This window comes from Ranitomeya variabilis, chromosome 1 (assembly GCF_051348905.1).
Source record: "Ranitomeya variabilis isolate aRanVar5 chromosome 1, aRanVar5.hap1, whole genome shotgun sequence".
In the NCBI taxonomy this organism is placed as follows: domain Eukaryota; kingdom Metazoa; phylum Chordata; class Amphibia; order Anura; family Dendrobatidae; genus Ranitomeya; species Ranitomeya variabilis.
Genome location: NC_135232.1, coordinates 514326420 through 515424506, shown reverse-complemented (window position 1 = coordinate 515424506; position 1098087 = coordinate 514326420). Strand labels below are relative to the sequence as shown.

Here is a 1098087-nt window from a genome sequence, read left to right as displayed (position 1 = left end):
CCTCACTTGCCTCAGAGAAATAACCCCAAAGTTTAGGCAGCCCCCCACAAATAATAACGGTGAGTTAAGGGGAAAATACAAACGTAGGAATGAAAAACAGGTTTAAGCAAATGAGGCCCGCTAACACTAAATAGACAGAAGATAGCAGGGTTCTGTGCGGTCGGTACCAAAACTATCAAAAACAATCCACGCAGAAAGTACAAGAACCCCCACACCGACTCACGATGTGAGGGGTGCACTCTGCTCCCCAGAGCTTCCAGCAAGCGAAAAATCACATATAAGCAAGCTGGACTGAACACATCATATACTGAGAAACATTTTCAAGGAAACAATGATCAAAAAGAACTAGCAAGACTTAGCTTCTCAGAAATAGACAGGTCACCAGGAAAATCCAGGAGAGGTCAGAACCAGTACTGAATACAACGACAGCAGGCAACAAGTAAAGATCCAGGTGGAGTTAAATAGGAACCAGCATAGCAGGAAATGAGGCAGCTGAGCCCAGCTCCAGACCCACAGTATCGCTAAGGGCCACCAGAGGGAGCCCAGACGGAATTCACAACAGTTTGCCCTTAATAATCGGGCCAGTTCAGCTACTTTGGTTTCGCCTTTTTTTTGTAATTTTGGTTTCCATCCTCGTTTTTCTTCAGGGCAGGTTGAGCCTTCTGATTGTCCTGGTGTAGATTCTGTGATGGACAGGTTACAGCAGATTTGGACTCATGTGGTAGACAATTTGACGTTGTCTCAGGAAAAGGCTCATTGTTTTGCTAACCGTCGTCGGTGTGTTGGTCCTCGGCTTCGTGTGGGGGATTTAGTCTGGTTATCTTCTCGTCATGTTCCTATGAAGGTTTCTTCCCCTAAGTTCAAGCCTCGGTTTATTGGTCCTCATAAGATTTCTGAGATTATCAGTCCAGTGTCTTTTCGTTTGGCCCTTCCAGCCTCTTTTGCCATCCACAATGTTTTCCATAGATCTTTGTTGCGGAGATATGTGGTACCCGTTGTTCCCTCTGTTGATCCTCCTGCCCCGGTGTTGGTTGAGGGGGAGTTGGAATATGTGGTTGAGAAAATTTTGGATTCTCGTTTTTCGAGGCGGAGGCTTCAGTATCTTGTCAAGTGGAAGGGTTATGGCCAGGAGGATAATTCTTGGGTGGTTGCCTCCGATGTCCATGCTGCCGATTTGGTTCGTGCTTTTCACTTGGCTCGTCCTGATCGGCCTGGGGGCTCTGGTGAGGGTTCGGTGACCCCTCCTCAAGGGGGGTACTGTTGTGAATTCCGCTCTTGGGCTCCCTCCGGTGGTTGTAAGTAGCACTTTTGTGAATTCTGCTCTTGGGCTCCCTCCTGTGGTTTTGAGTGGTATAGCTGCTTCTTGGATTTAGCATCAACAGCTCCTTCCACTGATCGTCTTTCTGGCTCGGCTATTTTAGTCTGGCCTTATCCCTCAATCAATGCCAGTTGTCAATTGTTCCTGCTTGGAGTCACTGCTCTTTTGGATTTCCCTTACACTCTGTCCAGTTCAGCAAAGATAAGTCCTTGCTTGTCCTTTTGCAGTCCACTTGTGGACTTTATTGTTCAGCACATTTTATGTTTTGCTCATTTGTCCAGCTTATCAGTATGGATCTATTCAGCTAAGCTGGAAGCTCTGGGCTGCAGATTTTGCCCTCCACACCTTTAGTCAGGTGTGGAGATTTTTGCCTATCTCTGCGGTGGACTTTTTCTAGTTTTTATTACTGACCGCACAGTGTTCTTTCCTGTACTATCTATCTAGCTAGAAGTGGCCTAGAAGTGTCATTTCCTTCTCATCTCACAGTCATTATTTGTGGGGGGCTGTCCTATCCTTTGGGGATTTTCTCTGAGGCAAGATAGCTTTCCTATTTCTACTTTTATGGGTAGCTAGTTCTCCGGCTGTGACGAGGTGTCCAGGGAGTGACAGGAACATCCCACGGCTACTGCTAGTGTTGTGTTAAGATCAGGAACTGCGGTCTGTATAGTTACCACCTGCTCAGAGCTAGTCGCATGTCGCTCCTAAATTACCAGTCCATAACAGTACAACTGGCCAAAAATGAGTTGAATGCATCTCAAAAGAAGGAAAAGAAAAAGAGTTCTTAGCCACTTTTTTTTTTTTAGTCTGTTTTGTCTTTTTCCTTCCTCTTAATCTCTGGGTGGATTTGGGCGCGGACTTGCGGCAAGACTTCAGAGTATCCAAGATTATGTTGTTCAGACTCCAGCCTTAGAGCCTAGAATTCCTATTCCAGATTTGTTTTACGGGGATAGATCTAAGTTTTTGAACTTTAAAAATAACTGCAAATTGTTTTTTGCTCTAAAACCCCGTTCCTCTGGTGACCCCACTCAGCAAGTTAAAATAGTTATTTCTCTGCTGCGTGGTGACCCTCAGGACTGGGCATTCTCCCTTGAGTCAGGGGATCCGGCATTGCTTAATGTAGATGCATTTTTTCAATCGCTCAGATTATTGTATGACGAACCTATCTTTGTGGATCATGCGGAAAAAACCTTGTTGGCCCTGTGCCAGGGTCAGGAAGCGGCAGAATTATACTGCCAGAAATTTAGAAAATGGTCTGTGCTCACTAAATGGAATGAGGACGCTCTGGCAGCAATTTTCAGAAAGGGTCTTTCTGAAGCCCTTAAAGATGTTATGGTGGGGTTCCCCACGCCTGTTGGTCTGAGCGAATCTATGTCTCTAGCCATTCAGATTGATCGGCGCCTGCGCGAGCGAAAGTGGTGCACCATATGGTAGCATCCTCTGAACAGAGTCCTGAGCCTATGCAATGTGATAGGATTCTGACTAGAGCGGAACAGAGGGGATACAGACGTCAAAATGGGCTGTGTTTTTACTGTGGTGATTCAGCTCATACTATCTCTGATTGCCCTAAGCGTATTAAGAGGGTCGCTAGATCTGTTACCATTAGTACTGTACAGCCTAAGTTTCTCCTGTCTGTGACCCTAATTTGCTCATTGTCATCTTTCTCTGTCATGGCATTTGTGGATTCAGGCGCTGCCCTGAACTTAATGGACTTAGAATTCGCCAGGTGTTGTGGTTTTTCTTTGCAGCCTTTGCAGAGCCCTATTCCATTGAGGGGTATTGATGCTACACCGTTGGCCAAGAATAAACCTCAGTATTGGACTCAGGTGACTATGTGCATGGCTCCAGCACATCAGGAAGATTGTCGTTTTCTGGTGTTGCATAATTTACATGATGTTGTTGTACTGGGTTTTCCATGGTTACAAGTACACAATCCAGTGTTGGATTGGAAATCAATGTCTGTGACTAGTAGGGGTTGTCAAGGGGTACATAGTGACGTTCCTTTAATGTCAATTTCCTCTTCCCCCTCTTCTGATGTTCCTGAATTTTTGTCAGATTTTCAGGATGTATTCGATGAGCCCAAGTCCAGTTCCCATCCTCCACATAGGGACTGTGATTGTGCTATTGACTTGATTCCAGGCTCTAAGTTCCCTAAGGGCCGACTTTTCAACCTGTCTGTGCCAGAACATACCGCTATGCGGAGCTATGTTAAGGAGTCCTTGGAGAAGGGGCATATTTGGCCGTCTTCGTCACCATTGGGAGCGGGATTCTTTTTTGACCCTGTATTGATTATCGCCTCCTTAATAAGATCACGGTCAAATTCCAATACCCTTTACCTTTGCTCTCTGATTTGTTTGCTCGGATTAAGGGGGCTAGTTGGTTTACCAAGATTGACCTTCGAGGGGCATATAATCTTGTTCGTATTAAACAGGGTGACAAATGGAAAACTGCATTTAATACGCCCAAAGGCCATTTTGAATACCTGGTGATGCCTTTCGGGCTTTCTAATGCTACTTCTGTATTTCAGTCCTTCATGCATGACATTTTCCGCAATTATCTTGATAAATTCTTGATTGTGTATTTGGATGATATTTTAATTTTTTCCAATGATTGGGAGTCTCATATGAAGCAGGTCAGGATGGTATTCCAGATCCTTCGTGATAATGCTCTATTTGTGAAGGGGTCTAAGTGCCTATTTGGAGTTCAGAAGGTCTCTTTTTTGGGGTTTATTTTTTCTCCTTCGTCTATAGAAATGGATCCTGTTAAGGTCCAAGCCATTCATGACTGGATTCAACCCACATCTGTGAAGAGCCTTCAGAAATTTTTGGGCTTTGCTAATTTTTATCACCGTTTCATTGCCAACTTCTCTAGTATGGTTAAGCCCCTGACCGATTTGACGAAGAAAGGCGCTGATGTGACAAATTGGTCCTCTGAGGCTGTTGAGGCCTTTCAGGAGCTTAAGCGCCGATTTACTTCTGCCCCTGTCTTGTGTCAGCCGGATGTGTCTCTTCCTGTTCAGGTTGAAATTGACGCTTCTGAGATTTGGGCAGGGGCCGTTTTGTCACAGAGGAATTCTGATGGTTCCTTGATGAAACCATGTGCCTTCTTTTCCCAAAAGTTTTTGCCTGCGGAACGCAATTATGATGTCGGCAATCGGGAGTTGTTGGCTATGAAGTGGGCATTTGAGGAGTGGCGACATTGGCTTGAGGGAGCCAAGCACCGCATTGTGGTCTTGACCGATCATAAGAATTTGATTTACCTCGAGTCGGCCAAGCGGCTGAACCCTAGACAGGCTCGATGGTCCCTGTTTTTCTCCCGTTTCGATTTTGTGGTTTCATATCTTCCGGGATCTTAGAATGTTAAAGCGGATGCCCTCTCTAGGAGTTTTTTGCTTGATTCTCCTGGAGTTCTTGAGCCGGTTGGCATTCTTAGGGAAGGGGTGATTCTTTCTGCCATCTCCCCTGATTTACGGCGGGTGCTTCAGGAATTTCAGGCTGATAAACCTGACCGCTGTCCTGTGGGGAAGCTGTTTGTTCCTGATAGATGGACAAGTAAGGTAATTTCTGAGGTCCATTGTTCGGTGTTGGCCGGTCATCCTGGGATTTTTGTTACCAGAGATTTGGTGGCTAGGTCCTTTTGGTGGCCTTCCTTGTCACGGGATGTGCGTTCTTTTGTGCAGTCCTGTGGGACTTGTGCCCAGGCTAAGCCTTGCTGTTCCCGTGCTAGTGGGTTGCTTTTGCCTTTGCCTGACCCTGAGAGGCTCTGGACGCATATTTCCATGGATTTTATTTCGGATCTTCCTGTGTCCCAGAGGATGTCTGTTATCTGGGTGGTTTGTGACCGGTTCTCTAAAATGGTCCATTTGGTACCTTTGCCTAAATTGCCTTCCTCTTCTGATTTGGTTCCATTGTTTTTTCAGCATGTGGTTCGTTTGCATGGCATTCCGGAAAATATTGTGTCTGAGGCTACGTTCACGTTTGCGTTGTGCGCCGCAGCGTCGGCGCCGCAGCTCACAACGCAAACAAAAACGCAGCAAAACGCATGCACAACGCTGCGTTTTGCGCCGCATGCGTTCACCGCATGCGGCGCAAAACGCTGCGTTTTTGAAAACGCATTTGCGTTTTGAACAAAAAACGCAGCGTTTTGCGCCGCATGTGTTTTTGGTACAGTGAGTCATTCTTCATCCCACCCCCCCAAAAAAGGGTCTACACAATAGATAAGGACCACCAATGGCTAGAAGAGGGTTGGTGTTTATGTAATTGTGTATATATACCTTGGCAGACATGAATTCCTCCCATTTTGCTGGTATTCATGATGGAGCGTCCCATGGACAGTATTATCATGGATATGGAGATGGAATTTGCCTTGGCTCATGCCTATGCTGTTGCCTGTTGTCATCAAAGGGAAAGGGAAATACGGAGATGGAGTCGTCGCCGCTTTTGGATATACCCTATCTTGGAAGTCCGGGAGAGCCGTGGAGCATACCATAGCTTGTTTGGCGAACTGAATGAGAACCTGGAGAAGTATTTGGAGTACACCAGGATGTCTCAGGACAGCTTCCGGTATCTTCTGCGTCGGGTGGAAGGATCCATTGGCAGGCGGGACACACAGCTCCGGAGAGCAATTTCCGCAGAGGAGCGGCTGCTGGTGACTCTACGGTACGTAGCTGTTTCAATGACTGTGATATGTTCTTCCCCTTTTTTTTTTTTTTTGGGGGGGTGGTTTGGTATGGTCAATGTACTTTTATAAATTACAATGTACTGTAATGTAATTTCTTTATCTTCTTGGCAGTTTCCTGGCTACCGGAGAGACCTTGAGATCACTTCATTTTCAGTTCCGGATTGGAGTCTCCACCCTTTCCGGAATTATTGCTGAGACATGCCGCGCTTTGTGGGATAATCTCCGGGAGGAATTTTTACCCGTCCCTACAACAGAAATCTGGGAGGCCAACGCACTGAAATTTGAGCAGGTGTGTTCTTTTCCAAACTGCATTGGCGCGGTGGACGGAAAGCATATTCGGATTACCAAGCCAGGGAAAAGTGGATCCATGTTCTTCAACTACAAAAAATACTTTTCTACTGTGCTAATGGCAATTGCCGGTGCGGACTGCCGTTTTCTCGCAGTGGATATTGGTGCATTTGGCCGTGCAAATGACTCTCGCACATTTAAAGACTCAGATATGGGCCAAAAATTATATACCAACAATTTTAATTTCCCCCAGCCACGACCTCTTCCCCACACCGAAGGCCCTGCGATGCCATTTGTTGTGGTTGGGGATGAAGCATTCCAAATGTCTGCCAACCTATTGAAACCCTACTCCAGTCGGGGCCTGGACCATACAAAAAGGGTCTTCAATTACAGGCTGTCCAGGGCCAGAAGGACTGTGGAGTGCGCCTTTGGCATCCTTGTCTCCAAATGGCGGATATTAGGATCCGCCATTAATCTGAAAACTGAGACAGTGGATGAGGTGGTGAAGGCGTGTGTGGTTCTCCACAATTATATTCTGACCAAAGAGAGACTGAATGTGGAACTGGATGAACCCATAGCCAACACATTGCCCGATTACCAGGATCATCCTCTGAGGACAAGTGTGGAAATTGCACAGATGAGGGATCGTTTTGCGGCCTATTTTGTGTCAGATGTTGGCCGTGTGTCATGGCAAGATACAATGGTGTAGTGTTTATGTTTTACTGTTGGACTTTATTCTGCATTTAACTACACCAATAAATCCCTGTATTGTGATTGTGGTAATAAACTAATTCTACATGATGTGCAATAAATCCGTTTTGGTTGGTTTGGTTATGTCAAATTAGGCATCTACCTATAGTTCACTAATGTAATGTGCCTTTCTAAAAATTTGTAAACCTTTCTTTTGAAAATGTTGTTTAATAAAAAAGTTTTCTAAGTTTTCTACCCTTTTTCAAAGAGCAAATTATTATGCCATAGCATATAACATATTTGTTTAAGATCGCAGTGTATCGTTGTGTTTGACAGCAACAACAACGATACCAGCGATGTTTACTGTTAACCAGGGTAAACAACGGGTTACCAAGCGCATGGTCGCGCTTAGTAACCCGATGTTTACCGTGGTTACCAGTGTTAAATGTAAACTAAAAAATAAAAATAAATATACTCATCTTCGCGTCCCCTGGCGTCCGCTTCCTTCACTGACTGAGCGCCGGCCGTAAAGTAAATTCACAGCACAGCGTTGATTTTACCGCTTTGCTGTGAGGGACGTCACTCAGTCAGTGCAGGGAAGCTGACGCCGGGCGATGCGATTGTGAATGTTTTTTTTTTTTCATTTTACACTGGTAACCATGGTAAACATCAGAAGTGCGCCCTGCACTTCAACCCGATGTTTACCATGGTTACCCGGGGACCTCGGCATCGTTGGTCGCTGGAGAGCTGTCACACAGACAGCACTCCAGCGACCAAATACCGATGCTGCAGTGAATTGCATCATTGTCTGTGTTGCTGCAGCATTGTTAAGTGTGAAGGTAACTTTACGGTATGTGTCCACGTTCAGGATTGCATCCGGATTTGCTCAGGTTTTTTCATCAGTATTTGTAAGCCAAAACCAGGAGTGGAACAATTAGAGGAAAAGTAGAATAGAAACATATGCTCCACTTCTGTATTTATCACCCACGCCTGGTTTTGGCTACAAATATTGAATTAAAATCCTGACCAAATCCGGATGCAATCCTGAGCGTGGACACATACCCTTAGTGTTTGAAAACACCTCATACACTTTAGTGTTTGTAAACACCTCATACAGCAATGAGAGACACCCAAAGAAACGTTAAAATTTAAAAATCCAAAAATACTGTCTGACATTGCATATATGAGGTGTTTGAAGCACAAATAAACGGCGCACGGAGTGAATTGCCGAGAAGTGTACGTTAAAAGAAGACCAAATATTTTTTTCAATAAAATAACTTTTTATTTGGGGGAAACAGAAAAAAAAGGGAAAAGAAAATTAGGGGGTATCATCAACAGCCGAGGGGGGATCAACTTCCGCTACCAGCGGTGACCGGTAGCTCCAAGTTCTTGAACGTGGCTGGGGAGTGGAAGAGGAGGAGGAGCCATAGTCGAGGAGGCTTGACGGCAGGTCCAAACCCCGCGCAGGGTACACTGGGGAGACCGCATCATCACTATGGGAGGGAGGAGGCAACACAAGGCGACTGTATTTCTGTCTTGGTTGGCCCTGGCTGCTCCTGCTGTGGCTAGAGCCACGATGAGATGGTGTCTGTACTGGAGCAGCCAGAACCTGTGCCTCTGTGTGTCTCTGTGTGTGCCTCCTCTTATGTGTTTTTTTTTTTTTCCTGCCTTCTGCGGCATCTCCCCCAGAGGCACTCCTACGGGAGGATGAGGGCCTGGCAGGAGCAGGAGTGGGCCGCACACTAGTATGGTGCCTGTGGTGGCGTCGCCCGGCACTTGGACCAGGGTGGGGTGGCTGGAGTGACTCTGCAGCAGGAGTCGGAGTCATGCTAGCCAGCGACGGCACTACGGGCAGTGTCGCTGACTGCATGACCCGAGCCTGCTGCAGAGCCCTCACGTAAGAATTGTTGCAGTCCTGCATCACCGAAATCTGGAGTTCCGGCGTAAGGTTTTCCACCATGCCTTTAGCAATTGTACTTAAAAAATGCTTTGCCGGATTTGAGAGCTCGGCTTCCAGGTTTTCAAGGCGCCGTTCCATACTGGACATTTGATCTCTCAACGCCTTGAAACCGTTCTGGAACACCGTGCTCAAGTGCAAAAATTCGGGCATGACTGACCTGTCCGAGGCACGCTGGCGCTGTCGGGAATTCCCGAACGAAGGTGCGCCAGAGGCCTCGGGCAGGGGAAAACCTGATGTACCGGCAGCCGGTTCTCCAGATGATGGTGGTGCAAGCCTGCTGTCGCTGTGGGAGGGCTGTGACGGGTCAGATGGCGATCCATGAAGTTCCGCTTCACAGGGGCGAGCTCGCTGGAGGGTGCTGCTGTGTGTCCTGTGAAAAGAAAAGGAAAAAATTAGTCTTCAATTAATAAACTATCACATACGCCAACTCCTGTAATAAAATTTACATTACATGACACATCAAAACATTACAATCCCCTGTCTCTCAGTCTGTGTGGCCTATAATAAATTGCTGATTGTTATCGCCAGCTGACCATTAGGGCTCACGATAACAATCATGGACATACCGACGGCAGAAAATGACTGTACATTCCCTCTGCCAAAGGCAATGCATACCCCTGTCATATTTTTAAAAAATTTTTGTGTGAAAAAATAATTTCAAGATGCCGTCTATGTCGCAAAAATAATATAAAATTTAAGGTCTATAAAAAAATTAAAAAAAAATAAAAACCAGACTTTGCTGATCTGATCGCAGGAATGTCCATGACGTTAGGATCATGTGATCGAGACGTCATCATTATTCCTGCGATCAGAACTACACTGACTTAGAACGTAACCTGTCATGGACTACAAGGACTCTCGCTTAACCTAAAAAAATTACCGTGGATGGCCAATATGCTACGCTGACTACATTGATGGCCAATACACTATGTGCCTGGGAAATGTACTATGTGGATACGTGGCTAGAACGTGTACTATGTGGCTGCGATATAGTGGCCTGCAAATATACTATGTGTGTGGATGCACAATGTACGTGGCTGGGCAATGTACTATGTGGCTGTGCAATATGCTATGTGGCTGGGCAATGAACTATGTGGCTGTGCAATATGTTATGTGTCTGGGCAATGTACAATGTGCAATATGGTATGTGGACAAAATACTTACTGTCGGCGTGTAAGGATGGGTCTTAGGAACTGTAGTGCCCTGTTATATTTGTAGGGCACCGACTTGGTCGCAGCAGCACCACTCCTCGATTGCTCCTCCTCAGCACGCAGCCCCTTATTGAAACGGTCCTTCATGGATCGCCATCTGGTCCTCAACTTTTTCACTGTGAATGCAAAGAAAAAAAAAGGTTACATATGTAGCATTTTAAAAGGATAAAACAACCGTGTGTGATGCAAAGTTTAGGCGTTGATAGCATCACACACGGTTGTGTTTATCCTGGCAAGATGGGTCATAGCAGCGTATCAGCAATACTCACGAAAGTTGCCTTTGTCCTTGGCGGAGGCACTGTCAAAGCCATCCCACAGCGACTTTGCCACCTCTGCCCACAAACGCCTGATCACCACCTGGTCCATGTGCCGGGGGTCACGGCTGTCCCACAACGGGCCACGCTCCTGGATGCTGGAGATCAGGAGGTCCACATCTATACTCTCCCTGTGGTCCCGTTGTGAAACCTAGAAAAAATAGAAAACAAAAAGGTTACAAATATGCTAATATAAACAACCACCAGCACCTGTCATGATATGTACCTTTGCCCTGTCCTTTGCCATTTGATGTATGTATATTGATGGTTTCTACACCTGTATTTTTGAATGTTTTTGTGCAGGGAGTTCAACTATATGTTACCTTCCCCCAAATACTTGCTGCCCTGAAAAGCTATAATGTTATTAAGCTTAGTAAACATCCCTAGTGAAACCAGGATGCTCCTAATGTTCCTCCCAGCAGGATGCTACTCAAAAAAAAAGATAAAAAAAAAAAACAAATACTCACTTGCCGGCCTGACGACACATCTTGGCACCGATCTCCCTGCTCCCGCCGTGTGCCTTCCCCCTCACTTGAAGAAGCCTGTAAAAAAATGTATACAAAAATTAGTGTCAATGCTACAAATGGCAGCGAATAGTAAGCAACTGGACATAATTACTCACCGCACTCCCCCTCGCCGATTGGCCAGATGCTGGAGAAGAACTCGCCATTATTGGAAGTTTGCTCTGCAATGAAAAAATGAGCAAAAAATCACATCCAAAGCTAACAATGCCACATACAATAAAACATTAAAACAACCACAATTGACTGTTGACTGATAGGACAATGCAAACTCAAAAAGCGACACCACAACGCCATACATTGAAAGAGAAGGCAATAGAAGAAACAATACAAGAATAGACCCAAAAAAAATTAAGCAAAAAAAAAAAAAAAAAAATGTCCAAATTTAAAAAAATAAAAACTTAAAAAATAAAGAGGAAAAAAAAAAGGCACAATGAAATAGCAAACTGCACGCCATACTTTACAATAGCAACAAGACATGATCCAAAACAACACCATCTGGTGACATCTACCACAGAAATACATCTGAAAAAGGCGATAAATACCATTCTAGATAATAAGCAATAAACATTACGGGACAACCGCTGTTCAAAATACAGCAACCCAAAAGAAAAACCATAGTCAAATAGAAAAGAGAACACAAGAAATTTTTAAAAAAGGGCCCCACCAAAAAAAAAAAAAAATTAAATACACACTTGGCTATGGAAACATTCAAGACAGGAGATATATATATGGAAGCCATACAGAAAACGACGTAACCATAATACAATTGAACATGTAATGGCATATAGCAGCACGGAACAATACAATACAAATGAAACATCATAAATGTAGCCCCCCCCACCAGCAAGAAAAGACACTCAAGGAAAGAAAAAAAAATGCCAACAGCATAAAAAACACAGCAAGACATGAGCCTAGAAAACGCCATACGGTTACCCCAACAATAGAAGCCAGAAAAAGACATGCACCACAAATTTTACAATAAAAAATCTTCCAAAAAAAAGGCATTGAACATCCGCATGACACAAGAACAACCAAAAATAAATCCAAAACCAATCCAAACCCAGCAAGGCCGCACACAAGAAACGCCAGCATATATCAGAAACACATTAAAAAAACCTGTTATTATTCAATAACAACCTACAGTGCCATAACCGTACAATATCACAGAGCAAACATTGCACAAATTAAATCAAAAACAAGAAATAAAACACAGAAAAAAAATTATGCAAAGAGAAATATATACTTACAGGTTTGGAAAGCAGGTTGCTCCTCTCTCTGTCTGCTCTGTGTGCTCTGTCTGCTCTGTGAAAGACAATGGCAAACCCCCCCCCCTTTTTTTATATATATAGTGCTTTTTTTAAGTGTCTAGACAAAGTCTAGACAATGTTTTGCATTTTTGAAAGAAAAACGCATGCGTCGTACAACGCATCACGACGCAAGTACTTGCGTCGTCTGCGTTGTCAATGCAAGTCAATGGAAAAAAAGGCGCATCGACGACGCAAACACGACGCAAACACGACGCATGCGTTTTTTAAAAAGTCTGCGCCGCCAAAAAAATGCAACATGTTGCATTTGCCACGCCCTGACAGGTGCGCCCTAACGCCGCATGCGGCGTAAGACGCACCAAAACGCATGACAACGCATGTACATGCGGCGCCATGCGGCCCCAATGTTAAAGATAGGGCCGCACGACGCATGCGTTGCGTTGCGGCGCCGACGCTGCGGCGCACAACGCAAATGTGAACGTAGCCTGACAGAGGTTCCTGTTATGATCCCAATGGCAGAGGATCTCAGAGATTTCAGCAAAGTCTGCAAACATAAATACTAGCTCATAGGGAAGTGGTAACTAGGCTGACCGTATATCTGATCCTAGCACAACCAACTAACAGTAGCCGGGGAACGTACCTACGTTGATCCTAGACGTCTCGCGCCAGCCGGAGAACTAACTAACCCTATCAGGGAAAATAAGACCTCTCTTGCCTCAAGAAGAAAGACCCCAAAGTTATAGTACAAGCCCCCAACAAATAATAACGGTGAGGTAAGAAGAAAAGACAAACGCAAGAATGAACTAGATTTTAGCAAAGAGAGGCCCACTGACTAATAGCAGAAGATAGTAAGATGACTTATACGGTCAGCAAAAAACCCTACAAAATATCCACGCTGAATATCCAAGAACCCCCGAACCGACTAACGGTGAGGGGGGAGAATATCAGCCCCCTAGAGCTTCCAGCGAAATCAGAAATCACATTTTGTACAAGCTGGACAAAAGTAAGAACAATGCAAATAAACAAAAATAAGAAAGCAGGACTTAGCTTATCTGCAAGGAACCAGGACCTGAAGACAGGAGCAAACAGAAATGAACTGATTACAACGATGCCAGGCACTGGACTGAGAATCCAGGAAGTTTAAATAGCAACACCCCAGGCCTAACGAACCAGGTGAGTACCAAACTGGGGAAAGACAATCCAAGTGCCAACCACTAGTGACCACAAGAGGGAGCCAAGAAGTATAGTTCACAACAGGTTCCCAGTTTGTTTCCAGGTTTTGGCGGGCCTTTTGTGCTAGGATGGGCATTAATTTGTCTTTTTCTTCGGCATTCCATCCTCAGACAAATGGCCAAACTGAGCGAACTAATCAAACCTTGGAAACCTATTTGAGAAGCTTTGTGTCTGCTGATCAGGATGATTGGGTGGCTTTCTTGCCGTTGGCCGAGTTTGCCCTTAATAATCGGGCCAGTTCAGCTACTTTGGTTTCGCCTTTTTTTTGTAATTTTGGTTTCCATCCTCGTTTTTCTTCAGGGCAGGTTGAGCCTTCTGATTGTCCTGGTGTAGATTCTGTGATGGACAGGTTACAGCAGATTTGGACTCATGTGGTAGACAATTTGACGTTGTCTCAGGAAAAGGCTCAGCGTTTTGCTAACCGCCGTCGGTGTGTTGGTCCTCGGCTTCGTGTGGGGGATTTAGTCCGGTTATCTTCTCGTCATGTTCCTATGAAGGTTTCTTCCCCTAAGTTCAAGCCTCGGTTTATTGGTCCTTATAAGGTTTCTAAGATTATCAATCCAGTGTCTTTTCGTTTGGCCCTTCCAGCCTCTTTTGCCATCCACAATGTTTTCCATAGATCTTTGTTGCGGAGATACGTGGTACCCGTTGTTCCCTCTGTTGATCCTCCTGCCCCGGTGTTGGTTGAGGGGGAGTTGGAATATGTGGTTGAGAAAATTTTGGATTCTCGTTTTTCGAGGCGGAGGCTTCAGTATCTTGTCAAGTGGAAGGGTTATGGCCAGGACGATAATTCTTGGGTGGTTGCCTCCGATGTCCATGCTGCCGATTTGGTTTGTGCTTTTCACTTGGCTCGTCCTGATCGGCCTGGGGGCTCTGGCGAGGGTTCGGTGACCTCTCCTCAAGGGGGGGTACTGTTGTGAATTCCGCTCTTGGGCTCCCTCCGGTGGTTGTAAGTAGCACTTTTGTGAATTCTGCTCTTTGGCTCCCTCCTGTGGTTTTGAGTGGTATAGCTGCTTCTTGGATTTAGCATCAGCAGCTCCTTCCACTGATCGTCTTTCTGGCTCGGCTATTTTAGTCTGGCCTTATCCCTCAATCAATGCCAGTTGTCAATTGTTCCTGCTTGGAGTCACTGCTCTTTTGGATTTCCCTTACACTCTGTCCATTTAAGCAAAGATAAGTCCTTGCTTGTCCTTTTGCAGTCCACTTGTTGTGGACTTTATTGTTCAGCACATTTTATGTTTTGCTCATTTGTCCAGCTTATCAGTATGGATCTATTCAGCTAAGCTGGAAGCTCTGGGATGCAGATTTTGCCCTCCACACCTTTAGTCAGGTGTGGAGATTTTTGCATATCTCTGCGGTGGACTTTTTCTAGTTTTTATTACTGACCGCACAGTGTTCTTTCCTGTACTATCTATCTAGCTAGAAGTGGCCTCCTTTGCTAAATCTTGTTTCATACTATGTATGTCATTTCCTTCTCCTACCACAGTCATTATTTATGGGGGGCTGTCCTATCCTTTGGGGATTTTCTCTGAGGCAAGATAGCTTTCCTATTTCTACCTTTAGGGGTAGCTAGTTCTCCGGCTGTGACGAGGTGTCCATGGAGTGACAGGAACATCCCACGGCTACTGCTAGTGTTGTGTTAAGATCAGGAACTGCGGTCTGTATAGTTACCACCTGCTCAGAGCTAGTCGCATGTCGCTCCTAAATTACCAGTCCATAACAGGTGAGTATATAACTATTTTTTGTTTTAATTCTTTTTTTAACACGGATATGTGCCCACACTGCTATATACTACGTGGGCAGTGTTATATAGCGCGTGGGCTGCGTTATATACAGCATGGCTGCTATATTTTACTTGGCCAGTGTTATATACCACGTGGGCAGTGTTATATACCGCATGGGCTGTGTTATATACCACGTGGGCTGCATTATATACCACGTGGGCTGCTATATACTACTTGGCCAGTGTTATATACCGCGTGGGCAGTGTTATATACCGCATGGGCAGTGTTATATACCGCGTGGGCAGTGTTGTATACCACGTGGCTGCTATATACTACGTGGCCAGTGTTAGATACTATGTGGGGTGTGTTATATACTGCGTTGGCTGTGCTATATATTACGTGGCCACTGTTATATACTGCATGGCCTGTGTTATATACTACGCCGCCTGTGTTATATACTGCGTGGCTGCAATATACTGCGTGGGCTGTGTTATATACTGCGTGGCCACTGTTACATATTGCGTGGCCTGTATTAACGCATCGGGTATTCTACAATATGTATGTATGTATGTATGTATGTATGTATGTATGTATATAGAAGCCACATAGTATATAGCACAGGCCACGTACTATTTGTCTGCTATATACTGCATGGCTCCTATATACTACGTGGCCTGGGCTATATACTATGTGGCTGCTTTATACATACATACATATTCTAGAATACCCGATGCATTAGAATCGGGCCACCATCTAGTCTAAAAATAAAAATCAGAAAATCACACTGTATGATTTTTAAATAATTCAATTGCATTTTATTGCATGATACAAGTATTTGATCACCTACCAACCAGCAAGAATTCTGGCCCTCACAGACCTGTAAGCTTTTCTTTAAGAATCCCTCCTACTCTGCACTCAAGACCTGTATTAATTGCACCTGTTTGAACTTGTTACCTGTATAAAAGATACCTGTTAAAACACTCAATTACACTCCAACCTGTACACCATGGCAAAGACAAAAGAGCTGCCTAAGGACACCATGGATACAATTGTAGATATGCACAAGCCTGGGATGGGCTACAGGACAACAGACAAGCGGCTTGGTGAGAACTCAACAACTGTTGGAACAATTATTAAAAAATGGAAGAAACACAAGATGACTGTCAATGTTCTTTAGTCTGTGGTGCCTTGCAAGATCTTGCCTGATGAGGAAGGATGATTCCGAGAAAGGTCAGGAATCAGACCAGAACTGCTTGGGAGGACATGCTTAATGACCTAAAGAGAGCTGGGAACACAGTCTCATACATTACCATTAGTAACACACTACGCTGTCATGGATTAAAATCCTGCAGAGCACTCAAGGTCCCCCCTGCTCATGACAGCACATGTCCAGGCCCATTTGAAGTTCACCAATGATCATCTGCATGATCCAAAGGAAGCATGGGAGAAGGCCATGTGGTCAGATGAGTCAAAAATAGAACTTTTTGTTATCAACTCCAGCCGCCATGTTTGGAGGCAGAAGTATGAGTACAACCCCAACACTGTCCCAACCATCAAGCATGGTGGGGGAAACATGATACTTTGGGGGTGCTTTTCTGCAAAGGGGACAGAACGACTGCACAACATTGAATAGAGGATGGATGGAGTCATATATGTTTTGGCCAACAACCTCCTTCCCTCAGTAAGACAATTGAACATGGGTCGTGGCTGGGTCTTCCTACTAGAGGAAACGTCTGACCTCTGTAGTTGCACACAAAGGTTTCTGTACCAAATATTAAATGGATCGACCACTACTTGAACAACCCTTGTTAAACTAAATGTTCAGCCCCAATAAAATAAACAAAGATATACTCACCTTCCGTGACGGCGACGTTCCAACCGTGTTGGCACTCGAGGTCCTGGGGCTGTGATGCGGTGGAATGACACATGATGCCCGACGCTCAATCAGCCCTGGCGTCACTGTCTCAGCCTTCGGACAAACTGAACATGAAGAGGAAGTCTGGGCTGCAAGCCTTAAGTGTTGGCACCCTTAAAATTGTTCCTGAAAAGGAAGTATTTGCTAACACCATCATAGCACCCTGTATCTCTGGCATCGCCACCAGGCCTCCTGATGAACCATGTGGTGTGCATTCATCCTCTATGATAAGTCCTTTATCTTATTCTATGAGCTTTCATCATGATGTATCTGTTAAAAATACAGCTTCTATGGTATTCTTAATGGTGGGTTCACATTTCACCCTTGCCCTTACCGCGTATATCATGTTTATTAAGCTGGAAGGAAATTATTAGTAGAGTTTTTCTCACAAAAAGAGACTCTGCTCCATAGGCTTTTCTGCCCTTGGGAGTTATCACAGGGACGGTTCATTTATTGAAATTTTATAGCTCTCTTTATATTTTGTGTATCACCTGCAAAGTACCCACAGGAGATTTATTATCCACTCCTAAAGGAAGGTTGACCCTTAATTTGGGAGTAATTATATGTACCTATATTTTCATTTCTTACCTTCAGTCTATATGTTTTCCTATCTGCTTAGTATAAGGGATATCTAAGGAAGACAGGGTTAGTCTTCACTGAGTGGGGGGCGACAAAAAATCGTACTCTTTAGGGTGCGAACCTCCACAGACAGGCAGGAGACAGCTAGGAGTATTGTAGGCATCTTGTAGGTATTTTGCAGCTGACTTAGGTCTATGCTATCAGGTTTGCTATTAAGCTATATTGATAGCTATGGTTATTGCAAATTGATTTTCGATATTTTGTCACACTGGGTAAGTATTTTTTAATACTAAGTATTAAAAACTGTTTTAAGGGATTACATGTTCACACATATTCTATTATTCCCTAGTCTTTTGATTAATCTTTCATATACCATATTTACTCGTGTATTAGCCGAGATTTTCAGCACGTTTTTTGCGCTGAAAACGCCCCCCTCAGCTTATACATGAGTCATGGTCCAGAAAGCCCGGCGGGGGAGGGGAGCAGCAGAGCAGCATCAGGAGCTGGCGGCTGTCACATCATACTCACCCTCCTCACGCCTTCGCTGAACGTCCCTGCATCTCGGTTGTCCCGGTGAGGCAGCGATTCTTGTGCTGAGCGATTACGTGGCACCGCTCATTAAGGTAATGAATATGCACACGTCTGTTCTCCCATAGGTGTGGAGCGCATATTCATTACCTTAATAAGCAGCACCACGTGACCGCTCAGCACAGGAAGAGCTGACAACGGAGATGGAGGCACGTGCAGCAACGGCACGAGGAGGGTGAGTATAATGGGGGAGGATGGGGGGCGCCGAGCTGAGCCATGCATACAAGGATGGGATGGGTGAGCCCAGCCATGCATACAAGAATGGGACGGGGGGAGCCATGCATACAAGGATGAGATGCAGAGCCCAGCCATGCATACAAGATAGGACGGGGGGAGCTGAGCCATGCATACAAGATGGGACGGGGGAGCCATGCATACAAGATGGGACGGGGAGCCATGCATACCATGAGGGGACCGGGGGAGCCATGCATAGAACAGGGGGAGCCACACAGAACAGGACAGAATGGGGGAGCCACACAGAGCAGGAAAGGAAAGGGGGGAGCCACACATAGCAGGACAGGGATGAGGGGACAATACATACCCAGCTTATACCCGAGGCAATAAACTTACCCAGTTTTCCGTGGCAAAATTAGGTGCCTCGGCTTATACTTGGGTCAGCTTATACTCGAGTATATATGGTAGTTTTAAACCTATACTCACCTTCTATGCTGGTTGACATTCCAGCGGTGTCAGCACTCGCGGTCCTGGGGCTGTGATGCGATGGAATGACACGTGATGCCCGGCTCCCAATCAGCGCTGGCGTCACAGCGTCACGGACAAACTGAAAATGAAGAGCAAGTCTGGGCTGCAGCGGAAAGTGTTGACAACCTTAAAATTGTTCCTGAAAAGGAAGTATTTCACTCAGAAAATTACTGCAATTTCACATGTTTTGTTTTACACATGTCTGTTTCCTTTGTGTGTATTGAAACAATAGAAAAAAGAAGAAAAAAATAAAATTGGACATCATTTCACAGAAAACCTCAAAAATGGTACGGACAAATTTGTTGGCACTCTAGTCTCAAGTTAATATTTGGTTGCACACTCTTTTGAATAAACAACTGTAATAAGTCGCTTCCTTTAACATCAACAAGCTTCTAACACCTTTCAACTTGAATTTTTGACCACTCTTCATTTGCAAACTTCTCCAGGTCTTTCATATTTGAAGGGTGCCTTCTCCCAACAGCAATTTTAAGATCTCTCCGCAGGTAATTGGGATTTAGATCTGGAGTCATTGCTGGCCACTTCAGAACTCTCCAGCGCTTTGTTGCCAAACATTTGTAGGTGCTTCTTATAGTTTTTTTGGATCATTGTCCTGCTGGAAGACCCATGACCTAGGATGCAAACCCAGCTTTCTGACACTGGTTATTACATTGCTACCCAAAATCCTATGGAAATCATTAGGGATGAGCAAACCTTTCAAGATTGGGTTCTGTTTGATTCGCCAAATGTTTAGACATTCACCAAACATGTTTGAATAGAACAGTTCGACGAATGTATCCAAACCTCATTAAATTCAATGACAGGCCAAACAAAACGTATACATAACACCATAAGGGGTGACAAAAAGCTTTCGAAATAGCTAAAATTAGAGGCAGACACCAAGAAAAGTGGCATCAATTGAACCACAGTGGAAATTTGCAAATGGCACAGCAGCAGTCAGCAATGGATCACGCATGAGGTATCAGGGTTTGGGCCAGCATTTACAGCTTTGAATTGAAGTTTCAATGAGGAATTGGTGGTTAAGGGAGCAGTGTAAGACTTTTTAGCTGGCAGCCCTGATACCTCATGCAACACCTCCAATTTTGTTTTCCAGCCACACACAGATGGCATAAGCATCTGTTCATACAGTACTATTGGTAGAAAAATGTACAGAAAGTAATACAGGTAGTTGACTGATCAATTGACCCACAGTAGAACCTATTTAATGGCACAGAAGCAGTCAGCCATGGGCCGTGCATGAGGTATCAGGGTCTGGGTTAGCATTTACAGCTTTAAATTGAAGTTTCAAAGAGGACCTTTGGTTAAGGCAGCAGTGTATCCCTTCTTAGCTGGGAGTCTTGATACATCATGCAACACCTCCTCCTATGCTCGGAACACAATGGACATCCTTGCAAGGATAGATGGGATGACCCTGGACAGGGATATGCTATTGGCAGCTGCCGACATAGAGTCCCTGTATTCCTGTAGTCATCACGAGGATGAACTGGAGGCTTGCAGATTCATTTTGGCTGGCAGCAACTGGGATGGTCCTACTTGTGATTTGATTTTGGAACTGTTGGATTATATTTTGACACACAATTTTTTTCTTTTTCATGAGGTTTATTATTTACAGCAACGTGGCACTGCTATGGGCGTGGCCTGTGCCCCATCTTTCGCTGGCCTTTTACTTGGCTTTTTGGAGAGGGAGGTGTTCAGCGGGGAGTGGGTGCAAGCCTCCGACCATGTGCAGTGCTGGTTACTTTACATTGATGATGTTTTTATTATTTGGCTGGGGTCTCAGCATCAATTTTTCAGCTTTATGGAGGATTTAAATACTAATAGATTTAACATCAAATTGACTTATACATCTAGCAGCACTGAGGTGGACTTTTTGGACATCAAGATTTTGCTGGATGCCATTTTGCAATTATAGACTGATGTCTTTAGAAAGTCCACCTCAGTGAATTCCCTCCTACATGCTGACTCCTGCCATCCTTACGCAACAATTAGGGCCATCAAAGTTGGGCAATTTTTACGCATGAGACTCATCTGTTCCTCTGAATTTCCTCGAACAAGCCAAGGATCTTAGGGAAAGATTCAGCATGCGAGGCTATAGCAACAGAAGCATTAAAAGAGGGTTTGATAGAGCCAGAAGAAACAACCAGTGGGGCGTTACTACATCCCCCAAAAAAAACAAAAGTCCACAGGACAAAATAAGATTTACAGTGCCTTGCGAAAGTATTCGGCTCCCTGAAACTTTTCAACCTTTTCCCACATATCATGCTTCAAACATAAAGATACCAAATGTACATTTTGGGTGAAGAATCAACAACAAGTGGAACACAATTGTGAAGTTGAACGAAATGTATTGGTTATTTTAAATTTTTGTGGAAATTTAAAAACTGAAAAGTGGGGCAGCAAACTCACTCCAGAAGTTCATTGTGCATCTCTGAATGATCCAATGTTGTCCTAAATGCCTAATGATGATAAATATAATCCACCTGTGTGTAATCAAGTCTCCGTATAAATGCACATGCTCTGTGATTGTCAAATACTTTTGCAAGGCACTGTGTTTCGACTTTTAACCCCTTTCTGACATTGGACGTACTATCCCGTCGAGGTGGGGTGGGCCCGTATGACCACCGACGGGATAGTACGTCATGCCCTTTAATGCGACACCGCGACTTAAGTCGCGGTGATCGCATTAAAATTCCGACACCATCTTACCTTACGGAAGATGGCCTCGGCATCTTCTGGTATGGTGCCGCCCCCCCGGCCTCCCGATCACTCAGATTGGCTGAAACAGTGAGGTCCCAGGCTAGGATCGAGTACCAATGTACTTGATCTTGGGGCCGGTGCCTGGCAACGCCAGGCATCGGCCAAAACCCCCTGGATTGGCGCAATCGATGATCACATCGATCGCGCCAATCGCAGGGCACAGAGGCGGTGTTACCACGCTGTGCCCTGCCTGTAAGTACCTGCTCCGCAGCCTGATGTGCCCTGCCTCCTGTGCCCAGCCTCCTCTGCTCTGCCTGCTCCGGATCCTGCAGCTCTGATTGGCGCGATCGATGTGATCATCGATCGCGCCAATCACAGGGCACAGCAGCGGTGTGACCGCGCTGTGCCCTGCTGGTGACTTGCCGGTGACCTGCCGGTCACCTGCTGGTGACCTGCTGGTGACCTGCCTATGATTGGAGCTGTGATCTCCGATTATAGGCTGGTGCCTAGCAACACCGGCGTCACCAGGGCCTCCTCTGATTGGTGGGATCGATGTGATCATTCGATCCCACCAATGACAGGTCACAGCAGCGGTGTGACCACTCTGTGACCTGTCTCACCTGCCCCTGACCTGTCTGACTGCTCTGCAGGAATCTTCACACTTGGTGAGGATTCCTGCAGAGCGGTCACGCTGACAGATCCCCTCTTGTGCTGAGACTTGTGGTGCCACAGTAGCCTGTGACACCACAATTCTTGCTAAAGAAAAAAGAAAGAAGCCAGAAGAAAGAAGACAGAAGAAAGAAGAGAGACTACAAACGTAAGTGTTCATCACCGATCCCGGCCCGATCTTACTTCACCCCCCCTTCACCTTCCCCCCCTTCCCCTTCCCCCCCACTTTGCGCTGCGTCCGTCCGTGCCCAAATTTAGCAGCCGCCGAGCATTGATTGGTGATGCAGTTCACCGATCAACACTTGTGCTCGCTTTTCTTTTTCACCCCTTAGCGCCGCCGAGGGTTGATTGGTGATGCAGTTCACCGATCAACACTAGTGCTCACTTTTCTTTCCCACATCCCCTTGTGCGCACCCAGCCGCTGCGTCTAAACCCGTGCCTTTCTTTTCTTTTTTTTCCCGCATCTCCTTGCGCGCACCCGCGTCTAAACCCATGCCTTTCTTTTCTTTTTTTTCCCGCATCTCCTTGCGCGCACCCAGCCGCTGCATCTAAACCCATGCCTTTCGTTTCTTTTTTTTTTTTTCACATCCCCTTGCGTGCACCCAGCCACTGTGTCTAAACCTGTGCCTTTCGTTTCTTTTATTTTTTTCACATCCCCTTGCGCGCACCCAGCCGCTGTGTCTAAACCCGTGTCTTTCTTTTCTTTTTCTTTTTTCACATCCCCTTGCGCGCACCCAGCGGCTGCGTCTAAACCCGTGCCTTTCGTTTCTTTTTTTTTTTTTTCACATTCCCTTGCGCGCACCCAGCCGCTGCGTCTAAACCCGTGCCTTTCGTTTCTTTTTTTTTTTCACATCCCCTTGCGCGCACCCAGCCGCTGCGTCTGAACCCGTGCCTTTCTTTTCTTTTTTTTTTTCACATCCCCTTGCGCGCACCCAGCTGCTGCGTCTGAACCCGTGCCTTTCTTTTCTTTTTTCACATCCCCTTGCGCGCACCCAGCCGCTGTGTCTAAACCTGTGCCTTTTGTTTCTTTTTTTTTCACATCCCCTTGCGCGCACCCAGCCGCTGCGTCTAAACCCGTGCCTTTCGTTTATTTTTATTTTTTCACATCACCTTGCGCGCACCCAGCCGCTGCGTCTAAACCCGTGCCTTTCGTTTCTTTTCTTTTTTTTCACATCCCCTTGCGTGCACCCAGCCGCTGGGTCTAAACCCGTGCCTTTCTTTTCTTTTTTTTTTTCACATCCCCCTGCGCGCACCCAGCTGCTGCGTCTAAACCCGTGCCTTTCTTTTTTTTTTCCGTATCCCTTTGCGCGCACCCATCCACCACAGCCGAACTTTGATAAGTGACGGGGTTCACTTATCAGACCTCTCATGCCTGCCGTTTTTTTCACATCCCCGTTCACACACCCAGCAGCCGCCGAACTTTGATAAGTGACACAGTTCACTTATCAGAGCTAGGGCCTGCTGTTTTAGACTTTTCCTTCCACAGGTATTTTTTTCTCCCTATTTGCTTTTTTTCCTTTAGCTTTTTCTTTTCAGAATAGTTTGCACCAAACACTATCCCCCTCCACACGTACACATAGTTACCAATAAATTACACCCAAGCACCATACTCACAAAATAAATGTCCCATTCGTCCCAGCAGCGCTATTCAGCGGAGGAGGCATATTCTTTCCTTGCCTCCGACACTGATAGTGAGGGAGAGGATCCCACATTCCTTTACTCTTCAGATTCTTCATCCTCTTGCTCCTCCTCTGCCTCCTCCTCATCTTCCTCCTCGGGTCCTGCAGAACCGCCACGCAGACGCCCCAGGACAGAAGATAAGGCAGCGCTCACTCCTGAAGATGAACCAGCGCGCCCCTCTTCGAACCCCATATGGACCTCGCCCCCCGAAAATTACGAGCCACTGATTCCTGATTTTGTGGCAGAATCAGGAATCAAGTTTGACACCACCGGCCTCACAGAAATAGACTTTTTTAAAGTCTTTTTCTCTGAGGATTTTGTTAACCTCATGGTGGAGCAAACTAATTTGTATGCTCGGCAATTTTTGGAGCAAAACCCCGGTTCATCATTTTCTAACTGGTCTCCTGTAGACGCAGTTGAAATGATGCAGTTTTGGGGCCTGGTCCTACACATGGGGATGGTGAAGATCGTACAAATGGCAATACTCAACGCTTTCCTGCTGTCACGATGTGCACGCCACACCGATACGTCGTACCTTCAGTTCCAGGAGGTAGTGGTTAAGGCCCTGATGTTTGACACGAGGGAAGGAGCGGGCCCCAGTACTTCCAGAACTGAGGTTGCTCGTATCATACCAGGTCAGCATTTTCCGGGGGTGGTCCCGCCAACTGATAGAAAATGTAAGCCACAAAAAAGGTGCCGAGTGTGCTACAAAAGAGGAATATGCAAGGACACCATCTATCAATGCGACATCTGCCCCGACAAACCTGGCCAGTGTATGAAGGATTGCTTCAAGTTGTACCACACCTCCATGCACTACTAATTTACTTTACAGGAACCAGTAGATTAGTTCCAAAGAGGGGGCACATCTAAGTAAGTTCCTTGGGGGTCTAGGTTCCAAAATGATGTCACCTGTGGGTTTTTTTTACTGTTTAGGCACATCAGGGGCTCTGCAAACGGAACATGACGCCCTCAGACCAGTCCATCAAAGTCTGCATTCCAAATCGTCACTGCTTCCCTTCTGAGTCCTGAAGTGCCCAAACAGTTTTTTCCCACATATGGGGTACCAGCATACTCAACAAATTAGACAGCAACTTTTGGTGTCCAATTTCTCTTGTTACCCTTGGGAAAATAAAAAATTGGGGACTGAAAGATAATTTTTGTGGGAATAAAATAGATTTTTTTATTTTCACGCCGGGCGTCATAAACTTTAGTGAAGCACTTTGGGGTTCAAAATTCTCACCACACACCTAGATAAGTTCCTTAGCGGGTCTAGTTTCCAAAATGGGGTCACTTGTGGGGGGTTTCCACTGTTTAGGCACATCGGGGCTCGCCAAATGCGACATGGCGTCCGATCTAAATTCCAGCCAATTTTAGCTTGAAAATGTCAAACGGCGCTCATTTCCTTCTGAGCCCTGCCGTGCGCCCAAAAAGTGGTTCCCTCTCACATATGGGGTATCCGCGTACTCAGGACAAATTGGACAACAACTTTTGGGGTCCAATTTCTCCTGTTACCTTTGGGAAAATAAAAAATTGGGGACTAAACGATCATGTTTGTGGAAAAAAATATAGTTCTTACTGATAACGGTATTTCTCTGAGCCCATGACGGCACCACGGAGAGAGGGGATCCGCCCACCAAGGACAGGAAACCTACAGATAAAAAGGCGGTACCACTCTCCCGCATCAGTTGTTTACTTAGAAAATAATGGGAGACTACGAAAAAAACTTGTTAGTTTTAACATTACTTAGTACAATTAAGATACCGCGTGACCTAATATCAAATAATCTATGACACTATGTTGATGTGTACACCCATGCGTGAAGGGAGGGAATGTACGGGTGCCGTCATGGGCTCAGAGAAATACCGTTATCGGTAAGAACTATATTTTTCTCTGTCGCCCATGACGGCACCACGGGGAGATTTCATAGATTTGTACATTCAGGGTGGGACCACCGCTTCCAGAACTGTTGTGAAATTGGATTTTGGGCTCCCCCGGTGGCCACTGGTGGAATTGAACTTGTGTGCATCATCCTCCCTGTTCACCTGTTCCCATCAGGATGTGGGAGTCGCTATTTAACCTTGCTTCTCTGTCACTTCCATGCCGGTCAACATTGTAATCAGAAGCCTTTCTGTGCATGTTCCTGCTTCTAGACAACTCCCAGCTAAGTGGACTTTTGTCCTTGTTTGTTTTTGCATTTTGTTCCAGTTCACAGCTGTTGTTTCGTTTCTGTGTCTGGAAAGCTCTTGTGATCTGAAATTGCCACTCTGATGTTATAAGTTAATACTAGAGTCTTAAAGTAATTTCAGGATGGTGTTTTGATAGGGTTTTCAGCTGACCATGAAAGTGCCCTTTCTGTCTTCCTGCTATCTAGTAAGCGGACCTCGATTTTGCTAAACCTATTTTCATACTACGTTTGTCATTTTCATCTAAAATCACCGCCAATATATGTGGGGGCCTCTGTCTGCCTTTCGGGGAAATTTCTCTAGAGGTGAGCCAGGACTGTATTTTCCTCTGCCAGGATTAGTTAGTCCTCCGGCTGGCGCTGGGTGTCTAGGGATAAAACGTAGGCACGCTACCCGGCTACTATCAGTTGTGCGGCAGGTTTAGTTCATGGTCAGTTTAGTTTCCATCCTTCCAAGAGCTAGTTCTTATGTATGCTGGGCTATGTTCTCTTGCCATTGAGAACCATAACAGTTTGACCGGCCCACAAAGGGTTAAATTAATTGGCAGAGAAAGGAGAGAAAAAAGAAGTCTGCTGAAAATTTTTTTTTTTTTTTTTTTCCTTCAGTTCTGAGTGTGCTTTCAATTGAATCACTTGCAAGTCTGCCTATATTGCAGCCTTCCTCTCTCTCTCTCCTTCTAATCCTGGAATGGCTCTGTGTTCACCTGTTTAAAATGGATATTCAGAGTTTAGCTGCAGGTTTGAATAATCTCACCACGAAAGTTCAGAATTTACAAGACTTTGTTGTTCATGTTCCTATATCTGAACCTAGAATTCCTTTGCCTGAATTTTTCTCGGGGAATAGATCTTGCTTTCAAAATTTCAAAAATAATTGCAAGTTGTTTTTGTCCCTGAAATCTCGCTCTGCTGGAGATCCTGCCCAGCAGGTCAGGATTGTGATTTCCTTGCTCCGGGGCGACCCTCAAGATTGGGCTTTTGCATTGGCTCCAGGGGATCCTGCGTTGCTCAATGTGGATGCGTTTTTTCTGGCCTTGGGGTTGCTTTATGAGGAACCTCATTTAGAGCTTCAGGCGGAAAAAGCCTTGATGTCCCTATCTCAGGGGCAAGATGAAGTTGAAATATATTGCCAAAAATTCCGTAAATGGTCTGTGCTTACTCAGTGGAATGAGTGCGCCCTGGCGGCGAATTTCAGAGAGGGTCTCTCTGATGCCATTAAGGATGTTATGGTGGGGTTTCCTGTGCCTGCGGGTCTGAATGAGTCCATGACAATGGCTATCCAGATCGATAGACGTCTGCGGGAGCGCAAACCTGTGCACCATTTGGGGGTGTCTACCGAGAAGACGCCAGAGAATATGCAATGTGATAGAATTCTGTCCAGAAGCGAACGGCAGAATTTTAGATGAAAAAATGGGTTGTGCTTTTATTGTGGTGATTCAACTCATGTTATATCAGCATGCTCTAAGCGTACTAAGAAGCTTGATAAGTCAGTTTCAATTGGCACTTTTCAGTCTAAGTTTATTCTATCTGTGACCCTGATTTGTTCTTTATCATCTATTACCGCGGACGCCTATGTCGACTCTGGCGCCGCTTTGAGTCTTATGGATTGGTCCTTTGCCAAACGCTGTGGGTATGATTTAGAGCCTCTTGAAACTCCTATACCTCTGAAGGGAATTGACTCCACCCCATTGGCTAGTAATAAACCACAATACTGGACACAAGTAACTATGCGAATTAATCCGGATCATCAGGAGATTATTCGCTTTCTTGTGCTGTATAATCTACATGATGTGTTGGTGCTTGGATTGCCATGGCTGCAATCTCATAACCCAGTCCTCGACTGGAAAGCTATGTCTGTGTTAAGCTGGGGATGTAAGGGGATGCATGGGGACGTACCTTTGGTTTCCATTTCATCATCTATTCCCTCTGAGATTCCTGAATTCTTGTCTGACTATCGTGACGTTTTTGAAGAACCTAAGCTTGGTTCATTACCTCCGCACCGGGAGTGCGATTGTGCCATAGATTTGATTCCGGGTAGTAAATACCCTAAGGGTCGTTTATTTAATCTGTCTGTGCCTGAACATGCTGCTATGCGAGAATATATAAAGGAGTCCTTGGAAAAGGGACATATTCGTCCTTCGTCATCTCCCTTAGGAGCCGGTTTTTTCTTTGTGTCTAAGAAAGATGGCTCTTTGAGGCCGTGTATTGATTATCGGCTTTTGAATAAAATCACGGTTAAATATCAATATCCGTTGCCACTGCTGACTGATTTCTTTGCTCGCATAAAGGGGGCCAAGTGGTTCTCTAAGATAGATCTCCGTGGGGCGTATAATTTGGTGCGAATTAAGCAGGGGGATGAGTGGAAAACCGCATTTAATACGCCCGAGGGCCACTTTGAGTATATGGTGATGCCTTTTGGCCTTTCAAATGCCCCTTCAGTCTTTCAGTCCTTTATGCATGACATTTTCCGTGATTATTTGGATAAATTTATGATTGTGTATCTGGATGATATTCTGATTTTTTCGGATGACTGGGACTCTCATGTCCAGCAGGTCAGGAGGGTTTTTCAGGTTTTGCGGTCTAATTCCTTGTGTGTGAAGGGTTCTAAGTGCGTTTTTGGGGTTCAAAAGATTTCCTTCTTGGGATACATTTTTTCCCCCTCTTCCATCGAGATGGATCCTGTCAAGGTTCAGGCTATTTGTGATTGGACGCAACCCTCTTCTCTTAAGAGTCTTCAGAAATTTTTGGGCTTTGCTAACTTTTATCGTAGATTTATTGCTGGTTTTTCTGATGTGGTTAAACCATTGACTGATTTGACTAAGAAGGGTGCTGATGTTGCTGATTGGTCCCCTGCTGCTGTGGAGGCCTTTCGGGAGCTTAAGCGCCGCTTTTCTTCCGCCCCTGTGTTGCGTCAGCCCGATGTTGCTCTTCCTTTTCAGGTTGAGGTCGACGCTTCTGAAATCGGAGCTGGGGCGGTTTTGTCGCAGAGAAGTTCCGACTGCTCCGTGATGAAACCTTGTGCTTTTTTTTCTCGTAAATTTTCGCCCGCCGAGCGGAATTATGATATTGGGAATCGGGAGCTTTTGGCCATGAAGTGGGCTTTTGAGGAGTGGCGTCATTGGCTTGAGGGGGCTAGACATCAGGTGGTGGTATTGACCGACCACAAAAATTTAATTTATCTTGAGTCCGCCAGACGCCTGAATCCTAGACAGGCGCGCTGGTCGTTGTTTTTCTCTCGGTTTAATTTTGTGGTGTCATACCTACCAGGTTCTAAGAATGTTAAGGCGGATGCCCTTTCTAGGAGTTTTGAACCTGACTCCCCTGGTAATTCTGAACCTACAGGTATCCTTAAGGATGGAGTGATATTGTCTGCCGTTTCTCCAGACCTGCGGCGGGCCTTGCAGGAGTTTCAGGCGGATAGACCTGATCGTTGCCCACCTGGTAGACTGTTTGTTCCTGATGATTGGACCAGTAAAGTCATTTCTGAGGTTCATTCTTCTGCGTTGGCAGGTCATCCTGGAATCTTTGGTACCAGGGATTTGGTGGCAAGGTCCTTCTGGTGGCCTTCCCTGTCACGAGATGTACGAGGCTTTGTGCAGTCTTGTGACGTTTGTGCTCGGGCCAAGCCTTGTTGTTCTCGGGCTAGTGGATTGTTGTTGCCCTTGCCTATCCCGAAGAGGCCTTGGACGCACATCTCGATGGATTTTATTTCGGATCTTCCTGTTTCTCAGAAGATGTCTGTCATCTGGGTGGTGTGTGACCGTTTCTCTAAGATGGTCCATTTGGTTCCCCTGCCTAAGTTGCCTTCTTCTTCCGAGTTGGTTCCTCTGTTTTTTCAAAATGTGGTTCGTTTGCATGGTATTCCGGAGAATATCGTTTCTGACAGAGGAACCCAATTCGTGTCTAGATTTTGGCGGGCATTCTGTGCTAGGATGGGCATAGATTTGTCTTTCTCGTCTGCTTTCCATCCTCAGACTAATGGCCAGACCGAGCGGACGAATCAGACCTTGGAGACATATTTGAGGTGTTTTGTGTCTGCAGATCAGGATGATTGGGTTGCTTTTTTGCCTTTGGCGGAGTTTGCCCTCAATAATCGGGCCAGCTCTGCCACCTTGGTGTCTCCTTTTTTCTGTAATTCGGGGTTTCATCCTCGATTTTCCTCCGGTCAGGTGGAATCTTCGGATTGTCCTGGAGTGGATGCTGTGGTGGAGAGGTTGCATCAGATTTGGGGGCAGGTAGTGGACAATTTGAAGTTGTCCCAGGAGAAGACTCAGCTTTTTGCCAACCGCCGGCGTCGGGTTGGTCCTCGGCTTTGTGTCGGGGACTTGGTGTGGTTGTCTTCTCGTTTTGTCCCTATGAGGGTTTCTTCTCCTAAGTTTAAGCCTCGGTTCATCGGCCCGTACAAGATATTGGAGATTCTTAACCCTGTGTCCTTCCGTTTGGACCTCCCTGCATCTTTTTCTATTCATAATGTTTTTCATCGGTCATTATTGCGCAAGTATGAGGTACCGGTTGTGCCTTCCGTTGAGCCTCCTGCTCCGGTGTTGGTTGAGGGCGAGTTGGAGTACGTTGTGGAAAAAATCTTGGACTCCCGTGTTTCCAGACGGAAACTCCAGTATCTGGTCAAATGGAAGGGATACGGTCAGGAGGATAATTCTTGGGTGACTGCCTCTGATGTTCATGCCTCCGATCTGGTCCGTGCCTTTCATAGGGCTCATCCTGATCGCCCTGGTGGTTCTGGTGAGGGTTCGGTGCCCCCTCCTTGAGGGGGGGGTACTGTTGTGAAATTGGATTTTGGGCTCCCCCGGTGGCCACTGGTGGAATTGAACTTGTGTGCATCATCCTCCCTGTTCACCTGTTCCCATCAGGATGTGGGAGTCGCTATTTAACCTTGCTTCTCTGTCACTTCCATGCCGGTCAACATTGTAATCAGAAGCCTTTCTGTGCATGTTCCTGCTTCTAGACAACTCCCAGCTAAGTGGACTTTTGTCCTTGTTTGTTTTTGCATTTTGTTCCAGTTCACAGCTGTTGTTTCGTTTCTGTGTCTGGAAAGCTCTTGTGATCTGAAATTGCCACTCTGATGTTATGAGTTAATACTAGAGTCTTAAAGTAATTTCAGGATGGTGTTTTGATAGGGTTTTCAGCTGACCATGAAAGTGCCCTTTCTGTCTTCCTGCTATCTAGTAAGCGGACCTCGATTTTGCTAAACCTATTTTCATACTACGTTTGTCATTTTCATCTAAAATCACCGCCAATATATGTGGGGGCCTCTGTCTGCCTTTCGGGGAAATTTCTCTAGAGGTGAGCCAGGACTGTATTTTCCTCTGCCAGGATTAGTTAGTCCTCCGGCTGGCGCTGGGCGTCTAGGGATAAAACGTAGGCACGCTACCCGGCTACTATCAGTTGTGCGGCAGGTTTAGTTCATGGTCAGTTTAGTTTCCATCCTTCCAAGAGCTAGTTCTTATGTATGCTGGGCTATGTTCTCTTGTCATTGAGAACCATAACACAGAACCCTTTTACCAAAGGTAAGGTCTGAAGAGGAGATAAGGTCCAGTCTATAGTGCCTATAGAATGTGGAAGGTGATGACCAAGTAGCAGCTCTACATATCTGGTCAATAGAAGCTCCGGCCTTCTCCGCTCAAGAGGCTGCTACTGCTCTCGTTGAGTGAGCCTTGACGTCCCCTGGAGTGGACACTCCACTTGCCGAGTACGACAGGCTAATGGCATCCGTGATCCATCTCGCTAGAGTGGCTTTGGAGGCTTTTTTCCCCTTTCAGGGACCCTGGAAACACACAAAAAGAGAGGCATCCTCCCTACTCTGTCTGTTGGCTTCTAAGTATTGCAAGAGACATCTTCTGACATCTAATGTATGTAATCTTTGTTCCTCCCTATTTTTAGGGTTGGGACAGAAGAAGGGGAGCGATATCTCTTGAGATCTGTGAAACCTGGAAACCACCTTCGGGAGGTATGCTGGGTCTATCTTTAAAATGACCCTATCCTCTAAGAACTGTGTGTAAGGGGGGTTAGCTGAAAGCGCCTGCATGTCACTAACCCTACGGGCAGATGTGAGGGTGACCAACAGGGAAGTTTTGAGGGATAGGAATTTTAATGAGATTTCATCTAATGGTTCAAAGGGAGGTTTAGTCAGGGCTTTAAGGACCAAATTTAAATCCCATTGGGGAATAACCCTTACTGGAAGAGGTCTTGATCTCCCAGCTGCTCTGATAAACCTAGAAACCCACCTATTTGAAGCTAGATCAAAATTGAATAGGGCTCCCAAAGCAGCTACATGAACTTTTAGGGTGCTCGTGGCTAAACCAATCTCCAGTCCCTTCTGCAAAAATTCTAATATGGATTTAAGGGGGATTTCTTCCCCTATTTTTGCACCTGATGATGAAAGGAATTTTTTCCATATCTTCCCGTACTGTTTTGTTGTAACGGGTTTTCTACTTTGTAATAGAGTTGAAATTAACCCCGGAGAGAACCCTCTGCCTTCTAATAGCTTCCTCTCAGAAGCCAAGCTGTCAAGTGTAAGCTCTTGATTTGTGGATGATGGACCGGGCCTTGGGATAGTAGGTTTGGGAGGTCTGGTAACACCCATGGATCGGATACTGACATTTTCCTCATCCAAGAGAACCAAGGCCTCTTCGGCCAGAACGGGGCTCTTAAGATCACAAGAGCCCCGTCCTCCCGAATCTTCCTCAGCACTGCCGGAATCAGAGCAAGAGGAGGAAAAGCATAAGCCTGCTGATGTCGCCAAGGGATCAGGAATGCGTCCACAACCACTGGGTTCTCCAGGGGAGCTATGGAGCAAAAGGAGTCTACTTTTTTGTTTAGGTGGTTTGCAAAGAGGTCTATCTCGGGTACACCCCATCTTTCTGTGATCTGAGTAAATACCGCCTGATTTAGCTCCCACTCCCCTTGTTTTAGACTGGAGCGACTGAGGAAGTCTGCTTTGAAATTGTCCACTCCCTTTATATGCAGGCTTGTCAGGGATAGAAGGTTGCTCTTGGCTATTTGTAGGATTGACTTGGTCACCTCCATTAGATTTTGGGAATGAGTACCCCCTTGGTGATTTAGGTATGATACTACCACCCGGTTGTCTGACATCACCCTGACATGGTGAGAGTGAAGGGACCCCAAGAATTCCCCCAGGGCAAATTTGACCGCTAGAAGTTCCTTCATATTGGAAGACTTGTCCGCTAGCGCTGATGACCAAGTGCCCTGAGCCACTAGATCGCCCAGATGAGCTCCCCACCCCGTGGGACTTGCGTCCGTGGTGAGGACCTTTGAAACAGGGAACACCCACGGGACTCCCCGGGAAAGATTTTCCTGCGATGTCCACCAGATCAGTGAGTGATTTGTTCGAGGAGATAATGTTAACCGCCCTTCTAAATTCCCCCCTAGAGAGACCTGTTCTGACAAGATTTGCAATTGGAGGTCTCTTGAGTGAAGCTGAGCCCACTGGACTGCGGGGATGCATGAAGTCATGGAGCCTAAGAGGGACATGGCCTGGCGGAGAGTTATGGAGGGTAGAGATTGAATTTTTGATACTAGACTTTTTACTTTTTGTATTTTGTCCCCCGGGAGCCGACATTCCATTTTTATGGAGTCTAGGGTGAGACCTAGATACTCCTGGACCTTGGAGGGCGACAGTCTGGACTTTCTTAAGTTTATTAGCCAGCCCAGCTCCTTTAAAGACTGTATTACCATTGCCAGCTGATTTTTGCAGTGTTGGGGGGAGGAGCCTATCACCAGAAAGTCGTCTAGATATGGTACAATCAGGGTGTTTTGCTCCCTGAGATGAGCCATTACCTCCGCAATTAGTTTCGTGAAAATTCTCGGGGCTACGGCAAGGCCAAAAGGTAGGGCCGAGAACTGGAAGTGGCGTAACACCCCCCCGATGTGAACTGTCATCCTGAGAAACTTTTGGTGATCTTTGTGTATGGGGACGTGGTAATACGCGTCCTTCAGGTCCAGGACTACCATGAAGCATTGCGGAAACAGCATTTTTATAGATGACTTTATTGTTTCCATCTTGAATGCTTGAATTTCTAGGAAATTGTTTAGGGTTTTCAAGTTTATGATCGTCCTGTAGGACCCGTCTGGTTTTTTTCTCAGGAACAGAGGGGAATAGTATCCTTGGCCTCTTTCTTGTGGGGGAACTTCCAGGAGTACTCCTTTCCCTACTAACCCAATGACTTCGTTCTCCAGTGCCAATTGTTCTTCCGCTGAAGACCTTGGAGATGTCATCATAAAGGAGAAACGAGGGTATCTTTGAAATGTCAACTTCAGTCCTGATTCTATTATGCTCAGAATCCATTGACTGGAGGTAATTTTTTCCCAGGCCGAGAGAAAGAGAGACAGTCTCCCCCCCACCTGGGGCAAACCTTCATTGGGAAGGCTTTTTATTATCGTTGGGATTTTTATTAATGATGAATCCCTTGTTCTTATTTTTCTTGTCTTCCCATCTTCCCTGGCATCTCCCCGTTTTTTTATGGAAAAACCTCTTGCTCCGAAAGGGCTTCCTATAAGAAGGGAAATTCAGGGAGGGGAAAGACTTCTTTTTGTCCCCTGCTTTTTCCAGTATGTCATCTAGGGTGGACCCGAACAAAAATTCTAGTTTAGGAGCTTTATCCCAGAACGAACAGGATTCGTCCTCAAAGGGGTACTTCCTTTTTGGAATTAACAGCAACTTTTTTATGGGCTTTCTCCACTCTTTTTTAATTAGTGCCGATATCGCGTCATTAAGCGGAAAGGCCCTTTTCTTTTTCTGCTATAGACCCCCGAACATATTGTCCTGAACCGATCTTTTGGGGTGGGAGTCTACTAGCCCCATAGTGCTCCTCACTGCTTTTATGAGACCATCAGTGTCTTCTAGGGGAAAACAACTGTGCCCCCCCGAAGAAGAGGAGGATGACGATGAAGAAGAGGAGTTAGAGGAAACTGAGCTCGAACTATCACTGTCTGTATTCGATGCAGGAGACGGGGACCTGTGTCTGGTCTTCCTCCGTTTTTTCCCCTTTTTTAGGGATCTAAAGGTGTCTTCTACCTGATCCTTGATCAGGGATTTTAGATCGGCTGCGAACCCTGGAATACTTTTGGATACTGTTTGCTGTATGCATGTGTTACATAGTCTCTTTTCCCAGGTAGATGGAAGATCTTCTCTACAAAGGGCACAGATTCTATGCTTAGTTTTTCCTAAGCTTTACTTCCCCTATGAAAGAGACAAATAATAACCTTACTGCCTCTGACTTTCACGAAGATCACTTACCACCTCAAGGACCCATAAATACCGGTTGGGGATGCTCTGCGTCTGTCTTTTTCCCCGACGCCGTGCTGGACTCCTTGCTATGCTGGGACCTTTGGCGTTCTTTACCGGTAGCATCCTGGTGTCCTTTCTGTTGTCACCGTTTTTGCTGCTGCTGCTGCTGCTGCGGCGATACTGGTGGTGGTGGTGATTCTGGCAAGGGTGATGCCGGGTCACTCATAGTGCAGTTGGTGCTGCGGCTGGCGTTGCAGTTGCTCTGCTGCTGTGGCGGCTGGTGCTGCGACTCGAGGCGCGCGCTACGGCTTGAAGCCTGTGCTGCTGCTGCCTGAGGCCTGTGCTGCGGATGACGCTGCGGTGCCTCTGGGTAGCTGAAGCAGCTCCCTTCTTATGCGGGAGATCCCGCCGATTTTTTTGAATTTGCGCCGCTGGTGCCTGCGCAGAAGCCGGACTCCGCGCCGATCATCGCCGCGGCGCCTGTCAGCACCGCGGGTGCCTGCCGAAGCGCCCATCACCGGCGCCTGCGCAGAAGCGCCCACCGCCGGCGCCTGCGCAGAAGCGCCCATTGCGCCAAAGTGCCTGCCGCCGGCACCTGCACAGATGCGCCCACCGCCGGCGCCTGCGCCGAAGCATCCCCCGCCGGCGCTTGCGCAGATGCGCCCCACCGGCGCCTGCACATCTCAAGAGCTCACCGAGCTATCGTGAGACTTGAGTCTCAGACTTGCGCTGTAGGCGCAAGATGGCGCCCGAAAAGCACATTGGAGCAGCCCGCCGGGCTCGGCTCTGCACGCCGGATGGCAATGCAGTGTGCAGGCTGATGCTTTTTCAGGGAGGGCTGCCACCCCTCCCGTAAGCACAGAGGGACCCCCCTGGATGTTGCGCTGCTGCATCTTACCCGGGAGGTGACCGCGTACTCCATGTCACCTCCCCCGCACACCCTAAAGGCCCACTAGCCCCAGCGGTGGCGCTTCGGGTAACCACACCAGCCGAGGCAGAGGGACCCCAGCTGCCTGAGTTGGACTGATTGGCCACGGAATCCCACGTCGATTCTTCTCTGGTAAGTCCGTAGGTCTCCCATCAAGGACAGGAAACCAACTGATGCGGGAGAGTGGTACCGCCTTTTTATCTGTAGGTTTCCTGTCCTTGGTGGGCGGATCCCCTCTCTCCGTGGTGCCGTCATGGGCGACAGAGAAAATAGGATTTTTTTATTGTCACGCCCGGGCGTTATAAACTTCTGTGAAGCACTTGGGGGTTCAAAATTCTCACCACACACCTAGATAAGTTCCTTAGGGGGTCTAGTTTCCAAAATGGGGTCACTTGTGGGGGGTTTCCACTGTTTAGGCACATCAGGGGCTCGCCAAACACGACATGGCGTCCGATCTCAATTCTAGTAAATTTTAGCTTGAAAATGTCAAACGGCGCTCCTTTCCTTCTGAGCCCTGCCGTGCGCCCAAAAAGTGGTTCCCCCTCACATGTGGGCTATCAGCGTACTCAGGACAAATTGGACAACAACTTTTAAGGTCCATTTTCTCTTTTTACCCTTGGGAAAATAAAAAAATTATTGCTGAAAGATCATTTTTGTGACTAAAAAGTTAAATATTCATTTTTTCCTACCATGTTGCTTCACCTGGTGTGAAACACCTGAACTTCTTGAATGTGGTTTTGAGTACCTTGAGGGGTGCAGCTTTCAGAATGGTGTCACCTTTGGGTATTTTCTGCCATATAGACCCCTCAAAGTGACTTCAAATGTAAGGTGGTCCCTAAAAAAAATGGTTTTGTAAATTTTGTTGTAAAAATTAGAAATTGCTGGTCAACTTTTAACCCTTATAACTCCCTAACAAAAAATGTTGTTTCCAAAATTGTGCTGATGTAAAGTAGACATGTGGGCAATGTTATTTATTAACTATTTTGTGTCACATAACTCTCTGGTTTAAGACCACAAAAATTCAAAGTTGTAAAATTGTGAAATTTTCAAAATTTTCACCAAATTTCCATTTTTTTCACAAATAAACGCAAGTTATATCGAAGAAATTTTACCACTATCATGAATTACAATATGTCACGAGAAAACAGTGTCAGAATCGCCAAGATCCATTGAAGCGTTCCAGAGTTATAACCTCATAAAGGGACAGTGGTCAGAATTGTAAAAATTGGCCCGGTCATTAACGTGCAAACCACCCTTGGGGGTAAAGGGGTTAATAGTGAATGGACAACAATGAGAGATTTCCTACAGAGGCATTGGGATGTTTTAAAGACTGATCCCTGTTGTTAGGGCTAGCGGAACGCACCGAGTAAATATAGATGTTTATTATTGGTGCGTTTGCAGCCTGGGGTCCACCGTGCAGGAGGAACCTGCTGCTAATGAATGGTGGCACTTAGGGTTGAGCGACTTTCATTTTTTTAAGATCGAGTCAGGTTTTGCGAAACCCGACTTTGTCCAAAGTCGAGTTGAGTGCAGTCGGCCGATTATCGCGAAAAGTCGGGGATCGACCGAAACACGAAACCCAATGCAAGTCAATATGGAAGCATAGTCGGCAGTGAGTGGAGGCCAGAAAAACACCTACAGTGCCCATTTTAATGCCAAAAACATCCATTCTTGTTTCTGAAGCTTGTCAATCTTAATTAACTTTATAATAATAGTTGGGCATTGGAAATTGGGGGTCATTTGGCAAAAGTTGTGGGGGGTAGGGCTGGTTCAAGGTTTTAGTGGGCCCAGGAAACATGGACTACGTCATGGCGGTGGAGCAGGGAGAGGTAAGTATTTCAACGTTGCAAGTGCTGTGATCCTGAGCAAGCAGGGGGGGGCCCACTCGTTCGCATTGGCACTGGCACAGGGCCCCTCAAAGTACAGCGGTGTGTTTGCACGGCGGGGGCGCCTCCCACCGGCAGCGACACTTTTGCGTACTCTGAGGGGCCCTGTGCCTGTGACGTCGCCAATGAGTATGCCCCCTACCTGTTAAAGAAACCTGCACTTTCATCTGCACCTTCCTCTTTGTCCCTGTGTAAGGTGGTATAGTATGTGGGAAGGGGAACCTGACTTTCAGCAGGGTCAGATTGTGGCTGTGTAGCGTGCAAGGGGAATGTAGTGGTCTGGGTCCAAGTACCACAAGACTCATGTAGCACCGGCTGGGCAATGGGCAGGATGAGGAGGAAACACTGATATAGGGCCAAATAATAAAGTGGGCTAAATGCAATTCAAAATTGGTAACAGGACTAACCAGGCAGCATTGCTTAGTTTAGTGGAGGACAACTGTAATGAGAGGCAGACACAGTTAGTAGGCCCAAATAATAAAGTGGGCAAAATAAAGTTCAAAATTGGTAACAGGAGTAAACAGGCGGCACTGCTTTGTTCAGTGGAGGAGAACACCTTTGAGTGGCAGACACCGTTAGTAGGCCCAATCCAACTAGTAGGCCCTATGCAGTTTAATATTACAAATGAAGGCCGAAAGCCTGAAGATTAAAGGTCAGGAAAATAACACAGGACAACACCAAGGTGCGGCACACACCGTTAGTAGGCCCCAACCACCAAATTTTTAAAAAACAGCACTTAATGAGAGCCAGAAGGTTGAAGCTCAGATTTATACAATGGAGGACAACACCAGGGAGCGGCAGACACCGTTAGTATGCCCCAACCACCAAATTTTTGTTAAAAAGCACTTAATGAGAGCCAGAAGGTTGAAGCTCAGATTTATACAGTGGAGGACAACACCAGGGAGCGGCAGACACCGTTAGTAGGCCCCAACCACCAAATTTTTGTTAAAAAGCACTTAATGAGAGCCAGAAGGTTGAAGCTCAGATTTATACAGTGGAGGACAACACCAGGGAGCGGCAGACACCGTTAGTATGCCCCAACCACCAAATTTTTGTTAAAAAGCACTTAATGAGAGCCAGAAGGTTGAAGCTCAGATTTATACAGTGGAGGACAACACCAGGGAGCGGCAGACACCGTTAGTAGGCCCTAACCACCAATTTTTTTTTAAAAAGCACTTAATGAGAGCCAGAAGGTTGAAGCTCAGATTTATACAGTGGAGAACAACACCAGGGAGCGGCAGACACCGTTAGTAGGCCCTAACCACCAATTTTTTTAAAAAAAGCACTTAATGAGAGCCAGAAGGTTGAAGCTCAGATTTATACAGTGGAGGACAACACCAGGGAGCGGCAGACACCGTTAGTAGGCTCCAACCACCAAACTTTTTTAAAAACAGCACTTAATGAGAGCCAGAAGGTTGAAGCTCAGATTTATACAATGGAGGACAACACCAGGGAGCGGCAGACACCGTTAGTATGCCCCAACCACCAAATTTTTGTTAAAAAGCACTTAATGAGAGCCAGAAGGTTGAAGCTCAGATTTATACAGTGGAGGACAACACCAGGGAGCGGCAGACACCGTTAGTAGGCCCCAACCACGAAATTTTTGTTAAAAAGCACTTAATGAGAGCCAGAAGGTTGAAGCTCAGATTTATACAGTGGAGGACAACACCAGGGAGCGGCAGACACCGTTAGTATGCCCCAACCACCAAATTTTTGTTAAAAAGCACTTAATGAGAGCCAGAAGGTTGAAGCTCAGATTTATACAGTGGAGGACAACACCAGGGAGCGGCAGACACCGTTAGTAGGCTCCAACCACCAAACTTTTTTAAAAACAGCACTTAATGAGAGCCAGAAGGTTGAATCTCAGATTTATACAGTGGAGGACAACACCAGGGAGCGGCAGACACCGTTAGTAGGCCCCAACCACCAAACTTTTTTTTTTTTAAAAAAGCACTTAATGAGAGCCAGAAGGTTGAAGCTCAGATTTATACAGTGGAAAACAACACCAGGGAGCGGCAGACACCGTTAGTATGCCCCAACCACCCAATTTTTGTTAAAAAGCACTTAATGAGAGCCAGAAGGTTGAAGCTCAGATTTATACAGTGGAGGACAACACCAGGGAGCGGCAGACACCGTTAGTAGGCCCTAACCACCAATTTTTTTTAAAAAAGCACTTAATGAGAGCAAGAAGGTTGAAGCTCAGATTTATACAGTGGAGGACAATTTGAATTAGGGACTGCAGACAGACTTAGTAGGCTGTCCCCTGTAGACAATGCATCCACCACATTAACCCATTGCGCAGTAATGGACACGTAACCTTCCATGGCCATGCCTACAGGTCCATGCGTCTGTTGTCAGGTGCACCTTTGTACTCACAGATTGCCAGAGTGCATGGACAATGCGGTCTTTTACATGCTGGTGGAGGGTTGGGATGGCTTTTCTCGCAAAATAAGTGTCGACTGGTTAGCTTGTAGCGTGGTACAGCGTAGTCCATCATGGCTTTATTAATATTAAATAAAATATATAAATAGGCTCTATGAACTTTTAAATAGGTTCCAGGGGTACACGGGCAGCATTGGTGTGGTCAGCGGAGGACGATTGCAAGGAGGGACCGCAGACAGGCTTACTAGGCCTAAAATAACTAAAAATAGGCTCAAGGCACTTAGAGTTATCTCGAAGGGGTACACAGGCAGCATTGTTGTGGTCAGTGGAGGAGGATTGCAAGGAGGACCGCAGACAGGCTTACTGGGCCTAAAATAAATAAAAATAGGCTCAATGCAGTTTTAAATAGGTTACATGGGTACACGGGCAGCATTGTTGTGGTCAGTGGAGGAGGATTGCAAGGAGGGACCGCAGACAGGCTTACTAGGCCTAAAATAAATAAAAATAGGCTCTATGCAGTTTTAAATAGGTTACATGGGTACACAGGCAGCATTGTTGTGGTCAGTGGAGGATTGCAAGGAGGGACCGCAGACAGGCTTACTAGGCCTAAAATAACTAAAAATAGGCTCAAGGCACTTAGAGTTATCTCGCAGGGGTACACAGGCAGCATTGTTGTGGTCAGTAGAGGAGGATTGCAAGGAGGGACCGCAGACAGGCTTACTAGGCCTAAAATAACTAAAAATAGGCTCAAGGCACTTAGAGTTATCTCGCAGGGGTACACAGGCAGCATTGTTGTGGTCAATGGGGGAGGATTGCAAGGAGGGACCGCAGACAGGCTTACTAGGCCTAAAATAACTAAAAATAGGCTCAATGCAGTTTTAAATAGGTTACATGGGTACACAGGCAGCATTGTTGTGGTCAGTGGAGGAGGATTGCAAGGAGGGACCGCAGACAGGCTTACTAGGCCTAAAATAAATAAAAATAGGCTCTATGCAGTTTTAAATAGGTTACATGGATACACAGGCAGCATTGTTGTGGTCAGTGGAGGAGGATTGCAAGGAGGGACCGCAGACAGGCTTATTAGGCCTAAAATAACTAAAAATAGGCTCTATGCAGTTTTAAATAGGTTACATGGGTACACAGGCAGCATTGTTGTGGTCAGTGGAGGAGGATTGCAAGGAGGGACCGCAGACAGGCTTACTAGGCCTAAAATAACTAAAAATAGGCTCTATGCAGTTTTAAATAGGTTACATGGGTACACAGGAAGCATTGTTGTGGTCAGCGGAGGAGGATTGCAAGGAGGGACCGCAGACAGGCTTACTAAACCTAAAATAACTAAAAATAGGCTCAAGGCACTTAGAGTTATCTCGCAGGGGTACACAGGCAGCATTGTTGTGGTCAGTGGAGGAGGATTGCAAGGAGGGACCACAGACAGGCTTACTAGGCCTAAAATAACTAAAAATAGGCTCAAGGCACTTAGAGTTATCTCGCAGGGGTACACAGGCAGCATTGGTGTGGTCAGCGGAGGACGATTGCAAGGAGTGTCTGACACAGTTAGTACTCACAAAAAATAAATAGATGTTAATGTCTCGCCAAACAACAACAACAAAAAAAAAGTGTGGCATACTTAGGTACAGGGGTGGGCTCATCTGCTGAGTTTCTGACATAGTAATTTGGCAGTAAGTATTTACTGGTGTCAATATAGGACACTGACCCAGACTACTTTAACTAGCATCATAGATGTCAACAAATTGGTATTGTCAGTGCCAGGCATTGAATGATGTCAGCGCATAGACTAAACATTGTTGGAGCTGTGAGAGATAATTTTGCACGTGGTAGAGCACAGTTTGAGCTGGGGGAGGTGAACTCTCTTGTGGCCGGCGGTACCGTCCCAGGGCCCCTCATGTTACAACGGTGTGTCTGACGTTGGGTGCGCGCCACCACCGCCAGAGACACTTTATTGTACTATGAGGGACCCAGTGGCAGTGATGTCGACCAAAAGCGGGCACACCCACCTCTTCAGACAAACGGCACTCTAACGGGTGCTTGCGCCAAGTGGCGAGACCACGGCCCCGTGGGGGGAGTTTTCCCATTGAGGGAGGTGTAAACATGTCGTATGCTGGACAAACAGCTGCTGCAAATTAAGAGATTGGAACACTCAGTAAGACCAGTCCACAAGCAAGACCTTTTTATAGGAAAGCTAGGTGTCAGCCGGGAAAGGTGGGGCAAAATAATTTGAAATCCAGGAGTGGTTCATTTTAATGAAGGTTAGATCATCCACATTTTGGGTAGCCAGACGAGTCCTTTTTTCGGTTAATATTGAACCAGCAGCACTGAATACTCTTTCTGATAGCACACTAGCTGCTGGGCAAGCAAGCTCCTGCAATGCATATTCTGCCAATTCAGGCCGGGTGTCTAATTTGGATGCCCAGTAATCAAATGGGAATGACGGTTGAGGGAGAACATCGATAAGGGATGAAAAATAGTTAGTAACCATACTGGACAAATGTTGTCTCCTGTCACTTTGAATAGATGCTGCAGTACCTGTCCTGTCTGCGGTCATTGCAAAATCACTCCACAACCTGGTCAGAAAACCCCTCTGTCCAACGCCACTTCTGATTTGTGCACCTCTAACACCTCTGCCCTGTAGCCCCCTGCAGCTCGTGTGAGAACCATCACCGGCGCTGTGTGCTGGGAATGCCTGAATCAAACGGTCTACAAGAGTAGCTTGTTTGGTTGCTAATATTTGTTCGAGGTTCTCATGTGGCATAATATTTTGCAATTTGCCTTTATAGCGACGGTCAAGGATGCAGGCCAACCAGTAATCATCATCGCTCATCATTTTAATAATGCGTGGGTCCCTTTTGAGGATACGTAAGGCATAATCCGCCATGTGGGCCAAAGTTCCAGTTGTCAAATCTGCGGTTGTGCTAGTTTGAGGGGCAGTTACAGGCAAATCTACGTCACTTGTCTCCCTTAAAAAACCAGAACCCGGCCTTGCAACGCCACTAATTTCTGTTGGCCCAGGAGAAGCTTCCTCATTAAAAAAGTACTCATCCCCATCATCCTCCTCGTCCTCCTCATCCTCTTCGCCCGCTACCGCGTCCTCTACACGGCCCTTACCAGACAATGGCTGACTGTCATCAAGGCTTTCCTCTTCCTCGGCTGCAGACGCCTGCTCCTTTATGTGCGTCAAACTTTGCATCAGCAGACGCATTAGGGGGATGCTCATGCTTATTATGGCGTTGTCTGCACTAACCAGCTGTGTGCATTCCTCAAAACACTGAAGGACTTGACACAGGTCTTGTAGCTTCGACCACTGCACACCTGACAACTCCATGTCTGCCATCCAACTGCCTGCCCGTGTATCCTCCCACAAATACATAACAGCACGCCTCTGTTCGCACTGAAGCATGTGCAGTGTGGAGTTCCACCTTGTTGCAACGTCGATGATTAGGCGAGGCTGGGGAAGGTTCAAAGACCGCTGATAGTTCTGCATACGGCTGGAGTGTAAGGGCGAACGGCGGATATGCGAGCAAAGTCTGCGCACTTTGAGGAGCAGGTCGGGTAACCCCGGATAACTTTTCAGGAAGCACTGCACCACCAGGTTTAAGGTGTGAGCCAGGCAAGGAATGTGTTTAAGTTAGGAAAGGGCTATGGCAGCCATGAAATTCCTTCCGTTATCACTCACTACCTTGCCTGCCTCAAGATGCACAGTGCCCAGCCATGACTGAGTTTCTTTCTGCAAGAACTCGGACAGAACTTCCGCGGTGTGTCTGTTGTCGCCCAAACACTTCATTGCCAATACAGCCTGCTGACGCTTGCCACTAGCTGTCCCATAATGGCACACCTGGTGTGCAAGAGTGGCAGCTGCGGATGAAGTGGATGTGCGACTGCGGTCTGTATACGAGCTCTCGCTTCTGCAGGAGGACGAGGAAGAGGAGGAGGGGGGGGCGAACGCCTACAGCCAACTCTTTCCTTCCCCGTGGGCTAGGCAGAACTGTCCCAATATTGCTGGCCCCTGTGGACCCTGCATCCACCACATTCACCCAGTGTGCCGTGATGGACACGTAACGTCCCTGGCCATGCCTACTGGTCCATGCATCTGTTGTCAGGTGCACCTTTGTAGTCACAGACTGCCTGAGTGCATGGACGATGCGGTCTTTAACATGCTGTTGGAGGGCTGGGATGGCTTTTCTAGAAAAGAAGTGTCGACTGGGTAGCTCGTAGCGTGGTACAGCGTAGTCCATCAGCGCTTTGAAAGCTTTGCTTTCAACTAACCGGTAGGGCATCATCTCTAATGAGATTAGTCTAGCAATGTGGGCGTTCAAACCCTGTGTACGCGGATGCGAGGATGAGTACTTCCTTTTCCTAACAAGAGTCTCATGTAAGGTGAGCTGGACTGGAGAGCTGGAGATCGTGGAACTAGCGGTGGTGCCGGTGGACATGGGAGACTGAGAGAGGGTTGGAGATGGTATTCTTGCCGGTGCCCTACATGCAGTGTTTCCTACTACAAACCTGGTGATTCCCTGACTGTTTTGGCCTGGAGACAAAAGCTGCACAGATACTGCAGGTGTTGCGGGAAATGGTGGGCTTACAGTGAGGGAAGGGATGTAGCGTTGCTGACTAGCTTCATTGGCCGAGGGTGCTGCAACCTTTAGGCACGTTTGGTAGTTAGTCCAGGCTTGCAAATGCATGGTGGATAAATGTCTATGCATGCAACTTGTATTTAGACTTTTAAGATTCTGACCTCTTCTTAAGGTAGTTGAACATTTTTGACAGATGACTTTGCGCTGATCATTTGGATGCTGTTTAAAAAAATGCCAGACTGCACTCTTTCTACTATCGGATACCTTTTCAGGCATTGCAGACTGAGCTTCTTTAACCGGATGGCCACGCTGTCCTCCAACTGGTTTTGGTTTTGCCACGCGTTTTTGGCCAGATACGGGCCCGGCAGATGGAACCTGTTGTGATGTTGATGCCTGCTGCGGCTCCTCCTCCTCCTCTACTTCAGAACTACTGCCGCCTGTACCCTTTTCCCCCAATGGCTGCCAATCGGGGTCAACAACTGGGTCATCTATGACCTCCTCTTCTATCTCGTGTGCAACTTCGTCTGTGTCACCGCGTAAGCCGGTGGTATAGTGTTCGTGACGGGGCACCATAGTCTCAGCTGGGTTTGATTCTGGCTCAGTACACTGCGAGGGCAATGTTCTGGTCTGAGTCAAAGGAACAGCATAGTAATCTGGCTGTGGCTGTGCATCAGTGCACTCCATGTCCGATTCAACTTCTAATGGGCATGGCCTGTTAACTGTTTCACTGTCTAACCCAGGAACGGTATGTGTAAAGAGCTCCATGGAGTAACCCGTTGTGTCTCCTGACGCATCCTTCTCTCTTGTTCTGGGTGAAGAAGACAAGGAAGCGATTTGTCCCTGACCGTGAACATCCACTAACGACGCGCTGCTTTTACATTTTGCACTTTCAGAAGAGGAGGCAAAAGAGATAGAGGCTGAGTCAGCAAGGAAAGCCAAAAATTGTTCTTGCTGCTCCGGCTTTAAAAGCGGCTTTCCTACTCCCAGAAAAGGGAGCGTTCGAGGCCTTGTGTAGCCAGACGACGAACCTGGCTCAACAACTCGAGACTTAGGTGCTGTACTGCTTTTACCACAACCACCTGATGCTCCACCCCCACTACCATCATTACCAGCTGACAATGACCGCCCACGGCCACGACCTCTTCCACCAGACTTCCTCATTGTTTGCAAAACGTAACCAAAGTAACAGTATTTGTTACTGTAAAACAAATTATAAGGTGAACTCTAACTCCTGTAGGATTTATATACACCTTTATAGGTGGCTGACACTGAAAGGAAAACCAGGCCCAATGTTACACACTAGGTTTTCTGTGCCCCAATAATTTGAGACAGATGGCACACACACGACCGGCACTCAAGCAGAAATGCCAATCTTAATCTCCCACTATTTATTTATTTTTTTCAGGGAGAATAAAAAAAAATTAAAAAATGGCCCAGTATTACACACTAGGTTTTCTGTGGCACACAATGAGAGACAGATGCCACACACAGCAATGGCACAGAGGCAGACTTGCCAATCTTTATCTCCCACTATTTATTTATTTTTTTACAGGGAGAATTAAAAAAAAAAAAAAAAAAAAAAAAAAGGGCCCAGTATTACACACTGGTTTTCTGTGGCACACAATGAGAGACAGATGCCACGCACAGCAATGGCACAGAGGCAGACTTGCCAATCTTTATCTCCCACTATTTATTTATTTTTTTTCAGGGAGAATTTACAAAAAAAAAAAAATGGCCCAGTATTACACACTGGTTTTCTGTGGCACACAATGAGAGACAGATGCCACACACAGCAATGGCACAGAGGCAGACTTGCCAATCTTTATCTCCCACTATTTTTTTTTTCAGGGAGAATTTACAAAAAAAAAAAATGGCCCAGTATTACACACTGGTTTTCTGTGGCACACAATGAGAGACAGATGCCACACACAGCAATGGCACAGAGGCAGACTTGCCAATCTTTATCTCCCACTATTTATTTTTTTTTTTTCAGGGAGAATTTAAAAAAAAAAAAATGGCCCAGTATTACACACTGGTTTTCTGGGGCACACAATGAGAGACAGATGCCACACACAGCAATGGCACAGAGGCAGACTTGCCAATCTTTATCTCCCACTATTTATTTATTTTTTTTCAGGGAGAATTTACAAAAAAAAAAAAAATGGCCCAGTATTACACACTGGTTTTCTGTGGCACACAATGAGAGACAGATGCCACACACAGCAATGGCACAGAGGCAGACTTGCCAATCTTTATCTCCCACTATTTTTTTTTTCAGGGAGAATTTACAAAAAAAAAAAATGGCCCAGTATTACACACTGGTTTTCTGTGGCACACAATGAGAGACAGATGCCACACACAGCAATGGCACAGAGGCAGACTTGCCAATCTTTATCTCCCACTATTTATTTATTTTTTTTCAGGGAGAATTTAAAAAAAAAAAAATGGCCCAGTATTACACACTGGTTTTCTGGGGCACACAATGAGAGACAGATGCCACACACAGCAATGGCACAGAGGCAGACTTGCCAATCTTTATCTCCCACTATTTTTTTTTTTTTCAGGGAGAATGAAAAAAAAAAATGGCCCAGTATTACACACTAAGTTTTCTGTGGCACACAATGAGAGACAGATGCCACACACAGCACTGGCACAGAGGCAGACTTGCCAATCTTTATCTCCCACTATTTAATTTTTTTTTCAGGGAGAATAAAAAAAAAAATGGCCCAGTATTACACACTAGGTTTTCTGTGGCACACAATGAGAGACAGATGCCACACACAGCACTGGCACAGAGGCAGACTTGTCAATCTTTATCTCCCTGCAGTAATCTCAGAAAAGTATGGCAGGCAGCTATAAAAAGGACTGCTGCACACAAAAGTGTGGACAAACAAACAAGATAGCTGTGCAGAAAGGAAGGAACAACAGGATTTGTGCTTTGAAAAAAGCAGTTGGTTTGCACAGCGGCGTACACACACAGCAACGCAGCTATCAGGGAGCCTTCTAGGGCAGCCCAATGAGCTACAGCGCTGAGGAAAAAAAAATCTAGCCTCCACTGTCCCTGCAAACAAAAGGTGGTGTTGGACAGTGGAAATCGCTACAGCACAAGCGGTTTGGGGGTGAATGTACCCTGCCTAACACTATCCCTGCTTCTGACGAAGCAGCAGCAACCTCTCCCTATGCTCAGATCAGCAGAAGTAAGATTGCGGTCGGCGGGAACGCCCCTTTATAGCCCCTGTGACGCCGCAGAAAGCAAGCCAATCACTGCAATGCCCTTCTCTAAAATGGTGGGGACTGAGATCTATGTCATCACGCTGCCCACACTCTGCGTCCACCTTCATTGGCTGAGAAATGGCGCTTTTAGCGTCATTGAAACGCGACTTTGGCGCGAAAGTCGCGTACCGCATGGCCGACCCCACACAGGGATCGGATCGGGTTTCATGAGACGCCGACTTTGCCAAAAGTCGGCGACTTATGAAAATGACCGATCCGCTTCGCTCAACCCTAGTGGCACTATTTGGCGGTATAAGCTAGCTCTGTTACTTCACAGAGTAGCCGTGAAAGGAAAACACTGTGCCCTGTTAGACTCACAGGTGCGCAAGCTAACTGCCGAGCTGATAGCAGTCTGTGGTTATGCAGACACACAATCTCCTCACCTGAGGTGGTGGTATTCTAGGGGCTTATTTCAGCTGGGTCTCTGAATACATACACACATAACCACACTGGCGCAAAGCACATAACTTAGATTGATACTAGCACATGGCCGTGCGGTCATGCGAACCTTTTGTAGCTGCAGCAAGTACAGGACCTTCCCAGAAGGACCAATGGGAGGCTGCCACAGAAGTTGAGCACCTTAAGGACCTTCCTGGAGGACCAATGGGATTTGCTGCAGTATCTAAACATGTGACCCTTGATCTCCAACGAGAGATCTTACCCTGGGCATGCTCAGAAGGGGAAAAGCAGAACTTAATCCCAAAAATGTCTGCTCGCCGCTGCCCAGTACTGGCTACAATGGCAGAAGCTGGAAAGGCAGCAGTAACCCTTTGCACAGAGTCAGACTGAGCGAGATGCTGGGACCGACGTCTCCGCTGAGCAGGCTCCACTGCGGCAGGAGAATGGGAGACCGCAGCTGAAATGGCCCAAGATTCCCCCTGTGCAGAGGCGGGAACTCGACCCCCAATATTACCCCCCTTCTTGGACCTTGTTACGCTCGAAGGCAGCAATGAGCTGCGTAGCCCGAATGTGCTCAGCAGGCTCCCAGGACCTGTCCTCAGGACCATAACCCTTCCAGTCCACAAAATAAAATCTTTTGTCACGTACCACCTTACGCCCCAAAATAGCGTTCACCTCATAATCGTCCGTAGACGAACCCGATGTCCCGGCAGATAACTTGGAAAACCGGGACATGTAAACGGGCTTCAAGAGGGACACATGAAAGGTGTCGGTGATACCCAGGCATGGCGGAAAGGCCAAACCTTAGCCTGCAGGGTTAACCTGTTCGAGAACCTTGAAAGGGCCCAAGTAGCGAGGTGCAAACCTAGTGGACTTACAGTAACTCGCAGCCTGATGTTACGGGCGGAGAGCCACACTAAGTCGCCAGGAGCAAAGGTCGGAGCGGGCCGCCGATGTGCATCAGCGAAGGACCTCATTCTCTCCTTGGAGACCTGAATGGCATTCTGAGTGCGGTCCCAAACGTCCCGTGCCTCCACAGCCCAGTCTGCCACACTGGAGTCGGAGGAAGACACGGGCATAAGCACAGGTACCCGCGGATGCTGACCATAGTTAAGGAGGAATGGGGTCTGTCCAGTGGAGTCGGCTACGGCGTTGTTCAGCGCAAACTCCGCCCATGATAGCAGGGATGCCCAGTCATCCTGCCTGGCTGAGTCAAAATGTCGCAGATATGTGACCAAGGTCTGGTTGGCCCTCTCTACCAACCCATTCGTCTCGAGATGATATGCAGAAGAGAGATTCAACTCAATGCTGAGAAGACGACAAAGCTCTCTCCAGAACCAAGACGCAAACTGGGGACCCCGGTCACTGACAATTTTGTCCGGCATACCATGTAGGCGGAAGATGTGTTTTAGAAACAACGCTTCCAAGGCCCGTGCGGAAGGTAGCCGTGGAAGCGGCACCAAGTGCACCATTTTAGATAAATGATCGGTGATAACCCAAATGATGGTACAGCCATGAGACTTGGGCAAGCCCACCACAAAGTCCATCCCGACCATCTCCCAGGGCCTGTCTGCTACCGGCATGGGATAAAGTAACCCAGCTGGCCGTTGTCGAGGAGACTTATTTTTGGCGCAGGAGACACACGCCCGAATATAATCTCCGACGTCACGGACCATATGCGGCCACCAGTACATCCTCGCCAGCAGCTCAGATGTCCTCTTTGTCCCAAAATGTCCACCCACCCTGGACGAATGAGCCCAAGAGAGAACCTCCGGTCGCAAATTAATAGATACAAAAGTCTTGCCCGGAGACACTGACACTAGCGAAACCAGAGCTACGGTTCTCAGGCTCTCAGAAGGGACAATAAGCCAAGCTCCCCTTCCTCCTCAGAAGAAGACACAACAGAGCAAGAGAGGGCATCAGTACGAATGTTCTTCTCCCCAGTGAGATAATGGAGGGTGAAGTGAAACCGGGAGAAGAACAAGGACCATCTGGCCTGACGAGAATTTAGCCGCTTGGCTATTTGTAAATAAACCACATTTTTGTGGTCCGTGAAGAATTGGAAGGGAAAGCGAGCCCCCTCTAAAAGATGTCTCCACTCCGAGAAGGCCAACTTCATTGCTAGCAACTCCCTGTCCCCGATGGAATAATTTCTCTCCGCTGGTGTGAAGGTCTTGGAGAAGAAGAAGCAAGGATGCCTCTGACCTTGAGCATCCTTTTGGAAGAGGACTGCTCCTGCACCAACGGGTGAGGCATCCACCTCCATTATAAACGGCTTATCAACATCGGGACGATGTAGAATGGGAGCGCTAGCAAAATGAGATTTAATAGAAGAGAAGGCCTTAGAGACCTCTTTAGACCACAATTTGGGATTTGCTCCCTTCTTGGTGAGGGCTACCAAGGGAGCTACCAAAGTTGAGAAGTGGGGAATGAATTGGCGATAGTAATTAATGAACCCCATAAAGCGCTGCACCGCTTTAAGATAATGGGGTTCTTGCCAGTCCATCACAACCTGTAGTTTGGCAGGATGCATAGCCAATCCCTGGGTGGAGATGATATAGCCCAGGAAAGGTAAAGACTCCTGCTCAAGCATACACTTCTCCAACTTTGTACAAAAAGAAAAAAAAGAGCATGAACCGCACATCCCAAAATCATACGTTGATCTAAAGCCGCTAGGCAAAAATTTATATAGTGAACATGAGGTTTTCAGTTTAACATTCTGATCAGACTGTATGAAGCCCACTGCCACTTCACGGCAAACCTCGTAGTGGGTCCTAACGCCCTAAAGGAGCGGAACCGTGCGGCGACCACCGCCACAGCGGCCATGCACCAGCAGGGCGGACGGCCTGTTGCCCCACAGCACCCATGCTGCGAAACTGAGCCCCCATGACTCCAGACCGCGCCGCCCCTCCAGCACAAAGCCACAGCAACAATGGCCGCCACACAGCACCAGCACCAAAATGAAAGGAGCATTTAAACTCACCTTCCTCCAGCTCTTCAGTGAGAGCCAAAATGGGCTAGACCCCTTACTTTGCAGTCTCCTGCTAATTAACCCCTTCCCGACATCTGACGTTATAGTACGTCACATGTCGGGACCCCCGCTTTGATGTGCGCTCCGGCGGTGAGCGCACATCAAAGTCGCGACATGTCAGCTGTTTCTTACAGCTGACATGTGCGCGCAATAGCGGCGGGTGAAATCGCGATCACCCGCCGCTATTAACTAGTTAAATGCCGCTGTCAAACACAGACAGCGGCATTTAACTACCGCATCCGGCCGTGCGGCCGGATATGAGCGCATCGCCGACCCCCGTCACATGATCGGGGGTCGGCGATGCATCAGGACAGTAACCATAGAGGTCCTTGAGACCTCTATGGTTACTGATTGCCGGTGGCTGTGAGCGCCCCCCTGTGGTCGGCGCTCACAGCACACCTGCAATTCTGCTGTGTAGCAGCGATCTGATGATCGGTGCTGCATAGCAGAGCCGATCGGGCTGTGCCTGCTTCTAGCCTCCCATGGAGGCTATTGAAGCATGGCAAAAGTAAAAAAAAAAAGTTTTTAAAAATGTGAAAAAAAAAAAAAAAACATAAAAGTTTAAATCACCCCCCTTTCGCCCCAATCAAAATAAATCAATAAAAAAAGCGCCCAACCTACACATATTTGGTATCGCCGCGTTCAGAATCGCCCGATCTATCAATAAAAAAAAAGCATTAACCTGATCGCAAAACGGCGTAACGAGAAAAAAAATCGGAACGCCAGAATTACGTTTTTTTGGTCGCCACGGCATTGCATTAAAATGCAATAACGGGCGATCAAAAGAACGTGTCTGCACCAAAATGCTATCATTAAAAACGCCAGCTCGGCATGCAAAAAATAAGCCCTCACCTGACCCCAGATCACGAAAAATGGAGACGCTACGAGTATCGGAAAATGGCGCAATTTTGTTTTGTTTTTTGCAAAGTTTGGAATTTTTTTTCACCACTTAGGTGAAAAATAACCTAGTCATGTTAGGTGTCTATGAACTCGTACTGACCTGGAGAATCATAATGGCAGGTCAGTTTTAGCATTTAGTGAACCTAGCAAAATAGGCAAGCAAAAAACAAGTGTGCGATTGCACTTTTTTTGCAATTTCACTGCACTTGGAATTTTTTTCCCGTTTTCTAGTACACGACATGCTAAAACCAATGATGTCGTTGAAAAGTACAACTCGTCCCGCAAAAAATAAGCCCTCACATGGCCATATTGACGGAAAAATAAAAAAGTTATGGCTCTGGGAAGGAGGGGAGCGAAAAACGAAAACGGAAAAACGGAAAAAGCTCCGGGGGTGAAGGGGTTAAAACCACCTGTGCCAAATGGGAGGAGTGCTGGTCCAAGAAAGAGACAAGAACATGCTTTGTACAAAAAGAAAAAAAAAAGAGCATGAACCGCACATCCCAAAATCATACGTTGATCTAAAGCCGCTAGGCAAAAATTTATATACTGAACATGAGGTTTTCAGTTTAACATTCTGATCAGACTGTATGAAGCCCACTGCCACTTCACGGCAAAACTCGTAGTGGGTCCTAACGCCCTAACGGAGCGGAGCCGTGCGGCGACCACCGCCACAGCGGGCATGCACCAGCAGGTCGGATGGCCTGTTGCCCCACAGCACCCATGCTGCGAGACTGAGCCCCCATGACTCCAGACCGCGCTGCCCCACCAGCACAAAGCCACAGCAACAATGGCCGCCACACAGCACCAGCACCGAAATGAAAGGAGCATTTAAACTCACCTTCCTCCAGCTCTTCAGTGAGAGCCAAAATGGGCTAGACCCCTTACTTTGCAGTCTCCTGCTAATTAAAACCACCTGTGCCAAATGGGAGGAGTGCTGGTCCAAGAAAGAGACAAGAACATGCTTTGTACAAAAAGAAAAAAAAAAAGAGCATGAACCGCACATCCCAAAATCATACGTTGATCTAAAGCCGCTAGGCAAAAATTTATATACTGAACATGAGGTTTTCAGTTTAACATTCTGATCAGACTGTATGAAGCCCACTGCCACTTCACGGCAAACCTCGTAGTGGGTCCTAACGCCCTAACAGAGCGGAGCCGTGCGGCGACCACCACCACAGCGGCCATGCACTAGCAGGGCGGATGGCCTGTTGCCCCACAGCACCCATGCGCGAGACTGAGCCCCCATGACTCCAGACCGCGCCGCCCCACCAGCACAAAGCCACAGCAACAATGGCCGCCACACAGCACCAGCACCAAAATGAAAGGAGCATTTAAACTCACCTTCCTCCAGCTCTTCAGTGAGAGCCAAGATGGGCTAGACCCCTTACTTTGCAGTCTCCAGCTAATTAGCAATTGAGGGAATTTGCCCGTAAGAGGTCAAAGACTCTGCCAACATCTCTCCGGTGGGAGTCAATATCTGGAGAGAAGATGAAAATCATCCAGATAGACTACGACTGAGGTGGAGAGCATATCCTGGAAGATATCATTAACAAAGTTTTGGAAAATGGATGGGGCATTACAGAGCCCAAAGGGCATCACCAGATACTCATAGTGCCCATCCCTGGTATTAAAAGCCCTCTTCCATTCGTCCCCCTCACGGATGCGAATCAGGTTATAAGCACCCTGCAGATCTAATTTGGTAAATACCCTTGCTCCCCGTAGCCTATCAAAGAGCTCAGAAAAAAGGGGCAACGGGTACTTATTCTTAACGGTGATGGCGTTAAGACCCCTGTAATCTATGCATGGACGTAATTCTCCGTTCTTCTTCTGCACGTAGAAGAAACCCGCCCCTGCAGGTGACACTGACTTCCTAATGAACCCTCTTGCCAACTTTTCTGGATGTATTGGGACATAGCCTCCGTTTCTGGGAGAGAGAGGGGATAGACCCATCTTCGAGGAGGTTCTGCTCCAGGCATGAGATCAATAGGACAGTCATAGGGGCGGTGAGGCGGAAGGGTCTCCGCAGCCTTTTTGGAGCAGACATCTGCATAGGACCAATAGCACTTGGGAAGGGAAGAAAGATCTGCGGGTATCTCAGTAGTGGAGACCTGAACGCACTCCCTCACACATCTGCCCTTACATGATTCACTCCAACCCAATATCCTTCCAGAGGCCCACTCAATATGTGGGGAGTGGAAATGGAGCCAGGGTATTCACAGCAGAATCTCATCCATTCCCTCGGGAAGGACAAGAAGGGAAATATCTCCTGGTGGGAAGGGGACATGGATAATGTAAAAAGGGAAAGCCTGGTGTGTGATTTGTGAGGGAAGTGTCGACCCATTCACTACTCTAACAGTCACCGGTTTGGCGAGCATCACCAGAGGTATTGCATGGCGCAGAGCAAAAGCAGAGGACATGAAATTCCCCTCTGCTCCAGAGTCCACACAAAGCTCGACTGTTAGCGTGGATGAGCCTAACATGATTGTCCCTTTAAAGGACAACTTGGAGGAAAATGCTGCTGTGTCTAGTCAACCACCTCCAATAGTTACTAGATGCGATCGTTTTCCCGACCGCTGTGGACATTTATTAGCATAATGTCCTAACTGTTGGCAAATATTACAAACCACGGGTACTCGAGCAGCCCGGGATTTAGGTCCCGCTCAAAAAACCTCCATGGTCTTATGGGAGTCGGACGCCTGAACGGAAGATTCTATAGGTCTGGTGGGAGCCAGCCGGAACCTCAGCCTACACAGGGTCCGCTCTAACCTCCGCTCGTTAAAACGGAGGTCGATGCGGGTAGGTATTGTAATGAACTCCTCCAGTGTGGCGGGAATCTCCCTGGTGGCCAAGGTGTCCTTCACATGGTCTGCCAGTCCTCTCCAGAACACCAGAATAAGGACTTTATTCGGCCACTCCAGCTCTGAGACCAGAGTCCGGAATTGGATGGTGAACTGGCTGACCATGGACGAACCCTGTGTTATTGCCAACAGTTGGAGCGCCGTATCATGGGTGACATGAGGTCCTAAAAAGACCTGTCTCAGAGAGTCCAGGAAGAGAGGAGCACTCTGCACCACATGACCATCACGCTCCCACAGCGGCAATGCCCACTCCAACGCCCTGCCCGACAAAAGGGATAAGATAAAACCCACTTTCGCCCATTCCATAGGAAAATGTGCAGCCAGAAGCTCTAGATGTATGGAGCACTGACTCACGAATCCCTGACATAGCTTACTGTCACCAGCAAACTTGTCTTGAAGCGGGAGACGGGATAAAGTCGGAGCAGGGGTGGCAGAGGACAAATTGGCTGCAGCTACACTTGCAGCCTGAACAGCGACTGCGGTAACATCCACAGCTGAGGTTGTGCGTTCTAGAGCTGCCAACCTACCCTCCAGCTGCTGGATGTACTGCTGTAGACGCTGATAGTCCGCCATTTACTAGCCAGACCCTGGCGCTAGTATTATGTTAGGGCTAGCAGAATGCACTGAGAAAATATAGATGTTTATTATTGGTGCGTTCACAGCACGGGGTCCACCGTGCAGGAGGAACCTGCTGCTAGTGAATGGTGGCACTATTTGGCAGTATAAGCTAGCTCTGTTACTTCACAGAGTAGCCGTGAAAGGAAAGCACTGCACCCTGTTAGACTCGCAGGCGCGCAAGCTAACTGCCGAGCTGATAGCAGTCTGCGGTTATGCAGACACACAATCTCCTCACCGGAGGTGCCGGTATTCTAGGGGCTTATTTCAGCCGGGTCCCTGAATACATACACACATAGCCACACTGATGCAAAGCACATAACTTAGATAGATACTAGCACATGGCCGTGCGGTCATGCGAACCTTTTATAGATGCAGCAAGTACAGGACCTTCCCAGAAGGACCAATGGGAGGCTGCCATAGAAGTTGGGCACCTTCAGGACCTTCCTGGAGGACCAATGGGATTTGTTGCAGTATCTAAGCATGTGACCCTTGATCTCCAACGAGAGATCTTACCCTGGGCATGCTCAGAAGGGGAAAAGCAGAACTTAGTCCCAAAAACGTCTGCTCACCGCTGCCCAGTACTGGCTACAATGGCAGAAGCTGGAAAGGCAGCAGTAACCCTTTGCACAGAGTCAGACTGAGCGAGATGCTGGGACCGATGTCTCCACTGAGCAGGCTCCACGAGAAGAATTGGAGACCGCAGCGGAGATGGCCCGAGATTCCTCCTGTGCAGAGGTGGGAATTCGACCCCCAACACCTGTTTGTCCAAATATGTGTTGCACTACCTTGGGAGACATATCGCAGGAGTCCTAATCTAGGTGATATGCTTGTACATAGCCACTACATCCCTAAAAAGAAGAACCCCTTCAACTCCCGTGGCCCCCCGGCAGGCTGTTTTCCATGCGGGAATTACGTGTTGTGTAAAAATATTTTGTGATCTTCCTTGTTTATATCAGCTAACAGTACCCAAACTTTTTCTATTAAACAGCATATCACCTTCAACACAACGCAGGTGATATATTATCCAAATGCAAAAGAAGAAAGTGGAACGCACTCACCGATCAGGTAAAATCCAATCCTTTATTCAAGCATGGATAATCTTAGCAGGGAGGGGAGTGGAGGATGACGGACGACGGCCGTTTCGCGCTGATGAGCGCTTCTATGGGTCCTGACTGTTATGACCCCAATGGCGAGGGTCTCAGAGGAACGTGGAAGTCTGCAGAATACAAAAATCCAGCTCATAGGGCAGTGGTAACTGGGTTGACCATATATCTACTCCTAACGCCAACACTAGAAGTAGCCGGGGATCATTCCTACGTTGATTCTAGATGACACGCGCCAGCCGGAGAATCTAGCTACCCCTAGTAGAGGAAAACAAAGACCTTTCTTGCCTCCAGAGAAGGGGACCCCAAAGCTGGATAGAAGCCCCCCACAAATAATGACGGTGAGGTAAGAGGAAATGACAAACACAGAAATGAATCAGGTTTAGCACAGAGAGGCCCGCTTACTGATAGCAGAATAAAGAAAGGTAACTTATATGGTCAACAAAAACCCTATCAAAATCCACACTGGAAATTCAAGAACCCCCGAACCGTCTAACGGTCCGGGGGGAGAACACCAGCCCCCTAGAGCTACCAGCAAAGGTCAGGATATAGATTTGGAACAAGCTGGACAAAAATACAAAACAAAAACAAATAGCAAAAAGCAAAAGGCAGACTTAGCTGATATAACTGGAACCAGGATCAGTAGACAAGAGCACAGCAGACTAGCTCTGATAACTACGTTGCCAGGCATTGAACTGAAGGTCCAGGGAGCTTATATAGCAACACCCCTAACTAACGACCCAGGTGCGGATAAAAGGAAAGACAGAAAAACCAGAGTCAAAAAACTAGTAACCACTAGAGGGAGCAAAAAGCAAATTCACAACAGTACCCCCCCCTTAGTGAGGGGTCACCGAACCCTCACCACGACCACCAGGGCGATCAGGATGAGCGGCATGAAAGGCACGAACTAAATCGGCCGCATGAACATCAGAGGCGACCACCCAGGAATTATCCTCCTGACCATAGCCCTTCCACTTGACCAGGTACTGAAGCCTCCGCCTGGAGAGGCGAGAATCCAAGATCTTCTCCACCACGTACTCCAACTCGCCCTCAACCAACACCGGAGCAGGAGGCTCAGCAGAAGGAACTACAGGCACAATGTACCGCCGCAACAAGGACCTATGAAATACATTGTGAATAGCAAACGACACAGGAAGATCCAGACGAAAAGATACAGGATTAAGGATTTCCAATATCTTGTAAGGCCCAATAAAACGAGGTTTAAATTTGGGAGAGGAGACCTTCATAGGAACAAAGCGGGAAGAAAGCCATACCAAATCCCCAACGCGTAGTCGGGGACCCACACCGCGGCGGCGGTTGGCAAAGCGCTGAGCCTTCTCCTGTGACAACTTCAAGTTGTCCACCACATGATTCCAGATCTGCTGCAACCTATCCACCACAGAATCCACCCCAGGACAGTCAGAAGGCTCCACATGACCCGAAGAAAAGCGAGGATGGAAACCAGAGTTGCAGAAAAAAGGCGAAACCAAGGTGGCGGAACTAGCCCGATTATTAAGGGCAAACTCAGCCAACGGCAAGAATGTCACCCAATCGTCCTGATCAGCAGAGACAAAACACCTCAAATAAGCCTCCAAAGTCTGATTGGTTCGCTCCGTCTGTCCATTAGTCTGAGGATGGAAAGCAGACGAAAACGACAAATCAATGCCCATCCTACTACAAAAGGATCGCCAGAACCTGGAAACGAACTGGGATCCTCTGTCTGACACAATATTCTCAGGGATGCCGTGCAAACGAACCACGTTCTGGAAAAACACAGGAACCAGATCGGAAGAGGAAGGCAGCTTAGGCAAAGGAACCAAATGGACCATCTTGGAGAAGCGATCACATATCACCCAGATAACGGACATGCCCTGAGATAGCGGAAGATCAGAAATGAAATCCATGGAGATATGTGTCCAAGGTCTCTTAGGGACAGGCAAGGGCAAGAGCAAACCGCTGGCACGAGAACAGCAAGGCTTAGCTCGAGCACAAGTCCCACAGGACTGCACAAATGACCGCACATCCCTTGACAAGGAAGGCCACCAAAAGGACCTGGCCACCAGATCTCTGGTGCCAAAAATTCCCGGGTGACCTGCCAACACCGAGGAATGAACCTCGGAAATGACTCTGCTGGTCCACTTATCCGGGACAAACAGTCTGTCAGGTGGACAAGACTCAGGCCTATCAGCCTGAAATCTCTGCAACACACGTCGCAGATCCGGAGAAATAGCTGACAAGATAACTCCATCTTTAAGAATACCAACAGGATCAGCGACTCCAGGAGCATCAGGCACAAAGCTCCTAGAAAGAGCATCGGCCTTCACATTCTTTGAACCTGGTAAATACGAGACAACAAAATCAAAGCGGGAGAAAAACAATGACCAGCGGGCCTGTCTCGGATTAAGGCGTTTAGCAGACTCGAGATACATCAGATTTTTGTGATCAGTCAAGACCACCACACGATGCTTAGCACCCTCGAGCCAATGACGCCACTCCTCAAATGCCCATTTCATGGCCAACAACTCCCGATTGCCCACATCATAATTTCGCTCGGCAGGCGAAAACTTCCTAGAGAAAAAGGCACAAGGTTTCATAACAGAGCAACCAGGGCCTCTCTGCGACAAAACGGCCCCTGCCCCAATCTCCGAAGCATCCACCTCAACCTGAAAGGGAAGTGAGACGTCAGGCTGGCACAAAACAGGCGCCGAAGTAAACCGGCGTTTCAACTCCTGGAAAGCCTCCACGGCAGCAGGAGCCCAGTTAGCTACATCGGAGCCCTTCTTGGTCATATCCGTCAAAGGTTTCACAATGCTAGAAAAATTAGCAATAAAACGACGGTAGAAGTTAGCGAAGCCCAAGAACTTCTGAAGACTCTTAACTGACGAGGGCTGAGTCCAATCAAGAATAGCTCGGACCTTGACTGGGTCCATCTCCACAGCAGAAGGGGAAAAAATGAACCCCAAAAAGGGAACCTTCTGTACACCAAAGAGACACTTTGAGCCCTTGACAAACAAAGAATTTTCACGCAAAATTTTAAAGACCAACCTGACCTGCTCCACATGCGAATCCCAATTATCAGAAAAAACCAAAATATCATCCAGATAAACAATCAAAAATTTATCCAGATACTTCCGGAAAATGTCATGCATAAAGGACTGAAAAACTGAAGGCGCATTGGAGAGCCCAAAAGGCATCACCAAGTACTCAAAATGACCTTCGGGCGTATTGAATGCGGTTTTCCATTCATCACCTTGCTTAATGCGCACAAGGTTGTACGCACCACGAAGGTCTATCTTGGTGAACCACTTGGCACCCTTAATCCGGGCAAACAAGTCAGACAACAGCGGTAAAGGATACTGAAATTTGACAGTGATCTTATTTAAAAGCCGATAATCAATACAAGGTCTCAAAGATCCATCCTTTTTTGCCACAAAAAAGAATCCCGCACCAAGAGGGGAAGAAGACGGACGAATATGTCCTTTCTCCAGAGACTCCTTGATATATGAACGCATAGCGGTATGTTCAGGTACCGACAGATTAAACAGTCTTCCCTTAGGAAACTTACTGCCTGGGATCAAATCTATAGCACAGTCACAGTCCCTATGAGGAGGCAGTGCACTGGACTCAGACTCACTGAAGACATCCTGATAATCAGACAAATACTCCGGAACTTCCGAAGGCGTAGAAGAAGCAATAGACACAGGCAGGGAATCCCCATGAATACCACGACAGCCCCAACTTGAGACTGACATAGCCTTCCAGTCCAGGACTGGATTATGGGTCTGTAACCATGGCAGCCCTAAAACAACCAAATCATGCATTTTATGTAAAACCAGGAAACGTATCACCTCGTGGTGTTCAGGAGTCATGCACATGGTAACCTGTGTCCAATACTGCGGTTTATTTACTGCCAATGGTGTAGCATCAATACCCCTAAGAGGAATAGGATTTTCTAATGGTTCAAGAGTAAAACCACAGCGCTTAGCAAATGAGAGATCCATGAGACTCAGGGCAGCACCTGAATCTACAAACGCCATGACAGGATAAGATGACAGTGAGCAAATCAAAGTTACAGACAGAATAAATTTAGGTTGCAAATTACCAACGGTGACAGGACTAACAACCTTAGCTATACGTTTAGAGCATGCTGAGATAACATGTGTAGAATCACCACAGTAGTAGCACAAGCCATTCCGGCGTCTATGAATTTTCCGCTCATTTCTAGTCAGGATTCTATCACATTGCATTAAATCAGGTGTCTGTTCAGACAACACCATGAGGGAATTTGCGGTTTTTCTATCACATTGCACCGAATTAGGTGTCTGTTCAGACAACACCATGAGGGAATTTGCGGTTTTGCGCTCCCGCAACCGCCGGTCAATTTGAATAGCCAGTGCCATAGTATCATTCAGACCTGTGGGAATGGGAAAACCCACCATAACATTCTTAATGGCTTCAGAAAGGCCATTTCTAAAATTAGCGGCCAGTGCACACTCGTTCCAATGTGTCAGCACGGACCATTTCCGAAATTTTTGGCAATACACTTCAGCCTCGTCCTGCCCCTGAGACATAGCCAGCAAGGCCTTTTCTGCCTGAATCTCAAGATTGGGTTCCTCATAAAGTAAACCGAGCGCCAGAAAAAACGCATCAAGATCAGCCAATGCCGGATCTCCTGGCGCCAGCGAAAAAGCCCAATCCTGAGGGTCGCCCCGTAAGAACGAAATAACAATTTTTACTTGCTGAGCAGAATCTCCAGATGAACAGGGTCTCAGGGACAAAAACAATTTACAATTATTCACGAAATTCCTAAACTTAAACCTGTCTCCGGAAAACAGTTCAGGAATCGGTATTTTAGGTTCTGACCTAGGATTTCTGATAACATAGTCTTGTATGCCCTGCACACGAGTAGCCAGCTGGTCCACACTTGTAATCAAGGTCTGGACATTCATGTCTGCAGCAAGCATAGCCACTCTGAGGTAAAGGGGAAGAAGAAAAAAAAAAAAAAACTCAGAATCTTCTTTCTTATAATCCCTCTTCTGCAATGCATTAAACATTTAATACTGGCCTGGCAAACTGTTATGACCCCAATGGCGAGGGTCTCAGAGGAACGTGGAAGTCTGCAGAATACAAAAATCCAGCTCATAGGGCAGTGGTAACTGGGTTGACCATATATCTACTCCTAACGCCAACACTAGAAGTAGCCGGGGATCATTCCTACGTTGATTCTAGATGACACGCGCCAGCCGGAGAATCTAGCTACCCCTAGTAGAGGAAAACAAAGACCTTTCTTGCCTCCAGAGAAGGGGACCCCAAAGCTGGATAGAAGCCCCCCACAAATAATGACGGTGAGGTAAGAGGAAATGACAAACACAGAAATGAATCAGGTTTAGCACAGAGAGGCCCGCTTACTGATAGCAGAATAAAGAAAGGTAACTTATATGGTCAACAAAAACCCTATCAAAATCCACACTGGAAATTCAAGAACCCCCGAACCGTCTAACGGTCCGGGGGGAGAACACCAGCCCCCTAGAGCTACCAGCAAAGGTCAGGATATAGATTTGGAACAAGCTGGACAAAAATACAAAACAAAAACAAATAGCAAAAAGCAAAAGGCAGACTTAGCTGATATAACTGGAACCAGGATCAGTAGACAAGAGCACAGCAGACTAGCTCTGATAACTACGTTGCCAGGCATTGAACTGAAGGTCCAGGGAGCTTATATAGCAACACCCCTAACTAACGACCCAGGTGCGGATAAAAGGAAAGACAGAAAAACCAGAGTCAAAAAACTAGTAACCACTAGAGGGAGCAAAAAGCAAATTCACAACACCTGACAACAGGAAGCGGGGAGATCCCTTTTCACCTGTGCTGGCTCAAGGTGAACTCCCACACGTCCTGCATCATAGCCATAAGCTCCGCCTAACAAAGCAATTTACATGTGACTTAAAATACAATAAAAACAACAGTACAAAAAGACAACAGTACAAAAAGGACCATCATAATGATCACCGTTTTACAAAAAACCGCCATATCGATTTTATCATTGAGCCCGACGGGTCCAGCGGCATTAGTACGTATTATCCACCTGGCCTCTCTTCTGAAGAGAAGCCGGTGCCAGTCTCCTCCATGGAGTGGTGTATCCACTCGTTCTAATCCCGCAAAACGCAACATGTTTGCGTCACCCGCATGTACCTGTCTAACATGGGCGATCAGACGGGGGGCTCCCTTCCCAGTGCGAATAGAACGCAAGTGTTCCCTAATTCTTTTAAATAGGGGTCGAATTGTTTTGCCAATGTAAAAAAACCCATACGGGCAAAAGATAATATAAACGACGTGTGTAGTACGACATGAGATGAAATCCCGAACCTGGTGGTAAATGGGACCCACTTGTACTCTATCACCTGTAAGATGTAATTGGCAAAAATTACACTGGCCACATCTAAAATTACCCTTAGGAATGCCGGTTTCCAACCAACTATCTTTTTTTGTTTCAAAACGATTCTGCACAAGCAAATCCTTAATGTTCTTACCACGCCTACAAGCGAAAAGCGGACCTTTATCTACCATCTCCTTCAAATCGGCATCACCCCCCAGGATATACCAATTTTTCCTCACTGCCGACCTAATTTGAGCATCCATAGAGCTGTACTTAAAACTAAATACAAATTTCTTATCCTTTCTATTCGTCTGTCCACTATTTGCCGCATGTCCCCCAGGATGTCCATTATCTTTTATAGCTCTATCCAATGCCCTGTCTAAAACAGGGCGAGGATAGCCTCGTTGAAGAAACCTCGCATAAAGGTCCTGTGATTGACGCTTGAACCCCCTTCAGTGTTATTGACTCTTTTAACCCTTTAAAAACTGGCTATACGGTAGAGCATGCCTAGTATATACTGGGTGAGCACTATTGTAATGTAACAATGAATTAGATGCGGTAGGCTTCCGATAAATCTCAGTACAGATGTCCCCTGATTCCACCCTTATCTTGATGTCCAAAAATGCCAATTCATTTCCCCCAAAATTGGAGGTGAATCTCATGTTTATGGTGTTGGATGTACCCAGGTGGTGAACAAAAGCTTCAAACTCATCCTGGGTACCATCCCACACCATGAAGATGTCGTCGACATATCTTAAATACAACTTAATGTGTTTTAGGAATGGATTATCGATGGAATAAACATATTGATCTTCGAAAACAGCTAGGAACAGGTTTGCCAACGTGCAAGCTACCGGCGTGCCCATGGCCGTGCCCTCTATTTGTGTATACCATGTCATATCGAATTTAAATGAATTGTGGTTCAGAATGAAGGTCAAACCTTCACAGATGAAGTCCACCGTGGTTTGATTAGTGGGTGTGTTCTTTAGGATTTTTCTGACCGCCTCCACCCCCAACACCTGAGGTATTCTAGTGTACAGACTTTCAATGTCAATTGATGCTAAACAAAACCCCTCCTGCCAAACAAAACCTTGGATTGCCCTTAAAAAGTCCTTTGTATCTTTTACAAAGGACGGCATATCGGATAGAAGGGGATTGAGTAACCAATCCAGATAACATGAAAGAGGCTCTGTGACAGAGCCTACCCCCGAAACGATAGGGCGGCCAGGCGGCCTGCTCAGGGATTTGTGGACCTTGGGTATCTGATACCAGTGTGGTTTTCTTGGAAATTCTGGTAAAAGCTTTTCAGCCTGCCTTGGGGATAAAATCCCCAATTCCACATAACCCCTGAGCAGTGACCGAAGTTCACCCTTTATTTTGTTCGTTGGATCTCCCTTCAAAACCACATAAGTATTCCTGTCGGAAAGTTGCCTTAAGCATTCCGCCACATATAATTCTTTTAACAGCAACACCGTGTTTCCGCCCTTGTCTGAAGGCCGTACAACAGTATCTGCCCAGCTCTGTATTTCTTTTAGGGCAGCAAGCTCCATAGTACTCAAATTGCGTGGGGGTTTGTTATAAATTAGCGCTTCCACATCTCTAATAACTTGGGATTCGAACACTTCAATTAAATTACTAGGTGGCACATAGGTAGACTTGACCCCCCCAAAAAATGGTGTGGTCGGCACCCCGGCACTGACCCCAATACCGCCAGGAGACTGCGTGAGGCTTAATAACAGATGTGTATCCTCTCGCATACTATTAGTAGATTCCCCATTAACCATAAAGCCCAATGGGCCAACCTGGCAAGGGATTTCTCCTGGTGGTTTGGCAACTACTGACTGTTGGGAGGAAGAAAAGGACTTAAAAAGATGAATTTTTCTAGTTGCTTTGAATAAATCTATTTTAAAGTCAACTATTTCAAATTCCTCAGGCAAACAAAAATTTAAGCCTTTCGACAACACAGAAAAATGAGCCGTATCAAGAACATGGAATTAGGGAACACTTGCGTTCTATTCGCATCGGGAAGGGAGCCCCCCGTCTGATCGCCCATGTTAGACAGGTACATGCGGGTGAGGCAAACATGTTGCGTTTTGCGGGATTAGAACGAGTGGATACACCACGTCATGGAGGAGACTGGCACCGGCTTCTCTTGAGAAGAGAGGCCAGGTGGATAATACGTACTAATGCCGCTGGACCCGTCGGGCTCAATGATAAAATCGATATGGCGGCTTTTTTGTAAAACGGTGATCATTATGATGGTCCTTTTTGTACTTTTTGTACTGTTGTCTTTTTGTACTGTTGTTTTTATTGTATTTTAAGTCACATGTAAATTGCTTTGTTAGGCGGAGCTTATGGCTATGATGCAGGACGTGTGGGAGTTCACCTTGAGCCAGCACAGGTGAAAAGGGATCTCCCCGCTTCCTGTTGTCAGGACCCGTAGAAGCGCTCGTCAGCGCGAAACGGCCGTTGTCCGTCATCCTCCACTCCCCTCCCTGCTAAGATTATCCATGCTTGAATAAAGGATTGGATTTTACCTGATCCGTGAGTGCGTTTCTCTTTCTTCTTTTGCATTTGGATATTTATCGTCTTGCTTTCCTTGGATACTGCACCACCGAAGTTGTCGGAAGGAACTCTCAGCATTACCTGGTTTTTATGCATGGCGGTCTGAATTGTTGCAGCTGTGCGTAGGTGCTCTTTTTCTTTTTTCCTTGGATATGCAGGTGATATATTACGCTACCTGTAGCTGTCTGAAAATATATATCGGTCTTACGTCCCACCAACTTAAAACACGCACGAGGGAGCATTTCCGAGACATTATAGCTGCAGGAACTGTTACGGATTTATCACAATTAAAGACTATTCCACAACATTATAAAACTGTTCATCTATGTAATCCTAAATCTTTCATGGTCAGAGGAATCCAACATATCCAAAGCGGCATTAGAGGGGGGACATTAAATGGTTATTTGCACAGAGTGAATGCAAGTGGATTACAATTTTGGGAACAATAACCCCTCATGGCCTAAACACGTCCTTGGGATTCGCTTCCTTTCTCTAGAAAGATATCTGTGGAGTTCATGGAATCTTTTCATACTCTGCTGCCTCCTTTAAATTTGTACTGTTTTTAACTTCCTTGTTTTTATTTTGTGTATTTATTTGTGTCTTTTTCTTTGCCTTTAATGTATAGCCCAGCAGCATCTACACTCACTGGCCACTTTATTAGGTACACCTGTCCAACTTCTTGTTAACACTTAATTTCTAATCAGCCAATCACATGGCGGCAACTCAGTGCATTTAGGCATGTAGACATGGTCAAGACAATCTCCTGCAGTTCAAACCGAGCATCAGTATGGGGAAGAAAGGTGATTTGAGTGCCTTTGAACGTGGCATGGTTGTTGGTGCCAGAAGGGCTGGTCTGAGTATTTCAGAAACTGCTGATCTACTGGGATTTTCACGCACAACCATCTCTAGGGTTTACAGAGAATGGTCCGAAAAAGAAAAAAAATCCAGTGAGCGGCAGTTCTGTGGGCGGAAATGCCTTGTTGATGCCAGAGGTCAGAGGAGAATGGGCAGACTGGTTCGAGCTGATAGAAAGGCAACAGTGACTCAAATCGCCACCCGTTACAACCAAGGTAGGCCTAAGAGCATCTCTGAACGCACAGTGCGTCGAACTTTGAGGCAGATGGGCTACAGCAGCAGAAGACCACACCGGGTACCACTCCTTTCAGCTAAGAACAGGAAACTGAGGCTACAATTTGTACAAGCTCATCGAAATTGGACAGTAGAAGATTGGAAAAACGTTGCTTGGTCTGATGAGTCTCGATTTCTGCTGCGACATTCGGATGGTAGGGTCAGAATTTGGCGTAAACAACATGAAAGCATGGATCCATCCTGCCTTGTATGGAGCATCTTTGGGATGTGCAGCCGACAAATCTGCGGCAACTGTGTGATGCCATCATGTCAATATGGACCAAAATCTCTGAGGAATGCTTCTAGCACCTTGTTGAATCTATGCCACGAAGAATTGAGGCAGTTCTGAAGGCAAAAGGGGGTCCAACCCGTTACTAGCATGGTGTACCTAATAAAGTGGCCGGTGAGTGTATATTGCCAATTACCCTGGAACCCTGGAACTAGTACCGTTTTGTACTTTGATTCATATTTTATGCTCTGTTGTGCAGATGTGCGCATGTGCGCCTTCCCCCACCCTTGTTTCTTCATCCCTTTTCCCTAACCCTTTCCCGCCCCATGAACCCACTACTCCACTCACCGTCGCTGGTGTGGGCGCGTTTCCTTGGTGACGGCTAAGCGCCGGCCATCCCATGTCATCGCCTCATGCTGGTTGGCAGTTGGCGGAAGTAGTCGGCTTGGAGTAAGTGCACAAGCACGATTATGCCATTTGCGATTGGCTCCAACTGATCATGTGATCGGAGGAGTCTTATATATATATAGAGGCACCTTTGACACCTTTACCACGCCCTCTGAGGAAGCAACCTAAGAAACGTACAGTACAGACCAAAAGTTTGGACACACCTTCTCATTTAAAGATTTTTATGTATTTTCATGACTATGAAAATTGTACATTCACACTGAAAGCATCAAAACTATGAATTAACACATGTGGAGTTATATACTTAACAAAAAAGTGTGAAACAACTGAAATTATGTCTTATATTCTAGGCTCTTCAAAGTAGCCACCTTTTGCTTTGATTGCTGCTTTTGCACACTCTTGGCATTCTCTTGATGAGCTTCAAGAGGTAGTCACCAGGAATGGTTTTCACTTCACAGGTGTGCCCTGTCAGGTTTAATAAGTGGGATTTCTTGCCTTATCAATGGTGTTGGGACCATCAGTTGTGTTGTGCAGAAGCCTGGTGGATACACAGCTGATAGTCCTACTGAATAGACTGTTAGAAAAAGGCAGCTAAGAAAAGAAAAACAAGTGGCCATCATTACTTTAAGAAATTAAGGTCAGTCAGTCCGAAAAATTGGGAAAACTTTGAAAGTGTCCCCAAGTGCAGTGCTAAGGACAGGCTACAAGCAGAAGAGACTTGTTTGGGCTAAAGTACACAAGCAATGGACATTAGACCAGTGGAAATCTGTGCTTCGGTCTGATGAGTTCAAATTTGAGATCTTTGGTTCCAACTTCCAACCACCGTGTCTTTGTGCGACGCAGAAAAAGTGAATGGATGGACTCGGAGTCTGCTAGCCGGCGCACCATTACATCAACGACCTTGGGTATTTCATTTCTCATTTTTATGATCCATTAACCATTTGGGATTTATCTGGTTACTGCAACGACCTCCCTCTTATCCACTTAGTGCATTTACATACTTTCTCATGTTTTACTTATATTTTGGGGCTAATTTCTGATTGAGAGAGGCAAGGTCTTTCTAGTACCTGTATAATCCACACTGGTGGTCAGTTTTTTCTCCACTATCATTGTTGCATGGCAAAATGACCCTCATATCTGCTCTCAATAATTATAATTATATTTTGACTGAAACAAATTACTTCTCAATATAGAGGCAGTTTTTTGGTTGGATCTCTTTATATTCATTATTCCCATTGATATCCGTTTTTCTGTCTGCCGTCCGACATTTTTATTTTGGGCAACTGTGTCACTGTATCACCTCCTCTCTCGATTCATTTAATCTTACCCTTTTATGATGTTTCCTGTTCCATATTGTGTCTTTTTGTATTTAAATAAAATTGAGATTTTTTTTTGTAGCTTTGACACTTTTTCTCCTGTATTTCATACATAGCTTCTTGAGTTTATTCTACTTTTACGTCTACTGGGGTCCCATTTGCATACAAATGCATTACGTTGTGTCATGTATAGTTGGAGGTTTTTACATTTAAAAAAATGATTGTCACACACCACTAAAGTGGCATCAATTTCCACAGAGTGGAAACAGTACTACACACAACCACCAGATGGAGACCCAACTTGTCTCCACATTTAAAAAAAATATTGTTAAACACCACTGAAGTGGCATCAATTTCAACAGAGTAAAAACAGTATAATAGGCCTCTGAAAACACGTTCTACTACACGCAACCACAAGATGGAGACCCAACTTTCAGTCTCCACATTTCAAAAAATTGTTTGCAGCAGCAGTAGCCACAACAGACACAGATGCCACAATAAAGGCGTCACAGACTGCAAGAAGGCGAGATTAATGCATGACACTAAAAACAACACCATCACCTAGACTGTCCAGTCTGCGACTGGGGTGCAAAAGTCATTGGAGATCTGTGACTTGTTCATTTTGATGAATGTTAGGTGGGCTACAGTTTCAGGGGACAGCCGGTTGCGCTTATCCATCAGGATACACCACCAGCGCTGAAGACATGTTCTGAGAGAATGCTGGCTGCCAGGCATGACAAAACCTCTCAGGCGTGACAAGTGAGCTCAGGCCACTCATCCATTTTTGAAGACCAAAATGCAAAAGTGTCCAACCCCCCCCACTGAAGACACTGTTATTGTGCACCAGATACTCCTACACAATCGTCGTTATGCCACTTACACTGCTGCTGCTGTTTTTGCGATGACGCCTTGACGTTCCTGAGGTTAGACCTCTATAACTTCGATGAACACTGTCTGTTTTACTGCTGTCTTGCGGAAAACCACTCTTAAGATTGTCTACAATCATTTTTTGGTACTCCAGCATGCGCACGTCCCTTTCCTAGGGGGGTGGAGCATCTGACTAAATTTACTCTTGCATCATGGATCTAACAGTGTGGCAACCCAGTAATCAACAGTAGAAATGGGCAGACCCCTGGATATTCGGGTCTGGTGGGTTTGGCTGAACAGTTAAAAAACTTTGGGTTCGGGTACCAGAACACTACCTGGACCCGAACCCAAACCATATTCACTTGATTGAGGGGTCCGAACATCCAGTGCTTGCCACCCTGTCATGTGTTTGACAGCGCGGCAAACACTGCTTCTGATTGGCGGTAAAATCATTATCGTCTGTCAGACTGCCGCGGTTCCCATGCTGGTAAATGATAGCTTGAGCCCGCAGCTATGATCAGAGGTAAAAAGTTTACCTCTGGTCACTGGCATCGGCTGATGGGACTACTAGTCCCATCAACGTATGCCTGCTTCCGCTAATAAAAGTGAGATAGTACTATAGAGAAACACCCGAACTAAATGGTCAAATGAATAATTGTAAAGACCAATAATTGTAGGTAATAAAGACACAAATTTATTGAGGCAAAAAGAGGGTAGGGAATGATAAAAATACGATACTAACAACAAAAAGTGTGTACCTTCCCAGTACACGGGTAACCAGTAATGGCTCACAAAGATCAAAGGACATACAAAGAGTAGAATTAAAGTGCAGAGACTGTAAAATACACCATATGTAGAAAGAATCCAAGTGGGATCAAGACAAAAATTATACAAAAATGATCAAACTACAATACATGCGTGTCGCTTTAACAATAAAAGCAGACATAAAATGTCAAACATGGCAAGTGCCTTAGATAGACTACAATTAAGAGGTGTAATACATAATAAATAAATCTGTGAATAAAAAAGGACAGAAATGGAGTATCAAAATGAAATGTTAGCATAGCATATGTCCTATAAAAATGCTGTACAATGATATAATGCACTCATATACAGAATAGGGAAATTAACAAATAGTTACATGTGTAATCAATGCAAAACCTTAATGGATAGTCTATTTGCGATAAAATACCAAATGGTACATGGAAAAGCGCAAAATGGCAAATGTGACCATGAATGCAATTCTGAATATTGGTGATTCAAGTGGGTAAATACCTATATGGTATGCTGGTACGGGCAGGAACGCGCTCCGACGCAGTAGTCCCATCAGCCCACTTTAGTGACCGGAGGTAAACTTTTTACCTCCGATCACAGCTGCAGGCTCACACTGTCATTTGCAACGGCGGCTGTTTGACCGACGATAATGATTTTACTGATTCCGATTATATCCCCTAGGGATCCTTTCACTACAATAAGGCCTCTTTCACACGTCAGTGTCTCCGGTACGTGTAGTGACAGTTTTCTCACGTACCGGAGACACTGACACACGTAGACACATTAGAATCTATGTGTTTCTGCACATGTGCGTGTTTTCACACGGACCGTGTGTCCGTGTGCAAAACACGTAGACATGTCCGTATTTTACCGGCAGCACGGACCACAATACGGACAGCATACGTGCATACGGATGAGCATCCGTGTGCTGTCCGTGTGCGTTTTTGCAAACATTGTATCATTATTATAGACAGGTGTCCTGATTTTCATGTGAAATTAAAAAATCAACTCAGTCTGGCCTTTTCTTTGCTGAGGTGAAGTAGTTGTGTGTGCAGGCACATTTGTGTATTGTTTCTCCTGTATTTTGATATAATGGCACCTCGTGTTGATACTGAGCGCCTAATAGCTCTTGTAGAACAACACCCAGAACTTTGGGACACTCGTGTGGAGGAATACTACGACCGGCTGAATATAGAGCGTGGATGGCGTGCAGTAGCAGAAGCATTGTTTGCACGTAGTGGTTGGTCAAGATATTCCCCATCCAAGCAAGCGAAGTATGGTGAGTGGACCCATGGATGTTCCTATGTCATAACAAACTGTACTTAATTCATATTTCAAATAGTGCTTACAGTGCTGATGTGTTAGTGATTCTGTTTGTAGGCCATCAAAATGGCATGTAATGTGGTAATCCTTAGCACTATTATAGTCACTAGACTTCTGAATGTGCTTGTTGAATGACAAACATAAACTTCATGATGTACCTTGGAATACTGTTTGTCAAATCCAACCAAAAAGATGGTTAAATTGATGTTTCATAATGTTAGCAAACATTACTGTTGTGCCTCGTCTGAACAACCATGCTTCTGCAAGGCCCAAAGTAGACTGTCCCCTGTTCAGTGTTTGTCAGAGGTTTTATTCTTTTTTTTTAAACGCCACTTTTTTCCTCTTCAATAGTTTTTTTTCCGTATTAGTTGTTTATTTTACAAAACCCCTGCAAATCTCTTACACCAATACTGCCCTTACAGGTGTCTGGCAGGCACTGTAAAGGATGTGTATACTTACTACTCTTCACACATAAATGTTGAACATAGTTTTTGTAGAAAAGAACCCTAGCAATGTGTACATTATGGTGCTGGCTACAGTTGTTAAATGTATGCATGCCAGGAGGTAAGAAGTGGCAAGAATTAGATGTATAGTAAGGCCATAGCTGCTGTTTACTTTTGTGAACATATTGAGCAACTGACCATTAAAGGCATATGTTTTTTAAAAAAATTATGTTTGCGGATATTACATAGGCATAATATCTTTTTATTTGTTTTATTTTTTTACTTTGTCAACAGTGACTTTGATGAAATGACGCTGGCGCTCAGCAAGGGACCAGTACTAGAAAGCGCAAATATGTTTATTTCCGGCAATTAGAATTCCTGCGTCCAGTCATGGAACTCAACCAGTAAGTGTACTGCTTCAACTAGCTCAATTTTAAATGTTGTTTCGCAAACACCAATATTGTTTGAGGCTAACTATGTATGTGGCACTGTAAATACTCAAGTAAGCCACTTTTTACATGCACATGTAAAATGGCTTGCAACACGCCTAATATTTTTTAATTAAACAAAAAGGTTCCAGATGAATAGTCAAGAAAAAAAAGGTTTCCAAAATGGTTGCATAAAGATACCAAGGTTGTCAAAATTGTCATTTTAAATATAAGGGAGAGAATGAGCCCAACCAGGTGCTTTCACCCATCGAACAGTGGCATACTGACCAAAATCAGACCCAGTTGACCACTACAGCGTCAACACACCAGGAGCAACAGGTGCCTGCAACCTCTTATGGGCAACCATCAACCAGCCAACAATTCCCACAAATGGCAGTACCATATTATGTGCATGAACCATTCCCTGCATCAAGCCAACAGATACAACATAGGCCACTGGGTGAAGTTGCTCAGAGATTTCAAGTGCAATAGCAGTATACCAGGCCACCAAGGCAAATCACACCTGGCCTAACTAGATTTGGCCCACCGAACCCTCAGCCAACAACACAACAAACAACTGGCCAAACATATCAAGGTTACATTTCACGTCCACAAAGCCATATGCAACCTGTTGCTCAGGTTGGACAATACTCAGTCTGTGCAAACTACCAGCAACAACCACTCCCCCAACAACAACACTTTTATGGCCCCTCCTTAGAAACCCAAAGATACAACACTACTACCTCTGGATACCAACAAATGTATGTTGGAACATCCGTCGATAATCCACCACTGCAGACACAAATTACACAATCTCAAATGCCCCCACAATCCGCCATCACAGAAGGTGTAGGCCCAGAAAACACTACTGAAGACTCAGTGTCTACTCAGGATGATTTCCCAAATGTTTAATTTTTCCCAAAGTTAAAATAATTGTTTTGCAAATGTGTAGCATGTAACAATGTCATTAATGCACATTATTGGTCATATGTTGTTTGAAAATGTAAAAAGGGTTTTTTTGCCTACGATTATAAAAAGTTTTGTTTTACAACAAATGTATGTACATGTTGTGTTTATTTGGATCAACATTACTAACTAGTTGTAGGCTAGGTAGCAGGAAGTGATCAAATGCACAATATAGTTTGCCAATAAAAAATAATGCACAAGTACTGAAGGTGGAAACGTGTGTTTATAATAGAAAATTGCTAATTAGTGCACCTTTCCCTCATCTAACCCTTTAATTACAGGCCCAAGCCTTTAATTGCAGACTTAAAAAAATCTCTGAGGTACGTGTCCACACGGATGGCTCACGGATGACACACGGATGACATACGGATGACATACGTAACTTCAACACGGACACACGGAGTACACACATGGATATCTCCGGTACCGTTTTTTCCGGTACTGGAAATATCAGGACGTGTGAAAGAGGCCTAAGGCAGCAAAGTTAGCCTTTGTTCAGCGGAGTCTTTTTTTCAGAGGTGCACAAAACTGTGGCAGACGGCACTTTTATGCAATCCTAATTAAAAGACGGCCACCACTGTATCACAGGTCAGACAGGGTCCACAATGTCTCCATCTGCTTCATTATAGGGAATCTTCCACTGGGGGTTCCATCTAAATCGCGTATTTCATAGATTTATATGGAAACCCCGATGTAAACGCTCTGTGTAGAGCACAGGATAAATGTGAACCGAGCCCTACTGCGATCTTTGGGAGGCAGAATGAACAAATCAATAACAGTTGAATAATCTGTTTTATAAAAAAAAATTTACGCCATTCCTTGTGTAGTATAAGTGATCAGGTAACTTTATTCTTCGGGTTGTTGCAATTACAGCGATTACAGATTTATATAGATTTCTAACTTTGGCTGCTATCACACACGCTATATTTTGAGTGCTATAATTTTGTCCATATTTTGGCTGACAGAGTTACATGAGGGCTTATTTTTTGCGGACGAGTTTGTGTTTTTATTGGTACCATTTCTGAGCTCATGACATTTTTTGATCGCTTTTTATTCCAATTTTTGGGAGGCAGAATAAGCAAAAAACAATAATTCAGGAATTGTTTTTGAGGTTTCTTAAAGGGAACCTGTCACCCCCACAGGCGTTTTTAACTAAAAGAGCCACCTTGTGCAGCAGTAATGCTGCATTCTGACAAGGTGGCTCTTTTAGTTGTCAATCCCAGCCCCGCAGTGTCTTCTGATTTATTCACATTGCGGGGCTGGGATTCAGAGGCAGGGCGGCCGCACAGGCGCAGTCAGCTAGACTGCATATGAGGACAGAGGACGGGCAGCGCTCACTGCGCCTGCCCAAGGCATGACAAAAGAGCGCAGGCGCCGGCTGATTTTAAAACAGCGCTGAGGAGGCGGCGCCCGGCGCCAAGAAGACTTGAACGACGGCTGTGTGGCATCTGCAGCAAAGGGGAAAGGCCTGCCTCCAGGACTGAAGAAAGGTATTTAGGACAAATTACAAAATGGATTATTTCTGCAGTTACAGCACCTATAACTAAAAGAGCTCTTTTCCGTTTCGCATGTGGTAAAATTGATATGGCAGCTTTATTCTTCAGGTCAGTACGATTACAACGATACCCCATTTAGATTTTTTTTATGTTTTGGTGCTTTTACACAATAAAAACTATTTTATAGAAAAAATATTTATTTTTGCATCACTTTATTCTGAGAGCTATAACTTTTATTTTTTTGCTGATGGAGCTGTATGGTGGTTTGTTTTTTTGCAGGTCATTTAACATTTTCAGCTATACCATTTTTATTTACATTTGTCTTTTTTATTTCATTTTATTTCACTTTTTATTCAGCAATATGATGATAAAGCATTAGTTTTTTCCCTTTTTTATGGTGTACACTAAAGTTGAACAGTTTTATTGTTTGGGGTGTTCTCGACACGACGATACCAAATATGTATACTTTCATTGTTGTTTTTTTTCATAATGATATTTATTTATGGGTACATATTTTTTTATTATTTTGTGATTTTTTTAAATACCTTAAAGCCTGTCAGCCCTGCAGACATAAGTTAGTTAGATCACGCTCTTTAGTGCCTAGTGACATTGCGCCACCATGGCAACAATCGGAACCCCACGATGATGTCGCAGAGTCTGCGATCCTAAGACAGAGGGGTTTTCTTTCCTCTGCCTGCTCACTAAATGCTGCAATCTCAGTGATTGCAGCATTTATTGGGTTGACCTACCGGGAGCAGTGCGGGCACCGCTCCTGGCACTGAGAGTCAGGTGTCAGCCATCAGAATCAGCTGACACCAGTCGGCGATCGTGCGCGCACATCCTCTATGCACGCAAATTCGCATAGACGGATCAATATGTCAAAGGTCGGCAAGTACCAGGTGACCTGGACACATGGATATGTCTAAGGTCGTGAAGGAGTTAAAGAAGTCACAAAGAAATTTCTAGGTAACAACAGAGATCCAAAACGTAAGTTTAAAATGGAGAAAATGATGAAACGCTTCGAAGTCTTGGGTTGTCTGATGAATTTGAAGTTACATTTTTTACATTACCATCAGAACTACTTTGTTGAAAACCTTGCTGCAGTTAGCGTAGAGCAAAGAGAAAGGATATCAAGGAGATAGAACAGCGATACCAAGGTAGAATGAATGTCATCATGATGAGGACTACTGCTGGAAGCATCAACAGAAGATAGGTGGGCCTTTTACAAGAGAAAAGATATTGAGACTGAGACATTGAAGAGGAAAGGAAAAGGCACAAGAATTCATTTCCAAAATAGTACATTTTTTTCTAGAATAAAGATTTTTCTTATAAACCTACATAGAATATGGAGCTCTATACTCAGACAGTAAATATGGTAAGACAGCGTTTTATGAATAATCAAATGGTAATTTTATTGACTCACACGTATAAAATAATTGGATTACACAAACCCTAAATACAATATCAAAGATGAGTATAAATGGGGGAAAGAAACAAACAAAGGGTGTGCACAGCAGGGTAAATATGTCACTCAGAAAAGCGCACCAAAAATCAGGCATAAATTATAAACTTGATCAAGCCCAAAGAGACCACTGGTTGTCTATGTGACCAAAAAACGGATAAGTATCCTAAATAACTGTGGTCTCCTGACTGCATCATCTATGTAAAAGTGCTAAAGTGCCGATAATAGTGCAGATCAATGATGGTGAACTTTTTAATTTCTTACCCATGTGGGAGAGTGGCGTGTCCGGCCGGGTGCAACCGATTGCCCTGATGCGCATTTCACGTTGCGGGCTTCTTCGGGGGGCAGTGTGGGCTACCAAGACATGCCAAGCATTATATACCAGATCGCTAATGCACCTGTGAGCGCATGTGGAGCGGGTCCAGGGCTGCCGTGAGTCACGTCCGGCCATCCAGCTTCTGGTGCGGGTCAAGGAAAAACTTCCTATGACGTCACTGACACACACCGAAGCCGACAGGATGCCTTCTGAGACGCATGCTGGCCCAGGAAGCACGGCGCATGCGCGCCTGGCGGCGTACATCTCAAATGAGAACTCAATTCTGGGTAGGAAAAAACCCTACCCCAAAATAGGATAGAAGAATTGAAGCGGGCATGTCTAGTATTAACCCCTTAATCCCATATGATGTACTATCCCATCGAGGTGGCCTGGGACTTAATTCCCAGTGATGGGATAGTACAGGTCCTTCTCAAAAAATTAGCATATAGTGTTAAATTTCATTATTTACCATAATGTAATGATTACAATTAAACTTTCATATATTATAGATTCATTATCCACCAACTGAAATTTGTCAGGTCTTTTATTGTTTTAATACTGATGATTTTGGCATACAACTCCTGATAACCCAAAAAACCTGTCTCAATAAATTAGCATATCGAGAAAAGGTTCTCTAAACGACCTATTACCCTAATCTTCTGAATCAACTAATTAACTCTAAACACATGCAAAAGATACCTGAGGCTTTTAAAAACTCCCTGCCTGGTTCATTACTCAAAACCCCCATCATGGGTAAGACTAGCGACCTGACAGATGTCAAGAAGGCCATCATTGACACCCTCAAGCAAGAGGGTAAGACCCAGAAAGAAATTTCTCAACAAATAGGCTGTTCCCAGAGTGCTGTATCAAGGCACCTCAATGGTAAGTCTGTTGGAAGGCAAAAATGTGGCAGAAAACACTGTACAACGAGAAGAGGTGACCGGACCCTGAGGAAGATTGTGGAGAAGGACCGATTCCAGACCTTGGGGAACCTGAGGAAGCAGTGGACTGAGTCTGGTGTGGAAACATCCAGAGCCACCGTGCACAGGCGTGTGCAGGAAATGGGCTACAGGTGCCGCATTCCCCAGGTAAAGCCACTTTTGAACCATAAACAGCGGCAGAAGCGCCTGACCTGGGCTACAGAGAACCAGCACTGGACTGTTGCTAAGTGGTCCCAAGTACTTTTTTCTGATGAAAGCAAATTTTGCATGTCATTCGGAAATCAAGGTGCCAGAGTCTGGAGGAAGACTGGGGAGAAGGAAATGCCAAAATGCCTGAAGTCCAGTGTCAAGTACCCACAGTCAGTGATGGTGTGGGGTGCCATGTCAGCTGCTGGTGTTGGTCCACTGTGTTTCATCAAGGGCAGGGTCAATGCAGCTAGCTATCAGGAGATTTTGGAGCACTTCATGCTTCCATCGGCTGAAATGCTTTATGGAGATGAAGATTTCATTTTTCAGCACGACCTGGCACCTGCTCACAGTGCCAAAACCACTGGTAAATTGTTTACTGACCATGGTATTACTGTGCTCAATTGGCCTGCCAACTCTCCTGACCTGAACCCCATAGAGAATCTGTGGGATATTGTGAAGAGAAAGTTGAGAGACGCAAGACCCAACACTCTGGATGAGCTTAAGGCCGCTATTGAAGCATCCTGGGCCTCCATAACATCTCAGCAGTGTCACAGGCTGATTGCCTCCATGCCACGCCGCATTGAAGCAGTCATTTCTGCCAAAGGATTCCCGACCAAGTATTGAGTGCATAACTGAACATTATTATTTGATGGTTTTTTTGTTTGTTATTAAAAAACACTTTTATTTGATTGGACGGGTGAAATATGCTAATTTATTGAGACAGGTTTTTTGGGTTATCAGGAGTTGTATGCCAAAATCATCAGTATTAAAACAATAAAAGACCTGACAAATTTCAGTTGGTGGATAATGAATCTATAATATATGAAAGTTTAATTGTAATCATTACATTATGGTAAATAATGAAATTTAACACTATATGCTAATTTTTTGAGAAGGACCTGTATGTCATATGCGATCGGCAGCGCTCACGGGGGAGCGCGGCCGGGTGTCAGCTGACAATCGCAGCTGACATCCGGCACTATGTGCCAGGAGCGGTCACGGACCGCCCCCGGCACATTAAACCCCGCCACACTGCGATCAAACATGATCGCAGTGTTCCGGCGGTATAGGGAAGCATTGCGCAGGGAGGGGGCTCCCTGCGTGCTTCCCTGAGATGATCGGTACAAGGCGATGCACTCACCTTGTACCGAGCATCTCCTCCCTGCAGTCCCCGGATCCAAAATGACCGCGGGGCTGCATCCGGGTCCTGCAGGGAGTACTTCCGGGTCCACAGCAGGCGCTGGTAAGCCTGCACGGCTGTATGTCAGATCGCTGATCTGACAGAGTGCTGTGCAAACTGTCAGATCAGCGATCTGTGATGTCCCCCCCTGGTACAAAGTAAAAAAGTTAAAAAAAAAAATTCCACATGTGTAAAAAAAAAAATCCTAAATAAAGAGAAAAAAAATATTATTCCCATAAATACATTTCTTTATCTAAATATAAAAAAAACAAAAACAATAAAAGTACACATATTTTGTATCGCCGCGTCCGTAACGACCCAACCTATAAAACTGTCCCACTAGTTAACCCCTTCAGTGAACACCGTAAAAAAAAAAAAACGAGCCAAAAAACAACGCTTTATTATCATACCACTTAACAACAAGTGGAATAAGACGCGATCAAAAAGATGGATATAAAAAACCATGGTACCACTGAAAACGTCATCTTGTCCCGCAAAAAACGAGCCGCCATACAGCATCATAAGCAAAAAAATAAAAAGTTATAGTCCTCAGAATAAAGCGATGCCAAAATAATTATTTTTTCTATAAAATAGCTTTTATCGTATAAAAGCGCCAAAACATAAAAAAATGATATAAATGAGATATCGCTGTAATCGTACTAACCCAACGAATAAAACTGCTTTATCAATTTTACCAAACGTGGAACGGTATAAACGCCTCCCCCAAAAGAAATTCATGAATAGCTGGTTTTTGGTCATTCTGCCTCACAAAAATCAGAATAAAAAGCGATCAAAAAATGTCATGTGCCCGAAAATGTTAACAATAAAAACGGCAACTGGTCACGCAAAAAACAAGACCTCACATGACAAATTGGACAACATCTTTTGGGGTCCAAATTCTCCTGTTACCCTTGGGAAAATACAAAACTGGGGGCCAATAAATCATTTTTGTGAAAATTTTTATTTTCACGGCTCTTCGTTATAAACTGTAGTGAAACACTTGGGGGTTCAAATCTCTCAAAACACATATAGATAAGTTCCTTAGGGGGTCTACTTTCCAAAATGGTGTCAATTGTGGGGGGTTTTAATGCTTAGGCACATCAGACACTCTCCAAACGCGACATGGTGTCCCATCTCAATTCCAGTCAATTTTGCATTGAAAAGTCAAACGGCGCTCCTTCCCTTACGAGCTCTACCATGCGCCCAAACAGTCGTTTACCCCCACATATCGGGTATCAGCGTACTCAGGACAAATTGCACAACAATTTTTGGGGTCCAAATTCTTCTCTTACCCTTGGGAAAATAAAAAATTGGGGATGAAAAGATCATTTTTGTGAAAAAATACGATTTGTTATTTTTACGGCTCTGCATTATAAACTTCTGTGAAGCACTTGGTGGGTCAAAGTGCTCACCGCACATCTAGATAAGTTCCTTAGGTGGTCTACTTTCCAAAATGGTGTCACTTGTGGGGGGTTTCAATGTTTACGCACATCAGGGGCTCTCCAAATGCAACATGGCGTCCCATCTCAATTCCAGTCAATTTTGCATTGAAAAGTAAAATGGTGCTCCTTTCCTTCCGAGCTCTGCCATGCGCCCAAACAGTGGTTTACCCCCACATATGGGGTATCAGCGTACTCAGGACAAATTGTAAAACAACTTTTGGGGTCCATTTTCTCCTGTTACCCTTGGTAAAATAAAACAAATTGGAGCCGAATTAAATTTTGTGTGAAAAAAAGTTAAATGTTTATTTTTATTTAAACATTCCAAAAATTGCTGTGAAACACCTGAAGGGTTAATAAACTTCTTGAATGTGGTTTTGAGCACCTAGAGGGGTGCAGTTTTTAGAATGGTGTCACACTTGGGTATTTTCTATCATATAGACCCCTCAAAATGACGATGTGGTCCCTAAAAAAAATGGTGTTGTAAAAATGAGAAATTGCTGGTAAACTTTTTACCCTTATAACTCCCTAACAAAAAAAAAATGTTGGTTCCAAAATTGTGCTGATGATTTAAAGTAGACATGTGGGAAATGTTACTTATTAAGTATTTTGTGTGACACATCTCTGTGATTTAAGGGCATAAAAATTCAAAATTGGAAAATTGCGAAATTTTCAAAATTTTCGCCAAATTTCCATTTTTTTCACAAATAAACGCAAGTTATATGAAATAAATTTTACCACTACCATGAAGTACAATATGTCACGAGAAAACAATGTCAGAATCGCCAAGATCCGTTGAAGCGTTCCAGAGTTATAACCTCATAAAGAGACAGTGGTCAGAATTGTAAAAATTGGCCCGGTCATTAACGTGCAAACCACCCTCGGGGCTTAAGGGGTTAAATAAGAATACAGTATGCAGCAATACAAAAAACATTTAAAATGTGCCAATTATCAGATGGGTAACAGAAGGGATAAATAAATAAATAGATACTAGGGATCACAGAGATGGACAGCAAAAGGACCTATGTAAAAAATACTCTACATAGAGATGATCGGAACCAATGTCATAGAGGAAAAATCCAAAGATATTTCATAATTTCAGTTCCTCCTTGCACGGTTCCGAATCCAATATATGGTCTCCTTCCCAGCAGTTTATTTATTCCTCCTGGATGGTATAATACTTCCAACTATCAGTGTGAGGAGGACATAGAGAGGGTACCCAACATGATTGGACACTATATAAGAACAAACAGAAGATAATCAAAAACATACAGTATTAAAAACAAGGAACAGGTCTGAGCACTTTCAACCGACTGATATCATTATAGGAAAGACACAAAGGAAAGCTTTTCATTTAAACCGTGAGGAGACATCATGCCCAAAGAGACGATCCACTTCTAATGCCACGGTGTACTCTGTCAATGACAAGTACACATAATCCAGTGGGGTCGCAGTCATGGCACAGCCTGAAGTGTCTAGGGATCGTCTTCAAATCGGAGGGATCCTCACAGTTTTTCGGACACGATGTCCCTCACGTGTTCCCTCATCCGTACTCTTAGCTCACGCGATGTAAGCCCCACGTAGATTAAATTACAGGGGCAGACGGCATAAGAAACCAAATGGGTGGTACTGCAAGTAATATAATTTGTAATCTGGTACTCCCTACCTCCATCCGCTGTTGTAAAAGATGTGGCACGGTCGATATTACAACATGCCACACAAGATCCACAAGGAAAGCACCCCCACTTTTGTTTAGATGTACTAAAGAAGTTTGGGGGATTCGCCACATAGTGACTCTTCACTAACAGATCCTTAAAGTTCCTCCCTCTTCTAGCTGTTAGTAACAGACGATCGGGAATAATACATTTCAAAGTAGGCTCTGTCTTAAGCACCGCCCAATGTTATTGTAATATTTGGCGCATCAGATCAGGGAACACAGATAAGTGTCCAAACTACTAGTCTGAAGGTAGAAAGCTGTAGCCCTCAGCCCGTCGATGTGTCCTATACTAGTGTATAGTGACTCTACATCGATCGGTGCTAAGAACATATCTGGTTCAAGAGAGAGACCACTGATCTTCCCCACGACGTCCGTAGTTTCCCTAACTTAGGAGGGCATTGTTTCCACAAGTGGATGAAGATAATATTCAATAAATTTGCAAACTGAATCACACAGCCCACCAATGCCAGAGACAATAGGACGCACCGAGGGGACCAGGAGGTCCTTGTGGATCTTGGGCAAGAGATAGAAGATAGGGACCACTGGATTTTTTGCTCTGAGGCCATCATAAATCTTCTTGCGGATAATGCCTTGTGTAAAGGCTCCATCCAAAATCTCATCAAGAATTCCTGAGAACTTATTAGTGGGATTATAGGATAACATAGTATATGCTTCTCTATCCCTTCAGTGTGAATGTATAAATTTCATAGTCATGAAAATACAGAAAAATCTTTAAATGAGAAGGAGTGTCCAAACTTTTGGTCTGTACTGTACATCTCCGTCAGCCACAGGACAACATTCCCCCATTTATCTGCTGGTTTAATCACAATATCCTTCATGGACTTTAATTCCTTTAGTGCTTTGCGCTGTGCCCATGTGAGATTATCACCCCTTTTATTTTCCGAGATTGTCCTGAAATCTTCCAGGACAAGTTTATTAAAAATCTCAATCTGTGGGCACAGCGTCAAGGGGGGGAAAATGGAGGACCAGGGTACAACGGAGGTGGGAAAGGTACCTGGAATAGTGGAGACATTTTCTTTTTCCAATTCCTTCATGACAAATAAGGCCTCTGTCTTGATCCATTGTAGAATTAAGGCCGTCCGCCCCCATAGGTCTAGCGTGGAGCTTACGTAGAACCACTTTACGCAGAAATAACTGTACATGCTTCATAGCTGTAAAGAAGATCTTCTCTTTGGGAACTTGATAAGACATGTCTTGAAAGGTTGATTACCTCCCAATAAAGATTTTTCTTGTTCATCTTGCTTGCATGTAATTTTACAAGGGTTTTATACAAAATTCATACGTAATGGTTAAAAATAGAAATGTATTTTTAAATCATAGTATAAGAAAGAATAAGAATCAGTCATTGGATTTGACAGTTTTCATAAACTGAAATTTTGCATACCTGTGTAATTGGTTTTCTAAAAGAGTAAAACTGTGCTGCTTCTCTTTACGAGCCCACCCGTGCAGGCAAACAGTAGTTTAACACCATGTATGGGGTATCGATGTACTCATAAGAAATGGCACAATACATTTTTGATCCATTTTCTCCTGTTATCCCTATGGAAAGGAAAACTTTGGGACAAAAACAAAATTTTTATGGGAAAAAGTAAAATTTTCATTTTTTCCTTTCACATTGTTTTCATTCCTGTGAAGCACCTAAAGGGTTAATAAACATCTTGAAAGTGTTTTTGTGCACTTTTCAGTTTTTAAAATAGTGTTAGTTTTTGGTATTTTCTGTCACATAGGCTCCTCAAAGTCATTTCAAATGTGATGCAGTATAGTTTTGTACATTTTGTTGAAAACATAATAGCTGATTAACTTTTAACCCTTTTAATTTCCTAACCAAAAATATTATGTATCAAAAACTATGCTGATGTAAAGTAGACATGTGGCAAATGTTATTTATTATCTATTTTGCGTGATATAATTATTTGGTTTAAGGGCATAAAAATTCAAGGCATGAAAATTGCAATACTTTCACAATGTAAAATTTTTGATATTTTCATAAATAAAACACAAATCATACAGACAAGAATTTACCGCTAACATGAAGTGTATACAATGTGTCACGAAAAAAACATTCTCAAGATCACTGACATATGTGGCGTTCCAGAGTTATTATCACATAAATTGACACTGGTCAGAATTGTAAAATTTGGCCTGGTTAGGAAGGTAATAACAGGCTTGGGGCTGAAGGGGTTAAAGTAGTAAGCCACCTCTTTTCAGCGCTTCTCTGAGTAAGGTACCTGCTTTTCTATCTAGAGGTTCTTTTAATGACCACAAATCATCAAATAGAAGAGCAGCATTTTTAGATATCTTAACTACTGCTACATCAATTCTAGGGGATTTCTCCCACATTTCACATTATTCTTCCTTAACCCCTTCATGACCCCAGCTTTTTTCAGTTTTGCATTTTCGTTTTTCGCTCCCCTCCTTCCCAGAGCCATAACTTTTTTATTTTTCCGTCAATATGGCCAAGTGAGGGCTTATTTTTTGCGTGACAAGTTGTACTTTTGAATGACATCATTGGTTTTAGCATGTCGAGTACTAGAAAACGGGAAAAAAATTCCAAGTGCGGTGAAATTACAAAAAAAAAGTGCAATCCCACACTTGTTTTTTGTTTGGCTCTTTTGCTAGGTTCACTAAATGCTAAAACTGACCTGCCATTATGTTTCTCCAGGTCATTACGAGTTCATAGATACCAAACATGTCTATGTTATTTTTTATCTAAGTGATAAAAACAAATTCTAAAGTTTGCTAAAAAAAAAAAAAAATGTTGCGTAATTTTCCGATACCCGTAGTGTCTCAATTTTTCGTGATCCGGGGTCGGGTGGGGCTTATTTTTTGCATGCTGAGCTGGCGTTTTTAAAAATACAATTTTGGTGCAGATATGTTCTTTTGATCGCCCGCTATTGCATTTTAATGCACTATCGTGGCGACCAAAAAAATATAATTCTGGCATTTCTGATTTTTTTCTCGCTACGCCGTTTAGCAATCAGGTTAATCCTTTTTTTTATTGATAGATCGGGCGATTCTGAACCCTGCAATACCAAATATGTGTAGGTTTGATTTTTTTTGTTTTATTTTGAATGGGGAGAAAGGGGGGTGATCTGAACTTTTATATATTTTTTTCATATTTTTTAACCCCTTTCTGACATCTGACGTGATCGCATTGTTCCGAGCATCTACTCCTCTCTCCTCCCTGGATCCAAGATGGCCGCGGGGTCCTTCGGGGTCCTGCAGGGAGGTGGCTTGTCAGCGATCTGACACTATATAGTGATGTCCCACCCTGGGACAATGTAAAAAAGTAAAAAAAAAAAAATTACACTGTGTAAAAATATTTAAAAAAAAATTCCTAAATAAAGAAAAAAAAAATAAATATTGTTCCAATAAATACATTTCTTTATATAAATTTAAAAAAAAACAATAAAAGTATACATGTTTAGTATTGCCGTGTCCGTAATGACCCGACCTATAAAACTGTCCCACTAGATAACCCTTTCAGTGAACACCGTAAAAAATAAATAAAAAACAAGGTAAAATACAATGTTTTATCATCATACCGCTAAACAAAAAGTGGAATAACACGCGATCAAAAAGACGGATATAAATAAACATAGTACCGCTGAAAACATCATCATACAGCATCATCAGCGAAAAAATAGAAAAGTTATAGCCCTCAGAATAAAGCGATGCAAAAATAATTATTTTTTATATAAAATAGTTTTTATTGTATAAAAGCGCCAAAACATAAAAAAATGATATAAATGAGGTATCGCTGTAATCATACTGACCTGAAGAATAAAACTGCTTAACCCCTTAACGACCGCTGATACGCCTTTTAACGGCGGCCGCTAAGGGTACTTAAACTACAAACTGTGGAAAAAGTGAATAGCGCCCCCCAGAGTCAGATTTTCTCTGGGGTCTCGGTTGCCGAGGGTAGCCGAGACCCTAGAGAACATGATTCGGGGGGTTTTTACCGACCCCTGAGTTGCGATCGCCGGTAATTAACCGTTTACCGGCGGTCGCAACAAAAAAAAAAAAACGCGATTTGCCATTTAATTTCTCTGTCCTCCGATGTGGTCGCACATCGGAGGACAGAGAAATAGTGTCCCCGATGGCCCCCAATAGCCCCCCAATACTCACCTATCTCCCCCGGTGCTCCTCGTGGCTCCCGATGGGCGCCGCCATCTTTTTTCCGGGAAAAAATGGCGGGCGCATGCGCAGTGCGCCCGCCGCCCGGCACCCGGAAGATCTTTGGGGTCTCGGCTGCCGGGGATAGCCGAGACCCCAAAGAACATGATCGGGGTCGGTTTTTACCGACTCCTGTTTTGTGATCGCCGGTAAATAACTGTTTACCAGCGACCGCAAAAAAAAAAAAAAGCGATCTGTAATTCTCTGTCTTCTGATGTGATCGCACATCAGAGGACAGAGAAATAGGGGGATTCGGGGACCCTATCATACTCACCCGGTGTCCCTGGGTCCTCCTGCGTCTCCTCTTGCCAGCCGCCTTCTTCCTCGGGAAAGAAAATGGCAGTGCGCCCGCCATCTGCTGCCATCTGCTGGCCGGCAGGAGAGACGAGTTGGGGCTAAAATTAGGGTTAGGGTTAGGGCTAGGGTTAGGGCTAGGGTTGGGGCTAAATTTAGGGTTAGGGTTGGGGCTAAATTTAGGGTTAGGGCTAGGGTTAGGGTTAGGCTACTTTCACACTAGCGTTTTTTGACTTCCGTCGCAATGCGTCGTTGGAGAAAAAACGCATCCTGCAAAAGTGCTTGCAGGATGCGTTTTTTCTCCATTGACTTGCATTAGCGACACATTGCGACGGATTGCCACACGTCGCATCCGTCATGGACAGAGAAATAGGGGGATTCGGGGACCCTATCATACTCACCCGGTGTCCCTGGGTCCTCCTGCGTCTCCTCTTGCCAGCCGCCTTCTTCCTCGGGAAAGAAAATGGCAGTGCGCCCGCCATCTGCTGCCATCTGCTGGCCGGCAGGAGAGACGAGTTGGGGCTAAAATTAGGGTTAGGGTTAGGGCTAGGGTTAGGGCTAGGGTTGGGGCTAAATTTAGGGTTAGGGTTGGGGCTAAATTTAGGGTTAGGGCTAGGGTTAGGGTTAGGCTACTTTCACACTAGCGTTTTTTGACTTCCGTCGCAATGCGTCGTTGGAGAAAAAACGCATCCTGCAAAAGTGCTTGCAGGATGCGTTTTTTCTCCATTGACTTGCATTAGCGACACATTGCGACGGATTGCCACACGTCGCATCCGTCATGCGACGGATGCGTCGTGCTTTGGCGGACCGTCAGCACAAAAAAACGCTACATGTAACTTTTTTTGTGCGACGTGTCCGCCATTTCGGGCCGCACATGCGCAGCCGGAACTCCGCCCCCGCCTCCCCGCACCTCACAATGGGGCAGCGGATGCGTTGAAAAAACAGCATCCGCTGCACCCGTTGTGCGGTGCTTACAACGCCAGCGTCGGTACGTCGGCCCAACACACTGCGATGTGCCGAGTACGACGCTAGTGTGAAAGTAGCCTTAGGCTTCTTTCACACTTGCGTCGGTACGGGGCGGTCGCAATGCGTTGGCCCGACGTACCGACGCACGTTGTGAAAATTGTGCACAACGTGGGCAGCGGATGCAGTTTTTCAACGCATCCGCTGCCCAGTCTATGTCCTGGGGAGGAGGGGGCAGAGTTACGGCCACGCATGCGTGGAAATGGCGGACGCGACATACAAAAGGTTACATTGAACTTTTTTTGTGACGACGGTCCGCCAAAACACAGCGGATCCAGTGCACGATGGACGCGACGTGTGGCCATCCGTCGGTAATACAAGTCTATGGGCAAAAAAGGCATCCTGTGGGCACATTTGCAGGATCCGTTTTTTGTCCAAAACGACGGATTGCGACGGATGCCACACGACGCAAGTGTGAAAGTAGCCTTAGGGTTAGGGTTGGGGCTAAAGTTAGGGCTAGGGTTAGGGTTAAATTTAGGGTTAGGGTTGGGTCTAAAGTTAGGGTTAGGGCTAGGGTTGGGGCTAAAATTAGGGTTAGGGTTAGGGTTGGGGCTAAAGTTATGGTTAGAGTTGGGGCTAAAGTTATGGTTAGAGTTGGGGCTAAAGTTAGGGTTAGGGTTGGGGCTAAAGTTAGGGTTAGAGTTGGGATTAGGGTTTGGATTAGGGTTGGTATTAGGGTTACGTTTGGGATTAGGGTTGGGATTAGGGTTACGTTTGGGATTAGGGTTGGGATTAGGGTTACGTTTGGGATTAGGGTTGGGATTAGGGTTAGGGTTGGGATTAGGATTAGGGGTGTATTGGGATTAGGGTTAGGTTTGAGGTTAGGGTTGAGATTAGGGTTAGGGGTGTGTTGGATTTAGGGTTTTGATTAGGGTTATGGTTAGGGTTGAGATTAGGGCTGTTTTAGGGTTAGGGTTGTGATTATCGTTAGGGTTGTGATTAGGATTATGGATCGTGTTGAGATTAGGGTTAGGGGTGTGTTGGAGTTAGGGTTGGAGTTAGAATTGGGGGGTTTCCACTGTTTAGGTACATCAGGGGGTCTCCAAACACGACAGCCAATTTTGCGCTAAAAAAGTCAAATGGTGCTCCCTCCCTTCTGAACTCTGCCGTGCGCCCAAACAGTGGTTTACCCCCACATATGGGGCATCAGCGTACTCGGGATAAATTGGACAACAACTTTTGGGGTCCAATTTCTCCTGTTACCCTTGTGAAAATAAAAACTTGGGGGCTAAAAATCTTTTTTGTGGGAAAAAATTATTTTTTTTATTTTCACTACTCTGCATTATAAACTTCTGTGAAGCACTTGAGCATTCAAAGTTCTCACCACATATCTAGATAAGTTCCTTAGGGGGTCTAGTTTCCAAAATTTGGTCACTTGTGGGGGGTTTCTACTGTTTAGGTACATCAGGGGCTCTGCAAACGCAACATAACACCCACAGACAATTCTATCAAAGTCTGAATTCCAAAATGGCGCTCCTTCTCATAGTTACATAGTTACATAGTTATTAAGGTTGAAGGAAGACTGTAAGTCCATCTAGTTCAACCCATAGCCTAACCTAACATGCCCTAACATGTTGATCCAGGGGAAGGCAAAAAATAACCATGTGGCAAAGAGTAACTCCACCATGGGGAAAAAAATTCCTTCCCGACTCCACATACGGCAATCAGACTAGTTCCCTGGATCAACGCCTTATCAAGGAATCTAGTGTATATACCCTGTAACATTATACTTTTCCAGAAAGGTATCCAGTCCCCTCTTAAATTTAATTAATGAATCACTCATTACAACATCATACGGCAGAGAGTTCCATAGTCTCACTGCTCTTACAGTAAAGAATCCACGTCTGTTATTATGCTTAAACCTTCTTTCCTCCAGACGTAGAGGATGGCCCCTTGTCCCTGTCTCAGGTCTATGATTAAAAAGATCATCAGAAAGGTCTTTGTACTGTCCCCTCATATATTTATACACTAAAATAAGATCACCCCTTAGTCTTCGTTTTTCCAAACTAAATAGCCCCAAGTGTAATAACCTATCTTGGTATTGCAGACCCCCCAGTCCTCTAATAACCTTGGTCGCTCTTCTCTGCACCCGCTCCAGTTCAGCTATGTCTTTCTTATACACCGGAGACCAGAACTGTGCACAGTATTCTAAGTGTGGTCGAACTAGTGACTTGTATAGAGGTAAAATTATGTTCTCTGTTGTGAAATTGGATTTTGGGCTCCCCCGGTGGCCACTGGTGGAATTGAACTGGTGTGCATCATCCCCTCTGTTCACCTGCTTCCATCAGGATGTGGGAGTCGCTATTTAACCTTGCTCCTCTGTCACTTCCATGCCGGTCAACATTGTAATCAGAAGCATTTCTGTGCATGTTCCTGCTGCTAGACAACTCCCAGATAAGTTGGACTTTAGTCCTCGTTTGTTTTTGCATTTTGTTCCAGTTCACAGCTGTAGTTTCGTTTCTGTGTCTGGAAAGCTCTTGTGATCTGAAATTGCCACTCTGATGTTATGAGTTAATACTAGAGTCTTAAAGTAATTTCAGGATGGTATTTTGATAGGGTTTTCAGCTGACCATGAAAGTGCCCTTTCTGTCTTCCTGCTATCTAGTAAGCGGACCTCAATTTTGCTAAACCTATTTTCATACTACGTTTGTCATTTCATCTAAAATCACCGCCAATATATGTGGGGGCCTATGTCTGCCTATCGGGGAAATTTCTCTAGAGGTGAGCCAGGACTATATTTTCCTCTGCCAGGATTAGTTAGTCCTCCGGCCGGCGCTGGGCGTCTAGGGATAAAAAAACGTAGGCGACGCTACCCGGCTACTGTTAGTTGTGCGGCAGGTTTAGTTCATGGTCAGTTTAGTTTCCATCCTTCCAAGAGCTAGTACTTATGTTTGCTGGGCTATGTTCTCTTGCCATTGAGAACCATAACAGTTTGACCGGCCCAAAAAGGGTTAAATTAATTGACAGAGAAAGGAGAGAAAAGAGAAGTCTGCTGAAGATTTTTTTTTTTTTCCTTCCCTTCAGTTCTGAGTGTGCTTGTAATTGAATCTCTTGCAAGTCTGCCTATATTGCAGCCTTTCTCTCTCTCTCTCTCCTTCTAATCCTGGAATGGCTCTGTGTTCACCTGTTTAAAATGGATATTCAGAGTTTAGCTGCAGGTTTGAATAATCTCACCACGAAAGTTCAAAATTTACAAGATTTTGTTGTTCATGTTCCTATATCTGAACCTAGAATTCCTTTGCCTGAATTTTTCTCGGGGAATAGATCTTGCTTTCAAAATTTCAAAAATAATTGCAAGTTGTTTTTGTCCCTGAAATCTCGCTCTGCTGGAGATCCTGCTCAGCAGGTCAGGATTGTGATTTCCTTGCTCCAGGGCGACCCTCAGGATTGGGCTTTTGCATTGGCTCCAGGGGATCCTGCGTTGCTCAATGTGGATGCGTTTTTTCTGGCCTTGGGGTTGCTTTATGAGGAACCTCATTTAGAGCTTCAGGCGGAAAAGGCCTTGATGTCCCTATCTCAGGGGCAAGACGAAGCTGAAATATACTGTCAGAAATTCCGTAAATGGGCTGTGCTTACTCAGTGGAATGAGTGCGCCCTGGCGGCGAATTTCAGAGAGGGTCTCTCTGATGCCATTAAGGATGTTATGGTGGGGTTCCCTGTGCCTGCGGGTCTGAATGAGTCCATGACAATGGCTATCCAGATCGATAGGCGTCTGCGGGAGCGCAAACCTGTGCACCATTTGGCGGTGTCTACTGAGAAGACGCCAGAGAATATGCAATGTGATAGAATTCTGTCCAGAAGTGAACGGCAGAATTTAAGACGAAAAAATGGGTTGTGCTTCTATTGCGGTGATTCAACTCATGTTATATCAGCATGCTCTAAGCGTACTAAGAAGCTTGATAAGTCTGTTTCAATTGGCACTTTACAGTCTAAGTTTATTCTATCTGTGACCCTGATTTGTTCTTTATCATCTATTACCGCGGATGCCTATGTCGACTCTGGCGCCGCTTTGAGTCTTATGGATTGGTCCTTTGCCAAACGCTGTGGGTATGATTTGGAGCCTCTTGAAACTCCTATACCCCTGAAGGGGATTGACTCCACCCCATTGGCTAGTAATAAACCACAATACTGGACACAAGTAACTATGCGGATTAATCCGGATCATCAGGAGATTATTCGCTTTCTTGTGCTGTATAACCTACATGATGTGTTGGTGCTTGGATTGCCATGGCTGCAATCTCATAACCCGGTCCTTGACTGGAAAGCTATGTCTGTGTTAAGCTGGGGATGTAAGGGGACGCATGGGGACGTACCTGTGGTTTCCATTTCATCATCTATTCCCTCTGAGATTCCTGAATTCTTGACTGAATATCGTGACGTTTTTGAAGAACCTAAGCTTGGTTCATTACCTCCGCACCGGGAGTGCGATTGTGCCATAGATTTGATTCCGGGTAGTAAATACCCTAAGGGTCGTTTATTTAATCTGTCTGTGCCTGAACATGCTGCTATGCGAGAATATATAAAGGAGTCCTTGGAAAAGGGACATATTTGTCCTTCGTCATCTCCCTTAGGAGCCGGTTTTTTCTTTGTGGCTAAGAAAGATGGTTCTTTGAGACCGTGTATTGATTATCGGCTTTTGAATAAAATCACGGTTAAATATCAATATCCGTTGCCACTGCTGACTGATTTGTTTGCTCGCATAAAGGGGGCCAAGTGGTTCTCTAAGATAGATCTCCGTGGGGCGTATAATTTGGTGCGAATTAAGCAGGGGGATGAGTGGAAGACCGCATTTAATACGCCCGAGGGCCACTTTGAGTATTTGGTGATGCCTTTTGGTCTTTCAAATGCCCCTTCAGTCTTTCAGTCCTTTATGCATGACATTTTCCGTGATTATTTGGATAAATTTATGATTGTGTATCTGGATGATATTTTGATTTTTTCGGATGACTGGGACTCTCATGTCCAGCAGGTCAGGAGGGTTTTTCAGGTTTTGCGGTCTAATTCCTTGTGTGTGAAGGGTTCTAAGTGCATTTTTGGGGTTCAAAAGATTTCCTTTTTGGGATATATTTTTTCCCCCTCTTCCATCGAGATGGATCCTGTCAAGGTTCAGGCTATTTGTGATTGGACGCAACCCTCTTCTCTTAAGAGTCTTCAGAAATTTTTGGGCTTTGCTAACTTTTATCGTCGATTTATTACTGGTTTTTCTGATGTTGTTAAACCATTGACTGATTTGACTAAGAAGGGTGCTGATGTTGCTGATTGGTCCCCTGCTGCTGTGGAGGCCTTTCGGGAGCTTAAGCGCCGCTTTTCTTCCGCCCCTGTGTTGCGTCAGCCTGATGTTGCTCTTCCTTTTCAGGTTGAGGTCGACGCTTCTGAGATCGGAGCTGGGGCGGTTTTGTCGCAGAGAAGTTCCGATTGTTCCGTGATGAGACCTTGTGCCTTTTTCTCGCGTAAATTTTCGCCCGCCGAGCGGAATTATGATGTTGGGAATCGGGAGCTTTTGGCCATGAAGTGGGCTTTTGAGGAGTGGCGTCATTGGCTTGAGGGGGCTAGACATCAGGTGGTGGTATTGACTGACCACAAAAATCTAATTTATCTTGAGTCCGCCAGACGCCTGAATCCTAGACAGGCGCGCTGGTCGTTGTTTTTCTCTCGGTTTAATTTTGTGGTGTCCTACCTGCCGGGTTCTAAGAATGTTAAGGCGGATGCCCTTTCTAGGAGTTTTGAGCCTGACTCCCCTGGTAACTCTGAACCTACAGGTATCCTTAAGGATGGAGTGATATTGTCTGCCGTTTCTCCAGACCTGCGGCGGGCCTTGCAGGAGTTTCAGGCGGATAGACCTGATCGTTGCCCACCTGGTAGACTGTTTGTTCCTGATGATTGGACCAGTAAAGTCATTTCTGAGGTTCATTCTTCTGCGTTGACAGGTCATCCTGGAATCTTTGGTACCAGGGATTTGGTGGCAAGGTCCTTCTGGTGGCCTTCCCTGTCTCGAGATGTGCGAGGCTTTGTGCAGTCTTGTGACGTTTGTGCTCGGGCCAAGCCTTGTTGTTCTCGGGCTAGTGGATTGTTGTTGCCCTTGCCTATCCCGAAGAGGCCCTGGACGCACATCTCGATGGATTTTATTTCGGATCTTCCTGTTTCTCAGAAGATGTCTGTCATCTGGGTGGTGTGTGACCGTTTCTCTAAGATGGTCCATTTGGTTCCCCTGCCTAAGTTGCCTTCTTCTTCTGAGTTGGTTCCTCTGTTTTTTCAAAATGTGGTCCGTTTGCATGGTATTCCGGAGAATATCGTTTCTGACAGAGGAACCCAATTCGTGTCTAGATTTTGGCGAGCATTCTGTGCTAGGATGGGCATAGATTTGTCTTTCTCGTCTGCTTTCCATCCTCAGACTAATGGCCAGACCGAGCGGACGAATCAGACCTTGGAGACATATTTGAGGTGTTTTGTGTCTGCAGATCAGGATGATTGGGTTGCTTTTTTGCCTTTAGCGGAGTTTGCCCTCAATAATCGGGCCAGCTCTGCCACCTTGGTGTCTCCTTTTTTCTGTAATTCGGGGTTTCATCCTCGATTTTCTTCTGGTCAGGTGGAATCTTCGGATTGTCCTGGAGTGGATGCTGTGGTGGAGAGGTTGCATCAGATTTGGGGGCAGGTAGTGGACAATTTGAAGTTGTCCCAGGAGAAGACTCAGCTTTTTGCCAACCGCCGGCGTCGGGTTGGTCCCCGGCTTTGTGTTGGGGACTTGGTGTGGTTGTCTTCTCGTTTTGTCCCTATGAGGGTTTCTTCTCCTAAGTTTAAGCCTCGGTTCATCGGCCCGTACAAGATATTGGAGATTCTTAACCCTGTGTCCTTCCGTTTGGACCTCCCTGCATCTTTTTCTATTCATAATGTTTTTCATCTGTCATTGTTGCGCAGGTATGAGGTACCGGTTGTGCCTTCCGTTGAGCCTCCTGCTCCGGTGTTGGTTGAGGGCGAGTTGGAGTACGTGGTGGAAAAAATCTTGGACTCCCGTGTTTCCAGACGGAAACTCCAGTATCTGGTCAAATGGAAGGGATACGGTCAGGAGGATAATTCTTGGGTGACTGCCTCTGATGTTCATGCCTCCGATCTGGTCCGTGCCTTTCATAGGGCTCATCCTGATCGCCCTGGTGGTTCTGGTGAGGGTTCGGTGCCCCCTCCTTGAGGGGGGGGTACTGTTGTGAAATTGGATTTTGGGCTCCCCCGGTGGCCACTGGTGGAATTGAACTGGTGTGCATCATCCCCTCTGTTCACCTGCTTCCATCAGGATGTGGGAGTCGCTATTTAACCTTGCTCCTCTGTCACTTCCATGCCGGTCAACATTGTAATCAGAAGCATTTCTGTGCATGTTCCTGCTGCTAGACAACTCCCAGATAAGTTGGACTTTAGTCCTCGTTTGTTTTTGCATTTTGTTCCAGTTCACAGCTGTAGTTTCGTTTCTGTGTCTGGAAAGCTCTTGTGATCTGAAATTGCCACTCTGATGTTATGAGTTAATACTAGAGTCTTAAAGTAATTTCAGGATGGTATTTTGATAGGGTTTTCAGCTGACCATGAAAGTGCCCTTTCTGTCTTCCTGCTATCTAGTAAGCGGACCTCAATTTTGCTAAACCTATTTTCATACTACGTTTGTCATTTCATCTAAAATCACCGCCAATATATGTGGGGGCCTATGTCTGCCTATCGGGGAAATTTCTCTAGAGGTGAGCCAGGACTATATTTTCCTCTGCCAGGATTAGTTAGTCCTCCGGCCGGCGCTGGGCGTCTAGGGATAAAAAAACGTAGGCGACGCTACCCGGCTACTGTTAGTTGTGCGGCAGGTTTAGTTCATGGTCAGTTTAGTTTCCATCCTTCCAAGAGCTAGTACTTATGTTTGCTGGGCTATGTTCTCTTGCCATTGAGAACCATAACAGTTCTCCTCATGAGCATCTATGCTTCTTTTAATACATCCCATTATTTTATTTGCCTTTGTAGCAGCTGCCTGACACTGGCCACTGAATATGAGTTTGTCATCCACCCATACACCCAGGTCTTTTTCATTGACGGTTTTGCCCAGAGTTTTAGAATTAAGCACATAGTTATACATCTTATTACTTCTACCCAAGTGCATGACCTTACATTTATCCCCATTAAAGCTCATTTGCCATTTATCAGCCCAAGCTTCTAGTTTACATAAATCATCCTGTAATATAAAATTGTCCTCCCCTGTATTGATTACCCTGCAGAGTTTAGTGTCATCTGCAAATATTGAAATTCTACTCTGAATGCCCCCTACAAGGTCATTAATAAATATGTTAAAAAGAAGAGGGCCCAATACTGACCCCTGTGGTACCCCACTGCTAACCGTGACCCAGTCCGAGTGTGCTCCATTAATAACCACCCTTTGTTTCCTATCCCTGAGCCAGCTCTCAACCCACTTACACATATTTTCCCCTATCCCCATTACTCTCATTTTATGTAACAACCTTTTGTGTGGCACCGTATCAAAAGCTTTGGAAAAGTCCATATATACTACGTCCACTGGGTTCCCTTGGTCCAGTCCGGAACTTACCTCTTCATAGAAGCTGATCAAATTAGTCTGACATGAACGGTCCCTAGTAAACCTGTGCTGATACTGGGTCATGAGGTTATTCCTCTTCAGATACTCCAGCATAGCATCCCTTAGAATGCCCTCCAGGATTTTACCCACAGTAGAGGTTAAGCTTACTGGCCTATAATTACCGAGTTCAGTTTTTGCCCCTTTTTTGAATATTGGCACCACATTTGCTATACGCCAGTCCTGTGGTACAGACCCTGTTATTATGGAGTCTTTAAAGATTAAAAATAATGGTCTATCAATGACTGTAATTAGTTCCTGCAGTACTCGGGGGTGTATCCCATCCGGGCCTGGAGATTTGTCAATTTTAGTTATTTTTAGACGCCGCTGTACTTCCTGCTGGGTTAAGCAGGCGACATTTAATGGGGAATTTTTATCACTAGTCATTTTGTCTGCCATGGGATTTTCTTTTGTAAATACTGATGAAAAAAAGTCATTTAGCATATTGGCTTTTTCCTCATCCTCATCCACCATTTCACCCAGACTATTTTTAAGGGGGCCAACACTGTCATTTTTTAGTTTCTTACTATTTATATACCGGTAGTTAAAGAATATTTTGGGATTATTTTTACTCTCTCTGGCAATGAGTCTCTCTGTCTCAATCTTTGCTGCCTTGATTTGCTTTTTACAGAATTTATTTAATTTTCTGTATTTATTTAATGCCTCCTCACTACCTACTTCCTTTAATTCTCTAAATGCTTTCTTTTTGTCCCTTATTGCGCCCCTTACAGCTCTATTTAGCCATATTGATTTCCTCCTATTTCTAGTATGTTTATTCCCATACGGTATATACTGTGCACAGGTCCTATCCAGGATGCTAATAAATGTCTCCCATTTTCTTTGTGTATTTTTGTGTCTCAGGATATCGTCCCAGTTAATTGCACCAAGATCCTCTCTCATCCGTTGGAAATTTGCCCTCCTGAAGTTTAGGGTCCTTGTCACCCCCCTACTATCCATCTTATGAAAGGTTACATGAAAACTTATTATTTTGTGATCACTATTCCCCAAGTGACCCCCAACCCTTATATTTGATATGCGGTCTGGCCTGTTGGTTAATATTAGGTCTAGCAGTGCCCCCCTCCTTGTTGGGTCCTGAACCAGTTGTGAAAGGTAATTGTCTCCCACAGTTGTCAAAAACCGATTACCTTTGCTGGAACTGCAGGTTTCTGTTCCCCAATCTATTTCAGGGTAGTTGAACTCCCCCATAATAATGACTTCTCCTTGAGTCGCAGCTTCATCTATTTGCTTTACGAGGATATTCTCCATTGCTTCCATTAGTTTTGGAGATTTATAACAAACCCCTATCAGTAATTTATTATTTTTTCCCCCTCCCCTTATCTCCACCCACAGGGACTCTACATTTTCATTAAATTCACCTATATTATCACGCAGGATGGGTTTTAAGGAAGATTTTACATATAGACACACCCCTCCCCCTCGCTTATCTGTACGGTCATTTCTGAACAGGCTATAGCCCTGCAAGTTAACAGCCCAGTCATGGCTCTCATCCAGCCACGTCTCAGATATCCCCACCATGTCATAATTATGCTCCAACAACATTAGTTCTAATTCATCCATTTTGTTGGCGAGGCTTCTGGCATTAGTATACATGCACTTGATGTTCCTCTCTGTACCTCTATTCTTTCTTAAATTACTAACTGTTCTAACCCCACCCCCCATGCCACCGCCACCCCCAACTTCCATATTTGTGCCCAGGTCTCTATCTGCACTATCTTCCCCACCTATAAAATGAATACCCTCCCCCCAATCCCTAGTTTAAACACTCCTCCAACCTTCTAACCATTTTCTCCCCCAGCACAGCTGCACCTTCCCCATTGAGGTGCAGCCCGTCCCTAGCGTAGAGCCTGTAGCCAACTGAGAAGTCGGCCCAGTTCTGCAGGAACCCAAACCCCTCCTTCCTACACCAATTCTTGAGCCACTTATTAACCTCCCTAATCTCCCGTTGCCTCTCTGGCGTGGCACGTGGTACAGGCAGTATTTCGGAAAATACCACGTTGGAGGTCCTTGCTTTCAGCTTGCAGCCTAATTCCCTGAAATCATCTTTAAGGACCTTCCACCTACCTCTAACTTTGTCATTTGTGCCAATGTGCACCAGCCCCTCCCAGTAATCTGTCAACCCGATCAGCGATGTGTCGGACTCGAGCGCCAGGTAGGCAGCACACCGTCCGATGATCCCTGTCTTTGTGACAGATTGCCCTATCTGTTCCCCTAATAATTGAGTCCCCCACTACCAGCACCTGTCTGGCCTGCCCTGCTCTCCTTTTTCCCTCCTTACTGGAGCAGTCACTCCTCCGGCTTTCAGAGGACATGCCTGGCTGCAGCAGTGCTACCCCTGTACTGGCACCCCCCTCATCTGCCAACTTAGCAAACTTATTGGGGTGTGCCAGATCAGGACTAGCCTCCCTGGCACTCTTCCCTCTACCCCGCCTTCTATCTGTCACCCAGCTAACTGCCACACTGTCCTGCAGCTCCATCCTACCATCCCCCTCCTCATCTATCCCATTGAGCGTCTGCTCTGTGAGCAGAAGACTCCTCTCCATATTGTCTATGGATCTCAGTGTTGCCAGCTGCACATTTAGATCCAGTATCTGGGTTTCCAAATGCACAATGTGCTCACATCTCGCACAGCAGTATGCACCCTCGACCGGCTGGTCAAGGACTGCATACATGTGGCAAGATGTACACTGGATGGCATTAACAATTGTGGAGCACATTTCCTAATGGGGATTGCTGCACACAGAAACGTTAATTAAAAATAAATACAAAGTATTAATTAAACCCAAAAAAAAAAAACCAGAAGCAATTCCTCCCTTGGAAACTCCCTGATTCCAAAGTCACTGAATCACAAGTCACACACTTACCGCCGTTCACACTTACGCTCAGGTCACACTCAGCTCGCTCACACTCGCTGTGCTGAAGATTTATAGATTTTTTTTTTCTCTCTCTATCTCCCCTCAACAGCAATCCACCTTGCTGTTCAGATGCACTTCCAAAAAGGACTTGAGCCCCAAACAGCTGCCCCTTATATCCCCTTAATTATGAGCCCCCACCCTAAGTTAACTCCTTATGAATATAGCTACTCCCAATTCAGCAACTCACACCAATTCACACAGGTATTTGTTAAAGGCTTTCCAAATACCTCTTCACTGAATCACAAGTCACACACTTACCGCCGTTCACACTTACGCTCAGGTAACACTCAGCTCGTTCACACTCGCTGTGCTGAAGATTTATAGATTTTTTTTTTCTCTCTCTATCTCCCCTCAACAGCAATCCACCTTGCTGTTCAGATGCACTTCCAAAAAGGACTTGAGCCCCAAACAGCTGCCCCTTATATCCCCTTAATTATGAGCCCCCACCCTAAGTTAACTCCTTATGAATATAGCTACTCCCAATTCAGCAACTCACACCAATTCACACAGGTATTTGTTAAAGGCTTTCCAAATACCTCTTCACTGAATCACAAGTCACACACTTACCGCCGTTCACACTTACGCTCAGGTAACACTCAGCTCGTTCACACTCGCTGTGCTGAAGATTTATAGATTTTTTTTTTTCTCTCTCTATCTCCCCTCAACAGCAATCCACCTTACTGTTCAGATGCACTTCCAAAAAAAAAGCTCTTCCGAGCTCTGCCGTGTGCACAAACAGTGGTTTACCCCCACATATGGGGTACCAGCATACTCAGGACAAATTGGAAAACAAATATTGGCATCCAATTTCTCTTGTTACCCTTGTGAAAATAAAAACTTGGGGGCTAAAAAATATTTTTTGTGGAAAAAAAAATATTTTCTATTTTCACTACTCTGCATTATAAACTTCTGTGAAGCACCTGGGCATTCAAAGTTCTCACCACATATCTAGATAAGTTCCTTGGGGGGTCTATTTTCCAAAATGGGGTCACTTGTTGGGGGTTTCTACTGTTTAGGTACATTAGGGGTCTGCAAACGCAACATAACGCCCGCAGACAATTCTATCAAAGTGTGCATTCCAAAACGGCGCTCCTTTCCTTCCAAGCTCAGCCATGCGCCCAAACAGTGGTTTACCCCCACATATGGGGTACCAGCATACTCAGGACAAATTGGACAACAAGTTTTGGGGTCCAATTTCTCTTGTTACCCTTGTGAAAATAAAAACTTTGGGGGGACTAAAAAATCTTTTTTGTTAAAAAAAAAATATATTTTTTATTTTCACGACTCTGCATTATAAACTTCTGTGATGCACTTGGGCATTCAAAGTTCTCACTACACATCTAGATAAGTTCCATGGGGGGTCTAGTTTCCAAAATGGGGTCACTTTTGGGGGGTTTCTACTGTTTAGGCACATCAGGGGCTCTCCAAACGCGACATGGCGTCCGATCTCAATTCCAGTGAATTTTGCATTGAAAAGTCAAATGGCGCTCCTTTGCTTCCGAGGTCAGCCATGCGCCCAAACAGTGGTTTACCCCCACATATGGGGTGTCGGCGTACTCAGGACAAATTGTACAACAACTTCTGGGGTCCATTTTCTCCTGTTACCCTTGGTAAAATAAAAATTTGGAGGCAAAAAGATCATTTTTGCAGAAAAAATGCGATTTTTTTATTTTCACGGCTCTACATTATAAACGTCTGTGAAGCACCTGGGGGTTTAAAGTGCTCACCACACATCTAGATAAGTTCCTTAAGGGGTCTAGTTTCCAAAATGGTGTCATTTGTGGGGGGTTTCCACTGTTTAGGCACAACAGGGGCTCTCCAAACGTGACATGGCATCCGATCTCAATTCCAGCCAATTCTACATTGAAAAAGTAAAACGACACTCCTTCTCTTCCAAGCTCTGCGGTGCGCCCAAACAGTGGTTTACCCCCACATATGGGGTATCGACGTACTCAGGAGAAATTGCACAACAACTTTTGTTGTCTAATTTCTCCTGTTACCCTTGTGAAAATAAAAATTTGGGGGCAAAAAGATCATTTTTGTAGAAAAAATGCGATTTTTTATTTTCACGGCTCTACGTTATAAACTTCTGTGAATCACTTGGGGGTTCAAAGTGCTCACCACACATCTAGATAAGTTCCCTTGGGGGTCTAGTTTCCAAAGTGGGGTCACTTGTGGGGAGTTCCTACTGTTTAGGCACATCAGGGGCTCTGCAAACGCAACATGGCATCCGATCTCAATTCCAGCCAATTCTGCATTGAAAAAGTCAAACGGTGCTCCTTCACTTCCAAGCTCTGCGGTGCGCCCAAACAGTGGTTTACCTCCACATATGGGGTATCGACGTACTCAGGAGAAATTGCACAACAACTTTTGTGGTCTAATTTCTCCTGTTACCCTTGTGAAAATAAGAATTTGTGGGCGAAAAAATCATTTTTGTGAAAACAAATGCGATTTTTTATTTTCACGGCTCTACGTTATAAACCTCTGTGAAGCACTTGGGGGTTTAAAGTGCTCACCACACATCTAGATAAGTTCCGTAAGGGGTCTAGTTTCCAAAATGGTGTCACTTGTGGGGGGTTTCCACTGTTTAGGCACATCAGGGGCTCTCCAAACGCGACATGGCGTCTGATCTCAATTCCAGCCAATTCTGCATTGAAACAGTCAAACGGCACTCCTTCTCTTCCAAGCTCTGCGGTGTGCCCAAACAGTGGTTTACCTCCACATATGGGGTATGGGCGTACTCAGGAGAAATTGCACAACAAAATTTGTGGTTAAATTTCTGTTTTTACACTTGTGAAAATGAAAAAAAATGGTTCTGAAGTAAAATGTTTGCAAAAAAAAGTTAAATGTTCATTTTTTTCTTCCACATTGTTTCAGTTCCTGTGAAGTACGTAAAGGATTAATAAACTTCTTGAATGTGGTTTTGAGCAGCTTGAGGGGTGCAGTTTTTAGAATGGTGTCACACTTGGTTATTTTCTATCATATAGACCCCTCAAAATGACTTCAAAGGTGATGTGGTCCCTAAAAAAAACATGGTGTTGTAAAAATGAGAAATTGCTGGTCAACTTTTAACCCTTATAACTCCCTAACAAAAAAAATTTTGTTTCCAAAATTGTGCTGATGTAAAGTAGACATGTGGTAAATGTTATTTATTAACTATTTGTCATGACATATCTCTCTGATTTAAGGGCATAAAAATACAAAGTTTGAAAATTGCAAAATTTTAAAAATTTTCGCCATATTTCTGTTTTTTTCATAAATAATCGCAAGTAATATCGAAGAAATGTTACCACTAACTTGAAGTACAATATGTCACAAAAAACAATCTCAGAATCAGCGGGATCCGATAAAGCGTTCCAGAGTTATAACCTCTTAAAGTGACAGTGGTCAGAATTGTAAAAATTGGCTCGGTCATTAAGTACCAAATTGGCTCTGTCACTAAGGGGTTAATCTATTTTACCAAACGCGGAATGGTATAAACATTCATAAATTGCTGCTTTTTGTTCATTCTTCCTAACAAAAATCGGAATAAAAAGTGATCAAAAAATTTCATGTGCCCAAAAATGGTACCAATAAAAACGTCAACTCGTCCCACAAAAAACAAGACTTGACATGACTCTGTGGACCAAAATATGGAAAAATTATAGCTCTCAAAATATGGTGACGCAAAAAATATTATTTGCAATAAAAAGATTCTTTTATTGTGTGACACCTGCCAAACAAAAACCCTGCTATAAATAGTAAATCAAACTCCCCTTTATCACCTCCTTAGTTAGGGAAAAACAATAAAATAAAAAAAAATGTGTTTACAATTTTCCCATTAGCGTTAGGGTTGGGGCTAAAGTTAGGGTTAGGGTTAAAGTTAGGATTGGGGCTAAAGTTAGGGATAGGGTTACATACATAGTTATTAAGGTTGAAGCAAGACTTTAAGTCCATCTAGTTCAACCCATAGCCTAAACTAGCATGCCCTAACATGTTGATCCAGAGGAAGGCAAAAAAAAAACATGTGGCAAAGAGTAAGCTCCACATTGGGGAAAAAAATTCCTTCCCGACTCCACATACGGCAATCAGACTAATTCCCTGGATCAACGCCCTATCAAGAAATCTAGTGTATATGCACTGTAATATTATACTTTTCCAGAAAGGTATCCAGTCCCCTCTTAAATTTAAGTAACAAATCACTCATTACAAAATCATATGGCAGAGAGTTCCATAGTCTCACTGCTCTTACAGTAAAGAATCTGCGTCTGTTATTATGCTTAAACCTTCTTTCCTCCAGACGTAGAGGATGCCCCCTTGTCCCTGTCTCAGGTCTATGATTAAAAAGATCAGAAAGGTCTTTGTACTGTCCCCTCATATATTTATACATTAAAATAACATCACCCCTTAGTCTTCGTTTTTCCAAACTAAATAGCCCCAAGTGTAATAACCTATCTTGGTATTGCAGACCTCCCAGTCCTCTAATAACCTTGGTTGCTCTTCTCTGCACCCGCTCTAGGCTATGTCTTTCTTATACACCGGAGACTAGAACTGTGCACAGTATTCTAAGTGTGGTCGAACTAGTGACTTGTATAGAGGTAAAATTATGTTCTCCTCATGAGCACCTATGCCTCTTTTAATGCATCCCATTATTTTATTTGCCTTTGTAGCAGCTGCCTGACACTGGCCACTGAATATGAGTTTGTCATCCACCCATACACCCAGGTCTTTTTCATTGATGGTTTTGCCCAGAGTTTTAGAATTAAGCACATAGTTATACATCTTATTACTTCTACCCAAGTGCATGACCTTACATTTATCCCCATTAAAGCCCATTTGCCATTTATCAGCCCAAGCTTCTAGTTTACATAAATCATCCTGTAATATAAAATTGTCCTCCCCTATATTGATTACCCTGCAGAGTTTAGTGTCATCTGCAAATATTGAAATTCTACTCTGAATGCCCCCTACAAGGTCATTAATAAATATGTTAAAAAGAAGAGGACCCAATACTGACCCCTGTGGTACCCTACTGCTAACTGCGATCCAGTCCGAGTGTGCTCCATTAATAACCACCCTTTGTTTCCTATCCCTGAGCCAGCTCTCAACCCACTTACACATATTTTCCCCTATCCCCATTATTCTCATTTTATGTATCAACTTTTTGTGTGGCACCGTATCAAAAGCTTTTGAAAAGTCCATATACATTACATCTACTGGGTTCCCTTGGCCCAGTCCGGAACTTACCTCTTCATAGAAGCTGATCAAATTAGTCTGACAGGAACGGTCCCTAGTAAACCCATGCTGATACTGGGTCATGAGGTTATTCCTCTTCAGATACTCCAGTATAGCATCCCTTAGAATGCCCTCCAGGATTTTACCCACAGTAGAGGTTAAGCTTACTGGCCTATAATTACCGAGTTCAGTTTTTGTCCCCTTTTTGAATATTGGCACCACATTTGCTATACGCCAGTCCTGTGGTACAGACCCTGTTATTATGGACTCTTTAAAGATTAAAAATAATGGTCTATCAATGACTGTACTTAATTCCTGCAGTACACGGGGGTGTATCCCATCCGGGCCCGGAGATTTGTCAATTTTAGTGATTTTTAGACGCCGCCGTACTTCCTGCTGGGTTAAACAGGTGACACTTAATGGGGAATTTTTGTTATCACTGATCATATTGTCTGCCATGGGATTTTCTTTTGTAAATACTGATGACAAAAAAATTAATTTAGCATATTGGCTTTTTCCTCATCCTCATCCACCATTTCACCCAGACTATTTTTAAGGGGGCCAACACTATCATTTTTTAGTTTCTTACTATTTATGTAGTTAAAGAATATTTTGGGATTATTTTTACTCTCTCTGGCAATGAGTCTCTCTGTCTCAATTTTTGCTGCCTTGATTTGCTTTTTACAGGATTTATTTAATTTTTTGAATTTATTTAATGCCTCATCACTACCTACTTCCTTTAATTCTCTAAATGCTTTCTTTTTGTCACTTATTGCGCCCCTTACAGCTCTATTTAGCCATATTGGTTTCCTTCTATTTCTAGTATGTTTATTCCCATATGGTATATACTGTGCATAGGTCCTATCCAGGATTGGGGCTAAAGTTAGGGTTAGGGTTGGGGCTAAAGTTAGACTTAGGGTTTGGATTACGTTTATGGTTGGGTTAGGGGTGTGGTTAAGGTTATGGTTAGGGTTGGGATACGGGTTAGCGGTGTGTTGGGGTTAAGGGTGTGTTGGGGTTAGGGGTGTATTTGGGTTAGGGGTATGGTTACCGTTATGGTTAGGGTTGGGATTAGGGGTGTGTTGGGGTTACGGGTGTGTTGGGGTTAGGGGTGTGGTTAGGGTTGGAATTAGGATTAGGGGTGTGTTGAGGTTAGGGTTGGAGGTAGAATTGGGGTAGTTTCCACTGTTTAGGCACATCAGGGGCTCTGCAAATGCAACGTGACGCCCACAGATCATTCCATCAAAGTCTGCATTCCAAAACGCCACTTTTTCCCTTCCGAGCCCCGACGTGCACCCAAACATATGGGTTATCAGCGTACTCAGGACAAATTGCACAACTTTTGGGGTCCAATTTCTCCTGTTACCCTTGGGAAAATAAAAAATTGGGGGCGAAAAGATCATTTTTGAGAAAAAAATGATTTTCTATTTTTATGGCTCTACATTATAAACTTCTGTGAAGCACTTGGGGGTTCAAAGTGCTCACCACACATCTAGATAAGTTCCCTAGGAGGTCTGCTTTCCAAAATGGTGTCACTTGGAGGAGTTTCCACTGTTTAGGCACATCAGGGGCTCTCCAAACGCGACATGGCGTCCTATCTCAATTTTAGCCAATTTTGCATTTAAAACTCAAATGGCGCTCCTTCCCTTCCGAGCTCTGCCGTGCGCCCAAACAGTGGTTTACCCCCACAAATGGGGTATCGGTGTACTCAGGACAAATTGTTCAACAACTTTTGGGGTCCAATTCATCCTATTACCCTTGGTAAAATAAACAAATTGGGTCTAAAGTAAGTTTTTTGTAAAAAAAGGTTAAATGTTCTTTTTTTTTTTTTTTTTAAACATTCCAAAACTTCCTGTGAAGCATCTGAAGGGTTAATAAACTTCTTAAATGTGGTTTTGAGCACCTTGAGGTGTGCAGTTTTTAGAATGGTGTCACTTTTTGGTATTTTTTATCATATAGACCCCTCAAAGTGACTTAAAATGTGATGTGGTCCCTAAAAAAAATGGTGTTGTAAAAATGAGAAATCGCTGGTTAACTTTTAACCCTTATAACTCCCTAACAAAAAAATGTTGGTTCCAAAATTGTGCTGATGTAAAGTAGACATGTGGGAAATGTTACTTATTAAGTATGTAGTGTAACATATCTCTGTGATTTAAGGGCATGAAAATAAAAATTTGGAAAATTGCAAATTTTTCAAAATTTTCGCCAAATTTCAGTTTTTTTCACAAATATTTATTTGTTATTTATTTATGCAAGTAATATCAAATAAATTTTACCACTATCATGAAGTACAATATGTCACGAGAAAACAAGAATCACCAGGATCCGTTGAAGCGTTCCAGAGTTATAACCTCATAAATGGACAGTGGTCAGAATTGTAAAAATTGGCCCGGTCATTAACGTGCAAACCACCCTTGGGGGAAAGGGGTTAAAACATTTTTTTTTTACTTTTGACATGCTTTAATAGCCTCCATGGGAGGCTAGAAGCTGGTATAGCCTGATCGGCTCTGCTACATAGGAGCGATGCTCAGATTGCTCCAATGTAGTAGATTTACTGCATTGCTATGAGCGCCAACCACAGGGTGGCGCTCAAAGCAATCCGGCATCAACAACCATAGAGGTCTTCAATAGACCTCTGGTTGTTATGCTGATGCATCGCTGACCTCCGATCACGTGACGGGGGTCAGCGATGCACCCATTTCCGGCCCTATGGCTGGAAGCGCTAGTTAAATGGAATTTAACTAGTTAATAGCAGCAGCTGCATCGCAATTCCACCCGCTGCTATTGCGGGCACATGTCAGCTGTACAAAACAGTTGACATGTCCCAGCTTTGATGCGGGCTTACCGCCAGAGCCCGGATCAAAACGGGGGTGTAATGGATCCCAGGGAAGTTACCTTAATCATCCCACTGCTGCCACCAATATGTCACGGATCCCAGGGAGGATACCTTTATCATCCCCACCGCTCACACTAATATGCCATGAACTGGGGTTGTTTGGTTGCCCCTGGTTCCTTTCTGAAGGGGATTTATCTATATCCCACTACCCAGTTCCGGTTTGGAACTTGCAGCTCTCTGGCACCCCCCTTTCCCTCGGGTCAGACAGGGTACTGCACCTAGGATAATTAGTTGCCAGAAAGGCTGCCTTACTTTGTTCTGGCTAATGGGCACGCTGCAGCGAGGGCGATATAACTACTCCCACTCAGCGATCCGTTGCTACAAAGTCTCCCAAACGCACAGGACAAATCCGCTGCCACCAGCTCCAATTCCTTAATTAATAACGGGTCCGGAGCCAACACAAATTAGTAGAGTATTGACTTCAGAGGACGTGACAGTACGTTATAGAGCAAGGAGAAACAAAGCTAGTAATTTTATATACTTTACTCAAAAAAGGTAGGCGGTGTTTACAGAAGTCTAAAAAGATATTATACAAGTAGACAAGTATCGTATGTAAAGTACAATCACAAATAAAATGGGATTAAAGTAGAAAAACACTTACAGTTCGTTATGTACTGTAATTTCATCTCATGGCAGACTATGTGCTGTGGGGGATGGGCATACATCCAGATGCATTACAGATCTGTCTCACTCACTTATCTCTGTGCCCAAAACCAAGGCACTCTGTTATGACCCCAATGGCAGAGGATACTCAAAAATACTTGGCACTCAGAAGAATATTTTGCAAGTTGATTATTCCATTTATTTGTACATCCAGTTTAGACAATTTGAACGTTTTCGGTCCATACATCAGACCTTCATCAGAAATGTCTTTTTAACAAACTGAAATACAGGTAGATAATACAAAACAATGAATGTCAATCTATAATGAGACACAAAAAACATGGTGCACAGAAAATTATATAAAGATACAATGGAGATATAATAATATTATTTCCAGACCAAAATCCATCATGTGACAGACCGAGTGCAGCTGTGGCGGATGGAGAAGATCCGGGTAGGTGGTCCGTGAGTGGTCAGTGCTCTCGACTTATTGAGAGCTAGATGATGAGAGATAAAAAACAATTGTGCAGCTGTGCGTGCAGATAAGGAAAAAAGAAAAAAGAAACAATGGCACATACAGTGGAAGATTGTGGTTTATGACGGTAAGTCTCAACAGTGGACTATCATGGTAGTACGGATCCGTATTTACTCAAAAGGATACTAGGTGAAACATAAATCCTGATACTGGCACAATGTGTTGTGCTCTACAGCCTGCAAGTGATAGCCTATAAAGCAAGTGTGACAACATATATAGAGATTAGCACAGGTGATAGTGTCTATGCTGTCAGAAGCACTAGGTAGTTATATAATTGCTGTACGTGACCCGCTTGGACACTAAGTAAGTGGTCTAGGGCACAAGGAGGCGAAAAAGATGAGGAGGTACAGCGAAAATTAAGAAGAATAAAGAGCTAAGGAGAGAGTATCTATATTTTTCTCTAAAACTAGTTGGTAATCCCGCTTAGGATGTGAATTATTTAAATGCTACACCACATAAGACAACAGTGTGAAAACGTCCTGAGAACAGAAATAATATTACCTGGTGGATATAATGTGGAAGGGTATAACCAGGCCTAGACAGGCCAGAGCTGGGTGACCCGGGATACGGCAGGGAGGCTGACAGCCTGGAATATATAAGGGAAATAGTATGCTAACCCCAGTATATAACCACTAACGTTCTACAGGTAAAGAGAAATAGTTACCAGGTTGCCTCACTGTGCCTGGATAAGTGATGCTGTGAGGAGGCGCCGATCTGCTGCTGTATGTGGCGCTGGAGGAAGGAATGGGAGGAAAAACAACCTAAGTATCACCTGCAGGTGTAGGTGGAGAGCTCTGTCCCTAATCGGTCTGTGGTTACCTTAAAACGCCAGCTACGTGGCGTGGAAGCTGCAAGTCCCGGGCACCGCTGTGTAATAGCGTTACTTCCGGGTATAAAAGGCCTATGTGATCGGGTCATGTGACCCGCCGCGTCATGTGACCGCGGTGCATATTAGTGCGCATGCGCACTTCTAATGCTGAAAAAAAGCAGCGGTGACTGCAGGGGATATGTGATCTAATCAATGCGCATGCGTTGGGGCCAGAAACCGATGACTACAGGGGATGCATGTCAGATTGTTGTGCATGTGTTGGAACAAGGAAATGTATATGGTAATAGCTTAGGGCGATCATAGCCGCCCAGAAAGAAGCCCAGAGAGCAAGCATGAAGAGATGAGAAGTAAATAAGACAAGATAATGATGCCTGCATTGTGCCAAGTCCTTATAGGTGCTGATATACTCTACCATCTATGGTGCCAAAAGTAACCGCCAGTGCCACGTGTGTGCCGTGCAGTTATCGATTCTAGGAGAAAAGAAAGGACACAATAGGATTAAATAAACTGATAAAATAACTATATACATACATAGCCATACTAGGAGTTGCATATATAAATAATTACAGGAATGCTGCTACTTCAAATTCCCTGTTAAGTCCCTTGGGCTCTAGGGTCTGTAAGGTGAAGATCCAGAATGCCTCCCTTCTTTTATCCCAGCACAAATCTACCATCCGGTGTAAAAAGACGCACTTACCACTTCCCTACCATTTCAATGAAAAAAACCATAACATTTCCCAACTCCGTTTTCAGGTCTTAGAGCAGATAGATCCCCAGAGAAGAGGTCAGAATCGTATAAAAACACTTAAAAGAAGTGTCTCCTAGAATCGATAACTGCACGGCACACACGTGGCACTGGCGGTTACTTTTGGCACCATAGATGGTAGAGTATATCAGCACCTATAAGGACTTGGCACAATGCAGGCATCATTATCTTGTCTTATTTACTTCTCATCTCTTCATGCTTGCTCTCTGGGCTTCTTTCTGGGCGGCTATGATCGCCCTAAGCTATTACCATATACATTTCCTTGTTCCAACACATGCACAACAATCTGACATGCATCCCCTGTAGTCATCGGTTTCTGGCCCCAACGCATGCGCATTGATTAGATCACATATCCCCTGCAGTCACCGCTGCTTTTTTTCAGCATTAGAAGTGCGCATGCGCACTAATATGCACCGCGGTCACATGACGCGGCGGGTCACATGACCCGATCACATAGGCCTTTTATACCCGGAAGTAACGCTATTACACAGCGGTGCCCGGGACTTGCAGCTTCCACGCCACGTAGCTGGCGTTTTAAGGTAACCACAGACCGATTAGGGACAGAGCTCTCCACCTACACCTGCAGGTGATACTTAGGTTGTTTTTCCTCCCATTCCTTCCTCCAGCGCCACATACAGCAGCAGATCGGCGCCTCCTCACAGCATCACTTATCCAGGCACAGTGAGGCAACCTGGTAACTATTTCTCTTTACCTGTAGAACGTTAGTGGTTATATACTGGGGTTAGCATACTATTTCCCTTATATATTCCAGGCTGTCAGCCTCCCTGCCGTATCCCGGGTCACCCAGCTCTGGCCTGTCTAGGCCTGGTTATACCCTTCCACATTATATCCACCAGGTAATATTATTTCTGTTCTCAGGACGTTTTCACACTGTTGTCTTATGTGGTGTAGCATTTAAATAATTCACATCCTAAGCGGGATTACCAACTAGTTTTAGAGAAAAATATAGATACTCTCTCCTTAGCTCTTTATTCTTCTTAATTTTCGCTGTACCTCCTCATCTTTTTCGCCTCCTTGTGCCCTAGACCACTTACTTAGTGTCCAAGCGGGTCACGTACAGCAATTATATAACTACCTAGTGCTTCTGACAGCATAGACACTATCACCTGTGCTAATCTCTATATATGTTGTCACACTTGCTTTATAGGCTATCACTTGCAGGCTGTAGAGCACAACACATTGTGCCAGTATCAGGATTTATGTTTCACCTAGTATCCTTTTGAGTAAATACGGATCCGTACTACCATGATAGTCCACTGTTGAGACTTACCGTCATAAACCACAATCTTCCACTGTATGTGCCATTGTTTCTTTTTTCTTTTTTCCTTATCTGCACGCACAGCTGCACAATTGTTTTTTATCTCTCATCATCTAGCTCTCAATAAGTCGAGAGCACTGACCACTCACGGACCACCTACCCGGATCTTCTCCATCCGCCACAGCTGCACTCGGTCTGTCACATGATGGATTTTGGTCTGGAAATAATATTATTATATCTCCATTGTATCTTTATATAATTTTCTGTGCACCATGTTTTTTGTGTCTCATTATAGATTGACATTCATTGTTTTGTATTATCTACCTGTATTTCAGTTTGTTAAAAAGACATTTCTGATGAAGGTCTGATGTATGGACCGAAAACGTTCAAATTGTCTAAACTGGATGTACAAATAAATGGAATAATCAACTTGCAAAATATTCTTCTGAGTGCCAAGTATTTTTGAGTATTGGATTGAGGGGCTGGAAACCCGACTTGAGCACCACACAGGAACCTTGAGTGCCGTGTATATTTTTCATTATTTTTCATTTTCATTGCCCAATGGCAGAGGGTCTCAAAAGTACATACCAAGTCTGCAAACATAAAAAAACCAGCTCATAGGGCAGTGGTAACTGGGCTAACCGTATATCTAATCCTAGCACCACAAATAGCAGCAGCCAGGGAACGTGCCTACGTTGGTTCTAGACGTCTCGCGCCAGCCGGAGAACTAACTAACCCTAGAAGGGAAAAGATAGACCTTTCTTGCCTCCAGAGAAAAGACCCCAAAAGTTGAATACAAGCCCCCCACAAATAATAACGGTGAGGTAAGGAGAAAAGACAAACGTAAGAATGAACTAGATATTTAGCAAAGAGAGGCCCACTGACTAATAGCAGAATATAGTAAGATGACTTATACGGTCAGCAAAAACCCTATCAAAATTTCCACGCTGGATATTCAAGAACCCCCGAACCGTCTAACGGCCCGGGGGGAGAATACCAGCCCCCTAGAGCTTCCAGCAAAATCAGGAATCACATTTAGTACAAGCTGGACAGAAAATAAGAGCAATACAGATAACCAAAAAACAAGGAAGCAGGACTTAGCTTAATTTTGCAATAACCCGGACCAGCAGACAGGAGCAAACAGAAAGGATCTGATTACAATGATGCCAGGCACTGGACTGAGGATCCAGGAAGTTTATATAGCAACACCCCTGGACTAACGACCCAGGTGGGTGCCAAACTGAGGAAAGACAATCCCAGAGTCATATCACTAGTGACCACAAGAGGGAGCCAAAAAAGTCTAATTCACAACAGTACCCCCCTTTAAGGAGGGGTCACCGAATCCTCACCAGGACCACCAGGGCGATCAGGATGAGCAGCGTGAAAGGCACGAACTAAATCGGTCGCATGCACATCAGAGGCAACCACCCAGGAATTATCCTCCTGGCCATAGCCCTTCCACTTGACCAGATACTGAAGCCTCCGTCTGGAGAGACGAGAATCCAAGATCTTCTCCACCACGTACTCCAACTCGCCCTCAACCAACACCGGAGCAGGAGGCTCAACAGAAGGAACCACAGGCACAACGTACCGCCGCAACAAAGACCTATGGAACACGTTGTGAATGGCAAACGACACCGGAAGATCCAAGCGAAAGGACACAGGATTAAGGATTTCCAATATCTTGTAAGGACCGATGAAGCGAGGCTTAAATTTAGGAGAGGAGACCTTCATAGGAACAAATCGAGAAGACAGCCATACCAAATCCCCAACACGAAGTCGGGCACCCACACCGCGGCGGCGGTTGGCAAAACGCTGAGCCTTCTCCTGTGACAACTAAAAGTTGTCCACCACATGATTCCAGATCTGCTGCAACCTATCCACCACGGAATCTACCCCAGGACAGTCAGAAGGCTCCACATGTCCCGAGGAAAAACGAGGATGGAAACCAGAGTTGCAAAAAAAAGGCGAAACCAAAGTAGCGGAACTAGCACGATTATTAAGGGCAAACTCAGCCAACGGCAAGAAGGTCACCCAATCATCCTGATCTGCAGAAACAAAACACCTCAAATAAGCCTCCAGAGTCTGATTAGTTCGCTCCGTTTGTCCATTAGTCTGAGGATGAAAGGCAGACGAAAACGACAAATCAATGCCCATCTTAGCACAAAAGGATCGCCAGAACCTGGAAACAAACTGGGATCCTCTGTCAGACACAATATTCTCAGGAATGCCGTGTAAACGAACCACATTCTGAAAGAACAAAGGAACCAGATCGGAAGAGGAAGGCAGCTTAGGCAAAGATACCAAATGGACCATCTTAGAAAAGCGATCACATACCACCCAGATGACAGACATGCCCTGAGACACCGGAAGATCTGAAATGAAATCCATGGAAATGTGTGTCCAAGGCCTCTTCGGGACAGGCAAGGGCAAGAGCAACCCGCTGGCACGAGAACAGCAAGGCTTAGCTCGAGCACAAGTCCCACAGGACTGCACAAATGACCGCACATCCCGTGACAAGGAAGGCCACCAAAAGGACCTAGCCACCAGATCTCTGGTGCCAAAAATTCCCGGATGCCCTGCCAACACCGAGGAATGAACCTCGGAAATGACTCTGCTGGTCCACTTATCAGGAACAAACAGTCTGTCAGGTGGACAAGAGTCAGGTCTACCAGCCTGAAATCTCTGCAACACACGTCGCAAATCCGGAGAAATGGCTGACAAGATAACTCCCTCTTTAAGAATACCAACTGGTTCTACGACTCCAGGAGAGTCAGGCACAAAGCTCCTTGAAAGAGCATCAGCCTTCACATTCTTTGAACCTGGTAAATACGAGACCACAAAGTCAAAACGGGAGAAAAACAATGACCAGCGGGCCTGTCTAGGATTCAGGCATTTAGCAGACTCGAGATACATCAGATTTTTGTGATCAGTCAAGACCACCACACGATGCTTAGCACCCTCGAGCCAATGACGCCACTCCTCAAATGCCCACTTCATGGCCAACAACTCCCGATTGCCAACATCATAATTCCGCTCAGCAGGCGAAAACTTCCTAGAGAAAAAGGCACATGGTCTCATTACAGAGCAACCAGGGCCTCTCTGCGACAAAACGGCCCCTGCCCCAATCTCAGAAGCATCCACTTCAACCTGAAAGGGCAGTGAGACATCAGGCTGGCACAAAATAGGCGCCGAAGTAAACCGGCGCTTCAACTCTTGGAAAGCTTCCACGGCTGCAGGAGCCCAGTTAGCAACATCAGAACCTTTCTTGGTCATATCCGTCAAAGGTTTAACAACGCTAGAAAAATTAGCGATAAAACGACGGTAGAAGTTAGCAAAACCCAAGAACTTCTGAAGACTTTTAACTGACGTGGGCTGAGTCCAATCATGAATAGCTCGGACCTTGACTGGGTCCATCTCCACCGCAGAAGGGGAAAAAATAAAACCCAAAAATGGAACCTTCTGTACTCCAAAGAGACACTTTGAGCCCTTAACAAACAAAGCATGCTCACGCAAAACCTGAAACACCATCCTGACCTGCTCTACATGCGAGTCCCAATCATCAGAAAAAAACAGAATATCATCCAGATAAACAATCATAAATTTATCCAGATACTTCCGGAAAATATCATGCATAAAGGACTGAAACACTGAAGGAGCATTAGAGAGCCCAAAAGGCATCACCAAGTACTCAAAATGACCTTCGGGCGTATTAAATGCAGTTTTCCATTCATCTCCTTGCTTAATGCGCACAAGGTTGTACGCACCACGAAGATCTATCTTGGTGAACCACTTGGCACCTTTAATCCGGGCAAACAAGTCCGACAACAGAGGCAAAGGATACTGAAATTTAACAGTGATTTTATTCAGAAGCCGATAGTCAATACAAGGTCTCAAAGATCCGTCCTTCTTGGCCACAAAAAAGAATCCCGCACCAAGAGGAGAAGAGGATGGACGGATATGCCCCTTCTCCAGAGACTCCTTGATATACGAACGCATTGCGGTATGCTCAGGTACAGACAGATTAAATAGTCTTCCCTTAGGAAATTTACTACCTGGAATCAAATCTATGGCGCAGTCCCAGTCCCTATGAGGAGGCAGAGCACTGGACCTGGACTCGCTGAATACATCCTGATAATCAGACAAATACTCAGGAACTTCCGAAGGAGTAGAGGAAGCAATAGACACCGGCGGGGAATCACCATGAATTCCCTGACAGCCCCAACTTGACACAGACATTGCCTTCCAATCCAAGACTGGATTATGGGTCTGTAACCATGGCAGACCCAAAACGACCAAATCATGCATTTTATGCAGAACAAGAAAACGAATCACCTCCCGATGTTCAGGAGTCATGCACATGGTTACCTGTGTCCAAAACTGCGGTTTATTTTCCGCCAATGGCGTAGCATCAATACCTCTAAGAGGGATAGGATTTACCAAAGGCTCAAGAACAAAACCACAGCGCTTGGCAAATGACAGATCCATAAGACTCAGGGCAGCACCTGAATCCACAAACGCCATAACAGGGTAGGAAGACAATGAGCAAATTAAAGTCACAGACAAAATAAATTTAGGTTGCAAATTACCAATGGCGACAGGGCTAACAACCCTTGTTAGGCGTTTAGAGCATGCTGATATAACATGTGTAGAATCACCACAGTAAAAACACAACCCATTCTGACGTCTATGATTTTTCCGTTCATTTCTAGTCTGAATTCTATCACATTGCATTAAATCAGGTGTTTGTTCAGACAACACCACCAGAGGATTAGCAGTTTTGCGCTCCCGCAAACGCCGGTCAATTTGAATAGCCAGCGCCATGGAATCATTCAGACTTGTAGGAATGGAGAAACCCACCATCACATTCTTAATGGCTTCAGAAAGGCCATTTCTGAAATTTGCGGCCAGAGCACACTCATTCCACTGAGTAAGCACGGACCATTTCTGAAATTTTTGGCAATACACTTCAGCTTCATCCTGGCCCTGAGAAATAGCCAGCAAGGCTTTTTCTGCCTGAATTTCAAGATTGGGTTCCTCGTAAAGCAATCCGAGCGCCAGAAAAAACGCATCAATATTTGCCAATGCCAGATCTCCTGGCGCTAGCGAGAAGGCCCAATCCTGAGGGTCGCCCCGTAAGAAAGAGATAACAATTTTAACTTGCTGAGCTGAGTCTCCAGACGAACGGGGTCTCAGAGATAGAAACAATTTACAATTATTCCTGAAATTCCTAAACTTGAATCGATCTCCAGAGAACAGTTCAGGAATAGGTATTTTAGGTTCAGACATAGGACTACTGGTAACAAAATCTTGTATGCCCTGCACACGAGCAGCAAGCTGATCCACACTTGTAATCAAGGTCTGGACATTCATGTCTGCAGCAAGCACAAGCCACTCAGAGGTAAAGGGGAGGAACAAAGAGAGGACAAAAAAAAACAACTCAGAATTTCCTTTCTTATTATCCCACTTCTGCAATGCATTAAACATTCAGCTTTGGCCTGGCATACTGCTATGACCCCAATGGCAGAGGGTCTCAAAAGTACATACCAAGTCTGCAAACATAAAAAACCAGCTCATAGGGCAGTGGTAACTGGGCTAATCGTATATCTAATCCTAGCACCACAAATAGCAGCAGCCGGGGAACGTGCCTACGTTGGTTCTAGACGTCTCGCGCCAGCCGGAGAACTAACTAACCCTAGAAGGGAAAAGATAGACCTTTCTTGCCTCCAGAGAAAAGACCCCAAAAGTTGAATACAAGCCCCCCACAAATAATAACGGTGAGGTAAGGAGAAAAGACAAACGTAAGAATGAACTAGATATTTAGCAAAGAGAGGCCCACTGACTAATAGCAGAATATAGTAAGATGACTTATACGGTCAGCAAAAACCCTATCAAAATTTCCACGCTGGATATTCAAGAACCCCCGAACCGTCTAACGGCCCGGGGGGAGAATACCAGCCCCCTAGAGCTTCCAGCAAAATCAGGAATCACATTTAGTACAAGCTGGACAGAAAATAAGAGCAATACAGATAACCAAAAAACAAGGAAGCAGGACTTAGCTTAATTTTGCAATAACCCGGACCAGCAGACAGGAGCAAACAGAAAGGATCTGATTACAACGATGCCAGGCACTGGACTGAGGATCCAGGAAGTTTATATAGCAACACCCCTGGACTAACGACCCAGGTGGGTGCCAAACTGAGGAAAGACAATCCCAGAGTCATATCACTAGTGACCACAAGAGGGAGCCAAAAAAGTCTAATTCACAACAGCACTCCCCCTGTGGTGACCTCACTCAGAGGCTGAATACTCCCCTTTCTTAGAGTCATAACAAGCCATTTCTATACATAACTCTCTGTATGAACCTTGTAGAAGAACACCACAATGATCATGATGCTCATCACATCACCGGGGTTCTTTTAAGTATAAACAGGGCGTAGATATATGACCCGCTCACGGAGAGATCTGTTCCTTGCATTTCGTTGGGCTTAGATCCTAGCGATTTCAGTGAGTTATAGATTTCTCGTGGACATTTGGTATATATAACCCTTGTACCTCTATCCCTGATCAGTGCCATTATACATAACTTTTCAAGAACAAGAGTACCATGTGGTTTGAAAGTTGCTGTACCAGTTATAGCTGGTATCAGGCGGGAGGGGGGGATGAGGGGTTTAGACAGAGGACTGGCTTTCCCAGCACAAAGCCATAAAAATTCGTCAGTGACGCTGGCAGGCTGGTCTCACATTACAGCTATATAGCAGGGGGAGAGAGGAAGAGTGGCTTAGAATTCCAGCCTTGTGCTGGCAGGCAGAGGAAACTGCAGCTGAGAGCTCTGTATGTGTAATTGAAGTAATCAGAACTTCTTCCTATCCCCTGACAGAGGGTTCTGACCTCGGACATACTATCCCGTCCGAGGTCAGAAAGGGGTTAAATGAGTATTTCCTTGTTAGTGCATTAAGGACCGAGAGGGATAGGATGCTCATATACATAAGGAATATTCAATCTTTGCGTTCCTCCAATCCACTAAACAAAGTCCTGGATGGACCTTGGTTTTCCCATGGTAGATCTACCAGCCTCCAGGAACTTTGAGATCAACCCTCAACCAGAAAAGATGGACACCCATAACCCTCTACAGAGGAATAACACACAGTAGTGATCACAAAATAACTCTCTGCTGTCTTTCAACTCTTCCACATAACTAGAGACAGAAGAGATATTATGTCGGTCAGGGCTGCCACCAGAAATTTCAGGGCCTCATACTGGCAAGATTTTCGGACCCTCTTGAGAGTCCGCCCAGGCTCCATAATGTTAGGGTTGGCGGAACGCACCGAATATATTTATTAGATGGGATAGGTGCGTTCGCAACCCGGGATCCACCGTGCAGGAAAGAACCTGCTGCTAAGTAAGGCGGGAAGCAATATAGAATAAACGAACTCTGTTACTTCACAGAGCCCGTAGTAAAGAGAACGCTGTGCCCTGTTTAGCTCACAGGGGACATAGCTACTGTGTAGAGCCGACAGTGGTCATGTAGTCAAACCAACACGCAGCTCCTCTCCGGTGGAGCTGGAATTCTCTCGGCTATTAGCCAGCCCTGAATTCACACATAAACTCCTCGCCGGAGGTGCCAGCATTCTAGGGGCTTATTTCAGCCGGGTCCCTGACTGCATACACAAAACTCCTCGCCGGAGGTGCCAGCATTCTAGGGGCTTATTTCAGCCGGGTCCCTGACCACACACACGACCACACTGGCGCTGAGCTCGTACATATTTGACAATAACGCATGGCCGTGCGGTCATGAGAACCTTATATAGCTGCAGCACCAACAGGACCCTCCAAGAAGGACCAATGAAAGGCTGCCACAGAACTTGATCAGGTACAGGACCTTCCTGGAGGACCAATGGAAGTTGCTGCAGTACCTTAGCATGTGACCCTTGATCTCCACTGAGAGATCTTACCCTGGGCATGCTCAGTGTGTGCAAAGCAGGACTTATTCCCAGAAAAGCCTGCTCGCCTCAGATCAGTGCAGGGTACAATAGCAGTGCCTGGAGAGGCAGCAGTAACCCTTTGCACAATATCAGACTCAGTGAGACGCTGGGACCAACGTCTCCGCTGAGCAGGCTCCACTGCGGCCGATGCAGAATAGGAGACCGCAGCAGACACGGCTCAAGATTCCCCTGTGCAGCAGCGGGAACTCGACTCCTAACATTACCCCCCCTCCTAGGGCCCCCCTCCTTGAGCCTCGCTACGCTCAAAAGCTGCAATGATCAGTGGAGCCCGAATGTGCTCCACAGGTTCCCAGGTTCTATCTTCTGGACCGTGACCCTTCCAGTCCACCAGATAAAATTTCTTGCCACGTACCACCTTGCACCCCACGATAGCATTCACCTCAAACTCATCCGAGGATGAACCTGATGTCCCGGCAGATGACTCAGAAAACCGGGACAAATGCACGGGCTTTAAAAGGGAAACGTGAAAAGTGTCAGTGATACCAAGGCGTGGAGGAATAGCCAAACCATAGACTACAGGGTTGACCTGTTCCAGAACGTTAAATGGGCCAATGTAGCGAGGCGCAAACTTAGTGGACTCAACTCGCAGCCTGATGTAACGGGCGGAGAGCCACATTAAGTCGCCAGGAGCAAAGGTCGGAGCGGGGCGCCGGTGTGTATCAGCAGAAACCCTCATTCTCTCCTTGGAGGCCCGGATGACATCCTGTGTGCGGTCCCAGATGTCATGTGCTTTCACCGCCCAGTCTGCCACCCTAGAATCGGTGGATGACACGGGCATGGGCACAGGGACACGCGGATGCTGGACGTAATTATGGAGAAAAGGAGTCTTCCCAGTGAAATTGGCTACGGTGTTGTTCAAGGCAAATTCCGCCCAAGGTAGCAAAGATGCCCAATCATCCTGCCTAGCAGAGACAAAATGTCGCAAGTATGTCACCAGAGTCTGGTTGGTCCTCTCTACCAATCCATTCGTCTCGGGATGGTATGCAGAGGAGAGATTCAACTCTATGCTGAGTAAACGGCAGAGCTCTCTCCAAAACCGAGACGCGAACTGGGGACCCCGGTCGCTGACATTTTTATCAGGCATTCCATGTAAACGGAAAATGTGCTTTATGAATAATGCCGCCAAGGCCCGTGCAGAAGGTAACCGTGGAAGCGGCACCAAGTGCACCATCTTAGAGAAATGATCGGTGACAACCCAGATAACGGTGCAGCTACGCGACTTGGGTAAGCCCACCACGAAGTCCATCCCGACCATTTCCCAAGGCCTGTCTGCCACCGGTAGGGGGTAAAGGAACCCAGCAGGCTGTTGCCGAGGAGACCGATTCTGGGCGCAGGAAACGCACGCCCGAATATAGTCCCCGACATCACGGGCCATATGCGGCCACCAGTACGTTCTCGCCAAAAGTTCGGATGTCCTTTTGGTCCCAAAATGCCCACCCACTCTGGACGAGTGAGCCCAAGAGAGAACCTCCGGTCGCAAATTCGCTGGCACGAAAGTCTTGCCCGGGGGCACAGACTCTAGCGAAACCAGAGCTACAGTTCTCAGGCTCTCAGAAGGGACAATAAGCCGAGGCTCCTCCTTAGATGACACTACGGAGCAGGAGAGAGCGTCGACGCGAATGTTCTTCTCCCCGGAGAGAAAATGAAGAGTAAAATGAAACCGGGAGAAGAACAGGGACCATCTAGCCTGACGAGAATTCAGCCGCTGGGCCATTTGTAGATATACCAAGTTTTTGTGGTCAGTGAAAACCTGGAAGGGAAAGCGAGCTCCCTCCAAGAGATGTCTCCACTCTGAGAAAGCCAACTTCATGGCTAGCAACTCCCTGTCCCCGATGGAATAATTCCTCTCCGCCGGTGTGAAGGTCTTGGAGAAGAAGCATGCATGCTTCCGACCTTGAGCATCCTTTTGGAAAAGGACTGCTCCAGCACCAATGGATGAGGCATCCACCTCCATGATAAATGGTTTATCTACATCGGGGTGATGTAGAATGGGAGCGCTAGTAAAGTGTGACTTAACCGAGAGGAAGGCCTTGGAGACATCCTCTGACCACAACTTGGGATTTGCTCCCTTCTTGGTGAGGGCAACCAAGGGAGCTACCAAAATTGAAAAGTGTGGGATGAACTGATGATAGTAGTTAATGAACCCCATAAAGCGCTGCATCGCTTTAAGTGAATGGGGTTCCTGCCAGTCCATCACAGCCTGTAGCTTGGCAGGATCCATAGCCAAACCCTGGGCAGAGATGATATAACCAAGGAAAGGCAAGGACTCCTGCTCAAACACACACTTCTCCAACTTGGCGTAGAGGGAGTTTGACCGTAAGAGTTTGAAGACTTTGCGAACATCTCTCCGATGGGAGTCAATATCTGGAGAGTAGATGAGAATATCATCCAGATAGACTACGACCGAGGTGGTGAGCATATCCCGGAAGATGTCATTCACAAAGTCTTGGAAAACGGCTGGGGCATTATAGAGCCCGAAGGGCATTACCAGATATTTATAGTGCCCATCCCTTGCTCCCCGTAGCCTATCAAAAAGCTCAGATATCAGGGGTAATGGGTACTTGTTCTTAACGGTGATGGCGTTAAGATCCCTGTAGTCTATGCATGGACGTAAGTCTCCACTCTTCTTCTGTACGAAGAAGAACCCAGCCCCTACAGGTGACACTGACTTCCTAATGAATCCTCTTGCCAGATTCTCTTGGATGTACTGAGACATTGCCTCCGTCTCCAGGAGAGATAACGGATAGACTCGACCCCGGGGAGGCTCAGCACCAGGCAAGAGGTCAATAGGACAGTCATAGGGGCGGTGAGGCGGAAGGGTCTCCACAGTCCTTTTGGAGAACACATCCGCATAGGGCCAATAGTGCTTGGGGAGAGAGGAAAGATCTGCGGGTACCTCTGTTGTAGCAACCTGAATGCACTCCCTCTGACATCTACCCTCACAGGATTTACTCCATCCCAATATTCTTCCTGAGGACCACTCTATATGAGGAGAATGATTGCGTAGCCATGGTATCCCCAACAGGACCTCATCAATTCCCTCAGGAATTACTAATAGGGAGATAATCTCCTGATGTGATGGAGACACAGAAAAAATGAAAGGAATGGTTTGGTGGGTAATCTGTGAGGGTAGTGTCGACCCATTTACCACTCAAACGGTTACTGGTTTTGCGAGCATCACCAGGGGTATTGCGTGACGCTGGGCGAAAGCAGATGACATAAAATTACCCTCCGCCCCAGAGTCCACGCATAGCTCTACCATAAGAGTGGATGGGCCTATGGTAATTGTCCCCTTGAAGGACAACTTAGAGGCAAACGTCGCCGTGTCTAGTGTACCTCCTCCAACTGCCACTAGAGGCTGATGTTTCCCCGACCGCTGAGGACACTTGGAGGCAAGATGTCCTGACTGCCGGCAAACATGACAGACCTTAAGTGATCGAGCGGACTGGGACTTGGATCCCGCTCGTGTCACCTCTATGGCCTCATGTGACTTGGACGCCTGGACTGGAGATTCCAAAGGTCTGGCGAAGGTGGGAGCCAGCCGAAACCTCTTCCTACACTGGGCTCACTCCAACCTTCGCTCGTGAAAACGAAGGTCTATGCAAGTTGATACAGCTATGAGCTCCTCCAGTGTGGCGGGAATCTCCCTAGTGGCCAAAGCGTCCTTCACATGGTCAGCCAGATCTTACCCTGGGCATGCTCAGTGTGTGCAAAGCAGGACTTAGTCCCAGAAAGCCTGCTCGCCGCAGATCAGTGCAGGGTACAATAGCAGAGTCTGGAGAGGCAGCAGTAACCCTTTGCACATTATCAGACTCAGTGAGATGCTGGGACTGACGTCTCCGCTGAGCAGGCTCCACTGCGGCGGATGCAGAATGGGAGACCGCAGCAGACACGGCTCGAGATTCCCCCTGTGCAGCAGCTGGAACTCGACTCCTAACACATAACAGCTTTGCCTCCAACCCACAAACCTTCCACAGTCCCACCATCCAGTCATGGAAAACACTACTGCACCACATTCTCACCAATCACACATTAAGAGTTCCCTTTGAGCAATATATCACATGCATAGCCATCAGCTTTTCTTTTAGCCAAAAGATTTTTAAGCCGCCACCACCACCACAAAAAGGTAGACTCGCTGGATCCTACTCTACTCAAACCTATTAAACCCTGCTGTTCTGTTCGGTCAAAATGACCGAAATTGAAATTTGATATCCTGCAGATTTTTTATTATGCAATTCTGAAACTTATGATTTCTTCTATTTTCCTCATTTGAGGAGTTCTTACTTGGAGTGTTTTTTTCTTGTTGTTTACGTTTTGCTACATGGTGACTATTACACTTGTACTGTTCAGTCAAAAATGACCAATAGCCTTTTATACTGATCTCTTTCCATATTTTCAGTAAAATAAAGGAGCTATGATTTCTTTTGGGACTATTTATTGCATCTTTTATTGTGTATCAAGTTATCCAGTTGCTGTAGGTGCATGTGCAGATTCCGAGGTAGGTGCCTTTTCCTACAATATATACCCAGTAAGCCAGCAAAGTACGGCATCGAAATATGGACACTTTGTGAAAGCAAAAGTTCATACGCTGTAAACACTCAGATATATACAGGAAAAATCCCTGGAGAAAGATCTAAAAAAAATCAGGGTAAGCGAGTTATTGTAGACTTGACACAAGGACTAAAAGGGCAAAATGTGACATGTGAGAACTTTTTCACATCCTACCAACTGGGGCAGATGTTAAAAAAATAAAAATAAAAAATAACCTTGCTGATTACTGAAAAAAAACAAGCCAGAACTGCCCAAAGGTATCCTAAGTAAAAGAGGTATACATAGTTCTGTTTTATTTTACTGGAGATACAACAGTGGTTTCTTACATTCCAAAAAAAAATAAACAGGTCATTCTGATGAGCACAATGCACCAGACAATGCAATAAATAATTAAGAAGACCGACAGCCGGACATATTAGATTATAATGCCACCAAAGGGGCCGTTGATACACTAGATCAACTGATAACTACTTATACATGCAAACGAAAAACCATTGGTGGCCAATGATTGTTCTTTATAATATTCTTGGTGTGTCCGCATACAACACATTTGTCTTATGGTGTGAAATAGACCCCAAATAGAACAGAAATAAACTACATAAAAGAAGACCGTTTCTGGAAGAATTAGGAAAACCCCTTATTAGGCCATATATTGAAGGGCGAAAATTGAATCCCAGAAGTGAAGGAGCAGCCTCCACCAGCACTGCTACCAGCCTAAAAAGGAAAAGATGCTGCTTTTGTCCTCCATCAAGTGACCATAAATCAAATATGACTTGTTTTGGTTGTGAAAAATATGTATGTAAATTACATTTCTAAAGCGATGAGAGCCCACCTAACTTACGGATGCATGCCTCCAGAAGCACAGGCTGGGCATAACGAACTGGTCACTATAAGGTACTGGAAAGATATATAACTTGGAACCGTGTTAGGCAGTGGATAGAAAAATATTTAGAATTGAGAGGCCTCAGTAGTTGATACCTTTTAATGGCTAACTGAAAAGATGGTAACAAATTGCAAGCTTTTGAGACTTTCTTTATTCTCTGCCTGATGAAGAGACCTGAGTAGTCTTGAAAGCTTGCAATTTTTTACCATCTTTTCAGTTAGTCATTAAAAGGTATTAACTACTGAGGACTCTCAATTCTAAATATTTTTCTATAAGGTACTGGTTACTACAACGGCAGTTTGCAATTTTCACTTGGCAATATTCATTGTACTTGTTCCTGGAAAACACCCATGGAGTCAAAGTCATCACTACACCTGTAGATAAATTCCCAAAGGAGTATAATTTCCAAAATGAGGTAACTTTAGGTAGGATTATGCTCTTCTAGCAATTAGGGGCTCTGTATATGGAGTTTGCAAACTATTCTGGGAAAATCTGCGCTCCAGGTGGCAAATAGCGCAATGTCTCTACATATGGCTAAGCAGTACTGTACAGCCACATATGGGGTATTGCCACGTTCAGTAAAAATTGTGGGACAAATTATAGTGCCAGTTTTACCCATTTCCCAGTGTGAAAATGTAAAATCTGGGTCTAAAACAAAATTTTGGTAGTAAAATTATAGTTATTTTTTCTTCACTGCCCAATGGTATAAAATTGTGACACACCTGTGGTGTCAGTATGATCACTGTACCCCTATATGATTTTGTTGAGAGGTGTAGTTTGTAAAATTGGGTCACTTATGGGGGTTTCTGCTGTTCTGGCAACTGAGGAGCTCTCTCAGTGGGTCATGGCACTCGCAAACCATAACAGTAAAATCTGGCGCTCCTTGCCTTCTGAGCTTTACACTGTGCCAAGATGGGCATGAGAGGTCCACTACCTGGGGCACCGGGTTGGCGGGAACTTCATGAGGCCAGAGCCTGGGAAAGTGGACGCGATCGCGTCCTGGCCCACAGCCAGGACCAAGAAGCAGGTGATGTCCTTCCTGGGCACTGCAAGGTACTATAGGTGGAGCGCCCCCACACCGCCGCAGGGCCGAGGGGTACCCGGAGCCGGGCCTCTAGGTCTCAGTCCTGGGGTTGTCACGGTGGCTAGACCCGGTCCGTGGCCCTGTCCGTCAGTGGGGGACGTCCGGTGAAATAGGTGGTGATAATAGTGGTGTAGCGGTGCAGTCGTGGGGTGCAGGTCGCGGTAAATAACGAGGACACCAGGTTGCAGTCTCTTTACCTCTTTACTGGAGATCTCTGAGTCCTCAGTCCAGAACACGGTTCACCAGGCTGCGCAAGTCCGGCCGGTCCAATGGCACCTCCAGAGTTCTCTTCACAGGTGGAAATCAGTGCCTTCCTTCTTAGCGCTGTGTGTTGTAGTCCTTCCCTGCTGTGCTCACGGAAAGTACCCCACAACTGTTGTGTCTGTTTCTTAACCCCTTAGTGACAGAGCCAATTTGGTACTTAATGACCGAGCCAATTTTTACAATTCTGACCAGTGTCACTTTATGAGGTTATAACTCTGGAACGCTTTATCGGATCCCGCTGATTCTGAGATTGTTTTTTCGTGACATGTTGTACTTCAAGTTAGTGGTAACATTTCTTTGATATTACTTGCGATTATTTATGAAAAAAATGGAAATATGGCGAAAATTTTTAAAATTTTGCAATTTTCAAACTTTGTATTTTTATGCCCTTAAATCAGAGAGATATGTCACAAAAAATAGTTAATAAATAACATTTCTCACATGTCTACTTTACATCAGCACAATTTTGGAAACAATTTTTTTTTTTGTTAGGGAGTTATAAGGGTTAAAAGTTGACCAGCAATTTCTCATTTTTACAACACCATGTTTTTTTTAGGGACCACATCACCTTTGAAGTGATTTTGAGGGGTCTATATGATAGAAAATAACCAAGTGTGACACCATTCTAAAAACTGCACCCCTCAAGCTGCTCAAAACCACATTCAAGAAGTTTATTAACCCTTTACGTACTTCACAGGAACTAAAACAATGTGGAAGAAAAAAATTAACATTTTACTTTTTTTTGCAAACATTTTACTTCAGAACCATTTTTTTTAATTTTCACAAGTGTAAAAACAGAAATTTAACCACAAATTTTGTTGTGCAATTTTTCCTGAGTACGCCGATACCCTATATGTGGAGGTAAACCACTGTTTGGGCGCACCGCAGAGCTTGGAAGTGAAGGAGCACCGTTTGACTGTTTCAATGCAGAATTGGCTGGAATTGAGATCGGACGCCATGTCGCGTTTGGAGAGCCCCTAATGTGCCGAAACAGTGGAAACCCCCCACAAGTGACACCATTTTGGAAACTAGACCCCCCAAGGAACTTATCTAGATGTGTGGTGAGCACTTTGAACCCCCAAGTGCTTCACAGAAGTTTATAACGTAGAGCCGTGAAAATAAAAAATCGCATTTGTTTTCACAAAAATGATTTTTTCGCCCACAAATTCTTATTTTCACAAGGGTAACAGGAGAAATTAGACCACAAAAGTTGTTGTGCAATTTCTCCTGAGTACGTCGATACCCCATATGTGGAGGTAAACCACTGTTTGGGCGCACCGCAGAGCTTGGAAGTGAAGGAGCACCGTTTGACTTTTTCAATGCAGAATTGGCTGGAATTGAGATCGGATGCCATGTCGCGTTTGGAGAGTCCCTGATGTGCCTAAACAGTGGAAACCCCCCACAAGTGATACCATTTTGGAAACTAGACCCCCCAAGGAACTTATCTAGATGTGTGGTGAGCACTTTGAACCCCCAAGTGCTTCACAGAAGTTTATAACGTAGAGCCGTGAAAATAAAAAATCTCATTTTTTCTACAAAAATGATCTTTTTGCCCCAAAATTTTTATTTTCACAAGGGTAACAGGAGAAATTAGACCACAAAAGTTGTTGTGCAATTTCTCCTGAGTACGTCGATACCCCATATGTGGAGGTAAACCACTGTTTGGGCGCACCGCAGAGCTTGGAAGTGAAGGAGCACCGTTTGACTTTTTCAATGCAGAATTGGCTGGAATTGAGATCGGATGCCATGTCGCGTTTGGAGAGTCCCTGATGTGCCTAAACAGTGGAAACCCCCCACAAGTGATACCATTTTGGAAACTAGACCCCCCAAGGAACTTATCTAGATGTGTGGTGAGCACTTTGAACCCCCAAGTGCTTCACAGAAGTTTATAACGTAGAGCCGTGAAAATAAAAAATCTCATTTTTTCTACAAAAATGATCTTTTTGCCCCCAAATTTTTATTTTCACAAGGGTAACAGGAGAAATTAGACCACAAAAGTTGTTGTGCAATTTCTCCTGAGTACGTTGATACCCCATATATGGGGGTAAACCACTGTTTGGGCGCACCGCAGAGCTTGGAAGAGAAGGAGTGTCGTTTTACTTTTTCAATGTAGAATTGGCTGGAATTGAGATCGGACGCCATGTCACGTTTGGAGAGCCGCTGATGTGCCTAAACAGTAGAGACCCCCCACATATGACACCATTTTGGAAACTAGACCCCTTAAGGAACTTATCTAGATGTGTGGTGAGCACTTTAAACCCCCAGGTGCTTCACAGAAGTTTATAACGTAGAGCCGTGAAAATAAAAAAATCGCATTTTTTCTACAAAAATGATCTTTTTGCCTCCAAATTTTTATTTTACCAAGGGTAACAGGAGAAAATGGACCCCAGAAGCTGTTGTACAATTTGTCTTGAGTACGCCGACACCCCATATGTGGGGGTAAACCACTGTTTGGGCGCATGGCTGAGCTCGGAAGCAAAGGAGCGCCATTTGACTTTTCAATGCAAAATTGACTGGAATTGAGATCGGACGCCATGTCGCGTTTGGAGAGCCCCTGATGTGCCTAAACAGCAGAAACCCCCCAAAAGTGACCCCATTTTGGAAACTAGACCCCCCATGGAACTTATCTAGATGTGTAGTGAGAACTTTGAATGCCCAAGTGCATCACAGAAGTTTATAATGCAGAGTCGTGAAAATAAAAAATATATATTTTTTAACAATAAAGATTTTTTAGCCATCAAGTTTTTATTTTCACAAGGGTAACAAGAGAAATTGGACCCCAAAAGTTGTTTTCCAATTTGTCCTGAGTATGCTGGTACCCCATATGTGGGGGTAAACCACTGTTTGGGCGCATGGCAGAGCTCGGAAGGGAAGGAGTGCCATTTTGGAATGCAGACTTTGATAGAATTGTCTGCGGGCGTTATGTTGCCTTTGCAGACCCCTAATGTACCTAAACAGTAGAAACCCCCAACAAGTGACCCCATTTTGGAAAATAGACCCCCCAAGGAACTTATCTAGATATGTGGTGAGAACTTTGAATGCCCAAGTGCTTCACAGAAGTTTATAATGCAGAGTAGTGAAAATAAAAAATATTTTTTTTCCCACAAAAAAGATTTTTTTAGCCCCCAAATTTTTATTTTCACAAGGGTAACAAGAGAAATTGGACCCCAAAAGTTGTTGTCCAATTTGTCCTGAGTATGCTGGTACCCCATATGTGGGGGTAAACCACTGTTTGGGCGCACGGCAGAGCTCAGAAGGGAGGGAGTACCATTTGACTTTTTTAGCGCAAAATTGGCTGTCGTGTTTGGAGACCCCCTGATGTACCTAAACAGTGGAAACCCCCCAATTCTAACTCCAACCCTAACCCCAACACAGCCCTAACCCTAATCTCAACCCGATCCATAATCCTAATCACAACCCTAACGATAATCACAACCCTAACCCCAAAACAGCCCTAATCTCAACCCTAACCATAACCCTAATCAAAACCCTAAATCCAACACACCCCTAACCCTAATCCTAACCCTAATCCCAACCCTAATCCCAAACGTAACACTAATCCCAACCCTAATCCAAACCCTAACCCTAATCCCAACTCTAACCCTAACTTTAGCCCCAACCCTAACTTTAGCCCCAACCCTAACCATAACTTTAGCCCCCGTCGTCACAAAAAAAGTTCAATGTAACCTTTTTTTTGTACGTCGCGTCCGCCATTTCCGCGGATGCGTGGCCGTAACTCTGCCCCCTCCTCCCCAGGACATAGACTGGGCAGCGGATGCGTTGAAAAACTGCATCCGCTGCCCACGTTGTGCACAATTTTCACAACGTGCGTCGGTACATCGGGCCGACGCATTGCGACCGCCCCGTACCGACGCAAGTGTGAAAGAAGCCTTAGGCTACTTTCAGACATAGCGCATTTTTGAGCGCTATTTTGCGGGCGCTTTTCAAAAATGCGCAATGTCATTTTCGTCTGCCGGCAAAGTGAATGAGAAATTCACTTTGCCGTTCAGACACACCGCAAAAAAACGCGGCGCTTTTGTCTGCAAACACGCCGGCGTAAAAAGAATTGACATGTCAATTCTTTACGCAGCGGCGTGTCTGCGTATCCCCCTAGGGCCCCATATTACCTTCCACACACAGCGCCTTTGTCCTGGGTGTCGGCGTCTTTGTACGGAGGGGTTGACACCCAGGACCGGACGTGACGTCGGACAGGAAGAGGGAAGCCCCCGCCCCCCAGTGAAGCAGCATGGAGTCCTTCTGTGTGTGTGTGTGTGCGTGTGTGTGCGTGTGTGTGCGTGTGTGTGTCCCCATGCGACGCTAGTGCCACCATTGTGCTAAGTCGCCGTATGGGACTACTACTCCCATCCGGTATTAGGATGGGAGAGTTGTCCCTGTGTCCGGCGACTTAGCACAATTGTAAAGTTACACAAAACACCTACACACAATACACATACATGACACACAGTACATACAACATATAACACAGAGTATATACTCACCAACAGCACACTTGTAGGCGAAGCCCTCGATCCTCCAGGAAAAAATCCAAAAATAATAAACCAAATTCATACTCCCTGTCCGCAGAATCCATAAAACGAGTGTCCCACGCCGATCGGCTGCTCTCCGGCGATACACTGCCAGGAGCGAAGCTCCTAGCAGTGTATTGCGTACTGTTCCGGAGTTCAATGACTCCGGCGTCTTGGTTAACAGCAGTACAGCTGCGTTGAACTTTCCCACGCAGCACTGCCGTTAAGCGAGAGTGCCGGGGTCAATGACCGCCGGTAAACTCGCTCGCGCATGCGCAGTGACACACCGACAGGAACTATGGCTCCTGTCAGTGTGTTGCTGCAGCCGTGGAGAGCAGACATATCTCTGGATGTGTCTGTTCTCCATGGAAAATCTTGATACGTGGCACTTAAATATGTGGCAATTAAATACGTGACACGTGGCACTTATACGTGATACGTGTCACTTAAATACGTGGCACTGAAATACGTGGCACGTGGCACTTTGATACGTGGCACGTGGCACTTTGATACGTGGCACGTGGCACTTTGATACGTGGCACGTGGCACTTTGATACGTGGCACGTGGCACGTGGCACTTTGATACGTGGCACTGAAATATGTGGCACGTGGCACTTTGATACGTGGCACGTGTCACTTAAATACGTGGCACGTGGCACTGAAATATGTGGCACGTGGCACTTTGATACGTGGCACGTGTCTCTTAAATACGTGGCACGTGGCACTGAAAGATGTGGCACGTGGCACTTTGATACGTGGCACGTGGCACTTTGATACGTGGCACTGAAATATGTGGCACGTGGCACTTTGATACGTGGCACGTGGCACTTTGATACGTGGCACGTGGCACTTTGATACGTGGCACGTGGCACTTTGATACGTGGCACTGAAATATGTGGCACGTGGCACTTTGATACGTGGCACGTGTCACTTAAATACGTGGCACGTGGCACTGAAATATGTGGGACACGTCGCACAAAAAAGTTACATGTAGTTTTTTTTGTGTCGACGGTCCGCCGAAGCACGACGCATCCGTCGCACGACGGATGCGACATGTGGCAATCCGTCGCAATGCGTCGCTAATGCAAGCCAATGGAGAAAAAACACATCCTGCAAGCACTTTTGCAGGATGCGTTTTTTCTCCAACGACGCATTGCGACGGAAGCCAAAAAACGCTAGTGTGAAAGTAGCCTAACCCTAACCCTAGCCCTAACCCTAAATTTAGCCCCAACCCTAACCCTAACCCTAACCCTAACTCTAACCCTAACCCTAACCCTAATTTTAGCCCCAACTTGTCTTCTCCTGCCGGCCGGCAGATGGCAGCAGATGGCGGGCGCACTGCGCATGCGCCCGCCATGATGAAAAAGCCGGCTGGCAGGAGAAGACAGAAGAGGACCCAGGGACCCCGGGTGAGTATGATAGGGTCCCCGAATCCCCCTATTTCTCTGTCCTCTGATGTGCGATCACATCAGAGGACAGAGAAATAACTGATCGCTTTTTTTTTTTTTTTTTTTTTGCGGTCGCCGGTAAACTGTTAATTACCGGCGATCGCAAAGCAGGGGTCGGTGCAAATCGACCCCGATCATGTTCTTTGGGGTCTCGGCTACCCCCGGCAGCCGAGACCCCAAAGAACATCCGGGTGCCGGGCGGCGGGCGCACTGCGCGTGCGCCCGCCATTTTTCCCCGGAAAAAAGATGGCGGCGCCCATGGGGAGACACGAGGAGCACCGGGGGAGGTAGGTAAGTATTGGGGGGCTATTGGGGGCCATCGGGGACCACATTTCTCTGTCCTCCGATGTGCGATCACATCGGAGGACAGAGAAATTAAACGGCAAATCGCGTTTTTTTTTTTTTGTTGCGACCGCCGGTAAACGGTTAATTACCGGCGATCGCAACTCGGGGGTCGGTAAAAACCCCCCGAATCATGTTCTCTGGGGTCTCGGCTACCCTCGGCAACCGAGACCCCAGAGAAAATCCGACTCTGGGGGGCGCTATTCACTTTTTCCACAGCGCCGTTAATTAACGGCGCTGTGGTTTAAGTACCCTTAGCGGCCGCCGTTAAAAGGCGTATCGGCGGTCGTTAAGGGGTTAAGTTCCCTCACAACTCGATTAGATGTTCCTCTCTTATTCCATCCCTCCCTGTTATTCAGGTTGGAACGGCACCCGTTTGTCAGGTAGGCCTGGAGTTCTTCCGGGACCCTAGTGACGCCCCTCTCCCGCAATTGCCCCCCAAGACTTCATAGGTGATATGTGGTAGACAGCCCGCCTGAGACTGACTGTCCTGCCGCTGTTTGGAGTATGGCTTAAAGCTGTATCTTATTCCACTCCCTCGGCGTTCCGGCCACCGGTAATGCGCCTCAGCAAGGTGCTGCCTCTTTCAACAAAACCCCTGCTGGTATTCTCCTTCTGCTTGATCTCGTTTCTCACTCAGCACAATCTATCTCGCTTCTAGTCCTTTCTTGGGCACCGCCGCTATGCTGAGCAGGCACGGTCCCGTTACGTTCTTTCCAATGCCAAGCCTCTGCCAGGATCCCACCCCTGGCAGAGACCCTACTGTCTCTTCCTCCACAACACCCTCTCTCACTAGGTGTTGCTTCGTTCAATCCAGTCAGCGTTCTAACTAACTTCCTGCCTGACCCCCAGTTTACCCACTATGGTGGGGAGTGGCCTAATGAATAGCACCCTTAGCTCCCCCCGGAGGCCCTGCTCTGAAACATATTGGTGTCTGTGATACCTGATCAGAGGAACTCCTTCAGTGCCATCGAACGCACCATGGCTCCCCTTAGTGGCGGAGCCACAGTACTGCAACGACCAGGACTCTGGGGCGCTGCACTCCCCCCTGGTTAAACACAGTACTCCGGGACTGGGAAGAAAAACAACAATACAGATTAGCAAAAAGACATACAATTTTGTTGAGTGCAAAACAATAAGTATACTTGAACAGGCTTCCCTTTATGGGAGGTGAGGACACTTTAACGTTACAAACATAGTCAACATTGTAAATTACAGGCTATACATAACTCCTGCTACCCAACCGGGTATTCTACTTAGTGCAAACTCTGGACCAATAAATTAACATTGCCTTTAAGAAACATACACTCTTAGTTTACCAAAGGCCTTCCCATAATCACATTACAGGGCAAGTTAACTCTTCATTCTCCTACTTTTGAACCTGCAGGACCGCCTGTCCCTATGGCACCAGACCTACTGCCTCTCCTTTCTTTTACAGGACCGCCCCGTTCAGCCAGGGCCTACTGCCTTTCTCTACTATACATAGTATAGACATAACATTCCTTTCAGTTTGAGAACATGGAGCCCACTCTGCCTGGCTCCTATAAGGACTCACTCACTAACCCCTACGGGTCTACTTTCTGTCCTTAGTAACGAACTAACTTTCTATGGGGACGCAGGGTTTACCTTCTATCCTCACCTTCATTATTACTTTCTTACGTTTCTAGTTATGCAGAACTCTAGTCTACCTCAACAGGCTTTCTGCATCTTTCCTTTTAAAGAACATTATTCAAGTTCCACATTTCAAACATATTAAACACATATAACTTTTCATGTAAAACGGTTACATTTCTTTCTGAGCATCATCATAACATTACTGTTCGGAAACAGTATCACTTTCCAAGTTCAATTCTAACCTCCCCTTTAAGAGGAGATCAAGTCTCTCTGAGGTAGCTCTTCTTCTCAGCCTACCAGTTCATGCAAAGGTTCCGGAATGGCATCTTCGCAAAGTGTCTTTAACTAAAACCAGTAGGAAGCACCTTTAAGAAGGTGCAAACTATTTACAGGAAAGTTCGAATCATGCACAGTCCATGATCACTGCAGTTTGTGTAACTTTGTGCAAAACTTCTGGAAAACAACAATAGTGACCCCGGGTCAACAAAGGGGTCACCTTTTTAAAGTTTACCCTGGACGGGTTTAGCAGCAACAGGAACAAAAGAACAAACAGTAACTATTTACATTTTCAGGTTTCCGAGGTTTACTCTTTTTCAGGCGGCTCGGGCTCCCGCCCCCCAGCCACTGTGGTGCCAGCGTCCGCGGTTCGAACGTGAAGATGGACTCGACTGGCCAACTCGGTGGCCGCAACCAGGCGCACCGTTGCGATGGTGACAAGATCGGGTGCTCCTGGGACCAGGTCCGAGGCGGTAAGGGTCGCGGCTCCAGACATACACCGCCGAACATTCCGTGCATACCACCCGAGCGGGTTCTGGTGGCGGCTGTAGGTCACCGAATCCCCTTTTTGCAATGGTTCTCCACTTCGGCCACAGCAGGGAGCCCTCACATTACAGTGTGCAACAAAAACGTCAGTATCCAATCCCGGTTCGTGTATGAGGCCCCACCCCCTTCTCGCATGGTAGGCCAACACAGTGCCCCGCCTTATCGCGTCTCTGTCATCCCATGCCGGAGAGGATTGTGGTGTTTTCGATGGACCCCTCGACTCGGCCTCTTTCCGTCCTTTCCACTGTAGAATCAAGCACTGTCTATATTGTTCCCACGTAAGCACCGCAAGAGTGGACCCGTTCTCCTGGGATCCATCTGTTCCAACCCAGGGGCTGTCCCACCGAAGAACTACTCCATCTAAACTCACATCCACGGGCTCCCCCACTCTAGTCGACAGCGGTGGCACCATCCTCCCCAGGTCATCGGGGGATAACACCATTAGCCCTGCCGAGAAGAGTCGACCCTTACTGAGATGGGGGTGGGTCGTGGAAGCGGGCTCGTGAGGGGGAGCAAGGGCGTCTTCCATACCTGCACCTGATGTGGTTCCATCGGTGTCGCTCCGGTCCATTAACAAGGATGCTGGAGTCGGCTGCAGCCCGGACTGCGGCTCCTCCAATAGGATCCCCGAATGCAGCTCCGCTCGCTGTGACTCCTCCTCCGCTGGCTCCGAGGTCGGGATCGGGGAGTTCGGCTCCACTATCTGTTCCAAGGAAGTCAGTTCCTTCCGCTGCAGTGAACGTAGGTCCGCCTCTGGTGAGGAGGGGCAGGCCGGAATCGCTTCTTCCTCGCTCAGGCATTTGCTGTTCACCATCGCTGCCTGATAGTCGGTGGCAGTGCATGCACCTGACTCCGCCATTTCTCCGCGGTCGGGCTTCTCCATCTCCCGCTTCCCGCTGTTGCAAATCAGGAGGTTGTCCTCTGCTTTGGGGCAGGTCATCCCTTTGCAGCCAGAAGCGCAGGGGGCGGTATCCATTTCTCGCGCCATTCTGGTAGTCTCCTCCCATAGCACGCCCTCCTTCTTTTCCGAAGTAGCAATGGCGGCAGCTTTTGGCGGGAACTTTTTAGCGGCAAATGGCGCAGCACACAAGCTTTGCAATAAAGTACAGTCTAAGCACAGTAAATCACAGTTCCAAGGCACACATGACCTGATTCTTCAGGCTTAAGTAGATCCTGTTCGTGACGCCAAGGTTGGAGCGCCCCCACACCGCCGCAGGGCCGAGGGGTACCCGGAGCCGGGCCTCTAGGTCTCAGTCCTGGGGTTGTCACGGTGGCTAGACCCGGTCCGTGGCCCTGTCCATCAGTGGGGGACGTCCGGTGAAATAGGTGGTGATAATGGTGGTGTAGCGGTGCAGTCGTGGGGTGCAGGTCGCGGTAAATAACGAGGACACCAGGTTGCAGTCTCTTTACCTCTTTACTGGAGATCTCTGAGTCCTCAGTCCAGAACACGGTTCACCAGGCTGCGCAAGTCCGGCCGGTCCAATGGCACCTCCAGAGTTCTCTTCACAGGTGGAAATCAGTGCCTTCCTTCTTAGCGCTGTGTGTTGTAGTCCTTCCCTGCTGTGCTCACGGAAAGTACCCCACAACTGTTGTGTCTGTTTCTTAAGTTCCCTCACAACTCGATTAGATGTTCCTCTCTTATTCCATCCCTCCCTGTTATTTAGGTTGGAACGGCACCCGTTTGTCAGGTAGGCCTGGAGTTCTTCCGGGACCCTAGTGACGCCCCTCTCCCGCAATTGCCCCCCAAGACTTCATAGGTGATATGTGGTAGACAGCCCGCCTGAGACTGACTGTCCTGCCGCTGTTTGGAGTATGGCTTAAAGCTGTATCTTATTCCACTCCCTCGGCGTTCCGGCCACCGGTAATGCGCCTCAGCAAGGTGCTGCCTCTTTCAACAAAACCCCTACTGGTATTCTCCTTCTGCTTGATCTCGTTTCTCACTCAGCACAATCTATCTCGCTTCTAGTCCTTTCTTGGGCACCGCCGCTATGCTGAGCAGGCACGGTCCCGTTACGTTCTTTCCAATGCCAAGCCTCTGCCAGGATCCCACCCCTGGCAGAGACCCTACTGTCTCTTCCTCCACAACACCCTCTCTCACTAGGTGTTGCTTCGTTCAATCCAGTCAGCGTTCTAACTAACTTCCTGCCTGACCCCCAGTTTACCCACTATGGTGGGGAGTGGCCTAATGAATAGCACCCTTAGCTCCCCCCGGAGGCCCTGCTGTGAAACATATTGGTGTCTGTGATACCTGATCAGAGGAACTCCTTCAGTGCCATCGAACACACCATGGCTCCCCTTAGTGGCGGAGCCACAGTACTGCAACGACCAGGACTCTGGGGCGCTGCATAGGCGCTTTGTACAGAACTATAGTAGCCTGGCAAAACCCTTGACAGACCTCACCAGGAAGAGGCTACCCCAAACAGTCGACTGTACAGACGGCTGTGAGGTGTCCTTCAAGGCTTTAAAAATAGCCCTGTGCAACTCTCCTGTGTTAAAAGCAGTAGACAGCAGTCAACTGTTCCTGGTGCAGACTGACGCCAGCAAGTTTGGCCTCGGTGCTGTGGTCAGCCAGGTTAACTCGGGGACCCAAGAGCACCCCGTGTTGTACCTGAGCTGGAAGCTTCTGCTGAGGGAAGTGGCCTATTCCACCATCGAGAAGGAGTGCCTTGCCATGGTCTGGGCCCTGCAACGTTTGCAGCCCTACCTGTACGGTCGCACCTTCTCTGTGGTGACCGACCACAACCCTCTGCGCTGGCTACAAGCCATGTGGGGAACCAACAGAAGGTTGTTACACTGGAGCCTTGCCGTCCATCAGTATGACATTACCGTGAAGCACAAAAAGGGCAACGAGCATGGCAATGCAGATGGGTTGACTCGCCGCTGCGAACCTGCCAAGGTGCGCATGGAGGAGCACCGAGAGGTCCTGCCTCCATAGCGCAATCCAAAAGGGGAGGTGTCATGAATATACGCTGAACTGGTGCATCTCTCTGCTAGTGTGACACATGCAGCAGATGTGGTTTTCCCCCACAGACCCCCCCTCTTTACACTGCCTAGAAAGCTCTCCTTCTCACTTGCCTGCATGTAATTCTAAACCCATCATCCCCCCTTCCGCCAGATACAAGCTTTAACTGGTACAGCAACTTTCAAACCGCATAGGTCTCCTCTGTTCTTGAAAAGTTATGCATAATGGCACAGATCAGGGATAGATACAAAATGTACATATTCCAAATGTCCACCGAGAAATCTATAACTCACTGAAACCGCTAGGATCTAAACCCAACAACATGCAAGGAACAGATTTCCCTGTAAGCAGGTCATATATCTACTCCGAGTTTATACTTAAAGGAACCCCCATGACGTGGTGAGCATCGTGATAATTGTGTCGTTCTTCTACAAGGTTCATACAGCGAGTTATGTATAGAAATGGCTTGGGATCTGTGACACCACCCATCTGCACCACCGGCGAATCACATCAAAAGGTGATCACACTGCTGGCATCGCTCTGACCTGGCGTCTAACAGACACGAGTACTATTGCACACTGGGAGCCACTGATACGACACTTAAAATACACAGACAGTGATGCCCTGCATCAAACCCAGGTCCCTCCAGCCTGGTCCCAATGGGTTCTGGGCACCAGAACTGGCATCAAAGTGGGCAAACAACCCATTTTCACAGATTTGAATAAGTAACTGATGTAATTAAGGAGTTAAATGCCTTTGGGCCACTGATAAGACACTTAAAATACACAGAAAGTGATGCCCTGCATCAAAACCAGGTTCCTCCAGCCTGGCCTAAATGCGTTCTGGGCACCAGAACAGGCATCAAATTGGGCAAACAGCCCATTTTCACAGATTTGAATAAGTAACTGATGGTTTTAAGGGGTTAGATGACTTTGGGCCACTGATCCGACACTGAAAATAGACAGATAGTGATGCCCTGTATTAAACCCAGGTCCCATCTGCCTGGCCCAAATGGGTTCTGGGCACCAGAACTGGCATCAAATTGGGCAAACAGCCCATTTTCACTGACTTGAATAAGTAACTGATGGTTTTAAGGGGTTAGATGACTTTGGGCCACTGATCCGACACTGAAAATACACAGATAGTGATGTCCTGCATCAAACCCATGTCCCGTCAGCCTGGCCCAAATTGGTTCTGGGCACCAGAATTGGCATCAAAGTGGGCAAGCAGCCCATTTTCACTGATTTGAATAGGTAACTGACGTTTTCAAGAGGTTAAATGACTTTGGGCCACTGATCTGACACTTAAAATACACAGATAGTGATGCCCTGCATTAAACCCAGGTCCCTTCAGCCTGGTCCAAATGGGTTCTGGGCACCAGAACTGGCATCAAAGTGGGCAAACAGCCCATTTTCACAGATTTGAAAAAGTAACTGATGTTTTTAAGGGGTTAAATGCCTTTGGGCCACTGAAACCACAGTGCATACATATAGAACAGGGAGCCCCACATCAAAAACAGGTCCCTCCAGCCAGGCCCACATGGGTTCTGGGCATCACAACTGGCATCAAAGTGGGCAAACAGCCCATTTTCACAGATTTGAATAAGTAACTGATGTTTTTAAGGGGTTAAATGACTTTGAGCCACTGATCTGACACTTAAAATACACGGATAGTGATGCCCTGCATCAAACCCAGGTCTCTCCAGCCTGGCCTAAATTGGTTCTGGGCACCAGAACTGGCATCAAAGTGGGCAAACAGCCCATTTTCACTGATTTGAATAAGTAACTGATGTTTTTAAGGGGTTAAATGCGTTTGGGCCACGGATACCACAATGCATTCATATAGAAAAGAGAGAGCCCCACATCAAAACCAGGTCCCTCCAGCCTGGCCAAAATGGGTTCTGGGCATCAGAATTGATATCATTGTGGGCAAACAGCCCATTTTCACACATGTGAATAAGTAACTGATGTTTTTAAGGGGTTAAATGCCTTTAGGCCACTGATCTGACACATAAAATACTCAGATAGTGATGCCCTGCATCAAACCAGGTCTCTTCAGCCTGGCACAAATGGGTTCTGGGCTCCAGAACTGGTATCAAAGTGGGCAAACAGCCCTTTTTTACTGTTTTGAAGATGTAACTGATGTTTTTAAGGCGTTAAATGCCTTTGGGCCACTGATCTGACACTTAAAATACACAGATAGTGATGCCCTGCATCAAACCCAGGTCCCCTCAGCCTGGCCCAAATTGGTTTTGGGCACCAGAACTGGCATCAAAGTGGGCAAACAGCCCTTTTCCACAGTTTTGAATAAGTAACTGACATTTTTAAGGGGTTAGATGACTTTGGGCCACTGATCCGACACTGAATATACACAGATAGTGATGCCCTGCATCAAACCCACGTCCCTTCAGCCTGGCCCAAATTGGTTCTGGGCACCAGAATTGGCATCAAAGTGGGCAAGCAGCCTATTTTCACTGATTTGAATAGGTAACTGACGTTTTCAAGAGGTTAAATGACTTTGGGCCACTGATCTGACACTTAAAATACACAGATAGTGATGCCCTGCATTAAACCCAGGTCCCTTAAGCCTGGCCCAAATGGGTTCTGGGCACCAGAACTGGAATCAAATTGGGCAAACAGCCCATTTTCACAGATTTGAATAAGTAACTGATGGTTTTAAGGGGTTAGATGACTTTGGGCCACTGATCCGACACTGAATATACACAGATAGTGATGCCCTGCATCAAACCCACGTCCCTTGAGCCTGGCCCAAATTGGTTCTGGGCACCAGAATTGGCATCAAAGTGGGCAAGCAGCCCATTTTCACTGATTTGAATAGGTAACTGACGTTTTCAAGAGGTTAAATGACTTTGGGCCACTGATCTGACACTTAAAATACACAGATAGTGATGCCCTGCATTAAACCCAGGTCCCTTAAGCCTGGCCCAAATGGGTTCTGGGCACCAGAACTGGAATCAAATTGGGCAAACAGCCCATTTTCACAGATTTGAATAAGTAACTGATGGTTTTAAGGGGTTAGATGACTTTGGGCCACTGATCCGACACTGAATATACACAGATAGTGATGCCCTGCATCAAACCCATGTCCCTTCAGCCTGGCCCAAATTGGTTCTGGGCACCAGAATTGGCATCAAAGTGGGCAAGCAGCCCATTTTCACTGATTTGAATAGGTAACTGACGTTTTCAAGAGGTTAAATGACTTTGGGCCACTGATCTGACACTTAAAATACACAGATAGTGATGCCCTGCATTAAACCCAGGTCCCTTAAGCCTGGCCCAAATGGGTTCTGGGCACCAGAACTGGAATCAAATTGGGCAAACAGACCATTTTCACAGATTTGAATAAGTAACTGATGTTTTTAAGGGGTTAAATGCCTTTGGGCCACTGAAACCACAGTGCATACATATAGATCAGGGAGCCCCACATCAAAAACAGGTCCTCCAGCCTGGCCCACATGGGTTCTGGGCATCACAACTGGCATTAAAGTGGGCAAACGGCCCATTTTCACAGATTTGAATAAGTAACTGATGTTTTAAGGGGTTAAATGACTTTCAGCCACTGATCTGACACTTAAAATACACAGATAGTGATGCCCTGCATCAAACCCAGGTCTCTCCAGCCTGGCCCAAATTTGTTCTGGGCACCAGAACTGGCATCAAAGTGGGCAAACAGCCCTTTTTCACAGTTTTGAAAAAGTAACTGATGTCTTTAAGGGGTTAAATAACTTTGGGCCACTGATACCACAGAGCCTACATATAGAATATGGAGCCTCGCATCAAAACCAGGTCTCATCAGCCTGGACCAAATGGGTTTTGGGCATCAGAACTGGCATCAAAATGGACAAACAGCCCATTTTCATTGATTTGATTAAGTAACTGACGTTTTTAAGGGGTTAAATGACTTTGAGCCCCTGATCTGATACTTAAAATACACAGACAGTGATACCCTGCATCAAACCCAGGTCCCTCCAGCTTGGCCCAAATGGGTACTGGGCATCAGAATTGGCATCAATGTGGGCAAACAGCCCTTTTTCACAGATTTGAATAAGTAACTGGTGTTTTTAAGGTGTTAAATGCCTTTGTGCCACTGATTCCAGAGTGCATACATATAGAACAGGGAGCCCCACAATAACACCAGGTCTCTTCAGCTTGGCCCAAATAAGTTCTGGGTATCAGAACTGGCATCAAACTGGGCAAACAGCCAATTTTAACAGATTTGAATAGGGACCTGATGTTTTCAAGGGGTTAAATGACTTTGGGCCACTGATCTGACACTTAAAATACAAAGATAGTGATGCCCTGCATCAAACCCAGGTCCCTGCAGCCTGGCCCAAATGGGTTCTGGGCTCCAGAATTAGCATCAAAGTGGGCAAATAGTGGGTTGGTTTTGGGAATGCCTTGGTTACAGCATCATAACCCTGTTATTAACTGGTTTCCTGGGGAAATTGTTCAATGGTCCTTTTCTAAGTCTTTGAAGTCTGTATCTGTGTTGTCTGTCGGTCTGGAAGGTATTCCGGAGTACCTGAAGGACTTTGAAGACGCGTTCTCTGAAAACGAGACTGAGGTTCTACCGCCACATCCATCTTTTAATTGTGCCATCAATTTAATTCCTGGGGCTAAATTACCCAAAGCCCGTTTGTTTAATCTGTCTTGTCCTGAGTGGCTGGTCATGAAGGAGTATATTGCCAAGAGTCTTCATAAGGGGCATATCCGCCCTTATGTTTTTCCTGTGGCAGCTGGCCTTTTCTTTGTAAAGAAAAAAGATGGTGGTTTGAGTCCTTGCCTCGACTTTCGGGAACACAACAAAATCACTGTGAGAAACACGTACCCACTTCTTCTCATTCCTGACTTGTGTAACCAATTGTCTGGGGCCAAATGGTTTTCTAAGTTGGATTTGTGGGGAGCCTATAATTGGATAAATGTTCGAGAGGGAGACGAGTGGAAGACGGCGTTTCTCACGTGAGGAGTTCTTTTTGAGAATCTGTTTATGTCCGTCGGCCTAACAAACACCCCTGGCTATTCTTCAAAATTTTATTAATGTTGTGTTTGCTGATCTGATCGGTCGCTTTGCGGTTATTTTCCTTGATGACATCTTGGTTTACTCCCCTGACAGTGAAACTCATTTTCACTATTTGCGTACTGTCCTTCAGAGACTCAGGGAAAACCAACTTTTTTCAAAATTTTAAAAATGTTAATTTTTTGTACAGGAGTTATCATTTTGGGGTTTGATTGTTTCCAATGAGCGGTTTCGCAAGGATCCCAAGAAGGCGCAGGCTATTAGTGATTGGGTTCAGCCCCGTGACTTGAAGGGTTTGCAACTAGTGATGAGCGAGTATACTCGTTGCTTGGGTTTTCCTGAGCATGTATTTTTTATTGCTCAGATTTAGTTTTCCTTGCTGCAGCTGCATGATTTACAGCTACTAGACAGCTTGATTACATGTGGGGATTCCCTGGCAACCAGGCAACCCCCACATGTACTCAGGCTGGCTAGCAGCCATAAATTATGCAGCTGTGTCAACAAAAACAAAATCTCCGAGCAGTCACAAATACTCGGAGACCACTCGAGCGTGCAGAGCAACGAGTATACTCTCTCATCACTGTTTGTAACGCTTCTTGGGGTTTGCAAACTAGTATCGAAAGTTCATCAAGTGTTTTTTGCAGATAGTTAATGGTGATGAGTGAATTTACTGGTTGCTCGGGTTTTCCCGAGTACGCTCGGGTGATCTCCGAGTATTTGTGACTGCTCAGAGATTTAGTTTTTGTTGACGCAGCTGCATGATTTATGGCAATTATGGCACTTAGCCTCTCTCTTCCCACTGCCCTGTAGCGGTGGCATATAGGGTAATAGTTGGATGGTTGATGTGACCCTTAAATTGTAAGGTCACATCAAGCCCGGCTTAGTAATGGAGAGGCGTCAATAAGACAGCTATCCATTACTAATCCTATAGTTGTTAGAGGTTCAATAAAGACACAGCCAGAATAAAGTATTTTGTTTTAAACATCTTTTTATTAAGTTTAATACGATTAACAGCTCAAAAGCATTAATAAAGAGATAACCTTGTGGGAACATACATAGTATTGGAAGTCATCTGTTAATTTTTACAATAACATAACATTGTAGGGCCACTTTATAATGGAAACAGAAAGAACAATATTCGTTTGTAGTGCAGTCGGTGGTCGGCTGGGTGTAGCCATACAGAGACTACCTGTAAAAATAGGATTATACATTAATCACAATAACTTTTATGCAATACATTTTGAAAAATAAAAAGTTAAAGAAGAGAAGAAGAGTGGGGGGGGGGGGGAGGAGGTTGGGGGATTACTCTTACGGTGGAGAGGATAGCCGGCCTGTTAAGAAATACCAATAGGTGAGATGCTATAGTGCATCGGAACATTTGTTGATAGGTTGCAGTAGCATCTAAGGATCTTCAGGAAACTTAGGGATTAATAATGGCCAGATATTCACTACTAGTTCTGAAAGTTTTCCAGGGAGCCCATGTTAAATGAAATCTATCTTGTGAGAAGTAGGTATATGCAGAGATTTCTTCTATATAAAATAATTGATCCAGAATAAAGTATTTTAATGAAATAAAACAATAAACACAGTTTGCCATCTTTATTATTCAGCTAATCCATGAGACGCCCTCGATCTCCTGTAATGAATAAAAAAAAAAAAAAAGAAAAACAACCATACCTGTCCGTCGTTCTGTCCCATGCAGTAAACCATATCTGGGGAAAATACAGTTTGCAACCAGGACAGTGCTAATATGCTACCGGCCCAGCTGCAAACTACTGGGGAATGAGGAGATGCTGCCATCGCAGCCTCAGTGACTAGCAGTGGAGTCACTGAGTCTACCCTCCCTGACTGCCTGACCCGCGCTGAACTCTGGAGCGTGGGAAAATGCCAGTTCATTTTCCCACGCTGCAGAGTTCATCGCAGTTCAGGCCGGCAGGGAGGGCAGACTCAGTGAGGTCAGCACTAGTCTCTGAAGCTGCGCTGGCATCATCTTTTTCATTCACCAGTAGTTTGCAGCCATGGCGGTCGCATTTCAGCACCGCTCCTAGTTGCAAACTGTATTTTCACCAGATATGGATTACTGCATGGGACAGAACGACTGACAGGTATGGCATATTGTTGTTGTTTTTTTTTTTTAATACAGGAGAACAAGGGCGTTGTATGCATTAGCTGGATAATAAGGATGAAAAACTGTGTTTTATTTCATTAAAAGACTTTATCCTAGCTGCGTCTTTATTGAACCTGTAACAACTATAGGATTAGCAATGGATAGGTGTCTTCTTGACACCTCCATTACGAAGCTGGGCTTGATGTGACCTTACAATATAAAGGTCACATCAACCCCCAAACTATTACCCCATATACCACCGATACAGGGCAGCGGGAAGAGAGGCTAAGTGCCGGAATTGGTCAATCTTAAAGATGCGCCATTTCTGGGGAGGCTGAGAGCTGGTGTTTGTAGCCAGGGGGATCAATATTCATGGCCCCTTCCTAGGCTATGAATATCAGCCCACAGCTGTCTGCATAGCCTTTTCTGGAAATTAATTATAAGGGTACCCCATGTCATTTTTGGGGGCCACCCTATTTTAATAGCCAGTAAACACTAAAAATACAGCTGCAGGCTCATATTCATAGCCTGGGGAGATCCATGGGTATTAACCCCTTCTTAGGCAATAAACATTGGCCCCCAGTCGCTGGGTTTCCCTCTCTGGATTGGAAAATCACGCGGTAGCCCACAACATTTTTTCCCTCCAAAATAATCTTTTATTAATTACATACATGTCCCCTAATTTGCACTCACACTATACTAATTGTATTGATCACTGACATATACAGTACATATCTAACTATTCTGCATCAATTTAGTGTATGTAAACCATGTTTTCTATCCTGTCGGCTCCAGCAGTGATTTTACAGAGGCCGACAAATGAATTACCGGCTATTCTTCTATCTATCTCTCTCTGCAATATAAAGATTATATACACTCACTGGCCACTTTATTAGGTACACCTGTCCAACTTCTTGTTAACACTTAATTTCTAATCAGCCAATCACATGGTGGCAACTCAGTGCATTTAGGCATGTAGACAAGGTCAAGACAATCTCCTGCAGTTCAAACCGAGCATCAGTATGGGGAAGAAAGGTGATTTGAGTGCCTTTGAACGTGGCATGGTTGTTGGTGCCAGAAGGGCTGGTCTGAGTATTTCAGAAACTGCTGATCTACTGGGATTTTCACGCACAACCATCTCTAGGGTTTACAGAGAATGGTCCGAAAAAGAAAAAAAATCCAGTGAGCTGCAGTTCTGTGGGCGGAAATGCCTTGTTGATGCCAGAGGTCAGAGGAGGATGGGCAGACTGGTTCGAGCTGATAGAAAGGCAACAGTGACTCAAATCGCCACCCGTTACAACCAAGGTAGGCCTAAGAGCATCTCTGAACGCACAGTGCGTCGAACTTTGAGGCAGATGGGCTACAGCAGCAGAAGACCACACCGGGTACCACTCCTTTCAGCTAAGAACAGGAAACTGAGGCTACAATTTGTACAAGCTCATCGAAATTGGACAGTAGAAGATTGGAAAAACGTTGCTTGGTCTGATGAGTCTCGATTTCTGCTGCGACATTCGGATGGTAGGGTCAGAATTTGGCGTAAACAACATGAAAGCAGGGTGGATAAAAATCAATGTTTTTTTAAAAAAATCAAAAAAATCGGATTTTTTTGATTTAAATCGGATTTTTTCGATTTAAATCGGATTTTTTTCAATAAACTGCTTTTTGAGGAAAATATTTTACCATCCAAAGGTTCTTCCATCATGAGATAAAGCTGAGTTGTTTAACTCAGTAGAATAAAGGCTGTATATGTGTAACATTCACAATGCCATGCTCTTCCAGAGGTTTCTGTAGGATGCTGACTATCCAACAAGTTTGGGCATGTCAACTGAATGGAAAAAGAAACTAAACCAAAAGTGAAACCAAGCTAGAAGTGTGGAATTAAAGGGGCAGTATGAACAAAATGTGGAGGCTATTAATAGTTTATACAATTAAGGCTACGTTCACATTTGCGGTCAGCGCCGCAGCGTCGGGCGCCGCAGCGGCGCCGCATGCGTCATGCGCCCCTATATTTAACATGGGGGCGCATCGACATGCGTTGTGCTGCGTTTAGCGCCGCATGGCCGCAAGCGTTGGACGCAAGAAACGCATCAAGTTGCTTTTTTTTTTGCGTCCAACTTTCGGCCAAAAACGACGCATGCGGCGCAAAACGCGCGTTTTGCCGCGTTTTTGTTTGCGTTGTGCGCTGCGGCGCCGACGCTGCGGCGCACAACGCAAATGTGAACGTAGCCTTAGACATGCTGCTTTTAAACACCTACCTATTGCCATATAGTAAAACAAAAAAGATTTTTACTTACTTTGGGGTCCCCCCCTCACCCTGGCGTTAGATCGTTGCCCCTAGTTTCGTCCGTGTAACTATGGGCGCACATGCGCACTGCTCTCACTTCTCATTTTAATCGTGATTTATATTAAAAAAAACCTTTTGATTTAAATCAGTGATTTAAATCATGATTAAAATCATGATTTAAATCGATCCGATTTAAATAGAAAAAAATCTTTTGATTTAAATCGTGATTTAAATCATGATTTAAATCGGCGTGATTTAAATCAATCCACCCTGCATGAAAGCATGGATCCATCCTGCCTTGTATGGAGCATCTTTGGGATGTGCAGCCGACAAATCTGCGGCAACTGTGTGATACCATCATGTAAATATGGACCAAAATCTCTGAGGAATGCTTCCAGCACCTTGTTGAATCTATGCCACGAAGAATTGAGGCAGTTCTGAAGGCAAAAGGGGGTCCAACCCGTTACTAGCATGGTGTACCTAATAAAGTGGCCGGTGAGTGTATATACTAGATGGTGGCTCGATTCTAACGCATCGGGTATTCTAGAATACGCATGTCCACGTAGTATATTGCACAGCCACGTAGTATATTGCCCAGCGATGTAGTATATTGCACAGCCCACGTAGTATATAGCACAGGCCACGGAGTATATTGCAGAGCCCACGTAGTATATAGCACAGGCCACGGAGTATATTGCCCAGCCACATAGTATATAGCACAGGCCACGGAGTATATTGCACAGCACACGGAGTATATTGCACAGCCCACGGAGTATATTGCACAGCCCACGTAGTATATAGCACAGCTCATGGAGGATATTGCACAGCCACGTAGTATATACTCACCGCTGCATGTGCTGCAGTTTCCTGCTGTCGCGGCGGTCATCACTGACCACGGCCGCCATCACTGACCACGGCCGTCATCACTGACCGCAGCCGCTAATTTAGTCCCCAGATTTTGGCCGCTGTAGGCCTAACAGCGCCCATGGTCCCGGCCGACTCCGCCCCCCTTGCAGCGCTTCTGGCTGGGCCTGTACGGAGTGGGCGAGGACTCGCTCTGCAAACTTCCTGGCCTCCCCTGCCCTTTTTTGTCTCCGCTCACTGGCTGGCTGCGACCCGCGGCCGCTAATTTAGTCCCCGGCTTTTGGCCGCGGTAGGCCCAACAGCGCCCATGGTCCAGGCCGGCTCCGCCCTCCTCATGGAGACTCCGCCCCCTTTGCAGCGCTTCTGGCTGGACCAATGAATATCCGCGACAGACGGAAGTGCCCCTTAGACAATAATTTAGTGTATATATACATATATATATACACTCACCGGCCACTTTATTAGGTACACCATGCTAGTAACGGGTTGGAACCCCTTTTGCCTTCAGAACTGCCTCAATTCTTCGTGGCATAGATTCAACAAGGTGCTGGAAGCATTCCTCAGAGATTTTGGTCCATATTGACATGATGGCATCACACAGTTGCCGCAGATTTGTTGGCTGCACATCCCAAAGATGCTCCATACAAGGCAGGATGGATCCATGCTTTCATGTTGTTTACGCCAAATTCTGACCCTACCATCCGAATGTCGCAGCAGAAATCGAGACTCATCAGACCAAGCAACGTTTTTCCAATCTTCTACTGTCCAATTTCGATGAGCTTGTACAAATTGTAGCCTCAGTTTCCTGTTCTTAGCTGAAAGGAGTGGTACCCGGTGTGGTCTTCTGCTGCTGTAGCCCATCTGTCTCAAAGTTCGACGCACTGTGCGTTCAGAGATGCTCTTAGGCCTACCTTGGTTGTAACGGGTGGCGATTTGAGTCACTGTTGCCTTTCTATCAGCTCGAACCAGTCTGCCCATTCTCCTCTGACCTCTGGCATCAACAAGGCATTTCCGCCCACAGAACTGCCGCTCACTGGATTTTTTTTCTTTTTCGGACCATTCTCTGTAAACCCTAGAGATGGTTGTGCGTGAAAATCCCAGTAGATCAGCAGTTTCTGAAATACTCAGACCAGCCCTTCTGGCACCAACAACCATGCCACGTTCAAAGGCACTCAAATCACCTTTCTTCCCCATACTAATGCTCGGTTTGAACTGCAGGAGATTGTCTTGACCATGTCTACATGCCTAAATGCACTGAGTTGCCGCCATGTGATTGGCTGATTAGAAATTAAGTGTTAACAAGAAGTTGGACAGGTGTACCTAATAAAGTGGCCGGTGAGTGTATATACATATATATGTATATATATACATACACACACTAGCTATTGAACCGGTTCTACGCCCGGGTGCCGAGCATTCATATTGGTATATGGTCTCCATCCTGGTATGCGCCTCTTCCATCCTGCGCCCTAATCTTGTCATGTGCTGCTACTATCTTGCAAACCCCATCCTGTCATATGCTGCTCCCATCCTGCGCCCCCTTCCTGTCATGTGCAGCCCCATCCTGCGCGCTCATCCTGTTTTGTGCGCCTCCATCTTGTCATGTACTACTCTCTTCCTGTGCCCTCATCCTGTCATGTGCTGCTCCCATCCTGCGCCTCCATCCTGTCATGTGCTGCTCCCATCCTGCGCCCCCATCCTGTCATGTGCTGCTCCCATCGTTGATGGCCCCCATAAGATGACCCATAGCATAATATGCCCTGTATGCTGCTGCTGAGATTTAAAAAAAAATGACATACTCACCTCTCGTCGCTGGGCGCCGAGTGCCTAAGCAGGCAGGGACAACGGCGCACTATGAGGGTCAGGTGCCGGAGTCGCCGCTGGCTAAGGCCCCCGTGTAACAGCGTGTCCCTCCCCCGTCCTGTGTCCCTGGACTGCCATGTAATCAGGCTTGAGTCAACAACCAGTAGGGGAGCCCTCCCCCATGGAGGGTGGGTCCCAGGACACAGAACAATAGACTCATGTGTTGGCTGATTCAATTGTGTGGTGACTTGCGAAGGGCTGGGATCTTATGGGCTGGGATCTTATGCTGAGGAGAGATTCTGGTGCCTGTGTGTGAAGGGTTAAAAGCTGCCACGTGGAATGGTGTTGTGTCCCTCATCTGTTGGATCCAGTGAACCCATCCCAGGATTATTTGTCTTTTCCCTGGCGTCGGATTGCCAGGTCGCGCCCCCGGATCTACTCCCTTTGTGTGGACTCAGTGTAGACTAATTACGGACGCTGCAGAATTACTTTTGATTTATGTTGTCCCAGTTCCCTGTTCCAATAAATCTTATTGGATTGATTATCGACCTGGTGTCTCTTCCTGCTCTGTCGCATGCCCCATCATACCCGGCACTTGCGATATTCACCTGTCCCCGTTCCACTGCCGCGCGCCACTCTGTCATCCGTGTCCTCTGGCTGTGACTGTTCAGGCAGGGAGCATGCACTAACCACGTCATCGCGCCCTATGACCTGAATGTCAGAGCCAGAGGACGCGGAAGACCCGGCGGTGGAACGGGGACAGGTGAATATAGCATGGCTCACCCCCCCTTCATACTCACCCTCCTGGTGCGTCCCTGCTTCTCCGTCGGAGATCGCGGTATGCGTTCAGTGCTTACAAATACTGCGATCTCCTGGGCCACAATCCTCCTCCCCAGATGCGTCACACTGTGGGGTCCAGACTGTGCAGACGCGTCGCGCTTGCGCAGTCTATAAAGGCTTCGGACAGAGTGACGCTATCAGCTTTATATTATATACACACACACACACTTTTTCTATGTGTATATCTCTATTCTATCTATTGTAATCTAACCTGTCACTCAGATTAAAATGTACGTGGCTGATCACTTGTCGGGTTTTTATCTATCTATCTAGAATATATATATATATATATATATATATATAATCGCATTGCAGTCAGCTGTAGATCGGATGCTAGGTGTGAAAAGTCAGATTGTACTCGCACAAAAAACGCCTGACGCTCGCATGACACTTGCATTGCACTCGTCAGACTTAACTGCAATAAATCGGACCGATTTTTAAATCGCTAGTGTGTCTCCAGCCTGTGTATGTAATAGTGGTGTGAGATCAGTGGCCCACGGTCATTTAACCCCTTAAAAAAATCAGTTACTTATTCAAATCATTAAAATCAATGCCAACTTTGATGCCAATTCTCATGGCCAGAACCCATTTGGGAAAAGCTAAAGTGACATGAATTTCATGCAGGGCATCAAAATGCATGTAATAATGGTGCCAGATCAGTGGCCCAAAGACATTTAACCCCTTCAAAACATCAGTTACTTATTCAAATTTGTGAAAATGGGCTGTTTGCCCACTTTGATGCCAATTCTGGTGCCCAGAACCCATTTGGGCCAGGCTGAGGAGACATGGGTTTGATGCAGGGCTTCACTATCTGTGTATTTTAAGTATCCAATCAGTGGCCCAAAGTCATTTAACCCTTTAAAAACATCAGTTACTTATTTAAATGTGTGAAAATGGGTCGTTTGCCCACTTTGATGCCAGTTCTGGTGCCCAGAACCCATTTGGGCCAGGCTGTAAAGACCTGGGTTTGACGCAGGGCATCACTATCTGTGTATTTTAAGTGTCAGATCAATAGCCCAAAGTTATTTAACCTCTTAAAAACATCAGTTACTTATTAAAATCTGCAAAAATGGGCTGTTTGCCCACTTTGATGCCAGTTCTGGTGCCCAGAACCCATTTGGGCCAGGAGGGAGGGACCTGATTTTGATGTGAGGCTCCTTGTTCTAGATGTATGCACTGTGGTATCAGTGGCCCAAAGGCATATAACCCATTAAAAACATCAGTTACTTATTCAAATATGTGAAAATGGGCTGTTTGCCTAATTTGATGCCAGTTCTGATGCCCAGAACCCATTTGGGCCAGGCTGAAGACACCTGTTTTTGATGTGGGGCTCCGTGTTGTATATGTATACACTGTGGTATCAGTGGTCCAAAGGCATTTAACCCCTTAAAAACATCAGTTACTTATTCATATATGTGAAAATGGGCTGTTTGCCTACTTTGATGCCAGTTCTGATGCCCAGAACCCAATTGGGCCAGGCTGAAGGGAACTGGGTTCGATGCAGGGCGTCACTGTTTGTGTATTTTAAGTGTCAGATCAGTGGCCCAAAGGCATTTAAGCCCTTAAAACATCAGTTACTTATTCAAATGTGTGAAAATCAGCTGTTTGCCCATTTTGATGCCAGTTCTTGTGCCCAGAACCCATTTGGGCCAGGCTTAGGAGACCTGTTTTTGATGTGGGGCTCCCTGTTCTATATGTGTGCAGTGTTAGATCAGTGGCCCAAAGGCATTTAACCCTTTCTTCAGTGCTCTTTGGTGCCCACTTTGATGCCCATTTTTGTGCCAGTTTTATTGTTTTTATAGCCATTTTTAAGCGTAGTCACATCAGGGCACCTCGCTGCATTGTGTTTTATTATTGTGATGATTATTTTTTCTTGTGAATCCTATAAAAAAACAGAAAATAAAAAATTGAGAAACTAACGAATAAGAAACCAACTTCAGCCTCGTCTCTAACGTGCTATAGGAAGAGTGCTAAGGAATGGAGGGAAAAGGCCACGTTCTGCCTACTGTACTGGGACTTCCAGAGTCCCAGGCACATGGACGCTGCAGCGAACCGCACTAGCGCGTATGAGGAAACGCCTGCCTCCCTGAGAACCGTACTACTATGTGCTAACACAGGCCGTCTGTCAGGAGGGGAACTCGCGCCCTGCTCACGTGACGCTACCACAGAGCCCTGCACTGTCACGTGACCGGACTCGGAGCGTGCCCGCCCGGTCACGTGACTGCAGTGACACCCAGCGTGCTCGCCGCCTCCGTCCCCTCTGCGCTCCCGTCCCATTTGAAGTAAGGATTTGTCCGTTTGTGTATCAGCGATGTAAGGAGGGGGATTGGGGAGACGTGCGCATGGACGTAGCGTCCTGGCTGCTGGGGTCAGTGCGGTCCTGGGGCGGACTGCTGCTCCACTTCCGCCTCGGACGCCATGTTAGAGGACTTGCAGTGTCTCCACCACAGAGAGCACTGGGAAGCAGCTACTCTCTGTAGGGCTTCTGGAGTGCAGGGATGCGGGTGGCTTACACTGTAGTGGCTGTGACGTTGGGAAGCTCGGTAATAGCCCCCTCCCCACCGGTGGGCTAACTCCCGCCACACCGTTATATAGGCTGGAGCTTCTAGCATATGCAAATGATGCGTTAAGTGCTCAGGCGTGACAGAGCACTTCCCCAGCCGCCGCCTCCGGAGGTTGTTTCCCGCCCAGCACCAGTCTCTTTCACCTGATTGCCAGCCCCATTGTCACATTTCCTTGCCTGGTGGCACGCACAGACTCTGGGCTATCAGTCAAGCTAAAGAGGCTGGTGCTAAGGTAGGGAGAGGCCTGGGATGTGCTCTGTTACACCCAGTGCACTTTAACCCCGAGGGTGGTTTGCACGTTAATGACCGGGCCAATTTTTACAATTCTGCCCACTGTCCCTTTAAGAGGTTATAACTCTGGAACGCTTCAACGGATCCCGGTGATTCTGACATTTTCTCGAGACATATTGTACTTCATGATAGTGGTAACATTTCTTTGATATTACCTGTGTTTATTTGTGAAAAAACAGAAATTTGGTGAAAATTTTGAAAATCTCACAATTTTCCAACTTTGAATTTTCATGCCCTTAAATCACAGACATATGTCACAGAAAATACTTAATAAGTAACATTTCCCACATGTCTACTTTACATCAGCACAATTTTGGAACAAATTTTTTTTTAGTTAGGGAGTTATAAGGGTTAAAAGTTGACCAGCAATTTCTCATTTTTACAACACCAATAGTTTTTAGGGACCACATCACATTTGAAGTCACTTTGAGGGGTCTATATGATAGAAAATAATGAAGTGTGACACCATTCTAAAAACTGCACCCCTCAAGGTGCTCAAAACCACATTCACGAAGTTTATTAACCCTTTAGGTGTTTCACAGGAATTTTTGGAATGTTTAAAAAAAAATTGAACATTTAACTTGTTTTCACAAAAAATTTACTTCAGCTCCAATTTTTTTTTTATTTTACCAAGGGTAACAGGAGAAATTGGACCCTAAAAGTTGTTGTCCAATTTGTCCTGAGTACGCTGATACCCCATATGTGGGGGTAATCCACTGTTTGGACGCATGGCAGAGCTCGGAAGGGAAGGAGCGCCGTTTGACTTTTCAATGCAAAATTGACTGGAATTGAGATAGGACGCCATGTTGCGTTTGGAGAGCCCCTGATGTGCCTAAACAATAAAACCCCCCACAAGTGACACCATTTTGGAAAGTAGACCCCCTAAGGAACTTATCTAGATGAGCGGTGAGCACTTTGACCCACCAAGTGCTTCACAGAAGTTTATAATGCAGAGCCATAAAAAAAAATAATTTTTTTCACAAAAATGATATTTCGCTCCCAATTTTTTTATTTTCTTAAGGGTAACAGGAGAAATTGGACCACAAAAGTTGTTGTACAATTTGTCCTGAGTACGCTGATATCCCATATGTGCGGGGGAACCACTGTTTGGGCGCACCGCAGAGCTTGGAAGAGAAGGAGCGCCATTTGGAATGCAGACTTAGATGGAATGGTCTACAGGTATCACATTGCGTTTGCAGAGCCTCTGATGTTCCTAAACAGTAGAAACCTCCCACAAGTGACCCCATGTTGGAAACTAGACCCCCGAAGGAACTTACCGTATATACTCCAGTATAAGCCAACCCGAGTATAAGCCGACCCCCCTAATTTTGCAACAAAACCTGGGAAAACTTACTGACTCGAGTATAAGCCTAGGGTGGAAAATGCAGCAGCTATCGGTAAATGTCAAAAATAAAAATAGATACCAATAAAAGTAAAATTAATTGAGATATCAGTAGGTTAAGTGTTTTTGAATATCCATATTGAATCAAGAGCCCCATATAATGCTCCATACAGTTCATTATGGCCCCATAAGATGCTCCATACAAAATAGGCCCAATATAATGCTCCATACAGTTCATTATGGCCCCATAAGATGATCCATATACAAATATGCCCCATATAATGCTCCATGCAGTTCTTTATGGCCTCATAAGATGCCCCATATAATGCTCCATTCAGTTCTTTATGGCCCCATAGATGCCCCATATAATGCTCCATGCAGTTCTTTATAGCCCCATAAATGCCCCACGCAGTTCCTTATGGCCCCATATAATGCTCCATGCAGTTCTTTATGGCCCCATATAATGCTCCATGCAGTTCTTTATGGCCCCATAGATGCCCCATATAATGCTCCATGCCGTTCTTTATGGCCCCATAGATGCCCCATATAATGCTCCATGCACTTCTTTATGGCCCCATATAATGATCCATGCAGTTCTTTATGGCCCCATAGATGCCCCATATAATGCTCCATGCAGTTCTTTATGGCCCCATAGATGCCCCATATAATGCTCCATGCAGTTCTTTATGGCCCCATATAATGCTCAATGCAGTTCTTTATGGCCCCATATAATGCTCCATATAATGCTCCATGCACATCTTTATGGCCCCATGCCCCATATATTGCCCCATATAATGCTCCATGCAGTTCTGTATGGCCCCATAGATGCCCCATATAATGCTCCATGCAGTTATGGCCCCATAGATGCTCCATATAATGCTCCATGCAGTTCTGGCCCGATAGATTCCCCATATATTGCTCCATGCAGTTCTTTATGGCCCATAGACGCTCCATATAGCATTGTGATAGTGATGATAAAATATACTTCTTTATTGATACTTAGATAAAATGACTGAATATAAAAACAGAGTATTCCTAAAAAAGACAGACCAGTACATACACAGTATGCAAAGGAAATACATGGCAGTAGATAGACTAGGGGATTTGGGCACTTACTTATGTCTACTAACTGCCATGTGTTTCCTTTGCATATTATGTGTTTACCGGTCTTTCTTTTTAGGAATACTCTGTTTTTGTATTTAGTCATTTTATTTAAGTATCAATAAAAATGTATATTTTGAGACATTATTGCATTAATTCTTGTGTTGGTATTATGTTTATTAATAGTGCGTCTCAGCATATTATTATTTTTCTTAGATTTTTTTTCTGCTCAATTTTTGTAGGTTTTCAAGGTGTAGTGACAATTTTCCAGAAACAAGAAGCAGTGGTTTTTGCTGAGTGAAAAATGTAAACTGCATTTGTAGTGCCCAGTACATTGTAGTGACCAGTACATTGTAGTGACCAGTACATTATGCCCTCCTCATTCTTCTGGGGACATGCACCTATATATTAGGCAGGCCAAACGTAGGTTAGGTACACTTTGGGGGTAAACCACTGATTGGACGCACGGCAGGGTTCGGAAGGGAAGGAGCGCCATTTGACTTTTTGAATGAAAAATTGGCTCCAATCTTTAGCGGACACCATGTCGCGTTTGGAGAGCCCCTGTGTGCCTAAACATTGGAGCTCCCCCACAAGTGACCCCATTTTGGAAACTAGACCCCCCAAGGAACTTATCTAGATGCATAGTGAGCACTTTAAACCCTCAGGTGCTTCACAAATTGATCCGTAAAAATGAAAAAATACTTTTTTTTCACAAAATTCTTTTAGCCTCAATTTTTTCATTTTCACATAGGCAACAGGATAAAATGGATCCTAAAATTTGTTGGGCAATTTCTCCTGAGTACGCCGATACCTCATATGTGGGGGTAAACCACTGTTTGGGCGCACGGCAAGGCTCGGAAGGGAAGGCGCGCCATTTGACTTTTTGAATGGAAAATTAGCTCCAATCGTTAGCGGACACCATGTCGCGTTTGGAGAGCCCCTGTGTGCCTAAACATTGGAGCTTCCCCACTTGTGACCCCATTTTGGAAACTAGACCTCCCAAGGAACTTATCTAGATGCATAGTGAGCACTTTAAACCCCCAGGTGCTTCACAGAAGTTTATAACGCAGAGCCGTGAAAATAAAAAATAATTCTTTTCCTCAAAAATGATTTTTTAGCCCGGAATTTTTTATTTTCCCAAGGGTAACAGGAGAAATTGGACCCCAAATGTTGTTGTCCAGTTTGTCCTGAGTACGCTAATACCCCATATGTGGGGGTAAACCACTGTTTGGGCACACGTCGGGGCTCGGAAGGGAAGTAGTGACGTTTTGAAATGCAGACTTTGATGGAATGCTCTGCGGGCGTCACGTTGCGTTTGCAGAGCCCCTGATGTGCCTAAACAGTAGAAACCCCCCCCCACAAGTGACCCTTTTAGAAACTAGACCCCCGAAGGAACTTATCTAGATGTGTGGTGAGCACTTTGAACCCCCAAGTGCTTCACAGAAGTTTATAACGCAGAGCCGTGAAAATAAAAAATAATTTTTCTTTCCTCAAAAATAATATTTTAGCCCGCAATTTTTTATTTTCCCAAGAGTTACAGGAGAAATTGGACCCCAAAAGTTGTTGTCCAGTTTCTCCTGAGTACGCTGGTACCCCATATGTGGGGGTAAACCACTGTTTGGGCACACGTCCGGGCTTGGAAGGGAGAGAGCAACATTTGACTTTTTCAACACAAGATTGGCTGGAATCAATGGTGGCGCCATGTCGCGTTTGGAGACCCCCTGATGTGCCTAAACAGTGGAAACCCCTCAATTCTAACTCAAACACTAACCCCAACACACCCCTAATCCCAACCCTAACCACAACACACCCCTAACCCTAGTCTTAACCCTAATTCCAACCCTAACTCTAATTCCAACCCTAAGGCTATGTGCCCACGTTGCAGATTTGTGTGCGGATTTTTCGGCACCGTTTTTGAAAAATCTGCAGGTAAAACGCACTGCGCTTTACCTACGGATTTATCGCGGATTTCCAGTGTTTTTTGTGTTCATTTCACCTGCGGATTCCTATTATGGAGCGGGTGTAAAACGCTGCGGAATCCGCACAAAGAATTGACATGCTGCGGAAAGTACAACGCAGCGTTTCCGCGCTGTATTTTCCGCACCATGGGCACAGCAGATTTGGTTTTCCATAGGTTTACGTGGTACTGTAAACGTGATGGAAAACTGCTACGAATCCGCAGCGACCAATCCGCTGCAGATCCGTAGCCAAATCCGCAAATTCTAACCCTAATTCCAACCCTAGCCCTAATTCTAACCCTAATTCTAACCCTAGCCCTAAGTGCAACCCTAGCCCAAAGTGCAACCCTAGCCCAAAGTGCAACCCTAGCCCAAAGTGCAACCCTAGCCCAAAGTGCAACCCTAGCCCTAAGTGCAACCCTAACCCTAACCCTAATGGAAAAACAAAAAATATATATATTTTCTGTACTTTATTATTGTCCCTACCTATGGGGGTGATAAAGGGGGGTTTATTTACTATTTTTTTTATTTTGATCGCTGTGATAGAACTTATCACAGTGATCAAAATGTACAGGAAACGAATCTGCCGGCTGGCAGATTCGGCGGGCGCACTGCGCATGCGCCCGCCATTTTCCAAGATGGCAGCGCCCATGCGAGAAGACCGAGGACACAGGGAGGGACACCGGGACTAGGTAAGTATGGGGGGGGGGGTGATCGGACGCGGGGGGGGGCGGAGGGAAGGACGGTGGAGGGGCGGAGGGGAGAGGAAGGCGCTTAGGACAGGACGGAGGTGTAGGGAGCACTGACGGCAGCTGCAGATCGCCGCCGTCAGTCGTGGGGGGGCCAGTTCGAGGTCTCCAGCCTTGGCCGATGCTATTGCAGCATCGGCCATGGCTGGATTGTATTATTTCACCAATTTTCATAGGTGAAATATTACAGATTGCTCTGATTGACTGTTTCACTTTCAACAGCCAATCAGCGATCGTAGCCAGGGGGGGGGGGGGCGAAGCCACCCCTGTTGTGAACTGTGTTTCTGGGCTCCCTCTGGTGGTCACTAACGGTATTGTGTTAGGTATGTCTTGTTGCAGGCCTGAGCTCCAGCTGTGTCGTTAAGCAGCGGGTGTTTCCTATTTGAGTCTCCTCTGGACTCAGTCTCTTGCCTGGCATCGTTGTATCCAGACCTATTTGGTCTCCTCCGGATTCCTTTCAGTCTGCCTCATGCAAGAAAAGCTAAGTCTGTTTTGTACAATTTGGATCGTTTGCATTATTCAGTGTTTTTGTCCAGCTTGCTTTACATTTGATTTTTGACTCGCTGGGAGCTCTAGGGGGCTGATATTCTCCCTCCACACCGTCAGTCGATGTGGGGGTTCTTGAATGTTCAGCGTGGATGTTTTGTAGGGTTTTCTGCTAACCGCATAGTCCACTATCTATTTTCTGCTATCTAGACTATTGGGCCTCACTTTGCTGAATCTAGTTCATCTCTACGTTTGTGTTTTCCTCTTGCCTCACCGTTATTATTTGTTGGGGGCTTTCTATATCTTTGGGGTTCAATTTCTCTGGAGGCAAGCGAGGTCTTATTTTTTCCCTTTAGGGGTAGTCAGTTCTCCGGCTGGCTCGAGACGTCTAGAACCAACGTAGGCACGTTCACCGGCTACTTTTAGTTGTTTGTGTCAGGATCAGGTATGCGGTTAGCCCAGTTTCCACCTCCCTAGAGCAGTTTTTATATTTTTGCTATCTTGCCGGAATATCAGAGATCCTCTGCCATTGGGATCATAACAGAATGCCAGGCCAAAAGAAAATGTTTAATGCATCGCACAAGCGGGATTAAAAAGAAGTTCTGAGTTTTTTTTTGTTGTTGTTGTTTTTTTTTTGCTGCAGTTTGCCTAGCTTCTTCCATCCTTTTTCTCTGAGTGGCTGAAACTCTGCTGCAGATATGAATGTCCAGACTTTGACTTCTAGTGTGGATCAGCTTGCTGCTAGGGTGCAAAGCATTCAGGATTTTGTTATCCATAGCCCTATGTCTGAACCAAAAATATCTATTCCTGAGCCGTTTTTTGGAGATAGATCTAAATTCCTGAATTTTAGGAATAATTGTAAATTGTTTCTGCCTCTGAAACCTCGTTCCTCTGGTGATTCCGCTCAGATAGTTAAGATTGTTATTTCCTTCTTGCGCGGCGACCCTCAGGATTGGGCCTTCTCTCTGGCGCCAGGAGATCCTGCATTGGTGAATGTTGATGCGTTTTTTCTGGCACTTGGTTTGCTTTATGAGGAGCCTAATCTTGAAAATCAGGCTGAAAAAATGTTGCTGGTTATCTCTCAGGGTCAGGACGAAGCTGAGGTATATTGCCAAAAATTTCGGAAATGGTCCGTGCTTACTCAATGGAATGAGTGTGCACTGGCCGCAAATTTCAGAAATGGTCTTTCTGAAGCCATTAAAGATGTGATGGTGAGGTTTCCTATCCCTACAGGTCTAAATGATTCAATGGCTCTAGCCATTCAAATTGATCGACGTTTGCGGGAGCGCAAATCTGATAATCCTTTGGCGGTGCTGTCTGAACGGTCACCTGATTCTATGCAATGTGACAGAATTCTGACCAGAGCCGAGCGACAAAATCATAGACGTCAAAATGGGTTGTGTTTCTACTGTGTTGATTCAACACATGTTATCTCAGCATGCTCTAAACGTTTAAAGAAAAAAGTTAATCCTGTCGCCATTGGTACTTTTCAGCCTAAGTTTATTTTGTCTGTGACTTTAATTTGTTCATTATCTTCTTACTCAGTTATGGCTTTTGTGGATTCTGGTGCTGCTTTAAGTCTGATGGATTTGTCGTTTGCCAAGCGCTGCGGTTTTGTCCTGGAGCCTTTGGAGAATCCTATTCCTCTTAGAGGAATTGATTCTACACCATTGGCTGAGAATGGACCTCAGTATTGGACGCAGGTGACCATGTGCATGACTCCTGTACATCAGGAGGTGATTCGTTTTTTGGTACTGCATAAAATGCATGATGTTGTCGTTTTGGGTCTGCCATGGTTACAGGCCCATAATCCAGTTTTAGATTGGAAAGCTATGACTGTGTCTAGTTGGGGGTGTCAGGGGATTCATGGCGATTCTCCATTGGTGTCTATTGCTTCTTCTACTCCTTCTGAGATCCCTGAGTTTTTGTCAGACTTTCAGGATGTATTTAATGAGGCCAGGTCCAGTGCCCTTCCTCCTCATAGGGACTGTGATTGTGCTATAGATTTGATTCCTGGTAGTAAGTTTCCTAAGGGACGACTCTTTAATTTATCTGTGCCAGAGCATGCCGCGATGCGGAGTTATATAAAGGAGTCTTTGGAGAAGGGACATATTCGCCCATCCTCGTCCCCTCTTGGTGCAGGATTCTTTTTTGTGGGCAAGAAAGACGGGTCTCTGAGACCTTGTATTGATTATCGTCTTCTGAATAAGATCACTGTTAAATTTCAGTATCCTTTGCCATTGTTGTCTGATTTGTTTGCTCGGATTAAGAGATCCAGTTGGTTCACCAAGATAGATCTTCGTGGTGCGTATAACCTTGTGCGCATAAAGCAGGGAGATGAATGGAAAACGGCATTTAATACGCCTGAGGGTCATTTTGAGTACCTGGTGATGCCTTTCGGATTATCTAATGCTCCTTCTGTGTTTCAGTCCTTCATGCATGACATCTTCCGGAAATATCTGGATAAATTTATGATTATTTATCTGGATGATATTTTGTTTTTTTCTGATGATTGGGAGTCCCATGTGAACCAGGTCAGGATGGTGTTTCAGGTTTTGCGGGAGAATGCTCTATTTGTGAAGGGCTCAAAATGTATCTTTGGGGTACAGAAGGTTTCTTTTTTTGGTTTTATTTTTTCCCCTTCTACTGTGGAGATGGACCCAGTTAAGGTCCGTGCCATTCATGACTGGACTCAGCCCACGTCTGTTAAGAGCCTGCAGAAGTTCTTGGGCTTTGCTAATTTTTACCGTCGTTTTATCGCTAATTTCTCCAGCGTGGTTAAACCTTTGACGGATATGACCAAGAAGGGTTCTGATGTTGCGAATTGGTCTCCTGCGGCCGTGGAGGCCTTTCGGGAGCTGAAGCGTCGGTTTACTTCAGCGCCAGTCTTGTGCCAGCCGGATGTCTCTCTTCCCTTCCAGGTTGAAGTTGATGCTTCTGAAATTGGTGCAGGGGCTGTTTTGTCGCAAAAAAGTTCTGATGGCTCCGTGATGAAGCCATGCGCCTTCTTTTCAAGGAAATTTTTGCCTGCTGAGCGGAACTTCGATGTTGGTAATCGGGAGTTGTTGGCCATGAAATGGGCATTTGAGGAGTGGCGACATTGGCTCGAGGGAGCTAGACATCGTGTGGTGGTCTTGACTGATCATAAAAATCTGATTTACCTCGAGTCTGCCAAGCGCCTGAATCCTAGACAGGCCCGTTGGTCGTTGTTTTTCTCCCGTTTTGACTTTGTGGTCTCGTACCTGCCTGGTTCGAAGAACGTGAAGGCTGATGCACTTTCTAGGAGTTTTGTGCCTGATTCTCCGGGAGTCTCTGAGCCGGCTGGTATTCTCAGAGAGGGAGTAATTTTGTCTGCTATTTCCCCAGATTTGCGACGAGGGCTGCAAAAATTTCAGGCTGATAGGCCTGATCGTTGTCCACCAGAGAGATTGTTTGTCCCTGATGGATGGACCAACAGAGTTATTTCTGAGGTTCATTCTTCGGTGTTGGCGGGACATCCTGGGATTTTCGGTACCAGAGATTTGGTGGCCAGGTCCTTTTGGTGGCCTTCCTTGTCGCGGGATGTGCGTTCTTTTGTGCAGTCCTGTGGGATTTGTGCTCGGGCTAAGCCTTTCTGTTCTCGTGCCAGCGGGTTGCTTTTGCCCTTGCCTATCCCGAAGAGGCCTTGGACGCACATTTCCATGGATTTCATTTCGGATCTTCCGGTGTCTCGGAAGATGTCTGTCATCTGGGTGGTGTGCGATCGTTTTTCTAAAATGGTCCATTTGGTGCCCTTGCCTAAGTTGCCTTCCTCCTCTGATTTGGTTCCTTTGTTCTTTCAGAATGTGGTTCGTTTGCATGGCATCCCTGAGAATATTGTATCTGACAGAGGATCTCAGTTTGTGTCCAGATTCTGGCGATCCTTTTGTGCTAAGATGGGTATTGATTTGTCTTTTTCGTCGGCTTTTCATCCTCAGACTAATGGCCAGACCGAGCGAACTAATCAGACGTTGGAGACTTATTTGAGATGTTTTGTTTCTGCTGATCAGGACGACTGGGTTACCTTTTTGCCACTGGCCGAGTTTGCCCTTAATAATCGGGCTAGTTCTGCCACCTTGGTTTCACCCTTTTTCTGCAACTCTGGTTTTCATCCTCGTTTCTCCTCGGGTCAGGTTGAACCTTCTGACTGTCCTGGGGTTGATTCTGTGGTGGATAGGTTGCAGCGGATTTGGAACCATGTGGTGGACAATTTGAAATTGTCACAAGACAAGGCCCAGCGGTTTGCCAACCGCCGCCGCGGTGTGGGTCCCCGACTTCGTGTTAGGGATTTGGTTTGGTTGTCTTCTCGGCATGTTCCTTTGAAAGTCTCCTCTCCTAAGTTCAAGCCTCGCTTTATCGGTCCTTATAAGATTTTGGAAATCCTTAACCCGGTGTCTTTTCGCTTGGACCTTCCAGCGTCTTTTGCTATTCATAATGTGTTCCATAGGTCCTTGTTGTGGCGGTACGTGGTGCCTATGGTTCCTGCTGTTGAGCCTCCTGCCCCGGTTTTGGTTGAGGGCGAGTTGGAGTATGTGGTGGAGAAGATTATGGATTCTCGTATCTCTAGACGGAAACTCCAGTATTTAGTTAAGTGGAAAGGCTATGGTCAGGAGGATAATTCCTGGGTTGTCGCCTCTGATGTTCATGCGACTGATTTGGTTCATGCCTTTCACGCTGCTCATCCTGATCGCCCTGGGGGTCTTGGTGAGGGTTCGGTGACCCCTCCTCAAGGGGGGGGGTACTGTTGTGAACTGTGTTTCTGGGCTCCCTCTGGTGGTCACTAACGGTATTGTGTTAGTTATGTCTTGTTGCAGGCCTGAGCTCCAGCTGTGTCGTTAAGCAGCGGGTGTTTCCTATTTGAGTCTCCTCTGGACTCAGTCTCTTGCCTGGCATCGTTGTATCCAGACCTATTTGGTCTCCGGATTCCTTTCAGTCTGCCTCATGCAAGAAAAGCTAAGTCTGTTTTGTACAATTTGGATCGTTTGCATTATTCAGTGTTTTTGTCCAGCTTGCTTTACATTTGATTTTTGACTCGCTGGAAGCTCTAGGGGGCTGATATTCTCCCTCCACACCGTCAGTCGATGTGGGGGTTCTTGAATGTTCAGCGTGGATGTTTTGTAGGGTTTTCTGCTAACCGCATAGTCCACTATCTATTTTCTGCTATCTAGACTATTGGGCCTCACTTTGCTGAATCTAGTTCATCTCTACGTTTGTGTTTTCCTCTTGCCTCACCGTTATTATTTGTTGGGGGCTTTCTATATCTTTGGGGTTCAATTTCTCTGGAGGCAAGCGAGGTCTTATTTTTTCCCTTTAGGGGTAGACAGTTTTCCGGCTGGCTCGAGACGTCTAGAACCAACGTAGGCACGTTCACCGGCTACTTTTAGTTGTTTGTGTCAGGATCAGGTATGCGGTTAGCCCAGTTTCCACCTCCCTAGAGCAGTATTTATATTTTTGCTATCTTGCCGGAATATCAGAGATCCTCTGCCATTGGGATCATAACACCCCCCCCCCCCCCCCCCCCCCTGGGCTGTAATACCACTCCCCCTGTCCCTGCATGTCGGGTGAAATTGGAGTTAACCCTTTCACCCGGCCTGCAGGGACGCGATTTGACCATGACGCATATGCTGCGTCACAGGTCGGATTGGCACTGGTTTTCATGACGCATACGCTGCGTCAAAGGTCGGGAAGGGGTTAATACGGTGCAGTTGTCCTGTCTCCTTTGCAGAAAACCACCCCCAAGGTATGATGTTTCGCTCACCATGCTTGATGATTGGGACAGTGTTCTTGAGGTTGTAATCATCCTTGTAGATCATCCCGATGGTCATTGGCGAACTTCAAACGGGTCTGGACATGTGCTGGCATGAGCAGGGAGACCTTGCGTGCTCTGCAGGATTTTAATCCATGACGGCATAGTGTGTTACTAACGGTAATGTTTGACACTGTTGCCAGCTCTCTTCAGGTTATTAACCAGGTCCTCCTGTGTAGTTCTATGCTGATTCCTGACTTTTCTCAGAATTATCCTTCCCCCACGAGTCGAGAACTTGCATGGAGCCCCAGACCAAGGACGATTGATAGCCATCTTGTGTTTCTTCCATTGTCTAACAATTGCTCCTACAGTTGTTAACCTTCTCACCAAACTGCTTGAGTATTGTCCTATAGACCATCCTAGCCTTGTGCAGGTCTATAATTTTGTCCCTGGTATTCTTAGGTAGCTCTTTTTTCTTAGCCATGGTGGAGAGGTTGGAGTATGATTGATTAAGTGTGTGGATAGGTGTCTTTTATACAGTTAACAAGTTTTAACAGGTGCAGTTAATACAGGTTATGAGTGCAGAGTAGGAGGGCTTCTTAAAGAAAAACTAACACTTCTGTTAGAGCCAAAATTCTTGCTAGTTGGTAGGTGATCAAATGCTTCATGCAATAACATGCTGTTTAATTATTTAAAAATCATACAATGTGATTTTCTGTTTTTTATTTTTAGATTCTCTCACAGTTGAAGTGTACCTACAATAAAAATTACAGACCTCTCCATTCTTTGTAGTTGGGGAAACATGCAAAATCAGCAGTGCATCAAATACTTATTTCCCCCACTGTATACACACAAATATATACATATCTAGTAAAGATAGAATTAATGTTTGGAACAGTCACATTGGGCAGCTAGCAAAGTGTAAGTTTATAAACTCAAAAATAATAGCACATCTGAGGATTTCCAGGGAAAACTACAGAGGAATAGCTTCAAAGTTGTAGCCAGAATGTTATAGCTCGTATCTGCTATCAACAATCTATTTTATTATGTTTGTGCCTTTATTGTAATGTTTAACATAATAAAACATTGTATGTTTATCTATTGTGAATACGGTACTCCGGTCTGTAGGTAATAAGAGCTGTGTCACGGGATTACCACAACAGAGAGGGGCCAGAATAAATGGGGTTTATTTCTTTTGGCAGAACAGGGATTAATTGGCCATGTTGGAAACTCTGGGAGTATAAGCTCTCAGCTGAGCTCGGTTAGCCACTTCCATACCCCCTTTATAATCTGGGTCCTCATTCAAACCCATGTCAAAGCTAGCATTTGCTGCATGGCTTCGTGGAGAGGTGATTGTATGAGAAGGAGTTTTGGAGGAGTTATCTGTGACTGTTGCGTGGTTTGTAAGTCTGATGATTCCCTTCCCTCCTCTTTTTTTTCCCGTCCTCCACTCCTTGGCGCATTCCTCTGATATATGTGAGTGAATATTTGTATGCTTGGTATTTTCATTTTACCCTTGTTTGTGTTGCCTTGTTCGTTGGGTTGGTGTACTGTGGTGTACAGTAGCGCCCCTCTTCACTGAGTGGAGGAAGAGAACAGAAGGGCATTGCTGATTCAGGAGATAAAGCAAGAGTGGCGGCCCCAGCATCTTCAGCAGTATCCGAGGGCATAGGGTGAGCTACGGGCGCCTCCTAGTGATAGAGACAGGGAAGGAGTCCCTAGTTCCGTTTACCCGAAAGCTGGGTTGTGACAACCAGTATGTGCAAAAAAAAGTACTATTTTAGCGCAGGAAGGTTCCAGTGGGAAAAGTTGTTTTTTTTTTCAGTTTGACCTCGTTTTGAAAATGTATTACTGAACATCGGCTCATAAACCTTTTCTGTTTTTCTCTTTTGCTTACTTAGGTTGTATTGTAAGGCATTCCTGTGATGTAGCATTTTGGGGAAGCACCGGAAAATAAACAACGTTTAATTAAGTTAATTACCAAAACGTCGAACATGTTGAAGAACAATCCAAATGCAGACTTTCATGATGAGCCCCACACTTTATGTTCTGACCTATCTAATAATGGGATTCCAATTGTCAGATCATCAGACATGACTTCTCTTTCTCTTCAATCCAATCCGTTGCAAATTAGTCAATCCCCCACAAGAGATTTTATAACACAGGAACAGCACAAGAGTCAGTGCAGCGTGCCAGCCATGCAGGCTTTCAGAATGAATTCAAACCTTCAAAATGAAGAATCAAATTGCAGTTCGGTTCTTTTGAATGCACCTGACTTTACACATACCTCAAGTCACACTGGATCAGCATCAAATACTTTTGCTGAAATAAAGAGCATGGGGAATGAGATGCATGCTTCCGAGAACAAAGGTGATGCGCGAGTTAAGGAGCAAGAACATGAAAAGTCACCACCTCTAGAAGACCCTAATATTTATTCCAGTTCGCCTAGAAATTCATTCACTGAGCCCCTTTGTAGAACATCATCCCATAATGAGAACAATCCTTCATGTTCTTTTTTAAACATAGATTTCAAGCCTCCAGAATTTGTAGCAACATCTCCAACCGCCTTCTCAAATACCAAGTTTTTCAGCTTTGTCATACTGCATGTCCCAGAAGATCAAGATGAAGCTGGGAGGGTGTGCGAAATTTTAAACAACCTTGAAATTGGAGAAGGCACAACATTTTGTGAAGGATTTGAGACTGCAGGAGTAAGTCCACTCAAATGTCTAGAAGATTCAGTGGAAAATTCTGCCTACATTGTTCTTCTGCTCACTACTAGCTTTTTGTCCAAGTGGGGTGAGTTTCAAACCAATACAGTTCTTATGAACTCAATTGAAGATGCAAATAAATCAGACACTATCATTCCTTTTATTCCAAAGTTTAAAACACTGTTAGGTAAGATACCTTTGACTCTTAAGTCAATAATTCCACTGAATGAGAAATCCCATCTCTTTGAGAAACTAGTGAAGAACACATTCAAACGGGATATAATCAGAAGACAGCAAGGTCGCTGGCAACGAGAACAGCATTTAAGAGCATTAAAAAGGAATGTAGAAGATGTTAAAGAAATATCTAATGCTCATGCGATGCAACAGCATTTTACTGAGGATATATCAATATTGCTGTCCAACATGCTACAGCAACTAATCCCAGCACAAGTTATTCAAATAAACAATGCAAGTAATATTCAGATAGGCAACCAAAATAGCATGAATATTCAACAAACTACAAGTGTGTCACAGACTGAACATGATCAAGAATTCCACAGGGATTTTCAAAGCTAACTTTAGGTATTAAAAAAATATAAATGACCTATAAACTGACTTTTTTTTTTTTTTTTTTAAATTGTGTTTTACTTTTAGCAATCCTGACTAGCCTGAAAACCACTCACAATTTTACATCAGTTAAATAAGAGCTACACAGGGTAGCATCCTGTATTTCCTGGTGCCACAAACAGACTCTGGAAAATATTTTTCATTGTAAAGGGTTTATCTAGCCATTTAAATATGATGACTTATATTTGTAAATATTTTTATGTCCAGACCAAAGTGTTATATGAGAGATACCTTTATTGGCTTATCAGAATAATAATATTTGCAAGCTTTAATAGCGCAGAGGCTCTTTTACCTGCAAATTTGCAAATGAATTACTGAAACAATCGCACATTTTGGCTCTGTTTACATGTCCAGTAAATCCTCCATTTAAAACACTGCAAATGAACAGCATTTTAACTGATCTACCTAATGCCTTGTTGAACAGATTCCCTTTTGCTGTCCATTTCAATCTGTTTTTAACAAATCATTTATTTAACCAAAGCATATAAATATATAAGAAAGTAGCAACAGGGCACACTTGAATGTGTGAGCAATCCTTTGGTATCCAGCAATTGAAAAGTATAATGCCATTTTGTACAGCTTGTAAAATGCTACCAGCATGTTTAGCTGAAACTTGATATTACTGAAGAAGAGTGGAGATGAGAGAGCATTGTAGACAAAGACGAACATGGATTCACTGAATTGCGGCTGCCAGGATGCCCCTTGGCCATGGACACCACCCTGAAGCATGAACTTCATCTTCACCCAGCAAAGTTTAGTGATTGGATGATGTATTTTGCCAACTTTGATGACCTGCTGAATCATGTCACCGATTGATTCAATGTCAGGCCACTGTACGATGTGTCACACCAGAAGAGCGTTTAATCCTGATCTTAAAGTAATGTTTCTAAATTAAAATGTTATGTCCCTCTAATGTGTTTTGTTTATGTGTTAGAAAACCAAATAAAATGGACACCTGAGCTATGTATAAATCTCAATAATTTTTATTACAGAATCCTTAAATATAAAAAAATGAAATATAGATGAAGACAAATTTAAAAACGGGACACAACACCAAAGTGCCACGTCCAAGCACTTGAGATCAAGATCAATTAGTTAGAGTCAATGTATATAATGATGGTTTAAATACTGAGGATGTGATCAAAAAGTTGGAGATAAATACTACCTGTAATTTAAGTTATATATAAAGAATTATTATACAAAAATATATAGTCCCAATGACATAATTGTAAATGCTATATATAACTGCACTCCTGTAATTTTAATATGCATATATAAAGAAATCATTGTAAAAGCTCATAACACAATCAAATTTCAACACGAGTCAATAATGTAAATAGATTCAATAAAGTGCATAGTGCCATACAGAGGAAGGAATGATATAACCACAATTGGCTAAAAAAGATAAATATATTTTTTATATATGGGAGTCAAAGAGTAAAGGAAAGACAAGAGGGGCTAGTCATATAAGAGACACCGCAACCATATAAGATACACCGCAACACTAAGATGAAATCAAATGCAAATGACAAAATATTGCACAGATAGACCGACCTGCAGAGGACGTGGAAGAAGGGAGACCCAAGGCGCGTTTCACACAATGCTTCCACAATGTTTATGTGTTACCTAATTATTTATTTTCATACAATACACAGATTTTTTTCCAATGGGAGAAAGTTATTCCTCACTGCATTACCAGTATTGACTTGGAAAATCTACACTTTCACACTTAGTGCAGGACCCCTGCAAGACTGTGTGGGATGTTCTTGGTGATTACTATGTTCCACATCCCTGCAGGCAGCAATGGAAAGAAATTGCAGACAAGTTTTGTGAAATAACCCAATTTCCGAACTGTGTTGGTGCTGTAGATGGAAAGCACGTTTGCATTCAGTGCCTCCACGTACCCGATCGCAGTTTTACAACTACAAGAAATATTTCTCAGTTCTTTTGATGGCTGTCATGGTTCTCAATGGCAAGAGAACGTAGTAAAGCATACAAAATGACTAGCTCTTGGAAGATGGGAACTCGAGCTGACTGAGCTAAACCTACCGCACAACTAACAGTGGCCGGGTAGCGTGCCTACGTTTTATCCCTAGACGCCCAGCGCCAGCCGGAGGACTGACTGACCCTCGCAGAGGAAAATACAGACCTGGCTTACCTCTAGAGAAATTTTCCCAAAAGGCAGACAGTAGCCCCCACATATATTGTCGGTGATTTTAGAGGAAATTGACATACGAAGTATGAAGATAGGTTTAGCAAATTGAGGTCCGCTTACTAGATAGTAGGAAGACAGAAAAGGGAACTACACAGTCAGCTGAAAACCCTTTCAAAACACCATCCTGAAATTACTTTAAGACTCTAATATCAACTCATGACACCAGAGTGGCAATTTCAGCTCACAAGAGCTTCCAGCCTCAGAAATATTCAATCACAGAGAACTGGAACAAAAATGCAAAACAAACTTAGGACTAAAAGTCCAACTTAGCTGATAGTAGTCTAGGAGCAGGAACATGCAACAGAAAGGCTTCTGGTAACATTGTTGGCCGGCATAGAAATGACTGAGCAGCAAGGCTAAATAGAAAACTCCCACATCCTGATGGAAACAGGTGAACAGAGGGGATGAAGCACACAAGTTCAGTACCACCAGTGACCACCGGGGGAGCCCAGAAACCAAATTCACAACAGATGGCCATTCACTATGTATCACAGTATCATTTTATTGCTGTGGATATTGGGGCATATGGGTGAACAAATTAGTTCCGGACCTTTTAAACTTCAGCCATGGGTCGCAAGCTTTATTTTGGGAATTTATTACTACCAGTACCAAAGGCTTTTCCTGGTAGAAATGATCCTTCAAAGAATGCCATTTGTTATTGTTAGGGATGGGGCATTTCAGATGTGTGGCAACATTAGAAAGCCGTACTCAAGGCAGGCACTAAACTACAGCAGGCATACAATTGTGCTCAAAAGTTTACATAGACCAGCACAAGTTTTGCTTTTTTGGCCTTTTTTCAGAGAATATGAATGATAACACCAAAACTTTTTCTACACTCATGGTTAGTGGTTGGGTGTAGCCATTTATTGTCAACTACTGTGTTTTCTCTTTTTAAATCATAATGACAACCCAAAACATCCAAATGGCCCTGATCAAAAGTTCACATACCCTATTTCTTATTACAGCCTGGTCCACTCCCGTCTTATCTGCTATCTCTCAGATAACTCTTCTCGACCCTCTACAATCCGGTTTTCGCTCTTTACACTCTACTGACACTGCCCTTACTAAAGTCTAATGATCTACTAACAGCTAAATCTAATGGTCATTGCTCCTGCAAATTCTCTTGGATCTCTCTGCAGCATTCGACACTGTAGATCATCAGCTCCTCCTCACTATGCTCCGCTCCATCGGCCTCAAGGACACCGTTCTCTCCTGGTTCTCCTATCTCTCTGACCTCTCCTTCACTGTATCTTTTGCCTGCTCCTCTAATCTTCCCCTTACTTTTGGAGTTCCTCAAGGATCGGTTCTAGGCCCCCCTCCTCTTTGTATACTGCCCCTATTGGTCAAACAATTAGTAGATTTGATTTCCAGTGCCTTCTCTATGCTGATAACATCCAATTATACACCTCGACTCCTGATATCACACCTGCCTTTTTAGAAAATACTAGTGATTGTCTTACCGCTATCTCTAACATCATGTCCTCCCTCTATCTGAAACTGAACCTGTCAAAAACTGAACTCCTTGTGTTTCCTCCCTTTACTAATGTGCCTAGCCTGACATTGCCATTTCCGTGTGGTTCCTCCATTACTCCCCAGCAACACGCCCGCTGTCTTGGGGTCATACTTGAGTCAGAGCTTTCATTCACCCCCACATCCGATCACTGGCTTGCTTTTGTTATCTCCATCTTTAAAACATTTCTAGAATTCGACCCTCTCTTTCGACTGCAAAAACTCACTGTTTCTCTTATTCATTCTCGTCTGGACTATTGTAACTCTCTACAAATCGGTCTCCCTCTTACCAAACTCTCCCCTCACCAATCTGTCTTGAATGCTGCAGTCAGGATCATTTTCATCACCAATCGTTACACCGATGCCTCTACCTTGTGCTAGTCATTACACTGGTTACTCATCCACTCCAGAATCCAGTACAAACATTACCCTCACAAAGCACTCCATGGCTCAGCACCACCTTACATCTTGCTCATCTCAATCTACCACCCTACCCGTGCCCTCTGTTCTGCTAATGACTTGAGGCTAGCATCCTCAATAATCACAACCTCCCACTCCCATCTCCAAGACTTTTTATGTGTTGCGTCAATTCTTTTGAATGCACTACCCATTTTATTACAATTAATCCCCAATCCTCACAGTTTTAAGCGTGGCCTAAAAATGCATTTGTTCAGACTGGCCTACTGTCTCAATGCTTTAACCTAACTATCCCTGTGTTGCCCATTCAACATTTTTTACCATAACCAGGTTCCTAAAGAAAGTGACCGGGGTTACCCATCCAGTAACAGAGGTTGTGAAAATGCTGTGCAATTGCTCACTGCAGCAAAACAAAACGACTCCTCATCCCTCATATACCTGTCTGACAACCCTAAACATCTATTCAGTACTTTCAATTCTTTCCTGCATCCACCAGCTCGCCCTCCCTCTCATCTCAGCTGAAAACTTTGCCTCAACCCCTGTGAACTTGACACAATACCATCCCACCTCATTCCAAACTTTACCAGTCTTCATCACAAGCCTAACCCAATTCTTCAACCTGTCACTAATAACTGGTGTCTTCCCTTCCTGATTTAAACATACCTCAATCACACACATCCTCAAAAAGCCCACCCTTGACCCATCCTCTGTGTCTACCTATCGCCCCATATCATTTTTCCCAATGCCTCCAAAGTACTGGAACAACACATGCATTTTGAACTGTCCTCCCACCTTTCCTGTTGCTCCCTCTTTGACCACTTGCAATCTAGCTTCAGACCACACCATTCCACTGAAACTGCCCTGACTGTTATGACCCCAATGGCGAGGGTCTCAGAGATATCAGCAAGTCTGCGAAGTACAAAAATCCAGCTCATAGGGCAGTGGTAACTGGGTTGACCATATATCTACTCCTAACGCCAACACTAGAAGTAGCCGGGGAACATGCCTACGTTGGTCGCTAGATGTCTCGCGCCAGCCGGAGAGCTAACTACCCCTAGAAGAGGAAAACAAAGACCTCTCTTGCCTCCAGAGAAAAGACCCCAAAAGTAGGATAGAAGCCCCCCACAAATAATAACGGTGAGGTAAGAGGAAATGACAAACACAGAGATGAACTAGGTTTAGCAAAGAGAGGCCCACTTACTAATAGCAGAATGTAGTAAGATAACTTATATGGTCAACAAAAACCCTATCAAAAATCCACACTGGAGATTCAAGAACCCCCGAACCGTCTAACGGCCCGGGGGGAGAACACCAGCCACCCTAGAGCTTCCAGCAAGGTCAGGATACAGATTATATACAAGCTGGACAAAAATGCAAACAAAAAACAAATAGCAAAAAGCAAGAAAGCGGACTTAGCTTAATCAAGCAGGAACCAGGATCAGAAGACCAGAGCACAACAGATTAGCTCTGATATCAACGTTGCCAGGCATTGAACTGAAGGACCAGGGAGCTTATATAGCAACACCCATAACCTAACGACCCAGGTGAGCATACAAGGGATGAATGACATACCCAGAGTCAAATCACTAGTAGCCACTAGAGGGAGCCAAAAGGTAAATTCACAACAGTACCCCCCCCCTTAGTGAGGGGTCACCGAACCCTCACCAAGACCACCAGGGCGATCAGGATGAGCGGCGTGAAAGGCACGAACTAAATCGGCCGCATGCACATCAGAGGCGACCACCCAGGAATTATCCTCCTGACCATAGCCCTTCCACTTGACCAGGTACTGAAGCCTCCGCCTGGAGAGACGAGAATCTAAGATCTTCTCCACCACGTACTCCAACTCGCCCTCAACCAACACCGGAGCAGGAGGCTCAGCAGAAGGAACCACAGGCACAACGTATCGCCGCAACAAGGACCTATGAAATACGTTGTGAATGGCAAACGACACCGGAAGATCCAGGCGAAAGGATACATGATTAATGATTTCCAATATCTTGTAAGGACCAATGAAGCGAGGCTTAAATTTGGGAGAGGAGACCTTCATAGGAACAAATCGAGAAGACAGCCATACCAAATCCCCAACGCGAAGTCGGGGACCCACACCGCGGCGGCGGTTGGCAAAACGCTGAGCCTTCTCCTGTGACAACTTCAAGTTGTCCACCACATGATTCCAGATCTGCTGCAACCTATCCACCACAGAATCCACCCCAGGACAGTCAGAAGGCTCCACATGCCCCGAGGAAAAACGAGGATGGAAACCAGAGTTGCAGAAAAATGGCGAAACCAAGGTGGCAGAACTAGCCCGATTATTAAGGGCAAATTCAGCCAACGGCAAGAAGGTCACCCAATCATCCTGATCAGAAGAGACAAAACACCTCAAATACGCCTCCAGAGTCTGATTAGTTCGTTCCGTCTGTCCGTTAGTCTGTGGATGAAAAGCGGACGAAAACGACAAATCAATGCCCATCCTACCACAAAAGGATCGCCAGAACCTGGAAACAAACTGGGATCTTCTGTCCGACACAATATTCTCAGGAATGCCGTGCAAACGAACCACGTTCTGGAAGAACACAGGAACCGGATCAGAAGAGGAAGGCAGCTTAGGCAAAGGAACCAGATGGACCATCTTGGAGAAACGATCACATATCACCCAGATGACAGACATGCCCTGAGACACCGGAAGATCCGAAATGAAATCCATAGAGATGTGTGTCCAAGGTCTCTTCGGGACTGGCAAGGGCAAGAGCAACCCGCTGGCACGAGAACAGCAAGGCTTAGCTCGAGCACAAGTACCACAGGACTGCACAAATGACCGCACATCCCTTGACAAGGAAGGCCACCAAAAGGACCTGGCCACCAGATCCCTGGTGCCAAAAATACCCGGGTGCCCTGCCAACACCGAGGAATGAACCTCGGAAATGACTCTGCTGGTCCATTTAGCAGGCACAAACAATCTGTCAGGTGGACAAGAATCAGGCCTACCAGCCTGAAATCTCTGCAACACACGTCGCAGATCTGGAGAAATAGCTGACAAGATAACTCCTTCCTTAAGAATACCCACAGGTTCAGCGACTCCAGGAGCATCAGGCACAAAGCTCCTAGACAGAGCATCTGCCTTCACATTCTTAGAACCTGGTAAATACGAGACCACAAAGTCAAAACGGGAGAAAAACAATGACCAGCGGGCCTGTCTAGGATTCAGGCGTTTAGCAGACTCGAGGTACATCAGATTTTTGTGATCAGTCAAGACCACCACACGATGCTTAGCACCCTCGAGCCAATGACGCCACTCCTCAAATGCCCACTTCATGGCCAACAACTCCCGATTGCCCACATCATAATTTCGCTCTGCCGGCGAAAACTTCCTAGAGAAAAAGGCACAAGGTCTCATAGTAGAGCAACCAGGGCCTCTCTGCGACAAAACGGCCCCAGCCCCAATATCCGAAGCATCCACCTCAACTTGAAAGGGAAGTGAGATGTCAGGCTGGCACAAAACAGGCGCCGAAGTAAACCGGCGTTTCAACTCCTGGAAAGCCTCCACGGCAGCAGGAGCCCAGTTAGCCACATCAGAGCCTTTCTTGGTCATATCCGTCAACGGTTTAACAACGCTAGAAAAATTAGCGATAAAACGACGGTAGAAGTTAGCAAAACCCAAGAACTTCTGAAGACTCTTAACTGACGAGGGTTGAGTCCAATCATGAATAGCTCGGACCTTGACTGGGTCCATCTCCACAGCAGAAGGGGAAAAAATGAACCCTAAAAAGGGAACCTTCTGTACACCAAAGAGACACTTTGAGCCTTTAACAAGCAAAGAATTTTCACGCAAAATCTTGAAAACCATCCTGACCTGCTCCACATGCGAGTCCCAATCATCAGAAAAAACCAGAATATCATCCAGATAAACGATCAAAAATTTATCCAGATACTTCCGGAAAATGTCATGCATAAAGGACTGAAAAACTGAAGGTGCATTAGAGAGCCCAAATGGCATCACCAAGTACTCAAAATGACCTTCGGGCGTATTGAATGCGGTTTTCCATTCATCTCCTTGCTTAATGCGCACAAGGTTGTACGCACCACGAAGGTCTATCTTGGTGAACCACTTGGCACCTTTAATCCGGGCAAACAAGTCTGACAACAACGGCAAAGGATACTGAAATTTGACAGTGATCTTATTTAAAAGCCGATAGTCAATACAAGGCCTCAAAGATCCGTCCTTTTTGGCCACAAAAAAGAATCCCGCACCAAGAGGGGAAGAAGAAGGACGGATATGCCCCTTCTCCAGAGACTCCTTGATATATGAACGCATTGCGGTATGTTCAGGTACCGACAGATTAAACAGTCTTCCCTTAGGAAACTTACTGCCTGGAATCAAATCTATTGCACAGTCACATTCCCGATGAGGAGGCAATGCACTTGACCTAGACTCGCTGAAGACATCCTGATAATCAGACAAATACGCCGGAACTTCCGAAGGCGTAGAAGTAGCAATAGACACGGGCAGGGAATCTCCATGAATTCCATGACAGCCCCAACTTGACACTGACATTGCCTTCCAGTCCAAGACTGGATTATGGGTCTGTAACCATGGCAAACCCAAAACAACCAAATCATGCATCTTATGCAGAACAAGAAAACGTATCACCTCCCGATGTTCAGGAGTCATGCACATGGTAACCTGTGTCCAAAACTGCGGTTTATTTTCTGCCAATGGCGTAGCATCAATACCTCTAAGAGGGATAGGATTTTCTAATGGCTCAAGAACAAAACCGCAGCGCTTGGCAAATGACAGATCCATAAGGCTCAGGGCAGCACCTGAATCTACAAACGCCATGACAGGATACGATGACAGTGAGCAAATCAAAGTTACAGATAGAATAAACTTAGGTTGCAAATTACCAATGGCGACAGGACTAACAACCTTAGTAAGACGCTTAGAGCATGCTGAGATAACGTGTAGAATCACCACAGTAGTAACACAAGCCATTCTGGCGTCTATGAATTTTCCGCTCATTTCTAGTCAGGATTCTATCACATTGCATTAAATCAGGTGCCTGTTCAGATAACACCATGAGGGAATTTGCGGTTTTGCGCTCCCGCAACCGCCGGTCAATTTGAATTGCCAGAGCCATGGAATCATTCAGACCTGTGGGAATGGGAAAACCCACCATCACATTCTTAATGGTTTCAGAAAGGCCATTTCTAAAATTTGCAGCCAATGCACACTCGTTCCACTGGGTCAGCACGGACCATTTCCGAAATTTTTGGCAATACACTTCAGCCTCGTCCTGACCCTGAGACATAGCCAGCAAGGCTTTTTCTGCCTGAATCTCAAGATTGGGTTCCTCATAAAGCAAACCGAGTGCCAGAAAAAACGCATCAATATCAGCCAATGCCGGATCTCCTGGCGCCAGCGAGAAAGCCCAATCCTGAGGGTCGCCCCGTAAAAAAGAAATAACAATTTTCACTTGCTGAGCGGAGTCTCCAGAGGAACAGGGTCTCAGGGACAAAAACAATTTACAATTATTCCTGAAATTTCTAAACTTAAATCGATCTCCGGAAAACAGTTCAGGAATCGGTATCTTAGGTTCTGACATAGGATTTCTGGTAACATAATCTTGTATGCCCTGCACACGAGCAGCAAGCTGGTCCACACTTGTAATCAAGGTCTGGACATTCATGTCTGCAGCAATCACAAGCCACTCAAAGGTAAAGGGAAAAAGAAAGAAAAAAAAAAAAAATGAGAGAGAGAAAAAAAAAAACTCAGAACTTTCTTTCTTATAATCCCGCTTCTGCAATGCATTTAACATTTAATACTGGCCTGGCAAACTGTTATGACCCCAATGGCGAGGGTCTCAGAGATATCAGCAAGTCTGCGAAGTACAAAAATCCAGCTCATAGGGCAGTGGTAACTGGGTTGACCATATATCTACTCCTAACGCCAACACTAGAAGTAGCCGGGGAACATGCCTACGTTGGTCGCTAGATGTCTCGCGCCAGCCGGAGAGCTAACTACCCCTAGAAGAGGAAAACAAAGACCTCTCTTGCCTCCAGAGAAAAGACCCCAAAAGTAGGATAGAAGCCCCCCACAAATAATAACGGTGAGGTAAGAGGAAATGACAAACACAGAGATGAACTAGGTTTAGCAAAGAGAGGCCCACTTACTAATAGCAGAATGTAGTAAGATAACTTATATGGTCAACAAAAAACCCTATCAAAAATCCACACTGGAGATTCAAGAACCCCCGAACCGTCTAACGGCCCGGGGGGAGAACACCAGCCACCCTAGAGCTTCCAGCAAGGTCAGGATACAGATTATATACAAGCTGGACAAAAATGCAAACAAAAAACAAATAGCAAAAAGCAAGAAAGCGGACTTAGCTTAATCAAGCAGGAACCAGGATCAGAAGACCAGAGCACTACAGATTAGCTCTGATATCAACGTTGCCAGGCATTGAACTGAAGGTCCAGGGAGCTTATATAGCAACACCCATAACCTAACGACCCAGGTGAGCATACAAGGGATGAATGACATACCCAGAGTCAAATCACTAGTAGCCACTAGAGGGAGCCAAAAGGTAAATTCACAACACCTGACTAAAGTCACTAACGACCTAATAACCACCAAATGAAAGTGACGCAAGTTTGTCCTCCTCCTGGACCTGGCATCTGTCTTTGACACAGTGGACCATTCCTACAGACTTTGTAATTTGTTGACATTATAGACCTGGCCCTTTGTGGTATCTCCCCGTACCTAACAAACTGGACATTCACTCACACACCACCTCCTCATGTCCTTCCCTCTGTGTCGGAGTCCACCAAGGTTCAGTTGAAGGACTGGCAACTATGCTTAGAGGCGGCACGTGCGCGCTCCTTCCCTCTTAAAGGGACCACCCAGGGGCGCTCCTATAATGAGGCAAGTTCAGCACTTCGCCTCAGGTGGCACTTAATTTGTGAAGACGGGATGGCAGAGCCATGCTGCAGTGCAGTCAGATAACGTGCTGACGCTTCTTACATCACATAGAAGCTGGCGGGGAAAGTGCATGTCCTGTGTGCTGCAGACATGCGCATTGCCGTTTCCTCGTCCCTTTCTCCTCCGAACCTCTACAAAAAGCGGAGGACCGAGCTTCCTCTGTGACACCCAACACTTCTCTACTGCTGGATGCGGGAGCCTAGTTGGCCAAAGGACCTTTGATGATGTAAGGATCATGTGATTCTATGGGAGGAGCATCAGGCTGTGGGCTGTGCTTGGTGATGTGTAGTGACAGCACATGAATAGAAAGGCAAGCTACATACAAAGCCTGCGTGGTGCCTGGGAAGAACATACCCGGCTGTGTGCAGAGCCCGTCAGCAGAGAACTGTGTGCAGAGCCCAGCATGTGTCAGCAGAGCTGTGTGCAGAGCCTGGCATGTGTCAGCTGGCTGCAGGAGAGCGCTGTGTGCAGAGCCTGGCATGTGTCAGCTGGCTGCAGGAGAGCGCTGTATGCAGAGCCTGGCATGTGTCAGCTAGCTGCAGGAGAGCGCTGTGTGCAGAGCCCGGCGTGTGTCAGCAGACTGCAGCAGAGCATAACCTTTATGACTAAGGCTACCTTTTTGTATCCTCTGCTATAAGTCTAGGCTTTTTTTCTATATACCCTTAGGTGCATTACTTATAGCCCATATATCTTAGATATAAATTACATATCTTTTTTTTTGAGCGCTTATACACTATACATTCTTCTTATTGTCCACTGTGACATATGAATGACATTTAAACTGAATGTACACTTTGAATATGTAGTATATATGTGCTTATAAATTATTAGCTATTTTTGTCTAATTGATATTAGTTGGGCTATGTAAACTTGATCTTGTTACCTCATGTTTATCTAGGCTGGTTCCTGTTTATATTCTTTTGTATTTGCAATCTCTGAGATCACTTGCTTGTTTATAGGTTTTTTGGTGTATTTTTCCTATGCAGACAGTATATTCTGTCATATGTATCTCCACTGACTGTTATTGGACTTGTTTAGAATTTTTTATGTGTATTAATAAAATTTAGTGTTTTTACTGGCACAAAGCTTCCGTTCCTTCTCTATTTTGATATATTGCAGCAGAGCAAGGCGTGTGAGCAGACTGCAGCAGAGTGCTGTGTGCAGAGCCTGGTGTGCGTCAGCTGGCTGCAGCAGAGCGCTGTGTGCAGAGCCCAGCGTGTGTCACAGACTGCAGCAGAGCCCGGCATGTGTCAGCAGAGCGCTGTGTGCAGAGCCTGGCATGTGTCAGCATTCTGCAGCAGAGCGTTGTGTGCAGAGCCTGACATGTATCACCATGCTGTAGCAGAGCACTGTGTTCAGAGCCCAGCGTGTGTCAGCAGACTGCAGCAGAGCACTGTGTGCAGAGCCCGGCTTGTGTCAGCAGACTGCAGCAGAGCACTGTGTGCAGAGCCCGGCATGTGTCAGCAGGCTGCAGAAGAGCTGTGTGCAGAGCCCGGAATGTGTCAGCAGGCTGCAGCAGAGCGCTGTGTGCAGAGCCCGGCATGTGTCAGCAGGCTGTAGAAGAGCTGTGTGCAGAGCCCGACGTGTGTCAGCAGGCTGCAGCTGAGCAGTGTGCAGAGCCCGGCATGTGTCAGCAGGCTACGGCAGACAGCTGTGTGCAGAGCCCGGTGTGTGTCAGCAGGCTGCAGCAGAGCGCTTTGTGCAGAGCCCGGCATGTGTCAGCAGGCTGCTGCAGACTGCTGTGTGCAGAGCCCGGCGTGTGTCAGCAGGCTGCAGCAGAGCAGTGTGCAGAGCTCGGCGTCTGTCAGCAGGCTGTAGCAGAGCTGTGTGTGTCTCTGTGTATATTTATTGCTATGCAGCCGAGTTCTAGATATACAGTATAACATGTATGCAGCCAATCACACACATCGCTCTGCAGTAGAGCTTTCCTGTACAGTATAACATGTAGCTGATCTATTCACACATATACACTGTGTGCAGAATTATTAGGCAAGTTGTATTTTGATCACATGATACATGGTAAATCAGATGATGTGCATCTCTGTAATGAGGAAGGGTGTTGTCTAATGACATCAAAACCCTATATAAGGTGTGCTTAATTATTAGGCAACTTCCTTTCCTTTGGCAAAATGGGTCAGAAGAGAGATTTGACGGGCTCTGAAAAGTCCAAAATTGTGAGATGTCTTGCAGAGGGATGCAGCAGTCTTGAAATTGCCAAACTTTTGAAACTTGATCACCGAAAAATGAAGCGTTTCATGGCAAATAGCCAACAGGGTCGCAAGAAGCGTGTTGGGCAAAAAGGTGCAAAATAACTGCCCATGAATTGAGGAAAATCAAGCGTGAAGCTGCCAAGATGCCATTTGCCACCAGTTTTGCCATATTTCAAAGCTGCAATGTTACTGGAGTAACAAAAAGCACAAGATGTGCGATACTCAGGGACATGGCCAAGGTAAGGAAGGCTGAAAAACGACCACCTTTGAACAAGAAACAAGATAAAACGTCAAGACTGGGCCAAGAAATATCTTAAGACTGACTTTTCAAAGGTTTTATAGGCTGATGAAATGAGAGTGACTCTTGATGGGCCAGAGACTGTATCAGTAAGGGGCAGAGAGCTCCACTCAGACGCCAGCAAGATGGAGGTGGGGTAATGGTATGGGCTGGTATCATCAAAGATGAACTTGTGGGACCTTTTCGGGTTGAGGATGGAGTGAAGCTCAACTCCCAGACCTACTGCCAATTTCTGGGAGACAACTTCTTCATACAGTGGTACAGTAAGAAGTCGGTATTGTTCAAGAAAAACATGATTTTCATGAAGGACAATGCTCCATCACATGCCTCCAACTACTCCACAGCATGGCTGGCCAGTAAAGGTCTCAAAGAAGAAAAAATAATGACATGACCCCCTTGTTCACCTGATCTGAACCCCATAGAGAACCTGTGGTCCCTCATAAAGCTCTACAGGGAGGGAAAACAGTCCACCTCTCGGAACAGTGTCTGGGAGGCTGTGGTGGCTGCTGCACGCAATGTTAATCATAAAAAGATCAAGCAACTGACAGAATCTATGGATGGAAGGCTGCTGAGTGTCATCATAAAGAAAGGTGGCTATATTGGTCACTCATTTTTTGGGGTTTTGTTTTTGCATGTCAGAAATGTTTATTTCTAAATTTTGTGCAGTTATATTGGTTTACCTGGTGAAAATAAACAAGTGAGATGGGAACGTATTTGGTTTTTATTATGTTGTCTAATAATTCTGCACAGTAATAGTTACCTGCACACACAGATATCCTCCTAAGAGAGCCAAATCTAAAAAAACCCACTCCAACTTCCAGAAATATTAAGCTTTGATGTTTGAGTCTTTTGTGTTGATTGAGAACATAGTTGATCAATAATAAAAATAATCCTTTAAAATACAACTTGCCTAATAATTCTGCACACAGTGTATATGTGCATCATTTATATATCCAGCTTTGCAGTCGCTATTTTATATGCAGCTATACACAAGGCTGAAGTTGGTTTCTTATTCATTCAGTTTCTTATTCGGAGCTGAAGTTGGTTTCTTATTCGGTAATTTTTTTTAAAAACATACAATGCAGCAGGTGCCCTGATGGGAATACACTTAGGCTAGGTTCACATTGCGTTAGGGCAATCCGTTAAGCGCATAGCGCTAGCGGATTGCGCTAACGCAATGTTTCTCTAGGGTCCGCGTTCGGCGTCCCCGCTATCGGGGATCTGCGCTAGCGAGGAACGGACCTCGAGCGCACCTCGGACGCTGCAAGCAGCGTCCGAGGTCCGTCACAAAAGAATGGCACATCGCTAGCGCGTGCTAAAAATGGCATGCGCTAGCGATGCGCTACAGGGAAAAATCACATTGCTGTCAATGGGTGCGCTAACGGACCCCTTGCACGGTGTTAATTGCGACATTTTCGCAGTGCAACGCAGTCCGTTAGCGTTAACCCATTAACGCAATGTGAACCTAGCCTTAGGCTAGTTTCACATTTGCGGTAGAATCCGCAGCGTTTAGGGTATGTGCACACGTTGCGGATTCTGTGTGGATCCGCAGCGTTTTTTGCAGTGCAGAAACGCTGCAGATCCGCAATTGATTTACAGTACAATGTAAATCAATGAGAAAAAAAAAATTACTGTGCACACTTTGCAGAAAATCCGCTGCGGAAACACTGCGGTTTAAAAGAAGTAGCATGTCACTTTTTTTTGTGAATCTGCAGCGTTTTTGTACCCATTCCATTATAGAAAAACGCAGCAAATCCGCAAGAAAACCACAGCAAAAACGCAAAAAAAACCCGCTGCGGAACCGCACAAAAAAACGCAGGTGCGTTTTCTGCCAGGAGAGACAGAATCCGCACCAGAAATTCCTAAGCCTAATCTGCAACGTGTGCACATAGCCTTAAACCGCAACCTGAAACGCACGATAAACCGCATGCAAACGCGTGCAAACGCATTTTTGCATGCGGTTAAAAAAAGCTGTGTTTCCACACCTTTTCATGTGTTTTGCATGCGATTGCGTTTTCTGTGCGCATGGTGGAAAATTTAACAGGAGAAAAATCTAGATAAACAGACACCGCCAATGGGACTACAGTGGGCGTGTATTATGGGATATCTTTATATAGACCCTTGGACTGCTGAAATCTACAGATTTTGCTACTGTATCCTGTGTCATGATGGATCTTCACATGGAGAGCTTTTTTTTTCAACCTGGATTGAAGTATCTAGCTGTTTCTTGCCTGTGCGTTTGCTTGGGAGCAACAAAGAAATAGAGAACGACAGAGAAGGACACGGCGTACGTGTTTTTGGAGACACCCCATTATTGAACTCCGGGAGAGCCGTGGCGCCTACCACACGCTATATGGCGAGCTTTATGCCAACCCGGACAAATTCCTGGAATATACCAGGATGTCTCAAGAGTCTTTTCTGGATTTACTTGGTCGCGTCCAAGGAGCCATCCAGAGACAAGACACCCAGCTCCGTAGAGTGATTCCTGCAGAGGAACATCTCCTGGTTACATTAAGGTACGTAATAATTCTAAACAAATGCCAGTCATAATTATTGTTGGTCTGCCATGTATTATTTGTATTTTCATTTATGTCTTTAGCTAAACACCAGCATAAATAGAATTGATTGTAATTTTATTTTATTTTATTTCAGGCTACTGGAGAGAGCGTATCATCTTTCCACTTTCAGTACCGGCTTGGAATTTCCACCTTGTCTGGAATAGTTGCGGTCACCTGCCGGGCTTTGTGGAATGATCTCCGGGATGAATTTATCCCCCTACCCACCGCGGACATGTGGATGGAAATTGCAGAAAAATTCTGGAGTGTGTGTGATTTCCCCAACTGTTTGGGAGCGGTGGATGGAAAGCACATACCCTGGTCAACAGCATTTTTGGTGCCAAAGATATTTCATCGAATTTAGGGTATTTTTGGGGTGCTGATTCTGAATATGTCATCAGTTTTGCCAGATTGGCTCAAGTTTTTGAGATTTTTGGTATCTTATTTATAGCACTTGTTGGTAAATGCGACGCATCATCTCATTAATTTCTTTGGATTAGTACTTGAACTGAGCAGTTCTCAATATAGTTTTGTGTTAATTAGTGTTCTAAAAGTTTGTTCATAGCTTGATTTTTGCACTAACTTTATGTTGTTGTCTGTTTTCCAGTGAAAAGCATGAACTCATCAAGAAGAAGTTGTCTTAACGATCCAGACTCATTCTGTTACATTTGTGGTGAATACACACTGCCAAAACATAGAAGAAACATAACAGACTTCGTAAAAAAAAAGTGTATTTTGCCTATTTTGGGGTTATGCTTGGGGACCAAGACAAGTTTTGGGCACCACACATAGTGTGCAAAGCATGTATCGAATTATTACGAAAATGGAGCAAAGGACAAAGAAAAAGCTTCAAATTTGGTGTTCCAATGGTGTGGAGAGAGCCAAAAAATCATCATGATGACTGTTATTTATGGTAAACACAGGTACAGGCACATCTTCACAATGAGGGACAGGCCTTCTTGCAGATTCCATGTTACTCCCATTTTCGTTTCTTATGCTTATTGAATCCTTGCACTTGCACTGCACAGAAATAACAGTCATCATGATGATTTTTTGGCTCTCTCCACACCATTGGAACACCAAATTTGAAGCTTTTTCTTTGTCCTTTGCTCCATTTTCGTAATAATTCGATACATGCTTTGCACACTATGTGTGGTGCCCAAAACTTGTCTTGGTCCCCAAGCATAACCCCAAAATAGGCAAAATACACTTTTTTTTATGAAGTCTGTTATGTTTCTTCTATGTTTTGGCAGTGTGTATTCACCACAAATGTAACAGAATGAGTCTGGATCGTTAAGACAACTTCTTCTTGATGAGTTCATGCTTTTCACTGGAAAACAGACAACAACATAAAGTTAGTGCAAAAATCAAGCTATGAACAAACTTTTAGAACACTAATTAACACAAAACTATATTGAGAACTGCTCAGTTCAAGTACTAATCCAAAGAAATTAATGAGATGATGCGTCGCATTTACCAACAAGTGCTATAAATAAGATACCAAAAATGTCAAAAACTTGAGCCAATCTGGCAAAACTGATAGCATATTCAGAATCAGCACCCCAAAAATACCCCAAATTCATTAAAATATTTTGGACACCAGAAAAAAAATTTTTTTTTGTTGACCTGTGTTATCAAACCTGCCAGAACCGGATCGGAGTACTTCAACGACAAAAAATATTTTTCTGTAGTGCTCATGGCAATAGCAAATGCGGACTGTCGCTTCATCGCCGTGGACATCGGAGATTTTGGCCTTGGCAATGACTCACAGACTTTCAAGAACTCTGATATGGGCCGATGTGTGTATGGCAAAAATTTTAATTTTCCCCTGCCACGACCTCTCCCCAACACTGAAGGCCCACCGATGACATTTGTTATGGTTGGGGATGAGGCCTTTCAGATGTGTGAAAACCTACTGAAGCCATATTCCATCCGGGATTTGAACCACACTAAAAGGATTTATAACCACATACTGACCAGGGCCCGAAGAACAGGTGAGTGTACCTTTGGGATTCTTGTCTCAAAATGGCGCATTCTTGGGACAGACATTAATCTAAAAATGGAGACAGTCGATGAGGTGGTCAAAGCCTGTGTGGTTCTCCACAATTTTATAATGGCTAAGGAGTGATCCAACATTGAACTGGATGAACCAGTTGCAGACCCATTGCCAGATTACCAGAAACACCCGCTGCGGTCAACTGTTGAAGTTGGCCACACGAGGGACCAATTTGCTGCCTATTTTGTTTTTGATATTGGACTTGTGGCATGATAATATTGTGTAAAATGTGCTGTTGGGTTTGGGTCTGTACCAGTTATGTTTTAAATGTTACTAATATTTTTGCTTAATAAATAACGTGTTTTAATCTATTTACCGAGTCTCCTATGTCTTTCCTCTAAAAACCACTTATGTTGCTATTGGTAAGGTAGTTGACGTCAATACGTCCTGATTCTGCTCTGCAGTATCTATTGGACGCAGACTGAAGAGACGATGGAGGTATAATACAAAGCAGATCTATACTTACCAGGTCAGGTGTCAGAAATAATGAATTCATGATGCGCAAAACACAGCCTCATGAATTCACTATTTCTGACACCTGTCCAGGTGAGTATAGATATGCCTTGTATGACCTCCATCGTCTCTTCAGTTTGTGTGAAATAGATTACATAGACTGAAGAGAAAATGGAGGTTATACAAGGCAGTTCTCTACTCACCAGGTCAGGTGTCATAAATAGTTTTTTGACACATCACCTGTTGAGTATAGTTCTGCTTTGTATTACCACCATTGTCTCTTCAGTCTGCCACACAGATTAAGCAGACTGAAGAGATTATGGAGAAAATACAAGTAATATTATATTTTGCCACCTCATAGCTCTATACCAAACACACAAAGCTGCAGTGTTTGTACTTACTAACTACTGGAGCTATGAGGTGGCAAAAAAATAAAATGTACAGCGCAGTGTGTTTATTCGGCGCACGGTGTGTGTTGCCGGCGGCGAAATACACAAATAACCCAACAGTATTGGGGGCAAAAAACATTAACATTTATTTTTAACCAAAATAAAAAAAATTAACTATGCCTGCTTGGGGTAGAGAGACGGAACTGGGGGGTGTGTAGCTGTGAGGCATGGCTAACTGTGGACGACGCAGGGCTTGCAGGAGAAGGGGCAATTAAAGTATTGGGGTCTGGAAGTTCGGGGATGGTGCTTGGTGCATGAGAAGGCAGAGACACACTGGAAGGGTGAGACAAACCTAACATTACAGACACATTGGGAGGTGAGGGGGGAGGAATTGAGATAGTCCTTTGCTTTTTATTTTTTTCCCTTTTTGGGATCGAGGTGAAAGTCTGGGGAGCCTCGGTGGGCTCATTTCTTGCTGGCTGGTCATGGTAGCCAACCTGTCAGGGTCCGTGTGCCGCTGCTGCATGGTTGTGAGGGTGGGGAAGGCCATGCCAGGGTCCTGCTGCTGCATGGTTGTGAAGGCCATGCCAAGGTCCAGCTGCTGCTGCTGCATGGTTGTGGTTAGGAAGGCCATGCCAGGGTCCAGCTGCTGCTTCATGGTTGTGGTGGGGAAGGCCATGCCAGGGTCCAGCTGCTGCATGGTTGTGGTGGGAAAGGCCATGCCAGGGTCCAGCTGCTGCTGCTGCATGGTTGTGGTGGGGAAGGCATTGCCAGGGCCCGGCTGTTGCATGGTTGTGGTGGGGAAGGCCATGCCAGGGTCTGGCTGCTGCATAGTTGTGGTGTGGAAGGCCATGCCAGGGTCCTGCTGCTGCATGATGGTGTGGAAAGACATTCCAGGGTCTAGGTGCTGCTGTTGCTGTTTCTGCATGGTGGTAGCAGTGAAGGAGGTCCAAGCAGGAGCAGCAGTTGTCATGGTGGTGGCGGTGGGCTGTCCAACAGCACTCGGCATGGTAGTGGTGCTATAGTGGTGTCCGGCAGTGCTTGGAATGGTGGTGGCCGTGCAGTGGTATGCAGCAGAGCTTGGCATTGAGGTCAAGCGTGACAGTGTTGGCACAGGTGGAAATGCCACCACTGGCTGCTGAAAATACCGACTCTGCTGCATAGCCTGCATGTAAGCAGCATTGCAGGCCTGCATGACGCTAAGCTGGAGATCAGGAGTAAGGTGTTCCGACATGCCCGTCTCTATTTGATTGAAAAAATGATGTGCTGGCCTCTGGAGGTCGGCTTTCACTTGGCCAAGGCTTCTGGTGACATCCTAGATAAGTGTATTCATATGGTTTATGTCACTATCCAGTCGGTCACCCATCGCCTTGAGTTCATCATAAAAGACCGAGCTCAAGTGCAAAAACTCGGGCATGATTGACCTGTCCGAGGCCCTCTGACGCTGCTGAGAAAAGCCCCCCCAAAAAGAGGCAGAGGACTGGGACAGGGGAACGCCAGATGGACCAGCTTCTTCCTGGTCTCCAGTCTGTGTTGCAGGCCCACTTGCTGCAGTGCTGCTGGATGGCTGGGACGGATCCGTGGCTGTTTGATGAAGGACCGCTCCAGAACCAGGGTCAAGAGTGCTGCTCCATGTGCTGTGAAGAAAAACAAAAACACATTACTACCAAACATTTACAATAGTAAAGCGCCAACTCCTGTGGAATAGAACAATACAGATTGGGCAATACAGTACAACCCATTACACCACAAAAAATACTTACGTTCTCTGGGCAAGGACCAGTCTCAAAAATGCAAGGGTGCGGTGATATTTATATTTGCGGATCCTTGCTCCAGAACCACTAGGAACTCGGCTCTCTTGACGAAGGTCCTTGTTGAAGCGATCCTTCATCGAACACCAACGTGTTTTGACTTTGAGCACTGTTGAAAAATATAAATAATGATTAGACAATGCACTTTTGACCGTGATCACACAACTGTGTGTGATCAGAGAAACTCTCAGGCTGCCGTCACACTAGCAGTATTTGGTCAGTATTTGACATCAGTATTTGTAAGCCAAAACCAGGAGTGGGTGATAAATGCAGAAGTGGTGCATATGTTTCTATTATACTTTTCCTCTAATTGTTCCACTCCTGGTTTTGGCTTACAAATACTGATGTAAAATACTGACCAAATACTGCTAGTGTGACGGCAGCCTAAGGCAAAGCTTTTGCCTAACATTACCACAGCCCCTCCTCATAACTACTCCACTCTCCTACAAAACCAACTTCTCCACCATAGTAACATAGTAACATAGTTAGTAAGGCCGAAAAAAGACATTTGTCCATCCAGTTCAGCCTATATTCCTATATTCCATCATAATAAATCCCCAGATCTACATCCTTCTACAGAACCTAAATAGTAACATAGTTGAATCACGGAAGATCAATTTTCTCTTTACTATCCAAATCACGTCTCCCCACAGGTGAACTTGACCCAGTCCCATCCCACCTCATTCAAACCTTAACAACAGTGTTCATCACTAAACTAACCCACCACTTCTACCTGTCACTAACAACTGTTGAAAAGTCCTCCCTTGACCCATCCTTTGTGTATAGACATCATCCCATATCACTTCCCCCGTATGCATCAAAATTAGCAGAACACATCGATTTCGAACTGTCCTTAAATGGCTTCCTCTTTGACCGCTTACAATCTGGCTTTTGACTGCACCATTCCACTGAAACTGCCCTGACTAAAGTCAACAACAATCTACTAACTGCCAAATCCAAGGGACACTACTTTGTCCTCCTCCTCCTGGACCTGTCATCTGCCTTCGACACAGTGGACCATTTCCTCCTACTACAGACTCTGATCTTTTGGCATCACAGACTTGGCCCTATCTTAGCTCTCCTCTTACCTAACAGACAGGACATTCAATGGCTCCCACTCACACACCACCTCTTCATCTTGCGCCCTATCTGTCAATGTCCCCCAAAGTTCCGTTTTAGGACCCCTTCATCTACAACATCGGCCTGGGACAGCTCATGGAGTCTCACGGATTTCAGTATCACTTCTATGTTGATGACACACAGATCTACCTCTCTGGACCTGATATCACCTCCTTAATAACCAGAATTCCACAATGTCAGGCCTCTATTTCATCTTTCTTCTCTGCTAGATTTCCAAAACTTAACATGGATAAAATCAATTCATCATCTTTCGACCATCTCATCCAACCCCCCCCCCCCCAACTGACCTATCCATCAAAATCAATGGCTTGACTCTGATCTCTACTTCAAATGTGAGGATCCAAGCCTTTTCTCCTTCCTGCCGACTCCATCCCAAAAATATCTCCCGAATCTGCAGATTTCTTAACCATTAATCTGCAAAAACACTAGTGCATGCCCTCATCATCTCCCATCTCGAATACTGCAACTTCCTCCTCCATGGCCACTATTCCCCAGTTCCTCCCCTCTGTCATTGGCTGCATTGGCTTCCCATTGCCCAGAGACTCCTAATGAAAACCCAATAGGTTAAGTGCACAAGGTCAGTAAACGCTGTGGGTTGGACATTGTGTACTTGCACAGCATCAGCATCCAACCCGCAGTGTCCAGATGTTACAGCATAGAATGGGGATTTCTTAAATCCCATGCCAACTATGTGTGCAGTGATACCAGCGGCTTACCTCCGGAGACGGACATGCGGCATGTCTTTCAAGACTGCAGCATGTCTATCTATATATCTTGCAAAGAAGCAAGTCTCTGCAAGATAAATTTCACCCGTACAATGTATTAAAAGCGGTGATTCTGCATGGTGCAATGAACACATGCGGATTCACCTGCGTTCAATAGCCGGCAGCGCTTTAGATGCAGCGGACATGTGCTGCGTCCAAACTGCTGCCAATTACTGAATGTGTGCACCTACCCTAACTTTGGCATACAAAGCAATCCAAAACCTGTCCCGTCGATATATCTGTGACATAGTCTCCTGGTACTTACCTGCACGCAACTTCCGATCGTCACAAGAGCTACTTCTCTACTCCCCTTTTATCTCCTCTTCCCACAATCGCATACTAGATTTCTCCCGTAGATCCCCTCTACTCTGGAACTGTGTACACCAACATTTCATACTCTCGCCTATCATGGGAACCTTCAAAAGGAACCTGAAGAAATATCTTTTCAAACAAGCCTACAACCTACACTAACCATCTCTCCACCATACCACTTGTAACAACTCTGCTGGCATCATGGCATGGCCTCTCATCTCTCACACTATCTTACCCACTGCTCCAGGTCATGATGTGGTTTCTGTTTTGTGCCAGATCCATATTCTGTGCCTCTGCTCTCTCCATGCTTCCTGGCTGTGTGCATAGGGGGGTGGCGCCTGAACTCTCTGGTTCTTATAGGAATCAGGTGCACCTGTCTAATCTGTTCCTGACCAATTACCAAGAGGCCTCCAGTATTTAGTGCAGCTCCACCCAGTGGACTGGGCCTGTGCAATGTGTTAGCTCAGTTTGTGTTTAGCTGCTGAGTTTGCCAGGCCTTGCTCTGTGTTACTCCCTCTCTAGAGGCTCTTCTCCTTGCCTTGATCTTGTTGGTCTGCCCTCCAGGAGGCTGTATATCCTGGTCTCTGTGTCCTTGCTTTGTCTTGTTTTGGTTTGTCCACCCTCCAGGAGGCAGAATATCCTGGTCCCTGTGTCTTTGTTCTTGTACATAGTCTTGTTCCACTACCTTGTCTGAACTTAGTCCTATCTCTGTCTCCTTGTCTATCGCTTCTTTCCCGGCTGTGTCTTTCCTTGTGTTCTCAGTCTGCTTATGCTCCGCACTCTTGCGGCTCTGCCTGCTCTGTACCTTTGTGGCTTTACCTCTGCTCCGCACTCCTGCGGTTCTGCTCTGTTCTACTCTGCTCCGCCGCTGTTGCTGCAGTAATCTCTTGCTGCAGCTCTTCTCTGCATTCCTTGCGGTTCTGCTCTGCTTTTCTGCTGCTGCAGAAACCTTTTGCTGCAGCTCCTCTCCGCATTCCTTGTGGTTCCGCTCTGCTTATCTTCTGCAGTAATCTCTTGCTGCAGCTCCTCTCCACATTCCTTGTGGTTCTGCTCTGCTTAGCTGTTGTTGCTACGCTATCTCTTGCTGCTCTTCCGCTCCTATCTGCAGCCTTGCACTTCTCTTCCTGTGTGAACAGATCCCAACCTGTTCCTTCATTCTCCTTTCCTTCTGGCTTGTTTCCGTACCTGCACCTCCAGTGTGAACCGGTCCCTACCTGTTCCTTCATACTACATATCCATACCTGCACCTCCAGTGTGAGCAGGTCCCTACCTGTTCCTTCATACTACATATCCAAATCTGCCATTCCTGCCAGCCCTGTGTCTCTGCCGTGCCTGCCAGTCCTGTGTCTCTGCCGTGCCTGCCTGCCCTGTGTCTCTGCTGTTCCTGCCAGCCCTGTGTCTCTGCCGTTCCTGCCAGCCCTGTGTCTCTGCCGTTCCTGCCAGCCCTGTGTCTCTGCCTTTCCTGCCAGCCCTGTGTCTCTGCCGTTCCTGCCAGCCCTGTGTCTCTGCCATTCCTGCCAGCTCTGTGTCTCTGACGTTCCTGCCAGCCCTGTCTCTGCCGTTCCTGCCAGCCCTGTCTCTGCCGTTCCTGCCAGCCCTGTGTCTCTGCCGTTCCTGCCAGCCCTGTGTCTCTGCCGTTCCTGCCAGCCCTGTCTCTCTGCCAGCCCTGTGTCTCAGCCGTGCCAACATACTCATCTGAGTTTCATCCGTGCTCATCTGCCAGTCCTGCCTGATGCCTGCACCTGTCCTAGTGTTCCTGTTCTCCAAGTGGGATCAGCAGCCACAGACAGACACCACCCTGGAGTAGCACCTGGCAGCTGCCTGCCGCACAAGTCTGACCTCACCATCAGAGGCTCCAGTGAAGACCAAGGCAGCTGTCATAGTTATGCCCCTTCCAGGGCAGTCTGGTTCGTGGCACAGTGGAGCCACAGACCCCCCGAGGTCGCACCCACCAGTCAGGGCATGAGCGTGACACCACTGCACAAGCAACTCTACCCTCAACCAATCATCACCCATCCTTTGTAGGCTGTGAGTCCACATGGGCAGGGTCCTCTCTCCTCCAGTAGCAGTCAGTGACTTGTATTGTTTAAGATTATTGTACTTGTTTTTATTATGTATACCCCTTTTCACATAAATGGTGTTATAACAATAAATAATAATAGTACTGCTGTACTGCTGTGCAGCTGCCAAAGAAAGGGAGTTGAGTAGACCGTGCTGTAAAAGAAGATTTAAAAAAAACAACCAATTATATTATTTCTACTCTGGGAGATTAATTACACTTTAGTAATAATTTTGGGAAATGTTTGTACTCCTAGTTGGGTTTCCTTCATGTGTATTGCCTGCAGCAGTACGTGTGTTACTATCCTTAACCCCTTTCTGACATCGGGCGTAATATTATGCCAATGTCGGACTCCCCCTGTTTGGTGCGAGCTCCGGCGCTGAGCCCACACCTTTTCCGGCACATGTCAGCTGATGCCGCTGTTAATTTCTGAAACGTCACTGTCGCTGCGTCCAAGATATGGAACGCATCAGTGGAGCGCTAGTCAGGTTTCCTGTTTACGGAAGATCACATGACCGCTATTCTATCATCACCAGCCAGTACTAGTGCAGCTTCATAATGACTCAGACATACCGAAATTCCTACATAATATCTGTCTTCCTGGCCGTGTAATTATTTTTACGGTCATGAAGCTGCACTAGTACGCAGCGGCAGTGACGTTTGCGTGTCACCTATGCGCTCCACAAGGGGGCGCACCGGATATGACATCTCGCCTTTTCCATCTGGCGTCCTATTTGAGATTGAGCGTTAATACATGCGGTAAGGCCCACTTCCTCATGTCAGAGGAGTAATGGACACCGCTCATTTATTCCCCGCAGCATTTTGAAAAAAAAGGCTTGCCTCCCCTGATGAATAGAGCCGAGGAAACGCGTCGGGAGCCACATCTTTGGGGATGAACTAATCAGGGTCCGAGTCTGTCTTAAGCAGGGTATTGTATGGATATGAATAATCCTCCCCTGGGATTCACAGACATCTGGTGCCCTACGAACTCCTTATGAAAACAGCAACGCTGGGTGAGATCGTTCTATTATTCACTCAATAACCACTAATTTAGGCATCGTTTATGACCTTCAGACTGTGAGGTGATTGAACCTAGAGGTCATTTGTATGGTGTACAAACGTGTGGTATGGTGATACGTATTACCTATTCCTTCACTTATATATATAAAGAAGGAATTGTGTTTGGAACTTTTATGGTGTTATTCACTTTTTGGTGTGTTGTAATTGTTATTTTTTTGTCTGTCCTTTTTGTGGACCGATGGGGTCTAGATACCCTTCGGTGTTTTTTAAGGATTTATTAAAGGTTAAATTTTAACTAGTGAACCATACATTTACCTTGCTGCTATATATCCATTTTTGATTGGTAAATAGTTTACTTTGATTATTGTATATCACATGGCCATATTGATAGAAAATTTAAAAAAGTTATGGTTCTAGGAAGAAGGGAAGCAAAAACGAAAACACAAAAGCGGAAATGCATCTGGTCATGGAGGGGTTACATTTTTGACATTTGTGGTATACCAAGCTGATATTTGTGCCACCTGTGTGTGGTTAATAACGTTACTACGTTGATATGTTCGGCGAATCTGAAACTGAACCGAACCTTGTGCCACCGAAAAATTGGAATAGAAAGCGATCCAAAAATGTTATATGCCTGAAATAAGGAGAAATAAAATCTTGCTCCTCAAAAAAACAAGCCACTCAGATGACTGTCGGCAGAAATATGGAAAAATTATAGCTCTCAAAATATATTCATTCAAAACTTCATTTTGCAAAAAAGTGTTTTTTGGTGTGTGACAGCAGCCAAACATAAAAAATATAAATCTAGTATCTCTGTAATCGCACGACCCTGAAGAATAAAGCCATCTAATCACTTATACTGCATGAGGAACAGCATACAAAATAAATAAAACCAAGTGTGCTGTTCATTTGTTCATTCTGCCTCCTAAAGATCGCAGAAAGGCTCGGCTCACATTTCTTCTGTGCTTTGCGCTGAGCGCTTACATCAGGGTTTCCATGTACAGTAAATCCCTGAAATACGTGATTCCGACAGAACCCCCGGCGTAAGATTCCCCATAATGAGGGAGATGGTGGCACTGTGGAATCTGTCTGGCCTATGATTTGGAGGTGTCCATCTTTTTAAGCATGCATAAATGGACCAGACTCTTAAAATGACCTCAGGGGTATTGAACACCATTTTCCATTCATCCCTTTCTCTGATTCTAACCAGGTTGTAGACCCCCCCTTAAATCTAACTTGGAGAACACCTTAGCTCCCACCACCTGGCTGAACAGATCCAGAATCAGAGGAAGAGGGTATGGATCTCGGATGGTAATTTGATTTAATTCCTGGAAATCTAAGCAGGGATCTAGACCGCCATCTTTTTTTCTTCATAAAGAAGAACCCTGCCGCCACGAGCGAAGATAAGGGTCTTATATGTCCCTTCTCCAGACTTTCCATAATGAAATCCTTAAACAGTTGTCATTGCAGTAATCTTTCCACTCAATGGTTTCCCTGGCTTGCCAATCCACCAACAGATTATGTTTCACCAACCAGGGAAGACCCAATACAATTGGGGTGGAAAGACCGTCCAGGACATAGCAAGGAATTATCTCACAATGAACCGACCCCACCCTCAGTCTTACATTATGTACTGTGAGGGGTTGATACACTCAGCTGCTTCTTAAGGTAGACACAGGAACGTTTTGGTAGTAAATTTATGCTGGTTTATTATAGTCAGCATAGACCAAAGCAAAGTTCAGGGAAAATAAGCAGAGCCTTCTTGGCTTAACTGAAAACAAAACAAAGTGTAAGAGTCCTTTCTCTGCAGGTTTCACCTGCAGGCGCCACACAATGTCCTCAGCTCCATCTGGAGCCACGTGGGAATTCTTCCTCTCCCAAGTCACAACAACAATGGACTCTCCAGACAGGCGTTTTAACCCAGACCATGTGATGATCACCTGACCATGACATCACCTCAGGCCCTGTTAGTACACATGTCGGTGTCGGCTCCGCAGGAGGAAATATGGTGAGCACCTTCCGTCCCACTCTATGGGTGCCCACATATAACCAGCCCATGTGTACAACTTTTTATCAACCCTCTCAGCACGTAGCATGCTGGAGGAAACATATATTGGTTTTACATTACTGATGCCAATATGCGCAGTGACACATATCTCCCTTCATACACTGTGCCAGTGATCCTGTCACATATTCCCCCCTCTGCCCAAAGCCAGAGGTTTTGGCACCTTCAGACACTAAACAGGGAATTCGGGAGAGCGCATCCACGTTGCCATGTAACTTCCCTGGCCTCTGCTCTACTTGGAAAGTGAAGTCTTGAAGGGCTAAAAACCACCTAGTCACCCTGGTGTTCTTACTAGTGTTGAGCATTCCGATACCGCAAGTATCGGGTATCGGCCGATACTTGCGGTATCGGAATTCCGATACCGAGTTCCGATACTTTTGTGGTATCGGGAATCGGTATCGGAACCATATTCATGTGTAAAATAAAGAATTAAAATAAAAGATATGGATATACTCACCTCTCCAGCGGCCCCTGGATCTTACCGATGTAACCGGGAGCCTCCGTTCCTAAGAATGAGCCCGTGAAGGACCTTCGATGACGTTGCGGCTGATTTTCGCGGCTTCTGATTGGTCGCGTGAGCGGTCACATGAGCGGTCACGCGAACAATCAGAAGCCGCGACGTCATCGAAGGCCCTTCACGCGCTCATTCTTAGGAACGGAGGCTCCCGGTTATAGCGGTAAGATCCAGGGGCCACCGGAGAGGTGAGTATATCCATATTTTTTATTTTAATTCTTTATTTTACACATGAATATGGATCCCAGGGCCTGAAGGAGAGTTTCCTCTCCTTCAGACCCTGGGAACCATTCCGATTCTTTGCGTCCCATTGAAATGCATTGGTATCGGGTATCGGTATCGGCGATATCCGATATTTTTCGGGTATCGGCCGATACTATCCGATACCGATACTTTCAAGTATCGGACGGTATCGCTCAACACTAGTTCTTACCCTTCTCTCTCAACCATCTCAGAGGCCTGGACTGACATGAGCTTAAACCTATGGCCTAGAATTGTGTCCACAGGCCACTTTATGGCTAAGCACACTTCTCAACAATTGTGTAGTTCTTCTCTCAAGAACACAGTTTCCGGTTCAGGTATAGGATGGGATGCTCTAGGCATAGGTCTAGACCACAAATTCTTTGCTAAAGTCTGGTGCGACTAGAACTGGATGCTTGCACAGAGCCCGCTTAAGTTCTTGAAATGCCATCTCTGTGTCAGGAGTCCAATTCATCATCGTCGACTTGGTGCCACAAGGAGATCCAATTACGGGGTGGCAATTATGGCGAAGTTTGGGATAAATGGCTGGTAATACCCCAAAATCCCAAGAAATGCCCTCACTTGTTTCTTGGACAGTGGTTGTGGCCACTTCTGAATTGCCTCTATTTTATTTAACTGAGGCTTAATTTCACCTTTCCCAACGATGTAGCCTAAGTACCTGGCCTCTTCCTTCCCTATGGCACACTTCTTTGGATTTATGGTGAATCCAGCTTTCCTCAATGCATTGAGGATTGCCTGTACCTTTGACAGATGGGAACTCCAGTCGGGGCTAAAGATGACAATGTCATCCAAGTAGACTGGGGCAAATTTCTTATGTGGAGCCAAAATTTGATCCATCGCCCTCTGGAAGGTAGCTGGGGCCCCCTGCAGACCGATGGGCATTCTGGTTTACTGGAAACACCCATCCGGTGTCGAGAAGGCCGCCTTCTCCTTAGCGCTCTGGGACATTGGGATTTACCAGTACCCCTTAGTCAGGTCGAGGGTTGTGATGGTACCTAGCGGACCCCAGTTGCTCAATGAGTTCAACCACATGGGGCATTGGATATGCATCAAAACTAGACACCTAACTGAGCCTGTGGTAGTCATTACAAAATCGCCACTCGCCATTGGACTTCAGCACAAGGACAATGGGACTCGACCATCCACTTCTTGACTTCTCTATTACCCTGAGATCCAGCATTCTCTTCACCTCATGTGAGATTATCTCCCGGTGTGTTTTGGGGGTTCCATAGGGCTTGAAGTTCACCCTTACATGCGGCTCTGTTAGCACGTCGTGTTTAACGACCTGTTTGCACCATGGCAACATCGAGAACAGGTCGCAGTTCTGCTGTAGCAGTTCTCGACATTGTTGCTTCTGGGTCGGCATTAGTGTCTCAGCAATCACGACGTCCTCCACCTTAAATTCGGGATGGGCGCCAGGCAAGGAGCTTCCAGTGGTTCTCGGTTCTGCCATGGTTTGAGCAAGTTCACATGTTATACCTGGTCCGCAACAGGGCAATCTGGAGGACTCCTGCGTCACTTTGTGTCATGTGCTGTTCACACGGGCGTCCGACAGACAGCGGTAATTCCGCTTTTGTCCACTATGCGCTCAGTGGCGTCGGCTAGATTTTCTCTAGCTGGTCCGGGGTTAATTTAGCTGGTACTCGGATTGGAAGCTGGGCCAAGCCCATTGCCTTTAAATAGTTCTTCTGAACATTGGGCGTCGCCGATTATAGCTTTTGTCTAGTGCTTGGTTATCGCGGTCTGGAGTGGTGAGCTAGGAGTTGGAGTATCGTATCTGGTGGTGTATTTCCCTTTGTCTTATTTACCTATATTCCTATATTTTCCTATATTTGTATTTGTTTTGCCCTGTACACTTATTGTGTATTCCTGAGTGGCTGCGGCTTGGTTCATATTTTCAGTTATCCTTGTCTGTGCTAACTGTGGGTATTGGTGTATTATCTCTTCACTGGGTGGTGGGTGGTTGGTTTCAGCCTAGGGTTGAAACAGGAGATAGGGTGAGGGTGGAAGCCTAGACATGCACACCATCAGTGTAAATTCTAGGTTGAGGGTCAGTCAGGATTTCCCTAGTCTTAGGGAAATTGCAGAGGCCCGGGTTATTAGCTCTTGCCCACCTAGGCTTCCTGTGACATTTTGCTCATAAAAGGAGTACCCTGATCCTTCAAAATCACCTTAGGCAAACCAGTCCTGGCAAAGATATGGACAAGCTCTTGGGCGATACTCTTAACAGAAAAGTTCCTCAGTGGCACCGCTTCTGGGTACCAGATCGCGTAGTCCATGACCACTAGGATGTACTGATGGCTGCGTGCAGATGTAACTAGCGACCTACCAGGTCCATGGCAATCCTCTCAAAGGGGATCTCTGTCACAGGCAACGGGACTAAGGGGCTTCGGAAGTAAGAAGTAGGAGCAGTTAGCTGACAGATGGGGCAGGATCTACAATAATTTATTATCTCTCAGTAACACCCTGGCCAATAGAATCTCTGTAACACTCTCACGAGTTTTCACTACCTCTAGATGTCCAACCAAAACATGCAAATGGGCCAAATCTAAAACCTTCCGCTGATAGGGTCCTGAAACTAACAGCTGCTCTACTATCTTGCCCCTCTCAGTTTGGTCACCCGATATAACAACTTGCCATGGACTGCAAAATGAGGGAACCTGGTGTCAGCCCCCGACTCTTGAGCGATCCCATTACATACAGCAACATTATCAAATGTTCCCTTTAATGTAAGGTCTTGAAGTTGAGCAGTCCCAAAGTTCTCTTCTGGCACCTCTAAGTCAGGGAAGTTGGGATCCTCTATTATCGTCTCGTAATCCTCTCCAGCGAGGACACATAGGGGAAACTCCCTGTCTTTAAATTTGTTGAAGCCTCTCCCAGAGGGGCCTGGCTTTTGACCAGGAAACTCTGTACAGCCCCCTTTTCCCCCAAGTTCCAAAACAGAAAAATTCCGCCCCAGAATGGCAGGATGTGTCAAGTTTTATACTACCCCAACCTAATGGGACTTGGTATCACAGTCTGTTCTCATGGTCATTTTGGCTACAGGGTAGTCCTTGGCATCTCCGTGTATGCAGCAAATGCCCACAAACTTGTTAGTGATTAACTGATAGGGCAGTGTAGCACTGATCAGGGTCACCAGACTTCCAGAATCCAAAAGTCCCAAAATCATTACTCCATTGATGAACACAGTATATGACTGCGGCCCCTTACCGGGTTGACAGTCCACACCGCAGGCCAGATTGGCAGAATAAGAGCAGTGCCTGTTTAAGCTAGAGTCCATGGGTTCAGGGGACATATGACACTGGGTGGCTATGTGTCCAGGATTGTGACACTGCCAACAGACCACGTCCTTCACAGCAGCCTTTGAGGACACCTCAGCAGGATTGGGTGACTCCCAGAAGCAGGCTGCGAGTTTAGAATCACCAAGGTCCAGGTGTGTCAATAAGAGCCGGAGGGAGGTTGCCACTGGGTCCAACAGTCAGAATGATTAAGAAGGCGTCTGCAATGCCTAAATGCAGAGACCTTCTGCAGCCAGATGTAGAGCAACTGTATGTTGCATCTGACATACTTGTGACAGTTCCGAGGTCAGAGTACCGGGAGGATAACGGATCAGAGCTGAAGGGGTTAAATAGACGGAACAAAGTCCAAAGTCAGGCAACAATAGATTAAGCATACAGAACTCAATGCACAGGAGCAGAAACCACATAAGCTGAATGTATGTCTGGTAGAGGTTTGAGAGGCACAGCTGAGTTAAGTAGCATGGCAATCACCTTGAATATTGAACACTTGGAGATAGCCGACGCCTCCCAGTCTCAGATTGGATAGTCGAGCTGTCAATCAACATACTGACAGCACAGCATGTCTCAGTACCAGATTGAATGGCCAAGCTGTCAAAGTACTGACAGCTTCAGCACAACCCTATGTCAGATTGGACAGCCGAGCTATCAGTGAGTGCATCAAAGACACTCTGATGGGTGGAACCGTGACAGCTTGGATCTCAGATTTGAAGGAGAGATCAGAGTTAAGCCATTGATTTTGATGGGTAGGTTGTTTGAGGGGGTTGAATGACATGGTGGAAAGATGAAATAGGGGCCTGACATTGTGGGATTCTAGTTAGCAAGGAGGTGATATCAGGCCAGAAAGGAAGATCTGTGTGCCATCAGCATAGAAGTGATACTGAAATCCGTGAGACTCCACGAGTTGTCCCAGGCCGAAGGTGTAGATGAAGAAGAGCAGGGGTCCAAAAACTGAACCTTGGGGGACACTAACAGATAGGGGGCAAGATGAGGAGGTGGTGTGTGAGTGGGAGACACTGAATGTCCTGTCTGTTAGGAGGAGATCCAAGATAGGGCCAAGTCTCTGATACCAAGAGATTAGAGAGTTTGTAGTAAGAGGGAATGGTCCATTATGTCGAAGTCAGATGACAGGTCGAGGAGGAGGAGGACAAAGTAGTATCGCTCCTATTTGGCAGTTAGTAAGTTGTTGACTTTAGTCAGGGCAGTTTCAGTGGAATGGTGAGGTCGAAAGCAAGACTGTAAGCAGTCAAAGAGAGAGCAGAAGGAGAGGTTTGAAGACAGATCAAAATGGACATGTTGTTCCACTAGTTTTGAGGCATAGGGGAGAAGTGATATGGGGTGATAGCTATACACAAAGGATGGGTCAAGGGAGGGCTTTTTAAAGATGGGTGTGATCGAGGTATGTTTGAAGCATTGGAGGAAGACAACAGTTGTTAATGACAGGTTGATAGGTGGGTTAGTTTAGGGATGAAGACTGCTTTAAGGTTTGGAATGATGTGGGACGGGATTGGGTCAAGTTCACAGGTGGTGAGATGTGAAGTGAATGGTGAGGTCGAAAGCAAGACTGTAAGCAGTCAAAGAGAGAGCAGAAGGAGAGGTTTGAAGACAGATCAAAATGGACATGTTGTTCCACTAGTTTTGAGGCATAGGGGAGAAGTGATATGGGGTGATAGCTATACACAAAGGATGGGTCAAGGGAGGGCTTTTTAAAGATGGGTGTGATCGAGGTATGTTTGAAGCATTGGAGGAAGACAACAGTTGTTAATGACAGGTTGATAGGTGGGTTAGTTTAGGGATGAAGACTGCTTTAAGGTTTGGAATGATGTGGGACGGGATTGGGTCAAGTTCACAGGTGGTGAGATGTGATTTTTAAGAGTATTGACGAAAGTTGATCTTCCATGATGGTGGAGAAGTTGGTTTTGGAGGAAGAGAGTTGAGTAGTTATGATGAGGGGCTGTGTGGACTTTAGGCAAAAGCTTTGCCTTATGTTGTCAGTCTTCTGGCTAAAGAATGAGGCAAAGCCTTCAGCTGAGATGAATGGATAGGCAGGGGGAGCTGGGGACGAGAATAGATTTGAAACTGCTGAATAGCTGTTTAGTGTTGTAAGACAGGGATGATATGAGAGATGAGAAGTAGGTTTCTTTTGCTGCAGTGAGAAACTGCACAGCATTTTGACAACTTCTGTTACTGGACAGGATAGTCAACTCTCTGTCTTTGGCAGCCACACAGGGGTATAACTTATAGATGAGGGCCAGAATGTGCTCCAGTGAATGGCAACCTCTGCATCAAGTGACTTCTCTTCCTCTTCCTCCACCTTAACATCACACACAGTATAGTCCTCATAAGCGGCACCCCAATTACCCTTGTTTTTCCCCACATCACAACTCTCCAATCGCCCAACTGAATGTGGGGAACCACAGATGGGCGAGTTTCAGAGCTGTTTGCGCATTCTATTCCATAGGCATCAGAGGTCTGCTCCAAATATTTACAGACTCAAGAGGAGTTAAGAATCTGCACCGATGGGCAACATTTTTTGCAGTTGGATTTGGGGCTGGACAAAGTAGGGTCCGAGCAAAATCCAGATCCTCCTCATCAGAGGTTAACTCCCTGGGGCAGGGGTGATCCTGATGAGACTCAGATACCTGAGGTGCAGGCCGATTATACTGTTCTGTCAGAAAAGGAAGAGGAGGAGGAAGAGGGTGATTCTCAGGGCAAGGAATGAGAGAACAGAGAGGTTGATGATGAGGTTGTAGATCCCACTTCATGTGAACCCTGAGACACGCAGCCGAATAGCTCATCAGAGCAAGAAGACAAGTAGGTTAAGTTGCAGCTTCCCACACAGACAGTGAGTGATACAACCACGACAAACACAACTCTGTCACAACTCTGGCTGTGGCAAGCAGCAGTCGCAGGTCTGAAGGTCGCAGGGGTAACAAGGGTTGGCTAGCTTGACCCTTTTTAGAGACCACGAAGGATGACCCAACTCACGTTATTTGCCAACTATTACATTTTTCGGATTATAAGACACACCGGACCATAAGACGCTAAGACGCACCTAGGTTTTAGAGGAGGACGTTAGAAAAAAAATTATGCTAAAAATGCTATCTTGGTATATATGGCCTCCTCATCTCTATCTTGGTATGCATGGCCACCTCATCTCTACCCTCATATGCATGGCCTCATCTCTAACCTGTTATGCATGCCCTCTTCATCCCTATCCTGGTATACATGGCCCCCTCAACCCTACACTGGTATGCATAGCCCCCATCCCCATCCTGGAATGCATGGCCCCCTCATCCCTATCCTGGTATGCTTGGCCCCATATCCCTATCTGTGTATACATGGTCTCCTCATCCCTATCTTGGTATGCATGGCCCCCTCATCCCTACCCTCGTATGCATGGCCCCCTCATCCCTATCCTGTTATGCATGCCCTCCTCATGCCTATCCTAGTATGCTTGGCCCCCTCAACCCTACCCTGGTATGCATAGCCCCCATCCCCATCCTGGAATGCATGGCGCCCTCATCCCTATCCTTGTATGCATGGCCTCTTCAACCCTATCCTGGTATGCATGGCCTCCCCATCCCTATCCTGGTGTGCATGACCTCCTCATCCCTATCCTGGTGTACATGGCCTCATCGCTATCCTGGTATGCATTGCCCCCTCATCTCTAGCCTGGTAGGCATGGCCCCATCATCCCTATCCTGGTAGGCATGGTCCCCCTAATCCCCATCCTGGTATGCATGGCCCTCTCATCCCTATCCTGGTATGCAGGGCCCCATCTCTGTCCTAGTAAGCATGGCCCCATCCTTAACCTTGAATAATCCCTCCCGTGCCCATCCTGGTATGCATGGTCCCCATCAGAAAAACATTAAAAAAAACAAAAACAATCATGCTCACCTTCCTGCGCTCCCTCGTAGCGTCCTGTCCTGATGCCAGCAGCTGATTTATGCTTGTAAGCAGCGCATGGCATTGACGTCATGCGCTGCTTACAAGCCAAGGACAGCTGCCAGAATACTTACTGCTCCCCACGCTGGGACTACGTGCATGGAGAGCAGTGAATATTCCTGGTGTGCATGGCTCTTCATCCCTATCCTATTCTCCATGGCTCCTAATCCCTATTCTTGTATGCATGGCTCTTCATCCTAATCCTGGTCTTCATGGCTCTTCATCCCTATCCTGGTATGCATGGCTCGTCATCTGTTATGACCCCAATGGCGAGGGTCTCAGAGGAACGTGGAAGTCTGCAGAATACAAAAATCCAGCTCATAGGGCAGTGGTAACTGGGTTGACCATATATCTACTCCTAACGCCAACACTAGAAGTAGCCGGGGATCATTCCTACGTTGATTCTAGATGACACGCGCCAGCCGGAGAATCTAGCTACCCCTAGTAGAGGAAAACAAAGACCTTTCTTGCCTCCAGAGAAGGGGACCCCAAAGCTGGATAGAAGCCCCCCACAAATAATGACGGTGAGGTAAGAGGAAATGACAAACACAGAAATGAACCAGGTTTAGCACAGAGAGGCCCGCTTACTGATAGCAGAATAAAGAAAGGTAACTTATATGGTCAACAAAAACCTTATCAAAATCCACACTGGAAATTCAAGAACCCCCGAACCGTCTAACGGTCCGGGGGGAGAACACCAGCCCCCTAGAGCTTCCAGCAAAGGTCAGGATATAGATTTGGAACAAGCTGGACAAAAATACAAAACCAAAACAAATAGCAAAAAGCAAAAGGCAGACTTAGCTGATATAACTGGAACCAGGATCAGTAGACAAGAGCACAGCAGACTAGCTCTGATAACTACGTTGCCAGGCATTGACCTGAAGGTCCAGGGAGCTTATATAGCAACACCCCTAACTAACGACCCAGGTGCGGATAAAAGGAATGACAGAAAAACCAGAGTCAAAAAACTAGTAACCACTAGAGGGAGCAAAAAGCAAATTCACAACAGTACCCCCCCCCTTAGTGAGGGGTCACCGAACCCTCACCACGACCACCAGGGCGATCAGGATGAGCGGCATGAAAGGCACGAACCAAATCGGCCGCATGAACATCAGAGGCGACCACCCAGGAATTATCCTCCTGACCATAGCCCTTCCACTTGACCAGGTACTGAAGCCTCCGCCTGGAGAGGCGAGAATCCAAGATCTTCTCCACCACGTACTCCAACTCGCCCTCAACCAACACCGGAGCAGGAGGCTCAGCAGAAGGAACTACAGGCACAATGTACCGCCGCAACAAGGACCTATGAAATACATTGTGAATAGCAAACGACACAGGAAGATCCAGACGAAAAGATACAGGATTAAGGATTTCCAATATCTTGTAAGGCCCAATAAAACGAGGTTTAAATTTGGGAGAGGAGACCTTCATAGGAACAAAGCGGGAAGAAAGCCATACCAAATCCCCAACGCGTAGTCGGGGACCCACACCGCGGCGGCGGTTGGCAAAGCGCTGAGCCTTCTCCTGTGACAACTTCAAGTTGTCCACCACATGATTCCAGATCTGCTGCAACCTATCCACCACAGAATCCACCCCAGGACAGTCAGAAGGCTCCACATGACCCGAAGAAAAGCGAGGATGGAAACCAGAGTTGCAGAAAAAAGGCGAAACCAAGGTGGCGGAACTAGCCCGATTATTAAGGGCAAACTCAGCCAACGGCAAGAATGTCACCCAATCGTCCTGATCAGCAGAGACAAAACACCTCAAATAAGCCTCCAAAGTCTGATTGGTTCGCTCCGTCTGTCCATTAGTCTGAGGATGGAAAGCAGACGAAAACGACAAATCAATGCCCATCCTACTACAAAAGGATCGCCAGAACCTGGAAACGAACTGGGATCCTCTGTCTGACACAATATTCTCAGGGATGCCGTGCAAACGAACCACGTTCTGGAAAAACACAGGAACCAGATCGGAAGAGGAAGGCAGCTTAGGCAAGGGAACCAAATGGACCATCTTGGAGAAGCGATCACATATCACCCAGATAACGGACATGCCCTGAGATAGCGGAAGATCAGAAATGAAATCCATGGAGATATGTGTCCAAGGTCTCTTCGGGACAGGCAAGGGCAAGAGCAAACCGCTGGCACGAGAACAGCAAGGCTTAGCTCGAGCACAAGTCCCACAGGACTGCACAAATGACCGCACATCCCTTGACAAGGAAGGCCACCAAAAGGACCTGGCCACCAGATCTCTGGTGCCAAAAATTCCCGGGTGACCTGCCAACACCGAGGAATGAACCTCGGAAATGACTCTGCTGGTCCACTTATCCGGAACAAACAGTCTGTCAGGTGGACAAGACTCAGGCCTATCAGCCTGAAATCTCTGCAACACACGTCGCAGATCCGGAGAAATAGCTGACAAGATAACTCCATCTTTAAGAATACCAACAGGATCAGCGACTCCAGGAGCATCAGGCACAAAGCTCCTAGAAAGAGCATCGGCCTTCACATTCTTTGAACCTGGTAAATACGAGACAACAAAATCAAAGCGGGAGAAAAACAATGACCAGCGGGCCTGTCTCGGATTAAGGCGCTTAGCAGACTCGAGATACATCAGATTTTTGTGATCAGTCAAGACCACCACATGATGCCTAGCACCCTCGAGCCAATGACGCCACTCCTCAAATGCCCATTTCATGGCCAACAACTCTCGATTGCCCACATCATAATTTCGCTCGGCAGGCGAAAACTTCCTAGAGAAAAAGGCACAAGGTTTCATAACAGAGCAACCAGGGCCTCTCTGCGACAAAACGGCCCCTGCCCCAATCTCCGAAGCATCCACCTCAACCTGAAAGGGAAGTGAGACATCAGGCTGGCACAAAACAGGCGCCGAAGTAAACCGGCGTTTCAACTCCTGGAAAGCCTCCACGGCAGCAGGAGCCCAGTTAGCTACATCGGAGCCCTTCTTGGTCATATCCGTCAAAGGTTTCACAATGCTAGAAAAATTAGCGATAAAACGACGGTAGAAGTTAGCGAAGCCCAAGAACTTCTGAAGACTCTTAACTGACGAGGGCTGAGTCCAATCAAGAATAGCTCGGACCTTGACTGGGTCCATCTCCACAGCAGAAGGGGAAAAAATGAACCCCAAAAAGGGAACCTTCTGCACACCAAAGAGACACTTTGAGCCCTTGACAAACAAAGAATTTTCACGCAAAATTTTAAAGACCAACCTGACCTGCTCCACATGTGAATCCCAATTATCAGAAAAAAACAAAATATCATCCAGATAAACAATCAAAAATTTATCCAGATACTTCCGGAAAATGTCATGCATAAAGGACTGAAAAACTGAAGGCGCATTGGAGAGCCCAAAAGGCATCACCAAGTACTCAAAATGACCTTCGGGCGTATTGAATGCGGTTTTCCATTCATCACCTTGCTTAATGCGCACAAGGTTGTACGCACCACGAAGGTCTATCTTGGTGAACCACTTGGCACCCTTAATCCGGGCAAACAAGTCAGACAACAGCGGTAAAGGATACTGAAATTTGACAGTGATCTTATTTAAAAGCCGATAATCAATACAAGGTCTCAAAGATCCGTCCTTTTTTGCCACAAAAAAGAATCCCGCACCAAGAGGGGAAGAAGACGGACGAATATGTCCCTTCTCCAGAGACTCCTTGATATATGAACGCATAGCGGTATGTTCAGGTACCGACAGATTAAACAGTCTTCCCTTAGGAAATTTACTGCCTGGGATCAAATCTATAGCACAGTCACAGTCCCTATGAGGAGGCAGTGCACTGGACTCAGACTCACTGAAGACATCCTGATAATCAGACAAATACTCCGGAACTTCCGAAGGCGTAGAAGAAGCAATAGACACAGGCAGGGAATCCCCATGAATACCACGACAGCCCCAACTTGAGACTGACATAGCCTTCCAGTCCAGGACTGGATTATGGGTCTGTAACCATGGCAGCCCTAAAACAACCAAATCATGCATTTTATGTAAAACCAGGAAACGTATCACCTCGCGGTGTTCAGGAGTCACGCACATGGTAACCTGTGTCCAATACTGCGGTTTATTTGCTGCCAATGGTGTAGCATCAATACCCCTAAGAGGAATAAGATTTTCTAATGGTTCAAGAGTAAAACCACAGCGCTTAGCAAATGAGAGATCCATGAGACTCAGGGCAGCACCTGAATCTACAAACGCCATGACAGGATAAGATGACAGTGAGCAAATCAAAGTTACAGACAGAATAAATTTAGGTTGCAAATTACCAACGGTGACAGGACTAACAACCTTAGCTATACGTTTAGAGCATGCTGAGATAACATGTGTAGAATCACCACAGTAGTAGCATAAGCCATTCCGGCGTCTATGAATTTTCCGCTCATTTCTAGTCAGGATTCTATCACATTGCATTAAATCAGGTGTCTGTTCAGACAACACCATGAGGGAATTTGCGGTTTTTCTATCACATTGCACCGAATTAGGTGTCTGTTCAGACAACACCATGAGGGAATTTGCGGTTTTGCGCTCCCGCAACCGCCGGTCAATTTGAATAGCCAGTGCCATAGTATCATTCAGACCTGTGGGAATGGGAAAACCCACCATAACATTCTTAATGGCTTCAGAAAGGCCATTTCTAAAATTAGCGGCCAGTGCACACTCGTTCCAATGTGTCAGCACGGACCATTTCCGAAATTTTTGGCAATACACTTCAGCCTCGTCCTGCCCCTGAGACATAGCCAGCAAGGCCTTTTCTGCCTGAATCTCAAGATTGGGTTCCTCATAAAGTAAACCGAGCGCCAGAAAAAACGCATCAAGATCAGCCAATGCCGGATCTCCTGGCGCCAGCGAAAAAGCCCAATCCTGAGGGTCGCCCCGTAAGAACGAAATAACAATTTTTACTTGCTGAGCAGAATCTCCAGATGAACAGGGTCTCAGGGACAAAAACAATTTACAATTATTCACGAAATTCCTAAACTTAAACCTGTCTCCGGAAAACAGTTCAGGAATCGGTATTTTAGGTTCTGACCTAGGATTTCTGATAACATAGTCTTGTATGCCCTGCACACGAGTAGCCAGCTGGTCCACACTTGTAATCAAGGTCTGGACATTCATGTCTGCAGCAAGCATAGCCACTCTGAGGTAAAGGGGAAGAAGGCACAGCAGACTAGCTCTGATAACTACGTTGCCAGGCATTGAACTGAAGGTCCAGGGAGCTTATATAGCAACACCCCTAACTAACGACCCAGGTGCGGATAAAAGGAATGACAGAAAAACCAGAGTCAAAAAACTAGTAACCACTAGAGGGAGCAAAAAGCAAATTCACAACAGTCATCCCTATCATTGTATGCATGGCTCCTTATCCCTGTCCTTGTATGCATGGCGCCTATCAAGAAACATAAAAAAATGAATAAACCATACTACTTACCTTCCTGTGCTCCCTCGCAGCGTATTGTTCCAGTGCAAGCAGCTGATTTATTTACTCATATAGCGCAAATATATTCCAAAAAAGAAGAGAATGTCCAGCTTCACCGAGTCCGTAAAAAAGAGTTTTCTTTATTCACAAACTTTAAACATGGAGGATACAGACTTCAGCGCAACCATATGGGTAAGAATCTCAACGCGTTTCTGGAGACTAAGCTCCCTTAATCATGACATGTCGGTGAAGCTGGACATTCTTTTCTTTTTTGGACTTTATACGCCTGGACACAGCGGGTCCGTGCTCCCAAGGTTTGGTTCTTGCATCACGGGTGAGCTGGTTTATATTCCTTTTTTGCAAATATATTCCGCAGAGCTGTACAAGTCAGCAGTTAAGTTATAAGTTAAAAAGTTAACAATAATACAATCATTAAAGCAAAAATAATGACGACCCTGCTCCTAAACGCTTACAATCTACGATGAGGTGGGGTTGACACAAAGTACAGGTGCTTATTTACAGTGATGGTCCAGTAATCTTGAGGAAATAGGGTATTCACCAGCCAATAGTTGTAATGCTTTTGAGTGCGGTTGAGTTTGATGGTGAATTATGTTCAGAGAAGTAGAGAATGGACTGTATATAAAAGGGACTTTGATTAGGGAACATGATAGGCCGCCCTAAACAGATGTGTGTTTAGGGAGCGCCTAAAACTGTGTAAGTTGTGGTTAGTCCTAATTTCTTGGGGTAGAAAGCAGAAGAGGGGAGTTAATGTCATGCTGGGTGAGAGAGAAGCATGGTGCACAACAATGGGGAGAGGGAAGGGAAGCCCAAACACTAGGGAAGGGGGAGTGGAGACCCCTAGGCAGATCTATCAATACCCTGTCTGCCCTAAACCTCCCTTAATAGGTTCTGCACCTATCGCCGAGCAGTAACCTAATCCCTGCCTTACCCTAGTGTTAGGCCCTGGCTAGGGAAGGGACAGGGTAGGCGCTAGTCGGTCCCAGCAGTTGACAAAAGACGGGATACACTTAGCTTGAGAAGAACACCAAGATATCACGCCAGTAATCCTCCAAGTGTACTCCAAGGAGACGTTAGCCGACTGCTAGTTCTTCCAACCAGACAGAGGGAAATTGAGCTAATACCAGCTCCCTGCTGAAGAGACTGAATGTATTTAAAGCTTCATCAAGGGTGTGTTAATTAGCAGCAGGAGGTGGAAGTAAATGTTGGGTCCTAGATGGAGAAGAATATCACTCCATAACAGAGATACAAAAATCAAGAAGGTGCTTGTAGAGCTAATTGCAATGACCTTCAGCTGGATCGAGGATGACTGTCTATCACACCTGACATACCCGGGACAGTTATCTAGGTAGGAGATTGAACAAAGCTGGACAAAGACCAGATGAGGGGTGTTATCATCTTTGTGTGTCCCAGAGGGTTGAAAGTTGTGAGAGGCCAAGAGAAGTGGGTAGAGATAGAAGATGGGATGCAGTTGGGAAGGTGTGGCTGTTGAAGTCTCCCAGAATAATGGTTGGCAATTCTAAGGACATAAAGTGTGGCAGAAAAGCAGAAAAGTGGTCAAGGAGGAAACTGGGGGAAGGTATTGGACCACTACTCTGAGGTAGAGGGGATGGAAAACCTTGATGGTGTGGACCTCAAAGTTAAAATGGCATCCAATCGGGCTGTATTTATTTATTTAAAAAAAAAAATAGATTGGCTGTGGCAGCGAGTAGTGTGGTGTTATCGTAGAGTTAGCAGTGATTGTATGGAGGTGTATACACATATTCCTTGCAATGTAACCCAGATGTGTATATGCATACGCTCACTGTAAGTTTTCCAATAACTAACTATTGGGAAAAGCCTGCCGCCTCCTTAGTTGATCGTCACCCAATCGTTCAATTGTCTGGACGATAGGGGCCAGTTGAGAGCTCTTCGCTCCAAAGATCACGGCAGGTGGTTTTCTGTTACTTCCAACCTGTGGTCTCTGTGATAATTGGATGAAATCCCTAACAAATTGGTTGGCCAATCCAATCTGTTGGTCATTGAAATGCAGCCTTTCTGCCTTGTGGATTCTAAAATCTGATAGCTGCCGCAGTCCCCCAGTACCAGTTGCCTAGTCACCATTACTTATCTAAGAAAGATGTGCCTGTGCTACACCAGCATGTCGCAGACAATATCACCCATTCCTTGAAAAAATGTATGTCTGACAGGGTGCATTTCAACACTGACACCTGGAGGAGCAAGCATGGACAGGGGTGTTACATCTAACTGACTGAGCACTGGGTGACACTAAAGGCTGTAGGGGCAGGGGCTGCTCAACAAGTCTTGGAATTGCCAAGGCTTGCAGAGTGCTTGGGAATGGAGAACTAAACCACTACACATCATAAGAAGGAGAACTAAAGTACTAGACAACAGGGCTTGGAGAAATAAACTACTAAACACCCAGGGTTGGAAAACTAAACCACAACACACCAGAAGATGGAGAACTAAACTACTAGACAACAGGGCTTGGAGAAATAAACTACTAAACACCTAGTTTTGGAGAACTGAATCACTACACACCAACGGATGGTGAACTCAAACTCTCGCTTAATGAGACACGCTTTCCAACAGTGCAGAGACAATCCCCCCACCTCCGTACTGCGCAGCCAGGGAAAACCGCAATAATAAATAATAGTAATCTTTATATAGCGCTAACATATTCCGCAGCGCTTTACAATTTTGCACACATTATCATCGCTGTCCCCGATGGGGCTCACAATCTAAATTCCCTATCAGTATGTCTTTTGAATGTGGGAGGAAACCGGAGTACCGGAAGAAACCCACGCAAACACGGAGAGAACATACAAACTCTTTGCAGATGTTGCCCTGAGTGGGATTAGAACCCAGGACTCCAGTTCTCCAAGGCAGTGTTTTAATTAATATGCCTTGGAGAACACAGTCACACAGCTCAAGCATTGAGGACAGCTATTCAAACTGATAGCATGGCTCACGTCCTTAACCTAGTGGTACAGCAATTTCTATGCCACTATCCCAGCCTGGAAGCGCTGCTGCAGAAAGCACAGCTGCTGTGTGCTCATTTCTGGCATCTAGATCAATCGTATCATCAACTTACATCGCTACAGAGGTCTTTTGTGATACTGATTACCTGGTTGATATGTGTGATGCCAGAATTCCACTCTGCACATGTAGCAGTGACTCTGGCAGCGGCGATGACCCTTTGTAAATTATGACATTTTGCATAGTCTGGCCCAAGGCAGTACGAACGTGTAATAAATCACGTTTGTGCAGTGGACACAGATGAAGGACCTCTGCACCCTTTTGCACAGTTTCAAAATGGCTACTAAGATGGTTAGCGTTGAGGTTGCCATCATCAGCATCACTATTCCAGTAATCTACATGCTGGAGCATACTTTGAATAGTCTGCGGTAGTCACGGAGGAAGAGGAGGAAGCAGAGGAGGATGCAGAAGTGATAACAATATCTCTAACTTTCGGACTGTCATCACACAGGTGGGTGGAATGGGAAGATGGATTATTGCGATCGAGGGGGGCTCAAGGTACCAGACAAACTGTTAGTAAAGGTGCAGAAGCTGAGGAACAAATGGAGGAGGACAAGGAGGAAGAGGTGATGGGTGTTATGATCCTTAGTGGTTGAGGATCACGAATTACTCCAGCTAAGTAACAAACATAGGACAAGCTCTAGGGAGGTGGCAAACTGGACTAACCGCAAATCTGAACCTATCCAAACACACTAGAAGTAGCCGGTGAACGTGCCTAAAAAATCCTAGACGTCTCGAGCCAGCCTGAGGAACTAACTACCCCTAGAGAGAAAGAAAGACCTCTCTTGCCTCCAGAGAAATAATCCCCAAAGATATAGAAGCCCCCAACAAATAATAACGGTGAGGTAAGAGGAAGGAACATACACAGGGGTGAAAACAGATTCAGCAAATGAGGCCCACTAATACTAGATAGCAGAAAATAGTAAGGGGTCTGTGCGGTCAGTAAAAAACCCTAACAAAATATCCACACTGAGATTTCAAGAACCCCCGCACCAACTAACGGTGTGGGGGGAGAAACTCAGTCCCCTAGAGCAACCAGCAAGCGAGGAGATCACATCTTAGCAAGCTGGACAAGAAACATGATGAATGCTGATAATCAAAAAATGAACGGACAAAAACTTAGCTTGTCTTGGAGAGGCTGGAGTAAGGTAATCACAAGGAATCTGAAGAGCACTGAATACATTGATAGCAGGCAAGGAACTGAGTATCCAGGTGAGTTAAATAGGAAACGAACCAAGGATAACGAACCAGCTGATGCAGCCAACCTGCAGAAGACAACACTACACAGTACCGCTTGTGACCACTAGAGGGAGCCAAAAAATAGAGTTCACAACAGATGGGGGCACAACAGTCAGAAGATGGAGGATAATAATCCCCTCTCTGTTGTCTGTGGTTGGTGCGAGACAACAGAGGAAGCAAGATTAAGTCTTTCACCACCACCAACACACCATGTACTTGGACCTCGTGGAAGTGCCCAACACTTGAGTGCCTTCTTGCTGATAGGAAATTTAGATTGTGAGCTCCAATGGGGACAGTGCCGAAAAGGTCTGTGAAGCAATGTGTAATTAATGGCGCTACATAAGTGAGAAAAATAACTAAAAAGTAAAATAAGCAATTTCTGTGAGTCATTTCACACATTTTTTAGACCAGTCCATGCATCAGCAGAAAAGAGTACAAGCCTGACAGGTAATCAACAACTGGAGAAGATGATGCAGGAGTATCTCGAGCTCAATATCAATGCCATCAGGGGTTTTTGCACCATTTGCATTTTGGTCTTCAAAAATGGAATAGTGGCCTGAGCTTGCCTGTCACGCCTTGGAGATTTGGTCATGCCCGGCAGCCAGTGTTCTCTCAGAACGTGTCTTCAGCGCTGCTGGTGTTGTCCTGTCGGATAAGCACAACCGCCTGTCCCCTGAAAGTGTAGACTGCTTAGCTTTCATCAAGATGAACAAGTCAAGAAAGGCCGTACTGGGCCCCTGGCCATCAAGGGAGGCTGACATGACGGGGTCATGTGCGAGTACAGGAGCCTTAGGGATGAGTGGGGCAATACGGGGTTAAATTTTTGCAGCTATTTTTGAAATAGGGGCGGAATCAAAGGGGGAAGTTTGGAGGAGTTGGGGGGAAGTGAGTTTAGGGACGGTTATCAGGAAACCGCCATTTTGCGGTACACTGCTGAAGTACTCACTCACCTGACTGAGCGAGCAAAGCTCCCACCCACCCTCCCATTAGAACCTTTGTTTTTCATGTTTTTTTTTTATGGGAATACATGTCTTATTGGATTGGGTGGAGGTTTGTTACTGTTATAGCAGTGAGGCGGGGGAGGGAGGTCCTCGAAGTTGGTGGAAAGGGGGACGGCGGATTGTGGGGGGGATCTCTATTGGTCCTGGACTCCCCAAGTGGATTCTGAGTGGATGTGGTAAATCATTCCGTGGAATGGATGATCAAGGGACTTGGTATTTGGTTGGTTTGGCCGGGTTGGTCACTATCTGCCTCCGAGCTGGTGCTTAGTGGCTGGGGGTAAGACTAAGCCTGGAGGCCAAGGAAAAAGAAATTTGCACATTGGCAGTGCTTAATTTGTGGCTTTGAGGACCACCCCTTCCTAGGTTGGGATATTGTTGATTTGTTGTAATTGTATGTTAATAAAAAGGCTGCTGTGGCCATTTAATCCAAAATTTGGTCTAATGTCATTCTTTGGGTGTTTGCAATTCAATCTCTTTTAAGCTAGGTGGGTTGTTTTAAAGAAGGGAGTGGGGGAATGTTTAGACGTCAAAGGCGGTTATGAGTCAAGTGTACCCCTCACGTCATGGATCTCCAATGACTTTTGTACCCCAGTCGCAGACTGGACAGGTTAGGCGATGGTGTAGTTTTTAGTGTGCTGCATTGATCTCACATTATTGCAGACTGTGACACCTTTGTCATGGCAAAAGGCAGAAACTGACAGCACTTCAGATGATAGGGATGCATGCTCCAAAGTCCATAGACCCAACTGGACAAATACTCACAACTGAAGAAAAGCTAGCAGCATCCAATCCAGGTGAAAGAGTGAAAGTTCTTTATTCTGCCATCAATTCATACAACGTTTCAACCAAACATGGTCTTTGTCAAGTATATGACCATGCTTGGTTGAAACGTTGTGTCGTAGCTGTTTTCGCTCTGACCCAATGTCAGCTGACAGATCACCAGTGAGACCCAAATCAAGTAGTTACGCCCACCATTTTACAAGCGCGCTTGGAGACAAAAGACACCTCACACATATCCTGTGAGCAAGTCACTTTTATCTGATATATTAAAAGCCAAAGCAATGTTTTATACCATTTACACAAAATGCATTTCAATGTAACTCATGTAGCCCCCACCATCACCCAGGGTCATACTGACCTTTATTCCTCACAACGTACCAAAAACATGTTGTGACTGACTATTGAGAACATACATGATAAGAAGTGTAGTCTCCTTGAAGGGGAGACCATCAGACTACTGCGTTAACAGATTCTAGTAATTCTAGCAATTAAAGGCAAGAGGCACTTAAAGGCAAACTATTAACCCTTCTATAACAGTTGTATGAATTGATGGCAGAATAAAGAACTTTTACTCTTTCACCTGGATTGGATGCTGCTCGCTTTTCTTCAGTTGTAACCTTTGTCACGGCTTCTGTGCCTACTGTTGCTACTGCTGCTGATGTTACAAACAATTTTATTAAATGTGGAGACTCCAAGTTGGGTCTACATCTGGTGGGCTGTCTGTAGTGGAAGGGGTGTCAGAAATTGATAATGTCTGTAAAGTGCTGTGGAATTAATGGTGCTATATGCAGTAAGTGAACAACATAAATAAATAAAATAAATTGATGCCACTTTAGTGGTGTCTGCCCCCAATTTTTGAAAATGTTTGGACTCCATGTTGTTGTTTTTTCATGTATCTTGCTGAATTTGGCTCTCAGACCACCAGGCCTACACCTGTCATTCATCTACCTGTTTCTTATCAATGTTTAAGCTAGAAATGCTGCTTGTGCAAGCCCTGTCCCATGCTGAAATGTGGCCTGATGGCTGGACCACACAAATAGCACAAAGGATTTATATACTGAAATGTAGCCTGTTTTCTGGAGCACGCTATTAGTCCAAACAATTTAGATTTAGAAATGTGAACTACTGGCTGGAAAAAAACTAGTAGCACTAAATATTTATGTACTTAAATGTGGCCTTGTTTCATTACTACGGAATTAGCATAAAGAATTTAGATTTTGAAATGTGGACTCCTGCCTAGGCCAAAATATTACCAGCGCAACATATCTTTCTCCAGAAATGTGGCCTTGTTTCAGGAACATTAGCAAAAACAATTTGTATTTTCAAATGTAGACTCATGCATGGCCAAAAATATTACCACACAAAGAGTTATATGCTGAAATGTGCCCTGGTGTCACACACATTGAGAATAAACGATTGATCTGCTGAAAGGTCAGTTTCATAGCTACACAGGATCCTATGTATCTGAACTAGCTGACTATCAACTGCCTAGATAACTTTCTGACTATCCAGTAGCAGCACCAGGAGCGGCCTGTCTGTGCTGCTACACTGACAAAATGTTGCTAAAACAACATGTCCGCTCTTTATATGGAGAGAGACATGTGACTTCGGGAGCCAATGACACAAGCCCTTGTGTCTGGACATTGTGGATGGTTTATGCGCCCTGATTGGCTGCCGGAATCAACACACATAAGGTGAAGGGAGGAAAAAAAGAGCGTGCCGCTCCTGTAACCTTTCCACACGCTCTCTAACCTCTCCACACCCCCTCCCCTCATCAAACATGTCACCCCCGCTCATCATACAACACCACTATCCTAGCCAAAGTAATAACAAAAGCATTAGTGGAAACTCGATAAAAATGCTCGTGAAAGTGAACCCGAACCTGAATGTGCTACGTTCATGCCGAATTTGAGATTGGCGAACATTTTCTGAACAAGTTCGCTCATCTCTAGTCATGACCACGTGACCTACTGATGTAGCCTTGTGTTATCACGTGACTGAAGTCACATGGTATCATGACAAACCTCCCTCTTTCCCCGTATATGATGGCTTTCTGACATAGCCCCATACCACCACATGACTATAGTCACGAGGTACGGTGACGTGCTGTGTCCTGTTCCCTTAACAGTCATTGATGAATGTGTTGGCACCCTTGAAATTGTTCCAGAAAATGAAGTATTTCTCCCAGAAAATTGGCCACTAATATGAAATACATTTTGTTGTGAAAAAAACATCTCAGAATTGGTGGGATCCATTGAAGCATTCCAGAGTAATTACGTCATATAGTGACAGAATTGTAAAATTTGGCCTCGTCAGGAAGGCGAAAACAGGCTGGAGTGAAGGGGTTAAACTACATTTGTCAGACAATAATATAGTCAGTAGTCATTTTGACTTCTTTAATACAAAGCTGATATTTCTACATACATTATGGTGAATAAATCACATTTCATTGCTGTTTCAATTACAGTTATAAAGAGTTGACAGTTGCACTTTACAAGTAAGATGAATAGAAGGTTGAAATTTATTTTTTAAAATAGTTTGTGTTACTGAATGCAGTGACCACTGCCTTGTGACTACAGTACGCGTTTCTTCCACAATAATTCCTCTCTAAATGTCAGCACATAGTACCATCGTTTGTATATTCGGAGCATTCTTTCTTAAGGTGTAGGGGCTCCATAGAATTATAGGATTTTATTATTGTATGGGGCAGGCAGATTGTTCCACAAAGAATGAAGTATTACAAAATATGCACATTTCTGCATTACACAATCCTTTGTAATATGTTTTTATTATTTTACACGTTGGGTAATTGATATTTAATGGAGTTGCTGCAAATAAACAGGTTTTAGTACATTACCTATTAAAAACTTTATTTTAACCCCTGCAACTCTTCTCTCCTAAAAGAAAGACATTTCAGCACACAGATGTAGTCTGAGGTCCATTTAAAAGGAAGGGCACAGACAATAGTGTGAAGGGTCTTGTGAAAAGAGTTATATTCTATTTACATGGGTTTGCTCTGGTTTTGAGGGTTTTTTTCTTTTTATGTAAATAAATATTTTTGGTACATTTAATATAAGCCCGAGTTCCATGGTTAGGTGGAGTGATGTGCTATATTCTCTCTAATCACTAGGAACAATCCGACAGAATTTATACTCCGTCAGTAGTAGAAAAAGTAGACTAAAGACGAGCACTGGGTTGCTTAGTAGCCATTGCCTATAACATCTCTACAGTGAAAAAATAGACAGTCTTTTAACAGAATATGAACTGTAGAATGTCTTTTCATTACATATTTTTCTGTTTACAAAAAGGCAATACAATATAAAAAGGGGTCTAATTTTAATGTCACTTGAATGGATACAGATACAATACTTAAAGCAAGCTACCGATGTACACTTTGAAATATACAAGCTGCACTTTGGATTTTGGACTCACGGCATTGTGAACATTAAAAAAAAACAATAAAAAAACAAGTATAAATGCATTATTGGCCACAGTCTCTTCACTGCTGGACATCAGTGTACAGTAATTTCCTGCCCTATCTCCTCTCTCATTTACAATCAACAATGGAACTTTAAGAAAATGAAACATTTCTTTATGTCAAGTCTTCTAGGAGAGATAAAATAGGCTACTTTCTGTAGGGAATAAATCAAGATATGTGCAAATTGTTAGTAATAAGTCCAACATAACCGTAATGTATAGGAATGATGCAAGGCAGAGGCAGGTACTGGTGGCTCATTGGGCAAGACAGACCTTATCCAGCCATGGATTTCACCAGCAGCCTGCTTTATGTCACTTTTGCCCGGCTTACTTTTTTCTTAATGGGCTCTTGGTAAAGTTACAACACACGTATAAATAACTAAATTTACCAGTTCACAAACATGGCAGATATTCTGTCTGAACAGTTCTACTTTAAAAGTGTGAAAATAAAATGAGCCTCAAGGATGCAACATCCGTTCCGCTTATCTTCTTATGAAAGAACATACATTGTTACACAATCTGGGATTACCACTTTTGGTACAAGATTCATGTACAGTATATTCAAGAACAGTGATTGAAGTATCACATTAAAAGCATTTTAAAATATAAGTCACCTAATTCTCAGAAAGTCTCCTTACACCACAGAATTCTGAAGGTGACATCTGTAAAAATGCGTTTAATCTCCCACCCCTGGTGTCAGTCTTTCAGTTTATAAGTTCAGGCCTTTTAAGAAGGTCAGCAGAAACTGTGATGATGTCTGTGATTGACCATGTTCAATTAAGATGGCTTCTTATGTTGCATAGTGATCAAAGCTGCCCAGATACTCCAAACTAGCCTGGTAGCAAAACTGGTATTCATCCTAAGAAGGAGAGAGAAGAAGAAAATATTTAGTATATTGTTTACCCTGCACTATTTAAACACATTGAAACATCTTTCAGCACTTTTTTAAGTTATGTAAGTTTCCACAGACAACATTCTGATGAATGTTTGGCGCTGTGCATAGGCTATTGTGCACTGACATAGGGGCTGTCAACTGAAGCACACGTCAGGAAAGATAATATCAGTTACTAATATGGAGCTGTAAGGGATTTAATGTTCCACGATAGGGCATCCAAGCCTCACATTCAATTCACTTTTCACAAACCAATGCAAAGTTAAAATGCCAAAAAGAGTATTAACATTTTTAAAGGGAATTTCTGTTTTTGCTATTGCTACCCCATCTGAAAGCAGCATAATGTAGGGGCAGAGACGCTGATTCCAGTGATGTGTCACTTATCGGGCTGCTTGCTGTCATTTTTATGAAATTCACTGCTCTGACTGCTGCATATCTAGCAGTTCTCTGAAAGCTGGAGTCTGTATAACCCCGCCCACACCACGGATTGGCAGCTTTCTGCCCAATGTACAGTTTACACATCACTGGAATCTGGGTCTCTGTCTGTACATAATACTGCTCTCAGATTAGGTGACAGATTCCCTGTAAGCCATCATTATTGTCCAATTTAATTGCAGTAAGGCATAATAGAGAATTACACTACCATATTTCACAGTTATGCATATTTACAACTATATAAACTTAAAGAGAAACTGTCAACATTAGAGGGATGACTGTATAGCAAGACAATTAATGACAGTGCTGAAAAATCAAGTTTCGAAGTCACATGCAATTTAATCTGGAAGTGCATACACATGACCCTAATGCACTTTTTTTATTTTCGGGAATGTAGTGGCATTTAATGTAATAATGTATAAATAGTCATAAATCAAGATATGCTGGAATGTTATAACAATAAGAACACAAGCACAGGGAGGAAACATGCATAGCATTGTGTGATTTTGTAAAACATACCTCTGTCTGCACCATTGCAGGTCTTTGAGTTCGCAGCATCTTTACAGTTTGAAAAACGTCTACCACACCTTCATAACGCATTCTCTCTAGGACTATACTGAGGGTGATAAATACCCCTGTTCTGCCGACTCCAGCACTAGAACACCATTACATCAAAATGTCATTTCAAATGAAAAGTCGTGAACAAAATCAAAAGAGTAAAAGAAAAGTTACGTACAAGTAAATTGCACTACTTGCATGTCCTTAATATACTCTCACTTGGTTACTACTGGTAATTTACCATCTGCCAGAGCTAGAATCAGGTGTGTATAGTTTGCCAACAGTCTGGAGTGCACCAGGCCGCCAAGACACAGTCATGATGGGGTAGAACTGTTCTGAGGAAAAGAGAGGCTATTTCTCAAATATCATACAGCCCCATGGCTGATCAATGAGCAAATATGGATTCAGGTTAGGAGGCACATTCATTAACCCCTTTCTGACCTCGGACGTACTATCCCGTCCGAGGTCAGAAGCCCCGCTTTGATGCGGGCTCCGGCGGTGAGCGCGCATCAAAGCCGGGACATGGTAATCGCGATCTGCCCACGCCTATTAACTAGTTAAATGCCGCTGTCAAACGCAGACAGCGGCATTTAACTACCGCTTCCAGCCGGGCGGCCAGAAATAAGCGCATCGCCGACCCCCGTCACATGATCGGAGGTCGGCGATGCTTCTCCATTGTAACCATAGAGGTCCTTGAGACCTCTATGGTTACTGATGCACGGTAGCTGTGAGCGCCACCCTGTGATCGGCGCTCACAGCACACCTGCATTTCTGCTACATAGCAACGAACATCAGATCGCTGCTATGTAGCAGAGGCGATCGCGTTGTGACAGCTTCTAGCCTCCTATGGAGGCTATTGAAGCATGGCAAAAGTTTTAAAAAAAAGTAAAAAAAAAATTTGAAAAAAATAAAAAATATATAAAAGTTTAAATCACCCCCCTTTTGCCCCATTCAAAATAAATCAATAAAAAAAAATCAAATCTACACATATTTGGTATCGCCGCGTTCAGAATCGCCCGATCTATCAATGAAAAAAAAGCATTAACCTGATTGCTAAACAGCGTAGCGAAAGAAAAATCGAAACGCCAGAATTACGTTTTTTTGGTCGCCACGACATTCAATTAAAATGCAATAACGGGCGATCAAAAGAACATATCTGCACCAAAATGGTATCATTAAAATCGCCAGCTCAGCACGCAAAAAATAAGCCCTCAACCGACCCCAGATCATGAAAAATGGAAGCGCTACGGATATCGGAAAATGGCACAATTTTTTATTTATTTTTTTTAGCAAAGTTTGGAATTTTTTTTCACCACTTAGATAAAAAAGAACCTAGTCATGTTAGGTGTCCATGAACTCGTAATGACCTGGAGAATCATAATGGCAGCTCAGTTTTAGCATTTAGTGAACCTAGCAAAAAAAGTCAAACAAAAAACAAGTGTAGGATTGCACTTTTTTGCAATTTCACCGCACTTGGAATTTTTTTCCCGTTTTCTAGTACACGACATGCTAACACCAATGACGTCGTTCAAAAGTACAACTCGTCCCGCAAAAAATAAGCCCTCACATGGCCAAATTGATGGAAAAATAAAAAAGTTATCGCACTGGGAAGGAGGGGAGTGAAAAACGAACACGGAAAATCCCAAGGTCATGAAGGGGTTAAGGTGTTTACATCAGAATTCTGCGGTAAAACGCCTTAAGTCACAATATTTGTGCATAACTTGGTAGCTGCGCAAAAATATTGGGACATTTTCACGCCTGTCTCGGCCAGCTACATCAATGTGGATGGGGCATGGGTGGAATGGCGTGTGGCTACTCTCATGGAAAGTTACCACACCTCAATCTGACTTGGGTACACTTCTGGAAGCACACTAGTTATGAAATGTGCTTAATGAGATAAGCACTTTGTACTCTAGCCAGAAGACATGATGTTGGGTGTTTAAATGTCTGTTTACACAGACAGACCAAAGCAAACGATGAGTGCAGAGTAATCTACACCAGATCACTCATAGGCTGCATTGGTTCTCCGCAGTGAGTCCTGTTTACACAGGATGAAATATTACCAATGATGCCAAGAACACCGGTTTTTTTTTGTGCTGCACAAAAGATCATTTCACCCTAGTTTTGCTCGTTCATTGGGTGATTATCAGCCTGGTTAGATGGCAAAATAATCATGAACTAATTTACATTTACTGCATGGTGCTTAAACTACAGACAATTTACATAATGGTGCGAAATATATTGGACCAATCTTTATAAAAGTCATATGTATTCCTACCTGCAGTGAACTGATATAGGACCATCTTGGCCAAACTGCTCCTTTGTTTTGTGCACTTGGCCTATGAAATCGATGAAACCTTCCCCTGATTTTGGCACGCCTTGTTCTGGCCAATCAGTGAACTGAAACTGTCGTACCGTGCGAGACTGGCCATCCTATAATAGTAAAGATAATGAAATACAACAATCTGTTGAACAACTTCATTTATATGGATATTTCATTTTGCTGAATATGAAAAGGGTTGTTCATTTTCTATAGAAAAAAACACACATGTCCGCTCACCTGTATTCCGATTTCTCCTCATTCCTTCCCGCAAGGAAAAAAAGGTCCGAGCAGCCAGTTGAAAATGCAGAAAAATGAAGTTACTCCAGCGGAGAAAATAGGGATCTTGATTAAAATTCCAACATTTATTTGTACATGATTAAAATATTATCGCATATGGTATACCACTTGAAATGAATAAGACCGATGTTTAAACTAGCTAACGATGTGCCTAACGCCGGTACGTTCATGATGTTGTAATAGCTAGTTTTATTACTAAGTGGTATACCATATGGGATGATATTTTAATCATGTACAAATAAAGGTTGAAATTTTAATCAAGATCCCTATTTTCTCCACGGGAATATCTTCATTTTTCTGTGTTTATTTTCTATAAACCAAATAAAATTTAGCAACTAAAATTTGAATTTGAATCATTACACTATGGTAATGCAGACACATACAGTCATGGCCGAAAGTGTTGGCACCCTTGAAATTGTTCCAGAAAATTAGGTATTTCTCTCAGAATATTATTGCAATTACACATGTTTTGTTATACACGTTTATTTCCTTTGTGTGTATTGGAACAACACAAAAAAAAGAGCAAAAAGGCAAATTGGACATCACTTCACTCCGATAGTCATCGATAGTACCGATGCTCTCGATGCTCCCGGCAGCTAGCCTTTCCAGTAATGCCTTGCGTGCAATGACCTCTGATGACGTCGCGGTCTCCCGAGACCGTGACGTCATCAGGTCATTTCGCCATGCATTACTGGGAACGCTAGCTGCCGGGAGCATCAGTAACGCTGCGCGGGATGCCGGAAGGTTAGAATATTGCGATTTTTTATTTTTTTTATTTTTAAAATTATATCTTGTTACTATTGATTCTGCATAGGCAGCATCAATAGTAAAAAGAGAGAGAGCGAGTGAGAGAGAATTTCCCTGGCGGGAAATTCTTCCGCGCATGCTCAGTTTCAAAAGACGGAACCCGTCGCTGGATTCCTGCTTTTGACGGTCAGCGACGGATCCTGCGTCCATAGGCTTCTATTATAGCCAACGACGGGAAGCACAAGATCCGTCACTGAGCGATTTTCCGACATGCAGAAGAAAAGTTCCTCTGAACGTTTTCTCCGCCCGACGGGCAGCAATTTTCCGACGGATGCAGTGCACGACGGATGAAACGGATGGCCATCCGTAACAATCCGTCGCTTATACAAGTCTATGAGAACAAACAGGATCCAGCAGAAAAATTTGCTGGATCCTGTTTTTTAAAAAATCAACGGATTTCGACTGGAGCTAAAAGACGGAAGTGTGAAAGAGGCCTAAACCTACAAGAAAAGGAAGCTGATGCCACTTCAAATTGAACAAATCTTTATTAATATATGTCCGAACAAATCACAACAAGTTACAATGAGAATCAATATAGAAAACGCTACACTCACATGGTGTAAAAGGTGACCCTTCCCAAAGCAGTTGCTCTAATGAAAAATTGTTAACATTTTACAACATAATGAAAAGGATAAGGTCCTAGAAATACCATTTCCTGCAAGTTATTTATAAAAATACAGATGATTCTGAGAAATGTCAATAATGAGTCCAGCACAACAGGTGAGAACCTGGTTAATGACCTGAAGCAAGCTGAGACCACAGTCTCAAACAATACTGTTAGTAACACACTACGCTCTCACAGATTAAAATCCTGCAGGACACACAAGAGGTCCCCATGCTCACGCTAGCACATGTCCAGGCCCATTTGAAAATCACCAATGACCATTTGTTTGACCCAGAGGAAGCATGGGAGAAGGTCATGTGGTCAGATGAGACCCTAAAAAAGAATTTTTTGGTATCAACTCCATTTGCCTTGTTTGGAGGAAGAAGCAGGATGACTACAACCCCAAGAGCATCATACATCATACTTTAGGGGTGCTTTTATGCCAAGGGGACAGGATGACTGCACCTAATTGATGGGAGGAAGGATGTTGTCATGTATTGCACGATTTTTGCCAACAACCTCCTTCCCTCAGTAAGAGCACTGAAGAGGATAGGTCATGCCTGGGTCTTCCAGCATGACAATGACCCAAAACTCACATCCAGGGCAATAAGAAGTGGCTCTGTAAGAAGCATGTCAAGGTACTGGAGTGGCCTAGCCAGTTTCCAGGCATAAACCCAAAAGAAAATCTTTAGAGGGAGTGGAAACTCAATGTTGCCCAGCGACAGCCCTGAAACTTGAAAGATCTGGAGAAGATCTGTATGGAGGTGTGGTCTAAAATCCCTGCTGCAGTGTGTGCAAATTTGGACAAGAACTACAAGAAACATCTGACCTCTGTAATTGCAAGCAAAGGTTTATTTACCAAATATTAAGTTCTGTTTTTCTATTGTATCAAATACTTATGTCATGCAATAAAATGCAAATTAATTATGTAAAATTCATAAAATGTGATTTTCTGTTTTTTTTTTTTTTATCTTTAGATTCTGTCTCTCACAGGTGAAGTGTACCTACAATAAAAATTACAGAACTCTCCGTTCTTTGTAGGTGGGAAAACATGCAAAATCGGCAGTGGATCAAATACTTACATTATACATTGTATATATCTACCTCTTTGGTGGTTATACTATTTTGAACTTATTGTGATCTTATACTAATGCTGTCTCCTCCCCTTTTGAACTTGTGATAGCCAATCTGGTTCTTTAGAAAAATAACCTGCCACAATGTATTGAATAATACCTTTTTTTATATAGATTTTTATAGGACTTTATCCTTTTTATTATGTTGTAGAATCTTAACAATTTTTTATTAGGGCAATTGTTTTGGGAAGGGTCACATTGTACACCCTGTGAGTATAACATTCGTATATATCTTAATAAAGATTTGTTCAATTTGAAGTGGCATCAGCTTACTTTTCTTGTAGGTTTACTTTAAATTTTGGAAGAGCCAATATTATGTAGTTGCTGTAGTTTTCAACCAAACAGCTTGTACAGGTGAAATACAGTAAGGCAATGTGTTTAAACTATGGAAACTGTGCCCCCAAAAACCATATGTGAAAAAATAAATAATTCTACTTAAATGTGACACCTATCGAAACTTACCCTCGCATCTGTGACTTTAAATTCTCTCAAGATATATTGAGGCATGTTATATTCAGCCATTGGATCAACTACAAAATATTGATACCGAGCAGAACGCTCAGCAGGCCAATACTGATGACATTTTTCCTGTAAAGTAACAAAAATCATTCATTTGGGGAATAAACAAGGCCGTTATAAAAACAAAGCAAATAAAAAAAAACAACACGACTGTATAATATTACAGTCCAATTCTACTTATACTTTATCATATACCTTGTATGTGTGATTTCTGCTACACTTAAACAACAAATGAGCATAATCTGCAGCTATTTTATTCAGTACAAAAATGTCGGAAATAGATAAATGTATAAACTGAGTGGCATCTGTGATATATCCTGTAAAAATGGAACGAATGGGGCCTTTGTGAACAAAGCCTAATAAATAATGTGTGAGAAATACAAGTATATTAAATTGAGTAAAGGGACACTGAGTACATATTATGTTTTAAACTTTACTGGATATAACCCTTGAAGTACAGGATAATGCAACTGTAACACCGGCGTCCCTGCATGACTGCGCTCCTCTCTCCCAGCAGTGACGTTGACTTACTCACCAACCTGGCCGCCCTGTCGAGTCTTCTGCTACTGCTACCATGTCTCAGCTCATGCATGCACCCTAAGTGCGCCGCCAGAGAAGCAACGCGGCGCGCTTAGGGTGCATGCATAAGTAATCCCGGTCTCTTAAAGAGACAGCATGCTCAATCCAATGTGTTTCCAGCCAATAGCTGGGAAACACTTAGTATTTAAGGCATCTGTCACAGGTTTACCGTGACAAAGAGGAGCCAGAAGACCGCAGCGACTGATTTCTCCTACTCCTGCACTGATTAGATGCACTTCACCTTCATAATAAACAGTGTAAATTTCTTTTAGCAGTGCAGGGATTAATCTGTTAAGTTGAAAGCTGCTGGAGGCTTTCCTGTATTTTGGCTCTCAGCTATGCGCTATTAGACACTCCCATCTCCTATATAAACTGAGTACTGGCTAGCACTCACTGTCAGAGTTAGCTTTTGCTGCATGGCTGGAGGTTGTTGGTGGCTATTGGAGTAGGCGTTTGGTGGATTTTTGCTGTGACTGTTGCTAGGTTTTGAGTGCGTGATAATTCACTGTCTTCTACTTTGGTTTAACCCCAAGACCAATAATTTCCAAAATAAATATATGTACAACTAAATTTACATTTTAAAAAATCTCAGTAAAAAATCTCCTGTCACGATGGTCAAGTGACATTTTCATGTCATGTCATTGCTATGGTCAATCACTGACTGATGACCTGCAGTCTTCACATTTCCTTCAGAAGCAATTGTTCCATCGAGGCAACAGTAAAGTCTGCAGTCAATCTGCAGCCACTAATAGTCTACATAATGCCATATGACCACAGGTGGGCACAGCCCTGACATCGCTGGAATGGTGCCAGTCCAGAAGTGATTATGTTTTTTTAATTTTATCTGGGGATCTCTAGCATTTACAAAATAGTTGTCACATAGTGAGAGTTTCAGAACCAACCTAGTGACTGTTTTAATAATCTACTATATAATTGTCTGAGGGTCACTTCTGTCTTTCTGTCTGTCCTTCTATCTGTCTATCAAGGAAATCCCAAGTCGCTGATTGGTCACGGCAAAACAGCCACGACCAATCAGCGACGGGAACAGTTCAGCGGCAAAATGGCCGCTCCTTACTCCCCGCAGTCAGTGCCCGCTCCATACTCCCCTCCAGTCAGCACTCACACAGGGTTAATGGCAGCGTTAACTGTTGTGAATTCCGCTCTTGGGCTCCCTCCGGTGGTTGTGAGTAGCACTTTTGTGAGTTCTGCTCTTGGGCTCCCTCCTGTGGTTTTGAGTGGTATAGCTGCTTCTTGGATTTAGCATTAGCAGCTGCTTCCACTGATCGTCTTTCTGGTTCGGCTATTTTAGTCTGGCCTTAGCCCTCAATCAATGCCAGTTGTCAATTGTTCCTGCTTGGAGCCACTGCTCTTTTGGATTTCCCTGACACTCTGTCCAGTTCAGCAAAGATAAGTCCTTGCTTGTCCTTTTGCAGTCCATTTGTTGTGGACTTTATTGTTCAGTACATTCTATGTTTTGCTCATTTGTCCAGCTTGTCAGTATGGATCTCTTTAGCTAAGCTGGAAGCTCTGGGCTGCAGATTTTGCCCTCCACACCTTTAGTCGGGTGTGGAGATTTTTGCATATCTCTGCGGTGGACTTTTTCTAGTTTTTATTACTGACCGCACAGTGTTCTTTCCTTACTATGTATATAGCTAGAAGTGGCCTCCTTTGCTAAATCTTGTTTCATACTACGTATGTCATTTCCTTCTCCTCTCACAGTCAATATTTCTGGGGGGCTATCCTATCCTTTGGGGATTTTCTCTGAGGCAAGATAGCTTTCCTGTTTCTACCTTTAGGGGTAGCTAGTTCTCCGGCTGTGACGAGGTGTCCAGGGAGTGACAAGAACATCCCACGGCTACTTCTAGTGTTGTGTTAAGATCAGGAACTGCGGTCTGTATAGTTACCACCTGCTCAGAGCTAGTCGCATGTCGCTCCTAAATTACCAGTCCATAACAGTTAACGGACCGTGTTATGCCGCGGTGTAATGCACTCGGTTACTGCTGCTATTAACCCTGTGTGAGTAACTTTTTACTATTGATGCTGCCTATACAGCATCAATAGTAACAAGATCTAATGTTAAAAATAATTTAAAAAAAATAAAAAATCATTATATACTCGCCTTCCGTGGGCCCCTGGATCCAGCCGAGGCCTCCGGTGACCGGTCCATGCATTGCGGTCTCGTGAGACCGGTACGTCATCATCTCGTGAGACCGCAATGCACTCTTGCGACTGGAGCCTCGGCTGGATCTGAGTGGCCGACGGAGGATGAGTATATCACTATTTTTTATTTTAATTATTTTTTTAACAGGGATATGGTGCCCACATTGCTATATACTATGTGGGCTGTGTTAGATACTGCGTGGGCTGTGCTATATACTACATCTCTGTGCTATATACTATATGGGCTGTGCTATATACTACGTGGCTGTGGTATATATTACATGGCTGGGCAATATACTACATCGCTGTGCTCTATACTACGTGGCCTGTGTTATATACTGCATGAGCAGTGTTATATACTACGTCTCTGTGCTATATACTACGTGGCTGTGCTATATACTACGTGGCTGTTCTATATAATACGTGGCTGTACTATATACTACGTGGCTGTGCTATATACTACGTGGCTGTAAACTACATACATATTCTAGAATACCCGATGCGTTAGAATCGGGCCACCATCTAATACTCATATAAATGTCTATATATTCTATAACTAAAAAATGTCACTTACTCTGCCCATTTCTCGAAGTTTTGTTAACATTACGACAATGGTGGAATTATTTTCCCATAGCATTCTCCAGAAGTCTTCAGTGGTTTCTGCAAGTGGTCCTTGCGTTGCAATGTAAGCTTTTTGTTGCCTAAAAAGGAGGACAATATATTAGCATTTCTACAGATGAAAACATCATGATTAAAGACATATAGACTCTAGCATACCTGTATCCATCTATGAAACTGGCATTTATATAATCTGACCCCTCTACTCCCCTGATTGGTTGTAGGCAAACCCTTGTGGTTTCATATGGCATGATGTTCACAAGGCGATTCTTAAATTTGTTGCATGGAAGATTGGCACTGATGAATCTGGAAGTGTGAGCTTTCGAATTGGCAAGGCGCTGAGCATAAACAAGAGAAAAATTACTTAACAGACTTTGTTAATAACATTTTTTATATAATTTAACACATATGCTCATATAAATCTATACATATATACATATATTAGTATGACTTTGTTCAAAGTAGTCACGACCAAGGTTATTAGAGGACTGGGGGGTCTGCAATACCAAGATAGGTTATTACACTTGGGGCTATTTAGTTTGGAAAAACGAAGGCTAAGGGGTGATCTTATGTTAATGTATAAATATATGAGGGGACAGTACAAAGACCTTTTTGATGATCTTTTTAATCATAGACCGGTGACAGGGACAAGGGGGCATCCTCTACGTCTGGAGGAAAGAAGGTTTAAGCATAATAACAGACGCGGATTCTTTACTGTAAGAGCAGTGAGACTATGGAACTCTCTGCCGTATGATGTTGTAATGAGTGATTCATTACTTAAATTTAAGAGGGGACTGGATACCTTTCTGGAAAAGTATAATGTTACAGGGTATATACACTAGATTCCTTGATAGGGCGTTGATTCAGGGAACTAGTCTGATTGCCGTATGTGGAGTCGGGAAGGTGGAGCTTACTCTTTGCCACATGTTTTTTTTTTTGCCTTCCTCTGGATCAACATGTTAGGGCATGTTAGGTTAGGCTATGGGTTGAACTAGATGGACTTAAAGTCTTCCTTCAACCTTAATAACTATGTAACTATGAATCAGCACCACCAAGGGAAAAATTTAAGAGTAACATTTTCATATTTCTCATGTTAAATTTTAAATATTAATGCTATAAAAAGGTAAATATTAGAAAATACAGGAAAAATGAAATTTAAAGGGGTTATTCACCTTTGGGGACAATTTTATTTTTTACGTAAATACATGTATTAGAGGCTAAAAAACATTTTTGCAATTACATTTAATTGAACAAAATTCAAGGCTCTTTGTTTTTCTGCATTTTCAACTTTGATGTGAGCTGTGGGCATAAATCAGCTAAGAGGAGTTTAGAAAAGAAAAAAAATAGATAAGCGTTACAAACTTCCCGTTAGACCGTCAAGTGATGAAAGATGGATTCTCAGTAAGCGTATTCTGCAGCCTGGAATCAGGGCTGGCATTAGGGGCAAGTAAACTAGGCATTTGCCTAGGCTTCCAACTCTTTCAGGGGCCCCCAGCAAGTGGGCACTATGGGGCCTGTGAATCAAGAGGACACGGCACCAGCGCTGGCTCTGGCCCCCTCCTTCATCAAGCATTCAACTGTATCAGCATCACAGATGCCGATATAGTTGAAATTAATGATGGATGAGAGAGCATCAGGTGATGCTCTCTCTCCTATCATTCCCCCTCTACTTCTGCTTCTGACATAGTGGGCGTGATTACGTCACTTCATCACGTGCCACGCTGCGACGAGCTGTGAAGCTGCTGAGAAGATACGCTGCAGAGACCGGAGCAGAGGGTGAATGGGGAGAGGTGAGTATTGTATTTATTTTTAAATCAGTGAGTACGTGGTGGCTATAATACTGGAGGAATATGGGGTTGCATTATACTACATGAGGCTGCATTATAGTATATGGGGCTGCATTATACTCTATGGCTGCTGCATTATATGCTATGGGGTTTCATTATACTCTATGGAAGTTGTACTCTCTGCTATGGGGCTGCTTTATACTGTATGGAGGAGTATCGGGAATGCATTATACTGTATGGAGGACTATGTGAAATGCATTATACTATTTGGAAGAATATATGGAATTCATTATACTACATGAAAGACTATATGGTACATTATACTATGGATAATGCTTTGTACTATATGGGGGAATATGGGGTGGATTATACTATATAGGGTTACATTAATCTCTATGGGGCTGCATTATACTATATGAAGCTGCATTACACTCTATGGGGCTGCATTATTCTGTACGGGACTGTATTATACTTTATGGGGCTGCATTATACTCTATGGGGCTGCAATATACTCTATGATGCTGCAATATACGCCATAGGGCTGCTTTATACAATATGTGGGCGGCATTATACTGTGTGGATGACGATGGGCAATATATTATATTGTATAGAGGACTATGGGGAATGAATACTGTATTGGGTGGCAATAAATAGGGGATGTGTTATACTCTATGGGTGCTGCGTTATACTGTACGGGGTTGTGTTATACTATCTGATGCTGCATTATACTTTATGGAGGCTTATTATACTGTATTAGGCTACATTACATTGTATGGGGCTGCATTACACACTGTGGAGCTGCATTTACTCTATGGGACGCTATGAGGCAGCATTATACGCTATGAGGCAGCATTATACTCTATGGGGGCAACAGTATACTCTTTAGGGCTGCATTATACTCTTTGGGGTGGCATTATATTATCTGATGCTGCATTATACTCCAGGTGGGCTGCTTTATACTTTATGGGGCTGCATTATTCTCTATGGGACTGCATTATACTATATGGGGCAACATTATTCTGTACGGGGCTGAATCATATGCTATGGGACTGCATTGTACACAATGGTGCTGCATTATATGCTATGGGGTTGCATTATACTCTATTGGGCTGCATTATCCTATATGGGACAAAATTATTCTGTATGAGGCTGCTTTGTACTCTATGGGGCTGCATTATATGCTATGTGGCTGCATTATACTTTTTGGGGGCATGGTTATACTTTATGGGGGTTGCGTTACGCTCTATGAGGCTGCATTATACTGTATGGGGCTGCATTATATGCTATGGGACTGCATTATACTATATGGGGGCTGCATTATACTGTATGGGGCTGCAATAAACACTATATGATGTTGCATTATACGCTATGGGGCTGCATTATACATTATAGGACTGCATTATACTATATGGGGCAACATTATACTGTATGGGGCTGCATTTAACACTATTGGGTTGCATTATACTATATAGGGCTGCACTATACGCTATGGGTCTGCATTATATACAGTGGGGATGCATTATTCTGAGGCTGCATTATACTTTATTGGACCGCATTATACTCAGTGGGGAAGCATTATACTGAGGCTGCATTATACTCTATGGGGCTGTATTATACTCTATAGGGCTGCATTATACTGTATGTGACTGCATTATTTGTTTTGGGCTGCATTATATGCATTGGGGCTGCCTTATACTATATGGGGCAACATTATACTGTATAGGGCTGCATTATACACTATGGGGCTGCATTATAGTATATGAGACTGCATTATGAGCTGTGGGATGGCATTATACTGAGGCTACATTATACTCAATGGGGCTGCATTATTTTGTGTGGGGTTGCATTATTCTCTAATGGGCTGCATTAAATTCTGTGGGGCAGCATTATACTCTATGGGGTGGAATTATACTTTATGGGGCTGCATTATAATATGTAGGGGCTGCGTTATACTCCATAGGGGCTGCATTATACTTTATGGGGCTGCATTATATGTTATAGGGCTGCATTATACGCTATGGGGCTGCATTAATCTATATGGGGGCAGGTTTATTCTGTAGTGGCTGCATTATACTCTATGGGGTTGTATTATATTATATGGGGGCTGTATTTTACTCAATGGGGCTAAATTATCTGCTATGGCGCTGCATTATACTGTATGGGGCTGCACTATACTATATGATGCTGCAATATACTCTATGGAGGCTTTATTATAATGTATTGGGCTGCATTATAATATGTAGGGGTTGCGTTATACTCCATGGGGGTTGTATTATACTCTATGGGGCTGCATTATGTGCTATGGGGCTGCATTATAATATTTGGGGGCTGCGTAATACTCTATCGGGCTGCATTATACTCTATAGGGGTTGTATTATATTCTATATTTATTATATTAAAGTGCACTTAACATAAAATAGTCACTTTTCACTAGTAACGAATGGGCACTTGTATTATATTTGGTTTTTATTTATGTACCGTCCCTTGGGCTCACTTATATTCGTTCACCATCTTCCGCTGTATTTCTTCTTCTTTGTGCTGCCATCTGGTAAGGGCGCATGCGTTGTGATCCTGCCCTTGGTCGCCTCCTGCGACGCTCTCACACTGACACGCATAGCTTGGCTTGCGTGTCATTGAGCGTCGGCAGGAAGCGCGTCATGGGGAGGGGGCGGAGTCACACTTGATGCGCCGGTACTACCGATATGTTCAGCAATCACCTCTCTTATATAAGCACGATTACCCCTCACCTTGGCATGCCCCCGGAAGAAGCAGGAGGCAAAACATGCGTCGGGGTGAAGGGACACCATAAGCACAAGGTAATATACGCTCCTACTGCATGGCATGATATTTAGCTTTCACACTGGTCCACTTTAGGTGGTTGTTTCGGGTCACAGATGTCTTTATCAGCATTTCTTACCTTTGTAAGTAAAGGCCACTGCGCTGGTTATGATAACCTTTGCATAGGTTTGTAATGTATTGTTTGGGCACTATATGCTGACCATATTATTTGACCATGTGATGCAATAACCACCCTTTTGTGGACATTACCGTTTGAAATTGGGTCCAGATTGATCTGTTGATTTTTTGTGGGCATTGGTTTATGCAGTAGAGCTACTTCCTAGTATTAATAATATATCATATTGATATATACATATATCCTTGTATGGTGGTGTCCCCTACGGTATTTTTTGCTTTTTTATGATGTTAATTTTAATACTCACTAATAAACATTGGTTTTAATTGTTATTTGGGATCTCTTCTTCTTCTCACATTTAATTATGTGGGATTAGTTGTTATATTTTATATTCTATGGGGACTGTATTATACTCTATGGGGTTGCATTATACTATATGGAGCTGCATTATACTATATGAGGCTGTCTTAATATATTGTAGAGGGCAGCATTATACTCTATGGGGTTGCATTATACTATATGGAGCTGCATTATACTATATGAGGCTGTCTTAATATATTGTACAGGGCAACATTATACTCTATGGGGCTGCATTATACTCTATGGAGACTGCATTTTACTCTATGCAGGCTGCATTATACTGAATAGTCCCTAATGGGCCTGCATTATACTCTATGGGGTTGCATTATAATCTAAGGGGGCAGCATTTTACTCTATCAAGGACTATTGGGAGTGTATTATACTATATGCGGGCTGCATTATATTGTATGGAGGGCAATAGGAAATGCATTATTCTATGTGAAGGACAATGGGGTGCATTATATTATGGAGATTGCATTGTACTATATGGAGGATAATGGGGTAGATTATACTATATTGCCGACTATGAGATGCATTGTATTATATTGAGGACTATGGGACATTTATTATACTATATGGAGAACTATGGGGAGTGCATTATACTATATGGAGGTCTATGAGGAATATATGATACTATATGGAGGAATAGGGGAACATTATACTATGTGGAGGACTATGGGGCACATTATACTATATGTAAGACTAAGGGGTGTGGATTATACTATATGGAGTACTATGGGGTGCATTATACTAAAGGAGCAAAATGCTGCCTATTCATCCAGTGATTGGATTGTTTATGCTGAAACAGAAATCATTGTTTTCAGCAGCACTTCGCCCAGTGTTCACTCAAGATGTGCTGCTAATAACATGATACTGTATGGGGACATATTGATCTACTAGTGATCGTTCTATGCCCATCATTCTTCCTTCGCTGGTGTAAAGAGACCGGGAAACAAGCATTGAACGACTTAAATATTGTCTTTCACGCTTGTCTAAAAAAAGTCAAATGTGATTAATTATAATCTTACAAATATAGTTAATAGTACAGCCACAAAAAATGCAAAGACATTTGTACTAAAAGTGATAACATACTAAGAATTTATTTTTAGAGCTTAACCAAAATACCCTTTTTTATCACTGGACCAATCATATTACAACTTCAATATTGGTATGTTAAAAAACATTTGTATGTTGGCATTCTCCGTTCTATGATGGCAATATTTGAAGGGCAGATAACAGCTCTAGCTCATGGACAGCTGAGTGCAGTGTGGTCAGTCTGATGTCAGAGCATATTTTCACAATATTGTCCCTACTGTTTCTCTGAGGTCCTTACCTTAAACTCTAACTCCATGCCGGTAACATGTTCTCCTGTTTCAATCTGGGCTAGCTTCTGAATATATGTATAGAGATTTCTAGCTGGAACTTCTGTGTTTCCGCATGCCACGGCTTCAAACAAGGCATCGTGAATAAAGCTGTACTGGTCCTCTGTCTGGACCATGTAGTTCCTCTGTGAGCGCATTAACGTCACGTGACCATATATGTCGACGGTTTTCTCATGCTTTATTCTCTCGAGCATTGCATCAATAACAATAAAACAGCCAGTTCGCCCAACTCCAGCACTAGAAGAAAGATTTCCATAAATGCACATACTAAAAGTGGCCATAAATACCTCTTTACAGTGGATACAGAAAGTATTCTTACCCCTTTACATTTTTGGGGGTAAATTTGGTAAATTTTACAAAGTTCATTTTTTCACATTAATGTACAATCTGCACTCCATCTTGACTGAAAAAAAAACAGAAATGTAGAAAATTTTGCAAATTTAATAAAAAAGAAAAACTGAAATATCACACGGTCATAAGTATTCAGACCCTTTGTTCAGACACTCATATTTAAGTCACATGCTGTCCATTTCCTTGTGATCCTCCTTTAGACGGTTCTACTCCTTCATTGGAGTCCAGCTGTGTTTAAACTGATAGGACTTGATTTGGAAAGGCTCACACCTGTCTATATAAGACCTCACGGTGCATGAAAGACCAAACGAGAATCATGAGGTGAAAGAAACTGGCCAAGGAGCTCAGAGACAGAATTATGGCAAGGCACAGATCTGGCCAAGGTTACAACACAATTTCTGCAGTACTCAAGGTTCCTAAGAGCACAGTAGCCTCCATAATCCTTAAATGGAAGACGTTTGGGACCACCAGAATTCTTCCTAGACCTAGCCATCCAGCCAAACTGGCCAATCGTGAAAGAAGAGCATTGGTGAGAGAGGTAAAGGAAAACCCCAAGATCACTGTGACTGAGCTCCAGAGATGCAATAGGGATGTGGGAGAAAGTTCCACAAAGTCAACTATCACTGCAGCCCTCCACCAGTCGGGCCTTTATGGCAGAGTGGCTTGACAGAAGCCACTTGTTAGTGCAAGACATATGAAAGCCCATAAGGACATAGCCATAAGGACGCCCATTCTATGAGAAATAAGATTCTCTGGTCTGATAAGACGAAGATAGACCTTTTTGGTGATAATTCTAAGCGGTATGTGTGGAGAAAACCAGGCACTGCTTATCATCTGCCTAATACAATCCCAACAGTGAAACATGGTGGTGGAAGCATCATGCTATGGGGGTGTTTTTCATCTGCAGGGACAGAATGACTGGTTGTCATTGAAGGAAACATGAATGCAGCCAAGTACAGAGATATCCTGGATGAAAACTTCTTCCAGAGTGCTCTGGACCTCAGACTTGGCCGAAGGTTCACCTTCCAACAAGACAATTACCCTAAACACACAGCTAAAATAACAAAGGAGTGGCTTCAGAAAAGCTCTGTGACCATTCTTGACTGGCCCAGCCAGAGCCCGGACCTAAACCCAATTCAGCATCTCTGGAGAGACCTGAAAATGACTGTCCACCAACGTTCACTATCCAACCTGACAGAACTGGAGAGGATCTGCCAGGAAGAATGGCAGAGGATCCCCAAATCCAGGTGTGAAAAACTTGTATCATTCGCAAGAAGACTCATGATTGTACTAGCTCAAAAGCGTACTTCTACTCAATGCTGAGCAAAGGGTCTGAATACTTATGACCATGTGATATTTCAGTTTTTCTTTTTTAATAAATTTGCAAAAATTACTACATTTCTGTTTTTCTTTCAGTCAAGATGGGGTGCAGAGTGTACATTAATGAGAAAAAAAATCAACTTCTTTGAATTAACCAAATGGCTGCAATGAAACAAAGAGTGAAAAATTTAAAGGGGTAAGAATACTTTTTGTACCCACTGTATAATAAACCATATAACTTGCAATAGTCTAAGATGGGTTAGGGTTATATATAGACCAAATAGTTAATTAATAACATTTCCCATGTGTCTACTTTACATCAGCTTAATTTTTGACACACCACTTTATTTCATTGGGATGTTAGGAGGGTTAAAAGTTTGTAAGCATTTTTTTTTATTTTGAAATTTATTAAATTTATTTTTCTACAGAGCTATTTAGTTTTAAAGTGATTTTGAGTTTATGGGTTTATGAAATCCCGGACAGCACAGGAAGACTCTGTGTGCTGTCCATTTTCTTTTTACATTGCAATGCTAAGCTTACACAAGCAAATGAGAAATTGTCAGTTTTTCATTCAGAAAAAATGAATGATTTTTTGTCCATATAATCATCTGTATATGATCTGAGTGTTCCTTTTATTTTCTGTGCACCCATTCAAATGAATAGATAAGTGTCATTAAGAAAAAGAATGAGACTATAGAATGCTGCGATTTTTTTTCACATATGAGCTAAAACATTGATTAACATTGGTCCATGTGTTGACCAATCCAGTGAAAATCTAAATCTCATTGAGAATCTGTGGCAAGACGTCAACATTGCTTTTCAAAGTTTGTGGGTGTAATGTGAAAAAATCTGGAAAAGTTCAAGGGAATTAATACTTTTTCAAGGCACTGTATATGGGGTCCATCTGGTTTCCGCTTGATTTATCCTTACCTGTCAAATTAATAACAATCAAAAATCCATTTTTTTCTCCCATACACACAAAAGCAAATTACAAAGCTTCTTCTGTTAAAAATTGAGAGCACATGGATTGTACATGGATGGCATTGGTGTGCTGTCCGCAATTTTCATGGACCAATAGATTATGTCTGTAATTTTGTTTTGTGACTCAGATCAAAAACAGACATGTGTCCATGACTTTTACGGATACTGTTTGCAGAAAAATAAAGGGTATGTGTTCTACGTCAAAAACATACAGATGGTTAATTTTGATTGTGAGCCCTAATGGATACTGTGATTATAATGTCTGAAAAGTTCTGCGGAATCTGATGGAGTTATATAAGCAATGCATAATGTGAGACCAGGATTTATATTTATCTAGACAGCTTCTTCTATTAGGGGAGGAGAATGTACGTGGGTGTGGGTCTGTAGGCATGCACTTCATCTGGAACAACCACACACTGCCACAAGAAAAGGGAATTGTGAGAGCAGGACTTATATTTATTTATCCTTACTCCATTTTGGATATTCTGCATGCATCTCCTACTTTCCGAAATGAAGTCTGAGTGCGTGTTTTGAGATAAGGAGTTTTAGAAATGTCTTTGTCGAACGGACTTAGAGAAAATGCAGGAAACAAAACAAAACCAAAGTGAGAGACACGCCTAAATTCTTAAGCTGGGTGTAGACAGTATTACCTTCAGACAATATGAAGTATGTATGCTAGAGATAAACTGAGCCAATTATATTGCTACGATGCATGTCCAAGAAATTCCTATATAAGATGTCATGATGTAATAAAGCGGGTTCAAAGTCGTATATGGCACTCTTGAGTAGGAGAATGAGGTACCCAAGTAGGATATGCAGCCGGTAAGTCACGATGGGAAAAAGAAAAAAAAAACAGCTCTTCCCATAGTGGCACAGCTCACAGCACCTTGTGATCTTTACACAAGTTCCTCCTCCTCCACAGCATTTAGTTCTGATGAAGCTCTTAAATACAGTAAGACCGAAAACATTTAGGCTAGGTTCACATTGCGTTATGGCTGTACGTTAAACGGACTACATTACACCGCGGAATAAACGCGGTGTAACGTAGTCCGTTAACGCCGCCATTGAAAGCAATGTCGAACGCATCGCTAGTGCACGCCCACAATGGGAGTGCGCTAGGCGATGTGCCGTCATTGAGTGACGGACCCGAGACGCGGGCTGCAGCGTTTCCGAGTCCGTCACTGCTAGCGCAGATAAAGCTAGCAGATGCTCCATCTGCGCTAGCGTTGTGCCAAAGTCGGCACTTGCGTTAGCGTAGTCCGTTAGCGTATGCGCTAAACGGACTGCACTAACGCAATGTGAACCTAGCCTTAACAACACTGAATGCAAAATAAAAAGGAACTTTACTTCTCAATGTAATTCTATCTGAGTGTCAAGTTGTTTTCTTTATGTTGTGCTCAATGTATCAGCGTGATTCTTCCGTGCACATATATGGATTTTACTATGTAATTTGGAGCAATCACAATGTCTTAGAATGTCTCCCATTAAGTGGTGACAACAAAACCTGGCGCAACTAACAGGGACACGCAAGTTCAAGGCACCGCTTGATCCAAACATTTTGGTGGCGCCTAGACAACAACCCAGGACAGCTGTGGCACAAGGTACTAAGCTTTATTCTTATGCCACCTGAATTTGTCTCGCTGTCTTGGCCTGGTGTATTTTGGGTAAGTGGGTCCGCAGGTCATTCCAACTGTTCATAGTAAGTGGGTCCATTATTGTTAGACAAAGAGCCGTAATGAGACCTTGTGTATTGTGTTGAGTTCCTGTGTTGTATGTTGTATGGGGAGTGTGGATTTGGCATTTCATTGGTCATCTGTACGTGGGTTTGGATTGTAGTGATTAGTTGATTGCACCCAATGGAGCAGACGTTAGTGATTGTCAGCAGCAGCCTCTTGTATTGCTAAGGGAACCCATATGGTTCTGGCTCCTAGACACAGGGGCCAATCATTTTTGTCTGCTTATACATTTCAGGCATGGATTGACAGAGTAGGAAACCATAGCGAAAGATAAGCATCCCTGCTGGTTTGCCTCTCTGGTCTTGTATTTCTGTTGAAAAACAGAAGATGGGTTAATCTGTTCATTAAAGGGCAGCCTGAGTATGGTAGAAGTGCTGCTGAAGTATTAAAGAAAGAAAAGAAATTTCTGCAGAAAATGAGTAGTTTTTGCTCAGCATTTGGTTGTCCACTGGGTAGCAGGCCTAAGGAGGGTTTCTGGAAGGACATTGAAGGAAAAGAGGATGTTTAAATGATGCTGGCTTGTTAGATCAGGCATAGAGATGGTGAAAAACCTCTAAATGTGTAACTAGAGGTGAGTTTAAGGAAGAAAAACATGGTGATAACTTTTGCATGTTAAAGTATAAAGTATATAACCAAGATGGCGTTGATCCTCCTGTCACTCCCAGTTGGACATGTTGTATATGTAGGAATCAGAAACCAGATTGGGTGGAGACCTATTGTGTATGTGGTGCCCCCAGTCGGCACATAGAAACTGATAAACCTCCTACTCCGAAGACAGGATTTTACCCTTTGTTATTGTCCCACAACCCATTTACACAATGTGGCCCCCCCTTGAACAGTACCCCAAGTGCAATGCCACCCTAAAGTCTCAGCCATAACCCCAATGAATATCATGCCTGCACTGAATGGGACTAACGCCCCTTCAGGGCCTGCTCTACAGCTCCTCCCCTGCACAACCTAAATGGATGCAGCAGTTATACATCAGTCTTTCATTGCCATCAAAGACTCACTAGGACAATTACTTAGTCAAGGTGGGCAGCTTACCTCAACCCCTGCTGCTCCCTTGTGCAGCACTCATCCAGACTTCTGCCACCAGACTTAACACCCAAATCTAGGGGATACTGTGGAGCCCCAGGAGGGTGTGTGGTGTGCATGGAATCCTAGTGAAATGCTTTCCATGATGAGTAGACCCTGAAAAGTTTCCCATGCCATTTGTTTGAAAAGTAGAGAAAAAATAAAAGGGCTTTCTCCTGTTGTTGGTGAGATTTAGAGGACCTGGTGCCAGCAGAGGAAGGGAATATCTTATATCCCCTTGTGGAAAGGGCAATAGGAGCTCCACCTGCAGATGATACTTCACTAGACTTGAGGAAGAAGTCTATGAGAAAACTCACCCAGTGGGGGCAGGCCAGGTTAGCTTCCCAGACAGCCCACCTTCATGATATTCAACAGGCTGCTACAGAGTTAGTAGAAAAATATACCCGCCTCTGGAAAAGATGGCCTTCTTATGAGAACATGTCCGAAGTCCACACCCATTTACTGTCGTATGCCTTTGTTGAACTTTTTAAACTCGTGATTAGAGAGCCACTTATTGTTGCCCCATCCTGAGTACCGGGCTATGCCCCCAACCTTGATACACCAAGTAGTTAAGGGTGTGGAAGCAACAAATGCCCTGAATAACAAGGTAAAAACCCGGTCCAGAGCCCCTCTTATGTCCGACCAGACCAGCTAAGGATGAAGAAACGTCACATGCTATGACTGTGGAAAGCCTGAACACAGAGAAATTGCAGTTTCTCTCTCCTAGACTCAGAAAAGAGCATGATAACCCTTTTTCTACAGCGGGGAGTCAGGGTCTCTTTAAGTCATAAATGCTGTGCAGGTCCTCCTGGATAAGTGGGTTCTAACTTTCTCACTCACTGTTTATGTCCCTCTTGATGTTACGGTCATTCTTTATCAAGCACAACCAAAACATCCCAGTACTGCTGGACATCTCAGAATTCAATGTGCCCTCCTCTTGACTGATAACATCACCTTTCACCTTTGCACTATTCTAAATCCAGCCACCTTGTTGCCTCTGCAGGGGGGAGGGGGTGGTAGTGGTAACCTGGGTGACCTACTAGTTGAGCTACAAGAGAAACATGACTGTTGTGACAGGGTCACTGGCACAGTGTATGAAGGGAGATACGTGTCACTGCGTATACTACAGTCAGTAATGTAGAACCAGATTATTTTTGCCTCCAGCATGCTAAGTGCTGAGAGGGTCAATCTTAAAGTTACAATGGGCTGATTTTATGTGAGCACCCATAGAGTGGGTGGGATGGTGCTCACCACATCCCCTCTTGCAGAGCTGACACCAGCATGTGTACTAGCAGGACCTGCGGTGATGTCATGATCACGTGATCATCACATGGTCCTGGTTAAATACCTGGATATGAGAGACAGTCTGTGTGTGTTGGTAGAGGTAACACTCCCACGTGGCTCCAGGAGAACTGGAGGACATTGCTATGTGTCTGCAGGTGGAACCTGCAGAGCAAGGGCTCTTGTCTTGGTCTATGCTGACTTTAATAAACCAGCAGGTGTTTCACTGTCCAAGTGTTCCTGTGTCTACCCGAAGAAGCAGCTAAGCGTGTCAATCCCTCACACTGTGTACAACTAATGTCCCAAGGGGGGTTTCAGTCATGTTACCAATGTCTCACTAGATAAACCAGACCATGAACTCTTTGTGAGTGGATCAAGGTACGGCGTGGATGGACAGTTTTACACTGGATATGCTTTTGTTTCCCTCCATGAAACCATAAAAGCAGAACCACTGCCCCCACGCATGTTTGCCCATGAAGCTGAACTCTATACCCTAGAAGAAGCCTGCAGAAATGCTAAAGACCTAACTTCCACCATTTATACAGACAGCAGCTATTCTTTCAAGACTATGGATCTATATGGAGAGGTCGATCTTTTCTCACAGCGGCAAGTAAAACTATCAAGAATGATAAATCGGTCCAAAGTTACCATAGTGAAAATCTAAGCCCATGCAAAGGACGACTTAACTACAGCTAAGGGCAACCACCTCGCTAATCAGACAGCAAAATCTGCAGGTTCACAACCAAGACACAACTCTGCTGGGGTGGCAGCTGCACAAGTGACCTTCGCCACGGACCCATATGTGAGCTATGACCGTCTCCGGAAGCTAGAACAACAGGCTGATGTTGAAGAATTGCAAGAGAAGGAAGCTGTGCAGTCAGCAGGGCTGTGGCATGTGGGGGCCAAAGTTTGCCCTCCCCAAGTTCTGTATCCCATGATGGCTCAAGCCAACCATGGCAATACCTACCGATCAAAGATTGCCATGACAGACCGTATCCACCACCATTGGTATGCTCCTGGGTTTAGTGTCACTGCAACCAAATGCGTTGTTCAAGCCTGTCTGACCTTTGTGCTCAATGACTTGGGATGCACCACCAAGACATCTATGAGGCACACACCGAGGGCTTTGTACCTGTTCCAGCGTCTTCAGAAAGACTACATTCAAGATCCCAAGGATGTACTTGTGTGTTGACCTCTTTTTAGGATGGACAGAAGTGTACCCCATGTGTAAAGCCATCACAAAGGGTACAGTGAAGATACTAATCTCAGAAGTCATCTGCAGATACACGGTGTCTGAGACCATAGAGAATGACAGAGGCACCCACTTTACCTGAGAAGTGTTGCAGGAAATAATGTCCACCCTGGGAGTGGAACAGCCCTTTCATGCTGGGTACCAACACAAAGTAGCGGTAGAATAGTGAGATTGAATGAGACCCTGAAACTAAAGATGCAGAAAGCCATGGCTGAAAAGGGCAGTTACACCAGTTTTATTAGGAGGAATGGGCCCAAATTCTGACCAACAGTATGTAAACCTTTGACTTTGCAGTAAGTAATAAAAATGCCTTAAAACATTCTCTCTCTCATTATTCTGGCATTTGGCAAATATTAACCCCTTCATGACAGAGCCCTTTTTCGTTTTTGCGTTTCTGTTTTTCTCTCCCCTTCTTCCCAGAGCCATAACACTTTTTTATTTTTCTGTCAATATGGCTGCCATGTGAGGGCTTGTTTTTGCGGGATGCGTTGTACTTTTGAACGACACCCTTGGTTTTACTATATTGTGTACTCAAAACCGGGAAAAAAATTCCAAGTGCGGTGAAATTGCAAAAAAAGTGCAATTCCACAACTGTTTTTCTGTTTTTGGATTTTTTGTACCATGTTAACCATATGCTAAAACTAACCTGCCATTATGATTCTCCAGGTCATTATGAGTTCATAGACATCAAACATGTCTATGTTCTTTTTTATTTAAGTGGTGAAAAAAAATCTAAAATTTTTTAAAAAAATGCTTCATTTTCTGAGACACGTAGTGTCTCTATTTTTCAGGATCTGGGGCTGGGTGAGGGCATTTTAATGTGTATACGATCTTTTGATCACCCATTATTGCATTTTAATGGCCTATTCTAAACGTGGCCATACCAAATATGCGAATGTTTGAAATTTTTTTATTATTTTATTTTGAATGGGGTTTTTTTTTTTACTTTTTTTGTTTTTACTTTTGGCATGCTTTAATGGTCTCCAAGGGAGACTAGAAGCTGCCATAACCCGATCGCCTCTGCCACATAGGAGTGATGCTCAGATCGCCTGTAGGTAGCAGAATTGCTGACTTGCTATGAGCACCGACCACTGTGCGGAACTAATAGCAATCCGGCAGTGACAACCATAGAGGTCTGCTGGAGACCTCTGGTTGTCATGCCAACCCATCGGTGACCTGCGATCACGTGACAGGGTCACCGATAGCTGGGATTTCCGGCATGCTTGCTGGAAGCGTGCGTTAAATGCCGCTGTCAGAGTTTGACAACAACATTTAATGGGGCGGCACGGCGGCGCAGTGGTTAGCACAGCAGCCTTGCAGCGCTGGAGTCCTGGGTTCAAACCCCACTAAGGACAACATCTGCAAAGAGTTTGTATGTTCTCTCTTTGTTTGCGTGGGTTTCCTCCGGGCACTCCCACATTCCAAAGACATACTGATAGGGAATTTAGATTGTGAGGCAGTGATTATAGTTAACAGCCTCAGGTGGATCACGATTCCACTCACGGCTGTTAGACGCACATGTCAGCTGTTCAAAACAGGGAAAAATGTGGGCTCAGCACCCACATCAAAGGGGGAGGCACGACATGCGCAGTACATGTACGGTGCGTGTCATGAAGGGGTTAATATTATGAAAAACATGAATATGTGTCTTTTTATATAGTGTATGTAAACTTCTGGTTTCGACTGTAAGAGGCAAGACAAAGACAGACAAACTAAGTAACAGTCATAGGTCTTTCCATCATCTCATAAAAAATCCAAGAAAATATGAATGGGTAGAAAAGAGGCACATCCACATGTTTCTTCTACCATAATCAAGGTCTATAGGCCACGTGGAACTGCTAGTAAGTGCACACTGATAAGAAGATGCCTCTTACTCAAAAGATGAAGAAATACCCAGGCTGGAGTCAGGCTGAGAGAATACCCCCGCTTTCTCTATTCCAGTGTAGAGAGTATAGGGGTAAAGTGCTAGTTCTTTTATGATAGTGGTATCCCTGGGAATCACCTGCCGAACAATATTACTGTAATAATGGCTTTCAGCAATGGATTAATCAACTAAACATCAACACTCTTTTTACTGTGTGAACTGCATTTATAATGGAAGTAAAAAAGTGTGGGATGATTGCATTGAGCGGGTGTGACAATGGGGATCCATAGACACACACACATTTACAGGAATGGCTGCATTTAATACTTCATTACCACTAGATTTTCTCTGATAAAATCAGCCATTTGTTGGGGGTTTTAGAAACCCATTATAATCATTCCATCACCATAGTAGTTTCAACGTGAAAAGGGGTCTACAGTATATTAAATTGATGAGGGCTAGACTCTCAACATTCCAGCATCTTAAGAGCCAGGTTGGTCTTGCGAGTGCCATGTCACCATCACTACTTATCACGCATACCTTTGTACTTTTAGGTTTATGTGTAGCAAAGTTTTTAGTCCTTCTGCTATCTCTTGCATTACCTATCATGTTATGGGGATAGCGACGAAAGGGGCATGTACACTACAAGATAATTATGAACAAGCATTTGTTATCAATACTTATTTCACGATTATCTTGCCCCATAAACCGTCTGCTGATCACCCGATGAACGAACGTTTTGCTCGTTCATGGGGTGAAGTGATCTTTTATGCAGCATAAAGGATCATCTTTCTCGCGTTGTTCTGTGTAATCAGGACTCACATTGTTGAGAACTATGGCAGCCTATGTGCACTGAACGACATACTATAGAAAGATCACTCTATAGTGCACATCATTTGCTTTGGTCTGTCTTTGTAAACAGGCTAGTAAATGACAGCCGATCAGTAAAAGTTTAGCAATAAGCAGTTGTGTTGTGTCGGCAGTCGGTAAATGTAAGCAGACCCCAAAAATAAATCTCATTTGTGTACGGAGGATGGAGAAGGATGTAAATGGAGAAATAACTGGTTTAATAATCTATATTGCTTGAGGTCTCTGACTTTATAGTGATTTTAAAGTACTGACTGGAGTTTAGCTAAAAGTGATCATCATACTTGCTATGAGTATTTGTGGATATTAGAATCACAGTTGTCTTAAGATTCTTGTAAAACATTGCCTATACCTGCAGTGTACAACAATAGGTCCAGCATCAGGAGGGTTACAAGTCTTTACTCTTCTGAGGAATGCCAGGAATGGAGTTGGGTACTCAGGGACTCCATGATCTGGCCAGGCAGTAAACTGGAATTGCCGTACTTCTCTCTTCTCACTGGAACCATTCTGTAACCAGAGACTAGACAATGAGACTGAAGGATAGTCAGAGAAATATGACAGAACAACGGCACATCCTGACCTGAAACATGTCACACAAGTCAATGAAGGAACATGCTAACGGCTGAGACGTATTCATCCTTATAGTTTAAACTGACAGAAATAGCCACAGTCTGACTAATATATGCTCAAAAGTCCTTGTGAAGCAAATTCTGTGGATTTCTCTTTATTTTCTCTACAGTCCATTGTGTAACTTACCTTATGTAGAGAAAATGTCCGCACACAGAAAGTCGCTAGTTCAATTGTATCTAGGAGTGTCACTTGTATCATTCCATAGGTATCTGCACCTCTACTAGGCCAATACTGGTCACATTTCACCTGTCGGCAAAAAATACATTTATGACATTCACTATTCAGAGAAATGGTGTTCCAATTTACTGAAATAAAAATAAAGCAGCAGTTTTCTAATGCAATACCTTCTTCGACTTTATTCCTGGACATTACCATTAGATGTGTTGTATTATTATTATTATTATTATTTATTATTATAGCGCCATTTATTCCATGGCGCTTTACATGTGAGGAGGGGTATACATAATAAAAACAAGTACAGTAATCTTAAACAATACAAGTCACAATGGTACAGGAGGAGAGAGGACCCTGCCCGCGAGGGCTCACAATCTACAAATTGTATCTTACAATATACTAGTCTAACTATGCAACCTGTCATACTCTCCCACCGTCATTGTTTTCCTGTCATGTTTATATGTACTTCTTACAAAATAAAAAAAATGGTTTGAAAAAAAAAGCAGACAGATACAGGGTTTTATTCACACAGGTATTTTGTTCAGGTTTGCTTATGACAGTGGAAATCTTAAATAAAAAGCATCTCTAATAGGGCTAAGTGCACCCTATTTTTGCAGCCATTTTTAGCTACACATCTGCCGACAGTGGCTACTGTCAGAATGGAGGCATCTGTCGAAGTTTATACCACATGATATAAGATTCTTTGCACTGGCCCTCTGTTTAAGGGCTCATTCTCACTTGCAATGAAATCGGAAGAATGCAATCCAATTAAAAATCAGATTGGACTCGGACCAAAGTTATTCTATCATTGCGTGTTCATCTGCAATTTTTTCCAGCTCAGATTAGATCACGAGCAGACTGGAAAAAATTTGCAGCATGCTGCGATTGTAATCCGAAATCAGATCGCTTTCAGCAATAGAAGTCAATGGGTGTGAGAAAAAAAAAATCACACAGCACTCGCACCATGCAAGTAGAATCAAGCGACTGACCCAACTCAGAAGACCGGACTAGGCGAAGGAAGAAAGAGGGGAAAGGATATATTGGTGGGCTCTGTTATCACCCTGGTCCGACTATGCGTTCCAGTGACATGATACAACGCATTGCGGAAACCGGAAGTGTACGAAGGTTTGTTTGCAAGGCGCGCTTATAAGGCCGAATGGCATTACATTAACCACGTGCAACAACAGCATCCGATGCTTGGTATGAGCTTGCTGGCCCAAAATATCCCCTGAAAAGCATGGCGAAACGCGTAGGGAGTGAGGGATTAAGAGTCCACCGCTATATTTGGATTTGAAAGTCATGGTTGGGACAATATCCATGTGGGTGAGATCTTTCCATTTGCGTAAAATACCGATTATGTCGAATGTGTCAGCTACATGATAGCTTATATGCGAAGATCTGTGTCTTGCGAAGGAGCACTAAGATTATGGGTGCCTTCTGTTATTAATGATACCATCTGGGGACTGACGGTTCGCTGATTTTGTTGACCTCTGAAAACCTGTCATGTACTAATTTTTGTGTATATATGGTTTCAGGAATAAGTCCTGTGTGGTTTCTATCCTTACCGGGTAACTATTAATAAGGTAATGGACAAGGTCACATCTACTATGACAGCATGGTGTTGCAGTTATATTGCTTTGATATTATTAAGGTTTAGGTAGTGGGTGTTTTGACAATTTGAGGATGCACTGACTGTACATGATTAATATTTTGGGACTGCTGAAACATTTTTCTGTGATTGGCAGTTAACCGCTATACATGTTCTATGCCATACTAATAGAGGGCAGTTACGTAGTATGGCATATGATTTAATAGCGGTCCCATTTTCAGGGTAATCCTAGATCAGGATACTCTTTGTAGTCAGGTGCATCTATATGTATATAGTGTTGTTTGTCCTTTGCACTTTGTTCAATTTTGAGTTGTGGTACTCTGAGTGAGTTTTCAGTATATATAATTAAAGGTTACATTTTATCCAATACTCTACATGATCCGGTCATCAGCCCATGTGTTTAAGTGCAATTGTCAAGTATCAAGTGCACTTATCATGTGCATGGAGGGTGTGGAGACAGATGAATAGTAAGGTGCAGATTCAGAATAATATTTGGAAGGAGGGAACAGGGCAAAGTTAGTTTACTGAGTAGTTGATGTGGTAGGCTTGTTTGAAGAGATGGGTTTTTAAAGCGCGCTTGAATAGGTCGGGGCTAGGTATCAGTCTGATCGTCTGGGGAAGTGCATTCCAGAGAGCTGGCGCAGCACAAGAGAAGTCTTGGAGACGGAAGTGCGAGGTTCGGATTATGGGGATGTTAGTCTTAGGTCATTTGTAGAACGGAGGGCACGCGTAGGGCGATAGACAGAGATGAGAGAGGAGATATAAGGCGGTGCAGAACTGTGGAGAGCTTTGTGGGTGAGAGAGATGAGTTTATACTGGACCCTGTAGCGAATGGGTAGCCAGTGTAATGACTGGCACAAGATGGAGGCATCGGTGAAGCGGCTGGACAGAAATATGACCCTGGCTGCCGCATTCAAGATGGATTGGAGAGGAGAAAGTTTGGTAAGAGGGAGACCGATCAGAAGAGAGTTGCAGTAGTCCAGACGAGAATGAATAAGAGCGAGAGTAAGAGTCTTAGCAGTTTCAAAGGTGAGAAAAGGTCAGATTCTGGAGATGTTTTTAAGATGCAGGTGACAGGAGCGAGTGAGTGATCGGATATAGGGAGTAAAGGAGAGTTCGGTGTTGAATATGATCCCAAGGCAGTGGGCATGCTGCTTGGGAGTTATGGTTGAACCCTCCAGGGTAATTTCGATGTTGGGTAGAGTGAGGTTAGTAGAAGGGAGAAACACAAGTAGTTCTGTTTTGGAGAGATTTAGTTTCAGATAGAGGGAGGAAATGATGTTAGAGACAGCAGACAGACAATCCTTGGTATTTTGAATTGGGGTAGGGGTGATGTCAGGGGAAGAAGTGTATAATTGGGTGTCGCCAGCATAGAGATATTACTGGAACTCAAATCTGCTGATTGTTTGTCCAATAGGGGCTGTGTATAGAGAGAAGAGGAGGGGGCCTATGACTGAGCCCTGCGGAACCCCAATAGTAGGGGGACGAGGAGAGGAAGAGGAGCCGGCAAAAGATACAGTGAAGGAGCGGTCAGAGAGGTAGGAGGAGAACCAGGAGAGGGCTGTGTCCTTGAGGCCTATAGAGAGGAGCATAGTGAGGGGGAGCTGGTGATCCACAGTGTCGAATGCTGCGGAGAGATCCAGGAGAATCAGCAGGGAGCAATGACCTTTGGATTTAGCTGTTATTAGATCATTAGAGACTTTAGTGAGGGCAGTTTCAGTGGAGTGTAAAGAACGGAAACCAGATTGTGAGGGGTCGAGAAGAGAGTTATCCGAGAGATAGCGGATTAGACGGGAGTCGACCAGGCGTTCCAGGAGTTTAGAGATGAAGGAAAGGTTAGAGACAGGTCTGTAGTTAGCAGTGCAGTTCTGGTCCAGGGATGGCTTTTTAAGTAAAGGGGTTATGATTACATGTTTAAATGAGGAGGGAAAGATACCTGAAGAAAGAGAGATGTTAAATATTTTAGTCAGGTGAGTAGTGACCACTGGTGAGAGAAACCGCAGGAGATGTGAAGGAATCGGGTCACTGTTGGAGGTTGTAGGCCGAGCAGAAGCGAGGAGCTTGGAAACTTCTTCTGAAACAGGCTCAAAGATGTCTAGTGAGCTTGGGCTGAGATATCCTGATGGATGTGGTTAATTTTTTCTAGGAAATAAGTAGCCAGATCCTCACCGCTGAGATTGGTGATGGGGGCCTGTACTTTATGCTTCAGGAGGGAGTTTAAGGTTTAAAAAAGTCGTTTTGGGTTGTTGGATAGTGAGGTGATGAGGGTGGTGAAGTAGGATTGTTTGGCCAGATGAAGGGCAGAGTTATAGGTTTTGAGCATGATGAGAGAGATTTTCTCCATTGCCCCTCTGCACACCTTGAGCAACGCTGAAGAAAGTGTTTGCATAGTGTGCCAGGGCTGCCGTTGTCTGTGTCGGGTCTTTCTGCGCATAGAAGGTGCTGCTTCATCTGGGGCATTCTTCAGTGTATTATTGAAGTGTGACAATGCTAAGTCTGGACAGAAGAGGGAGGAGATGGGGCTAAAGATGTGTGGAGATTGTCCATAAGCTCCTGGGTATTAATGGTACATGTATTCCGATAAGTGTGGTAAGTGGGGGTGTCCCGGGTGGGGAGACAATTCTTGACAGAGAAGGAAATAAGGTTGTTGTCCGAGAGCGGGAGAGGGGAGTTAGTAAAGTCGTGCAGAGAGCCGGGACGGGAGAAAACCAGGTCCCGAGTATTCCCATCCTCATGCGTACGAGAATTAGTAAACTGTGAGAGGCCAAATGAAGAAGTTAGAGAAATAATATGAGAGGCAGATTGGGAGAGGGGATCATTGATGGGGATGTTAAAGTCTCCCATGATGAGGGCGGGGATGTCACAGGGTAGAAAGTGAGTAAGCCAGGTGGCAAAGTGGTCTAGAAACTGTCAGGAGGAGCCTGGAGGGTGATAAACAACAGCCACTCACAAGGAGGAGGGCTTAAAGAGTCTGACGACGTGGACTTCGAAGGAAGGAAATGTAAGTGAGGTAACTGGGGGGATGACCTGGAAAGCACATTGTGATGAAAGGAGCAAACACCTCCACCATGTCTGATCACCTCTTGGCAGGGTTTGAGAATCCGATATGGTTTCAAGTTTACTTATACATGAGATTCCATCAGAAGCTCATGCTCAATGATCTTTGTACAACCTGGTAGTTCTGAGAACAGGCCTCTGTTCTGATGTAGCAACTCTCAGCGCTGTTGCTTTTGGGCACGTGACATCGTTTCTTCCACCTTAACCTCTTCCATGTCAGCTTCAGGCTTAGCCACTAAACACAGAGTTTCCACAGTTTCCCTATCTTGCCAAGGCTTAATCAGGTTGACGTGGTACACCTGATAAGGCTTCCTTCTCCCAGGTTGGTGGACTTTATAGTTGACATCTCCAACCTTGTCAACTATTTCATAGGGGCCATGCTACTTGGCCAGGAATTTCTTCTCCACCATAGGTACCAGCACCAGTACTCGATCCCCAGGATTGAAGTGTCTCACTCTTGCTGATCTATTGTACATCCTCGACTGTGCCTCTTGTGTTTGAGGAGGTGTTCTCTCACGATGGGCATCACCTTGGCAATCCTCTCTTACATCTGGGCCACATGCTTGGTTACACTCCAGTATGGTGTAGACTCCGCCTCCCATGTCTGCTTTGCTATGTCCAGGAGCCCACGGGGGTGTTGGCCATAAGTAGTTTAAAAGGGAAGAATCCAGTAGAGGCCTGGGAGACTTCTCTGATAGAGAATAGAAGGTGTTATGATCCGGTGGTAGGATCACCAAACTGACCTGATAGGTAAACCTGAATAGTAGGACAAGCTCCGGGAATGTGGAACTATACCGACCGCAATCCTGATCCTATCCACAAACACTAAAGGCAGCCGTGGAGCGTTACCTAAAAACCTAGACGCCTCTTCACAGCCTGAGAAACTAGCTACCCCTAGAGAGAAAGCAAAGCCTCACTTGCCTCAGAGAAATAACCCCAAAGTTTAGACAGCCCCCCACAAATAATAACGGTGAGTTAAGGGGAAAATACAAACGTAGAAATGAAAAACAGGTTTAAGCAAATGAGGCCCGCTAACACTAAATAGACAGAAGATAGCAGGGATCTGTGCGGTCGGTACAAAAACTATCAAAAACTATCCACGCAGAAAGTACAAGAACCCCCACACCAACTCACGATGTGAGGGGTGCACTTCTGCTCCCCAGAGCTACCAGCAAGCGAAAAATCACATATAAGCAAGCTGGACTGAACATATCATATACTGAGAAACATATTCAAGGAAACAATGAGCAAAAAGAACTAGCAAGACTTAGCTTCTCAGAAATAGACAGGTCACCAGGAAAATCCAGGAGAGGTCAGAACCAGTACTGAATACAACGACAGCAGGCAACAAGCAAAGGTCCAGGTGTAGTTAAATAGGAACCAGCATAGCAGGAAATGAGGCAGCTGAGCCCAGCTCCAGACCCGCAGTATCGCTAAAGGCCACCAGAGGGAACCCAGACGGAATTCACAACAGTACTCCCCCCTTCAGGAGGGGTCACCGAACCCTCACCAGAGCCCCCAGGCCGATCAGGACGAGCCGAATGAAAGGCACGAACCAAATCGGCCGCATGGACATCAGAGGCGACAACCCAGGAATTATCCTCCTGACCATAGCCCTTCCATTTAACTAAGTACTGAAGCTTCCGTCTCGAAACACGAGAATCCAAGATCTTCTCAACCACATACTCTAATTCTCCCTCGACCAAGACCGGAGCAGGAGGGTCAACAGAAGGAACCACAGGCACCACATATCTCCGCAACAATGACCTATGGAACACATTGTGAATGGCAAATGATGCTGGGAGGCCCAAACAAAATGACACAGGGTTGAGGATTTCCAAAATCTTATAAGGACCGATGAAACGAGGCTTGAACTTAGGAGAGGAAACCTTCATCGGAACATAACGAGACAACCATACCAAATCCCCCACACGAAGTCGGGGACCCACACAGCGACGGCGGTTAGCAAAGCGCTGAGCCTTCTCTTGTGACAACGTTAAATTGTCCACCACATGGTTCCAAATCTGCTGCAACCTATCCACCACAGAATCCACCCCACGACAGTCAGAAGGCTCAACCTGACCTGAGGAAAAACGAGGATGAAAACCAGAATTGCAATAAAAAGGCAAAACCAAAGTAGCAGAACTAGCCCGATTATTGAGGGCGAACTCAGCCAATGGCAAAAAAGTCACCCAATCATCCTGATCCGCAGAAACAAAACATCTCAGATAAGTCTCCAAGGTCTGATTAGTTCGTTCGGTTTGGCCATTCGTCTGAGGATGGAAGGCCGATGAAAAAGATAATTCAATGCCCATCTTAGCACAAAATGACCGCCAAAATCTGGACACAAACTGGGATCCTCTGTCAGACACAATATTCTCAGGAATACCATGCAAACGAACCACATTCTGAAAAAACAGTGGAACCAAATCGGAGGAGGAAGGCAGCTTAGGCAAGGGCACCAAATGGACCATTTTAGAAAAACGATCACAAACCACCCAGATAACAGACATCTTCTGAGAGACTGGAAGATCCGAAATAAAATCCATGGAAATATGCGTCCAGGGCCTCTTCGGGACAGGTAAAGGCAAAAGCAGTCCACTGGCACGAGAACAGCAGGGCTTCGCCCGAGCACAAATCCCACAGGACTGCACAAAGGAACGCACAACCTGCGACAAGGAAGGCCACCAAAAGGACCTAGCCACCAAATCCCTGGTACCAAAAATCCCAGGATGACCCGCCAACACCGAAGAATGAACCTCGGAAATGACTCTACTGGTCCATCTATCCGGGACAAACAGTCTCTCCGGTGGACAACGGTCAGGTCTATTGGCCTGAAATTCCTGCAGTACCGTAAATCAGGGGAGATGGCAGACAAAATCACCCCCTCTCTGAGGACACCAGCCGGTTCAGAAACTCCCAGAGAGTTAGGCACAAAGCTCCTAGAAAGAGCATCAGCCTTCACGTTCTTCGAACCCGGAAAGTATGAAACCACGAAATCGAAACGGGAGAAAAACAGCGACCATCGAGCCTGTCTAGGATTTAGCCGTTTAGCAGACTCGAGATAAGTCAAATTCTTGTGATCCGTCAAGACCACCACACGATGTTTGGCTCCCTCTAGCCAATGTCGCCACTCCTCAAATGCCCATTTCATTGCCAACAACTGCCGATTACCAACATCATAATTCCGCTCGGCAGGCGAAAACTTTCTTGAAAAGAAAGCACATGGCCTCATCACAGAGCCATCAGAGCTTCTCTGTGACAAGACAGCCCCAGCTCCAATCTCAGAAGCATCAACCTCGACCTGGAAGGGCAGAGAGACATCCGGCTGACGCAAGACAGGAGCCGAAGAGAACCGACGTTTGAGCTCCTGAAAGGCCTCCACGGCCGCAGGAGACCAATTCGTCACATCAGAACCCTTCTTGGTCAAATCCGTCAAAGGCTTAACCACACTGGAAAAATTAGTGATGAAGCGACGGTAAAAATTAGCAAAACCCAAGAACTTCTGAAGACTCTTTACCGATGTAGGTTGAGTCCAGTCATAAATAGCCTGGACCTTGACTGGATCCATCTCAATGGTAGAAGGAGAAAAAATAAAGCCCAAAAAGGAAACCTTCTGGACCCCGAAGAGACATTTAGAGTCCTTCACAAACAAGGCACTGGCTCGCAGGACCTGAAATACCGTCCTGACCTGCTTCACATGAGACTCCCAATCATCAGAAAAGACCAAAATATCATCCAGGTACACAATCATAAACCTATCCAGATATTCTCGGAAGATGTCGTGCATGAAGGACTGGAACACAGAAGGGGCATTAGAAAGCCCAAAAGGCATCACCAAGTACTCAAAATGGCCTTCGGGCGTATTGAATGCTGTTTTCCATTCATCGCCCTGCTTTATACGCACAAGATTATACGCTCCACGAAGATCTATCTTGGTGAACCAACTGGCCCCCCTAATCCGAGCAAACAGATCGGACAACAGTGGCAAAGGATACTGAAATTTGACCGTGATGTTATTTAGAAGGCGATAATCTATACAGGGTCTCAGAGAACCATCCTTCTTGGCCACAAAAAAGAACCCCGCACCCAAAGGGGACGAGGACGGGCGAATATGCCCCTTCTCCAAAGACTCCTTGATATAACTCCGCATAGCGGCATGTTCTGGTACAGACAAATTAAAAAGTCGTCCCTTAGGGATCTTACTACCAGGAATCAAATTTATGGCGCAATCACAATCCCTATGAGGAGGTAGGGCACTGGACTTGGGCTCATCAAATACATCCTGGAGCATCGCCATGAATCCCCTGGCAACCCCAACTTGACACAGACATTGCTTTCCAATCCAGGACTGGATTATGAGCCTGCAGCCATGGCAGACCTAACACGACAACATCATGCAAATTATGTAACACAAGAAAGCGAATCACCTCCTGATGTGCAGGAGTCATGCACATGGTCACTTGAGCCCAGTACTGAGGTTTATTCTTGGCCAATGGCGTGGCATCAATTCCCTTTAGTGGAATAGGGAATTGCAAAGGCTCCAAGATAAAACCACAGCGCCTGGCAAAAGACAAATCCATCAAATTCAGGGCAGCACCTGAATCCACAAAAGCCATAACTGAGTAGGATGACAGAGAGCAAATCAAAGTAACAGACAAAATGAATTTAGGCTGTACAGTACCAATGGTGACAGACTTAGCGAAGTTTTTTATGCGCTTAGAACAATCTGAGATAACATGAGCAGAATCACCACAGTAAAAGCACAACCCATTCTGACGTCTGTGATTTTGCCATTCAATTCTGGTCAGAATCCTGTCACATTGCATAGACTCAGGCTTCTGCTCAGAAAATACCGCCAGATGGTGCACTGGTTTGCGCTCCCGTAGGCGCCGATCAATCTGAATGGCCAAAGACATTGACTCATTCAGACCCGTAGGCGTGGGGAACCCCACCATAACATCCTTAATGGCTTCAGAAAGACCCTTTCTGAAAATCGCTGCCAGGGCACACTCATTCCATTGAGTGAGCACAGACCATTTCCTAAACTTCTGACAGAAAACCTCTGCTTCATCCTGACCCTGGGAGAGAGCCAGCAAAACCTTTTCTGCTTGGTCTACCAGATTAGGTTCCTCATAAAGCACTCCAAGCGCCAGAAAAAACGCATCCACATTTTGCAATGCAGGATCTCCCGGCACCAGAGAGAATGCCCAATCTTGAGGGTCACCACGCAACAAAGAAATAACAATTTTAACTTGCTGAACCGGATCACCAGAGGAACGAGGTCTCAAAGAAAGGAATAATTTGCAATTATTTTTAAAGTTCAAAAACCTAGATCTGTCTCCGGAGAACAGCTCAGGAATAGGTATCTTAGGCTCTGACATAGGACTGCGGACTACATAATCCTGAATGCCTTGTACCCTAGCAGTGAGATGATCCACACTAGAAGACAGACTCTGAAGGTCCATAGCTGCAGCTGAATTCTGAACCACCCAGAGATTAAGGGGAGGAGAGAGGCTAGACACACTGCAGAGGAAAAAAAAAAATGAACTCAGGATTTCTCTTATCCCTCTTTTGCGATGCATTAACTCTTTATTGGCCTGCTGTACTGTTATGATCCGGTGGTAGGATCACCAAACTGACCTGATAGGTAAACCTGAATAGTAGGACAAGCTCCGGGAATGTGGAACTATACCGACCGCAATCCTGATCCTATCCACAAACACTAAAGGCAGCCGTGGAGCGTTACCTAAAAACCTAGACGCCTCTTCACAGCCTGAGAAACTAGCTACCCCTAGAGAGAAAGCAAAGCCTCACTTGCCTCAGAGAAATAACCCCAAAGTTTAGACAGCCCCCCACAAATAATAACGGTGAGTTAAGGGGAAAATACAAACGTAGGAATGAAAAACAGGTTTAAGCAAATGAGGCCCGCTAACACTAAATAGACAGTGCGGTCGGTACAAAAACTATCAAAAACTATCCATGCAGAAAGTACAAGAACCCCCACACCGACTCACGATGTGAGGGGCGCACTTCTGCTCCCCAGAGCTACAAGCAAGCGAAAAATCACATATAAGCAAGCTGGACTGAACACATCATATACTGAGAAACATATTCAAGGAAACAATGAGCAAAAAGAACTAGCAAGACTTAGCTTCTCAGAAATAGACAGGTCACCAGGAAAATCCAGGAGAGGTCAGAACCAGTACTGAATACAACGACAGCAGGCAACAAGTAAAGGTCCAGGTGTAGTTAAATAGGAACCAGCATAGAAGGAAATGAGGCAGCTGAGCCCAGCTCCAGACCCGCAGTATCGCTAAAGGCCACCAGAGGGAACCCAGACGGAATTCACAACAAGAAGGTACGGCAGTAGACAGTCTCGGCCGTCCTTTTCTACGACTTTCTTCAATGTGGCCTTCAAACTTTCATTAAACCTTTCCACCAAGCCATCGGTCTGTGGATGGTAGACTGAGGTCTAGAATTGGGTGATTTTCAGGGTTCTGCACAACTCCTCATCACCTTTGATATAAACAGGGTCCCTTGGTCCTTTAGGATGTCCGTAGGCAACCCCGTTCTTGAAAAGATGTGGACCAACTCCCTGGCTGTACACTTGGCAGATAATTTTCATAGTGGTATGACCACCAGGATATGCCTTCTGGTGGACTTCACAAGGGATCCCACTAGATACATGACTATGCGATCAAATGGCACCTCAATAACAGGCAACAGCACTAAGGGGCTACGGAAGTAAGACACTAAGGAGGTCAGTGGGACATGACCTACAATAATTTAACATTTCTCAGATGACCACCTAACATACAGTATGTGTATGGGCCATATCTAACAACTTGTGTCTGTATGGCCCTGGCACCAGTAACTGCTCAATTACCTCCCTTCTCACCTTGGTGACCCAGTATATTAACTCCCCTTTTACAGCAAAGCATGGGTATCGGGTGTCAGTCCCCAGCTCGAGCAACACCATTAAATATCGTAACATGTTCAAATGCCCCTTTTAGAGTTAAATCCCTGAATTGGGCGATTCCAAAGTTTCCCCTGCTCAGGGATGTCGGCCTCCAGGGATGCTACCTCATCTTCATCCCTGACAAGCACAACAAGGTTTTTTGGGGAGAGACCTGGCATTCATCTGGGCAACCAGGCATACTACCTTTTCCCACAAGTCCCAAAATAATGCAAAGTCCTGCCCTATTATAATAGGGTGCAATAGGTCCTTGACTACACCCCCCTCATGGGACTCGTTGCCACAGTTTGTGCTTATGACCACTCAGGCCACAGGGCAGTCTTTAGTGTCGCCATAGATACAGCGGACACCCACCATCTTCCCAGGAATCAGCTGATGAGGAATTGTGTCCCTCACTAGGGTTACCAAACTCCCCGAGTCCAACAGACCAGTCATTTCCTCTCTGTTCACTGTTACAGGACATGTCCCTTGCCTGTTTAAGGGACAGCACTGTAGACCGGATATGCAAAATACGAGCAGCGCTGTCCTGTGCTGCAGTGCATTGGCTCTGTGGTCATGGGGCAATGGGCGGCTATGTGGCCTGGGGTATGACACCTCCAAAAAATTACACTACTGGATGGGGCCTTTGATAATAACTCAGATGCCTCCAGGGCTCTTGGACGCCCCTCAGATGTGGCTCTAGCTCCCCTCTTTTGGGTGTCAGCCCCCTTTGGGTATCCCAGTATAGAGATGCTAAGACCCCTTGCTTCCCCAAGGAACTCTCGACCGCCTGGTACCACTTCACCAGGCTCACCAGATCATCCGCATTACGGGGATCTTCCTGGGCAACCCAGGATTGCACCAGCATTGGTATGGAAGGTGAATTAACCTGTCCATGATGACCCTCTCCACCATCTGTACTAGGTAGGAAGATTCAGGTTGAAACCACTTTTGGACCAAGTGTAGGAGTTCGAACATTTGGGACAGGGGAGGTTTGTCACTGCAATAGGCCCAATGGTGCACCTGTTGAGCTCTGATAGTCAAGGTCACTCCTAAGTGCGCCAAGATTTCAGTTTTTAACTTGGCGTACTCTTTTTCATCCTAGAAGGCCAGGTCATAATAGGCGTTCTGCAGTTTCCCTGTTAAATATGGCACCAGAACCTCCGCCCACTGCTCTGGAGGCAATTTCTACCATTCCGCCACCCTTTCAAAAACAGTCAGCAACGCTCTTCTTACCGTCTTCCTCACGTGCATCACCTTGACTTGGGGTTGGGGTGTTTGCCTTGCTACGGATCGCCTCAGCTGGGAGTTCCATCTGCTGCCTGTGCTGCTGCTGCATGTGCTGTTGCCACTGTTGCTGCTACTGTTGATGCTGCTGCTGCCATATCTGTTGCTCCTGGAGATTAGCCTGCATCAGGTACCTTATCAACTCCTCCATGTTGTCGGTTTTCGCTCCTGCAGCTGCTTTCACCCAGAATAAGCGGTTTCTCTGCAGCAGTCTCACTGCTCCTTCGGATTCGTGCCCGTGCTTCTAGCACCAATTGTAGAGGTTTGTACTCACTGAGCTGCGGTTGAGGTAGGCACAGGAAGTGGTTGCTTTAACCCCTTAAGCCCCGAGGGTGGTTTGCACGTTAATGACCGGGCCAATTTTTACAATTCTGACCACTGTCTCTTTATGAGGTTATAACTCTGGAACGCTTCAACGGATCTTGGCGATTCTGACAATGTTTTCTCGTGACATATTGTCAATCATGATAGTGGTAAAATTTATTCGATATAACTTGCGTTTATTTGTTAAAAAAATGAAAATTTGTCAAAAATTTGGAAAATTTCGCAATTTTCCAACTTTGAATTTTTATACCCTTAAATCACAGAGATATGTCAAGCAAAATACTTAATAAGTAACATTTCCCACATGTCTACTTTACATCAGCACAATTTTGGAACCAAAATTTTTTTTTGTTAGGGAGTTATAAGGGTTAAAAGTTGACCAGCAATTTCTCATTTTTACAACACCATTTTTTTTTAGGGACCACATCTCATTTGAAGTCATTTTGAGGGGTCTATATGATAGAAAATACCCAAGTGTGACACCATTCTAAAAACTGCACCCCTCAAGGTGCTCAAAACCACATTCAAGAAGCTTATTAACCCTTCAGGTGTTTCGCAGGAATTTTTGCAATGTTTAAATAAAAATGAACATTTAACTTTTTTTCACACAAAATTTATTTCAGCTCCAATTTGTTTTATTTTACCAAGGGTAACAGGAGAAAATAGACCCCAAAAGTTGTTGTATGCTGATACCCCATATGTGGGGGTAAACCACTGTTTGGGTGCATGGCAGAGCTCGGAAGGAAAGGAGCGCCATTTTACTTTTCAATGCAAAATTGACTGGAATTGAGATGGCACGCCATGTTGGGTTTGGAGAGCCCCTGATGTGCCTAAACATTGAAACCCCCCACAAGTGACACCATTTTGGAAAGTAGACCCCTTAAGGAACTTATCTAGATGTGTGGTGAGCACTTTGACCCAACAAGTGCTTCACAGAAGTTTATAATGCAGAGCTGTAAAAATAAAAAATCATATTTTTTCACAAAAATGATCTTTTCGCCCCCAATTTTTTATTTTCCCAAGGGTAAGAGAAGAAATTAGACCACAAACATTGTTGTGCAATTTGTCCTGAGTACGATGATACCCGATATGTGGGGGTAAACCACTGTTTGGGCGCATAGCAGAGCTCGGAAGGGAAGGAGAGCCATTTTACTTTTCAATGCAAAATTGACTGGAATTGAGATGGCACGCCATGTTTGGTTTGGAGAGCCCCTGATGTGCCTAAACATTGAAACCCCCCACAAGTGACACCATTTTGGAAAGTAGACCCCTTAAGGAACTTATCTAGATGTGTGGTGAGCACTTTGACCCAACAAGTGCTTCACAGAAGTTTATAATGCAGAGCCGTAAAAATAAAAAATCATATTTTTTCACAAAAATGATCTTTTCGCCCCCAATTTTTTATTTTCCCAAGGGTAAGAGAAGAAATTGGACCCCAAAAATTGTTGTACAATTTGTCCTGAATACGCTGATACCCCATATGTGGGTGTAAACCATTGTTTGGACGCATGGCAGAGCTCAGAAGGGAAGGAGCGCCATTTGACTTTTCAATGCAAAATTGACTGGAATTGAGATGGGACACCATGTTGCGTTTGGAGAGCCCCTGATGTGCCTAAACATTAAACCCCCCCACAAGTGACACCATTTTGGAAAGTAGACCCCCTAAGGAACTTATCTAGATGTGTTTTGAGAGCTTTGAACCCCCATGTGTTTCACTACAGTTTATAACGCAGAGCCGTGAAAATAAAAATTCTTTTTTTTTTCTTCACAAAAATGATTTTTTAGCCCCCAGTTTTGTATTTTCACAAGGGTAACAGGATAAATTGGACTCTAAATGTTGTTGTCCAATTTGTCCTGAGTACGCTGATACCCCATATGTAGGGGGGAACCACTGTTTGGGCGCATGGCAGAGCTCAGAAGGAAAGGAGCGCCATTTGGAATGCAGACTTAGATGGATTGGTCTGCAGGCGTCACGTTGCATTTGCAGAGCCCCTGATGTACCCAAACAGTACAAACCCCCCACAAATGACCCCATATTGGAAACTAGACCTCCCAAGGAACTTATCTAGATGTGTTGTGAGAACTTTAAACCCCCAAGTGTTTCACTACAGTTTATAACACAGAGCCGTGAAAATAAAAATTCTTTTTTTTTTTCAGAAAAATGATTTTTTAGCCCCCAGTTTTGTATTTTCACAAGGGTATCAGGATAAATTGGACCCCAAAAATTGTTATCCAATTTGTCCTGAGTACGCTGATACCCCATATGTGGGGGGGGACTACTGTTTGGGTGCATGGCAGAGCTCGGAAGGGAAGGAGCACCATTTGGAATGCAGACTTAGATGGATTGGTCTGCAGGCGTCACGTTGCATTTGCAGAGCCCCTGATGTACCCAAACAGTACAAACCCCCCACAAGTTACCCCATATTGGAAACTAGACCTCCCAAGGAACTTATCTAGATGTGTTGTGAGAACTTTGAACCCCCAAGTGTTTCACTACAGTTTACAACGCAGAGCCGTGAAAATAAAAAATCCTTTTTTTCCCACAAAAATTATTTTTAGCCCCCCAAATTTTTATTTTCCCAAGGATAACAAGAGAACTTCGACCCCAAAAGTTGTTGTCCAATTTGTCTTGAGTACGCTGATACCCCATATGTTGTTGTAAACCCCTGTTTGGGCGCATGGGAGAGCTCGGAAGGGAAGGAGCACTGTTTTACTTTTTCAACGCAGAATTGGCTGGAATTGAGATCGGACGCCATGTCGCGTTTGGAGAGCCCCTGATGTGCCTGAACAGTGGAAACTCCCCAATTCTACCTGAAACCCTAATCCAAACACACCCCTAACCCTAATCCCAACGGTAACCCTAACCACACCCCTAACCCTGACACACCCCTAACTCTAATCCCAACCGTAAATGTAATCCAAACCCTAACCCTAACTTTAGCCCCAGCCCTAACCCTAACTTTAGCCCCAACCCTAACTTTCGCCCCAACCCTAACCCTAACTTTAGCCCCAACCCTAACTTTAGCTCCAACCCTAGCCCTAATCCTAACCCTAACCCTAGCCCTAACCCTAGCCCTAACCCTAGTCCTAACCCTAACCCTACCCCTAATGGGAAAATGGAAATAAATACATTTTTTTAATTTTATTATTTTTCCCTAACTAAGGGGGTGAGGAAGGGGGGTTTGATTTACTTTTATAGCTTTTTTATATCGGATTTTTATGATTGGCAGCTGTCACACACTAAAAGACGCTTTTTATAGCAAAAAAGTTTTTGCGTCTCCACATTTTGAGACCAATAATTTTTCCATATTTTGGTCCACAGAGTCATGTGAGGTCTTGTATTTTGCGGGACGAGTTGACGTTTTTATTGGTAACATTTTCGGACACGTGACAGTTTTTGATCACTTTTTATTCTGATTTTTGTGAGGCAGAATGACCAAAAACCAGCTATTCATGAATTTCTTTTGGGGGAGGCGTTTATACCATTCCACGTTTGGTAAAATTGATAAAGCAGTTTTATTCTTCGGGTCAGTACGATTACAGCGATATCTCATTTATATCATTTTTTTATCTTTTATACGATAAAAGCTATTTTATAGAAAAAATAATTATTTTGGCATCGCTTTATTCTGAGGACTATAACTTTTTTATTTTTTTGCTTATGATGCTGTATGGCGGCTCGTTTTTTGCGGGACAAGATGACGTTTTCAGCGGTACCATGGTTATTTATATCCGTCTTTTTGATCGCGTGTTATTTCACTTTTTGTTCAGTGGTATGATAATAAAGCGTTGTTTTTTGGCTCTTTTTTTTTTTCTTACGGTGTTCACTGAAGGGGTTAACTAGTGGGACAGTTTCATAGGTTGGGTCGTTACGGACACGGCGATACTAAATATGTGTACTTTTATTGTTTTTTGGGGGTTTTTTTAGATAAAGAAATGTATTTATGGGAATAATATTTTTTTTCTTTATTTAGGAATTATTTTTTTTTTACACATGTGGAAATTTTTCTTTTTACTTTGTCCCAGGGGGGACATCACAGATCGCTGATCTGACAGTTTGCACAGCACTCTGTCAGATCAGCGATCTGACATACAGCCGTGCAGGCTTACCAGCGCCTGCTGTGGACCCGGAAGTACTCCCTGCAGGACCCGGATGCAGCCCCGTGGCCATTTTGGCTCCAGGGACTGCAGGGAGGAGATGCTTGGTACAAGGTGAGTACATCGCCTTGTACCAATCGTCTCAGGGAAGCACGCAGGGATCCCCCTCCCTGCGCGATGCTTCCCTGTACCGCCGGTACACTGCGATCATGTTTGATCGCAGTGTGCTGGGGGTTAATGTGCCGGGGGCGGTCTGTGACCGCTCCTGGCACATAGTGCCGGATGTCAGCTGCGATAGTCAGCTGACACCCGGCCACGATCGGCCGCACTCCCCACGTGAGCGCAGCCAATCGCATATGACGTACTATCCCATCACTGGGAAATAAGTCCCAGGTCACCTCGACGGGATAGTACGTCATATGGGATTAAGGGGTTAAAATGTTCAGTCAGGTTTATTAGAACTGCATAAACCGCTCAGGAATCCAAACAAAAGAAAAGCCTTTTCTGGCACAAAGGGAAAACAAAAAGTAAAAAGTCCATACAATACTGTGGGTCCACCAGCTCAGGATAGTGTCCTTTTTTTAGGCCTTTGCACAGATCAAGACACAGGAGATTCACACATCTCCAGACCCACTGAATGAGAGACCTGGTCTCCATTTATCTGCCAAACTGTGCCCCTGGGGTGGAAATATGTGAGTAGTCACTCCCACCCATCTCTTTTGACTGCTCATAAAACCCGGCACTGGAATGACCTACTAACTTTCTCAGCATTATATGTGCTGAAGCATGCTTTCTGAGCTCACATCCCCGAAGCTACCAAACGCTATGATACATATCTCCCCTCAAGGACCTGTCCGGCAGCCATCATACAATGTACTTAATTATTAAAAGATTATTTTCTCCCACGTAATTTTCTTAACCAGCAGTTGGAAAGGCAGATGTTTATAGCCTGGGAAAGGGGTAATACCCACGGAGCTTCCCAAGCTATTAATATCAGCTCACAGCTGTATACTTAGGGTGACCACCCAAAAAAATTACATTACTCTATAATTAATAACCAGCAAAGGCTAGGCAGACAGCTTCAGACTGATATTAATAGCCTAGGAAGGGGCCATGGATATTCACCCCCAGGCTAAAAACATAAGCTCTCAGGCAACCCAGAAAAAGCACATCTATAAGATGTACCAATTCTGGCACTTAGCCTCACTCTTCCCACTTGCCCTGATGTGGTGGCAAGTGGGATAATAGGTGGGGGGTTGATGTCACATTTATATTGTCAGGTGACATCAAGCCCAGAAGTTAGTAATGGAGACGCATTACTAACCCCATAGTCATGTTGTATAAAAACACACACAAACAGAATAAAGTCATTTAATTAACTATTGCTTTATAACAATAGTTAATATGTGCAGTGAATTACAAAATCATGTTTGCTTAATCCTATGAGCTCTGTTATTTGTTATCTGTTACTTAGAGATATTGTCAGGAGCTTTTGAACCTTCCTTTCTACCTGACCACCCTGATAGTGTTTTTACATTGGTAAAATTTCCACACATAGTCCAGAGGGTTCCCACCCTCTGAATTTCCCTATTTTTTATGTATTTGTCATTTATGGAATTCTTTTACAGTTGTATGAGTCTCACATTTTAATACAGTATCTCTCATTGTGGCAATATTATATTACACTTTTCTACACTGAAATTGCAACACCAAAGAGGAAAAGTCATGGAACTATGGAAATTAGTAGACATGCTAATGATATGCAACTGATTTTCACATTCCCAAAACTTCTCAATTTATCCACTATGGAGTATGAGCAACATGCACAGAAATCCCCGCACTTACACACCTTGGCTGCGGTCAATTCAGTTATTAATTGTTATCCGAGGAACGTTCTGCCATGCTGAATGCTCTTAAGCAAGTAAATCATCAAGATTCGCTGCTGGCAACTCCTTTGCAATTGCTGAAAAATGATTACCCAGATGTGCTTGATGGGATACAAGTCTGGAAACGCTGCAAGCTATAGTAGCATGTTTAAGCCATGCTGTTTATTCATAGTAGCACAAGCAGTATGTAGCCTAATGTTGTCTAGAAAAATGTCTCATGGAACACTTTCATAATTCCTCATGTAGAAGGCCTTTTTATAGTGTTTCATGGTGTTGCCCACGTTGTCTCCAAACCAATCTCCGGCTATCATTATGTCCAAAACAAAAGCGGGATTCAACTCTGAAAAGGATACACCACCATTCCAGCCTTAATTTGCCCTGATAAATTATGAAAGGGTTGGTGTAAAGTCAAAGGAACACCTATAGCTGGACTTCTGGCTCGTAACCCAATGTCATGCAAATGCCTTCTGATGGTTTGTGTAGGCAATGTATGATGCGTTAGGTTTGGTATGAGACATTCTGTTTCACCAGCAGTACAGAATGGATCACTATATACCATTCTTTGAATCTGACAAGACCACATTGGAAACAACGTAAAGAGGCCTTCAAGGGGAGTGTCACACCACTCATATTCCCAGGATTATGGTGTGGAGTGGCACAACTTACGGTAGCCAGACCACTCTAGTCTTCATTACAGGTACACTAATAGCATGTAGTTACATTTCTTTAAAATGTCCCAATAGTTGTTTTTCAACACGATTTTTCCAGGCCGCTTGCTGTTCGTGCTATTGCGAGAAGCCTGTATGGCCTAAATGTGCTACCATGACTTGCAGTGTGTCTAGATTTGTCATATCAAGCAGCAGATTTTGGTTATTTATGTGGCCAAGTGCATTCGCTGTGGCAAAACATTCCACAGACAACCATTAACAACCTAACTGATAGCAGCCAAGTTGTGTACGTGCATGCACTTTGTGCCTGCTGCTCATACTTCATATTGAACAAATCGAAATGTTTTAAAAATGTAGTGTTCATCTTTTAATTTGCATTAATGTCTATCCATCCAGTGATTTTCATAATCCTACAACTTTTCATTTCTTCTGAGGCCCTCCTTTATTTATAAAGGTTTATTTTGTACCAATGGATTTGGAGAGATGTGTTTAATGAGCCTAATTGTAAAACCTCTTATTCAAACTGATGTATTGAATAGTGTGTTAGTCTAAATTTTTCTATACTTATCATGAGCATTCAATAAATTTGTCTAAAAATACAGTTTGACCATATATGTGTTTCTGTTCTGTTTTCTTTCCCAAACTGAAAATGATGGAAGTGTGGATGACAATTGCACATGAGTTTAGATACTTGTGCAAGTTTCCTCCAAATCAGGAATAAACTGATTTATGGCTTTAAAATGTTATTTAGAGACTCACTCGAGACTTCTCCTCTAGTCTTGTCATCATAACAATGGTAGCAGAGCGCTGTTCCCAAACCATGCGCCAAAAGTCTCCAAAAGAGTCAGGCAAGGGACCCTGTGTTGCTATATATGCATTTTGTTTCCGGTAACCATCAATATAGTTGGCATTTATGTAGTCACTGCCAAGAATTCCTGCAATAAATGGAAATTATAATTACATAATCACAAAATAAACATACAAAAAAATATTAGAAATATAAAGAATACATATGATGCCTATCTGGAACACTTTCACAAACTTTTGAGAAATGAACAGTTGCAAATTAGTGAATACTTTTCTGGTAGTAATGTGATTAAAATAAGAGAGATAAGATGATATGATAAGGTGATATCCGAGTGCAGTGCAATGTTTCACACGCACCCATAGACTTATATGGATACGTGCGATCCAATCGCAGCATGCTGATTATTTTCACATGCTGATTCAGCATGAAAAAAGAATCACAGATGTGAGCTGCCCCATAAGTTAACAATCGGCATTCGTCCGATTTCAACGCAAATGGGAGCGAGCCCTAATGCTGAGTGGGTTCCTCTTGCGTGCATTCAGGGCCTTAAATGGCTTGTCTCAGATTTGTTCTTCATGAGCACACCGTTACACAGTAGCATAAATGTGGAATAAAGCTTTCTCAAGCACATCATATGCATTACTAAAGTGGTTAGCACTGCAGCCTTGCAGCGCTGGCGTCCTGGGTTCAAACCCCACCAAGGACAACATCTGCAAAGAGTTTGTATGTTCTTTGCATGGGTTTCCTCCGGGCACTCCGGTTATCTCCCACATTCCAAAGACATACTGATAGGGAATTTAGATTGTGAGCCCCATCTGGGACAGTGATGATAATGTGTGCAAAACTGTAAAGCGCTGCGGAATATGTTAGGGCTATATAAAAATAAAGATTATTATTATCTAATGTACATACAGTATTCATTCATTAAAATACTTATCGGTCGTCATCTTCTCTGGTTACCAGTGCCAGTCTGGACCCCTCTGGCTCATGTGACCTGCAAGAAAACTAATCGGCTCACAAAGGAGTTTATTTGTGAACCGGAGGTTGCTTTCTCAGTGTAAGTCTATGGGGCTTCCCTGTGAAGCTCCATAGACTTACACTGAAGGAAGTAGCTCCACACCACATAGTGATCCCAGTGTGAGCTGGTATCAATAAGGAGCGGTCAAGTGGAACTGGAAGAGTGAAGGAAAGCGGGGAAGACAGTGAGTATTTCTATGCACAAGACATCATTACATAAGTGATTAGGATGTTTTATGAAATACAAATTTTGAAGGGACATTTCTTCAGGTTTTTTCTACTTTTTGCTAAAATTCGACATAAAACGTAAAAAAAAATTTAAGTTGTTAATTTCAAGCAATTATATACTGCAAAACCAGTGAGCGGTCAAAGTGACCCCCCAAAATTGACCTCTGTCTCAAGAGCATGATGATACCAAATATTAGGCCTGCGCTGTGCACTGCAGGGATTAGCCGGTTTCTTAGCCGGGACCAGTGGATACTTATGCATTAAACATCGTACCGGCCAGAGCCTGTCTAGTGGGCGCTTCGTCGCTCCATACACTTGTCTTGAGAGTGACTACAGACTTATCAATTTAGACTGGACAACTCAATTAATATCTTGTGTAGAGGGCACTGTTTGGCACTTTATGTATCAGAAATTATGACCTAGAGAAGGAGTGGGAATTAATTTTCACGAGGGGCCACTTGAGAGACTGTGGCTGAAATTAATTCTACTCAACATTAATATCAATATATTAATTATAATTAATATATTATTGATAATTATACTAATATTAATTGTATCACTTAATATTGCCCCACACAGCCTCCCCATATATTGCATGAGCCCGGCACAGCCTCCCCATATACTGCATGAGCCCCACACAGCCTTCCCATATACTGCATGAGCCCCACACAGCTTCCCTTTTTCTACAGCATGAGCCCCATACATCCTCCCCATATACAGCATGAACTTCACAGAGCCTCCCTATATACAGCTTAGCAACACACAGGCTCCCTATATACTGCATGAGGGCCACACACAGCCTCCCCATATTCTGCATGAGCACCACACAAGCTCCCTATGTACAGCATGAGCCACACAGCCTTCCTATATACAGTATGAGCACCACAGTCTCCTTATATAATGAATGAGCCCCATACAACCTCCCCATATACAGCATGAACTCCACAGAGCCTCCCTATATACAACATGAGCCCCACACAGCCTCCCTTTATACAGCATGAGCCCCACACAGCCTACCTATATACTGAATGAGCCCCACACATCCTCCCTATATACTGCATAAGCCCCACACAGACTCCTCATGTCCAGCATGAGAGCCTCACAGCCACCCTATGTCCAGGATAAGACCCCCATAGCCTGTCCATGTCCAGCATGAGGCCCCCACAGCCTCTCCATGTCTAGGATGAGACCCCCATAGCCTGCCCATGTCCAGCATGAGGCTCCCTCAGCCTCTCCATGTCCAGGATGAGGCCCCCATAGCCTCTCATGTCCAGCATGAGACCCCCATAGCCTTTCCATGTCCAGCCAAACTTCCCATACACATGAAAAAAAAAATAACACCACATACTCACCTCAGTCCCGTTACCCGTTGCTCTACTTCTGTTCCTGTCTCTGTGTCTCAGGTGCGCTGACTCTTCGCAGTATACAGCTGAAGCGATGAAATAACGTAATCGCGTCAGTTGTTTCACACGCTGGCCGGAGGCCACTCTTCCATCAATGAAGTCAGCGCAGATGGTGACAGCGGAGACAGTGAGCAGGCAGTTGTGGGAGGGCACAATGCAGCCTGTGGGCCACTGTTTTCCAGCCCCGCTTTCTCGGTTCGCACTTTGCAAGGTCTAACCTAGAGCATTAATGTACCTGAGAACCAAGAAGACTACATTTTCCATTTAACGACAAAGACATTAGAGAAACCAGACAAAAGAATATACTTTGTGGTATGTTAATCATTTAATACAGCTAATTATTTAAGTGGGTTTATGCAGTTTGTACCTTCAACGGGCATGAGAATGACACGAGAATGATCATAGGCAATCACATTAGCATAGCGGTTTTTGGGTTTGTTGACTTCAAGATTCGAGTGCTCCCAAGTAAACTGCTGGCCAGGATCAATTGACTGAAAAAAAAAAATCAAATGGTAGACTTTATGAATTTGCAACCATTTCTACAATGAAATATCTTTCACATTGTCTAATTACGTGATGGCAGTATGAAGTAGATACATGGGTTGGAGACAATTCAGTAAGTCAGTAAAATGAAATGTGTTTATTCTCAGGCTATACACAGATCATGGGAGTTCAATAGGTTCAAAATTTCACACAGGGTTAGGACTGTCTTGTAAAAAAATGGGTCTGTTGCTCATAGCAGCCAATCATAGCACACATTTCAAATTCCAAGAGCGGAATATTAAATGAAAGCAGCATTGCTATTAGGTGCTTTGGGCAACTACAATTTGAGGCTTTTTTTAGACAGTTTCATAAATCTCCCATATAATCTTCACATATCTTCTGTGTGAGTAAAGTTATCTTGAAGTGGAAATGGATTCCTGTGAGACATTAGACAGGATACTGAGACAAACGCTATCTCCATATTCAGTGTTTAATTTAACTTCCACTTAAAGCCCTCAATCACATCAGACAACTTTCGGCAGACAGTTAAATTCACTGACTCCCCCATACACAAAGCGTTCCTGTGCTTTCTAGGAGAGAGCCGCCTGTCAGACTCTTCTGGAAGCAGCTTTTCTTTAGAAGAACAAAAGGATTGGCTGTTAGAAATCCAATAGGTTGATCTTTCTCTCCATCATGTAGGGGAAGAGTCAGGAGGCACCCATACACATTTGACTGTCAGGTGAATGTTGAGTTCGACTGACTTTAATTTAACGCAGTAGCATAGCTACTGGGGAAGCAGTGGGGGTGGTAGCCCAGGGCCCTAACTCTGAAGGGCCCACACAAAGAAGCTGTCAATATAGTTAATCTATGGGTAAGAACAGTGAGACATTGTTTTCTTGCACAACCAGTCCCCATTCTATAGTAACCTATGCCCAGTAGAATGACTGGGTAATGCACTGGACAAGTCATAGGAGGAGTGATGTAATGATGTCATCATGCCAAGACTTTGAAGCCTTGGGTGTGCCCTGGCACGATGGTCCACCTGTAGACTCGCTAAGATACGGCGTTAGGTGAATATGTGATGTTTTTTCATTTAATAGTACTTGTGATGGGACTGTGGAGGTATCATATAATGTGGGCTAGTATGGGAGACCATTACATAATGTGGTGACTTCTGTAGGGGCCATCATACATTGTGGGGGCTACTGTGGAGACCATCAAAAAGTTGCTGCTATTGGGACCATCATACAGTGTGGTAGTATCATACAGCTTTAGGACTACTGTGGGGGCATCATACAAGGTGAGGGCTACTATGCAGCCATCATACAGTGTGAGGAGTACTGCGGGGTCCATCATACAGTTTGTAGGCTAATGTGGGGGCATCATACAGTGTGTAGACTATTGTGAGGACACCATAAAGTGTTAGGGCATTGTACAATGTGAGGGCTACTATGGGGGCAATGATACAGCCCAACATACATTTTGGGGACTAATGTGGGAGCATCATACAGTATAGGAACCATCATACAGTGTGAGGCCTACTGTGGGGGCCTTCATACAGTGTGGAAACTATTGTGGGGGGCATCATACAGTGTGGGGGCATAATACAGTGTGACAGCCGAAACAGTGTTGGGGACATCATACAGTGTGAGGACTACTGTGTTCCCATCAAACAGTGTGGGCATCCTGCTGTGTATAGGGAACTCAGATTTTTTTCGCCCCCCTGAGCTGAACTGCTAGCTACATAGGCCTTTGGTCTTATATCTATGGGTGCCTTTACAATCATCACCCATTCTAAGTGACACCAATTTTAACTTTAAAGATTCTAAGATAAGGATTAGTGAAGGTCTTGAACAATCACAGATTAAGACACCTCTCATATTATTTATACTGCTCCCTCATTACAAATATCCATGTTTTAGTCTAAAAAGTTGCAGAATTTCAGAGAAAATATAGTCATAGAGACAGGTCTCCTCCAGCTTTCCTTTTCCTTGCTTTATTTGTTTGACAGGTCCCTAACCATTTGTGCATAGGGGGAGATCTGTCAGTCTAGCTAAGCAGGGTAGGAACTCCTTTTCTGTGACGACTGGTTTTCCTAATCACCTCATCCCAACCCAAGTTTTCTCCAAATCAATGAAATGTTTAACATAGATGTTTATAATGAGGGAATGTGTTTTTGGCAGCATGAAAATTTGACAGATTATCTTTAAAAGGGGGTTGTCTGGGCTTGGTACAAAAGTTAGCAGTCACTATGTGACTGTCATGATTTTCCGTAATTACCAGTATGAATTAACGGTCCTGTGACTACATGTATGTGATTTGCATACTTTTGATCACATTACGACTTTACTCATTCGTCATCTCTCATTTCGATTCCACTGAAAGAAGCCAAACACATCTAATTAGCAAATCCCATCGGTAATACTGGGGATTCAGCAGTCTGCAGTCACATAGACTGACTGATGACTTTTCTTCTAAATCTGTATTTTAACTTGAAAACTTAAACGTAAGTAACAGAATTAATAGATCTGGTACAGAATTAAATAAATTAACAAACCTGGCATGGTAAATAACAGATTGAGGTCAATTGCTACTTATTACTGTGAATATTTGTATGGATTTTAAATTTAAAGGGCTTTTAAGAACTATTTTTATTGCCTTTTGGACCTATCAATTAGAAAGGTAAGAAAAGTGAGAATCTGACCTTTGAAACTACCAAGAGGTACTAAGAATGGGGACACTGAGGCACCCATTTTTGGTTGGAAGCCAGGAAATTAATGGGACTGTCAGAACCAGCATTAGGGAAAGTAAAAAGGATAGGTGATAGTAGATAAAAGATCCACCATATGAACCACATAAAGATACACAAACCTAACTCTTACCTCATACTCCTGAGATAGTTTTAAATTATCATTGGCCTTAAGGTGTTCTGTATGTTCGGAAAGATCTGCAATAGGTATTGGGGGATGATTAAGCATGCCTAAAAAGAGAATAAAAAAGACTAATATGAACATTTTATTAATGTAAACAATGAATAATATAAAAATAAGACACCTCATTAAATGTGAGATCTGAAATGAAAGGACACATGTTAGATCAGATCAGAAGGCAGGGCTCGAAATTTTACCTAGAAAGAAAATAGAGATCTAAATTTTAATTTCATAAGCGATATGCAGCAAACACTGTGGTTGAAGGTTAGAGGCCAAAGAATGAGGGAACTTCAAAAACACAGAAATAATATTACATATTTAATAAAGCAGCAAAGAAAGAAGAAAAGCATGATCTCCAGATTTATTTAATTAAAGAGCATAAAATTAAAATGAAATTTAAAATTAGCAGAAAACAATCTGAGAATATTTGAAGACATATTGATGGGGAATTTAGAGTGTGAGCCCCAGTGGGGACAGTGATGATGATGTCTGTAAAGCGCTGAGGAATATGATGGCGCTATATAAATGCATAAATAAATAATAAATAAATGTTTTCTTATCCATGTGATGAATTTTTAAGACTGGTTTCATTTGAATCCGATCCAATCTACAGAAACTACTTGTGAAGATGGTGCAGTTTCTAAAGTAAACTTTTCCTCTTCTATATCTCAGATAATAAAAATTTCCAACCACCGACCATTCTAGCAAACAGCCGGAAGCGCCGGATCCGGCGCTTCAGGCTTTTTTGCCGGAGACAAAAAACGTTGCAATGGACGTTTTTTCAAGAAACCGGAAGCGGCAGATATGCCGGATCCAGCGAAAACCGGACGAAATGCAATGTCATCCGGTGCAATCCGGCACTAATACAAGTCTATGGGGAAAAAACCTGATCCGGCGGCAACATTCTCCTGATCCGGTTTTTTGAAAATTAGCCGGATTTAGCCTGACACTGAAAACCTGATGTGTGAAAGTAGCCTTAGAGCTTTGCAGAGATACCCTAACTGGGATGGGAGGGGCATAGTTAGTCTGCGAGTCTGTGTGTAAAAAGAAAATGGAGAATGTTCATGGAGGAGAGACATGTGCTCTCTCCAGGGACAGTGCTGAGAAGGATCAGGGCATCAGCCCCTTGGCCATGCAGGCTTCCAGAGTTGGGTGGTAATCTGAGATGCTGTGTGGTTTTCATAACCAGCAGTGAAGTGTTTTTCCCAGGAGCTCCATAGCAACAGAGAATCAGTGAGGGATTGTGCAAGAACAAACACGTGCTTCACATAGGATTCACGCTGCGGGCTGGCAAGGGAGAAAACACAGTGAGTACGTGGCTGTACTGAAAGTTTCAGACTCCAGGAAACCTTTGTCCCTGAAGGGATTAGAGCAGCAGGGAGTTTATGCTGAATCACAGCAGAGAGATAATTCCCATCGTGCAGATCAAACTGTATACCTGGTGAGAGTTGTATTCCATCCCCTGAAACTGCATCTGGACTTCAGTAAATGGTAAAGTGGCTTTCCCTGTCTCCTGCCTTATTACTCTGCACCATCTACTTCCATCACTATCCCTGGGGGCCAGCCCTAGTTGGAGGGGGTTGAACCCCTGCACTGCCATCATCACTAACCCCCCAGGGATCATCTGCAGTGCCGGCCATCTTACAGCCGAACACTCCAACTGGCGTCATGAACTCTTCTTTTTAATTTTTGTTTTCCTTTTTATCTTTAATCCCCAATTCACTGTTCCCAGAGCACAGGCTGCCATCCCTGTGACCCCCTTGAATCCAACGCTGCCAGGCGATCTGAGTACCCCGCTCTGGGCGATACAAAGGTCTCCAGACAGTGGCTCCAGATGGAGCTGAAGGCTTGTGTGTCCTCTGCGGGGAAGTCCCGCCAACACAAGGACTTTGCTATAGTTTATCTTTTGTTTTGCCGTTTTGCCAGAAAGGCCATGTTTATTTTGTTAAACTCTGCCATGGTTTATGCTGTGTTATAGTAAACAAACAGGTGACTTACACAAGAAGCGTTCCTGTGTCTACCTTTGCAAGCAACCGAGTGAGTCAACCCCTCACAGTAGCCAAAAACCAGAATCAATAAAACTGTCAGCTTGCAATGCAAAAAAACAAGCCATCAACCAGCTCAATTTACAGATGAACAAAAAAAAAGTTACAAGTCTATGGGTATGGCGACACAAACTGGCAAAACTCATTTCTACAAATTTCTGAATTCTTTTTCTCCTCTTAAGTAAAAATATCTATACAAGTTTGGAATCACCTTAATTGTACTGACCTAAAGAATCACGATTAAGAGTGAATTTTACCCCAAAATGTATGCCATAAAAACAAAACAAAATAATCATGGCAGAATTGCATTTTTTTTTCAAGCTCACCTTACTTTTTTTCCTGTTTTCCAGTAGACTAAATAGTAAAATTCAAAACTACAACACATCCCACAAAAAAACAAGCTGTAAGGCTACGTTCACATTTGCGTTGTGCGCCGCAGCGTCGGCGCCGCAACGCACAACGCAAACAAAAACGCAGCAAAACGCATGCACAACGCTGCGTTTTGCGCCGCATGCGTCCTTTTTTTGATTGATTTTGGACGCAGCAAAAATGCAACTTGCTGCGTCCTCTGCGCCCGGACGCGGGCGGCGCAAAACGCAAGTGCGACGCATGTCCATGCGCCCCCATGTTAAATATAGGGGCGCATGACGCATGCGGCGACGCTGCGGCGCAGACCGCAAATGTGAACGTAGACTTATACAGCTATGTGGACACAAAACTAAAAATAGTTAAGGCTCTTGGAAGAAGGGAAGGAAAAAATGACAGGGCAAAATGAAAATCAATTGCGGTGGGAAGGGGTTAAGCATAATATTATATATTTATTACCGTATATATTCGAGTATAAGCTGATCTGAGTATAAGTCGAGGCACCTAATTTTACCACAAAAAAATTGGAAAAACGTAATGACTTGAGTATAAGCCGGACATGCATTATCCCCATCCCTATCCTGGTATGCATAGCTCCTAATCTCTATCCTGGTTCTCATCCCCATCCTTGTCTGCATGGCCTCCTTATCCCCAACCTGGTCTGCATTGCTCCTCATCCCTATCCTGGTATGCCTGGCTCCTCATCCACATCCTGGTACGTATGGCTCCTCATCCCCATCCTGATATGCATGGCTCCTTATCCCTATCCTGGTATGCATGGCTCCTCATCCCCATCCTGGTATGAATGGCTCCTCATCCCTTCCCTGGTATGCATGGCCCCCTCATCCCTATCCTGGTATGCATGGCTCCTCATCCCTGTCCTGGTATGCATGGCTCCTCATCCCTATCCTGGTATGCACGGCTCCTCATCCCCATCCTGGTATGCACAGCTCCTCATCCCTATCCCGGTATGCACGGCTCCTCATCCCTATCCCGGTGTGCACGGCTCCTCATCCCTATCCCGGTATGCACGGCTCCTCATCCCTATCCCGGTGTGCATGGCTCCTCATCCCTATACTGGTCTGCATGGCTCCTCATCCCTATTCTTGCATGCCTGGTTCCACATCCCCATCCTGGTATGCATGACTACTCATCTCCATCCTGGTATGCGTGGCTCCTCATCCCCATCCTGGTGTGCATGGCTCCTCATCCCTAGCCTTGTATGCATGCCCCTCATCAAAAAACATAAAAAATAAACCATGCTACTTTCCTTCCTGCGCTCCTCATCCCTATCCTGGTATGCATGGCTCCTCATCCCTACCCTGGTATGCATGGCCCCCTCATCCATATCCTGGTATGCATGGCCCCCTCATCCCTATCCTGGTATGCATGGTTCCTCATCCTTATACCGGTCTGCATGGCTCCTCATCCCTATCCTTGTATGCCTGGCTCCTCATCCCCATCCTGGTATGCATGGCTCCTCATCCCTATTCTGGTATGCATGGCTCCTCATCCCTACCTTGGTATGCATGGCCCCCTCATCCCTATCCTGTATGCATGGCTTTTCATCCCTACCCTGGTATGCATGGCCCCCTCCTCATCCCTATCCTGGTATTCATGGCTCCTCATCTCTATCTCAGTGTGCATGGCTCCTCATCCTTATACTGGTCTGCATGGCTCCTCATCCCTATCCTTGTATGCCTGGCTCCTCATCCCCATCCTGGTATGCATAGCTCCTCATCCCCATCCTGGTATGCATGGCTCCTCATCCCCATCCTGGTGTGCATGGCTCATAATCCCTATCCCAGTGTGCATGACTCCTCATCCCTATCCTTGTATGCATGACCCCATCAAAAAACATAATAAAAAATAAACCATGCTACTTCCCTTCCTGTGCTCCTCATCCCTATCCTGGTATGCATGGCTCCTCATCCCTACCCTGGTATTCATGGCTCATAATCCCTATCCCAGTGTGCATGACTCCTCATCCCTATCCTTGTATGCATGACCCCATCAAAAAACATAATAAAAAATAAACCATGCTACTTCCCTTCCTGTGCTCCTCATCCCTATCCTTGTATGCCTGGCTCCTCATCCCCATCCTGGTATGCATAGCTCCTCATCCCCATCCTGGTATGCATGGCTCCTCATCCCCATCCTGGTGTGCATGGCTCATAATCCCTATCCCAGTGTGCATGACTCCTCATCCCTATCCTTGTATGCATGACCCCATCAAAAAACATAATAAAAAATAAACCATGCTACTTCCCTTCCTGTGCTCCTCATCCCTATCCTGGTATGCATGGCTCCTCATCCCTACCCTGGTATTCATGGCCCCCTCATCCCTACCCTGGTATTCATGGCCCCCTCATCCCTATCCTGGTATTCATGGCTCCTCATCTCTATCCCAGTGTGCATGGCTCCTCATCCTTATACTGGTCTGCATGGCTCCTCATCCCTATCCTTGTATGCCTGGCTCCTCATCCCCATCCTGGTATGCATAGCTCCTCATCCCCATCCTGGTATGCATGGCTCCTCATCCCCATCCTGGTGTGCATGGCTCATAATCCCTATCCCAGTGTGCATGACTCCTCATCCCTATCCTTGAATGCATGACCCCATCAAAAAACATAATAAAAAATAAACCATGCTACTTCCCTTCCTGCTCTTCCTCGCAGCGTCTTGTTCCGGTGCCAGCAGCTGATTTATGCTTGTAAGCAGGGCATGGCAGGGACATCATGTGCTGCTTACAAGCAGAGCACAGCTGCTGGAATACTCACTGCTCTCCACGCCGGAACTATGTGTGTTGAGGGCAGTCAGTATTCATTGCAATTAAGCAGCGCACACAGTGTCAGCCACAGAATAAAGTGAATATAATCACTTCTCTTAAGTAGCGGGCACACATGACCACCCGGCTGCTGCAGGAGGCCGGAGGCTGCGACTACTGTGCCCGCTATTACAGAGAAATGAATATTCACTGCCAGCCCAGTGAATATTCTTTTCTCTTTAGCAGCGGGCACAGGATTTAGCCGAAGCAGCCAGCTCCTGCCTCCTGTGATCCGCTGCTCCACCGCTGCCGCTCCCCCTCCAACTTCTGGGATCCTCACTCGAGTATAAGTCGAGTGAGGCATTTTCAGCACAAAAAAATGTGCTGAAAATCTTTGCTTATATTCGAGTATACACAGTATATAACTTTAAAATTACAGAAACAATGCCATGTTATGTATAGATGATATTTATGTATTTGCACTGAACTCTTTATTTCCAGGTTCTAGAAGGAGATCAGATTTGACATCGATGGTTCATTACTACTATGATTCTGTTAGGGCACATTCACGCGATTAGTATTTGGTGATTTTTTTTTTTACCCCAGTATTTACAAGCCAAAACCAGGAGTGGAACAATCAGAGGAAAAGTAAAATAGAAACGTCGCCACTTCTGTATTTATCACCCACTCCTGGTTTGGGCTTACACACACTGAGGTAAAAAAAAAACCTCACCAAATGCTCAACATGTGCACGTGGTAAACCTTATTTTGTATTAAAGGCGTTGTCCGGTCTTAAGCTACATGTCTGCAGTCTCTATATGTGACTGGAGATTTGTGAATCCTCACATAGCAAGCACTGCATGCTGTAAGAATTCTCTGGTAATCATGGGACCACAAGTATGAGATATGCTTACTGTCGGCAACATTCTAACTAGACTGTGTCAAGCCTCGATCAATACACTTGTATTGAACAAGGCCGCACCCATCTAGTCATCATGTGGCCGGGGATTATGCATATCACATTCTTGTAGTCACATCACTGCCACTCCCAGCCCCGGCACTGGAGAATCCTAACAGTGTGTAGTGTGTGTGATGTGAGGATTCACAAGCCTGCAGTCACATAGAAAGACTGGAAACTTGTAGTTTAAACCCAAACAACCCCTTTAAGAACAGAAAACTACAGGGCAGAACCATTTAACTTCTAACAGCTTTGAGCTTTTTTAGTCTGGGCGCTTTGCGGTTACCCTTACTGCAATCTAGAGCATGCAGTGTATTTAATTCAAAAGTTAGAGGCACTTTTGTGACTGTACCATAGACAAATTATATCACTTAAAGATGTTGGGGATTGGCAGAAGTGGTTTATCAGTGACTGGGGAAAAGAAGATGTAACACATTTTATTGCTGGGTAGACTACAGATTCTACAGCTCCGTACCTTGTATTCAGTGAAGAGTAACATGTAAAATCCCTCCACAACTCTTTACTGACCCTGAGGGACCAATTGTCAAGTTCTTCAGAAGACTTCTCATTTTCAACACAGCAAGGTTAATTAGTATTCACATTATTTCGACACTTAACCCATGCTTACCCAAATAGGGATATTTTGAAAATCCAAGAAGCACTCTCTAAGGATTACAACAGAAACAGTATTCAACCATTTTGATTCTTTTACCCTACTACTAGACCTGCTATTGATTACTGGAATTTCTTATAACTGGCCTTGAACGTGAAACATTCTTCGTGTCAAAACTAAAAGTAGAAGTAAATGTTTCACATTGAGAATTTCGAGCCCCGTCCATCTTTCGTGACAAATCAGAACTAATAAAATCAAGCAACTCCTGCCTTCACTTTTAATGCTTGGATTTAATACAGTTCAGAAAAAAAGTAAAAAATTAAATGTAACAATCAATAGAGAGTTCCAGTGTCTAATTAGGTAACATTTGAACAGCACATCAATCAGAACGAACTACCTATAACATTACAACAAAGGTCATTTTAAGCCCCTTTTTGTAACAAAAGCAATCAGTAGTCTTATGACTCCCTTACAAAATTAGAAAAGTTGTCCCTTATCTTTAGTTTTTCTTAGCAATTCTTAGCATGTTACATTAAAAATTACAATATTTAGGTGACTTCAAATAGTCCACTTTAAATTTCCAGCAATTACAAATGATACATGCAAATGGCACAGCTGAATGATTACCAAATACTGCACATCGTAATCAGTATGGTGAACTATAAAATAAAGACACAATATTCTGGCCACTGCCTGACAAGATTGTGGAAAAACATACATTTTACAAACATATACATACATATCTGCCAGTGATCTGGATACAAACACAGAAAAGTGGACATGTGAATGGTAATAAAATAAAATACTACAAGAAAATAAAAACAAATAAAGAAACAAAAAACACCCACTTAAATGAGCTTATGCTAAATTAGACTTAATACATGTTCACATGTGTGGAGCTTGTTCATCGGAGCCAAAAGTTCTAGGCTACCCCGTACTTTAGCAGTGACAGGTACTTTGAAAAATAGGGCTATCCCAGTGCATCACTTTCAAAAGACGATTATGAAGCTCTCAACCGTGGCACTGATTCAGGTATGAATTAAGCCAATCACTTTTTCAGGAGCACAATGTAAAAAAAGAAAAATGTGATATAATGGAACTAAATGAGAAATATCACACATAAATGGGAAAATTTGATCTGTTAAAGTTGCTGTCCACTTTTGGGGCAATTTTTGGGGGGTTGTCCTCTACTTCACAACCCCAGCTTAATCAATGCAGGACCCAAATTAAAATCAAACAATCTGTACTCACCTCTTTCAGCGGCATTGTTCCAGCGATGTCAGCACTATTGTTTGGCTGCAGACAATGAGCGGCTACTAGTGATGAGCGAATATACTCGTTACTCGAGATTTCTCGAGCATGCTTGGGGGGTCCTCCGAGTATTTTTTAGTGCTCGGAGATTTCTCATCACTAGCGGCTACTTATCAACTGCAGCTCATCGACATTCCGTCAGGGTGGATGTCCTTCCTGACCGTAAAGGCTGCAGCTGATGAGCGCCCGCCCATTGGCTGCAGCTGCCACTTGACACAACAATGTCATGTCTCTTCCTAGAATAGTGCTGTTGCAAGAGGGACGCTGTTTTTATTTTCATTTAGGTCCTGAATTGATTAAGCAGAAGTTATCCGGCAGTGTACAACCTCTACATATGCATATGCTAATTAATATGTCGTTTCATTACATATTTTGCACCATTTTGCTTTTCCTGACTCTTTGCTTCCTTGCATATTCAACTTTGATGTGGCTTGTGGCCATAAATCAGCTGAGAGGAGCTCAGAAAAAGACAGATAAGTGTCATAAATTCCCTGTATGACTGTCATAGCACTGCATTCTCAGTTAACTCATTCTGCACAGAGGCAAGAGAAGGCAAATGGTGGAAAAATTTTAATGAAACCCAATAACAAAAAAAAAAAGATTTTTATCTTTTATTACTTGCATTTAAGAAAAAAAAATGTCCCCAAAGGTACACAACCCTTTTAACTGTCAGACATTAAACTCAATTACATAAATAGCATCAATCTGCACAATAGACAGTCTTTATCCAAAACGGCAGAGACAGTCACAGAAATGCTGAGGCACTAAGATGTTATGTGAAAAGAAACAAAAAATGTAATAAAAAAACATTAAGAAAATGAGGAAAGAAAGAAAAGAAAATGAAACCGAAAGCTAAAAAGCGATTGAAGCACAAAAAATAAAAAAACAGAAACAAAACAGACAGGAACTAACTTTCAAATTCATGGTCACTGAGGGGACTGCTGAGACCAGAATCTGCAAAGAACAGTAAATAAAGAAATAAAAACAACTTGTCTTTTAATGTCTTTTTTCACATTCACAAGAACACATAGTGGACTACATTAACAACAAAGACATTCACTTTGGGTCTGTCTATTGTGAGATGTGAGAGCTTGTGACATACTAGCACATTGGCATGAATGAAATCGGCAAAAACTGTAAATAAGATTATAGTGCACATCATAATCTACTGTAATTGCAAAAATATAAGATATGGCAAATCCATCTCAAACACTGCCTTGTCTTTATCTGAGTAGTGACGAGCCAAAGTGATTAGTCAGGGTGCTATCGTTCTAGTTCTGTTGCTACTCAGTACTCAGCCATTTTATCCATAGCGGGAACCATCCAGTACTGTATGTTATATAAAATACGGTACCATAGTTATATGTATAATAGAATAAATAAAATCAGAATTACAAATGATAAAACATGAAAAGTCTGCAACTGTTGATTAAAGCTGTTCATGTTCAATTCATTACCTCTTTTTGGTCAATTAAGAGGCATAAAATGAAAGATATTACCAATGATTACATTATTTTTTATTTGAAAAATGATTCTAAATATTGTTTATGTTTAATGCCACATGTATTTTCTGAAATAAGTAAATGCAAACAGTGTAAATGTAATGGTAGTCCTTTAAGGGGACTTTTCACCAGTTTGAGCTTGTTAAACTGGCCACATCATGGAATAGTTCCTGCAGAGCTTAGTAAAATGTTTCTCTTTTTTAATTTCTCCTCTCTGTGGCAGAGATATTAGCTTGTAAATTTTAGATTATAGCTCAACTGAGCATTGCCGGGGATTTGTCTCTGTGGGCGTGTACTTTTTCCCCTGAATGAGGTTGACTAATCATAAGCAGGCACGTAAGGGAAAAAACACCCTCCTCTACTCATTGATGTCTGCGTTATGTTGAAACGCAGACATAAGTTACAAACACTTCCAGATCTCATCTCAAGGCAGTCAGTGTAAGGAGGGAAGGGTCAGAGCTGACAACATTGTGAGATGGGATTTGGAAGGGATTGTGATGATACATAACTCAGCTCTGTCAAAATTCACGTGGAGTAATAGTTTGAACACGCCTAGTTGTTTTACAACATGTTTAATGGATTGAAAAATTCCATTAAATAATGTAATTGTCCTACAAGCTTCTGATAAGCCACTTGGCGTCATTTGAACCAACTGTAGTTGGCAAAATGTCTTATGCATTTGATATTAAGGCTCTGACATCAATTTCATAGAAAATGTATGAGCAGAAAAGAAAAAGTACAATATGGGCAAAGACATCTACACACCTGACTCAGTTACACCAGTGCTGTCAGGAAAAATGGGTCAAAATGCCAGCAAGTTATTGAGAGTAACTTATGAAAGCCTATCAGAAATGTGTGACCCTAATTAAACAACTTAAATACATCAGTATCTCTGGTGCACCAGGGCAGTGAAGGGCTTAATGTAAGAATTCTTAATTATGAACAGTAGTGGAGGTGTTAACCCTAGAACGCATACCCATAGAAATCTACACATTCACGCACCTGGGGCCTTTTAGGCCTGTTTACAATTATCATCGAATAACTCAAATAAAAATACTTTTCAAAGTTTATTGCAAAGTAAGGATGCATTCCCACTAGCGCAGGGGTCCGCCAGGACGGGATTCCGTAATGGATCTGACCTCCTGGTGACCCCAGCTAAGGCTGGCGGACGCATACCTGGGGCCTCGCAGGCCTGCCAGGTTTCTTGTTTTCTATTTTCTGTAAAATTACTTTAGTTAGAATTTTGAAACTCTAGGTATTCCTCAGGTATATAGTTGTTAGTAATTTCCAGTTGTTCATATATTTTTATGTTATAGGCATTTCGGTATAACAACCTTTTTTTGGGACTACCCCATATTCACGCACCTGGGGCCTTTTAGGCCTGTGTGCAAATAACACGGAATAACTCAAATAAAAATACTTTTCAAAATTTATTTTACAATTGCAAGGTAAGGATGCATTCCAACTAGCGCTGGGGTCCGCCAGGAGGGGATCCGTAATGGATCTGACCTCCTGGTGACCCCAGCTAAGGCTGGCAGAATCCCGCCATTCCGGCAGCCTTAGCTGGAGTTACCAGGAGGTCAGATCCATTATGGATGCCCTTCTGGCGAACCCCAGCGCTACTGGGAACACAGCCTAAGATGTGTATATTTCAAAACATAATTATGTGCATAAAACAACAAAAAAGTAAGTAAACGGGCACTCCAAATATAGGCATTGTATATGCAATTTTTTTATGAAAACATTTTTTGGTTGTAGCAAACTTGGTGCAGGAATATTTATTTGTAACTTTACATATTCCCCCGACAATTCTCGCATATTATTTTTTCGGCTGAATGTTCCTTGCATACATTTTGTCCGCAAGTAGAACAGAAACGCTCCGATTTTCTTTCCTTCTTTGCTGGACAAATATAGCAGCGCTGGCATGCAGAATCCACACTCTTCTCAGCAATAGCAGAGTCATAAAAGTTCTTCCCCAGCAACAATACAGACAAAAAGATTGAGTATCACATGTAAACCAAGTACAGGCCTAAAAGGCCCCAGGTGCGTGAATATGGGGTAGTCCCAAAAAAAGGTTGTTATACCGAAATGTCTGTAACAAAAAAATATATGAATAACTGGAAATTACTAACAACTATATACCTGAGGATTACCTAGATTTTCAAAATTCTAACTAAAGTACTTTTACAGAAAATAGAAAACAAGTAACCTGGCAGGCCTGCGAGGCCCCAGGTATGCGTTCTAGGGTTAATATCTGTATACGTGGTAATCTGGGTTAGTGAGAGCGTTCATTTCAGTATACTTGGTGGCCTACAGTAGCAACATTTTTAATATAAGTTTAATGTAAGGAACTTTGTTGGTCCCCCTTGGCATTTTTCATGTTTAGCTACCTCACAACCTTGAATTTCATTGTTTTTTGAGGGTTTGCATCAGTTCATGAAAAGAACATGTCTACAACTGTGAACATTTGGATTTCTTTTATTGTGAAGCAAACAACAAATAGGACAAAATAAGTGAAAACTTCAGGGTACATAAAGTCAGTACTTTGTAGATTCTCCTTTCGCAGCAATTACAGCTGCAACTCACCTTGGATAAGGCTCTATGAGCATTCCACATCTTGCCATTGGGAGTTTTTTCCCATTCCTCAAGGCAAAACTGCTCCAATTCTTTCAAGTTAGATTGTTTCCACTAGTGAATAGCAATCTTCAAGTCTGACCACAGTTTTTCAATTTTATTAAGGTCTGGGCTTTGACAAGGCTACTCCAAAACATTTACATGTTTCCCATTAAACCACTTGAGTGTTGTTTTAGCAGTTTACTTTGGGTCATTGTCTTGTTGGAAGATGAACCTCCATACCAGTCTCAACTCACTGACAGACTGAAACAGCTTTTGCTCAAGAATATCCCTGTATTTCGCACCATCTATCTTCCCCTCGACTCGGACTATTTTCCCTGTCCCTGCTGCTGAAAAAGATCCCTACAGCATGGAGCTGCCACCACCATGTTTGACTGTGGGGATGGTGTTCTCAGGGTGATGAGCTGTGATAATTTTGCGCCAGACATAGCATTTACCTTGGTGGCCAAAAAGTTCAAGTTTTGTTTTATCTGACCACAACATATTCCTCCATTTGAGGAGTCTCCCACATGTCTTTTGAGAAACTGAAAACAAGCCTTACTATGCTTGCGTGTGAGCAAAGGGTTTTTTCTATTCACTCTTCCATAAGTCCCACCTCTATGGTGTGTACAACATATTGTGGTTGTAGGGACAGATCCTCCAGTCTCTGCTTGGGAACTCTGCAGCTCCTTCAAGGATTACCTTTGATCTCTGTGCTGCCTCTCTGAGTAATGCAATAAAGAAAAGTGATCAGCTCACCTATCATCGAGTGCACAGGATCTTACAACCCAGGTTGAAGCAGTCCATGTAGAAAAGAGAAGAAATGGATCCAGCACCTCTGTTAAAATCCCAGACTTTATTTTATGCTTTAAAACCTAGTATCAGGGTAAAGTTCACACTTGACATGGATTTTATATTAAATATCTGGGAGATCGTCCCACAAGAAATTCAATAACAGGGTAGATGTGTTTTGAAGCGATTCTTCTTAATCATAACCTGACTTCTAAAGTGCAATTTAAACAAAATATAGAGAACTCTCTCCAGGTAACCACACCTCTATACACATGTTTCATTAATCTAATTATAAGTAGTGTTGAGCCACCCCCCTAGTGTTCGAGTTCGGTTAGTTGAATTGGGGCGTGTTCAACGAATGTTCGTCGAACCCCATTGAAACCAATGGCAGGCAAACACAAACACATACAAACACATAGAAAACACATAGAAAACACCTTAAAAGGTGTCCAAAAGCTGACAAACTGCTCAGAAGACACAACAAACACATGAAAAAGTCACAAGTACATATAGGCATGTGAAAAGAAAAGAGGTGGAGGAGTAAAAGGAGGAGGAGACACAGATATAGGCATGTCATGGCTTTATAAAATCAAGAAAGGCTGGAGTAAAAATCTAAAATCAGCCTACCAACACCCAGACGTCGTGACAAATTTTAAAAAAGAAATATCTTTAGGTAGAATGGCGGGTCCATTCAGAACACTTTCCTTAGAACACGTAGTGGTATCCCCGTTGGGAGTCGTGCCAAAAAAGGAACCCAATACATTCAGACTAATCCACCATTTGTCATATCCAAGGGGCAGGTCAGTAAACGACAACATCAATGCGGAACCAAGTACAGTACTATGTACTGTACCTCCTTTGACGGGCAATCAGGCGGGTCAAGAAGTTGGGAAGGGGCACCCTAATGGCCAAAACAGACATTGAGGGGGCGTTCCGGTTACTACCTGTGCCTCTGAATAGTGTGTGCCTATTGGGCTGCTTCTGAGAAGGAGCATACTACATAGATCGCTGTTTGCCCATGGGGTGCTCCATATCCGTTTAGGCATTTAGTTGCTTCCTCGAATGGGTCGTCATGGACGTTTCTAAGGGGGCACATATTATCCATTACCTCGACAACTTCTTATGCCTGGGCTCAAAAGATTCGCCACAGTGTGAATACACGCGGTAGTCCACCTGTGAGAAGGAGAGAGCTGGAGGGAGAGCGGACACCCCAGAGCCAAGGGGTTAGATTGAAAAAGGAAGAAGGCGGTGTAGCTTGCTTCATGGGTGGGGTACTCTGCTGAGTAGCACAAAATGCTACTAGGCCCAAAAGGATTTCCTGGGCTAGATGCAGTTAAAAATGATTAATTAAGTAAACAGGCAGTGTAGCTTGCTTAACGGGTGGGCTACTCTGTTGACTAGCAGACACTGAAGCTTTGGAGCAGACCTCTGAATCCCAGGCCATAGTATGAGTAAACAGCTCTGCAGACTCAACCATCTGTGTTACACCAATCCATAGTGTATGTAGTTTCTAAAGTTTAAAAGGGAGGGGGAGCGACCCCACCCACCTAGAATTGACGATGTCAACATCATATAAAACACAGCAAGGGGACTCCAAAAAGAGTCTCCATTTTTTTTTCAAAAATTGGGCCACAGACACCACTTAAGTAGCATCAATTTCGCCAGAGTTTCTTAAAATGGTTGGTGAGGTGATTTTCAAAACTCATCAAGCTTTTAGTCTCCCCAGGATGACACAGGGGTAGAAAAGTCCTTGCGGTTCCAGGATTTGTTCATCTTGATGAACGTTAGTCTGTCTACATTGTCACTGGACAGCCGCGTGCGCTTATCTGTCAGCACACCACCAGCAGTGTTGAACACACGTTCAGAGAGAACGCTGGCTGCGGGGCACGACAAGATCTCCAAGGCGTGAGTGGCGAGCTCAGGCCATTTTACCAGATTGGAAGCCCAAAATGAGCAAGGGTCCAGTTCCACAGTCATGGCATTTATGTTAACTTGGAGATACTCCTGTACCATCCTCTCTAAGTGTTGGATATGCGTCAGACTTCTTGTCTCCTGTGGCCTTGCAAAGGATGGTCTAAAAAATTCTTGAAACGATTGGAAAAATTGCTGTTACCACCAGATACGATGTTACTATTACGGTTTTAGTGATGACTCAACAGTCCCACGGTTGGCAAGTTAGAACTCAGAGATTCACTACGTGCACCACTGGTGTTTTGTGGAAAAGCAGATGTAAGATTCTGCAACAGTCTCTGCTGATACTCCTGCATACGTGAATCCCTTTCTATGGCAGGAATTATTTCACAAAATTTCCTTTTACCGGGGATGTAAGAGTGTGGCAACCCAGTAGTCGGCATTACTTCGGATTCTGACAATCCGAGGGTCATGTTGCAGGTAGTGCAGCAAGAAGGCACTCATGTGTCTTGCGCATCCTGGAGGACCAAGTCCTTGTTGTCTTGGTGGTGGTGAGGTGAGAATCATGCTTCCTTCCTCTGCCCTCCCCCCCAACCTCACACAACAGAAATTTGATCAAAGTCTCCCTCATCTGATGAGTCTTCCATGCCCAGCGCCAGTTCGTCCTCCACTTCTTCCTCGGCTCCTGCACCTTCCTTGGTGCTGCCGACCATCTGGACCTTAGAGATATTATCCCTTCCGCATATGACTCCTCCTGTTCCTCCTCCTCCTCCTCTTGTCCCACCACCTGACTCCGAATACTGTTTAAGGTGTGCTCCAGCATGTAAATGACCGGAATAGTCATGCTGATAATGGCATCGTCAGCACTAAACATCTTCGTCGCTATTTCAAAACTGTGCAGAAGGGTGCATAGGTCCCTGATCTGAGACCACTCCTGCAGCGTGATTTGCCCCACCTCTGGATCTCATTGGCCCAGGCTATACATCATATCGTATTGCACCAGGGCTTGTCGGTGCTGCGACAGTCACTGCAACATGTGCAGAGTTGAATTCCACTGTGTGGGCACATTGCATTTCAGCCGGTCAACTGGCAGGCCCATCGACTTCTGTAGAGATGTCAGTCGTTGAGCTTCGGGATGCGAACGGCGGAAGTGAGCACACAGCAACCGTGCCCTCTGCAGAAGCCCATCTAGTCCGGAATAGTGTGATAAAAATTGCTGGACAACCAGGTTCAAAACGTGAACCATACAAGGCACGTGTGTGACATTGCCTGGGCGAAGGGCTGCAACCCAGGTTTGCAGCATTGTCGCACACGGCCTTCCCTGGCTGCAGGTTCATTGGCGACAACCATTGATGGAACTCGGTCTCCAGAGCTAACCACAACTCCTCAGCTGTGTGACTCACATTTCCCCAACATTTCAAGGTAAACACCGTGTGATGCCGTTGAGCCCTGGTGACAGCATAGTAAGGAGGTGAGCAGGATTCCTTTTGCGCAGTTAGAACACGGGTGGCATTACCAGACAGGCTTTGGGTGCAGCTGAAGGACCGAGAGGAGGTTGAGGAGGCAGAAGCAGTGGAGGAACTTAGAGATACAGAGGATAGACGCGCACCTCGTAAGGAACGGCAAGACTTGGACAGCAGCCCCTTCTCCTGATGTCACGATAGTTACCCAATGCCCAGTCACCGACATGTAATGCCCCTGTCCATGTCTACTCGTCCAAGTGTCTGTAGTGAAATGCACCCTGTCACACACAGAGTTTCTCAAGGAAGCGGTGATGTGTGTGACATGCTGGTGTAGCGCAGGCACAGCTTTCTTTGAGAAGTAATGGCGACTGGGCATCTGGTACTAAGGCACTGCAACGGACATAAAGTCTCGAAAATCCTCTGTGTCCACCAGGCGGAAAGGCAGCATTTCTGTAGCCAACAGCTTGCAGATGGTGAAATTCAACCTCTTAGCTTTGTCATGGCTAGGAAGAAATGGTCTTTTACTTGTCCACATCTGAGGGACCGAGGGCTGGCTGCCGTGCTTAGACAGGGTTGAGTAGGGTGTCCCCGGCAAACTGCTGGTCTGTGAGGAAGGTGCAGGCAGAGATATTATGTTTCTTCGAACAAAATGTGGTGGTCTCGATGTCGGAGAGCTCTCAACACCAGCAGGTGTTTCCACTTGCAAATCTACTGACGACCTGCCAATCTCACTGGCTGTTGCGGGTAAAGAGGTGGAAGGTTTAGTCCAAAACAATGTGTGACTGCTGTCCCCACAGTCACAGAGGATGAAGAGGACGCGGATGCACTTGATGGGGCAGACGGTGGTTGGCCCAGCCCACTAGGCCGCATTGTAGCACAGTGAGCTTCCCACTGCAACTTATGCCTCATATCCATGTGACGGTTCATGCATGAAGTACTCAAACGATTCATTTTTTGGCCTCTACTGAGATTTTGGTGACAAATCTTACAGACAACATGAGTTGGGTCATTCTTTGCAATCTCAAAAAATGCCCAGGCTATGCAAGGCTTAGAGCCCATGTGACCTGAACAGCCACCACGACTTGTGCTCAGAGGCACAGTTGTGGTTGAGGATGCAGTTGTTGATGTGCTTCCAGTACTTCGTCTCTGTCAAGGAAGGCGCAACCTAACCTCATCGTCAGACTCGTCACTAGCATCCTCCTCCACCTCCTGCTGACCTCATGGACTGGCGGACTGTGGGTTGACAGTAAGTTGGGTCTCCAACCTCATCATCATCACCCTGTGTGTTCTCACACCCGTCGTCCTCAGAGCCAACCTCTTCCTGCCCTGACCGAAAAGTCAAGTTTTTGTTCCAATCAGGTATCTCAGTCTCATCATCATCTTCCTCATTGTCTCCACCAACAGGAGTTACAGTTTGGGAACGAGGGTCTACATTATGCTCAGAACCTTCTTCATCTGGGCCTGGATCCGACTCACAAAGATTCTGCGCATTTAGTGCAGATCATTTCCTCGTCTGGATTCACAGAAGCTCTGGAGCAAACCTCTGATTCCCAGGCTATAGTATGAGTAAACAGCTCTGCAGACTCAACTGTGTTACCCCACACTCAGATGGGCGGCTGGAGACTTCGGAGCTGTGAGGAAGCAAGTGAGATTGAGGTGACACCTCTGAGGACTGGAGTATTTGTGATGTTGAAGTTGAGGTGGAGGAGAGCCCACTTGAACGAGCACTTGATATCTGTTCAAGCACCTGCTGTTTTTGTGCCTCATCTGGAATTTGTAGCGATGCTCGTAGTGATGGTCGTAAGAAAGGGATCATTTCAGATTGTCCACGAAAAGAATTAGACATCTTACTTTGGCTGGAAGATGGTCTTTCTTCTGCAGATGTTACTGTTGCTTTACCACCTACCCCACTGGCACAACCTTTTTTTCCCTTTCCAACATGCCTATTCCCCTTTCCACCAGCAGCAGGCCTATTGCCACTTATTTTGGTGCTTTACTAATTGGCAACTCTGTAGTTGTTGGCACAAAAAACAATGGATGGAAACGGAGCAGAGCTGAGTGGCCAAACTGTGGTACTAGGCCCAAAACGATTTACTGGGTTAGATGCAGTAAAAATTTAGATACACAGGCAGTGTAGCTAGCTTCACAGACGGGCTAATCCGCTGACGTGCAGACACTGCTCCTAGGGCCAAAACGATTTACTGGGTTAGATGCAGTAAAAATTTACATACACAGGCGGTGTAGCTTCACCGGCGGGCTACTCTGCTGACGTGCAGACACTGCTACTAAGCCCAAAATGATTTACTGGGTTAGATGCAGTAAAAATTTAGATACACAGGCAGTGTAGCTTCACCGGCGGGCTACTCCGCTGACGTGCAGAGACTGCTCCTAGGCCCAAAACGATTTACTGGGTTAGATGCAGTAAAAATTTAGATACACAGGCAGTGTAGCTTCACAGGCGGGCTACTCCGCTGACGTGCAGACACTGCTCCTAGGCCCAAAACGATTTACTGGGTTAGACACAGTAAAAATTTAGATACACAGGCGGTGTAGCTTCACAGGCGGGCTACTCCGCAGACGTGCAGACACTGCTACTAAGCCCAAAATGATTTACTAGGTTAGATGCAGTAAAAATTTAGATACACAGGCAGTATAGCTAGCTTCACAGGCGGGCTACTCGGCTGACGTGCAGACACTGTTCCTAGGCCCAAAACGATTTACTGGGTTAGATGCAGTAAAAATGTAGATACACAGGCGGTGTAGCTTCACAGGCGGGCTACTCTGCTGACGTGCAGACACTGCTACTAAGCCCAAAATGATTTACTGGGTTAGATGCAGTAAAAATTTAGATACACAGGCAGTGTAGCTTCACAGGTGGGCTACTCCGCTGACGTGCAGACACTACTACTCATCCCAAAACGATTTACTGGGTTAGATAAAATAAAAATTTAGATACACAGGCGGTGTAGCTTCACAGGCGGGCTACTCCGCTGACGTGCAGACACTGCTCCTAGGCCCAAAACGATTTACTGTGTTAGATGCAGTAAACATGTAGATACACAGGCAGTGTAGCTTCACAGGTGGGCTACTCCGCTGACGTGCAGACACTGCTACTAAGCCCAAACGATTTACTGGGTTAGATGCAGTAAAAATTTAGATACACAGGTGGTGTAGCTAGATTCACAGGCGGGCTACTCCGCTGACATGCAGACACTGCTCCTAGGCCCAAAACGATTTACTGGTTTAGATGCAGTAAAAATGTAGATATACAGGTGGTGTAGCTTCACAGGCGGGCTACTCCGCTGACGTGCAGACACTGCTCCTAGGCTCAAAACGATTTACTGGGTTAGATGCAGTAAAAATTTAGATACACAGGCAGTGTAGCTTCACAGGCGGGCTACTCCGCTGACGTGCAGAGACTGCTCCTAGGCCCAAAACGATTTACTGGGTTAGATGCAGTAAAAATTTAGATACACAGGCAGTGTAGCTTCACAGGCGGGCTACTCCGCTGACGTGCAGACACTGCTCCTAGGCCCAAAACGATTTACTGGGTTAGACACAGTAAAAATTTAGATACACAGGCGGTGTAGCTTCACAGGCGGGCTACTCCGCAGGCGTGCAGACACTGCTACTAAGCCCAAAATGATTTACTAGGTTAGATGCAGTAAAAATTTAGGTACACAGGCAGTATAGCTAGCTTCACAGGTGGGCTACTCAGCTGACGTGCAGACACTGTTCCTAGGCCCAAAACGATTTACTGGGTTAGATGCAGTAAAAATGTAGATACACAGGCGGTGTAGCTTCACAGGCGGGCTACTCCGCTGACATGCAGAAACTGCTCCTAGGCCCAAAACGATTTACTGGGTTAGATGCAGTAAAAATTTAGATACACAGGCAGTGTAGCTTCACAGGTGGGCTACTCCGCTGACGAGCAGACACTGCTACTAAGCCCAAAACGATTTACTGGGTTACATGCAGTAAAAATTGAGATACACAGGCGGTGTAGCTAGCTTCACAGGCGGCTTCTCAGATGACTACCAGACAATGCTACTAGCCCAAAAGGATTGGCTGAGCTAGAGTACACCAAATGCTGTGACAAACACTTGCACAGCACTGGCACAGACCTGCCTGGCAAAAGGTGCTAGGAACTGCTGTAACCTACCATGAAAATGGCTGATATTACAACTAGTCCCGACTCTCTAAACCTATCTCTCAGAAAATTAGCTCGCAAAAAAGACTCTTAGACTGTATAGCGCCCACCGTCTAACACTAAGCTGCAGCAGTGAGGAAATGGTGGCGACGGGGAAAATAGCTGGTTCTTATAGGGCAAGGACATGTGACATACACACCCAATGACACATGCCTTTGCTTGTGTGCATCACATGCACATTGCTGTGTGTGTGTGCACTGCTGATAGGCTGAGAGACTGCACCGCCCCACTGTAAATGTGGGAAAGAAATAGAAATGGAGGTCGGCATTATTTGAGCACAGGTCTATCAAAGCCCCCCCCCCCCCACACACACACACACTTTACAATGAAACAGTCTATTAACATTGATAAACAGTTTTAATGTGAAAATCAAGATAGGCTTTTGGTGAACGAACAGTTATCGAACAAAAACTCGAACAGACGAATTTTAAGCAAATTGTTCGAGTTCGTCGAACGACTCGAACACCACCCAAAACAGCTCAAATTTGAAATTGGCGAACACCGCTCATCTCTAATTATAAGGTGCAGCACCTGTGATGTAGATAGAGAAAAACACAGAAATCATGATAAAGTCGTATATCTGATAAAAAAAAACATAGCGAGAAATGTTGTTGATGATTATATTATACCGATATTAATAGTGTAGGATCAAATCTGATCTTTTTGCTGGCTCCATTTCTTCTTTTTTCTATATGGACTGCTCGCTGCTTAGTGCCCTCCTTCCCTGGTCTGAGAGTTTTGGAGGGCAGCCCTCTCTTGGCATGTTTGTTGTGGTACCATGTTCTTTACATGTGATAATGGATTTTATGGGGCTCCGGGGGATCATCAGATTGGGATTTTTTTTTTATATAAACCAACCCTGACTTGTACTTCTCAGCAACTTTGTCCCTGACTTGTTTAAAGATCTCCTTGGTCTTCGTGGTGAGTTTCCTTAGTGGTTCCTCTTGCTTAATGGTGTTGCAGCCTATGTGTCCTTTCAGAAAAGGTGTGTATATACAGACAGACCATGTGACGCTTAGATTGCATAAGGTTAGACTTCCTATCACTAAGCATGTGACTTATGAAGTTAATTGCTTGCACCAGAAATTTTTAGGGGTTTCATGGCAAAAGGGGTGAATATACAGTATATGCAATTGCCAAGTTTTAGTTATTTGATCCCATAAATTTAATTTATGTCTATATTTTTCTCACTACACCAACTTAGACTATTTAGTCCTGATACATCACACACAAATCAGATTACAAAAATATTTAAACATAGGTTGTAATGTAACAAAATAGGTTAAAAGCCAAGGGGGAGTGGATACAGTACTTTCGTAAGCTACTGTAAATATGTTGTAGATGCAGGACCCACCATTGAGACACACAACTCTCAAGAACCAGGCGGTGTTCCAATCACCTCTCACTGACAATGCAAGGGTCCCAATATGGAAATATGCAGGTCCTATTGGTAGGATGCACATCTACTATACATGTATGAATTTCCAGTGGTATATGCCTTAATGCACAAGAAGGGAATACACCTTGTGGTTTGAAGCAGGGAGGTGGTTATTCCAGTGTCCCTATAATATCCCAGCAAAGCCAAGGTGTGTGTTGCTGTCATAAATCACTAACAGGAAATTGTTCTTAATATTTGGCTGCCATATTACAGATACATGAAGCGCTCCAGTCACCCTACACTTACCCCACCTAACCCTAGGAGCAATGATGCTGTGAATCCAAGAGGTTTTTTTTAAGAAAATCACTGCAGGAATTCTTTAACCTTCATTTAATTTGTAATGTTTGTATGCAAAAAGGCATATGGCAGAGCAAGCTGTCCGCATGGGTCTACATTATGGACCCAGATTCATCACGCTGTGTTGCTTTTATAAGGCCAAAGAATTCCCCACCTTCATCCGGTACATGTACATCCTATGTTGGAATATGCCATCGTTTCTCTAAAAATAGGAGGAAAAAAACGATATGCCTTCATGTAAAAGTGAAGCTAACTGAGGAACATTATAGGCCGTCAGCAGGCTATGGACAGCATAGTCAGCACAGACCTCAATATAGCTGTGTGTGATGTGATTGCATTTCATTTCACAATTAATAAAAATTAAAATTTTCGCCATTACCTGGAGTTTGAAAGTTTATCCGTCTCATTTCTACTGGGTCAGTAGGGTGGTGGGGAGGAATCTCTGCATTGTTCAAAAGACATTTGGTCCTGGGTTCGGAGTTTTTCCTTTTACTTTAAAAAAGCAAAAAATAAGCAATTATTTTTTCCTTTCAAGAGAAATAAAACCCCACCACACTAAGCATTAATAACATGTAAGATGAAATATGCAAAATAACAAAACTGAGTTCTTACCTGTCTGGTTTGCTGTTGATGGGGACAAATAAGAATAACACATTAAATGGCAATATTATATCAGAAACTAATATGAAAGACAAAAAATAAAAAACAAGATGACAAGTATACAATTCATATGCACAGAATATGCATATACAAATAGGCTGCATACACTGTAGGGCAAGGCTAAATGGGGAGTCTATGAAATGACAGAAACAGGCAAGCACACTTGTTTTCTCACCCATCCTGACCTCACCTAATTCCCATTATCTGGACGGTTGACGATCAGGGATTCCTTACCTATTACACTCTGATGGTGTAGCCACTGAAAGAGGGGCGCAGTGTACGTTTTACATTATGGGGGCAGAATTCAGCTGTCCATTTAGTGGACAAGACAGACACTAATTCTGGATTAGGCTTTTCCTAAATTTTACAAGAAGCTATTTGTAACAATTATCAAGCGATGGCACTGTGCAGATAATACATAGGCCCAATAATTAGCCCTCTTGTAACTCATTATTGGCAATATTTGTAAACTATTTTCATTTCACTTATGCGTCCTTTTAAATGATCCTTCACAATATTACTTGTCTTCTGTCAATTCTATGCCACATGGCTCTGCTACCTAACAAGACGCTTCCTGGCCTCGACTACCTGTCAATCGGAATAGTGAGCATCTGGGCAGTTAATGGAGGCCTCTTTCTTTAACCCTCCCAGTTCCGATAATTGTAATGACATCCCGAGGCCAGGTAATGGAGTATGGTGGCCCATTAGGTTCTGCCATAAGCAAGGTCTAACAGGCTGTGTCATTGCGAAATTGACAAATCTCATGCACTCCAGTAAAAAAAATTGTGAAAATGAAAAATTTGGGTTAAATCAGTATTTTAGTGGAACAAAAATATATACATATTTTTTTCATTCCACTTTGCATTAATTCCTGTTTTGAATAATTTGAGAATCTATGGGATATTGTCAAGAGGAAGATGAGAGACACCAGACCCAACAATGCAGACAAGCTGAATGCTGCTATCAAAGCAACCTGGGCTTCCATAACACCTCAGCAGTGCCACAGACTGATTGCCTCCATGCCACGCAGCATTGATGCAGTAATTGATACAAAAGGAGCCCCGACCAAGTACTGAGTGCATTTACTGAATATACATTTCAGTAGGCCAACATTTCAGATTTTAAAATCATTTTTCAGGTTGGGGTTCTAAAGTATTCTAATTTACTGAGATAATGACTTTTGAGTCTTCATTGGCTGTAAGCCATAATCATCAACATTAAATGACTGGGAAAGCGTGGATTTGATCTGCGCTGCCAAATAAATGAAGATCCAGAATTCTTCACGCACTAAAGTGTGGTTTATTCAACGCGTTTCAAGGTACAATGGCCTCTTCATCAGGATATGTATCTTTCCTGGGATACATAGAAGCATTCAGGAGTTACTACCTCATAAATGACACTGGTCAGATTAACGGTCATTAAGATAATGATCGTCTCTGTCACTAAGGGGTTAAAGTGTTTATGTGCTATCTGTCAGCTTAGCTTTATTTAGACTGCAGAGACCCGTGTGCCTTCCCCCCTCCCCCAGTCCCGTAATAAAAAATACCGATAGCCCTGGATGGGTTTAGCAGGCCGGTCACAGTTTATTAATTGAAAAGTAGAGAAGGGCAATTACAATTCGCAACGGACTCATCGCTGAAGGCCCCGTCGATGACCGCTGGGCTAGCAAGCCGATGAGCGGTTACGAACCTTTGCCCCCCTCTACCTACCGCTGTGACGTAATAAAAATCATCAAATTTTTTTTTTGTTGTAATAATTAAAACATTTAACAATTATCGCACAGCACGTTCACAAGTTTAAAAGGGAGGGAGGGTGGGACAACAGGCTCCAAGGGTCAGCCGGGGAGAAAGAGGGAGGCACTGGTCCCGGGCACCAGAATTTAACCCCTGAGGGTGTGGCCGGACTTCCCTTCCTCTTTCTTCCGGTTGGTCCGTTGGGCGTCCCAATTATGGCATCAACTGGGGAGTAGTGGGAGGGGGGAATTAGGCACTGCACAATTTCCTTCTAGCTATCCCATAGGGGCTCTGCAGTCAGAGGCACGCACCTTATGCAGTACCGTGCCTGCCATTCTGCAGAAAACTAAGGCAGTACATCCATTGCATTTGTCTCAAGTGAAGCGTCAACTTCCTTTTTATCTGAAACTATTCCATCACACAAGGAGTTAAGGAAAAACTAGTGGTGGCAATATTTTCTTTTCTAGGTCAGAACACATCTTGCAGTTAGGGTGTTAAATCACATTATGGGGGATGCATATGGCCTACATTCATGTCCATGTGCACATGGTTTTCAAAAACTATGGTCACACAATTTTGTGGGCAATACATATGTTTTTGGTCATGGTCAGAATTTGGTCAGTATTTTCTATCAGTATTTATAAGCCACAACCAGGAGTGGGTGATAAATACAGAAGTGGTGACATGTTTATTATACTTTTCCTCTGATTGTCCTGATTTTGGCTTACATCAGGAGCCGCATCAAACTGACATGCACATTCATTTTTTTCAACCAGGTGTTTTTTAAAAGCTGAAGCAATAAAAATACTGACTATATGAACAGCAAGATGGTTTCCCAATAGAAATGAGTGAGAAGAGTCTTTCAAGCATTCAAGTTATTTTTTAACCCCTAAGTAACGGAGACAAATTTTTTAAATCTGACCAGTGTCACTTTATGTGGTAATAACTCTGAAACACTTCAACAAATCCCAGTGATTTTGAGACAGTTTTTTCGTGACACATTATGCTTTATGATAATTAAAAATTTAGGTCGATATGTTTTGTGTTTATTTATAAAAATATCATAAATTTGAGAAAAATGTTAAAAAATTAGCAATTTTCAAAATTTGAATGATTATCCCTTTAATCCAGATGGTCATACCACAGAAAAGCATTAATAAATAACATTTCCCTCATGTCTGCTTTACATCAGCACCATTTGTACAATGTTATTTTATTTTGTTAGCATTTTAGGAGGTTTAATAATGTAGCAGCAATTTTTCATTTTTTCATGGAAATTTACAAAATTTATTTTGTAGGGACCTATCCAGGTTTGAAGTGACTTTAGGGGTCCTATATATTGGGAAACCCCCAAAAGTGATACCATTTTAAAAACAGCACCCCCTGTCATATTGAAAACTGCAGTCAGGACATTTATTAACCCTTCAGGTTATTTTCAGGAATTAATGCAAAGTGTCATGACAGAAATGAAAATGTGTATTTTTACCACCTAAATGCCATAAACTTCTGAACAGGTTACAACAGCCGTCAGACTCTGAGGCCGCTATTTTGTCATGAATTGCCATGGCAAACATCAGGACAACACAATCATGATCTCAGGGCACCAGTTAGGATAAAGAGGAAGCCCCCAAACTCTGTTAACCATTTATATGATGCAGTCACTATTGACAGCAGTATCTAAAGGGTTAAACAGATTTTGAAGGTGCTAACACTGATCATGGCTTATACAGCAATTTGTCAGCCAACAGCTGCTGGATTGTCTCCTGTATGGAGAGGCTATTCTCTTATATCTCAAGTCAGTTAAAGGGCGTATTGGCGGTCATTAAGGGGTTAATGCAGACTTGACCACTAAAAAACTCCTAAAAAAACTCTGTGTGCATATACTACCAAATTGCCATTACTTTAATTACTTTTCCTTATAATTAAAGACAGTACAATTACTCTTCCATTATTTTACACATAGTAGAAGTTGGATAAAGAAATGGTCGTAAATCATCTGAAAGCAGCTCAGAAAAAGACAGATAAAAGAGTTAAAACTCTCAAATTGACTGTTAGAGTGGCCTCAGCAGTCTGGCCACTGATGGTCATGAGATGACCACTTCTGTTCTGGTGGAGGGCAGATTTCTAAGTTTACGGTAGGTTCCAACAACATCTTTAAGGCACATGTGGAATCAAAGTGTTTTCCAAAGTGAAAATAGTTCAGAAATATGTCCGTCCTGGAGTCCTTGCTTTAAGTTTTAAATAGGGTTGAGCGAAACAGATCGGCACTTTTCAAAAGTCGCCGACTTTTAGCAAAGTCGGGTTTCGTGAAACCCGACCCAATCCCACTCTGGGATCGGGTCGGCGGTACACGATCTGTAATCCAAAGTCGGGTTTCGTTTTTATATATATATATATATATATATATATATATATATATATATATATATATATATATATACACATATACTCACTGGCCACTTTATTAGGTACACCATGCTAGTAACGGGTTGGACCCCTTTTGCCTTCAGAACTGCCTCAATTCTTCGTGGCATAGATTCAACAAGGTGCTGGAAGCATTCCTCAGAGATTTTGGTCCATATTGACATGATGGCATCACACAGTTGCCGCAGATTTGTCGGCTGCACATCCCAAAGATGCTCCATACAAGGCAGGATGGATCCATGCTTTCATGTTGTTTACGCCAAATTCTGACCCTACCATCCGAATGTCGCAGCAGAAATCGAGACTCATCAGACCAAGCAACGTTTTTCCAATCTTCTACTGTCCAATTTCGATGAGCTTGTACAAATTGTAGCCTCAGTTTCCTGTTCTTAGCTGAAAGGAGTGGTACCCGGTGTGGTCTTCTGCTGCTGTAGCCCATCTGCCTCAAAGTTCGACGCACTGTGCGTTCAGAGATGCTCTTAGGCCTACCTTGGTTGTAACGGGTGGCGATTTGAGTCACTGTTGCCTTTCTATCAGCTCGAACCAGTCTGCCCATTCTCCTCTGACCTCTGGCATCAACAAGGCATTTCCGCCCACAGAACTGCCGCTCACTGGATTTTTTTTCTTTTTCGGACCATTCTCTGTAAACCCTAGAGATGGTTGTGCGTGAAAATCCCAGTAGATCAGCAGTTTCTGAAATACTCAGACCAGCCCTTCTGGCACCAACAACCATGCCACGTTCAAAGGCACTCAAATCACCTTTCTTCCCCATAATGATGCTCGGTTTGAACTGCAGGAGATTGTCTTGACCATGTCTACATGCCTAAATGCACTGAGTTGCCGCCATGTGATTGGCTGATTAGAAATTAAGTGTTAACAAGAAGTTGGACAGGTGTACCTAATAAAGTGGCCGGTGAATGTATATATACAGGTCCTTCTCAAAAAATTAGCATATAGTGTTAAATTTCATTATTTACCATAATGTAATGATTACAATTAAACTTTCATATATTATAGATTCATTATCCACCAACTGAAATTTGTCAGGTCTTTTATTGTTTTAATACTGATGATTTTGGCATACAACTCCTTATAACCCAAAAAAACCTGTCTCAATAAATTAGCATATTTCACCCGTCCAATCAAATAAAAGTGTTTTTTAATAACAAACAAAAAAACCATCAAATAATAATGTTCAGTTATGCACTCAATACTTGGTCGGGTATCCTTTGGCAGAAATGACTGCTTCAATGCGGCGTGGCATGGAGGCAATCAGCCTGTGACACTGCTGAGATGTTATGGAGGCCCAGGATGCTTCAATAGCGGCCTTAAGCTCATCCAGAGTGTTGGGTCTTGCGTCTCTCAACTTTCTCTTCACAATATCCCACAGATTCTCTATGGGGTTCAGGTCAGGAGAGTTGGCAGGCCAATTGAGCACAGTAATACCATGGTCAGTAAACCATTTACCAGTGGTTTTGGCACTGTGAGCAGGTGCCAGGTCGTGCTGAAAAATGAAATCTTCATCTCCATAAAGCATTTCAGCCGATGGAAGCATGAAGTGCTCCAAAATCTCCTGATAGCTAGCTGCATTGACCCTGCCCTTGATGAAACACAGTGGACCAACACCAGCAGCTGACATGGCACCCCACACCATCACTGACTGTGGGTACTTGACACTGGACTTCAGGCATTTTGGCATTTCCTTCTCCCCAGTCTTCCTCCAGACTCTGGCACCTTGATTTCCGAATGACATGCAAAATTTGCTTTCATCAGAAAAAAGTACTTGGGACCACTTAGCAACAGTCCAGTGCTGCTTCTCTGTAGCCCAGGTCAGGCGCTTCTGCCGCTGTTTATGGTTCAAAAGTGGCTTTACCTGGGGAATGCGGCACCTGTAGCCCATTTCCTGCACACGCCTGTGCACGGTGGCTCTGGATGTTTCCACACCAGACTCAGTCCACTGCTTCCTCAGGTTCCCCAAGGTCTGGAATCGGTCCTTCTCCACAATCTTCCTCAGGGTCCGGTCACCTCTTCTCGTTGTACAGCGTTTTCTGCCACATTGTTTCCTTCCAACAGACTTACCATTGAGGTGCCTTGATACAGCACTCTGGGAACAGCCTATTTGTTGAGAAATTTCTTTCTGGGTCTTACCCTCTTGCTTGAGGGTGTCAATGATGGCCTTCTTGACATCTGTCAGGTCTAGTCTTACCCATGATGGGGGTTTTGAGTAATGAACCAGGCAGGGAGTTTTTAACCCCTTCATGACCCAGCCTATTTTGGCCTTAATGACCTTGCCATTTTTTGCAATTCTGACCAGTGTCCCTTTATGAGGTAATAACTCAGGAACGCTTCAACGGATCCTTGCGGTTCTGAGATTGTTTTTTCGTGACATATTGGGCTTCATGTTAGTGGTAAATTTAGGTCGATAATTTCTGAGTTTATTTGTGAAAAAAACGGAAATTTGGTGAAAATTTTGAAAATTTTGCAATTTTCACATTTTGAATTTTTATTCTGTTAAACCAGAGAGTTATGTGACACAAAATAGTTAATAAATAACATTTCCCACATGTCTACTTTACATCAGCACAATTTTGGAAACAAATTTTTTTTTTTGCTAGGAAGTTATAAGGGTTAAAATTTGACCAGTGATTTCTCATTTTTACAACAAAATTTACAAAACCATTTTTTTTAGGGACCACCTCACATTTGAAGTCAGTTTGAGGGGTCTATATGGCTGAAAATACCCAAAAGTGACACCATTCTAAAAACTGCACCCCTCAAGGTGCTCAAAACCACATTCAAGAAGTTTATTAACCCTTCAGGTGTTTCAGAGCAGCAGAAGCAACAAATAGGGGAAAAATTAACATTTAACTTTTTAGTCACAAAAATGATCTTTTCGCAACAATTTTTTTATTTTCCCAAGGGTAAAAGGAGAAACTGGACCACGGATGTTGTTGTCCAATTTGTCCTGAGTACGCTGATGCCTCATATGTGGGGGTAAACCACTGTTTGGGCGCACGGCAGGGCTCGGAAGGGAAGGAGCGCCATTTGACTTTTTGAATTAAAAATTGGCTCCAATCTTTAGCGGACACCATGTCGCGTTTGGAGAGCCCCCGTGTGCCTAAACATTGGAGCTCCCCCACAAGTGACCCCATTTTGGAAACTAGACCCCCCAAGGAACGTATCTAGAAGCATAGTGAGCACTTTAAACCCCCAGGTGCTTCACAAATTAATCCGTAAAAATGAAAAAGTACTTTTTTTTTCACACAAATTTTCTTTTAGCCTCAATTTTTTCATTTTCACATGGGCAACAGAATAAAATGGATCCTAAAATTTGTTGGCCAATTTCTCCTGAGTACGCCAATACCTCATATGTGGGGGTAAACTACTGTTTGGGCACATGGTAAGGCTCGGAAGGGAAGGAGCGCCATTTGACTTTTTGAATGAAAAATTATCTCCATCGTTAGCGGACACCATGTCAGGTTTGGAGAGCCCCTGTGTGCCTAAACATTGGAGCTCCCCCACAAGTGACCCCATTTTGGAAACTAGACCCCCCAAGGAACTTATCTAGATGCATAGTGAGCACTTTAAACCCTCAGGTGCTTCACAAATTGATCCGTAAAAATGAAAAAGTACTTTTTTTTCACACAAAATTTTTTTTAGCCTCATTTTTTTCATTTTCACATGGGCAACAGGATAAAATGGATCCTAAAATTTGTTGGGCAATTTCTCCTGAGTACGCCGATACCTCATATGTGGGGGTAAACCACTGTTTGGGTGCACGGCAAGGCTTGGAAGGGAAGGCGCGCCATTTGACTTTTTCAATGGAAAATTAGCTCCAATCGTTAGTGGACACCATGTTGCGTTTGGAGAGCCCCTGTGTGCCTAAACATTGGAGCTCCCCTACAAGTGACCCCATTTTGGAAACTAGACCCCCCAAGGAACTAATCTAGATGTATAGTGAGCACTTAAAACCCCCAGGTGCTTCACAGAAGTTTATAACGCAGAGCCATGAAAATAAAAAAATATTTTTCTTTCCTCAAAAATGATTTTTAGCCCGGAGTTTTTTATTTTCCCAAGGATAATAGGAGAAATTGGACCCCAAATGTTGTTGTCCAGTTTGTCCTGACTACGATGATACCCCATATGTGGGGGTAAACCACTGTTTGGGCGCACGGCAGGGCTCGGAAGGGAAGGCACGCCATTTGGCTTTTTGAATGGAAAATTAGCTTCAATCATTAGCGGACACCATGTCGCGTTTGGAGAGCCCCTGTGTGCCTAAACATTGGAGCTCCCCTACAAGTGACCCCATTTTGGAAACTAGACCCCCCAAGGAACTAATCTAGATGTATAGTGAGCACTTAAAACCCCCAGGTGCTTCACAGAAGTTTATAACGCAGAGCCATGAAAATAAAAAAATATTTTTCTTTCCTCAAAAATGATTTTTAGCCCGGAGTTTTTTATTTTCCCAAGGATAATAGGAGAAATTGGACCCCAAATGTTGTTGTCCAGTTTGTCCTGACTACGATGATACCCCATATGTGGGGGTAAACCACTGTTTGGGCGCACGGCAGGGCTCGGAAGGGAAGGCACGCCATTTGGCTTTTTGAATGGAAAATTAGCTTCAATCATTAGCGGACACCATGTCGCGTTTGGAGAGCCCCTGTGTGCCTAAACATTGGAGCTCCCGCACAAGTGACCCCATATTGGAAACTAGACCTCCGAAGGAACTAATCTAGATGTGTGGTGAGCACGTTCAACCCCCAAGTGCTTCACAGAAGTTTACAACGCAGAGCCGTGAAAATAAAAAATAATTTTTCTTTCCTCAAAAAAGATGTTTTAGCAAGCAATTGTTTATTTTCACAAGGGTAACAGGAGAAATTGGACCCCAATATTTGTTGCTCAGTTTGTTGTGAGTACGCTGATACCTCATATGTGGGGGTAAACCACTGTTTGGGCGCACGTCAGGGATCGGAAGGGAAGTAGTGACATTTGAAATGCAGACTTTGATGGAATGGTCTGCGGGCGTCACGTTGCACTTGCAGAGCCCCTGATGTGCCTAAACAGTAGAAACCCCCCCACAAGTGACCCCATTTTGGAAACTAGACCCCAAAAGGATCTTATCTAGATGTGTGGTGAGCACTTTCAACCCCCAAGTGTTCCACATAAGTTTATAACGTAGAGCCGTGAAAATAAAAAATAATTGTTCTTTCCTCAAAATTATGTTTTAGCAAGTAATTTTTTTTTTTTGCAAGGGTATCAGGAGAAATTGGACCCCAATAGTTGTTGCCCAGTTTGTCCTGAGTACGATGATACCCCATATGTGGGGGTAAACCACTCTTTGGGCGCACGGCAGGGCTCGGAAGGGAAGGCACGCCATTTGGCTTTTTGAATGGAAAATTAGCTTCAATCATTAGCGGACACCATGTCGCGTTTGGAGAGCCCCTGTGTGCCTAAACATTGGAGCTCCCGCACAAGTGACCCCATATTGGAAACTAGACCTCCGAAGGAACTAATCTAGATGTGTGGTGAGCACTTTGATCCCTCAAGTGCTTCACAGAAGTTTATAACGCAGAGCCATGAAAATAAAAAATTATTTTTCTTTCCTCAAAAATGATTTTTTAACCCACAATTTTTTATTTTCCCAAGGGTAACAGGAGAAATTGGACCCCAAAAGTTGTTGTGCAGTTTCTCCTGAGTACGCTGATACCCCATATGTGGGGGTAAACCACTGTTTTGGCACACGTCGGGGAGCGGAAGGGAAGTAGTGACGTTTTGAAATGCAGACTTTAATGGAATGCTCTGCGGGCGTCACGTTGCATTTGCAGAGCCCCTGATGTGCCTAAACAGTAGGAACTCCCCACAATTGACCCCACTTTGGAAACTAGACCCACAAGGGAACTAATCTAGATGTGTGGTGAGCACTTTGATCCCTCAAGTGCTTCACAGAAGTTTATAACGCAGAGCCGTGAAAATAAAAAATGTGTTTTCTTTCCTCAAAAATATTTTTTTAGCCCAGAATTTTTTAATTTTCCCAAGGGTAACAGGAAAAATTTGATCCCAAAAGTTGTTGTCCAGTTTCTCCTGAGTACGCTGATACCCCATATGTGGGGGTAAACCACTGTTTGGGCACATGGCGGGGCTCGGAATGGAAGTAGTGACGATTTGGAATGCAGACTTTGATGGAATGGTCTGCGGGAATCATGTTACGTTTGCAGAGCCCCTGATGTGCCTAAACAGTAGAAACCCCCCACAAGTGACCCCATTTTGGAAACTAGACCCCCCAAGGAACTTATCTAGATGTGTGGTGAGCACGTTCAACCCCCAAGTGCTTCACAGAAGTTTACAACGCAGAGCCGTGAAAATAAAAAATAATTTTTCTTTCCTCAAAAAAGATGTTTTAGCAAGCAATTGTTTATTTTCACAAGGGTAACAGGAGAAATTGGACCCCAATATTTGTTGCTCAGTTTGTTGTGAGTACGCTGATACCTCATATGTGGGGGTAAACCACTGTTTGGGCGCACGTCAGGGATCGGAAGGGAAGTAGTGACATTTGAAATGCAGACTTTGATGGAATGGTCTGCGGGCGTCACGTTGCATTTGCAGAGCCCCTGATGTGCCTAAACAGTAGAAACCCCCCCACAAGTGACCCCATTTTGGAAACTAGACCCCAAAAGGATCTTATCTAGATGTGTGGTGAGCACTTTCAACCCCCAAGTGTTCCACATAAGTTTATAACGTAGAGCCGTGAAAATAAAAAATAATTGTTCTTTCCTCAAAATTATGTTTTAGCAAGTAATTTTTTTTTTTTGCAAGGGTATCAGGAGAAATTGGACCCCAATAGTTGTTGCCCAGTTTGTCCTGAGTACGCTGGTATCCCATATGTGGGGGTAAACCACTGTTTGGGCGCACGTCGGGGCTTGGAAGGGAGGGCGCACCATTTGACTTTTTGAACGCAAGATTGGCTGGAATCAATGGTGGCGCCATGTTGCATTTGGAGACCCCTGATGTGCCTAAACAGTGGAAACCCCTCAATTCTAACTTCAACACTAACCCCAACACACCCCTAACCCTAATCCCAACTGTAGCCATAACCATAATCACAACCCTAACCCCAACACACCCCTAACCACAACCCTAACCCCAACACACCCGTAACCCTAAATCCAACCCTAATCCTAACCCTAATCCCAACCCTACCCACAACTGTAACCCCAACACAGCCCTAACTCTATCCTTAACCCTAACCACAAGCCTAATCTTAACCCTATTTCCAACCCTAGCCCTAATTCCAACCCTAAGGGTACCGTCTCACATAACGATTTACCAAAGATCACGACCAGCGATACGACCTGGCCGTGATCGTTGGAAAGTCATTGTGTGGTCGCTGGGGAGCTGTCACACAGACCGCTCTCCAGCGACCAACGATGCCAAGGTCCCAGGTAACCAGGGTAAACATCGGGTTACTAAGCACAGGGCCGCGCTTAGTAACCCGATGTTTACCGTGGTTACCAGCGTAAAAGTAAAAAAAAAAAAACGTACATACTCACATTTCGGTGTCCTTCAGGTCCCTTGCCGTCTGCTTCCCGCTCTGACTGAGTGCCGCCATACAGTGAGAGCAGAGCGCAGCGGTGACGTCACTGCTGTGCTGTGCTCTCACTTTCCGGCCGGCAGACAGTCAGAGCGGGAAGCAGACGGCAAGGGACCTGAAGGACACCGAAATGTGAGTATGTGCGTTTTTTTTTTTTTTTTTACTTTTACGCTGGTAACCACGGTAAACATCAGGTTACTAAGCGCGGCCCTGCGCTTAGTAACCCGATGTTTACCCTGGTTACAAGTGAACGCATCGCTGGATCGCTGTCACACACACCGATCCAGCGATGACAGCGGGAGATCCAGCGACGAAAGAAAGTTCCAAACGATCTGCTACGACGTACGATTCTCAGCAGGGTCCCTGATCGCTGCTGCGTGTCAGACACAACGTCATGGATCGTACCGTCGTAGCGACCAAAGTGCCACTGTGAGACGGTACCCTAACTCTAATTCCAACCCTAACCCTAAGGCTATGTGCCCACTTTGCGGATTCGTGTGAGATTTTTCCGCACCATTTTTGAAAAATCCGAAGGTAAAAGGCACTGCGTTTTACCTACGGATTTACAGCGGATTTCCAGTGTTTTTTTGTGCGGATTTCACCTGCGGATTCCTATTGAGGAACAGGTGTAAAACGCTGCGGAATCCGCACAAAGAATTGACATGCTGCGGAAAATACAACGCAGCGTTTCTGCATGGAATTTTCCGCACCATGGGCACAGCGGATTTGGTTTTCCTTAGGTGTACATGGTACTGTAAACCTGATGGAAAACTGCTTCGAATTCGCAGCAGCCAATCCGCTGCGGATCCGCGGCCAATCCGCTGCGAATCCGCGGCCAATCCGCTGCGTATCCGCTGCGTATCCGCGGCTGATCCGCTGCGTATCCGCTGCGTATCCGCTGCGTATCCGCTGCGGATCCGCTGCGGATCCGCTGCCGATCCGCTGCGGATCCACTGCCGATCCGCGGCCGATCCGCTGCCGATCCGCTGCGTATCCGCTGCCGATCCGCTGCGGATCTGCGGCCGATCCGCTGCGTATCCGCGGCCGATCCGCTGCGTATCCGCTGCGGATCCGCTGCGGATCCGCGGCCGATCCGCTGCGGATCCGCTGCGTATCCGCTGCGGATCCGCTGCCGATCCGCTGCGGATCCGCGGCCGATCCGCTCTGTGTGCACATGCCATAACCCTACCCCTAACCCTACCCGTAACCCTAACCCTACCCCTAACCCTACCCCTAGTTCTAACCCTAGTTCTAACCCTAACCCTAGTGGAAAAAGACAAAAAAAAAATTCTTTATTTTATTATTGTCCCTATGGGGGTGATAAAGGGGGGGGTTATTTATTATTTTTTTTATTTTGATCGCTGTGATAGAACCTACCACAGCGATCAAAATGTACCTGTAAGGAATCTGCCGACTGGCAGATTCGGCGGGCGCACTGAGCATGCGCCGGCCATTTTCCAAGATGGCGGCGCCCAGCGAGGAGACGGCCGGACACCGGGAGGATCGGTAAGTATGAAGGGGTGGTGGGGGGGGGTGTCGGAGCACAGGGGGGGTGATCGGACCACAGGGGGGCTTTATTCACACAAGGAGGGAGCGGACAGGAGGACGGGGGAGCCGGCAGGCGGACGGAGGGGACCGGAGGACTAACGGAGGACTGGGGGGGCGATCGGTGGGGTGGGGGGGGTCCACTTAAGTATTTCCAGCCATGGCCGATGATATTGCAGCATCGGCCATGGCTGGATTGTAATATTTCACCAGTTTTTTAGGTGAAATATTACAAATCGCTCTGATTGGCAGTTTCACTTTCAACAGCCAATCAGAGCGATCGTAGCCACGGGGGGGTGAAGCCACCCCCCCTGGGCTGAAGCACCACTCCCCCTGTCTCTGCAGATCGGGTAAAATCGGAGTTAACCCCTTCACCCGATCTGCAGGGACGCGATCATTCCATGACGCATACGCTGCGTCATAGGTCGGGAAGGCACAGACTTTCATGACACAGCGTATGCGTCAAAGGTCGGGAAGGGGTTAAAAGCCTCAGGTATCTTTTGCATGTGTTTAGAGTTAATTAGTTGATTCAGAAGATTAGGGTAATAGGTCGTTTAGAGAACCTTTTTTTGATATGCTAATTTATTGAGACAGGTTTTTTGGGTTATCAGGAGTTGTATGCCAAAATCATCAGTATTAAAACAATAAAAGACCTGACAAATTTCAGTTGGTGGATAATGAATCTATAATATATGAAAGTTTAATTGTAATCATTACATTATGGTAAATAATGAAATTTAACACTATATGCTAATTTTTTGAGAAGGACCTGTATATATGTCACTGAGAGACACACATATATATATATATATATATATATATATATATATATATATATACATATATATATATATATATATATATATATATATATATATTTATATTTACTTCAGCGCGATAATGTTGAAAAGCCGGTAATTCAATTGCCGTCTTTTCATTTCTCCTGCCTAAACCCGACATGATATGAGACATGGTTTACATACAGTAAACCATCTCATATCCCCCTTTTTTTTGCATATTCCACACTACTAATGTTAGTAGTGTGTATGTGCAAAATTTCGGCGCTGTAGCTATTAAATTTAAGGGTTAAATCGCGGAAAAAATTGGCATGGGCTCCCGCGCAATTTTCTCCGCCAGAGCGGTAAAGCCAGTGACTGACGGCAGATATTAATAGCCAGGAGAGGGTCCATGGTTATTGACCCCCCGTGGCTAAAAACATCTGCCCCCAGCCACCCCAGAAAAGGCACATCTGGAAGATGCGCCTATTCTGGCACTTGGCCACTCTCTTCCCACTCCTGTGTAGCGGTGGGATATGGGGTAATGAAGGGTTAATGCCACCTTGCTATTGTAAGGTGACATTAAGCCAGATTAATAATGGAGAGGCGTCAATTATGACACCTATCCATTATTAATCCAATTGTTTGAAAGGGTTAAAAAACACACACACACATGATTAAAAAGTATTTTAATGAAATAAACACACCGGTTGTTTTAATATTTTATTGCTCTCTCAATCCATTTGAAGACCCTCGCTTGGAAAAATAATAAACCCACAATATACATACCCTCTGATGAACTGTCACGTCCCACGAGGTAATCCATCTGAAGGGGTTAAAATATTTTACAGGCAGGAGCCCTGCTAATGCAGCTGTGCTCGTGCCTGTAAGCCCCGGCGAATGAAGGAAATGTAGGTCAATGACCTATAGTTACCTTCAGTCGCGGTGATGTGCCCCCTGCTGAATGTCCTCATGAACTGCAGCCTGGGAACTTTTTCCCACGCTCCAGGTCATATGAGGACATCCACCACCCCAAGAAAGGCTTTTATCTGGATGGCTTCCTATTAGTGAATATAAACAAAAAGCTGAAAACTCCTTGAATGTACTGCCTGATTGCCTAATCATTAATAGGGAGCAGCTAGGACTATCCATTACTAGATGCAAGAAAATAACATTTCAAGTAGGAAAAACAGTAATTATTTGAAATTGTATTGTAATGCACAATTATTAATATTGGTAATATTACTGTTAATATTTAAACATTTATGAAACTTACTTTTTGTAGAGAAGAATAGCGATGACAATACAGATGATAAAAACAACAGCTAAGACTGGTCCAATAACCCATATCAGACCTTCTTCACCATCAATAATTGGCTGGGGATCTGGATCTTCGATATAGACTGGTTCAGAATATGGGCTTGCAGCAAACATTTTCTGCCGGGAAGAAAAAAAAATCTATTTTCAAAAAGGTGAATTTTTCTAATTCCTTTACATAATGAGGCAAATTTAATATTTTTTAACCAAATACACTACCTTCAGACTCAGACTATCTTTTTAAGAGGTAATGTGCTAAATAAGCCATTGCAATCCTTTAAAAAATATGTTATTTTACTTCAGAAAAAATCTATTCATACTGACTAGAAGTCTTTATTTTGTTTAACCTGCTGTCTGCTGCCTGTTGTCAAGTGTAATCCATCTGTAACAGAAGCCACTGAGACGGATTACAGCAAATGGAGGTTCTTGTCTGTAACATGCCTATATAACAAACTTGCTGTCAGCTGCCTGTTGTCAAGTGTAATCCATCTATAACAGAAGGCTCATAAAAGGATTGCAATACGTAGAGGTTCGTGCTCTCCTGACTGAAACACTGCCTACATAACAAATTTGATGTCAGCCTACCTGTTATTAGGTGTAATCCTTCTGTAATAGAAGGCACTGAGATGAATTACAGAACATGGAGGTTCATGCTATCCTGTCTATGACACTGCCTACAAAAGAAACTTGCAGCCTTCTTGTCACATGTAATCTACCTGTAACAGAAGTCACTGAAATGGATCACAGCAAGTGAAGGTTCCTGCTCCCCTATCTGTAACACTGCCTACATAACAAACTAGATGTTAGATGCCTGTTGTCAAGTGTAATCCCTAAACAGAAGGCACTGAGACTGATTACAGCTAGTGGAGGTTTGTGATCTGCTGTGTGTGACACTGCCTCCATAAGAAACTTGTAGTCTGCTATCAAGTGTAAGACATCTGTAACAGAAGGCACTGAGATGGATTACTGCAAGAGGACATTCCTGCTCTCCTGTCTGACATTGCCTACATAAACTTGCTGTCCGCTGCCAGCTGCCAATTGCAATCCACCTGTGACAGAAGACACTGTGGCGAATTACAGCAATTGGAGGTTCCTGCTCTCCTGTCTGTGACACTGCCTACATAACATGCATTTGCATATTTCCCATAAGGGATTGGGGCAGTGTTCTGGATCACTGCGTTGAGAAACACGTGATGGTGTCTCCGCGGTGTTGGATGTTTTGATCTCCCCGAGGTCATTCATCCTTATGTTTATAGCCTTTTCACTAGGCACTGCTCCTAATAGCCAGTTTCCTACTCCACACTGATGAGGGGCTAATACCCTGAAACAGCTGTCTGTGGATGGATACCATGTTTTGGCATAGGTGGTTTTCCTTTATTGGATGCTGCCCTTCCCGTGGTTGTTCCTTCCTGGTGAAAGACCTGGCTATTCATTGCTTGCGTTGAGAAACACGTGATGGTGTGTCCGCGGCTTTTCTACATGCATTTGCATATTTCCCATAAGGGATGGGGGCAGTGTTCTGGATCACTGCATTGAGAAACACGTGATGGTGTCTCCGCGGCGTTGGATGTTTTGATCTCCCCGAGGTCATTCATCCTTATGTTTATATACATAACAAAGAGGCAGGCTTTCAGTGTATGGCATGCATATCACTGGACACTGGTATCAGCCATGCATGCCAGAAAAGAAGTGCCTGCAACTACGGTTTTGTGAGCATGCTGTTTAATGACATTTTCTGGAATGTGCACCCAAGGCAGTTTTAACTTGTGGAGGATGGGTCCAGCATGACAACACTTTTCTACAGGTATTATAAGAAACAATATGCTTTAAGACTCTGTACAAACTTATTATAAGATCTTCATTTTGCATGAAAAGATCCAGATTGAAAAAAGGAATTGATGCAAAAGATTACTATAGAGGAATGCTCTAAAAAACCATTAGAGATCATCTGCTTTACAGTATATTTCCTTCTTGTAAGTGACAAGAAAAGAGTTAGCAAGATGCTATAGGAGTAGCTACTGGGAGTAGTCGAGACCCCAAAGAACATGGTTTTTACCGACCCCTGTTTTGCGATCGCCGGTAATTAACTGTTTACCGGCGGCCGCAAAAAAAAAAAGCGATGTGTCATTCTCTGTCCTCTGATGTGATCGCACATCAGAGGACAGAGAAATAGGGGGATTTGGGGACCCTGTTATACTTACCGGTGTCCCTGGGTCATCCTGCGTCCCCTCCTGCCTGCCGGCTTCTTCATCCGGTAAGAAAATGGCGGGCGCATGCGCAGTGCGCCCGCCATGATCTGCCGGCTGGCTGGCAGCTAGAGGAGTTGGGGCTAAAATTAGGGTTAGGGTTGGGGCTAAATTTAGGGTTAGGGTTGGGGCTAAATTTAGGGTTAGGGCTAGGGTTAGGGTGAGGCTTCTTTAACACTTGTGTCGGTACGGGGCCGTCGCAATGCATCGGCCCGACGTACCGACGCATGTTGTGAAAATTGTGCACAACGTGGGCAGCGGATGCAGATTTTCAAAGCATACGCTGCCCAGTTTGTGTCATGGGGAGGAGGGGGCGGAGTTACGGCCGCGCATGTGCGGTCGGAGATGGTGGATGTGGCGTACAAAAAAACGTTACATTAAACTTTTTTTGTGACGACGGTCCGCCAAAACACAACGGATCTAGTGCATGATGGACGCGACGTGTGGCCATCCGTCGCAATCCCTCGGCAATACAAGTCTATGGGCAAAAAACGCATCCTGCGGGCACATTTGCAGGATCCGTTTTTTGTCCAAAACGATGGATTGCGACGGATGCCACATGACGCAAGTCAGTAGGGCTAGGGTTAGGGCTAGGGTTGGGCTAGGGTTGGGGCTGAAGTTAGGGCTAGGGTCAGTGTTGGGGCTAAATTTAGGGCTAGGGTTAGGGTTGGGGCTAAAGTTAGGGTTAGGGCTAGGGTTAGGATTAGGGCTAAAGTTAGGGCTAGGGTTGGGGCTAAAGTTAGGGCTAGGGTTGCAGCTAAAGTTAGGGCTAGAGTTGGGATTAGGGATAGGGTTTGGATTAGGGTTGGTATTAGGGTTAGGGTTGGCATTAGGGTTACGTTTGGGATTAGGGTTAGGTTTGGGATTAGGGTTAAGGTTAGGGTTGGGATTAGGGTTAGGGGTGTATTGGGATTAGGGTTAGGTTTGAGGTTAGGGTTGAGATTAGGATTAGGGGTGTGTTGGATTTAGGGTTATGTTAGGTTTGAGATTAGGGTTGTTTTGGAGTGAGGGTTGTGATTATCGTTAGGGTTGTGATTAGGATTATGGATCGGGTTGGGATTAGAGTTAGGGGTGTGTTGGGGTTAGGGTTGGAGTTAGAATTAGGGGGTTTCCACTGTTTAGGTACATCAGGGGGTCTCCAAACACAACAGCCAATTTTGCGCTCAAAAAGTAAAATGGTGCCCCCTCCCTTCTGAGCTCTGCCGTGCGCCCAAACAGTGGTTTGCCCCCACATATTGGGCATCAGCGTACTCGGAATAAATTGGACAACAACTTTTGGGGTCCAATTTCTCCTGTTAACCTTGTGAAAATAAAAACTTGGGGGCTAAAAAAATCTTTTTTGTGGAAAAAAAATGTTTTTTTATTTTTACGACTCTGCATTATAAACTTCTGTGAAGCACTTGGGCATTCAAAGTTCTCACCACACATCTAGATAAGTTCCTTGGGGGGTCTAGTTTCCAAAATGGGGTCAATTGTGGGGGGTTTCTACTGTTTAGGTACATCAGGGGCTCTGCAAACGCAACATAACGCTTGCAGACCAGTCTATCAAAGTCTGCATTCCAAAATGGCACTCCTTCCCTTCCGAGCTCTGCCATGCGCCCAAACAGTGGTCCCCCCACATATGGGGTATCAGCCTACTCAGCCAATTTCTCTTGTTACCCTTGTGAAAATAAAAACTTGGGTGTTAAAAAAATATTTTTTGTGGAAAAAAAAATATTTTTTTATTTTCACGACTCCGCATTATAAACTTCTGTGAAGCACTTGGGCATGCAAAGTTCTCACCACACATCTAGATAAGCTCTTTGGGGGGTCTAGTTTCCAAAATGAGGTCACTTGTGGGGGGTTTCTACTGTTTAGGTACATCAGAAGCTCTGCAAATGCAACATGACGCCTGCAGACCATCCCATCAAAGTCTGCATTCCAAGCGGCGCTCCTTCCCTTCCGAGCCCCGATGGGTGCCCAAACAGTGCCCCCCACATATGGGGTATCAGCATACTCAGGACACACTGTGTTAAGGCTAGCGAAACGCACAGAGTAAATAGAGATGTTTTTATGGATATTGGTGCGTTCGCAGCCCAGGGTCCACCGTGCAGGAGTACCTGCTGCTAGTAAACGGCGGCACTATATGGCGGTATGGACTAACTCAGTTAATTCACCGAGTAGCTGTGAAAGCAAAGCACTGTGCCCTGTTAGACTTCACAGAGGCACAGGCTAGCTGCCCAAACAGAGAGCAGTCAGTGGTCACACATGCACACAAAACTCCCCGCCGAAGGTGCCAGCATTCTAGGGGCTTATTTCAGCCGGGTCACTGAACACACACTCACGTGACCACACTGGCGCAAAGCCATAATAATAAGAACAATATTAGCGTATGGCCATGCGGCCATGCGAGCCTTAAATAGTTGCAGCACATACAGGACCTTCCTAGAAGGAACAATAAGAGGCTGCCACAGAGCGTGAGCACCTACAGGACCTTCCTGAAGGACCAATGGCCTCAGCTGCAGTATCTGATCACGTGACCCTCGATCTCCACTGAGAGATCTTACTCTGGGCATGCTCAGAACGAGAAAAGCAGGACTTAGTCCCAGAAGCGTCTGCTCGCTGCTGCCCAGCACTGACTTCAATGGCAGAAGCAGGAAAAACAGCAGTAACTTCTTTATACAGAGTCAGACTGAGCGAGATGCTGGGACCGACGTCTCAGCTGAGCAGGCTCCACTGCGGTAGGAGAAGCATGGGAGACCGCAGTGGAGATGGCCTGAGATTCCCCCTGTGCAGAGGCGGGAACTCGACCCCTAACACACTGGTCAACAGATTTTGGGGTCCAATGTCTCCTGTTAACCTTGAGAAAATAAAAAATTGCAGGCTAAAAAATCATTTTGAGGAAAAAAAAAGGATTTTTTATTTTGACGGCTCTACTTTATAAATTTCTGTGAAGCACTTGGGGGTTTAAAGTGCTCACCACACATCTAGTTCCTTAAGGGGTCTAGTTTCCAAAATGGTGTCACTTGTGGGGGGTTTCCACTGTTTAGGCACATCAGGGGCTCTCCACATGCGACATGGCGTCTGATCTCAATTCCAGCCAATTCTACATTGAAAAAGTAAAACGGCACTCTTTCTCTTCCAAGCTCTGCGGTGCGCCCAAACAGTGGTTTATACCCACATATGGGGTATCGACGTACTCAGGAGAAATTGCACAACAACTTTTGTGGTCTAATTTCTCCTGTTACCCTTGTGAAAATAAGAATTTGTGGGCGAAAAAATCATTTTTGTGTAAACAAATGCGATTTTTTATTTTCACGGCTCTACGTTATAAACTTCTGTGAAGCACTTGGAGGTTCAAAGTGCTCACCACTCATCTAGATAAGTTCCTTACGGGGTCTAGTTTCCAAAATGGTGTCACTTGTGGAGCGTTTCCACTGTTTAGGCACATCAAGGGCTCTCTAAACGTGACATGGCATCCAATCTCAATTCCAGCCAATTCTGCATTGAAAAAGTCAAATGGCGCTCCTCTTCCAAGCTCTGCGGTGCGCCCAAACAGTGGTTTACCCCCACATATGGGGTATCGGCATATTCAGGAGAAATTGCACAACAAAATTTATGGTTAAATTTCTGTTTTTACACTTGTGAAAATAAAAAAAATGGTTCTGAAGTAAAATGTTTGCAAAAAAAAGTTAAATGTCCATTTTTTCCTTCCGCATTGTTTCAGTTCCTGTGAAGCACGTAAAGGGTTAATAAACTTCTTGAATGTGGTTTTGAGCACCTTGAGGGGTGCAGTTTTTAGAATGGTGGCACACTTGGTTATTTTCTATCATATAGACCCCTCAAATTGACGTCAAATGTGATGTGGTCCCTAAAAAAAATCGTGTTGTAAAAATGAGAAATTGCTGGTCAACTTTTAACCCTTATAACTCCCAACAAAAAAAAATTTTGTTTCCAAAATTGTTCTGATGTAAAGTAGACATGTGGGAAATGTTATTTATTAACTATTTTTTGTGACATATCTCTCTGATTTAAGGACATAAAAATACGTTTTTTTCATAAATAATCGCAAGGAGTATTGAAGAAATGTTACCACTAACATGAAGTATGTAACAACTCTGCTGGCATCACGGCATGGCATCTCATTTCTCACACTATCTTACCCACTGCTCCAGGCCATGATGTGGTTTCTGTTTCATGCCAGCTGCATATTCTGTCTCTCTGCTCTCTGCATACTTCCTGGCTGTGTGTATAGGGGGCCGGCGCCTGAACTCTCTAGTTCTTATAGGAATCAGGTGCATCTGTCTAATCTGTTCCTGACCAATTGCCAGGAGGCCTCCAGTATTTAGTGCAGTTCCACCCAGTGGACTGGGCCTGTGCAACTCTCAGTTAGTGTTTAGCTTCTGAGTTTGCCAGGCCTTGCTCTGTGTTACTCCCTCTCTGGAGGCTTTTCTCTGTGCTATTGCCTTGGTCTTGTCCGCCCTCCAGGAGGCAGAATATCCTGGTCCCTGTGTCTTTGTCCTTGTTTCTTGTCTTGTTCCTTTTTCCTTGTCTGAACTTAGTCTTATCTCGGTCTCCTTGTCTGTGGCTTCCTTCCCTGCTGTGTCTTTCCTCATGCTCTCAGTCTTACACTCCGCACCCTTGCGGCTCTGCCTGCTCTGTACCTTTGTGGCTTTACCTCTGCTCCACACTCCTGCGTTTCTGCTCCTTTCTACTCTGCTTAGCTTCTGCAGCTGCCGTAATCTCTTGCTGCAGCTCCTCTCCGCATTCTTTGCGGCTGTGCTCTGCTGCTGCAGCTATCCCTTGCTGCAGCTCCTCTCCACATTCCTTGTGGCTCCCCTCTGCTTAGCTTCTGCTGCTGCAGTTATCCCTTGCGGCAGCTCCTCTCCACATTCCTTGTGGCTCCACTCTGCTTAGCTTCTGCAGAAATCTCTTGCTGCAGCTCCTCTCCGCATTCCTTGCGGTTCCGCTCTGCTTAGCTTCTGTTGCTACACTTTCTCTTGCTGCTCTACCATTCCTATCCGCAGCCTTGCGGATTTCTTCCTGTGTGAACAGGTCCCAACCTGTTCCTTCATATTTCATATTCGTTTCTGCACCTTCTGTGTGAACAGGTCCCTACATGTTCCTTCATAAACCACATCAACCAGTCCTGTGTTCTCTGCCGTGCCTTCCAATCCAGTGTTCCTGCCAGTCCTGTCATTCCTGCCGTGCCTTCCAGTCCTGTGTTCCTGCCGTCCTAGCCAGTCCTGTGTTTCCTGCCATCCCTGCCAGTCCTGTGTTCCTGCCAGCCCTGTGTTCTCTGCCGTGTCTCTGCCAGCCCTGTGTTCTCTGCCGTGTCTCTGCCAACCCAGTGTCTCAGCCGTGCCAGCCTACTCATCTGAGTTTCAGCCGTGCTCTTCTGCCAGTCCTGCCTGATGCCCGCACCTGTCCTAGTGTTCCTGTCTCCCAAGTGGGATCAGCAGCCACAGGCAGACATCACCCTGGAGTAGCACCTGGCAGCTGCCTGCTGCCTGACCTCACCATCAGGGGCTCCAGTGAAAACCCAGGCAGCTGTCATAGTCACGCCCCTTCCAGGGTAGTCTGGTTTGTGGCACAGTGGGGCCACAAACCACCCGTGCTCACGCCTACCAGTCAGGGCATGAGCGTGACAAAGTACAATATTTCACGAAAAAACATTCTCTGAATCAGCGGGATCTGTTAAAGCATTCCAGAGTTATAACCTCATAAAGTGACAGTGGTCAGAATTGTAAAAATTGACTCGGTCATTAAGTACCAAATTAGCTGTCACTAAGGGGTTACATTTTTGTGGAAATTCAAAAACTGAAAAGTGAGGAGTGCAATATTATTTGGCCCCTTTACTTTCAGTGTAGCAAACTCACGCCAGAAGTTCATTGTGGATCTCTGAATGATCCAATGTTGTCCTAAATGCCTAATGATGATAAATATAATCCACCTGTGTGTAATCAAGTCTCTGTATAAATGCACCTCCTCTGTGATAGTCTCAGGGTTCTGTTTGAAGCACAGAGAGCGTCATGAAGACCAAGGAACACAACAGGCAGGTCCGTGATACTGTTGTGGAGAAGTTTAAAGCCAGATTCGGATACAAAATGATTTCCAAAACTTTAAACATCCCAAGGAGCACTGTGCAAGCGATCATATTGAAATGGAAGGAGTATCATACCACTGCAAATCTACCAAGACCTGGCCGTCCCTGTAAACTTTCATCTCAAACAAGGAGAAGACTGATCAGAGATGCAGCCAAAAGGCCCATGATCACTCTGGATGAACTGCAGAGATCTACAGCTGAGGTGGGACAGTCTGTCCATAGGACAACAATCAGTCGTACACTGCACAAATCTGGCCTTTATAGAAGAGTGGCAAGAAGAAAGCCATTTCTCAAAGATATCCATAAAGAGTGTAATTTATAGTTTGCAACAAGCCACCTGGGAGACACACCAAACATGTGAAGAAAGTGCTCTGGTCAGATGAAACCAAAATCAAACTTTTTGGCAACATTGTCAAACGATATGTTTGGCATAAAAGCAACACAGCTCATCACCCTGAACACACCATCCCCACTGTCAAACATGGTGGTGGCAGCATCATGGTTTGGGCCTGCTTTTCTTCAGCAGGGACAGGAAAGATGGTTAAATTTGATGGGAAGATGGATGGAGTGAAATACAGGACCATTCTTGAAGAAAACCTGTTGGAGTCTGCAAAAGACCTGAGACTGGGACGGAGATTTGTCTTCCAACAAGACAATGATCCCAAACATAAAGCAAAATCTACAATGGAATGGTTCACAAATAAACGTATCCAGGTGTTAGTATGGCCAAGTCAAAGTCCAGACCTCAATCCAATTGAGAATCTGTGGAAAGAGCTGAAAACTGCTGTTCACAAACGATCTCCATCAAACCTCACTGAGCTCGAGCTGTTTGTCAAGGAAGAATGGGCAAGAATTTCAGTCTCTTGATGTACAAAACTGATAGAGACATACCCCAAGTGATCTGCAGTTATAAGTGCAGCAAAATGTGGCGCAACAAAGTATTACGTTAAAGGAGCCGAATAATATTGCACGCCCCACTTTTCAGTTTTTGAATTTCCACAAAAATTTTAAATAACCAATAAATTTTGTTCATCTTCACAATTGTGTTCCACTTGTTGCTGATTCTTCACCAAAAATTTACATTTGGTATCTTTTTTTTTTTAATTTGTTTATTAATAACAAAATGAATCATGTTACATACACATTTGTTTCCACAAGTTTAAACATAATAAACAGTACATTTAAATTATGTATTGGCAAGCATACTATAGAATACTGTCTGATTTATAACAAACGCTCTCTTGAAGCTATAAAGTAAAGGTGCTAAGTTATTTGTAACATATAGAGATGTGAATCTTGAATTGTACCTATCTCTAACTAACTACTAATACGCCGCATTACCGTGTGCCTGTCGCCCATGCAATATCCCCACCCAGTACCAAAACCAGTCATATTGTATCTACAAAGTAAGATGGGAAGAATTCCATCTTCCCCAGATTTTTTCAATTTTTCCCCGACACCCCGTATTTTGATATAGCGTGCGCTCATATGGAATGATCGAGTTCACCAGGTCTATCCAAGTTCTCCGGGAGGGGCATGAGTTCCCCATCCACTGCAGTGCCAATGCCTTTCGTGCCATAAAAAGGGTTTCCCACAAGAGGATCTCAGTGTAATGATCCCAAGTCTCCTCCTCCCACACTCCAAATATTCAAATTAGTGGATCAAGGGGAACGGGGATTGATAACAGCAATGTTAGCAAGGATGTCACCACCTTCCAATAGTGAGAAGTGACAGGACATCTCAATATCATGTGGATGAAATCTGCATCTGATGAATGACATCGCGGACACTCTGACCCATTTTATAGAGCCATACCGGAGTTAGATATGCTTGGTGCATTATATATAGCTGGATCATCCTATTATTAACTGATGGAGATAATTTAATTGGAGATTCAAGAACGTCCTCCCATTCCTCTTCCGGTATACTGGGGAGGAGTCCCCCCCATTTTCCCTTAATAGAATCAAGAGTAGATGTAGCTCCCGAAGATAGCAAATAAGTATATAGGGAGGAGATAAGACCCAGAGAGCCCTGAGAGTTGAGGATCCCTATCAAGGGTAAAGAGGAAATAGCACAACCTGCGCCCGAGTGTCTCATATACGATTGAACAGCTGACCTCAATTGTAAATATCGAAAAAAATTGGGACCTCGGTATACTATGTTTAGCTTGTAGTTGCTCAAAAGATACAAAGATCCCCCCATTATACAGATCACCTATTGAGGAGACGCCAAGCGTTACCCAGAAGTCAGTGGATGGGTGATTAGATAGTGCTGGAAAATAGCCGTTGCTCCACAGAGGCCTCTCCGCTATAATGGCTGTGAATCTAATAGTTTTTTTAATTTGCGTCCAGACTGATCGCGCCAAACGAAGCAAAGGTAGCAAGCGCGGGACATTAGTTTTCTCCAACTCCAGAAAGTTTAGTGGGCAATCAGTTTGGGCCGACTGAAATAGGTGACTTTCAGAGTTGGGAGGGGACCTATCAGGCATCCACTTATTGAGAGCTTTAGCTTGACCGGCCAGATAATAGAGGTAAAAATCTGGCAACGCCGCCCCACCCCCCTACCCCCCTGTTTTTGTCTTTGTAGCGTGGACAGTTTAAGTTTGGGTCTGGAATTACCCCAAATGTAAGTTGTAGTTTGAGAATTCAAAGTGGCAAAAAAGGATTTAGGAATTGGGACAGCACTATGCTGAAGGAAGTAACTGAGCTTAGGGAGCAGTATCATTTTAATTAAATTAATACGACCAGCTACATAGAGTGGAAGTTTAGCCCAAGTTGCACATGTAGATTTAACCAGCTCTATCAGGGGAAATATATTAAGTTCTAAGTCGAGCCTACTAAATTGGGAGATATGTATGCCTAAGTATTTAACCCCTTCACCCCCGGAGCTTTTTCCGTTTTCGTTTTTCGCTCCCCTCCTTCCCAGAGCCATAACTTTTTTATTTTTCCGTCAATTTGGCCATGTGAGGGCTTATTTTTTGCGGGACGAGTTGTACTTTTGAACGACATCATTGGTTTTACCATGTCGTGTACTAGAAAACGGGAAAAAAATTCCAAGTGCAGTGAAATTGCAAAAAAAGTGCAATCCCACACTTGTTTTTTGCTTGCCTATTTTGCTAGGTTCACTAAATGCTAAAACTGACCTGCCATTATGATTCTCCAGGTCAGTACGAGTTCATAGACACCTAACATGACTAGGTTATTTTTCACCTAAGTGGTGAAAAAAAATTCCAAACTTTGCAAAAAACAAAACAAAACAAAATTGTGCCATTTTCCGATACTCGTAGCGTCTCCATTTTTCGTGATCTGGGGTCAGGTGAGGGCTTATTTTTTGCGTGCCGAACTGGCATTTTTAATTATAGCATTTTGGTGCAGATATGTTCTTTTGATCGCCCGTTATTGCATTTTAATGCAATGTCGTGGCGACCAAAAAAACGTAAATCTGGCGTTTCGATTTTTTTTCTCATTACGTCGTTTAGCGATCAGGTTAATGCTTTTTTTTATTGATAGATCGGGCGATTCTGAACGCGGCGATACCAAATATGTGTAGGTTGGGGTTTTTTTTATTGATTTATTTTGATTGGGGCGAAAGGGGGGTGATTTAAACTTTTATATTTTTTTTATTTTTTTCACATTTTTTTTTACTTTTTTTTTTTTACTTTTGCCATGCTTCTATAGCCTCCATGGGAGGCTAGAAGCAGGCACAATGCGATCGGCTCTGCTATGCAGCAGCGATCATAAGATCGCTGCTACACAGCAGAAATGCCGGTGTGCTGTGAGCGCCGACCACAGGGTGGCGCTCACAGCCACCGGCGATCAGTAACCATAGAGGTCTCCAGGACCTCTATGGTTACAATGTACAAGCATCGCCGACCCCCGATCATGTGACGGGGGTCGGCGATGCGCTCATATCCGGCCGCACGCGGTAGTTAAATGCCGCTGTCTGCGTTTGACAGCGGCATTTAACTAGTTAATAGCGGCGGGTGATCGCGATTTCACCTGCCGCTATTGCGCGCACATGTCAGCTGTAAAAAACAGCTGACATGTCGCGACTTTGATGTGCGCTCACCGCCGGAGCGCACATCAAAGCAGGGGACCCGACATCTGACGTACTATAACGTCAGATGTCGGGAAGGGGTTAAAGCTGGTTACAATAGGAAGGGGTGAAAGGGTCCCAAGGCGGGGCATAGGAGTATGGGAGAGGGGCATCAACGCGGACTTGTCCCAATTTATGTATAGGCCGGAATATCTACTAAATTCATCAATAGTAGCAATTACCCGTGGCAATGTTTCCTCCGCTTTATCCATAAATATCACCATGTCGTCAGCATATAGACCGATGGTATCTACCCGGCCAGCTATGTCTATGGCTTTAATATCCGGAGAGGACCTCACGCGTATCGCCAATGCCTCTATCGCAAGAGCGAAGAGGGCCGGGGAGAGGGGGCACCCCTGACGGGTACCTCTATGTAGTGAGAATGGTTTAGAGATTGTACCATTTACAATTAGACGGGCTCTAGGTTTGATATATAATAGGCTCACCCACTTTAAGAATTTATCTCTGAAGCCATATTTTTGCAAGCAGGCTGAAAGAAAGGGCCATTCGAGAGAATCAAAGGCCTTGGCCGCATCCAGTGAGCCAGTGCCCAGGAATTATCTGATACTAATGAACTATATTGGACTACCGACTGGACTCGTCTGATATTGATGGAAGTGTTTCTACCTGGCATGAAAACCGTTTGGTCTGGATGTATAAGGTCTAGTATAATTGAGTTCAGTCTGATGGCTAGAATTTTGGTAAAGATTTTATAGTCCACGTTTACCAATGATATACGGCGGTAAGATCCACATTACAAAGGGTCCTTCCCCTCTTTTTTAAGTACAATAATGTTTGCCTCGTAGTAGGTGTCGGGCATAGAGCCTTCCTCCCACATCCCCCAGAATACTTTCAACAAGAGTGGTGCCAGTGTGCTGCGATATTTCTTATATAGTTAAATGGGAAACCCGTCTGGACCCGGAGCTTTCCCAGGGGCCATATCTGCCATAGCATATTCAACCTCCTCCAAGGTAAACTCAGCATCCATATAGGCCCGCTGAGCAGGGCTCAGTACGGGAAATGTTATATCTGATAAGTAGTTTAAGTTTTCCGTGATATCAAAGTCACACTTGGATGAATATAGTGACTTATAAAATTAATGTAAACAGTGGAGTATCTCCTCGGTTGAGGACACCAATAGTCCGTCTGGTGTTCGGATCTGTAATATAGTATTGTGTTGTGAATTAGACTTTTTGGCTCCCTCTTGTGGTCACTAGTGATATGACTCTGGGATTGTCTTTCCCTAGTTTGCCACCCACCTGGGTCGTTAGTCCAGGGGTGTTGCTATATAAACTTCCTGAATTCTCAGTCTGGTGCCTGGCATCGTTGTAATCAGTTCATTTCTGTTTGCTCCTGTCTGCTGGTCGTGGTTCTTGCAAAATTAAGCTAAGTCCTGCTTCCTTGTTTTTTGGTTATTTGCATTGCTCTTATTTGTCCAGCTTGTACTAAATGTGATTCCTGATTTTGCTGGAAGCTCTAGAGGGCAGGTATCCTCCCCCCAGGCCGTTAGACGGTTCGGGGGTTCTTGTATATCCAGCGTGGAAATTTTGATAGGGTTTTTGCTGACCGTATAAGTCATCTTACTATATTCTGCTATTAGTCAGTGGGCCTCTCTTTGCTAAATATCTAGTTCATTCTTACGTTTGTCTTTTCTTCTTACCTCACCGTTATTATTTGTTGGGGGCTTGTATCCAACTTTTGGGGTCTTTTCTCTGGAGGCAAGAAAGGTCTATCTTTTCCCTTCTAGGGTTAGTTAGTTCTCCGGCTGGCGCGAGACGTCTAGAACCAACGTAGGCACGTTCCCCGGCTGCTGCTATTTGTGGTGCTAGGATTAGTTATACGGTCAGCCCAGTTACCACTGTCCTATGAGCTGGTTTTTTGTGTTTGCAGACTTGGTAATTACTTCTGAGACCCTCTGCCATTGGGGTCATAACAGTATGCCAGGCCAAAGTTGAATGTTTAATGCATTGCAGAAGTGGGATAATAAGAAAGGAAATTCTGTTTTTCTTTTTTTTTTTCTTTCTTCCTCCCCTTTACCTTTGAGTGGCTTGTGCTTGCTGCAGACATGAATGTCCAGACCTTGATTACAAGTGTAGATCAGCTTGCTGCTCGTGTGCAGGGCATACAAGATTTTGTTACTAGTAGTCCTATGTCTGAACCTAAAATACCTATTCCTGAACTGTTCTCTGGACTGATTTAAGTTTAGGAATTTCAGGAATAATTGTAAATTGTTTCTGTCTCTGAGACCCCGTTCATCTGGAGACTCAGCTCAGCAAGTTAAAATTGTTATCTCTTTTTTGCGGGGCGACCCTCAGGATTGGGCTTTCTCGCTAGCGCCAGGAGATCCGGCATTGGCAAATTTTGATGCGTTTTTTCTGGCACTCGGATTGCTTTACGAGGAACCCAATCTTGAAATTCAGGCAGAAAAAGCCTTGCTGGCTATTTCTCAGGGCCAGGATGAAGCTGAAGTGTATTGCCAAAAATTTCGGAAATGGTCCGTGCTTACTCAGTGGAATGAGTGTGCTCTGGCCGCTAATTTCAGAAATGGCCTTTCAGAAGCCATTAAGAATGTGATGGTGGGTTTCTCCATTCCTACAAGTCTGAATGATTCCATGGCGCTGGCTATTCAAATTGACCGGCGTTTGCGGGAGCGCAAAGCCGCTAATCCTCTGGTGGTGTTGTCTGAACAAACACCTGATTTAATGCAATGTGGTAGAATTCAGACTAGAAATGAACGGAAAAATCATAGACGTCAGAATGGGTTGTGTTTTTACTGTGGTGATTCTACACATGTTATATCAGCATGCTCTAAACGCCTAACAAGGGTTGTTAGACCTGTCGCCATTGGTAATTTGCAACCTAAATTTATTTTGTCTGTGACTTTAATTTGCTCATTGTCCTCCTACCCTGTTATGGCGTTTGTGGATTCAGGTGCTGCCCTGAGTCTTATGGATCTGTCATTTGCCAAGCGCTGTGGTTTTGTTCTTGAGCCGTTGGTAAATCCTATCCCTCTTAGAGGTATTGATGCTACGCCATTGGCGGAAAATAAACCAGTTTTGGACACAGGTAACCATGTGCATGACTCCTGAACATCGGGAGGTGATTCTTTTTGTTGTGCTGCATAAAATGCATGATTTGGTCGTTTTGGGTCTGCCATGGTTACAGACCCATAATCCAGTCTTGGATTGGAAGGCAATGTCTGTGTCAAGTTGGGGCTGTCAGGGAATTCATGGTGATTCCCCCCCGGTGTCTATTGCTTCCTCTACTCCTTCGGAAGTTCCTGAGTATTTGTCTGATTATCAGGATGTATTCAGCGAGTCCAGGTCCAGTGCTCTCCCTCCTCATAGGGACTGTGACTGCGCTATAGATTTGATTCCAGGTAGTAAATTTCCTAAGGGAAGATTATTCAATCTGTCTGTACCTGAGCATACCGCAATGCGTTCGTATATCAAGGAATCTCTGGAGAAGGGGCATATCCGTCCATCCTCTTCCCCTCTTGGTGCGGGATTCTTTTTTGTGGCCAAGAAGGACGGATCTTTGAGACCTTGTATTGACTATCGGCTTCTGAATAAAATCACTGTTAAATTTCAGTATCCTTTGCCTCTGTTGTCAGACTTGTTTGCCCGGATTAAAGGTGCCAAGTGGTTCACCAAGATAGATCTTCGTGGTGCGTACAACCTTGTGCGCATTAAGCAAGGAGATGAATGGAAAGCTGCATTTAATACGCCCGAAGGTCATTTTGAGTACTTGGTGATGCCTTTTGGGCTCTCTAATGCTCCTTCAGTGTTTCAGTCCTTTATGCATGATATTTTCCGGAAGTATCTGGATAAATTTATGATTGTTTATCTGGATGATATTCTGTTTTTTTCTGATGATTGGGACTCGCATGTAGAGCAGGTCAGGATGGTGTTTCAGGTTTTGCGTGAGAATGCTTTGTTTGTTAAGGGCTCAAAGTGTCTCTTTGGAGTACAGAAGGTTCCCTTTTTGGGTTTTATTTTTTCCCCTTCTGCGGTGGAGATGGACCCAGTCAAGGTCCGAGCTATTCATGATTGGACTCAACCCACGTCAGTTAAGAGTCTTCAGAAGTTCTTGGGTTTTGCTAACTTCTACCGTCGTTTTATCGCTAATTTTTCTAGCGTTGTTAAACCTTTGACGGATATGACCAAGAAAGGTTTTGATGTTGCTAACTGGGCTCCTGCAGCCGTGGAAGCTTTCCAAGAGTTGAAGCGCCGGTTTACTTCGGTGCCTGTTTTGTGCCAGCCTGATGTCTCACTTCCCTTTCAGGTTGAAGTGGATGCTTCTGAGATTGGGGCAGGGGCCGTTTTGTCGCAGAGAGGCCCTGGTTGCTCTGTAATGAGACCATGTGCTTTTTTCTCTAGGAAGTTTTCGCCCGCTGAGCGGAATTATGATGTTGGCAATCGGGAGTTGTTGGCCATGAAGTGGGCATTTGAGGAGTGGCGTCATTGGCTCGAGGGTGCTAAGCATCGTGTGGTGGTCTTGACTGATCACAAAAATCTGATGTATCTCGAGTCTGCTAAACGCCTGAATCCTAGACAGGCCCGTTGGTCATTGTTTTTCTCCCGTTTTGACTTTGTGGTCTCGTATTTACCAGGTTCAAAGAATGTGAAGGCTGATGCTCTTTCAAGGAGCTTTGTGCCTGACTCTCCTGGAGTCGCAGAACCTGTTGGTATTCTTAAAGAGGGAGTAATCTTGTCAGCCATTTCTCCGGATTTGCGACGTGTGTTGCAGAGATTTCAGGCTGGTAGACCTGACTCTTGTCCACCTGACAGACTGTTTGTTCCTGATAAGTGGACCAGCAGAGTCATTTCCGAGGTTCATTCCTCGGTGTTGGCAGGGCATCCGGGAATTTTTGGCACCAGAGATTTGGTGGCTAGGTCCTTTTGGTGGCCTTCTTTGTCACGGGATGTGCGGTCATTTGTGCAGTCCTGTGGGACTTGTGCTCGAGCTAAGCCTTGCTGTTCTCGTGCCAGCGGGTTGCTCTTGCCCTTGCCTGTCCCAAAGAGGCCTTGGACACACATTTCCATGGATTTCATTTCAGATCTTCCGGTGTCTCAGGGCATGTCTGTCATCTGGGTGGTATGTGATCGCTTTTCCAAGATGGTCCATTTGGTATCTTTGCCTAAGCTGCCTTCCTCTTCCGATCTGGTTCCTTTGTTCTTTCAGAATGTGGTTCGTTTACACGGCATTCCTGAGAATATCGTGTCTGACAGAGGATCCCAGTTTGTTTCCAGGTTCTGGCGATCCTTCTGTGCTAAGATGGGCATTGATTTGTTGTTTTCGTCTGCCTTTCATCCTCAGACTAATGGACAAACGGAGCGAACTAATCAGACTCTGGAGGCTTATTTGAGGTGTTTTTTTTCTGCAGATCAGGATGATTGGGTGACCTTCTTAACGTTGGCTGAGTTTGCCCTTAATAATCGGGCTAGTTCCGCTACTTTGGTTTCGCCATTTTTCTGCAACTCTGGTTTCCATCCTCGTTTTCCCTCGGGACATGTGGAGCCTTCTGACTGTCCTGGGGTAGATTCTGTGGTGGATAGGTTGCAGCAGATTTGGAATCATGTGGTGGACAACTTAAAGTTGTCACAGGAGAAGGCTCAGCGTTTTGCCAACCGCCGCCGCGGTGTGGGTCCCCGACTTCGTGTTGGGGATTTGGTATGGCTGTCTTCTCGATTTGTTCCTATGAAGGTCTCCTCTCCTAAATTTAAGCCTCGCTTCATCGGTCCTTACAAGATATTGGAAATCCTTAATCCCGTGTCCTTTCGCTTGGATCTTCCTGTGTCGTTTGCCATTCACAACGTGTTCCATAGGTCTTTGTTGCGGCGGTACGTTGTACCTGTGGTTCCTTCTGTTGAGCCTCCTGCTCCGGTGATGGTTGAGGGCGAGTTGGAGTACGTGGTGGAGAAGATCTTGGATTCTCGTCTCTCCAGGCGGAGGCTTCAGTATCTGGTCAAGTGGAAGGGCTATGGTCAGGAGGATAATTCCTGGGTGGTTGCCTCTGATGTGCATGCGGCCGATTTAGTTCGTGCCTTTCACGCTGCTCATCCTGATCGCCCTGGTGGTCTTGGTGAGGGTTCGGTGACCCCTCCTTAAAGGGGGGGTACTGTTGTGAATTAGACTTTTTTGGCTTCCTCTTGTGGTCACTAGTGATATGACTCTGGGATTGTCTTTCCCTAGTTTGGCACCCACCTGGGTCGTTAGTCCAGGGGTGTTGCTATATAAACTTCCTGAATTCTCAGTCTGGTGCCTGGCATCGTTGTAATCAGTTCCTTTCTGTTTGCTCCTGTCTGCTGGTCGTGGTTCTTGCAAAATTAAGCTAAGTCCTGCTTCCTTGTTTTTTGGTTATTTGCATTGCTCTTATTTATTTGTGCAGCTTGTACTAAATGTGATTCCTGATTTTGCTGGAAGCTCTAGGGGGCTGGTATCCTCCCGCCGGGCCGTTAGACGGTTCGGGGGTTCTTGTATATCCAGCGTGGAAATTTTGATAGGGTTTTTGCTGACCGTATAAGTCATCTTACTATATTCTGCTATTAGTCAGTGGGCCTCTCTTTGCTAAATATCTAGTTCATTCTTACGTTTGTCTTTTCTTCTTACCTCACCGTTATTATTTGTTGGGGGCTTGTATCCAACTTTTGGGGTCTTTTCTCTGGAGGCAAGAAAGGTCTATCTTTTCCCTTCTAGGGTTAGTTAGTTCTCCGGCTGGCGCGAGACGTCTAGAACCAACGTAGGCACGTTCCCCGGCTGCTGCTATTTGTGGTGCTAGGATTAGTTATACGGTCAGCCCAGTTACCACTGTCCTATGAGCTGGTTTTTTGTGTTTGCAGACTTGGTAATTACTTCTGAGACCCTCTGCCATTGGGGTCATAACAGTATTGGATATGTTGTGTTGACGTACCAAAAAGGCCAAAAATTTGCTAGCTTGGTTTCACAATTCAAAATAAGATTGACGCGTAAAAAATAATTTACGCTTGGACTTAGCGTCTGAATGCTGATCATATAGCCTCTGAGAAGACAGCCACTCAAGTCTATTGCCACTAGTAGGGTCAGATATATATGCAGATTCCAAATCTTTTAATCTCCGCTCTACCTCATCGTCCTCCCTTGGGGTCACCCTCTTTATATAGGAAATTGTGGAAGATAAACATCCCCGCAGGTACGCCTTAAGGGCATCCCAGAACATATCAGTGTCCTGGGGCTCCGGGTGGGACGAGAGAAAGCATTTCAGCTGATCAACAGTTCTATCACTTGAGTCCATTAGTTTAAGCCAAAATGGATTCGGCTTCCAGATTATGCCATTGTTGGATTGTCCATATTTAAGCTTAAGAATAATTGGGTTGTGGTCAGATATTCCCCTATTACCATGTTCAATGCTGTCTACCCACATTGCCACCTTCTCGGATCCAAATATGTAATCTAAACGGGAGAGGGAACGTTTAGTAGACGAGTGGCAGGTATATCCCTTTACCCTGGGATGGCGCGCTCTCCACAGATCCAACCACCCACTTCCCTCCATAAACAGAGCCAATTGAGTAGGAGCCTGAGAAGGAGGCTCCCCAGCTATCCCATCACCCAGTCTCAATCTATCAAGGCGATTGAACATGACTAGATTAAAATCTCCCATACAAATTACATTAGCTTCCAGGAAACTTAGGGCAAAGCTCAGTGCCTTCCGAAGAATTGAGATATTAGCTGGAGGGGGGTTGTAAACACACAGTATAACATTCACGAGAGTTAATTAGTGCATGTATGAAGACAAAACGGCCTTCAATCTCCCTTCTAGCCTCTCTGACCTCCCATCTGACATCTCTATGAATGAGAGACCCCTCTGGAGTAGCTAGTGTGAAACGCGTGAATGGACCATTGCACCCATGGTTTCTGTACACAACGGACCGAATCTCTGGTCAGATGTGTCTCTACCAGCGCCACGACATGGGGGTGGTGACGCTTGATTTGTGAAAAGATCTTAATCTTCTTCCGAGGTGATTTGATACCCCGTACATTCCAAGTCATACTGATTACTTCAGATTCCATACTCACACATCAAGATATGGTAAATAGTGGTGTCAGAGCAAAGACTGGGGATAACCCATATAGGGCAGGAGAGTTGTTGGCAGTGATTTCTACCTACAGAACAAGTAAAACCAACATGAAAGTAAAAACAGAGCAAAAATCAAACAATATAGGAGTAAAGTCCTGTGCTCCTATTAACAAGAAAAAACGGGGATACCCTCGCTAGATTCAGCGTCCGGTATTGTTATTAAGTTGGATGCCCATACAGAAAGCTCCATTATGAAATTATCAGCACAAATATATTAGGTTTTTTTTGCATTGGACACCTCGTGGGTTTGCAGCCACTCAGCCGCCTCTTCCGGATCAGAGAAAAATACAGAGGCACCCTTGTGAACAACACGCAGACGAGCTGGATAGATCATGGAGTATATAACATTTCGGTCTCTGAGCTGTTTCTTTATATCCATGAACTGTCCCCTTTGTTTCTGAAGCTCCATTGAAAAGTCCAGGAAAATTGAAATAGTAGCATTGTGGCACTTAATAGGGCTCTTCTGCTTTGCCAGGCGTAGGATAGTGTCTCTGTCTTTGCAGTTGAGAAGACGTGCCAAAAAGGGTCTCGGCGGAGCTCCGGGAGGGGTCTCGTAGGAACTCTGTGGGCTCTCTCCATGGAGAAAGTTGAGGAGAATTCACCCCTCCCAGAGAGGTCTTAAGCCATTCCTCCAGAAATTCTTCAGGACCCTGGCCCTCACAGCGTTCCGGCAGACCAATAATTTGGATATTATTCCGACGCAGTCTGTTTTCCAGGTCATCCGCTTTTCGTTTCCAGGCATTTATGGAGCCAGCCACCTTTGCCAATTTAGCCTCCATGGGAGGGATGGTGTCTTCCACCCGTGACACTCTTGTCTGATCTCCACCTCTGTGATACAACCTCCCATGGTTTGCATATCCTGTCTCAGGCGGCCTACCTCAGTGTGCACATCCTCTATTTTTTCAGTAAGAGAATATCTAGTCAAAGAGATAGCCTGCATTAGTTGTTCAGAAGCCTGTTTGAGGGTTAGTTCTTCCTGTTCACCCTCCTCATTACTGTCCGATAGGCGGCTTTTACGCTGAGCCTGTGTGGGATTATTTCTAAGAGTTTGCCCACCATCCGGATGGTCCTCTCTAGCATATTTCTTCAGTCTGTCAGCAGCTCCTGAACCCTTTGAATGCTGCATGATTGACAGAGGTGGAAGACAGCGAGGTGACCAGGTTCCACTCACAAAGATAATAGCGTGAAGCGGATTATGTATATAGAGTTTATGAGGCAGCGCAATATGGGTAAGGTGCTTATAGCAGTAATAAAGTAAAATGAATGTAGCAGTGCCCAGTCCAGGTCAAACTCTGTACACCAGGGGGGAGAGGAGGGTCCGCAGCCCCCGCAGAGAAAGCAGCAAAGAGGGGAGCCAAGCTCTCCAAGTCTCTAGCACTGATGGAGATAGGTGACTTCCAGATAGGGGGAAGCACGGGGCCCAATATCTCAGAGCACACACCGATTGTCCCCATTATGTAGTTCAGGATATGTGCTCACCTCCCATACAGCGCCGTAAGGATGGTGTTCAGGGTCACGTCTCTTCCTAGGCGCGCGCTTATGGAGTGACCGCCACCTAACGACAGTACCACCAACCTGCTCCCTCCAGTCTCCGGTGCAACCGAGCCCAGTCGCGCACCGCCGCGCTTACCGCAGAGCCTCCCAGGTTCAGGAGAATCCCAGCGGTATTGAAAGCCGGCGCCGCTCTGTTCTTCCTGAGCACGTGCACTTGGAAAATGGCCGCCACCTCACATGGGTCCCGCCGCTCACATGGGCTTCTCCGGATCTCCGCTCCTCTCTGAACTCCGGAACGCTCCCCGCAGCAGCTGCTTACCCTCCGGGGTCCAAGAGGGTTGCTAAGCAGTGAGTAACTCACGTTAGAAAGGGATTTAAGTGCCAAGATGCGGTCAGGATGTCGGAAGCTCTCCCCGGGTGCGTCCTCTCGCTCCTGTTACATAGCCACGCCCCCTACATTTGGTATCTTTATGTTTGAAGCATGATATGTGGGAAAAGGTTGAAAAGTTCCAGGGGGCCGAATACTTTTGCAAGGCACGGTATATTGGTTCTAGGCATTTCCTCCCTGCTGGTGAAAGATTCTTCTTCCTGGAAAGAATTGAGCTGTGAAGTTTGGAGTAGTAGATGTAGCGATCTGTGTGCAGTAGCAGTGTGAGTATTTATCTCCTGGTCCTTATTCCCATTTAGTTTGTTGCTCCTCCCTTTCCCTAACTTACTCCCAATTTTTGGTGAGTGTCTTTGCATGATAGTGGTTTCAGTTATTCCTGTCTGTCTTTGTGTCTGGTTTCCCTTATATTTGTGTTCCTTGCCTTATGGGGTGGGGGAGGGGACAGATTAGGGTTTAACAGGAGCATAATAAGGTTGGAAACCTGGGCCTCTCTACCGTGAAGTGTGCCCTTGGACAGGGATAGTTAGAGACTCAGTTTCAGGGACAGTTCTAGGCCCTTCTCCCTTACTCTCCCTTATGTCACATCGTGACATTTTCACCAGACCCACATTTTGGATCTTGTTATGGATCCCGTTGCAGTCCTTGCCAAGCAATTGCAGGGTCTGCCGCTCGAACTGTCAGACCTGCAATCTAGGGTCTTAAAGCAGCAGACTATTGGTCTGGCGGGCAGTTAGGCTGAACCTGAACTTAAGGTGGTCCTCCCGGATAGATTTTCTGGAGGACGGGATACATTTGTTGCTTTCTGTGAAGCCTGCAAGCTTTATTTTAGGCTTCTTCCATGTTCATCAGCGAGTGAGGAACAATGAGCTGGGATTACTTCCCTCCTTCAAGGAGATCCACAATCCTGGGCCTTTCACTTTCGTCAGACTCACTGTCTCTCCGGTTCGTTGATGTTTTTTTTTGCAGCGCTAGGCCTCTTGTCCAGACCGAGTCTCCCTTGCTGAGCATAAGCTACATGGGCTTCAGCAGGGACACTGACCAACAGAGGAATTTTGCTCAGAGTTCTGCAGATGGACTACTGACACCCGGTGGAATGATCCTGCTCTTAGGAGTCAGTTTTGTCAGGGCCTGTCTGAAAGATAAAAAGATGAACTAGCGCTTTACGAAACTGATGAGTCGTTGGAGGTCGCCATGGTTTTGGCCATACGTATAGCTAGGCGCCTTAGGGATAGACCTGTTCTGACTCCACCCTCTATGGTACTCCCTAAAACAGCCTCCAGCGGATTGTCGCAAATCGGGGGAGAGTTTTTTATGTGGTCAAAAGGGGCATTGGGATCTGTCTTTCTTTACTTAAGCACAAGTTTGGCCTATGACAAATATGGCACAAAACCTTGTAGGACATTGATAGCCTGAAGTAACTCTGTCTGACACCAGCTTACGTCGAGAAAATGAAGATGAGCGGTGTCTATAGTTATCAAGGAATGATTTGAGGCATCTAAGTGGTACCTTGGTAACCATAGGGATATTAGGAGTACAGTATCTGAGAGCGCGGACCCCAGAAGTGACGTATGTGTGTCATGGACCGAGGATGTGCGTTCCGGAAATCAGAAGTTAACCATAATCCCTTGCATGCATTCCACTCGCCGGAGGTGGGAGGGATACTTCGGATGATGGGAAACACTATAAAGAAAAGGCAGCTGAGCGCAGCGATATGGCAGCATTTTTCTCTGTGGACCTGGACGCGGCTCCCCTGATGAGTCAAACATGACGAAATGCGTTGGGAGGGAGGCCACGGTTAGGACGCCCACCAGATGATGAAAGAGGATGGAGTGTTGGCATGATTAAAGAAACCCCCCCTGAAACACCGGGTGAGAGCATTCTGATTTAGTGCAACTCTGACTGAATGTTCAACTGTCAAAAAATTGAGTTTAAATGGCTGCAAATACTAACCAATGTTAATTTAAGAATTATGAGGGATAGCATTGTCAATTTACCTTGATAATTTGCTGCAAAAAAGTTTTTTCTTAAAGAGATACATGGCTAGAAAGTGCCAAGATTCTCATTGATGAGTACACTGTGGTGGTCTTTTTGAAAAGGAGAGTATGACGCATGGAGGTTTGCTCCCTTTGGTGTCTTAGTTTGAAGTGATTGTGCAATGATAACAATAGGCAATAACTGTGGATATATTAGGTCAGTGTTCCACCAACTTCAGCCCTCAAGAGCCACCAACAGGTCATGTTTTCAGGATTTCCTTAGTATTTCACAGGTGATGGAATTATTGCCTGTAAAGGTGATGCAATTATCACCTGGGCAATACTAAGGAAATACTGAAAACATGACCTGTTGGTGGCTCTTGAGGACAGGCGTTGGGGAACACTGTGTTAAGTTATGATTCCTATGACTTATGTTATAAGACCTGCAGTTGTCTAAATGTTGTGCTATATGTTTTTCCCATAATTATATAGGTATCTGGAATTGTATGATAACAAATTTGCACACTAAAGTTTGCTTCCATTACTTTTTTCATTTTTTTCTGCTTTATTGCCGTTTATGAGCACATTAGCACCTTGTTTTACAGGAGGTAGATTGCTGAACCACTTTTTAATCTTTATTGATTAAAAGTTAAATTTTAGCATTCATGCTATGTAAGTTAACTATTGGAGGTACAAGTCCTAGCTGGATAAGGCCTCTTTTACATTAGCGTCGTGCACTGCACGTTGCTATGCGTCGTTTTGCAGAAAAAACGCATCCTGCAAAAGTGCTTGCAGGATGCGTTTTTTCTACATAGACTTTTATTAGCGACGTAGTGCGATGCATTGCCACACGTCGCAACCGTCGTGCGATGGTTGCGTCGTGTTGCGTCGGACCGTCGCCACCAAAAAACGTTGCTTGAAACGTTTTTTGGTGTGTCGTCTGCAGCATTTACGACCGCGCATGCGCGGCCGGAACTCTGCCCCCGCCTCCCCGCACCTCACAATGAGGCAGCGGATGCGTTGGAAATCTGCATCCGCTGCCCCCGTTGTGTGGCGCTTTCACAGCTAGCGTCGGTGCGCCGCAACGTCGCATAGTGACGTGCAGTGCACGACGCTAGTGTGAAAGTAGCCTTAAGGGTTTGCTAACTATTATTGGAAGTTTGTTAGAAAAATATTTAGAATTGAGAGTCCTCAGTGGTTGATACCTTTTAATGGCTAACTGAAAAGATGGTAACAAACTGCAAGACTACTCAGGTCCCTTCATCAGGCATGGACTAATAGCAATTCTGAAGAATCACATATTTGTGCATAACACAGCACAGAAATATGAATTTCTAAATATTTTTCTATCAAAACACCTCCACTCCAAACCATGCAGTATAAGCTAGATCTGATGATGTGTTTCAATCAGGACCCAGATTATATAGGGGATAGGAGTGGCTAACTGAGCACAGCTGAGAGCTCAGACTCCCAGAGCTCCCGATATAGCAGATTAACACCTGTTCTGACAAAAGAAATTAACACCATTTAAAAAGAAGTTGAAGCGCTTCTTTTCAGCTCAGAAGTGGGAGCAATCAGACACTGCGGTCTTCTGGCTCCTTACTGTTGCGGTAACCCCATGACACCCGGATTGGGAAAGTTAGCTTCAGAAGGTCCAGGTGGTACTGTATACACTAAGGAAGGCAGGGTTTACCATAAACCCAAAGAAGTGCGCCATGGGCAAAGAATAGGCAGGGGCAAAGTAAAGCCGCAAAACAACAGGGTGGAGGTAATCCAAAATTGGCCGCAAACGGTCTGCAAAAAGCAGGTTAGGGAGTTCCCACAAACCGCAGTACTAGTACAGCGGCACGATCGCGCAGTCTCACAGTCAGCACCACGGTGATCGCGTGCGGGTGTCAGCTGTATGTGACAGCTGACACCCCGCAGCAATGCCCACGATTGGCGCTAGCGTTGATCGTGGGCATTTAACCCCTCTGATGCCGCTGTCAGTAGTAAAAGCAACATAGAGAGGCATCACGCAGGGATGGGGGCTCCCTGCGCTCTCCCACCGGAACAACGCGATCGCATCACATTGTTCCGGTGTTCTGGAAGGAGTCCCCGGAACCAAAATGGCCGCAGGGCTCCTTCCGGGTCCTTCACTGAGGTGGCTTGCTGGCACCTGCTCAGAGCAGGTGTCGGAGAGCCTCCTGCACTGCCTGTCAGATCGCTGATCTGACACAGTGCTATGCAAAATGTCAGATCAGCGATCTGATGAAATATAGTGATGTCCCACCCTAGGACAATGTTATAAAGTAAAAAAAAAAAAAATGTATGAGAAAAAAAAAATCCCCATATAAAGAAAAAAATAATAAATATCTTCCAATAAATCCATTTATTTATGTAAATAAAAAAAAATAAAAGTACACATATTTGGTATCGCTGCGTCCGTAACGACCCGCTCTATAAAACTATCCCACTAGTTAACCTCTTCAATGAACACTGCAAAAAAATAAATAAAAAACGATGCAAAAAACAATGCTTTATCATCATACTTCAGAACAAAAAGTGCAATAAAATGTGATCAAAAAGACGAATATAAATAACCATGGTACCGCTGAAAACATCATCTTGTCCCGCAAAAAAAAAGCCACGATACAGCATCATCAGCAGAAAAATAAAAAAGTTATAGCTCTCAGAACTTAAAAAAATGATATGAATGAGGTATCGCTGTAATCGTACTAACCCGAAGAATAAAACTGCTTTATCAATTTTACCACACACAGAACGGTATAAGGGGCTCTGCAAACGCAACGTGACGCCCGCAGACCATTCCATCAAAGTCTGCATTTCAAAACAGCGCTCCTTCCCTTCCGAGCTCTGCCATGTGCCCAAATGGTGGTTTCACCCCACATATGGGGTATCAGCGTACTCAAAATAATTTGGACAACAACTTTTGTGGTCCAATTTCTCCTGTTACCCTTGGGAAAATGAGAAATTGCAGGCTAAAAGATCATTTTGTGGAAAAAAAAATGATTTTTTAATTTTCACGGCTCTACATTCTAAACTTTAGTGAAACAATTTGAGGTTCAAAGTGCTCACCACACATCTAGATAAGTTCCTTAGGGGGTCTTTTTTCCAAAATGGGGTCACTTGTGGGGGGTTTCCACTGTTTAGGCATATCAGGCACTCTCCAAACGCGACATGGGTTCTAATCTCAATTCCAGCCAATTTGCATTGAAAAGTCCTTCCCTTCCGAGCTCTGCCATGCGCCCAAACAGTGGTTTACCCCTATATATGGGGTATCAGCGTACTAAGGACAAATTGCACAACAACTTTTGGGGTCCAATTTGTCCTGTTACCCTTGGGAAAATAAAAAATTTGGGGCAAAAAGATCATTTTTGTGAAAAAAATATATATTTTTTTTATGGCTCTACATTATAAACTTCTGTGAAGCACTTGGGGTTCAAAGTGCTCACCACACATCTAGATTAGTTCATTAGGGGGTCTACTTTCCAAAATAGTGTCACTTGTGGGGGGTTTCCACTGTTTAGGCACATCAGAGTGTTAGGGGTCGAGTTCCTGCCTCTGCACAGGGGGAATGTCGGGCCATCTCCGCTGCGGTCTGGCATTCTTCTTCTGCTGCAGTGGAGCCTGCTCAGTGGAGACGTCGGTCCCAGAGTCTTGCCCAGTCTCACTCTGTGCATAGGGTTACTGCTGCTTTTCCAGCTTCTGCCATGGAAGCAGTGCTGGGCAGCAGCGAGCAGATGCTTTTGGGACTAAGTCCTGCTTTTCCACTTCTGAGCATGCCCAGGGCAAGATCTCCCGTTGGAGATCGAGGGTCACATGCTCAGATACTGCAGCAGATCCCATTGGTCCTACAGGAAGGTCCTGAAGGTGCTCAACTTCTCTGGCAGCCTCCCATTGGTCCTTCTGGGAAGGTCCTGTACATGCTGCAGCTATAAAAGGTTTGCATGACCGCACGGCCATGCGCTAGTGTACATTTGTATACGTGTGTGTTGATGAGTGCAAGTCGTTCTTTAAAATCCCCTCCCTATTGTATGACTGTTCGCATTTGGTGTATGGCTGCTATCTAGCGCCTGACTGAACTCACACCGTTAACTGTTATGGTTCTCAATGGCAAGAGAACATAGCCCAGCAAACATAAGAACTAGCTCTTGGAAGGATGGAAACTAAACTGACCATGAACTAAACCTGCCGCACAACTAACAGTAGCCGGGTAGCGTAGCCTGCGTTTTATCCCTAGACGCCCAGCGCCGGCCGGAGGACTAACTAATCCTGGCAGAGGAAAATATAGTCCTGGCTCACCTCTAGAGAAATTTCCCCGAAAGGCAGACAGAGGCCCCCACAAATATTGGCGGTGATTTTAGATGAAATGACAAACGTAGTATGAAAATAGGTTTAGCAAAATTGAGGTCCGCTTACTAGATAGCAGGAAGACAGAAAGGGCACTTTCATGGTCAGCTGAAAACACTATCAAAACGCCATCCTGAAATTACTTTAAGACTCTAGTATTAACTCATAACATCAGAGTGGCAATTTCAGATCACAAGAGCTTTCCAGACACAGAAACGAAACTACAGCTGTGAACTGGAACAAAATGCAAAAACAAACAAGGACTAAAGTCCAACTTAGCTGGGAGTTGTCTAGCAGCAGGAACATGCACAGAAAGGCTTCTGATTACAATGTTGACCGGCATGGAAGTGACAGAGGAGCAAGGCTAAATAGCGACTCCCACATCCTGATGGAAACAGGTGAACAGAGAGGATGATGCACACCAGTTCAATTCCACCAGTGGCCACCAGGGGAGCCCAAAATCCAATTTCACAACAGTTAACACACGAAACAGTGCCAGTACGGCGCCACGCACCATTAGAGCATTTCTTTAGCCCAGGTCTGGGTGGTTAGTGGCGTCCGCCAGTACGGCACAGCTCGCACTCTTGTGCTCAAAACTATTATTTCAGTTTATCTCTTACACCCAGTAGTGGTGTCGAGCGCAAGTAGTCTAGACAGACTCAAATCCCGAGTCTTGGGACTGAGTTCGGTGACTCCTTGCTTGCACTCTTTTGTGTGGTACCGCGGCCCTGTGACTTAACAGGGTTCGCTTCCACCGCCATATAGCACTGTCATTTGCTAGCAGCAGGTTCTCACCTGCATGGTGGACCCCGGACTGCGAACGCACCTAAAAGCATCTTACTTTTTACTCGGTGCATTCCGCCAGTCCTAACATCAGAGGCCTCCAAACGCAACATGGTGTCCGATCTCAATTCCAGCAAATTTTGCATTGAAAAGTCAAATGGTGCTCCCTCCGAGCTCTGCCATGTGCCCAAACAGTGGTTTACCCCCACATATGGGGTATCGGCGTACCCAGGACAAATTGTACAACGACTTTTGTGGTCCAATTTCTCCTGTTACCCTTGGTAAAATAAAACAAATTGGATCTGAATTAAAAATTTTGTGAAAAAAAAAGTTAAATGTCCAATTTTTTTTTAAACATTCCAAAAATTCCTGTGAAGCATCTGAAGGGTTAATAAACTTTTTGAATGTGGTTTTGAGTACCTTGAGTGGTGCAATTTTTAGAATGGTGACATTTTTTCCCATTTTCTGTCATATAGACCCCTCAAAGTGGCTTCAAGTGTGAGGTGGTCCCTAAAAAAATGGTTTTGCAAATTTTGTTGTAAAAATGAGAAATCGCTGGTCAACTTTTAACCCTTATAACTTCCTAACAAAAAAAATATGTTTCCAAAATTGTGCTAATGTAAAGCAGAAATGTGGGTAATGTTATTTATTAACTATTTTGTATGATATGACTCTCTAATTTAAGGGCATAAAAACGAAAAGTTTAAAAATTGCAAAATTTTCGCCAAATTTCCATTTTTTTCACAAATAAACGCAAGTCAAATCGAAGAAATTTTACCACTATCATATAGTACAATATGTCATGAGAAAACATTCTCAGAATCACCAGGATCCGTTGAAGCGTTTCAGAGTTATGACCTCATAAAGTGACAGTGGTCAGAATTGAAAAAAATGGCCTGGTCAGGAAGTTGAAAACAGGCTTCGGGGTGAAGTGGTAAAGGGAACAAAGACGTCGACGGCCAAATGGTCCTCTGAAGCGGAGATGGCATTCCAGGAGTTGAAGCTCGCCCTATGCAAATAGCCTGTCTTGGTGATATCTAACTTAATTAAGGAGTTTGTGGTCCAGAAGGACGTCTCCGAGGTCGTGTTGGGAGCTGTGTTGTCCCAGGAAATAGATAGGGACAAACATCCAGTCCTATACCTGAGTAGGAAACTCTCCTCCTGTGAAAATTAACTATGCCATTGTAGAGAAAGCATGCTTGGCCATCAAATGGGCAATTGACTACCTGTTAAGGCCCCGTCTCACTAAGCGATTTACCAACGATCACGACCAGCGATATGACCTGGCCGTGATCGTTGGTAAGTCGCTGTGTGGTCGCTGGGGAGCTGTCACACAGACAGCTCTCTCCAGCGACCAACGATCAGGGGAACGACTTCGGCATCGTTGAAACTGTCTTCAACGATGCCGAAGTCCCCCTGCAGCACCCGGGTAACCAGGGTAAACATCGGGTTACTAAGCGCAGGGCCGCGCTTAGTAACCCGATGTTTACCCTGGTTACCAAAAAAAAACAAACAGTACATACTCGCCTTTCGGTGTCCAGGTCCCTTGCCGTCTGCTTCCTGCTCTCACTGAGTGCCGCCGTACAGTGAGAGCAGAGCGCAGCGGTGACGTCACTGCTGTGCTCTCACTTCTCACTGTACGGCCGGCAGTCAGTGAGAGCAGGAAGCAGACGGCAAGGGACCTGACGGACATCAGAAGGCGAGTATGTATTGTTTGGTTTTTTTTACATTTACGCTGGTAACCAGGGTAAACATCGGGTTACTAAGCGCGGCCCTGCGCTTAGTAACCCGATGTTTACCCTGGTTACCAGTGAAGACATCGCTGGATCGGTGTCACACACACCGATTCAGCGATGTCAGCGGGGCCTCAACGACCAAAAAAAGGTCCAGGCCATTCCGACACGACCAGCGATCTCGCAGCAGGGGCCTGATCGCTGGTACGTGTCACACATAGCGAGATCGCTATGGAGGTCGCTGTTGCGTCACAAAACTTGTGACTCAGCAGCGATCTCGCTAGCGATCTCGCTATGTGAGACGGGGCCTTTAGGCAGGAAGTTCAGGCTACTATCAGATCTTGTACCCCTGAGCTGGATTAGGGAAAGGAAGGGGAAGAATGCCCAGGTGACTAGGTGGTTTCTAGGATTTTAGATTTCATGTGGAGAACAGGGCCGGGAAACTACATGGTAACGTAGACGCCCTGTCCAGATTGCTTAGTGAGTACAGGTGCCAAAACTTCCGGCATTGGGCAGGGTGGGGGGGGTATATCCTGAGTGGGGGGATCCCCGCAGTTGCAGAGACTATATACCATATTGTCTTGTTTTCCTGTTTTGCCTGAAAGGCGGCATTTATTTTCACTTCGCACTGGGTTATGCCCCATGTATAATAAACCAGTGGAAGATTTAAAGGGAATCTGTCACCCGAATTTGGCGGGCTATGTAAATGCCCTGTGTCCGGTCTGATGGGCGGTGTTTCCTCTTCTTTCATTCACCCCCTCGCTGGCTGCAATATTTTCTTAAATTTGAGTAGGTTTCCTCTGTAGTTCACACGTGTGCAATGCAATCTTGCCTTGCGCACGCGCAGTATGCTTTGCCCAACTGCGGGCAAAGACGAAAAGCATTAGTGCGCATGCGCCGGTGCACTATGTCCCAGAAGTAATTTGCTGTGTTCCGGGACATAGTGCGGCGGCGCATGCGCACCAATGCTTTTCAGCTTTGCCCGCAGTTGGGCAAAGCATACTGCGCGTGCGCAAGGCAAGATTGCATTGCGCATGCGTGAACTACGGAGGAAACCTACTGACATTCAAGAAAATATTGCGGCCAGCGGGAAAGGAAGGGGTGAATAAAAGAAGAGGAAACCCCGCCCATCGGACCGGACACAGGGCACTTACATAGCTCGCAAAATTCAGGTGACAGAGTCCCTTTAAAGAGACAGTGTGCCTGTGTCTACCTCCGTGTGCAGCCGAGTGAGCCGATCTACCACAATATATACATACACACACACACATATTTATAATTTTCTCCAATTGAATATCCACCTCTATTAGTATTGGCCAAGGTCACTCATCCTAAAGTTAAATTGTGTAACTCAAAAGCTTCCATTTTTCACATCTCAAAGGCCAAATTCTTTGTAAATGTGATTTCTGAATTCTCTTCTGTACAAATCCATTTTGCGATGAGCATTCAGACAATGAATCTGTATTAGTAAAACTGGAGCTCCAACCACAACATTTATGGTTTAAGAAATCAAACCATACAGAAAATTGGACCTACTGTAGTGGAAAATAAGTAAAAGGCTGTTTAAAGGGTTACTGTCAAGTTGTGTCTTCTGTAGCACACAGCTTTCCAGTCTCCACTTCCTTGTTGCTTGAGGAGTAGGCAATCCCCGTTGAGTGAAAGTTTTAGTTTCATTAGCTTTGTCCTACTGCGGAGCTCTGTTACAGTGACACATTAATGTTCTGTCAGTGCTTCAAGGGGTTTTCCCACGAACAAAGTTAATTTTTAAGTTGATTTTAATCAATGCATCTTGAATTAATAATAATTTCCACAATTGAATGTTTTTAAAAAAATGTTCCTGTGCTGAGATAATCTTATAAATGTGGCTCTGCTGTGTACTGTGTAATGGCCGTGTCTGACTGTACAGGGACCTGGTTTGATCATACCACAGCTGTTGGGAAGGGGAGGAAGCAAAAGAAAGTATACAGACAGCACAGAATGCAATCTCAGCTTATTCTTTTTGTGAGGTAAAACATTTCCCTGCCTGTTTTTTAAAAAAAGGTTTTACCTCAAAGAAAGAATTATTTGTCATCACATACTGTAAAATCTGTACACTTTTTTTTACTTTCTCCACTGCCCATGAGCTATGATATGATCAGACCATGTTCTGTGCATGGTCAGAAACAACCATTACACAGCACATAGCAGGGGCAACATTTATAAGATTATCTCAACACTGGAACATTTGTTTTAAAAACACATCCAATTGTGAAGATGGTTATTATTCCAAGATCTATTGATTAAAATAAACTTTGTTCATGGGACAACCCCTTTAAGTCTGCACTGATATCACTATATTTGTATATAGAAATAACAGGGCAACTGAACAAGGAAAGGGCTCAAGTGATCAATGAATATGAGAAATGCTTTGGAAACTGACAATGGTGGGAGGTGATTTTGCAGGACCGATAACAGCAGCTTGGTAAATAAATCAATGGGCTGGAAAGAGGCAACTGGTATCTCAGGAGTTAACTAATCAGCCTGGAATGTAGATACTGCACATACCCAGCCAGGCTCTGGTGGCCAATCTCACTGGCAGCAAACTATACATTATGTGCAATAAAAACTCTCCTAACAGGAGAATGTCAGAAGATAGAAAAAGCAAGCCAACTGCAATCTTGCTTATTTTCATGCTGTCTAACTAACTGTACCAATTTTATAACATTAGAATATCCCTTCAAGGATCAATTGTCTGTTCAAATATGAGAATTTTTTGCATTTACATGATCAAACTACTTTTATTTACTAAATAAATACTTCACACTCTAAGCATCTTATCCTATAACTAGTGACCACCTAAGCACCAATATCCCCACTGCTAAAAGTCCTGGTGATCTGTTACATATGGACATCTGTTCTTTAGGTGGCAAGCTCAAAAATACTGCAATTGCACAGGTTATCTGTTACATATACTACAAATTCAATTTTAATTTGTTAAAAAAAAAGAAACAGAAAAAAGTTCCTTTATAAACTCACAAACAATACCAAAAGGGTTTGTATCTAAACATGGTAAGGTATTATATAGATAAAATAGATATGTTTCTTCTGTGCATCTATGCCTTTTTAAAAGAAAAAAAAAAAAAAAAAAATACTACTTACCGCTTCTGTACCTTCCAACATGGCTAAGATAAAGAAAACATATCTTTGCCCAAACTCAAGAGCTTTGTTTTCAAATCCATCATGAATTTTCTGGTCACCAAGTGTAAACTCATGAGGCAGTGACGGGAAATGTGCAGCAATGTATGGCTTGAGGACCTCCACATGCCTTAGATGACGCAAACTTCGACGGTGCAACTTCGTAATACTGTGAACTAACTGTAACACAAATGAACAGTTACAGAGATAGCATAATCTTATTATGAGAATAACGCAAGCCATCTTAAAGTGAACCTGTCAGCAGTCTTCATCTAATATATAAAGCTGAATGTGTGTGTGTGTGTATGTATGTATGTATGTATGTATGTCCGGGATTGGCATCTGAACCGTAGCAGCTACAGCCACAAAATTTTGCACAGTCACACGTCTGGACCCCGAGAGCGTCATAGGCTATGTTGTGAGGTGAAATTTTAACCCCGCGCTTTCCAATTCACCAAACAATTTTGCCCCTATCTACATAATGGGGAAAAAGTGAAAGGAAAAGTGTTGGAGGCGTCGCAGCTACAGGCACAAAATTTTGCACAGTCACACGTCTGGACCCTGAGAGCGTCAAAGCTATATTGTGAGGTGAAATTTTAACCCCGCGCTTTCCAAGTCACCAAACAATTTTGCCCCTATCTACATAATGGGGAAAAAATGAAAGGAAAAGTGTTGGAGGCAAATTAACAGCTGCCAGATGTGAACAAGGGGGACTTAAAGAATGACAGCGATGGCACCAAAGAGTATATACTGTACAGTTGCTAAGGTGGGGCCCCAACATGGGATAATCACACCACTACGGGGATATGAACACACACACAAAATGCGCCACACACTACCACGTGCTCGAACACATATACCACCCTCAGTGCACATTTCACCACACATACACCAACCTCGCCACATAAAAGTAGAAACACAAAAGTCGCCGCTCAAAACTCGCCACGCGCAAAACTCTCCACATGCAAAACTCGCCACACGTGCAAAACTCGCCACACGCAAAACTTGCACACGCAGAAAAATTGCCACACGCAGAAAAATTGCCACATGCACAAAAGTTGCAACCCATGCAAAAGTTGCCTCACACAAAACTTGCACATACTCAAAAGGCACCACACATAAAACTCGCCACGCGCAAAACTCGCCATGCGCAAAACTTGCTGCACACAACTTGCTACACTAACCTGTCACATGCAACTCGACACACAAAAAGTTGCTACACGCATGTCGCCACACAAAACTCATCTCACAAAAGTCCCTACATGCATGTCGCCACACGCAACTCAACACACACAACTTGACACACGAAACTCGCCCTAAAACACACACAAGTCTGGTATCCTTCAAAAATAAAAATCTGATTAATAAGCAGACAAACTACAAGAGCAACAAATGTACCATATAGGAATCCGGCAGCTGTCAGTCACATGACCAGTCTATTATGTGTATGTGTGAGCTAATATATACTGCCAGGGGGTGGGCTTACTGTTGGCTGGGGATTTATCAGGCTGCCATTTTAGCTTACAAATACTGAGGTAAAAATACTGACCAAATAACGTGTGAACGAGGGCTAATACAGGAGGAGATGGCATACAGCTATATACTATATACAGGAGATGACACACAGGTATATACTATTTACAGGGGAGATGACACACAGGTATATACTATATACAGGAGGAGATGACACACAGATATATACTATATACAGGAGAGATGACACACAGGTATATACTATATAGAGGAGGAGATGACATACAGGTACATACTACATACAGGAGGAGATGACATACAGGTATATACTATATACAGGAGGAGATGACACACAGGTATATACTATATACAGGAGCAGATTACCTACAGGTATATAGTATATACAGGAGGAGATGACACAGGTATATGCTATGTATAGGAGGAGATGACATACAGGTATATACTATATACAGGAGATGACACACAGATATATACTATATATAGGTGAGATGACACACAGGTATATACTATATACAGGAGATTACATACAGGTATATCTAATATATAAAGCTGAATGTGTGTATGTATGTATGTGTGTATGTCCGGGATTGGCATCTGTACCGTCGCAGCTACAGCCACAAAATTTTGCACAGTCACACGTCTGGACCCCGAGAGCGTCATAGGCTATGTTGTGAGGTGAAATTTTAACCCCGCGCGTTCCAATTCACCAAACAATTTTGCTCCTATCTACATAATGGGGAAAAAGTGAAGGGAAAAGTGTTGGAGGAAAATTGACAGCTGCCAGATGTGAACAATGAGGACTTAAAGAATGAGAGCGATGGCGACAAAGAGTATATACCGTACAGTTGCTAAGGTGGGGCCCCGACATGGGATACTCACCACACACGGGGATATGAACACAAACACAAAATGCGCCACACACTACCACGTGCTTGAACACATATACCACCCTCAGCACACATTTCACCACACACACACACCAACCTCGCCACATAAAAGTCGAAACACAAAAGTCACCACTCAAAACTCGCTACATGCAAAACTCGCCATATGCAAAACTAGGCTCACGCAAAACTCGCCACACGTGCAAAACTCACCTCATGGAAAACTCACCTCATGCAAAACTTGCACACACAGAAAAATTGCCACATGTACAAAAGTTGCACCACATGCAAAAGTTGCCTCACACAAAACTTGCACATACTCAAAATGCACCACACATAAAACTCGCCACGCGCAAAACTCGCCATGCACAAATCTTGCTGCACACAACTTGCTACACTAACCTGTCACATGCAACTCAACACACAAAATGTTGCTACACGCATGTCGCCACACAAAACTCATCTCACAAAAGTCGCTACATGCATGTCGCCACACGCAACTCAACACACACAACTTGACACATAAAACTCGCCCTAAAACACACACAAGTCTGGTATTGTCCTTCAAAAATAAAAATCTGATTAATAAGCAAACTACAAGAGCAACAAATGTACCATATAGGAAATACGGCAGCTGTCAGTCACATGACCTGTCTATTATGTGTATGTGTGAGCTAATATATACTGCCAGGGGGGAGGGCTTCCTGTTGGCTGGGGATTTATCAGGCTGCCAATAGCAACCAATCACAGCTCAGCTTCTATTTTGCTACAGTTAATTAACCTGAGCTCTGATTGGTTAATATAGGCAACAAAGACATTCTCAGTATAACAAAGCTAATATATGTTGTGAAATGCTTCTATTTGCTTAGTTTTTGCCTTTTAATAATTACATTTCTATCTATTTGTTTTGTGGTTTTTGTGTGCAGAATAAATTTTTGTTAACACATTCTATTTTGCTAACAGCAGTCATTAACCCGGGCGAAGCCGGGTAGTACAGCTAGTTATGAATATATAAGCAGAGCACCACATGAAGACCCAACAAACAGGACGACCAAGAGCAGATCATTAACTGAAAACTGAAAATAAAGATTAAACAACCACAAGATGGACTTCATCAACCCAGGTATCATTGTAATCAGTATAAGGGTGCTGACCTGGCAATGTCTGTAGGTTACTGTGCACAACCCTGCTGACAGGTTCCCTTTAACAGTGGAAGATTTCTATTGATCTGACTCTTACTTAGCGAGGGATGTGTGCCCCTTGCCACCCATAGGATTTAGTTTTATATAAATTCAAATCATTAATATGCTAATTTTCATATATGAGAATTGGCATTAGGACATTTCACTGCATAATTGCAACAGTCCACTTTATACCAGGACTATCCAGATTTATTGGATAAGCTGAGTGCATCTGAAAATGTTTCACTAGGTACCCACATTCATCAAAAAACATGTGGATTTCTCTTCTGTGATTAACCTAATATTTAATTTGCTCATAGAGGTGTTTCACCTTTCTTACTCCATAGATGACAGCAACCTCATATACTTTGCAACCTCTACATAAGCTGCATACAAAACAGAACAACAGCTGGCTGTTGTGCATCTGGTAGAAATAACTCACCTCTTCTAAATCCATTTCTTCTGGACTTCCCCATGGATTAAGAAACTGTCCACGTGATTTCTTCAGAGGCACTACCACAATATAGTAACTCCTACAAAATGAAAGAGACTATATTATGCCTCTGGAAGCTAAAACACCTTAAACTAGCAGTTTTTGAAAATATAAAAACACATGAATTTTGCAGTTGAGATAACTTCTAATATTTGTATGCATTATTTCCAAGCACACAAAAATCCAGTGGTGTGAAAAAGTGATTGCCCCTTCCTGATTTCCTATTCTTTTGCATGTTTGTTGCGCCTAAATGTTTCAGATAACAACACAAATTCAAATATTAGACAAAGATAACACAAGTAAACACAAAATGCAGTTTTTACATGAAGGTCTTTATTATTTAGAGAATAAAAAATCCAAACCTACAGGCTCCTGTGTGAAAAAGTGATTGCTCCCCCCTGTAAACCATAAAGTAACTGTGGTTTATCACATCAAGAAATCATTTGAATAGGACTTGCCTGCCTTACAAAGTGAAGTATACCAGAAGATCCTCAAAAGCTAGACATCATCATGCCACGATCCAAAAAAATTCAGGAACAAATGAGAAACAAAGTAATTGAGATCTATCAGTCTGGAAAATGTTATAAAGCCACGTCTAACGCTTTGGGGTTTCAGCAAACCACAGTGAGAGTCATTATCCACAAATGGCCAAAACATGGAACAGTGGTGAACCTTCCCAGGAGTGGCCGACCGACCAAAATTACATCAATGACTCATCTAAGAGTTCACAAATGACCCCACAACAACATTCAAAGAACTGCAGGCTATACTTGCCTCAGTTAAGGTCAGTGTTCATGACTAGAGGTGAGCGAATTTCATCGAGTCAGGGCTTATTCGGCAAGCTATAGCGCTTATCAAATAAGCTGCAGAGGGAACCTGGCTTCTTGATCAGCTGTTCGGCTCGGCAGCTGCATGTGTTGCGGCTGTGTGTCAGTCAGGACACATGCATGGAGAGTCCAACAAACAGGTTCCCTCTGCAGCTTATTTGGTAAGTGCTATAGCTTGCCGAATAAGCCCTGACTCGATCAAATTAGCTCAAATCTATTCATGACTGGGCAAGAGACTGAGAAAAAATGGCATGCATGGCAGAGTTCCAAGATGAAAACCTCTGCTGATCAAAAAGAACATAAAGCCTTGTCTTTGCCAGAAAACATCTTGATGATCGCTAAGACTTTGCCGAGAATACTCTATGGACTGACGAGACAAAGTTGAATTTTTTGTAAGTTGTATGTTCCACTAAATCTGACGTAGAAAAAACAGCATTTTAGAAAAGGAACATCATATCATCAGTAAAAAATGGTGGTGGTAGTGTGATGGCCTGGGGCTGTTTTACTGCTTCAGGACCTGGAAGACTTGTTGTGGGAAATGGAAATATGAACTCTGCTATCTTTCAAAAAATCCTGAAGAAGAATGTCCAGTTCCTTCATTTAAAAACTGCATTTGTGTTTATTTGTGTTATCTTTGTCTAATATTTAAATTTATTTTGTGATCTGAAACATGTGTGACTAACATGCAAAAGAATAAGGGTATGTTTTCACGGTCAGGAAACGCTGTGGGTTTGACACTGCATACATCCGCAGCATCAAACCCGCAGTGCCCAGATGTTACAGCAGTGTGGAGGGGATTTCATGAAATCTCATCTCCACTATGTGTTCGGAGACGCAGCCGGCACACCTGCATATCCGGACATGCGGCGTATGTTTATGGACCGCAGCATGTCTATTTACGATGCAGAGACGCCCCGTCCCCGCAGTGTAAATTTCCCATTGACTATCATTAGATGCAGTAAAACCGCATGTAATTATTAGGCACATGCGTGATAACTGCCAAAACGCAGCTTACTACATATGCAAACTAATTTAAATAATCTGTTACGTTGTGACCGCCGGAAGTCCACGTCCACTGCAGTTCTCGTCATGACAGAGCTCACCGCAAGAACTACCATACACGTGACCGCCGGGGTTACCTCCGGTCGCTAGGCTGGTTCTCATGGTCAGTTGATCAGCTGATTGTGAGAACTGCAGTGCAGGTGACCACCGGAGATAATCATCTACAAGCTCTGCTATGTCTGGATGTCAGGCTTTCCGATGTAGCAGAGCTGGACTCGTCGTGAGACACTCGTTATTAAGGACTACGTTGGAACACGGAGTATTTGTTTTGGTTTATTTTTTTATTTTTTTTACAGGAGATCGAGGGATTCGGGGAATTAGCAGAACAATAAAGATGGGAAAACTGTGTTTTATTTCATTAAATTACTTTATTCTGGCTGTGTCTTTATTTAACCCTTTACCAACTATAGGATTAGTAATTGATAGGTGTCTTATTGACACCTCTCCATTATTAAGCGGGGCTTGATGACATCTTACAATACAAAGGTGACATTAACCCCCAAACTATTACCCCACTTGCCACCACTACAGGGCAAGTGAGAAGAGTGATGCTAAGTGCCGATATTGGCGCATCTTACAGATGCGCCATTTCGGGGGTGGCTGTAAGCTGATGTTTGTAGCCGGGGGGGCAATATCCATGGTCCCTTCCTAGGCTATTAATATCAGCTTGCAGCTGTTTGCCTAGCCTTTGCTGGTTATTAATTATAGGGGGACTTCATGTCATTTTTTGGGGGTCCCCTATTTTAATAGCCAGTAAAGGCTAAGTATACAGCTGGGAGCTGATATTAATAGCCTGATAAGCTCCATGGGTATTACCCCCTTCCCAGGCTATAAACATCGGCCCCCAGTCGCTGGCTTTCCCTCTGATGGTTTGGAAAATTGCACGGGGGCCCATGCCATTTTAAAAAAAAAATTATTTAGCAAAAAAAAAAAAAAGAAAGGACATTACATATTCCTGTGTGGCCGCTGTCACACTTGTGAGTGTGATGTGAGAAATTTGCACAAGTCTCTCACATCAACACCCTGCACTTGGGACCAAAGTGTGCGGCTGCATGTATTTCTATGCAGCCGCACACGCCGGTCCGAGTGCCAGCGGCATCGCCAGGTGTTGATGCAAGTTTCTCACATCACACTCGCAAGTGTGACACCGGCGTACTTCCAGATGTGACACAAGATTCAACATATGTAAATTAGTACACATGCATAGTAAGCTGCGTTCCCGCAATTATTACGCATGTGCTAATAATTAAATGTGGTTTTACTGCATGTAATGATAGTCTATGGGAAATTTACGCTGCGGGGACTGAGCGTCTCCGTATCGTAAATAGACATGCTGCTGTCTGGAAAGACGCGCCGCATGTATGTTGACGCGCCGCATGTATGTTTATGTAGGTCTTCTGCCTGCATCTTTGAATACATAGTGGAGATGGGATTTCTTGAAATCCCATCCATTATGCTGTAACATCTGGCCGCTGCGGGTTGAACGCTGCAGATGTACGCAGCGTCCAACCTGCAGTGTTTACTGTGTGCACGTACCATATCTGCAAACAGGAAATCACTTTATTTTTTCCTTCCCAGAAGCCAACTTTCAATAAGCTTCATTTTAAGTGAGAAAAAAAAACATGTAATGAAAAAACGCATCAAAAACTCATGTGGAAAAACGCATCAAAAATGCATGTATAAAACGCATAAAAAACGCAGGTGACCTGCCAGTGACATCAGATGCAGATTTCACCTCCATCAAATCCCGAGCAAATACTGAGCCAATCCTGACCGTGGAAACATACCCTAAGGCTACTTTCACACTAGCGTTAACTGCATTCCGTCACAATGCGTCGTTTTGCCGAGAAAACGCATCCTGCAAAAGTGTTTGCAGGATGCGTTTTTTCACCATTGATTAACATTAAGCGACGCATTGTGACGGATTGCCACACGTCGCACCCGTCGTGCGACGGATGCGTCGTGCAGTGGCGGACCGTCGGGAGCAAAAAACGCTACATGTAACGTTTTTTGCTCACGACGGTCCGCTTTTTCCGACCGCGCATGCGCGGCCGGAACTCCGCCCCCACCTCCCCGCACTTCCCCGCACCTCACAATGGGGCAGCGGATGCGCTGGAAAAATGCATCCGCTGCCCCCGTTGTGCGGCGGAGACAGCGCTAGCGTCGGGAACGTCGGCCCGACGCACAGCGACGGGCCGAGCCCGACGCTAGTGTGAAAGTAGCCTAAGAAATCAGGAAGGGGGCACACACTTTTTCACACCACTGTATTTATTCATTCATTGTCATTTAGAAATTCAGAAACAAGGAAACCATGTTGAAAAACGTAAGTGTACCTTTGTGTCATAGAGAAAAATTTAAATCCATAAGACATCTCTGGAGAGGGGACATATCACACTCACACTGAACATATGGGATTAACCCCTTCACTCCCCAAGGCTGTTTTCACCTTCATGACCAGGCTAAATGTTACAATTCTGACTAGTGTCACTTTATGTGGTAATAACTCTGGAACACTTCAACAGATCCCACTGATTGTGGAACTGTTTTTTCGTGACATATTGTACATCATGTTAGTGGTAAAATTTAATCGATACGAGTTGCGTTTATTTACGAAAAAAGCAGAAATTTTGAGTAAACTTTTAACATTTTGGAATTTTCAAACTTTTCATTTTTATGCCTTTAAGTCAGAGAGTTATGTCATACAATATAGTTAATAAATAAAATTTCTACATGTCTACTTTACATCAGCAAATTTTTGAAACAGTTTTTTTTCTTAGGAAGTTATAAGGGTTAAAATTTGTCCATCGATTTCTAATTTTTCAACAATATTTACCAAACAATTTTTTTTAGGGACCACATTACATTTGAAGTGACTTTGAGGGGCCTATATGACAGAAAATATTCAGAAATGACTCAATTTTAAAAACTGCACCCCTCAATGTGCTCAAAACCATATTCAAGAAGTTTATTAACCCTTCAGGTGCTTCACATGAATTTTTGGAATGTGAAAGAAAAAAACGAACATTAAGCTTTTTTTCACAAAAAAATGCATTTAGACTCATTTTTTTTTATTTTCACAAGGGTAACAGGAAAAAATGGATCCAAAATTCTGTTGTGCAATTTCTCTAGATCACATACACCATATGTGGGGCAAACCCATTGTTTGGGTACATGGCAGGGCTCGGAAGGAAACCAGCGCCATTTGAATTTTACAAAATTTGCTGGAATAATTTTGGATGCCATGTTGCGTTTGGAGAGCCCTTTATGTGCCTAAACACTGGAACCCCTCCACAAGTGACACCATTTTGGAAACGAGACCCCTCATGGAACTTATCTAGAAGTGTGGCAAGAACCCCCAGGTGCTTTACAGAAGTTTATAACATTGATACTTGAAGATAAAATCAAATTTTTCACTCAAAAATTTATTTTAGACCCAAATTTAGCATTTTCACAAGGGTAACAGGAGATACTGCACAGTACAATTTGTTGCGCAATTTATCCTGCGTACGCCGATACCCCATAAGTGGGAGAAAACTACTATTTAGGTGCATGGCAGGGCTTGGAATGGAAGGAGCACAACTGGAGTATTTGAATGCAAAACTGGCTAGAAACATTAGTAGATGCCATGTCACGTTTGGAAAGTCCTTGATGTGCCTAAACAGTGGAAATCCCCCACAAGTAACACCATCTTGGAAACTAGACCCCTCAAGGAACTTATCTGTGGAGGAAAACTACTACTTAGGTGCACAGAAGGGCTTGAAAGGGAAGAAGTGCCATTGGACTTTTTGAATGCAAAATTTGCTGTAATAATTAGCGTGCTCAATGTCGCATTTGGAGTGCTTAAACAGTGGAAACACCCCTCAAGTGACACCATTTTGGAATCTAGACCCCTCATTGAACTTATCTAGATGTGGGGTAAGCACCTCTAACCCCCAGGTGTTTCTCAGAAGTTGACAACATTGAGCTGTGAAAATAAAAAAATCCCGTTTTTCCCCCCAAAATTTTTTTTATAGTCCCAATTTTTTTATTTTCACAAGGTAACAGGAGAAAATGGACCCCAATCAGATACGGACTGAGGCTGAAATTCAGTCCTGGCATTTGAAATCACACAGGCCCCTGTTGACCCCGTCCCCTTGAACCACATGGGATATATTACTAATATTACCCTGAATGGAGGAAAGGAAGATTTACTATATGACCAATATTTCTAATGATACCCGTGGCCTGCTGGGATGAGTGACAGAGTCAGCGACTTTGTGCTCCATTACAACTTTTAACAGTATGGGTATCTTGAGGACACCGATTCTGTTAACAACGTAGTAGACAAGGCAGCCCAACACCGGACAGGCCCTTCTGGCATTTGCCAGAATTGCCAGATGGCCAGTCCGGCCCTGACCCCAAATTTTGTTGTGCAGTTTCTCTTCTCCTGAGTATGCAGATATCCCATATGCGGTGAAAAACTACTGTTTGGGTGCACGGCATGATTTAGAAAGCAAGGAGTGATGTTTTGGAAAGCAGATTTTGTGTCATGTCGCATTGGGAAAGCCCCTGTTGTGCCTAAACAGTGAAACCCCCCACAAGTGACATCAATTTGGAAAATAGACCCCTCAAGTAATGTAATGTAAAGTAATGTTTATAATTTATAGCAGTAAAAATTTTTAAAAAATAAAATTTTTCCCACAAAAATGTTATTTTAGCCCCAAACTTATTTTCACAAAATAACAGGAGAAAATGTGCAATTTCTCCGGAGTATGCATATATCCCATACAGTACAGACCAAAAGTTTGGACACACCTTCTCATTTAAAGATTTTTCTGTATTTTCATGACTATGAAAATTGTACATTCACACTGAAGGCATCAAAACTGAATTAACACAAGTGGAATTATATACTTAACAAAAAAGTGTGAAACAACTGAAATTATGTCTTATATTCTAGGTTCTTCAAAGTAGCCACCTTTTGCTTTGATGACTGCTTTGCACACTCTTGGCATTCTCTTGATGAGCTTCAGGACGTAGTCACCGGGAATGGTTTTCACTTCACAGGTGTGCCCTGTCAGGATTTAATAAGTGCTAAGCATCTCTGGGAACTCCTTCAAGATTGTTGGAAGACCATTTCCGGTGACTACCTCTTGAAGCTCATCAAGAGAATGCCAAGAGTGTGCAAAGCAGTCATCAAAGCAAAAGGTGGCTACTTTGAAGAACCTAGAATATAAGACAAAATTTCAGTTGTTTCACACTTTTTTGTTAAGTATGTAATTCCACATGTGTTAATTCATAGTTTTGATGCCTTCAGTGTGAATGTACAATTTTCATAGTCATGAAAATACAGAAAAATCTTTAAATGAGAAGGTGTGTCCAGACTTTTGGTCTGTACTGTATGTGGGGTAAACTACTGTTTAAGCACACAGCAGGACTCAGAATAGAAGGAGTGAGGTCTTGGAATGCTAACTCTGATGGAATGGTCTGCTTGTGTCATGTTGCATTTGGAGAGCCCCTGATGTGTCTAAATAGTGGAAAACCCCCACAAGTGATGCCGTTTTGAAAACTAGACCCCTCAAGAAATCTATCTACATGTGTCGTGAGCACCTTGAGCCCTCACGTCCTTGACAGAATTTTACAACGTTGATCTGTGGTATTGAAGAAAAAATATTTTTCACCCAAAAATGTTGTTTTAACCCCATTTGTTTTTATTATCACAAGGTAACAGGAGAAAATGGACCAGAAAATGTAATGTGCAATTTCTCTTGAGTACACTATCCCATATGCGATCGAAGACTACTTTTGAGGCACAGTGCACAGAAAAGAAAAAGGTCCCATTTTTGAGTTCAGATTTTGCGGGACTGGTTTGAGGGTGCCATGTCCCCGAACAGCAGAGACCCTATTTTACAAAATGCACCTCTCAATGAATTCATCTAGGGGTGCAGTGATCAAATTGACACCACAGGTTGGTCACAGAATTTTATACCATTGGGTAACGAGGAAAAAAATAAATACATTTTTACCAACAAAATTTAGTTTTAGCCCCAGATTTTACATTTTCACACTGGGAAATAGGTAAAAATGGCACCAAAATTTGACCCATAGTTTGCATACTCCATATAAAGACACCCACTTCAAGTGGGCCCCATTTTCGAAATTATACCCTTTTGAGGATTTATCTACAGGTGTAGTGACAATTTTGACTGCATGGATGTTTTCCAGAAACAAGCAGCGGTGGATATTGCTGAGTAAAAATTGCAAACTACCATTGTAGTGATCAATACTTTGTAGTGACCACTACATTGTGCCCAGCTCATGCCTTTGTCCTACTAGTGACATGGAAGCCTCCTATATTTCCATTGACAGATGATGGACCTTAGTGGGGGATTACAGAACATTTTCCATATAATTTGGGATCACATTTAACAGGGGCTTTACACCAAGCAATTACTTTGGTGCTACCATCTAAACCTCCGAGTGACGTGATTCAGGTGAAACCCCGAGGGACCCATTCACTATAATGAGGCAGCAGAGTTACTCTGAGCCAGGGCCGGACTGGGACTAAAATTCAGCCCTGGCATTTGAAGTTACACAGGCCCACTTGTCACATGGTGACTGTATAATATCTTTGTACACTTGTAGGCAGGGCCGGTTTTAGGCAAAGTGGGGCCCTAGGCAAAGTTTATAATGGGGCCCCAAATGCTAACATATTGCACATCACACAAAAGCATTTCGGTTGTATTTACGTGCGGTGTGTTCAGGCCGCTAAATTAGTTTGATCGACAATACTGAAGTTGTTCAACGCTTGTTTCCCAGCCTCTTTCCACCGTCTGAGAAAGAATGATGGGACAGAACCATCACTGACAGATCACCATACAGTATCATGCTATCAGCAGTATATCTACAGTTTACACCGGCGATGTGCTGCTGAGAACAATGATTTTTGTTCCGGCAAAAACAATCTGAATATGCAGCATTTTACTTGTTTAGTAAAATACACCCCATAGTCCTCCATATATTATAATGTGCACCACAGTCCTCCATATAGTATAATACACTCCCTATAGTCCTCCATATATGAAAATACACTGCTGAGTCCTCCACATAGTATAATACACTCCTCATGGTGCTCCATATAGTATAATGCACCGCCATAGTCATCCATGTAGTACAATTCACTTCCCATAGTATAATGCACCCCATAGTTCTTCATATAGTATAACGTATTTCCCATAGTCCTCGATACAGTATAATGCAGCCCACATACAGTATAATGCAGCCACCAGCCTAGAGTATAATGCAGCCACCCCAGAGTATAATGCAGCCACCCGAGAGTATAATGTAACCCCCCATAAAATATAATGCAGCCCCCCTCATAGTTTAATGCAGCCCCATCTAAGAGTATGATGCAATCATCCCTCATAAAATCTAATGCAGCCCCCCATAGAATATAATACAGCCCACCTCCCCATAATATATAATGTAGCCCCCCAGAGAATATAATGCAGCCCCCCATAGTATATAAGACAGCCTCCCACATAGAATATAATATACCCCCCATAGTATATAACACAGCCTCCCCCATAGCATATAATATACCCCCGCAATAGTATATAACACAGCCACATTGTATATAACACGGCCCCTCCATAGAATATAATATACCCCCATAGTATATATCAAAGCCCGTATAGTATATAGCACAACCCGCATAGTATATAGCACAGCCTGCATATTATAGCACAGCCCGCGTAGTAGTATACAGCACAGCCCACATAGTAGTATACAGCACAGCCCACGTAGTAGTATACAGCACAGTCCACACAGTAGTATACAGCACAGCCCACACAGTAGTATATACAGCACAGCCCACACAGTAGTATACAGCTCAGCCCACACAGTAGTATATACAGCACAACCCACACAGTAGTATATACAGCACAGCCCATACAGTAGTATATACAGCACAGCCCACACAGTAGTATACAGCACAGCCCACACAGTAGTATATTCAGCACAGCCCAAACAGTAGTATATACAGCACAGCCCACACAGTAGTATATACAGCACAGCCCACACAACTGTAACTAAGGCAATGACAGACTAGCACAGCCCACATCTCATCTCTCGTCCCCCCCAATAATGGCCCCACAGTCCAGTAAAAAAAAAACACTCTCCTCACCTCTCCTCTTGCTCGCGCTGCTCCCTGCTCCTGTCTCGGCGGCTGCAGTCAGCCCGGGACACAGCAGGTGCACGATGATATGACGTAATCGCGCACCCGCAGTGTCAGAGGCAGAGCGGGGAATGATGGGAGAGGGAGCGTCAGCAGACACTCTCTCCTCCATCATTGCATTCAACTGTACCGGCGTCATAGACACCGGTATAGTTGAATACGGCGGCGGCACTGGTGGGGGGAGAGTGCAGCGGCCCACTACTGGCACCGGCCCTTCTGGCATTTGCCAGAAGTGCCCGATGGCCAGTCCGGCCCTGCTCTGAACTGTGTCTGGCTTCTGTTCAGAGTTATTCTTCTTTTAAGAAATGCACAAATCTATGGCCGATGGCACTTTAATGTCTGCCTAAAAAGTCGGACACCGCCGGATCATAGGCCAGACGCCGTCCACAGTGCCTCCATCTGCCTCATTATAGGGAATCTTCCACCTGGGGTTTCGTCTGAATCACGTATTTCAGAGATTTACATGGAAACTCCGGTGTAAGCACTCAATGTCACACACTAAGGCTGTGTGCACACGTTGCATTTTTTTCACGTTTTTCGCTATAAAAACGCGATAAAAACGCATACATATGCATCCCATCACTAGAATGCATTCTGCAATTTTTGTGCACATGATGCGTTTTTTCCCACAAAAAAAATGCATCGCGGTAAAAAACGCAGCATGTTCATTAATTTTGCGGATTTTTCGGGGGTTTTTCGCTATTTAATGCATTGGGGAAAAAACGTGAAAAAAAGCACAAAAAACGGGCAAAAAAGCGTCAGAAACGAAAAAAAAAAAACGCATGCGGATTTCTTGCAGAAAATGTTCGGTTTTCTTCAGGAATTTTCTGCAAGAAATCCTGACATGCACATACCCTAAAAGACACTTTTTTTTGCAAAAACAAGTTTTTGCATTAATAATAATAATTTTATTTATATAGCGCCAACATATTCCGCAGCTTTTTACATTATAGAGGGGACTTGTACAGACAACAGCCATTACAGCATAACAATAAACACAGATCAAAACAGATAACAAGAGGAAGCTTACAAACTATGGGGCAAAAAGGGAGACACGAGAGGTGGATGGTAACAATTGCTTTCGTTGTTCGGACCAGAAATAGTGTAAGAATTGGGTGTTCATATAAAGCTGCATGAACCAGTTAACAGCCTAAATATGTAACAGTACAAACACAGAGGGCTATTAACCCCTTAATCCCATATGACGTACTATCCCGTCGAGGTGACCTGGGACCTAATTCCCAGTGACGGGATAGTACGTCATATGCAATCGGCCGCGCTCACGGGGGGAGCGCGGCCGAGTGTCAGCTGACTATCGCAGCTGACATCCGGCACTATGTGCCAGGAGCAGTCACGGACCGCTCCTCGCACATTAACCCCGGGAACACTGCGATCAAACATGATCGCAGCGTTCCGGGGGCATAGGGAAGCATCGCGCAGGGAGGGGGCTCCCTGCGGGCTTCCCTGAGACCCTCGGTACAAGGCGATGTGCTCACCTTGTACCGAGCCTCTCCTCCCTGCAGGCCCCGGATCCAAAATAGCCATGGGGCTACTTCCCGGTCCTGCAGGAAGGTGGCTTACAATCGCCTGCTCAGAGCAGGCGCTGGTAAGCCAGGAGCAGTGCACGTCAGATCGCTGATCTGACACAGTGCTCCGCAAAGTGTCAGATCAGCAATCTGTCACTAGAATGTGATATCCCCCCCTGGGACAATGTGATAATGTAAAAAAAAATATTTAGATGTGTAAAAATAATAATAATAATATTAATTCCTAAATAAAGAAAAAAAATATTGTTCCCATAAATACATTTCTTTATCTAAACAAAAAAACAAACAATAAAAGTACACATATTGAGTATTGCCGCGTCCGTAACGACCCGACCTATAAAACTGTCTCACTAGTTAACCCCTTCAGTGAACACCTTAAAAAAAAAATAAAAAAACGATGCAAAAAACAACGCTTTATTATCATACTGCCGAACAAAAAAGCAAAAAGTGAAATAACATGCGATCAAAAAGATGGATATAAATAACCATGGTACCGCTGAAAACGACATCTTGTCCCTCAAAAAATGAGCCACCATACAGCATCATCAGCGAAAAAATAAAAAAGTTATATTCTTCAGAATAAAGCGATGCAAAAATAATTATTTTTTCTGTAATTTTGTATAGTTTTTATCGTATAAAAGCGCCCAAACATAAAAAAATGATATAAATGAGGTATCGCTGTAATCGTACTGACCCGAAGAATAAAACTGCTTTATCAATTTTACCATACATGGAACAGTATAAACGCCCCCCACAAAAGATATTCATGAATAGCTGGTTTTTGGTCATTCTGCCTCAAAATAAATAAATAAAAAGCGATCAAAAAAGTCACGTGCCCGAAAATGTTACTGATAAAAACGCAACTCGTCCCGCAAAAAACAAGACCTCACATGATTCTGTGGACCAAAATATGGAAAAATTATAGTTCGCAAAATGAGGAGACGCAAAAACTATTTTTTGCAATAAAAAGCGTCTTTTAGTGTGTGACAGCTGCCAATCATAAACATCCGCTAAAAAACCCGCTATAAAAGTAAGTCAAACCCCCCTTCATGACCCCCTTAGTTAGGGAAAAATAATTAAATTTTAAAAATGTATTTCCATTTTCCCATTGGGGTTAGGGCTAGGGCTAGGGTTCGGGCTAGGGTTAGGGCTAGGGTTGGGGCTAGGGTTAGGGCTAGAGTTAGGGTTGGGGCTAAAGTTAGGGTTAGGGTTGGGGCTAAAGTTAGGGTTAGGGCTAAAGTTAGGGTTAGGGTTGGGGCTAAAGTTAGGATTAGGGTAGGGGCTAAAGTTATGGTTGGGGCTAAAGTTAGGATTAGGGCTACAGTTAGGGTTGGGGCTAAAGTTAGGGTTTGGATTACACTTATGGTTGGGATTAGGGTTAGGGGTGTGGTTAGGGTTATGGATGGGATGAGGGTTAGGGGTGTGTTGGAGTTAGGGGTGTGGTTAGGGTTAAGATTTGGGTTAGGGGTGTGTTGGGGTTAGGGGTGTGGTTGGGATTAGGGTTAGGGGTGTGTTGGGCTAGGGTTTCAGTTACAATTGGGGGTCCAATTTCTCTTGTTACCCTTGGGAAAATAAAAATTTGGGGGGCTAAATAAACATTTTTGTGGGAAAAATGATTTTTATTTTCACGGCTCTCCATTATAAACTGTAGTGAAACACTTGGGGGTTCAAAGCTCTCATAACACATCTAGATAAGTTCCTTAGGGGGTCTACTTGCCAAAATGGTGTCACTTGTGGGGGATTTCAATGTTTAGGCACATCAGGGGCTCTCCAAATGCAACATGGCATCCATTCTCAATTCCTGTCAATTTTGCATTGAAAAGTCAAACGGCGCTCCTTCCCTTCCAAGCTCTGCCATGCGCCCAAACAGTGGTTTACCCCCACATATGGGGTATCAGCGTACTCAGGACAAATTGCACAACAACTTTTGGGGTCCAATTTCTTCTCTTACCCTTGGGAAAATAAAAAATTGGGGGCAAAAAGATCAATTTTTTGAAAAAATATGATTTTTTAGTTTTACAGCTCTGCATTATAAACTTCTGTGAAGCACTTTGTTGGTCAAAGTGCTCACCACACATCTAGATAAGTTCCTTAGGGGGTCTACTTTCCAAAATGGTGTCATTTATGGGGGTTTCAATCTTTAGGCACATCAGGGGCTCTCCAAATGCAACATGGCGCTCCTTTCCTTCCGAGCTCTGCCATGCGCCCAAACAGTTGTTTTACCCCCACATATGGGGTATCCGCGTGCTCAGGACAAATTGTACAATAACTTTTGAGGTCCATTTTCTCCTGTTACCTTTAGTAAAATAAAACAAATTGGAGCTGAAGTAATTTTTTTGTGAAAAAAAGTTAAATGTTCATTTTTAAAAAAAAAACCCTGTGAAACAGGGTTAATAAACTTCTTGAATGTGGTTTTGAGCACCTTGAGGGGTGCAGTTTTTAGAATGGTGTCACATTTGGGTATTTTCTATCATATAGACCCCTCAAAGTTACTTCAAATGTGATGTAGTCCCTAAAAAAAAAATGGTGTTGTAAAAATGAGAAATTGCTGGTCAACTTTTAACCCTTATAACTCCCTAACAAAAAAAAAATTTGGTTCCAAAATTGTGTTGATGTAAAGTAGACATGTGGGAAATGTTAATTTTTAAGTATTTTGTGTGACATATCTCTGTGATTTAAGGGCATAAAAATTCAAATTTGGAAAATTTCAAAATTTTCAAAATTTTCGCCAAATTTCCGTGTTTTTCACAAATAAACGCAGGTAATATCAAGGAAATTTTACCACTATCATGAAGCCCAATATGTCACGAGAAAACAGTGTCACAATCACCGGGATCTGTTGAAGCGTTCCAAAGTTATAACCTCATAAAGGGACACTGGTCAGAATTGTAAACATTGGCCCGGTCATTAACGTGCAAACGACCCTTGGGGCTTAAGGGGTTAAATGCATAAAGCGTATGAGAACATGATGCGAGGAAACTGATTGTGGTTGAAGTTTTTGAATGGGCCACACAGGTATAGTTAGGTTAATGCGTTGGGGCGGTAGGCCTGTCTGAACAAATGCATTTTTAGGGCACGCTTAAAGCTGTGGGGATCGGGGATTAATCATATTAACCTAGGGAAGTGCATTCCAAAGAATTGGCGCAGTACGTAAAAAGTCTTGGAGACGGGAGTGGGAGGTTCTGATTAATGAGGATCGCCTGGACTTATCAATACGTCCAAGGTCGGTAAGTACCAGGCGATTTGGATGTATGGAAACTTCTAAGGTTGTGAAGGGGTTAATTATAGCTGGGGAAACAATAAATCAATTATAACTACGAAAGTGAGAAAGATAGCTAATACTTTAACCTCCACTGAAGCAGTGTCCATGTAACAGCAGAGCAATGCTTTGAGAAAAACATAGCAAGACTGGGATTTGTTTAATCAAAGGCAGGGAAATATGCTACTCAACTAAAAGCTTCCTCTGATCAAAGCCATGATCGCAGACCTTTTGGTGTGGTCAGTGATGAATATTAGGGTGTTGCAAGGATTCGATATTTATGGGAGATATATTTTTGGCATTGTAGCAAAGGGACGGACATAACGCATTCACTCACATCACCATAAGGCAGGAAGAACACCTCCAACTTAATATCAGTCCAATGAATGGTGCTATCCATGTCAAGATTCATTTCTAGAGAAAGGTTAAATTGCTATAAGAAACATAACAACAATATCTACCACCTGGAGCCTCCAGGGGCAGAGATACCCTGTAAGTAGGGGATGTCATAAAATTCTAAAGGGCCTAGCACATCTCACCAGCCCCCACATGAGATGACTATAGGCCCCGTCTCACATAGCGAGATCGCTAGCGAGATCGCTGCTGAGTCACAAGTTTTGTGACGCAACAGCGACCTCCATAGCGATCTCGCTATGTGTGACACGTACCAGCGATCAGGCCCCTGCTGCGAGATCGCTGGTCGTGTCGGAATGGCCTGGACCTTTTTTTGGTCGTTGAGGCCCCGCTGACATTGCTGAATCGGTGTGTGTGACACCGATCCAGCGATGTCTTCACTGGTAACCAGGGTAAACATCGGGTTACTAAGCGCAGGGCCGCGCTTAGTAACCCGATGTTTACCCTGGTTACCAAAAAAAACAAACACTACATACTCGCCTTTCGGTGTCCAGGTCCCTTGCCGTCTGCTTCCTGCTCTCACTGACTGCCGGCCGTACAGTGAGAAGTGAGAGCACAGCAGTGACGTCACCGCTGCGCTCTGCTCTCAGTGTACGGCCGGATCTCAGTCAGAGCAGGAAGCAGACGGCAAGGGACCTGGACACCGAAAGGCGAGTATGTACTGTTTGTTTTTTTTGGTAACCAGGGTAAACATCGGGTTACTAAGCGCGGCCCTGCGCTTAGTAACCCGATGTTTACCCTGGTTACCCGGGTGCTGCAGGGGGACTTCGGCATCGTTGAAGACAGTTTCAACGATGCCGAAGTCGTTCCCCTGATCGTTGGTCGCTGGGGAGAGCGGTCTGTGTGACAGCTCCCCAGCGACCACACAGCGACTTACCAACGATCACGGCCAGGTCGTATCGCTGGTCGTGATCGTTGGTAAATCGCTTAGTGAGACGGGGCCTTAACAGTAGGTTTGTGGGTGTAACCTTAATCTAATAAAGAGCAGAATTTGGATGTCTGTGTTTGTTATTCTGGAAGACATAGTTTGCTATGCAACTTTTCAAAAGTAATAATCAGAGTGCTTCCCTCCATAAAGATAAGAGCCATTCCTGCAACATCAGGTTTAGTACTTCTCTTTCGTTATTCCTTTTTATTTTATGTAATTGTAAATATTGTATTGTTTTGTTACCATTTTGTATCATCTTTTTATATTTTTATAAACACTGCCTGGATTAAATATATAAAATATAATAGCTCTGTTCCTCTGTAAACTGCACCCCTGAAGTAATACACTACCTGTAACGGTTGTCAGATCAGCATGTATAAACGATTGGTGGTGGCAGCTAGTAGTGGTTCCTTTCTTTTGTTTTCATTATTGTGGAGCTGGCAGTGACCGTACCGAAGTATATAGACATATTCCATGCGATGGAGTTGGAAGTTTTCCACTGCACCTAAGAGCACCTTAATTACTGAACCTAAGAGTCCACCTTATTAAATCCTATCCATTTACCCTAATCTATTTATCACTAGTTCCCTAGATGCGAGCCCTAACTCGTCAATCCACAGAATCCAAATTTGTTCACATTTATTGATAGTTCCTCTTTTCTTGTACACCTCTTTGTTAGGGGTCGAGTTCCCACTTCTGCACAGGGGGAGTCTCGGGCCGTTTCTGCTGCGGTCTCCCATTCTTCTCCTGCCGCAGTGGAACCTGCTCAGCAGAGACGTCGGTCCTTGCGTCTGGCTCAGTCTCACTCTGTGCTTAGACTTGCTGTTGCTTTTTCAGCTTTTGCCATTAAAGCCAGTGCTGGGCAGCAGCGAGCGGACACTTTTGGGACTAAGTCCTGCTTTTTCCCTTCTGAGCATGCCCAGGGTGAGATCTCCCGTTGGAGATCGAGGGTCACATGCTCAGATGCTGCAGCGGTTCCCATTTGTCCTCCTGGAAGGTCCTGAAGGTGCTAAACTTCTGTGGCAGCTTCCCATTGGTCCTTTTTTGGAAGGTCCTGAACGTGCTGCAGCTATATAAGCTTCGCATGACCGCACGGCCATGCGCTAGTGTACAATTGTATACTTGTGTTTGTTGATGAGTGCAAGTCGTTCTTTAAATACCACTTCCCTATTGTATGATTGCTCGCGTAAGGTGTATGGCTGCTATCTAGCGCCCGACTATCCTCTCAACGTGTTACACACAAATCAGCGTCTATTGCTGTGACCGCCAGTGCGGCGCAACGCGGCAGTAGTGCGCTTCCTAACCCACGTCCGGGTGCTTAGTGGTGTCTGCCAGCACGGCACAGTTCGCACCTCGGTGCTCTAAGTATTTCTATCAGTTACCTAATACACCCAGTTGCGGTGTTGTGCTCAAGTAGTCTGAACGAACTTCAATCCTGTGTCTTGGGACTGAGTTCGCAGACTCCTTGCTTGCACTCATTTGTGCGGTATTGCGGTCCTGTGGCTTAACAGGGTTCGCTTCCACCGCCATATAGCGCTGCCATTTACTAGCAGCAGGTTTTCACCTGCACGGTGGACCCCGGACTGCGAACGCACCTATATTATTTCACCTTATACTAGGTGTGTTCCGCCAGTCCTAACAGAACACTAGCACCAGGGTCTGGCTAGTAAATGGCGGACGATCAGCGTTTACAGTGGTATATCCAGCAGCTGGAGGGAAGGTTGACGGCTCTAGAGCGTTCAACCTCAGCTGTGGATGTCACTGCTGTCGCTGTTCAGGCTGCAAGTGTAGCCACAGCCAGTTTGTCCGCTGCCACCCCTGCTCCGACTATATCCCGTCTCCCGCTTCCTGACAAGTTTGCTGGTGACAGTAAACAATGTTGCGGATTCGTGAGCCAGTGCTCCATACACCTTGAGCTCCTGGTGGCACGTTTCCCTATGGAACGGGCAAAAGTGGGATTTATTCTCTCTCTCTTGTCGGGCAGGGCGTTGGAGTGGGCAATGCCACTTTGGGAGCGTGATGATCGTGTGGTACAGAGTGCTCCTCTCTTTCTGGACGCTCTGAAGCAGGTCTTTTTGGGACCTCGTATTACCCACGATACCGCACTCGTTATTGACTATTACTCAGGGCTCGTCCGTGGTCAGCCAGTTTGCCGTCCAGTTCCGGACTCTAGCTTCAGAGTGGTCAGATAAAGTTCTAATTCCGGTGTTCTGGAAGGGACTGGCAGACCACGTGAAGGACGCCTTGGCCACCAGGGAGATTCCCGCCACACTGGAGGAGCTTATTTCTGTATCTACCCGCATCGACCTCCGTTTTCACGAGCGGAGGTTAGAGCGGACCCAGTGTAGGCAGTGGTTTCGGCTGGCTCCCACCTCCGCCAGACCTCTTAAATCTCCCGTTCTGGCATCCGACTCCCATGAGGCCATGGAGGTTTCTCGAGCGGGACCTAACTCTCAGGCCGCTCGAGTACCCATGGTTTGTAAAAATTGTCACCAACTAGGACATTATTCCTATAAATGTCCACGGTGGTCAGGAAAACGATCGTGTCTAGTAACCATTGGGGGAGGTTCACTAGACACAGCGGCATTTTCCTCCAAACTGTCCTTTAAAGGGACAATCCTGTTAGGCTCATCCACTCTATCAGTCGAGCTTTGTGTGGATTCAGGAGCAGAGGGAAATTTCATGTCCTTTGCTTTTGCTCTGCGCCACGCTATACCACTTGTAATGCTCGCCAAACCTGTAACTGTCAGAGTTGTGAATGGGTCAACACTTCCACAACAAATCACACACCAGACTGTTCCATTCTCGTTGTTCATGTCCCCTTCCCACCAGGAGATTATTTCCCTTCTTGTCCTTCCCGAGGGAATGGATGAGATTTTACTGGGAATACCCTGGCTCCCTTTCCACTCCCCACATATTGAGTGGTCCTCAGGGAGAATATTGGGTTGGAGTGAGTCTTGTAAGGGCAGGTGTGTGAGTGAGTGTGTACAGGTTTCTACTACCGAGATACCCGCAGACCTTTCTTCTCTTCCCAAGTGCTATTGGTGCTATGCAGACGTATTCTCTAAAAAGGCCGCAAAGACTCTACCACCTCATCGCCCCTACGTCTGTCCTATTGATCTATTGCCTGGAGCTGAGCCTCCTCGGGGAAGGGTATATCCCCTCTCTCTCCCTGAGACAGAGGCTATGTCTCAATACATCCAGGAGAATTTGGCAAGAGGGTTCATTAGGAAGTCAGTGTCTCCTGCAGGGGCAAGATTCTTCTTCGTACAGAAGAAGAACAGGGAATTACGTCCTTGCATCGATTACAGGGGTCTTAATGCCATCACCATTAAAAATAAGTACCCATTGCCCATGATTTCTGAGCTCTTTGACAGGCTAAGGGGAGCAAAGGTGTTCACCAAACTAGATCTGCGGAGTGCCTACAACCTGGTTCGCATCCGTGAGGGGGACGAATGGAAAACGGCTTTTAATACCAGGGATGGGCACTATGAGTATCTGGTGATGCCCTTCGGGCTCTGTAATGCCCCAGCCGTTTTTCAGGACTTTGTCAACGATATCTTCCGGGATATGCTTTCCACCTTGGTCGTAGTCTATCTGGATGATATTCTCATCTTCTCTCCAGATATTGACTCCCACCGGAGAGATGTTGGCAGAGTTTTCGAACTCTTACGGGCGAATTCTCTTTATGCAAAGTTGGAGAAGTGTGTGTTTGAGCAGGAGTCTTTACCTTTCCTGGACTATATCATCTCCGCCCAGGGATTGGCTATGGATCCTGCCAAGCTACAGGCTGTGATGGACTGGCAAGAACCCCATTCTCTTAAAGCGGTGCAGCGCTTTAAGGGGTTCATAAATTACTATCGCCAGTTCATTCCCCACTTCTCAACTTTGGTAGCTCCCTTGGTATCCCTCACCAAGAAGGGAGCGAATCCTAAATTGTGGTCGGAAGAGGTCTCCAAGGCCTTCACTTCTATAAAGTCTCATTTTGCTAGCGCTCCCATCTTACATCGTCCCGATGTGGACAAGCCATTCCTAATGGAGGTGGATGCCTCATCCGTTGGTGCTGGAGCAGTCCTCTATCAAAAGGATGCTCAAGGTCGGAAGCATCCATGCTTCTTCTTCTCAAAGACCTTCTCACCAGCGGAGAGAAATTATGCCATCGGGGATAGGGAGTTGCTAGCAATGAAGTTGGCCTTTTCAGAATGGAGACATCTTTAGGAAGGTGCTCGGTTTCCCTTCCAAGTCTTCACAGACCACAAAAATTTGGTCTATTTGCGTACAGCTCAGCGGCTGAATTCTCGTCAGGCCAGATGGTCCTTGTTCTTCTCCCGGTTCCACTTCTAGCCCGGTTCACTATGTATTGATTTAGGCCTTCGCCGGAATTTTTTGGAGAGTCTGAAAACTATACATTTTTGGAAAGGTTATAGTATAAGCAATACGAAAAACAATGTTTCCATTTGCCCCGAGTCCCACGTGACCGCCATATTGGATTTTACAAAATGGCTGACGTAAAACCAATTTTCGTTAATATCTCAGCTTATAAATAACATAAAAATAAAATTTGACAGCTAAACATACATTTTAGGGCTAAGAAATGCAATATTACTAGTTGCAGATGTGTTTTAGATATTTACTACAGCAGTTTTTTATAATTAATTAGTATTGACATAATAATACATAATGACAGGAATCACATGTTTTTTTTTTCTTTTATTACAGGAGTTGAACATGACAGACAAACCACAAGCTACTGAAGTCACTTGTGAAGGTGAGGCACCTATCAACTGGAAGCTATGTATGCTCTGTCAGTCTTCCAATGGCAATGAGAAGTTGGTGCAAAATCCTCGGATACAGTCTTACCAGCGCGTTTTGGACATAGTAGCAGAGAGGGCAAGTTTACAAGATGGCAACTATGTTGATATCCATCGACGGATTAGCAACAGGAAAGACACAATCGCTACACATCAGGCAGTCTACCATCGAAGTTGTTACACAAATGCAATTAACAACGACCAAATACAACGAGCCCGGGACCGTTATGCACATGCATTAGCTACTGGTAGCCACATTACCAAGAAACGAGGATTAAAAAGAGGACGTGCTGAAATGGACGAATCAGGTTCATTAACATCTGACTCTTCATCACCATTCACGAGGTCACATACATGGCCACTGGATAAGGAAAAATGTTTCTTTTGTCAGAACGATGAGAATGAGAAGCTTTATAATGTGAGGACAGTCAACGCAGGGAAATCGTTGAAACAAGCTATTGAAACATCAGATAATTTAACACTGAAAACAAGACTGAACACATGCATTGCACCAGGGGATGCACATTCTATTGACGTCCGGTACCACAAAAGCTGTTGGACAAAGCATGTTTTTCATGGACAACGAGAACGTAGTACCAACAGAACAGACCACAAAGAACCCTTATTACAACGTGCAAGTCTGCTAGAGTTGCTAAACCTAGTGGATATTCAAACACAGAACCAATCATATCTATCTATACAAGATATCGAAACCACTTATTTGAATATGCTTGGTATAGAAGGCGTGGAAAATCACAAACCTACATTCACTAGAAAGTGGCTCAAAGAAATTATAATGAATGCCTTGCCACATCTGAAATCCTGTCTTTCAAAAAACAGAAGGGAATCAGCAGTTCTTTATTCACCAGAAGCCTGTGAGGAAATCATGGTTAATTCTGCAATGGAATGTCGTAGTGATGATGCAGACAACATGCAGACAATCTACAAAGCAGCACAGTTAATTAGGAAAAGCATTGCTAATTTTACAACGGAAGTCAATGATAAAAACACCATAACGGTCACTAGTGACATACACGACGTTCCAGCAGAATTATATTCCGCTATCCGTTGGATCATAACAGGGCCGATTAACAGCCTTGAAACTCAAAGAAGGACCAAAATTGTTGACCGAGCAGCACTCACTATGAGTCAGAACATCATGTATGAATTCAAATCAAAACGCCAGGTCAACTACAAGCCAAAAACCGAATCATCAGTATTCAGACAACCCAACGCACGAGAAAACCCACAGGTCCTGGGGCTAGCTCTGACTGTTCATCACACCACTCGCGATAAGAAATTAATGAATCTTCTTAGTTCACATGGGTTTTGTGTTCCCTATGGCCGTACCCTACGAATGGAAACTGCTTTGGCTAATGCTGTTGTAGAAAACACCCGAGAGTTAAAAGGTCTTTACGTGCCACCATTCTTGAAGAAGGGTACCTTTGTGTTCTTTGCAGTTGATAACACAGACTTTGCAGAGGATACCCCTGATGGGAAAGGAACCACACATGGAACTATTACTGCTGTATATCAGCAAGTAGATGCTGTTGGAGAACCAGTTGCACCACCCTTGAAGATAACAGATGCCCACACTTTATCTGTCACTCCATACCATGTACATATGTTGCACTGTGACAAGCCAAAAGTACAACATACCCAAAGATCAGAACACTTTGTCACAAACAAGGAAATATCAGGTTCTTCCCAACTTTCACAATTTGGATGGATTGTTGCTACTGCTGTATCCAGAATGCAGCAACTAGAGAAAGCATCGAGCAAAATTCCTGGATGGTCAGGATACAACTCACTGTTGTCCGAAAGCAAGCGATTTACCAACGTTGGAGCCTTACCACTGCTACCAGAGCTAGCACACGAGTGGTCAACCTTGCTGACTGTGATCATGCAAGCAAGTGAACTGAGGAAGTTGACTGTTGGTGAAGATCATCCCACTGTTATTTCATTTGATATGGCTCTGTATGAGAAGGTTGTCCAACTTCTAGATGCAAGACCTGATCTGAAACGCACCGTTGTTCCACGACTGGGAGAGCTACATGTTGTAATGGCTGCCCTGCGCGCTCTGGGTACCTCTACGGAGAACTCGGGTATTGATGATGCATGGATAGAAGGTGATGTGTATGGGTCTGCAACAACAAGGCAAATACTGAAATGTACCCATTACAAGCGTGCTCTTCGTGCTCACACATATACATATGTTGCTCTGTATGAACTGTTGCTGGACGAGTTCTTCATTGATAATCCAGAACTAAAACAGGTGTGTTTGATGGCAACAGAGGGAATTGAAGCTGCCTGTTCTGAGGAAAACAAGAACACAAAAAGTAAGTCAGTGAAACAAGCAAGCACTTCCCTACTAGAGGCCTTGACCACTGCTGACATAATCACAGTCTTTCAAACATGGGTGAAACAGAGATCCAAAAATGCAATGTTCAAGTCAATGATGAACTACCTACAGCGAGTGGAAACAATCCTTTTATTTGTTGCTGCAACCAGGAATGCAGACCTTGAGCTTCATCTTCAAGCCGGAGAGCAGCTCAGCAAGCTCTTCTTTGCATTTGACCGGATGAAATACAAGCGATTGTGGCCAAGGTATATCACGGACATGCATGACCTTAAAATAAATCACCCTCAAACATGGGAAGAAATGAAAGCGGGTAACATTTCAGTCACGAAAAGTGCTATCCCATTTGTATCCATTGGGGCGGACCATGCATGCGAGCATCTGAACAAGCTGATGAAAATCCATGCTGGCATAGTCGGCATCTCGAACAATGCCAATGCTCGTCAGAGATTCTTCATGGCCACACCTGAACTCTCCCGAGTTGTCAAAGAATATACCAGACAGTTTGATTTAGAACGTGACAAAACCAGAGAGCATCACGATCTTGGGCCAAGTGCAGTCAAGAAGTGTCATCATGTTATTGACAAGATTAAGGAAGCAATTTTGAAACATGGCAACCCATTTGCTGTTGTAGGTGACAAGTTGCACAATGTAATCACCCATGCCTACATCCCTGATGAGTACGTAAAAATGATCCTGAATGCAGATGAGACAGGTCAAAAGCTGTATGAAGACTATGTGTTGGCGCGAATCAATGGGGATGTTAGCCTATGGGCACCAGTAAAGAAGGAGAACAACAGGATGTTCATGTCGGCAAACAAGAAAACCACAGTAAAACTCCGAGACAAGACTGTTGATCTTAAGGAGACCAAGGACTTGTATGGAAGAATGATGGTTTTGGCAAGGTCCAACAGAGACATAAACCAGAAAGTGGCCATTGGGAACTACGAATTCACTCTGACCCCAAGAGCCTTTTTTGCTCCAGATGGTACAATGTTACCATGCCATGACAAATCAAAACTGATCAGTCTCCTTAACAAGTTGGTTATAGTAGAAACTCCACAGAAAGATCTGCAGCCAGAAGATAGGATGGACACAAGATCAGATGCTCCAAGTCGCAAGATAGCCCTGGTAGATGGAATGGTTCTTCTGCAAAAGATGGCCAAGAAACCGGCAACACTAGTGACAGTCAAAGATCTCAGTTACTGCTTCAATGACAGGCTTATGTCTCTCACAGAAAATTACGATGAAATAATCCTTGTGTTTGATACGTATAGGGAAAATTCTCTCAAGGATGCTACCAGGGATAAAAGAAGAAAAGGAAAGGCACCAATTCAGTACCAGGTCAGAGATGAAACAAACATTAATCATATTCCAATGAACAGGTTCCTTTTACATGACAAGACAAAGGCTGACCTGACCAACTATCTTGCTGCAAAGACTCTAGAGTTCAACAGTTCATCACAAAAACTGGTCATCACTTGTTCTTCAGGGTGTACCAGGAGCAACAAAAACTTAGTTTTCGACGACAACAATCACGAAGAAGCAGACGCACTGTTGATCTACCAAGCTGTCTTGGCAACACAACGAAACCCACCGGATGCAAGGATGGTTTTCTTCTCCCCTGATACCGATGTACTGGTGTTGGTCATAGCTAACTATGACCTCATGCTGAAGAATACATCGATTTCAATGGTCTCTGGGATGATCGAGATAGAGCCAATAAGGCGAGTCATAGGGGCAGACAGAGCAAAGGCTTTGACAGCCTTCCATGCATTCACTGGTGCTGACACAACTGGAAGGTTCTCTCGAATTGGCAAAGCAATCTGGCTGCAAGCTTACATGAACGCAACACCAGATGTAATCAGTTCTCTGCAGATGCTTTCGACTGAAAAAGAAGTGAGCGAAACTATGTTGTCAACTCTTGCTACCTTCGTATGTTTTGCTTACTCTCCAAAAGGCATTTTTATTAAGAATATTCCCGAACTGCGATGGCATCTATTTTGCAAGCATATGGCAGAAAGTGACAGGTTACCTCCTACACTCGGAGCTCTAAAACAACATGTCCTCAGAGTCCATATCCAAGCCAGAGTGTGGGGACAAGCTAACATTGCTTTGCAGGATTCTCAGCTGGATCCCGAGAAGAATGGCTATCACAAAGGGTTGGATGGACAGTTGAAACCAACCATGACAGATGTTCTTCCAGCTCCAAAAGCAATAATCGAGATGATTAGTTGTCAATGCAAACATGACTGTTCTTCTTCAAGGTGTTCGTGCCGAAAAAATAACTTATCCTGTACCGATCTTTGTCAGTGTGACAGCGAGTGTATGAATGACGAGGACACTCAGACCAAATATGAAACTGATGATGACAGTGATGGTGGCGATATGTAAAGACACTCTGGTTGTTCAAAAGTTAAAAACATTAACTCTCTGCTTTTCGAGTTCGAAAATTTGTTCAAATATAAACCGATACAATTTGTAGTCGTATATAGAGTATTTATTTGGATACCACTGCATTTCTTAGTACTCAAAATGTATGTTTAGCTGTCAAAATTTAAGTTTTACGTTACTTACAAGCTGAGATATTAACGAAAATCGATGTAAATCAGCCATTTTGTAAAATCCAAGATGGCGGCCACTTAGGACTCGGGGCAAATGGAAACATTGTTTTTCTTATTGCTTATACCATAGCCTTTCCAAAAATGTACATATTTGAAACTCTCCAGAAAATTCCGGCGAAATTACATAGTGAACCGGACTATTCACTCTCCATTATCTCGCCGGGGAGAAGAACATTTGTGCTGACGCTCTCTCTCGCTCCCTTGTGTCAACTGAGGAGGACGAAGAGGAGCCTCGGCTTATTGTCCCTTCAGAGAGTCTGAGAACCGTAGCTCCGGTTTCGCTAGAGTCTGTGCCTCCGGGTAAGACTTTTGTTCCCATCAATTTGCAACCAGAGGTTCTCTCTTGAGCTCATTCGTCCAGAGTGGGTGGACACTTTGGGGCAAAGAGGACATCTGAGTTGCTGGCGAGAATGTACTGGTGGCCACATACGGTTCGTGATGTCGGACACTACAGTATGTTCGGGCATGTGTCTCCTGTGCCAAAAATAAGTCTCCCCGACAATAGCCAGCTAGATTGTTATACCCTCTGCCGGTGGCAGACAGGCCCTGGGAGATGGTCGGGATGGACTTTGTGGTGGGTTTGCCCAAGTCACGTGGCTGTATTGTCATTTGGGTAATCACCGACCATTTTTCTAAAATGGTGCATTTGGTGCCGCTTCCTCGGCTACCTTCTGCACGGGCCTTGGCAGCATTGTTTATCAAACATATCTTCCACCTTCACGGTATGCCGGACAAAATTGTCAGTGATCGGGGTCCCCAGTTTGCGTCTCGGTTCTGGAGAGAGCTTTGTCATCTTCTCAGTATTGAGTTAAATCTCTCTTCTGCCTATCATCCTGAGACGAATGGGTTGGTAGAGAGCGCCAACCAGACCTTGGTCACATATCTGCGACATTTTGTCTCTGCTAGGCAAGATGACTGGGCATCTTTGCTATCGTTGGCGGAGTTTGCTCTGAACAACGCTGTAGCCGACTCCACTGGACAGACTCCATTCCTTAACTATGGTCAGCATCCGCGTGTACCTGTGCTCATGCCCGTGTCTTCCGCCGATTCCAGGGTGGCAGACTGGGCTGTGGAGGCACGGGACATTTGGGATCGCACTCAAGATGCCATTCGGGCTTTCAAGGAGAGAATGAGGTCCTCCGCCGATGCTCATCGGCGCCCCGCTCCGACCTTTGCTCCTGGCGACTTAGTGTGGCTCTCCGCCCGTAACATCAGGCTGCGAGTTGAGTCCACTAAGTTTGCACCTCGCTACTTTTAAGGTCCTCGAACAGGTTAATCCTGTGGTCTACCGTTTAGCCCTTCCGCCTCGCCTAGGTATCACCGACAACTTTCATGTTTCCCTTTTGAAGCCCGTATACATGTCCCGGTTTTCTGAGTCATCTGCTGGGACATCGGGTTTGTCTACGGACGATTACGAGGTGAATGCCATTCTGGGGTACAAGGTGGTACGTGGCAAAAAATTTTATCTGGTGGATTGGAAGGGCTGTGGTCCTGAGGACAGGTCTTGGGAGCCTGCTGAGCACATTCGGGCTCCGCAGCTCATTGCTGCCTTCGAGCGTAGCGAGGTCCAAGGAGGGGGGGTAATGTTAGGGGTCGAGTTCCCGCTTCTGCACAGGGGAAGTCTCGGGCCGTTTCTGCTGCGGTCTCCCATTCTTCTCCTGCCACAGTGGAACCTGCTCAGCGGAGACGTCGGTCCTTGCGTCTGGCTCAGTCTCACTCTGTGCTTAGGCTTGCTGTTGCTTTTCCAGCTTTTGCCATTAAAGCCAGCGCTGGGCAGCAGCGAGCGGACGCTTTTGGGACTAAGTCCTGCTTTTTCCCTTCTGAGCATGCCCAGGGTGAGATCTCCCGTTGGAGATCGAGGGTCACATGCTCAGATGCTGCAGCCTTTCCCATTGGTCCTCCTGGAAGGTCCTGAAGGTGCTAAACTTCTGTGGCAGCTTCCCATTGGTCCTTTTTTGGAAGGTCCTGAACGTGCTGCAGCTATATAAGCTTCGCATGACCGCACGGCCATGCGCTAGTGTACAATTGTATACGTGTGTTTGTTGATGAGTGCAAGTCATTCTTTAAATACCCCTTCCCTATTGTATGATTGCTCGCGTAAGGTGTATGGCTGCTATCTAGCGCCCGACTATCCTCTCAACGTGTTACACAAAAATCAGCGTCTATTGCTGTGACCGCCAGTGCGGCGCCACGTGCCAGTAGTGCGCTTCCTAACCCACATCCGGGTGCTTAATGGTGTCTGCCAGCACGGCACAGTTCACACCTCGGTGCTCTAAGTATTTCTATCAGTTACCTAATACACCCAGTTGCGGTGTTGTGCTCAAGTAGTCTGAACGGACTTCAATCCTGTGTCTTGGGACTGAGTTCGCAGACTCCTTCCTTGCACTAATTTGTGTGGTATTGCGGTCCTGTGGCTTAACAGGGTTCGCTTCCACCGCCATATAGCGCTGCCATTTACTAGCAGCAGGTTTTCACCTGCACGGTGGACCCCGGACTGCGAACGCACCTATATTATTTCACCTTATACTAGGTGTGTTCCACCAGTCCTAACACTCTTTTTCCATATTTAAAAAAAACAACAATTTTTTATGTGATTTATTCCTCTTTTGTTGGGCTCTTAGTATCCAACCAATGTTGAGCTATTCATTTTCTCGCTAAGTACAGCATGCATGCTATTGCTACTTTACTCGGTTCAGTTGTCTGAATGTCTTCCACATACCCCAGTATACATACTATTGGAGTTGTTTCCAGGACCAACTTGAAGATTCTTCAAATCAATCCTATCACTTTCCTCCAATATCTCTTTCAGAGCATCAACACATCACATGAGTTGTTGATGCAAGGTTAGAACCACACTTAGGACAACACGAGTCCACAATAGCCCCAATCTTGAACAAAAATAATAGTGTCCTGTATACATTATGTATCAAATAAAGTTGGGAAAGTTTATGTGCTTCACTAAGAGAGAGCTGGGGGATCCTTTCCAATATCTCTATCCACTGTCCTTCTTCTATTGGGCCAGCTTCAGCTTCCCACCTCCCCCTGCTATGTACTGGGTGCATCCTTAGAACCAAAGAAAGAAAAAGCAAGGAGAGGGAAAAAAAACACAAAAAAACAGGTGAGTACAATTTTAAAATACCTTTATTTTTGGTGAATTGGGTATGTGGTGGCACAGAAGGCGGCGCTCACACAGAAAAAAATAAAATATATACCGTATATACTCGAGTATAAGCCGACCCGAGTATAAGCCAACCCCCCTAATTTTGCCACAAAAAACTGGGAAAACTTATTGACTCGAGTATAAGCCTAGGGTGGAAAATACAGCAGCTACCGGTGAATTTCAAAAATAAAAATAGATGCTCCATACCATTCATTATTGCCCCATAGATGCTCCATATAAAGCTGTGCCATATATAATGCTCCATACCATTGATTATTGCCCCATATATTATTCATATATAGCTGTGCCATATAGAATGCTCTGCACCGTTCATTATGGCCCCATAGATGCTCCATATAAAGCTGTGCCACATATGCAATGCTCTGCACCGTTCATTATGGCCCTATAGATGCTCCACATAAAGCTGTGCCATATATGCTCTGCACCGTTCATTATGGCCCTATAGATGCTCCATATAAAGCTATGCCATATATGCTCTGCACCGTTCATTATGGCCCTATAGATGCTCCACATAAAGCTGTGCCATATATGCTCTGCACCGTTCATTATGGCCCTATAGATGCTCCATATAAAGCTGTGCCATATATGCTCTGCACCGTTCATTATGGCCCCATAGATGCTCCTTATAAAGCTGTGCCATATATGCTCTGCACCAATCATTATGGCCGCATAGATGCTCCTTATAAAGCTGTACCATATATGCTCTGCACCGTTCAGTTTGGCCCCATAGATGCTCATTATAAAGCTGTGCCCTATATGCTCTGCACCGTTCAGTTTGGCCCCATAGATGCTCATTATAAAGCTGTGCCCTATATGCTCTGCACCGTTCAGTATGGCCCCATAGATGCTCATTATAAAGCTGTGCCCTATATGCTCTGCACCGTTCAGTTTGGCCCCATAGATGCTCATTATAAAGCTGTGCCCTATATGCTCTGCACCGTTCAGTTTGGCCCCATAGATGCTCATTATAAAGCTGTGCCATATATGCTCTGCACCATTCAGTTTGGCCCCATAGATGCTCCTTATATAGCTGTGCCCTATATGCTCTGCACCGTTCAGTTTGGCCCCATAGATGCTCCTTATATAGTTGTGCCCTATATGCTCTGCACCGTTCAGTTTGGCCCCATAGATGCTCCTTATATAGCTGTGCCTTATATGCTCTGCACCGTTCAGTATGGCCCCATAGATGCTCCTTATATAGCTGTGCCTTACATGCTCTGCACCGTTCAGTTTGGCCCCATAGATGCTCCTTATATAGCTGTGCCCTATATGCTCTGCACCGTTCAGTTTGGCCCCATAGATGCTCCTTATATAGCTGTGCCCTATATGCTCTGCAGCGTTCAGTTTGGCCCCATAGATGCTCCTTATATAGCTGTGCCCTATATGCTCTGCACCATTCAGTTTGGCCCCATAGATGCTCATTATAAAGCTGTTCCCTATATGCTCTGCATCGTTCAGTTTGGCCCCATAGATGCGCCTTATATAGCTGTGCCCTATATGCTCTGCACCGTTCAGTTTGGCCCCATAGATGCTCCTTATATAGCTGTGCCCTATATGCTCTGCAGCGTTCAGTTTGGCCCCATAGATGCTCATTATAAAGCTGCCCCATATGGAATGCTCTGCAGCGTTCAGTTTGGCCCCATAGATGCTCCACATAAATCTGTGCCATATATAACGCTGCTGCTGCTGCTGCAATAAAAAAAAAAAAAACACATACTCACCTTTCTTGCTTGCAGCTCCTCAGCGTCCCATCCTGGCGTCTCTGCACTGACTGATCAGGCAGAGGGCGGAGCGCACACTATATGCGTCATCGCGCCCTCTGACCTGCACAGTCAGTGCGGAGAGACGCCGGGAAGACGGAGAGGCGCCCGGCGTGTGGAACTAGGACAGGTAAATATGCGATACTTACCTGCTCCCGGCATCCCGCTCCTTCCCCGGACAGCTGGTCTCCGGGTGCCGCAGCCTCTTCCTCTATCAGCTGTCACCGGCACCGCTGATTAGAGAAATGAATATGCGGCTCCACCCCTATGGGAGTGGAGTCCATATTCATAAGTTTTAATGAGCAGTCCCACGTGACCACTGTACAGGGGAAGAGCTGCGGCACACGAAGACAGTGTGACGGGCAGGGGGAGCGTCAGGATCGCCGGGACTAGGTAAGTATGCCTCAGCGCCCTCTCCCCCTCACCCGCCGACCCTGCCACAGACCGTGACTCGAGTATAAGCCGAGAGGGGCACTTTCAGCCCAAAAATTTGGGCTGAAAATCTCGGCTTATACTCGAGTATATACGGTAAATCAATCACATATCAATGATCATAATATAGCAGCAAATGGTATCACATAAAAAAATTAGCACAATTGCAGCAGAGCCCTTATAAAGTGTATCAGTGCAACTAGTATACATGGTTTTTATTGCACAAGGTCCAAAAAGTAAGTTAGGGTTCAGCACCACACCACCAGCAGTACCTCATGTATTGAATTGGTATGTACAAACTATTTATGTTCACTTTAGTATTTTGACTGCTTCTCTTTATATCTCATATTGATGCCCTCAACTATTATGTATGCAGATTATCTCACACGTTACCTCCAGTTTCATTGAAACAATTATGCATATTGGTTGGATTCAATAACCTTTTGGATCTAAATCCATTGTATCCAATAAAACAAATATCAGCATAAAGATATTCTACATCGAAAAAAATGCAATCTATTTACTTATTCACCTTATGGTTTGATATGATACCATATCTACTAGTTGCACTGATTCACTTCATAAGGGCTCTGCTGCAATTGTGCTGTTTTTTATGTGATACCATATGCTGCTATATTATGATAATTGTTATGTGACTTATTTATATATTTTATTTTTTCTGTGTAAGCACCTTCTGTGCCACCACATGCCAAATTCACCAAAACAACGATATTTAAAAATTTTACTCACCATTTTTTTGTGACTTTTTGACCTCTCCTTGTTTTTTCTTTAGTTTTATGTGTTGCCGAGTGGTCTCCACTGCGGTCCGCTGGTGTAGAGTAATAATATGAGTGAATCTATACATATATAACCCTATACTCCACATGCACTTGTCCTTACATAAATGGTTAATATGGCTACCATATTACCCCAGATGAGTTACTTGATTTACTAGTAACTGTATTACAGTATTTTGTTCCCACATTTTCAGTCCAGTCTCCGCGAAATCAGCATTAAACGCGTGGCACAACTGAAGCTATTTGTAGAAGTCCTTTGGATTTTGATCAAACTCCTTCTGCAATTGTGCAAGAGACTTAAAACATTATCACAAACTGGCACAGATACCCTTGTCACCCCCTTTCCTTTCCATCTTTCAAACCCACACAGAATTGTCAAGTTAACTAGTCAAGGAGTTTCCCATATTGAAGTAAATTGTGAACATCCCTCTACTTGCTGTAATTCCTGTATCTTCCACCATAATTAACCCATTAACAAAACTGTGGGAACTGTTTTTCAGAGATTTGAATTTGTTATCCTCGAGGGCATTGTTCAATGACCAATTGTCTACCACCCCCTGCAGAACACACCCTAAAAGATTTTTGCAAACTCCCTCCCATCCCCTGAAATGCTGAGCCTTTGTAGTGTTTCCAATTTAATACAGGCCATTCCCCCGCTCCATAGCAAGGATCTGAATATACAATTAGAGGCATGAAAAAAATGAGATGGGATCCAGATTAGTGAAATTTAACTAAAGTATAGTAACTGATGAATCCATATCATTTGAATTAGATTAGCTCTCCCCACAACTGAGAGAGGAAGCTTAGATCATGCATTCCTTTTTCGTTCAAAACTAGTAAGAAGTGAAATTAAATTGTTTTTTGCCATCTAAAGGATTAAGAGATATTTAAATGCTGAAGCCTCCTTTAGTCCTGGGCTTTTAGTGCGTTCACTCTATCCTTCCTCTCATCCAGAGACATCAGTACCGACTTGGACCAATTAATAACAAGACCGGAATGAGTACCAAAAGACTTGATCTCCTACATTGCCTAAGGCAGGAATTTGGAAGCATTTTCCAGAAAAATAAAATGTCATCTGCATATCTTGAAAGGGATAAGTCCATAAAATCCATTTTCTTTTATTCCACAGCTTCAAATAATATTAAAACAATTAAGTCATAGTCCAGACATTAAAAACTAATGCGTTTAAACGCAAAAACGTGTGTCTTAATCATTGGCAAGGATCTAATGGTAGACTGAACATTTTAAACTAGTTCACAGTTCAATCCCAGCCCACCAGATCTGTCTACCTGATAGGCACAGCTGTGCAGAGAAACCTGATAGGTTTTCACTTCACAGGTGTGCCCTGTCAGGTTTAATAAGTGGGATTTCTTGCCTTATAAATGGGGTTGGGGCCATCAGTTGTGTTGTGCAGAAGTCTGTGACTACACAGCTGATAGTCCTACTGAATAGACTGTTAGAATTTGTATTATAGCAAGAAAAAAGCAGCTAAGTAAAGAAAAACGAGTGGCCATCATTACTTTAAGAAATGAAGGTGAGTCAGTCCGAAAAATTGGGAAAACTTTGAAAGTGTCCCCAAGTGCAGCGGTAAAAACCATCAAGCGCTACAAAGAAACTGGCTCACATGAGGACCGCCCCAGGAAAGGAAGACCAAGATTCACCTCTGCTTCTGAGGATAAGTTTAACAACAGGTTAACAGCAGCTCAGATTAGAGACCAGGTCAATGCCACACAGAGTTCTAGCAGCAGACACATCTCTACAACAACTGTTAAGAGGAGACTTTGTGCAGCAGGACTTCATGGTAAAATAGCTGCTAGGAAACCACTGATAAGGGCAGGCAACAAGCAGAAGAGACTTATTTGGGCTAAAGAACACAAGAAATGGACATGAGACCAGTGGAAATCTGTGTTTTGGTCTGAGGAGTCCAAATTTAAGATCTTTGGTTCCAATCAGCGTGTCTTTGTGCGACACAGAAAAGGTGAACGGATGGACTCTACATGCCTGGTTCCCATCGTGAAGCATGGAGGAGGAGGTGTGATGGTGCGTGGGTGGTTTGCTGGTGACATTGCTGGGGATTTTTTCAAAATTGAAGGCATACTGAACCAGCATGGCTACCACAGCATCTTGCAGCGGCATGCTATTCCATCCGGTTTGCATTTAGTTGGATCATCAGTTATTTTTCAACAGGACAATGACCCCAAACACACCTCCAGGCTGTGTAAGGGCTATTTGACCAAGAAGGAGAGTGATGGGGTGATACGCCAGATGACCTGGCCTCCACAGTCACCAAACCTGAACCCGATCGAGATGGTTTGGGGTGAGCTGGGCCAACAAGTGCTAAGCATCTCTGGGAACTTCTTCAAGATTGTTGGACGACCATTCCCGGTGACTACCTCTTGAAGCTCATCAAGAGAATGCCAAGAGTGTGCAAAGCAGTCATCAAAGCAAAAGGTGGCTACTTTGAAGAACCTAGAATATAAGACATATTTTCAGTTGTTTCACACTTTTTTGTCAAGTATATAATTCCACATGTGTTAATTCATAGTTTTGATGCCTTCAGTGTGAATGTACAATTTTCATAGTCATGAAAATACAGAAAAATCTTTAAATGAGAAGGTGTGTCTTGGTCTGTACTGTATTTTTTATTTGCACAAGAGACAAAAGTTTGTGTTTTTCATAAACTTGCAACAAGTGCATACACTGTGGCCATATTTGTATGATCCTCTGGTACTGAGCCAATTGTCTTTTTTATTATTATCACTAAGATAGAGGCTGGGGGACAGAATATCACCCAGAGTAGAGGCTTTTTTGGCAATAAATTTCAGAGGATTTGTCAGAATTTTGTCCAGTTTTTTCTCCTGATATAATATAGGTAATCGTTTTTTAATGATATTGGAAATATTTTTAAAATATGGGCTGTACATAGTTGAAAAAACTACTCCATCATTTTTATTTCCTACATATCTACATTTATGACATCTTTTTCTTTTTACTGTTTCTTTTAGCATCTCTGCTCTATCTTTGTTACTGATTATGTCCTCAGCCCTATCTAACATCCACTTGGAGTAACCCCTTCCTGTCAATCTGACATGTACTTCATCTTTTACTTGTTCAAAGGTTTCATGTAAAGATGAATTCCTTTTGAACCTATACAGCTCTCCAAGGGGAACATTCCTAATAACATTTTTCTGATGACAGGAATGTGCTAAGAAAGTGGAGTTTGTGGCTGTACTTTTACGGTAGGGGGACACTATGATTTTGTTTGTAGAATCCAAACTGAGCGTCACATCCAGAAAATAAATAGAGATGATTCCAATTGAATAGGTAAATCTCAGATTCATTTAATCGTCATTACAATGTTGAATAAATTCTGATGTGGATTCCACCGTCCCGTCCCACACCAGTAGGATGTCATCCATATAACACGATTTTATCCTCCAGCACTCCTCTCCTACACCCCTCTATCCTAGCATGTTTACACATCAGAATAGCCAAAGGTTTAATAACCAGCACAAAGAGCAAAAGGTGACAAAGGGCAACCTTGTCTTGTACCTATTCCCTAAGCAAAAGATTCTGATAAAGAACCATTCACCCTTATCATAGCTGTGTTGTTGAAATATTATAATATAGTAATATTTATTATTATAATAAAAATATGGATATCCATATGCCCAATTCCTGTAAAATTAGAAACAGGATACCCCATTCCACTCTGTCAAAAGCTTTGGCAGTGTCAAGGGAGCAAATAACTATCCCATGAGATATCAATTGGCAATTGTAAATTTAAGAATAAACGCCGTATACTGGTTGCCGTTGATATTCCTGGCATAAACCAGGTCTGATCCTGATGCACAATTGATGAAATGACCCTGGCAAGTCTATCAGCCAAAACTTTAGCTATTATCTTTACATTCATCAGAGATGAGGAGAGAAACATGCCTCTATGAGTATGGGTACAAGGGTCTTTATCTTGTTTAACTCCTTCATTACCGTGGGATTTTCCGTTTTTGCGTTTCTGTTTTTGCTAGTGATGCACTTCTGGTGTGGGCACGTTAAATGCAGCTGTCAGATATTGACAGTGGCATTTAATATGTCCACAGCTGTGAGTGGATCGCGATTCCACCAGCGGCTGTTAGTGGCAAATGACAACTGGCTGGCACGTTCCCGAGGCCCTTGTGTGGTTGTCATGACACGGGAACCTGGCGCCCAATCAGCGCTGGCGTCACTCTACCCGTATTCATACAAATTACTGTTATAAGGGTTAAAAGTTGACCAGCAATTTCTCATTTTTACAACACCACTTTTTTTTAGGGTCCACATTACATTTAAAGTCATTTTGAGGGGTCTATATGATAGAAAATAGCCAAGTGTGACACCATTCTAAAAAACTACACCCCTCAAGGTGTTTAAAACCACATTCAAAAAGTTTATTAACCCTTCAGGTGTTTCACAGGAATTTTTGGAATGTTTAAAAAAAAAAATGAACATTTAATTTTTTTTCACACAAAATTTACTTCAGCTCCAATTTGTTTTATTTTGCCAAAGATAATAGGAGAAAATGGACCCCAAAAGATGGTGTACAATTTGTCCTGAGTACCCCGATACCCCATATGTGGGGGTAAACCACTGTTTGGGCGCATGGCAGAGCTCGGAAGGGAAGGAGCGCCGTTTGACTTTTCAATGCAAAATTGGCTGGAATTGAGATAGGACACCATGTTGCGTTTGGAGAGCCCCTGATGTGCCTAAACATTGAAACCCCCCACAAGTGACACCATTTTGGAAAGTAGACCCCCTAAGGAACTTATCTAGATGTGTGGTGAGAACCCTTGACCCACCAATGCTTCACAGAAATTTATAATGTAGAGCCGTAAAAATAAAAAATAATATTTTTTCACAAAAATGAATTTTTCGCCCCCAATTTTTATTTTCCCAAGGGTATCAGAAGAAAGTGTACCCCAAAAGTTGTTGGGCAATTTGTCCTAAATACGCTGATACCCCATATATGGGGGTAAACCACTGTTTGGGTGCATGGCAGAGCTTGGAAGGGAAGGAGCGCCGTTTGACTTTTCAATGCAAAATTGGCAGGAATTGAGATGGGATGCCATGTTGCGTTTGGAGAGCCCCTGATGTGCCTAAACATTGAAACCCCCCACAAGTGACACCATTTTGGAAAGTAGACCCCCTAAAAATCTTATCTAGATGTGTTTTGAGAGCTCTGAACCCCCAAGTGTTTCACTACAGTTTATAACGCAGAGCCGTGAAAATAAGAAAAAAAAAATTTTCCACAAAATTATTTTTAGCCCCCAGTTTTGTATTTTTCCAAGGGTAACAGGAGAAATTAGCCCCCAAAAGTTGTTGTCCAATTTGTCCTGAGTACACTGATACCCCATATGTGGGGGGAACCACCGTTTGGGCGCATGGCAGAGCTCGGAAGGGAAGGAGCGCAATTTGGAATGCAGACTTAGATCGATTGGTCTGCAGGCGTCACGTTGCATTTGCAGAGCCCCTGATGTACCTAAACAGTAGAAACCCCCCACAAGTTACCCCATATTGGAACCTAGACCCCCCAAGGAACTTATCTAGATGTGTTGTGAGAACTTTGAACCCCCAAGTATTTCACTACAGTTTATAAACCAGAGCTGTGAAAATAAAAAATCATTTTGTTCCACAAAAATGTTTTTTTAGCCCCCAAAATTTTTATTTTCCCAAGGGTAACAAGATAAATTGGACCCCAGAAGTTGTTGTCCAATTTGTCCTGAGTGCGCTCATTCCCCATATGTTGGGGTAAACCCCTGTTTGGCTGCACGGGACAGCTCGGAAGGGAAGGATCACTGTTTTACTTTTTCAACGCAGAATTGGCTGGAATTGAGATCGGACGCCATGTCGCTTTTGGAGAGCCCTAATGTGCCTAAACAGTGGAAACCCCCAATTCTAACTGAAACCCTAACCCAAACACACCCCTAATCCCAACCACACCCCTAACCCCAACCCTAACCACACCCCTAACTCCCACACACCCCTAACCCTAATTCCAACCATAACCCTAACCACACCCCTAACCGACACACCCCTAACCCTAATCCCAACTGTAAATGTAATCCAAACCCTAACCCTAGCCCCAATCCTAACCCTAGCCCTAACCCTAGCCCCAACCCTAATCCTAGCCCTAGCCCTAATGGGAAAATGGAAATAAATACATTTTTTTTTATTTTTTTATTTTTTCCTAACTAAGGGGGGGATTGATTTACTTTTATAGCGGGTTTTTTAGTGGATTTTTATGATTGCCAGCCGTCACACACTAAAAGACGCTTTATATTGCAAACAATATTTTTTTGCGTTACCACATTTTGAGAGCTATAATTTTTACATATTTTGGTCCACAGAGACATGTGAGGTCTTGTTTTTTGCGGGATGAGTTGACGTTTTTATTAGTAACACTTTCGGGCACGTGACATTTTTTGATCACTTTTTATTCCAATTTTTGTGAGACAGTATGACCAAAAACCAGCTATTCATGAATTTCTTTTTTGAAGGGAGGGGGGCGTTTATACCGTTCCGCGTTTGGTAAAGTGGATAAAGCAGTTTTATTCTTCGGGTGAGTACGATTACAGCGATACCTCATTTATATTTTTTTATGTTTTGGCGCTTTTATACGATAAAAACTTTTTTATAGATAAAATAATTTTTTTGCATCGCTTTATTCTGAGGACTATAACTGTTTTATTTTTTCGCTGATCACACAGTATGGCAGCTCATTTTTTGCGGTACAAGATGACTTTTTCAGCAGTACCATGGTTATTTATATCTGTCTTTTTGATCGCGTGCTATTCCACTTTTTGTTCGGCGGTATGATAATAAAGCATTGTTTTTTGCCTCTTTTTTTTACGGTGTTCACTGAAGGGGTTAACTAGTGGGACAGTTTTATAGGTCAGGTCGTTACGGACGCGGCGATACTAAATATGTGTACATTTATTGTTTTTTTTATTTATATAAAGAAATGTATTTATGGGAACAATATATTTTTTTTCTTTATTTAGGAATTATTATTATTTTTTTTTTTTTTTTACACATCTAAATATTTTTTTTTTCATTTACATTATCACATTGTCCCAGGGGGGGACATCACATTCTAGTGACAGATTGCGATCTGACGTGTACTGCTCCTGGCTTACCAGCGTCTGCCCTGAGCAGGTGCTTGGTAAGCCACCTCCCTGCAGGACCCGGATGCAGCCCCGCGGCCATTTTGGATCCGGGATCTGCAGGGAGGAGACGCTCGGTACAAGGTGAGCACATCGCCTTGTACCGAGGGACTCAGGGAAGCCCGCAGGGAGCCCCCTCCCTGCGCAGTGTTTCCCTATGCCGCCAGAACACTGCGATTATGTTTGATCGCAGTGTGCCGGGGGTTAATGTGCCGGGGGCGGTCCGTGACCGCTCCTGGCACATAGTGCCAAATGTCAGCTGCGATAGTCAGCTGACACACAGCCGCGCTCCCCCTGTGAGCTGTGAGCGCGGCCTATCGCTATGACATACTATCCCATCCCTGGGTATTAAGACCCAGGTTACCTTGACGCGATAGTACATCATATGGGACTAAGGGGTTAATGTAAACAGCCTTTCAACTATCACAGGTCTTTAATAGGTAAGGTCTTTTTATATGTGCAAAAGGTCTTTTACCAAAGCAGGGTTACATTTTTTAAAGGGGTTGTCCACTATTTGGACAATCCCTTCTCATTTCTCATGTTTGGCCCTGTTAACCCCTTTCTGCCTTCGGATGTAGTATCTCGTCCACGTGACCTGGGACTTAATTCCCATGGACGGGATAGTACGTCATACGCGATTAATGGCGGTGTGTCAGCTGATTATCACAGCTGACATCCAGCTCTATGTGCCACAGTAACCCCCGGAACACTGCGATCAAACATGATCACGGTTTCCTGTGGCATAGGGAAGCATCGCACAGGGAGGGGGCTCCCTACATGCTTCCCTGACACCCTCAGAACAACACGATGTGATCGTGTTGTTCCAAGGGTCTCCTCCGTTCTCCTCCCTGCAGGCCCCGGATCCAAGATGGCCGCAGGGCTCCTTCCGGATCCTGCAGGGAGGTGGCTTGCGAGCGCCTGCTGAGAGCACGCGCCGGCAAGCCTCCTGCACTGCCTGTCAGATCGCTGATCTGACACAATGCTGTGCAAAGTGTAAGATCAGCGATCTGACACAATGTAGTGATGTCCCACCCTGGGACAATGTAAAAAGTAAAAAAATTACACTGTATAAAAATATTTTTTAAAAATTCTTAAATAAAGAAAAAAATATATTGTTCCGATAAATACATTTCTTTATGTAAATAAAAAAAACAATAAAAGTACACATATTTATTATCGCTGCGTCCGTAACGACCCAACGTATAAAACTGTCCCAGTAGTTAACCCCTTCAGTGAACATCGTAAAAAAAGAAGCAAAAAACAATGCTTTATCATCATACCGACGAACAAAAAGTGGAATAACACGCGATCAAAAAGATGGATATAAATAAACATGGTACCGCTAAGAACGTCATCTTGTCCTGCAAAAAACAAGTCACCATACAGCATCATCAGCGAAAAAAAAAAATTATAGCCCTCAGAATAAAGCGATGCAAAAATATTTTTTTTATATATAAAATAGTTTTTATTGTATAAAAGCGCCAAAACATAAAAAAATGATATAAATAAGGTATCGCTGTACCGCATCGTACTAACCCGAAGAATAAAACTGCTTTATCAATTTTACCAAATGCGGAATGGTATAAACGCCCCCCCCCAAAAAAAAAAAAAAAAAAGAAATTCATGAATTGCTGGTTTTTGTTCATTCTGCCTAACAAAAATTGGAATAAAAAGCGATCAAAAAATGTCATGCACGCGAAAATGGTGCGAATAAGAACGTCAACTCGACCTCACATGGCTCTGTGGACCAAAATATGGAAAAATTATAGCTCTCAAAATGTGGTGATGCAAAAACTATATTCTGCAATAAAAAGAGTCTTTTAGTGTGACAGCTGCCAAACAAAAACCCGCTATAAAACCTGCTACAAATATTAAATCAAACCCCCCATTATCACCGCCATAGTTAGGGAAAAATAATAAAATAAAAAATGTATTTATTTCCATTTTTCCATTAGGGTTAGGATTGGGGCTAAAGTTAGGGTAGGGGCTAAAGTTAGGGTTGGGGCTAGAGTTGGGGTTAGGGTTTGGATTAAGTTTACGGTTGGCTTAGGGGTGTGTCAGGGCTAGGGGTGTGGTTAAGGTTATGGTTAGAGTTGTGATTAGGGTTAGGGGTGTGTTGGGGTCGGGATTAGGGTTTGGGGTGTGTCGGGTTAGGGGTGTGGTTAGGGTTATGGTTAGGGTTGGGATTAGGGTTAGGGGTGTTTTGGGGTAGGGGTGTGGTTAGGGTTGGGATTAGAGTTAGAGGTGTGTTGGGGTTATGGTTGGAGTTAGAATTGGGGGTTTCCACTGTTTAGGCACATCAGGGGCTCTGCAAACGCAACGTGACGCCCGCAGACCATTCCATCAAAGTCTGCATTCCAAAACGCCACTTCTTCCCTTCAGAGCCCCGACGTGCGCCCAAACAGTGGTTTACCTGTCATGTTCCCAATGGCAGGGAATTAAACACATAACACGGGCAAAAACAGGACGAGCTCTAGGGTGATGGAACCTGAGCTGACCGCGATCCTGAACCTCAACACTCAACTAACAGCAGCCGGGGAACGTTCCTGGGGGGACTCTAGACGTCTCGCGCCAGCCGGAGATCTAGCTACCCCTATCAGAAGAATCACAGACCTATCTTGCCTCCAGAGAAATATTCCCACAGAAATAGCAGCCCCCCACATATAATGACGGTGAAATGAGAGGAAGGCACAAACGTAGTTATGAAAACAGATTCAGCAAAATGAGGCCCACTAAAGCTAGATAGCACAGGATACAAAAGGTGAACTGCGCGGTCAGCTTAAAACCCTTCAAAATACCATCCTGAAATTACTTGAACTCATGTGCCAACTCATGGTACATGAGTGGTAATTTCAGCCCACTAGAGCAACCAGCAGCAGAGAATTACATATCTGCAAGCTGGACTAAAAACATGAAAGCAAACATGAAACAGGGAAATCCAGACTTACCTTGTCTTGAAGGCCTAGGAGCAGGTAGCAAAGGTAACAGAGACACACTGATACATTGATAGCCGGCAAGGGAATGACAGGAAAGCCAGGTTAAATAGGAAACACCCAGCCTCTGATGGACAGGTGGAAACCAGAGACCGCAACCCACCAAAGTCACCCAGTACCAGTTGTAACCACCAGAGGGAGCCCAAAAACAGAATCCACAACAGTACCCCCCCCTTGAGGAGGGGTCACCGAACCCTCACGAGAACCCCCAGGGCGATAAGGATGAGCTCTATGGAAGGCGCGGACCAATTCAGTCGCATGAACATCAGAGGCGACCACCCAGGAATTATCCTCCTGACCATAACCCTTCCACTTAACCAAATACTGGAGTTTACGTCTGGAAACACGAGAATCCAAGATCTTCTCAACAACATACTCCAATTCTCCCTCCACCAGCACCGGAGCAGGAGGCTCAACCGAAGGAACAACGGGCACCTCATACCTCCGCAATAACGACCGATGGAACACATTATGAATAGCAAAAGATGCTGGGAGATCCAAACAAAAAGATACAGGGTTAAGAATCTCCAAGATCTTATAAGGACCGATGAACCGAGGCTTGAACTTAGGAGAAGAGACCTTCATAGGGACAAAACGAGAAGACAACCACACCAAGTCCCCAACAAGAAGTCGGGGACCCACGCGGCGACGGCGATTAGCAAACTGCTGAGTCTTCTCCTGAGACAACTTCAAATTGTCCACCACCTGATTCCAAATCTGATGTAGCCTGTCCACCACCACGTCCACTCCAGGACAATCCGAAGGCTCCACCTGACCAGAGGAAAAACGAGGATGAAACCCCGAATTACAAAAGAAAGGAGAAACCAAAGTAGCAGAACTAGCCTGATTATTAAGGGCAAATTCGGCCAGTGGCAAAAAGGCAACCCAGTCATCTTGATCAGCAGAAACAAAACACCTTAAATAAGTTTCCAAGGTCTGATTAGTTCGCTCCGTCTGGCCATTCGTCTGAGGATGGAATGCAGACGAGAAAGACAAATCAATGCCCATCTTAGCACAAAACGTCCGCCAAAATCTAGACACAAACTGGGATCCCCTGTCAGAAACGATATTCTCCGGAATCCCATGCAAACGAACCACGTTCTGAAAAAATAAAGGGACCAACTCAGAGGAGGAAGGCAACTTAGGCAAGGGTACCAAATGAACCATCTTAGAAAAGCGGTCACACACAACCCAGATAACGGACATTTTCTGTGAGACAGGGAGATCTGAAATAAAATCCATGGAAATGTGCGTCCAAGGCCTCTTCGGGATAGGCAAGGATAACAACAACCCACTGGCCCGAGAACAGCAAGGCTTAGCCCGAGCACACACTTCACAAGACTGCACAAAGGTGCGCACATCCCTTGACAAGGAAGGCCACCAAAAAGACCTGGCCACCAAGTCTCTAGTACCAAATATTCCAGGATGACCAGCCAACACAGAAGAATGGACCTCGGAGATGACTCTACTGGTCCAATCATCCGGAACAAACAGTCTTTCTGGTGGACAACGATCAGGTTTATCCGCCTGAAACTCCTGCAATGCACGTCGCAAGTCTGGGGAGACGGCAGACAATATTACCCCATCCCTAAGGATACCAGTAGGCCCAGAGTCTCCAGGAGAGTCAGGCACAAAACTCCTGGAAAGAGCATCTGCCTTCACATTCTTTGAACCTGGCAGGTATGAAACCACAAAATTGAAACGAGAAAAAAACAACGACCAACGAGGCCGTCTAGGATTCAGACGCCTGGTAGACTCAAGGTAAATCAGATTTTTGTGATCAGTCAAGACCACCACACGATGTCTAGCACCCTCAAGCCAATGACGCCACTCCTCAAATGCCCACTTCATGGCCAAAAGCTCCCGATTACCCACATCATAATTGCGCTCGGCGGGCGAGAATTTTCAAGAAAAGAACGCACATGGCTTCATCACCGAGCCATCGGAACTTCTCTGTGACAAAACCGCCCCCGCTCCAATCTCGGAAGCATCAACCTCAACCTGAAAAGGAAGTGAAACATCTGGTTGACATAACACAGGAGCAGAAGAAAACCGGCGCTTAAGTTCCTGAAAGGCCTCCACAGCCGTAGGAGACCAATTAGCAACATCAGCACCCTTTTTAGTCAAATCAGTCAAAGGTTTAACAACACTGGAAAAATTAGTAATGAACCGACGATAAAAATTAGCAAAACCCAAGAACTTCTGAAGACTCTTAACAGATGTAGGTTGTGTCCAGTCACAAATCGCCTGAACCTTGACGGGATCCATCTCAATAGTAGAAGGAGAAAAAATGTACCCCAAAAAAGAAATCTTCTGGACTCCGAAGAGACATTTTGAACCCTTCACAAAAAGAGAATTGGCCCGCAGGACTTGAAACACCTTCCTGACCTGTAGAACATGAGACTCCCAGTCATCAGAAAACACCAAAATATCATCCAAATACACAATCATAAACTTATCCAGATATTCACGGAAAATATTGTGCATAAAGGACTGAAAGACTGAAGGAGCATTAGAAAGTCCAAAAGGCATTACCAAATACTCAAAATGGCCCTCAGGCGTATTAAATGCGGTTTTCCACTCATCACCCTGCTTTATCCGCACAAGATTATACGCACCGCGAAGATCTATCTTAGTGAACCACCTAGCCCCCTTAATGCGAGCAAACAAATCAGTCAATAATGGCAATGGATACTGATATTTGACTGTAATCTTATTCAGAAGGCGATAATCTATACAAGGCCTCAGGGAACCATCTTTTTTTGCCACAAAAAAAAAAACCTGCTCCCAGAGGGGACGAAGATGGACGAATATGTCCCTTTTCCAAGGACTCCTTAATATAATTCCGCATAGCAGTATGCTCTGGCACTGACAGATTAAATAAACGACCCTTAGGGAACTTACTGCCAGGAATTAATTCTATAGCACAGTCACAATCCCTATGAGGAGGGAGCGAATTGAGCTTAGGCTCCTCAAAAACATCCCGATAGTCAGACAAAAATGCAGGGACCTCAGAAGGAGTAGATGAAGCGCTTGAAATCAGAGGTGCATCATCATGAACCCCCTGACATCCCCAGCTTAACACAGAAATTGTTTTCCAATCCAGGACTGGATTATGAGTTTGTAACCATGGCAGACCAAGCACTAGTACATCATGTAAATTATACAGTACAAGGAAGCGAATCACCTCCTGATGAACGGGAGTCATGCGCATGGTCACTTGTGTCCAGTACTGCGGTTTATTCATAGCCAATGGTGTAGAGTCAATTCCCTTCAAAGGAATAGGAACTTCCAGAGGCTCCAGACTAAAACCGCAGCGTTTGGCAAATGACCAATCCATAAGACTCAGGGCAGCGCCCGAATCCACATAGGCATCGACGGAAATGGATGACAGTGAACAAATCAGAGTTACAGACAAAATGAACTTAGACTGCAGAGTACTAATGGCAAAAGATTTATCAACCTTTTTTGTGCGTTTAGAGCATGCTGATATAACATAAGCTGAATCACCACAATAAAAACACAATCCATTTTTCCGCCTATAATTTTGCCGTTCACTTCTGGACTGAATTCTATCACATTGCATAGTCTCAGGTGCCTGTTCAGAAGACACCGCCAACTGGTGCACAGGTTTGCGCTCCCGTAAACGCCGATCAATCTGAATGGCCATAGCCATAGACTCATTCAGACCTGTAGGCGCAGGGAACCCCACCATAATATCCTTAATGGCCTCAGAAAGACCATCTCTGAAGTTTGCAGCCAGGGCGCACTCATTCCACTGAGTAAGCACCGACCATTTCCGAAATTTTTGACAATATACTTCCGCTTCATCATGCCCCTGAGAGAGGGCTAATAAAGCCTTTTCAGCCTGAATCTCCAGGTTAGGTTCCTCATAGAGCAATCCCAGTGCCAGAAAAAACGCATCCACACTGAGCAATGCAGGATCCCCTGGTGCCAATGCAAATGCCCAATTCTGAGGGTCGCCCCGCAGGAAAGATATTACAATCTTGACCTGCTGAACAGGGTCTCCAGAGGAGCGAGATTTCAAAGAAAGAAACAATTTGCAATTGTTCCTGAAATTCAGGAAGGTAGATCTATCTCCAGAAAAAAACTCTGGAATAGGAATTCTAGGTTCAGACATAGGAGTGTGAACAACAAAATCCTGTATGTTTTGAACTTTTGCAGCAAGATTATTCAGGCTGGAAGCCAAACTCTGGACATCCATGTTAAACAGCTAAGGTCAGAGCCATTCAAGGGTTTAAGAGGAGGTAACAAGCAGCTAGACAGCAATTAAGGGCTAGGCAGCAAAACTCTGAGGGGAAAAAAAAACCCTTCAACGCTTCTTTTTCTCCTGCTTCAGCCCAAACAATTAACACTTTGTGGGCCGGCTATACTGTCATGTTCCCAATGGCAGGGAATTAAACACATAACACGGGCAAAAACAGGACGAGCTCTAGGGTGATGGAACCTGAGCTGACCGCGATCCTGAACCTCAACACTCAACTAACAGCAGCCGGGGAACGTTCCTGGGGGGACTCTAGACGTCTCGCGCCAGCCGGAGATCTAGCTACCCCTATCAGAAGAATCACAGACCTATCTTGCCTCCAGGGAAATATTCCCACAGAAATAGCAGCCCCCCACATATAATGACGGTGAAATGAGAGGAAGGCACAAACGTAGTTATGAAAACAGATTCAGCAAAATGAGGCCCGCTAAAGCTAGATAGCAGAGGATACAAAAGGTGAACTGCGCGGTCAGCTTAAAACCCTTCAAAATACCATCCTGAAATTACTTGAACTCATGTGCCAACTCATGGTACATGAGTGGTAATTTCAGCCCACTAGAGCAACCAGCAGCAGAGAATTACATATCTGCAAGCTGGACTAAAAACATGAAAGCAAACATGAAACAGGGAAATCCAGACTTAGCTTGTCTTGAAGGCCTAGGAGCAGGTAGCAAAGGTAACAGAGACACACTGATACATTGATAGCCAGCAAGGGAATGACAGGAAAGCCAGGTTAAATAGGAAACACCCAGCCTCTGATGGACAGGTGGAAACCAGAGACCGCAACCCACCAAAGTCACCCAGTACCAGTTGTAACCACCAGAGGGAGCCCAAAAACAGAATCCACAACATTTACCCCCATATATGGAATATCAGCGTACTCAGGACAAATTGGACAACAACTTTTGCATTCCAATTTTTCCTGTTACCCTTGGGAAAATAAAAATTTGGGGGCTAAAAAAATCATTTTTGTTTGAAAAAATATTTTTTATTTTCACGGCTCTGCGTTATAATTAACTTTAGTGAAACACTTGGGGGTTCAAATTTCTCAAAACACATCTAGGTAAGTTCCTTGGGGGGTCTAGTTTCCAATATGGGGTCACGTGTGGGGGGGTTTCTGCTGTTTAGGTACATCAGGGGCACTGCAAATGCAATGTGACGCCTGCAGACCATTCCATCAAAGTCTGCATTCCAAAATGGCGCTCCTTCCCTTCCGAGCTCTGCCATGCACCCAAACGGTGGTTCCCCCCACATATGGGGTATCAGCGTACTCAGGACAAATTGTACAACAACTTTTGTGGTTCAATTTTTCCGGAAACCCTTGGGAAAATGAAAAATTGGGGGCAAAAAGATCATTTTTGTGAAAAAAATATATTTTTTTTAATTTTCACGGCTCTATATTATAAACTTTAGTGAAACAATTAGGGATTCAAAGTGCTCACCACACATCTAGATAAGTACCTTAGGTGGTCTAGTTTTCAAAATGGGGTCACTTGTGTGTGGTTTCCACTGTTTAGGCACATTAGGGGCTCTCCAAACGCAACAAGGCGTCTGATCTCAATTCCAGACAATTTTGCGTTGAAAAAGTCAAAAGGTGCTACTTCGCTTCCAAGCTCTGCCATGCGCCCAAACAGCGGTTTACCCTTACATACTGGGTGTCAGTGTACTCAGGACAAATTTTAAAACAATGTTTGGGGTCCACTTTCTCCTGTTACCCTTGGGAAAATAAAAAAATTGGGGGCGAAAAGATCATTTTTGTGAAAAAATATGATTTTTTATTTTTACAGCTCTGCATTATAAACTTCTGTGAAGCACTTGGGGGTTCAAAGTGCTCACCACACATCTAGATAAGTTCCTTAGGGGGTCTACTTTCCAAAATAGTGTAACTTGTGGGGAGATTCCACTGTTTAAGCATCAGGGGCTCTCCAAACGCGATATGGTGTCCGATCTCAATTCCAGCCAATTTTGCATTGAAAAGTCAAATGGCGCTCCTTCCCTTCCGAGCTCTGTCATTCGCCCAAACAGTGGTTTACCCCCACATATGGGGTATCAGCGTACTCAGGACAAATTGTACAACAATTTTTGGGGTCCAATTTGTCCTATTACCCTTGGTAAAATAAAACAAATTGGAATAGAATTAATTTTTTTGTGAATAAAGTTAAATGTTCATTTTTTTTAAACATTCCAAAAATTCCTGTGAAACACCTGAAGGGTTAATACACTTCTTAAATGTGATTTTGAGTACCTTGAGGGGTGCAGATTATAGAATGGTGTCACTTTTTGGCATTTTCTATCATATAGACCCCTCAAAGTAACTTCAAATGTGATGTGGTCCCTAAAAAAAATGGTGTTGTAAAAATGAGAAATCGCTGGTCAATTTTTAACCCTTATAACTCCCTAACAAAAAAGTTTTGGTTCCAAAATTGTGCTGATGTAAAGTGGATATGTGGGAAATGTTCAAAATTTTCGCCAAATTTCCGTTTTTTTCACAAATAAACGCAAGTAATATCAAAGAAATTAAACCACTATCATGATATACAATATGCCATGAGAAAACAATGTCAGAATCACTGGGATCGTTTAAGCGTTCCAGAGTTATAACCTCATAAAGGGACAGTGGTCAGAATTGTAAAAATTTACCCGGTCATTAATGTGGGGGTAAAGGGGTTAAAATAAAATCACCTATACTCACGCCTCATGCTGCTGCTGTTTCAGCAGTGTCAGCACTTGCATTCTCAGGACTCACGTGCGGTTGTTATGACTCGTGCACCCAATCAGTGCCAGCTTTGCTGTCCCCTCCTTCAGACAAATCGAACATCAAGAGGAAGTCAGAGAGAAGCCTCAGCCCTGACTTCCTGTTGATGTTTAACATGTCAGCAGTGACAGAGACCACATCACTGACTGGGCCAGGGCTCTTGTGATGTAAGAACCTAACGTGAGCCCTGAGAAAGGGCTGTCCAAGTAGTAGACAAACCTTTAAGAGTTTTGGAAAAGTTTTTTTTCCAGTCTTTTGATTGGACAGTGGCTAGTTTGGAGTTAGTTCTATCTGGACCCACTTCAAAGAACAGACATGTACTTTCAACAAGCCTTTTTTCTACCACTTCAGGAAAAAATGCTCATATGAACAACAAAGTAGTTTTACGACAGAAATGAATTAAAATAAGTTGGTTTGGAGTGGACCCGTTTTAAAAAAAAAATGGCTGTGTAAATATTGCGTCAGGCTGCCAGAAAATCAAATCAACCTACTTCAGCTACTTTTTCATGCAAGAAAACTGGTTTAAGTCTGTTAATAAAGTCAACCCTTAAAATCACATTATTGAAGCAGATAATTGTCTCCAAGTTTTTGTACAAAATTATCTATGCAGATAACTTACAATAGATGTGTGCTTATTGTTATTTATCGGTGTGCACCGAATCTCAATTGGTAAGACTTTACCATATAGTCTAATCATATACATATGCAGATACAGATATTACATGTCACGGTTCCACCCCTCAGGGTTTCTGGGATGCAGTTACTGACAGCTCGGCTGTCCAATCTGGTACAGGGGCGTGCTGAAGCTGTCAGTGTGTTGACAGCTTGACTATCCATTCTGTGACTGGGAGGGGTTGGCTGTATCCAGGTGTTCATTATCCCGAGTGATTGCCATGCCTACGTACCTGAGCAGCTTCTCCCAGACCACTGCGAGATGTACATTCAGCCAGTGAGGTTTGTTCTCCTGTGCCTTGAGTTCTCTATGCTTGATTTGTTGCCTGACCTTAGACTTCGTTCTGTCCATCCGCCTGTTTAACCCCTTCAGCTCTGATCCATTATCCTCCTGGTACTCTGACCTCGGAACGTTACCAGACTACGTTTTTGTCTCTTCCTTCTGTTTATGACGTACCCTCCTGGCTTCTGACCTTGGACTTCTTGACCCCTCTGACTCACAGCTTTACCGTGAGAAGTGACTAGCATCACATTACATCTGGCCCATACGTTATTCTTTTTCGCCAGTATGGATCTTGTTCATTTACTTTGTGACTAGGTGGCCAATCATCGCAATATCAGTTGCAGGGTCAGATAAACAACTTGATGAAGACTCCCATAGCCCCCCACTGCCGCCAGTGGCTGTGACGTCAGTACCCTCTGATATACAGTTTGTCTCTCCCGAACCGGTCCTTGTTTTCCTCTCAGTTTAATTTTTCTATTACATTCAGGCCAGAATGTGAAAGCTGATGCTTTATCTTGTAGTCTAGATTCCATTTCTCCTCCAGAACCTCCATCCTCCATTATTCCTCAGGGTATTGTGGTGTCTATGGTAACCTAGGAGCTGAAAGAGGAGATTCATGAAGCCCAGTTGTTGGCTCCTTTCACTTCCCTGGGGTCTAAATTATTTGTGCCTGTGTACCTAAGATTGAGGGTGTTACAGGAATTTCATGATTCCGTGTTAAGTGGTCATCCTGGGGATACTGCCACAAAGAAAGCCGTTGCTAGACTTTTTTGCTGGCTATCCATGCATAATGATATTAAAGATTTCGTATCTGCTTGTGATGTCTGTGCACGTGCCAAAGTCATTCATAGCCGACCGACTGGGGAACTGGTTCCATTGCCTATTCCAGAAAGACAACGGACTCATTTGTCCATGGATTTCATTACAGATTTGCCTCTGCCTGATGGGAAAACTGTTATCTGGGTGGTAGTTGATTGACTCAGCAAGCAAGCTCATTTTGTTCCTTTGTAAGGATTACCTAATGCAGAGACACTCTCCAGGTTGTTTATTTCTCATATTATAAGGTTACATGGGCTTCCTCTGAACATTGTGTCGATAGTGGAGTACAATTTGACTCTAAATTTTGGAGAGCTTTTTGCAGTAAACTAGGGATTGACTTGTCATTTTCATCTGCTTATCATCCTGAAACCAATGGTCAGACTGAGAGGACAAATCAGTCTTTGGAACAAATTTTAAGGTGCTTTGTGGCAGCTCAACAGGAGGACTTGTCTTCGTTTTTTCCTATAGCTGAGTTTGCTTTTAACAGTCGAGTACATCAATCTACTATGAGCGTCTGTGGGAGAGAGGGAAAAGTTGGAGCTTGACACGCTGAGACATATATAATAAGCTGTTGCAATTGAATATAGCTGGTGGGTGCCGTACCTGCTGGTGATTTCAGCCGAAGTGAGGAAGAAGGAAGGGAGTCGCGTTTCTGGCGCACCATGGCGCCCTTAGTCATAGGACCCTATGACTAAGGGCGCCGTGGTGCACCAGAAACGCGTCAGGCAGAGAGTCTCTTTCTCAAAATTGTTTTTTAAAATGTTCAAATAAAATTGAAATTTTACTCAAATTGGATGGATGTGCTTGAAACTCCCTTCCTTCTTCCCTACATCAATCTACTGTAACCTCATCATTCTTCTGTAATTATGGTTTTCACCTCCATTTTGGTGAATTTCCTAGAATTAGTTCTGAATGCCCTGGGGTAGAGGTCGCATACAGAGACATGGGGATGCCTGGAAGGAGGTGTCAGAAGAATATTGGGACTGCTCAGATTCGCCAAAAACGAAAGGCAGATAAAAGACATTCGATGGATCCTGTTTTTAATATTAGGGATAAGGTTTGGCTGTCGTTAAGAACATTAAACTTGAAGTGCCATCAGAGAAGTTAAGTCCAAAGTTGATTGGTCCATATGAGGATCCTAGAGGTGGTAAATCCTGTGGCATTTAGATTAAAGCTTCCTCCATCCCTAACGTATTCCATAAATCCCTATTAAAGCAGTATGACCCTTCTGCATTGTCTCCCTCATCCCTGCCTCCTCCGCTTTCAGTAAGGTGGCCTGGAGTATGAGGTTCAGAGGGTTGTGGATTCTCGGAGGGTCCGTAATTCCCTCCAGCACCTCATCCACAGAAGGGGATACGGATGAGAGGAGAGATCCTGGGTCCCTGCTCGAGTTGTGAACGCCGATCAGTTAAGGTCAGTGTTCATGACTCCACCATAAGAAAGAAACTGGGTAAAAATAGCCTGCATGGCAGAGTTCCAAAATGAAAATCATTGCTAAGCAATAAGAAAATAAAGTCTTGCCTCAGTTTTGCCAGAAAACAGCTTGATGATCCCTAAGACTTTTGAGAGAATACTTTGTAGACTGACAAGACAAAAGTTGAACTGTTTGGAAGGCGTATGTCCCATTAAATCTCACGTAGAAGTTAATACAGCATTTCAGAAAAGGAACATCATACCAAGAGTAAAATATGGTGGTGGTAGTGTGATGATCTTGGACTGTTTTGCTGCTTCAAGACCTGGAAGACTTGCTGTGGTAAATAGAACCATGAATTCTGCTGTCTACTAAAAAACCCAGAAGGAGAATGTCCGGACATCTGTTGGTGACCTCAAGCTGAAGCGCACTTGGGTTATGCAGCAGGACAATGATCCAAAACACACCAGCAAGACCACCTCTGAATGGCTTGAGGAAAACAAAATTAAGACTTTGAAGTGGCCTAGTCAAAGTCCTGACCTTAATCCGATTGAGATGCTGTAGCATTACCTTAAATTACAACAATTCTTCAAAGATGAGTGGGCCAAAATTCCTTCAGAGCATTGTGAAAGACTCATTGCCAGTTATGAAAAATGCTTGATTTTAGTTGTTGTGGCTGAGGTTGGCCCAACCAGTTACTAGGTTTAGGGGGCAATAACTTTCACACAAGACCCTGTAGGTTTGAATTTCTTTTTTCCTTAATAATAAGGACCTTCATTTAAAAACTGCATTTTGTGTTTACCTGTGTTATCTCTGTCTAATATTTAAATTTGTTTGGTGATCTCAAACATTTAAAAAACATGCAAAACAATAGGAAATCAGGAAGGGGGCAAATACTTTTTCACACAACTGTACATGTATAGGTACTGCTCAAAAAAATAAAGGGAACACTAAAATACCACATCATAAATATAACTGAATGAAATATTCCAGTTGCAAACCTTTATTCATTAGATAGTGGTATGCATTGAGAACAATAAAACATAAAAATGATCAATATAAATTAAAGTTAATATCCTATGAAGGTCTTAATTTGGAATCATACTCAAAATCAAAGTGGAAAATCAAATTACAGGCTGAAGTAACTTCAGAGGAAATGCATCAAGACAAGAAAATGATGCTCAGTATTGTGTGCGGCCTCCATGTGCCTGAATGATCTCCCTACAAAGCCTGGGCATGCTCCTGATGAGGCGGTGGATAATCTCCTGAGGGATCTTCTCCCAGACCTGGATTAAAGCATCAGTCAACTCCTGGACAGTCTGTGGTGCAATGTGGCATTGGTGGATGAAACGAGAAACGATATCCCAGATGTGATCGATAGGACACAGATCTGGGGAATGGGCAGGTCAGCCCATAGTATCAATGATTTCATCATGCAGGAGCTGCTGACACACTTCAGCCACATGAGATCTATCATTGTCATGCATCAGAAGGAACTCAGGGCCCAGTGCACCTGCATATGGTCTCACAATTGGTCTGGGTCTACTGGCTAGCCCATGGAGGGCTGTATGGCTCTCCAAAGAAATGCCTCTCCACACCATTTCTGACCCACTGCCAAATCGGTCATACTGGATGATGTTGCAGGCAGCAGAACATTCTCATGTGTGAACCTGCTCTCATCTGTGAAGAGCACAGGGTGCCAATGTCGAATCTGCCAATCTTGTTGTTCTCAGGCAAATGCCAATCGCCCTGCACGGTGTTGGGCTGTAGGCACAATACTTATTTGTGGATGTCGGGCCCTAATACTACCGTCATCGAGTCTGTTTTCAACAGTTTGAGCAGATATATGAATGTTAGTGGCCTGCTGGAGGTTACTTTGCAGAGGTCTGGCATTGCTCCTCTTTGCACAAAGAAGGAGGTAGCGGTCCTGCTGCTGGGTGGTTGCCCTCATACAGTCCCCTTCATGTCTACTGGTGTACTGGCTTGTCTCCTAGTATCTGCTCCATGCTCTTGCTACTGTGCTAACACACAGCTACACTTCTTGCTACAGCTTACATTGATGTGCCATCCTGGAGGAGCTGCACTACCTGAGCAACTTCTGTGTGTTGTATACACCACCTCATGCTACTGTACAGTACCTCTAGAGGAGAGCAATGACAAAATGCAAAAGTGACCAAAACAGGCAAAAAGGATAAAAACAGAGAAATGGTCTGTGGTCACCCACTGCAAAACCACTTGCAGAACCACTCATTTATAGGGATTGTCTTGCTAATTGCCTACAATTTCTACCTGCTGTCCGTTCCATTTGAACAACAGCAGGAGAAATAGCTTCAGAATCAGTGTCGATTTACAATTGGATAGGTTTATTTCACAGAAGTGTGATTGACTTGGAGTTACATTGTTTAGCTGTTCCCTTTATTTTATTGAGCAGTGTATATAAAAGTCAAAAAGGTACGTACTTCTATTCAGTATTGTTAACTAGGTTTTTTAATTTATCAAATCAATTATACTATAACAAAGGTTTCAATTCTGTCAAAATGCCAAAATAATTATCAAATCGTTTACCTGACTGACTCTGCAGTCCCGGCACTTGGCAGAGTTATTGTTATGCGACCATCTGAATCTGTCTTCCAATTTATTAAAGGTTTCATACCCAACATGTTAGGGGCAGTGTAAACAGCAACATTTTGCTGAAGGCCACTCATAGTGTACCCACGACTTGTAAGGATAAAATTATAATAGGTCTTCGGTTTGAGGTTGGTGATTAATTTCTTTGTTGTCCTTCCATCAACTTCCACTGTCTGCATGTTATATTGGATCTTAGGGTAAGAGACATAGCAATAATTAGAAAGAGTAATAAAAACAACTGCTTTTGTGGTTAATATGAGCTTAGTACGAAATGAATCTGTGCACAATTGCCTGAATTCTATCGCTTATATCTGAGAATTTAAGAGATGAGCTTAAAGGAGTTGACCACTTAAAAAACTTGTTAGATGTGAAATAAAAACACATACTACACAGAATACTATTATCTTACTGATAGAAGTTGTTAACTGATGAAACATTTCTGATTATGTCCTTCGAAGATATCATTATATGCTAATCCTCTTGTGATCTTTTTTTTGCTCCTCCCCATGCCACCCATTTTCATTTTACCATTTTTGCTCCAAATTCCTAAAACTTTGTTCCCTTTTATGTATTTTTTCTCTATTATTATAATACCTTTCAGGATTTAGGTAATTATATTGACAAGCAAAATTCTTATCTAAGGATATACATTGTCCTTTACGTAACTCAAAATTCTATGGCTTACATTGCTGATAGTTTGTTGCTGTTGTTCGTACCAAGAGCCTAAGACTTAGCTAGTTTTATTCCATTGGGCTGTTTTAATACATGTTAATGCTTCTTTGTTCTAAACAAAAACTTCATAATAATTTGGCGCAAAAAAAAATACTTTAGTAGTAAGCCTAAACTTTTTCTATATTTTAAAGTGGCATGTTTGAGCACCCCTTGTTGAAATTACTATTATTGTGTACAGTTAAGGAAGCTAAAGATGAAATGATCTCTAAAAGACTGAAAGTCACAGATGACATATTTCCTTTGTATTTTAGGTATATACAGTACAGAGCAAAAGTTTGGACACACCTTCTCATTTAAAGATTTTTCTGTATTTTCATGACTATGAAAATTGTAAATTCACACTGAAGGCATCAAAACTATGAATTAACACATGTGGAATTATATACTTAACAAAAAAGTGTGAAACAACTGAAAATATGTCTTATATTCTAGGTTCTTCAAAGTAGCCACCTTTTGCTTTGATGACTGCTTTGCACACTCTTGGCATTCTCTTGATGAGCTTCAAGAATTAGTCACCAGAAATGGTCTTCCAACAATCTTGATGGAGTTCCCAGAGATGCTTAGCACTTGTTGCCACTTTTGTCTTCACTCTGCGGTCCAGCTCACTCCAAAGCATCTCAATTGGGTTCAGGTCTGATAACTGTGGAGGCCAGGTCATCTGGCGTAGCACCCCATCACTCTCCTTCTTGGTCAAATAGCCCTTACACAGCCTGGAGGTGTGTTTGGGGTCACTGTCCTGTTGAAAAATAAATAATGGTCCAACTAAACGCAAACCGGATGGAATAGCATGCCGCTGCAAGATGCTGTGGTAGCCATGCTGGTTCAGTATGCCTTCAATTTTGAATAAATCCCCAACAGTGTCATCAGCAAAGCACCCCCACACAATCACACCTCCTCCCCCATGCTTCACGGTGGGAACCAGGCATGCAGAGTCCATCCGTTCATCTTTTCTGCGTCGCACAAAGACACGGTGGTTGGAACCAAAGATCTTGCCCTACACGTGCCCTCCGTTCTACAAATGACCTAAGACTAACATCCCCCGTAATCCGAACATCGCATCTCCATCTCCAAGACTTCTCTCGTGCTGCGCCAGCTCTCTGGAATGCACTTCCCCAGACGATCAGACTGATACCTAGCTCCGACCTATTCAAGCGCACTTTAAAAACCCATCTCTTCAAACAAGCCTACCACATGTTAGGGGTCGACTTCCCGCCTCTGCACAGGGGGAATCTCAGGCCATCTCTGCTGCGGTCTCCCATTCTTCTCCTGTCGCAGTGGAGGCTGCTCAGTGGAGACGTCGGTCCCAGCGTCTAGCTCAATCTGACTCTGTGAAGACGATTACTGCTGCTTTTCCAGCTTCTGCCATTGAAGTCAGTGCTGGGCAGCGGCGAGGAGATGCTTTTGGGACTAAGTCATGCTTTTCTCCTTCTGAGCATGCCCAGAGTAAGATCTCTCAGTGGAGATCGAGGGTCACGTGATCAGATACTGCAGCTGAGGCCATTGGTCCTTCAGGAAGCTCCTGTAGGTGCTCACGCTCTGTGGCAGCCTCTTATTAGTCCTTCTTGGAAGGTCTTGTTCTGGCTGCAGCTATAAAGGGCTTGCATGGCCGCACGGCCATGCACTAGTATCTTTCTAAGTTATGTGCTTTGCGCCAGTGTGGTCATGTAAGATTGTGTTCAAGGACCCGGCTGAAATAAGCCCCTAGAATGCTGACACCTCTGGCGAGGAGTTTGTGTGTTTGTGTGTATTCAGGGACCTGGCTGAAATAAGCCACTAGAATGCTGGCACCTCCGGCGAGGAGTTTTGTGTGCATGCATGACCACTGACTGCTCTCTGTTGGGCAGTTAGCCTGTGCTCCTGTAAAGTCTAACAGGGCGCAGTGCTTTGCTTTCAAGGCTGTTCTGTGAGTTAACAGAGCTAGCCAATACCACCATATAGTGCTGTAATTTGCTAACAGCAGGTATTCCTGCACGGTGGACCACGGGCTGCGAACGCATCAATAACAATAAAAAACTATATTTTCTCAGTGCGTTCCGCTAGCCCTAACACCACATCAACTGCTTAGTAAACTAACTTTGCCCTGTTCCCTCCTTCCAGATATTATTCTGAATCTGCACCCTACTATTCATCTGTCTCCACACCCTCCATGCACATGATAACTGCACTTGATACTTGACTATTGCACTTAAACACACGGGCTGATGACAGGATCATGCAGCTTTATATGAAAATCCCTATTTATTGTAATTGCCAGACCTGAAATAACAAGCACTTTTTACCTATTGTGTCCCCCCATTTCCTTGTAGATTGTAAGCGTGCGAGCAGGGACCTCACCCCTAATGTCACTGTTTAAATTGTCTTAACTTGTACTGAATTTATTGTCTGTACATGTCCCCGCTTAATTGTAAAGTGCTGCAGAATATGTTGGCGCTATATAAATAAAAATTATTATTATCTCAAATTTTGACTCATCAGACCAAAGCACAGATTTCCACTGGTCTAATGTCTATTCCTTCTGTTCTTTTGCCCAAACAAGTCTCTTCTGCTTGCTGCCTGTCCTTAGCAGTGGTTTCCTAGCAGCTATTTTACCATGAAGGCCTGCTGCACAAAGTCTCCTCTTAACAGCTGTTGTAGAGATGTCCTGCTGCTAGAACTCTGTGTGGCATTGACCTGGTCTCTAATCTGAGCTGCTGTTAACCTGCGATTTCTGAGGCTAGTGACTCGGATAAACTTATCCTCAGAAGCAGAGGTGACTCTTGGTCTTCCTTTCCTGGGGCGGTCCTCATGTGAGCCAGTTTCTTTGTAGCACTTGATGGGTTTTGCAACTGCACTTGGGGACACTTTCAAAGTTTTCCCAATTTTTTGGACTGACTGACCTTCATTTCTTAAAGTAATGATGGCCACTCATTTTTCTTTACGTAGCTGCTTTTTTCTTGCCATAATACAAAATCTAACAGTCTATTCAGTAGGACTATCAGCTGTGTATCCACCAGACTTCTGCTCAACACAACTCATGGTCCCAACCCCATTTATAAGGCAAGAAATCCCACTTATTAAACCAGACAGGGCACACCTGTGAAGTGAAAACCATTTCTGGTGACTACATCTTGAAGCTCATCAAGACAATGCTAAGAGTGTGCAAAGCAGTCATCAAAGCAAAAGGTGGCTACTTTGAAGAACCTAGAATACAAGACATATTTTCAGTTGTTTTACATTTTTTTGTTAAGTATATAATTCCACATGTGTTAATTCATAGTTTTGATGTCTTCAGTGTGCATTTACAATTTTCATAGTCATGAAAACACAGAAAAATCTTTAAATGAGAAGGTGTGTCCAAACTTTTGCTCTGCACTATATATATATATATATAGAGAGAGAGAGAGAGAGAGAGAGAGAGAGAGAGAGAGAGAGTATATATACAGCTCTGGCAAAAATTAAGAGACCACTGCAAAATTTTCAGTTTGTCTGATTTATCTCTTTGAGTTCATAATCATTTAGAAACAACAATACTAATGTATTAACTCAGGAAGAGTTCAGAAATCAATATTTTGTGGAATAACCAGGATTTTGCCATCCAGCTTCCAGTGTCAGTTGAATTCCAACCAGAATACACATCATTCTACTTAATGTGCTACTGATTAGATGATCACCTGAACCAAATCTTATTTAATGAAAGGAAAGTATAAAAAAACAAAGCTGTGGTGTTCACAATCCTCTTGCAATAGGACAAGCTGGATGGCAAAACAAGTGCTAGTAATATCCCAAAAGTAATAGGAGTAAAACAAAAACTTTTAACCATGCCAAAGGAATTGAAAAGAAAAGTCTTGAGAGAGGAAAATAAGGGCTCAATTCTGGTTTCACTAGCAGCGTCATGTTGCTTTCATCCTTAAAATTTCTAAGACGGCAGTCCATTACAACAAAGTCAAGCAGCAGACATTGGGGACAACAAAGCTTACAGACCGGCAGAGGGCGAAAACGACTCTCCACTGACCGGGATGACCATCATCTTATTCGAATGTCACTCAGCAGTGGCAGGATGACATCAAGTGACCTATTGAAGGAATTTAAAATGGCAGCTGGGGTGCAGTGCACACCAAAAACAATTCATAACAGGGTCCTAGAGACAGGACTCAAGTCATGTAAAGCTAGAGAAAAGCCTTTCATCAATAAGCAAAGGAAAGCCAGGCTGAAGTTGCCAAATACCATAAGGATTGGACCATAGAGGACTGGAGTAAGGTAGTCTTCTCTGATGAGTCTAATTTTCACCTTTGTTCAATACCTGGTTGTCTAATGGTTAGACGGAGACCTGGAGAGATCTGCAAGCCGCAGTGTCTTGCACCCACTGTAAAATTTGGTGGAGGATCGGTCATGATCTGGGGATGCTTCAGCAAGGCTGGAATTGGGCAGGTTAATCTTTGCGAAGGACGTATGAACCAAGCCGCATACAAGGTTACCTGGAAAAACAGTTGATTCCTTCTGCTCAGGCAATGTTCCCCAACTCTGAGGACTGGTTTTTCCAGCAGGACAAAGCGCCATGCCACACAGCTAGGTCAATCGAGGTGCGTATGAAGGACCACTACATTAAATCCCTGTCATGGCCAGCCCAATCTCCAGACCTGAACCCCATTGAAAACCTCTGGAATTTAATCAAGAGGAAGATTGATGGTCACAAGCCATAAAACAAAGATGAACTGCTTAAATTTTTGTACCAGGAGTGGCATAAAGTCACCCAAAAGCAGTGCAAAAGACTGGTGGAAAGCTTGCCAAGACGCATGAAAGCTGTGATTAAAAATTATGGATATTCCACAAAATATTGATTTCTGAACCCTTCTTGAATTAAAACATTAGTATTGTTGTTTCTAAATGATTATGAACTTGTTTTCTTTTTGCATTATTTGAGGACTACAAGCAATGCATTTTTTCGATATTTTGACCATTTCTCACGTCAGAAAATAAATATAAAATACAAAATTTATTGCTTGGAACTTCGGAGACATGTTATCAGTAGTTTATAGAATAAAAGAACAATTTACATTTTACTCAAAAATATACCTACAAATTGAAAAATCAGACAAACTGAAAATTTTGCAGTGGTCTCTTAATTTTTGCAAGAGCTGAGTATATATGTATATCTTTTAATATATACTTACCTTGTAATGTATTCACATCCTGTTCCATCTAGATGTGTCCGAATCCCAGAATTCCAAGCGGCGGAAGTTCACCGACCTCCATATTGGGACACCCAAGTGATGGGTGTCTCAATATGGAAAGTGCTGGTGGTACCAGCCTCTTGCGCGGTACCACCAGTGAAACACCATTGCACCACACACACACACACTGTATATGCCGTACGCACCACATGCACACATAAATACACATTGTATATGCCGTACGCACCACAGACACAGTATTTGCCGTATTCACCACACACACACTGTATACGCCGTACGCACCACACACACACACACTGTATATGACATACCCAGCCTTTTGCACGGTACCACAAGCGGAACACTGTAGCGAACATGCCACCGCCAGGATCAGCCGAATTTTTCACTGACCACTGCCATCTTTGTACAGGAAGAGAGCATGCACAGTTTTAATGTGACTGACTCTATCTGTCTGCACAAAGATGGCAGCGGTCTGATTTACTGCTCCTGCGCGGAAAGAGAGACAGAGCACAGGGAGGAGACAGATCAAACAGGACAGCACATGAGGGGAGAACACAGTACAGGAAGGAAAGAGACAGCAGACAAGGGGGATAGCATATGGGGTAGACAGGTCAAAGAAGAGAGCACATACAGGAGAAGTCAGCACATGGGGAAAGACAGAGTGGATAGGTGGGTGAGCACGTGGGGGGAGAGATTCTCAACACTGCAAAGCCTGCCCCATCGTGACATTACCACCCTCCCGAACGAGAGCATCAGGCCTCCATCTAGTACATACAGTTAGGTCCATATATATTTGGACAGAGACAACATTTTTCTTATTTTGGTTATAGACATTACCACAATGAATTTTAAACAAAACAATTCAGATGCAGTTGAAGTTCAGACTTTCAGCTTTCATTTGAGGGTATCCACATTAAAATTGGATGAAGGGTTTAGGAGTTTCAGCTCCTTAACATGTGCCACCCTGTTTTTAAAGGGACCAAAAGTAATTGGACAGATTCAATAATTTTAAATAAAATGTTTATTTTTAGTGCTTGGTTGAAAACCCTTTGTTGGCAATGACTGCCTGAAGTCTTGAACTCATGGACATCACCAGACGCTGTGTTTCCTCCTTTTTGATGCTCTGCCAGGCCTTCACTGCAGTGGTTTTCAGTTGCTGTTTGTTTGTGGGCCTTTCTGTCTGAAGTTTAGTCTTTAACAAGTGAAATGCATGCTCAATTGGGTTGAGATCAGGTGACTGACTTGGCCATTCAGGAATATTCCACTTCTTTGCTTTAATAAACTCCTGGGTTTCTTTGGCTTCAGATCAGGGGACTGTGGGGGTCATTTTAAAACCTTCAGCTTGCACCATTTGAAGTAGTGAAGTTGTGGATTTTGACATGTGTTTAGGATAATTAACCACCTGTAGAAGCCAGCCAGTCCCATACTTAATGGTTGGCATTATGTTGTTTATCTGTGCCCTTTTTTGCTCCACACATAGCTGTGATCATTGTGGCCAAAGACTTCTATTTTAACCTCATTGGTCCACAGGACTTATATCCAAAATGCATCAGGCTTGTTTAGATGTTCTTTTGCATACTTTTGTTGCTGAATTTTATGGTGAGGATGCAGGAAAGGTTTTCTTTTGATGTGTCTTCCCTGAAGGTCATATTTGGGCAAGTGTCTCTGAACAACTGCAGAGTCTGCTAAATCTTTCCAAAGGTCTTTTGCAGTCAAGCGAGGGTTCTGATTTGCCTCTCTACAATCTTACGAGCAGCTCTTATTGAAATTTTGCTTGGTCTTCCAGACCTTATCTTGACCTCCACAGTTCCTGTTAATTGCCATTTCTCAATTACATTTTAAACTAAGGATAGAGCAGTTTGAAAACGCTTTGCTATGTTCTTATAACCTTCTCCTGCTTTGTGGGCCTCCACCAATTTCATGTTCAGAGTTCTAGTCAGCTGTTTAGAAGAACCCATTACTGTTGGCTGATTTAGCACAAGATTATATTAGGCTGAATTTTTAAAAAGCTGAGAAATTTGAATCACCTGGCCTTTCTTTTTACTAATGATAATAGTGAACAAGCCATAACCTTAATAGGCTAATTAAAGTCTGAAACCAAAGTCAAAGTTATTTGTGCACACAAATCCCCCAAACTTTTGCATTGGCCTGTTTGTCGTTTTGTCATTTTTTAAATGTAAAAGATGAAAATATATAGATTATTTTTGTTGCCTAAAATACGAAGGAAATGTGTAATTTTTAACTTTAGGCCTTTTAGAGATCATTTAATCTTCAACTTGCTTAACTGTTTACAATAACAGTAATTTTGACCAGAGGTGCTCAAACTTTTACATGCCACTGTATACATATCTAAAGATATCTTTTTACAACCCTTTTAAAGTGAAACTGTCCCTAAGTTTTTGAGGTCTACAGAAAGCCGTGACAGACATCCTGATATCAGTGGTGTGTCAATTACAATATTTATATGTCGTAGTTCTCATGAATCACTGTTTAACAGGTGATGAGTGAGCATTACACAGTATTCATGTTGACCATTGGGAAAAACTGCTCAATCAGGAACGAGTGGATGTTGGCAGCTCACAAATTGCACACTTACAGACTGGTAAGCTCACACACATCCTTGAGAAGACACCTAAGCTCACAGCACTTGGCTTGCGCTGCACCTGATTTTATGAAAACTACTCCATAATGAAAAGTGAGTGACACAGAGTCTATGTCACACGTGCTGCATAAACCTGGTGACAGATTTGCTTTGAAAACATTTACTAAAAAATAGAATACAGACTAAAATGAAAGAGCCAAAATTAAATAAGGCCTTATAAACTATATATACATATCAACTGACATAATATTGCAATATAAAACAATTTATTTAGAATTTTACCTTGTAAGGCGTCACAGAGTTGTAATTTTCAGGGAATTCCCAGCTCAAGAGAACTGAAGTCTTCGTGACCATTTTGACCTTAAAATTTTTGGGTAGTACTGAAAAATAGTGAAGAGAGAAAAGGAGAGGGCCGGGACTCTAAGTTACTGAAGTAACATGCTTTTTAGGAACCACTTTCAAGAGGATAGAGAACTTTTTAATAAAGAAAATAAACTGAGTGTTTTAAATACCAAAATTACTTAAAATTAAAATATTACAAGAGCCCACACTTTGCTTCATGACTCCAGAACCAGAAATGACATTGTAAGACAGGTAACCACAAAAGGGGTAAGACTGAATATCCAAGCATGAGAGATGGCAACAGGTATATTTACAGTACACACACTGAAAGGAAGGGGATGCAGAGGAGTTTCCCACCTGTGAAGTCATTCGTGAACCCAGAAACTCATGAGAAGTGTCTTAACTAAACTTGAATAAGGGGAAACACTTACCTGAAAATACTTTCAGAATCACCCATATTAAGAAAAAAAAATAAGGAAGAAAGAGCACCATGCCACTTATCAAGACTGCACTTGTTCTGAAGGATGTTGTAGTTTACCTGCTTGCTTTCAAGATTCAAAATTAAAGCCAAGAAATTAAGACTGATAAGGCCTACCTTGATTTAGAAGAAAAGTGCGGTATTGGACACTTGGACTGTAAGGCCCAGGACCTTTACTGGTGTGTGCACGCATTTTGACTTCATAAACAGTGTTAGGCTTCAGGTTGCTCAGCAAGCAAGAGCTGTCAGAAGATTGTAGGTCCATTTCCAGCATTTTGTCAGGAGAGTTGGCAACCCAATAGGATAATGTATACTTGGTGATAACACCATTCTGTTCAGCGAGAACAGGAGGCAACCAGTTTAGCTGGATAGACATAGAAGTAATATTGCTAGCATCAGTTAATTGAGGGTAGCCTTTTGGCGCTTCCTCCGGTATCATGTACTCTTGTAACGCTTCCTCACTAAAGCCCGCCCGGCTTTTGACCGCCATTCTAAAGATGTACTTTTCACCCTTATGGATGTTGTTGGCTGTGTATTTCTTTTCTTGAGCTCCAAACTCTAGCACTGACAGAACTTTAGCATCAATACACCCAAATTGTAGGCGGTAACCTAAGACTTGTCCAACTGACTCACTTGCTGGTTCCCATTGTATTAGCAGGCTGCTCTCCGATATTTGATTGACAGAAAGATCAGGTTTTCCTGAAACTATAAGAGAAAGAACATTTTTGATAGGATACACAACATATTTGTAAACAATGATTACCAATGAGAATTCATGTTCCAAAATCAACACACACGCTTTGCTGTTTGTTAGTCTGTATCAACAAGTGGTAACTCTAATGGCAAATAAATGAGTGTGCTGTGGTGGGCTTGTAACCTTATGACCCATTTGGCACTGCTTTGTGAATTATAGATATAACAACAAAAAGAGCAATTTCCATATAGTTTTTAGCCTTTAATGCAATGATTGTCCTTAAATAGCATTAAATTAGTACAAGGACATTGGAGAAGGCTGAAAGTGGATTCACCTGATCTTATGTGTACTAGGGCATATGTGTAAAAGTATTGGATTTGGGCACTATCAACAATAAAAAGCATACAAGTTAAAAAACAGGTACTGTGGTGCAGAAATAAACTGTTATCATTTTTATGATTCAATACATGTCAATCTGCTCTAAAATGGCTTTGATATTCCTATTGTTGTGCCTTATAATATTAAAATACATCTTATAGTTCTGAAATAGGCTCTGCTTTTTAATTGTGGACCCTAGTAATGCATATATCAAAAGATGGCAAAAAAGTAAAGTGCAAAATAGTTACAGCATTAAACACAAAAAAAACAAACAAAATAGACCATGACAAATGTATAAAAAAATATAAAATTATTATCCGAAAAATAAAATTGGGACTTATTGTTTATTAGGAAATGTTAACTGTAATGATGTTGACTCGCTACTGTCAACATGATACAGTAAAAATAAATATTAGAAATGTATACTCATGTCCACAGACTCGCAGTACAATCAAAGTATACTTATGGTGATTACAGTCCTCCCTTTAATGCACACCTTTTCCTAACAATTAATTGATTTTATTAATCCACTGCTTAGCATGGTACTATTGATGCAAATTTTCCCTTTAATCAGCTGGGTGTGTACCCCAGACCTTCTCTGTGGGCACAGACATGTCTTGATTTGCCAGTGTCAGAGGCTGAAAAGCAAATACCCAAAGAGAAGTTCTGTGGTATACGTCCAGTTGGTTGACGGACAGTGTGCTTCTTTTTTTGCTAGAGGGCATAATAATACTACTAATAATAATATACTTTGAAACTAAGGAGCACAGAAGAAAAACTGTTCCCGAATCAGTAGAGCAGCAACAAAGGGAGGAGATATTAAGTTTGAAGTTTAAAAAAATGTCCAGTGAAAGATCATCTGTTAAAGTAAAACATGCCTTAATTGACTCCATCCTGGATGACATTAAGTTTAATTTGTATAGCTGCTTAAAATGTTCGACCTAAGGGGGACTGTTTCGCCTTGAGGAGAGTGCAAAGCCAGCGTAAGGAGACTTATAGACCTTGAAATGCTCCTCTAGGAATTTAAATATACAAATATCCTCTTCAGATAGGAAGATGCATGAAATTATAGTGTCACCTATTGGGGGTAGCAATCTTAAAAGTCAATATCGCCCTTTAATGAGTTTTGCCACATGACTTAGAAAAAAAAGCCAAACCTGATGCTCCAGCAGTGTCCTTACCTTTGGTACGGGCTCTGATGTTGAGCCAGAATCTTTCCCTGCACTTGATGGCTCATTTAAAACAGCCATCAAGGGCCTCTTAATCTGAAATACACCAGTGGCTGTTAACCAGTTAAATGCCGCTCTCAGTCACTGATAGCATCATTTAACACACGCCGTCCAGAAGCGCATCACAATTCCCACCCATCAGTGCCACTGTCACATGATCGTGGGAAGCACATGTGTGGTCATGAAACCAGGTGCCTGTCTTTGTGAATCTCCTGTGAATGCAGGCTCGTGGCCGGTGGTCAGGGGAGATCATGATCTTTACTATACATACAGTAGCAGTACTGAAGCACTGCTAGGTTTAACACAGGTTATCGGAGGATAGGAGATTCTCTTAAGGGGACTATTGAACACAGTAAAAGGGGAAAAAAAAAGTTTGAAAAAGTATAAAATATTTGTAAAAAATACAAAGCGTTCAAATCACTCCACTAAAAATAAAATAAAAAAAACACACAAATATGGCTGCGTTCAGAAATATCCCATCTATCAAAATATAACGGAAATTTATCTGAACAGGGTAAAGAAAAAAAATAAAAACGCCCAAATTACTTTTTTTGGTTGCCGCAAGATTGCAATAAAACACCATAAGAGGTGCTCAAAACCCCAAAATGGTATGCATAAAAATGTCAGATTGAGGTGCATAAACTAAGCCATCACCCAGCCCCAGATCCTGAAAAATGGAAACGCTACAGGTTTCTGAAAATGGCGACAAACGCACAAACTTTTTTTCATGCAAAGTTCAGAATTTTTTTTCACCACTTAGATAAAAAGAACCTATAAATATTTGGTATCTGTGTAATCGTACTGACCTGGAGAATCCTATAAACAGGTCAGTTTTACCATGTAATGAACATAGTAAATAAAAAACACAAAAAATAATTTTTTCCCTCATTTTCCAGTACACTATGTGGTAAAATAAATGGTGTAATTGAAGCGTAAAACTCGTTCCACAAAAAACAAGCCCTAATATGGCCATATTGACAGAAAAATAAAAAAGTCATGGCTCTGGAAGAAGAAGGGGAGGAAAAAATGGAAAATGAAAAATTACCCAGGGCTGAAGGGCTTTAACACCATGTCAGAGGCTTCTCACCTAGCCAAATCAGATCTCCCCTTTGAACTGATAAGGGGCATACGACCTGAAATACATTTCTCCAAATGGAGTGTCTGGTTTGACTTTTATCCTAAGTCATGTAGCAAGGCTCGATAAAATGTCAATATTGAATTTTAGGATTGCTACCCCCAACAGGTGTCAGTCTTCTTCCTCTCTGAAGAGAATACTAGCTTAAAAGGTAACATTTTATAATTTGTATACTGTTTCCAATTAATTGTTTTTTTCATTTATATTTTTCAATATCTTCTTGGTATTTTAACAAGACCACTTGTACCTATTATTACTGTATTTATTATTATTTTTGTGGTTATCTGTGTTTTGGGGAATTTACTAACGGACAGTTTATATTATTAAAGTGGCTGGGCCTCCTGATGTTTTAACACCTCACAATATTCTAACATTTCATACAGATACTGAACTCTTCCAAGAATAAATTATTTATGTGTATTTATTATACGAAATTAGCATATAAGTGAGCAGGTACTCTGGAGAGGAAGAAGGAAAGTGGATGCATAAGAAATCCTGTAAAGAGATGTGATATTGGAAATAAATAATTCCGAGCCTTTACCTCTGTCTCTACGTGAGGTCAGTCTGCAATCCCACACGTCATAACTAACAGATTCCAGGGAAGACAATGCTCTATGTAACAACTGCATCTGTTTTGAAACTGGTGAACTAAATATATATATTTTTTCATGGTTACATTTTAACCTTTCCAATTCTCTGTTGCCATAGCTGTATAACAGCTTGTAGTTTGCACAACTAGTATTCTCTATAGTACCTTTTTGGAGCATATACAGGGGTTGGACAAAATAATGGAAACACCTAACATTTTGGCATCATAATCTTCGAACATGTGATAAACATGCAAACCGTGACATATGGTAATGTTTTGTAGTTGATTATTTGTGTTATGTGATATGTGTGTGTAAATTAACTGTTTGTTTTGCATAATTGTAAGAACATTGATGAGAACCTGATACCAATGGCAGACCTCTCGGATTTTCAAAGAGGCCAAATTGTTTGTGCTCATATGGCAGGCGCTAGTGTACCAGAAAGTGCCCGAATGCTTGGCGTGTCAAGAGGTACTGTCTCCAAAGTAATGACTGCATTTGAAAGAGAAGGAAAAATGTCCGCAGCAAAGCACAGGTCCAGCCGAAAGTCAAAGTTGACTGAGAGAGACCGTCGGACTCTAAAGCGAATTGTGAGAGAGGATCGCAAGACCACATCTCCGAAAATCACTGCTGAGCTCAATGAACACCTACAGAACCCAGTTTCCACAAAAACTGTTCGTTGGGAGCTGCACAAATCTGGATTCCACGTAAGAGCTGCAATTAGAAAACCGCTGCTCTCAATGACAAATGTTTCCAAGTGTTTAGAGTTGTGTAGAAACCTCCAGAATTGGTCCCTAGAGCAGTGGAGACTTGATATATTCTCAGACGAATCATCGTTTACCCTATTTCCGACCTCTGGCCGAGTGTACGTTTGGAGACAGCCGAAAGAAGCATTCCATCCAGACTGCCTTCTCCCAACCGTAAAATATGGCGGAGGTTCTGTGATGATCTGGGAGATCCGCCAGGCCAATGATATCCCTTCATGGAAGAATTAACAGCCGAGATTATTTAGGCATTTTGAGCGACAAAGTGCATCCAATGGTTCAAGCACTGTTCCCGGAGGGGAACGCCATTTTTCAGGATGATAATGCACCAATTCATTCAGCTAGAATCGTTAAAGCGTGGCACGAGGAACATTCTAATGAAGTTGAGCATCTCATCTGGCCCCCACAATCCCCAGACCTGAGCAATATTGAGCATTTATGGTCGATTTTAGAGATTCAAGTTAGACGTCGATTTCCGCCGCCATCGTCACTCAAAGAACTGGAGGGTGTTTTTACTGCAGAATGGGCTAAAATTCCTTTTGAAACAATTCACACCTTGTATGAATCCATACCTCGGAGAATTGAGGCTGTAATTGCCAAAAAAGGTGGACCTACACCAAATTAAACTAACTTTTACTGATGTTTCCAGGTGTTTCCATTATTTTGTCCAACCCCTGTATAACATACTGTTTAACATCTTTTAAAGTGATTATTTGGTACTATTCTATTTTTCTCTTATGTGCTTAAGGACTAAGAGGCACATAGTTGCTAACTACCTGCTGCCAACACAGACAGCTCCTGCTGGCGATTCTGGGGCTTCTGCCGACATCACGTCGACAGTAAAGCAACTTCTCTTTCTCTCTGCTCAGTTGACAGAGCCTGACTGCCAATACCATGCAGATTGACAGCCAGCTCCCCGCTGCATAACTACAGGGAGCCGGCTGTCAATCAGCATGACATCGACATCTATGCCCTGTCGATAGAGCAGAGCGGAAGAGGTAGAACTGCTCTACTGAAGTGAGTATAAAGAGAGGGACACAACAAGTGCAATAGGGTCTTATCTGGTAGAGAAATTGGTGGAGGTGAGTGGTATAAGAATTGCTGGCCTTTTGCTCGCCCCGCAATGTGAATAAATCAGAAGACACTGCGGGGCTGGGATTCACAGGCAGGGCGGCCGCACAGGCGCAGTCAGCTAGACTGCATATGATGACAGAGGACGGGCAGCGCTCACTGCGCCTGCCCAAGGCATGACAAAAGAGCGCAGGCGCCGGCTGATTTCAAAACAGCGCTGAGGAGGCGGCTCCCGGTGCCAAGAAGACTTGAGTGACGGCTGTGTGGCGTCTGCAGCACGGGGGGGAAGACCTGCCTCCAGGACTGAAGAAAGGTATTTAGGACAAATTACAAAATGGATTATTTCTGCAGTTACAGCACCTATAACTAAAAGAGCCACCTTGTCAGAATGCAGCATTACTGCTGCACAAGTTCCCTCTTTTAGTTTCAAACGCCTGGGGGGGGGGGGGTGACAGGTTCCCTTTAAACTACCGTATTTAGGGGGACATGTTATTTAAGTTCTGCTTGCAAAATGTTTTCCATTCTAAAAAGAAAAAAACACCAAACAAAAAACAAATAGAGCCTATAATAAACAATATGGCCCCTTTGCTTCATTTTGCATAACAAATGCAACAGATAACGTGTGCAGATACATGAAATGAATAGGACTGTTTCTAAAATGGAACAGAAAAACAGAATGTGTAGGTGGGCATATGAACTGATCCTTATACGTTGCATCTTCCTACAGTCAAAATAATGGCATTGCATACAATAAGTTGCACTATAGGTATGGAAGGTAAAAACAGAGAAAGCTAATGAAAAAACACACCAGATGTAATGTAAAGGCACAGTAATCTGGAACAGCTTTTTGTGATTTTGCAGAATAGTTTTTAGTGCATCAAGGAGACGAGTAATCTATAGACCCCACTAAGCTCCACAACCTTGTATTGAACTTTTGCTTTGGTTGGCGTAAAGTAGTTATTGTAGAAATTCCTTTCTTCACAATCCCCCCACCCCAAAACAAAAGAAAACTGAAAAAAAAAACAGAAAATGTAAACAAAAATAAGATAAGCGGTAACCGCCGCACAAATCCCATACAGATGCATGAGTGGTCCCTGGCCAAGGGTAGTGAGTGACGACACAGCGCACTGGCATGTGACATCCGGAGCCAATCACTGGCTCCAATGTTCATGTGCTGTAGTTCCTGGCATACCGGCATGCAAGCAGTGATGACAGTAAGTACACCATGGGACCACAGAAGCTAATGATTGGCCGCAGCAGTGACATTATGGCATAGCATTGTTTAGCATTTGTAAACCAAGACTCATGTGGCCACCAGAGTTTAGTGCTAAATAGGCAGGGAATTGAAGAGGTACCGTACTTTCATACACGGTCTCTAGAATTGTTCACTCTCTTCTTGCATTTCTCTTTGAAACTATCTCTCATTTAGTCCAGCTACTTCATTAGAAAGACTTCTAGCGAGTCATGTTTGCTTAGGTTTATCAAGATTTATATAAATAAATGCAATATAACTACTAATTATAAGGTTTTTTTGCATTGAAATGAAAGGATTAAAGTTAAATGCAAATGCCACCTTTAAGGGTATGTGCACACGTCAGGATTTCTTGCAGAAAATTTCCTGACAAAAAACGCACATTTCTGCCAGAAATCCGCATGCATTTTTTTTGCGTTTTTGATGCGTTTTTGACGCATTTTTTGTGCGTTTTTTCCAAATGCATAGAATTGCAGGAAAAAGGCGGAAAATCAAAATTAATGAACATGCTGCTTTTTTTACCGCGATGCGTTTTTTTCGCGGAAAAAAACGCACCATGTGCACAAAACATGCAGAATGCATTCTAAATGATAGGATGCATAATGTATGCGTTTTTAATGAGATTTTATAGCGTTTTTATCGTGAAAAAAACGCGAACAAACTTGAACGTGTGCACGTAGCCTAAAAGGAGCTACTTTTACTTCAGGACCTTGGAAAGTTTACTAGAAGAAACCCCACCCTGAATAAATAGATAACACAGATTGTCAAAACTCGACTGCAAACAAGACCCCGCACCATACATGTATCACTACACACAGCACCTCTTTTCTAAGGTAGCAATTATGCACCTTCTGCTTTTGATCTCCTAAAGAACCCTGTTTCACTTTGGGGGAAAAACATTGAGCGATTAACTGGGGACATATTCACATACTACATAAGTTGTCATGCCCCTTGTGCGACAATTTAATCCTTGCATTTTTTATCTTTATTGCTAATATCTATGCCGATAAATTAGGATCCGTGAGGTATTTAGTAAGGACCTGATTTGAGTAATCATGTATTTATGATAATGTTTGGGCATTAGCAAAAGGGAAACAGGGGTGCCAACTCCATGACTAGGCAGGTATCATATTGGAAGATTTAATAGGGATAAGATTATATATATATAAAACCATTGATTTGCCCCGAAGAAAATGTTTATACTTTTCATCTACTGCTTTTGGTTTATTCACAACTTCCATTGAGGAACCCTTCCTTGTGTCTATAGAATTTCCATATGAATTATATAGGTGCCATATGTATTTGTTGGTCAATTTTAATATTACTATATGCAAATCGTATCGTCAGAGAGCACTAGAACTGTAGTGCCACCTATAGGAACTATAAAGTTACTGCAATGAGAAAACAAAAATGTGACATGGTTTGGTACCAGTACCTGTGCTCTCAAAGAAAGAACTATACAAATTAACATAGCCATTGTGATACCGTTGTATACGTTTGATATAAATATAAACCACTCATCATCCTTAAATAAAAATCAAATTACACTCAATCACTGTAGCTGTATCTCCTTCATTAGGACCTTTTGCCAGTTTGAGCATGTTAAACTGGCCACATCATGGAATACTGAATGCAGAGTGGAATAAAATCTAGATTTTAGTTTTCAATTTCTCCTCTCTGTTAAGCAGATGTTAACTTGTAAGGTTATGTGGAACTACTTTGACACGTAACCAGTGTTCCACGCCTCACTCTACACCAGATGTGACGCTGCATTAAAACATTGGCAGCGATGATTCCACTTAGCTATATCTATAGCAAGTCATATGATCCCCTGATGAATCTGTCTGTCTGTGTCAGGACTTGACTATCCGGATTTGATTACAGCTATGGGATTGGTTGATTATCAAAGAAAAGAACATCTTATTTATTTATTTATATGTTTACCCTGGGTGTTGATGTGTCTGTTTAGAGACTATAATTGGTGTCTCTGCATACATATATATTTCTGTGTGTTATCTATATTGAAGTCTGGCAGATTTTGTTTTCCTCCCTCTCTCCTTTGATGGTCTTGCATCATTTTTATAGACTGGGACATATATCTGTATAGGTTTACATGAATTAGACTCTTTTGAAAAATACAATGACTTTGTGCTATTACACCACATGTACCTTACTTATTAACTTGGAGGTCCGACGATTCTAAAATCTAACATATCTGACACCCCTTTTCATTGGCTCTATCTGTATCTATAGACAGAAGTTAGTTGTCTGTATTGGGTCTTTGAAAAAGAGGTTGATTTTGTGAGATCACATTATTTACACCAAGCTTTATCAATTAAGGAGGCTATCATTCATAATATATTGACTATTTTCTTTTACATTTTTCAGTGCAATCATTTTTTGATCATTATATGCAACTTGGATTATTATGTATGCATCTTACACACAACCAGGGTTGTACATCTGACATTACCAGTGCTACACTATGTTAGGGGTGTATTAGGGTCCCAAGGGAAAGCCATGAAGGGGCAGGGACTCCAAATCGCATAATTTAGGGTGTCAACCTCCGCTGGGAGGCAGGGAATCCATTAGGGAATTCTAGGGCTATATAGTCCCTATACATTATATTATACTATTTTTTTCTCCTTTTGGAAAACCTTTTTTCTTCTTTTGTAGATATATATATATATATATATATATATACACGCAGTATATTGTGGTTAGATATTAGTGAATTGTGTGTACACCTACTAACATGGACTTACAACGTATTTTGCTTTAACTTTCTTAATAAAAGTTATATTTTAGGGGTTCATTTTGTGTAGTTTTTTAACTTGAAAAGTTTAGATTCTATTTTATGCTAAGCCCAACTAGGAATTACCAGAGATTCTTCTTGGGGAGCATGTACTCTTTCCATTACATGACCTTGGCATATAAATAGGAAACAAATAGGGGAAAAAAGAACACATCCCATGTACAACAATATACCATTTACAGCAATGTAACTCATGGTCCCCCTCCTGTTTCCTTGTTACCCAGGTCATGGTGATTTTTTTTATCATGTACCCATAACATGATGTTTTTGCTTAATCTTAATACATTGCATATGAGATAAGTATAGAATGCTTGACTATTAGCGTATAAGGCTGGGTAATATAAAAACCAAATCTATAACAGAAATAACATTAACCCTTCTATATCAATTTCCCTAATTTTGTAAATGGTGCAATCTTTTGCCACATGGTTGGTTGGTGCCCACAAAAGAGTTACTGTTTCATGGGTCTAGTACCCATAGGGGGGCTTCCTACTTGTTTTGCCCATCCACCCTCAGTGTTGACCCCCACTTCCCCTGTCAGCAGTGGTTTTCTGGGGTCTACGATACATGATGGAAAGTTCAGCTTTAGATTTTTTTTTATATACATTATCAATAGCTTAGACAAAAATATATAAGGGCCACAATGTTTTTTTATGTGCCATCTGTTGAAAACAAATACATCTCTTAAACTTGAGGAGGTATACATACTATTAAAATCCATATGAGAATGGCTAAATCATTCTAAATTTAAAATGAGTAATTTATAAATCCAGCTATATTGTATGAGAGCTCATAATGTGAAGTGCATTGAGTCTCAACCCAGCTAGCTTGACAAATGCAGTTTGTACTGAGCAGTGTGAGATCTCAGCAGCAGGAGGGACACTAAGGCCCTGTCAATCAGGCAGCTGGACAGGGATTGAATCTAACTTGTCAAAAATGTTTTGCAGTTTTGTCTAAAATCTATTTTCTATTGTGTGCAGTTTGTTTTGTGAAATGTTGTGACAGATCCACTATAAAACAGTATTCCCATCCTAGAGATTTATTGCAGCACTTGCACAGGCCTCAGGCCTCTCCATCAAAGGTTATAGAAGGTGTGGAAAGAGTTGTGTGCTGCTTTCTCGGTTCTTTTCAATAACTCCCAAACACTAAAATTGAGAAATACATGCAGTTGGCTGAAGTATATAAAGAATGCAATGGCTATAATTTGACAGGAGTGACCAAACTCATGTTCTTCCAATAGCAGAAGGAATGCCTATGATTAGAATACCCCACTTATACCTCAATCATGTATTTTTTTTTTTTTTTTAATAAAAAGATAAACCTGATTTGTGCAACTTCTATCAGACCTTACCTCAACTGACTAATACTCATTTGCCTGCAGTTCATCCAGCTTCGGTAGGAATCATGGGGTGTGCAAGTGTTGTTTGGGGAGGCAAAGAACTTTGCTGGTTACAGCACTTTAGAAAGGAGATTTTGGTTGCCAGTATTAAAGAAGAAATGTTACATCATAGAACCTAGGGAGAAGAAGCATTCATCACAAGAAGTAAATGGCCTTTGGCATTCTAACATGAAAGCTGGAAGAAAGTGACTTCCAGATTTGCCAGTGAGGTGTAAATGCAATAGACATGCTGCATCTTTTTTTACATAAAATTAAACCCCAACTACACTCAAAAACAAACGCTAGTTAATTATTGGTCTGCCACTGACAGCCTACACCTATGGTTCTGGAGCCTCATATCATGAGGTACTTTTAACTGGTCATGCCTACAAGAGCTAGCATGGAAGGTATAAGGTACTGGCTTTATCAGCTTCAAATAAATGTTTAATCCTTGAGGTCTCAGGCAAACCATAGAGCACTGTACAGATACTTGCTACAAAACAGTAAATTATTTGTTTGATGACATATAATATCCTCTAAAAGCACTTTACATGGGATCTGATGTAATGCACCACATTTTTTTTCCCGCTGGACTCAAAGAGAAAAAAACTCTTCCTGAAATCTAGCATGTACATTATTGTGCAAATGTTTTACAGTAGGTAAGGGTGAAAAAACTGCTGCAAAGTTATGCTTTCAAAAAGATATGTTAGTAGCTTTTTTGATAAATTACCACAATTTAAAGTGTATGAACAAAAGAGAAATCTAAATCAAGTCAATAATTGGTGTGGCCTTCCTTTACCTGCAGAACAGCATCAAAGTATAATTTCTTCTAGGTACTCTAGTACACAGTTCTTGAAGGAACTCGGCAAGGAGGTTGTTCCAAACATTTTGGAGAACTAACCACATATCTTCTGTGGATGTAGGCTTGTGCAAGTCCTTCTGTCTCTTCATGTAATCCTATACAGACTCTATGATGTTGGGATCAGGGCTCTGTGGGGTCATGTCATCACTTCCAGGACTCCTTGTTCTTCTCACACTGAAGATAGTTCTTAATGACTATGGCTGAAGAACATGATATTACATTATGGATAAGTATCTGCCTTTAATTCTCAGCTTTGAGGACATCATTAATCCAGACCAAATCTCCAACACCATTTGCTGAAATGCAGTCCTAAACTTACGAGGAATCTCCATCATGCTTCATTGTGATGGCTCACTTCCACTTGCAATTACATTGGACGAATGCAATTCTATAAAAAATTGGATTGCATTTGTAACAATTTAATCATATGCTTGTGTTCGCAATGTAGTTTTTTTCCTGCTCTGATTGGATCGGACAGAAAAAAAAATGCCAGATGCTACGATTTCATGAGAAATTCGGATTGCATGCACCCATATGGCTGCTGAAAAATCACGCTTCACTCGGATATCACCCAAGTGCAGTGCGAAACCTGTGGATGCTGGGAATGAAGGTTATGGAGAAATTAATTTCTCAGTCTCTTGGGCAGCTGTGCTGGAGGATCGGAGCATGGAGCACTGACACTCGGCTCACACTGGCAGCAGAGCAGGAGCCGAGAAGGTCATTAGCATATCACATTGGATGTGCCTTACCTGCAGACACTCATCACAGTACTGCTCTCCAGACCTTCTGAGAACAAACTTCCTTCTGCTACAGCAAAATATTTCACATTTTGACCCATCAATCCACATCACCTACTGTGATTAATCTACTATGCTTTATTTCCAGGACCAAAGTATAGGTTTTGGTCGCAATTCTTTCATGAAGATCACTTCTGGCCTGACTTCTCTGAACATCAGATGAGTATAATTGGATCCCACTGGTTGCTGCCAGTTCTGAGCTGAAGACACTGTTGAACATCTTCTCAATTGAAAGAGAAACATGATACGACTTTTATCTGGTGCAATAAGTTTCCATTGCCGACGATTGCGTCAATGGTCCTGAACATTGCCCATTTCTTGCTGTCCTCAAATGCAGATGCTTATCCATCACACAAAAACAACAGGGAAGCATGTGTTATGGTTTCCAATGGCAAGGAAACATCAGAAGCATAGAATAAACGGACAAGCTCTCGGGTGATGGAAACTAGAGCTGACCGCGATGCTAAACCTATACACCACACTAGAAGTAGCCAGGGGGCATTCCTGCGTTGTCTCTAGATGCCGCGCGCCAGCCGGAGAACTAACTACCCCTGGTAGAAGAAAACACAGTCCTGGCTTGCCTCCAGAGAATGTCCCCACAGGAGATAGCAGCCCCCCACATATAATAACGGTGAGAACAGATGAAAAGACACACGTAGTATGAAAGCAGATTTAGCACAGAGAGGCCCGCTAACTAAATAGCAGAAAGATACAACAGAGGACTTCGCGGTCAGCTGCAAAACCCTTCAAAACACCATCCTGAAATTACCTTAACTCATGTGACAACTCATGCCACTGGAGTGGTAATTTCAGCCCAACAAGAGCTTCCAGCTGCAGAGATTCACATAAGTGCAAACTGGACAAAACATACAAAAATAGATTTAAGGACTAAAGTGTCCAACTTAGCTGAGCAGAAAACTGGGAGCAGGAACATGCAACAGAATCACTCTGGATACATTGATGGCCAGCATTAGAATGACTGAGGAGCAAGGTTAAATAGGATACTCCCACATCCTGATAGGAACAGGTGAACTAAGAAGGCAAAGCTTGCAGGACACCAGTACCACAAGAGACCACCGGGGGAGCCCACGAACCGAATCACAACAGTACCCCCCCCTTAAGGAGGGGGCACCGAACCCTCACAAGAACCACCAGGGCGATCTGGATGAGCCCTATGAAAGGCACGGACCAAATCAGAAGCATGAACATCAGAAGCTGTAACCCAAGAATTATCCTCTTGACCGTAGCCCTTCCATTTCACCAGATATTGAAGTCTCCGTCTGGAAACACGGGAGTCCAAGATTTTCTCCACCACGTACTCCAATTCACCCTCAACCAGCACAGGAGCAGGAGGCTCAACAGAAGGCACAAGCGGTACCTCATACCTCCGCAATAATGACCGATGGAAGACATTATGGATAGCAAAAGATGCTGGGAGGTCCAAACGAAAAGACACAGGGTTAAGAATTTCCAAAATCTTATAAGGACCGATGAACCGAGGCTTAAACTTAGGAGAAGAGACCCTCATAGGGACAAAACGGGAGGACAACCACACCAAGTCCCCAACACGAAGACGAGGACCAACACGACGATGGCGATTAGCAAAACGTTGAGTCTTCTCCTGGGACAACTCCAAATTGTCCACCACCTGCCCCCAAATACGATGCAACCTATCCACCATGGTATCCACTCCAGGACAATCCGAAGACTCCACCTGACCAGATGAAAAACGAGGATGGAACCCTGAATTGCAAAAGAAAGGGGAGACCAAAGTGGCAGAACTGGCCCGATTATTAAGGGCAAACTCAGCCAACGGCAAAAAGGAGACCCAGTCATCCTGATCAGCAGACACGAAACACCTCAAATAAGTCTCCAAGGTCTGATTAGTACGTTCCGTCTGGCCATTTGTCTGGGGATGAAATGCAGACGAAAAAGACAAATCAATGCCCATCCTGGCACAAAACGCCCGCCAAAATCTGGACACAAACTGGGATCCCCTGTCGGAAACGATATTCTCCAGAATACCATGCAGCCGAACCACATTCTGAAAAAACAGGGGCACCAACTCAGATGAGGAAGGCAGCTTGGGCAAGGGCACCAAATGAACCATCTTATAAAAGCGGTCACACACCACCCAAATGACGGACATCTTCTGAGAAACAGGGAGATCAGAAATAAAATCCATAGAGATGTGTGTCCAAGGCCTCTTAGGAACAGGCAAGGGCAACAACAACCCACTAGCCCGAGAACAACAAGGCTTGGCCCGAGCACAAACATCGCAAGACTGCACAAAAGTACGCACGTCCCGAGACAGGGAAGGCCACCAGAAGGACCTAGCCACCAAATCTCTGGTACCAAAAATTCCCGGATGACCTGCCAACGCAGAAGAATGAACCTCCGAGATGACTCTATTGGTCCACTCATCCGGCACAAACAATCTACCAGGCGGACAACGATCAGGCCGATCCGCCTGAAACTCTTGTAAAGCACGTCGCAGGTCTGGGAAGACAGCAGACAATATCACCCCATCCTTAAGTATACCCGTAGGTTTAGAATCACCAGGGGAATCAGGTTCAAAACTCCTAGAAAGGGCATCCGCCTTCACATTCTTAGTACCTGGCAGATACGAAACCACAAAATTAAACCGGGAGAAAAACAACGACCAGCGCGCCTGTCTAGGATTCAGACGTCTGGCCGACTCAAGATAAATCAAATTTTTGTGATCAGTCAAGACCACCACCTGATGTTTAGCACCCTCAAGCCAATGACGCCACTCCTCGAATGCCCACTTCATCGCCAAAAGCTCCCGATTACCGACATCATAATTTCGCTCGGCGGGCGAAAATTTTCGAGAAAAGAACGCACAAGGTCTCATCACTGAACAATCTGAACTTTTCTGCGACAAAACCGCCCCCGCTCCGATCTCGGAAGCATCAACTTCCACCTGAAAAGGAAGAGCAACATCAGGCTGGCACAACACCGGAGCAGAAGAAAAACGGCGATTAAGCTCCCGAAAGGCCTCCACAGCAGCAGGAGACCAATCTGCAACATCAGCACCCTTTTTAGTCAAATCAGTCAAAGGCCTGACAACGCTAGAAAAACCAGTTATGAATCGACGATAAAAATTAGCAAAGCCCAAAAATTTCTGAAGGCCCTTAAGAGAAGTCGGTTGCGTTCAGTCACAAATAGCCCGAACCTTCACAGGATCCATCTCAATAGAAGAGGGGGAAAAAATGTACCCCAAAAAGAAATCTTCTGAACCCCAAAAACACACTTTGAACCTTTAACAAACAGAGAATTGGTCCGCAAAACCTGAAAAACCCTCCTAACTTGTTGAACATGAGATTCCCAGTCATCCGAAAAAATCAAGATATCGTCCAAATACACAATCATAAATTTATCCAGATATTCACGGAAAATATTGTGCATAAAAGACTGAAAGACCGAAGGGGCATTTGACAGACCAAAAGGCATCACCAAATACTCAAAATGGCCCTCGGGCGTATTAAATGCGGTTTTCCACTCATCCCCCTGCTTAATTCGCACCAAATTATACGCACCGCGAAGATCAATCTTAGAGAACCACTTCGCCCCCTCAATGCGAGCAAATAAATCTGTCAGCAATGGCAAAGGATACTGATACTTGACTGTGATCTTATTCAAGAGTCTATAATCAATACAAGGTCTCAAAGAACCATCGCTTTTAGCTACGAAAAAGAACCCCGCTCCAAGAGGAGACGAAGAAGGACGAATATGTCCCTTTTCCAAGGACTCCCTAATATACTCTCGCATGGCAGCATGTTCAGGTACAGACAGATTGAATAGACGACCCTTAGGAAATTTACTGCCAGGGATCAAATCTATGGCGCAATCGCAATCTCTGTGAGGAGGAAGAGAATTAAGAGTAGATTCCTCACAAACCTCACGATAATCAGACAAAAACTCAGGAATTTCAGAGGGAATAGATGAAGCAATGGAGACCAAAGATGTGTCCCCATGATTTCCCTGACATCCCCAGCTTAGTACAGACATTTGTCATGGTTCTCAATGGCAAGAGAACATAGTAAAGCATACAAAAAGGACTAGCTCTTGGAAGATGGGAACTCGAGCTGACTGTGAGCTAAACCTACCGCACAACTAACAGTGGCCGGGTAGCGTGCCTACGTTTTATCCCTAGACGCCCAGCGCCAGCCGGAGAACTGACTGACCCTAGCAGAGGAAAATACAGACCTGGCTTACCTCTAGAGAAATTTTCCCCAAAAGGCAGACAGTAGCCCCCACATATATTGTCGGTGATTTCAGAGGAAATTGACATACAAAGTATGAAGATAGGTTTAGCAAATTGAGGTCCGCTTACTAGATAGTAGGAAGACAGAAAAGGGAACTTCACAGTCAGCTGAAAACCCTTTCAAAACACCATCCTGAAATTACTTTAAGACTCTAATATCAACTCATGACACCAGAGTGGCAATTTCAGCTCACAAGAGCTTCCAGCCTCAGAAATAATCAATCACAGAGAACTGGAACAAAAATGCAAAACAAACTTAGGACTACAAGTCCAACTTAGCTGATAGTAGTCTAGGAGCAGGAACATGCAACAGAAAGGCTTCTGGTAACATTGTTGGCCGGCATAGAAATGACTGAGGAGCAAGGCTAAATAGAAAACTCCCACATACTGATGGAAAACAGGTGAACAGAGGAGATGAAGCACACAAGTGCAGTACCACCAGAAACCACCGGGGGAGCCCAGAAACCAAATTCACAACAGTACCCCCCCCTCAAGGAGGGGGCACCGAACCCTCACCAGAACCACCAGGGCGATCAGGATGAGCCCTATGAAAGGCACGGACCAAATCGGAGGCATGAACATCAGAGGCTGTCACCCAAGAGTTATCCTCCTGACCGTAGCCCTTCCACTTGACCAGATACTGAAGTCTCCGTCTGGAAACACGGGAGTCCAAGATCTTCTCGACAACGTACTCCAACTCACCCTCAACCAACACCGGAGCAGGAGGCTCAACGGAAGGCACAACCGGTACCTCATACCTGCGCAACAATGACCGATGGAAGACATTATGAATAGAAAAAGATGCAGGGAGGTCCAAACGAAAGGACACAGGGTTAAGAATCTCCAATATCTTGTACGGGCCGATGAACCGAGGCTTAAACTTAGGAGAAGAAACCTTCATAGGGACAAAACGAGAAGATAACCACACCAAGTCCCCAACACAAAGACGAGGACCAACACGACGACGGCGGTTGGCAAAATGCTGAGTCTTCTCCTGGGACAACTTCAAATTGTCCACCACATGCCCCCAAATCTGATGCAACCTCTCCACCACAGCATCCACTCCAGGACAATCCGAAGACTCCACCTGACCGGAAGAGAAACGAGGATGAAACCCCGAATTACAGAAGAAAGGAGAAACCAAGGTGGCAGAACTAGCCCGATTATTGAGGGCAAACTCCGCCAAGGGCAAAAAGGCAACCCAATCATCCTGATCCGCAGACACAAAACACCTCAAATAAGTCTCCAAGGTCTGATTAGTTCGCTCGGTCTGGCCATTAGTCTGAGGATGGAAAGCAGACGAAAAAGACAAATCAATGCCCATCCTAGCACAGAACGCTCGCCAAAATCTAGACACGAATTGGGTTCCCCTGTCAGAAACGATATTCTCCGGAATACCATGCAAGCGCACCACATTTTGAAAAAACAGAGGAACCAGCTCGGATGAGGAAGGCAATTTGGGCAAGGGAACCAAATGGACCATCTTAGAGAAACGGTCACACACCACCCAGATGACAGACATCTTCTGAGAAACAGGGAGATCAGAAATAAAATCCATGGAGATGTGAGTCCAAGGCCTCTTCGGAATAGGCAAAGATAACAACAATCCACTAGCCCGAGAACAACAAGGCTTGGCCAGAGCACAAACATCACAAGACTGCACAAAACCTCGCACATCTCGCGACAGGGAAGGCCACCAGAAGGACCTAGCCACCAAATCCCTGGTACCAAAGATTCCAGGATGACCTGCTAATGCAGAAGAATGGACCTCCGAGATGACTCTACTGGTCCAATCATCAGGAACAAACATTCTACCAGGCGGGCAACGATCAGGTCTATCCGCCTGAAACTCCTGCAAGACCCGTCGCAAGTCTGGGGAAACAGCAGATAATATCACTCCATCCTTAAGGATACCTGTAGGTTCAGAATTACCAGGGGAATCAGGCTCAAAACTCCTAGAAAGGGCATCCGCCTTCACATTTTTAGAACCTGGTAGGTAAGAAACCACAAAATTAAACCGAGAGAAAAATAACGACCAGCGCGCCTGTCTAGGATTCAGGCGCCTGGCAGACTCAAGATAAATCAAATTCTTGTGGTCGGTCAATACCACCACCTGATGTCTAGCCCCCTCAAGCCAATGATGCCACTCCTCAAAAGCCCACTTCATAGCCAAGAGCTCCCGATTACCAATATCATAATTTCGCTCAGCGGGTGAAAATTTACGAGAAAAGAACGCACAAGGTCTCATCACGGAGCAGTCGGAACTTTTCTGCGACAAAACCGCCCCAGCTCCGATTTCTGAAGCGTCAACCTCAACCTGAAAAGGAAGAGTAACATCAGGCTGACGCAATACAGGGGCGGAAGAAAAGCGGCGCTTAAGCTCCCGAAAGGCCTCCACAGCAGCAGGGGACCAATCAGCAACATCAGCACCCTTCTTAGTCAAATCAGTCAACGGTTTAGCAACATCAGAAAAACCAGTTATAAATCGACGATAAAAATTAGCAAAGCCCAAAAACTTCTGAAGGCTCTTAAGAGAAGAGGGTTGCGTCCAATCACAAATAGCCTGAACCTTGACAGGGTCCATCTCAATGGAAGAGGGGGAAAAAATGTACCCCAAAAACGAAATCTTTTGAACCCCAAAAACGCACTTAGAACCCTTTACACACAAGGAATTAGAGCGCAAAACCTGAAAAACCCTCCTGACCTGTTGGACATGAGAGTCCCAGTCATCCGAAAAAATCAAAATATCATCAAGATACACAATCAAAAATTTATCCAAATAATCACGGAAAATGTCATGCATAAAGGACTGAAAGACTGAAGGGGCATTTGAAAGACCAAAAGGCATTACTAAATACTCAAAATGGCCCTCAGGCGTATTAAATGCGGTTTTCCACTCATCCCCCTGCTTAATTCGCACCAAATTATACGCCCCACGAAGATCAATCTTGGAGAACCACTTGGCCCCCTTTATTCGAGCAAACAAATCAGTAAGCAGTGGCAAAGGATACTGATATTTAACCTTGATTTTATTCAAAAGCCGATAATCAATACACGGCCTCAAAGAGCCATCTTTTTTAGATACAAAGAAAAAACCGGCTCCTAAGGGAGATGACGAAGGACGAATATGTCCCTTTTCCAAGGACTCCTTAATATATTCCCGCATAGCAGCATGTTCAGGCACAGATAGATTAAATAAACGACCCTTTGGAAACTTACTGCCCGGAATCAGATCTATAGTACAATCGCAATCTCTGTGCGGAGGTAGTGAACCAAGTTTAGGCTCCTCAAAAACGTCACGATAATCAGATAAAAATTCCGGAATCTCAGAGGGAATAGATGACGAAATGGAAACCAAAGGTACGTCCCCATGAGTCCCCTGACATCCCCAGCTTAACACAGACATTGCTTTCCAGTCGAGGACTGGGTTATGAGATTGCAGCCATGGCAATCCAAGCACCAACACATCATGTAGATTATACAACACAAGGAAGCGAATAATCTCCTGGTGATCCGGATTAATACGCATAGTTACTTGTGTCCAGTATTGTGGTTTGTTACTAGCCAATGGCGTGAAGTCAATACCCTTCAGAGGTATAGGAACTTCCAGAGGCTCTAAATCAAACCCACAGCGTTTGGCAAAGGACCAATCCATAAGACTCAAAGCGGCGCCAGAGTCGACATAGGCGTCCGCGGTAATAGACGATAAAGAGCAAATCAGGGTCACAGATAGAATAAACTTAGACTGTAAAGTGCCAATTGAAACAGACTTATCAACTTTCTTAGTACGTTTAGAGCATGCTGATATAACATGAGTTGAATCACCACAATAGAAGCATAACCCATTTTTTCGCCTAAAATTCTGTCGTTCGCTTCTGGACAGAATTCTATCACATTGCATAATCTCTGGCGCCTTCTCAGTAGACACCGCCAAATGGTGCACAGGTTTGCGCTCCCGCAAACGCCGATCAATCTGAATAGCCATTGTCATGGACTCATTCAGACCTGTAGGCACAGGGAACCCCACCATAACATCTTTAATGGCATCAGAGAGACCCTCTCTGAATTTCGCCGCCAGGGCGCACTCATTCCACTGAGTAAGCACAGACCACTTACGAAATTTTTGGCAGTATATTTCAGCCTCATCTTGCCCTTGAGACAGGGCCATTAAGGCTTTTTCAGCCTGAATCTCTAAATGAGGTTCCTCATAAAGCAACCCCAAAGCCAGGAAAAACGCATCCACATTGAGCAACGCAGGATCCCCTGGTGCCAAAGCAAATGCCCAATCCTGAGGGTCGCCCCGGAGCAAGGAAATTACAATCCTGACCTGCTGTGCAGGATCTCCAGCGGAGCGAGATCTCAGAGACAAAAATAATTTACAATTATGTTTGAAATTCTGGAAGCGAGATCTATCCCCAGAGAAAAATTCAGGTAAAGGAATTCTAGGTTCAGATGTAGGAGCATGAATAACGAAATCCTGTAAGCTTTGAACCTTCATAGCGAGATTATTCAAACCTGTAGCTAAACTCTGTGGATCCATATTAATCAGGTGAAATCAGAACCATTCAAGGATTAGAAGGAGAGAGAGACGAAGGCTGCAGTAAGCAGAGATGCTAGTGAATCAACTAATGAGCAAACTCAGGAAAAAAAAAAAAAATTCTCTGCAGACTTCTTTTCTCTCCTTTCTTCTGCCAATTATTTTAACCCTTGGCCGGCCAAACTGTCATGGTTCTCGATGGCAAGAGAACATAGTAAAGCATACAAAAAGGACTAGCTCTTGGAAGATGGGAACTCGAGCTGACTGTGAGCTAAACCTACCGCACAACTAACAGTGGCCGGGTAGCGTGCCTACGTTTTATCCCTAGACGCCCAGCGCCAGCCGGAGAACTGACTGACCCTAGCAGAGGAAAATACAGACCTGGCTTACCTCTAGAGAAATTTTCCCCAAAAGGCAGACAGTAGCCCCCACATATATTGTCGGTGATTTCAGAGGAAATTGACATACGAAGTATGAAGATAGGTTTAGCAAATTGAGGTCCGCTTACTAGATAGTAGGAAGACAGAAAAGGGAACTTCACAGTCAGCTGAAAACCCTTTCAAAACACCATCCTGAAATTACTTTAAGACTCTAATATCAACTCATGACACCAGAGTGGCAATTTCAGCTCACAAGAGCTTCCAGCCTCAGAAATAATCAATCACAGAGAACTGGAACAAAAATGCAAAACAAACTTAGGACTACAAGTCCAACTTAGCTGATAGTAGTCTAGGAGCAGGAACATGCAACAGAAAGGCTTCTGGTAACATTGTTGGCCGGCATAGAAATGACTGAGGAGCAAGGCTAAATAGAAAACTCCCACATACTGATGGAAAACAGGTGAACAGAGGAGATGAAGCACACAAGTGCAGTACCACCAGAAACCACCGGGGGAGCCCAGAAACCAAATTCACAACAGACATTGTTCTCCAGTCAAGGACTGGGTTATGAGTTTGCAACCATGGCAATCCCAGCACCAACACATCATGTAGATTATACAGTACAAGGAAGCGAATCACCTCTTGATGGTCTGGAGTCATACACATAGTCACTTGTGTCCAGTATTGTGGTTTATTACTAGCCAATGGTGTAGAATCAATACCCTTTAAAGGTATAGGAACTTCCAGAGGCTCTAGATCAAACCCACAGCGCCTGGCAAAGGACCAATCCATAAGACTCAAAGCGGCGCCAGAATCCACATACGCATCAGCAACAATAGAAGATAACGAACAAATTAGAGTTACAGACAAAATAAACTTGGACTGCAAAGTGCCAATAGCAGAGGATTTATCAACTTTCTTTGTTCGTTTAGAGCATGCTGATATAACATGAGTAGAATTTCCACAATAGAAGCACAAATGATTTTTGCGCCTATAAATCTGTCGTTCGCTTCTGGACAGAAAGCTATCACATTGCATACTCTGTGGTGCCTCTTCAGAAGACACCGCCAACTGGTGCACAGGTTTGCGTTCCCGTAAACACCGATCAATCTGAATTGCCATTGTCATGGACTCATTCAGACCAGTAGGCGCAGGAAACCCCACCATGACGTCTTTTACAGCATCAGAGAGACCTTCTCTGAAAATTGCCGCCAGAGCGCACTCATTCCACTGAGTAAGCACAGACCATTTTCGAAATTTTTGGCAATATATTTCGGCTTCATCTTGCCCCTGAGAGAGGGCTATTAGGGCTTTCTCAGCCTGAATATCCAAATTTGGTTCCTCATAAAGCAACCCCAAAGCCAGAAAAAACGCATCCACATTGAGCAACGCAGGATCCCCTGGTGCCAATGAAAATGCCCAATTTTGGGGGTCACCCCGCAGTAAAGAAATAACAATTTTTACTTGCTGGGCAGGATCTCCAGCAGAATGAGATCTCAGCGAAAGAAACAATTTACAATTGTATTTAAAATTTAGAAAACAAGATCGATCTCCAGAAAAAAACTCCGGTATAGGAATTTTAGGTTCAGACCGAGGAGCATGTAACAAAAAATCTTGTATATTCTGAACTTTAAAGGCAAGATTATTCAAATTGGTAGCCAGACTCTGGGGATCCATATTTCAACAGATAAAGTCTGAGCCATTCAGGGGTTAAGAGGAGAGGAAAACAGGAGACTGCAATTAGAGCTGGAGTGCAACTTCAGAGGAAAAAAAAAAAAAAAGGTTTCACACAGTTCCTTTTCTCTCCTGCTTCAGCCTATAGATTAAACATTCGGGCTGGCCATACTGTTATGGTTTCCAATGGCAAGGAAACATCAGAAGCATAGAATAAACGGACAAGCTCTCGGGTGATGGAAACTAGAGCTGACCGCGATGCTAAACCTATACACCACACTAGAAGTAGCCAGGGGGCATTCCTGCGTTGTCTCTAGATGCCGCGCGCCAGCCGGAGAACTAACTACCCCTGGTAGAAGAAAACACAGTCCTGGCTTGCCTCCAGAGAATGTCCCCACAGGAGATAGCAGCCCCCCACATATAATAACGGTGAGAACAGATGAAAAGACACACGTAGTATGAAAGCAGATTTAGCACAGAGAGGCCCGCTAACTAAATAGCAGAAAGATACAACAGAGGACTTCGCGGTCAGCTGCAAAACCCTTCAAAACACCATCCTGAAATTACCTTAACTCATGTGACAACTCATGCCACTGGAGTGGTAATTTCAGCCCAACAAGAGCTTCCAGCTGCAGAGATTCACATAAGTGCAAACTGGACAAAACATACAAAAATAGATTTAAGGACTAAAGTGTCCAACTTAGCTGAGCAGAAAACTGGGAGCAGGAACATGCAACAGAATCACTCTGGATACATTGATGGCCAGCATTAGAATGACTGAGGAGCAAGGTTAAATAGGATACTCCCACATCCTGATAGGAACAGGTGAACTGAGAAGGCAAAGCTTGCAGGACACCAGTACCACAAGAGACCACCGGGGGAGCCCACGAACCGAATCACAACAGGCATGTAATTGGCTTCAAAATTATTCTGCAGCAAAACCATGACGAAAACATATACCCAATGTCATTAAAGGGGAGCTCTGGGAATATAAAATAATAAATAACTAATGGAAAGATCATGATAAATACATTCCTGAATACATTTAATTAGTAAATCATATAATTTTTTCTATAGCAGCAATCGCTATAGAATTAAAATGGCCGCCGTCCTTTTACACTGACAGAAACCTGTCCTAGAACATTAGAACAGATACCTGTAAGCATGTGCAGTGGAGGCTCCTTAACTCTATCTTCATATGTAGATGCCCTTATGCGCTTCCACAATACCACTAGAAATTCCAGGGATGCTGAGGTAAGAGGTTGCTAAACATTGTATAGCTTATCTCAAAGTCACAGCAAAGGAGCATCATACTGCACATGCTGACAGGCACCTGTGCTAACATTCTAGGACAGATTTATCTCAGTGTAACAGGACAGTGGCCATTTTAATTCTGTAGTGATTATCTATTTGGACAAAAGTATTGTTATTTGCTAATTATTATTATTATTATTATTATTTATTGTTATAGCGCCATTTATTCCATGGCGCTTTACAAGTGAGGAGGGGTATACATAATAACAAGTACAATAATCTTGAACAATACAAGTCATAACTGGTACAGTAGGAGAGAGGACCCTGCCCGCGAAGGCTCACAATCTACAAGGGATGGGTGAGAATACAGTAGGTGAGGGTAGAGCTGGTCATGCAGCGGTTTGGTCGATCGGTGGTTACTGCAGGTTGTAGGCTTGTCGGAAGAGGTGGGTCTTCAGATTCTTTTTGAAGGTTTCGATGGTGGGCGAGAGTCTGATGTGTTGTGGTAGAGGGTTCCAGAGTAGGGGTGATACGCGAGAGAAATCTTGTATGCGATTGTGGGAAGAGGAGATAAGAGGGGAGTAGAGAAGGAGATCTTGTGAGGATCGGAGGTTGCGTGTAGGAAAGTACCGGGAGATGAGGTCGCAGATGTAAGGAGGAGACAGGTTGTGGATGGCTTTGTACGTCATTGTTAGGGTTTTGTACTGGAGTCTCTGGGCAATGGGGAGCCAGTGAAGGGATTGACAGAGGAGAGAGGCCGGAGAATAGCGGGGGGACAGGTGGATTAGTCGGGCAGCAGAGTTTAGAATAGATTGGAGGGGTGCGAGAGTGTTTGAGGGGAGGCCACAGAGCAGAAGGTTGCAGTAGTCAAGGCGAGAGATGATGAGGGCATGGACTAGGGTTTTTGCAGATTCTTGGTTGAGGAATGAACGGATTCGTGCAATATTTTTGAGTTGAAGTCGGCAGGAAGTGGAAAGGGCTTGGATATGTGGTTTGAAGGAGAGATCAGCGTCAAGGATTACCCCGAGGCAGCGAGCTTGTGGGACTGGGGAGAGTGGGCAGCCATTTACTGTAATGGATAGGTTCGTTGGGGGGTCACGTGAGATGGGGGAAAGATGATGAATTCTGTTTTGTCCATGTTAAGTTTCAGAAATCTAGCGGAGAAGAAGGATGAAATAGTGGACAGACATTGAGGGATTCTGGTTAGTAGGGAGGTGATATCTGGTCCAGAGATGTAGATCTGTGTGTCATCAGCATAGAGGTGATACTGAAAGCCATGAGATTCTATGAGCTGTCCCAATGTATTTAAAACTATATTTATAATGACATTCAGGTTGTCTTTTTCCTTTTTTTTTTCTTTTTCCTGGATCACATCTTAAGGAACTTTGTTCAGTGTAAAGTAGAACAAGGAGTCCTGGAAGTGAATATATGGCCCCAAAAAGCCCTGACTGAATCATCATCAAGTGTGTCAGAAATTACACAAAGAGATGGAAACAATAGCACAAGCCTACATCCACAGATGTGTGGTTAGTTCTCCAAGATGTTTGGAACAATCTCACTCTCCCTGCAGTCGTTTTGAAAGCTTCATGTCTGTGTACCTTGCGCAGAATTGATTCTCTGATTTGATGGCAAAAGGTGGTCACTAGAGATGGGCGAACCTACTGTTCGTGCAAGCACACCGAACACGGTCTTCACCAGGAAGTTTGTGTTACTGTTCGGGTTTTGCAAACATTGCTTCTGATTGGCAGTATAATCATTAACGCTGGTCAGACAGCTGCTGGGATGACTATGGGGTGCATTATACTACTTTGTATGTCTATGGGGTGCATTATAGTGCTCCTGTGAGATTCTGGAACTTGTGATACCTTCTTGCCAGGAGCTTGCGGGTTAATGTTTGTCTTTAATATTTGCTGCTAACCCTGGGCAGGCCTGCTGGCTATTTAAGGCGGTTTCAAACGTCCGTTTTTTTCCTGTACCGGAATAAAACGGTACCATAGATGTCAGTCTTTGTGTGTAATATTTGTGGCACATGTGTGACAACTGTGTGCCGCATCAGTACAACACGCACCAGTGCCTGAGAAGCAGCAGTACAGTAAGTGCTGTTTCCCGGTGCCGGGTGCTGAAGTCCATTCTCATTATTATCCCCTGCTCTGCCGGGGAACAACGCAAGCAGGGGAGAATGATGAGAGTTATATTCAACTGATAACAGCGACATAATGCGGTGGCTGAAGGGAATGTTAGTCCCATCAGCCTACACCTGCTGCTACTAATAACAGTGAGTGCAGGTGGCAGTTGATGGAAGTACTCATCACACGCTGCCTGCGCTATAAATAAATAAAAAATCCGGAGTGTATTCCTCTGTATTTTTTATAACCAGCCAGGCAAAATTGACAGCTGGGAGCTGTAACCCTGAGCTGTCAGCGTTACCAACACTCTTTATCAAGAATAGAGGTGTCCCTGAGCTGTTTATTTTATTTATTTAAATAAGTAATCAAAAAACCCAGCGTTGGGTCCCCCCCCCTTTATTGACAACCAGACTAGCTAAAGCAGACAGCTGGGGGCTGGCATTCTCAGGCTGGTAAGGGGCCATGGATATTGCCCCCTGCCTAAAACTAGTATCCCACAGCTACCCAGAAAAGGCACATCTATTAAATGCAACAATTCTGGTGCTTTGCCTGGTTCTTTCCACTTGTCCTGTAGCAGTGGCAAGTGAAGTAATATTTGTGAGGTTAATTTCACCTTTGTATTGTCAGGTGACATCAAGCCCACAGATTAGTAATGAAGAGGCGTTTAGACATGTATCCATTAGTAATCCTATAGTTACATGGTAATCAAAGAGGAGCAATTACTCAAAGAGAGTAATGGAGAGGCATCTAGACATGTATCCATTAGTAATCCTATAGTTACATGGTAATCAAAGAGGAGCAATTACTCAAAGAGAGAAATGGAGAGGCGTCTAGACATGTTTCCATTAGTAATCCTATAGTTACATGGTAATCAAAGAGGAGTAATTACTCAAAGAGAGTAATGGAGAGGCGTCTAGACATGTTTCCATTAGTAATCTTATAGTTACATGGTAAATAAAGACACAACAAGTATAAAGTCCTTTACTTGGAATAAAACAAAACACTTTTCCATTTTTATTTTAAAATAACAAACACAGTTATATTCACGTAACACCCATTCCATTGAATCCCTGGTCTCCAAATAAACAACAGAAAAAAACAACCATATCCCTCACCTATCCGTTGTTCTGTCTCACGCCGTGATCCATGTCTGGGGGATAAATAGTTTTCAACCTGGATGAAACCAAGATGCGAACGACCAGGCTGAGAACCACCGGTGAATGAGCTGCTGCAAGCGCACCATCATTGACATCATGGAGGTTACCACTGGTCATAGAGGCTACTCTCCCATCTGGGCTGAAGTGCGGTGACCACAGCACAGTGGGAAAAATTCACTGATGATATCACCAGAGTTCAGCTCAGTGAGTTGAATGATCACCGTGAGCTTTTGCCCATAGACACATGGTCTTTGGAAACACACTGACATGTGCACAGACCCACATGTGTTAGATTTAAGTTCCCACAATGAGTTGTATGTATTTTATCTGTGAAAAAATGCAGCGTCTAAGGTTATGTGCACATGTTAAGTATTTGCAGCAGACAGTTCTGCACCAGAAATGTGTTTCTTGGCAGAGAAAACACAGCTTTTTGCCATGTCTTTGATGCGCTTTATTACTCATTAATTTAACTATATGAAAAACTGCTTCAAATCTACAAGGATGTGTGCATGAGATTCCAGAAATCTGATACACTGTGCTGGGACAGAAAAAACTATTCTTTTTTTGCAGTTAAAATGAGGGGAAAACCATGGCAAAAACGCAAAGTATGATTAAGCCCTTAGAGTTTCAGGTTACAAAACTGACCTGCTGATGTTGGAAATCCACATGTAAATTTCTCTAGCGAGTACGCTGAGTTTTATGTGCGGATTTTCCTAACATGACTGTATCAATGTATACAAAGGGCAGGGACTTAATCAACGCGAACTTATGACCCGCACTTACTGGGAATTCCTCGTTCACGGGGAAGAATTGCAATCCCGTTTCCCATCACGAATGGGGTTCAGCGGGTTACCCGCACCTGTCGGCGAAGGGTAGACACACGCTGGTCCATTCAGTGTAGTGCGCATGCAGCCCCTGACATCAAAGGGCATCACAGACCTGTTATTGCTCGATCTCGCGTGGCTGATCGCCACTTGTCCCTCTAAGAAGCTGGACGCGGACCGCGGGGGGTCGCGTAGCTAGCTAACATGCCGGAGTCTCGTTCATTATTGGAATTAACCAGACAAATTGCTCCACCAACTAAAAACAGCCATGCACCATAAATAGCAATGAAGTTTTGCTAAGCCAAATACCAGGAAATATAAAAAACAAAGCAGCTTTATGTAAAATGTCATGTCATATATTATGTCATATACCAAGAGACAAAACACTGCATTAAAAATATGATAAAAACACATAGATAAATGCAAGTAACTTATGGTAAAATGTGAAGAAATGCTACAGAAATTCTGCAACATCAAACAATAACCAAAAGCTCATGGAGAGTAGCCCTGATTTGCCCTGCTAGTGTTTCCTATTGTTCTGACCTTGGCCCATCTACTATATAATTGTCTAAGGGTCACTTCCGTCTGTCCTTCTGTCTGTCGTGGATATTCATTGGTCGCAGCCTCTGTCTGTCAAGGAAATCCAAGTCGCTGATTGGTCGTGGCAAAACGCCCACGACCATTGCCATGACCAATCAGCGACGGCCAGAGTCTGGCAGCGAAATGGCCGCTGCTTTACTGCCCTGCAGTAAGCGCTGAGCGCTCACACAGGGTTAATGCCAGCGTTAACGGACCGTGGTGTAACGCACTCCGTTAACGCAGCTATTAACCCTGTGTGACCAACTTTTTACTATTGATGCTGCGTATGCAGCATCAATAGTAAAAAGATCTAATGTTACAAATAATCATAATAAAAAAAGGGTATTCTCACCCTCCGACGTCGCGTTCTGTCCTCGGCAGTGCAAGCGGCAGGTTCCGGTGCCAAGGATGCTATGCAACAAGGACCTGCCATGAAGTCACGGTCATGTGACCGCGACGTCATCACAGGTCCTGCGCTCATACCAACCCTAGGACCAGAAGCTGCCGCGTGCACCGCACACAGGCGCCAGGACTTCAAGGGGCCTTCGGAAGGTGAGTATATGTTTATTTTTTATTTTAAGTCTTTTTTAACCACGCATTTAGTGCCCACATTGCTATATACTACGTGGGCTGTGTTACATACTGCGTGGGCCCTGTTATATAAGAGCTATGTAGCTGGGCAATATACAACGTGACTGTGCAATATACAACGTGGCTGTGCTATACACTGCGTGGTTGTGCTATAAACTACGTGCTCTGTGTTATATACTACGTAGCTGTGCAATATACTATGTAACAAAAATGGAAAAATCCAGCTTCCAAAAATATCAAGATTTATTGAAGATAAAATCCAAAGTCCACAAACATGGTTCACAGGAAAGAAAATAGCAGCATGCAGCTATTTTCTTTCCTGTGAACCATGTTTGTGGACTTTGGATTTTATCTTCAATAAATCTTGATATTTTTGGAAGCTGGATTTTTCCATTTTTGTTTCATTGTTTCACGTGAAGACTGCACGTTATCCGGGCTTCCCCACAACAAATGCCTAATAGGTGAGCTGGTTTTTCATTATTTTTTCTTCTGCAATATACTATGTGGCTGTATCGGTTCTGTTATATACTACGTCGACTCTGCAATACACTACATGGCTGTGCAATATACTACGTAGCTATGCAATATACTATGTGCCTCTACAATATACTACGTGGCTATGTTATATACTACGTGGCTCTGCTATATACTACGTCACTGACCAATATACTACATAGCTGTGCAATACACTACGTAGCTGTGCAATACACTACGTGACTGTGTTATATACTACATGGCTGTGCAATATACTATGTGCCTGTGCAATATACTATGTGGCTCTACAATATACTACGTGGCTATGTTATATACTACGTGGCTCTGCAATATACTACGTGGCTGACCAATATACTACATACCTGTGCAATACACTACGTGGCTATGTTATATAGTACATGGCTGTGTTATATACTATGTAGCTCTGCTATATACTACGTAAGCTGTGTTACATACTACGTAGCTCTGTTATATACTACATAACTATGTTATATACTACGTCGGTTGTGTTATATACTACGTCACTGTGCAATATAGCACGTAGCCTGTGCTACCTACATATTCTAGAATACCCGATACGTTAGAATCGGGCCACCATCTAGTAGTTGATAAATATGGAGAGGCATAAGTTGAAGCGAGTATACAAAAGATTTGGCACAAATTATGCCACTCTTGAATAATGTGAGCCCATATCTAGATATGCAGAAACATGTTACAGTGGATGAGATGTGTTTAAAGTGGACAGCAGATTTCACAATATAATCTGCTCACATTGTTAAATTGATTTGTTTGACCTAATGAGACTGCTGTACATACTTTGAAAATCTATGCAAGAATCTCTGGACAATCATGATAAATTAAGATGGGTATTTTTGAGTCCAGCTCTAGAATGAAATAACACAAGAGTGCAAGTCTATACAGTCTTCACCCATTCAGCCTGACAGCTGCAGCTTTTACTGAGCAGTGAGAGATCTTAGCAGCAGGAGGGTTCTTGAGGAGCAGTCCATTAAGCTAGGAGAGTGATGGTTGATTTAAACTTTCATAAATCATCATATAGCTATTCTAACATGGATTTTTAAACCAAGTACATCAGTTGCAGCAGGCCGAAGAGATGTATTTAGCAGTGTATGCAGTTTGAATTATGAAATCTGATTAAAAAATCTATTGTAAATACAAAAATATATAACGCACAATGATGCCAGTATGCAGAATAAAATAAAGACAAAAGTATAAAAATGTATGTGTTGTTATAGATAGCTAAGCTTGAATTACGGTACATTAATAAAAAATGTTTTTAATACTCGAAGTCTTAAATGAACATAGCTGAAGATAACTTGCCAATACTTGTCAATACTTGCTTTTGTGCTGCTCACTCCAAAAATTGCAGTCATGCCTGGGGATCTTTTCTTAATCAACCATTAACAAACAAATCATCTGTAGTTATATTTATGATGCTGAGTTATCTAGCATATTCTTAGTGTAACTTTTAAAATATATATCACACTCTTAGGTCTCTCATTTAGATGTCCGATTTTCACATTATGTGTTAATTTCCACAGATAGAACATGTCAAGATTTGAACCCAGCAGTTCTTGTGCACCAGGTGGCAGCTCTACCCTCTAAGCTATTCAGCTCATTGGACAGTTCCTTGCTAAACCTGATAATAGTACCTGTGTTTTTCCTGATGTCTCCAACCTGAGTTCCTAATGTCTCCACCCCAAGTTCCTGATTGTCTCACCTTGTGATCTCCTTACTGAACACCCTACTTGAACCTGGCAATGCACTTTCTTCATTGCGAGATTATTGAGCACCCAGCCTTTAGTCTAGCTTCTTCCCACCAGCTGCTTATCCCCAAGATCCTACTGCTGCTCTGTGTACCAACCTCTGGCTATATCCTGACTACATTACCTGCTTATTCTCCCAACAATACTGCTGCTCCGTGTATCCATGTACCAACCTCTGGCTATATCCTGACTACATTACCTGCTTATTCTCCCAACTATACTGCTGCTCCGTGTATCCATGTACCGACCTCTGGCTATATCCTGACTACGATTACTGCTTATCCTCAAGATCCTACTTCTGCTCCATGTACCGACATCTGGCTATATCCTGACGACACTACCTGCCGTGTACCAACCTCTGGCTATATCCTGACTACGATTACTGCTTATCCTCAAGATCCTACTGCTGCTCCATGTACCGACCTCTGGCTATATCCTGACAACACTACCTGATGTGTACCGACCTCTGGCTATATCCTGACTACGATTACTGCTTATCCTCAAGATCCTACTGCTGCTTCATGTACCGACCTCTGGCTATATCCTGACAACACTACCTGCCGTGTACTGACCTCTGGCTATATCCTGACTACGATTACTGCTTATCCTCAAGATCCTACTGCTGCTCCATGTACCGACCTCTGGCTATATCCTGACGACACTACCTGATGTGTACCGACCTTGGGCTATATCCTGACTATGATTACTGCTTATCCTCAAGATCCTACTGCTGCTCCATGTACCAACCTCTGGCTACATCCTGACTACGATTACTGCTTATCCTCAAGATCCTACTGCTGCTCTGTGTATCCATGTACCGACCTCTGGCTATATCCTGACTACGATTACTGCTTATCCTCGAGATCCTACTGCTGCTCCATGTACCGACCTCTGGCTATATCCTGACGACACTACCTGCCGTTGCTGCTCCTAGTGGTTGCAATATCACTACTGAAAATCACAGAATCACACAGATAACACCCATGTGCTGTCCGTGATTAACATTGCAGTGGGTAGGATAAGCTTCAAAAGGTATTTATTTTTCTAATATTTGAAAATCTTTCATGAAGTAGTGATGGTAAAACACTGTACTTATTCTTATCAGTATTGCAGCACTCTCTGCACGCTGTCTGACACCTTCAACATTTTGCTCTGTATCCCATTGCTGGGCCTCCTGCACATTCCTCTGATGAGTCTTCTCTGACTAAATGCATTAATCGGGACAGGGAAGGAATGTTGCACTTATTATATGGACTACAGAAATGGACCTTTTAATTACCTGTCCTCTGCTGAGATGATCATGTAATGTTGAGTCGGGTGAGATCTATCTCATTCTTGTTTCTACTCTATTAGCCATATGAAGTCTTCTATTAATACTGGTGCTAAACCACAGTGTTTGTGATCTGACAATTATTTTCTATCACATTTTGAGGTTCTCTTTGTACGTATGGTCCCTGTTACACCTGATATTGCACTGGGGATGCATACACCATATGGCTCTATATGTCTATGATCCCTATTACATCCTAATAGTGCATTGGGGCTGTATGCAATATATGGATGTACACCAATAAATTTGCTCTACTTTGGACTCTTTATTATTGTGTGATTGTTGAATACTATATGGCCATTACCCACTTTGGGATTTTTACTACTGCTGTTCACTCCCCATTTTGTAGATAACAGTACATAAATAGTATCTAATCAATTCTAACATTCAAGTTCAGGTTCAGGTGTGTGGATATTATGGAGGTGTGCCTGTACTCTTTATCTTTTTATTAAAAGTTATGTATTAACTCTCTTACATTGTTGTTCTGTATATTCATACTGAGAGATTATTTTGTCTATCCCAAACTATTGGAGCATTGATCTTTATTGTTAACAACTGACACACTGACCGAATACTGATGAAATTCGGACTGTTTTTTGGAGTAGCAGAAAACTCATGGACATGAGAGGGGCCTTTATCATATTGCCTTTGGAAGGGACACTAGCAGAAGTAAAGAGGTTGATCATGACAAGGTTTAATGAATTTGGTGTGGAGAAACCTGAGTGGCCTAAACAGAGGCCTAATATCAAACCTCTGTGAACAACACTGGGATGAATTAGAACACCAACTGAAAAACAGATCTTCACATCCTCCATTAGTGCCTGACCTCACAAATGCTGTGTTGCCTGAATGAGCTTAAATATCGAAAACCATAGACACACCAAAAATCTTACAGAGGACATTAGAGCCACAAAGGGAGACCTAATCCCATGTATTTGGAATAATAAAAATAAGTTTCTAAATGTGTGCTTGTCAGGTGTCCACATGATTTAGCCATGTAGGGTAACTTTAATCTATGTACATGAAAAATGCCTTTTCAGTTGCTGTAAAATTGCATCTTTCACATGCAACTTTACAATATCATACCAATACCTGGTAGCCTTTTGCTGACATTGTTGAATAACGAATAATGGCTCACCAGCAGTCTGTGTTGTTATAACCTTTGGTTTACAACGTGCTCCATCCCCTTTCATTGTGTATGCAGCAACAGTGATAGAATAAGTCGTTTCAGGGTGAAGTCCATCAATTATCATTTCCTGTAAATCCAAAAGAGAGGAAACTTCTATCTGAATATAGGTGCATTTATATTGATACACACTAGAAATTACCTATATGAACCCCACATGCATAAGATTAGAATAACAGAATGTTAAACATAAGAGCCAAACCTGGTTATATACAGTAAATATTTATTATATTATTTCTTTTTCTGATATAGCACTAGCATATCCCACAGCGCTTTACAAACATTGACATTACTCACTGTACCTAGTGGGGTTCACAATCTAGTCTATATCCTATGGGAGGATACCAATGAACTAACCACTGAGCCGCCATTCCAACCACAAAATGATCATTATTATTATCATTGGCCATTATTGTCGGTTACAAAACAAACAATGCTTTATGGCCTATAATGCTCAGCACAAATGAGCAGACAAAAGCAGGGTCATAACTGGTAATGAAGGCTTTTTTTTACCACATGAAGCAATAAGGGACTTTGGGAGGGGGGCAGTTAACTCTTGCAGCAGTTTTGTTCATATGGTTGTATGGGTTAAAGTTGGTGGTCCAATCTAATGGCAGAAGACAAACTTCACAATATTCAATTGAGTAAAAAATGTTTCAACGCTTTCCTATGTGCCTGTTTATAGCAGCGCAATGTATTTGATACAAGGACATGAAAGATGTGATAGATAAGACTTTCTGCTGTAACTAAAGGTATTATACAAAAATACTGCTTTAACCATGTAACAATTACAGTTATTTATTGCATAGTCCCTCACTATAACTGACTGAGATCATGTTACCACTTTATTTCATGACCAATTAAAGAGATAATATAGGTCTGGAATTCATCTCAATAGAAGAATTAGAAGTTGGTGGTTGTACATGGGAACTCATAAGTATGCATTCAAATTAAGTGAACGTGCAAAGAGGCCATGATTGCATAAAGGGGTTATCCAGTCTAAGAAGAAAAGTCTGCTGCACTCTATGTGACTGCAGACTGCCGAATCTTAAAGCCTGTTTCACATGTCCTGGTATTTCCGGTACCGGAAAAAACAGTACTGGAGATATCAGTGGCCGTGTGTGTAATATTTGTGGCAAAAGTGTGGTAACCGTGTGTTGCCCATGTGCTGCATCAGTACCACACGTACCGGCGCCTGGGAAGCAGCTGTACTGTTCGTGCGCGTTCTCCGGCTGAAGACCGCTCTCATCACCTGTTCGCCTGGCAATCAGTGGGAGCAAGGGAGAATGTTGAAAGTTATATTGAACTGATAACAGCGATAGCAGGTGTGAGTTCCCCTGTATGTTTGATAACCAGCCAGGCAAAACTGACAGCTGCAGGCTGTAACCCTAAGGCTGGGTTCACATAGTGTTGCAGGCGTCCGTTAGACAGACGTTACACCGCGGCATAACCCGGTGTAATGCAGTCTGTTAACGCCGCCATTAATTCATATGTCTGACGCATCGCTAGCGCGCTCACACAATGGGCCATCATTGAGTGACAAACTCTGGTACGCGGGCTGCAGCGTTTCCGGGTCCATCACTGCTAGCGCAGATAGAGCATCTGCTAGCTCTATCTGCGCAAGCACGATGGAATGTCGGCACTTGCGTTAACAGCAGCCCATTAACGCATGTGTTGAACGGGCTGCTGTTAACGCAATGTGAACCCGGCCTAAGCTGTCAGCTTCAGCAAGGCTGATTATCAAGAATAGAGGGGTCCCCATGCGTTTTTTTATTTATTTAAATAAATTTAAAAAACGGCTTGCGGTTCCCCCCCCATTTTTCACAACCGGCCAAGCTAAAGCAGACAACTGGGGGCTGGTATTCTCAGGCTGGTAAGGGGCCATGGATATTGACCCCCACAGCCTAAAAATAGCAGCCCACAGCTTCCCATCTATTAGTGCTCAAATTATGGTGCTTTTCCTGACTCTTCCCACTCGCCCTGTGGTGATGCCAACTGGGGTTCATATTTGTAGGGTTGATGTCACCTTTGTATTGTCTTGTGGCATTAAGCCCACGGCTTAGTAATGTAGAGGCATCTTTAAGACGCCTATCCATTTACTAATCCTATAGTTATATAGTAAATAAACACACAGCAAGTATAAAATCTTTTATTTGAAATAAAACAAAACACAGTTTTCCAATTTTATTTAAAAATAACAAACACAGTTATCCTCACCTAACGACCATCCCATTGAAGCCCTCGTCTCCTGTAATAAAACAAAAATAACAATATCCCTCACCTTTTTGAAGTTCTGTCCTACACCGTAATCCATGTCTCATAAACAGTTTTCAACCTGGACGGTGCCAAGATGCGACCGTCCAGGCTGAGAACCATTGGTAAAATTAGCTGCTCACAGCATCAGTGACTAGCAGAGACATCATCACGGTTACTGCGGATCACTGAGGCTGTGTTCCCTGCTGGGCCCCTGAACTGTGATGACTCAGAACCGTGAGAAAGTCAGTGAGTTCACCACAGATCACCATGATAAATTCTCAGTGATCTGTGGTGAACTCACTGAGCTGAACTACATTGAACTCAGTGACTTTTTCTCATGGTGCTGAGGTCACTGCAGTTCAGCCCAGCTTGGAATGCAGCCTCAGTGACCTGCGGTGACTTTAATGATGTCACTGATGCTATGCTTACAGCAGTTCATTCATCAATGGTTCTCAGCCTGAACGGTCACATTTTGGCACCATCCAGGTTGAAAACTATTAATCTCCAGACATGAATTACAGCATGGGACAGAACGAAGGACAAGTGAAGGATATAGTTGTTTTTTTTATTTTATTTTTATTACAGGATGCAAGGGCTTCAATGGGATGGGTGTTAGGTGATTATAAATGTGTTTGTTATTTTGAAATAAAAATGGAATAGTGTTTTGTTTTTAATGCAAATAAAAGACTTTACACTTGTAGTGTGTTTATTTACAATATAACTATAGGATTAGTAATGGATAGGCGTCATATAGGTCAAAAATACAGGGGAGCCCATGTCACTTTTTTATTTATTTATAGCGCAAACTGCGGCTGCCATCAGCCGCTGCCTACTCTCACTGTCATTAGCAGCAGCAAATGTAGGCTGATGGGAGTAGTAGTCCCATCAGCTGCCGCCTGCTCTCACTGTTATCAGTTGAATATAACTCTCAACTTTCTCCCCTGCTCGCTCTGATCACAGTTGGGATGAAAGCAGACTTCAGAACCCGGCGCCGGGGAACAGCGCTAACTGTACCACTGCTTCCCAGGTCCTGGTACGTTTCACATTAATGTCATCCGTGTGTCATCAGTGTGCACGTGTGTGTGGGAGGTTTTGTGGCCCATGCTGCTGTTAAACGGACATGTCAGTGTGCTTCCACATACCGCGTGTCCGTGGGCAAAATATGTGTGCACAGGCTAAAAGTCACAACATGTACTGGACACACTGACGTCTGAAAGAGGCCTAACATTGTTCAGTTTGCAGACTGTCAAGATTCCCTGGCATTCCATGTGGCAGTCGCTGATGACTTGATCACATGTATGCGATTCACAGACTTGTGGCCACATGCCACAACATATTCTCGCCAGAAAAACAGAATGACACTAATCATCACATGATCATGAGTAACACATCTAATGTGTATGGTTAGCTTAAGAATCCTGACTACCCGACACTCACAGGCTGATTCTAAACCTTCTCTGTACATACACTGAAGCAGAGAAAGATGCCTGACGCCTCCTTTAGAAGATGAGAAAGTGGAGGCATTATTAGATCCAAAGTCTAAGTTTCAGGTTACGAATATCTACAACACATTACCAACAATTCCTGACATCAGTTGATTAATCAAATGTATGAGCAAAATAATTGGCCAACAAGGTCTATGTCAAGCTTTATATGAACAGTATTTTATTGGGAGGACCAAACTTTTTAACTAATCTCTAGTTCACAATGTGTTCCTGTGTATGTAATGAGCAACAAGGGAAAAATACAGAGAAAAGTAAACAATCCAAAGTGGCCAGAATTCTAAGTGCCATAACACGGGCACTTTGGTAAGCTCCAGCTTACCATATTGTGATAAGCAGCACCTCAGGCAAAACGGGATATAGTAACTAAGTCTGCCTTGTAGTTGTGTAAGACTAATGGGAGTTTAATTTTAACATAGTTGCAAAGCGTTGTAAGTGTTTTACAGGATCTTGTTGGACCCTGAAGACAATAATGCAATAAGCAGTTGAGAACAGTCAACCGGACTGCATCATCATGATACTTCTGAAGGACTTGTCTGGATGAATAGTCCTAGATTGATGGTTACAGAGAATTTTATAAGGAATTATGCATATAAGGGAGCTTTATCTACACCTTCTATTATACCTACCACCATCATGTATCAATGACCTATTGTCTTTTGAAAGAGGAAAGCTAATAAAGCCAAGGCACGAGCCTTTTCCTATACTATAAACGCATAGACACATTTGTTTTTTTCACTTGAAAAAGATGCCGATATGGTGTTGAAACGCATTGTGAAGAAAAAGCCTTTTTCCTCATCATCTTTTCTGCAGAATTGATTCACTCCAGCAGCACTGCCCACCTACGTGTTTATCCAACTGGGTCCCATAAATGGCAGTGAAGAATAAAACAATGCACACAAAAGAATACAAAAGGGTGAATATATTATCCAAAAATAAAAAATTAGTAGTTATTTCCAAAACTGGTTTAAAAACATCATAAGTACTCTAAATTAAAGTGTACCTCTACCAATGTCTTCAGAGTAGTTAGCGTCTGTTGTTCTCAAAAAATGTATTCTTCATCTCTGACTTTTTTTTTTTTTTTACTAAAGTTGCTCTTTGTTCATGATGACAAATTGCATTTAAGTTTTGTTAAATGTGAAAAGGACACCACCTTTGTATTTTCTTGTATTACCTTGCTCTACAGTTATAATACTGAGGTCAAAACTATACGTCCTGTGTTACTTCACTAGTCAAGAATACTCTACACTCAAAAGCCAATATGAATAATGTAGACGGATACAACTGTTCTTTAATACAGTTGGTCAAATCCATTTTTCCAAATTATACATTTCAGCCAAAATCAGAAGCACATGGGGAGATTTATAGAGCTATAAGTGCCAAAATTCAGGTGCATTTTACATCAAAATACTGTCTTTCATGACTTGCACCATATTTATGTCTTAGATACTTTCTGTACTTAGCCAAAAAAGGTTGTGGTCTTACTGAAAAGGAGTGTGGCTTACCACAAAGGGACATGGTCTAATGTGGAGCATCATGCGCCAAAAACTCCACCAATATTGTGGTACACATTTCTAGCTCAAGGTAAAACAACTAATAAGAGGTGGAAACTTAGCAAAGACTGTCTAAAAATAAGCCAAATTTATCAGACAGCATGAACCACTATGATAATCTGGCAAACATTAAGACTTTCTGGTATAAGTTTGAATACTGATTTGGCTTTTATCCTAAGTCATATTGCACGACTCGTTAAAGGGTTGATTGTGACTTGTAGAATCGCTACTTCCAACAGGTGGCGCTATAGAGTTGAAGTCCTCTTCTTCTCTGAATAGGCAATTTGCACATTAAGAGTTAGACAGTATTGATAAATCTGCCCCAATAAATGCCAGACTAAAGCCTTTTAAACAAAGTGCAGTTCTATTCTGTGTAGAGATTTGTGTAATGGTTGAGGTACACTTTACTTTCTCAAACATGCATCAACATCAAGTAAGATATGTTGGAGCAATAAAGGACAATACTTACATATTCAGCTGTGTCATCCTTCTCCCACTGATCAAGGAAATGCAGATAGAGGAAGAAAGAGTGATATGAATTGCAAGTGCTTAAGAGATGCAAAAGAACAAAAGAAGTGGGACTATTACATTGTGGATTAAGCTAACACTAGTGGCAACCAAAAGGTTCAACCTGATGGATTATTACTTCTCAACCGAATTGGCATCATGTAGGTTCACAGAAGCTCTTAGCCATATTTTCTGTTGTTTCTAATAGCTTATAAACTCCTCAACTTTGAAATTGAAACTCCAAGAAGGAAAAGTCATGGAGCTATGAAAATCATAGGATTGACATACATGTTAATGAAATTCAAATGATAAAAAAAGAAACAAAATTTTAAAAACATCTCAATTTATTCAGTATTACGTATGAGCCCCAAGTGCAAAAATACACACACTTACAAGCTTCGGCTGCTATCAATGAGGTTATTAATGGTTGTCTGGGGAAATGTTCTGCCACACCGAATGCAGTTGGACACTAAAATCATCAAGATCCACTGATGGCAGCTCCATTTACAGTTTCTAACCAATGACATCCCATATGTTATTGATGGGAAAACAGTCCGTTGACAGTGCAGGCAACAGAAGCACATATAGGACATTCAGGCTGCTCATAGCAGCACAAGTAATATGTGGTATTAAAACACAGAGGTACCACAATCTATCAGAAAATATATTATATATCAATATAGATCAAAATTTCACCATTTAGGGTACTCTGTGCAGTATGTGTGATTGCCACCACCACATGAAGTAAAGCAGCCCAAACACCCTGATCATAGACGCACCAGAGATTAGCACCACACCAGGGGATGAGATTAAAAATCAGCTTTTATTACATAATTATAGTAGCAACAAATAACTCATAAAACCATGTATCATTAGAGTTTGCTCTAATTTATTCATTTTTTTATGTCCTGTGGGGTGCACTAATATACTATATTTTATATGATACATGGTTTTATGAGTTATTTGTTGCTACTATAATTATGTATCACCTATGGGACGGTGAGAACCATCTCCTTTTTTTTTTCTTCACATGGACATATTTTGACTTGTTTTTTCCTTCAGTGGGCACCTGAGATCCCAGTGGCTCGATATATTTTACTATCATTAGGAAATTAAATTACGCTGGCAACAGGTGCAACAGTGATGCCTGTCCTACTACCTTGTACATTGCTTATACTGTACATGCCATTACCTACATGGACACCAGACTATTTGCAGCTTTTACTGCACCCAGATAAAAGAAAGACTCATCACTGAAAAAATAGACCTCTATTACAGCCTCCATTGCTGTCTTGCTGTGATATCATTTGTAAATGGTGGCGTGAGGTCAACGGAATACTTGCTGCTGGATGTCAGGCTCGTACAACAATGTGGTGCAAACGCCTTCTTCTAATAGTTTGTGTAGATACTGTTTGATGTTTTAGGCTTGGTATGTGACATCTAATTTCACTTGTAGTATAGAATGAATCACTACGATCTGCCCATGCAGATGCTGGCCTATGTGTCCCTATTGCTGTAATTCTATTTAATCATTGTTCTTCCATCCGCTGTGCTATGCAACATTGAACAGTGCTGACATCTTGGCATACACATCTAGTGACCTGTCATATTGATGAACCATGGAGTCTCAGGTCAAGGATTTTATCCCTCTCTGTATGTCACAAGTGATGATAGCTGGCATGTCGAGAATCATCTCACAGGACTTAACCCAATTTTTGATGACTCATGAGCCAAAAAAATTTCCTTTTAATCTGGTATTCATGCCAGAATAAATCCCACATGCCAGAAAGCCCACGTGCCACAGATTGCCACAGTTTTCATCCCACATGCCACAGATTGAAGTTGGTGCTTAAAAACTTTATATAAAATCACAGTGACACCTGCTAATTCCCCAATTTGCTAAGCCTTATGGCTTGATCTTTTTGGTTTTGTAATTTCATTGTTAAGGAGTGAATTTCATCTATTCTACCAATTTAATTCATCAACGTGTTAGACCATCAATTCTGTTAAGCAAATCCTTTACAGAAGTGGTCATTTTTAGTATAAAATTTTGGCACATTACATCCAATATTGAATTAACAGTTCTGCACTTCCAGTTAAATACCTTTAATAATGACTGGTTTATATATTTCAACAGTATAATCTGATCACATTTGTATCCTATTTCTCCATACTAGTTTAGGCAGTGTACAATGCAGAAGTAGCGTGAACATGCTGCTTGTACTATATCACAGAAATCTGTCTACGAGTTCCACAAAAGCTGAGTAACATGGAAGAATTCCCTTCTTGGTTAAGTAAATATCCTTCTAACAAATATAGCATAATGCACCAAGACCATCTAATTGTGTGGCATAGAGAAAATCCCATTTAAATCCAATTTTTGATAAATATAAAATACCCAAGACATACACTATCTGATAAAAATATGCCTAAATATATTACCAGGCTGATAGGGGCACTAAATTAACCTAATCAGATCGCCTGAACTAATACAGTGGGGAAAAAAAGTATTTAGTCAGCCACCAATTGTGCAAGTTCGCCCACTTAAAAAGTGTGGCATCATAGGTAGACCACAACTATGAGAGTCAAAATGACAAAACAAATCCAGAAAATCACCTTGTCTGATTTTACAAGATTTATTTTGCAAATTATGGTGGAAAACAAGTATTTGGTCACCAAAAAACATACAAAATTTCTGGCTCTCGCAGACCTGTAACTTCTTCTTTACGAGTCTCCTCTGTCCTCCACTCATTACCTGTAGTAATGGTACCTATTTGAACTTATTATCAGTATAAAAGACACCTGTCCACTACCTCAAACAGTCACACTCCAAACTCCACTATGGTGAAGACCAAAGAGCTGTCAAAGGACACCAGAAACAAAATTGTAGCCCTGCACCAGGCTGGGAAGACTGATTCTGCGATAGGTAAGCAGCTTGGTGTGATGAAATAAACTGTGGGAGCAATAATAAGAAAATGGAAGACATACAAGACCACTGATAATCTACCTCGATCTGGGGCTACATGCACGATTTCACACCGTGGGGTCAAAATGATCACAAGAACAGTGAGTAAAAATCCCAGAACAACACAGGGGGACCTAGTGAATGACCTGTACAGAGCCGGGACCACTGTAACAAAGGCCAGTCGTGTCCCCCCGGTTAAGTCAGTACATGTCTTGGCCTGTCTGAAGTTTCGTAGATAGCATTTAGATTATCTAAAAAAGTACTGTGAGCATGTCATATGGTCTGATAAAACCAAAGTAGAACTGTTTGGTAGAAACAAAACTCGTCCTGTTTGGAGGAGACAGAATACTGAGTTGCATCAAAAGAACACCATACCTACTGTGAAGCATGGGGGTGGCAACATCATGCTTTGGGGCTGTTTCTCTGCAAAGGGACCAAGATGACTGATCTGTGTACATGAAAGAAGGAATGGGGCCATGTATCGTGAGATTTTGAGTGTAAACCTCCTTCCATCAGCAAGGGCATTGAAGATAAAACCCGGGTCTTTCAGCATGATAATGATCCCAAGCACACCGCCAGGGCAACTAAGGAATGGCTTTATAAGAAGCATATGAAGGTTCTGGAGTGGCCTAGCCAGTCTCCAGACCTCAACCCCATAGAAAACCCTTGGAGGGAGTTGAAAGTCTGTGTAGCCCAGCGACAGGCCCAAAACATCACTCTTCTAGAGGAGAGCTGCATGGAGGAATGGGCCAACATACCACCAACAGTGTGTGCCAACCTTGTGAAGACTTACAGAAAACGTTTGACCTCTATCATTGCCAACAAAGGATATATAACAAAATATTGAGATGAACTTTTGATAATGACCAAATACTTATTTTCCACTATAATATGCAAAATAAATCTTGCCAGATCAGACAAGGTGATTTTCTGGATTTGTTTTCTCATTTTTACTCTTATAGCTGTGGTCTACCTATGCTGTGAATTACAGGACTCTCTCATCTTTGTAAGTGGGAAAACTTACACAATTGGTGGCTGACTAAATACTTTTTTTCCCCACTGTGTGAAGCTGACTGCTTGCAGAGTTTGGCACCCTAATGATGACGAAAATGGCGCCCCCGCTCCTTGACGGCTGACCCCAAAAACCCTAGAACACCCTAACCTCAGGTACAGTAGTGAATGAGGATCGCGTAAATAAAATGCTTAGGGTGGACATAGTACGTTATACTATCCCTGTAATTGCATTGACTCGTTTCGTCAAGTATAGCTTTATCAGGAGGCTGATAAAGATGACATCTGGCAGGATCACAAACCCAGCATGGTGTGCCTGGCTAGTATTTAAATAGCTCACAGAGTAAAATGCAAACACCTCTTGATCTGTAATAACACATGCCCCCTCACTGCCATATTGTGAATATAGCCTTAGAAACATCTTGTCATCAGAAACTTTACTGTACATGTGAGCCAAAATCATATTAAAAACGTATAGTGCTGGACCAGTGCTAAACTAAAGATATGAAGGTCAACAGACTTGTGTGCATGCATGCAGAAAGCTGCTTGTATTGTAACATAAAATGCAGTACTGGTGAGTGATCGTGGTGATGTGATGTTGATGTGCGTCACTATTGAGGGGCAGATCTACTGCTACTACTTCTCAGTGATGCGCTCCAAGATGGAGAGCATGCTGGTAGTGGAAAGCTCACTATTCCTTCAATATGGAACGCAGGTTACAATCATGGGGTGGGGCTACCACTACCACTTCTCAGTGATGCGCTCCATGCATTCAGGTAATAGAACTCATGCACACACAATTCCTGCAATTTGCAATGCACGTCACCATCATTAGGCAAAGCTGCCACATTCACTAGGTTCGGATGTTCTAGGGTTTTTTACGGTCAGCCGTTGAGGAGCGGGGGTGTCATAATCGTCATCATTAGGGTGCCATCCGCCGCAGATAGGAAGCTTCATATCAGTTAGGGCGATCTGATTAGGGTTAAATTATTGCCCTTTTGCATATAAGCCTGATAATATATTTAGGAGTATTTTTATCTGATATTGTACCTATTTATTTGTTTCTTGGGCCACTTTTTTCCACCCATTTGTTTGGCTGTGTTTGGGTATGTGCACACGCTGTGGATTTTGCTGCGGATCCGCAGCGGATTTGACGCAGCAGTTTTCCCAAAGTTTACAGTACCATGTAAACCTATGGGAAAAAAAAACCGCTGTGCACATGCTGCGGAAAAATCCGCGCGGAAACACAGCGGATTATTTTCCGCAGCATGTCAATTCTTTGTGCGGATTCCGCAGCGGTTTTCAACCTGCACCAATAGGAAAGTGCAGTTGAAAAACCACAGAGGAATCCGCAGAAGAAACTGTGAGAAAATCCGCAGTGAAAACCGCAGTGGTTTTGCACTGCGGATTTTCCAAATCCGCTGCGGAAAAATCTGCAGCAGAATCCGCAATGTGTGCACATACCCCTTATGTTTTGGGTATTTTTAACGTAATTCAATAAAAAAATGATTTTATGTAAATATCCTGTAATGTTTGGTTTATGTAGAAATCTAATTCTTCTAACTCTTGTCCTCAAAGTGTTTCAGGTTAGGTACAATGTGAGGAATCTCTGGACTTAAAACAACTGTTGAAAAAGCTCAAGTCTGTTGGAGGCTCTGTCCTAAACCCCCAAAGGCATTTCTGTCCAAATTTACAGTAAGTAAAAAAATGCTGGAATAGCTATTTTTTACATTAATAACAGAAACCACAAAGGAATATGGAAGAACCATATTAAAAGTCGATGAGGCAGCCTTCACATGATGGTTATAGCACAAAGGCAGAAGTACTGCAAAAGCACTGACAGTCCAATTGGTATGTCAATGAGGTTGGTACAGTTGGCACCAGGGCCCTATTTGCCACTAGGCACTTGAGGGCATGTGCCTAGGGCATCAGCATGCAGGGGGGGGGGCAGCACCTGAGCAAGGTTTTTTTTTTTTTTAAAGTCCGGGGTCGACTGGCTGGCCGCTTGCCCACCTTCCTGTTGGGGGTTGAGTTCCCGCCTCTGCACAGGGGGAATCTTGGGCCATCTCCGCTGCGGTCTCCCATTCTTCTCCTGCCGCAGTGGAGTCTGCTCAGCGGAGATGTTAGTCCCAGTGTCTCGCTCAGTCTGACTCTGTGCAAAGGATTACTGTGTCTTTTCCAGCTTCTGCCATTGAAGCCAGTGCTGGGCAGCGGCGAGCAGACGCTTTTGGGACTAAGTCCTGCTTTTTCCCTTCTGAGCATGCCCAGGGTAAGATCTCTCATTGGAGATCGAGGGTCACATGCTTAGATACTGTAGCAAAACCCATTGGTTCTCCAGGAAGGTCCTGAAGTTGCTCAGGCTCTGTGGCAGCCTCTCATTGGTCCTTCTAGGAAGGTCCTGCACTTGCTGCAGCTATAAAAGGTTCGCATGACCGCACGGCCATGCGCTAGTATCAAATCTAAGTTATGTGCTTTGCGCCAGTGTGGTTACGTTTGTATGTGTTCAGAGACCCGGCTGAAATAAGCCCCTAGAATACCGGCACCTCCGGTGAGAAGATTGTGTGTATGGATTCAGGGCCCTGGCTGAAATAAGCCCCTAGAATACCGGCTCCTCCGGTGAGGAGATTGTATGATTGCGTAACCACAAACTGCTATCTGCTCGGCAGTCGCTGTGTACTCCTTGTGAGGTTAACAGCACACAGTGCTTTCTTTAGGCGACTCTGTGAAGTAACGGAGTTCACTTCTACCGCCATATAGGGCCGCCATTTGCCAGCAGCAGGATCTCTCCTGCATGGTGGACTCCGGGCTGCGAACGCACCAAATTACATCTCTCTATTTGCTCGGTGCGTTCTGCCAGCCCTAACAGTATACTAGCGCCAGGGTCTGGCTGGTAAATGGCGGACAATCAGCGTTTACAGTGGTACATCCAACAGCTGGAGGGTAGGTTGGCGGTTCTTGAGCGCACAACCTCAGCTGTGGATATTACCGCAGTCGCTGTTCAGGCTGCAAGTGTAGCTGCAGCCAGTTTGTCCTCTGCCACCCCTGCTCCGACTTTATCCTGTCTCCCGCTTCCAGACAAGTTTGCTGGTGACAGTAAGCTATGTCGGGGATTCGTGAGTCAGTGCTCCATACATCTAGAGCTCCTGGCTGCACGTTTCTCTACGGAACGGGCGAAAGTGGGATTTATTTTATCTATTTTGTCGGGCAGGGCGTTGGAGTGGGCAACGCCGCTATGGGAGCGTAATGATCGTGTGGTGCAGAGTGCTCCTCTCTTCCTGGACGCTGTGAAACAGGTCTTTTGGGACCTCGTGTCACCCACGATACCGCGCTCCAATTGTTGGCAATAACACAGGGTTCGTCGATGGTCAGCCAGTTCGCCGTCCAATTCCGGACTCTGGTCTCTGAGCTGGAGTGGCCGGATAAAGTCCTTATTCCGGTGTTCTGGAAAGGACTGGCAGACCATGTGAAGGACGCCTTGGCGACCAGGGAGATTCCTGCCACACTGGAGGAGCTCATTTCTATATCTACCAGCATCGACCTCCATTTTAACGAGCAGAGGTCAGAGCGGACCCAGTGTAGGCAGAGGTTTCGGCTGGCTCCTACCTTCTCCAGCCCTCTAGAATCTCCTGTTCAGGTGTCTGACACCCATGAGGCCATGGAGGTTTCTCAAGCGGGACCTGAGTCTCGGACCGCTCGAGTACCTGTGGTTTGTAAAAATTGCCAACAACTTGGACATTATGCCAATAAATGTCCACAGCGGTCAGGAAAACGATCGCGTCTAGTGACCATTGGAGGAGGTTCACTAGACACAGCGGCATTTTCCTCCAAGTTGTCCTTTAAAAGGGACAATCACGTTAGGCTCATCCACTCTGACAGTCGAGCTTGTATGGACTCTGGAGCAGAGGGGAATTTCACTTCCTCTGCTTTTGCTCTGCGCCATGCAATACCTCTGGTGATGCTCGCCAAACCGGTGACTGTTAGAGTAGTGAATGGGTTGACACTTCCCTCACAAATCACACACCAGACTGTCCCTTTCACATTATCCATGTCCCCTTCCCACCAGGAGATTATTTCCCTTCTTGTTCTTCCCAAGGGAATGGACGAGATTCTGCTGGGAATAACCTGGCTCCATTTCCACTCCCCACATATTGAGTGGACCTCTGGGAGGATATTGGTTGGAGTGATTCATGTAAGGGCAGATGTGTGAGGGAGTGCGTTCAGGTTTCCACTACTGAGATACCCGCAGATCTCTCTTCCCTTCCCAAGTGCTATTGGTCCTATGCAGACGTCTTCTCCAAAAAGGCTGCGGAGACCCTTCCGCCTGACCGCCCCTATGACTGTCCTATTGATCTCTTGCCTAAAGGTACCGTCACACTCAGCGACGCTGCAGCGATATAGACAACGACCCGATCGCTGCAGCGTCGCTGTTTAGGTCGCTGGGGAGCTGTCACACAGACAGCTCTCTCCAGCGACCAACGATCAGGGGAACGACTTCGGCATCATTGAAACTGTCTTCAACGTTGCCGAAGTCCCCCTGCAGCACCCGGGTAACCAGGGTAAATATCGGGTTACTAAGCGCAGGGCCACGCTTAGTAACCCGATATTTACCCTGGTTACCATTGTAAAAGTAAAAAAAAAAAAACAGTACATACTCACCTTCTGATGTCTGTCACGTCCCCCAGCGTCCACAGAGTTACGCGCTGCTGCTCAGAGCTTCCTGCACTGAATGTGTCAGCGCCGGCAGTAGCAGAGCACATCTTCTTTCCAGATATTGACTCCCACCGGAGAGATGTTGGCAGAGTCTTCGACCTCTTACGGGCAAATTTCCTCTATGCAAAGTTGGAGAAGTGTGTGTTTGAGCAGGAGTCTTTACCTTTCCTGGGCTATATCATCTCCGCCCAGGGATTGGCTATGGATCCTACCAAACTACAGGCTGTGATGGACTGGCAAGAACCCCATTCTCTTAAAGCAGTGAGGTTATGGGGTTCATAAATTACTATCGTCAGTTCATTCCCCACTTCTCAACTTTGGTAGCTCCCTTGGTAGCCCTCACCAAGAAGGGAGCAAATCCCAAATTGTGGTCTGAACAGGTCTCCAAGGCTTTTTCTTCTATTAAGTCTCATTTTGCTAGCGCTCCCATCCTACATCGTCCTGATGTTGATAAGCCGTTCATAATGGAGGTGGATGCCTCATCCATTGGTGCAGGAGCAGTCCTCTTCCAAAAGGATGCTTAAGGTCGGAAGCATCCTTGCTTCTTCTTCTCCAAGACCTTCACACCAGCAGAGAGCAATTATTCCATCGGGGACAGGGAGTTGCTAGCAATGAAGTTAGCCTTCTCGGAGTGGAGACATCTTTTGGAGGGGGCTCACTTTCCCTTCCAAGTCTTCACGGACCACAAAAATTTGGTTTATTTACAAACAGCCCAGCAGCTAAATTCTCGTCAGGCCAGATGGTCCTTGTTCTTCTCCTGGTTCCACTTCACCCTCCATTATCTCGCTGGGGAGAAGAACATTCGTGCCGACGCCCTCTCTCGCTCCATTGTGTCATCTGAGGAGGACGAAGGGGAGCCTCAGCTTGTTGTCCCTTCTGAGAGCCTGAGAACCGTTCCTCCGGTTTCGCTAGAGTCTGTGCCTCCGGGTAAGACTTCTGTACCCATTAATTTGTTACCGGAGGTTCTCTCTTGGGCTCATTCGTCCAGGGTGGGTGGACACTTTGGGACATAGAGGACACCTGAGCTGCTGGCGAGGACGTACTGGTGACCACATATGGTCCGTGACGTCAGAGATTATATTCGGGCGTGTGTCTCCTGCGCCAAAAATAAGTCTCCTCGACAACGGCCAGCTGGGTTACTCTATCCCTTGCCGGTGGCAGACAGACCCTGGGAGATGGTCGGGATGGACTTTGTGGTGGGTTTGCCAAGTCTCGTGGCTGTACCATCATTTGGGTTATCACCGATCATTTTTCTAAAATGGTGCATTTGGTGCCGCTTCCACGGCTACCTTCTGCACGGGCCTTGGCAGCGTTGTTCATAAAACACATCTTCTACCTACACGGTATGCCAGACAAAATTGTCAGTGACCGGGGTTCCCAGTTTGTGTCTCGGTTCTGGAGAGAGCTTTGTAGTCTTCTCAGCACTGAGTTGAATCTCTCTTCCGCATATCATCCCCAGACGAATGGGTTGGTAGAGAGGGCCAACCAGACCTTGGTCACATATCTGCGACATTTTGTCTCAGCCAGGCAGGATGACTGGGCATCCTTGCTATCATGGGCGGAGTTTGCGCTGAACAACGCCGTAGCCGACTCCACTGGACAAACCCCATTCTTCCTTAACTACGGTCAGCATCCGCGGGTACCTGTGCCTATGCCCGTGTCTTCTGCCAACTCCAGGGTGGCAGACTGGGCTGTGGAGGCACGGGATATTTGGGACCGCACTCAGGATGCCATTCGGGCCTCCAAGGAGAGAATGAGGTCCTCCGCAGATGCACATCGGCGCCCCGCTCCGACCTTTGCTCCTGGCGACTTGGTCTGGCTCTCCGCCAACATCAGGCTGCCAGTTAAGTCCACTATGTTTGCACCTCGCTACTTGGGCCTATTCAAGGTCCTCGAACAGGTTAACCCTGTGGTCTACCGTTTAGCCCTTCCACCACGCCTGGGTATCACCGACACCTTTCATGTGTCCCTCTTGAAACCCGTATACATGTCCCGGTTTTCCGAGTCATCTGCCGGGACATCGGGATCGTCTACGGACAATTACGAGGTGAACGCTATTTTGGGGTGCAAGGTGGTATGTGGCAAAAAATTTTACTTGGTGGACTGGATGGGTTATGGTCCTGAGGACAGGTCCTGGGAGCCTGCTGAGCACATTCAGGCTCCGTAGCTCATTGCTGCCATCGAGCATGGCGGGGTCCGGGGGGGGGGGGGCCTGGGGGGGGTGACGTTGGGGGTCGAGTTCCCACCTCTGCACAGGGGGAATCTCGGGCCATCTCCACTGCGGTCTCCCATTCTTCTCCTGCTGCAGTGGAGTCTGCTCAGCAGAGACGTCAGTCCCAGCATCTCGCCCAGTCTGTGCAAAGGGTTACTGCTGCTTTTCCAGCTCCTGCCATTGAAGCCAGTGCTGGGCAGCGGCGAGCAGACGCTTTTGGGACTAAGTCCTGCTTTTTCCCTTCTGAGCATGCCCAGGGAAAGATCTCTCATTGGATATCGAGGGTCACATGCTTAGATACTGCAGCAAAACCCATTGGTTCTCCAGGAAGGTCCTGAAGTTGCTCAGGCTCTGTGGCAGCCTCAAATTGGTCCTTCTAGGAAGGTCCTGTACTTGCTGCAGCTATAAAAGGTTCGCATGGCCGCACAGCCATGCGCTAGTATCAAATCTAAGTTATGTGCTTTGCACCAGTGTGGTTACGTTTGTATGTGTTCAGGGACCCGGCTAAAATAAGCCCCTAGAATACCGGCACCTCCGGTGAGGAGATTGTGTGTATGGATTCAGGGCCCCGGCTGAAATAAGCCCCTAGAATACCGACTCCTCCGATGAGGAGATTGTATGATTGCGTAACCACAAACTGCTATCTGCTCGGCAGTCGCTGTGTACTCCTGTGAGGTTAACAGGACACAATGCTTTCTTTAGGTGACTCTGTGAAGTAACGGAGTTCGCTTCTACCACCATATAGGGCCGCCATTTGCCAGCAGCAGGTACTCTCCTGCACGGTGGACTCCGGGCTGTGAACGCACCAAATTACATCTCTCTATTTACTCGGTGTGTTCCGCCAGTCCTAACACTTCCCACCTCCCTACCTCCCTGAACCCATCATACTCACCATCCTCCAGCGGTGAATGCACTGCATCTCCAATGGTCTCAGCGCCGGCCGCTCTTCCTGTGCTCAGTAGTCACGTAGTACCGCTCATTAAGGTGATAACTATGGACGCATCTCCACTCCCATAGGCGTGGAGCACATATTCATTACCTTAATGAGTGGTACCACGTGACCGATCATTCAGGAAGAAGATGTCGGCGCCTGGACAACAGAGAGAGATGCACGGATAGTGCGAGAACTCGGATGGTGAGCCCAGCCAGAGACGTATCTAGGGGGAACAGTGGTGGTCCGCAGTGTCTCCTCCTGCGGTGGCATTCTGCCATTCCCCGGACTGAGAGTCAGCTGTTCTCTGTGCCGGCTGTCAAGCTGACAGCCGGCACAGAGAAGCTGCAGCGCGCCGGTCCTGTCCTGCTTCCTACCCGCACTTCCTCTCACACAGACAGCAGCACCGTTGGATGATGTCATCATTCAGCGGCGGCTGTGCCAGAGAGAGGAATGCGATGAAGATGCTGCAGCAGAGCGATGAGTGAGTGAGTGTGTTGTGTGTAGCGCTGCAGAGGAATGTGCAGAGAGGTAAATGGTGTTGTGTGTTTCTGTGTGTGTGTGTATGGGGGGAGGAGAGGGCAATGATGGGGAGAAGCCAATGATGGGGATGGTAAACGAGGAGGAAATTATGGATGTGGTGGAAAGGACAATAATGAGGGTGGTGGGGAGGAGTAAATGATGGAGGTGGTATAATAGGCAATGATGGGGATGGGGGACAGAGAAGACAATAATGTAGGTGGTGGAATGGGTATTGATGGTTGTGGGGGAGAATGCAATGGTGGTGGGGGAGGAGGAAATGATGGAGGTGGTGGAAAGGGCAATAATGGGGGGTGGGGGAGGAAATGATGGAGGTGGTGGAATGGGCAAAGATGTGGTGGTGGTGGAATAGGCAATGATGGGACAGGTGGGGGAAAATACAATGATGAGGGTGGTGGGGAGGAGGAAATGATGGAGGTGGTGGAATGGGCAAAGATATGGGGTGGTGGGGGAGAAAGCAATGATGGTGGTGAAGAAGGCAATGATGGAGGTGGTGAAGAGAGCATTGATGGGGTGGGGCAGAGGACAATAATGGGATGCAAGAGGGAGGAGGACAATGAGGGGTGTTGGGGATTGGGATGGGAGGAAGGGGGACTTATAACGGATGTAGGAACAGAGGGAGGTGGAGGAGGACATTATTATCACTTCTGTCTAACACAGTCCCTTAGTATAGAGTGCACGTTCCTATTAAGTATAACACAGTGTTAGGGCTACCGGAACGCACCGAGTAAAAAGAGATGTTTTTATTGATATTGGTGCGTTCGCAGCCCGGGGTCCACCGTGCAGGAGTACCTGCTGCTAGCAAACGGCGGCACTATATGGCGGTATGGACTAACTCAGTTAATTCACCGAGTAGCCGTGAAAGCAAAGCACTGTGCCCTGTTAGACTTCACAGAGGCACAGGCTAACTGCCCAAACAGAGAGCAGTCAGTGGTCACGCATGCACACAAAACTCCTCGCCGGAGGTGCCAGCATTCTAGGGGATTATTTCAGCCAGGTCCCTGAATACATACAAACACAAACTCCTCGCCGGAGGTGCCAGAATTCTAGGGGCTTATTTCAGCCGGGTCCCTGAACACACTCTCACGTGACCACACTGGCGCAAAGAACAATACTAGCGCATGGCCGTGCGAGCCTTAAATAGTTGCAGCACGTACAGGACCTTCCTAGAAGGACCAATGAGAGGCTGCCACAGAGCGTGAGCACCTACAGGACCTTCCTGAAGGACCAATGGCCTTAGCTGCAGTATCTGATCATGTGACCCTCGATCTCCACTGAGAGATCTTACTCTGGGCATGCTCAGAACGAGAAAAGCAGGACTTAGTCCCAGAAGCATCTGCTCGCCGCTGCCCAGCACTGACTTCAATGGCAGAAGCAGGAAAGGCAGCAGTAACTGTTTGTACAGAGTCAGACTGAGCGAGACGCTGGGACCGACGTCTCTGCTGAGCAGGCTCCACTGCAGCAGGAGAAGAATGGGAGACCGCAGCGGAGATGGCCCGAGATTCCTCCTGTGCAGAGGCAGGAATTCAACCCCTAACACACAGTCCCTTAGTATATAGTGTACTCACTTATTATATATATCACAGTCCCATAGTATATAGTTTACTCACTTTTTTTCTGTATAACACCATCCTTAGTTACATAGTTTCCTCTTTTATTATGTGTACCATCATCCTTTATTACATACCATCCTCTATAATTATATATGGTGCCATCACTTATTATATAACTTCCTCTGCTGTTATGTACAGTACTGTCTCTTACATAGTGTATTCTTGTTATTTTTGTTATTCACAGTGCCCTCTTTTGTTACATAATCCCCTCTCTATTTAGATATAAAATTACTGCTGATGGAGGAGTCCGTGAACAGACGACCAGTGCATCAGCTCCTCCATTAGAAAATAAACTTTCCCATGCTCCATCAGCCATCATTGCATTATACAGCTAACAAGAGAGGACAGTACATAAAAAACAAAGCTCTATATAATCCAATATGTAAGGGACGGTACTGTACATAACAAGAGAGGGCACTGTATAATAAGGGACGGCAATATGCATAAAGGAGATTATGTAATATATACACATGTATGTGTGTGTGGCTATATATATATAGCTTTGTCGCCATAAAAGGAGGGGGAACCAGACACAATTCTTGCACAGGGGCCCCAAGCTGTCAGTGGTCGCCCCTGCCCAGGAATCAATTGTACTCGCATCTTACAGAAGTGAGTACAATTGAGGCTCTGACTGCCAGGTCAGAGCGACGCGAGCTGCGTGATCAGATCATGTGATCATGCCGCTGACCTCGTTCACTCACGCTGCAGAGGAGAACACTGGTGGTAAGTGCTCCAGTGCAGCTGAAGACACCTAAGATTAAATGCGGGGGGGCGCAATTTGAGTGGGGATGGGGGGATTTATTATGTGTGGGGAGAATTGGAGTGGGGATGGGGATTTTTAATGTGTGTGGGGAGAATTGGAGTGGGGATGGGGTGATTTATTATGTGTGGGGAGAATTTGAGTAGGGATAGGGGGATTTATTATGTGTGGGGAGAATTGGAGTGGGGATGGGGATTTTTAATGTGTGTGGGGAGAATTGGAGTGGGGATGGGGTGATTTATTATGTGTGGGGAGAATTTGAGTAGGGATAGGGGGATTTATTATGTGTGGGGAGAATTGGAGTGGGGATGGGGGTGTTTAATGTGTGGGGTGAGATTTGGAGTGGAGATGGGGTTATTTATTCTGTGTGGAGAGATTTGTAGTGTGGATGGGGGGATTTAATGTGTGGGCAAGATTTGAGGACAAAAAATAAAGAGCAACGGGGGAGATGGGCATATATGAAGAAACAGTATAGGGGAATGGGGTGCATGTACGAGGAAACAGTATGGGGGAATGAGGGCATGTATGAGGAAACAGTACTGGGGAATGGTGGGCATGTAGGAGGAAACAGTATGGGGGAATGACGGTATGTATGAGGAAACAGTACTAGGGAATGGGGACATGTAGGGGGAAACAGTATGGGGGAATGGGGGGTATATATGAGGAAACAGTATGGGGAGATAGCTGCAAACAGTATGGGGAGCGAACGGGGGAATTTATGTGGACACAGTATGAGTAGCGATGTGAAAAACGTATGTGGACAGAGTACGGGGAGTGAGGGTGATGGGATGTGTGCAGACACAGTATGGGGAGTCAGGTGAGCAGGCAGTATAGAAAGTGAGGGGGTAAATATATGAGGAGACAGTATGGTGCACAGGGGGGATGTGAGAGGAGACAGTATGAGGGAGGGGAATAGTGTGAGGAGACAGTATGGGGGGATGTTATGACCCCAATGGCAGAGGGTCTCAGGAATAAATACCAAGTCTGCAAACACAAAAAACCAGCTCATAGGGCAGTGGTAACTGGGCTGACCATATATCTAATCCTAGCACCACAAATAGCAGTAGCCGGGGAACGTGCCTACGTTGGTTCTAGACGTCTCGCGCCAGCCGGAGAACTAACTAACCCTAGAAGGGAAAAGAAAGACCTTTCTTGCCTCCAGAGAAAAGACCCCAAAAGTTGGATACAAGCCCCCAACAAATAATAACGGTGAGGTAAGAGGAAAAGACAAACATAAGAATGAGCTAGGTATTTAGCAAAGAGAGGCCCACTAGCTAATAGCAGAATATAGTAAGATGACTTATATGGTCAGCAAAAACCCTATTAAAATATCCACGCTGGATATTCAAGAACCCCCGAACCGACTAACGGCCGGGGGGAGAACACCAGCCCCCTAGAGCTTCCAGCAAGGTCAGAACTCACATTTAGTACAAGCTGGACAAAAATAGAAGCAAAGCAAATAACCCAAAAAACAAAGAAGCAAGACTTAGCTTAATTTTGCAAGAACCAGGACCAGCAGACAGGAGCAACAGAAGGATCTGATTACAACGATGCCAGGCACTGGACTAAGGATCCAGGAAGTTTATATAGCGACACCCCTGGACTAACGACCCAGGCGAGTTCCAAACTGAAGAAAGACAATCCCAGAGTCATATCACTAGTGACCACAAGAGGGAGCCAAAAAGTCTAATTCACAACAGTACCCCCCCCCTTAAGGAGGGGTCACCGAACCCTCACCAAGACCACCAGGACGATCAGGATGAGCAGCGTGAAAGGCACGAACTAAATCGGCCGCATGCACATCAGAGGCAACCACCCAGGAATTATCCTCCTGACCATAGCCCTTCCACTTGACCAGATACTGAAGCCTCCGCCTGTAGAGACGAGAATCCAAGATCTTCTCCACCACGTACTCCAACTCGCCCTCAACCAACACCGGAGCAGGAGGCTCAACAGAAGGAACCACAGGTACAACGTACCGCAACAAAGACCTATGGACCACGTTGTGAATGGCAAACGACACAGGAAGATCCAAGCGAAAGGACACAGGATTAAGGATTTCCAATATCTTGTAAGGACCGATGAAGCGAGGCTTAAATTTAGGAGAGGAGACCTTCATAGGAACAAATCGAGAAGACAGCCATACCAAATCCCCAACACGAAGTCGGGGACCCACACCGCGACGGCGGTTGGCAAAACGCTGAGCCTTCTCTTGTGACAACTTTAAGTTGTCCACCACATGATTCCAGATCTGCTGCAACCTATCCACCACAGAATCTACCGCAGGACAGTCAGAAGGCTCCACATGTCCCGAGGAAAAACGAGGATGGAAACCAGAGTTGCAGAAAAATGGCGAAACCAATGTAGCGGAACTAGCCCGATTATTAAGGGCAAACTCAGCCAACGGCAAGAATGTCACCCAATCATCCTGATCCACAGAAACAAAACACCTCAAATAAGCCTCCAGAGTCTGATTAGTTCGCTCCGTTTGTCCATTAGTCTGAGGATGAAAGGCAGACAAAAACGACAACTCAATGCCCATTCTAGCACAAAAGGATCGCCAGAACCTGGAAACAAACTGGGATCCTCTGTCAGACACAATAATCTCAGGAATGCCGTGTAAACGAACCACATTCTGAAAGAACACAGGAACCAGATCGGAAGAGGAAGGCAGCTTAGGCAAAGGCACCAAATGGACCATCTTAGAAAAGCGATCACATACCACCCAGATGACAGACATGCCCTGAGACACCAGGAGATCTGAAATGAAATCCATGGAAATGTGTGTCCAAGGCCTCTTCGGGACAGGCAAGGGCAAGAGCAACCCGCTGGCACGAGAACAGCAAGGCTTAGCTCGAGCACAAGTCCCACAGGACTGCACAAACGACCGCACATCCCGTGACAAGGAAGGCCACCAAAAGGACCTAGCCACCAGATCTCTGGTGCCAAAAATTCCCGGATGCCCTGCCAACACCGAGGAATGAACCTCGGAAATGACTCTGCTGGTCCACTTATCAGGAACAAACAATCTGTCAGGTGGACAAGAGTCAGGTCTACCAGCCTGAAATCTCTGCAACACACGTCGCAAATCCGGAGAAATGGCTGACAAGATAACTCCCTCTTTAAGAATACCAACCGGTTCTGCGACTCCCGGAGAGTCAGGCACAAAGCTCCTTGAAAGAGCATCAGCCTTCACATTCTTTGAACCTGGTAAATACGAGACCACAAAGTCAAAACGGGAGAAAAACAATGACCAGCGGGCCTGTCTAGGATTCAGGCGTTTAGCAGACTCGAGATACATCAAATTTTTGTGATCAGTCAAGACCACCACACGATGCTTAGCACCCTCGAGCCAATGACGCCACTACTCAAATGCCCACTTCATGGCCAACAACTCCCGATTGCCAACATCATAATTCCGCTCAGCAGGCGAAAACTTCCTCGAGAAAAAGGCACAAGGTCTCATCACAGAGCAACCAGGGCCTCTCTGCGACAAAACGGCCCCTGCCCCAATCTCAGAAGCATCCACTTCAACCTGAAAGGCAAGTGAGACATCAGGCTGGCACAAAACAGGCGCCGAAGTAAACCGGCGCTTCAACTCCTGGAAAGCCTCCACGGCTGCAGGAGCCCAGTTAGCAACATCAGAACCTTTCTTGGTCATATCCGTCAAAGGTTTAACAATGCTAGAAAAATTTGCAATAAAACGACTGTAGAAGTTAGCAAAACCCAAGAACTTCTGAAGACTCTTAACTGATGTGGGTTGAGTCCAATCATGAATAGCTCGGACCTTGACTGGGTCCATCTCCACCGCAGAAGGGGAAAAAATAAACCCCAAAAAGGGAACCTTCTGTACTCCAAAGAGACACTTTGAGCCCTTAACAAATAAAGCATTCTCACGCAAAACCTGAAACACCATCCTGACCTGCTCTACATGTGAGTCCCAGTCATCAGAAAAAAACTGAATATCATCCAGATAAACGATCATAAATTTATCCAGATACTTCCGGAAAATATCATGCATAAAGGACTGAAACACTGAAGGAGCATTAGAGAGCCCAAAAGGCATCACCAAGTACTCAAAATGACCTTCGGGCGTATTAAATGCGGTTTTCCATTCATCTCCTCGCTTAATGCGCACAAGGTTGTACGCACCACGAAGATCTATCTTGGTGAACCACTTGGCACCTTTAATTCGGGCAAACAAGTCTGACAACAGAGGCAAAGGATACTGAAATTTAACAGTGATTTTATTCAAAAGCCGATAGTCAATACAAGGTCTCAAAGATCCGTCCTTCTTGGCCACAAAAAAGAATCCCGCACCAAGAGGGGAAGAGGAAGGACGGATATGCCCCTTCTCCAGAGATTCCTTGATATACGAACGCATTGCGGTATGCTCAGGTACAGACAGATTAAATAGTCTTCCCTTAGGAAATTTGCTACCTGGAATCAAATCTATGGCACAGTCACAGTCCCTATGAGGAGGCAGAGCACTGGACCTGGACTCGCTGAACACATCCTGATAATCAGACAAATACTCAGGAACTTCCGAAGGAGTAGAGGAAGCAATAGACACCGGCGGGGAATCACCATGAATACCCTGACAGCCCCAACTTGACACAGACATTGCCTTCCAATCCAAGACTGGATTATGAGTCTGTAACCATGGCAAACCCAAAACGACCAAATCATGCATTTTATGCAGAACAAGAAAACGAATCACCTCCCGATGTTCAGGAGTCATGCACATGGTTACCTGTGTCCAAAACTGCGGTTTATTTTCCGCCAATGGCGTAGCATCAATACCCCTCAGAGGGATAGGATTAACCAACGACTCAAGAACAAAACCACAGCGCTTGGCAAATGACAGATCCATAAGACTCAGGGCAGCACCTGAATCCACAAACGCCATAACAGGGTAAGAGGACAATGAGCAAATTAAAGTCACAGACAAAATAAATTTAGGTTGCAAATTACCAATGGCGACAGGACTAACAACCCTTGTTAGGCGTTTAGAGCATGCTGATATAACATGTGTAGAATCTCCACAGTAAAAACACAACCCATTCTGACGTCTATGATTTTTCCGCTCATTTCTGGTCTGAATTCTATCACATTGCATCAAATCAGGTGCTTGTTTAGACAACACTACCAGAGGATTAGCGGTTTTGCGCTCCCGCAAACGCCGGTCAATTTGAATAGCCAGCGCCATGGAATCATTCAGACTTGTAGGAATGGAGAAACCCACCATCACATTCTTAATGGCTTCAGAAAGGCCATTTCTGAAATTTGCGGCCAGATCACACTCATTCCACTGAGTAAGCACGGACCATTTCCGAAATTTTTGGCAATACACTTCAGCTTCATCCTGGCCCTGAGAAATAGCCAGCAAGGCTTTTTCTGCCTGAACCTCAAGATTGGGTTCCTCGTAAAGCAATCCGAGCGCCAGAAAAAACGCATCAATATTTGCCAATGCCGGATCTCCTGGCGCTAGCGAGAAAGCCCAATCCTGAGGGTCACCCCGTAAAAAAGAGATAACAATTTTAACTTGCTGAGCTGAGTCTCCAGATGAACAGGGTCTCAGAGATAGAAACAATTTACAATTATCCCTGAAATTCCTAAACTTAAATCGGTCTCCAGAAAACAGTTCAGGAATAGGTATTTTAGGTTCAGACATAGAACTACTGGTAACAAAATCTTGTATGCTTTGCACACGAGCAGCAAGCTGGTCCACACTTGTAATCAAGGTCTGGACATTCATGTCTGCAGCAAGCTCAAGCCACTCAGAGGTAAAGGGGAGGAAGAGAGGAAAAAAAAAACAAAACTCAGAATTTCCTTTCTTATTATCCCACTTCTGCAATGCATTAAACATTCAATGTCGGCCTGGCATACTGTTATGACCCCAATGGCAGAGGGTCTCAGGAATAAATACCAAGTCTGCAAACACAAAAAACCAGCTCATAGGGCAGTGGTAACTGGGCTGACCATATATCTAATCCTAGCACCACAAATAGCAGTAGCCGGGGAACGTGCCTACGTTGGTTCTAGACGTCTCGCGCCAGCCGGAGAACTAACTAACCCTAGAAGGGAAAAGAAAGACCTTTCTTGCCTCCAGAGAAAAGACCCCAAAAGTTGGATACAAGCCCCCAACAAATAATAACGGTGAGGTAAGAGGAAAAGACAAACATAAGAATGAGCTAGGTATTTAGCAAAGAGAGGCCCACTAGCTAATAGCAGAATATAGTAAGATGACTTATATGGTCAGCAAAAACCCTATTAAAATATCCACGCTGGATATTCAAGAACCCCCGAACCGACTAACGGCCGGGGGGAGAACACCAGCCCCCTAGAGCTTCCAGCAAGGTCAGAACTCACATTTAGTACAAGCTGGACAAAAATAGAAGCAAAGAAAATAACCCAAAAAACAAAGAAGCAAGACTTAGCTTAATTTTGCAAGAACCAGGACCAGCAGACAGGAGCAACAGAAGGATCTGATTACAACGATGCCAGGCACTGGACTAAGGATCCAGGAAGTTTATATAGCGACACCCCTGGACTAACGACCCAGGTGAGTGCCAAACTGAAGAAAGACAATCCCAGAGTCATATCACTAGTGACCACAAGAGGGAGCCAAAAAGTCTAATTCACAACAGGGGGAGAAAAGTGAGTGGGCACAGAACAGAAACTGAGTATTGGGGGCGTAGCATGGAGGGACAGTGTAAGGGCACAGCCAGGAGGGGACAGTATACCAAGGAGGGGGAGTGTGATGAGAGTACAGCATAAATACTGGGCCCTATAGGGGGGACGCAGTGTGAGAGGACAGTGTGAAGAGGAGGCCGGTATGGAAAGGAGAGGTCAGTTTGAATAGCATGTACCTTACGAGGGACAGTGTGGGGGTCATATTTTGTGCAGACAATATAGTGAGGGGCAATTTTTTATTCAGGAGCAGTATAGTGACACTTCTATCTTTAAGGGCATCATGTGGAGATATTCTGCAAAAGAGTGGAGAAGATGGAAGTCTGCAGAGACGAGCTGTGGATGAGAAAACTCATCATGGGGTCTTGGCAAGATGAAGAAAAGAAGGAGAACGACTCCAGAGACGACGTCATCTATAAGGTACCTAGATGTAAATTTTATTTGTGATACTGACTAATGCTCATATTTTTATTTATGTTAGGAGCATTAAAGGGGTTGTCAATGAGTGTAATGACTCTGCAGTCATTCTTTGTGACTGCAGACTTCTGAGTTCTCACAGTGCGCACTGCACACTGTCAGGATTCTCTCGTGCTGGTGATTTACATACATGTGGTCACTTGCTGACTAGACATGTGGGGCCTCTCTTAATGATAATGAACTGAGCGAGGTCGGGCACGTCTAGTCGGAATGTGGTCAGAAGTATACAAATCACATGCTTGTGCTGACATGACTGTCCACCGGCAACTGAAAATCCTAAAAGTGTGCAGTGCATTCGTTGTGAGAATTCAGAAGCCTACGATGTCAGGATTCAGCTCTGCAGCTTCCAGTAATCATCACATGGACACTTCACTCATATGCGATTTTCATACTTGTGGTCCTGTGACAACGAGCTTCTCTTCCTGCTTCTCTCAGTTTTTCACTGAACATTGAGAGCATTAGGGAGAGGAGCTTGTGGGTACATGACTAAGTAAGAAAATCGCATATGTCATTGGGGGGAGCGCCAAAATGAATTCTTACCCCAGGTGCCAGAAAACTTAGATACACCTCTGCCGGTATGCAACTGCGAGTGTTGATTACCGGGTCTGGTGGTGGGATGTCTGTGCACAGTGCAGCACAGGCAGTGAGGCAGGGACTGAGGGTGTGCACAGAGAGAGAATGGAGACCCGGAGACTGCCCATCCCAGTCTATGCCGTAGCCTAGAGCCCTCATTATCATAGGAATATGTCAGTTAATAAATTGCTTTTCTAAAGCTTTATAGTGTAGTGCAGTTTTAGGTCAGGGAGGGATGGTAAGGGATGAGCTAGGGGGGCGTGCCCTGGACGGCCATGTGAGCGGATGCTGAGGAAAGAGCTCCCGCGGCCACAAGCATAATTATCCTGAACAGACATTGCTGGCTGCCATAAATCTAGCCTTATCTGGAAGCTGAATCACCTGAGCGTGAAGGAGAGCTGTGGAGACACCCAGAGAGGCTCGCAATGACGCGGAGGAGGCAGAAAGATGCGGGGGCAGGAGAGGCTGGAGGGACCCAAGATGGCCCTGAGGCCAGAGCAGAAGCTGAGAAGGAGAATGCTGCCTGTCAGAAGCGCATGGAAGCTGCAGCAAAACTTCAAAGGTTTGCCCGGGTAATTGGTGGGGAAGAGGCACAAGAGGCTATGGAGGAGAGATCTGAAGGAGAGGAGGAGGAGAAAGCTGATGATGGAGCGAGGAGGGCACAGAAGGGGGAAGAAGAAAGTAGCATGGCTGCAGCAGGAGAGGCTGAGAAGGAAGTGGAATTGAGTGGGGAGCCGACTATAAAGGACATCTTTATCCTTTTATCCTCTTGTAACCAGTCCCTGAATGATTTAACCCTTCAGATGAAGGAGGTGAAAGGGGAAATTATACAGATAAAGGCTGCCATACAGAAAATGGATAAATGCATGGGGGAGGTGGAGGAGAGGATGGGTACTGCGGAGGATCATGTGGTTCAACTACAAAAAGCAGAGAGAAAGTTTGCCCAACAGATATCGGAACTGGCGGCAAAAAATGAAGATCTAGAAAACAGATCCAGAAGAAATAACATCAGGATAGTGGGTCTGCTGGAAAAAACAGAGGGGAGAAATCCTACTGAGTTTATTGAAAACTGGTTGAAGGAGAAGGTTGGAGCCGAGGTTCTGACAAGGGTCTTTGCTGTGGAAAGAGCGCACAGAGTTCCGCTGCAGCCCCCTCCCCCTGGAGCCAACCCTCGTACCATGCGGGCTAAGATATTAAACTACAGAGACAGAGATATTATTCTCAGGGAGGCCAGAGAAATGGAGGATGTCACTGTTGACGGACAGAGGATTGCCATCTAACCGGATTACTCTGCTGCGGTCCAGAAACAGAGAATGCAATTTACTGGCATCAAGAGGCGACTTAGAGAACTGGGGGTGCAATACTCCATGTTTTTTCCTGGGAGGTTGAGAGTGGTTGTCTTTAATAAAGCTAATTTCTTCACGACACCAGAGGACGCTACACAATGGATCAACATCAATGCCAAGAAACTACAAGCGGTGGGAGACTGACTTTCAGCGGAGGCGTGAGCCGTTATTGTTACCAAGATGTTTGGGATAAGAGAACTGGGTTGCTATTTGTACCCATTTAATATCTCTGTCTATTTCACTTTTGGAGGAGTGGAATATGACTGGGCTTAACTATTACGCCAGTTAGAGTTGTGCTGGAAAATGAGGGGTGGGGTGGGGATTGTTAATAGGGTGTACTGCAAACGATGTTTGTTTTGGGTTTTTTTTACTCTCTTTACTTCACTGTTTGTTCTGTACTGTTAATAATTAATGTAAAGAGATGTGGTTCTGAGGGTCGCGGGAGCCAGTTAGAGGAGGTTACTTAGGTGAGAGTGTTTCAAAGGGGCCAAGGAGCCCCACTCTCGATGAGAGGAAAATGCTTTATCTTGGGGGGAGGTTGGGGGGGTGGGAGTTTAAAGGGTGGGGGAGAGGGGTTAGACAGCTCAGGTTAAGGAGTAGGATGTTCTTGATGAATGTTCTGCATCATGATGGGGGACCGTATTAAAATACTGATTTGGAAAGTTAGAGGCCTAGCTGACAAAACTAGACGAGCGGCGGTGCTACAATACGCACAAGACCAGAGGTCCTCACTAATATGTCTGCTGGAGACACACTTGGTTCATGAGAGGGTGGAAGTCTTACGCAGGCGGTGGTTGCAAAAAACGTATCACTCCACCTTCTCTACATACTCGAGGGGGGTGTCGGTGTTGGTCCCAACAGGGGTGCGCTATGAAGAGATGAAGGTATATGCTGATGTGGATGGACAGTATGTGGCAGTGAAATGCAGAATGTTTGGTATTTTGATGTGTGTGGTGGCTATGTACATTCCTCCCCCTTATTCGAGTAAAAAACTTAGAGAAGTGTTAGAATTGATTGGATGGGGAGATCCGATGCCGCTTTTAATTATTGGAGACCTCAACAATATATGTGATGATTTCTGGGATAAAAACAAAAATACTCAAAACAGGTCGGAAAGCCATATTACGCTGTTCGGAACATATATTCGAGAGATCGGTATGACTGATTTGTGGAGAGTGCGGCACGTGGGGGAGAGGGGATACTCTTGCAATTCACCGGCTTATGATACTTTATCCAGAATAGATATGGTGCTCGGAAACAATATGTTTGATTCTATGGTGGGAGAAGTGAGATACTTGCCACGGGTGATATCTGATCATAATCCGATAGAGGTGGAGTTATGGCCAATGGGGACACAAGCACGGCATAGGGGAGAGTGGAAATTTCACCCTAACTGGCTGAATAGTGTGGGTTTGGAGGGCATACAGCGGGAGGTGGAGGAGTTTTTTGAGATTAACGAGGGCAGCTCAGACATACTCACTATATGGGAGACGATGAAGGCATATTTGAGAGGTTTGCTGTTCAGGGACATCAGTACATGTAAGCGGCGATCAAGACAGGCGGAGAATGCCGCAAGGGAAAGGCTGAGAATTGCTGAAGATGAGATGGCCACACTGGGTACCCCTGAGGCTGGGAAACGGTTAAGAGAAGCCCAGAATAATATGGATAAACTTCTTCTGGAGAGGGCAGTGAGGAAGAGAGAGTTCTAACGACTAGCCTTTTACCAGGAGGGGGAGGTAGTGGGACATATGCTCTCGCTGGTGGCGTCAGCCTAGAGGGGTACACCATTCGTACATTCACTAGAGCCTGTTAACGGTATAAAAGGGTCGGAGACCTCTGAGATCTTAAGGGTCTTTATGGACTTCTACGCGGATCTATACTCCTCTGGTGTGGACCCATCGGGGACGGACAACGTGGCATTTCTAGAAGGTATTGTCCTACATAGACTGAGTGAGGAGGATAGGGAAAGTTTGGAGGGACCTATCACGGACGAAGAACTAAGTCGCGCTTTAAGAGCCATGGCAAGAGGTTAGGCCCCAGGAGCAGATGGATTGCCAGCTGAAATTTATAAGGAAATGGAGGAGGTGTTGCTACCCAGATTACGAGTAGTTTTGGAGGAGGCTAGGAATGGGGTATTCTTCCAGCCTCTATGAGGGAGGTCATAATAGTTGTAATCCCGAAGGAAGATAAAGATTTACGACTGCCTGAATTATATCGCCTGATTTCTTTGCTCACAACGGATGTTAAACTTCTGGCTGGGGTGTTGGCGGCCCGATTATCAGGTGTTATTTCTGGGTTGATTCATCCAGATCAATCTGGTTTTATGCCAGGCAGGTCCATGGAAGTCAATCTTAGAAAGCTTTTTTTTAATTTACAATTGGGGGCTGATAATGGTAGGCATAGAGTTATTGCTTCTTTAGATGCCCATAAGGCATTTGACAGTGTGGAATGGGGATACTTGTGGCAGGTATTGCAATTCTTTGGCTTCGGCCCACAATTTGTGTCCTGGGTTCAGCTATTGTACGCGCAACCATCGGCTAGGGTGAGAGTGAATGGTGAGCTTTCTCACACAATAAGGCTACATAGCGGGACGAGACAGGGGTGCCCGATCTCCCCTCTTTTGTTTGCTTTAGCCGTGGAGCCGCTGGCCGACAAGATCCGACAGTCCGCTGAGGTCTCTGGGTTTAAATATGGATTGACAGAGGAAAAGATTGCGCTTTACGCAGATGATATACTGCTGTTCTTGAGTGATCCACATGATTCACTGAGTAGTGCAATCCAGCTCATCGAGGGATTTGGTGCTTTGTCGGGGCTTAAAATAAACTGGAATAAGTCAACTCTGTTTATGGTGGATGATGCAGAGGGTCAGTTGGGAGATTCTATGGAGGGGGGTAGACTTAAAGTAGCAGATCAATTCAAATATTTGGGGATACTAATCTCTTTGCCGATCACAAATTACTTGCATATGAATCTTACACTGGTGCAGGGAACTATTAAGGCAAAGGTAGGAGCTCGGTCTAAATTGCATTTATCTGTTGTAGGCCGAATTAATCTCATTAAGATGATTCTGATGCCTAAGATACTGTATGTTCTCCATAACTCACCTATCTGGATACCACGTGTAAAATTCTAATTGATTAACTCTTTATTTAGAGGCCTGGTGTGGGGGAGGCAACACCCGCGAATTAGATTGGAGACGCTTCAACGCCCTAAGGACGTGGGAGGCTTGGCTTTACCTAACCCTGAAATATATTTCTTGGCGGCCCAATGTCAGCATTTAAAGGGCTGGGAACATGAGTCGTCTACCAATGTAGCACAACTTTTGATAGAAAGGGTGGTAAAGAGAAGTCCGGCGGTACAGTGTCTGGAAGATGGATCCCTAGGGATATTGGGGAAGAAATACCCAACATTATTTCTGATATATAAACTTTGGGGGAGAGTTAAACAAATTTGCGGGGTTACTTGTCTGGCCAGGTTTTCTCCGCTGTGGTTTAATAATAATCTACCGGAGTTTTTGGCGATGGGACAAATACCAGAATGGCAAGCCAGGGGGATCCGGTATGCCTGTCAGATTTTAGAGCGACGGGAGTTGAAATCCTTTTCCCAGCTACAGTCGGAATATGGTCTTAAGACATCTGTGGGGTTCCAATATGCACAAGTACGGCATGCGTTTGTGGTCCAGAATGAGGGGGATTGTTTCCAAATTCAAAATGACTTAGTATTAGACTACATCTGTGGAGTGTGGGTAACAAGGGGTGCTATTTCATCTTTATATAAGGATCTACTTCACACTCACCTATTAGAATATCTGATTGGACCGAGGGCTAAATGGGAAAGAGAGCTGGGTCGTTTAGAGGATGAAACGTGGGAGTCTGTATTAGAATGGATACCGAAACTATCACTGAATGAGCCGTATAGGCTCTCCCAACTTCATATTGTGCACAGAGTGTATAGATCCCCGGATGTCCTGTATAGAGCTGGGCTGAGATCTGACTCGGAATGCCCTAGATGTAGGAATGATAGTGCTGGAATGTTTCATATGTTATGGTCGTGTCCGAGATTGACTGCTTTTTGTTTGGTGGTTGTAAACCGGATAGAAGGGGCATACAGATGTGTAATTCCAAGAGAACCTTTGGTGTGCGTGCTGGGGTACGTGGAAAAGATAACTGTGGATAACAAGCTGAAAATAGCAATCGCTAGACTACTATACATGGCTCGAAAGGTCATAGCCAAAAATTGGATCAGGGAGGAACCTCCCTCAAGGGGAGAATATCTTAAATATGTGAAGCAGGTCATTACCCTGGAAAAGGGTGTATATCAGAAAAGAGGGAAGATGGGCCTGTTCGATAAATTGTGGATGCCCTGGTTGGAACTAGGCTAGGGGAGGCTAAGAGAAGTTAGGCCTGAGGAGGGTTCGCCTATATATTTATGGTGTACTCGTGTACAAATAAAAGCTATTGTATATGGATAACGTATATAATACTACAGGATATGTTAAGAGGAAGGCGTGAGCTGTCTAAAAGGGAAGGAGGGGGTCGGGATGGGTAAGGGAGGGTTAAGAGTGGGGAAAATGGAAATGTATACCTTAATGTGAAATGTTCTATTGTACTCTTATATTTAATAAAAAACATTTGAGTAAAAAAAAGGGATGAGCTAGCATTAGTGCAGGGACAGGTAGTGATGACTACTTGTGGATATGTGAAGCACTTGCGTTTTTGCACTTGCCGTGAGACAAAAAAACACTGCTAGCAGCGTTTTTTTTTCCATTGCTGCAAGTACCGCATTTGCCGGATCGCAGCAAAACTGCAAGTGCCGCACGTGTCCTCAAGCCCCATAGGGAATGAATGAGACCAAACACAGTGTTGCCGTAAGTGATCCGCTCCACGGCAGATCTGCTGCAAAAGGCTACTTTCCCATCAGCGATTTTTGCCTAAGTCACTGCCGACAGTGGCTGCATTGGGGGAGGCAGCAATAAAAGTGCCTAGGGCAGCATAAGCTCTAAATATGGCTCTGGTTGGCACCTATCATTTTACTGGTAAAGCACAACAATTACAAGTAATGTAGTACTGAATATTATATGAGAAATCAAGCAATTGCATTGTTTAGTTCCATAGTGGGACTAACAAAATGAAAATTCAAATAAAGCCCTTGATCCATACAGGTGGTTTTTGCCATTTTTCTGGCGTAAAACACCTTCAAATGTAGTATATTTTTTAACCCACTTTGAAGTGGCACAAAAATGTTATAACTTTTGTCCTTTTCACACCAGTCCCGTGAAGCTTCAACAAAGTGGGTGGAGTATGGGGAATGAGACTTGGGTAAGGCCACTTGTTTAATTTATGAAAATTTACGCCTGATATATGTAAATTATGGCAGAAATGTACTCCAGTCCCTGATTGGGGTAATTTCTGCTGGAGGTTCCCACTAGTTTTAAGATTAAGTGGCGTGCCTCTGTACAAAATATGCGCACCTTACTCCAGTGGTTCCACTCACTGACTGGCATGCACAATGGCAGTATTAATTAATCGAGCCAAAGAGTTTAAAAATATTGTAAAAAAAAACGATTTTTATAAAAAAGTTAAATGTATCCTAAAATGTTGTTTGATGAAAGTTATAACTCATTCCACAAAAAGACAAGCCTTTATACGACTATAACAAAAGAAAAATATGGAATGCAGCAAAGAAAACTTTAAGCCTTGTGTCATTGAGACTCTTAAAGGGTTAACACATTACCAGATAACACTGTCTTAAAACTACAGTAGATTGTAGGTTCTTAAAAGGAGCTTTTCAACAGCAAAATATCAATTTTTTAAACATAGATTAAAAGTAAGAAACATAGGTATTCTCTGTTTCCAGCATCCCCGCGGATCTTGCGCTGGCCACTTCAGAAGCTATGTCTGCCACATGTAGCACAAGACATGTGACAAGAAGAGTGTGTCATTGGATATTATGTCCGATGTGACATTAGGTACATAGGGCAGACACCACGTCCAGAGCACTCCGGCGGGACCTGCGCTGCATTTAAAGGGGTGTTGGAATGTGAATATGCATCTGTTTATTATTTTTCTTCAATCCATATATAAAAGAGGCATTATTTTAGCTTTGGACAACCTCTTAAATGAAACAAATTCACTGCCAATTAGTTTAATTAGTTTAAATGGCATCTCCAAAAATTATTGACAAACTTTCACTGACTAATCCAATTGTAGTAATATCTTTACAATATAACTTTTAATAAACAAACATTAAAATTAATAATCAATCCTACTATTATTAAAATCAATCCAATTGATGCAAATTACAATTGCAAGTGTGGTGCTGGGGATACAGTCTAGCACTGGTGCAAAATTGACTAAAAACCTCGATGAGTATTTTTACTTAGCCCTCACAAAGGTTACTTGTTGGTGGTAGTTATACCAGCATCAACGCAGCCTTAGACATTTCTGACTGCCTCTGGCAGCAGAGACAGACCTATTAGAAATGTAAATAAAAAAAATAGACGGGAAGCTATATGCCATAAAATTACATGAAAATTTTTATTGATACAATATTAAAAGATTCAACGTAAAACCAGTTAGTATGGGGACAACAATATGCAAAAAAACAGCCAAAAAAGGTACACAAATTACAGGTGAATCATCACCTTTAAGAATGGAGCTGTTATTAGAATTAAAGTGAAGATTAAATATTTATAAATTTGTGGAGCAATGAAGCTTCCAAAATTTTGTATATATCATACATAGTGAGGTAGTCAAAATATAACAAGCCCCATAACAGTGTTTGTAATATAAGCGAGAGAGAACTACACACACTATGGCGCTCGCCACAAGGGGGGGGGGGGGGGGAACACAAGTTGGTGGCAGGGAGAGTGGGCAGTGGAATAGAACACCCCTAGCTGCTGGAGCCACACAGGATCTGTGCCTATCCTGGGAAGGAAATGTAGGTAATAAAATATCGCAATGCGAATAAGGTGGACCACGCTCAGGGGTGCGTGTACTATGATAATGGACAGTAGGAGGCTAACAATAGTATACGAAAAATGGTACTTAGATCGCTACTCAATGCATACACCTGCTGTAGATGACATACGAATCAAAATGTCATAGATGTATATGCCCGTATCGGCTATGCAGAAGGTGCTTACTGTGATTGCTGCGCTATTCCAGCGTCCTGAGTGGACCCCGACCTGGAGTCCGCTGTGAGGTAAGATGCGGCGTCCGTGCAGGGCGGGGGGGGTTGTTGAAGGAGGACTCAGCAGCTGTAGCGGTACCTGGGAGCCCCGGCCGAAGGCGTCCCTGGTAACCGCGAGGAGAAAAAAGATGGCCGCTAGCGCCGGCTCACTGGTGCCTACAAAGTGACGTCACTAAGGTACGGAGCGGCGTTGGAGCCAAAAAGGTGGCGACAAACCAACGCGTTTCGAAGGTACTCGGCCTTCTTCGTCAGGGTCCCTGACGAAGAAGGCCGAGTACCTTCGAAACGCGTTGGTTTGTCGCCACCTTTTTGGCTCCAACGCCGCTCCGTACCTTAGTGACGTCACTTTGTAGGCACCAGTGAGCCGGCGCTAGCGGCCATCTTTTTTCTCCTCGCGGTTACCAGGGACGCCTTCGGCCGGGGCTCCCAGGTACCGCTACAGCTGCTGAGTCCTCCTTCAACAACCCCCCCACCCTGCACGGACGCCGCATCTTACCTCACAGCGGACTCCAGGTCGGGGTCCACTCAGGACGCTGGAATAGCGCAGCAATCACAGTAAGCACCTTCTGCATAGCCGATACGGGCATATACATCTATGACATTTTGATTCGTATGTCATCTACAGCAGGTGTATGCATTGAGTAGTGATCTAAGTACCATTTTTCGTATACTATTGTTAGCCTCCTACTGTCCATTATCATAGTACACGCACCCCTGAGCGCGGTCTGTCATGATTCTCAATGGCGAGAGAACATAGCCCAGCATATATGAGAACTAGCTCTAGGAAGATGGAAACTATACTGACCATGAACTAAACCTGCCGCACAACTAGAAGTGGCCGGGTAGCATGCCTACGTTTTTTAACCCTAGATGCCCAGCGCCAGCCGGAGAACTACCTAATCCTAGCAGAGGAAAAGACAGTCCTGGCTCACCTCTAGAGAAATTTTCCCAAAAGGCAGACAGAGGCCCCCACATATATTGGCGGTGATTTTAGATGAAATGACAAACGTAGTATGAAAATAGGTTTAGCAAAATCGAGGTCTGCTTTCTAGATAGCAGGAAGACAGAAAGGACACTTTCATGGTCAGCAGAAAACCCTATCAAAACACCATCCAGAAATTCCTTTAAGACTCTAGCATTAACTCATAACACCAGAGTGGCAATTTCCGATCACAAGAGCTTTCCAGACACAGTAACGAAACAGCAGCTGTGAACAGGAACAAAATGCAAAAACACACAAGGACAAAAGTCCAACTTAGCTGGGAGTTGTCTAGTAGCAGGAACAAGCACAGAAGGCTTCTGATTACATTGTTGACCGGCAAGAAACTGACAGAGGAGCAAGGTTATATAGCGACTCCCAATTCCTGATAGGAGCAGGTGAACAGAGGGGATGATGCACACAAGTTCAATTCCACAAGTGGCCACCGGGGGAGCCCAGAATCCAATTTCACAACAGCGGTCCACCTTATTCGCATTGTGATATTTTATTACCTAGTGTTTGTAATATCCTTAGATATATTCCATTATCAATCCCTATAATAGTAACTGCCTCCACGTGATTCAGCCACAGAAAAAGTATGAAAAAGTTTTTAATTAGTGCCTATTTATGATGTAAAATCAGTTCTCATGCTTCGCACTGACGAGGGCCAACAGCCCGAAACACCGTGTCTGCGAATTGAGATACTGATTTGGCTTTTATCCTAAGTCATATTGCACGACTCGTTAAAGGGTTGATTGTGACTTGTAGGATTGCTACTTCCAACAGGTGGCGCTATAGAGTTAAGTCCTCTTTTTCTCAGAAGAGGCAATTTGCATATTTAATTTCCCAGAGGAGCATTGCACGGCGAATAAGCCTCCTTACCTTGACAAGCCAGATGGTATGTCACTCTCCATAAGGAGAAACGTTACCCCTTAGACCCCAGTCCAGAGCCTCTCACCTAGCCAAATCAGTTCTCATGCTTCGCACTGACGAGGGCCAACAGCCCGAAACACCGTGTCTGCGAATTGAGATACTGATTTGGCTTTTATCCTAAGTCATATTGCACGACTCGTTAAAGGGTTGATTGTGACTTGTAGGATTGCTACTTCCAACAGGTGGCGCTATAGAGTTAAGTCCTCTTTTTCTCAGAAGAGGCAATTTGCATATTTATGATGTATGCAGCAAAAAAATCTATAAAAGGGGGCATGATCGTAAAGGACCAGGGATAGGAAACCTTAAGGATGGAAGTAAAGATAGTAAGTACTGTACGTTTAAATGACTGTGGCACCCCGGCGCGCGTTTCGCGTTTAAACTTTTTCCAAGGGAGTGTGCAATTTGGAAGCTTCATTGCTCCACAAATTTATAAATATTTAATCTTCACTTTAATTCTAATAACAGCTCCATTCTTAAAGGTGATGATTCACCTGTAATTTGTGTACCTTTTTTGGCTGTTCTTTTGCATATTGTTGTCCCCATGCTAACTAGTTTTACGTTGAATCTTTTAAAATTGTATCAATAAAACTTTTCATGTAATTTTATGGCATATAGCTTACTGTCTATTCTTTTGATTTATGTAATGTTTGAAAGTGCGATTGATCTAGGCATGGTATATACTCTTTGAGGCCTATTAGAAATGTCTAGACTGTTCAAATAAGCTCACAAGAATAAAATAATCAGTCTATAACTAATATCATACCCCAATGGAGGCTATAGGATTAATAGATTGGTATAATATACTGTTAAAAACAGCTCAGACAAGCGAAAAAATGACCCTTAAGTCATCAAATGGGGACCTGTTTGTTAGGTGTTGAGTTCCCGCCTCTGCACAGAGGGAATCTCGAACCATCTCCGCTGCAGTCTCTCATTCTTCTCCAGCCGCAGTGGTGCCTGCTCAGCGGAGACGTCGGTCCCAGCGTCTGACTCAGGCTGATACTGGGCGACTGGTTACTACTGTGCTTCCAGGCTCTGCCTTTGTAGCCAGCGCTGATAAGCAGCGAGCAGATCGTTCTGGGACTAAAGGTACCTTCACACTAAACGATATCGCTAGCGATCCGTGACGTTGCAGCGTCCTGGATAACGATATCGTTGAGTTTGACAGGCAGCAGCAATCAGGATCCTGCTGTGATATCGCTGGTCGTTGGTTAAAGTTCAGAACTTTAGTTGGTCGTCAGATCGCCGTGTATCGTTGTGTTTGACAGCAAAAGCAATGATGCCAGCGATGTTTTACAATGGTAACCAGGGTAAATATCGGGTTACTAAGCGCAGGGCCGCGCTTAGTAACCCGATGTTTACCCTGGTTACCATCGTAAAAGTAAAAAAAACAAACAGTACATACTCACCTTCTGATGTCTGTCACACGTCCCTCGCCGTCCGCTTCCTGCACTGAGTGTCGGCCGTAAAGTAAAAGTACAGCACAGCGGTGACGTCACCGCTCTGCTGTTAGGGCCGGCTGTCATGATTCCCCAATGGCATGGGAACATCAGAAACACAAAAATAACAGACTAGCTCTCGGGTGATGGAAACTCAAGCTGACCGTGACCTAAATCTACCACACAACTAACAGTAGCCAGGAAGCATTCCTACGGCTGCCTAGATGCCATGCGCCAGCCGGAGAACTAACTACGCCTGGAAGAGGAAGGAACAGACCTGGCTTACCTCTAGAGAAATTCCCCAAAGATGATAGTAGCCCCCACGTATATTAACGGTGAGTTCAGAGGAAAAGACATACACAGTATGAAGGTAGATTTAGCAAAGCGAGGTCCACTTACTAGATAGAGGAAGGATACAAAAGAGGACTTCACGGTCAGCTGAAAAACCCTTTCAAAAAACCCATCCTGAAATTACTTTAAGACTCCTGTGTCAACTCATGACACAGGAGTGGCAATTTCAGTCCACAAGAGCTTCCAGTAACAGGAAATGACAAAACTGTAAACTGGACAAGAAAAACAAAACAATAAGGACAAGAGTCCACTTAGCTGATCAGCAGACTAGTAGCAGGAACATGCAACTGAATGACAGGTTACAATGATGACCGGCAAGAAAGTGACTGGAGAGCAAGGCTAAATAGGGAACTCCCAAAACTGATGGAAGCAGGTGAGCTGAGGCAGAAAAGCACACACAAGTCTCCAGTACCACCAGCCACCACCAGGGGAGCCAAAAAGCGGATCACAACAGTACCCCCCCCTTAAGGAGGGGGCACCGAACCCTCACAAGAACCGCTGGAGCGACCTGGATGAGCCCTATGAAAGGCACGAACCAAATCCGAGGCATGAACATCAGAGGCAGTTACCCAAGAATTATCTTCCTGACCATAGCCCTTCCATTTAACCAGGTACTGGAGTCTCCGCCTGGAAATACGGGAGTCCAAGATCTTCTCTATAACGTACTCCAATTCACCCTCAACCAGCACAGGAGCAGGAGGCCCAGCAGAAGGAACCACCGGCACCTCGTATCTCCGCAACAACGACCGATGGAACACATTATGGATAGCGAAAGATGCCGGAAGGTCCAAACGAAAGGAAACAGGGTAAATAATCTCCAAAATCCTATAGGGACCGATGAACCGAGGCTTAAATTTAGGAGAAGAAACCCTCATTGGGACAAAACGGGAAGACAACCACACCAAGTCCCCAACACGAAGGCGAGGACCAACCCGACGCTGGCGGTTAGCAAACCGCTGAGTCCTCTCCTGGGACAAATTCAAATTGTCCACCACTTGTTCCCAAATCCGATACAACCGATCCACCACAGCATCTACTCCAGGACAATCCGAAGACTCCACCTGACCAGAAGAAAAACGGGGATGAAACCCCGAATTGCAAAAGAAAGGGGAAACCAAAGTGGCAGAACTGGCCCGATTATTAAGAGCAAACTCCGCCAACGGCAAAAAGGCAACCCAATCATCCTGATCCGCAGACACAAAACACCTCAAATACGTCTCCAAAGTTTGATTAGTTCGCTCCGTCTGGCCATTAGTCTGAGGATGGAAGGCAGACGAAAAAGACAAATCAATGCCCAACCTGGCACAGAATGCCCGCCAAAATCTAGAAACGAACTGGGTACCCCTATCAGAAACGATATTTTCAGGAATACCATGCAAGCGAACCACATTTTGAAAAAACAAAGGAACCAACTCAGACGAGGAAGGCAACTTCGGCAATGGCACCAAATGAACCATCTTAGAAAAACGGTCACACACCACCCAGATAACAGACATCCTCTGAGAGACAGGAAGATCAGAAATAAAGTCCATCGAGATGTGCGTCCAAGGCCTCTTCGGAATAGGCAAGGGCAACAACAACCCGCTAGCCCTAGAACAACAAGGCTTGGCCCGAGCACACACATCACAAGACTGCACAAAAACACGCACATCACGAGACAGAGATGGCCACCAGAAGGATCTAGCCACCAAATCCCTGGTACCAAAAATTCCAGGATGACCCGCCAGCGTAGAAGAATGAACCTCCGAGATGACTCTACTGGTCCAATCATCAGGAACAAACAGTCTACCAGGTGGACAGCGATCAGGTCTATCCGCCTGAAACTCTTGCAAAGCACGTCGCAGATCTGGGGAAATAGCGGATAATATCACCCCATCCTTAAGGATACCTGTAGGTTCCGAATCACCAGGGGAATCAGGCTCAAAACTCCTAGAAAGGGCATCCGCCTTCACATTCTTAGAACCTGGTAGATATGAGACCACAAAATTAAACCGAGAGAAAAACAACGACCAGCGCGCCTGTCTAGGATTCAGGCGCCTGGCAGACTCAAGATAAATCAGATTCTTGTGATCAGTCAAAACCACCACCTGATGTCTAGCACCCTCAAGCCAATGACGCCACTCCTCAAATGCCCATTTCATGGCCAAAAGCTCCCGATTACCGACATCATAATTTCTTTCGGCGGCAGAAAATTTTCGAGAAAAGAACGCACAAGGTCTCATCACTGAGCAATCGGAACTTTTCTGCGACAAAACCGCCCCCGCTCCGATCTCGGAAGCATCGACCTCAACCTGAAAGGGGAGAGAGACATCGGGCTGGCGCAACACAGGGGCAGACGAAAAGCGGCGCTTAAGTTCCCGAAAGGCCTCCACAGCGGCAGAGGACCAATTGGCAACATCAGCACCCTTCTTAGTCAAATCCGTAAGAGGCTTAGCAACACCAGAAAAACCAGTTATAAATCGACGATAAAAATTAGCAAAGCCCAAGAACTTCTGAAGACCCTTTAGAGAAGTAGGCTGCGTCCAGTCACAAATAACCCGAACCTTGACAGGGTCCATCTCAACAGAAGAAGGGGAAAAAATGTACCCCAAAAAGGAAATCTTTTGAACCCCAAAAACACACTTAGAACCCTTTACACACAGAGAATTCTCCCGCAAGACCTGAAAAACCCTCCTGACCTGCTGAACATGAGACTCCCAGTCCTCAGAAAAAATCAAAATATCGTCCAAATACACAATCATAAATTTATCCAGATATTCACGGAAAATATCATGCATAAAGGACTGAAAAACTGAAGGCGCATTAGAAAGGCCGAAAGGCATTACTAAATACTCAAAGTGGCCCTCAGGCGTATTAAATGCGGTTTTCCACTCATCCCCTTGCTTAATTCGCACCAAATTATACGCCCCACGGAGATCAATCTTGGAGAACCACTTAGCCCCCCATATGCGAGCAAACAAATCAGTAAGCAGCGGCAACGGATACTGATATTTGACAGTAATTTTATTCAGGAGTCGATAATCAATACAAGGCCTCAGCGAGCCATCCTTTTTAGAGACAAAGAAAAACCCAGCTCCTAAAGGTGATGAAGAAGGACGAATATGTCCCTTTTCCAGGGACTCCTTAACATATTCTCGCATGGCAGCATGCTCAGGTACAGATAGGTTAAACAAACGACCCTTTGGAAATTTACTGCCTGGAATCAGATCTATGGCGCAATCACACTCTCTGTGGGGAGGGAGAGAACCAATTTTAGGCTCTTCAAAAATATCCCCAAAATCCGACAAAAATGCAGGAATCTCAGAGGGAATAGATGACGAGATAGGAACCAAAGGTATGTCCCCATGAGCCCCCCGACATCCCCAGCTTAACACAGACATAGTTTTCCAGTCCAGTACTGGGTTATGAGATTGTAACCATGGTAATCCAAGCACTAAAACATCATGTAAATTATACAACACGAGGAAGCGAATCATCTCCTGATGGTCTGGAGTCATACGCATAGTCACTTGCGTCCAGAACTGTGGTCTATTACAAGCCAGAGGTGTAGAATCAATACCCTTCAGAGGTATAGGAACTTCCAGAGGCTCCAAATCAAACCCACAGCGCCTGGCGAAGGACCAATCCATGAGACTCAGAGCGGCGCCAGAGTCCACATAGGCATCCACGGTAATAACTGATAATGAACAAATCAGAGTTACAGACAGAAGAAATTTAGACTGTAAAGTGCCAATAGAAACAGACTTGTCAACCTTCCTAGTACGTTTAGAGCATGCTGATATAACATGCGCGGAATCACCACAGTAGAAGCACAAGCCATTTTTGCGCCTATAATTCTGCCGCTCGCTTCTTGACAGAATTCTGTCACATTGCATTTTCTCTGGCGTCCCTTCAGAAGATACCGCCAAATGGTGCACGGGTTTGCGCTCCCGCAAACGCCGATCAATCTGAATCGCCATTGTCATGGACTCATTCAGACCTGTGGGCGTAGGAAACCCCACCATGACATCCTTAACGGCATCAGAAAGGCCCTCTCTGAAATTTGCCGCTAGGGCACACTCATTCCACTGAGTAAGCACAGACCATTTACGAAATTTTTGGCAGTATATCTCAGCTTCATCTTGCCCTTGAGACAGGGCTATTACAGCTTTTTCAGCTTGAATCTCCAAATTAGGTTCCTCATACAGCAACCCTAAAGCCAGAAAAAACGCATCCACATTGAGCAACGCAGGATCCCCTGGTGTCAATGAAAATGCCCAATTTTGAGGGTCACCTCGCAGCAAAGAAATCACAATCTTAACCTGCTGAACAGGATCTCCAGAGGAGTGAGGTCTGAGAGAAAGGAATAATTTACAATTACATTTGAAATTCAGAAACCGAGATCTATCTCCGGAAAATACCTCTGGTGTAGGAATCTTAGGTTCAGAAATAGGAGTACGTATAACATAATCTTGTAAATTCTGAACCTTCGTAGCAAGTTTATTTAAACCTGCAGCCAAACTCTGAGGGTCCATCCTTAAACCGGAGAGATCAGAGCCATTCAAGGATTAGAAGGAGAGAAAGGCAAGGCTGTAAATAGAGCAGAAATACAACTGAGCCAACTAAGTAGCAAACATGAGAGGAAAAAAAAAAAAATCTACAGACTTCTTTTACTCTCATTTCTTCTGCCAATTACTTTAACTCTGGCCGGTCATACTGTCATGATTCCCCAATGGCATGGGAACATCAGAAACACAAAAATAACAGACTAGCTCTCGGGTGATGGAAACTCAAGCTGACCGTGACCTAAATCTACCACACAACTAACAGTAGCCAGGAAGCATTCCTACGGCTGCCTAGATGCCATGCGCCAGCCGGAGAACTAACTACGCCTGGAAGAGGAAGGAACAGACCTGGCTTACCTCTAGAGAAATTCCCCAAAGATGATAGTAGCCCCCACGTATATTAACGGTGAGTTCAGAGGAAAAGACATACACAGTATGAAGGTAGATTTAGCAAAGCGAGGTCCACTTACTAGATAGAGGAAGGATACAAAAGAGGACTTCACGGTCAGCTGAAAAACCCTTTCAAAAAAACCATCCTGAAATTACTTTAAGACTCCTGTGTCAACTCATGACACAGGAGTGGCAATTTCAGTCCACAAGAGCTTCCAGTAACAGGAAATGACAAAACTGTAAACTGGACAAGAAAAACAAAACAATAAGGACAAGAGTCCACTTAGCTGATCAGCAGACTAGTAGCAGGAACATGCAACTGAATGACTCAGGTTACAATGATGACCGGCAAGAAAGTGACTGGAGAGCAAGGCTAAATAGGGAACTCCCAAAACTGATGGAAGCAGGTGAGCTGAGGCAGAAAAGCACACACAAGTCTCCAGTACCACCAGCCACCACCAGGGGAGCCAAAAAGCAGATCACAACAGCCGGCGCTCAGTCAGTGCAGGGAAGCGGACACCGGGGGACGCGAAGGTGAGTATGTACTGTTTGTTTTTTTACATTTTACACTGGTACCCAGGGTAAACATCGGGTTACTAAGCGCGGCCCTGCACTTAGCAACCCGATGTTTACCCTGGTTACCCAGGGACCTCGGCATCGTTGGTCGCTGGAGAGCTGTCTGTGTGACAGCTCTCCAGCGACCAAACAGCGACGCTGCAGCGATCGGCATCGTTGTCTGTATCGCTGCAGCGTCGCTTAGTGTGAAGCTACCTTAAGTCCTGCTTTTCCCATGTTAGGCATGCCCATGGGACGACCTCACATTGGAGGTCGGGGGTCACATGCGCAGGTCCTGAAGCGGTTCCTGTTGGACCACTAGGAAGGTCCTTGAGTGCTAAAACTATAAAAGGTTTGCATGGCCGCACGGCCATGCGCTAGTATCAAACCAATGAGCTCAGCATCAGTGTGGTCATGCTTGTATGTGGTCAGGGTTTGGCTGAAATAAGCCCCTAGAATAACAGCCCCTCCGGTGAGGAGTTTGCATGTTTGGATTTAGGGCCTTGGCTGAAATAAGCCCCTAGAATACCGGCACCTCCGGTGAGGAGTTGTTTGTCTGCTATTCTAACTGCATGACCACAGTTTTGCTCTGTTTGGTAGCTGTGTTCCTCTGTGAGGTTAACAGGGCACAGCATCTTGTTATTCTAGTGAATCTGTGAAGTAACAGCGTTCGCTAATACCACCATATAGTACCACCTGTTACTAGCAGCAGGTTTCTCTCCTGCACGGTGGACCCCGGGTTGGGAACGCACCAACTGTCTCATATATATATATATATATATATATATATATATATATATATATATATATATATATATATATATATATATATATATATATATATATATATATATATATATATATATATATTCGGTGCATTAACCAACCATAACACCTGTTATGCTGGTATAACTACCACCAACAAGTAACCTTTGTGAGGACTATGTAAAAACACAGATTGAGATTAGTTAGTTTTGCACCAGCGCTAGAATATATCCCCAGCACCACACTTGTAATTGTAATTTACGACAATTGGATTGATATTAATAATAGTAGGATTGATTATTAATTTTAATATTTGTTTATTAAAAGTTATATTTTATAGATATTACTCCAATTGGATTAGTCAGTGAAAGAACCTCTTAAATTACATTCCAACACATAGGACAAGGGCATTAGACATCATCAAATTTTGAGTTCATAAAAAGTACTATGGAAGATCATCTGTAGTCATCAAAGTAGAATGAAAGAACATTGCTAAAAACAAGTATCTGCTTATTTCTTGTATTTCTCAGTATACTAAGTATATTTCTACAGTTTTCCCTATGTTGGTAAAATTATGGCTTACTAACATGACAAACTATTACAAAATATTTATGTTTTTCCAAATCTCTCACCTGAGCATCAGCCAGCATAACATCTCTTATGTAGGGAAGCCCTTTTGCTTCTCCATTCTCCATTTTAACATAGTGAATTTGGTAGCCTCGAATTTGTCCGTGTTGGCGATTTTGAATAGGGGAACGCCAGAATACTTTAATGGCGGTCGAGTTGAGGACTTCTGCCTCAACTTTGCGTGGTGGAGCACTAGGCACTGAGGATGAAAACAAAAGTCGTTTTTTTACAGTAGATAAAATAGTTTTATGAGACAATGTTTCCATACAATACATTTGGTATTTATTACAGGTTAAACATGAATCACTAAGTTACATAAAAGTTAGATTAGTAAGAGTATAAAATTACCATCTTCATCAGTGCGTACAACAATGGGCGAGCTTTCAGGGCCAGGTCCCACAGCAGTATGCGCCACAACGGTGATACGATACTCCGTCCACTTTTCTAGAGCTTCGAGAAGGATCTCAGTTGTCTGAGGTGGAATGTCCTTCACTTCTTTAGGTACTGGGTCCTCGGAGTCCAAAGCACCGTAATGCACGCTGTATCCAGCAAGAATGCCATTATGACTCTCTGCGGGGGGTGGCTGCCAACTTACCAGTATTGTGGTGGACTTTGTGCTGACACACTTTACATCTTGAGGGGGGGCAGACGGTTCTATGAGAGGACAGTTAAGGGCAGGAGGGATAGGGCAAGCAGAGAAACAAAAGATGGGAAAGATAAAAAAATGGAACAGAAAAAAAAGGAAAAAAACTCAAAAAAGAAAAAAGAAAACAATAACACCACAAATGTTTAACTAAAAAGTCAAAATGGAACATAATGGCAAATTAAAGCAAATTCCTGAATGAGTAATGAAATTAATTTTAGCATTAATAAGACTCAATTAAGTGAAGTAAAACAAGTTCTTATTGTTTTGTAATTGATATGCTACTTGCCGAGCAAGTTACGTATTGATCTAAAGTATTTGTCCACATCTATAGAACTACTGTACAATGGACTGACTATGTCTGTGTGTTTCACAGTCTCCATTAGTTACTGTACTTGGCAATTGGTTATATTATCAGAGTAAATTTACCAGTATGATATCCAGTTACTAATGTGGCATCATTTTTGGTGAAAGCCTGTATTTTTATTTTAATTTATGCCACTTTGTCCTGGGCATTGTAAACTTCTAAACTGTTTAATACTTAGCTCGGGGAAGAAACAAACTGTTGAAAGCAATAGCTTTTCCACTTCACGTCTGTCTTCACGTAAATGAACGAACACTATATTTAACAGGGTTGGCTACTTCATCTTTATTTTATTATCTCTTTTCTAGTCAGTGTACAGGTTGTATAACAGTGTAAATTTGGTGTGCCCTCCAAATAGCTCAACACACAGCCAATAATGTCTAAACTGCTAGCAACAAAAGTAATTACACCCTTAAGTGAAAATGGCCAATTTGTCGCCAATTTGCCATTTTCTTTTCCCAGAGTCACATGACTCATTAATGTTACAAGGTCTCAGGTGAGAATGGAGAGCAGGTGTGTTAAAAGTAGGTGTTAACGCTCTCACACACTCTCATACTGGTCACTGGAATCTCAACATGGCACTTCATGGCAAGAACTCTCTGAAGATCTGAAAAAAAGAATTGTTGCTCTACATAAAGATGGCCTATGCTGTAAGAAGATTGTCAACATCTGAAACTAGGCTGCAGCAAGGTGGCAAAAACCATACAGCAGTTTAACACGAAAGGTTCCACTCAGAACTGGCATCGCCATGGTCGTTGTCTTTTCAAAATAGACATATGAGTGCCACCAGCATAGCTGCAGATGTTAAAGGTGTGGGGGGCCAGCCTGTCAGTGTTAAGAACATACACTGCACATTGCATCACATTGGTCTGCATGTCTGTTATCCCAGAAGGAAGCCTCTTCTAATGACGTTGCATAAGAAATCACGCAAACACTTTACTGAAGACAAGCAGACTAAGGACATAGATTAGTGGAACCATATCCTGTGGTGTGATGAGACCAAGATAAACTTATTTGGTTCTGATGGTGTCTAACGTCTTTGAGAGCAATCAGGTTAAGAGTACAAAGGCAAGTATGTCTTGCCTACAGTCAAGCACGGTGGTGGGAGTGTCATGGTTTGGGGCTGCATAAGTGCTGCTGGCAGTGGGGAGCTACAGTTCATTGAGAGAACCATGAATACCAACATGTACTGTGACATACTGAAGCAGAGCATGATCCCCCTCTTTTCGTAAACTGGGCAGCAGGGCAGTATTCCAACATGATAACGACCCCAAACACATCTCCAAGAAGACCGCTGCATTGCTAACGAAACTGAAGGTAAAGGTGCTGGACTGGTCAAGCATGTAGAAGAGGAGTCCAGTGGCAATCTGTGAAGCTCTAGTGAACTTCATGCCCAAGAGAGTTAAGGCAGTGCTTCAAAATAATGGCGGCCTCACAAAATATCGACACTTTGGGCACAATTTGGCCATTTTTATTTACAGGTGTACTCACATTTGTTTTTTTTAGACATTGATGGCTGTGTTTGAGTTATTTAGAGGACACATCATAATTATACTGCTATACAAGATGTACACTGACTTCTTGACATTGCATAAAAGTGTCATATATTCAGTGTTTTCCCATGAAAAGATATAATAAAAATTTACAAAAATGCGAGTACTCACTTTTGTGATATACTATATGTGTTTGTGCTACTAATAAATAAGTACTACAGAAAAATAATTGCCTAACACATTTACTTACAAAAAAAAAATAAAGTGAACATTCCTTTTAATCAGAGGTAAAAAGACAAAATTTAGAAATTTAGACGTGGACTAGGTTCTTTAGTATTTAGATTTATGTTATGTCTCTTGAAATGACAAAACAAATAAAAATGGAAATGAATGACTACATAAAATGAATAAATAACACTAGAATTTTGTTTAGGTTCCACTTGATCACCTACCTTTACATCATGAACATTTATATAAGACTTTCTGGCAATATTTGATAGGAAAAATAGGATCAGATTTACCTTCTGTGGTTGGTTCAAATCATGCATCAATTTAAAAGTATACATTGTCTCCTAAATTTATGATAATTTTTCTGGACATGCTATAATTTTTTTCATTAAATCGTATAATTTTTCTAGCCGTTTCAAAATAGACTATTGGCGTAAATAAAAAAATAATTTAAATATGAAAATTATTATGGAAATGAAAACCCTTTGTGATATCATAGCTATCATATATAAGTACCAATCCACTGGAAGACTTCTGACCTCATTAATCCCTACAGTGAGCTTACATAAACAGAACGTCACAATTCTCCAACTCTGCTTAGCTCCACACATGCCATTTTGACTGTTCACAGCCATACCCATGGGTCACTTTGTTTTGGGGATTTTGAAAAGGATGCAAACCTGTATTTCTAATTCCAGCTCAAGACACAGAAGACCTTGACAAATCCAGCCAAAAACCCTCCTATGAACAATTCTGGAGCTTCACTGTTTACTCACCTCTTCTGCTTTACAGCAACCTGGCTGATGTCCATACTCAAAGAAATAGCTTTACTGGGCATTTAACCCGTCAAGTACCAGTTGATTTGTACATTTCATGTGGACAGTATAATTTGGTTTTATGTTCTTGACTAATTAGGTATTGCTAAAGGATACCATTTAGTTGACATTATCTGTTGTGCTCTTGGTACTTAAAGAGTTAAAATACGTCTTCTTCAGAATAAAATATAGATATACTTTACCTTTAGTTTAATGGATTTTACTTAAATCTTTGATGCTGTTAGAGCTTACAGTCTAGCAGGTGTAATAGAAGTGAGGCTCAAGGACAAAGAAGTTTTCTTAAAGCAGCACGGAGTGCACAGAAAGCAAACAAATGTAAGGGAAAGTGTGTTAGGGATGATGTAAAATGGCATGCATGTAAAAAAAAGCCAAGCATCGATGTGGAAAGAAAGAACAGACAAGATAGGCAGTACACTCTCCCCTCACAACACAAACATACACAGTGAACAGTGATGAGAGAACCAAAACCTAAAAAGAAAGCACAAACGAGTCTGTACCAAGCTACACCAGCGTTTTCCAGTCAAGAGGTGTCTCGATGATCCAGATGTCATTCAAAAAGGATTTTTCCAACCAATGATACCTTTGAAAGCTTGAAACTAATTTTTAATAATGATTTAAATGATTGATATTCACCATAGCCTTACAAATGCACTGCAATGTGCTATAATGGCAAACCAATACTGGTTCTAGGGACCTGAAGCAGAGTGTGGGTAAAGTTAGCAAAAACATTAATATTTTACAGTCATCTCTAAAATGCATTCATGACCACTCAATAAAAATCCATAAAACATTGTGTTACAGAACTGAACCTATGAAAAAAAAAAATAGATGAAAAATGGTGGCCTAAATTGTGAATTATCCTAGATATTAAAATAGCTGGGTGAGTTACATAGGTGAAAAAAGACAAGACACAAAACAGAACAGCTGCCACAGCCACTCATGCAGTGAAGAACAATTCATACAAAGGCAACAGTCTGTGAAAAGTTCAGGTTTATTGCCATAAAGGGAAATCTCTCCCCACAGTAACAGCAACATTCCAATCCATTAAACTAAAATGACCAAGATATACACATTTGATTATGATTAATGTAGTCAAAAAGGCATACCAAATCTGCAGAGGTAATATCACACTTGTTACTACATGTAAAACAGCGAGAGAGCAAGCAGTCCTCTGCAGGGGTTTGTGCTGGAAGAAAGGACTGTTTTATGTTATTCTAACAACAAATCACAAGCAAGATCTTATGAATGAAGAACCTCCGCCATCCACTTTCTATAGCATACTGTATTTGTACCATAGATGAATTTCACTTTATAAAATGGAAAGATTTGTAATCAAATAAAGATGATGATTTTATGCCACGTGAAATGGAGGGTAGATAGAAAACATAATTGCTCTCAGCCTTCTACTCAATATTTTATTACCTATCTCTATTCTATGTAGTCTGCTTCAGGATGCAAAGATAATCATTATATAGAAAATAACTTTCCTTTATAATGTGACTGCTTCATGATAAGAAAAAGCTGTAACACTTCAATTTCTCTTTGAAGAGGTCATTTTTATTCTGATCTGCAGCTTCAGATGTAAAAATGATAAAATGATGGCTAACTACAGGCACCAATAGAGGAGGTATAGTTTTGCTTGCTCTTGTACTTCCTCCTTTTGTCAGGAACTTTGTTAACCGCATAGTCTGTAATGCTGTTTTTTTGCAATAAATATATGGGAACTGACAAATTTTATTCATCACCATATGTTGGGACACAGCCAGCCTAGAGGATACTATTAAAAATTAACTTTGAATTAAATCATAGCTTAAAAAATTCAGCAGAGCAGCAAGAGCCCAACTCCAAAGCTAACACCTACTATCAAGATACTACATACGGGTCACGTCCATACGGGTAGAAGCATCCCTCACTTTCACCTGTCCTGCCCTCTGCAGTTGCCCCTGCCCTAGCAAGGGCAGTACCCAAGTGGAGCTATTCTCCTTTTTCATTCACCTTATTGCACTGTGACACTTTACTCATTGAGTCCTAGCATCACTAGCCAGATATGTTGCCTAACATTCTTACTAAATGGGATGGGAATGCTTTTTTGTGGTTTGTTGTATCTTGATAGTAGATGTTAGGTTTGTATTTGGGCTCTTGCTGCTCTGCTGAATTTTTTAAGCTAAGATTTAATTAAACGTTAATTTTTAATAGTATGATTTAGGCTGGATGTGTTAGTAATAATGAGGAGGTGGCCTGTTAAAGACAGAAACAGAGGCCTTTATTGCTTCAAATGTTGGGAACACAACTTTATTGCATAATTTTGTTTGTTATTGAGTTCAATAGAGTAAAAGTGGAGATTAAGCTTCTAAACTGTGGTTGCCCTACAAGATAAGTGATACATTTCTAAGTACTGGTAGTCAGACCGCAGAACCACCATTGAACATGAGAGCTGGGTCCCAAAATTCTAAGGAAAAGGAACAGTTGTGCACATGTGTGATTATCACTCTATTCAATATCTATGGAGTGATTGTAACAATCCCATTCTTGCTAACAATAGGACTCCCAGCGCTTGAATTGCACCTCCAAAGTCTATACATTTATCACCTATAACCCTTTAATTTCTAGTTATTTTTGAAATTTGGAGCTATATACAAAAATGAGTCTCTCATCCCTATAAAAAGATAGTATGAAGTTAATCAGCAAATTTTTAACCTGCAGAGATAAAAAATTCAAAATTCCTAAAACATCATGTTTATGGACATTTTGTTTAAAGTGCCACTATCATTTTGTAGACAAGCAATATCAGTTTACAAGTATTCATTCAATGCTATATGTTAGTAGGCCAGCTCTTTCAATGCACATTCAATTTGCCAAAAATATAGATTTCTGCAACACAAACATGACACTAGCAGCAAAAAGATAGCTGTATGCAGGCTCACAGGGTGATATGTTACACCTCTAGCTGCTGCTTCAGTCTAGAGGAAGCTTCTCCTGCAGAAATGTGTGCATTTAAGGCAAACTTATCACCAACACTTAAGTCCTGGTTTAGTTTTTATTAGTATGGACAGACCTTTACACAGTGCTGAACATTACATTTCCAGTGCCCTACAGGGCAAGGGGGAAGAGCGAGACTAAGTGCCAGAATTGGCGCATCTTAGAGATGCGTCTTTTCTGGGGAGGCTGAGAGCTGATGTTTTTAGCCTGGGGGGCCAGTATCTGTTAATTTGATGTATTTTTCGGACTATAAGACGCACTTTTTTTCAAAAAACATTTTGGGGAAAAATGGGGTTGCGTTTTTTATTAAATGTCTCTTTTTGAAATACAGTTAGAAATTAGTATGTGCATGCGCACTTTATGTATTGCATTCTGACCATAAGCAGTGCTGGCTTCTCCCCTCTTTTGCTTTTACATTGGTATGTGGCTGACCACCACTGTTGCCGCGCACACTGGGTTATGTATGCCATTCTTTCTGTGTTCACTGTGATTGATAGGCTGCTGTACACACACACAGCAGCCCTGCCCTGCCCTAGGCTCTGTTTAATTGTGCACCTGTGTCTCAGCCTGTCTCGCCCTTTATCCGTGGTGCTGGTTGGGCAGTGTGGGGGTTAAACCTGAAATGTCTGTCTGGACCTGGTTGGCCTTTATCTGCGCTTGCACTCTCTGGCACCATGGGAGTGATTCAGGAATGCTTCAGGTACAGCTTGCATTTAATGTGGTCTTGCTTTTTAGAGGCCGTAATGGCACAGCGAATATAAAAAACGTAGAGTAGGACTGCCCCATTATGAGAATACCGTGAAGTGGCGGGGTGGCTCAAAGAATTGATCAATTGCTTGCTAAATGTCTCATTTTGAAATACAGTTAGAAATTAGTATGTGCATGTGCACCTTATGTATTGCATTCTGACCATGATTCAGGAGGTCCGCTGACATTTTCTGAAAGCCCAGAGCCCCACACTTCCATTGGTGCAATGCGGTGGTCTCTGGGAAAATGGCCACCAGAGGAGGTGCATGTTGCAAATTGACATCTTGAAAACGGGGCCTCATCTGAGGATGGGAGTCAGATACTCGCCAAACAACAGGACGCCCCCCCCCCCCCCCCCCAGTAAGCTGAATTCGGATTGTAGGACGGACCCCCACTTGACAAATTTATTTTTTTCCCTATTCTTCCCTATGTGCTCCTTTTATTTACCCTCACGCTGCAGCAGTTCTCAGAGTAGGAGCTTCGGATGGCATATGTTCTGCCTCCTATGCCACTCCACAGCAGTTTTAGGAATAGCCATGGGTGCCACACTGAGTCGAAGGTCTTCTTGAAGTCCACAAAGTAGGCATAGATCCTACCATGCTTTGTATTGTGGACTTGGTTTTTGATGAGGCTGTGCAAGGTGTAGAAGTCCATGGTGCAGTGGTTTGGCATGAAGCCTGCTTGGCTTTTGCTGAGGATGTTGAATTGGGTGAGGATCCTCTTGTTAAAGACACAGCAGAAGAGTTTCTCCAAGTTGCTGCTGACACATATTCCCCGGTAGTTTGCTGGTACTTGTCCCCGTTTTTGTGTATCAGGGTTATGAGTAGAGATGAGCGAATTTGATCTGGTCAAGGCTTATTCGGCAAGCTATAGCGCTTACCGAATAAGTTGCAGAGGGAACCCGGCTTCCTAGAAAGCCCCGGCTGATCAGCTGTTCGGCTCCGCAACTGCATGTGTCACAGCTGTGACAGTCGCGACACATGCATGAGGAGCCTGCTAGTTGGGCTTTCCATGCATCTGTTGTGCCTGTCACACAGCCGCGACACACTAAGCTGCAGAGCCGAACAGCTGATCAGCCAAATAAATTTAAGCATTATAGCTTAAATTTGCTCATAACTAGTTATGAGTCCATGGATCCAGTTTTTGGGAAAGTAGCCAGCCTGCAGTACAATATTGAATAGTTTTGTTATCGCAACCTGGATGTCTGGAGGGCTGTATTTCAGCACTTCTGGGAGGATCTCATCTGGGTCACTGGATTGCTTACCTTTTATCAGTGTGATCATTTTTGGTATTTCTGGCAATCTAATTAGTGTGTCCAGAGGGTTTCAGAAGTCTTTGAATTTTTCCTCTGTAGCCTTCAGTTTGTTCACAAGCTCTTTTATTGCCGGGTTCATGTCTTTACTTGGGATGTCTTTGTAATCGTCTTTGTATAAATATCTACTAGTATAGTGAACGCTCTGTTTACTATCTGTGTGTATCAATCTACTAGTATAATGAACTCTCCATTTACTATCTATGTATACCTGCTAGTATAGTGAACTCTCCGTCTGCTATATATGTACTGTATATTCAAATTCAAAGAAGTTTTATTGGCAGGGCCAAATAAACGTTTGTTTTGCCAATGCACATGTACAGTAGGGACTGTGGGGATGATAAGTAGGAACTGTAAGAATGACGGATGGGACACATCCAGGTTGTGGGCTAAGGATGTCCATGGCATATCACAGTTCTCTTGTTTTGCAACCTATGGCACGCACTCACATAATGCAGTGATATCTCCAGCGACCTCTCTTTTTCTGCCAGCAGGATATACAGTATGTGTTCTCTTCCTCCTTCATGGAGTTGAAATCCGGGAAAAGATCAGATCACTCCTGAAGTGAGTGTCTCTCACTGCTGAGTATTTGGTGCAGTGTCGAAGGAAGTGGATCTCATCCTCCATGGCCTCCAGGGCACAGCGTGGGCACAGTCTGTCCTCCTGGGGCTTCTATCTCTGTCTATGCCTGCCGGACTCGACGGCCATATTGTGGGCACTGAGTCTGTACCGACTCTCTAGATATGGAGCCAGTCTGTAGTCTCTCTGTAGACTCCGGTACATGGTCAGAGTCTGTGTGATGCTGATATCGTTCTTCCAGTCACTGATGTACCTTTCCTGGCCCTCGTCTACCATCTTCCTGATTTTGTCTTTTGTCAGGCTTCTTTGGTTGATGTTTTGGTCAGGTTGAGTTTGGGTGAGCTGCTCTGGAAGTCCTGGTTTGTTTGGTCCCTTTACATGTAGCAGGGCTTTATGATGATTGGAGCTCGGACTGCTACTATGTAGGTGAGCTTGAAAGGACAGTGCCCTCTTCAAAACCACTAAGAGCAGTGGGAATCTGCCCAGCTCAGCCCAACAGACACTGTTGGTGGTGATCCTAAAGATCTGGAGAAAGTGCTTACAGAATTCCGGGGGGAATATTTCTGTTAGGCTGAAATTTTACTTTGACCAGTCTGGGTATGTCTGAGGGCCCCAAACTTCATTGCCTTACAGGAAGATTGGAACGGTGATGGCATCAAATATTTTCAGCCAGACCCTCATTGGAAACTTAAGATGGTACAGTTTCCTACGGATGGCATGGAAGATTTTGCAGGCCTTGTCCTTCAGGGTCTCTATGGCTTTTTTGAAGATCACTTACTGATGAATTTCCAGGCCCAGGTAGATTCATTCCTGTAAAAGTACAGTTGTTTAGCACAAATGATGGGTGCTGGTCTGATCTTGGTTTTCTCCTTTTAAACATCATGATGTTTATTTTATTTCGGTTGATGGGTAGTGCCCATGTGGAGCTGAATTTCTCCCAAATTTTCAGGTTGTCTTGAAGACCTTTCTCAGTTGGTAACAGCAATAGTAGGTCATCTGCATACAGCAGATACAATTTCACCTGGCCATCATGAAGTGTAAGACCTGGTGCCGTGGAAGATTCCAGAGCAGTGGCCAGCTCGTTGATGTAGATGTTGAAGAGTGTTGGACTTAGGCTGCAGCCCTGTCTGATTCCTCAGCTCTGTTGGAAATAATCCATTCTTTTCTCATTCATCCTCACACTGCAGCGGTTCTTGGTGTAGGAGCTTTTGATGACGTCATATGTCTTTACTCATATTCTGCTGTCCAGCAGCTTCAGGATCAGGCCCGGGTGCCATACTGAGTCGAAGGCCTTTTTAAAGTCCACAAAACAAGCATATATCTTCCTGCGCTTTGTGTTGTGGATGTGGCTCTGAATAATGCTGTGCAAGGTGTAGGTGTGGGTTGTGGTGCCGAGGTTTGGCATGAAATCTGATTGGCCTTTGCTGCGGACATTTTGTTTGGTGAGAAAACAAAGGATCCTTTTGTTCAGGATGTTGTTGAACAGTTTTGCCATGTTGCTGCTAACACACATGCCTCTGTGGTTGGCAGGGTCATACCTGTGCCCACTCTTGTGAATGGGTGAGATGAGGCCTTGGGGTTCCAAGTACGAAGTAAGTAGCAAGCGCTTGGCATAATATTAAACAGTTTATCCACTGCAGCCTGTATTTCTGTTGGGTTATATTTCAGCATTTCCGGTGGGGTTCCATCCAGGCCACTGGATTTTCTACACTTTATGGAAGAGATCAGCCAGATGTTGCCGCTTTGGATATGGATGTTGCTTTTCTTGCTTTTTGTGCCCATGTTGCTCCAAAGTTCCCAGAAGGAATTGTCTTGGAGGGTGTCCTGCAGCTGGTTAAGTTTGGTGGAGATGTTACTCTGCTTCTTCCTACTGAGGATGGTTTTGTATTGCCTTTGTATGGTGTCATAGGTATCCCTCAGATCTAGGTGGTTGGGGTCTCGGTGTTTCTTGTTTGAGGCTGTTCTCACAATCTTCTGAATGGCTTTACATTCTCTGTCAAACCAACCATTGATCTGTTTTTCTTTTGGCCTCTTGTAGTTAGCTTTTTTAAGGTCAGACAATTTGGCCATAGTGTAAAATGTATCATTAAGGTCTTTTGCAGCTTCACTCACTCCTTCTGGTTTTGATTTGTACTCGTAGTTGTAAAAGTGGTGGAGCATCGCAGGTATTTTGGGTCTGTTTGTCACCTCTGCTATGGCTTTTTTGTTGATGATTTCTTTGAAGATTTCATTAACAGAAGAAGATGGCTGTAACCTGCCAAGTGTGTTTTTGGGGTGACTATGAAGGAGACAGAATTTTCTGGGTCCATGTCTGTAATTGCATAGTCTACTACACTCCTTCCTACATGGGAATTTAATGAATATTTTCCTACAGAGTCTTTCTTGGTATGGCCATTGAGTATATGAAGTCCTAAACTTCTGTGTAAGTTCAGGAGCTTTTTGACACTTTTTTTGCCTGCACTGTCATAGCTGTCTTTATCTGAGTGTACTGAGTCATGGGAGTCAATCTCTGTACCAAATACATTGATGTTTCCATCTGTGGTCAGAAAGTCTTTTTTTCTCTGTGTTCTTGCATTGAGGTATCCAAAGATGAGAACTTTGCTCAAAGCCTGGTAATGGGCAACTTCTCCTTGTAAGATCTCAAATCTGTCTGGATTGAAGTAGGGTGACACTGGCTGTGGTATGTACAGTAGGTGGTGCAGAGGTAGCTATCAGACTGAGAAGTGAAGATGGAGCTGCTGATTCTGATCCATATCTGGCTGCCTCCTCTCTTCACTGATGGACTGTTGGAGCTCCCCTTTATACCAGACCAATATTCCTCATGAATAGTGTTGAGCGATACCTTCCGATATGCAAAGGTATCGGTATTGGATTGGATCGGCCGATACCAGCAAAATATCAGATCTCGCCGATACCGATACCCGATACCAATGCATATCAATGGGACACAAAATATCGGAATGGTTCCCAGGGTCTGAAGGAGAGGAAACTCTCCTTCAGGCCCTGGGATCCATATTCATGTATAAAATAAAGAATAAAAATAAAAAATATTGATATACTCACCCCTCTGACGGCCCCGGCTCTCACCGGTCCAAGCGTCTGCCTCCGTTCGTAAGAATGCACAGTGAACTAGGACCTTCGATGACGTCGCGGCTTGTGATTGGTCGCGTGACCGCTCATCTGACCGCTCACGCGACCAATCACAAGCCACGACGTCATCGAAGGTCCTTCACTCCCTGCATTCTTAGGAACGGAGGCACCGCTAAGGTCCAGGGTCCGCCGGAGGGGTGAATATATCAATATTTTTTATTTTTATTATTTATTTTTTACATGAATATGGATCCCAGGGCCTGAAGGAGAGTCTCCTCTCTTCCAGACCCTGGGAACCATACGCACCGCTGCATTATACTCTGTGAGGGGGGCTGCAGTATACTCTGAGGGGGGCTGCAGTATACTCTATGAGAGGAGCTGTATTATACGCTATGAGGGGGGCTACATTATACTCTATGGGGGGTGCATTATATTCTGAGGGGAGCTGCATTATACTCTGAGGGGGGCTGCATTATACTCTATCAAGGACCATGGTCATTGCAGTAAACTATATGTATTATACAGAACTTGCATTATACGGTATCAAGGACTATCTGTACCCATCATTCTTCCTCAGCTGGAGTAAAGAGGCTGGGAAACAAGCGTCAAATGACTTAAATATTGTCGATCACGCTCCTTTAACAGCTTGATCTCAGCGCATGTAAATACAATAGAAATTTTTCTGTGTGATGGTGCAATATGTGAGCATTTGGGGCACCACTTTAAACTTGTTTGCAGGGCCCAACTTTGGATAAAACCGTCCCTGTCTATGTATATCTACTAGTATAGTGGGCTCTCCGTTTACTCTTTTGTATATGTAGTAGTATAGTGAGCTCTCAGTTTACTATCTATGTATATCTATTAGTATAGTGAGCTCTTTGTTTACTATCTATGTATATCTACTAGTAAAGTGAGCTTTCCGTTTACAATCTATGTATATCTAGTAGTATAGTGAGCACTCCGTTTACTATTTACATATATCTACTAGTATACTGAGCTCTCCATTTACTATCTATGTGTATCTACTAGTATAGTGAACTTTCTATTTACCTTTGCCTAAAGACAATACCGTTACAATACAAGTTACATTTTTGTCTAAAAGTTGATCTAAGAGACAAGTTAAAACAGTTATGGCAGATTTTAAGAAAAACATGGCCAAAACTTAAGTTACTAAAGGGGTATTACTCCTTTTGGTCAAGATATGTTCACTTCCAAAGCATATAAATATGCCCTGTTTATCTTAAGGACAGAAGTGTGCACGGTTTATTACAAGACATAGCTCTGTTTTGTAATGAGCTGAGCCTCTTTGTAATCAGCAATAGTGATGAGATACTGTACTCGTTGCTCGGGTGATCTCCAAATATTTGTAACTGCTCGGAGATTTAGTTTTTGTTGACGCAGCTGCATGATTTACAGCTGATAGAAAGCTTGAATTCATGTGGGGATTCCCTAGCAACCAGGCAACCCCCATATGTACTCAGGCTGTCTAGCAGCTGTAAATCATGCAGCTGCGTCAACAAAAACTAAATCTCCGAGCAGTTACAAATTGTCGGAGACCACCCGAGTGTGCTCGGGAAAACCCGAGCAACGAGTACACTCACTCATCACTAATCAGCAACCTTTAATTTCCAATAATGCTCCTTTAAATTTGTTGATAGTAACATAGGTCATTGTAGAAGGGCACTGGGATCATGAACTCTGAAGCAAACATGGACAATTACGGTATTTATGGTCAGGCAACACTTTGGTGAAGAATGTATGCATTAGCAAGGCAAAACCTTGAGTGATACTTGGTGGCTTCTGACTATTAAACCACAAGCTGGCACTGTAACAGGACCAGAGATCAGCCTTCTATCCAACTGAAAACTCCTTGGATCCAATTCATCAAAACTTTTACTCCATCAAAAATCTTTGAAGGTTGCATAATTTTGGTGCAACTTGAGGCTGGGTTAAAATTTTGTGACTTTTGGTATTTTCATGCCATTTTTGCCCAGCTCTGGCAAAGCTAGGCTGCGGTGACCAGTGGTTGTAAAATATATGACAAGTGGTGGAGTTCGCTATGTCACAAATCTATATATATAATTGTCTAAGGGGTACTTCCGTCTTTCTGTCCTCAACTTCCGTCACGGAAATCCCGCATCACTGATTGGTCTCGGCAGCTGCCTGTCATGGCTGCCGCGACCAATCAGCAACAGGCAAAGTCCGATTAGTCCCTCCCCTACTCCCCTGCAGTCAGTGCCCGGTGCCCGCTCCATAATCCCCTCCAGTCACCGCTCACATAGGATTAATGGCAGCGTTAACAGGCCGCGGTGTAACGCACTCCGTTACCGCTGCTATTAACCCTGTGTGTCCCCAACTATTTACTATTGATGCTGCCTATGCAGCATCAATAGTAAAAATATGTCATGTTAAAAATAATAATTAAAAAAACCCTGCTATACTCACCATCCGCCACCTTTCCCGCTCCTCGCGACGCTCCGGTGACCACTCCATGCAAGCGGCAGGTTCCGGTGGCAAGGATGGTATGCGAGAAGGACCTGCCATGACGTCACGGTCATGTGACCGCGATGTCACCACAGGTCCTGCGAGAAGGACCTGCCATGACGTCTCGGTCATGTGACTGCGACGTCCTCACAGGTCCTGCGCTCATACCATCCCTGGGACCGGAAGCTGCCGCGTGCACCGCACACAGGGCCAGGACTTCAGCGGGCGTTCGGAAGGTGAGTATATGTTTATTTTTTATTTTAAGTCTGTATACTACGTGGCTCTGTGCTGTATACTCCGTTGCTGTGCAATATACTACATGGCTTGGCAATATACTATGTGGCTGGGCAATATACTATGTGGCTGGGCAATATACTACGTGACTGGGCAATATACTACGTGGCTGGGCAATATACTACGTGACTGGGCAATATACTACGTGGCTGGGCAATATACTACGTGACTGGGCAATATACTACGTGGCTGGGCAATATACTACGTGGCTGGGCAATATATTACGTGACTGGGCAATATACTACGTGGCTGGGCAATATACTACGTGACTGGGCAATATACTACGTGGCTGGGCAATATACTACGTGACTGGGGAATATACTACGTGGCTGGCATATATACTACATGGCTGGCCAATATACTACGTGGCTGGGCAATATACTACGTGGCTGGGCAATATACTACGTGGACATGCATATTCAAGAATACCTGATGCATTAGAATCAGGCCACCATCTAGTGTTACATAAGCAGGGACTAGAGTAGAGTAGACTAGAGATTTCTGACAAGGCACAGGCAGAGCATTACCCCACTCAAACAACGCTTCCTGATTCATGAAAAGGTGTGCGTGTCTTCATGAATCAGGAGTGTCTGACTTCACCACATGTCCTCACCAAGACAGTACTAATCAACACCAGTCTTGATAAATCGGCCCCTTGAATCTACCTTGGATAGAGTGCCATCAGACAAAGCTGATACAGCAAGAGCATGAATCAGAAAAAAATATTAGAGGCCAAATCAAAAAATTTGTAGATGGTAACATCTGAAGATAAAAAACACACAAAAAGAAAACACACATATAGAAATAAAATGAAATATTTATCATGTAATAAAGCTATGAACTTTAATTTAATAACCAGAAAACAATATTTGATTTTACCCCAAAAAGTTGAACACAGCTTTCACAGTGATTTTGAAAGGGGATACTTACTAGACTGCATTGTGCGCTCTTTAACATCCAGGGTCCAAGCACCTTGACCTTGATTAGAACGAGCAGCGAGGCGAAATATATACTCTGTATTGGGTTTTAGGCCTTCTACTAAATAAGATGTTGCGGGATCAAATGTTTTTCTTATCTGTTAAAGATACAGCATCAACACACCATTACTCTACGTATACTGAGTGTGGAAGTGAGGCGCACAAGGCAGAACATGACACATTACTCACTGTGCAAGAACATCATATACACTGGAAATAGACATAAATAGCAATTTAATTACAACCATCTAGAGGAATATAGAAGTCTACTGTTTTCAGTAGAAATGCAAAAAAAAATTCTTAAGGGTATAACGCAACAATTTTATTTTTAATGCAGATGATTATCTTTTACACTAGCATATAAATGTGAACTAGTACAGTACGATTCCAATCGCCATGTACCCACCCTCTCTGTTAATATGTACAGGAGTGGTTAAAAGAGAAAAAAGGTTTTGGTACGATGTTAGCTAGTCCATTGCTCTCAGTAAGAGAAAGAAAATCATAATCTTGTAGTTATAATATACCTAGGTTGGTCACATGCTGAGTGAAGCACCGATCTCTGTTAATATTGATCAGTACAGGCAACTAATAGGCCAGAAAAGGAGCCGTGCCTCATCAGAAAGGAGGTGAGAGTGGTAGGTGCAATGGACACTATGTTAGCAATAGATGTGGCTATTATTGTATGGGAGCTTATTAAAGAGCGCTTTGGTGGTTGTGGCTCTTACTGCTATAGAAACATGCCGTCCCTGTCATAGGAGGAGGTTCTCACACATAGGATAAGATGTGACTCTTATGGTTATGAAGCAATACTAATGGTAAGACAGTAGAAAAGGGGCCACATCTATAATCAAAATGAGTGACTATATCAGTTCAACATCCTGAGCCTATGTCTGAAACAATCTTCTCCTCTCCATTTTACATGGACTTTTTTTTAAAGAAAATACCAGAGTCCCGTAACTGCTGACTGTTATCTGTTCTTACTACATTGATCTTGAATTTGTTTTCTAGAGGAATTAAGCATCACCTAATAAGCACTTTTTATTGCTCCTACGTCAAGGCTAGCAAGCTGGGGCATTAGCTGTAGTTGTGCCGTGTGACCCAGATTCTTTTATTATGGGTACTCTGGGATTAAATGCCGCGCAGCTGAAGGGCTAATAATACTAAATGTAGTTTCCAAGCCTTACTGCTGCCTCACTTTTTCCGGTTTCTCTTGCGCTTGGGACAAGCAGCAAACTGAAGAGAACCACCCACTAATTCTACATATCAAGGCTTTATTTTTATTGGCCAACATCTGGAATGGAGTGCAAAAGTGTTCTTGTATACCAAGCTCTTACAAGTATTTACAAGAATGCTCATTCAGTTTTCTTCATCTAAATCAAATTGGCCATTCCTGGATTGCTCATCAAGTGCATATAAAGAAGTATGGCCATGCTCCTTACTTCATCTCCAAAGCACAGACAAGATAAATCTTCACTTGATTCAGTAAATTATAAAAGAATGGCGTGTGGGCAGACTGAAAGTGTAGAGGTTTCCTTCACAAAATACTATGAGAATACTCCTTATGTAATGCAAAAAAAAAATGCACTTACCTCATTTCCTCGCTCTCCTTCTTTGTAACAAACCTCATATTTTACAATGCTATCCTGACGAGGGGGGCTCCATGTCAGGCTAATGCTGGTCTCGGATTTGGCTTCAGCTCTGAAATTCATAGGCTGGCCTGGGACTGTTCAGATTTCAGGGAACAAAACAAAATACAAATTATAGAATTATTATCTGGGATCAATTTCTCTTATTATAATCATACTACAATCAAAGTGGACATTTTCTTATTGATTAAGGAGAGACTTCATAGCATAATGTGATCCGTTTTACAAACACAAGTCCTGTATTATATGCTTTTGTCTTCTTATTGTGCACATTATTATGTGACTGCTGTGCCAGCTGATTGCAGAATTGTTCTCGTTTGCCAAATTTGGGACTCAAGTGGCCAGATCTGAAAGCTTGTGTGCATTGAACTATATGATTACATATTTGCGAGAAGTTTGCATTCAGCAAGGTTAAGGATGGTTATTAGGAAAAACACAGCAGTATTTTTTCCTTTGTTTTCCAGCATGAACAACCATTTGAAGGCTGATTGTGATTCCACAGATATGTGGTCCATCAACCACAATACAGGCAAATTGTATGAATTACCTGATTACACCCTATCATAGCAAACATCATAAAATATTTTATCTAAGCTTATGAAACACTAAAGGCCACCCATACACATTAGACTAAAGTCGAGCAAATCTGCTGACATCGGTGCAATCGCCAACTACAACCCCCAACCTAGCAGATGAAAGTAAGATCTGGCACATTGGATTTCCAACTGCTGACACTTAATCAGCCAAACAATCGTTCAGCCAACAGCTACCTAATGTGTATGGGGGGCTAAAACTGTATGGTGGAGTGTATAGGGGGCTCCTACTGTTTTTGAAGCTTCAGGGTTTTCTACATGTGAAGCACATAGGCCCCATTTCATCAACGTGTTTTCACCACAATTTTGGTGTCATTGTTGAAATGTTGGAAAATTGTTGTGCAACTCAAAGTTGTGTAAATGTTTAGCAACTTTCTATGACTTTACGCAATACTGGTCAGCTCTGCCAAAATGAACTGGGCTGGGATTGGTTTAGGCATGGTGAAGCCCGCTAGACCAATTCATTGTAATTTAGGATACAAAGGTGATGAAAATTATGACAGCAATGTACACCAGCCGTGTGAAAAAGAGATTCAGTAATAACTTTTATTTTAATAACTGAAATCTCTGGTGCTTGGCAGTTATACTAGTGATTGACATCTATGTCTCATTACACAGTCATACAGGGAATACTGTTGATTGAATAGTACAGCCCACTAGACTCTTATGTATACAAGTGCAGTGCCCCAGAGTCCTGGTCGTTGCAGTAACGTCGCTCTGCCGCTAAGGGGAGTGGTGGTACGTCTGATGGCACTAAAAGAGTTCACCTGACCAGGTATCACAGTCACACACTACACTTCACACTCCGGCCACCAGGGGGAGCAAAAGTTTCTATGTATTAGGCCACTCCTCACACTCTGGTAAAACTGGGAGTCGGATAGGAAGTAAGAGAGAAGCTGACTGGGTTTTACCCAGGTAACATCTAGTGAGAGAGAGAGTTGCTTGGGAAGGCTCAGGGAGGTCCCTGTCAGGGGTGGGATCCTGGCAGTGGCCTAGCACAAGACAGATCGTTACGGAGCCGTGCCTGCACCTCATTGCGGCGGCATCCTAAGAAAGGACACGAAGCGAAGGATAATGTGGAGAAGTGAGAAACGAGATCACAGCACAAAGGGGATAGAACCAGAAGGAGTCGTGCCCCAAGATCAGCAACATCCTTCTGAGGCACGTAGCTGGCGGCCGGAACGCCGAGGAAGTAATAGACTCTACGCATTACTTTCAACTACGGCAGGGCAGTTAACTCTAGGTTGGCTGTCTCACCTTTACACCTAATGAAGACAACGGAGGCAATTGTGGGAGAGGGGAGTCTCTAGGGTCCCTATAAAATAACTCCAGGCCTACCCCGTCATACGGGTGCGTCCTATCCAAACCATCTGGGGGATGGAGAGAAAGAACAGAAACAACATACACGACAGTTGTGAGGACTATCCCGTGGTGCTCAGCAGGGAGATACTACAACACACAGGCGCTAGTAGGAAGGCTGCTGATTTCCACCTGCAAAGGGAACTCTGGATGTGCCTTCGGACCGGCCGGTCTCAGCCAGCCCTGTTAGCAGTGCTCTGGATTGCGGATGCCGAAGCCTTCAGTAAAGAGGTAAAGAGACTGCAACCCTGTGTCCTCGTCATTTACTGCAACCTACACCGTTACCATCTACTCATCAAGGGAAGCCCTGGGGACATACTTCACCTGTGGGAAGTTACAACATCTAGCTGCCATTCCATCACCCCAGCGGACCCCTAGCAGCGTCGGTCACCCTGACCGAATACCACAGGTGGCGTCACGAACACTAGACAAATAAGACCTTTAATTGGACGCCCCTCAAAGGGCCACGAACCGGGTCAGGCCACCGTGACATCCCCCGAACCGAAAGACCCGGTACCGAGTACCCCATTGCCCTTAACGTGGGGGCGCTCCACAAACACCAGAGATTTCAATAAATAAAATGAAAGATTAACTGAAACTTTTGGCACAAAATGCATATCACTCTGATCTGCTCCTCCTGCTCTATAACATCCTGTCCATAAATCAAACAATATTTCCACCATGACAGGTTCCGTTTAAGGCTGATCTTAATGGAATAGAACAAAAAACTTGTACATGTTTCTGAAGGGCTTCACACACTTTTATGTTAAAGTACAAGTGTTCACAAGTTTACAATTGCCTCTTTTGCTTTTCATTAAACATCTGTGGAACGTATTAAAATCTATGGGACAGAGAGCTGATGGTTAGAGGTAACAGCATCCAGTTGCTTATGTTTCATGACTATGGTTTTGGTAAATTTTTGGATATTGTAACTATTGCACCCACTTCCTTAGGATTACTCAATTCTGTTTATTTGTAAACACTTGCTGAAGAATATACTGGAAAAAGAACATATGAGCACAAATCCATCCTTACACCTACTATTCTAGAATACAGGACTTGTTCAAATTGATCTGGGCTGTCAAGTAACAGCTTACCTCCTTGCTGTGTTTTTACTTGTATTGGATCAGAGAGAGGACCATCTCCCACTGAAGTAAAAGCCAATACTCTGACGGTGTAAGTTTCATGTTCTAATAGGTTTCCTATGGTAGTCAAAAGGTTGTCATCCACATTGTATTTTAGCCAGTTACTGACTGGCTGGTCAGGCTCCATAGTGTAGTAAACACGATAACCTCTTATTTGGCCATTAGGCTCCACAGGTTCCTCCCACTGAATTATCATAGTAGTGGAGGTAAGCATTCGAGCTTGTACATTTCGTGGTGCACTGGCAGGTGCTTGTTCCCCTGTACGTGTTACAACCGGCTCACTAGGTGGTCCTTGGCCAATAGAATTCACTGCTGATACCCAAATCTCATATTCAGAGTTAGGGCTTAAGCCTCCAATGCTGTATCTTGTGGTAGTGATGTCCTCCTTGATTTGATATGGTCCATCCTGCGTTTTTGACTTATACTCGATTACGTAGTAAGAAACAGGATCAGGATTTCCTGAATCCCATGTGATTGTTATGCTTGTAGCAGTGGTTTCCGTTACTACAGGAGCTCCAGGTGCCTTGGGAAGGGCTAAGATATTAAGGGGAAGAAAACAAGAAATAATCAAATTACTAGATACATAAAAAAAGTTATGATATAAAGACCACAGCGCGGTAAATATATTTTTTTACTCATATAAACACAAACAAACCTAAAAGCCCAGGTGGCTGAAAAGTAATGCCAAGCTAAAAAATCTGTAACATGTCCAGGGTTTAGTCATAGTCATAGGCCATGATTCCTTAAAGTGAACCTGTCAGCAGGATTCTGCACAGTAACCTACAGACAGTGTCAGGTCGGCGCCGTTATACTGATTACAGTGATACCTGGTGATAAAATCCATCTTGTGGTTGTTGTTTAATCTTTATTTTCAGTTATCAGTTAATGATATGCTCGGGCTTCGAGGGCGGCCTGTGAGGGGGTCTTCATGTGGTGCTCTGATTAGGTATTCATCAGTATGGCTTCAACAGGTCACTGATCCCTCACTGACCTGCCCCAAGGTTACATACTGGATATTATACAGCTCTGGCAAAAATTAAGAGTATGTTTCCACCGTCCATAAGGGTATGTGCACACGATGCAGATTTAGTGCAGAATTGGTGCAGATCTGCAGCAGATTTTTCTGCAGCAGAAACGCTGCAGAACTGCACTGTGATTTACAGTACCATGTAAATCAAAGTGAAAGAAAAAAAGCTGTGCACATGGTGCAGAAAAATCTGCGCAGAAACGCTGCAGATTTCAAAGAAGTGCATGTCACTTCTTTTGTGCAGTTCTGCAGCGTTTCTGCACCCCTCCATTATAGAAATAAAATCTGCACAAAAAACGCACTAGAAACGCACTATAAACGCATAAAAAACGCATAAAAAACGCAGCTGCGGATTCTGCCAGGAGATGCAGATTTTTCTTTTCTTACGTGTGCACATAGCCTAATGACGGCGCTTTGGACGGAGCGGAAAACTCGCTCTGCTCAAAGCGCTGCCCCCTTCTGTACGCGCAGTGATTCCAGATGTGTTCAGTGAACACATCCGGAATCTCTGCACCCCATTCATAGGGCCCTGTAATTTACCTTGCAGCGATGGAGCATCACCGCAAGCTAATCAGACATGCTGCGTTCTAAAAAGATGCGCCGCATGTCCGTAAACGCAGGACCGCTGGATGCGTGTTCGCACGCATAGTGGAGACGGAATTTCATAAAATCCCCTCCACTATGCTGTAACATCTGGACGCTACGGGTTGAACGCTGCGGTTGTACACAGCGTTCAATCCACAACTATTCTGGATGTAATCTGGCCCGTGGACACATACTCTAAGAGACCACTGCAAAATGTTTTGTCTGATTTTTCTCTTTATAGGTATATAGGTTATAGGTATATTTTTGAGTAAAATGTAAATTGTTCATTTATTCTATAAACTTCTGACATGTCTCCGAATTTCCAAGAAATAATTTTTTATTTGTGGTAAAAAAACAACAAAACCCCCCCAGTGCTTTCAGACCTCAGATAATGCAAAGAAAACAAGTTCATAATCATTTAGAAACAACAATACTAATGTTTTAACTCAGGAAGAGTTCAGAAATCAATATTTTGTGGAATAACCATGATATTTAATCACAGCTGTCATGCATCTTGGCATGCTTTCCACCAGTCTTTCACACTGATTCTGGCGCAAAAATTTAAGCAGTTCTTCTTTGTTTGATGTCTTGTGACTATCCATCTTCCTCTTGATTACATTCCAGAGGTTTTCAATGGGGTTCAGGTCTGGAGATTGGGCTGCCCATGACAGGGTTTTATGTGGTGGTCTCTTTAATTTTTGCCAGAGCTGTATATAGTGAAGAAAAAAAAAACCCTTCTCCAGGCAGGCAGTATATAATTAATATCTTTGAGGTTATCCTGATATTCCCCCCAAAAAAACGATGTGAAAATGGTGCCCGCCATCCAATAGCTGCTACTGCACAGGAGCAGGTGGTGCCATCTTGCTAGAGGAAAAAATAAATTACTCCTACAAGATGGCGCCGTCAGCACCTGCGCAGTAGCAACTATAGGAGATCGCAGGCTCAGCTGCGCCATCTTGGAGGAGTAAATTTTGTTTTCTCTAGCAAGATGGCGCTGCTGGTGCCTGCGCAATAGAACTATTGGCGATCACGGACGCCATTTTCAAATGGATTTATTTTTTGAATATCAGGATAACAAAGATATTAATTCTATACACTGTACATATAGCAATTAAGCCATACTGATGAATACCTAAGCAGACCACCACAGGCCGCCCCGGGGCACAAGCATATAATTAACTCAAAACTGAAAGTAAAGATTAAAAAACAACCACAAGACGGATTTCATCACCAGGTATCACTGTAATTACTATAACGGCACCGACCTGACACTGTCTGTAGGTTACTGTGCACAATCCTGCTGACAGGTTCACTTTAAGTAGTCTGAGCCTTTTAATACATTTTGCGCATCCTACTCCCAAAGCGTTAATTCATTAAGACAAAACACGAGTCTGAATGAATTGACCCATTAGTGTTCAACACACAGACATCCATAGTTTAGACATCTTCAGTCAGAATTGGTCATTCTTCAGCTGTGTTTATTTTCAGGTTCATATGCTTTCCATGGCGATGCTGGAAGAAGAAACAAAACGCACAGATCTGGGAATTTTTAAGACTAGATTCAATTGAAACCCTGATTGTTGTTTGTAGACTTATTGTGAAAATTTATGGCAACATCTAAGGAAACAATACTTACATTTCACTGTGATCTGGGCTACAGACTCGATAACCCCAAGACTTGACATGGCGACACAAGTGTAATTAGCAGACTCCTTCACATTGGTAAGTTCCAGAACGTTACGCCCCACAGGCATGTCATCTTCTGGGGTGAGGTCTTCAGCACCCATCATCCACTTCACATATGGCATAGGTGAACCAACCGCAACACAAGTTATATTTACATTACCTCCTGGCATAATTTCGTGGCTTAAAGGAACAATGGAGAAGCGGGGAGCAACGCGACGAACTGCAGGTAAATCAACAAGGATACAGAAAAATACTGACTTAAATGGGCACTATGTAATTTAGAAATAAAAAAATGTATAAAAAGACTTTAAAATAAAAACTTACTTCACAAACAAAAAGTGAGAATATAGAAACATTAAGCCATAATTCATAGCAAAAGGGTTCCATAGATCAGGAGTACACCCATCACAGCACAGATAATACACAAAAATTTATTAGCAATTTCTCATCTTTAACAACAGATACGGGGGTGTAATCCAAATTGAACTTATGTGTCATTTTCCTAGAAATATAAGCTCTTTAGGAGTAATATAGCCTGGATAACTCTGTCCATGGAAACTGTTGTTGGCTAGGAAAGATGCCTCTCATATGTCTACATCGCCAATCAACTTTAATCATAAATATCATATAATATGGTAGAAATGTATATCTATATTTTGATGCACCGCATACCAGCAGCAGAGATGAGAAACTCTAATGAAATTTTTGTGGTTTTGGGGTGTAAAAACCCTAACGAAGCCTCTTTAGAAATCTGACACGGTTTCATCGATAAATGCAGCTCTCAGAAACACAAACATCATGCAAAAGAGGTATAAAATTGATAAAAAATAAATAAAAATAAAAAAACAAAACAAACAAAAGGGAGAAAAGACAAAAAGGGAAGGGGAAGACAGAAAATGCAGAGGAATATAACATAAGGGCAACTAGCAAATGCCCGCAATAATATTGGGTGTAGAAAAAGGCATCAGGGGATTAAGGGCAGAGAACCCACTTAAAATTGTTAATTACACAATATGTGACTTAATGTGTTTAACATGAACCCTCCAGCCCTGGTGAGATAGTAAACGGATTATTTGCAGTAAAACAAAGTGATGGACTTAACGCTGAGAGTAACAGTGACATGTTCTGTGCATCCCCCTTGCTGATAGGTGGATGCAGTTTTCAGACCTCACAAGTTAGAACATGGATCAAGGGGTTGAGGCAGCCCCAGTTTCAGTGACTCTGTTCTTGGTAATATCTTAAGCAAAGTTTATGAAAAATCGATGGAAATATATACGTATATATATAAATTTATCATAAATTTGTTATAATCTCATATTTTAAAAGAAATGTCCAAATGTAAGTTCAGTTAACTAGGGGAAAGAAAAAAAAAAGGTTTCAAAAATATTTTACATACATACATGTACATTTGACCAGTACTGTATGTATATGTGGATATATACAGTACTGGGCAAAAGGATGGACACATCTGTTCAGACAATGATTTTCCTTATTCTTATTGGAATTGTGCACATTGTAGATTCAGACTAATGGCTGGAAAACTACAAAGGAACACATATGGAAAACATGATTCAGAAACGTGTGACACAAACCAGATTATTTTTCACAATTATAAAGAGTGAAAAAAGACATAGATCCATGAATTTCAAGGTTTCTCCATTATCTATAACCCAAAATGCCATTTGTTTTGAGAAAAACAACATATAGTGAATATCTCCTGGTCCTTTTGTGTTAAACCTTAGATTGCAGTGATGACAGCTTCACACTCTTTTGGCATTTTCTCAAGCAGCTTCATCAAGTTGTTACCTAGAATTGCTTTCCAGCAGTATTTAAAGGGTTCCCAAAGGTGCTGATCACTGGTTGGCTGCTTTGCCTTCACTCTGTGATCCAACTCATCCCAAATCATCTCAATTGGCTTAATGTCAGATGACTGTGGAGATCATGTCATCTGAAGCAGCACTCAATCCCTTACCTATAATCCTTACATAGTCTGGAGGTGTGTTTTGGATCATTGTCCTGTTGCAACACATATGATGGTTCCGCTGAGTGCAAACCAGATGAGGACAAGCTGTTTCAGAACGTTGTTGCAGCCATGCTGGATAAGTGTGCCTTGAATTTGGATTTAATCACCAAGAGTGTCAGCAACAAAGCACCACCACAGCATCACACCTCCCATGTCATGATTCATGGTGTGCCTCACACATGTAGAAACCAGTAACTCACTTTTTCTGCATTTCACAAAGACATAGTGGTTGGTACCAAAAATCTAACAGTTTGACTCATCAATCAATAGTACAGATTTCCACTGATCAGACCTTCATTTTTGTGTTGCATAGCCGAAGCAAGTCTCTTCTTCGGATTTGCAAATCTCAGTGTGATGCTCAGTCACTTTTCATGTACAAGTCGTGAGTCGGGATAGTCAAGGAGTCCAAGGTCAATAGCCAGGAGGGAACGTTTTAAACAGAAGGAGGAGACAAAGGCATAGTCAGGTAACAGTCCGAGGTAAAAATAACAGGAAGACAGAAGGTCAAGTTAAAAGAGGTAATACGGGTAGTCAATAGGAAAGTCCAGGGTCAAGCAACAAAGTATCAGAAAGTCAGAATGCTGAGAACAAGGCACATAGAAACAAGTCACACAGAGCTGAAAGCTGTGACTGGCTGGTATCTGGGTAGACAGCTCAGTTAACTAAAGGCCCCGTCTCACTAAGCGATTTACCAACGATCACGACCAGCGATATGACCTGGCCGTGATCGTTTGTAAGTCGCTGTGTGGTCGCTGGGGAGCTGTCACACAGACCGCTCTCCAGCGACCAACGATCAGGGGAACGACTTCGGCATCGTTGAAACTGTCTTCAACGATGCCGAAGTCCCCCTGCAGCACCCGGGTAACCAGGGTAAACATCGGGTTACTAAGCGCAGGGCCGCGCTTAGTAACCCGATGTTTACCCTGGTTACCAGCGTAAATGTAAAAAAAAACAAACAGTACATACTCGCCTTTCGGTGTCCAGGTCCCTTGCCGTCTGCTTCCTGCTCTGACTGAGATCCGGCCGTACAGCGAGAGCAGAGCGCAGCGGTGACGTCACTGCTGTGCTCTCATTTCTCACTGTACGGCCGGCAGTCAGTGAGAGCAGGAAGCAGACGGCAAGGGACCTGGACACCGAAAGGCGAGTATGTACTGTTTGTTTTTTTTTACATTTACGCTGGTAACCAGGGTAAACATCGGGTTACTAAGCGCGGCCCTGCGCTTAGTAACCCGATGTTTACCCTGGTTACCAGTGAAGACATCGCTGGATCGGTGTCACACACACCGATTTAGCGATGTCAGCGGGGCCTCAACGACCAAAAAAAGGTCCAGGCCATTCCGACACGACCAGCGATCTCGCAGCAGGGGCCTGATCGCTGGTACGTGTCACACATAGCGAGATCGCTATGGAGGTCGCTGTTGTGTCACAAAACTTGTGACTCAGCAGCGATCTCGCTAGCGATCTCGCTATGTGAGACGGGGCCTTAAGTAATCACTGGGACAGGGAGCACCTGAAGGGAGCTCAGCATCTCTCAGACTCAGATTGGACGGCCAAGCGGTCAATCACTGAACAGACAGCTCAGCACTCCCCTGGACCAGACTGGATGACTGAGCTGTCAATTACTACGTGCTAAGCCACCCTGAGGGGTGGAATCGTTAAACTCAGTAATGGCTTCTTTGCAGAAATTCAACCACAAAAGCTTGCTTCTTGCATCCTTCTTTGGATAGTTGATGTTAAGATGTGTCTGCTACTTAATGTCTGTGCATTATTTATGAGGGCTGTTATCTGATGAGGGCTGGTAACTCTGATGAAATTATCTTCAGGAGCAGAATTATTTCTTGGTAATCCTTTCCTGAGGCAGTTCTTGACTGCATTTGAGGATACCTTAAAGGTTCTAACAATTTTCCAGACTGACTGACTTTCATGTTATTAAGTTAAGATAAACTGTTGTTTCTCTTTAATTAGTTAAATGTTTCTTGCCATATTATGGTTTAGATCAATTGTAAAACAGGACTCAGCATGATCTCTGAAAAATACACCTGATGGTCTCAAACACATTCTGGATGCAGTTGATTCCACGCATGAACCCTTCATGAAGCATACCTGTTCAATGGTAGCTATTCCTGGGGATTACTTGATGAAGCTGCTTGAGAGAATGCAAAGGGGGTGTAAAAGCTTTCATCAGAGTAAAGTGGGGTGTAAAAGCTGTCATCAGAGTAAAATGGGGTACACTGAGGAACCTAAGGCTTGACCATATTCTGGTTTGTTTCATTCACTTTATTTACTCCTTGTATCCAAAAGCCTTCCTTCAAGATTTTGGTGCCTTTAGCCTGAATTTATAATGTGTTCATTCTAATAAGAACAAGGAAAACCAATGCATTTACAGATGTGTCAAAACTTTTCACTGGTAATGAGATTCTCACAAAATGACTGTAACAACCCATCTACCCAATTGACACAGGCAAATAAATCAAACCATAACGGTCCATAAATGAAGTTGTGTGTAATAATGTGAAATGACAAAGGGAAAAAGCATTGAACACATGAAGAAAAAGAGGTGCAACAAGCCATGGAAAGTCAAGACACCAGTTGAAATCTATCAGTAATTAGAAAGCAATCCTGCAATTTTGTGAAAAATCAGCTGGTTCAATTCATGGCCTAGGAAAAGGTGTCAAATTACCAAGGTGCCACACAGGGAACATTCTCATAATGGTTAAAACCAGTGAGGTATCTCAAGACCTTTGCAACCTTATTGTTGAAAAACATACTGATGGCATTTACTATAGAAGACTAAAAACCTTCTAAAAAACAGAAGGTTCCAGACAGCACTGTTGGGTCCAAAATCCAGAAGTGGAAAGAACATAATTTCACCATAAACTGGCCACGATGAGGTGCTCCCACAAGATTTCAGAAAGTGGAGTGAAAATAATTATAAGAAGAGTTGTCTAAAAGTCAAGGACCACCTGTGGTAAGCTACAGAAAGACCTGGAATCAGCAGGTACAATTTTTTCAAAGAAAAAAATAAGTAATGCACTCAACCTCCATGGCCTGTACACTCATCATGCAAGACTCCATTTCTGAATAAAAAATATGTTCAAGTGTGAAATACTGGAAGAATATAGTTTGGTTAGATGAGGCCACAATTTTTGGAGGCCAAAAGGCACTGCATATCACCATAAAAACGCCATACCAACAGTAAAGTTTGGAGGTGGGAACATCATGGTGTGGGGCTGTTTATCAGCAAGTGGCACTAGAAAACGTCATATAATTGAAGGAAGGATGAAAGGACAAATGTAGCGAGACAGTCTTGATAAAAATCTGCTGTCGTGTATTAGGATAATGAAGATGAAATGAGGGTGGACATTTCAGAATGATTCCAAACAAACAGCAAGGAAACTGTCAACTGATTTCAAAGAGATAAAATAATGCTGCTAGAATGGCCCAGCCAGTCACCTGACCTGAATCCAATGAAAAATTTATGAAAAGACCTAAAGGTCAGAGTTCATAAGAGCCCACGAAACCTTCAGGATTTGAAGAATGATTATGTGTAAGAATGGGCAAAATCACAACTGAGCAATGCATGCGACTAGTTTCTCCATAGAGTCCATAGAGAAGGTGTCTTAAAGCTGTAATCACCAACAAAGCGAGTTCAATACTTTTCCCTGTCTCATTTTTCATTATAACACATAAATTAAGTTATTAACATCTATGGTTTGATTCATTTGCTTGTGTGGATTGGATGGCTTGTTGCCAACATCTGGTGGGAATTTCATATCAATGTACAATATTTATTTCACCCATTGAAAATAAAATACACACATCATATATATATATATATACACCGTATAGTAGATATACCGGTATATATATATACAGTTCTGGCAAAAATTAAGAAACCACTGCAAAATTTTCAGTTTGTCTGATTTTTCTCTTAATAGGTATATTTTTGAGTAAAATGTAAACTATTCCTATAAACTGCTGACAACATGTCTCCGAAGTTCCAAGCAATATATTTTGTACGTATTTTCTGAAAGTGAGAAATGGTCAAAATAACAAAAGATGCATTGCTAGTAGACCTCACAAAATGCAAAAAAAAAAAAAAAAAAGTTTATAATCAATAAGAAACAACAATATTAATGTTTTAACTCATGAACAGTTCAGAAATCAATATTTTGTGGAATAACCATGGTTTTTATTAACAGCTTTCATGCGTCTTGGCAAGCTTTCCACCAGTCTTTCACACTGCTTTTGGGTGACCTTATGCCACTCCTGGTACAAAAATGTTATTAGTTCTTCTTTGTTTGATGGCTTGTGACTATCCATCTTCTTCTTGATTGCATTCCAGAGGTTTTCAATGGGGTTCAGGTCTGGAGATTGGGCTGGCCATGACAGGGATTTGATGTGGCGGTCCTTCATCCACACATTGATTGACCGAGCTGTGTGGCATAGAGCATTGTCCTGCTGGAAAAACCAGTCCTCATAGTTGGGGAACATTGCCTGAGCAGAAGGAATCAACTGTTTTTCCAGGATGACCTTGTATGTGGCTTGATTCATACGTCCTTCACAAAGATTAACCTGCCCAATTCCAGCCTTGCTGAAGCATTCCCAGATCAACTCCTGGTCGTCTAATGTTTAGACGGAGATCTGGAGAGGTGTACACGCCACAGTGTCTTGCACCCACTGTGAAATTCGGGGGAGGATTGGTGATGATCTATGGATGCTTCAGCAAGGCTGGAATTGGGCAGGTTGTTCTTTGCGAAGGACGTATGAAGCAAGCCGTATACAAGGTTATCCTGGAAAAACAGTTGATTCCTTCTGCTCAGGCAATGTTCCCCAACTATGAGGACTGGTTTTTCCAGCAGGACAATGCTCTATGCCACACAGCTCGGTCAATCAATGTGTGGATGAAGGACCACCACATCAAATCCCTGTCATGGCCAGCCCAATCTCCAGACCTGAACCCCATTGAAAACCTCTGGAATGCAATCAAGAAGATGATGGATAGTCACAAGCCATCAAACAAAGAAGAACTACTAACATTTTTGTACCAGGAGTGGCCTGGGTAATAGTCTCAGGTTTTTGCAGAGCAGCAACAGCTTACATGTCCAGCAAATGCAGATGGAAGTAAACACGAGCAGCAGATGAAGGAGGATTACTGGAAACTGGTGTATGAAGCAGGAACTCAGAGCAGAGTAGCAGGATAACCACACAGGTTCACAGGAGCAGTTATATAGCCAGGGAGTCACCAGAGTCAGGAGCTGGATGCAAGGCAAGATACTCTGGCACAGACTGAAGGCTGGGGTGGAGTTTTATAGCAGGAAGACACAATGCACATGAGACCAAGGATGCCATCTTGGAAAAGGGCAGTAATGCACAAAAGGTAATAAAAATGTTCAGAGTCCTGACAAGCAGTGTGAAAGACAGGTGGAAAGCATTCCAACATGCATGAAATGCTGTGAATAAAAATCATGGTTATTCCACAAAATATTGATTTCTGCACTCTTCCTGAGTTAAAACATTAGTATTGTTGTTTCTAAATGATTATGAACTTGTTTTTTTTTTTTTTTTTTGCATTATTTGAGGTCTGCAAGCAATGCATTTTTTTTTGTTATTTTTGACCATTTCTCATTTTCAGAAAATAAATACAAAATGTATTGCTTGGAACTTTGGAGACATGTTGTCAGTTGTTTATAGAATAAAAGAACAATTTAAATTTTACTCAAAAATTTACCTATAAAGAGAAAAATCAGAGAAACTGAAAATTGTGCAGTGGTCTCTATAAATACTGGATACACTCCATCGCAGGTTGGAAAACTTGTAAAATCGGGAGAGGTCTGTAATGTTTATCGTAGGTACACTTCAACTGAGAGACAGAATCTAAAAAAACTCTAGAAAATCACATTGTATGATTTTTACATAATTACTTTGCATTCTATTGCATGAAATAAGTATTTGATACAATAGAAAAACAGAACTTAATATTCGGTACAGAAACCTTTGTTTGCAATTACATAGGTCAAACATTTCCTGCAGTCCTTGACCAAGTTTGCACATACAGCAGCAGGGATTTTGGCCGACTCCTCCATACAGATCTTCTCCAGATCTTTCAGGTTTCGGGCCTGTCACTGGGCAACATAGAGTTTCAGCTCCCTCCAAATATTTTCTATTGGGTTCAAGTTTGGACACTGGGTAGGCCACTCCAGGACCTTGAAATGCTTCTTACGGAGCCCCTCCTTAGTTGTCCTGTCTATATGTTTTGGGTCATTGTCATGCTGGAAGACCCATCTTCAATGCTCTTACTAAGGAGTTTGTTCCCCAAAATCTTGCGATACCTGACTCCATCCATCCTCCCTTCAATACAGTGCAATCGGCGTCCCCTTTGCAGAAAAGCACCCACAAAGTATGATGTTTCCCCACCATGATTTATGGTTGGAATGGTGTTCTTGCGGCTGTTCTCATCCTTCTTCTTCCTCCAAATGTGTCATGTGGCGTTGATCAAAAAGTTCTATTTTGGATTATGCAGATGGTCACTGACGAACTTTAAAGAAGAATTGAGATGTTCAGGCGTTAGCAGGGGGACCTTGCATGCCCTGCAGGATTTTAATCCATGACGGCGTAATGTGTTACTAACGATAATGTTTGAGACTGTGGACCCAGCTCTCATCAGGTCATTGACCAGGTGCTCCCATGTAATTCTGTGCCAATTCCTGACCTTTCTCACAAACATCCTTACCACAAGAGACCAGATCTTGTATGGAGCCTCAGACCAAGGAAGATTGACAGTCATCTTGTGTTTCTTCCATTTTCTATTAATTGTGCCAACAGTTGCTGCCATCTCACCAAGCTGCTTGCCTATTGTCCTGGCATCCATTCCAGCCTTTTGCAGGTCTACAATTTTGTCCCTGGTGTCTGTAGACAGCTCTTTGGTCTTGACCATGGTGGAGAGTTTAGAGTGTGATTGAATGTGTGAACAGTAGGGTTGAGCGACTTTTCCTTTTTTGAGGTCGAGTCGGGTTTCATGAAACCCGACTTTCTCAAAAGTCGAGTCGAGTGAAATCGGCAGATCTTCTTGAAAAGTCGGGGTCGGGGATCGGCCGAAACACGAAACCCAATGCAAGTTAATGGAAAATCTATGTATTTTTATATTTACTTCAGCGCAATATATGTGAAAAGCCGGTAATTCAATTGCCGGCTTTTCATTTCTCCTGCCTAAACCTGACATGATATGAGACATGGTTTAAATACAGTAAACCATCTCATATCCCCCTTTTTTTTGCATATTCCACACTACTAATGTTAGTAGTGTGTATGTGCAAAATTTCGGCGCTGTAGCTATTAAATTTAAGGGTTAAATCGCGGAAAAAAATGGCGTGGGCTCCCGCGCAATTTTCTCCGCCAGAGTGGTAAAGCCAGTGACTGAGGGCAGATATTAGTAGCCTAGAGAAGGTCCATGGTTATTGGCCCCCCTGGCTACAAACATCTGCCCCCAGCCACCCCAGAAAAGGCACATCTGGAAGATGCGCCTATTCTGGCACTTGGCCACTCTCTTCCCACTCCCGTGTAGCGGTGGGATATGCGGTAATGAAGGGTTAATGTCACCTTGCTATTGTAAGGTGACATTAAGCCAGATTAATAATGGAGAGGCGTCAATTATGACACCTATCCATTATTAATCCAATTGTATGAAATCGTTAAAAAAAACACACACACAATATTGCAAAGTATTTTAATGAAATAAAGACACAGGTTGTTGTAATATTTTAGTATACTGGTAATCCACCTGAAGACCATCGTTCTGTAACAAAGGAAAAATAATAAACCAACAATATACATACCTTCCGTAGATCTGTAACGTCCTACGATGTAAATCCATCTGAAAGGGTTAAAATATTTTACAGGCAGGAGCTCTGCTATAATGCAGCTGTGCTCGTGCCTGTAAAACCCCAGGAATGAAGGTAATGTAGGTCAATGACCTGTATTTACCTTCATTCGCGGTGAGGCGCCCTCTGCTGGATGTCCTCATGAACTGGAGCCTTGGAAAAGTTCCCATGCTGGAGTTCAAATGAGGACATCCAGCAGAGGGCGCCTCACCGCGAATGAAGGTAAATACAGGTCATTGACCTACATTACCTTCATTCCTGGGGTTTTACAGGCACGAGCACAGCTGCATTATAGCAGAGCTCCTGCCTGTAAAATATTTTAACCCTTTCAGATGGATTTACATCGTGGGACGTCACAGATCTACGGAAGGTATGTATATTGTTGGTTTATTATTTTTCCTTTGTTACAGAACGATGGTCTTCAGGTGGATTACCAGTATAATAAAATATTACAACAACCTGTGTCTTTATTTCATTAAAATACTTTGCAATATTGTGTGTGTTTTTTTAACCATTTCATACAATTGGATTAATAATGGATAGGTGTCATAATTGACACCTCTCCATTATTAATCTGGCTTAATGTCTTACAATAGCAAGGTGGCATTAACCCTTCATTACCCCATATCCCACCGCTACACGGGAGTGGGAAGAGAGTGGCCAAGTGCCAGAATAGGCGCAACTTCCAGATGTGCCTTTTCTGGGGTGGCTGCGGGCAGATGTTTGTAGCCAGGGGGGCCAATAACCATGGACCCTCTCTAGGTTATTAATATCTGCCCTCAGTCACTGGCTTTACCACTCTGGCGGAGAAAATTGCGCGGGAGCCCACGCCAATTTTTTCCGCGATTTAACCCTTAAATGTAATAGCTACAGCGCCGAAATTTTGCACATACACACTACTAACATTAGTAGTGTGGAATATGCAAAAAAAAGGGGGATATGACATGGTTTACTGTATGTAAACCATGTTTCATATCATGTCGGGTTTAGGCAGGAGAAATGAAAAGCCGGCAATTGAATTACCGGCTTTTCACATATATCGCGCTGAAGTAAATATATATATATATATATATATATATATATATATATATATATATATATATATATATATACATATATATATATATATATATATATATATATATATGTATGTCTCGATATATATATATATATATATATATATATATATATATATATATATATATATATATAAAACGAAACCCGACTTTGGAGCGAAGATCGCCGACGGCCGACCCGATCCCACAATGAGATCGGATCGGGTTTCACGAAAAGTCGGTGACTTTTGAAATTGGCCGATCTGTTTCGCTCAACCCTAGTGAACAGGTGTCTTTTACACAGGTGATGAGTCCAAACAGGTGCAATTAATACAGGTAATGAGTGCAGAGTAGGAAAACTTTTTAAAGGAAAACTAACAGGTCTGTGAGAGACAGAATTCTTCCTGCTTGGTAGGTGATCAAATACTTATTTCATGCAATAAAATGCAATTTAATTATTTAAAAATCATACAATGTGATTTTCTGTTTTTATTTCTAGATTCTATTTCTCACAGTTGAAGTGTATCCATGATAAAAATTACAGACCTCTCCATTCTTTTTTGGTGGCAAAATCGGCAGTGTATCAAAAACTTATTTTCTTCACACTATCTATCTATCTACATACATACATACATACATACATACATAGACTCCTAAAAGGGGTAGTCCAGTCCAAACCGATAAGTCTGCAGTCACTGTGTGGCTGCAGACTTATAAATTCCCACAGCGAATACAAGTGTATGGAGCGAGGCCACACCCACTGGCCGTGAGTACATATAAAACATGCATACCGGGGGGTCCTGGTTCTCTAACCGCTAACCGGCGAATCTCTGCAGTGCACAATGTGTGCTCTGGAATGGATTCATAAGTCTGTAGTCACACAGAGTGACTGCAGCCTTATTGATTTGGACCTAACAACCCCTTTAAAATTGAAATTGCAACAACAAGAAGCAAGGGTCATGGAGTTATGATAATCACAAGATGGATAAACATGTTAATATGCAAATGATAACAAAATAGAAATAATATTTTCAGAACATTGATTTGTTCAGCATCGAGTAGGAGTGCCACACTTGCAAACCTTGCCATGCTAGCAATCGCATTATTATAGTTGTCTGAGGAATGTTTTGCCACGCTGAATGCACTTAGAAAAATATTTAGAATTGAGAGTCCTCAGTGGTTGATACCTTTTAATGGCTTACTGAAAAGATGGTAACAAACTGCAAGCTTTCGAGACTACTCAGGTCTCTTCATCAGGCATAGACTAATTTTGTATTAGTCTATGCCTGATGAAAAGACCTGAGTAGTCTCAAAAGCTTGCAGTTTGTTACCATCTTTTCAGTTAGCCATTAAAATTAGTCTATGCCTGAGGACTGAGGACTCTCACATCTAAATATTTTTCTATCTACTGGATAACACGGTACAAAGATATACATCTTTCCTGTATCTGAATGCATTTAGGCATGCAAATCAAAGATCTGCTGAGAGTAGCTCTCTTTTGCAACTGACATCCACCGGTATCCCAGATGTAAAAAAAACAACAATAAAACACACTGGCGCTACTGTAAAATAAACCCAAGTGCTGCAGGTATTTAGGCAGATCCATGCATAAGCTGCCAAAGAAACAAATAATCAACTTAAAATATTAAATACCGCGCTACGAGGGTGTAAGAACTAATTTGGATCAAACTGCAAGTTGGTTCCCAATACACCTTAACGACACTCACTTGATACAGTGTAATAGATGGTCAGTCCCAATGTCCAAGCAATCGTAGGTTGCCACTACTCCTAACTATGATCGAAGCAAATCGCAGTTAAGTGCGCTGATTTTAGCTAGGGTAAGCAGAACATAAAACACATACCGCGGTGGTGCTGCTGTTAGCTTTGAGTTGAATGCAGTTCCAGCTGCACGCGGTGCTCCTCACCAATGGACCAGGGTCTGCTAGTTGGGGTGGTCCTCACGGTGGTGGTCGATCAGGTGAGCACACTGGATAACGGTGGTCCAGCCGGGGGGCCGGATGCTAATACACAGTACAGAGCCAGGAACCGACCCGGCCGGAGACGCTCCTGGTTGTACTGGAAGGAATGGCCGGCGCTAACAGGCAGCGTGTGACGTCACAGGCCTAAGGAGTCTCACTAGGGCAAAAAGCAAACCAACGCGTTCCGGAGTGTAACGCACTCCTTCCTCAGGGTTAGCGCCGGCCATTCCTTCCAGTACAACCAGGAGCGTCTCCGGCCGGGACGGTTCCTGGCTCTGTACTGTGTATTAGCATCCGGCCCCCCGGCTGGACCACCGTTATCCGGTGTGCTCACCTGATCGACCACCACCGTGAGGACCACCCCAACTAGCAGACCCTGGTCCATTGGTGAGGAGCACCGCGTGCAGCTGGAACTGCATTCAACTCAAAGCTAACAGCAGCACCACCGCGGTATGTGTTTTATGTTCTGCTTACCCTAGCTAAAATCAGCGCACTTAACTGCGATTTGCTTCGATCATAGTTAGGAGTAGTGGCAACCTACGATTGCTTGGACATTGGGACTGACCATCTATTACACTGTATCAAGTGAGTGTCGTTAAGGTGTATTGGGAACCAACCTGCAGTTTGATCCAAATTAGTTCTTACACCCTCGTAGCGCGGTATTTAATATTTTAAGTTGGTATCCAAGATGTGCTTGATGGAAGGTAAATTTGGAGACACTTGTGAGAAATAGCCATATCACTGGTTCAATCATCAAGTCAGTCTTCAGTCAGTACACCAACAGATTGGCATTACATAGTTTTTTTAGTGGAAAAAAATGTTAATCATGTAGCCTGATTTTTGGGCAGCCTGCACTGTTGGGGAGCAGCCTATATTGCAAAAATGTGCCTGCAAATTGTTCAGACTTGTCTCCCATTGAGCACCTGTAGGAAGTCAGCTTCTAGTAATTGCAAATTAATGATTTGGGGGGCCAAGGGCATTTAGCGTGGCAGAACATTCCTCAGAAAACCATTAGTAACCTATTTTATTGCAGCCAAAGTGTGTTAAGTGCGTGTATACATGAAACTGAATTAATTGAGAGGTTTTAAAAATATTGTTTCTATTTTGTTCATCATTTGCATATCTTTAACATATCTAACCATCCTGTGACTCCCTAATTCCATGACTTTTCGTTGTTGTTGTTGCAATTTTATTGTTGAGAAGTGGATGTATGTATGTATGTATGTATGTATGTATGTATGTATGTATGTATGTATGTATGTATACGTATATATTTTTGTATATACTGTCATGGCCAAAAGTGTTGGCACCTTTGAAATTTTTCCAGAAAATGAAGTACAGTATTTCTCCCAGAAAAGTATTGCAATTACACATTTTGTTATACATATTTTTTCCTTTTTTATATTAGAACAGCAAAAAAAATGAAGAAACAAAAGCAACTAGGACATAATTTTTCACAAAACCCCTAAAACTGTCAGGACAAAAATGTTGGCACCTTTCCAAAATTATGAGTAAACATCTTTGTTTCAAGCATGTGATGCTCGGTCAAATTTCCCTGTGGCATGTAATAGGTGTAGGCAATATGAAAATCGCACCTAAATCCAGATAAAAAGGGGAGAAGTTGATTCAATCTTTGTATTCTGTGTCTGTGTGTGCCACAGTAAGTATGGTACAACAGAAAGAGAAGAAGAGAACTATCTGAGAACTTGAAATGCAAAATTGTTGAAAAATATCAACAATCGCAATGTTACAAGTCTATCTCCAGAGATCTTGATGTTCCTTTGTCCACAGTGCAAAACATAATCAAGAAGTTTATGACCCATGGCACTGTAGCTAATCTACGTGGATGCAGACAGCAGAGAAAAATTGCTGAAAGGTTGCAATGCAGGATAGCCCGGATTTTGGATAAGCAGCCCCAACCAAGTTCCAAAGAAATTCAAGCTCTTCTGCAGGCTCAGTGCATCAGTGTCAGTGCAAACTATCTGTCGACATTTGAATGAAATGAAAAGCTATGGCAGGAAACCCTGGAGGACCCCATTGCTGACACAGGGACATAAAAAAAGCTAGACTGCAGTTTGTCAAAATGTAGGTGACTAAGTCAAGATCCTGGGAAAGCTTCTTGTGGACAGATGAGACTAAGATACAGCTTTTTGGTAAAGCACATGCTTCTACTTTTAGTGGAGTTCAAATATGTTTTTGCGGTTTGCTGCCTCTGGCACTGGGTACCTTGATGGTGTGCAAGGCATCATGAAATCTGAAGATTACCGAAGTGTCAGAAAGCTGGGTATGCGTCCTAGGTCATGGGTCTTACAGCAGGACAATATCCCCAAATATACTTTAAAAAAAACAGAGATTGATGGAAACAAAGCGCTGGAGAGTTCTGAAGTTGCCAGTAATGAGTCCAGATATAATTCCGTTGAACACCTGTAGAGAGATCTTAAAATTGCTGTTAGGAGAAGGCACCCTTCAAATATGAGAGACCTGGAGCAGTTTACAAAAGAAGAGTGGTCCAAAATTCCAGTTGAGAGGTGTCAGAAGATTGTTGATGGTTATAGGAAGGGACTGATTGCAGTTATGTATTTCAAAGAATGTACAACCAAATAGTAAGTTGAGGGTGCTAACAATTTTGTCCGGCCCATTTTGGGGGTTTTGAGTGGAATTATGTCTAATTTTTCAGTTTTTTTGTGTTGTTCCAATACACACAAAGGAAATAAGCATGTGTATAACAAAACGTGTAATTGCAATAATTTTTAAGGAGAAATATTTAATTTTCTGAAACAATTTTATGGGTACCAACACTTTCGGCCATGACTGTATTTATACATATACAGTATATATACACCCCGTGGCATGTAAAAGTTTGGGTACCCTTGGTCATAATTACTGTTGTGGTGAAGAGTTAAGGAAGTTAAATATAAAATGATCTCTAAAAGGTCCAAAGTTAAAGATGACACGCTTACTTTGTATTTTAAGCAAAATACTATATATATTCTCATCTTTTACATTTTAAAAATTAAAAAGGAAATTGCTAAACTTTGGGCACCCTTGGAGATTTGTGTGCTTAGATAACTTTAACCAAGGTTTCAGACCTTAATTGGACTGCTAGGGTTATGGCTTGTTCACTATCATAGTTAGGAAAGGCCAGGCATTGCAAATTTCCCAGTTCCATAAAAACTAGACTCCTCTAACCTTGTGCCAAAAAATAGCTGCCATGGGTTATTCTAAGCAGTTGCCTAGCACTTTGAATATGAAAATGGTGAAGGCCCACAAAGCAAAGCAGGAAAAAGCTATAAGAAGATAGCAAAGTGCTTTCAAGTTGCCCTTTCCTTAGTTCGAAATGTAATTAAGAAATGGCAGTTAACAGGAACAGTGGAGGTCAAGATAAGGTCTGGAAGACCAAGCAAAATTTCAGTGAGAGCTGCTCGCTTGATTGCTATGGAGGCTAATCAGAATCCCCGCTTGACTGCAATAGACCTTCAGAAAGATTTAGTAGTCTCTAGAGTTGTGGTACATTGTTCTACTGTTTAGAGATACCTGCACAAGTATGGCTTTCATGGAAGTCATCAGAAGAAAACCTTTCCTCCATCCTCACCATAAAATTCAGCATCTGAAGTGTGCAAAACATCTAAACAAGCCTAATGCATATTGGAAACAAGTCCTGTGGACTGAGATGGTTAAAATACAACTCTTTGGCAGCAATGATTAAAGACATGTGTGGAGAAAAAAGGCACAGAATTTCAGGAAAAGAACATCTCGCCTTCCATTAAGCATGGAGCTAGATCAATCATGCACGTGGCACGTGAAACATTTCACAGATAGAAAGAAAGAAGAATGTATTCAATGAATTTTCAACAAATTCTTGGTGCAAGCTGAAGGTTTTACCATGGCCCTCACAGTCCCCTTGCAACGCTTGCACCCAGACTGGATGGCACAAGTGAGGATTGTGGCCTCACTGTGCCACAGACCTGACTTACCCTTCAGGGGCATGACTAAGCAGCTACCTTGGTGTTCACTGGAGCATCTAGTGTTGAGGTCAGGCTTGTGTGGCAGGTAGCTGCCAGGTATCACTCCAGGGTGGTGTCTGGCAGTAGCAGCTGACCCAACAAGGGGAGAGGACACTAACAACAGGTGCAGGAGAGTACTGTAGATTGCTGATGTATAGACTGGCAAGTACTGGCAGGTACAGGTGATGTAAGGACAGAGAATGGCTGACAATCTAGCAGGCAGGCGGGCACAGTCCAGACTGGAGGGACAGAAACTGTTTTGGGAAGGACTGGTACACTGGAAGGTACGAGTGGGATATGAGGACAGGTAGGATCCAGTTAAGACTGGATGAGTAGGAACAGTTTCAGGAAGGACAGGGACACAGGCAGGTATGACTGAGATACAGGGATGGGCAAGACAAATACGGGAACAGATAGGACCAAGTTCAGACAGGAGAAACAAGGAGCTGCAGATGCGGAAAGGGAGCAGAGTTGCAGATGTGGAATGGAAGCAGAGCTGCAGGTGAAGAGCAGAAGTAGAGCTGCTGCTGCAGAGCAGAGCCGCATTGGCAGAGCAGAGGTAGAAAGGAACCGATTCACAAAAGTACTTACAAAGAAGTAACAAGTGTACACCAAAGTCACCAATGTTGTGTAGAGACAACAGAATAGAGATAGGTGTTGGTACAGATACTGCAAGTTTAAGGAGTAGGAACAAGGATAGACACCGCAGGGTAGGTAAGACTCCAGACTAGGATACAAACAGGTTCAGGAAGAGGACTTCGTTCAAAGTCAGGCACGGGAACAAGTTCAGGATACAGGATTCAGGCCTGGGTATACAGCCCCATGGGTGGCAGAAATTAGACAGGTAGGAGACAGGTACAGACCTTGGTATACAGCCCCCAGGGTGTCGGAAACGAGACAGGTACAGACCTGGGTATACAGCCCCAAGGGTGACAGAAACAAGAGCAGGATTAAGACAAGACCTGGCAACTCAGTAGTTGGACACCAAATGCCTCCTGGCAATAGGCTGGGGACACATTAGGAATGTGCACAAAGTTTCTTTAAGAACCAGGAAGAACAGGCAGCACCATCCTAAGCACACAGCCAGGAAGTATGCACACAGCAAGCAGAGAGCATGCAGCAAGCAGAGGGCAGAACTCATTGAACGGCCCAGGGTGGTGAGAAAGTCAGTGTATCTGCATGGTGGGAGATGGGAAGCTATGCAGTGATGCCGGCAGGGATGATACACCCCTGATCTGAACATCATTGAAAATTTGTGGCTTGACTTCTAAATAGTAGTGCATGCAATACGATCCAGGAATCTCACAGAACTGGAATAATTGTCCAAGGAAGAATGGATGGCAATCCCTCAAACAAGAATTGAAAGACTCTTGTCTGGCTACAAAAAGAATTTACAAACTGGGGTACTTTTAAAAGGGGGGTGCTACTAGGTACTAACCATGCAGGGTGCCCAAACTTTTGCATCGACCCATTTTCCTTTTTGTAATTTTTAAAATGTAAAAGATGAATATATATATTTTTGCCTAAAATACAGAGGAAATGTGTCATCTTTAATTGTAGCCCTTTCAGAGATCATTTAATCTTCAACTTGCATAACTCTTCACAATAACAGTCATTTTGACCAGGAGTGCCCAAACTTTTACATGCCATTGCATATATACAGTACATACACACTCACTCACAAAAAAAACAAGTTCTCACAGAGATCCATCGACCGAAAAATTTAATTGTTATAGGTTCTGGAAAATGGAGACACAAAATATGTGTGTGTGTGTGTGAATATACGGTATATACACGCACACACACATATATATATATATATATGAACACTCAAGGTGATCATGGCTATCTTCATTGCTTTTGACACATTATATGCAATAACGGTGAGAAAGGTGTGATATAAACATTCTCTATAAATATGTTGTAGTATGGTATTAATGGAACATATGGTCCATACAATTTTAAAGTATTTCCTAAATATTCAATTCTGACGCATTAGAGTCTGCTCCAAAGAACAGAGTCACAGAGGCTCCACCAAATCCTCAGGCACACCTAACATACAATGAATAAAAGTGGAGAAAACAAAGTAACATGCGGACAGAACAGAGTAGTGCAATTCTTCTGATGGGGCCAACAAATAACTGAGTGCAGAGAGTAGAAATGGAACAGAAGCTGACTGACAAAATGTAGTCAGCAAACACATTTACAGACAAACAGCAGCATGTGATGCATATACTCTGTTGTCATGAGAAAAACTAAATGCAAACTTTTAAACAGAGGATATAGATAACAGAATCTAAAAATGTTCAATTGGCTGTAAGAAAAATCTATCGGAGTCTGAATGACAGGGTTACAAAACATCTTTATGGATTTTATGCTTTCTTTTACGTTAGGTTAAATAGAACAGAAGCACTCACAGAGCACAGGATCAAAGAAACATAATGTAAAAAAGATTGGGATTACTTATGAAAGCTACCAAAAGAGAAAAAGCAATACAGTGGTGCTACCCAGCCAATCAGGCACAGAGCTATAAGCATATTACTAATCAGATCTATACAGTTACTGTATCATTGAATGGTAATAGTCTAAGCAGTAAGTGGCTTCTATTCATTAAACCTTAATCCTGTCCTAGTTATTGACATGGCTGCCTAATGTGTCACCTCATTATAACTCAGCAGTGGCTTCCACCAACCTCCCTTGAGCAATTTTTCCTATTCCACCCATATATTTCCTGATGTGCACAAAAGAACCTGAAGACCCACCTCTTCTGGCAAGCCTACAACCTGCAGTAACCACCGATCAACCAAACCGCTGCATGACGAGCTCTATCCTCGCCTACTGTATTCTCACCCATCCCTTGTAGATTGTGAGCCCTCGCGGACAGGGTCCTCTCTCCTCCTGTACCAGCTGTGACTTGTGTTGTTCAAGATTATTGTACCTGATTTTATTATGTATACCCCTCCTCACATGTAAAGCGCCATGGAATAAATGGCGCTATAATAATAATAAATAATAATAATAATAATAGCACCCATGGAAAGTGAGTTTTCCCCTTTATTGCGTGTTTTTCTTTTTTTTTTTATTTGTCCTCGATTACTTGTGCCATCTATTGTCTCCTCTTCTTTTGACTTCTCTTCCTCCTATCATGACCAGGATAAGTTTTATAGCTTAAAGGGCACCTACCAGAAGCAACTAAAGGAGCATAGCATAATTTCCATCTGCCTTCAGATGCCCCCTCGTCCCATGCTTTTCTCTGCTTTCTGTTCCCTCTAGAAACACTGGAAATGTCATTTGGCCAATCAATGGTTGAGGCGGGTCTCGAGTGCAGCCATTGATTTGCTGAGCAGCCTTTTCCATTTTCAGTGTGTGAAGAGATAAGTGTAGGGCCTGCAAGGACCTTTAGGTAATCTGACAGACTCAACTTAGCAAGACTGAGCGAATTTCTGCTGCCCAGTTATGTGTGTGTTGGGGGCACTGTGGGCATCCTAGTTTGTGCAGATGGCACTCTGTGGGCATCACCACATATAGTGGACACAGTGAGGGCATCACATTTTGTAGTCAACGCTGTGGGGGTATCAGAGTGTGAATGTTGTGGGCACCGTGGAAACATTTAATGAGAGTCGTGGACATTGTGTATCATAGTGTCTATATTGGGCACTGTAGGGGTACCACATTTTGCTGTGGGCACTTTAGGGCCATCATAGTGTGTGTAGTGGGCACTGTGGGGCCATCATAGTGTGTGTAGTGGGCACTGTGGGGCCATCATAGTGTGTGTAGTGGACACTGTGGGGCTATCATAGTGTGTGCAGTGGGCACTGTGGGGCTATCATAGTGTGTGTAGTGGGCACTGTGGGGCTATCATAATGTGTGTAGTGGACACTGTGGGGCTATCATAGTGTGTGCAGTGGGCACTGTGGGGCTATCATAGTGTGTGTAGTGGGCACTGTGGGGCTATCATAGTGTGTGTAGTGGGCACTGTGAAACCATCATAGTGTGTGTAGTGGACACTGTGGGGCTATCATAGTGTGTGCAGTGGGCACTGTGGGGCCATCATAGTGTGTGTAGTGGACACTGTGGGGCTATCATAGTGTGTGCAGTGGGCACTGTGGGGCTATCATAGTGTGTGTAGTGGGCACTGTGGGGCTATCATAGTGTGTGTAGTGGGCACTGTGGGGACATCATAGTGTGTGTAGTGGACACTGTGGGGCTATCATAGTGTGTGCAGTAGGCACTGTGGGGCTATCTGTTATGACCCCAATGGCAGAGGGTCTCAGGAATAACTACCAAGTCTGTAAACACAAAAAACAGCTCATAGGGCAGTGGTAACTGGGCTGACCATATATCTAATCCTAGCACCACAAATAGAAGCAGCCGGGGAACGTGCCTACGTTGGTTCTAGACGTCTCGCGCCAGCCGGAGAACTAACTAACCCTAGAAGGGAAAAGAAAGACCTTTCTTGCCTCCAGAGAAAAGACCCCAAAAGTTGGATACAAGCCCCCAACAAATAATAACGGTGAGGCAAGAGGAAAAGACAAACATAAGAATGAGCTAAGTATTTAGCAAAGAGAGGCCCACTAGCTAATAGCAGAATATAGCAAGATGACTTATATGGTCAGCAAAAAACCCTATTAAAATATCCACGCTGGATATTCAAGAACCCCCGAACCGTCTAACGGCCGGGGGGAGAACACCAGCCCCCTAGAGCTTCCAGCAAGGTCAGAAATCACATTTAGTACAAGCTGGACAAAAATAGTAGCAAAGCAAGTAACTCAAAAAACAAAGAAGCAAGACTTTGCTTAATTTTGCAAGAGCCAGGACCAGCAGACAGGAGCAACAGAAGGATCTGATTACAACGATGCCAGGCACTGGACTAAGCATCCAGGAAGTTAATATAGCGACACCCCTGGACTAACGACCCAGGTGAGTGCCAAACAGAAAAAAGACAATCCCAGAGTCATACCACTAGTGACCACAAGAGGGAGCCAAAAAGTCTAATTCACAACAGTACCCCCCCTTAAGGAGGGGTCACCGAACCCTCACCAAGACCACCAGGGCGATCAGGATGAGCAGCGTGAAAGGCACGAACTAAATTGGCCGCATGCACATCAGAGGCAACCACCCAGGAATTATCCTCCTGACCATAGCCCTTCCACTTGACCAGATACTGAAGCCTCCGCCTGGAGAGACAAGAATCCAAGATCTTCTCCACCACGTACTCCAACTCGCCCTCAACCAACACCGGAGCAGGAGGCTCAACAGAAGGAACCACAGGTACAACATACCGCCGCAACAAAGACCTATGGAACACGTTGTGAATGGCAAACGACACAGGAAGATCCAAGCGAAAGGACACAGGATTAAGGATTTCCAATATCTTGTAAGGACCGATGAAGCGAGGCTTAAATTTAGGAGAGGAGACCTTCATAGGAACAAATCGAGAAGACAGCCATACCAAATCCCCAACACGAAGTCGGGGACCCACACCGCGGCGGCGGTTGGCAAAACGCTGAGCCTTCTCTTGTGACAACTTTAAGTTGTCCACCACATGATTCCAGATCTGCTGCAACCTATCCACCACAGAATCTACCCCAGGACAGTCAGAAGGCTCCACATGTCCCGAGGAAAAAAGAGGATGGAAACCAGAGTTGCAGAAAAATGGCGAAACCAATGTAGCGGAACTAGCCCGATTATTAAGGGCAAACTCAGCCAACGGCAAGAAGGTCACCCAATCATCCTGATCCGCAGAAACAAAACACCTCAAATAAGCCTCCAGAGTCTGATTAGTTCGCTCCGTTTGTCCATTAGTCTGAGGATGAAAGGCAGACGAAAACGACAACTCAATGCCCATCCTAGCACAAAAGGGTCGCCAGAACCCAGAAACAAACTGGGATCCTCTGTCAGACACAATATTCTCAGGAATGCCGTGTAAACGAACCACATTCTGAAAGAACACAGGAACCAGATCGGAAGAGGAAGGCAGCTTAGGCAAAGGTACCAAATGGACCATCTTAGAAAAACGATCACATACCACCCAGATGACAGACATGCCCTGAGACACCGGGAGATCTGAAATGAAATCCATGGAAATGTGTGTCCAAGGCCTCTTCGGGGCATGCAAGGGCAAGAGCAACCCGCTGGCACGCGAACAGGAAGGCTTAGCTCGAGCACAAGTCCCACAGGACTGCACAAATGACCGCACATCCCGTGACAAGGAAGGCCACCAAAAGGACCTAGCCACCAGATCTCTGGTGCCAAAAATTCCCGGATGCCCCGCCAACACCGAGGAATGAACCTCGGAAATGACTCTGCAGGTCCACTTATCAGGAACAAATAGTCTGTCAGGTGGACAAGAGTCAGGTCTACCAGCCTGAAATCTCTGCAACACACGTCGCAAATCCGGAGAAATGGCTGACAAGATAACTCCCTCTTTAAGAATACCAACTGGTTCTGCGACTCCCGGAGAGTCAGGCACAAAGCTCCTTGAAAGAGCATCAGCCTTCACATTCTTTGAACCTGGTAAATACGAGACCACAAAGTCAAAACGAGAGAAAAACAATGACCAGCGGGCCTGTCTAGGATTCAGGCGTTTAGCAGACTCGAGATGCATCAAATTTTTGTGATCAGTCAAGACCACCACACGATGCTTAGCACCCTCGAGCCAATGATGCCACTCCTCAAATGCCCACTTCATGGCCAACAACTCCCGATTGCCAACATCATAATTCCGCTCAGCAGGCGAAAACTTCCTCAAGAAAAAGGCACAAGGTCTCATCACAGAGCAACCAGGGCCTCTCTGCGACAAAACGGCCCCTGTGTTGTGGATTCTGTTTGTGGGCTCCCTCTGGTGGTTACTGCTGGTACTGGGTGACTTTGGTGGGTTGCGGCCTTTGGTTTCCACCTGTCCATCAGTGGCTGGGTGTTTCCTATTTTACCTGGCCTTTCTGTCATTTCCCTTGCCGGCTATCAATGTATTCAGATGTGCTCTGTTTGGTTCCTGCCTACCTGCTCCCAGATCTTTCAGGATAAGCTAAGTGCTGATTTTCAGTTGTTTGGTTTTTTGTCCAGCTTGCTTATTATGTCTCTATGCTAGCTGGTAGCTCTAGTGGACTGAGGTTCTCCCCATGTGCCATGAGTTGGCACATGGGTTCTTGTAATCTCAGGATGGTTTTTTTGATTAGGGTTTTTTGCTGACCGCTCAGTCCCCTTTTGTATCGTTCTGCTTTCTAGTTTACAGCGGGCCTCAATTTGCTAAAACTATATATATCATCTATATGTGTGTGCCTTCCTCTCATTTCACCGTCAATACATGTGGGGGGCAACTATATCTTTTGGGGTTCATTCCGCTGGAGGCAAGTGAGGTCTTTATTTTCTCTGCAGTGCTAGTTAGCTCTTAGGCTGGTACGTGGCGTCTAGAACCAACGTAGGCACGCTCCCTGGCTATCTCTAGTTGCGTTTGTCAGGCGTAGGGCAGCGGTCAGCCCAGGTTCCATCACCCTAGAGCTCGTCCGTAATATATTTGTACTTTGCTTGTCCTGTGCTATCCCTAGCCATTGGGATTCATGACAGTATAGCCGGCCCACAAAGTGTTAATTGTTTGGGCTGAAGCAGGAGAAAGAGAAGTGTTTAAGGGAATTTTTTTTTTTTTTTTCCCTTCAGAGTTTTGCTGCCTAGCCCTTATTTGCTGTCTAGCTGCTTCTTACCTCCTCTTAACCCTTGAATGGCTCTGATCTTAGCTGTTTAACATGGATGTCCAGAGTTTGGCTTCCAGCCTGAGTAATCTCGCGGCAAAAGTTCAAAACATACAGGATTTTGTTGTTCACACTCCCATGTCTGAACCTAGAATTCCTATTCCAGAGTTCTTTTCTGGAGATAGATCTACCTTCCTGAATTTCAGGAACAATTGTAAATTGTTTCTTTCTTTAAAATCTCGCTCCTCTGGAGACCCTGCTCAACAGGTCAAGATTGTAATATCTTTCCTGCGGGGCGACCCTCAGAATTGGGCATTTGCATTGGCACCAGGGGATCCTGCATTGCTCAGTGTGGATGCGTTTTTTCTGGCATTGGGATTGCTCTATGAGGAACCTAACCTGGAGATTCAGGCTGAAAAGGCTTTATTAGCCCTCTCTCAGGGGCATGATGAAGCGGAGATATATTGTCAGAAGTTTCGGAAATGGTCGGTGCTTACTCAGTGGAATGAGTGCGCCCTGGCTGCAAACTTCAGAAATGGTCTTTCTGAGGCCATTAAGGATATTATGGTGGGGTTCCCTACGCCTACAGGTCTGAATGAGTCTATGGCTATGGCCATTCAGATTGATCGGCGTTTACGGGAGCGCAAACCCGTGCACCAGTTGGCGGTGTCTTCTGAACAGGCACCTGAGACTATGCAATGTGATAGAATTCAGTCCAGAAGTGAACGGCAAAATTATAGGCGGAAAAATGGATTGTGTTTCTATTGTGGTGATTCAGCTCATGTTATATCAGCATGCTCTAAACGCACAAAAAGGGTTGATAAATCTTTTGCCATTGGTACTCTGCAGCCTAAGTTCATTTTGTCTGTGACTCTGATTTTTTCACTGTCTTCCATTTCCGTCGATGCCTATGTGGATTCGGGCGCTGCCCTGAGTCTTATGGATTGGTCATTTGCTAAACGCTGCGGTTTTAGTCTGGAACCTCTGGAAGTTCCTATTCCTCTGAAGGGAATTGACTCTACACCATTGGCTATGAATAAACCGCAGTATTGGACACAAGTGACCATGCGCATGACTCCCGTTCATCAGGAGGTGATTCGCTTCCTTGTACTTTATAATTTACATGATGTACTAGTGCTTGGTCTGCCATGGTTACAAACTCATAATCCTGTCCTGGACTGGAAAACAATGTCTGTGTTAAGCTGGGGATGTCAGGGGGTTCATGATGATGCACCTCCGATTTCAATCGCTTCATCTACTCCTTCTGAGATCCCTGCGTTTTTGTCTGACTATAGGGATGTTTTTGAGGAGCCTAAGCTCAATTCGCTCCCTCCGCATAGAGATTGTGACTGTGCTATAAAATTGATTCCTGGCAGTAAGTTCCCTAAGGGTCGTTTATTTAATCTGTCACTGCCAGAGCATACTGCTATGCGGAATTATATTAAGGAGTCCTTGGAAAAGGGACATATTCGTCCATCTTCGTCCCCTCTGGGAGCAGGTTTTTTTTCTGTGGCAAAGAAAGATGGTTCCCTGAGGCCTTGTATAGATTATCGCCTTCTGAATAAGATTACAGTCAAGTATCAGTATCCATTGCCATTATTGACTGATTTGTTTGCTCGCATTAAGGGGGCTAGGTGGTTCACTAAGATAGATCTTCGCGGTGCGTATAATCTGGTGCGGATAAAACAGGGTGATGAGTGGAAAACCGCATTTAATACGCCTGAGGGCCATTTTGAGTATTTGGTAATGCCTTTTGGACTCTCCAATGCTCTGTCAGTCTTTCAGTCCTTTATGCACAATATTTTCCGTGAATATCTGGATACGTTTATGATTGTGTATTTGGATGATATTTTGGTGTTTTCTGATGACTGGGAGTCTCATGTTCTACAGGTCAGGAAGGTGTTTCAGGTTCTGCGGGCCAATTCTCTGTTTGTGAAGGGCTCAAAGTGTCTCTTCGGAGTCCAGAAGATTTCTTTTTTGGGGTACATTTTTTCTCCTTCTACTATTGAGATGGATCCCGTCAAGGTTCAGGCGATTTGTGACTGGACACAACCTACATCTGTTAAGAGCCTTCAGAAGTTCTTGGGGTTTGCTAATTTTTATCGTCGGTTCATTGCTAATTTTTCCAGTATTGTTAAACCTTTGACTGATTTGACTAAAAAGGGTGCTGATGTTGCTGATTGGTCTCCTGCGGCCGTGGAGGCCTTTCAGGAACTTAAGCGCCGGTTTTCTTCTGCTCCTGTGTTGTGTCAACCAGATGTTTCACTTCCTTTTCAGGTTGAGGTTGATGCTTCCGAGATTGGAGCGGGGGCGGTTTTGTCACAGAGAAGTTCTAATGGCTCGGTGATGAAGCCATGTGCATTCTTCTCTAGAAAATTCTCGCCCGCCGAGCGCAATTATGATGTGGGTAATCGGGAGCTTTTGGCCATGAAGTGGGCATTTGAGGAGTGGCGTCATTGGCTTGAGGGTGCTAAACATCGTGTGGTGGTCTTGACTGATCACAAGAATCTCATTTACCTTGAGTCTGCCAGGCGTTTGAATCCTAGACAGGCTCGTTGGTCGTTGTTTTTTTCTCGTTTCAATTTCGTGGTTTCATACCTGCCAGGTTCAAAGAATGTGAAGGCAGATGCTCTTTCCAGGAGTTTTGTGCCTGACTCTCCTGGAGACTCTGGGCCTACTGGTATCCTTAGGGATGGGGTAATATTGTCCGCCGTATCCCCAGACTTGCGACGTGCATTGCAGGAGTTTCAGGTGGATAAACCGGATCGTTGTCCACCAGAAAGACTGTTTGTTCCGGATGATTGGACCAGTAGAGTCATCTCCGAGGTCCATTCTTCTGTGTTGGCTGGTCATCCTGGAATATTTGGTACTAGAGACTTGGTGGCCAGGTCTTTTTGGTGGCCTTCCTTGTCTAGGGATGTGCGTACCTTTGTGCAGTCTTGTGAAGTGTGTGCTCGAGCTAAGCCTTGCTGTTCTCGGGCCAGTGGGTTGTTGTTATCCTTGCCCATCCCGAAGAGGCCTTGGACGCACATTTCCATGGATTTTATTTCTGATCTCCCGGTTTCACAGAAAATGTCCGTTATCTGGGTTGTGTGTGACCGCTTTTCTAAGATGGTTCATTTGGTGCCCTTGCCTAAGTTGCCTTCCTCCTCTGAGTTGGTCCCTTTATTTTTTCAGAACGTGGTTCGTTTGCATGGGATTCCGGAGAATATCGTTTCTGACAGGGGATCCCAGTTTGTGTCTAGATTTTGGCGGACGTTTTGTGCCAAGATGGGCATTGATTTGTCTTTCTCGTCTGCATTCCATCCTCAGACGAATGGCCAGACGGAGCGAACTAATCAGACCTTGGAAACTTATTTGAGGTGTTTTGTTTCTGCTGATCAAGATGACTGGGTTGCTTTTTTGCCACTGGCCGAATTTGCTCTTAATAATCGGGCTAGTTCGGCCACGTTGGTCTCTCCTTTTTTTTGTAATTCGGGGTTTCATCCTCGTTTTTCCTCTGGTCAGGTGGAGCCTTCGGATTGTCCTGGAGTGGACGTGGTGGTGGACAGGCTACATCAGATTTGGAATCAGGTGGTGGACAATTTGAAGTTATCTCAGGAGAAGACTCAGCAGTTTGCTAATCGCCGTCGCCGCGTGGGTCCCCGACTTCTTGTTGGGGATTTGGTGTGGTTGTCTTCTCGTTTTGTCCCTATGAAGGTCTCTTCTCCTAAGTTCAAGCCTCGGTTCATCGGTCCTTATAGGATCTCGGAGATTCTTAACCCTGTATCTTTTCGTTTGGATCTCCCAGCATCGTTTGCTATTCATAATGTGTTCCATCGGTCGTTGTTGCGGAGGTATGAGGTGCCCGTTGTTCCTTCGGTTGAGCCTCCTGCTCCGGTGCTGGTGGAGGGAGAATTGGAGTATGTTGTTGAGAAGATCTTGGATTCTCGTGTTTCCAGATGCAAACTCCAGTATTTGGTTAAGTGGAAGGGTTATGGTCAGGAGGATAATTCCTGGGTGGTCGCCTCCGATGTTCATGCGACTGATTTGGTCCGCGCCTTCCATAGAGCTCACCCTGATCGCCCTGGGGGTTCTCGTGAGGGTTCGGTGACCCCTCCTCAAGGGGGGGGTACTGTTGTGGATTCTGTTTGTGGGCTCCCTCTGGTGGTTACTGTTGGTACTGGGTGACTTTGGTGGGTTGCGGCCTTTGGTTTCCACCTGTCCATCAGTGGCTGGGTGTTTCCTATTTTACCTGGCCTTTCTGTCATTTCCCTTGCCGGCTATCAATGTATTCAGATGTGCTCTGTTTGGTTCCTGCCTACCTGCTCCCAGATCTTTCAGGATAAGCTAAGTGCTGATTTTCAGTTGTTTGGTTTTTTGTCCAGCTTGCTTATTATGTCTCTATGCTAGCTGGTAGCTCTAGTGGACTGAGGTTCTCCCCATGTGCCATGAGTTGGCACATGGGTTCTTGTAATCTCAGGATGGTTTTTTTGATTAGGGTTTTTTGCTGACCGCTCAGTCCCCTTTTGTATCGTTCTGCTTTCTAGTTTACAGCGGGCCTCAATTTGCTAAAACTATATATATCATCTCCATGTGTGTGCCTTCCTCTCATTTCACCGTCAATACATGTGGGGGGCAACTATATCTTTTGGGGTTCATTCCGCTGGAGGCAAGTGAGGTCTTTATTTTCTCTGCAGTGCAAGTTAGCTCTTAGGCTGGTGCGTGGCGTCTAGAACCAACGTAGGCACGCTCCCTGGCTATCTCTAGTTGCGTTTGTCAGGCGTAGGGCAGCGGTCAGCCCAGGTTCCATCACCCTAGAGCTCGTCCGTAATATATTTGTACTTTGCTTGTCCTGTGCTATCCCTAGCCATTGGGATTCATGACACCCCTGCCCCAATCTCAGAAGCATCCACTTCAACCTGAAAGGGAAGTGAGACATCAGGCTGGCACAAAACAGGCGCCGAAGTAAACCGGCGCTTCAACTCCTGGAAAGCCTCCACGGCTGCAGGAGCCCAGTTAGCAACATCAGAACCTTTCTTGGTCATATCCGTCAAAGGTTTAGCAATGCTAGAAAAATTAGCAATAAAACGACGGTAGAAGTTAGCAAAACCCAAGAGCTTCTGAAGACTCTTAACCGACGTGGGTTGAGTCCAATCATGAATAGCACGGACCTTGACTGGGTCCATCTCCACCGCAGAAGGGGAAAAAATAAACCCCAAAAAGGGAACCTTCTGTACTCCAAAGAGACACTTTGTGCCCTTAACAAATAAAGCATTCTCACGCAAAACCTGAAACACCATCCTGACCTGCTCTACATGCGAGTCCCAGTCATCAGAAAAAAACAGAATATCATCCAGATAAACGATCATAAATTTATCCAGATACTTCCGGAAAATATCATGCATAAAGGACTGAAACACTGAAGGAGCATTAGAGAGCCCAAAAGGCATCACCAAGTACTCAAAATGACCTTCGGGCGTATTAAACGCGGTTTTCCATTCATCTCCTCGCTTAATGCGCACAAGGTTGTACGCACCACGAAGATCTATCTTGGTGAACCACTTGGCACCTTTAATTCGGGCAAACAAGTCTGACAACAGAGGCAAAGGATACTGAAATTTAACAGTGATTTTATTCAAAAGCCGATAGTCAATACAAGGTCTCAAATATCCGTCCTTCTTGGCCACAAAAAAGAATCCCGCACCAAGAGGGGAAGATGAAGGACGGATATGCCCCTTCTCCAGAGATTCCTTGATATACGAACGCATTGCGGTATGCTCAGGTACAGACAGATTAAATAGTCTTCCCTTAGGAAATTTGCTACCTGGAATCAAATCTATGGCACAGTCACAGTCCCTATGAGGAGGCAGAACACTGGACCTGGACTCGCTGAACACATCCTGATAATCAGACAAATACTCAGGAACTTCCGAAGGAGTAGAGGAAGCAATAGACACCGGCGGGGAATCACCATGAATACCCTGACAGCCCCAACTTGACACAGACATTGCCTTCCAATCCAAGACTGGATTATGAGTCTGCAACCATGGCAAACCCAAAACGACCAAATCATGCATTTTATGCAGAACAAGAAAACGAATCACCTCCCGATGTTCAGGAGTCATGCACATGGTTACCTGTGTCCAAAACTGCGGTTTATTTTCCGCCAATGGCGTAGCATCAATACCCCTCAGAGGGATAGGATTAACCAACGGCTCAAGAACAAAACCACAGCGCTTGGCAAATGACAGATCCATAAGACTCAGGGCAGCACCTGAATCCACAAACGCCATAACAGGGTAAGAGGACAATGAGCAAATTAAAGTCACAGACAAAATAAATTTAGGTTGCAAATTACCAATGGCGACAGGACTAACAACCCTTGTTAGGCGTTTAGAGCATGCTGATATAACATGTGTAGAATCACCACAGTAAAAACACAACCCATTCTGATGTCTATGATTTTTCCGCTCATTTCTGGTCTGATTTCTATCACATTGCATCAAATCAGGTGTTTGTTTAGACAACACCACCAGAGGATTAGCGGTTTTGCGCTCCCGCAAACGCCGGTCAATTTGAATAGCCAGCGCCATGGAATCATTCAGACTTGTAGGAATGGAGAAACCCACCATCACATTCTTAATGGCTTCAGAAAGGCCATTTCTGAAGTTTGCGGCCAGAGCACACTCATTCCACTGAGTAAGCACGGACCATTTCCGAAATTTTTGGCAATACACTTCAGCTTCATCCTGGCCCTGAGAAATAGCCAGCAAGGCTTTTTCTGCCTGAGCCTCAAGATTGGGTTCCTCGTAAAGCAATCCGAGCGCCAGAAAAAACACATCAATATTTGCCAATGCCGGATCTCCTGGCGCTAGCGAGAAAGCCCAATCCTGAGGGTCGCCCCGTAAAAAAGAGATAACAATTTTAACTTGCTGAACTGAGTCTCCAGATGAACGGGGTCTCAGAGATAGAAACAATTTACAATTATCCCTGAAATTCCTAAACTTAAATCGGTCTCCAGAAAACAGTTCAGGAATAGGTATTTTAGGTTCAGACATAGGACTACTGGTAACAAAATCTTGTATGCTTTGCACACGAGCAGCAAGCTGGTCCACAATTGTAATTAAGGTCTGGACATTCATGTCTGCAGCAAGCTCAAGCCACTCAGAGGTAAAGGGGAGGAAGAGAGGAAAAAAAAAAATTCAGAATTTCCTTTCTTATATCCCACTTCTGCAATGCATTAAACATTCAATGTAGGCCTGGCATACGGTTATGACCCCAATGGCAGAGGGTCTCAGGAATAACTACCAAGTCTGTAAACACAAAAAACAGCTCATAGGGCAGTGGTAACTGGGCTGACCATATATCTAATCCTAGCACCACAAATAGAAGCAGCCGGGGAACGTGCCTACGTTGGTTCTAGACGTCTCGCGCCAGCCGGAGAACTAACTAACCCTAGAAGGGAAAAGAAAGACCTTTCTTGCCTCCAGAGAAAAGACCCCAAAAGTTGGATACAAGCCCCCAACAAATAATAACGGTGAGGCAAGAGGAAAAGACAAACATAAGAATGAGCTAAGTATTTAGCAAAGAGAGGCCCACTAGCTAATAGCAGAATATAGCAAGATGACTTATATGGTCAGCAAAAAACCCTATTAAAATATCCACGCTGGATATTCAAGAACCCCCGAACCGTCTAACGGCCGGGGGGAGAACACCAGCCCCCTAGAGCTTCCAGCAAGGTCAGAAATCACATTTAGTACAAGCTGGACAAAAATAGTAGCAAAGCAAGTAACTCAAAAAACAAAGAAGCAAGACTTAGCTTAATTTTGCAAGAGCCAGGACCAGCAGACAGGAGCAACAGAAGGATCTGATTACAACGATGCCAGGCACTGGACTAAGGATCCAGGAAGTTAATATAGCGACACCCCTGGACTAACGACCCAGGTGAGTGCCAAACAGAAAAAAGACAATCCCAGAGTCATACCACTAGTGACCACAAGAGGGAGCCAAAAAGTCTAATTCACAACAGCTATCATAGTGTGTGTAGTGGGCACTGTGGGGCTATCATAGTGTGTGTAGTGGGCACTGTGGGGCCATCATAGTGTGTGTAGTGGACACTGTGGGGCTATCATAGTGTGTGTAGTGGGCACTGTGGGGCCATCATAGTGTGTGTAGTGGACACTGTGGGGCTATCATAGTGTGTGCAGTGGGCACTGTGGGGCTATCATAGTGTATGTTGTGGTTAATGTGGGGCCATCATAGTGTGTGTAGCGGGCACTGTGGGGCTATTATAGTGTGTGTTGTGGGCAATGTGGGGCCATCATAGTGTGTGTAGCGGGCACTGTGGGGCTATCATAGTGTGTGTTGTGGTCAATGTGGGGCCATCATAGTGTGTGTAGCGGGCACTGTGGGGCTATCATAGTGTGTGTTGTGGGCAATGTGGGGCCATCATAGTGTGTGTAGTGGGCACTGTGGAGTTATCATAGTGTGTGTTGTGGGCAATGTGGGGTTATCATAGTGTGTGTTGTGGGCAATGTGGGGCCATCATAGTGTGTGTAGTGGGCACTGTGTGTCTTGGGCATTGTAGAGTCATTGTAGTTTGTGGTGGACACTGTGAGGTCAGAACATTGCATCTGGTGGGCACTATAGGTTAGTCTTTATATTTGGGAGGGCACTGAAGGCATCATAGTGTGCGATGGGCACTGTGGGGACCGGAAAAAAGTAAAGTACTTTGTGGGAAAATAAACGGCCTTAACTAAGAGTAATATATCTCTGTACATATAAAGGACAGAGTGAGGATAGGAAAATGGCTTAGTGTAAAATAAAAACTGATGCAATGCACGTAGCATGTGTCCGCCTCTTCAAATTTTCAATATTGTGAGGTGAGAGTAAGACATGTGGGGTCTGAAGAGATGGCACTTCTGCTTTCCATTGCAGTCAGGTGCTATGCTATCACAGACCTTGTGTGATTGTGTTACATCAATTTCTACACTTCCCTAGGGTGAATAGTGACAGCTAAGTGAGAATATCTGAAATATATCTATTATTATTTATTATGCTTTTGCTTATATCTAGAGATTCATGCAAAGTTTCCATGACAATCCTGTTCCTTAAAGAAATCAGTGAGGTAATATATTCCTGCTTTCAAATTCATAGTCTATATTGGATGATTTACCTACCATGATGTTCTCATTTATGCTGTATAGGTCATACTATTTTGAATGACTTGTATATTTGCATACGTTACTAATTAGAAGCTGTTAGTTTTGCTGTAATACAGACCAGATATTCTGAGAAATAATTCTAATAAACAGAAAATAAAAGACATCAATCCTGAAAATAAATTGTGAAAATCACTGACTCTATAACATAAAGGACCTCGTTTTGAACAGCATGACAAGCTGTAGTATCAGCCACTCTGTTAATACAAAATGATATTAAGAATATCATATGAGCAGATCCCTTTAGGTATGTGCAGCGAAATGGGTAATGCTAATATGTACACAATGAATTGACTGAGCAAACAGGGCAAAGTGTTCATTTGCTGGATCTCCTTCAGGGGCCCCCAGCCAGAGGCCCCCTCATATCGCGCATTCAACTTATCGGCATCGGAGATGCCGATACAGCTGAAAGCAGTGATAGAGGAGAGAGCATCATGTGATTCTCCCTCTCCCATCACTCTGCCTCTGACTGTGTGCCAGCAGTGGAGCTGATGAGAGGCTCTGCAGAAGCCAAGAGCAGTGGGGGAACGATGAGGAGAGGTAAGTATTGTGTGTGTATGTGTGAGTGTGTATGCATTATATTGTGTGTAAACATTATAGTATGAATATGCATTATATTGTGTGTGTGTCTGCTACACAATACTGTGTGTGGGGGGACTGCATTATTCTGGGTGTGTGGGGGGCTGCATTATACTGTGTGTGGGGGACTGCACTATACTGTGTATGTGGGGAGCTGCATTATACTGTGTGTGGGGAAACTGCATTATACTTTGTGTGGGGGGACTGCACTATACTGTGCGTGTGGTGGTTGCTCTACACTGTGTGTGGGGAGACTGCACTATACTGTGTGTGTGTGGTGGGGCTGCAATATACTGTGTGTGGATGCTGTGAATTCGCACGGTTCAATGAACACATGCGGATTCACCTACATTCAATAGCCGGCAGCGCTTCGAATGCAGCTGACATGTGCTGTCTCCAAAGTACTGCCAATTACTGAACGTGTGCCATACCCTAAAGAGGCTGAGAAACAAGTGTCGAACGACTTCAATATTGTCGATCATGCTTGTTTAGCGGACTGAACTCAGAGCATGTAAATACAACAGAAATGTTTCTGTGTGATGGTGCAATATGTGAGCATTTAGACCCCACTTTAAACTTTTGCCCAGCGCCCTGCTTTGTCTAAAACCATCCCGAAGACTTAGACATTGTTCACATGGCGTTTTACCCCACTCTCAATAGCTCCTTTGGGGTCTACGTGGGGCGTATGCACTGACAGTATCACAGTGTGCTCTCTCATACTTTATTTGAAGCTACATACGCTAAACCGAGGATTGCAGCAAGACGTCGTTTGAGGGGGTTCTGACTTAAGCCCCAATGGAGCTACAGAACGAAGGGTGAAATGCTATGTGAACATTGCCTTATTCTTCTAGATGTTTGTGTCCAAAGTATATTTGTCTTGTACCAGTTGTAATATGAACTAGAGAGGAAGGCATTCACCTAAAATGCTGGAAAGCAAACATTCAGCAAAATTTGTTTCAAATACGGTAAGTAGCTGCCAAGATTAGGCTTCATGTCAGCACACTGGTAAAGTACAGCAGAAATGCGAGTTACTGGAAAGCTACGGGCATGCTGGACACACCAATAAGAAGCAAAGGGCACTTAGAGCACACTTATTTTTGTATTGATAAATATTAAAGGGACTCTGTTACCTGAATTTGGAGGGAACAATTTTCAGCCATAGGGGCGGGGTTTTCGGGTGTTTGATTCACCCTTTCCTTACCCGCTGGCTGCATGCTGGCTGCAATATTGGATTGAAGTTCATTCTCTGTCCTCCATAGTACACGCCTGCGTAAGGCAAGATTGCCTTGTAAAGGCATGTACTACAGAGGACAGAGAATGAACTTCAATCCAATATTGCAGCCAGCATGCAGCCAGCGGGTAAGGAAAGGGTGAATCAAACACCCGAAAACCCCGCCCATATGACTGAAAATTGTTCCCTCCAAATTCAGGTGACAGAGTCCCTTTAATTGGAAATGACAAGTCCCTGTGCCATTTTCTGAAACAGATTATTTCACCAACCCTACAACCCTACAAAGGACATTTTCTTTAAAGGTAAGAATCAATTGGAGAAAAAGAACAATAAAGACCAAGCATCATGATTAGTTATTGTTACACACTGGTAACTAATAATGTGTCATTTAACCTGTCCTTTACTGACCTCAATAACAAACCACCCATTGATTCGCGCACATCTTTCTTAAAGGGGCTGTCCAGTCTTCTGCCCTAAAAGTCAGCAGTAATCCCAGATTTCTGAATCCTAACAGTGTGCGCACCACATGCTGTCAGAATTTTTCAGGTATTTCCAGTATTACCAAGAAAGAAGAAAACGGCGTTCCAGCTCCTTAAAAATTCCAGTTTTTATTTATCCATTATTAAAATCAGTATGATAGGCACAAAAAAATCCTCGGATCAAATGGATGCACTTATGTGTGTGTTCATTTGATCCGAGGATTTTTTGTGCCTATCATACTGATTTTAATAATGGATAAATAAAAACTGGAATTTTTAAGGAGCTGGAACACCCTTTTCTTCTTATTTGCTTACTACACGTCCAGTCAAGATGAAGTTCCATGCACCTGTGGCTGTCGGTGAGCTGGCTGTGGCTTTTAGCCAATTTGCTTATATATTTCCAGTATAACCCCTTTAAGCTCCTTTAAGAAAAAAACACTTTATCGATCAGTATGTCATTTTTCATATGAGGGAGCAAAAAACATATGACATGACGAAGATGCTCCATTTTCTTATTGGAGTCGATATAGGAAAGTTGGCCATTGTACTGTGGCATCAGAGAGTTATACCTCATTTGCTTGTGCTGTGAACATCATTTTTGCTAGTGTAGTGGCTGAACAAATCTTTTGCCTACACTCCACGAAAAGCCAATTGAAAAAGTGACAGCAAAGCTGACAAACATATTTTATTTTATACAGTTGTGCTCAAAAGTTTACACACCCCGGCAGTATTTTTGTTTTCTTGGCCATTATGATTTAAAAAGAGAAAACACAGTAGATTGACAATGAACGGCTTCACCAACCACTAACCATGAGTGGAGAAAAGGTTTTGGTGTTATCATTCATATTCTCTGAAAAAAGGCCAAGAAAGCAAAAGTTCTGCTGGGGTATGTAAACTTTTGAGCACAACTGTAAAATCTCCCACTCACTGACCTTTGAGGAAAAATGTTTGAAACTTGATCTGTTTATTGGGTCAACAAAATGGTAGGCATACAGGTCCTTCTCAAAAAATTAGCATATAGTGTTAAATTTCATTATTTACCATAATGTAATGATTACAATTAAACTTTCATATACTATAGATTCATTATCCACCAACTGAAATTTGTCAGGTCTTTTATTGTTTTAATACTGATGATTTTGGCATACAACTCCTGATAACACAAAAAACCTGTCTCAATAAATTAGCATATCAAGAAAAGGTTCTCTAAATGACCTATTACCCTAATCTTCTGAATCAACTAATTAACTCTCAACACATGCAAAAGATACCTGAGGCTTTTAAAAACTCCCTGCCTGGTTCATTACTCAAAACCCCCATCATGGGTAAGACTAGCGACCTGACAGATGTCAAGAAGGCCATCATTGACACCCTCAAGCAAGAGGGTAAGACCCAGAAAGAAATTTCTCAACAAATAGGCTGTTCCCAGAGTGCTGTATCAAGGCACCTCAATGGTAAGTCTGTTGGAAGGAAACAATGTGGCAGAAGGACCGATTCCAGACCTTGGGGAACCTGAGGAAGCAGTGGACTGAGTCTGGTGTGGAAACATCCAGAGCCACCGTGCACAGGCGTGTGCAGGAAATGGGCTACAGGTGCCGCATTCCCCAGGTAAAGCCACTTTTGAACCATAAACAGCGGCAGAAGCGCCTGACCTGGGCTACAGAGAAGCAGCACTGGACTGTTGCTAAGTGGTCCCAAGTACTTTTTTCTGATGAAAGCAAATTTTGCATGTCATTCGGAAATCAAGGTGCCAGAGTCTGGAGGAAGACTGGGGAGAAGGAAATGCCAAAATGCCTGAAGTCCAGTGTCAAGTACCCACAGTCAGTGATGGTGTGGGGTGCCATGTCAGCTGCTGGTGTTGGTCCACTGTGTTTCATCAAGGGCAGGGTCAATGCAGCTAGCTATCAGGAGATTTTGGAGCACTTCATGCTTCCATCGGCTGAAATGCTTTATGGAGATAAAGATTTCATTTTTCAGCACGACCTGGCACCTGCTCACAGTGCCAAAACCACTGGTAAATGGTTTACTGACCATGGTATTACTGTGCTCAATTGGCCTGCCAACTCTCCTGACCTGAACCCCATAGAGAATCTGTGGGATATTGTGAAGAGAAAGTTGAGAGACGCAAGACCCAACACTCTGGATGAGCTTAAGGCCGCTATTGAAGCATCCTGGGCCTCCATAACATCTCAGCAGTGTCACAGGCTGATTGCCTCCATGCCATGCCGCATTGAAGCAGTCATTTCTGCCAAAGGATTCCCGACCAAGTATTGAGTGCATAACTGAACATTATCATTTGATGGTTTTTTTGTTTGTTATTAAAAAACACTTTTATTTGATTGGACGGGTGAAATATGCTAATTTATTGAGACAGGTTTTTTGTGTTATCAGGAGTTGTATGCCAAAATCATCAGTATTAAAACAATAAAAGACCTGACAAATTTCAGTTGGTGGATAATGAATCTATAGTATATGAAAGTTTAATTGTAATCATTACATTATGGTAAATAATGAAATTTAACACTATATGCTAATTTTTTGAGAAGGACCTGTACATGGGTATATGGGAAACATATCTTGGATTAAGGCTATGTGCACACATAGGAAAAGAGGTGCAGAATTTTTCTGCACAAAATCCGTATCTCCTGGCAGAATCCGCAGCCGCGGATTTGCCGCGGTTGTTATGCGGATTTTGTGCAGTTTTTATGCGGAATTGATCCGGATTTTGTGCGGATTTTCAGTGTTTTTTGCCACTGCGGAATTTTAACATGGATGGGGTGCAGAAACGCTGCAGATCCGCACAAAAGAAGTGACATGCACTTCTTTGAAATCCGCAGCAATTCCGCACTGATTTTTCCGCGCCATCTGCACAGCTTTTTTTTCCCCAAAGAATAACATTGTACTGTACATCACAGTGCGGATCTGCAGCGTTTCTGCGCGGAAAAATCCGCTGCAGATCCGCAGCAAATCCGCATCGTGTGCACATAGCCTAAGAGTATTTTTATTGACTATAAAGTATGTAATTACAAAGGATGAAGACAGAGGAGGCGGAGTAATGTTGCAATGACATAATAGTATCTCAACTGACCCAAAATTCAGTAAGAGACGTTTTTCATAAATACATGGTCAATCTACATTACTGTCCATGAAAAAAAGGCAAAAACATTCACTGTTAATTTTACTGCTTGTAGATGTACCATAAATACTAATGGACAGTCGCTAATACTAACACTGTTGTTTTCAGAAACAAATTATGGAAATTACCAATTTGGATTAGCAAAATGCCATCACATTTGATTCATTATTTAGCAGTCATTCAGCTGCACCGCCTTAAATATTTTTTCTAAAAAGCGAACATGTAATTTCTTGTCCTGATTCTTCATTACATTTTGGGTAAAGTTATAGAATCATAGAAGGTTAGGAAGGGACCTCCAGGGTCATCTGGTCCAACCCCCTGCTCAATGCAGCTATTCACTAAATCATCCCAGACAGATGTCTGTCCAGCCTCTGATTGAAGACTTCCATTGAATGAGAACTCACCACCTCTCGTGGCAGCCTGTTCCACTCATTGATCACCCTAACTGTCAAAAAGTTTTTTCTAATATCTAATCTGTGTCTCCTCCCATTCAGTTTCATCTCATTGCTTCTAGTCTTTCCTTGTGCAAATGAGAATAGAGATGATCCTTCTACAATGTGACAGCCCTTGAGATATTTGCAGACAGCTATTAAATCTCCTCTCAGTCTTCTTTTCTGCAAGCTAAACATTCCCAAATCCTGTAACCGTTCCTCATGGGACATGGTTTGCAGACCGGTCACCATTCTAGTCGCTCTTCTCTTAACTTGCTCCAGTTTGTTGATGTCTTTAAAGCCTTTAAGTGTGTATACATATATTATATATTCATTCAGAGACATATATTCCAATTTATATTTCATATTCTTTGGATAAATAAATTAATAAACGTGAAGCAATCACAACTCAGTTCCCAAAGTCACACTGATACCAGGATTAATAGGATGGTTTCTGGCCTGGGCACTTGTATAGTTACTCTATATATATAAGAGCTGTCATTCATAAATCACTTATTTCCACAAACTGAACTTAAAAAGACAATGTGGCAGATTTATCAATACTCCAGAATTCTTAGACCACTCAATCTTAAAATGCCCCAGCTTTATTATAGCAGTTCATGCTGTTTTATAAACCTGGCATATCTTTAGACTGTCGAGTCTAAGTTTACACCACCTACTAGGCTAACTTTGTGTTAAATTTGCCGTGGACCTTTAGCCGATTTTATGAAGCACGTGAGGCTTCGACCGTTTCCAATATGACACTCCTCTTTTCATAGAGGCCACTCATCTTGGCGTTTCCGGTGTACAAAGTATGTAAAACACATGACAAATATGGTGCAAGTCATGAACGCTAATTTTCTTGAAAATTAGTGAACAGTAAAATAATTAGATTACAACTACTTTTTGCTTACCTGTAAATTATTTCCTTACAATAAAATATATTTATGGTTAAGTGGTATCAAACTCAAAGACTTCTACCTTTAAAAGAATAAAAAAAAGCAACAACAAAAAAACAAATTGTTTGTCTTATCAGAGACACGTCCGGCATCCTCTGGCAAGCAGGTTATTGCGTGTGATTAGCTCCGTATATCTTTAACAGGGCATCTTTTCCTCTTATCAATGTGTATGGGAAAAGACTCCTGTCATCATTCAGCCAGCTTCCTTGCCGGACACAATGCTCTATCTATTGAGATTAAGCAGGCGTTTCCAACCATAGAGAACCAGAGAGCCTACCTCTTGAAGCATATTTATACATCTCAATACCCCGTGAGGGTGCCACTGGTGCAGTGAAACATTTAGGGGGCTACGTGATAACATATTTTAGATTGCAGCAATATCTTTCACTTGGTGTAAAGCCTGGCATAACATGCAGACAGCAAGTAATACAGGAATGCTACAAAACAGTGAAACCTAGCAATACTTAGCTACTAGATAATCTGATTAATTCATCTGGGATCAGAGATAGCCATTTAGCTTTGTTGCAAGTTATACTTGGATTTATACCACTAGGGAAATGAATTATCTCTAGAGGTTGAAGTTATATTAAAGGGTTTGTCCGATCTTCTGATGAATGCCTGCAATATGTGACTTCAGACTTCTGAATCCTTACAGTGTGTGCACTGTACACTGTCAGGATTCCCTGCTGTTGCCACAACGTTATTTTTTTGGCTGGTATTTTAGTGTAATGTAATGGCAGATTATGTGAAAATTATTTATCATCAGGTAAGCAGGACTCCCTTCCAAAAAATTACAAATGGATACTACATTTTATAAGCTGGAATTTACCTTTAACTAACATTCAAATCTAAGGCTTCATTAATGTTTTCCTATCTAAATGTCACTATCCTTGTGTTCTCCTTTCTTTCTACATGATAAATGTAACAGGTAAACTACAAAGGATTAACACAAATTTTAACACTTGTAATAAACAGCCCAAGTATGTTATCCAATCTAGAACACTGCTATATTGCCGGAGAATAAAGGTGATCATTTGTATCAAGAATGCTTAGTCCAGTGTCAGCTTAACCTTTTCAATAGCAGTGTTATATTTACATGCAAGCGGCACAAGGTCCTACATCTGGACCATATAGCAAAGAAGTATGACACTTCTAGCAACGGTTGGTGCTTGGATAGAGTCCCACTACTTAGATATATAGAATAAGGAATCTGGGACTCAAAATGGCATGCTTTACCGCTTTACTTCTGCATGGAACGGATGCACGCTTTTTTTTCACTAATGGTCTGCTTGACCGAAACATCACCGACTGTTTCACTGGTTTTGGACCACACTATTAAAAGGAACTTCTTCACAGTATGACTTTTTCAGTGTCAGATTCTTTATTCTATACAGCTGGACCATAAGCATATAGATTGTGGTGGTCTATGCATTAATAGGGCTCGTCGAAGCTAATGATCAGCTTACCATTGTAGGTCAGGTTTTTCTAACCCCGGTGATCAGCCATTAAGAATAAAAAAGCCATTTCTGCCCAGACAATCACTCCCGAAAGAATTTAGCGCTTCACTAAGGCCAAAACAGATCTACTCTCTTTTCTTGTTCATAAAAGGAGGTATAGAGATTTGTTTCCATATATAATAAGGCATATAGTTAAGGATTGTCTTTATTAAAAAGGAATAGTCAGGTCTGCAGACATGTCTGTTCTAGAAAATACTCACTTCTTGTGAGAAACATTAATTCTGGAGAATTATTTCTTAAAGGTCTACATTCAGTAGAGCTGATGGGACTGCTCCAAATTCTGCTTAATAATAACATTTTTCTCGTATAGCTATTCAGGCCATTATGACTCTTTTATGCTTTCTTTGATACAGATAGATCGAGTACTTGTGATCACGATTCCACACTTTATATTTAGGCATATACTCTGTGAGTGCTTCTCGCTATGCAAAGAATTTTGAAACAGAATTATATTTTCAAACCACTGATTTTCAAGCCCCGAATTAGAAAAAAAAATAAAAAATAAATAAATGGTAAAATAGAATAAATTGCAATAAACAAAAATAAAAACATAGCGGTATGAGCATTTGAAGCACTAACATAATCCAATTATTTCATTGCACTCCAACAGTCAGCAAGCGGCGGCTCCAAACAGGGTGGGAGAAGACAAATATTATAATACCATTTTGGTGAGACAGGAATCATTCCGTCTTATTCCAAAATGCAGAAGAAAGGGATGAAGGGAGGGGAGCCAAAATAATGTGCAGCCTGTACAAGATAACGGAGGCTTAGATTACACCTTGTTCAAAGATTTCCACTGATAGATGAATGTCATCAATTTACTATAATCATTTTGAGATTGTGTGATTGGCAGAGATGTCTGAGTCATAAAAATTAGAATAAAAAGAGATAAAACTTCACAAGGTGTAATCTATTTTTTTCTTTAAGGCAAAGACAAAGCTATACACAAATAGTGTAAAACACTGATATAAACGTAGCATTTTTATTATTTGTTCCTGCCCTGTGCAAACTTTAGATAGCTACCAGAAATGTAAAAAAATTGTACAAAATAAACCTAAACCTAAACATATAAGGTTTGTAAAAATGTTAAAAAAATTCAACCAGTACCAGCTAAAAGGGACAAAATGTATTTATTAAAAACTAATTATAATAAGAATTATAATATTAATTTATGATTTGCATGTGTATTATTGTTCTACTTGTTAAGTTATAACTTAATAAATATTTGGTGGGGAAAAATAATAAAAATTATTTATTTTTAAAGACTTGCAAGGATCCAGATCCACAAGGCAGTAACTCCAAAAATGTATGCATTTTACCACAATAAACGAAAAATAAAATTTGCTTACTGAAGGACAAAAAAACCCACAATAAAACAAAAAATATATACACATATACAGATAAAATAAACAAAACACATGCAAAGATAGTAGCATTCTTCTATCATGCATCAGGCTCATTGCCCAAGCACCCATTAACCATGACGACGAAAAGTGCAAAAACCCAGCAACATTACCAAAGGATGCATAGAGAGGTCTCACAATGCAATATCATCTCAATCCCCAAAGACCATGGACAGCTGCACTGTCCTTCACTAATAGAATTTTTTTAGTCTTTTCTTTTTTTTCCTTTTTTCTTTTTTTTTAAGAATGTAAAAATGTGGGTAAAGAACGTAAACAAAAAAAAACACACCAACCTTCTCGTAGCTCTGAGGGATGTTAAGGGGTTTGATGCAGAACACAATGACATGAGGAGAAGAGAAAAAATAGGGGAGACACAGAGAGAGTAAAAAAAGACCTTCTCCAGGCTTTCAGCTGCAAAGCGACTAATCCATTAATATATATTCAAAGGATTAACAAATAACTTTCCCTTTTCTTTTGAGATGGAGATTATCCAGCTCGTCAGTAAGTCATCTCTTCCAATCTTTCGGTTTTGGAGCACTTAAGTATAACTATGCTTTTATAACCATTACTTCTGAGCTAATCTCTGGCAATATCTTTATAGCTACCGTATATCTATAAGTATCTAGATATAGATATTTAGATATATATGTCTATGCCATTGTATTAAGACCTACCTAAATAACATAATAATAACAACAGTAGCAGTATCTACTGACCAATTAATTTCTAAAAATAAATAAGACTTCAAATAGAAGCTCCTTTTACAAGTACATTTCTAAGTTTACAGATCTTAGAGACATGCTTAATTTTAGCAGGCATAATCAGGAAGATATCTCAAGCTCCTGAGAAATCGGCCCATTATTGGACTTCTCCCTATGCCACATGGCTCTAATAAACCAGTGAGGGTCATAACGAGAAAAATGGAAGGATCAGGTCAGCCAAAGGAGACTTCCCAACAAGATGGAAAATCTGCTTGCATGACACTGATTATAAACAGTCAATAATTCCCTTCACGGCCCAATTTGGGATCCTACTGTTTCACAAGACTAAATATATTCATCTTCATTTGTACTGCACTGAGCTTCCAGAATAATATACAATAAAAAATATTGTGACAAACAATACAACCTGAAACCAAGAGTTATTCATACCTACCAGGAATCTTTGAGATAATCATTGCACCTGCATTATCGCGGTACCTAACCTATAAGTATGTGTTTCACTATTATGCCATAAAATAAAAAGGGGGCTGTATTATTAGATACATATTTAAACTTTAGGAGACTAAAACAGCTTGTCCTTAGCAAATCTGAAAAAAATACTAGAAAGAAAATATTCCTCACCTTTTCCAATAATGCTAATGTAAGTTTTATGTCTATTTTAACTATAGCAATCACGTCTGCACTGATTATACTATTTCACTAACTGACATTAAGGGTGTGTTAAATCAACAATCTTGGCTTTTGCTTCAGCGTGTATAAATAAATATAGACTACCCTACTTTGTTAGTAGAAATGGTAACAGATACATATTAATATATCTTTAAAGAAAAAAAGGTAAAGCCGTCAATGACATTAGGCCCCAAGGGCAGGTGAAGCCCTCGGTTTGTACACATTACCAGCGTGCAGAGCTCTGCTGCTCCCTACCTCTCACGTAAAGATTAGCAGGTGAAGAATAGCGAACTCCGGCACTGTTTGTTGCCACACATTCATATTTTCCCTGATCGGTCTCCTCACTATTTTCAATCTGTAAGGCACCTGCAAAGGAAGAAGAAAAAATAGCAAAAACCATTAAGGTCAGGTTTTATTTGTTCGTCATTCTGGTATCCTAATTTGGAGGAACTGTCGCAGGAACCTGCTGCTAAAACCGCGATCTATACATAGCTTATGCAGTCATCAGCCATGGAACGGAAGAACCTATTCACAGAAAGCAATAAGCAGCTTAATTAAATAAGTGCTTTTAAAATGATTACCAACATTTTAGATACGACTGACAAGCTACTTACTATTTTAGTGAATTGCAATAAAAATCACATCGTTGTGCTCTATACAAAATGTACAGATCATAACTTTAGAAATTAAAGAAATGGAGTCTCTGCTTGGAGAAGTGCAATGAAGATGTACCTGATATCCTATCCATGGTCTGGTTCCTACATGCTGCTTTCTTCCTTCTCTGGTTGGAGACCGTTTTTGCAGTAGGAATGAGGGCTCGAGACATATATTGTCAATTTATGCATATGTAAGATATACTATAATTACAAAGACTAGAGCAAATGTTTACCATTGCCATGTACCATTATTTTTTAGTGCAAGTTCATGTTCCAACTGTAATTAGTAAAAGATAACAAAAATGATGGTGACATCAAAAAACTGAATACCAAGTAGCGCAGTTAGTGAATGTTGTTCGATAGCCGAGCTTGGACTGTAAGGTGAAAGTTACCAAATTAAACTGAACACTAGGCAGTCTTCTACTGCCAAGTTAGGCAAGTGCATATTCATAGACTGAGCAAACTGAAAATCAATACTGAAATAACATAAGGATTAAGATAAGCTAGTAAGAAGACCAAAAGGAATGAGTCAGGTCCAAAACTCAAAGGGAAATTGCATTTTACAAAATGCCTTACCTCGAATTGGTGTATTTTCTGTAATGAAAGCAAAGGAAAAAAGTGACAGTGGTGAGGAATTACATTTAGTTATCAGGCACACAGCCAAAAATAAGGGCCCCGTATCCAGGAGTAAATTCTTCTAGCCACACACTCAAAAAACCTAATCTGAATAAAGTAGGACCAAATCTGTCAATGAATATACGTAAGCCATTTTGTGGACTTCCTTTTATTTCTGACATGTAAAAATGCAGCAATTATGAAATAATGAAACAACGGTAAGCCCCAGTACTATCACTATCTTGATTCAGCAAAGTGGTGCCATTTACCACCAAAAATGTGCAATATACCACGTTAACCTTCTGTGCCCTATTGCCATTCCTACTAGCCCTGTAGTAATGGTCTTGCTTCATGTTTTCATTTTCAAATAGTGTCATATTAATGGTGTGCTATCCTTAACAAGCAGTCAGTTGGGAAGTCATGGGGGCCCACAATACAACCAGACACTAAATGAGGATGAGAGGGTCTAATGGATATAGCATTTAGCCAAGTGACCAGGAAGAATAACGGCAGCGCACAGAGGATAAATTAAGTATATGGCAGATTTACAGCGATACACAGAATTTCTGGATCTGCTATGAAAATCATGGCTTCAAAAATAAACTGTGAATTTGTAACACATGCCACGCTGTGATAACGCTGGTCTTAAAAATGACCTGCGACGCAGACCACAAAATGTCCTCTGCTGCTCTATCAAGTGGGTGGGGGGATATAAGACTGTAAACAATGGGTATGCTCACTTGGCAGGACTGCAGATATCACAGTACAAGACTCCTGCCAGATTACTTTAGGAAGCAGACATTTTGCTTTGCTAGAATAAATAAGGTAAAATGTTTAAATCTGTGCAAATTAAACAGGAGTATTAGTCACATAAAGCAATGTCTGATTTAGGGTGTACAAACTTTAGCACCATACGCAAATCTACCTACACTACCGTATTCTCTCTCCTTCTTCTGTCTTTCCTTTTTCCCTCTACAAAGGCTTCTGATGTGCTTATGTGTCTTAATTTGTATGTTTTCTCTTATGCAGTCTAATTTGTATTATGTTTATTGTTTTATATTATGCAAGATGACCACCGGAAGGGTCTTTGAGGGGAGATGTGTCATTGCGGTTATTAGCGGCGGTGATGTGAGCTCGGAAGCATGCTCCAGCACATATAGTGCTGTGAGAGTTATTAGGCTACTCCAGGGCCGGGTTTGACAAGCAGTCATAAGATATGGGTGAGAATGACTGCTGGTTTGGCAGATAAAATGGAGGCCGAGTGTCTCATTCAGTGTCTAGAGCTGGAGATATGTGGATCTCCTGTGTGCTGGGCTGTGCTAAAGGCTAAAGAACTGGACACTATCTTGAGCGGGTGGACCCAATGTATTGTGAATACTTTTTACTTTATATTTTCACTTTGTTTTGGAAAAGGCTGTCTTTTGTTTGCTATCCTGGGCGGTTCATGCAGTCTAAATAAACTTGCCTAGACATTTCAGCAATACCGCTTCCTGTGCCTACCTCAACCGCAGCGGAGTGAGTACGAATCTCTACAATTGCTAAAAATTTATAAAAAAAATGATTTTGAGAAAAAGGGTGACATAGTTCTTTTGCTCCTACATTGCATTACAATTGTTATATAGTACCTACAGTATGTTGGAACCCATTTCACCACTCACAGAACCACTCGCTATACTGAGAGAGGCAGCTGTAAGCATGTCCCGTCACTGCGCTGTCAATCAAAGCGCTGGTGTATGCTTACAGCTGCCTCTCTCAGTACATAGAAACCCAGGAAGGAGGGCACAGAAAACATCAGAACATGTCGGCTGTGCAGGGCCTTTATCCAGCCCTTGCTTTTTATGGCTGGATAAAGGTCCTGTGTGGTTGAAGTACTGTGATTTTTCCATACCAATAAAGTTACCAATGGAGTGCGTCTGGTGCCTTGCTTCCTGGGTTTCTCAGTATTACTATAACCAAATGTGCCTGGACAACAGAATGATGGCTGTGACTTATCTATTGCCGCTGACAGTATAGTGAGAAATGTTACTCCAGCCTGGGGTTGACAGAGTTTTCTAGCATAGTTTCACATTTGTTTGTGGAGTAAATTCTGATGAATTTGTCGGTTGGGCTTTGCCATATTCCATCCTGCCCCATCTCTGCTTACTTTTGTTAAAGTAGGTGGAGCTGGCCAGGACTGGGTAGAAGCACCTAAAGTGGCAAAAATTTGGCAACACTCATGAGTTTTACGACAGAATTCTGGTAAAAATTCATTTTGAACTGTGGCCGTATTCTGCTGAAAATAGCGAGTGTAAAATTTCTTATGGCTATCTTGTTGTATTTAAAAGAAGGCCTCTGACATACAGTAATCACATATTCTATTAATTTATGACTTTAAAAAATCTGAACAACTGAGGTAGTGCCCTGTTATATCATTGGGAATGCACATCAATACTGTTTTTAAATGTCAAACAATCCCAAGAACAGATTATTAACAGTTTTAGCTTCTTTCTGGAAAGCAAATAGCTCCTAGATCAATCTATTTTGTTCATTTTGATCATTTTTCCCTACAAACTGAAGTTTGTTATTCACATACTGAGATGCCCTATGTATTGAGCTTCTGTTAGAAATAATGTGCTTTTTGATATACTCAACTTAGATGTATTGTAAAAATTCTAATTAACAGTACCAGTGATATTAATATCCAAAAATTATTAGCGATCCTCACAATGTAATCTACCCTAAAAAAACTTCCTGTTACACACTATTTGATAAGTGCCTGTAAATATAAAGTTTTTATATAGCCATGAATATATTTAGACAAAAAATGGATTCTCTTAAGTTATAACAGTAAATTCATGTTACCATAGCCATTTTCAACAAATGTAATTTACCAATCAAAATATAGGGAAAAACAAGGTGCAGGAAGTAATCTAGCTGCAGTAAAATATTTTCCCTACGCAATATGTTGGTGCCAATATCGTATCTCTGTAGAAATGTCTATCCTGACTTCAATTTAGCAATGTAGGCATGGACAACTTATTTTTGACTATTTTTTTACTGCTCTTTTGTCTTTTAATAGATTCACTAAAATTACCAGTTTTACGGTCAGTTATTTACTTAAGATATTTAGCTTCCCCAATCATGAAAATATCTACTATCACAAAATCAATGAGAATTGAAAACAAAAAGTAAATGTTATTGATACATTAGTAAATATCTTTTAATAGTAACTTTTTCATTATATCGGTAATATAAAATAACCTAACATATGCAAATTTAAATAAAAAAAATATCAGTAATGTGTGCCTATTGGTAATATTCTTCTAAACATTGGCATATAGTAAATTAATACGGAAAAGCTATAGTTAATAAAGCAGGGAATTTAGGCTTAAAGGTAAAAATACTGCATGGGAGGATAGAGGTTTTTAAAGTAAGCATCAACATTTTAAGGAACACTTGTTTCCGGAAAGAAAAAAAAAAAAGCAGTTGTTTGCCCATCCACAATTGGTGGAAGATCTGCCATAAGGAAGGGAGATTACTGAACCAGGAGGCTTTGATATGGGAAACAGAATCCACTTCATTATTTTTTATTCATTTGTTTGCAACACGATAGTTCGGAGAAATACACATTGTGTATATAATGTGAATGATAACAAGCTTCAAAACTTCAAAGGTTTCTTGTTAAAAGGGTATTCTCAAGTTGTCTCTTGAGCAGTTCAGGGCTCTGAAATCTGCTTACAGTCTTTCCTTCCTGGTTGTTTTGGGAGCAGATGATCCTCCTTGATTGACAGTTCCAGAGAGAAACTTCATTCAGCTAGTAAATATTAACAGGACTGTCAGTGTTTGTTCTAGGTCCACACTGCCATCAATATACTTGCACATAGAGATAACAGGGACTTTGAACAAGGAAATGGTTCAGAAAGTAAGAGTCATGATTAGGATAACTCCTTTGGAAACTATTGTTTTTGGATACTGAGGTATTGTGATTCTACAAGACTGATAACCAGTTAGGTACCGGACAGAGGTGGTACACGGAGTACAAAAATGATGTATGGAAATCAATGAGCTGTATAGAGATGACTGGAATTTTAGAAGTTAACTCTGCTCCTGGAATGTAACACACTCAGCCAGGGACTGGTGGCCAAGTTCTATCAAAACCAGCTGTACACTATGTAAGAGAAAAGCTCTCACTGCAATCACTGCAGGAGAATGACAGTAAATAGAAAAAGTAAGTCAATTTCAAACGTGCTTATTTTTATGCTGACTTATTAAAACAATTTAATAACATGAAAATACCCCTTAAAGTATAATCACAAACATTAGACCAGTAGATAATTAATTAATTATTGAACTATTCAGGGCTTGCCCTACATGCTCACAATACTATAGTTTGTAGAATAGATAGATCTGAATGATTCCCCCAATATACCAGTATATCTGATACTTTCCTGATCTGTCTAGAAAATGTCAGGACTTATAAATTAAATGAGGAAAATGCAGAGACCCACATACAAAGAGGCAATTGTAGAAGAAAACACAGGGTTTTTTTCACGTAAACTTGACAAACCTGGGATAAAAACTGTAAATTACACTTTTGGCCGCAGTCATGAAGCTCTGCTTGGCTTCAAAAATATAATTACAGCACTTACTGTTCTTAGCATGGCCAGAACACAGCAATGCATTTCTGTTATAAGCCACTTACTTTTGGCCACAGAAACTGGGCCTTATGAATAAAACCTAGTCCTTAAGAAAAAGTGACAGAATTGCTTAAAAAAAACCAAAAAAAAAAAACACTTTTTTTTAATCTATTCTGGAAAAATGAAAGCTCAAATTTTGCTTTGCTGCCTACACTAATTTCCACTGTCAGGTCACGGTCACACCAGTGTTGGGCTTGGTCAGTATTTCACATCAGTATATGTAAGCCAAAACCAGGAGTGGGTGACAATACAGAAGTGGTGACGTGTTTCTATTATGTTTTTCCTCTGATAGTTCCACTCCTGGTGTTGGCTTACAAATACTGATGTAAACTAATGACCAAATACTGACAGTGTGACTGTAGCCCTTAAATTTCACCACTTGGACAACTTCTTCTCCTACCTCTCACTTGACCCCCATAAAATAAAGCCTATACTCACCTGCCGTGCTGACGCCGTTCCCGTGGTGTCTACACTTGTAATCCCGGGGCTCTTGTGCTGTTGTTATGACACGTTACGCTGGTGCCTAATCAGCATTGACGTCACTGTCCCCGCCTCCTGTCAAATTGAGCAGGAAGACGAAGTCCGACATCAGCTGCAGCCTGGACTTTCTCTTCATGTTTGATTTGTCAGAAGGTGGGAACAGTGACTGGGTGCCTGATTGGGTGCCGGTATCACGTGTCAAAACAACGGGAGTCCCAGGACCACGAGTGCCATTACCCCTGGAACAGCGCAAGCACAGGAGGTGAATACAGGCTTCATTATTTTATGGGGGCCAAACATTTTGATCAAGAAGGAGATATCCTAGTAGTGGACAACTCCTTTAAGCCATACATAAATGTTATTGTGTCTAAAAGGATAAGTGCACTTTGTATTTGTGCACTAGATTTAAAAGCTGTAAATCTCCTGACGTACAGTGGCTAGTGAAATTATTCACTACCTCCGCCACCGTGGCTTTTTACGTCTTTTGTTACAATACAACCTGTATTTAAACAATTTTGTCATTAGATTTGTGTGTAATGCATTAGCACTAAATAACTAACTAAAGTTACAGAAGTGAGGAAAGTATAGGCATAAATTAAATTGATGGGATCAAATAACTAAAAATTGGCACGTTCATATGTATTCACCCCTTTTGCTATGAAGCCCCTAAAAATTTCTGGTGCAAGCAATTACCTTCATAAGTCACATTCTTAGTGTAAGGAAGTTCACCTGTGTGCCATGTAATTGTTGTATGGACTATCACTATGTACACATATTTTCTAAAAGGCCACAGAGGTTGCAACACCATTAAGCAAGAGGCACCACTAACCAAACAACACCATGAAGACCAAGGAGATCTCCAAAGAAGTCAGGGACAAAGTTTTTGAGAAGTACAATTCAGGGTTGGGTTACAAAAATATTCCAAACGGGAGCACCATCAAATCCATTATCAACAAATGGAAAAAACATGGTACCACAAAAAACCTGCCAAGACAGGGCCACCCACCAAAACTCTCAGCCCAGGCAAGGAGGGCATTAAGCAGAGAGGAAGCACAGGGACCAAAGGTAACCCTAAAGGAGCTGCGGAGTTCCCAAGCAGAGACTGGAGTGTATGTCCATACCACCACAATAAGCTGTACACTTCATAGAGGTGGCTTTTATGGAAGATTGGGCAGAAAAAAAACCTTTACTTACACAATTGTACGGCTCTTTTTAAAGTTGCCAAAAGACATGTGGGAGACCCCCCAAATGTATGGAGGAAGGTGCTGTGGTCAGATGAGACCAAAATTAAACTTTTTGGACACCAAGGTAAACGCTATGTCTGGCACCAAACAAACACAGCTAATCACCCCAAGAATACCATCCCCACAGTGAAGCATGGTGGTGGCAGCATCATGTTATGGAGATGTTTTCTGGCAGCAGTGACAGGGAAAAAGGTCCCAGTCAATAGGAAGATGGATGCTGCGAAATACAGGGATATTGTAGAGCAAAACCTGTTTTGTCTGTCAGTGATTTGAGACTGGGATGGAGGTTCACCTTCCAACAAGACAATGACACAAAGCATACTAGTAAAGCAACACTCAAGTGGTTTAAGAGGAAATGTGTAAATGTTTTGGAATGGCCTAGTCAAAGACCAGACCTTAAATCAATTGAGAATCTGTGGTCAGACTTGAAGACTGCTGGTCACCAGAGGAAGCTATCTAACTTGAAGGAGCTGAAGGCATAAGCGAAAATCCCAGCAGCAAGATGTGGATAGCTCAAAGAGACTTATCCAAAGTGACATGCAGCTGTAATTACTGCTCTACAAAGTACTGACTTTAGGGGGGTGAATACTTATGCATACTGAAGTTTTCACTTATTTTGTCCTATTTGTTGGTTGCGTCACAATAAAAAGAAAACCAAGTGTTCACAGTTGCAGTCATGTTCTTTACATGCACTGATGGAAACCCTCAAAAAATAGAAAAAATTCCAGATTGTGAGGTTGAGGTAGCAAAACACGATAAATGCCAAGGTGGATGAATCTGAAATTAAACTGATGGTAATAAGGGAATTGATGCTACTAAATCAAAAGACACCTAGTGAAAACTGTATAGCTATTCCAGAGATGTCATCTGATGGATCTATTGGTGGTCATAATTGAAGTCATTTGAATGTACCCTCACATTGAAATTGCTACACCAAAAAGAAACATCTCTATTCATTCAGTATCCAGCATTGAATATGAGCACCACACAAAAGTGTATGCACTTACATGCCTTGGCATGCTATTAATGAAGTTATTAATGGTTTTGTGAGAAAAGTTTTGTCACACTGAATGCACTGCTGTTGTTGGCAGCTCCCTTTGCCATTACTGACCAATGATGCCCTAAATGTGCACTATGGAAGACAAGAACAGGAACACTTCAAAAGATTGTAGCACATTTAGGCTACTTTGTGTAGTATGAGCAACATGTGGCCTGGCTTTCTCGTGTTGAAAAATGGCTCCTGGGACACTGACACATTCCCTTGTGAAGGCCTTTTTATGGTGTTGCCCATGAGGACTCCACACCAATCTCTGGTTTACATTGTGTCCATTCCAGCCTACATTGACATCTTGTTCTGCACCATAACACCCTTTAACAGTGGACTGTATAGGACTGGGGTGAAGTTATTTTTTCTGATAAAGCCACCTTCAGACTGTTTCTGACATCTGGAGAAGAAATTGTCCAGAGAAGAGGTAAGCTCTACCAGGAGTCCTGTTTCATGCCAACAACAGAAACATCCTGAGATAATTCATATGTGGTTGTTTTTTCTCCAATTGAGTTGTTACGCACCTATCACAGATCCGGGTTGTACTTCCCTCACTCTGGATCTGAACTACGTTGTGCTCCACATCTTTCCAGATGGCCTAGCTTGATCTCATATGATCATCTACCAAGGCCTAAATAAGGCCTACCAAGACACACAACTGTGTCTAGGTATTACAGTGGGTACGGAAAGTATTCAGACCCCTTTTAATTTTTCACTCTTTGTTTCATTGCAGCCATTTGGTAAATTCAAAAAAGTTGATTTTTTTTTCTCATGAATGTACACTCTTGCACACCTCTTGACTGAAAGAAAATAGAAATGTAGGAATTTTTGCAAGTTTATTAAAAAGGAAAAACTGAAATATCACATGGTCATAAGTATTCATACCCTTTGCTCAGTATTTAGTAGAAGCACGCTTTTGAGCTAGAACAGCCATGAGTCTTCTTGGGAATGATGCAACAAGTTTTTCACACCTGGATTTGGGGATCCTCTGCCATTCTTCCTTGCAGATCTTTTCCAGTTTCGTCAGGTTGGATGGTGAACGTTGGAGGACAGCCATTTTCAGGTCTCTCCAGAGATACTCAATTGGGTTTAGGTCAGGGCTCTGACTGGGCCAGTCAAGAATGGGCACAGAGTTGCTTAGGGTCATTGTCTTGCTGGAAGGTGAACCTTTGGCCAAGTCTGAGTTCCAAAGTGCTCTGGAAGAGGTTTTCATCCAGTATTTCTCTGTACTTGGTCACATTCATGTTTCCTTCAATGGCAACTAGTCGTCCTGTCCCTGCAGCTGAAAAACACCCCCATAGCATGATGCTGCCACCACCATGTTTCACTGTTGGTATTGTATTGAGAAGGTGATGAGCAGTGCCTGGTTTTCTCCACACATACCGCTTAGAATTATCACCAAAATTATCACAGCAGGAGTAGAACCATCTCAAGGAGGATCACAAGGAAATGGACAGCATGTGACTTAAATATACGAGTGTCTGAGCAAAGGGTCTGACTACTCATGACCATGAGAGTCTGACTACTTATGACCATGTGATATTTCAGTTTTTCTTTTAATAAATTTGCAAAAATTTCTTCATTTCCATTTTTTTTCAGTCAAGATGGGGTGCAGAGTGTACATTAATGAGAAAAATATTTACTTTTTGAATTTATCAAATGGCTGCAGTGAAACAAAGAGTGAAAAATTTAAAGTGGTCTGAATACTTTACGCACCCACTGTAAGTCTCTTAGTTTCTTGGTGTACCACAACCTGTTCCCGGTCTCCCAGGAACTCCACTATGTGCCTGCCTGCAGCTACCAGGATGGCTCATGCCTGTTTGCGACTTTCAGGACCTCATTAAGACTTTTAGTTTGCCTCTGCTACTTGTTTGCCTGCAGCTTTCAGGATGTCTCCTGTCCGCTAGAGGCTTTCGGAACCATTGCTATGTGTCTGCCTACAGCTTCCAGTAACTCTGCTACCTGTCTGCGGTCTCCTGTAGGTCTCTGCTCTGCCTACAGCTTCCAGTGGCTCTGCTACCTATTTACAGTACCTCTTGCTGCTTGTCTGAGGTCTCCAGGATGTCTACTGTTTCCCACATGTTTCTTGTCTGAGGTCTCCAGGACATCTACTTTTTCCCATGTGTTTCAACTGCCTGTCCACTTGCGGCTTCCTGAATTTCTTTAAGACTTTTATTTTGCCTCTGCTATGCGTCCACCTGCAGGTTTCAGGATGTTTTCTGTTCACTTGCAGCAACCAGTAACTCTGCTTCCTTGATGTGGTAGAAGCAGAAAACTTTGTGCAAACCAAAATTTATGTCAATTTCAAAACTTTTGGCCACAACTGTAGCTGGATGTCTGGCTCATAACCCAATGTCATGCAATTCTGATGGTTCCGATGGTTTGTGTAGATAATGTTTGTGTTGACTCCTTGGACTTGGTATGTGTTGTCTAATTTTACTTGCATTTCAGAATAGATCACAACCTGCCATTCTTCAAATCTTATGAGATCACGTGAGCAACACCATGAAAAAGTCTTCACGAAGGAACATCACACCAGTCCTACTCCATGGATTATGGTATGTGGTGGCATAACATATGGTAGTTGGACCCCTCTAGTTGTCATTGTAGTTATGCTATCAGCTAATTGTTACATTGTTGAGTCACTTGTAGAACCAGTGGTATGGCCATTTCCCCACAGTGCCTCAAGAGTTATTTTTCTGCGCAACATCAGGCCGAATATTGCTCATGTTTTGAGCAGCCTGCATGTCCCAAATATGGTATCATGGCCTGTAGCATATCCATACTTGTCTCCCATCAAGCACATCTGGGCAATTTTCCATGTGGGCAATTTTCCGTGTGGGCATTTTTCCTGTGGGCAATTTTCCTGTGGGCAATTTTCCTGTGGGCATTTTTCCTGTGGGCATTTTTCTGGTCACCGTTTTCTACTGCTTCACTTAGCTCAAATCTAGCCAGGTGTCTATAATTTCCTTTGTTACTTCTCACTTCCATGCTAGAACCAGAATTATTTCCAATCTCCATCCAGCTTACTAGATGTTGTCCACACTTCTCAGCACTCAAATTACCACCTTCTTGCAGTTGTAGTCAGTGATGTTCAAATCTGGCCTCTGCAATCAAGGTAACATATCTCTTCCAGCGAGTCTCCAGTTTTCCTAAGCTCCACTTCTTTCCTCCAATTAATCATGTTTTTGATACAAGTCTCAGCTTGCATACATCGCTGCTATTAATAATTTCTCTGCTGGAACATAGTAACCTGAATTAACTTCACTGTTATCCTTGCGATTAACCATTGTTTTGCTGGAATATACAAGTTTCCAGACCTGTGATTAACTACATCACTGTTGGAAGATACCAGTTTGCTATACAGCTACTGTTCCGATGTGTATCCGCAAACCTGGCTCTGCTTCATCTGTGTTGCCTGCTCTGCTTGTTTGTCTGCTGTCCTCCATAACCTCCTGTCCTTACTGGTTGGTTCATGTGTCATTTGTCAAGAGCCGTTATGCTGCATCATAGCCTTTGGCCTTTGCTGATCACCTTGACCTATGATTTTTGAAAATCCACCTTACCAGGTGGGCCCATAACACTTTATAATACAGCTTATCAGAGAATTTTTCTTCTTTTTCCGTTTACGGGCTATTTCTTCCTCTCTCCCTAGCCTTCTGAACTTATGAACATATCAACCACTCTAAAAAAAAAAAATCTGTTTTGGTCAACACAAGACTGCCAACAGTGAGGTGTCAGGTAACACTTCCTACTATAATCTATGGAGAAGGGAGGAGGCATGAGCATCAAAGTGAGGAAACACAGAGAGAGAAACAAAAATATAGTGCAAAGCTTTCTAACAAGTCTTTTACATCACACTAGAGCTGGATTCACATCTCTACTGCTCAGTACTGCTGTATGATTTCCTCCAGCTACTGCTGCCTCTATTTGATCACCAAAAAAGAATGTAGAGCAGGAATCCATCTCTTTGTGTGCTGTGCAATATATGGGAAAGATCATATCAGTTAGTCTCCTTAGTCTCCATTGGTATAGAGTCAGTTGCAATTTAAGAGATAGAACCTAAAAATGGAAAAACTGGTGACATGTCTTATAGTGGCGAGAAATAGTGTTATTCCTCATATACACAGAAAGGATAGATTATTCTGAAAAGTTACTTTAAAGTAAAGCTACTATTTAACCCCTTAATGACCAGGGGTGTTTCACTTTTTGAATTTCTGTTTTTTGCTCCCCTTCTTCCCAGAGCCATAACTTTTTATTTTTCAGTCAATATGGCCGTGTGAGGGCTTGTTTTTTTGCGGAAAGAGTTGTACTTTTGAACGCCACCATTGGTTTTAACATATTGCGCACTGGAAAACCTGAAAAAAATTCCAAGTGTGGTGAAATTGCAAAAAAAGTGCAATTCCATAGTTGTTTTTTGTTGTGTTTTTTTTACCATGTTCACTAAATGCTAAAACTGACCTGTCATTATGATTCTCCAGGTCATTATGGGTTCACAGGCACCAAACATGTATAGGTTCTTTTTTATTTAAGTTGTGAAAAAAAAATTCCAAAATGTGTTTAAAAAAAAAAATGGTGATTTTTTCCGAGGCCTGTAGCGTCTCCATTTTTAGAGATCTGGGGTTGGGGGTAGATACGATCTTTTGATCGCCCATTATTGCAATGTTGCGGAGACCAAAAAACGTAATTCTGGCCTTTTGAATTTTTTTTCGTTATGCCGTTCAGCGATCAGGTTACTTCTTTTTTTTTATTTATAGATCGGCTATTCTGAATGCGGTGATATGAAATATGTGTATATTTGATTTTTTTTTATTGTTTTATTTTGAATGTGGCAAATTATTTTTTAAATATTTTTAAAAACTTTTTTTTACTTTTTGCATGCTTCAATAGTCTCCATGGAAGACTAGAAGCTCCAATACTTAGATTGCCTCTGCTACACCCAGGCGATGATCAGATCACCTGTCTGAAGCAGAAATGCTCACATGCTATGAATGTCGACCACAAGGCGGAGCTCATAGCAATCTGGCAATGACAACCATAGAGGTTTGCTGACCTCTGTCATGCTGACCCATTGATGATTTGTGATCATGTGACTGAGTCACTGATGGGCGGGATTAGCGACGCGCTTCTGGTAAGAGAGAGTTAAATGCTGTTGTCAGAGATTGACAGCGGCATTTAACTAGTTAACAGCACGGGTGGATCGCGATTCCACCCGAGGCTGTTGTGGGCACATGTCAGCTGTATAGATCAGCTGTCATGTTCCTGGAAAGGTGTATGCTCACATGCTCAGCGCCCGAGCCCGCACCAAACGGGTAGAGTTAACTTGGGCGTACTATTACGCCCAACGTCAGAAAAGGGTTAAAGCTTTTGTTCTATCATTATAACTTCTATGCATGTGTCTTAGTAGGGCATGTAGATGTCATAGAAGAGGTCCCACCGCTTAGAGTGAACCCTTATGAGCAAGGAAGGTGGAGTGTCTTATGCTTAGCCACGTGGTCTATGTACCACATGGATGTCCATCTAAATGGTTTCAATATAACGCTACAATTTCCCAATTGACCAGTGATGAGACAACCCAATAAATCTTATACAAAACAATATTATCCCACTTTTTAATATGATGTGTTGTTTAATTAATTCACAATGCGCAACTATTTGCAGACAGTCTAGGCAGTCCTCTGTGAGCTAATCACTATTACTAGGGTCGGCTTACACTTTATCTTTTACCTGTATTTTTGGGGGGTCAAAACTAAGGCTAGGTTCACATCAGCATTTTGAATATTACGTTGAGAATTCATGTTAGGGATGGATCCATCACTCAACAGTTACCATCATTTTGCCTGAAAACAAAAGTGCAACATGATGCGCTATTTGTTTAATAAAAAATGAAGAGCCCCCAAAGTAGACATATAACTAGCCTAGTATACCAAGGATCAGCTTTATTTACATATAATTAGATACTCCTTAGAATAAAAATTACTTGTGACAGCTATACTTAGTAGTGACTATCTAAAGAAAGTTTTCTGTACACTGGAGTACTGTAATAGTAGTATAGTAAAGCGCTATATTGCTACAAAAAAAGAATAAAATAAGAAAAGGAGATGCAGAAATATTCTGAAACATTTGTGAGAGTTGTTGGTCTTTCCTAATGCTGTGAATTCCCCCAGCCTCTGTCAGTGACGGCAACTGCTGCGTACAAGCGCATACTGCTTCTCAATGAACAACGACCACGTCGCATAATTTCTACTTGTGAATATGTCAGGCTCATGAGTGCAGTGTATTCTTCCTAAAGAACTATTAGTGAAAAGTCACAAGCACATTATTATATGAGCCCTTTGCTCTATTATCCCTTTGGATCTTGAGGTACAAAGAGTTTTATAGAATCATGACAAAATGTATGTATACCTGATGATGTGTGTCATCATATGTCATTGATCTTAAAATTAAGTTAGAAAGTTCTTGGTATATATGTATCCAGTACACTAATAGTATAAATGCTGCAAAAAGTACAGTTCTAAACCTGTAGACAAAAACTTGTTTTAAAGGGAAAGTGTCATCAGACAATAAACTACTGTTTAAATCAGGTTTTTATGTTAAATGTATTTTTTTTATTTTTCACAATGTTTTTTTTTCTATATCACAATCTTTATCAAAAATAAAAATATATTCTTTTGCAATTTCCACACTGGCCTTCCAGTTTTTTTTGGTCTCTAACTCCCTGTTTTGTTTTTTTTTTTGTTTTTTTAAGAACTCCACAAGTGCATTACCAACAATGAACCAATGTCAACCACATGGGTGAATCCTGTGTTATCAGCAGAGTATATTATATTATATACAGGTATTACCTGTATTGGAATCCTGCCTGATAAGGAGCCTGCTGAAAAGAACTGGAAGTGGGGGTCTAAAAAAGCCCCTGTGGCCAGTGCGAAACTTGCAAGATTTAAAGTTTTATTTTAAGAAAAGATTGTTATAAAAATTGTCAAAAATCTAAAAAAATAAAACACGTAAACATAAAAACCTGATTTAAACAAAGGGTAATTTCCTGACAATATATTGCTTTTAAACTGGGAGAAACTAAAGGGGTTAAAAAGCAAAGGAAAATCATACTACATAATTCTGAAATCTCCCATCCAAAACAAGTGGAAGAAATTTCACCAATATGTGGTAAATATTTCTACAGGATCTAGTTAATGGGCAATTTGCAAGTTAATAAGGGAAGGAATAGATTAACACATGTATTAAGTATTATTATGTTAGAAGGGATTTTGTGCTTTTGTAGTGCAGCCATTTAGGATGTTAGTATTATAGGCAAAGCATGCGTTGTCAAAGCTTGTTAGAATTAGTTCAGGGCAGATTGGCTTTCATTGGGTCTTTGGTTTATTTACCAACTTACCAAAAGTCTCTGTTAAAAAGAGTGAAACAAAAGAAAGGAAAAAAAAGTTAACCATTTGTTACTGTATTAAAACACATCAAACGTAATGTCAAAGCCATTTGATTAAATACATTGTAGTCTGTAAAAGCTCAGATTAAGTTTAGATTTACATTACATAAAGCAATCCGTTATTTTATGATGCTCCATTTATGTTATCACATAGATCTCACAAAACACAAAAAGTATTAAAATTAAATATCTAGTGGCTGAAACTTGTCAACGCTAGAAGGATCATAAATAGTGAACTGACCTAGGGTTAAAGGCATGGATCTAAAAACTCAGAGATGTGTGCCAAAAATGCCCAGGACATGAAAGCGGTTTGGAGCTAAGTACAAGTAATAAACAAAAACCCTGTGCCTGTCCTGTACTTGCCACAGATCTGCGGCCATTCGTGGTACGCGGTCTGCAGTTTGGCCCAGGAATCAGACTACAGCCCCCTGGTCACCACATGTGGACCCACAAAAATGTGAAAGCATAATTAGTAAAGGTGTTGAATGTGTACAGAGTTTGCGAACTTCTTTATTTTCTCATCATCACAAATATCAATGGAACGAGCGCTATCATCTCTCCAAATGAATGTCAACCAAGAAGAAAAAAGGTCTGTATAGAAAATAGATCTATCAAGAGATGTACACAGTAAGATTCCATTAATCTGGCATGCGGGAATTCACAATGGAGCTTTGTAGAGAATGTGCTGAGGGCTAGTAGTAGATAAGCATCAGGTGAAGAGGAATAATACAGCACTGTGCTAGGTGGTCAAGCAGAGGGTATGTTTCAGGGCACACAAGGTCATGTGGAGGCAGAAAGTATTCTACAACACAGCAAAAGAGGGCAATGACTGAGAGGCTAAGGGAAGAAGAAAGGAGAAACTGGAACTGGAAGCAAAGAGTGGCTACCACAAGTGGAGGAATGGAGGTCACCGAAAGAGAGACAACAACATCACCACAGATAGGATTATATACTTCCATTGTGGGGGATACACTGGGAGACTAAGCAGCTAGGACATTATGAGACAGTAGGGCCAGTTATGCTTTATTTGCAGAGTCAAGACAAAAAGTAATGATTTCTGAAGCACCAGACACTACAGCGGCAGATTATAGGTAATAATAATAATAATAATCTTTATTTATATAGCACCAGCATGGATACAGTGATTATGGCCTGTAACCTTTCATGTTAGGTAATGCCCAGTGCAACAATACAGACTGTTGGTTTTTGCACAATAGTATTAAACAGAAAACGGACAAAGTAAAGATCCATTTACACGGTACGATAATTGTGAAAAAGGATTCCTAGGAACTATTATTTTATGAAAATTATGCAGTTTAAACAGGTTGACAATCATCCCACGAACTAGCAAAATGCCCAGTAAAAAGATAATTTGCATGGCACAAAAGATCATCGTTTTAGCAGCACATTGCTGGCAACATTGGCAATCTATTACCGATTGTTCCTTGTTCATCTGAAGACAGGTTGGCCTGTGTAAGAACGTTATTAGTTGGCCGCCAAACGGCATGCATGTTACTGATTGGCAGTCATTAGCACTGCACATAGTATAATTGAATCTTTACAGCCCTGTTAATTGGTCCTGGTACTTCATAGCCAAATGTTACACAGTTGGGTACATTATGCTAATCTCTGGGGTATGTAACATTTAGATGATAGCTAAACATTTTTTATTTTACCCCCCAATATTGAATATTAAAGAGGTGCAAGATGAAAAGGAGGATACTTGATGCAAGATTAAAGAAACCATGCTGTATGCCACCAGCACATAGTCAAACAGCAAAGACACAATTGGATCTGTCAGTACGTGCAGTCAGGAGGAGGCTACCATACAGGATATTCTGTAGCAACTGATCGTCCCAGCTGCTGTTAGATTGTCCCTGTAAGCCGGTGCCATCGTTACAGAGCCTTTCCTGCGGGCCTACCACCTGCTCTGGTAGCACCGGGAAGGAATGGATACTGTAGGTGGTAACTGGCATTGCACGAACACACAGGCCAGTAAGTGGCATTGCAAACATAAATCAGTGTATTATTGGCATGCACAGAAATGTCTCGGGTATTGCCTCCGTTTCAATGTCAGCTTCAGAGGAAGTTTATCTGCTGCTTGTTGTCGGACATATTATGTAGGTATTGTATGAACTGTTAAACACTACCTATAGGCCTAGGGGAGAGTCCAGCTCTGAACCTAGATTATAACCATTTACACAAGTCAGGAAAATTACTGTATATCATCTTAAAAAAAGCCTTTGACTTTTTCTGGTTCTGTGAAATGAAGGTATAATCTTACTTTTCTTATGCTGTGTGTGTAAAAATAAGTAGAAAGTCTTGGGTTTCCGGATCGGAATATCTGCATGTAGCACCGACACCAGTAATGGGAGAAAATGTACTGTAACATTGGCCATCAGGTAAGCCTGTACACATTGATTTCACTTCTATTCAGATTGATATGCCTAGAACACCACTTCCTCCTATTATATCGCAATATAAGAAATTATCCTTAGTGATACATGTAATGCAGTATATAATTGTATTTCTTCATAGCTTTATTAAACCCATGTCCTTTTTTAGGCGTACAAAGTAAAAATGCTAGCAGCTTCTGGACAAGGGGTCGCTTCTCGTCATCTACCTCAGCTTTTCAATAGCTCGTCATACAGCAGTCACCACTTCATTTCTCTCTAGAAACGCTACAGCATTTGCCATCCATAAAATTAACTCGCCAAGTTCCATACATCTAATCTAAATACTTTTAGATGGCAAAGTTTGCGCACATGATGTCCCCATTCCTACATATATTATTCAATCACAAATTTCTAAATGAAAGCCATATTTTGGAATTTTTGCAACTATATTAACAAACCATACTACATTTTAAGTCGCTCTGAGTAAACTTCTAGTGAAAATTTAATAAGCTTGAAAAGGTTTTCCTACAAAGTACATTTTAATTAATAGATCTTGTAATAATAATAAGTTCCACAATTGGATGTGTCTAAATGAAATGTTCCTGTGCTGACATAATCTTATAAATGTGCCCCTGCTATGTACTGTGTAACTGCTGTGTCTGCAGGAACATGGTCTTATCATAGCACATCTCCCGGGCAGGGGAGGAAGAATAAATGATTATACAGATGACACAGCATGGCATTACAACTGCTGCTTTCGGTGAGGTAAAACTTATCCTGTTTTGTCACAGAAGCGAGTGTTAATGCCGAGTCTCCAGCCCTTTCAGATCATCATAAATAATGTTAGTTAATAATGTTAGTTAGATATGAGCTCAGTTTGATTTTTGACAATCACAAGTGACTATTGACGTAACAGAAATACTCTCCCCTGTGATAATGCGGGAAGGGTAATATTTTACCTCACAGAAAACATTCTTCCTCCCTGCCCAGGAGCTGTGGTATGATCAGACCATGTCCCTGTATGATAAAACACGGCCATTACACAGGATGCATCAGGAACACATTTATGAGATTAGCTCAGCACAGGAACATTTTATTTAATCCCATCCAATGATTTAATGATTTTTATGCCACCTTACTTGTACACAATTTTGGCATTAGATTCTATTCATTATAAACACTTAGTGTAACATTTTTGTGTTTTAAACCATATACCGTATTACAGATGGCACTGCACCTGCACAAATATGTGTAAACATTGCATATGTATAGGTCCCACATATACTGGCAACACTTTGAGAGAAAATATAAATTAAGGGGAAAAAATAAAACCTAAAAAAAGTGAACCAGAAAAACAGATATGGTAAGTAGCTAAAGCTGCAAAAACTACACAATAAGAAAATTAATAAAATCAGGTTAACAATAAAAACAGCATTTAAAATGATATGGATAGATTTTCCATAATACAAAGGGCATGACAGAATGCTAGCATCATCTGAAGTAGACCTATCAGGATTCACATGCTGTCCTACTTGGGGGAAGCATAGAATAGATAACACACCTATACGATGATCGCTAGTTAGCCTCACAAGCTGTGTAGTAAGAAGCTTTTAAAAACAAAATTCTGATTTCCAGAACTTTCTTCTTAGCTCTAGCTCAAAGGCTGAGTTACCCTGATCATGCAGTTTTTCCTATCTCTATGGCCATGTTCACACATTCAGCATTTGGTGAGTATCGTACACCTCTATCTGTAAAGGTACCGTTACACTAAACGACTTACCAACGATCACGACCAGCGATACAACCTGGCCGTGATCGTTGGTAAGTCGTTGTGTGGTCACTGGGGAGCTGTCACACAGACAGCTCCCTCCAGCGACCAACGATCAGGGGAACGACTTTGGCATCGTTGAAACTGTCTTCAACGATGCCGAAGTCCCCCTGCAGCACCCGGGTAACCAGGGTAAACATCGGGTTACTAAGCGCAGGGCCGCGCTTAGTAACCCGATATTTACCCTGGTTACCATTGTAAAAGTAAAAAAAAAAAAAACAGTACATACTCACATTCTGATGTCTGTCACGTCCCCCGGCGTCCACTGGGTTACGCGCTGCTGCTCAGAGCTTCCTGCACTGACTGTGTCAGCGCCGGCAGTAAAGCAGAGCACAGCGGTGACGTCACTGACTGACACAGTCAGTGCAGGAAGCTCTGAGCAGCAGCGCGTAACCCTGTGGACGCCGGGGGACGTGACAGACATCAGAATGTGAGTATGTACTGTTTTTTTTTTTACTTTTACAATGGTAACGAGGGTAAATATCAGGTTACTAAGCGCGGCCCTGCGTTTAGTAACCCGATATTTACCCTGGTTACAAGTGAACACATCGCTGGATCGGCGTCACACACGCCGATCCAGCGATGACAGCAGGTGATCAGCAACGAAATAAAGTTCTGGACTTCTAGCTCCGACCAGCGATATCACAGCGGGATCCAGATCGCTGCTGCGTGTTAAACACAACGAGATCGCTATCCAGGACGCTGCAACATCACGGATCGTCGTCGTTCTTGCTGCAAAGTCGCTTAGTGTGAAGGTACCTTAAGTCAGGAATGAAAGAATCAGATAAGAAGTATAACAGAAACATGGGCACAAATTCTGCAGTGTTGACACCTCACTGGTCTTGGCTTACAAATACTGATATGACATACTAGTGACATATGACAAAATAGTGCCATGGAACGTAGCTTAAGACACAGTTCACATGACCATATTTCCGAACTGAGTGCTGTACATGAAAAAACAGACAGCACAAGGATAGCACTAAGACAAGTGTTATTCAATAGAGGCAATGCAGATGAGCTATTTCTTTCACATGAAAAAAATACTGACACAAATAGACTTACTAAACCAGTAGTCCAAAGGTGCGAACCATAGTATAAAGCATACAAGTTTATATTAGAAATCTTAAAATGTACATGACAAAAAATAAAAAAGAAACAAAAAATGTCCTGTAGGGGGGCCCTTGAAATGGCGTTAATGGCTATATAAATCAAAAGATAGTAAATATACAGCTCCAAGACATCAGATAAATAATTCCCAATGTGTAGTGAATATTAATCCATTCTCAAACAAAACAACCTGGAACTGACCGGACACTAGCACAGATCACTGCAAGCAAACATCATACTGTCCCAGTATGTACATATACAGTATCTTGTAAGGGACGCACCAAAGGTAACATATACAGTGCCTTGCGAACGTATTCGGCCCCCTGGAACTTTTCAACCTTTTCCCACATATCATGCTTCAAACATAAAGATACCAAATGTAAATTTTTGGTGAAGAATCAACAACAAGTGGAACACAATTGTGAAGTTGAATGAAATGTATTTGTTATTTTAAATTTTTGTGGAAATTCAGAAACTGAAAAGTGGGGCGTGCAATATTATTGGGTCCCTTTACTTTCAGTGCAGCAAACTCACTCCAGAAGTTCATTGTGGATCTCTGAATGATCCAATGTTGTCCTAAATGCCTAATGATGATAAATATAATCCACCTGTGTGTAATCAAGTCTCCGTATAAATGCACCTGCTCTGTGATAGTCTCAGGGTTCTGTTTGAAGCACAGAGAGCATCATGAAGACCAAGGAACACAACAGGCAGGTCCGTGATACTGTTGTGGAGAAGTTTAAAGCCGGATTTGGATACAAAATGATTTCCAAAACTTTAAACATCCCAAGGAGCACTGTGCAAGCGATCATATTGAAATGGAAGGAGTATCATACCACTGCAAATCTACCAAGACCCGGCCGTCCCTCTAACCTTTCATCTCAAACAAGGAGAAGACTCATCAGAGATGCAGCCAAGAGGCCCATGATCACTGGATGAACTGCAGAGATCTACAGCTGAGGTGGGACAGTCTGTCCATAGGACAACAATCAGTCGTACACTGCACAAATCTGGCCTTTATGGAAGAGTGGCAAGAAGAAAGCCAAATGTCAAAGATAGCCATAAAAAGTGTTGTTTAAAGTTTGCAACAAGCCACCTGGGAGACACACCAAACAAGTGGAAGAAGGTGCCCTGGTCAGATGAAACCAAAATCTAACTTTTTGGCAACAATGCCAAACGATATGTTTGGTGTAAAGGCAACACAGCTCATCACCCTGAATACGCTATCCCCACTGTCAAATATGGTGGTGGCAGCATTATGGTTTGGGCCTGATTTCCTTCAGCAGGGACAGGGAAGATGGTTAAAATTGATGAGAAGATGGATAGAGCCAAATACAGGACCATTCTTGAAGAAAACCTGTTGGTGTCTGCAAAAGACCTGAGACTGGGACGGAGATTTGTCTTCCAACAAGACAATGATCCCAAACATAAAGCAAAATCTACAGTGGAATGGTTCACAAATAAACATATCCAGGTGTTAGAATGGCCAAGTCAAAGTCCAGACCTCAATCCAATCGAGAATCTGTGGAAAGAGCTGAAAACTGCTGTTTACAAACGATCTCCATCAAACCTCACTGAGCTTGAGCTGTTTGCCAAGGAAGAATGGGCAAGAATTTCAGACTCTCGATGTACAAAACTGATAGAGACATACCCCAAGCGACTTGCAGCTGTAATCGCAGCAAAAGGTGGTGCAACAAAGTATTAAGTTAAAGGGGCCGAATAATATGCGTGCAGCCCCACTTTTCAGTTTTTGAATTTCCACAAAAATTTAAAATAACCAATACATTTTGTTCAACTTCACAATTGTGTTCCACTTGCTGTTGATTCTTCACCAAAAATGTACATTTGGTATCTTTATGTTTGAAGCATGATATGTGGGAAAAGGTTGAAAAGTTCCAGGGGGCCGAATACTTTCGCAAGGCACTGTATATACAAAATGAAAATAGACCTTCCCGTGATGATCACAAGTAATCCACAGTAAGAAGAGCACATAAAAAGTAAGTATGAATGTAAACCTTATACCTGTAATACCGCAAGACAGCGACCGCAGCCAGAGTCAGAGCCAAGACCGTGCACGAGACTCCCCCTCACCCCAACGCACATTTCACCCTTAGCTTCTTACGGGGGCGTCCTTACTTACTTTTTTATGTGTTATGTCTGATGTCTTAGAGCTTCATATTTACTATCTTGTATTTATATAGCCATTAACGCCATTTCAAGGGCCTCCCCACTGGACATTTTTTGTTTCTTTTTATTTTTTGTCATGTACATTTTTAGATTTCTAATATAAACTTGTATGTTTTATACTACGGTTCCCTTCTTTGGACTACTGGTTTAGTAAGTCGATTTGTGTTAGTATATTGTTTGAAGTGCCATATTTGTTGTTATATATAGGGACTTCTTTTTTACATTATCAATATGAAAAAAAAGCAGCAAGCACTAATTTCTTCCATGTGTCAGATTAGGGTGCGTAAAAACAAAATCGTATGCCAAATGGACCAATTTTGTAGCATCAAATTTCTATAAATTCATTGAGATACATTGCAATTCTCTAACACAGGAAACTGTATTTAGTCTTTTATAATTTATTGACTGGTGCTGTGTAAAAACGGATTGCACATGGATAACAAATGAGAAAAAAATTGCCAAAATTTCTAGATAAAACTCGGACGATATTTTATACGCTTGTGTGAATTTAGCATGATACAAAGGAAGTTAATTATTATGTATTGACAAGAAATAACATCTCGGAATTCACAAGCACGTAAAGGCAAGGGATTTATAAAAGGTTATAATCACAGCCATCTTCATTCTAACTATAACATGTGTCCCTTTAAAGGGAATCTGTCACCAGCTTTGAGAGCAGCATAATGTAGGGGCAGATAGCCTGATTCCAGTGATGTGTCACTTGCTGGGCTACTTGCAGTAGTTTTGATAAAATCACTGATTTATCTACTGCAGACCTAGTTGTTCTTTGAATGCTGAGATCTGTATAACCCTGCCCACACCACTGATTGGCAGCTTTCTGTGTACACTGTGCATAGGCAGAAAGCTGTCAATCTATAGTAGGGGTAGGGATGTGAAGAGCTCATGAACATGGAGGACTACATGACAGCAGGGTTACTAGTCCACTAGTGATAATCTACAGCTGATAAAGTGAAAAATGTTATCAAAACTACAGCAAGCAGCTAAGTAAGTGACACACCGCTGGAATCAGGGTCTCTGTCGCTTCATCATCATGCGCTCAGATTAGGTGGCAAAAACCTGTCGATTTTCTTTAATAGGATAATATGTGAATCCTCTCTCCAGAAACAAATATTGCAAGCAGACACAGTCTGCAGTATTAGGTAAAGAGATACAATGTACTGACATCTTAAAGCGAATCTGAGAACGGAGTATTCACTTTAATTATTCATTTAGGAAAGGATGGATAATACAGATATTAAGTTGAATGATTTATGATTCTAGCTATTGAAAAAAAGAGCTCATTAGTCCAAGTGTATTCAGTTGCCGCCCATCTCGCCTGAGAAAGAGCTGCAGATTGTAATGAGCAGTGCGATATCTGAGCAGGGAGCAGGGACATCAAGAGCTGTCAATCAGGCTACTGTAGGTGGACAGAAAAAAATTTAAGGGGTTGTCTTACAAACAGTATACATTTTAATTAATAGATCTGAATGATAAATTGGATGTGTTGAAAAAATGTTCCTGTGCTGAAATAATCTTAAAAATGTGTCCTTGCTTTGTACTTCCTCATTTGCTGTGTCCAACAATGCAGAACTGTTCCATTTCATGGATGGTGTACATACCATAGTTCATTTTTAGGGACGGAAACATAACAAAATATACTGAGGACATAGAAGGGACTCAAAGCTGCCTCTATCTGTAAGGTAACACATTTCCCTGCCTGCCTGTTTTATCACAGTAGCAAGTGTTTCTTCCATGTAACCAATCCTTTGATCTCTTCATAAATAGAAATATACACTGCTCAAAAAAAAATAAAGGGAACACTAAAATACCCCATCCTAGATATCAATAAAAGAAATATTCCACTTGCAAAATCTTTATTCATTACATAGCATCAGTCAACTCCTGGACAGTCTGAAGTGCAAAATGGCATTGGTGGATGAACATGATGTCCCAGATGTGCTAAATTGGATTCAGATCTGTGGAACGGCCAGGCCAGTCCATAGCATTAATGCCTTCAACATGTAGGAACTGCTGCCACACATCAGTCACATGAGGCGTAGAATTGTCAAGCATCAGAAGGAACCCAGGACCCACTGCACTTGCATATGGTCTCACAATAGGTCTGAGGATCTCATCCTAGTACTCAATGGCAGTCAGGCTACCTCTGGCGAGCACATGGAGGGCTGTGCTGCCCTCCAAAGAAATGCCTCCCCACACCATTACTGACCCACTGTCAAACCGGTCATGCTGGAGGATGTTGTACGCAGGAGAACGTTCTTGACGATGTTTCCAGACTCTGTCATGTCTGTCACATGTGCTCAATGTAAACCTGCTCTCATCCGTGAAGAGCACATGGTGCCAATGTCGAATCTGTCAATCTTGGTGTTTTCTGGCAAATGCCTATTGCCTTGCACGGTGTTGGGCTGTAAGCACAACACCCACTTGTGGATGTTGGGCCATCAGACCACCCTCATGGAGTCTACTTCTGACAGTTTGAGCAGACACATGGATGCTAGCGGTCTGCTGAAAGTCATTTTGCATGGCTTTGGGACTGCTCCTCTTTGCACAAAGGAGGAGGTAGCGGTCCAGCTGTAGGGATGTTTACCTCCTAGGGCCCCCTCCACGTCTCCTGGTGTCCTGGCCTGTCTACCGGTATCTGTTCCATGCTCTGGACCAGGGGTGTCAAACTGCATTCCTCAAGGGCTGCAAACAGGTCATGTTTTCAAGATTTCCTTGTATTGCACAGGTGATCATTTAATCAACTGCACAGAATGATTCCAGCACCTTGTGCAATGAGAAGGAAATCTTGAAAACACACATGGTTTGAGGCCCTCGAGGAATGCAGTTTGACACTCCTGCACTGTGCTGATAGACACAGATACACTTCTTGCCGCAGCTAGCATTGGATGTGCTTTCCTGGATGAGATACACTACCTGAGCAACTTCTGTGGGTTGTATAAACCGCCTCATGCTACTCTACAGTACCTCTAGGGGTGAGAGCAATGAATGACAAAATGCAAAAGTGACCAATATATATATACAGAGGTGCTTCTCACAAAATTAGAATAACATCAAAAAGTTAATTTAGTTCAGTTCTTCAGTACAAAAAGTGAAACCCATATATTATATAGAGTCATTACAAACAGAATGATCTATTTCATGTGTTTATTTCTGTTAATGTTGATGATTATGGCTTACAGCCAATGAAAACCCAAAAGTCATTATCTCAGTAAATTAGAATACTTTATAACACCAGCTGGAAAAATGATTTTAAAATCCGAAATGTTGGTCTACTGAAATGTACGTTCAGTAAATGCACTCAGTACTTGGTCGGGGATCCTTTACCATCAATTACTGCATCAATGTGGCGTGGCATTGGGGCGATCAGCCTGTGGCACTGCTGAGGTGTTAGGGAAGCCCAGGTTGCTTTGATAGTAGCCTTCAGCTCATCTGCATTGTTGGGTCTGGTGTCTCTCATCTTCCTCTTGATAATACCCTATAGATTCTCTATGGGGTTAAGGTCAGGCGAGTTTGCTGGCCAATCAAGCACAGTGATACTGTTGTTTTTAATCCAGGTATTGGTACTTTTGGAAGTGTGGACAGATGCCAATTCCTGCTGGAGAATGAAGTTTCCATATCCTAAAAGCTTGAAGTACTCTAAAATTTCCTGGAAGACGGCTGCGCTGACTTTGATCTTTATAAAACACATTGGACCTACACAAGCAGATGACATGGCTCCCCAAACCATCACTGATTGTGGAAACTTTACACTAGAACTGAAGCAGCTTGGATTGTGTGGCTCTCCACTCTTCCACCCTTGGACCTTGATTTCCAAATAAAATGCAAAATTTACTTTCATCTGAAAACAACACCTTGGACCACTGAGGAACAGTCCTGTTCTTCTTCTTCTCGGCCCAGGTAGACGCTTCTGGCATTGTCTATTGGTCATGAGTGGCTTGACACAAGGAATGCAACACTTGTCCCATGTCCTGGATGTGTCTGTGTGTGGTGGCTCTTGAAACAATGACTCCAGCAGCAGTCCACTCCTTGTGAATCTCCCCCAAATTTTTGAATGACCTTTTCTTAATCCTTTCAAGGCTGTAGTTATCCCGGTTGCTTGTGCAGCTTTTTCTACCACACTTTTTCCTTCTACACAACTTTCCATTAATATGATTGGATACAGCACTCTATAAGCAGCCAGTTTCTTTAGCAATTACCTTTTGTGGCTTGCCCTCATGGTGTGTGTCATTGACTGCATTCTGGACATCTGTCAAGTGAGCAGTCTTCCCCATGATTGTGGAGCCTATTGAAGATGACTAAGAGACCTTTTGAATATGCTTAGGAAGCCTTTGCAGGTGTTTTTTTGTTAATTATTCTAATTTAATGAGATAATTACTTTTGTGTTTTCATTGGCTGTAAGCCATAATCATCAACATTAACAGAAATAAACACTTGAAATAGATCACTCTGTAATGACTAAATAATATATCAGTTTCTCTTTTTGTATTGAAGAACTGAAATAAATTAAGTTTTTGATGATATTCTAATTTTGTGAGAAGCATCTGTATAATACAGGGTGGCCATTTAAATGGATACACCTAAATAAAATGGGAATGTTTGGTAATATCAACTTCCTGTTTGTGGCACATTAGTATATGTGAGGGGGAAAACTTCTCAAGATGGGTTGTGACCATGGCGCCCATTTTGAAGTTGGCCATTTTGGATCCAACTTTATTTTTTTCAATGGGAAGAGGGTCATGTGACACATCAAGCTTATTGAGAATTTCACAAGAAAAACAATGGTGTGCTTGGTTTTGACACACTAATAGCAACACCGCAGAAGAAATGATAGCACAGGCTTCCAGTATCAGTTGTTTCAGATGCTGCACATCTTGTATCTTCACAGCATAGACAATTGCCTTCAGTTGACCCCAAAGATAAAAGTCTATGGGGTCAGATCGGGAGACCTTGGTGGCCATTCAACTGGCCCACGATGACCAATCCACTTTCCAGGACACTTTCCCCACCACACTATTGAGTGTGTCTTGCTAATTGCCAATAATTTCCATCTGTTGTCTATTCCATTTGCACAACAGCATGTGAAATTGATTGTCAAACAGTGTTGCTTCCTAAGTGGACAGTTTGATTTCACAGAAGTTTGATCTACTTGGAGTTATATTCTGTTGTTTAAGTGTTCCCTTTATTTTTTTGAGCAGTGTATACACATTTGTGATCAAAAGTTTAGATACCCTGGTAGAATGTTTGCTTTTTTGAGCTTTTTTCAGAGGATATGAATGATAACACCAAAACTTTTTCTCCACTCATGGTTATTGATTGGGTGAAGCCATTTATTGTCAAACTACTGTGTTTTCTCTTTTTAAATCATAATGACAACCCAAAACATTCAAATGACCCTGATCAAAAGTTCACATACCCTGGGGATTTGGGCCTGATATGCACAGAAGTTGACACAAATGTGTTTGAATGGCTACTAAAGGTAACATCCTCACCTGTGACCTGTTTGCTTGTAATCATTGTGTATGCATAAAAGCTGAGTGAGTTTCCGGGATCCAGACAGACATCTTTCATCCAGCCACTGATGTTTCTGGATTGTGAGTCATGAGGAAAGCAAAAGAATTGTCAACAGATCTACAGGAAAGGGTGGTTAAACTGTATAAAACAGGATACAAGGGATACAAAAAGATATCCAAGGAATTGATAATGCCAGTAATCAGCGTTCAATCTGTGATTAACAAATGGAAAATCAGGGGCTCTGTAAAAACAAAACCACGGTCAGGTAGACCAGCAAAAATGTCATCCACAACTGCCAGGAAAATTGTTCAGGATGCAAAGAAAAACCCACAAATAACATCAGCTGAAATACTGGACTCTGAAAACAAGCGGTGTGGCTGTTTCAAGATGCACAATAAGGAGGCACTTGAAGAAAAATGGGCTGCATGGTCGAGTCGCCAGAAGAAAGCCATTACTGCACAAATGCCACAAAGTATCTCGCCTACGAAACGCAAAACAGCACAGAGATAAGCCTCAAAACATCTGGAAAAAGGTAATTTGGAGTGATAAGACCAAAAACGAACTATTTGGCCACAACCATAAAATGTTACATTTGGAGAGAGGTCAACAAGGCCTATGATGAAAGGAACACCATTCCTACTGGAAAGCACCGAGGTGGATCGCTGAAGTTTTGGGGATGTATGAGCTACAAAGGCACAGGAAACTTGGTCAAAGTTGAAGGAAAGTTGAATGCAGCACGTTATCAGCAAATACTGGAGGCAAATTTGCAATCATGAGCCCGAAAGCTGCACATGGATCGTACTTGGATCCAATATGACAATGATCCAAAACACAAGGTCAAGTCGACCTGTCGTTGGCTATAGCAGAACAAAGTGAAGGTTCTGGAGTGGCCATCTCAGTCTCCTGACCTCAATATCCTTGAGCCACTCTGGGGAGATCTCAAGCACACAGTTCATGCTAGACAGCCCAGGAATTTACAGGAACTGGAGGCTTTTTGCCAAGAAGAGTGGGCAGCTTTACCATCTGAGAAAATAAAGAACCTCATCCACAACCACCACAAAATACTTCAAGCTCTCATTAATGTTAGAGGGGGCAATACACGGTATTAAGAAATGGGGTATGTGAACTTTTGATCAGGGTCATTTGGATGTTTTGGGTTGTCATTATGATTTAAAAAGAGAAAACACAATAGTTTGACAATAAATGGCTTCACCCAACCACTAACCATGAGTGGAGAAAAAGTTTTGGTGCTATCATTCTTTGAGCACAACTATATATATATACACTCACCGGCCACTTTATTAGGTACACCATGCTAGTAACGGGTTGGACCCCCTTTTGCCTTCAGAACTGCCTCAATTCTTCGTGGCATAGATTCAACAAGGTGCTGGAAGCATTCCTCAGAGATTTTGGTCCATATTGACATGATGGCATCACACAGTTGCCGCAGATTTGTCGGCTGCACATCCCAAAGATGCTCCATACAAGGCAGGATGGATCCATGCTTTCATGTTGTTTACGCCAAATTCTGACCCTACCATCCGAATGTCGCAGCAGAAATCGAGACTCATCAGACCAAGCAACGTTTTTCCAATCTTCTACTGTCCAATTTCGATGAGCTTGTACAAATTGTAGCCTCAGTTTCCTGTTCTTAGCTGAAAGGAGTGGTACCCGGTGTGGTCTTCTGCTGCTGTAGCCCATCTGCCTCAAAGTTGGACGCACTGTGCGTTCAGAGATGCTCTTAGGCCTACCTTGGTTGTAACGGGTGGCGATTTGAGTCACTGTTGCCTTTCTATCAGCTCGAACCAGTCTGCCCATTCTCCTCTGACCTCTGGCATCAACAAGGCATTTCCGCCCACAGAACTGCCGCTCACTGGATTTTTTTTCTTTTTCGGACCATTCTCTGTAAACCCTAGAGATGGTTGTGCATGAAAATCCCAGTAGATCAGCAGTTTCTGAAATACTCAGACCAGCCCTTCTGGCACCAACAACCATGCCACGTTCAAAGGCACTCAAATCACCTTTCTTCCCCATACTGATGCTCAGTTTGAACTGCAGGAGATTGTCTTGACCATGTCTACATGCCTAAATGCACTGAGTTGCCGCCATGTGATTGGCTGATTAGAAATTAAGTGTTAACAAGAAGTTGGACAGGTGTACCTAATAAAGTGGCCAGTGAGTGTATATATATATATATATATATATATATATATATATATATATATATATATATACATATATATATATATATATATTATATAATTGCCTAGAATACTACTTCCTGCAATTTGTGCCAACTTCCGTGGCTTTGTCCGGAGCTATTGTCCGGAGCTAATGTCCGGAGCTAATGTCCGGAGATAAGTGACGTCACCAGTGTCCTACACCCAGGCAGAGCACAGGGGCCCCAGGCAGCATATGGGGCCCCAGGCAGAGCACAGTGGCCCCAGGCAGAGCACAGGGGCCCCAGGCAGCATACGGGGCCCCAGGCAGAGCACAGTGGCCCCAGGCAGAGCACAGGGGCCCCAGGCAGCATATGGGGCCCAAGGCAGAGCACAGTGGTCCCAGGCAGAGCACAGGGGCCCCAGGCAGCCTATGGGGCCCCAGGCAGAGCACAGTGGCCCCAGGCAGAGCACAGGGGCCCCAGGCAGCATATGGGGCCCCAGGCAGAGCACAGGGGCCCCAGGCAGCATATGGGGCCCCAGGCAGAGCACAGTGGCCCCAGGCAGAGCACAGGGGCCCCAGGCAGAACATGGGGCCCCAGGCAGAGCACAGGGGCCCCAGGCAGAGCACAGGGGCCCCAGGCAGCATATGGGGCCCCAGGCAGAGCACAGGGGCCCCAGGCAGAGCACAGGGGCCCCAGGCAGCATATGGGGCCCCAGGCAGAGCACAGTGGCCCCAGGCAGAGCACAGGGACACCAGGCACAACATGGGGCCCCAGGCAGAGCACAGGGGCCCCAGGCAGCATATGGGGCCCCAGGCAGAGCACAGTGGCCCCAGGCAGCATATGGGGCCCCAGGCAGACACAGTGGCCCCAGGCAGAGCACAGGGGCCCCAGGCAGCATATGGGGCCCCAGGCAGAGCACAGTGGTCCCAGGCAGAGCACAGGGGCCCAAGGCAGCTTATGGGGCCCCAGGCAGAGCACAGTGGCCCCAGGCAGAACATGGGGCCCCAGGCAGAGCACAGTGGCCCCAGGCAGAGCACAGGGGCCCCAGGCAGAGCACAGGGCCCCAGGCAGAGCACAGGGGCCCCAGGCAGAGCACAGGGGCCCCAAGGCAGCATATGGGGCCCCAGGCAGAGCACAGTGGCCCCAGGCAGAGCACAGGGGCCCCAGGCAGCATATGGGGCCCCAGGCAGAGCACAGTGGTCCCAGGCAGAGCACAGGGGCCCCAGGCAGCATATGGGGCCCCAGGCAGAGCACAGTGGTCCCAGGCAGAGCACAGGGGCCCCAGGCAGCCTATGGGGCCCCAGGCAGAGCACAGTGGCCCCAGGCAGAGCACAGGGGCCCCATGCAGCATATGGGGCCCCAGGCAGAGCACAGTGGCCCCAGGCAGAGCACAGGGGCCCCAGGCAGCATATGGGGCCCAAGGCAGAGCACCGTGGTCCCAGGCAGAGCACAGGGGCCCCAGGCAGCCTATGGGGCCCCAGGCAGAGCACAGTGGCCCCAGGCAGAGCACAGGGGCCCCAGGCAGCATATGGGGCCCCAGGCAGAGCACAGGGGCCCCAGGCAGCATATGGGGCCCCAGGCAGAGCACAGTGGCCCCAGGCAGAGCACAGGGGACCCAGGCAGCCTATGGGGCCCCAGGCAGAGCACAGTGGCCCCAGGCAGAGCACAGGGGCCCCATGCAGCATATGGGGCCCCAGGCAGAGCACAGTGGCCCCAGGCAGAGCACAGGGGCCCCAGGCAGCATATGGGGCCCAAGGCAGAGCACAGTGGTCCCAGGCAGAGCACAGGGGCCCCAGGCAGCCTATGGGGCCCCAGGCAGAGCACAGTGGCCCCAGGCAGAGCACAGGGGCCCCAGGCAGCATATGGGGCCCCAGGCAGAGCACAGGGGCCCCAGGCAGCATATGGGGCCCCAGGCAGAGCACAGTGGCCCCAGGCAGAGCACAGGGGCCCCAGGCAGAACATGGGGCCCCAGGCAGAGCACAGGGGCCCCAGGCAGAGCACAGGGGCCCCAGGCAGCATATGGGGCCCCAGGCAGAGCACAGGGGCCCCAGGCAGAGCACAGGGGCCCCAGGCAGCATATGGGGCCCCAGGCAGAGCACAGTGGCCCCAGGCAGAGCACAGTGGCCCCAGGCAGAGCACAGGGACCCCAGGCACAACATGGGGCCCCAGGCAGAGCACAGGGGCCCCAGGCAGCATATGGGGCCCTAGGCAGAGCACAGTGGCCCCAGGCAGCATATGGGGCCCCAGGCAGAGCACAGTGGCCCCAGGCAGAGCACAGGGGCCCCAGGCAGCATATGGGGCCCCAGGCAGAGCACAGTGGTCCCAGGCAGAGCACAGGGGCCCAAGGCAGCTTATGGGGCCCCAGGCAGAGCACAGTGGCCCCAGGCAGAACATGGGGCCCCAGGCAGAGCACAGTGGCCCCAGGCAGAGCACAGGGGCCCCAGGCAGAGCACAGGGCCCCAGGCAGAGCACAGGGGCCCCAGGCAGAGCACAGGGGCCCCAAGGCAGCATATGGGGCCCCAGGCAGAGCACAGTGGCCCCAGGCAGAGCACAGGGGCCCCAGGCAGCATATGGGGCCCCAGGCAGAGCACAGTGGTCCCAGGCAGAGCACAGGGGCCCCAGGCAGCATATGGGGCCCTAGGCAGAGCACAGTGGTCCCAGGCAGAGCACAGGGGCCCCAGGCAGCCTATGGGGCCCCAGGCAGAGCACAGTGGCCCCAGGCAGAGCACAGGGGCCCCATGCAGCATATGGGGCCCCAGGCAGAGCACAGGGGCCCCAGGCAGCATATGGGGCCCCAGGCAGAGCACAGTGGCCCCAGGCAGAGCACAGTGGCCCCAGGCAGAGCACAGGGGCCCCAGGCAGAACATGGGGCCCCAGGCAGAGCACAGGGGCCCCAGGCAGAGCACAGGGGCCCCAGGCAGCATATGGGGCCCCAGGCAGAGCACAGGGGCCCCAGGCAGAGCACAGGGGCCCCAGGCAGCATATGGGGCCCCAGGCAGAGCACAGGGGCCCCAGGCAGCATATGGGGCCCCAGGCAGAGCACAGTGGCCCCAGGCAGAGCACAGGGGCCCCAGGCAGAACATGGGGCCCCAGGCAGAGCACAGGGGCCCCAGGCAGAGCACAGGGGCCCCAGGCAGCATATGGGGCCCCAGGCAGAGCACAGGGGCCCCAGGCAGCATATGGGGCCCCAGGCAGAGCACAGGGGCCCCAGGCAGCATATGGGGCCCCAGGCAGAGCACAGTGGTCCTAGGCAGAGCACAGGGGCCCCAGGCAGCTTATGGGGCCCCAGGCAGAGCACAGTGGCCCCAGGCAGAACATGGGGCCCCAGGCAGAGCACAGGGGCCCCAGGCAGAGCACAGGGGCCCCAGGCAGAACATGGGGCCCCAGGCAGAGCACAGGGGCCCCAGGCAGAGCACAGGGGCCCCAGGCAGCATATGGGGCCCCAGGCAGAGCACAGGGGCCCCAGGCAGCATATGGGGCCCCAGGCAGAGCACAGTGGCCCCAGGCAGAGCACACACCAAATCGGAGGCCGAGGGGCCCCGCCAACCAAATCGGAGGCCGAGGGGCCCCGCCAACCAAATCGGAGGCCGAGGGGCCCCGCCAACCAAATCGGAGGCCGAGGAGCCCCGCCCACCAAATCGAAGGCCGAGCGGCCCCGCCCACCAAAGCGGAGGCTGAGGGGCCCCGACCACCACATCGGAGGCCGAGGGGCCCCGCCCACCAAATCGGAGGCCGAGGGTCCCCGCCCACCAAATCGGAGGCCGAGGGTCCCCGCCCACCAAATTGGAGGCCGAGGGTCCCCGCCCACCAAATTGGAGGCCAAGGGTCCCCGCCCACCAAATTGGAGGCCGAGGGTCCCCGCCCACCAAATTGGAGGCCGAGGGTCCCCGCCCACCAAATCGGAGGCCAAGGGGCCCCGCCTACCAAATCGGAGGCCGAGGGTCCCCGCCCACCAAATCGGAGGCCGAGGGTCCCCGCCCACCAAATCGGAGGCTGAGGGTCCCCGCCCACCAAATCGGAGGCCGAGGGTCCCCGCCCACCAAATCGGAGGCCGAGGGTCCCCGCCCACCAAATCGGAGGCCGAGGGTCCCCGCCCACCAAATCGGAGGCCGAGGGTCCTCGCCCACCAAATCGGAGGCCGAGGGTCCCCGCCCACCAAATCGGAGGCCGAGGGTCCCCGCCCACCAAATTGGAGGCCGAGGGACCCCGCCCACCAAATCGGAGGCCGAGGGGCCCCGCCCACCAAAGCGGAGGCCGAGGGTCCCCGACCACCAAATCGGAGGCCGAGGAGCCCCGCCCACCAAATCGAAGGCCGAGCGGCCCTGCCCACCAAAGCGGAGGCAGAGGGACCCCACCCACCAAATCGGAGGCCGTGGGGCCCCGCCAACCAAATCGGAGGCCGAGGGTCCCCGCCCACCAAATTATTCTTACATTTGAATAAATAAAGTATATATGGATTCTAGACTCCCGATTCTTTAGAATCGGGCTGCCATCTAGTATATATATATATATATCTATATATATATATATATATATATATATATATGTGTGTGTATATATATATATATATATATATATATATATATATATATATATATATAATGTATACACGTAGAATATATAGATATATGTGACACACACAAGTACATAAGTACTTATATTAGATAGATAGATAGATAGATAGATAGATAGATATAGATAGATAGATAGATAGAAGAAAAGCCGACAATTCATATGCATCATACAGTAAAATCACAGAGTGACAGGTTAGAATAGAATAGATACAGTATATACACATAGAATATATAGATATATAGATGTCAGTGACACACACATATGTATTTATATATTACATAGAAAGAAGAAAAGCCAGCAATTCAGCAGCCGTGTAGTGCAAAATTACAGCAGGAGCCGACAGGATAGAAGAGATGGATTACATACAGTAAATACATATAGAATAGGTAGATATATAGATGTTAGTGACAAATACAATTAGTACAGTGTGTAGCTTACTGTACATGTATTTAATTAAAAGATTTTTCTGAAAACAATTGTTTTATACTGTACACTTTAAAAATAAAACAGAGTCATCATAACCTGGTTTACAAGGACAGAGATAAGGAGAGAAAATATACAACAAGCAGAGAACAATACAGCACATGTAGTGCAGACTGAGCAGTACTGTATACTGTATATAGCACATATAGAGAGCTGTACAATTCAAGTACAAGAGGTAAACAGCAATACAGTACCCATAGTAAACGTATAGAGCAATATGGTACACAGTCTAGTTACAGAGCAACATGGCACATGTAGTACAGGTAGAGAGCAGTACAGTGTTTGTAGTACAGGTAGATAGCAGTACAGTACCTGAAGTACAGATAGAGAGCAGTACAGTGTTTGTAGTACTGGTAGAGAGCAGTACAGTGTTTGTAGTACAGATAGAGAGCAGTACAGTGTTTGTAGTACAGGTAGATAGCAGTACAGTACCTGAAGTACAGGTAGAGAGCAGTACCGTGTTTGAAGTACAGGTATATAGCAGTACAGTACCTGAAGTACAGGTAAGAGCAGTACAGTGTTTGTAGTACAGGTAGAGAGCAGTACAGTGTTTGTAGTACAGGTAGATAGCAGTACAGTACCTGAAGTACAGGTAAAGAGCAGTACAGTGTTTGTAGTACATATAGAGAGCAGTACAGTGTTTGTAGTACAGGTAGAGAGCAGTACAGTGTTTGTAGTACAGATGGAGAGCAGTACAGAGTTTGTAGTACAGGTAGAGAGCAGTACAGTGTTTGTAGTACAGATGGAGAGCAGTACAGTGTTTGTAGTACAGGTAGAGAGCAGTACAGTGTTTGTAGTACAGATGGAGAGCAGTACAGAGTTTGTAGTACAGGTAGAGAGCAGTACAGAGTTTGTAGTACAGGTAGAGAGCAGTACAGTGTTTGTAGTACAGGTAGAGAGCAGTACAGTGTTTGTAGTACAGGTAGAGAGCAGTACAGTGTTTGTAGTACAGGTAGAGAGCAGTACAGTGTTTGTAGTACAGGTAGAGAGCAGTACATAGTTTGTAGTACAGGTAGAGAGCAGTACAGTGTTTGTAGTACAGGTAGAGAGCAGTACAGTGTTTGTAGTACAGGTAGAGAGCAGTACAGTGTTTGTAGTACAGGTAGAGAGCAGTACAGTGTTTGTAGTACAGGTAGAGAGCAGTACAGTGTTTGTAGTACAGGTAGAGAGCAGTACAGTGTTTGTAGTACAGGTAGAGAGCAGTACAGTGTTTGTAGTACAGGTGGAGAGTAGTACAGTGTTTGTAGTACAGGTAGAGAGCAGTACAGTGTTTGTAGTACAGGTAGAGAGCAGTACAGTGTTTGTAGTACAGGTAGAGAGCAGTACAGTGTTTGTAGTACAGGTAGAGAGCAGTACAGTGTTTGTAGTACAGGTGGAGAGCAGTACAGAGTTTGTAGTACAGGTAGAGAGCAGTACAGTGTTTGTAGTACAGGTGGAGAGCAGTACAGTGTTTGTAGTACAGGTGGAGAGCAGTACAGTGTTTGTAGTACAGGTAGAGAGCAGTACAGTGTTTGTAGTACAGGTAGAGAGCAGTACAGAGTTTGTAGTACAGGTAGAGAGCAGTATAGTGTTTGTAGTAAGGGTAGACAGCAGTGTGGTACACATATCACAGGTTGAGAGATCTGCAGAGAACAGCTATCACCATGCTCTGGATTTTAGTACTTTAGCACTTACTGTTTGTGTCTACTTGTCTCCAATTTAATAAGGCCAAGTGTTTCACTAGTGAAATGCACAATCAATTTCACTCATGTAAATCAACTCCTCCTACGTCACTGTTGAATGTGGCTTTAAGCTATAATAAGCCAGGACTTGGGGATGGACCATTGTAATAATAATAAACAATAATAATTTCCATTGTAAAATAATACACTCTGGGAAATCACTGTACTACAAATGACATTGTCACTGTCACTAAATTAAGCACTAGGTATTACTGGAGTGCAATGTCACAAAATGCAATTGCTAACAGCAACAAAACTACTATATCTTTATTCTTTTATATATTGTCTCTTTTACTTGAATGAACTAAATCAACCTATAAAGAATATTGAAAGGACATACAGCTGATAAACACAACTATCACCTAAGTTCTTAAGATTGATGATAAGAATAAAAATCACAGCACTCTATGTAGTCACAATTAAGTAAGTACACCAGCCTCCACCAGCCTCTGAGGTGGAGGCTGGTGTACTTACCATTACTACCATAATAGGTGGTTAGAATTACTTCATTAAAGTGAACCTGTCAGCAGGATTGTGCTCAGTACCCTACGCACAGTGTCAGATCGGTGCCATTGTACTGATTACAGTGATACCTGGTGATGAAATCCGTCTTATGGTTGTTGCTTAATCTTTATTTTCAGTTTTGAGTTAATAATCTGCTAGTACACCGGGGCGGCCTGTGGGGGGGTCTTCATGTGGTGCTCTGATTAGGTATTCACCAGTATGGCTTCTGACAGGTCAATGATCCCTCAGTGCCCTACTCCCTATTTTACATAATGAACATTATATATGTTGGAAAAAAAAAAACCTTCAGCAGGGAGGTGACGGCACCTGGGTTGCAGCATGATCGCATCTATAATGTTCATTAAATTCAATAAAACCAACAGATGCTACTGCGCAGGCGCTGCCGGCACCAATTTGCTAGAGAATAAAAACATTGTCTCCATCAAGATGGCGCCTGCACCGTAGCATCTATTGGATCTAATGCACATTACACATGCGATTATGCTGCAGAGCCTGCATGCTGACTGTGATTTTTTTTTCAATATATATACTATTCAGTATGTAAACTAGTGACCTGTGAGAAGCCATCCGATGAATACCTAAGCAGACCACCACATGAAGACCCCTCACAGGCCGCCCCGGGGCACGAGCATATCATTAACTGAAAACTGAAAATAAAGATTAAAACACAAGGTGGATTTCATCACCAGGTATCACTGTAATTACTATAACGGCGCCGACCTGGCACTCTGTAGGTTACTGTGCACAATCCTGCTGACAGGTTCCTTTTAATGACTTTTGTATGCTGTCATGTTTTGGCCTATTTATTTCATCTTCACTGCTTGTTACTATCACTGCATTTTGGCCATTTCTTTCTATATCACATTGTATCTTCCTGTGCCACCTAGTGGTTTACCTTCTATATTATCTAAGATCATGGCTTTGCTTTACATCAGCCTTTTTCCTCGGATTTTAATTGATTTTATTGTTGTTTTGTGTCCTTTTCCCAGAAAATGATATTTAGGACTTACATCAATGCGTTACATTGCATATTTTGCATATTAGTAATAATGAGGGATTTTTTGTATTGCATTTATATTAAGCTTGATTCCCTTATTCTTATTTGGGACTCATCTGGTTTATAGATGTACCCACTAATAAGGTAGTCTATTATATCTTCCTTTCTATATCTCATGGACTTCGGATAGACAGACAGATGTGCATGGTTTCCAATCCAATATTGGCAGTCATAATGTACATTACCAGCATTATTCCTCCTCTTACCCGATCTTAGATGCTTGATTCTTCCACTACTAGCTACTGGATCTACTGGGAGAAAGTCTTTGAACCAGGTTATCTCAGGATCTGGGTTTCCACTGGCTGCACACAACATGGTAGCTGTTCTTGTACGTTCTACAACCTTGAGTTGTGGACCCATGTCAATGTTTGGAAAGCCAGGGGGCAGCTGGTCCTCTGTGTAAAAAGAGAATTCAACACTGATAAAAGCAGCCAATATTAGATTACGAGCACAAAGATGACATTTATACAAAACCCGTGGAATAGTGTAGCATGACACCAGCGGTGACATCTCACGGCCGGCCTGAACTGAGGTGACCTCGGGACCGTGGGAAAAAGCCGATGATGATGTCACTGCTGGTGAATGATTCCCCAGTGGTTTTCAGTCAGGATGGTCGCATATTGGCACCGTCCTGGTTGAAAACTATTTAGCCCCCAGACTTGAATTACAGCGTGGGACAGGACGACGGACAGGTTTGGTATATTGTTGGTTTATTATTTTATTTTTATTACAGGATATTGAGGCCATCGCATGGATAAGGAGAAATAATAAACTGATCAAACTGTGTGGTGTTTTATTTCACTAAAAGACTTTATTCTGGCTGTGCCTTTATTTGACCTTACAACTATAGGATTAGTAATGGATAGGTGTCTTATAGACGCTTCTCCATTACTAAGCTGAGGGCTTGATGTCACCTGAAAGGCACCGCTACAGGCAAGTGGGAAGAGCCGGGCAAAGCACCAGAAAAGACACATCTAATAGATGTGCCTTTTCTGGGCAGCTGCGGGCTGCTAATTTTAGGCTGGGGGGCCAATATCAATGGCCCCTTACCAGTCTGAGAATAGCAGCCCCCAGCTGTGAGCTTTAGCAAGGCTGGTTGTCAAAAATGGGGGGATCCCATGCCACTTTTTTAACCACTTCACGCCACCGCCCTTTTTCGCTTTTGCGTTTTCGTTTTTTGCTCCCTTCCTTCCCAGAGCCATAACTTTTTTATTTTTCCATCAATATGGCCATGTGAGGGCTTATTTTTTTGCGGGACAAGTTCCACATTTGAACAACATCATTGGTTTTACCATGTCTTTTTGCAGATATGTTCTTTTGATCGCCCATTATTGCATTTTGAATTTTTTTCTCGCTACACCATTTAGCGATCAGGTTAATCCTTTTATTTTTACTGATAGATCGGCCGATTCTGAACACGGCGATACCAAATATGTGTATGTTTGATTTTTTTTTATTTTGAGTGGGGCAATAGGGGGGTAATTTAAATTTTTTTTTATTTTTTTCCAATTTTATAAAACATTTTTTTTTACTTTTGCCATGCTTCAATAACCTCCATGGGAGGCTAGAAGCTGGCATAGCCTAATTGGCTGTGCTACATAGAAGCTCCTATGTAGCTGAATTACTGCATTTCTATGAGCGCTGTCCACAGGGTGGCGCTCACAGCAATCTGGCATCACCAACCATAGAGGTCTTCAAGAAACCTCTGGTTGTCATGCCGACGCATCGCTGACCCCCGATCACGTGACGGGGGTCAGCGATGCGCACATTTCCGGCCCGATGGCCAGAAGCGCTAGTTAAATGCCGCTGTCAGAGTTTGACAGCAGCATTTAACTAGTTAATAGCGTCGGGTGCATCGTGATTCCACCCGCCGCTATTGCGGGCACATGTCAGCTGTACAAAACAGCTGACCTGTCCCGGCTTTGATGTGGGCTCAGTGCCGGAGCCCACATCAAAGGGGGAGACACGACATGCGCAGTACTAGTACAGCGCATGTCGTGAGGGGATATTTAGTTAAATAATTAAAAAAACAGCATGGGGACCCCTCTATTCTTGATAGCCAACCTTGCAGAGGCTGACAGCTGGGGGTTGCAGCCCCCAGCTGTGAGTTTTGTCTGGTTGGTTAATAAAATAGGGGGGAACCCACATCGGGTTTTTCATTCATTTCCGAACGATCGTAGCCTGCAGCTGTGGAATATCCCCATCCTCACTGTTATTAGCGACAGCGGGTGTTGGATGATGGGGGTAACAGTCCCAAAAGCCACCATCTGATGTCGTTCGAATTTTAATTTAATGCTTATCATTGTCCTCTGCTCACCGGCAGAGCAGGGGAGAATGATGACAGCCGGCTTCAGTAGCGTTTCTTCCCCGGCAGCTGTCCATGTCACACGGAGGACATCAAAGTGTGCTCTCCATGTGGTCATGTGCGGGACGTTTTGCCGTCCGTGATGACGGCAAAAAACGGACATTTCAGTGTGTTTTGCCCATGGACACAAGGTCTGTGGAAACACACTGACGTGCACAAAATACACTTGAATGGGTCTTCGTGTGTACGAGCCTCCGGTACATGTGAAAACTGTCACCACACGTACCAGAGACACTGATGTGTGAAAGAGGCCTAAAGAACACTTTTTTGGCCTCTGTCTGGTGAATATGGGCCTATGGATCTGTAAAACCTGCATCAGGAGACCACAGATCAGTTCACTTGGTGTCGGCTAGTGTTTCAATGGTGCTGTGTCTGAATGGAGGTGTGATCCTAACTGCAGACTTGTGAAAACAGGAACGGATCTAAACTCAGCATGCGGCTGTTAATCTCAAAATCTGACAGCTGCATTTACAGCATGCATGTTTAAGGTGCACATTGTCTCCCTACAGATGCAATCACACGGTGACTATAGGTTACCATAACAGCCAGGGCATCTTCTGAAGACTCTTGCTTCTGTTATGATGGTGCTCCTATGAAGACAAGCTGGTGGCTGGCCTCATAGGAGGACATGACTGTCACTATATACTGCAGTACATATTATTGCTGTGCATAGTACAAGCAATTGGACAATTATGTTCTGTTTGATGAATTCTGTCATGAATCACACTCTTTGAGTATCTCCAGGCTCTTTATTCACATCATGCCTCAACCTCCATTACATGAATCAAGTGAACAACAACATCCAACAAGTTGCAAACAAAGAATATAGAACACACATAAAAGTCGTGAGACCCCTAGAGGCCACATGAACATATAACATATTGCTACAAATTACTGATCCAAATCACTTATGTGACCTACAAAACACAGAATTAATTAAATAAAAAATGCTTTTAAAAATATGAAAACAATTTAAATAATTTAAAATCTTGAATCACCATTTCCCCAATTAAAAACAAAGAAATTAAAGATTATACATATGTATAATCCATGTTCATACATTTCCAGTCAAAATAGAAAAAATAATTAACCTGATTGGTAAACAATGCAATGGAAATTATATCCAAATTGCCAGAATTGGAATCTACTCCAAAATGGTATTAATAAAAACATCCGCTCGACACGCAAGAAACAAACCCCCAAAAAGCCCCATCAACCTAAAAATGAAAACGCTATAGGTCTCGGAAAATGGAGACACAATTTTTTTTTCATTCTGGATATTCTTTCACCACTTAAATAAGAAATAAACTATTATTGTTTGGTATTGCTGTAATCATACTGACCTGGACAATTGTGCACCGAGTTTTTACTACATAATGAATTTCATAAAAGTAAAGCCCAAAACCCAATGCAGAATTTGGCTTTTTACCACGCTTCCAGGATACACTTTGGGACAGGATGGTCACGGGGTGCAAGCCTGCAGGTCTAAATGCAGCTTAAGTGTGCACACTTTAGGAATTGATAAATATGACTTGTCGTGTTTCTATCCAGATAAAATAAAGGCTCCTTAATGATGACACAGTGGATTGAAAGAAATAGCTCTGTATATCAACCATCCATGAAAATGCGTCAATAACCCTTTCATGACATGACGATTTTTCTCTTTTTAATTTTTTTGTCCCCTTCTTCCAAGGGCCATAACTTTCTTTTATTTTTCCATCAATGTGGCCGTATGAGGGCTTGTTTTTTGCGGGACGAGTTGTACTTTTGAATTACACCATTCATACTACTATATATTGTACTGGAAAATGGGAAAAAAATCCAATTGCGTTCAAATCGCCAAAAAAAGTGCAATTCCATAATTATTTTTTTATATATCATTTTCACTATATGGCAAGACCGACCTGGCAACATGATTCCCAAGGTCAGTATGAATACGCAGATACCAAACATGTGTACTGTTCTTATTTTATTTAAATGGCAAAAAAGGTTTAAACTTTGTAAAAAAAAATGTTGCTTTTGTCGACAATTTCAGAGACCCATAAGGCTTATCTTTTTGCGCTGTCAGTGACCATTATTACTGATACTGTTTTGGGGTTGTGAGGCAGTGACCTGTGTCACATACGAGGGTCGCTATGTGTTCCCCCAGGATGGGCACAGAGGTGTATTGAGGCAGTGGGAATGCACTGCATTCACAGGCATAGCTGTGATTGCAATGCAAAGTAAAAGTTAGTGTTGGTCTTGGGCAAGCTATTTGTCTAAGGCAGATTTAAGAAAATCTGCTCTGGGCTTTTATTTTTTTAAATGGACTACAGGATGGTAGTAGGGCAGTCCGTTTCCTTCCCGGCCGGGTTTTCCATGTGGCCTATTGCCACAGGTTCCTTGTAAAAAAAACCTGAAGCAGAGGGTTGGGTGTGTCAGTTTGGTTTTGCAAGAGTGCAGAGCAGAAGGCTCTGCAGAGCCTCACCTGTGTGAGGCAACACAGGCAAGTGGAGCCAAAAGGCCTGGCACCCACAGAATACACGACGGTGCATTCACCCACGGCAACTGGTCTCGTAGGTGGACTGGCATGTTTATCGGCTGCGATCCACAGGATTTGTTTCCCTGTTGCAATCCGGAGGATACCGTATGCTGTGTATTTCTGTGAGTTGGACATTAAAATACATTTTGCTTTGAACTTTTCTAGGTCACTGCCTCATCACTGTACAGTGTGGATACCGCTGCACTACAATATATATACTATATTTTCATCGCTTCTTAGAGCGTTTTATTGTAACGGTGCGGCTACCACAAAAATATAATTTTGGAATTGTGAGATTTTTCTTGTTATGCTGTTTACCATTTTGATTATCTTACTTCAAATTTTGATAGACTGGATTTTTACAAACGCATAAATATGAGTATTGTTTTAAAATGTTTTATTTTTAATGGGGAAAAAGTAGGGTGATTTGATCCCTTTACCCCCTAAGGTGGTTTGAACATTAATGACCGGGCCAATTTTTTAAATTCTGACCACTGTTATTTTATGTGGTTATAACTCTGAAACAATTCAATGGATCCCACGGTTTCTGAGAATATTTTTCCGAGACATATTGTACTTCATGCTAGTGGTAAAATGTCTTCGATATAACTTGCATTTATTTGTCAAAAACTGGAAATTTGGCGAAAATTTGGAAAATTTAGCAATTTGCAAACTTTGAATTCTTATGCCCTTAAATCAGAGAGATGAGTCAAACAAAATAGTTAATAAATAACATTTTCCATCTGTCTACTTTACATCGGCACAATTTTTTAAACAGTTTTTTGTTAGGAAGTTATAAGGGTTAAAATTGACCAGCGATTTCTCATTTTTTCAACATCATTTATAAAACCATTTTTTTCGGGACCACATCACATTTGCATTGACTTTGTAGGGTCTATATGATAGAAAATACCCAAAAGTGACACCATTCTAAAAACTACACCCCTCAAGGTGCTCAAAACCACATTCAATAAGTTTATTAACCCTTCAAGTCCTTCACATGAATTGTTGGAATGTGGAAAAAAATGAACATTTAACTTTTTGTCACAAATTTCCTTTAGACCAAATTTTTTTTTATTTTCACAAGGGAAACGGGAAAAATTGGACCCCAAAATTTGTTGTGCAATTTCTCCTGAGCATGCCGATACCCCATAAGTGGGGAAAACAACTGTTCAAAAGGGAAAGAGCGCTATTTGACTTTATGAATGCAAAATTTGCTGGAACAATTGGCGGACGCCATGCCGTGCTCGGAGAGCCCTTGATGTGACTAAACAGTGAAAATCCCCCACAAGTGACACCATTTTGGAAACTAGACCCCTCAGGGAACTGATCTAGATGTGTGGTGAGCACACCGAACCCTCAAGTGCTTGACAGAAGTTTATGAAGTTGAGCTGTGAAAATAAAAATAAAAAATAAAAAATAAATCACATTTTCCCCACAAACATGTTATTTTGTTCCCCAAATGCTGCATTTTCATAAGGGTAACAGGAGAAACTATGTGAGTTATATCATTGTGCATTTTTTCTACTAGGCAGCCAACCCCTGCAATGTTTGGAGGGTGGGGGTGGTTGTTTTTATCAAGTAGTTTGCACATGTGCCGCTCCTAGCCTTTATCAGTGGAGGCCGGCTGCATCCTGCTAAGTGTGCATTTGTCATCAGACAGGGTTTTGGGAAGGCAGTATCTCATTGTATGTATTTTTTCTGAGTTTTTTCTATGTTAGCTGTTTTTTGATATTAGTGGTAGGACCCGCGATATTATGAGGACCCTTGACGTTGGGTTGCGGGCTTACTTTATTTTGGCCAAAATATTAAACCAATACCTCATATAGTGTATGTGTTTATCATATGCATACATTTTTTGCACTATATCATATCCTTTTTTGCAGGATGTGGCCAGGCCTCTTTATGTTGGTTAGATTTTTCTGGGTCGTCTGTCACTGTGTGCTGCATATTATAGAGCTGGGCAGCCCACCTGTTAATACAAGGGGCGTCATTAATAGGTTGCATACCAGACACTGTGCACAACACTTATCAGTGTGACTGGCGTCCTATGTGAGTTATATCAATGTGCATTTTTTCTACTAGGCAGCCAACCCCTGCAATGTTTGGAGGGTGCGGGTGGTTGTTTTTATCAAGTAGTTTGCACATTTGCCGCTCCTAGCCTTTATCAGTGGAGGCCTGCTGCATCCTGCTAAGTGTGCATTTGTCATCAGACAGGGTTTTGGGAAGGCTGTATCTCATTGTGTGTATTTTAACAAGAGAAATTGCACCATACAATTTGTAGTGCAATTTCTCCTGCGTACGCCAATACCCAATATGAGGGCGAAAACTATTGTTTGGGCACACAGCAGGACTCGGAAGGGAAGGAGCATAATTTGCCTTTCTGAATGTAAAATTTCCTGAACTCAGAGGACGCTATATCCCATTTTGAGAGCTCCTGATGTGCCTAAACAATAGAAACCCCCCACAAGTGACCCCATTTCCAAAACTAGACCCCTCAACAGTAGCGTAGCTACTGGGGGGCAGAGGGGGCCATAGCCCCAGGCCCCGAGCTCTGAGGAGGCCCACACGGAGCTACACTACTGTAACTGCATCGGCGCGCGCAGCTCGCCGATACAGTTACATTCTGCGGCAGAGCAGGGAGAATCAATCTCCCTGCTCTGCCGCTATGTGGACCCTAAGCAGGCGGGGGGGGGGCCTGTGCCAGCAGTGGGTTCCCCGCCATCATTGCAGGGTCAGCTGTATCGGCATCTAGCCGATACAGCTGACCGTGGTGATGAGGGAAGGAGTGCTGAGCTCCTTCTCTCATCATCCCCCACATCGTCTGACAGCCGGAGCGATGACGTCACCGCCCGGCGCCCGCTGTCAGGAGATGAGCGGGAGCAGGGAGCGCCACTGGAACAGAGGTATTTATTGTGTTTTTTTATGTGGGTGCTGTCTTATGTACTGGATCTGTCTATGGGGGGTGTACTGCCTTACATACAGGATCTGCCTTTTGGGGGGGTGCTGCCTTATATACAGGATCTGCCTATGGGGGGCTGCCTTATATAAAGGATCTGCTTATGGGAGTGCTGCCTTTTATACATGATCTACCTATGGGGGTGTGTGCTGCCTTATATACAGGATCTGCCTATGGGGGGTGCTGCCTTATATACAGAATCTGCCTATGGGGGGCTGCCTTATATATAGGATTTGCTTATGGGGGGTGCTGCCTTTTATACAGGATCTGCCTATGGGGGGTGTGCTGCCTTACATACAGGATCTGCCTATGGGTGCCTGCCTTATATACAGAATCTGCCTATAGGGGGTGCTGCTTTATATATAGGATCTGCCTTTAGGGGGTGCTGCCTTACATACAGGATCTGCCTATGGGTGGGCTGCCTTTTATATAGGATCGGCTAATGGGGGGTGCTGCCTTTTATACAGGATCTGCCTATGGGGGGGGTGTGCTGCCTTACATACAGGATCTGCCTATGGGGGGCTGCCTTATATACAGGATCTGCCTATAGGGGTTGCTGCTTTATATATAGGATCTGCCTTTAGGGGGTGCTGCCTTACATACAGGATCTGCCTATGGGGGGCTGCCTTATATATAGGATCTGCTTATGGGGGGTGCTGACTTATATACAGGATCTGCCTAAGGGGGGTGCTGCCTTATATACAGGATCTGCCTATGGGGGGTGCGGCCTTACATACAGGATCTGCCTATGGGGGAGCTGCCTTATATACAGGATCTGCCTATGGGGGGTGCTGCCTTATATACAGGATCTGCCTATAGGGGGTGCTGCTTTATATATAGGATCTGCCTTTGGGGGGGTGCTGCCTTACATACAGGATCTGCCTATGGGGGGCTGCCTTATATACAGGATCTGCTTATGGGGGGGTGCTGCCTTTTATACAGGATCTGCCTATGGGGGTGTGTGCTGCCTTACATACAGGATCTGCCTATGGGGGGCTGCCTTATATACAGGATCTGCCTATGGGTAGGTGCTGCCTTATATATAGGATCTGGCTAGGGGGGTGCTCCCTTATACTACAGGATCTGCCTATGGGGGTGCTACCTTATATACAGGATCTGCCTATGGGGGGTGCTGCCTTATATACAGGATCTGCCTATGGGGGTGTTGCCTTATATATAGGATCTGCCTATGGGGTGGGGTGCTGCCTAATACTACAGGGTTTGCTTATGGGGGTGCTGTCTTGTATTCTATTGAGGACTATCTGGCACATTATACTATATGGAGGTTATCTATGGGGGCCATCATACAGTGCAGATGACAGTGAAGGGGCCATTATACAGTGTTGGAGCCATCAAATAGTTTGGAGGCTACTAAGGGGTCAGTATACTGTGTGGGTGCATTATACTGTGTATAAGAGAGCATCATACTGTGTATAGGGGAGCTGTACAGGGGGAGACTCTGGACATTCTTAAATGTAAAGTGGGCACTTATTGTTATAGGGGAACTCAGGTTACTGTGACTATCAAAGGGGCACACAGGGCATTATTACTTTCTAGGGGGCAAAATGTGGGCGCTGTTTTCTAGGGCACTTGCACCTGGCATTACTATATTATAGAGGGGTGCTTTAGAATTTAGAGGGCACAGAGAACCACACAGCAGGTGCAGTAATAGGGTCACATAGGGCAGCAGCGGCTCAGTATTGGGGCATCAGGGGCAGTAATAGGGACACATACGGCAGCAGCGGCTCAGTATTGGGGTATCAGGGGCAGTAATAGGGACACATATGGCAGCAGCAGCTCAGTATTTGGGGTATCAGGTGCAGAATAGGGACACATATAGCAGCAGCAGCTCAGTATTGGGGTATCAGGTGCAGTAATAGGGACACATACGGCAGCAGCGGCTCAGTATTGGGGTATCAGGTGCAGTAATAAGGACACATACGGCAGCAGCGGCTCAGTATTGGGGTATCAGGTGAAGTAATGGGGACACATATGGCAGCAGCGTCTCAGTATTGGGGTATCAGGGGCAGTAATAGGGACACGTACGGTAGCAGCGGCTCAGTATTTGGGGCATCAGCAGGATGAGGAGTTTGTGCAGGTTGGGAATAGTTGGTGATGGGGCTGGAATGTGAGAAGTGAAATGTGTCTTTGTTGTAATCTCTGCAGACGAGTTGTAGCTGGAAGAAGTTGTCATGTCGGTCTGGGCCAGATGGAAAAGACGGGAAAAGTGAACGATTCCATCAGAAAGGACGTCAGCGGTGAGTAATTATCTGTAACTGTGCTGTGATCTCTTATATGTTCTGTAGGACTGGTATCTACCACTGATGGACTGGTATCTACCACTGACCATATGGCGGTAATATCCATGTTGGTCGTTATATATAGATTATCTTCAGTAACAGCATGGTCATCTGCTGAGGTTCTCTTCCACTATTAGGGTGCGTCACCCAGTTGTAATCAAGGTTACCTGGTTAGGGGCCCACTCAGAAGCTTCGCCCCCCTGAACCAAAACCCTAGCTACGCCTCTGCCCCTCAACGAATGTATTTAAATGTATAGTGAGCACCTTACACCCCCAGGTCCTTCACAAAAGTTTATAACGTTGAGCCGTGAATATAATAATAAAAAAAAAAAATCACATTTTCCCCACAAAATTGTAGGCTAAAATTTTGCATTTTCATAAGGGTAACAGGAGAAATTACACCACACAATGTGTTGCACAATTGCTCCTGAGTATGCCGATACCCCATATGTGGGGGAATACTACTTTTGAGGCACAGTGCAAAGCTCAGAAGGGAAGAAGCGCCATATTGGAGTTCAGATGTTGCTGGAATAGTTTGAGGGTGCCATGTCACATTGGCAGAGCCCCTGAGGTGCCAGAATAGTGGGGCGTGGGTTCAGATGTCTATGGAGGCAGACGTGTGAAGAGGGAGCTCCAGGGGAAAAATCCCTATACGCGACTTCCACAGCATATTTTGGAGGCCCCTTGCCACATAATCCCCCTTCATCATCCCCTGATACCAAGGGGAACCCCTCCAACCAACTTCCTCCTCATCTCTGTCCCCCAGAACAGCTCCAGCCGGAGCAGGCCTCTGGGGCCCATCAGGCCTAGTGAACAGGAAGGCCCTGCACGGCAGTGAAGAGGACTCCTCCCCTGCCAGATCTTCACTTCAGGAGACTAAGCGCCGCAAGCTTCCCCCTCCAGGAGGACCTGAGAGCAGCAGAACGGAGGTTCCGGCCCTGCGCTCCCTCCGGTAAGCCGACACAGCGGGCGTTCCCGAGCGGCACAGCCCTGACTGCGGGCCGCGGCGTCAGACGTCCCCTCGGAGTGCAGCGCCACTGCAGACCCGTCCGAGGAGATCAGCAGCTGCCGGCGACGATCGCAACACTGCAGCGGCGCCACCGGGGAAGCGCCGCCTGAGGAGCAGGACAGGCAGTTCAGCCCGAGAAGCAAGCCGCTCCACAGCACCCCGGACACCGGCGCCGGCTGATCGGCAGGTCCCGGACCCCAGCAATAGGAGTCCAGCGGACGGCGGCTCTGCAGAGGCGCCACTGGTGATCCAACTTACCCTCACCCTGCCCTCCGATACAGCCCCGGATCTTCACAGGAGGCTCTCCGGCATCAATCCACAAGGTCAGTGGTCTGGAAAAATTGAGCCCCCGGCTCCAAAGTGGCGATTCTCGGAGGCCTAATCTAAAAAAGTAGTCCCCTAACAACCACTCACATTACCGCAAATTCGCGGAGAAAAAAAAAAAAAAAAAAAGGGGGAATTAACTCTTTAACGCTCTTCCTATATCGCCCCCCTAATTCATCCACTTGGGGAAAAGGAATTGAAACATCTTTTATTAAATCTCCAGGCTTCCTCAATAAAAGCCTATGGGAAGTAGTTCCGGCCGCTCCCTGTGGGAATCACTATGCCGGCACCATCCCAAGCGCCCTACGAAGCGGACAGCAGAGAGCAGAGTCTGCAAAACAACGCTCTTGCTCTCACTGTAAAAGGCACACTGTAATTAAGCCTCCATCTTCTAAAAGGTAAACAAAACCAAAAATGCCCCCCTCTCACAGCCCTCACAGAATACCTACTTTTGGTCAGGAGTAAAACACTCTCTTAACCTTAGCCACATAAGACTTAACTGTGAGGCATAGCACTAATTGGTCAACACCCATTAAAATCTGCTCTGTCAGCGTCCATTAACCGCTACCATGAATAACGCAAAATCTAAAGGGAGAATTAACCCTTCTACTCCAACAAAACCACTCTACAGCCAAAAACAGGACAAATTTCTGAGTCGCAGGGACCTAGAGAAATCCAGACCTAGCTCCTTCTCCTCACCCAGGTGCAGATCTAGATCCCCCAGGAACAGGAATTATACACGGCACTCGAGGCTCCTGGGTGGTGCTCAAGTAAGGTTTCCAACCCGTCAATAAATTAATAAAAAACTTGGCACTCAAGAGTTCTTTTTGAAAAATGAAGAAATAATTGTTCGTTTATTGGTGCAACCAGTTCAGTAATTGATGATGTATAAACGTTTTCGGTCACAAGACCTTCATCAGAAACATCATATATGAAACTGGAAGCAGGGCTGCAATAATGTATAGGCACAAAAGGCCTGCGTACAGGTGTTACCGGGCAGATGAACCTGGAGGCTCCTGGGGAGACGCGTCTTCTGGTTCTTCCAGCTACACAGCGTTCCCTGGACCTGGATACATAAGCGCTAGTCCTTTACAGCGGGACCTTGCTTCCCCAGTGCGCCCCACCTCACAGTCTCCCCAGGAGCCTCCAGGTTCATCTGCCCGGTAACACCTGTACGCAGGCCTTTTGTGCCTATACATTATTGCAGCCCTGCTTCCAGTTTCATATATGATGTTTCTGATGAAGGTCTTGTGACCGAAAACGTTTATACATCATCAATTACTGAACTGGTTGCACCAATAAACGAACAATTATTTCTTCATTTTTCAAAAAGAACTCTTGAGTGCCAAGTTTTTTATTAATTAATTAGATCCCCCAGGAAGACACACCTCATTTAATGGACTACGGGTCCAACAACAAATCCTTTGATAACAAATCCTCTCCTACAAAAATGGACTCCTCTGCCAGCTTAAAGAGATCTAACCCAGGAGCCACGAATGAGAAATATGATTCTTATGGGAACTATTCAGAAGCGGAGGAGGAGGTTGTATCTAGTGACACATCCCCCCATCAATCCCCACAAAAAAGTAAAAGTAAAACAAAATATGATGACCCAGAACCCAACAGGGGCGTCAAATCGGCAGGCACATACTCACTCACACACGTTACAGGCAAAAGCCAACCAGATCAAGAGGATCTAATAAATAAAATAAAAAACATAATGGATGATAAAATAAACTCCCTGGTAAATACAATGAAAAGTGAAATGGACTTAAATTTCCAAAAATATTGTGACAAAATCGACAAGATTGACAAACAACTGACCAGACACGAGGAGAGGCTGAATAGACTGGAACATAGGTCGTCTATCTCTTTTGACGAGCTGGATAGGATCAACTTTGAAATGAAACACCTGCGATCTAAATTGGCAGACCTCGAAGATAGAGGCAGGCGAAATAACCTAAAAATTAGAGGCATATCAGAGGACATACCCCAAGACCAACTGTCTTCTCACCTCAAAAATATCTTCAAAGCAGCTCTGTCAGACCTCTCAGACCTAGACCTCACGATTGACAGGGCCCACCGGATGCCCAAACCCCCCAAGGTCTCTGCGGATCTACCTAGAGACACCATTTTAAAACTCCACTTCTTTAAAACTAAAGAGCCCATTCTCAACTATCTTAAGGAAAAAAGAACATTCCCAGAGCCCTATGGAGATTTAAAAGTCTTCCCAGACTTCTCAAAGGAAACCCTAGAAGGCCGCAGAGAATTTAGACCTGTGACTTCAGCCCTCAGGGAAAAAGGAATAATCTATAAATGGGGCTTCCCGTTAAAATTATTAATTTCACATCGGGGAAGAATCATTCCGATCCACTCTGTCGAGGATGGCCTAAACTTCGTCAAGTCACTTGACCGTTGAACTACTTCCATCCTGTCACTCAGCTGGCCTACTTTTTCTGTTATCCAATTGTGGGGGTCTCCCTCTTAAATTCTAGATGGGACATCTCCCCTATTCCCGTTCACTTTCAGTAACCCCCTCTTTTCTATTTCCAGGTAGTTCTGTTGACCTACTTGTGCAGTTACTGTTTTATTCTACTGTGTTATTTTATCTTTAAGATTTCACCCAAGAACCGTTGGCTCAAGAAACTCTCAAGAAGAAAGATCTCTGTAGTCTATAGGTTATAACCTTACTTGTTTCAACACTAATCTTTCCTTTTCAGGTTACCATTACCCCCAGATTCTAGTGTTACCTTCTTCGTCTTCATCATCTGGGGTATAATATAATGTTATTCAAAATCCTAACATATAACATTAGAGGGCTAAATAGCCCCCAAAAGAGGCACACTCTGTGGAGGGAACTACTTAAATCCCAGGCAGACATTGCCTGCATCCAAGAGACGAAGTTCTTGGCAGGGAATCACCCCTACTTTAATCACCGCAGCTTCCCTCATATCTTTGAGGCCTGCAACTCAAGTAAAAAGCTGGGGTGATCACTCTGATCAGGAACTCCGTCCCCTTCGAGGCTCTTGAAGAACATGCTGATATTGGAGGCAGGTATCACATCTTAATTTGTACCATTAATGGTCAGACATGCACCCTAGCGAATTTGTATGCTCCAAACAAAAATCAGATTAGATTCCTTTCTAAAACGCTGAAAAAGATAAACGAAGTCAAGAGAGGCACCTTGATTCTCCTGGGAGACTTCAATATAACCCCAGACAGAATCCTAGATTCCTCATCAAACTCTAGACCTAATTCAGACAACTTAAATTGGTGGCTGGACAGAAATGAACTTTATGATATTTTCAGATGCCTGAACTCCTCCTCCAAGGAGTTCTCTCACTTCTCCTCAGTCCACCATTCGGCATCCAGGATCGACTTGATCCTATCTGACATTTTTTCCCTGGACAAATTTAAAAAAGTATCCATAGGCGACAGAACGCTATCGGACCACTCCCCAGTTAGTGGTGAAATACTGATTGGCCCTTCCTTAAAACACGTTAAATTGTGGAAATGCAACTCTCATATCCTCCATGATTCCATCCATATTGCCACCATCCAGAATACTTTAACCAACTATTTCAAGGAAAATTCTGCAGAAACAACCAACCCTCCTAATAACTGGTGCGCCCATAAAGCCGTTATCAGAGGCACTATAATGAATATCTCCGCCAAAATAAAAAGGGAAAAAAGGGAAAAAACTCTGAATTTACAAAAATCTATTTGCACACTCGAAAACACCTTAATAGGCCTCCCCTCCCCCTCTCCTAAGATGCAATCTGACCTCCTTTCCCTAAGACAGGAACTTAGGTCCTTAATATTTTCTCCCTATGAAGCCGCCCTCAACTCCTCTAAATTCAAGGTCTATTCGTCCCTGAACAAACCCACCAGATACATGGCCAACAGAATTAAAAAAACTAAGGACCCAAAACAAAATAAACAGAATCTCCTCCCTAACAGATGGCACTCCACTAACTCACCCCCAAGACATAGCAAATGAGTTTTCCAAATACTATTCCTAACTCTATAACTTAAATTCAGATCCTACCTCCTCTCCTCCAAAAGAACTAGACATCAGAACATACCTCGCCAACATTAATCTGCCGTCCTTAACTAAAGAAGAGACTGAATCACTTTCCGCTCCCTTCTCCATCCCAGAGGTAGAGGATACCATAAACCACCTTAAACCCCACAAATCTCCTGGGCCAGACGGCTTCAATAATGCTTACTACAAAGCCTTCAGCAAAATCCTTGCCCCCCCCATCTAACAGAGCTTTTTAACCACACCGCCAAAATAGGATCCTTCCACAAGAAATGCTGGAGGAGTCTATCATTCTAATCCCCAAACAAACAGGTGACCCCAGATCCCCCAACAATTACAGACCAATATCCCTGTTGAACACAGACATTAAGATCTTTTCAAAAATTCTTGCCAACAGGCTCAGTGATATCCTACCTAACCTTGTAGCGAACGATCAAATGGGGTTTGTCAAAAATAGACAACCTGCCGACGCCACGAGAAGAATTCTGAATTCCATCAAACTTACAAACCTTACTAAATCACCAACAGTACTTATATCCCTATACGTCGAGAAAGCCTTCGACCGCATCGACTGGCTATTCCTCAAACAGACCCAAATTAAATTTGGCTTCAACAATAACCTTGTCTCCACATTCATGACACTCTACAAGTGTCCCACGGCAAGAGTTATCTGCAACAACCATATCTCGGATGCTTTCCCCATCAGCAATGGCACAGGACAGGGCTGTCCCCTCTCCCCCCTACTCTTCAATCTGGCACTAGAACCTCTGTTGGAGCATATCAGACAAAACCCTTATATAACTGGAATACCCGCAAACAAGCGCTAGCACAAGATCAGCTTGTTCGCGGACGATATTATCTGGACTCTCACAAATCCGGTATCCTCCACACTAGAAACCTTCAACAAATTGGATACTTTCTCGGCCCTTTCTAAATTTAAGATCAATAACTCAAAGTCCAACATCCTACCCATACACGTTAGCCAAAAAGAAATTCAACACCTAAACACCTCTGTATCATTTAATTGGTGCAGAGAAGAAATCCCTTACTTAGGTGTCATCATCAACAAAAACCTAGAAAAAACAGCCACATCTAATATGAAAAAATTAACTGACTCAATTTTAAAAGACTGCATTTCCTTCAAAGACAGGGACCTGTCCTGGTGAGGGAGAAATTTGGCAATCAAACTATTTACGCTCCCCAAAATCCTATACATCTTTAGATGCATCCCACTCCCCATCTCCACGTCCTACCTGACGGTGATCCAAGCTCATCTGAATAACTCTGTTTGGAACAATAAAAAATCTAGAACAGATACTAGATCTCTATATAAGAAGAAAAACCATGGTGGAATGAGCCTTCCTAACATTCATGCTCACTACCACTCACTTCTTCTTAAACAGAGCGCCCACTGGTTTTCAGACCAAAAAAAGCCGGCTCGGTACGACTTGGAGTTGGAAATAAACGAGGGCAAGCCACTCAAATCTTTGATCTTTAAAGCCATAGCTAGCTCCCACCTAAACACCTCTAAGCACCCGATATTCTAAGCAATTTCCCTTGCCTGGTCCAGAGTATCCAGAGTAGAGGGCCGCAGCCAAAACAGATCCACTCTCCATAAGCTACCTCTCGCATTTATCTACTCATATTTTAACCTACCTCTGCCCCCCTTCTGGGCCGACCTAAAAATCCTAACCCTGGGGGACATTTCGGATGGTCCTAATCTTTTGAATTTTAGCTCCCTAAAGTCCAAATTCAACGCACCCTCGTCCTCCTTCCTTGAATACATTGTATTGAGGGAAAACGTTAAACTTTTTCTAGGCCTCAAACTTAGATTTTCGGAGCCATCTTTAAAAATCTTAACCAACCTAAACCACCGAATATTCTGGGGCCATACGTTTATTTACGACTGCTTCAATAAAGACACCTCTTTCGTAAAAAATGCTTATATCCTAGCCTGGGAGAAGTCCCTAAACTTATCCGCTTCCACAGACGACTGGGAAGAGGCTTTTTCAACCACATACTCCTCCACAATCTCTTTGTCTCTTTTAGAATCCCATTTCAAAATTTGTTCCAGATGGTACTACACCCCAATTAGACTCTCACACATAAACCTGTCCATCTCCCCTCTCTGCTGGAGAAATTGCGGACACAGGGGTGAGTTGCTACACGTTTTCTGGAACTGCCCCATTGCTACTACCTTCTGGTCAAACATCTCCTCGATAATCGCCAAACTTCCAGGCCCTACAGTTACCCTTTCTCCTCAACTAGCTCTCCTCTCATTGGACACCCACCTCCTAGACAGTTCTCTGGTAAAAATAATCTTACACCTATGCATGGTCGCCAAAAACTCCATAGCATACCACTGGAAAAACACAAACCCTCCCCAACGAAACCACTATAATTAAATTAATGTCGCAACACAGGGACCTCGAACTCAATTTCGCTTTATCCAATAACGAGTTTAGCAAGTTCTACCAGAAATGGTATAGGTGGGACCAGTTTTTTCCTCCTTGAATGTCTGCTGCTACCTCAACTCACTTTCACTACCATAAGGTAACATAAGATGGTGCCTGCCTCACACCTAATTCCTCCCTGATAGCATATTTGCCTCGCCTGGGAGCTCTCTACTTATATAGCCTCTGCACTAATCTTGCTGTTAGAATTAACAGCCCGTCCAAGGGACATGACCCTTGCTTTTCATGAGCCAAAGTATGCCTAGCTCGAGGGCTTGACCCTTGCTCTATACAAGTTAAAATGTACCTGTTTCCTGCTTACGTTATACATTATATTTTATATAACGAACAGTTATTAGACAGTTTGTTCCAAGGGCTGTGTCCCTTGCTTCATTAAGGCTTACTGTAGCCTCTCCGCACTTTATTGTGTGATTTGTTTGTTTCACTTCCCTTTTTTTTTTCCTGTCCACCCTTAACCACCCCCCCCCACCTCCTCCCTCCCCCCTTTTTCCTCCCCTGTTCCTCATACTTGTTAAAAAAATAATAAAGCCTTGGAAAAATGAATAGTGATCATTCTGACACCTCTTGTGCCTCACAGAGCTTTATAAAATTGAGCAGTGAAGAAACAATAAATGACATTTTTTACTATTAAAATGTTGTTTAGCTCCAAGTTTTTCATTTTTGTAAGGGCTAATAGGAATTTTTTTTACAACACAGGTCCATTTTTTCTTGAGTATGTAATGAGCTGGCCGGCTCTGACTGTTCTGTTATCATTGACATAGAAGAATCTGTGACAGACACTGCCCCCGTGTGGCCAGAAGTTATACCTATGCCAAATGTGATTACAGAGAAACAAACTGTATTTGCAAAGCTCCCCCCTGTTATGTCATGTGACCAGGAAGGAGGAAGAGAGGAAGAAGAGCCCGGGAAATCAGTCTGTGCAGAGAGAAGTCTGTGTATGCTGGTGCCCTCCTGTGAATGCGATATAACAGATTGTCTGGATGATCCCTCTCCCTTGAAAGCTGACTTCCAGATCCTGAACCCACGAACTGTAAGCGGGTCCTCTGTTGAGAGGCCGAATATTCACTCAGCGGTGACATATCCACAGATCCTGAACCCACGAACTGTAAGCGGGTCCTCTGTTGAGAGGCCGAATATTCCACCCCTACCTGCCGTACCCCAAGGACTACAGTCTGGACCTGAGAGACGGAGCTTTGTTTAATCCCTGCAGAGACAGACAGGCCTGCGACGTGGGAAGATAATCTTCTGGAGCAAAGTGACTGGTAACGTGTGGATAGGGACAGTGAGGGAAAGTTTGTTATTACACGTTATTTCTGTGAATAGGTATATTTTGTACTGTCTATTATTGTGTTCCGCTGTGTTAAGAAAATGTTTAACAGTAAAGATACGTTTGTTAAGATGGAATCTGAGTGTGGAAGTTTTGCTGAGCCAGATCATGGATATACATGGGCGAACTTGCCCTCGGTCACTTCATCTGGCGTAGTCGGCAGGATCTGTGCCCAGCAAGATTCCCACCCAGGCCCAGTATACAGTCAGAAACCGCCGCCGGTGTCCATTGTAAACCAGGTCAGGAAATTTGGCGGGCGAAACTACCCCGTACCAGAGTGGGCGGAACAAGTGCGGATACTGGGAGAAATGTATAATATTGACCCTAAGACCTTGGCAGAAATGGCGGTACTGACACTAGAGGGGGAGGCATGGACGACAGTCAGACTGGAGACGGTCAGGGGGCAGCGTGTGTTGGAGGATTTGGTGCAGGTGCTGGAAAAGACCTATGGACCTACTACGTACCAGGGAACACTGCGATACCTGTTCTTTAGACGGACACAGCTTGAATGGGAAGACATTCCCCAGTATGCAAATGCCCTTCAGGTACTCCTTGAACAAGTCTGTGCAAGAGGGGAACAACTGGCTACTATAGCTCCTCGTGACCTGGTACTGAGAGACCAATTCGTTATAGGGCTGAGAGACCAGTATCTTAACCGTACGCTACAGGACTTGATTCGGATGACGCCGACTCTCACCTTCGCTGAAGTTCAGCAGGAAGCCATAGAACGTTCTAGGGGACCCGTCATGGATGTGGGGACTCAGAGCACTGCGTGCAGATCCATATTAGACATTAAACAGCCCAACAGTGACACCGAGAAGCTGAAACAGATGGTAGCAGATTTACAGCAACAGGTGTCACAGTTAATACTAGAACGACAGAGAGACCAGCGGATACGACCTAGCCGTCCCGCGGGACTGTGTTGGTCATGTGGTGACCCCCGTCATAGGGCGAATCGTTGTCCTCAACGAACAAACCATCAATTACCACGACGAACCGAATATCAGCTACACCCACGAGCAGAGCCACCACGCCAGGTCTCACCACAATGGCCGCCGTTAAACTAGACACCCCTGCAGCTGAGGTTCGAGCAGCAGGGGGGGACAGAGAACGGGGTGTAGAAAAACAGAACCAGCGGCTGATAAGAAGAATCTGGGAGGAGATTGAGAGTCTGGGGAAAGCCCTTACTGCCGTTCTGGGGACCAGCGGCCTATCCCAAGATAACATGCGGAAGCCGCCAGAAAGAGTTAAAGGAGAGGTACGCAGCATGAAGGCGGTTTCGGTGGTGGCCCCAGAGTGTAACTCCGTATCCTGGGGTGAAGAGCAACCGCAGATGACAGATGTCCCCTACCGAGGTCGACGATACAGGCTGAAGCGCCCTCCAGACAGACGCAGACGTGAGTGCTGGACGTGCAGAAAGGTGGGACACATGTCCAGAAATTGCCCTACCCGAGAAGAGCGGTGGCAGAGATCCGCTCACCCCTCTGAGGGTCCTGCTAACTGGAAGGAACGACGCCCCTGGAGGGAATGGTACGGCTGGAAGAGAAGAGTTCCACCTAGGACAAGACTGCACCGTAACATGTTGCGCCCCTGCCGTTCTCAGCCTGACTCCTCTCCTGTGATACCTAGAGAGATGGATGTCACTAATACTGTGGGAGACACCGACACCGGGGATGTAGAGGTAGAAGACATACCTACCCCGGCTCGCCTGACTGACACGTCTGCACCCCTTACCTCCTCGACTGACTTACCGACTGGGGCGGAGAGTGGAGTGACTGATCGGGGAGAGAGACTAGCACCCGTTAGGCGGACAGCGAGGACCACCGCAGGAGTGCCCCCGGGACAGTCCTACAGAGACCAATATGTGTGGCCCTCTTCACAGCCGGGTCCTACAACCTCCACAGCCATCGCCGCCCTGGAGACAGTCGTTGACAGGGACTGCCAACCTTCAAGTGGGGGGGCGTGTAATGAGCTGGCCGGCTCTGACTGTTCTGTTATCATTGACATAGAAGAATCTGTGACAGACACTGCCCCCGTGTGGCCAGAAGTTATACCTATGCCAAATGTGATTACAGAGAAACAAACTGTATTTGCAAAGCTCCCCCCTGTTATGTCATGTGACCAGGAAGGAGGAAGAGAGGAAGAAGAGCCCGGGAAATCAGTCTGTGCAGAGAGAAGTCTGTGTATGCTGGTGCCCTCCTGTGAATGCGATATAACAGATTGTCTGGATGATCCCTCTCCCTTGAAAGCTGACTTCCAGATCCTGAACCCACGAACTGTAAGCGGGTCCTCTGTTGAGAGGCCGAATATTCACTCAGCGGTGACATATCCACAGATCCTGAACCCACGAACTGTAAGCGGGTCCTCTGTTGAGAGGCCGAATATTCCACCCCTACCTGCCGTACCCCAAGGACTACAGTCTGGACCTGAGAGACGGAGCTTTGTTTAATCCCTGCAGAGACAGACAGGCCTGCGACGTGGGAAGATAATCTTCTGGAGCAAAGTGACTGGTAACGTGTGGATAGGGACAGTGAGGGAAAGTTTGTTATTACACGTTATTTCTGTGAATAGGTATATTTTGTACTGTCTATTATTGTGTTCCGCTGTGTTAAGAAAATGTTTAACAGTAAAGATACGTTTGTTAAGATGGAATCTGAGTGTGGAAGTTTTGCTGAGCCAGATCATGGATATACATGGGCGAACTTGCCCTCGGTCACTTCAAGTACATGTAAGCAGGAAATATTTTTCAAGCACAGTGCAAGGCTCAGAAGGGAAGGCACACCATACTATAGTGCAGATTTTACTGTTATGGTTTGCAGGTGCCATGACCCACTGGGCAAGCCTCTAAGTTGCCAGATCAGTTGACCCCCCCATAAGTTACCCCATTTTACAAGCTACACCTCTCAACAAATTCTTCTAGGGATGCACGGGTGTGTCACAGAATTTTATACCATTGGTCAGTGAAGAAAAAATAACTGAATTTTTATCACCAAAATTTTGTTTTAGCCCCAGATTTTACATTTGCACACAAGAAGGGAGTAAAACGTGCCCCATAATTTGTACCACAATTTCTACTAAACATGGCAATACCCCATATGTGGCTGTACAGTACTAATTAGCCATAAGGAGAGACTCTGGAGGAATGGAGCGCAGATTTTCCTAAAACAGTTTGCAGACTCCATATACAGAGCCCCAATCACTAGAAGAGCAGATTCCCCACCCTCAAGTGACCCCATTTTGGAAGTTTATACCCTTTGGGAATTTCTCTACAGGTGTAGTTCTGATTTTGACTCCATGAGTATTTTCCAGAAACAAGCACCAATGAATGTCGCCAAGTGAAAATTGCAAACTGTCGTTGTAATGATCAGTACGCAGTAGTGACCAGTACATTGTAGTGACCAGTACATTGTAGTTACCAGCACGTTGCAGTCACCAGTACGTTATGCAATTTCATAATCGTGGAGACATGCACCTATAAGTTAGGCGGGATCTCATCACTTCAGAAATGCCAAACATGTAGTTTAAGTACACTGTGGGGCTCGGAAGGGAGGGGGACATTTGAATTTGGGAGAGCAAAATTTGCTTAATTTCTTTTGGAGGGCAAGGAGCCATTTTGCTTTTCCAGAGCAAATGTACTACCAGCAACGTGGAACCCCCCTATATTTCCGTTAACAGATGACAGACCTGAGTGGGGGCTTGTGGATTGATTTGAACCTTTTAGTGGGAACATTTTACATAACATTTATCCAGCGCTCTATGCTGAGCACTTACTTTGGGGTTTCCATCTAAATCTCTGAGTGATGTGATTCTGATGAAACCCCTGAAAGATCCATTCACTGTAATGAGGCAGCAGAGTTATTCTGGACTCCGTCTGGCCTCTGTTCAGGGGTGTCCTTTTCAGAAGTACACAAAACTGTGGCCGTCGGCACTTTTATGCAATCCTAAAAAGACGGATACACCGGATCACAGGTCAGACGGTGTCCACAGTGCTTCTATCTGCCTCATTATAGAGAATCTTCTGCCAGGGGTTCTGTCTGAATCACGTATTTCAGAGATTTACATGTGAACCCTGGTGTAAGCGCTCAGCGCAGTATAAATGTGAGCCGATCTTTTTGAGGCAGAATGAAAAAAATCAACAGCGGGTGAAGAATTGGTTTTATTTATTTTTCAGCATTCCTGTGCTATGCAAACTGTTCAATTGCAGCATTTAGGGATTAAAGTGTCGGGAGCGGTGCGGGACCGCTCCTGGCACTGAGTGTCGGGTGTCAGCTGTCTGAATCAGCTAACACCCGGTGGTGATCACGCCCGAACAGCTCGTGTGGACGCCCAATTGCCTGGACGTATCCATCCATCCCAGGTCAATAAGGCGCAGGTCACAGGGACGTATGGATACGTCGAAGGTGGGAAAGGTGTTAAAAAAAAACCTAAGTTTAGTTTTTCATATTTTTTAAAACTACTTTTTAGTTTATCTGTTAGTCCCCTTTAGTGACTTGAAATGCCGTGAACATTTGAGTCTTTTTATTTTTTACATATTTGTAAAAACATTTTTTTTTATTTTTTACTTTATTAGTTCCCTTAGGGGACTCGAAATTTCAATCATCTGATTGCTTGTACTATACAGAGCAGTACATCACAATCTCTTATAAACGCCAGCTACTGGCTGGCTTTCACAGGAGAATCATCATGACAAGCAAGGAGGTCTTCAGCAGACCACCCGGCTATCTTAGCAACCTATGATTGCACCGATGGGAGTGTGGAATGACGTTCCCCCCTACCGACGCATAGTAAGTGCTGCTGTCAGACACTAACAGTGGTATTCAACAGGTTAACAAACACGATCTCCCCTGCTTCCAAGAATATTAAAGGCATATGATAGCTGATTAAATCAGCCATCATCTGCCAGGAAAGATGCGGGCTTGGCATGCGAGCCTGCATCAAAGTCAGGGAGCCGCATGTCACGTACTGTTACGTCATATATCATATATAAGGGTTTAAAATATTCATAACTGCACTCAGTAAGTTTGCATTAATTCCTGGGAAGCACCTGAAGGATTAACAAAGTGGACATAAAAATGTGGTAACAGGAGAAAGTGGACATCACATTTTTTTGCATATTATGATCCCGAATACAGAACTATCCCATATGTGGTTGGAATCTACTGTTTGGGCACATGTACCGTGGCTCTGCATGTTCCCACCTTGTGATAACCATTAGTGATGAGCGAGTATACTCGTTGCTCGGGTTTTCCCGAGCACGCTTGGGTGGTCTCCAAGTATTTGTAACTGCTCAGAGATTTAGTTTTTGTTGAGGCAGCTGCATGATTTACAGCTGCTAGCCAGCCTGAGTACGTGTGGGGGTTGACTGGTTGCTAGGGAATCCCCACATGTATTCAAGCTGTCTATCAGCTGTAAATCATGCAGCTGAGGCAATGAAAACTAAATCTCCGAGCACTTACAAATACAGGGAGATCACCCGAGCGTGCTCGGGAAAACCCGAGCAACGAGTATATTCGCTCATCACTAATAACCATTAGATTTTATAAGGAAATTAGAATTTCATTAACTCCAAGGATTTGGATTTGTTGGTTCCGTGAAAGGAACAACTATTGCCACTGTATTTATGTGATGCTTCGGCTTCCATTCAAATGTATGAGTGATGTAGTACAACATTTTATTTCCCTTTTTATGATAACAAAACAGGTCCAAAAAAGGAAATAACTACTGGACATGTGAACAGCGCCTTATGTAACTGTTTCATTTGTGACAAGTCTTTCCATAAAGAGATGAGATCCACATCGATATTTACCAATTCTCTTACAATACTGCTGTACTGAGAAAGTTAGAAAACAAATGCATCAGTCGTAAATTGTTCTTGTACCTCTCAAGACAGTAAGTTTGGCACTGACTGTAGATTCACCCAGAATGTTCTGAGCAACGCATTCATACACATTTTCATCCCGTGGCGTGCGCAGAGGCTGAATACGTAGAACTGCACCAGCTCCCTCATCAAACTCTATTGTCTGGGGGAGTAAAAAGATGTGTAAGCATTGTAACTTATCAGAAGACAAAAATATTTCATAAAATCAAATAAAACAGACATTAGTTCAACCGAATGTTCACAGGTGACAGATGGACGCTAGGGCTACACGGGGGACATGAAATCGCAGTGACACATTGGATGTAAGTATTTGATATAGTGTTGCATTGTGACTTAAGACTTACAGAGACAGAGTCACATACACTGTGTTCCAAATTATTATGCACAAAGAGTTTAGGAGTGATAAGGTTAGAATTTTTTTGTTTGTCATTTAAACTCTTTGATGGTGATGTGTGTCAGGGCTCTTTATATCACTGAAAGCAGTTGCAGATACCTGTGCAAATTAGTTTGGCAGGTGTGTCCAAATAAAGGCAAGACTACTTAAGAAGGCTGTTCCACATTATTAAGCAGCCTACATTTTTTGCCAAAATGGGAAAGAAAAATGATGTGTCGGCTGCTGAGAAGCAACAAATTGTGGAGTATTTAGGTCAAGGCATGACTACAATCAACATTGCCAAGACACTTCATCGTGATCATCGCACAAGAAGTATGTAGCTGATTCCCAGCGCACACGTGTGCGTGCTGATAAGGAAAAATTGAGGACTCTTTCCAACAGGCAATTGCGTAAGGTTAAAATAGCAGATGCAAAAATGCCTTGTCATAGCAGCAGACAAGTTTTTGAAGCTGCTGGTGCCTCCAGCGTCCCCAGAACAACAAGATGCAGGGTCCTTCAGAGGTGCGTAAGCCATCCTGTTGACCACCTCTATCCACTGCACACAAGCAGAAACGGCTCCAGGGGCCAAACGATACATGAAGACTGACTTCCAAACTGTTTTGTTTACCGATGAGTGCCGTGCAATGCTCGATGGTCCAAATGGATGGAGTGGAGGATGGCTGGTTGATGGACACCCCATGAAAACACGGCTAAGGTGCCAACAAGGAGGAGGTAGAGTAATGTTTTGGGCTGTAATCATGGGGAGAGAGATTGTCGGCCCCTTTATGATCCCTGAAGGGGTAAAAATGAACTCCATAATCTATGTGGAGTTTCTAAAACAACACTTCCTGCCATGGTTCAAGAGGAAGAACCGTGCTTTCCACAGCAAGATCATTTTCATGCATGATAATGCACCGTCTCATGCTGCAAAAAAACACATCTGTATCTCTGGCTGCTATGGGCATAAAAGAGGACAAACTTATGGTGTGGCCACCATCTTCCCCTGACCTCAACCCCATTGAGAACCTCTGGAGCATCATCAAAAGGAGTGTCTATGATGGCGGGAGGCAGTTCACATCTAAGCAATAGCTCTGGGAGGGTATTCTGTCCACATGCAAAACAATTGAAGCAGAAACCATCCAAAAACTGACAAATTCAATGGACGAGAGAGTTCAGAAGCTTCTTTCGAACAAGGGGTCCTATGTGCAAATGTAACATCACCTAGAATAAAGTTTTCACTTGAAAACTGTTTGATTTCATTTTGTAATAAGCTGATAATGCTTATAACTTCACAATTGACCATTTTTTTGTTCAAAATAAAAAAAAAAGGTTGAAAACTCTGCTGTGCATAATAATTTGGAACAGGCATTTTGAGTGTTTATTTTTTTTAAAAAGATACTGTTTTCATAGGCAGTTTGTTCCAAAACATTGCAATTATACTAGAATAGTAGATGACTGGAAAATAACAATGACTGCAATTCAGATAGGTAATTTAGAGAAAATATGAGGAAATATTATTTGCATAATAATTTGGAACACAGTGTATGTTTCCAAATGTGCTGAATGTTCTGTCGCTGGTCGCAAGTCACACATGACATGCAACTCATCATCAGACTGGCTGTTTATTTACAGCAAAATCACAGTTCTATCACAGCTCAATAGTCGCACGCATGGCAGCAAGTAGCGGTCAAGTGTACAGATGTTTTTGATGGGCAACTTTTCTGAGAATTCATGTTGCGTGACACATCACCGTGTAGCCCCAAAGTAAGGGCAGAAAGGTCTGCTGCTGAAATGGATTTCTGCAAGCCCTATTCAAATGATTGGGACAGTCACTGAAATCTCTGCAACAAATCTGTACTTTTTTTTTATTCTGCATACTTTTTTGCATTCATTTTTAATAGAGTTTACTATGCAATAATAGTATAATAAGTTTATATTATGAGTCAGTAATGTGAATATAGCAAATACAGGAATGTACATATTTTTAGCTTACCTTTAGTACTTTTGGACAATAATTTTTTTTGTGCTGCCGAGAGCTATGTTTAAAATTTTGACTGTATGAGGACTGCTTTTTTTTTTTTGTAGGAAAAGTTGTATTTTTCTGGTAGTATATTGGTGTACATAGAATTATCTGAACCAAAAGGTGAGGCCCTTAAATGGTTTTGGAGAGATACATTTAATAATATAAAAAAATTGGGGAGAACCCCCCAAAAATCAATCTCTATTAAATCATAAAAAATAACTTTTATTCAAAGCAATTCAAAGATTGAGGATGCACCTCACCAATGTCCCATCACCAGATGAAGCAGCACCCGTGGTGAAACATGTTGGGGGGACAAGTGCTATAATCATGTTTGTCCTATTCAGCCAATAAGTGCTGGCACCCAGGGGTGTCATCCTATTCCCAGGGGTGTCATCCCATGAGGGGTGCATCTTATAGTCTAAATGTACTTGCTTTGGCTATCGTGGGGAGGTGGGGGAGTAGCAGTGGCGGAGCAGCGGGTCACAGGAGGCTACTAAAGGGAATGAATATTCACTGCATTCCTCACCCATGGGCGTGGAGGGCAGTGAATATTCATTTCTCTTCAATAGCACACTGTTAGCCGCAGCAGCCGACTTCCTGCAGCTGCTGGGCTTTCGCAAGTGCCCGCTACTTAACATGCATTCTAGGGTTAAGGCAATCCAAATTCACTGCTCTCCACTCCCATCAATGTGGAATGCAGTGAAAATTAATTCCCTTTAGTAGCGTGAATGCCCGGCAGTTGCAGGAAACTGGCGGCTGCGGCTAACACTGTGCCCACAATTAAAGACCAATGAATATTCACTGTTCTCCACTCACATAGTCCCGGTGTGAAGAGCAGTGAGTATTCTAGCAGCTGTCCTCAGCTTGTAAGCAGTGTATGCCATCCCTGCATGCGCTGCTTACAAGCGTAAATTAGATGCTGGCATCAGAACAAGACGCTTCGAGGGAGCTCAGGGAAGGTAAATATAATGGTTTATGTTTTTTTATGTTTTTCTGAAGGGGGTCATGCATACCAGGATAGGAGTGAGGGGTCCATGCATACCAGTATAGGGATGAGGGGGCCATGCCTACCAGGCTAGGGATGAGGGGGACATGCCTACCAGGCTAGGGATGAGGCAGAAAAAACCCTCCAAAAACAGATTTAAGGGTTTGTAAATCAGTTTAAACACTACAAAAAGGAAAAAAAACCTCTAAAATGTAACTTTTAATAATATAATATAAAATTCACTCAAGGTAAATACAGAGACTCTCAGATAGATCCATGAAAAGTCAATTGACTAATATTTAGTAGCAAAGATTGGGAAGAAGGGGGAATAGTATCTCCCTAGTAGGCCCTAGAAGCGACCCTACCAATCTGCAGAGGTTGGCACCCTAGTTGTTGACGAAGTGGCGCCCCCGCTCAATGTCAATGTCCCTAAGGCTGGGTTCACACTGTGTTGCTGGCATCCGTTAGACGGACTACGTTACACAGCGGCATAACGCGGTGTAACTTAGTCTGTTTAACGCCGCCATTGACTCCAATGTCGGACGCCAAGAAAGCAGTAAAGAACCAGCGCTCCTTCCAGGTGTAATATTCCAAAATGAAAACTTTATTGAGCCATGTAACAGCAACGTTTCGACCCGAAGGTCTTTGTCAAGCATAACACATCCTGTCAGGGGATGGCTTTAAATAGTGTCGATGTTACAACCTACACCAACCACAATTGAGCCAACCCCCTTTACAAAATATCAAATGATAAAACATATATATATATACATCAAAACAGACATCAACAATGTACATATTAAAAGTCCATCACCGTAGGTACAATCATCACTTCATAGGGCCAGAAAACATCAATATATACGGAGTTGCGTGGATTGTTTATTTTTTCATTAGCCAATCAGCAAATGCATCTATCATCACCATAGGAACATAAGCCCAATCAGAAAGTAACCCATATATTATCTCATAAAGAAGTGCGGGCCAATCCACATCCTCTCACTAGTGGCGCCTAAAATACACCCTGCCTATCAACAATCACTTATAAACAAGAGGCTCACCATCCAGCCACTCACGTGTCCCCATACATGTAAAGAATCCCACGTCATACCCCTGCACCGGCTGCTCGCTTACCACCCATAGCCATGATGACGCTGCCCAAGAGTGCGCACGCGCACATCAAGCCGGGAGAGCGCACCATATGACGCGGTGAACCCAGCCGGCAAGAGCGCCCACCCACACAACATGTGACAGCGTCACATGACCAGGACTGTAACCTAGGAGATGTAAATAAAAACACACTCCAAGCCGCTTCATCCGAAGCAGCCTCATAGAGCTCATCGCCCGGGTCAAATAACGCTGTAGAGGTGTGCACGCGTATTATCAGCACTCAAAGTACGCCATCAAACGGCCGTAAACTTAAATGGCTGGAGCGCCCGCCCACACGTCAGTAGCGGCGCCCTAAACCCAGGAGCACAGAGAATGATAATATTGCCCTAGGTGACTAGTGAACTAGATAATTTAATAACCGCACGATCAGATGTTGCATTATGAGGATATAGGGCCACCAATCACACAACCAAAAATGTATATCAATATAATGACACAATGGGGCAAAAAAGATAGACAGGAGACGGATCCCCAGTCACACATCTTCTTCCATAGAGGATATTACATTATGGGGATATAGGGCCACCAGTCACACAACCATAAGTGTATATCAGTATGTAATAACACAATGGGGCAAAAGAGGTAGACAGGAGGTAGACAGGAGGCGGATCCCCAGTCACACATCTTCCTCCATAGATCCAGTCCCCATTCATCCGTATATATATATAGAGCAACCTATAAAATAAGGAAAGGTACATTATATACAACTAAAAACACGGAATGGACCATAAAAACAATACTGATGCGAATAGCTCGGATCCTAACACCAAATGAAATTATCTTGCACAGGTCTGTAGATTAAAATCCAAATTGAGACCCCTCGGTTGTAGGGATCCCAATGTGTAAATCCACTTTATTTCCTTCTTTTTCAACAATTGTAGCCTATCCCCACCCCTCCTGAGGATCGGGACACTATCAATGACCCTGAATCTAAGCTGATTGACAGAGTGCTTGTGTTCAAAAAAATGCTTTGGTACAGAAATCTCTGTAAGCCCTGTTCTCACTGTGCTCTTGTGCTTACTTATGCGTGTCCTAACCTCCATGGTAGTCTCACCCACATAAGTGAGACCACAAGGGCACACATTCATATACACAACCCAACTCGAGCTACATGTATACCTCTCCCTGAGGAAAATCTTTTTGCCGGTATGAGGATGGCAAAAAAATTCCCCCTTCAGCATGTTGTTACAGCACGCACAGCCCAAGCATGGAAAATTCCCATACCTGACCATACTCAGAGTCTTCTGTATAGAAATCTTAGATGTTCCAACATCCGAGCGTACTAACCTATCTCTCAGGTTTCGTCCTCTTCTGAAGGACATCAATGGATATGTCCCAAAACTAGGGACCGACGGGAGACCTTGTTGCAAAAGAGACCAATATTTCCTAATCACTCTACCAATTTGGTTACTAGCTGGATTGTATGTCGTCACAAAGGGAATACGGTCACAGGTCCATTTGGCACGGGTCTTATTGCGAATACTATCACGGGAGCAGTTCAACGTCTTCTCCTTAAATCTCACCACATCCCTCACAGGATACCCCCCCTTGTCAAAAATTTAGAACACATCTCATCCAACCGTTGATCCACTTTGTCCTCATCAGACACTATCCTCCGAACTCTCAACAGCTGGCTCCATGGTAGAGAATTCACCATTCTCCTTGGATGGTTACTGCCAAACAATAACAGACTGTTCCTATCAGTCTCCTTTACAAAGATGTCAGTTCCCAACTTTGTCACCGTCCTTATAGACCAGAGTATCAAGTAACTGTATTTGTGTTGTTGAGTACGTTAAAGTAAACTGTAACGCCAGAGGATGGGGGCCACATTGGACCCCATGGTGGTACCCCTCAACTGCACCTATGCTAACATCTACATGGCGGTACTCGAGGACAGGTACATGTACAATTCCATCCTCTGGTGCCACATCAGAGCTTGGTGGCGCTATATTGATGACATTTTTGTTATCTGGGAAGGGAGTTTGGAGGAGTTACATGAATTTCAGGGGTATTTGAATCAGATACATGCCGAGTTACAGTTTACTTTAACGTACTCAACAACACAAATACATTTCCTTGATACTCTGGTCTATAAGGACGGTGACAAGTTGGGAACTGACATCTTTGTAAAGGAGACTGATAGGAACAGTCTGTTATTGTTTGGCAGTAACCATCCAAGGAGAATGGTGAATTCTCTACCATGGAGCCAGCTGTTGAGAGTTCGGAGGATAGTGTCTGATGAGGACAAAGTGGATCAACGGTTGGATGAGATGTGTTCTAAATTTTTGACGAGGGGGTATCCTGTGAGGGATGTGGTGAGATTTAAGGAGAAGACGTTGAACTGCTCCCGTGATAGTATTCGCAATAAGATCCATGCCAAACGGACCTGTGACCGTATTCCCTTTGTGACGACATACAATCCAGCTAGTAACCAAATTGGTAGAGTGATTAGGAAATATTGGTCTCTTTTGCAAAAAGGTCTCCAGTCGGTCCCTAGTTTTGGGACATATCCATTGATGTCCTTCAGAAGAGGACGAAACCTGAGGGATAGGTTAGTACGCTTGGATGTTGGAACATCTAAGATTTCTATACAGAAGACTCTGAGTACGGTCAGGTATGGGAATTTTCCATGCTTGGGCTGTGCGTGCTGTAACAACATGCTGAAGGGGGAATTTTTTTGCCATCCTCATACCGGCAAAAAGATTTTCCTCAGGGAGAGGTATACATGTAGCTCGAGTTGGGTTGTGTATATGATTGTGTGCCCTTGTGGTCTCACCTATGTGGGTGAGACTACCATGGAGGTTAGGACACGCATAAGTAAGCACAAGAGCACAGTGAGAACAGGGCTTACAGAGCTACCTGTACCAAAGCATTTTTCCATGCTTGGGCTGTGCGTGCTGTAACAACATGCTGAAGGGGGAATTTTTTTGCCATCCTCATACCGGCAAAAAGATTTTCCTCAGGGAGAGGTATACATGTAGCTCGAGTTGGGTTGTGTATATGATTGTGTGCCCTTGTGGTCTCACCTATGTGGGTGAGACTACCATGGAGGTTAGGACACGCATAAGTAAGCACAAGAGCACAGTGAGAACAGGGCTTACAGAGCTACCTGTACCAAAGCATTTTTTGAACACAAGCACTCTGTCAATCAGCTTAGATTCAGGGTCATTGATAGTGTCCCGATCCTCAGGAGGGGTGGGGATAGGCTACAATTGTTGAAAAAGAAGGAACTAAAGTGGATTTACACGTTGGGATCCCTACAACCGAGGGGTCTCAATTTGGATTTTAATCTACAGACCTGTGCAAGATAATTTCATTTGGTGTTAGGATCCGAGCTATTCGCATCAGTATTGTTTTTATGGTCCATTCCGTGTTTTTAGTTGTATATAATGTACCTTTCCTTATTTTATAGGTTGCTCTATATATATATACGGATGAATGGGGACTGGATCTATGGAGGAAGATGTGTGACTGGGGATCCGCCTCCTGTCTACCTCCTGTCTACCTCTTTTGCCCCATTGTGTTATTACATACTGATATACACTTATGGTTGTGTGACTGGTGGCCCTATATCCCCATAATGTAATATCCTCTATGGAAGAAGATGTGTGACTGGGGATCCGTCTCCTGTCTATCTTTTTTGCCCCATTGTGTCATTATATTGATATACATTTTTGGTTGTGTGATTGGTGGCCCTATATCCTCATAATGCAACATCTGATCGTGTGGTTATTAAATGATCTAGTTCACTAGTCACCTAGGGCAATATTATCATTCTCTGTGCTCCTGGGTTTAGGGCGCCGCTACTGACGTGTGGGCGGGCGCTCCAGCCATTTAAGTTTACGGCCGCTTGATGGCGTACTTTGAGTGCTGATAATACGCGTGCGCACCTCTACAGCGTTATTTGACCTGGGCGATGAGCTCTATGAGGCTGCTTCGGATGAAGCGGCTTGGAGTGTGTTTTTATTTACATCTCCTAGGTTACAGTCCTGGTCATGTGACGCTGTCACATGTTGTGTGGGCGGGCGCTCTTGCCGGCTGGGTTCACCGCGTCATATGGTGCGCTCTCCCGGCTTGATGTGCGCGTGCGCACTCTTGGGCAGCGTCATCATGGCTATGGGTGGTAAGCGAGCAGCCGATGCAGGGGTATGACGTGGGATTCTTTACATGTATGGGGACACGTGAGTGGCTGGATGGTGAGCCTCTTGTTTATAAGTGATTGTTGATAGGCAGGGTGTATTTTAGGCGCCGCTGCTGGGAGGATGTGGATTGGCCCGCACTTCTTTATGAGATAATATATGGATAACTTTCTGATTGGGCTTATGTTCCTATGGTGATGACAGATGCATTTGCTGATTGGCTAATGAAAAAATAAACAATCCACGCAACTCCGTATATATTGATGTTTTCTGGCCCTATGAAGTGATGATTGTACCTACGGTGATGGACTTCTAATATGTACATTGTTGATGTCTGTTTTGATGTATGTATATATGTTTTATCATTTGATATTTTGTAAAGGGGGTTGGCTCAATTGTGGTTGGTGTAGGTTGTAACATCGACACTATTTAAAGCCATCCCCTGACAGGATGTGTTATGCTTGACAAAGACCTTCGGGTCGAAACGTTGCTGTTACATGGCTCAATAAAGTTTTCATTTTGGATATTACACCTGGAAGGAGCGCTGGTTCTTTACTGCTTTCTTGGACTTTGGATTATCCAGCGAGGTTCTCTGGATCAGGACCGGGCGCCCTAATTTGTGAGTGCTGTCAGTCTTTCTTTTTCCCTCCAATGTCGGACGCATCACTAGCACCCGCCCACAATGGGTGTGCACTAGGGATGTGCCGTCATTGAGTGACGGACCCTGAGACGTGGGCTGCAGCGTTTCCGGGTCCGTCACTGCTAGCGCAGATAGAGCTAGGAGATGCTCTATCTGTCTAGCGTGCTGCCATAACAGCACTTCCGTTTGCAGCAGCCCATTACCATATGTGTTGAACGGGCAGCTGTAAACGTAAAACACACACATACAAAAGACTGAGGACAAACACCTAGTGGGGAGACAGTCAATGTCTCAAATAGTGTTGAAAGCCTTATCTCATAGAAAAGGATGCTGAGTGTGCTGTCAATGATTGGTAGGGTCAGTGCCCACGCTAGGATATTGACTGTATAGTCTCCATCTAAGAGATTGTGCCTAAAAAACGTATAAATCATGCAAAGAAAGTGTCCATGCTGTCGTCCAGGATGACTACAGTAAATATAGTTAGCTAAATAGCTTTAAACCATATAGCAGTTTTTAGGCATATACTGTGTCAGCCACAGCAGTCTATATTTCATCAAAGTATGCCACTCCCATCTCGCATACATAGGCACAACTCCATTAATTTTCAAGTGTTATAGCAAATAGATGTAGCCAGCCCCTATATCTTTGATCATCTAACCACCCCCTTTTGTGCCGGCCCCAGTTGCCAAATTATCCCCAACCAGTTCCCACAATCTATCTCTTCTGACCCAGCATTCTGGACTATAAATTTAGAAACATCCTTAGGGGTGCACGCATGTGGGGGTGCACGCAAGCATCCCAGAAGCAAAGCATCCCCAAGATAAGCATCGAGATACAGGAGTTATTCCATGGCAGTTAGTCAGGGCAGGAGTCAGGTAACCCACACTCTGCTCTCCCTTCTATCCATGTGCTTTATTCCTATCCTTCTATGTTCCCTTGCCATCCACTTTCACCGTCCCATCCCCCCTCCATTACGACTCATATTCATCAGCTCCTCTCTCCTCCCCTCTCCCATGTACAGCTCCCATGTGCTTCTCACCTTTCTCAAAAACCTCAGCCTATCTTGCCCAAACACACTGAACAAAAAAACTTCGTACAATTCCAAAAACTACTTGCTCTTTATCCTCCTACTCCTTCTGATCTCGGGGGATATCTCCCCCAACCCTGGTCCACCATCCCCCAACCTAAACCCCTATCCTACCTCGTACCATAACCACACTAATCTTATTAATATTACTTGCACTCCTTCATATCCTTCTTTTAATTGTGCCCTTTGGAATCCATGGTCTATATGCAAACTTCCTTTTCTGCACAATTACTTTCTGAACAACTCTCTGTACCTGTTGGCTCTCACTGAAACCTGGATTGAGGAATCTCACACTGTCTCCCCTGCTGCCATTTTCCATGGTGGCGTACAATTCTCCCATTCCCCGAGACCCACAAACAGACATGGTGGTGGAGTCGGCATACTACTGTCCCCACAATGCACCTTCCAGGTCACCCCCCAGTTCCATAACTCTCATTCCCTTCTTCTGAGGTCCACACCATCAGGCTATTTTGTCCCCTCTCCCTCAGAGTAGCGGTCATATATGGGCCCCCAGGCTCACCCACCCAGTTCCTTGACCACTTCTTAGACTGGCTGCTGCACTCCACATCCTCAGAACTCCCAACCCTTATCCTGAGAGACTTCAACATCCCCATGAACAATCCCACTTCCACATCTGCATCCCAGCTTCTATCACTAACCACTTCTCTCAGCCTCTCACAGCTCTCAAAGCTCTGAAACACACAAAGACGGTAACACCCTTGACCTGGTCTTCGCCCGGCTCTGCTCAATCTCCTACTTAGATAACTCACCGCTTCCCCTCTCTGACCACATCATTCTCTCCTTCGCGATCACAATCCCTCGCACCCACCCCAGTACACTCCTACCTACCACACATTCAGAAATCTACACGCCATTAACTCTCACACACTTTAAGACTCCTTACACTCATCACTGTCCCCAGTCTCCTCTTTTCCCTGTCCTGATCTGGCTGTACACCACTACAATGACACTCTTAGAAGCACCCTGGACTAATTAGCGCCCCTCACCCTCAGAACCTCCAAGCACAGAGTAAAACAGCCCTGGCTCACATCGCAAACCCGATTTCTCCAGCAATGCTCTAGGTGTGCTGAATGCTTATGGAGGAAAACTCGCACACCAGAAGACTTTATCCACTTCGAATTTATGTTAAGAACCTATAATTCTGCCCTTCACCTTGCCAATCAGACACACTTCAGCACCCTAATCTCCTCACTATCCAACAACCGCAATAAACTTTTAGACACCTTTCACTCCCTCCTCAGGCCAAACGCACAAGCCCCTATCACAGACATTTGTGCTGATGACCTGGCCTCCCACTAAATAGAGAAGATAGATAATATCCGTCAGGAAATCTGCTCCCAGCCACAAAGTACTGTGACTCCTATCCCTCCCTGCATTTCCCCTGCCTCACTCTCCACATTCGATCTCATCACAGAAGAAGAAGTCTCCAGGCTCCTCTCTCTTCTCGTGCGACTACATGCACTACTGACCACATTCCCTCACACTTCGTTAAGTCGCTCTCTTCAATCATCACAACTCACCTAACTAGTATCTTTAATCTCTTCCTTTCCTCAGGCATTTTCCCATCCTCCTTCAAACACTCTATCACTACTCCATTATTAAAGAAACCCTCTCTCGATTCATCCTGCACAAATAACTACAGACCAGTCTCCAACCTCCCCTTCATCATCTCTAAACTCTTGGAGTGCCTGGTCTACTCCCGCCTTACCTGTTACCTCTCCACTCACTCCCTCCTAGGCCCTTCACAGTCCGGCTTCCGCCCCCTACACTCGACAGAAACTGCACTCATCAAAGTGACCAATGACTTTCTGACAGCAAAGTGTAAAGGTGACCACTCTCTGCTCATTCTTCAGCTTTTGACACTGTTGACAACCCTCTCCTATTCTCTAGGCTCCAGTCATTAGGGATAAAGGACACTGCTCTCTCCTGGTTCTCTTTCTATCTTTCTGACCACTCCTTCAGTGTTCTGTTCGCTGGCTCCACTTCATCTCCTCTTCCTCTCACTGTTGGGGTACCTCAGGGCTCAGTCCTTTGCCCCCTTCTCTTCTCCCTCTACACGGCTCCAACTGGACAGACCATCAGCAGATTTGGCTTTCAGTACCATCTTTATGCCGATAACACACAACTATATACAGTTGTGGCCAAAAGTATTGACACCCCTGCAATTCTGTCAGATAATACTCAGTTTCTTCCTGAAAATGATTGCAATCACAAATTCTTTGTTATTATTATCTTCATTTAATTTGTCTTAAATGAAAAAAACACAAAAGAGAATGAAGCAAAACATTGATCATTTCACACATAGCTCCAAAAATGGAACAGACAAAAGTATTGGCACCCTCAGCCTAATACTTGGTTGCACAACCTTTACCCAAAATAACTGCGACCAACCGCTTCCGGTAACCATCAATGAGCTTCCTACAATGCACTGCTGGAATTTTAGACCATTCTTCTTTGGCAAACTGCTCCCGGTACCTGATATTTGAAGGGTGCCTTCTCCAAACTGCCATTTTTAGATCTCTCCACAGGTGTTCTATGGGATTCAGGTCTGGACTCATTGCTGGCCACCTTAGAAGTCTCCATTGCTTTCTCTCAAACCATTTTCTAGTGCTTTTTGAAGTGTGTTTTGGGTCATTGTCCGGCTGGAAGACCCATGACTGCTGAGAGAGACCCAGCTTTCTCACACTGGGCCCTACATTATGCTTCAAAATTTGTTAGTAGTCTTCAGACTTCATAATGCCATGCACACGGTCAAGCAGTCCAATGCCAGAGGCAGCAAAGCAACCCCAAAACATCAGGGAACCTCTGCCATGTTTGACTGTAGGGACCATGTTCTTTTCTTTGAATGCCTCTTTTTTCTCCTGTAAACTCTATGTTGATGCCTTTGCCCAAAAAGCTCTACTTTTGTCTCATCTGACCAGAGAACATTCTTCCAAAAAACGTTTTAGGCTTTTTCAGGTAAGTTTTGGCAAACTCCAGCCTGGCTTTTTTATGTCTCGGGGTAAGAAGTGGGGTCTTCCTGGGTCTCCTACCATACAGTCCCTTTTCATTCAGATGCCGACGGATAGTACGGGTTCAAACTGAAGAAAAGGACAGCGCCACACCGGATAGTGAAAAGCAGCTCACATATTTATTCTGTACCCACGCCAAGACGAGGTGGAGATCGCGTTACTCTCCTGAAGAGAAAAGAATTAAAATGGATATTTGAATTGGACACTCTTTTCCCCAAAGGATTGAATATAGAATACCAACAGAATTGTTTCCTCTGAGGTTTTGTGGCGGTATCTCATCGGTATTATGTTTTTAACTGTATTATATATTCTTTGTTTGCCTTGTTTTTTATATTGTACAGATTATTTGGGTAGTTTGATGCACACTCCGATTAATCTTTTGTCCCTTCTTTTGAGGGATAATTGTTGAGTATCAGTGATAAAGGGGTTAACCATGTGGCCGTCTATTTGAGGCCGATTGGTGTCCCAGGGATTATTGATACCATTATTTATATGAACATTGATTTATGAAGGAGATTATTAGGCTTTACTATATGGCTAATATGCTTTGATGTTTGTTATAGTATGTCCCTTACCTATTTGATGAGGGTTATTCTATAATTATATTATGGTTACATGTCCCCATTTAGCCTTAAAGGCGATACGCTGTGTTTGGATATATACCTTTCAGAGACTGGCTGTCTATGCTATTATGCCCCTTGTGTCAATGGCCACTTTAGGCTGAATGTGCCTGCCTCTGTTAGATCGCAAATGCTAAGCAGCTTGAGGCTGGGCAAATACCAGCATGAGACACTGGCTGGGAATTCTTGGTATGACATGGGGGACATGGTGGCATGGATGACTAAGTTGAGATATGGTTGATAAAAAAGAGTTAAATGATTAATATTCTAGGGCACTATAATGTAATATGTAAATGTGATTTTGCATATTGTGATGTATATATTATAAACGATTGGGAGGGATGTGTTTTCCCTTTTAGGTATATTATATTCTATTATAGGTTTCAGCACAGCATTAAGGACATATTTAAAGGTGCGATTATTTAAGTCATGTGTGCCATTACCATATACAGTTATATGAAAAAGTTTGGGCACCCTTATTAATCTTAAGCTTAATGTTTTATAAAAATTGTTTTTTTTTGCAACAGCTATTTCAGTTTCATATATCTAATAACTGTTGGACACAGTAATGTTTCTGCCTTGAAATGAGGTTTATTGTACTAACAGAAAATGTGCAATCTGCATTCAAACAAAATTTGACAGGTGCATAAGTATGGGCACCTGTCATGTTCTCAATGGCAAGAGAACATAGCATCAGCATATATAGGAACTAGCTCTTGGAAGATGGGAACTGAGCTGACCATGAACTAAACCTAACGCACAACTAGCAGTGGCCGGGTAGCATGCCTACGTTGATTCTAGATGCCCAGCACCAGCCGGAGGACTAAATAATGCTAGCAGAGGAAAATATTAGTCCTAGCTCACCTCTAGAGAAATACCCCGAAAGGAGACAGAGGCCCCCCACATGTATTGGCGGGAATTAAGATGAAATAACAAACGTAGTATGAAAATAGGTTTAGCAAATTTGAGGTCCACTTACTACATAGCAGAAGACAGAAAGGACACTTTCATGGTCAGCTGAAAACCCTATCAAAACACCATCCAGGAATTACTTTAAAACTCTGGCATTAACTCATAACACCAGAGTGGCAATTCCTGTTCACAAGAGCTTTCCAGACACAGTAACGAAACTACAGCTGTGAACTGGAACAAAAATGCAAAAACAAACATGGACAAGAGTCCAACTTATCTAGTAGTTGTCTAGGAGCAGGAACAAGCACAGAGAGGCTTCTGATAACATTGTTGACCGGCAAGCAACTAACAGAGCAGCAAGGTTATATAGCGACTCCCACATCTTGATGGGAACAGGTGAACAGAGAAGATGAAAACACCAGTTCAATTCCACCAGTAGCCACCGGGGGAGCCCAGAATCCAAATTCACAACAGTACCCCCCCCTCAAGGAGGGGGCACCGAACCCTCACCAGAACCACCAGGGCGATCAGGATGGGCCCTATGAAAGGCACGAACCAGATCAGAGGCATGAACATCAGATGCATTCACCCAAGAATTATCCTCCTGGCCGTATCCCTTCCACTTGACCAGATACTGGAGTCTCCGTCTGGAAACACGAGAGTCTAAGATTTTCTCCACAACGTACTCCAACTCACCCTCAACCAACACCGGAGCAGGAGGCTCAACGGAAGGCACAACCGGTACCTCATACCTGCGCAATAATGACCGATGAAAAACGTTATGAATAGAGAAGGATGCAGGGAGGTCCAAACGGAAGGAAACAGGGTTAAGAATCTCCAATATCTTATACGGGCCGATGAACCGAGGCTTAAACTTAGGAGAAGAGACCCTCATAGGGACAAAACGAGAAGACAACCACACCAAATCCCCAACACAAAGCCGAGGACCAACACGACGGTGGCGGTTGGCAAAAAGCTGAGTCTTCTCCTGGGACAACCTCAAATTGTCCACCACCTGCCCCCAGATCTGATGCAATCTCTCCACCACAGCATCCACTCCAGGACAATCCGAAGATTCCACCTGACCAGAGGAAAATCGAGGATGAAACCCCGAATTACAGAAAAACGGGGACACCAAAGTGGCAGAGCTGGCCCGATTATTGAGAGCGAACTCTGCCAATGGCAAAAAAGCAACCCAATCATCCTGGTCAGCAGACACAAAACACCTCAGATATGTCTCCAGGGTCTGATTAGTCCGCTCGGTCTGGCCATTCGTCTGAGGATGGAAAGCGGACGAAAAAGATAAATCTATGCCCATCCTAGCACAGAATGCCCGCCAAAATCTAGACACGAATTGGGTCCCTCTGTCAGAAATGATATTCTCAGGAATACCATGCAAACGAACAACATTTTGAAAAAACAGAGGAACCAACTCGGAAGAACAAGGCAACTTGGGCAGAGGAACCAAATGGACCATCTTAGAGAAACGGTCACACACCACCCAGATGACAGACATCTTCTGAGAAACAGGCAGATCTGAAATAAAATCCATCGAGATGTGCGTCCAAGGCCTCTTAGGAATGGGCAAGGGCAACAATAATCCACTAGCCCGAGAGCAACAAGGCTTGGCCCGAGCACAAACGTCACAAGACTGCACAAAGCCTCGCACATCTCGTGACAGGGAAGGCCACCAGAAGGACCTTGCCACCAAATCCCTGGTACCAAAAATGCCAGGATGACCTGCCAACGCAGAAGAATGAACCTCAGAGATGACTCTACTGGTCCAATCATCAGGAACAAACAGTTTATCAGGTGGGCAACGATCCGGTCTATCCGCCTGAAACTCCTGCAAGGCCCGCCGCAGGTCTGGAGAAACGGCTGACAATACCACTCCATCCTTAAGGATACCTGTGGGCTCAGAGTTACCAGGCGAGTCAGGCTCAAAACTCCTAGAAAGGGCATCCGCCTTAACATTCTTAGAACCCGGTAGGTATGACACCACAAAATTAAACCGAGAGAAAAATAATGACCAGCGCGCCTGTCTAGGATTCAGGCGCCTGGCGGTCTCAAGATAAATCAAGTTTTTGTGGTCAGTCAATACCACCACCTGATGTCTGGCCCCCTCAAGCCAATGGCGCCACTCCTCAAAAGCCCACTTCATGGCCAAAAGCTCCCGATTCCCAACATCATAATTCCGCTCAGCGGGCGAAAATTTACGGGAAAAGAAGGCACAAGGCCTCATCACGGAGCAGTCAGAACTTTTCTGCGACAACACTGCCCCAGCTCCGATCTCAGAAGCGTCGACCTCAACCTGAAAAGGTAGAGCAACATCAGGCTGACGCAACACAGGGGCAGAGGAAAAACGGCGCTTAAGCTCCCGAAAGGCCTCCACAGCGTCAGGGGACCAATCAGCAACATCAGCACCCTTCTTAGTCAAATCGGTCAATGGCTTAGCAATATCCGAAAAACCAGCAATAAATCGACGATAAAAGTTAGCAAAGCCCAAAAATTTCTGAAGACTCTTAAGAGAAGAGGGCTGCGTCCAATCACAAATAGCTTGAACCTTGACAGGATCCATTTCAATGGAAGAGGGAGAAAAAATATATCCCAAAAAGGAAATCCTCTGTACCCCAAAAACACACTTAGAACCCTTCACACACAAAGAATTAGACCGCAAAACCTGGAAAACCCTCCTGACTTGCTGGACATGAGAGTCCCAGTCATCCGAAAAAATCAGAATATCATCCAGATACACAATCATAAATTTATCCAAATAATCGCGAAAAATATCATGCATAAAGGACTGGAAAACTGACGGAGCATTTGAAAGACCAAAAGGCATCACTAAATACTCAAAGTGGCCCTCGGGCGTATTAAATGCGGTTTTCCACTCATCCCCCTGCCTGATTCGCACCAAATTATACGCCCCACGAAGGTCAATCTTAGAGAACCACTTGGCCCCCTTTATGCGAGCAAACAAATCAGTCAGCAACGGCAATGGGTATTGATATTTTACAGTGATTTTATTCAAAAGCCGATAATCGATACATGGTCTCAAAGAGCCGTCTTTTTTTGACACAAAGAAAAAACCGGCTCCTAAGGGAGATGACGATGGACGAATATGTCCCTTTTCCAAGGACTCCTTTATATATTCTCGCATAGCAGCATGTTCAGGCACAGACAGATTAAATAAACGACCCTTTGGGTATTTACTACCCGGGATTAAATCTATGGCACAATCGCACTCTCGGTGCGGAGGTAATGAACCAAGCTTGGATTCTTCAAAGACGTCACGATAGTCAGACAGGAACTCAGGAATTTCAGAGGGAATAGATGATGAAATGGAAACCACAGGTACATCCCCATGAGCCCCCTTACATCCCCAGCTCAACACAGACATAGCTCTCCAGTCGAGGACTGGGTTGTGAGATTGCAGCCAAGGCAATCCTAGCACCAAATCATCATGTAGATTATACAGCACCAGAAAGCGAATAATCTCCTGGTGATCCGGATTAATACGCATAGTTACTTGTGTCCAGTATTGTGGTTTATTATTAGCCAATGGGGTGGAGTCAATCCCCTTCAGAGGAATAAGAGTCTCCAAAGGCTCTAAATCATACCCACAGCGTTTGGCAAAGGACCAATCCATAAGACTCAAAGCGGCGCCAGAGTCGACATAGGCGTCCGTGGTAATAGATGACAAAGAGCAAATCAAGGTCACAGATAGAATAAACTTAGACGGTAAGGTGCAAATGGAAACAGATTTATCAAGCTTTTTAGTGCGCTTAGAGCATGCTGATATAACATGAGTAGAATCACCACAATAGAAACACAACCCATTTTTCCGTCTAAAATTCTGCCGCTCGCTTCGGGACAGAATTCTATCACACTGCATACTCTCTGGCGACTTCTCAGTGGACACCGCCAGATGGTGCACTGGTTTGCGCTCCCGCAAACGCCTATCGATCTGAATAGCCATTGTCATGGACTCATTCAGACCCGCAGGCACAGGGAACCCCACCATAACATCCTTAATGGCATCAGAGAGACCCTCTCTGAAAGTCGCCGCCAGGGCGCACTCATTCCACTGAGTAAGCACAGACCATTTACGGAATCTTTGACAGTAAATTTCCGCTTCATCTTGCCCCTGAGATAGGGACATCAAAGTTTTTTCTGCCTGAAGCTCCAAATGAGGTTCGTCATAAAGCAACCCCAAGGCCAGAAAAAACGCATCCACATTGAGCAACGCAGGATCCCCTGGTGTCAATGAAAAAGCCCAGTCTTGAGGGTCGCCCCGGAGCAAGGAAATCACAATCCTGACCTGCTGTGCAGGGTCTCCGGCAGAGCGAAATTTCAGGGACAAAAATAATTTGCAATTATTTCGAAAATTCTGAAACCCAGATCTATTCCCCGAGAAAAATTCCGGCCAAGGAATTCTCGGCTCAGATACAGGTGCATGACAAACAAAGTCTTGCAAATTTTGTACCTTCGTGGCGAGATTATTCAAACCTGCAGTTACACTCTGAAGATCCATTACAAACAGGTGGACACAGAGCCATTCAAGGGTTAAGAGGAGGTAAGAAGCAGCTAGACAGCAATTAAGGGCTAGGCAGCAAAACTCTGAGGGGAAAAAAAAAAAAAAAAAAATTCCCTTAAACACTTCTTTTTCTCCTGCTTCAGCCCAAACAATTAACACTTTGTGGGCCGGTCAAACTGTCATGTTCTCAATGGCAAGAGAACATAGCATCAGCATATATAGGAACTAGCTCTTGGAAGATGGGAACTGAGCTGACCATGAACTAAACCTAACGCACAACTAGCAGTGGCCGGGTAGCATGCCTACGTTGATTCTAGATGCCCAGCACCAGCCGGAGGACTAAATAATGCTAGCAGAGGAAAATATTAGTCCTAGCTCACCTCTAGAGAAATACCCCGAAAGGAGACAGAGGCCCCCCACATGTATTGGCGGGAATTAAGATGAAATAACAAACGTAGTATGAAAATAGGTTTAGCAAATTTGAGGTCCACTTACTACATAGCAGAAGACAGAAAGGACACTTTCATGGTCAGCTGAAAACCCTATCAAAACACCATCCAGGAATTACTTTAAAACTCTGGCATTAACTCATAACACCAGAGTGGCAATTCCTGTTCACAAGAGCTTTCCAGACACAGTAACGAAACTACAGCTGTGAACTGGAACAAAAATGCAAAAACAAACATGGACAAGAGTCCAACTTATCTAGTAGTTGTCTAGGAGCAGGAACAAGCACAGAGAGGCTTCTGATAACATTGTTGACCGGCAAGCAACTAACAGAGCAGCAAGGTTATATAGCGACTCCCACATCTTGATGGGAACAGGTGAACAGAGAAGATGAAAACACCAGTTCAATTCCACCAGTAGCCACCGGGGGAGCCCAGAATCCAAATTCACAACAGGCACCTCACCAGAAAAGTGACATTAATATTTAGTAGATTGTCCTTTTGCAAAAATAACAGCCTCTAGTCGCTTCCTGTAGCTTTTAATGAGTTCCTGGATCCTGGATGAAGGTATTTTTGACCATTCCTCTTTACAAAACAATTCCAGTTCAGTTAAGTTTGATGGTCGCCGAGCATGGACAGCCCTCTTCAAATGATCCCACAGATGTTCAATGATATTCAGGTCTGGGGACTGGGATGGCCATTCCAGAACAGTAATTGTTCCTCTGCATGAATGCCTGAGTAGATTTGGAGCGGTGTTTTGGATCATTGTCTTGCTGAAAGATCCATCCCCTGCGTAACTTCAACTTTGTCACTGATTCATGAACATTATTGTCAAGAATCTGCTGATACTGAGAGGAATCCATGCGTCCCTGAACTTTAACAAGATTCCCGGTGCCGGCATTGGCCACACAGCCCCAAAGCATGATGGAACCTCCACCAAATTTTACTGTGGGTAGCAAGTGTTTTTCTTGGAATGGTGTGTTTTTTGGCCGCCATGCATAACGCCTTTTTGTATGACCAAACAACTCAATCTTGGTTTCATCAGTCCACAGGACCTTCTTCCAAAAAGAAATTGGCTTCTCCAAATGTGCTTTTGCATACCTCAGCCGACTCTGTTTGTGGCGTGCTTGCAGAAACGGCTTCTTTCGCATCACTCTCCCATACAGATTCTCCTTGTGCAAAGTGTGTTGTATAGTTGACCGATGCACAGTGACACCATCTGCAGCAAGTTGATGCTGCAGCTCTCTGGAGGTGGCCTGAGGATTGTCCTTGACTGATTTCACCATTCTTCTTCTCTGCCTTTCTGATGTTTTTCTTGGCCTGCCACTTCTGGCCTTAACAAGAACTGTACCTGTGTTCTTCCATTTCCTTACTATGTTTCTCACAGTGGAAATTGACAGGTTAAATCTGAGACAGCTTTTTGTATCCTTCCCCTGAACAACTATGTTGAATAATCTTTGTTTTCAGATCATTTGACAGTTGTTTTGAGGAGCCCATGATGCCACTCTTCAGAGGAGATTCAAACAGGAGAACAACTTGCAGGTGGCCACTTTACGTAGCTTTTCTCATGATTGCATACACCTGGCTATGAAGTTCAAAGCTCAATGAGGTTACAAAACCAAAAAAAGTGCTTTAGTAAGTCAGTAAAAAGTAGGTAGGAGTATTTAAAACAAGAAAATGATAAGGGTGCCCATACTTATGCACCTGTCAAATTTTGTTTGAATGCAGATTGCACATTTTCTGTTAGTACAATAAACCTCATTTCAAGGCAGAAACATTACTGTGTCCAACAGTTATTAGATACATGAAACTGAAATAGCTATTGCAAAAAAAACAATTTTTATAAAACATTAAGCTTAAGATTAATAGGGGTGCCCAAACTTTTTCATATAACTGTATATGGAGGATTGAAGAAGGCTTTCTGGACATGCTTATCACCGTTCTATTGGTTATCTGGAGATACGATTTGTGATTTCAGACATAAGCATCATTGTTTTGCTATGTATCGGCGCTGAATGCAGGAGTGTTGAGGAGGAGTTCCGGACAGGCGCACTATTGACCTGCTTCCCCACTGCGGACATTGACTGAAAAGATATGTGTGCACAAGGATATCTCCGGATTTATGAGCCCTATGGACATGCGCACTAATATGTGGGACTTTGCCTCCTATGGGCAGAATCTTGCCGGCGACATGCGCAGTTGAGATTGCTATTCGGACTGGGGAGGTGTTTGCAGGACCTGTGCAGTGTGATACATATCACATGGGGATGATGCGGTCACATGACCTGTAACCTGGCGATATGATTGGATGATATCCTTCATGAACACGCCTGTGGGAGTATCTGGGTACTATGGTAACTGCCAAAGCATTGCTGCGATAGGTGGGACACGGTTTGTTTACATTTTATGTACTGGGATTTCATCTCTGTGTTTTGGTAATAAGATGTATGCAAAAGAGGGATCAGGGTTAGTTGATCTATGTTAGAAGGGGTGGTGCAATGATTACTACTCATGTACAATTGTTTTTTATGTGTATATGTGAACTGTGTTATGTATATTTTTATATTGTATTTCTATTGGTAGATGGTTAATTAAAGGGGAGGGCTTATGGGTATATAATGGTGGTTGAAATGCTGTGTACTGGGCTTGACAAAAGTCTTCGGACCGAAACGTTGCCGCAGGAGGCAGAATAAATATGTTAGCAGCTTTTCACTATCCGGTGTGGCGCTGTCCTTTTCTTCAGTTTGGATTTGGATGTTCTATCTGGGATGGACCCCCTGGTGAGGACATGCGCCCTGATGTCCATAGAGACTATATAATTATAGGGTGCGGCTTTACTGCTTTTTTTGTAACTTGGATAGTACGGGTTGACACTGTTGGACCCTCGGACTGCAGGGCAGCTTGAACTTGTTTGGATGTTAGTCGAGGTTCTTTATCCAACATCCGCACAATCTTGCATTGAAATCTTTTGTCAATTTATCTTTTCCGTCCACATCTAGGGAGGTTAGCCACAGTGCCATGGGCTTTAAACTTCTTGATGACACTGCGCACAGTAGACACAGGAACATTCAGGTCTTTGGAGATGGACTTGTAGCCTTGAGATTGCTCATGCTTCCTCACAATTTGGTTTCTCAAATCCTCATACAGTTCTTTGGTCTTTTTTCTTTTCTCCATGCTCAATGTGGTACACACAAGGACACAGGACAGAGGTTGAGTCAACTTTAATCCATGTCAACTGGCTGCAAGTGTGATTTAGTTATTGCCAACACCTGTTAGGTGCCACAGGTAAGTTACAGGTGCTGTTAATTACACAAATTAGAGAAGCATCACATGATTTTTCGAACAGTGCCAATACTTTTGTCCACCCCTTTTTTATGTTTGGTGTGGAATTATAGCCAATTTGGCTTTAGGACAATTCTTTTTGTGTTTTTTCATTTATGACAAAATTAAGATAATAATAACAAAGAATTTGTGTTTGCAATCATTTTCAGGAAGAAACTGAGTATTATCTGACAGAATTGCAGGGGTGTCAATACTTTTGGCCACAACTGTACGTCACCCCCTGACTTTACTCCCGTTGTACTACAGAACGCCAGTGACTGTCTGTCCACAGTCTCCGACATCATGTCCGCCCTTTATCTGAAACTCAACCTCTCCAAAACTGAATTTCTTTTGCTCCCGCCGTCTACTAACCTCCCAAAACCTGACATTTCCCTCTACGTGGTTGGCACCATAATAACAGCCTGGCAGCAGGCGCGATGTCTGGGTGTTACGTTTGACACCAATTTCTCCTTCACTTCACATATACAATCTCTTGCCCGCTCATGCCGCTTACACCTAAAGAACATCTCTAGAATCCGCCCTTTTCTCACCATGGAAACAACAAAAACCCTCACTTTTGCTCTGATCCACTCCCACCCGGACTACTGTAACGCTCTATTAATTGGCCTCCCCGTTACTCGACTTTCCCCCTCTTCAGTATATCCTCAATGCAGCAGCCAGGGTCATCTACCTGGCTAATTGGTATTCAGATGCAGCCACTCTTCGCCAGTCATTAAACTGGCTACACCTTCATTATAGGATCCAATTCAAAGTACTTGTTCTCACCCAAGTGGCACCCCCTACATCTCCTTGCTTATTTCTGTCTATCGGCCTAGCCCACCGCTGTGCTCTGCAAAATGACTTTCGACTAACCTCCGCACTAATCCATATCTCCCACTCCCCTCTCCAAGACTTCTCCCGCAGTGCACCAATCCTCTGGAATGCTCTACCCAAAGAGTGTCCTATTACGTTCCCTAATAAGAGTCATTTTAGGTTTGTGTGTGTAGCCCATTCACTACTTCCATCTATCCCCCACCCCCTGAAGATGGCTGGACCAGCATTGTAAATACATCATTGTAAACACACACCTGTACTTTGTATCTCCCCCACCTCATTGTAGATTGTAAGCTCTCACGAGCAGGGTCGTCTTATTTTGCTTTAATTATTGTATTATTAACGTTGTTACTTATGACTTGTGTTTGAAACTGTTAAACTGTAAACAGTTGCGGAATATGTTGGCGCTATATAAATAAAGATTATTATTATTATTTTATATGGTAGAACCAGAAACACATGGGCTACTTGCACACTGAACAAGTCTGTAGGAACCTGTTCACACCACCAGAAAACTTGAAGACACAAAAAAGCACAGTGAGGTCAAAAATACTCTGTTGTAAAAAAAATTATTATTATTTTATATGGTGTACATACCAAAAAGGAAAATCACCCTCTATAATGCTATACAAATGCCACACAGATCATGGACACAAATGTTAGTTCTGAGGACCAGTTAGTATGTCCCCACCTACAGAATGTAGCCAAAGTGTTGTCCACAGTAAGACAACAGGTTCAGAATAGTCCATAAATCATTTCAAAGAAAGGTGACATCATTGCTAGTATTATTAATATATCAGCACACTAATAAATGCATCCTAGAGATCGCAATGCACATACAAAGCCCACGTGTTTGAGCCGGAGTGATAGTGCTGTCATGCTCAATAGCATTTTAAGAATAAAGCCATGATACTTATCTGGCATCGGTTATGAAGGTCCCGACGCGTTTCCCCCTCTCAGGGTAAATGGAGGGTTCATCAGGGGAAAATAAATGGGGGCTCCCATTTCCCCCAGTGGCTGAAAGACAAATGCGTTGTGCGGCGTGCTCAGATCAAATGTGCTGTCATAAATGCACAAACTGCCAAACACAGGAAGATGTCACTTCCTGTCACAAAGTGCACAGCGGTGCGTGGAATGCATATTGCGTTCCAGGCATTCGCACACCGGAAGTGACATATACTGCCACCAAAATGCAATGCACAGTGTGTTCCAGCAGCCAACTGTGTTCCAAAAAGCACAGGAAGTGGTGTGAATAGCAATCACAGTGGAATGCAGCATATGTTTCAAAGGTATAAAGTGTTGCATGATTAAGTGGGAGTGGGGATACACATGATGAAGAAGGGTGAGTGGGGATGCAGATGATGAAGTGGGGGGAATGGGGCTGCACATGATGAAGTGGGAGGAATGGGGCTGCACATGATGAAGTGGGGGGAGAGGGGATGCACATGATGAAGAAGGGGGAGTGGGGATGCACATGATGAAGTGGGGGAGTGGGGCTGCACATGATGAAGAGGGGGATTGGGGCTGCACATGATAAATTGCGGGTAAGGTGGACTGCACATGAAGTGGGGGGTAAGGGGAATGCACATGATGAAGTGGGGGGAGGGGGACTGCACATGATTAAGTGCATCTGAGGGGGACTGCACATGATGAAATTGAAGGGGGATAGGGGACTGCTAATGATGAAAGGGCACTGCAAATGAAGTGAGGGGGTGAGAGGGGACTGCAATGGATGAAGTAAGAGGACTTCAAATTAAAGTGGGGGGACTGCAAATGATGAATTGGGGAAAGGACGGGGGACTGTAAATGATGAATTCAGTGTGAGGGATGGGGGAAAGCTATTTAATTGAAGTTGGGGGTGGGGAGAGCAAATGATGAATTGAAGGGTGGTGGAGAGAGCAAATGATGATCTAAGGGGAGAACAAATAATGAATTTTGAGGGTGGGGGAGTAAATAATGTATTGAATGTGGGGTAGAGCAGTTGATAATGAATAGAGGGTGGGAGAGAAAGACATGACAATGAATTGGGGACGGAGGGGCATGTAAATACAATGAATCAGGGTTACAGTTAGAGCGGGAGGTACATAGTGGGGGTGTTGAGAATGAAGTGACTGGTAATGAATTGGGGGAAATAGTACAGGTGCTAATTAATTTATATATTAAATGGGGAAAGTGGCTCTTTATAGTTAGTAAGTTGCACAGTGGTGGATTATAATTTATATTTGGAATGGTGGGTTAATAATAATAATAACTTTATTTCTATAGCGCCAACATATTCTGCAACACTTTACATTTTAGAGGGGACTTTTTCAGACAATGGACATTAAGCATAACAATAAACACATAGATCGACAGATACCAATAGGAATGAGGGCCCTGCTCTCAAGCTTACAATCTATGAGGTTGCATAATAACCAAATATATAGTGACTAGATGGAGGCCCGATGCTATCGCATCGGGAGGTCAGTAATGTCACGATGGGGGCAGGCATGCGGCGCTGTTGTTGCCTAATAGCATCCTGTGACAATTTCATGACTTTTGCATCAGAGGACTTATTTGCTTGACGCCTACGCTTATATGTATTGTTTTTGTCCCAGTGATGCTGTTGGTCTTCAAGAGTCTCATTTGCCCTTTGTTGTCCACAACATAGTGCCTTTGCTGCTTTCCTTTCATTGTCATTGGCATACTTTTTATGAGGAGCCATGTTGGCGTTGATATTTGTTTTTAAAGTTGTTTTCCCACGAAGAAAGGTTCATTTTAAAAATTGTCTGTGTCTGACTGTTTACCGAACATACCACAGCTCCTGGGCAGGGGAGGAAGCAAAGGACAATACTGACATTACAGCAGGAGATAGCAGAGGATACATTTTGTGAGGTAAAATATTTTTTAACCCCTTAAACCCCGAGGATGGTTTGCACGTTAATGACAGGGCCAATTTTTACAATTCTGACCACTGTCCCTTTATGAGGTTATAACTCTGGAACACTTCAACGGATCTTGGCGATTCTGACAATGTTTTCTCGAGACATATTGTACTTCATGATAGTGGTAAAATGTCTTTGATATTACCTGAGTTTAGTTGTGAAAAAAAACGGAAATTTGGCGAAAATTTTGAAAATTTCGCAATTTTCCCACTTTGAATTTTTATGCCCTTAAATCACAGAGATATGTCACACAAAATACTTAATAAGTAACCTTTTCCACATGTCTACTTTACATCAACACAATTTTGGAATCAACATTTTTTTTTGTTAGGGAGTTATAAGGGTTAAAAGTTGACCAGCAATTTCTCATTTTTCCAACACCATTATTTTTTAGGGACCACATCACATTTGAAGTCATTTTGAGGGGTCTAAATGATAGAAAATAACCAAGTGTGACACCATTCTAAAAACTGCACCCCGCAGGGTGCTCAAAACCACATTCAAGAAGTTTATTAACCCTTCAGATGTTTCACAGGAATTTTTGGAATGTTTAAAAAAAATGAACATTTAATTTTTTTTCACAAAAAATTTATTCAGCTCCAATTTGTTTTATTTTACCAAGGGTAACAGGAGAAAATTGACCCCAAAAGTTGTTGTACAATTTGTCCTGAGTACCACGATACCCCATATGTTGGGGTAAACCACTGTTTGGGCGCATGGCAGAGCTCGGAAGGGAAGGAGTGCCGTTTGACTTTTCAATGCAAAATTGGCTGGAAATGAAATGGGACGCCATGTTGCGTTTGGAGAGCCTCTGATGTGCCTAAACATTGAAACCCCCCACAAGTGACACCATTTTGGAAAGTAGACCCCCCTAAGGATCTTATCTAGATGTGTTGTGAGAGCTTTGAACCCCAAGTGTTTCACTACAGTTTATAACGCAGAGCCGTGAAAATAAAAAAAAAATTTTCCACAAAAATTATTTTTTCGCCCCCAGTTTTGTATTTTCCCAAGGGTAACAGGAGAAATTGGTCCCCAAAAGTTGTTGTCCAATTTCTCCTGAGTACGCTGATACCCCATATGTGGGGGGAACCACCGTTTGGGCGCATGGCAGAGCTCGAAAGGGAAGGAGCGCCATTTGGAATGCAGACTTAAACCCTTGTTTGGGAGCACGGGAGAGCTCGGAAGGGAAGTAGCACTGTTTTACTTTTTTAACGCAGAATTGGCTGGAATTGAGATCGGACGCCATGTCACGTTTGGAGAGCCCTGATGTGCCTAAACAGTGGAAACCCCCAATTCTAACTGAAACCCTAACCCAAACACACCCTTAATCCCAACCACACTCCTAACTCCAACCACAACCCTAACTCCAACACACCCCTAACCCTAATCCCAACCATAACCCTAACCACACCCCTAACCCTAATCCCAAACGTAAATGTAATCCAAACCCTAACCCCAACCCTAACCCTAGCCCCAACCCTAACCCTAGCTCTAACCCTAGCCCTAACCCTAACCCTAGCCCCAACCCTAATCCTAGCCCTAACCCCAACCCTAGCCCCAACCCTAACCCTAACCATAGCCCTAAGCCTAACCTTAGCCCCAACCCTAGCCCCAACCCTAACCCTAACCATAACCCTAACCCTAGCCCTAACCCTAGCCCCAACCCTAACCCTAGCCCTAACCCCAACCCTAGCCCCAACCCTAACCCTAACCATAGCCCTAAGCCTAACCCTAGCCTTAACCCTAGCCCTAACCCTAACCCTAAAGGGAAAATGGAAATAAATAATTTTTTTAATTTTTTTTATTTTTCCCTAACTAAGGTGATGAAGGGGGGTTTGATTTACTTTTATAGTGGATTTTTTTTGTGGATTTTTATGATTGGCAGCTGTCACACACTAAAAGATGCTATTTATTGCAAAAAATATTATTTTGCGTTACCATATTTTGAGAGCTATAATTTTTCCATATTTTGGTCCACAGGGTCATGTGAGGTCTTGTTTTTTGTGGGACGAGTTGACCTTTTTATTCGTAACATTTTCGGGCACGTGACATTTTTTGATCGCTTTTTATTCCGATTTTTGTGAAGCAGTATGACCAAAAACCAGCTATTCATAAATTTATTTTGGGGGGAAGGGGGGCGTGATCATTTTTTTATGTTTTGGTGCTTTTATACGATGAAAACTATTTCATAGAAAAAATAATTATTTTTGCATCGTTTACTTCTGAGGACTATAACTTTTTTATTTTTTCGCTGATGATGCTGTATGGCGGCTCATTTTTTGCTGGACAAGATGATGTTTTCAGCGGTACCATGGTTATTTATATCTGTGTTTTTGATCGCGTGCTATTCCACTTTTTGTTTGGCTGTATGATAAAGCGTTTTTGGCCTCTTTTTTTTTTTTAGGTGTTCACTGAAGGGGTTAACTAGGGGGACAGTTTTATAGGTTGGGTTGTTACGGACACAGCGATACAAAATATGTGTACTTTTATTGTTTTTTTTGTTATTGTGTTTTAGATAAAGGAATGTATTTATGGGAACAATAAATTTTTTTTTCTTTATTTAGGATTTATTTATTTTTTTTTTTAAACACATCTAAATATTTTTTTTTTACTTTATAACATTACCCCAGGGGGAACATCATGTTATAAGGTCAGATCGCTGATCTGACACTTTGCAATGCACTATGTCAGATCAGCGATCTGACGTGCACTGCTCCTAGCTTACCAGCGCCTGCTCTGAGCAGGCGCTTGGTAAACCACCTCCCTGCAGGACCCGGATGCAGCCCCGCCGCCATTTTGGATCCGGGGCCTGCAGGGAGAAGGACGTAGGAGACCCCCGGAGCAACGCGATCACATCGCGTTGCTCCGAGGGTCTCAGGAAAGCACGCAGGGAGCCCCCTCCCTGCATGATGCTTCCCTATGCCCCTGGAACACTGCGAACATGTTTGATTGCAGTGTGCCGGGGGTTAATGTGCCAGGGGCGGTCTGTGACTGCTCCTGGCACATAGTGCCGGATGTCAGCTGCGATAGTCAGCTGACACCCGCCAGCGATCTGCCATGCTTCCCCCGTGAGCTGGGCCGATCGCTATGATGTACTATCCCGTCAGTGGTCATACGGGCCCACCCCACCTCGACGGGATAGTACGTCATATGGGATTAAGGGGTTAACAGTCAGTGTAATATTTAACCTCACAAAATGAATCCACTGTGATCCACTGCTTTAATGTCATTATTATCTTTTGCTTCGTCCCCTGCCCAGGAGATGTGGTATGATCCTTTGCCTCTAGACACGTCACGCAATGGCCGCCGGGATCATCCTCTTGCACAAAGATGGCGGCAGTCAATGAATCATTCGGCTGGTCCCGGTGGCGGCGTGTTCGTGACGGTGTTCCGCTGGTGGTACCGCGTAAGAGGCTGCATGAGTGTGTGAGTGTGTGTGAGTGTGTGTGGTGTGTTGTGGATTCTGTTTGTGGGCTCCCTCTGGTGGTTACTGCTGGTACTGGGTGACTTTGGTGGGTTGCGGCCTTTGGTTTCCACCTGTCCATCAGAGGCTGGGTGTTTCCTATTTTACCAGGCCTTTCTGTCATTCCCTTGCCGGCTATCAATGTATTCAGATGTGCTCTGTTTGGTTCCTGCCTACCTGCTCCCAGATCTTTCAGGATAAGCTAAGTGCTGATTTTCAGTTGTTGGTTTTTTTGTCCAGCTTGCTTATTATGTCTCTATGCTAGCTGGTAGCTCTAGTGGACTGAGGTTCTCCCCATGTGCCATGAGTTGGCACATGGGTTCTTGTAATCTCAGGATGGTTTTTTGATTAGGGTTTTTTGCTGACCGCTCAGACCCCTTTTGTATCGTTCTGCTTTCTAGTTTACAGCGGGCCTCAATTTGCTGAACCTATATATATCATCTCTATGTGTGTGCCTTCCTCTCATTTCACCGTCAATACATGTGGGGGGCAACTATACCTTTTGGGGTTCATTCCTCTGGAGGCAAGTGAGGTCTTTATTTTCTCTGCAGTACTAGTTAGCTCTTAGGCTGGTGCGTGGCGTCTAGAACCAACGTAGGCACGCTCCCTGGCTATCTCTAGTTGCGTTTGTCAGGCGTAGGGCAGCGGTCAGCCCAGGTTCCATCACCCTAGAGCTCGTCCGATATTTTGTATTACTTTGCTTGTCCCTTGCTATCCCTAGCCATTGGGATTCATGACAGTATAGCCGGCCCACAAAGTGTTAATTGTTTGGGCTGAAGCAGGAGAAAAAGAAGTGTTTAAGGGAAATTTATTTATTTATTTATTTATTTATTTTTTTCCTTCAGAGTTTTGCTGCCTAGCCCTTAATTGCTGTCTAGCTGCTTCTTACCTCCTCTTAACCCTTGAATGGCTCTGATATTAGCTGTTTAACATGGATGTCCAGAGTTTGGCTTCCAGCCTGAGTAATCTCGCGGCAAAAGTTCAAAACATACAGGATTTTGTTGTTCACACTCCCATGTCTGAACCTAGAATTCCTATTCCAGAGTTCTTTTCTGGAGATAGATCTACCTTCCTGAATTTCAGGAACAATTGTAAATTGTTTCTTTCTTTAAAATCTCGCTCCTCTGGAGACCCTGCTCAACAGGTCAAGATTGTAATATCTTTCCTGCGAGGCGACCCTCAGAATTGGGCATTTGCATTGGCACCAGGGGATCCTGCATTGCTCAATGTGGATGCGTTTTTTCTGGCATTGGGATTGCTCTATGAGGAACCCAACCTGGAGATTCAGGCTGAAAAGGCTTTATTTGCCCTCTCTCAGGGGTATGATGAAGCGGAAATATATTGTCAAAAATTTCGGAAATGGTCGGTGCTTACTCAGTGGAATGAGTGCGCCCTGGCTGCAAACTTCAGAAATGGTCTTTCCGAGGCCATTAAGGATATTATGGTGGGGTTCCCTACGCCTACAGGTCTGAATGAGTCGATGGCTATGGCCATTCAGATTGATCGGCGTTTACGGGAGCGCAAACCCGTGCACCAGTTGGCGGTGTCTTTTGAACAGGCACCTGAGACTATGCAATGTGATAGAATTCAGTCCAGAAGTGAACGGCAAAATTATAGGCGGAAAAATGGATTGTGTTTTTATTGTGGTGATTCAGCTCATGTTATATCAGCATGCTCTAAACGCACAAAAAGGGTTGATAAATCTTTTGCCATTGGTACTCTGCAGCCTAAGTTCATTTTGTCTGTGACTCTGATTTTTTCACTGTCTTCCATTTCCGTCGATGCCTATGTGGATTCGGGCGCTGCCCTGAGTCTTATGGATTGGTCATTTGCTAAACGCTGCGGTTTTAGTCTGGAACCTCTGGAAGTTCCTATTCCTCTGAAGGGAATTGACTCTACACCATTGGCTATGAATAAACCGCAGTATTGGACACAAGTGACCATGCGCATGACTCCCGTTCATCAGGAGGTGATTCGCTTCCTTGTACTGTATAATTTACATGATGTACTAGTGCTTGGTCTGCCATGGTTACAAACTCATAATCCTGTCCTGGACTGGAAAACAATGTCTGTGTTAAGCTGGGGATGTCAGGGGGTTCATGATTATGCACCTCCGATTTCAATCGCTTCATCTACTCCTTCTGAGATCCCTGCGTTTTTGTCTGACTATAGGGATGTTTTTGAGGAGCCTAAGCTCAATTCGCTCCCTCCGCATAGAGATTGTGACTGTGCTATAGAATTGATTCCTGACAGTAAGTTCCCTAAGGGTCGTTTATTTAATCTGTCACTGCCAGAGCATACTGCTATGCGGAATTATATTAAGGAGTCCTTGGAAAAGGGACATATTCGTCCATCTTCGTCCCCTCTGGGAGCAGGTTTTTTTTTCGTGGCAAAAAAAGATGGTTCCCTGAGGCCTTTTATAGATTATCGCCTTCTGAATAAGATTACAGTCAAGTATCAGTATCCATTGCCATTATTGACTGATTTGTTTGCTCGCATTAAGGGGGCTAGGTGGTTCACTAAGATAGATCTTCGCGGTGCGTATAATCTGGTGCGGATAAAACAGGGTGATGAGTGGAAAACCGCATTTAATACGCCTGAGGGCCATTTTGAGTATTTGGTAATGCCTTTTGGACTCTCCAATGCTCCGTCAGTCTTTCAGTCCTTTATGCACAATATTTTCCGTGAATATCTGGATAAGTTTATGATTGTGTATTTGGATGATATTTTGGTGTTTTCTGATGACTGGGATTCTCATGTTCTACAGGTCAGGAAGGTGTTTCAGGTTCTGCGGGCCAATTCTCTGTTTGTGAAGGGTTCAAAGTGTCTCTTCGGAGTCCAGAAGATTTCTTTTTTGGGGTACATTTTTTCTCCTTCTACTATTGAGATGGATCCCGTCAAGGTTCAGGCGATTTGTGACTGGACACAACCTACATCTGTTAAGAGCCTTCAGAAGTTCTTGGGGTTTGCTAATTTTTATCGTCGGTTCATTGCTAATTTTTCCAGTATTGTTAAACCTTTGACTGATTTGACTAAAAAGGGTGCTGATGTTGCTGATTGGTCTCCTGCGGCCGTCGAGGCCTTTCAGGAACTTAAGCGCCGGTTTTCTTCTGCTCCTGTGTTGTGTCAACCAGATGTTTCACTTCCTTTTCAGGTTGAGGTTGATGCTTCCGAGATTGGAGCGGGGGCGGTTTTGTCACAGAGAAGTTCTAATGGCTCGGTGATGAAGCCATGTGCATTCTTCTCTAGAAAATTCTCGCCCGCCGAGCGCAATTATGATGTGGGTAATCGGGAGCTTTTGGCCATGAAGTGGGCATTTGAGGAGTGGCGTCATTGGCTTGAGGGTGCTAAACATCGTGTGGTGGTCTTGACTGATCACAAGAATCTCATTTACCTTGAGTCTGCCAGGCGTTTGAATCCTAGACAGGCTCGTTGGTCGTTGTTTTTTTCTCGTTTCAATTTCGTGGTTTCATACCTGCCAGGTTCAAAGAATGTGAAGGCAGATGCTCTTTCCAGGAGTTTTGTGCCTGACTCTCCTGGAGACTCTGGGCCTACTGGTATCCTTAGGGATGGGGTAATATTGTCCGCCGTATCCCCAGACTTGCGACGTGCATTGCAGGAGTTTCAGGTGGATAAACCGGATCGTTGTCCACCAGAAAGACTGTTTGTTCCGGATGATTGGACCAGTAGAGTCATCTCCGAGGTCCATTCTTCTGTGTTGGCTGGTCATCCTGGAATATTTGGTACTAGAGACTTGGTGGCCAGGTCTTTTTGGTGGCCTTCCTTGTCTAGGGATGTGCGTACCTTTGTGCAGTCTTGTGAAGTGTGTGCTCGAGCTAAGCCTTGCTGTTCTCGGGCCAGTGGGTTGTTGTTATCCTTGCCCATCCCGAAGAGGCCTTGGACGCACATTTCCATGGATTTTATTTCTGATCTCCCGGTTTCACAGAAAATGTCCGTTATCTGGGTTGTGTGTGACCGCTTTTCTAAGATGGTTCATTTGGTGCCCTTGCCTAAGTTGCCTTCCTCCTCTGAGTTGGTCCCTTTATTTTTTCAGAACGTGGTTCGTTTGCATGGGATTCCGGAGAATATCGTTTCTGACAGGGGATCCCAGTTTGTGTCTAGATTTTGGCGGACGTTTTGTGCCAAGATGGGCATTGATTTGTCTTTCTCGTCTGCATTCCATCCTCAGACGAATGGCCAGACGGAGCGAACTAATCAGACCTTGGAAACTTATTTGAGGTGTTTTGTTTCTGCTGATCAAGATGACTGGGTTGCTTTTTTGCCACTGGCCGAATTTGCTCTTAATAATCGGGCTAGTTCTGCCACGTTGGTCTCTCCTTTTTTTTGTAATTCGGGGTTTCATCCTCGTTTTTCCTCTGGTCAGGTGGAGTCTTCGGATTGTCCTGGAGTGGACGTGGTGGTGGACAGGCTGCATCAGATTTGGAACCAGGTGGGGGACAATTTGAAGTTATCTCAGGAGAAGACTCAGCAGTTTGCTAATCGCCGTCGCCGCGTGGGTCCCCGACTTCTTGTTGGGGATTTGGTGTGGTTGTCTTCTCGTTTTGTCCCTATGAAGGTCTCTTCTCCTAAGTTCAAGCCTCGGTTCATCGGTCCTTATAGGATCTCGGAGATTCTTAACCCTGTATCTTTTCGTTTGGATCTCCCAGCATCGTTTGCTATTCATAATGTGTTCCATCGGTCGTTGTTGCGGAGGTATGAGGTGCCCGTTGTTCCTTCGGTTGAGCCTCCTGCTCCGGTGCTGGTGGAGGGAGAATTGGAGTATGTTGTTGAGAAGATCTTGGATTCTCGTGTTTCCAGACGCAAACTCCAGTATTTGGTTAAGTGGAAGGGTTATGGTCAGGAGGATAATTCCTGGGTGGTCGCCTCCGATGTTCATGCGACTGATTTGGTCCGCGCCTTCCATAGAGCTCACCCTGATCGCCCTGGGGGTTCTCGTGAGGGTTCGGTGACCCCTCCTCAAGGGGGGGGTACTGTTGTGGATTCTGTTTGTGGGCTCCCTCTGGTGGTTACTGCTGGTACTGGGTGACTTTGGTGGGTTGCGGCCTTTGGTTTCCACCTGTCCATCAGAGGCTGGGTGTTTCCTATTTTACCTGGCCTTTCTGTCATTCCCTTGCCGGCTATCAATGTATTCAGATGTGCTCTGTTTGGTTCCTGCCTACCTGCTCCCAGATCTTTCAGGATAAGCTAAGTGCTGATTTTCAGTTGTTGGTTTTTTTGTCCAGCTTGCTTATTATGTCTCTATGCTAGCTGGTAGCTCTAGTGGACTGAGGTTCTCCCCATGTGCCATGAGTTGGCACATGGGTTCTTGTAATCTCAGGATGGTTTTTTGATTAGGGTTTTTTGCTGACCGCTCAGACCCCTTTTGTATCGTTCTGCTTTCTAGTTTACAGCGGGCCTCAATTTGCTGAACCTATATATATCATCTCTATGTGTGTGCCTTCCTCTCATTTCACCGTCAATACATGTGGGGGGCAACTATACCTTTTGGGGTTCATTCCTCTGGAGGCAAGTGAGGTCTTTATTTTCTCTGCAGTACTAGTTAGCTCTTAGGCTGGTGCGTGGCGTCTAGAACCAACGTAGGCACGCTCCCTGGCTATCTCTAGTTGCGTTTGTCAGGCGTAGGGCAGCGGTCAGCCCAGGTTCCATCACCCTAGAGCTCGTCCGATATTTTGTATTACTTTGCTTGTCCCTTGCTATCCCTAGCCATTGGGATTCATGACAGTGGTGGGTACGGCATATTGAGTGTGTGTGGTGCGACGGTGTTCCGCTGGTGGTATCGCGCAATACGTTGGTACCACTAGAAGTTTCCATATTGAGACAACCATCACTTGGGTGTTCCAATATGACAGTAGGTGAACTTCCTCAGCTTGGAATTCTGGTATATGGTGACATCTGGACAGAACAGGAAAATTAAAACAATAAAAGGCAATTATATAAATAGATTGTGGGTGCACCTCTGTATTCAGATGTGTAGTATAGAAGAAAGGGAAAAAGTGGAGAATGGGTAACTGTGTTATTTTATGCAGAAACGAGTCCTGGTTGGAAGAAGTGATGGTGGTCTGATTCAAGGGAATGGAGCACACTCAGCAAATTAGGCTACTTTAATACTAGCGTCGTACTCGGCCCGTCGCAGTGCGTCGGGCCGACGTACCGACGCTAGCAGTGAATGCGCCGCACAACGGGGGTAGCGGATGCTGTTTTTCCACGCATCCGCTGCCCCATTGTGAGGTGCAGGGAGGTGGGGGCGCAGTTCCGGCCGCGCATGCCCGGTCGGAAATGGCGGACCGTCGGCACAAAAAAAAGTTACCCTTTTAAACAAAGAAATTCCTTAGGTACAATAAATGCAGTGCAAGTCCTTTCCCTGGTTTCCAGTGGATATAAGTGATTTATGGAAAATTTTATATAACGAAACTAGGACCGGAGACATACTAGTAGAGAGAGCTTGAGTGATCAAGATGAATGTTAAGTATTGCCCAGTGGTGGACTAGATGCGCAGTCATGAATAGTGGATGAACACCTAGAGTACTGACCTGAGTTACTGGTACTGAGCGAAAATTTGAGATTTTTGGTCCCAAAGAGGGCTGCGGGTAAAGAAAGAAGGAAGGGGAATCCTTTGTAAGGAAATGTGTAATCTGTATGGTATAGGTGGTAATATGGGGTATAGGAAAGTTACCAACCTCCTCTTGGCGTGGCGCTGGGGTATCCTGCTTCCTGGGAGTGTGTGTGCTAATAATGGCGGTGTGGATCCATTTATAATGCCTGCCGGCAGTAAAGTGAGGCCATGTCAGGGCGAGGTCTGGAGCGCAGTGTGCGCGCTGCGTAGATGGAGTCTGAGCAGTGTTGTTACGAAATGGAGGCTTACTGAAAGGGCTGCACATAACTGCGCGTGCGCAAAGCGTGGTATGAGGCTACCATTATGACTCACGGCGGCTGTGCAGTGAGGGCTAGTGATGTCAGTAGTTGATCTGAACACGCGCATGCGCCGTGCCTGGTGATAGTGGTCTGTGCTGGATGAAAAACGAAAGCAAAGATGAAGGACTTCAGCTAGTGACATCACTGGTGAGTCAGTGTGTTACCTGTACACTGACACTATACACTGTATACTATATAAAGAGCTCCTGTGTATAATGTCACTGGCAGTGGTGATCACTGTATTACCTGTACACTGATACTTTATACAGAGCTCCTGTGTATAATGTCACCGGTGATCCCAGTATTACCTGAACACTGACACTATACACTGTATACTATACACAGAGTTCCTGGGTATAATGACACAGGCAGTGGTGATCACTGTATTACCTGTACACTGACACTTTATACAGAGCTCCTGTGTACAATGTCACTGGTGATCCCTGTATTACCTGTACACTGACACTACATACAGAGCTCCTGTGTATAATGTCACCAGTGATCACTGTATTTCCTGTACACTGACAGTGAATACAGAGTTCCTGTATACAATGGCACTTAGTACTGTGTTTTTTTAAATTAATGATCAGTATTGTAGTATTCAGTCACTATGTGGTGGTATATGTGTTCTGGTCATGGTGTGACAATATTTGTCCCTTGTATGTGCTATTAATGGTTGTTTAAAAAAATTGAAATGTATGTCACTCATTCCTTTAAAGAAAAATACATAAAAATATATTTATTTTTAATAGTTTAGAGTAGAGTAGGGCCCGGCCAAAAGAGTCTACCGTGTTTGTGGTGTCAGCTTAAAAATTCTTTTGGCCAGAACAAAAGATGCTGGTTATGAATGTGATCTGGTGTTTGATAGGAACAGTTAATATGTGATCGGTGAGGATGTGGTGGAGAACTTGAGTTTTTCCAAGAGTGGGCGGTGGGATGGTGGAGGCGGAGCTGGTGTGGAGCCTGGGTGGAGTCTCAAGGGAACCCGAAAATGTTGCCAGTATGGGGCCTCAAAATTCCTAGTGGAAGCCCTGGTCTGTCTCATAAGCTGCAGACCGCAGCTTCCTGAGACTTCAATGTGCTCATGCAAGCGGCACAATGACATTATTGCCTCATGCCGCTCGGCGGACCGGAACAAAAAATAGAGGCTGCAGTGTCGGGAATCAGGATGAGATGAGTGTAAACTTAATTATTTTTAAAATGGAGAACTGAGGACATCATACTATATACACTGCTCAAAAAAATAAAGGGAACACTAAAATCCCACATCCTAGATATCACTGAATTAAATATTACAGTTGTAAATCTTTATTCATTACAAAGTGGAATGTGTTGAGAACAGTAAAACCTAAAAATTATCAACGTAAATCACAACTAATATCCCATGGAGGTCTGGAGTTGGAATGATGCTCAAAATCAAAGTGGAAAATGAAGTTACAGGCTGATCCAATTTCAGTGGAAATGCCTCAAGACAAGGAAATGATGCTCAGTAGTCTGTGTGGCTTCCATGTGCCTATATGACCTCCCTACAATGCCTGGGCATGCTCCTGATGAGGTGGTGGATGGTCTCCTGAAGGTTCTCCTCTCAGACCTGGACTAAAGCATCCACCAACTCCTGGACAGTCTGTGGTGCAACGTGACGCTGCTGGATGGTGCGAGACATGATGTCCCAGATGTGTTCAATCGGATTCAGTTCTGGGGAACCAGTCCATAACTTCAATGCCTTCATCTTTCAGGAACTGCTGACACACTTCAGCCACATGAGGTCTGGCATTGTCCTGCATTAGTAGGAACCCAGGGCCAACTGCACCAGCATATGGTCTCACAAGGGGTCTGAGGATCTCATCTCCGTACAAATGGCAGTCAGGCTACCTCTGGCAAGCACATGGAGGGCTGTGCAGCCCTCAAAAGAAATGCCACCCCACACCATTACTAACCCACTGCCAAAACGGTCATGCTGAAGAATTTTGCAGGCAGCAGATCGCTCTCCACGGCATCTCCAGACTCTGTCACGTCTGTCACATGTGCTCAGTGTGAACCTGCTTTAATCTGTGAAGAGCACAGGGAGCCAGTGGCGAATTTGCCAATCCTGGTGTTCTGTGGCAAATGCCAAGCATGGTATTGGGCTGTGACCACAACCCCCATCTGTGGAAGTCGGGCACTCAGACCATCCTCATGGAGTCAGTTTCTAACTGTTTGTGCAGACACATGCACATTTGTGGTCTGCTGGAGGTCATTTTGCAGGGCTCTGGCAGTGCTCCTCTTGTTCCTCCTTGCACAAAGGCTGAGGTAGCAGTCCTGCTGCTGGGTTGTTACCCTACTACGGCCCCCTTCACGTCTCCTGGTGTACTGGCCTGTCTCCTGGTAGTGCCTCCAGCCTCTGGACGCTACGCTGACAGACACAGCAAACCTTCTTGCCACAACTCGCATTGATGTGCCATCCTAGATGAGCTGCACTACCTGAGCCACTTGTGTGGGTTGTAGAGTCCGTCTCATGCTACCATGAGTGTAAAAGCACAACCAACATTCAAAAGTGACCAAAACATCAGCCAGAAAGAATTGGTACTGAGATGTGGTCTGTGGTCCCCACCTGCAGAACCACTCCTTTGTGAGAGTGTCTTGATAATTGTCAATAATTTCCATCTGCTGTGTATTCCATTTGCACAACAGCATGTGAAACTGAATGTCAAACAGTGTTGCTTCCTAAGTGGACGGTTTAATATCACAGAAGTTTGATTTACCTGGTGTTATGATCTGTTGTTTAAGTGTTCCCCTTATTTTTTTGAGCTGTATATATATATATATATATATATATATATATATATATATATATATATATTGTAGCGAGGCTAAAGGTTGGATAGTCGACGGGAGGTATGTATCACAGAGAAGGCTTGTCGCTGTGATGTAACCCGGAGTGTTTTCTTTAATGCATATAAAGCAATAAGGCATTGTTTGGTATATTTGGGTCTGGGTTACGGGTAGCTGTGAGAGATGGGAGGGTCTGGCTACCCATATACCTCACCCCTGGGTAAGGGGCATAACCATGCCTATCTATGTTTGTTTCAGGACCTGTGGGGATGTCAGAACCACATGTCTAATCATGTGACAGGTACCTGGGTGTGGTTTCAGGCTACATAATGGAGGTGTGTTTGGCACATGGCTGTGAGTGTTTTGGGAGTCTGTGAGTGTGGACAGAGATCCCTGTGTCCAGGCGGGACACTACAGACAGGAGTCTGTGTGTGTGGAGGAGAAAGCCTCCACAGTGTGTTAAGGCTCCAGGACTGGGCCTGCGTGCTGGACATAGCACAGTCTGTGTGCCTACAGACCTGAGAGAGCGGAGCTCTGTTATGGACATTGAGGTCTCATCCGTCTGATGTAAGACTGTTTACCCGTTGTTCATGTTGCTATGTGGTTTATGGAGCAATAAACTCGGTGAATTTTTAAAGGAACGTGTCTCCTGCGTGTCAGCCGTTGCACTTGAGCGAGTGAACACCTACAATTGGTGTTTCGAATGCGGGCAACGATCCAAGGAACACAGGTTGCAGCGCTGGCTGGACTGAGCCAGAGGAGTGGACGGTCTTGACAACCGTGAGTAATACAGTACTGACCGGGGTCAGTGAGAAACTGCTGTTTTGGGATACCTCTGAGGAGAAGAGGGATCCGGGAACCTGTGTGGCCGGCACCAACAGGTAACGGACAGGTGTCTGTGTGTACTGACCGGGGTCAGAGTGGAAGAAAACAGAAACAGTGCGTCTGGGCATCTCTGAGGCTGAGGGGTGTCCAGAAACCCGTGAAGTTGCCAACGGGTGACGGTCTGAAAACTGTGTATTGTACTGACCGGGGTCAGTGAAAAACTGTTTTTGGGCTGTGTTAAAGCCGGGTGTGTAACAGACCGTAGTCTGTGTTAATCTGACCGGGTCTATCGAAAAAACAGCCGCACACTCAAGACTTGCAGGTTTTTACGTGAAAGTTGTATTTTTTATTTTTAGTACAGGCATCACCAAATGCTTATTAGTGTTCAGAGAAAATGACGGATACTTTAAGTTACGGTTAACGTTTCGACCAAGGCTGGTCTTTGTCAAAACCACACTTCTAATGGAGGGTAGAAAAGGTGCAGAGGCAGTCCGGAGTGGGCGGAGTCTGCAAGGGTCCTGTAGCACTGAGTCCGTCACCTTGGTGATGCATCTGACCGGGGTCAGTGAGAGACTGTGTTTTTTTTTTCTAAAAGCATGTGTGCAAGTGCTTGCTGTGGACCGGTGAGTCCATGTATTTGTTTTTTCCTTCTCTGATCAACTTGCTGTGGCTTGGCGGGGCCACGAAGACTGAAGGCGTCTGGCGGTAACTCGGCAGGGTTACGAAGTTTTGCTGTGGATCGGCGGGTCCACGAAGTCCGCGGTGCAGAGCCTTATGTAGCTGCAGTTGCAGCAAAGAAAAAAAAAAAAAAAGACATTGCTGGTTTAGAGTGTGCAGACTTTTAAAGGGCCAGAGTCACATTGGTGTGCTTTACGAACTGGGGCCTGAGAGTGCTGTGGGAAGTCCACGGGGTGTACCCCAGAGTGGGGTGGAGTCCCAAAAAACGGAGCAGTGCCCAAATAATTATGGTTGGCCAAAAAGGGGCTGCGTCTCAAAAGGGGGTAGTTGCCCAGAAGGGGGTGGAATCCCTAAATGGGGTGGTGGCCCTAAAGGAGAAAATGGCCCACAAGGGTGCGGTGACCCAAAAAGGGGGCGGTAAACCAAAAGGGGGTGGAGTCCCAAAAGGGGCGGCGACCCAAATAGGGGTGGTGGCCCAAAAAGGGGCGGCGGCGAATGCGCTGATGGACTGTTGCCGGGTTCAGTGTTCGAACAGCGCATGTTCAGAATGTTGTAGTGACTTTTCATCTGACAAGATGACACAGAGCTGTTCTGTAGAAGTCAATGGAGTGTGTGTGACTGGACTTCTGGACTCAGGGAGCCTGGTGATGCTGGTGAGCGCCACACTCCCTGTCTATCTGATTCCCGGAAGGAAGATGGAAGTCCACTGCGTTCATGGGGTTGCTAGGGATTATCCGGTGTCCAGGGTAATCATTGAGATGCCCACTGTTATTGCCAGCCATGATGTACCTGTAGTCCCAGACTTGCCATTCCCTGTTGTAATAGGCCAGGACTTTGAAAGGTTTTGGGACTTGTGGGAGGAAAGGGGAGTGTCTGGTTGCTCAAAAAGGATCCAGAATGACCTTAAGGGAGCCCCACCACAACAGGCGGCTGTAGTGATTCCGAGTGGTGTGATGTGTGAAAAGGAGATAGTGACACCTAAGGTCAATAGTCCAGAGTTACGGGTGACCGGAAGAAAGTGTGGGTCTGACACCTGTTTAAATGGGGATTTGCTGTTCCAGGATGACAGAGTGAGAGGGGGTGACTCCTATTCAGACTGTGACTTGAGCGCAAAGGGAAAAGAGTGCAGTAAGGAGGAGCCGAGTAAAAATCACAGGTCTTCATCTCGTCGTGGGGGACACAAAAAGGCGGGACAGGTTACACCCTCTGAGAAGAGAGATGATGAGAAAGAGACAGGGTCAGGTACAGATCAGGTTACTGTCTTTGATAAGGAGGACACTTTACCTCTGACAAATCCCAGCACAGAGGTAGGGCTGGAATTAAAACAGACCTGTGGTAGTCCCATATCTGCAATGCCCGGGAAGGCTGAAGTGGCTCAATATGAAGGCTCCAGAGTACCTGATGCTGAGGAGATGGAGAACTCTGAAGTTAACAAGAGCCCAGAAGAGACCATAGAGGTGGATGCAGAAACAGGTAGAACTCTGAAGAGGCAGAGTGTGGGTGGGCAAGAGACCCCGTCTGAAAGTTTAATTAAAGAATTGGTGGTGCGACATGTGCTGGCCAAAAGAGAGCAGGACCAAAACATTGAGCTGCTTAAAGAAAAAGTCGAACAAGAAAGGGTCCTGAGGCAAGCAATTGAGCACAAAGTGGGTGACCTAGAGAAGGAGGTCTTTGAACTCAGACATCAGCTGTCGGTGTGTCAGGCCGTGAATAGGGCCATATTGAAAGATATGGATGTGCTCAGAGTGGCTCAAGAAAAGCATCAGAGGGAGCTTTTCCAGAGAGAGGAGGAGCTTCGCTGCCTGGTAGAGGAGTTGCCAATGCCCATCTTGGCGAAGGTTCAAGCAGAAGAAAAGACTGAGGAAGAGTTCGTGCTAAAAGCGGAACAAGACAGTCACCCGGTTGTGGCAGATGTCCATGAAGATGAGACCCCGCTCTTCAAGACCGTGATTGATGTACCCGAAGAGGTGCAAGAAGCCTGTACCGGTGAAGGTGTGCATGAAGCATTTAGAAAGGCAGTAGAAGCGTGTAGTGTGCACTGGGCGCCTGAGACTCATCAAATGGTCATACTGTCAACTAGGGAAGTCAGTGAAGCGGGTGGCTGTCCTGAGGGATATGCACCTACACTGCCTCCGTACAAAGCAGAAGATCATTTTGAAGAATGATGAAGCCGTTCGACGTTTGGAGCGTGAAAGGAGAGCTCTTAGTCGGCTGGGCTTAGTAGAAGACACAGTCCAAGTACCCAAAGTTCTGGTGGCAAAAGTCATTGGGAAACTTGGGAGAGTGATGCAGGAGATGGTGGATAAATCCGGTCTGAAGAAACTGAGGATACCGGCTGATGAAGAGGTCCAGGTCATGGGTGAAGATGGGATGGTTCCGTTCCTGGTTGTCGGATCCAGAGAGAGTCTTAGGAATATCCGCATGCTCCTGGAATATGGCATGGCATACCTAACGGAGGTAGAACAGCTGAGACTTGAGAGACTGCAAGTTAATAAACAGCTGCCAGAGAGGCGAAGAGGTGCTCTAAAGCCTGGAAGTCCTCAAGCTGAAGTTAACAGAGGATATAGATGTGTTGTGAAATTGGATTCTGGGCTCCCCCGGTGGCCACTTGTGGAATTTAACTTGTGTGCATCATCCCCTCTGTTCACCTGCTCCTATCAGGATGTGGGAGTCGCTATATAACCTTGCTCCTCTGTCAGTTTCATGCCGGTCAACAATGTAATCAGTAGCCTTTCTGTGCATGTTCCTGCTACTAGACAACTCCCAGCTAAGTTGGACTTTTGTCCTTGTGTGTTTTTGCATTTTGTTCCTGTTCACAGCTGCTGTTTCGTTACTGTGTCTGGAAAGCTCTTGTGAGCGGAAATTGCCACTCTGGTGTTATGAGTTAATGCTAGAGTCTTAAAGTAATTTCTGGATGGTGTTTTGATAGAGTTTTCTGCTGACCATGAAAGTGCCCTTTCTGTCTTCATGCTATCTAGTAAGCGGACCTCGATTTTGCTAAACCTATTTTCATACTACGTTTGTCATTTCATCTAAAATCACCGCCAATATATGTGGGGGCCTCTGTCTGCCTTTTGGGAAAATTTCTCTAGAGGTGAGCCAGGACTGTCTTTTCCTCTGCTAGGATTAGGTAGTTCTCCGGCTGGCGCTGGGCATCTAGGGATAAAAAAACGTAGGCATGCTACCCGGCCACTTCTAGTTGTGCGGCAGGTTTAGTTCATGGTCAGTATAGTTTCCATCTTCCAAGAGCTAGTTCTCATATATGCTGGGCTATGTTCTCTCGCCATTGAGAATCATGACAGTTTGACCGGCCCAAAAAAGGGTTAATTACTGGCTGAGAAAGGAGAGAAAAAAGAAGTCTGCTACAATTTTTTTTTTTTTTTTCCCTCTAGTTCTGAGTGTGCTCTTAATTGAATCACTTGCTAGTCTGCCTATACTGCAGCCTTCCTCTCTTCCTCTCCTTCTAATCCTTGAATGGCTCTGTGTTCACCTGTTTCAAATGGATCTTCAGAGTGTAGCTACAGGTTTGAATAATCTCGCCACAAAGGTACAAAATTTGCAAGATTTTGTTGTTCATGCACCTATGTCTGAGCCTAGAATTCCTTTGCCTGAATTCTTCTCGGGGAATAGATCTCACTTTCAAAATTTTAAAAATAATTGCAAATTGTTTTTGTCTCTGAAGTCTCGCTCTGCCGGAGACCCTGCACAGCAGGTCAGGATTGTAATTTCCTTGCTCCGGGGCGACCCTCAAGACTGGGCTTTTGCATTGGCACCAGGGGATCCTGCGTTGCTCAATGTGGATGCGTTTTTTCTGGCCTTGGGGTTGCTTTATGAGGAACCTCATTTAGAGCTTCAGGCGGAAAAGGCCTTGATGTCCTTGTCTCAGGGGCAAGATGAAGCTGAAATATACTGCCAAAAATTCCGCAAATGGTCTGTGCTTACTCAGTGGAATGAGTGCGCCCTGGCGGCGATTTTCAGAGAAGGTCTCTCTGATGCCATTAAGGATGTTATGGTGGGGTTCCCTGTGCCTGCGAGTCTGAATGAGTCCATGACGATGGCTATTCAGATCGATAGGCGTCTGCGGGAGCGCAAACCTGTGCACCATTTGGCGGTGTCTACTGAGAAAACGCCAGAAAATATGCAATGTGATAGAATTCTGTCCAGAAGCGAGCGGCAGAATTTTAGACGAAAAAATGGGTTGTGCTTCTATTGTGGTGATTCAACTCATGTTATATCAGCATGCTTTAAGCGTACTAAGAAGCCTGACAAGTCTGTTTCAATTAGCACTTTACAGTCTAAGTTTATTCTATCTGTGACCCTGATTTGTTCTTTGTCATCTATTACCGCGGACGCCTATGTCGACTCTGGCGCTGCTTTGAGTCTTATGGATTGGTCCTTTGCCAAACGCTGTGGGTATGATTTGGAGCCATTGGAGGCTCCGATACCTCTGAAAGGGATTGACTCCACCCCATTGGCTAGTAATAAACCACAATACTGGACACAAGTGACTATGCGTGTTAATCCGGATCACCAGGAGGTTATTCGCTTTCTGGTGCTGTATAATCTACATGATGTTTTGGTGCTGGGATTGCCATGGCTGCAATCTCATAACCCAGTCCTCGACTGGAGAGCTATGTCTGTGTTAAGCTGGGGATGTAAAGGAACTCATGGGGACGTACCTTTGGTTTCCATTTCATCATCTATTCCCTCTGAGATTCCTGAATTCTTGTCTGACTTTCGTGACGTTTTTGAAGAACCCAAGGTTGGTTCACTACCTCCGCACCGGGAGTGCGATTGTGCCATAGACTTGATCCCGGGTAGTAAATACCCTAAGGGTTGTTTATTTAATCTGTCTGTGCCTGAACACGCTGCTATGTGAGAATATATAAAGGAGTCCTTGGAAAAGGGACATATTCGTCCTTCGTCATCTCCCTTAGGAGCCGGTTTTTTCTTTGTGTCTAAGAAAGACGGCTCTTTGAGGCCGTGTATTGATTATCGACTTTTGAATAAAATCACGGTTAAATATCAATATCCGTTGCCACTGCTTACTGATTTGTTTGCTCGTATAAAGGGGGTCAAGTGGTTCTCTAAGATTGATCTCCGTGGGGCGTATAATTTGGTGCGAATTAAGCAGGGGGATGAGTGGAAAACCGCATTTAATACGCCCGAGGGCCATTTTGAGTATTTGGTGATGCCTTTTGGTCTTTCAAATGCCCCTTCAGTCTTCCAGTCCTTTATGCATGACATTTTCCGCGATTATTTGGATAAATTTATGATTGTGTATCTGGATGATATTCTGATTTTTTCGGATGACTGGGACTCTCATGTCCAGCAGGTCAGGAGGGTTTTTCAGGTTTTGCGGTCTAATTCCTTGTGTGTGAAGGGTTCTAAGTGTGTTTTTGGGGTTCAGAAGATTTCCTTCTTGGGATACATTTTTTCCCCCTCTTCCATCGAGATGGATCCTGTCAAGGTTCAGGCTATTGGTGATTGGACGCAACCCTCTTCTCTTAAGAGTCTTCAGAAATTTTTGGGCTTTGCTAACTTTTATCGTCGATTTATTGCTGGTTTTTCTGATGTTGTAAAACCATTGACTGATTTGACTAAGAAGGGTGCTGATGTTGCTGATTGGTCCCCTGATGCTGTGGAGGCCTTTCGGGAGCTCAAGCGCCGCTTTTCTTCCGCCCCAGTGTTGCGTCAGCCTGATGTTGCTCTTCCTTTTCAGGTTGAGGTCGACGCTTCTGAAATCGGAGCTGGGGCGGTGTTGTCGCAGAGAAGTTCCGACTGCTCCGTGATGAGACCTTGTGCCTTTTTTTCCCGTAAATTTTCGCCCGCCGAGCAGAATTATGATATTGGGAATCGGGAGCTTTTGGCCATGAAGTGGGCTTTTGAGGAGTGGCGTCACTGGCTTGAGGGGGCCAGACATCAGGTGGTGGTATTGACTGACCACAAAAATTTAATTTACCTTGAGTCTGCCAGGCGCCTGAATCCTAGACAAGCGCGCTGGTCGTTGTTTTTCTCTCGGTTTAATTTTGTGGTGTCTTACCTACCGGGTTCTTAGAATGTTAAGGCGGATGCCCTTTCTAGGAGTTTTGAGCCTGACTCCCCTGGTAATTCTGAGCCCACAGGTATCCTTAAAGATGGAGTGATATTGTCTGCCGTTTCTCCAGACCTGCGGCGGGCCTTGCAGGAGTTTCAGGCGGATAGACCTGATCGTTGCCCACCTGGTAGACTGTTTGTTCCTGATGATTGGACCAGTAGAGTCATCTCTGAGGTTCATTCTTCTGCGTTGGCAGGTCATCCTGGAATCTTTGGTACCAGGGATTTGGTGGCAAGGTCCTTTTGGTGGCCTTCCCTGTCACGAGATGTGCGAGGCTTTGTGCAGTCTTGTGACGTTTGTGCTCGGGCCAAGCCTTGTTGTTCTCGGGCTAGTGGATTGTTGTTACCCTTGCCTATCCCGAAGAGGCCTTGGACGCACATCTCGATGGATTTTATTTCGGATCTGCCTGTTTCTCAGAAGATGTCTGTCATCTGGGTGGTGTGTGACCGTTTCTCTAAGATGGTCCATCTGGTTCCCTTGCCTAAGTTGCCTTCTTCTTCCGAGTTGGTTCCTCTGTTTTTTCAAAATGTTGTTCGTTTGCATGGTATTCCGGAGAATATCGTTTCTGACAGAGGGACCCAATTCGTGTCTAGATTTTGGCGGGCATTCTGTGCTAGGATGGGCATAGATTTGTCTTTTTCGTCTGCTTTCCATCCTCAGACTAATGGCCAGACCGAGCGGACTAATCAGACCTTGGAGACATATTTGAGGTGTTTTGTGTCTGCGGATCAGGATGATTGGGTTGCTTTTTTGCCTTTGGCGGAGTTCGCCCTCAATAATCGGGCCAGCTCTGCCACCTTGGTGTCCCCGTTTTTCTGTAATTCGGGGTTTCATCCTCGATTTTCCTCCGGTCAAGTGGAATCTTCGGATTGTCCTGGAGTGGATGCTGTGGTGGAGAGGTTGCATCAGATTTGGGGGCAGGTGGTGGACAATTTGAAGTTGTCCCAGGAGAAGACTCAGCTTTTTGCCAACCGCCGTCGTCGTGTTGGTCCTCGGCTTTGTGTTGGGGACTTGGTGTGGTTGTCTTCTCGTTTTGTCCCTATGAGGGTTTCTTCTCCTAAGTTTAAGCCTCGGTTCATCGGCCCGTACAAGATATTGGAGATTCTTAACCCTGTGTCCTTCCGTTTGGACCTCCCTGCATCCTTTTCGATTCATAATGTTTTTCATCGGTCATTGTTGCGCAGGTATGAGGTACCAGCTGTGCCTTCCGTTGAGCCTCCTGCTCCGGTGTTGGTTGAGGGTGAGTTGGAGTACGTTGTGGAAAAGATCTTGGACTCTCGTGTTTCCAGACGGAAACTCCAGTATCTGGTCAAATGGAAGGGATACGGTCAGGAGGATAATTCTTGGGTCACTGCCTCTGATGTTCATGCCTCCGATCTTGTCCGTGCCTTTCATAGGGCTCATCCTGATCGCCCTGGTGGTTCTGGTGAGGGTTCGGTGCCCCCTCCTTGAGGGGGGGGTACTGTTGTGAAATTGGATTCTGGGCTCCCCCGGTGGCCACTTGTGGAATTTAACTTGTGTGCATCATCCCCTCTGTTCACCTGCTCCTATCAGGATGTGGGAGTCGCTATATAACCTTGCTCCTCTGTCAGTTTCATGCCGGTCAACAATGTAATCAGTAGCCTTTCTGTGCATGTTCCTGCTACTAGACAACTCCCAGCTAAGTTGGACTTTTGTCCTTGTGTGTTTTTGCATTTTGTTCCTGTTCACAGCTGCTGTTTCGTTACTGTGTCTGGAAAGCTCTTGTGAGCGGAAATTGCCACTCTGGTGTTATGAGTTAATGCTAGAGTCTTAAAGTAATTTCTGGATGGTGTTTTGATAGAGTTTTCTGCTGACCATGAAAGTGCCCTTTCTGTCTTCATGCTATCTAGTAAGCGGACCTCGATTTTGCTAAACCTATTTTCATACTACGTTTGTCATTTCATCTAAAATCACCGCCAATATATGTGGGGGCCTCTGTCTGCCTTTTGGGAAAATTTCTCTAGAGGTGAGCCAGGACTGTCTTTTCCTCTGCTAGGATTAGGTAGTTCTCCGGCTGGCGCTGGGCATCTAGGGATAAAAAAACGTAGGCATGCTACCCGGCCACTTCTAGTTGTGCGGCAGGTTTAGTTCATGGTCAGTATAGTTTCCATCTTCCAAGAGCTAGTTCTCATATATGCTGGGCTATGTTCTCTCGCCATTGAGAATCATGACATAGATGTAAAGAGAAGAGCTGCTCTCCGAAGAAAGACAATAGGAGAGATCAACGACCGAGAGAGAACCGAAGGTGGTCAGATGGAAGAGCTAGAATTAGTGACTCCTCAGTTAGCTCAGGGCTCAGTGACTTAAGCGGGAGATCCTGTAGCAAACGAGATGACAAGGGGTCATCGTTATCAAAGGATGTGACGGAAAGGGATGACGGATGCCGACGAAAGGGTTCAATAACAGGCCCTGACTTAGACAGATGATTTGACTGTCAGGGATGACTGAGAGGGGTCTCTAGTCGGTTTAGGACAAGTGCCAAGCCCCACGGCTTTAGGCAGAGGGGGGAGGTATGTAGCGTGGCTAAAGGTTGGATAGTCGACGGGAGGTATGTATCTTAGAGAAGGCTTGTCGCTGTGATGTAACCCGGAGTGTTTTCTTTAATGCACATAAAGCAATAAAGCATTGTTTGGTATATTTGGGTCTGGGTTACGGGTAGCTATGAGAGATGGGAGGGTCTGGCTACCCATATACCTCACCCCTGGGTAAGGGGCATAACCATGCCTATCTATGTTTGTTTCAGGACCTGTGGTGATGTCAGAATCACATGTCTAATCATGTGACAGGTACCTGGGTGTGGTTTCAGGCTACATAATGGAGGTGTGTTTGGCACATGGCTGTGAGTGTTTTGGGAGTCTGTGAGTGTGGACAGAGATCCCTGTGACCAGGCGGGACACTACAGACAGGAGTCTGTGTGTGTGGAGGAGAAAGCCTCCACACACATATACATACAGTGGGGTAAAAAAGGATTTAGTCAGCCACCAATTGTGCAAGTTATCCTATCCAAAAAGTTGAGAGAGGTCTGTAATTGACATCATAGGTAGACCACACCTACGAGAGTCAAAATGAGAAAAGAAATCCAGAAAATCACCTTGTCTGATTTGGCAAGATTTATTTTGCAAAACATGGTGGAAAATAAGTATTTGGTCACCTAAAAATATGCAACATCTCTTGCTCTCACAGACCTGTAACTTCTTCTTTATGAGTCTCCTCTGTCCTCAACTCATTACCTGTAGTAATGACACCTGTTTGAACTTGTTATCAGCATAAAAGACACCTGTTCACAACCTCAAACAGTCACACTCCAAACTCCACTATGTTGAAGACCATAGAGCTGTTGAAGTACATCAGAAACAAAATTTTAGTCCTACACCAGGCTGGGAAGACTGAATCTGCAATAGGCAAGCAGTTTGGTGTGATGAAATCAACTGTAAGAGCAGTAATAAGAAAATAGAAGACATACAAGACTACTGATAATCTCCCTCGATCTGGGGCTCCAAGCAAGATCTCACCCCGTGGGGTCAAAATGATCACAAGAACGGTGAGCAAAAATCCCAGAACCACATTTGGGGACCTAGTGAATGACCTGCATAGAGCTGCGACCACAGTAACAAAGGCTACCATCAGTAACACACTACGCCGCCAGAAGAGTATGGGGAAAATGTCACATGGACTGATGAAACCAAAGTAGAACTGTTTGGTAGAAACAAATCTCATCGTGTTTAGAGGAAACAGAATGCTGAGTTGCATCCAAAGAACAGTATACCTACTGTGAAGCATGGGGGTGGCAATATCATGCTTTGGTGCTGTTTCTCTGCAAAGGGACCAGGAAGACTGATCCATGTACATGAAAGAATGAATGGGGCCATGTATCGTGAGATTTTGAGTGCAAACCTCCTTCCATCAGCAAAGGCATTGAAATGTGGATGGGTCTTTCAGCATGATAATGATCCCAAGCACACCGCCAGGGCAACAAAGGAGTGGCTTCGTAAAAATCATATGAAGGTTCTGGAGGGGCCTAGCCAGTCTCCAGAACTCAACCCCATAGAACACCTTTGGAGGGAGTTGAAAGTCCGTGTTGCCCAGTGACAGGCAGCAAACATCACTACTTTAGAGGAGATCTGCATGGAGAAATGTACCACCAACATACCACCAACAGTGTGTGCCAACCTTGTGAAGACTTACAGAAAACATTTGACCACTGTCATTGCCAACAAAGAATATAGAGCTAAATATTGAGATGAACTTTTGTTAATGACCAAAGGCTTATTTTCCACCATAATTTGCAAAATAAATCTTGCCAAATCAGACAACGTGATTTTCTGGATTTGTTTTCTCATTTTGACTCTCACAGTTGTGGTCTACCCATGTTGTCAATTACAGGCCTCTCTCATATTTTTAAGTGGAAGAACTTGCACGATTGGTGGCTGACCAGATACTTTCGCTTGGCACGGGATTGAAGAACTCAGGCACGGTTTCTCCACATAAACAGTCTATCCGGTTTATTAAACTTCATAAACCGGGTCATAAACAGTTCATTGTATACATCAATGGAACACATTAACCACCAACAGTCTGTTCCAATGGCAGATACGTCTCTGCCCTCTACCCCCTCTTATCTGGAGTTACCTTACAGGAGCTCCTGCTTTCTGACTGACTCCTGTCAGCGCTAGTTCCCAGGGGAAAGCTGCCTCACTGGGATCACCGTCCTTGTGACCAGGGCACCTCAGATAGTCCAGATATATATATAAACTGGGGCCATCATACTATATATATATATATATATATATATATATATATATATATGGATAACTGGTGCCATCATACTATATTTATGGTGGGAACTGAGGCCATCGCACTATATATACTATATATGTGGGGCTCATCATACTATATATAGAAAGCTGTGAGGTACATAATATCGCAATTAGAGAGCTGTAGGGGACCATCAAACTATATATAGGGGGTTTTGGAGACATACTATTTGTGGGGAGATATAGTACATGGTATATAGAAAACTGAAAAGCCTCATACTGTAAATAGGAGGCAGTGGGGACATCATATTGTACATCCCATATCTATGTACCAGCCTGTTTTTAAAGCATGTTATCTCTACTGCTTTAATGCAATGGCCATAGATAAGAAGGAAAAAGGGCCACCACAACTCAAGGGCCACAGCCTTGTGATTGCCCCCAGGCTGAAAAGTGCCAGCTAGCCCCTGCCGGGTAATGAGGCGAGAGACTTGCACGAGTTTCTCGCATTGCAGTTGCAAGTGGGACACCGACCTAACAGATAGTATCTCAGGGTGTCGATTGCCCACTCTTTCTCCACGATGGCATAGTTCTTCTCTCAGGAGGAGAGATTCCTACTCAGGTTTAGGACAGGATGTTCATCCACATCTATCTCCGGAGACAGAACAGCTCCCAAATAGTGTTGAGCGATACCTTCCGATATTCGAAAGTATCGGTATCGGATTGGATCGGCCGGTACCGGCAAAATATCGGATCTCGACGATACCGATACCCGATACCAATACAAGTCAATGGGACACAAATATCGGAAGGTATCCTGAATGGTTCCCAGGGTCTGAAGGAGAGGAAACTCTCCTTCAGGCCCTGGGATCCATATTCATGTAAAAAATAAAGAATAAAAATAAAAAATATGGATAAACTCACCCTCGGATGGCCCCTGGCTGTCACCGCTGCAAGCGTCTGCCTCCGTTCCTAAGAATGCAGAGTGAAGGACCTTAGATGACGTCGCGGCTTGTGATTGGTCGCGTGACCGCTCATGTGACCGCTCATGCGACCAATCACAAGCCGCGACGTCATCGCAGGTCCTACACTCACTGCATTCGTAGGAACGGAGGCTGCCGGTTAGACCGTTAAGGTCCAGGGTCCGCCGGAGGGGTGAGTATATCCATATTTTTTATTTTTATTCTTTATTCTTTATTTTTTACATGAATATGGATCCCAGGGCCTGAAGGAGAGTGTCCTCTCCTCCAGACCCTGGGAACCACACACTGGGAACTTCCGATTCCGATTTCTGATATCACAAAAATATCGGAACTCGGTATCGGAATTCCGATACAGCGAATATCGGCCGATACCCGATATTTGCAGTATCGGAATGCTCAACACTAGTGTTGAGCGATACCGTCCGATACTTGAAAGTATCGGTATCGGATAGTATCGGCCGATACCCGAAAAGTATCGGATATCGCCGATACCGATACCCGATACCAATACAAGTCAATGGGACACCAAGTATCGGAAGGTATCCTGATGGTTCCCAGGGTCTGAAGGAGAGGAAACTCCCCTTCAGGCCCTGGGATCCATATTAATGGCTAAAATAAAGAATAAAAATAAAAAATATTGATATACTCACCCTCTGACGCACCCTGGTTGTAACCGCCAGCCTCCGTTCATAAGAATGAGCGCTTGAAAGTCCTTAGATGATGTCGCGGCCTGTGATTGGTCACGGAGCGGTCACGTGACTGCAACGCGACCAATCACAAGCCGTGACGTCATCTAAGGTCTTTCAAGCGCTTGAAAGACCTTAGATGACGTCACGGCTTGTGATTGGTCGCGTTGCGGTCACGTGACCGCTCCGCGACCAATCACAGGCCGCGACGTCATCTAAGGACTTTCAAGCGCTCATTCTTATGAACGGAGGCTGGCGGTTACAACCGGGGCGCGTCAGAGGGTGAGTATATCAATATTTTTTATTTTTATTCTTTATTTTACACATTAATATAGATCCCGATACCGATTCCCGATACCACAAAAGTATCGGATCTCGGTATCGGAATTCCGATACAGCAAATATAGGCCGATACCCGATACTTGCGGTATCGGAATGCTCAACACTACTCAACACTACTCCCTAACCGACCTCAGAGGCATCCGTCTGGAGCTAGAACTCTTTAGTGAAGTCTGGTGCTACCAAGATTGGCTGTCTGCACAGGACGAGCTTCAACTCCTGGATTGCCATCTCAGCTTCAGAGGATAACTTGACCATCATTGACTTTGTACTCTTGAGAATATTAGTCAAGGGGGCAACTATCATGGCAAAATTTGGGATAAATTGCCGATAATATCCCACAATCCCTAGAAACGCCTTAACCTGCTTCTTGGGGACCGGCTGAGGCCACTTCTGGATCGCCTCCACCTTGTCTATTTGTGGCCTAATCTTGCCCCTTCCAATGATGTAGCCCAAGTAATTTGCCTCTTCTTTCCCGAGGGCGCACTTATTTGGCTTTATTCTTAACCCTGCCTTCCTTAGCGCATCCAGTACCGTCTGGACCTTCTGCAGGTGACTTCCCCAATCCGGGTTGAAGATTACGAGGTTGTCCAAGTAAGCAGCGGCATATTTCTTGTGAGGGATCAGTTTCCAATCCATAGCCCTCTGGAAGGTAGCTGGGACTCCTTGTAGTCCGAACAGCATCCGGGTATACTGTAAGCAGCAGTCAAGTGTAGAGAAGGCAGTCTTCTCCTTGGCACATGGAGACAGGAGAATTTGCCAGTACCATTGCATTAGGTCCAGGATGGTGATATATCTGGCTGACTCTAGCCTCTTAATGAGCTCATCAACCTGGGGCATTGGATATGCGTCAAACTTGGACACCTCATTGACTTTTCTGTAATCGTTGCAGAAGTGCCACTCTCCATCCGGCTTCAGCAGAAGGACAATAGGGCTGGACTAACCGCTCTTTGACTCCTCGATGACACCCAGGCTCAACATTCTCCTTACCTCCTTGGAGATCACCTTGCGGCTGGTCTTGGGAATCCGATACGACTTTTGATTTACCCTCACGTGCAGTTCAGTCAGGATCTCAAGCTCCACAACCTCCGTAGAGCCTGGTAGCTCCATAAACAGGTCCTGGTTCAGCTGAAGCACCTCACGGCAATGTTGATTTTGGGCCAGCGATAGTGTCCCTGCCACTGTGATATCTTCGATCCTAGTTTCAGGACTGGCTCCAAGGCACGTAGCTTCCTCTGATTCCCTGTCTCTCCACGGTTTGAGCAAGTTGACACGGTACACTTGGTATGACTTTCTTCTCCCTGGTTGGTGGACCTTATAATTGATGTCACTCAACATCTCGACCACCTCGTATGGCCCTTGACACTAGCCGAGGAACTTACTTTTCACAGTGGGGATCAATATCATCACCCGGTCTCCAGGGATAAACTGTTTTATTCTCGCGGGTTGGTTGTAGGCCCTCGCCTGGGCTTCTTGTGCTTGCAGGAGGCTCTCCTTCACAATTGACATCACTCTTGTGATCCGGTACTTCATTTGGTCCACATGCTCGATGATGCTCCAGTGGGGTATAACTTCTGCTTCCCTGGTCTCTTTTGCCACATCTAGAAGTCCCCGAGGGTGTTTTCCATATAACAGCTCGAACGGTGAGAACCCCGTATAGGCCTGTGGAATTTCCCTGATAGAGAACAACAGGTACAGTAGTAGGCAATCCCAGTCTCTGCCATCCCTCTCCACGACCTTCTTAAGCATGGACTTTAACGTTTTTTTTATCTCTCCACCAGGCCATCAGTCTGCGGATGGTACAGCAATATGCGGAGTTGTGTAACCTGGAGAGCTTTACACAACTACCTCATCACTTTGGACATAAACCGTGTGCCTTAGTCCATCAGGACCTCCTTTGGCAGGCCCGTCCGAGAATAACTATGGACTAACTCTTGGGCTATGCTCCTGGCCGAGGAGTTTCTAAGGGGTACCGCCTCCAGGTACCGTGTTGCATAGTCCATCAACACTAGAATGTATTGGTGCCCTCTGGCCCTACAAGGGGCCCTACAAGGTCAATGGCAATCCAGCCAAATGAGACTTCTATAATGGGCAATAGCACTACGGGACTTCGAAATGGGAAATAGGAGCATTAAGCTGACAAGTAGGGCAGGACTAGCAGTAAAACCTCCTAAGGACCCGTTCTTGCATTTTGTTTACTCCCAGAGGTCCACCCAAGAAATGGGAATGGGCCAGGTCTAATACTCTATGCCTATATGGACCCAATATCTGCTCTGCCACTTCCTCACTCAGCTTAGTGACCCGATACAGCTCTCTATTTAAGCAAAATGTGGAAACCTGGTGTCAGCCCTCGTCTCTTGGTCAAACCCATTTATCACAGACACATTTTCCAATGCACCTTTTAGGGTAAGATCCCACATTTGAGCAGTCCCAAAATTTCCATCAGAAACCCCCAGTACAGGAATCTTAGCCTCACTGGTCACCGTATCATCCTCATCACCAGCCAGGACACACAAGGGGAAGTCATCCACCTCCGACTGTGATGGGGTACCATCAGAGTTGAGCTGGCTTCTGTCTGAGACACTTGGTATCCCCGCCGTCTCCCATAAGTCCCAGAACAGGCTAAAGTTCCGCCCTATTATCACCGGGTGTAGCTAGTCCTTAACCACCCCAACCTCATGCAATTCAATCCCACAGATAGTTTTCATAGTGACTCTGGCAACGGGACAGTCCTTGGCGTCCCCGTGGATACAGCGAACTTCCACATATTTCCATGGGATCAACTGGTGGGGGGAGTGTGGCCCTCATCATGGTCACCAAACTCTCTGAGTCCAAGAGTCCTGACACCAGTACTCCGTTTATTGTAACGGGAAATGCCTGCAGCCCATCACCGGGCTGATAGTTCATACTGCAGGTGGGATAAGCATAGTAGGAGCAGCGCCTCCCTAGGCTGCAGTCCATCTGTTCGGAGGACAAAGGAAAACGGGCAACTATATGTCCTCAATCACAGCATCACCAGCAAAACAAGTCTTTACCCATGGCCTTTGATAACCAATCAGTCACCCCTTAGGGACTAGGACTCTCCCCCCCCCCCAGTGGTGGCTCTAATATCCCTCTTTTGTGGTTCAGGTTCCCGCTGGGTACCCCAGTGTGTGGATACACCACCCCCTGGCTTTCTTAGGAACCTCTCGACCACATATTACTGTTCCACTAGGCCCACCAGTTTGTCTGCATTTTGGGAATCTCTCTGAGCAACCCAGGTCTGCACCGGCCTAGAAAGGGAGTGCACAAATCTGTCCATGACAAACTCGCTTGACCATTTGGGCTGGAATGGAGGATTCCGGCTGCAACCACTTTTGCAAAAGATGCAGCAGATCACACATTTGGGATCAAGGTGGTTTGTCACCATAATATGCCCAGTGGGGTACCCTTTGTGCTCTCACTGAAATAGTCACTCCTGCGCATGCCAAAAGTTTTTAACTTGGCATACTTCTGCGCATCCTGTAATACCAATCATAATAGGTGTTCTGGGGCTCACCAAATAGGGGGCCAGCACCTCTGACCATTGCTCTGGTGGTAGCTTCTCACGCTCCGCCACCTGCTCGAACACAGTCAAGAATGCTTCCACATCACCAGGGGTCATATTTTGCATAGCTCGTCTTACCGCCATCCAAACATACGTGTCCTCACCTGGACTTGGGGAAGAGGCTGCCGGCCTTCCACGAACCGCCTCTGCCAGAAAGTCAGTCTGCTGCTGGTGCTGCTGCTGCATAAGCAGCTTACTGGTCTCCTGTTGTGCCATCTGTTACTGCAGTAATTGTTGCTGGTGTTGCAGTTGCTGTTGCTGCTGTGACTATAGTAGATGTTTTAGCATGTCCTCCAACTTGCCTGACATATAAGTAGGCTTGTGACCGTCACAGGTGTTCGCTGGGAATGCTGCCCATACTTCTAACACCACCTGTGGTAGATCAGCTCACTTGGCTGCGCACAGAGGTACTCAGATGGAACACTGTGTCTTTAAGGATTCACTTGGGTTATTAGTTACAGCATAAACCAAGTTTTAAGCACAAAATAAACACAGCCCTTGGCCCTCTGGGTAAAACAGCATAACAAAACGGGAGCAATACGTGCAGTCCTTGCATAATTGGGGGTCAGCACACTGAGGGTTAGCAATGTCTTTTAACAGGCACCGCATGCACAAACATTGTCCTGGAGTCTTCCTCTCCAGGGCCCTGGAGTTTAGCTATTTAAACTCAGACCATGTGACTGTGAATCCATGTGACTGATCACATGACTGTGACATCACGCAGGTCCTGTCAACATGTCGATGCCAGCTCTGCAGGTGGAGATAAGGTGGACATTCTCCCAACCGCTCTATGAATGTCCACATAAACGAGCCCATTTATGCAACTTTACCTTAAGCCTCACAATATTTTAGAGTGCTGCAAGAAAATACTCTGGCTTTATATCACTGATGCCATTAAGCGAAGTGACACATATCTCTCCTCCTGTGTTTTACCAGTGACTCCATCATAAGCCCCAGGCCATGTGACTGAACACATGACTGTGACATCACACAGGTCCTGTCAGCACTCTATAGATGTCCTCATAAAAACCAGCCCGTTATGTAAGTTAGCTTAATCCTCACAACACCTAGTGTGCTGGAGGAAAATGCTCTGCCTTTCACATCACTGACGCCATTAAGCGTAGTGACACATATCTCCCCTCTAGTACTTTACCAGAGACTTTGTCACAACAGTTAAAGAGGTTTTACAACAAATGCATTTATTAGCAATTCCACAGATTAGGTGTGGAAATTGCCTCTTCAGAGAAAAAGAGGACTTGAACTCTATAGCGTCACCTATTGGAAGTAGCAATCCTACAAGTCACAATCAACACTTTAATGAGTCTTGCGACAAGTGCATGACTGCAGAAGAACAAATTGTTAGGGTGCATGTGAGATCACCTGTGGGCATCTTTGATAGTCCCATACACAGGGATCCCCAACAATTTCACTGCTTAGGTTTACTTGTTAAGTAAATCTAAAAAGTGAAAAAACATTTGAAGCTAGCAAGTCTAAAGAATTACATTATGTCTGAGTCTAATGGCTAGAGTTGCAATTAAGGTTCTGGCCAGTCTGATTCAGTGTAGCTCAGCAGAGTATGGATAAAATATTTCCTTTATTCCAAAAAGGATGGTCAAGGACAGAACTCCTAATAGGCATTAGTGACAGCCATTATTATAAGATAAATAGATATAATTCCAGATAGCAGTAGCAGGGCCAGACTGACCATCGAGAAAATTTGACAAATGCTAGATGGACTAGTCCAGCTGTGCGCCACTTCAAGCTGCAAAATTATTAACAGTACCGGATTCCTCAGGATACCGATAGTATTAACAGCTGCAGTGGGGCAGAGAGCCATCAACTTCCTGCTTCACCACTTACTCCAAAGAATCGCAGGCTGCTTCTGGACTGTGGCCTGTTGGAGGCCAGTGCCGTGCTGCGGGCGATAGTCAATGGGGTGCAGTTACGCAATAACAACACTCGACATCTACTTTGCACCAAGCTAGACGAAGAGATGAAAGCTGAGATGGACAGGGAGCCAGGGTATGATGAGTCTAAATGTTTTTATTACTATAGCTGTTTTGGCATCTATAATATAACGCTGGGAGCGTCACTCTGTCCGAAGCCTTTATAGGCAAGCGCCGGCGCAGTCTGGACCCCACAGAGTGATGCTCCCAGGAGATCGCGGTATGCGTAAGCACTGAACGCACACCGCGATCTCCAACGGAGAAGCAGGGACCAGCCAGGAGGGTGAGTATATGCTATATTTACCTGTCCCCGTTCCAGTGATGCGTGCTGCTCCATCCTCCGCCTGCGACTGTTCAGTCAGAGGGTGGCGCGCATTAACGCGTCATCGCGCCCTCTGAACTGAACGGTTCAGAGGGCGCGATGACGCGCTTAATGCGCGCCGCCCTCTGACTGAACAGTCACAGGCAGAGGACCCGGAAGATGGAGTGGAGCGCAGCAGTGGAACGGGGGACAGGTAAATATAGCAAGTGCCGGGGGCCTGAGCTAGCGGCGACTCCTGACCCCCCCAGCGCGCCGGTGTCCCCGCCTGCTCAGGCCGCCAGCACTCGGCGCCCAGCACAGCCGCCCGCACTCACCACCGCCACGCACAGCCGCCCGCACTCACCACCGCCACGCACAGCCGCCCGCACTCACCCCCGCCACGCACAGCCGCCCGCACGCACAGCCGCCCGCACTCACCACCGCCACGCACAGCCGCCCGCACTCACCACCGCCACGCACAGCCGCCCGCACGCACAGCCACCCGCACTCACCACTGCCACGCACAGCCGCCCGCACGCACAGCCGCCCGCACTCACCACCGCCACGCACAGCCGCCCGCACTCACCACCGCCACGCACAGCCGCCCGCACTCACCACCGCCACGCACAGCCGCCCGCACTCACCACCGCCACGCACAGCCGCCCGCACTCACAACCGCCATACCCAGCCACCCGCACTCACCACCGCCACGCACAGCCGCCCGCACTCACCACTGCCACGCACAGCCGCCCGTACGCACAGCCGCCTGCACTCACCACCTCCACGCACAGCCGCCCGCACTCACCACTGCCATGCTCAGCCGCCCGCACTCACCACAGCCACGCACAGCTGCCCGCACTCGGCACCGCCAAGCACAGCACCGCCACGCACAGCCGCCCGCACTCAGCAACGCCAAGCACAGCACCGCCACGCACAGCCGCCCGCACTCAGCACCGCCACGCACAGCTGCCCGCACTCAGCACCGCCACGCACAGCCGCCCGCACTCAGCACTGCCACGCACAGCCACCCGCACTCACCACCGCCATGCACAGCCGCCCGCACTCACCACCGCCACGCACAGCCGCCCGCACTCACCTCAGCCGCCCGCACTCGGCACCGCCAAGCACAGCACCGCCAAGCACAGCACCGCCACGCGCAGCCGCCCGCACTCAGCACCGCCACGCGCAGCCGCCCGCACTCAGCACCGCCACGCGCAGCCGCCCACACTCAGAAATGCCACGCGCAGCCGCCCGCACTCAGCACCGCCACGCGCAGCCGCCCGCACTCAGCACCGCCACGCGCAGCTGCCCGCACTCAGCACCGCCATACGCAGCCGCCCGCACTCAGCACCGCCACGCGCAGCCGCCCGCACTCAGCACAGCCACGTGCAGCCGCCTGCACTCACCACAGCCACGCTCAGCCACCCGCACTCACCACAGCCACGCGCAGCCGCCCGCACTCGGCACCGCCAAGCACAGCACCGCCACGCACGGCTGCCCACACTCAGCACCGCCAAGCACCGCACCACCATGCACAGCCGCCCGCTCTCAGCACCGCCACGCACAGCCGCCCGCACTCAGCACCGCCACGCACAGCCGCCCGCACTCAGCACCGCCACGCACAGCCGCCCGCACTCAGCACCGCCACGCACAGCCGCCCGCACTCACCACCGCCACGCACAGCCGCCCGCACTCACCCCAGCCGCCCGCACTCACCCCAGCCGCCCGCACTCAGCACAGCCGCCCGCACTCACCACCGCCACGCACAGCCGCCCGCACTCGGCACAGCCGCCCGCACTTAGCACAGCCGCTCGCACTCAGCACAGCTGCCCGCACTCAGCACAGCCGCCCGCACTCAGCACAGCCGCCCGCACTCAGCGCGCAGGATGGGAGCACATGACAGGATGGGGACGCAGGATGGAGCAGCATATGATAGGATGGGGGTGCAGGATGGAACAGCACATGACAGGATGGGGATGCAGGATGGAGCAGCACATGACAGGATCGGGGTGCAGGATGGGAGCACATGACAGGATGGGGATGCAGGATGGAGCAGCACATGACAGGATGGAACAGCACATGACAGGATGGGGACGCAGGATGGAGCAGCACATGACAGGATCGGGGCGCAGGATGGGAGCACATGACAGGATGGGGATGCAGGATGGAGCAGCACATGACAGGATGGGGATGCAGGATGGAGCAGCACATGACAGGATCGGGGTGCAGGATGGGAGCACATGACAGGATGGGGGCGCAGGATGGAACAGCACATGACAAGATGGGGATGCAGGATGGAGCAGCACATGACAGGATCGGGGTGCAGGATGGGAGCACATGACAGGATGGGGATGCAGGATGGAGCAGCACATGACAGGATGGAACAGCACATGACAGGATGGGGACGCAGGATGGAGCAGCACATGACAGGATCGGGGTGCAGGATGGGAGCACATGACAGGATGGGGATGCAGGATGGAGCAGCACATGACAGGATGGGGGCTCAGGATGGAGCAGCACATACCAGGATGGATACCATATACCAATATAAATGCTCGCCACCCGGGCGTAGAACGGATTCAATAGCTAGTTATATTATATATAGGGAAGCTGTTGGGGCATCATATTCTATATTGGAGGGCTGCGATTCACATCATACTTTGTACAGGAAGTTGTGGGGTTATCATACTGAGTTTAGGGTGCTGTGAGGGCCATCGTACTATACACTGTGTTCCAAATTATTATACAAATTGGATTTAAGTGTGATAAAGATTTAATTGTTTTGTTTTTCAAATAAACTCGTGGATGGTATTGTGTCTCAGGGCTCAATGGATCACTGAAATCAATCTTCAACACATGGGATAATTAGTTTTCCAGGTGATTCTAATTAATGGAAAACTACTTAAAAATGATGTTCCACATTATTAAGCAGGTCACAGTTTTCAAGTAACATGGGAAAGAAAAAGGATCTCTCTGCTGCTGAAAAGCATCAAATAGTGCAATGCCTTGGTGAAGGGATGAAAATATTAGAAATTTCCCGAAAACTTAAGCGTGATCATTGTACTGTTAAGAGATTTGTGGCTGTATCTGAGCACAGATGTGTTTGTGCTGATAAAGGCATAATGAGGAAGATTTCTGCCAGGCAAGTTCATCGGATTAAGAGAACCCATTACAAAGCAGCAAACAGATATTTGAAGATGCTGGTGCCTCTGGAGTCCCTTGAACCTCAAGGTGTAGGCTCCTTCAAAGGCTTGCTGTGGTGCATAAACCTACTATTCGGCCACCCTTAAACAGTGTTCACAAGCAGAAATGGTTGCATTGGGCCCACATATACATGAAGACTTATTTCCAAACATTCTTGTTTACTGATAAGTGTTGAGCAACCCTGGATGGTCCAAATGGATGGAGTAGTGGATGGTTGGTGTATGGCCACCATGTCCCAACAAGGCTGCAACAACAGCAAGGAGGCGGAGGAGTCATGTTTTGGGCCGAAATCATGGAGAAACAGCTGGTAGGGCCCTTTAAGGTTCCTGAAGGTGTGAAAATGACCTCTGCAAAGTATATAGAGTTTCTGACTGACAACTTTCCTCCATGGTATAAAAAGCAGAAATGTGCCTTCAGGAGCAAAATCATCTTCATGCTGACAATGCACCATCTCACGCTGCAAAGAAAACCTCTGAGTCATTGGCTGCTATGGGCATAAAAGGAGATAATCTCATGGTGTGGCCACCATCTTCCCCTGACCTCAACCCTATAGAGAACCTTTGGAGTATCATCAAGCAAAAGATCTATGAGGGTGGGAGGCCATTCACATCAAAACAGCAGCTCTGGGAGGCTATTCTGACTTCATGCAAAGAAAAAAAGCAGAAACTCAATGGATGCAGGAATTGTGAAGGTGATATCAAAGAAGGAACCCTTCTTACCCTATGGTAACATGTAACTTGGCCTGTTAGGATGTTTTGGAGTTAAATAGCTTTTTGTTCAGTGAAAGTAACCTCCTAATGCTGCAAATTCCACAAATGAGCATTTTCAGTTCTTTAAAACATATCAAATGTTTAGAAATTCTACTGTGCCTAATAATTTGGAACAGTGCATTTTAAGTTTTTATTCATTTTGGAGATTATACTGTTATCATTGGGAGGTTTATTCAATAAAATTCGATGTATACTCTAACTGGTGATGACTTATTAGACTGACTGTCATTTGCACCAACCATTTAGGAAAATCAGAGAAAAATGTCATTTGCATAATAATTTGGAACATAGTGTATGTAGACGGTTAAGGGGCCATCAAACTGTATATAGGGAGCTGTTGCACAATCATAACGTATATCGGGATCTGTAGAGCCATCATACAGTATATAGGGAGAAGCAGATTGTGGGGCTACTGGGTGTCAGACCCTCAATGAACTGATATTGATTACCCATCTTATGGACAGGTCATGAATATTAAAGTAGTTGACAACCCTTGAAATTTTTTAGTGCTTCTTTACCAAACTCAGCAACCTGTACCGTTATGAGTAGCAGCGTACAAAAAAAGATATAGTTGAGCTAAAGAGGAGAGAAGAAACCAAATTAATAATTAAATCATTCAGTCATAGCACACAAAAAAATGATTGTGCTAGTTATTGATGTTAAAATGCTAACTAGAAAGTCAATGGTCCAGAAGTGTCCATTCTAAATATCTATGTTTACCTCATTGGCACCTTTGTAATTAGGTTTTATTATGCAATACCATACAATTCTCTCTATACAGCTAATCCCTAAATCTGTTGGTTTTTTTTGTTCACATCCTGAGACTTTTTATTTAAGAGGGGTCTCAAACAAGGTGTTATCAGGAGGCTGGGGCTGCACTCACTTCCTCACATTGTCTATCACCCCTCTTGGGGCAGGATGTCATCAGGCAGTGGTGCTGCAGTGACTTACCACAATTTCTTTGATTGCCACCCTCTGAAGATGTCCTGAATCCATGGTGTTGACAGAAGCTGTGGGATAGGTGATGGTAGCACTGGCAGTCTGCTTCTGTACCAGTCGGCCCAGTATATTCCTGTAAATAGTATGAGGGTGGTGATAGAAGCTGAATGAGTGATAGCATCACTGCCCCACAGCTTCTATGACAGCTCTCAAATGAATTGTCACCAGTGGGTGGTGCTGGTGTGAGACAATCACCATCCTTAAATGAATCGTCATCAAGGGATAGTAATAAAAGAAGTTGTGGGGCAGAGGTAATGTGACTCACCATCTACATCCCGTAATTACATCTCCTTCCACAGTAAAAAACTGAGGCTGGTGGGGTCAGAAACAGAGTGCCAGCAAATCCATCACTTCTCCAATAGCTTCTATCAGTGCCATGGATTCAGGACATCTTCAGAAGGTGGCGATGCAAGAAACGGCAGTGAGCGACTGCAACGCCACCCCCCGATAGTGTCCTGTCCAAGGAGGGGTGATAGATGCTGCAGGGAAATGAGTGCAGCCCCAGCCTCCATGTATGTTCTGTTTGAGAATCCATTCAAAGGAAATGTCACTGGAAATTAAGTAAAAAAACACATTTAAGGATTAGATAGTGTGAAGTGTAGCCTAAAGCTAATTACAAAAGTGAATAGGGTGTAAAGATAGATATTTTCAAAGGACAGCCCTTTAACACGCTTAAGCCTCAAGACGATGAAATCCAATTAAAGTATATTTTTCCAATTCTCCAGTGATCACCTATTAATGTTCTTGTCATGTGCAACCTGATGTGTAAGGTGAATGTACACCCACCTCAAATCTCTGGGAGTTTACTTTCTTGCCTCGCTTGTTCCAGGTGACTCTGGGCTTGGGATCGCCAGTAGCTTGGCACACAAAGGAAGCCACGCCCCCAGAAACACCAATTTCATCCGTGGGCCTTTTGATAAACTCAGGAACACCTTGAGAAGAAACATAACACATGATTTAGGTAATGCCATGTGAATACCACTATGTGTGTGTGAGTCAGAGTGGCAGTACAGATCATCCCATATTAGTTACCAAAACATACTTCTTCCTTTGTATATTGTCCAGAAAATTAAAGAAACATATATAGTGCGAAACATTACTATGGAGCCAGAAAACATTTTAGAGACAAATAGTGAGAGGGGGCAAAACTGGGTCATGTGTTAGCTTTTCTAAACATGACCCTGGGATCACACAGCCTGTAAAGGGGTTTTCTCATCTTATTAAATGGTTCAAATTGCAAAGTGCTGGTAATAACAAGGAACTTTTCAATTTACCTCTTATTACAAATCTCCTCCATTCTTAAAAGGGCGTTTGTCACAAGCAAAATGCATTTTAAATGGGCTATATGGTGTTGTACAGGCCTTAAGGTACCGTCACATTTAGCGATGCTGCAGCGATATAGACAACGAGCTGATCGCTGCAGCGTTGCTGTTTAGGTCGCTGTAGAGACGTCAAACACAGCAGCTCCACAACGATGCAGGAGCGATCCTGTGACGTAGCGGTGACTCACTTATCGTTCTCACAGGTCGTTAGCTCCATGTAAAACATTGCTGGCATCGTTGCTTTTACTGTCAAACACGACGATACACGCCGATCTGACGACCAAATAAAGTTCTGGACTTCTAGCTCCGACCAGCAATGGCACAGCAGGATCCAGATCGCTGCAGCGTGTCAAACACAACGAGATCGCTATCCAGGACGCTGCAACGTCACGGATCATTGTCGTTCTCGTTGTAAAGTTGCTGAGTGTGAAGATACCTTTAGCCCCTATAACAACTATACTAGCACTGATACAGGAGCGATGCCTAAGTAAATACTTTGAAATTGTAGGAAAATGAGGCTACACTGTATTCCTTGGTGTGGCCAAGAGTTTGGTGCACCATTACGTCTCCTCTTTTGTACATTGTGTACCTTTTCCCTCTATTGACTAACAGTGCTTGCTTCCCAGAGTGAGGACTGTTCGAGCCCTGCTGGTGTTGTCTGTGCATGTGAAATGCCTGTCACCACACACAATGATCATCAGAGCCGCCAGATCTCGCTGTTAGGCTGCCGTCACACTAGCAGTATTAGGTCAGTATTTTACATCAGTGTGTGTAAGCCAACACCAGGAGTGGGTGATAAATCCAGAAGTGGTGCATATGTTTCTATTATACTTTTCCTCTAATTGTTCCACTCCTGGTTTTGGCTTACACATACTGAGGAAATATACTGACCAAATACTGATAGTGTGAACGTGGCCTTAGGGCACTTTACTGCTATTCATACTCGCTGAAGCAAGATTTGAGCAACGTGGACTGCGACAGAGCTTTTTGGCAACATTTTGGGTAATAAATTGGTGAACGAGGGACTGTCTCTTTTATTTCTGTCTTTTCATGTTTTTCAGGAATCTATTTCTGTACTACTTCAGATTTGTTAAATTACTGCAGACCTGAATTTGATTGTTTTTTTTTTTAAATAAACAGTTGAAAGAAGCATAGTGTGGGGGAATTTTTATTGAAATGTGTTTTTATTTTTTATAACCAGGTTAATAATGCGGATGTCTGATAGATGCCTCTGCATTTTTAACCCAAGGGGTTGATGGCAGCTATGATTTTTGACAAATCACAGCTTTCATCAATCCCAACTACCAATACCACAATTGCCCCAGGATAAGGGCAATTGGGAAGAGCCAGGCAAAACACCAGAATTGATGCATCTAATGTGATGCATTACTTCTGGGGTGGCGGCGGGATGGCATTTTTAGGCCGGGAAAGGCCCAATAACAAGGCACCTTCCCAGCCTGATAATTTCAGCTCACAGCTGTCTGCTTTACCTTAGCTGGTTATGAAAAACTGTTTGTTTGTTTTTTTCATTTATTTATTAGCTAAATTCACAATACAAAGTACAAGGTACCGTAAACTACATACGTATGGCATTCGTTATATATCTCAAGGATATCTTTCTAGCCTGATGATTTCAGCTCACAGCTGTCTGCTTTACCTTAGCTGGTTATGAAAAACTGTTTGTTTGTTTTTTTCATTTATTTATTAGCTAAATTCACAATACAAAGTACAAGGTACCGTAAACTACATACGTATGGCATTTGTTATATATCTCAAGGATATCTTTCTAGCCTGATAATTTCAGCTCACAGCTGTATGCTTTACCTGTGGCTGGTTATGAAAACTATTTTTTCATTTATTTAATGGCTAAATTCACAGTACAAAGTACAAGGTACCATAAACTACAAACGCACAGCATTCATTATATATCTCAAGGATATCTTTCTATCTATCTCTATCTTTGCTCATCTAACACCTAAACATCTGTTATTATTGGAAAGCCTACAGCCTGCACTGACCCTGCTGCCTCCTCACCACTACCGAAGCTACCACCTCACCAACACCGGTGCTCCTACAACCCTCAACCTATTGTCTCCATCCCCACCATCCTGTAGAATGTAAGCCCGCAAGGGCAGGGTCGTCACCCCTCTGTATCAGTCTTAAATTGTTAGTTTGCTTACTGTAAGTGATATCTGTCATTTGTGTGCGACCCCTTCTCATATATAGCACCATGGAATCAATGGTGCTATATAAATAAATAATAATAATAATTTCTGTTCTGCATTCGATACTGGTACGTGTCACATGGACCATGCAAAGATGTCACACTTTATGTAATCTGCAATAAACAGCACACACAGGAGGCAAGAATGCTGGGAAGTGTCTGCAGTGGTTGCACACAGCCGTTTCCCGCTCTCACAGAGCTCTGACAGCACACACAGGATATTTGAAAACATCAACTGGGAAAGGTAGGAGACCTAACATTTTGTGTTTTGGAAGTGATTAAGAAAAATAGGAGAAATGTTGACTGGGACAAACTCATCCTGCAGAATGAGACGCAGTGGATATTTAGAATGGATTCTGTCTCCCCCAAGGCCTAAATGAAAAGCTGACTTTTAGGTATTTCGTTTGAGCATCATGTGACTGACAGCATGACGCGGACTACAAGGGGCGGTGCGTGCGCAGTCTCAATGTGAGCAGTGTCGAAAAACAGCGGTGGTGGAACTGTTCTCTTTTGAACCTCTAGTGCACACCTGGCTTACTAGACATGCGCATTAACTAAAGGCAGACACTGTAGCCATCCATTGACACATACAGTACCTCTCTTCCCTGCTGTGAATGAATGGAAGATGAGGGAGGGATATTTATAACGGATTAGGACATATGTCCTGGAGGCCTACAACAAGGCCACGTCGTGTTTGACACACAAACTGGATGTCAAGTTGTTTTTTCCTGGAGCCAACTGATGAACCAGATGATGGAGAAACATGTCAAGGCTAACACATGAGACTTACACTTAGCACAAGATGCAGATAAGTGCATTCTCTTTTTTCAATAGGCCCTGTGGTGTAGCATATATCTGTGTCCAGCCCTGCAAACTGTAGGGCTGGACACAAACTGTACAAACTGTAGTTGACTAGCTGAAGAGCCCGGCGTTGCCTGGGCATAGTAAATATCTGTGGTTAGTTATAGCACCTCACTTTTTTTTATTTTCCCATCACGCCTCTCATTTTCCCCATCACATCTTTCATTTTCCCCCTCACATCTCTCATTTTCTCCCTCACACCTCTCATTTTCCCCCTCACCTCTTATTTTCCCCCTCACTCCTTTCATTCCCCCCTAACACTTGTCATTTCGACCTCACATCTGTCATTTTCCGATCACTCCACTATTTTCCCTCACTCCTCTCATTTTGCACTCACACCTTTTCATTTTCACCTCACACCTCTCATTTTCACCTCAGTATATACATGTTTGTCATCTCCCTTATATATAGTATACACCTGTATGTCATCTCCTGTATATAGTATATACCTGTATGTCATCTCCCCTGTATATAGTATATACCTGCTGTGTGTCATCTCCCCTGTATATAGTATATACCTGTATGTCATCTCCTCCTATATATAGTATATACCTGTATGTAATCTCCTCCTGTATATAGTATATACCTGTGTGTCATCTCACCTATATATAGTATATATCTGTGTGTCATCTCCTCCTGTATATAGTATATACCTGTATGCCATCTCCTCCTATACATAGCATATACCTGTGTCATCTGCTCCTGTATATACTATATACCTGTAGGTAATCTGCTCCTGTATATAGTATATACCTGTGTGTCATCTCCTCCTGTATATAGTATATACCTGTATGTCATCTCCTCCTGTATGTAGTATGTACCTGTATGTCATCTACTCCTCTATATAGTATATACCTGTGTGTCATCTCTCCTGTGTATAGTATATATCTGTGTGTCATTCCCTCCTGTATATAGTATATACCTGTGTGTCATCTCCCCTGTAAATAGTATATACCTATGTGTCATCTCCTCCTGTACATAGTATATATCTGTATGTCATCTCCTCCTGTATTAGACCTCGTTCACACGTTATTTGGTCAGTATTTTTACCTCAGTATTTGTAAGCTAAATTGGCAGCCTGATAAATCCCCAGCCAACAGTAAGCCCACCCCCTGGCAGTATATATTAGCTCACACATACACATAATAGACTGGTCATGTGACTGACAGCTGCCGGATTCCTATATGGTACATTTATTGCTCTTGTAGTTTGTCTGCTTATTAATCAGATTTTTATTTTTGAAGGATAATACCAGACTTGTGTGTGTGTTTTAGGGTGAGTTTTGTGTGTCAAGTTGTGTGTGTTGAGTTGCGTGTGGCGACATGCATGTAGCAACTTTTGTGAGATGAGTTTTGTGTGGCGACATGCGTGTAGCAACTTTTTGTGTGTCGAATTGCATGTGACAGGTTAGTGTAGCAAGTTGTGTGCAGCAAGTTTTGCGCATGGCGAGTTTTGAACGTGGCGAGTTTTATGTGTGGTGCCTCTTGAGTATGTGCAAATTTTGTTTGAGGCAACTTTTGCATGTGTTGCAACTTTTGTGCATGTGGCAATTTTTCCGCGTGTGCAAGTTTTGCGTGTGGCGAGTTTTCCATGAGGTGAGTTTTGCACGTGTGGCGAGTTTTGCATGTGGAGAATCTGGTCATTTAATCATGTTTAAAATGGTGTGTATTTTTTTGCCTCCCCAGATTGTACATCACAATTAGGTATGCACTACACCTTTGCATCCTAGTGACAGCTAGCATTCAGGGAGTTGGTTACTATTCTTAGCCATTACTGCACTCTGTAGGACAGGCTATGTATTATTTTGGGCATGTGCAATTAATACCCTTTTGAGAGTGATGCGGTGCTGTGGCCGTATTATGGGCCTTTTGTTTGCACAGGGATATGTCACATCCCTTTGTTTTTAATGTTTTTTAAATAATGTTCTGTCTTTTGCATATTTGTGGAATAAAGCTGTTACTATGATATTTATATGGTGGTGACTCCCGTTTTTGTTAGGCCCACCTTTTTTCTCTTCATATGTCTCACAGTGGTCTTTGGGCCTATGTTTGAGTCCCACCGACCGTGGTGCCCCCATTTGCTTTTTTGGTCCACAGTTTCTCCATGCGGTTGTCTTTTGCCCGCAATTTCTGGGTGTTGGCACACGGTTGAGTTTTATTGATTATTATTATTGGATATTTGTTTATCTTTATAAAGATGGATTTGGCGGCCAGAGAGGCAGCATGGAGTAGCCAGGCTAAGAATTTATTCTCAGAGGATATCTCTGGTTTTACTGTTGGTGACCCTGGCTCAGATGATTTTCAACAGGTGACCAGGGAATTAGTTAATTTACATAAAGCATATGCTAAAACATGGTGGAATTTGAAAACCTTGGAGGAGTATAAGCGTGTGGGGATCATCCCTAGGGGTCTCAGAGTACAAATATTTCCAGCCTGGGAGGTTGACACTGGTTTTCAGAGGACCTGGGAGTCGGGGTTGTCCAAGTGTTCCTTCATAATCCTGGATATGTTGATTGGACATGATCAAGGGGCCCTGAGGTCGTTGAGAGATAAAATGCAGGTACTAGAGGGCAAACTAGATGGTTTTGACCATAAGTCAATGGTGGAGCCATTCCAGGGTCAGCTTAAGAGCACCCTAGACAGCTTTGAAAAAGAAATTACCACTAAGAAGAGACAAAAGTTTAAAAGGGACCAGATGGATTTCAGGAATGGCCGTGCCTATAAATGGTCACATAAAGGAAATAAGAGGTTTGGCAATGGGCCTGAGCAGGCCGAAAGTAATGTGGCTAGTGGGTCGGACATACCCTCCAGTGATGGTTTTTTATCATCCGAGCCGAGCGACGTCGAAGGCGCAGGAGGAGGGGCCGGAGGAGGAGACACTTCCCAACAGAGGCGTGTCCGGAACCGCAAAGTATGGTCGCCCAGATACAGGAGGGAGACGCGACAGACCAGGAGACGCCAATACTAGATTCACCCAGCGCCACTGGTAAGCTACGTATTATTAATTTATCAGGTTATGTCCTTTCTGAACGTGAAAAGAATCTGCTGGAAAAGGGGCTTTCTTTTTGCCCCACCAGTGGGCTGGATACATTTTTGTTTATCAAAGATGTGTATCTATTCTGCAGGCAGCTCACCTTTAAACTTTTGTACCATCGTCCCTCTGCTCTAGATGAACTGCCCATTGCTGACCGACTCGTTTTGAGGGATCTCTTAGAGCTTCTGGATGAGGGAGAGGAGTGCCAGCCCAGAAGAAAGTTCACTGGAAGGCTTCCCTCACAAGCTACTCCCCCGTTTACTTTGTTCCCGGCGGTACAGAGTTTCATCAACGCCGTGTGTAAGGAGGTACACGATCTTAAATTGGATGGTATGAGGGGGAGGAACATTAGTCAACAGGACCAGGTTATTTTGGCTAAATTGGGTTCCAACCGGGACTTTGTCATCCGCGAAGCGGATAAGGGGGGTAACCTGGTCATCTGGCCGGTTGATCTCTATATCCAAGAAGCCAGGCGCCAATTGGGCAACACAGATTGTTATCAAGTGCTTCCCTCGGATCCTACTTGTGTTTTTCAGGCCAAGCTGAATCGCCTATTGGAGGCTGCATTTACACGTAGTATCATCAATAAACGTGAAAGGGATTTTTTAAACAACCAGTATCCCAGGACTCCCACCTTCTACATGCTTCCTAAGGTGCATAAGTCCTTACAGGCTCCTCCTGGTAGGCCCATAGTCTCTGGGATTGGTGGGTTGCTTGAAAAGCCATGTACTTATATTGATTTTTTTCTTCAGCCTATAGTTTTGTCCCTCAAGTCATATGTCAAGGATTCTACATCTCTTATTTTACAACTTCGGGACCTGGAGATTCCGTCAGGGGCTTGGCTTGTCACGCTTGACGTTGAGTCTCTGTATACGTGTATTGGACATGATTGGGGTATAGGTGCCGTATCGTATTTTTTGGACCTGAAAACTACAGGAGACAGAGGGCATGATTCGTTTACTTTGGACCTTTTGCATTTTGTATTGGATCAAAACTATTTCGTGTTCGATCGTGTCTACTACAGGCAGGTAAGGGGGACTGCCATGGGAGCTCGGTGTGCCCCCTCTTACGCCAATTTGGCCTTGGGTTGGTGGGAGGCGACCAGGGTTTATGGTTTGGAACTTTTCTCAGAGCATGTCATGAAGTGGTCGCGTTATATTGATGACGTTGTGTTTATTTGGACAGGCACTCTGGAGCTCTGTAAAGAATTTGTGAGTGTTCTAAATGATAACCCTTGGAATATTCGTCTTTCATCACACTACTCCCAGACGGAAATTGACTTTTTGGATCTAAAGTTGCAGGTGAGGGGACAACATATCCAGACAACTCTTTATCGAAAACCAACGGCTACGAACAGCCTCCTCCACTTTGATAGCTTCCATCCTTTGCATTTGAAAAGTGGTATCCCCAAGGGTCAATTCCTAAGAATTAGGAGGAATTGCAGTGAGCATGAGGAGTTCACTAGACATTCCCGTGAGCTCACTGCACGTTTCCGGGAGAGGGGTTACCCCAGGCGTATCATCTCCCAGGCTTATATGACTGCCAACAACAGCAAGAGAGATGACTTGTTACAGGGTAGGCACAGGATCAGTGACAAGCCGCTGGGTATAATTACAACTTTTAATAACCAGTGGCAAGACCTACGGGGGATCCTGTCCAAGTATTGGGGTATTTTACAAAGTGAGTCGAAACTCCTCCCGCATATTGCCCCCCAACCTAATCTGGTGGCCAGGCGGGCCAGAAGTCTCAGAGACCAACTGAGCCATAGTCATTTTCAGCGGCCGATCACTAGGCTTGGCAGAGGGGTTAGACTTAGGGGTACCTATCCGTGCGGTAACTGCAACATCTGCCCCTTTACCAGTCGTGATGAAAAAGTGATGGTGCCTTTTTTGTCTTCACAGATGCCCACTAAGACCTATTTTAATTGCAGGACACGGAATCTGGTTTACGCACTGGTGTGCCCCTGCCTTAAGGTCTACGTGGGCCAAACCACACAGGAACTTAGGAGACGTATACAGCAACATTTCTCCAATATCTCTACGGCGCAAAAGGACAGTTTAAAGGGGAAAACCCTTACATCAGTGGCGGCGCATTATCTGGCTCAACACAACTCACATTGGGCTGGTACGAAGATTCTAGGACTTGAACTAGTAAAGATGAACATGAGGGGTGGAAATATTACCCTTGAACTTTTACGACGTGAATCCAAGTGGATTTTTGACCTGAATTGTGTCATGCCACTAGGCATTAATGAAGATCTGCTATTTTCCGGCTTCTATAAACAATGAGATGTATTATTAGCTGTGTGTAAATTGGTTAATATATATCCAGCACGGCTGAAACCATATATTTGGCTTCCATTTTTGTACTCTGTCTAACAGCGTGTTTATATGTGCATATTTATAATTATATTTATTATTTTTGTCCGGAGTTCAGCCTTCCAATGGATTTTGTCCTCAGGGGGTGTTATGATTGGCCATCTGATAGCCCTGTCTGTGCTTTTTCACGTTTTTAGGGCATATTGTGTGATTTTCTCTTTTTCCACTTGCCCAAAAAGCACCGTACGGTTTTCCCCCCCCTTCCCTCTCTCCTTCCCTTTAGCCTCCTATCCCACCCCTTCCCCTCCTTTCCCCCCCCCCCTTTTCATCTTGAGGTACTCCCGTTGTTCACTGATGGGGTTTATATACTGCTCTCTTTTCTCTCTTATTTATCATGTACAGTATAAGTATACATGTGACTATTATCAATTTGCCCATCTTTGGCAAGATTTTTTCGGTGCCTAACATTACGCTGTCTCTCAAAGCAGGCCCCCGCTGCTATCTTAGCGTTGTTTTTCATCTCATTTCCCTAGCGCAAGCGCTCTCTACCATTGTTTATGCGCTGCCATGGCAACCAGGAGCGGAGCTCATACTTCCGCTCTTGGACGCCGGCGCATGCGCAGTAACTACATGCCGGGCCCGGCAGACTAACAAACGCCATTACTGCTGCTCCATGCGGCCCATCTGGCCGCCTACACAGCTGCATATTGGTAAGTCATTTTATGACGCTTATTTAAGCTGAAGGCAGGGCATGCAGACATCACTCCTGACGAAGCCACCGCTGTGTGGCGACACGCGTTGGGTGTCTGCTGCCCGCACCTCCTTTAGGGTACACATGCCCGTGTAAGCAATCTGTGGTATTTTTGTGCTATTACAATTGCCTTTGTGCTCCAGGTCGTGGCTTTCCCTTATCTGGTGGGTATTCTACCCATGTTCACACATAGCATGCTGTCTAAATCTGGTCATTTAATCATGTTTAAAATGGTGTGTATTTTTTTGCCTCCCCAGATTGTACATCACAATTAGGTATGCACTACACCTTTGCATCCTAGTGACAGCTAGCATTCAGGGAGTTGGTTACTATTCTTAGCCATTACTGCACTCTGTAGGACAGGCTATGTATTATTTTGGGCATGTGCAATTAATACCCTTTTGAGAGTGATGCGGTGCTGTGGCCGTATTATGGGCCTTTTGTTTGCACAGGGATATGTCACATCCCTTTGTTTTTAATGTTTTTTAAATAATGTTCTGTCTTTTGCATATTTGTGGAATAAAGCTGTTACTATGATATTTATATGGTGGTGACTCCCGTTTTTGTTAGGCCCACCTTTTTTCTCTTCATATGTCTCGCATGTGGAGAGTTTTGCGCGTGGCGAGTTTTGAGCGGCGACTTTTGTGTTTCGACTTTTATGTGGCGAGGTTGGTGTATGTGTGATGAAATGTGCGCTGAGGGTGGTATATGTGTTTGAGCACGTGGTAGTGTGTGGCGCATTTTGTGTGTGTGTTCATATCCCCGTGGTGGTGAGGTGATTATCCCATGTCGGGGCCCCACCTTAGCAACTGTACAGTATATACTCTTTGGCGCCATCGCTCCCATTCTTTAAGTCCCCCTTGTTCACATCTGGCAGCTGTTAATTTGCCTCCAACACTTTTCCTTTCATTTTTTCCCCATTATGTAGATAGGGGCAAAATTGTTTGGTGAATTGGAAAGCGCGGGGTTAAAATTTCACCTCACAACATAGCTTTGACGCTCTCGGGGTCCAGACGTGTGACTGTGCAAAATTTTGTGCCTGTAGCTGCGACGCCTCCAACACTTTTCCTCTCACTTTTTCCCCATTATGTAGATAGGGGCAAAATTGTTTGGTGAATTGGAAAGCGCGGGGTTAAAATTTCACCTCACAACATAGCCTATGACGCTCTCGGGGTCCAGACGTGTGACTGTGCAAAATTTTGTGGCTGTAGCTGCGACGGTTCAGATGCCAATCCCGGACATACACACATACACACATTCAGCTTTATATATTAGATGACAAACCCTGCAAGTTCTATTGTCTTTTGAATCACTGATTTCTCTCCATGGGAATAGATTTTAGCCTGGGAAGTATCCACTCCCTTAGGCATTTTTTTTTAAATTGTAATTTTTATTGAAATTTTTTAAAATTTTACAGGAAAAGAAAAAATAATTAGTAATTTTTGATTTTCACTACCCCCTTTGGCATTTTTAACCCCTTTACCCCAAAGGGTGGTTTGCACGTTAATGACCGGGCCAATTTTTACAATTCTGACCACTGTCCCTTTATGAGGTTATAACTCTGGAACGCTTCTACGGATCCCGGTGATTCTGACATTGTTTTCTCGTGACATATTTTACTTCATGGTAGTGGTAAAATTTCTTTGATATTACCTGCGCTTATTTGTGAAAAAAACGGAAATTTGGTGAAAATTTTGAAAATTTCGCAATTTTCCAACTTTGAATTTTTATACAATTAAATCACAGAGATATGTCACACAAAATACTTAATAAGTAACATTTCCCACATGTCTACTTTACATCAGCACAATTTTGGAACCCAAATTTTTTTTTGTTAGGGAGTTATAAGGGTTAAAAGTTGACCAGCAATTTCTCATTTTTACAACACCATTTTTTTTTTAGGGACCACATCTTATTTGAAGTCATTTTGAGGGGTCTATATGATAGAAAATACCCACAAGTGACACCATTCTAAAAATTGCACCCCACAAGGTGCTCAAAACCACATTCAAGAAGTTTATTAACCCTTCAGGTGTTTCACAGGAATTTTTGGAATGTTTAAATAAAAATGAACATTTAACTTTTTTTACACAAAAAATTTACTTCAACTCCAATTTATTTTATTTTACCAAGGGTAACAGGAGAAAATGGACCCCAAAAGTTGTTGTACAATTTGTCCTGAGTACGCCGATATCCCATATGTTGGGGTAAACCACTGTTTGGGCGCATGGCAGAGCTCGGAAGCGAAGGAGCGCCATTTGACTTTTCAATGCAAAATTGACTGGAATTGAGATGGGACGCCATGTTGCGTTTGGAGAGCCCCTGATGTGCCGAAACATTGAAACCCCCCACAAGTGACACCATTTTGGAAAGTAGACCCCCTAAGGAGCTTATCTAGATGTGTGGTGAGCACTTTGACCCATTAAGTGATTCACAGAAGCTTATAATGCAGAGCCGTAAAAAGACGCTTTTTATTGCAAAAAATGTTTTTTCTGCGTTACCACATTTTGAGGGCCCCGTGAGCGCGGCTGATCGCGCTGGACGTACTATTCCGTCCTTGGGAAGTAGGGCCCACCCGACATGGATGGAATAGTACGTCCAATGGCAGAAAGGGGTTAAATTTTCTCGGTCTAGATTAGCCAATAATAGGATCTATTAGGGTCACCCGACGAGGAGCGGGGGGTGCTATTGGGGGGGGCGCTATTAACCCATTTTCTAGGGTACCAACCTCCGCAGCCAGCTAGGGACATTAAGTGAAAGCCAGCTTTTAATCTTCCCCCTTTTTTTTCTAGCATAGGGCAATATATCTGTTGGTTTGAACATAGATGTCAATTGAATACACTTGTTTTCTATTTTTTTATGTCTGTTTACCCAGTAATATCTTGCACAAGGGATGAATTGTATGGCTATAAATGTGTAATATATACAGTACAGACCAAAAGTTTGGACACACCTTCTCATTTAAAGATTTTTCTGTATTTTCATGACAATGAAAATTGTAAATTCGCACTGAAGGCATCAAAACTATGAATTAACACATGTGGAATTATATACTTAACAAAAAAGTGTGAAACAACTGAAAATATGTCTTATATGCTAGTTTCTTCAAAGTAGCCACCTTCTGCTTTGATGACTGCTTTGCATACTCTTGGCATTCTCTTCACAGGTGTGCCCTGTCAGTTTAATAAGTGGGATTTCTTGCCTTATAAATGGGGTTGGGACCATCAGTTATGTTGAGCAGAAGTCTGGTGGATACACAGCTCATAGTCCTACTGAATAGACTATTAGAATTTGTATTATGGCAAGAAAAAAGCAGCTAAGTAAAGAAAAACGAGTGGCCATCATTACTTTAAGAAATGAATGTCAGTCAGTCCTAAAAATTGGGAAAACTTTGAAACCAGCATGGCAACCACAGCATCTTGCAGCGGCACGCTATTCCATCTGGTTTGTGTTTAGTTGGACCATCATTTATTTTTCAATAGGACAAGGACCCCAAACACACCTCCAGGCTTATTTGACCAAGAAGGAGAGTGATGGGGTGCTATGCCAATGACCTGGCCTCTACAGTCACCAGGCCTGAACCCAATCGAGATGGTTTGGGGTGAGCTGGACCGCAGAGTGAAGGCAAAAGGGCCAACAAGTGCTAAGCATCTCTGGGAACTCCTTCAAGATTGTTGGAAGACCATTCCCGGTGACTACCTCCTGAAGCTCATCAAGAGAATGCCAAGAGTGTGCAAAGCAGTCATCAAAGCAAAAGGTGGCTACTTTGAAGAACCTAGAATATAAGACATAATTTCAGTTGTTTCACACTTTTTTGTTAAGTATATAATTCCACATGTGTTAATTCATAGTTTTGATGCCTTCAGTGCGAATGTACAATTTTTAGAGTCATGAAAATACAGAAAAAAAATACAGAAATATCTTGAAGTGAGGTGTGTCCAAACTTTTGGTCTGTACTGTATATATATATATATATATATATATATATATATATATATATATATATATATATATACATATATCTAAAAGAATGTTTCCTTTCAAAACTGTGCATAAATGACAGAATTGCGCCATGTAAAAGTTCATGTTAAAGTTAATTTATTATGTTAAAATCACAATGCAATTGGACAGCAATCACATGCTAGGTGTTAAAAATCGGAAGGCACTTGCATGAAAATCGCATTGTACTTGCATGACACTTGTCCGACTTTACTGGACTGAAATCGGACATTTTTTTTTTTTTCTTTTAACGGTGACGGGCATGATAACTATCCTGTGATGCATTGTTCACAAGTGTGCCATCTTAACCCCCTTTTGATATGTGCTGTAATAATAAATGGAAAATCAGCTCGCCCCTGAGGCGTAATCCAAGTCCAGGATAGGAGCACAGCAATCCTGCGGCTGCACAGCAATCGGCAACTTGAACAGTGTGAAAATGGATCCAGCTCACACACCAGGGTGTTGATAAAAAATCTTTCATTCGGCTTTATTTGGAATACACACGTCGGATTCCCCCTCTTTCCTGGCACAAGACAGCCGATCTATACAGCTGACATGTGCCCGCAGCAGCCGTGGGTTGAATCACGATCTACCCGTGGCTGTTAACTAGTTAATTGCTGAAGTCAATCTCTGACAGCGGCATTTAATTCGTGCTTACAGGAAGCACACCACTGGCTCCGCCCATCAGTGACCCCGTCAAATGATCGCAGGTCACCGATAGTGTTAGCATGACAACCGGAGGTCTGGAGCAGACCTCTGTGGTTGTCATTGCCAGATTGCTATGAGCGCAGCCCCTTGGTCGGCGCTTATAGCAGGTGTGCATTTCTGGTACACACAGGCATCTGATCATCGCCTGTGTGTAGCAGAGACAATCAAAGTACTGCAGCTTCTCGTCTCCCATGGAGACTATTGAAGCATGCCAAAAGTAAAAAAAAATGTTTTTAAAAAATATTTTAAAATATCACTTTTCGCCCTATTCAAAATAAAACAATACAAAAATCAAATATACACATATTTGGTATCACCACATTTAGAATCGCATGACCTATCACGATAAAATAATTAATTAACCCAATCGTTAACCGGCATAACGAGAAAAAAATTCAAAACGCCAGAATTAAGTTTTTTGTTCACAGCTTCATTGCAATAAAATGCAATAACAGGCGATCAAAACATTGTATCTATACCAAAATTGCACCAATAAAAACGTCAGCTCGGCATGTGAAGAATAAGCCCTCACCCTGTTAGGCACTGGGATTCTCCCACTGCACAGGGTAGATCCCAAGCCTTGTCTACCTCTGCAGTCTCCCATTCTGCTCCAGCAGGTGTAGGGGCTACTCAGCAAAGATGTCAGTCTCAGCATCTTGCTCAGACTCAGGCTGTTCACTTGGTTACTGCTGGCCTTCCAGCTAAAGCTATGGTAATCAGCAATAAGCAGCAGCAAACAGACATTCCAGAGGCTAAGTCCAGAAATCACTCTACTGATCATACTCGTGAGGTGGCGACTTCTCACTGGTGGTCGGTCATCAGCTGCTCGGATGATGTGCAGGTCCGGATTGGTCCTCGAGCTGACTGGACTTAAGCTGAATGTTAAAGGTTCTATGTAGCGCACGCCGGCGTGCTAAGATAATTTATATCTTACTAGATGGTGGCCCGATTCTAACGCATCGGGTATTCTAGAATATGTATGTAGTTTATTTATGAAGATTTAATTATAATGCAATGAATACACAGGATTTTCCGGGTAAAATATATACATTATCAGTTTAGCTGTGTTTAAATCCCGCGCCAATATCACTGATTGGTCGCTGCCGGCCAAGAGAGACCAATCAGCGCAGTGGGGTTTAAATCTCGAGCCAATATCGCCGATTGGTCGTGGCCGGCGGGGTGCGACCAATCAGCGAAGCGTGGTTCAAATCCCAGGCCAATTCGCGGCCGGACTGCGCCTGTCGCTGATTGGTTGCTGGCAGCTGGCGAGACCAATCAACGACGCGGGATTTCCGTTACAGACAAACAGACAGAATTAGATGATTATATAGTAGATACCCGATGCATTAGAATCGGGCCACCATCTAGTATTCATATAAACATTGGTGCTTACATTTATATTTTAACCCATTGGACACACTGCCATTGTTTTTCTCCTGTCTTTATTTTAAGAGTCAAAACTTTATTAGTCATCTATCGTTGTATGACAGCTTGTTTTCTACAGGATGACTTATAGTTTTCAAAGACACCATTTATTTTACCATATGATAAACTTAAAAACGGGGAAAATTTTTATTCTCTCACTTACACACTGTCCTCCATGTTATTCTCTCCCTCACAGACTGTCCTCCATGTTATTCTCTCCCTCACAGACTGTCCTCCATGTTATTCTCTCCCTCACAGACTGTCCTCCATGTTATTCTCTCCCTGACAGACTGTTCTCCATGTTATTCTCTCCCTGACAGACTGTTCTCCATGTTATTCTCTCCCTCACAGACTGTCTTCCATGTTATTCTCTCCCTCACAGACAGTCCTTCATGCTATTCTCATTCTAGTATATGTATGTAGTTTATGTATGAACGCTGATTGATCAAGGCCGGGCGCGACCAATCAGTGACGCGGGATTTCGGTTACAGACAAACAGATCCTTAGACAATTATATATATATATATAGATGAGTGTGTGGAACATAATGGTAGTGTGGACTTGTCTGTGTGTGCTCAGGGTAGGCGTATAGCCTTTAGAATTCCGGCACCTTTGCTGTGATTGTGTCCACTACCTGCATAAATATAAATTTTCAAGCGGGCACCATTCAATAATATATAGATAGATAACGTGGGTTCACTACCAAGCATGTATTATGTAAATCACAATTTAAAGAAAAAAGCACATGCCAAAAGCGGTTGGAACTCCACAAGAAGATTTTGTTTCAAAATTACAAAAGTTTATTTCCACATAGAGGTACTACACACAATTTAAAAACATTTAAAAATCCCACAGAGGAAAAACAGCTCCAATAGTCCAGAAGACAAATCTTGCAAATATTTGCCACATAATATAAATATTGCCTGGTTTAAAGAGATTTTTTTGCACCAAATACGTTTATATATATCTCAATTGCTGCATAAAGTATTATTCAGAGAGTGTATATATACAATTCTCATATATGGAACCCTTGGGTTAGCGATATTATATATACAAGAGGTACATGTCATACAAATCACAAATGGTATGGCAAGCTCATAAATTGTGACACTTATGCCCACAGAAAACGTGCTGTCTCTATATTTTCATGCATTAATAGTGCTTGGTCTGATATTAGGTCTACAAAGATGCTCACACCAATACCAATGACAGCACAGATCATAAAAATCAATGAGAAGGCATGCTTGCCAAACAAGATGACAGATACAGGCTAAATACTTCACCCTAATCAGTCCTCTATAGTCGCCCCCTGGTCCCTAAAGCAGCGGTGTAGCCAGGATAGGTTGGAGTACGGGACCCACGCGTTCCGACACACTCGGTGTCTTTTTCAAGGTGAGTGTCACTCACCTTGAAAAAGACACCGAGTGTGTCGGAACGCGTGGGTCCCGTACTCCAACCTATCCTGGCTACACCGCTGCTTTAGGGACCAGGGGGCGACTATAGAGGACTGATTAGGGTGAAGTATTTAGCCTGTATCTGTCATCTTGTTTGGCAAGCATGCCTTCTCATTGATTTTTATGATCTGTGCTGTCATTGGTATTGGTGTGAGCATCTTTGTAGACCTAATATCAGACCAAGCACTATTAATGCATGAAAATATAGAGACAGCACGTTTTCTGTGGGCATAAGTGTCACAATTTATGAGCTTGCCATACCATTTGTGATTTGTATGACATGTACCTCTTGTATATATAATATCGCTAACCCAAGGGTTCCATATATGAGAATTGTATATATACACTCTCTGAATAATACTTTATGCAGCAATTGAGATATATATAAACGTATTTGGTGCAAAAAAATCTCTTTAAACCAGGCAATATTTATATTATGTGGCAAATATTTGCAAGATTTGTCTTCTGGACTATTGGAGCTGTTTTTCCTCTGTGGGATTTTTAAATGTTTTTAAATTGTGTGTAGTACCTCTATGTGGAAATAAACTTTTGTAATTTTGAAACAAAATCTTCTTGTGGAGTTCCAACCGCTTTTGGCATGTGCTTTTTTCTTTAAATTGTGTCCACTACCTGTTTCCTTTCCCCTTTGAGAGTAGCGTTCATCTGTGAACTTAACAGGGATCGTGTTTAGCGCCATACCTGCTCTGTTACTGTGTGTGACTGACACAGCTCTACTGCACAGCATCAATACCGTTGCTGTGTGCGAGTGACACAGCGTTGTGTGCTATAACTGAGTGACGTTTAACCCAGTGTGAGCTAGCTATCGCTCACCGTGTGTTCCGCCATTGTTCATATTAGCTGCAGTTTTCCATCTCTGCATGGTGGACCCCAGGTTGCGATCACACTTCATCATAATTTATATTTAGTGCAATCCGCCAACCCTAACACACCCAGCCTCAGATCACAAAAAATGGAAACGCTACAGGTCAAATTTGGATTTTTTTTCACCACTTAAATAAAAAAGAACCTAGACATGTTTGGTGCCTGTGAACGTATAATGACCTGGAGAATCATAATTGCAGGTCAGTTTAAGCATTTAGTGAACATGATAAAAAAAAAAAAAAAAACTGCTGGAATTGCACTTTTTTTTGCATTTTACAGCACTTGGAATTTTTTTTCCTGTTTTTGAGTACAAGATATGTTAAAACCAATGGTGCCGTTCAAAAGTACAACTTTTCCCGCAAAAAATCAAGCCCTCACATGGCCATATTGACAGAAAAATAAAAAAGTTATGGCTCTGGGAAGAAGGGGAGAAAAAACGAAAATGCAAAAAAACAGAAAATGGCCGGGAGGTTAAGGGGTTAAAGCTATCCACAAAAGTTGTATCGCTTCCATTGAGCTATGGAACATACTGCGATCCACCTATGGCAGATCAGATGATGATATTGAGCTTTCAGCCCTTATTACTAGGTGATAATTGCTTGGTATGAAGGACTCCAATTAGTCCCTGTAATCGCTTTAATAAATTGTACATTGTAATGAGCCATCACAATCACTTCTTTATGTCTCTGATTTCATACTGAGGAACATAGAGGTTTATTTACGTCTAATTTCTTACAAATCCATTGAATTCCGTATGTGGAGACTTTTATAAACTCATACTTACAGCTTGGATGGACAACTATTTGGCACCACAAGCAAGCCATACCTTTCCAACCTCAGCCTGTTGGAAAGCACTCCCATATAATGTTCTATACCTGCATATTAAGACCAAACTCAATCATCTGTTCCTCAAACAGATGTTGATAGAACACCAAAACACAACTTAGATACAGTATGGATAAAGAGGACCATCAGAGCCTGTGCTGAGTGTATCTTTGCAGGCAGGAAAGAACTTGGCATTAACCATCTATAAAATGTAGCCACAATGAGAGCTTAAAATAACTGTAACCTAATCCCTCTGGTATGGGTCAAGTACCTTATTCATAGCAAGCCTCAGCTGTTGCCTATCAACAAGTTTTACCAGCTGCCAAATTTTAAGGGAAGGATGTAAAATTAGTCTGTGATGCCAGTTAAAGGGGCTTCTTCATGAAAAGCTTTTGCAGGATAAACCATGACAAGGAGCGGTACGCCGAAACACAGTGTCTGCAAATTGAGATTCTGGTTTTGGATTTTATCCTCAGTCATGTGACAAGGTTCGTTAAAGGGTCGACATTGACTTTTAGGATTGCTGCTTTCTAAAAGTGGCTCTAGAGTTCTAGTCCTCTTCCTGTCTGAAGAGACAATTTGCATATTTCCCAGAGGAGCACTGCGGCTTAAAAGTCTCCTCAACTCGGCCTGCTTAACATCAGACAGCATCACCGTGCAGTGCTCTGACTGACGGTCTTATTGGCGGTTGTGTTACCGACGATAAGAACCACCTCAGAGGTGTTTCCCACACTGTCACACTGATGACAACGTGGGAAACACTATAGGAAGCCAGTAAAATGGAAAACAAAAACTCAAATCTGCCAATAAGTGAATGGAAAAAAGCAATAAAATTATCCACTGTTGAAAAGATGTATGTGACCAAAATGAACAATTATTTCCAGCAGATGATACCTTGCAACTAACCCTGCACTACGCGCAGCTAACAGCGTAATTAGTAGGGAATAAAATAGATGTTACATTGATATATTTTTTGGTTCAGTTGCAGCAAGGATTATAAGCTATAAATGCAATAATCCCTGTCTAGATGCCTGTAATGCGCTATCCCTGCTGCCACATCTCACCCTACGCGAAATGCAGGTAAGAACAGTATTATTACAGAAAACAATTTATTTGAATTAGCCCTGAAAAAAGGTATTAGTTTAATATAACAGCTTCAATGACTGTTATTGAGTCACCCACCAGGGCAATGGGGATACTCGGTACCGGGTCCTGGTCACTCTTAAAGGGGATGTCACAGTGGCTGCGACCCGGTCCGTGGCCCTGGGCGCCCCATTAAAGAGGGAATGGTCTTTAAAGGGAGAATTTGGTATTAAAGACTATTCATGACGCCACCTGTGGTTTTTAGACAGTGCGGGGACCAACGCTGCTTAAAGGGGTCCTCTGGGGTGGTGTTGTTGCAGCAAGATGGTGACGCTTCCCACAGGTGAAGCGGGGTCCACAGGGCTCCCAAGGTGTGTGGCAGGGATGGTGTAAGCCGACGAATAAGTGGAGGACACAAAGTTGTAAAGTCTTTACCTGGCTTACTGATTGTAGTAGTCCACAGTCCAGGGTACCAGGAACAAGTGGTGATGTGGTCCAGCCGGCCTGGAGGCAAAGGTGATCCCTCTCCCAGGTGAGGTCCATAAGCCTTCCTACTCACGCTAATATGCGAGGTCCCTGCTGCCTGTAGCTTGCTGGCAAAGTCCTCTAATCCTGTCCTAGAACAGGTACCTGTATGGTGGGCAGCTTGAGCCATTTTACATGGTCTCTATCACGACCCGGGCTCTTCAGGTGCTGCTTCATCTCCAGGTGTGGTGCAGGCAATTCACTTACAGTTTTAAGCCCTCCGGTTCTGCTTTGTGTCTTAAAGTCACACAAAAGCCTCGGGCTGCCGGTACCTGGTTTCTGCGCTTCGGCTCTGAGGGTGCCCGATCACAGTTCCCCTCTAAGCCCTTTTCCACTCCTGTGCTCCTTCCCTCAATTGCTTCTCTGCATACAACAACCCTTCAGGTTCTCTTCCTTCCCAGGAGCCGCAGCTCAGTCCTGGCTGCACGGTTCCACTGTCTGCTTCAGAATTCTTTCTCCTAGGTCTCGCTGGACCAACTTTCTCTGTCTACTGTCTCTGTCAGACTGGCTAACTCCTCTTCCAGGCCTGAACACTTAAGGTTTAGGAAAGATCCCCTGAATCCAGGTCCTGAGCTCCCCCTTCTGGCCTGGATTCAGAATGTGTTGTGCGTAGGTGCTTACCTGGTAAAGAGAATCCTCCTTTCCTCCAAGCATGATATCGCCCTCCCCAAAAGGAAGGCAACATCACTGTAACAACTGGTTACCTGGGGTGTTACACTATTTCATCAGCTCTGCTGAACTATAGTAACCTCTGAGTCTCACTTTCTGGCAATTGCTGCATGGGAAAATTTCTCACACAGCAATGGCATAAAGTGAGACTAGGGACTATATTTTTTTACAGCGGCGGAGGAATACAGTGCGGAAGGATACCTTCCTGCCATCATTTTTGTTCCTGGAACCCCTGGAGAGCGGTCGCATCAGCTGATGCTGCCGTTCTCCACGGGAGATCGTCGTGAGACACTCGTGGATTTCTGCGGACAGGGAGTATATTGGTTGTTTGTTATTTTAATTTCTTTACAGATGACACTGGCTTCGGGGAACAAAGTGACAAGTAATGGTGAGTATGTAATCTATGTTTAATGTACTGTATGTCTATATGTATGTATTGTATGTAATGTATGAATGTATTGTATGTAGTATGTATGTATGTAGTATGTATGTTGTATGTAATGTATGTATGTATGTAGTATGTATGTATGTCTGTAGTATGTATGTATTATGTATGTATGTAGTATGTATGTAGCATGTATGTAGTATGTATGTAGTATGTATGTAATGTATGTAGTATGTATGTAGTATTTATGTAGTATGTATGTCTGTAGTATGTATGTAGTATGTATGTAGTATGTATGTAGCATGTAGTATGTAGCATGTATGTAGCATGTATGTAGCATGTAGTATGTATGTAGTATGTGTGTACCATGTAGTATGTATGTAGCATGTATGTAGCATGTAGTATGTATGTAGTATGTAGCATGTATGTAGCATGTATGCAGCATGTAGTATGTATGTAGTATGTAGCATGTATGTAGCATGTATGTAGCATGTATGTAGCATGTAGTATGTATGTAGCATGTATGTAGCATGTATGTAGTATTTTTTTTACATTCAACACATTAGTTGGATGATGGGACTACTACTGTCCCATCATTGGCTAATGTGTAAATCAATGTCATTGTAGCAGGCATCATCCGATGGGACTTGTAGTCGACAAAATGCTCAACACTAGTGACCAAACAGAAATTAGTGTTGCCAAAATGCGTACAATGCGAGGGTCATGAGAAAGGCAGCTGAACTTAAACTTAGCCATGTGAGTCAGACTGCCAACAGCCAAGACTTCAATGTCCCCACCAAGAGGACAACTGTCCATCTTCTCCTCCTCGTCGTCAGGCCATCCACGCTTAACAGACGGGATGACGGTAGTGTGGGTAGTACCGTTTGTGGCGCAGGCAACCAGCTCCTCTTCCTCCTCATTATCACTGAATCTGCAATGAGTAGATGAGTTTCAGAGCTGCCACTAGGTTATGGCCATTGTCACACATGACCATGCCTGGTTATAAGTTCAGGGGCGAGAGACACAGATCAGTCTGGTCTGTTAGACCTTTTAACAACTCTGTAGCAGTGTGTGGTGGCGGTGTACGGTGAAGCAGATTTGCTTCAGCAAGACTACTGCTGCTTGGCCGAGACAGTGCTTACAGCTTGCGATTGATGTTGACGTTTCGGAGATGGAGGTGCAGGAACTGCTGTAGAAGGTGGTGGAAACCCTAACTGAACCAGGGCCCACAATCCTCTGTGTCGGCAGCACGTGTTCCATCTCAGGGTTTCCACAATGTTCACCCAGTGTGCGTTCAGGGAAATGTAGTGTCCCTGGTCACAAGCACTTGTCCACGTGTCTCTGGTTATGTGGACCTTCCCAGTAATGGAGTTGGTCAGGACATGGCTGATGTTATGGGACACGTGCTTGTGTAAGGCGTGGACAGCACACAGGAGAAATAGTGGCTGATTGGGGCTGAGTACCAAGGGATAGCCATGGGGTTGCGGGAAAGCTTCCATCTCCACAAGCCTAAACAGCAACATTTCAAAAGCAAGCAGTCTGGGTGGATGGCTGAGTATTTACCCTTGCTTTCCAAAAGACTGGGGTAGCAAGAACTGAATGCTGTACTGGGACAAGGGCATGAACATAGTTGCTAATGGTGGTTGGAAGTGTGAACGACCGGTGCAGGGTGGGAGACATCTTTGCCTGTGTCATGAACAAGGGATTGGCATGCACGTAAAGCAGTGGAAGAGGCAGTGGTGTCACCCGCAGACACTGTTTCTGGACCCTGGCATTCAGCCCATCTACTCGGGTGCTTTGCTGTCATGTGCCTGAGCATGATGGTGGTGGTCAGGCTGGTAATTGTGCTGCCCCTGCTGATGCTGGCATGGCAGATGTTGCAGATGGCCTTTTTTGCGTTAACTGGACTGTTTTTTAAAAAATGCGAGGCTAGGGAACACCTAACTCTTGGCCTGGCAACTTCATGCGTGTTGGTAATCTGGGGAACAGTTGCCCGCCTTGTGTCTCTGTCCAACCCACTGTCTCTTCCTGCCTGTTGTGGGGCTGCTGATCCCTCCCTCTGTGCGCTGCTGTCCTCGCTCTGCATGTCACCTTCACAGGTTGGGTCAGTGACTTCAATGTCCACCACTTTGTCTTCCACTTCCGCTCCCTGGTCCTCCTTCTGATTTGCTGACTTAACATCACTTATTGGCAATTGTGTCTCATCATTATCCACCTCTTGAGACAGTAATTGCATTCCCCACTGTCACCTTCTTATGAGCATGGCTGCTCAAATATTTGGGCATCGCTACATGCAATCTCCTCATGTCCCGCTTGAAACAGGCAGGGTGAAAGGCCAGAAACTATAAATGGAAATGTGAACAGTTCTGTGTGTCCAAGTGTGGGATCAATTGTCTCCAGGCACTCAGCATGGTGGGAGGAAGGAGGATTAGGGTGCGGATTATGTGGTCCAGAATCACAGCTACAGAGACTGGGCCTTGTGGAAGACAGGATGCTACTGGCAAAATGACTGAAAGCATTATCTGCTATCTATCCATCTATCCAACAACTGGTCTGGCTTCAAGAGTGGTGTTCCACCCCCCTCCTACAAAAGTGGGACAGGAAGCGAGATCGACATGATGTGTGTGTTTTTTGTGCTCCCGCAGCAGGCACACTTTTGCCTTGACCACGGCATCGGCCTCTGAACTTACCATAAGCATCACTTCCACTTCCCTGTCCCTTACCACGCGCGTTGCCCATTTTAAATTATGAATGATATATCACTGTTGATAAAACTTTGTAGAATTAGTATCACAGGAAAATTTGCCCAACTTAGAAGGACTTGATACACTGCAGGTACAATATAGTGATGCTATTGCTTACAAACCAAGGCTGGCTGTGTGATTTTGAGACACAATTTTCGCAGTATAAATGCTGTATAACATTTCCCTGCTGAAAAAAAATTTGCAGGATTATGATTGCTGGGAAATGTGTCCACCTCAGATGGACTTGTTTCACTGCAGTAGCAATATAGTGATGCTTTTGCTATCCAACTAAGTCTGGTTTAATGCTTTTGACGCACAATTGGCACAGTACAAATGGCATATAATATTTCCATGTTGAAAGAACTTTGAAGGACTACTATCGCAGGAAAATTTTCACACCTCTGATGGACTTGTTTCACTGTTTGCGCTATATAGCAATGCTATTGCACCCAACCAAGTCTGGCTGTATGCTTTTGACGCACAACTGATGCAATATAAATAGCGTATATTTCCCTGCTCAGAACAATTTGAAGGATTAAGAGTAAAAAGCCTGAGAAAGGCTTTTGGTATGAATTACAGCAGAAAGGAAGAGCAATTAACCCTATCTCGTTCTACACTATCCCTTCAGCACAATCTCTCCCAAAGTGCTGCTATCAGCATTATGAATATTGATTATAATTAGCCCTAATAAGGGCTGCTGTTGCAGTTGAAAGAAATATTACAAGTGTCTAATTCCTGCCTATACACAGCTCACAGAAGCCATTAACATCAGTGAAACATATCTCCACTCCAGCACCTTGCAAGACACTTTGTCAGAGGGTATAATATACTTTTATTTTGTGATTTTAAAAAAATATATATATATATTTACAACATTTTTTTCACACTTTTTTACTTAGTCCCACTTTCACTTTCAACACTCTAATTGCAGTTATAAGGATACCAATGCAGGAGCCTTGCTGGGCCTTGCCAGTGCTGCACTAACACAAGTTAGTTAGATCATGTACTGCGCATGATCTAACTAAGTTGCTGGAGCCTGGTGATCTGGATGTCGGACGACATCAGGTCACTATGGCAACGATTGGGCCCCCATGATGACAATGATGTGGGCACCGATCGGAGGGCAGAGGGGGCTCCCTCCATATCCCTGCCTTCTAAATGCTGCGATTGATAAGATGATTAAACTGCCGGGAGTGGTGCGGGCATAGCAGTGAGAACTGGGTGTCAGCTGTGATATCAGGCTATCACCATGACCTATATATACTGCATTGGTAAGGAAGTTTTTTCCAACCATGACGTGTATATTTACAGAATATTTTGAGAAGAGGTTAAAAATGACCTTTTACCAAACTTTTCATGTTGAACTGAACAAATTATGTAATAGTGGCTGCAGAGTGGAATAAAATGTTTGTTTTTTAATTTGTAATTTCGCCTCCCTATTGTACAAATATTAGAAATCAAACTATTTGTCACCTAATGAGTTTACTTTTGTTAAATCCAAGTGGGTGTTTTATTTTTTGCCATAATGTAGTAATCAAGGTGGCTTCTTTATATAATGGTTCTCCCTTGCAAAGGTGATTTACTACTATTATTAATATTTTAATAATGATTTAAAACAGTATGATTGAATATGATCATGATAATTATATGCAATGGAATCGCAGATTAAGATCGCAGACATCAGTCTATGCATTGCAAATAAAGATATGCCCAAGGAAAAGCAATGTGTTTCCCTGTGTGTGAGGAATTCCTTGTTCTCTACACGGAGCCTAAACCTTCAGTCCAGTGATCAGTGAGGTGGTTTGGCTCCTGCAGGAACAACCTGACAGTCAATCTACAGTACAGAGTCCAGGGACATGCCCATTGATAGCTTTGCTGAGTTGGCCTAGACAATAGACATACTTGTCAATGAAGCAGAATCCAAGAAGGGGGGGGGGTGTTTTATTCTTAGTGCTGACTGGTCAATCAGGCTAAGCATATGATCGGCTTAAAAGGTTATCAATCAGGATGCAATCAATCGTGATTGGCTATAGCTCTTTGGCTCTCAGAATTGGTTGCATGGATTGGGCTCTGGTAACCTCAGAAGGGAGATGATAAAAGCTAACTGCTGCCTTACAGGGCCCATAGTAGCCTCGCACACTTGACAAAACAAAACCTGTTGGGGAGGCACTTTTGTCACTTTGATTGAGATGCCATGGGGAATGCAGCACTGATTAACACAAATACTGTGCAGGAACAGCCATTTGAACAGTTGATAATCTGCTGTGCCAGAAATGCTGGCATCGCCTTGAGTGTCTGTGCCACTGCAGCATTCTGCTGTAGTGAATGAAGGAGTGTCTGTTAGGAGACGCTGTGCTATCTGCATATACTGGCAAGGCAAGCTGAGTAATAAATTCTGCCGCTCAGAACTGCCTACTAAATACACAGCTAATCTCCCACAGGCAGTCATGTTTTTTAAAGTCACATTTGTGTATATTAAGTCACTCTAGCTCTTTTTTAGTAAGATAGTCAAATAAAGCTTACTTTTGTTATAGTCCGGGACAATATTGATTTGTCTCAGTGTAATTTATGATCCAAACCCCAGATATGAACCCCCTTATGTAATGCAAATACACAAAATAATTCAGATTTAACCCCCAATGTAATACAGACTCTAGTTAATTGTAAGCTGCTTCCTAGTGTTGGGTATTATTGCCTGGCTGTGACCAAACGTTCAAGATTGAGGGGCGTAGAACCTCTGCCCTGTCCAGTTTATTCACGAGTTGCCAACAATTTTATCAAAGATGATCTGTAGAATTGTATGTAGACCCCAGACTCTAATATTGTGCCTGCTCTCCCTATCATCGAGGTCTTCCAGGTGTTTTTCAATGTCACAAATAGCCTCATGTTGCACCAAACCCGTAGATTGTAATTGGCAGACATAAGTACGGGTCAAATCATGGTCATCTTCCAACATTTCGACCCTCTGGCAAATATGCTGCATGTCACATCTCTGGCTATGTGCACATGTTGAATACTTGATTACAGAAATTTCTGCAACGTTTCTGTATTTCTAGGAATTTGTTGTCAGCAAAAAGGCAATGAAAAAAGGCGTGTTTTTAATGCCTTCTTATGCGTTTTTGGATGCGTTTTTGTACCACAAGGAATACTTTTTACAGCTAATTGAAAAAAGGTAAAAAAAAATATTTTGTGCTGTAATTTCCCTATTCAACACCTTCTTTTTCATGCTTATTTGCCCTATCCCAGGCTAAAAATACCAGCCCTCAGCTGCCCCAGAAATAGCACTTCATATTTGAAGCGCCATTTCTGGCACTTAGCCTAGGCTCTTAAAGATGCCCTGGTGCACTTACATTGGGGTAATGTGACCCAAGAGATGCCCCACGTTGTCAACAGTCAATGTAGGAGCGTTCACAGTATGAACCTACTTAGGCTGTATACACACAGCAACTGTCAGAACTCGGCGCGCACCGCGATACCTGGCGGCGGTGACCAACTTGGGCTTATTAGGGCTTATACTCATCTGTCAGAAAAACAGACAAGTGCAATCTGATAAAAAAAATCTGATTGCACTCTTGACTAATGTTAACCTATCAGTCTCTACTTATCTGCAATTTTTTTATCAGCTGAAGTTGGATTGAGACAAAAATCATAGCATGCTGTAATTGTCCTCGTATACTGGACAAGACTCGCCAATGCAAGTCAATGGATAGGAGAAAAAAAATGGACAGCATACGGACAATGCAAGTGCCGTCCGATTTTTACACACCGATGTTGTTTCAAAAGCCGGCAATTCATCTGCTGAGTACAGTCAAATCACAGCATGACCCGACAAAACAGAATGTCTGTGACATATATATATATTGTAAATATATACATACTGTAATATATATATATATATATATATATATATATATATATATATATATATATAGATATATATATACAGTATAGATAGATAGATAGATAGATAGATAGATAGATAGATAGATAGATAGATGAAAAGCTGGAAAAGAATAGACGGATTGCATACAGTATAGACACATAGAATACATAGATGTCAGTGACATATACAATTAGTACTGACATCTAGTACAGTGTGTGTGCAGCTTTCTGTACATGTATTAAATTAATAATTTATAATTTTTCTAAAAAACAAACAATGGCATAGGTGTTAGGAGTCGAGTTCCCATCGCTCCACAGGGGGAATCTCGAACCATGTCCGCTGTGGTCTCCCATTTGGCATCAGCCACAGTGGAGCCTGCTCAGCAGAGACGTTGGTCCCAGCATCTCACTCAGTCTGGTATTGTGCAAATGGTTACTGCGGCCTTTTCAGGCCCTGCTATTGTACCCTTTACTGCTTTGCAGCAAGCAGACTTTTCTGGGACTAAAGGTACCTTCACACTAAGCGACTGCAGCGAGAATGACGACGATCCGTGACGTTGCAGCGTCCTGGATAGCGATCTCGTTGTGTTTGACACGCAGCAGCGATCTGGATCCCGCTGTGATATCGCTGGTCGGAGCTAGAAGTCCAGAACTTTATTTCGTCGCTTGATCACCCGCTGTCATCGCTGGATCGGCGTGTGTGACACCGATCCAGCGATGTGTTCACTTGTAACCAGGGTAAACATCGGGTTACTAAGTGCAGGGCCACGCTTAGTAACCCGATATTTACCCTGGTTACCATTGTAAAAGTAAAAAAAAAAACAGTACATACTCACCTTCTGATGTCTGTCACGTCCCCCGGCATACACAGGTTACGCGCTGCTGCCGAGAACTTCCTGCACTGAATGTGTCAGCGCCGGCAGTAAAGCAGAGCACAGCAGTGACGTCACCGCTGTGCTCTGCTTTATGGCCGGTGCTGACACAGTCAGTGCAGGAAGCTCTGAGCAGCAGCGCGTAACCCTGTGGACCCCGAGGGACGTGACAGACATCAGAAGGTGAGTATGTACTGGTTTTTTTTTTACTTTTACAATGGTAACCAGGTTTACCCTGGTTACCCGGGTGCTGCAGGGGGACTTCGGCATCGTTGATGCAACGATGCCGAAGTCGTTCCCCTGATCGTTGGTCACTGGAGAGAGCTGTCTGTGTGACAGCTCCCCAGCGAGCTAAACAGCGACGCTGCAGCGATCGGCTCGTTGTCTATATCGCTGCAGCGTCGCTGAGTGTGACGGTACATTAAGTTCTGCTTTGCACACACTGAGCATGCCCACGGGAGGACCTCTCATTGGAGGTCGAGGGTCACATGCTCAGGCCCTGTAGCAGCTCCCATTGGTCCTCCAGGAAGGTCCTGTAGAGCTGCAACTATAAAACGTTCACAGGTCCGCACGGCCATGCGCTAATGTAAATTATGTATAAGTTCAGCGCCAGTGTGGTCGTGTATGTGCAGTCAGGGACCCGGCTGAAATAAGCCCCTAGAATGCTGGCACCTCCAGCGAGGAGTTTCTTGTGTGTGCATTCAGGGACCTGGCTGAAATAAGCCCCTAGAATGCTGGAACCTCCAGCGAGGAGTTTCATCATGTGTGTGGATTCAGGGCTGGCTAATAGCCATTAGAATTCCGGCTCCACCGGAGAGGAGCTGCGTGTTTGCATTTGACTGCATGACCACTGTCGGCGCCGCATGCGTCATGCGCCCCTATATTTAACATGGGGGCGCATGGACATGCGTCGCACTTGCGTTTTGCGCCGCATGCGTCGCTGCGGCGCCTGCGTCCGGCCGCAGAGGACGCAGCAAGTTGCATTTTTGCTGCGTCCAAAATCAATTAAAAAAAGGACGCATGCGGCGCAAAACGCAGCATTGTGCATGCGTTTTGCTGCGTTTTTGTTTGCGTTGTGCGCTGCGGCGCCCAACGCAAATGTGAACGTAGCGTAACAGAGTTCGTTTATACCAATATACTTCACCGCCTTACTTAGCAGCAGGTTCTTTCCTGCACGATGGATCCCGGGTTGCGAACGCACCTATTACTTCTAATAAATATATTCGGTGCGTTCCGCCAATCCTAACAGTACACTAGCGCCAGGATCTGACTTAGTAATGGCGGATAAACAGCAATTGCAGGGGTACATCCAGCTGCTGGAGGGCCGGTTGGCGTCTCTCGAGCGTGCAACCTCGGCGGTGGATGTTACCGCAAAAGCTGTTCAGGCTGCTAGCGTGGCTGCAGCAGCTTTACCCACTGCCACCTCTGTTCCGACCTTATCTCACCTCCTATTGCCTAAAAAATACTCTGGTGACAGTAAATCCTGTAGGGGTCTCGTGAGCCAGTGTGGTATACATCTCGAGCTCCTGGCTGCACGATTTCCCACAGAGCGGGCAAAGGTGGGATTCATAATCTCTCTCCTGTCGGACAGAGCTTCGGAGTGGGCTATGCCGCTGTGGGAGCGCAATGATCATGTGGTGCAGAATGTTCCTCGTTTTCTTGGCACTCTGAAACAGGTCTTTTTGGGACCCCAAGTCACCATGATACGGCGCTCCAACTACTGGCATTGACTCAGGTTTCGACCATGGTCAGCCATATTGCTGTCCACTTCCGGACATTAGCATCTGAGCTGGAATGGTCGGATAAAACCCTCATCCCGGTATTCTGGAGGGGTCTGGCTGACCATGTGAAGGACACTTTGGCCACTAGGGAGATTCCCGCCACACTGGGGGAGCTCATAGCTATATCAACTCGCATCGACCTTCGTTTTCACGAGCGAAGGTTGGAGTGAGCCCAGTGTAGGCAGAGGTTTCGGCTGGCTCCCACCTTCGCCAAACCTTTGGAATCTTCGGTCCAAGCATCCGAGTCACATGAGGCCATTGAGCTGTCACGAGCGGGATCCAAGTCTGTCATGTTTGCCAGCAGTCAGGTGTCCTCAGTGGTCAGGGAAATGTCAGCGTCTAGTGGCAGTTGGAGGAGGTACACTAGACACGGCAACGTTTGCCTCTAAGTTGTCATTCAAGGGGACAATTACCATAGGCCCATACACTCTTATGGTAGAGCTATGCGTGGACTCTGGGGCGGAGGGTAATTTTATGTCATCCGCTTTCGCCCAGCAACACGCAATACCCCTGATGATGCTCGCCAAACCAGTAACCGTTCGAGTGGTAAATAGGTCGACACTACGCTCACAGATTACACACTAAACCATTCCTTTCACTCTTTCTGTGTCTCCATCACATCAGGAGATTATATCTCTATTAGTCATTCCTGAAGGAATTGATGAGGTCCTGTTGGGGATACCATGGCTACGCTATCATTCTCCTCATATAGAGTGGTCCTCAGGGAGAATTTTGGGATGGAGTAAATCCTGTGAGGGTAGATGTGAGAGGGAGTGCATTCAGGTTGCTACAACAGAAGTACCCGCAGATCTTTCCTCTCTCCCCAAGCACTATTGGCCCTATGCGGACGTGCTCTCCAAAAGGGCTGCGGAGACGCTTCCTCCACACTGCCCTATGACTGTCCTATTGACCTCTCGCCTGGTGCTGAGCCTCCCTGGGGTCGAGTCTATCCGTTATCTCTCCCAGAGACGGAGGCAATGTCTCAGAACATTCACGAGAATCTGGCAAGAGGATTCATTAGGAAGTCAGTGTTACCTGCAGGGGCTGGGTTCTTCTTTGTGCAGAAAAAGAGTGGAGAATTACATCCATGCATAGACTACAGGGGTCTTAACGCCATCACCGTTAAGAACAAGTACCCACTACCCCTGATATCTGAGCTCTTTGATAGGCTATGGGGAGCAAGGGTATTTACTAAATTAGATCTGCGGGGTGCTTACAACCTGATTCGCATCCGTGAGGGGGACGAATGGAAGACGGCTTTTAACACCAGGGATGGGCACTATGAATATCTGGTGATGCCCTTCGGGCTCTGTAATGCCCCAGCCATTTTCCAAGACTTTGTGAACGACATCTTCCGGGATATGCTCACCACATCGGTCGTAGTCTATCTGGATGATATTCTCATCTAATCTCCAGATATTGACTCCCACCGGAGAGATGTTCGCAAAGTCTTCGACCTCTTATGGGCAAACTCCCTCTATGCCAAGTTGGAGAAGTGTGTGTTTGAGCAGGAGTCCTTGCCTTTTCTTGGTTATATCATCTCTGCCCAGGGTTTGGCTATGGATCCTGCCAAGCTACAGGCTGTGATGGACTTGTAGGAACCCCATTCTCTTAAAGCGGTGCAGTGCTTTATGGGGTTCATTAATTACTATCGCCAGTTCATTCCACACTTCTCAACTTTGGTAGCTCCCTTTGTTGCCCTCACCCAAGAAGGGAGCAAATCCCAAGTTGTGGTCGGAGGAGGTCTCCAAGGCCTTTTTTCTCGATTAAGTCACACTTCGCTAGCGCTCCCATCCTACATCGCCCCGATGTAGATAAGCCATTTATCATGGAGGTGGATGCCTCATCCGTTGGTGCTGGAGCAGTCCTTTTCCAAAAGGATGCTCAAGGTCAGAAGCATTCTTGCTTCTTCTCCAAGACCTTCACACCGGCAGAGAGGAATTATTCTATCGGGGACAGGGAGTTGCTAGCCATGAAGTTGGCTTTGTCAGAGTGGAGACACCTCTTGGAAGGCGTTCGCTTTCCCTTCCAAGTGTTCACTGAGCACAAGAACTTGGTATATCTACAGACGGCCCAGCGGCTGAATTCTCGCCAGGTTAGATGGTCCCTGTTCTTCTCCCGGTTTTATTTTACTCTTCATTCATTTTCTCTCCGGGTAGAAGAACATTCGTGCCGACGCTCTCTCCCGCTCCATAGTGTCATCTTAGGAGGAGGAGGAGGAGCCTCGGCTTATTGTCCCTTCTGAGAGCCTGAGAACTGTGGCTCCAGTTTCGCTAGAGTCCATGCCCCCGGGCAAGACTTTCGTGTCAGCAAATTTGTGACCAGAGGTTCTCTCTTGGGCTCACTAGTCCAGAGTGGGTGGACATTTTGGGACCAAGAGGACATCTGAGCTTTTGGCGAGGACGTACTGGTGGCCGCATATGGCCCGTGACGTCGGGGACTATATTCGGGCGTGTGTCTCCTGCACCCAGAATCGGTCTCCTCGGCAACGGCCTGCTGGGCTACTTTACCCCCTGCCGGTGGCAGACAGGCCCTGGGAGATGGTCGGGATGGACTTCGTGGTGGGTTATCCAAGTCTCGTAGCTGCACCGTTATCTGGGTAGTCACCGATCATTTCTCTAAGATGGTGCATTTGTTGCCGCTTCCACGGTTACCTTCTGCACGGGCCTTGGCGGCGTTGTTCATAAAACATATTTTCCGTTTACATGGAATGCCTGATAAAATTGTCAGTGACCGGGGTCCCCAGTTCGCATCTCGGTTTTGGAGAGAGCTCTGCCATTTACTCAGCATAGAGCTGAATCTCTCTTCTGCATATCATCCCGAGATGAATGGGTTGGTAGAGAGGACCAACCAGACTCTGGTGACATACTTGCGACATTTTGTCTCTGCTAGGCAGGATGACTGGGCATCTTTGCTACCTTGGGCGGAATTTGCCTTGAACAACGCCGTAGCCGATTCCACTGGGCAGACTCCTTTTCTCCTTAATTACGGCCAGCATCCACGTGTCCCTGTGCCCATGCTCGTGTCATCCACCGATTCTAGGGTGGCAGACTGGGCGGTGGAGGCACGGGACATTTGGGACCGCACACAGGATGCCATCCGGGCCTCCAAGGAGAGAATGAGGGTTTCTGCTGATGCACACCGATGCCCCGCTCCGACCTATGCTCCTGGTGACTTAGTGTGGCTCTCCGCCTGTAACATCAGGCTGCGAGTTGAGTCCACTAAGTTTGGGCCTTGCTACATTGGTCCTTTCAAGGTTCTGGAACAGGTCAACCCTGTGGTCTACCGTCTGGCTATTCCTCCGCGCCTTGGTATCACCGACACTTTTCACGTTTCTCTCTTAAAGTCCGTTCATTTGTCCCGGTTTTCCGAGTCATCTGCCGGGATATCGGGTTCATCCACGGATGAGTTTGAGGTGAGTGCTATCGTGGGGTGCAAGGTGGTATGTGGCAAGAAATATTATCTGGTGGACTGGAAGGGTCACGACCCAGAGGACAGAACCTGTGGAGCACATTCGGGCTCCGTTGCTCATTGCTGCTTTTGAGCGTAGCGAGGCTCAAGGAGGGGAGGTGTCCTAGGGGGGTAATGTTAGGAGTCGAGTTCCCGTCGCTGCACAGGGGGAATCTCGAACCATGTCCGCTGCGGTCTCCCATTCGGAATCAGCCGCAGTGGAGCTTGATCAGCGGAGACGTTGGTCCCAGCATCTCACTCAGTCTGGTATTGTGCAAAGGGTTACTGCTGCCTTTTCAGGCCCTGCTATTGTACCCTTTACTGCTTTGCAGCAACCAGGCTTTTCTGGGACTAAGTCCTTCTTTGCACACAATGAGCATGTCCACGGGAGGACCTCTCATTGGAGGTCGAGGGTCACACGCTCAGGCCCTGTAGCAGCTCACATTGGTCCTCCAGGAAGGTCCTGCAGAGCTGCAACTATAAAACGTTCGCAGGTCCTCACGGCCATGCACTAGTGTAAATTATGTATGAGCTCAGCACCAGTGTGGTCGTGTGTGTGCAGTCAGGGACCCGGCTGAAATAAGCCCCTAGAATGCTGGCACCTCCGGCGAGGAGTTTCTTGTGTGTGCATTCAGGGACCCAGCTGAAATAAGCCCCTAGAATGCTGGCACCTCCGGCGAGGAGTTTCATGTGTGTGGATTCAGGGCTGGCTAATAGCCATTAGAATTCCGGCTCCACCGGAGAGGAGCTGCGTGTTTGCATTTGACTGCATGACCACTGTTGTGAAATTGGATTCTGGGCTCCCCCGGTGGCCACTGGTGGAATTGAACTTGTGTGCATCATCCTCTCTGTTCACCTGTTCCCATCAGGATGTGGGAGTCTCTATATAACCTTGCTCCTCTGTCAGTTTCATGCCGGTCAACAATGTTATCAGAAGCCTTTCTGTGCATGTTCCTGCTACTAGACAACTCTCAGCTAAGTTGGACTTTAGTCCTTGTTTGTTTTTGCATTTTGTTCCAGTTCACAGCTGCTGTTTCGTTACTGTGTCTGGAAAGCTCTTGTAATCTGAAATTGCCACTCTGGTGTTATGAGTTAATACTAGAGTCTTAAAGTAATTTCTGGATGGTGTTTTGATAGGGTTTTCAGCTGACCATGAAAGTGCCCTTTCTGTCTTCCTGCTATCTAGTAAGCGGACCTCGATTTTGCTAAACCTATTTTCATACTACGTTTGTCATTTCATCTTAAATCACCGCCAATATATGTGGGGGCCTCTGTCTGCCTTTTGGGGAAATTTCTCTAGAGGTGAGCCAGGACTATATTTTCCTCTGCTAGGATTAGTTAGTCCTCCGGCTGGCGCTGGGCGTCTAGGGATAAAACGTAGGCACGCTACCCGGCCACTGTTAATTGTGCGGCAGGTTTAGTTCATGGTCAGTTTAGATTCCATCTTCCAAGAGCTAGTTCTTTTATATGCTGGGCTATGTTCTCTCACCATTGAGAATCATGACAGTTTGACCGGCCCAAAAGGGTTAAATTATTGGCTGAGAAAGGAGAGAAAAAAGAAGTCTGCTGAAATTTTTTTTTTTTTTCCTCTAGTTCTGAGTGTGCTCATAATTGAATCACTTGCTAGTCTGCCTATACTGCAGCCTTCCTCTCTTTCTCTCCTTCTAATCCTTGAATGGCTCTGTGTTCACCTGTTTGAAATGGATCTTCAGAGTGTAGCTACAGGTTTGAATAATCTCGCCACGAAGGTACAAAATTTGCAAGATTTTGTTGTTCATGCACCTATGTCTGAACCTAGAATTCCTTTGCCTGAATGTTTCTCGGGAAATAGATCTTGCTTTCAAAATTTTAAAAATAATTGCAAATTGTTTTTGTCCCTGAAGTCTCGCTCTGCCGGAGATCCTGCACAGCAGGTCAGGATTGTAATTTCCTTGCTCCGGGGCGACCCTCAAGATTGGGCTTTTTCATTGGCACCAGGGGATCCTGCGTTGCTCAATGTGGATGCGTTTTTTCTGGCCTTGGGGTTGCTTTATGAGGAACCTCATTTAGAGCTTCAGGCGGAAAAAGCCTTGATGTCCCTATCTCAGGGGCAAGATGAAGCTGAAATATACTGCCAAAAATTCCGTAAATGGTCTGTGCTTACTCAGTGGAATGAGTGCGCCCTGGCGGCAATTTTCAGAGAAGGTCTCTCTGATGCCATTAAGGATGTTATGGTGGGGTTCCCTGTGCCTGCGGGTCTGAATGAGTCCATGACAATGGCTATTCAGATCGATAGGCGTCTGCGGGAGCGCAAACCTGTGCACCATTTGGCGGTGTCTACTGAGAAGACGCCAGAAAATATGCAATGTGATAGAATTCTGTCCAGAAGCGAGCGGCAGAATTTTAGACGAAAAAATGGGTTGTGCTTCTATTGTGGTGATTCAACTCATGTTATATCAGCATGCTCTAAGCGTACTAAGAAGCTTGACAAGTCTGTGTCAATTAGCACTTTACAGTCTAAGTTTATTCTATCTGTGACCCTGATTTGCTCTTTATCATCTATTACCGCGGACGCCTATGTCGACTCTGGCGCCGCTTTGAGTCTTATGGATTGGTCCTTTGCCAAACGCTGTGGGTATGATTTGGAGCCTTTGGAAGCTCCTATACCTCTGAAGGGGATTGACTCCACCCCATTGGCTAGTAATAAACCACAATACTGGACACAAGTAACTATGCGTATTAATCCGGATCACCAGGAGATTATTCGCTTTCTGGTGCTGTATAATCTACATGATGTTTTGGTGCTAGGATTGCCATGGCTGCAATCTCATAACCCAGTCCTCGACTGGAAAGCTATGTCTGTGTTAAGCTGGGGATGTAAGGGGACGCATGGGGACGTACCTGTGGTTTCCATTTCATCATCTATTCCCTCTGAGATTCCTGAATTCTTGTCTGACTATCGTGACGTTTTTGAAGAACCCAAGCTTGGTTCAATACCTCTGCACCGGGAGTGCGATTGTGCCATAGATTTGATCCCGGGTAGTAAGTACCCTAAGGGTCGTTTATTTAATCTGTCTGTGCCTGAACACGCTGCTATGCGAGAATATATAAAGGAGTCCTTGGAAAAGGGACATATTCGTCCTTCGTCATCTCCCTTAGGAGCCGGGTTTTTTTTTGTGTCTAAGAAAGATGGCTCTTTGAGGCCGTGTATTGATTATCGGCTTTTGAATAAAATCACGGTTAAATATCAATATCCGTTACCACTGCTGACTGATTTGTTTGCTCGTGTAAAGGGGGCCAAGTGGTTCTCTAAGATTGATCTCCGTGGGGCGTATAATTTGGTGCGAATCAAGCAGGGGGATGAGTGGAAAACCGCATTTAATACGCCCGAGGGCCACTTTGAGTATTTGGTGATGCCTTTTGGTCTTTCAAATGCCCCTTCAGTCTTCCAGTCCTTTATGCATGACATTTTCCGCGATTATTTGGATAAATTTATGATTGTGTATCTGGATGATATTCTGATTTTTTCGGATGACTGGGACTCTCATGTCCAGCAGGTCAGGAGGGTTTTTCAGGTTTTGCGGTCTAATTCCTTGTGTGTGAAGGGTTCTAAGTGCGTTTTTGGGGTTCAAAAGATTTCCTTCTTGGGATACATTTTTTCCCCCTCGTCCATCGAGATGGATCCTGTCAAGGTTCAGGCTATTTGTGATTGGACGCAACCCTCTTCTCTTAAGAGTCTTCAGAAATTTTTGGGCTTTGCTAACTTTTATCGTCGATTTATTGCTGGTTTTTCTGATGTTGTTAAACCATTGACTGATTTGACTAAGAAGGGTGCTGATGTTGCTGATTGGTCCCCTGATGCTGTGGAGGCCTTTCGGGAGCTTAAGCGCCGCTTTTCTTCCGCCCCTGTGTTGCGTCAGCCTGATGTTGCTCTTCCTTTTCAGGTTGAGGTCGACGCTTCTGAAATCGGAGCTGGGGCGGTGTTGTCGCAGAGAAGTTCCGACTGCTCCGTGATGAGACCTTGTGCTTTTTTTTCCCGTAAATTTTCGCCCGCCGAGCGGAATTATGATATTGGGAATCGGGAGCTTTTGGCCATGAAGTGGGCTTTTGAGGAGTGGCGTCACTGGCTTGAGGGGGCCAGACATCAGGTGGTGGTATTGACTGACCACAAAAATTTAATTTATCTTGAGTCTGCCAGGCGCCTGAATCCTAGACACGCGCTGGTCGTTGTTTTTCTCTCGGTTTAATTTTGTGGTGTCATACCTACCGGGTTCTAAGAATGTTAAGGCGGATGCCCTTTCTAGGAGTTTTGAGCCTGACTCCCCTGGTAATTCTGAGCCCACAGGTATCCTTAAGGATGGAGTGATATTGTCTGCCGTTTCTCCAGACTTGCGGCGGGCCTTGCAGGAGTTTCAGGCGGATAGACCGGATCGTTGCCCACCTGGTAGACTGTTTGTTCCTGATGATTGGACCAGTAGAGTCATCTCTGAGGTTCATTCTTCTGCGTTGGCAGGTCATCCTGGAATCTTTGGTACCAGGGATTTGGTGGCAAGGTCCTTCTGGTGGCCTTCCCTGTCACGAGATGTGCGAGGCTTTGTGCAGTCTTGTGACGTTTGTGCTCGGGCCAAGCCTTGTTGTTCTCGGGCTAGTGGATTGTTGTTGCCCTTGCCTATTCCGAAGAGGCCTTGGACGCACATCTCGATGGATTTTATTTCGGATCTGCCTGTTTCTCAGAAGATGTCTGTCATCTGGGTGGTGTGTGACCGTTTCTCTAAGATGGTCCATTTGGTTCCCTTGCCTAAGTTGCCTTCTTCTTCCGAGTTGGTTCCTCTGTTTTTTCAAAATGTTGTTCGTTTGCATGGTATTCCGGAGAATATCGTTTCTGACAGAGGGACCCAATTCGTGTCTAGATTTTGGCGGGCATTCTGTGCTAGGATGGGCATAGATTTGTCTTTTTCATCTGCTTTCCATCCTCAGACTAATGGCCAGACCGAGCGGACTAATCAGACCTTGGAGACATATTTGAGGTGTTTTGTGTCTGCGGATCAGGATGATTGGGTTGCTTTTTTGCCATTGGCGGAGTTCGCCCTCAATAATCGGGCCAGCTCTGCCACCTTGGTGTCCCCGTTTTTCTGTAATTCGGGGTTTCATCCTCGATTTTCCTCCGGTCAGGTGGAATCTTCGGATTGTCCTGGAGTGGATGCTGTGGTGGAGAGGTTGCATCAGATTTGGGGGCAGGTAGTGGACAATTTGAAGTTGTCCCAGGAGAAGACTCAGCTTTTTGCCAACCGCCGTCGTCGTGTTGGTCCTCGGCTTTGTGTTGGGGACTTGGTGTGGTTGTCTTCTCGTTTTGTCCCTATGAGGGTTTCTTCTCCTAAGTTTAAGCCTCGGTTCATCGGCCCGTACAAGATATTGGAGATTCTTAACCCTGTGTCCTTCCGTTTGGACCTCCCTGCATCTTTTTCTATTCATAATGTTTTTCATCGGTCATTATTGCGCAGGTATGAAGTACCGGTTGTGCCTTCCGTTGAGCCTCCTGCTCCGGTGTTGGTTGAGGGTGAGTTGGAGTACGTTGTGGAAAAGATCTTAGACTCCCGTGTTTCCAGACGGAAACTCCAGTATCTGGTCAAATGGAAGGGATACGGTCAGGAGGATAATTCTTGGGTGAATGCCTCTGATGTTCATGCCTCCGATCTTGTCCGTGCCTTTCATAGGGCTCATCCTGATCGCCCTGGTGGTTCTGGTGAGGGTTCGGTGCCCCCTCCTTGAGGGGGGGGTACTGTTGTGAAATTGGATTCTGGGCTCCCCCGGTGGCCACTGGTGGAATTGAACTTGTGTGCATCATCCTCTCTGTTCACCTGTTCCCATCAGGATGTGGGAGTCTCTATATAACCTTGCTCCTCTGTCAGTTTCATGCCGGTCAACAATGTTATCAGAAGCCTTTCTGTGCATGTTCCTGCTACTAGACAACTCTCAGCTAAGTTGGACTTTAGTCCTTGTTTGTTTTTGCATTTTGTTCCAGTTCACAGCTGCTGTTTCGTTACTGTGTCTGGAAAGCTCTTGTGATCTGAAATTGCCACTCTGGTGTTATGAGTTAATACTAGAGTCTTAAAGTAATTTCTGGATGGTGTTTTGATAGGGTTTTCAGCTGACCATGAAAGTGCCCTTTCTGTCTTCCTGCTATCTAGTAAGCGGACCTCGATTTTGCTAAACCTATTTTCATACTACGTTTGTCATTTCATCTTAAATCACCGCCAATATATGTGGGGGCCTCTGTCTGCCTTTTGGGGAAATTTCTCTAGAGGTGAGCCAGGACTGTATTTTCCTCTGCTAGGATTAGTTAGTCCTCCGGCTGGCGCTGGGCGTCTAGGGATAAAACGTAGGCACGCTACCCGGCCACTGTTAATTGTGCGGCAGGTTTAGTTCATGGTCAGTTTAGATTCCATCTTCCAAGAGCTAGTTCTTTTATATGCTGGGCTATGTTCTCTCGCCATTGAGAATCATGACAGACCACTGTCAGCTCTACTAAGTAGCTGTGTTCCCCTGTGAGCTAAACAGGGCACAGCATTCTCTTTGCTAACGGACTCTGTGAAGTAACAGAGTTCGTTTATACCAATATACTTCACCGCCTTACTTAGCAACAGGTTCTTTCCTGCAGGGTGGATCCCGGGTTGCGAACGCACCTATTACTTCTAATAAATATATTCGGTGCATTCCGCCAATCCTAATATTAGGCTCCCGCGTACTTTTCATAACCAGCAGAGGTAAAGTAGATGCTTATAGCCCAGGAAGGGGGGAATACCCATGGAGCTTCCCAGGCTATAAACCCATTCCTGACATGTGCCGTACATACACAGCGCCGCGGGAGCTACGTTCAGGCAAACTGATGTATATATAGGGTCATTCCATGTCAAGTGGACTAGTGGTCCCCACTCGACCTTCTCCGATTTTGCTGAAAATTTATAAGGATGTACATGTATGTTTGAAAAGAGGTTCTGTACATTTTTAGGGACAGATCTCAAATACATTGGGCACTGTTGACCTTTCACTGGAGGTTCCACCAAGCCTGTGGCTTCAGCTAAGAGGATTTTGCAAACTTTAGCACATAGCCATTAGAGTTCTATACTGGCTATGATGCTGAAATTTGGCATACTAGCTCAACTTTTGCTGCTAAGCACGATAAAATTATTACCGGCTATGACAAAACAATATTCCAGCCGCAATTTTGTGTCAAAGTAGCTTGAAAAATGCGTCGCATAAAATTTATGCCAAACTTTGCCCATATATAACTCAAGACCAAAAACCAATAGTAACTGGTGCTTTGCCCTGTACACCAAACATCTACATGACTTTGCATTGCTGCAATATCACGGTCAAAGCATATGTATTTGTGGAAATATTCGCACCCACATATGATGAAAAACTTAAAAAAAACGAATTTTACCTATTTTTAGGTCAAATTTCTCAAAAAGGGTACCCCTAAAATATATTAATTCTGATATCATTAGAAAGAGCACATTTTTCTCTACAAGGATCATTGGGGTTTTTTTTGGAGTGTCTCAGTTTAAGAAATGAAAAATGCCACTGAACATGGTGTTATTTATTAATACGCAATGAATGGTAACTGCACTATTCAAACCCTTGCGTTGGTCCATGGTGGTTATACCACAACCAATTCCCTAAGAATTGGTATTATAATCCTATTAAGAATTGTAATAATGCTGTCTATCGAGAATTGGCAGCCCCATCGCCTAGGAGCCATGGCCGATAGCCGTGCAAGGCGAGCCTCGAGTGGTCTCTTTATCATATATCATATATCATGTATCATTTCTCACAGGCCAGTGAAAGAAGCTAGCTGGTCCATGAGGATGCATAAAATTTATTAATGCTTCAAGCTTATCGACTGAAATTTCAGAAATATTTCCAATCCACCAGTTCCTATCGTAAATGCAGGCAATGTATTGCCCTGGCTGGAGGTTTGCAATTGGCACAAAAGGCATTTCTGATCTGACAGATGGGCAATGAAAGATGATGGGTCATTTGACACCCTTGAAATGCAAATCTTATTGTCATCAATTGGCACAAACTGGTGATTTTCTCTTGTTCCAGCAATCGTATGTCCATCTTTGAACCTTTCCTCTTGAACTACCCGTATTTCGTCAATTTTTTCTTTTGGAACAAAAAAAAACTTGATTCCATGTAGTTGCTCGTTGCAAAAGTTGAATAAATCCACCGGGGTCAGTATTTGGTTTTCAGTTGGGCGTTGAAGACTGGCACGAGCTGCCAACCTCTTTGCTTTCCCTCCAATCCCATCACAGGGCGACTTCCATGACTGGTACCAAAAAAATTCCATTCAGCGCTGATATTGAAATCAGCATTGTGGTGGCACAAGTAGAGAAAATTTTTGAAATTTTTGTACTGGGCTGCAGATCCATCGCTGAAGTAGTGGATATGACGAATCCCATAGATGAGTCTTGAGATACTCCACAATTACTGTTAAGAAAGTGTGGACTGCAACTGTGTCATGTCGTGAGCAATCACTGATTATGCACAAGCTGATGTTCTGCGCAGCTTCACCATTTAACTCCTTGAAGTAAATTACAAATGGGTGTACTGTAGCTTGACTATTTTCCCAGTGGAAACCTTGAATGGCATCTTGAACAATAAATGAGTAATTTTCACCAAAGTCCATAAGGATCACAAGCTCTCCAGGTCTCAGATTTTCCTTCAACGATTTCAGATATCAACTTTGATGCTTGGCGATGTAGTGATGGCTACAAAGTTTAGAAATTTTCAAAACCAATTCTTCAATGAAATCTTCTATAGTCAGTTGTTTCGTATCAAGCGTGTCTCGATCAGTGTGAATCCATTGTTTGAACTCAATAATATCTTCAGAGTCACTGTTGACAAACACATTGACTAGAAATTTTAAAACTTCACGACCCGGGCATTTATCACAAGCATACAGTCCTTGGATTCAATTCCACAGACCATTTTGCATATGAGCTCTTTGTAGTCATCATTGATTGGGCATGCTGCAAGCATTAGTTTGACATTTTGGTGAATGGTACACACACACGGAATGTGTTCCAGCAGATACAACGGTTACGCACCACTTTGGCCGAAGCTCACACAACTTGGAAAATCCAATTTCAGGGCCATTCAGATACCGATAGGCAACAAACATTTCCCTCATATTGCTCAGTAATAGTCGCTTTTGCATCTGCTTTTTTTCTCCTGCTATTCGCACTGATACATAGTCTTTTTTACCAGGGCACATTCGACTGAATTCATCATCCTCAAAAAATGCCTGCACCTTTTTCTTCACTTCCTCGGAAACTTTCTTGCCACACTTGATTCTAGGTAAGGCTAAGATCCCATGTTCACATTTAAGCTGTCGAGCTTGTTTGACCATTCGTTCAGAGACACCGAATTCGTCTGATATAGCCTTAATGGACCAACTTTTAGGTGCCAATGTCAAGATTTGGACCTTTTTGGACAGCAATGGGCCGACAATACAGCTTCTCTGAACAGATTATGTTGCAAATTCAGCAACAATTCCAGACCACTTAGACTGAACATTATGGCTTGGGAACCAACAAAAGATACCCAATATTAGGCTTGGGATCCTAGGCAAAGACACCCACCCTCAGGCTTCGGAACCTGCGATAAAGAGACCGCCCGAGGCTCGCCTTACACGGCTATCGGCCATGGCTCCTAGGCGATGGGGCTGCCAATTCTCGAAAGACAGCATTATTACAACTCTTAATAGGATTATAATACCAATTCTTAGGGAATTGGTTGTGGTATAACCACCATGGACCAACGCAAGGGTTTGAATAGTGCAGTTACCATTCATTGCGTATTAATAAATAACACCATGTTCAGTGGCATTTTTCATTTCTTAAACTGAGACACTCCAAAAAAAACCCCAATGATCCTTGTAGAGAAAAATGTGCTCTTTCTAATGATATCAGAATTAATATATTTTAGGGGTACCCTTTTTGAGAAATTTGACCTAAAAATAGGTAAAATTCATTTTTTTTAAGTTTTTCATCATATGTGGGTGTGAATATTTCCACAAATACATATGCTTTGACCGTGATATTGCAGCAATGCAAAGTCATGTAGATGTTTGGTGTACAGGGCAAAGCACCAGTTACTATTGGTTTTTGGTCTTGAGTTATATATGGGCAAAGTTTGGCATAAATTTTATGCAACGCGTTTTTCAAGCTACTTTGACACAAAATTGCAGCCGAAATATTGTTTTCTCATAGCCGGTAATAATTTTATCGTGTTTAGCAGCAAAAGTTGAGCTAGTATGCCAAATTTCAGCATCATAGCCAGTATAGAACTCTAATGGCTATGTGCCAAAGATTGCAAAATCCTCTTAGCTGAAGCCACAGGCTTGGTGGAACCTCCAGTGAAAGGTCAACAGTGCCCAATGTATTTGAGATCTGGCCCTAAAAATGTACAGAACCTCTTTTCAAACATACATGTACATCCTTATAAATTTTCAGCAAAATCGGAGAAGGTCGAGTGGGGACGATTTTTAAAACTGGTCCACTTGATGTGGAATGACCCTATATACAGTGTCACGATAGGGTTTGGGTGTCAGCTCTATATGAGAGGTGTGAAGCAGTGACACGTGTTATATGCGAAGGTTGCTATGTGTACCCCAGGATGCGCGTAGAAGTGTATTAAGACCGCTGGAGTGTATTGCAGTCACAGATATAGCTGTGATTGCAATGCAAAATAAAAGTTTGGTCTTGGGCAAGCTATTTGCCCAAGGCAGATTTAACCCCTTCACCCCCGGAGCTTTTTCCGTTTTTCCGTTTTCGTTTTTCGCTCCCCTCCTTCCCAGAGCCATAACTTTTTTATTTTTCCGTCAATTTGGCCATGTGAGGGCTTATTTTTTGCGGGACGAGTTGTGTTGTGGATTCTGTTTGTGGGCTCCCTCTGGTGGTTACTGCTGGTACTGGGTGACTTTGGTGGGTTGCGGCCTTTGGTTTCCACCTGTCCATCAGAGGCTGGGTGTTTCCTATTTTACCTGGCCTTTCTGTCATTCCCTTGCCGGCTATCAATGTATTCAGATGTGCTCTGTTTGGTTCCTGCCTACCTGCTCCCAGATCTTTCAGGATAAGCTAAGTGCTGATTGTCAGTTGTTGGTTTTTTTTGTCCAGCTTGCTTATTATGTCTCTATGCTAGCTGGTAGCTCTAGTGGACTGAGGTTCTCCCCATGTGCCATGAGTTGGCACATGGGTTCTTGTAATCTCAGGATGGTTTTTTGATTAGGGTTTTTTGCTGACCGCTCAGACCCCTTTTGTATCGTTCTGCTTTCTAGTTTACAGCGGGCCTCAATTTGCTGAACCTATATATATCATCTCTATGTGTGTGCCTTCCTCTCATTTCACCGTCAATACATGTGGGGGGCAACTATACCTTTTGGGGTTCATTCCTCTGGAGGCAAGTGAGGTCTTTATTTTCTCTGCAGTACTAGTTAGCTCTTAGGCTGGTGCGTGGCGTCTAGAACCAACGTAGGCACGCTCCCTGGCTATCTCTAGTTGCGTTTGTCAGGTGTAGGGCAGCGGTCAGCCCAGGTTCCATCACCCTAGAGCTCGTCCGATATTTTGTATTACTTTGCTTGTCCCTTGCTATCCCTAGCCATTGGGATTCATGACAGTATAGCCGGCCCACAAAGTGTTAATTGTTTGGGCTGAAGCAGGAGAAAAAGAAGTGTTTAAGGGAAATTTTTTTTTTTTTTTTCCTTCAGAGTTTTGCTGCCTAGCCCTTAATTGCTGTCTAGCTGCTTCTTACCTCCTCTTAACCCTTGAATGGCTCTGATATTAGCTGTTTAACATGGATGTCCAGAGTTTGGCTTCCAGCCTGAGTAATCTCGCGGCAAAAGTTCAAAACATACAGGATTTTGTTGTTCACACTCCCATGTCTGAACCTAGAATTCCTATTCCAGAGTTCTTTTCTGGAGATAGATCTACCTTCCTGAATTTCAGGAACAATTGTAAATTGTTTCTTTCTTTAAAATCTCGCTCCTCTGGAGACCCTGCTCAACAGGTCAAGATTGTAATATCTTTCCTGCGAGGCGACCCTCAGAATTGGGCATTTGCATTGGCACCAGGGGATCCTGCATTGCTCAATGTGGATGCATTTTTTCTGGCATTGGGATTGCTCTATGAGGAACCCAACCTGGAGATTCAGGCTGAAAAGGCTTTATTAGCCCTCTCTCAGGGGTATGATGAAGCAGAAATATATTGTCAAAAATTTCGGAAATGGTCGGTGCTTACTCAGTGGAATGAGTGCGCCCTGGCTGCAAACTTCAGAAATGGTCTTTCCGAGGCCATTAAGGATATTATGGTGGGGTTCCCTACGCCTACAGGTCTGAATGAGTCGATGGCTATGGCCATTCAGATTGATCGGCGTTTACGGGAGCGCAAACCCGTGCACCAGTTGGCGGTGTCTTTTGAACAGGCACCTGAGACTATGCAATGTGATAGAATTCAGTCCAGAAGTGAACGGCAAAATTATAGGCGGAAAAATGGATTGTGTTTTTATTGTGGTGATTCAGCTCATGTTATATCAGCATGCTCTAAACGCACAAAAAGGGTTGATAAATCTTTTGCCATTGGTACTCTGCAGCCTAAGTTCATTTTGTCTGTGACTCTGATTTTTTCACTGTCTTCCATTTCCGTCGATGCCTATGTGGATTCGGGCGCTGCCCTGAGTCTTATGGATTGGTCATTTGCTAAACGCTGCGGTTTTAGTCTGGAACCTCTGGAAGTTCCTATTCCTCTGAAGGGAATTGACTCTACACCATTGGCTATGAATAAACCGCAGTATTGGACACAAGTGACCATGCGCATGACTCCCGTTCATCAGGAGGTGATTCGCTTCCTTGTACTGTATAATTTACATGATGTACTAGTGCTTGGTCTGCCATGGTTACAAACTCATAATCCTGTCTTGGACTGGAAAACAATGTCTGTGTTAAGCTGGGGATGTCAGGGGGTTCATGATTATGCACCTCCGATTTCAATCGCTTCATCTACTCCTTCTGAGATCCCTGCGTTTTTGTCTGACTATAGGGATGTTTTTGAGGAGCCTAAGCTCAATTCGCTCCCTCCGCATAGAGATTGTGACTGTGCTATAGAATTGATTCCTGACAGTAAGTTCCCTAAGGGTCGTTTATTTAATCTGTCACTGCCAGAGCATACTGCTATGCGGAATTATATTAAGGAGTCCTTGGAAAAGGGACATATTCGTCCATCTTCGTCCCCTCTGGGAGCAGGTTTTTTTTCCGTGGCAAAAAAAAGATGGTTCCCTGAGGCCTTGTATAGATTATCGCCTTCTGAATAAGATTACAGTCAAGTATCAGTATCCATTGCCATTATTGACTGATTTGTTTGCTCGCATTAAGGGGGCTAGGTGGTTCACTAAGATAGATCTTCGCGGTGCGTATAATCTGGTGCGGATAAAACAGGGTGATGAGTGGAAAACCGCATTTAATACGCCTGAGGGCCATTTTGAGTATTTGGTAATGCCTTTTGGACTCTCCAATGCTCCGTCAGTCTTTCAGTCCTTTATGCACAATATTTTCCGTGAATATCTGGATAAGTTTATGATTGTGTATTTGGATGATATTTTGGTGTTTTCTGATGACTGGGAGTCTCATGTTCTACAGGTCAGGAAGGTGTTTCAGGTTCTGCGGGCCAATTCTCTGTTTGTGAAGGGCTCAAAGTGTCTCTTCGGAGTCCAGAAGATTTCTTTTTTGGGGTACATTTTTTCTCCTTCTACTATTGAGATGGATCCCGTCAAGGTTCAGGCGATTTGTGACTGGACACAACCTACATCTGTTAAGAGCCTTCAGAAGTTCTTGGGGTTTGCTAATTTTTATCGTCGGTTCATTGCTAATTTTTCCAGTATTGTTAAACCTTTGACTGATTTGACTAAAAAGGGTGCTGATGTTGCTGATTGGTCTCCTGCGGCCGTGGAGGCCTTTCAGGAACTTAAGCGCCGGTTTTCTTCTGCTCCTGTGTTGTGTCAACCAGATGTTTCACTTCCTTTTCAGGTTGAGGTTGATGCTTCCGAGATTGGAGCGGGGGCGGTTTTGTCACAGAGAAGTTCTAATGGCTCGGTGATGAAGCCATGTGCATTCTTCTCTAGAAAATTCTCGCCCGCCGAGCGCAATTATGATGTGGGTAATCGGGAGCTTTTGGCCATGAAGTGGGCATTTGAGGAGTGGCGTCATTGGCTTGAGGGTGCTAAACATCGTGTGGTGGTCTTGACTGATCACAAGAATCTCATTTACCTTGAGTATGCCAGGCGTTTGAATCCTAGACAGGCTCGTTGGTCGTTGTTTTTTTTCTCGTTTCAATTTCGTGGTTTCATACCTGCCAGGTTCAAAGAATGTGAAGGCAGATGCTCTTTCCAGGAGTTTTGTGCCTGACTCTCCTGGAGACTCTACCCTACTGGTATCCTTAGGGATGGGGTAATATTGTCCGCCGTATCCCCAGACTTGCGACGTGCATTGCAGGAGTTTCAGGTGGATAAACCGGATCGTTGTCCACCAGAAAGACTGTTTGTTCCGGATGATTGGACCAGTAGAGTCATCTCCGAGGTCCATTCTTCTGTGTTGGCTGGTCATCCTGGAATATTTGGTACTAGAGACTTGGTGGCCAGGTCTTTTTGGTGGCCTTCCTTGTCTAGGGATGTGCGTACCTTTGTGCAGTCTTGTGAAGTGTGTGCTCGAGCTAAGCCTTGCTGTTCTCGGGCCAGTGGGTTGTTGTTATCCTTGCCCATCCCGAAGAGGCCTTGGACGCACATTTCCATGGATTTTATTTCTGATCTCCCGGTTTCACAGAAAATGTCCGTTATCTGGGTTGTGTGTGACCGCTTTTCTAAGATGGTTCATTTGGTGCCCTTGCCTAAGTTGCCTTCCTCCTCTGAGTTGGTCCCTTTATTTTTTCAGAACGTGGTTCGTTTGCATGGGATTCCGGATAATATCGTTTCTGACAGGGGATCCCAGTTTGTGTCTAGATTTTGGCGGACGTTTTGTGCCAAGATGGGCATTGATTTGTCTTTCTCGTCTGCATTCCATCCTCAGACGAATGGCCAGACGGAGCGAACTAATCAGACCTTGGAAACTTATTTGAGGTGTTTTGTTTCTGCTGATCAAGATGACTGGGTTGCTTTTTTGCCACTGGCCGAATTTGCTCTTAATAATCGGGCTAGTTCTGCCACGTTGGTCTCTCCTTTTTTTTGTAATTCGGGGTTTCATCCTCGTTTTTCCTCTGGTCAGGTGGAGTCTTCGGATTGTCCTGGAGTGGACGTGGTGGTGGACAGGCTGCATCAGATTTGGAACCAGGTGGTGGACAATTTGAAGTTATCTCAGGAGAAGACTCAGCAGTTTGCTAATCGCCGTCGCCGCGTGGGTCCCCGACTTCTTGTTGGGGATTTGGTGTGGTTGTCTTCTCGTTTTGTCCCTATGAAGGTCTCTTCTCCTAAGTTCAAGCCTCGGTTCATCGGTCCTTATAGGATCTCGGAGATTCTTAACCCTGTATCTTTTCGTTTGGATCTCCCAGCATTGTTTGCTATTCATAATGTGTTCCATCGGTCGTTGTTGCGGAGGTATGAGGTGCCCGTTGTTCCTTCGGTTGAGCCTCCTGCTCCGGTGCTGGTGGAGGGAGAATTGGAGTATGTTGTTGAGAAGATCTTGGATTCTCGTGTTTCCAGACGCAAACTCCAGTATTTGGTTAAGTGGAAGGGTTATGGTCAGGAGGATAATTCCTGGGTGGTCGCCTCCGATGTTCATGCGACTGATTTGGTCCGCGCCTTCCATAGAGCTCACCCTGATCGCCCTGGGGGTTCTCGTGAGGGTTCGGTGACCCCTCCTCAAGGGGGGGGTACTGTTGTGGATTCTGTTTGTGGGCTCCCTCTGGTGGTTACTGCTGGTACTGGGTGACTTTGGTGGGTTGCGGCCTTTGGTTTCCACCTGTCCATCAGAGGCTGGGTGTTTCCTATTTTACCTGGCCTTTCTGTCATTCCCTTGCCGGCTATCAATGTATTCAGATGTGCTCTGTTTGGTTCCTGCCTACCTGCTCCCAGATCTTTCAGGATAAGCTAAGTGCTGATTGTCAGTTGTTGGTTTTTTTTGTCCAGCTTGCTTATTATGTCTCTATGCTAGCTGGTAGCTCTAGTGGACTGAGGTTCTCCCCATGTGCCATGAGTTGGCACATGGGTTCTTGTAATCTCAGGATGGTTTTTTGATTAGGGTTTTTTGCTGACCGCTCAGACCCCTTTTGTATCGTTCTGCTTTCTAGTTTACAGCGGGCCTCAATTTGCTGAACCTATATATATCATCTCTATGTGTGTGCCTTCCTCTCATTTCACCGTCAATACATGTGGGGGGCAACTATACCTTTTGGGGTTCATTCCTCTGGAGGCAAGTGAGGTCTTTATTTTCTCTGCAGTACTAGTTAGCTCTTAGGCTGGTGCGTGGCGTCTAGAACCAACGTAGGCACGCTCCCTGGCTATCTCTAGTTGTGTTTGTCAGGTGTAGGGCAGCGGTCAGCCCAGGTTCCATCACCCTAGAGCTCGTCCGATATTTTGTATTACTTTGCTTGTCCCTTGCTATCCCTAGCCATTGGGATTCATGACAGAGTTGTACTTTTGAACGACATCATTGGTTTTACCATGTCGTGTACTAGAAAACGGGAAAAAAATTCCAAGTGCAGTGAAATTGCAAAAAAAGTGCAATCCCACACTTGTTTTTTGCCTGCCTATTTTGCTAGGTTCACTAAATGCTAAAACTGACCTGCCATTATGATTCTCCAGGTCAGTACGAGTTCATAGACACCTAACATGACTAGGTTATTTTTCACCTAAGTGGTGAAAAAAAATTCCAAACTTTGCAAAAAACAAAACAAAACAAAATTGCGCCATTTTCCGATACTCGTAGCGTCTCCATTTTTCGTGATCTGGGGTCAGGTGAGGGCTTATTTTTTGCGTGCCGAGCTGGCATTTTTAATGATAGCATTTTGGTGCAGATACGTTCTTTTGATCGCCCGTTATTGCATTTTAATGCAATGTCGTGGCGACCAAAAAAACGTAAATCTGGCGTTTCGATTTTTTTCTCATTACGCCGTTTAGCGATCAGGTTAATGCTTTTTTTTATTGATAGATCGGGCGATTCTGAACGCGGTGATACCAAATATGTGTAGGTTGGGTTTTTTTTTATTGATTTATTTTGATTGGGGCGAAAGGGGGGTAATTTAAACTTTTATATTTTTTTTATTTTTTTCACATTTTTTTTTACTTTTTTTTTTTACTTTTACCATGCTTCTATAGCCTCCATGGGAGGCTAGAAGCAGGCACAGCCCGATCGGCTCTGCTACATAACAGCGATCATCAGATCGCTGTTATGTAGCTAAAATGCAGGTGTGCTGTGAGCGCCGACCACAGGGTGGCGCTCACAGCCACCGGCGATCAGTAACCATAGAGGTCTCCAGGACCTCTATGGTTGCAATGTACAAGCATCGCCGACCCCCGATCATGTGACGGGGGTCGGCGATGCGCTCATATCCGGCCGCACGGCCGGATGCGGTAGTTAAATGCCGCTGTCTGCATTTGACAGCGGCATTTAACTAGTTAATAGCGGCGGGTGATCGCGATTTCACCCGCCGCTATTGCACGCACATGTCAGCTGTAAAAAACAGCTGACATGTCGCGACTTTGATGTGCGCTCACCGCCGGAGCGCACATCAAAGCGGGGGTCCCGACATGTGACGTACTATACCGTCACATGTCGGGAAGGGGTTAAGGAAACCTGGCATGGGCTTTTATTTTGGAGCGAAATACAGGATGGTAGTGGGGAAGTTCGCTCCCTCCAGGCCGGGTCTTACAAGTGTCCTAAGGCTACAGATGTAATTTAAAAACTCTGCAGCAAAGGGTTGGGTGTGTCAGTGTTTGTTTGCAAGCGGCAGAGCAGGTGGCTCTGCAACAGCCGGCTTTTGTGAGGTAACACAGCCAAGAGAAGTGAAAACCTGGCACCCCTCAGCGAGACACGATGGTGCAGTCACCCACGGCAACCGGTCTCAGATACGGACTGTTTTGACGCCCCAGCTATGATCCGGAGGACACAGTGTGCTTTTTGTTTTGTGTGAGTTTTTTGGAGATTAAACATCTTTGTTTCAAACTTTCCTGGGTCACTGCCTCATTACTTAATGGTGTGGACACCACTGCACTACATTGGTGACACCCTGTAGAACGCCCACAATCGGTGCTAGCACTGATCAAGGACATTTAACCACTCTGATGCCGCTTTCAATAGTGACAGTAACATCGAAGGGCATCGCAAAGTGAGAGAGTGCTCTCTCTGCTTCCATTGGCATAACACAATGCAATTGCATTGTGATGATGGTCTCCATGGTGACCCCGAGCCGCAAGATGGCCACGAGGTCCTTCAGAGTCCTGCACGGAAGGTGACCTGTTAGTGCCTGTTAAAAGCAGGAGCTGACATGCCCCCTCCCCTGCCTGTCAGACGCTGCTCTGATGGCCAGCAGTGCAGAAGCATTCCAATTATCAAAAGTACACATAAATTTGGTATTGCCACGTCCAGAACGACCTGACCTATAAAACTGTCCCACTAATTATCCTCTTCAGTGAACACTGTAAAAAAAAAATAAAAAAAAAATGAGGCAATCATACCGCCAAACAAAAAGTACAATAAAACGAGATCAAAAAGACGAAAGTAAATAAAAATGCTACGGCTGAAAACAGCATCTTGTCCAGCAAAAAAACAAGCCACCATACAGCTCCATAAGTGGGAAAATAAAAAAGTTATAGCTCCCAGAATAACGTGATGCAAAAATAATAATTTTTTCTATAAAATAGATTTTATTGTATAAAAGCGGCAAAACATTAAGAAATTATATAAATGGGTTATCAATGTAATTTAACTGTACTGACCTGAAGAATAAAGCTGCTTTATCAATCTTATCACATGTGGAACAGTATAAATAAAACCTAAAAAAACCATTCCTGAATTGCTGTTTTTTGTTCATTTTACCTCTCAAAAATAGGAATAGAAAGCGATCAAAAAATGTCATGTGCCCGAAAATGGTACCAATAAAAAAAGTCAATTCGTCCGGCAAAAAAGAAACCCTCACATCACTGTGACAAAATCTGGAAAAATTATAGCTATTTAAATATGGAGATGCAAAAACTAGTATTTGCAATAAAAACCTTTTACTGTGTGACAGCTGCCAAACATGAAAACCCAATATAAATCTGGTATCGTTGTAATCGCACCAACCCAAAGAATAAAGTTGTCTAATCTCTTATACCGTATTAGGAATGGCATAAAAAATAAATAAGACCAATTCTTCACGTGCTGTTGACTTTTTCATTCGGCATCCCAAAGATTACAGTAAGGCTCGGCTCACATTTATCCTGCGCTCTACGCTGAGTGCTTACACCTGGGTTTCACCGTAAATCTCTGAAATACGCGATTCAGACGGAACCCCTATGGATTCCCTATAATGAGGCAGATGGAGGAACTATGGACGCCACTAGACCAGTGTCCGTCTTTTAAGGCAAGCATAAAAGCATGGCCGACCACAGTTTTTTGCACTTCTGAAAAGAAGGATAACACTGAACAGAAGCCAGACGGAGTCCAGAGTAACTCTGCTGCCTCATTATAGTGAATGGATCCCGCAGAGGTTTCATGTTTCACATCACTTGGATATTTAGATGGAAATCCCAAAGTAAGTGCTTAGCATAGAGCAACAGATAAATGTGATCCTAAATGTCATGTAAAATGTGCCCAATAAAAGCTTCAACTCAATACACAAAAAAGCAATTCCCCACTCAGGTCCATCATCTGTCAATGGAAATATAGGGAGTTTCCTCGTTACTGGTAGTACAAAGGCTCTGGAAAAGTGAAATGACTCCTCGCCCCCCCCCAAAAGAAGTTCAGCAAATTATGCGCTCCCAAATGCCCCTTACTTTCTGAGCCCCAGTGTGGCTAAACCACATTTAGCGCTCACATTTCTGGCATTTCTGTAGTGATGAGAGCCTGCCTAATTTATGGGTGCATGTCTCCAGAAGTATGAGCTGCTCACTACAATGTACTGTCACTATAACGTACTGATTACTTCAACAAACTGGTCACTACAACGGTAGTTTGAAATTTTCACTCAGCATCATCCACTACTGCTTGTTTCTGGAAAACACCCATGGAGTCAAAATCGTCACTACACCTGTAGATAAATTCCCATAGGGGTATAATTACCAAAATGGGATCACTTGAGGAGCAATTCTGCATTTCTAGCACTTAGGGGCTCTGTATATGAAGTTCACAAACTATTCTAGGAAAATCTACGCTCTAGAGGGCAAAGAGCGCTTTGTCCCTCCCGAGTGTAGCCGTGTGGCTAAACAGTACTGTACAGCCATTAGTAGGGCATTTCTACATTCAACAGAAATTGTGGGAGACATTTTTGTGCAACTTTTACCCATTTCCCACTGTGAAAATGTAAAATCTGGGGCTAACAAACAATCTTGGTGGTAAAAATGTAAATTATTTTTTCCTCACTACCCAATGATATAGAATTTTGTGACACACCTGTGGTGTCAATATAATCACTGCACCCCTAGATAAATTTATTGAGGGGTGTAGTTTGTAAAATGGGGTCACTTATGGGTGGTTCTGCTGTTCTGGCACCTCAGGGGCTCTGCAATGTGACAACACCCTCAAACAAGTGCAGCAACATGTGCACTGTAATATGGTGCTCCTTCTCTTCTAAGGTTTACGCTGTGCCTCAAAAGTAGTTTTCAACCACATATAGGGTATCGGTGTACTCAGTAGAAATTACACTACAAATTTTAGGGTCCATTTTCTCCTGTTACACTTGTGAAAATGCAAAATTTGGGGCTAAAAACATTTTTGTGGGAAACATGATTTTTTTTATTTTCACATCTCAACATTATAAAGTTCTGTGAAGCACCTGGGATTTCATGGTGTTCACCACAAATCTAGATAAGTTCCCTGAGGGGTCTAGTTTCCAAAATAGTATCACTTGTGGGGGGTTTCCACTGTTTAGGCACATTGGGGGATCTACAATCACGACATGGCGTCTGGTAATTTTTCCAACAAATTTTACATTCAAAAAGTCAAGTGGTGCTCTTTCCCTTTCGAGCCCTGTCGTGTGTCCAAACAGTGGTTTTCCCCCACATATGAGTTATTGGTGTGCTCATGAGAAATTTCACAACTGCTTTTATTGGCCCTTGTGAAAGTAAAAAAAAAATTGCGTCTTAAGGAAAATGTTTGTGAAATTTTTTTTTAATGTTTATGTTTTTCTTCCACATTCCATTAATTCCTGTGAAACACCTGAAGGGTTTAATAAACTTCTTGAATGTGGTTTTGAGTACCTTGAGAGGTGTAGTTTTTATAATGGTGACATTTTGGGGAATTTTCTGTCATATAGGCCTCTCAAAGTCACATCTGATATGATGTGGTCCCTAAATATTGGTTTTGTACATTTTGTTGGAAAAAGGAGAAATCGGTGGTCAACTTTTAACCTTTATAACCTCCTAACAAAAAAAAATAGTTTTAACCCCTTCATAACCTTGGGATTTTCCATTTTTCCGTGTTCGTTTTTCGCTCCCCTCCTTCCCAGAGCCATAACTTTTTTATTTTTCCGTCAATATGGCAATGTGAGGGATTATTTTTTGAGGGACGAGTTGTACTTTTGAACGACATCATTGGTTTTAGTATGTCGTGTACTAGAAAACGGGAAAAAAATTCCAAGTGCGGTGAAATTGCAAAAAAAGTGCAGTCCCACACTTGTTTTTTGTTTCCTTTTTGCTAGGTTCACTAAATGTTAAAACTGACCTGCCACTATGATTCTCCAGGTCATTATGAGTTCATAGACACCTAACATGACTAGGTTATTTTTTACTTGAGTGGTGAAAAAAAAATTCAAACTTTGCTAAAAAAAAATAAAAAAAAAAAAATTGTGCCATTTTTCCGATACCCGTAGCATCTCCATTTTTCATGATCTGCGGTCGGTTGAGGGCTTATTTTTTGCATACTGAGCTGGCATTTTTAATGATACCATTTTGGTGCAGATACGATCTTTTGATCGCCCGTTATTGCATTTTAATTCAATGTCGCGGCAACCAAAAAAACATAATTCTGGCTTTTCGAATTTTTTTCTCACTACGCTGTTTAGCGATCAGGTTAATGCTTTTTTTTATTGATAGATCGGGCGATTCTGAACGTGGCGATATCAAATATGTGTAGGTTTGATTTTATTTTATTGATTTATTTTGAATGGGGCGAAAGGGGGGAGATTTAAACTTTTATATTTTTTTATTTTTTTTTCACTTTTTTTTACTTTTTTTTTTACTTTTGCCATGCTTCAATAGCCTTCATAGGAGGCTAGAAGCTGGCACAACGCGATCGGCTCTGCTACATAGCAGCGATCATCAGATCGCTGCTATGCAGCAGAAATGCAGGTGTGCTATGAGCGCCGACCACAGGGTGGTGCTCACAGCTACCGGGGATCAGTAACCATAGAGGTCTCAAGGACCTCTATGGTTACTATTCTGAAGCATCGCGGACCCCCGATCATGTGACTGGGTCAGCGATGCGCTCATTTCCGGCCGCCCGGCCGGGAGCGCCACTTAAATGCCGCTGTCTGCGTTTGACAGCGGCATTTAACTAGTTAATAGCAGCGGGTGAATCACGATTTCACCCGCCGCTATTGCGGGCACATGTCAGCTGTTCAAAACAGCTGACATGTCCCGGCTTTGATGCGGGCTCACCGCCGGAGCCGTGCATCAAAGCAGGGGATTTGACCTCGGACGTACTATCCCGTCCGAGGTCAGAAAGGGGTTAAAATTGTGCTGATGTAAAGTAGACATGTGGGAAATGTTATTTATTAACTATTTTGTGTGACATGACTCTCTGATTTAAAGTGAACCAGTCGGCAGGATTGTGCGCAGTAAACTACAGACACCGTCAGGTTGGCACTGTTACTGATTAACATTATACCTGAGGTGATGAAATCTGTCTTGTGCTTCTTGTGTAATCAGTGTTAGAAGATTTTAGTTAATGATATGTTCGTGCTCCGGGGCGGGACTGTAGGCAGAGTCTTATCTTCCTGCTCTAAGCCAGAGAAACCAAAAAGAGACCTGATCACAGGCCGCCCTGAAGCACAAACATGATCATTAATTGAAAACTTCTAATAACTGGACAGACATAACTGTAGCACTTAAAGGGGTTGTCCAGGTTTATCATGAAAGTCTGCAGTTACTTTGTGACTACAGACTTATGAATCCTCACGTTGCATGCAGAGCACGCTGTGAGGATTCTCCAATACTAAGGCAAGACTAATAGGTCATATGACAAGTATGTTAAATATTCCAACGAGATGCGTTCGACCTTGCTGACTTCACTTGTATGCCACCAGAAGTATGCACAGGAGAATCCTCGCAATGAGCACTGCGAGGATTCACAATTCTGCAATAACAAAGAATGGCTGCAGACTTTTGTGAAAAACCTGGACAACCCACGACACAGATCAGAACAGTAGGTTATTACTTATGAACCTCTTAATGACTGAGGGTATTTCAGTTTTTGAATTTCTGTTTTTCACTCCCCTTCTACCCAGAGCCATTTTTTTTTTTCAGTCAATATGGCCTTGTGAGGGCTTGTATCCAATAGAACTAATTCCTCTTCCATTAATTCTTGATGTGTGTCCAAGACAGCTGGCCTAGATTGGACTGGATAAAACAAGGGATTGGACATACCAAAGGAATTATTCATAGAAAAATTATTATTTAACCATTCTTATTCCAAATCCCTAAGGTGGGATAAATGCATTAAATTCGAAAAAAGAAAAATCCCATGCGGTTTATTTTACAGTATGTGGGAGTAATCATTTTCCAAAGGAAAAAAGTTTTCATCAGTATCTCAGTACCCAAAGATACTGATGAAAACGTTGTTTTCGTCAAATAGACCAGATACAATTTCAGATCTACAGGTCAGGATTTGGGAAGCAGTAACCATAATATGGTAAGTTTCAATCAAACATTCAAAAGGGGAAATGCCAAAACCTGGATGTCACGATCTCCACTCTGTTCCTGTCTGCTATGTTGTTACTTTGTGTAGAGGCTGTCAGTCTGTTTTGGTTGTGCTGGGTCTGTGCTGCAATCATCTGTGTTCACTTTCCTTGATTAGTCCTCTATTTAAGCACGCTAGCTCCTCCATCCAGTGTTAGGCTACTTTCACACTAGCGTCGGGCTCGGCCCGTCGCTGTGCGTCGGGCCGACGTTCCCGACGCTAGCGTTGTCTCCGCAGCACAACGGGGGCAGCGGATGCATTTTTCCAGCGCATCGCTGCCCCATTGTGAGGTGCGGGGAGGTGGGGGCGGAGTTCTGGCCGCGCATGCGCGGTCGGAAAAGACGTTTACGACGGAGCAAAAAACGTGGCAAGTAACGTTTTTTGCTCCCGACGGTCCGCCACTGCACGACGCATCCGTCGCACGACGGGTGCGACGTGTGGCAATCCGTCACAATGCCTCGCTTAATGTTAATCAATGGTGAAAAAACGCATCCTGCAAACACTTTTGCAGGATGCGTTTTTTCGGCAAAACGACGCATTGTGACGGAATGCAGTTAACGCTAGTGTGAAAGTAGCCTAAATCGTACACTTGCTGCTGCCTGTGTAAGACTGATCCCTCTGTGCTCTGTGCCTGACCCAGCCTGACTTTATTCCCTTCCCGGATTTAGACTCTTTGCCTGTGACCTGACTTCTCTTGTGCCTGCTCCCTGTAAACTGTCTTGTCTTTCTGTTTTTTATGACCTCGGCTCATGAATTGGATTTCATCTCTGAGTTCCCCTGGTTGTACTGCGCCATTTCCTGGACCTGACCTCAGATTGCTTGACCTCCCTTTACTTATTCAGTAAGTAGTATATATTCTTTCTGTCTGTTATTGTAGTCTCTCTCCACTTCTGGGACTAATATTTACTGTAGTGACTCGCGTTGCACTGGAGCTGTAAGAAAGCTGATTTCAACAAATTAAAGTAAGAGCTTAATCGTATAGACTGGGACCACGTCATAATAACTGGAGTTACGAACATAAATGGGGCATTTTTAAGGAAATACTATTAGAATCCTGCAGAAAACTTATTCCCTCTTGTAATAAAATGTCAAAGAATCAAAAAAAAATTATGGATAAATAAGACAGTACAAAGTTTAATAAGACAAAAAACAAAGGGCATTCAAATTCTTGAAATCTGAGAAAACTGAAATAGCATTTCAGGAGTATAAAGATCTAAATAACAAATGTAAAAAAGAAATCAAGCTAGCAAAGTTATGTACAGAGAAACAAATAACCAACCACAATCCCAACATTTTTTATATATACATCAATGCCAAAAAGAAAAAAAACAATGTATCGAACCCTTAAAAGATGACAATAACAAGATAATTACAGAGGATAGAGAAAAGGATGAGATATTAAACAGGCACTTTTCATCCGTGTTGACCAATGAACTGTCTGTTACAAGAATCATTCAGCAAGGCAAAAATCTAAATTCATAACCTGATATAACTAGTAGTGTTGAGCATTCCGATACCGCAAGTATCGGGTATCGGCCGATATTTGCTGTATAGGAATTCCGATACCGAGATCCGATACTTTTGTGGTATCGGGAATCGGTATCGGGATCGATATTAATGTGTAAAATAAAGAATAAAAATAAAAAATATTGATATACTCACCTCTCCGACGCAGCCTGGCCCTTACCGATGTAACCGCCAGCCTCCGTTCATAAGAATGAGCGCTTGAAAGTCCTTAGATGACGTCGCGGCCTGTGATTGGTCGCGGAGCGGTCACGTGACTGCAACGCGACCAATCACAAGCCGTGACGTCATCTAAGGTCTTTCAAGCGCTTGAAAGACCTTAGATGACGTCGCGGCTTGTGATTGGTCGCATTGCGGTCACGTGACCGTTCCGCGACCAATCACAGGCTGCGACGTCATCTAAGGACTTTCAAGTGCTCATTCTTATGAACGGAGGCTGGCGGTTACAACCAGGGCGCGTCAGAGGGTGAGTATATCAATATTTTTTTTTTTTATTCTTTATTTTACACATTAATATGGATCCCAGGGCCTGAAGGGGAGTTTCCTCTCCTTCAGACCCTGGGAACCATCAGGATACCTTCCGATACTTGGTGTCCCATTGACTTGTATTGGTATCGGGTATCGGTATCGGCGATATCCGATACTTTTCAGGTATCGGCCGATACTATCCGATACTGATATTTTCAAGTATCGGACGGTATCGCTCAACACTAATAACTAGCTTAACACAAAAAAAGTACATCTACATCTGAGCAAATTAAGCATTGACAAATCCCCAGGCGGCATTCATCCACGAATACTGAGGAATTGAGCTCAATTATTGACAGACCACTGTATCTCCTATTCTTAGACTCTTTTGTAACAGGGGTGGTGCCACAGGATTGGAGGATGGCTCACATGGTACCAATATTTAAGAATGGCAAGAAAGTGGATCGAGGCAACTACCGTCTGATAAGCCTGACATCAGTAGTGTGCAAACTTTTGAGGGCATTATGAGATAACCTGCAGAAATATATTGTAGAAAATAGTATAATAACTGACAACCAGCATGGATTCATAAAAAATAAGTCGTGTCTAACTAACATGTTGGTATCACGGGCTGCAGATAGTCGCACTGCATCTAGATGCAGAAGGTCTCTGCGTTTGGCCTTGCACACACCTTCTTAACCCGTGTGACTCTTTGATCCAGTGGCAACCTTTCCCCGGCTCTAATTGACACAAATTGACCTGGGTGTTTATAGACTCTCAGCCTGCTGCCGGGAGTTGCCGATGATATTTCAATTATCCTCCTGTTGAGGTTTGGAGTTTTAGCAGTCTGTTTGGCTATTTTTAGCATCTCCTGACAATCCATCAGTGTAGGGTGGGAATTCCATTTGATCCCAGCATCAGACTCAGGGCGTCCTCAGGCGCGGGCTCAAAAGCCACCGAGGGTCAGAGCAGGATCAACCACCAGCATAGTGGGGGTGAGTTGCAGGGATCCCACTAGTATCCAATTGCTGCGTCCTGTGAATGCTAACAGGGCACAGCGTTATCTTTAATCCCGGCAACTCTGTGAAGCAACAGAGTTTGCTCCTATACAGACCGGGTGACAGTACCCGTGTCTATTCAGGTGTAGTACCGCCATATAGTGCCGCCATTTACTAGCAGCAGGTTCCACTCCTGCATGGTGGATCCTGGGCTGCGAATGCACCTATACTATCTCTATATTTACTCGGTGCGTTCCGCCAGCCCTAACAATGTCATCGTAAGAAGATGGAAGGCACCGGACCGCGATGCCCATCGGACCGGACCACAGCGTGACCGCCCCTGGGTGAGTATAATCTAACCTCTTTTTCTCATCTTTCAGGGTATATCGGGGACTTATCTACAGCATTACAGAATGCTGCAAAGAAGGAGAAAAGATGGAGCAACTAGGTAAAAAATATATATACTTTATTAATAATCTCAAGTGAGTACAAAAATCATAACACCACAATAGAAGACCAGGATAGACACAGATATGCCCAAAAGAGTCCACCATTGCACATGCCCATATTAGTAAATATATCAATCTGCAGGTCTCCTGCATTTTTCACCTTGGGTCCCCAGCTCTGCCCCCGGTAAGCTCTGCCCTTCTGGCGATGTTTTGTCCAGCGGTATTATTGATTTCCACATGACTACTGATGGCAATCTTACCATAGTACCTTATGCACTGTCACTTTACTCAATGGATTGATATATTTACTTATATGGGAATGTGCAATGGTGGACTCTTTTGAGCATATCTGTGTCTATCCTGGTCTTTCTTCTATTGTGGTGTTATGATTTTTGTACTCACTTGAGATTATTGTTAATAAAGTATATATATTTTTTACCTAGTTGCTCCAGCTTTTCTCCTTCTTTGCATGATTCTGGGAGCGGGTTTTCTATCACTGCTGTGTATGGGGAGGTGGTTCTCACCCCCTTTTTTATGACATCTAGAATGTCACCGAGGTTCTGTTTTGCAAGCATTACAGAATGCTGTAGATAAGTCCCTGATGCTGGTGGGCTTAGCTCACCTTCGATTTTGGGGGTGACAGGTTCCCTTTAATGTAGATAAATGTAATGTAATGCACCTAGGATGGAGTAATCCTATTGCTGCATATACATTAAATGGGAGTATACTCAAGACTATAGAACAGGAGAAGGACTTTGGTATTCTAGTTACAAGTAAGCCGAGCAGCAGAAGTCAATGTCAAGCAGCAGCCGCAAAAGCAAACAAGATTTTAGGATGCGTAAAAAGAGAAATAAAATCCTGTGATCCCAACGTATTAGTACCCCTTTATAAATCACTGGTGAGGCCACATCTAGAATATGGGATCCATTTTTGGGCTCCACATTTTAAAAAGGATATTCAGAAGTTAGAATCGGTTCAAAGACGGGCATCTAGATTATTACAAGGGATGGAAGATCTCTATTATGATGAAAGATTGGAAAAGGTGGGCTTGTTTCGCTTAGAAGAAAACAACGCCTATGTATAAATACTGTATTTGTGGCCAGTACAAAACACTGGCACATTACTTATTCCTTCCAAAGACCATACAGAGGACTAGGGGGCACTCATTACATGTAAATGAAAGGCGATTTCGGCAGCTAAACAGGAAAGGGTTCTTTACAGTTAGAGCAGTCAGACTGAGGAATGCCCTACCACAAGAGGTAATAACGGCAGAAACTATAACAGCTTTAAAAAAGGGCTGGACGATTTCCTCGGTTATCGTTTAACTAGTGACGAAATGTACAATTGGTGGAGAAAGGTTGAACTTGATGGACCTAGGTCTTTTTTCAACCTATGTAACTATGGATTATTACTCACAGAGGGTGGCATGCCCCAAATAACACATTTGCTAATTATTAAACTTGGTCTTGCTGACAAAACAGTTGTCTTGCAATTGCGTATAGTGTAGCAGGAAGAATAAACTGTAATAGAATGAAGGGCAAAATTTGGAGGAAAATGCAGGCAACTATGTGGGAAAGCGGAGTTTGTTCCAAAGATGAAAGAACACCAGCAGGACTAGAATGACAGAGACTTTCAGAGATCGGTCGTACAATGTCCTTTTAGCTCCATCAATCCCTATATGAGAGACGCATGTGCCAATAAACGTGGCACACTATAGCAGGCTACCACCCGCTATATGCACAAAATAACAAGTCCCCTGCAGAATCCTGAAAGTATTGTCTGGTACAGGAGGTTCAGCAGGAACCATGCAGTAAAGCCTATAGTGTATAAGTATGGAACAGACTCATTATTAGAGATCCTCCAATAAAATGATCATGCCCGTATCACCAATATAAATAATATAGAAGTAATATAAATGAAAACAAAAATTTTGTGTCGCAAAACATAGTTTGACTGTTTTTACAATGAAGATGAATGGTCAAAAATGATTATTTGATTGATCAAGTCCTGGAACTGTCAGATGACCTGACTTTTTTCAACAACAATTGTGGAGTCCACACTCCAGAGTATACAGACGTGGATATGTGGATGAGAATTTGTCTGAACAGTTGTTATGTATGTAACTGTATGTAATCCTGGAATTAATTGTGAAGTGGGTAAAATGTGATTTACTGATGAAAATATTCTCTCCATTACTTGTTCCATAAAAATGACTACTGGGGCTCACTACACAGAAAATACAAATTATTTGAAAAAAAAAAAACCCTAATAATATTTGTAAGATGTTTGGTAGGTCTCAAAATAAGAGGAGATACAAAGGCCTGGTTGGGATGGGCACATGGGGCAATAGTAACGAGAATCACTCCGTCTACCATGCTTTGTACAAACCCGGCATCTTTTTAGGGGATACTTTTGGGTGGGAGTGGCAGGGACAGAGCAAAGAAAATGGCACTCTGCAAGTCTCCGGACATCCTCAGACTCAAAGGCTTCCTCCTGTGCCATCGAGTCAAATATGAGACACTCAACAATTTTCTCCTGGAACTGGAGGAAAGTGAGCGCTCCTTGTGATTTTTTTGTACAGGACAAAACTGTTGTAGGTAGCAATTTGGATTAGGTAGATTGCTATCTTTTTTATACCAGGCCCTGGTCTTACAATTCACCAGGTATGGTTGCAGCACCTGGTCTGACAGGTCAATACCACCCATGAATTTATTGTAATCTGTGACACAGATTGGTTTTTATCTGTCCTTGTTGGCGCCCCTGTCTCTGACTATCACAACCGTATCCGCATGCAGTGTGGTCGGCATGTAGACGTCCTTTCCGTCATTCCACTTCACTGCAAGAAGGTGGTCACTTGGCAGTGAGAATGACACCCCTACAAACGTCTAGACACCAATTGCGACAAAGTCCACACTCGTTTTTTCCTGCCTCTCCCACACGCCCCTGTATTTGCAGCGTGGAGAGATTTGCATGGGGGATACTGGTATAATAATTGTCTGTGTACATGTGGTACCCTTGAAGAAGAAAAGGCATCCTTTGCTCCCAGACAATTTTACCTGGGATGGCAACTGTCTGGGGGTTATTTGGCAGTCCCTACCTTCATATATTAGGAAAGTTGATGTGTAGCCTGACGTGCTCAATCTTTTTGTAGAGCTTGACGCCGTATTTAGCTCGCTTGGAGAGGATGAATTGGCGGACAAACGGCACTTGAAACTCAAAGGACTCGTCGACTGCTATATTTTACTCTGAGTTAAATCAATTTAGAAATTAATTTTGTATGAGGGAAACTAGGGGTCTCAATTTGTTTAGGCGATCATAGTTTGGGTCAGTTCTTGAAGGGGGCTTGGGAATTGTCAATAAAATGGAGGAAACTCACTATAACCTAGGGTGTCAGAGACCGCCAGGCAAGCGCTCACCAGAAGCCTGAACGGTCCCAGCTGCGGCAGACAGGAGTCACAGATGGTCCAGGATGGACTGCGGCTCCCACACAGTCCAGAAACAGAGAGAGCAGCGACGGCGGTGCAGCAGTGTAGGCAGATAAACAAGACAGGAGGGGACAACGCTGAGACAAGACCTGCAACACGGACCGCGGGTCAAGGGGGGAGGGGGGCCCAGCACAAGGCTGCCGGAGAAGACAGAGGATCGCAGAGGAGACCACCGGGCTTTGGGAAAAAAGTCAACACGAGAAAGCAGGGAAGATCGGGGCACTGGAAAAGAGTAGTCAGGACAGACCAGGGTCAGAAATGCAGGGACGGGCAAGGAAGTACCATAGGAGCAGACTAATAGCAAAAACCTAGAAAAAAGTCAGAAATTGGATGGGCAGATAATCAGTACCGAATTGTAAGACAAAATCACAACAGGGGACAAACCAGGTCAAGACCAAACAGACAGAACAGAGCACAGGCACAAGGCACAGGCACACAGGGGTCGACGTACTCAGCCGAGGGCAAAAGTATAACCGACAAAGCATGGACCCACAAAGAGGCTATACAAAGCCTCCCTGAAACCAAAGGGAGGCTACTAAAATTAACCCCAGAGTCTCCAGACCTAAGCAAACCATGACACTGGGACATGACAGCTGCACATACATGGGAATTGTGGACAGATTTTATTGCCAGTAGGAGAGAAGTATGTGTGTTTTTTTTTACCAATCCAATCCAGTTCAAGGTAAGGTCCAACTTTTTTTTTTTTATTTCGGGGACAAATCTGTTAGGTGTCGAGTTACCGCCGCTGCATAGGGGGAATCTCGAACCATGTCCGCTGCGGTCTTCCATTCTCCTCCAGATGCAGTGGAACCTGCTCAGTAGAGATGTCGATCCCAACATCTGGCTCAAGCTAATACTGTGGGCTTGGTTACTGCTGCCTTTCCAGGCTCAGCCTTTGTAGCCAGGACTGTTCAGCGGCGAGCAGACGTTCCGGGGACTAAGTGCTGCTTTTCTCCTACTGAGCATTCCCACGGGTTGACCTCTCATTGGAGATCAGGGGTCACATGCTCAGGTCCTATAGCAGCTCCTATTGGACCACTAGGAAGGTCCTGGAGAGCTACAGCTATAACAGGTTCGCATGGCCGCTCGGCCATGTGCTAGTATAAAACCTAAATTGTGTGTGTGAGCTTGTATGATTGTATCTGGTGATCCAGTTGTTGCTTGGGCATTAGCGTGAGTGGAGCTAAGATACAGCGCCAGTCAGTGGCTAAGCCTCCGCCACACTAGGTCAGCGTCAGTAGTGGCATACGCAAGCGCGGCGCTGCACGCACTCCGTGCGCTATTGCTTTTTGTTAGCGGTTCGCAGTCGTGTCCGCATAAATGATCTTAGCACAATACCTTTGTCAGAGTAGGGTGGGAATTCCTGCTTGAACCCAGCATCGGTCTCCGGGCGTCCTCAGGCGCGGGCTCAAAAGCCAGAGTGACAGAGCGGGTTCAACCACCAGTGTAGTGGGGGTGAGCGTTAGGTATCCCACTAGATCCTACTCTGCTGCACTCTGTGTCAGCTAACAGGATACTGCGTTTTATTGTGCTCTGCGGCTGTGAAGTAACTGAGTTTGCGTCTGTTCACACGGGGTGACGTTACCCCCTGTGCACTTTGGTGTAATACTGCCATATAGTGCCGTCAGGTGACATTTCTGCACAGTGGACCCCGGGCTGCGAACGCATCTTATTCCTTACTTACTATTATTTGCTGCGTTCTGCTAGCCCTAACAATATCTGGGGATCCAGTAATAGGAATGAAAGGCAGTGGGTTTTTGAGAGATATATTGTCGGGCATATAAATTGTTTTGGTGGGCAATCAATTCTAGGACTTCTGGGGTAACGAAAATTTGGAGAGGGCTAAAATTGATGACATTAATTTTATTCCAGGGGCTACTAAAAATAAAGGGGGAAATTTGAGGGGAAAATAATCTGTCGTGATAACAGTGATGGGGGCACTGTGGTACTTGGTCCTGCCTCTGAAGATTCAGCAGTGACGAACGACTCCACTACCATGGGGCTGTGGGATCCTGTGGAGGAAGAGTCGTCATCACGCTCTGAAAATTGCTCTACTTCAGAGGCAGATGCAGTTTTGCTGCCGGAGCAAAGCAGGCTGTGAACTTGTGCAGCGCTGAATGTTCTGCGAGACATTGCTTTATTCACCTGCCTATTAAAAAAACTAAACCTAATCAAACACTACTAGTCCTAAACATAATCTAAGGCTGGTTTCACACTTGCGTTTTGATCTGCAGCGTTTGTAAAAAAACGCAGGTGGTGAAAAAACGCATGTAAACGCGTGCAAACGCTGCGTTTTTTAGACGCATGCGTTTTTGCATGCAGAAAAAAAATGCGGCGTTTTGACGCGTTTACATGCGTTTTTTCCCGCGTTTGCGTTTTTGAAACGCATGCTGAGAAGTGTGTGACAGCTGCCAATCATCAAAATCAACTAGAAAACCCACTATTAATAGAATTAGCTAGGGTTAGGGTTAGGGTTAGGGTCCCTAGGGTTAGGGTTTTTAGGGGTAGCTTTTTATTAGAAGAATGTATTATCAAGGTGATAAAGGGATCCAAACCCTAACCCTAACCCTACCCCTAACCATAACCCTAGGGATCCAAACCCTAACCCTAACCCTAACCCTACCCCTAACCCTAGGGATCCAAACCCTAACCCTAACCCTAACCCTAGGGATCCAAACCCTAACCCTACCCCTAACCCTACCCCTACCCCTAACCCTAGGGATCCTAGGGATCCATAGGGATTGGCTATTATGTTGACCTGGAGACCAGGACATTCTTCTAATAAAAAGCTTTGTTCAATGTGGACACCCCAAGATATACGGTATTGCTATAGAGTACTAAAAATATAAACTCGGAGAGTATTCACTGTCATATTGTTAGGGTTAGGGGTAGGGTTAGGGTTAGAGGTAGGGTTAGGGTTAGGATCCCTTTATCACCCTGATGGTGGGGGGTGGCTTATCAGGGTGTATTCTTGTTTTTTTCTATAAAAACGCATGCGTTTAAAACGCAAGCAAACGCATGTACGCAAAAACACATGCATTTCCATAGACATCAATGTATTTTTTTACGCAAATCAAACGCAAATGAACGCATGCGTTATTTTGTGGCAAAAAAAGCCTCTGAAAATTACTACATGTTGCATTTCTGCAAAAGAACGCATGCGTGTTAAACATAGGAAAAAAAACCGCATGCGTTTTTTTCGGTAAAAACGCTGCAGATCAAAACGCAAGTGTGAAACCAGCCTAACACTAGTATATTTATTTACTTTTGGAAAAACTGCCTAACCCTAATAAGCCTAAATCTAATAACCCTAACTGCAAAAAATGTAATAGTCATAGTAATCAAAAGCCAGCAGCCAATCAAAAAATTGCCAGCGGTTGCCAGGTGATCACGGATCTGGTACGGTGGGGGGCTCGGGGGACCAAATTTCTCTCTTCTCTCTTTCTCTCCAGCACTGGACCAGAGAAGGCTGAGTAACACTTGTTTTCTAAAAAAAAAAAAAAAATCAGCGTATTGAAGAAAGTTTTCTAAAAGAGGATAACCATTTTAACGTCTTTTTAAGCTACTCTGTGCGTAAAACAGTAAAACAGATCAGAAGAACAAAAGAAAAGTTATAAGACGTTAAAAGGGGTTTTCTTTGCTTTAGACCAACTACTGGTTGTGGAATAAAAACTGTTTCTTCTGTCATTCCCTGTGTAATAATTATAGGGGATAACTCAGGAGACTCTTTGCGTGGAACAAGACAACTACAGGACACAGTTTTATAAGTGGTAAAGTCTATATTATCACACGGTGATTCAAACAGGTGCAGAGAGAAACTCAAGTCCACAACACTTGGTGCAAATATCAAATGCAGCTCAGCAGTCTATAGGAAACTTCAGAGGAAAATGCAATCACACAGAAAGTCTATGAAGCACAATTATTCTTGAGGATACATGACACGAATAAGTCCTTGCTTAGTCCAAAACACAGATAGATATGCTTATAAGGCGGTTCAAATATTATCTTAGCTCAACCAGGGAGGTCTGGGTAATAGTCTCAGGTTCTTGCAGAGCAGAAACAGCTTACATGTCCAGCAAATGCAGATGGAAGTAAACACGAGCAGCAGATGAAGGAGGATTACTGGAACTGGTGTATGCAGCAGGAACTCAGAGCAGAGTAGCAGGATAACCCCACAGGTTCACAGGAGCAGGTATATAGCCAGGGAGTCACCAGAGGTCAGGAGCTGGATGCAAGGCAGAATACTCTAGCACAGACTGAAGGCTGGGGTGGAGTTTTATAGCAGGAAGACACAGTGCACATGAGACCAAAGACGCCATCTTGGAAAAGGGCAGTAATGCACAAAAAGGTAATAAAAAATGTTCAGAGTCCTGACATTACTCCCTCCTTAGAAGCGGCCTCAGGACGATCCTGGACCTGGTTTCTCAGGGAATCTCTGATGAAAATGAGAAATCTTCTGTTGGGCATTGATGTTTTCCACAGGTTCCCAAGAGTCTTCCTCAGGGGGATATCCCTGCCATCTTATCAGATATTGGAGCCGATTCCTGCGAATCCTGGAATCAACAATTTCCTCCACCACAAATTGTTCTTGCCCATCAATCACCGCAGGCTGCGGAGGTGGCACAACACGTACCTGGAAGGTATTAGGAGATACAGGCTTTAGTAAAGATACATGAAAAAATGGGTGTACCTTCATAGTCCTAGGCAGCTTCAGCCGACAGGCCACAGAGCTCACAATACCGTTGATCTTGAAAGGGCCAATGAATTTCTGTCCAAGTTTTTGTGAAGGAATCTTTAACTTCAGATTGTTAGTTGCTAACAACACGGAATCTTCTACCTTGAACATGGGTGCAGGTTTACGGAATCTATCAGCCGATCTCTTATAACGTTCTTGAGCTGTGGTCAGGGATTCCTTCAGAACCTCCAGATTTTGCCTCATCGTAGTCAGCCTTTCCTCCACTGCCAGAACCGGAGAATTAATTGGAGACCTAGGTAAGATACATGGATGATAACCCAGATTGGCAAAGAAAGGTGTAAATTTAGTGGAGGCGCTCTGAGAATTGTTACCGTATATGAAAATTCGGCTAACGGCAGCAACTCCAACCAATCATCCTGGAGATGGCTGACATAGCATCTTAGATATTGTTCCAGCGTCTGGTTGGTACGCTCAGTCTGACCATTTGTCTGGGGATGGTAAGCGGAAGAGAGAAAGACATTAATATTGAGTGCAGAGCAAAACCCCTTCCAGAATCTTGAAGTGAACTGCACTCCATGGTCAGAGATGATCTCATCCGGAACCCCATGCAACCGAAAGACATTCTGTATAACCAAGTTCACTGTATCTTTAGCTGAGGGGAGGCCGGTGCACGGAACAATATGAGCAGCTTTAGTCAGGCGATCAACTACCACCATGATTGTATTCATGCCCCCCGATGTAGGCAGCTCCACAATAAAGTCCATTGATATAGACCCCCAAGGGCGGGACGGAACAGGTAATGGTTGAAGACCCGTAGGTGCCACATGAGGAGTCTTGTAACGAGCACATACCTCGCAAGAGAGAACATAGTCCTTGGTATCCTTCAGGCAAGTTGGCCACCAGAAGAATCGGCTCAGGAACTCTTGTGTCTTCTGTACCCCCCTGTGACCAGCCAACTTGGAGTCATGTACCAACTTGAGGATCTGCAGAAAGACGACCTCAGGGATGTAGATACGTCGATCTCTGAACCACATGCCACCCTTAAAGACAAGATTAATATCCACAGGTGGGTTGGCCAGAAATACATCACCATCATAGGCCTCCCTGCACTCCTTCCACAAGTCCTGATCATGGATAACTCCGATGAAATTGGCATCAGATAGAATGGTCTTGGACAGGGCCCCAGGTACGGAATCCGCAGCATGGATTCGGGATAAAGCATCAGCCTTCCCATTACGAGAACCTGGACGGTACGAGATAAAGTTAAATTGATTTAAAAATAAGTTCCAACGAGCCTGACGAGGAGAAAGACATCTAGCAGATCTAAGGAACTCTAAATTGCGATGGTCAGTTAGCACTATGATCTGTTGTGCAGCTCCTTGCAGATGATGCCTCCATTCTTTGAAAGCCGCAATAATAGCCAGCAATTCCTTGTCTTCCATGTCGTAATTCTTCTCTGCTGAGGTTAGTCTACAGGAAAAGAAAGCACAAGGATGTAGCAGACCCTTCTCTCTAGTTCTTTGGGAGATAATCGCCCCCAAAGCATTATCAGAAGCGTCCACCTCCACAATGAAAGAAAGTGTTGGATCTGGGTGTATCAACAGCGGTGCTGATGTGAAACAGATCTTAAGCCGATCAAAAGCTTCTTGAGCCTGTGATGACCACTTAAAGGGCTTTTCCTTCTTTGTCAAGGAAGTAATGGGACAGAAAATATCAGAAAAATTTCGAATGAAGCGTCTGTAGAAATTTGCAAAACCAATAAAACATTGGACCTCCTTAACGTTCTTGGGTACCGGCCAGTCAAGGATAGCCTGAATCTTACCAGATTCCATGTTCAGCCCCTGGGGAGAGATTATATAACCTAAGAACTGTATCTCAGAACGATGGAACTCGCATTTCTCCGGCTTAATATACAGATGGTTCTCTTTCAGGCGTCTTAAAACAGTTTTGACATGTTCTTCATGTTCCTGTAGAGAGTCAGAAAAGATTAGTATATCATCCAAATAGATCACTACAAACTGGTCCAACAAATCTCTGAAAATGTCATTAGCAAGGTGTTGAAACGTTGCAGGGGCGTTACAAAGCCCGAAGGGCATCACAAGAGATTCAAAGTGTCCATACCGGCATCTGAATGCTGTCTTCCACTCATCCCCTGGACAAATACGCACCAAATTATAAGCCCCACGAAGATCCAGTTTAGAGAACACCTTAGCATGGCGGACTCTTTACAGTAATTCGGGAATCAGGGGCAAAGGGTAACGGTTTCGAACTGTTACCTTATTGAGTTCCCGATAGTCAACACAGGGTCTCAGGGCCCCATCCTTCTTCTTTACAAAAAAAGGTAGGTGCCCCTGCTGGTGAGGAAGAAGGATGTATGAAGCCTTTGGCCAGATTTTCACCAATATACTCCTTTAAGGCTTGAAGCTGAGGTGCCGCCAAAGGGTATACGTTACCAAAAGGAATAGCTGCCTCAGGAAGCAACTCAATGGGACAGTTATAATGCCTGTGTGGAGGAAGCTGATCTGCATTCTTCTTGTCACAGATGTCAGAGAACTCTTTATATACTGGAGGTAAAGAAAATACCTGTACATGTGGTTCCGTAGCCGTGGACTCAGGGACAGCTTCTGTTAACGCTGAGTTGCTCCTTGTTGGAAAGATAATCTCCTTGGTCTCCCAGTTGATAATTGGGTTCTGAGAACGCAACCAAGGAATGCCTAAAATCACAGGAAAATGAGAAGAAATTAGCAAGAAAGTAAGTTGCTCCTGATGATTAGGCTCCAACAAAATTTCAAGGGGTACGGTCTCCTGATCCACAGGCCCAGAGATTAAAGGTGACCCATCCACTATTTCCATGGTAATTGGAGAGGCTCTTTGCTGAATTTCAATACCATGTTCCTTGGCAAATGCGATATCCATGAAATTGCCACCTGCACCAGAGTCAATCATAGCTGCACTGGAAATCCACTGTCCTGAACACAGGATCTTAATAGTGAGAGAACAGCGAGAGTTCTTTTCCTTAAGCTCCTTGGGGGGTGAAGTCATAGAAAGTGAATGGAATACAGCGTTTAAAGGCAGGCTACATTCAGAGATGTCAAATTCATCATCACAGTTGTCATACTCCCCTACTGCTGCTAGCACCTTGTTAGGCCATCTAGGACACTTAGGACAATTGATCAAGAAGTGGTCAGACTGGCCGCAGTAGAAACATAGACTTTCACGAAGGCGATGCTCCCAGCGCTCATTGGTCTCGCGCCTCTGAACGGAATCAATTTACATGGGCACCTCCTCCACCTCCCGAGATGTTTTACCTGTAGGATCTTTGGAAGGAAGGGAAAAGTTAGAAGTACAGTAAAATACAGCAAACTTCTCCTGCCTACGCTCAGTAAGGCGAATGTCAATGCGCACACAATACTGTATAAATGTCTCTAGCTCTTGTGGTGACTCAGAGCGAGCTAGTTCATCTTTTACAATACTAGACAGACCCCTTTTAAAAATAGGCAATTGTGCATAACTGTCCCAATTGGTATCTACCGCTAATCTCCTGAATTCAGTAGCATACTCAATAACAGAACGTTTTGCCTGGCGTAAAGACAATAAGGCTGGGGTCACACATGGCGTAAGAAAATACGCCACGTATTATACGTCCGTACTACGGCCGTAATACGGAGAAATGTCCCCAAAATATTGATCCGTAGTCAGGGTGTTTCAGCGTATTTTGCGCATGGCATCCTCCGTATGTAATCCGTATGGCATCCGTACTGCGAGATTTTCGCGCAGGCTTGCAAAACCGACATCTAATGGATTTATGTGCTCAAATGTTAGGGAAAACATATATACAGTATATATATATATATATGTCATTGAGACACATATATATATATTCTGTATTTAGATTTCATTCAGCGCGATATCTGTGAACAGCCGCTAATTCAATTGCCGGCTTTTCATTTCTCCTGCACAAACCCGACAGGATATGAGACATGGTTTTCATACAGTAAACCATCTCATATCCCCTTTTTTTTTGCATATTCCACACTACTAATGTTAGTAGTGTGTATGTGCAAAATTTCAGCGCTGTAGCTGCTGAAATAAAGGGTTAAATGGCGGAAAAAATTGGCGTGGGCTCCCGCGCAATTTTCTCCGCCAGAGTGGTAAAGCCAGTGACTGAGGGCAGATATTAATAGCCAGGAGAGGGTCCATGGTTATTGGCCCCCCCGTGGCTAAAAACATCTGCCCCCAGCCACCCCAGAAAAGGCACATCTGGAAGATGCGCCAATTCTGGCACTTGGCCACTCTCTTCCCACTCCCTGTAGCGGTGGGATATGGGGTAATGAAGGGTTAATGCCACCTTGCTATTGTAAGGTGACATTAAGCCAGATTAATAATGGAGAGGCGTCAATTATGACACCTATCCATTATTAATCCAATTGTAGGAAAGGGTTAAAAAACACACACACACATGATTACAAAGTAGTTTAATGAAATAAACACAGCTAGGGTTGAGCGACTTTCATTTTTTTAAGATCGAGTAGGGTTTTGGGAAACCCGATTTTGTCCAGAGTCGAGTCGAGTGCAGTCGGCCGATTATCGCTAAAAGTCGGGGATCGACCGAAACACGAAACCCAATGCAAGTCAATGGGGAAGCATAGTCGGCAGTGAGTGGAGGCCAGGAAAACACCTACAGTGCCCATTTTAATGCCAAAAACATCCATTCTTGTTTCTGAAGCTTGCCAATCTTAATTAACTGTATAATAATAGTTGGGCATAGGGAATTGGGTGAAAGTTGTGGGGGGAGTAGGGCTGGCTCAAGTTTTTCGTGGGCCCAGGAAATGCGGACTACGTCACGGCGGTGTTGCAGGGAAAGGTAAGTATTTAAAAGTTGCAAGTGCTGTGATCCTGAGCAAGCAGGGGGGGGGCCCACTCGTTCGCATTGCCACTGGCACAGGGCCCCTCAAAGTACGGCGGTGTGTTTGCATGGCGGGGGCGCCTCCCACCAGCAGCGACACTTTTGCGTACTCTGAGGGGCCCTGTGCCAGTGACGTCGCCAACGAGTATGCCCCCCCACCTGATGAAGGAACCTGCACTTTCATCTGCACCTTCCTCTTTGTCCCTGTGTAAGGTGGTATAACATGCGGGAAGGGGAACCTTACTTTCAGCAGGGACAGATTCTGGCTGTGTAGAGTACAAGGGGAATGTAGTGGTCTAGGTCAATGTACCAGCAGACTCATTTAGCAGTGGCTGGGCAATGGGCAGGATGAGGAGGAAACAGATATAGGGCCAAAGAATAAAGTAGGCTACATGCAGTTCAAAATTGGTAACAGGACTAAACAGGCGGCATTGCTTTGTTCAGTGGAGTAGCAAACCCAAGAGCAGCAGACACTGTTTCAAGGGCCTAACCACACTAGTAGGCCAAATGCAGTTTAATATCTGATAGTATAGGGCGAAAGCCAGAATGTGGAAGCTCAGCTTTGTTCAGTTGAGGACAACACCAGGGAGGGGCAGACACCTTTAGTAGGCCGGAAAAGCCTATTGCATTTTTTAAAATGGTAATTTGGAGCAGAAGGTTGAAGCTCAGCTTTATTTACTTGAGGGCAACACCAGGGAGGGGCAGAAGCCGTTAGTAGGCCCTAACCACCATTTTTTTTTTTTAAACCACATAATGAGAGCCGGAAGGTTGAAGCTCAGCTTTATTTAGTTGAGGACAACACCAGGGAGGGGCACACAGACAGACACCTTTAGTAGGCCTGAAAAGCCTATTGCATTTTTCAAAATGGTAATTTGGAGCAGAAGGTTGAAGCTCAGCTTTATTTAGTTGAGGGCAACACCAGGGAGGGGCAGAAGCCGTTAGTAGGCCCTAACCACCATTTTTTTTTTAAAACCACATAATGAGAGCCGGAAGGTTGAAGCTCAGCTTTGTTCAGTTGAGGACAACACCAGGGAGGGGCAGACACCTTTAGTAGGCCGGAAAAGCCTATTGCATTTTTTAAAATGGTAATTTGGAGCAGAAGGTTGAAGCTCAGCTTTATTTAGTTGAGGGCAACACCAGGGAGGGGCAGAAGCCGTTAGTAGGCCCTAACCACCATTTTTTTTTTTTAAACCACATAATGAGAGCCGGAAGGTTGAAGCTCAGCTTTATTTAGTTGAGGACAACACCAGGGAGGGGCACACAGACAGACACCTTTAGTAGGCCTGAAAAGCCTATTGCATTTTTTAAAATGGTAATTTGGAGCAGAAGGTTGAAGCTCAGCTTTATTTAGTTGAGGGCAACACCAGGGAGGGGCAGAAGCCGTTAGTAGGCCCTAACCACCATTTTTTTTTTTAAAACCACATAATGAGAGCCGGAAGGTTGAAGCTCAGCTTTATTTAGTTGAGGACAACACCAGGGAGGGGCACACAGACAGACACCTTTAGTAGGCCTGAAAAGCCTATTGCATTTTTTAAAATGGTAATTTGGAGCAGAAGGTTGAAGCTCAGCTTTATTTACTTGAGGGCAACACCAGGGAGGGGCAGAAGCCGTTAGTAGGCCCTAACCACCATTTTTTTTTTTTAAACCACATAATGAGAGCCGGAAGGTTGAAGCTCAGCTTTATTTAGTTGAGGACAACACCAGGGAGGGGCACACAGACAGACACCTTTAGTAGGCCTGAAAAGCCTATTGCATTTTTCAAAATGGTAATTTGGAGCAGAAGGTTGAAGCTCAGCTTTATTTACTTGAGGGCAACACCAGGGAGGGGCAGAAGCCGTTAGTAGGCCCTAACCACCATTTTTTTTTTAAAACCACATAATGAGAGCCGGAAGGTTGAAGCTCAGCTTTGTTCAGTTGAGGACAACACCAGGGAGGGGCAGACACCTTTAGTAGGCCGGAAAAGCCTATTGCATTTTTTAAAATGGTAATTTGGAGCAGAAGGTTGAAGCTCAGCTTTATTTAGTTGAGGGCAACACCAGGGAGGGGCAGAAGCCGTTAGTAGGCCCTAACCACCATTTTTTTTTTAAAACCACATAATGAGAGCCGGAAGGTTGAAGCTCAGCTTTATTTAGTTGAGGACAACACCAGGGAGGGGCAGAAGCCGTTAGTAGGCCCTAACCACCATTTTTTTTTTTAAAACCACATAATGAGAGCCGGAAGGTTGAAGCTCAGCTTTATTTAGTTGAGGACAACACCAGGGAGGGGCAGAAGCCGTTAGTAGGCCCTAACCACCATTTTTTTTTTTAAAACCACATAATGAGAGCCGGAAGGTTGAAGCTCAGCTTTATTTAGTTGAGGACAACACCAGGGAGGGGCACACAGACAGACACCTTTAGTAGGCCTGAAAAGCCTATTGCATTTTTTAAAATGGTAATTTGGAGCAGAAGGTTGAAGCTCAGCTTTATTTAGTTGAGGGCAACACCAGGGAGGGGCAGAAGCCGTTAGTAGGCCCTAACCACCATTTTTTTTTTTTAAACCACATAATGAGAGCCGGAAGGTTGAAGCTCAGCTTTATTTAGTTGAGGACAACACCAGGGAGGGGCACACAGACAGACACCTTTAGTAGGCCTGAAAAGCCTATTGCATTTTTTAAAATGGTAATTTGGAGCAGAAGGTTGAAGCTCAGCTTTATTTACTTGAGGGCAACACCAGGGAGGGGCAGAAGCCGTTAGTAGGCCCTAACCACCATTTTTTTTTTTAAAACCACATAATGAGAGCCGGAAGGTTGAAGCTCAGCTTTATTTAGTTGAGGACAACACCAGGGAGGGGCACACAGACAGACACCTTTTGTAGGCCTGAAAAGCCTATTGCATTTTTCAAAATGGTAATTTGGAGCAGAAGGTTGAAGCTCAGCTTTATTTAGTTGAGGGCAACACCAGGGAGGGGCAGAAGCCGTTAGTAGGCCCTAACCACCATTTTTTTTTTAAAACCACATAATGAGAGCCGGAAGGTTGAAGCTCAGCTTTATTTAGTTGAGGACAACACCAGGGAGGGGCAGAAGCCGTTAGTAGGCCCTAACCACCATTTTTTTTTTTAAAACCACATAATGAGAGCCGGAAGGTTGAAGCTCAGCTTTATTTAGTTGAGGACAACACCAGGGAGGGGCAGAAGCCGTTAGTAGGCCCTAACCACCATTTTTTTTTTTAAAACCACATAATGAGAGCCGGAAGGTTGAAGCTCAGCTTTATTTAGTTGAGGACAACACCAGGGAGGGGCACACAGACAGACACCTTTAGTAGGCCTGAAAAGCCTATTGCATTTTTTAAAATGGTAATTTGGAGCAGAAGGTTGAAGCTCAGCTTTATTTAGTTGAGGGCAACACCAGGGAGGGGCAGAAGCCGTTAGTAGGCCCTAACCACCATTTTTTTTTTTTAAACCACATAATGAGAGCCGGAAGGTTGAAGCTCAGCTTTATTTAGTTGAGGGCAACACCAGGGAGGGGCAGAAGCCGTTAGTAGGCCCTAACCAAAGTTGAAGGCCAAATGCAGTTTAATTTCTGATACTATAGGCCGAAAGCCAGAAGGTGGAAGTTCCGATTTAGACAGTGGAGGACAATTTGAATTAGGGACTGCAGACAGACTTAGTAGGCTGTCCCCTGTGGACCATGCATCCACCACATTAACCCATTGCGCCGTAATGGACACGTAATCTTCCGTGGCCATGCCTACAGGTCCATGCGTCTGTTGTCAGGTGCACCTTTGTACTCACAGATTGCCAGAGTGCATGGACAATGCGGTCTTCTACATGCTGGTGGAGGGTTGGGATGGCTTTTCTCGCAAAAGAAGTGTCGACTGGTTAGCTTGTAGCGTGGTACAGCGTAGTCCATCATGGCCTTATTAATAGTAAATAAAATATATAACTAGGCTCTATGAACTTTTAAATAGGTTCCAGGGGTACACGGGCAGCATTGGTGTGGTCAGTGGAGGAGTATTGCAAGTAGGGGCTGCAGACAGGCTATCAAAGGCCTAAAATAACAAACAGTAGGCAGTCATGGCAGTTTTACATCGGTTACATGGATACACAGGCAGGCACTCCAGGCAGCATTGTGGTCAGTGGAGGAGTATTGCAAGTAGGGGCCGCAGACAGGCTATCAAAGGCCTAAAATAACAAACAATAGGCTCATGGCAGTTTTACAGCGGTTACATGGATACACGGGCAGGCAGCTTGGTGGTCAGTGGAGGAGTATTTAAAGTAGGGACCGCAGACAGGCTTCAAAGGCCTAACATAAGAAAATGGGCTGGCTGTAGGCACTTTATAATTGGTTCCAGGGGTACACGGGCAGCAGTGGTCTGGTCAGTGGAGGAGTATTTAAAGTAGGGACCGCAGACAGGCTATCAAAGGCCTAACATAACAAACAATAGGCTCATGGCAGTTTCACAGCGGTTACATGGATACACGGGCAGGCAGCTTGGTGGTCAGTGGAGGAGTATTGCAAGTAGGGGCTGCAGACAGGCTATCAAAGGCCTAAAATAACAAACAGTAGGCAGTCATGGCAGTTTTACATCGGTTACATGGATACACAGGCAGGCACTCCAGGCAGCATTGTGGTCAGTGGAGGAGTATTGCAAGTAGGGGCCGCAGACAGGCTATCAAAGGCCTAAAATAACAAACAATAGGCTCATGGCAGTTTTACAGCGGTTACATGGATACACGGGCAGGCAGCTTGGTGGTCAGTGGAGGAGTATTTAAAGTAGGGACCGCAGACAGGCTTCAAAGGCCTAACATAAGAAAATGGGCTGGCTGTAGGCACTTTATAATTGGTTCCAGGGGTACACGGGCAGCAGTGGTCTGGTCAGTGGAGGAGTATTTAAAGTAGGGACCGCAGACAGGCTATCAAAGGCCTAACATAACAAACAATAGGCTCATGGCAGTTTCACAGCGGTTACATGGATACACGGGCAGGCAGCTTGGTGGTCAGTGGAGGAGTATTGCAAGTAGGGGCCGCAGACAGGCTATCAAAGGCCTAAAATAACAAACAATAGGCTCATGGCAGTTTTACAGCGGTTACATGGATACACAGGCAGCTTGGTGGTGAGTGGAGGAGTAGTGCAAGGAGTGTCTGTCCCAGTACTCCCAAAATATAAATAGATGTTAATGTCTCGCAAAACAACCAAAACAAAAAAAAAAGGTGGCATACTTAGGTACAGGGGTGGGCTCATCTACTGAGTTTCTGACATAGTAATTTGGCAGTAACTATTTAATGGTGCCAATATAGGACACAGACACAGACTACTTTAAGTTGCATCATAGATGTCTACAAATTTGTATTGTCAGTGCCAGACATTGAATGATGTCAGCGAATAGACTAAAGATTGGTGGAGCTGTGCGACATAATTTTGCACGTGGTAGAGCACATTTTGAGCTGGGGTAGGGGGGAACTCTCTTGAGGCCGGCGGGACCGCCCCAGGGCCCCTCATGTTACAACGGTGTGTCTGACGTTGGGTGCGCACCACCACCGCCAGAGACACTACATTGTACTATGAGGGACCCAGTAGCAATGCCGTCAACCAAAAGCGAGCACACCCACCTCTTCAGACAAACAGCAGTCTCACGGGTGCTTGCGCCAAGTCGCGATACCACGGCCCCGTGTGGGGAGTTTTGCCATTTAGGGAGGTGTAAACATGTCGTATGCTGTACAATCAGCTGCAGCAAATTAGACATTAGAAAAGTAATTCACAGGCAAGAGCTTTTCATAGGAAAGCTAGGTGTCGGCCGGGCAAGGTGGGGCAAAAGATTTCGAAATCCAGTTGTGGTTCATTTTAATGAATGTTAGATCGTCAACATTTTGGGTAGCCAGACGAGTCCTTTTTTCGGTTAATATTGAACCTGCAGCACTGAATACTCTTTCTGATAGGACACTTGCTGCCGGGCAAGCAAGCTCCTGCAATGCATATTCTGCCAATTCTGGCCAGGTGTCTAATTTGGAGGCCCAGTAATCAAATGGGAATGACGGTTGAGGGAGAACATCGATAAGGGATGAAAAATAGTTAGTAACCATACTGGACAAATGTTGTCTCCTGTCACTTTCAATTGATGCAGCAGTACCTGTCCTGTCTGCGGTCATAGCAAAATCACTCCACAACCTGGTCAGAAAACCCCTCTGTCCAATGCCACTTCTGATGTGTGCACCCCTAACACTCCTAGTCTGCTGCCCCCTGGAGCTCGTGTGAGAACGATCACGTGCGCTGTGTGCTGGGAATGCCTGAAGCAAACGGTCAACAAGAGTTGATTGTTTGGTTGCTAATATTAGTTCCAAGTTCTCATGTGGCATAATATTTTGCAATTTGCCTTTATAGCGTGGATCAAGGAGGCAGGCCAACCAGTAATCGTCATCGTTCATCATTTTCGTAATGCGTGTGTCCCTTTTTAGGATACGTAAGGCATAATCCGCCATGTGGGCCAAAGTTCCAGTTGTCAAATCTCCGGTTGTGATTGGTTGAGGGGCAGTTGCAGGCAAATCTACGTCACTTGTGTCCCTCAAAAAACCAGAACCCGGCCGTGACACGCAACCAAATTCCTGTGCCCCCGGGAAAGGTTCGGCATTAAAAATATACTCATCCCCATCATCCTCCTCGTCCTCCACCTCCTCTTCGCCCGCTACCTCGTCCTGTACACTGCCCTGACCAGACAATGGCTGACTGTCATCAAGGCTTTCCTCTTCCTCTGGTGCAGACGCCTGCTCCTTTATGTGCGTCAAACTTTGCATCAGCAGACGCATTAGGGGGATGCTCATGCTTATTACGGCGTTGTCTGCACTAACCAGCCGTGTGCATTCCTCAAAGCACTGAAGGACTTGACACATGTCTTGTATCTTAGACCACTGCACACCTGACAACTCCATGTCTGCCATCCTACTGCCTGCCCGTGTATCCTCCCACAAATAAATAACAGCACGCCTCTGTTCGCACAGTCTCTGAAGCATGTGCAGTGTTGAGTTCCACCTTGTTGCAACGTCTATGATTAGGCGATGCTGGGGAAGGTTCAAAGACCGCTGATAGGTCTGCATACGGCTGGCGTGTACAGGCGAACGTCGGATATGTGAGCAAAGTGCACGCACTTTGAGGAGCAGGTCGGAGAACCCAGGATAAGTTTTCAATAAGCACTGCACCACCAGGTTTAAGGTGTGAGCCAGGCAAGGAATGTGTTTCAGTTGGGAAAGGGAGATGGCAGCCATGAAATTCCTTCCGTTATCACTCACTACCTTGCCTGCCTCAAGATCTACTGTGCCCAGCCACGACTGCGTTTCTTGTTGCAAGAACTCGGACAGAACTTCCGCGGTGTGTCTATTGTCGCCCAAGCACTTCATAGCCAATACAGCCTGCTGACGCTTGGCAGTAGCTGGCCCATAATGGGACAACTGGTGTGCAACAGTGTCATCTGCCGATGGAGTGGTTGGCAGACTGCGTTCTGTGGAAGAGCTGTAGCTTCTGCAGGAGGACGAGGAGGAGGAGGAGGAGGGGGTGCGAACGCCTACAGCCAACTGTTTCCTAGACCGTGGGCTAGGCACAACTGTCCCTAAATTGATGTCGCCTGTGGACCCTGCATCCACCACATTCACCCAGTGTGCCGTGATGGACACATAACGTCCCTGGCCATGCCTACTGGTCCATGCATCTGTAGTCAGGTGCACCTTTGTACTCACAGATTGCCTGAGTGCATGGACGATGCGCTGTTTAACATGCTGGTGCAGGGCTGGGATGGCTTTTCTGGAAAAAAAGTGTCGACTGGGTAGCTCGTATCGTGGTTCAGCGTACTCCATCAGGGCTTTGAAAGCTTCGCTTTCAACTAACCGGTAGGGCATCATCTCTAACGAGATTAGTCTAGCTATGTGGGCGTTAAAACCCTGTGTACGCGGATGCGAGGATAAGTACTTCCTTTTTCTAACCAGAGTCTCATGTAGGGTGAGCTGGACTGGAGAGCTGGAGATCGTGGAACTTTCGGGTGTGCCGGTGTACATGGCAGACTGAGAGACGGTTGGAGACGGTATTGTTTCCGCCGGTGCCCTAGATGCAATATTTCCTCCTACAAAACTGGTGATTCCCTGACCCTGACTGCTTTTGGCTGGCAAAGAAACCTGCACAGATACTGCCTGTGGTGCGGAAAATGGTGGCCTTACAGTGACGGAAGGGATGTTGCGTTGCTGACTAGCTTCATTGGCCGAGGGTGCTACAACCTTGAGGGACGTTTGGTAGTTAGTCCAGGCTTGAAAATGCATGGTGGTTAAGTGTCTATGCATGCAACTAGTATTTAGACTTTTCAGATTCTGACCTCTGCTTAAGCTAGTTGAACATTTTTGACAGATGACTTTGCGCTGATCAGTTGGATGTTGTTTAAAAAAATGCCAGACTGCACTCTTCCTAGACTCGGATCCCTTTTCAGGGATTGCAGACTGAGCTTTAACCGGATGGCAACGCTGTGCTCCAACAGGTTTTGGCTTTGACACGCGTTTTGGGCCAGATACGGGCCCGGCAGATGTAACCTGTTGCGATGTTGATGCCTGCTGCGGCCCCTCCTCCACCTCCGCTTCTGAACTACTGCCGCCTGCACCCTGTTCCCCCAATGGCTGCCAATCGGGGTCAATAACTGGGTCATCTATTACCTCCTCTTCGAGCTCGTGTGCAACTTCGTCTGTGTCACTGTGTCGGTCGGTGGTATAGCGTTCGTGGCGGGGCAACATAGTCTCATCAGGGTCTGATTGTGGATCTGTACCCTGAGAGGGCAATGTGGTGGTCTGAGTCAAAGGAGCAGCATAGTACTCTGGCTGTGGCTGTGCATCAGTGCACTCCATGTCAGAATATACTTGTAATGGGCATGGCCTGTTAAATGTTTCACTTTCTAAGCCAGGGACGGTATGTGTAAAGAGCTCCATGGAGTGACCCGTTGTGTCGCCTGCTGCATCCTTCTCTCTTGTTGTAGTTTTTGCTGAGGAGGACAAGGAAGCGACTTGTCCCTGACCGTGAACATCCACAAGCGACGCGCTGCTTTTACATTTACCAGTTTCGGAAGAGGAGGCAAAAGAGCTAGAGGCTGAGTCTGCAATGTAAGCCAAAACTTGCTGTTGCTGCTCCGCCTTTAAAAGCGGTTTTCCTACTCCCAGAAAAGAGAGCGTTCGAGGCCTTGTGTAGCCTGACGACGAAACTGGCTCCACAGCTCCAGACTTAGGTGGAATATTTTTATCCCCACGACCACCTGATGCTCCTCTACCACTACCATCATTACCAGCTGACAATGAACGCCCACGACGACCTCTTGCACCAGACTTCCTCATTGTTTTAAAATCTTAACCAAAGTAACTTTATTTGTTGCTGTCAAACAACTTACACGGTGAGCTATAACTTCAGTATGATTTCAATATCCCTTAACAGGTTGGTGAGACCACAAGGAAAATCAGGCACAATGTTACACACTCTGTTTTCTGTGGCACAAAATCACAGAGATGACACACACGCAGGACTGTCACTCAAGCACTAATGTCAATATTAATCTCCCACCTAATTTATTTTTTTTTTTTTCTCAGGGAGACTTTAGAAACCAAATAATATTAAAAAAAAAAAAAAAAAAGGCTTTCTATGGCCCACAATTAGAGAGAGAGAGGTGGCACACCCAGGAGTCAAGACTGGCACACAAGCTGAGAGGGCAATATTACTCTCCCACTGTTTTTTTATGTATTTTTTGTTTTTTCAGGGAGACTTTAGAAACCCAATAATATTTTAAAAAAAAAATAAATAGGCTTTCTATGGCCCACTGAATGAGAGGGAGAGAGGTGGCACACCCAGGAGTCAAGACTGGCACACAAGCTGAAAGGGCAATATTACTCTCCCACTGTTTTTTTAGGTTTTTTTTTTTTTTTCAGGGAGACTTTAGAAACCCAATAATATTTTAAAAAAAAAATAAATAGGCTTTCTATGGCCCACTGAATGAAAGGGAGAGAGGTGGCACACCCAGGAGTCAAGACTGGCACACAAGCTGAAAGGGCAATATTACTCTCCCACTGTTTTTTTATGTATTTTTTGTTTTTTCAGGGAGACTTTAGAAACCCAATAATATTTAAAAAAAAAAATAAATAGGCTTTCTATGGCCCACTGAATGAGAGGGAGAGAGGTGGCACACCCAGGAGTCAAGACTGGCACACAAGCTGAAAGGGCAATATTACTCTCCCACTGTTTTTTTAGGTTTTTTTTTTTTTTTCAGGGAGACTTTAGAAACCAAATAATATAAAAAAAAAAAAAAAAAATAGGCTTGCTATAGCCCACTGAATGAGAGATAGCACACACAGCAGTGGCACACAAGCCCTGACTGAGGCCAATATTTTTCTCCCACTGATTGATGTAGTGTTTTTGTGTTGAGGTAGAATTTAGAACACAAATCACGGAAAAAATAAATAGGCTTTCTATGGCCCACTGAATGAAAGGGAGAGAGGTGGCACACCCAGGAGTCAAGACTGGCACACAAGCTGAAAGGGCAATATTACTCTCCCACTGTTTTTTTATGTATTTTTTGTTTTTTCAGGGAGACTTTAGAAACCCAATAATATTTAAAAAAAAAAATAAATAGGCTTTCTATGGCCCACTGAATGAGAGGGAGAGAGGTGGCACACCCAGGAGTCAAGACTGGCACACAAGCTGAAAGGGCAATATTACTCTCCCACTGTTTTTTTAGGTTTTTTTTTTTTTTTCAGGGAGACTTTAGAAACCAAATAATATAAAAAAAAAAAAAAAAAATAGGCTTGCTATAGCCCACTGAATGAGAGATAGCACACACAGCAGTGGCACACAAGCCCTGACTGAGGCCAATATTTTTCTCCCACTGATTGATGTAGTGTTTTTGTGTTGAGGTAGAATTTAGAACACAAATCACGGAAAAAATAAATAGGCTTTCTATGGCCCACTGAATGAAAGGGAGAGAGGTGGCACACCCAGGAGTCAAGACTGGCACACAAGCTGAAAGGGCAATATTACTCTCCCACTGTTTTTTTATGTATTTTTTGTTTTTTCAGGGAGACTTTAGAAACCCAATAATATTTAAAAAAAAAAATAAATAGGCTTTCTATGGCCCACTGAATGAGAGGGAGAGAGGTGGCACACCCAGGAGTCAAGACTGGCACACAAGCTGAAAGGGCAATATTACTCTCCCACTGTTTTTTTAGGTTTTTTTTTTTTTTTTCAGGGAGACTTTAGAAACCCAATAATATTTTAAAAAAAAAATAAATAGGCTTTCTATGGCCCACTGAATGAGAGGGAGAGAGGTGGCACACCCAGGAGTCAAGACTGGCACACAAGCTGAAAGGGCAATATTACTCTCCCACTGTTTTTTTAGGTTTTTTTTTTTTTTTCAGGGAGACTTTAGAAACCCAATAATATTTAAAAAAAAAAATAAATAGGCTTTCTATGGCCCACTGAATGAAAGGGAGAGAGGTGGCACACCCAGGAGTCAAGACTGGCACACAAGCTGAAAGGGCAATATTACTCTCCCACTGTTTTTTTATGTATTTTTTGTTTTTTCAGGGAGACTTTAGAAACCCAATAATATTTTTAAAAAAAAATAAATAGGCTTTCTATGGCCCGCTGAATGAGAGGGAGAGAGGTGGCACACCCAGGAGTCAAGACTGGCACACAAGCTGAAAGGGCAATATTATTCTCCCACTGTTTTTTTAGGTTTTTTTTTTTTTTTCAGGGAGAATTAGAAACCAAATAATATTAAAAAAAAAAAATAAATAGGCTTTCTATGGCCCACTGAATGAGAGGGAGAGAGGTGGCACACCCAGGAGTCAAGACTGGCACACAAGCTGAAAGGGCAATATTACTCTCCCACTGTTTTTTTAGGTTTTTTTTTTTTTTCAGGGAGACTTTAGAAACCAAATAATATTAAAAAAAAAAAAAAAAAATAGGCTTGCTATAGCCCACTGAATGAGAGATAGCACACACAGCAGTGGCACACAAGCCCTGACTGAGGCCAATATTTTTCTCCCACTGATTGATGTAGTGTTTTTGTGTTGAGGTAGATTTTAGAACACAAATCACGGAAAAAATAAATAGGCTTTCTATGGCCCACTCAGTGAGAGATGGCACACACAGGGATGGCACTGTAGCAGAAATGCCAATCTTAATCTCCCACAAAAAAAAAAAAAAAAAAAAAAAAAAACTGTCCTACAATTACTATCTCCCTGCAGTAATGTAAGCCAGGTATGGCAGGCAGCAATAGGAGTGGACTGATGCACAAATTAAATAAAAAGTGTGGACAAACAAAAAAGATAGCTGTGCAGAAAGGAAGGAACAAGAGGATATGTGCTTTGAAAAAAGCAGTTGGTTTCCACAGTGGCGTACACACAGCAATACAGCTATCACGGAGCCTTCTAGGGCAGCCCAATGAGCTACAGCGCTGAGGGGAAAAAAAAAAAAAAATAGCTTCCACAGTCCCTGCACACCGAAGGTGGTGTTGGACAGTGGAAATCGCTGCAGCACAAGCGGTTTGGTGGTTAGTGGACCCTGCCTAACGCTCTCCCTGCTTCTGACGAAGCGGCAGCAACCTCTCCCTAAGCTCAGATCAGCAGCAGTAAGATGGCGGTCGGCGGGAACGCCCCTTTATAGCCCCTGTGACGCCGCAGACAGCAAGCCAATCACTGCAATGCCCTTCTCTAAGATGGTGGGGACCAGGATCTATGTCATCACGCTGCCCACACTCTGCGTTCACCTTCATTGGCTGAGAAATGGCGCTTTTCGCGTCATTGAAACGCGACTTTGGCGCGAAAGTCGCGTACCGCATGGCCGACAAGCACAGGGGTCGGATCGGGTTTCATGAGACGCCGACTTAGCCAAAAGTCGGCGACTTTTGAAAATGATCGACCCGTTTCGCTCAACCCTAAACACAGCGGTTGTTGTAATAATTTATTGTTCTCCCATTCCATTTCCAGGACCTCGCTTGGCAACATAATAAACGCACAAGATACATACCATCTGCTGTCAGATCTCGTCCCACGAAGTAATCCATCTGAAGGGGTTAACTAATATTACAGGCAGGAGCCCTGCAAATGCAGCTGTGCTCCGTGCTTGTAATCCCCGGGGAATGAATGAAATGTAGGTCATTGACCTACATTTCCTTCAGTCGCGGTGATGCGCCCCCTGGTGGATGTCCTCATATGACCTGGAGCGTGGGAAAAAGTTCCCAGGCTGCAGTTCATGAGAACATCCAGCAGGGGCGCATCACCGCGACTGAAGGAAATGTAGGTCAATGACCTACATTTCATTCATTCGCTGGGGATTACAGGCAGGGAGCACAGCTGCATTTGCAGGGCTCCTGCCTGTAATATTAGTTAACCCCTTCAGATGGATTACTTCGTGGGACGAGATCTGACAGCAGAAGGTATGTATCTTGTGCGTTTATTATGTTGCCAAGCGAGGTCCTGGAAATGGAATGGGAGAACAATAAATTATTACAACAACCGCTGTGTTTATTTCATTAAACTACTTTGTAATCATGTGTGTGTGTGTTTTTTAACCCTTTCCTACAATTGGATTAATAATGGATAGGTGTCATAATTGACGCCTCTCCATTATTAATCTGGCTTAATGTCACCTTACAATAGCAAGGTGGCATTAACCCTTCATTACCCCATATCCCACCGCTACAGGGAGTGGGAAGAGAGTGGCCAAGTGCCAGAATAGGCGCATCTTCCAGATGTGCCTTTTCTGGGGTGGCTGGGGGCAGATGTTTTTAGCCACGGGGGGGCCAATAACCATGGACCCTCTCCTGGCTATTAATATCTGCCCTCAGTCACTGGCTTTACCACTCTGGCGGAGAAAATTGCGCGGGAGCCCACGCCAATTTTTTCCGCCATTTAACCCTTTATTTCAGCAGCTACAGCGCTGAAATTTTGCACATACACACTACTAACATTAGTAGTGTGGAATATGCAAAAAAAAAGGGGATATGAGATGGTTTACTGTATGAAAACCATGTCTCATATCCTGTCGGGTTTGTGCAGGAGAAATGAAAAGCCGGCAATTGAATTACCGACTTTTCACTAACAGCGCTGCGTATTTCTCGCAAGTCACACTGCAGGTCCGTGTGGAATCCGTATTTTTCGCGCCCCCATAGACTTTCATTGGCGTATTATTTGCGCAGTACGCTGACAAACGCAGCATGCTGCGATTTTGTACGGCCGTAGAAAGCCGTATAATACTGAACCGTAATATACGGCTAATAGGAGCAGCCCCATTGAGAATAATTGTGCCGTATGTAATGCGAGTTTTACGGACGTAGTTTCTGCGCTCTTACGTCCGTAAAACTCGCATGTGTGACCCCAGCCTAAAGCAGATTCAGCGGTTGCACGGCGATTAGGATCATCAAACATTAATGCCATAGCGGCCAATAAATCATCCAGTTATTTAACCGTGGGTCACGAGACTCAATCATCGGATTCGCCCAGGCGAGCGCTCGTGCGGTCAGCAGCATTATTACACACAATACTTTGGATCTATCATTAGGAAAACGGTTAGCATGCACATCAAAATATAGCATACATTGATTCACAAAGCCACAAAATTTGTCGCAATCACCATTAAATCTGAATGACGGCAACTTAGGTGGGCTAGCTGGTGGCGGTTGCTCAGAGGGAAAAGTCGCTTGTGCAGCTATTTGCGTGATTATGTCCTGAAAAGCCAGTCCATACTGGGACTCTATGCCAGCAAGTTTGTTTTCCTGGGCTGCCATGCGGGTGCTTAAGTCCTGCAAAGTCTCCAAACACTTGTTGATTGTGTTCAAAGCTTCCAAACTTCTTTTGCAGACCTTCCACATCTTTCTGCAGTGAGCTAATTATGGAAAACATCTGCTCTAGTCTGCTTTCTGCAGTCATTGTTCCAGCAGTCTCCTTTATTTTTTTAGGCTAGAGTATCCTGTAATAATTATAGGGGATAACTCAAGAGACTCTTTGCGTGGAACAAGACAACTACAGGACACAGTTTTATAAGTGGTAAAGTCTATATTATCACACGGTGATTCAAACAGGTGCAGAGAGAAACTCAAGTCCACAACACTTGGTGCAAATATCAAATGCAGCTCAGCAGTCTATAGGAAACTTCAGAGGAAAATGCAATCACGCAGAAAGTCTATGAAGCACAATTATTCTTGAGGATACTTGACACGAATAAGTCCTTGATTAGTCCAAAACACAGATAGATATGCTTATAAGGCAGTTCAAATAATATCTTCGCTCAACCAGGGAGGTCTGGGTAATAGTCTCAGGTTCTTGCAGAGCAGAAACAGCTTACATGTCCAGCAAATGCAGATGGAAGTAAACACGAGCAGCAGATGAAGGAGGATTACTGGAACTGGAGTATGCAGCAGAAACTCAGAGCAGAGTAGCAGGATATCCCCACAGGTTCACAGGAGCAGGTATATAGCCAGGGAGTCGCCAGAGGTCAGGAGCTGGATGCAAGGCAGAATACTCTAGCACAGACTGAAGGCTGGGGTGGAGTTTTATAGCATAAAGACACAGTGCACATGAGACCAAAGACGCCATCTTGGAAAAGGGCAGTAATGCACAAAAAGGTAATAAAAAATGTTCAGAGTCCTGACACCCTGATTTCTGGGGAAGGAAGCTGCTTAAAGAAAGTAAAAAATGTAACAGTTTGTACTGAAGATACCCCTATCTAAAAGATTGTTTTAGGCGCAAAAGCTGGGACCCCCCACATTCCTAAGAACGGGGCTCTAAATGGAGTGGAGGTTGAGCAGGTGTACCTCAACTATGTGTATACTCAACCTCCAATCCATTCAAACAGAGCCATTAGTTATCAGGATCAATAGGGGTCCCAGTAGTTGGACCCCCCCAGCGATCAGGAAGTTAAGCTAACCCCCAGCATATAATGTATTGCTCAGATTAGAAATATATTACACACAGTGTTTGTTAAATATAATTTTTCTTCCCGGTATTAGATCATCAGCCATATCAATATGTTTGATTATTAGCCTTAATTGAACTGCTGCAGTCACTAGTATTATCAATAGATGTGTTTATAGATGGATGGGATATAGATTTGACTCACCCGCCTCCAACATGTTCAGTAAGAATGAAGAACTGAGAGGGAATAGTATGTACTGTACTGATAGTAGTGTAATGCGATTCATTTAATGTCTGAATAATCACTCATTAATGGAAAATCTTGGCAGTTATTCCAAGGAATATCAGCTCCCTGTAATACCTCGCTTTTTGTACTGAATGATTTGTGCCCAGCAGAAGGCTTCCTCCCCATTGCGACAGCACATGGTGTCCTCAGCAGTGCAGTCTTGCAGGCATGGAATGCCACCAGCCGGGGCGATTTCCACACAAGTGTTACCATACTATTTTTCCTATTTTTATATTTCAAAGTGTTTACAGAATCCTTATACAATAAAAACTACAAAAGTATATAACCCCTTTACCCCCAAAGGTGGGTTGCACATTAATGGAAGGGCCAAATTTTACAATTCTGACCACTGTCACTTTATGAGGTTATAACGCTGGAACGCTTTCAACGGATCTCAGTTATTCTGGGATTGTTTTCTCATGACATATTGTACTTCATGATAGTGGTAACATTTCTTCAATATGACCTGCCTTTATTGGTAAAAAAAAGGAAATTTGACGAAAATTTAGCAATTTTCAAACTTTGAATTTTAATGCTTTTAAACCACATTGATATGTCACACAAAATAGTTAATAGATAACATTTCCCACATGTCTACTTTATATCAGCACAATTTTGGAACCAATTTTTTCTTTTGTTATGAAGTTATAAGGGTTAAAAGTTGACCAGCGATTTCTCATTTTTTCAACAAAATTTACAAACCCATTTTTTTAGGGACCACCTCACATTTGAAGTGACTTTGAGGGGTCTATATGACAGAAAATACCCAAAAGTGACACCATTCTAAAAACTGCACCCCTCAAGGTGCGCAAAACCACATTCAAGAAGCTTATTAACCCTTCAGGTGCTTCACAGGAATTTTTGGAATGTGGGAAGAAAAGAAATGAACATTTAACTTTATTTCACAAAAAAATTACTTCAGATCCAAATTTTTTTATTTTGACAACATTTGCTTAATTTCTCCTGAGCATGCCAAACCTCCATGGGGGAGAAAAACACTATTTGGGTGCACGGCAGGGCTCGGAAGGCACGGAGCGCCATTTGTCTTTTTGAATGCAAAACTTTCTGGAATAATTAGCGGACGCCATGTCACGTTTGGAGAGCACCTCAAGTGTCTAAACAGTGGAAACTGTTCACAAATACACCAATATGGAAACTAGACCCCTCAGGGAACTGATCTAGATGTTTGGTGAGCATATTGAACCCTCAGGTGCTTCACAGAAGTTTATAACATTGAGCCGTAAAAAAAAATAAAAAATCTAATTTTCCCCACATATATGTTTTTAGCCCCAAATGTTGCATTTTCATAAGGGTAACAGGAAAAATTCTATCATACAATTTGTAGTGCAATTCCTCCTGAGCATGCCAATACCTCATATGTAGGGAAATACTACTTTTGAGGCACAGTGCAAAGCTCAGTAGGGAAGAGACGCCATATTGGAGTTCGGGTTTTGTTGGAATGGTTTGAGGGTGCCATGTCACATTGGCAGAGCCCCTGAGGTGCCAGAACAACAGAAACCCCCACCAGTGAATTCATCTAGTGGTGCAGTGATCATATTAACACCACATGTGCCTCACAGAATTTTACACCACTGAGCGGTGAAGAAGAATAAGTTAAATTTCTACCACTAAAATGTTGTTTTAAGCCCCAAGTTTTTAACTTTCCTAAGGGCTAATAGGAAATTTTGTTTACAACAAACTGAGGTCTATTTTTTCCTTAGTGCACCAATACCCTACATATAATCAGGAAATATTTTTCAGGCACAGTGCAAAGCTCAGAAGTCAAGGAGTGCCAGATTATATCGTTATGGTTTGCAAGTGCCATGACCCACTGGGAGAGCCCTTGAGGTGCCAGAACAGCAGAATCCCCCATAAGTGACCCCATTTTAAGAACTACACCTCTCAATGAATTCATCTAGGTGTGCAGTGATCATATTGACACCATGGGCGTGCCACAGAATTTTATACCATAGGGAAGTTACATAGTTACAGTACATAGTTACATAGTTATTAAGGTTGAAGGAAAACTTTAAGTCCATCTAGTTCAACCCATAGCCTAACCTAACATGCCCTAACATGTTGATCCAGAGGAAGGCAAAAAAAAACCATGTGGCAAAGGGTAAGCTCCACATTGGGGAAAAAAATTCCTTCCCGACTCCACATACGGCAATCAGACTAGTTCCCTGGATCAACGCCCTATCAAGGAATCTAGTGTATATACCCTGTAACATTATACTTTTCAAGAAAGGCATCCAGTCCCCTCTTAAATTTAAGTAATGAATCACTCATTACAACATCATACGGCAGAGAGTTCCATAGTCTCACTGCTCTTACAGTAAAGAATCCGCATCTGTTATTATGCTTAAACCTTCTTTCCTCCAGACGTAGAGGATGCCCCCTTGTCCCTGTCTCAGATCTATGATTAAAAAGATCATCAGAAAGGTCTTTGTACTGTCCCCTCATATATTTATACATTAAAATAAGATCACCCCTTAGTCTTAGTTTTTCCAAACTAAACAGCCCCAAGTGTAATAACCTATCTTGGTATTGCAGACCCCCCCCAGTCCTCTAATAACCTTGGTCGCTCTTCTCTGCACCCGCTCCAGTTCAGCTATGTCTTTCTTATACACCGGAGACCAGAACTGTGCACAGTATTCTAAGTGTGGACGAACTAGTGACTTGTATAGAGGTAAAATTATGTTCTGCTCATGAGCATCTATGCCTCTTTTAATGCATCCCATTATTTTATTTGCCTTTGTAGCAGCTGCCTGACACTGGCCACTGAATATGAGTTTGTCATCCACCCATACACCCAGGTCTTTTTCATTGACAGTTTTGCCCAGAGTTTTAGAATTAAGCACATAGTTATACATCTTATTACTTCTACCCAAGTGCATGACCTTACATTTATCCCTATTAAAGCTCATTTGCCATTTATCAGCCCAAACTTCTAGTTTACATAAATCCTCCTGTAATATAAAATTGTCCTCCTCTGTATTGATTACCCTGCAGAGCTTAGTGTCATCTGCAAATATTGAAATTCTGCTCTGAATGCCCCCTACAAGGTCATTAATAAATATGTTAAAAAGAAGAGGGCCCAATACTGACCCCTGTGGTACCCCACTGCTAACCGTGACCCAGTCCGAGTGTGCTCCATTAATAACCACCCTTTGTTTCCTATCCCTGAGCCAGCTCTCAACCCACTTACACATATTTTCCCCTATCCCCATTATTCTCATTTTATGTATCAACCTTTTGTGTGGCACCGTATCAAAAGCTTTTGAAAAGTCCATATACACTACATCTACTGGGTTCCCTTGGTCCAGTCCGGAACTTACCTCTTCATAGAAGCTGATCAAATTAGTCTGACATGAACGGTCCCTAGTAAACCCATGTTGATACTGGGTAATGAGGTTATTCCTCATCAGATACTCCAGTATAGCATCCCTTAAAATGCCCTCCAGGATTTTACCCACAGTAGAAGTTAAGCTTACTGGCCTATAATTTCCGAGTTCAGTTTTTGTCCCCTTTTTTAATATTGGCACCACATTTGCTATACACCAGTCCTGTGGTACAGACCCTGTTATTATGGACTCTTTAAAGATTAAAAATAATGGTCTATCAATGACTGTACTTAGTTCCTGCAGTACTCGGGGGTGGATCCCATCCGGGCCCGGAGATTTGTCAATTTTAGTGATTTATAGACGCCGCCGTACTTCCTGCTGGGTTAAGCAGGTGACAATGGGGAATTTTTGTTATCACTGATCATATTGTCTGCCATGGGATTTTCTTGTGTAAATACTGATGAAAAAAAGTCATTTAGCATATTGGCTTTTTCCTCATCCTCATCCACCATTTCCCCAAGACTATTTTTAAGGGGGCCAACACTTTCATTTTTTAGTTTCTTACTATTTATGTAGTTAAAGAATATTTTGGGATTATTTTTACTCTCTCTGGCAATTAGTCTCTCTGTCTCAATCTTTGCTGCCTTTATTTGCTTTTTACAGAATTTATTTAATTTTCTGTATTTATTTAGTGCCTCATCACTACCTACTTCCTTTAATTCTGTAAATGCTTTCTTTTTGTCCCTTATTGCGCCCCTTACAGCTCTATTTAGCCATATTGGTTTCCTCCTATTTTTAGTATGTTTATTCCCATACGGTATATACTGTGCACAGGTCCTATCCAGGATGCTAATAAACGTCTCCCATTTTCTTTGTGTATTTTTATGTCTCAGGATATCGTCCCAGTTAATTGCACCAAGATCATCTCTCATCCGTTGGAAATTTGCCCTCCTGAAGTTTAGTGTCCTTTTCACCCCTCTACTACACATCTTATTAAAGGATACGTGAAAACTTATTATTTTGTGATCACTATTCCCCAAGTGACCCCCAACCCTTATATTTGATATGCGGTCTGGCCTGTTGGTTAATATTAGGTCTAGCAGTGCCCCCCTTCTTGTTGGGTCCTGAACCAGTTGTGAAAGGTAATTGTCTCTCATAGTTGTCAAAAACCGATTACCTTTACTGGAACTGCAGGTTTCTGTTCCCCAATCTATTTCAGGGTAGTTGAAGTCCCCCATAATAATGACTTCTCCTTGAGTCGCAGCTTCATCTATTTGCTTTACGAGGATATTCTCCATTGCTTCCATTATTTTTGGAGATTTATAACAAACCCCTATCAGTAATTTATTATTTTTCCCCCTCCCCTTATCTCCACCCACAGGGACTCTACATTTTCATTAGATTCACCTATATTATCACGCCGGATGGGTATTAAGGACGATTTTACATACAGACACACCCCTCCCCCTCGCTTATCCGTTCGGTCATTTCTGAACAGACTATAGCCCTGCAAGTTAACAGCCCAGTCATGGCTCTCATCCAGCCATGTTTCAGATATCCCCACCATGTCATAATTATGCTCCAACAATATTAATTCTAGTGAAGACAAAATAACATTTTTACCATCAAAAGTAGGGTCGTAGCTGTGGTGTGTCTGTGGCTAGAATTTACACTAAAATAAGCTAACATGAGATCTTGTTTCATGTGGCAGCTTTTCATACACTGTGTTCCAAATTATTATGCAAATTGGATTTAAGTGTCAAATTCATGGATGGTATTGTGTCTCAGGCCTCAATGGATCACTGAAGTCAATCTTAAACACATGTGATAATTAGTTTTCCAGGTGATTCTAATTAAAGGAAAACTACTTAAAAATGATGTTCCACACTATTAAGCAGGCCACAGGTTTCAAGCAATATGGGAAATAAAAAGGATCTCTCTCCTGCTGAAAAGCGTTAAATAGTACAATGCGTTGGACAAGGTATGAAAACATTAGATATTTCATGAAAACTTAAGAGTGATCATCATACTGTGAAGAGATTTGTGACTGAAACAGAGCACAGACAGGGTTCATGCAGATAAAGGCATAATGAGGAAGGTTTCTGCCAGACAAATTCATTGGATTAATAGAGGAGCTGCCAAAATAGCATTACAAACCAGAAAACAGATATTTGAAGCTGCTGGTGCCTCTGGAGTCCCTCGAACCTCAAGGTGTAGGATCCTTCAAAGGCTTGCTGTGGTGCATAAACCTACTATTCGGCCTCCCCTAAACAGTGTTCACAAGCAGAAACTGTTGCAGTGGGCCCAGACATACATGAAGACTAATTTTCAAACAGTCTTGTTTACTGATGAGTGTCGAGCAACCCTGGATGGTCCAGATGGATAGAGTAGTGGATGGTTGGTGGATGGCCACCAAGTCCCAACAAGGCTGCGACGTCAGCAAGGAGGTGGAGGAGTCATGTTTTTGGCCGGAATCATGGGGAAACAGCTGGTAGGGCCCTTTAAGGTTCCTGAAGGTGTGTAAATGACCTCTGCAAAGTATATAGAGTTTCTGACTGACAACTTTTTTCCATTGTCTAAAAAGCAGAAACGTATGGGCATAAAAAGAGATAAACCCATGGTGTGACCACCATCTTCCCCTGACCTCAACCCTATAGAGAACCTTTGGAGTATCATCAAGCAAAAGATCTATGAGGGTGGGAGGCAGTTCACATCAAAACAACAGCTCTGGGAGGCTATTCTGACTTCATGCAAAGAAATACAAGCAGAAACTCTCCAAAAACTCACAAGGTCAATGGATGCAAGAATTGTGAAGGTGATATCAAAGAAGGGGTCCTATGTTAACATGTAACTTGGCCTGTTAGGATGTTTTGGAGTTAAATAGCTTTTTTGTTCAGTGAATGTGACCTCCTAATGCTGCAAATTCCACAAATGTGCATTTTCAGTTCTTCAAAACATATCAAATGTTAAGAAATTCTACTGTGCCTAATAATTTGGAACAGTGCATTTTGAGTTTTTATTCATTTTGGAGATTATACTGTTATCATTGGGAGGTTTCTTCAATAAAAGTCAATGTATACTCTAATGGGTGATTACTAGTGTTGAGCGATACCGTCCGATACTTGAAAGTATCGGTATCGGATAGTATTGGCCGATACCCGAAAAGTATCGGATATCGCCGATACCGATACCCGATACCAATACAAGTCAATGGGACACAAAGTATCGGAAGGTATCCTGATGGTTCCCAGGGTCTGAAGGAGAGGAAACTCTCCTTCAGGCCCTGGGATCCATATTAATGTGTAAAATAAAGAATTAAAATAAAAAATATTGATATACGCACCTCTCCGGAGGCCCCTGCACCTCACCGCTGTTAACCGGCAGCCTTCTTTGCTTAAAATGAGCGCGTTTAGGGCCTTCCATGACGTCACGGCTTCTGATTGGTCGCGTGCCGCTCATGTGACCGCCAGGCGACCAATCACAAGCCGTGACGTCATTCTCAGGTCCTAAATTCCTAGAATTAGGAATTTAGGACCTGAGAATGACGTCACGGCTTGTGATTGGTCGCGTGGCGGTCACATGAGCGGCACGCGACCAATCAGAAGCCGTGACGTCATGGAAGGTGCTGAATGTGCTCATTTTAAGCAAAGCAGGCTGCCGGTTACTACCAGGGCGCGTCAGAGGGTGAGTATATCCCTATTTTTTATTTTAATTCTTTATTTTTTACATGGATATGGATCCCAGGGCCTGAAGGAGAGTTTCCTCTCCTTCAGACCCTGGGAACCATACACTGGGAACTTCCGATTCCGATTCCCGATACCACAAAAGTATCGGATCTCGGTATCGGAATTCCGATACCGCAAGTATCGGCCGATACCCGATACTTGCGGTATCGGAATGCTCAACACTAGTGATTACTTTTATTAGACTGACTGTCATTTGCACTGACCATTTCGGAAAATCTGGGAAAAATTTAATTTGCATAATAATTTGGAACATGGTGTATATGCATATAAGCACTTTATTTTGTGATCCTTATGTACAGTACATACACTTTTTCCTTGATTATAATCACTTTGCTTTGGAGGATTGCATTCCTTGACATTTGGGCACTTCACACTTTATTATTTATAGGGAATAGTTCTTCCATTAATGCACTGTTTGTGATTTTTTTTTCATATTATACCTTGTTGCTGCTAAGATTCTTTCTGCTGCTGACAGTCCACACCCTGCTACCTCCCTTTATTATTTTAAATTATTTTAAAACTTTAATAAAATATTGAATTTTATTATATTTATGCCTATGCCTCTTTATCCCCTTTAACATTTTCTAAGTGGGATTTTGTTTATTATGATATATATGAGGTTGTTTCATAATTATAGACGGATTTCTGAAGTATAAAAATTGAGGCACAATGCCAAGCTCAGAAGGGAAGAGTCACCATATTGTCGTTCAGATTTTGCTGGAATGGTTTGAGGGTGCCATGTCACATTGGCAGAGCCCCTGAGGTGCCAGAACAACAGAAACCCCCTATAATGTGAACTCACTTTACAGACTACACTCCCTTATGAATTCAACTAGGGGTGCAGCGATCATGTTGACACCACATGTCTCTCATAGAATTTTATACCATTGGGCAGTGCAGAAAGAATTATTAAATTTTTACCCTTAAAATGTTTTAGCCTCAATTTTTTTATTTTTATAAGGGCTAATAGGAAAATTTGGACCTCTCAGTTTTTAGTGCAATTTCTCCTGAGTGCACACATACCTTATGTGTAATCTTGAACTACTTTTGAGGCACAGTGCATAACTCAGAAGGCAAGGAGCTCCGTAATTTAGTGCAGATTTTACAGTTATTGTTCGAGGGTGCCATGACCCACTGGGAGAGTGGACTTTGGAAAAGAAACTCTACAAAAGTGATACCATTTTGGAAACTACATCCCTCAAGAATTTAAACAAAGGGGTATAGTTAGGATTTGAACTCAGAAACGACATAGAATTTGATAGCATTAGGTCAACATTAGTGTTGAGTGCAATTGGTCAATTCTTGAGTTTTCATCGGATGCTCGGGTACGCACCGAATAACACAGGTGCTTAAGTGACATGCTTGAGTCCCGACCCGCATGTTTTGCGGCTGTTAGATACCTGAAAAATACAAGCAGGGATTACAAGTGTATGGCTAGAGACACACTAGCATGTCACATTCGATGTGATATGCTAATGACACTTGGCTCCAGCTCTGCTGTGAGTGTGAGCCGAGGGACAGTGCTCTGTGCTCCAATCCTTTTACACGAGAGGATACAAAAAAATTAATTTCTCCATCTCCTCCATTGCTGGTGTCCGTGGGAATCACACTGCATTCGGGCGATATCAGAGTGCAGTCCGATGTTTTACATGCACCCATAGACTTATATGGGTGCATTGGATCAGATTCTCAGATGCAATTGCAGCATGCTGTGATTGTTTTCACATGCCGAATTGCCATGAGAAAATAATTGCAGATATGAGCTGCTCCATAGGTTAACATTCGGCCGAGTGCAATCCGAATTTTTATCAGATTGCACTAGTCTGATTACATCGCAAGTGGGAGTGAGCCCTAAGGCAGGCAATCCCCACATGTTTTTTGGCTGTCTAACAGCTGCATAACATGCGGGGCAGAGACTCTAGCATGTTACTCGAGTACCTGCAATAGTTAGTGCGTACCCGAGCACCCTGATGCAAACTCGAGCGGCAAGCACTTGCACTCAACAGTAGTCGTCACATCATTATAGTTTGTTTTTTTTTACTTTTGAAAAAACCCTAACCCTTAGCCCAATCCTAACCCTAATGGCAAAGAATGAAAGAAATAAACATTATAAAGTAAAAATGTAATCTGACTGAAGGGGATGACATAACTAATTATTAGCTTTGGTCACTGATTGGGTCTATCACAGTGATCAAAAGGAACCAATAAGGAAAAATACCTGCTGTTGTAGGGGGGCTTGGGGACATCAATTCCCGTCATAAGGGAAAAAAATATTCTAATAGCTGCACATTATTTTTTTTTTTTACATGATCGCTGCTATTCATTGAAAAATGGTGACCAGGGACAGAAAAAACATTCCCTGATCATGTTCTCCAGGATTTCAGCTCCCCCCAGTAGCCGAGAGATTTTCGGACTCTGGGGGAGCTAAATCCTTATTTCCAATCTTAGGAACATTATCGAACAAATCATAACATTTTTCTACATTATCTACCCTGTGGCTTACATCAATTTATAAGGAGTCCTCCTTTCTCAGAGAAGTTTATTTTCATTGGAATTTAAATTGGAAGTGCTTGTCTCATATAGGCATGGCAGAAATATAGTATACATATATGTTTATTGAGACATATTTTGCATAAAGATCTGAAAATTGTGAAGTACGTGGCTTAGTGGTTAACACTGCAGCGCTTGGGTCCTGGGTTCAAATCCCACCAATCCTCCCACGCTCCAAAAGATACACTGATAGAGAAATTAGATTGTGAGCCCCAATGGGGACAGTGATATAGGAAATGCATAATAAATAAGTACAAGCTAGATGACTTACTGTCAGCCTTGAGTCCGGCAAGAAGTAGGAGATGGCTTATTATGCAAACCAATATGACCATGCTGGGGTTCCGCATGATCCCTCAATTTGTCAGCCTTGTCAGTGCACTTAATATCCTGGATTCAAACTAGCATCGGAAACTGCAAAAAGACAAATGCAAAAAGATATTTCATATTAATTCTTCTGAAATAAACTCGGAAAATCAAGACACCACTCATACAGTACTTTTTTCTTTATTTATTTTTCGATTTCAGGTGGAACTGTTGTTCTTTTATTTCTGTGTGTTTGTCAACCTTTTCACAGGATTATAAAAGATGTTTTCTAACACTACAATAACAAACTTACTCCATATATTCACTGGGGTTAAATTTACTTCAGCATGAGAGGAGTTGTGTTTATAGTGCTTGGGAGGAGTTATTTGGGGATGAAGAACACCTATGAGAGGGGAAATAGAGATATCCACTTCAGAGTGTAAAAATCAGGAACTGTATACACTTATACCATCAAAGGTCAGGTAAGATGGAGTGGTAGAATAGTACTGTAGGTGTAAAGTGAGCTTATGAATATGGAGCAGTGCAGAAAGTCAAGGAAATTACAGAAATTGCAGAAAACTATTAAGGCAGCCACCCGAAACCACAGTAGCAAAGAAGCAATCCGCTATATGGCGTGTAGAGGAATTAAACTAGGGCTGCAGGTTCTTTAACTGCTAAGGAAAACAGGACGGCTCTGACACAGCTATTCCTGCACAATCCTTGTAGATGAGATTACTTACCGAGGTACAGTTGGGTCTGTTTTGTTTAATTGCAGCCATTTGGTAAATTCTAAAATGTTAATTTGTTTTCTCATTAATGTACACTCTGCACCCCATCTTAACTGAGAAAAACAGAAATGTGGAAATTTTTGAAAATGTATTAAAAAAGAAAAACCAAAATATCACATGGTCATAAGTATCCAGACCCTTTGATCAGACACTCATATTTAAGACACATGCAGTCCATTTCCTTGTGATCCTTTGTGAGATGGTTCTGCTCCTTCATTGGAGTTCAGCTGTGTTTAATTAAAATGATAGGACTTGGTTTAGAAAGGTACACACCTGTCTATATAAGACCTCACAGCTCACAGTGTATGTCAGACCAAATGAGAATCATGAGGTCAAAGGAACTGGTCAAGGAGCTCAGAGACAGAATTGTGGCAAGGTACAGATCTGTCCAAGGTTACAAAAGAATGTATGCAGTACTCAAGGTTCCTAAGAGCACAGTGTCCTCCATAATCCTTAAATGGAAGAAGTTTGGGACCACCAGAAGTCTTCCTAGACCTGGTGAGAGAGGTAAAGAAGAACCCCAAGATCACTGTGGCTGAGCTCCAGAGATGCAGTAGGGAAATGGGAGAAAGTTCCACAAAGTCAACTATCACTGCAGCCCTCCCTCCACCAGTCAGGCCTTTATGGCAGAGTGGCCCAACGGAAGCCTCTCCTCAGTGAAAGCCATATGAAAGCATGCATAGAGTTTGCTAAAAACACATGAAGGACTCCCAGACTATGAGAAATAAGATTCTCTGGTCTGATGAGATGAAGATAGACCTTTTGGTGATAATTCAAAGCGGTATGTGTGGAAAAAAACAGGCACTGCTCATCACCTGCCCATTATAATCCCAACAGTGAAACATGGTGGTGACAGCATCATGCTATGGGGGTGTTTTTCAGCTGCAGGGACAGGACGACTGGTTGCCATTGAAGGAAACATGAATGCGCCAAGTACAGAGATATCCTGGATGAAAACCTCTTCCAGAGTGAGACTTGGCCAAAGGTTCACCTTACAACAAGACAATGACCCTAAGCACACAGCTAAAATAACAAAGGAGTGGCTTCAGAACAACTCTGTGACCATTCTTGACTGGCCCAGCCAGAGCCCTGACCTAAACCCAATTGAACATCTCTGGAGAGACCTGAAAATGACTGTCCACTAACGTTCACCCTCCGACCAGATGGAACTGGTGAGGATCTGCAAGGAAGAATGGCAGAGGATCCCCAAATCCAGGTGTGAAAAACTTACTGCATCATTCCCAAGAAGACTCATGGCTGCACTAGCTCAAAAGGGTGCTTCTACTCAATACTGAGCAAAGGGTCTGAATACTTATGACTGTGATATTTGGGTTTTTCTTTTTTAATAAATTTGCAAAAATTTCTACATGTCTGTGTTTTTTTCAGTCAAGATGGGGTGCAAAGTATACATTAATGAGAAAAAAATGAACTTTTTAGAATTTACCAAATAGCTGCAATGAAACAAAGAGTGAAAAATTTAAAGGGGTCTGAATACTTTCCGTACCCACTGTATGTTGTAGAATTTAAAGTGTCTTACTAAAGTGATGAGCAAATGACCAATGTGCAATTAAATTGGTTAGTGGATAGATTAGAGACTAAGTTCAATAAGATATTTTATGGGCATGTCATCAAGTCTGGCGTCGATAAATATAAATGGATAGTTAAATTAATAGATTGGAAAAATACAATTTTGCCTATGCGATTTCTTTTTATACAATGAGTGTTTCAAACTAAAAACAATTGTTCACATAATCACTGATTATTTACCATACTTAATATTATCAACAGGGCATGAAATATAGGTATTAACCCCTTAGTGCTCCATCAGATATTGACTTCTGCCTCCTCTTCTTGTAAGACTCATTCTCCTCCAACCTAACAATATGGGAGTGTCATGACTCTGTTGTCGGTTCCTTCCCTGTCCCTAACGCTAGGGGCACTCTAGCTCGTTCTGTTCCCCGGTTAACTTCTGATGGTGAAAATGCCGGGACCTTGTACCCTGCCCTAGCTGCTGAATCCGCCCTCAGTCTATACCCTTCCCCCACCAAAGGAAGAGGGGAGTGGTAGTGTACCGTAATACACCAACCAGACTAACAAGATAGTATGAACAGGGGTAGTAAAAGATACCAAACATACAAATACACACACATACAACAGAGGAATATACCGGGGAGTGGAGGATGGGGTTAAACCATAGTAGAAAAAAGGGAATTATCATACACTCAAAACCTATCAACTGTCACAGACAAATCTCCCAACCGACTTCTCCAATAACTACCAACAACCACCAGCCATGCAGCATAAGCTATCTCTGACAATGAGCGTTAACCAGGATACAGCTTATATAGGAGAGGCTAACAGTGTTAAGCTGTGTGCACACGTCGCGTTTTTTTCGTGGTTTTTCGCTATAAAAACGCTATAAAACTGCGAAAAAAAAGCTCACATTAAGCATCCTATTTAATAGAATGCAATCCGCATTTTTTGGCCACATGCTGCGTTGTTTTCCTGAGCGGAAGCGCATTCCAGAAAAAAACGCAGCATGTTCATTAAATTTGCGGAATCGCGGGGATTCCGCACACCTAGGAATGCATTGATCTGCTTACTTCCCGCATGGGACTATGCCCACCATGCGGGAAGTAAGCAGATCATGTGCGGTTGGTACCCAGGGTGGAGGAGAGGAGACTTTCCTCCACGGACTGGGCACCATATAATTGGTAAAAAAAAAAAAGATTTAAAATAAAAAATAGTGATATACTCACCTTCTGATGGCCCCCGGAGTCTTCCCGCCTCTCAGCGGTGCACGTGGCCGCTTCCGCTCCCATGGATGCTTTGTGTGAAGGACCTGCGATGACGTTGCGGTCACGTGACCGTGACATCATCGCAGGTCCTGCACACAAAGCATCTATAGGAACGGAAGCCGCCGCGTGCACCGCTGAGATCTATCGCCGTCGGAAGGTGAGAATAACCATTTTTTTTATTTTTGTAATTATTTTTAACATTATATCTTTTTACTATTGATGCTGCATAGGCAGCATCAATAGTAAAAAGTTGGTCACACTTGTCAAACACTATGTTTGACAAGTGTGACCAACCTGTCAATCAGTTTTCCAAGCGATGCTACAGATCGCTTGGAAAACGCTAGCATTCTGCAAGCTAATTATGCTTGCAAAACGCTAGTGTTTAGCAGGAATATGCATGCCAATTCCACATGCGATATACCCGCGGCAGGAGTTGCAGAATTGCCGCGGAAATTTCTGCGGCAATTCTGCGACGTGTGCACTTAGCCTAAAGCTAAGAGCCTTATCTATGCAGAAAAGCTTTCAGGAGCTCTCAACTGAGCAGATTAACCCCTGCACTGTTAAAAGAAACTTTCACCATTTAAAAGGAAGGTGAAGTGCTTCTAATCAGTGCAGGAGTAGGATAAATCAGACGCTGCGGTCTTCTGGCTCCTCTCTGTCGTGGCAAACCCGTGACAGAGAGCTTGCTTTTTTTTACAGTTCCAGTTGTAGTTTTGAGTGACATCATTCTTTTTATCAAACAATATATTGAAAAAATGGGAAAAAACAATCCAAGTGGGATGAAATGGTGAACATTTTTTTTAATTCCACCACAATCTGTTGGGTTGTTTTTACTAAATTCATTGTGTGGGAAAAATGACATGGAACAGCAATAGCAAACTTTAACAGATTTTTTTTTAAATTTATCCTTTCGTTTTTTGCTCCCCTTCTTTCTAGAGCCATAACTTTTTTATTTTTCCGTCAATATGGCCGTGTGAGGGCTTGTTTTTTGCAGGACAAGCTGTACTTTTGAACAACATCATTGGTTTTAACTTATTGTGTATTGGAAAATGGGAAAAATATTCCAAGTGCGGTGAAATTGCAAAAAAAGTGCAATCCCACAGTTGTTTTTTGCTTGGCTTTTTTGCTAGGTTCATTAAATGTTAAACTGCCCTGCCATTATGATTCTCCAAGTCATTATGAGTTCATAGACACCAAACATGTCTAGGTTCTTTTTTTATCTAAGTGGTGAAAAATATTTCAAACTTTGTTAATAAAAAAAAAAACAAACAAAAAAAACAAAACACCATTTTCCAATACTCGTAGCGTCTCCATTTTTTGTGATCTCGGGTTGGATGAGGGACTATTTCTTGCACACTGAGCTGACGTTTTTAATTATACCATTTTGGTGCAGATACGATGTTTTGATCACCCGCTATTATATACCATTTTAATGCAATGACACGGCGACCAAAAAAACTAATTCTGACTTTTTTGTCACTACTCCGTTTAGCGATCAGGTTAATCCATTTTTTATTGATAGATCGGACAATTCTGGACACAGCAATACCAAATATGTGTATGTTTGATTTTTTTTAAGGTTTTATTTTGAATGGCGTGAAAGGAGGGTGATTTGAACATACACATATTATAATAATAACTTTTTTAATAATAATAATAATAATAACAATATTTATATAGCGCTAACATATTCCGCAGCGCTTTACAGTTTGCACACATTATCATCGCTGTCCCCGCTGGGGCTCACAATCTATATTCACTATCAGTATGTCTTTGTAATGTGGGAGGAAACCGAAGAACCCAGAGGAAACCCACGCAAACATAGGGAGAACATACAAACTCCTTGCAGATGTTGTCCTTGGTGGGGTTTGAACACAGGCTGCAGTGCTAACCACTGAGCCACCGTGCTGCTCTTAGAGAAGATACCAAATATGCCTATTTTTTTATTTTATGGAGTAAAAGTGTTTTTTCAAATTGTCTATATTTGTTTGAAAACAATTTTTTCATTTTATTTTTTTCAGTCCCCTGATTGAACTTTAACCTACAAGCGTCTGATCGTTTCTACCATATACTACAATATTACAGTATTGCAGTATATACTAAAATTCTTGTTATCCTTAGAAGGAAGAGACCAATATTTAGCACAGCCAAAATGTGACAAAAAAGGACATAGAACAGAGAAAATAGGTGTAAGCCACAAAAACTTTAGGTATCACCTACTAAGATTCCCACTCTGAGTAGAGATATCAATAAGTGGACAATAAAATAGTCCCTATATTTACAAAAGAATTGTGCCATCCATTAGAGGTATGAATTGCGCACAAGATCATTAGATGCTTCAATACAAAAGGTAGGTTTATTTTTACAAAAGTACATGTGAATTTCTAGCAAATCACATCACTTTTTCTTTTGTCTACAGCCATTCTGCATCTGGGATTGATGTGTTTTTGATTATGGCGTTATATTGTGTGATCTCTCCGCTATAAACAACTTGTGACTATGCTTGTTTATATTCTTAAACACAACCGGTTCATTTGCTAGTTACACTGCTGCCATTTCTATACTATATAGTTTATATACCAGTGTTTGTTTGTTTTTCTCTGCACCACGTCATGACCCCGCCTTTCTTCTTATGATTTTATAACTATCTTTCTACTAACAATGTATTTGTTATTTTTGGATTAAATTATTGTCAGCAGTTTAGGTTTTTTCTTTGGATCTCTTTAATTGTTTGTATGTCTGATGATGTTTGGTGTGACTTACATGACCCCATGATCTGGACTCTGTCATCAGGGCTGTTGGCTCAACCCTGGCTGGTTCCTACACACAGGCTGAAGTATAATCCACAAATGTAGACATCTCTCACTTCATCATGATTCATGAACTTCATCCGTTAGTAGCAAAGACATATGAGATATGGTCTTGACTAGTGAAGTGCTTTCCCATCAGGACTAGCGATGAGCGAGTGTACTCGTTGCTCGGATTTTTTTAGTGCTCGGAGATTTAATTTTCCTTGCCGCAGCTGCATGATTTGCGACTACTAGGCAGCTTGAATACATGTGGGGATTCCCTAGCAACCAGGCAACCCCCACATGTACTCAGGCTGGCTGGCAGCTGCAAATCATGCAGCTGCCGTGATGAAAACTAAATCTCCGAGCACTAACAAATACTCAGAGATCACCCGAGCGTGCTGGGGAAAACCCGAGTAACGAGTATACTCGCTCATCACTAATCAGGACCCATACAAGTATAACCTTGGATCATTGGCAGAGAAAATGTTAATTTAACAGCAAAAGAAAGGAACCATTTAAACCCCTAAAATGACGCAATTTTTTTTTCCCGTTTTAATTTTTTCCTACCTTATTTCCAAGAGCCATAATATTTGTAATTGTCCGTCACCATAGCCAAACAATGGCTTCTTTTTCACTAGACAGGTTGTAGTTTTGAATGACACCATTCATTTTACAATATAATGTACTAAAATACTGGCAACAAAAAAAAACCAACTTAACTATGATGAAATTATGAAATAGAAAAAGCGTAATTCCGCCACTGTTTTTATGTTTTGTGTTATTTTTGTGGTGATAAAGAATGTTTTGAAATATGTTTGTAAGACCCGTATTTTTTTTTTCTTATTACGTTTTATGGATACCATTTTGTTGTACCTATGAAATTTTGATTCTGTAGATTATTTTTGTTATTATTATTATTTTCTGCGTTTTATATACAGGTTCAAGAATTTTATATTTTGAAAGATTAGACTTTTTTGAATATAGCAAAACCAAATTATTATTTTTTTTTCATTTTTGAAATTTCTTTACTTTTAAGGGTGAAAAGAGGGGTGATTCAAATTTTTATATTTTTATGCATTTTTAGCCCCATTAGGGAGACTTGAACGTGTGACCAAAGTATTGCAGTATATAGAAAAATTGTGGTTCTCCTATGAAACTCAGCCTGTGGCTAAGCTTTACAAGAGGGCCAAAATAGCAGTTATGGGAGCCTTCAGCAGGCTCTGAACTACCACAGTAACCCATCGATTCCCAGTGAGAGTGTTGCACAAATCAATACAATCCAGTGTGCATGTACACCAGCAAGGACAAAATGTAAGTGCCATTGTCAGAGATTGACAGGGGCATTTAAATGGCTAAACTGCGATGATTGGAGCAAACTCCAGCAGCTGCAGTTACAGGCAGATGCTGTCCATGTAACACAGTTGTCATCTGCCTGGCATGAAGCAGGCTAAGCACATGAGATACCTTCACACATTCTTTATCAACCTATGATGAAAATGTACGTCATAGATCATTAAGGGGTTAAAGAAGCAGTCCAACAATTTTTTTCCCATTCCTGTATCCCTACTAGATTGCCTATCACACTGCGCACTTTGTTATGCATGGTGTACTTGCATGTAGTCCAGCTTGCTCTGCTTTTCTTAGGTCTTCAGATCGATTACCATATTTTAGCTTGCATTTTATTCCTCTATACCCTGTGTGGAAGGTCGGCACACTCAGCTGCTCCCCGAGGTGGACACAGGAACATTTCATATTCAAGTTTCTGGGTGGTTTATTGCTTCATAAACCATAAAGCCAAAATAGTAACACAAAACAGCCTTTCTGATCGCAAATGAAAATAAAAAGTCCATAGAAAAGTCCTCCCCAGTATGGCCCAGCCTTCTGGGACAACAACACAGGGCAGCTCTCACTGGAGCTTCAGTCAGGAGTAGAGATGAGCGGTGTTCGAGTCGAACTGTTCGCCAATTTCAAATTCGAGCTGTTTTGGGCTGTGTTCGAGTTGTTCGACGAACCCGAATGTCCTTGCCCTATAAGAAGCAGCCATTTGCCCCATCGTCACCATTTCCTCACTGCTGCAGCTTAGGCTACTTTCACACTAGCATCATACGACGCACGACGCAATGCGTCGTGCCGAGGCATGCTGTGAAAAAAAAGCACAACGGGGGGCAGCGGATGCAGTTTTTCAATGCATCTGCTGCCCCATTGTGATGTCCGGGGAGGAGGGGGCGGAGTTCCGGCCGCGCATGCGTGGTCGGAAATGGCAGACACGACGCACAAAAAAAGTTACATGTAACTTTTTTTGTGCCGACGGTCCGCCAAAACACGACGGATGCGACGTGTGGCAATGCGTCGCAATGCGTCGCTAATGCAACCCTATGGAGAAAAAACGCATCCTGCGGGCAACTTTGCAGGATGTTTTTTCTCCAAAACGACGCATTGCGACATGCGTCGTATGACGCTAGTTTGAAAGCACCCTTAGGGTTAGACGGCACCGCTGCAGCTGTGGGCGCTATACAGACTAAGGCCGGCCTCACACTAGCGAGTTTTACGGACGTAAGAGCGCAGAAATTACGTCCGTAAAACTCGCAAAATAAACGGCACAATTATTCTTAATGGGGCTGCTCCTATTAGCAGTATATTACGGTTCAGTATTATACGGCTTTCTACGGCCGTACAAAATCGCAGCATGCTGCGTTTGTCAGCGTATTGCGCAAAAAAATCGCTAATGAAAGTCTATGGGGGCGAGAAAAATACGGATTCCACACGGACCTGCAGTGTAACTTGCGAGAAATACGCAGCGCTGTTAGTGAAAAGTCGGTAATTCAATTGCCGGCTTTTCATTTCTCCTGCACAAACCCGACAGGATATGAGACATGGTTTACATACAGTAAACCATCTCATATCCCCTTTTTTTTTGCATATTCCACTCTACTAATGATAGTAGTGTGTATGTGCAAAATTTCAGCGCTGTAGCTGCTAAAATAAAGGGTTAAATGGCGGAAAAAATTGGCGTGGGCTCCCGCGCAATTTTCTCCACCAGAATGGTAAAGCCAGTGACTGAGGGCAGATATTAATAGCCAGGAGAGGGTCCATGGTTATTGGCCCCCCCGTGGCTAAAAACATCTGCCCCCAGCCACCCCAGAAAAGGCACATCTGGAAGATGCGCCTATTCTGGCACTTGGCCTCTCTCTTCCCACTCCCTGTAGCGGTGGGATATGGGGTAATGAAGGGTTAATGCCACCTTGCTATTGTAAGGTGACATTAAGCCAGATTAATAATGGAGAGGCGTCAATTATGTCACCTATACAATATTAATCCAATTGTTGGAAAGGGCTAAAAAACACACACACACATGATTAAAAAGTATTTTAATGCAATAAACACAGCGGTTGTTGTAATAATTTATTGTTCTCTCAATCCATCAGGAACACCCTCGCTTGGAAAAATAATAAACGCACAAGATACATACCTTCTGGTGAACCGTCTCGTGTGAGGCCGGCCTAAGAGTGTTTTTTTGAAGCGAATTGTCAGAGAGATAGGTTTAGGGAGTCGGGACTAGTTGTAATATCAGCCCTTTTCAGGGTAGGTTACAGCAGTTCATAGCACTGTTTGCCAGGCAGGTCTGAGCCAGTACTGAGCAAGTGTTAGTCACAGCATTTGGTGTAATCTAGTTCAGCCAATCCTTTTGGGCTAGTAGCATTGTCTGATAGTCATCTCAGTAGCCCACCTGTGAAGCTAGCTACAGCTAGCTAGATTCAGAGGTCTGCTCCAAAGCTTCAGTGTCTGCTAGTCAGCAGAGTAGCCCAGCCACCCACCGCCTGTTTACCTAAGTACTATTTTTAACGGCATCTGGCCCAGGAAATCCTTTTGGGCCTAGTAGAATTTAGTGCTACTCAGCAGCATACCCCACCCATGAAGCAAGCTACACCGCCTGTTTACCTAAGTACTATTTTGTAACAGCATCTAGCCCAGGAAATCCTTTTGGGCCTAGTAGAATTTGGTGCTACTCAGCAGCGTACTTCACTCATGAAGCAAGCTACACCGCCTGTTTACCTAACTACTATTTTGTAACGGCATCTAGCCCAGGACATCCTTTTGGGCCTAGTAGAATTTAGTGCTACTCAGCAGCGTACCCCACCCATGAAGCAAGCTACACCGCATGTTGATCTAATTACTCATTTTTATCTGCATCTAGCCCAGGAAATCGTTTTGTACCTAATAGCATTTTGTGCTACTCAGCACAGTACCCCACCCATGAAGCAAGCTAGCAAGATACACCGCCTGTTTCCCTAAGTACTATTTTTTTAATGGCATCTGGCCCAGGAAATCTTTTTGGGCCTAGTAGAATTTGGTGCTACTCAGCAGCGTACTTCACCCATGAAGCAAGCTACACCGCCTGTTTACCTAAGTACTATTTTGTAATGGCATCTAGCCCGGGAAATCCTTTTGGGCCTAGTAGAATTTAGTGCTACTCAGCAGCGTACCCCACCCATGAAGCAAGCTATACCGCCTGTTTACCTAACTACTATTTTGTAACGGCATCTAGCCCAGGAAATCCTTTTGAGCCTAGTACAATTTAGTGCTACTCAGCAGCGTACCCCACCCACGAAGCAAGCTACACCGCCTGTTTACCTAAGTACTATTTTGTAACTGCATCTAGCCCAGGAAATCGTTTTGTACCTAATAGCATTTTGTGCTACTCAGCACAGTACCCCACCCATGAAGCAAGCTACACCGCCTGTTTACCTAAGTACTATTTTTTTATGTTATCTGGCCCAGGAAATCCTTTTTCGGCCTAGTAGAATTTGGTGCTACTCAGCAGCGTACTTCACCCATGAAGCAAGCTACACCGCCTGTTTACCTAAGTACTATTTTGTAACGGCATCTAGCCCGGGAAATCCTTTTGGGCCTAGTAGAATTTAGTGCTACTCTGCAGCGTACCCCACCCATGAAGCAAGCTACGCCGCCTGTTTACCTAACTACTATTTTGTAACGGCATCTGGCCCAGGAAATCCTTTTGGGCCTAGTAGCAATTTCTGCTACTCCGCAGAGTACCCCACCCATGAAGCAAGCTACACCACCTTCTTTCTTTCTCAATCTAACCCCTCGGCTCTGGGGTGTCCACTCTCCCTCCAGCTCTCACCTTCTCACAGGTGGACTACCACGTGTTTTCACACTGTGGCGAATCTTTTGTGCCCAGGCATAAGAAGTCGTCGAGGTAATGGATAACATGTGCTGCCTTACAAACGTCCATGACGACACATTCGAGGAAGCAACTAAACGCCTCAAATAGTGAGCAGGATATGGAGCACCCCATGGGCAAACAGCGATCTATGTAGTATGCTCCTTCACAGAAGCAGCCCAATGGGAGGACACTATTCGGAGGCACAGGTAGTAACCGGAACGCCCCCTCAATGTCTGTTTTGGCCATTAGGGTGCCCCTTACCAACCTCTTGACCTGCCTGATTGCCTCGTCAAAGGAGGTACAGTACATAGTACTGTACTTGGTTCCGCGTCGATGTTGTCGTTTACTGACCTGCCCCTTGGATATGACAAATGGTGGATTAGTCTGAATGTATTGGGTTCATCTTTGGAACAACTCCCAATGGGGGTACCACTACGTCTTCTAAGGAAAGTGTTCTGAATGGACCCGCTGCAATTCTACCTAAAGATATTTCTTTTTTCTTTTTTTTGTCAAGACGTCTGGGTGTTGGTAGAGTGAGTTTAAATTTTTACTCCAGCCTTTCTTGATTTTAGAAGGGCATGACATGCCTATATCTGTGTCTCCTCCTCCTTTTACTCCTCCACCTCTTTTCTTTTCGCATGACTATATGTAGTTGTGACTTTTCCATGTGTTTGTTGTGTCTTCTGAGCAGTTTGTCAGCTTTTGGACACCTTTTAAGGTGTTTTCTATGTGTTTGTATGTGTTTGTGTTTGCCTGTCATTGGTTTCAATGGGGTTCGACGGTGTTCGTCAAACGTTCGACGATAGTGTTGAGCATTCCGATACCGCAAGTATCGGGTATCGGCCGATACTTGCGGTATCGGAATTCCGATACCGAGATCCGATACTTTTGTGGTATCGGGAATCGGAATCGGAAGTTCCCAGTGTATGGTTCCCAGTGTCTGAAGGAGAGGAAACTCTCCTTCAGGCCCTGGGATCCATATCCATGTAAAAAATAAAGAATTAAAATAAAAAATATTGATATACTCACCTCTCCGGAGGCCCCTGGACATCACCGCTGGTAACCGGCAGCCTGCTTTGCTTAAAATGAGCACGTTCAGCACCTTCCATGACGTCACGGCTTCTGATTGGTCGCGTGCCGCTCATGTGACCGCCACGCGACCAATCACAAGCCGTGACGTCATTCTCAGGTCCTAAATTCCTAGAATTCGGAATTTAGGACCCGAGAATGACGTCACGGCTTGTGATTGGTCGCGTGGCGGTCACATGAGCGGCACGCAACCAATCAGAAGCCGTGACGTCATGGAAGGCCCTAAACGCGCTCATTTTAAGCAAAGAAGGCTGCCGGTTACCAGCGGTGATGTCCAGGGCCCTCCGGAGAGGTGAGTATATCAATATTTTTTATTTTAATTCTTTATTTTACACAGTAATATGGATCCCAGGGCCTGAAGGAGAGTTTCCTCTCCTTCAGACCCTGGGAACCATCAGGATACCTTCCAATACTTGGTGTCCCATTGACTTGTATTGGTATCGGGTATCGGTATCAGTAATATCCGATACTTTTCGGGTATCGGCCGATACTATCCGATACCGATACTTTCAAGTATCGGACGGTATCGCTCAACACTATTCGACGAACAGTTCATCGAATATGTCTCTGTTCGACGAACCCAACCGAACCCGAACACTGGGGAGCTGGCTCATCTCTAGTCAGGAGGCTTCCTTCCTCCAAACAGACGAGCTTTAAAAAAATTAAACAAAAAAAACACTGGCTGGACATTTCACTCCTTCCAACCACACCCCTGAGGTGGATATATGGTGAGTAGGCGTCCCACCCATCTCTTACACCAACTCACCATGAAACACAGACCCTGGTAATAATCAGTTTTAGTCTCAGCATATCATGCTGGAGGGAAAATTACGGCTTTCACATCACGCAGGATAACACCTTTTGAGACACATATCTCCACTCACATACGGCGCCAGTGACCCTGTCACACCTGAGTCTCATGAAGTGGGCAGTGAGAGCAAGTACCATCTCTGCCTGCAGTGGAGACAGTGATATCCTATCCTCTAAATTCTCCTGAATGAGCTAATACATTAGGAATACGATATATACAACCCCTGGCGAACATTATGGAATTACTGGCCTTGGAGGATGTTCATTCAGTTGTTAAATTTTGTAGAAAAAAAGCAGATCACAGACATGGCACAAAACTAAAGTCATTTCAAATGGCAACTTTCTGGCTTTAAGAAACACTAAAAGAAATCAAGAACAGAAAATGTGGTAGTCAGTAATGGTTGCGTTTTGTAACGAAGCATAGGGAAAAAATTAAGGAATCACTCAATTCTGAGGAAAAAATTATGGAATGAAAAAAATAAAAAACAAACAAAAAAAACACTCCAAAACATCACTAGTATCTTGTTGCACCACCTCTGGATTTTATAACAGTTTGCAGTCTCTGAGGCATGGACTTAATGAGTGTCAAACAGTACTCTTCATCAATCTGGCTCCAGCTTTCTCTGATTGCTGTTGCCAGATCAGCTTTGCAGGTTGGAGCCTTGTCATGGACCATTTTCTTCAACTTCCACCAAAGATTTTCAATTGGATTGAGATCCATACTATTTGCAGGCCATGACATTGACCTTATGTGTCTTTTTTCAAGGAATGTTTGCACAGTTTTTGCTCTATGGCAGGATGCATTATCATCTTGAAAAATGATTTCATCATCCCCAAACATCCTTTCAATTGATGGGATAAGAAGAGTGTCCAAAATATCAACATAAACTTGTGGATTTATTGGAGATGTAATGACAGTCATCTCCCCAGTGCCTTTACCTGACATGCAGCCCCATATCATCATTGACTATGGAAATTTGCATGTTCTCTTCAGGCAGTTATCTTTATAAATCTCATTGGAACGGCACCAAACAAAAGTTCCAGCATCATCACCTTGCCCAATGCAGATTTGCGATTCATCACTGAATATGACTTTCATCCAGTCATCCACAGTCCACGATTGCTTTTCCTTAGCCCATTGTAACCTTGTTTTTTTCTGTTTAGGTGTTAATGATGGCTTTCGTTTAGCTTTTCTGTATGTAAATCCCATTTCCTTTAGGCGGTTCGGTCACAGACGTTGGTTGACTCCAGTTTCCACCCATTCGTTCCTCATTTGTTTTGTTGTGCATTTCCTGTTTTTGAGACATATTGCTTTAAGTTTCCAGTCTTGAAGCTTTGATGGCTTCCTTGGTCTACCAGTATGTTTGCCTTTAACAACCTTCCAATGTTGTTTGTATTTGGTCCAGATTTTAGACACAGCTACTGTGAACATCCAACATCTTTTGCAACATTGTGTGATGATTTACCCTCTTTTAAGAGTTTGATAATCCTCTCCTTTGCTTCAATTGATATCTCTCGTGTTGGAGCCATGATTCATGTCAGTACACTTGGTTCAACAGCTCTCCAAGGTGTGATCACTCCTTTTTAGATGCAAACGAGCAGATCTAATTTGATGCAGGTGTTATTTTTGGGTATGAAAATTTACACTGTGATTCCCTCATTTTTTCCTCAGAATTGAGTGATTCCATAATTTTTTCCCTATGCTTGGTTACAAAAAGTAACCAGTACTGACTACCACTTTTTTTTGTTCTTGATTTCTTTTAGTGTTTCTTAAAGCCGGAAAGATGCCATTTGAAATGACTTTAGTTTTGTGCCATGTCTGTGATCTGCTTTTTTTCTACAAAATTAAACAACTGAATGAACATCCTCCAAGGCCGGTGATTCCATAATTTTTGCCAGGGGTTGTAGTCAGGAGGCTGAACTGTGATCTGCACTGGAACTGAGTGACTGAAGCTGTTCATCACCAGTAATGCCGCATTCACAAATCCATATATGTCATAATCTGAGTAAGGACCAAGATGTACAGTCTGCCTGAGGGTCTTCTGACCTGAACTTCACAGCTTCATGAGAATAAATGAGGCTGTCAATGGCCCATGAACAGACCGTACATCACATGCCTTACTCAGACTGTGACACTCGGATGTGTGAATGTGGCATTTCTGCACCCTCCTGCCTATGTGATATAGCCAATGCAATTCCAACATACAGAAACTTCTGGTGACTGGGTAACACCTTCACAGAACATAAAGCCGTGAAAGGTAGGGCACCTAGAGATTACATAACCTAATTGAGAAGAAAGTATCCCTGAAATTACAGAAAGAAAGTGCAACTAATTGGGGCAATACTGGCTGAATTTCACCTAGCTGATTTATAGTCCCTGGCATAAAGCAAAATGTGCCATTGCATAGCAGTGAAACATTTCCATCCATAGGTCTAACATTAAACATTTAACCAATTTTATATATTATACATACAGACACACACTCCTCAACATTGGTATTACATCATAGAAAAAAGTTGTGGAATTATGAAAATCATAATGATATTCAAATGATCAAACAGGCAGAAATAGACACACCATCGCATGCTACCAATGAGGTTATTAATAGGAATCTGTCAGCAGGTGTTTGCTGTGTAATCTGACAGCATCAAGATGAAGAGGCTGAGACCCTGATTCCATTGATGTATCACGTAGCATACTGGCTGCAGCAGTTCTGATAGAGTCACAGCTATCTCTGTTGTAGATCTAGCAGAGCTCAGCTATTCATCTGTGTATAACCTGCTCACATTACAGCTTTCTATATTCATTGTATAGTGACAGAGCTGCTAATCAATGCTGTGGGTGTGGTTGGACTGCATGGCACAAGGCAGCTTGTCCTGTAGTGATAATCTCTTGCTGATAAAACACTGATTGTATTGAAATAAAACCACAGCCCAGTAAGTGACATCCCTGGAATCACGGTCTCTATCCTTACATTATGGTACACTCGGATTACAAAAACCTGGTTTAATAGTTTAGAATAATTTCAAAATAGCCAAAAATCAGCCATAGATGGACTCCCTCTCTTAAAACTATACTTTCACACAGACGATTGTTTTCTTCTCCTTTTTTGGTGTTTTCTCAATTAAAAAAAACAACCCAAAGATTTTGAAATGCAACTTGGAAAAAAAAGATGCCTGTGTTGGGAAACCATCATATATAATGCTACATTCCAGTCCAGTCTAACAGGGAAATGCTTCACTCATTGGCAATCACCTTAGCTGCCAAACCCAATATGTAATTTACGTGATTGAGTGCTGTTGTGGCATGCATTATGTTGGCCGTATTATCCAAGCCCTCCACAACAAACACAGATCTAATATAAGATACAAATTCATGAATTACAGGGTCTCAGGACACTGTCCCATGGTAAATCTCCTTAGATCAAAACTTCCAACCATTACTCCTATTGATCACATCTTCGAAATGCCCCCTCTACTATTTGTATCTATAATATTTCAAAGACCACTGTTACACCATTATCCTACTTATCTATTGGCTCCAAGCAGTCAAACTGTATGGGATGAACATTACCTGTATGCATGTCTCCCATATAAAAACACTATCTGAACCCCCACAAAGGATATCATCACCCTTTATCAATGTGTACAGAATTATTAGGTAGTTTTCCTCAGACAAAATGGTCAAAAACGAGATATAAGTGACTCTGAAAAGTCAAAAATTATTAATGATCTTACACTCTTTAAAGTGCTAGGATATTGGGGTGTGACACAGAACCATCAAAGCAGGGGCGGACACAGACAGCTGGGGGCCCCTGTGCAGAAAATGTGTCTGGGCCCCCCTCCTTTTAAGGAGACAAAGATATATATATATACATACATACACACACACACACACACACACTAAGGGACTGTGCTATACATAAGTGAGTACACTTTGTACTAAGGGACTGGGTTAGGTATAATAATAATCGACAATAACGTCTTCCTCCACCTTCCCCTGTTCCTAAATCCATTATAAATCCCCCTTCCTCCCATCCCAATCCCCCACACCCCTCATTGTCCTCCTCCCCCTCGCATCCCATTATTACCCTCTCCCCCACCCCCATTATTGCTTTCTCCTCACCACCCCATTATTGCCCATTCCACCACCTCGATCATTGCCTCCTCTCTATCACCCCATCATTGTCCTTTCCACTGCCACCATCATTGCCTTCTCCCCCACCATGCCATCATTACTCATTCCACCACCTCCATCATTTTCTCCTCCCCCACCACCCCCATTATTGCCCATTCACAACCTCCATCATTTCCTCCTCCCCCACCACCCCCATTATTGCCCATTCACAACCTCCATCATTTCCTCCTCCCTCACCAACCCTATCATTGCCCTCTCTGTCAACCCAATCATTGCCTTCTGCTCCATCATTGCCCTCAAACCAATCACTGCCTTCTGCCCCATCACCCCATCATTGCCCTCTCCTCCACCTACACACAGACACACACAGCACCATTCACCTCCCTGCACACACACACACAGCACCAGTCACTTCTCTGCATACACACACACCACCATTCACCTCTCTGCACACACACACACACAGCACCAGTCACCTCTCTGCATACACACACACAGCACCAGTCACCTCTCTGCACACACACAGCACGTCACCTCTCTGCACACACACTACCATTCACCTCTCTGCACACACACACACAGCACCAGTCACCTCTCTGCACACACACACACCATCATTCACCTCTCTGCACACACACACACACAGCACCATTCACCTCTGCATACACACACACAGCATCAGTCACCTCTCTGCACACACACACACAGCACCAGTCACCTCTCTGCATACACACACACAGCACCAGTCACCTCTCTGCACACACACACAGCACGTCACCTCTCTGCACACACACTACCATTCACCTCTCTGCACACACACACACACACAGCACCAGTCACCTCTCTGCACACACACACACCATCATTCACCTCTCTGCACACACACACACACAGCACCATTCACCTCTGCATACACACACACAGCATCAGTCACCTCTCTGCACACACACACACAGCACCAGTCACCTCTCTGCACACACACACCACCATTCACCTCTCTGCACCACCTCTCTGCACACACACACACACACACACACACCACCATTCACCTCTCTGCACACACACAGCACCAGTCACCTCTCTGCATACACACACCTCACCACACGGTATCCCAAATCGCACCATCGCTGGCAGCTTCCTGTCTCGCACAGCTGCAGCGCTGAATGATGTCATTCAGCCGCTGCTTTGCGAGTCATAACAACTCCAGATCCAACCTGGCGGGCATGCTTTGACTTCTGCTCCCTCGGGTATATGGCGCCAGCTTGTGCTCTGTCCCCCAGTTATACAGCAGACGTCTCATCCTCGTTGCTTCATATCCGTACACCCCCCACCTCGGGGACGGACGCTGCTCCTCACCTGCACCAGACTGCGTGGCTGGCCCCTGGGGGCCCCAGTTGTGCTTGTGGTTGCCATGGTGTCGGCCACGCAAACGGGCCTCTGAATTTCCTGGGATATTGTGGCCCCGCCCCACAATGTGCAGAGGATTGTGGGAGGATCGTTCAGTCAGCACTCACACTGCAGCAAGAAAGGCAGGAAGTGAGAGTGAAATGGACCAATTCCCTGCAGCTCTGCTCCTATTTTCTGTTGCAGGCAGCGGAGTGCAGGGATTGCTCCCTAGCCGCCGAACATGAGAGCAATCTGGCCAGGGGCCCCTCGGGGCCGGATAAACTGGCCAGATTGCTCTCATTATTAGCTGCCCTGCAGGGGCCCCCTGGAGCCTCTGGGCCCCGGTGCAGCTGAACCGGTTGAACCGGTGGTATGTCCGCCCATGCTTCAAAGGTTTTATTGAAAATATAACCAAAGGGTTGCAAAAAGTATGTTGAGAGAAAAAGATACACATTAAGGCTATGTGCACAAGTTGCGGATTAGGTTTAGGAATTTCTGGTGCGGATTCTCCATGTCTTGGCAGAAAACGCAGCTGCGGATTTGTCGCGTTTTTTGTGCGGATTTCTTGCATTTTTTACCCCTGCGGATTTCTATAATGAAATGGGTACAAAAACGCTGCAGATCCACAAAAAAGAAGTGACATGCTACTTCTTTTAATCCGCAGCGTTTCCGCACGGAGTTTTCCGCACCATCAGCACAGCATTTTTTTTTTCACATTGATTTACATTGTACTGTAAATCATTTGCGGATCTGCAGTGTTTCTGCACCGCAAAAAACGCTGCTGATCCGCAGAGAATCCGCAACGTGTGCACATACCCTTAGGGTAAGTGCACACGTTGCGGATTTCCTCACGCGAGTCTCTCGCCTCAATACCCAGCACTGCCACTGGCACTTGGCACCGGAGTGTGCGCTTGCATGTATTTCTATGCAGCTGAACGCTCCGGTCCAAACCGCTGGCGGTAGTGCTGGGTATTGAGGCGAGAGACTCACATGAGTTTCTCGCATTGTAGTTGCAAGTGGGACACTGGCCTGACAAGCCAAGTTGGGGAAGTGTGCAGGAAAGTTGAACTCTGCTATAACAGGCTAACAACTGCTAAATGCATATATACTGATGAAGACAGCAAAAAGAAAATCAGTGATGCAGTGTACTGAAGAGAAACAGAGTGCATGAAGTGAATTCTACCCTTAAATTAGCTTAATGGTAAGGCTGCCGTCACGCTAGCAGTATTTGGTACGTTTTCTACATCAGTATTTCTAAGCCAAACCCAGGAGTGGAACAATCAGAGGAAACGTATAATAGAAACATATGCACCACTTCTGCATTTATCACCCACTCCTGGTTTTGGCTTACACATACTGATGTAAAATACTGACCAAATACTGCTAGTGTGACGCCAGCCTAATTAGGAAAGTCACTTGTCATGCCACCTATTTTAGGAAGAAAAGTAAAACCCCAAAGTGAAGGAGCAGCAGCCATAGTAAAACATATCCAGGAGCATGCTCAAAACGCAAACCCACGGCCTCCACCAGCTCCGGAAAAAGCCTAAGGGTATGGTCACACTGGGCGTTTTTTTTCTGCAGCCAATTCTGATTTCTTAGCAGGAAAGAAGCTGCAGCAAAACGCATGTTTTGGTGAGTTTTTGTTTGCGTTTTTGTAATGGTTTTGGTACGTTTTTTCATGCGTTTTTGAGGTTATATTGTGTCTCTTTGTGCACGCTAATAAAGTTGAGTGCCCCAGAGAAAAAAAAAACTACTTCCTGTAGAACCATAACTCTAGTCTAGATCCTTTGAAAAGCCAGCAATTCATGTGAGGCGTACAGTAAAATCACGCTGACAGGTTAGAACAGAACAGATAGAGTAGGTATATACACATAGAATACACAGATACAGGAGCATCTCACAAAATTAGAATATCGTCAAAAAGTTAATTTATTTCAGTTCTTCAATACAAAAAGTGAAACTCATATATTATATAGAGTCATTACAAACAGAGTGATCTATTTCAAGTGTTTATTTATGTTAATGTTGATGATTATGGATTACAGCCAATAAAACCCAAAAGCCATTATCTCAGTAAATTAGAATACTTTATAACACCAGCTTGAAAAAATGATTTTAAAATCAGAAATGTTGGCCTACTGAAATGTATGTTCAGTAAATGCACTCAATACTTGGTCGGGGCTCCTTTGGCATCAATTACTGCATCAGTGCAGCGTGGCACGGAGGCGATCAGCCTGTGGCACTGCTGAGGTGTTATGGCAGCCCAGGTGGCTTTGATAGCAGCATTCAGCTCGTCTGCATTGTGGGGTCTGGTGTCTCATCTTCCTCTTGACAATACCCCATAGTACTCCATAGATTCTCTATAGGGATAAGGTCAGGCGAGTTTGCTGACCAACCAAGCACAGTGATGCTGTTGTTTTTAAGCCAGGTATTAGTACTTTTGGCAGTGTGTACAGGTGCCAATTCCTGCTGGAGAATGAAGTTTCCATCTCCAAAAAGCTTGTTGGCAGAGGGAAGTATGAAGTGCTCTAAAATTTCCTGGTAGAAGGCTGCGCTGACTTTGGTCTTGATAAAACACAGTGGACCTATAACCATAGCTCCCAACCATCCCTCATTGTGCGGGACTGTCCCGGTTTTGAGCCTTTGCCCCGCTGTCCAGCACGGGACGCTCTGCTTCCCGCAGACAGCAGGACCGACACGCCCCCTTGTGTTAAGCCAAGCCATGACCCGGGCCCTTACCCTTCCGTATGGCTGCCTGCTTTCTGCACACAGGACCTGTGATGAGGTCACAGGAGGGGAGGAGTCAGGGGTCACATGATCGGGACCTCCGTGGATTGCAGGACTCGGCTGTGAGGGTTGCAACTTGCCACCTGGTGCTGCAGGATGAGGTAAGTAATGCCTTGTGTGGGGTCAGGAGGTGTACAGTGTAGATGTAGCAGAGCCATGTGTGTACGAGGTGTATGGAGTTGAGCCATGTGTAAATGAGGTGTATGGAGTGGAGCTGTGTATGAGGTGTATGGAACGGAGCCGTGTGTGTATGAGGTGTATGGAGCGGAGCCGTGTGTGTATGAGGTGTATGGAGCAGAGCCGTGTGTGTATGAGGTGTATGGAGCCGAGACATGTGTGTATGAGGTGTATGGAGCGGAGCCGTGTGTGTATGAGGTGTATGGAGCGGAGCCGTGCGTGTATGAGGTGTATGGAGCGGAGCCGTGTGTGTATGAGGTGTATGGAGCAGAGCCGTGTGTGCAAAGTGTGCGGAGCGCAGCCGCGTGTGTGGGAGTAGCTATGTGAGGCCATTATATGGTACGAAGTATCATGTGCGGCCAATATACAGTATGGAGAATTATGTGCGGTCATTATACAGTATGGAGCATCATGTGGGGCCATTATATACTATGGAGAATCATGTGGGGCAATTATACAGTATGGAGCATCATGTGCAGCCAATATACAGTATGGAGCATCATGTGCAGTCATTATACAGTATGGAGCATCATGTGGGGTCATTATACAGTATGGAGCATCATGTGGAGCCATTATACAGTATGGAGCATCATGTGGGGCCATTATACAGTATGGAGCATCATGTACAGTCATTATACAGTATGGAGCATCATGTGCAGTCATTATACAGTATGGAGCATCATGTGCGGTCATTATACAGTATGGAGCATCATGTGCAGCCAGTACACAGTATGGAGCATCATGTGCAGTCATTATACAGTATAGAGCATCATGTGTGGTCATTTTACAGTATGGAGCATCATGTGTGGTCATTATACAGTATGGAGCATCATGTGTGGCCATTATACAGTATGGAACATCATGTGCAGCCAATATACAGTATGGAGCATCATGTGCAGTCATTATACAGTATGGAGCATCATGTGCAGTCATTATACAGTATTGTTATGATCTGGTGGCCTAGGAGCAGCATGGACGAGCTCTGGAGTAGGTGGCCTCTATACTGACCGCAGACCCTGAACTTAACACCGCAACTATAAGTAGCCATGGGATGTTCCTGTCACTCCCTCGACACCTCGTCACAGCCGGAGGACTAATTACCCCTAAAGAAAGAAACAGGAAAACTATCTTGCCTCAGAGAAAATCCCCAAAGGAAAGACAGCCCCCCACAATTATTGACTGTGAGAGGAGAGGGAAATTACAAATGCAGACTGAAAGCAGAATTTAGCAAAGGAGGCCACGCTACCTAGAAAGAAAAGACAGGACAGAGTACTGTGCGGCCAGTATTAAAATACTACAAAAATCCACCACAGAGAATACAAAAATCTACACACCTAACTAAAGGCATGGAGGGTAACTCTGCGACTCCAGAGCTTCCAGCTTGGCTGAATAAATCCTTACACAGACAAAGCTGGACAAGAAAAAACATAGCAATTAACTGAACTATAAAGTCCACTGCATGTGGACTGCAAAAACAAAGCCAGGACTTATCTTTGATGATTTGGACAATCCAGCAGGAGAAACCAAGCAGAGATGTGAATCCTCCAGAAAAACAATGGACAACTGGCACTCACAAAAGGGTGAAGCCAGACTAAATAGCCCCGTCCAAAGTGGAAGCACCTGATGACTGCTGTGAAGGACAAACAGCAGCACTACCACTTATAACCACCGGAGGGAGCCCAAGAGCAGAACCCACAACAGAATTCACAACAAGTATGGAGCATCATGTGCAGTTATTATACAGTATGGAGCATCATGTGCGGTCATTATACAGTATGGAGCATCATGTGTGGTCATTATACAGTATGGAGCATCATGTGTGGCCATTATACTGTATGGAGCATCATGTGTGGTCATCATACAGTATGGAGCATCATGTGTGGCCATTATACAGTATGGAGCACTGTGTGGCCATATTTTTTTGTTTATAATTATTGTATATGAAACAGTGTGATCAGCAGTGCTAAATGGGTGTGGTTGGGACGTGGATATGGGTGTGACTAATTATGAATGGGTGTGGTCAGAGGAGTGGCCTAAAATTTGCCGCGACGCGCGTTGCGCGCCGCAAACTTTGTCCCTCTTTCCCATCTTCAAAAGTTGGGAGGTATGCTATAACAGATGACATGGATCCTCAAACCATCATTGATTGTGGATACTAACCTCATTGTCACATTGTATGAAAACATAGACACCCAGAAAAACGTCCTTTAATCCCTTCATGACCGGAGGTATTTTCGGTTTTGCGTTTTAGTTTTTTGCTCCCCCTCTTCCCACTGGCATAACTTTTTTATTTTTCTGTCAATATGACGGTGTGAGGGCTTGTTTTTTGCAGGACGAGTTGTACTTTTGAAAGACATAATAGGTTTTAACATATTGTGTACTTTTGAATGGCTCCATTGATTTTACCATATCGTATACTGAAAAATGGGAAAAAAATTCCAAATGCGGTGAAATTGCAAAACAAAGTGTTTTTTGGATTTTCTTTTACCATGTTCACTAACTGCTAAAACTGACCTGCCATTATGATTCTATATATGTACTAGCTGAAGAGCCCGGCGTTGCCTGGGCATAGGAAATATCTGTGGTTAGTTATAGCACCTCACTTCTCTTATTTTTCCATCACGCCTCTCATTTTCCCCCTCACATCTCTCATTTTCTCCCTTACACCTCTCATTTTCCCCCTCACTCCTCTTATTTTCCCCCTCAATCCTCTCATTCCTCCCTAACACTTGCCATTTTGGCCTCACATCTGTCATTTTCCGATCACTCCACTATTTTTCCTCACTCCTCTCAATTTGCACTCACACCTTTTCATTTTCACCTCACACCCCTCATTTTCACCTCACACCTCTCATTTTCCCCTCAGTATATACATATTTGTCATCTCTCTTATATATAGTATACACCTGTATGTCATCTCCTGTGTATAGTATATACCTGTGTCATCTCCCCTGTAAATAGTATATACCTGCTGTATGTCATCTCCTCCTGTATATTGTATATACCTGTGTGTCATCTCCTCCTGTATATAGTATACACCTGTGTGTCATCTCTCCTGTATATAGTATATACCTGTGTGTCATCTCCTCCTGTATATAGTATATACCTGTATGTCATCTCCTCCTGTATATAGTATATACCTGTGTGTCATCTTCCCTGTATATAGTATATATATTTGTGTGTCATCTCCTCCTGTATATAGTATATACCTACAGGTCCTTCTCAAAAAATTAGCATATAGTGTTAAATTTCATTATTTACCATAATGTAATGATTACAATTAAACTTTCATATACTATAGATTCATTATCCACCAACTGAAATTTGTCAGGTCTTTTATTGTTTTAATACTGATGATTTTGGCATACAACTCCTGATAACCCAAAAAACCTGTCTCAATAAATTAGCATATCAAGAAAAGGTTCTCTAAATGACCTATTACCCTAATCTTCTGAATCAACTAATTAACTCTAAACACATGCAAAAGATACCTGAGGCTTTTAAAAACTCCCTGCCTGGTTCATTACTCAAAACCCCCATCATGGGTAAGACTAGCGACCTGACAGATGTCAAGAAGGCCATCATTGACACCCTCAAGCAAGAGGGTAAGACCCAGAAAGAAATTTCTCAACAAATAGGCTGTTCCCAGAGTGCTGTATCAAGGCACCTCAATGGTAAGTCTGTTGGAAGGAAACAATGTGGCAGAAAACGCTGTACAACGAGAAGAGGTGACCGGAACCTGAGGAAGCAGTGTACTGAGTCAGGTGTGGAAACATCCAGAGCCACCGTGCTCAGGCGTGTGCAGGAAATGGGCTACAGGTGCCGCATTCCCCAGGTAAAGCCACTTTTGAACCATAAACAGCGGCAGAAGCGCCTGACCTGGGCTACAGAGAAGCAGCACTGGACTGTTGCTAAGTGGTCCCAAGTACTTTTTTCTGATGAAAGCAAATTTTGCATGTCATTCGGAAATCAAGGTGCCAGAGTCTGGAGGAAGACTGGGGAGAAGGAAATGCCAAAATGCCTGAAGTCCAGTGTCAAGTACCCACAGTCAGTGATGGTGTGGGGTGCCATGTCAGCTGCTGGTGTTGGTCCACTGTGTTTCATCAAGGGCAGGGTCAATGCAGCTAGCTATCAGGAGATTTTGGAGCACTTCATGCTTCCATCGGCTGAAATGCTTTATGGAGATGAAGATTTCATTTTTCAGCACGACCTGGCACCTGCTCACAGTGCCAAAACCACTGGTAAATGGTTTACTGACCATGGTATTACTGTGCTCAATTGGCCTGCCAACTCTCCTGACCTGAACCCCATAGAGAATCTGTGGGATATTGTGAAGAGAAAGTTGAGAGACGCAAGACCCAACACTCTGGATGAGCTTAAGGCCGCTATTGAAGCATCCTGGGCCTCCATAACATCTCAGCAGTGTCACAGGCTGATTGCCTCTATGCCACGCCGCATTGAAGCAGTCATTTCTGCCAAAGGATTCCCGACCAAGTATTGAGTGCATAACTGAACATTATTATTTGATGGTTTTTTTGTTTGGTATTAAAAAACACTTTTATTTGATTGGTCGGGTGAAATATGCTAATTTATTGAGACAGGTTTTTTGGGTTATCAGGAGTTGTATGCCAAAATCATCAGTATTAAAACAATAAAAGACCTGACAAATTTCAGTTGGTGGATAATGAATCTATAGTATATGAAAGTTTAATTGTAATAATTACATTATGGTAAATAATGAAAATTAACACTATATGCTAATTTTTTGAGAAGGACCTGTATATGTCATCTCCTGTATATAGTATATACCTGTGTGTCATCTTCCCTGTATATAGTATATATATTTGTGTGTCATCTCCTCCTGTATATAGTATATACCTGTGTGTCATGTCCCCTGTATATAGTATATACCTGTGTGTCATCTCCTCCTGTATATAGTATATATCTGTATGTCATCTCCTCCTGTATTAGACTGCATTCACACGTTATTTGCTCAGTATTTTTACCTCAGTATTTGTAAGCTAAATTGGCAGCCTGATAAATCCCCAGCCAACAGGAAGCCCTCCCCCTGGCAGTATATATTAGCTCACACATACTCATAATAGACAGGTCATGTGACTGACAGCTGCCGTATTTCCTATATGGTACAGTTGTTGCTCTTGTAGTTTGTCTGCTTATTAATCAGATTTTTATTTTTGAAGGATAATACCAGACTTGTGTGTGTTTTAGGGCGAGTTTCATGTGTCAAGTTGTGTGTGTTGAGTTGTGTGTGGCGACATGCGTGTAGCAACTTTTTGTGTGTCGAGTTGCATGTGACAGGTTAGTGTAGCAAGTTGTGTGCAGCAAGTTTTGCGCATGGCGAGTTTTGCGCATGGCGAGTTTTATGTGTGGTGCGTTTTGAGTATGTGCTAGGTTTTGTGTGAGGCAACTTTTGCATATGTTGCAACTTTTGTGTATGTGGCAATTTTTCCGCGTGTGCAAGTTTTGCGTGTGGCGAGTTTTCCATGAGGTGAGTTTTGCACGTGTGGCGAGTTTTGCGTGAGCCTAGTTTTGCATATGGCGAGTTTTGCGCGTGGCGAGTTTTGCGAATGGCGAGTTTTGAGCTGCGACTTTTGTGTTTCGACTTTTATGTGGCGAGGTTGGTGTATGTGTGGTGAAATGTGTGCTGAGGGTGGCATACGTGTTCAAGCACGTGGTAATGTGTGGCGATTTTGTGTGTGTGTGTTCATATCCCCGTGTGTGGTGAGTATCCCATGTCGGGGCCCCACCTTAGCAACTGTACGGTATATACTCTTTGGCGCCATCGCTCTCACTCTTTAAGTCCCCCTTGTTCACATCTGGCAGCTGTCAATTCGCCTCCAACACTTTTCCTTTCACTTTTTCCCCATTATGTAGATAGGGGCAAAATTGTTTGGTGAATTGGAACACGCGGGGTTAAAACTTCACCTCACAACATAGCCTATGACGTCTCGGGGTCCGGACGTGTGACTGTGCAAAATTTTGTTGCTGTAGCTGCAACGGTGTAGATGCCAATCCCGGACATACACACACACACACATACACGCACACATTCAGCTTTATATATTAGATAGGTTCTTTTCTATTTAAAGTGGTGTAAAAAAAAAAAAATGTTGTCCATTTTCCGAGACTGTAGCATCTCCATTTTTTGGGGGAATCTGGGGCCAGCTTGGGGCTTATTTTTTGTGAGCCAATTTGATGTTTTTTATTGATATTATTTTGGTGTGCATATGATTTTTTGATCACCCGTTATTGCATTTTATTGCAATGTTGCAGCTACTAAAAAAAGGTGATTCTGGAGTTTTGATTTTTTTTTCTCACTACGCCGTTTACTGATTGGATTATTCTTTCTATATATTGATAGATCGGGCGATTCTGAATGTGGCGATATCAAATATGTGTATGTTTGTTTTTTTATTGTTTTATTTTGAATGGGGCTAAAGGGAGGTGATTTGAACTTTTATGTTTTTTCAAATATTTTTAAAAACATTTTTTTTTTTTTTTACTTTTGCCACGCTTCAATAGTCTTCATGGGAGACTGGAAGCTGCCATAATCCGATCGGCTCTGCTACATACAGGTGATGATCAGATCGTCTGTATGTAGCACAATTACTCACTTGCTATGAGCACTGAACATCGTGTAGCGCTCATAGCAATCCGGCAGTGACAACCATAGAGGTCTGCAGGAGACCTCTGGTTGTCATGCCAACCTATTAGTGACCCACGATCACGTGACGGGGGTCACCAATGTGCGAATTTCCGATGCGCTTGTGGGAAACGCATGTTAAATGCCGCTATCAGCATTTGACAGCGGCATTTAACTGGTTAACAGCTGCAAGAGGGAGGATCAGATAAGCTGCAATGTGCCGGAAAAGGTGCAGGCTCCGACGATAGGGGAGGCGTCCAATGACAGATAGTCAATGGATGTTAAGGGGTTAAACAATGTAAAAATTAATGAGGCTGCAGCACTTGCATTATCGTTGCAGCCGATTCAATTAGCTAATTGGCTTGGTTGTAACGAGCGTCCCAACCCTACGGTTCCGATATTGATTACCTATCCTAAGGATAGCCCATCAATTCACGAAAGCTGGATCATACTTTTGACAATGATAAAAAAAAAACTGTAGTCAAACAATATATTCAATCATGAGAAATCCAGTGCTTCATTGTTCGCAAACATAAAATATACTGTATAAAGTGTGATATAAAATTAACACCTTATTATAGAAACAATATGACAACTTAAAAACAGCACACAGAGCACAAAATGCATCCATACTTGGTGCTGTGAGTGGATACATGAGCTTATAATGAGCACCGTTCTTTTTAACAGTTGCATCGATCCCCTGGCATAGCTCCCCCTAAGTGCTGAGACTGACGTATAATGGTTGCTATAGTGACTTTTTTGTCCAGACATTTCATAGAATAGAGGCAGGTTTTCATGCAGTATGCAATGCTATGACTACTGCAATTTACCATAATCATTAGGGAAACATATCAACAGTATTTATATGGATTTTAAAGAATGTAGGTGAATTCACATGCACAATGATCACACAGTTGAAACTATTATTTGGGCACAACTATACTATGTATACTGTATATGAATTACCAAGCCATGCAGCGGCTTGAAGCGCCATGGCAAGACAAGACGCTGCATGGGACGTACCATCGATAGATAATGGAGGTGGCTGACATGAATAAATCCTACCAATGGCTGGAGAAAGCTGGACTCCGAGACAGTACAGAGGCACTAATCATAGCTGCACAAGAGCAGGCACTATCTACCAGATCCATAGAAGCAGGAATCTACCACACAAGACAAGACCCCAGGCATACCTTCCAACTTTTGAAGAAGCGAAAGAGGGACACAGCACGCCGCGGTAAATTTTAGGCCACGCCTCTGACCACACCCCTTCATAATTAGTCACACCCATATCCACGACCCAACCACACCCATTTAGCACTGCCGATCACACTGTTTCATATACAATAATTATAAACAAAAAAATATGGCCACACAGTGGCCCATACTGTATAATGGCCACACATGATGCTCCATACTGTATGATGACCACACATGACGCTCCATATTGTATAATGACCGCACATGATGCTCCATACTGTATAATGAACACACATGATGCTCCATACTGTATAATGACCGCACATGATGCTCCATACTGTATAATAACCGCACATGATGCTCCATACTGTATAATGACCGCACATGATGCTCCATACTGTATAATGACTGAACATGATGCTCCATACTGTATACTGGCCGCACATGATGCTCCATACTGTATAATGACTGCACATGATGCTCCATACTGTATAATGACTGCATATGATGCTCCATACTGTATAATGACTGCATATGATGCTCCATACTGTATAATGACTGCACATGATGCTCCATACTGTATAATGACCGCACATGATGCTCCATACTGTATAATGACCGCACATGATGCTCCATACTGTATAATGACCGCACATGATGCTCCATACTGTATAATGGCCGCACATGATGTTCCATACTGTATAATGACCCCACATGATGCTCCATACTGTATAATGACTGCACATGATGCTCCATACTGTATAATGAACACACATGATGCTCCATACTGTATAATGACCGCACATGATGCTCCATACTGTATAATGACCCCACATGATGCTCCATACTGTATAATGACTGCACATGATGCTCCATACTGTATACTGGCCGCACATGATGCTCCATACTGTATAATGACTGCACATGATGCTCCATACTGTATAATGACTGCACATGATGCTCCATACTGTATAATGACTGCATATGATGCTTCATACTGTATAATGACTGCACATGATGCTCCATACTGTATAATGACCGCACATGATGCTCCATACTGTATAATGACCGCACATGATGCTCCATACTGTATAATGACCGCACATGATGCTCCATACTGTATACTGGCCGCACATGATGCTCCATACTGTATAATGACTGCACATGATGCTCCATACTGTATAATGGACACACATGATGCTCCATACTGTATAATGACCGCACATGATGCTCCATACTGTATAATGACCGCACATGATGCTCCATACTGTATAATGACCGCACATGATGCTCCATACTGTATAATGACTGCACATGATGCTCCATACTGTATAATGACTGCATATGATGCTTCATACTGTATAATGACTGCACATGATGCTCCATACTGTATAATGACCGCACATGATGCTCCATACTGTATAATGACCGCACATGATGCTCCATACTGTATAATGACCGCACATGATGCTCCATACTGTATACTGGCCGCACATGATGCTCCATACTGTATAATGACCGCACATGATGCTCCATACTGTATAATGAACACACATGATGCTCCATACTGTATAATGACCGCACATGATGCTCCATACTGTATAATGACCGCACATGATGCTCCATACTGTATACTGGCTGCACATGATGCTCTATACTGTATAATGACTGCACATGATGTTCCATACTGTATAATGACTGCGCATGATGCTCCATACTGTATAATGACTGCACATGATGCTCCATACTGTATAATGGCCACATAGTTCTCCATACTGTATAATGATCCCACATGATGCTTAATACTGTATACTGACCCCCCCTCCTGTATGTATGGCTCATATTCCCCCCTGTATGTATGGCTCATATTCCCCCCCCTATGCATGGCTCATATTTCCCCCCCACACCCTATGCATGGCTCATATTCCCCCCCCCACCCTATGCATGGCTCATATTTCCCCCCCACACCCTATGCATGGCTCATATTACCCCCTCCTGTATGATGCATGGCTCATATTCCCCCCCCCCGCTCCCACCTTGAATGGCAACGGCACGGCTTACCGTCCTCCTTCATCCCCCCTACCCTGTCCCCCGTCCCTCATACTTACCTGTTCCTCACCGCGCGGTCATCCCTCTCGCGCTGTGTCCCGACTCCCGGCTCAGCACCTTCTTCCTGGGTGAGCGGTCATGTGATACCGCTTATTAGAGGTCATGAATATGCGCATATTCATGACCTTAAATGAGCGGTACCACGTGACTGCTCATTCAGGAGTGCTGCAGAAGCCGAGACCAGCCATCGCTGGAGCAGGGTGAGTATTGTCTTCAAGGAGGGTGGGTGGGATGTGAGCGGGTGGGTGGGGGGCGGGCGGGGGCAGGCTTAAGGTGACCCAACTTTTATAAAAGAAAAAATTAAAAAACAGCCACAAACCTTGCTCAGGTGCCGCCCCCTGCATTGTCCCCGCCCTAGGCACGTAGTGCGGGACAACTAATGTCCCTCCTGGGATTGCGGGGCTGACTGTCAAAATCAGGACAGTCCCGTGGGATCTGGGACGGTTGGGAGGTATGCCCCAGGTGCAGACTATGCAGAGAAACCTCAGAAACCATCCAACACATGGTGGCAAGATGCAAAATGCAAGCATAAACAACGTATACCGAACACCACAACCAAGTAGCGGGAATTGTGTACGGGAACATCTATCTGCACAGCATATGCCCCCCTAAGTCCCCCTAAATTCAGGTGGGAGACCCCAGAGAAAGTGGTGGAGAATGAAAGGGCTAAAATCCTGTGGGACTTCAAGATTCAGAAAGATAAGCAGGTGTTGGCTAACCAACCAGACTTTGTGATAATAGATAAGGATCAGAAGACAGCAATGAGATGTGGCAGTGCCAAGTGACAGCAACATCAGAAAGAAGGAATATGAGAAGCTGGAGAAATACCAGGGCCTCAAAGGAGAACTGGAGAAGATGTGGAAGGTGAAGGCCACAGTGATATCAGTGGTGATAGGAGCACTTGGAGCAGTGACCCTTAAGTTGGGAAAATGGCTACAAAAGATCCCAGAAGAAACATCTGAGCTCTGTCCAGAAAAGCGCAATGGTAGAGGACCCGAGAATGAGAACAAAGACCACTCCCATTGGGGGGTGAGAAGCAAGTTTTATTTATATATATATATATATATATATATATATATATATATATATATATATATATATATATATATATATATATATATACTAGATGGCAGCCCGATTCTTAAGAATCGGGAGTCTAGAGTCCATATATACTTTATTTATTCAAATGTAAGAATAATACAATTAATAAATAATAGTAAGAAAGAACAAAAAATGGCTGCACTCACCAGCTCTTGACAATTCTTGACAGTACGGCACATTTCTGATTGGTCGCTCGTGGCAGGCGGCAACCAATCAGAAAAGTGCCGCGCACCACGAAGGCATATATCTTTGTCCACCCTGAGCGGGTGTAGGACGCTGGTGACGTCACTTATCTCCGGACATTATCTCCGGACAAAGCCACGGAAGTTGGCACAAATTGCCGGAAGTAGTATTCTAGGCAATTATATATTAGATTTTAATGTTATCAGTGTTTACCTTTGAACGTTTATATTGTATTGTCCTGTCACCAGCCATGTGTACGATTATCAGCCGAAAGCCTCTCTGGAACCAATAATCACCCCATGTAAAGGTATCTTTATAAGTTAAAGATTCAGAATACTATGACTTTTATCATATCCTGAACAGTCAAGTTTTTTATGAACCGTTAAGGTTTTCTGGTTGAAGTAAAAAAAACTTTGAGTGTTTACAGTTTGAAACCATAAAATGTTGAAAAATTATGTCATTCTTGAGTATATCACTCAATGGTGCTCATAAACGTGTCAAATTTGATCTATAATATACTTTAATATGCGTTACTTTAATCTTTAATATACTTAAGAACAGGGCCCCAGACATCACACAGAGGGTCTGAAACACCGCACAGTGGTCCAAAATATCGCTGTGCTCTGCCTGGGGCCCCATATGCTGCCTGGGGCCCCTGTGCTCTGCCTGGGGCCCCATATGCTGCCTGGGGCCCCTGTGCTCTGCCTGGGGCCCCTGTGCTCTGCCTGGGGCCCCTGTGCTCTGCCTGGGGCCCCATATGCTGCCTGGGGCCCCTGTGCTCTGCCTGGGGCCCCATATGCTGCCTGGGGCCCCTGTGCTCTGCCTGGGGCCCCATAGGCTGCCTGGGGCCCCTGTGCTCTACCTGGGACCACTGTGCTCTGCCTGGGGCCCCATATGCTGCCTGGGACCCCTGTGCTCTGCCTGGGGCCCCTGTGCTCTGCCTGGGGCCCCTGTGCTCTGCCTGGGGCCCTGTGCTCTGCCTGGGGCCCCATGTTCTGCCTGGGGCCACTGTGCTCTGCTTGGGGCCCCATAGGCTGCCTGGGGCCCCTGTGCTCTGCCTGGGGCCACTGTGCTCTGCCTGGGGCCCCTGTGCTCTGCCTGGGGCCCCATATGCTGCCTGGGGCCCCTGTGCTCTGCCTGGGGCCCCTGTGCTCTGCCTGGGGCCCCATGTTCTGCCTGGGGCCCCTGTGCTCTGCCTGGGGCCACTGTGCTCTGCCTGGTGCCCCATGTTCTGCCTGGGGCCACTGTGCTCTGCCTGGGGCCCCATAAGCTGCCTGGGGCCCCTGTGCTCTGCCTGGGACCACTGTGCTCTGCCTGGGGCCCCATATGCTGCCTGGGGCCCCTGTGCTCTGCCTGGGGCCACTGTGCTCTGCCTGGGGCCCCATATGCTGCCTGGGGCCACTGTGCTCTGCCTGGGGCCCCATATGCTGCCTGGGGCCCCTGTGCTCTGCCTGGGGCCCCATATGCTGCCTGGGGCCCCTGTGCTCTGCCTGGGGCCCCTGTGCTCTGCCTGGGGCCCCTGTGCTCTGCCTGGGGCCCCATGTTCTGCCTGGGGCCCCTGTGCTCTGCCTGGGGCCACTGTGCTCTGCCTGGGGCCCCATATGCTGCCTGGGGGCCCTGTGCTCTGCCTGGGGCCCCATATGCTGCCTGGGGCCCCTGTGCTCTGCCTGAGGCCCCTGTGCTCTGCCTGGGGCCCCATATGCTGCCTGGGCCCCTGTGCTCTGCCTGGGGCCCCATGTTCTGCCTGGGGCCCCTGTGCTTTGCCTGGGGCCCCTGTGCTCTGCCTGGGGCCCCATATGCTGCCTGGGGCCCCTGTGCTCTGCCTGGGGCCCCATATGCTGCCTGGGGCCCATGTGCTCTGCCTGGGGCCACTGTGCTCTGCCTGGGGCCCCATAGGCTGCCTGGGGCCCCTGTGCTCTGCCTGGGACCACTGTGCTCTGCCTGGGGCCCCATATGCTGCCTGGGGCCCCTGTGCTCTGCCTGGGGCCCCTGTGCTCTGCCTGGGGCCACTGTGCTCTGCCTGGGGCCCCATATGCTGCCTGGGGCCCCTGTGCTCTTCCTGGGTGTAGGTCACTGGTGACGTCACTTATCTCCGGACATTAGCTCCGGACATTATCTCTGGACATTAGCTCCGGACATTAGCTCCGGACAAAGCCACGGAAGTTGGCACAAATTGCAGGAAGTAGTATTCTAGGCAATTATATATTAGATGGGCATTTCCTGAAGGAAATACATGGTGCTTGAACAGCACTACCAGCTTTACAGCAGCACTTTTCACACACGGGACTGGTGGGCGCGCTTACTTTTGCACCCGGGGCCGGGGGCGCACTTACTTTTGCACCCGGGGGCACACTTACTTTTGCACCCGGGGGCGCACTTACTTTTGCACCCGGGGGCGCACTTACTTTTGCACCCGGGGGCGCACTTACTTTTGCACCCGGGGGCGCACTTACTTTTGCACCCGGGGGCGCACTTACTTTTGCACCCGGGGGCGCACTTACTTTTGCACCCGGGGGCGCACTTACTTTTGCACCCGGGGGCGCACTTACTTTTGCACCCGGGGGCGCACTTACTTTTGCACCCGGGGGCGCACTTACTTTTGGGGCCGCACTTACTTTTGGTGGGCGGGGCTCCTCGGCCTCCGATTTGGTGGGCGGGGACCCTCGGCCTCTGATTTGGTGGGCGGGGACCCTCGGCCTCCGATTTGGTGGGCGGGGACCCTCGGCCTCCGATTTGGTGGGCGGGGACCCTCGGCCTCCGATTTGGTGGGCGGGGACCCTCGGCCTCCGATTTACCTTTACAGGTTTTATTGCACCCGTTTTTTTATTTGTAGTGCTGCCAAATTTTCTTTAATTATACACTGCTCAAAAAAAAATAAAGGGAACACTTAAACAACAGAATATAACTCCAAGTAAATCAAACTTCTGTTAAATCAAACTGTCCACTTAGGAAGCAATACTGTTTGACAATCATTTCACATGCTGTTGTGCAAATGGAATAGACAACAGATGGAAATTATTGGCAATTATGCAGACACACTCAATAAAGGAGTGGTTCTGCAGGTGGGGACCACAGGTAACATCTCAGTACCAATGCTTTCTGGCTGATGTTTTGGTCACTTTTGAATGTTGGTTGAGCTTTCACACTCGTGGTAGCATGATACGGACTCCACAACCCACACAAGTGGCTCAGGTAGTGCAGCTCTTCCAGGATGGCACATCAATGCGAGCTGTGGCAAGAAGGTTTGCTGTGTCTGTCAGTGTAGTGTCCAGTGGCTGGAGACGCTACCAGGAGACAGGCCAGTACACCAGGAGGGGGCCGTAGGAGGGCAACAACCCAGCAGCAGGACCTTTACCTCAGCCTTTGTGCAAGGAGGAACAGGAGGAGCACTGCCAGAGCCCTGCAAAATCACCTCCAGCAGGCCACAAATGTGCATGTGTCTGCATAAACTGTTAGAAACCGACTCCATGAGGATGAGGATGAGTGCTCGACGTCCACAGATAGGGGTTGTACTCACAGCCCAACACCATGCAGGATGCTTTGCATTTGCCACAGAACACCACTGGCGCCCTGTGCTCTTCACAGATGAAAGCAGGTTCACCCTGAGCACATGTGACAAACGTGACAGAGTCTGGAGACGCCATGGAGAACGATCTGCTGCCTGTAACATCCTTCAGCATGACCGGTTTGGCAGTGCGTCAGTAATGGTGTGGGGTGGCATTTATTTGGAGGGGCGCACAGCCCTCCAGGTGCTTGCCAGAGGGAGCCGGACTGACATTAGGTACTGAGATGAGATCCTCAAACCACTTGTGAGACCATATGCTGGTGCGGTTGGCAATGGGTTCCTCCTAATGCAGGACAATGCCAGACCTCATGTGGCTGGAGTGTGTCAGCAGTTCCTGCAAGATGAAGGCATTGAAGATATGGACTGGTCCGCCCGTTCCCCAGACCTAAATGTGAATGAACAGATGTGGAACATCATGTCTCGCACCAGATACCAATGTCACGTTGCACCACAGACTGTCCAGGAGTTGGCGGATACTTTAGTCCAGGTCTGGGAGGAGATCCCTCAGGAGACCATCCGCCGCTTCATCAGGAGCATGCCCAGGCATTGTAGGGAGATCATACAGGCACTTGGAGGCCACACACACTACTGAGCATCATATCCTTGTCTTGAGGCATTTCCACTGAAGTTGGATCAGCCTGTAACTTTATTTTCCACTTTGATTTAGAGCATCATTCCAACTCCAGACCTCTGTGGGATATTATAGAACCAGAAACACATGGGCCACTTGCACATTGAACAAGTCTGTAGGAACCTGTTCACACCACCAGAATACTTGAAGACACAAAAGAGCACAGTGAGGTCAAAAATACTCTGTTGTAAAAAAAAAAAAATAAATATTATATTATTTTCTGATTACTGTGATTTTTTTTTTTTTTTTTTTTTTTTTTTACAACAGAGTATTTTTGACCTCACTGTGCTCTTTTGTGTCTCTGTGGGATATTAGTTGTGATTTACGTTGATGATTTTTAGGTTTTATTTTTCTCAACACATTCCACTATGTAATGAATAAAGATTTACAACTGGAATATTTCATTCAGTGATATCTAGGATATGGGATTTTAGTGTTCCCTTTATTTTTTTTTAGCAGCGTATATTTATACATAAAGACGCACACAGTGGGTACAGAAAGTATTCAGACCCCTTTAAAACCCTTTCACGACATGCGCCGTACTATTACAGCGCATGTCGTGTCTCCCCCTTTGATGTGGGCTCCGGCGGTGAGCCCACATCAAAGTCGCGACATGTCAGCTGTTTTGTACAGCTGACATGTGCGCGCAATAGCGGCGGGTGAAATCGCTATTCACCCGCCGCTATTAACCTGTTAAATGCCGTTGTCAAACGCAGACAGCAGCATTTAACCGACGCTTCCGGCCGGGCATGACGTCATCGCCGACCCCTGTCACATGATTGGGGGTCGGCGATGCATCAGGATGGTAACCATAGAGGTCCTTGAGTTACTATGGTTACTAATGCCGGCCTGCTGTGAGCGCCCCCCTGTGGTCGGCGCTCACAGCACACCTGCATTTCTACTACATAGCAGCGAACATCAGATCGCTGCTATGTAGCAGAGCCGATCGAGTGGTGCCAGCTTCTAGCCTCCCATGGAGGCTATTGAAGCATGGTAAAAGTAAAAAAAAATTAAAAAAAAAAATATTTAAAAAATAAAAAAATATGAAAGTTTAAATCACCCCCCTTTCGCCCCATCCAAAATAAAACAATAAAAAAAAAATCAAATCTACACATATTTGGTATCGCCGCTTTCAGAATCGCCCGATCTATCAATAAAAAAAAGCATTAACCTGATCGCTGTGAGAAAAAAATTAAAAACGCCAGAATTACGTATTTTTTTGTCGCCGCGACATTGCATTAAAATGCAATAACGGGCGATCAAAAGAACGTATCTGCACAAATGTGGTATCATTAAAAACGTCAGTTCGGCACGCAAAAAAACAAGCCCTCACACGACCCCAGATCACGAAAAATGGAGACGCTATGGGTATCAGAAAATGGCGCTTTTTTTTTTTTTTAGCAAAGTTTTGAATTTTGTTTTCACCACTTAGATAAAAAATAACCTAGCCATGTTAGGTGTCTATGAACTCGTAATGACCTGGAGAATCATAATATCATGTCAGTTTTAGCATTTAGTGAACCTAGCAAAAAACCAAGTGTGGGATTGCACTTTTTTTGCAATTTCACCACACTTGGAATTGTTTTCCCATTTTCTAGTACAAGACATGGTAAACCCAATGATGACTTTCAAAATTACAACTCGTCCCGCAAAAAACAAGCCCTCACATGGCCATATTGACAGAAAAATAAAAAAGTTATGGCTCTGGGAAGGAGGGGAGCGAAAAACGAAAACACAAAAACGAAAAAGGGCCGCGGCATGAAGGGGTTAAATTTTTCACTCTTTGTTTCATTGCAGCCATTTGGTAAATTCAAATTTTTTTTCTCATTAATGTACACTCTGCACCCCATCTTGAATGAAAAAAACCCAGAAATGTAGAAATTTTTGCAAATTTATTAAAAAGAAACTGGGCAGAAAATATAAAAGGTCACCGCGCTAAAACTACTGAAAATAAATAAATAAATAGATGAAAAGAAAGCACATCACTATTTAGGCTATGTGCACACGTATAATGGTCCACTGCAGATTTTTCCGCAGCGGATTTGATAAATCTGCAGGGCAAAAACGCTGCGTTTTTGCTGCAGATTTATCGCGGATTTACCACGGATTTCACTGCGGTTTTAGAACTGTGGTTTTCTATAGGAGCAGCTGTAAAACCGCTGCGGAATCCGCAGAAAGTGACATGCTGCGGAATGTAAACCGCTGCGTTTCCACGCGTTTTTTTCCGCAGCATGTGCACAGCGTTTTTTGTTTCCCATAGGTTTACATTGTAATGTAAACTCATGGGAAACTGCTGCGGACCCGAAGCTGCGGAAACGCTGTGGATCCGCAGCTTTTTCCGCATCTTGTGCACATACCCTTAACTAGAGGACCATTCGTGTATTGTCCTTAATAGTTTGATGCTTTATATATATATGCTAATTGCTATTAAATGGATAATCTTTATAGGTGTGTTAGTTACTGGTAGATAACCAGTCAATATTAGCAGTCATGCAACAAAGAAAAAATTATAGCACAATGAATAACTGCTAATATTGACTGGTTATCTACCAGTAACTAACTGGTAACTGTTTATTTTCAGTAGTTTTAGCGCGGCGACCTTTTATATTTTCTGCCCTTTTTTATTTTACTGACAGACTGAGCGCAACAGCTGTCTAGGCACCAGCAGCTTCAGCTCACATTTAAAACTTTTAGGAGCGCCGGTGTGTCTAACATTATATACTAAAAAGAAAAACTGAAATATCACATGGTCATAAGTTTTCACACCCTTTGCTCAGTATTGAGTAGGAGCACCCTTTTGAGCTAGTACAGCCATGAGTCTTCTTGGGAATGGTGCAACAAGTTTTTCACACCTGGATTTGGGGATCCTGTGCCATTCTTCCTTGCAGGAAGATCCTCTCCAGTTCCATCAGGTTGGATTGTGAACGTCGGTGGACAGACATTTTCAGGTCTCTCCAGAGATGCTCAATTGGGTTTAGGTCAGGGCTCTGGCTGGGCCAGTCAAGAATGGTCACAGAGTTGTTCTAAAGCCACTCCTTTGTTATTTTAGGCTACTTTCACACTAGCGTTTTTTTTAATCCATCGCAATCTGTCGTTTTAGGCAAAAAACGGATTCTGCAAATGTGCCTGCAGGATGTGTTTTTTGCCCATAGACTTGTATTAGCGACGGATCGCGACAGATGGCCACATGTCGCGTCCGTTGTGCAACGGATCCGTTGTGTTTTGGCAGACAGTCGGCACGAAAAAACTTTCAGGTGAACTTTTTTTGTCCGTCGCGTCTGCCATTTTCTACCGCGCATGCGTGGCCGAAACTCCGCCCCCTCCTCCCCTGACTTCAGAAGGGGCAGCGGAAGCGTTGAAAAACTGCATCCGCTGCACACGTCGTGCACAAATTTCACAACGTGCGTCGGTACGTCAGCCCGATGCATAGCGACGGACCCGTACCGACGCAAGTGTGAAAGTAGCCTTAGCTGTGTGCTTAAAGGGAACCTTTCACCCCCAAAATCGAAGGTGAGCTAAGCCCACCGGCATCAGGGGCTTATCTACAGCATTCTGTAATGCTGTAGATAAGCCCCCCGATGTATCCTGAAAGATGAGAAAAAGAGGTTAGATTATACTCTCCTGGGTGGGCGGTCCTGTCCGATGGGCGTCGCGGTCCGGTTCGGGGCCTGTCATCTTCATAGGATGACGTCCTCTTCCTGTCTTCACACTGCGGCTCCGGCGCAGGCGTACTTTGTCTGCTCTGTTGACTGCAGTGCGCAGGCGCCGGGCCTCTCTGATCTTTCCCGGCGCCTGCGCACTGCAGTACTTTGCTCTGCCCTCAACAGGGCAGACAAAGTACGCCTGCACCAGAGCCGCAGCATGAAGACAAGAGGACGTCATCGTAAGAAGATGGGAGGCCCCGTACCGGACCAGGACGCCTATCGGACCGGACCGCAGGGGGACCGACCATGGGTGAGTATAATTTTACCTCTTTTTCTCATCTTTCAGGATACATCGGGGGGCTTATCTACAGCATTACAGAATGCTGTAGATAAGCCCCTGATGCTGGTGAGCTTAGCTCACCTTCGATTTTGGGGGTGACAGGTTCCCTTTAAGGTCATTGTCTTGTTGGAAGGTGAACCTTCGGCCAAGTCTGAGGTCCAGAGCATTCTGGAAGAGGTTTTCATCCAGGATGTCTCTGTACTTGGCCACATTCATGTTTCCTTCAATCACAACCAGTTGTCCTGTCCTGGCAGCTGAAAAACAACCCCATAGCATGATGCTGCCACCACCATGATTCACTGTTGGGATTGAATTTGGCAGGTGATGAGCAGTGCCTGGTTTTCTCCACACATACTGCTTAGAATTAGCACCAGGCTGGATATGCATAGAATGAACACCAGCTTCCCATGCTGCAGTCCAGTTGCTCTGGGTTACTCTGGACTCCATCTGGCCTCTGTTCAGTGGTGTCTTTCTTTTCAGAAGTTCACAAAACTATGGCCAACAGCACTTTTATGCAATCCCAAAAAGACGGACACTGCCGGATCAAAGGTCAGACAGCATTCACAGTGCCTCATTAGGCCGGGGTCACACATGCGTGTTTTACGGACGTAAGAGCGCAGAAACTACGTCCGTAAAACTCGCATTACATACGGCACAATGATTCTCAATGGGTCTAGTCCTATCAGGCGTATATTACGGATCCGTAATATACGGCGTTGTACGGGCGTAGAAAATCGCAGCATGCTGCGTTTGTCAGCGTATTGCGCAAAAAAAAATCGCCAATGAAAGTCTATGGGGGCGAGAAAAATACGGATTCCACAAGGACCAGCAGTGTGACTTGCGAGAAATACGCAGCGGTGTTAGTGAAAAGCCGGTAATTCAATTGCCGGCTTTTCATTTCTCCTGCACAAACCCGACAGGATATGAGACATGGTTTACATATAGTAAACCATCTCATATCCCCATTTTTTTTGCATATTCCACACTACTAATGTTAGTAGTGTGTATGTGCAAAATTTCAGCGCTGTAGCTGCTAAAATAAAGGGTTAAATGGCGGAAAAAATTGGCGTGGGCTCCCGCGCAATTTTCTCCGCCAGAATGGTAAAGCCAGTGACTGACGGCAGATATTAATAGCCTAGAGAAGGTCCATGGTTATTGGCCCCCCCTGGCTACAAACATCTGCCCCCAGCCACCCCAGAAAAGGCACATCTGGAAGATGCGCCAATTCTGGCACTTGGCCACTCTCTTCCCACTCCCTGTAGCAGTGGGATATGGGGTAATGAAAGGTTAATGCCACCTTGCTATTGTAAGGTGACATTAAGCCAGATTAATAATGGAGAAGCGTCAATAATGACACCTATCCATTATTAATCCAATTGTTTGAAAGGGTTAAAAAACACACACACACATGATTTAAAAGTATTTTAATGAAATAAACACAGCGGTTGTTTTAATAATTTATTGCTCTCTCAATCCATTTGCAGGCCCTCGCTTGGCAAAATAATAAACGCACAAGATACATACCTTCTGATGTCCTATCACGTCCAACGAGGTAATCCATCTAAAGGGGTTAACTAATATTACATGTAGAATAACTTGGCACACACGTGAACTGATGCTAGTGTGGTTTAATAGAAGAGAGTACATACAAACGTTTCGGTCATAGACCTTCTTCAATGTACCTCTCTCAGAGATAGTGTCTGGTTGGCGGATTTATGGGGAACTAGACCCCTTATGATATCTGTTAGTGGTATAAACAGGTTAAGCGTCACTCAGGCACTAAGGTGCTCCTGTCCGGACGCGGTGTCCACTGAATGGACTCTGTTTATTGTATCCTGACTTTACTATTCTTGACTGTTCATTTCTTTACTTTGCTCTTTGTTTACCTTTTTCCTCTTGAGGATGGTGTCACACTGGCAACTTAAACGGACGAGTAAAATGAGATAAAATTCGCTTTGCACTCGGACCAATGTTACACTATGGGGCAGCTCCCAGCAGCCGATTTTTTGTCGACCGTTTTCCTCGGTCCGAGACAATCGCAGCATGCTGTGATTGTCACGGACACTCGGCCGACTTTCAGCTCACTCGCACCCATATAAGCCTATACGTGGACCTCGGCAATGGAGGAGATGGAGAAATTTGTTTCTCCGCCTCCTCCGCAGCTGTGCTCCGGTCCGCTCTGTGCGAGAGGCTCGGAGCACAGACGCATGACACTTGGCTCCTGCTCGCAGCAGAGCAGGAGCCGAGGGTCATTAGCATATCGCATCCGATGCTCTCGCATCGGATGCAATACGCTGGTGTGACGCCAGCCTGACTCCTTTTTTTTCTTAACTTTGAATATTCTACCTGTTTTATGTCTCTGTTGTTTTCTTTATTTTCCTTATGTTAATGTCTTCCACATTAATGTATTTTTTTTATTTTCTAGCTTCCAGAACGGGATGAGGACCTCATTGATCACAATATCCTCATTTCCCTGGTCCATGAGCGAGTACCGTTGTGGGACACCCGGGTTCCGCAGCACTCGGACAACGTGACAGTCCGGCGGCTATGGAATGAGGTGGCCCAAGAGATGTGGGATGGCTGGGACAACGCCCCGGCTCGGGTCCACAAGGCATTTCGTAAGTATTGCAATACGGTGTGATGCAGCAATGACCTTGGGCCGGATCACACAACTGTGTGTGATGAGAGAAACTCCTGAGAGTTTCTCTCATCACGCACAGTTGTGTGATCCCGGCCAAAAGTGCATTGTCTAACGATTATTTTTATTTTTCAACAGTGCTCAAAGTCAGAACACGTTGGCGTTTGATGAAGGATCGCTTTAACAGGACCTTCGTCAAGAGAGCCGGGTTCCCAGTGGTTCTAGAGCAAGGATCAGAAAATATAAGCATCACCGCATGCTGACATTTTTGAGACCGGTCCTTACCCAGAGAACGTAAGTATTTTTGTGTTGCATTGGATTGTGTTGTATTGCCTAATCTGTATTTTTCAATTCCACAGGAGTTGGCACGTTTACTATTATAAAAGTTTTGTACTAGTATTTTTTTGTTTTTTTAGTTCACAGCACCAGGAGCAGCACTCTTGACCCTGGTTCTGGAGCGGTCCTTCATTAAACAGCCACGGATCCGTCCCAGCCATCCAGCAGCGCAGCAGCAAGTGGGCCTGCAACACAGACTGGAGACCAGGAAGCTGTTCCATCAGCTGTTCCCCTGTCCTCTGCCTCTTTTTTGTAAAAAAGGAAAAATAAAAAATCAACGTCCAACGATGTAAATCCATCTGAAGGGGTTAAATCATTTTACACACAGGAGCTCTGCTAATGCAGTTGTGCTCGTGGATGATAAACCCCAGGGAATGAATGGAAAGCAGGGGAATGTCCTGTAGTTACCTTGAGTCGCGGTGATACGCCCACTGCTGGATGTCCTCATATGAACTCGAGCGTGGGAAAAATTCCCAGGCTCGAGTTCATATGAGGACATCCAGCAGAGGGTGCATCACCGAGACTCAAGGTAACTACAGGACATTCCCCTGCTTTCCATTCATTCCCCGGGGTTTTACATCCACGAGCACAACTGCATTACCAGAGCTCCTGGGTGTAAAATGATTTAACCCCTTCAGATGGATTTACATCGTGGGACTTGCCAGAATGCCGGAAGGTATGGGATATTGTTGATTTTTTATTTTACCTTTTTTACAGAACGAGGGTCTTCAGGTGGATTAAGAGAATAATAAAATATTACAACACCCTGTGTCTTTATTTCACTAAAGTACTTTGTAATAATGTGTGTGTGTTGTATTAACCATTTCGTACTATTGGATTAATAATGGATAGGTGTCATAATTGACGCCTCTCCATTATTAATCTGGCTTAATGTCACCTTACAATATCAAGGTGACATTAACCCTTCATTACCCCATATCCCAACGCTACACGGGAGTGGGAAGAGAGTGGCCAAGTGCCAGAATAGGCGCATCTTACAGATGTGCCTTTTCTGGGGTGGCTGGGGGCAGATCTTTTTAGCCAGGGGGGCCAATAACCATGGACCCTCCCTAGGCTATTAATATCTGCCCTCAGTCACTGGCTTTACCACTCTGGCGGAGAAAATTGCGTGGGAGCCCACGCCAATTTTTTCCGCGATTTAACCCTTTAATTTAATAGCTAGTGCGCCCAAATTTTGCACATACACACTACTAACATTAGTAGTGTGGAATATGCAAAAAAAAGGGATATGAGATGGTTTACTGTATGTAAACCATGTCTCATATCATGTCGGGCTTGGGAAGGAGATAGCAAAAGCCGGCAATTGAATTACCGGCTTTTATGCTATCTAGCGCTGATTTAAATATAAATCCAGTATATATGTGTCTCAATGATATATATATATGTAGATACTGTATATATGTTTTAACGAACATTTGAGCACATAAATCCATTAGATGTCGGTTTTGCAAGAATGCGAGAAAATCTTGCAGTACGGATGCCATACGGATTACATACGGAGGATGCCATGCGCAAAATACGCTGCCACACCCTGCCTACAGATGACATACGGATCACTATTTTGGGAACATTTCTGCGTATTACGGCCGTAAAAAACGGACCGTATTTTCATACGCTGAGTGTGACGCCGGCCTCACCCTTTACATACCGCATCCCTCTATATGTATTTGATGAAGGTCTTCGCTTGGGACCGAAACGTCATACACATTGGAATTGAATAAAATTTTCTTTATTATCGCAAAGTTGAGTGCCGGGTTTTGCTTTTTATGTTTGGCTGCTGTCACACACTAAAAGACACGTTTTATTGCAAAACATAGTTTTTGCATCACAATATTTTGAAAGCTATAATGTTTCCATATTTTGGGCCACAGAGTCATGTGAGGGCTTGTTTTTTGCAGAACGAGTTGATATTTTTATTGGTACCAATTTCAGGCACATGACGCTTTTGATCGATTTCTGTTCTGATTTTTGGGAGGCAGAATGAACGAAAACCAGCAATTCAGGACTTTTTTTTTGGGGGGGAGGGGGTGCTTATGCTGCTCCGTGTGTGGTAAAATTGATAAAGCAGTTTTCATTCTTCGGGTCAGAACTATAACGATACCTCATTTATATTGTTTTCTTATGTTTTGGAAATTTTACACAATAAAAATTATTTTATAAAAAAAATTATTATTTTTGCATCACTTTATTCTGGCAGCTTTAACTTTTTTATGATAGAGCTGTGTGGCGACTTATTTTTTTGCAGGATAAGATGACGTTTTCAGCGGTACCATGTTTATTTATATCCGTCTTTTTGATTGCGTTTTATTCCACTTTTTGTTTGGTGGTATGATGATAAAATATTGTTTTTTGCCTTGTTTTTTTATGGTCACCACTAAAGGGGTTAACTCTTTGGACAGTTTTATAGGTTGTGTCGTTGCAAATGCGGTGATACCAAACAGGTGTACTTTTATTGTTTTTTTTTTATACAAATATTTATTTAAGGATACAATATCTTTAGATTTTTTGTATTACTATTATTTTATATATTTTTACAATAATTTAAATTTTTACAATAATTTAAAATTTAAATTTTTACTTTTTTTACTTTTTTACTTTGCCCCACTATGGGCAGGGCTGTGGAGTCAAAGTCGTGGGTCAGAGCTCTTTTTGGTGGAGTCGGAGTCATGGAAATTGAGAAGTCGGAATCGGAGTCAGAGATTTGGCTTACCGACTCCACAGCCCATACTATGGGACCATCATTTTTTGCAGGCTGTACGCTTCTACAGCATGGAGATGCAGCAGTATCCAGATGCGGTAGAAACTGTCAGCTCTGCACTGACAGAAAAAGTTGCTGATCATGCACTGCGCATGATCAGCAACTTTCCTAGCTGTGGTGATCCGAATGTCGTAATGATAACATCGGGTCACGATGGCAACAATCAGGACCCCGCATCACTCCGCAGGATCACCGATTCAAAGGAAGAGGGGCTGTCAGCCCTCTGCCAGCTCCCAGAATGCTGCGATCACATTCGATCGCAGCATTTCGGGGGTTAAAGTGCCGGAAGTGCTAATTAGTGATGAGTGAATATACTCGTTACTCGAGATTTCCCGAGCACGCTCGGGTGTCCTCCGAGTATTTTTTAGTGCTCGGAGATTTAGTTTTTATTGCCGCAGCTGAATGTTTTACATCTGTTAGCCAGCATACATACATGTGGGGATTCCCTAGCAACCAGGCAACCCCCACATGTACTTTTGCTGGCTAACAGATGTAAATCATTCAGCTGCGGCAATAAAAACTAAATTTCCGAGCACTAAAAAAATACTCGGAGGACACCCGAACATACTCGCGAAAACTCGAGTAACGAGTATATTCGCTCATCACTAGTAATAATCTGTCCCTGGTCAAATAGTCCAAGGGCACATGGACGAATTATTACATCCAATGTCAGATAGGGGTTAAAGTAAATCATTACATTTTTTGTTCTCACATCTAAATGTTATAAAGTTTTGTGAATCACCTGTAGGTTTAAAATGTTAAGTATATATCTCAATGAATTCCTTGAGAGGTCTAGTTTCCAAAACGGGGTTATTTGTGGAGGGTTTCTGCTGTTTTAACATGTTAATCTATTCCAGACAAATTGCGCTCTCTCCTTTCCTAGCCCTGTCATGTGCCCAAACAGAAGTTTCTGACCACATATGGGGTATCATTGCGTTAAGTAGAAATTGCGTAACAAATTACTACATCCATTTTTTTCCTGTTATCCATTGGGAAAATTACAAATTTGGGGCTTAATTAACATTTTTGTAAAAAATATGAAAATTTTCAATGACGACCTAATGTTATCAAATTCTGTGTAGTACCTGGGGGTTCAAAATGCTTACCATACCCCTGAATAAAATCCTTAAGGGGTATAGTTTCTCATACGAGATGGTGGAAAAACTGGACGACGTTAATTACAAAGTACACCAGCTGGGGCAAAGAAAGCCGCACCAGGTCTATCACGAGAACTTGCACAAACCCTGGCAAGACCGAGAACAACTGGAAAACCCTTGCCTGGGAGCCAGTCCCAAAGTCACCGTGGATGATGTCACCAATGCAGAGACTCTGACGCCGACCTAGAGGCAACAGTGTCAGGAGCTGTTGCAGCGGAACCGAGACCTAATCTCAGAGTTGCCGGGGCATACGCAGGTGGTTGAGCATGACATGTTGACGGAACCACACGTCAGGGTGAATCTCGAGCATAATAGAATTCCGGAAGCACAGAGAGAGGTGATATCCAATGAGGTGAAGAGAATGCTAGACCTCCGGGAGATAGAGGAGTCGAAAAGTGGATGGACGATTCCCATCGTTTTAGTACCAAAACCTGACTGTGAGTGGCGGTTTTGCAACGACTACCGCAAGCTGAATGAAGTCTCTAGTTTTGATGTTTAACCGATGCCTCGTGTGGACGAACTCATTGAGAGACTTGGACCTGCGAGATTACAACCCTGGACCTGTCGAAGGGCTATTGGCAGATCCCCACATCCCAGAGTGCCTAGGAGGAGACAGCCTTCTTAATGCCTGATGGGTGTTTTCAATACACTAGGATGCCCTTCGGTCTGCAGGGCACCCTGGCCACCTTCCAAAGGGCGATGGAGCTGATCCTAGCTTCGCAAAAAAAGTATGCCGCAGCGTACCTGCATGACATAGTGGTCTTTAGGCTTGACTGAGCCAGTCATCTGCCAAAGGTACAGTTGGTTCTGGATGCTTTAAGAAGTGCGGGGCTCACCAAAAATATGAAAAAGTGTGCCGTAGGGAAGGAAGAGGTCAAGTACCTAGGCTATGTCGTCGGAAGGGGCAAAATTAAACCACAGATAAATAAAATCGAGCAGATTCAGAAGTGGCTGCAATGGCTTACCAAGAAGCAAGTGAGGGCATTTCTTGGAATTGTGGGCCATTACCGGCAGTTCATCCCAAATTTGCTATAATTGCCACACCATTGACAGATCTTCTTAAAGGTACCAAGTCGACCATAGTTAAATAGACTGTGTGTAACAACTCTGCCGGCATCACTGCATGGCCTCCCATCCCCCACCTGCCTTACACACCAATTTACTCACTGCTCCGGGCCATGCTGTGAGTTCTGTCTTCTGCCGGTTCCATGCTGTGTGCCTCATGTCTCCTGCCTGCTCTGTGCATGCTTCCTGGCTGTGTGCATAGGGGGGCGGTGCTGGCAACTCCTGATTCTTATTGAGACTGTGTGCACCTTCCTAAGGTGTCCCCTGCCAATTGCCAAGAGGCCTCAAATACTTAAGGCATCCCCACACATTAAAGGGTGCCTGAGCAACTTTCTCCCTCAGTTAGTTTCTTGCTACTGAGCAGCTAGGTCATGTCCTGTCTCAGCCATACAGTGGGGCTTTGTACCCTGGTCTGAACCTGTTTCTCTTGTTTCAGCCACCCAGTGGGGCTTTGTACCCTTGTCTGAATCCTTGTCTCTGTGCCTTGTCCTGTTCCTTTCTGTACTCTGGTCTATATCTATCCCTGTAGTTCCCTTGTCTGTTTGTCTTTCCCACTCAGCTGTGCGTACCCTTGTGTCCATTCCTTCCTGCTCCGCTTGCCGCAACCTGTGGCTCCGCGGCTCTCTGCTCTGCTTGCCGCAAACCTGTGGCTCTGCTCTGTTCTGATGCGCACCTTGCGGCTCTGCTATGCCCGCTGCAACCTGTGGCTTTGCGTCTCTCTGCTCAAACCTGCAGCTCTGCTCTGTTCTGCTCTGCTGCACACTTTGTGGCCCTGCTTTGTCCACCACAACCTGTGGCTCTGCCTCTGTCTGCTCGCTGCAACCTGTGGCTCTGCACCTTTCCACTCTTGGCTCCGCCTCCAGCGGTTCTGCTCTTGGCTCAGTCCCCAGCGGTTCTGCTCTTGGCTCCGCCTCCAACTGTTCTGCTTTTGTCTCCGCCTCATATGTTTCTGCTCTTAGTTCCGCCTCCTGCGGTTCTGCTTTTAGCCCCACCTCCTGCAGTTCTGCTCTTAGCTCTGCTTCCTGTGGTTCTGCTTTTCATCCGCTCCTTGCGGTCCTGCTCTACTTCCGTTTTGCCACGTGCGTGTCAGGTTCCTACCTGTTTCCATATACCTGCCTGTATTTCGGTCCCTACCTAGTCAGTACCTGTCCTGCCAGAGTACCATCCATGTCCGCCTGTCCTGCCAGAGTGCCAGCCGTGCCTGCCTGTCAGTGTCTCAGCCATGCCCGCCTGCCTGCCAGTGTTTCAGCCGTGCCCATCTGCCAGTGTCTCAGCCATGCCCGCCCGCCTGCCAGTGTTTCAGCCGTGCCCGCCTGTCTGCCTGCGTTCCGTCCCCCAGTGAAATCAGCAGCCACAGCCAGACACCACCCTGGGGTGGTACCTGGCAGCTACCTGCCCCAGAAGCCTGACCTCACCATCAGAGGCTCCGGTGAACACCAAGGTAGCTGCTTAGTCATGCCCCTTCCAGGGTAGTCTGGCTTGTGGCACAGTGGGGTCACACCCCCACGCTCGTGCTAACCAGTCAGGGTGTGAGCGTTACACTGTGGACACAGAGATGGCATTCCAGGAGATGAAGCAAGCTCTGTGTATACATCCGGTTTTGGTCGCACCAGACTTCAGCAAGGAGTTTGTGATCCAGACAGATGCCTCAGAAGTCGGGCTGGGAGCCGTGCTGTCTCAGGAGATAGATGGGGAAGAGCATCCCATCCTATACCTGAGCCAAAAGCTGTCATCATGCGAGAAAAATTACATCATTGTGGAGAAAGAATGTCTGGCCATAAAATGGGCAGTGGAAACATTGAGGTATTATCTACAAGGCAGGAGGTTCAAACTCGTGTCCAACCAGGCCCCTCTGAGATGGTTAAGAGAGAAACAGGGTAAGAAAGCCCGGGTGCCGAGATGGTTCTTAGGTTCCAGGATTTCAGGTTCCACATAGAACATAGGCCTATAAAGCTACATGTGAATGCCAATGCCCTCTCCCGAATTCCCTGTTTGGTGTCCGAACGTGTCAAAGCCCACGGCTTTTGGCAGAGGGCGGAATATGTGACAGGGTCACTGGTGTCGTACATGAGGGAAGATGTGTCACAAAGGTTGCTTTCCTGCGTGACGTAAAAGCCATAAGTGTGTTTTCTCCAGCATGATATGTGTTGAGAGCAATCCAGTGTCTATATGGGCTTGGATTTTATGGTGGGTAAGTCAGAGATGGGAGGGACACCTGCAGCGCCCCAGAGTCCTGGTCGTGCAGTATTGTCGCTCTGCCGCTAAGGGGAGTGATGGTACGTCTGATTGTACTAAAGGAGTTCACCTGACCAGGTATCACAGTCACACATTACACTTCACACTTCGGCCACCAGGGGGAGCAAAAGGTTCTATGTATTAGGCCACTCCTCACACTCTGGTAAAACTGGGGGTTGGATAGGAAGTTAGAAAGAAAGCTGACTGGGTTTTGCCCAGGCAACATCCAGTGAGAGAGGGTGTTGCGGGGAAAGATTCAGGGGGGTCCCTGTCAGGGGTGGGATCCTGACAGAGGCCTAGCAAGAGACAGATCGTTACGGAGCCGTGCCTGCACTTCATTGCGGCGGTATCTTAAGAAAGGACAAGAAGCGAAGTATATTGTGGAGAAGTGAGAAACGAGATCACAGCAACAAAGGAGATAATACCGGGAGGAGTCGTGCCCTAAGATCGTGGCAACATCCTTCTGAGGCGCGTAGCCGGTGGCCGGAACACCGAGGGAGTACTGGCTCTACGCTTTACTTCAATCACGGCAGGGCAGTTGACTTTAGGTCGGCTGTCTCACCTTTTCACCTAAGCAGACAACAGAGGCAAATTGTGGGAGAGGGGCGTCTCTAGGGTCCCTATAAAATAGCTCCAGGCCTACCCCCGTCATACGGGTGCGTCCTATCCAAACTGGGGGACGGAGAGAGAGAACATCAGAAACAGACACAAGAGTTGTGAGGACTATCCCGTGGTGCTCAGCAGGGAGGTACTACAACACACAGGCGCAAGTAGGAAGGCTACTGATTTCCACCTGCAAAGGGAACTCTGGATATGCCTTCGGACCGGCCGGTCTCAGCAAGCCCTGTTAGCAGTGCTCTGAATTGTGGATGCCGAAGTCTACAGTAAAAGGTAAAGAGGCTGCAACCTTGTGTCCTCGTTATTTACCGCGACCTAAACCACCACCACCTACACCTTTAATTGGACGCCCCTTAGCAGGGCCTTGGACCGGGTCGGGCCACCGTGACATCCCCAGAACCGAGACAGAGGGACCCGGTACCGAGTACCCCATTGCCCTGAGTCTGGGGGCGCTCCAAACTTACCAACCATATCTCCACCTCCAGGGTGTGGCTAGAGGGAGTTAAATGTCCAGCCATTTTTTTTCCTGGGTCTATGTGTGTGGAGGAAAGCAAGCCTCCTGATTGCTAGCTCCTGTGAGAGCTGCCGTATGTGTTGTCCCAGAGGACCTGGGCAGGACGGTGTATGAATTGTTTATTTTCATTTGAGCCGGACAGGCTGTTTTTCTGTTACCATTTTGTTTTTTGGGGTTTATGAGGAAATAAACCACCCAGAAATTTTAACCACACGTGTGCCTGCATCTACCTCGAGGAGCAGCTAAGCATGTCAACCCCTCACAATATACAGGTGCATCTCACAAAATTAGAATATCATCAAAAAGTTAATTTATTTCAGTTCTTCAATACAAAAAGTGAAACTCATATATTAGATAGAATGATGTATTTCAAGTGTTTATTTGTGTTAATGTTGATGATTATGGCTTACAGCCAATGAAAACCCAAAAGTCATTATCTCAGTAAATTAGAATCTACTATATAATTGTCTAAGGGTCACTTCCGTCTTTCTGTCTGTCCTTCAGTCTGTCTGTCACGGATATTCATTGGTCGCGGCCTCTGGCTGTCATGGAAATCCAAGTCGCTGATTGGTCGTGGCAAAACGCCCATGACCATTGCCACGATCAATCAGTGACGGCCATAGTCTGGCAGCGAAATGGCCACTGCTTTACTGCCCTGCAGTCAGTGCTGAGCGCTCACACAGGGTTAATGCCAGCGTTAACGGACCGCGGTGTAACGCACTCTGTTAACGCAGCTATTAACCCTGTGTGACCAACTTTCTGCTATTGATGCTGCATATGCAGCATCAATAGTGAAAAGATCTAATGTTACAAATAATAATAATAAAAAAAGGTTATTCTCACCTTCCGACGTTGCGCGCTGTCCTCGGCAGTGCAAGCGGCAGGTTCTGGTGCCGAGGATGCTATGTGTGACCGCAACGTCATCACAGGTCCTGCACTCATACCAACCCTGGGACCGGAAGTTGCCGCCCGCACTGCACATAGGAGCCAGGACTTCAAGGGGCCTTCGGAAGGTGAGTATATGTTTATTTTATTTTAAGTCTTTTTTTAACCACGCATATAGTGCCCACATTGCTATATACTACATGGGCTGTGTTACATACTGCATGGGCTCTGTTATATACTACATCTCTGTGCTATATGCTATGTAGCTGGGCAATATACAATGTGACTGTGCAATATACAACGTGACTGTCCAATATACTACGTGGCTGTGCAATATACTACGTGCTCTGTGTTATATACTAAGTAGCTGTGCAATATACTATGTGGCTGTGTCGGTTCTGTTATATACTACGTCCACTGTGCAATATACTATGTGGCTGTGTCGGTTCTGTTATACACTACGTAGCTGTGCAATATACTACGTAGCTATGCAATATACTACGTGCCTCTACAATATACTACGTGGCTTGTTGTGAATTAGACTTTTTGGCTCCCTCTTGTGGTCACTAGTGGTATGACTCTGGGATTGTCTTTTTTCTGTTTGGCACTCACCTGGGTCGTTAGTCCAGGGGTGTCGCTATATTAACTTCCTGGATCCTTAGTCCAGTGCCTGGCATCGTTGTAATCAGATCCTTCTGTTGCTCCTGTCTGCTGGTCCTGGCTCTTGCAAAATTAAGCTAAGTCTTGCTTCTTTGTTTTTTGAGTTACTTGCTTTGCTACTATTTTTGTCCAGCTTGTACTAAATGTGATTTCTGATCTTGCTGGAAGCTCTAGGGGGCTGGTGTTCTCCCCCCGGCCGTTAGACGGTTCGGGGGTTCTTGAATATCCAGCGTGGATATTTTAATAGGGTTTTTGCTGACCATATAAGTCATCTTACTATATTCTGCTATTAGCTAGTGGGCCTCTCTTTGCTAAATACCTAGCTCATTCTTATGTTTGTCTTTTCCTCTTACCTCACCGTTATTATTTGTTGGGGGCTTGTATCCAACTTTTGGGGTCTTTTCTCTGGAGGCAAGAAAGGTCTTTCTTTTCCCTTCTAGGGTTAGTTAGTTCTCCGGCTGGCGCGAGACGTCTAGAACCAACGTAGGCACGTTCCCCGGCTGCTTCTATTTGTGGTGCTAGGATTAGATATATGGTCAGCCCAGTTACCACTGCCCTATGAGCTGGTTTTTTGTGTTTGCAGACTTGGTATTTATTCCTGAGACCCTCTGCCATTGGGGTCATAACAGTATGCCAGGCCTACATTGAATGTTTAATGCATTGCAGAAGTGGGATATAAGAAAGGAAATTCTGAATTTTTTTTTTTCCTCTCTTCCTCCCCTTTACCTCTGAGTGGCTTGAGCTTGCTGCAGACATGAATGTCCAGACCTTGATTACAAGTGTGGACCAGCTTGCTGCTCGTGTGCAAAGCATACAAGATTTTGTTACCAGTAGTCCTATGTCTGAACCTAAAATACCTATTCCTGAACTGTTTTCTGGAGACCGATTTAAGTTTAGGAATTTCAGGGATAATTGTAAATTGTTTCTATCCCTGAGACCCCGTTCATCTGGAGACTCAGTTCAGCAAGTTAAAATTGTTATCTCTTTTTTACGGGGCGACCCTCAGGATTGGGCCTTCTCGCTAGCGCCAGGAGATCCGGCATTGGCAAATATTGATGCGTTTTTTCTGGCGCTCGGATTGCTTTACGAGGAACCCAATCTTGAGGTTCAGGCAGAAAAAGCCTTGCTGGCTATTTCTCAGGGCCAGGATGAAGCTGAAGTGTATTGCCAAAAATTTCGGAAATGGTCCGTGCTTACTCAGTGGAATGAGTGTGCTCTGGCCGCAAACTTCAGAAATGGCCTTTCTGAAGCCATTAAGAATGTGATGGTGGGTTTCTCCATTCCTACAAGTCTGAATGATTCCATGGCGCTGGCTATTCAAATTGACCGGCGTTTGCGGGAGCGCAAAACCGCTAATCCTCTGGTGGTGTTGTCTAAACAAACACCTGATTTGATGCAATGTGATAGAATTCGGACCAGAAATGAGCAGAAAAATCATAGACGTCAGAATGGGTTGTTTTTACTGTGGTGATTCTACACATGTTATATCAGCATGCTCTAAACGCCTAACTAGGGTTGTTAGTCCTGTCGCCATTGGTAATTTGCAACCTAAATTTATTTTGTCTGTGACTTTAATTTGCTCATTGTCCTCCTACCCTGTTATGGCGTTTGTGGATTCAGGTGCTGCCCTGAGTCTTATGGATCTGTCGTTTGCCAAGCGCTGTGGTTTTGTTCTTGAGCCGTTGGTTAATCCTATCCCTCTGAGGGGTATTGATGCTACGCCATTGGCGGAAAATAAACCGCAGTTTTGGACACAGGTAACCATGTGCATGACTCCTGAACATCGGGAGGTGATTCGTTTTCTTGTTCTGCATAAAATGCATGATTTGGTCGTTTTGGGGTTGCCATGGTTACAGACTCATAATCCAGTCTTGGATTGGAAGGCAATGTCTGTGTCAAGTTGGGGCTGTCAGGGTATTCATGGTGATTCCCCGCCGGTGTCTATTGCTTCCTCTACTCCTTCGGAAGTTCCTGAGTATTTGTCTGATTATCAGGATGTGTTCAGCGAGTCCAGGTCCAGTGTTCTGCCTCCTCATAGGGACTGTGACTGTGCCATAGATTTGATTCCAGGTAGCAAATTTCCTAAGGGAAGACTATTTAATCTGTCTGTACCTGAGCATACCGCAATGCGTTCGTATATCAAGGAATCTCTGGAGAAGGGGCATATCCGTCCTTCCTCTTCCCCTCTTGGTGCGGGATTCTTTTTTGTGGCCAAGAAGGACGGATCTTTGAGACCTTGTATTGACTATCGGCTTTTGAATAAAATCACTGTTAAATTTCAGTATCCTTTGCCTCTGTTGTCAGACTTGTTTGCCCGAATTAAAGGTGCCAAGTGGTTCACCAAGATAGATCTTCGTGGTGCGTACAACCTTGTGCGCATTAAGCGAGGAGATGAATGGAAAACCGCGTTTAATACGCCCGAAGGTCATTTTGAGTACTTGGTGATGCCTTTTGGGCTCTCTAATGCTCCTTCAGTGTTTCAGTCCTTTATGCATGATATTTTCCGGAAGTATCTGGATAAATTTATGATCGTTTATCTGGATGATATTCTGTTTTTTTCTGATGACTGGGACTCGCATGTAGAGCAGGTCAGGATAGTGTTTCAGGTTTTGCGTGAGAATGCTTTATTTGTTAAGGGCTCAAAGTGTCTCTTTGGAGTACAGAAGGTTCCCTTTTTGGGGTTTATTTTTTCCCCTTCTGCGGTGGAGATGGACCCAGTAAAGGTCCGTGCTATTCATGATTGGACTCAACCCACGTCAGTTAAGAGTCTTCAGAAGTTCTTGGGTTTTGCAAACTTCTACCATCGTTTTATTGCTAATTTTTCTAGCATTGCTAAACCTTTGACGGATATGACCAAGAAAGGTTCTGATGTTGCTAACTGGGCTCCTGCAGCCGTGGAGGCTTTCCAGGAGTTGAAGCGCCGGTTTACTTCGGCGTCTGTTTTGTGCCAGCCTGATGTCTCACTTCCCTTTCAGGTTGAAGTGGATGCTTCTGAGATTGGGGCAGGGGCCGTTTTGTCGCAGAGAGGCCCTGGTTGCTCTGTGATGAGACCTTGTGCCTTTTTCTCGAGGAAGTTTTCGCCTGCTGAGCGGAATTATGATGTTGGCAATCGGGAGTTGTTGGCCATGAAGTGGGCATTTGAGGAGTGGCGTCATTGGCTCGAGGGTGCTAAGCATCGTGTGGTGGTCTTGACTGATCACAAAAATTTGATGTATCTCGAGTCTGCTAAACGCCTGAATCCTAGACAGGCCCACTGGTCATTGTTTTTCTCCCGTTTTGACTTTGTGGTCTCATATTTACCAGGTTCAAAGAATGTGAAGGCTGATGCTCTTTCAAGGAGCTTTGTGCCTGACTCTCCGGGAGTCGCAGAACCAGTTGGTATTCTTAAAGAGGGAGTTATCTTGTCAGCCATTTCTCCGGATTTGCGACGTGTGTTGCAGAGATTTCAGGCTGGTAGACCTGACTCTTGTCCACCTGACAGACTGTTTGTTCCTGATAAGTGGACCAGCAGAGTCATTTCCGAGGTTCATTCCTCGGTGTTGGCAGGGCATCCGGGAATTTTTGGCACCAGAGATCTGGTGGCTAGGTCCTTTTGGTGGCCTTCCTTGTCACGGGATGTGCGGTCGTTTGTGCAGTCCTGTGGGACTTGTGCTCGAGCTAAGCCTTGCTGTTCGCGTGCCAGCGGGTTGCTCTTGCCCTTGCCTGTCCCGAAGAGGCCTTGGACACACATTTCCATGGATTTCATTTCAGATCTCCCGGTGTCTCAGGGCATGTCTGTCATCTGGGTGGTATGTGATCGCTTTTCTAAGATGGTCCATTTGGTACCTTTGCCTAAGCTGCCTTCCTCTTCCGATCTGGTTCCTGTGTTCTTTCAGAATGTGGTTCGTTTACACGGCATTCCTGAGAATATTGTGTCTGACAGAGGATCCCAGTTTGTTTCCAGGTTCTGGCGATCCTTTTGTGCTAGGATGGGCATTGAGTTGTCGTTTTCGTCTGCCTTTCATCCTCAGACTAATGGACAAACGGAGCGAACTAATCAGACTCTGGAGGCTTATTTGAGGTGTTTTGTTTCTGCGGATCAGGATGATTGGGTGACCTTCTTGCCGTTGGCTGAGTTTGCCCTTAATAATCGGGCTAGTTCCGCTACATTGGTTTCACCATTTTTCTGCAACTCTGGTTTCCATCCTCGTTTTTCCTCGGGACATGTGGAGCCTTCTGACTGTCCTGGGGTAGATTCTGTGGTGGATAGGTTGCAGCAGATCTGGAATCATGTGGTGGACAACTTAAAGTTGTCACAAGAGAAGGCTCAGCGTTTTGCCAACCGCCGCCGCGGTGTGGGTCCCCGACTTCGTGTTGGGGATTTGGTATGGCTGTCTTCTCGATTTGTTCCTATGAAGGTCTCCTCTCCTAAATTTAAGCCTCGCTTCATCGGTCCTTACAAGATATTGGAAATCCTTAATCCTGTGTCCTTTCGCTTGGATCTTCCTGTGTCGTTTGCCATTCACAACGTGTTCCATAGGTCTTTGTTGCGGCGGTACGTTGTACCTGTGGTTCCTTCTGTTGAGGCTCCTGCTCCGGTGTTGGTTGAGGGCGAGTTGGAGTACGTGGTGGAGAAGATCTTGGATTCTCGTCTCTCCAGGCGGAGGCTTCAGTATCTGGTCAAGTGGAAGGGCTATGGTCAGGAGGATAATTCCTGGGTGGTTGCCTCTGATGTGCATGCGGCCGATTTAGTTCGTGCCTTTCACGCTGCTCATCCTGATCGCCCTGGTGGTCTTGGTGAGGGTTCGGTGACCCCTCCTTAAGGGGGGGGTACTGTTGTGAATTAGACTTTTTGGCTCCCTCTTGTGGTCACTAGTGGTATGACTCTGGGATTGTCTTTTTTCTGTTTGGCACTCACCTGGGTCGTTAGTCCAGGGGTGTCGCTATATTAACTTCCTGGATCCTTAGTCCAGTGCCTGGCATCGTTGTAATCAGATCCTTCTGTTGCTCCTGTCTGCTGGTCCTGGCTCTTGCAAAATTAAGCTAAGTCTTGCTTCTTTGTTTTTTGAGTTACTTGCTTTGCTACTATTTTTGTCCAGCTTGTACTAAATGTGATTTCTGACCTTGCTGGAAGCTCTAGGGGGCTGGTGTTCTCCCCCCGGCCGTTAGACGGTTCGGGGGTTCTTGAATATCCAGCGTGGATATTTTAATAGGGTTTTTGCTGACCATATAAGTCATCTTACTATATTCTGCTATTAGCTAGTGGGCCTCTCTTTGCTAAATACCTAGCTCATTCTTATGTTTGTCTTTTCCTCTTACCTCACCGTTATTATTTGTTGGGGGCTTGTATCCAACTTTTGGGGTCTTTTCTCTGGAGGCAAGAAAGGTCTTTCTTTTCCCTTCTAGGGTTAGTTAGTTCTCCGGCTGGCGCGAGACGTCTAGAACCAACGTAGGCACGTTCCCCGGCTGCTTCTATTTGTGGTGCTAGGATTAGATATATGGTCAGCCCAGTTACCACTGCCCTATGAGCTGGTTTTTTGTGTTTGCAGACTTGGTATTTATTCCTGAGACCCTCTGCCATTGGGGTCATAACAGTGGCTATGTTATATACTATGTGGCTCTGCTATATACTACGTCACTGACCAATATACTACATAGCTGTGCAATACACTACGTAGCTGTGTAATACACTACGTGACTGTGTTATATACTAAGTGGCTGTGCAATATACTACGTGCCTGTGCAATATACTACGTGGCTATGTTATATACTCCGTGGCCCTGCTATATACTGTGTCGCTGACCAATATACTACATACTGTAGCTGTGCAATACACTACGTAGCTGTGCAATACACTATGTGGCTCTACAATATACTACGTGTCTATGTTATATACTACGTGGCTCTGCTATATACTACGTGGCTGACCAATATACTACATACCTGTGCAATACACTGCGTGGCTATGTTATATACTATGTGGCTGTGTTATATATTACGTAGCTCTGCTATATACCACGTACGCTGTGTTACATACTACGTAGCTCTGTTATATACTACGTAGCTATGTTATATACTACGTCGGTTGTGTTATATACTATGTCACTGTGCAATACAGTACGTAACCTGTGCTATATACTACCAACATACTCTAGAATACCCGATATGTTAGAATCGGGCCACCATCTAGTACTTTATAACACCAGCTTGAAAAAATGATTTTAAAATCCGAAATGTTGGCCTACTGAAATGCATGTTCAGTAAATGCACTCAATACTTGGTCGGGGATCATTTTGCATCAATTACTGCATCAATGCAGCGTGGCATGGAAGCGATCAGTCTGTGGCACTGCTGAGGTGTTATGGAAGCCAAGCCCAGGTTGCTTTGATAGCAGCCTTCAGCTCGTCTGCATTGTTGAGTCTGGTGTCTCTCATCTTAGGGTACTGTCACACATTGGCACTTTGATCACTACGACGGCACGATCCGTGACGTTCCAGCGATATCCATACGATATCGCTGTGTCTGACACGCAGCAGCGATCAGGGACCCTGCTGAGAATCGTACGTCGTAGCAGATCGTTTGGAACTTTCTTTCGTCGCTGGATCTCCCGCTGTCATCGCTGGATCGTTGTGTGTGACAGCGATCCAGCGATGCGTTCGCTTGTAACCAGGGTAAACATCGGGTTACTAAGCGCAGGGCCGCGCTTAGTAACCCGATGTTTACCGTGGTTACCAGTGTAAAAGTTAAAAAAAAAAAGTACATACTCACATTCCGGTGTCTGTCCCCCGGCGTTCTGCTTCTCTGCACTGTGAGCGCTGGCCAGCCGGAAAGCGAGCACAGCGGTGACGTCACCGCTGTGCTTTCCGGCTGGCACAGACACAGTGGAGAGAAGCAGAACGCCGGGAGACAGACACCGGAATGTGAGTATGTACTGTTTGTTTGTTTTTTTTCTTTTACGCTGGTAACCACGGTAAACATCGGGATACTAAGCGCGGCCCTGCGCTTAGTAACCCGATGTTTACCCTGGTTACCCGGGGACTTCGGCATCGTTGGTCGCTGGAGAGCTGACTGTGTGACAGCTCCCCAGCGACCACACAACCACTTACCAACGATCACGGCCAGGTCGTATCGCTGGTCGTGATAGTTGGTAAATCGTTTTGTGTGACAGTACCCTTACTCTTGACAATACCCCATAGATTCTCTATGGGTTTAAGGTCAGATGAGTTTGCTGGCCAAGCACAGTGATACTGTTGTTTTTAAACCAGGTATTTGTACTTTTGGCAGTGTGGACAGGTACCAAGAACTGCTGGAGAATGAAATTTCCATCTCCAAAAAGCTCGTCAGCAGAGGGAATCGTGACGTGTTCTAAAATGTCCTGGTAGACGGCGGTGCTGACTTTGGTCTCAGTAAAACACAGTGTGCGTAAACCAGCAGATGACATGGCTCCCCAAACCATCCCTGATTGTGGAAACTTCACACAAGACCTCAAGCAGTTTGGATTGTGTGTCTCTCCACTTTTCCTCCAGACTCTGGGACCTTGATTTCAAAGGTCTAGTGCGAAGTATCCACAATCAATGATGGTTTCTGGAGCCATGTCATCTGCTGGTGTAGGTCCGCTGTGTTTTATCAAGACCAAAGTCAACGCAACCGTCTACCAGGAAATTTTAGAGCAGTTCATATTATAATCGCATTGCAATCAGACAGCAATCGCACTGCATTCAGATGTAAATCGAATGCTAAGTGTGAAAAATCAGATTGTACTCGCATTTCACTGGTGCGACTCTCGGTAGGGAGACTTGGACCGATTTGTCATACGCTTAGTGTGACTGGGGCCTAATGCACGCCCTCAGATCATCAAAGTCCACATTCCAACACATCACTTTTTCCCTTCCGAACCCTCACATTCACCCAGTCGTTTTTCCCCATATATGGGGTATCAGGAGAAATTGTACAACAAATTATAGGGTCCGTTTTCTCCTGTTACCCTTGTGAAAATAAAAAATAAAGTACATTTAAAAAAAAAAAAAGTAGTAATGTTTAAAAAATGATACAGATGCAAAGTAGAAATGTGGGAAATGTTACTTATTACCAATTTTGTGTGAGATATCTCTCTGGTTTAAGGGCATAAAAATGTTAATTTTGAAAATTGCAAAATTTTTAATATTTTCATAAATATATGCAAATCCTATTGACCACAATTTACCACTAACGTGAAGTACAATATGTCATTAAAAAAAAAAACACAATCTCAGAACCATTGGGATCCGTTTAAGCGTTTCAGAGTTATTACCACATAAAGTGACACTTGTCAGATTTAAAAAAATTGGCGTGTTGATGTAGGTCAAAATTAGCTCAGACACTCAGGAGTTAAAAAGGCACACACCTCTAAATAAATTTGACGCATCTAACTCCAGTGCTACCTTCATTAAGGCTACTTTCACACTAGCGTCGTTTGGTCTCCGTCGCAATGCGTCGTTTTGGAGAAAAAACGCATCCTGCAAAAGTGCTTGCTGGATGTGTTTTTTCTCCATAGACTTGCATTAGCGAAACATTGCGACGGATTGCCACACGTCGCATCCGTCGTGCGACGGATGCGTTGTGTTTTGGCGGACCGTCGGCACAAAAAAACGCTACATGTAACGTTTTTTTGTGCGTTTTGTCCGCCAACTCCGCCCCCTCCTCCCCGGACCTTACAATGGGGCAGCGGATGCGTTGAAAAACTGCATCCGCTGCCCCCGTTGTGCGGCGCTTTCAACGCTAGCGTCGTTGCGTCGGCAAGTCGCATTGCGACGTGCAGTGCACGACGCTAGTGTGAAAGTAGCCTAAGAATGGTGTACAAAATGCCTGTCTTCGTGAATTGTGGCCAAAATATGGCATTTTCTACTGAACACTAATGGTGAAAAAACTATGAAATGAAATGTACAGGTATCAATGTAATCTATTTAAAAAGAAAAAAAAAAAACATTTCCTCTGAAAAACAGGATGGAAACTGACTCCAATTAAACACAATTATCAGCACTTTGTAATTTACAGCTGTGTTTATTTACAGAGGCACATCTATAAAGCATAGTCTATGGGCACTGTGTGTACATACAGCTTGAGGACTGAATTATAGTATCTAGTTAATTGCATAGTAGTCAGTCAGTTTAATAAGGTTTGTAAATAGCATAGGATCCCTTTAATATGTAGGTGGATTGCTGCATCAGAACTAACTATATGTCAAACCCAATCAGTTCTTTTGACGTATTCAACAAACCAACTATTTCCGCAAAATGTCAAGACATAAAAAGCTGCATTAAATAACATTTCATGTTGTATATACAACAGTCAAGCACATCAATACACTCACAATATAGTAAAAACAGTCACTAGTGACCAAGATCAAATACCTATACAGAGCTTACTTATAGCAACGGTTAAATGGGTATAATAAGGGTTATTTGAAATCAATTTCCTCCCCTGCCCTGAAAAGGGTTAAACGTGCGTTTGGAGCGCCCCCACTGTCGCAGGGCCGAGGGGTACCCGGTACCGGGCCTCTCTGTCTCGGTTCTGGGATTGTCACGGTGGCTAGACCCGGTCCATGACCCTGCTAAGGGGCGTCCAGTAAAACTTGAGAGTGATGATGTGTGGTGCAGGGTGCGATGAATAACGAGGACACAGGGTTGCAGTCTCTTTACCTCTTTACTGAAGGCTTCAGGATCCACAATCCAGAGCACTGCTAACAGGGCTGTCTGAGACCGGCCGGTCCGATGGCACCTCCAGAGTTCCCTTTGCAGGTGGAAATCTGTGCCTTCCTTCTAGCGCTTGTGTGTTATAGTCTTTCCCTGCTGAGCACCACGGGATAGTCCTCACAACTGTTGTGTCTGTTTCTGATGTTCCCTCACAACTGATTCTGATGTTCTTCTCCGTCCCCCAGATGATATGGCTAGGACGCACCCGTATGACGGGTAGGCCTGGAGTTCTTCCGGGACCCTAGAGTCGCCCCTCTCCCACTGTTGCCCCCTATGTCTGCTTAGGTGATTTAGGTGAGACAGCCCGCCTATAACTGACTGTCCTGCCCTTGGTTTGAAGTAAGGCTTGGAGCCAGTACTTCCTCGGCGTTTCCGGCCACCGGCTACGCGCCTCAGTAGGATGTTGCCTCGATCTTACAGCACGACTCCTACTGGTGTTTTCTCCTTGTTGCTTTGATCTCGTTTCTCACTCTTCACAATAAACCTCGCTTCTTGTCCTTTCTTGGGGTACCGCCGCAATGAAGTGCAGGTGCGGTCCCGTAACTTTCTTTCTGTTCGCTAGGCCTCTGTCAGGATCCCACCCCTGACAGGGACCCCCCTGAATCTTCCCCTGCAACACCCTTTGCCACAGGATGTTGCCTGGTTCCAACCCAGTCAGCTTCTGTCTAACTTCCTATCTAACCCCCAATTTTACCAGACTGTGAGGAGTGGCCTAATACATAGCACCCTTAGCTCCCCCTGGAGGCCAGACTGTGAAGTGTATTGGTGTCTGTGATACCTGGTCAGGTGAACTCCTTCAGTGCCATCAGACGTACCATAGCCCCCCTTAGTGGCGGAGCAACAGTACTGCAATGACCAGGACTCTGGGGCGCTACACGTTGAAACTCCACATTGCCACAACATGATGTGCATGTAGGAAATTGAAAAATCTGCAGCTTCGTCTTAAATCCACACTCTCACTCCACGACCTTTAAAAAACAATCCTCATTTATTGTACAGTAAATTATCAAATATTTGAATACAGGATCCATATCAAAAGCAACAATAATTCTGCCACATCTGCACTCAACCTTACAGGAACTTGTGGTGCTGTACAAGCAGTCCGATCTGTTGCTAGCATGCTATAGAGTAGAAGCTGAACAGAATAATATCTGGATTTGTTGGCAAAGATTCTGTATAACTTGCATTTAATCCATAGGAACCTCTGACATTTGTATGCATTTGATTCCTAATAGGTGGTCGTACTCAGTAATTGACGGCTAGGTCTCATCACAGTCATACAGGGAAGACTGTCGATTACTGAATAGTACAGCCCACTAGACTCTTATGTATACAAACACCAGAGAATTCAATAAATAAAATGCAAGTTTTACTAAAAATTTTCCCCAAAAAATGTATATCACTCTGTGGTATTCGGCCCTGTGATGCAACTGGGTTCGCCCCCTACATACCGGGTGAAGTTAATCCGTGTGTGTTTATGTTATACTGCCATATACTGTCCGTCATTACTAAGCAGCAGGTGTCATCTCTGCACGGTGGACCCCGGGCTGCGAACGCACCTTATATCCGCTTTAATATTATTTGGTGCGTTCTGCCAGCCCTAACATTATACTAGCGCCAGGGTCTAGCTAGCATAAGTGTGAGATGAGTCACACCTATACAATACCCTCAGGGATATCAGTAGAATATAACACGGAGAGTCTCCCAATAATTAAAACTTAACTTTTAATCACTAAGATAAAATGGACAAACTAACATGACACAAATAATACATGTGAATAAGGTGCTCGTGCAAACCAGTGCTCAAGATAAAAATTGGTTTGATCTCACCAATAGGAATGGACAAACGTCCACAGCAGGTTCCTACTGTTGCCTTCTCTGGATAGGAGGGGAGGAAAAGGGGGAGGGGGTATAGGGCTTTACTAAACTCCCTGCCGTGCCCTTGTATTGCTCCTGTCCTAACAAGGACAGGCCCCAAGTATACCCTGCTAGGGACAACCGCCATCCACTACATATGATATATAGGTCTCCCTACGCATTTCCTCCCCAGTCTCGGGGATTCATCAGGGGAGTTGATTTAAAGCCGATGGGACATGAAGTATGCAAAAAATTAAATGTACGTCATCTAGGTGACCCTGCAGTGGCTGGGTACCTATCAATGAGTGTGACAATTTGTGTCACTGCCTATGGGTAGTCACCTTGCCTCCAGATGTTCTCAGCAGTTGGGAAAACGTCCCCGTTTATTGACCGTAGGAGGTAGTTCATTAGACCCAGCTGCGTTTTCCTCCAAATTGTCCTTCAAGGGGACAATTACTATTGGCCCATCCACTCATACGGTAGAGCTGTGCGTGGAATCCAGGGCAGAGGGCAACTTTGTCTTCTGCCTTTGCTCAACGGCAGGCAATTCCTCTGGTGATGCTCACCAAATCAGTGACCATACGAGTGCTAAATGGGTCAACACTGCTCTCACAGATAACTCATCAGACCATCTCATTTACTCTATCCACATCTGCATCCCATCAGGAGATCATCTCCCTGCCTCCTGCTAGTCATTCCTGAGGGAATTGATGAGGTCCTCTTAGGGGATACCATGGCTACGCTACCACTCCCTCACATAGAGTGGTCCTCAGGGAGAATTGTGGGATGGAGTGAATCCTGTGAGGGTAGATGTCAGAGGGAGTGCATTCAGGTTGCTACTACAGAGGTACCCGCAGATCTCTCCACGCTCCCCAAGCACTATTGGCCCTATGCGGGCGTGTTCTCCAAGAGGGCTGCAGAGACCCTTCCGCCTCACCGCCCCTATGACTGTCCTATTGACCTCTTGCATGGTGCTGAGCCTCCCTGGGGTCGAGTCTATCCACTATCTCTCCCAGAGATGGAGGAAATGACTCAGTACATCCAGGAGAATCTGGCAAGAGGATTCATTAGGAAGTCAGTGTCACCTGCAGGGGCGGGGTTCTTCTTCGTGCAGAAGAAGAATGGAGAACTATGTCCATTTATAGTTGCAAGGGTCTTAACGCTATCACCTTTAACCCCTTAATCCCATATGACGTACTATACCGTCGAGGTGGGGTGGGCCTTAATTCCCGGTGACGGTATAGTACGTCATACGCGATCGGCCGCGCTCACGGGGGGAGCGCGGCCGATCGCGGCCGGGTGTCGGCTGCATATCGCAGCTGACATCCGGCACTATGTGCCAGGAGCGGTCACGGACCGCCCCCGGCACATTAACCCCCGGCACACCGCGATCAAACATGATCGCGGTGTACCGGCGGTACAGGGAAGCGTCGCGCAGGGAGGGGGCTCCCTGCGGGCTTCCCTGAGACGATCGGTACAAGGTGATGTACTCACCTCGTACCGAACGTCTTCTCCCTGCAGGCCCCGGATCCAAAATGGCCGAGGGGCTGTATCCGGGTCCTGCAGGGAGCACTTCCGGGTCGGAGCAGGCTGCAGATGAAAGCTGCAGCCTGCTCCGATGAAAGTATGATCACGGATCTGATAGAGTGCTGTGCACACTATCAGATCTGCGATCTGTGATGTCCCCCCCTGGGACAAAGTAAAAAAGTAAAAAAAAAAATTTCCACATGTGTAAAAAAAAAAAATAATAATTCCTAAATAAATAATAATAAAAAAAAAAATATTATTCCCATAAATACATTTCTTTATCTAAAAAAAACAAACAAAAACAATAAAAGTACACATATTTAGTATCGCCGCGTCCGTAACGACCCAACCTATAAAACTGGCCCACTAGTTAACCCCTTCAGTAAACACCGTAAGAAAAAAAAAAAAAAACGAGGCAAAAAACAACGCTTTATTACCATACCGCCGAACAAAAAGTGGAATAACACGCGATCAAAAAGACGGATATAAATAGCCATGTTACCGCTGAAAACGTCATCTTGTCCCGCAAAAAACGAGCCGCCATGCAGCATCATCAGCAAAAAAATAAAAAAGTTATAGTCCTCAGAATAAAGCGATGCCAAAATAATTATTTTTTCTATAAAATAGTTATCGTATAAAAGCGTCAAAACATAAAAAAATGATATAAATGAGGTATCGCTGTAATCGTACTGACCCGAGGAATAAAACTGCTTTATCAATTTTACCAAACGCGGAACGGTATAAACGCCTCTCCCAAAAGAAATTTATGAATAGCTGGTTTTTGGTTATTCTGCCTCACAAAAATCGGAATAAAAAGTGATAAAAAATGGTCACGTGTCCGAAAATGTTACCAATAAAAACGTCAACTCGTCCCGCAAAAAACAAGACCTCACATGACTCTGTGGACCAAAATGTGGAAAAATTATAGGTCTCAAAATGTGGAGACGCAAAAACTTTTTTGCTATAAAAAGCGTCTTTTAGTCTGGTTTCACACTTGCGTTTTTATCTGCATGCGTTTTTTAAAAAAACCGCATGTGTGAAAAAATGCATGTAAACGCGGTAAAACGCATGCGTTTTTATAGAAAAACACAAGAAAACAAGAAAAAAACAAAAAACCCTAACCCTACCCCTAACCTGAAATACGTGGCACTGAAATACGTGGCACTGAAATATACGTTTATATACGTATATACGTATATAAGTGCCACGATATTTCAGTGGCCACGTATATAAGTGCCACGTATTTAAGTGCCACGTATTTAAGTGCCACGTATTTAAGTGCCACGTATTTAAGTGCCACGTATTTAAGTGCCACGTATTTCAGTGCCACGTATTTCAGTGCCACGTATTTCAGTGCCACGTATTTTTCAGTGCCTGAAATACGTGGCACTGAAATATACGTTTATATACGTATATACGTATATAAGTGCCACGATATTTCAGTGGCCACGTATATAAGTGCCACGTATTTAAGTGCCACGTATTTAAGTGCCACGTATTTACGTGCCACGTATTTACGTGCCACGTATTTACGTGCCACGTATTTTTCAGTGCCTGAAATACGTGGCACTGAAATACGTGGCACTGAAATATCGTGGCACTGAAATATCGTGGCACTTAAATACGTGGCACTTAAATACGTGGCACTTAAATACGTGGCACTTATATACGTGGCACTTATATACGTGGCACTTATGACTGTCAGAAAATGTTCAGTAAACGGTTAGGGGTAGGGTTTCAGGTAGAATTGGGGAGTTTCCACTGTTCAGGCACATCAGGGGCTCTCCAAACGCGACATGGCGTCCAATCTCAATTCCAGCCAATTCTGCGTTGAAAAAGTAAAACAGTGCTCCTTCCCTTCCGAGCTCTCCCGTGCGTCCAAAAAGGGGTTTACCCCAACATATGGGGTATCAGCGTACTAGGGACAAATTGAACAACAACTTCTGGGGTCCAAGTTCTCTTGTTATCCTTGGGAAAATAAAAAATTGGGGGGCTAAAAATCATTTTTGTGGGAAAAAAAATATGTTTTATTTTCACGGCTCTGCGTTGTAAACTGTAGTGAAACACTTGGGGGTTCAAAGTTCTCACAACACATCTAGATAAGTTCCTTAGGAGGTCTAGTTTCCAATATGGGGTCACTTGTGGGGGGTTTGTACTGTTTGGGTACATCAGGGGCTCTGCAAATGCAACGTGACGCCTGCAGACCAATCCATTTAAGTCTGCATTCCAAATGGCGCTCCTTCCCTTCCGAGCTCTGTCATGCGCCCAAACAGTGGTTCCCCCCCACATAGGGGGTATCAGCGTACTCAGGACAAATTGGACAACAACTTTTAGGGTCCAATTTATCCTGATACCCTTGTGAAAATACAAAACTGGGGGCTAAAAAATCATTTTTGTGAAAAAGAAAAATAATTTTTATTTTCACGGCTCTGCGTTATAAACTGTAGTGAAACACTTGGGGGTTCAAAGTTCTCACAACACATCTAGATAAGTTCCTTGGGGGGTCTAGTTTCCAATATGGGGTCACTTGTGGGGGGTTTGTACTGTTTGGGTACATCAGGGGCTCTGCAAATGCAACGTGACGCCTGCAGACCAATCCATTTAAGTCTGAATTCCAAATGGCGCTCCTTCCCTTCCGAGCTCTGTCATGCGCCCAAACAGTGGTTCCCCCCCACAAATGGGGTATCAGCGTACTCAGGACAAATTGGACAACAACTTTTAGGGTCCAATTTATCCTGATACCCTTGTGAAAATACAAAACTGGGGGCTAAATTTCATTTTTGTGAAAAAAAAAAAAAAATTATTTTCACGGCTCTGCGTTATAAACTGTAGTGAAACACTTGGGGGTTCAAAGTTCTCACAACACATCTAGATAAGTTCCTTGAGGGGTCTAGTTTCCAATATGGGGTCACTTGTGGGGGGTTTGTACTGTTTGGGTACATCAGGGGCTCTGCAAATGCAACGTGACGCCTGCAGACCAATCCATTTAAGTCTGCATTCCAAATGGCGCTCCTTCCCTTCCGAGCTCTGTCATGCGCCCAAACAGTGGTCCCTCCCCACAAATGGGGTATCAGCGTACTCCAGACAAATTGGACAACAACTTTTGGGGTCCAATTTATCCTGATACCCTTGTGAAAATACAAAACTGGGGGCTAAAAAATCATTTTTGTGAAAAAAAAAAATAATTTTTATTTTCACGGCTCTGCGTTATAAACTGTAGTGAAACACTTGGGGGTTCAAAGCTATCAAAACACATCTAGATAAGTTCCTTAGGGGGTCTACTTTCCAAAATGGTGTCACTTGTGGGGGGGTTTAATGTTTAGGCACATCAGGGGCTCTCCAAACGCAACATGGCATCCCATCTTAATTCCAGTCAATTTTGCATTGAAAAGTAAAATAGCGCTTCTTCCCTTCTGAGCTCTGCTATGTGCCCAAACAATGGTTTACACTCACATATGGGTTATCGTCGTACTCAGGACAAATTGCACAACAACTTTTGTGGTCTAATTTCTTCTCTTACCCTTGGGGAAATAAAAAAATGGGGGTGAAAAGATCATTTTTGTGAAAAAATATGATTTTTTATTTTTACGGCTCTGCATTATAAACTTCTGTGAAGCACTTGTTGGGTCAAAGTGCTCAACACACATCTAGATAAGTTCCTTAAGGGGTCTACTTTCCAAAATGGTGTCACTCGTGGGGGGTTTCAATGTTTAGGCACATTAGGGGCTCTCCAAACGCAACATGGCGTCCCATCTCAATTCCAGTCAATTTTGCATTGAAAAGTCAAATGGCGCTCCTTCCCTTCTGAGCTCTGCCCTGTGCCCAAACAATGGTTTACACCCACATATGGGGTATCAGTGTACTCAGGACAAATTGCACAACAATTTTTGGGGTCCAATTTCTTCTCTTACCCTTGGGAAAATAAAAAATTGGGGGTGAAAAGATCATTTTTGTGAAAAAATATGATTTTTTATTTTTACGGCTCTGCATTATAAACTTCTGTAAAGCACTTGTTGGGTCAAAGTGCTCACCACACATCTAGATAAGTTCCTTAGGGGGTCTACTTTCCAAAATGGTGTCACTTGTTAGGGGTTTCAATGTTTAGGCACATCAAGGGCTCTCTAAATGCAACATGGCGTCCCATCTCAATTCCAGTCAATTTTGCATTGAAAAGTCAAATGGCGCTCCTTCCCTTCCGAGCTCTGCCCTGCGCCCAAACAATGGTTTACACCCACATATGGGGTATCAGCGTACTCAGGACAAATTGCACAACAATTTTTGGGGTCCAATTTCTTCTCTCACCCTTGGGAAAATAAAAAATTGGGGGTGAAAAGATAATTTTTGTGAAAAAATATGATTTTTTATTTTTACGGCTCTGCATTATAAACTTCTGTAAAGCACTTGTTGGGTCAAAGTGCTCACCACACATCTAGATAAGTTCCTTAGGGGGTCTACTTTCCAAAATGGTGTCACTTGTGGGGGGTTTCAATGTTTAGGCACATCAGGGGCTCTCCAAATGCAACATGGCGTCCCATCTCAATTCCAGTCAATTTTGCATTGAAAAGTCAAATGGCGCTCCTTTGCTTCCAAGCTCTGCCATGCGCCCAAACTGTGGTTTACCCCCACATATGGGGTATCAACGTACTCAGGACAAATTGTACAACAACTTTTGGGGTCTATTTTCTCCTGTTACCCTTGGTAAAATAAAACAAATTGGAGCTGAAATAAATTTTGTGTGAAAAAAAGTTAAATGTTCATTTTTATTTAAACATTCCAAAAATTCCTGTGAAACACCTGAAGGGTTAATAAACTTCTTGAAAGTGGTTTTGAGTACCTTGAGGGGTGCAGTTTTTAGAATGGTGTCACACTTGGGTATTTTCTATCATATAGACCCGTCAAAATGACTTCAAATGAGATGTGGTCCCTAAAAAAAAATGGTGTTGTAAAAATGAGAAATTGCTGGTCAACTTTTAACCCTTATAACTCCGTCACAAAAAAAAATTTTGGTTCCAAAATTGTGCTGATGTAAAGTAGACATGTGGGAAATGTTATTTATTAAGTATTTTGTGTGACATATGTCTGTGATTTAAGGGCATAAAAATTCAAAGTTGGAAAATTGCGAAATTTTCAAAATTTTCGCCAAATATTCGTTTTTTTCACAAATAAACGCAAGTTATATTGAAGAAATTTTACCACTAACATGAAGTACAATATGTCACGAGAAAACAATGTCAGAATCGCCAAGATCCGTTGAAGCGTTCCAGAGTTATAACCTCATAAAGGGACAGTGGTCAGAATTGTAAAAATTGGCCCGGTCATTAACGTGCAAACCACCCTCGGGGCTTAAGGGGTTAAAAACAAGTACCTTCTGCCCCTGATATCTGAGCTATTTGAGAGGCTGTGGGGAGCGAGGGTTTTTACTAAACTTGATCGGTGGGGTGCTTACAACCTGATTCGCATCCGTGAGAGGGTCGAATGGAAGATGGCATTTAACACCAGGGACGGCCATTACGAATATCTGGTGATGCCCTTCGGGCTCTGTAATGCCCCTGCCGTTTTCCAGGACTTTGTAAACAATATCTTCCAGGACAGGGAAATTGAGGGGTCAGAAGTGTAGTTTACCGACTCCATAGCCCTGTTTTGGAGGTTAAAATGCCTGGGGCGGTGTGGGCACTGCTGCCGGCAGTGACAACAAAGTCTCAGACAATCGCCATGACATACCCATACGTCAAAGGTCGAGAATCCCTATCTGACGATGACGTATGGGTACATCAAAGGTTATGTGGGGGTTAAAAGGAATGTCTTAACAGTTTTTTTGCCATCTAATCTGAGAGCAGAATGATGTAGACACAGAGACCCGGATTCCAGCAATATATCACTTACTGAGCTGCTTGCTGCAGTTTTGATAAAGTACCAGTTTTATCGCAGGCGATTGCTACTAGAGGATATACCATGGCTTCTTATATTCGCTTGTACCATTTAATTTTTATAAGTCACTTTTTTGGAAATTCTACTATATAGAAAACCCCCAAAACAGGTGGTACTTTTGAAATAAAATATAATTTATTATAAATAGAAGGTTAAAAACCAAATAAACATGTAACATAAAAAGACAAAAATACATCAGAAAAATGCAAGTTCCGTAAAAGAGGGACTACACAGCCATAAGAAAGCCACTAATAGCCTACAGCACTGTGGTATATTGTGCACGCCAATTATCTGCGACACTGTGAAATGTCGTGTGCACAGTTGTGAAAAAGAGCTGAATATAAATAAATTCACTGCCCAAATACTAGAATTCTCTAGCCACTAGTCCATGCACCTTATTTAGGTTTATATCACTATTTATGCTTATATCACTTTAATAATTAGGTAGTCTATCTTTTAGACATCGGTTACAATATTATTGACATAGGCCACAATGGTCTTATATTGGACTTAGTATTTGGGCAGTGAATTTATTTATATTCAGCTCTTTTTCACAACTGTGCACATGACATTTCACAGTGTCGCAGATAATTGGCGTGCACAATATACCACAGTGCTGTAGGCTATTAGTGGCTTTGTTATGGCTGTGTAGTCCCTCTTTTACGGAACTTGCATTTTTCTGATGTATTTTTGTCTTTTTATGTTACATGTTTATTTGGTTTTTAACCTTCTGTTTATAATAAATTATATTTTATTTCAAAAGTACCACCTGTTTTGGGGGTTTTCTATATAGTAGAATTTCCAAAAAAAGTGACTTATGTATCATGTATTTAGTGGTACTTGTTCCCCTTGCCATGGGGTATCATATTGAGGGCATATTTTCGTGAGTTATACCATTTAATTTTTGCAAAATGTGTGGAAAGGACAGTGACCACTTAAGCTAAAATAGACAGGAGAGATGATTCTCTTTAATCCTTTCTCTGCAAAAGGACAGATCTTACACTCCCTTGCAGGACAGTACTTTAGTAGCCAAAGACGGATCTGATATGTACTTGCTACTAAAGATTGTAACGCAGGATGCAGATTATTAGCCTGATTCGAATTCGCCTGAACTGGAGTGGGTTGAAGTGGGAGAAGAGTGGAGTAAGGGCTCATTTCCACATGTGAGAAACAAGTCCGTGTCTCGCATGTGAAAACCAAGCTCTGGCGCCGGCACTTCAGAGTGGAGCGTGCGGCCGCATAGGAATACATGGAGCCGCATGCCCCGCTCTGGAGTGCCAGCGCCAGACCTTGGTTTTCACATGCGAGACACGGACGTGTTTCTCGCAAGTGGAAACAAGCCCTTAGTGTGCTAGCAGCAAGCGATAAGAGGAAGATCTGTGAGGCTTCAGATGCTTTCATACACACCAATAAAATCAAAGGAGACAAAATGGACTGTATTACTACCAAGGATTTAGCAGCATATGTGGACCAATAAGCTGGCTGTGGATCATCATTCAGAATAGAAAACATTACTCCATTATAGGGATGGGTGTGATAGCAGACATAAAAACGTTACAAAATAGAAACCAAACTGGAAACAAAAGGACATTTAAAAACGGATAGTTGTAAATAAGCTGAGGATCTACGGAGGCTCCTTTGTTACATATTAAAACAAATCAAAGGAAAGTAAGGAATGAACAAGAGCAGACGGTGGGTTACTACAGTACATGTTATTCCTCCTCTAGTCAATCAGGCAGCTTCCTTCACCTTTTATGGCTAAATATTCTATTTTTCCCATAAATAAATGGCAAATAAGTGGCAAGATTGAATTTTCATGCAACTTCTACTTATACTCAGCTTGATTTCCATACAATGTAACATCTGAAATAGATTAGCTGGTTGCGATGTGGCGTAAATATTTGTGACAAGTAAATATTGCACGGCATCTATTTTCTCATTTTTGAGAGCACAAGCTCTTCCTGGTGTAAGTAATTGTGGCACATTGGAATTTTGCAAACCCTGAAAGGGGACATGTCAGGACCCCAAAGATTGGGCTGTACAAGGCTGTGTGCAAACTTTAGGCCAGTCTCACACGTCCAGATAATTCCGGTACCGGAAAAATTGGTACCGGAGTTATCCGTGTCCGTGTGTCCGTGTGCTCACGTGGCACATCAGTGTGGCACACGTGCGGCAGCCGTGTGCCGCCCGTGTGTCGACTGGGTACCACACGGACCGTGCAGGAGACAGCGCTACAGTAAGCGCTGTCCCCTGCTTTGGGTGCTGAAGCCGCCATTCATTCCTTCTCTCCAGCAGCGTTTGCTGGAGAGAAGGAATGATAAATCTTTTTTTTGCGGTTGAAATAAAGTTCCCGGTAACCAACCCCCTCCCAGCCTCAATAAAATGAACACAAATAAGCTTCACTAGCAACTACAGGGCAGTGAGGGATGTTCTGTTAACCAGACTATTTGTCAATGTCCTGATATCCCATCAAGAATGAACTTAAACCCTTACAATGCAAATATCTTGGACAATAAACAACACTGAAGCAATTAGGAATATTGCCCAATTCGAAAATATTGTCATATTCCAAGACACGCATAGAAACAATGCTTAAAGCTTAATCAATTCAGGAACCGAATTAAGGCACAAACAATGTATATTCACATCCTGCAGAGTCCTTGTGCCAGCTATGTCAGTGCTACTGTTCCCTGCGGGGAGGTGACATTGTGGTATCACCTGCTGGCTGCAGACTATGGGTGGCCACTTGTCAGCTGCAGCTCATGGTTTTCTGGAAGAGCAGAGTCCACTGTGATTAACCCCTTCACCCCAAAGCCTGTTTTCACCTTCCTGACCAGGCCAAATGTAACAATTCTGACCACTGTCAGTTTATGAGGTAATAACTCTGGAACGCTTCAATGGATCCCGGTGATTCTGAGAATGTTTTTTCGTGACATATTGTATTTCATGAGAATGGTAAATTTTGTTTGATATGACTTGCGTTTATTTGTGAAAATATCAAAAATGTCACAATTTTCAATCTTTGCATTCTTATGCCCTTATATCACAGAGATATGTCACACAAAATAATAAATAACATTTCCCACATGTCTACTATGCATCAGCACAATTTTGGAAACAATTACTTTTGTTAGCAAGTTATAAGGGTCAAAAGTTGACCAGCGATTTCTCATTATTCCCAAAAAATTTACAAAACCATTTTTTGGGGACCACCTCACATTTGAAGTGACTTTGAGGGGCCTATATGACAGAAAATACCCAAAATTAACACCTTTCTAAAAACTGAGCCCCCCAAGGTGCTCAAAACCACATTCAATAAGTTTACTAATCGTTCAGATGCTTCACAGAAATTAATAGAACGTGTAAGGAAAAAATGAACATTTAACTTTTTTTCACGAAAATTTTACTTTAGACCACAATTTTTTTATTTTCACAAGGGCAACAGGAAAAAGTGGACACCAAAATTTGTTGTGCAATTTCTCCAGAGTATGCCAATACCCCATATGTGTGGGGGGGGGGGGAACTACTCTTTGGGCACACGACTGGGCTTGGAGGGAAAGGAGCACTGTTTGACTTTTTGAAGGTAAAATTTGCTGGCATACAGTAAGAAAAGTCCTTATTTGGAGACCAAAAATAATGATATATGCTGTGGTTATGAAAAAATAAACTCCTAGGGGGCAGCAGATTGTAAGACCACCTGCAACACTAAGTATTTGGTACGTTTTTTACCTCAGTATGTGTAAGCCAAAGCCAGGAGTGGAACAATCAGAGAAAAAGTATAATAAAAACACGTCACCACTTCTGTATTTATCACCCACTCCTGGTTCTAGCTTACAGATACCGAGGTTACATGCTGATGGTATATACAGTGGTGTGAAAAAGTGTTTGCCACTTTCTGATTTCCTATTCTTTTACATGTTTCTCACACTTAAATGTTTCACATCAAACAAATTTAAATATTAGACAAAGATAACACAAGTAAACACAAAATACAGTTTTTAAAAAAGATCTTTATTATTAAGGGAAAAAGAAATCTGAACTTACAGGCCCTGTATGAAAAAGTGATTGCCTCCTAAGCCTAATAATTGGTTGGGCCACCCTTAGGAGCAACAACTGCAATAAAATGTTTGTGATAACTGGCAATGAGTCTTTTATAGCGTTCTGGAGGAATTTTGGCCACTCATCTGTGCAGAATTGTAATACAGCTACATTGGAAGGTTTCCGAGCATGAACCGCCTTTTCAAAGGTCATGCGCCATAATCTCAATCAGATTAAGGTCAGGACTTTGACTAGGCCACTCCAAAGTCTTAATTCTGTTTTTCTTAAGCCATTCAGAGGTGGACTTGATGGTGTTTTTGGATCATGTCCTGCTGCATAAACTAAATGCGTTTTCAGCTTGAGGTTATGAACAGATGGCCGTACATTCTCCTTCAGGATTTTTTTCTAGACCGCAACAGTCATGGTTCCATTTACTACAGCAAGATTTCCAGATCCTGAAGCAGCAAAACAGCCCCACACCATTACAGTACTGTCACCATATTTTACTGTTGTTACTTATGTGTTAAAGGGAACCTGTCACCCCAAAAATCGCATCTGAGCTAAGCCCACTGGAACCAGCGGCTTATCTACAGCATTCTGTAATGCTGTAAATAAGCCCCCGATGTATCCTGAAAGATGAGAAATAAAGGTTAGATTATACTCACCCAGGGGCGGTCCCGCTGCAGTCCGGTCCGATGGGCATCGCGATCTGGGTCCAGCGCCTCCTATCTTCATTCAATGATGTCCTCTTCTTGTCTTCTTGCAGCGGCTCCTGCGCAGGCATACTTTGTCTGCCCTGTTGAGGGCACAGCAAAGTACTGCAGTGCGCAGGTGCCTGGAAAGGTCAGAGAGCCCCGGCGCCTGCACACTGCAGTACTTTGCTCTGCCCTCAACAGGGCAGACAAAGTACGCCTGCGCCGGAGCCGCAGCAAGAAGACAAGAAGAGGACATCATCGAAGGAAGATAGAAGGGGCCGGACCCGGATGCCCATGGGACCCGGACTGCAGCGGGACCGCCCCTGGGTGAGTATAATCTAACCTTTATTTCTCATCTTTCAGGTTACATCGGGGGCTTATCTACAGCATTACAGAATGCTGTAGATAAGCCCCTGATGCCGGTGGGCTTAGCTCAGATACAATTTTTGGGGTGACAGGTTCTCTTTAACACATAAGTAACAACAGTAAAATATGGTGGCAGTACTGTAATAGTGTGGGGCTGTTTTGCTGCTTCAGGACCTGAAAAACTTGCTGTAGTAAATGGAACCATGACTGTCATGGGCTGCCTAATGCGGCGGTCTGCAGTGTCTCCCCTGGTGGCTTAATTCTGCCGCCCCCCGGACGGAGAGTCTGCTGTTCTCTGTGCCGACTGTCAAGATGACAGCTGGCACAGAGAAGCTGCAGCGCGCTGGCCCCCAGGGACCCTGCCCCAGCTGCGCCGAGGCCCAAAGGTGGAGGGGGCCCCTGCAGGGTGGCTAATAATGAAGGCAATCTGGCCCTTGCCATCATATGTGGTGGGCAGGGAGAGATCCCTGCAGCTCTGGTGCCTACATGAGAAAATAGCAGGGTATACCTTGACGTTTGGTAGAGCGGCTTAATATACATTTTTGCAAAAAACGTATTAACCAAATACCCTGTGTTTTTCCATCTTTTTACTAGCACTTGCTGTTTACTGATATTTTTTGCAACAAAGTATTTTTTGGTTTTACTGTGCCTTTTTTTGTGTTTCATGAGAAAATAGCAGCGGAGCTACAGCGATCTGTCCGGCTTCCTGCCCGCGCTTCCTCTCACACAGACAGCAGTGCCGCTGGATGACGTCATCATTCAGCGGCTGGCTGTGCCAGAGAGAGGAAGGCAATGGAGATGCTGCAGCAGAGCACTGAGAGGTGCTGTGTGTGTGTGCCTGTTGTGTGTGTGTGTGAGAATGTGCAGAGAGGTAAATGTGTCTGTGTGAAGGGGGAGGAGAGGGCAATGATGGGGAGAAGGCAATGATGGGGATCGTGGGGGGAGGATGAAATGAAGGAAGTGGTGGAATGGGCAAGGATGGGGATGGTGGGGGAGGAGGAAATGATGAAGATGGTGGAATGGGCAATGATGGGGTGGGGGGAGAAGGCAATGATGGAGGTGTTGGAATAGGCAATGATGGTGGGGGAGAATGCAATGATGGTGGAGGGGGAGGAGGAAATGATGGACGTGGTGGAAAGGGCAATAATGGGGGGTGGAGGGGGAAGAAATGATGGAGGTGGTGGAATGGGCAAGGATAGTGGTGGTGGAAAGGACAATGTTGGTGGTGGTGGAAAGGGCAATGATGGGGATGAGGAAATTATGGATGTGGTGGAAAGGGCAATGATGGTGATGGTGGGGGAGGAGGAAATGATGGAGGTGGGGAGAAGGCTATGATGGTGGTAGTGGAAAAGACACTGATGGGAGTGGTGGGAAAGGAGGCAATGATGGGGTGGTGGTGAAGGCTGTGATGGAGGTGGTGGAAAGGGCAATGATGGGGTGATGGAGAGGGCAATAATGGGGTGGAAGGGAAGAAAGCAATGATGGAGGTGGTGGAAAGGGCGATGGGGTGGTGGGGGAAAAAGCAATGACGGAGGTGGTGAAAAAAACAATGATGGGGTGGTGGGGGAGAATGCAATGATGGTGGCAGTGGAAAGGGCAATAATGGGGGTGGTGGGGGAGGAGGAAATGATGGAGATGGTGGAATGGGCAATGATGGGAATGGTGGGGAAAAGACAATAATGGGGGTGGTGGGGGAGGAGGAAATGATGGAGGTGGTGGAATGGGCAATGATATGGGGTGGTGGGGGAGAAAACAATGATGGAGGGGGTGAAGAGGGCAATGATGGGGTGGGATAGAGGACGGTAATGGGATGCGAGGGGAGGAGGACAATGAGGGGTGTTGGGGATTGGGATGGGAGGAAGGAGGACTTATAACAGAATTAGGAACAGGGAGAGGTGGAGGAAGACATTATTATCACTTATTATGTCTAACAGAGTCCCTTAGTATAGAGTGTACGTACTTATTATGTATAACACAGACCTTTAGTATATAGTGCACTCACTTATTATATATAGCAGTCTCTTAGTATATAGTGTACTCACTAATTCTGTATAACTCCGTCCTTAGTTACATAGTTTTCTTTTATTATGTATTACTGTCCCTTATTACGTACCATTCTCTCTAGTTATATATGGTGACATCCCTTACTATATAGCTTCCTCTGCTGTTATGTACAGTGCTGTCTCTTACATAGTGTATTCTTGTTAATTTTGTTATTCACAGCGCCCTCTTTTATTACATAGTCCGCTCTCTTTTTAGATATAAAATGACTGGCGATGGAGGAGCCGGTGACCAGACGACCAGTCTGAAAAGAAGAAAATTGTGGGGATGGGGGGAATTGTTGTGTTTTTGGGAGAATTGGAGTGGGGACTGGGGAATTTATTGTGTGTGGGGAGAATTTGAGTGGGGATGGCGGGGATTTATTGTGTGTGGGGAGAACTGGAGAGGGGATGGGGGGATTTATTGGAAAGGATAGAAGCCAAACCAGAATCTCAATTTGCAGACACTGTGTTTCAGGGTACTTCCCCTAATCAGTGCAAAGTGGAGATCTGGTTTGGCTGAGTCAGAGGCGTTTGATTGGGATCCAAGAAGTACCGTTTCTCCTTGCGGAGAGTGACAAGACTTAACGCCGCAATGCTCCTCTGGGAAATATGCAAATTGTCTCTTCAGAGAGGAAGAGAACTAGAACTCTAGTGCCACCTATTGGTAGTAGCAATCCTAACAGTCAATGTCAACCCTTTAACGAGCCTTGCCACATGACTTAGGATAAAAGCCAAACCAGAATCAGAAGAAATGATACTTCTTGGATAACGGTCTGACGCCTCTCACACAGCCAAACCAGATGTCCACTTTGCATTGATGAGGGGCAGTACCACGAAACACAGTGTCTGCAAATTGAGATTCTGGTTTGGCTTTTATCCTAAGTCATGTGGCAAGGCTCGTTAAAGGGTCGACAATGACTGTTAGGATTACCACTTCCAATAGGTGGCACTAGAGTTCTAGTCTTCTTCCTCTCTGAAGAGACAATTTGCATATTTCTCAGAGGAGTATTGCGGCGTTGTCTCCTCATCTTGACATGCATAAAATGTCACTCTCCGCAAGGAGAAACGATACTTTTTGTATCCCTCTCACATCACTTGTCTTATCTATTGTCTTCTTTCTCTCTGTGCTGTGTTGTGTATAAGTATGTGATTCTTCAGAATTTGAATTAGTCTTTGCCTGATGAAGGGACCTGCGTAGTCTCAAAAGCTTGCAATTTGTTACTATCTTTTCAGTTAGTCATTAAAAAGGTATCAAACGCTGAGGACTCTCACGTCTAAATATTTTTCTAATGAGTCTGCAGTCATTCTTTGTGACTGCAGACTTCTGAATTCTCACAGTGCGCCCTGCATGCTGACAGGATTCTCTCGTGCTGGCGATTTACATACATGCAGTCACGTGCTGACTAGACATGTGTGGCCTCACTCAATGAAAATGAACTGAGCGAGGTCGGGCATGTCTAGTCGGAATGTGGTCAGAAGTATACAAATCGCATGCTTGTGCTGCTGACATGACTGTCCACCGGCTAGGGAGAATCCTAAAAGTGTGCAGTGCATGAATTGTGAGAATTCAGAAGCCGGCGATGTCAGGATTCAGCTCTGAAGGTTCCAGTAGTCATCACATGGACCCTTCACTCATATGCGATTTTCATACTTGTGGTCCTGTGACAACGAGCTTTTCTTCCTGCTTTTCTCAGTTTTTCATTGAACATTGAGAGCATTAGGGAGAGGAGCTCGTGTGTACATGACTAAGGGCTCCATCTCACTTGCGAGAAATAGAGAAATACGTCCGAGTCTCGCAGGTTAAAACCCTGCTCTGGCGCCGGCACTCCAGAGCGGCGCGTGCGGCCGCACAGCAATACATGGAGATGCACACTCCGATCTGGAGTGCCGGCGCCAGAGCAGGGTTTTGACCTGCGAGACTTGGACGTATTTCTCGCAAGTGAGAAGGAGCCCTAAGTGTGCAAATCACATATGTCCTTGGGGGGGAAGGGGCACCACACGGAATTCTTGCCCCGGGTGCCAGAAAATCTAGATACACCTCTGCCTTCATGTTCTTATTGCTCAGCAGTGGTTTTTGTCTTGAAACTCTGCCATGCAGGCTATTTTTGCCAAGTGTCCTTCTTATGGTGAAGTCATGAACACTGACCTTAACTGAGGCGTGCATTTCAGTAGATGCAAAAGAATAGGAAATCAGAACTCTTTTTCACACTATTATATATAATGTAAGTCCACATTTGTCTATTGCTATTAGCCTTCAGAAATTGTATTGGATGTGGGATTAAAAAACATTTCTGTGTATTAGAATGGCTGAAAATCTTACTTTAGACCTGCACAATCTCTTTCAGCTGGCAGCTGCGGGATTTCCAATCTCCAGCACCTCCCTTCTCCCTCTGACCACTGAAGCATGGTTGTATATTGGAATCAGCTACTTTCATAATTGTATGTGAAACTCAACGCTGGCATGGAATTTACGCTGCTCAGTTTCTGAAATTCTGAGTATTTTTGGTGATTACGATACCTTAGGGAATTACTACAGAAGAAATTCCATAAAAATTGACTACTTCAAAGCAAAGCGCAGTATAAGTGAAATATCTTGTATGTCTGAAAAAACGGCAATTCTTATTTTTTAGAGTGTGTGCGTGCAATTCTTTGAATCACTTAGCAGTTTATGGTACTTGCTGCAAAAACCTGGTGTCTTGTTGCTATGCTCAGACTTGTCATGGTGAATGACCTGTGCCTTGAAGCTAACTTCCACAACTTTTCCTTTGTAAAAGAGTTTGGCTGTTCCTTGCCCAGCTTTAAGGGCTCATTTCCACATGCGAGGCACACGTCCGTATTTCGCATGTGGAAACCAAGCCCTGGCGCTGGCACTTTGGAGCGGAGCTGTGCAGCTCCATGTGTTCCTATGCGGCCGCACGCTCCGCTCTGGAGTGCCAGCTCCACAGCTTGGTTTCCACATGCGAAATACGGACGTGTGCCTCGCATGTGGAAATGAGCCCTAAGCCTAATACACAGCTATTTCAGTTTCAATGAATGTTTCAACCTACATATGAAAATGATGAAAAATGAAGAACATTATCACTTGTTTAGTACAGATCTGACTATAAGGGTATGTGTCCACGGGCCGTATGACATCCGGAATAGCTGTGGATTGAACGCTGCATAAAGCCGCAGCGTTCAATCCACAGCATCCAGAAGTTACAGCATAGTCAGGGCCGTATTTAGAGTTTCTGCTGCCCTAGGCACTTTTAGTGCTGCCTCCCCCATTGGTGAGTATGACACTATCGGCAGTGACTTTGGCAAGAATCGCTGATGTGAAAGTTGCCTTTTGCAGCAGATCCGGCAGTTTTTCTGCATCTGTAGTCTTCAAGGAGGGTGGGTTGGAGGCGGGCGGGCGGCCAGGGGGGGGGGAGTTGGTCGGTCGGGAGGTGACCCAGGACTTATAAAAAAAACCTTGCTCAGGTGCCGCCCCCTGCATTGTCCCCGCCCTAGGCACGTGCCCTCAAGTGCCTAGTGGCAAATATGGCCCTGAGCATAGTGGAGGGGATTTTATGAAATTCCGTCTCCACTATGCGTGGTAACACGCATCCGGTGGCCCTGCATTTCCTGACATGCGGCATGTCTTTTTAGAACGCAGCATGTCCGTTTACCTTGCGGCTATGCTGCGCCGCCGCAAGGTGAAACACAGGGCCCTATGTGTGGGCTGCGATGATGCCGGATGTGTGCAATGAACACATCCGGCATCATCGTGTCTACAGAAGGGGCGGAGCTTAGGGCGGAGCGAGTTTTCCGCTCCGTCCAAAGCGCCGGCCATCCTGAACGTGGACATGTACCCTAATCCTTCAAAATCCTTGACTTTGTGAAAGCGAATATAGAAGAGAATTGGTACTATTTTGAAGGCAAAGATAGGTCACATAATGATTTGATTTTGATTTCTCATTTATTCATTCACATTGCATTTTGTTAATTGATACAAATAAGCTTTTCTGCACTTCTGTTTTTTAAAGTATTACTTTGCAGCATTTTGTCTACACCTGCCTAAATCCTTTGCACGATACTGTATACAGTGACATGTAAAAGTTTGGGCACCCCTGGTCAAAATGACTGTTACTGCGAACAGTTAAGCATATTGAAGATGAAATGATCTACAAAAGGCCTAAAGTTAAAGATGACACATTTCCTTTGTATTTTGTGTACCCTATCTTTAGCATTGGGTACACAAGCCATGCAAATGTATGCGGATGCCTCTGCATACGTCATTTTGAAGCTGCGCCAACCGCAACATGTTGCGTTTGACGCAGGTCAGTGCAGCGTCAAGACGACACATGTGGAGGCATCCGCATACATCTGCATGGCCTGTGTACCCAATGTTAAAGATAGGGTACGCAGGACGCATGCAGACGTAGGCGTAGGCTGAAGGAAGAGGTGCGACGGTGGGCGGAGCTTCACGGAGGAAGAAGGCTGCCATCTGCAGCCCTGCCGAACGCCAGTGTGACACTAACCTTAGTTACTTATCGATAACGGTATTTTTTGGAACCCATGACAGCACCACGAGAGAGGGGATTGCCTTTCAAGGACAGGAATCCTACAGTCTAAAAAGGTGGCACGTCTCCTTCACATCAGTTGGATTACAGAGCACGAGAGGACCCCCAATGGTTATTACAACATTTCAAACATACCACCAGCACGTCACAAACATAACACAAATGTGAACTTGTAATGCTAGTGAAAAAAGTGCTCACCCACACGTGACAGGAGGGAATATAAGGGTGCTGTCATGGGTTCTGAAAAATTCGGTTACCGTTAACTAAGTCTTTGTCGATCACACATGACAGCACCAAGAGAGAATTACAGAGAAATAAGAAATCAGGGAGGGACCACAGCCATAGCCCCCTTCTGCCAATAGTGAGATTGGTAGAGGAAACCATATCCAGCTTATAATGCTTATAGAAAATGGAAGGTGAGGACAAGATTTCCACCTTACAAATCTGCTCGATTGAAACATCTTTTCTCTCCGCTCAGGAGGCTGCACAGCCCTTGTGGAGTGAGCCTTCAAATTTTCTGGAACTGCTTTGCCCCTTGTTGACTAAGCTAAAGAAATGGCTTCTCTAATCTACCTAGCTATTGTGCACCTTGAATGATTAAGCCCCTTCCTGGGTCCCTGGACGGACAAATTATAAACTCTTTCCTCCAGGCTTCTGTAACTGACGGGTATCCAACTAGACATTTTTTTTATATCTAGATAATTAAGTTTTTCTTCTTTCTGATTTTGTGGCCTACAGAAAAATAAAGGAAGGACTACCTCCTGTAATCTATGTAACCGGGACGCTATTTTAGGTAGGTACCCTGGATCAGGCTTCAAAATGACTGCCTTCTAGAATCTGAGTAAATGGTGGAACTATAGAAAGGGCATGAATGTCACTGACTCTTCGGGCAGATCTTAATGCTAGCAGGAGGGCTGTCTTAAGTGAAAGAATCTTAAGTGGAGCTGAGGCTATAGGCTCAAATGGTACCTCTATCATGGCTGTTAGAACCAGACTGAAATCTCATGGCACCAATTTTCTGTCAAAATGGTTTAAGATTTAGATGACCCTCTAATAAACCTTTAGACTCAAAATAGTTTCCTGTAAAGTCACAGTGATAAAGAGGATAGAGGATAGGCCTAGTTCAAGACCTTTCTGCAGGAATTCTATAATTACGTCCCACTGGTGCCCCATCCTGTATTTTTGACCCTGAAAAGGTTAAAAACTTTCACCACGTTCTAGCATAAATTTTTGTTGTTGCCGCTTTCCTAATCTGAAGTAGGGTGGAAATAGAATTAGTGAAAAACCCTTTCTTTTAATAGCACCGGTCTCCCAGGGACCGGTGCAATTCTCTGGGAGTACCCATGGATTGGTGACTGACAATATCCTTAACCATGAGAACTATGGTCGTCTGGTCCAAAAAGGAGCAATTAAAACAATCATTGCACTGTCTTCTCTGATCTTACGTGCTCAGGAAGGATATAATGGAACTAGAGAGAGTACAAAGGAGGGCAACAAAGTTAATAAAGGGGATGGGAGAACTACAATACCCAGATAGATTAGCGAAATTAGGATTATTTAGTCTAGAAAAAAGACGACTGAGGGGCGATCTAATAACCATGTATAAATATATAAGGGGACAATACAAATATCTCGCTGAGGATCTGTTATACCAAGGAAGGTGACGGGCACAAGGGGGCATTCTTTGCGTCTGGAGGCGAGAAGGTTTTTCCACCAACATAGAAGAGGATTCTTTACTGTTAGGGCAGTGAGAATCTGGAATTGCTTGCCTGAGGAGGTGGTGATGGCGAACTCAGTCGAGGGGTTCAAGAGAGGCCTGGATGTCTTCCTGGAGCAGAACAATATTGTATCATACAATTATTAGGTTCTGTAGAAGGATGTAGATCTGGGGATTTATTATGATGGAATATAGGAATATAGGCTGAACTGGATGGACAAATGTCTTTTTTCGGCCTTACTAATTAACTATGTTACTATGTTACTTATAACTAACGGGATCAGGGCTCCTGTTCAAAAGGCATATGTCAGGTTGAAATCCGACTGAAACAGGAAGGAATCTACCACTCGGGGACTTTCCCTCGGATTCAGGGAACAGAACCTTCTCACTTTTCTGTTTAGGCTGTTGGCAAACAGATCCATGTCCGGGAAGCCCCACATCTGCACTATATGGTTGAAGATGGACTGATTTAGCTCCCACTCCCCTTGCCTTAGTTGACTGCAGCTTAGGAAGTCCACCTTGATATTTTCTTTTCCTTTTATATGAACAGCCGTCAAAGAAAGGAGATGACACTCCACTAGTTGGAATAAGCGATCTTCCACCTCCATCAAGGGTCTAGATTGGGCTCCCCTCTGGTGATTTATGTATGCCACTGACACCTGATTGCCCAAGAGGATTCTGACATAATGACCCTGTAGGGATACAAGGAGTTTCCTTACTGCAAGCTCTACCGCTAGCAATTCTTTTGAGTTTGATGAAACTGGATCAATGTATCCTCTAGATGAGCTCCTCACCCCTTGCGATTTGCATCTACGGTGACTACTCACGTAGCTTTATTCAAACTGCAAACCACCCTGGACAAGTTAGATACCTCTAGCCACCAATGGAGGGACTGCAATGTCCTTTGGGATAACGTCATCCTCTCTTACAAGTGACCCTGTAAGAGCAGAAACAGATTTTCCAGCAAAGCAGCATGTGGCAGCAGATAAAACTTCACTTTCATTGTGTCATAACATCATAGCGGTTCCTCCAGTAAGAACAAAACCTACGTGTTTCAGCTAGAAGCCTTAATTCATGGTTGTGATTTCTTGTTTGTGGTTCTTGTGTTATCAGTGTTAGAAGTTTGCAACTAATGAGAGTAAAATAAAACCCCCTTCATCACCCCTTTAGTAAAGCAACAATAGTGATATAAAAAAAAATATTTCCATTTTCCATTAGGGTTAGAGTTGGGCTAAAGTGAGTTGGACTAAAGTTAGGATTGGGGCTAAAGTTAGGGTTGGGGTTAAAGTTAGGGTTGGGGTTAAAGTTAGGGTTAGGGTTGGGATTATGTTTATGGATGGGCTTAGTGTTAGGGTTGGGATTAGGGTTAGGGGTTTGTCAGGGTTAGGTTTGTGGTTAGGGTTATGGATGTGTTCGGGTTAGGGTTGGGATTAGGGTTACGGGTGTGTTGGGGTTAGGGCTGGAGTTAGAATTGGGGGGTTTCCACTGTTTAGGCACATCAGAGGCTCTCCAAACGCGACATGGTGTTCGATCAATTCCAGCCAATTCTATGTTAAAAAAATCAAACGGTGCTCCATCCCTTCCAAGCTCTGCCGTGCACCAATAGTGGGTTACCCCCACATATGGGGTATCGGCGTACTCAGGACAAATTGGACAACAACTTTTGGGGTCCAATTTCTCCTGTTACCCTTGTGAAAATGCAAAATTGGGGGTTAAAAAAATTTGTGTGGAAAAAAAATGATTTTATTTTCATGGCTCTGCATTATAAACTTTAGTGAAAGACTTGGGGGTTCAAAGTTCTCACGATACATCTAGATAAGTTCCTTGGGGGGGGGTCTAGTTTTCAAAATGGGGTTTCTACTGTTTAGTCACATCAGTGGCTCTGCAAACGCAACATGATGCCCGCAGACCATTCCATCAAAGTCTGTATTTCAAAACAGCGCTCCTTCCCTTCCGAGTTCTGCGATGCGCCTAAACAGTGGTTACCCTCACATATGCGATATCAGCATACTCAGGACAAGTTGCACAACAACTTCTGGGGCCTAATTTCTCTGGATACCCTTGAGAAAATAAAAAATTGCGGGCTAAAAGATAATTTTTGTGGAAAAAAATTATTTTTAATTTTCACGGCTCTACATTATAAACTTTAGTGAAACAATTGGGGGTTCAAAGTGCTCAGCACACATCTAAATATGGGGTCACTTGTGGGGGGTTTCCAGAGTTTAGGCACATCAGGGGCTCTCCAAATGCGACATGGTGTCCGATCTCATTTCCAGCCAATTCTGCATGGAAAAAGTCAAACGGCGCTCCTTCCCTTCCGAGCTCTGCCGTGCGCCCAAACAGTGGTTTACCCCCACATATGGGGTATTGGTGTATTCAGGAGAAATCGAACAACAAATTTGGTGGTTCATTTTCTCTTTCTACATTTGTGAAACTAAAAAAAGCTGGTTCTGAAATAAAATGTTTGTGAAATAAAGTTAAATGTTCATTTTTTCCTTCCCCATTGCTTCAGTTCCTGTGAAGTAAATAAAGGGTTAATTAAACTTCTTGAATGTGGTTTTGAGCACCTTGAGGGGTGCAGTTTTTAGAATGGTGTCACTTTTGGGTATTTTCTATCATATAGACCCATCAAGGACTTCAAATGTGATGTGGTCCCTTAAAAAAGAAAAAAAAAATGTTGTTGTAAAAATGAGAAATCGCTGGTCAACATTTAACTTCCAAACAAAATTTTTTTTTTCCAAAATTGTGCTGATGTAAAGTAGACATGTGGGAAATGTTATTTATTAAGAATATTTTGTGACATATCTCTCTGATTTAAGGGCATAAAAATTCAAAGTTTGAAAATTGCAAACTGTCACTTAGGGGTTAATTTATTTACAAACTATTGAAAATGTGTACTTCTTGTATTTTATTAATATTTATATTTAATTTTTAACTGAATAATTATAAATGTCTATTTTGAGCTCACAAACTCCTGATTGTTTTTTTTTAGATTGTAATCATGCTAACCACAAAGAGGTCTGATTGGTCTCCAAAAAAGAGCTACAGCTATTGTTTTGAGGAAGGAGGGATACCGTTTCAGAGAAATTGCTAGGAAGATGGGTGGTGTAGTCACTGCTTCTGGAGTGCAAAAGCTGTGTTCACGTTTTGCTGATAGTTGCAGCATCAAAACTAAGAGTGAAAGAGGAAGGAAAAAGGCAACAACTCCAAAAACAGAAGAATTGTCAGGTTAGCCTTGAAAAACAGAAGAGCATCCCAAGGAACTCAACCAGTTCTTGCATAATGAAGATAGAACAGTACGTCGCCGATTACTTAATGCCCGTCTGAAAGCATGAACTCCAAGGAAAAAGCCATTCCTAAATCTTAAACACAGTAGTAAGAGAAGTTCCTGGGCCAAAGAACATCTTAGCTGGACAACTGAAGATTGGAAGAAAGTGATCTGGAGCGATGAAACAAGAATATCAATTTGTGGTAGTAACGGAGTGTGTTATGTTCAGAGAAGGCCAAAGGAAGACTGTCTTCCACAGTGTATGACAGCTACAATGAAACATCCTGAGAGTGTTATGATATGGGGCTGTATGTCCTGGCATGGAGCTGGGAGAATGCAGGTCCTTAAGGGAACTGTAAATGCTTCAAAATATATTCATGATGTCCTTGAACCAAACCTCATCCCATCAATTCATGACCTTGGCAAGGAACAGACCAACATCCTGGGACATCACTGTACTACATAAGATCGCTGAGCTGATGTTCTGCAATGCATCTGCATCGCATTGTCCTGATGGAAGCACGCAGGGAATGAGATGCTCCTGTATGCCATTGTCACTACTGACAGTGGCATTAGAGGGGTTAAATGCCTGTGATCGGTGCTAGCACCGATCGTGGGCATTGCTGTGGGGTGTCCGCTCTCACACGGAGCTGATACCCGCACATGATCGCCTCGGCACTCAGCATCCTTCCACGCGATCGTGCCGTTGCACATGTACTGCTCTTTGCGGGAACACAGCCCCGCAGAGCAGTACATGTATGGTGCATGTCGGGAAGGGGTTAAAAAGTCATGTCATTTTTATTTATTTAAGTAAAATGCAGAACAATGCAATTCATTTGTTTTATTTTGTACAAATATTAGTTTTTGGTTAATTATTATTCTAGAATCTGATGAACTCCACATTGCTCCATTTTATTTAAATTACTATTATTAGCTATAAAGGGTCTGTCATTAAAATCCATAAAGACATCTCCAGAGAGGGGCCATATCCCCCTCACAGTGAACATACGGGATTAATTATAACTGGGGAAGTGAGAAAGAGCTGACACTTCCACCTCCATTGAAGTACGACCTCATATTGAACATATGGAATTCATTATAACTGGGGAAGCGAGAGACTAATTATATCTGGTGAAGTGAGAGATGACACTTCAACCTTCATTGAAGAAGGTGCCTCCTGCAGTGACAAGTGAATTACAACAGGATTCCTGTTGATGGAAAACAGCCACCAGGACTGGGATTCGGTTTATGAAGAGACGGAAAAGTACACTTTCCAAGCAAGAGCTTAACCTCTTCAAAGTATTGATCGCAGACCTTTTGGAGCCAATGGTCAATGATGAATACTGGGGGTTTGCATTAATATAATATTTATGGGAGATATATTCTCGGTGTCCTTGCGAACGGACGAACACAACGCATTCTGTCATATCACAGTAAGTCCATTCTAACCCCTCCAACTTAATATCGGCCCAATGGATGATCCATTAAAGCAGAAGGGTAAGTAAAAACTCAGAGAGCATATATGCCTATAACACAATACTTTATTAGAACAATTAAAAAACAGGAATAGAGAAATATCTAGCACCAGAGGATGCTAAGCACTGATGCAGGGAAGCATTTAGATACCTCAGATGGTAAAATATACATGCATTAATTAGTTTGTAAATCGTTAAAGCCCCTATAAAATACAATCATACCCTTACATGTATAAAGCAATGTTTGCGATGATATCCCTGCCACCCCAACGCACGTTTCGTTCAAAATTCATCAGGAGACGTGATCATGAAGTTCTAACAAAAAGTCCATGGATCGGCAGGGATATCATTGCAAACACCGCTTTATACATGTAAGTTTCTCTCTTTTCTAATGTGCCCTCTTTCGCTTTTAGTAAGGAAAGTTTACCTATGTGCCATTGTATTTTATACAGGGGCTTTAACAATTTAACAATTTACACACTAATTAATACATGTATATATTACCATCTGAGGTATCTAAATGATTCCCTGCATCAGTGCTCATCAGCCACGGGTGCTAGATACTTCTCAATATTCTTGTTTTTTAACGCCTTAGTGACCGAGCCAATTTTGCCCTTAACGACCAAGCCAATTTTTACAATTCTGACCACTGGCACTTTATGAGGTCATAGCTCTGGAACGCTTCAACGGATTCCACTAATTCTGAGAATTTTTTTTCGTGACATATTGTACTTCATGCTAGTGGTAAAAAATTTTTCGATATGACTTCCTTTTTTTTTTAAACAAACGCAAATATGTCAAATTTTGAAAATTTTGCAATTTTCAAACTTAATTTTTGTGCCCTTAAATCAGAGCATTGTGTCACACAAAACAGTTAATAAATAACATTTCCCACATGTCTACCTTACATTAGCACAATTTTGGAAACAATTTTTTTATTAGGATGTTCTAAGGGTTAAAATTTGACCAGCGATTTCTCATTTTTCCAACAAAATTTACAAACCATTTATTTTAGGGACAACCTCACATTTGAAGTGAGTTTGGGGGGTCAATATCACAAAAATACCCAAAAGTGACACCATTCTAAAAACTGCACCCCTTGAACCATATTCAAGAAGTTTTTTTAAACCCTTAAGATGCTTCACAAGAACTAAAGCAGGAAAAAATGAACATTTTACTTTTTTCACAAAAAATTTACTTTAGACCCAAACTTTTTTATTTTCACAAGCGTAACGGGAGAAAATAGACAACAAAATTTGTTGTGCAATTTCTCCAGAGCATGGTGATACCCCATATACAGTACAGACCAAAAGTTTGGACTCACCTTCTCATTTAAAGATTTTTCTGTAATTTCATGACTATGAAAATTGTACATTCACACTGAAGGCATCAAAACTATGAATTAACACATGTGGAATTATATACTTAACAAAAAAGTGTGAAACAACTGAAAATATGTCTTATATTCTAGGTTCTTCAAACTAGCCACCTCTTGCTTTGATGACTTCTTTGCACACTCTTGGCATTCTGTTGATGAGCTTCAAGAGGTAGTCACCAGGAATGGTCTTCCAACAATCGTGAAAGAGTCCCCAGAGATGCTTAGCACTTGTTGGCCCTTTTGCCTTCACTCTGCGGTCCAGCTCACCCCAAACCATCTCAATTTGGATCAGGTCTGGTGACTGTGGAGGCCAGGTCATCTGGCGTAGCACCCCATCACTCTCCTTCTTGGTCAAATAGCCCTTACACAGCCTGGAGGTGTGTTTGGGGTCATTGTGCTGTTGAAAAATAAATGATGGTCCAACTAAACACAAACCGGAAGGAATAGCATGCTGCTGCAAGATGCTGTGGTAGCCATGCTGGTTCAGTATGCCTTCAATTTTGAATAAATCCCCAACAGTGTCACCAGCAAAGCACCCCCACATCATCACACCTCCTCCTCCATGCTTCACGTTGGGAACCAGGCATGTAGAGTCCATCCGTTTTTCTGCGTCGCACAAAGACACGATGGTTGGAACCAAAGATCTCAAATTTGGACTCATCAGACCAAAGCACAGATTTCTACTGGTCTAATGTCCATTCCTTGTGTTCTTTAGCCCAAACAAGTCTCTTCTGTTTATTGCCTGTCCTTAGCAGTGGTTTCCTAGCATCTATTTTACCATGAAGGCCTGCTGCAAAGTCTCCTCTTAACAGTTGTTGTGGAGATGTGTCTGCTGCTAGAACTCGAACTAGAGCTGTGTGGCATTGACCTGGTCCCTAATCTGAGCTGCTGTTACCCTGCAATTTCTGAGGCTGGTGACTCGGATAAACTTATCCTCAGAAGCAGAGGTAACTCTTGGTCTTCCTTTCCTGGGGCGGTCCTCATGTGAGCCAGTTTCTTTGTAGCGCTTGATGGTTTTTGCCACTGCACTTGGGGACACTTTCAAAGTTTTCGCAATTTTTCGGACTGACTGACCTTCATTTCTTAAAGTAATGATGGCCTCTCGTTTTTGTTTACTTAGAATTTGTATTATAGCAAGAAAAAAGCAGCTAACAGTCTATTCAGTAGGACTATCAGCTGTGTATCCACCAGACTTCTGCACAACACAACTAATGGTCCCAACCCCATTTATAAGGCAATAAATCCCACTTATTAAACCTGACAGGGTACACCTGTGAAGTGAAAACCATTCCCGGTGACTACCTCTTGAAGCTCATCAAGAGAATGCCAAGAGTGTGCAAAGCAGTCATCAAAGCAAAAGGTGGCTACTTTGAAGAACCTAGAATATAAGACATAATTTCAGCTGTTTCACATTTTTTTGTTAAGTATATAATTCCACATGTGTTAATTCATAGTTTTGATGCCTTCAGTGTGAATGTACACTTCTTATAGTCATGAAAATACCGAAAAATCTTTAAATGATAAGGTGTGTCCATAATTTTGGTCTGTACTGTATGGGGGAAAGCCACTGTTTTGGTGCATGGCAGGGCTCAGAAGGGAGGGAGCAGCATTTGAATTTTTGAACTCAAACTTGGCTGTAATCAATGGTGGTGCCATGCTCTAATTCCAACCCTAACAAAGCCCTACCCCTAACCCTAATCCCAACTCTAACCCTAACAACAACCCCAGCCCCCCAACTGTAACCCCATCACAACCCTAACCCCAACACAACCCTAACCCTAGCCCCAACCTAACCCTAACTGCAAAGAAAGGAAAAAAATACACTTTATTACTCTTACCTAACTAAATGGGTGAAAAAAAGGGGGGTTTACTTTACTATATTTTTAATTTTGATCACTGTCAGAGATAGAGAAATGAATTGGAAATTGGACTTTTTTTTTTACTAGGGACAGTAAAAACCGACCCGAATCATATTCTCTGGGGTCTCAGCTACCCCCGGTAGCTGAGACCACTGAGATTTTCTGATGCTGGGGGTCGCTATACCCTTATTTCTCAGCGGCGCTGAGGAATAAGTATTCTTAACTGCTGCCGTTAAAAGGCGTATCGGCGGTCATTAAGGGGTTATTTTTTCTAATAAAGTATTGTTTTATAGGCATACATGCTCTCTGGGTTCTAATTTACCCTTATGTTTTAATGCTTGCTATTTGAGTTTTGCCCCTTATACTATATGGGTGTTTTGTATAGATGATGCTTTTTCATCTTCATAGAAAGGTAAAATTGCAATACGAAACATATGTGAGAGTAACCTTAATCTATTAAAAAGCAGAATTTGGGTTTGTGTATTTTGTCAGTCCTGCAAAGTACAGCATGCTGTGGGTTCTGTCAGTTTTCCTAATGAATAGCTCCCTCAGTTAAGCTCTGAGCCATTTCCGGGACACAGGTTTAGCATTTTTCTCTAGTTTTCCTTTTAGTTTATCTAATTGTATATGCAGTATTGTTTTGTATAATAATAATCTTTATTTTTATATAGCGCTAACATATTCCGCAGCGCTTTACAGCTTGCACACATTATCAGTTTAGTATATTTTTTATTATAAATACTGCCTACTTTTCTGGATTAAATATATAAAATGTAAGAGTTTTGTTTCTCTTGCTCCGTAAACCACACCCCTGAAGCCATACCTTACTTTGTAATGGGCGTCCAATTAGCCTCTATAAACGATTGGTGATGGCAGCTAGTAGTTCCCTTATGTTATTGTAGAGTTGGCAGTGACCATATCTGGATATACAGGGTGGGCCATTTATATGGATACACCTAAATAAAATGGGAATGGTTGGTGATATCAACTTCCTGTTTGTGGCACATTAGTATATGGGAGGGGAACTTTTAAAAATGGGTGGTGACCATGGCGGCCATTTTGAAGTCGGACATTTTGGATCCAACTTTATTTTTTCCAATGGGAAGAGGGTCATGCGGCACATCAAACTTATTGAGAATTTTGCAAGAAAAGCAATTGTTTGCTTGGTTTAACGTAACTTTATTCTTATTCATGAGTTATTTACAAGTTTATGACCACTTATAAAATGTGTTCAAAGTGCTGCCCATTGTGCTGGATTGCCAATGCAACCCTCCTCTCCCACTCTTGACACACTGATAGCAACACCACAGAAGAAATGCTAGCACAGGCTTCCAGTATCCATTGTTTCAGATGCTGCACATCTCATATCTTCACAGCATAGACAATTGCCTTCAGATGACCCATCGCAGATTGTGAAAAACTGATGCCACCGGATCCTTTTTTTTCTCATAGACTTGTATTAGTGACGGATTGCGGCGGATGGCCTCACGTTTCATCCGTCATTCACCGTATCCATCGAAAATTGTTCGTCCGGCGGCCAGTGAAATTGGACAAAGTAACGTTTGTGTCAGTCGAAAAAAAAATGGACAGCGACGGATACGGCATCATCCGTTGTTTGCCAGAATCAAAGCCTATGGTGACTGATCCATCAAATGACGGAACCTGGTGACACATTCAGGTTTTTTTTCAGATTGTGAAAAGATGATGCTTTCCAATTAGCCAAATCCGTCCAAAAAACGGATCAGTCGCATCAGTTTTTCACAATCTGCGACACATCGGTCGACCCAACGGATTGTGACTGACGGCAAAAAACTGATGTGTTAAAGGGGCCTAACCAACGCCATCATGAAATTCTGATCAAACACACTTATGAAAAACGTTTTTTTTTTTGTACGAGAACTATTACTTATGTTTGATGATCCCTAACATATAGCGCTAATATATCTTTTAGAATATGGCAGAATGGCTCCAGTCAATTGCACAGTTATATATAGAATTGAGCCATTTTTGTTCAAAAAGTCAATTAAACAAATCAGAGTACCCGAGAATGGATGGATTCACAAAAGCTGTGCGATTTCAGAAATCTCATGCGCATGCTTTTTTTTTGATGAATTGGAAAATTGCTGCATTTTTTAAACTGCAACATGTCAATACTTTCAGCATTTTTTCACTAACAGAAAGAAATGAGTAAGAGCAAAAATGCAGCTATCAGGTTCTGCAGTATTTTTAGTGAAATCCCCCTCCCACAGGTACAGCAGGATGTGAAATCCATATATTTTGTCATTTTCCCAACCATTTTAAACCATAATGTCTTGGTGTCACCAGAGAATGGCAGTTAGGATGAATACAATTTAATTAGGATTAGCCCAGGTTAATTAAATTAGTGATGCATTGGTAAACATTGGCTGACCAAGGCGTGAAATTGAACAATACCTCAATGACTGACCAAAGTGTGACAGTAAACAATGTCCTAAAGGTACCTTCACACTGAACAACTTAACAACGATAATGATAGCGATCCGTGACGTTGCAGCGTCCTGGATAGCGATACCGTTGTGTTTGACACGCAGCAGCGATCAGGATCCTGCTGTGACATCGTTGGTCGGAGCTAGAAGGCCAGCACCTTATTTCGTCGCTGGATCACCCGCTGACATCGCTGGATCGGTGTGTGTGACACTGATCCAGCGATGTCTTCACTGGTAACCAGGGTAAACATCGGGTTACTAAGCGCAGGGCCGCGCTTAGTAACCCGATGTTTACCCTGGTTACCAGTGTAAATGTAAAAAAAACCAAACACTACATACTCACCTTCTGATGTCTATCGTGTCCTCCGGCATCCGCTTCCCTGCACTGTGTCAACGCCGGCCGGCCGTAAAGCAGAGCACAGCGGTGACGTCACCGCTCTGCTTTAGGGCCGGCGCTTACACAGTGCAGGGAAGCGGACGCCGGGGGACGCGACAGACACCGGAATGTGAGTATGTAGTGTTTTTTTTTTTTTACATTTACACTGGTAACCAGGGTAAACATCGGGTTACTAAGCGCGGCCCTGCGCTTAGTAACCCGATGTTTACCCAGGTTACCCGGGGACTTCGGCATCATTGGTCGCTGGAGAGCTGTCTGTGTGACAGCTCTCCAGCGACCACACAACGACGAAACAGCGACGCTGCAGCGATCGGCATCGTTGTCTATATCGCTGCAGCGTCGCTTAATGTGACGGTACCTTTAAACTCAATGCACTGCCAAAGTCTTAGGTAAACTATTTCTAATCAATTTAACGTACACGTTGTTACATTTTTAATTGTGTATTGTTTTTATGAACTCATATGATTTTTGTTGTTTAGAATAGTCACAATTTTTTCAGACACATTTTTTTTCCACTAAACAATTTGATCACATTGCTTTTTTTTTTTAATCAAAAATGGTTTCATGGTTTCACATATGTCTTGCATTGGTGACCTGTGTTCATGCTTCTGTGGTGAAAGAAAAGCTGAATTCTCCTGAAAACCCAGCTTATCTGCTTTTTTTGTAAGCAGCTTCTTTACTGCCAAGAGAGCAGATTTTGGCAGCAGAAAAAACGCAACAAAAATGCAACTTGTGAACATAGCCTTAGGCTATGTGCACACGGTGCGGATTTGCCTGCGGATCCACAGGGGATTGGCCGCTACGGATTCGTAGGAGTTTTCCAGGCGTTGTACAGTACTATGTAACATATGGAAAACCAAATCCGCAGTGCCCATGGTGCGGAAAATACCCGGCGGAAACGCTGCGTTGTATTTTCCGCAGCATGTCAATTCTTTGTGCGGATTCTGCAGCATTTTAAATCTCTTCCTCAATACGAATCCGCAGGTGTAAAACCGCAGGTGAAATCCACACAAAAAAAACTGTGGTAAATCCGCAGGTAAAACGCAGCGTGTTTTACCTGTGGATTTTTCAAAAGCGGTGCGGATTGTGTCCATTTTTCAGCAGGTTGTGTCCATCCTATTTAACTCCTGAAAAGATGACCTTTTAGACAAAATCATTGTTAATGTAGCTTACATATTTATTTGATATATAAAGAAAATGATAATACTAGAAATAGCCTTGTTGTGAATACTCTAAAATTGAAGTATGTATTTTTCGGACTACAAGACGCACTTTTTTCCCAAAAAATGTTAGGGGAAAATGGGGGGGGGGCGTCTTGTAGTCGCAATATTCTTACAAATCATGCGGCAGCGGCGGCGGTCCCGATGCAGTCTCCCTTCCCATGCTGGTGCGGCTGTGGCTGTGCTGCGGGCAGGGGCTGTGCTGCGGGGCTGTGGCAGCGGCTCTCTGGGCTCAGTGGGGGCTCCGACGGCATTTTGTCAAAGCCCGGAGGCCCCCCGCTCATCCGTTAATGGCATGTTGTGGTGGCCTCCAAGAACATGGGCGCCGGGAAAATGGCCGCCGGGCCGGCGCACGCTCAGATTCAAATCTCGTCAACGAGATCTCGTCTCCCGAGATCTCGGGGCGAGATCTCGGCAACAAGATCTGAATCTGAGTGTGCGCCAGCCCGGAGGCCATTTTCCCGGCACCCATGTTCTCGGAGGCCACCGCAACATGCCATTAACGGATGAGCGGGGGGCCTCCGGGCTTTGACGAAATGCCGTCGGAGCCCCCACTGAGCCCAGAGAGCTGCTGCCACAGCCCCGCAGCACAGCCCCTGCCCCGCAGCACAGCCACTGCCCACAGCACAGCCCCTGCCCCAGTGCCCAGCCCCTGCCCCGGAGCCCAGCCACTGCCCCGGAGCCCAGCCACTGCCCCAGAGCCCAGCCACTGTTCCGGAGCACAGCCCCTGCCCTGGAGCACAGCCACTATTCCAGACCACAGCCCCTACCCCGGAGCACAGCCACTACCCCGGAGCACAGAGCCTCCACCCCTGCCCAAGCACAGAGCACCAGCCTGGGATGGGATTTCATGGAGGCCAGCGCACCAGCCTGGACCACCGAAAGACCCCTGTGACCACTTCTCCACCTGTGCTGATCCCTTCACTGGTAAGCTGAATTCGGACTGTAAGACGTACCCCCCTTTGAAACATTATTTTTTTCTCCTTATTTTTATTCTGAAAATCTGGGGTGCGTCTTATGGTCCGGTGCGTCTTATAGTCCAAAAAATACATAATTGTCCACTACTGTTGCTAAAAAATAGAATATTTCCTGCTACAGAAGCCTTGCCCCATGATACATAAATCACAAGTGAAAGCTGGGCACCGCCATCCTGACACTGGTTCATTTGAATCATTATGTAATTGAAGAAGCAAGTGTCAAACAGCCGATCTGAAGAGCAGCAATGACAGCAAGAGAGCGGAACAACTGCTGCCGCCATATCTGTGCTACAGTATACAGGGAAACCGAGCAACATTAGTCTTTCTATAAGGAATTATTGGTAACAAAGAAGGCCTGATGCCAAACCAGCTGCTCCATCCACAAATCATGCTGTCATTTAGGGAAGTCTCTCACACAATGATACCAGTGTAAGCACCATGATCATAATAAAAATCTTTCCGAATCTACACACATCACAATAACGTGTGGAATAGCTGCAGAGCGACTCTTTGGAAGGTGTAGTGATTTCACTCTGCTTAGGCCTACAATGGAGGAGATGTTTCCAATCCTTCTTTCCCCCTCCCTCTCACTGGTAGGAGGAATGTGGCTCTCCAGAATTATCAACCATTCCCTTCCCTCCCCCATCAGTACAACAGATGGTCTTCCACAGTGGGTGATGAGGATGCCACTCCAGAGTACAAGAAGGTAGATTCTGTCAGAAAATCTCCTTCTAGCCAAGCAAATTAGAAAAAACAAATCAAATTAATCCTTTGTTCTCTGCTAAAAACCTTCAGCACTGGCCATATTTAATCACGTCCACGGATAAATCCAGATGTACATTTAATACACATGATCACTACAATCAAATTACATATAATACACATTATCTATATATACATAGACATTATGAACACAAACACAGGTAAAAGAAGCCAAGATTATTAGCTAGTGCACAAGAAGAAAGTCTATTAAAAGCCAAATGCAATTCTCCTTAATGGATCCAGAAGAGATGTACAGTGCCCGTTCATTCACTACAAAAGCTTTCTCATCACAGCATTTCACACTCTCCGGAGCCTGACAGGAGCTTAGAATAACTGGCACACAGGGCTCACAACAAGAGAATTTCTCCACCTCATATTTATTTCAATAATGTGATACACAAGAACCAAGCCTTACATCTCACAGACAATATATCACATAAGGTATAGCCTCATAGGTGATAATAGAGTACTTCATATGCCACAGAGATATCCCCCTACCCAATGTGTACCTCATATGCAATGATACAGCACCTCCCAAACCATGTACCCCATATACAACAGCACCTCCCAAACCATGTACCCCATATACAACAGCACCTCCCAATCCACGTACCCCATATACAACAGCACCTCCCAATCCATGTACCCCATATACAACAGCACCTCCCAATCCATGTACCCCATATACAACAGCACCTCCCAATCCATGTACCCCATATACAACAGCACCTCCCAATCCATGTACCCCACATACAACAGCACCTCCCAATCCATGTACCCCATATACAACAGCACCTCCCAATCCATGTACCCCATATACAACAGCACCTCCCAAACCATGTACCCCATATACAATACAGCACCTCCCAATCCATGTACCCCATATACAATACAGCACCTCCCAATCCATGTAACCCATATACAATACAGCACCTCCCAATCCATGTACCCCATATACAACAGCACCTCCCAATCCATGTACCCCATATACAATACAGCACCTCCCAATCCATGTACCCCATATACAATACAGCACCTCCCAATCCATGTACCCCATATACAATACAGCACTTCCCAATCCATGTACCCCATATACAATACAGCACCTCCCAATCCATGTACCCCATATACAATACAGCACCTCCCAATCCATGTACCCCATATACAATACAGCACCTCCCAATCCATGTACCCCATATACAATACAGCACCTCCCAATCCATGTACCCCATATACAATACAGCACCTCCCAATCCATGTACCCCATATACAACACAGCACCTCCCAATCCATGTACCCCATATATAAATAAAACACCTCCCAATCCATGTACCCCATATACAATACAGCACCTCCCAATCCATGTACCCCATATACAACAGCACCTCCCAATCCATGTACCCCATATACAACAGCACCTCCCAATCCATGTACCCAATATACAATACAGCACCTCCCAATCCATGTACCCCATATACAATACAGCACCTCCCAATCCATGTACCCCATATACAATACAGCACCTCCCAATCCATGTACCCCATATACAATACAGCACCTCCCAATCCATGTACCCCATATACAATACAGCACCTCCCAATCCATGTACCCCATATACAATACAGCACCTCCCAATCCATGTACCCCATATACAATACAGCACCTCCCAATCCATGTACCCCATATACAACAGCACCTCCCAATCCATGTACCCCATATACAACACAGCACCTCCCAATCCATGTACCCCATATACAATACAGCACCTCCCAATCCATGTACCCCATATACAATACAGCACCTCCCAATCCATGTACCCCATATACAATACAGCACCTCCCAATCCATGTACCCCATATACAATACAGCACCTCCCAATCCATGTACCCCATATACAACACAGCACCTCCCAATCCATGTACCCCATATATAAATAAAACACCTCCCAATCCATGTACCCCATATACAATACAGCACCTTCCAATCCATGTACCCCATATACAACAGCACCTCCCAATCCATGTACCCCATATACAACAGCACCTCCCAATCCATGTACCCAATATACAATACAGCACCTCCCAATCCATGTACCCCATATACAATACAGCACCTCCCAATCCATGTACCCCATATACAATACAGCACCTCCCAATCCATGTACCCCATATACAATACAGCACCTCCCAATCCATGTACCCCATATACAATACAGCACCTCCCAATCCATGTACCCCATATACAATACAGCACCTCCCAATCCATGTACCCCATATACAACACAGCACCTCCCAATCCATGTACCCCATATATAATACAGCACCTCCTGTTTTGAACAGCTGACATGTGCCCGCAATAGCGGCGGGTGAAACCGCGATTCACCCGCCACTATTAACTAGTTAAATGCCGCTGTCAAACGCTGACAGCGGCATTTAACTGGCTCTTCCGGACGGAAATGAGCGCATCGCTGACCCCCGTCACATGATCGGTGGTCAGCGATGCATCAGAATATTAACCATAGAGGTCCTTGAGACCTCTATGGTTACTGATCCCGGCTAGCTGTGAGCGCCCCCCTGTGGTCGGCGCTCATAGCAAGCCTGCATTTCAGCTACATAGCAGCGATCTGATGATCGCTGCTATGTAGCTGAGCCGATCGAGTTGTGCCAGCTTCTAGCCTCCCATGGAGGCTATTGAAGCATGGCAAAAGTAAAAAAAAAAAGTTAAAAAAAATATAAAAGTTTAAATCACCCCCCTACATATATTTGGTATTGCCGCGTTCAGAATCGCCCGATCTATCAATAAAAAAAAGACTAACCTGATCGCTAAACGGCATAGCGAGAAAAAAATTCGAAACGCCAGAATTACATTTTTTGGTCGCCGCGACATTGCATTAAAATGCAATAACGGACGATCAAAAGAACGTATCTGTACCAAAATGGTATCATTAAAAACGCCAGCTCGGCATACAAAAAAATTAGCCCTCACCTGACCCCAGATCATGAAAAATGGAGACGTTACGGGTATCGGAAAATGGCGCAAATTTTTTTTTTTTATTTTTTTTTTTAGCAAAGTTTGGAATTTTTTTTTCACCACTTAGATAAAAGAGAACATAGACATGTATGAACTCGTAATGACCTGGAGAATCAAAATGGCAGGTCAGTTTTAGCATTTAGTGAACCTAGCAAATAAGCCAAACAAAAAAACAAGTGTGGGATTGCGCTTTTTGTGCAATTTCACCGCACTTGGAATTTTTTTCCTGTTTTCAAGTACAAGACATGGTAAAACCAATAGTGTCGTTCAAAAGTACAACTCCTCCCTCAAAAAATAAGCCATCACATGGCCATATTTACGGAAAAATAAAAAAAGTTATGGCTCTGGGAAGGAGGGGAGCGAAAAACAAACACGGAAAATCCCAAGGACATGAAGGGGTTAAGAAATGAAGGTTAGTCAGTCCGAAAAATTGGGAAAACTTTGAACAGAGTTCTAGCAGCAGACACATCTCTACAACAACTGTTAGGGCTCATTTCCACTTGCGAGAAACACGTCTGTGTCTCGCATGTGGAAACCAAGCTGTGGCACCGGCATTTTGGAGCGGAGCGTGCGGCTCCATGTGTTGCCATGCGACCGCACGCTCCGCTCTGGAGTGCCGGCGCCACAGCTTGGTTTCTACATGCGAGACACGGACATGTTTCTCGCAAGTGGAAATGAGCCCTTAAGAGGAGACTTTGTGCAGCAGGCCTTCATGGTAAAATAGCTGCTAGGAAACCACTGCTAAGGACAGGTGTTGAGGAGAGCCATAAGATCAAATACTTAATTAACCTCAACACATAAGGTAATTGAGGGAAGCAACCTATAACATGTATTGTTTAACCTTACATAAGTTTTCCTCAGACAAAGTAAGACACTTAAGATGGCTGCCATCTCCTATACCAGAGCCATGTGGTCTGGTATCCAAGATGAACAATGAAGACACTGTAGATGGCCGCCATTTCCTGTTTTAGCATGCCGCATGGTCTGGTATCCAAGATGACGCCCATCCTGATGACCTCATGGATCCACCCACAGCGACGCCCATCCTGATGACCTCACGGACCAACCCACCTTGATGACCTCATGGATCCGCCCATGGACTTGCTCATGCCCAACCCACTAACCAATGGAATACATCCGATCACTCCCATTTTAGAGCTAACCGAGCCCCCTTACAGGAGATATATAACATTGTGTTTGACTAATAAATTTCTTCTTGGAGCTGAGCCACACATTGATCAAGGAGAGTTACAGCTGACTGTGTCTGGTGTATTTCTTTAGTGCACATGATCAATATCTATTAGGCCAGGAGTAGGCAACTAGAGAATTGAACATTTATATTATTTGTTCAACCCTAATATTTGGCCGCCCAACCTGGGGCCAGCAGAGGAGAGCCCTGAACCCTGTAAAACCGGCGGGTGGAACGGCTGGATGCACTGAGTACCCCGAATCTGGAGACTGATCACCTCTTTAACAGAACACGGTAAGTCTGCTGATTTTTTATAATCTGTAGTCTTTACCTGTGTCTTTCGGGGTATCCTGTGCAGATTGCCTGACCGTGTCCGGTTTTCTTGGTATCTGTAAGACGGCAGAAAGGGTATCTCCGCTGCTGGTCATTTAATTGCAAGAACCGTCACATGTTTTAGTTGCCTACTGCCTGTTACATGTTGTGAAGAGGGGAGATGAATAGTAGTTAGAAAAAAGTGTTTACAGAGGGCTAGAGGCAAGTGATAAAACAGGAAAAACGGGTTTTTACACTGGTAGTTAGGAGAAGCATTGTGTTTGGAACAGGACAGGTTTCTAGGAAGCAAGTGTTTACAGAAAGAAAAGCATGTGGTAGGACGGGAAAAACAAGTTTGTTTTTTTTTAGGGAAGGAAAGCAAGCAAGTGTAGAAAAATAATTTTTGTCTGTGGTATACGGTTGTCGCCTGTGATAAGATTTTCAGTTCTGTACAAGAGAGACTAGGACCTGGAGTGAATTGACTCGGCCTAGGAAGGCCCGGTAAAGCTTGGAGCGAATTGGCTCAGTTCGGGCATAATACATTGTGTAGCGGCTCATTGAAACTTGGAGCGAATTGGCTCAGTTCGAGCCAATTAAATTTATAGTTTTTCTTTTTTTTTTTTTTTTTGCCCCGTGACATCGAGTGAGTTGACTCTGCACGGGGACCGGTAAGTTAGGGAGCAATTTGACAAAGTAGGGAATAATTGGTTTGGAAAGTACGGAGCACGGAAGTCAGACAGGGACCACGTGACAAGAAGCAATGGGAACTGAGTACTGCAGACTCAGTTCCCTTTTAGAATCTCAGGTTTGAGTCATCTCCCCAGTCTTATTGTTTGTTTGGTGTTTGTTATCTTGATAGATAGATATATATATACTGTGTATCTATAGAAAGATGGAGAAATTAATGCAGTTCTGCCGTATGGGCACTAAGTCAAATTCAGATGGCAAGTTAGACTCATGCACATTAGTGGAAATAGTGTGGAATGCCAGAAGGGGGGATGGTTACAGCCCCTGGAGTGTAAGCTTGTCTTGAAAGAAAGAAAAGGTATCCTAGAAGATAATGGATTGTTGTCTATTGCTAGGGCAGGAGAAAGAGTCTCTGAAAGTCTGTATAAAAAAAAAAAAAAAATGGAAATTGGGTAGAAGAGAAAAGGAATAGAAAGAATAGAGTTTTGAGTTGTGTATTACAAAAATATATCCTGTGAGCGGCCACCACCGTATAATGGTGGCCCAGAGCCATGTGGTAAATGTAATAGCGGCCATTTTGTTAATGGCGAATGTGTTAAATGTGATAGCAGCCAAAATGGTGGCCCAGAGCCATGTGGTAAATGTAATAGCGGCCATTTTGTTAATGGCGAATGTGTTAAATGTAAAAGCAGCCAAAATGGTGGCCCAGAGCCATGTGGTAAATGTAATGGTGGCCATTTTGTTAATGGCGAATGTGTTAAATGTAAAAGCAGCCAAAATGGTGGCCCAGAGCCATGTGGTAAATGTAATGGTGGCCATTTTGTTAATGGCAAATGTGTTAAATGTAATAGCAGCCAAAATGGTGGCCCAGAGCCAGGTGCTAAATGTAATGGCGGCCATCTTGTTGGTGGTAAATATAATTCTGATGGCGGCCATCTTGTTGGTGGTAAATATAATTCTGATGGCGGCCATCTTGTTGGTGGTAAATATAATTCTGATGGCGGCCATTTCATGGATGGCAAATGTAATTCTGACGGCGGCCATGTTGTGGATGGCGAATGTGCTGCTCCTGGTGGTGAACATCTCAGATTAAGGCTACACGCCACATCACCAAATCCTTGTTACCCAGTAATGACCACTAACGGCCAATACTATATTCCTTCGGGAAGTGAACAGGCTTTACCCATGTTTCCTGTCTCAGTTGTTTCCAATGGGGCACCAACCCTTTCCCCTATCACTCCTGTTGTGAATCCAGCAGTCCTCCCACCTGGATCGTCCCCAGCACCTACCCTTTCTACTATCACTTCCAATGCCAATTTAGCCGCACACCCACATGAGATGCTCCAAGCAGCGGCCTCTCCTCCCAATGCTTCCACAACAGCACTCTCACGCAGCCTACATAACCCTATGCCCAGTACCTCACAGGCTGTCTCGCAGCCAAGCGCACACCTGTATGGGACGGTGGCGACTGTATCAAGGGGGGGCTCAATGTGAGAGGATACCAATAGCACAGGAAACACAAAGGGGAGGGAATGTTGGCAACCTATTTTTGAAAAAGAACTTCCTGAGGGACCCTTGTTAGTTGGTGGGAAAGGGTGACATAACAACAATGGAGACAGACGCTATTGTTAATGCTGCCAATTCTCGGTTAGAGCACAATGGAGGTGTAGCTAGAGCTATAGTGGAAGCAGGAGGGGCGACTATTCAAGCTGACAGTCAAATCATTGCTGAGTCACATGGTCAGATAGCTGTTGGGGACATAGCGGTGACTAAAGCTGGCAATCCTCTGTGTAGAATGATCATACACGCTGTGACCCCTACTTATGACCCTATTCTGAAGTCAGGTTAATTAGTAATGAGGACAGGACTGTTAAAGCTTTTAAGACTGCCTGCGTCACCTGGAGCCCACACCATGATACTGGAGCTGCCCAAATAGAGCCCCTCATTCCAGGACTGTTACCTCCTCCGGCTCCTCATACACAAGGGACTACATCTGCACTCACGGTGCCATCTCTACTCCCGCCTCAGGTGCCACCACCAACAGTGCCAATGCTCATGTCTGAGGAGCCCACCATCTATGTCAAGTTTACACCCCAGCAAGCTGCTACTCTGTTGAACCAAGTTCTAGATCCAGAAAAACAGCCGATGCCTTTCTACAGGGGCATGACGAGACATGGGACTCTGGTGTTGAGTTCTGCCAAGAACCTAAGACAAGGGCCTCGGATGCGTTGGCTGACCTATCAATTATAATTGTTGCCAAAGGTTTCCAGATGCCTCAAAGCTGATGCAGCCATTGTACGATGACCTCAAGACGTCAGCATTTCCACTATGTCCCAAATCTGTTGAAGCCTTCTGCTCTTAAACAGGCCATACAGTCTGCACCAGCTCTTGGAATCCCAAATTATCAACTACCTTTTTACTTGTTTGTCAGTGAAGTAGCAGGACATGCTTCCGGAGTCCTAGCACAAAAACATGGGGGAAGAACAAGACCAATCGGCTACTACTCTGCCCGCCTGGACTCTGTGTCTCAAGCTTCCCCGACTTGCCTCAGAGCTGTTCATGCTGCACATATGCTTCTGGACAAAACTTCTGATATCATCTTAGGACATCCGGTTCTCTTAATGGCTCCACACGACATAAAAGCTATATGAGACTCCAATGTTTCCTCTTGATTCCGGATAATGTCACTCAAACTGTCCACGCTGCTTCCTCTTTCCAGGGGGGATGTGGATGATACTGATGCTCTCGGAGAAGATGCCTCTACACACTCAGAGGATCATGACTGTCTTGAACAAATGCATGAAGAAGTAGCCTCCCAGAAAAGCGTGTCTGAAGACCCACTCCCACATGCTGACCTGACGTTCTTCACTGATGGTTCCAGATTTGCAGATGAAACAGGAAGGTTCCATACGGGATATGTCGTGGTTACACATGACCTGGTCATCTCAGCTGGATCGCTACCACCGCACATGTCTGCACAAGAAGCGGAACTTAAAGCTTTGACGTTGGCTTGTCAGGAAGCGACGGAGAAGGTGGTCAACATCTATACGGATTCAAGATACGCTTTTGGAGTGGCTCATGACTTCGGCAGTATCTGGGCAGCCAGAGGATACCTAACGTCCAGTGGAACTCCTGTAAAACATGCTGCTACCATGCAAGAACTTGTGGTCGCTCTAGATCTACCTTTGGAGGTTGCAGTAATCAAGATCAAAGCTCACGGGAGATTGGATTCTCCAGAAGCAAGGGGGAATTTCTTTGCTGACAAAACAGCAAAAACCTATGCTGTGCATCCATTCGGGAAAGAAAAAGCAGCGGTGTACGTGTCACAAGACACTGAAGAAGGGACTAAAGGCTCTCTTATGAGAATCATCCATCTACATCAAGACAAGACATCAGATGATGAAAAGAAGTCACGGCAAGAAGGAGGAGCTAAAAAGGATGAAGATGAAGTCTGGAGGGTGAACACAAAGGTCTACCCCGTAATCTGTACCCCTCATTGACAGAATGAGCACACGTTATCACCCACAGAGGCAAGAATCAGATGAATGACCTAATTTGGAAGATTTATATGGCACCTGGGATCTCTACTGTCACCCAAAATTATTTCAAGTCCTGCCTTGTGTGTGCAACATGCAATCCAGCACCACCTCAGAAAGTTACTCAGAAACATTTGGCTAAACCACTTTATCCCTTTCAGAAAATTCAGATTGACCACATTCAAATGCCAAAAGTAGGGAAGTACGAGTATGTACTGGAAGTGACTGACATGTTCTCAGGATGGCCCGAAGCCTATCCAGTAACAAACATGACTGCCAGAGTGACTGTTAAGAGACTGATGACTGAAGTAGTCTGCAGATATGGGGTCCCAGAGGTAATTAAGAGTGACCAAGGACCTGCGTTTACTGCAGCACTGACTAAGGAACTATGGACACTGGTGGGAGCTGATTTGGGTTTACATACTCCATATCACCTACACAGCAGTGGGAAAGTAGAAACACTGAATGGCACCTTCAAAAATAAAATACTGAAAGCCAGTTAGGAGGTCAGACTTGGACAGACATTTTGCACGTTGCCTTATACCCAGTCAGAAACACTCCAAGGGGTCCCACTAAACTCACACCATACGAGATTCTTTTTGGGGGGCCTCCAAGATTGGGTCAATATTTTCCACAACAGCTAGCCTTGGGAAGTGATACTCTTGTAAATTTTGTAAATTATGTAATTGTTGTTACTAAAGAACTGTCAGTAACACATGTACAAGTTTTATCATCCATTCCAGGTCCAGATTCCAGTGAAGGTACCCATGCTCTCCAACCTGGTGACTACGAGCTTGTAAAGAAGTGCATCAGAAAAGACATTCCTGGAGTCGAGATTTAAGGGTCCCTACCAAGTGCTCCTGACTACTCCTACTTCGGTCAGGATTGCTGAGCGCCTCCTGGATCCATCTCTCACATTGTAAACTTCTTAGACAGGTAGGGACAGAGTAGGATCTGACCTGCTTGTCAAAGTCCAGCTACAAAGGGAGGTTTTCCACAAGGGAAAACTTGTCTCAAACTGGTGAAAACTCCAATTCCCCCTCCCGGGCAAGACGGTCAGATCTAGGATGTGTACAACAGGGTTAGTCGCATGTGTATTTTACTCTAAGTAACCATGGAGATGGGAGATTGGAGAGTAATAGATCCAACAGGTAGGGAAGTCCCGAGGACATGGGTAACGCGCTTCGATATACCTCCTCAGTATACCCATAATTGGTCACACATTCTCTGGTGTCTATAGCATCCATATTGTCATGAAGCTTCTGATGTCATAATAACACTTAACATCGGTGGGTTAGGGAACCACGGTGGGATCAAGATAAAAGAAAAGGTTAATAAAGTATTTAGGGGGGACTGTTGAGGAGAGCCATAAGATCAAATACTTAATTAACCTCAACACATAAGGTAATTGAGGGAAGCAACCTATAACATGTATTGTTTAACCTTACATAAGTTTTCCTCAGACAAAGTAAGACACTTAAGATGGCTGCCATCTCCTATACCAGAGCCATGTGGTCTGGTATCCAAGATGAACAATGAAGACACTGTAGATGGCCGCCATTTCCTGTTTTAGCATGCCGCATGGTCTGGTATCCAAGATGACGCCCATCCTGATGACCTCATGGATCCACCCACAGTGACGCCCATCCTGATGACCTCACGGACCAACCCACCTTGATGACCTCATGGATCCGCCCATGGACTTGCTCATGCCCAACCCACTAACCAATGGAATACATCCGATCACTCCCATTTTAGAGCTAACCGAGCCCCCTTACAGGAGATATATAACATTGTGTTTGACTAATAAATTTCTTCTTGGAGCTGAGCCACACATTGATCAAGGAGAGTTACAGCTGACTGTGTCTGGTGTATTTCTTTAGTGCACATGATCAATATCTATTAGGCCAGGAGTAGGCAACTAGAGAATTGAACATTTATATTATTTGTTCAACCCTAATACAGGCACAAGCAGAAGAGACTTGTTTGGGCTAAAGAACACAAGGAATGGACATTAGACCAGTGGAAATCTGTGGTTCCCACCGTGAAGCATGGAGGAGGAGGTGTGATGGTGTGGGGGTGCTTTGCTGGTGACACTGTTGGGGATTTATTCAAAATTGAAGGCATACTGAACCAGCATGGCTACCACAGCATCTCGCAGCGACATGCTATTCCATCCGGTTTGCGTTTAGTTGGACCATCATTTATTTTTCAACAGGACAATGACCCCAAACACACCCCCAGGCTGTGTAAGGGCTATTTGACCAAGAAGGAGAGTGGTGGGGTGCTACGCCAGATGACCTGGCCTCCACAGTCACCAGACCTGAACCCTATCGAGATGGTTTGGGGTGAGCTGGACCGCAGAGTGAAGGCAAAAGGGCCAACAAGTGCTAAGCATCTCTGGGAACTCCTTCAAGATCGTTGGAAGACCATTCCTGGTGACTACCTCTTGAAGCTCATTAAGAGAATGACAAGAGTATGCAAAGCAGTCATCAAAGCAAAAGGTGGCTACTTTGAAGAACCTAGAATATAAGACATAATTTCAGTTGTTTCACACTTTTATGTTAAGTATATAATTCCACATGTGTTAATTCATAGTTTTGATGCCTTCAGTGTGAATGTACACTTTTCATAGTCATGAAAATACAGAAAAATCTTTAAATGAGAAGGTGTGTCCAAACTTTTGGTCTGTACTAACTTATATACATTTGTATATATATATATATATATATATATATATATATATATATATATACAGTATACACACAGATACACATAAGTGCTTTTCACAATGTTAGAATATCATCTAAAAGTTAACTTATGTCGGTTCTTCAATACAAAAAGTGAAACTAATATTATATAGAATCATTACAATCAGAGTGATCTATTTCAAGTGTTTATTTCTGTTACTGTTGATAATGGCTTACAGCCAATGAAAACCCGAAAGTCATTGTCATTAGCATAATTGACAAAAAACACCTACAAAGGCTTCCTAAGCATTTACAAAGGTCCCTTAGTCTGTTTCAGTAGGCTCCACAATCATGGGGAAGACTGCTGACTTGACATATGTCCAGTCATTGACACACTCCACAAGAAAAGTAAATTTAGGATTTCATTTTGAAATCAAGGTCCCAGAGTCTGGAGGAAGAGTGGAGAGGCACACAATCCAAGCTGCTTGATGTCTAGTGTGAAGTTTCCACAATCAGTGATGGTTTTTTGTTGGAGCCATGTCATCTGCTGGTGTAGGTCCACTGAGTTTTTTCAAGACCAAAGTCAGCGCAGCCGTCTACCAGGAAGTTTTAGAGCTCATGCTTCCCTCTGCTGACAAGCTTTTTGGAGATGGAAATTTCATTCTCCAGCAGGACTTGCCACCTGTCCACACTGCCAAAAGTACCAATACCTGGTTTAAAAACAACAGTATCATGGTGCTTCACATATGTTTACCAGTAATGTAATTTTAATTACCCATGTAAAAGGCGACTCGCTAAACTATGCATAATCAAGGAGAACATCGAGTCAAAATATGCAAATAAAATTTCACCAAAATGTATTATTACAATAAAAATAAATAACATACAAAAACAAATTATATCCAAAGAAATGTACAACTTATATAATACATGGGTTTTTAACCCACCGTCAGGGGCAACTGATCTGACAGGCGCAGCTCACTTAGTTTGATTTCTCTATTTTCAGTGGTTTGTCTGGGAAACACCCTCCTCCCAGTACCTTCCTAACTTTAAAGGCTGTGTGAAACCAGAGAAGCCTCTTGTGCTGCAGAGCTGCAGGAGATCAGATATCAGTGTTTTGGCTTCTCAGGCTCATTGCCCCTGAACGCGTCACACATTTGACGATTAGAATTTGCTGTTTTTATTCATCCCAATTGTTTTTTTAGCTTGTTTTATGAATAGCTAGTGCTAAATTTGTGGATTTGTCATAAAAGGTTTTGTTAGAAATAAGATTGTGCTTCTCAGGCACATACGATACGATACGATACGATACGATACACTTTATTGATCCCGTGGGAAATTATGGTATCACAGCAGCACAACTTACATCATAAGAATCATAAAATGAATTACTTAATTGACATGACAGTGTAGTTGACAGAAGGACATTATACATTAAAATAGGACATACACCGCAGGTAAACTGAAAAGTAGAAGGAATAAAGCAGACATTCACCTTGATGATTTAACCCTAATGTTATTGTTGTACATATCCATAGCAGTTGGCACAAACGATTTCCTATATTTTTCCTTCTTACACCTCAGAAGTATTAGCCGGTTACTGAAGGTGCTCTTCTGTCTCATGAATTGCGCCCTAACACATATTCTCTCTCTTGCTTCAGCTTTTCTTCTGAAATGGCGAGGAGAATATTTGACTTGTCCAATGCCCTTCATGTTGAGCAAGTGCAAAATATACTGATTGATGATGAGACAGACCCCTTACAGCTAGAAGATTTAGGGAAGAAAGTGACATTGATGCAGAAGATGATGTGGAAGAATGTCCAGATGTGCCTGATACAGGTCAAGATGTAGAGAGTGAGGAGGATGCTCAAGACATAGAAACATATTACTTTTCTGGTTATTAAACTTTTTTTTTTACACCTGATTATATGTATTCTCATTTATTACATTCCTATTAAGGTAACTGATCACTTTTAAAGCATTGAAATTTTTAAAAAAGGAAAATATAGCCAATTTTCTAGCCTGTGCCGGACAGGCGCAATGCCCCTAAACTCGTTATGAAACATATTGCCCCTGACGGAGGGTTAATCACAAAGTGATTGAATCCATAGGCGTAGAAATTGGGCCAAAGAAAGGACAGGATCAGCACATGCATGGGGTGCAGAGGGAAACAACACGGCATGTAATCTATTGTAATGAACCGAAGGACATCACATGTGTGTGGCTATGTTAACCTTAAAAGACCAATATAACGATTCCTAAGTCTCACTGCTGCACCCAATATCAATGCATAATAATATTAGTAAAAAACAAAAAGGTTAATTACCCATGGGGATGATATTTGCTGCCTTTACCTCGGCCACGTACCCCAACACACGTTTCACGTTCAAATTGTCTCTTCCTCAGTATCACTGTGCTTGATTTACCAGCAAACTCGCCTGACCAATACCCCATAGAGAATCTATGGGGTATTTAAAGAGGAAGAAGAGAGACACCTGACTCAACAATGCAGATGAGCTTAACACTGCTATCAAAGCCACCTGGGCTTCCATAACACCTCAGCAGTGCCACAGGCTGATCGCCTCCATGTCACGCTACATTGACGCAGTAATTGATGCAAACGAGCCCCAAGTATTGACTGCATTTATTGAACATACGTTTCAGTAGGCCAACATTTTGAATTTTAAAATCATTTTTCAAGCTGGTGTTATAAAGTATTCTAATTTACTGAGCTAATGACTTTTGGGTTTTCATTGGCTGTAATCCATAATCATCAACATTAACAGAAATAAACACTTGAAATAGATCACTCTGCAATGACTCTATCTAATACAGGAGTTTCCATTTTTGTTTTGAACAACTGAAATTAATTAACATTTTTATGATATTCTAATTTTGTGAGAAGCACATACATACAGTATATATACATGTTTGCTTTCTTGGCCTTTTTTCAGAGAATATGAATTATAAAACAAAAACTTTTTCTCCACTCAAGATTAGTGGTTGGGTGAGGCCATTTATTGTCAAACTACTGTTTTCTCTTTTTAAATCATAATGACAACCCAAAACAAGTAGTGGCACACGTGACCGCCGGCAGCAGCAGGAAGCTGGCGGCAGACAATGAATACTCACTTCTTTCTGCGCACACAGTCCTGGCGTGCAGAGAAGTGACTATTCCGGCAGTTGCCCTTCGGTTTGCAAGCAGCGCATGACGTTCCTGCCATGCGCTGCTTACAAGCATAAAGCAGCTGCTGGCATCGGAAGAAGATGCTGTGAGGAAGCGCCGGGAAGGCAAGTGTAATGGTTTAGGTTTTTTAATGTTTTCTGATGGGGCCATGTACACCAGGATGGGGGTGGGAGCCAATCATAAGAATGGGGCCATTCATACCAGGATGGGGGTAAGGGGCCAATCATACCAAGACGCTATTAAAGAGAAGTGAATATTCATTACCCTCCACGTCATGGGTGTGGAATGCAGCGAATATTCATTTCTCTTTAGCAGTGGGCACAGGAGTTGGCCACAGTTGCCGGCTCCAGCTTCCTGTGACCTGCTGCTCTGCCGATGCCGCTCCCCCACTGTTACGGATCTGCAACACAGGACTAAGGTAGAAGGTGGAAAACTGACCCTGTACTATGACTAGGCTGAAACCCTACGACGGAGTGGGCGACCCATTCCTTGCGAATAGACCCAGCGATGATCCTAGGTTAATCTCAAGTGAAGACCTATAGATAAGGGGAAGGGGTTCCCTAAAAGAACTAAGGACTGGGTACAAAAACGGGTCACTTCATAATAGAAAACACAGAGAAGGCTGCAGAAACCAATAGAAAACAGAAACTAAGGCTAGCAGAACCAGAGGTACCAGTACTGCACAAATAACACACCCAGAACGCAAAGCACCAAGCTAGAGCTCAAGCAGATTAACACTGTTGCCCAGCAAGGACTGGGAGGCAGGTGCTGGTTAATAAAGAGTAATACAAACACCTGACACAAGACAACCCCAACACCAGAGGAAAAAACAGCCAGAACTCCACAAGAAAGTGGTGGATTGTCACAAACTAAACAGATTCTAAAACCCTCCACAGCCAGAGCCGGTACATCCGGGCTATAAGACACCCCCTCCCCATTTTCCTCCACATTTTTTGGAGGATAAAGGTGCATCTTATAGTCTGAAAAATACAGTACCTTTGATCATTGTGGCCAAAGAATTCTATTTTAACTTCATCAGTCCACAGGACTTGTTTCCAAAATGCATCAGGCTTGTTTAGATGTTCTTCTGCATACTTCTGATGCTGAATTTTATCGTGAGGATGCAGGAGGGATTTTCTTTTAATGACTCTTCAATGAAGGCCATATTTATGCAGGTGTCTCTGAACAGTAGAACAATGTAACACAACTCCAGAGTCTGCTAAATCTTTCAGAAGGTCTTTTAGCAATCCTACTAGCAGCTCTCACTGACGTTTTCCTTGGTCTTCCAGACTTTCTTGACTTCCACTGTTCCAGTTAACTGCCATTTCTTAATTACATTTCAAACTGAGGAAAGGGCAGGTTGAAAATGCTTTGCTATCTTCTTATACTTTCTTTGTGGGTCTCAACCATTTTCATTTTCAGAGTGCTAGGCAGCTACTTAGAAGAACCCATGGCTGCTGTATTTTGGCACAAGGTTAGAGAAGGCTGGGTTTTTTTAAAGTTGGGAAATTTGCACCACTTGGCCTTTCCTAGTGATGATAGTTTACCAGCCATAACCTTAACTGTAATTTTGGACCACTTTTCTTTTACAAACTGCTACAGGTCTCTCATAACTTCTTCTCCCAACATCAGTTTTAACATCTCTCCATGGGTGTTCAATGGGATTTACATCCTGACTCATTACTGGCTACTTCAGAACGCTCAAACACTAGGTTTCCATTCATTTTCGGGTGCTTCTTGAAGTATGTTTGGGGTCATTGTTCTGCTGGAAGACCCATGACTTTGGAGCTTTTTGAAACTGGGCAAAACATGGCGACCCAAAATCTGTTTGTAATCCTCAAATTTCATAATGTCTCTAACACAGTTAAGGCACCCAGTACAAGAGGAAGCAAAACAACCTCAAAAACATCTTTGAAACTCCACCATATTAGACTGTAGGGACTATGTTCTTTTCTTTGTAGGCCTCATTCTGTTTCCGATAAACAGTAGAATGATGTGCATTACTAAATAGATTTATCTTGGTCTCAGCAGTTAAGAAGATGCTTTTCCAGAAGGATTTTGACAAAGCCCAGTAGAGCTTTTTTATGTCTCCATGTCAGTAGTGGGGTCCTCCTGGATCTACTGCCATAGTGCTTAATTTAATTCAAATATCGATGCATAGTTCGAGTTAACACTGATGCACCCCGAGCCTGCAGAACAGCTTAAATTTCTTTGGAACCCGATTGGGGCTGCTTATCCACCATCTGTACTATCCTTCGTTGCAACCTTTCAGCAATTTTTCTCTGGTTTCCACATGCAGGGAGACAAGCTACAGTGCCATGGCTTGCAAATTTCTTGATTATGTTGCACACTGTTGACTAAGGAACATCAAAATCTCTAGAGATGGACTTGAGATTGTTGATATTATTCAACAATTTTGGTTCTCAAGTCATCAGACAGTTCTCTTCCCCTCTTTCTGTTATCCATGCTTAATGTGATGTGGCACACAAAGACATACAATGCAAAGATTCTGTCAACTTCTCCCATTTTTATCTGGTTTCAGGTGTGTTTAACAGACTGCCCACACCTGTTACTTGCCACAGGCGAGTTTGAATGACCATCACATGCTTGAAAAAAAAGAGAAAGTTGGAAAGTTGCCAACAATTTTGTCTGCCTCATTTTTAAGGGTTTTGTGTTAAATTATGTTTAATTTGCCTTTTTTGCTCTGTTTTTGTGTTGTTACAATACAGACAAAGGAAATTAACATGTGTATATTAAAACGTGTAATTGCAATAATTTTCTGGGAGAAATTATTACATTTCTAGAATAATGTCAAGGGTTTCAATACTTTTGGCTATACTGTATATAACACAATACATGTACGTCATATGTAACACAGTCCATATACCCCATATGTAATAACACAATCCATGTACCCCATATGTAATAACACAATCCATGTACCCCAAATGTAATAACACTCCATGTACCCCATAGGTAATAACACAATTCATGTTCCCCACATGTAATAGCACAGTCTACGTACCCCATATATAACTGAGGCAGTGAGGGGGATCATACGGATAATAACACAGTCCATGTACCCCATATGTAATAATAGACCATGTACCTAATATGTAATAACACAATCCATGTACCCCATAGGTAATACCACTCCACCCCAATGTAATAAGTCCATGCACCCCATAGGTAACAACAGTCCACATACCCCATATGCAATAACAGTCCATATACCCCATATGCAATAACAGTCCATGCACCCCATAGGCAATAACACAATCGATTTACCACATTGTTAAACTACTCCATGTACACCAAATGTAATAACAATCATAACAATCCATGTACTCCATACATAATAGCACAGTCCATGTACCCCATATATTCACTGAGGCAGTGAGGGGGATCATATATGAGGGTTGTTGAGTGTCACCTGGCTGTAGAAAAATACTGAACCCGCTGGACAGCATTTTAATTACAGCCACAGCTGTGGTTATACTGCAAACTAAGGCTTCCTTCACACATACTGGTGATTTTGGTACTGAAAAAAAAGTGTGACACATATGCAATGGTAGAGGTATTAGGGTACCGTCACACAGTGCCATTTTCATCGCTACGACGATACGATTCGTGACGTTCTAGCGATATCGTTACAATATCGTTGTGTCTGACACGCTACTGCGATCAGACATCACGCTGAGAATCGTACGTCGTAGCAGATAGTTTGGAACTTTCTTTTGTCGCCTGATCACCCGCTGACATCGCTGGATCGTTGTGTGTGACACCGATCCAGCGATGTGTTCGCTTGTAACCAGGATAAACATCGGGTAACTAAGCACAGGGCCGCGCTTAGTAACCCGATGTTTACCCTGGTTACCAGCGTAAACGTAAAAAAAACAAACAGTACATACTCACCTTCCGGTGTCTGTCCTCCGGCGTCTCAGCTTCTCTGCACTGTGAGCGCCTGCCGGCCGGAAAGCGAGCGCAGCGGTGACGTCACCGCTCTGCTTTCCGGCTATGGTGCTTACACAGTGCAGAGAAGCAGAACGCCGGGGGACAGACACCGGAATGTGAGTATGTACTGTTTGTTTTTTTTTACGTTTACGCTGGTAACCAGGGTAAACATCGGGTTACTAAGCGCGGCCCTGCGCTTAGTAACCCGATGTTTACCCTGGTTACCCGGGGACTTCGGCATCGCTCCAGCGCTGTGATTGCAAAGTGTGACCGCAGTCTACGACGCTGAAGCGATAATCATACGACGCTGCGACGTCACGGATCGTGCCGTCGTAGCGATGAAAATGGCACTGTGTAACGGTACCCTTAAAGATGTTCAGAGATAGAGATTGTGATGGGGAACAAGATAGATGATAGATACTGTAGATAAAAATATGTCAGTGTGCTATATAATCAGTGCTTTGTGTATTTTTTCTGTACTTGTTTTATTTTTAAATAAATTCCTTGTTAAAAAAAAGCGGCGTGGGTTCCAGTGTAATTTTCATAACCAGCAGAGGGAAAGCCGATGTCTGAGGTCTGATAATAATCTGAGAAAGAAGCCATTAGCCCAAAATGTTCCCAGGCTACTAATAACAGCTCACAGCTGTTTGTTTAAACTCTACTGGTTAGTTTCCAGGGGGACCCCAGAAAGAAAAAAATAAATGATGTAGGGTCCTTCTATACATTCTAACCAGCAAAAGCTAAACAGACAGCTGTACACTAATAGTAATAGCCAGGGATGATGCTGTGGATACTGGCCCCCCTCCCAGAGTACCAACATCAGCTCTCAGCTCCCCCAGAAATGGTGCATCAATAACATGCACCAAATTTGTCACATAGCCTCGCTCATCCCACTTGCCCTGGGGTGGTGGCAAGTGGGGTAATAGGGCTGGGGTTGATGTTCCCTTTTTTTGGCCGCTGACATCAAGCCCAGTGGTTAGTAAAGGAGAGGCATCTATAAGACATCCCCATTACTAACCCCATAGTCATACTGTAAAAAATACACAGCCAGAATAATGTCCTTAAATTGAAAGAGAGACAGACTCCTTATTTGAAATAAACACTATTCGCCCTCATTTACTCATTAGTGTACAATTAAAAATAAATAAACAACATATTCCTCACTTGTCTGAAAATAATCAATTTTTCCAATGCCATAATCCACCTCTGCTTCATCTGGATTCCTTGCTAAACGGTGGTATGATGCGACCATTCAGTTTGGCATCCAGGAGACAGTGAGCTGAGTGTCAGACCGCAGATTCAGAGACCTGGATGCCGATACAGCTGACCGCATTGATGAGAGGAGCGTTATGCTCCCTCTCCTATCATCCCCCTGTCAGCGTCTGACTCAGACACTGACAGCGGGCGCGATGACGTCACTACCCGGCGCCCGCTGTCCGGAGATGTGCGGCTGCTTGGAGCAGCGGAGGAGCCAGGAAGAAAAGAGGCAAGCATTTATTTATTTACTGTATATGGGGGCTGCCTTGTACTACAGAGTCTGCCTATGAAGGGGGGGGGGGTCTGCCTCATACTACAGAGTCTGCCTATGGTGGGGTCTGCCTTATACTACAGAGTCTGCCTATGGGGGGTCTGCCTTATACTACAGAGTCTGCCTATGGGGGCTTCCTAAGGGTACCGTCACACATTGAAATTTTCATCGCTGCGACGGCACGATCCGTGACGTCGCAGCGATCGTATGAATATCGCTCCAGCGTCGTAGACTGCGGTCACACGTTGCAATCACGGCGCTGGAGCGATGCCGAAGTCCCCGGGTAACCAGGGTAAACATCGGGTTACTAAGCGCAGGGCCGCGCTTAGTAACCCGATGTTTACCCTGGTTACCAGCGTAAACGTAAAAAAACAAACAGTACATACTCACCCGTCGGTGTCCTTCAGGTCCCTTGCCGTCTGCTTCCTGCTCTGAGTGCAGCCGTACAGTGAGAGCAGATCGCAGCACCGCTGTGATCTGCTCTCACTTTCCGGCCGGCACTCAAAGCAGGAAGCAGACGGCAAGGGACCTGAAGGACACCGACGGGTGAGCATGTACGGTTTGTTTTTTTACGTTTACGCTTGTAACCAGGGTAAACATCGGGTTACTAAGCGCGGCCCTGCGCTTAGTTACCCGATGTTTACCCTGGTTACAAGCGAAGACATCGCTGGATCGCTGTCACACACAACGATCCAGCGATGTCAGCGGGTGATCAAGCGACGAAAGAAAGTTCCATACGATCTGCTACGACGTACGATTCTCAGCAGGATCCCTGATCGCTGCTGCGTGTCAGACACTGCGATATCGTAACGATATCGCTAGAACGTCACGAATCGTAACGTCGTAGCGATGGAAATTTCAATGTGTGACGGTACCCTTATACTGCAGTTTAAGGGGGGGGAGGGTGTGGAAACCTCAAAAATACGACCAAAGAGCACTAAAGTGGAACTGTAAAAACTAGTAATCTTTATTAGTAACAATAACAGGACACGACATGTAACACAGTGATGGAAACAGTGTAACATACAGAAAAACTGCAACTGTGCAAAAATCTGACATGCAGAAAAAGAACCAGCTCAGAATTATACCTCAGTGGTGTAAAGGGGGGAAGTAGTAACCACAAAGGCCTGTATACAGACTAGACCGTTAATGTCCATGTGGATCTTATAATAGGACCCTATAGCACATAATAAAGAATATGAAACAGAGCTAGACAATGCTATGCAATATATAAGTCCATATAGTGGGTACCCAGACAGTAATCAAATGCAAAGTGACAAAAACGCCACTAATCACACCGGACGAACTGCTAATGTGGATAGAACTTATGTTACTCCCCAATGGCCGCTACCACACTAGTACAACCATTCCCCATATAATAATGAGCGCACTCGGCTGCTCCCTCATATTACCTGGTTGTGGGCGGCCGACTTCACTCTGCCAGATCAATGTCCTGCACGACGTGGGCGACGTGCAGGACATTGATCTGGCAGAGTGAAGTCGGCCGCCCACAACCAGGTAATATGAGGGAGCAGCCGAGTGCGCTCATTATTATATGGGGAATGGTTGTACTAGTGTGGTAGCGGCCATTGGGGAGTAACATAAGTTCTATCCACATTAGCAGTTCGTCCGGTGTGATTAGTGGCGTTTTTGTCACTTTGCATTTGATTACTGTCTGGGTACCCACTATATGGACTTATATATTGCATAGCTGTTGTGAATTTGGATTCTGGGCTCCCCCGGTGGCTACTGGTGGAATTGAACTGGTGTCTTCATCTTCTCTGTTCACCTGTTCCCATCAAGATGTGGGAGTCGCTATATAACCTTGCTGCTCTGTTAGTTGCTTGCCGGTCAACAATGTTATCAGAAGCCTCTCTGTGCTTGTTCCTGCTCCTAGACAACTACTAGATAAGTTGGACTCTTGTCCATGTTTGTTTTTGCATTTTTGTTCCAGTTCACAGCTGTAGTTTCGTTACTGTGTCTGGAAAGCTCTTGTGAACAGGAATTGCCACTCTGGTGTTATGAGTTAATGCCAGAGTTTTAAAGTAATTTCTGGATGGTGTTTTGATAGGGTTTTCAGCTGACCATGAAAGTGTCCTTTCTGTCTTCTGCTATGTAGTAAGTGGACCTCAAATTTGCTAAACCTATTTTCATACTACGTTTGTTATTTCTTCTTTATTCACCGCCAATACATGTGGGGGGCCTCTGTCTCCTTTCGGGGTATTTCTCTAGAGGTGAGCTAGGACTGATATTTTCCTCTGCTAGCATTATTTAGTCCTCCGGCTGGTGCTGGGCATCTAGAATCAACGTAGGCATGCTACCCGGCCACTGCTAGTTGTGCGTTAGGTTTAGTTCATGGTCAGCTCAGTTCCCATCTTCCAAGAGCTAGTTCCTATATATGCTTATGCTATGTTCTCTTGCCATTGAGATCATGACAGTTTGACCGGCCCACTAAAGGGTTAAAATCCTTGGCTGAGAAAGGAGAGAAATAAGTAGTCTGCTGAAATTTTTTTTTTTTTTTTCTCCTTCTAATCTTTGAATGGCTCTGTGTCCACCTGTTTGTAATGGATCTTCAGAGTGTAACTGCAGGTTTGAATAATCTCGCCACGAAGGTACAAAATTTGCAAGATTTTGTTTGTCATGCACCTGTATCTGAGCCGAGAATTCCTTTGCCGGAATTTTTCTCGGGGAATAGATCTGGGTTTCAGAATTTTCGAAATAATTGCAAATTATTTTTGTCCCTGAAATCTCGCTCTGCCGGAGACCCTGCACAGCAGGTCAGGATTGTGATTTCCTTGCTCCGGGGCGACCCTCAAGACTGGGCTTTTTCATTGACACCAGGGGATCCTGCGTTGCTCAATGTGGATGCGTTTTTTCTGGCCTTGGGGTTGCTTTATGACGAACCTCATTTGGAGCTTCAGGCAGAAAAAACTTTGATGTCCCTATCTCAGGGGCAAGATGAAGCGGAAATTTACTGCCAAAGATTCCGTAAATGGTCTGTGCTTACTCAGTGGAATGAGTGCGCCCTGGCGGCGACTTTCAGAGAGGGTCTCTCTGATGCCATTAAGGATGTTATGGTGGGGTTCCCTGTGCCTGCGGGTCTGAATGAGTCCATGACAATGGCTATTCAGATCGATAGGCGTTTGCGGGAGCGCAAACCAGTGCACCATCTGGCGGTGTCCACTGAGAAGTCGCCAGAGAGTATGCAGTGTGATAGAATTCTGTCCCGAAGCGAGCGGCAGAATTTTAGACGGAAAAATGGGTTGTGTTTCTATTGTGGTGATTCTACTCATGTTATATCAGCATGCTCTAAGCGCACTAAAAAGCTTGGTAAATCTGTTTCCATTTGCACCTTACCGTCTAAGTTTATTCTATCTGTGACCCTGATTTGCTCTTTGTCATCTATTACCACGGACGCCTATGTCGACTCTGGCGCCGCTTTGAGTCTTATGGATTGGTCCTTTGCCAAACGCTGTGGGTATGATTTAGAGCCTTTGGAGACTCCTATTCCTCTGAAGGGGATTGACTCCACCCCATTGGCTAATAAAAAACCACAATACTGGACACAAGTAACTATGCGTATTAATCCGGATCACCAGGAGATTATTCGCTTTCTGGTGCTGTATAATCTACATGATGATTTGGTGCTAGGATTGCCTTGGCTGCAATCTCACAACCCAGTCTTCGACTGGAGAGCTATGTCTGTGTTGAGCTGGGGATGTAAGGGGGCTCATGGGGATGTACCTGTGGTTTCCATTTCATCATCTATTCCCTCTGAAATTCCTGAGTTCCTGTCTGACTATCGTGACGTCTTTGAAGAATCCAAGCTTGGTTCGTTACCTCCGCACCGAGAGTGCGATTGTGCCATAGATTTAATCCCGGGTAGTAAATACCCAAAGGGTCGTTTATTTAATCTGTCTGTGCCTGAACATGCTGCTATGCGAGAATATATAAAGGAGTCCTTGGAAAAGGGACATATTCGTCCATCGTCATCTCCCTTAGGAGCCGTTTTTTTCTTTGTGTCAAAAAAAGACGGCTCTTTGAGACCATGTATTGATTATCGGCTTTTGAATAAAATCACTGTTAAATACCAATACCCATTGCCGTTGCTGACTGATTTGTTTGCTCGCATAAAGGGGGCCAAGTGGTTCTCTAAGATTGACCTTCGTGGGGCGTATAATTTGGTGCGAATCAGGCAGGGGGATGAGTGGAAAACCGCATTTAATACGCCCGAGGGCCACTTTGAGTACTTAGTGATGCCTTTTGGTCTTTCAAATGCTCCGTCAGTTTTCCAGTCCTTTATGCATGATATTTTTCGTGATTATTTGGATAAATTTATGATTGTGTATCTGGATGATATTCTGATTTTTTCGGATGACTGGGACTCTCATGTCCAGCAAGTCAGGAGGGTTTTTCAGGTTTTGCGGTCTAATTCTTTGTGTGTGAAGGGTTCTAAGTGTGTTTTTGGGGTACAGAGGATTTCCTTTTTGGGATATATTTTTTCCCCCTCTTCCATTGAAATGGATCCTGTCAAGGTTCAAGCTATTTGTGATTGGACGCAGCCCTCTTCTCTTAAGAGTCTTCAGAAATTTTTGGGCTTTGCTAACTTTTATCGTCGATTTATTGCTGGTTTTTCGGATATTGCTAAGCCATTGACCGATTTGACTAAGAAGGGTGCTGATGTTGCTGATTGGTCCCCTGATGCTGTGGAGGCCTTTCGGGAGCTTAAGCGCCGTTTTTCCTCTGCCCCTGTGTTGCGTCAGCCTGATGTTGCTCTACCTTTTCAGGTTGAGGTCGACGCTTCTGAGATCGGAGCTGGGGCAGTGTTGTCGCAGAAAAGTTCTGACTGCTCCGTGATGAGGCCTTGTGCCTTCTTTTCCCGTAAATTTTCGCCCGCTGAGCGGAATTATGATGTTGGGAATTGGGAGCTTTTGGCCATAAAGTGGGCTTTTGAGGAGTGGCGCCATTGGCTTGAGGGGGCCAGACATCAGGTGGTGGTATTGACTGACCACAAAAATTTGATTTATCTTGAGACCGCCAGGCGCCTGAATCCTAGACAGGCGCGCTGGTCATTATTTTTCTCTCGGTTTAATTTTGTGGTGTCATACCTACCGGGTTCTAAGAATGTTAAGGCGGATGCCCTTTCTAGGAGTTTTGAGCCTGACTCGCCTGGTAACTCTGAGCCCACAGGTATCCTTAAGGATGGAGTGGTATTGTCAGCCGTTTCTCCAGACCTGCGGCGGGCCTTGCAGGAGTTTCAGGCGGATAGACCTGATCGTTGCCCACCTGATAAACTGTTTGTTCCTGATGATTGGACCAGTAGAGTCATCTCTGAGGTTCATTCTTCTGCGTTGGCAGGTCATCCTGGCATTTTTGGTACCAGGGATTTGGTGGCAAGGTCCTTCTGGTGGCCTTCCCTGTCACGAGATGTGCGAGGCTTTGTGCAGTCTTGTGACGTTTGTGCTCGGGCCAAGCCTTGTTGTTCTCGGGCTAGTGGATTATTGTTGCCCTTGCCTATTCCTAAGAGGCCTTGGACGCACATCTCGATGGATTTTATTTCAGATCTGCCTGTTTCTCAGAAGATGTCTGTCATCTGGGTGGTGTGTGACCGTTTCTCTAAGATGGTCCATTTGGTTCCTCTGCCCAAGTTGCCTTCTTCTTCCGAGTTGGTTCCTCTGTTTTTTCAAAATGTTGTTCGTTTGCATGGTATTCCTGAGAATATCGTTTCTGACAGAGGGACCCAATTCGTGTCTAGATTTTGGCGGGCATTCTGTGCTAGGATGGGCATAGATTTATCTTTTTCGTCCGCTTTCCATCCTCAGACGAATGGCCAGACCGAGCGGATTAATCAGACCCTGGAGACATATCTGAGGTGTTTTGTGTCTGCTGACCAGGATGATTGGGTTGCTTTTTTGCCATTGGCGGAGTTCGCTCTCAATAATCGGGCCAGCTCTGCCACTTTGGTGTCCCCGTTTTTCTGTAATTCGGGGTTTCATCCTCGATTTTCCTCTGGTCAGGTGGAATCTTCGGATTGTCCTGGAGTGGATGCTGTGGTGGAGAGATTGCATCAGATCTGGGGGCAGGTGGTGGACAATTTGAGGTTGTCCCAGGAGAAGACTCAGCTTTTTGCCAACCGCCACCGTCGTGTTGGTCCTCGGCTTTGTGTTGGGGATTTGGTGTGGTTGTCTTCTCGTTTTGTCCCTATGAGGGTCTCTTCTCCTAAGTTTAAGCCTCGGTTCATCGGCCCGTATAAGATATTGGAGATTCTTAACCCTGTTTCCTTCCGTTTGGACCTCCCTGCATCCTTTTCTATTCATAACGTTTTTCATCGGTCATTATTGCGCAGGTATGAGGTACCGGTTGTGCCTTCCGTTGAGCCTCCTGCTCCGGTGTTGGTTGAGGGTGAGTTGGAGTACGTTGTGGAGAAAATCTTGGACTCTCGTGTTTCCAGACGGAGACTCCAGTATCTGGTCAAGTGGAAGGGATACGGCCAGGAGGATAATTCTTGGGTGAATGCATCTGATGTTCATGCCTCTGATCTGGTTCGTGCCTTTCATAGGGCCCATCCTGATCGCCCTGGTGGTTCTGGTGAGGGTTCGGTGCCCCCTCCTTGAGGGGGGGGTACTGTTGTGAATTTGGATTCTGGGCTCCCCCGGTGGCTACTGGTGGAATTGAACTGGTGTCTTCATCTTCTCTGTTCACCTGTTCCCATCAAGATGTGGGAGTCGCTATATAACCTTGCTGCTCTGTTAGTTGCTTGCCGGTCAACAATGTTATCAGAAGCCTCTCTGTGCTTGTTCCTGCTCCTAGACAACTACTAGATAAGTTGGACTCTTGTCCATGTTTGTTTTTGCATTTTTGTTCCAGTTCACAGCTGTAGTTTCGTTACTGTGTCTGGAAAGCTCTTGTGAACAGGAATTGCCACTCTGGTGTTATGAGTTAATGCCAGAGTTTTAAAGTAATTTCTGGATGGTGTTTTGATAGGGTTTTCAGCTGACCATGAAAGTGTCCTTTCTGTCTTCTGCTATGTAGTAAGTGGACCTCAAATTTGCTAAACCTATTTTCATACTACGTTTGTTATTTCTTCTTTATTCACCGCCAATACATGTGGGGGGCCTCTGTCTCCTTTCGGGGTATTTCTCTAGAGGTGAGCTAGGACTGATATTTTCCTCTGCTAGCATTATTTAGTCCTCCGGCTGGTGCTGGGCATCTAGAATCAACGTAGGCATGCTACCCGGCCACTGCTAGTTGTGCGTTAGGTTTAGTTCATGGTCAGCTCAGTTCCCATCTTCCAAGAGCTAGTTCCTATATATGCTTATGCTATGTTCTCTTGCCATTGAGATCATGACACATAGCATTGTCTAGCTCTGTTTCATATTCTTTATTATGTGCTATAGGGTCCTATTATAAGATCCACATGGACATTAACGGTCTAGTCTGTATACAGGCCTTTGTGGTTACTACTTTCCCCCTTTACACCACTGAGGAATAATTCTGAGCTGGTTCTTTTTCTGCATGTCAGATTTTTGCACAGTTGCAGTTTTTCTGTATGTTACACTGTTTCCATCACTGTGTTACATGTCGTGTCCTGTTATTGTTACTAATAAAGATTACTAGTTTTTACAGTTCCACTTTAGTGCTCTTTGGTCGTATTTTTGTGGTTTCCACACCCTCCCCCCCTTTTCCTTGTGATATTATGTAGTTACGACTGAGCTTATTACTAGTCCGGCTAGCGTGTTTAGTTTTTCTCTCTTCACGCGATGTTGCTAACCAATACCATCAGTTTTATCTTATACTGCAGTTTGCCTATGGGTGCTATCTTGTGCTATAGAGTCTGCCTATGGGGGTTGCCTTGTGCTATAGAGTGTGCCTATGGGGGCTGCCTTATGCTATAGTGTCTGCCAATAGGGGCTGCCTTATGCTATAAAGTCTGCCTATGGGGGCTGCCTTATGCTATAGAGTCTGCCTATGGGGGCTGCCTTATGCTATAGAGTCTGCCCATGGGGAGTGCATTATACTATATGAAGGCCTATGGGGAGTGCATTATACTATATTGAGGACTATCTGGTGCATTATACTATGTGGAGACCTATGGGAGTGCATTATACTATATTGAGGACTATCTGGTGCATTATACTATATGGAGGCTATCTAGGGGGCCATCATACAGTGTGGAGATTACAGTGAGGGGGTCATCTTACAGTGTTGGAGCCATCAAACAGTTTGGGGGCTACTAAGGGGTCAGTATACTGTGTGGGTGTCACTATACAGTGAGGGGGCATTATACTGTGTATAAGAGAGCATCATACTGTGTAAATGGGAGCTATACAGGGGGGAGACTCGGGATATTATTAAATGTAAAGTGGGCACTTCTTATAGGGGAACTCAGGTAACTGTGACTATCTAAGGGTCACACAGAGGGCATTATTACTTCCTATTGGGCAAAATATGGGCACTGTTTTCTGGGGCACTTGCACCCGGAATTATTACATAATAGAGGGGTGCTTTAGAATTTAGAAGGCACAGAGAACCACACAGCAGGTGCAGTAATAGCAGAGGCTCAGTATTGGGATATCAGCAAGATGAGGAGTTTGTGCAGGTTGGGAATAGATAGTGATGGGGCTGGAATATGAGAAGAGAAATGTGTCTTTGTTGTAAGCTCTGTAGCTGGAAGAAGTTGTCATGTCGGTCTGGGCCAGATGGAAAAGACGGGAAAATTGAACGATTCCATGAGAAAGGACATCAGCGGTAAGTCATTATCTGTAACTGTGTTGTGATCTCTTACATGTTCTGTAGGTCTGGTATCTACCACTGACCATATGGTGGTAATATCCATGTTGGTCTTTGTATAGAGATTATTTTCAGCAACAGCGCAGTCATCTGCTGAAGTTTTCCTCCACTATTAGGGTGTGTCACCCAGTTGTAATCAAGGTTACCTGGCTAGGGGCCCACTCAGAAGCTTCGCCCCCTCTGAACAAAAACCCTAGCTACGCCTCTGCGGTGAAGTAATGAAGGTTACCCTAGTTCATCGGCCGGGTCACAGTGAACTGAGCGTGGGAACAGCTGGCAGTGACTGACGGTAACCTCTATGATGTTACAGCTCGAAACTGAAGCTGCGCCACAGGAATGTTTTTATTTTTATAGTACTAAACTAGCTGTTTCCAGCCAGCTAACGCTCGGCACGCTCATTGCTAAGTGATTGAATTACATAGAAAGGAAGTGCAGCGTGTGGTAATTAGGGGGCGGGCGGAGCCTCGTGTAGTAATGTGGGGGGACGGAGCCTCGTGTGGTAATGTGAGGGACGGAGCCTTGTGTGGTAATGTGTGAGGGCGGAGCCTCGTGTGGTAATGTTGGGGGACAGAGCCTCGTGTGGTAATGTGAGGGACGGAGCCTCGTGTGGTAATGTGTGGGGACGGAGCCTCGTGTGGTAATGTGGGGGGATGGAGCCTCGTGTGGTAATGTGGGGGGACGGAGCCTCGTGTGGTAATGTGGGGGGACGGAGCCTCGTGTGGTAATGTGTGAGGACAGAGCCTCATGTGGTAATGTGTGGGGACGTAGCCTCGTGTGGTAATGTGTGAGGACGGAGCCTCGTCTGGTAATGTGGGAGGACGGAGCCTCGTGTGGTAATGTGGGGGGACGGAGCCTCGTGTGGTAATGTGGGGGGACAGTGCCTCGTGTGGTAATGTGTGGGGACGGAGCCTCGTGTGGTAATGTGGGGGGACGGAGCCTCGTGTGGTAATGTGGGGGGACAGAGCATCGTGTGGTAATGTGTGAGGACAGAGCCTCATGTGGTAATGTGTGGGGACGTAGCCTCGTGTGGTAATGTGTGAGGACGGAGCCTCGTCTGGTAATGTGGGAGGACGGAGCCTCGTGTGGTAATGTGTGAGGACGGAGCCTCGTCTGGTAATGTGGGAGGACGGAGCCTCGTGTGGTAATGTGGGGGGACGGAGCCTCGTGTGGTAATGTGGGGGGACAGTGCCTCGTGTGGTAATGTGTGGGGACGCAGCCACGTGTGGTAATGTGTGAGGACGGAGCCTCGTCTGGTAATGTGGTGGGGGGTGGGATTATGTGTGGTGGTGTGGTGATGTGGTGGGGGGGCGGGATTATATGTGGTAATGTAGTGGGGGGCGGGATTATGTGTGGTAATGTGGTGGGGGGGCGGTATTTTGTGTTGTAATGTGGTGGAGGGTGGGATTGTGTGTGGTAATGTGGTGGGGGCGGGATTGTGTGTGGTAATGTGGTGGGAGGGCGGGATTGCGTGTGGTAATGTGGTGGGGGTGGGATTGTTGTGGTAATGTGGTGGGGGGCAGGATTGTGTGTGGTAATGTGGTGGGGGCGGGATTGTGTGTGGTAATGTGGTGGGGGTGGGATTGTGTGTGGTAATGTGGTGGGGGGTGGGATTGTGTGTGGTAATGTGGTGGGGGCGGGATTGTGTGTGGTAATGTGGTGGGGGAGGGATTATGTATGGTCATGGGGTGGGGGATGGGATTGTGTGTGGTGATGGGGTGGGGGGATGGGATTGTGTGTGGTGATGGGGTGGGGAGGCGGGATTGTGTGTGGTAATGTGGGGGGGGGCAGAATTGTGTGTGGTAATGTGGTGGGAGGCGGGATTGTGTGTGGTAATGGGATGGGCGCGGGATTATGTGTGGTGATGTGGTGGGGGGCAGAGCTACTGTGCAGGGGGCGGGATAAGCGAGTAATCACGATGCCTCTTATATATATGGATGGGAAAATGGGGTGGGGTGTGCATGTTAATTAAAGGACTTTATAGTAGCTGTGTCTTCTTTACAATATGACTATGGGACTAGTAATGGGGTCATTTTATAGACACCTCTCCATTCCTAACACCTGAATGTTAGTAATAGCCTGGGTACCATTTGGGATATTGTCATCTTTCCCAAATTAGTAACAGCTGACACCCCCCCCCCCCCCCCCCCCCCAGTAGACTTTCCCTCTGCTGGTTTTCAAAAGTACACAGGCACACACGACAATTTTTTTAATTCTTAACTTTACACACGATGTACACTGCTGGTGCTGAATACAACTCCCATCATTGTCGTCTGGTCGCACTGATCTCAGGGAAAGCAGACGACAATAATCAGAACTGTCTTCAGCACCCAGAACCTGGGAACAGTGTGAACTGTACCGCTTTTTCCAAGGTGCTGATTTCATCTGTGTGTTGTCAGTGTGCACGTCTAGGGGACGTTTTGCAGCCCGTGCTGCTGATACAAAACAGCATGTCTACAGGTTTTTCACAAGAAAGCACAGTCCCTGTGAAAAATCTGACATGTGCGCATGTGCGGGTGGGATTATGTTTGGTGGTGTGGTGATGTGGTGGGGGGGAGGGATTATATGTGGTAATGTGGTGGGGGGCGGGATTATGTGTGGTAATGTGGTGGGGGGGCGGGATTGTGTGTGGTAATGTGGTAGGGGCGGGATTGTGTGTGGTAATGTGGTGGGGGCGGGATTGTGTGTGGTAATGTGGTGGAGGGCGGGATTATGTGTGGTAATGGGGTGGGGGCGGGATTATGTGTGGTGATGGGGTGGGGGGTGGGCTTACATGTGGTGATGGAGTGGGGGGTGGGATTATGTGTGGTGATGGGGTGGGGAGCGGGATTACATGTGGTGATGGGGTGGGGGGCGGGATTACGTGTGGTGATGGGGTGGGATTACGTGTGGTGATGGGCTGGGGGCGGGATTGTGTGTTGTAATGTGGTGGGGGCGGGATGGTGTGTGGTAATGTGGTGGGGGCGGGATCGTGTGTGGTAATGTGGTGGGGGGGCGGGATTATGTGTGGTAATGGGGTGGGGGGCGGGATTATGTGTGGTGATGGGTGGGTGGTGGGATTACGTGTGGTGATGGAGTGAGGGGTGGGATTACGTGTGGTGATGGAGTGGGGGTGGGATTACGTGTGGTGATGGAGTGGGGGGTGGGATTACGTGTGGTGATGGGGTGGGGGGCGGGATTACATGTGGTGATGGGGTGGGGGGCGGGATTACATGTGGTGATGGGGTGGGGGGCGGGATTACGTGTGGTGATGGGGTGGGGGCGGGATTACATGTGGTGATGGGGTGGGGGGTGGGATTACATGTGGTGATGGGGTGGGGGGTGGTATTACGTGTGGTGATGGGGTGGGGGTGGGATTGTGTGTGGTAATGTGGTGGGGGCGGGATTGTGTGTGGTAATGTGGTGGGGGGCGGGATTGTGTGTGGTAATGTGGTGGGGGGTGGAATTGTGTGTGGTAATGTGGTGGGAGGCGGGATTGTGTGTGGTAATGGGATGGGGGCGGGATTATGTGTGGTGATGTGGTGGGGGGCGGAGCTACTGTGCAGGGGGCAGGATAAGTGAGTAATCACGATGCCTCATATATATAGATGGGAAAATGGGGTGGGGTGTGCATTTTAATTAAAGGAATTTATTTTAGCTGTGTCTTCTTTACAATATGACTATGGGACTAGTAATGGGGTCATTTTATAGATTTTATAGACACCTCTCCATTCCTAACACCTGTGCTGTGAGCTGTTAGTAATAGCCTGGGTACCATTTGGGATATTGTCATCTTTCCCAAATTAGTAACAGCTGCCACCCCCCACCCCAGTAGACTTTCCCACTGCTGGTTTTCAAAAGTACACAGGCACACACGACAATTTTTTTAATTCTTAACTTTACACACGATGTACACTGCTGGTGCTGAATACAACTCCCATCATTGTCGTCTGGTCGCACTGATCTCAGGGAAAGCAGACGACAATAATCAGAACTGTCTTCAGCACCCAGAACCTGGGAACAGTGTGAACTGTACTGCTTTTTCCAAGGTGCTGATTTCATCTGTGTGTTGTCAGTGTGCACGTCTAGGGGACGTTTTGTAGCCCGTGCTGCTGATACAAAACAGCATGTCTACAGGTTTTTCACAAGAAAGCACAGTCCCTGTGAAAAATCTGACATGCGCGCACCACCACTGAATACAATAGGTGAGCATGTGTCTGTATTTGCAATCCATAAAACAAAAAAGGACCACATATGGACATGAAAAACAGATGTGTGAAGGGAGCCTAAAAGAGTGTGAACTTGGTCAAGCTATTTGACCAGGTCAGTTTTAGGAAAACCTGATATGGGCTTTTATTTTTGGAGAGCTCTGTACGATGGCAGTGGGACGGATCTCTCTCTCCACTCCGGGTTTTGGGAGTGGCTCATGTCCAGGATTCCCATTTAAACAGTTAATGTTTGGGTGCCTCAGTATTGGTTTTGCAAGCAAGAGCTCTATGTAAACCAGGTCTATGTGAGGCTGAACACAGGACAGCGTCAGAAAACAAAGCCATCATTGGCGCAACGAGTGCTACGGTGATGCAGTTGCCCTCGGCAACAGATTATTCCGGGCTGTTACGGATGATCAGAGGACAACATTTATGTGATGCTAGTCACAACCGGCTGTAATTCAGCAAAGTCAGAAGTTCTAGGGTCAAAACCAAAAGAGAACATAGTAAACCAAGGGAAAATACAAAGTCGTAAGTCAGGTCACAAGCCAAGGTCAGAGTACCAGAGAAATAGCGAATAAGCAAAGGGCAATAACAAACTGGTAGTCTGAACACAGTCCAAAGGGCAGTAGCAGAAGATCAGAACTTATGGCACAGGGATCAGGCGAACACACACCAGAGCGCACAAGCTTAGAACAATGGCTGGCAGTGATCCGGGCCAGACAGCTCACCTAAATAGCAGGGCAATTACCGAGAACTGGGAGCACCTGTGGAAATCTCTGTACCTCCCAGTCAGATAGGTCAGCCAAGCTGTCAATCAAAGCCCTATAGCTCAGCACGAACCAGTACAGGATAGGATGACAGAGCTGTCCATCACTGAGTCCCAGACACTCTAAACAGAGGAATCGTGACAGTTTGAGTTACTTTTCTAAGTTGCCAAAATAAAGACGTTTAAGTCAAACTATCCTGGGTCACTGCTTCATTACCGCAATGTCATGATAGTCTTCAACTTATAAAAGAGTTCATGTACCCATATATAATAACAGAATCATTGTACTCCATATATAACCATCCATGTACCCCATATGTAAAAACAGTCCATGTACCCCACAGGTAATGACACTCCATCTACCCCATATATAATAACACACCATGTACCCCACAGGTAACAACACTCCATGTACCCCATATACTGTATAATAACACTCCATGTACCCCACAGGTAACGACACTCCATGTACCCCATATACTGTATGATAACACTCCACGTACCCCACAGGTAACGACACTCCATGTACCCCATATATAATGACACTCCACGTACCCCACAGGTAACGACACTCCATTTACCCCATATACTGTATAATAACACTCCATGTACCCCACAGGTAACAACACTCCATGTACCCCACAGGTAACGACACTCCATGTACCCCATATATATAGACACTCCACGTACCCCACAGGTAACGACACTCCATTTACCCCATATACTGTATAATAACACTCCATGTACCCCACAGGTAACGACACTCCATGTACCCCACAGGTAACGACACTCCATGTACCCCACAGGTAACGACACTCCATGTACCCCATATATAATAACACTCCATGCACCCCACAGGTAATGACACTCCATGAACCCCACAGGTAACGACACTCCATGTACCCCGCATATATTGACACTCCATGTACCCCACAGGTAACGACACTCCATGTACCCCACAGGTAACGACACTCCATGTACCCCATAACTAATAACACCCCATGTACCCCACAGGTAATGACACTCCATGTACCCCATAACTAATAACACCCCATGTACCCCACAGGTAACGACACTCCATGTACCCTTCAGGTAATGACACTCCATGCTCCCCCCAGGTAATGACACTCCATGTACCCCACAGGTAACGACACTCAATGTACCGCACAGGTAACAACACTCCATATACCCCACAGGTAATGACACTCCATGTACCCCACATATATTGACACTCCATGTACCCCACAGTTAACGACACTCCATGCACCCCACAGGTAATGACACTCCATGTACCCCACAGGTAACGACATTCCATGTACCCCACAGGTAACGACACTCCATGTACCCCGCATATATTGACACACCATGTAACCCACAGGTAACGACACTCCATGTACCCCACAGGTAACGACACTCCATGTACCCCATATATAATAACACTCCATGCACCCCACAGGTAATCACACTCGATGAACCCCACAGGTAATGACACTCCATGTACACCACAGGTAACGACACTCCATGTACCCAATATATAATAACACTCTATGTACCCCACAGGTAATGACACTCCATGCTCCCCCCCAGGTAATGACACTCCATGCACCCCACAGGTAACGACATTCCATATACCCCACAGGTAACGACACTCCATGTACCCCGCATATATTGACACTCCATGTACCCCACAGGTAACGACACTCCATGTACCCCACAGGTAACGACACTCCATGTACCCCATATATAATAACACTCCATGCACCCCACAGGTAATGACACTCCATGAACCCCACAGGTAACGACACTCCATGTACCCCGCATATATTGACACTCCATGTACCCCACAGGTAACGACACTCCATGTACCCCACAGGTAACGACACTCCATGTACCCCATAACTAATAACACCCCATGTACCCCACAGGTAATGACACTCCATGTACCCCATAACTAATAACACCCCATGTACCCCACAGGTAACGACACTCCATGTACCCTTCAGGTAATGACACTCCATGCTCCCCCCAGGTAATGACACTCCATGTACCCCACAGGTAACGACACTCAATGTACCGCACAGGTAACAACACTCCATATACCCCACAGGTAATGACACTCCATGTACCCCACATATATTGACACTCCATGTACCCCACAGTTAACGACACTCCATGCACCCCACAGGTAATGACACTCCATGTACCCCACAGGTAACGACATTCCATGTACCCCACAGGTAACGACACTCCATGTACCCCGCATATATTGACACACCATGTAACCCACAGGTAACGACACTCCATGTACCCCACAGGTAACGACACTCCATGTACCCCATATATAATAACACTCCATGCACCCCACAGGTAATCACACTCGATGAACCCCACAGGTAATGACACTCCATGTACACCACAGGTAACGACACTCCATGTACCCAATATATAATAACACTCTATGTACCCCACAGGTAATGACACTCCATGCTCCCCCCCAGGTAATGACACTCCATGCACCCCACAGGTAACGACATTCCATATACCCCACAGGTAACGACACTCCATGTACCCCGCATATATTGACACTCCATGTACCCCACAGGTAACGACACTCCATGTACCCCACAGGTAACGACACTCCATGTACCCCATAACTAATAACACCCCATGTACCCCACAGGTAACGACACTCCATGTACCCCATAACTAATAACACCCCATGTACCCCACAGGTAACGACACTCTATGTACCCTTCAGGTAATGACACTCCATGCTTCCCCCAGGTAATGACACTCCATGTACCCCACAGGTAACGACACTCAATGTACCGCACAGGTAACAACACTCCATATACCCCACAGGTAATGACACTCCATGTACCCCACATATATTGACACTCCATGTACCCCACAGTTAACGACACTCCATGCACCCCACAGGCAATGACACTCCATGTACCCCACAGGTAACGACATTCCATGTACCCCACAGGTAACGACACTCCATGTACCCCGCATATATTGACACTCCATGTAACCCACAGGTAACGACACTCCATGTACCCCACAGGTAATGACACTCCATGTACCCCATATATAATAACACTCCTTGTAGCCCACAGGTAACGACACTCCATGTACCCCATATATAATAACACCCCATGTACCCGACAGGTAACGACACTCCATGTACCCTTCAGGTAATGACACTCCATGCTCCCCCCAGGTAATGACACTCCATGTACCCCACAGGTAACGACACTCAATGTACCGCACAGGTAACAACACTCCATATACCCCACAGGTAATGACACTCCATGTACCCCACATATATTGACACTCCATGCTTCCCCAGGTAACGACACTCCATGTACTCCACAGGTAACGACACTCCATTTACCCCACATATATTGACACTCCATGCACCCCGCAGGTAACGACTCTCCATGCACGCCGCAGGTAATGACACTCCATGTACCCCACATATATTGACACTCCATGTACCCCACAGGTAACGACACTCCATGCTCGCCCCCAGGTAATGACACTCCATGTACCCCGCAGGTAACGACACACCATGCTTCCCCCAGGTAACGACACTCCATGTACCCCACAGGTAATGACACTCCATGCACCCCGCAGGTAACGACTCTCCATGCACGCCGCAGGTAATGACACTCCATGTACCCCACATATATTGACACTCCATGTACCCCACAGGTAACGACACTCCATGCTCGCCCCCAGGTAATGACACTCCATGTACCCCGCAGGTAACGACACACCATGCTTCCCCCAGGTAACGACACTCCATGTACCCCACAGGTAATGACACTCCATTTACCCCGCAGGTAACGACACTCTATGCACCACGCAGGTAACGACTCTCCATGCACCCCACAGCTAATGACACTCCATGTACCCCACATATATTGACACTGCATGTACCCCGCAGGTAACGACACTCCATGCTCCCCCCAGATAATGACATTCCATGTACCCCACAGATAATGACACTCCATGTACCCACGGGTAATGACACTCCATGTACCCCACAGGTAACGACACTCCGTGCCCCCCACATACATTGACACTCCGTGCCCCCCACATATAGACACTCCGTGCCCCCCACATATAGACACTCTGTGCCCCCCACATATAGACACTCCGTGCCCCCCACATACATTGACACTCCGTGCCCCCCACATATAGATACTCCGTGCCCCCCACATATAGACACTCCGTGCCCCCCACATATAGACACTCCGTGCCCCCCACATATAGACACTCCGTGCCCCCCACATATAGACACTCCGTGCCCCCCACATATAGACACTCTGTGCCCCCCACATATAGACACTCCGTGCCCCCCACATACATTGACACTCCGTGCCCCCCACATATAGATACTCCGTGCCCCCCACATATAGACACTCCGTGCCCCCCACATATAGACACTCCGTGCCCCCCACATATAGACACTCCGTGCCCCCCACATATAGACACTCCGTGCCCCCCACATATAGACACTCTGTGCCCCCCACATATAGACACTCCGTGCCCCCCACATATAGACACTCTGTGCCCCCCACATATAGACACTCCGTGCCCCCCACGCAGCTCCTCGCCAGCCATTACCTCATGCTCGTTCCTCCGCAGATGCCCCCGCTGTCTCTCGCCCATCGCTCCCGCAGGCCTATGGCCGCATATGTGACAGTGCAGTTCCCGTCACCATATAGGAAGGTCTATGGCATCGCCAGCCGTGCAGACACCATTGCTCCCAGTGTCCTCGCTGGAATCCCATTCGGAACAATAAAGCCCCACCCGCCCATTCTCCATCCTTCTCTACCATCAGGACAATTAGCGGAATAATGAAACCCGGGAGCATGGATGGCACATAACGGGGGCGCACACAACGGGGGCGCACACGGCGGAACAAGTCTCCGGCGAGCTTTGCACCTTTTGTCTATGACAGACCGAAAAGGATTGGGAAGAACACTAATTCGCTCACCATTGTGCTTGCACTCAGCCCTTACCGGCAGCATAGGGAGGATTGTCAGAGCAACAGCAGAGGACGCATAGAGATCCCAGCATCAATCAGCCGAGCGGTAGCCACGGTGCTGGCGGCTGTCACCGACCGGAAATACCGTGCCGAAGGCGATGACCCAGCAGAGAATAACGGGAGAGGCGGAGCCAGCGCGCCAAAGGCGGTGTCTGTGAGGGAGCGGTTCCCAGCGAGAAGGCGACCGTTCACGGCTAGTGCAGCGGTGCTGTCACTCCGGGGGCGGGGCCAGTGCCTGGGGGCGGGGTCACATGTGCATCTTCAGCAGTGTGGTACCTGCAGGACCTGGCATCACTGCGAGCTTCATCACAACATGCTCACTTCTACTGATCGGTGCCGGTATTCAGGGGCAGCCATTCTGGTGGAAAGACAAGTTTGGAGTTTACAGGAAAAAACACCTAAAGCTATACACATCCCTATTGAAGGGAATCAGGCTGGAGGGATTTGCTTCTACTCTGAGAGCAGCAAAATGTAGAGACAGAGACCCCATCCAACACTGTGTCACTTACTGGGCTGCTTGCTGTAGCTTTGATAATATTACCATTATCAGCCGGATATTATTACTAGAGGACTAGTAAACCTGCTGACAGGCAGTCCTCCATAGTCAAGAGCTCTGCCCATCCCCACCCCTAATTGTACACAGAAAGCTGCTAATCTGTGGCGGGCTAGAGAGAGCTCAGCATTCAGAGAAAGGGTAACTATGCAACAGATGAAAGTGATTGTAACAGAACTGCAGCAATCAGTAACCCTCACCAATCACTGGAATCAGAGACTCTGTCCCTATATCATGCAGCTCTCAAATGGGACATCAAAAACCTGATGACAAAATCCTTTTAAGGTTGTCTCCTGGAAGGTCAAATGCTGGACTGGTTCTAGCTTTTCTGCTGCCTTAGCCAAAACTATGAAAAAGTTACTCTGCCTGCAGTGCAATATAAACCTGCAATGAGTGAATGCAATTTTGTCATTTTTTGAGTTCTGCTCTTGCAGTATTAATTGATTATTCAGTTATAATAGTTGATTTCAACTAGCAATTTCTTGAACGCATGCTATAAACTGAAATACCAGAGTATGGCAATACATAGGGTGAATCACTAGCTCATATGAAGAAACACAGCTTCTGCATCACCATCAGTTCATGATTATAGTACCAGAACCACCATCAGTACAGCAATACAACACCAGAACCACCATCAGTACAGCAATACAACACCAGAAGAACCATCATCAGTACAGCAATACAACACCAGAACCATCATCAGTACAGCAATACAACACCAGAACCACCATCAGTACAGCAATACAACACCAGAAGAACCATCATCAGTACAGCAATACAACACCAGACACCATCAGTATAGCAATACAACACCAGAACCATCATCAGTACAGTAATACAACACCAGACACCATCAGTATAGCAATACAACACCAGAACCATCATCAGCACAGCAACACAACACCAGAACCATCATCAGTACAGCAACACAACACCAGAACCATCATCAATACAGCAATACAGCACCAGAAACACCATCAGTACAGCAATACAACACCAGAAGAACCACCATCAGTACAGCAATACAACACCAGAACCAACATCAGTACAGTAATACAACACCAGACACCATCAGTATAGCAATACAACACCAGAACCATCATCAGTACAGCAACACAACACCAGAAACATCATCAGTACAGCAACACAACACCAGAACCATCATCAGTACAGCAATACAGCACCAGAACCACCATCAGTACAGCAATACAACACCAGAAGAACCACCATCAGTACAGCAATACAACACCAGACACCATCAGTATAGCAATACAACACCAGAAGAACCACCATCAGTACAGCAATACAACACCAGACACCATCAGTACAGCAATACAACACCAGAAGAACCACCATCAGTACAGCAATACAACACCAGACACCATCAGTATAGCAATACAACACCAGAGCCATAGTCAGTACAGCAATACAACACCAGAACCATCATCAGTATAGGAATACATAACCAGAACCATCATATGCAGAAGCATATCTAAAGGGGCAAGAAAAGCATTTGCCCTGGGCGCTGGCTTCAGGGTCCAAAGTGTCTCTCAAGTGCCAGTAATTTGCCTTTATCTAGGAGTGGGATTCAGTTCTCCCCTTCACTTGCCAAACTGACAGCAGCTCAGAAAACGTAAAATGCTGGCTTCCTGTTGAATTCAATGGCTTTTTCAAGCTCAAATGAGACAGAATTGGAATACAGCATGGGGGGACAGTTTAGGGGGACTCTTGTGAGGGCAGCGTATTGGGCAGTGTGGTGAGGAGACAATATGTGGGGAGAAGTGTGAGGGCACAGTATGTGGGGGAGTGTGTCGAGTCGGTGTGAGGGCACAGCAATGAGGGGACAGGGGAAGTCACTGCTAGTCACTGATGCTGCGCTCGCAGCAGCTCTTTCATCAGTGGTTCTCAGCCTGGATGGTCACATCTTGGAGCCGTCCAGGCAGGGCTGCCACTAGAAATTTCGGGGCGCCATACTGGCAAAATTTTCGGGGCCCCCTTGAGACTCCGCCCAGGCTCCACCCCAGCCCCGCCTCCACGCTCCACCCCTCAAACTGTCCACAGTCCCACTGCTCTCTCTTGGAAAAACTCCACTTCTCACCAATCACACATTGAGGGTACGTGTCCACCTTCAGGATGGCCGGCGTTTGCGTCGGAGCGGCAAACCCGCTCGGCGCTAAGCCCCGCCCCCTACTGTGACGCGATGATGACGGATGTGTTCATTGCACACATCCGGGATCATCGCACCCCACACATAGGGCCCTGTGTTATAGCTTGCGGCGGCGCAGCTGCCGCAAGGAACACGGACATGCTGCGATCTTAAAAGAAGCGCCGCATGTCCGGAGTCGCAGGGCCGCCGGGTGCGTGTTACCACGCATAGTGGAGACGGGATTTCATAAAATCCCCTTCACTATGCTGGAACATCTGGACGCTGCGTGTTTGACGCTGTGGCCCCACGCAGCGTCAAACACGCAGCGTTTACTTAACGTGGACACATACCCTAACAGTTCCCATCACCAGATCACACATATAGCCGGCAGCTTTTGTTTTGGCCAAAAGATTTTGTAAGCCGCCACCATAACACGGTAGACTCTTTTGGCGGTGCCCTACTCTGCTGTAACCTATTAAATATTTGTTAAAATATGCAATACAATTTAGGTATATTTTTATTTATTTTTCAATTTTTAAAATGACCAATAATATCACATAAAAAGAACAAATACCGCTACACCATGACCAGATGACATATTACCACCACAGTGATCAAATAATATCACATACAAGGGACAAATACCGCTACACCATGACCAGACCGCATATTACCACCACAGTGATCGAATAATATCACATACAAGGAACAAATACCGCAACACCATGTCCAGACCACATATTACCACCACATAGTTACTGAATACTACAATTCTGATCAGTAATAAAAAAAAGCAACACACTATCACCATAAGTGCCATTATACACAGGAGATCTGTACTTAGTATGCAGTGTCTGTGTACAGATAATACAGTGAAATTATACACAGGAGCTCTGTATATAGTATACAGTGTATAGTGTCAGTGTATAGGTAACACTGACTTACCAGTGACGTCTCTAGGTGAAGTCCTTCATCTTTCATCCAGCACAGACCGCCATCATGTCTTCCAGCCAGGACTCGTTTCTGCAGGAAATAACACAGTTATCTCGAGCTCCGCTTGTAGAACACATTACTTAATTTTTCCCAACTTCTACATTACACCGCATAAAGAAAAAGAGGTGACATAGTGTCACTCTACACAGTAACAGGACCGCCCCCTCATTTAAAACAGTGTCCTCAAAAAATAAATACATCACTGCAGTAATAATATCCCTTAATTAGTCCCTATGGTAATAATATTCCCCATCCTGGCCCCCGTGTGTCTCATTCCTGGCGTCAGCCATATGTTCTCCCATCTTGCCCTCATGAGTATCCATCCTGCCCCATATGATCTCCCCATCCTGCCCCATCTGTCTCCATCGTATCCATCCTGCCCCATGATCCTGCACAATCTGTCTCCAATTCTGCCCCCAGTGTCTCCAATCATGCCTCCTGTGTCTCCAATCCTTCCCCATCTGTCTCCAGTCATGCCCCCATGTCTTTCATCATACGCCATATCTCCATTCTGCCCCTGTGTCCAGCAAGCATCATAGCCCCTGTGTCCAGCATCATTCATAGCCCCTGTGTCCAGCATCTCTGCCCCTGTGTCCAGCATCTCTGCCCCTGTGTCCAGCATCTCTGCCCCTGTGTCCAGCATCTCTGCCCCTTTGTCCAGCATACTGCCCCTGTGTCCAGCATACTGCCCCTGTGTCCAGCATTCTGCCCCCTGTGTCCAGCATTCTGCCCCCTGTGTCCAGCATTCTGCCCCGTGTCCAGCATCCTGCCCCTTTGTCCAGCATACTGCCCCTTTGTCCAGCATTCTGCCCCCTGTGTCCAGCATTCTGCCCCGTGTCCAGCATCTCTGCCCCTTTGTCCAGCATCTCTGCCCCTTTGTCCAGCATACTGCCCCTGTGTCCAGCATACTGCCCCTGTGTCCAGCATTCTGCCCCCTGTGTCCAGCATTCTGCCCCCTGTGTCCAGCATCCTGCCCCTTTGTCCAGCATCCTGCCCCTTTGTCCAGAATTCTGCCCCCTGTGTCCAGCATTCTGCCCCCTGTGTCCAGCATCCTGCCCCTTTGTCCAGCATCCTGCCCCTTTGTCCAGCATCCTGCCCCTTTGTCCAGCATTCTGTCCCCCGTGTCCAGCATTCTGCCACGTGTCCAGCATTCTGCCCCCTGTGTCCAGCATTCTGCCCCCTTTGTCCAGCATACTGCCCCTTTGTCCAGCATTCTGCCCCGTGTCCAGCATCTCTGCCCCTTTGTCCAGCATTCTGCCCCTTTGTCCAGCATCTCTGCCCCTTTGTCCAGCATACTGCCCCTTTGTCCAGCATACTGCCCGTGTCCAGCATTCTGCCCCCTGTGTCCAGCATTCTGCCCCCTGTGTCCAGCATTCTGCCCCCTGTGTCCAGCATCTCTGCCCCTTTGTCCGGCATTCTGCCCCCTGTGTCCAGCATTCTGCCCCCTTGTCCAGCATACTGCCCCCTGTGTCCAGCATCTCAGCCCCTGTGTCCAGCATCTCTGCCCCCTGTGTCCAGCATCTCTGCCCCCTGTGTCCAGCATTCTGCCCCCTGTGTCCAGCATCTCTGCCCCCTGTGTCCAGCATCTCTGCCCCTGTGTCCAGCATACTGCCCGTGTCCAGCTTTCTGCCCCAGCATGTCCAGCGTTCTGCCCCGGGCCCCAGCGTGTCCAGCGTTCTGCCCCGGGCCCCGGGCCCCACCCCCCTGGGATCGCCGCTGTCAAAAAAAAACAAACGAGTTCTTACCTTGCCATGCTCCTGCGGCGGGGAACCTCACTTCCTCCACGCAGATGAAGGACGCACTCACCGGCGGCTGACAATGACGTCAGACGCCGGCGAAGTGCGACTGCGCACTGCGGCAGCTCAAGTCAGCTGCCAGCCTCCGACTGGCTGGCGGCGGTTGTTAACTATTGACGTGCGGGCACGGGCCCGCACGTCAATAGTGTCCCGCAGGCCCGCAGCGCCGGCAGGCGGGGGGCCCGCAGCGCCGGCAGGGGGGGGGCCCGCAGCGCCGGCAGGGGGGGGCCCGGTGAGCAGATTAGACGGGGCCCGATGCGGGCCCCCTCTGCTCACCGGGCCCCATACGCCAGTCATGGCTGTCATGCCCTGATGGCGGCCCTGCGTCCAGGTTGAAAACTATTTATTCCCCAGACATGGATTACAGCATGGGACAGAACGACCGACAGGTGAGGGATGTTGTTTTTTTTATTTTTGTTTTATTACAAGAGATGAGGGCTTCAGTGGAATTAGGAGTTAGGTGAGTATAACGGTGTTTGCTATTTCTAAATAAAAAAAGTAAAAGTGGGTTTTATTTTATTTCAAATAAAAGACTTTATTCTGGCTGTGTCTTTATTTACCATATAACTAAAGGATTAGTAATGGATCGTTGTCTTATAGATGCTTGTCCATTACTAAGCCGTGAGCTTGATATCACCAGACAATACAAAGGTGGCATCATCCCCACAAAAATGAAGCCCACTTGCCACCGCACCAGGGCAATTAGGAAGAGCGGGGTAAAGTACCAGAATCGGCACATCTAATACATGCGCCTTTTCTGAGCGGCTGCGGGCTGGTATGTTTAGGCTGAGGGGGGCCAATATCCATGGCCTCTTAGCAGCCTGAGAACACCAGGCCCCAACTGTCTGCTTTAGCAAGGCTGGTTGTAAAAAATGTGGGGGGACCCCACGTTTTTAAAAATTATTTAATTAAATAATTAAAAAATACGGCGTGGGGACCCCTCTATTCTTGATAATAAACCTTGCTGAAACTGATAGCTGAGGGTTGCAGCCCCTAGCTGTGAGTGTTGCCTGGCTGGTTATCAAAAATACTGGGGAACCCCCAACGTTTTTTTTTATTATTTATTTACAGTAGAACGCAGGAGTTGCTTGATAAATACTCCCATCAGCCGCTCCTGTTCTCGCTGTTATTAGTGGCACCAGGAGTCAGCTGATGGGAGCAGTAGTTCCATCATCTGATGCCAGAGACCGGACGTAAAGTTTTTACCTCCGATTACAGCTGCGAGCTCATGCTGTTTTTTGACAGCGTGAGAACCGCGTATGTCTGACCGGTGGTGATGATTTTACTGCCGATCAGAAGTAGTGTTTGCCGCACTGTCATGCACAAGCAGTGACGCTGCTACCATGAGGCGACTTGAGCTCTTTGGCTCAGGCGGCAGAAGAGAGGGGGCGGCAGATTCTGTAACTGGATTTGTGTTGCTAGTTTTTTTTTTTTTTTAAACTCCGGGGTCAAGTGCCCACCCCCCCCTCCTCCCTCCTTCCCGCCCCCCCCCTCCCTGAAGACGTAATACTCACCTTCCTCCAGCGGTGGCTGCAACTGTGTCTCAGCGCCGGCAGTGCGTCCTGTCTTCAGCGGTCACATGGTACCATCATTAAGGTCATGAATATGCACATATTCATCACCTTAATGAGCGCTACCATGTGACCGCTGTAGACAGGAAGGAAGACCCTGCAGAGATGGCAGGAAGTTCTGCGCCGAACGGTGAGAGGCGAGTATGACAGGGAAAAAGTATGGGGGAGCCATGCACGCAGGGGAGAAGGATGGGGGAGCCATACACGCAGGGGAGAAGGATGGGGGAGCCATGCATGCAGGGGAGAAGGATGGGGGAGCCATACACGCAGGGGAGAAGGATGGGGGAGCCATACACGCAGGGGAGAAGGATGGGGGAACCATACACGCAGGGGAGAAGGATGGGGAGCCACACACGCAGGGAAAAAGTATGGGGGAGCCACACACGCAGGGGAGAAGGATGGGGGAGCCATACACGCAGGGGAGAAGGATGGGGGAGCCACACACGCAGGGGAGAAGGATGGGGGAGCCACGCACGCAGGGGAGAAGGATGGGGGAGCCATGCACACAGGGTGGGAGGATGGAGTATAAATATGTAGTATAAATACTAGGCCCTATAGGGGGGACACAGTGTGTATAGAAAGGAGAGGTCAGTGTGAAGAGCATGTACCATAAGAGGGACAGTGTGGGGGTCATATTTTGTGCAGACAATATAGTGAGGGGCAATTTATTATACAGGAGCATTATAATGACACTTGTATCTTTAAGGGTGTCTTGTGGAGGCTTTCTGCAAAAGAGTGGAGAAGATGGAAGTCTGCAGAGACGGCTGTGGATGAGAAAACTCATCATGGGGTCTGGACAAGATGAAGAAAAGGAGAACGACTCAAGAGGCGACGTCATCTATAAAGTACCTGGATGTAAATGTTATTTGTGATACTAACTAACTCTCATGTTTTTATTTATGTTAGGAGCATTAAAGGGGATGTCCTGGTTTGTGATGAGTCTGCAGTCATTCTTTGTGGCTCCAGACTTCTGACTTCTCACAGTGCGCACTGCACGCTGTCAGGATTCTCTGGTGCTGGTGATTTACATACATGCGGTCACATGCTGACTAGACATGTGCGACCACACTCTATGAAAATGAACTGAGTGAGGCCGGGCACGTCTAGTTGGAATGTGGTCAGAAGTATACAAATCACATGCTTGTGCTGACATGACCGTCCACCAGCAAGGGAGAATCCTAAAAGTGTGCAGTGCATGAGTTGTGAGAATTCAGAAGCTGCGATATCAGGATTCAGCTCTGCAGGTTCCAGTCATCACATGGACACGTCACTCATATGCGATTTTCATACTCATGGTCCTGTGACAACGAGCTTCTCTTCTGCTTCTCTCAGTTTTTCACTGAACATTGAGAGCATTAGGGAGAGGAGCTCGTGGGTACATGACTGAGTGTGCAAATCGCATATGTCCTTGGTGGAGGGGGGGGACCAAAATGAATTCTTGCCCCTGGTGCCAGAAACCCTAGATACACCTCTGCTGGTATGCTACCGTGAGCGGCGATTACCGGGTTCGGTGGAGGGATGTGTGTGCACAGGCAGTGAGACAGGGACTGTGTGTGTGTGTGTGTGGGGGGCGAGGGGACGCCATTTTTCCTTTCGCCTCAGGCAGCAGAGAGGCTAGGTTCACCCCTGTGCACAAGACAGCATGTCAAACATTGGATGTTCTGACCTCTCATTCAAATGAATGGGGCCCAAGTTCGGCTATTGTTCTGGTAACCGAACCTTAACTTTTTGTAACTGGTCGGTTGAACCCGCCAGACCTGATTATCCAGGTGTTGTCATGTCGGACACTGTTCAGACCAGGTCGTTCGACAGACAGCGGTAATTCCGCTTTTGACCATTATGCGCTCATTGGCCTTGGCTAGATTTTATCTAGCTGGTCCGGGGTTAATTTACCTGGTGCTCGGATTGGAAGCTGGGCCATGCCCACTGCCTTTAAATAGTTCTCCTGAACATTGGGCGTCACCGATTATAGCTTCTGTCTAGTGCTTGGTTATCTCGGTCTGGAGTTGGTGAGCTAGGAGTTGGAGTATCGTATCTGGTGGTGTATTTCCCTTTGTCTTTTTTACTCCTTCCTATATTTGTATGTATTCCTGAGTGTCTGCGGCGTGGTGTATATTTTCCGTTATCCTTGTCTGTGCTAACTGTGGGTATTAGTGTATGATCTCTTCACTGGGTGTAGGGTGGTATTTTCAGCCTAGGGTTGAAACAGGAGACAGGGAGAGGGTGGAGGCCTAGACATGCACACCATCAGTGTAAACTCTAGGTAGAGGGTCAGTCAGGATTTCCCTAGTCTGAGGGAAATTGCAGGGGCCGTGGTTATTAGCTGTTGCCCACCTAGGCTTCCCGTGACATTATAATCGGCCAACATTATTTCCATGGATCCCATGATTTCCATAACCCGCCAGTTAAAGGCGCTGTCCCTACAGGTCACTGAGTTAAGGGGGGCAGTGCAGCAACAGGGACTAGCAGTGTCTAATGTGCAAGCCGGAGTTACAGGTAAAGTTGCTGAGCCTAAGTTTCCTTTGCCTGAAAAGTTTGCTGGGGAACGCAGTAAATTTGTTTCTTTTCGTGAAGCTTGCAATCTGTATTTCCGTATGCGCCCGATCTCCTCCGGTAATGAGGCTCAGCGTGTGGGTCTGGTGTTGTCATTATTAAACGGGGATCCCCAAACATAGGCGTTTTCTTTGCCATCTGATTATGCTGCATTTGACTCTGTGGAGAGTTTTTTTTCTTCTCTTGGAAACATTTACGATGAGCCTGACAGGATGGCTCTAGCAGAATCTAAGATACGCACTATTCACCAGGGGGAGCGAGTTGCAGAGGATTACTGTTCTGAATTTCGCCGCTGGGCGGTCGACACACAGTGAAATGATTCCGCGCTGCGTAGTAACTTTATTCATGGAGTTTCTAATAGGGTTAAAAAAGCCCTCCTGATGTACGAGACTCCTGCTTCACTAGATTCCGCTATGAGTCTTGTTGACCACATTGATCGCCGTTTGCGTCAGGGGGATCATGAGACGCCGCCTGTGGGTGAAGGTTTAGGTTCACGTGAGGTTGCTGCAGGTGAGCCCATGGAACCTATGCAAGTCGCAGGGGTATCACATGTTAAGAATCGAGCCCCTGTACTCAGGAAGCGGGGAGCCTGTTTTTACTGCGGTAAAACTGGTCATTTTATCTGTCCTCTGCTGTCAAAGAAAAACGCAACGGCGGAAAACTTCTAAGCTCAGAGGGTGTGGAGGAGTCCAATCTGAGCTTGTGTATATCCTCCATGATGGTTTCTCAGTGCATGCTCCCTGACAAAGTTGTTGTCGCTGGCAGAGAGCTGCCAATCACTGTTTTTGTGGATAGTGGTTCTGCCACAAATCTCATTGATGAGGAGTTTGCGCGCACTGCTGGTTTTAGGATCGAAAAACTGCCTCATCCTATCCGCATGGTCACCATCAATTCTGCTCCTCTCCCACAGGGGGAGATTACTGAGTTTGTGGCTGAGATTAAACTCCACATTGGGGTTCTTCATTTCGAGCAGGTTACATGTAAGGTGCTCAAGAGTCTTCCGGCACAATTGGTTCTGGGCTTTCCATGGTTGTCTACACACAACCCGGTTATTGACTGGAAAACTCAGGACATAATTCAGTGGAGTGATTTCTGTCAGGAGAATTGCTTGGCCACATGTGTTTCTGCTGTGACTCCAAGCGTTCCTGAGTCACTTCTGGATTTTGTGGATTTGTTCTCTGAGAAGGGTTGTTCAGAGTTGCCACCACATCGCTCCTATGACTGTTCTATCAGGTTTAAACCAGGGGCCAAGTTGCCTAAAGTAAGGATGTTTAACATCTCCGGTCCAGAGAGACAAGCGCTAAAGGATTACATTGCTGAAAGTTTGAGCAAAGGGCACATCAGGCCTTCATCCTCACCAGTGGCAGCAGGGTTCTTCTTCGTTAAGAAGAAAGATGGTGGACTACGGCTGTGTCTGGATTTCAGGGAGTTAAACCAGATTACGGTTCGTGATCCATACCCTATGCCATTGATACCGGGTTTGTTCAACCAGGTGGCAGGTGCTAAGTGGTTTACCAAGCTTGACCTCAGGGGGGCGTACAACCTCATAAGAGTCCGTCAAGGTGAGGAATGGAAGACGGCTTTTAATACCCCTGAGGGTCATTTTGAAAATTTGGTGATGCCATTTAAGTTGACAAACACACCTGCAGTGTTTCAACATTTCATAAATGATGTGTTCTCGCATGTTTTGGGGAAATTCGTTATTGTGTACCTAGATGACATCCTCATATATTCTTGCGACCGTGATACTCATTTAGATCATGTCAGGCAGGTGTTACAGCTTCTCAGAGAGAATAAGCTATATGCAAAACTGGAGAAATGTGTATTTTCGGTACAGGAGTTGCCTTTCTTGGGCTATATTGTGTCTGCTTCTGGTTTTAAGATGGACGCCGCTAAGATGCAAGCGGTGTTGCATTGGGAACGGCCTGATAACCTAAAAGCACTTCAGCAGTTCCTTGGGTTTTCTAACTACTATAGGAAGTTTATCAAGGATTTTTCCATCATTGCTAAACCGCTAACTGACATGACTAAAAAGGGTACCAATTTCTCCGTTTGGTCTGAGGCTGCTGTGTGCGCGTTTGAATCTCCTTAAAACAGGTTTGTTTCGGCTCCCATTCTGGTGCAGCCAGATGTATCGAAACCTTTTGTTGTAGAAGTCGATGCGTCTGAGGTTGGTGTGGGGGCGGTGTTGTCACAAGGCTCATCCTTGAACGGTTTGCGTCCGTGCGCCTATTTTTCCAAGAAACTGTCGCCCGCCGAACGTAACTACGATATCGGCAACAGAGAGTTGTTGGCAATCAAATTGGCCTTTGAGGAATGGCGACACTTCTTGGAGAGGTCGGTTCATTAGGTTACTGTTATTACTGACCATAAGAATTTGCTTTATTTGGAGTCTGCCAAGCGTCTGTCTTCCAGGCAGGCTCGCTGGGCATTGTTTTTCACGCGGTTCAACTTTGTTGTCACTTACAGACCTGGTTCTAAAAACACTAAGGCGGATGCTTTGTACCAATGTTTTCCGGGGGGGGGGGGGGGGGAGAGCCTCGGGAAGATCCAGTACCCATCCTCCAAAAGGGTGTTGTGGTTTCGGCTCTCACTACCGAGGTTGAGACTGAGATTGCCGAGGCCCAGGAGGAGGTACCATCTGAGCTCCCATCAACAAAACGTTTGTACCGCTCCATCTCCGCTTAAAGGTTTTGGCGGAGCATCATGATGCTGTCCTGGCTGGCCATCCAGGGGTTAGGGGTACCTTGGAGTTGGTGACACGTCGGTTTTGGTGGCCCAAGATCCGACAGGACGTGGTCTCATACGTGTCAGCTTGCACCACGTGCGCTAGGACTAAGACGCCCCGCTCCCATCCTGTTGGCACACTGTTTCCTCTCGAGGTACCTAGTAAGCCATGGACGGAAATCTCCATAGATTTTATCACTGATTTGCCCTCCTCAGCTGGGAACACGGTCATCTTGGTGATTGTTGATCGGTTCTCAAAAATGTCGCACTTTGTGTCTTTACCTTCGTTGCCTAACGCTAAGACTTTGGCTCAGGTATTTGTGCAGGAAGTGGTCAGACTTCATGGGGTTCCGTCTGACATCGTTTCTGATGGGGGCTCTCAGTTTGTGGCAAAATTTTGGAAAGCATTTTGTTCACGGCTGGGGATCAAATTGTCTCATTCTTCGGCGTTTCACCCTCAGTCTAATGGTCAGACCGAGCGTATGAACCAAAATTTGGAACAGTACTTACTCTGCTTTGTTTTGGATAACCAGGAGGAGTGGTCGAAGTTTCTTCCTTTGGTTGAGTTTGCCATCAATAATCACCACCAGGAGTCGTCTGGGGAGTCTCCGTTTTTTTTTGTTTACGGGCTTCATCCTCAATTTTGTACTTTGAGTCAGGGGGGCTCTTCCGGCGTCCCGGAGGAAGCCCAGTTAGGAGCACAATTATCATCAGTCTGGAGGAGAGTTAAACAGCGCCTGTTGAGTGTGGGTGCCAGGTACAAACGTGTGGCTGACAGAAGGCGTGTGCCAGGTCCGGACCTGAGTGTGGATGACTGGGTGTGGTTATCCACAAAAAACATAAGACTCAAAATACCATCCCTTAAATTGGGTCCACGGTTTATTGGTCCATTTAAGGTCACCGCCGTCATTAACCCAGCAGCGTACCGATTGGAGCTTCCTACGGTGTATAAGATACACAACATGTTCCACAGGTCTCTTTTAAAGAAGGTGGTGGGTTCCGTGGACGCGGCGCCTATGCCACCTCCAGTCTTGGTGGATGGTAATTTGGAATTTGAAGTCTCCAAGGTGGTTGACTCTCGTGTAGTGCGCTGCACTTTACAGTACTTGGTACACTGGCGTGGTTATGGGCCTGAGGAGAGGTCCTGGGTACCAGCCTCGGACGTTCATGCAGATCGGCTGGTCAGGTTTTTTCACCGCCGCCATCCGGACAAGCCGGGTCCTATAATGTTATGACCCCAATGGCAGAGGGTCTCTGCAATAAATACCAAGTCTGCAAACACAAAAAACCAGCTCATAGGGCAGTGGTAACTGGGCTGACCGTATATCTAATCCTAGCACCACAAATAGCAGCAGCCGGGGAACGTGCCTACGTTGGTTCTAGACGTCTTGCGCCAGCCGGAGAACTAACTAACCCTAGAAGGGAAAAGATAGACCTTTCTTGCCTCCAGAGAAAAGACCCCAAAAGTTGGATACAAGCCCCCAACAAATAATAACGGTGAGGTAAGAAGAAAAGACAAACGTAAGAATGAACTAGGTATTTAGCAAAGAGAGGCCCACTGACTAATAGCAGAATATAGTATGATGACTTATACGGTCAGCAAAAACCCTATCAAAAAATATCCACGCTGGATATTCAAGAACCCCCGAACCGTCTAACGGCCCGGGGGGAGAATACCAGCCCCCTAGAGCTTCCAGCAAAATCAGGAATCACATTTAGTACAAGCTGGACAAAAAATAAGAGCAATACAAATAACCAAAAAACAAGGAAGCAGGACTTAGCTTAATTTTGCATGAACCAGGACCAGCAAACAGGAGCAAACAGAAAGGACTGATTACAACGATGCCAGGCACCAGACTAAGAATTCAGGAAGTTCATATAGCAACACCCCTGGACTAACGACCCAGGTGGGTGCCAAACTAGGGAAAGACAATCTCAGAGTCATACCACTAGTGACCACAAGAGGGAGCCAAAAAAGTCTAATTCACAACATATAAGCCGTGAGGGCCCTGGGGTCCCTCGTAGAATGCGGGGTACTGTCATGTCGGACACTGTTCAGACCAGGTCGTTCGACAGACAGCGGTAATTCCGCTTTTGATCACTATGCGCTCATTGGCGTCGGCAAGATTTTATCTAGCTGGTCCGCGGTTAATTTACCTGGTGCTCGGATTGGAAGTTGGGCCATGCCCACTGCCTTTAAATAGTTCTCCTGGACATTGGGTGTCGCCGATTATAGCTTCTGTCTAGTGCTTGGTTATCTCGGTCTGGAGTGGTGAGCTAGGAGTTGGAGTATCGTATCTGGTGGTGTATTTCCCTTTGTCTTTTTTACTCCTTCCTATATTTGTATTTATTTTGCCCTGTGCATTTTTTGTGTATTCCTGAGTGACTGCGGCGTGGTGTATATTTTCCGTTATCCTTGTCTCTGCTAACTGTGGGTATTGATGTATGATCTCTTCACTGGGTGGAGGGTGGTATTTTCAGCCTAGGGTTGAAACAGGAGACAGGGAGAGGGTGGAGGCCTAGACATGCACACCATCAGTGTAAACTCTAGGTAGAGGGCCAGTCAGGATTTCCCTAGTCTGAGGGAAATTGCAGGGGCCCGGGTTATTAGCTCTTGCCCACCTAGGCTTCCCGTGACAGGTGTACGCCCATCTCTATTATACTGTATATACTGTTTATATATATATATATATATATATATATATATATATATATATATATATACAGGTCCTTCTCAAAAAATTAACATATAGTGTTAAATTTCATTATTTACCATAATGTAATGATTACAATTAAACTTTCATATATTATAGATTCATTATCCACCAACTGAAATTTGTCAGGTCTTTTATTGTTTTAATACTGATGATTTTGGCCTACAACTCCTGATAACCCAAAAAACCTGTCTCAATAAATTAGCATATTTCACCCGTCCAATCAAATAAAAGTGTTTTTTAATAACAAACAAAAAAACCATCAAATAATAATGTTCAGTTATGCACTCAATACTTTGTCGGGAATCCTTTGGCAGAAATGACTGCTTCAATGCGGCGTGGCATGGAGGCAATCAGCCTGTGACACTGCTGAGATGTTATGGAGGCCCAGGATGCTTCAATAGCGGCCTTAAGCTCATCCAGAGTGTTGGGTCTTGCGTCTCTCAACTTTCTCTTCACAATATCCCACAGATTCTCTATGGGGTTCAGGTCAGGAGAGTTGGCAGGCCAATTGAGCACAGTAATACCATGGTCAGTAAACCATTTACCAGTGGTTTTGGCACTGTGAGCAGGTGCCAGGTCGTGCTGAAAAATGAAATCTTCATCTCCATAAAGCATTTCAGCCGATGGAAGCATGAAGTGCTCCAAAATCTCCTGATAGCTAGCTGCATTGACCCTGCCCTTGATGAAACACAGTGGACCAACACCAGCAGCTGACATGGCACCCCACACCATCACTGACTGTGGGTACTTGACACTGGACTTCAGGCATTTTGGCATTTCCTTCTCCCCAGTCTTCCTCCAGACTCTGGCACCTTGATTTCCGAATGACATGCAAAATTTGCTTTCATCAGAAAAAAGTACTTGGGACCACTTAGCAACAGTCCAGTGCTGCTTCTCTGTAGCCCAGGTCAGGCGCTTCTGCCGCTGTTTATGGTTCAAAAGTGGCTTTACCTGGGGAATGCGGCACCTGTAGCCCATTTCCTGCACATGCCTTTCCACACCAGACTCAGTCCACTGCTTCCTCAGGTTCCCCAAGGTCTGGAATCGGTCCTTCTCCACAATCTTCCTCAGGGTCCGGTCACCTCTTCTCGTTGTACAGCGTTTTCTGCCACATTGTTTCCTTCCAACAGACTTACCATTGAGGTGCCTTGATACAGCACTCTGGGAACAGCCTATTTGTTGAGAAATTTCTTTCTGGGTCTTACCCTCTTGCTTGAGGGTGTCAATGATGGCCTTCTTGACATCTGTCAGGTCGCTAGTCTTACCCATGATGGGGGTTTTGAGTAATGAACCAGGCAGGGAGTTTTTAAAAGCCTCAGGTATCTTTTGCATGTGTTTAGAGTTAATTAGTTGATTCAGAAGATTAGGGTAATAGGTCATTTAGAGAACCTTTTCTTGATATGCTAATTTATTGAGACAGGTTTTTTGGGTTATCAGGAGTTGTAGGCCAAAATCATCAGTATTAAAACAATAAAAGACCTGACAAATTTCAGTTGGTGGATAATGAATCTATAATATATGAAAGTTTAATTGTAATCATTACATTATGGTAAATAATGAAATTTAACACTATATGCTAATTTTTTGAGAAGGACCTGTATATATATATATATCTATCTACCTCGACCAATCAGCGACAGGCACAGTATCGACGTAGATGTCATAATGGTTGCCATGGCGACGATGATGTCATAAAGGTTGCCTCGACCAATCAGCGACGCGAATTCTGGAATCATCATTGTCCATATACTACGGGGACATGCATATTCTAGAATACCTGATGCGTTAGAATCGGGCCACAATCTAGTATATATATAATTGTCTAAGGGTTTAATTGTCTGTCTGTCCTGGAAATCCCACGTCTCTGATTGGTCGAGGCCACCAGGCCTCAACCAATCAGCGACGGGCACCGTCTGCCACGAATTCTGGAATCATCATTGTCCTCCACTGCTGTCAAGTGCCGCCATTGTGTAGGGTGCATGCCTGCGTCTCCCTGTATGGGCGGCATCTCCCTGTGTTTCTATCTTAGAATGGGTCATAAACGTAAATACGCCAATGAGGATGACAGAAAAGCAGCAGCAGCAAGAAAACGACAACATCGGGAACAGGAGACACCAAAACAAACTGCCGCCAGACAAGCCCAGGATGTGGAATCTCACAGACAACGTCGCCAACAGGAGACACCACAACAAACTGCTGCTAGACAAGCCCAGGATGCGGAATCTCACAGACACCGTCGCCAACCGGAGACACCACAACAAACTGTTGTACGACAGGAACAACATGATCGCCAAATTCATAAAAAACGAATGCTCTACCAACTAAGGCACGACCAGGACAATATTCAACAACTTGCTCATTACGTAACAGACAATGAAAGTACAATTCATGAACACTACTGTGGGAATATGAATGCAGTTTGCTCTAAATGCGACTCTCTGAATTTCATTGACAAATAGTACGTGGCCTGTGCTATATACTATGTGGCTGCTATATACATACATACATATTCTAGAATACCAGATGCGTTAATACAGGCCACGCACTATATATAACACAGCCCACTTACTATATAACACAGCCCACGCAGTATACAGCAGCCACGCAGTATATAACACAGGCTACGCAGTATATAACACAGGGAACATAGTATATAGCACAGCCCACGCAGTATATAACTGCGCCGCCCTCTGCCTGAACAGTCAGTGCGGAGAGACGGGACGCTGAGGAGCAGCGACGAGAGGTGAGTATGTGATATTTTGTTTTTACTGCCTCAGCAGCAGCATTACATGTGGCACAATGCTGTATGGAGCGTCTATGGGGCCATAAAGAACTGCATGGAGCCTTACATGGGGCATCTATGGGGCCATAACTGCATGGAGCATTATATGGGCCATCTATGGGGCCATAACTGCATGGAGCATTATATGGGCCATCTATGGGGACATAACTGCATGGAGCATTATATAGGGCATCTATGGGGCCATAACTGCATGGAGCAATATATGGGGCATTATATGGGGCATCTATGGGGCCATAAAGAACTGCATGGAGCATTATATGGGGCATCTATGGGGCCATAACTGCATGGAGCATTATATGGGGCATCTATGGGGCCATAAAGAACTGCATGGAGCATTATATAGAGCATCTATGGGGCCATAACTGCATGGAGCATTATACTACGTGACTGGGCAAAATACTACGTGACTGGGCAATATACTACGTGGACATGCAATGTACTGCGTGGGCTGCGCAATGTACTGCGTGGGCTGCGCAATGTACTGCGTGGCTGCGCAATGTACTGCGTGGCTGCGCAATGTACTGCGTGGGCTGCGCAATGTACTGCGTGGCTGCGCAATGTACTACGTGGGCTGCGCAATGTACTGCGTGGCTGTGCAATATACTGCGTGGGCTGTGCAATATACTACGCATACATATTCTAGAATACCCGATGCGTTAGAATCGGGCCACCATCTAGTACTATATAATTGTCTAAGGGTCACTTCCGTCTTTCTGTCTGTCCTTCTGTCTGTCTTTCTGTCTGTCTGTCTGTCACGGATATTCATTGGTCGCGGTCTCTGTCTGTCATGGAAATCCAAGTCGCTGGTCGCGGCAAAACGGCCACGACCAATCAGCGTCGGGCACAGTCCGGCGGAAAAATGGCCGCTCCTTCCTCCCCGCAGTCAGTGCCCACTCCTTACTCCCCTCCAGTCAGCATTCACACAGGGTTAATGGCAGCAGTAACGGACCGCGTTATGCCGTGGGTAACGCACTCCGTTACCGCTGCTATTAACCCTGTGTGACCAACTTTTTACTATTGATGCTGCCTATGCGGCATCAATAGTTAAAAGATCTAATGTTAAAAATAATAAAAAAATTAAAAATAGTTATATACTCACCGTCCGTCGGCCCCTCGGATCCAGAACCGGCCTTTCCCGCTCCGGTGACCGCTCCATGCATTGCCCACTATGTGGGCTGTGCAATATACTGCGTGGGCTGTGCTATATACTATGTGGGCTGTGCAATATACTACATGGGCTGCGCTATATATTCTGTGGGCTGTGTTATATACTACGTGGCTGTGCTATATACTCCGTGGGCTGTTCTATGTACTCTGTGGGCTGTGCTATATACTCCGTGGGCTGTGCTATATACTCCGTGACTGTGCAATATACTACGTGGGCTGTTATATACTACATTGCCGGCCACAAACAATCAGCGACAGGCGCAGTTCGGCCGTGAATTGGTGCGGGATTTGACACGCTTCGCTAATTGGTCGTGGACGGCCGAATCCTGTGTATTCAATGTATTATTCTAAAATCTTCATAAATAAACTGCATACATATTCTAGAATACCCAATGCGTTAGAATCGGGCTACCATCTAGTATCTATATAATTGTCTAAGGTCCACTTCCGTCTGTTTGTCTGTTTGTCTGTAGCGGAAATCCTGCGTCACTGATTGCGACCAGTCAGTGACAGGCACAGTCCGGCTGCGAATTGGCCCCCCCTTCTCTTCTCCAGTCAGTTCCCCCTCCCTATTCTCCTCCAGTCAGTGCCACCTGCGTTAACACTGCTATTAACCCTATAAGTGTAAACAACTTTTTACTATTGATGCTGCCTATGCAGCATCAATAGTAAAAAACATATAAGGTTAAAAATAATAATAATGAAAAAAAATCATTATATTCTCACCTTCCGGCATCCGCGGCAGCCTTTCCCGCTTCTCGCGACGTTTCAGTCCCAAGAATGCATTGCGGCAATGACCCCAGATGACTTAGCGGTCTCGCGAGACCGCTACATCATCACCGGTTAATGCTGCAAGGCATTACTGGGAACGGAGCGTCGCGAGGAGCATTGCTAAAGGCCTGGGCTGGATTCGGGGGCCGCCGGAAGGTGAGTATATAACTATTTTTTATTTTCATTCTTTTTTTAACAGGGATATGGTGCCCACATTGCTATATACTACGTGGGCTGTGTTATATACTATGTGGACTGTGTTATATACTGCGTGGGCTGTGTTATATACTGCGTTTGGGGTGATCTGGACCGCAGAGTGAAGGCAAAAGGGCCATCAAGTGCTAAGCATCTCTGGGAACTCCTTCAAGATTGTTGGAAGACCATTCCTGGTGACTACCTGTTGAAGCTCATCAAGAGAATGCCAAGAGTGTGCAAAGCAGTCAAAGCAAAAGGTGGCTACTTTGAAGAACCTAGAATATAAGACATAATTTCAGTTGTTTCACACTATTTTGTTAAGTATATAATTTCACATGTGTTAATTCATAGTTTTAATGCCTTCAGTGTGAATGTACAATTTTCATTGTCATGAAAATACAGAAAAATCTTTAAATGAGGTGTGTCCAAACTTTTGGTCTGTACTGTATATATATAGGAATATAAATTGGAACATCACACAATTGTACAGTACTTTTCGGTAAACAGGCCTTCTCAGCAGTTCATCCAATACTTGTCCAAGTCCATAACAAGAAGAAGGGAAGGCAATGACTTCTGATGAATAAATGGATTTATTCAGACTAACATGGCATGGCGACTTTTTGGCTCACACTGAGCCTTTCTCAGGCTTGATAGATAGATATCCTTGACAAAGGCAATTTTGCCAAGACGTTGCATTGAAATTTTCTGTTGCACTTAGTAGTCGGCAGTAGTGTTGAGCATTCCGATACCGCAAGTATCGGGTATCGGCCGATACTTGCGGGTATCGGAATTCCGATACCGAGATCCGATACTTTTGTGGTATCGGGTATCGGTATCGAAACAACATTAATGTGTAAAATAAAGAATTAAAATAAAAAATATTGCTATACTCACCTCTCCGACGCAGCCTGGACCTCACCGAGGGAACCGGCAGCGTTCTTTGCTTAAAATGCGCGCGTTTACTTCCTTCCGTGACATCACGGCTTGTGATTGGTCGCGTGCCGCCCATGTGGCCGCGACGCGACCAATCACAGCAAGCCGTGTCGTAATTTTCAGGTCCTCAATGCCTAATTCTAGGCATTCAGGATTTTAAAATTACAATCCGGCTTGTGATTGGTCGCGTCGCGGTCACATGGGCGACGCGACCAATCACAAGCCATGACGTCACGGGAGGCAGGAAACGCGCGCATTTTAAAATTACGTCACGGCTTGAGATTGGTTGCGTGCCGCCCATGTGACCGCGACGCGACCAATCACAGCAAGCCGTGACGTAATTTCAGGTCCTGTATGCCTAATTCTGCATTCAGGACCTGAAATTACGTCATGGCTTGCTGTGATTGGTCGCGTCGCGGCCACATGGGCGGCACGCAACCAATCACAAGCCGTGACGTCACGGAAGGAAGTAAACGCGCGCATTTTAAGCAAAGAACGCTGCCGGTTCCCTCGGTGAGGTCCAGGCTGCGTCGGAGAGGTGAGTATAGCAATATTTTTTATTTTAATTCTTTCTTTTACACATTAATATGGATCCCAGGGCCTGAAGGAGAGTTTCCTCTCCTTCAGACCCTGGGAACCATCAGGGATACCGTCCGATACTTGAGTCCCATTGACTTGTATTGGTATCGGGTATCGGTATCGGATTAGATCCGATACTTTGCCGGTATCGGCCGATACTTTCCGATACCGATACTTTCAAGTATCGGACGGTATCGCTCAACACTAGTCGGCAGTGAATAAAAATAAATTTTTTCCACTTACCTTTAAATTGCCTTGCTTGTGTGCTGAATGTCATGACACAGCTGTCGGGTGACCCGGGACCAGGGGCTCCTTCCCTATCCCTAACACTAGGGGGCGCCCTAGCTCGCCCTGCTCCCCGGGATACTACAGATGGCGAAGATGGGGCCTCCACCCTTGCCTTATCTCCTGAGTTAGCCCTCTGTTCGCTTCCCCCACCCAGGGAAAAGGGGTGCTACTGTGCACTGTAGAACACCAACCCGACAAACAAGGCAACATAAACAAGGATTAACAGAAAACTCCAGGCATACAAAATATTCACTCACATATAGCAGAGAAATGCACCGAGGTGTGAAGGTAGGGGAATAAACCAAAACAGAGAAGGATAAGGAATTACCAAACATACAAACCAAGCAACGATCACTAATAAATCCCTCAACTCTCCTTCTCATACAAACTCCTCTCCTCTCCCTCCATTTGCCATGCAGCAATAAAGCTTGCTCTGACAAGGATTTGTAACAGAGACCAGATTATAAAGGGGAAGGGAGTGGCTAACCGAGCTCAACTGTGAACACAGGGATTTCCAACATGGCCGATTAAGGGTATGTGCACACGTCAGGATTTTTTGCGTTTTTTCCGCTATAAAAACGTGATAAAAACGCGAAAAAAAAAACGCTAACATATGCCTCCTATTATTTACAGTGTATTCCGCATTTTTTGTGCAAATGTTGCGATTTTTTCCGCGAAAAAATCGCATCGCGGAAAAAAAAGCAACATGTTCATTAAAAATGCGGAATTGCGGGGATTCCGCACACCTAGGAGTCCATTGATCTGTTTACTTCCCGCACGGGGCTGTGCACACCATGCGGGAAGTAAGCAGATTATGTGCGGTTGGTACCCAGGGTGGAGGAGAGGAGACTCTCCTCCACGGACTGGGCACCAAAAAGGGGTAAAAAAAAAAGAATTAAAATAAAAAATAGTCATATACTCACCTTCGATGTCTTCCCGCCTCTCAGCTGCATGCTGCCACTTCGGTTCCTGTAGCTGGTGTGCGGTGAAGGACCTGCGATGACGTCACGGTCCTGTGATTGGTCGAGACCGGTCATGTGACCGCTCACGTGACCGCGACGTCATGGAAGGTCCTGCGCGCACACACCATCTATACGGAACGGACGCCGGTGAGGAGATCAGCTGTCTGCGGGTGAGTATAAGCATTTTTTTTATTTTTTTTATTATTTTTAAACATTCTATCTTTTACTATAGATGCTGCAAAAGCAGCATCTATAGTAAAAAGTTGGTCACACTTGTCAAACACTATGTTTGACAAGTGTGACCAACCTGTCAGTCAGTTTTCCAAGCGATGCTACAGATCGCTTGGAAAACTTTAGCATTCTGCAAGCTAATTACGCTTGCAGAATGCTAAAAAAAACGCAAAAAAAATGGAAAAAAACCGCAAAAAAAAAATGCGGATTTCTTGCAGAAAATTTCCGGTTTTCTTCAGGAAATTTCTGCAAGAAATCCGGACGTGTGCACATACCCTAACCCCTGTTCTGCCAGAAGAAGTAAACACATTTAACATTTTTTGCAATTCTGACCAGTGTCCCTTTATGACGTAATAACTCAAGAATGCTTCAATGGATCCTAGGGATTCTGAGACTGTTTTGTCGTGACATATTGGGCTTCATGTTAGTGGTACATTTAGGTCGATAATTTTTGTGTTTATTTGTGAAAATAATGGAAATTTTGGCGACAATTTTGAAAATTTAGCAATTTTCACATTTTTAATTTTTATTCTGTTAAACCAGAGTTATGTGACACAAAATAGTTAATAAATAACATTTCCCACATGTCTGCTTTACATCAGCACAAATTGGAAACCAAAATTTTTTTTCCTAGGAAGTTATAAGGGTTAAAATTTGACCAGTGATTTCTAATTTTTACAACAAAATTTACAAAACCATTTTTTTAGGGACCACCTCACATTTGAAGTCAGTTTGAGGGGTCTATGTGGCTGAAAATACCTGCACCCCTCAAGGTGCTCAAAACCACATTCAAGAAGTTTATTAACCCTTCAGGTGTTTCACAGCAGCGGAAGCAACTTGGAAGGAAAAAATGAACATTTAACTTTTTAGTCACAAAAATGATCTTTTAGCAACAATTTTTTATTTTCCCAGGGGTAAAAGGAGAAACTGGACCCAGAAATACAATTTGTCCTGAGTATGCCGATACCACATACAGTATGTGGGGGGTGGGGGAACCACTGTTTGGGTGCATGACAGGGCTCGGAAGTGAAGGAACGCCATTTGACTTTTTGAATGAAAAATTGGCTCCAATCTTTAGATTGGCTGTTGAAAGTGAAACAGCCAATCAGAGCGATTGCAAAGCCACCCCCCCCCCCCCGGGTTCAAATACAACTCCTCCTGTATCTGCAGGTCGGGTGAAATTTCAGTTAACCCTTTCACCCGATCTGTAGGAACGCGATCCTGCCATGACGCCACATAGGAGTCACAGGTCGGATTGCCACCAACTTTCATGATGCCTACGTGGCGCCACAGGTCGGGAAGGGGTTAAAATGAAAGAGAAGTGCTTTTTCTCAGCTCTGGGGTAGGAGCAATCACATGCAGTTGTCTTCTGGCTCCACACTGTAGCGGTAACCCCGTGACAGTATCCCCTCTTCTACGAGGGACATCCGGAACCTCAGGACCAAGCCTATCATGGTGTGCCACGAGAAAAGCCCAGCCCGGGTGGCTGCATGAACATCAGATGCTGGAATCTACATCCTCTCCTCAGGACCAATGCAACAGATACTGAAGTGACCGACAAAAAAAACGATAATTCAAGATCTTCGCAATCTTAAACTCCAAGTTTCCATCAACAATGACAGGAGAAGGTGGTAGACATGATGGTACTGAAGATGCAACATATTTTTTGAGGAGAGATTGATGGAATACATTACGGATGCTAAAGGTAGCCGGTAAAGCAAGGTGAAATGCTACGAGATTCACAATGGCTACGATCTTATGAGGGCTGATAAACCTGGGACCCAGTTTCCAAGACCGAGCCTTCAGCTTAATGTTCCTAGAGGACAGCCACACCAAGTCACCAACACACAGGTCCGGACCCACCAAACGTCTCTGATCTGATCAGCCACACTCTTTATAATTAGATCCCATCTTCCTCAAATTATTCCCCTGCCATATGGTAGTAATGAAAGATGAAAACCATTCTTCTTCCAGTTACCCAGAAGGGTGATTACTATTAAATGAACAAAATTGAGGATGGAACACATATGTCCCGAAAAACGGGGACTTACCGGTCACTTCCTGACAGCGACTATTTACCGCAAGTTTGCTAGCGGTAAATAGGTAACACAGTCCGCCTGATTTTCAGATACAAAACACCTGAGGTACGTCTCTAGATTCTGGTTAACCTGTTCAGTCTGCTCATTAGACTGCAGGTGAAAATTGGAAGAAAAAGACAAATGAATCCCCAGACGGGTGCAAAATCCCCCCCCCCCGATAAGAAACAATATCGGTCAGGATCCCGTGCAATCTAATTATTTCCCTGACAAAAACTTGAACCAAGGATTTGTAGTATGGTAAAGCGATAAAATGAGACATTTTACTGAATCTATCTACCACCACCAGTATTACAGTATTCTCTTCCGACATGGGAAGATCTCTGATAAAATTGACCGACAAGTGAGTCCAAGGTCAACAGGGAATCTCCAACAGTTTGTAAAGCCCCCGATGGGCGAGTATGAGAGGTCTTAGGATGCGCACAGACACTGCTGGTGGCTACATACTCCTGGACATACTGATGAGCCCCTGGACGCCTAAAACGCCAAGTAAGCGGTGGCTTTATTACCAGGGTGTCCGGCCAACACTGAATCATGATGTTCGCTAAGGACTCTAAGACGGAAATTAACAGGAACAAACAGTTTACCATGTGGACAGGCAGCAAGGGCGGCCCCCTGAGCGTCAACAACCTCTCTTTCCAAATAGGAGCATATAGATGCCATAACCACCCCTTTTTGAAGAATAGGTACCGGTTCACACTTATCTCCTCCCCCAGGAAAGCAACAGGATAAGGCAACCGCCTTAATGTTTTTGTTCCCCGGCCTATATGTGACAAAAAAGTTAAACGTGATAAGGAACAATGCCCATCTTGCCTGTCGTTGCGTTAGACGCTTTGCCGATTCAAATTATACCAGATTCTTATTATCCGTGATTACCATAAGTGGGGGAACCGCTACCTCCAAAAAATGATGCCACTTTTCAATAGCCCATTTGATTGCTAAGAGTTCCCTGTTAGCAATGTCATAATTTTTCTCAGCAGGTGAGTTTTTTAGAAAAATAAGCACATGGTTGCCATTTACCAGGAGACGCACCCTGCGACAATATAACCCCCACGCCCACCTCAGATGCATCGACCTCAATGATACATATGTTTTCTTTCCAGTTTAAAATTGACAATGGGGTAATGGACAGTGGATTACCCAAAAACTGTATTTGTACATAGTTTGGCACCCTCAAGGTGCATCCTGGTTCTACCCACTTTGCCAGCATGGGTAGGGCCTTGTTTCTTCAGACCTGAATCTAAAACCGTCTGGGGTGGCCGAACCCCGGGTCTGGGTACGCCTTGTAGCCCGCCCAAGTCTACATTGGGGTTTTATGACGGGTCCCTTGCATCGGTACTGTTATATTTATATAAACAAGGACACCCTTGTATAAAACCAGATGTACATTTATAAATGTTTATTGCAACGTTCGAGAACTGTGCCTCCCGTAAGGGATGAAAAGTTATTAACCTGTTGAAATGTTTTACAAAAATGTCTTATGTATCCTTTTGCTTATGTTTCTTTTCCCAGTCCAGGAGTACTTGATTTAATGGGGGAGGAATGTGGCACCCCAGGAGTTCGGGTACCACAGTAGTGTGGCCTTCCTCTCAGGGAGGGTAGTGCTATGCCTGGAAACAAGAGGGATCTCTTTGGCAGGTAAAAGAGAATCCAGGCCAGGAGGGGGAGCTCAAAACCCTGTTTTAGGGCAGCTTTCCTGGATATAGATCTTGGTTTTGAGGAGGAGCTAGTTTAGTCTCGATCAGACAGTCTGGAGAGCAGACAGGAAAGGAGCAGAGGAGAGATTTCAGGGCTCAAAGAGGCTACAAGTGGGCCACTGAGGAGCCAAAGTGCAGAAACCTGGTACTGGGAGCCCGAGGCTAGAGTGGAACTGTAGGACACCTAGCAGAACCGGAGGGCACAGGAATACATGTATACTGCCCAAATTAAAGGGACTCTGTCACCTGAATTTGGAGGGAACAATTTTCAGCCATAGAGGCGGGGTTTTGGGGTGTTTGATTCACCCTTTCCTTACCCGCTGGCTGCATGCTGGCTGCAATATTGGATTGAAGTTCATTCTCTGTCCTCCATAGTACACGCATGCATAAGGCAAGATTGCCTTGTGCAGGCATGTATTACGGAGGACAGAGAATTAACTTCAATCCAATATTGCAGCCAGCATGCCGCCAGCGGGTAAGGAAAGGGTGAATCAAACACCCGAAAACCCCGCCCCTATGGCTCAAAATTGTTCCCTCCAAATTCAGGTGACAGAGTCCCTTTAAGCCTGTGGTACAACAGCACCCTGGAGCCTGGAGTCACCGTGCAGAGACCCCAGAAGGAACGGCTCAAGCTGCCTATCATACAGGTACCTGTCCCAGGACAGGGAAAAGAACCAGGATCTTGTTAAGACATTACAGACAGCAAGGGACTATAGCAAGGGCACAGTGGAAGGCTTCCAACCTGACTTGCCAAGGGGATTTCACTTGTTTCCGGGCTGCCTAGACTCCTAATGTACCTGTTGCCAGTACCCTGGACTGTGGCCTGCCAACTACAGTAAACCAGGTAAAGACTCTACAACTTGTGTCCTTTACTCATTGACCGGCAAACACCATCATCATCATACACTCTAGGACCCCTGGGGACCCCACTTCACCTGTGGAAAGCATCTCCATCATTGCTGCAACAACATCCCCCAGAGGACCCCTTTAATGCAGCGTCGGTCCCTCTATTGACCAAACACCACAGGTGGCGTCACAACAGACTTATTCACAATTCCCCTTTAAAGACCGTTCCCCTTTACAGTGAGTCCCAGGGCCACGGACTGGGTCGCAACCACGGTGACATCCCCTTTAATAGCCTACCAGACCCGACACCGAGTACCCTGCCCTGGTGGGTGACTCAATAACAGGGATGGACATACTGCCGATGCAGCTAAATCGGAGTCCGGAGTTAGAGGGGGTCCTTGCAGGCAGTCAGGGCCAGTGTTACCACCCGGTAAGAAGCATCTCCCACACACAGATCACTGACAAGCGGTGGACACCGCGTCTGAGAGGAGATCATAAATCACCGAGCGGCTTCCCTCCGGCCCCTGATTTCATTGCCAGCACTAGTGAGGTGACTACCTCTAGCCTTATGCAGGTTTTTGGAGAAACTTCCATATCTTCTTACTGGTCATAACCACTTCACCTCTATATAAGGCGTCCATTCTTTACATCACGTATGATCTGCGTCCCAATTAAGAGTACTATCGATACACTTTAAAAGGCACAGCACGTGACTGATGAAAGCCTGGTACAGGCTGAAACGTTTCCAGTGCTACCTTTAGTACTAATAAATCTGAAAAAATACTTAAGTTGAGTGCGAGACTTCTTGACAATTTTAATTATTCTGTATAGACCAGAATAAGATGTCCATTATTCTGTATGGAGCATTATGTGAGGTCCATTATTCTATATGGAACATTATATGGGGTCCATTATTCTGTAGGGGACATTATAGTATATGGGGCTCATTATTTTGTGTGGAGCATTATATGGCATCCATTAATCTGTATGGAGCATTATATGGGGCCTATTATTATGTATGGTGCATTATACTGTGCCCTATATTCTGTATGGTGCATTACATGAGGCTCATTATACTGTTTGAAATACTATATGGGGTCCATTATTCTGACTGTAGCACTATATGGGATTCATACTGTATGGAGCATTATATGGGACTCATTATACTGTATGGAGGACTATATGGGGCTCATTTACAGTGTTGAGCACTATATGGGGCTCATTATACTGTATGGAGCAATATATGAAGCCCAATAAACTGTATTGAGGACCATATGGGGCTCATTACACTTTATGGAGCAATATATGTGGACCATTATGCTGATTGGAGCAACATATGGGGCCCATAATACTGTATGGAAGACTATGTGGTGCCCATAATACTTTATGGGGGACTAAGTGGTACCCATAATACTGAATGGAGGAATATGTGGTACTAATAATAGTGTATGGAGCACCATGTGGTGCCCATAATACTGTCTGGAGGACAATGTAGTACCCATAATATTGTATGGAGCACTATGTGGTGCCCATAATACTGCATGGAGCAATATATGGACCCATTATACTGTATGGAGGACTAGGTAGAGCCCATAATACTGCATGGAGCACTATGTGGTACCTATAATACTGTGTAGAGCACTATGTGATGCCCATTGTACTGTATGGATGACTATATGAGGAAATTTACTTTTGTAAAGGGTACACTGCTGAGGACAGTTTCTACCGGTAGGGTAAATCTATCAATATCCCGTTTACCTCTAATACTACAGGTACTGAATCCTGTGGACCCTTGATCACCTGAATTCCCTCTGCTGTATGGTAATGTAGAATTTACAATCGATATCACTCATGTAGTGCAAGAAGTAAGTGAAATCTTTGGCATTGTACTATACCTATATTTCGCTGCTGTATCTGTGCATCATGAATTGTGGTATGTTTCAAAGGGACCCACTGAGACACTTTCACCCACAAAAACCTTTAGCTGGCCCTGTCTGTGTTTCTGTGCACGTTTATTTATGTACTAGCTGTACTACCCAGCTTCGCCCGGGTTAATAACTGCTGTTAGCAAAATAGAATGTGTTAACAAAAATTTATTCTGCACACAAAAACCACAAAACAAATAGATAGAAATGTAATTATTAAAAGGCAAAAACTAAGCTAACAGAAGCATTTCACAAAATACAGTTAGGTCCATATATATTTGGACAGAGACAACATTTTTCTATTTTTGGTTATAGACATTACCACAATGAATTTTAAACACAACAATTCAGATGCAGTTGAAGTTCAGACTTTCAGCTTTCATTTGAGGGTATCCACATTAAAATTGGATGAAGGGGTTAGGAGTTTCAACTCCTTAACATGTGCCACCCTGTTTTTAACGGGACCAAAAGTAATTGGACAATTGACTCCAAGGCTATTTCATGGACAGGTGTGGGCAATCCCTTCATTATGTCATTCTCAATTAAGCAGATAAAAGGCCTGGAATTGATTTGAGGTGTAGTGCTTGAATTTGGAAGGTTTTGCTGTGAAGTAAACATGTGGTCAAAGGAGCTCTCAATGCAGGTGAAACAAGACATCCTACGATGTGAAAACAGAAAAAACCCATCTGAGAAATTGCTACAATATTAGTAGTGGCAAAATCTACAGTTTGGTACATCCTGAGAAAGAAAGAAAGCACTGGTGAACTCATCAATGCAAAAAGACCTGGGCGCCCACGGAAGACAACAGTGGTGGATGATTGCAGAATAATCTCCATAATGAAGAGAAACCCCTTCACAACAGTCAACCAAGTAAACAACACTCTCCAGGAGGTCGGCGTATCAATATCCAAATCTACCATAAAGAGAAGACTGCATGAAAGTAAATACATAGGGTTCACTGCACGGTGCAAGCCACTCATAAGCATCAAGAATAAAAAGGCTAGACTGGACTTTGCTAAAAAACATCTAAAAAAGCCAGCACAGTTCTGGAAGAACATTCTTTGGACAGATGAAACCAAGATCAACTTCTACCAGAATGATGGAAAGAGAAAAATATGGCGAAGGCGTGGTACAGCTCATGATCCAAAGCATACCACATCATCTGTAAAACACGGCGGAGGCAGTGTGATGGCTTGGGCATGCAGGGCTGCCAGTGGCACTGGGTCACTAGTGTTTATTGATGATGTGACACTGGACAGAAGCAGCCAAATGAATTCTGAGGTATTCAGAGACATACTGTGTGCTCAGATCCAGCCAAATGCAGCAGACAATGACCCAAAACATAAAGCCAAAGCAACCCAGGAGTTTATTACAGCAAAGAAGTGGAATATTCTTGAATGGCCAAGTCAGTCACCTGATCTCAACCCAATTGAGCATGCATTTCACTTGTTAAAGACTAAACTTCAGACAGAAAGGCCCACAAATAAACAGCAACTGAAAACCACCGCAGTGAAGGCCTGGGAGAGCTTCATCCAATTTTAATGTGGATACCCTCAAATGAAAGCTGAAAGTTTGAACTTCAACTGCTTCTGAATTGTTTTGTTTAAAATTCATTGTGGTAATGTCTATAATCAAAATTAGAAAAATTTTGTCTCTGTCCAAAACTATATGGACCTAACTGTATATTTCAACACCAGAGATATTCCACACAGATTTAACTAAATTGGCCAAGTAATGTGAAGTAATCTTCTACTACTTATTCAAGAGCCTTTTGATAAACTACATTCTTAGTTTTTCCTTCAGGTGCAAAGACGAACAGATTTTTGGCTTTTTCCAACTCTTGAACAGGCCACATAAATTTGACCACGAGAAAAGCATGGAGATTGTAAATTGATTCCAAGTACCTTCAAGGACTGTCCCTGAGCCTTGTTGATGGACATAGCAAATGCCAGTCGAACAGGAAACTGGAGGCGTTTAAAATCAAAAGGCAAATCAGATGGAATGAGAGGAATTGTTGGAATGAAAACATCTTCTCCTCTGACACATCCTGTCAAAATGGTTGCCTCAATTACATGTGGAAACAGGTTCTTAATCAAGAGTTTTGTTCCATTACACAGCTTTGGTGGATCCAAAGTTCTCAATAGCAGAATAGGTGTTCCATGTTTTGTGACATTTTTTTTACTTTTCTCCAAAGGTACGATGCTTTGAGACAGGCATTGAGTTCGTCTGCAGGGGTTAATCTTGGAATACAAGGTAGTGTTTGGCAGGAGTCAAAGTTTGTCCACTGCTTCCAGAGCCCTTTTGTGTGACATGGTGCATTCATCCCAAATGATGGCACTGCATTTTTGAAGCAATTTGGCCAGTCCTGATCCCTTGGCAATATTACATACGGGGCTGTCACTATAAGACAGGTTAAGTGGTAGTTTGAATGTTGAATGTGCTGTCCTGCCACCTTTTAAAAGCATAGCTGCAATTCCAGAAGATGTCACTGCAAGTGCAATCTTTTTTGTTGTTGAAATTATGCCAGGAGCAAGTTGATTACAAATGTCTTTCCTGTTCCACCTGGAGCATCAAGGAAGACAATCCCACCTTTGTTGGTTTCACTGAAACTTAAAATGTAATTATAGGCGTCTCTTTGATCTGGTACCAATATTGGCTCGTTCTGAGACACAAATGCTGTCAGTTCATCAATATTGTAGTTTGTTTCTATGAAAATCTCCCTACACATTTGGATGCCTTCAAGAGTTCTTATTGGAGCAGGCAAACCAAGCAACTGTAAGGCTTTTCCTGACATTGCTATGCACTGATCTTCAAGGAGCATTAAAGTTTCATTGAACATTTCCTCAGTGAAGTTGATGAGTTGCTGAGGATTTTCCCTTCTAATCTGCATGAGGATGTGCTAACTGAGATCAGTTTTGTACTTTGTCCAAATCTCAAGAGGATTTGAAATGCTACAGGTTGTTAGAATAATAGCAAAGAGGTGTCTTAGTCGCTTTGGGGTTTGTGTGGCTGTTGCTTCACTGAGGGTCATGTCCCAGTGTCCATCATTTTCCAGAAGTCCTTTTCTTTGGCAAGCTTCCCTGAATGTTTCACACACATGGCCTCCGACGGTCTTCAGGTCAGAAAATAATGTAGAGTATAATAAAACCTGGCACTCAACTTTTATAAAGGTGCTTTTTTTATTCCAAGCGGAAGTGCAGTAACAGCAATGCAGTAACAGCAAAACGTTTCGGTCATAAACACAAGACCTTCATCAGTTACTGTAAATTACAAATTTGGAAAATAATATATAAATCAATGAGAAATAAAGTATATACAAAAAATCATGGCACTACATTGATGAATCATGGTATGGAGAAACATAGACACATCATGACACAGTCACATGGAGAATCAAGAGAAATCAGCGAAAGTACATACCGTATGGTGATTGATGTCTGCAGCGTTACAACAGGGTAAGACTTTATATCTATTTTTCTTTTACCACCCTGACCATTTCCCTTCGGGTCAACAGTCTAACAATAGCTTTCCCTCACTACAGGCTGCGCCCATACCTGAGCATTCTAATCAGTGCCTTCCTTTAAAGAGGTATGCAGACTTTCTCTTCCCACACCAGCACATTGCATCAAAATGACGTTCCCCATTCCCTATTTTCTAACACACTCACCCTTATCCATCTTTTCAGCATTAAGCATTACAGTTTGTTAAACAGAGCAAACACTTATCTCACCATCAATCACCATACGGTATGTACTTTTGCTGATTTCTCTTGATTCTCATGTGACTGTGTGTAATAATTATAGGGGATAACTCAGGAGACTCTTTGCGTGGTACAAGACAACTACAGGACACAGTTTTATAAGTGGTAAAGTCTATATTATCACACGGTGATTCAAACAGGCGCAGAGAGAAACTCAAGTCCACAACACTTGGTGCAAATATCAAATGCAGCTCAGCAGTCTATAGGAAACTTCAGAGGAAAATGCAATCACGCAGAAAGTCTATGAAGCACAATTATTCTTGACACTAGGGTTGAGCGAAACAGATCGGCACTTTTCAAAAGTCGCCGACTTTTAGCAAAGTCGGGTTTCATGAAACCCAACCCGATCCCGCTCTGGGATCGGGTCGGCGGTACACGATCTTAGCTCCAAAGTCGGGTTTCGTTTATATATATATATATATATATATATATATATATATATATCATAGAGAGACACATATATATATATTTATATTTACTTCAGCGCGATAATGTTGAAAAGCCGGTAATTCAATTGCCGGCTTTTCATTTCTCCTGCCTAAACCAGACATGATATGAGACATGGTTTACATACAGTAAACCATCTCATATCCCCCTTTTTTTGCATATTCCACACTACTAATGTTACTAGTGTGTATGTGCAAAATTTCGGCGCTGGAGCTATTAAATTTAAGGGTTAAATCGCGGAAAAAATTGGCGTGGGCTCCCGCGCAATTTTCTCCGCCAGAGCGGTAAAGCCAGTGACTGACGGCAGATATTAATAGCCAGGAGAGGGTCCATGGTTATTGGCCCCCCGTGGCTAAAAACATCTGCCCCCAGCCACCCCAGAAAAGGCACATCTGGAAGATGCGCCTATTCTGGCACTTGGCCACTCTCTTCCCACTCCCGTGTAGCGGTGGGATATGGGGTAATGAAGGGTTAATGCCACCTTGCTATTGTAAGGTGACATTAAGCCAGATTAATAATGGAGAGGCGTCAATTATGACACCTATCCATTATTAATCCAATTGTTTGAAAGGGTTAAAAAACACACACACATGATTAAAAAGTATTTTAATGAAATAAACACACCGGTTGTTTTAATATTTTATTGCTCTCTCAATCCATTTGAAGACCCTTGCTTGGCAAAATAATAAACCCACAATATACAGTTAAGTCCATATATATTTGGACAGAGACAACATTTTTCTAATTTTGGTTATAGACATTACCACAATGAATTTTAAACAAAACAATTCAGATGCAGTTGAAGTTCAGACTTTCAGCTTTCATTTGAGGGTATCCACACTAAAATTGGATGAAGGGTTTAGGAGTTTCAGCTCCTTAACAGGTGCCACACTGTTTTTAAAGGGACCAAAAGTAATTGGACAGATTAAATAATTTTAAATAAAATGTTCATTTCTAGCACTTGGTTGAAAACCCTTTGTTGGCAATGACTGCCTGAAGTCTTGAACTCATGGACATCACCAGACGCTGTGATTCCTCCTTTTTGATGCTCAGCCAGGCCTTCACTGCGGTGGTTTTCAGTTGCTGTTTGTTTGTGGGCCTTTCTGTCTGAAGTTTAGTCTTTAACAAGTGAAATGCATGCTCAATTGGGTTGAGATCAGGTGACTGACTTGGCCATTCAAGAATATTCCACTTCTTTGCTTTAATAAACTCCTGGGTTGCTTTGGCTTTATGTTTTGGGTTATTGTCCATCTGTAGTATGAAACGATGACCAATCCGTTTTGCTGCATTTGGCTGGATCTGAGCACACAGTATGGCGCTGAATACCTCAGAATTCATTCGGCTGCTTCTGTCCTGTGTCACATCATCAATAAACACTAGTGACCCAGTGCCACTGGCAGCCACGCATGCCCAAGCCATCACACTGCCTCCGCCGTAGTTTACAGATGAGGTGGGATGCTTTGGATCATGAGCTGGACCACGCCTTTGCCATACTTTTCTCTTTCCATCATTCTGGTAGAGGTTGATCTTAGTTTCATCTGTCCAAAGAATGTTCTTCCAGAACTGTGCTGGCTTTTTTAGATGTTTTTCTAGCACAGTCCAGTATAGCCTTTTTCTTCTTGATGCTTATGAGTGGCTTGCACAGTGCAGTGAACCCTCTGTATTTACTCTCATGCAGTCTTCTCTTTATGGTAGATTTGGATATTGATACGCCGACCTCCTGGAGAGTGTTGGTCACTTGGTTGGCTGTTGTGAAGGGGTTTCTCTTCACCATGGAGATTATTCTGCGATCATCCACCACTGTTGTCTTCCGTGGGTGCCCAGGTCTTTTTGCATTGATGAGTTCACCAGTGCTTTCTTTCTTTCTCAGGATGTACCAAACTGTAGATTTTGCCACTCCTAATATTGTAGCAATTTCTCGGATGGGTTTTTTCTATTTTCGCACCTTAAGGATGGCTTGTTTCACCTGCATGGAGAGCTAATTTGACCGCATGTTTACTTCGCAGCAAAACCTTCCAAATGCAAGCACCACACCTCAAATCAACTCCAGGCCTTTTATCTGCTTAATTGAGAATGACATAACGAAGGGATTGCACACCCCTGTCCATGAAATAGCCTTGGAGTCAATTGTCCAATTACTTTTGGTCCCTTTAAAAACAGGGTGGCACATGTTAAGGAGCTGAATCTCCTAAACCCTTCATCCAATTTTAATGTGGATACCCTCAAATGAAAGCTGAAAGTCTGAACTTTAACTGCATCTGAATTATTTTGGCTAAAATTCATTGTGGTAATGTCCATAACCAAAATTAGAAGAATGTTGTCTCTGTCCAAATATATATGGACTTAACTGTACATACCCTCTGATGACCTGTCACATCCCACGAGGTAATCCATCTGAAGGGGTTAAATCATTTTACAGGCAGGAGCCCTGCTAATGCAGCTGTGCTCGTGCCTGTAAGCCCCGGCGAATGAAGGAAATGTAGGTCAATGACCTATAGTTACCTTCATTTGCGGTGATGCGCCCCCTGGTGGATGTCCTCATATGACCTGGAGCGTGGGAAAAAGTTCCCAGGCTGCAGTTCATGAGGACATCCAGCAGGGGGCACATCACCGCAAATGAAGGAAATGTAGGTCAATGAGCCCACGCCAATTTTTTCCGCGATTTAACCCTTAAATTTAATAGCTACAGCGCCGAAATTTTGCACATACACACTACTAACATTAGTAGTGTGGAATATGCAAAAAAAGGGGGGATATGAGATGGTTTACTGTATGTAAACCATGTCTCATATCATGTCGGGTTTAGGCAGGAGAAATGAAAAGCCGGCAATTGAATTACCGGCTTTTCACATACATCGCGCTGAAGCAAATATTAACCCCTTCCCGACCCATGACGCCACATAGGCGTCATGAAAACCCGTGCCAATCCGACCCATGACGCCTATGTGGCGTCATGGAATGATTGCGTCCCTGCAGATCGGGTGAAGGGGTTAACTCCTATTTTACCCGATCTGCAGGGAGAGGGGGAGTGGTGCTTCAGCCCAGGGGGGGTGGCTTCACCCCCCCGTGGCTACGATCGCTCTGATTGGCTGTTGAAAGTGAAACTGCCAATCAGAGCGATTTGTAATATTTCACCTAAAAAACAGGTGAAATATTACAATCCAGCCATGGCCGATGCTGCAATATCATCGGCCATGGCTGGAAAACCTGAAGTGACCACCCCCCACCCCACCGATCGCCCCCCCACCGCTCCGTTATGGGGTCCGGTCCCCTCCGTCCTGTGCTCCGCTGCCCCGTGCTCCTGCCCGCTCCCCCGTCCTGCTGTCCGCTCCCCCCGTCCTCCGATCACCCCCCCTGTGCTCAGATCCACCCCCCCACCACCCCTTCATACTTACCGATCCTCCCGGTGTCCGGCCATCTCCTCGCTGGGCGCCGCCATCTTCCAAAATGGCGGGCGCATGCTCAGTACGCCCGCCGGCCGGCAGATTCCTTACAGGTACATTTTGATCGCTGTGGTAGGTTCTACCACAGCGATCAAAATAAAAAAAATAATAAATAAACCCCCCCCTTTATCACCCCCATAGATAGGGACAATAATAAAATAAAGAAAATATATATATTTTTTTTTTCCCACTGTGGTTAGGGTTAGAACTAGGGTTAGGGTTAGAACTAGGGTTAGGGTTACGGGTAGGGTTAGGGTTATGGCATGTGCGAATTTGGCAGCGGATCCGCAGCGGATCGGCCGCGGATCCGCAGCGGATCGGCCGCGGATCCGCAGCGGATCGGCCGCGGATCCGCAGCGGATCGGCCGCGGATCCGCAGCGGATCGGCCGCGGATCCGCAGCGGATCGGCCGCGGATCCGCAGCGGATTGGCCGCTGCGAATTCGTAGCAGTTTTCCATCAGGTTTACAGTACCGTGTACACCTATGGAAAACCAAATCCGCTGTGCCCATGGTGCGGAAAATTCCGTGCAGAAACGCTGCGTTGTATTTTCCACAGCATGTCAATTCTTTGTGCGGATTCCGCAGCATTTTACACCTGTTCCTCAATAGGAATCCGTAGGTGAAATCCGCACAAAAAAACACTGGAAATCTGCTGTAAATCCGCAGGTAAAACGCAGTGCCTTTTACTTGCAGATTTTTCAAAAGTCGTGCGGAAAAATCTCACACGAATCCGCTACGTGGGCACATACCCTTAGGGTTAGGGTTGGAATTAGGGCTAGGGTTGGAATTAGGGTTACGGGTGTGTTGGGGTTAGGGTTGTGGTTAGGGGTGTGTTGGGGTTAGGGTTGGGATTAGGGTTATGGCTACAGTTGGGATTAGGATTAGGGGTGTGTTGGGGTTAGTGTTGAAGTTAGAAATGAGGGGTTTCCACTGTTAGGGCACATCAGGGGTCTCCAAACGCAACATGGCGCCACCATTGATTCCAGCCAATCTTGCATTCAAAAAGTCAAATGGTGCTCCCTCCCTTCCAAGCCCCGACGTGTGCCCAAACAGTGGTTTACCCCCACATTTGGGGTACCAGCGTACTCAGGACAAACTGGGCAACAACTGTTGGGGTCCAATTTCTCCTGTTACCCTTGCAAAAATAAAAAATTACTTGCTAAGACATAATTTTTGAGGAAAGAAGAATTATTTTTTATTTTCACGGCTCTGCGTTGTAAACTTCTGTGAAGCACTTGGAGGTTGAACGTGCTCATCACACATCTAGATAAGTTCCTTGGGGGGTCTAGTTTCCAAAATGGGGTCACTTGTGGGGTGTTTCTACTGTTTAGGCACATCAGGGGCTCTGCAAATGCAACGTGACGCCCGCAGACCATTCCATCAAAGTCTGCATTTCAAATGTCACTACTTCCCTTCCGAGCCCTGACGTGCGCCCAAACAGTGGTTTACCCCCACATATGGGGTATCACTGTACTCACAACAAACTGGGCAACAAACATTGGGGCCCAATTTCTCCTGTTACCCTTGTGAAAATAAAAAATTGCTTGCTAAAACATCTTTTTTGAGGAAAGAAAAATGATTTTTTATTTTCACGGCTCTGCGTTGTAAACTTCTGTGAAGCACTTGGGGGTTGAATGTGCTCATCACACATCTAGATAAGTTCCTTGGGGGGTCTAGTTTCCAAAATGGGGTCACTTGTGGGGTGTTTCTACTGTTTAGGCACATCAGGGGCTCTGCAAATGCAACGTGACGCCCGCAGACCATTCCATCAAAGTCTGCATTTCAAATGTCACTACTTCCCTTCCGAGCCCTGACGTGCGCCCAAACAGTGGTTTACCCCCACATATGGGGTATCACTGTACTCACAACAAACTGGGCAACAAACATTGGGGCCCAATTTCTCCTGTTACCCTTGTGAAAATAAAAAATTGCTTGCTAAAACATCTTTTTTGAGGAAAGAAAAATGATTTTTTATTTTCACGGCTCTGCGTTGTAAACTTCTGTGAAGCACTTGGGGGTTGAATGTGCTCATCACACATCTAGATAAGTTCCTTGGGGGGTCTAGTTTCCAAAATGGGGTCACTTGTGGGGTGTTTCTACTGTTTAGGCACATCAGGGGCTCTGCAAATGCAACGTGACGCCCGCAGAGCATTCCATCAAAGTCTGCATTCCAAAACGTCACTACTTCCCTTCCGAGCCCCGGCATGTGCCCAAACAGTGGTTTACCCCCACATATGGGGTATCACCGTACTCAGGAGAAACTGGACAACAACTTTTGGGGTCCAATTTCTCCTGTTACCCTTGCAAAAATAAAAAATTCTGGGCTAAAAAAATATTTTTGAGGAAAGGAAACACATTTATTATTTTCACGGCTCTGCGTTATAAACTTCTGCGAAGCACTTGGGGTTTCAAAGTGCTCACCACACATCTACATTAGTTCCTTGGGAGGTCTAGTTTCCAAAATGGGGTCACTTGTTAGGGAGCTCCAATGTTTAGGCACGCAGGGGCTCTCCAAACGTGACATGGTGTCCGCTAATGATTGGAGCTAATTTTCCATTCAAAAAGCCAAATGGCGTGCCTTCCCTTCCGAGCCCTGCCGTGTGCCCAAACAGTGGTTTACCCCCACATATGGGGTATCATCGTACTCAGGACAAACTGGACAACAACATTTGGGGTCCAATTTCTCCCATTACCCTTGGAAAATTAAAAAATCCTGGGCTAAAACTCATTTTTGAGGAAAGAAAAATTATTTTTTTATTTTCACGGCTCTGCGTTATAAACTTCTGTGAAGCACCTGGGGGTTATAAGTGCTCACTATGCATCTAGATAAGTTCCTTGGGGGGTCTAGTTTCCAAAATGGGGTCACGTGTAGGGGAGCTCCAATGTTTAGGCACACAGGGGCTCTCCAAACGCGACATGGTGTTCGCTAACGATTGGAGCTAATTTTCCATTCAAAAAGTCAAATGGCACGCCTCCCCTTCCGAGCCTTGCCGTGCACCCAAACAGTGGTTTACCCCCACATATGAGGTATCAGCATACTCAGCAGAAATTGCCCAACAAATTTTAGGATCCATTTTATCCTGTTGCCCATGTGAAAATGAAAAAATTGAGGCTAAAAGAAATTTTGTGTGAAAAAAAAGTACTTTTTAATTTTTACGGATCAATTTGTGAAGCACCTGAGAGTTTAAAGTGCTCACTATGCTTCTAGATAAGTTCCTTGGGGGGTCTACTTTCCAAAATGGGGTCACTTGTGGGAGCGCTCCAATGTTTAGGCACACGGGGGCTCTCCAAACGTGACATGGTCTCTGCTAGCGATGGAGATCATTTTTCATTCAAAAAGTCAAATGGCGCTCCTTCCCTTCCGAGCCTTACCATGTGCCCAAACAGTGGTTTACCCCCACATGTGAGGTATCAGTGTACTCAGGAGAAATTGTCCAACAAATTTTAGGATCCATTTTATCCTGTTGCCCATGTGAAAATGAAAAAATTGAGGCTAAAATAATTTTTTTGTGAAAAAAAAGTACTGTTTAATTTTTACGGATCAATTTGTGAAGCACCTGGGGGTTTAAAGTGCTCACTATGCTTCTAGATAAGTTCCTTGGGGGGTCTAGTTTCCAAAATGGGGTCACTTGTGGGGGAGCTCCAATGTTTAGGCACACGGGGGCTCTCCAAACGCGACATGGTGTCCGCTAAAGATTGGAGCCAATTTTTCATTCAAAAAGTCAAATGGCGCTCCTTTCCTTCCAAGCCCTGCCGTATGCCCAAACAGTGGTTTACCCCCACATATGAGGTATCAGCGTACTCAGGACAAATTGGACAACATCGTTCGTGGTCCAGTTTTTCCTTTTACCCTTGGGAAAATAAAAAAATTGTTGCTAAAAGATCATTTTTGTGACTAAAAAGTTAAATGTTCATTTTTTCCTTCCATGTTGCTTCTGCTGCTGTGAAACACCTGAAGGGTTAATAAACTTCTTGAATGTGGTTTTGAGCACCTTGAGGGGTGCAGTTTTTAGAATGGTGTCACTTTGGGGTATTTTCAGCCATATAGAACCCTCAAACTGACTTCAAATGTGAGGTGGTCCCTAAAAAAAATGGTTTTGTAAATTTTGTTGTAAAAATGAGAAATCACTGGTCAAATTTTAACCCTTATAACTTCCTAGCAAAAAAAAAATTTGTTTCCAAAATTGTGCTGATGTAAAGTAGACATGTGGGAAATGTTATTTATTAACTATTTTGTGTCACATAACTCTCTGGTTTAACAGAATAAAAATTCAAAATGTGAAAATTGCGAAATTTTCAAAATTTTCGCCAAATTTCCGTTTTTTTCACAAATAAACTCAGAAATTATCGACCTAAATTTACCACTAACATGAAGCCCAATATGTCACGAAAAAACAATCTCAGAATCGCTAGGATCCGTTGAAGCGTTCCTGAGTTATTACCTCATAAAGGGACACTGGTCAGAATTGCAAAAAACGGCAAGGTCATTAAGGCCAAAATAGGCTGGGTCATGAAGGGGTTAAAAAAGTATGCTTCCCCATTGAAATGCATTGGGTTTCGTGTTTTGGCCGATCCCCGACCCCGACTTTTCAATAAGATCGGCCGATTTCACTCGACCCGACTTTTGAGTCGATCTCAAAAAATGAAAAGTCGCTCAACCCTACTTGACACGAATAAGTCCTTGCTTAGTCCACAACACAGATAGATATGCTTATAAGGCAGATCAAATAATATTTTAGCTCAACCAGGGAGGTCTGGGTAATAGTCTCAGGTTCTTGCAGAGCAGAAACAGCTTACATGTCCAGCAAATGCAGATGGAAGCAAACACGAGCAGCAGATGAAGGAGGATTACTGGAACTGGTGTATGCAGCAGGAACTTAGAGCAGAGTAGCAGGATAACCCCACAGGTTCACAGGAGCCGGTATATAGCCAGGGAGTCACCAGAGGTCAGGAGCTGGATGCAGGGCAGAATACTCTAGCACAGACTGAAGGCTGGGGTGGAGTTTTATAGCAGGAAGACACAGTGCACATGAGACCAAAGACGCCATCTTGGAAAAGGGCAGTAATGCACAAAAAGGTAATAAAAAATGTTCAGAGTCCTGACATTACTCCCTCTGTTGTGAAATTGGATTTTGGGCTCCCCCGGTGGCCACTGGTGGAATTGAACTGGTGTGCATCATCCTCTCTGTTCACCTGTTTCCATCAGGATGTGGGAGTCGCTATTTAGCCTTGCTCCTCTGTCACTTCCATGCCGGTCAACATTGTAATCAGAAGCCTTTCTGTGCATGTTCCTGCTGCTAGTCAACTCCCAGCTAAGTTGGACTTTAGTCCTTGTTTGTTTTTGCATTTTGTTCCAGTTCACAGCTGTAGTTTCGTTTCTGTGTCTGGAAAGCTCTTGTGATCTGAAATTGCCACTCTGATGTTATGAGTTAATACTAGAGTCTTAAAGTAATTTCAGGATGGCGTTTTGATAGGGTTTTCAGCTGACCATGAAAGTGCCTTTTCTGTCTTCCTGCTATCTAGTAAGCGGACCTCAATTTTGCTAAACCTATTTTCATACTACGTTTGTCATTTCATCTAAAATCACCGCCAATATTTGTGGGGGCCTCTGTCTGCCTTTCGGGGAAATTTCTCTAGAGGTGAGCCAGGACTATGTTTTCCTCTGCCAGGATTAGTTAGTCCTCCGGCCGGTGCTGGGCGTCTAGGGATAAAACGCAGGCTACGCTACCCGGCTACTGTTAGTTGTGCGGCAGGTTTAGTTCATGGTCAGTTTAGTTTCCATCCTTCCAAGAGCTAGTTCTTATGTTTGCTGGGCTATGTTCTCTTGCCATTGAGAACCATAACATCCCTCCTTAGAAGTGGCCTCAGGATGATCCTGGACCTGGTTTCTCAGGGAATCTCTGATGAAAACGAGAAATCTTCTGTTGGGCAATGATGTTTTCCACAGGTTCCCAAGAGTCTTCCTCAGGGGGATATCCCTGCCATCTTATCAGATATTGGAGCCGATTCCTGCGAATCCTGGAATCAACAATTTCCTCCACCACAAATTGTTCTTGCCCATCAATCACCACAGGCTGCGGAGGTGGCACAATACATCCCTGGAAGGTATTAGGAGATACAGGCTTTAGTAAAGATACATGAAAAACTGGGTGTACCTTCATAATCCTAGGCAGCTTCAGCCGGCAGGCCACAGAGCTCACAATACTGTTGATCTTGAAAGGGCCAATTAATTTCTGTCCAAGTTTTTGTGAAGGAACAATTAACTTCAGATTCTTAGTTGCTAACCACACGGAATCTCCTACCTTGAACATGGGTGCAGGTTTATGGAATCTATCAGCCGATCTCTTATAACGTTCTTGAGCTGTGGTCAGGGATTCCTTCAGAACCTCCAAATTTTGCCTCATCGCAGTCAGCCTTTCCTCCACTGCCGGAACCGGAGAATTAATTGGAGACCTAGGTAAGATACACGGATGATAACCCAGATTGGCAAAGAAAGGTGTAAATTTAGTGGAGGTGCTCTGAGAATTGTTATATGAAAATTCGGCTAACGGCAGCAACTCCAAACAATCATCCTGGAGATGGCTGACATAGCATCTTAGATATTGTTCCAGCGTCTGGTTGGTATGCTCAGTCTGACCATTTGTCTGGGGATGGTAAGCAGAAGAGAGACATACATTAATATTGAGTGCAGAGCAAAACCCCTTCCAGAATCTTGAAGTGAACTGCACTCCATGGTCAGAGATGATCTCATCCGGAACCCCATTTAACCGAAAGACATTCTGTATAACCAAGTTCACTGTATCTTTAGCTGAGGGGAGGCCGGTGCACGGAACAAAATGAGCAGCTTTAGTCAGGCGATCAACTACAACCATGATTGTATTCATGCCCCCCGATGTAGGCAGCTCCACAATAAAGTCCATTGATATAGACCCCCAAGGGCGGGACGGAACAGGTAATGGTTGTAGAAGACCCGTAGGTGCCATATGAGGAGTCTTGTAAGGAGCACATACCTCGCAAGAGAGAACATAGTCCTTGGTATCCTTCAGGCAAGTTGGCCACCAGAAGGCTCAGGAACTTTTGTGTCTTCTGTACCCCCCTGTGACCAGCCAACTTGGAGTCATGTACCATCTTGAGGATCTGCAGACGGACGTCCTCAGGGACGTAGATACGTCGATCTCTGAACCACATGCCACCCTTAAAGACAAGATTAATATCCACAGTTGGGTTGGCCAGACATACATCACTGTCATAGGCCTCCCTGCACTCCTTCCACAAGTCCTGATTGTGGATAACTCTGATGAAATTGGCATCAGATAGAATGGTCTAGGACGGGGCTCCAGGTACGGCATCTGCAGCATGGATTTGGGATAAAGCATCAGCCTTCCCATTACGAGAACCTGGACGGTACGAGATAACAAAGTTAAATTGATTTAAAAATAAGTTCCAACGAGCCTGACAAGGAGAAAGACATCTAGCGGCTCTAAGGAACTCTAAATTGCGATGGTCAGTTAGCAGTATGATCTGTTGTGCAGCTCCTTACAGATGATGCCTCCATTCTTTGAAAGCGGCAATAATAGCCAGCAATTCCTTGTCTCCCACGTCGTAATTCTTCTCTGCTGAGGTTAGTCTACGGGAAAAGAAAGCACAAGGATGTAGCAGACCCTTCTCTCCAGTTCTTTGGGAGAGAATAACCCCCAAAGCATTATCAGAAGCATCCACCTCCACAATGAAAGAAAGTGTTGGATCTGGGTGTATCAACAACGGTGCTGATGTGAAACAGATCTTAAGCCGATCAAAAACTTCTTGAGCCTGTGATGACCACTTAAAGAGCTTTTCCTTCTTTGTCAAGGAAGTAATGGGACGGACAATATCAGAAAAATTTCGAATGAAGCTTCTGTACAAATTTGCAAAACCAATAAAACGTTGGACCTCCTTAACGTTCTTGGGTACCGGCCAGTCAAGGATAGCATGAATCTTACCAGATTCCATGTTCAGCCCCTGGGGAGAGATGATATAACCTAAGAACTGTATCTCAGAACGATGGAACTCGCATTTCTCCAGCTTAATATACAGATGGTTCTCTTTCAGATGTCTTAAAACAGTCTTGAGATGTTCTACATGTTCCTGTAGAGAGTCAGAAATTTAGAGAACACCTTAGCATGGCGGACTCTTTCCAGTAATTCGGGAATCAGAGGCAAAGGGTAACGGTTTCGTATGGTTACCCTATTGAGTTCCCGATAGTCAACACAGGGTTGACAGAAAAATGACTGCCACATCCAAACTAATGTGAATAGGTGCATACCAGGAGCAGCTACCTCCTTACACAAATATACAAAAAAGGTTGCACTCTATCGTGCCAAAGCGTGTCTAATATGAAATACATGAAATGTGAATAGCAAAATTGCTTTTGAACATTAGGAAAATATTTGAGAGACGCTTTGCACAGAATTTGATTTGATCAAATAGTGTGAGCCCATCAACCATCGTCAAGGTGGTCTCATTAAACTGATGGGTCCCTGACCTCCCTGTCCAAATGTGGACACTTACCGAAGGCCAATGTCTGTATGCCTGGGTAAATGTGGACACCTCTGTCAGCAAAGCCTACATATGGGTTGGCCAGAACCAAGTGTGATAGGTGTAATTAAAAACCACATGGTGAGGGGAGGAGTGCTCAGTCAGTAAGCTAACATAGAAATGACAGAAAAACAACTGGCACATCCAAACTAATGTGAATAGGTGCATACCAGGAGCAGCTACCTCCTTACACAAATATAAAAAAAGGTTGCACTCTATCGTGCCAAAGCATGTCTAATATGAAATACATGAAATATGAATAGCAAAATTGCTTTTGAACATTAGGAAAATATTTGAGAGACGCTTTGCACAGAATTTAATTTGATCAAATAGTGTGAGCCCATCAACCATCGTCAAGGTGGTCTCATTAAACTGATGGGTCCCTGACCTCCCTGTCCAAATGTGAACACTTACCGAAGGCCAATGTTTGTATGCCTGGGTGAATGTGGACACCTCTGTCAGCAAAGCCTACATATGGTGTAAAGCTGCAGTCGCTTCGTACGCAGTGAAGAAGCAGTGACCCACAAATTCAAACCCAAAAGTCTCTTTTAATGTGTTTCTTCACAGCATTAAAGTCCAGTACACATAAATGCATATAACTTCAGTGATTAGTTTACACCAGTTCAATGCAATACATTTCACATGGCTTTAGATTTGTGGTCCCTAAACAGGCCATACTTCCCTTGTCCAGTTTCCCTGGGCGACCGCACGCCATCTCAGTCTCTATATGTCTCCATACACACAGCCTCATATGTTGCAGACACTACTCACGACAGCCCTCCTGTTGTGAATTCCGTTCTCGGACTCCCTCCTGTGGTCATGAATGGTACTTCAGTGAGTTCTGTCCTTGGACTCCCTCTGGTGGCTTTGAGTGGTACTGCTGATCCTTGAGGTTGGCTTTCCCAGCTGCCCTCGTTTATTGCTAGGCTGGCTTCTCTATTTAACTCCACTCAGATCGTTACTTCATGCCAGCTGTCAATGTCTCAGTACTGGTTCAGACCTCTCTTGGATCTTTCTGATGACCTGTCTACTCCAGCAGAAGCTAAGTCCCTGCTAGTTCATTTGTTGTTCATTGCTTACTGAATATAGTTCTTGTACTTGCTAAGTTCTAGTCCAGCTTGCTACCATGATATTGCCTTGCTAGCTGGAAGCTCTGGGGGTGCAAAGTGGCACCTCCACGCCGTGAGTCGGTGTGGAGGTCTCGTGCACACTCTGCGTGGTTTTTTGTAGTTTTTTTATGCTGACCGCATAGTTCCCTTTTCTATCCTCTGTCTATTTAGTGAAGACTGGCCTTGTTTGCTAATACCTGTTTCATTCCTGTGTTTGTGGCTTTCCTCTTAACTCACCGTCAATATTTGTGGGGGGCTGCCTTTTCCTTTGGGGAATTTCTCTGAGGCAAGGTAAGGCTTTATTTCCTATCTTTAGGGGTAGTTAGCTCTTAGGCTGTGAAGAGGCGTCTAGGGAGAGTTAGGTACGCTCCACGGCTATTTCTAGTGTGTGTGATAGGATTAGGGTTTGCGGTCAGCAGAGCTCCCACTTCCCAGAGCTTGTCCCGATTTCCAGTTTAACCATCAGGTCATTCTGGGTGCTCCTAACCACCAGGTCCATAACAGTACAGCTGGCCAACAAAGTGTTAATGCATCTCAAAAGAGGGATAAGAGAAGTTCTGAGACCATTTTTTCTGCAGTGTGTTTTGTCTTTCTTTTCCCCTTAACCTCTGGGTGGTTCAGGACTCAGGTGTAGATATGGATATTTAAGGTCTGTCCTCTTGTGTCGATCAACTCACTGCAAGGGTACAAAGCATTCAAGATTATGTAGTTCAGAATCCGATGTTAGAGCCTAGAATTCCAATTCCTGATTTGTTTTCTGGGGATAGATCTAAGTTTCTGAATTTCAAAAATAATTGTAGACTGTTTCTTGCTTTGAAACCCCGCTCCTCTGGTAACCCCATTCAGCAAGTAAAAATCATTATTTCTTTGTTACGTGGCGACCCTCAAGACTGGGCATTCTCCCTTGCGCAAGGAGATCCTGCACTGCTTAATGTAGATGCGTTTTTTCTGGCGCTTGGATTGCTTTATGACGAACCTAATTCTGTGGATCAGGCAGAGAAAATCTTGCTGGCTTTGTGTCAGGGTCAGGATGAAGCAGAGGTATATTGCCAGAAGTTTAGAAAGTGGTCTGTGCTTACTCAATGGAATGAGTGTGCCCTGGCAGCAATTTTCAGAAAGGGTCTTTCTAAAGCCCTTAAGGATGTTATGGTGGGGTTCCCCACGCCTGCTGGTCTGAATGAATCAATGTCCTTGGCCATTCAGATCGATCGGCGCTTGCGTGAGCGCAAAGTTGTGCACCATTTGGCGGTTTTCTCTGAGCAGAGGCCTGAGCCTATGCAATGTGATAGGACTTTGACCAGAGCTGAACGGCAAGAACACAGACGCCAGAATGGGCTGTGTTTTTACTGTGGTGACTCCACTCATGCTATCTCTGATTGTCCTAAGCGCACTAAGCAGTTCGCTAGGTCGGGCACCATTGGTACTGTACAGCCTAAATTTCTTTTGTCCGTTACTCTGATTTGCTCTTTGTCGTCCTACTCTGTTATGGCATTTGAGGATTCGGGCGCTGCCCTGAATTTGATGGACTTGGAGTTTGCCAGGCGCTGTGGTTTTTTCTTGGAGCCCTTGCAGTATCCTATTCCATTAAGGGGAATTGATGCTACGCCTTTGGCCAAGACTAAACCTCAGTACTGGACTCAGTTGACCATGTGCATGGCTCCTGCACATCAGGAAGATATTCGCTTTTTGGTGTTGCATAATTTGCATGATGTGGTCGTGTTGGGTTTGCCATGGCTACAGGTTCATAATCCAGTATTGGATTGGAAATCAATGTCTGTGTCTAGTTGGGGTTGCCAAGGGGTACATGGTGACGTTCCGTTGTTGTCAATTTCTTCTTCCACTCCTTCTGAAGTCCCTGACTTTTTGTCGGATTACCGAGATGTATTTGATGAGCCCAAATCCAGTGCCCTACCTCCTCATAGGGATTGTGATTGTGCTATCAATTTGATTCCTGGTAGTAAGTTTCCTAAGGGCCGACTTTTCAATTTATCTGTGCCAGAACACGCCGCTATGCGGAGTTATATAAAGGAGTCCTTGGAGAAAGGGCATATTCACCCGTCATCGTCACCGTTGGGAGCAGGGTTCTTTTTTTGTGGCCAAGAAGGATGGTTCTCTGAGACCCTGTATAGATTACTGCCTTCTCAATAAAATCACGGTCAAATTTCAGTACCCTTTGCCTCTACTGTCTGATTTGTTTGCTCGGATTAAGGGGGCTAGTTGGTTCACCAAGATAGAACTTCGAGGGGCGTATAACCTTGTGCATATTAAACAGGGCGATGAATGGAAAACAGCATTTAATACGCCCGAGGGCCATTTTGAGTACCTGGTGATGCCATTCGGACTTTCTAATGCTCCATCTGTGTTTCAGTCCTTTATGCATGACATCTTCCGAAAGTATCTGGATAGATTCATGATTGTATATCTGGATGATATTTTGGTCTTTTCGGATGATTGGGAGTCTCATGTGAAGCAGGTCAGAATGGTATTCCAGGTCCTTCGTGCTAATTCCTTGTTTGTGAAGGGGTCTAAATGTCTCTTCGGAGTTCAGAAGGTTTCCTTTTTGGGCTTCATTTTTTCCCCTTCTACTATCGAGATGGATCCTGTTAAAGTTCAGGCCATTTATGATTGGACTCAGCCTACATCTGTGAAGAGCCTTCAGAAATTCCTGGGTTTTGCTCATTTTTACCGTAGCTTCATCGCTAATTTTTCTAGTGTTGTTAAACCGTTGACTGATTTGACCAAGAAAGGTGCTGATGTCGTGAATTGGTCCTCTACGGCCGTTGAGGCTTTTCAGGAGTTGAAACGTCGTTTCTCTTCGGCCCCTGTGTTGTGTCAGCCAGATGTTTCGCTCCCTTTTCAGGTCGAGGTTGATGCTTCGGAGATTGGAGCAGGGGCTGTTTTGTCTCAAAGAAGTTCTGATGGCTCTGTTATGAAGCCATGTGCCTTCTTTTCTAGAAAGTTTTCGCCTGCTGAGCGTAATTATGATGTTGGCAATCGGGAATTGTTGTCTATGAAGTGGGCATTCGAGGAGTGGCGACATTGGCTTGAGGGAGCCAAACATCGCGTGGTGGTCTTAACGGATCACAAGAATCTGACTTATCTCGAGTCTGCCAATCAGTTAAATCCTAGACAGGCTCGATGGTCGCTGATTTTCTCCCGTTTCGATTTTGTGGTTTCATACCTTCCGGGTTCTAAGAATGTGAAGGCTGATGCCCTTTCAAGGAGTTTTGTGCCTGATTCTCCGGGAATCCCTGAGCCGGCCGGTATTCTCAAAGAGGGGGTAATTCTGTCTGCCATCTCCCCTGATTTGCGGCGGGTGCTGCAGGAGTTTCAGGCTGATAGACCTGACCGTTGTCCAGCGGAGAAACTGTTTGTCCCTGATAGATGGACTAGCAGAGTTATCTCTGAGGTTCATTGTTAGGTGTTGGCTGGTCATCCTGGGATTTTTGGTACCAGAGATTTGGTGGCTAGGTCCTTTTGGTGGCCTTCCTTGTCACGAGATGTGCGTTCTTTCGTTCAGTCCTGTGGGACTTGTGCTCGGGCTAAGCCCTGTTGTTCTCATGCCAGTGGGTTACTTTTGCCCTTGCCGGTCCCGAAAAGGCCCTGGACGCATGTTTCCATGGATTTTATTTCAGATCTTCCTGTCTCTCAAAGGATGTCTGTCATTTGGGTGGTTTGTGATCGCTTCTCTAATATGGTCCATTTGGTACCCTTGCCTAAATTGCCTTCCTCCTCTGATTTGGTTCCATTATTTTTCCAGCATGTGGTTCGTTTGCATGGCATTCCGGAGAACATTGTGTCGGACAGAGGTTCCCAGTTTGTTTCGAGGTTTTGGCGGTCCTTTTGTGCTAAGATGGGCATTGATTTGTCTTTTTCTTCGGCTTTCCATCCTCAGACAAATGGCCAAACCGAACGAACAAATCAGACCTTGGAAACCTATCTGAGATGCTTTGTTTCTGCTGATCAGGATGATTGGGTGACCTTCTTGCCATTGGCTGAGTTCGCCCTTAATAATCGGGCAGTTCGGCTACTTTGGTTTCGCCTTTTTTTTGCAATTCTGGTTTTCATCCTCGTTTTTCTTCGGGGCAGGTTGAGCCTTCGGACTGTCCTGGCGTGGATTCTGTGGTGGACAGGTTGCAGCAAATTTGGACTCACGTAGTGGACAATTTGACATTGTCCCAGGAGAAAGCTCAACGTTTCGCTAACCGCCGTCGCTGTGTTGGTCCCCGACTTCGTGTTGGGGATTTGGTTTGGTTGTCGTCTCGTTATGTTCCTATGAAGGTTTCTTCTCCTAAGTCTAAGCCTCGTTTCATTGGTCCTTATAAGATTTCTGAAATTCTCAATCCTGTGTCATTTCGTTTGGCCCTTCCAGCTTCTTTTGCCATCCATAATGTGTTCCATAAGTCGTTGTTGCGGAGATATGTGGCGCCTATGGTTCCCTCCGTTGACCCTCCTGCTCCGGTGTTGGTCGAGGGGGAGTTGGAGTATGTGGAAGAGAAGATTTTGGATTCTCGTGTTTCGAGACGGAAACTTCAGTACCTGGTCAAATGGAAGGGCTATGGTCAGGAGGATAATTCCTGGGTTGTTGCCTCCGATGTCCATGCTGCCGATTTAGTTCGTGCCTTTCATTTGGCTCGTCCTGATCAGCCTGGGGGCCCTGGTGAGGGTTCGGTGACCCCTCCTCAAGGGGGGGTACTGTTGTGAATTCCGTTCTCGGACTCCCTCCTGTGGTCATGAATGGTACTTCAGTGAGTTCTGTCCTTGGACTCCCTCTGGTGGCTTTGAGTGGTACTGCTGATCCTTGAGGTTGGCTTTCCCAGCTGCCCTCGTTTATTGCTAGGCTGGCTTCTCTATTTAACTCCACTCAGATCGTTACTTCATGCCAGCTGTCAATGTCTCAGTACTGGTTCAGATCTCTCTTGGATCTTTCTGATGACCTGTCTACTCCAGCAGAAGCTAAGTCCCTGCTAGTTCATTTGTTGTTCATTGCTTACTGAATATAGTTCTTGTACTTGCTAAGTTCTAGTCCAGCTTGCTACCATGATATTGCCTTGCTAGCTGGAAGCTCTGGGGGTGCAGAGTGGCACCTCCACGCCGTGAGTCGGTGTGGAGGTCTTTTGCACACTCTGCGTGGTTTTTTGTAGTTTTTTTATGCTGACCGCATAGTTCCCTTTTCTATCCTCTGTCTATTTAGTGAAGACTGGCCTCCTTTGCTAATACCTGTTTCATTCCTGTGTTTGTGGCTTTCCTCTTAACTCACCGTCAATATTTGTGGGGGGCTGCCTTTTCCTTTGGGGAATTTCTCTGAGGCAAGGTAAGGCTTTATTTCCTATCTTTAGGGGTAGTTAGCTCTTAGGCTGTGAAGAGGCGTCTAGGGAGAGTTAGGTATGCTCCACGGCTATTTCTAGTGTGTGTGATAGGATTAGGGTTTGCGGTCAGCAGAGCTCCCACTTCCCAGAGCTTGTCCCGATTTCCAGTTTAACCATCAGGTCATTCTGGGTGCTCCTAACCACCAGGTCCATAACAGTACAGCTGGCCAACAAAGTGTTAATGCATCTCAAAAGAGGGATAAGAGAAGTTCTGAGACCATTTTTTCTGCAGTGTGTTTTGTCTTTCTTTTCCCCTTAACCTCTGGGTGGTTCAGGACTCAGGTGTAGATATGGATATTTAAGGTCTGTCCTCTTGTGTCGATCAACTCACTGCAAGGGTACAAAGCATTCAAGATTATGTAGTTCAGAATCCGATGTTAGAGCCTAGAATTCCAATTCCTGATTTGTTTTCTGGGGATAGATCTAAGTTTCTGAATTTCAAAAATAATTGTAGACTGTTTCTTGCTTTGAAACCCCGCTCCTCTGGTAACCCCATTCAGCAAGTAAAAATCATTATTTCTTTGTTACGTGGCGACCCTCAAGACTGGGCATTCTCCCTTGCGCCAGGAGATCCTGCACTGCTTAATGTAGATGCGTTTTTTCTGGCGCTTGGATTGCTTTATGACGAACCTAATTCTGTGGATCAGGCAGAGAAAATCTTGCTGGCTTTGTGTCAGGGTCAGGATGAAGCGGAGGTATATTGCCAGAAGTTTAGAAAGTGGTCTGTGCTTACTCAATGGAATGAGTGTGCCCTGGCAGCAATTTTCAGAAAGGATCTTTCTGAAGCCCTTAAGGATGTTATGGTGGGATTCCCCATGCCTGCTGGTCTGAATGAATCAATGTCCTTGGCCATTCAGATCGATCGGCGCTTGCGTGAGCACAAAGTTGTGCACCATTTGGTGGTTTTCTCTGAGCAGAGGCCTGAGCCTATGCAATGTGATAGGACTTTGACCAGAGCTGAACGGCAAGAACACAGACGCCAGAATGGGCTGTGTTTTTACTGTGGTGACTCCACTCATGCTATCTCTGATTGTCCTAAGCGCACTAAGCGGTTCGCTAGGTCGGGCACCATTGGTACTGTACAGCCTAAATTTCTTTTGTCCGTTACTCTGATTTGCTCCTTGTCGTCCTACTCTGTTATGGCATTTGAGGATTCGGGCGCTGCCCTGAATTTGATGGACTTGGAGTTTGCCAGGCGCTGTGGTTTTTTCTTGGAGCCCTTGCAGTATCCTATTCCATTAAGGGGAATTGATGCTACGCCTTTGGCCAAGACTAAACCTCAGTACTGGACTCAGGTGACCATGTGCATGGCTCCTGCACATCAGGAAGATATTCGCTTTTTGGTGTTGCATAATTTGCATGATGTGGTCGTGTTGGGTTTGCCATGGCTACAGGTTCATAATCCAGTATTGGATTGGAAATCAATGTCTGTGTCTAGTTGGGGTTGCCAAGGGGTACATGGTGACGTTCCGTTGTTGTCAATTTCTTCTTCCACTCCTTCTGAAGTCCCTGACTTTTTGTCGGATTACCGAGATGTATTTGATGAGCCCAAATCCAGTGCCCTACCTCCTCATAGGGATTGTGATTGTGCTATCAATTTGATTCCTGGTAGTAAGTTTCCTAAGGGCCGACTTTTCAATTTATCTGTGCCAGAACACGCCGCTATGCGGAGTTATATAAAGGAGTCCTTGGAGAAAGGGCATATTCACCCGTCATCGTCACCGTTGGGAGCAGGGTTCTTTTTTGTGGCCAAGAAGGATGGTTCTCTGAGACCCTGTATAGATTACCGCCTTCTCAATAAAATCACGGTCATATTTCAGTACCCTTTGCCTCTACTGTCTGATTTGTTTGCTCGGATTAAGGGGGCTAGTTGGTTCACCAAGATAGAACTTCGAGGGGCGTATAACCTTGTGCATATTAAACAGGGCGATGAATGGAAAACAGCATTTAATACGCCCGAGGGCCATTTTGAGTACCTGGTGATGCCATTCGGACTTTCTAATGCTCCATCTGTGTTTCAGTCCTTTATGCATGACATCTTCCGAAAGTATCTGGATAGATTCATGATTGTATATCTGGATGATATTTTGGTCTTTTCGGATGATTGGGAGTCTCATGTGAAGCAGGTCAGAATGGTATTCCAGGTCCTTCGTGCTAATTCCTTGTTTGTGAAGGGGTCTAAATGTCTCTTCGGAGTTCAGAAGGTTTCCTTTTTGGGCTTCATTTTTTCCCCTTCTACTATCGAGATGGATCCTGTTAAAGTTCAGGCCATTTATGATTGGACTCAGCCTACATCTGTGAAGAGCCTTCAGAAATTCCTGGGTTTTGCTAATTTTTACCGTCGCTTCATCGCTAATTTTTCTAGTGTTGTTAAACCGTTGACTGATTTGACCAAGAAAGGTGCTGATGTCGTGAATTGGTCCTCTACGGCTGTTGAGGCTTTTCAGGAGTTGAAACGTCGTTTCTCTTCGGCCCCTGTGTTGTGTCAGCCAGATGTTTCGCTCCCTTTTCAGGTCGAGGTTGATGCTTCGGAGATTGGAGCAGGGGCTGTTTTGTCTCAAAGAAGTTCTGATGGCTCTGTTATGAAGCCATGTGCCTTCTTTTCTAGAAAGTTTTCGCCTGCTGAGCATAATTATGATGTTGGCAATCGGGAATTGTTGTCTATGAAGTGGGCATTCGAGGAGTGGCGACATTGGCTTGAGGGAGCCAAACATCGCGTGGTGGGCTTAACGGATCACAAGAATCTGACTTATCTCGAGTCTGCCAATCAGTTAAATCCTAGACAGGCTCGATGGTCGCTGATTTTCTCCCGTTTCGATTTTGTGGTTTCATACCTTCCGGGTTCTAAGAATGTGAAGGCTGATGCCCTTTCAAGGAGTTTTGTGCCTGATTCTCCGGGAATCCCTGAGCCGGCTGGTATTCTCAAAGAGGGGGTAATTCTGTCTGCCATCTCCCCTGATTTGCGGCGGGTGCTGCAGGAGTTTCAGGCTGATAGACCTGACCGTTGTCCAGCGGAGAAACTGTTTGTCCCTGATAGATGGACTAGCAGAGTTATCTCTGAGGTTCATTGTTAGGTGTTGGCTGGTCATCCTGGGATTTTTGGTACCAGAGATTTGGTGGCTAGGTCCTTTTGGTGGCCTTCCTTGTCACGGGATGTGCGTTCTTTCGTTCAGTCCTGTGGGACTTGTGCTCGGGCTAAGCCCTGTTGTTCTCATGCCAGTGGGTTACTTTTGCCCTTGCCGGTCCCGAAAAGGCCCTGGACGCATGTTTCCATGGATTTTATTTCAGATCTTCCTGTCTCTCAAAGGATGTCTGTCATCTGGGTGGTTTGTGATCGCTTCTCTAAAATGGTCCATTTGGTACCCTTGCCTAAATTGCCTTCCTCCTCTGATTTGGTTCCATTATTTTTCCAGCATGTGGTTCGTTTGCATGGCATTCCGGAGAACATTGTGTCGGACAGAGGTTCCCAGTTTGTTTCGAGGTTTTGGCGGTCCTTTTGTGCTAAGATGGGCATTGATTTGTCTTTTTCTTCGGCTTTCCATCCTCAGACAAATGGCCAAACCGAACGAACCAATCAGACCTTGGAAACCTATCTGAGATGCTTTGTTTCTGCTGATCAGGATGATTGGGTGACCTTCTTGCCATTGGCTGAGTTCGCCCTTAATAATCGGGCAGTTCGGCTACTTTGGTTTCGCCTTTTTTTTGCAATTCTGGTTTTCATCCTCGTTTTTCTTCGGGGCAGGTTGAGCCTTCGGACTGTCCTGGCGTGGATTCTGTGGTGAAAAGGTTTCAGCAAATTTGGACTCACGTAGTGGACAATTTGACATTGTCCCAGGAGAAAGCTCAACGTTTCGCTAACCGCCGTCGCTGTGTTGGTCCCCGACTTCGTGTTGGGGATTTGGTTTGGTTGTCGTCTCGTTATGTTCCTATGAAGGTTTCTTCTCCTAAGTCTAAGCCTCGTTTCATTGGTCCTTATAAGATTTCTGAAATTCTCAATCCTGTGTCATTTCGTTTGGCCCTTCCAGCTTCTTTTGCCATCCATAATGTGTTCCATAAGTCGTTGTTGCGGAGATATGTGGCGCCTATGGTTCCCTCCGTTGACCCTCCTGCTCCGGTGTTGGTCGAGGGGGAGTTGGAGTATGTGGTAGAGATGATTTTGGATTCTCGTGTTTCGAGACGGAAACTTCAGTACCTGGTCAAATGGAAGGGCTTTGGTCAGGAGGATAATTCCTGGGTTGTTGCCTCCGATGTCCATGCTGCCGATTTAGTTCGTGCCTTTCATTTGGCTCGTCCTGATCGGCCTGGGGGCCCTGGTGAAGGTTCGGTGACCCCTCCTCAAGGGGGGGTACTGTTGTGAATTCCGTTCTCGGACTCCCTCCTGTGGTCATGAATGGTACTTCAGTGAGTTCTGTCCTTGGACTCCCTCTGGTGGCTTTGAGTGGTACTGCTGATCCTTGAGGTTGGCTTTCCCAGCTGCCCTCGTTTATTGCTAGGCTGGCTTCTCTATTTAACTCCACTCAGATCGTTACTTCATGCCAGCTGTCAATGTCTCAGTACTGGTTCAGATCTCTCTTGGATCTTTCTGATGACCTGTCTACTCCAGCAGAAGCTAAGTCCCTGCTAGTTCATTTGTTGTTCATTGCTTACTGAATATAGTTCTTGTACTTGCTAAGTTCTAGTCCAGCTTGCTACCATGATATTGCCTTGCTAGCTGGAAGCTCTGGGGGTGCAGAGTGGCACCTCCACGCCGTGAGTCGGTGTGGAGGTCTTTTGCACACTGCGTGGTTTTTTGTAGTTTTTTTATGCTGACCGCATAGTTCCCTTTTCTATCCTCTGTCTATTTAGTGAAGACTGGCCTCGTTTGCTAATACCTGTTTCATTCCTGTGTTTGTGGCTTTCCTCTTAACTCACCGTCAATATTTGTGGGGGGCTGCCTTTTCCTTTGGGGAATTTCTCTGAGGCAAGGTAAGGCTTTATTTCCTATCTTTAGGGGTAGTTAGCTCTTAGGCTGTGAAGAGGCGTCTAGGGAGAGTTAGGTACGCTCCACGGCTATTTCTAGTGTGTGTGATAGGATTAGGGTTTGCGGTCAGCAGAGCTCCCACTTCCCAGAGCTTGTCCCGATTTCCAGTTTAACCATCAGGTCATTCTGGGTGCTCCTAGCCACCAGTTCCATAACACCCTCCTCTGACTAGTTCTCGTGGGTGTCCTGTATCGCCGTATCACAGTCTCTGTACTCACTCAGCGCACTGCACTCTTTATCCTCTGGAGTGCAGCCGGGTACAAATAAGACAGAGTCTCTTACAGACTCTTTACTCACACAGTCGTACACAGTTCAGGATATCCTCCGGATAGCAGCCGGGCACCATATCCACCTGTTTGCAATCATTGCACATGCTAGTCCTCTTTCGGGCACAGGACATCCACCTCCGGGCACAGAACATCCACCTCCGGGCACAGGACTGTCCACATCCGACTCCTACGGGCACAGGACATCCATCTCCGGGCACAGGACTGTCCACCTCCGGGCACAGGACTGTCCACCTCCGAGACCAGTACCATGGACGACTTGCATCTCTGTGTACGCTGCGGGTGCCAGGCTATTCAGCTGCCCTGGGTGCTGGCTCTGCTGGCCTCCATGCACTCTGCAGACCAGCACACACCAGACTGACACTGACGTGCACCTCGCACACCTGGCCTCACCTGGCCAGACACCTGACACGGCCTGCACGGCCTGACACGGCCTGCACGGCCTGACACACCCATACCCCTTACTGCGGGGCTTTTAAACACACACAAACCTGTGGCCTTCAGCCACCTGGAAAACTCGGACTGGAAATCCGTGACTCTCATGCACACCTATGGACTTCATCCGTCTGCATGCACATTCTGGGGAGAACAAACAGCGCCCCTAGCTGTATCAGAGGCCACAGCCTCACATATCCTCCCCCCTGTTCATACCTGTGGGGGTGAACACTTGTTACCCCGTATGGGCGTGAGATAATAAGGCATCCGTATGACCCTGTGACATCCCCGCCCAAAACAACGTTTTCAGTTTCTCCTGCCAAAACCTCTAGGGGGAGCCTATCAGGATTACACTCTGACCCTAATTTGGTAACCCCTATGGCAGGTATCTCAATATTTTCAGGTTCTACGCCAAAAACAGTACATAAACACATTCTCTGCTGCAACTGCAGCGCCTCTAGCTATTGCTGCCAGAACTGCAGCTCCTGCTGCGCAGACTTCGTGGACCCGCCGATCCACAGCAAATCTTCGTAACCCCACCGAGTTACCGCCAAAAGCTTTCAATCTTCATGGCCCCGCCGAGCCACAGCAAGACAGTCTTGAGAAAAAAAAAAAATTCCAGCTGACTTTGCACAATGCTATGCAGCACGCTTTGGGGTATGCCTCAGTTCACACTGCCCGCATTCTCCACCATATGTAAAGCTGCAGTAGCTTCATACGCAGTGAAGAAGCAGTGACCCACAAATTCAAACCCAAAAGTCTCTTTTAATGTGTTTCTTCACAGCATTAAAGTCCAGTACACATAAATGCATATAACTTCAGTGATTAGTTTACACCAGTTCAATGCAATACATTTCACATGGCTTTAGATTTGCGGTCCCTAAACAGGCCATACTTCCCTTGTCCAGTTTTCCTGGGCGACCGCACGCTATCTCAGTCTCTATATGTCTCCATACACACAGCCTCATATGTTGCAGACACTACTCACGCCAGCCCTCCTCTGACTAGTTCTCGTGGGTGTCCTGCATCGCTGTATCACAGTCTCTGTACTCACTCAGCGCACTGCACTCTTTATCCTCTGGAGTGCAGCCGGGTACAAATAAGACAGAGTCTCTTACAGACTCTTTACTCACACAGTCGTACACAGTTCAGGATATCCTCCGGATAGCAGCCGGGCACCATATCCACCTGTTTGCAATCGTTGCACATGCTAGTCCTCTTTCGGGCACAGGACATCCACCTCCGGGCACAGAACATCCACCTCCGGGCACAGGACTCTCCATATCTGACTCCTACGGGCACAGGACATCCACCTCCGGGCACAGGACTGTCCACCTCCTGGCACAGGACTGTCCACCTCCGAGACCAGTACCATGGACGACTTGCATCTCTGTGTACGCTGCGGGTGCCAGGCTATTCAGCTGCCCTGGGTGCTGGCTCTGCTGGCCTCCATGCACTCTGCAGACCAGCACACACCAGACTGACACTGACATGCACCTCGCACACCTGGCCTCACCTGGCCAGACACCTAACACGGCCTGCACGGCCTGACACGGCCTGCACGGCCTAACACACCCATACCCCTTACTGCGGGGCTTTTAAACACACACAAACCTGTGGCCTTCAGCCACCTGGAAAACCTGGACTGGAAATCCGTGACTCTCATGCACACCTATGGACTTCATCCGTCTGCATGCACATTCTGGGGAGAACAAACAGCGCCCCCTAGCTGTATCAGAGACCACAGCCTCACAATGGGTTGGCCGGAACCAAGTGTGATAGGTGTAATTAAAAATCACATGGTGACGGGAGGAGTGCTCAGTCAGTAAGCTAACATAGAAATGACAGAAAAACGACTGGCACATCCTAAGTAATGTGAATAGGTGCATACCAGGAGCAGCTACCTCCTTACACAAATATACAAAAAAGGTTGCACTTTATCATGCCAAAGCATGTCTAATATGAAATACATGAAATATGAAATACATGAAATATGAATAGCAAAATTGCTTTTGAACATTAGGAAAATATTTGAGAGACGCTTTGCACAGAATTTGATTTGATCAAATAGTGTGAGCCCATCAACCATCGTCAAGGTGGTCTCATTAAACTGATGGGTCCCTGACCTCCCTGTCCAAATGTGAACACTTACCGAAGGCCAATGTCTGTATGCCTGGGTGAATGTGGACACCTCTGTCAGCAAAGCCTACATATGGGTTGGCCGGAACCAAGTGTGATAGGTGTAATTAAAAACCACATGGTGACGGGAGGAGTGCTCAGTCAGTAAGCTAACATAGAAATGACAGAAAAACAACTGGCACATCCAAACTAATGTGAATAGGTGCATACCAGGAGCAGCTACCTCCTTACACAAATATACAAAAAAGGTTGCACTCTATCGTGCCAAAGCATGTCTAATATGAATTTACATGAAATATGAATAGCAAAATTGCTTTTGAACATTAGGAAAATATTTGAGAGACACTTTACACAGAATTTGATTTGATCAAATTGTGTAAGCCCATCAACCATCGTCAAGGTGGTCTCATTAAACTGATGGGTCTCTGACCTCCCTGTCCAAATGTGAACACTTACCAAAGGCCAATGTCTGTATGCCTGGGTGAATGTGGATGCAGCGCCCCAGAGTCCTGGTCGTTGCAGTACTGATGCTCCGCCGCTAAGGGGGGCTATGGTACGTCTGATGGCACTGAAGGAGTTCACCTGACCAGGTATCACAGACACCAATACACTTCACAGTCTGGCCTCCAGGGGGAGCTAAGGGTGCTATGTATTAGGCCACTCCTCACAATCTGGTAAAACTGGGGGTTGGATAGGAAGTTAGACAGAAGCTGACTGGGAATCGAACAGGCAACATCCTGTGGCAGAGGGTGTTGCGGGGAGAGACTCAGGGGGGTCCCTGTCAGGGGTGGTATCCTGACAGAGGCCTAGCGAACAGAGAGAACGTTACAGGACCGCGCCTGCCCTAGATAGCGGCGGTGCCCTAAGAAAGGACAAGAAGCGAGGTATATTGTGCTGAGTGAGAAACGAGATCAACGCAACAAGGAGAAATACCAGTAGGAGTCATGCTGTAAGACGAGGCAACATCCTACTGAGGCGCGTAGCCGGTGGCCGGAACGCCGAGGAAGTATTAGGCTCCAAGCAATACTTCAAACCTATGGCAGGACAGTCAGCTATAGGTGGGCTGTCTCACCGAAATCACCTATGAAGACACAGGGGGCAACAACAGGAGAAGGGCGACACTAGGGTCCAGGAAGAGCTCCGAGCCTACCCGTCATACGGGTGCGTCCTAGCTATATCATCTGGGGGACGAAGAAGAACATCAGAATCGAGTTGTGAGGGAACACGAGAAACAGACACAACAGTTGTGGGGACTATCCCGTAAGCACAGCAGGGGAGGACCACAACACACAAGCGCTAGAAGGTAGGCACAGATTTCCACCTGCAAAGGGAACTCTGGAGGTGCCATTGGACCGGCCGGACTTGTGCAGCCTGGTTAACCGTATTCCGGACTGAGGATCCTGAAGCCTTCAGTAAAGAGGTAAAGAGGCTGCAACCTGGTGTCCTCGTTATTTACTGTGACCAGCACTGCACCGCACTACCACCACCATCCACACCTATTATTGAGCGCCCCTCAGCAGGGTCACGGACCGGGTCTAGCCACCGTGACAATCCCAGAGCAGAGACTCAGAGGCCCGGTACCGGGTACCCCTCGGCCCTGCGGCAGTGGGGGCGCTGCAACTTGGCATCACGAACAGGATCTACTTAAGCCTGAAGAATCAGGTCATGTGTGCCTTGGAACTGTGCTTTATTGTGCTTGGACTGTGACTTATTGCAAAGACTGTGCAGTGCCACTTGCTGCCAAAAGCCGCTGCCATTACAACGCTGAGGAGAGCGCAGGAGAAGAAGAGGGGCGTGGAGTAGGCGTGGACCAGCTGAAGAGCGCGAAAGACAATGGCCGCCCAGTCTAAATATTTCTGCACCGTGAGGACGTGTCCGTCAGCAGCCGAGATCCGCCTCCTGATTCTCAATGGTGGGCGGAGACAGAGAAAACGAAACCGCCCATGAAGGAGAGAGCGGGAAAAAGACCAGGAAGCGACTCATGCGGAGGACGCCATGACGAGTCGCTCAGACCAGGAATGCGGGGTTGAAGCCGAAGACTCCCCCAGCCACCCGGATGAGCCCAGCGGCCAGCTCTCCGCGATTGGGGCCGGCCTCCTGCAAATGGAGATGGAGGGCCTGATCGAATAACTCCTCCAGCTGCGGACGGAGGCACCAGCGGAGGACCTTCTAATGTCGGACCCTGCGTTGCTGCCGGAACCCCAGCCGACGCTCCCGTTGACCATACCGCCAGCGGAGCCGACCGAGGAGGAGGGGCACGCACCGACTGGTGAGTCCGCCGACCCTGTCCCGCTGGCTGAGGGTCTGTTGATAGGCCCTGTCGCGGCACCCCCTCTCCCTGGGACCCATAGACTCCAGCGCTTGTTACCGTGGGAGGAGAAAACGGGTATGGAGCACTTCTTGAAAGCCCCGATTCCACCAATTACCCCGCTGAGTGAGGTCTATGCGGAGCGTACAGTGTGCCGCTTGGTGAACCCAGGACCCAACCTCATGGGGTTCCCTGGGGTGAAGACACAGGAAGGGGAGATGGTGCAGGCCCTGAGCTGGGAGGAATACCAGGTCCAGCTGGAACAGCAGTGGGAGGAGAAGGAAAGGGCGTACCAGGCCGGGCTAGAGGCCTACCACCAAAAGGACTTGGCGGTCAAGGACCGGGCCCGCAAGGACCCCATCGCTCACCAGGCCCCGCGCAGGCAGGGCACCGTTGTCGCCTTCAAGCTCCGCGGAGGCTGGGGCTTTATAAAAGAGCCGGGCCTGTACGCCGAAGTCTTTGTCAACCGGCGGGATGTGGAGTCTCATCTCAGAGAGGGCCACCCAGATTGGGATCTCTACCCGGGGGACGAAGTTACTTACACCAGGCACTTTGGGGAAAAGGGGTGGTTCGCCCTGAATGTCTATAAGAAGCAAAACCTCTTAACACCCCCGACTAAGGTGCCAGTGATGCTGACCCCCGTAGCAGAGGTGCCCCCTTGTGGTCAGCCCATGATCATCACCAAGACCACCGAGGTCACTCCGACGTACACCATCATCAAAACCACGACCTGCAACATTGTCACCTCAACCACTGTCGTGGCCAAGGGGGCATCTTCTCAGGTGGTCAGTGCACCAGCAGCCCCAGAACGGAAGACGGTGGGTATGCAGACCCCCAGATGGGACAACACTCCCCCTTACGCAGTACCAGGTGGCGGGCAATATCCAAAGGGGTTGCCTCCGCCGGTGCTGCCTCCTGAGTGGTTCGAGTAAATGTTCTAATCTTCCGAACATGTAAATAGTTAACTGTTTGTCTTCTTGCTGCTACAACCCGATCAGGGTAACTCTTAAAGGGATCCCTTTGTTTACCCTGGATCCCTACTTCTGCTTTTTGTTTTTTTGTTTCCTGTTTTATCATTGTTGAAAGAACTGCTGGATCATGAACACTGCATGATTACAAACTCCTTGTAAATAGTTTGCACCTTCTTAAAGGTGCCCTCTACTGGTTTTATAAAAGAAAGGACTCTTTGTGAAGAAACTGTTCCTGGAAGCAGTACCGGAGTCCTTGCTGTGTACGGACTTGCAGCTTGAGAAGTTGCACTACCTCATAGAGACTTGGTTCCTCCTTAAAGGGAACGTTCATCGATAGCACTTAAAGAATGATGATGCTTTAAAAGAAAGTACTAATAATGCTTACGTATAAAAAGTTATATGTAGTGAGCTAGTTAATTGTGAGAAATGTTTAATGATGTTGCTAGAAGAATGAGGACAGGAAGTGAACCCATACGGGGTTAATCGGTGAGTCCTCCTAGGAGCCATACAGAGATGGCTTGGTGATCCTGAACTGAGAGATGGATGATACGTTCTATACTGTGTATAGTAGCAGAAAGGCAGTAGGCCCGGGCGGAAAGGGGTGGTCCTGCAACAGAACGAGAGGCAGTAGGCCTGGGGCAGATAGACAGGCGGTCCTGCAGATGTAAGAATGGAAAATGAAGAAAAAGTTGATTAGCCTTATAATGTTTTATAAGAAGGTCTTTAGTGGATTCAGCGTGTACGTCCTTAAAGGCAATGTTAAATTATTGTTCAGAAATTTGCACTAAGTAGAATACCCGGTTGGGTAAGAAAAGTTATTTATAGTATGTTATTTAAAGTATTTAACCATGTTTGTAACGTTCAAGTGTCCTCACCTCCCATAAAGGGAAGCTCTGTTCAAATTTACTTATTGTTATTGCATTTCCAAAATTGTATGTCTTTTTGCTGACATGTATTGTTGTTTTCTTCCCAGTCCAGGAGTACTGGATTTAACCGGGGGGGAGTACAGCGCCCCAGAGTCCTGGTCGTTGCAGTACTGATGCTCCGCCGCTAAGGGGGGCTATGGTACTTCTGATGGCACTGAAGGAGTTCACCTGACCAGGTATCACAGACACCAATACACTTCACAGTCTGGCCTCCAGGGGGAGCTAAGGGTGCTATGTATTAGGCCACTCCTCACAATCTGGTAAAACTGGGGGTTGGATAGGAAGTTAGACAGAAGCTGACTGGGAATCGAACAGGCAACATCCTGTGGCAGAGGGTGTTGCGGGGAGAGACTCAGGGGGGTCCCTGTCAGGGGTGGGATCCTGACAGAGGCCTAGCGAACAGAGAGAACGTTACGGGACCGCGCCTGCCCTAGATAGCGGCGGTGCCCTAAGAAAGGACAAGAAGCGAGGTATATTGTGCTGAGTGAGAAACGAGATCAACGCAACAAGGAGAAATACCAATAGGAGTCGTGCTGTAAGACGAGGCAACATCCTACTGAGGCGCGTAGCCGGTGGCCGGAACGCCGAGGAAGTATTAGGCTCCAAGCAATACTTCAAACCTACGGCAGGACAGTCAGCTATAGGCGGGCTGTCTCACACAAATCACCTATGAAGACACAGGGGGCAACAACAGGAGAAGGGCGACACTAGGGTCCAGGAAGAGCTCCGAGCCTACCCGTCATACGGGTGCGTCCTAGCCATATCATCTGGGGGACGAAGAAGAACATCAGAATCGAGTTGTGAGGGAACACGAGAAACAGACACAACAGTTGTGGGGACTATCCCGTAAGCACAGCAGGGGAGGACCACAACACACAAGCGCTAGAAGGTAGGCACAGATTTCCACCTGCAAAGGGAACTCTGGAGGTGCCATCGGACCGGCCGGACTTGCGCAGCCTGGTTAACCGTATTCCGGACTGAGGATACTGAAGCCTTCAGTAAAGAGGTGAAGAGACTGCAACCTGGTGTCCTCGTTATTTACTGTGACCAGCACTGCACCGCACTACCACCACCATCCACACCTATTATTGAGCGCCCCTCAGCAGGGTCACGGACCGGGTCTAGCCACTGTGACAATCCCAGAGCAGAGACTCAGAGGCCCGGTACCGGGTACCCCTCGGCCCTGCGGCAGTGGGGGCGCTGCATGGACACCTCTGGCAGCAAAACCTACATATGGGTTGGCCGGAACCAAGCATGATAGGTGTAATTAAAAACCACATGGTGACAGGAGGAGTGCTCAGTCAGTAAGCTAACATAGAAATGACAGAAAAACGACTGGCACATCCAAACTAATGTGAATAGGTGCATACCAGGAGCAGCTACCTCCTTACACAAATATACAAAAAAGGTTGCACTCTATCGTGCCAAAGCATGTCTAATATGAAATGCAAGTGTGGGGCACGCAAGCGTCACAGAAGCAAAGCGTCACGAAGATAAGCGTTGTGATACCGCAGTTATTTCATGGCAGTTAGTCAGGGCAGGAGTCAGGTAACACACACTCTGTTCTCCCTTTTATCCAAGTGCTTTATTCCTATCCTCCTATGCTCCATTACAATCCACTTTCACCGCCCAATCCCCCCTCCACCACGACTCATACACATCAGCTCCTCACTCCTTCCCTCTCCCATGTACAGCTCTCATGCACTTCTCACCTTCATGAAAAACCTCAGCCCATCTTGCCCAAACACACTGCACAAAAAAACTTCAAACGCTTCAAAAAACTATTTGCTTTTTATCTTGTTACTCCTACTGATTTCGGGGGACATATCCCCAAACCCCGGTCCCCCATCCCCCAACCTCAACCGCTACGCTACCTCATATCAAAACCATACTAACCTTATTAATATTACTTGCACTCCCTCATCTCTCCCTTTCAATTGTGCCCTTTGGAATCCACGGTCTGTATGTAACAAGCTTCCTTTCCTACACAACTACTTTGTGAACAACTCTCTGAATCTGTTGGCCCTCACTGAAACCTGGATCCAGGACTCTGACACTGTCTCCCCTGCTGCCATTTCCCATGGTGGCTTACAATTCTCCCATTCCCCAAGACCCACTAACAGACCTGGTGGTGGAGTCGGCATACTCTTGTCCCCCAATGCACGTTCCAGGTTATACCCCCAGTTCCTTCACTTTCATTCCCTTCTTTTGAGGTCCACACCATCAGGCTCTTTCGTCCCCTCTCCCTCAGAGTAGCGGTCATATACCGGCCCCCAGGCTCACCCACCCACTTCCTGGACCACTTCTCAGCCTGGCTGCCGCACTTCATGTCCTCAGAACTACCAACCCTTATACTGGGAGACTTCAACATTCCCATCAACAGCCCCACTTCCACATCTGCATCCCAGCTTCTATCACTAACCACTTCTCTCGGCCTCTCACAGCTCTCCACCTCTGAAACACACAAAGACGGTAACACCCTGGACCTGGTCTTTGTCCGGCTCTGTTCAATCTCCCACCTAGATAACTCACCACTTCCCCTCTCTGACCACAACATTCTCTCCTTCACACTCACAACTCCTCGCCCACCCCAGCACTCTCCTACCTACCACACACTCAGAAATCTACAAGCCATTAACCCTCATACACTTTCAGACTCCTTACATTCATCACTGTCCCCAATCTCCTCTTTTTCCTGTCCTGATCTGGCTGTACATCACTACAATGACGCTCTTAGAAGCACCCTAGACCAAGTAGCTCCCCTCACCATCAGAACCTCCAAACACAGAGTGAAACAGCCCTGGCTCACATCGCAAACCCGATTTCTCCAGCGATGCTCTAGGAGTGCTGAACGCTTATGGAGGAAAACTCACACACCAGGAGACTTCATACACTTCAAATTTATGTTAAGGACCTATAACTCTGCCCTTCACCTTGCCAAACAGTCCTACTACACCACCCTGATCTCCTCACTATCCAACAACCCCAAGAAACTTTTTAACACCTTTCACTCCCTCCTCAGACCAAAAGCACAAGACCCTATCACAGACATTTGTGCTGATGACCTGGCCTCCCACTTTATAGAGAAAATAGACAATATCCGTCAGGAAATCCGCTCCCAGACACCAAGTGCAATGACTCCCATCCCTCCCTGCATCTCCCCTGGCTCACTCTCCACATTCGATCCCATCACAGAAGAAGAAGTCTCCAAGCTCCTCTCCTCTTCTCGTCCGACTACATGCACCACCGACCCCATTCCCTCACACCTCCTCCAGTCTCTCTCTCCAGTCGTCACAACTCACCTAGCTACAATTTTTAATCTCTCCCTTACCTCTGGCATTTTTCCCTCCTCCTTCAAACACTCTATCATTACTCCATTACTAAAAAAACCCACCCTTGACCCATCATGCACAAATAACTACAGACCAGTCTCCAATCTCCCCTTCATCTCAAAACTCCTGGAGCGCCTAGTCTACTCCCGCCTTACCCGTTACCTCTCCACCCATTCCCTTCTAGACCCTTCACAGTCTGGTTTCCGCGCCCTACATTCGACAGAAACTGCACTCATCAAGGTGACCAATGACCTTCTGACAGCAAAATGTAACGGTGACCACTCTCTGCTCATTCTCCTCGATCTTTCTGCAGCTTTCGACACTGTTGACCACCCTCTCCTACTCTCTAGGCTCCAGTCACTAGGCATTAAGGACACTGCTCTCTCCTGGTTCTCCTCCTATCTTTCTGCACGCTCCTTCAGTGTTCTGTTCTCTGGCTCCACTTCATCTCCTCTTCCTCTCACTGTCGGGGTACCCCAGGGCTCAGTCCTTGGCCCCCTTCTCTTCTCCCTCTACACGGCCCCAATTGGACAGACCATCAGCAGATTTGGTTTTCAGTACCATCTTTATGACTATACACGTCATCCCCTGACCTTACCCCTGCTGTACTACAGAATGCCACTGACTGTCTGTCTGCAGTCTCCAACATCATGTCCGCTCTCTATCTGAAACTCAACCTCTCCAAAACTGAACTTCTTCTGCTCCCGCCTTCTACTAACCTCCCTAAATCTGACATTTCCCTCTCCTGGCACCATCATAACACCCCGGCAGCAGGCACGCTGTCTGGGTGTTATGTTTGACTCCGATCTCTCCTTCACTTCCCACATACAATGTCTTGCCCGCTCGTGCCGCTTACACCTAAAGAACATCTCTAGAATCCGCCCTTTTCTCACCATGGAGACAACAAAAACTCTCACTGTCGCCCTAATCCACTCCCGTCTGGACTACTGTAACGCTCTATTAATTGGCCTCCCCCTCACTCGACTTTCCCCTCTCCAGTCTATCCTTAATGCAGCAGCCAGGGTCGTCCATCTGGCTAATCGCTACTCGGACGTGTCCGCTCTTCGCCAGTCGTTACACTGGCTGCCCATTCATTACAGGATACAATTCAATGTACTTGTTCTCACCCACAAAGCTCTCCATAGTGCGGCACCCCCTTAGATCTCCTCCCTCATTTCTGTCTATCGGCCTAACCGACCTCTGCGCTCTGCAAATGACTTTCGACTAACCTCTGCACTAATCCGTACCTCCCACTCCCGACTCCAAGACCTCTCCCGTGCTGCGCCAATCCTCTGGAATGCTCTACCCCAAGACATTAGGACCATCCACAACTTGCATAGTTTTAGGCGCTCGCTCAAAACACATTTGTTCAGAGCGGCCTATCACGTTCCCTAATCAAACTCATTTTATGTTTGTGTGTGTGTAGCCCATTCACTATCTCCATCTACCCCCCACCCCCTGAAGATGGCTGGACCATCACTGTAAATACACCATTGTAAATACACACCTGTGCTTTGTATCTCCCCACCTCATTGTAGATTGTAAGCTCTCACGAGCAGGGTCGTCTTATTTTGTCTTATTTTTGCTTTATTACTGTATTGTTAACGTTGTTACCTATGACTGTTGTGTTTGAAACTGTTAAACTGTAAAGCGCTGCGGAATATGTTGGCGCTATATAAATAAAGATTATTATTATTATTATTATTATTATTAAATACATGAAATATGAATAGCAAAATTGCTTTTGAACATTAGGAAAATAGTTGAGAGATGCTTTGCACAGAATTTGATTTGATCAAATAGTGTTAGCCCATCAACCATCGTCAAGGTGGTCTCATCAAATTCTGTGCAAAGCATCTCTCAAATATTTTCCTAATGTTCAAAAGCAATTTTGCTATTCATATTTCATGTATTTCTTATTAGACATGCTTTGGCACGATAGAGTGCAATCTTTTTTGTATATTTGTGTAAGGAGGTAGCTGCTCCCGGTATGCACCTATTCACATTAGTTTGGATGTGCCAGTCATTTTTCTGTCATTTCTATGTTAGCTTACTGACTGAGCACTCCTCCCCGTCACCATGTGGTTTTTAATTACACTTAGTCAACACAGGGTCTCAGGGTCCCATCCTTCTTCTTTACAAAAAAGATAGGTGCCCCTGCTGGTGAGGAAGAAGGACGTATGAAGCCTTTGGCCAGATTTTCATCAATATATTCCTTTAAGGCTTGAAACTCAGGTGCCGCCAAAGGGTATACGTTACCAAAAGGAATAGCTGCCCCAGGAAGCAACTTAATGGGACAGTCATAATGCCTGTGTGGAGGAAGCTGATCTGCATTCTTCTTGTCACAGATGTCAGAGAACTCTGTATATGCTGGAGGTAAAGAAAATACCTGTACATGTGGTTCCGTAGCCGTGGACTCAGGGACAGCTTCTGTTAACGCGGAGTTGCTCCTTTTTGGAAAGATAATCTCCTTGGTCTCCCAGTTGATAGTTGGGTTCTGAGAACGCAACCAAGGAATGCCTAAAATCACAGGAAAATGAGAAGAAATTAGCAAGAAAGAAAGTTGCTCCTGATGATTAGGCTCCAACAAAATTTCAAGGGGTACGGTCTCCTGATCCACAGGCCCAGAGATTAAAGGTGACCCATCCACTGTTTCCATGGTAATTGGAGAGGCTCTTTGCTGAATTTCAATACAATGTTCCTTGGCAAATGCGATATCCATGAAAATGCCACCTGCACAGAGTCAATCATAGCTGCACTGGAAATCCACTGTCCTGAACACAGGATCTTAATAGGGAGAGAACAGTGAGAGTTCTTTTCCTTAAGCTCCTTGGGGGGTGAAGTCATAGAAAGTGATTGGAATACAGCGTTTAAAGGCAGGCTATATTCAGAGATGTCAGATTCATCATCACAGTTTTCATACTCCCCTACTGCTGCTAGCACCTTGTTAGGCCGTCTAGGACACTTAGGACAATTGATCAAGAAGTGGTCAGACTGGCCGCAGTACAAACATAGACTTTCACGAAGGCGATGCTCCCGGTGCTCATTGATCTCGCGTCTCTGAACGGAATCAATTTGCATGGGCACCTCCTCCATCTCCCGAGATGTTTTACCTGCAGGCTCTTTGGAAGGAAGGGAAAAGTTAGAAATACGGTTATATGCAGCAAATTTCTCCTGCCTACGCTCAGTAAGGCGAATGTCAATGCGCACACAATGCTGTATAAATGTCTCTAGCTCTTGTGGTGACTCAGAGCGAGCTAGTTCATCTATTACAATACTAGAAAGACCCCTTTTAAAAATAGGCAATTATGCATAACTGTCCCAATTGGTATCTACCTCTAATCTCCTGAATTCAGTAGCATACTCAATAACAGAACGTTTTGCCTTGCGTAAAGTCAATAAAGCAGATTCAGCGGTTGCATGGCGATTAGGATCAACAAACATTAATGCCATAGCGACCAAGAAATCATCCAAGTTATTTAACAGTGGGTCACGAGACTCAATCATCGGATTCGCCCAGGCGAGCGCTCGTGCAGTCAGCAGCATTATTACACACAATACTTTGGATCTATCATTAGGAAAATGGTCAGCATGCACATCAAAATATAGCACACATTGATTCACAAAGCCACGAAATTTGTCGCGATCACCATTAATCTTTATTTTTATATAGCGCTAACATATTCTGCAGCGCTTTACAGTTTGCACACACATTTTTGTCGCTGTCCCCGTTGGGGCTCACAATCTAAATTCCCTATCAGTATGTCTTTTGAATGTGGGAGGAAACCGGAGTACCCGGAGGAAACCCACGCAAACACGGAGAGAACATACAAATTCCTTGCATATGTTGTCTTTAGTGGGGCTTGAACCCAGGACTCCAGTGCTATCCACTGCGCCACCGTGTTGCCCCTAAATCTAAATGGGGGCAACTTAGGTGGGCTAGCTGGTGGCGGTTGCCCAGAGGGAAAAGTCGCTTGTAATGAGAGAAAATCGGCAAAAGCCATAGCCAGCTCACCAACCAGACCATCAGATGCGGAGCACGGAGATTCGTCCTGACTCTAGACGCCAAACAGCTGAAATGTACAAAAATCGTGGATACTCCAGCTCCAGTAAGATGGTAAAATTCTTTATTCGTCCAACATATAGTTTAAAAGGACAATCCTTACAAGTAACAGGTGGTAACATGTTGTGAATTCCGCTCTTTGGCTCCCTCCGGTGGTTGTAAGTGGCACTTTTGTGAATTCTGCTCTTGGGCTCCCTCCGGTGGATTTAAGTGGTACTGCTGCTTCTTGGATTTAGCAGTCAGCAGCTGCTTCCACTGATCGTCTGTTCTGGCTCGGCTATTTATCCTGGCTCTGTCCTTCTGCCAGTGCCAGTTGTCAATGGTTCCTGGTTGGACTTACATCTCTCTTGGATTTCCCTGATATTCTGTCCAGTTCAGCAAAGATAAGTCCTTGCTTTGTTCTTTTGCAGTTCACTTTTTGTGGACTTAATCATTCAGCACATTCTATGTTTTCTCTAGTCCAGCTTGTCAGTATGGTTTTATTCAGTTTAGCTGGAAGCTCTGGAAAGCAGATTTACCCTCCTGTTATGGTTACCCCAATGACCAGGGGAATAAAAATACAAAACGGACTAGCTCTCGGGTGATGGAAACTAAGGTCGACCGTGACCTGAACCTGACCCAACACTTACAGTAGCCGGGGGATGTACCTACGATGCCCTAGACACCACGCGCCAGCCGGAGATCTAACTACCCCTATAAGAGGAATATACAGGCCTGCCTTACCTCCAGTGAGGAACCCCAAAAGATGATAGTAGGCCCCCACAGATATTGACGGTGAGTTCAGAGGAAATGACATACGTAGGATGAACAGCAGATTTAGCACAGTGAGGTCCGCTTACTAGATAGCAGAAGGACAGGAAAGTGTTACTTCACGGTCGACCTAAAAATCACTATTCAAAAACACCATCCAGAAATTACTTTAAACTCCAGTGACAACTCATGCCACTGGAGTAGTAATTTTCTGTCCACAAGAGCTTCCAGCACTGAAGAGTCACATTGCAGATAGCTGGACAAAAATAGCAAAAACAAGAAACAAAATTCAACTTAGCTGAACTGGAACTTGAGGCAGGTGAATGCAACAGAATGCTACTAGCACATTGTTGGCCGGCATATGACTAACAGCCAAGCAGCCTTAAATAGGAAACTCCCCTAGAGGGTGGCGACAGGTAATCAGAGATGGAGGAAGGCACATAAGAGGCACTACCATAACAGACCACCGGGGGAGCCCACAAACCGAATTCACAACAGTACCCCCCCTTAAGGAGGGGGCACCGAACCCTCACCAGAACCACCAGGGCGATCTGGATGAGCACTATGAAATGCACGAACCAAATCAGGAGCATGAACATCGGATGCTGTCACCCAAGAATTATCCTCCTGGCCATAACCTTTCCACTTAACCAGATACTGAAGTTTCCGTCTGGAAACACGGGAGTCCAAGATCTTTTCCACCACATACTCCAATTCACCCTCAACCAACACAGGAGCAGGTGGATCAGCAGAAGGAACAACCGGTACCTCATATCTCCGCAATAATGACCGATGGAAAACATTATGGATATTAAAAGATGCTGGGAGGTCCAAACGAAAGGACACAGGATTAAGAACCTCCAGAATCCTATAAGGGCCGATAAACCGAGGCTTAAACTTAGGAGACGAGACCTTCATAGGAACAAATCGAGAAGACAGCCACACCAGGTCCCCAACACAAAGACGAGGACCAATACGCCGATGACGATTAGTGAACTGTTGAGTCTTCTCCTGGGACAACTTCAGATTGTCCACAACCTGTCCCCAAATCCGATGCATCCTATCAACCACAGCATCCACTCCAGGACAATCCGAAGACTCCAATTGACCGGACGAAAACCGAGGGTGAAACCCTGAATTACAAAAAAATGGAGAAACCAAAGTGGCAGAACTGGCCCGATTGTTAAGGGCAAACTCTGCCAATGGCAAAAAGTCAAGCCAATCATCCTGATCAGCGGACACAAAACACCTCAAGTAAGTCTCCAAGGTCTGATTAGTACGCTCAGTCTGGCCATTAGTCTGAGGATGGAATGCAGACGAAAAAGACAAATCGATACCCATCCTGGCACAGAACGTCCGCCAAAATCTAGACACAAACTGAGTACCCCTGTCAGACACTATATTCTCAGGAATACCATGCAAACGCACCACATTCTGAAAAAATAGAGGAACCAACTCAGAGGAGGAGGGCAATTTGGGTAAAGGTACCAAATGAACCATCTTGGAAAAACGGTCACAAATCACCCAGATGACAGACATCCTACGAGAAACCGGAAGGTCAGAAATAAAGTCCATAGAGATGTGCGTCCAAGGCCTCTTAGGAATAGGCAAGGGCAACAACAACCCACTGGCCCTAGAACAGCAGGGCTTGGCCCGAGCACAAACATCACAAGACTGCACAAACATGCGCACATCTCGAGACAAAGAAGGCCACCAGAAGGACCTAGACACCAAATCCCTGGTGCCAAAAATTCCAGGATGACCTGTCAACGCGGAAGAATGAACCTCCGAGATAACTCTACTGGTCCAATCATCAGGGACAAACAGTCTACCAGGCGGACAGCGATCAGGCCTATCCACCTGAAACTCCTGCAAAGAACGCCGCAGGTCTGGGGAGACAGCTGACAATATCACCCCATCCTTCAGGATGCCGGTAGGTTCGGAATCACCAGGCGAGTCAGGCTCAAAACTCCTAGAGAGGGCATCCGCCTTCACATTCTTGGACCCAGGTAGATATGACACCACAAAGTTAAATCGGGAGAAAAACAACGACCAGCGCGCCTGTCTAGGATTCAGACGCCTGGCCGACTCAAGATAAATTAGATTCTTGTGGTCAGTGAGGACCACCACCTGGTGTCTAGCACCCTCAAGCCAATGACGCCACTCCTCAAACGCCCACTTCATGGCCAGAAGTTCCCGATTTCCCACATCATAATTTCGCTCAGCGGGCGAAAACTTTCGGGAGAAAAACGCACATGGTCTCATTACTGAGCAGTCAGGATCTTTCTGCGACAAAACTGCACCTGCTCCGATCTCCGAAGCATCCACCTCAACCTGGAACGGAAGTAACACATCAGGTTGGCGCAACACAGGAGCGGAAGAAAAGCGGCGCTTAAGCTCTTGAAAGGCCTCCACAGCCGCAGAGGACCAATTAGCAACATCAGCACCCTTTTTGGTCAAATCAGTCAAAGGTTTAGCAATGGCAGAAAAACCCGCTATAAATCGGCGATAGAAATTAGCAAAACCCAAGAACTTTTGCAGACTCTTCAAAGAAGTAGGTTGCATCCAATCACAAATGGCCTGGACCTTGACAGGGTCCATCTCCATAGATGAAGGGGAAAAAATATATCCCAAAAAGGAAATTCTCTGAACTCCAAAACTACACTTTGAGCCCTTTACAAAAAGAGAATTAGCTCGCAAAACCTGAAAAACTCTCCTGACCTGTTGAACGTGAGATTCCCAGTCCTCCGAAAAAACAAGAATATCATCCAAATACACAATCATAAACTTATCCAGATATTCACGGAAAATATCGTGCATAAAGGACTGAAAAACGGAAGGGGCATTTGCGAGACCGAAAGGCATTACCAAATACTCAAAATGGCCTTCAGGCGTATTAAATGCGGTCTTCCACTCATCCCCCTGCTTAATCCGCACCAAATTATACGCACCACGTAGATCGATCTTAGTGAACCACTTAGCCCCCTTTATACGAGCAAACAGATCAGTCAGTAAAGGTAACGGGTACTGGTATTTAACTGTAATCTTATTCAAAAGTCGATAGTCGATACAAGGTCTCAATGAACCATCCTTTTTACCTACAAAGAAAAATCCTGCCCCTAGTGGAGACAACGAGGGGCGAATATGACCCTTTTCCAAGGATTCTCTGATATACTCCCGCATAGCAGTATGTTCGGGCACAGACAAATTAAACAAGCGACCCTTAGGAAACTTACTACCGGGGATCAATTCAATAGCGCAGTCACACTCTCTGTGAGGAGGGAGAGAATCAACTTTAGGCTCTTGAAAGACATCATAAAAATCTGACAGAAATGCTGGGATCTCAGAGGGAGTAGATGAAGAAATAGGAACCAAAGGTGCATCCCCATGAATACCCCGACATCCCCAGCTCAACACAGACATAGATTTCCAGTCCAAGACGGGATTATGAATCTGTAACCATGGTAATCCAAGCACTAAGACATCATGTAGGTTATATAATACAAGGAAACGAATAATCTCCTGATGGTCTGGGGTAAGACGCATAGTCACTTGTGTCCAATATTGTGGTTTATTGCTAGCCAAAGGTGTAGAATCAATACCCTTCAGGGGAATAGAAACCTCCAATGGCTCCAAATCAAACCCACAACGCTTGGCAAAGGACCAATCCATGAGACTCAGAGCGGCGCCAGAATCCACATAAGCATTCACAGTAACAGATGATAAGGTACAAATCAATGTCACGGACAAAAGAAATTTTGACTGCAAGGTACCTGTAGAAAAAGATTTATCAACCTTTTTATCAACCTTATTTATACGTTTAGAGCATGCTGATATAACATGAGCTGGATCTCCACAGTAGAAGCACAATCCATTTTTGCGCCTGTAATTTTGACGTTCGCCTCTAGACAAAACACGATCGCATTGCATATGCTCTAATGCCTTTTCAGAGGTCACCGCCAAATGGTGCACAGGTCTTTGCTCAGAAGACACCGCCATATGGTGCACAGGTTTTTGCTCAGAAGATACCGCCATATGGTGCACAGATTTTTCCTCAGAAGACCCCGCCATATGGTGCACAGATTTGCGCTCCCGCAAACGCCGATCAATCTGGATAGCCAATTTCATGGCATCATTCAGACCTGCAGGCACAGGGAACCCCACCATGACATCCTTCACGGCATCAGAGAGACCTTCTCTGAAATTAGCTGCTAAAGGGCACTCATTCCATCTAGTAAGCACCGACCATTTACGGAATTTCTGGCAGTATATCTCAGCTTCATCTTGCCCCTGGGAAAGAGCTATCAAGGCTTTCTCAGCCAAAATCTCCAAATTAGGCTCTTCATAAAGCAACCCCAAAGCCTGAAAAAACGCATCTACATTTAACAACGCAGGATCCCCTGGCGATAATGCAAATGCCCAACTTTGTGGGTCGCCGCGCAATAGAGAGATAACAATTTTAACTTGTTGAGTATGATCACCAGCAGAGTGAGATCTCAGAGACAAAAACAATTTGCAATTTTCTCTGAAACTCAAAAACCGGGATCTGTCTCCGGTAAAGTATTCAGGCAGAGGAATCTTAGGTTCAGACATTGGAGCACGTATAACAAAATCTTGTAGGTTCTGTACTTTTGTCGCAAGGTTATTCAAACCTGCAACTAAACTCTGTGGATCCATATTCAAATGGGTGTAACCCAAGCATTCAGAGGTTAAGAGGAGAGGAAAAAAAAAAAAGGCTGAAGACTGCAGTTTAAGCAAGGAATACAAATGATCAAACTAAGGTGCACTTTCAAACACGGAAAAAAAAAAAAAAACCTTTTCTCCTCCTTCCTGCTTTAGTGCATATTTTAACACATAGATTTTTTACAGGCCGGCCAAACTGTTATGGTTACCCCAATGACCAGGGGAATAAAAATACAAAACGGACTAGCTCTCGGGTGATGGAAACTAAGGTCGACCGTGACCTGAACCTGACCCAACACTTACAGTAGCCGGGGGATGTACCTACGATGCCCTAGACACCACGCGCCAGCCGGAGATCTAACTACCCCTATAAGAGGAATATACAGGCCTGCCTTACCTCCAGTGAGGAACCCCAAAAGATGATAGTAGGCCCCCACAGATATTGACGGTGAGTTCAGAGGAAATGACATACGTAGGATGAACAGCAGATTTAGCACAGTGAGGTCCGCTTACTAGATAGCAGAAGGACAGGAAAGTGTTACTTCACGGTCGACCTAAAAATCACTATTCAAAAACACCATCCAGAAATTACTTTAAACTCCAGTGACAACTCATGCCACTGGAGTAGTAATTTTCTGTCCACAAGAGCTTCCAGCACTGAAGAGTCACATTGCAGATAGCTGGACAAAAATAGCAAAAACAAGAAACAAAATTCAACTTAGCTGAACTGGAACTTGAGGCAGGTGAATGCAACAGAATGCTACTAGCACATTGTTGGCCGGCATATGACTAACAGCCAAGCAGCCTTAAATAGGAAACTCCCCTAGAGGGTGGCGACAGGTAATCAGAGATGGAGGAAGGCACATAAGAGGCACTACCATAACAGACCACCGGGGGAGCCCACAAACCGAATTCACAACACCCTCCGCACCTTTAGTCAGGTGTGGAGATTATTGTAAACTCTGTGGTGGATTTTTCTAGTTTTTAATACTGACAGCACAGTATTCTGTCCTGTCCTATCTATCTAGCGAGATTGGCGTCCTTTTGCTACATCCTGGTTTCATTCTGTTTATGTCATTTCCCTCTCCACTCACAGTCAATATTTGTGGGGGGCTGTCTGTCCTTTGGGAATTTTCTCTGAGGCAAGTTAGCTTTCCTGTTTCTATCTTTAGGGGTAGTTAGTTCTCCGGCTGTGACGAGGTGTCTAGGGAGTGACAGGAACATCCCATGGCTACTTCTAGTGTTGTGTTAAGCTCAGGAACTGCGGTCAGTACAGGTACCACCTCCTCCAGAGCACGTCCCATGTTGATCCTAAACCACCAGTCCATAACAGTACAACTGGCCAAAAATGAATTAAATGCATCGCAAAAGAAGGAAAAAAAGTTCTGAACCATTTTTTTTGCAGTCTGTTTTGTCTTTTTTTTCCCTCTTAATCTCTGGGTGGTTCAGGATTTTGGCGCTGGTATGGATGTTCAGGGTTTGTTTTCTCATGTGGATCAACTTGCTGCAAGAGTACAGAGTATCCAAGATTATGTTGTCCAGACTCCGGCTTTAGAGCCTAAAATTCCTACTCCTGATTTGTTTTTTGGGGATAGATCCAAGTTTTTGAACTTCAAAAATAACTGCAAATTGTTTTTTGCTTTGAAACCCCGTTCCTCTGGTTCTCCCATTCAGCAGGTTAAGATTGTCATCTCTCTGCTGCGTGGTGACCCTCAGGACTGGGCATTCTCCCTTGAATCAGGGGATCCGGCATTGCTTAATGTAGACGCATTTTTTCAAGCGCTCGGTTTATTGTATGACGAACCTAATTCTGTGGATCATGCAGAAAAAACCTTGTTGGCCCTATGTCAGGGTCAGGAAGCGGCAGAATTATACTGCCAGAAATTTAGAAAATGGTCTGTGGTCACTAAATGGAATGAGGATGCTCTGGCAGCAATTTTCAGAAAGGGTCTTTCTGAAGCCCTTAAAGATGTTATGGTGGGGTTCCCCACGCCTGCTGGTTTGAGCGAATCTATGTCTCTAGCCATTCAGATTGATCGGCGCCTGCGCGAGCACAAAGTTGTGCACCATATGGCAGTGTCCTCTGAGCGGAGTCCTGAGCCTATGCAATGTGATAGGATTTTGACTAGAGCAGAACGGCAGGGATTCAGACGTCAGAATAGGCTGTGTTTTTACTGTGGTGATTCTGCTCATGTTATTTCTGATTGCCCTAAGCGTACTAATGTTATAGAAATTTGGCTCGGGGTGAATTTAACCCCGTGTGTATGCTGTGTCCGTTCCCAATTATTATCAGATCTGGTATATTGAGCACTCAAGAAAGAATGAACTCTGACACAAAGTGACAGTATAACATTCCATCCAGAAGTCTGGTTTATTGATTGATACATGATCTTATAAAAGCGTATAAAATGGGAGTGGTTAGTAAATTAACATTCAATTTAGCTATTATTTCATTGGCTGACTGAGTACATAATGCATTTAACTGAGTACATGGCATCTTCGAACTATGGTCTACCTAGCAACAAACTGATTTTGCACTTTCGGAAACATCTGCCACCTTTATCCTGCTAGTCAGCAACATTTTGGGACATTAGTTTCGAACCATCTGTTTTAACTTCCCTGTTCTCTGGCGATCTAGACATACCAGAAAGTCCCAAGGTCTGTCTTGCCTAACTCATGTGATTAAATTGAGCAATTGATCATAAAATAGCTGAATATATTTGCTTTTAAGCTAGGACATGATTTAAAGGGATATACATGCAAGTGAGATCTACATGATATATATATTTCTATCACACTAAGAGGGTAGCTAGGTCTGTTACCATCAGTACTGTACAGCCTAAATTTCTCTTATCTGTGACCCTGATTTGTTCATTATCGTCCTTTTCTGTCATGGCATTTGTGGATTCAGGCGCTGCCCTGAACTTGATGGACTTGGAGTTCGCAAGGCGCTGTGGTTTTTCCTTGCAGCCTTTGCAGAGTCCTATTCCTTTGAGGGGCATTGATGCTACACCGTTGGCCAAGAATAAACCTCAGTATTGGACTCAGCTGACCATGTGCATGGCTCCAGCACATCAGGAAGATTGCCGTTTTCTGGTGTTGCATAACTTGCATGATGTTGTTGTACTGGGTTTTTCATGGTTACAGGAACATAATCCGGTGCTGGATTGGAAATCTATGTCTGTGACTAGTTGGGGTTGTCAAGGGGTACATAGTGACGTTCCTTTGATGTCAATTTCCTCTTCTCCCACTTCTGAAGTCCCTGAGTTTTTGTCGGATTTCCAGGATGTATTTGATGAGCCCAAGTCCAGTTCCCTTCCTCCACATAGGGACTGTGATTGTGCTATTAACTTGATTCCTGGCTGTAAGTTCTCTAAGGGCCGACTTTTCAATTTGTCTGTGCCAGAGCATGCCGCCATGCGGAGTTATGCAGAGGCGTAGGAAGGGGGGGGCGGAGCAGAATTTTTGAATTTTTTTTTTCTATTAAAGGGAACCTGTTCGCATCTCGGCTTCAGAAAAATGGCCGCCGCGATCTCCATCTGCACACGCGCGGCATCCCACGGCCATTTTCCTGAAGCCCTGGGCAGCAGAGCACTCTATCTGCGCACGCGCGGCCTCAGGAAGATGGCCGCCCCCACCGATAATCAGAGAAAGTCAGGTAAGCAGAACTTGTTTTTTTTTTTTTATTGAGAGCGGCGATCCGGGGGGCCCGGGGCAGGAAGCTGGACACAGGGGGGCAGAAGGCTGGACACAGGGTGGCAGGAAGCTGGACACTGGGGCAGAACGCTGGACACTGGGGCAGAAAGCTGGACACTGGGGCAGAAAGCTGGACACTGGGGCAGAAAGCTGGACACTGGGGCAGAACTGTTGTGAATTTGGATTCTGGGCTCCCCCGGTGGCTACTGGTGGAATTGAACTGGTGTTTTCATCTTCTCTGTTCACCTGTTCCCATCAAGATGTGGGAGTCGCTATATAACCTTGCTGCTCTGTTAGTTGCTTGCCGGTCAACAATGTTATCAGAAGCCTCTCTGTGCTTGTTCCTGCTCCTAGACAACTACTAGATAAGTTGGACTCTTGTCCATGTTTGTTTTTGCATTTTTGTTCCAGTTCACAGCTGTAGTTTCGTTACTGTGTCTGGAAAGCTCTTGTGAACAGGAATTGCCACTCTGGTGTTATGAGTTAATGCCAGAGTTTTAAAGTAATTTCTGGATGGTGTTTTGATAGGGTTTTCAGCTGACCATGAAAGTGTCCTTTCTGTCTTCTGCTATGTAGTAAGTGGACCTCAAATTTGCTAAACCTATTTTCATACTACGTTTGTTATTTCATCTTAATTCACCGCCAATACATGTGGGGGGCCTCTGTCTCCTTTCGGGGTATTTCTCTAGAGGTGAGCTAGGACTAATATTTTCCTCTGCTAGCATTATTTAGTCCTCCGGCTGGTGCTGGGCATCTAGAATCAACGTAGGCATGCTACCCGGCCACTGCTAGTTGTGCGTTAGGTTTAGTTCATGGTCAGCTCAGTTCCCATCTTCCAAGAGCTAGTTCCTATCTATGCTGATGCTATGTTCTCTTGCCATTGAGAACATGACAGTTTGACCGGCCCACTAAAGGGTTAAAATCCTTGGCTGAGAAAGGAGAGAAATAAGAAGTCTGCTGAGAATTTTTTTTTTTTTTTTTTTTTTTCTCCTTCTAATCTTTGAATGGCTCTGTGTTCACCTGTTTGTAATGGATCTTCAGAGTGTAACTGCAGGTTTGAATAATCTCGCCACGAAGGTACAAAATTTGCAAGACTTTGTTTGTCATGCACCTGTATCTGAGCCGAGAATTCCTTTGCCGGAATTTTTCTCGGGGAATAGATCTGGGTTTCAGAATTTTCGAAATAATTGCAAATTATTTTTGTCCCTGAAATCTCGCTCTGCCGGAGACCCTGCACAGCAGGTCAGGATTGTGATTTCCTTGCTCCGGGGCGACCCTCAAGACTGGGCTTTTTCATTGACACCAGGGGATCCTGCGTTGCTCAATGTGGATGCGTTTTTTCTGGCCTTGGGGTTGCTTTATGACGAACCTCATTTGGAGCTTCAGGCAGAAAAAACTTTGATGTCCCTATCTCAGGGGCAAGATGAAGCGGAAATTTACTGTCAAAGATTCCGTAAATGGTCTGTGCTTACTCAGTGGAATGAGTGCGCCCTGGCGGCGACTTTCAGAGAGGGTCTCTCTGATGCCATTAAGGATGTTATGGTGGGGTTCCCTGTGCCTGCGGGTCTGAATGAGTCCATGACAATGGCTATTCAGATCGATAGGCGTTTGCGGGAGCGCAAACCAGTGCACCATCTGGCGGTGTCCACTGAGAAGTCGCCAGAGAGTATGCAGTGTGATAGAATTCTGTCCCGAAGCGAGCGGCAGAATTTTAGACGGAAAAATGGGTTGTGTTTCTATTGTGGTGATTCTACTCATGTTATATCAGCATGCTCTAAGCGCACTAAAAAGCTTGGTAAATCTGTTTCCATTTGCACCTTACCGTCTAAATTTATTCTATCTGTGACCCTGATTTGCTCTTTGTCATCTATTACCACGGACGCCTATGTCGACTCTGGCGCCGCTTTGAGTCTTATGGATTGGTCCTTTGCCAAACGCTGTGGGTATGATTTAGAGCCTTTGGAGACTCTTAGGCCATGTGCACACGTTCAGGATTGTTAGCGTTTTTTTCGCGTTTTTTCGCTATAAAAACGTGATAAAAACGCGAAAAAAAACGCTTACATAAGCCTCCTATTATTTACAGGGTATTCCGCATTTTTGGTGCAAATGTTGCGATTTTTTCCGCGAAAAAATCGCATAGCGGAAAAAAAAGCAACATGTTCATTAAAAATGCGGAATTGCAGGGATTCCGCACACCTAGGGGTCCATTGATCTGCTTACTTCCCGCACGGGGCTGTGCACACCATGCGGGAAGTAAGCAGATCATGTGCGGTTGGTACCCAGGGTGGAGGAGAGGAGACTCTCCTCCACGCACTGGGCACCATATAAGTGGTCAAAAAATAAGAAATAAAATAATAAACAGTCCTATACTCACCCTCGATGTCTTGCCGCCTCCTCGCACGCTGCCGTTCGGTTTCTGTACCTGGTGTGCGCTGAAGGACCTCGCCGAATGACGTCACTGTCCTGTGATTGGTCGTGAGCGGTCATGTGACCGCTCACGTGACCGTGACGTCACGGGAGGTCCTGTGCGCACAGACCAGCTATACGGAACGGACGCCGGTGAGATGTCTGGGTGAGTATAAGCATTTTTTTATTTTTTTTATTATTTTTAAACATTCTATCTTTTACTATAGATGCTGCATAGGCAGCATCTATAGTAAAAAGTTGGTCACACTTGTCAAACGCTATGTTTGACAAGTGTGACCAACCTGTCAGTCAGTTTTCCAAGCGATGCTACAGATCGCAGGGAAAACTTTAGCATTCTGCAAGCTAATTACGCTTGCAGAATGCTAAAAAAACGCGAAAAAAACGGAAAAAAAACGCAAAAAAAAAAATGCGGATTTCTTGCAGAAAATTTCCGGTTTTCTTCAGGAATTTTCTGCAAGAAATCCGCAACGTGTGCACATACCCTTATTCCTCTGAAGGGGATTGACTCCACCCCATTGGCTAATAATAAACCACAATACTGGACACAAGTAACTATGCGTATTAATCCGGATCACCAGGAGATTATTCGCTTTCTGGTGCTGTATAATCTACATGATGATTTGGTGCTAGGATTGCCTTGGCTGCAATCTCACAACCCAGTCCTCGACTGGAGAGCTATGTCTGTGTTGAGCTGGGGATGTAAGGGGGCTCATGGGGATGTACCTGTGGTTTCCATTTCATCATCTATTCCCTCTGAAATTCCTGAGTTCCTGTCTGACTATCGTGACGTCTTTGAAGAATCCAAGCTTGGTTCATTACCTCCGCACTGAGAGTGCGATTGTGCCATAGATTTAATCCCGGGTAGTAAATACCCAAAGGGTCGTTTATTTAATCTGTCTGTGCCTGAACATGCTGCTATGCGAGAATATATAAAGGAGTCCTTGGAAAAGGGACATATTCGTCCATCGTCATCTCCCTTAGGAGCCGGTTTTTTCTTTGTGTCAAAAAAAGACGGCTCTTTGAGACCATGTATCGATTATCGGCTTTTGAATAAAATCACTGTAAAATATCAATACCCATTGCCGTTGCTGACTGATTTGTTTGCTCGCATAAAGGGGGCCAAGTGGTTCTCTAAGATTGACCTTCGTGGGGCGTATAATTTGGTGCGAATCAGGCAGGGGGATGAGTGGAAAACCGCATTTAATACGCCCGAGGGCCACTTTGAGTATTTAGTGATGCCTTTTGGTCTTTCAAATGCTCCGTCAGTTTTCCAGTCCTTTATGCATGATATTTTTCGCGATTATTTGGATAAATTTATGATTGTGTATCTGGATGATATTCTGATTTTTTCGGATGACTGGGACTCTCATGTCCAGCAAGTCAGGAGGGTTTTCCAGGTTTTGCGGTCTAATTCTTTGTGTGTGAAGGGTTCTAAGTGTGTTTTTGGGGTACAGAGGATTTCCTTTTTGGGATATATTTTTTCTCCCTCTTCCATTGAAATGGATCCTGTCAAGGTTCAAGCTATTTGTGATTGGACGCAGCCCTCTTCTCTTAAGAGTCTTCAGAAATTTTTGGGCTTTGCTAACTTTTATCGTCGATTTATTGCTGGTTTTTCGGATATTGCTAAGCCATTGACCGATTTGACTAAGAAGGGTGCTGATGTTGCTGATTGGTCCCCTGACGCTGTGGAGGCCTTTCGGGAGCTTAAGCGCCGTTTTTCCTCTGCCCCTGTGTTGCGTCAGCCTGATGTTGCTCTACCTTTTCAGGTTGAGGTCGACGCTTCTGAGATCGGAGCTGGGGCAGTGTTGTCGCAGAAAAGTTCTGACTGCTCCGTGATGAGGCCTTGTGCCTTCTTTTCCCGTAAATTTTCGCCCGCTGAGCGGAATTATGATGTTGGGAATCGGGAGCTTTTGGCCATGAAGTGGGCTTTTGAGGAGTGGCGCCATTGGCTTGAGGGGGCCAGACATCAGGTGGTGGTATTGACTGACCACAAAAACTTGATTTATCTTGAGACCGCCAGGCGCCTGAATCCTAGACAGGCGCGCTGGTCATTATTTTTCTCTCGGTTTAATTTTGTGGTGTCATACCTACCGGGTTCTAAGAATGTTAAGGCGGATGCCCTTTCTAGGAGTTTTGAGCCTGACTCGCCTGGTAACTCTGAGCCCACAGGTATCCTTAAGGATGGAGTGGTATTGTCAGCCGTTTCTCCAGACCTGCGGCGGGCCTTGCAGGAGTTTCAGGCGGATAGACCGGATCGTTGCCCACCTGATAAACTGTTTGTTCCTGATGATTGGACCAGTAGAGTCATCTCTGAGGTTCATTCTTCTGCGTTGGCAGGTCATCCTGGCATTTTTGGTACCAGGGATTTGGTGGCAAGGTCCTTCTGGTGGCCTTCCCTGTCACGAGATGTGCGAGGCTTTGTGCAGTCTTGTGACGTTTGTGCTCGGGCCAAGCCTTGTTGCTCTCGGGCTAGTGGATTATTGTTGCCCTTGCCTATTCCTAAGAGGCCTTGGACGCACATCTCGATGGATTTTATTTCAGATCTGCCTGTTTCTCAGAAGATGTCTGTCATCTGGGTGGTGTGTGACCGTTTCTCTAAGATGGTCCATTTGGTTCCTCTGCCCAAGTTGCCTTCTTCTTCCGAGTTGGTTCCTCTGTTTTTTCAAAATGTTGTTCGTTTGCATGGTATTCCTGAGAATATCATTTCTGACAGAGGGACCCAATTCGTGTCTAGATTTTGGCGGGCATTCTGTGCTAGGATGGGCATAGATTTATCTTTTTCGTCCGCTTTCCATCCTCAGACGAATGGCCAGACCGAGCGGACTAATCAGACCCTGGAGACATATCTGAGGTGTTTTGTGTCTGCTGACCAGGATGATTGGGTTGCTTTTTTGCCATTGGCAGAGTTCGCTCTCAATAATCGGGCCAGCTCTGCCACTTTGGTGTCCCCGTTTTTCTGTAATTCGGGGTTTCATCCTCGATTTTCCTCTGGTCAGGTGGAATCTTCGGATTGTCCTGGAGTGGATGCTGTGGTGGAGAGATTGCATCAGATCTGGGGGCAGGTGGTGGACAATTTGAGGTTGTCCCAGGAGAAGACTCAGCTTTTTGCCAACCGCCACCGTCGTGTTGGTCCTCGGCTTTGTGTTGGGGATTTGGTGTGGTTGTCTTCTCGTTTTGTCCCTATGAGGGTCTCTTCTCCTAAGTTTAAGCCTCGGTTCATCGGCCCGTATAAGATATTGGAGATTCTTAACCCTGTTTCCTTCCGTTTGGACCTCCCTGCATCCTTTTCTATTCATAACGTTTTTCATCGGTCATTATTGCGCAGGTATGAGGTACCGGTTGTGCCTTCCGTTGAGCCTCCTGCTCCGGTGTTGGTTGAGGGTGAGTTGGAGTACGTTGTGGAGAAAATCTTAGACTCTCTTGTTTCCAGACGGAGACTCCAGTATCTGGTCAAGTGGAAGGGATACGGCCAGGAGGATAATTCTTGGGTGAATGCATCTGATGTTCATGCCTCTCATCTGGTTCGTGCCTTTCATAGGGCCCATCCTGATCGCCCTGGTGGTTCTGGTGAGGGTTCGGTGCCCCCTCCTTGAGGGGGGGGGGGTACTGTTGTGAATTTGGATTCTGGGCTCCCCCGGTGGCTACTGGTGGAATTGAACTGGTGTTTTCATCTTCTCTGTTCACCTGTTCCCATCAAGATGTGGGAGTCGCTATATAACCTTGCTGCTCTGTTAGTTGCTTGCCGGTCAACAATGTTATCAGAAGCCTCTCTGTGCTTGTTCCTGCTCCTAGACAACTACTAGATAAGTTGGACTCTTGTCCATGTTTGTTTTTGCATTTTTGTTCCAGTTCACAGCTGTAGTTTCGTTACTGTGTCTGGAAAGCTCTTGTGAACAGGAATTGCCACTCTGGTGTTATGAGTTAATGCCAGAGTTTTAAAGTAATTTCTGGATGGTGTTTTGATAGGGTTTTCAGCTGACCATGAAAGTGTCCTTTCTGTCTTCTGCTATGTAGTAAGTGGACCTCAAATTTGCTAAACCTATTTTCATACTACGTTTGTTATTTCATCTTAATTCACCGCCAATACATGTGGGGGGCCTCTGTCTCCTTTCGGGGTATTTCTCTAGAGGTGAGCTAGGACTAATATTTTCCTCTGCTAGCATTATTTAGTCCTCCGGCTGGTGCTGGGCATCTAGAATCAACGTAGGCATGCTACCCGGCCACTGCTAGTTGTGCGTTAGGTTTAGTTCATGGTCAGCTCAGTTCCCATCTTCCAAGAGCTAGTTCCTATCTATGCTGATGCTATGTTCTCTTGCCATTGAGAACATGACACAGAACGCTGGACACTGGGGCAGAACGCTGGACACTGGGGCAGAAAGCTGGACACTGGGGCAGAACTCTGGACACTGGGGCAGAACGCTGGACATTGGGGCAGAACGCTGGACACAGGGGCAGAAAGCTGGACACTGGGGCAGAACGCTGGACACTGGGGCAGAACGCTGGACACTGGGGCAGAACGCTGGACATTGGGGCAGAACGCTGGACACAGGGGCAGAAAGCTGGACACTGGGGCAGAACGCTGGACACTGGGGCAGAACGCTGGACACTGAGGCAGAACGCTGGACACAGGGGCAGAAAGCTGGACACAGGGGCAGAAAGCTGGACACAGGGGCAGAAAGCTGGACACAGGGGCAGAAAGCTGGACACGGGCAGAAAGCTGGACACAGGGGCAGAAAGCTGGACACAGGGGCAGAAAGCTGGACACAGGGGCAGAAATCTGGACACTGGGGCAGAAAGCTGGACACTGGGGCAGAAAGCTGGACACTGGGGCAGAAAGCTGGACACTGGTGCAGAATGCTGGACACTGGTGCAGAATGCTGGACACTGGTGCAGAATGCTTGACACAGGGGCAGAATGGAGAAATGGGGCATGATTGGAGACACAGGGGGCAGGATGACAGACATGGCGTCATGACTGGAGACACTGGAGGCAGGATTGGAGACAGATGGGGCAGGATCATGGGGCAGGATGGAGACAGATGGGGCAGGATGGGAAGATCATATGGGGCAGGATGGATACTCATTAGGGCAGAATGGGAGAACATATGGCTGAAGCCAGGAATGAGACACACGGGGGCCAGGATGGCGAATATTATTACCATAGGGGCTAATTAAGGGATATTATTACTGCAGTGATGTATTTATTTTATTTTTTGAGTATACTGTTTTAAATGGTGGGGCGGTCCTATTACTGTGCAGAGTGACACTATGTCGCCTTCTTCATGTGGTGTAATGTAGAAGTTTGGAAAATTAAGTAATGTGTTCTGCAAGTGGAACTCGAGATAACTGTGTTATTTCCTGCAGAGACGAGTCTTGGCTGGATGAAGTGATGGCGGTCTGTGCTGGATGAAAGATGAAGGACTTCACCTAGAGACGTCACTGGTGAGTCAGTGTGTTACCTATACACTGACACTATACACTGTATACTATATACTGAGGTCCTGTGTATGTCACCGGTGATCACTGTATTACCTATACACAGACGCTGCATACTAAGTACAGATCTCCTGTGTATAATGGCACTTATGGTGATAGTATTGTGTTTTTTTATTATTATTGATCAGTATTGTAGTATTCAGTCACTATGTGGTGGTAATATGTGGTCTGGTCATGATGTTGTGGTGTTTGTTCCTTGTATTTGATATTATTCGATCACTGTGGTGGTAATGTCATCTGGTCATGGTGTGGCGGTATTTGTGCCTTGTAGATAGTATTATAGGTCACTGTGGTGATATGGTGTCTGGTCTGTCTTTTGAACATCAGCTGAGTGAAGAAATAGAGTTTTGTCTCTGTGCGTGTTGTCCTGACTATTTTTGGTAACCTTTGTGTGTATTGAGCCCGGGGGGGGGTTTGCCAAACTCGGGAACAGCCCCGGGCGGCAAAAGCTCTAGCTACGCCTCTGGAGTTATGTCAAGGAGTCTTTGGAGAAGGGGCATATTCGGCCGTCTTCGTCACCATTGGGAGCGGGATTCTTTTTTGTTGCCAAGAAGGATGGCTCCTTGAGACCCTGTATTGATTATCGCCTCTTGAATAAGATCACGGTCAAATTCCAATACCCTTTACCTTTGCTTTCTGATTTGTTTGCTCGGATTAAGGGGGCTAGTTGGTTTACTAAGATTGACCTTCGAGGGGCATATAATCTTGTTCGTATTAAACAGGGTGACGAATGGAAAACTGCATTTAATACGCCCGAAGGCCATTTTGAATACCTTGTGATGCCTTTCTGGCTTTCTAATGCTCCTTCTGTATTTCAGTCCTTCATGCATGATATTTTCCGCAATTATCTTGATAAATTCATGATTGTGTATTTGGATGATATTTTGATTTTTTCCAATGATTGGGAGTCTCATGTGAAGCAGGTCAGGATGGTATTCCAAATCCTTCGTGATAATGCTTTATTTGTGAAGGGGTCTAAGTGCCTATTTGGAGTTCAGAAGGTCTCTTTTTGGGGTTTTATTTTTTCTCCCTCGTCTATAGAAATGGATCCTGTTAAGGTCCAAGCCATTCATGACTGGATTCAACCCACATCGGTGAAGAGCCTTCAGAAATTTTTGGGCTTTGCTAATTTTTATCGCCGTTTCATTGCCAACTTTTCCAGTGTGGTTAAACCCCTGACCGATTTGACGAAGAAAGGCGCTGATCTGACAAATTGGTCCCCTCTGCGGCTGTAGAGGCCTTTCAGGAGCTTAAACGCCGATTTACTTCTGCCCCTGTGTTGCTTTAGCCGGATGTTTCTCTTCCTTGTCAGGTTGAGGTTGAAGCTTCTGAGATTGGGGCAGGGGCCGTTTTGTCTCAGAGGAATTCTGATGGTTCTTTGATGAAACCGTGTGCTTTTTTTTCCAGAAAGTTTTCGCCTGCGGAGCGCAATTATGACATTGGCAATCTGGAGTTGTTGGCTATGAAGTGGGCATTTGAGGAGTGGCGACATTGGCTTGAGGGAGCCAAGCACCGCGTTGTGGTCTTGACCGATCATAAGAATCTGATTTACCTCGAGTCGGCCAAGCGGCTAAACCCTAGACAGGCTCAATGGTCCCTGTTTTTCTCCCGTTTTGATTTTGTGGTCTCGTATCTTCTGGGATCTAAGAACGTTAAGGCTGATGCCCTCTCTAGGAGTTTTTTGCCTGATTCTCCTGGAGTTCTTGAGCCGGTTGGCATTCTTAAAGAAGGGGTGATTCTTTCTGCCATCTCCCCTGATTTACGGCGGGTGCTTCAGGAATTTCAGGCTGATAAACCTGACCACTGTCCAGTGGGGAAGCTGTTTGTTCCTGATAGATGGACTAGTAAGGTAATATCTGAGGTTCATTGTTCAGTGTTGGCTGGTCATCCTGGGATTTTTGGTACCAGAGATTTGGTTGCTAGGTCCTTTTGGTGGCCTTCCTTGTCGCGGGATGTACATTCTTTTGTGCAGTCCTGTGGGACTTGTGCCCGGGCCAAGCCTTGCTATTCCCGCTCTAGTGGGTTGCTTTTGCCTTTGCTGGTCCCTGAGAGGCCCTGGACGCACATTTCCATGGATTTTATTTCGGATCTTCCTGTTTCCCAGAAGATGTCTGTTATCTGGGTGGTTTGTGACCGGTTCTCTAAAATGGTCCATTTGGTACCTTTGCCTAAATTGCCTTCCTCCTCTGATTTGGTTCCATTGTTTTTTCAGCATGTGGTTCGTTTGCATGGCATTCCGGAGAATATTGTGTCTGACAGAGGTTCCCAGTTTGTTTCTAGGTTTTGGTGGGCCTTTTGAGCTAGGATGGGCATTGATTTGTCTTTTTCTTCGGCGTTTCATCCTCAGACAAATGGCCAAACTGAGCGAACTAGTCAGACCTTGGAAGCTTATTTGAGATGCTTTGTGTCTGCTGATCAAGATGATTGGGTGGCTTTCTTGCCGTTGGCCGAGTTTGCCCTTAATAATCGGGCTAGTTCGGCTACTTTGGTTTCGCCTTTCTTTTGTAATTTTGGTTTTCATCCTCATTTTTCTTCGGGGCAGGTTGAGCCTTCTGATTGTCCTGGTGTGGATTCTGTGGTGGACAGGTTGCAGCAGATTTGGACTCATGTGCTGGACAATTTGACGTTGTCTCAGGAAAAGGCTCAACGTTTTGCTAACCGCCGTCGATGTGTTGGTCCCCGGCTTCGGGTGGGGGATTTAGTCTGGTTATCTTCTCGTCATGTTCCTATGAAGGTTTCTTCCCCTAAATTCAAGCCTCGGTTTATTGGTCCTTATAAGATTTCTGAGACTATCAATCCGGTGTCTTTTCGTTTGGCCCTTCCAGCCTCTTTTGCCATCCATAATGTTTTCCATAGATCTTTGTTGCGGAGATATGTGGTGCCCGTTGTTCCCTCGGTTGATCCTCCTGCCCCGGTGTTGGTTGAGGGGGAGTTGGAATATGTGGTTGAGAAAATTTTGGATTCTCGTTTTTCGAGGCGGAGGCTTCAGTATCTTGTCAAGTGGAAGGATTATGGCCAGGAGGATAATTCTTGGGTTGTTGCCTCCGATGTTCACGCCGCCGATTTGGTTCGTGCTTTTCACTTGGCTCGCCCTGATCGGCCGGGAGGCTCTGGTGTGGGTTCGGTGTCCCCTCCTCAAGGGGGTACTGTTGTGAATTCCGCTCTTGGGCTCCCTCCGGTGGTTGTAAGTGGCACTTTTGTGAGTTCTGCTCTTGGGCTCCCTCCGGTGGTTTTAAGTGATACTGCTGCTCCTTGGAATTAGCAGTCAGCAGCTGCTTCCACTGATTGTCTTTCTGGCTCGGCTATTTAACCTGGTTCTATCTTTCAGCCTGTGCCAGTTGTCAATGGTTCCTGGTTGGATTCACATCTCTGCTTGGATTTCCCTGATATTCTGACCAGTTCAGCAAAGATAAGTCCTAGCCTTGTTCTTTTGCAGTCCACTTTTTGTGGACTTAATTGTTCTGCACTTTCTATGTTTTTTCTAGTCCAGCTTGTCAGTATGGATTATTTCAGTTAAGCTGGAAGCTCTGGGAAGCAGATTTTCCCTCCACACCTTTAGTCAGGTGTGAAGATTTTTGTAAACTCTGTGGTGGATTTTTCTAGTTTTTAATACTGACCGCACAGTATTCTGTCCTGTTCTATCTATCTAGCGAGATTGGCCTCCTTTGCTACATCCTGGTTTCATTCTGCGTATGTCATTTCCCTCTCCACTCACAGTCAATATTTGTGGGGGGCTGTCTAACCTTTGGGGATTTTCTCTGAGGCAAGATAGCTTTCCTGTTTCTATCTTTAGGGTTAGTTAATCCTCCGGCTGTGACGAGGTGTCTAGGGAGTGACAGGAACATCCCACGGCTACTTCTAGTGTGTGTGCTAAGCTCAGGAATTGCAGTCAGTACAGGTACCACCTCCTCCAGAGCACGTCCTATGTTGCTCCTAAACCACCAGGTCATAACATACGTGTCCGTGAACACGTCAGGGACATTCGCGCTGCAAGGGCTACAAATGATATCTCGGACCTGAAGACTATCCCCTGTCATTTCAAACAATATTATGATTGTGACGCGGGGACTTTTCGGGTAAGGGGCATCGAGAGTATACATTTGGGAGTGAGGGGTGGCAATTACAAGAAAATCTTAGCACAACGTGAAGCAGGTTGGATTGTGCGTTTGGACACCATGGCACCTAAGGGACTAAATGAGTCCCTAAGCTTCTCCTCTTTCCTCTGATTTGCCCTCACTGTATCATAAGCCTTGATCTTGTCAGATTCTGAACCTTCCCGCTTATCTTTGAATTAGACTCATGTGATATTTTCCTTGTTTTCATATACCTTTCGTCCCCATCCTGATACATCTTCCCCCCCCCCTCTTGTGGGTCTCATTTATGGGATCTTTTCTATATAAGAAAATTCTTTTAACTTATCTTTTTCTTTTGCATGTTATTTTAGTTTCATCATACCTGTTTTCAAGTTGCTGGGACCTGCCACTTGTCGTATTATCTAGGGCTCAGATGGCTCCTTTCCTTTCTTATGTTGGAGGCTACATACCCACTATTGGAGAAAAATGTTATATGTAGCGCCCCCACTGCCGCAGGGCCGAGGGGTACCCGGTACCGGGCCTCTGAGTCTCTGCTCTGGGGTTGTCACGGTGGCTAGGCCCGGTCCGTGACCCTGCTGAGGGGCGTACAGTGATAGATATGATGGATGATGGTGGTGGTGGTGCTGTAGTGGTAAATAATGAGGACACCAGGTTGCAGTCTCTTTACCTCTTTACTGAAGGTTTTAGAGTCCTCAGTCCAGAGCGCTGTCAACAGGGCTGCCTGAGACCGGCCGGTCCAAAGGCACATCAGGAGTTCTCCTTACAGGTGGGAATCAGTGTCTACCTTCTAGCGCTGTGTGTTGTAGTCCTTCCCTGCTGAGCTCCCGGGGTAGTCCTCACAACTGCTTCTGTCTGTCCCTGATGTTCGTTCTCTCCGTCCCCCAGATGATATGGTAGGACGCACCCGTATGACGGGGTAGGCCTGGAGTTGTTCCGGGACCCTAGAGTCGCCCCTCTCCCACAGCTGCCTCCGTTGTCTGCTTAGGTGTTAAGTGAGACAGCCAACCTATAATTGGCTGTCCTGCCGTGGTTTGCAGTAGTACTTAAAGTCTCTTACTTGCTCGGCGTTCCGGCCACCGACTGTTTGCGCCTCAGAAGGATGTTGCCTCGGTCTAACAGCACGACTCCTTCTGGTCCTAATTCCTCTTTACTGTATTCCCGTTGTGCACTGGTTAGTTCTGCTCTGAGGAGTCTGCCAGGATCCCATCCCTGACAGGTCCTCTCACTAGCTCTTCCCAGCTACTTCTCTCTGTCTTCCTGTCCAACCCCCAGTTTTACCAGAGTGTGAGGAGTGGCCTACTAGATAGGACCACCCCCCCTGGTGGCCGGAGTGTGAAGTGTAGTGAGGTGTTACCTGGTCAGAGAAACTCCTTTAGTGCAATCAGACGTACCATAGCTCCCCATAGTGGCGGAGCCACAGTACTGCAACGACCAGGACTCTGGGGCGCTGCATATACATGTCGTATTTGGTGCTATTAAGAAAGTGACTATGTTATGTAATTTGTCATATATTACTGTTGTAATAGCGTCTGTTTAGAGCATTTGATTATTCTTTGATAATGTACATTGTGGATCTATATAGGTCTGATTAATATGCTGTAAACGCTGTATCATGTATTATACTGGAATTCGACATGTTATTTTTTGTTCTGCGTATTATACCAGCTGCCGGGGTAGTGTTTATTTATAGTATTTGGTTGTCGAGCTATTTCGGGCAACCTGTTAGCTAGCAGCCATCATGTGCCGATTATGTTGTATACACTTTGAGGTGCTCCTGTGTGTGTCTGGGGCTATTATTCCACTACTGCGGTAGTGCGCATGTGCTGTGTGCGTTCCCCTCGTCCACCGTCATAGCTGCGTTGGCATTGCCTCTTACGTACTCCCTGGGCTTCTTATCCCCTGGCATCCGTGGATGCACGACGCCTTCTGTGACGCGGGACCTGCGGCCCGACATGCGCATGCGCCGCTTACACCGCTATCATTGGCGCAGACACAGCATGTGACTCGGTCACATGTCAAGCAGCCCGCCCTATTTGAAGGTCCCAGTGATTCTCTGCACTACTTCCCCTTGAAAAAGCAATCACATTGGAGGGCGAAACGCACGTCGGGGGTCTGTGCTGTGGATCCCACCCGGTGTTCTTTGCCCTGGTGCCTTATTTTGGCAAGTGCTGCTCTTTACAACTGCTGATTCTGTTTAGTGGGACATTTCCCACACACGTGTTAACTTATTTACTGATTTGGTATATTGACTATTGGCAGCATTTTCACTTTGCAACTTTGCATGTTGGCCGCATGGGCAGCTTACACCGGGGGATACCCACTTGCTTTTAATCATCCTTATGCACTTTATTTATCATTGGTGTTTGTACTATATGCACTTTAAGCTTGTTAAAGATAATCTAATAAAATATTATTTTTTATTACCTATATGCTCCGCTTGTACTCCTTTCTAATAGCTGCTATGGAGTTGGTTTCTTGTTCTGGTGGGGGGTCTTTCTGCACTATTTAGTGCCTTAATCCCCCTCCCGTGTTGAATATGTTGCCTGGTACTGTTATTACAATCATCTTATTAAGTTTAAAAAGTGATTTTTTTCAAAACATATACTCTCTGTTACAGTAAAAAAGACTCCATATCTTCATCATCTTATATAAAGTGCGTTTGTGCTAAAGTGTCACAAATACTAATCTATTAAATTATTGTCATGTGATCAGCGCAATCTAATCAAAATGTTGCACTATTACAGCTGTGTATCTAATGTTTATAGTGTTTTACCTATTACAGATCACGCAAGTTCACATGGAGGATGATATCAACGCTGCTCTCAGCGTTCTTCTATGTCTATTGCGCATGTTTCAGCGCTTCATTAACATCTCATAAGGTATCGGCCAATCAAAAGTAATGTGTGGCATTTTTTTCGGCCCGCGCATACACACTCCAGTTTTACCGTCATCCCAGCGCCATCTTGGGAGAGGCAATACACAGAATACGGACTTTATGAAGGCAAACACACCATCTATGTTTTTAAAGGGTGACACTTGTAACTAAATAGCGCTATTACAGCGCATATGAAGTATCCTAACTCTATTCTTGATGGCAGCCTCACTACCATAATATCACCTTGTAAATAGATAACTTTTTGTCCTCATTTATATGTTCTTATCATTTCTTCATAAAATGAATAAAGTTGTTTAAAGGGTTCTTAAAGGCATTTCAAACTACCCTGATGTAACGGACGTCACCTTACTCAGGTTACCTCCGATCACTAGTGTTGAGCGATACCTTCCGATATCGGAAAGTATCGGTATCGGAAAGTATCGGCCGATACCGTCAAAGTATCGGATCTAATCCGATACCGATACCCGATCCCAATGCAAGTCAATGGGACGAAAATATCGGAATTAAAATAAACCCTTTCTTTCCTTGTAGGTTCATTCTACATGAAGGAAAACAACTAAGAATAATGTAGGATGTATTGGGGGAGGTGGCGGAGACATTAAAGGCACAGAGGTTTAGCCCAAACAAATAGAATAGCAGGTTTTTTTGTTTTTTTTTATGACGTTCGGCATTAGAAAGATTTTGACTATGTTATTTATTTTTTTTTTTTCAGATATTGATGTTTCACTACTTCCACGTCCTTCACCTTCTTTTTTACTTCTCCCACACTTTCTTCTTCATTATCCTCATCATCAGCTTCTTTGACATCAACTATTTTCACCTTATTCATCTTCTTCTTCTTCTACCTATTTTTTTTTTTTTTACATTGTTCAAATTCTTTTTATTTAACTATTATCTTTTTCATATTCAACTTCTTCATCATATTCTTATTTGTGACAGGCATTCCCGTAGTTGTTATCAATAAAAGTTTGAAGATTACACATTCCGTTCTGCCTGTCACAAAAGAGTTACATTTGTCCGCGTTCAGTTTGGCCTGCAGCATCAGGCTTTATCCAGGGGCACCACGAGGAGGAACGGACTCACCCCCATACACTGCTTAGTCTTCTTCTGCTTATAATTTAGATAATATCTTTTGCTCTGATATTTAGTCTTATGCTTAATGTTCTTCTGCTCTTTGTTCTGCAGCCTCTTGTTCTTCTGCTTCTCGGTCTCCCATGTCGTCGTCGTCTCCAGGGTCGTCGTCTCCAGGGTCGTCGTCTCCGGGGTCGTCGTCATCGGGGTGGTCTTCAGGGTCATCGTCTCCAGGGTCGTCGTCATCTCAGTGGTCGTCGTCTCTGGTGTCGTCGTCATCTTAGGGGTGGTCTTCCGGGTCGTCGTCTTTAGGGTCTTGACTTGGAAATGTAGCAGAAGGTACAAGAAGGCTGAGAAAATGCCGAGAAACAGCTGATGGAACTGGAACTCGGATGGCTACCCGAAGGTCCAAGAGCCAATGGAACTACCGAGGACCAGCTGACGTTACTGGAACCCGGTTACTAAGCAGGAGGTACCCATGCCTGAAAGCACTACCAAGGACCACCTGACGTTGGTGGAACTCGGATACCCAGAGGGAGGCACCTAAGCCAAAGGCTCTGCCCGGAACAAGCTGATGGTACTGGAACCAGGATGGGGAGCAGAAGGTACAAGAGCAAAAGACACTGCCGAGAACCAGCTGACGGTACTGGAACCCGGATGGGTAGCCGAAGGTCCAAGAGCCAATGGAACTACCGAGGACCAGCTGACGTTACTGGAACCCGGTTACTAAGCAGGAGGTACCCGTGCTGAAAGCACTACCAAGGACCACCTGACGTTGGTGGAACTCAGATACCCAGAGGGAGGCACCTAAGCCAAAGGCTCTGCCCGGAACCAGCTGACGGTACTGGAACCAGGATGGGGAGCAGAAGGTACAAGAGCAAAAGACACTGCCGAGAAACAGCTGACGGTACTGGAACCCGGATGGGTAACCGAAGGTCCAAGAGCCAATGGAACTACCGAGGACCAGCTGACGTTACTGGAACCCGGTTACTAAGCAGGAGGTACCCGTGCCTGAAAGCACTACCAAGGACCACCTGACGTTGGTGGAACTCGGATACCCAGAGGGAGGCACCTAAGCCAAAGGCTCTGCCCGGAACCAGCTGACGGTGCTGGAACCAGGATGGGGACCTATTCAAGCTTGTCTTCCTAGAGCCCTAACTAGCGGTGTTGGAGCAAAGGGTCAGCAGGGGGAGAAGAGTGTAGGCCGAAGCCTGCACTGGAGGCATTTGTAGGTCTGTTGTGTCTGCGTGGCTGTTGCAGGACACGTTGCCGGCTACACAGCAGGGGAACAGCTGGCGGTGCTGAACCCCACTGACACATTGGCTGGTGTTTATCTCTGTGCAGCTAGCAGTAGCGGGCCCCAACTGGCGGTGTTAGAGCCCAGGGTCAGCAGGAGGAGGAGAGGGAGCAGAGTGTAGGCCGAAGCCTGCACTGGCGGCAGCTTTGTGTCTGCGTTGCTGTTGCAGGACACGTTGCCGGCTACACAGCAGGGGAACAGCTGGCGGTGCTGAACCCCACTGACACATTGGCTGGTGTTTTTCTCTGTGCAGCTAGCAGTACCGGGCCCCAACTGGCGGTGTTAGAGCCCAGGCTCTGCAGGGTGAGCAGAGTGTAGGCCGAAGCCTAATTGAACCAATTTTAAAGGTAACCTTTAACCCCCCCTCAGGGGTTACAAACTAGAAGAGCCACACCTTATGCAGCAGTAGTGCTGCACAAGTCAAAGGTTGCTCTTTTAATTTTTCTCCTTGCACACGCTGAATGAAACACGTATAACATTTAGCCCTTTATACAGTCAAACTGTGTTGGAGGCGAGAGTTCCCTTCGTAATGAGACGCAGCTCAGATGTCAAAAATCCCACCTTGGTGCTTGGCGCTGCCTCCTGAGCATCGCATTTTGATGTACAGGAGTCTGTGTTGTTGCGTTATCCCTTGGCCATGCGCTGCCCGTCTTCTGACATCATTTCATGTCGGCTGGTGCGGTTCGCGATGCCCATGAATCCCAGCCCCGCAGTGTCTTTACAGTGTTTCACACTGCGGGGCTGGGATTCATGGCCTGGCGCAGTACATATGTTCACCTCTCGCTCGGGTCCTTACACCTGCTACAGACTGTGCGGTGTCAGCTGATCCCTTATCGCATGCCGTGGCCATGAAGCCGCACTGTCTGAAGAAGGCGGAAGGAGCTGAGTGACAGCCTGGCGAAGATATGCACTGCTCATGCCCGTCAATCACACCCTCGCAGTCAAAATAAATAAGACACCGAGGGGCGTTGTGTCGGGCAGGGCGGCCGCAGAGGCGCAGCCAGCCAAACAATGATGTCAGAAGAAGGGCTGTGCTACCAAGGGGGTTGTTGCGTGTCATTACAAAGTAAAGTCACGCCTCAGGGACATTTTAATGGTCTCAGGGGACACATTGTAGACGTGTTCTGTTCCACGTGTGCAAGGAGAATAAGTTTATGAGCCACCTTGCACACATGCAGCATTACTGCTGTACAAGGTGGCTGGAAAACATACAAACACCTGGGGGAGGGGGGACAGGTTCCCTTCAATTTCAGTTCTTGTGTCTGCGTGGCTGTTGCAGGACACGTTGCCGGCTACACAGCAGGGGAACAGCTGGCGGTGCTGAACCCCACTGACACATTGGCTGGTGTTTTTCTCTGTGCAGCTAGCAGTACCGGGCCCCAACTGGCGGTGTTAGAGCCCAGGGTCAGCAGGAGGAGGAGAGGGAGCAGAGTGTAGGCCGAAGCCTGCACTGGCGGCAGCTTTGTGTCTGCGTGGCATTTGCAGGACACGTTGCCGGCTACACAGCAGGGGAACAGCTGGCGGTGCTGAACCCCACTGACACATTGGCTGGTGTTTTTCTCTGTGCAGCTAGCAGTACCGGGCACCAACTGGCGGTGTTAGAGCCCAGGATCTGCAGGGGGAGCAGAGTGTAGGTCGAAGCCTAATTGAACCAATTTTAAAGGTAACCTTTAAACCCCCCTCAGGTGTTACAAAGTAGAAGAGCCACGCCTTATGCAGCAGTAGTGCTGCACAAGTCAAAGGTTGCTCTTCTAATTTTGTTCCTTGCACAAGCTGAATGAAACACGTACAACATTTTGGCCCTTATACAGTCAATCTGTCTTGGAGGCGGGAGTTCCCTTCATAATGAGACGCAGCACAGCTGGCAAAAACACCACCTTGGTGCGAGGCACAGCCTCCTGAGCATCGCATTTTGCTGTACAAGAGTCTGCGTTGTTGCGTTATCCCTTGGCCATGCGCTGCCCATCTTCTGACATCATTTCATGTCGGCTGGTGTGGTTCGCGATGCCCATGAATGCCAGCCCCGCAGTGTCTTTACATAGTTAAAACACTGCGGGGCTGGGATTCATGGCCTGGCGCAGTACATAGGTTCGCCTCTCGCTCGTGTCCTTACACCTGCTACAGACTGTGCGGCGTCAGCTGATCCCTTATCGCATGCCACGGCCATAAAGCCGCACAGTCTGAAGAAGGCGGAAGGAGATGAGGGACAGGCGAACATATGCACTGCTCATGCCCATCAATCACACCCTCGCAGTCCAAATAAATAAGACACTGAGGGGCGTTGTGTGGGTCAGGGCGGCCGCAGAGGCGCAGCCAGCCAAACAATGATGCCAGAAGACGGGCAGCGCTACCATGGGGGTTGCAGCGTGTCATTACAAAGGAAAGTCACACCTCCGGGACGGTTAAATGGTCACAGAGGACACATTTTTGACGTGTTCAGTTCCACATGTGCAAGGAGAATAAGTTTATGAGCCACCTTGCACACATGCAGCATTACCGCTGTACAAGGTGGCTGTAAAGCATACAGACACCTGGGGGTGGGGCGACAGGATCCCTTCAATTTCAGTTCTTGTGTCCACGTGGCTTTTGCAGGACACGATGCCGGCTACACAGCAGGGGAACAGCTGGCGGTGCTGAACCCCACTGACACATTGGCTGGTGTTTTTCTCTGTGCAGCTAGCAGTACCGGGCACCAACTGGCGGTGTTAGAGCCCAGGGTCAGCAGGAGGAGGAGAGGGAGCAGAGTGTAGGCCGAAGCCTGCACTGGTGGCAGCTTTGTGTCTGCGTGGCTGTTGCAGGACACGATGCCGGCTACACAGCAGGGGAACAGCTGGCGGTGCTGAACCCCACTGACTCATTGGCTGGTGTTTTTCTCTGTGCAGCTAGCATTACCGGGCCCCAACTGGCGGTGTTAGAGCCCAGGCTCTGCAGGGGGAGCAGAGTGTAGGCCGAAGCCTAATTGAACCAATTTTAAAGGTAACCTTTAACCCCCCCTCAGGGGTTACAAACTAGAAGAGCCACACCTTATGCAGCAGTAGTGCTGCACAAGTCAAAGGTTGCTCTTTTAGTTTTTCTCCTTGCACACGCTGAATGAAACACGTATAACATTTAGCCCTTTATACAGTCAAACTGTGTTGGAGGCGAGAGTTCCCTTCGTAATGAGACGCAGCACAGATGTCAAAAATCCCACCTTGTTGCTGGGTGCAGCCTCCTGAGCGTTGTTATTTGCTGTACAGGAGTCTGCGCTGTCGTGTTATCCCTTGGCCTTGTGCTGTTAGCGCTGCCCGTCTCCTGACATCATTTAATGTCGGCCGGTGCGGTTTGCGATGACCATGAATCCCAGCCCCGCAGTGCCTTTACAGTGTTTCACACTGCGGGGCTGGGATTCATGGCCTGGCGCAGTACATATGTTCGCCTCTCGCTCGGGTCCTTACACCTGCTACAGACTGTGCGGCGTCAGCTGATCCCTTATCGCATGCCACGGCCATGAAGCCGCACAGTCTGAAGAAGACGGAAGGAGATGAGTGACAACAGGTGAAGATATGCACTGCTCATGCCCGTCAATCACACCCTCGCAGTCAAAATAAATAAGACACCGAGGGGCGTTGTGTCGGGCAGGGCGGCCGCAGAGGCGCAGCCAGCCAAACAATGATGTCAGAAGAAGGGCTGTGCTACCAAGGGGGTTGTTGCGTGTCATTACAAAGTAAAGTCACGCCTCAGGGACATTTTAATGGTCTCAGGGGACACATTGTAGACGTGTTCTGTTCCACGTGTGCAAGGAGAATAAGTTTATGAGCCACCTTGCACACATGCAGCATTACCGCTGTACAAGGTGGCTGTAAAACATACAAACGCCTGGGGGAGGGGGGACAGGTTCCCTTCAATTTCAGTTCTTGTGTCTGCGTGGCTGTTGCAGGACACGTTGCCGGCTGCACAGCAGGGGAACAGCTGGCGGTGCTGAACCCCACTGACACATTGGCTGGTGTTTTTCTCTGTGCAGCTAGCAGTACCGGGCACCAACTGGCGGTATTAGAGCCCAGGGTCAGCAGGAGGAGGAGAGGGAGCAGTGTGTAGGCCGAAGCCTGCACTGGCGGCAGCTTTGGGTCTGTTGTGCCTGCGTGGCTGTTGCAGGACACGTTGCCGGCTGCACAGCAGGGGAACAGCTGGCGTTGCTGAACCCCACTGACACTTTGGCTGGTGTTTTTCTCTGTGCAGCTAGCAGTACCGGGCACCAACTGGCGGTGTTAGAGCCCAGGCTCTGCAGGGGGAGCAGAGTGTAGGCCGAAGCCTAATTGAACCAATTTTAAAGGTAACCTTTAACCCCCCCTCAGGTGTTACAAACTAGAAGAGCCACAGCTTATGCAGCAGTAGTGCTGCACAAGTCAAAGGTTGCTCTTTTAATTTTTCTCCTTGCACACGCTGAAAGGAACACGTATAACATTTAGGCCCTTACACAGTCAAACTGTGTTGGAGGCGAGAGTTCCCTTCGTAATGAGACGCAGCACAGATGTCAAGAATCCCACCTTGGTGCTGGGCGCAGCCTCCTGAGCGTTGTTATTTGCTGTACAGGAGTCTGCGCTGTCGTGTTATCCCTTGGCCTTGCGCTGTTAGCGCTGCCCATCTTCTGACATCATTTCATGTCGGCTGTTGCGGTTTGCGATGACCATGAATCCGAGCCACGCAGTGTCTTTACATAGTTAAAACACTGCGGGGCTGGGATTCATGGCCTGGTGCAGTACATAGGTTCGCCTCTCACACTCGGGTCCTTACACCCGCTTCAGACTGTGCGGCGTCAGCTGATCCCTTATTGCATGCCACGGCCATGAAGCCGCACAGTCTGAAGAAGGCGGAAGGAGATGAGGGACAGGCGAACATATGCACTGCTCATGCCCATCAATCACACCCTCGCAGTCCAAATAAATAAGACACCGAGGGGCGTTGTGTGGGTCAGGGCGGCCGCAGAGGCGCAGCCAGCCAAACAATGATGCCAGAAGACGGGAAGCGCTACCAAGGGGGTTGCAGCGTGTCATTACAAAGGAAAGTCACACCTCCGGGACGGTTAAATGGTCACAGAGGACACATTTTTGACGTGTTCAATTCCACATGTGAAAGGAGAATAAGTTTATGAGCCACCTTGCACACATGCAGCATTACCGCTGTACAAGGTGGCTGTAAAACATACAAACACCTGGGGGTGGGGCGACAGGATCCCTTCAATTTCAGTTCTTGTGTCTGCGTGGCTGTTGCAGGACACGTTGCCGGCTGCACAGCAGGGGAACAGCTGGCGGTGCTGAACCCCACTGACACATTGGCTGGTGTTTTTCTCTGTGCAGCTAGCACATCTGGGCCCCAACTGGCGGTGTTAGAGCCCAGGGTCAGCAGGAGGAGGAGAGGGAGCGGAGTGTAGGCCGAAGCCTAATTGAACCAATTTCAAAGGTAACCTTTAACCCCCCCTCAGGTGTTACAAACTAGAAGAGCCACAGCTTATGCAGCAGTAATGCTGCACAAGTCAAAGGTTGCTCTTTTAATTTTGCTCCTTGCACACGCTGAAAGGAACACGTATAACATTTAGGCCCTTACACAGTCAAACTGATTTTGAGGCGTGAGTTCCCTTCGTAAAGAGACGCAGTACAGCTGGCAAAAATGCCACCTTGGTGCTTTGCGCGGCCTCCTTAGCATCGTTATTTGTTGCACAGGAGTCTGCGCTTTCGTGTTATCCCTTGGCCTTGCACTGTTAGCGCTGCCCATCCTCTGACATCATGTAATGTCGGCCGTTGCGGTGTTAGAGCCCAGGGTCAGCAGGAGGAGGAGAGGGAGCAGAGTGTAGGCCGAAGCCTGCACTGGAGCAAGTTGAAAGGGAAACTTTAACCCCCCCCCCAGGCGTTTGTAGCTGAAAGAGCCATCGTGTACAGCACTAATGCTGGAAAAGGTAAACTTAGCTCTTTTAATTATGGTCCTTGCACATGCTGAACATAACACTTATGAAAAGTGTCCCCTCCTACCGTGATACCGTCCGGTTGGTGGAACTTTCCTTTGTGATGTGACGCAGCACAGGCGTCATTCTTACCCCCTTGGCACCGTGCGCCGCCTCCTCAGCGTTGTTTGAATCAGTCCCGGAGCCTGCGCTGTTAGGTTAGCCCTTGGCCATGCACACATTTTGCGCTGCCCGTCTTCTGACATCATTGGGTGTCAGGCTGGCTGCGCCTGTGCGGCCGCGCTGGACGAGATCCCGCCTCGTAGTGTCTTCTGATTTAATCCCACTGGGTGCCTGAGATCCATGGACATGCTCAGTGCATATCCTCACCTCTCACTCCCCTCACTACGGCCTCTTCAGACTGGGCGGTGTCACGGCCGTGGCATGCTATTAGGGATCAGCTGACACCGCACAGTCTGAAGAAGCCGTAGGGAGATGAGTGAGAGGTGGAGGTTCAGATATGCACTGCGCATGTCCATGGATCTCAGGCCCCCAGTGGGATTAAATCAGAAGACACTACGAGGCGGGATCTCGTCCAGCACGGCCGCACAGGCGCAGCCAGCCTGACACCAAATGATGTCAGAAGACGGGCAGCGCAAAATGTGTGCATGGCCAAGGGCTAACCTAACAGCGCAGGCTCCGGGACTGATTCAAACAACGCTGAGGAGGCGGCGCACGGCACCAAGGGGGTAAGAATGACGGCTGTGCTGCGTCACATCACAAAGGAAAGTTCCACCTACCGGACGGTATCACGGTAGGAGGGGACACATTTCATAAGTGTTAGGTTCAGCATGTGCAAGGAGCACCACGAAAAGAGGCACTTTTTCCCTTTGCATCATTACTGCTGCACAAGGTGGCTCCTTCAGTAACAAACGCCTGGGGGGGGGCAGGTTCCCTTAAATTTAACTTGTTGTGCCTGCGTGGCAGTCGCAGTACACGTTGCCGTATACACAGCAGGGGAACAGCTGGCGGTGCTGAACCCCACTAACACATTGGCGAGGTGTTTGGCTCTGTGCGGACAGCACTTCTGGACGGCAACTAGCGGTGTTGGAGCCCAGGGACAGGTGGAGGAGGAGGAGGTGGAGGAGATAGGAGGGATTGCCACACACACAGCTGGGGAACAGCTTACGTTACTGAACCCCAATAACAGAGGAGGGACTGTTGACTGTGCGTACAGCACTACCAGGCAACAACTAGCGGTGTTGGAGCCCAGGGACAGGTGGAGGAGGAGGAGGTGGAGGAGATAGGAGGGATTGCCACACACACAGCTGGGGAACAGCTGACGTTACTGAACCCCAATAACAGAGGAGGGACTGTTGACTGTGCGGCCAGCACTTCTGGATGGCAACTAGCGGTGTTGGAGCCCAGGGACAGGAGGAGGAGGAGGAGGTGGAGGAGATAGGAGGGATTGCCACACACACAGCTGGGGAACAGCTGACGTTACTGAACCCCAATAACAGAGGAGGGACTGTAGGGACTGTGCGGACAGCACTTCTGGACGGCAACTAGCGGTGTTGGAGCCAGGGAAAGGTGGAGGAGGAGGAGGTGGAGGAGATAGGAGGGATTGCCACACACACAGCTGGGGAACAGCTGACGTTACTGAACCCCAATAACAGAGGAGGGACTGTTGACTGTGCGTACAGCACTACCAGGCAACAACTAGCGGTGTTGGAGCCCAGGGACAGCTGGAGGAGGAGGAGGTGGAGGAGATAGGAGGGATTGCCACACACACAGCTGGGGAACAGCTGACGTTACTGAACCCCAATAACAGAGGAGGGACTGTTGACTGTGCGTACAGCACTACCAGGCAACAACTAGCGGTGTTGGAGCCCAGGGACAGGTGGAGGAGGAGGAGGTGGAGGAGATAGGAGGGATTGCCACACACACAGCTGGGGAACAGCTGACGTTACTGAACCCCAATAACAGAGGAGGGACTGTTGACTGTGCGTACAGCACTACCAGGCAACAACTAGCGGTGTTGGAGCCCAGGGACAGGTGGAGGAGGAGGAGGTGGAGGAGATAGGAGGGATTGCCACACACACAGCTGGGGAACAGCTGACGTTACTGAACCCCAATAACAGAGGAGGGACTGTTGACTGTGCGTACAGCACTACCAGGCAACAACTAGCGGTGTTGGAGCCCAGGGACAGGTGGAGGAGGAGGAGGTGGAGGAGATAGGAGGGATTGCCACACACACAGCTGGGGAACAGCTGACATTACTGAACCCCAATAACAGAGGAGGGACTGTTGACTGTGCGTACAGCACTACCAGGCAACAACTACCGGTGTTGGAGCCCAGGGACAGGTGGAGGAGGAGGAGGTGGAGGAGATAGGAGGGATTGCCACACACACAGCTGGGGAACAGCTGACGTTACTGAACCCCAATAACAGAGGAGGGACTGTAGGGACTGTGCGTACAGCACTACCAGGCAACAACTAGTGGTGTTGGAGCCCAGGGACAGGTGGAGGAGGAGGAGGTGGAGGAGATAGGAGGGATTGCCACACACACAGCTGGGGAACAGCTGACGTTACTGAACCCCAATAACAGAGGAGGGACTGTTGACTGTGCGTACAGCACTACCAGGCAACAACTAGCGGTGTTGGAGCCCAGGGACAGGTGGAGGAGGAGGAGGTGGAGGAGATAGGAGGGATTGCCACACACACAGCTGGGGAACAGCTGACGTTACTGAACCCCAATAACAGAGGAGGGACTGTTGGGACTGTGCGGGCAGCACTTCTGGACGGCAACTAGCGGTGTTGGAGCCCAGGGACAGGAGGAGGAGGTGGAGGAGATAGGAGGGATTGCCACACACACAGCTGGGGAACAGCTGACGTTACTGAACCCCAATAACAGAGGAGGGACTGTAGGGACTGTGCGGACAGCACTTCTGGACGGCAACTAGCGGTGTTGGAGCCCAGGGACAGGAGGAGGAGGAGGTGGAGGAGATAGGAGGGATTGCCACACACACAGCTGGGGAACAGCTGACGTTACTGAACCCCAATAACAGAGGAGGGACTGTTGGGACTGTGCGGACAGCACTTCTGGATGGCAACTAGCGGTGTTGGAGCCCAGGGACAGGAGGAGGAGGAGGAGGTGGAGGAGATAGGAGGGATTGCCACACACACAGCTGGGGAACAGCTGACGTTACTGAACCCCAATAACAGAGGAGGGACTGTTGGGACTGTGCGGACAGCACTTCTGGACGGCAACTAGCGGTGTTGGAGCCCAGGGACAGGAGGAAAAGCAGAGGAACACAATGTAGGCCGAAGCCTGATTGGAGAAAGTCGAAAGGGAACCTTTAACCCCCCCCCCCAAGGCGTTTGTAGCTGAAAGAGCCAGCTTGTGCAGCACAAAAGATGCAAAAGGAAAAGGTGGCTCTTTTCATTATGCTCCTTGCAAACACAGAACTAAACACTTATAAAATGTGTCCCCTGAAACCGTGAGACCGTCCCGGAGGTGGGACTTTCCTTCGTAATATGACGCAGCACAGCCGTCATTCCTACCCCCTTGGCGCCGTGCCCCGGCTCCTCAGCGTTGTTTGATTCCGTCCCGGAGCCTACACTGTTATGTTATCCCTTGGCCAGGCACACTTAGCGCTGCCCATCTTCTGACATCATTTGGTGTCAGGATGGCTGCGCCTGTGCGGACGTGCTGGCCGAGAGCCCGCCTCGCAGTGTCGTCTAATGTAATCCCACCGCGGGCCTGGGATCCATGGCCATGCGCAGTGCATATCCTCGCCTCTCACTCCCCTCCCTACGGCTTCTTAAGACTGTGCGGTGTCACGGCCGTGGCATGCTATTAGGCACCAGCTGACACCGCACAGTCTGAAGAAGCCGTAGGGAGATGAGTGAGAGGTGGAGGTTCAGATATGCACTGCGCATGTTCATGGATCTCAGGCCCCCAGTGGGATTAAATCAGAAGACACTGCGAGGCGGGCTCTCGGCCAGCGCGGCCGCACAGGCGCAGCCATCCTGACACCAAATGATGTCAGAAGACAGGCAGTGCTAAGTGTGCCTGGCCAAGGGATAACATAACAGCGCAGGCTCCGGGACGGAATCAAACAACGCTGAGGAGCCGGGGCACGGCGCCAAGGGGGTAGGAATGACGGCTGTGCTGCGTCATATTACGAAGGAAAGTCCCACCTCCGGGACGGTTTTACGGTATCAGTGGACACATTTTATAAGTGTTAAGTTCTGCGTGTGCAAGGAGCTAAACAAAAATAGCTACCTTTTCCTTGTGCAGCATTACTGCTGCACAAGGTGGCTCTTTCAGTAACAAACGCCTGGGGGGGGGGGACAGGTTCCCTTACATTTCAGTTGTTGTGTCAGCGTGGCGGTCGCAGGACACATTGCCGGCTACACAGCTGGGGATCAGCTGACGTTACTGAAACCCAATAACACTGGGTCATATGTTTTGACTGTGCAGACGGCACTTCTGAGCCTCAACTGGCGGTGTTGGAGCCCAGGATTTTAAGTTCAGGTGGTAGAAAGATGAACACAACAGGAGACCTGGATAACGTAGACAGTGACCTAATTATTTAATCAGGAAGAGGAGTGGCAAATTCCTGCGAGATCCAGGCCTTGTTCATTTTCAGGAAAGTAAGCCGGTCAACGTTATCGGAGGATAGTCGCATGCGACGGTCAGTTAGTACACCACCTGCAGCACTAAAGACGCGTTCCGATAATACACTAGCCGCAGGGCAAGCCAGCACCTCCAATGCATACTGGCTTAGCTCTGGCCATGTATCCAGCTTTGAGACCCAAAACTTGAAAGGGGAAGAGCCGTCTGGGAGTACAGCAAGAGGGCAAGACATGTAGTCTGTCACCATCTGACGGAACCGTTGCCTCCTGCTGACTGGAGCCGTCTGTGATGGTGTAGACTTTTGTGGCGGGCACAGAAAACTGTGCCACAGTTCAGCCATACTGGTCTTTCCTTGGGCAGAGGCACTGCTTCTGCTACCTCTTTGTGCAGAGCCTCCACCACTGCCTGGACGCACTGAGCTGCTTTGTAATGCACTAGCAGCACTTCTCTCAGTTGGAATGGAGAAGATGATGGAATTCACCAGTGTGTCTTGGTACTCCCGCATTTTTCGCTCCCGGTTCAACGGTGTGATGAGGCTTTCTACGTTGTCCCGGTAGCGAGGATCGAGGAGGGTGAACACCCAATAATCAGACATGTTGAGAATGTGGGCGATGCGGCGGTCGTTTCTCAGGCACTGCAGCATGTAATCCACCATGTGCTGCAGACTGCCAACTGCCCAAGAAACGCTGTCCCCTGCTGGAGGCATGATCTCTGCCCGCTCGTCATCACCCCACCCTCGCTGTACACACTGAGTACTGGACAATTGTGTAACTCCCTCCTCTGGACGGATGTCTTCCTCCTCCATTGACTCCTCCTCATCCTCCTCACAAACTGTCCCCTGCCTACGCGTTTGTGAGGAACCACGTGGCGCTGACTGTCCAGAAGATGATGGAAATGGTGAATCCTCATCCTCCACCTCTTCCACAACATCATCCCTTAGCGCTTGCAGTGATTTTTCAAGCAGGCAGATAAGGGGGACAGTCATGCTGACTAGTGCATCATCTGCACTCGCCATCCGCGTGGAATAATCGAAGGGACGCAAAACCTGGCAGACGTCCTTCATAGTGGCCCACTCTGTGGTTGTGAAGTCTGAACGGCGCAGAGTGCGACTTCTTTGCGCCTGATGCAGCTGGTACTCCATTACAGCTTGCTGCTGCTCACACAACCGCTCCAACATATGTAACGTGGAATTCCACCTGGTAGGTAGGTCACATATGATGCGATGTTCCGGCAGGTGGTGTCGGCGCTGCAGATCCGCAATGCGTGCTTTTGCCGTGCTGGAACGCCGCAAGTGAGCAGACACTAGGCGGACCTTGTGCAGCAGTGCATCAAGATCCGGATAGTCCCTCAAAAAACTCTGCACGACCAAATTGAGCACATGTGCCAGACATGGGATGTGAGTGAGGTTGCCGAGGCCCAGAGCTGCCACCAGATTTCGGCCATTATCACACACTACCATGCCTGGCTGGAGATTCGCTGGCACAAACCACACATCGCTCTCCTGCTTGATGGCATTCCAGAGCTCCTGCGCTGTGTGGCTTCGATTCCCCAAAGAAATTAATTTCAAGACGGCCTGTTGACGTTTGGCCACGGCTGTGCTCATGTCGGTCGTTACAGGTAAACGTTCATCACGGGTCCATGTGGAGGTGGACTGTGACGGCTCCTGCAGCGATGATTCTGAGGAACTGGTGTAAGAGGAGGAGTCAATGCGTACAGAATGGATTCCTGCAATCCTTGGAGTGGGCAGGACACGTCCTGTGCCACTCGCACGGTCTGTACCCGGCTCAACGACATTAACCCAATGGGCAGTGAGGGAAAGGTATCGCCCCTGTCCATGTTGACTGGTCCACGCATCGGTGGTGAGGTGGACCTTGCTACTGACGGCATTCAGTAGCGCGTGTTTTATGTGTCCCTCCACATGCTTGTGCAGGGCAGGGACGGCTTGCCTGCTGAAGTAAAAGCGGCTGGGCACATTGTACTGTGGGACTGCCAATGACATCAAGTCACGGAAGCTGTCAGTCTCCACCAGCCTGAATGACAGCATTTCCAGTGACAGAAGTTTGGCAATGCCTGCAGTCAGAGCCTGTGCTCGTGGGTGGTTTGACGAGAAAGGCCGCCTTTTCTCTCATGCCTGTACTACCGATGGCTGTAGACTGGGCTGGGAGTGTGTGGATGACTGGGAAAGTGGTGCTGCGGGTGGAATTACAGCGGGTCTCTGGACAACAAGGCCAGAGGTTCTTCCACGGCGTTCCTGGGAGGAAGCCGAACCAGCTGCGTGTGAGCTGGAGGAAGAGGCAACACGAGCTGAAGAGGTGGTAGCTGCCGCTGTTGGTTGGCCTAGCTCTTCAGTGTGTTTTTCTAACTCCGCCGCGTGCCTGGTGCGCACATGTTTCCACATGTTGGAGGTATTGAGGTTGCTGACATTTTTCCCTCTTTTGACTTTGTGATGACACACCTTGCATTTGACATAGCAAATGTCATCTGCAACTGTGCTAAAAAAGGACCAGGCACTGCAAGTCTTGGGAGCGCCCTTTTTGGCTTTTGGAAGAGACATGCTCCTAACGGGTGCCAAAGCGGAGGCTGCAGGATCCGCAGTCTTCCCCCTCCCTCTCCCTCTTTGGGCTGTACGGGGAATCTCTTCCTCAGAGCTGCTCCCACCACCTTCCTGTCCCTCACGCCAAGATGGGTCAAGGACCTCATCATCTACACTACCCTCTGCCCCTAACTGCTCCTCCTGGGTAGTCTCAGCAGCAGAGCACGCACCAGTAAGTGGCACCTGAGTGTCATCATCAGCTGATGCGGCCTGCGATGTGGTGACAGGAGCCACTGGCCCACCCGCCTCTTCAGAGGAAGAGAGAATAAGCTGTTGGGCATCACTGCACCCTGCCTCTTCTTCCATTTCTCCAATGCTGCTTGGCTGGCCCCCTGTTTCCAAGCCAAGAGATTCAGAGAACAGAAGTAGAGACGGCTTCTGTCCTGGGCTCTCTGTCTGCCTGGGCAATTTGGCAGGTGGTGAAGAGACAGATGGCTGCTCTCCAGTGCTCTGTGTCTGAGAGGATGTGGCACTAATTGAAGTTGATGCATTAGCTGCCATCCATCCGACAACGGCTTCAATTTGTTCTTCACGTAGCAGCGGTGTACGGCGCTCTGCGACAAAGCTGCGCATGAATGACTGTTCCCTGGTGAAAGTGGGTGCTGATGAGTCACCGGTGCCCGCAGCAGGCACAGAATCCCCACGTCCCCTCCCTGCTCCGCGCCCACGCCCACGCCCACGTGCCTTACTCACTGCCTACTTCATCTTGGTTGACTGATAAAGATAAGCAGAAAAGTACTAACGGCTTTGTGTGCTTATTCCTGAACAACTCCTAACAGGTATAAGAAACACTAATTTTCTAAAGTGTGGACTAGACTTTAATATGAGCTAATGTGGCCTACACAAATGTAAAGTGGTGTCACTGGTGTGTTTGGTGAACTTTATTATTTATTTATTTTTTGGGGGCTGAACTGACAACAGATAGAGCTGCAGTCACACGGAGACCGTGCAGACAGCCGTAAACGGCGCTGCAAGGCCCAAAAACCCTCCTCTACGTTATCCTATGTAGTGTTTTTCCACAAGTTAGCTGGAGACGGGTGGAAAGACACTAATAGTAATTTTTTGAAAAAATGTGCAGCAGCCTGCACTACTTAAAACAAAATGAAAATTGATTTTGCGGTATGACGCAGTGAAGAACCCTGAACTGGAGACAACCAGGCTATGGCTGCTCACAGACTACAGGGCGAGCTGCAGTCACACGGAGACCGTGCAGACAGCCGTAAACGGCGCTGCAAGGCCCAAAAACCCTCCTCTACGTTATCCTATGTAGTGTTTTTCCACAAATTAGCTGGAGACGGGTGGAAAGACACTAATAGGAATTTTTTGAAAAAATGTGCAGCAGCCTGCACTACTTAAAAGAAAAGGAAAATTGATTTTGCGGTATGACGCAGTGAAGAACCCTGAGCTGGAGACAACCAGGCTATGGCTGCTCACAGACTACAGGGCGAGCTGCAGTCACACGGAGACCGTGCAGACAGCCGTAAACGGCGCTGCAAGGCCCAAAAAACCTCCTCTACTTTATCCTATGTAGTGTTTTTCCACAAATTAGCTGGAGACGGGTGGAAAGACACTAATAGGATTTTTTTGAAAAAATTAGCAGCAGACTACACTACTTGGAAAAAAAAAAAAAAGAACAGTATGAGGCAATGAACCACCCTCCCTGAACTGAATACAACCAGCTATGGATGGCCTATGTGGCTGCACTCAGACTAGAGAGTGGGCTGCACTCACACACACACACACACACACACACACACACACAGACCTTGCAGATCGCTGTGAAAACAGCGCTACAAGGCAAAAGCAAGGTGATTAGTAGGTGAACACAGCGGTTGCTAAATTAGCCTTGGAAAAGCACAAAGAAGCAAATCGCTATCTCTAAACTGGCCCTCAGTCAGCAAACAGCGTCCTGTCACTAACTGAATTCACAGCAGAGTGAGCGCAAAATGGCGCCAGCGACTTTTAAACTGCATCATGACATCATTTCAGCAGCCAATCACAGCCTTGCCAGTAGTTTCATGCCCTCCATGCTGAACAGGATGTGCCCACACTTGGAATCATTCTCATTGGCTGATTTCGTACAAATTTGTGCAGTTTGAATCCTGGGAACTTCCGATTCCGGTATCCGATACGCGGCAAGTATCGGATCTCGGTATCGGAATTCCGATACCGCTAAGTATCGGCCGATACCCGATACTTGCGGTATCGGAATGCTCAACACTACCGATCACCAATAGTACCATAATGAAACATAGGATCCCTGCGGAGCCTAATGATTCAGCTTAGGCAACTATAAAGGTAGATATACCTATTCCCATACAACCTATTCATTATTATTTAATCCATATCCATGAAAGAAATAGGGAATTTATACTTATATCTAAAAAATATTGGCCGACAGACTGTTTTCTAGTGCTATAGAAAAAACTTTATTGTTCAGTGCCAAAATTAATAAAAATTAAATAATAACGAAAAAGGATAACAATAGAAAGTTGATCCTCCATATGTTCATGCCTCTCCCCAGGTGAGCATGGTGATTAGTGATAATAAGTGATATATCTGTAAAATAAATATAAAAAAATACATGTTAAAATTTGAATATATCTGTTCAAAACTTTCATAAAAAACTTTTTCTTAAACAAATATATACAGACCAAACATTTGGACACACCTTCTCATTTAAAGATTTTTCTGTATTTTCATGACTATGAAAATTGTAAATTCACACTGAAGGCATCAAAACTATGAATTTAACACATGTGGAATTATATACTTAACAAAAAAGTGTGAAACAACTGAAAATATGTCTTATATTCTAGGTTCTTCAAAATAGCCACCTTTTGCTTTGATGACTGCTTTGCACACTCTTGATGAGCTTCAAGAGGTAACCTCCAGAAATAGTTTTCCAACAATCTTGAAGGAGTTCCCAGAGATGCTTAGCACTTGTTGGCCCTTTTGCCTTCACTCTGTCCAGCTCACACCAAACCATCTCGATTGGGTTCAGGTCTGGTGACTGTGGAGGCCAGGTCATCTGGCGTAGCACCCCATCACTCTCCTTCTTGGTCAAATAGCCCTTACACAGCCTGGAGGTGTGTTTAGGGTCATTGCCTGTTGAAAAAGAAATGAATGTCCAACTAAACGCAAACCGGATGGAATAGCATGCTGCTGCAAGATGCTGTGGTAGCCATGCTGGTTCAGTATTCCTTCAATTTTGAATAAATCCCCAACAGTGTCACCAGCAAAGCACCCCCACACCATCACACCTCCTCCTCCATGCTTCACAGTGGGAACCAGGCATGTAGAGATCATCCGTTCATCTTTTCTGCATTGCACAAAGACACGGTGGTTGGAACCAAAGATCTTAAATTTGGACTCATCAGACCAAAGCAGAGATTTCCACTGCTCTAATGTCCATTCCTTGTGTTCTTTAGCCCAAACAAGTCTCTTCTGCTTGTTGCCTGTCCTTAGCAGTGGTTTCCTAGGAGATATTTTACCATGAAGGCCTGCTGCACAAAGTCTCCTCTTAACAGTTGTTGTAGAGATGTGCCTGCTGCTAGAACTCTGTGTGGCATTGACCTGGTCTCTAATCTGAGCTGCTGTTAGCCTGCGATTTCTGAGGCTGGTGACTCAGATAAGCTTATCCTCAGAAGCAGAGGTGACTCTTGGTCTTCCTTTCCTGGGGCGTTCCTCGTGTGAGCCAGTTTCTTTGTAGCGCTTGATGGTTTTTGCCACTGCACTTGGGGACACTTTCAAAGTTTTCCCAATTTTTCAGACTGACTGATCTTCATTTCTTAAAGTAATGATGGCCACTCATTTTTCTTTACTTAGCTGCTTTTTTCTTAACATAATACAAATTCTAAGGCTATGTGCACACGTAGGAAATGTGGTGCAGAATTTTCTGCACTAAATCTGCATCTGCAGATTTGATGCAGTTTCTGTGCAGTTTCTATGCAGTTTTTATGCAGTTTCTATGCAGTTTCTGCGCAGATTCTATGCAGTTTCTGTGCAGTTTCTATGCAGATTCTATGCAGATTCTATGCAGTTTCTGCGCAGATTCTATGCAGATTCTATGCAGTTTCTGCGCAGATTCTATGCAGTTTCTGTGCAGTTTCTGTGCAGTACAATGTAAATCAATGGGAAAAAAAAAAGCTGTGCACATGGTGCAGAAAAATCTGCAGCAGAAACGCTGCAGAACTGCACAAAAGAAGCGACGTGCACTTCTTTGAAATCTGCAGCGTTTCTGCGCAGATTTTTCTGCACCATGTGCACAGCTTTTTTTTTTTCCCATTGATTTACATTGTACTGTAAATCACAGTGCAGTTCTGCAGCGTTTCTGCAGCAGAAACATCTGCTGTTCTGCACCAATTCTGCACTAAATCTGCATCGTGTGCACATACCCTAACAGTCTATTCAGTAGGACTATCAGCTGCGTATCCACCAGACTTCTGCACAACACAACTGATGGTCCCAATCTCATTTATAAGGCAAGAAATCCCACTTATTAAACCTGACAGGGCATACCTGTGAAGTAAAAACCATTTCTGGTGACTGCCTCTTGAAGCTAAACAAGAGAATGCCAAGAGTGTGCAAAGCAGTCATCTAAGCAAAAGGTGGCTACTTTGAAGAACCTAGAATATAAGACATATTTTCAGTTGTTTCACACTTTTTTGTTAAGTATATAATTACACGTGTTAATTCATAGTTTTAATGCCTTCAGTGTGAATTTACAATTTTCATAGTCATGAAAATGCAGAAAAATCAGTAAATCAGAAGGTATGTCCAAACTTTTGGTCTGTACTGTACATATATCTTACTTAGGTTGTCAACAGCTGATTGTTAAGAACACATTTCTAGTAAGGTTATTCAAGTTACAGAATGGATCTTGAAGTCCACATTTAGACCCATTGGTTTGAGAGTGTTTAATTCATATATCCACTTAAGTTCTCGTTTTTTTAAGAGACATTCTCTATCACCCCCTCTTCTTTGGACTAGGAATGCATCTATAATTCTAAATTTAAGTTGTTTTTCCGTATGTTTATATTCCACGAAATGCTTAGGGACTGGGAGGTCTAATCTATTTTTTCTGATGGTATATTGGTGTTGATTTATCCTTGTTTTAAAGTCGTTTCACCGATATGCCATAGATTACAATGACATTGAATCTTCTTCTTCTTCTTCACCCCCTTCCTATTATTCTTTTTTTTACATTGTTCATATTCTTCTTATTCAACTATTATTCTTCTTCATATTTTACTTCTTCATCTTCTTCATATTCTTCTTCTTCATCATATTTTTATTTGTGACAGGCATTCCTGTAGTTGTTATCTATAAAAGTTTGAAGATTACACCTTCCATTCTGCCTGTCACAAAAGATTTACAACAGGATTTGTCTGCGTTCAGTTTGGCCTGCAGCAGCAGGTATTTTCCAGGGGCACCACGAGGAGGAACGGACTCACCCCCATACACTGCTTAGTCTTTTTCTGCTTATAATTTAGATAATATCTTTTGCTCTGATTTTTAGTCTTATGCTTAATGTTCTTCTGCTTTTTGTTCTGCAGCTTCTTGTTCTTCTGCTTCTTGGTCTTCTGTCTCTTGTTCTTCTGTATCTTGGTGGTTGTATTCTTGCTCTTTGTCCTCTTGGTCATCTTCTTCAGGGTCATCTTGTTGGTCTTCTTTGGGGTGGTCTTCAGGGTCGTCGTCTTCAGGGTCATCGTCTTCGGGGTCTTCATCTTCTTCGTGGTGGTCTTCAGGGTTGTCATCTTCAGGGTCGTCGTCTTCGGGGTAGTCTTCTTCGGAGTGGTCATCAGGGTTGACGTCTTCGGGGTCGTCGTCTTCTTCGGGGTGGTTTTCAGGGTCATCGTCTTCAGCGTTGTCGTCAGGGAGATTCAGAGTGGTTACCAAAAACCTTTTGGAAAAGCTTTAACTTGGAAATGTAGCAGAAGGTACAAGAAGGCTGAGGAACTGCCGAGAACCAGCTGACGGTACTGGAACCCAGATGGGTAGCCGAAGGTACAAGAGCCAATGGAACTACCTAGGACCAGCTGATGGTACTGGAACCCGGTTACTAAGTAGGAGGTACCTGTGCCAGAAAGTGCTACCAAGAACCAGCAGACGTTGGTGGAACTCGCATACCAAGAAGGAGGCACCTAAGCAAAAGACACTGCCTGGAACCAGCTAATGTTACTGGAACCCAGGGGGACATATTCAAGGTTGACTTCCAAAGAACTAGCTAATGGTACTGGAAATCAGATAGGCAGCAGAAGATACACATGAAAAAAAATGTTGCAAGGCCGCGAGCCGGCCAGAGTTACCGAAACCCACAGTCCTACAGGGGGTGCTTGTCCTATTGGCACTACGGAACCAGCCTTCATTGCCAGATCCCACAGCCAACATAGGAAGCACCTAAACTGCAGGCACCATAGAGTCGGCTAACCCGACCGCAACCCGACAGGACAACGTATTGGAGGCAAAGTGACGTTGACACTACCCGGAAACAGCTGGCGTGCTGGAACCAGGTTGGGCAGGAGGGAGTACCCGTGCCAAAAACACTGCTAGGAAACAGCTGGTGGTGTTGGAGTCCAGGGTAAATACTAAAAACAGAGTGTAGCCAGAGGCCTAATTGGAGCAAGTTTAAAATCAGTAGTAGTGTGAATGTGGACAGAGCAGGAGAAATTGCTGGACACACAGCAGGGGATCAGCTGACGTTACTGAACCACAATAACACTGGATCATGTATTGAGTGTGCAGACGGCACTTCTGAGCAGCAACTGACGGTGTTGGAGCCCAGGGTTAATACTAGAAACAGAGTGTAGCCAGAGGCCTAATTGGAGCAAGTTTAAAATCAGTAGTAGTGTGAATGTGGACAGAGCAGGAGAAATTGCCAGGCACACAGCAGGGGATCAGCTGACGTTACTGAACCCCAATAACACTGGAGCATGTGTTGACTGTGCAGACGGCACTTCTGAGCATCAACTGGCAGTGTTGGAGCCCAGGGATTACAGTTCAGGTGGTAGAAACATGAACACAACAGGAGACCTGGATACTGTTGCCAACCAATTATTTAATCTGGAAGAGGACTGGCAAATTCCTGCGAGATCCAGGCCTTGATCATTTTCAGAAAAGTAAACCGGTCAACGTTATCGGAGGATAGTCGCATGCGACGGTCTGTTAGTATACCACCTGCGGCACTAAAGACGCGTTCCGATAATACACTAGCCGCAGGGCAAGCCAGCACCTCCAATGCATACTGGCTAAGCTCTGGCCATGTATCCAGCTTAGAGACCCAAAACTTGAAGGGGGAAGAGCCATCTGGGAGAACACTGAGAGGGCAAGACATGTAGTCTGTCACCATCTGACGGAAACGTTGCCTCCTGCTGACTGGGAGCCGTCGGTGATGGTGTAGACATTTGTGGCGGGGACACAAAACTTTGCCAAATTTGGGCCATTGTTGTGAATTAGACTTTTTGGCTCCCTCTTGTGGTTACTAGTGATATGACTCTGGGATTGTCTTTCCTCAGTTTGGCACCCACCTGGGTCGTTAGTCCAGGGGTGTTGCTATATAAGCTTCCTGGATCCTTAGTCCAGTGCCTGGCATCGTTGTAATCAGATCCTTTCTGTTTGCTCCTGTCTGCTGGTCTTGGTTCGTGCAAAATTAAGCTAAGTCTTGCTTCTTTGTTTTTTTGGTTATTTGCTTGCTTTCATTTTTGTCCAGCTTGTACTAAATGTGATTCCTGACCTTGCTGGAAGCTCTAGGGGGCTGGTGTTCTCCCCCCGGGCCGTTAGACGGTTCGGGGGTTCTTGAATATCCAGCGTGGATATTTTGATAGGGTTTTTGCTGACCATATAAGTCATCTTACTATATTCTGCTATTAGCTAGTGGGCCTCTCTTTGCTAAATACCTAGCTCATTCTTACGTTTGTCTTTTCCTCTTACCTCACCGTTATTATTTGTTGGGGGCTTGTATCCAACTTTTGGGGTCTTTTCTCTGGAGGCAAGAAAGGTCTTTCTTTTCCCTTCTAGGGTTAGTTAGTTCTCCGGCTGGCGCGAGACGTCTAGAACCAACGTAGGCACGTTCCCCGGCTGCTGCTATTTGTGGTGCTAGGATTAGATATATGGTCAGCTCAGTTACCACTGCCCTATGACCTGGTTTTTTGTGTTTGCAGACTTAGTAATTATTTCTGAGACCCTCTGCCATTGGGGTCATAACAGGCCATACTGGTCTTGCCTTGTGCTGAAGCACTGCTTCTGCTCCCTCTTTGTGCAGAGCTTCCTCCACTGCCTCGATGCACTGAGCTGCTTTGTAAAGCACTAGCAGCACTGCTCTCGGGTGGAATGGAGAACATGATGGAATGCACCAGTGTGTCTTGGTACTCCCGCATTTTACGCTCCTGGTTCAACGGTGTTATGAGGCTTTGTAAATTGTCCCGGTAGCGAGGATCTGGGAGGGTGGACACCCAATAATCAGCCATGTTGAGAATGTGGGCGATGCGGCGGTCATTTCTCAGGCACTGTAGCATGAAATCTACCATGTGCTGCAGACTGCCAACTGGCCAAGAAATGCTGTCCCCTGCTTGGGGCGTCATTTCTTTCTGCTCTGCATCACCCCACCCTCACTCTACATTGTGACTACCAGAGCATTGTGTACCTCCCTCCTCTGGACAGATGTCTTCCTCCTCCATTGACTCCTCCTCATCCTCCTCACAAAGTTTCCCCTGCCTAGGCCTTTGTGAGGAACCACATTGTGCAGACTGTCCAGAAGCAGATGGCTTTTGTGACTCCTCATCCTCCACCTCTTCCAAAACTCTCCTCCCTTAGTGCTTGCAGTGTTTTTTCAAGCAGGCAGATAAGGGGGATAGTCATGCTGACTAGTGCATCATCTGCACTCGCCATCCGTGTGGAATCATTGAAGGCACGCAAAACATGGCAGATGTCCTTCATAGAGGCCCACTTAGTGGTGGTGAAGTGTGACTTGCTTGCGCCTGATGCAGCTGGTACTCCATTACTGCTGACTGCTGCTCACACAACATCTCCAACATATGTAACGTTGAATTCCACCTGGTGGGTAGGTCACATATGATGCGATGTTCCGGAAGGCGGAATCGGTGCTGCAGAGCTGCAATGCGCGATCTTGCTTTGCTGGAACGCCGCAAGTGAGCGCACTCTATGCGGACCTTGTGCAGCAGTGCATCAAGATCCGGATAGTCACTCAAAAAACTGTGCATGACCAAGTTGAGCACATGTGCCAGACATGGGATGTGAGTGAGGTTGCCTAGGCCCAGAGCAGCCACCAGATTTCGGCTATTGTCACACACTGCCATGCCTGGCTGGAGATTCGCTGGCACAAACCACACGTCGCTCTGCTGCTTGATGGCATTCCAGAGCTCCGGTGCTGTGTGGCTTCAATTCCCCAAAGAAATTAATTTCAATACGGCCTGTTGACGTTTGGCCACGGCTGTGCTCATATCGGTCGTAACAGGTAAGCGTTCACGGGTCCATGTGGAGGTAGACTGTGATGGCTCCTGCAGCGCTGATTCAGAGGAACTGGAGTATGAGGAGGAGTCAATGTGTACAGATTGGATTCCTGCAATCCTTGGAGTTGGCAGAACACGTACAGCGCCACTCTCAAGATCTGTACCCGGCTCCACAATATTTACCCAATGGGCAGTGAGGGAAAGGTATCATCCCTGTCAATGGTTACTGGTCCACGCATCGGTGGTCAGGTGGACCTTGCTACTGACGGCGTTTAGTTGCGCATGTTTAATTTTTCCCTCCGCATGCTTTTGCAGGGCAGGGACGACTTGCCTGCTGAAATAAAAGCAGCTGGGCACGTTGTATAGTGGGACTGCCAATGCCATGAAGTTATAGAAGGTGTCAGTCTCCACCAGCCTGAATGAGAGCATTTCAAGGGACAGTAGTTTTGCAATGCCAGCATTCAGAGCCTGTGCTCGGGGGTGGTTTGCCGAGTAAGGGCGCCTTTTCTCCCATGCCTGTGCTACCGATCGCTGTAGACTGGCCTGGGAGTGTGAGGATGACAGGGAACGTGCTGTGGGTGGAATGACACTGTGTCTCTGTACAACAGAGCCAGAGGTTCTTCCATGGTGATTCTGTGAGGAAGCCGAACCAGCTGTGTGTGAGCTGGACGAAGAGGCTACAACACGAGCTGAAGTGGTGGTAGGTTGCACTGTAGGTTGGCCTAGGTCTTCAGTGTGTCTTTGTAACTCCACCACATGCTTGGTCCGCACATGTTTCCACATATTTGTGGTATTGAGGTTGCTGACACTTTTTCCTCTTTTCACTTTCTGATTACACAGCTTGCATTTGACAAAGCAAATGTCATCTGCAACTGTCTTGGGAGCGCCCGTTCTGGGTTTTGGAAGATGCATGCTCCTAATGGGTGCCGAAGTGGAGGCTACAGGCAACCTCCCTCTCCCTCCTTTTTGGGCTGTTTGGGGAATCTCTTCCTCAGAGCTGCTCCCATCACCTTCCTGTACCTCACGCCATGATGGGTCAAGGACCTCATCATCTACACTACCCTCTTCAAACAACTGCTTCTCCTAAGTAGTCTCGACAGCACAGTTTGCACCAGAAAGTGGCACCTGAGTCTCATCATCAGATGTGTACTGAGGTGTGCTGACTATAGGCACTGGCCCAGCCGCCTCTTCAGATTCAGAGAGACAAAGCTGTTGTGCATCACTGCATACTACCTCTTCTTCAAATTCTAGAATGCTGATGGCCTGGCCCCCTATTTCCAAGCCAAGAGATTCATAGAACAGAAGTAGAGATGGCTCCTGTCCAGGGCTCTCTAACTGCCTTGGCAATTTGGCAGGCGGGGGGTGAAGAGACAGATGAGTGAGTGCTCTTCAGTGCTCTGGACCTGAGAGGATCTAGAACTAATTGAAGTTGATGCGTTAGCTGCCATCTATCCGACAACGGCCTCAATTTGTTCCTCCCGCAGCAGTGGGGTACGGTGAGCTCCTACAAAGCTGCGCATAAAGGACTGTTCCCTGGTAAAACTGGGGGATGCTGAGTCACTTGAGCCCGCAACAGGCACAGAATCCCCACGTCCTCTCCCTGCAGAAACTCCATGCCCACGACCACGTGCCTTACTCCATGCCTTCTTCATCTTGGTAGACTGATAAAGATCGGCAGAAAAGTACTAAGGGCTTAGTGTGCTTATTCCTGAACAGCTGCTAACAGGTATAAGAAACGCTAATTTTATAAAGTGTGGACTAGACTTTAATATGAGCTAATGTGGCCTACAGAACTGTAAAGTGGAGTGTTTGGTGAACTTTATTAACATTTTTTTTTCCACAAAAAGACACTGGATGTGTCCAAAGATGTAAAACCGATAGTATCACAAACTTTTTGTAGCTATTACAATGCAGCAAGGTAACCTACAATGCAATAGATGAGGCTCCAAAAAATAGGCTAATACTAATCTGGCTGGGGCTGCAGGGCACAAGGCTGCAAAAAGGCTCCTCTATATACTCCTATATAGTTTTTTGCAAGCAATCTAGCTGGATACAGAAGGAACCACACTAATAGGAGAAATCGGGAAAAATGAGCAGCATTAATGCAAAAAAGGACAATGTATGAGGCAGTGACGCACGTTGAGCGGACTACAACCGGAGGTGGCTGCAGAACACACTACAGCGTGAGCTGCTCTCACACACAGAGACCTCGCAGACAGCCATGAATGTTGTGAACTGTGTTTCTGGGCTCCCTCTGGTGGTCACTAACGGTATTGTGTTAGGCATGTCTTGTTGCAGGCCTGAGCTCCAGCTGTGTCGTTAAGCAGCGGGTGTTCCCTATTTAAGTCTCCTCCGGACTCAGTCTCTTGCCTGGCATCGTTGTATCCAGACCTATTTGGTCTCCTCCGGATTCCTTTCAGTCTGTCTCATGCAAGAAAAGCTAAGTCCGTTTTGTATAATTTGGATCGTTTGCATTTTTCAGTGTCTTTGTCCAGCTTGCTTAATATTTGATTTTCTGGCTCGCTGGAAGCTCTAGGGGGCTGATATTCTCCCTCCGCACCGTCAGTCGGTGTGGGGGTTCTTGAATGTTCAGCGTGGATGTTTTTTTAGGGTTTTCTGCTGACCGCATAGTCCACTATCTATTTTCTGTCTATCTAGACTAGTGGGCCTCACTTTGCTGAATCTAGTTCATCTCTACGTTTGTGTTTTCCTCTTGCCTCACCGTTATTATTTGTTGGGGGCTTTCTATATCTTTGGGGTTCAATTTCTCTGGAGGCAAGTGAGGTCTTATTTTCCCTCTAGGGGTAGTCAGTTCTCCGGCTGGCTCGAGACGTCTAGAACCAACGTAGGCACGTTCACCGGCTGCTTCTAGTTGTGTGTGTTAGGATCAGGTATGCGATTAGCCCAGTTTCCACCTCCCTAGAGCAGTATTTATGTTTTTGCTATCTTGCCGGAATATCAGAGATCCTCTACCACTGGGATCATAACACATGAACAGTGCAGAGAACTGTGCACTAGCACTGCAAGGCTGCAGAAAGGCTCCTCTATCTACTCCTATATAGTGTTTGCAAGCAATCTAGCTGGATAGGGATGGAACCACACTAATAGGACAAATCAGGAAAAATGAGCAGCACTAATGCAAAAAAGGACAATGTATGAGGCAGTGACGCACGCTGAGCGGACTACAACCAGAGGTGGCTGCAGAACACACTACAGCGTGAGCTGCACTCACACACAGAGACCTCACAGACAGCCGTGAACAGTGCAGAGAACTGTGCACTAGTGCTGCAAGGCTGCAGAAAGGCTCCCCTATCTACTCTTATATAGTTTTTGCAAGCAATCTAGTTGGATACAGATGGAACCACACTAATAGGACAAATCAGGAAAAATGAGCAGCACTAATGCAAAAAAGGACAATGTATGAGGCAGTGACGCATGCTGAGCGGAATACAACCGGAGGTGGCTGCCGAACACACTACAGCGTGAGCTGCACTCACACACAGAGACCTCACAGACAGCTGTGAACAGTGCAGAGAACTGTGCACTAGTGCTGCAAGGCTGCAGAAAGGCTCCTCTATCTACTCCTATGTAGTGTTTGCAAGCAATCTAGCTGGATAAGGATGGAACCACACTAATAGGAGAAATCAGGAAAAATGAGAAGCACTAATGCAAGAAAGGACAATGTATGAGGCAGTGACGCATGCTGAGCGGACTACAACCAGAGATGGCTGCAGAACACACTACAGCGTGAGCAGCACTCACGCACAGAGACCTCACAGACAGCCGTGAACAGCGCTGCAAGGCAAAAGAAAGCTTCTCACACAGCGGTTGATAAAGTAGCCTGGGTAATGCACAATAAAGCAAATCGCTAGCTCAAACTGTCCCTCAGAACAGCAGCGTCCTGTCCCTAACTGAATTCACAGCAGAGTGAACACAAAATGGCGGCGGCGGCTTTCATAGTGCATCATGACATCATTTCAGCAGCCAATCACAGCCATGCCATTAGTTAACATGCCTAACATGCCTAACAGGATGTGCCCACACTTTTTAGGATCCTCATTGGCTGAATAAAATCAAACTGGCTCATTGCATTATGGGAGCTTCCAATTCCGGTATTCGATACACTAAAAGTATCGGAACTCAGTATCGGAACTCCGATACCGCGAATATCGGTCTATACCTGATATTTCAGTATCGGAATGCTCAACACTAGTCATAGCACAGATCCCTGCATCACCCCAACTGCTGACTATATCCCATTTAGGGAACGTACCATTTATGACAACTGTTTCCTGTCATTTAGCCATTTCCTTACCCATCTGCATATAGTTTCCCCCAGTCCCTGCTTATTGAGCTTCAGTATAAGGCTGTTATGTAGTACAGTATCAACATCCAGATTTGCATTTAGCTCCTCATAGAAACCCATAATGTTAGTTAGAGACGGCCTATCCATGCTGGTTGTCAGATATTATATTAGTCTCTGCAAAACATTTCTGCAGGTCATCTCTTATAGTGCACTCAAAAATTGTCACACTACTTATGTCAGGCTTACCGGATGGTAGTTGCCTGGCTCCACTATCTTACCTTTCCTAAATATCGGTACCACATCTGCTATCCTCCAATCCTGTGGCACCATTCTTGTTACAAGACAGTCTAAGAATATAATTTACAGCGGTCTGTCAGTTAGTGAGCTCAATTCCCTCAGTATCAGTGGATGAATACCATCTGGTAATCAGTTTTATAATTTGTCCAAAATACCTTGTCTTCAGACAAGGAGGCAGGCCTTTCCCCCCTGCTTTAGACGCCACACAGCCGTCACTCACATCTTCTTGGGGCCGGCCGCCACCTCCTCATAGCTGTTTTGAAATGATGCGGCGCCTGCGCTCTTTTCTCCTGCCTTGGGCAGGCGCAGTGAGCGCTGGCCGTCTGTCCTCTGTGCGTACGTACGCCCTGCCTGTGAATCCCAGCCACGCAGTGTCTTATGATTTATTCATACTATGGGGCTGGGATTCCTGGGCATGCGCATTGTGTGTCTAAGCCTCTCACCCTCTCCCACCGCCTGCTACACACACACACACCAGCTGTGAGGTTTTGGCAAGGTTCCAGGCGATTGCACGGAGGAGGGATCACCTGAGGATGCACACGCTGTAGCAGGTGGTGGGAGAGGGTGAGAGGCTTAGACACGCAATGCGCATGCCCAGGAATCCCAGCCCCGTAGTATGAATAAATCATAAGACACTGCGGGGCTGGGATTCACAGGCAGGGCGTACGTATGCACAGAGGCAGGAGAAAAGAGCGCAGGCGCCGCATCATTTCAAAACAGTGGAGAGGAGGCAGCGCCCGGCGCCAAGAAGATGTGAGTGATGGCTGTGTGGCGTCTAAAGCAGGGGGGAAAGGCCTGCCTCCTTGACTGAAGACAAGGTATTTTGGACAAACTATAAAACTGATTATTTCGGCAGTTACAGCACACAGAACTAAAAGAGCCACCTTGTCAGAATGCAGCATGTTGTGAATTCTGCTCTTGGGCTCCCTCCAGTGGTTATAAGTGGTAATGTTGTGAGTTCTGTTCTTGGGCTCCCTCCGGTGGTTATAAGCGGTACTGCTGATCCTTTGGATTTCAGCAGTCATCAGGTGCTTCCACTTATTACCAATTCTGACTGGGCTATTTAGTCTGGCCAGATCCTTTAATTAGTGCCAGTTGTCCATTGTTTCTTGGTGGATTCACATCTCTTCCTGGATTCTCCTGCTATTCTGCCCAAATCATCAAAGATAAGTCCTGGCTTGGTTTTTGCAGTCCACGCACTGTGGACTTTATTGTTCAGTGCAGTTCTATGTTTTTTCTTGTCCAGCTTTGTCAGTGTAGATTTATTCAGTCAAGCTGGAAGCTCTGGAGAAGCAGATTTACCCTCCATGCCTTTAGTTAGGTGTGGAGATTTTGGTATTCTCTGTGGTGGATTTTTCTAGTATTTTAATACTGACTGCACAGTACTCTGTCCTGTCTTTTCTATCTAGCTAGATTGGCCTCCTTTGCTAAATCCTGGTTTCATCCTGCGTATGTTATTTCCCTCTCCTCTCACAGTCAATATTTGTGGGGGGCTGTCTATTCTTTGGGGATTTTCTCTGAGGCAAGGTAGCTTTCCTGTCTCTGTCTTTAGGGGTATCTAGTCCTCCAGCTGTGTCGAGGTGTCTAGGCCGTGTTAGGTACATCCCACGGCTACTTCTAGTTGTTGTGTTAAGTTCAGGGTCTGCGGTCAGTACAGGGGCCACCTCCTCCAGAGCACGTCTCATGCTGCTCCTAAGCCACCAGATCATAACAGCAGCATTACTGCTGCACAAGGTGGCACTTTTAGTTAAACGAGTTGACGCTTTTATTGGTAAAATTTTCGGGCACGTGACATTTTTTGATCGCTTTTTATTCCGATTTTTGTGAGGCAGAATGACCAAAAACCAGCTATTCATGAATTTGTTTTGGGGGAGGCGTTTATACTGTTCCGCGTTTGGAAAAATGGATAAAGCAGTTTTATTCTGCGGGTCAGTACGATTACAGCGATACCTCATTTATATCATTTTTTAGTGTTTTGCCACTTTTATACGATAAAAACTATTTTATTGAAAAAAAAAAAATACATATATATATAATTTTTTTTTAGGAATTTTTTTTACATTTTTTTTACACATGTGAATATTTTCTTTTTACACTATAACATTGCCTCGGGGGGGCATCATGTTATAGTGTAAGATCAGCGATCTGACGTGCACTCTTGCAGGCTTACTAGCGCTTGCTCTGAGCAGGCGCTGGTAAGCCACCTCCCTGCAGGACCTGGTAGGCCCACTGTGGCCATTTTGGATCCAAGCCTGCTGCAGAGAGGAGGAGGTAAGAGACCCTTCGCGTTGCTCCGGGGGTCTCAGCGAAGCAGGCAGGGAGCCCCCTCCCTGCGTGATGCTTCCCTATACCGCCAGAACACTGGAATCATGTTTGATCGCAGTGTGCTGGGGTTTAATGTGCCGGGGGCGGTCCGTGACCACTCCTGGCACATAGTGCCGGATGTCAGCTGCGATAGTCAGCTGACACCCGGCTGCGATCGGCCGCACTCCCCCCGTGAGCGCGGCCGATCGCTATGACGTACTATCCCATCGGTCGTCATACGGGCCCACCCCACCTCGACGGGATAGTACGTCACACGTCAGAAAGGGGTTAAATCGAGTGAGTGGGAGGAGCACCGGAGGACCAGAGAAAGATCTCTGCCTTATTTCCCATCAGGTTAATTTTGAGATTAGAGGTTTTAAGATCTGGGTTAGTCTTAACTAAACGTAACCATCTAGCGAGATGAATTGCGTGGTAGTAAGTCTTGAAGTTGGAGTCCACCTTTATTTTTTGGTAAAGAAAGAATTTTAGGGGGGAGTCTGGCTCTTTTAGATCTCCATAATTTGCAACTAATTTATTCGTGGAAGTAAAGAAAGAACTAGGGAGAGGAATGGGGACCATGTTCATTACATACATTTTTTTGGGAAGAATATAGGATTTAATAACATTTCCTAGCTATCCAGGAGAGATAAGGTAAATCATAAGATCTGAGCAAAGCTTGTATCTTGGCCAATAAAGGGAGAAAATTAAATTTGTAGAGTGCAGTGGGATCTGCAGACAGATAAATCCCTAGGAACTTTAATTTCTCAGGAGGCCAATTAAAAGGGGTAGTTTGTTTGAGAATCATGGCCTCTGCCTCTGGTACCGAGATATTCAGAACTTCAGATTTGCTCTTATTGATTTTAAAGTTTGAGACAATATCAAACTCATTAAATAAGTCTAAGAGATTAGAGAAAGCCGTTTTGGGGTTCGAGATCAAGAGTAAAAGATTGTCAGTAAAAGCAGCTGTCTTGAATTCAGACTTGCCCACCATTAAGCCTCTAATATCGGGGTCCTGTCTAATTTTCTGAATCAAAATCTCCATCACCAACACGAAAAGGGAAGGGGAGAGAGGGCAGCCCTGTCTAGTGTTGCTTCTAATCATGAAGGAATTCGAAAATAACCCATTTACTCTGACCTTAGCAGTTGGAATCGTATAGAGGGTCATAACCTCTATAAACGGAGGGGGAAACTCAAACTTTTGTAAGGTGCAAATAAAATAGTGCGAGCTCATTCTATCGAAGGCCTTCTCTGCATCTGTTCATAGAATGGTAAGGGGATGCCAGAGCGCCTAGCATGAGAAATAACCAGGAGGGTTTTAATAGAATTATCCTTGCCCTCCCTTCCCTTAACGAAGCCAACTTGGTCAGGATGGATTAGTGTTTCTAAAACACTATTAATTCTGGTGGCTAGGATTTTTGCCCATAATTTTAGGTCGGTATTGAGCAAAGAGATATTATTTATTATTATTATTATTATTATTATTTATTTATATAGCACCATTAATTCCATGGTGCTGTACATGAGAAGGGGTTATATCAAAATACAAATATCACTTACAGTAAACAAACTAACAATGACAGACTGGTACAGAGGGAAGAGGACCCTGCCCTTGCGGGCTTACATTCTACAGGATTATGGGGAAGGAGACAGTAGGTCGAGGGTTGCAGTAGCTCCAATGGTGTTGAGGTGGCCGTGTGGTCTTTACAGGCTGTAAGCTTCTTTGAAGAGGTGGGTTTTCAGGTTTCTTTTGAAGGATCCAAAAGTAGTGGATAACCAGATGTGTTGGGGCTCTGAATTCCAGAGGATGGGTGATATTCGGGAGGAGTCTTGGAGGCGATTGGGTGAGGAGCGAATAAGTGTGGAGGAGAGGAGGAGGTCTTGGGAGGACCGGAGATTACGTGAGGGAAGATATTGAGAGATTAGTGTGGAAATATACGGAGGAGAAAGGTTATGGATGGCTTTGTAGATCAGTGTTAGTAAACTGGATACGCTGGGAAATTGGGAGCCAGTGAAGGGATTTGCAAAGAGGTGAAGCAGGAGTGTAGCGAGGAGAGAGATTAATTAGTCGGGCAGCAGAGTTAAGGATGGACTGGAGGGGTGCGAGAGTGTTAGAAGGTAGGCCACAGAGGAGTATGTTGCAGTAGTCGAGGCGGAAGATGATTAGCGCATGCACAAGCATTTTGGTAGAGTGAGGGTTGAGGAAAGGACAGATTCTGAAAATATTTTTGAGCTGGAGGTGACAGGAGGTGGCGAGAGCTTGGATGTGCGGTTTGAAGGACAGGGCAGAGTCCAGGGTTAAGGCTGAGTCGCACATAACGATATCGTTAACGATATCGTTGCAACGTCACGCTTTTGGTGACGTAAGCAACGATCCCGCTAACGATCTCGTTATGTGTGACAGCGACCAACGATCAGGCCCCTGCTGGGAGATCGTTGGTCGATGGGAATGACTAGGACCTTTTTTTGGTCGCTGATCACCCGCTGTCATCGCTGGATCGGCGTGTGTGACGCCGATCCAGCGATGTGTTCACTTGTAACCAGGGTAAATATCGGGTTACTAAGCGCAGGGCCGCGCTTAGTAACCCGATATTTACCCTGGTTACCAGTGTAAAAGTTAAAAAAAAAAACAGTACATACTCACATTCTGATGTCTGTCACGTCCCCCGGCGTCCACAGGGTTGACTGTGTCAGCGCCGGCCGTAAAGCAGAGCACAGCGGTGACGTCACCGCTGTGCTCTGCTTTACGGCCGGCGCTGACACATTCAGTGCAGGGAAGCTCTCGGCAGCAGCGCGTGCATTAACTAGCTAGAGCAGGGGGTTATTTTTCTGGCATATTTCTGCTATAATATTTGTTGTTATCCTTTTAGAGACATCCTTCTATAGACAGACCAAGGTCCAGACAGACCTGTGTCTCTGAATTTATAACAGCCTAAGAGCTCAGGAAATAGGCCAGGTGTGATCAGGAGGGAGGGGCAGCAGGGAGACTGGTCACAGACACAGGAGGGGATTAATTAGAAGTCAGAAGGGAAAATACAAGGGGAAATAGATCCAAATGGAAAGATAAAGCCAAACTGTGTATTGGCATCAAGGAATTAAAATGAGAAAACATGCAGGGAAAGGGGAGTAAAACAAAAAAAAAACAGTTATAGCCGCCAGCAGACATGCCAGGAAGGAATAGCACGGTGAGGAAGATCAGGAAAGTTGGGTGATGGTGATGGGATTGGGGTAGCAGCCAGCAGACATACCTGAGGATGAAGCAGATAAGTTGTCACATTGATTGCAATAACAAAGCATAGCAAAAATAAAAATGAAGCATCTATAGCAGGGGGTTATTTTTCTGGCATATTTCTGCTATAATATTTGTTGTTATCCTTTTAGAGACATCCTTCTAGAGACAGACCAAGATAGGCCTATATAATTACTGCAAAGGCTGCCATCCCTGCCCTCCTTGGGAATAACAGTTATAAACGCCTCTAGGGATTGACTAAGTGGAGCCTTCCCTTCCAGAAATGAGTTGATGAGGTCAACTAGGTGGGGGAGAAGAATATCTGAAAACTTCTTGTAGTAACCCACAGGGAAACCATCTGGGCCTGGAGTTTTGTTGTTTGGAATGATTTGAAGGGTATCTTTAATTTCTTGGAGAGTAATTTTAGAAAGAAGAGCTAAGTGGTCATTGTGTAGGACTTTAGGGAGTAAGAGGGGGCGAAAAAACTATGAATCCTGTCTGCAGCAGCAGGACACTCTCTCATAGGTTCAGGTGTGTCTAGGTTATAAAGTGATTCGTAATATTGTCTAAAAGCTTCAACAATCTCGTCGGATCTAGCCACCCTTCTATCAGCCTTGGTATAAATATGTTTTATAAATGTTCTCTCTTTTCCTGAGCAATTGGGAAGTAAGCTTACTGCATTTGTTCCCATGCATATAAAATCTATGTCTGCAATGTAAAAACACTTTTGCAGATTTGGCGTTTAGCAAATCTTTCAGTTTGTTGCAGAGAGAGGCGAGGTCCTGACGAGAATCCCGAGAATCTGATTTTTTTATGGAGACGCTGCAATACTGATTTGATGTAGAAGCAACATGATCTCCTTATCTCTTTGTTTCTTAGAGTAGGAAGCAATAGAAATCAGTTCCCCTCTGAGGACCGCTTTATGGGCCTCCCAAATATTAGGAGTAAGTTGGTTCTCAGTGATATTTTCAGCAAAATACTGCGAGAGGATGGTTTTTAGTTTTCCAATATTATTTGGGATATCTAGGAGAGATTCGTTTAATCTCCAAGACAAGCCAGGGCGGGGTAGTGCGTTGATAATAAGATCAATAAAAATAGGTGCATGGTCAGAGATAGTGATAACTCCTATTTTGGCGTCTTTTATTAATTGTAAGGCCTGAGCTTGGACTAGGAGAAAGTCAATTCAATGGTATGAGGAATGGGGAGGGGAGAAGAATGTGTAGTCTTTTGTGGTAGGATGAAGAAGGCGCCAAGGGTCTATGAGTTGGAGAGCATCTAGTTTATTCAAGAGTTTGCGTCTTAATATATGTGAGATGGGAGAGGTACCGCTAGAGGCGTCTATATCAGGCTGGAGTGTTAGGTTGAAGTCTTCCCCCACAATCAGAAGCCCTTCTTTAAACAGTTGTTGAGTATCTAATGTTTTTATGATCTATTGCACTTGGTGTATGTTGGGGGCGAATAGGTTCGCACAAGTGACCATAGTGTTAGCAAGCCATCCTTTGACGAAAATATATCGGCCCTCGTGGTCACTTAAACTATATTTTAGTGAGAATGGGAGACCTTTTCTAAGTGCTATACTCACTTCTTTAGAGGAAGAAGAGCTGCAGCTGTTAAACCACATGGAGTAGGAAGAAAATGACGTATTGGGGACTCTGCCGACTTTAAAATGGGTTTCCTGAAAGAAGACAATTTGCAAATTCTGTTTCTTTAAGAGGGTAAGAATTTGGCTATGTTTAGCTGGGGAGTTTAGTCCCTTGACATTAAATGAAGCCACAGTGACAGAGCCCGGACCAACCTGACAAAATAAATAAACTTTTTACAAACATTAGCTCGCCTAACGCGGGGGGGGGGGGATTAGGAACCAAACATAGACGAGGTAGTCCAAGTTGCAAACTAGAGTGTGAGAGAAGGAAAAGGAAAAACGAAAAGAAAAAGGAAAGAGGATTAAAATTGCAAATGTAGTGAAAACAGTAGGAATTGAATCATAGGGGGAAGACAGTTTACTCATAAAACTTTAGTAGACAAATGGAAAGCAGAAACAGAGTTTATAGTGTAGCTAAATCAAGGTGGGTGTTTCTTGGGATCCTGTTTCTTGATTTTATGAGAAGCATGTTTTTTCTTCAGGGACCAATCTTGCAATCTAGTTAGTGGAGGAAGGCTCCAGTTGGTGTCAATTGGCAACCAAGAAGGCAAGTCAATCGGAGGAATGCCTAAGGAGTCCCAAGCATTAAGTAGATCTTTTGGGGAGCGAATGGAAACTTGTCGGCCTCCTATGTTAATAGGAAGACTAAAGGGGTACAGCCATTTATAATTCAGATTTTTAGCTCTTAAAGCTGAGAGAAGGGGTCTGAGAATCCTTCTCTTTGCAAGAGTAGAAGGAGCCAAGTCATAGAAGAGTTGAAGTTGAGAATTGTCATACAAGATTTTGTCCTGTTCTCTAGCGCTTGCTAAGATGGCAGCTGTATCCACATATACACATATATCCACATATGTATCCTGTATAGCTGAGGAGGCCACAGATAACATCCCTGGGGATTCATCTTGCCTTGGTTTAGGTCTCAGAGCTCGATGTACTCACTCGATAGTGATTGCGGCAGCTCTGTCTTGGCCGATGAGATTGGCAAAAATTTCTCTGGTTACCCTTTCCAGAGCTTCATGTGAGAAAGACTCAGGGATGCCTCTTATACGGATGTTTTTTCTTCTGCTCCTGTTCTCCTGGTCCTCTGCTGCTAGTAAAGCTGCATTAAGGTGATGATGTTGTTTAAGGATTTGCTCATTGAGGCAGTTTAAAGCGTAGACAGTATCTGTACTGGCAGATTCTAAAGCTTCGACTCTGTGACCCAATTGTTGGAGATCCGAGTGCATACCCGCTAACTCATACAGGATGGGTTTCATATTTTGGGCCATTCATTTTTTCATAAAAGCTCTGGAGATAGGAGCTGCATCTTCCATCATGGAGTCGCTATCCGAGTCGTCTCCACTAAGGTCAGAATCGTGTAAATTATCAAAAGAGGTAGATTTTTTAAGGGATCTTCTTGCCGAGGTTTGAGAGGAATCAGATTTTTTTCTTTATATAATAGTAAACACGGCACTCTGGGTTTCTTGAAGGTGCTCAAGTTAGGTATCCAACCCCAATATATAGGCAATAATATACTTGGCACTCAGGAGAATTTTGTAGTGAAGAAAAACATCATTTATTTAGTGCATCCAGTTCAACATGAACGTTTTCGGTCCCAACATAGGACCTTCATCAGACAGGGTTTTTTGAACACTGGAATGCACAGTATGTCTGTATGGGCCCACAAAGGTGCCAGTGTCAGACAGAATCCAGGAGGTGTACAGCAGCCTTAAGCAGATTGTAGAGAATATGCGCTGTAGAGGGGCGAAATGATCGCTGATGCAGAGAGCGCTGTGACTGCTGCAAAGAGAGGCGCCGTGTAGCAGGGGATCCTCCCGGAGATCCTCCCCTGCTACACGGCGCCTCTCTTTGCAGCAGTCACAGCGCTCTCTGCATCAGCGATCATTTTGCCCCTCTACAGCGCATATTCTCTACAATCTGCTTAAGGCTGCTGTACACCTCCAGGATTCTGTCTGACACTGGCACCTTTGTGGGCCCATACAGACATACTGTGCATTCCAGTGTTCAAAAAACCCTGTCTGATGAAGGTCCTATGTTGGGACCGAAAACGTTCATGTTGAACTGGATGCACTAAATAAATGATGTTTTTCTTCACTACAAAATTCTCCTGAGTGCCAAGTATATTATTGCCTGATTTTTTTCTTTAGATATTTAGATATTTATCTAGATCCCCATGTGTATTTTTTTTCTGTTTGTCTGCAACGGCTTTGTTCGCTGTTTTTTCACATTCTTTTTGTGATTTGACCATTATGAGGTACTGTTAAAGTGAGAGGCTTTGTTTACAACTTGGACATATGAAGATTTAGTTAAGAACACATTATAAAGGATTTTAAAGCGTAGTAGCTAGCATGTGCACTAGGTGTCGCTGGAAGAGCATGGAAAAAAAAAATAAAAAAAATAAAAACGAGATGGCAGCGTTGGTTTCAGAGGTAAAAAAAAAAATAAAATAAAAAGAATCTTAAACAAATGCGAAGGCAGAGGTAAGCTCCTTAAAATGTGGCTAACAAGAAGTCCTGAGGATAATAAGCCCCTGTTCCGGAAAGTCAAATAACAACAGAGTATGTCATTATTTACTGGAGATATAGAGTGGAATTTCGGCATGAAAGTCATTACCCGCAAAAATAAGCACCACCAGTTGCACAATTCTACAATAGATTAGCAACTCTGCAGCCAGAGTCAGCGTAATAATACCCATTTCCTCAGACAAAAAGAGAATAGCTCAAATGTATTTAGTTATGTAAACAAGGGACCGGGTGGGAAAAGCAGGGGGTAACAGATTCTAATCCCCCAATTCTGGTCCCCAAAAGCGCTGTGGCGAGAGTCTCGGGTCAGGAATAGCAGCACCGGCTGTAAGCTGTTGTGCCCTCTTGCTCCGGGTTGTCAGCCACAGCCACGCTGCTGTGAGGTAATTGCCAAGTGCTGCGCTCCTCCAGGGTCTTCTTACCACCAGCTTCAGGAGATCTCCGGGGAAGTCCTCCGCTCCGTTCGGGTCCTCTTCGGGTGCGATGTTCCTGGGTGTCATGCCAGTGTGCTCACTTTCCGGCAGGTCCTCCGGTCTTCCCGCCTCTGCCTGCTGTCGTCTTCCAGGGGGAACCGCTTCAACGCTCCGGGCTGCGTCAGGTGAGATTTTCGGCAGCCGCTTGGTGATCTCGGCTGTTGTACAGGTGGAGGCGCTTTACTGTAGGTCTCTCAGCCTCCGGGTATGGAGACCGGCGGGGTCCCAGTCCAAAGGTACTGCAGGCCACGTCTGGTGTCACAATGCGCATGGCGCCAGCAGGCTTGGTCACAGTGAATGACCGCAGCCCAGGCAGCCTCCAGTCCCATTGCAGGAGGGGGCACACCGGTTCCAGTAATCACCGTACACAATGGAGAGCAGCAGGCAGATGAGGTCTATATGGAGGTTGAAGATATGCCCGGATATAAAGGCATCTGAGTGAGGCCTAGTGGTAGGCCCAGACCATGCGGCCTGGTTAAATTTTGCCAGATGGCAGAGAAAAAAAAGTCTGATTCACGCAATTTTGGTCTCAAAAAGGCTTCTAGCACTATGTAAAAGTGATATCCATCGCAAAAATGGAGGAAAAATGAGTTTTTTAGTCAATTGCAGTCGATTTAAGAGTATGTCCTCTCAGAGCTCACAGGCAGCACTTCCTACTCCAATGCTGCCTAGGCCATGCCCCGGCACTAGTCTGGGGGGGATACATTTTTAAAAAATATACTATGGGCATCATAGACACCATTGCCAAAAATACAGGACTGCCTGTAGCGGCACAGAAGATGTTAAGCCTGGTGATCGAGTAGTGGAGAAAGAGGAGACATAAAGATAAATCATACTGAAATAAAAAAAAAAAAAGGATGTGAATCCACCGATGGAGGGGCAAGCACAGGTTCTTATATATATGATGCCAGATTGTGTCCAACGAGATATGTTTGTCCGTAGCAACAGCTCAGAGACAGGGATATAAAAAAATATATATACTAGTATTTCAATATTTTTATATTGTAGAGGTATACAATGGGTCATAAAAGGACAGTGCAGATATTAAAACTGGAATATATAAGAATAAATGGGAAAATATACTGTACGTACATCTCATTTCGATGACAGTTCCCCCTGGGGGAGTTTATTTTGGTTTCTAATTAGTAATGGGCAACTGAAAAACACCCTTGCACAAAAATTTAATGACTTTTGCATCACGGAATACGTTCACCCTTGTGTTGTACTGGTTGTGGATGATGATGATAAGGAGGAGGATAACACCAAACAGATGAAATCGGGAAGTGGATAGCCATGTGTGGTTGGGGAGAGGTGCATGAAAATACACCTCCACAAAAAAGACAATGTATTACAGGTTATGTTAGGTTTCGCTGTTTTCACTTGGTGGTGTACAGAAATCTTGCCCAATCCAGCCCTTGTTCATTTTCATAACAGTCAGCCTGTCAGCATTTTCAGATGACAGGCCGATGCGATTATCTGCTATAATTCCACCAGCGGCACTAAAAACCAGCTCTGACACAATGCTAGCAGAGGGGCAGGCCAGGACCTCCAAGGCGTAGAAAGCCAGTTCATGCCACGTGTCCAGCTTGGATACCCAATAATTAAAAGGCACAGAGGAATCACGGAGGACATTTGCACGATCTACAAAATACTCCCTCAGCATCTTCCCAAACACTGCACTTCTTGTGACAGCACCCCTTGCCTCTGTGCCAGCATGATGGAAGGGTTTGAGAAAACTGTCCAAGAACTTTGTCATTGTTCCCCTGCCTGAGCTGGATTGTACTTCTGTCTCTCTCGCTTGGACTCTGTGGTTGAACAACAAACTCTGACGTCTGCTGCCAGCTTTCTCACATGGGAATTTTCTAAGTTATTCCACCACAAGGGCCCTCTAGTACCGCAACATTTTAGTACACCTCTCTGCCTCTGGCAGAAGAGATTGAAAGTTCTCCTTGTAGCATGGGTCTATAAGGGTCACCAGCCAGTAATGAGTGTCACCAAAAATTTTTATAATGCGATGGTCACGTGAAATGCAGCGCAGCATAGTCAGCCATACATGCAAGACTGCTAACAGGCAAGACCTCTGTGTCCTCACCAACAGGATGACTGACCATGCTGTCCTCCTCCTCCTCCTCCCTGTCCTCAGGCTATCCCTGCTGAACAGACGGTATGACAGTTGTGCTTGTAGTACCGTCTATAGCTCATGAAAGTAGCTCCTGTTCCTCCTCCTCCTCCTCCTCATTGCCTACCAATCCACATTGGGAAGACATGAGGCTGGGCTGAGTGTAATCCCCTGTATGGTTCCTTGGTCCATGTCCTCGTGCCCTGCCTCCTCTTTAATTGTGAGCAGAGAAGTTTTCAGAATGCTGAGAAGTGGGATGGTGATGCTAATTATGGTGTCATCACCGCTCACGATCTTGGTGCAGTCCTCAAAGTTTTGTAGGATGCTACATATGTATGACATTCATGTCCACTCCTTAAGTCTTATGTGTGGAGTCTGAACTGAAAATCGATGGCCATGTTAATGTTGGTAGTCAACAACTGCCCTCTTCTGCTCCCAAATCCTTTCCAACATATGCAGCGTAGAGATGCAATGCGTGGGAACATCACACACCAGTCAGTGAGTCAGAAGCTGCAAACGCTACTGAAGCACGGCAAGGGCAGCTGAAACTGTAGCTGACTTTCTAAAATGGGCAGACAGATGGCGTACTTTCACTAGCAGATCTGGCAGTCCGGGTAGCTTTTCAGAAAACGTTGAATCATGAGGTTAGGCACATAAGCCAGGCAAGGTACGTGTGTGAGCTCACCTTGCCTCAGAGCCACCACCAGGTTCCGGCCACCACCAGGTTCCGGCCATTGTCACACGTGGCCATGCCTGGCTGTAGGTTCAGCGGTGTCATCCAAATATCTGACTGCTCTTTCAGTGCTGTCCACAACTCTTCAGCATTGTGCGGTTTGTCACCTATGCAGATTAGCTTCAGCACAGCCTGTTGCCGCTTGGCTGAGGCAGTGCTGCAGTGCTTCCAGGTTTTGATTGATGTGTTGATTTCAGAAATGGAGGCTGAAGAGGAGGAGGTGCAGTAGCTGTAGTCTGTGGGGGCAACCCTGAATGATGTAGGGCCCGCAATCCTCAGCGTGGGGAGGATGTGTTCCATCCCAAGGTCCAACTGGGTCCCGGCTTCCACTATGTTAACCCAGTGTGCCGTCAGTGAGATGTATTGTCCCTGGCCACAAGCACTTGTCCATGTGTCCGTGGTTAGATGGACTTTCCCGGTAACAGCATTGTTAAGGGCACGGGTAATGTTGTGGGACACATGCTGATGTAATGCCGGTACAGCACACCAGGAGAAATATTGGTAACTGGGGACTGAGTACCCTGGGATGGCCACTGCTATCAGGTTGCGGAATGCTTCCATCTCAACTAGCCTAAAAGGCAACATTTCAAGCGCAAGCAGAAGAGAAATGTTAGAATTTAGTACTGTGGCCGGTGGGGCGTTGGCTGGGTATTTCCACTTGCATTCCAATGACTGGGGTATAGACAACTGAATTCTGTGTTGGGACAAGGACATGGACGGGCATGATGGTGGTGCTGCTTGACTGTGGGCAACAACAGGTGCAGTTCTAGAGGCATCTTCACATGCATGGTGGACTGGGGATTGGCTTCTACGCAAAACAGTGGAAGAAGCTGTCGTGTCACCTGCAGACAGTGTTCCTGGAGCCTGGGGTTCGGCCCACAATGTCAGGTGCCTTGCTGCCATATGCCTAATCATGCTGGTGGTGGTCAGGCTTGTAGTTTTGCTACCCCTGCTGATGTGGGCATGGCACATGGCAAAGTTTTTAAAAAATAACCATACTCGGGAAGATCTAACAGTTGGAATGGCAACTTCCCTCATGTTGGTGTTACGGGGAACGGATGCAAGCCTTCTGTCTGTGGCCACCACACTGCTTTTTCCTGCCTGTTGGGGTGATATGCCACCTTCCCCATGTGTGCTGCTGTTCTCCCTCTGCATGTCCTCCTGCCAGGTTGGGTCAGTCACTATGTCATCCACCACTTTGTCTTCCACATCCGCACCCTGCTCCTCCTCCTGACTTTCTGGCAATTGTGTCTCATCATCGTCCACTTCTTGTGACCCTTTCCCACCATCGCCTTTGTGTGACCGTGGCTGGTCAAAGCTTTGGGCATCGCTACATGCGATCTCATCTGGCCCCTCTTCAAGTTGACCGGCTGAGAGTATAGAATCTTGACATGGAAAACTGAACAGCTCTTCGGACTGTCCAAGTGTGGGATCAGTTATCTCAGGGCACTCGGCATGATGGGAGGAACGAGGATCAGGGTGAGCAATATCCGGTCCACACTCACGGCTACTCAGACTTGACCATGTGGAAGACGTGGTGGTGGCTAAGTGACTGGAAGCATTATCCGCTATCCAACCAACAACCATTTTGGGAAAAAGAACAAAGGAGACCAAGGCTAGCACACAGAACTATGACACGTATGCCTGAGAAACTACGATTTTTCCACCACCAATACACCAGGCCGCAGCAACAGATAACAGACTGTCTAACTTTTTTATCTTACATGTGAAATTTGGCAAAAAATTAAAAATTAGTACAACGCTAGCAGACAGAACTATGAAACTTATGCCTACGAAGCTACGATTTTTCCACCACAGATACACAAGGCCTCAGCCTGACATAACAGACTGTATAATTTTTTGTGGGGTATTGGAAGTTTTTAACATATAAAAAAAGAGTGGAACAAGGCTAGCAGACAGAACTATGAAGCTTTTGCCTGTGAAGCTACGATTTTTCCACCACAGATACAACAGGCCTCAGCATGACATAACAGACTGTATAAAAAAACTTTTGGCTTTTGGAGAATTAAAAAAAAAAAAAAAAGAGTGGAACAAGGCTAGCAGACAGAACTATGAAACTTATGCCTGAGAAGCTACGATTTTTCCACCACAGATACACAAGGCCTCAGCCTAACATAACCGACTGTATAATTTTGGGGGGGGGTTTGGAAGTTACATAGTTACATAGTTACATAGTTATTAAGGTTGAAGGAAGACTGTAAGTCCATCTAGTTCAACCCATAGCCTAACCTAACATGCCCTAACATGTTGATCCAGGGGAAGGCAAAAAAACCCCATGTGGCAAAGAGTCACTCCACCATGGGGAAAAAAATTCCTTCCCGACTCCACATACGGCAATCAGACTAGTTCCCTGGATCAACGCCTTATCAAGGAATCTAGTGTATATACCCTGTAACATTATACTTTTCCAGAAAGGTATCCAGTCCCCTCTTAAATTTAATTAATGAATCACTCATTACCACATCATACGGCAGAGAGTTCCATAGTCTCACTGCTCTTACAGTAAAGAATCCGCGTCTGTTATTATGCTTAAACCTTCTTTCCTCCAGACGTAGCGGATGCCCCCTTGTCCCTGTCACCGGTCTATGATTAAAAAGATCATCAGAAAGGTCTTTGTACTGTCCCCTCATATATTTATAGAAAAAACAGCCGCACACTCAAGACTTGCAGGTTTTTACGTGAAAGTTGTATTTTTTATTTTTAGTACAGGCATCACCAAATGCTTATTAGTGTTCAGAGAAAATGACGGATACTTTAAGTTACGGTTAACGTTTCGACCAAGGCTGGTCTTTGTCAAAACCACACTGAAAAACAAACATACAGTGTAAGTACATGATATAGATATGCTGTACATGTATCTGTGACATGAACAATATACAGTAAACAATATATTAACACAATAATATTCACCTAAAACGAGGATCCAATATATACAATACATGCATATTTACAACCTAATATATACAAAACGATATTAACTAGAACCCCTAAGTCCAGGGGTAATGTAGGGACTCCCTATGAACATAAATATTGTAGAATCAGGAGAAGCAAGAGGAGTATGAGAAGGGCTGCCTAGGTATGCCCTGTAAGTAATATCAACACGTATACATACATATATATATATATATATATATATATACAACCACCCAAGAGCCTAATTCCTATTATTGTATTAACCCCTGAGGTCACTAGTCCAATATACAGGAACGAGCAAAAAAGGAGACCGCGGCCGTTATATTACAGACCCTAGGTTCAGCATAAACCATATACATGCAAGAAATCTGCAGGAAAAACATATGCAGGGAAAAAAAACAAAAACAAAGTAGTCTGCAATCTGCCGGATCCTGGAGCAACATTAACCCCTATCTAGAGTCTCTAATACCACATGTGACACTGACCTTTTAATGGAGGGTAGAAAAGGTACAGAGGCAGTCCGGAGTGGGCTGTGAGGAGAAAATAAACTTATAAGTATCCCACATGTATACCTCTGCGGTGAGAGAATTGCAGATTAATAAGAGTCTAAGTGATTCCCATTAGAAATCCAGGTAATTACCGGAGTCTGCAAGGGTCCTGTAGCACTGAGTCCGTCTCCTTGGTGATGCAGTGTAGAATGGTGACAACCCCCAGTGTTTTAAGCTGAAGGCGTCTGACGTCATTTCCGGGCATGCCCAGTACAGCGCTCCCAGCACAGTGCTGGAAGTGCTGTGTCACAGGAGTCTATGTAAACAAGCAGTCTGGCCACGTGGGGATCTATGAATCTGTGTAGTCTGTCTGAGAGGGGGGATGTGCCTGGAGCAAGGCCGTGTGATCTCTGTGAGGAGCTGAAATTGAACACCCCAGGGGAAATGTCTAAACACCAGGAGATGGACGGGAAGGAAGAAAAAAGGGGAAAAAATCCCCTAATAGTAAAAATAAAAATAAAAGATTAAGGATTAAAGGGACGGGTAGCCTCTCGGTAGTTATATTGGAAAAATATGCCGGAAAAAATAATAAAGAAAAAATAATAATATAATATAATATAAATAATATATTTATACATTAAAATAAGATCACCCCTTAGTCTTCGTTTTTCCAAACTAAATAGCCCCAAGTGTAATAACTTATCTTGGTATTGCAGACCCCCCAGTCCTCTAATAACTTTGGTCGCTCTTCTCTGCACCTGCTCCAGTTCAGCTATGTCTTTCTTATACACCGGAGACCAGAACTGTGCACAGTATTCTAAGTGTGGTCGAACTAGTGACTTGTATAGAGGTAAAATTATGTTCTCCTCATGAGCATCTATGCCTCTTTTAATACATCCCATTATTTTATTTGCCTTTGTAGCAGCTGCCTGACACTGGCCACTGAATATGAGTTTGTCATCCACCCATACACCCAGGTCTTTTTCATTGACGGTTTTGCCCAGAGTTTTAGAATTAAGCACATAGTTATACATCTTATTACTTCTACCCAAGTGCATGACCTTACATTTATCCCCATTAAAGCTCATTTGCCATTTATCAGCCCAAGCTTCTAGTTTACATAAATCATCCTGTAATATAAAATTGTCCTCCCCTGTATTGATTACCCTGCAGAGTTTAGTGTCATCTGCAAATATTGAAATTCTACTCTGAATGCCCCCTACAAGGTCATTAATAAATATGTTAAAAAGAAGAGGGCCCAATACTGACCCCTGTGGTACCCCACTGCTAACTGTGACCCAGTCCGAGTGTGCTCCATTAATAACCACCCTTTGTTTCCTATCCCTGAGCCAGCTCTCAACCCACTTACACATATTTTCCCCTATCCCCATTACTCTCATTTTATGTAACAACCTTTTGTGTGGCACCGTATCAAAAGCTTTGGAAAAGTCCATATATACTACGTCCACTGGGCTCCCTTGGTCCAGTCCTGAACTTACCTCTTCATAGAAGCTGATCAAATTAGTCTGACATGAACGGTCCCTAGTAAACCCGTGCTGATACTGGGTCATGAGGTTATTCCTCTTCAGATACTCCAGCATAGCATCCCTTAGAATGCCCTCCAGGATTTTACCCACAGTAGAGGTTAAACTTACTGGCCTATAATTACCGAGTTCAGTTTTTGCCCCTTTTTTGAATATTGGCACCACATTTGCTATACGCCAGTCCTGTGGTATAGACCCTGTTATTATGGAGTCTTTAAAGATTAAAAATAATGGTCTATCAATGACTGTACTTAGTTCCTGCAGTACTCGGGGGTGTATCCCATCCGGGCCCGGAGATTTGTCAATTTTAGTTATTTTTAGACGCCGCTGTACTTCCTGCTGGGTTAAGCAGGTGACATTTAATGGGGAATTTTTATCACTAGTCATTTTGTCTGCCATGGGATTTTCTTTTGTAAATACTGATGAAAAAAAGTCATTTAGCATATTGGCTTTTTCCTCATCCTCATCCACCATTTCACCCAGACTATTTTTAAGGGGGCCAACACTGTCATTTTTTAGTTTCTTACTATTTATATAGTTAAAGAATATTTTGGGATTATTTTTACTCTCTCTGGCAATGAGTCTCTCTGTCTCAATCTTTGCTGCCTTTTTTAATTTAATTTTTTAATTTAAAAAAAAGAGTGGAACAAGGCTAGCAGACAGAACTATGAAACTTATGCCTGTGAATCTATGATTTTTCCACCACAGATACAACAGGTCTCAGCCTGACATAAAAGACTGTATACATTTTTTTGGGTTTTTGGAGAATAAAAAAAAGAGGAACAGGGCTAGCAGACAGAACTATGAAGCTTATGCCCTCGAAGCTTTGATTTTTCCACCACAGATACACCAGGCCTCAGAAATGACATAACAGACTGAATAATTTTTCTTTCATTTTGGGGTGAATTTTTGAAAAAAAATAAGAGACCAAGGGGGGGTGAATTTTTGAAAAAAAAAAAAGGAGACCAAGGCTAGCACACAGAACTATGAAACTTATGCCTGTGAAACTACGATTTTTCCACCACTGATACACCAGGCTGCAGCAACTGATAACAGACTATTTTTTTTTCTCTTATATGTAAAATTTGGTAAAAAATTTGGTTAAAAATTAAAAATTTGTACAGCAAAGCTAGCAGACAGAACTGTGAAGCTTATGCCTGCGAAGCTACGATTTTTCCACTACAGATACACAAGGCCTAAGCCTGACATAACTGACTGTATAAAATGTTTTTTGGGCTTTTGGAGAATTAGAAACAAAAAATAGTGGAGCAAGACTAGCAGATGGAACTATGAAACTTATGCCTATCAAGCTACTATTTTTCCACCACAGGCCTCAGCCTGACATAACAGACTGTATAACTTTTTTTTTTGTTTTTGGAGAATTAAAAAAAGAAAAAAGAATGGAACAAGGCTAGCAGACAGAACTATGAAACGTATGCCTGCGAAGCTATGATTTTTCCACCACAGATACAACAGGCCTCAGCCTGACATAACAGACTGTATAAAAAAAAATTTTTCTGTCTCTGGAGAATCTTTTTTTTTTTTTTTAAAAGAGTGGAACTAGGCTAGCAGACAGAACTATGAAACTTATGCCTGTGAAGCTACGATTTTTCAAACACAGATACAACAGGCCTCAGCCTGACATAACAGACTGTATACATTTTTTTGGGGAGGGGGGTGAATTTTTGAAAAAAAAAAAGAGACTAAGGCTAGCACACAGAACTATGACACGTATGCTTGAGAAACTACGATTTTTCCACCTCCGATACACCAGGCCGCAGCAACAGATAACAGACTGTTTAACTTTTTCTCTCTTATATGTGAAATTTGGCAAAAAATTAAAAATTTGTACAATGCTAGCAGACAGAACTGTGAAACTTATGCCTGCGAAGCTACGATTTTTCCACCACAGATACACAAGGCCTAAGCCTGATATAGCAGACTGTATAATTTTGGGTGAGGGGTTTTGGAGAGTTAAAAAAAAAAGAAAAAAGAGTGGAACAAGGCTAGCAGACAGAACTATGAAACATATGCCTGCAAAGCCACGATTTTTCAAACACAGATATAACAGGCCTCAGCCTGACATAACAGACTGTATAAAATGTTTTTTGGGCTTTTGGAGAATTAGAAAAAAAAAATTGTGGAGCAAGACTAGCAGATGGAACTATGAAACTTATGCCTATCAAGCTACTATTTTTCCACCACAGGCCTCAGCCTGACATAACAGACTGTATAACTTTTTTTTTTGTTTTTGGAGAATTAAAAAAAGAAAAAAGAATGGAACAAGGCTAGCAGACAGAACTATGAAACGTATGCCTGCGAAGCTATGATTTTTCCACCACAGATACAACAGGCCTCAGCCTGACATAACAGACTGTATAAAAAAAAAAATTTCTGTCTCTGGAGAATCTTTTTTTTTTTTTTAAAGAGTGGAACTAGGCTAGCAGACAGAACTATGAAACTTATGCCTGTGAAGCTACGATTTTTCAAACACAGATACAACAGGCCTCAGCCTGACATAACAGACTGTATACATTTTTTTGGGGAGGGGGTGAATTTTTGAAAAAAAAAAAGAGACTAAGGCTAGCACACAGAACTATGACACGTATGCTTGAGAAACTACGATTTTTCCACCTCCGATACACCAGGCCGCAGCAACAGATAACAGACTGTTTAACTTTTTCTCTCTTATATGTGAAATTTGGCAAAAAATTAAAAATTTGTACAACGCTAGCAGACAGAACTGTGAAACTTATGCCTGCGAAGCTACGATTTTTCCACCACAGATACACAAGGCCTCAGCCTGATATAGCAGACTGTATAATTTTGGGTGAGGGGTTTTGGAGAGTTAAAAAAAAAAAAAAAAGAGTGGAACAAGGCTAGCAGACAGAACTATGAAACTTATGCCTGCGAAGCCACGATTTTTCAAACACAGATATAACAGGCCTCAGCCTGACATAACAGACTGTATACATTTTTTTTGGGGGGGGGTGAATTTTTGAAAAAAAAGAGATCAAGGCTGGCACACAGAACTTTGACATGTATGCTTGAGAAACTACGATTTCTCCACCTCCGATACACCAGGCCGCAGCAACAGATAACAGACTGTTTAGTTTTTTCTCTCTTATATGTGAAATTTGGCAAAATATTAAAAATTCGTACAACGCTAGCAGACAGAACTGTGAAACTTATGCCTGTAAAGTTACGATTTTTCCACCACAGATACACAAAGCCTCAGCCTGATATAGCAGACTGTGTAATTTTGGGGGAGGGGTTTTGGAGAATATTAAAAATAAAAAGAGTGGAACAAGGCTAGCAGACAGAACTGTGAAACTTATGCCTGCAAAGCTACGATTTTTCCACCACAGATGCACAAGGCCTCAGCCTGATATAGCAGACTGTACAATTTTGGGGGAGGGGTGTTGGAGAATTTTAAAAATAAAAAAAAGAGTGGAACAAGGCTAGCAGACAGAACTGTGAAACTTATGCCTGCAAAGCTACGATTTTTCCACCACAGATACACAAGGCCTCAGCCTGATATAGCAGACTATATAATTTTGGGGGAGGGGTTTTGGAGAATATTAAAAATAAAAAGAGTGGAACAAGGCTAGCAGACAGAACTGTGAAACTTATGCCTGCAAAGCTACGATTTTTCCACCACAGATGCACAAGGCCTCAGCCTGATATAGCAGACTGTACAATTTTGGGGGAGGGGTGTTGGAGAATTTTAAAAATAAAAAAAAGAGTGGAACAAGGCTAGCAGACAGAACTGTGAAACTTATGCCTGCAAAGCTACGATTTTTCCACCACAGATACACAAGGCCTCAGCCTGATATAGCAGACTATATAATTTTGGGGGAGGGGTTTTGGAGAATATTAAAAATAAAAAGAGTGGAACAAGGCTAGCAGACAGAACTGTGAAACTTATGTCTGCAAAGCTACGATTTTTCCACCACAGATGCACAAGGCCTCAGCCTGATATAGCAGACTGTACAATTTTGGGGGAGGGGTGTTGGAGAATTTTAAAAATAAAAAAAAGAGTGGAACAAGGCTTGCAGACAGAACTGTGAAACTTATGCCTGCAAAGCTACGATTTTTCCACCACAGATACACAAGGCCTCAGCCTGATATAGCAGACTATATAATTTTGGGGGAGAGGTTTTGGAGAATATTAAAATTAAAAAAAGAGTGGAACAAGGCTAGCAGACAGAACTATGAAACTTATGCCTGCGAAGCCACGATTTTTCAAACTATGTTGAAATTGTTGGGACATTTGGTGATTTTTTGACATAACAGACTGTATAATTTTTTGTGGGTACAAGGCTAGCACACGGAACTATGATACGTATGCCTGATACACCAGCCGTCGGCCTCGGATAACATACTGATCTAAAGGTCGCATTGATTTTTTTGGGCACAACTAAATTGTGTCAACAAGCTGACTATGAGCCTATGACTAGTGTTGAGCGATACCGTCCGATACTTGAAAGTATCGGTATCGGAAAGTATCGGCCGATACCGGCAAAATATCGGATCCAATCCGATACCGATACCCGATACCAATACAAGTCAATGGGACTCAAGTATCGGACGGTATCCCTGATGGTTCCCAGGGTCTGAAGGAGAGGAAACTCTCCTTCAGGCCCTGGGAACCATATAAATGTGTAAAAGAAAGAATTAAAATAAAAAATATTGCTATACTCACCTGTCCGACGCAGCCGGGACTTCAGCGAGGGAACCGGCAGCGTTGTTTGTTTAAAAATCGCGCTATTACTTGGTTACGTGAATTCCCGGCTTGTGATTGGTCAGGTCGGCCATGTTGCCGGGACGCGGACCAATCACAGCAAGCCGTGACGAAATTACGTCACGGCTTGCTGTGATTGGTCCGCGTCCCGGCAATATGGCCGCCCTGACCAATCACAAGCCGGGACGTCACGGGAGGCTGGACACGCGCTCATTTTGAAATGGGCGCGTGTCCAGCCTCCCGTGACGTCACGGCTTGTGATTGGTTGCGCCGCGATCAACCAATCACAAGCCGGGAGGCTGGACGCGCTCATTTTGAAATGGGCGCGTGTCCAGCCTCCCGTGACGTCACGGCTTGTGATTGGTTGCACCGCGATCAACCAATCACAAGCCGGGAGGCTGGACGCGCTCATTTTGAAATGGGCGCGTGTCCAGCCTCCCGGCTTGTGATTGGTTGACCGCGACGCAACCAATCACAAGCCGTGACGTCACGGGAGGCTGGACACGCGCCCTTTTTAAAATGAGCGCGTTTCCAGCCTCCCGTGACGTCACGGCTTGTGATTGGTTAATGGCGGCCATGTTGCCGGGACGCGGACCAATCACAGCAAGCCGTGACGTATTTTCGTCACGGCTTGCTGTGATTGGTCCGTGGCCCGGCAACATGGCCGCCCTGACCAATCACAAGCCGGGACTTCGCGTAACCATGTAAAAGCGGGAATTTTAAACAAACAACGCTGCCGGTTCCTGCGCTGAGGTCCCGGCTGCGTCGGACAGGTGAGTATAGCGATATTTTTTATTTTAATTCTCTATTTTACACATTTTAACATTAATGTTGTTCCGATACCCGATACCCGATACCACAAGAGTATCGGAATCCCGGTATCGGAATTCCGATACAGCAAGTATCGGCCGATACCCGATACTTGCAGCATCGGAATGCTCAACACTACCTATGACACAAAAAAAAAGAAAGATTTTAGGCGCACTCACATCTGGTGTCTGGGACAAAAAAAAAGGTAGATTTGCATGTTCTTAGATTTCAATAACCTGGCTGTAGTAGGCAGTGTGAACAAGCAAATAAATGTTAAAATAAGGCGGCTATGGAGGTGAAGAAAAAAAACAAAAGCCGCAGAAAACTGCAGCTAGATATATATATATATATATATATATATATATATGTATATATATATATATACAGTACAGACCAAGAGTTTGGACACACCTTCTCTTTAAAGATTTTTCTGTATTTTCATGACTATGAAAATTGTACATTCAAACTGTAGGCATCAAAACTATGAATTAACACATATGGAATTATATACTTAACAAAAAAGTGTGAAACAACTGAAATTATGTCTTATATTCTAGGTTCTTCAAAGTAGCCTCCTTTTGCTTTGATGACTGCTTTGCACACTCTTGGCATTCTCTTGATGAGCTTCAAGAGGTAGTCACTGGAAATGGTCTTCCAACAATTTTGAAGGAGTTCCCAGAGATGCTTAGCACTTATTGGCCCTTTTGCCTTCACTCTGCGGTCCAGCTCACCCCAAACCATCTTGATTGGGTTCATGTCTGGTGACTGTGGAGGCCAGGTCATCTGGCGTAGCACCCCATCAATCTCCTTCTTGGTCAAATAGCCCTTACACAGCCAGGAGGTGTGTTTTGGGTCCTTGTCCTGTTGAAAAATAAATGATGGTCCAACTAAACGCAAACCGGATGGAGTAGCATGCCGCTGCAAGATGCTGTGGTAGCCATGCTGGTTCAGTATGCCTTCAATTTTGAATAAATCCCCAACAGTGTCACCAGCAAAGCACCCCCACACCATCACACCTCCTCGTCCTCCATGCTTCATGGTGGGAACCAGGCATGTAGAGTCCATCCGTTCACCTATTCTGCATCGCACAAAGATATGGTAGTTGGAACCAAAGATCTCAAATTTGGACTCATCAGACCAAAGCACAGATTTCCACTGGTCTAATGTCCATTCCTTGTGTTCTTTAGCCCAAACTAGTCTCTTCTGCTTGTTGCCTGTCCTTAGCAGTGGTTTCCTAGCAGCTATTTTACCACGAAGGCCTGCTGCACAAAGTCTCCTCTTAGGCTACTTTCACACTAGCGTCGGGAACAACCCGTCGCTGTGCGTCGGGTCGACATTCCCGACGCTAGCGTGGTCTCCGCCGCACAACGGGGGCAGCGGATGCATTTTTCCCACGCATCCGCTGCCCCATTGTGAGGTGCGGGGAAGTGCGGGGAGGTGGGGGCGGAGTTCCGGCCGCGCATGCGCGGTCGGAAAAAGCGGACCGTCGGGAGCAAAAAACGTTACATGTAACGTTTTTTTCTCCCGACGGTCCGCTACCACACGCCCAAGCGTCGCAAAACGGACGCAACGTTTGGCAATGCGTCGCAAATGCGTCGCTAATGTTAGTCTATGATGAAAAAACGTATCCAGCAAGAACTTTTGCTGGATGCGTATTTTCGGCAAAACGACGCATTTGCGACGTATTGCAGTTAACGCTAGTGTGAAAGTAGCCTTAACAGTTGTTGTAGAGATGTGTCTGCTGCTAGAACTCTGTGTGGCATTGACCTGGTCTCTAACCTGAGCTGCTGTTAACCTGCGATTTCTGAGGCTGGTGACTCAGATAAACATCCTCAGAAGCAGAGGTGATTCTTGGTCTTCCTTTCCTAGGCCGGTCCTCATGTGAGCCAGTTTCTTTGTAGCGCTTGATAGTTTTTGCCACTGCACTTGGGGACACTTTCAAAGTTTTCAAAAATTGTTCGGACTAACTGACCTTCATTTCTTAAAGTAATGATGGCCACTCATGTTTCTTTACTTAGAATTTGTATTATGGCAAGAAAAAAGCAGCTAACAGTTTATTCAGTAGGCCTATCAGCTGTGTATCCACCAGACTCCTGCACAACACAACTGATGGTCACAACCCCATTTATAAGGCAAGAAATCCCACTTATTAAACCTGACAGGGCACACCTGTGAAGTGAAAACCATTCCCGGTGACTACCTCTTGAAGCTTATCAAGAGAATGCCAAGAGTGTGCAAAGCAGTCATCAAAGCAAATGGTGGCTACTTTGAAGAACGTAGAATATAAGACATAATTTCAGTTGTTTCACACTTTTTTGTTAAGTATATAATTCCACATGTGTTAATTCATAGTTTTGATGCCTTCAGTGTGACTGTACAATTTTCATAGTCATGAAAATACAGAAAAATCTTTTAATGAGAAGGTGTGTCCAAACTTTTGGTCTGTACTGTATACATATATATTAAATAAGCAGCAGCAGCAGACAGTATTGGAGCTTTTGGAGGTATGCAGTGAGAGCTATGTACTCACATACAGTGCCTGCAGGCCTTGTGATGTGGATATGTGCACATAGACTCCCCTGCCTACCTAGGGATGCAATCTTGGGACCCCCGAATTAGCCCTAAAATGGACTGTTGGTTTCTCAGGAGTTGTGGACTGAGCAGTTGCAGACCTACACTAACTATTAGGGCTCATTCTGACTTGCGAGCAAAACGGACGAGTGCAATCCGATAAAATATCAGATTGCACTCTGACCAATGTTATTCAATAGGTGACATCTCATTTGCGATTTTTTTCTCCGCTGAAATCGGAGCATGCTGCGATTTGCTACGAGTCTCGGACGAGACTCGCCAATGTAAGTGAATGGGTGCGAGAAAAAAAACAGACGGAATACGGACCATCTGTTTTCAGTTTGTTTTTTACAGATACCTTACCTTTCAGTGGCATAGAACACTGTAAATGGTCCTGTAAATGACTGTATAAAAATAGCTGCTGAGAAGAAAAACGCATTGCATACGGATGTCATACGGATGGTGCGATTAAAAATCACATTGAACTCGTATGACAATCGCATAGTTTGCATCCAATTTTTTCAGTCCAAATTACGGACCGTTTTTTTTCTCGCAAATTGGGTATGAGCCCTTAAAAGCATGATTCTGACCCTATCTCAGAGCAGCTCTCCCTTCTCTCGTTAAGTCCGGAGCAGAGCTCTCATAGACCTGATGATGCTGTGCGGCCAGCCAATCACTGTAATACCACAACAAAGATGGCTGCGGCATTACAGTGCAAGGCTGCCAATTCCTGCACTGTCATTGTCCCTCTAAAGAGCACCAGAATTGCAGGGCGGAGACCCGAGCTCCCGTCGAATAATCCCGGAAATACTCGGTGCTCGCCGAGTACACCGAGCATAGTGATACGCGGGCGAGTACCAAGTAGTGGCTAGCACGTTCGCTCATCACTAGTCACCTCCTATTATTCTATTTCTACTCTGGTGAAATTGATGCCGCATTGGTGGTGTCTGCCACTAATTTTTGTTAATGTGGAGATCCCTGATTGGGTCTCTCCATCTGCTGGGTTGGCTGTAGTGGAAGAGATGTCACTCCCCATTATACTATTTCTTCTCTACTGAAATTGATGCCACTTTGTTGGTGTTTGTCACTAATTTTTGGAAATGTGAACACTCCTGGTTGGGTCTCCTTCTGCTGTGTTGGAGAAGATTTCACTTCCTATTATACTATTTCTACTCTGGAGAAATTGATGTCATTTTGGTGGTGTCTGCCACTAATTTTTGTTAATGTGGAGAGTCCTGATTGGGTCTTTACATGTTAGGTGTCGAGTTCCCACCGCTGCACAGGGGGAATCTCGAACCATGTCCTCTGCGATATCCCATTCTTCCCCAGCCACAGTGGAGTCTGCTCAGCAGGAGACGTCGGTCCCAGCGTCTGGCTCAAGCTGATACTGTGCGGCTGGTTACAGCTGCCGCCCCAGGTTCAGCCTTTGTAACCAGTTCTGCTTTTCATCTACTGAGCATGCCCATGGGACGACCTCTCATTGGAGGTCGGAGGTCACATGCTCAGGTCCTGTAGCGGCTCCGATTGGACCACTGGGAAGGTCCTGGAAGGCTAGATCTATAAAAGGCTCACATGGCCGCTCGGCCATGCCCTAGTATAAATCTGTAATTGTGTGTGGGTGGATGTACAGGTCCTTCTCAAAAAATTAGCATATAGTGTTAAATTTCATTATTTACCATAATGTAATGATTACAATTAAACTTTCATATATTATAGATTCATTATCCACCAACTGAAATTTGTCAGGTCTTTTATTGTTTTAATACTGATGATTTTGGCCTACAACTCCTGATAACCCAAAAAACCTGTCTCAATAAATTAGCATATCAAGAAAAGGTTCTCTAAACGACCTATTTCCCTAATCTTCTGAATCAACTAATTAACTCTAAACACATGCAAAAGATACCTGAGGCTTTTAAAAACTCCCTGCCTGGTTCATTACTCAAAACCCCCATCATGGGTAAGACTAGCGACCTGACAGATGTCAAGAAGGCCATCATTGACACCCTCAAGCAAGAGGGTAAGACCCAGAAAGAAATTTCTCAACAAATAGGCTGTTCCCAGAGTGCTGTATCAAGGCACCTCAATGGTAAGTCTGTTGGAAGGAAACAATGTGGCAGAAAACGCTGTACAACGAGAAGAGGTGACCGGACCCTGAGGAAGATTGTGGAGAAGGACCGATTCCAGACCTTGGGGAACCTGAGGAAGCAGTGGACTGAGTCTGGTGTGGAAACATCCAGAGCCACCGTGCACAGGCGTGTGCAGGAAATGGGCTAAAGGTGCCGCATTCCCCAGGTAAAGCCACTTTTGAACCATAAACAGCGGCAGAAGCTGTTGCTAAGTGGTCCCAAGTACTTTTTTCTGATGAAAGGAAATTTTGCATGTCCTTCGGAAATCAAGGTGCCAGAGTCTGGAGGAAGACTGGGGAGAAGGAAATGCCAAGATGCCTGAAGTCCAGTGTCAAGTACCCACAGTCAGTGATGGTGTGGGGTGCCATGTCAGCTGCTGGTGTTGGTCCACTGTGTTTCATCAAGGGCAGGGTCAATGCAGCTAGCTATCAGGAGATTTTGGAGCACTTCATGCTTCCATCGGCTGAAATGCTTTATGGAGATGAAGATTTCATTTTTCAGCACGACCTGGCACCTGCTCACAGTGCCAAAACCACTGGTAAATGGTTTACTGACCATGGTATTACTGTGCTCAATTGGCCTGCCAACTCTCCTGACCTGAACCCCATAGAGAATCTGTGGGATATTGTGAAGAGAAAGTTGAGAGACGCAAGACCCAACACTCTGGATGAGCTTAAGGCCGCTATTGAAGCATCCTGGGCCTCCATAACATCTCAGCAGTGTCACAGGCTGATTGCCTCCATGCCACGCCGCATTGAAGCAGTCATTTCTGCCAAAGGATTCCCGACCAAGTATTGAGTGCATAACTGAACATTATTATTTGATGGTTTTTTTGTTTGTTATTAAAAAACACTTTTATTTGATTGGACGGGTGAAATATGCTAATTTATTGAGACAGGTTTTTTGGGTTATCAGGAGTTGTAGGCCAAAATCATCAGTATTAAAACAATAAAAGACCTGACAAATTTCAGTTGGTGGATAATGAATCTATAATATATGAAAGTTTAATTGTAATCATTACATTATGGTAAATAATGAAATTTAACACTATATGCTAATTTTTTGAGAAGGACCTGTATGCCTGAATCTGGTGAAAGCTCCGAATGATACCCATTCCTAGTGTTGTTGAATGTACTTGAGTGATTGAGCTACATAGCACCAGATTGTGCCATCCAGCACCAGGCACGAGTTTACTGCGTCAATTTGCAGCGACCGCCACTGCGGCGCTGTGCACAACTAGTGCGCTTTCCTTAGGTTAGGGTGGTTAGTGGAGACCGCCAGTGCAGCGCTGTACGCACTCTGTGCGGTAAATCTTTAGTTGGTCCTGACAACCGGTCAGTGTAGGGTGGGAACTCCCGCTTGATCTCAGCATCTGACTCAGGGTGTCCTCAGGCGCAAGCTCAAAAGCCACTGAGTATCAGAGCAAGATCAATCACCAGCATAGTTGGGGCGAATTTCAGGGATCTCACTAGCGTCCATCTGCTGCACCCTGTGACTGCTAACAGGGCACAGCGTTTCCTTTGTTACCCTGCGACTCTGTTGTGAAGCAACAGAGTTCGTATCAGTTCATACCGGGTGATGGAACCCATGTTTATTCTGGTGTAGTACCGCCATATAGTGCCTCCATTACCTAGCAGCAGGTTCCATCTCTGCACGGTGGACCCCGGGCTGCGAACGCACCTTATTACTATCTTTATATTTATTCGGTGCTTTCCGCCAGCCTTAACACTCTATCTGCTGAGTTGGCTGTAGTAGAAGAGATGTTGCTCCCCATTATACTATTTCTACTCTACTGAAATTGATGCCTCTTTGGTGGTATCTGCCACTAATTTTTGGAAATGTGGAGAGTCCTGATTAGGTCTTTCCATCTGCTGGGTTGGCTGTAACGGAAGAGATGTCACTCCCCATTATACTATTTCCACTCTGATGAAATTGATGGCACGTTGTTGGTGTCTGCCACCAATTTTTGGAAATGTGATCACTCCTGAATGGGTTTCTCCATCTGCTGGGTTAGCTATAGTGGAAGAGATGTCGCTCTCCATAATACTATTTCTACTCTTGTGAAATTGATGAAACTTTGTTGGTGTCTGCCACTAATTTTTTGAAATATGAACACTTCAGGTTGGGTCTCCATCTGCTGAGTTGGCTGTAGTTGGAAGAGGTGTCGTTCCCTATTATACTATTTCTACTGTGGTGAAATTGATGCCACTTTGTTGGTGTCTGCTATTAATGTTTGGCAATGTGAAAACTCCTGGTTGGGTCTCTATCTGCTGGGTTGGCTTTAGTGGAAGAGGTGCCGATTCCTGTTATTCTATGTCTACTCTTGTTAAATTGTTGCCACTTTGGTGGTGTCAGGCTCTAATTTTTTGAAATTTGAAGACTCCTGATTGTGTCTGCATCTGCTGGGTTTGCTGTAGTGAAAGAGATGTCGCTCCCCATTATACTATTTCTACTCTGGTGAAATTGATGCCACTCTGGTGATGTCTGACACTAATTTTAGGAAATATGGAGACTCCTGATTGGGTCTCCATCTGCTGGGTTGGCTGTAGTGGAAGAAATGTCACTCCCCATTATACTATTTCTACTCTGGTGAAATTCATGCCACTTTGGTGGTGTCAGGCCCTAATTTTTAAAATAAATTTAAGACTCCTGTTTGGGTCTCCAATCCATCTGCTGAGTTGACTGTAGTGGAATAGGTGTCGGTCCCCATTATACTATTTCTACTCTATTGCAATTGATGCCACCTTGCTGGTTTCTGCCACAAATTTTTGGAAATCTTTTTGGTAGACTCCTGGTTTGGTCTACTACATGTGTGTTGCCAGTAGCAGTAGGCCTCTGAGACTGGTAGTCTCCACTTCCTTTGGGTCAACTACTCCTGTTACTATAGTAGTCTACAAAACTAATATTTGTGCAACCTGAGTGTGGCTGAGCATCAAATTAGGTTGAGCTATTGTATGCGGTATCAGTGCTCCCAGCACAGCAGGCCTACACCGATCGCTCACCCACCTCATCTTAATTTGAGGTTCAATTCAAAGCTGTAAATGCTGGCCCAAACACTCATACCTCATGCATGGCTGATTGCTGCCATACCATTCTAAAATGTGCATTGTGGTAGAATTGAGACCACTTTTCTGCTGTCTGCCCCTAATTTGAAGTTTTGGCAGCTTTTAGGAACGTTCGAGGTGTTGTGCATGCTTTTGTTCTGCCTCTCGTTGACTTCAATGACATTCTGCTCTGTTCGGTGAATATTCGATGAATATATCTGCAAATATTGCAAAATCGGTGATTGTATTTAGAAGCCTACACTTAATTTAAATATTTGCTCATGTCTATTCCTCACCCATCCATTGTAGATTGTTTGTGTGACCTCGTTCGCAGGGTCAGGGCCGTATTTACCACTAGGCACTTGAGGGCACGTGCCTAGGGTGGCAGGAGGGGGGGGGCGCGGCACCTGAACAAGGTTTTTTTTTATAATTTATTTTCAATAGTACGGGGCTTGCCCACCCATCTCCCTCCTCCTGCCACCTACATCTTCTGGCTGCTGCGGGTCTCGGATGCCGCGCAGTTAAATGTA

General features: G+C 44.7%; 3 protein-coding genes across 13 annotated transcripts; 1 reads left to right on the top strand and 2 right to left on the bottom strand.

Moving 5' to 3' along the window:
• Nucleotides 1-8322: 8322 nt before the first annotated feature.
• On the bottom strand, nt 8323-10846 carry LOC143796638 (uncharacterized). The gene is made up of 4 exons (XM_077281040.1): nt 10414-10846; nt 10098-10260; nt 8642-9303; nt 8323-8372 (listed from the first exon to the last, which is right to left on the bottom strand). Exons 1-4 carry the CDS (start codon nt 10508-10510, stop codon nt 8323-8325), a joined length of 972 nt encoding a protein of 323 aa, XP_077137155.1. The 5' UTR covers nt 10511-10846.
• A 142945-nt stretch (nt 10847-153791) lies between these two features.
• LOC143766138 (uncharacterized) lies at nt 153792-170192 on the top strand. Of its 2 annotated transcripts, none has more exons than XM_077253600.1 (2): nt 153792-153925; nt 167800-170192. In XM_077253600.1, exon 2 carries the CDS (start codon nt 167893-167895, stop codon nt 169180-169182), a length of 1290 nt encoding a protein of 429 aa, XP_077109715.1. In that variant the 5' UTR covers nt 153792-153925; nt 167800-167892; the 3' UTR covers nt 169183-170192. The 2 variants fall into 2 exon arrangements, with proteins under 2 accessions (XP_077109715.1, XP_077109723.1); XM_077253608.1 differs by lacking the exon at nt 153792-153925 and adding an exon at nt 153939-154186.
• A 49205-nt stretch (nt 170193-219397) lies between these two features.
• PTPRS (protein tyrosine phosphatase receptor type S) lies at nt 219398-941123 on the bottom strand. Of its 10 annotated transcripts, XM_077253581.1 has the most exons (36): nt 940860-941112; nt 801462-801601; nt 700319-700464; nt 634100-634241; nt 609107-609295; nt 585275-585283; nt 570398-570415; nt 569421-569531; nt 524158-524427; nt 520862-521443; nt 517756-517889; nt 516120-516264; nt 500489-500794; nt 500146-500339; nt 458501-458527; nt 452673-452790; nt 417671-418258; nt 417016-417113; nt 408166-408419; nt 352917-353007; nt 348880-349095; nt 314435-314595; nt 298812-298924; nt 285119-285160; nt 276099-276196; nt 273101-273224; nt 270037-270212; nt 249343-249462; nt 248939-249093; nt 237812-238097; nt 231577-231755; nt 231374-231500; nt 228004-228129; nt 224656-224810; nt 222339-222474; nt 219398-221351 (listed from the first exon to the last, which is right to left on the bottom strand). In XM_077253581.1, the coding sequence occupies exons 2-36, from the start codon at nt 801535-801537 to the stop codon at nt 221283-221285; spliced, it is 5781 nt and encodes a 1926-aa protein (XP_077109696.1). In that variant the 5' UTR covers nt 801538-801601; nt 940860-941112; the 3' UTR covers nt 219398-221282. The 10 variants fall into 10 exon arrangements, with proteins under 10 accessions (XP_077109696.1, XP_077109630.1, XP_077109621.1 ...); XM_077253515.1 differs by lacking the exons at nt 570398-570415; nt 585275-585283 and having other exon boundaries at nt 940885-941123; XM_077253506.1 differs by lacking the exons at nt 570398-570415; nt 585275-585283.
• Between the last annotated feature and the right edge of the window lie 156964 nt (nt 941124-1098087).

What these genes read in the sequence shown, in the direction of transcription:
- LOC143796638 (XM_077281040.1), bottom strand. Translation starts at nt 10,510, where the DNA reads ATGGACCAGGTGGTGATCAGGCGTTTGTGGGCAGAGGTGGCAAAGTCG. An exon ending in CAAGGACAAAGGCAACTTTC is followed by an intron (nt 10,261 to 10,413) that starts GTGAGTATTGCT and finishes TTGCATTCACAG; the next exon opens with TGAAAAAGTTGAGGACCAGA. An exon ending in TGGGGGAGATGCCGCAGAAG is followed by an intron (nt 8,373 to 8,641) that starts GCAGGAAAAAAA and finishes TCCACTCCCCAG; the next exon opens with CCACGTTCAAGAACTTGGAG.
- LOC143766138 (XM_077253600.1), top strand. Translation starts at nt 167,893, where the DNA reads ATGTTGAAGAACAATCCAAATGCAGACTTTCATGATGAGCCCCACACT.
- PTPRS (XM_077253581.1), bottom strand. Translation starts at nt 801,537, where the DNA reads ATGCGGAACCCCAGCATGGTCATATTGGTTTGCATAATAAGCCATCTC. An exon ending in AGTTTCATAGATGGATACAG is followed by an intron (nt 231,501 to 231,576) that starts GTATGCTAGAGT and finishes CCTCCTTTTTAG; the next exon opens with GCAACAAAAAGCTTACATTG. An exon ending in AACTTCGAGAAATGGGCAGA is followed by an intron (nt 228,130 to 231,373) that starts GTAAGTGACATT and finishes GTTACTTTACAG; the next exon opens with GAAAAATGTCATCAGTATTG.